The sequence below is a fragment of the Bos indicus genome, chromosome 6 (assembly GCF_029378745.1).
Source record: "Bos indicus isolate NIAB-ARS_2022 breed Sahiwal x Tharparkar chromosome 6, NIAB-ARS_B.indTharparkar_mat_pri_1.0, whole genome shotgun sequence".
In the NCBI taxonomy this organism is placed as follows: Eukaryota; Metazoa; Chordata; class Mammalia; order Artiodactyla; family Bovidae; genus Bos; species Bos indicus.
Window position 1 is genome coordinate 68,996,200 of NC_091765.1, and position 1,153,433 is coordinate 70,149,632.

The window sequence follows — 1,153,433 nt, forward strand, 5'->3', positions numbered from 1 at the left end:
AAGAGCTTAGCTTAGTATCTGGCACATAGCAGTTGCTCAATAGATATGTAGTCAAAATAACTAATACTTGCAAAAGCATGCCAGGGATTATATCAGCTAGGCTAGTTTACCAGTACAGCCAGCAAACGGACAACTTCGTAGAAAGCACGGTGTGAGCCATGGGATACTGAATGTGGAAGTCTTGATGGAAGGACTATTAAGTCCATGTTCTTGATGATTCTCTTTTGAACTGGAACATACCCTCTTTATACCAATGTGGGAGCAGAGGGGAGGGAAGGGAGACAGGAATGCAGGGACCTAGGCAGAACAAGCTGGCTGCTGTACCCTCCTCTCCATCCTCCCACCAACAGTCTTAGAGAAGACTCCCGCCAATCTTAGTGAAATTGAGTTACAGTGAGTTCAACACTATTTGAAAGTTGTAAGACAGCTCTCACCACAAAACAAAACATTGTAACTATGCGAGGTGATGGATGTGTTAACTAACCTTACTGTGGTATTTATTTGCAGTACATACATATGTCAATCATTACATTGTATATCTTAAACATACACAAAGTTATCTGTTAATTGTATCTCAATAAAGCATAAAAAAAAAAATAGTTCAATGCTTTCTCTAAAAGGGGGAAAAGCCACGATGGTGCCCTATTAAAGGCTTAAAGATGTTTGGGTAAGGAAATAAAAGGAAGCCTTACCTTTTTAACATCAGATTGTTGGTTTTCAAACTGTGTTTCATGGAACCTTGCTTTGGGGGTTCCACAAATGTGTTAAGATTTCACTTTTAAAATACAACTTGGTTAAATAATCAACAGATATACTCAAGGGTGTTATAAATCAAATTTAAACTCATTGGAAGACCCCAACTGAGATAAATTGGGAGGTTAGTTTATTTTTATGAAGACCTCAAAAGTTCTTCTACTACCTTCCTTTATTGTAAAGAATCTTGGATAATACAAGACAGTTGTTTACAAAACAACAGAAACAAAAGAGGAATTTGCAATTATATATTTGTGTGAACTCGGATTGTCTTAATCCTCTGTGAGCAAAAACAAAATTCAGATACAAACTGAATGCTGAGACCAGTAGCAGATTGCCACTTCCAAAATTTCATGTTCTTCAAGTAGCCATTTTGTTCTCATTAACTTTCAAAATTTATTTATAAAAGAACCATACACTAGGACTTCCCCGGTGGCTCATCTATAAAGAATCTGCATGCCAATGCAAGAGATGCGGGTTCAATCCCTGCGTTGGGAAGATCCCCTGGAGAAGGGAATGGCAACCCACTCCAGTATTCCTGCCTGGGAAATCCCATGGACAGAGGAGCCTAGTGGGCTACAGTTCACAGGATCACAAAGGAGTTGGACATGACTTAGTTATTAAAGAACTCTACCAATAAAATAACATATAAAATACTATGTACGTATTTACAATAGTAAGGTTTTACGTAACATTTTATTTTTCAAAAAGATTATGGTACTATTACTAAATGAAAAGTTTGAGAATTTCAGCCTTTGATCATTTGAACAATGGAACAGAGAAGGTGAGTTCCTTGTATAAAACCCTCTGGATCCTGCGCTACCTTGACTGCTAAGACCAACTCTTTTCTCTTTCCTGCCCAATGCCCTGAAGCTCTGCAGGCATCAGGTAGACAGAGATTCAGGAAGATGAAATGGACCTGTAGTCCGCTTCTGCTGCGAGGGTCCACCGTACAGAACTGTGACCCTGCTTCAACGCCTGGCAACTTCTACCAGCCCCACCTCCTTATTTTAGGTAATTCTGACTTGGAAAACAATGAAGCAAGTCTTGCTAAGGTCTCAGGGCTTCCAGTTCTTAACATGACTATGGAAAACTTGCATTCTTATCCAGGAACGTCCTTCCTCTCTCTTGCATTCTTCAGTTTAATCCATTAACCGGTGAAACCAGCTAATGACACGTCATGAGGAAAAATACCAACAGGAAAAGCCAGAGACAAACAAATGTTGAGACTAACCCCATCTCTTTGGGGAAATTCCAGAAGTAGGGGGCAGATGGAAAAGTGAAAACCTGTAACAGAAAGCATGTGAAATAGCCATGGGCTTTTTCACTTTTGCATATATACATGTGAGATCATGCATATTCTATAGTAAAGTGCCATTATTTTTGTTATAATTTTCCAAATAAATGTGGTCACCTTCAAACACTACAGCTTAAGTTCCACTATATTTCACATTATTTAGCCACTATACAAAGTAAGCTTATTTCAACCACAATGCCTCTGTATCACCAAAAAACTAACAAAACCCTGCATTATGTGAGGACATTTCAACTGAGAGGAATGACACAGTATTTCAAGTCAGAGGAACAAACAACTAGGCAGATAATCCCTTAGAGACGGGGGTTAATGCAAGCCATACTACACCGCGCATGTCATCTTCTACCAGTTTAGATATTCTGAAGAGTGGAAAGTTTGTTAGTTTGGTAACTTTCCAGTATGATCTGAGAGTTCTGTCTGAAACAGGAATAGCCATAGTTAACTGGTGAAGCTGAGCTCCAGGTTCATGGAGGTTCAGAAATCCATTCTATTCTGTATCCTACTTTTGTACATGTTTAAAATTTCCCATAATAAAGTTTTAAAATGTATCTGCCTTCCTTGAAATCTATTTTAAAATAGATGCTTTCAGCCAGCTTCATCTAACTCTTCCTGTGACAGAAGTCACATGCTAACCAGCCTCGCCTACGAAGATTAACACACGTTCTTTCTCCCTGTTCCCTTCCGCTCCGCTTTGCAATTTTTCTTTATTGAATGTTCTCACACTTCTAACATTCACTATTCACACTCCTCTTCTTAGATTTCACTACAGACTTTCCATCCAATACTTCACTTCCTATATATCCAGAGAAGAGAAAAATACTGAGTCTGATGTAATTAAAGTTCTATTACATACGCTAAAGTTTGGGGTCAGCAGATAGGATTACAAATACAGGTCTCTACAAGAATAATGTAAGACTGCTCCAAAATGCAAAACAATTTCCCAGAAAATCTCAAACCATCAGCTCCCTGTGAGGCCTCACAGGCTTTATCACAAAAATCAATAGCTTGTGAAGAACTTTAGCCAAAATGTGCATAGCAAAATAAAATCTGGAGAAGATTCTTGAGAGTTCCTTGGACTGCAAGGAGATCAAACCAGTCAGTCCTAAAAGAAATCAATCCTGAATATTCATTAGAAGAACTGATGCTGAAACTGAAGCTCCAATACTTTGGCCCCATGACGCAAACAGCTGACTCACTAGAAAAGACCCTCATGCTGGGAAAGATTGAAGGCAGGAGGAGAAGGGGACGACAGAGGATGAGATGGATGGATGGCATCACCGACTCAATGGACATGAGTTTGAGTAAGCTCTGGGAAATGGTGAAGGACAGGGAAGCCTGGCATGCTGCAGCCCACGGGGTGGCAGAGTCAGACACAACTGAGCGACTGAACAACAAGAACAAAAATAAAATAGCATGTTTGCACTCTAGTTGGACTATAAGGAGTAAATTATGCCTTGTCACCTTAGCTGGCTTTCTGTGGGCAGCTCTCCTGTCACTTCCCAAAAGAAGACAGTAGCTCTTAGATCTTTGATTTAAACCCTTACATCACTTTCTCAAAGATGTCATTATTTTTCTTTCCTTCCATATTTTTTCTTCCCTTTCTGCTTTGTGACATTAACAATCTAAGTTGGACCAGGAACCAATAGTCCTCTTCTCTCTAACTCCTGCTTGACTTCATGCTCTTGTTTTCATCTTTCTCTAGCCATGACACTTCAGAGGTGAACAGGACAGTCTCTGTCTTCAAGGAGGTTTCTTTCCTCTCTCCTTTGACCCTGTGTTGCCCCATCTTGCTGAAAGATGACGGCCTGTTTAACTTAACCCTTGGCTTTGAGCCAAGGTAACTGTTGTCAGATTTTAGGTTGGCTTGTTTCTATTAAAAACCCATGGACAAATAATGTATATAAAATAAAAGCAAGACATGTCCAACAATTTTGAGAAAAAATCAGGAGCTATTTTAGACCATCACCACTAGAGGGCACTAGACCCAGCACAAGTCCTCAATCACCTCTTCTGCTACCTGTCTTCATCCTCCTCTGCTCTTATCCCAACCCAACTGTATGCTTCTAAATACAGAGCTCTTTGGCACATACAGAAGATCTGGAAAGAACTGAGACCTTGTCTGCTATAGAAAATTGGAATTCCTGAAGTAGATTTTGTACTCTTCCTACAGGTGGAGCTCAGGCCCCATCTTACTGGTTTCAGACCCTGCCCCAAACAGGGGTTCTGACAGTGAACTCAAGGGCTCTAGAGACAGACACAGCTGAGCCTGAGGGAGTCTAAGCGTAGGTATGGGGGTGCCAGGAATCCGTAAGCAATAAATAAATTGTCAGTGTTACCATATCCTGCTCATAATCATATTAAATACCTCTTCTGCTTTCTAGCAGTTTCTACACATCATGGCCCTGTTATCTCTTTCTTTTACAGGTTAGGGAAAAATGAGGCCCAGATTCATCCAAAGCTACTTGTAAGAAGCCTCCTTGGCAATCAGCCCTACACCTGCATTCCCTCTGGGTGGGAGTCACTGCAGATTGAGGTCTCAGGACGCTCAAGACAACCTTGAACTGGCTTTCTCCTTTGCAGCCATGAGGTCAGCAGCCACAGGCTGACCCCAGGAAGCAGCTGACCTCTCAGTCCAGCAAGTCCTGACTCCATGCTCTCCAGCCAGACCTCCAGGACTACAGCTGTGGTTCACAAGTGTGTTTAAAGCTCAGAGAGACCACACACTGTGGGGGAAGCATGGGGGATTTCAGTAAGAGGCTGTTAGAACTTAAACAGGATCAAGGCTTTGGTTTGGCGATTTGGGGTAGGGTTCAAGGAACAGGGTTTAGCTCTGGACCAGGTACTGTCAGGAAGCGGGGCTAGTCCTTTGCTTGTGTATCTTAATAGATCTCACCCAGGACAGATGGGAGTGGTGCTGACGCCATCACTGGTCCAGTAGCAGCAGTGACTGGGAACTGGTCCAGGAGGGAGGTTTGGTATTTTGTGGTTTTCAGGGATCTGGTTTTTGTCCACACTTGGGCAAACTTACAAAGTGGTCTTATTTCATTTCATCATGATCACACCATGACCTTGTCTGAGGTTGGTGTCCTGTGAGATTGTTTATGTCTAGGAAACAGCACAGCCCATTTTTAGACAACATCCCAGGCATAATTGTCATTGGCTATCTGGCTACTGGGGTTTTTTTTTTTTTTTTCACTCAGCTCTTTTTAGTTTTGTCTTTTATGCCTGGAAGATGTTGTGGGGATTAGATTGAATGAAATAGTATAGCTACACTACCCCACAACCTCCTATTTAAGTAACTGAGCTCTCATGTGCATTCTATTGTCTTGGCAATTGCATCTCTATCTCCCTTGAGGACCTACAGAGAAGGGTCCCTCTGCCAAACACCACTCATTAGCATCCCAACCGCAACATTATGACCAACATCTGACTCAGGTTGGTAAGTCAACATCAACAGGTGACAAAGTCTTAACATCATCCAAGCAGGACGCCACAGTCAGGACGTGAACTCAGACCTTCTGCTTCCTGACCCTCTGCCTTTCGCACACGCTACGGTGACAGCACCAGTGGACGACAGCCTGCACTGGAACCTGGATTTGTGATTCCAAGTCCAGCTGGGCTTTCTCAAACTGCTATTGAATCGAGTCTGAAGTTTTACTATTAGAGATCAAAGTCAGGACGACAGAAAGGCCATCAAGCCCGTAGGTTGTCTGTCAGCTAGGGGCACTTGTGGGGCTCACTGGGATTCCCCCTTGACCCTGCAGGGCAAACGCACAGACTGGGACAGACATTGCAGTGACACCTGAGGTCAGAAGCTATGCAGTCACGTTAGAAGGTAATCATCAGTATGTTCCTATTTTTTTGTTTGGGGTTTTATTTTTAGTGATCTTTTCTAAGATTTTTTTTTTTCTTGACATACACCATTTTTAAAGTCTTTATTGAATTTGTTACAATATTGCTTCTGTTCCATGTTTTGTTTTTTTGGCCTCAAGGCATGTGGGGTCTTAGCTCCCCCGCCAAGGATGGAATCTGTACCCCTTGGAAATCCCTGTAGGTCTCTATCCGTTCCTTTCTCTTTTGTTCTCTTCTCTTGTGGTTTGATGACCATCTGTAGTGTTATTTGGGTTGCTTTTTCTTTTGCGTGGATCAGTTGTAGTTTGGGGGTTTGCTGTTTCGTGAGGTTTCAATAGAGCAGCCTCTCTCTATATATACAAACATTAGGAGGGTCTCAACCTTTTCCCCTCCTCTTACCCCCTGAAATTCACCCCCTGCCAACTTATTCTACATTCTGTACCAATTCCATTTGAGGGTAGATTCTGCCATGAGCTGCTTCTTCTTAATCTTCCCAGACTCCTCGAATCTGACACAAAGATCGGGTCAGTCAATGAATGTCCAGGAGGAAGGTTTCTCTCCATTCTACAATCTTCACCCCTTCTTCTGCTGGAGCCTCGTAAATCCAAGTTGGCACTGGCAACATACTTAGGCTAATTTATACTTATTTTTTGTTGTCTGGGCTTTAGGGTAACAGAGGTGGGAAAATATGCACAAACAATTTCTTTTCAAAAAGAGTTTTCAAATTGTTCTATGGGGTTGGTGGGGAGCGAGGAAGAGTCTCTCCTTTACATAAGTCTTATAACCCATCAAAATATATTCTTGTACCCCTCAGCATGGGAAACAAGCAATTCTTAACTCAAGATGGGCTCTGCAGTGAAGAGACTTAGCTTTCTGTGGAAGATATGACAGCTCACTCTCAAATTTTTCTAGTGTTTATTTTCATTTATCTCAGCACAGAATGTTCTCTCAGGCAAGGTCAACTAAGAGACACTCTGAAATACAAATACAGTTGAGTTGGATCATAGAAGGAGGGCTTGGTTAAATATATAGAAATAGTGGTTTCAACTATCCTTCCTGCCAAGTCAAATCTACATCTCAGTTTTCTTCTCCAAGCTCCCTATTAGGAGGAGGTTAGAAAAGATTTCCACCCACAACACAAACGCTTAACCTTCCTGTGCAGTTTCTGTGGAATTTCACACCTCCTTGATCCAGCCCATATGCTCACTTGAGGGAAGGGGAAAAAAGTGAAAGACACATCGATGTAACTTATACGATAACCTCAAGGTTGTTAATAAATACTTTATTAGGAACCATCACATGGATAATAAGCACAAAATTAGGGGCCCTTTTTACAAAATCTAATGTCATTTCTGACTTTGGTGTCTCAGAACCAGAATGAAGCTATCTAACATTTGTTTGTAAGCTCCTAATGTGCTTTGTTCAAAAGCACTATTAAAATATAATGGAATCCAAAACGGGAGCATAGGTTGAAAGGTCAGTAAAATGGCTTGAAAACTGATGCGTGTTTGATTTTGGTGAAGTAAAGTTAGGCTCTCATTATTCGGTAGTCACAGAAGGAGATTTTTTTAGATAATTTATTCATAAAATCCTGTGAAGATCTTCAATATTCTGGCTCTTTTAACATGAGCATTAACAAGCAAAATGCCTGAGTCCATCACTGTAACATAATGGATTTATGCGTTGTTTTAAAAATGGGGTCATCCCTGCTACAAGGAGCTAAAAGGAAGGTGAAGGCGACACAGAGCTCAGGCGAGGAGGAAAGTGGGGACTCCAGGAAGGCGACCCAGGGGGAAAAAAGAGCTGGCTGCTTCACCCACAGCACCAGCTGCAGCAGTGCCCGTTTGCACCAGAAGACCCAGGCCGAAGACCACAATGTAGCAGGTTGTGATGGCTTCCGCTGCTCACATTATTTCCACAATTTAAATTTCTTTTCCACAAAACTTTTTTTTTCTGAGGCAGGATACTAGAAAGGGGATCCTATCTGCTTCACCTTTTTACCTCCCAACTCCTGTCCCCATGCCTAGCACTTCCAGGTGCTAAGTGATGTCTTCATTAAAAATCTCTCCAATCTCTCCGTGTTGTGTTTAGTTGCTCAGTTGAGTCCAACTCTGTGCGACCCTATGGACTGTAGCCCACCAGGCTCCTCTATTCATAGGATCCTCTAGGCAAGGACGCTGGAGTGGGCTGCCATTTCCTCCTCCAGGAGATCTTTCTGAGCCAAGGATTGAACTCACGTCTCTTGAGCCTCATGCATGGGTAGGTGGGTTCTTTACCATTAATGCCACCTGGGAAGCCTGGAGGATCTCTAAGACAAGTCTAAGAGTTCTGTCCCCAAGATCAAAATCTTCCCTCAGGAGGAAAAATTATTTAGCAAGCCTTTTAATCTTCATGGGGATACAAGACATGGAAAGGGAAGTCTTCGTCCTCTGTTCAAGGGGTTTGAAGTCTCAGCGAACAGGAGGAGGGAAATTTAGAGAAACGGGCAATTCTCACACCCCAGAAACTGTATTGTGCTGGTGGCAACAGGCTTATCCCGTAAACCTTTTCAGCAGATGGACAAAAGCAGGCCACGCAGCTCAGCCAGGTTCACCTGAGCTGCTCTAAGATGGGTGGAACCCGGGAGACTTCAAGGCACGTTGCTCTGCTCTTGGTCTATGCGGTTTTATTCCCGTCACTGGGCCCAGGAAAATGTATTCAGATGACAATCTCCTGTCCACACAGGGACCCCTTGAAGTAACTGTTGGGGGAAAAAAACCTTAGACATTTTAACAGCAAGCTTGAGTATCAGCCCTGGGGAGCCACATGCTGAGACCACAAGAAATGGGCCCACACTGCCCCCCTCCAGGTAGGCCAGTGGTGGGACTGGTGTGCACCCCGCTGGGGTCTGTGCAGCTCAGACCCTACCCAGAGGCCTGTGGCTGCTGCCAGTATTGGGGGCAGGGGAAAGCCACACCGATTCTTTCCTAGAAACCAGATGCCCATGAGATCAATGAGCTGGAAGCCACTGCCTTATTTTGAGAATGGATCTTTTATTTCATAACCGATAAAGGGCATTTTCTATGCAAAATCTCAGCTAAGCAATTCATTACACCTAATATACCTACCCTAATTCTGTTTTTCACTGATATTCTCAATTTGCTCTTCCCAGACCCAGGTTTCTGGATTGTGTTGCTTTTTCTGACTCAAAAAAATGGTGAGTACCCTCCAGAACCCTAACTTTCTGAACTTCAACAATAGTGGCAACTTTACTATGATAACCAGAATATCCTCTACAATGCCTCAAAATCAGGCTTGGACTGATTACCTGGACATAAGACTTGCCAAGGACTCACATTTTATAAAAAGGATTTTAAATCCATGTGTGTTAACACTACTCAGATATAATTCTCTAGGAAGAGAATTCCTCTTTATTTTTCTGTCAACAACTTCAGAGGCAGGGTATTAAACTGATTGAAGTTTAACAAGATTGACATTATTGCTTAAAGTGCTTGAATTGGTTACATTAAAAAAAAAAAGGTACAGATTTTTTAAATAAAAACTAAAAAAAAAAAATTTTTTTTGCAACAAAGTCAAATGTGCCACACAAATGCAGTAACTATTTTGGTTACATAGAAATGGAAGCCAGAAATATATTAATATAATACTGAAAAACAAATTTAATTAGGCAGAAATGTAGGAAATAACTTTCCCTGACCCGTGCCACTTACATGAGTGAATCACACTAGTGCTGATAAATGCCTTGACCATATAATAGCAGACAGGGGCAAAACATTTAGTGCACAATATTTTAATACACATGAACGTACAAAGTTGATCAAAATGCAATGTTTATAGATAAAATCCATCTTTGTAATAAAGCTACACTCCAATATCTAAAATAAGCCCTAAGCTCCAGTTATAACATAGTTCATTGTTAGGCATGCCCATGAAAATTAAGGGTATCCATGAAAATAAATGCATAGGGACCATTTCTGTCATTTTTTCCCCATTTCATCTGAAATCCAAAATATACCAAGCTATAAAACCAGTATGACTGGCTTCCTCGACAAAGCACCACTCTCTTGCGTTTTTGCTCCTTGGCTCTCTTCAAACCAGCTCACTTCGTGTTTCTTCGGAATGGAAAATGCATCAGAATAACAAGACTGGGCGTCGGCATTCTACCAATATTTACTTTTACATAAATGACACTTCAGCATACTGTATCATAAGCTAGATGTTAAACAAGGAAGTAACCAATAAAGCAAACATTCCTTCTCTTCTGAAAGTGGCAAACACTGTAACTTATTTTAAAACACCCAGCAGTGAGAAGAAATACAGCAAGCCTGCCCATTCCTGCCAGAAAAATGACACACAAAACCCTGGCCATTTGAGGGACTATTGCTGAGCTTTTGTGCTATCGTTCACCTCAGAATGGTCTCACACATCCCACACCATCCCTGCTTCACACAACGAACGAGGGATGAAAAATAAAGAAGTGTTATGTACTCTAGTCTTCACACAAAGTGAAATGACTTGGGAGGATGTAGCTGCCTAGTGTTTCTTTCATTTATTAAAGAAGAAGGGGGAAGATGATCCCAGATAGTGCTAAAGTTTAAAAAACTGATGGAGTGTGTTGGTGGATACGTGTATTTTTATCTCAATTTTCTTTTTCCTGCACCACACGACCATGTTAATGTCTTTGTATTATCTTCAATATTTATGCAAACATTTATCCATGAACACTGAATTTTAACTGACCTTTTCTACTAAAAGGAATTATTTCAGTTAAATCACTGAGAAAAACTTTTTGCTCATCCAAAAAAACCCCAAAGTACTGAATTTATGACTTAGCACTCAGATAATACTTCTCTAAGGGGCTTCCCTGGTGGCTGAGCAGTAAAGAACCTGCCTGCCATTGCAGGAGACTCGGGTTGGATCACTGGGTTGGGAGGATCCCCTGGAGAAGGAAACCCACTTCAGTATTCTTGCTGGAAAAGTCCCATGGACAGAGAAGCCTGCAAGGCTACACTCCATGGGGTCACAAAGTCAGACATGACTTCACGACTAAACAACACATTAGTTCTACAGGTTTCCAATTGAAACTTTTTTCCTCATAAATTAGCTTCAAGAGTCACTTCACAGATAATTTTAACAGTGTTTCTCATGTATCACTTCCAACTATATTAGGAATCAGCCATCGTTTTTTGAAACTTTGCAACCTGCAAATATATGGATTATGTATAGTATAAACAGCTCCCTGTATCAGTCACCTTCAATTGAAAAGCATCTCTTCTTAAAAACAGGATGAAAACTCACCTTCCAGGTAAGCGATAACTGCATAAGTCTTATGGAGGGAAAAAAGACAAAATATTTATAAATATGAATTCGCCTCTAAACAAGGCAAGGTATATTTTCATCACTTGTATAAAACAATAACATGAAGATCACCCTGTTTTTGTCTTCTCCAGTGAAACGTAAAACATTTCACTTCAAGCATGAACAGATGAAGGGTGGCATGCTTATGGAAGTTGTGAGCAATAAACAGTTCAAGATACTTCAAAGATAAAGAAATCCAGTTTTCATCTAGATAAAGTGCTATGCTCTTAATTGTTGCAAAATGGCCAGTAACATTTTCAATTTCAATTTTAGTTCACATTATGCCAAAAGTTTGCGTGTTCCTTCGCTGATGTATTAGGTAACAAAATAACAGGTTCACAGTATATTATAGTGTATGGAAGTCAGCGGTCTTCCCACAGGAAGCTGAGATCTACACCTCATAAGATTTGTAGGAAACCAAAAACCTGCTCAACAGCAAAACAGCATATCGAACCTTTTAATAAAAGGCATCGATACTCAAATGATTTAATAAATATACATACAACAAAAGTGAAAAAAAAAAGTAAAACTATGGTGAGATGAGGTTCTTCCAAAAAACTCCGTCTTGTCAAACATCCTGGGAGCCTGAGCCAAAGAAATGCTGCCACTTTGTTCATCGCACCACCTGCCCACTGACACTTCCTCTGACCCACCTGCATCCCCAGCTAACTCCAGTATCTCCTCTGGAGAAGGTTCCACGGTAGCCCTGGGCTTGCCAGGACCTGAAACGCTGAAATATGAACTGTTGTACAGTGTGGCTGATGGGAGGACAGGTGCAGCGTCTTTGTTCTTCCTGGGAAAGGACGGTGTTGGTGCTGCCTGGCCAAGCAGAGCTGGGTGGGTGGCAGTCCCCGTGGTGTCTCAGCCCTACCGCCTCTGACCATGGAACACCAGTGGGGTTGGAAAGATACCCTGGAAGGCTTAGCAGCACCGGATAAAGGAGAGATACAACTCACAGGACAGAAGAAGAGCATCACTAAAAACAAAGAGCACAGAGCTATTTTCCTGAAACTTGGTTTTGGTAGAAAGAGAAGAAAAGCAACTTTCCACTGTGTACAAAAGCTTCCTCCTCTTGGCTTCGCCTGCCCTGAGCTCCACGCCTCCTCAGCCCCTGGAATTGTAACGGCCGGGTGGGCACAGCCCTGGGCATCCTCGAACAGCTTCTCTTCGCCCTGTTCCACCCAGAAGATGAATTCAGTTTCGAGGTTACTCAATTTTAAAACATTTTCACTCGAACAAACTTAAAGCTATAGTTGCAGCTCTAAAAGGTAAGCATCTACCCCATTCTTCTTTCCTTCTGTCAGAAAAGAGGCAGAGAAGCTAAAAATGGGGAGCAATGTTTCCAGGGGCAAGTTAAAGGAATGCATTGAAAGGAGACCCCAGAAGCCATTTAGAAAGATTAGCAAAGACCCCAAATAGACTGTCGATGTTTGTAAGAAATGGCATTCTAATTTAGCCAGACAGCGGCATAGCATGTACCTGAAACTAAAATTAGCAAATGTTATTCATCTAAACCTTACTACAGTCTGATTGCAGTTAACTCTACCTCAGACTAACATAAAACCACGAGTAGTGCTGCTTGTAGAAAAATGAAGGGGGAAGAGAGTCACGCAGCCAGACCACCGAGACTTGGAGTGATGCCGTGCATCGGTGGCCCACTGGAGAGGAGGGACGTTTGCAGAGAAACCAGGTCCGAGTGCATTTTCCCTCACTCGAGTTAGTTCCACAGTCCTTTAAGTTATTCTCTTGACTGATAGAATAAAATATATCCAGATTCTGAATTTTTTGATATATCTGATGTCAGGCCATAGAATTCTTCAATAGCTTGGGCATCTATTTTCTGCAAGAAAAAGAGAAGTGAAACAACACAGTGGTTTAACATGATTACTGGGAGAAGGGAAGAAAGGCTAACGGGATGCACAAGAAAATGTAAGAAACACCGTCATAAAATTGGGACCTTTCAACAGCAAGTGGGTAACTCCACAGGCTTGACCGAGAGAACATGAAGACATACGCTGCAAATCACTGGGAAAGAATGCCACCCTTTCGACTATTAGCAACCATAGGTCTGCACTCTTTGAAGAAGACAGGACTTCTATCTTTCAAACGGTATACTGTGGGAGCTCTTGGGAATAAGCATAATTTATTCAGGTCATCAAAGTTTATTCCCTTTACTGCTACCTTAAGTGGGCTGAAACAGACCATGTCTTTGAGTATGGAAGTCTCTCCGGCTAGTGTTCCGTTACAACAAAATCAATATATGGAATATTCTGGTGTCATATAAAGAATTCTAGGTTGAACAGAGAGAAAACAAAATTTTCAATAATAATATCAGAAAATTTTGGTATAATAAAAGGATTTTAATACAACTTTGAAGTTTATTATTTGGTCCCAGAGTAGGCTTTAGTCACTGTAGGAAAGAGGACTTCCATGTAAACATGACTTAGGATGGCAAGGAGGTCCCACGTCTGTGGTCAATCAGTTAACAAAAATACAGTATTGATGAGCCCCTGATCTCACCCCTTCTCCCGTTCCAGAGAGGATGGGGAGCAGCGGAATGTATTTCTGAGAGAAATGTAAGCTGTTTTCAAGTCAGATGACGGGAATACAGGCCTATTTTAGAAAATGTCCACATGCACACATCCCAAAACACTGTCTCCGCCCCAGCTCCCTTGGATATAATCATCTGCATACCAACCTCTACAATGTCGTCGTCAAACAAAAGCCAGAAGCCATGACTTTTCACAATAGTAATATAATGCCCACGATTAGGACCACTGGAAAAGAACAAACAGAAGAATGTTACTAAGTTAACATTTACTTCTTTATAAAACTCTATGTAGCTCTTTATATGCAATGACTTTTTTGGGGGAAAAAAAAAAAAAAAACTATCACTGGGACAGAGAACTTTGGATAAGTCATGTCCACGTCCACATGTCTTTGGCCACAACTCACAGAGAGATACCTGGGTGCTGACACTGTGCTGGGCACAAGGGAAGATGAATAAAGTCTCTGTCTTTGAAGGATTCACAATCCACTGGGGAAAACAGACACTCAAATCCAACAAATATTAACACATAATTATTGTACACCCACTAGGCTCCATCTAGGTCCATTCAGGAAGTCAGGTAAAAAAAGCAGTGAATGGGGCTTCCCTGGTGGTCCCGTGACTCTGCTCCCAGTGCAGAGCGCCTGGGTTTGAATCCTGGTCAGGGAACTAGATCCCCTGTGCCAAAACTCAGTTCGCAGGACATCCAGCATGGTGCAACTAAGACCACGCAGTGCAGCCAAATAAATGAATAAATGTTAAGACTGGGAGAAAAGCCTCTTCTCTTCTACTTAAACAAACAAACAAAAAGCAGTGAATGAAACAAAGTCCTGCCTTTCCTGAGGTTGAGGGTTGGAGTGGTAATAAACTAAAATACAAATATATTTCAAGTGGTGATACATGCTGAAGAATATAGCAGTGCAACGGCTTGGTGAGCGACAGAGGGAAGATGCTACGGTGATGACATGAGATGTGAGCAGGAAGAATTTCCCTGAAGGGAAGGAGTGTGTGTGTGTGAGAGAGAGAGACAGAGGGAGAGACAAGCCATGAGACCACATGATGGAAGTTTCAGGAAGGGAGGAGAGCAAGTGTAAGGCCTAGGGGATGGGTGGGGGTGGGCATAGTGTGATCAGGGAACAGCAAGGCAGCCAGAGCCAAGTGAGCTGCAGTGGAGGAGGGTTAGGAATGGGCCACTGTGGTTAAGATTATGGACTTCAACTGTGAGTGAGCCAGGAAGACACTTGGGAACTTTGAGGAGTGATGTGATCTGATTCGAGTTTTAGAAAGATATTAAACCAAAATGTATAATAACCAGTAGGAAAACAAAAAGGTACATTATTACACACTACAGAAAAAAGTAGACCGAACAACCAAACAGCTTCTCCTATGAAGTCAGATTTGCACAACTGAGGGAATTTTTAACTCTAACTCTGAAGTTTTGTTTTCTCAATGCATCATCAAAGTTGGAAAGTTGAATCTGCCTTAGTTTGCTTTTTCTTTGCTACACTGCACAGCATGCGGGATGTTAGTTCCCCAGTCAAGGATCAAACCCACATCCTGTGCATTTGAAGTGCAGGGTCTTAACCCCTGGACCACCAGGGAAGTCCCTTTAGTTTGCTTTCTTTAAATAAAAGATACCCCAGAGGACTGTTCTCACCTTTCTCCAGCCACTCTCCCCTCTCCCTCTGAGCTCCAGCCCATGGGCTGCCTCTGTTTTCACACACATCAGCATTCTCAGCTTGGGCCCCTGTGACTGCTGCAGCTCTGCCTGAAAGGGTCCTCACTCATGTCTGCATTCTTGCCTCTTTTTATTCCTTGGGTGGGCTTCAGCTCAAATGTCATCTCAGGAGATAAACCTTTGCTGACCACCTTCCCTAAAGGGGCACCTCCCACTGCTCTCTGTCATTGCCCTGTTCCTTACTAGGAAGGCTTCCCTGGTGGCTCAGACGGTAAAGCGTCTGCCTGCAATACGGGAGACCCGGGTTCGATTCCTGGGTCAAAAAGATCCCCTGGAGAAGGAAATGGCAATCCACTCCAGCACTCTTGCCTGGAAAATCCCATGGACGGAGAAGCCTGATAGGCTACAGTCCATGGGGTGGCAAAGAGTCGGACATGACTGAGCGACTTCACTTTAACTTCCCTAAAGGGGCACCTCCCACTGCTCTCTGTCATCGCCCTGTTCCTTACATCATGTGTGTGCTTAGTCGCTCAGTCACGTCTGACTGTGTGTGACCCCAAAGACTGTAGCCCGCCAGGCTCCTCTGTCCATGGGAATTCTCCAGACAAGAATATTGTAGTGGGTTGCCATTTCCTAGTATATACATAGAGTCAGACATGACTTATTGACTAAACCACCAGGAACATAGCATTTACATAGCATATACATAATATATGGGATTCCCTGGTAGCTCAGCTGGTAAAGAATCCACCTGCAATGCAAGAGACCCTGGTTCAATTCCAGGGTCAGAAAGATACCCTGGAGAAGGGATAGGCTTCCCACTCCAGAATTCCTGGGCTTCCGTGGTGGCTCAGACGGTAAAGAATCTGTCTGCAATGAGGGACACCTGGGTTCGATCCCTGGGTTGGGAAGATCCCCTGGAGGAGGGCATGGTTAAATCAAAGAAAACTGTTAAAGAACCCTTAGAATGAATAAATAAATAGAAAATAGATGTATGTGTATGTATGCTCAGTCACTCAGTTGTGTCCACCTCTTTGGGACCCCATGGACTGTAGCCCACCAGGCGCCTTTGTCCATGGAATTCTCCAGGCAAGAATACTGGAGTGGGTTGCCATGCCCTCCTCCAGGGGATCTTCCCAACCCTTAGGTTCTTTAAAATAATTAGCAGTTAGAAGTATTCTTCAGGGGGAAATAGAAAGGTGGCTTGTAACTGACCAACAAATACAACTTTCTGAGAACGTAAGACAATAATCTGTGACTATGGCTCTGCATGGAACAAAACAAGGGTTGCTTCAGGTATGTTACAGTTTCTGATACCATCCACCCAGTAGAGGAAAGGAAATCACTCCATCCCTCCCTGTGGAACCACGCATCCTCTTGGTAATGGTCTGTTTACTACCACTCCATCCAGGTGGATGGAGAGGAAAAGACACCTGCTCTGTGACAGGCCCCAATCTGAAACCTACAAGGGCGACAGCGATATCGATCCCAGGGAGGGGACACAAACCCATCCCAGCTGAGCAAATAATAACAACAGGTGAATTTTCAGTAGAGTTTTCAAGACTTACACCAAATTATACAATAAAAAATATTTCCTCAAAAGACTTCCAGCAAAAACACTTTGCTTCTCCATATCTAGGGGATGTCTCTCCACTCTTTTTTTTTTTTTTGATTATGTACTTACTATAGAATACAGGGGAAAGGCTTAAAACTGCCTAAAGAACACATAAGGATACATTTTAATTATTCAAATGCCAAAGAAGTACTAAATTCCATCCACTGCTTCCAGTCTTTATTTAGGTATCTTAAAACACTTTTGTGATCATACTAAATGAGTAACCTGGTTTTTCAAAAATTAAAATCACAGCACAAACATTTACTTTTCCATGTGATTTCAAATTCTTTGTATCCAATGGAGATTTATTATTTCCCTTATGAGAGAACATTTAAATTATTATTATGCATTAATTTTATCTTTATTTTTAAATTTATTATTTTACTTTATATACCTAAGTTTAGAGATTCATTTTGAGGTGATAAACTGGAGCTTAGAGGAAATTCCCCGAAGCGCCATCACCACTGAGTCTGAGATCCCCGGCCCCGCCCCTGAAAGATGTGGCAGAGTCCACGTGGCCCAAGGACAGCCCCCCCTCAACGCGCTCCTTGCCCGCCCTCACCTGCCGCAGTGTACCACCACCGCGACCAGGTCGTACATGCGGTCCAGGTTTACTGCATCACTGGAGGTGTTGAAGAGCCGGAGTTCCAGTGGGAAGACCACTCGGTAAGAGAGCTTGGTGTACCTATGGAGCTGCTCCATGTACTTGAACCGCTTGAGGTGCAGGGCCAAAATCATGGGCAGCTTTTTGACTCTCATCCTAAAATAAACCACGGAATAGAAAATCAGTGGCACCCAATCCCTGTGAGTGGGACCAATTATACCACGGCCTGCACAAATGGAGAGCAGGAGGGGTTCAACAAACTTCAAACCAGCAAACTGCCAATCCACGTGCCAGAGTAAAAGGACGCTCGCTTGTACAGACTTGGCTAACTGGAGCCTAGTAAGCAGAGAAAAGTGCAGCGGGGCTAGGATGTGGGGGGTGGGATCATATGCTTGGTCAAAGGAGACACCCCAGAACTTACGTACCAATAAAAATATGATGCACAATTGCTCTACGTCACTGCCCTCTGCCTCCCAGGGAGAACGATATTTGGATAATCCCTCAACTCTGAGATAATGGAGAGGAGGGGGACAGTTTTTGAGAAAAGCAGGCTAGGGAAAGGACAAGCAGAGGGTGGATTCTGTACATATAGGTTCTGAGAACCGACAGGCAGGTATGCCTCAGATACCACTGCCAACTGGTTACCATCAGATAACCAGGCATGCTAGGCCCTTTCTCCCTCCTTACCCCTGGGCTCCTGGGCAAGTCATTTCCCTTTTCTGGCTCTCAGGTTCCTCGCTTATAAATTCAGAGATTGATTGGCTTAGGGCTATATTTCTCAAAATAGGCTCGTGAGAGCACCGGAGATGTTAATGGATGAGGGGTTTCTGAGGCCAAGTCAGGATGCTGCTCTCCCTTCTGTTCCTAAGTTCCTCCTGGCACATCCACATACCAAAGGCTTTGAGAAATCCTGCAGAAAAGGATTTTTTGTTCGATGCAGCAGTTCCGCAACTTACACAAACATGAAAAGCTCTTTTTTTCAACTAGATGACCATTAAGATTCTTCGGTAAGAAGTTGCAAAGACAACAGTTTATGGAGATAACTCTGACAGAACAGAGGATTTTCTGGTTACCTTCGAGGACACCCTCTTTGAAGGCCCTGAATTATTGTAAATGCTGTTTGACTTGTGCATATTTTCCATGAATTATTGTTTGTAAAGGACACATTTAATAGAATATTATTTAGAAATCTATTGGAAAAAAAAAATCCTGTGCATAAAAGTAAGCAAAACCACACCATCAGCAGAAACATAAGATTTATGGGGATCCCTATTATTTTTCAGGAACACAGCATTTTAGTGTATACAACTTCCAAGGTTGAATAGAATATGCTTTCATGCTCCACTGGAAGACCTAGGATGGCCTTAGGCAGACTTAGTTTAGATTACACGGATGAGGACAGAGGTAAGCTCCCCAGCCACTAATAAATGTTAACTCCCATCTGCCACCACAATGACTAACCTTTCTCCAGTTCTGAGGCACCAAAGAAAGCTGTGTATGCCTGGGGATGAAGAGCTGGGAGACTGGTCAGAGAAACTCGTTCAACTTCAGCTCTAGACCCCTCATGGTGTTAGATGGTAGGAATGGGCATCTGTGAGTTATCCTGAATATGCCACAAACCATGGGCAGGGTAAAGTTAACTCATGGTAAAGCTTTACAGGATAGTAAAAAATGTCAAGTTTCTTGGCTTCTGGGGACAGAACATAGGGAAGGACAATTATTTCACATTGTTCAAGACCTGTAACCGACCAGTGCTGGTAAAAAGATGGGCAACCTTGGGTCTTGTATCAACTCTGAATACGATAACTTTCTTATTACCCATCCATAGACTGATGTTATTGGTTTCATGCTTCCTTACTAAATGATTAGTATTACTTGCCTCTATCTTCTAAATAAGAAGTTCCAACATTAGGCAATACTAACAGTGTTACTGGGTGACCACTATGTGTTATGTACTATGCTAAGTCATTTTTATAATTCACCTTTAATCCCAAGAGGACAGTGATCACACTTGATCACCACTTGTTTACCCAGCATGAGTATCTGGCACACTGAATAAATGAATGAACAAACAAACAGATGAACACATGATCAGATGAATGGGCAACTTCCCCAGGTAGGCATCCTTATTCTATTCTACAAGTGAAGAAGGTAACTGACTTCTCCAAAGCTACTTGGTTACGAGCCCTAGGAACTGGGATTCAAAAATCAGATCTGTCAGGCTCCACGATCTGGTCCCTTCTGCGGAAAGGAAGCCACCCCCTAGGCTAAACCCTTACGTACCTTTTCTGGGCCTCCTGTTTGCTGCAGCATGTTTCACAATAATACTTCTGTTCACTACACAGTGTTTCTGTGTTGCTGAAATCTCTGCAGAGAAAAATATTTTCAACTCAACAGAAGTCCAAAATGTACTCAGCTTACCATGTCCTAAACTCTCTATTACCTGTAGGGTAATTTTTAAGTGAATGTGGGGAAAGAAGTAATGAGAAAAGATCCTTCTTGGGAGCAAGTGCTATGATGATTAGAGCATGTTCACTGGGCTGGGTTATGATTTCACCATGAAAGATTTTCAAGTAAGCTTTATTTAATGGGACACAGATAGATCTAAATTAGGGTTTCCAACTGATTCAGGGAAAAAAAAAAAAAAAAAAAGAAACTCAAGGTTTTTAAGAGACAGTACCCGAAAACTGGAGATAAAAATTATAATAGAAAAATACTAACTACAGTAAAAGCCAACCATTACAGTGAAAGTCAAATCCAAAAAACCATCACACAAAATGCCAGGAGACATTACTACACGGTTAATGAAAAACAATCTGTCTTAGGTGGTCTACATTTTCAAAGAGCACGAAAGATAATAAAATTTAAATCGTATTCAATGGCCCTTATATTGAACTCAGAAAGTCTCAAATTATCAGGAGATGACTACCAACCCCCTGCTCCCCTCCTCCCCACATGCTGGAAGATAAGAACTCCCAACTACCTCCTCTTGAGAACAAACGCCATTGGGATGCTATATCTGTATTCACCTCATCATAAGATTTTACTGTACTACTGATAGCTTTCATTTTTTAACATGTCATGGCTTTTCATTCTTCTCTGGTCATCAAGATTCTACTTAACATTCCTGGGGTACTGCCTCAAAGGCTGAATAGAATATCCAGAATATCATAACACCCTGGAGTCTTGAAAAAGGCCGTGACATTTCCTTATTCATAGGAAGTGTCCTAGCACTAGCTCGACCAGCTTTTACCAAACAGAAAAAGTTATTTACGTGGTGTTACTAACTCAACCACTTAAATAGAGCTTATCAAGAGAATACATAGATTATTCATTCATTAGATTCCCCAGTGGCTACCGACCATACCCTGGACTGGGTGCTGGGGATCCACAGAGAATGCCTGCCCTCACAGCACACAGGTTACCAGAGACACACGCAATGAGCCACTTACAAGACTTAGTGTTCGGTGCAGATTAAACATACATCATTTCATACTACTGACTCCCCTGCCTAAAGCTCTTCGATAGTTTCTTGGTGAATTCAGGAATAAAATCCAAATTTCTTTTTTAACTTCTTAAAAAATTTATTTGACTGTGCTGGGTCTTAAGTTGCAGCATGTGGGATCTCGTTCCCAGGCCAGGCATCAAACCTGGCTCCCCTGCATTGGGGGCGCCGAGTCTTGGCCACTGGACCACCAAGGAAGTCCCTAAAATCCACATTTCTTGCTATGCCAACAGACTGTCTGCTCTTCTGACCTATCTCCTGCCTTCCCACCTCCTTCACGCTGCTCCAGTCCCACTGGCTGGTCTTCTCTGCAGCTCCAGGGTGCCATGCTATCCCTACTCGGGGCATTTGCTAGTGCCATTTTTCTCTGCACTGACAGCTCTTTTTCCAGATGCTTCCATCACTGGCCTTGCTCATTGTTCAGAGCTCAGCTTCTACGTCACCTCTTTGGAAAGGACTTCCCCAGTCACTCTTTCCAAACCCATCCAGCCCCTACTCTGTTGCTGTCTTGTTTTCCTCTGAGCACTTATCACTATCTGAAACATCCTCCTACTTGCTGGATGACGTGTATGGGCAGTGACCGTGTCTGTCTCACTCACTGCCAGAGTCCCAGCACTGAGAATGGGCCTGACACACAACAGCACTCAACGACGTGTGCTGGATGAATAAAGAGAAACGCATGTGTATAAAGTCCCCAGCAAAGTACGGAGGATGGAGAAATGAATTTGAACTGCAGCAATTCAGTATGTTTCCCCAAGGGGTGATATCTAAGTCAGATTCTCAAAAAGGGAAAGTGAACCAAGGGATTAAGAGTCCAGGATTCCAGACAGAGTGAAGGCCATGGCTGAGAGGCATGAACACAAGGTACAGAGCACACTTCTTAGAAGCTGTGTGGACCCTGTGGCTCTCTAACTTGTCTCTGCGGGCTTGACAGCATCAGATGGTGCTTTCTGGACCATTTCTGGCAGCACTCTAGAGGAAGGACTGTAGGGGGTCAAAAAGCAAAAACACAGTTTAGAAGGCAAGTATACTCAACCCTCAGACTCCAAGTGCCTGATACCTGATACAGACTCAAACTCAGCTGAATGAATACTGCTCGGCTCTTCATGTTAAGTAACTGTTGTGAAATCTCTTCTTGGTCTGCACAAGATTTACTGGGGTAGAACAGAGCAACCAAGAAGGGGCAGTGAGTCTGGGTGAGGGTGGAGAGTCATAGTTTTGGAATGTCTACCACAGACAAACCTCTCCTCTATCCTACTAAAGAATCAGAGTAAGTCAGGCAACAACACTGTAAGTAAGGTACACTCCAATAAAAGTTAATTAAAAAAAGAAGACCTCAGGCAAGTACAGCAAATAAGAAATTAAACACTTTCTACTCAAATTTCTCAATAAAAAATGTTTTTGTAGATCCACAAAGGTAAAAACATAGCAGAAGTTGGTACTTAAATACCCGATTCACCATCCTGCCCAGCCCTAGATGACTGGAAGCTTGTTGCCACAGGAGAGGCAGGACAAAGCCTTCAGAGCATCTCTGAGTCAAGAACTGGAAAATGCGGCTAAGTTATAAAGACAGAGTGGCCCCAGCAGGAAACTGAGGCACAGCAGAACTGTCAGATAATGCTGTACAGTTGTTGGAACAAAAGAGGGCAACAAATGTTGAGGAAACTCCTCAATGAGGAAATCAAAGAGGAGAGGAGAAAGGTCTTTTAGACACTTGGGATAAATTACATCAAAGCACAGAGGAGAGGTTACCAGGAAAGCACAAAACTCTGTATTTCTTGAAAAAGAGTCAAAGAAACACTTTTTAAAAATATACTTTGGGAGCAAGTCTAATATGAAACACATACCTTCATAAGGACTATAAAGCCTAATGGAAATGTACACAAGAAAACTTGAAAAAAATGGAGAATGACTATGTTTCCAGCTGAGACAGCTACAGGTTGTAATAGCTATCATGACCAAGGTAATGTCTATGTTTGAGAGAAAACATTTTTTATTTAAATCTTAACCTTTCACTCAACACATTAGCTCAAAAATTGATTTAAAAAAATTCTCAGGGGCGGTCCTAAGATGGCGGAGGAATAGGACGGGGAGACCACTTTCTCGCTCACAAATTCATCGAAAGAATATTTGAAACTGAGCAAATTCCACAAAACAATTTCTAAATGCTGGCAGAGGATATCAGGCACCCAGAAAGACAGCCCATTGTCTTCGAAAGGAGGTAGGACAAAATATAAAAGATAAAAAGACAAAAGAGGTAAGGACGGAGATCCTTCCCAAGAAGAGAATTTTTAAAAAGAGAGGTTTCCAAACACCAGGAAACACTCTCTCTGGCGGGTCTATGGCAAGCCTTGGGATCTCAGAGGGCAAAATAACCGGGAGGAAAAATAAATAAATAATTAAAATCCATAAATTACATGCCTAACAGCAACTCCCAGCGGAGGAGCAGCCCGGACAGACGCTCGAATTGCCCATTAGCAAGCAGGGGCTGGACAGGGAGGTGCAAGCCGCATTGCTTAGGGTAAGGACCTCGCCTGAATGCCCCAAGGGCAATCTGAGGGAACTAGCTTGAGATAGCAACCCAGACTGTGGGATAGCTATGGGTGGCTCAGACGGTAAAGTGTCTGTCTACAATGCGGGAGACCCAGGTTTGATCCCTGTGTTGGGAAGATCCCCTGGAGAAGGAAATGGCAATCCACTCCAGGACTATTGCCTGGAAAATCCCATGGACAGAGGAGCCTGGTAGGCTACAGTCCATGGGGTCGCAAAGAGTCAGACATAACTGAGCAACTTCACTTTCACTTTCAAGGTACACCGCCAGGCCTGCTCACAGAACAAAGGACTGAGCAGAGCTAGCCGGCTGCGGACCAGCCCATCCCCCACCGGAGACAGGCAGGTGAGGGCAGCCAGAGCTGGAAGAGGGCAATCCCGGCCCCAGAGAGGCATCCTATACCAAACTGCAAGCTGACGTCATTGCTAACCAAGACTTCTTGGGATTCTGGATAGTCAACATCTGCCAGGAGAGTTGCAGACAGAGATCAGTTCCCCAGAAGAGACACACGGCACACCTGAGAAGGCATGCCCGTGTACACCCAGAAAACCCAGTGGCTGGGATGGGGGAGGTGATAAGTCATAGCCTTCAACTGGGGGCAACTGCGCTCATCAAGCACCTGGTCACCTGAGCTGCTTGGACCTGGAAGGGCACGAAACGCAGGCCCAACCAACTCTGCGCCTTTGTGGAGTACCCGAGAACCTGAACGGCTTAGACCTGGAGACTGCATGAAACCCAGGGCCTGCATCAGACAGTTCCCGGCAGAGCAACCTAGAGCCTGAGCGGTGTAGACTGGGAAAGCACACACGCCATGAGCAGGGGCAAACCCAGTGTGGCTGAATCACTGTGAGCACACGCCAGTGATATTTGTTTGCAGTACCTCCCCACAGCACAACTGAACAAGTGAGCCTAAAAAAAGTGACCTCCACCGCCCCACTTGTGTCAGGGCGGAAATTAGACACTGAAGAGACCAGCAAACAGAAGAAGCTAAAATAAACACAGGGAACCACTTTGGAAGTGACAGGTGCAATAGATTAAAACCCTGTAGTTAGCACCGACTACATATGAAGGGACCTATAGACCTCGAGAAGTACAAGCTGGACCAAGGAACTATCTGAAAATGAACTGACCCCACACTATCCGCAACAGCTCCAGAGAAAAGTCCTAGATATATTTTTATTATAATCATTTTTTAAATTAAAAAAATTAAAAATTTTAAGTCCCCTATTACATCTTTAATTTTCATTTTTATAACCTACTATTATCTTGCAAAAAGAAAAAAGAGAGACCCTATTTTTAAAGCAAACTTCATATATATATATATATATAATTTTTTTGACTTTTTAAAAAATATTCTATTTTTGAGAATCTAACCTCTACTCTAGATTTTTAATCTTTGCTTTCTGGTATTTGTTATAAATTTTGTACCTTTAAGAACCCAATCTTCAGTACCCATTTTTACTTGGGTACAAGATTACTGGCTTGACTGCTCTCTCCCTCTTTGGACTCTCTTTTCTCTCCACCAGGTCGCCTCTATTTCCTCCCTCCCCCTTTTCTTCTCTACCCAACTCTGAATCTCTTTGTGTGTTCTGGGCTGTGGAGAACACTTAGGGAACTGATTACTGGCTGGATCTGTCTCTCTCCTTTTGATTCCCCCTTTTATCCTCCTGGCCACCTCTGTCTCCTTCCTCCCTCTTCTCTTCTCTGTGTAACTTCGTAAACATCTCTGAGCGGTCCAGACTGTAGAGAGCACATAGGGAAGTGATTACTGGCTAGCTTACTCTCTTCCCTTTTGATTCCCCCTCTTCTCCTCCTGGTCACCTCTATCTCCCTCCTCCCTCTTCTCCATGTAACTCAGTGTACCTCTCCAGGTGTCCCTCACTGTGGAGAAACTTTTCATCATTAACCTAGATGTTTTATCGTTGGTGCTATATAGATGGAGAAGTCTTGAGATTCCTGTAAGAATAAGACTGAAAACCAGAGGCAGGAGGCTTAAGTCCTGAGAACACCAGAGAACTCCTAAATCCAGGGAACATTAATCAATAGGAGCTCATCAAACGCTTCCATACCTGCACTGAAACCAAGAACCACCCAAGGGCCAACAAGTTCCAGACCAAGACATACCATGCAAATTCTCCAGCAACACAGGAACATAGCCATGAGCTTCAATATACAGGCTGCCCAAAGTCACACCAAACCCACTGACATCTCAAAACTCATTACTGGATACTTCATTGCACTCCAGAGAGAAGAAATCCAGTTCCACCCACCGGAACACTGACACAAGCTTCCCTAACCAGGAAACCTTGACAAGCCACTCGTCCAACCCCACCCACAGCGAGGAACCTCCACAATAAAGAGGAACCACAAACTGCCAGAATACAGAAAGGCCACCACAAACACAGAAATATAAACAAGATGAAAAGGCAGAGAAGTACCCAGCAGGTAAAGGAACAGGATAAATGCCCACCAAACCAAAAAAAAGAGGAAGAGATAGGGAATCTACCTGATAAAGAATTCCAAATAATGATAGTGAAAATGATCCAAAACCTTGAAAACAAATTGGAGTTACAGATAAATAGCCTGGAGACAAGGATCAAAAAGATGCAAGAAAGAACTTCCCTGGTGGCTCAGACGGTAAAGCGTCTGCCTACAATGTGGGAGACCTGGGTTCAATCCCTGGGTCGGGAAGATCTCCTGGAGAAGGGAATGGCAACCCACTCCAGTATTCTTGCCTCACCCCCCAAAAAGCAGCTCAAAGAAATATTTTGGGCTTCCCTGATAGCTCAGTTGGTAAAGAATCCACCTGCGATGCAGGAGACCCCAGTTGGATTCCTGGGTCGGGAAGATCCCCTGGAGAAGGGAAAGGCTACCCACTTCAGTATTCTGGCCTAGAGAATTCCATGGACAGTCCATGAGGTCGCAAAGAGTGGGACATGACTGAGCCACTTTCACTTTCAAACCAACAATTTGCCCCATAATAATCATAGGGATAATAACCATAGAATAAATTAAAAAGAGTCAATATATAATGAATAATGTAATAAATGAGATCAAAAACACTCTGGAGGGAACCAACAGTAGAATAACGGAGGCAAAATACAGGATAAGTGAGGTAGAAGATAGAATGGTAGAAATAAATGAAACAGAGAGGAAAAAAGAAAAAAGAATTAAAAGAAATGAGGACAACCTCAGAGACCTCTGGGACAATGTTAAATGCCCCAACATTCGAATCATAGGAGTCCCAGAAGAAGAAGACAAAAAGAAAGACCATTAAAAATACTTGAGGAGGTAATAGTTGAAAACCTCCCTAAAATGAGGAAGGAAATAATCACCCAAGTCCAAGAAACCCAGAGAGTCCAAAACAGGATAAACTCAAGGTGAAACACCCCAAGACACATATTAATCAAATTAACAAAGATCAAACACAAAGAACAAATATTAAAAGCAGCAAGGGAAAAACAACAAATAACACACATGGGGATTCCCATAAGGATAACAGCTGATCTTTCAACAGAAACTCTTCAGGCCAGAAGGGAATGGCAGGACATACTTAAAGTGATGAAAGATAATAACCTACAGCCCAGATTACTATACCCAGCAAGGATCTCATTCAAATATGAAGGAGAAATCAAAAGCTTTACAGACAAGCAAAAGCAGAGAGAATTCAGCCCCACCAAACCAGCTCTCCAAAAAATGCTAAAGGATCTTCTCTAGACAGGAAACACAAAAAGGGTGTATAAATTCAAACCCAAAACAATAAAATAAATGGCAATGGGATCAAACTTATCAATAATTACCTTAAATGTAAATGGATTGAATGCCCCAATCAAAAGACAAAAACTGGCTGAATGGATACAAAAACAAGACCCCTATATATGTTGTTTACAAGAGACCCACCTTGAAACAAGGGACACATACAGACTGAAAGTGAAGGGCTGGGAAAAGATATTCCATGCAAATAGAGACCAAAAGAAAGCAGGAGTAGCAATACTCATATCAGATAAAATAGACTTTAAAACAAAGACTGTGAAAAGAGACAAAGATGGACACTACATAATGATCAAAGGATCAATCCAAGAAGAAGATATAACAATTATAAATATATATGCACCCAACATAGGAACACCACAATATGTAAGATAAATGGTAACAAGTATGAAAGGGGAAATTAACAATAACACAATAATAGTGGGAGACTTTAATACCCCACTCACACCTATGGATATATCAACTAAATAGAAAATTAACAAGGAAACACAAACTTTAAATGATACAATAGACCAATTAGACCTAATCGATACCTATAGGACATTTCACCCCCAAACAATGAATTTCATCTTTTTCTCAAGCGCACACGGAACCTTCCCCAGGAGAGACCACATCCTGGGCCATAAATCTAGCCTTGGTAAATTCAAAAAAATTGAAATCATTCCAAGCATCTTTTCTGACCACAATGCAGTAAGATTAGATCTCAGTAACAGGAGAAAAACTATTAAAAATTCCAACATATGGAGGCTGAACAACACGCTGCTGAATAACCAACAAATCACAGAAGAAATCAAAAAAGAAATCAAAATATGCATAGAAATGAATGAAAATGAAAACACAACAACCCCAAATCTATGGGACACTGTAAAAGCAGTCAGTGCTAAGGGTGAGGTTCATAGCAATACAGGATTACCTCAAGAAACAAGAAAAAAGTCAAATAACCTAACTCTACACCTAAAGCAACTAGAAAAGGAAGAAATGAAGAACCCCAGGGTTAGTAGAAGGAAAGAAATCTTAAAAATTAGGGCAGAAATAAACACAAAAGAAACAAAAGAGACCATAGCAAAAATCAACAAAGCCAAAAGCTGGTTCTTTGACAAGACAAATAAAATTGACAAACCATTAGCCAGACTCATCAAGAAACAAAGGGAGAAAAATCAAATCAACAAAATTAGAAGTGAAAATGGAGAGATCACAACAGACAACACAGAAATACAAAGGATCATAAGAAACTATTATTAGCAACTATATGCAAATAAAATGGACAACTTGGAAGAAATGGACAAATTCTTAGAAAAGTAAAACTTTCCAAAACTGAACCAGGAAGAAATAGAAAATCTTAACAGACCCATCACAAGCATGGAAATTGAAACTGTAATCAAAAATCTTCCAACAAACAAAAGCCCAGGACCAGACGGCTTCACAGTTGAATTCTACCAAAAATTTAGAGAAGAGATAACACCTATCCTATTCAAACTCTTCCAGAAAATTGCAGAGGAAGGTAAACTTCCAAACTTATTCTATGAGGCCACCATCACCCTAATACCAAAACCTGACAAAGATGTCACAAAAAAAGAAAACTACAGGTCAATATCACTGATGAACATAGATGCAAAAATCCTTAACAAAATTCTAGCAAACAGAATCCAACAACATATTAAAAAGATCATACATCATGACCAAGTGGGCTTTATCCCAGGGATGCAAGGATTCTTCAATATCCGCAAATCAATCAATGTAATACATCACATTAACAAATTGAAAAATAAAAACCATATGATTATCTCAATAGATGCAGAGAAAGCCTTTGACAAAATTCAACATCCATTTATGATAAAAAACCCTCCAGAAAGCAGGAATAGAAGGAACATACCTCAACATAATAAAGCTATATATGACAAACCCTCAGCAAACATTATCCTCAATGGTGAAAACCTGAAAGCATTTCCCCTAAAGTCAAGAACAAGACAAGGGTACCCAGTTTCACCACTATTATTCAACATAGTTTTGGAAGTTTTGACCACAGCAATCAGAGCAGAAAAAGAAATAAAAGGAATCCATATTGGAAAAGAAAAAGTAAAACTCTCACTGTTTGCAGATGACATGATCCTTTACATAGAAAACCCTAAAGACTCCACCAAAAAATTACTAGAGCTAATCAATGAATATAGTAAAGTTGCAGGATATAAAATTAACACACAGAAATCCCTTGCATTCCTATACACTAACAGTGAGAAAACAGAAAAAGAAATTAAGGAAACAATTCCATTCACCATTGCAACAAAAGGAAAAAAATACTTAGGAATATATCTACCTAAAGAAACAAAAGACCTATATATAGAAAACTATAAAACACTGGGGAAAGAAATCAAAGAGGACACAAATAGATGGAGAAATATACCGTGTTCATGGATCAGAAGAATCAATATAGTGAAAATGAGTATACCACCCAAAGCAATCTACAGATTCAATGCAATCCCTATCAAGCTACCAACGGTATTTTTCAGAGAACTAGAACAAATAACTTCACAATTTGTATGGAAATACAAAAAACCTTCAATAGCCAAAGCAATCTTGAGAAAGAAGAATGGACCTGGAGGAATCAACCTGCCTGACTTCAGGCTCTACTACAGAGCCACAGTCATCAAGACAATATGGTACTGGCACAAAGAGAAATATAGATCAGCGGAACAAAATAGAAAGCCCAGAGATAAATCCACGTACCTATGGACACCTTATCTTTGACAAAGGAGGCAAGAATATACAATGGGATTAAAGACAATCTCTTTAACAAGTGGTGCTGGGAAAACTGGTCAACCACTTGTAAACGAATGAAACTGGAACACTTTCTAACACCATACACAAAAATAAACTCAAAATGGATTAAAGATCTAAATGTAAGACCAGAAACTATTAAACTCCTAGAGGAAAACAGGCAAAACACTCTCCAACATAAACCACAGCAGGATCCTCTATGACCCACCTCCAAGAATATTGGAAATAAAAGCAAAAATAAACAAATGGCACCTAATTGAAATTAAAAGCTTCTGCACAACAAAGGAAACTATAAGCAAGGTGAAAAGACAGCCTTCAGAATGGGAGAAAATAATAGCAAACGAAGCAACGGACAAAGAATTAATCTCAAAAATATTCAAGCAACTCCTGCAGCTCAATTCCAGAAAAATAAGCGACCTAATCAAAAAATGGGCCAAAGAACTAAATAGACATTTCTCCAAAGAAGACATACAGATGACTAACAAACACATGAAAAGATGCTCAACATCACTCATTATCAGAGAAATGCAAATCAAAACCACAATGAGGTACCATTTCAAGCCAGTCAGAATGGCTGCTATCCAAAAGTCTACAAGCAATAAATGCTGGAGAGGGTGTGGAGAAAAGGGAACCCTCTTACACTGTTGGTGGGAATGTAAACTAGTACAGCCACTATGGAGAACAGTGTGGAGATTTCTTAAAAAACTGGAAATAGAACTGCCATACGACCCAGCAATCCCACTGCTGGGCATACACACCAAGGAAACCAGAAATGAAAGAGACACGTGTACCCCAGTGTTCACCACAACACTCTTTATAATAGCCAGGACATGGAAGCAACCTAGATGTCCATCAGCAGATGAATGGATAAGAAAGCTGTGGTACATATACACAATGGAATATTACTCAGCCATTAAAAAGAATACATTTGAATCAGTTCTAATGAGGTGGATGAAACTGGAGCCTATTATACAGAGTGAAGTAAGCCAGAAAGAAAAACACCAATACAGTATACTAATGCATATACATGGAATTTAGAAAGATGGTAATGATAACCCTGTATGCGAGACAGCAAAAGAGACACAGATGTATAGAACAGTCTTTTGGACTCTGTGGGAGAGGGCGAGGGTGCGATAATATGGGAGAATGGCATTGAAACATGTAAATTATCATATGTGAAACAAATCGCCAGTCCAGGTTTGATGCATGATACAGGCTGCTCGGGGCTGGTGCACTGGGATGACCCAGAGGGATGGTATGGGGAGGGAGGTGGGAGGGGGGTTCAGGATGGGGAACACATGTACACTCATGGCAGATCCATGTCAATGTATGGCAAAACCAACACAATGTGGTAAAGTAAAAAAAAAAAATCTCAAGCTAAGGAGGTCTCTCGATAATTTCATGTTATGATGCACATTTAAAAAATAGTGGCAAAAGAAAAAGAAAAACAAAACAATCAACAACAACGAAAAATGGTGCCACGTAGAAAGGAGCTGGGGTACACTGACACGGCTGCTCTGCCGGCAGCTCCAGGCTCTGCCTGCAAGTTGAGGGGATCTGCACACACCTGGAACCCATCTTCCATGGCATATAAGCTAGGAAGCTTTGTTCTAGAGTCTACAGCAGTGGTTCACTCGGCTGCTCATCAGAATCACCAGGGGAGCTTTCAAAACAATCTCAATCCCCCATCACTCTGCCCCAAGCCAAGTTACATGAGAATGTCTCCAAGAACCAGAGGCACCATTGTTCTTAAAACTCCCTAGGTGGTTCCAATATGCTCCGTGGGCTGAGAGCCACTGTCCCCAGCGCTTTGCAAATATGAACATGTTATGGGAATCACCTGGAAATCTTGTCCAAGTGCAGGCACTGACTCGTGCACTCATTGTTGAAGGAGACCAGAGATTCTGCCCTACTAATGACCCAGGTAATGTCAACGGTACTAGCTCGCAGACCCCTATTTGAGTAGCAAAGATCTAGGGCAGCAGTTCTCAAACTCTGGCGGTATCAAAACCATCTGGAAAATTAAGGAATAGTAGATGCCCAGGCTAACAGAAGTTAAATATCACCTAGGCCTCCATTTTTACCAACTTCTCCAGATGATTCTGATATGCACCAAAGTTTGAGAACTACTGACTCAAGTGTTAAAGAAAGTTGAAAAAAAGAAATCCACAAGAAAGGTGTGTCAGATATTAGCAAATACCATATATGAGAAATAGCCAAAACTAAGACACAAGCCAGATAAAACAGAGAAACTGACAGATAAGCATATGGCAATAGATTTGTGATAGAGTTCCATATAAACTTGGCACAGAGAAGTTTCCAAAATGAAAAGACATTTTTTTAAAAGGAAGAGTAATTTTAAAATAGAGCTTTGGGAGAACTAAAAAACGCTGACCTCCCTGGCCCTGAGAGAATGGGCATTTTTAATGAGAGGAGGACAGAGGAAGAGGAGAGTGGTGTCAGAGCATCGAGCCCTTTGAGGAGAGAGGTACATTTCTGTGCAGGAGCCACAGGGAGGGACTAAGGCCCTGAAGTGAAAGACAAAAAATGCCCAAAAGGACAAGGGGGTAAGATAAACACATATTTTAAGTTTTTGCCTGAGGCTATCCCTGAACTTTTCAAAAGAAAAAGAAATTTCTCAGTATCCTCCTATGATGCAGATGGCTCACTCTGCCTGCCTAAGACACGGTGCTGTGATGTGAAATATTAGAAGTATACCTCAGCTACAATATGGCTTTAATGGCTTCTCTAAACCTGTTTCCCAAATTAACCACTATTTATATCATCATTTCTCTGGGATAAAAGTTCATTGAAAACACGTTGTAATTGATCACCTAAAGCCCTTCTGGAAGAAGGTGGCTTTAAATCCTACAATTTTAGCTTGATTTTTAACTTTTCTCAATATCAAAATAAATGGTAAGGATATCACACCAGAAAAGATACGCAGGCATGATGTTAAAGAAGACAACTCATAATTCTAGTTTGAAAAACAAATCCTCAAGAATGCAAACCACATTAAGCCATAAAAGGGGCCAAAAAAGATCATAATCATTCCTTCTCTTTTGTCTCAAATAGAAAAAGTTAACAGATCAGCTGGCATCATTTATTCCCTGAACTCTCTCCTGCACTTTGTTCCTCTGGGAGAGGCTGGAAAGCTGCCACCCCCACCCCAGAACTCTCAGTGGTTGAACAGCAACACCTGGCAGGCTTCTCTCTGTTGGGGAGGTGAGCTCTTAGGCACCGATGAAGGCAGGTCCAGGTAAGTCAGCCAACGTCTATTTTCAGGATGATGTACTAAGGGGGAGGGGCAGGCCCTTCAGGAATATCAGCCTGAACAATCAGATGAGAATTTGATGTTGTTTAAAATGTATTGTGAGGCTATTCTGTACCCATCCCGGCTTAAAGGCCTCCAAATGTCTCCAGTCTGCCTTCATCAGGTATGCACTGCCAATGTATGTATTTCCTCCAGAAAAAAAAAGTGAGGGGACTTAGTTCTGGGTTACATTTGTCTGTAACGAGGCTCCCCAATGGTTGAAATTCTTAGCTGGTCTCAAAGCTATAGCCACTGCCATCTGCCCTCCTGAACAGCCCAGGAATTTCTTAGAAGGGAGGGGAAGCAGCCAGCCTCCTAGCTCCTCTTCTCCAAGAAGAATGGGCAGGTAATACCCTTTCTTGTGCTCCCTCACATATGACCAGCTCTGGCATAACTTTATAGCTTTTTCGCCTCCTTGTGATCACAAAACCCTAAGGAAATCAAAACTGGCTTCTTTTCACAGGAATATTAAGAGCCCATGCCAAAAACAGAACCAATCAGAAGAAACAAAAAAAGCTATCTTGGCCTGAAAAATGCTTTGCAAACAGAGACCATAAATGTGTCCTGGACACCTGGACCCAAGGCATCTGGAGACAAACGATGAAATGCCAGACCAGCAGGAGGTGCTGAGGTAACTTGGTGGGGACAGGGGAAGGCTCAGCCTCCTGGGAATGAGAGAGTAACCAGCCCCCAGCTCACACAATACATGACACCCAGACGAACTGGGACGTTCTGCCAGGTTGGAATTGGTGCCTCTACCATGAAAAATGACTTTCTAACAGTCGACGGCCACAGCAAGTCCCTTTAATCTAAAGAGTTCTGAGTAACCTGAACTCCTGATAGAACAATTCTGTCACACAATGCCCACTGATAAAGATCAACAGGGCTTGGAAGAGAAAGACAAATACCATATGGTATCACTTATGTGTGGGACCTTGAACTTATCTATGAAACAGACTCACAGACATAGAGAATAACAGCCTTGTGGTCGCTGGCGGGGTGTGGGCAGGGGGTGGAGGATTGGGAGTGTGGGGTTAGCAGATGCAAACCATTAAATATAGGATGGATGAACAAGTTCCTACTATACAGCACAGGGAACTATATTCAATATCCTGTGACAAACCAAAAAAGAATGCATATATAACTGAATCACCCCGAGGTACAGCAGAGAGTAACACCACACTGTAAATCACCTATCCTTAAATAGAATAAACTTTTTTAAAATAAATAAATAAAAACCCAACAGTGCCCTGAGCTGATGAGGCATTCTAAGCAATGGGAAGGGCCACCCAGACCACCTGGCCTGCCCGGGCACCCCCACTACCAGCCACTCTCTAGACATGTTTAATGTCCTTCAAAGCACCAATTCCTGTCCGTGGATTCCCACCAGACTATAAGCGCCACGAGATACATACCTGACACTAGCCCTTGACCTCCGGTGTATAGAAGAGTGGGGCTAATTATAAGTTAAAAGGAGGAGAAAGAAGTGAGGACAGGACAGTGAATTGTGTCTCCAGAGTATTAAAATAGCAGAGACATCACTTTGCCAACTAAGGTCCGTATAGTCAAAGCTATGGTTTTTCCAGTAGCCATATATGGTAAGAGTTGGACCATAAAGAAGGCTGAGTGCCGAAGAATTGATGCTTTCAGCATCAATTGTGGTGTTGGGAAGATGCTTGAGAGTCCTTTGGACAACAAGGAGATCAAACCAGTCAATCCTAAAGGAAATCAACCATGGATATTCATTGGAAGGTCTGATGCTGAAGCTCTAATACTCTGGCCACCTGATGGAAAGAGTCGACTCATTGGAAAAGACCCTGATGCTGGCAAAGATTGAGGGCAGGAGAAGGGGGCAACAGAGGATGAGATGATTATGCAGCATCACTGACTTCAGGACATAATTTGAACAAACTATGAGAGAGAGCTGAAGGACAGGGAAGTGAGGCATGCTGCAGTCTATGGGGTCACAAACAATCAGATACAACTTAGCAACTGAACAACAACAAATCAATTCTGAGCACGTTTTCAACTACAAGTCAAAACACAATATCTGCAGGAACCCTGGGCGTATGTTACTCTTACACTCAGGGAACCTTACCTCCCCTCAACTCTAATTAGGAGAAAGCCTTCTTCCATGAATGAGCTCTACACAATGCTGCGAGATAGAGGAAAAGGCAATGCCGTCATCGGTTCTCAGTTCAAAAGTGCATAATTTTTAAAATCAAAGACTAGATTAGCTTAGAAAAAGAAAGGAATGGTAGGCATCCGTAGCATTTTTCAACTTAATTGTGTGACTGTGATTGGGTATGTCTGTGTGTGTGGAGAGGCAGATGAGGGCCCAAAGCACACATCTGTATTAAAGATTAAAACCTTATTTTTAAACTTAATGACTAATGACTTCCACTTGATCCCCTCACTCCTCAGCAGGACTCTTCTCTAGACAACATATACTTATTTCTAATCTCTCTAGGGAAAGAAGAAATAGAAAATAATAGGATTACATTGGTTTAACAGAAAGGAAGATTATCTCCTGAAGAAATACAGGAAATTTTCCCCCATGACTTATTAGCCTCATCAAAAACTCAGACCATAGTCAGAATTCATGAGGTTACCTTAGACAGTGGGTAATAGATGTGTTCTGCTCCACATCAACAGAAAGGTCAAGAAAATCTTCATCTTTGCTGCTAACCTGAAGCAAAAAAAGGAAAAAGTATTAGGTATAAAATACATAACAGACAAGCAGGTGTAATTTTGAATACTTACAGGGAACCAAAACCCGTAACTACAGTTAAAGGCAGGTGTGACTTTGTATATTCACTGGCAACTGGTTAACCTTGAAAACAATCCCAAGCAAGAGAAAACTCTAAATTCTTAGAAAACTCTAAAGCATACCTATATCCCAGCTTTGACTCAGGCTTTTCACAATTATAACTCAACCAGATTTCTCTTCCTGTCCTTTCATCTCTCCCACTGTTTCAAAGCAAGAAGTATCAGACAGGTATCCTTACAGCTCAGCCTGGCAGAATGGTTAACAATGGAAACAGAAAAATGACAAGAGCCTTATAAACCTATTGCTCAGATGACTGCCCTCCATTAAGCTGTCTGCACTTCCTGCCAGTGCCCTGAAATCACTCCCTTCCTCTGGTGCCTCGTCATTCAAACTGTATGTGGGGCCAGGGAGCTGAAAGTGCTATGGGCCAGAGGGTCACCCTACCTGCACACACAGCTGTCCTCTGGCCCAGCAAGTGCCATCCTGCAGAATGCCCATTGCTGTCTGGGGTACCACCCAGACCTGGAGCTTGGGCTTGGGCTGCTTTGCTTGCTAAGTCACTTCAGTCATGTCCGACTCTTTGTGATCCCATGGACTATAACCTGCCAGGCTCCTCTGTCCATGGGATTTTCCAGGCAAGAATACTGGAGTGGGTTGCCATGCCTTCCTCCAGAGGATCTTCCCGACCCAGGGACTGAACCCACATCTCTTATGTCTCCTGTGCTGGCCGAGTTGATCATCAGTCCCGACTATTTCTCAGCCTGCACAGCTAACACCACACCACTTCTGGGTCTGTACTTAACGAAGCTCACCAGCTAGCCTAGCATTTCACCATCTTGGAGTAGGAGGGACAAACTAGCCCAGCAGCAACTTTAAGATGCCCAGTCACCTAGCAGCAAACAAAAATAATACGCCTATAAATGTGACAACTATCCTAGGAGCCAGTACTCCAACATTCAGAGATGTGGACACAATCCTTCATGCTTTTATTAGCACACCGAAGAATGGGTACTGGCAGTTGCCCAGCTCCATGTCCTGTCTCTGCTACTTACAGTGGATGACTTTAGCCACTCTGTACCTCAGTTCCCTCATCTGTAAAGTGGGAGAAGAGTAGCTATTTCATAAAGTTGTTATGAGAATGAAATAAACTAATACATGTAAAGTGCTTTAAGAAGTCAGTACTCAACAAATCCAGGAGGGGCAAAATATTTTAAATGGTCTAAAATGGTCAAATAGTAGGGAATGGGTTACTATGTTGTGGGCATAATATTACATGAAATACGGGACTCCTCTCCTGCACTTCCGCCACCACCATGAGAAAGGTAACCCAGGCTGGCCCCGTGACTGCTCCCCTGAAGAAGATGAGAGCCCACAGAGGAGAGTGTTCTCACTAAGGTGTCCTGGCGAAGCCCAGACTAGAGCTCAACCCCCACCAGCCTGTGGATACATGTGTGAGACAGCTGAGATGCAGACCCACAGGTCTGGGTAAGGCCAGCTGGATCAGGCAACTCCCCACCAACCCAAGGCTGCAGAATTATAGTGAAAATAAATCAGAGTTGATTTAAGCCTCAGAGTTTTGGGGAAGTCTGTAGCAAAGCAACAAATAACCAACAGAACTACTTAACATGACAGGCATTTCTCCTTTCATTGCACCTGGCAGACAGTGTGTTTTTTCTAATTTGAAGATTTGTGGCAACTATGTGTCAGGCAAGTCTATTCGGTAACATTTGCTCACTTCATGTCTCTGTGTCACATTTTGGTAATTTTTGCAACATTAAAAAATTTTTCATTATTATGTCTTATGGTGATCTGTAATCAGTGATCTTTGATGTTACTTCTATGGCTTACTGAAGGTTCAAATGATGATTATCATTTTTTAGATTTAAGTATTTTTTAATTAAAGTATTATACATTTTTTAAATGCAATGCTATTGTACACTTAAAAGACCACAATACAGTGTAAAAATAACGTTCACATGCACTGGAAAACCAAAAAATTTGTGTGACTTGCCTCTTTGTAATATTCACTTTATTGCAGTGGTCTGATACTAAACTCGCAATACCTCCAAGGTATGTCTGTATATACTTTTTATTTTTATTCATTTATTGTCAGTTTCCCCCTTACTAAAATGAAAGTTTGAAAGACTGGCTTCAGTAATGACTAAGATCCTGTCTTCCAGCACTCCTCCAGAAAACTATAAACTCAGATAAACCAACAGAGAAGAAACAAAGACAGGCAGATGGGCGGTTCACATTTGGGAGGAGGAAGAGTTGCAAAGGATGAATTCATAGTTTCACAGCCTTTAGCTGGGGATTCATGGGGGGAAAATGCAATCTTTCTGGTTTAGGAGGCAGAAAAACCATCCTGGGAAACCATGTCCACTGAGAACGGAAAAAATCTGAGAAGGTATTCCCAACTCTGGCTGCCCACATCTCTGGCTGACCCCTGAGCCACGCTCACACCGAGTACACTCACAGCAACACGGCTGGAGACAAGAGGGCTGACCCAAGAGTCAAGCTGCTGCCTGAGAAACAGAGTCTGCAGTTTGAGTCCAACCAACACAACTACCTGCTAAAACTTAAGAAACTCATCGAAGAAAAACAGCAGAACCCAGAGACTCTCAAACTTAACATTCTTAGCGTCCTAGATATGATCCAAACTTACCATATGTGAAGAATCAGGAAAATGGAAGATATTCTTAAGTAAAAGGAAATAACTGAGACCAATCCTGGGATGCCCCAGATGTTGGAAGTAACAAACAATGATTCTAAAGAAGCTACTGTAACTATCTTCAATAAAGTGAAATATAATATATTCACCGTGAACCAAAACATAAGACTGCAGAGAAATAGAAACAAACAAAAAAAGAATCAAATGGAAATTCCAGAACTAAAAAATTAATAAAGAGTCTGATGCTGGGAGGGATTGGGGGCAGGAGGAGAAGGGGACGACAGAGGATGAGATGGCTGGATGGCATCACTGACTCGATGGAAGTGAGTCTGAGTGAACTCCGGGACTTGGTGATGGACAGGGAGGCCTGGCGTGCTGCGATTCATGGGGTCGCGAAGAGTCAGACACGACTGAGCAACTGAACTGAACTGGACTTAACAGAGATCTGGAGAGAGATCAGTGGATTTGAAGACAGAACAACAGAAATTATCCAATGAGAAGAATAAAGGAAGAAAAAAGATTGAAATAAAAATTAATACTCATAAACCTGTTAGAAAATATCATAAACTAACGGGAGTCCCGGAAGGGGAGGAAAGAGAATAGGGCAGAAAAACTATTTGACAAATAATGGCTGAATATTCCCTAAATTCAGTGAAAGATATACATTTATAGATTGAAGATATTCAACAAGAATCAAGCAGGATAAATACAAAGAAGGCCAGCCAAGGTCAAACTGCTGAAAGCCAAAGGTGAAAAAGCAAATCTTAAAAACACGTAGAGAGAAATGACACATTACAGGGAGTTCCCTGGTGATCTAATGATTGGAATTCTGGGCTTTCATGACTGTGGCCCCAGTTCAAATCCTGGTTGGGGAACAGAGATCCCACAATAAACAATTTTTTTTTTTTTTTTTCAAAAAATGACACATTACCGGAGAATGATTTCACTGGAAGCTGGTCTCTCATCAAAAATTCAAGGGCCAGAAGACACTGAACTTGTTTAGTGTGCTAAAGGAAAAACTATCAGAACAGAATTCCTGTATCTGATAAATATATCCTTCAAGAATGAAGACAAGAAAATGAACAGAATTCATTATTAACAGAATTGCACCACAAGAAAGGTTAAAGGAAATTCTTTAAACCAAAAGTTACCAGATGGAAATCCAGATCTCAAGAAAAAATGAAAAGCATCGAAAATGGGAATTGTGATTTTGTCTTGTGGGGGTTATAATATGTGTAAATGTAATACATATAATTACAGCATAAAAGACAAGGAAGGTTGGGGTGGAAGGAATAGGCACCTACACAGTTATGAGTTAACTATGTTTTATGTGAAATGTAACATTAGTATTGGGAGAAGGCAATGGCACCCCACTCCAGTACTGTTGCCTGGAAAATCCCATGGATGGAGGAGCCTGGTAGGCTGCAGTCCATGGGGTCGCTAAGAGTCAGACACGACTGAGTGACTTCATTTTCACTTTCCATTTTCATGCACTGGAGAAGGAAATGGCAACCCACTCCAGTGTTCTTGCCTGGAGAATCCCATGGACGGAGAAGCCTGGTGGGCTGCAGTCCATGGGGTCGCACAGAGTCGGACACGACTGAAGCGACTGGGCAGCAGGCAGCAACATTAGTATTAGGTTGGTGCAAAAGTAATTGTGGTTTTGCAATGTTGAAATTTGCCATCTGATACTGGAATACGTTTTAAATAAATGTGGTTTTGTTATACATCATTTTAAAACACATTTCTCACTTTGTTTTTTGCTAATGATTTATTACTTGCTGTTCATTTTATATTTATTTTAGACTATGGAAATGACATTAGACAAAAAGCAAATTCAAGCGATTTTCTTATTTGAGTTCAAAATGGGTCATAAAGCAGCAGAGATTAACTTTCAGCATCAACATGTTTGGTCCAGGAGCAGCTAACGGACGTACAGTGCAGTGGGGGTTCAAGAAGTTTTGCAAAGGAGACGAGAGCCTTGAAGATAAGCAGTGCAGTGATCAGCCATTGGAAGTTGACAATGACAAACTGAGAGACATCATTGAAGCTGATCCTCTTATAATTACAGAAGTTGCCAAAGAACTCAACGTTGATCAATTCTGTGGTTGTTCGGCATTTGAAGCAAATTGGAAAGGTGAATAAGCTTGATAAGTGAATGTTTCATGTGTTAGTCACTCAGTCATACCTGACTCTTTGCGACCCCATGGACTGTAGCCTGCCAGGCTCCTCTGTCCATGGGATTCTCCAGGCAAGAATAGTGGAGTGGGTTGCCATGCCCTCCTCCAGGGGATCTTCCTGACCCACGAATCGAACCTGGGTCTCCTGCACTGCAGCTGATTCTTTATCATCTCAGCCACCAGGGAAGCCCTGAATGCCTCATGAGATGACTGCAAATCAAAAAAAATTGTCGTTTTCAAGTGTCATCTTTCCTTATTCTACACAAGTACAACGAACTATTTCTTGATTGGATTGTGACACTGGACGAAAAGTGGATTTTATATAATAACTGGCGATGACCAGCTCAGAGGCTGGACTGTGAAGAAGCTCCAAAGCACTTCCCAAAGCCAAACTTGCACCAAAAAAAGGTCATGGTCACTGTTTGGTAGTCTGCTGACTGATCCACTATAGCTTTCTGAATCCCAGTGGAACCATTGTAGTGAGAAGTACGCTCAGCAAATTGGTGAGATGCACCGACAACTGCAGCACCTTGCAGCCAGCACTGGTCAACAGGAAGGGCCCGATTCTTCTCCACGACAACACCTGACTGCACATCACACAACCAACATGCTAAAAGTTGAACAAACTGGGCTACGAAGGTTTGCCTCACTCGCCACATTCACCTGACTTCTTGCCAATCAACTACTGCGTCTTCAAGCATCTCCACAACGTTTGCAGGGAAAACACGTCCACAACCAGCAGGAGGCAGAAAGTGCTTTCCAAGAGTTCCTCAAAGCCCAAAGCACGGATTTTATGCTAAAGGAATAAACAAACTTATTTCTCAGTAGCAAAACTGTGTTGATTGTAATGGCTCCTATTTTGATTAATAAAGATATGTTTGAGCCTAATTATAATGATTTAAAATTCACGGTCCAAAACTGCAATTACATTTGCACCAACCTAGTAACTTTAAGTGGACTGTGAAAAGTATACTATATTCTCCAAAGATACACTAAGAGAAAAATGTTAATGGAATTATTAAATATAATACATATACATATACATGCACAAATCATCCAAAAAGGGGAAAGAAAAAAAAATCGGAGAAAGAGGAATAGAGCTCAGGAGGAAAAACAGAAAATAACGGAGCATCAAACCCAACCATGTTAATAATTAAACACTTTTTTTCAAGTGAAAGTTTTAAGTTGGACTTTTTTTGAAAAGCAAGACCAGTTATATACTGTCCACAAGAGCTATACCTTAAATATAAAGAAATAGATAAGCTAAAAATAAATGGGTGGAAAAGATATACTATGTAAAGAGTCAAGATGCATATATAGTGGACTATTTAATATAAGAAAATAGATTTTAGACAAAATTATAAGTAAAAAAACTATTTCCTAGCAATTGGGTCAATTTACTAGAAAAACATAATAAAAAATACAGAAGTCCTTCATAGAAGTGTGAAAGTGAAAGTCGCTCAGTCGTGTCCGAGTCTTTGCAATCCCAAGAACTATATACACTCCTTGGTATTCTCCAAGCCAGAATACTGGAGTGGGTAGCCGTTCCCTTCTCCAGGGAATCTCCCCAACTCAGGGACTGAACCCAGGTCTCCCACACTGCAGATTCTTTACCAGCTGAGCCACCAGGGAAGCCTAAGAATTCTGGAGTGAGTATAGCTTATCTTCTCTCCAGGGGATCTTCCTGACCCAGGAATCAAACTGGGGTCTCCTGCATTGCAGGCGGGTTCTTCACCAACTGAGCTACTAGTGAAGCCCTAGTTTTTTGTAGCAAAGTCTCAAAAATATATGAAGCTGGAACACTTCACCAAGAAAAAAAGAATGAACCACATACTATAACGCAGATGAACTACAAAAATGATATGCAAGTAAAAGAAATCAGATACAAAAGACTACATTTGTATGATTCTAATTATATGAAATGCTCAAAAAAGGTAAATATCTGAAGACAGAAGTTGATATAATCCCACAAGATGATGTCACATTCCCATTCTTGATGCTGCTCAATACAAAGGATCTTATTGGTGTGGTGGAAAAGTTTTAAAACTGGATTATGGTTATAGTTGCATAATCCAGCAAATCACCAAAAAAATATATATATATTTTTTGCACTGAATGGATAAATTTTATGGTACATAAACTGCACCTCAACAAAGTTGTTTTTAAAAAGTAGAAAAAAATTCATGAAGCAAAAACTGACAGGATTAGAGGGAGAAATAAGACAATCCCACATTATGGTTAGATATTTTAACATTTCTTTCTCAACAAATGACATAAAACCCGGGGGGTGGGGGCGGGCAGGGGAGTTAAGAAAAACACAGACAATCTGAATAACTCTACCAATCATCATGACCTACTGATACTTAGAGAATACTATACCCAACCACTACAAAATACAAATCATTTTTGACTCAATGGTTCTTAATAAGGGAAACTTTGCCTTTCAGGGGATATTTGGCCATGTCTACAGACATCTTTGTTGTCATATCTTTGGGGATGCTACTGGCATCCAGTAGGTAGAAGCTAGGGATGCAGCTAACCATGCTCAGAGCAGTACCCCACAACAAAGAAACATTGGATCCCAACGGTTAATAGTTCTAAGGTTGACACACCTTGTTTTCAAGTACATTTACCAAGACAGACACTGTGTTAGGATCCAAAACATGTTACAGTAAATTTTAAAAGACTGAAATCATAAAGAATATATTCCTTAACCAAAACAAAGTGAAATTGGAAAACATTAAGAAACCTGGGAAAACACCAAGTGTTCGAAAATTAAACAACATACTTCTAAGCAATACATGAGTAAAAGGAAAAGAGACACAAGAGAAATTAGAAAATATTCTGAGCTAGTGACAAAGAAAACATCAGGATTTGAGAGACGCAACCAGCACTGATTGCGTGATAAAAGGAAAAAGTATAACTTTAAACATGTACGTTAGTAAATAAAAGAGCAGGGACTGTCTTTTCTGTTTGCTTTAACTGCTATATCTCTAGTACATAACATAATTTCCATTATTTAATAGATTCATATTACTATTCACTAAATAAATGAATACATAACTGAACAAAAGACTGAACAAATGAAAAGATATCGAAATGCCAACAGTGGCATCTGGGTGGCAGAATTATGGATGATTTACTGTTTATACATTCTTGTTCCTGATTTTTAAAAACATAATTCACGGGTAGTATATTTTTTTCATCAGTAAATCTTTTTAAAAACTCAAATGGCCCTTCTTTGAGAGATAATAAAAGGATTCTAGCCAACTGAAGTTCACACATAATTTAGATAGTTCTACTCAAGTTCTTGTACTTAAAGGGGGATAAAAACAAAGAAACACTGTCTCCCTTTAGATGCAAATCTTTTCCTCTACTTAATTATTCTAGGGAGAGGGAAGAAAGGTACACATCTAATTAAAGGACTGGAGAAAGTTATTGTAACTTTCTCAATTCCCAGTGCAAACTGTTTCCAGAATTAAGAGTGAGCAAGCACTGCTCAGGTGGGTGAGCCACGCCAGGGACATCAAAACACAGCACTAACTCTTTCATGGGGATTTTTCTCTCTCCCTCTCCCTGTCTCAGACTGACATAGTCAAAAGCAGTGAGTGATCAAGCAATTTCCCCCCCCTCCCTTTTCTCTCTTCCCAGGAAACTGCCAGAAAATAAAACCATTTTCTTCCCACACAGAAGAATCTCATTCTGGTCTAAGTGAAAACACAGCTTGTCTCCAAGGAAACATATATATCGCTAAGACTCCAATACTCTCAGCAGGTACAGGCTACATCTTATTCTCCTTTCTTCCCTCCTGATTCTGGGCATGGACTTCCTCAGAAACTAATTTTAAAAGAGTGGAAGAGATCCTACTTGCTCTTCTTTTTAATTACAAATTAATAGAACAAATTAATATACAGGGCATACATAAAAAATCAGGAGCTTTGCTAAAAGTCCTGAGTAATTAAAATCCTATTCAAATGTGCTTCTAAATTCCCAGCAGCCTTTGCTAGGCTTAACAGTAAAGGTGACCAGGTGGCAGCTCCATGCTGTTCAGCCAGGAACTGAAAACTGGCTTAGAGGTGATGCCAAGAAGGTGGGCTCAGGAAAAGTGGCAATGACAGCCCATCTGAATCCCAGGAACCCAGCACCATTACTCAGCGACCACGTGCCCATCCCCCACTGCTCCTCTGTACAGGGCTCAGAAGCTCTACTGAATCAATTTTAACCTTGGCAAACAAAGCAAGAAGGAGCCTACAACTGGTACTTAATAAAGCAGCTCTTTAGACAAACTTTTGGCTCTAACAACAGATATAAATGCGTTAAAGCCACTGAGAAGCTATGAAAACCACAAATTTGCAAAGCAAAAACTTGGATTAAACAGAAGGGAGTGAAAATTAACAACAACAACAACAAAATTAAGCTCCAACTGGTGCAGCAAATCTTGTGACCCAAGCAGAGGACAACCAAGGGAGAGCTGAGGCTAGACTGGAAAATCCCATGCCTCAATTCTAAAGTACCTTGGTCAAGCTCATCTGGAAAATTCAGCAAAGGATGAGCCCCTTAAAATTGTCTCCCCAGTTCTATTGCAGAATGAAAACCGGCTGTTCTCCATAAACCTTTCCCTTGACATTTGCACTGCAATCCCAGGCAACATTTACAAAGGGTGAGACCCAGAAAAAGACAAAAATCATTGTTGTCTGAAAGCATGAAGACTGGCACAAAAGGTTTTTGCACAATTGGAGGAACTACCAGCTGAGGCTGCCCAGACAGCAAGGCTCCCCCAGGGGTCAATTTGCTGCTCCAGATCCAGTGTAGTTTAATCCCACTGTGAGCACTCACTAATGGCCTTGGCAATTCTGCTGGAAGCACTCTGAAAAGGCTGCTTGCCCTGGGCAGAGGACAGTACTCAAATGGGGCCCTATATTTCTCATCCTGTGAAGGAAAACTTTAACTTAAGGTCTTCTTTTACACTGAATTCTCAACGTTCTACAATAACAACGAAAAAGCCTGCAGACTATGTATTTTCTTAGAAAGTAGACGGCTTTCTAACAATCAGAGCTTTCTAAAAATGGAAGGTGTCGCCTGGGGAGATTGGGTTCCCTATCGCTGGACAGAATCCAGCAGATGCTGGTGACCAACTGGCTAGGACGTCACTGGAGGGACCTGGGCACAGGGCGAGAAAGGATTAGGTGACTCCTAGGCTCCCAACCAGTTACAGTCGCTAAGAAAATGGAGGTGATTATCCAAGTAACTCCAGAGCGGCGGTGGGGGTGGGGGGGACAACTCTTGCCACAAATCTAATCATTGCTATATAACACAGGAAGCCCAGTCTCTCGCTCTATGATGTAGAAGGGTGGGATAGGAGAGGGAAGGGAGGCTCAAAAAGCAGGGGAGATATATATAATTATGACTGATTCACATTGTTGTAGGGCAGAAACCAATACTGTAAAGCATTATCCTCCATTTAAAAAATAAATTAAAAAAATAAAATTGTGGTGGGGGGAAAAAGATCCAGGTTTTTCAAAATGCACCATCCTCCACAAAGACACAGTCTCATTGTTTTCTGCAAATGAAGTATAAATGGTTGGAATCCCACTGAAACAAACACTATGGTATGATCCAAAAGTTTTGGAGGAATCTTTGGGCACAGGCTTCTGATCCACAGTAACCTTCCACAAACTAACAGGCTCAGTAACAGGTTCTGCAAATCAGTCGTCTGGGGGTGCAACCTTTGTATTTTTTGGGATCAACTGACCTGTTCTTAGACAAAAAAAGAAATTACCAATGTGACTGAGCCTATCTGAAAATCCATGCAGAGAATCACAAGATAGATTTAGTAACTGTGTTCATTTCAAAGATAACCAAACGGATTAGACAATCTGGGGAAGGTTATCTGGCTAAATGAAGAGATGTGATGACCCACTGTTCTGGTTCTTGTATCATAAGCTCACAGAATACTCTGTTCTCCTTCATAAAATTTTGCAATCATAATTACAAAACTCATTATTTGTTATGTCTATCATTCATGCTCAAACTTCCAGAAAGGCAAAGGTCTCACTGCATCCTCAGTGTCTGTATCTTTACTTAGTACATGTGAAAAAGAAAAAAAGGTGTTTATTGAATAAAAGAATAATTGTCTATACAGCCACTATATTACCAAAGTGAAGATATCTAAGAATGGGTATAGATAAGAATGTAGAGAAATGAGAATGCTTATATACCAGGTGGGAATTTGATATTTTCAAATGAGTTTAATGATAAGCACACCTAATGACCTAACAAATTTACTTCTGTGCATATATCCTAAAGAAACTAAATTTATGTATACTAGATTATATGTTAGAATGTTCATTGTTCATAGTTGCCCCAAATTGAAAACAACTAAATATCCATCAGCAATAAAATGGATTCATGAATTGTGATATCTTCAGGCAATAATTAATTTAATAGAGAGCAAATATTAAGAAGTAAATCTCAAATAAATAGCTTGTATCATAAAAATAATAGAGTTGTATAAATACTGACATAGGACAATGAGAATGAATGAACTAAAGCATCATGTAACAACACAAATAAATCTCACAAGGGTTAGTGAGGAAAAAAAAACAGGATGCAAAAGAACACATATTGTATGATTTCATTCATATAGAGATCAAAAACAAGGCTGCTGCTGCTGCTGCTGCTAAGTCACTTCAGTTGTGTCCAACTCTGTGCGACCCCATAGACAGCAGCCCACCAGGCTTCCCCATCCCTGGGATTCTCCAGGCAAGAACACTGGAGTGGATTGACATTTCCTTCTCCAATGCATGAAAGTGAAACGTGAAAGTGAAGTCGCTCAGTCGTGTCTGACTCTGGTGACTCCATGGACTGCAGCCCACCAGGCTCCTCTGTCTATGGGATTTTCCAGGCAAAAGTACTGGAGTGGTGTGCCACTGCCTTCTCCAAAAACAAGGCAAACTGAACTATATGTTTTAAGGATGCAAAGATAAGTTCTGAGTTCTACCAAAACATTCAAAATGTATACAAACTCTCCCAAAGAAAATATGGACTATGTATGGACCATGTTTGGATCCTGATTTGAATTAACTAGCTGTTTAAAAAAAAAAAGACATACTTGGAGAAACTTGAACACTGAGTGAATTATGATCTAAAGGAATCATTTTTAGGTGTGATAATAGTATTGTACTGATGTTTAAAAAAATTTTTTTTTTCTTACCTTTTATTATCTTTCAGAGATTTATAGCAAAGTAATGAAGAAATGAGAAATGATGTTACCTGGGACTTCCTTAAAAACAGACCGGTTCAGTGAAGAGGGATATGACAGGAAAGACGATCAAGATGCGTCAGTGTGCTAACAATCACTGACCCCAAGTTATATACATATGGATTTATTACACATTCTACTTCTATATTCCATTGAATTTTAATGGAATATAAAATATAAAGGAACAGAAGGAGAAAGGGAGGGAGGAGAGATCTCTAGATAGATAAATATGTGTAGAAAATGTTTTGGCAGGATATATTTCAAAATGTTAAAATGTTTAAGTGGTTATCTCTGGGCTAACAAGATCACAATTTTTAGAAAATGTTACAAATTTATCATCTCTAGTGGAGATTACTGGTAACTTTTAGTCTCTTTTTGCTTAGCTATGTTTTCTAATTATTTCTACAATGAACATATCAGAACGCTTCAAAACTTGTTTAAAAGGATAGAAGACTGCCAAAAAACAAAAAACCTCTCACTTAAGTTCACATTTCTTAACCATTTCTGGGTCCTAGACCCCTTGCAGAATCTGATGAAAATCATTCTCTCCCCTAGAAATGCACAATTCTTGAGAATTTTTCATAGTGTTAAACTTTGAGACCCCAAATGAGCCCATACTCTCCATATTGTTAGTAGTTATAATAATAAATAATAAACGCTGACTTTTACTGCATACTTGGTTGGTATGTGCCAAGCATAGTTTTTAAGTGCTTTCAAGAGTTAACTCGTTTAATCCTCCCAGCAACACTGGGGCTTCCCTGATAGTTCAGTTGGTAAACAATCTGCCTGCAGTGCAGGAGACCCTGGTTCAATTCCAGGGTTGGGACAAGCCCCTGGAAAAGGAAATGGCAACCTACTCTAGTATTCATACCTGGAGAATCCTATGGACAGAGGAGCCTGATGGGCTACAGTTCATGGGGTCACAAGAGTTGGACACGACTTAGCGACTAAACCACCAACCAGCAACCCTAGGAGATAAGCACTCTCAACACCTCCAATTTACAGATGAGGAGAGTGAGTTCAGAGAGGTTGGATAATTTGCATAAGGTCCCATAGCTCCAAACTTGGCAGCCTACATACAAACTTGGCAGCCTGGCCCTAGAGTTGGGCTTTTATCTATCACATCATGAGGCCACTCATAGAGTTAACTCAAATATACGAAGCCAACGTGACCTCCTGAATCACCCTCTAGAAAACGTCTTCAAATTCAACACTAAGTGCCTACCACGTGCCAGACTCACCCAGGCCCTGCAACAGCGCTGTCAGAGATTCATCCCATTCACCCAGCTAACTGCTGGAGAATCAGAAGTTAGGTCTGTCTTTTGAGTTCAAGTTCACCATAGCACAGCTGATTCCCTTTATGCCGGGGAAATGGTCTGTTCTAAGTCACACATGACTTCCTTGTGGCCCAAATATTTTCAAGATAACTGGCAGAGGTCCAATTCAATAGTTCAATTTTTAGACCCTCAAATTAGCCCATGCTGCATAGTGATCTAAGTTTTTGAGATTTTTCCCTGATCACTCTACTTCCACCGGCTGAGACATCTAAGATAGAGACAAGCTTCCAAAGTTTGCACCTGAGGCTCAAACATATAAACAGAACAGTCTGTATACAAGGAAGACAACTGCTAGGTGCTACAATGCCACACTGCACTCATGCACAACATAGCTCATGCACAAATATGCACAAGCAAATTACATGAAAGCCCTCGTGATGCTTACAGTTTCACAGTTCAAGCATCGAGTTTCATTGGTGAGCGTTCCCTGAAAAATCTCATGGACCCAGGTGAGTTCTGGTTTATTATTCTCTGCAGGTTCATTCATGTTGCCATTTTTTAATTTTCCATTTTGTTTCTCCTGTTTCTTCTCTTCCTGCAGGATGTCCGCAATAGTGTTTAGCAAATAATTTAAAAATTCGTGGGCGTCCTGCTGCATGTAGTTATCAAAGAGATCTGGAAAGGAGAGGGTTGTTATTTCAGTCTCTGGCTCTTGAAAAGCAAAGGAAATGCTTAATTTTACAAACCATGTTTCAATTTTTATATCGAAAGAATGGACATGTATGGGATATATTCACCTCTATCTTGCAACTTCAATGGATAAGTTTTTTAAAAAATTTTTGTTCACTTCTACTTTTTACCACTGAGAACTAAATTTTCCCAATCTCCCTCTGTAAAGTCATCATATATATATAAAGCTACAAACACTTGTATTTGCTCTACAAAAAAAGAAAAGAAAAAGAACAGGAAATACTTGACAAGCTCCCTGATAAAATATCAATATTTAATATAATATGACCACCAATGATCAATTATTCAGTTTGTAATCTATCCAGAATGACAGGGTCTCTTCCCAAAGATCATATTAAACTCTGGACCAGCCTAGAAGCAGCTTAAATGAAACACATAAGGGAGACGAGAGATATATACGAGAATGTATCTATCTGATAGCATTCTGAAACCAAATACAGAAGATTCTAGCAGCCCGTTGCTGCTCCCTGCCATAAGGACAAACAATCAAGAGATGAATGCAGCTGTGAAACTTCATTATTAATCATGTTCACAAGGGAGACTTGGGAGGGTTCTGCTTCCTTCTCAGATTATTTTTATTCTGGTCTGTATAAACTACAACAACTTCAAAAGACAGCAATCAAATTAAATGAGACTTTAAAAAACAAACATCTGATTAACTGTGCAAGTCTGTTGCAATACGGCTGAAATCTAGGCTAAACACAAGTTGCCATATCAAATATTTCTATAGTCATAAAATTTACCCATGCAAAACTTCTGGAATAACCTTGTTTCTACCACCACATCTCCCCAAAAAAAAACAGATAAAGAGGGAAAAAAAAAAAAGAAGAAAATCAAGTGACAGCAGGACATTTTTATTATAGAAAAATATCAATTTGATATCCTTCAGCTCTTTTAGACATATAAAAATCAGAGGTATTATTTTTAAAACAGGAGAGGCTCTAATTAGATAATGTGCATTTAGTTTAATCACTTATGACAAGTTTATAAGACAGTACTGTTTTATTCAATTATTACATCAACCTATTTATTCCAGTCAGTGTCCTGCCTTGGGCAATTTTTCCTCTTATAATGATTACTTTTTTTTTTTTTTGGCCATGTGGCATGTGGGATCTTAATTCCCTGACCAGAGATGGAACCCACACCCCCTGCACAGGAAATGTGGAGTCTTAACCACTGAACCACTAGGGAAGTTCCAATCAGAATTTTTAAGTATATTTCTTTTTATCCAATTTTGCTTTATATACTGGGTGGAAAAGAAGAAATATCTTTTATTTAAAAACTGATATTTGAGTAGTTGGCCATACTATTTTCCCATTTAAAAAAAAGGGGAGGGATTCATTTTGAGGTTACACAGACCTGTTGATTCTCCTTATCTCAGATCCGAAACACATTCGTCTCCATGCCACTCACCATTTTCTTTTCTCAGCCTCGAAATGAACTTCTTTGGTGGGATCACGCCGACCTTCTTCTTCTGCGTGGCGATGCTGTGGAAAAGGTCTGCCAGGCATGTCAACAAGTTCTCTTTCTTTTTTTGCTGGGCCTTGTACGCCAGCACGTTCTCCCGGAACGGCCGGCAGAAGTACAGGGCCTGAAGAACGGAGTTACAGTAGCATGTGTTTCCGAACTGCCAAAGGACCAGAGGGCCGATTTAAATCAGGGTTCTCGGGATCAGTGAGGAGAGGGAGGGGCCGCCCTTGTGTGAACTGGCCCAGGTCCCCCATGTCATGCCGTGGTAGACCAGTAAGCCATGCAGAACACCAGTGACTATCTGATCACCAGGGAAATGAATGCTGGTACACACAAGCTGGAGAGATCTCTAGGCTATAAAAGTCTCTATAAAATGATAAGGAACACTCAGCCTTGGTTTTTAAAAATCTAATGAGACTTTCTGGTGCTTAAAAGAGAGGGTGAAGAAAGAAAAAAAAATCAACATGATATGGAGACACAGAAAAGCAGCTGGCGACACAAAAGACGTCACATTGCAACACATCAAAACTCCTATGACAGGGAAAATAAAAACCCCAATCAGAAAGAAATCCAGCTACTAGGAACCACTTGCTCAGCTGAACCAGCCTTAACCGAGCAGGAACTTGTTTTTAAGTTTCTCTCTTTCAAGGGTCTGGCACTCCTGCCACAGGCTTCAGACCAATCACCTCACTTTCTCCAAAGCAATCTCGTTTCTGCCGAAGTAGCCACTGCCTCAATACAATAGCACATAGGTCCTGGTCTCCTGCCATCATAGTAGGACTCAGAGAGTAACATTCTGCACTTCTCAAAAGCCACGGTTATGATTGAACGAGGCAAAAAGTCATAGTCTCACTGGTTTTCAACTGGCTGGATAACCAATTCTATGGGAGAACACATAGCTGAGACGTTCATTTTAGAATTTTTCATACATGCTAAAATAAAGAGGAAAACCATCTAAGGTAATTAGAAGATTAAGAGCAGGTTAGAAAATGCTGTGTAAGATTAAAATAGAACATGAACATCTTCTCAAGCCTGGTTTGTTGGCTTGTGTGTCATCTGCCCAAGAGCGAGGCAGATGCACGGCCATCCTTACCGTGACATTTCTTCGTATGCTAAGATAGAACACTTTCTATTTTTATACATTTTAATCTACTTTGACACAATTACATGATGAGACAAACCCCTTTTTAAAGAGAAGCTGTAACTTTCATGAACTACCATTCGAAGTGAACATGTACAAAACTATTAATAGGTTTAGATCTCACAACGCTTCCACAGGCTAGGAGATGGCTTTAGTTCTTTATTCCTCCACAGTCTGCATCTGTCTTTTCCCTGGCCAAGGCAGAATACCCTCAACTTGAATAACTATTCTCATAGAGCTTAAGCAAGAGGCCTTTGCACAATGCCTAAAAAGTTGTATTACAATTATAAGTCAGTATTCCATCAACACAGTGCCCTATATTTCAGTACTGTAGCCTCCTCCTTCCATCCTTTTCTTTACTCAGTACCTCACCTTTAGCCAGACACCCTTTAGTAACACTTGGTCCCTGGACCAGTGAACAACTCCTGGGAAAGAAAAGGAACTAACGTTTACTGAATGTCACTGTGTGCCTCAGCCTCACGTCAGGACCGTCAATAGGAGCTCTCATGGATCCTTCACCATAAGCCGGGGACACAGCTGCGGGACTTCACTTTCACTTTTCACTTTCATGCACTGGAGAAGGAAATGGCAACCCACTGCAGCGTTCTTGCCTGGAGAATCCCAGGGACGGCGGAGCCTGGTGAGCTGCCGTCTATGGGGTCGCACAGAGTCAGACACGACTGAAGCGACTTAGCAGCAGCAGCAGCAGCAGCAGCAGCAGCAGCAGCAACCACCGTGATCCATTTCACAGAGGGGGAAACGGAAGCTCAGAGAGGGCAAGTGACTTGCCCAAGGTCACACAGCTAGGGAACAGCACAGGCAGACTTTGGATTAGTCTGCACCACTTCAGAGACAATGTCCACTCCATTATTCCACAAGCGGCATTCGCTCAGGACACTCTCAGTAGAGACTATGACCTATGACACCTGAGTTCTGACAGACCATGCTCAGAGCAGTTGTTCCAGAAAACCTGGTGCTTGTGAGGTAACAGCTGATGTTATTTAAATCCTCCACCCCAGAGAGAAAGGAGAAGAAAGCTGCAGAAGAAAGCTCATGAGGGTGGTGCGTAATATTGCCTTACTACCTGGCCATCATGAACTTATCCAGGACACAGTGCCTGACAAGTCTGGCTATATACAAGGGGACCATTGCTGAGCACAAGTGAAATGAGGCCAAGGGATTTAGAGATAAACTGACCCCAGTCTCCCCCCACTTCCCATCCATGCTTCCGATACCAAATTATGCTATGAAGCAACCACTGGTGATGAGCCGGTAACCCTTTCAACACTCTGGCTGAGCTGATGTATACCATCTGACAAGCCCATTCAGATGGTAAAGGGAGGACACACAAAAGCAGATTTTGCTACAAAGGCTAATAATATTGCTCTGAAAGTTAGTGTGCAAAGGAAATCCTTTAAAGCACAGGGGAAAAAATGAGAATCTGACCTAATAATGCACTAATTAAATTTCCTCTTCTAGGGGAACTCATACTTCCAAAAATTGGACTAAACATCCCCTACTCTGCTATTTGCCACCTATGGTAACCAAGGAGTATGAACAATTATTTAAAACTTGGTAATGATGAAAATGGCAGTGACATTGCTTCAAGAATGCTAAAACACCTGAGTAACAGTACGTTTCAAAATACTTACGTTGACCAATCCGAAGTAGTGTTCATTGATCGGAAACTGCTCTGGACCAATGTCTTTTTCCAGAGCAGAGGCATTGGTGCCCTGAAAGAGAAAAACAGCAAAAGTTCTGTTGCATGTAAAAAAGACAAAAAGTAAAAGAATACTTGAGAGAGCCCGCTATTGAGACCAGCATTTCCCCGAGTGGCCACAGAGTCTGGAGATGGTCATGCTGAAAACAGGTGTTGGAAGCAAACCGTAGATGAGGTAATGAGGTCAGCCTATTCCTCTCCTCACCCAACTTCATCGTCCCTCAAATCTGTTCTACCCGGCTTCAATGACCTTCCATTAGGAAAGGAGGTTTAGGACAAGTAACGAGCAAACTACCACTCAGAACTTTCAAATAAAATGTTCTAAGCTCAGATACCTGGAGTAGCTTTTATACTTTTATACAGTGGTGTATAGAATCATACCACCAATGTCAAAGTCAATGGTGTTTTTCTGATAAAGATTTATCTACTGTGCACCCACCACATGCCAGGCACTATTCTAGGCTCTGACAACAGAACAGTAGACAAAGACAGTCTGAAAGAAAAAGCAAGTATACTGGACAGTACATCAGAACGCGTAAGTGCAGTGGAGAAAAACAAAGCTGGAAATGAGGGTAGGGACTCCAGGGAGTAGGGGGAGGAGGGAAAGCATGGAGTGGGGAGGCGTGAAGGATAGATAAGTTGCAGCTTTAAATAGGGTGGTCAGGGAAGGCCTTATTGAGAAAGCAAAATGTCCAAGGACATATAAATAACGGAAACATAGAATTTAAAACCTAACTGTTCCCAAGTGTATGAAATCGTAAGCCATGCATACTCATTTCAACACTCCAACACGAGGATAATAAGTTACTGGATACTCCCACTGTGTGCCAGGAACTGCACTATTTATTCTCACAACATTCCTATCAGGTAAATTGTTGTTGTTCAGTCTCTCAGTCGTGTCCAACTCTTTGCAACCCCACAGACTGCAGCATACAAGGCTCCTTCACTCTCTCCTGCAGTTGGCTCACACTCATGTCCATTGAGTCAGTGATGCTATCCAACCATCTCATCGTCAGCCGCCCCTTCTCCTCCTGCCTTCAGTCTTTCCCAGCATCAGGTCTTCCCAGGATCCAATGAGTCAACTCTTCGCATCAGGTGGCCAACGTATTGGAGCTTCAGCATCAGGTAAGTACTTACTATTATAATCCCCATTTAACAGTTAGGAACTTAAGGCTTCGAATGGTTGAGAATCTGTCCAAGAACCACAGTCAATAAGTGGCAGAGCTTAGACTTGAACCCTGGAGTCAGACTTGGGATTTCATACTCTTAACCAAATACTATGCAGAGCAATCCTACTGAATAAAATCATCTCCTGAGCCCTGCTAAGGGCCAAGAGGTCATTGGCAATACCTCACTGATGATCATTTCCCCCCAAGGCCTGGATACTGGGATTAGGAAAAATGACCAAAGTTCAGTCCAACCAGGTGAGTAATGTGGGGGTAGGGAGGACCAGGCCCCACGGTTACTCACAGCTCTACATTATTCTATGCTCCTCAAATCCTCGGGCTATCACAGAAGACCTACAGCTCACAGACTCTCAAAGATCTGGGAGACAGGCATTTTAAAAAGAGACTGTTTAGGCTTTATAAAAAATAAATCTGCTGCTGCTACTTATTCTGGATTCGTATAATTAGAATCTCCTATCACAGAAAGAAATGGCCAAAAGGCAGGCTAAGAACCTGTCAAGATGGTCACGTGTCAACAAGCAAACAATAAAGGGGCAGAACAACTCAATTCTGAGCAAACAGAACCTCAGCAGAAATAGTACATTCCATCCCCTTATCATAATATCCTTTGTTTCCACTTGTCTTCTAGGTCCATTATACTGTTCCGCCAATCTAAAGTCCACCAGAGACTTTACATTCAGTGGCCATTTGTGTGCACAACAGTTTCACTATCTTTTAATGGTGGGGGGTCCGGTTGGGGGGCAGGGAGCGATTCATTGCCTTCACAATGATGTGACTCCATATACAGGCTGAATTCATAAAATACTTCATTAAAGCAGGATTTCATGGTATTGAAAAAAATCACTAATATTTTCCAATAAAGCTACATCTCAATCATAAATCGATGTAAATAACGTGTATTAAATATACCCACGGCCATTTCTGAAGCAACGTTAGGATATATGGCTTAGTGCCCAGGAGGAATGTCAGATATAAAAGTAGAGCACATGGAGACAGATCTCATTAAATCTTTCTTTATGAGGCAGCCATTTATTCAATCCATGACTTCTGCTATTTGGGAATTCTTGAGTGGAGTCTGCTTTTTTCTATCTATCTTAATACTTTCCCACCAAAGAGGGAGCTGGTGGCGGTAGGGGGGGCAGTGCTGGTTGTGACTCAGGCTGACTACAGTGACTGGGGGTGGGGGTGGTGGTGCTTGAGAGGATACCCTGGACAAGAGGCAGCAGGGGAGGAGGCACCGCAGCACAGCTCAGGAAGAGGGAAGGGAGCTAACAGGGTCTTCATGAAACCTGAGAGCCACACTTCCTGGCCACGCCTCAGGTCAGGCCCACTCATCCTCTCGCAGGAGGTCTGGAAGGGTCAAGAGGGAGATCTGATACCCTGGGGGGCTTCCAGATCACTGCAATGTCACCCTTTTGTCAGAACAGCTACCCTCAGACTTCCCTGGTGGCCCACTGGTTAAAAATCTGCCTGCCAATAGAGGGGACATGAGTTCAATCTCTGATCTAGGAAGATCCCATGTGCCATGGAGCAACTAAGCCTGTGCCTGCAACTACGGAGTCCGTACACCCTAGAGCCCATGTGCCACAACTACTGAGCCCACGTGCTGCAGCTACTGAAGCCCGCGTGCCCCAGAACCCATGCTCTGTAACAAGAGAAGCCACCGCAGTGAGAAGCCCACGCGCCGCAACTCGAGAGTAGCCCCGGCTCACTGCAACTAGAGAAAGCCTGTGGAAATAAATACAAAATTTTAAAAAATCTGCCCTCTGCAGCCCATGCCTCCCAGCACTGTACAAACCCCTTCCTTTCTCCTCATCTTGCCTAACCCTCCATCTCCCAGCGACCTACCTTGACACCCCGTCTCCTGCCATCATGCTGGGTGGTTTCAGGATCCACGTGGCAGCACCTTCCCACACCTGCTCTCTCAGTGTTGGTGTCCTCTTTTGCAGCTGCCTTTTATTCCACTCCACTCCAGCTACCCACTCCCAAAGACACAGCCTGGATCTGGTCACCACCTAAACCCAGGCAGGCTGGGCTCTGCCTGCCGGCTCATCCCATTACAGCCACACAGAGACTGGCTGGAACCCCTCACTCCTCTCCTTTCTCATCTAGCTTAGAGTCCATGGATCATGATTTCAATGGCTCTCATAAACACACACCCCCACCCATCCTTTGCTTACACTACTTGGCAAAAAGTCAACCCAGAGGGGACCAAACTATCCACCCTCTCTGAACCCGGACAGATGAGCAATATTAGAGGGGAGAAGTCACACCCCAAGCTGACTGCACTCAACTGAACTCACCAAATTCAGGCAGCTCTCAACACGCCCACATTCCAATAGCGTTTTCCTAACACGCTCATTCTCCACTCCACAGTGACTATTTCCAGCCTTCTCCAAGCTCCTCAAAACTCTTACACTCCTTTGCCCCTCTCACTGGCCTCCCACTCAACAGCAAAAATAACAAAATAAAATGAGCAGAGAGGAGCTTTTTTAATTAGACTCCCAGAAAAACATCTATTTCTGCTTTCTTGACTATGCCAAAGCCTTTGACTGTGTGGATCACAACAAACTGTGGAAAATTCTGAAAGAGATGGGAATACCAGACCACCTGACCTGCCTCTTGAGAAACCTATATGCAGGTCAGGAAGCAACAGTTAGAACTGGACATTCAACAACAGACTGGTTCCAAATAGGAAAAGGAGTACGTCAAGGCTGTATATTGTCACCCTGATTATTTAACTTATATGCACAGTACACCATGAGAAACGCTGGGCTGGAGGAAGCACAAGCTGGAATCAAGATTGCCAGGAGAAATATCAATAACCTCAGATATACAGATGACACCACCCTTATGGCAGAAAGTGAAGAAGAGAGTGAAAAAGTTGGCTTAAAGCTCAACATTCAGAAAACTAAGACCATGGCATCCGGTCCCATCACTTCATGGCAAATAGATGGGGGAACAGTGGAAATAGTGGCTGATTTTATTTTGGGGGGCTCCAAAATCACTGCAGGTGGTGATTGCAGCCATGAAATTAAAAGACGCTTACTCCTTGGAAGCAAAGTTATGACCAACCTAGACAGCATATTAAAAAGCAGAGACATTACTTTGTCAACAGAGGTCTGTCTAGTCAAGGCTATGGTTTTTCCAGTGGTCATGTATGGATGTGAGAGTTGGACTATAAAGAAAGCTGAGCTCTGAAGAATTGATGCTTTTGAACTGTGGTGATGGAGAAGACTCTTGAGAGTCCCTTGGACTGCAAGGAGATCCAATCAGTCCATCCTAAAGATCAGTCCTGGGTGTTCATTGGAAGGACTGATGTTGAAGCTGAAACTGCAATACTTTGGCCACCTGATGCAAAGAGCTGACTCATTTGAAAAGACCCTGATTCTGGGAAATATTGAGGGCAGGAGGAGAAGGGGATGACAGAGGATGAGATGGTTGGATGGCATCACCAACTCAATGGCCATGGGTTTGGGTGGACTCCGAGAGTTGGTGATGGACAGAGAGGCCTGGCGTGCTGCGGTTCACGAGGTCACAAAGAGTCGGACACGACTGAGCAACTGAACTGAACTGAACTGAACCCTTCAAACCTACATGCCTCCCCGTCAATGATGGAGATCTCGCTCTCGTCCAAGGTTGATTGCTCCTGCACTATTAGATCCTGCCCTGCTGAACGGAACATGCCTACATGTCTCTCATGTGAAAATATATACACACATCTTCTTCCCACATCTCCCCAGTCCCCATCCTCTCTCACCTTCTCTTCACAGCTAAACTACTTTAAACAACTATCTATTCTGAAACATTTTACAAATGAATCAGATGATTTCTAAGAGTTGTTTCAAATAATCCAGTGGGGAGAAGTGGGAGGTGGGGGGTGGGGATAAAACTCTGCTGTTGAAGCTGAGCGTGGGTACATGGGGCTTATTATACCATCCCGTTTATCCTTTACAGATATTATGGGCAGGGTAATGGTCTCCCAAAGATGCCCATGTCCTCTTGTAATGACATGGGCAAAACTTGTGATTACTCTCCAAACTTGTGATGACATCACCTTACGTGGAAGAGGGAAATTTACATTGCAGAACTGATTTGCAAATCAGTTGACCAAAAATAGGGGGATTGTCCTGGACCATCCAGTTGAGCACAACGTAATCACAAGCATCCTTAAAAGGGGGAGACAGAGCAGGACAACCAATGAGAGTGATATGATGTGTAAGTCATGCCTTTGCTGACTTTGTAGGTGGAGGAAGGGGCCAGGAACCAAAGAACCAAGCAGCCTCTAGAAGCTTAAAAGACAAGGAAGCAGGTTCCACTAGAACCTCCAGGAAGAATACAGCACTGTACTGCCTTCATTTTGGCTCAGGGAAACTCAGCTCAGACTTCTGACCTTGAGGCTATAAGATAATAAATTTGTACTGTTTAAGCCACTTAAGATTATGGTAACTTGTTACAGCAGCAAGAAGAAACCAATACACTGTGTTTGAAGTTTTCCATAATACGTATTGAGACCTGCCTCTGTTTTCTCCCCTTGCCATCTCTCCTCAAAATAGCCCCTTCTGGAGGCTACCCTGGATGCACTCCACACACGGTCAACTCTGGATGGTACACACAGCTGCTAGCTTTCCCCAGCCACTGTCTGAGGTCTTCCTCACTCCCTCCATGCCTCTCTGTGGAGGGTCCAGATAATAACCAGGCTTTAATCAGCAGCTATGTGCCAAACACCTCCAACTCTTTACCTTCATCCCTGGAAGCTCACTTCTGAGCTCATTCAGGTATGATGAATACACATTTCCACTTGCTTGTCTCACAGACCCTCAAAGTCATTCTACCCCAAGCCCTAGCTTTCATTTCTCCTTCCCCCCAAATCCAATCTTTTCCTGGTGTTTCCCCACTTAGTCCATGACAATGCTACCTTCCTTCCAGCTCCTTCTACAAACCTCAGGGCCAGGCCCAACATCCCACTCCCGGCTCAACACTCATTCATCACTGAGTATTGACTGATTGCCTCTCCTTAAATCTCTCAAGTCCTTTCGCTTCTCTTTAACCTCCAGCCACCAGTGAGACCAAGCCACCACCATTTCTCACCTGAATTTAAACAGCCTCCTAAATGGCATTCAACATCCACCTTGCTGGCCTTAACCCCACTGTCAACGTGGCAGCAAAACTGTTCTTTTTAAATACAGATCTGGGGCTTCCCTGGTGGCTCACTGGTAAAGAATCCGTGGTCTGGTAAGATCCCAAAACCCAATAAGCTCATGTGCCACAACTACTGAGCCTGTGCTCTAAAGCCTGGCAGCTGCAGCTACTGAACGCATGTACCACAACTGCTGAAGCCCACGCACCTAGAGCCCGTGCTCCGCAACAAGAGAAGCCGTCACAAAGAGAAGCCCATGCGCCGCAACTAGAGAAAAGCCCTCGCAGTAACGATGACCCAGTGTGGCTAAAGGGACTTTGCAGACATGACTGATTTAAGAAGCTTGAGATGGGGGGATTATCCCGGATGGTCTGAGTGGGCCCAGTGTCATCAAGGGTTCTCATGAGGAGGAGGCAAGAGTATCACAGTCAGCGAGGAGACATGATGACACATGCAGAGTTGAGAGAGAAGTGAAGATGCTATGCTGCTGGCCTTGAAGATGGAATGCACCCTGAGCCAAGGAATGCAGCAGGCCCTAGACAATGGAAAGTGCTCTTGTAGAACCTCTGGAAGCGGTGCAGCCCTGCCAACACCTTGATTTTAGGACTTCTGACCTCCAGAGCTCCAAGAGAATAAACCCTTGTCATTTTTAGCTGCTAAGGGACTTCCCTGGTGGTCCAGTTGTTAAGACTCTGTGCTTCCACTTCAGGGGGCACTGGATGGATCCCTGGTTGGGGAATTCAGATCCCACATGCCACACAGTACGGCCAAAAAAAAAGCTGCTAAATTTGTGGTACTATTTTACTGTAGCAACACGAAATTGACATACCCCCCTCCCCAACAACCTCCACCCTCCACTCATAGCATACCGTCTCCCTTACAGTATTTATGCCAATTGTTATTTGCATGATTATTAATATCTGCTGCTGCTAAGTTGTTTCAGTCACGTCCGACTCTGTGCGACCCCACAGACAGCAGCCCATCAGGCTCCCCCGTCCCTGGGATTCTCCAGGCAAGAACACTGGAGTGGGTTGCCATTTCCTTCTCCAATGCATGAAAGTGAAAAGTGAAGTTGCTCAGTCATCTCCGACTCTTCGCGACCCCATGGACTGCAGCCTACCAGGCTCCTCCGTCCATGGGATTTTCCAGGCAAGAGTACTGGAGTGGGGTGCCATCGCCCTAAACTATATGTCCCATGGTAGCAAAGACTATGTTTAACCTATTTAATCCTGCAAGTACAGTACTAAGTGACTAGCACAGGGCAGGCCCAGTCCTGCTGGGTGGGTAAATGGATGGATGGATGAATGAGTGGCTGGATGGATGAATGGTTGGATGGATGCCTGGATGGGAATGGTCAAGGGTGTGTGAACTGCTTCCATATCCATTATCATTTGGACATGGGTGCACACATGGATGCGTGCACTCTCCAGATCTATTGTTCAGTGAGGCTCAGTGAGGGTACAAGTGGTACCCTCAACCACTTCCCCATTCTCCCTGCCCATCCTAGGAATTCCTTCCTATGGATACAGAATGTTACTAATATTGACCCTTGGAACCAAACTCTTGGTTCACATGCTAGCATTTTCCATTGGTAACATGAATTTTTGTGCAACCTTAACAGATTTTGGAGTTCTCTATGTTAAATGTAGATCTCTGTACAATAAAAGGACATAGACATCATGGGGAATGTTTCATGAGATGATGATGACAGATACTTAAAGATCAATTAGACAATGTAAATCAAAACTTTAAATGAGCATGTCCTTCAGCCCTGCAATTTGTTCCACATCTATACTCACACAGGTGGAAAAGATACAGAGCCTGTATCCAGGCCCCAAATGAACCAGGCCTGGCTTAAAACAAGATGGAAGTTTCTTTCTCTCTTTCACGTAAGTGTTCACAGGAAGGAAGCAGTGCAGGTCTGAAATGGCAGCTCTGCAGGGCCAGGGACACAGGCTCCTTTTAACTTGTTGCTTTGTCATCCTCAAGAGTCTATCTTAGGAACCAACATGGCCACTCCAGTCCCCTATCATCAAACCCCTGCCGGGGCAAACAGACAAGAAGGAGAGAGATATGTCCTTCCCTTACAAAAAAGTTCCTGAGAGTCACACATCACATTTTCTCAAGATCTTGAAGGCCAGAACATCTCCCAGCCACGCGGCCACACCTAGCTGCCAGGGGAACTTGGCAAACGTGCTCCTGAGCAGCGATGAGCCACCAAAATTAGAAATGGAAAAAGGATACTGAAATAACAGTCAGCATGCAATGGTCCTCCCTGGCACGGTTTTAACAGAAAAAAGAAATAATTTAGTGTTAGTCATTCAGTCGTGTCTGACTATTTGTGACTCCATCGACTGTAGCCTGCCAGGCTCCTCTGTCTAGGGAATTCTTCAAGAAAGAATACTGGAGTAGGTAGCCATTTTCTTCTCCAAGAAATAATTTAACTGGTTAAATAATTACAGTAATAAATAAGACAGAATACCATATAGCTACTTAAAAAAAGCAAAGCTACTCCATAGGTATGGCTGTGAAAATTTGTCCAAGATACAACGATAAGTAAAAACATGTGAGTGAGCCAACGTGTGTACAGAACAATTACTGGAAACGTCCTCCATCCAAGCAACAGACACTGAGCCCACTTGGTCCACAGCACAACTACATACCTGAGGGACACAAAGGGACAGAGCGGCCAGAGCCTGCCTTCAACATCTGTGCTCTAATGGAAATTCCAGAAAGAATACTTGAGAAAACATTAACACTTGTCACCAGTGTCTGGATCATGGAAAGAGCAAGAGAGTTCCAGAAAAACATCTATTTCTGCTTTATTGACTATGCCAAAGCCTTTGACTGTGTGGATCACAATCAACTGTGGAAAATTCTTCAAAAGATGGGAATACCAGACCACCTGACCTGCCTCTTGAGAAACCTATATGCAGGTTAGGAAGCAACAGTTAGAACTGGACATTCAACAACAGACTGGTTCCAAATAGGAAAAGGAGTACATCAAGACTGTATATTGTCACCCTGTTTATTTAACTTATATGCAGAGTACATCATGAGAAACGCTGAGCTAGAAGAAGCACAAGCTGGAATCAAGATTGCCAGGACAAATATCAATAACCTCAGATGTGCAGATGATACCACCCTTATGGCAGAAAACAAAGAAGAACTAAAGACCCTCTTGATGAAAGTGAAAGAGGAGAGTGAAAAAGTTGGCTTAAAGCTCAACATTCAGAAAAGGAAGATCATGGCATCTGATCTCATCACTTCATGGCAAATAGATGGGGAAACAGTGGAAACAGTGTCAGACTTGATTTTGGGGGGCTCCAAAATCACTGCAGATGGTGACTGCAGCCATGAAATTAAAAGACGCTTACTCCTTGGAAGGAAAGTTATGACCAACCTAGATAGCATATTCAAAAGCAGAGACATTACTTTGCCAACAAAGGTCCGTCTAGTCAAAGCTATGGTTTTTCCAGTGGTCATGTATGGATGTGAGAGTTGTACTGTAAAGAAAGCTGAGCTCTGAAGAATTGATGCTTTTGAACTGTGGTGTTGGAGAAGACTCTTGAGAGTCCCTTGGACTGCAAGGAGATCCAACCAGTCCATCCTAAAGGAGATCAATCCTGGGTGTTCATTGGAAGGACTGATGCTGAAGCTGAAACTCCAATACTTTGGCCACCTCATGCAAAGAGTTGACTCACTGGAAAAGACCCTGATGCTGGGAGGGACTGGGGGCTACAGACTCAATGGACATAAACCTGGGTAAACTCCGGGAGTTGGTGATGGACAGGGAGGCCTGGCATGCTGTGATTCATGGGGTCACAAAGAGTCAGACACGACTGAGCGACTGAACTGAACTGAACTGCACTGAACCAGTGTCTAGGAGAATGGCTTGCAGATGAGAAGCCCACCAAGGGGCTTTTTGTTTTTTCAACTGTTCCAATTTTTAACTATGAGCACATATTATCTTTGTCATAAAAAATGTAATGAAAGTTAGCAAACTAATATCCTGCAGACCAGTGATCGAACACCCACAGCACACACCTCACAGTTATATTTGGCCATTGTTCCCCCCAGTATGAATTTCCTTTTGATTTCAGGCACGTCCTCTCTCTTGGTCTTTGTTTCCTGGGTTAGAAGTGGGGTTGCTCATATTCAGCCTGCCTGTGGCTCAGGGTGTCAGAGGAAATCAAGCAAAACAAGGAACATTATCAGCACTAAGTAAATGGCAAGATGCATTGTAAACCCAAGTCTGCACTTTGATCAGTGGCACCCAGCATAATGACACAAAAGGCAAACGGGGCACTGAGAATAACTGACCAGATACTGAACGAAAAACTGATTCACAGCAGTAAGTCACAGGGTGTGCGGGTATAAGAAACAGAGTTTTCATTTACATCGGTAAGAAACGTGGTAACCTTTGAAAACAATGCACCGCAGTTTATTAAAAATAGAATCTGGGCTGGGACAAGTTCCAACAAGAAGACTGTAATGCTAGCTCTTCACAGCATGTCTGAAAGCACTTGTGTGGCTGCCAAGGGATGCGACAAAAACACAGAAGCAACAACAACGACTCGGGAAGAATGAATCATAAACGTATGAGAGGTATAAAGAAAGGCAATTCTTCTAAAGCAATTTTAAAAGCAGCTTATAGGAAAACAAGTTAGAATGGCTTCCCTCAGGGGAGAGGGGATGAAGACAGATTCTTGCCCAGGAGGCTGTAATCAGAACAATGGCACTGCAAGATCTAGCAAAGTCCATGAAGGATTTCCCTTGTTGGTTCAGTGGCTAAGATTCTGCACTCCCAATGCAGGGGGCCCAGGTTCCATCCCTGGTCGGGAACTAGATCCCTCAAGCTGCAGCTAAGATCCCACATGCCACAACTAAGACAAGAAGCAGCCAAATAAAACTTAAAAAATAAATAAATAAAAAGAACATTGTATATTATGCAGGAGCCTAAACTGAAAATAGAAACCAGGAAGGGGCCTTGAAGATCAGCTAGACCATTATACAGATCCAAAAAACCAACACCTAAGATCATAAACATAAACCTACTTCTCAAGATCACCCCAAGGCAGCCTACTCTTCTGCATCCTAAGGCATGCAGGATCTCTTTCAAGTTTGTACAAAGTACAGAAAGGCCCCAAAGAACACATAAGAATTCTAAGTACACAGAGAGTAAGTCGCTGATTATAAACCATGAATTAAAATACATGACAGGGGGTACTCTTTCTGCCCCCGAAGATGCCTATGTCAGAAGCTTTCTCTATCTCCTTTATACTTTAATAAAACTTTATTACACAAAAGCTCTGAGCGATCAAGCCTCGTCTCTGGCCCCGGATTGAATTCTTCTCCTCCGGGGGCCAAGAATCCCGGTGTATTCGCGTGATTCAACAACAACCTTTCATCTTGGGGGCTCGTCCGGGATCCTTCAGGACAAGGTAAGGATGCTTGGAGCTTTAGTTCTTTGTTCTCTTAGAGAACACATTTTCTGCTGTGCTTTACTAACTCTACCATGTGCTTGTGTGAATGAATGGCATGCCCTGCGTGAAGCAAGGAAGAAGCCCCGCTCTGCGGTTCCACGGTGATCTCATACGGCTTATGTCAGAAACCTGTCGGGGCGTTATACCGACCTGCCAATGCCAAGAGGCACCCAATGTCTCCTTCGGGAACCGACCAGAAATGGGCAAAGCCTGTGGACCGAACTCTCCTTTCTCGGTCAAACTTTTCGGTCTCTTTGACCATTTCATAACTCCTTGGGAATTAGAAGTACTAACCTAATCTATCGGATCATAGACTTTCAAGGGACTTGTGATCTATACTGTTATTGTATACTGTGGCTTAAGTCCCAAACTTGAATTGGTAGCCAATAAAGTATTTAAAAAATAAATAAATAAATAAAATAAAATACATGACAGGAGAGGGGAATGTTGTTGCTAAAACGACCTTTTAAAGTAGACATTCAAAAAAGGGCTGTTTTACCTAACAAGCGTGTTTCAAAGTACAAAAGTATTTTGAGGACAAATTCTCAAAAGGACTAGAATTCCCAGACTTCTGATGACAAAAGGTCTTTCGTAGAGCCTTAAGGAGAAAGTGAAGCAAAAATGAAGTGATGTTTTCTTCTGGAAGAAAGTTTTTGATAGAGTTTCTCCCCCCTCCCCCGCCACCAAAATTGACATAGATATTAAAATTTGGTGCTTATAAGGAAGGACTTAAAAATGAATAGCAATACTTCAATTAAAATTACAAATGAGAAATAAAAATAAGTAAATAAAGTGATGCTACTCAAGATCTCAGGATGAGTCAGGTGCCAACTGCCAGAATTCAAAGATGGTTAAGGACAGATTACAGTCACTGGCTTCCAATCATAATTAGTAATACTAATAGATAACACAAAAAATAACACTGTGTCCAGTCACTGCTCTGAGGACTTAAGGTATATTTTACTCATTTTAATCTTCACAATAACTCTATGAGGTGGATATCATTACTGTTTCCATTTTAAAGATAAGAAAATTGAGGTACAGAGGGAGTAAATAACTTCATCCAGGTTCACACAGATAATAAATACTGGAATTAGGTTTTAATTCACACCATCTGGCTCCAGAGTGTAGGCTCCCAAGCACTATACCACACTGACTCTCAAGGTCATAGGGTCCCCTCAGAGCCCCAGAACCGTAAGAATAGAAACCTGAGGAAAAAGAAGAGGTCACAGTTAAGAGATCTAATCCCCTACCTCTGAGGCACCACTCCAAATATTCTAGAATGAGGAACACAGGTATCCTTCTCTGTAAAATCACCACAGAACGCTGCAACCAATTTAAAGAATATATAAAACTGAGGTTGAAAATCAGGAGAAACCTGAGATGTAATCAAGAGGTAGTAATTTTTTTTTGCCAAAATAGTTTCAGGCTGTGAATTTTTACCCAGCCAAATATAATAGTAAAAGAAAATATTACTGTTTAAAATAGGAGAAAGCAAAAACAAGATCAAAAAGTAGAAATGAGTTCTAAGGAGTAAACCATTTTACATCTAATAATGGAATAACGTGCATTCTTACTTCCCTAACATGGACAGATATTGACAATTTAAAAAAGAAAAGGAAGCCAGAGAGAAAGGACCCACCAGAAGTATTCAGAATAAAATATGTTAATATATTAATACAGCTTATCTCTCAGTACTGGGACTATTTGGGAGGGGTAAGTGGGGAGAAATGGTGTGAATTATGTATCAGGGGAAAAACTTGTCATTTTTTTTCTTAGCCAAAGAAAGTGGCAAAGCCTCTGTCATGCCTCTATATAGACATAAATGCAGACTGCAATTCTGTGCCTCTTGGCTCAGAACTGGTGCAGCCAGTTCTCTGGCCCCTCAGCGCTGTCCCCTCTCCCCCAACCCCCACCACCCCTCCTTAGCATTTGGCTTTAACATCACTTCTTCAAAGCTATCTTCTCTGACCCTTCCCTCTCACAGAATCCTGTGTCACTCTTCATGCAACTAATCATAATCTGTAATAATATATTTATTTGGGGCTGATGTCTTTAACATCTGTCTTCCCACTGGACCACAGATTGGCAAATGACAGTCCCTGGGCCAGATGTGGCCCACTGTTTTTGTAAATAAAGTTTTATCGGAACACAGCCATGACCACTCATTTACTTATTGTAGCTATTTTCACAATACAACAGCAGAGTTGAGTAGCTGCGACAGAGACACGTGGCCCACAAAGCCTAAAGTATTTACCATCGAGCCCTTTACCAACAACCCTGCCAAGTCCTACACTGGACCATAAACTCTGAGGACAGGACTGTGTCTGATGGGTCTACCTGGACCCTACAGAACACTTGACATGAAAAGGCACTTACTAAAGTTGCTGACTGAATCAACTTGGTAAAAGGGTAATAAGCAGTATGTGCCGCTTGTGGTTCAGAAAATTTCACACCTCTGTACTCATCAACTCCACTGTCAACCAGCCAAAGCCATTCCACTTATTGTCCCATTCCACTCCGCCAGTAAGGGCAGAGCCAGGACTCAACCCCAGGCCACTTGGCTCCAGAGCCTGAGCTTCTGACCACAAGGCAGGGAAAATGATCTACCCATTCAGACTTTGAGTAATTCCTTAGCTGCAGATGGAGGGTCTGGGCAGAGGGCCATGACTGGTTCTGACTGCATCCTCGTTGGCTGCTGGCCCTCACACATCACCTAACCACCAGTGCGCTGTACCCAGAGGAGTTCAGATGCCATCCGTCCTCCTCAGAGAACAGACACGTCACCTGGTCCCACTGAGCAATACCGACACTCTCCCTCCAGACAAGGCACTCACTCGGACTCACCACCTCCATTTCATAGGTAAGGGAAATGAAGTTAACGGAGGTTCAGTAAATTGCCAAGGTCAAGTGTTAGTATGAGGCAGAGGTCAGCTGCAAACCCACAATCTTATTTACCATCACAATGCCAACTCCCGGTTCAACAGTGCTCCTGCACCTCCCTCCAGACTCCCCCAAGGAAAAAGGCATTCAGGAGAAGGCAGTGATGGGCATTTTCATTCTACACCAGGAGAGCATATCACTTCCATGCCTTTCTGGGGAGGGAGAAACAATGCTGGAAAAAAACCTCAGTGTGACTTCACTTAATGACCATAACACAGAAGCAAAAATGCCTGTAACTGAAGACGACGACCCTGGGATACATAATGACCCCAAGTCGTCATAGGAAGGACAGTAAAGAGCAGCGGGAGACTCCGGCCTGTGAAACAATTCTTCTCGTGGCTAGAGACAGCACAACAAAGTCCTCAGGCAAAGGCAAAATTTCAACTCAAAAGTAGAACAAAGAAAACTGGGACTGGGTCTGTCTTCCAGCAGAATGGGAAAGAGAAACTATTTATCCAGTCCCTGAATTCAGTGAGTTAGAAACAAGAACCTCCTTCTTTTTTTCGCTTTATTATTATTTTAAATTTATTTATTTTTAATTGGAGGATAACTGCTTTACAATGTTGTATTGGTTTCTGCCATACATCAACACGAATCAGCCATAGGTATACATATGTCCCCTCCTTCTTGGACATCCTTCCCATCCTCCACCCTATCCCACCCCTCTAGGTTGTCATAGAGCAAATTCCCACTGGCTGTCTATTTTACATACGGTAATGGGTATGTTTCCATGCTACTCCCTCAGTTCATCCACCCTCTCCTTCCCCAGCTGTGTCCACTAGCCTGTTCTCTGTCTGCATCTCTATCGCTGCCCTGCAATTAGGGTCATCAGTAGTTTTCCTAGATTCCGTATATATGCATTAATATAAGATATATGTTTTTCTCTTTCTGACTTACTTCACTCTGTATAACAGGCTCTAAATTCACCCACCTGACTAAAACCAACTCAAATTCATCCCTTTTTATGGAGTAACATTCCATTGTATATATGTACAACTTATTCATCTGTCGATGGACATCTAGGTCGCTTCCATGTTCTGGCTGTTGTAAATACTGCTGCAATGAACACATGCGTGTTTTAGAATTGTGGAAGAACCTCATTCTAAATCCAAAGTTCTGCAAAGGCACCAAGTTACCTCCTTGACCATCAGATGGCACAGGAATCCTGGTCAAAGAGGACAACTCTGCAAATTTAATTAATAGGGTGACCTCAAGTACTTTCCTCACTCTCTCTAGCGCAAGCTCAAGGTCTTTAAAACCCAGTACCCCCACTTGACAGCACAGACTCCTGCCCTTGAATCAGTATTGCCCTCTCAGAGATACTTTAGTCAAGTGCACTGGAAACACCCTGTAATGTACTCATTATGAAACATAAAATACAAAATTCTGTGGACTCCTCCCCCATTCCCAGACAGTGTTGCAATGGGAGAAAGCAGAGGGAACAAGGAGGTCTTCCCAGCAGCATTACTCAAAGTGTTATTAACCCTCTGCCAGGAGCAAAGTTCAGAAACTGAAAACATGTATAATGAACGCACAGAGTAATTTCCTTTCTGTTGAGTTTAGTAACAACAACAAAAACGACAAAAAAGAAAAAAAAAAAAAAACAAACCCTAAAGTTGGTGTTTTATGTATCTTTGGGGTTTTTATTCCATTTTGCAATTAATTTTTTATTGTAGTTTACAAAAATATCAGTCTGTGACAGATTGAAAATAAAAATAAAACTGGTCCTTCCCTACAGACTTGGAAAATAATTGCCAACAGCAAAACAGCTGAGTGAAATTGAGCTTGTTTTCTGAAATGTGTGAATAGCTGCTCAAGCTCACTCTTTATATGAGAGATGCAAACTAAAAATATACTAAGACACCATTTCCCTCCTATTGGCAAAGATCAAAAGGCTTTTGGATAGCACCCTACTTTGGCAAGGCTGGGGCAGCAACAGTCGCACCCATTGATAGTAGAGGGCAATTTGGCAAAACTCATCAAAGTTACAAATACAGATGCACAGCAAGGAAGTCAGCTGACAGATACACCCCCATATACACAAAATGATGTAGGCACAAAGTTGTTCCCTGCAGCCTTGTTTGTAAAAAAGGCATGGAAAACTACCTCCATGCCCATCCGTAGGGGCTGGTTAAGTGAATTCAATACGTTCAGGCAACTGAATACTCTGCAGCCATAAAAAGAGAATGAGGGTGCTCTTCACACAGTGGCACAGACCCCACTCCAAGATACAAAAAGCAAAGGGCAGGTCCAGACTGTTCCGTATATGCTACAAGCACTATTTGTGTTTTTAAAAACTAGGAGAGAAACAAAACATACTTGCTTGTATATGCATAAGAAGACATCACTGAATACAAGAGGAAGAAATGGCAAATACTGATGAATGCCACAGACAAGAATCGGAGGGTGGAAATAACTGCAACACAGTATATCCTTTTGTACAATCTGAAATTTTTTTCTACCAGTAATTCATACTCCCTTTTCAAAAACTTTATTTCAAAACTTTTAAAAAGAAAGAAACTGAGCTTAGCCACTTCATGTTTTTGTTAAGAATGCCTCTGTACACCAGATAACACAAAAGGGTATGTTTGTTGGCTTATCAGATGACTGAAAATCGTTTACTGCATCACGCGTGCTCGTTACTAGGAAAGGGAAAACACAGCATCCTGACTGATGATTATAAAAGCTTTGCCACACACCAGCAGCCCTGTGTCTTCCAACATCTCAGTAGGAAATCACAGCTTCTTCCTCCTTTTGTCCGCTCCATGCACGTCCCCTCCCCAGGCCTGCCTCTGACTGGAAGCCCTAGTGAGTTTACAAGTCTGCTCATCTCTTTCTTTAGCGCTACTCACCAGAAGGAATGGCTCTTAGCATCTTACAGACCCAGAGACCTAACTCACCTGCCCAGCATCACAAAGCTACAAAGTAGCAGGATCAGGACTGGAACTCAGGACCTTGGATCCCAAGTTCAGGGCTCTTTACACTACATCCTGTGGATTCCTTTGCTAGTCGGAAGGAGGGGGCAGTAGAAGAAAACAGCAATAAAATAAAATGGCCAGGTTCTGGGCCAAGCACTACACACAAATGATGCCACTTACGCCCCGCAATGCCCCAGGGAGGGAGGTGCTCTCGTGACCCACATCCTGTGGATGAGAAGCAGAGTCTCTTGAGAGGGTGGAGCATGGAGAGCTCTCACACCTAACCAACCAGATCCCATCCACACACTGACCTGTCTCTGGAGGAAGCTCACCAGCCCACAACCTGCAAACCAGTTTAACAGTGTCACTCCAAGAGCCAGTTACATGAACCACCATAAAGAACTTCTTCTCTGAGCCAATGTCTCCCAAACCACAGACCATGAATGCCCAAAGAAGGAGAAATAATCTTAGGTGGCACGAATATGAACATTTTTTTAACTTTAGCAATTATACTTGATATGTATTTAAAAAGCATATAACTAGCTCATCAAACCCATTACTTCACAGATGTCTTAGCACAAAATGAGACTGAATTAAAAGAAGCTGAACAGATTTAAGGACAACTGCTAAATAAATAAGTTCAGGTGGTTCACAGATATAATGAAAACCATGAAGGAAAACAAACTGACATTCACGAATCATGGGTCTAAGGAAGTGGATCCAACCCACCGTTTTTATCTAGAGGAAGAGAAACTCAGGAATACTCCAGCACACAACACACATGGCTTCTGAATGTCGCCTTATTTGTATTTATTTCATTTCCATCTGCCCTTCACACCACCCAGCCTCGCTCAGATGCCCGAGGCAGGACCCCTGTTACCAAAGCAACTTGAAACCTTCTATCAAGGTTTGACCCTGAATAGTTCTGATTACACGTATAGTAGACCAGTTAATACCAGGTAATTATTTTGAGCGTGCCCTCTCTAAGTATCTGACCTGGCCAGCAAACTGGAGAGCCAACTGGGAGAGACCTGTGACCTCTCTCTAGCCCTTGTCGCCCCAGAAACAGTGAGAAGGAACCCCACTTCCCCAGCACCCGCAGTCAGAACTGCACCATCTGGTGAATGTTGCCTCTGCTCTTGCCCAACCTCTTTGTCCAATCCTATTGTTCCCCACATGCCCACTAAATGTAGACGGCAGGTCAGAGTTAAAGGATCCCACTGGCTCCTGCAATGTCAACAGCTCTGTGCTTTGATCAAACTAAAGAAAATGTTCAATTCACTAAAAGAGAATTATGAAAAGTAATATGTGTGAGGGCATCATGGTTCAAAATGCTTCCATAAGCGAGATATCCTTTGAGTCTCAAAAAAAAAAAAAAAAAAAAGCTGTGAGGAGGGTTTTTCATCATGTCTTTTTGTGTTGTAAAGAGATGGGGAAACAGGCTCTGAGATTTATCAAGCAGGATTTCAAACCCAAACTGCTCCACTTTAGAGTTGTATGGGGAAAAAAAAAATTTGTTTTCCTTTTCTTCCTAGGGTCTTAAGTGTGCTCCCCAAACCAAGAGCATCTGGTCACGAGAGAGGGCCCCAGAAAGGCAAAATGTCAGCCCACTCCTGACATACTGGATCAGAATCTGCATTTTAAACAAGCTCCCCAGGTAATTTCTGGGGACAAGACAATCTGAAGAGCACTGGTTTACTGCAAGGCAGTCCTTCCATTCTCCCACGCTGCATCTCTTCATTCATTTATCCAATAGTTATTTTTTGTGCATCTACTACACTGTGCTGAATGCTGGGAAATCCACGGTGAATAACATAAGCACAGGTCCTGCCCTCATGGGTTGCCAGTCTAACATAGTGGTTTTTCAACCTTGGGTGCTCACCATAATCAAAGGTGGCACTTAACAAAAAAAAGGCAAAAAAAAAAACAACAGATGCCTAAACCCCATCCCAGACCCACCTACATCTCTATACAGTCAGAAACTGAGACTGAAACCCTAGATGCTGCTTATCAGAAAAGCTCCAATTCATGCACCTACCTTGGAGAATAAGTTGACAGTATCTAGGAAAGCTGCAGGCAAGCGTATCCTAAGAGCAGCATTTCCATTTCCAGGACTATATCCTGGAGAAATGGAAGCATGTGTGCAAAGAAGACGGGAACAAGAACACTCACTGCAGCAATGCTTCCAGACAGAAATCTGGGAAACCATTCAACTGTCTTTAGATAAGGGAATGAACAAGTAAACCATGGTTAAATAAAGAATACTGTTAAAGAGCCCTCGGGATGCATAAACAAATAGAAAATAGATGTATGTGTGCTCAGTCGTGTCCAACTCTTTGAGACCCCATGGACTCAAAGCCAGGTTCCTCTGTCTGTGGAATTTTCCAGGCAAGAATACTGGAGTAGGTTGCCATTTCCTACCACAGTGGATTTTTCCAACCCAGGGATCAAACCTGCATCTCCTGTGTCTCCTGTACGTGTTGATATATTCTAGAATATAATTGTTGAGGGGAAAAAGATAGTTCCAAAAGGCTACATAATTTTATACATGCCATATATGGATTCATAAATATGAAGCATAAAGACATGCATGGCAAACACACACCATCTTCAGGAAAATGGCTAGTTCTAGGAGGAGGGGAGAGGAAAGAGAAAGTGGTGGTTAGTGGTTTTTTCTAAGGTACTTAGTAGATCTGAAAAAAGATCTTAACCAAATACAATTAAAGTCTGCTAAATCTGAAGGTTAGAATTTGGGTATCTAATATATACTAAATTACATTTTTTCCCCATACATTTTTGGGTGCTAATGTTTTGTGATTTAATTTCTTTAAAATTCTTTCAAATGCTTCACAGGGGATGTAATATATAGTCAGGGTAAGGAATCCCTGTTCTAAGAACATGAAGCAATACAACTCTAGCTGTTTAATATCAGGAAATACATCTATAGAATGGCAATGATCTATAGCTCCTGAAGTTAAATTACTTCCTTAAATAATTTTATATATATTACAAAAAAAACTTTCACGTGGCAGATAGTTTCTACAAGCTATATATTTTTTTTCAGGAGCCAAAGGTAAGTATTACCCAAGGAAAGAAACATTTCTCAAACTGTGATCCTCAGTTCACCAGCGATACAAGGAAGAGGGAGTGAGAAGGAGAGGGAGTATTTATTAAAATGCAGATTCCAGGTTTCCTGCCTTGGACCTACTTAATCAAAAGCTCTGAGGGCAGAAACCCAGAGGCTGAATTTTTAATAAAAGAATGCACCCATGGGTGCAACTGTACACTGAAGAACCACTCAAGTATATTTTTTTAAGTTACTATTACTCAAATTTTTAAAAACATATGTGTCTGGTACGTCACCATAAGGTGACATTGCTTCATACTCTGAAAATTAAGGTGCAGGGGACATTTCCTAAATGCTCGAGATCATAATTCCACAAGTATATGCAAGAGCAGATCCTGATGAAAACTGGTTTCCCGCACAGTGTATCTAACCCTGAAGGACAAAGAAACGTATTTCAGGAAGAACATAACTTCACACTGCTTTTCTAAATAAAACAACTTCAAAAAGCAACTGGGTAAACAGGAAAGCTCCACAGATCCAGCCTTGCTGCTGGCCCCGACACCAGAGCCAGGTTCAATTAAACAGAAATGGTTAGCAGAGTTAAGAGATGCCAAATTTCTCCTCTTAGGACCATCTTCATTCTACTCTATAGTCCTTTTGCTACAAGTTTTCCACATCTTGTTAACATCTCCTTGATCTGAGTATCTTCCATTCCATCCTTATCTTTCTTGACTTTTCCTTCAGCCTCCCCCATGTTCCCCTTCATTTTCTATTTCCCTATGTGCAAACAAAACCAATACCACAGTCTGACTTTCATGCCCTGGAAAACCTCTCTGGAGCCCCTGGGGTTAAAAACAATCCAGTATAGGGAATTCCCTGGAGATCCAGGGGTTAGGACTCGGCACTTCCACAATCAGAAGTCTGGGTTCATACCCTGGTAAAGAAACTAAGATCCCACATATGCAGCCAAAAAAACAAACAAACAAACAAACCCACAGCACAGTGTGTGTGCATGTAGGGGGGAGGGTAAATTAAGAGTTTGGGATTAACATATACCCACTATTGTATATAAAATAGATCACCAATAAGAACCTACTACACACAGCACAGGGAACTATACTCAATATCTTATAATAACCTATAATGGAAAATAGAAAACAATGTATGTATGTATGTGTGTGTGTGTGTGCACGCGTGCCGAGTGCGTGCTCAGTTACTCAGTCCTGTCTGACTCTTTGTAACCCCATGGACTGTAGCCTGCCGGGCTCCTCTGTCTATGGAATTTTCCTGGCAAAAATACTGGAGTGGATTGCCATTTCCTCCTCCAGGAGATCTTTCCCACCCAGAGACTGAACCTGCATCTCCTGCGTCTCATGCACCGGCAGTGGATACTTTACCACTGAGCCATCTGGGAATTCCTAATAATGTGTGTGTGTGTACACACATATGTATAACTGAAACTAACACAACACTGTAAATCAACTATATTTCAATCAGCAATTTTTGAAAATAAAATTAAAAAGAAAGCACAACAAACACATGAAAAGATGTTTGGCCTCATTAGAAAATTAGAAATTGCACATTTTAAATCACAATGATATCATTTCACACCCATCAGACTGGCAAAACTTTAACAATTTTGAGTGTCTGCAAGCACATGAAGCAACTGAAACTCTCAAACCTGCCAGATGAAATGTAAATTGGTACAACTGCTTTGAAGAGAAATCAGGTCATATATTAGAGTCAAGATGCCCACTTCCTCTGACCCACAATTTCCCTTCTAGGTATGTACACCACAGAGAAAAACTGAACAGACGCAGAGGGAGACAAGTTCCAAACGGTCATGGCACACAGACAAAATTCTAAAACTAACGGAAAAATGAATAAATATAACCCATCTGTGTGATGGAATATTATACAGTAGTTAAAAACAACCTAGATTACATGCTTGCATCAATAAACCTCAAAATCATAACTTAAAAGCAACTTTGAAGTTGTTCAGTATTACAAGAGCATGTTTAAAACGTGAGGAAGCAATACAATATGTAGTGTATGAATACCTACATATCTAGGAAAGGTGTAGAAACACATGATAAACACATGATAAATTCAGAACAGCGGTCACTGTCTGGTAGCAAGGGGATGGGGAAATGCTCACTCATATTTGTAATATTTTATTTCTTCACAGGGTGTAGACACTGAGTGGCCACTCTATTAGTTTGCATATTTTTCTGCATGCCTGAAATTTCAGAGAAGGCAATGGCACCCCACTCCAGTACTCTTGCCTGGAAAATCCCAGGGATGGAGGAGCCTGGTAGGCTGCAGTCCGTGGGGTCGCTAAGAGTCGGGCATGACTGAGCGACTTCCCTTTCACTTTTCACTTTCATGCACTGGAGAAGGAAATGGCAACCCACTCCAGTGTTCTTGCCTGGAGAATCCCAGGGACAGGGGAGCCTGGTGGGCTGCCGTCTCTGGGGTCGCACAGAGTCGGACACGACTGAAGCGACTTAGCAGCAGCAGCAGAAAGACAGTCCCACGTCTGAGCTACCTGAAAGCATTTGAAGGTTCTGAAAGCAGAATCAGAACTTGATGGGGAGAAGGAAAGTTGGACCTGTGAATGGAAAGCTAAAACAACCAATAGCGTTCCTCTCTCCCTCTTCAAACTATCCATGGCAAAAAATCATTCTCAGAATTGTGGCAAAATTCCATATAGAGGACTTGTGACACCCCCAAAATTCTAAGCCACAATCCCAGAACAGAAACATTCCAAACAGCCTTTAGTGCTGACACAGAATTTATCTGCCTGAAGACATTTTTTTCCTGGTTCATTTTTTGGGTGGCCTCTTCTTTGAAAAGATCAGCAAGGCCTTTCAAACCCTTAAATGAGCATTGGGTTTCACCACAAACGAAGGTTTATTATAAGAAACTGCATTAAAATATTTAGGCCAGAAAAGTTAACTAGACTCAAAGTTAACTTCTACAACTCTCCCAGTTGGTTTGCTTTGGGCTGGCTCCGTGGGTAGGCCAGAGATAAAACCACCGAGAGATACCTTTCTGATGATACCAAAGAATTCAATACCATCATAAAACTTCAACTCATTAAAACTAACTAGACAGACTAGGCCCAGTGTAGGGTGAAAAAAGACATGTGAACTTTCTTGTTTAGAGAAATTTAGGGAGTTTTCTCTTAATTGCTTAAGAGAATAAAAACTTTCAGTTGCTACCCAAACACACCAAAATTCCACATTACTGAAAAATAACTAGGTTTTATTGTTTGGGTGAACTGGAACACACAAAGCTGATATCCAGAAGCGGGTATCACAGTCTTCAGTGAAAGTGAAGTCACTCAGTCCTGTCCGACTCTTTTCGACCCCATGGACTATAGCATACCAGGCTCCTCCATCCATGGGATTTTCCAGGCAAGAATACTGGAGTGGGTTGCCATTGCCTTCTCCAGGAGAGCTTCCCGACCCAGGGATTGAACCTGGGTCTCCCGCATTATAGGCAGACGCTTTACCGTCTGAGCCACCAGGGAAGATTTAATTCTAACAAAATACTGGCTTTCAGCTTTGTTTTCCCATATGATTCCAAGAGAAACAGAGAAGAATCTGTAGACCTAATTGTCAGGTCCTGACCCAACACAAACTCCTTCATGTTAGACCTAAGAGGCCAGAAGAACAGAATGTTTTTTTAAACATTAACCCAGCCCACTTCAGGCTGCAATTTCTAAATCTGACGATTATCAGTGTAGATGCTCACAACATGACCTTAACCTCTCCTAGCTGATTCATTAACTCAGAGTCTCCAATTATCTTTGCAATGGGAAGGAGTAACAGAGGAAGAGACACAGTCATCTCTTCTCTCAAATTTTGAGTTTTACATATTTTTAAATAATGTTTAAAAACTGTTTTCAACTTCTAAAAATGCCTGCCTCAAATAAGTAACTGACTTTCCAATATAAAATGATTTCTATAAATGTCCTCCAGCTTTATTACAAATTTCTAGTAATTTTATTTTTCCTTCATATCGAGGTGACTTCTATTTAAAAGAATTGAAATCTGGCACTCACAGTGGTGCCCAATAGCATCCTGGGGTTGTTCAATGGATGCTGAAATGGTAATATCTGGTAAATTCAACACAGTTTCAAACAAAGTAGTTAAATACTCAAGGAAAGAGTCTAAGAACTACTACTCACTAAGGAAGTTTCTGACAACCAAATATACATACACATTAGTTCTACAAGTTGAGAAAGAAACTACAGTCCCAAGAAACACAACAATTTGTTCAATGGCACCATTAGACTCAAGCTTAGCTGGAGAGACACCCAATAGCATAGACCTCAGTTCTAAGCTCTTCTGACTACAATCATAGAAAATAAAAGAATCAAACTTGAATCAAATGCAAATTAAAGAAACATCCTGCTGTGATCATCAGTTTACTGTACTGCTTCTGAGATTTTGCTCAATCTTTATCCGTGTGGATACCACACTGTATTGAGATAGTTTCATCTTTACCAATGTTATGCCCACAAGAAACCACTGAGTTCCTTGGGGACAGCGACTCCCCTCACTCAGTTACACACCTGCACATAATATGTGCCAACACTAACACAGAGATCCTCAACAGATGGCCATTTCCAGGAACAAAATGTGATCTATTTGACACACGGCATTTCTTTCATGGAATATTTTACAGCACTATTCACAAATGAAATTAAGATTTGATGATTTAGGCCAATCTGCATCCATACAAGTCACATTTCTAGAGGGCACATTTGGTTTCTACTAACAAATGCTTCCTCTTTAGAAAGTTCCTCAGGCTTTTCAAACAGAAAATCTACCCCCCAAAAACCTTTCACTTACAGAACTTAAATCCATTAGCCTGGCCAAAATCAGAAGACTATCAACAAGGGACATTTCCTCATGCTTGGTAGCAGCTAATACATTTAAAAAATTACAACATACCAGCCAAACAAGCTTTACTATCTCTGAACCAGACACGCTGTGTAGCTAAGGTGACAAGCCCTCAGCAAGCTGATCAAGAATCACTATGGCAGGAATTCACACGAAGTGAAATTAAAACAAACGGGAACTCACATTAAACTGCCAATGGACAATAAAACCTCGGGGGTAAAAGACAAGTAGAGGGATGGGAGTATTTTCCACGACCCCTATATCTAAAACTGGCACAAGAAGTGTGGGGGAAAGAGAAGGTGTTTATTTCTCAATCACACAAGGATTTGCAACAAGGTTTTTCCTGCTCTGCTGGGTCCTTTCTTGTCTGCTGGATGAAACAAATCCAGACTCAGTACTAGGTCCTGGTTTGCACAAGCCTTACCTAGAAGGATGTATCTTCTATCACTGTTTCTGTGACACACATCAGCCTGTTTAAAATATGCCAGATGACCTGCTTAAAAAAAAAAAAAAAAAAGACGCAACTGTCACTTCTTCTTACTACAACTCCATTTGGGATCAAATGGAGTTGGGACTGGGAAGGATCAGTTAGAGCCCCCCAGAGAGAAAAGAAGTGGTGAGGAGAGACCCACAGAAGACCTACCTGGAAACAATTCATCATTGAGTGAAGAATCTAAAGGGAGGTCCAATGAAACTGTATGTCTGAACAAGTGAAAACACAGCAGTCTCCTCATCACCGAGCCTCCTCTGTGGGAAGCAAGACTGGGAGGGACCAGGGCACCACAGCAGCCTTTTATAAGGGGGCGGGGTTAAGGACTCCCACCCCAGTCTCCCTGTAGGGCTTGGTCTGCATAAACATTTATCTTAGCAGCTGCTTACATCAGGTCCAAAAGACATTGTACTTTAAACAACTGAAGGTGACATAATGAGAAAGATGAATCTGATCATCAACACCTGATACTCAGTAAGTACTTGCTACATGGTAGGCTCAGTAACTCCTTTAATACAACAGTCCCATGAGGTAGGAACCATTATCATCCCCTTCTTGTACATAAGGAAAGTAGGAGAGAGAGCAACTGGTTCCGGGACAAAAAGCTAGTATATGTTCGAACCCTGAACCCAGGAAGCCTGACTTTACAGCCCAAACTCTTCATATCCCCTACTCTAGGCACAGGGTCCATATCAGAATGTACAACTCCCGAGTTGTGAATTGATTCCTCATCTCACTTGGGTGATGATCCTAAGTTCGGTGCCTTTTTAAGGACTTCACATGAGGTGTCAACTCTCCACAGCCCACTCTTCTCATGTCTGCCCTGAAGCTTGCCTCTCTAGCTGAGTTTTGTTGGAAACAGGTTGTGACATTCTGCTCAGGTGCGCCAAGAAGCCCCAGCTGCACTGAGGGCAGAAAAGAAAAAAAAGCTGGGGGCTGGCTTCATCTTGGCACACGCTAGTTCTCAAGTTTCCAGCCTGCTCCAATACAGAGGTGTCACCACACACAAGCAGGGCAGGAACACCACCACGGACGGCTTCACTGCCCTGTAAGCCCAAAGCCACCCCAGGAGGCACGAAAGAGAGTGTTGCTCTGGTTTCACAGTTCCCCTCAGGAGCTGGTCTTAGAAGACAGAGAAACCGAGAAGAAAGGCATCACCTTTTCAGTGCACCAAGCAACATTAATGCCACTCGACAGGAGGGAGCAGGGGGCCTGTCTCTGCGTGGAGAAGGAAGAGAGGAAATGGAAACCCACCAGGAGCCACCCACCACGTTTAACTGGTCCTGCGCCAGTATCTTTGCAGCTGTCACTCCGGGAAGGCCCAGCTTTTGCTCTGCCCACCACAGCAGTAGCCACGTCCAAGAGCACTGAACACTGAAGCCAGCCCCAGTAGGTCTTGATTCCATCCCTGAGTAACACATGGCTCCTTAATGCTCCTTTCCCATGTGTTAATCTTGCAGGGGAATGTGGGACAGAAGATTTTAAAAGCTCGGTGATGGGGGAAGGGCAGCCAGATCACCTTACTCTCAGGCTTCTCAATCAAGCCTCCTCAGATTCCCTTTAGCGGCCTGTGTTATTAGCTTCAGAGAGGTTTCCCCAAACTGGCATTAAAAGACCATGTGTTCCATCCAGCTGGAGGGAGGGGAGACAAAATGGGGGCGGGGTGGGGGGTGGTCTTTGGACAGGCGAGGCAAAGCACACACCCTCTCATCTTGCACAGGAAGGCAGTGCCTCACTCCAGGGGGCAAGCCTTGCTCCCCAAGGCTCTGACAAGTGGAGGTACCAGCAGGAGGCACCCTGGGGACCCAAGGGCTGGAGGTTGTTCCTGCAGAAGGCAAAGCAATGGGAGAAATACAAATTAAAGTGGACACGATGTCATGGGCCCCGTCCTCACCAGAGCCCAGCAGTGTCCTCTTGCTGCGTCCACACCCACCGGTCCACACTTGGGTCTACAGTTAATCAGGCAGGATAACCCTGGAGACCTCCTCCATGCCCTCAGGCGGCCCTTTAAATGTCACTGCCTTATGACCTTGTCCCCCTTTCACAGATGGGGAAACTGAGGCATCCACAACAAATGACCGTTCTTTCCCAAACCAGGTAGAAGTTCACTTCCCTAACCACAATTTTGCACTTTTTTACAGCTCTATCACATTTCAGATTTCTCCAGACACACCGACTGCCTCTGCAAAGTGAATCTTAAATACAGTTTAAAAGAGTGAACTCAAAAATGAGACAAGGGCGGTCAGGGAGTCCGGCAGGGCTTTATCTTCGGCAAGAACATGGTGGGCGTCCCCCGCCACCCCAGCTTCTCCTCCAACCTGGTCCCCCGGGACGTCCGGGTTCGGCCTACCCCCTCCCCCCAAGACGCTTCACCGCAACCCGAGGGCGGAGGCGCAGCGGCGCAGGGACGCGCGGGCGGGCGGGCTCCCGGGTCCCGGGGCCGAGAAGGGGGCGGGGGGCTCCCGGCCCCTCCCCCGGCAGCTCTCCGGGCCGCGACCGGCCCGCCCAGCCCGGGGGCCGGGAACTTCTGGCGGCGCCGCGCTGCCCCCGCCGCCCCCACCCCCACCGGCCGCTCGGCGGGCGTGCAGCTCGGGTTTCCCATTCTTCGTCTCCCCGCGCCTGGGGCTCGACCCTCGAGGCGGCGGCGGCGACCACTCACCATATTACAGATGGAGGCGATGTTTCGGACAGTCATTAGTCTAAAGGTTACAGCGATCCCGCACCGCCATCTTTACAAGGGGAAAACAGGACCGGCCATGGTGGAGCGCTCGCGGGGAGGCCGGGCGCGGCGGCGGCGGCGGCGGGGAGGCGGCCTGGGGTCCGGCTTTCAGTTTGGCTGGGAGAAGGGAGGCCGGGAGGGAGGAGAGGAGGCGGGGAGGGCGGGGAAGGCGGGAGGCGGGCGGGAGAGCGGAGGGGCGGGGAGTGGCGGAGCGAGGGAGCCTGGGCCGCGGCCGGCTGCGCCGGGAGGAGGGGCGGCCCGAGCGCCGCGTGCAGCCCGCACGCCCCGAGCGCTCCGGCCCCGACCCGGCCCGGGTCCCCGCGGCTCCTCCTCCCGCCTCCGCCTGCCGCCCTGGCTCGGCTTTTCTCTTTTTTCTTTCTCGGCGTCCTGCTTCACTCCGAACCGGCTGGAAAGCGCGGCCAGGCCCGGGCTCGCGCAGCTGCAGCCTGTCCCCCGGGCGGACCCGTCCGCGCCGGCGGCCTCCTCCGCCCAGCTCCGGCCCGCGGCGCCGCCCGGGAAGCGAGGACCGAGCCCGCGCTGGGTGTCGGCCGGCGGAAGGTGCAGCGCGCGGGCTGGAGACTCGGGGCCGCTTTCTCTCTTCACTTGTTCTTTCCGGCCGCGCGGCCCGCAGCAGCCCCGCGTTTTCACTTTCGGGCGAGTGGAGGAGGCAAGGGGCAGGGGTGACTACGTCCAACTTTTCGTTTGTCCCCGGGTTTCCAGCTAGATGGCACCGGCGGGGACCCACGAAGTAAATGGGGTCAGGACACGGGAGTGCCGAGAGCCCTTGGCCTGCCGGGTCGAGGGGGACGGGAGCCTGGGCCGAGGCGCGCTCGGGCACTGGGTGACAGTAGCAGGTACAAAGGGGAAGTCTCGGTTCTGGACAAGGACTAGGGATGGTCCGAGGAGCGTTGGACTCTGGAAAGAATGAAAAACAAACTTTTCCGCGTCTTCTAGAAAAACCTACTTCTCTCGGGGCCTCCCAGCTTGTTTAGGTTTGGAGGGTCATTGTATTGGCTTATACACATTTCCTGCAAACACAGTCGTGGTTTTTGACTCAAACCGTGAATCTACACCACTTAGCAGTTATGTTCTGTGAAGTGGAGGAGCCCGTTTCCGAAGGTGTAAAACAGTTCTCATACAAAGTTGCAGTTTTATGCTTTAAACAGAGAAGTCTTACGAGGGAAACGCCTGACAGTTCTTAAACCCATATATTTAATGACAAATCGAATTGGAGGAGAAATTAATAAAATTGAAGATAGCATTTATCTAACCACCAAGAGGAACATACTGGGAAAATAGCTCACTTCCTGTCCTCCATTATCTATTCAGTGTTATGCTCTTTAATAGTTGAAGACCATTGATTGTTAATGTCCCTAGGACCTGGGATGGAAATAAGACAACGGAGACTAAAAGTTTCGTTGGGGGTCATCTTGGCTCAGGATATTTAATGGGTTTCCAGACATCAATTCCTGCTTAAGTTATTCTGCCTACATCTTTTTTCCAAACAGATCCTGATAATGATGGTAGCTCACTGTGACTTTTTACCATTGTCAGTCATGATGCTCTTTACATTCAGGATCTTGGTCACCACCAAAACCATCAGATAATAGATCCTATTATAATCGCCTTTTGTAGGTCAGTTAAAAAAAAAAAAAAAGCTTAGGATACCAAGCATCCTACTGAAGCTGGTGTGCTAATCTGCCTGAGCACCTTGAAGACAAGACAACAAAACACCCAACCTATGGCCAGTTAGGGTAACTGACACCTGAGTGTATGTGCCTGCTCAGTGGCTCAGTCACATCCCACTACCCCATGAACTGTAGCCCTCCAAGCTCCTCTGTCCATGGGATTCTCCAGGTAAGAATACTGGAGTGGGTTGCCATTTCCTCCTCCAAAGGATCTTCCCCACCCAGGGATTGAACGCCCGTCTTTTGCATTCCTGCATTGGCAGGCAGATTCTTTACCACTGTGCCACCTGGGAAGCCCACAACTGACACCTGTAAAGGTTTAAAATATTATACTTGAGGAAAGTCATAGAACAAGTTCAGGAGCAACCTCAAGGCTAGAACTCAAGCCTTAGGACTCAAATTTCACAGACATTCCACTATAAAAGCATTAATACAAAATCTTAAATAATATAGAAATTTTATGCCATAATAGAGTTCAGAATTTCTGCCATTATTATAGCATAATGGATGGCAAAGTCCACAGGATTGAAAATGCCATTGACACAATGAAAATTGAACATCGTTGGATTGCTGAGTGCTATGTCAGCAAGGCATCCTTTGCATGAACAGCCTATAGGCTAAAACCTAAGTGTTCAATATAGACAAACATTCAGATTGAAACTCAGTGAATTACAAACAACAAATCAACTGAACACAGCAGATCTTGTCAGACTCATGAATAATTAAATATATTTTTACACTAGTACGAGGTTGGTATTCACAGGCCTTAAATCGGAAAGGGCATTAGTTGAAGAATTGTAACCTCAGTCTTTTTCAGCGGGAAACATTGGCGGTGATAAGATGCAAAGTAATGAAAATGTTGACAAGCTAATGAGAATTTTTAGGAGAAGTGTTTCACACATAGGGGCCAGCTGATTCGAAGATATAGAGTAAAATCTGGGCAAAGTACACAAGTGGAAAGTTGGGACATAGGCTAGCACTAAACAGATGAAGGAACCTGATTCAGGCCAGGCCAATGAAAGCACCACATGGCCCAGCCACAGTGATTGGTTCAGCTAGGAGGATGTGATATACGCTGAGCCAATTAGAGTTGGCCCTGGGTCTTTGGGGAAAGAAGTGCTCCCCTTCTTTAGTTTGCTGAGCTGGTACGATAATATCTAGAGCTTCTGTCTTTCCACTGCTTGAGTGAAGAAAAATAAAGCTGAGAAATGTAAAACAACATCTTTTGTCCTGCTGCCAAGGCCTTTTCAGCAACTCAAGTTGGTAATGTCCTTGTTTTCTTTGGTCGTTCAAATTGAGTGACTGCTGCTCATGACTGAAACAATTCTAAAACATCATTGTTTCCCTGTTCGCAAAATTCATTAGGTTCATTCTGAATTCATGATGTTCCCTTTTCCTCTGTTCTCTTCCTACTACGTGGATTTTTCCAGTCTTTCTTCTCCATGATGCCGTCCAAGATTGCTTCCCACCACCACCAATGAAGTACATCCAGATGGTTCATGCCCTTCTGTTGTTACCAGTTTTGTGTCATTGCCCTCCTGCTTCCCCTCTTGGCTTAGTTACCGTTATGCAGCCTCCAGATGACCTGAGACAAGATGGGATGCCTTTGTCATATGTTCTCACAGTGCCATCCCTCTTCCCTTCATGGACCTTATATTTGTGAATTGCTTATGCCATCCAGCACACAGCGTGGAGACAGTAGAGTGGGTGGTTAAAAAGGGGAGTCCTGGATCCAGACTCTCTGGACTTGGGCAAATGTCTTAACTTTTCTATGCCAAAATTCCTGGATCCATAAAAAGAAGAGGCCCTTCATAGAGTGTGATTGTGTTTATATAGAGTACAAAACTATGGCTGATGTGCATTATAAGTGATTGCTGCTATTATTTTTGTGCATGTGAGTGTTTAGTATCTGTTTCTCATCTCACATTAGATGTGAAGTGAGAGGTCTGTTTTTGCTTACCATTTTACACCTAAGACACAGTGCTTTGTCCAAAAGAGCAGCCAAGAAATCAGATATTAAATATTTGGGCAATTGCCTCTTTCCAAGTGGCCTGGAAGCTCCTAGAGGGAAGGTACCTTGTCTTTTGTATTAAAAAAGATCTCATCTGGTCTCAGGCACTGTGCCTGGCACATTCATCTCTCTCCCTTTCCCCTCATTGCTGAATAGGTTATTGCACCTCATTTGAAATGCAAAGACTAGTAAACATTTGGCTGTCAGGGGGAAAACATTTTCCTAGTTGTAGACTTCAGTTTAAAACCAGACTGGCTTCTGAGGGTTATATTTCAATTCTGTGAGGAACTTTATGACAGTCTTTTCCCTTTTACATCATGTATACAGCAAATACTAAAAACATGCTTTGCACCAGATGCTGTGTGAGGTACCAATGGTCCTAAAATAAGAGGAGGCAGTCACAGCATTCTGCTGTGCTCTGTGTTTCTAGTGTGGTGGTCATTGGCATCACTGTGGATGTCTTCACTACTTTTTGCATGCAGTTAATATAAATTAGGATAAGCAAACTTTGGAGTGAATTTCTACAATGAGAAAACTACCTCTAAAGCCATGAATGTGTTTATGGGTGGTTAAGATTCCCTAAGTCTTTGGAACAATTGACTTATTTTGAAGTGCCAATTGAAATGCCATTGAAGGACTTTTAAACTGGGCTAGAACATAATTTGATTTCAATTTGCTAATACATTTTGATTAACTGAAAGAAGAGATGACTATAGCTGGCTACTGTGTGGGGAAAGCGGGTTGACAGAAAGCAAAAGTGCTCTATGGGAGGCCAGTTAGAAATCTGTGGAGAGAGAGTCCCAGAGCTCCTGGGAGCCTGGGTTTAGGTAAGGAACAGCAATGGAAAGGGGAGAAGCAGACAGACTGCAGACGTTTTTGGAGGTTGTCTGGGATGAGGGACAAGGATGAGTCAAAGATAAAACCCAGGTTTCTGACTAGAATGAAAAGGAATGTCATTTTTCTTACGATAGAGAATGCTGAAGGAGAAAGTGCAGGTATAGGTGGTTGAGAAGAAATGAACTTGATTTCAGAAGCTGAGTTAGAAATAACCATGGAACAACCTGTAAAGATTATGTCAGATACCAATCTGGGGCTCAGAAGAGATGTCTGGGCTGGAGGTAAGTCTAATTAACATAGAGAAAATAACAGAAGGCATGTGGTTATGGATGAAATTGCATAGAAAGAGTTTTGCCAAGGAGTGTTGACTTAGAGTAGACAAAGGAATAGCTGGGAAGAGCCCCACCATGCAACCGATCAGGTGGAGGAAGGAGAAGCCAAAGGAAATGAATACAGTGCTTCTAAAGTGGTAGACGAGAAACAAACATGCAGCGTGGCAAATGCCAGAGTACTTCAAGATGGGAGGGGGTAGTCAAAAGTATCAAATACAGCTTAGATATCAAAGGTGATTAATAACAATGTTCAATTCTTGAGCAAAACTTTAAGATGCATTTAACCCTCTGACAATCCTGTGGAGGAAAGCACTGTTAAAGTTCCCATTTTAGAGAAGAGAAAACCAAGACTGAAAGGGTTTAAGTAACTTGTTCAGATTCAATTAAGCACCAGAACCTACTGCTGAAAAGTTCTTTGAATTATATCAAAGGCAGTTTGCATGGAACAGTTAGGATATTGGATTATTCGTATTAGATTAATAAGAGTGATATGAGAAAACAGACTAAACGTGTTTGGCTTTCAAGGGAAGAAGAGATAAATAGATAATTAAAGAGCTCAAAGTTACCTTCCTGAAGTGGGCCTCTGCTTGGTTTGCAAGGACCTCCTTTAAATCACATCACTCTGCCTCTGTGCCTGCAGCCTCACAGCTCCCCCCACCCTCAGCTGATTATTCTGCCTTCCATTTCAAGTCCACTCACTCCTCAAAACTCAATTCAAAGCTTGCTTCCAGAGGAAGTCTTCTCAGTCTCACCTTTCTTGGTAGGCTTTTATCAGAGGTCACTTTTGACATTTCTTTAGAAACCTGAAATGCCTGGCACAATGCTGTGTGCACACAGGAAGCTCTCAGATAATTAACAGGTAATTAATTTTTTACCTACAACACTTGGCTTCCTTGATCAGAACCATTTTGCTCACCATCCTGCTTTCCTGGTGGTTTTCTCTTTCCTTCAAGTTCTGATCTGAATTATACAGAATTTAGCCATCATGCGTATGGGGAAGGCAGGATTTAGAAGGTAAGTGCATGATGAGGAAGTTGAAGCAAATGAGCTTCCTTCATTTAGAAATGAGACTTCTAAAGAGATTTGATCATAAAATGAGAGATCTCAGCAGCCTAAGGAAGGCAAGGGAATCAATGGAAGGGTTTAGTCATCTTATTTTTTTCTTTTACCACAAGTATTAGTACATTTGTCATCAAGATGTGAGGAGCCAGTGAACCTGCAAGTGACGGTTATTAGAAGAATAGGAGTCAGGTTGAGCGGCTTCCCAGGTGGCTCAGTGGGGAAGAATCCACCTGCCAATGCAGGAGACGCGGGTTTGATCCCTGAGTCAGAAACATCCCTTGGAGCAGGGCATGGCAACCCCTTCCAGTATTCTTGCCTGGAGAACCCAATGGACAGGGGAGCCTGGCAGGCTGCAGTCCATAGGGTCGCAAAGAGTCAGGTGTGCCGGAGCACAGCACTCGTTCAGGTTGAGGGCCCAAGAGCTTTGGAAAGGAGGAAGTCATCCATCCATTAGATTGAAGAAATTAACAGGAGATGGCCTCCACTGTCTTAGTAGACAGGAATAGAAGCTCCATTGCCCCCAAGGGGTTTTGACTGCTTTCTTTATTGCCATGGCCCTCAGAACAGTAAGGCTCTTAGAAGGCTCAATATTTGTTGAAAGGTTGACTGAAAGGATAAGATTAGAAGAACTCCAAGTATAAACTCTCGTGTAAGCGAATCGTTGTTCCAATAGCCTAATCAGATTTAGAACAGGCTTTCTTTGGGGGCACTTGCATTCCTTCCATGTCCATAAACACTGTTTACAGTAGAGGAAAGATGTATGCCTCCTCACCAGATCATACCCAAAGGGGTGCTCCCAGCCCATGTCTGATCGCTTGCATAGCTTTAACAACCTCCCGACAACCGCTGCCACCTGGTGGAAGGGCAGGGATTCACAAGTGATGCCTGGAATGAGACTTCCCTCAGGCAGAGGCGCTTTTAAGTCTCCTTTGTGGTGCTGCTCTTCCAGAAAACTGGCAACCATGTGGTTCGTTGAAAGCAAGATTGACGTGAACTCTCTCACTGTATAGTTTTGTCTCCAGTGAATGTTTAGGGTTCTACTCTTGCATTTCTTCTCAGAAAAAAGGGTCAGCAATTTAAAAATAAATTTTAAAAAATAAAATAGGGTCAGACAGCCAAATTAAGGGTGATAGTAATAAGGCCACGTGAGCAGATCCTCCTACTGGTGGCTGTGGTGCTGTGTGCCCTGAAAAGTACTGTACACACGCCAGTCATCACCTACCATCGCCAGTGGTCCGAGAGAGGCTGTGAGGAGCTGACAGCTTGGGATGCTCTACGTACCCATTCGATAAGCCTTTCAAGATCTCCATGAGCTAGATGGTGGTGGTGGTTTAGTCGCTAAGTCATGTCTGACTTGTGACTGCATGGACTGTAGCCTGCCAGGCTCCTCTGTCCATGGGATTTCCCAGGCAAGAATACTGGAATGTGTTGCCATATCCTTCTCCAGGGCACCTTCCTGACACAGGGATTGAACCTGGGTCTCCTGCATTGTAGACAGATTTTTTTTAACCAACTGAGCTATGAGGGAAGCTCAGTAAGTGAATTCAAATGTTTCAAGAGTACAAATTGATTCAAATGATTACAAGTGATTTCTGCTGTTTTTGATGGAATTCTGATTCAACTGAAACAATGATACTGTGGATGTTTCCATTTTAAGCACACTATATTTGTTGCTGTTTGAACTTTATTTTTAAATAAAAAGGACAATTTAAGATAGCTTACTTCTTCAGCCATTTAGTTGAAGTCACTTATAATAAGTTTCAGCTATTATGATTCCTATAGGTTATAACAACTTTTTAAAAGAGCTGTTGATATTATGTCTAAGAACAGAGCATGAGACTTTTCTATGTTTTTAATATTTTAAATTAAAGCACACATTCAGAACTTCTAATTTTTAATTAAAACATACATACAGGCATAAACCTTAAGTGAATTGTCACAAAACAGGCACACCTGTACAACCACCACCCAAGTGAAGAAATAGGACATAATCAGCATTCCTGAAGTCCTCGCCCATGCTCCTCCCAACCCCTCTCCCCCCTCAAACCCCTACACTGACTTCTAAATCAATAGCTTATTTTTGCCTGGGTTTTCTGTTTGTGTTTATCTAAATAAAACCATGCAGTGTGTAACTCTTTTTTGTGTGGCTTCTTTTGCTCAGTATTATAAGATTCAGCCATGTTGCTCAGAAAATCTGTAGTTTGTTAGCTTTTGTTGCTATACAGTATTATGAAGATATCACGGTTTATATAAAAATTCAACACTGATGGATATTTGGTTGGCTTTCATCTTAAATGTATTACCAAAAAATGCTTCTATGAATGTTCTTGTATGTGTCCTTTGGTGAACATGCACACACATTTCTGTTGGATATACATCTAGGTATAAGTTGCTGGATCATAGGGTAGGCATGTTTTCAACTTGGGGTGATAATGCTAAACTGGTTTGTAAAGGGGTCATACTAACTTACACTCACCTGTTGCTTCACATGGCTCAGTGGTAAAGAATCCACCTGCAGTGAAGGAGACATAGGAGACGCAGTTTCAATCCCTGGGTTGGGAAGATCCCATGGAGAAGGAAATGGCAACCCACTCCAGTATTCTTGCCTGGAGAATCCCATAGTCAGAGGAGCCTGGCTGGTTACAGCCCATGGGGGTCACAAAGAGCCGAACACGACTGAAGTGGCTTAGTACATCAAGCTTTTTAACGTTCGCCTTTTGGTAAGTATGCCATATATAACTTAATAAAGTGAAAGAAAGTGAAGTTGCTCAGTCATGTCTGACTCTTTGTGACCCCATGGACTGTAGCCTATCAGGCTCCTCCGTCCTTGGGTTTTTTCCAGGCAAGAGTACTGGAGTGAGTTGCCATTTCCTTCTCCATATAACTTAATAATGCTTATTAAATATTTTTGGTACTGAATCCACATCACCCTGTTTCATTGTAAGCCCATCTCAGTAAGGTCCATGTCCCAACTAGTATAAAAGCAATAACATAGACATGTGACAAGTACATGTGAATCATCTAGCAAGAAAAGGATCCATCCACTCTCTCCTCAAAATAAAACAAGACAGAGGAATGAATAGTCAGTGCCTATAAGCAGTAACAGAAAATAACCAGCTTTTTAAAAAGTAAAGTGTGAGTTGTAGAATAATTGAATATTACAGTTACGTTAATCTAATTCAACTGCCTTGGAGCCGGGAGAGATTAAATGATTAAGACCCATATCAGTTGCGGACAGAGCCAGAACTAGAATTCTAGTCCCTACATCCCTGGTCTTTTATAGGGTACCTAAATTTTTATTCAATGTACTTTCTTAAGTCTAAAATTTCGCTTTGAACTCAATTTCTTAGAGTTCAGATTAATTTTGTAAGTGCACTTAGTTAACCATGAAAGAACACTCTGTCCACATGTTGTAATTATATAGCCATGCTTTCTCTGACTAATTAGAAGACAACAACACTGAAATCCAATCCCAACAGAACATGCCATCTGGCTATCACTCTTCAGAAAGACAAAAGCAGTCTGTCTAAATTCTCACTACTGTCTTCACCAGCAAGTCAAGACTAAGAGTTTTATAGAGCAATTCATGCAAATACTGTGCTGTCTTCCTTTGAGGACTCAAGGGGGGTTGAGGGCTAGCTCCATAATGTGGTGACTTTCTTGTAGGAAGATTTCACTACTGACCCACAATCAGTAGATTGTGAACCTCAAGTTATAGCTCCACACTGATCCTTGTACATTCATCCAGAACTTCTAGATTAAAAATGGCACACAATTGCAAATGTCTAGCCTTTCTCTACTGACCAAAATATAGCTAATTTATCCCTACGATGTTCATGGTTTGAGTTTCTGCTTCCCTTGTGGCTCAGCTGGTAAAGAATCTGCCTGCAAGGCGGGAGACCTGTGTTTGATCTCTGGGTTGGGAAGATCCCCTGGAGAAGGGAAAGGCTACCCACTTCAGTATTCTGGCCTGGAGAATTCCATGGACTCTATAGTCCATGAGGTTGCAAAGAGTCGGACACAACTGAGTGACTTTAACTTCACTAGTAGCATCAGCAAACCATCTATAGGCTAACTTTCACCATCTTGGTCTGGGAAATATAAGTTCTCCTCTATATCACTGTGGTATTAACTTAAGGTACTGTATCTCTTAAATCAATCCCAAATGAAATCAACCCTGAGTCTTTGTTGGAAGGACTGACGTTGAAGCTGAAGCTCCAATAGTTTGGTTACCTGATGCAAAGCACCAGCTCACTGAAGAAGACTCTGATGCTGGGAAAGATTGAAGGCAAAAGGAGAAGTGGGTAGCAGAGGATGAGATGGTTGGATGGCATCATCGACTCAATGGAGATTAATTTGAGCAGACTCTGGGAGACAGTGGAGAACAAGGGAGCCTGGCATGCTGCAGTCCATGTGATCACAAAGAGTTGGACATGACTTAGTGACTGAACAACAACAGTCCCTTAAATCAAAAGCCCCCAAACAATAGCCCACAGATGTGTTTAGTTTAACCAGTGCAGTGTTTAGAAGCTATTTGAATTAATGACAACCTTTGAAATCTAAAGAGTTCACATAAAAATTTAGATGATAAGCCTCTCTTGAAATACCAAAAGCTCGAGCCATTCAGAGATCTTGTTGACTGGGGTGGCTTTGTTCAATGGGGACATATCTCCCTAATTTACCAGCCTCCTATCCAGGCCTCTTCACTCCTTTATGCTGCCTTCCTTTCATAGGCACTTGAACTGACTCCTGCCCTAATCAAATAACATCAAGGCCAGGTTTCTGCCTGGAATTCAATGCCAGGGCATTCATTGGCAGCAACTTGAAGAATCTCAATAAAAGTTGCATATAATTCCAGTCCCCTGTAGGGACTTCTGGATCGCCCAGTGCTGTCCTTTGCCATGCCCTTCTCTGGGCTGGGTACTGGCATAACACAGAGCTTCACTGGCACACAATGAGGCTGCATTCATTCAGGGAGAGCTAGGACTTCCGCTATGCCCCAGCTACCTAATTCTCATTTGTTTTTTTTTCCCCCTTCAAGTACTTGGGCAGAAAAAATGCTGAGTGATGTAGTTTAGCATTCTCCAATCTGCAGAAAATTCAGTTGCCAAGATTTGCAAGTTTGGCTTTTCTTCTATGCATCTGTATTTTATCCCCTATGAGTCAGTGCATTCAACAATGATATTTAAAATTCAATAAATAAAGGCAAGTGAAATTACAGAAATGGATCATCACTTCTATGGAAAACCAACTAAATAAATGTTTCGCTCAAAATGCCAAGCACCTGGGGACTTTAATAAAATGTTGAAAGTATATCCCCTGGAGGAGATGAGCAATTTGAAAGTAGGACGTGTGAGAACGATGCTACATGATCCTCCAAATACCAGTGACACTCCATGTCTTAACGGATGCAGAGCCATGTTACCTGATGCGACGACACATCATGCAGTGATAGTCTCTGGGGCCTACTGGACAGCAGCTACGCAGGATCTGAGGCTTTGGATGTGAACAACACACTGGTCCAAGAAAATCCACAGGAGAGGTTAGTTCAATGTCATGTCGAGCCATGCTGTACAGAATTTATTGTTGTGGAAGTTTTCCAGAGTTCTAAGAACAATGTATAGTCAGAACCTAGATTGTCTCAATCCAGGTAGAGCACTGTAAGGGGTCCAGGACCATTTGCATCAAAGACCAGGCAAGGATTCTAGTGCTTTTCAGTCCAAAATGTTCGATGCTTCCTCTAATATGAAATGATCCACATGCATAAACATTATGTTTACAAAATATCTACCAAGTATTGAAATATAAGGTAGAACTATTATTTTCTTTCATTACACAGGCATCCCACTTTTATTTATTCAACTCTCTGCAAACATTTATTGAACACCCCAGGGATGGGGAAGCCTGATAGGCTGCCATCTATGGGGTCGCACAGAGTCAGACACAACTGGAGTGACTTAGCAGCAGCAGTATATGCCAACCACTTTTCTAGGCCCTTGAAATAGTTGGAAAAATGAAGTTCACTGCTCTAATATGGCCTGCATTCTAGCAGGTGGAGTCAGACAAGGGGCATAATAAATAAGTTGATAATTGCTATGTAAAAAAAAGGTAGTAGAACAGAGTAATTTGGCAGGTTGCCATGTTACGAGGTTAGAAGATTGGCCTCATTGAGACGGTGACATCTGATAGAAAACTTGAAAGAGCTAAGGTCACTGTACAGTACTACTCTTGTCTGTTGGGCCCTTTTTAATAAAAAAAATATATATATATATTTCATTTATTTGGCTGTGCGGGCTTTCGTTGCAGTATGTGGGATCTTTTAGCCTTGGCATGTGAATCCTTAGCTGTGGTATGTGGGATCTAGTTCCCTGGGGTCGAACCTGGGCCCCCTGCATTGGGAGCACAGAGTCTTAGGCATTGGACCACCAGGGAAGTTCCTGTTGGGCCCTTTTTGAAGGGGTTAGTGTATCCACCTTCTCTTTTCTTGAATGATCAGTGGTCATTGATCTTGTGACCTTATTTTGAATTGCTCAGCTGTGTACCCACCTGGGGCTTTGTCCCCGCGCTCTGATGAGGTTGTTCCGTAAAGCTACCCATTCCATAGCTGCTTTAGAAATCTTTAGAGAAGCTTGTTAGAAATGCAGATTCCGGGGTTTTCCTCCTTGGAGAGGAGGTCTTGGGGGGGGACCAGGAATTTACAAATTAGCCAGTGCCCCAGGGGATTCTGATGTATATGGTCTGTGGCCATACTTTGAGAAACTCTGGCTCAAAAGACTGATGCCAGTATTTCATTATTCCATTTCCAGCATCAGTTTTAGAAACTTACTTTTGATGAATGTAAAACATATAAAAATCCTGAATTCATGAAAATATGAAACCTTCCTGTAATTCTTGAGGTTGTATAATATTATTCTGAAATTTGAGGTGGGGGGGGAGAAAAAAGGTTTATCCTGCCTTACCCATGTGACCTGTTTTGGGGAGTAATCAAGCAGTATTTGAAGAAAACTTGTTCTTTCTAGAAGTCCAGCTAATAAAAGCAGAAGGAATGATTTTTTTAAAATTTCTAATAATTCTGATATTTTACAGCTATGAATAAAGAGCTTAAGGAATGAGCACTAGTGGAAGCCAAAGCCATTTAGTGAAAGGGTGCCTGTGTGCTCAGTCGCATCCGACTCTTTGCAACCCTATGGGTATGGGATTTCCCACCAAGAATACTGGAGTGGGTTGCCATTTCCTCCTCCAGGGGATCTTTCCAACCCAGGGATTGAAGCCACGTCTCCTGCATCTCCAGAGAAGGCAATGGCACTCCACTCCAGTACTCTTGCCTGGAAAATCCCAGGGACAGAGGAGCAGACACAGAGGCAGACACAACTGAGTGACTTCAGTTTCACTTTTCACTTTCATGCATTGGAGACGGAAATGGCAACCCACTCCAGTGTTCTTGCCTGGAGAATCCCAGGGACGGGGGAGCCTGGTGGGCTGCCGTCTACGGGATCGCACAGAGTCGGACATGACTGAAGCGACTTAGCAGCAGCAGCATCTCCTGCATTGGCAGGTAGATTCTTTACCACTAAGCCACCTGGGATTAACAAGAGACTAGTCAGTGATAGGGTGATGACTAAGGATGGTGTCCTGACACCACTGGAATGGGTTGGCATTCGCTTCTCCAACCTCAACCCACTAATAAAGTGTAAAAAGGGGCAAGTGTGCCATTATGGGCCTTTTGGTATGATGCACCAGAAGTGCTGAAAGTTTTCTCACCCCAAAATTCAACTTGATACTTATCCAGCTAGTTTGTAGAAAATAAGTTAAATAAAGAAAACAAGCTAAACAAAGATAAACACACTAAATGACAGAAGGGAAAACAAAAAGACAAATCCAGAATGTGGGTCATTTTAATAGAAAAAGTTACCCAATTCTACAACAAATCAGTGACCAGGTAAAGAAGGAGGATCATTAAATAAGAGAGACTTAAAGATGCAGCCAAATGTTATGTGTGGATCTTATTTGGATTCTGATGGGAAAAAACCAACTGTAAATAGAGAGTTTTGAGACAATAGGGGAAGTCTGAACATGGACCTGGTATTAGATGATTTAAAAAAAAAATTATTAAGTATGATAATGGCAAATAGTTATGTTTTAAAATGTTTTCTTATCAATCTAGAAATGCTTACTACAATTTCAATGAGTGAAATGACAAAGTCTGGAATTTCCTTGAAAATGAATAAAAATAAAGGTGGGTGGGCAGATGAAATGAGATTGGCAAAATGTTACCAATTCCTGAAGATTGGTGCTGAGTATGTGAAGCTTTTCCTTATATGGGGGTATGCTTGAAATTGTCCATAATAAAAAGTTTTTAAAATATACTTTTGCTGTAGGTATATATTCCTTACAAGCCATGGTAATGAGTCAAGACATTGAGATTATCATTAGTCACAAATTCAACTTTCCCTTTTACTGGTAACTCCCCTATAAATGCCCAAAACTAAGTTTTCATATCCTGATATCCTTTTTTTTTTTTTTTTAATCTCTCTCTCTCACAGCCCAGAAAAGCACGGTGGTTTTTCTCCCACATTGATCTCTTCTGTAATAATGGAATGTGCAGAGTAAATGGAACTCCATTTGCTCCTTTGGCTGCTTGAGAACCATTAAGACCCTGTTAACATCACTCATCTAATAAGTGAAAGAAAATCCTTGTCATTGAATTAAGGGAAAACCACTCTTCATACTCAGGAGTTTGGGGTGTTTAAAATGCAATATTTACATAGTGAAAAAGATCATGAAAAAGTGTTGAAGCACATGCAGTTGTATATGGTTATAGCCTATTTCTAGAGGAAAAGGGGAGCTCTCTTAGAATACTTACGACCTACTTTGGCTTTGGTCACCTAAGAGAAAATGGCTTCAGATTAAGAATTAAAATTTCCTGCATCAGAAGTACTCTAATTAATCAGGCTGAGTGCATTTGTAAATGTTGAGGTCAATAATGTAAAGATCCATACAGTAATTTAATTCTTAGAGGCTATTTGACTTCCACTGTGTTTAAAACTAAATTTGGCTACTTCACTTACTCCAGGGTGGCTAATTAACATCCACAACTCATTTCTACTGGCCATCACTCCTGCAAATATCTAAATCCAACCCAGAAGACATCATCCAGGGTATTCACTTAGCCTCTTCTAGTAACTCTGTAGTAATATTTCCAACTTTATTTTTTAAAAGTCTTAGTCAATAATCTCCCAGTTGCTGTTATGACTTTTTTTTTTACGTCAAGTGCTATTAAAATCAAAATTTAGGGACACCTAATAGTGCTTCTGGACAAGGCTATGGCAACCCACTCCAGTACTCTTGCCTGGAAAATCCCATGGACGGAGGGGCCTGGTGGGCTGCCGTCTATGGGGTTGCACAGAATCGGACACAACTGAAGTGACTTAGCAGCAGCAGCAGCAGTAGTAGAGCTTCTCAAAGCATATTCTGGGAATACTTGCATAACAATCAACTGGTGGGTTAAAAAATACAGTTTCCTGGGCCTTCTCACCAGACTGCATCAGACTCTCTGCTGATGGGCCTGGAATTCTGCACCTTTAGCAAGGATGTCGGGTAGTTCTTTCATACATTAAAGTTTGACAAACAAGTTTCCAAGAATGTGAGTTTCTCTCAGGGTTTTAAGAAAAACAGGATAAAGACACCCAAGTTAAATAGCAGCAGAAGGAAGCAATCAGCCAACATGTGGAACATACCACAACACAACTGACCTGTCCACCAGCTAATAAACAGGTGAACAAAATTTAGTAAGTCCAATCAGTGGAATATGACTCAGCCATAAAGGAATAAAGTCCACCAATGCATAGCACTGCTCTTGTTTGTTCCACCTTGAATAACATTATGCTAAAAGAAGCCAGACTAAAAGAGGATTAAACTTTGAAGACGTACTAAATATAAGTAAACCTGCTTGAATCTCGATTCAAATAAACTGTAAAACAGACATTTTTAGACAAGCGGAGATGTTGAATATGAATTTGGAATTATTGTTTATTTTCTTAGCAACCACGTTGGTATTGTTTTCAGGTACAATTATGTCTTTTGAGATTCATACTGAAATACTGAGGCCTGAAATAACATAGTATCTGGAGTTTTCTTTGAAATACTTCAAGCAAAAAGGGAGATAAATGGAAGAAGTATGCAAAATAAATGATAGTTTTGGTTGACAGTTGTTGCCTGGAAGATAAATATACAGGGACTTGTTGAATTCTCTCCCTTTTATATTTGGAAATTTTTATGATAAGATTTAAGAATGAAGGAACTCAGGGCTTCTTGATGATTTTGTTTTGATTCCAAAAATTTCAATTGTACCTGCAGTGTTAGAGTGAGACTGAAGGGCAAATATTAGAGGCAGGTTTTTTTTTTTTTTTTTTCTTTTTCTTTTTTTTTCCTTCAGCTTTTGTTTTTTTTTTTAATTTTATTTTATTTTTAAACTTTACATAATTGTATTAGTTTTGCCAAATATCAAAATGAATCCATCACAGGTATACATGTGCTCCCCATCCTGAACCCTCCTCCCTCCTCCCTCCCCATACCATCCCTCTGGGTTGTCCCAGTGCACTAGCCCCAAGCTAGAGGCAGGTTCTTAACTTTTTAGCTTTTCAACAGGAAAAGATCAGAGGGAGAATTGAGAATAATTCCATATACTCAGAAAAATTAATGGACACACTGAAAAGGAACTGAGCTCAAAGTTCTTTGGCTATTTTTTTTAAAAGAGAAAAGCCAGTCTAATTCTTTCCTCAAAAGTCACTTTAAGTTCTCAGGGGATGTACAATGAATTGACTTCACATCAAAATAAATTTGTACTTTGATGTGCTGTTCTGGACTTAAGATTTCATTGTTGATAAATGCTGGAGAGGGTGTGGAGAAAAGGGAACCCTCTTATACTGTTGGTGGGAATGCAAACTAGTACAGCCACTATGGAGAAGAGTGTAGAGATTCCTTAAAAAACTGGAAATAGAACTGCCATATGACCCAGCAATCCCACTGCTGGGCATACACACAGAGGAAACCAGAACTGCAAGAGACACGTGTACCCCAGGTTCATTGCAGCACTGTTTACAATAGCTAGGATATAGAAGCAACCTAGATGTCCATCGGCAGACAAATGGATAAGGAATTTGTGGTACATATACAGAACAGAATGTTACTCAGCTATAAAGAATGCATTTGAGTCAGTTCTAATGAGGTGGATGAAACTGGAACCTATTATACAGAGTGAAGTAAGTCAGAAAGAGAAACACCAATTCAATATATTAATGCATATATATGGAATATAGAAAGATGGTAACAATGACCCTATATGCAAGACAGCAAAAGAGACACAGATGTAAAGAGCAGACTTTTAAACTCTGTGGGAGAAGGCAAGAGTGGGACGATTTGAGAGAATAGCATTCAAACAGGTATATTATCAATATAAAATAGATGACCAGTGTAAGTTTGATGCATGAAGCAGGGCACTCAAAGCTGGTGCTCTGGGACAACCTAGAGGGATGGGGTGGGGAGGGAGCAGGGAGGGGAGTTCAGGATGAGGGGGACACATGTACACCCATGGTTGATTCATGTCAATGTATGGCAAAAACCACCACAATATTGTAACGTATTTAGCCTCCAATTAAAATAAATAAATAATTTTTAATTAAAAAAAGATTTTATTGTTGAGAACTTCCTAATTCTATAATGTTGTTAGAGATTTAGTTGTCTTAAAAATCTACTACTGTACACACACATATACAATTTGATGATGAATCTTTGATCAGGGAATTAACCCAAATTACCACATCTTTCTTTGGGATCATACTACCTGTTTTTGATCACTGATTTCAGTGTTATAGAATGTGGCCTATCTGCTTCAAAATCAGGTGCAATTTTGTTCTCAGATGCATGTGGCCTGATAACCCTCCTATCACATGATAATTAGGACTTGGAAGAAAATAATTATTTTAAGTAAGTTTAAGCATGTGAAATCACCTTGACTAGGAAACTGTCTGCCCGGGGGTCAAAAATCTTGAACATGTGAATTATATTTTTCTAGGTTTTTGATATTGAGGAAGTTGGTTGCAGTGCCCTCTTTATGAAGACCCATGGAGGAAATTTTCTTCAGGAATCTTTGTGCTTCTCTTGAGTGTCTGATTTGTTTCCATTTTCTGGTTTTTGAATTGACTGTTAGGCAGCTCAGAGTAAAATTTTTGGCCCTTTTCCAGCAAGTCAACAGAGCTTCATGGGTTATATTTTCTGTACCAGCCCCAGCTTTATCTTATTTCCCCTGCAATCCAATTTTCTCACTGTGTTTTAAAAATAGAATTGTAATATATTCTTGTAAACTACATTCTTCTTGGGCTAAAATGAGATGTAAAACAGTGAATAAATGAATGAACAACAATAAATTATTTTAAAAATTACAAATAAATATCAATATAAGCACAAAAAATTACAAAGAAATACATTGCAGGTCATTTTCAAGTTGCTGGTTAAATCCATCTTATTTTTAACATGTTCCACATCTTTCTTTATACATGGATGTCTCTTTTCTGACATCAACTGTGAGCTTTACCACACAAATATAATGAAGGGACTAAGAAGGTTTCAGGTTTATTATGACTTTTCAACATTGAAGGGGGAAAAGTAGATTTAAAAAGGTCTGAGGAAGATACTGTGATTTATCTTTTTATGTGCAAGACAGTATAAAAGAAGAGCATGTGCTATCTATTCCATCCCAAGGAGAGTGGAGAAAGCAGAGTTAAACTGTTCCCAGATCACTTTCCCAGCAGTTTTTTTTGTCCAGAGGACTTGAGGGCTGCTTAGAAAGTGCAGGCAATTGGCCATTTTTAGAAAGTGCAATTGGCCAATGCAGGAGACATAAGAGACATAGGTTCAATTCCTGGGTCAGGAAGATCCCCTGGAGGAGAGCACAGCAATCTACTTAAGTCAGTATTCTTGCTTGGAGGATTCCAAGGACAGAGGAGGCTGGTGGGCTACAGTCCACAGGGTCAAAGGGATGGACATGACTGAAGCGACTTAGCACACATGCAGTCACACAATAGCCTACTGTATAGCACAGGGAACTCCACTCAATATTCTCTATGGACCTATATGGGAAAAGAATCTAAAAATAGAGTCAATATATGTACAACTGATTCACTTTGGTATACAACAGAAACTAACACTGTAAATCGACTATACTCCAATAAAAAAATTGATAAAAAACAAAAGGCTTGAACAGTTTTTCATTTGTTCTCAGCATAAAACACAAAGTCTGCCAGGGGCTCCTGCATGGTGTGGCCCCACGCTTTTCTCAGGCCACTCTACTCCTACATCCCTAAGTTCTGTTTGCACTTTGGAGCCCTTAACAGGTCAGTTCAGTCGCTCAGTCGTGTCCAACTCTTTGCAACCCCATGAACTGCAGCACGCCAGGCCTCCCTGTCCATCACCAACTCCCGAAGCTTACCCAAACTCATGTCCATTGAGTCAGTGATGCCATCCAACCGTCTCATCCTCTGTTGTCCCCTTCTCCTCCTGCCTTCAATCTTTCCCAACATCAGGGTCTTTTCAAAGAGTCAGTTCTTAGCATCAGGTGGCCAAAATATTGGAGTTTCAGCTTCAACATCAGTCCTTCCAATTAACAGGTCAAGCCCTTTCCATTCTATCTCAGGGCTCTATCACAAGCTGTTCTCTGTGCCTGCAGACCCCCAACTCCACTGGAGATGCCTACCTTGGTCAGCCATTCAAACCTAGGCCACTTGTTTTCCTTCCCACCCACCTGGGGAAAGCAATGTAGTGTGGTGTTTTGAGGGGCTCTGCCTTCAAAATCGGAGAAGGCAATGGCATCCCACTCCAGTACTCTTGCCTGGAAAATCCCATGGACGGAGGAGCCTGGTAGGTTGCAGTTCATGGGGTCACTAAGAGTCGGACACGACTGAGCGACTTCACTTTCCCTTTTCACTTTCATGCATTGGAGAAGGAAATGGCAACCCACTCCAGTGTTCTTGCCTGGAGAAGCCCAGGGACAGGGGAGCCTGATGGGCTGCTGTCTATGGGGTCGCACAGAGTTGGACACGAGTGAAGCGACTTAGCAGCAGCAGCAGCAGCCTTCAAAATGCATTCAAATCCCAGATCCACCACTTGTTTGCTGCTCTGGACTTGTCTGGGTTTCCCCACCTATAATGTGACGATGATTAAAAATATTTTGAGAATTAAATTTAACAAATGATAAACTCTTAGAACAGTAATGTAAGTTATCATTTTATATACTCCAATTTTAATCCAGTTGATTGTTTGCCAAGTTTGATACCTGTCACCTAGGAAAGGTTTATAGCGCCTCTTTGCCCCCCCACCCCGCCCCCACTCACCACCAACACCCTCCCCCATCACACCCACCCCCCACCCCAATTTACTTATTAAACACTGTGAATGAGTGAACAGAGAGCATGAAGAAAGGCTGGTCCTCCAGGTTTAGGAGGGACCATGGAGTGAGCTTGTTCAAGAAGACGTGGCTCTGGCCTCTAAGTTTAGTTTTGCAGGACACAAACAGAACAAGCGTAGCTACGGGAAGGGGAATCTCTGGGTTGGCCAGAGCCTTCTAAGGGCAGTCCAGAGGAAGACACTTGGCCGAGAGAACCAGATTCACGAGTACCAAGGCCTAGGAAGGCGGCAAGGCTCCTAGAGCATCTGAGTAGAACGCTCTGCGTAGGTTTGCCTAGTCCTCCTGCCACAGAAAGACCTGCAGCATCCGGTCTAGCCAGAGACCGCATGGCCAGGCCCGCACCGCCCAGGTCCGGATAATTCCCGGGATTGGCTGCCCGGACCGCCCCTACCCCCGACCGTCCCGCCCCGGATGCCCTGCTCGCGCCCCGCCCCGCCCCACTTGCATTTTCTCGGCGCAGCACACGCGCACCGGCCTCAGTCTTGCTGAATTGAGAGGTGAGTGTAGGTCGGTGTGGTGGGGAGGGCACCCGGCCGGACTGCGGGCCGGGTGGGGCTGGGCTCGCCCCTCATCCCCTCGAGCTTTGCCCGCCCGGAGCTCCACTGCTCTCGGCGGCCAGAACGCAGGGGTAGAGCAGCCCTCGGCGGCCTGGGAGGGACGGGCGGCGGTGCCCGTCCCGGGGCCGCTCGAGGCACACTGCGCCGCGCCGAGTCGCCCGGAGGCTTCCAGGCTGGCCTACCCGGGCGCGGTAACAAGCTTGCGCTTTGCTTCCCCAGGGTTCAGCCGCGGCTACTTTGTAGCGGGGTCGGGCCCCACCCAGACTGAGGCGGTTACAGCGGATCTTGAACCAACCGTGGGCCTGGGGAATTTATCTCCAGCTACTGCCGGCTGCAGCGGCCTGAGTACTAAGCGCAGGTATGACCTCGGGCCTAGAAAAAGAAGATAATGGGATGAGCCCGGGACTTCCCCCCGCTGTCCGGACCTTCCCGCCCCCTGCTCAATCGCAAATGGCATCACAGCTAAAGATCACCCAAAACGCCCCGCCTGACTAAAGCTTCTCGTATCACTTCCGCAACCCACCCCCTCACCCAAATACGCAGCCTCCCTGATCCTTCGCGCGCTCAGCCTGGTCGTCAGGCCGCTTGTCCCCTACTCCTTGCCTGACTAAAGGTAACCTGTCTTCTTTGAGGTCGTTTTCCTTTCTTTGCCTCATCCCGAACTATTGCTTGGAGAAGGCAATGGAACCCCACTCCAGTACTCTTGCCTGGAAAATCCCATGGATGGAGGAGCCTGGTAGGCTGCAGTCCATGGGGTCACTACGAGTCAGACACGACTGAGCGACTTCACTTTCACTTTTCATTTTCGTGCATTGAAGAAGGAAATGGCAACCCACTCCAGTGTTGTTGCCTGGAGAATCCCAGGGACGGGGGAGCCTGGTGGGCTGCCGTCTCTGGGGTCGCACAGAGTGGACACGACTGAAGCGACTTAGCAGCAGCAGCAGAACTATTGCTTTCATTTTTTTGGTGCTGAAACCCCGGAATGGGCGAGGCACTCGTGTCTCGCTCTCCTCTCTCCTCTCTCTCCTCTTTCCGCTCTCTCTCTGACGACCTCTGGAACAGGGAACTCTTGCCATTCGACGGCTCTGCATCCAATATTCCACTCACTCCGGCCCCCATATTAAGGTAAGATCCGGATAGTGTTCTAGAGGTACCCTAGTATACTGTCCTCTCTGGTCCCGGGGTCCCCTGGCCTAAGGCCACTCTGTAAGCGACAGTGAGGGCTGCTCCGCCTTGATAATGAGCTCTCTTCTCATAACTCCTATTGTGACTACGGGTGACGACCGAGACTCACAGAAGGAGCCTCTGCTTGCCTCCCAATCATGGGGTCTGGCCAGTCTATCCCAAAAGATTCCCCTCGTCCTGCGTCCTCAAAAATCCCAAACTACTCTTACTGAATTCAAGGCGAGCTGCTTAGAGCAGCTCTGTATGCAGATCTGGCCTCAGTACTAATTAGACAATCAAAACCACTGGCCTGAATTTGGCACATTTGACTTATACATTCTTCAAGATCTTACCAACTTCTTAAAATGGAATGGCAAGTGGTCCGAGGTCCCATATGCCCAAGCCTTTTGGGCCTTTCGGAGCAGGCCCTCCCTATGCAAGTCCTGTTGCATGAGGTCCTTCTGTGCACCTTGCCTCCCAAACAAAAGGACCCTTCTGCTTTAACCAGCCACGCACGACCTTCTGCACCCCCAAAGTTCAACCCTGTGGACGAGCCCCCTCCCTACCAGCCACACCATCAACCCCCTCCTTCCCCCTCACCGAACTCACCTAGTGACTCTGAAACCTCTCCTGAGCCTTTCTCAACCCCGTGACCCCAGTCCCTCCTCCCTGCTTCCCAACCCCCCTGCCATGCAATCACGTACCCAACACGTTTCTCCTGAGAGTGGCAGGACCAGAAGGCCCCACCCGAGTCCACGTGCCATTTTCATTGTCAGACATGAGCCAGATAGAAGAAAAGTTAGGATCATTTTCTGAAAACTCTACCAGGTACAGAAAAGAGTTCCTGAGGCTTACCGAGACCTATAACCTTCACATGGAGTGACATATATTATATCCTAAATGCCACTCTCAATCCAGATGAAAAAGACCGTATCTGGCAAGCGGCGGAAGCCCATGCCAGTCACAACCAAGACTGGGCCAGCCCAGCTGCTGATGAGGTGGTGCCTCAACTAGAACCTCACTGGACATACCAGCCCAGTGACCCAGGCATCAGGATACTCAACCATATGGTCACCTGCCTCCTAGAGGGCATGCAGAAAAATACTCATATCCATGTCAGTTATGATTAATCACCCAAGGGGCGGACGAAAATCCAGCCTTGTTCTTGGTGTGCCTCACAGAGGCAGTCCAAAAGTATAACAACCTCAATATCAGTCCGCCCCTGACATTAGACGCAAACTTCGATAACTAGAGAAGGGCCCCAAGAGCTCCCCAAAGGGACCTTCTAGGAGTAGCTGGAGGTGTTCAATAATAGAAGGAGGCTAAAAGAGAAAAAGACTGAGAGAAAGGCTAAATATACCTTTTGGCAGCAGCAATTAAGGGAAGAGATCAGCCCAGCCCAAGTCATCCCAGACTGGGGCTCAAACCGCCCCCCTCCCTAACCCCCCTGGCCCGGACCCTGCAACCAGTTGGGACACTGGTCAAAGGCATGCCCAAACCCACTGACCCACACCAAGGCGTACCTGAACTGAGGCCAGTGGGAACACTGGAAGGTGGACTGCCCCCAGGAACGCCCTGGCACCCCTGGGGAGGTCCCCACCTCTCCCCAAAACTCCAGCCCGACCCTGTGAGAGTTGGTCCAATGATGGAAACCAGGTTCCAGCACCCCCCCGGCCTGTGTCCTGGACACGAGCTCAGAACTCAGGGTAGACGGGATAGTGGCTGAGAGAAAGGTCTCCTTCATAGTAGACACTGGAGCTGCCTTCTTTCGACCTCCTACTCTGGCCCAACCCAAAACTGAGAGCTCACAATCAAGGGGGTCTCTGGAGTCCCCCTGAGCCCAAGAATCAGCCTCCCGTTACTCGGTCAATTTGGAAACTTGACCCTTGAACACTCATTTCTCATAATGCCTCAGTGCGCCGTGGTGCTCCTGGGGAGAGATTTGTTATCCAAATTAGGGGTCTCTGTTACCATACCCCCTCTCAATGTGGTCTCTGTCCTACATGCAGATGGCACCTGGACCATCCGTATCCCCTACTCCTGACCTTCCCTGGACCTACCTGCCATAGACCCCCGAGTCTGGGGTACTGGTCACCCATCCATAGCCAAACATACCCCAGTCCACATCACCCTTAACCTTAGCCCTTGCTATAGACCTAACAACTGTCTCCTCTAGACTGGTCACCCATCTTCCATCTCTTCGTCAGTGCCACCTATGCTGTCAGCTGTGTTTTACTCCTAGGATTCTATTTCCTTCACGTTGTCTAACTACCAGACCCATGACTCGCCTTTTCCTTATCCTTGCTACGCTCCCCGGCCTTCTGGCTAGTTCCTGCCCCTGTGATGAAATTCATTTCTATGTCCATTCCTCATGTTTTAACACGGCCCCTAAACCATGCACTATGAACATCGGGGCAGGAAAGTCCAAATCCCTACTCACTGTTAAAGTACAGAAGACAGGGAGTGCCGTGAGCAGCTGCTATAAGCCAAATGGAAAACACATGTTTCTATCCCACTACCCGCTGGGGGTACTCAGACGGGGGAGGGGCACAAGATCAACAGTGTAAAAAGAATCAAGAACAGGTTATAAGAAACCTAATCTCCCAGTTACAGGCAACCCCTGAGTCCTATAGATGCTCAGACCACCTTTCCCAATTACGGCCCCTCCTAAATCCTCCCTCTGACAACTGACACCTTATCCTCCTTAACTCATTCCAGTTCTTCTAGAACACACACTACACATCCCAGTGCTGGATATGCATGTCGCTGTCTCCATCACTACACATAGCAATCCCTTTACTCTCCACTTGGTTGTCACAGGGCAACTGTACCTCCCCTCCCCAACAAAACACTACACAACTCATTGGGCCAGTCTCTGACAATATCCTCCTTTCAGCCCCTTCAAACCTAACCTGTGTCAACTACTCTAGTCCCAACTACACCAGGCTCACAAACTCCACTCTCTTCTGTTCCACTTTGGTTCTCTGGGACAGCACAAGTAATTGCACCAGCCCAGGAATCTTCATTCTCTGAGGCACCTATGCCTACTCATGTCTTCCCCCCAACCCCCTGGACCTTGCATCTTGGTCTTTCTGACCCCAGGTCTTACCATCCTAGAAGATAAAGAGATAGAACAAGTAGCAGATCCCCAGGTGAAACATTCCCACAGGAAAAAAACAGGCTGTCATGGCCCCCCTCCTGATTGGGACTGGCATAGCGGCAGCTCTGGGCACTGGGATTGGGGGCATCTCGACCTCAGCCCATTTCTACTACAAACTGTCCCAGGAACTTAAGGATAATATGGAACAGGTGGTGGAGTCCTTTGTTGCAGTCCAAAGGCAAATTAACTCATTGGCTTCTGTAGCCCTACAAAATAGACGAGCCCTGGACCTTCTCACCACAGAAAGGGACGAACCTGCCTTTTCCTGGGAGAAGACTACTGCTCTTTTGTTAACGAAACAGGCATAGTCCAGGGTAGGGTCAGAGAACTTAGAGACAGAATCAAAGGCCACAAAAAAGAGTTACAAAAGCTTTCCACTCCCCGAAGCCTGTTCCAACTGGCCTGCCCTTGGTTGCTCCCTTTCTTGGAACCATTAGTACTTATTATCTGACTCCTCTTATTTGGCCCCTGTTTCTTCAGTCTCTTTCAAAGGTTTCTCCAAGACCGGATTTGGGCCATCTCTCAAGACCAAGTCAAAGACCATTCTTCTTGAGAGCCTCACCTTAACTTCAGAAAAAGGAAACCCTGGGCCCTAGAAAGATCCTCTGTTCCAGACCCCAAAACCGTCGCCCCTATCCAGGAGGAAGTAGCCAGAGAGATACGGCACCCTTTTCCCATCCTTTTATGACTTCAGGGTCTGTAATGAAGGAGTCCTCAGGCCTAGAAAAAGAAGATAACTACCTCAAGGGCCCTTGCTGGACCACCTGACTTCAGGGAAAATAAAAGTGAACTTTGCCCCACTCCAGTACTCCAGGCAGATTGCATCAGCCTGGAACTTTCCACCCCCTGCTCAACTACAAATGCCATCTCAGGTAAAGATTACCCAAAACGCCCGGCCTATTCCTTACAACCCTGTCCTTGAGTGAAAGTAAGATGACCCAGGCCCGAGCGTGTGGCTAATGGTGACTGGAGAGTTCCCAAGCTCCATGCAAAGGCTTGGATCAGGCTCTTCCTTAATGTTAAAAGAAGTGGATGTTTACTGGCTTCACCCAGCAGACCAGCTGCTTCTAAGTGGGTTTTCGGACTCGGCTAAAGAAACTGCTGATGTCCATGATATTATGAAGAGGAGTGCAGGAAATGGTAGAGAACCCTGTGAGAAACCCAGATCACCCTTTCCAGTGCCCTTTTAAGGTTGACACAGTGCCTTAAGAGGCTAACACAGGAGGGTAAAGAAAGTCTCCATAAAACCCAGAGAAGAGATTTTAGAACTCCTCTCTGGATCCTGTCTGGAGTCACAACTGAACCAGAAGATTTTAAGTCTTAGCACTTACTAGTATGTGTATAGTTAATACCAAGGTCATTAAATTTAAACTTGACCTTCGGTTTGACAATACTTTCAGGCCTGATTTTTAGATTCCTCTGCGGGTCCCATCTAGTGTATTCAAAAATACAAGACAGTTTGGGTACTTTGGTCGCTTCTGATGGTGGAAAAATATCTAGATGATGGAACACATGTACAAATTTTCTATTCAAAAAGGTAATTTTAAAACATTTATTTTTTTAGGTTGAAAACTACAGGTACAAGCCATTGAAGCCAGGATGCTCTCTGATGCTGGTATTTTAACTGACCTACACCAACTATATTGCTCTGCAGTGTACAACACACAAGTGAGTCTAATGAGGCCAGCTATTCTCACATAACTTGTAGCAGCTATGGATCTGCACTGGCATAGGAGTTGGGTCAGTGGGATAATGCTGGTGGTTTAATTCTCCCAGCTTTATGAAGTGGGTAGTGTAAAATTATAGATGAAGCAATATTTCAGGTAGTGAATTAATATTCTATCACATGCATAGCCCTAAACAAGTAACCTCATATGTACCTTTCTGGCTATGTAAACTATGGAAAGTCATGTATCTCTCGGGATTTAGTGTCCTCGTGTAACAGTAGAAGTATTCAAGTAGAGATTAGGCCATTTGGGGAGGGAGTTAGGATTAGAGACTTAGTATATATGTTGAAATTTGGCACAAAGGGACCATTCTTCAGCATGTTAAATGCTGCTGAATGTAGCACAGTGAGCTGTAAGAAGGAATTTAAAGGACACAATGATGCTAGATTGTTAGAATTCTGGAAGTATTGGAGGTGATGGGAAAGTTTTCATATAGGAAGAAATGTCAGTGTAGCAAAATTAATAGTCCAGTAGGAGCTAGGAATTCTTTCTGTTATCAGCACTGAATGCTTGCAAATACCTCATTTTCCAGAAATCTTAAATCTTAAGCCTAGGATTCACTCTTAATGCTTATTTCAAAACATTGTTTTAGCCTCTGTGTAAACTTCATTTTTTTAATATTCCAAATTCTGTAAAATCTAGCCTAATATAGGAAATTCAACAAATATGTTGTAAAAGAATAATTGCTAGAGGGAAAAGACAAGGAAAATAGGAAAGGCGTGTGTATGCACTCTGAGTGGAGGACATAATTTCAGATAGAGCTGGCTGAGACTGACTACAGAAGACCTGAAAGGGCTGCAGAGGGTAACATGGTTGTTACAGTCAACCTTTGAGTAACATGGATTTGAACTTAATAGGTCCCCTTATTCATAGGTATTTTCAGTAGTAGATACTACATGGTTGAATTTGTGGATGTGGAGGGCCATCTATAAATTATTCAGATTAACTCCTTTATTATACAAAGGTCAACTGTAAATATTTGGATGAAGAGGATTTCAGGTAGAGGGAAAGCAAGTGCAAAGGCCCTGGGGAGGGATATGTTTAAAGGTTTGTGGGGAAAGCAAGGTGAAGCTGCAGAGAAGTAGCCTTAAGTGTGTGTGCAGGGCTAGGGTGGGTATTTGAGACCATTCTAAGATGGCAGCTTGCTTTCTGGCCTGTCAGACCTCGGAATGCTACCACTTAACCTACAATGCCCCCTGCCATCCATATACTTTCCCACGTTTCTATTAAGTGCTATCTTCCCTCCCCGGTGCTCTTATTCTGGATTTCTATAGCACCTTGTAATGCCCTTATACTTGGAAGCACATTTTGTGGTTTCTTGTGAGCTTGCCAATAAAATCCATCTTGGTTTCTACCATATTCCTTGGGTCTGACCAAATACCTGGCATATTATAAGTTCTCAAATAGTCCTAAAACCATGGTGACTATAGTACAAGGAGCAGTATCATTTATAATACTATTGTTAGTTGTGTTGAATTGTCTTATAAATCACACTGAAGTAAGTGGCTTACTTAGGAGTGGAGCCTAGTTAGTAAGAGCCTAGATTCAAATCCCCATCCTAAATGATCTCTGACCAGTTCTTAACTTCAATTTCTTTATCTTCGGTGGTGGCTTAGTCGCTATGTTGAGTCTAACTCTTAAGTTGATGATAGTTACTGGGGTTTATACACAGTACATCTAACTCCCTGGTGAGTAGTAGGCACTTAGTAGTGCTATAGGATCATTTTGATAATACTGTATGGTCACTGTAATTTAGATCAGAATGAAAATACTGATACTTGATATTTATATGCTACTAAGATCCTGGCTTTAATGTTCGTTAAAAAAAATAATAGAGTACCTGCTATGGGCCAAGACCTATTCTGGGTATTGTGAACAAAGCAGATCAGAGTATGTAATTGCAACTGGTCTTTGACAAAGGCCTCCGGTGTAAAGGCCTGTGACTAGTTAGCATTTTGGTGGAGAAGTATTTGGTAGACTAAAGGCCTAGATGAAAGTCTGAGGGCGCTAGCAAAGTTTCCAAGGGTAACCACTGGTTGCACAAGAAGCGTCACTCCACTGAGCCCTGCTGGTGGTTCTCTGTCCCTTGAGGAGTCACTTGGGCTGGGCACACAGGTGGAAACCTTGGGTCTGCCACAGATTTCCCCCTCTCCCAGGAAGCAACTGCAACCGGTACAGTCCTGTTCATATGTTGATTTTCCAAAAATTTTTTAAATAACCAGGAATTTGTTATTTAAAATTCTACATCCATGGGATTACAGTCCGTGCAGGCTACAGTCCATGGGGTTGCAAAGAGTCAAACACAACTGAGTGACTAAGCACAGCACACAGGCTGCAACAAATACTGATACCGAATAATGGCAGCTTCATGCTAGAGATTGGTAAGTAGATGGACAGACCCAAGTTTCTGAATAAAAAACTTACTGAATTTCAGTATTCTTGTGGGGCTATCACAGTCAATAAATAAAACATTGAAAAGATTGTGTGTTGTTTACATGTTGCCATTCACAGTAATGCCTTTTGAATCGCATTCCTTTCAAAGAAGTTAGGATCAAAACTCACCATAGCAAATTGTAGACCTGAATAGAGTGAAAGTATAAAAAACTCCCCACCATTCCTTTCTTGCTGACAAATTTGAATACCTATTGTTAATACCTTCCACAGCAAAAAAGTTTCATTATTACAAGTCTGAATATTTCTGCCTAAAAGTGGCCACTCTTCTTTTGAGATATTCCCATTATCTCTGGCTTAACTCCCTGGTTCCCTGGAGGCTCAGAAGGTAATGGATCCATCTGCAATGCAGGAGATGTCAGTTAGATCCCTGGGTTGGGAAGATCTGGAGGAGGGCTTGGCAACCCACTCCAGTATTGCCTGGAGAGTCCCCAAGGACAGGAGCCAGGCAGGCTACAGTCCATGGGGTAGCACAGAGTTGAACGCGACAAGCAACTTGGCATTCCCTAAACATGCACCCAAGTGGCAGGTTCTGGTGCAGCCCTATTTTGGTTAGACTTCTACAGGATCATTGCCCACAACAGAGTTTGCTAGGAACTTCCCTCAGGTGCACGCTTCCTTTCAGAATGAATCTATTAATTCAGCTTCTTACTCATTTTTTTTTCTTAGTTAATTGGCTTTCAGCAAAATGCCTGACCCTCAACTGTTCATGTGTAATATGGATAACTGCAATATGCTTGCATCGTCCTGGGTGTCATCTCCGCCTTCAAGCCTTTTATGCTAGTCAGAGGCTTGCTCTTGACAGTACTTCTTCACCATAAATTATATTTTAACATTTCAAGGGTGTCGCAGATTTACACTTGGCTTTATACAAAGCTTAATACGAAATTTTTGCTCTAAATAATGATCATTCGTTTTTATGGTTGAAAAACAAATTGTCATCTACTCACAAAATTAGCTGGCAACCTAGAAAGCAGTGTGGTCAGCTGAAACGTGTTGTATTAATAGGCCAAATACATAACAAGAGAATGGATGCTGTTGTCTACAATCTACTACTCAAAATAGTACTTTTGAGTATATACCAGGATGCTGAACCTCAACATTTGCTATTTTCTACCACTTTCCACAACAGTACGTGAATATTCAGTTATGTACAGGGCTCAGTAGTCGAGGTCCCCATTTACCTTTTACCCCCTTCTTGGCCGTGCTTTTTCTGCAGTGAAAACAGACTCAGCCACAAGACTTTTAGTATTAAGTGTAAAATACTTGAAGATAACTGTGTTTGCCAAGTGCAAGAATTCAATACATATTGACACTCCCCATTACTGGAGGAATCTGCATTACTGCAGGTGTTTCCATTAGAAACGACCCTCAAAATGTAGATGTGACTTTATCCTCACTTAACTATCTGTACAGCAGCCGAATAATCACGAGCTAGAAACAGGCTAGAACATGAACCGACCATTTAAGCGAGGCGGTTCATTCCTCTAAGCATTCTATCTCACCGTCCTGCGAACACTCAAGCGCGGTAACCAGAAAGCCACAAACTCTTCCACTATTTTGAAGGCAAATATCCCTTCTGAGGCCGCAAACCGTTCAGTAGACGGAGTGAGCGTCAGTGCCCGGCAGGGCCCAATCAGGTCGCGCTTTACTAGCTTGGGTTCCTCCCGCCAAGCGGCAGCAGAGCCGCGCCAACAGCGAATCTCCGCCCCGCGGAGGGGAGGCAGGGAACCGAGAGGGAAAACCCGAGACCCGGCGGCTAAGCGACCCCACGGCCCAGGCCCAGCCTCACCTCCGCCTCGGGCACCACGGGTCCGGGGTTCGAGACAGGCAGCTCTTTGCCTGCGGCTCGTCAAACTCCCTGACCACGCCCACTGCCCCTCAAAGCCCCGCGGCTCGGGATAGCGAGCGAATGGACGCTACCAAGGGCCGAAGCATCCGAGTAGGCAAAGACACCGCACCCTCCACCCACTGGCAATGAGACCAAGTGTTCCAAACCCGGTGGAAGACCTGCCCCCTCGCGAGAGTTCTGACGCGCTGCTACCGGCCGCGAGAACCCCGGGGGACGCAGCCTGCCAATCACCACATGGAGGCGGTTCCGCGCGCACCCAATTGGCTAAGCACGGGAAGGTTCGCGTCCCATTGGCATGTTTTCCGGAGCCAACTTACCCTTCTCCGTCTGAACCCTCGTCCCACTCTCCGGCACTGCTTCTCAGCTAAGGAGATGGAGAGCAGGAGAGGAAACGCCTACGCTTGCCCCGAGTTCCTAGTGCGAGAGCTTGGGCTGCCCGAGTAGAATCCCACCTCTTCATCCGTGGCATTTTAGAATCATTTCTTGCCCAGATTCTAGCATGTCTTGTCTCGTTCCTAACCTCAGTTTTCTAACCTGTGTCCCCAAACTGACCTTGTCCTGGGCAGGGAGCTGTTTTTACCCGTGCTTGGGAGAAAACAGGCTTCCATAGACCTTGCCAAATTAAGGTATTTCTTTAAAAGCTTTCTGATCTCCAAACCTACGTCTTGCTCTGCATAGCATGCACTGAGAATTAAATTTTTTTTTAACAATCATTAACCACCACTCCCTGCCCCGCGTGCCTTAATTAATTAAATCATCAAAATAATCATCAGTGAAGTAGGTACTGTCAATGGTTTTTCAAGTGAAGAAACCAGAAGCACAGAGAACTTAAGTCACCTGCCCAAGTTCTGTGTTTGCTCTGCAAGTATGCACTATACTCTGTCCTTTTCATCCCTGTCTCTTATTTTAATCCGGGACTTCGTAATTGCTGGATTACCTCTAGAAACAACTTAACTCCTCTCCTTGCCATCCTCTACAAATCCAAGGATTAATCTTCCTAAGGCAAATCTGATCGTCTCTCTCAAATCCTTCTCAGGTCTCAGAAATCTCAAATCCTTCTGTGGTTCCTTATTGCCACTCTCTGGCACACAGTGCTATTTATTGAAATATTCGCATCTGCAGTTAAGTACACAAGCCATGTTGGGTGTATAACCAGAAACGGAACTGTTGGATCAGAGTTGTGCCATGTTCAAATTTAGTAGACATTTTAAAGCAGTTTTCCAGAGTGTTTGCACAAATTTACACCCTGATCAGCAACATATGAGAGTTCCAGTCATTCCACATATTTGTCAGTGCCAAGTATGTCCCATCTTTTTTCATTTTGGCCATTTTGGTGGGTGATAATTATGTTTTCTGTGATTTTAATTTTCATCTCCCTGATTAATGAAGTACATCATGAGAAACGCTGGGCTGGAGGAAGCACAAGCTGGAATCAAGATTGCTGGGAGAAATATCAATAACCTCAAATATGCAAATGACACCAGCCTTATGGCAGAAAGTGAAGAACTAAAGAGCCTCTTGATGAAAGTAAAAGAGGAAAGTGAAAAAGTTGGCTTAAAGCTCAACATTCAGAAAATTAAGATCATGGCATCCAGTCCCATCACTTCATGGCAAATAGATAGGGAAACAGTGGAAACAGTAGCTGACTTTATATTTTGGGGCTTCCAAATCACTGCAGATGGTGATTACAGCCATGAAATTAAAAGACATTCCTTGGAAGGAAAGTTATGACCAACCTAGACAGCATATTAAAAAGCAGAGACATTACTTTGTCAACAAAGGTCTGTCTAGTCAAGGCTATGGTTTTTCCAGTGGTCATGTATGGATGTGAGAGTTGGACTATAAAGAAAGCTGAGCACCAAAGAATTGATGCTTTTGAACTGTGGTGTTGGTGAAGACTCTTGAGAGTCGCTTGGACTGCAAGAAGATCCAGCCAGTCCATCCTAAAAGAAAGCAATCCTGGGTGTTCATTGGAAGGACAGATGTTGAAGCTGAAATTCTTTGGCCACCTGATGCGAAGAGCTGACTCATTTGAAAAGACCCTGATTCTGGGGAAGATTGAGAGCAGGAGGAGAAGGGGATGACAGAGGATGAGATAGTTGGATGGCATCACCGACTTAATGGACATGGGTTTGGGTAGACTCTGGGAGCTGGTGATGGACAGGGAGGCCTGGCGTGCTGTGATTCATGGGGTCGCAAAGAGTCGGACACGAACTGGACTGGACTGGACTGAACTTGAACTGGATTAATGAAGTTGAGCACTTTGTCATATGGTTATTGGTTATTTAGAAATAACTTTATGAAGTTTCTGTTAAATTTTTTGCCCATTTTCCTGAGTTTTTAATTTTTTTTCCTAATACTTGATTATAAAAATGTTCAAATAGCAAAGTTTAAGGAATTTTACAGTAAACACAGGTAAACCTGCCACACAGATTCTGTTGTTGTTCAATTGCTAAGTCATGTCCGACTCGTTGGGACCCCATGGACTGCAGCATCCCAGGCTTCCCTGTCCTTCACTATCTTCTGGCGTTTGCTCAAACTCATGTCTGTTGAGTCGGTGATACCATCCAACCATCTCATCCTCTGTCACCCACTTCTCCTCCTGCCTTCAATCTTTCCCCACATCAGGGTCTTTTCCAATGAGTTGGCTCTTTGCATCAAGTGACTAAGGGCTTCCCTGGTGGCTCAGATGGTAAAGAATCTGGCTGCAATGCAGGAGACCTGGTTTTGATCCCTGGGTTGGGAAGATCCCCTGGAGGAGGGCATGGCAACTCACTCCAGTATTCTTTCCTGGAGAATCCCCATGGACAGAGGGGCCTGGCGAGCACCAGTCCATGGGGTTGCAAAGAGTTGGACACAACTAAGTGACTAAGTACAGCATAGCACACATAAAGTGACCAAAGTATTGGAGCTTCAGCTTCAGCATCAGTCCTTCCAGTGAATATTCAGGGTTGATTTCCTTTAGGATTGACTGCTTTGATCTCCCATTTTTTATACAACTTGTTTTATTATATTTCTATCCTTCCCTTTATCCATCTTCATGTTGTTGCATTTCAAAATTGATTGCAGATAGCAATATGTGTCTTCTAACTTCAGCATATATATAATTCAGTATTTAAGGTTTCTTCTTTTGATATAAAACTTAAATGCACAAATCTTCAGTGTAGATTGGCTGAGTTTTGAGCAAAGGAGTTTCAAGTTCAATGCCACCTTCCAGTCAATCTCCATTTCCACTTTCCTGATGGAAACCATAGTTCTGATTTATTTTTTCCCTACAATGGATTAGCTTTACCTGCTTCAGAATTTCATATAACTAGAATCATAAATATCTGCTATTTTGTGACTTCTTTCACTCAGCCTACTGTACTTTAGATTCCTTCATGTCGTTGCATGTGTCAATAATTCATTTCTTTTTATTGCTGAGTAGAATTCCATTGGGTAAATATACTAGTTTATCCGTAGTAAGAGGACTTGTAAAATATGCCTCCTTTGTGAAGTGTATGTGTTTCAAATATCTCTTTCAATTCTGAGTTCCTTCTCATTCTTCTAGCGATGCCCGTTGAGAGGGAGAGTTCTTATTATTTATTTATTGGCTGGGCTGGGGTCTTCATTGCTATATGGGCTTTTTCTCTAGTTGCAGTGAGGGGGTCTTGTCTGTAGTTATGGTCCATGGGTTTCTCATTGGTGCATCTTTTCTTGTTGCAGAGCACAGGCTCCAGGCATGAGGGTTTCCGTAGTTGTGACTTCTCGGCTCTAGAGCACAGGCTCAGTAGTAGTGGCACATGGGTTTAGTTGCTCCCCAGTTTCTGGGGTCTTCCTGGACCAGGGACTGAACCCGTGTCCCCTGTGTTGGCAGGCAGATTCTTTACAACGGAGACACCAGCAAAGCCCACGTTCTTAGTTTTAATACTCCAATGTATCAATTTTTGATGGTGACTGGTTTTAAGAAATCTCTGCCTACTCCAGGTTATGAAGATTCCTTCTCTATTTTCCTCCAAAAGTTTTACTGTTTTAATTTGCCCATTTAGAATAGTAATCCATTTTAAACTGATTGTTGTGAGTGATCAGATATAAAGGTAGATCCAGACATCTGTTTTTCTATATGGCTATCCAATGAATCCAGCATGGTTATTTAATCGATCACTTGCCCACATTTGCAGTTGTCACAAATCAGGTGACCACATACGTGTAGACCTATTTCCCACTCTGTCCTATTTAACAGGTTGATTTTGTCTATCTTTGTACCAATACCACATAGTCTTCATTACTATAGCTTTATAATTAGCCTTGATAGTGCACCAGTGAACTGATTTTTAAAATTTAATTTAAATAGCTATGGGGCTAGTGGCTACCATATTGGTAGAGCAGATATAGAAAATCCTCATAGGAAGTTCTGTTGACAGCACTGCTTTAGAAGACACCTAGAGGCCAATACCAGATACTTCATTTCACAGCCACAGGCCATCTTGAGTTTATGGCTGGGCTGCTCTTCAAAAATATCTGTGTAGTATCTTTTTAAAAAGAAATTAAAAATGCATCTTCCCAAAGATAGGTAAGACATCCAGCTGTTTTGACCTTGTACTTTTAGCAACGAAAATATTATTTCAGGTTTGGGAAAGTTTAATGTTTTAGGAGACATTTCCTGTGATCAGACACCATAAAATATGTAGCCCCAAATCACAGGGAAAGTTTGCTGCTATACTGCCGTCACCTGTCGTTTACTGTCTGCTGTCATCCAAGGTCACACAATTCTCTGTCAGAGGGCTTTCCTGGGCTGTTACTAGCTGTGTCTGAGAGTTTGCCCTCAGACTTGTAATCAAAGGTCTGAGTCAAATCTGGCTCCTATGTGTAAGGGATTCCTTAAACCATACTGTCCTATTTATTCCATGGTATCATTGGAGTCTTTTGACTTTTAAATGATACATATGTACTTATTATGTCCTTCCAGTGTTACTTTTTATGTTACATGTATTTATTTCTCCCCACAATGCTTGATTGCATTTAATGACTGTTTCTTTTCCAATGTCTTGTGTCTTATAGTTACTGTGATGGCTGTTTTAATTATCATCAGTTTCCACACATGAGGATAGCAGAGGGCTTACTCTGTGAGATGCCCTGTGCTGGCCCCTAGGATAAACTCTGACAAATAACCAATAATAGTTACCATTGAGCATCTACTAAATACTATACCCCAAGCACTTGCATTTGTTATTTTTAATCCTAACAACATTGTAAGATATATACTGTTACTACTTTTTTTTTTTTCAGATGGCTTATCAGTGCTGGAGCTGAGATTAAAGCTGTAAATCCCACCACCGCCACCTCTATGAGAGTTATCAGATTTAAAAGGTACTTTGTTTCCTCTTGAGGAACCTATGGTCTCATAGTGGAGGCAAACTCACAATAACCACAACCCCCCAGCAGAAAAGATATTACAAAAAGAAAAGGGGGTGAAAGCACAGAAGAAATGGCAACTGGCCATGAGTCCTGGCAGCAGGTCTGCAGCACACCATAGTTGAAACTAGTCTGTGGGAAATGAGTCAGATGTCCTTAGCAGCTTGGTCTTGTAGATGACTCCTAATCCTTTCTCCTTTTGGGATGATCCGAGGAGAAGGAACAAGTTTCCCTGTTCTCTTCTCAATCCTCAGCCAGGCTTATCTCTGATCTCACTTCTGAAGAGGAGCATTGCTAACAAGTGGTCAGTACCCTCTTTAAAGAATGACTCTCCAATGACTCTCACCTCAAAACCAGAATCTGTTCATGCTAGGCTGCTTTGAGAAACCCTCTAGAATAAGGATGGGCCCTTTAAGAAGACCTTCAATGTGGCTGTGATGGTTGCATCTCTAGCTGCCGTCTTTGACCATCTCCTAGATACGATGGGTTGGATTGTGTCTCCCCTAAATGTGTCCAAGTCCTACCCCTCCCCCTTAGACAGACTTTATTTGAAATGTGATATTGTAGGATCATTGCAGATGTAATTAGATAAGAAGGTCGTATTAAAGTAGACAGCACCTAATCCAGTATGACGGGTGTCCTTATGAAAAGGAGAGACATGGGCACAGAAACACATTCTCAGGAAGAATGCTATATGAATAGAAAGATGAAGGAAGAGATGACTCTACAAGCCAAGGAGTGCCCAAGGTTCCCAGGAAACCACCAGAAACCAGGAGATAGACCTGGACCAGATTCATCCCTCCAGCCTCTAGAAAGCTCCTTCTCAGATGTCCAACCTCCAGAACTGGGAGACGCTGCTTTTCTGTTTTTTAAGCCACCCAGTTTGTGGTCCTTTGTTATGGCAGCCCTTGGAAACTAATATACTGAAGATGGCAGAGAAATGAGTTAGGAGGAATCTGAGCCCCTGAGAACTGTATGGAGCACAACTTCTACATCAGCTTTGGTCCTGATGAACATCTGCCTTGTTCAAGGTCCTGTTACTGTGGCCCTGTTTCTGGCACAGAACGCCTAAAACTCTTGATGAGTACAATAAAAAGTGTCTTTTGTTATGCTAATGACATGACTTTTGGAAAGTACAGGATAGGGGCCGGTTGCCAGAGGACCCAACCCTGTGGTTCGAGGATTGGAAGTTTTAGTCCCTCCTGTCTTCCCCCTACCCAACACCAGGGAAGGAAGAGGGCTGGAGGCTGACTCAGTCACTAATAGCCACTGATTTAATCAGTCACACCTTAGTGAGGAGCCTCTACAAAACACCAAAAAGAACTCTGGGTTGGTGAACCCATGGAGATTCTGGGAGAATGGTACCCTCAAAATGGGCATGTAAACTCTGCTCCCCTTTTTAATATGTTGCCCTCTGCATCTCTTCCATCTGGCTGTTCCTGAGTTATGCCTTTTTATAATAAACTGATAATTTAGTAAATAAAATGTTTCTCTGAGGTTTGTGAGTCATTCTAATTACTATAGTTGAACCCAAGTCTAGAGTTGTGGGGACATCTGATCTAAGTCAGTTGTCAAAACCACAGGTAACAACCTAGACTCACAATTGGCATTGGATGTTTGAGCCGGGAGGGGATGTTGGGACTGAGCCCTTGATCTATGGGATCTGATGCTATCTCCAGGTAGATAGTGTCAGAATAGAGCTGATGTGTGTGGCAAATTCCCACACATCTTAATTAGTGATCAGAACCTTGGACACTATCACCGGGCCTCTGTTATTTGCATGAAAACCAATCCTGATAGAAAGGGAAAAGCTCAAACTCCTTATGATAACATACTAGACCCAGTTAAGATGTCCCCTGCCTTATTTTCTGCCTTCTCCCTTTGGAGCCCGCATATTCAGTCACATGGCACCACTTTACTCCCAACCTCTCTCTTAATCTCTTTCCGCTGTGCCAGTAACATCTTTCTTACCCTCTGCCTGTGTTCTTTCTCACCCTTCTTAGCCTGGCAACCCCTTAGGCTTTTTCATTCTCCAGAATTCCTTTCCTGACCTCATCAGGACTGGTTTCTGATCTCATGCTCCCAGTGTCTCCTGCTATCACGATGTTTATTAATTATGTTGTAGATTGTGAACTTCTTTTAGAGTTCAGTGCCTGGCCCATCATAAATACTCATTACCTCATTACTCAGTGATGAAGGATCACTAGGGGTTTTCCTTGGCCATCTATGGGAAGAGGTGTTCTGAATTTCTTTAAAAAAATTACATAGTTTTTTTTCTTTTGAAGAGCAGCCCAATAATAACTTAAGATGGCCTGTAACTATGAAATGAACTATCTAGAATTGGCTACTGAAAGTGAAAATCACTCAGTCGTGTCCGACTCTTTGTGACCCCATGGACTATACAGTCCTTGGAATTCTCCAGGTCAGAAAACTGGAGTGAGTAACCTTTCCCTTCTCCAGGGGATCTTCCCAACCCAGGGATTGAACCCAGGTCTCCTACATTGTAGGTGGGTTCTTTACCAGCTGAGCTACCAGGGAAGCCCAAGAATACTGGAGTGGGTAGCCTGTCCCTTCTCCAGCGGATTTTCTGAACCCAGAAATTGAACTGGGGTCTCCTGCATTGCAGGTGGATTTGTTACCAACTGAGCTATCAGGGAAGCCTACATTGGCAGCTAGATGTCTCCTAAAGCAGCGCTGTTTCTATAGAACTTCCTGTGAAGACGAAACGTCCTATGTTTGTACTGTCCACTAGGGTGGCCACTAGCCACATGGATATTTACATTTAATTAAATAAGAAATTCAGTCCTCAGTATGGTGGGTTGAATAATGGCCTCCAAACAGATCCACCTCCTAATATCCAGCACCTATTAGTTGTACCTTATGTAACAAAAGAGACTTTATGGATATGATTAGACTAAAGATCTTTTTTTAAATCTATTTTTTTATTGAAGGATAATTGCTTTACAGAATTTTGTTGTTTTCTGTCAAACCTCAACATGAATCAGCCATAAGAAAGAAAAGTGAAGTTGCTCAGTCGTGTCCGATTCTTTGTGACCCCATGGACTGTAGCCTGCCAGGCTCCTCCATCCGTAGGATTTTCCAGGTAAGAATACTGGAGTGGGTTGCCATTTCCTTGTCCAGGGGATCTTCCTGACCCAGGGATCGAACCCGGGTCTCCCACACTGCAGGCAGACTCTTTACCATCTGAGCCACCAGATAAGCCCCATAGGTGTCATATAATCCCTCCCTTCTTAACCTCCTTCCCATCTCCCTCCCCATCCCACCCCTCTAGGTTGACACAGAGCCTCTGTTTGAGTTTCCCGAGCCATACAGTAAATTCCTGTTGGATATCTATTTTACATATGGTAATGTAAGTTTCCATGTTACTCTATCCATACATCTCACCCTCTCCTCCTCTCTAGATTATAGATCTTGAGGTGGAGAAATTATCCTGGATTATTCGAATGGGCCCTAAATGTAATTACAGGTGTCTTATAAGAAGGGGACAGAGAGATCTGACTGCAGAACAGAAGAAAAAGACAATGTGACAGTGGAGGCAAGATGCTACACTGCAGGCTTTGAAGGTGGAGGGGGGGCCTTGAGCCAATCAATGCTCAGAGTGGAGCTCTACAGCTAAAAGAGGCAAAGAAACAGACTATTCCCTGGAAACTTCAAGAGGAGCATGGCCCTACAGACACCCTGATGTTGGCCCAGGGAAACTAACTTCCAACTCTGACCCCCAGAACTGTAAGATCATAAATGTGTGCTTTAAGCCAACAAGTTTGTGACATTTGTTACAGCAGCCATAGTGAATTAATATACTCAGTAGCACTAGCCTCATTTCAAGAGTACACTTCTAGACAGTACAGTTCCAGAATCTTCTGCTTAAGGAGGAAGAGTATCTCCTGGAAATCTTTTAGAATTTAGAAACTCTGAATGTTAATATGTTCCTTGCAGCCAGTATGAATTTATGATACAATTATTTTGCATAGGAAAACCAAGCTCCGAGAGCTCACCTGTCTTCTGCTCAAGCAGATCATCCGGACTGGTAAATCAAGCCCTTTGACATTGTGATCCATTTACTTTGGTTAAGACAGCTTATAAATAGCCTCATTTCTGTCATGAAAATTTGATACCAAAGAGACTTATTTCACTTTATCTTTCTCTTTGGAACACCAGAAACAGCATCACATCGGATACAAATTATACTTCTCTTGCTAAATGTCTCACAGAAATAGTGATCTAGATGTCTCGGTTTTGTTTGCTGTGCACACGTACAGTCCAGGAGGGAGTGCATCAAAGATGTGAGGGTCAAAGAGACTCACTTTTGAACTTTGCTTCAAAAAGATCCTCACACAGTAGTTTTTACAGCATTGCATTGCAGATTTCAGCTTTACGGTCTCTACCTGTCTGCACACATGCAAAGGTTTTATAACAGTTAACTGTTGTCTGGTCTAGTGGTTAAGAATCCGCCTTCCAATGTGGGGACGTGGGTTTTATCCCTGGTTGGGGAACTAAGATCCCAAATGCCTTGGGGCAACTGAGCCCACACACCGCAACTAGAGAAGCCAGTGAGCTCTAGAGCCCATGCTCTACAAGATGGGAAGACCATGCTCCTCAATGAGAAGTGGTGCCACAACTACAGAAAGCCCATGCACTCAAAGGAAGACCCAGCACAGCCAAAAGAAAGACCCAGCACAACCAAACATTTAAAAATAAAGTAAAAATAAAAAGAACTGCCTTCTTTGAAAACGATGTGGAGAGAAAATCACCACCAAACTCTGTTAAGACCATTACTAAATTACTCTGTATCATAGTCCTTACCATCAACACTCTAAAACTAGCTGGGAAAGGTGGCTTGTAGCCCACCACTGGCAACCTTTATGCTTAACACTTTTTTATTGTTCTAAAATATATATAACATAAAATTTACCATTTTAACCATTTTTTAATGTACAATTAAGTGGCATTAAGAATATTCACAATGTTGTGCAATCAACACCACTATCCATTTCCAGAAAATTTTTGTCATCCCTAAACTGAAACTATACCTCTTAAACAGTAAATCTCCAAGACCCTGGTAACCTCTATTCCACTCTGTCTCTACAAATTTGACCCTTCTAGAAACTTCAGATTCAGGGGAATCATGCAAGATCTGGCTTATTTCACTCAGCATGATGTTTTCAGCATCCATGCATGTTGCAGCATCTAACAGAATTTCATTCCGTCTTAAGGCTAAATAATACTCCATTGTATGGATATGCACTTTGTTTATTCACATCCATCAATGGGTATTGGATTGTTTCCATTTTTTTTGGCTACTATGAATGTTGGTGTACACAGTGGCATATTTTACTACTAGGTTATACAGACCTTTTTAACCAGAATTTGTACAGGGTGAGAAACAGGTTTAGAGTCTTCCCTAAACTAGTGATTGTAAAACTTGGCCATATATTAGAACTTTCTGGGGTGTTTTTAAAAGCTTCCAGTGCTCATGTTGCACTCCAGACCAATTAGATCAGATTACCTGGGAGTGGAGCACAGGCATCAGTGTATTTTGTAAATCTTACCAGTTGATCCCAATGTGCAGCCTGGTTTGAGAACTAGTGCTCTAAACAAACAGTGGACTAGGAACACCGTTTCATTTAAAGTATTTTTTCTTTCCCCACAATATCTAAATCACACTTAAATTTCCCATACTTTCAAATCCAGTTTAACTGAATTCATCTTTATAATTTTAAGATCTTCTAGTCAGAGTATTTGGGGCTTCCCTGGTGGCTCAGTGGTAAAGAATCTGCCTACAATGCAGGAGACATGGTTTGATCCCTGGATCGGGAAGATCCCCTGTGGGAGGGCATGGCAACCCACTCCAGTATCCTTGCCTGGAGAATCCCCATGGACAGTGAAGCCTGGTGAGCTACAGTCCATGGAGTCGCAAAGAGTCAGACACGACTGAAATGACTTAGCATGCACACAGTCAGAGCACTTAAACCTATAATCTAAGTTTGGAAGGGGGGTGGTTGAGAGGAGGTCTCAACTCTACCTTCCATTATTATAGAAATCTTTGTTCCTATCAGAGACAAAGTGAACACATTTAAGAATAAAAAAAAAAATAAACTTTCATGCAATTAGATCTAATAAACTAGAATATTTTCTTTAATTTCAGGTCTAAAAATTAGCTCCCGCTTACACAACTATTTAAGATTTCTTTGGAAATTGTATGCTAATGTAATTATACATGAAAAGAGAAAAGCACCATTATTTGCTGGTAATGCAACTGATAGTCTTAGAAAATCCAGAGTAATTAGGTTTTAAAGAAAAATTCTAGAGATATAAAAATAGGTTAATGGTGAGAAAAAGATGAAAATTAATAGGATCCTCATGTAACCAGCTGAAAATAAGAGATCAAACTTAAAAATATACAATACTTAGATATATACTTTATTTTCTTTTGTTTTATTGGTTTAGTTATCAACCATATAGGATAGTGCTTCAGAGGGCACCTTATAGAGTGGGCTGTTTGCTGCCCATCTTGGCTTTAACTGTTAGCAGCTGTGGAAAATTGGGAAATTATTTAACCTCTCTGAGTCTTAGTTTATCCATCTGTAAAATGGGAGATTTTTGGAAAAGGAATAAAGACAAGTGGAGAATTATAGCATATTCTCAAATAGTGTGAATTTATAGGCATAAAGGACGGAGGGAGATAGAAAATAAAGAATGAAACATTGGGTATGTAAGAAATTCTGAAACTTGAAACTAAGTTTTTATATGTATGTGTTCCTTATTTATAATTGCATAAATATTTAAATTATAACATTTGATTTTAATATAATTCCAATTAAACATAGAGAATACTAAATTTAAATTAAAAATAATTTTTAAAATGGAAAAGTACATGGATTCAACTATAAACGAATATCTGAAAGGGAAAGGCTGTTATCAGTTTTTACATCCTCTTTTGCAGCAATTACAGACTAGTAGTGATATAATGGAATTCTACTTCAATGTAAAAGAATCCAGAAACAGACACAAGTTTAAAGAAGAAACCCCAAGTTTAAAGAAAGAAGAAACAGAAAACAGAAAATCTGACTGTGTTAAGAGCATTCAAAATCAAAGAGATAAAGGAAACTAATGAACATATTTTGATAACTGAATAGAAATCTAAAAGATAAATTCATAGATAAAAATTTAAACATAAAAGCTTAACTTCTTGGAGACTTATCAGGGAATGATTTTTGAGACACATCTGTGAAAGAAAAGTCAATTTCTCTCTGTTTTGAAGAAGTCAATAGAAAAAGACATTGGAATATATAACTTTAAATATTTGTAAAATGAAAAACAAAAGCACAATATCAGAATTGGAAGTTTAAAAACCAAGTACAACACAGTTAAATCATCACTTCTCCCAGTCTCCACAGCTACCATCCTGCCTACAGCCTTCCGTACCTTAACCTCCGAAACAGATTCTCCAACTTGTCCGTCTACTTCCACCCTTGCTTTCCTAAAAATCCATTCTCTGCATGATGAACTGAGTGATCCTTTTTAAAGATTTTAGTTAAGATTGGGTCAACTCTCACACTCAACACTCTCCCTTGCCTTTGCATGGCTCCTAAAATTTAAACCCTTGGTCAAGCTCATGTAGCCCCATGTAGACTCACCTCCCCCTCAGTCCCTGGCCTTGAAGGGCCCCGCCTGAGTCATGTGTCACCCGTTTCCTCTGACTGGGATGTTCTCCCTAGCCCATCTGGGTCTCTTATGTCTTTTAGGTCTCAGCTTAAATGTTTCTTCCTCCCCGAAACTTTACATGAGTCCCCAGTTTAAAGTAATAAAAACTAACATTTATGAAGTGTCAAGGCACTGACACTTTATTTTCAATAATCCAAAACTCTCACAAGAACCCAATGAGACACATTCTATTATTATCCTTTCCGTTTTATAGTAAGGGAACTGACTCCCAGCAAAGATATGTAAAAATCTCAATATACTGCAAGAAAGTAGCTTATCAGAGACTTTGGTTAAGTGCTCTGCTGCTTATAAGATAGCCTGCCAGCTACTACATGTCACAGTCATACCTTTCAAAGTGTGATTTTGCTTGTGCATTGTTTTCTCCTCTTGGTAGAATGTAAACCTGTCTGTCTTGCTCACCGATTTATGTCCAGCACCTAAAACAAGGGCAGGCACATGGGAAATAATCAAGTAATGTTTATTTTTTTCTCAACTAATGTTTCTTGAATGTTGAATGAATGGATGAGTAAATAAGTGAATAATTACGAAATAAACTAGATTAAAAAAAAAAGACCAGGAGAACCAAGTGAAGTCGTTCAGTTGTGTGCGACTCTTTGTGACCCCATGGATTGTAGACTGCACCAAGCTCCTCCATCTATGGGATTTTCAAGGCAAGAGTACTGGAGTGGGTTGCCATTTCCTTCTCTAGGAGAACCAAAGGTTCATTTTAAAAAAATTATTTCCTTTTTTTTTGGTTGTTTTATTTTTATTTAAAGACCTAATTTGAATTTTTAATTTTTTTGGCCACGTTTGTGAGATCTTAGTTCCTCAACCAGAGATCTAACTTGCCCCCCCCACCACGCCCCTTCCACGCCCCATGCTTTGGAAGCTCAGAGTTTTAATCACTGGACTACCAGGGAAGTCCCCAAAAGTTCACTTTTATTCTCATTCAAAACCACCTACATTCTGATGGGTGTAGCCCGCACTATCCCTTATTTATTCTAGAAGGGAAAAAAATTACTGGGGAGTAAATGTGTCACAAAGTGAGGGATGCAGGTGCTTCTTGAGATGTGGTGCTCAGGTAAACAAAGCCTCTGAAAGGTAGTATTTAAACTGAGACCTGAGTGGCAAGAGCTCCAGTTATTGAAGATGGGGCCAGGGTGAGCACTGTGGGCAGAGCTAGAACAATGGTCTCAAGAGCAAACGTGGGGGAGAGAAGGCTCTGATCACTAAGGCCTTACAGGCCACGTAAGGGCTTTGGATCTTATTCTAGTTATCATGGGAAGCCCTTGACATGTCAGAAATTCTGTGATATTGTTCACTTTTAAAAGTCTCCTTTTAAAAGAATAAAGAATAAATTTTTATTTCTTGTAAATAAATAAAGAATAAATTTCAGGAGGACAAGATTGGATTCTGTTAGAAGAGTTAGTAGTGGGTGAAGATCCCCTGGAGGAGAGCATGGCAACCCATTCCAGTATTCTTGCTTGGAGAATCCCCATGGATAGAGGAACCTGGTGGGCTACAGCCCCTGGGGTCGCAAAGAGTCGGACATGACTGAGCAACTCAGCACAGCACAGCACAGCACAGCACAGTAGCAGTCTAGCTAGAAGTTATTTGAATAGGGTGATGTGGATAGAAATGAGTTGAAAGAATTTGCTGATGGCCTGGCAAATTGCATTTGTGGGCAGCTGGGGAAAAGGACAAAGGAATAGTGGAAACCATCTGATTCAGGGATGAGCAACTTGAGTGCACAGTGTCATCATTCACTGAGCCCAGGAAAACTGAAGAGGGAGCAGGTTTGGGGAGGGAATCGAGAGTGAAGTTTTGACCATGATTAAGTAGAGGTGGACATGAAACATTCAAGTGGTCACAACAAATACGTAAGAATGTATTAATTTAGAGGTGAGACAAGGAATCAGCTTTGGAGATAGATTTGCGAATCATTGACACAAAGATACTGTTTATAGAGACTGGTACGGAATACTATGCAGATAGAGAGTAGTAGGGGTTTCCCAGGTGGCTCAGTGGTAAAGAATCTACCCACCAATGCTGGAGCTGCAGGAAACATGGGTTCAATCCCTGAGTCAGGAAGATCCCCTGGAGTAGGAAGAGGCCACCCACTCCAGTATTCTTGCCTGGAAAATTCCATGGATAGAGGAGCCTAGTTGGCTACAGTCCGTGGGATCATAGAGAGTCAGACACAGCTGAGCGACTGAGCGTGCACATTGCCATTGCACAAGTAGTAGGGAGTCCAGCCCCAGTCCCAGAACACTCCAACATTTAGAGATGGAACAGAGAGGGGTTGGCCAAGGGGAGCACCTTGTACAGTAGGAGAAAAGCCAGGGGAGTGCACACAGAGATTTATTTTTAAAAATTGGCTCATATGATTACAAGCCCGGCAAGCCTCAACATCTGCAGGGTAAGTAAGCAAACTGGAGGTGCAGGAGAGCTGACACTTTAGTTCCAGTCTGAGCCCACAGGCCTGAGAACCAGGAGGACTGAGTGCAGCTCCTACTGAGGGCCAGCAGGCTCACGACTCAAGAAGAGCTGGTGTTTTAGTTCAAGTTCAAAGGCAAGAAAAATGCTGATGTCCTAGTTTGAAGGCAGTCGGGAAGAAGGAATTCTCTTATTCATGGGAGAGGCATTCTTTTTGGTCTGTTTAGCCCTTCAACTGATGAGATAAAGCCCATCTACATTAGAGAGAGAAATCTGCTCTGAGACTACCTATTTAAATGTTAATCTTATCCAAAACACCCTCAGAGAAACACCTAGAACATTTGACCAAATATCTGGGCACCCCATGGCCAAGTCAAGCTGACATGTAAAATTAACTATCAAAGTGAAGGTTGAAGGAAGAAGGTATTTGGAAAGAGGAAGTGGTCAGTTATTAAGAAGGGTACTACAGGCCAGGGGCGGGGCAAACACGGGCGGCGCGGGTCGGAGTTCCGGTCGGGGCGGGGTGGGGTGGGGGTCCCAGTTGTGTCTCGGCGGTCGCCTTTGCGGCTGGGAACGCCGATTTCGTGCGCTCCTGGGTCCCCATGGATTGGCATCTAGTGAGCGGAGCGGAGGGGTGCGGACCACAGACCCAAGGCATGGTGGTTACTAATAGACTTCCCACAGTACTTCTTCATTCCACGTGGACTCCTTTAAGGGCAGTGGAGCATCACAGCTTCCCTTGAACTTCGTCTGGAATATATAGGTGAACTATAAAGAAAGCTGAGTGCAGAAGAATGGATGCTTTTGAACTGTGGTGTTGGAGAAGACTCTTGAGAGTCCCTTGGACTGCAAGGAAATCCAACCAGTCCATCCTAAAGGAAATCCGTTCTGGGTGTTCATCGGAAGGACTGATGTTGAAGCTGAAACGCCAGTTTTTGGAGAGCTGACTCATTTGAAAAGACCCTGATGTTGGGAAAGATTGAAGACAGGAGGAGAAGGGGACGACAGCGGATGAGATGGTTAGATGGCATCAGCGACTCAATGGAAACGAGTTTGGATAAACTCTGGGAGTTGGTGATGGACAGGGAAGAATGGTGTGCTGCAGTCCATGGGGTCGCAAAGAGTCAGACAGGACCTAGCAACTGAAATGAACTGAACTGAACTGAACAGAAAAACAAATGCTGTTCAAGGACACTGAAAGAACCCTGATGTTGAAAATCAGATCTGTATTGTGAGCAATGCTTAGAAATCCATGAGTTGACACATAGTATTACGCCTATCATCCTTGTAGTTCCCTCAGTGAAATATGTTGCGAAAAGCTCTTCCTTCGTGGTATAGATTCATGAAGAAGCTAAATAGCATGAATCCTTTACGTCGACAACTGTGAATTTAAATCTGTGAATCCTATGTGACAACCACACATACCAACATGATTTATTAGTATTATATCAATATTTTTAGTCCTACTGTATTTCAACTAAAAATGTCACTATACAATGGTACATGAAGTCAAGACATAAAATCAGGGCAAATACAAAATATTCCATCCTTTGAGAAAGGGAGCGAAAAAATAATGTGCTTTGCCTATTGCATTTTTATGTATTAGATCCTTAAGTATTTTATTCACCACACCCAACTGAATGGTTCACAAATGTTTCAGAGAGGAAAGGATTATTTCTCTTTAACAATGAGGAGTTCAACTGCTCTCAAAGCAAATACCGGATGGTAATCACCATGAAGGACAAAGTTGATTATTCATATTTATATTACTCATTCGTTAGCTTGCCAAAGGTTCTAGATCTGTTACCACATTTTTTAAAAAATAAGATCCGCATGTGAAAGTGAAAAAAAAAAAAAAAAGAATGGTACCACAAGTGTATATAATAGAATACTTAGCCAAAGCCTTTGACTGTGTGGATCACAATAAACTGTGGAAAATTCTGAAAGAGATGGGAATACCAGACCACCTGATCTGCCTCTTGAGAAATTTGTATGCAGGTCGGGAAGCAACAGTTAGAACTGGACATGGAACAACAGACTGGTTCCAAATAGGAAAAGAAGTACATCAAGGCTGTATATTGTCACCCTGCTTATTTAACTTATATGCAGAGTACATCATGAGAAACGCTGGACTGAAAGAAACACAAGCTGGAATCAAGATTGCTGGGAGAAATATCAATAACCTCAGATATGCAGATGACACCACCCTTATGGCAGAAAGTAAAGACGAACTAAAAAGCCTCTTGATGAAAGTGAAAGTGGAGAGTGAAAAAGTTGGCTTAAAGCTCAACATTCAGAAAACAAAGATCATGGCATCCAGTCCCATCACTTCATGGGAAATAGATGGGAAAACAGTGTCAGACTTTATTTTTCTGGGCTCCAAAATCACTACAGATGGTGATTGCAGCCATGGAATTAAAAGACACTTACTCCTTGGAAGGAAAGTTATGACCAACCTAGATAGCATATTCAAAAGCAGAGACATTACTTTGCCAACAAAGGTTTGTCTAGTCAAGGCTATGGTTTTTCCTGTGGTCATGTATGGATGTGAGAGTTGGACTGTGAAGAAGGCTGAGCGCCAAAGAATTGATGCTTTTGAACTGTGGTGTTGGAGAAGACTCTTGAGAGTCCCTTGGACTGCAAGGAGATCCAACCAGTCCATTCTGAAGGAGATCAGCCCTGGGATTTCTTTGGAAGGGAATGATGCTAAAGCTGAAACTCCAGTACTTTGGCCACCTCATGGGAAGAGTTGACTCATTGGAAAAGAGTCTGATGCTGGGAGGGATTGGGGGCAGGAGGAGAAGGGGATGACAGAGGATGAGATGGCTGGATGGCATCACTGACTCGATGGACATGAGTCTGAGTGAACTCCGGGAGTTGGTGATGGACAGGGAGGCCTGGCATGCTGCGATTCATGGGGTCACAAAGAGTCAGACATGACTGAGTGACTGATCTGATCTGATAACCACAGAAGGAATGAAATAATGCCATTTGCAGCAACATGGATGCACCTAGAGATTATCATAAGGGAAGTACGTCAGACAGAGAAAGACAAATATTAATACCATATGATCTCACTCATATGTGGGTTTCAAGACATGACACAAATGAACATATCGGTGGCTCAGACCACAAAGCGTCTGCCTGCAGTGCAGGAGACCCGGGTTCAATCCCTGGATCGGGAAGATCCCCTGGAGAAGAAAATGGCAGCCCACTCCGGTACTCTTGCCTGGAAAATTCCGTGGATGGAGGAGCCTGGTAGGCTATAGTCCATGGGGTCGCAAAGAGTCGGACACGACTGAGCGACTTCACTGGTTCACTGGTGAAAGAAGCAGACTCACAGACGTACAGAACAGACTGGTGGTTGTCAAGGGGGAGGGACAAATTGCGAGTTTGGGATTACTGGGATTAACAACTACAAACTATTATAGATAGGATGGATAAAAAATAAGATTCTATGGTATAGCACAGAAACTTATTCAATATCCTGTGATAAACCATAATGGAAAAGAACATGAAAAAGAATCTCTAACTGAATCACTTTGCTGTATAGCAGAAATTAACACAACATTGTAAATCAACTATATTTCAATACAAAGTTTGTTTTTGCCAAGGGTTTAGATATGTTTTTTAATGTTAGATAAGTAATTCTACAGGCAAAATAATATAGTGAAACTTTTTTCTGGTAAGTTACTGGAAGGTTTCACTGTTTTAGGGACCTGTCATATATGAAACTTCTTAAAGGATGAAAAGAATATTAGATAGTCTCATAATTATGGGTAAATATTAAGGCATTATATTTTACAGTTTTAAATAAAATTCCATCTACCAAAAACATAAAAAATAAAAAACAAAGAAATCAGTATTTTGTAATAACGGTAAATGTACAAAAGTAACCATACAAAATTGTATAAAAATTTAAAAAAGTTTTTAAATATGAAAAAGAATGGTATTGAGAGATTGTTAAGAACTTGTTAGGACCACTGATTTGGCAAGATGGACATAATTGAAGTCCTCAATGAGAACAACCAGGTTGGTGGATACAAGCTTCATGCAAGAATGTGAGATGCAGACATTGGTAGGTTCAAGGGCACTTCATCAGAACAAAGGGAAGGCAGAGTGCAGGTACCAATAGAGGCTGGTTGGTGAGAAGGTGAATGATAGACTGCTTGTCTAATTGCTTCTACTTCTCAGTGAATTACGAGGCAAGGTCATCAGATGAAAATGTGCTTGGGGGGTGAGAGTATAAGACTATTCTGAGGGAAAAGATGACAAAATATGGCAGTAATTAAAGAGAACAGAGATTATAGAATTGTCAGGCAGTGCCAAGTGCCAATTCTGGTTCTGTGATTGTGAACTTAAAGTGAGACCTGGCAGCACATTTAGGTATCATGACAAATTGAAACAATAACAGAATAATCATTGTACAGGCATACAAAAATGGAGCCCAGTGTTCACTGAGGACCTCCTCTCAGACACATCCCTCACCCCCTGAGAACTTGAACTTTCTATAAACTATACCTAACCAAGGACACCAACCATTTTTAAAACATCTGCTAGCTGCAAGCTTATTGCAAGGCTGTTCCCCCTTGTAACTATGTAACCATTTCAGACCCCAATCAATCCTTGTTTAACAAGTACCCTTACTTCCTGCCAGCTCCAATTATAATTCTTGATAAACAAGTTATGTAACAACTGTAACCTTGCAGTTTTTACCTTGATAAACCTCTCCCATTTTGTAGTCTGGAGGAATGCAAGTCAAGTGCTTCTTGAGGCTTTCTGGGCTTCGGTCCTAACAAACCCTCAACAAACATCTTTTTTATTTCAATCAGGTCTCCATTTCTCAAATTTTCACTCAGTTCAGTTCAGTCCAGTCGCTCAGTTGTGTCCGACTCTTTGCGACCCCATGAATTGCAGCACGCCAGGCCTCCCTGTCCATCACCAACTCCCGGAGGTCACTCAAACTCACGTCCATCGAGTCGGTGATGCCATCCAACCATCTCATCCTCTGTCGTCCCCTTCTTCTCTTGCCCTCAATCCCTCCCAGCATCAGAGTCTTTTCCAATGAGTCAACTCTTCCCATGAGGTGGCCAAAATATTGGAGTTTCAGCTTTAGCATCATTCCTTCCAAAGAACACCAAGGACTGATCTCCTTTAGAATGGACTGGTTGGATCTCCTTGCAGTCCAAGGGACTCTCAAGAGTCTTCTCCAACACCACAGTTCAAAAGCATCAATTCTTTGGCGCTCAGCTTTCTTTATAGTCCAACTCTCCCATCCATACATGACCACAGGAAAAACCATAGCCTTGACTAGACAGACCTTTGTTGGCAAAGTAATGTCTCTGCTTTTGAATATGCTATCTAGGTTGGTCATAACTTTCCTTCTAAGGAGTAAGCGTCTTTTAATTTCATGGCTGCAGTCACCATCTGCAGTGATTTTGGAGCCCAGAAAAATAAAGTCTGACACTGTTTCCACTCTTTCCCCATCTATTTCCCATGAAGTGATGGGACCAGATGCCATGATCTTCGTTTTCTGAATGTTGAACTTTAAGCCAACCTTTTCACTCTCCACTTTCACTTTCATCAAGAGGCTTTTGAGTTCCTCTTCACTTTCTGCCATAAGGGTGGTGTCATCTGCATATCTGAGGTTATCGATATTTCTCCCAGCAATCTTGATTCCAGCTTGTACTTCTTCCAGCCCAGCATTTCTCATGATGTACTCTGCATATAAGTTAAATAAGCAGGGTGACAATATACAGCCTTGACGTACTCCTTTTCCTATTTGGAACCGGTCTGTTGTTCCATGTCCAGTTCTAACTGTTGCTTTCTGACCTGCATATAGGTTTCTCAACAGGTACATTAAATCACAGCAATGCTCAGGTACAGAGGTTCCCCCTGAAATATTCCTTTGCAGTCATACTATTTATTGACAGCTACCTTTAAATACTTTATCTTCTGTAAAGTCCCAATATAACCATTAGAATACAAAGTGTTTTTTCCAGTAGATCATCTATGCAACATTAGAATTGAGTGAGGAATACATGCCATTTCCTTTAAGTGGTTTTCTTGCTCAATTTCATTTTTACCTAGATAATCTAGATTCCAATGATGGATCAATTTTTAAATAGTTTTATATCATATACACACATGATAGTATTTTGTTGTTTCAGAAAAACACATATATATTTTTTCCTGAAAAGATCACTGAAACATGAATTAAAAATTTTAAAATGCCAATCCTTACAGATATCTTTCTGACAAAAAAAATATCTGGGAGCAGACTTAACTTTTGAAAACAGTACTTTGATTGGATTACAACAGTACTTGTAAAGTACTTGTAAAGCTCAAGACAGACCAAAGCTGTATTCTAACTGGGAAACCTGAGACTGGTAGCGGTACAGGTCAGCAATTCTGTAATTTTATGCAACAAATTTACACACAGGATAGAGTTTAACAAATAAGTTTAACAAATGACAACAGACTTCCCATTATTAGAGACAGAAGTCACGAATAAGTAAGGGAGGCGGTTGGGTTAGAATGCACCCTGTGGTGCTGAGGGTGGCAGACATCAGTATGAACTCTTTTATTTATTATGTCTGGATACAGAACTGTAGGAGCCTGTGTCTCCATAGGTTAATATACAGATGTATTTCCTAGCTTTGTCCACCAAGGGGACCTAGGCACTGACACCCTCGTAACAGTAACAATGAGCACAGTGTGTGCCTAGATCTTGGTTTCTAAATAACATTATCAGTAAAAGGAGTCATGGTTACTTAGAAAAATGACAGGTCCTAGGATTGCACAGGAAAACTACAAGATGAAGCTGAAGCAATACAAAAAGAGTAAGGAAGTGTTCAAAACCAAAGACGGATGGGAGTGTGTCAAAAGGACGTAGAAGCCACCTTCAGAGTTCTGAGGCCAAAGCTGGGACAGTCTGAACAATAGTAGAAACAGTAGACTTGGATTACAACCAAAGAATAATGTATATATCCATAAGTCCATACTGATAAAAATGACTGAGATGACAAATCTTTCTTACAGTAGAATTTCCATTAATAAATAGAGAAGTAGTAAATCACCACAGTAATAACTGAAATAGGCAAGATCCACTGTAGAATAGCAAAATTCTGTGAGTTACACTTTAATAAGAAACAGGATATTTGCATAACAACACTTCAATTTTGGTGGTTTCATTCATTAAACTAAAATTTCTAAAATGGTATCAATTTGTGAACAAAGCACTTAAAAACAATGCCTTTTAGAGAGCTGTCTTAATTCTGAGTTCAGGTGTTCAAATCCTTTATCATTGTAACAAATATCACTCTTAACTCTAACAGAATTGATTACAGCGGCCCTTATTTTCTGGCATCTTTCACTGAGTCTTGGTAAATGTTGATAAATAATTCAATTAATTGCTAAAACATCTGAGAAGCCTTTTGAGTTGGCTAATAGATAAATTCTTTTGCCAATCAATGTATCTTGTGCTCCATCTGTTACAAAATGATGGAAAGAGGGATTCTGTCCCACAAATAATTTAAGATGGAAATATCAAAAAACATGTGTTCATTATTAATAATTTTGAAACTATTTTTACATAAAGAAGCATAAAAGATTCATATTCTTTAACCTAGTATTATGTTGCTAAACACACCTTGAAATCACTCATACCAGTTGACAGAATAAGACTTTATCCTTCAAAAAAAAAAAGACCTTATCCTTCCAACAGACATTTTCTAACATTCCAATCACTGCACTCTTATTTCACAACTGTTCCTAACTTTGTTAGAACTCAACAGTGTGAAATAAAGGCTGAATAGTTGTGGTGCAGTTTTAAAGAATCTGCATGCCAATACAGGAGACATAAGAGATGTGGGTTCAACCCCTAGGTCGGGAAGATCTCCTAGCAACCCACTCTAGTATTCTTGTCTGGAAAATTCCTTGGACAGAGGAGCCTGGTGAGCTACAGCCCATGGGGTCACAAAGAGTCAAATATGACTGAACAGACAGCGCACACAGTGAAATAAGGGCTGAATAAACACATCTGCATATTCATGTGAGGTTTCTAACATACCTGAATATTTGAAAAGGGAACCAAAGTGAGCCATGATCAGAACTCTAAAATGGTATAATCAACTTTATTCATAAGTTTTTAGAAATTTGCATCTGACAATAGCCAACGCTGAATTTCAAACCTGCTGATCATATTGGCTGTTGCTGTTGAGTTGCTAACTTGTGTCAGACTCTTTCGTGATCCCATGGACTGTAGCCTGCCAGGCTCCTCTGTGCATGGGATTTCCCAGACAAGAATACCGGAGTAGGTTGCCATTTCCTTCTCCAGGATATCTTCCCAACCCAGGGATTGAAATCATGTCTCCTGAGTCTCCTATATTGGCAGGCAAGTTCTTTATCACTAAGACACCAGGGAAGTCCAACTGAGTTCACGTACATTTAGTTAAGCAATGCCTAAGGTCAGGTTTACATGCATTACTTAATGTTCATCATCATCAAAAACCCTCTTCATCATGTTTTAAAAGACATGCCTGTCCTTGTGAAGCTTACATTCTACCAGGGAATAGACAATTGGTATACAAATTAGTAAATCTAGTCTGTCTCATCACTGATGGCATCACTGATTCTATGGAAATGAGTTTGAGCAAGCTCTGGGAGTTGGTGATGGACAGGAAAGCCTGGTGTGCTGCAGTCCATGTGGTTGCAAAGAGTTGGACACGACTGAGTGACTGAACTGACTGAATCTATCTCAAACCTCTTTAAAAGTGACCCTTGACCACAATGAGGTACCATCTCATACTGGTCAGAATGCTTGCCATTAAAAGTCTACAAACAATAGATGCTGGAGAGGGTGTGGAGAAAAGGGAACCCTCTTATACTGTTGGTGGGAATGCAAACTAGTATAGCCACTATGGAGAACAGTGTGGAGATTCCTTAAAAAACTGGAAATAGAATTGCCATACAACTGAGCAATCCTATTGCTGGGCATACACAACAAGGAAACCAGAACTGAAAGAAACACATGTACCCCAGTGTTCATCGCAGCACTGTTTACAATGGCTAGGACATGGAAGCAACCTAGATGTCCTGCTGTGGAGTCAGGCTCCTCCCTTAGAGAAAGCTCTCTGGGAGAGGGGTTAAGTGTATGTGCGCTCAGTCGTGGCCGACTCTGCACCCTCATAGACTGTAGCCCACCAGGCTCAGTGGGATTTTCCAGGCTAGAATACTGGAATGGGTTGCCATTTCCTTCTCCAGGTGATTTTCCTGACCCAGGGATCAAACCCACATCTCTTGTATCTCTTGCATGGGCAGGCAGATTCTATACCATTAGTGCCACCTGGGTTATAGCAGCTGAATTCTTAGAAAGACTTGCTATACATATCAAAGGGAAGTTGTTTGTTGTTTTTTTTTTTTTACCCCCTTCAGCTGCTGTTTGTTCAGATGTTCTCAGTTTAAAATAGTCATCATGCCATTTTGGTGGGGTTAGCCCCTTCATTTCCCTGTTATAAGTTGTCATGAAGTTTCACTGGCAAGGAGCTGTGGAGATTGCTGTGGAGAGCCGGGAGGTAAGAGACCTGCAAACAAAAGCACAGATACAAGGATGAATATGCCTAAAACAGCAAATCCCAACATGTAGCCCCATCTTTCACTGAACCAGTCTCTTATCCTCGAGAACAGGTCAGTCCAATTAATCCGTGCTTCCCTCATCTTCTGTAGGATGTCAGCCTGGTTTAGTAGCTGGCTCACATCCTTCTGTATTTCTTCTGACCTGCTTCCATACAAGCAGCACTGCCTGCCAATGATGGTATACTGTGACCCTTGTCGGGCAGCCCATGGGGCCAAGAGATGGTGATTTTGGAGCACAGAGGCAAAGCTGCCAACCCCCGGTAGACATACTTTCAAGGTGTGTGGGGAGGCAGTGAATCCTGGTTCCATGACTCTGGAAGTGTTCAGAATTGCTTCTTCTGGATCAGAAGTTCTCAAACTTGAAAAAGCATCCTTACTGAATCAGTATTGTGATACATGAGTACTTGCCTACGATGTCTGGTTGGATGCGTCTATGTGGTGCTACTTTATGCCTGAAGGACCCGGGCTTGTATCTGGTTAGCATTTAAAGTGGGATGCCTAGTGAGGGGGACTTCCCAGGTGATGCCAATGGTAAAGGACCCGTCCTGCCAGTGCTGGAGACCTAAGAGATGCCGGTTCAATCCCAAGTTGGGAAGATCCCCTGGAGGAGGTCATGGCAACCCACTCCAGTATTCTTGCCTGGAAATACCCATGGACAGAGGAGCCTGGTGGGTTCATAGGGTCATGGAGTTGGACACAACTGAAGTGACTTGGCACACACGCATGCACCTAGTGAGGAAGGTCCCAAGTAGCCAAGACCACGTCGCCCTGACCATTTATATGGGAACCCTTTATATACTTTATGGCCACCTAAAATAAGCAGACCAGAGGTGTTCACAGACAAGGTCAGAGTGGAACCTGTGACCCACCAGGTTGGAGCCTGGTGTCCACAGTGGCTTCCGTCATTAGTTATCGTGGCATCTGTACATCTCCATTTCCCCACATGCCTCTGTGAGGTTGTCAGAGCAGAATGGATTGTGAAACATGGTGGTGAAGACCTTTAGTCCAGTTTCGGCAGCTGTAGAGATAGGTGTCATTACCTGCCCAGATCATTCCAGAATTCTGGTTGGCCCCTTTGTAGCCTGGGGCATGGGGCAGATCAACCAGGGAAACAGCTGAGCTGTTCCAGGTCCCATTTGTGTGGGCTGCAGACCAGGAATACTTCCCAGTTGACTAGGCAAACATTTGTATCATTATAATCAGTCTTGAACTCATTTGTAACACCTATGGAGGGTTTGAGGTGCCATCCATCCATGGAATGCAACCTTAGTACTTGATTACACTACTGCTTTGGTATGTCACCTAAGAAGAGTCCAGGGACATTTTTATTTTCAATGCAAAGAGAAATTTTTCCCTCCAATAGCCTCACCTGAGTGAAGGACAGACCCTGAGTTTCCATGGGGGATCCCCAAGTGCCCTGCCATAGGAGGAAGTAGGGTGTCTTCCATACATCCACTGTCCAGAATGGGTCCACCAGATGTTTGCACTGGCAGGAACGAAACCTAATTCAGGTTCTTGGGCAGTATTTAGATGTTGACATAACCAGCAATTACACTGATTAGTTAAGGTGGCTGTTGCTGCTGCTGCTAAGTTGCTTCAGTCGTGTCCGACTCTGTGCGACCCCATAGATGGCAGCCCACCAGGCTCCCTCGTCCCTGGGATTCTCCAGGCAAGAACACTGGAGTGGGTTGCCATTTCCTTCTCCAATGCATGAAAGTGAAAAGTGAAAGTGAAGTCACTCGGTTGTGTCCGACTCTTAGCGACCCCATGGACTGCAGCCTACCAGGCTCTTCCATCCATGGGATTTTCCAGGCAAGAGTACTGGAGTGGGGTGCCATTGTCTTCTCCATAAGGTAGCTAGGGTCTGGAAGATTAGTGTGAGTGGGTGTTGGGGCCATGTTAAAATTGTTGAAAAAGCAGTAAGAGTTAGTTGAAGCAAGACATAGCCTCAAAGGGAGCGCACAGTAAAGGAATAGAGCGGGGATAGGTTAAGACAAGCAACCTCCAGTTAATCTTTCACTAACTGAAAGAGGAAGGGTTTTGTTTTAAATTTGTAGGTCAGAGAATTTTTCAGGTCAGGCAGAGGAGAGGTTTCAAGGGAAGATAAATGGAGAAATTCTTGATCTGAGATCTTGGAAAGAGCCATCTATTTGTGGTGTTGTCTGCTTCTGGAACTCTAGAGAGCTCTGGAAATCCTCAGTTTGAGGTCGCTCATAGGAATGGCCTTCTAATCGTTCGGGAGGGTGATGTCTGGATGCAGCTTGCTATTTCATGTAAATCCAGGAGGACTTTTATTCTGATGACAGTGCACATAGCCGTACTTCCTAAGGCCTACCCTGGCAGGTTGATGGTGTATGTTTTCTTCTAAAAATGTTGATGTATACTCACCTCCTGGAAGAAAGGGAAAGCATGGCCTGTCAGTGAAGACCTTGCTTTTTTTCACTTGATGATATACACCAAGTATAGAACTAGTCAGAATACTGAAACTGTTCACTCAAATCCCCAAGATGCTAGCCCAATCCAGGAATGGAAGGTTTCCAAAGAGGTTCAAAAGAGGTTCATTTTGAGTCATCTGGATCTGCATAAGGGTCAGGGCTAATACTTCTATCCATGTAAGTCTCAGTTCAGTTCAGTTCAGTCCCTCAGTCGTGTCCGACTCTTTGCCACCCCTTGGACTGCAGTATGCCAGGCTTCCTTGTCCATCACCGACTCCCAGAACTTGCTCAAACTCATGTCCATTGTGTCAGTGATGCCATCCAACCATCTCATCCTCTGTAATCCCCTTCTGGTCCTGCCTTCAATCTTTCCCAGCATGAGGGTCTTTTCCAATGAGTTGGTTCTTCGCATCAGGTAACCAAAGTATTGGAGTTTCAGCTTCAGCATCAGTCCTTCCAATGAATAGTCAGGACTGATTTCCTTTAGGATTGACTGGTTGGATCTCCTTGCAGTCCAAGGGACTCTCAAGAGTATCCTTCAATACCACTGTTCAAAAGCATCAATTCTTCAGTGCTCAGCTTTCTTTATAATCCAACTCTCACATCCATACATGACTACTGGAAAAACCATAGCTTTGATTAGACAGACCTTTGTTGGCAAAGTAATGTCTCTGCTTTTTAATATGCTGTCTAGGTTGGTCATAACTTTTTCTCCAAAGAGCAAGTGTCTTTTAATTTCATGGCTGCAGTCACCATCTGCAGTGATTTTAGAGCCCGCCAAAATAAAGTCTCTCACTGTTTCTACTGTTTCTCCATCAGTTTGCAATGAAGTAATGGGACCGGGTGCCACGATCTTAGTTTCCTGAATGTTGATCTTTAAGCCAACTTTTTCACTCTCCTCTTTCACTTTCATCAAGAGGCTCTTTAGTTCCTCTTAGCTTTCTGCCATAATGGTGGTGTCATCTGCATGTCTGAGGTTATTGATATTTCTCCCTGCAATCTTGATTCCAACTTGTGCTCATCCAGCCTGGCATTTCGCATGATGTACTCTGCATAGAAGTTAAATAAGCAAGGTGAGAATATACAGCCTTGACGTACTCCTTTCCCAGTCTGGAAACAGTCTGTTGTTCCATGTCTGGTTCTAACTATTGCTTCTTGACCTGCATACAGATTTCTCAAGAGGCAGGTCAGATAGTCTGGTATTCCCATCTCTTGAAGAATTTTCCACAGTTTGTTGTGATCCACACAGTCAAAGACTTTGGTGTAGTCAATAAAGCAAAAGTAGATGTTTTTCTGGAACTCTCTTCCTTTTTCAATGATCCAGTGGATGTTGGCAAGTTGATCTCTGGTTCCTCTGCCTTTTCTAAATCCAGCTTGAACATCTAGAAGTTCACAATTCATGTACTGTTGTAGCCTGGCTTGGAGAATTTTGAGCATTACTTTGGTAGCATGTGAGATGAGTGCAATAGTGTGGTAGTTTGAAAATTCTTCAGCATTGCCTTTCTTTGGAATTGGAATGAAAACTGACCTTTTCCATGTAAGACTAATTTCTAGATAAATCTTTTTCCCCTTAACATTCTTTTTTATGTTTACACTTTGATGTCTTCCTTCCCTTGAGGATCAGGGATGGTAGAGAATATGAAATTTTAATGAATATCCTCTCACAGGTCTTTGTGAGCAAGTGATTTGCTTTTGCTGTAAAGTGAGTTCCTTGGACAAGCTACTGGTTACCAATGCAAGGGTGGGGAGAGGCAATATAGAGGTGGAGGAGTGGAAGGGACAAACTATTGGGTGTACAATAGGCTACAATGATGTACTGTACCACACGGGGAATGCAGCTAATATTTTGTAGTAACTGTATAGGGAGTGTAAGCTTTATTAATTGTATGAAAAATTTAAATATTATAAAAAAAGAGAGAGTTCCTTGGTCAGATTCAGTTCAAAAAGGAGTGCCAAAACAAGAAATAGTTGGAGTTGTTGGTCACAATCACTGTGACATCAGTATGTCTAACTGGAGAGCACAGACCATCCACTAAATGTACAGACAATAGCCAAACAGTGAAAAAGAGTCAAAGGCTGAAGGTAAATTGATAAAGTCCACCTGGAGTGCCATAAAGGACAGTCTGGGGTCTTGGAGGTCTCCCTGGGGTACACTAGTTACCTCTGGAAACTTGGTAAGATTATTATAGGTGGCGCACTGGGATACAATGTGCAGAAAGTACCTGCAGAGGTCAAGAAACTACGGCGCTGCCAAAGTATGCTCACAGCATGACAGACTCCAGAGGCTCATCTAGTTCTGTAAAGGGTTGTAGCTTCCCCTTCTGCCAATGTATCAGCCCTCGAAAGAGTTAGGAGTTTTGCTGCTTGGGCAGAGTTTCTAGTGGGCATGCACGCTTAGTCGCTCAGTTGGGTCTGACTCTTTGCAACCCCATGGACTATAGCCCTGCAGGCTCCTCTGTCCATGGGATTTCCCAGGCAAGAACACTGAAGTGGGTTGCCATTTCCTTCCCCAGGGGATATTCCTGACTCAGGGATTGAACCTGCATCTCCTGAGTCTCCTGCATTGGCAGTGGACTCTTTACACTGAGCCACTTGGGAAGCCCTTTCTAGTAGGCAGCATGCAGCAAGTGTTTTCTGTGGGATAGTCAGCTTCCTTGAAAATTTTATTACAAGAGCCATCATAGAAAAGAACACATACGGTTTGCGAAAGGATGCACTAAAGTTTTTCTTGTGGTTTAGAAACCATCTAGATGGTCATAAAGTGGGTGGAATGGCTCTTCCTTATGGCTTAAGGAGCCCGCGAATAGGAGCTGGGTTTATCTGGTGCCTTCCTAGGCCTTGGTCCTCATGGATCTGATTTTTCCCACCAATGGTCCCTCTACAAGAACTCTCCTAACAAGGCCTTCGCCTTTATCCTCTCTTCAGGTCTGCACCTGGTCCAGGGCTTCCGGTTACACAACCCCCTAGAATCCTGAGTTGCTTGCTCCTTTGCTCTGTTTCCATTTATTTTGCATGTCTCCTATGTGTCATGCACCCTTCTAATCCTTCAAAGGACAAAACAGAAGCCTTTGACATTCTAGTGGAGAACAACAACAAAAAAATCAAGATGTAAATATATAATGTCTTAATAAGAAAAAACTAAGTATTTATTACTACTTGGAAGACTAAAGATAGAAAATAGTATTTTCTGTGAACAAATGCCTCTTCTGACAGTGAGAAACAAAGAAGCAAAACTCATCATGATTGGTGTTACTGCGCTGCTTTAAGGAAAGCAGAAAAACATATTTCACTGCAGAAATGATTAAATGTGATAGAAGGTTTTTACCAGGAGTGATAGCTGGGTGGCGCCCTGCACACCCAAGTAAGGTCCTACTTGGATCTGTATTTGGTCACACAGAGGAGACTGAGATGGACAATAACAATGGCCCTGAGTTTTGGGACACGTGGTCCACAGTCCTGGGGGCAGTCACTAGTTAAAGGATGCTCAGGAAGAAGGCTAACTGTCATGGGGCTGGGATAGTGGTCTTCAAACCTTTCATATTCCTAGTCCTCCTCTCCCAGCCCTGAATAGGCCTGCAGTGTTATCCTTTCCAGTGTTCCAATAGCTCAGGGGAACCCTTCCAAAGAGCAGCAGCAATCCCACTGTTCCAGGCTGGGCTCCAGTCCCATTAGTCTCTTCAGCCCTCCCCAGGCTATTTATTTTTTGTCTCTTGCCTCTTCAGTGCCTGCTCTTTTTGCTCTTCAGTCTGGCTCCAGAAATGAGTGTAACCACTATCCAAACTGCCCTTTGCTTATGCTGATGGACCACCTCATTTGTAACTATCTTTATTTCATTGATGTCTCCTTTCCTCCCTCTCCCTTTTAAATTAAATTACATTTTGTTTTCCCCAAGCTATTTCTACCTTCTAAAATATGTCTGTTTTTACAGTGTAATTGAGTAAAGTTGGGGATGAGAAGAACAGTGGTGGTGAAATAAAGTGGAAAGAGACAAACAAATGTTCAGTCTTTGGAAGCAATTGCCTCATGTTGGGATGTGTTTATTCATTTATAGAACCCATTTGTATTGAGAACTACCATATGCCAAGTCCTGTGCTAGACCTGGAGATAAACAGACCGAAGAAAAAAATGGAACAAAACACGGACCTTGCCGTGTGGAACTTTTAGTCTAGTGAGTAAAACACATTAATACAAGAATCACATTGGAGGTCAGAGACTCAGCTGTGAGGCTGAGGAAGGGATTTTTAAGCAGAAAATTGACGATGAGTTTATGAGGCCAAGTACAGGGGCTTCTATGAAGAGGGAAGAGCATGTACACGTGGAGTGTGAACTCCAGAAAGGAGCTCAGTGCATTCATGGAGATGGAGGAAGGCTGTTGTGACTTCTGCACTGAAAACCAAAGGATGAGGATGGAGCTGCAGGATAAGGCATGATGTAAACTGGGCTGTGGGGGTGGGGGCTGGGGTGAGGTTAGGGGTGGGGATTATAATGTGTTGTATATATGCATGTTAGTACAAATTTGTTTGCAAGCCTGGCATGTGTTCAGGCCAGCATGTCAAAGATAATAAGTGCTAGCCTTTACTGCACACTTACCACATGCTTCTGTAATCGAGCACGCCCCTATGGGGCCTTCCTGGGACATGCCTTACCCCAAACCCTCTGCTTCAGCTCCTCTCTAAAGTACCTATTAATAGATAATAGTATTTGATGCACATTTCCTGAGTCGTTTTGTAGAAATGAAATGCCACTGCCCCCCACCCTCACCAAGTGAAGGAACCTCTTGATGAGCATAAGCATGTTGTCTGGAGCCTAAGCACTGATAAAGTTAACCCCTGTGATACCACCCTTCTTCCTCACCATCAGCCAGTCAGAGAATTGTGCAAAAAACTGGTCAGGTACACTGCTGACCTCTGATGCCCCTCCCCTCCACCTGCCCTTTAAAAATGGATAAGAAAGCTGTGGTACATATACACAATGGAGTATTACTCAGCCATTAAAAAGAATACAATTGAATCAGTTCTAATGCGATGGATGAAACTGGAGCCTATTATACAGAGTGAAGTAAACCAGAAAGAAAAACACCAATATAGTATGCTGCTGCTGCTGCTAAGTCACTTCAGTCATGTCCAACTCTGTGCGACCCCAGAGACGGCAGCCCATCAGGCTCCCCCGTCCCTGAGATTCTCCAGGCAAGAACGCTGGAGTGGGTTGCCATTTCCTTCTCCAATGCATGAAAGTGAAAAGTGAAAGTGAAGTCGCTCAGGCTTGTCTGACTCTCAGCGACCCCATGGACTGAAGCTTACCAGGCTCCTCCATCCATGGGATTTTCCAGGCAAGAGTACTGGAGTGGGGTGCCATTGCCTTATTTGCCAATACAGTATACTAATGCATATATATGGAATTTATAAAGATGGTAATGATAACCCTGTATGCGAGACAGCAAAAGAGACACAGTGTATAGAACAGTCTTTTGGAATCTGTGGGAGAGGGAGAGGGTGGGATGATTTGGGAAAATGGCATTGAAACATGTATAATATCATATAAGAAACAAATTGCCAGTCCAGGTTCGATGCAGGATACAGGATGCTTGGGGCTGGTGCACTGGGATGACCCAGAGGGATGGTACAGGGAGGGAGGTGGGAGGGGGGTTCGGGATGGGGAACACGTGTACACCTGTGGCAGATTCATGTTGATGTATGGCAAAACCAATACAATATTGTAAAGTAATTAGCCTCCAATTAAGATAAATACATTTAAATAAAGAAAAAAATACTTTGCAAAACCCTTTGGCGAGCTGGAGGCTTTTCAGGGTATGAGCTGGCTTGTTTCCTTACTTGGCTTTGCAACAAACCTTTTCTCTTTTCCAAATTCTGACATTTCAGTTTGTTTGGCCTCACTTGTATGTTGAGCACATGGACTCGCCATTAACATTCCTTTAAGTGTTCTACACATATTATCTTATGTACTCCTTTCAGCTATTTACTGGGTATAAAATTTCTCATTTTGTACCAGAGGATCCACATATTTCTAATATTTTCTGAGAGCTGTTCCCTTGTCACTTTAACAGATTGCTGCTGCTGCTGCTAAGTCGCTTCAGTTGTGTCTGACTCTGTGCAACCCCATAGACGGCAGCCCACCAGACTCCCCCATCCCTGGGATTCTCCAGGCAAGAACACCAGAATGGGTTGCCATTTCCTTCTGGCAACATATAAAGGGACTTCTTGGCAGTCCAGTGGTTAAGACTGTGCTTCCAATGCAGGGGATGCAAGTTCAATCCCTGGTCAGGACACTAAGATCTCACATGCCCTTTGACCATAAAAAAAATTGGAGGGCTTCCCTTGTGGCTCAGCTGGTAAAGAATCCGCCTGCAACGCAGGAGACCTGGGTTTGATCCCTGGGTTAGGAAGATCCCCTGGAGAAGGGAATGGGTACTCGCTCCAGTATTTTTGCTTGGAGAATTCCATGGACAGAGGAGCCTGGCAGGCTACAGTCCATGAGGTCGCAAAGTCGGACATAATTGAGCAACTTTCACTTCTCTTTACTTCAAACATATAAGGAATTATAAGCACGTCCAGTGTAGCATCTAGTGGGTCAAGTTCCTTTGTGAAATGTGTACACAAACACAAACTTAGGGAAGAAAACTGAAATCATAGCTGCAATGGCCAGCTGGTAGGCACAGGATGGCAGCATGGAATTCTCAATTTCTGTAGCTTTGAAGGTGCATTTCTCTAAAAATTATTGTGGAATTTAAATTAGAACACTGAAAAGACCCAGAAGTATGTTGATGGCCATATTAGAAGTGGCACGCTGATCAGCTGAACCTAAACAGCACTGGTGGTAGTGGTGGTTTATTTGCTAAGTCATGTCCAACTCTTGAGACCCCATCGATTGTAGCCTGCAAGATTCCTCCGTCCATGGGATTTCCCAGGCAAGAATACTGGAGTGGGTTGCCCTTTCCTTCTCCAGGGGATCTTCCCGACCCAGGAATCAAACTGGAGTCTCCTGCATTGCAGGCAGATTTTTTACCAACTGAGCTACATCATATAGCATTTGATTATATTGGATTTTAAATATTGCCTTTTCTTTCTATTTTTGGCCATACAACACAGCTTGTGGGATCTTAGTTCCCCAAACAGGGATTGAAACCAGGCCCTTGGCACTGACAGCACAGAGTCCTGACTGCTGGACCACCAGGGTATTCCCAAAGACTGCTTTTTCTTTAAAAAAAAAAAAAAAAAAAGAGCACTCTTTAATTTGATTACATGTTATTCATGAGAAATGGAATATTTCCTGCCATGTCAATAAACAAAGGATGTCACGGTCACCAGCCATTGCAGCTACTGATGACAGAGAGCTAGTGAGCCCTGAGGGAACTTAGGAAGGAAAAGAGGAACTACCATCTAGCAGGTCTCAGACTGTAGCCACTCCCTACAGTGAGCCCTGAGGAAATTCAAGGTGTGAAGACACAGGATACTGGCCCTGCTAGCTGCGGTGCATATCAAAGGAATGACTTCAATGAGCCCAGACTCCTGCATTTTCCTATACATGCATGCATGCATGCTAAGTCACTACAGTTGTGTCCAACTCTTTGTGATCATATGGACTGTAGCCCACCAGGCTCCTCTGTCTATGGGCCTCTCTAGGCAAGAATACTGAAGTGGGTTGCCATGCTCTGCTCCGGGGGATCTTCCCAACCCAATCAAACCCCCTTCTCTTATGTCTCCTGCATTGTCAGGTGGGTTCTTTACCACTAGTGACACCTGGGAAGCCCTTTCTCATTCATAGAAAAGTGTTAAATTCCTTGACAAATCTGATTTTCCTTAAATAACAATAATCTCTTGACATTCAGACTACCTGCCCTTCTGTTGGAAAACTTTATATAATATCCTGGCTCCCCACTCAGTTCTCTCAGGGTTACTTGAGATGCTGCCTTCTAGGCTTGAAGTCCTAAAAATTTCCACCAAATAAAATGCAACTCCTGGACTTCCCTGGTAGTTCAGTGGTTTCGAGTCCACCTGCCAATGCAGGGGACGTGGGTTTGATCCCTGGTCTGGGAAGATTTAACAGGCATTGGAGTAACTAAGCCCATGCACCACAACTACTGGGCCCAAGTGCTGTAACTACTAAAGCCCAAGCACCCTACCGCCTGTGTTCCACAACAAGAGAAGCTACTGCAACGAGAAGCCCACAGTAAAAAGTAGCCCCTGCTCACCGCAACTAGCGAAAGCCTGTGTGCAGCAATGAAGAGCCAGTGCAGCCAAAGACAAATAAATAAATCTTTGCTGCTAAGTCACTTCAGTTGTGTCCGACTCTGTACGACCCCATAGACAGAAGCCCACCAGGCTCCCAAGCCCACCAGGCTCCCCCGTCCCTGGGATTCTCCAGGCAAGAACACTGGAGTGGGTTGCCATTTCCTTCTCCAATGCATGAAAGTGAAAAGTGAAAGTGAAGTCTCTCAGTTGTGTCCGACTCTTAGCGACTCCAAGGACTGAAGCCTACCAGACTCCTCTGCCCATGGGATTTTCCAGGCAAGAGTACCAGAGTGGGGTGCCATTGCCTTAAAAAACCCTAAAAACATAACTCTCAACTTTCAGGTTGTGAATTATGTATTTTTAGTTTCTATCCATTATGCTTAACATCCAGTGTACTCTATAAAAGTACTATATAAATTATATTTGGTTGGTCAGCTAAACTAATTAGCATAAGGTATCCAATTGAAAGTACAGTCTAAATGGACTATTTAATTCCATTAAATATAATGGGGTGAAGAGCTAGACCCTGCTTCTTCTGTGGCACAATTTTAATGAGAGTGCTTCAGATGAGTCTTGCTCTACATCAGAAAAGAAACACAAATCCCTCCAGCTTCTATTTCTGGTTCTACCACAGGCTTTGCTGTTATACCCAGAGCAAGATGGAACCTGTTACTTTTTTCCACCTGCAAAATGTAGGCAATGCTTTTAGCCTTTTTTACAGAGGCACAGGATTAATGAGAGCCACAAATGACCTTGACCTGTTTTGTAACTGCAAATGTCTTTTTATTGCCAAATATTCATGAAAAATGAAAATCTGCTAGTTTTTTTTTTTTTTAATGAGTCAATATTAGGCTAAAACTTTAAAGTCTGGAACATGTACTTTATCGGTTGTTTTTAAAAATTCCAGTTTCCAAATTTAAACAAAAGGAGAATAAGATAAATCTTTCAAGTGATAATCAAAACAGTAGGAAGGAAGTATATGGGTTGCCTTATAAATTGAAGTCTGTTTTTCAAAAACTATGATTTTCAGTAAGATTAGTAAGAGTGTCTGAAATATTTATGTTAGTAAAGCCATGGTGAATGAGGCTGACTTGCTGGAAGAAATCATGCCAAAAGTTGGCATGTCAGGATGTGGTATTAGTGTGTTTACATGTTAAGCCAGTTGAGAAGTTTGTGATAATGTGCTAATTTAGAATGATTGTTGACTACTGAAATCTTTCTATCAATCCCGATACTGATGCTGTGGGCCTGGGACTGATGGTTCACAAAGGAAGAAAACATTCTCAAACGTGGTGCTTTTGCAGAGCTCCAGCTAGTCAGGAGATTCTTTTTTCATCCTAGGCAACTGTTACTGGTCTATAGCACCATGGGAGAATGCAGTCCTTATTTCGGTGATTGAGTTAGATACACATTATGATTTACTTGTTTTTGAAAGACACAATTTAGGTCAGAATCACAAGGAATGAAATCAACTACTCCCAAAATATGGAGCTGGTTAGTGGAAAGTGCTTAATTCACTAATCTATAGGTTCCAGGTGGAAGTATTTCAAGTAAAATAACACGCTTGGTTGTCTGATTCCTTCCTCTTCCCCTGGGGAAGGAGGGGCTTCTCTCCTGGATGAGTTGGAGAAGGAGCTGGGCAGCTTCTCCCCACCTCCGGGGCCCTGAGAGCAGCTGAGCCGCAGGAGTTGATGTGATTTCTGTTTACTGCCACTGAGTCCATGTAACATATTTACTTCATGCTTCTGTCCATGTTATTATTAATGTTCATTATCTGGACTCTGGGATGAATTTTGCATAATGAAGACAGTTCATGCATATTCATAAAATTCCCCTCAATCAAGACTCATTTCAGTAACTCAGAGGAGAAATCACCCTTTTATATATCCTGGGATCCAGATAAAATGGAAAATAATGGATATTCTGTCTTTTACTCCTGTTCACCTTCTTCATATTCTCCACAGTAGTGGCTGTAGAAATGCAGAGGGAATGGAGAAAATGCAACATTTTTACATTTACTTTTCCTACTTTAATTTTAACAAAGACTGGGTTATACAAGGCCATCTCCTTAGGTCTAACATAGCAGCTAACACATATTTGAAGCTCAATCTTATTTACTGACTAAATGAATTATTAAATTCAGAACATTTTCATTGAAAATGTTTACAAAACATTCTAAGATATTTCATAATGCCCTTAATCAAATTCCATAATTACTTACAGGTTATTGGATCGAGCCTGGGGGTCTTACCAAGCTTCTTTTGGGGCATCCCATCACAAAGGTCATGGGTATGCAGAAATGAGGAGGTTTTAAAAGCATTTATCACACAAAGGGGCAACTACCAATTAGCATACAGACTCCCCATCTCACTCCCCACCCCAGAACAGTGGTTCAAGCCATAAAAAAAATCCATGTGCAATGCAGGAGATACAAATTCGATTCCTGGGTCAGGAAGATCCTCTGGCAGAGGGCATGGCAACCTACTTCAGTATTCTTGCCTGGAGAATCCCATGGACAGAGGAGCCTGGCGTGCTATAGTCCATGGGGTCACAGAGTCAGACATGATTAAGCATACACACACACACACACAGAGAGAGAGAGAGAGAGATCTACATAAATATATAATACAGAAATATAGAATCCCAGACAAACACTTTTAGATGGGAAGCATCTATCATGGACACTAATTACAAGGAAAATATCAGCCTTTTGGGGCCTGAAGCTTTAGCCTGTGCCCAGCAATAGCTGTCATTCAATGTCCACCTCACCCTCGGCCTGTGCCTAATGAGCCCCTGTCTACTTACCAAGTGTACTTCCTCTGACTCCCTGGACCTTTCCACATCACAAACTCCAATTGCCTGTCCTTGCTCCAGATGACACACCTTTAGGGATTCTTGCTCTCCTTTCCCAGACTCCATTTTCAGCCTCATGGGTGGAGTGGTCTCAATTTCATTAATGCACTTAATTGAGTAACACTAATGGAGCACCAAGTGTGTTGAGCACTGGGCTATGTGCCTGGGATACAAAGATGATCTACACCTAATTCTAGCTCTCCCAGTGCTCACGGGTAATGACTGGACAGTAAGTGATGTGGTCGAGTTAGCACCAGGCACTATGGAGACAGAAATGAAACACTGAGCCAGACCTAGAAGAGTTCCAGGTGCAAGACCGCCTTCCTCAGGTTGCCATGTCCCAGAAGAGACTTAGGTGGAGGTAGAATTGAGATTTTGTTTTAAATTTTAAATTTTTTTATAATAGGTGTTTGTTGGTTGTCTATTTTATTAATAAATATAGCAGTTTGTGCATGTCAGTCCCAAACTCCCAATCTATCCCTCCTCCCAACCCTTCCCCACTGGTGACCATAAGTTCATTCTCTATGAGTCTGTTTCTGTTTGGTAATAACTCCATTTGCATTATTATAAGAGATATCATATAATATTTGTCTTTCTCTAACTTATTTCACTTAGTATGATAATCTCCAGGCCCGTGCATATTGCTGCAAATGGTATTATTCCATTCTTTTTAGTGGATAATATTCCACTAAATATATGTGTGTATATATATATATATACATCTTCTTTATCCATTCATCTGTCAATGGACATTGAGTTTGCTTCCATGTCTTGACTATCGTAGACAATGCTACAGTGAACACTGGAGTGCATGTATCCTTTCAAACCATGTCTTTATCCAGATGTATGCCCAGGAGTAGGACTGTTAGATCATATGGTAGCTCTATTTTTAGTTTCCTTAAGGAATCTCCATACTATTCTCCATAGTTGCTGTACCAATTTATATTCCCACCAATAGTGTTGGAGGCTTTGAAGGAGAAAACAGACAGAACAGGCTCCATCTTGAAAGCAGGACATCTTGGGCCGGACTGTGGACTTTGAGCTATATGCCCAGTATCTATGGAAAAGATATACCAACTGGAAAACCAGGCCCCCTGGACAGAAGAGCCCCAGGGCTCGTACCTAGACTCTCTGTTGCCTAAAAGAATATCTTAATTATCTGTGTAACTGAATAGAATCATAAATTCTATTATGCTTATTGGAGTATGACCACAGCCCTATTGATAATTGTCCCCTGTTAATTATGTAGGCTTAAGGCATATGAATCACGGGTTAACTTTGATTGTATCTTTCTTTTCCTCTGTTCAGACTAGTTTCAGGGAATTTAGCATGTACACTTAGGGTATATAAGGTTTTCAGAAAACTGGTTGGGGTCCTTGGCTAAGAGGAGACTCTGCCTTGGGCCTGCCGGTGTAATAAGCTGCACTCCACTATCTGCACTGTCCTTCTGAGTGAGTTTGTTTCCCAGAATGCGTGGCTACAACAGCTTCACTTTTCTTCATACCCTCTCCAGCATTTTTTGTTTGTAGACTTTTTGGTGATGGCCATTCTGACTTGAGAATTGAGAATTTTGAACAAGTCCCAGATCCACAACAGAAGGCTTTATGAAGCTGAGTCTGTGGTCAGATAAAGAGGAACAGTTAGACGTGGGCTCTGGAGAAGGAAAGGAAAGTTCCATAGACATTATAGAAAACGTTAGTTTAGATATGGGTGCTTAGAATCAGTACTCTTCCCTCTTTTTGATGGGGCCTTATTGGCACCTTTGAAAAACTGGGGTTAGAGAATCAGGGACAAGGGTAACAAGGATCCATTTACTAAAATTCTCTTATAATACATCAGGGAAAATTGTGTGTGTGTGCTGTAGTATTTTACTGCCATTTTAGGGGACGTTTATGACTCTGATGCTGGGAGGGATTGGGGGCAGGAGGAGAAGGGGGCAACAGAGGATGAGATGGCTGGATGGCATCACTGACTCGATGGACGTGAGTCTGAGTGAACTCAGGGAGTTGGTGATGGACAGGGAGGCCTGGCGTGCTGAGATTCATGGGTTCGCAAACAGTCGGACACGACTGAGTGACTGAACTGAACTGAACTGATGGTTTCCTAACAAGCTTCACTCATTATAACTTGCATACTGGTATAGACAAGTTGAGGGAAAAAAGTTTAATTGACGATAATCCCAAAGGTGTTGATGGGAAGGGTTTTTTGTTTGGCTGTCATTGAAGTGAAGATCAGAGGTGATTCTTTGTCTCCCACAAAACTTTGATGTTTTCCTGCACTAATGCTCACAGGCAGGATGTAAACACCAATATTCAGTGGCAACATCCATATCACTTTATGATTAGGTGAGACGTTTGTTAAGGAAAATATAATTTGTTACTGCTCAGTGTGACTGTGAAATGTTCTTGGGCACCCTGAAGGGAAAGCTAGTTCTAGAATAGAAGCATTAACATCCACTAACAGTCTATATAAAAAACTGGTTTAACTGACTGCAAATGAATAGTTTGCATAGTTAAGATGACTAATACGTAAGTACATGCTCAAAATGGTAGATATATTGATCTCGAGCAAACTAGTCATTTCACAAAATTTTAACTGAAGCCTCAAAGGATATGGTATCCTTTGATATGAATTTTAAGTGTACTAAATGCATTTACAGTTATGGTATGAATTTTATTTTTTTTCATTTTTCTTAAATTTATTTATTTTAATTGGAGTCTAATTACTATACAATATTGTAGTGGTTTTGGCCATACATTGACATGAATCAGCCATGGGTATGAATTTTAAATGCACTAAATGCCCCATATACCCTACCTTGCCAGCACTTCGTGGTATGATACTGGCTAATGTGTTTCATCATTGCCATGGAAGGCTGAAAATGTCAGACAGGACTCATGGAATAATATGGATGAAACCTGGTAGGGAACCTGGTAGAGGACCAATTTGTTCACACACATAATGATTGTAATTATCCTATATACTGTATTAACATAAGCCTCAATGATTTCTGATTATTTCTGGCTTTCTCTTACAAATATTATCCTCTCCTTAGTTTATAACCTGATATATAAAGGTAGGCACTTCCCTGTGGCTCAGTGGTAAAGAATCCACCTGTTGATGCAGGAGATGCAGGTTTGATTTCTGAGTCAGGAAGATACCCTGGAGTAGGACATGGTAACCCACTCCAGCATTCTTGCCTGGGAAATGCCATGGACAGAGAAGCCTGGTGGGCTACAGTCCATGGGGTTGCAAAAGAGCTGAATACAACTTGCTGACTAAACAATAACAACAACACATAGGAAGCAGTGCTTTAATCAGCAGAATGGTCCTCTAATCTCTGATTATCCTGCTGCTGCTGCTGCTAAGTCGCTTCAGTCATGTCCGACTCTGTGCGACCCGAGAGATGGCAGCCCACCAGGCTCTGCCATCCCTGGGATTCTTCAGGCAAGAACACTACTGTGCCTTAAAGAAGGAAACTGCTGCCTGGCCCCACAGAACAACCAAATTCATCCAAACATCCATCCAGCTTTCATCCATGCGCGTGGCATCCATCCGTCTATCCATCTACCACTGTTCTAAGCAGTGGGGACATAATGTTAAGCAGACAACTACCCTCATAGACTTTGTAATCTATGAATCACTGGGGCGGCTGATTTGCCAGCCAGTTTGTCCTCACATCAGAGCGAAATAAGAGCATTCCATCCTAAATAATTACTTAATCTAGAAAATTTAGAAAATATACAAATAAAGAAAATGATGATCATTTTTAATATTTCCTAGAACTAATCACTATTAGGGACCTCCTTGGTGGTTCAGACAGTAAAGAATCTGCCTGCAATGCGAGAGACTCAGGTTTGATCCCTGGGTTGGGAAGATTCCCGGGAGAAGGGAATGGCTACCTACTCCAGTATTCTTGCCTGGAGAGTTCCAAGGACAGAGGAGCCTGGCAGGCTACAGTCCATAGGGTCTCAAAGCGTCGGACACAACTGAGCGACTAACACTAATCACCATTAACGTTTTGGTGTATTTACTTAAAGTCTTCTGTGTTTGTATGTGTATAACAACAGTGAAATATACAATACAAAATTTTAAGTCTCTTGTTTTATTATTTGCTTAACATTATATCATGAGCAATTTCTATGCTATTAAATTATTAAAGATATGACTTATAGTAGTTGCTTGATGTCCCAGTCTATAGATCTATTAATTTTTGCAAAACATTTAGATTGTTCTTATTTCCCTTATTTTTTTGCTTTCAATTAATACTAAAATAACATCTTTAAACCAAAAATTGCACCCAAATCTCCTTAGGATTTCCCCTTAGATTTCTAGAAGTGTAGTTTCTGGATAAATGCATATGAAAGTTTTATGGTTTTTGCTAAATTGCCTTCCAGAATAGAAAAGATTCCACTCTAGAATATCTAGAAAATTTAAAAATAGTTTAGCTCAGTGTTTGCTGTCATGCATATCAATCATGATGCCATATTTGGCTGAATGGTAGTGTCTTTTACAGGTGAATGTTTGGACACAGACTTTTTAAATTATAGGTTTTGAGAGGGTGACTTTGAATGAACCATGCTGAAAACAGTGGACATTTTTCGGGTGTTTTTCTTTTTTGTTCATTTCTTACAGCTAACCTCCTCATTCCCTTTCTTACTCTTTTTTATGCATACAATTTCAAATCCTTTACCCCATTTCCATGCCTTCACTTATGCTGGTAAGCCATCTTTCCATATTTTTTCTGAAGCTCACATAATCAGGTATACATTTATACACACACATGTACACACACATAATCTTGTTATTTTATAGAAATGCTATCTCATTATATTCACTTCCACATAAAAAAAAAAAAAAGAAAGCAGTGCCTCTGGTGGTATGTTCAGCAGAGTCTTCTGGGAATCATTACTGGAGGTCTAGCATAGAGCCAACTGTCCTAGCTTTTTCAATAAATTCTGGTATTAAGTTTCTCTCTAATTCAAACACCTAAAGTGATGCCTCTTTTATTCACTTGAATCCTGACCTTATTCAAGTCCCTTCCTCCAAATCCCATGATTATTATACATCACTGCTCTTTAAAATTCTTGTCAGCATGATGGGTATTGGGCTTCCCTGGTGGCTCAGTTGGTAAAAAACCCAACTGCAATGCAGGAGACCCAGGTTTGATCCCTGGGTCAGGAGTATCCCTTGGAGAGGGAAATGGCAACCGACTCCAGTATTCTTGCCTGGAGAATCCTGTGGACAAAGGAGCTTGGCAGGCTACAGTCCATAAGGTCGCAGAGTCAGACATGACCAAAGCGTCTGAGCATACACACATGCATAATGGGTATTAAGTGATGTCTTGGTATTGCTTAATCTTGAATATGAGTCTCCGCCAACTCTCTTGCTCTGATGTGTTTGAATATCGTCTTTGCTCCTCACTGCAACTCTCTCTGCGTTTTCCCCAGATTTTACTGCCCTTCTGCCCTTTGTGGTTGGAGTAATCTACTGATTCATAGGTTATTCCCCTTTATTCAAAAATTATTTTCACTCCTGCTTCCTTGATATTCTCTTCAACACTACTTCTACCCTACTGCTGCTGCTGCTGCTGCTAAGTTGCTTCAGTTGTGTCCAACTCTGTGCGACCCCATAGACGGCAGCCCACCAGGCCCTCCCGTCCCTGGGATTCTCCAGGCAAGAACACTAGAGTGGGTTGCCATTTCCTTCTCCAATGCATGAAAGTGAAAAAATAAAGTGAAGTCGCTCAGTCGTATTCGACTCCTAGCTACCCCATGGACTGCAGCCCACCAGGCCCCTCCGTCCATGGGATTTTCAGGCAAGAGTACTGGAGTGAGGTGCCATTGCCTTCTCCACTTCTACCCTAATTTATGGCATATCAATATCCATGCAGGCCAATTCTTCCTGTATCCCTCCCTTACCTCTCCGTGATCATTCCTTTTTTTTTTGGCCATGCTAAATGGCTTGCAGGATCTGAGTTCCCTGACCAGGGATCTTGCAGGGGAAGCAAAGAGACCTAAGCACTGGACCACCAGGGAATCCCCTCAGTGTTCATTCCTTTAGATTGCTGAGCTGCATTTCATTGTATGCATATAGCATCATTTGTTTATCCACTCACCCACCAATGGATCTTTGGGTTGTTTTCGGTTTTTTGCCCATCGTAAATAAAGCTGCTATGGACATTCATGTTAGTCTTTACAGTCAGATACAGTGACAAATAGAGTTTGTGACAAATAGAGTTTGCCCACAGATTCCAGCTGGCCCTTGACCTCCATTGCTCTGTTTATAGTTTGTTTCAGTTTTTTTTTAATGGAAACATAGTTGATTTATAATACTGTGTTAGTTTCAAGTGTACAGCAAAGTGATTCGCATATATACCGATATCTATCTATCCTTTCTTTTTCAGATTCTTTTCCATTATAGATTATTACAAGATATGGGGTATAGTTCTCTGAGCTATACAGTAGGTTCTTGTTGTTTGCCTATTTTACATATAACATGTGTATCTGTTAATCCCAGACTCCTAACTTATCCCCCACTCTCCTCTTTGGTAACCATAAGTTTGTTTTCTATGTCTGTGAATCTATTTCTTTTCATAAATAAGTTCATCTGTATGTCTGTAGCTCTTAAGTGCTAACCCTGCTAGCCAGCAGTAGCCCCCAGACTCACTGCAAATGCTGGGTGGTGGACTCTCAAAGGGACTATCAAAAGATATGCTCTACTTCAAGGTAGCAGCCTGCCACAGAACAGTCCATAGCCTCCTTCTTTATGATCCCATTTCAATAGCTGGCCATGCTTAGCTTCTCAAGAATCACAGACTTATCTGCCTACACCAGTGCACAGAGAAACTGTCAGTGACTTTTTCTCTGATCCATTAACTTCACCTTATAGACAGACTCTGCCCAGTCATTCAGATCTAAACCCTACCATATTCCATAACACCCACAGCGGCTTTGCTACCCTGACAAATATATCCTCTCAAAGCTGAAATAAACTTATTTCTTTGGTGTTCATTTCCTTTTTCTTCTTCTCTTTATAAAATGAGAATTTTTTAGCAGCTTTATTTGTGATAGCCTCAAACCAAAAATAGTTCAAGTAGCCATCAACAGCAGGAAGGGCAAATTCTGTATATTTTATTCATAGAATGAGATGCTACTTAGCAACAAAAAGAATTACCAACACCCTCAACAACACGGATGAATGTAACAGACAAATGCTAAGTGAAATAAACCAAAAAACAAAGAGAACATATTGTGTGATTCTACCTGTATGAGGTTCAAATCAGAGAAAAGTGGTCTATGGTGATAGAAATTGGGACATTATGTCCTTGGAAGAAGGCCGTGGACTCGGAGGGACATGAAGATTTCTTTCTACTTATGGAAATGCTCTATATTGTGGTCTGAGTGATGTTTACAAGGATATATACATATGTTAAAACTTTAGCAAGCTGTTCAGTGATGATTAGTGTATTTTACCTTTAATATATGGAAAGAGAGAGAGACAGAAATTATAGTCTCTTAGTCTCTTGTCTGGACTCAAGCTTTTTAAAAAAAAATTTTTTTTTTTTTAATTTGAAATGATTATAGGTTGTCGGAAGTTGCACAGATACTACAGAGAAGTCTTGTGTACCTTTTCCTCAGTTTCTCTCACTGGTTACGTAGTACGGTGTTTACTTCTTCAGAATCATTTCCATCATCATCATTTGGTTGCCCACTACCAGTGGGTTTGAAACAGTGGTATCATTTCTTGACAAGAAAGCCCAGAAAAACTTGTTTATCATTTATCAATAAGGTTTAATGTTTTTTAAAAATACAGATTTCAATTCTCTGATTCAGTTAATAACATATATCAAAAAACAGGTTTGATGAAAAATAAAAGAATAAATAAAGGCTTATATTGTCTCTGACTTTTTATACACATTTGTGTTACCCTTGATGAACTGACCTTAAAATGTCACATATTGTCCTATGGTCCCACTGCACATGCCTGGTACTCATCCCACCCCCCTACCCCCACTCCCCGCCCTGGTGACAGAAATCTGATAGCTCTTGATGAGCCAGACCCTGTTCACCGAGATGTGTCCACTAATCGCACACCTAGATGTAGAAGCAGGGTTAAAGTCAAAGGCTCCTGATGGGTTGTACCAAGTCAGTTAAATGCATGGCTGAAGTAACAGGCAAAGCTGTAGTCACTGTTCAGGCTCCAAGTCTCTCTGTTTCTGGAACTTTCTTTGAAGGATGGCCATTTAAAGTGCTCTTTTTATGTTTATCCACTATGTATTTGGAGTGGGGTCTGCATTAGCTCATGGGCTTCCCTAGTGACTCAAAGAAAAAGAATCCTCCTACAACTCAGGAGACCTGGGTTTCATCCCTGGGTCAGGAATATCCCATGGAGAAGGAAATGGCAACCCACTCCAGTATTCTTGCCTGGGAAATCCCATGGACAGAGGAGCCTGGTGGGCTACCGTCCTTGGGATCACGAGATGTGGACACGACTGAATGAGTAAACCACCCACTGCATTAGCTCAGGAGTCAGATTGTCTGGGCTCTAACTCTAGCTCCACTAGATACTAGCTGCATGACCCAGGACAAGTTACTGCACCTCTCTGGGTCTCTGTTTCCTCATTTTTAAAATGGGAGGAAAAAAATGAGAAATTTCTGGTAAAGATTAAATGTCTGAAGCACTTGGAACAGGGTATGGAACTGGGTATCAGCGAGTACATTTTTTATTAGTAATATGTTATCAGAAGTACCTCTCTTAGATATATTATATCAAACCCTTGCAAAATTATTATCCAATTGTTAAATTAAAAAAAAAATCTCATTTGAAGAAAAAAGCTAAGAATGTCTCTTCTGTTCTAGCTTGGGTTTTGCCTTTTCCAGAAGCCAGTGAATACTGTTGGTTTAATAGGGGGATGCGGAGGCTAAGAACTAAGCACTGTTGGGAATAAGATTTCCATAGGTTTATTATCCCCAACTAACTTCAGAATATCAATGTTTGTTTGATAATTTTAGATACACATCTTTATTGACTTTGTTGAACTTTTATTTATTTTTTTAAGCAAGGGATGGCTTAGTAAAATATAATTTTAGACAATCAAAATGACAAGGTATAAGAAGGGATGACTGACCTCTGTAATCAGATTGGGCAAAGCTATGGTTTTTCCAGTAGTCATGTATGGATGTTAGAGTTGGACTATAAAGAAAGCTGAGCGCTGAAGAATTGATGCTTTTGAACTGTGGTGCTGGAGAAGATTCTTGAGAGTCCCTTGGACTGCAAGGAGATCCAACCTGTTAATCCTAAAGGAAATCAGTCCTGAATATTCATTGGAAGGACTGATGCTGAGGCTGAAACTCCAATACTCTGGCCACCTGATGTGAAGGGCTGACTCACTGGAAAAGACCCTGATGCTGGGAAAGATTGAGGGCAGGAGGAGAAGGGGACAACAGAGGATGAAGTGGTTGGATGGCATCACCAACTCAATGGACATGAGTTTGAGTAATCTCTGGGAGTTGGTGATGGACAGGGAGGCCTGGTGTGCTGCAGTCCATGGGGTGGCAAAGACTCAGACACAACTGAGCAACTGAACTGAACTGATCATGAAAATGGAAAGATTTTTGTGGTTGTATTTATCAAAATATGGTAAAATATGTGCATATATCAAAGCTGGATGACGCACAAGCTGGAATCAAGATTGCTGGGAGAAATATCAATAATCTCAGATATGCAGATGACACCACCCTTATGGAAGAAAGTGAAGAAGAACTAAAAAGCCTCTTGATGAAAGTGAAAGAGGAGAGTGAAAAAGTTGGCTTAAAGCTCAACATTCAGAAAACTAAGAACATGGCATCTGGTCCCACCACTTCATGGCAAATAGATGGGGAAACAGTGGAAACAGTGTCAGACTTTATTTTTCTGGGCTCCAAAATCACTGAAGATGGTGACTGCAGCCATGAAATTAAAAGACACTTACTCCTCGGAAGGAAAGTTATGACCAACCCAGACAGGATATTAAAAAGCAGAGACATTACTTTGTCAACAAAGGTCTGTCTAGTCAAGGCTATGGTTTTTCCAGTAGTCATGTATGGATGTGAGAGTTGGACTATAAAGAAAGCTGAGTGCAGAAGAATTGATGCTTTTGAACTGTGGTGTTGGAGAAGACTCTTGAGAGTCTCTTGGACTGCAAGGAGATCCAACCAGTCCATCCTAAAGGAGAGCAATACTGGGTGTTCACTGGAAGGACTGGTGTTGAAGCTGAAACTCCAATACTTTGGCCACCTGATGCGAAGGGCTGACTCATTTGGAAAGACCCTGGTGCTGGGAAAGATTGAGGGCAGGAGGAGAAGGGGACGACAGAGGATGAGATGGTTGGATGGCATCACTGACTCAATGGATATGAGTTTGGGTAGACTCCAAGAGTTGGTGATGGACAGGGAGGCCTGGCATGCTGTGGTTCATGGAGTGGCAAAGAATCAGACATGACTGACTGACTGAGTGACTTAGCTTTGACTGATCAAAGCTAAGAAATGCCTTTTGTGTGGTGTGATAAGCTTGGTTCCACTCTCTCCATGAAACAATGACTATCATTTACTCAACAGCTTTGGAAGTCAATCTTTCCTTCAATAGGGTTTTCCTATACAGTCACTGGGCTGCAGTCTATGGGGTCACACAGAGTCAGACATGACTGAAGCAACTTAGCAGCAGCAGCAGCATACAGTCGCTAGATGTGTTCCTGCTAATATCATGGCTCTGATCTACATACTGTGCTTCTTCTCTAGATTTTAAGAACTTGACTCTCATATTTCCTTTGGTATCCTTGTTGCATCTGTAGTAGTTAATTCCCTTTACTCTAAAATGATACAAATAAAAAGCCCCCAAGTACTTAGTGTGTTCTTCTGGTGAAATAATAAATCAATGTATCTGTGAGTTCTACCAAGGATTTTATTTGATCACTATTCATTTTGCTTAGGTACTTAGCATTTTGCAATGTGGTAGAGTCTATTTAAATATATTCATTATTTTCTAGTCTCTAGCACAGCATAAAACTATAGCTATTTAAAGGGAACTCCAAAATAATTATTTTTTAAAATATCTACATTTCTATAATCCATCTATCTATATTCTAAAGAAAGAACTTGAAATAAAGATTTAGGGAAATCCTCATGGTGATTTTTGAACTGGAAATTGTAGAAAACATGTCCAGTTTCCTCATTACTTTTAATTCCCCATAATTACCAAATGCCTCCTCTATCACCTTCAGGAAGGCTTCTCAGAGTGATTAGAAGAAGACACCCTCTCTATCATACTTCAGGTTCCTACAAAAGCATGGGTCTCTTCAGGAGCTTTCTTCTCTTTCCATGGATATTTTGTCTAATACTTACTATTATTATAGGTTCATAATGCATCTTCACATTCTGAAGAGTAATTCTCTCATCTATCTCAGAGTTTCTTGACTCTTCTCAAACATTTATTTTTTCAATTAAACATTAGAATCAGTTTTTCAATTTCCCCAGAAATATCTAAATGGAAATTGGATTGGGATTGCAGTGAATGTATAGCTTAATGTGGAAAAATAGAAATATTTGGAATAATTTTATAATTGATGATTTGACAGAAGTTGCCCATAAAAATCATTTGAACATGCTGTCTTTTGGGAAGAGGAAAAAGTTTTTAAAATTTCTTTAGTATTTGTGGATTTAAATTTTTTATTTAATGAATTTATTTATTGCCATCCAGTATCTGAAATACCTTCCTGTTGGGGAATTCCCAACCTGTATTCATTGTAAGAGTTGAAACGATTAACACATACTTTTCTCTGTGCTCTAGCATCTAGGACCTGGAAATATGTTTTTGGCTCAGCTCATGGTACCTAGGGTTTTAAGTCTGGAGCCAATTAGCAAAGAATCAGGGACATTCAAGAGAGTTGGGCTTTTTTTTTTTTTTTTTTGCATGTGGCAATGGTATGAAAAACAGCATCAAATGTTTAAGAACAATGCTTAGTGGTATCATGATATCCTTTTCAATTATGGCATGATTTACCTTTGGATCCTCTTTTTTAAAATTCATTGCTGCAGTCAGTGAATTAATATTTTATTTTGGGTATTTGCTGGCATAGTCATAAGAGACATTGGCTGGTAACTTTTCTTACACTATCCTTTTTCACTGTTTTTAAAACAAGGCAAAATTATTTTGTTGCTTGACCATAGGAACCATAACTAAATCTTCTCTTCAGATCTTTTTCATATTGAATAATTTTTAGTATTTCATATTTTTCAGAAAATTATCCCATTTAAGTTTTCAATTTTATTGGCCCAGAATATTCTTCATTCATAGAATACTCTATTTCCCTCTCTAGTGTACCTATGGTTATTATTTTATTTTCTGCCCTAATATTGGCTTGTTTATGCTTCAAAAAAGATCAGTATAGCCGTAGGTCCATTTGGGTTTTTTTTTGGCCATGACACATGCCTTACCGGGATCTCAGTTTCCTGACCAGGGAGAGAACCTAGACCAAGGCCATGAAATCCTGGAATCCTAACACTAGGCCACCAGGGAACACCCCCAGAGGTCCACTGCTTTCGCTTGTCTTTTCAGGAAACAAATTTTGGGTTTTATAATCTCTCCTGTTTGTCTTCTGTGAATTTCTTGCCTTGCTTCCTGTTATAACTATACAATAGCTCCCAGACCTTTCCTAGTATCTGTTGATGGATAAAGGAGTTAGCAGATTTCTGGCTTCTCAATTCTCGCAGGGAGCCCAGTTCCAGCTCTCTGCCCTGTGCAGGGCCCACTGCTTTAATTCTCGGCCCTGGGCATTAGAAGCTCAGCTCTGAAACCACTAATCCAGTCTCTCTCTCTGCAGGCTATATTGATTTAATCTCTGCATAATTCTGGGGCTGTGAGTTACTGCTTCATGTTTAGCTCCTGGAGATACCCTTTTCTTACTTTTGAGTGTGAACATGTGTGTTTTGTTTTGTTTTTTAATTTTTTGGCCACACCACGCAGCATGTGGGATCTTAGTTCCCTGACCAAGGATCAAACCCATGCCCCCTGCATTGGCAGCTCAAGAGTCTTAACCACTGGGGCTATCAGGGAAGTCTTGATGAATACATATTTTAAAATATATTTCAAAAGACATTTAGTCCATCATTTCTATGTATTTAAAGTACATCAGGATTCTGTTTTTGTCCGTCATGTCAACTAGAAGTCATCCTTTTGTGTATGTGTGTTGCTAACACTTCAAATTCTCACCTATGCTCTCATTTTTAAGAATTAACTTCATAAAAAATTATTTCTGACTTAGTCCTGAAGAGCAGAGAGAGTAAGTGGTGGTTAGTACTCTTGCCTGGAAAATCCCATGGACGGAGGAGCCTGGTAGGCTGCAGTCCATGGGGTCACTAAGAGTCGGACACGACTGAGTGACTTCACTTTCACTCTTCACTTTCATGCACTGGAGAAGGAAATGGCAACCCACTCTTGTGTTCTTGCCTGGAGAATCCCAAGGACTGCGGAGCCTGGTGGGCTGCCGTCTATGGGGTCACACAGAGTCGGACACGACTGAAGCAACTCAGCAGCAGCAGCAGCAGCAGCAGCAGCATCTTTGGCCTTCTGAGGTGGCGCTAGTGGTAAAGAATCTGCTTCCCAATGCAGGAGATACAAGAGAAACAGGTTCGATCCCGGGGTCAGGAAGATCCCCTGGAGAAGGGAATGGCTACCCACTCCAGTATTCTTGCCTGGGAAATCCCATGGACAGAGGAGCCTGGCGGGCTATAGCCCATGGGATTGCAAAGAGTCAGACACGATTGAGCGGCTGAGCACAGCACAACATCATCTTTACCAACCCCCAGCTGCCATACAATTACCCTCCAGACAGAGGTGGTCATTTCAGAGGGAGGCAGTGCCTCTGAGCAGCATCTCCATCTACCCTGAGAGAGGCCTGCCGAGATCCACTCTGGGAGGAGACGAGGGTGTCCAGGTAGAGGACTGACCTTATGATCATACGGTTCAGGAGTGGTTTTCACACAGAGGATTAGCACGGTGGGATTGTCCCCTCCCTCTGTGTCCCCTTCTGCCCTGGTCTTGCTTTGCCGGCTCACTTTCTCCCTCCTCCACATTGAGGGCAGTCCTGTCTTGATTTGCTGTTTCCTGGGTATTGGGGATTCTACACAGAGAGAATGGGTATGGGTGATAGGGCACGAGAGGAGGGAGAAAAGAGGAAAGAGAATACAGCTTCCAAGAAACAGCGAAGCATCAAGATGCTGAAGCAGTGTCAGAGTGTGAGCAAGTAAGATCTCAGAAATGACAAGGAGGTGTGGCTGTGGCATATGACTCAGGTTCCTTTACTGATCTTGGTAAATACGATGAATAATTAGAGTTACTTTTTACTATTTCTGGTTTTCAGATATTTTCCTTCAAAGGTGCTTAATGTTTAATTTGGCAATATGAGCCCCACCTTACCTCCGGGTTACAGTTGGATAACCACCCCCTTTGTTTGCTTGGGTTGTTGACTCTTATCTGTGGCTGGTTAAGCTGATTCTCCCTGTCACCCAGGGAGAAATGCCTGGTATTAGGAGTAGGGAAGCATCTTTAAGGAGCTGAGAGTAAACTGGCTCTTCCTTACTTGGCTGGCTTCTTAATTACTTACTTCTTAATTTTTACTTGGCTGGACTTTCCAGTGAGGCTGAAGATTTCTAAATACTAGGAATTTTCTGGTGGTTCAGTGGCTGACTGCACACTCCCAATGCAGGGGCCCTGGGTTTGATCCCTAGTCAGGGAACTAGATCCCTCATGCTGCAACTAAAGGTCCCACATACTGCAACGAAAACCCAGCGCAGCCAAATAAATAAATTAATTAAATAAAAAAGAATTCTAAATACTATAGTTGAGTATTATTGAGTAATTCTCAAAATGAATTTTATTGGTGTCATGGGAATATTCAGAATTTATTTTTAAAAATAATTTTATTTATCTGTTTTATTTTCGGCCGTGCTTGGTCTTCATTGCTGTGTGCACTTTTCTCTAGTTGTGGAGAGTGGGGGCTGCTCTCTATTTTCTGTTCATGGACTTATATTTGTGATGGCTTCCCTTGTTGTGCGGGCTTCAGGAGTTGTGGCTCCTGGGTTCTGGAACACAGGTGAGTAGTTGTGATGCTTGGGCTTATACGTTCCATGGCATGTGGGATCCTTTCAGACCAGGGATCGAACTCATGTCTTCTGCATTGGCAGGCAGATTCTTTACCACTGAGCTACCAGAAAAGCCCTCATTCTTTTTTAATTATGTATATGTAGCATCGATTCCTAATTATCCTTGGTAGCCTTTTCCTTTTTTTCCTTAATAATAAAATTCCAAATGTTTTAGCTTCCAGGATAAGGACCACATTGCCCAAACTTCCTTGCAGCTAGGGGTGGCCAAGGACTCTGAGTGGAAGTTTATATTATCCTTCTAGGAAATGTCTTTAAAAGGAGAGCAAACCCTTCTTCAGGCCTTCCTGTCTTTCTGCTGGTTGAAGTGTGGACACAGTGATTGGAGTCAAGCAGCCAACCCGGACCACGAAGCTCAGAGCCTCAGATTTAGGATGAAGGATAAACAAGATAGACATCTGGATCCTTGATGACTGTGGAGCCACCCTATTAGCCTGGCCTGCTACCCTGTGGAGTATTTACATGTGTAAGAAGAGAACTACCATGTCTTTTAAGTCACTGTTATTTCAGTCTTTTGTCACACACAGCCAAAGCTAGTCTGAAATGATACGTGTGCCAGACATCTAACTGTATATTATTTGATGTGTGAAAATATTACTATTTATTTTTTTAATGCACATTCTGAGAACCCCAAAGAACATGACATCATAGTTGTAGACTGAATAATGGGGTAACTACTTAAAAGTATAAGATGCAAAGGAGCCAACGTTATTATCATTAATGCTGATGGTGGTCTAACCAGCAGGAGAGTCCATTCTAATAGAAACTTAATTTTTTTCAGATACCTACTTACTTCTGTTCAACACAGCCTGGGATAAGACAACCTCATCTCTACTCTGTGGACAGCCTGGTGAACTAAGCATTATCCCAGATTTCTGCTCAGAATTTGGTTCAGGAATGGCTCTATGACCCAAGTTGGGCTGCTGGGATACAGAAAGCAGATCCAGGAGCTCCTGGGGAAGTTCCTTCTCATTTTCTTGGGGAGTTTCTGAAAGTTACCTTCTCTCACTTTCCCTGGATATTGCTGTCCAGATGCAAGGCCTGGTGTTACTGTAATCATCTTATCAGCTTGACGATGAAGCCGACACAGACGGCAAAGCCAGTTATGTCACAGACCTATGGAATCACAGCCATTGGATCTGTATCATCTTGAAGTGGGTTCTACCTCTGACCTTCCAGTGAAACGAGTCAATCAACTTCCCTGTTATTGAGGGCAGATAAAATTGGGTTTTCTATGATCACAGTAACATGTAAAGTAAAATGGCCACATGGTGGAAATAAACCCCTGGCTGGAGCAGAACATTTGGTTCTATTCCCAGCTTTGCCACCTATATATATAGGCTGTGTGACCATAAGTAAGTCACTTCACCTCTCTAAAACTCACCTTCCTCATCTGAAGAGGCGAGGCTGTTGGACTAGATCAGTGGTCCTCAGCCATGGGTGGTTCCGCTCCCATAAGAGATATCTGGGGAAATATGGGGCATTTTTCATTATTACAGTAAGTGTGGAGACACGGCTGGCACTCACTGAGCGGGCATGCCAAACGTCCACAATGCTTGGCATGATCCCAATAAAGAAAATCCATTTCACCCAAAGTGCCTCTTGAGATACTGTGCTAGATGTTCCTCTTACTTTTTACCTCTCTTGTGACTCTGGGTCATTTATTCCTTTCTCTTGATTTCTGCTTTCCTACTTTTTGCCATCTGCTGGTCCCCTTTTGACTGCCTAGATGGAGCTTTTATATCAGTGTTTCTCTATTTAGGTCCCAAGGACAACATCCATCAGAGTCAGCTCGGGAATCTGCTAGAAATTCAGTTTCATGGGCCCAAACTGTGACCTACCAAGTCAGTATCAACATCCCCAGGTGACTTGTATGGAGTCTTGCTTTACATGTTCATCTATCTCACTAGGCCACAAAATGCCAAAATATAAAGCTTTTCTTATAAAACTTATAAATTTTAAAGTCACTTATAAAGTTTAAAAAATAAGGTTATCACTCATCCTGGTATTTGAGTTCTTTGCATAAATTATTTCACTACCCCTCACAAAAACTTAATAAAAGAAATCTCCTATTCCCATTTCATGGGTTAAACAAAAGGCTTCCTTATCATTACAAGTTGGTGAATGCAAGGACTGGGACTTGAGCCCAGATATGCTTGACCCCAAAGCCCCCTTCATTACGCTGCATAGTCTCATGCTGTTCTCTGTCTTTGTGATACTGGCTACCAAACAGACACACCAGAAAAATGCCTGGCTGCTACTTACAACCATGTTCTGTTCACAGCAATGACGTACAATACATGTGACAGATGTGTGATTTGATTTATTGCTAATGAAGAAAGATCATCTTTACTGTAATAAAGCAGTAAGTATTAATATATATCTTTTTGCCTTTTCATACTGTTCATGGGGCTATCACAGCAAGAATACTGGAGTGGTTTGCTATTGCCTCCTCCAGTGGACCACATTTTGTCAGAAGGGAAAAAGGAGAAGAGGGTGGCAGAGGATGAGATAGATAGCATCACAGACTCACGGGGCATGAATCTGAGCAAACTCCAGGGAGATAGTAAAGTTCTGGGAAGTTTGACTTGCTATAGTCCACGGGGTCCCAAAGAGTCAGACACCGATTAGCGACTGAACAACAACATTAATATATGTAGTATGATCCCATTTGTTAGCTATATTCCAAATGTTAACAGTAGGAGGCATTGCAGAATATAATTTTTAAATGTAATTACATTACACAGTGTGTCAGGGATGGCTGGCTAACCTTTAACTCAGAGTTATTCCTCAGACACAGCTGCCTAACTAGGGACTACATATCTGAGCCTCCTTTGCATCCAGAACAGGACGTATGGCTAGTTCTTAACCATGGGATGTGAACAGAGGTGCTGTGTCACTTCTGGTTTGTGTTTTAAGTAGTGGGCTATGCCTTTTTTCCTGCTCCCATCCCTGCTTCCTGTCAGCCAGATGCAGAGGACTCCAAGGAAGCGGGCTATTGGGCTCACCATGTGGAAGGACCCTAGGTCCCTGAATGACCAAGTGTGGGTACAGCCACTCCAGGAGCTCTGCATTCAGATGGATATATCTTTCCTTTTCTCCTCTGTCTTGCACTCAATATACCAGCAAAATTGGAAAACTGAGCAGTTGCTACAGTCAGTTTACATTCCAATCCCAAAAGAAAGGCAATGCCAAAAAATGTTCTAAACCCCGCACAATTGCACTCATCTCACACGCTAGTAAAGCAATGCTCAAAATCCTCCAAGCTAGGCTTCAAGAGTATGTGAACCAAGAACTTCCAGATGTGCAAGCTGGAATTAGAAAAGGTAGAGGAACCAGTGATCAAATTGCCAACATCCTCTGGATCACAGAAAAAGCAAAAGAATTCCAGAAAAGCATCTTCTGCTTCATTGACTATGTTAAAGCCTTTGACTGGGTGGATTACAACAAACTGTAGAAAACTCTTCAAGAGATGGGAATACCAGACCACCTGACCTGTCTCCTGAGAAATCTGTGTGCAGGTCAAGAAGCAACAGTTAGAACCAGACGTGGAACAACAGACTGGTTCCAAATTGGGAAAGGAGTACATCAAGGCTGTATATATATTATCACCTTGCTTATTTAACTTCTGTGCAGAGTATATCATGCAAAATGCCAGACTGGATGAAGCACAAGCTGGAATCAAGATTGCAGGAAGAAATATCAATAACCTCAGATATGCAGATGACACCACCCTTATGGCAGAAAGCGAAGAGGAACTATAGACCCTCTTGATGAATGTGAAAGAGGAGAGTGAAAAAACTTGGCTTAAAACTCAACATTCAAAAATGAAGATGATGGCATCTGGTCCCATCACTTCATGGCAAGTAGATGGGGAAACAATAGAAACAGTAAGAGACTTTATTTTTTTGGGCTCCATAATCACTGCAGATGGTGACTGCAACCACAAAATTAAAAGATGCTTGCTCCTTAGAAGAAAAGCTATGACCTACCTAGACAGCATATTAAAAAGCAGAGACATTACCCTGCCAACAAATGTCCATCTAGCCAAAGCTATGGTTTTCCAGTAGTCATGTATGCATGTGAGAGTTGGACCATAAAGAAAGCTGAGTGCCAAAAAATTGATGCTTTTGAATTGTAGTGTTGGAGAAGACTCTTGAGAGTCCCTTGGAGTGCAAGGAGATCCAACCTGTCAATCCTAAAGGAAATCAGTCCTGACTATTCATTGAAAAGACCGATGCTGAAGCTGAAGCTCCAATAGTTTGGCCACCTGTTGCGAAGGGCTGACTCATTAGAAAAGACCCTGATGCTGGGAAAGATTGAAGGCAGGAGGAGAAGGGGGTAACAAAGGATGAGATGGTTGGATGGCATCACCGACTAGAAGGACATGAGTTTGAGCAAGCTCCGAGAGTTGGTGATGGATGGGGAAGCCTGGCATGCTGCAGTCCATGGGGTCACAAACAGTCAGACATGACTGAGCAAATGAACTGAACTGAAGTGAGGAACAGCCACAGGCTAGGCAAGAACACTTACAGTTATGTGAGCAATAAACAAGCTTCTGTTGTGCTGTGTTATGGGAATTTGGAGTTTGTTATGGCACCCTACCTAATACAAGTAATGGTGCTACCCTGTCTAATACAAGTTATACTGACTGATCAGTAATTACAATCTTTATTTTCTTCTTTTCATACATGTGTAATTAAAAACATATAAATAATATTTGTGGGTTTCAGAGCTCTACTTATAGCAATGAGCATCCTCACTGGTTTTTAATTCTCAAAATTCACATCATCTAAAAGATACTGGAGAGAGCTATAGAAGAAGGAGTAAAAAACTGGCAGTATGATCCTTTCTGTCCCTTTCTTTTAATATAGAATCTGATCTTGAAAAGAAAGTCATCTAAAAATCCTCAAGTTATTACTACTCCAAAGGGACAAAAAGGTGTCAAAGACACTGGAAACAGATACTGCAAATTTTGCTTTTCCTTGCATTGAGTGGAAAATAAGTTTGTATAAGCAAAGAACATCAGTTTGCAAAGTGCTCTTCAGTTACAAAGAAGAACGGGTAAAACATTTGCGGAAAGTTCTCTGGTGGTTCAGTTGTTAAGACTCCATGCTTCCACTGCAGGCGATGCGGGTTGGATCCCTGGTCAGAGAACATAAGATCCCACATACTGTGTGACAAAAAAAAAAAAAAAAGATTTGCCTACCCTTTATCATGAAACCTTGTATTAAATAAAGGAAGCTGAATTTAGTACCTCATTGACTGCAAGAAATCACAAGCTTTTGAAAAGCTGGGGGGTACCTTGGATTTTATTTCCAATTGTGCTACAGCATCTTATCCAATAACTCATAGTGGATTGCAGTAACATAACCCAAAGGTAATAAAGAACAAAGCTGACTTACCCATGAGACTTGATACGAACCACGAGGAGTACACATCGGAAGGGTTTTAATAGGTTTAAGATTTCATCAAACATTAAAAAAGAAAAGATGAAGGAAATGCTTGTAATTGCTTGAGGTAAGAAAAAACATCAAAATTAGTTTGACTGTTTAGAATGAGAATTGTGAGAGGGTTTAGCTCTAAATGTAAGAGAATATTTATTTTCATGGACAAGATCAGATAAAATGGCAATGACATTGGTTTCTTAGAGTTCTATGATGACTATGTTCTCTCCTTTGGTATCTGAATGAGGAAGGAAACAGACCTTTGTAGGCAGGGACTCAAATTTAAATAGATCCTTCACACCACCTGGCTATGTCTACACGAAACCAAAATATCAGGATAAGGAGTATAAAACTTTAAAAATGCCAGGCGATGCCAAGGTTCCTGATGTTTCCAAACATCCAAGTGTTTGCACAGATGTTTCCAAATATGTAGATGTTGGCAGTTTCATTGACGAAATTCAGATAAGTGCGGGGACTTTTTATTTTTAGCACAACTATTTTTAGCCTGAGTTTCTATCAATGTTTAGTAATGGGTGATAGAGTAACTGCTTCAAATTCTTGACCTCAGGAAGAGCCCAGGTATTCAGGGAGGCATTTGGAAAGGTGCTCATCCCTCCAGGCTTCTTTGGGTACCACTTCTGCTGTCACTTGAAACCTAATAAGTCCTTGAAACATTCCTGAGTTATTTCAGAGAGGAGAAGGCATGTCAAAGATGTGGGGAACCTGGCAAAAAGACTGGATGAAGAGCCAAGGGGTGGACATGCAGGAGACACTCAGTAAGTACATGAGAAAATGTGGCAATCGGAAGTGAAGTTTCCAGCCTCCTTTGACCACATCTACCCTCTGGTGACTTCTGGGGCCATATCTTAATACAGACGAATTTCCTATGGTCCCGTCTAAAGTCAGTTCTTTCACTTTGCACCAGAGCCCATTTGCTCTTGCCTACTCACAACATTATTCCAACAGTTATCTCTCCTACAGTCAGAAAGTCTTCTCTCTTCAGGATTCTTCCTAAACATATACGCCTGCTATTATTTAAACACACGTGTACACACAAATGGGGCTTCCCAGGTGGTGCTAGTGGTAAAAGAACCCGTCTGTCAATGCTGGAGATACAAGAGATGCGGTTTCTATACCTGGATTGGGAAGATTCCCTGGAGGAGGCATGGCAACCCACTCCAACATTCTTGCCTGGAGAGTCTCATGGACAGAGGAGCCTGGCTGGCTATAGTCCATAGGGTTGCAAAAAATTGGACATGACTGAAGCAACTTAGCATGCACGCATATACACACAAATGCACACACTGTAACTTCTTTTGATTATACTTCCTCAGCTAGCCCCTGTCACCTTTATTTTAGAGTAAAATTCCTCAAAGATGTGTCTGTACTCACTGTCTCCAAGCCTTCTCTCGTTTTTCCTCAGCCTACTCTCATCAGGCTTTTTGTTCTGCCCACTCCATCACATCTGCTCTCATCTGGTGAGGCTGCAGAATCCACAAGAACCCATCAGTCCTCCACCCTCAGATTAACTTGATCTCTCTGTAGCATTTGAACCACTTGATCATTCCTTCTTCCTTGATCCTTTCTCTTCACTGGTTCTGGGACATCGGACTCTCTAGTTTTCTTCCTGCCTTGATACTGGCTCTTATCACTCTCCTGCAATGCTTTTTCCTCTTTCTCCAATCTTATAAAGTTGGGGCACCATCATAGTTCAGTCATTACCCCTTTTCTCTTTTCTATGCAAATATATTTTCTAGGAGATTTTATTTAATCTAATAGTCTTAAAATTATCTCTCATATACCTATGACTCTTGTGTTAGTCGCTCAGTTGTGTATGACTCTTTGTGATCTCATGGACTGTAGCTGGCCAGACTCCTCTGTCCATGGAATTCTCCAGGCAAAAATACTAGTGTGGGTAGCCATTCCCTTCTCCAGAGGAATCCTCCCGATTCAGGGGTTGAAGCTGGGTCTCCCACATTGCAGGTAGATTCTTTACCTTCTGACCCACTAGGGAAGTCCCAAGTTTTAATTATTTGGTCACGCAGCAAGGCATGTGGTATCTTAGTTCCCCAACCAGGGATCAAACCTGCATCCCCTGCATCGGCAGCTCAGAGTCTTAACCACTGAACCACCAGGGAGCCCTGTCCAGATGGTCATCTTTCTAACTGCCTTCTCCGTATCTCCACTTGGATATCTGATTGACTCCTCAAACTTAGCATTTTCCAAACGCCATGGCTGATCTTCTAGCTCAGTGAAAGGCAACTCCATTATTCTAAGTGCTCAGGTCAGAAGCCATGGAATAAATCCTTGACTTCTGTTCCTCTCACACCCCACATCCAGTTCACACCTATGGGAAACCCTACTGGTGCTCCCTTCACAACACGTCCAGACTCTGCCTATGCTGGGCCACTTGCACTCTTTCCACTTGATCAGAGTCATCATAACCTGTCACCTGTCATTGTCACCCTTAACAGACTCCCTGTTTCTACCCTCGACCCTTACAGTCTATTCCAACACAGCAGGCAGTGATTTTACAGCATGGAAGCCCCACCCTGTTACTCCCCTGCTCAGAAGTCTGCAGTAGTTCCTCCATCCACACAGAGGAAGAGGTCTTATAAGGCTCCATGTGGTCTGCCCCGCCACCTCTCTCTCATCACCTTCCCCTGCCACCCGCCTCACGGCTTTTGTTCCCACCACACTGCCTCTTGCCTGCCTCTGAGGCTCCAGCACACTCCTGCTCCCAGCCTTTCTCCTGTTATCTGCTTGTCTGCTCTCCCACCCTCTCCAAGTCTTTGCTCAACTGTCACTTTTTCACTGGCGCCTCTTCTGATTACCCTTCTTAAAATTCCAAACTGAAACCCCAAATTCCTGAAAATCCTTACACTGCTCTGCCTTGTCTTTCTCCATAGCACGCTCATTACCTTCTAAGATACTGTACACTAGCTTCTTCAGCTCTATTATTTATCGTCTGTCTCCTCCTCCCCCACCACTAGAATGGCAGCTCCCATTCAGGCCAGGATCTTCAACTGTTCTGCTCACGGATGCCCCCCAAGTGCCAAGAGCAGAGCCTGGCACACGGTGGATGGGCACTCACTGAAGATTTGTTAAGTGAATTGAATCGATAGGTGGAAGAATCTGGTTGTAAGATTCTCCTGATGGACCAGCATCTCAGGTCCAAGCACTTTCTCTCATTTAATCCTCAAAATAGCCACGTGACATAAATGCACTGATTTCCCCCATTTTTCAGATAAAAAGTCTGCAGCGCAGAGCATTTCTATCATCTGCCTGAGATTGCATGATTGGAGGGTGGCAGAGGTTCAAGCCCAGTCTGCATGTTCCACTTCCTCACTATCCTTCTTCATTCCTGGAGTGAGTATTAATTGGTGTTGCTCTTATGGAGGGTAATTCAGCCTTTGTATGAATGGCTTTATGAATGTTCTCACCCTTTGTTTCAGAGAACTAATCATGGATACACACGGAGACATATCTACACCATTGTTTGTAATGGCAAACAAAACCCCAGGAGAGAACCCAAGTGATGCACAGGAGGGAACTGATTTTTTTAAAAAATCATGGTACATTCACATAATGGAAAACTACATAGCCAGTACTAATGATGGTATAAAAGAATGTATAATGACATGGAGAAACCTCCCCAGCATATGTTAAGTATAAATAACAAAGATGATAAACTATAACACTGTATCCACATCACAATTCCCCAATTTTGAAAAATTACATTATTTATAACACATACACAAAATGTTTAGAAGAAATACATCAAAACATTAATAATGGTTTTCCCTAATGATATGATTATGGGTGATTTTTATTTTCTTTGTAAATTTCTGTGTAACTTTTTATAATAATAAAACATTTTTAAGAGGAACTGCTACCTCAATATTAAAATATGCTTTCCTATTTATATTCTACCCTAATAAATGTTATGGAAAAAATTCAGCATACGGGAATAGCTGAAAGGTAAGACTAGATCCTTGTGAAATACCCAAGGATTCTAAGAAGTTAGGTTGTTACAACTGTGTTTTATTTGGCCGATTAAAATAATTTAATTGTATGACAACATCCCTATCTAGGTGAACTGTAATCAGCCATTTCATTTACGCCCACTGGATTTTCAAAGTTTTAATAAAGTTTAGTTTTTCTTTTTCTTTCTTTTGGAGAAATCCCCACCCCCACCCTGCTCCCTAACAGGCATTACATTCTGTTTCTCTTTGGAGCACTTGCATCTCTTAACTGGAGAAAAGTATCTCATTCCACAGCACAAAGGACCTCGAATTGTTTCAAGAACATCTCAGATAGCACGTTTAAACTGTGTCATCATATTAAGAAATTACAGTATTAAGGCACATTCTTAAGCAATTACTTATATAATTTTTCTCTTTTAACTCCACTCCTGGAGAATAATCTTGTTTAAAGCCTGTCTTGGAAAACGTCACTTGCGGGTTTTTTGGTTTTTGCTTTTTTCCTGATCACAAGCCATTTTAAGAGCAGTCAGAAACCTATATAGTGTGAGGGGTACTGTGGGATTCCTTAACATCAAAAATGAGGGCAATGCCAGAATGATTAGTTGACTTACTAAACGAAGAAGGAAAAGGACGCATTTAGATCTGCTAATGGAACAACTTGAAAGATTCAAAAAGGTTAATGTTTCTACATGAATGGTCATGCAATTGGAAGTGACTTTGAAACTAGCTAATTCCTGAAGCCCAGATAGAATCTGAACATTCTTGTGGGTTTAAAGATGAAATGTTTCAAAGGATTGGAATGAATTTGTTTAAAGACAGGCTGCGAAGAGAGTGGAAGAGCTGAAAGTTGACAGGAGGGGTTACACTGGAGAAGAACACGCATCACAGATAGGCACACACACGTGCATGCAAGTACACACCCCACTGTTCACATGGCCCCTGCTGCAAACTGTCCTCACTTCTAAGAACTGAACATGAGCCAAATGCCTGTTCCCAAGAGGGTGTTCAGCACAGTCAAAGGAGCCCAAGAGAAGGGGACAGAGACCATGAAAGAACAGACATGCCATCAACCTTGAAACAGAAGACGGTGGCTTCAGGCCTGAATTCCACATCTGGAATAGAGGCTGCGAGTGAATGAAGAGGTGACTAGCTGCCAGAGTGTCCCAGGGCAGGGCTATAAGCAGAAACAAGAGAAGAAAAGTAGTTCACATATGAGAACCTAGTGGTCCAGTGGTTTTCAGCAAAGGCCTGGCCAGGGCTGGACCAGCCTGGTGGCCGCCCACTGCCCCCAACTCTTCTTACTCACACACCCTCAGCACAATCTCACCTTTTCAGGTGCTGTCAGGGCGATGGTCCTTCTCACCTCAGGCCCCCGTCCGATCCTCCTCTCCCCTGGGAGCAGTAGGGAGCATCAGGCCAGGCTGTCAGATTTCCTAGTCTCACAAGCGGAAGAAGTTCCCACTGTGTCCTCTCCAAGCCTCCGCCTGCAGCCGACGTTGCTGGGGACTCTTCACTAGGTATTATCACAGACTTTTTTACTCATGAGGAAAGGAGGGCTTTCCTTGCTCACTCAGCTGAGAAGCAGCAGCAACAGGATTTAAAATCAGTCCTGCTTCCCTCTAAAACTCAGATGTTTTTAATCACCCCATAATGCCAATGAGTTCTAGCCCTAATGGTAAATCTTTAACAAATGGTGGCAAGAATTTCTGTTGGAATCTGGTTTTAGAAATTCTGATTAAATATTTTCTCCTTTCCCAGCTTCTGTCTGGGGCTTCCCTGGTAGCTCAGCTGGTAAAGAATCCGCCGACAATGCAGGAGACCCCGGTTTGATCCCTGGGTTGGGTAGATCCCCTGGAGAAGGGAAAGGCTACCCACTCCAGTATTCTGGCCTGGAGAATCCCATGGACTGTATATACCATTTAGTTGCAAAGAGTCAGACATGGCTGAGTAACATTCACTTTACTTCTGTCCATTCATTATCCCCCCTCTCCTCCATCCAGTCTTCTCTCTCCCTTTATCTTTTCTTTTTTCTAATCTGAAGGAGCAGTTTTAAGCCCCACCTCTTAATATCCAGCATTCCATCTCTGATATGGAAACAACGGATGTTTTTTGCATCATATTTGTAGTACGGCCTCAGAACAAGCCCCCTCCCCAAACCCCCGCTATCAGCCTGGCCCCACAATCCTGTCTTTGTAGAAGTTCCGCGCAGGCCCATGTTCCTGTGCACCTGTGATAGATGATCAACGTATCTGGGATACTGTGCCTCTCAGGGGGCACAAAAGGTAAAAAATCTGCCTGCCAATGCAGGAGACACGGGAGACACAAGTTCCATCCCTGGGTCGGGAAGATCCCCGGAGGAGGAAATGGCAAACCCTCTCCAGTATTCTTGGTGGGATAATCCCATGGACAGAGGCCAGCAGGCTACAGTTTGTGATGATACAAAGAGTCAGACATGACTGAGCACACACACACACGTGATTCTCAGGAAGCAAGGCCAGTCATCCAGGCTACCCCACTATTCCTGCTGTGCACTTTCTGGATCTTTCTTGCAATGGGCTGAAAACCCAGGTTTCTCATTTTTCTTATCCCTGTTGAACAAAAAGAGAAAGAATGCTCAGATAGGTGGGTGTAGGACATGAGCCCTTCCATGTGAGGACCACCCCTCCTAGAAAAGCAACTGAAAATTGTCCACACATTTTCATTTTTTTCAGTTTCAAGCCTTGTGTTTTCCAAGAGAAGAAAATGTTCTCCACTGAAACAATTATTGGAATAAAAGATAAGGATAAAGGTCATAACAAGCTTGTGGTGAAGAAGTATGAGTGGAAGAAAGAATGACCTGGTTCACACCCAGGGCCCAGGCTCTCTAGAGGTGAGGCCACTGCTGCCCACCTCTGTCCTCCTCTGGATGCTCATGTGAAGCTACCTTTCGCTCCAGACCTGCTGGAACCTAAGATGAGACATGATAAAATAAATGGGCTGACCAATAAAACAGGGGGAGCTGAGTTTCAGGAGAGCCTATCCTGCTGTCTTTACCAATGGTCCCTGGAGCTCTGTTTATAAGTAAATTAGGAGGATCGGCCTGCTGGGTCAAAAAAGCATAGTATAAAGCAGTAATAGTTGTGTGGTTGTGTGCGTGAAGCCTTTCAGACGCATTCAAGTGTGTTTGAATCAGAGACATCAGATTTGACTCTTGCATTGCTTCCTCCAGGAAGCCTTCCCAGACTGTTCCCAGCACAATCTATAAGGGTGGGTTAGGCCTTCCTCCCGTATACAAAGCAACCGCTCAGAATACCTAGCAGCACATTTAACTAGTGTACTTTTCCACCAGCTGTGAACTTCTTGTGGCCCAGGCCTGGCTTTTGTTTTTATGATACTAACACCTACTCCAGGACCTGGCACATAGTAGGCCTTCAAGACCTGTGTGCTCAGAAGTGAGGCATCTTCGGATTTTAAGGGGCTGGACACAGTGGTTTACACTGAATGGCTCTGGAGCCAGACTTCTAGGAATAAGCCATGCTATTAGCCTGTAGTAACTGTGGATTCTTGGAGCCCAATTTCCTCACATTTTCACTTGGGGGTATGATTGGGATCTGCCTCTTTGGACTATTGAACATTGAATGAGGTAATTATTTCAGGAGCTTAGCCCAGACTCTGCCACTTGGCTTAGTAGGCAGTCCATAAACAACAGCTAATCTTGCTGTATTGTTAGGTGAGTGAAATTTTCAGCACGAGAACAAGTGAACCCTAGTTCTGTCCCTACTTGGCCTTTAATCCAGGTTTTAGAGACCAGCTCATCCAAAATCTATCTCTGTGTGGGGTGTGAACAGCTTCAGCTTTCCTGGAAGCAACGTTCTAGTCCCTATCTCAACAGTCTGTGCTCTGTGACGAAGGCTCATGACTGCTCAGGCAGCAAGTCAGTTTACCTTTGGCATTTCCAAGGAAGCTGATGATATCAGCCTCATTCTGTCCACTTAAGGACAGTGGACATTATCCCACTTCTGTGCTCGTAAGGACTTCTTGCTGGTTGCTGGGTTACAGGAAGAACATCAGAAAGACAGAGTGTTGTTTGCTTCCTGCCGCTGCTGCTGCTAAGTCACTTCAGTCGTGTCCGACTCCATGCGACCCCATAGACGGCAGCCCACCAGGCTCCCCCGTCCCTGGGATTCTCCAGGCAAGAACACTGGAGTGGGTCGCCATTTCCTTCTCCAATGCATGAAAGTGAAAAGTGAAAGTGAAGTCGCTCAGTCGTGTGTGACTCTTTGCGACCCCATGGACTGCAGCCTACCAGGCTCCTCCGCCCAGGGGATTTTCCAGGCAAGAGTACTGGAGTGGGGTGCCATTGCCTTCTCTGTGTTTGCTTCCTGAGTGCCTCCAAATCTCCAAATACTTCACAGATTGGGAATTTCTCAAAATTAACATCCTCCCTAAATGTGATTACTCACTCCCACCCCCTGCTAAGCCTTTTAGTTATTATGATCTTACCAGCTCACATAACATGTTTATGCGGTGGGCAGGCTAGCCTCCCTTTTGTGGATGAGAAATCAAAGTCCCAGAGAAGTTAAAGGAATTCACAAAGTCACCTTGAGAACAGTAGTGGGGTGAGGGAAGGGCACTGTAGAATTCAGGACTCTTGACAAAGAAACCAATTTCCTGTTTTATAAGATGTTTTGGCAATGTTAGAAATATTCCCTTCCTTAAAGTCTTCCAGTACTATAGGAGAGACTGCTGTTTATCCATTTTCTCTCCTGCTTCCTTAGTAGTACAACATTCAATTCTTAACTAGGCACATGGGTAATGGGAGAAAGACTATTCCCCCGGCTCCCTCACAGGCAGATGTGAAAATGATGTGTATCACAAGAGGGAGAAAGCATATCCTCCCTCCTGCTGACTGCCATGTGGATGTGATAGCTGGCACTCAGGCAGCCATTCTGAACCATGAGGTAGGGGTGAACTGTGTTCTGAGGACGGCAGATGGAAGACTAATGGTGCTAGTCCCTGATAACTGTGTAGCTTCTGATGGATTATGCAAACCTTAGTTCATGTGGGGAAAAGTTTAATTGTTTAATAGATTGTTATTTGGAGTTTCTGTCACTTGCAGCTGGACCTGACCTAACAAAATGAGTGGTTTTCTATTGTACTGAGAAAAAAAAATCTTAAGTACTCAATGAGGGCTGCCATGTCCTGCATGACCCAGTTCACGTGCAGCTGGACCTAACCTAACAAAATGAGTGCTTTTCTATTGTACTGAGGAAAAAAATCCTAGGTACTCAACGAGGGCTGCCATGTCCTGCATGACACTATCCTACTTACTTTTTCAGTATTGTCTTATATCCATCTCTTGGTCCCTACAGTTTAACTCCACTCTCCTTTCTCACATGCTGTTCCTTCTCTGTGGAGTGCTATTCACCTGGATAACTCTTGCTCACCATCGGGGTCTCAGTCTATGCACCCCATATTCAGAGAGGCATTCCTTGACCAAGTTTCTTTTATGCTTTTCCTTTCCCATTGTTCTTTTCCTTTTTCAGATCAGATCAGATCAGATCAGTCGCTCAGTCGTGTCCGACTCTTTGCGACCCCATGAATCGCACCACGCCAGGCCTCCCTGTCCATCACCAACTCCCGGAGTTCACTCAGACTCATGTCCATCGAGTCAGTGATGCCATCCAGCCATCTCATCCTCTGTCGTCCCCTTCTCCTCTCGCCCCCAATCCCTCCCAGCATCAGAGTCTTTTCCAATGAGTCAACTTTTCCTTTTTAGCACCTAGCTTTACAATGTGGAAATATACATTTTATTGCATGGTTGGTTAATGTCTATCTTGATTACTAGATGTTAGCTCTAAGGACTGGGGAGCTCTCAACAACTGTACCACCTGGCTGTACACAGATCCGGCTTGTGGCAGATCAGTTTCCAAAGAATCTGGCAACAATATTTCCTACCCAACGTATGCTACTGCAGGGTGACTTTCCACTCTCCCGTCAAGGAGTAGCATCTATTTCCCCACCTCCTTCAATCTGGATAGACCCTGTGACAGCTTTGACTCATCGACTATGGCAAAAGTGACACTACCTGTGCTGGGGGGCCCTTAATTGGGCCGGCAGATTCTGCTTTCCACCCTTGGAAGCCAGTTGCCATGTAAGACGTGCAGGTACCTTGAAGCTACCATGCTATGTGAAGCTCACACCAGGTGGAGAAGGCCTGGAGACTGAAACACTATGTGAGGGGAGAGAGTCCATGGGGCACCCGCTGGTGAGGGAGCCACCCTGGTCATCCTGCCCAGAGGGCCCTTTGGGTAACTCCAGGCCCAGCTGCAACCTGATGACAACCACATGAGACCTAAAGCTAGGACCCCCGAGCTGAGCCTAGTCAGAGGACAAATTCATAAGAAGTAATAGTAAATAGTTGTGTAAAGCCATTTTATTTCTGGGTGGTTTGTTAGTCAGCAATAGATAACGTGAACCCCGGGCACAGAGTAGGTCCCTGATCAAATGAATGATGGATGGATTTCCCTCTTTTTGTTCTTTGATAGCTGGAATCTATAGGGCCACAGTAATGTGAGACAGACCTAGAACTGGTGTGTCCTCCAGGGGGGGACCTCTGGCCCCGGGCCACAGAATCCTTACTGCAGGCCTGTGGTTTAATCCTTAAGATTAATGCAAAAAGAAGATGGACTTCCCCTGCAGGAGTGGGTCCAGGAATTGAGGACACACGTGAGAGAAAAGACTGGGGGTGTCTGCTGGCTAGCACTGGCTCCCTGGCTTATTGCAGCAAATGCCATCTTTAAACCACCAGAAACACACCTAAAACATCTAAACAGGAGTGAGATGGGCGGGAAGTGAGGAAGTTCATGAGATGCAAAAAAGTGAAAGTGAGAGTCAACGTGGACAACGGCCACGGCTGTCTCTGGGTGGGGGGCGTATAGGCCGTTTCAAATGCTTTCTTCCTTCTGCTCGTCTGCATCTCCTAAATACCCTTCAAAACATGCCTTGCTGTTTTACTAAAAATAAGAAATACATTTGTATTTAAAGATTTTGTTTGTGCCCTGAACTTTGCAGAAGGAGAAAACAACCAACCAAAACTCAGGCTCCAAAACTTCTTTCTCAGCAGCCAATTGATTTTTGTTTTCAGTTTTAAAGGCCATTATTTGAGGAAATAAAGAAATAGACATATCCTATGACCCAGATAACCATGATGGTGTGATCACTCACCTAGAACCAGACATCCTGGAGTGTAAAGTCAAGTGGGCCTTAAGAAGCATCACTACGAACAAAACGAGTGGAGGTGAGAGAATTCCAGTTGAGCTATTTCAAATCCTGAAAGATGATGCTGTGAAAGTGCTGCACTCAATATGCCAGCACATTTGGAAAACTCAGCAGTGGCCACAGGACTGGAAATGGGCAGTTTTCATCCCAATCCCAAAGAAAGGCAATGCCAAAGAATGTTAAAACTACTGCACAATTGCACTCATCTCACATGCTAGCAAAGTAATGCTCAAAATCCTCCAAGCCAGGCTTCAGCAATACATGAACTGTGAACTTCCTGATGTTCAAGCTGGTTTTAGAGAAGGCAGAGCAACCAGAGATTAAATTGCCAACATCTACTGGATCATAGAAAAAGCAAGAGAGTTCCAGAAAAACATCTATTTCTGCATTATTGACTACATCAAATCCTTTGACTGTGTAGACCACAACAAGCTGGAAAATTCTTAAAGAGATGGGAATACTGGACCACCTTACCTGCCTCCTGAGGAATCTGTATGCAGGTCAGGAAGTAACAGTTAGAACCAGACACATGGAACAACAGACTGGTTCCAAATCAGGAAAGGAGTAGGTCAAGGCTGTATATTGTCACCCTGCTTGTTTGACTTCTATTAAAAAGTTGGAAGAGTACAACATGTGAAATACCAGGCCGGATGAAGCATAAGCTGGAGTCGAGATTGCTGGGAAAGGTATCAATAGCCTCAGATATGCAGATGACACCACCCTTATGGCAGAAAATGAAGAGAAACTAAAGAGCCTGTTGATGAAAGTGAAAGAGGAGAGTGAAAAAGTTGGCTTAAAACTCAACATTCAGAAAATGAAGATGATGGCATCTGGTCCCATCACTTCATGGCAAATAGATGCGGAAATAATGTAAACAGTGGCAGACCTTATTTTGGGGGGCTTCAAAATCACTGCAGATGGTGACTGCAGCCATGAAATTAAAAGACACTTTCTCCTTGGAAGAAAAGCTATGACAACCCAGACAGCATATTAAAAAGCAGAGACATTACTTTGCTAGCAAAGGTGTCTAGTCAAAGCTATGGTTTTTCCACTGTCGTATGGATGTGAGAGTTGGGCTATAAAGAAAGTTGAGCATTGAAGAAATGATGCTTTTGAATTGTGGTGTCGGAAAAGACTCTTGAGAGTCCCTTGGACTGCAAGGAGATCAAACCTGTCAGTTCTAAAGGAAATCAGTCCTGACTATTCATTGAAAGGACTGATGCTGAAGCTGAAACTCCAACAATTTGGCCACCGGATGCAAAGAACTGGTTCATTGGAAAAGACCCTGATGCTGGGAAAGACTGAAAGTGGGAGGAGGAGACAACAGAGGATGAGATGGTTGGATGGGATCACTGACTCGATCGACAAGAGTTTAAGTAAGCTATGGGAGTTGGTGATGGACAGGGAAGCCTTGCTACAGTCCATGGGATCACAAAGAGTAGGACACGACTGAGTGACTGAACTGAACTGAGTGTAGCTTATAAAGGACAAACAAGAGTGAGCATCAGAGTGGGGTGTAAAGGGGGAGAGCGGTCTGAGAAACAGGTAGAGAGCATGCCCTGGTCTGTATTTTTCCATGGCATTTTCGGTTTGCTTAGCTTGAGCCATCAGGGCCCCGTGTAGCAGCATCCTGGACTCATCACACTCTCTGATTTGTAATTATCCAGCTCTAAGTTGCTCTTTGGAAACTATTTTGGTCATTATGCTTGCTGGTGTGATTAATTATACCTTATTTAGAGACCAAGATATATTCTCTGGAAATGTAACCTTTTCTAATTTACAGGAAGTAATTTTCAGCTCAGGCAGCTTCAGGACCATATAACACTGAATCACCAATGGAGAATCACTGCTCCTGAAGTGGGCAGCTTAGTATTTGCAAATCTGATGAGGAAAAAAAAACAACAACTTGAAAAACTAGCTTGGAAAGGGAGTATTTTTGCCTTTGTAATAAGGTCTCCCAGGATTCTCCTAAGGGCAGGCTCCAGACTGTTTCATCTCATCTTATTCAACAGGCATTTACTGACTCCTGCTTGTATGCCTGGAGTTGTTTGGGTGACTGGTTCCCTGTAACATGTGACATTCATTCATTCATTCATTCTGTAAGAAGTTAGCATCTGTTATGTGTCAAACATTGCTGTATGTCTAGATTCTTGTGTTACATCAATGAACAAAACAGACATAAATCTGGTGAGTTGACATTCCAGTGGGAGGGGAGAATAACTATAAACCTTATATAAAGGATTTAATAACCATAAACCTTATACAATTGGCATAGTACACTAGAAGGTGGCAAGTACTATGGAAAAATAAGAAAATAGTAGCAGGGTAAGGGTGTCAGGAAGACCTGGTGTGTGTATCCGTGTGTAAGTATGTGTGCATGCATGCACACGTTTATAATTTTGCAGTTACTATATAGAGTGGTGTAGTGGGTTGAATAATGGCCCCCCAAAAAAGATGTCTCAATCCTAACGCCTGGAACCTATGAAAGTGACCATACTTGCGAAAAGGGTTTTTGCCAATGTAATTCAACTAAGGGTCTTCTATTAGGTTCTCTAGAGAGATATAGAACCAACAGGATAGATATAGATATATAGATCGAGATAGATAGATGTAGATTAGAAGAGATTTATTATAGGAATTACACAGTTTATTAAAGGCTTACACAGCTATGGAGGCCAAGAAGTTCCATGATCTGCTGTCTGCAAGCTGCAGAACCAGGAAAGACGATGATATAATTCAGTCTGAGCCTGAAGGCCCAAGAATCAGGGAGCTGATGTTGTTAAGACCTCATCCAAACCAGGAGCGCCAGAGTCCTAGGGCAGGAGATGGTGGATGTCTTAGCTCCAGGAGAGAGAAAGCAAAGGTGCCCTTCCTTCACTTTTTTGTTCCATTTGGGCTCTTGACAGCTCAGTGGGTGATGCGGGCTCCTGTTGGGAAGGGTCATCTGCTTTACTCATTCTGCTGATTCAAATGCTAATTCATTCTGAAGAAGATGTGCTGCTGGATTTGAATCTGGGCATTCTGGCCCTGAGGTTAGTGGTATTAGGTACTACACTCTCACCAATAGTTGACAGAGGTTCCTCAACAAACCTGAAAGCTCTCATTTGAAAAGAATTATAGAGGATCACAGTTGATGTATACACACTTGTATCCATACATACATACACACATGGCATATAGCTGCCAGAGGCAAAAGGGTTTTTGGTTTGAATTTTACTGCATTTGCATGTGTTTGTGTTTTAACTTCTCTAACCCTGAGCAGATCTGTTGCCATATGGAGCAGAATGCTTCCAAGATGATTACAACAATATCTCCTATCCAACACACCCTTTGCCTCTCCTTCAAGGAAGAGAATATGAAAATGAATATATATATGTACATATATATGCACATATGTAATACATATATATATATATATATATACACACACATCTGTATGTCTAATTGAATCACTTTGCTGTACAACAGAAACTAATACTGTAAATCAATTATATTTCATTAAAAAAGAGTGAAAAAGTTGGCTTAAAGCTCAACATTCAGAAAACTAAGATCATGGCATCCGGTCCCATCACTTCATGGCAAATAGATGGGGAAACAATGGAAACAGTGGCTAATTTATTTTTCTGGGCTCCAAAATCACTGCAGATGGTGACTGCAGCCATGAAATTAAAAGACGCTTACTCCTTGGAAGGAAAGTTATGATCAACCTGGACAGCATATTTAAAAGCAGAGACATTACTTTGCCACAAAGTCCATCTAGTCAAGGCTGTGGTTTTTCCAGTGGTCATGTATGGATGTGAGAGTTGGACTATAAAGAAAGCTGAGCTCTGAAGAATTGATGCTTTTGAACTGTGGTGTTGGAGAAGACTCTTGAGAGTCCCTTGGACTGCAAGGAGATCCAACTAGTCCATCCTAAAGGAGAGCAATTCTGGGTGTTCATTGGAAGGACTGATGTTGAAGCTGAAACTCCAATACTTTGGTCACCTGATGAGAAGAGCTGACTCATTGGAAAAGACCCTGATGCTGGGAAAGACTGAGGGCAGGAGCAGGAAGGGATGACAGGGGATGAGATGGTTGGATGGCATCACTAACTCAATGGACATGAGTTTGGGTGGACTCCAGGAGTTGGTGATGGACAGGGAGGCCTGGCGTGCTGCAGTTCATGGGGTCACAGGGAGTCGGACATGACTGAGTGACTGAACTGAACTGAACTGAAAAAAGAATAAAAGAAGGGATTATCACTAAAAATTACATAGAAATCAAGGGAATAATAAGGAAATGTTTTAATAATCTTACATCCATTATTTAAAAATCTTCAATGAAAGGAACAAATTCCTTGAAAGATACAAACTACCAAAGTCCGTTTAAGGAGGCATATAGAACTGAACAGATCTGTATCTATTAAATAATTTGAATTTGTAATTAAAAACGTTTCTGCTGCTGCTGCTAAGTCACTTCAGTCATGCCCGACTCTGTGTGACCCCATAGATGGCAGCCCACCAGGCTCCCCCGTCCCTGGGATTCTCCAGGCAAGAACACTGGAGTGGGTTTCCATTTCCTTCTCCAATGCATGAAAGTGAAAAGTGAAAGTGAAGTCGCTCAGTCGTGTCCGACTCTTATCGACCCCATGGACTGCAGCCTACCAGGCTCCTCTGTCCATGGGATTTTCCAGGCAAGAGTACTGGAGTGGGGTGCCATTGCCTTCTCCGAAAAACCTTTCTACAAAGGAAAAAAAAAAACAGAATCTATTTTCCTTCCCTTGGATCTGGACTGCCCTTTGTGCCTTTTGCTCCAACCAGTTAGAGGATGGTGGAAATGCTATTATGGAACTTCAGGCATGCCTTAAAATTTAGCTTCTGCTTTTGGCTCAGATGGTTAAAAAAAAACTGCCTGCAATGCAGGAGACCCGGGTCTGATCCCTGGGTCAGGAAGACCCCCTGGAGAAGGAAAAGGCACCTCGCTCCAGTACCCTTGCCTGGGGAATTCCATGGACAGAGAAGTCTGTGGTGGGCTACAGTCTATGGGATTGCAAAGAGTCAGAAACAACTGACTGACAAACACACTTCACTTGGGGAAAGCAGCTGCCATGGGGAGAACTTGGGGCTATCCTGCTAAAGGGAGAAGACACCTGGAGAGAAAGGCACTGGAGGACCAGGCAGAATGAATCCAGAGAGGCTGCAGACAGATGGGGGAAGCATCTCGGATCTTCCAGCTCCGCTGATGGGTCAGCTGAATGCTGTTGCTGGAGTGAAGGAGCCAATGCCACATAAAAGTGCCTTCATACTGAGCCCAGCCCAAATTCCTGACCCAGAGAGACATGAATGGTAATAAATGGTTGAGGACTTCCCTGTGGTCCAATGGCTAAGACTCTGTACTCCCAATGCAGGGGACCCGAGTTTGACTCCTGTTCAGGGAACTAGATTCTACATGCCGTTAACCAAGATCAGAGTTCCCACGTGCCACAACTAAGACCCAAGTGGCCAAGTAAGTAAAAGTAAATAAAAAATATATAATAAATAATTATTAAAAAATAATGAATGCTTATTGTTGTAAACCATTAAGTTTTGGTGGTTTGTTATACAGTGATGCACAACTGATAAACTCTACCCAAATACTCTTTTTCTATTCCTAAAGAGTGTTAGAAATCAAGGTAGAGCCTTTTACTTTGACTCACAAATCTGTAGAAAACCTGGAAGGCCTGGGTTGACCTGCTCTGTCTTCCCTTGTCTTCATGTACCCAATAAAGAAGATCTAACTTTGTTAAAAGCTACTCCTCTGACACCAAAATGTTATTAACGGATTTCTTTGGATGCAGAAATAGCTAACTACCTGCATTTTCCAATCTTCCTAGAATTAGCAAAAATTCCTTAAAAAATGAGGACGGATATGCCATAGCTCTCTTCTATAATTACAGCAGCCACTCCTAATGCTTTTCCTCCTTCTTGTAGGGCCTTAAACAGCTAGATATTCATTTTCCTAGTCTCCCTTGCAGTTGGACCAGGCAACCAAGTATCATCCAGTAAGACACAAAGGCAAGATTGCCAAAGGGGTCTGGGGCAAGAGTTTTCCTTCCTGGGAAAAGAGGAGAAAAAGAGCTACCTACGAGAATTTTCTCTCACTCTCCTCCCTCTGCTTCCTGCCTTTGGATATTTTTACTTAAGACTGGGTAGTCTGGAGCTCATGCACGCATCTTCTAACTATGTGGCAGTAAGTCTACAGTTAAAACAACAACAACAGAAGGATGGAAAACACCTGACTTCTCAGTATCTTGATGTCACCTTTAGTTGCTGAATAACCCTGGGATTTTCTACCTGTTTTCTCCACATTAACTGACAGATATGCTGCTGCTGCTGCTAAGTCGCTTCAGTCGTGTCCGACTCTGTGCAACCCCATAGACGGCAGCCCACCAGGCTCCCCCATCCCTGGGATTCTCCAGGCAAGAACACTGGAGTGGGTTGCCATTTCCTTCTCCAATGCATGAAAGTGAAATGTGAAAATGAAGTCGCTCAGTCATGTCCGACTCTTAGCGACCCCATGGACTGCAGCCTACCAGGCTCCTCTGTCCATGGGATTTTCCAGGCAAGAGTACTGGAGTGGGGTGCCATTGCCTACTTAGGGCTTAAATCACTGTAAGATTTTCTTTTTCTTGCTTTTTTTTTTGCACTAGGTCTTCATTGGTGCATGCAGGCTTTCTCTAGCTGCAGCAGGCAGGGGCTATTCTCTAGCTGTGGTGCGTGGGGTTCTTATTGCAGTGGCTTCTCTTGTTGAGGAACACAGGCTCCAGGGCGCATGGCTTCCGTAGTTGAGGCTCGCAGGCTCTAGAGCTCAGGCTCAGTAGTTGTGGCACACAGATTTAGTTGCTCCATGGCATGTGGAATCTTCCCAGACCAGGGATCAAACCTGTGTCCCCTGCACTGGCAAACAGATTTCTAACCACTGGACCATGAGGAAGTCCAAGATTTTTTTTTAGTTCCTTGCTTCAGTTACTTGTATCAGTTACTTTAGTTACTTGTATCAGTCCTAGCTGATACAATAATACTGTGGTATTTAACATTCCAATACTTGTAATAATTTATTTTTTCCATAAGCTAAATCAAATTTCTCAATCTTGTAAATTGATCCTTTCCTTTTTATGTTGCCTCAGTAGAGTGAAGGAATTGATGGTTATCCATCTTTGCATTTTTTTCCTTTTTTTGCAGGCAACACTTTATATTTCCATTCAATTTTTTTTTTTTTTTGCTGCACTGCTTGGCTTGTGGGATCTTAGTTCCCTGATCAGAGATTGAACCTGGGGCCCCTGACAGTAAGAGGGCCAAATTCTAACCACTGGACAGCCAGAGAATTCCCTTCCCATATTCTTTTGAAGCAAATTCTAGAAGACATATCATTTCATCTGCAAACATGTCAGTATGCATCTCTAAAAGCTAATAAGTCATTAAAAAATATAACCACAATATCATTAGTATACTTAAAGACACTTCCTTAATATCATCGAATATTCTATCAGTGTTCAAATTTCCACCTGTTTTCATTTTTAAGATTGATTATATTATACATCTTTAGTTGACACAAAAGTAGCACATAATCACAGAACAACTCTGGGGAAGTATGGAAAAACTTACAGAAGACAATTTTGACTCACCCACAATCCTAGAGGGCTTCCCTGATGGTTCTGGGGTAAAGAATATGCCTGCAATGGAGGAGATGCAGAAGACATGGGTTGGATTCCTGGGTCACGAAGATCCCCTGGAGGAGGAAATGGTAACCCATTCCAGTATTCTTGCCTGGAGAATCCCATGGACAGAGGAGCCTGGGAGGCTACAGTCCATGGGGTATCAAGAGTCAGACATGACTGAGCACAGCATAGCAGTAGCAAGTACAGTCCCAGAGCTAATGCCAGTCTCCATGGTGCCAAGTATGTTCAGAAAAAGATGGCCCTTCCCAACAGGGTCTGTTCTGTGCCAAGGTGTCAGCCACTTCTGTTCTCTCAAATAGATGCCCTTGAGGGGTGCACAGACTCTCCATTGTGTGTTTGTGACCTAGAGTATTTCATCGATGTTTATATTTTGGATTATAGCCTTCCAGATTTTCAATGGCTATCTACCTAATTTTTGCATAATTATTTTCATACTGTAAATTCTGTTTTGTAAGCAGCTTTTTTCACTTAATAGCAGACCACAAACATTTCCCCATGTCATTAAATTTGCTTCCAAAGCCTGACATTCTGTGGCTATATAGGGGTGCATTGTATGGCTGTACCACAATTGGTGTTAGCAATGACCGGTTGTTCAGACCTGTCACCTTTGGAATGCAATGCCTGTATTTGGTAGATAAAACACAGGCAAGAACACACATCCTTCTCGGGAGGAACATAAAAACACACAGGGGAGTCTCTGCACACGCAGTGAATGATCCTGAGGTTTTACATTGGTTCCACCCATTGGTTTGGGAGGAAAGCAAAGGTATGGTTCCATTTAGTTCAACTCATGGCTGTGGGACTGGGAGCATTGTCCCTGGATGTGTTTAGATTCTTAGAAATTCCACAGTAAACAAGAAGCTTCAGGGAAGAGCAGTGAGGCAAGAAAATAGAACACGTCTTTTAGAACGGTTACTCCCAAAGTTATGCAACCAGATCTAGGATTTGGTCAATCAACCTTGGCCAATGTGTGAGGCTGACAGAAGGCAGTGGGCTTAGAGCTCCTGCGGGCCAGAATTGCTGGGTTTTAGGGTATGAACACAGCCACCCCTGGATGTAAACCACCAAGTGACTGCCTTGCAAGAAATCCCACAGACTCAGGAGCAAGCCAATGGATTCTGGAAAATTGCCAGCTCTTGAGATTGAAGATAAACATTAAGATTAATTGCAAAGCATCTATTTGACCAAACCCCTGGCCCACTGTCAGGCCAAGCCTGAGCCATGGTATTTTCTACGCCAGCTCTTAACCTCTTTCCTAAAGCCTGCTCAACAAAAGGACTCAGTTTAATGAAGTCATAGGGACAGGGAGAGGTCAGAGGCTAGATGTAAACCAGGAATTCCTAACCCCCGCAGCCACTCCCATGGGTCACAGAATTGGGTTTAAGCGCCTTGAAATTCCTTAGAGGGGAAGGCCATTCAAGAGCAAATGATCAGAATTATGTTGGGCAGCCTGAGACAGATTCAGGGGATAAGTCTCCTGGTTTGACATCAACTCATAAATTAAAGCTGAGAAATTGAGAAGGAGCCCATATCAATGGGCCTCATGGGAGGGCACATCTCAGGATAGGAGGCGGCACAGAGGTGACTTGCACAGTAAACGTGATCTGGTCAGTAGCCAGGGGTCCAGACCCATAACCTCTCATCGCTTCTAAGGAGCTGCATTTTCATCCAGAATTCACTTACATCTTGTATCAGAAATGCTTTTGGATGATGTATAGTTTCTCAGGGCTGCTGTACAAAGTGCACAGACTGGACTACTTAGAACAACCGAAGTGTACTCTCTCACTGTTCTGGAAGTTCAAAGTTTGGAATCCAGGTGTGGGGCAGGGCCATGCTCCCTCCAAGCCCTAGAGGAGGACACTTCTGTGCTCTTTCGGCTTTGGTGGTGTCATCCCACTGCTCCCTGGACTGTGGCTGTATAACCCTCATCCCTGCCTCCTCTTCAGGAGACTGACTTTCCTCTATGAGGGGGCCTCTGTCTACACTCCCCTCTTCCGATAGGAAACCACCATATTGTAGAAAGATGGTAGCGATAACCCTACATGCAAGACCGCAAAAGAGACACAGATGTATAGAAGTCTTTTGGACTCTGTGGGAGAGGGCAAGGGTGGGATGATTTGGGAGAATGGCATTGAAACATGTAAATTATCACATGTGAAACGGATCACCAGTCCAGGTTTGATGCATGAGACAGGGTACTCGGGGCTGGTGCACTGGGATGACCCAGAGAGATGGGATGGGGAGGGAGGTGGTAGGGGGCTTCAGGATGGGGAACACATGTACACCTGTGGTGGATTCATCTCAATGTATGGCAAAACCACTACAATATTGGAGAGTAATTAGCTTCCAGTTAAAATAAATAAATTTATATAAAAAATAAAAAGTCTGGGTGCAGAGAGAAAAAAAGGGAAATCACCATATTGGATCAGGGTCCCCCCAGGGACCTCACCTCGACTTGATTCCATCTGCCAAGATTCTGTTTCCAAACAAGGTCACATTCATAGGCAGCAGAAGTTAGGACCACAGCAAATCTTGCGGGGGATACAATTCAACCCATGACAGATAGAAAGTCAAAGTTCTAGGATAGAAGATCCAGCTTCATTACCAGCTGCTCTGTGATCCTGAGCAAGTCATTTACCATCTCTGGGTCCCAGGTGCCCTCATCTGTCCCCACAGTTACCCTTGTGGCCCACAGATACAATGCAGCTTGAGTGAGAGCCTGTGTGTGTACTGAGTCACTTCAGTCGTGTCCAACTCTGCCAACCTGTGGACTGTAGTCCACCAGGCTCCTCTGTCCATGGGATTCTCCAGGCAAGAATACTGGAGTGGGTTTGCCATGCCCTCCTCCTGGGGATCTTCCCAGGAGGGAAACTGCATCTCTCATGTCTCCTATATTTGCAAGGTGGTTTCTTTACCACTAGCGCCACCCAGGAAATCCAAACGAGAGCCTAATTTATTGCAAATTAGTTAAAGAAAATGGACTCACTGTGGAAAGGGTCTGCCAGGGTGGGAGCCACATCATGACTCTGAGAGGCAGACCCTCAGAGGAAGGGACGGAGTGGGCTGTGGAATGCGCTTCCTAGCATGGCAGGTTGGGTACCTCGAGTGCCTGGTATCTCTCTGGATAAAGAATCTGCCTACAATGCAGGAGGCCCAGGTTCAATCCCTGGGTGGGGAAGATTCCCTGGAGAAGGAACTGACTACCCACTCCAGTACTCTTGCCTGGGAATTCCCATGGAGAGAGGAGCCTGGTGGGCTATACTCCATGAGGGTCTCAAAGAGTCAGACACGACTGAGGGACTAAACCACTACCATTCCCTCAGGTACCCAGGACTGCTAACTGGGGACAGCATCCAGGATCATCAGCCCCAGAGCCCAGTGAGCACAGCCCATGACTCTTGGCTTCCAAAGCTCATCATAAAACCAGCACTAACAGGTGAGACCCCCCCATCAGCTTGGACAACTCAGTGTAATCAATCCAACTGCATGGCCCTCCCCTTGGCCCAGCTTAAATATTTAGACAGCCACAGCAAATATGTGTTCCAAATGCAGAGGCTGGGAGTGGGTGAGAGGGTTTTAGCCCCGGGTGAGATTGAAGGAACTTGACATGTTATTGAATCGAGGGCCACAGAAGGTGAAGCCGGGCAGTTACACATCCCAGGAATGCGGATGTAGCGCCCACTGTGTATCTGAGGCTGACAGGGTTTGACAGTCTCCATCTGGGAACAATAACCCATCCGCGGCAGGCTGAGCCTCAGGGAGGGCTGCTCTTCCCCCAGCTCTGTCCTCTTCTTTCCCTCCCTGTGTCGCTGTGGGATGTGGACTCCGATTGGGGTGGGGGAGCTGGTGGGGACATAAATGTCCCTGTTACTCCTGGCTACACGTGGGAGTCCTGGAGAAGGCAGGGCTGGGGACTGGCTCACCGAATGCCTGCAATTCCAGGAGCAGCGGGCTGAGGACAGAATCCATTTCCCCGCTCTGGGAGACCTGGGTGGAATGCCATGGTGGGGGAAGGCCATTTGGGATGCCAAGGGCTCACCAGCCCGCTGCAGCGGGAGGTGGTGAGGCTCGAGGGGGTGGGGGCCATGCGTTCATTCCCTGGACTTTCTTTGTGAGAACGGGGGAGGGGGCTTTCATCTGTGAAGTTCAAAGCACCGTTCACAAACTTCCTCTGCTAATCCTCACTCTGATCCGAACTCTGTCGTGTAACTAAACTGATTACAAGAATTTGGTGAATCAGGCGAGGTTGGGCCCCTTGGACAGGCTTCCTCAGTCTCTGCCTCCACGGAGGCCAAGCAGCCCTGGGGTGGGGCAGTGGGGTGAGGAGGCTGGTTTACAGTCCAGAGAATGCTAGAGGAGAAAGGAGCCTCGAGGACCCAGTCACACAGCCCTGCAGAGCCCTGTCTTATAAATGATGCTGAGGGGAGCCAGTGTGAGAAGTGCGACTTCAAAATCTTCTTTCTGTGTCCCAGAATGACAGCTCTGGCTACCTCCTGATTATCTCCACATGCACGCGCGCTAAATCGCTTCAGTTGTATCCAACTGTTTGCTACCCTATGGTCTATAGCCCGCCGGGATCCTCTCTGCATGGGCTTCTCCAGGCAAGAGTCCTGGAGTGGGTTGCCATGCCCTTCTTCAGGGGATCTTCCTGGCCCCAGGGATTGAACCTGGGTCCCTTATTACATCTCCTGCATTGGTAAGCAGGTTCTTTACCACTAGCGCCACCCGGGAAGCCCCTTCAAACACAAGCTGCCCAGAACTAAAGTCAGCATCTCCTTGCACCCTGCTTTCTCCTGGCAGCACTGCCCTTACACCTGGGTCCTGGGACCTCTGCCCCAGGGCACTTGGAGGCCCCCTTGCCTCCTGCTGACTTTTGCCTCTGCCCCTTGCGACAGGGACATGGCCACCCAGAGCACATGCCAACCCCTCAACAATCTTATGTTCCCAGGCCTCAGCATTCCCCAACCAAATAGTTCTGAGCTTCTCCCAGAGTTTGCGCTGGCCTCTGGCCCCAGATCAGCCCCCAGACGACGCTTTCTGCTTCAGGAGGAGCCATTTCTGTGGGAAAGGGTGTCAGGGGAGCCAGGCTATATGGGCCAGTGTGTCTACTTGCCTGACTTCTCAGGAGGCAGGTACAGGGCAGGCCTCAGCCACAAGTCCTGGCCTGTTCCCCTGCATTATCCAGTCCTAGGACACATCACCAGCTAGTGTCCAAAGCTAGAAACCCTGAGCTGGAAACCCGCCATCACATTTGAATCCCTTCTCCCGTCCCAAATCAGATACTCCTCACCACATTCTCTGATGTCACCACTGGCATGACTCTGTATGCTTCCCCTTCTCACCATCCAAGCTGCCTCTGCCCCCCGGCTCCTCTGGATGGAGCAACAGCCTCATCGCCGGGTTCCTCACCTCCACATGGGCCCCTCTCCAATTCATCCTCTGTACTGTGGCCACCAGGATCTTTCATCCTTTGATCTTGTGACTTCTTTGTTATTTACAATCTGAATAACCTCTGCTTGACCTTCAGCTCTCAACTTGGAGGTCACCCCTGTGACCTCCCACCTGTCCGGTTGTTGTTTAGTCAGTAAGTCGTATCTGACTCTTTGCCACCCCATGGGCTGTAGCCCACCAGGCTCCTCTGTCCATGGGATTTCCTGGACAGGATCAAAGGAAACCTGCCAAGGAACCACCAGGGAGCCTCACCTCTGGCCCCCAGCACCTCCCCACCATGCATTACCAGTGCCTATGGATTTCCTATAGGTGAGTACATGAGAACCAATTGACACTGCGCGTGTGGGTTCCTGCGTCCACAATACTTAGCACAATATCTTGGGCAGGTCAGATGTCAAATATTTGTTGAATGAATAAAGAATCCAGACTGATGGTGCTGGATTGCTAAGACTAGGACCTAGGTCTCTTGTCAGAGCCAGGTAACTTTTCAGACCAAGAGTTGAGGGGAGTTTAAAATATTGTTGTTAAGTTAAACCATCCTTAGTCATGTTCTGATGTGGAACAAACTCTATTTACTAGAATTCTTCTGTAAGAGAGTATAGTATAACATAGACAGATGGGAGAAATCTTAACATTCTCCAGGGGGATACTTGAGTAACAAGTAAACATGGTGCTTTAGGAATCACTTTATTGCTAGGTGGGTGTGCAAATTTGGATCCAGAGCAGAATTGCTCAGGACAGAAAGCTGGAGGCTGTGCTACTGCTAACAGGCTTCATTCTCCGCTTTCCCTCAAGCCACTCTCAGTGTCTTATATGTAACACAGCCTCTTCTGCGGTCAGGAACAGGTGTGTGGCTGAGCTCTGGCCGCTGAGATTTAGGCAGAGTTGCTCTATGGGATTTCTGGGAAGGCTCTGTAAAAGGCAGAGGGTGTGAATACTCCTTTTACCCTTCCTTGGTTCCTTCTTCCTGTTGTCTGGAATATAGATGTAATGGCTAGAGCCGGCAGCCACGCTGGATCATGAAGCAAACTTGAAGGATGAAAGCAATGAACCAGGATGGTGGAGCAGAAAGCTAAGGAGTTTGAGGAGCTACTACAGAAGTCCTCCAGACTTCTTTAAGAGAGGAATAAACCTCTTCTTGAAGGTACCACAATTAGATCGCTAATACAAACAATTAACACTATTTCTACGTGAGTCAGGAGTCAAGTTGCCAGGGGTGCTATATGCCTCCATTGGGTCTGCCCTGGTTCTTAGCCCAGAGCCTTCTTCCTTTTTCCTTCTTTACTTCCCTCACAGGCCCAGGAACCCAACGATTCTTGCAGGCTGCCTATAAACAGTTCCCCTCCAACTTGGCAAGGTGCACCCTGCTGAGGTAGTGCACGAGTGTGCAGCAGGAGATGGAGTGCCAAAACAGTGATCAGCCGGGGAAACACAAACTTGAGCAAGATTCTACAAATACTGTAAACAGAGAGGCTTTCTCGGAAGTTTGGCGCTTCTCATTCACTTTGCAACCTGTTGCCTGGAATAAACAGCTGACATGTGATTTTTTTCTCCTGAAATTGTAGACAAAGAACACCACTACGGTAGGCTGTTCAGAACACTCTGTAGCGCTCCTCCCAGGACCAGGGTGCCAGGGAGAACTCAGGGGACTGGGGAAGACACCCTTGTTCTAGTGGAACAGGGAGACAGGGAGACAGCGAGGGGAGCGAAGGCAGCCTGGCCAGTTCGTGGCCCCCTCGCCTCCCGTGCGGTCATCACCTCCTCCTGACGGTGCCGCTTTGCTTCCTGTAAAGGCCTCAGCAGTTGCCAGGCCTTTAGAATGTGGTTGTGGAGTTTTGCTCAGTCTCAGCCTGGGAGGGAGGGCTGTCCATGGATTCCTGTGAGAGCACCTCTGCGGGCCTTGAGACGTGAACCTACTTGCCCAAGATCACCAAGACCATTCGAAGAGTCAATTCAACAACAACAATAATAATAAAAGCAACCAAGAGCTATATTATTACTAACAAAACATAAAATATGACAATACCTTAATTGGTGACAGACATTCTTCTGTGCACCTGACCCATTTCAACTTCTTTAATCCTCAGAATGACCTCATGGGATGCTAAGATTCCCATTTCACAGATGAGGACACTGAGGCACAGATAGGTAAAACATGCTCCCAAAGCCAACCCGCTGGTTCCTGGCAGAACCCAGACAGAGGGCCCCTCCCTCCAGAGTTCCTTCTACCCCAGCACGTGTGAGTGTGTGTGCTCACTTAGTCGTGTCCCACATTTTGCGACCCTATGGACTGTAGCCTGCCAGGATCCTCTGTCTGTGCAATTTTCCAGGCAAGAATACTGGAGTGGATTGTCATTTCCTACTACAGGGGATCTTCACCCTAGCACAAGCACTTAAAAAAAGGCCTCTACGCTGGGGTCATTTTTGAAAAGGCAAAATCTTTTAGGGTCTTTCTGTGATGGCTGCCTCCATCTGCATGTGACCTGGAGCAACAGACTTCACCTACAGGCTGGACTCACAGCAGGTGCTGGGGAACAGCAAGCTTTGTCTCCTCCATGCCTGCTCTGCCCTTGTCCTCTCTGGGCACAGAGGGCCTGGATGGGCAGCTTGGCAGATAATGTTCCCACAGGGTGGTATATGCTGATGACCTTTGAGTATCTCCACCTGGGGACCAGAGACCCTTTGAACAACAGATGAGCCGATAAAAAAGCTGATGCCTTATTTTTACAGACAATCCTGTTTGAAATGCCCAAAAAGGCTGTGTGTGTGAAACTTGGCTGAGAGCAGCTCTGTGGGGACCCATTCACATGGCCTGTTATCAGTTACTACCCACCCTCCGTTTTATTTCTCTTAAAAATGTAGGGTTTTGATATAAGGATTGTTGAAATCTGAATATCTCTGTATTTATGATTCTGAAACACAATCTCCAAGCGGGGGTGGGGAACACTAATCCCGACTAGTCCTGGGGATTAGTGACATTCCTGTAATATAAATGTGGATCTGGCCTAGGCTGTTTGGGAGACACCCATATGTCCAGTGGGGTGGCTTATGGTCAGCATGCTTTGTTTGACAAACTTTCCTGGACCCCTTTTCTTATGCATCTTGACTCATTCCCTGTATGATCTCATAGCTTAAGGAACATCTTTTCACCCACAGTTCCCAACAACCTACTCATCAACATCTCCACATGGATGTCCAGTAGACATCACACACCAATATGTCCAAACAGAGCTCCCTCTGAACACAAAAAGGAGTATGCCTCACCCACAGCTCCCCCATGTCAGTTAATGGAAACCATCTTTCAAGATTTCAGGCCAAAAGCCTTGGAGCCAAGCTTGACCTTCTTTCTCTTTCATACCTGACATTCAGATTCTCAGAAAATCCCATTGATATGGTTTTCAAAATATTTCCAGAATCTGACCACTCTCACCACCCTCCCTCTTACCCCCTGGTCCAAGCCACTCTCTTCTCTCACTTGGATTATTGCAGTGGCCTCCTGATCTGTCTTCCATCTTCCACTCTTGGCCTCTTCCATCTACTCTCACCACGGCAGCCAGGACAAACTGATTAAAATGAAAGTAAGACCATGTCAACCCTCCGCTCGGAAACTTCCAGTGGCTTCTTAACTCCCAGGAGGAAGTCACAGTTCTTGCTAGACCCCCCGCCTGCCCTGTGATTTGGCCTCCTCCCTCTCCATCCCGTCGCAGACCTCCTCTTCTGCTCCTACCCCTGACACTGCTCTGCTCCAGCCTCATTCCTCTGTCTTCAGTTCTGGGACCACGACCACATCCGATCACTGGGGCTGACCCTGCCTCTTTCTGGAACTCCCCATCCCAGCCTATTGAGGATTTTACCTTCCATTGGCACTTTATTCCCCCTTCCCTCCAAGGTAGACATTTCTGTCACCCTACCCAGATTCTTTTCTGGGCCAGTGCACCCACCCCCAGCCGTATGAGTGTGGCTGCCAGTGGCGCTGAGATGCCCTGTTTTTCTGGAGAACTGCCCTCAATTAAGAGGCTCTGCCTTGGCTGGGATGTTGCAGCCCTTCCTCACCCACCTAAGGGCAGCTCACAGCCAGTGACTGAAGGGTAAAGGGGCACAAGACGCTGGCTGCCATGCTTCAAGATGGAGACAGTTCCATAAGAGTTATATGAAAACTCTAGAGTCTCCCATGGATCAGACCTAAGCCCACATTCTTACTTGACTTTCTCCCATTCATTATCTGCTTATTTCACTCCCTTTCATCTAAGAACTTTTCCTCAAAAACAAAACCAAACAAACTAATAAAAACAAACCCACCTGCATGAAATCCCTGGCTCAGACTCTGCTTCTAGGGAATCCAACCTAAGACATTTCCTTTGTTTTTTCTTTCTTAGCTCTCACTTGACATAACATATTGACACATTTAACTTTGTCCATCTTTCACTAAACTGTCCGCCTAAGAGGGCAGTCATTATCTCCTTTGTTCCCTGCTGCATCCTCAGTAGCTAAAACAGCACGTGGCATATAGTAGGTGCTCAGCAAATGTGTGCTGAAGGAACGACTAAGTCCCTGCATCTCCATGCACCCCAGGACTTGCACAAATCGTGACCTTGGTCAACAAGCCAGGAGTCTTAAACTGTTAACACTGTTGCCCACAACCTCAGGCCACATTCTCATCTATTTTCTTCAGCCTATGGAAGCTGGCTTCTGACCCCAGGGGACTTTTCCTCTCTGTCTTGGATGCTCTGCCAGTAACCCGGCTCGCTTGCTTATTTGTCCAAGAGCATCTGTCAGCTTCTCTTGGGACTCCCTGCCTCCCACAGTCTTGCTCACTCAGGTCTCAGTCAAATGATAAGTAAACAAGAGAAATCTGTTCACCATCCCCGATGTGATCTGAAAACTACGTGGATGAGGAAAGATGCGCAGTAGAAGGCATCCAGGTAAGGCTGTGATTCCTCCTTGGGATGAGCGATCAGAATACGGTACCCAGGCAGGAATGGCCAGGGGCAGGGGAAAGACTTCTATTTTCCTGGGCTGGAGCTCTGCCCAAGCCAGCTGAGGACCACTGCCTAACTCATTCTAGAGGTTAATTCTGGCACATTTCATGGATGTGTCTGGGCTTCCCAGGTGGCCCTAGTAGTAAAGAACCTAACTGCCAATGCAAGAGACCTAAGAGATGCAGGTTTGATCCCTGGTTGGAAAGATCCCCTGGAGGAGGGCATGGCAACCCACCCCAGGATTCTCGCCTGGAGAATCCCACGGACAGAGGAGCCTGGCGGGCTACAGTCCACGGGGTTGCACAGAGTCACACATGACTGAGGCAACCTGGCACACACATAAAAAGGCTGCGTTCCAGCAAGGCTGCACGGCTGCCAGCCAGGAGTGACTAAGGGACTGGACACATGGAGTCAGACAGTCAGGTGGGGCTCAGATCTTGAGGGTTCTGCACTGTTGACTTGTTAGTGACCTTGTTTCCTCCCTGGGCTTGGCTTCTGGGCAGTGTGTGTTCTTTGGTTTCAATAACAGCAAATGCTCAACACTACTTTCCACGGGGGCACTTCTTTGCTGTGAGCTGCACAAGCCCTGAGGTAGGGGAGAAAGGGGCTATGATGTCCCAGCCAAGGCAGAGCCTGTTGGTCATGGGCAGTTCTCTGGAAAGCAGGGCATCTCAGAGCTACTGGCGACCCCACTCACAGCAGCTGGGGTTGGGTGCACTGGCCCAGAAAAGAATCTGGGTGTGATGACAACAGTGTCTACCTTGAGGGAGGGGAATAAAGTGCCAGTGGAAGGTAAACCCTAGATAGGCTGGTCAGGGAGCGCTCGCTGAGAAAGTACCTGAAGGAGGTGAGGGAGCTGGTTGTGGGCAAGGTGGGGAGGGTGCAGGAGGGAGGGGAGTTCCAGGAGGAGGCAACGTCAGTCCCAGTGACATCTTCCCCTTTATCCTTTCTTCCTGTGACTCACTTTGAATTGTCCCCTGGAATTTCTGTCTGTGCCAGATATTTACAGGTCATAGAAAGGAGGAACCCTAAACCCCTCCCCTGCCACTCTCAGGAGAGGCAGAAGCAGGGCTTACTTGTGCAAAATGCAATACACGTTACTATGCTCTCTGAGAGAACTGCATCATTTGGTGGTTCACAAAATAAATTCGTATTTATCATGCAGCGAAATCCTGTCCTAGTAACACACTAAAATCTGTTTAAATTCTAAAATCCACAACCATGTGAAGTTGAGTTCTCAGAAGACCAACCCTAGGGGCTGGGTGATCTCCTAGACTTTATGGAGCGTGTGGGCTTCCTAGGAGGCGCTAGTGGTAAAAAAAAAAAAAAAAAAAAAAAAAACCTGCCTACCAATGAAGGAGACGTGAGAGACCTGGGTTTGATCCCTAGGTCGAGAAGATCCCCTGGAGTAGGAAATGGCAACCCATTCCAGTATTCTTGCCTGGAGAATCCCATGGACAGAGGAGACAGGCGGGCGATGGTCCATAGGGTTGTAAAGAGTCGGACACGGCTGAAGCAACTTAGCACGCACAAGCACGTGGTGAGTGTAACTGCTACTGTTTTCAGATTTAAAATCCTAGTTTCTCACACGATGGGCAGCACATATCAACTCATTCAATTATTCTTAACAAATACACTAAAGAATCAGCTAGGAATTACTGACCGTGGTGGGTGCTCAGTTACAACAGCTAATAGAGCTGACTCCAACCCTGCCTTCATGGAACTCAGGGTTTGCAGTGCTGGGGATGTGGTGGAGGCAAAAAGAAAATATTAAACCAATAATTGTGCAAATATTTAATTCTGTGATTTGACTCCAGTTGTTGCAGAGGAAAGAGTACAGGAGGTGAGGAGACTGCTGCACAGTCTGCTTCAGATTGCACTGCCTTGTTCTGCTTTTCCCACAAGGGCCAGACCCCTGAAGGCCGTGTGCCAAGAGGAGGCTGGAAGGCAGGGCGAAGGGAGAAAATCGAAGATATTTTGTCTCCTTTCCCTCCCTGCCTGGGAGATCCTAATTCCGACCAGACAGGCCTGCTTTGGTTATGGCTTCTGTCAGGGATCTCCTGCCTCAGCTCTGGTTCTCCCATCTCCTCTCTCAGCCTCCCCAGCCTTTGGGAGGTAGCTACTTCCTGATATTGTCAATGTCAGGACTGTCTCACCATCCCTCATTGGGCTTCTCAGCTCTCCCATCACTCCTGTAACAAAGTCCTTGGAATGCATTCCTTGTTTGAAATCCACAGTGGTTTTTCTTGGCCTCGTTGGACTCAGACTGATGGGATGACTCTTTGCAGCTTCAGCCCCGACTGTGACATGTGCTCTAGTGCCTGCTGCCAACGTGGAGCTGGGCTGTGACTTTTTCAGCCCCAGGGATGGCCGACAGCACTGAGCAGCAAGCACTCGGGGGGACAGAGACAGGGATTGTGATACAATCTCCACACTTGGGGGACTTCCCTGGTGGTTAAGAATCTACTTCCAATGCAGGGGATGCAGGTTCGATCCCTGGTTGGGGAATTAAGATACCACATGCTGCAGGGGAAACTAAGCCCACACAGAGCAACTATGGAGCCCACGCACCGCAGCTAGAGAGAAGCCCAAGCACTGCAATGGACAGCCTGTGCACTACAGCTAAGACCCATGCAGCCAAATCAATCAATCAAGAAATATTAAAAAATAATTTCCTCACTTGGGGGGTGAGGAACCTGTTCTAGAATCTCACATTTCCTGATTCCCAGTCCATTTCCTTGAGGAACCCACCTGTCACCTCTAGGGTCCCACCCATTACCCTGCGGTCCTTCCTACATGCACCTCAGGTTCACCTGACTTCATTACTACCCAAGCGAGAATTTGTCTGAGCCCAGAACCCACAATCCCCACCTGAAAGTGCTGTTGTTTCCATAGCGTGCTGAGGTGAAGGGGCAAAAGTTGGACTGTCATTTTAAGCAGGACAGAGGTCTCAAGTCCAGGGGATCAGCCCGCAGTGTGATCAGGGAGCAAGCCAGGATTGCTGATGGAAGGGCAGGAAGAGGTGAAAAGCAAGGCGGTGATTCCCTTGTCTTCAAGCCCCAGACTTTCCCAGGTGAGTGCCCATCAGTTGGAGCTGCTGCTGCTGCTAAGTCGCTTCAGTCGTGTCCGACTCTGTGCAACCCCAGAGACGGCAGCCCACCAGGCTCCCCCGTCCCTGGGATTCTCCAGGCAAGAACACTGGAGTGGGTTGCCATTTCCTTCTCCAATGCGTGAAAGTGAAAAGTGAAAGTGAAGTCGCTCAGTCGTGTCTGACTCCTAGCGACCCCATGGACTGCAGCCTACCAGGCTCCTCCATCCATGGGATTTTCCAGGCAAGAGTACTGGAGTGGGGTGCCATTGCCTTCTCCGTCAGTTGGAGCAGTAGCAGGTTAAAACCCACTAAGACAATCTCTTGGGCTTCCCAGGTGGTGCTGGTGGTAAAGAACCCGCCAGCTAAAACAGGAGACGTAAGGAACACGGGTTTGATCCCTGGGTCAGGAAGATCCCCTTGAGGAGGAAGTGGCAACCCACTCCAGTATTCTTGCATGGGAAATCCCACGGACAGAGGAGCCTGGTGGGCTACAGTCCATAGGGTCGCAAAGAGTGGGACATGACTAAGCATGCATGAACACACACACACAGTATAGTTTCTTGGTCCTGAACTGGCTGCTGGAGCCCGAAGGAGGATGAGAAACAGCCAGTGATTTCCACAGGGGACAAATGTTTCTCTCATCCAGCCCTGTGTGCGAAAGCCTGCCCTCCTCAGAAGAGGCAGCCAGAAAAACCCACACTCCTCATAATCCTATGGTTTCCCCTAATCAGATGTCTAGACAAGAACGGCCCCTGCCCCCTTTCCGGTTTGCAAATCTGCCTTGACAAGTCATATCCCCCCTGACAATACCATTAAAATGCTCTTTTATTTGCTCTGCAGGCCTTCTGCGACTGGGCTGCTGGAAAGACTGTTAGTTTCTGGATCCGCTCACTTCCCTGGACGTCATGCTCTGATACGCCTCTGCTTAAGTTTCATTCTCTTGAGACAGGTCTGTTAGCCAGGCAATTAGTACTCTCAGCGTAAGTTAGAGGACTGCAGGGTTCAAGGCCAGATGGCCCACAGGTTGAACTTGTTTCAGGGTTACTGCGACTCTGGACAGGGTGCCGTTCTCACCGTGGCCTTGACCGGTTCAGACAACACAATGAGTTTCTTTAAGGCGGTGAGGAAAACGGTGGGGAGAGGGGTTTCAATTTCCATCCATCCACTGGAGACCAGCAGAGGCTCTCAGTTAATTCCTCTCCCTTGGTATGCTAACATAATGAAGGCTAAAAGCAGGATCTATTTATATATTCTAAAATTAGCAATAGAATAGTAGCAGTGGGCCGGCTAGAAAACAAACCTCAGCTTCTTACTAGAGAAGCTGGGGAACCTGGGCCCTGGGCTCATGGTCCTTATCACCCCCACCTCCCTCTAGACACCACCCAGCCCGCCCCTTACTCTCAGAGCTGGGCACAGGGATGGCATAACTCTCAAGATCAGAGACAGCTGCAACAAACCCCCTTGACAAGAAAAAAACAGTGTTTTTGTTTTTCTTCGAAAACAGTTCATGCATGCGGCATTTGGAGCCTCTCTATTTGCAATCAAATGGCTGCTCTGCCACTTACTAGAGGTGTACACACTCTGTACTACACTTTTCTCATCTGTAAAATGGTCATAATAAGAGTTCCTACATCTTAGGGCATGGTGACAATTTTAAGTGAATTTAAACATGTTAAGTGCTTATAACAGTACTTGGTATATGATAGTGTGAAATAGTGGAAAAGACCCTGATGCTGGGAAAGACTGAGGGCAAGAGGAGAAGGGGGCGACAGAGGATGAAATAGTCGAATGGCATCATTGACTCAATGGACATAAGTTTGAGCAAACTCCAGGACACAGTGAAAGACAGGGAAGCCTGGTGTGCAGCAATTCATGGGTCACAGAGAGTCGGGCATGACTGAGGAACAATGAACAACAGCAAAGTGCCAAATCAGTGTTCATGATGGTAACAACACTTTAAAAAAGGTTCTAAAATTCAAATATTATAGATGGGGATGGAATGAAAAGTAAATGTTCCTTTGAGCTTGATTTGAAAGCTCTTAGTTTTCCTCTCCAGAAACAACCACTGTTACAAGTTAACCAGCTGTCAGCCAAGAGCTATTTAAAGCATATTTGTGTACAAATATAGTTATTTATACAGATATACACATAACAGAGAGGCTTCTCAGATCGCAAAGTGGTAAAGAATTTGCCTAGATGAAAGAGACTCGGGTTCTATCCTTGGGTCAGGAAGATTCCCTGGAGTAGGAAGTGGCAACCTACTTCAATATTCTTCCCTGGAAAAGTCCATGGACAGAGGACTGTGGCGGGTTACAGTCCATGGCGTTGCAAAGACTGAGCACTCACGCAACTGCACTACACATGATGGAGAGAGAGAAAGCTATAGATACAGATAGCTCCCAACTTAAATAAAATAAAACAGATTATACAATGATCTGTACTTTTAAATTTTAAGTACAAAAAAATATTTGTTGTAAATCAGAAAACAAATTGTTCCTTATGAATCCCTACAGATCCAGCTCATTCTCAGCAGCTGCATGAGCCCCTGTCTGGATATGCAGGGACCCTTTAACCAGCCTTTGGACATTTGGGTTGTTTCTCCCCCTTTGCCTGCATTGCTTTCGCTCCTACACGCTGCTCTTTGCCTTCCCTCACATCAGTTAAGTGGGAGGACCCTACCTGAGTCTTTTCATGAGGAATCTGAAGCAGGCCCTCGCTTCTTTATGTATATATATATATATATATATATATATATATATTTAAATTTTATTTTATTTTTAAACTTTACAATATTCTATTGGTTTTGCCAAATATCGAAATGAATCCGCCACAGGTATACATGTGTTCCCTATACTGAACCCTCCTCCCTCCTCCCTCCCCATACCATCCCTCTGGGTCATCCCAGTGCACCAGCCCCAAGCATCCAGTATCGTGCATCAAACCTGGACTGGCAACTCGTTTCATACATGATATTATACGTATTTCAATGTCATTCTCCCAAATCATCCCACCCTCTCCCTCTCCCACAGAGTCCAAAAGACTGTTCTATACATCAGTGTCTCTTCTGCTGTCTCGTATACAGGGTTATTGTTACCATCTTTCTAAATTCCATATATATGCATTAGTATACTGTATTGGTGTTTTTCTTTCTGGCTTGCTTCACTCTGTATAATAGGCTCCAGTTTCATCCACCTCATTAGAACTGATTCAAATGTATTCTTTTTAATGGCTGAGTAATACTCCATTGTGTATATGTACCACAGCTTTCTTATCCATTCATCTGCTGATGGACATCTAGGTTGCTTCCATGTCCTGGCTATTATAAACAGTGCTGCAATGAACATTGGGGTACATGTGTCTCTTTCAATTCTGGTTTCTTCAGTGTGTATGCCCAGCAGTGGGATTGCTGGATCATAAGGCAGTTCTATTTCCAGTTTTTTTAAGGAATCTCCACACTGTTCTCCATAGTGGCTGTACTAGTTTGCATTCCCACCAACAGTGTAAGAGGGTTCCCTTTTCTCCACACACTCTCCAGCATTTATTGCTTGTAGACTTTTGGATTGCAGCCATTCTGACTGGCGTGAAATGGTACCTCATAGTGGTTTTGATTTGCATTTCTCTGATAATGAGTGATGTTGAGCATCTTTTCATGTGTTTGTTAGCCATCTGTATATCTTCTTTGGAGAAATGTCTATTTAGTTCTTTGGCCCATTTTTTGATTGGGTCATTTATTTTTCTGGAATTGAGCTGTAGGAGTTGCTTGTATATTTTTGAGATTAGTTGTTTTTCAGTTGCTTCATTTGCTATTAATTTCTTCCATTCTGAAGGCTGTCTTTTCACCTTGCTTATAGTTTCCTTTGTTGTGCAGAAGCTTTTAAGTTTAATTAGGTTCCATTTGTTTATTTTTGCTTTAATTTCCAATATTCTGGGAGGTGGATCATAGAGGATCCTGCTGTGATGTATGTCGGATAGTGTTTTGCCTATGTTCTCCTCTAGGAGTTTTATAGTTTCTGGTCTTACATTTAGATCTTTAATCCATTTTGAGTTTATTTTTGTGTATGGTGTTAGAAAGTGCTCTAGTTTCATTCTTTTACAAGTGGTTGACCAGTTTTCCCAGCACCACTTGTTAAAGAGGTTGTCTTTAATCCATTGTATATTCTTGCCTCCTTTGTCAAAGATAAGGTGTCCATATGTGCGTGGATTTATCTCTGGGCTTTCTATTTTGTTCCATTGATCTATATTTCTGTCTTTGTGCCAGTACCATACTGTCTTGATGACTGTGGCTTTGTAGTAGAGCCTGAAGTCAGGTAGGTTGATTCCTCCAGTTCCATTCTTCTTTCTCAAGATCGCTTTGGCTATTCGAGGTTTTTTGTATTTCCATACAAATTGTGAAATTATTTGTTCTAGCTCTGTGAAGAATACCGCTGGTAGCTTGATAGGGATTGCATTGAATCTATAAATTGCTTTGGGTAGTATACTCATTTTCACTATATTGATTCTTCCAATCCATGAACATGGTATATTTCTCCATCTATTAGTGTCCTCTTTGATTTCTTTCACCAGTGTTTTATAGTTTTCATATAGGTCTTTAGTTTCTTTAGGTAGATATATTCCTAAGTATTTTATTCTTTCTGTTGCAATGGTGAATGGAATTGTTTCCTCAATTTCTCTTTCTGTTTTCTCATTATTAGTGTATAGGAATGCAAGGGATTTCTGTGTGTTGATTTTATATCCTGCAACTTTACTATAATCATTGATTAGTTCTAGTAATTTTCTGGTGGAGTCTTTAGGGTCTTCTATGTAGAGGATCATGTCATCTGCAAACAGTGAGAGTTTTACTTCTTCTTTTCCAATTTGGATTCCTTTTATTTCTTTTTCTGCTCTGATTGCTGTGGCCAAAACTTCCAAAACTATGTTGAATAGTAATGGTGAAAGTGGGCACCCTTGTCTTTTTCCTGACTTTAGAGGAAATGCTTTCAATTTTTCACCATTGAGGATAATGTTTGCTGTGGGTTTGTCATATATAGCTTTTATTATGTTGAGGTATGTTCCTTCTATTCCTGCTTTCTGGAGAGTTTTTATCATAAATGGATGTTGAATTTTGTCAAAGGCTTTCTCTGCATCTGTTGAGATAATCATATGGTTTTTATTTTTCAATTTGTTAATGTGCTGTATTACATTGATTGATTTGCAGATATTGAAGAATCCTTGCATCCCTGGGATAAAGCCCACTTGGTCATGGTGTATGATCTTTTTAATGTGTTGTTGGATTCTGATTGCTAGAATTTTGTGAAGGATTTTTGCATCTATGTTCATCAGTGATATTGTAAGCAGGCCCTTGCTTCTCCTGAAATAATCAGGCCTCATACTGACTCCAGATGTGAGCCAGGCAGCTTCTGGAAGCAGCTCCATCTCCAGGTGGTTGACCACAGTCCGTGAGAAAGAAATTCACAGATATTGAAAACAAACATGGTTACCAAAGGGAAAAGGAGGTGGGAGGGACAAGTTAGGCATTTGGGGTTAACATATACATGCTACTATATACAAAGTAGATAAACAACAAGGACCTACTATTAATATATAGCACAGAGAACTATATTCAATAGCTAGTAATAGCCTATGGAAAAGAATGTGAAAAAGAATCAATTCAGTTCAGATCAGTCGCACAGTCATGTCCGACTCTTTGTGACCCCATGAATCACAGCACGCCAGGCCTCCCTGTCCATCACCAACTCCTGGAGTTCACTCAGACTCATGTCCATTGGGTCAGGGATGCCATCCAGCCATCTCATCCTCTGTCGTCCCCTTCTCCTCCTGCCCCCAATCCCTCCCAGCATCAGAGTCTTTTCCAATGAGTCAACTCTTCGCATGAGGTGGCCAAAGTATTGGAGTTTCAGCTTTAGCATCATTTCCTCCCAAGAAATCCCAGGGCTGATCTCCTTCAGAATGGACTGGTTGGATCTTCTTGCAGTCCAAAGGACTCTCTTGAGAATCTTCTCCAACATATACATATATATACATACATACATACATATACATATAACTGACTCACTATGCAGTATACCTAAAACTAACATGACACTGTAAATCAAGTATACTTCAATTAAAAAAATTCAGAACACCTGAGTCTGGTCAGACTTCCAAAAGTTTGTTGAGTTTTAAAATGGGTTTGAATGATTTTCAAGAAACCATTCTAAGAAGATAGATGTTGGATGTATACATAATTGCAGATCACAGACAGGTGAAAGTCTGCATATGTATTTATATATTTGTACATCAAACTTGTTTTTCTGGTCCTTGGGAACCCTAGGAACAAGCCATTATATGTGCACAGCCATTTATCTCACTTTCTGAATAGTTTTTTTTTTTTCTTCAGTTGCTCTAAGAGAATATTTAATTTTAGCATCACAATAATGATAGCTCTGGAAAATAGTCTCCCTTCCATCCTGACAGGCTTTCCAACACAATAACTTCAGGCATAAATAACAATTGCCATGTTAGAGTATTGTCCAAAGATTAGCTAATATGACTGGAAGAAAAAATATGTCTCTACTTCTCTCTAGGACAGGGAACATCTTCTGAAAGCTACACCATGGTACAATTTTGAAAGTTGGTAAATTTGTTTGAAATATCCAAAGGTCATCAGGGAGGCAGCTCTGTGATTATCAAGTATCAAGGTTTTCAGCCAGATGGGCCTGCATTTGAACCTCCTCCCCAGCCCCGGGCTGTTCACCACATATTAGCCAGTCACCTTGGTGACTTGCCCTCCATAAACCTTGGAGACCTGAGCTTTGACACAGGAATCAGGTAACCCCTGAGATCAGTGAGAGGGATGAGAGGAGAAATGAGGTCCTGCGGATGAGCCCAGCAGGTAGCGCGTGCTCAGGAACTGTGCCTCACTTTACGGGCCTGATGTCACTGTACTGCTCAGCCCTTGGAAGCACAGAGAGGATGAGACTAGCAGCCTTCCTCATCTTTCTTTCCTTTTAAATTTTGTTTCTGTTGAATCTGAGTGAGGCAGCCAGGGCCCCCACCTCACACAGGGCCAGTGTCTGAGGGCTCGGGGATGCTGGGAGACCCATTAGGCTGACCTGGGGGCCCACCAGGTCCCCATATGGTTTTCACATCACCAGGCTTGTTTTGACTTGCTTGAGCTTTCTCGCCACAATCCCTTCACGACTCTGGGAGAGAGGAAGTGAGGCCATCCTGAGTGAGGGCTGTGCACACAGACTCACTGAGGGTACAGGGAAGGAAAACACCTCCCAGGCCTGTGCAGAAGCCCCTAGAAGGGCCCCCTGCAGTGACGATCCCCACCCGCCCCTCTCCTTCCCAGGCTCCCAGCCTCTAGCCTGTGTCGGCCTTGCAACGACTCAGCCATGTCTGCTCTTTCTTCCCAGAGGAGGACAGCCTAGGGAATTTGGCAGTGAACAAAAGCCATGAGCAGCGTCTGGTCTGGCGGAGGCGGGCCTTGGGCTCTGCTGGGCTATCCGTGGGCTGCACCCTCCCTCAGATGCTCTTCAACAGTTGGTCCTCTGGTCGGTTCCAGTACCAGCAACTGGTCATCCAGAAATAAAAATGGATCAAGGAAATCAGGCCCTTTCTGTGCAGGGTAGTGGAGCGGGTCTGGATATAGCTTGCGAGTGCTGTGTGAAGACACATCTGTACTAATTATCATCAATTCAAGCCATATATGCTGAGCTCCATATTTATTTACTTTTATTTATCTATTTGCTTGTGGCTCCACTGGTTCTCCATTGCTGTGTGCAAGGCTTTCTGTCGCTGCAGTGAGCTGGGCTTGCTCTCTAGTTGCTGTGCACAGGCTTCTCATTGCAGTGGCTTCCCTTGTCGGGGAGCACAGGCTCTAGGGAGCACAGGCTCTAGGCACAGGGGTTTCAGTAGTTGCAGCATGCAGGCTCCCTAATTCTGGCAGCATGTGCTTAGTTGCTCTGCGTGGGTCATGTGAAATCTCCCCAGATCACGGATAGAACCTGTGTCCTTTGAATTGGCAGGTGAATTCTTAACCACTGGACCATGAGGGAAGTCCGAGCTCCATATTTATTGAGCCCCAGCTATATACCCGGTGCTGGACTAGTACTGAACAAGGTCTATTGTGTGGGCATGAGTGCAAGTCGCTTTTCATATGCCATCTTAACTAGCCTGCTCCTTAACCTCATGAAGCAGAAAGTAAAGTTAGCCCCATTCTTCAGCTGAAGAAACTGAGGCTTAGAAAAATAGGGCAACTTTCCCCAAATATTATCACCAGAATGGAAGCTACTGGTTGGGTGGTGGGCCAAAAAATGAAGCCAAGACCCTGACAGTTGTGGAGTGATCATGTCCATCCACCATGGATGACCCCAAGGTCCACCCTAAGACTTCTGTTACATGCAGCTCATCTACCTTTAATGCTCTCCAAGATCTCTTCCCATTCTGGAGTCCTGACTATGAACACAATGTCTAGCTTGCCTTGCAGCCTTCACTTTCTAACCTTTAGAACCCATGTAGAGTTTTACCCACTCCTCTGCTTTCTCCTCCACCTCAGGCTTCTCCTGGATAAGGAAAGAGAGGTCTTCCCAGCCCTGGAGAACAGCCCCTCAGTTCAGGGGCGCCTGGCTCCACCCACTCTTACAATCTTTTCTAATTCCCGAGTCCCTGCCTTCTTCTGAGACGAAGTTGCCATTTCCACCACGACCACCCTGGACCCCTAGGATCCTTCTGACCCATCTCGCTGCCTGTCTGGTGCTGGGGGTCCCCTGAATTGGGCGCTAGCTGGAAGTTTGCTAATGGGGATATGGAGGGAAGGCGCGAGCTTAGGAAGCTCTGCTACTAGAGCAAAGCTTCCAATTACTGGCTCTAGCAGGTCAGTTTGGTGGAAACGGAAGGCTGTACTTCTGAGGTTTCAGGGCTTGGGTCTGCATATCTAACTTCAAGGAAAGATGGAGCATAATCTCTTCTGCCCTTGTCTTCCACTCTGGACACTGCATCTTTATCATCGGTTGTGACCAACAACCGTCTTCTTCAGCTCAGTTTCAAGCATCTCTCTGACACCACTTCCCACATTTTCAGCTTCTTTTCTCTGTAGCTCGTCTTGCACCATTCTCAGCCTCATTGGGCAGAAGGCTCCCTAAAGCCTACAGGCAGTATACCTCCCCCACTTCCCTTCCTCAGTTGCCTCCAGCCCCAGTTTAGAGCCCATGGTCCACATCTATAGTCACTTGCTTGCAAGAACCCTCAACCCCTTGCCCTGTCTCTTTTCATTGAACTTTTTTTTGATAAAACATGAACTCTACTTAAATCCTGGTCCCCAGCTGCACACAGGCCGATGAACAAGATTGGAGGGAAACACTCACCCATGCTGTCTGGTCTTACTCTACAACCTCGACCACTAACCTCAGGTCAGTCCTGGGCCTGGCCACTGATCTTAGTATGTGTCTCCACGTCTCCTTACTCGTCCTCACTTGAAGTTGACAGTCTTGCTGTCTGCTTCACTGTGAGAAGGGAATGATGGGAAGAGACTCCCATGTGCCTTCCGTCCCGCTCCCCACACCCCCCTCAACCCCCAACTAGCCTGCTTGCTCCCATACACTGACCTGCCTCTGCCTGTTAGGGCAGAGGCCAGGGCCAGCTGCATCAAAGCCAAAAGTTTTCTTGCAACTCAATAAACCTCCACTTCTTCTTTCATTGGCTGGAACCATGCTTCATCCTCCTTGCTGTAAAGGAGACTGAGAAAGGAAAGGTTGTCTCTTCTGCTTCTGTAGCAAAAGCAGCAAGGGCCAGGGGGTTGTGACTGGCATTGGTGTGTCTGCCACAAATACAGTCTCATTCCCTGAGACTCATTCACGGCAGCAAATTGGTTTCCTGGATTATGTGATGTTCTCCTGGAGGGTCCTTCCCTCCTCAAAGTGGGTGGGGGAGGGGAGCTCATGGACACTGTTCCAGGAGGAGGAGAGTTCTCAGCTAGGCTAAAAGGAAGGGAACAGCTCTTCTGAGCTTTTTGACTTTCTGTCTCCCTCTAGGCCTTAATCAACACGCTGCTACTGCTAAGTCACTTCAGTCATGTCCGACTTTGTGGGACCCCATAGATGGCAGCCCACCAGGCTCCACCATCCCTGGGATTCTCCAGGCAAGAACCTTATTCAATCTGTTTGACACAGTCCCTACAACCTAAACCGAGCTGGAGGTTCTGTTTTGCTTATGTTTCTTTCTTGGTGATTGGCAGGTATTTCTTCATATTCTCTCAACCATGTATTTATGTTGGGGATTGAGACTGTTTTATAAAAAAAGGCAAAGTTACAACGAAGCTCTAAACCAATTAAAACAATGAAGGCTTATCGATGAAGGTGCAGAATAGTTATACCAGGGTGTTCAGGATAAGGAACATGCATCCAGTTAAGGGTAAACCTCAGGCCTGAGCTTCCTGGGCAGTGTAATAGTGTACAGTAGCCACTAAAGAGCAAAAGGGTGTCAGGGTGGGGAGAAGAAAGTGGATGAAGAGAGTCAAAATGTACAAACTCCCAGCTATAAGGCAAATTCAGATCAGATCAGTCGCTCAGTCGTGTCTGACTCTTCTTGACCCCATGAATCGCAGCACGCCAGGCCTCCCTGTCCATCACCAACTCCCGGAGTTCACTCAGACTCACGTCCATCGAGTCAGTGATGCCATCCAGCCATCTCATCCTCTGCCGACCCCTTCTCCTCCTGCCCCCTATCCCTCCCAGCATCAGAGTCTTTTCCAATGAGTCAACTCTTCCCATGAGGTGGCCAAAGTACTGGAGTTTCAGCTTTAGCATCATTCCCTCCAAAGAAATCCCAGGGCTGATCTTCTTCAGAATGGATTGGTTGGATCTCCTTGCAGTCCAAGGGACTCTCAAGAGTCTTCTCCAACACCACAGTTCAAAAGCATCCATTCTTCGGCGCTCAGCCTTCTTCACAGTCCAACTCTCACATCCATACATGACCACAGGAAAAACCATAGCCTTGACTAGATGAACCTTTGTTGGCAAAGTAATGTCTCTGCTTTTGAATATGCTGTCTAGGTTGGTCATAACTTTCCTTCCAAGGAGTAAGCGTCTTTTAATTTCATGGCTGCAGTCACCATCTGTGGTGATTTTAGAGCCCAGAAAAATAAAGTCTGACACTGTTTCCACTCTTTCCCCATCTATTTCCCATGAAGTGGCGGGACCAGATGCCATGATCTTCGTTTTCTGAATGTTGAGCTTTAAGCCAACTTTTTCACTCTCCACTTTCACTTTCATCAAGAGGCTTTTGAGTTCCTCTTCACTTTCTGCCATAAGGGTGGTGTCATCTGCGTATCTGAGGTTATTGATATTTCTCCCGGCAATCTTGATTCCAGTCTCTATGTACTAAGAATATAGTGTACAACATGATACATATTTAATTGCTGTATGTTCTGTATGAAAAGTTGTTAAGAGGGTAAATCCTAAGAGTTCCCATCACAAGGAAAAACTTTTACAAACTTCCTTAGTATTGTATCTATATGAAATGATGGATGGTCACTAAACTTATTGTGGTCATTTCATGATGTATGTAAGTCAAGTCATTATGCTGTATACCTTAAAATTATACAGTGCTGTATGTTAATTCAGTTCAGTCGCTCAGTCATGTCCTACTCTTTGCAACCGCATGGACTGTGGCACACCAGGCTTCCCTTTCCATCACCATTTCCTGGAGCTTGCTCAAACTCATACCCATCGAGTCAGTGATGCCATCCAACCATCAACCATCTCATCCTCTGTCGTCCCCTTCTCCTCCTGCCTTCAGTCTGTCCCAGCATCAGGGTCTTTCCCAATGAGTCAGTTCTTCGAATCAGGTGGCCAAAGTATTGGACCTTCAGCTTCAGCATCAGTCCTTCCAATGAACACCCAGGACTGACCTCCTTTAGGATGGACTGGTTGGATCTCCTTGCAGTCCAAGGGACTCTCAAGAGTCTTCTCCAACACCACAGTGCAAAAGCATCAGTTCTTCAGTGCTCAGCTTTCTTTATGGTCCAACTCTCACATGCATACATGACTACTGTAAAAACCATAGCTTTGACTAGACGGATCTTTGTTGGCAAAGTAATGTCTGCTTTTGAAGAGAAAGAATGAAAGTGTGTCTCACCAGCCTGACTCAGTTCAGAAAACAAGAAATTCTGGGGTCTGGTCTGGACCAGCTTCTTTCTGTTGTGGATATCTCTGAGGAAGGTGGTGGCAGTGTCTGCTGTAACAACTGCCATGTTGAAGTCCCATGGCTACAGAGGCTCCTCACTGGGGCCTTGAACTTGGAGATGAACTATGGGAGCCTGAGGAGCTTTGTGAACAATGGGGAATTTTGACCAACTGCGAGGTGTTGGAAGAGGCAGGCACCAATCACTCCAAAGACATTGCATTTGTCAGCAGGCCCCCGTGGAAGAAGTAGAAGCAGCCATGCATGCAAGGCCACTGAAGGTGGATGGACAAGAAAATTTCAAGGCGAGCCAAACAAGCTTTTCTCAAGAGAAGGCTCTTGAAAGCCTGCCAACCTGGCTAAGTTAGACACTGAAGAACTCCTCTCAAGAGGTTAGTTGAACAGTATGGAAGTAAATAATAAAGTTGAGTGATATTGTGATAGAATCCACTTTATTGATGGGCAAAAACTTTAGTGGTTATGGTGGTCTTGGTGACAGTCCTGGTGGAGAAGGTAAATGATGTGGGGATGAGGGAGGTGGCAGAACCCACAATGCCCTTCCTTGGTCAATTACAATTAATCTTCAAATTTTGTTTCAGGAAAGGACCAAGATGTCAGAGGCAGAAACCTTGGCTCTAATGGTGGCAGAAGTCACTCTTCTGGCAAACCACAAGACCAAGGTGTCTCTGGTGGCTCCAGACGTGGTAGGAGCTCCAGTGGGCACAGACAGTAATCACTGCTGGGATAAGCCCTGGCAGGGGTGGAAAGCAGGAAAGCGAAAGGGCAGCTGCACTTCAGTCTTGGCTGACGACCATCCCACGTGCACTGTGCAGCCTGGGTCCCTTTGAGGTCAGATTTTGTGCTATAAGATTGATAAGTATTTCCAGTGTCACGCCTCAATAAAGCAGGTCTGTGAACTCAGCCAAAGCAGTACTAGGCCCTCTAAGCCAAGTTGTACAATATGTCCCTTCAGGCCAAGGCCTCCAAAATACCCCCACATGCTACTCCTTTGGGGCCTTTTTCTTTAATTGGACTGAATGGCTTATAGGGTCCCCTAACAGCCCTGGTTCAGAGGTAGTCACAAAATGAGGGAATCTTAGAGTCATGAGTACGCGTGCTCAGTTGTGTCGGACTCTTTGCAAACCCATGGACTGTAGCCTACCAGGCTCCTCTGTCCATGGGATAATATCCAGGCAAGATTACTGGAGTGGGTTGCCATTTCCATCTCCACTAGAGTAGAGAAGCGGAGAAGGCAATGGCACCCCACTCCAGTACTCTTGTCTGGAAAATCCCATGGACGGAGGAGTCTGGTGGGCTGCGGTCCATGGGGTTGCTAAGAGTCGGACACGACTGAGCTACTTCACTTTCACTTTTCACTTTCATGCATTGGAGAAGGAAATGGAAACCCACTCCAGTGTTCTTGCCTGGAGAATCCCAGGGACGGGGGAGCCTGGTGGGCTGCCGTCTATGGGGTCACACAGAGTCGGACACGACTGAAGTGACTTAGCAGCTGCAGCAGCAGAGTGAAGAAGAGACCTTAGATGTGTTCTAGTCCAACAACCTTATTTTATAGAAGGGAAAAATGAAGTGCAGAGAGAATTACCTTACTCTTCTGTTCAAATTAAAACTAGAGGCTGTACCAGTTTAAATCTCATTTGGCAGTGATCACTTACAATGAAAGAACGTTTATTACTATTTACTTACAGAAAGTCTGGAGGGAGGTGATTTCACTCATTTTGTTCACTAACTCAAAGGTATCATAAAGAGCTAGGCTTCTGCGTTGCCATCAAGTTGGCTTTTTACCCTTGTGCTTGCTACCTTATGATCACAAGATGGTTGCAACAGCTCCAGGCATATGTCTTCAGACAAGTGGTCCAAGCAGAAGAGAATGGGGAAGGAAGAAACTATGTTTCTTTTTAACTAGGTGGAAGGTGATTCCCAAAACCTCCCTCAGAAGACTCCCCTTTATATCTCACTGGTCACTTCTTGTGGCAAAGGAGCCTGGGGAAGTAAATATCCCATAGAGGGAAATGGGAGAGTTAGGGTTAGCTTAGACTAATCATGAGGCATGATGAAGAGCTAGGCCCATTTCTACCCACAGCAAAATAGGGTCTTGTTGGTGAGGAAGAAAGAATGATGAGGGAAAGAGATGGTTTCTGGAGGCAACCTGGGGTGTCTGCCACTATCTGCATGGTGGAGGAAATGTAGGCTTTGGGGTGAAAAAGACCGGGATTCAAATCTTAGCTCTACTGTTTACCAACTGGGTAGCTGTGACTAAGTTCCTTAGCCTCTCTAGGACTCATTTCTCTTTACTTTAAAATGCAAGAAATAGGCATTCGCTGGTGGCTCAGTGGTAAAGAATCTGCCTGTCATTCAGGAGACATGGGTTCAATCCCTGGCCTGGGAAGATCCGCAGGCCCTGAAGCAGCTAAGTCCAGTACCACAACTACTGAGGCTGTGCTCTGCAACCAGAGAAGCCATCACAATGAGAAGCCCATGCACCGCAATCAGAGAGTAGCCCCTGCTTGCCTTAACTAGAGAAGAGCCCATGTACAACAAAGACCCCAATAAATAAATATTTATATATTAATTATATAAATAAATAACTTATCATTTGTATATTTATAATTTATATACTAAAAGCATGGCCAAATAAATAAATGACAATTTTAAAAGCAAGAAATATAATGTATTACTGACACACAGCTATTACTGTAACTACTAATAGTCTATCAAGTACTTTCTCATAATTTCAAGCGTTCACATCCTCACCAGTCGTTGAGGTAGGGAGTAATTCCTTTGATTAACGTGTCCAAGAGCACATGGGAAGCAGGTGGTACAGCTGGAACTTAGACCTGGGAATACAAACATCTCTGCCCTCCCCTCAACCTTCCCCATGATGTTCTGATTGTCCAGTGCACGTGGGCCAGTCACTGGAGATAAAGGCCCTTTCATAAATGCCATCTAAATCCCATTTTTCTGTCTTCCAGAGAGACACACTAAAAGGAAACAAGGGAAGTACAAAGCTCTCAAGGAGTCTAAGACAGTGTACCCGGGCCCAGGAAGGCCCTGTTCTATTTCAATGTCACAGTCCAGGACCCATATGAGTCAAATAAGACCCCAGAAGAGACTGTTCATTTACGCATGGGGGGGGGGGGGCATGAGCTGGAGATCTGCTCTTTGACCTGCCTGGCATTCATTTCCTAATTATAAGCAGCCTGTTTTCACTCCTGGTCCCAGCAATCCAGTGGGGAATCCAGACCTCACCTGCACTGCTCCAGGGCTGGGCATATGATCCACACCTCATCAATCATCATTTTCTATCCTCTTGGTCGAGATGATTGCCTTTGGGTTGAAAATATAACCCAAGCCAGGCTAATGAGACTCAGTCCTGGAACTTTCTCTGGAGATACTGGGAGAGAGGTTGTCTCTTTGAGCTGAGAGTTGCACGCTGTGTGGCTGAGCTCAGCCTGGAGCTTCCAAGGAAAGTCACCTGGCTAGAGCCTGCCTGGAAAAGAAAACAGGCAAGAGAGGAGAAGCCGGCCTGGGACCTGTGGACTTATGAACACTGTTAGAGCCTATGAACCCATATGTTCAGCCATACTTAAACCCCCGCCAAGTCTACCTTTGGATATTCTGAGCAGTTACACAAGCTTAGAAATTTCATATTGATCCTTGCTGCTGCTAAGTCGCTCAGTTGTGTCTGACTCTGTGCGACCCCAGAGACGGCAGCCCACCAGGCTCCGCCGTCCCTGGGATTCTCCAGGCAAGAACACTGGAGTGGGTTTCCATTTCCTTCTCCAATGCATGAAAGTGAAAAGTGAAAGGGAAGTCGCTCACTCATGTCCGACTCTTAGCGACCCCATGGACTGCAGCCCACCAGGCTCCTCCATCCATGGGATTTTCCAGGCAAGAGTACTGGAGTGGGGTGCCATTGCCTTCTCCGATATTGATCCTTAAGCCAGTTTAAATGGAGTTTCTGTCATTTTTTTTCCCTGTAGAAAGTATCCTGACTACTTTGAAAAGAAAGCTTCTTCTCCTATCGTCCCTAGATAAGATGAAAACCATTCCACTAGCCTTGTTCCTTTGCTCTGTAGCTGAGACCAGCCCTGCTCTCTCAGCTAAACATCATGGATTATTCTTCAGCATCACAGATTGACACCGTGATGACCCCATCTCCAACAATGACCTCAGGACTGAGGGATTTCGGTTTGAGTGGGAGACAGCTGTGAGCAGAGGCTTTCCATGGAAAAGATTCAGCTTTTCCATTGCTTTGCTGACTCAAGCTTTCTATGGAAATCACTCTTCATCATTGTAAGCAATCAGACATCCGCTGTGACATTAAGCCAGTTTCCTACTATATAAACCATCAGTGGGGCACTACTATCCACTTCCTCAAAGCATCCTGTGCCCCCCCTAGTACCTATATGTGACTGCTAGCTCATGTTCAAGAACTCATGCAGCTGATGAGAAGGAAAAGTTGAAGTTTTGCAGAACTGAGGGCAGAGAAGTCCACAAATTTTTACTGACTTCAATTTTCTCACTCAAGTAAGTGTTTAATGAGGTAGAGAGAAAGGTATCATAACAGGTTTGTTGTTATTCTTTGTCAGAGGCCTTCCAGAGGGAGTAAAGCCATTTGTTCCGCAGCACAGACTAGAGAATCAAGTCATTTCAGGTGTCTGATCTGTCTCCAGAGGGGCTGGATCTGTTTGCGCTCATACTGACCTTTCATCACCGAAGGAAGGCAACCCCCTGGGGGCTTAGCAGAGGCAACTTTTTAATCTAGCATTTGTCTATAAATGTGCTTTAATTCTCACCTCTCCCTCTTCAGCACCTCTCTGCCTGCAGTTTTCCTCGCATCTATTCTAATGGGCAGACAGGAATGAGTGGGCACAAACAAGAGCTGATCCCTGGGATCTGGCAGGATTTGCTTTGGGGATGTGTACATGCTTATATATAGGGCTTCCCTGGCAGATGAGACAGTAAAGAACCTGCCTGCAATGCAGGAGACCTGGGTTTGATCCCTGGGTTGGGAATATCCCCTGGAGAAGGGAATGGCAACCCACTCCAGTATTCCTGCCTGGAGAATTCCATGGACAGAGGAGCTTGGCGGGTTACAGTCGCAAAAAGTCAGACATGACTAACGACTAAGCACAACACACACATGCATGTCTTACTCTCTTTTCGATGCCCTTTCAACTGTCAGCTTTGGCTGTTTCTATTCTTGTGTTTGACCCCAGGAGACTTCCCTAACAGTCCAGTGGTAAAGACTCTGAGCTTCCAATGCAAGAGACACGGGTTTGATCCCTGGTTGGGGAACTAAGATCCCACATGCTGTGTGATGCAGCCAAAAAGAAAAAACAAACAAAACAAAATATCCTTAGATGTGACCCAGAACCTAACTCTTCTGCACCAGGACAGTGCCTGACACATAGTAGCCATGCAATCCAGGCTACCTTGATGCACGACTCCAAAGGCCCAATTTATATTTATTCCACATGGTGCTGCAGTGGTGCCATTTATATGGAAAACAATGTGAATGGGCTCCCTGGAATCAGGCAACTCAGCGACAGCATTCAATATATTTTGCTGATGAATAGACGAATGAATGAAAGAAATCTTGGTTGGTCGTGCTTTGGCTTCTCTCCTTTAATACCCAAGGTTCTCCTTTTCACTAAAATTCTATTCATAAATATTGACTGGATGGCATCAGCCTCTAGATTAATCCTGTTCCCATGCCTAGCTGCTTTCCATTTAAGAAATGTGATTGTTTGTTTTAACTTCTGGACAAGTTCCACTCTAGCAGCGAACTCTTCAGGGTTCCTGGCCTGTACCCCTCTCCCCATCTCTCTTTTATTCCTGCTTGATCCTGCATGTGGACTTTTGCTCCTGGACTGTCAAGGCACCAGTATCAGTGGTTTAACTTCTTTATTTCTTATGGAAAAATAAATGTCATAAATGGACCATAATTCAAGTTAGCCATTAAACCATGGTCACTTTTTTTCTGCTAATGTTGTTCTTTATTTTTTTGTTAAGGTGATACTCTTTTTTGTTTTACTAATATTTATTGGAGTACAGTTTTGTGCAGTGCGTGTTGGTTTCAGGTGTACAGCAAAGTGAATCCGTTGTATGTGTGCATATAGCTCCTCTTTTTTGGATTTCCTTCCCATTTAGGTCACCACAGAGCACTGAGTGGAGACCCTGCGCTATACAGTAGGTTATCATTACTGTGGTCCATTTTTTACACTAACTAGGGTCTCATGTTTCTTCTCTCATTTCCTTTGCTTCCTTAAACCCTACTGTGCTAGCACCTTCTGCCTTGCGGGACCTTGGGGTTCCCTGTTGGGTTTGGGCACAGTGTAAATGTCCTGCCTGCCAGCTTCCAAATGCTTTCATCTTCTGGCTACATCTTACTCACCCAAGCCAAGTTCCCACTCCATCCTGGCACAATTCCTTCATCAGGGCAGCCTCTTCTACCCCTCTCTACGATGCCACATTCATTCCTCCCCTTTAAATGCACTCTCTTATCCAAATTTCACTCACCCCTCAACGTCCAGCTCCACTTCTAGTGCTTCTAAGAAGCCTCCCCTGGCCACTCCAGCCCTATTGATCTTCCTCTTTCTCCTTATGTACAACTTGACACTCTTTGTATGCATCACAATATATCATTCTTCCCTCCGTAAATCTTGCCTTCCTAACCAGACTACACATTCCCTGGGAGCAGGAATCATGCCAAATTATTTCAGTGACCTTCACATGGCCCCCCGTACATGACAGTTTAAACAAGTAAACAGATCCTACTTCATATTTAAATACCTAGTATGTCTGATGTATCTTCTTCTGTTAACATTTGAAAAAGCACCAGTTTTTTCAAACTTTCAGCATCACGTTGATGAGGACAATTGAACATATGTTTGCCAGGGATGCAGAACAAACTAGAATACTCTCCTCTGAACCCCTGCTGAAGCCTGTTACCTGTACATAATGGTCACATGGGAAGAACATACGAAGCAATCAGAGGGTCTATGAATGACTCAATGCTCAAGTGGGACTGCGGCATTTGTCAACAGCCACCAGTGTTCAGCAAATGTGCTTCTGGTCACTGAGCACCAGGCCTATTGTGAGGCATTATCTCTGCTCTGAATAGGGCTGATGTTATATAATAGGAGGACAGGAGGTGGAAAGAGAAATAGACGAATGCCACTTTTCCTTTTTTAAAGTACCTTGCAGAGTACCAGGCATACAGTTGGAGTTAAATGGAATTTCACTCCATAGACCCATTCATTTCTAAGTACCCAGTCCCCCAGTACAGGTGGGGCATTGGTTCCAGCAGGCCCCTCAGTGGCCCAAATCTACAGATGCTCAGTCTTTCCTCCGTTTCTGTGGGTTTTGCACCCATAGCTGTGGAGGGCTGGCTATAGTCTCTTTTTCAGACCTCGAGACTTCTGGGCAAAATGAAGAGGTAGTTGAACTGAATGCTTAAGTTAAATTCAAGAAGTGATACTCTTTCCTCTTCCCACCTTGGGAATAAGCTAAAAGTCTTTGTTTTGTCGCTTCTTTTCTGATGAAACAATCCTCCACTTTTGGGCTCTGATCCTAAATTGACCAGTAACACCCTGGTCACATCCCAGCCCTGTAGTTGTGGCTGGGAAATGCTCTTACCCTGGTGGATTATATGAGAAGCCACTTTTAAATACATATGAGAAGTCATTTTTAACAGCCGCAACTCCTGCTACACCACACACCAAACACACACACACAGAACTTGGGACTCCAGTCTTTCCCCAGTCAGCTGCCCTCTTCATCATTGCATTTCACATATTCTTTTCCAAATACAAAGCCTCTCCACCTGCAAGTTGCACAAAAGATCAACAAGCAAGATGAAGGCTGAGGATAGAGGGGACTTGGCTCCAGGGAGGTGGGACAGTACTGAGAAGGGGGCAATAGGTTGTGGGTGGCAGGGCTCTGGAGCCAGACTGTCTGGGTTCAGACATTGCCTTTCCCACTTTTCACCTATATCATCTTGAGCAAAGTGCTGAGCTTTTCTGGGCTTGTCGTTAAACAAGGAGACAACAGTATTAGCCTTGTCTTATGGGTTTGTGGCGACAATTAACTGACTCAATACGTATGGAGCACTTGGAACAGTGCCTGTCATGTGGCCTATGCCTAATCAGTATTAATTATCATTGTCAGGGAAGGCACATGAGTCCCCTCAGGACCAAGCGAAGACCCACACGAGACAATAAATGATAGAAAGCCACATCGGACCTGTTCCTGCACAAAATCTCCTCTAGCCATTAATTTTAATCAACCACTATTTACCGAGACCTGCTTCCCCAGTGGCTCAGTTGATAAAGACTCTGCCTGCAATGCAAGAGACCCAGGTTTGATTGCTGGGTTGGGAAGATCCCCTGGAGAAAGAAATGGCAACCCACTCCAGTATTTTTGCCTGGGAAATCCTATGGATAGAGGAGACTGGTGGTTTACAGTCCATGGGGTCACAAAAGAGTCAGACACGACTTAGTGACTAAACCACCACCAGTATGTGCCTGACACTTGCCAGGCACAGAGAATACAGTCCTAGCCCACTGTAAGCTTATGGTCCAGCCTGCCTGTCTCTGCACAGACTGGAGGCTGGCTGTGTAGCACAGGGACTGGCCGCCGGGAAGGTCCGAGAGTCACTCACCATTACTCTCTTCCTCCTCACGGACAACCTGCCCATGTAGATTCAAAAATCACCTGCCTATCCAAATCCCAGATACACTCACTCCCTTAGTCCCTTAGCTCCCTGAGATGCCATACCCCTTTCTCTGCTTCTGCTTACCTGCATGGAATGTTGTTGCTTGAGCTACACTCCCCATATTCCTATTCTGTTTTTAGCCAGTCCTTTAGTTTCTGAAGCATTTCAGTGGATTTGACTTGCCTGTTATGTTCTTCTTGAGCTATCCTCACCACCACCTGTCATTTCCTTGTCCTCTCCCTGAGTCTGGGCCATTGGTCTTAATTCTGCTTCCCCAGCCCCCAGTCAGCCGGCAGTAGCACCCTCTCCACCTTCTCCACCTGACCATAACCTCTGACCGCAAAGCCACCCTCTTAGTCCGTCTCCTGGCATCAGTGGAAACAGTGAGCCAAGGCTGAGTCAGAGCCTGGAGCAGCCTGGGAGCCTGCTTCACTTCTGAAGCCCTTCTCCATCTGCGTTCTCCTCCCCACTCTCCTCCCTGTGCCCACTCTCGTCCTGACTCCCCCACCATTCCCATCTACAGTTCTAGCTTCCTAGGCTCTCTTCACCACCTCCTTTCTCAGTCCCTAGAAAATGCACAGATTCTTTCATCTGTTCACTTTTCACAATACCTATAAGTGTTAGTGGGCTTCCCTGGTGCTTCAGATGGTAAAGAATCCACCTGCAATGCAGGAAACCCAGGTTCAATCCCTGGGCTGGGAAGATCCCCCAGAGGAGGGCATTGCAGCTCATTCCAGTGTTCTTGCCTGGAGAACCCCCTGGACAGAGGAGCCTGGTGGGCCACAGTCCATGGGACTGGAAAGAGGCGGACATGACTGAGCAGCTGAGCACGAACATGAGTAAGTGAGAGTATGTGCTATGCGCATGCTTCTGGGTTCTGGAGATGAAGCAACAAAGAGCAGCACATCTCTACTGCATGGAGCTTATACTCCAGTGTGGAGAGTTGGACAATAAACAAGCAAATAGTGTAGCATGAAGGGTGAAGGATACAGCACACTGCAGCATATTCCAGTGGCCCTGGGCCTGGTGGGTGAACTGGGAAGGAAGGCTGGAGGAACAGGACAGGTCATGCCACAGAAGGGCCTCCTGTAGGTCAGGGCTGTTTCATTATAATGAGGGAGAAGCTGCTTAGGGCTCCTTTAAGATGCTGCTTGGGCAATTTGAGGAATTCCCTGTGTCGGCTGCTGTACAGCACAACTGCCTGGAAATTGTTCTCCACGTGTTCTTGGGCTGGGTGTGCGCCATGACCTCAGGGAGCCGGCCGCGTTCTGCCCTCGAATCAGAGTGGGTCTGCTTGATAAGCAGTACACTGGCCGGTCCAAAAGACATGATTCCACCTCTTGCCTGCAGATAGGGAGAGAGGAATGCCTTGGCTGGATGTTTTGACAAATAAACACAAGAAAGGCTTTATTCAGCCTTGCTCTTTGCAGACTGTTTCCACATTTAGGCCCAGGTAAAGAGGGATTTGAGGGAGGATTTGACTGAAATGTAAATAGACTTGTGTGTGCTAAGTCACTTCAGTCCTGTCTGACTTTTTGCAACACCATGGACTGTAGCCCGCCAGGTTCCTCTATCCATGGGATTCTCCAGACAAGAATACTGGAGCGTGTTGCCATGCCCTCCTCCCAGATGTCTTCTTGACTCAGGGATAGAGACTGCATCTCTTATGTCTCCTTTATTGGAAGGTGGATTCTTTACCACTAGCACTACCTGGCATGCCTGTTGTCAATGGAATACTTCCCAACAACTGATTATGGGATGATCCAGGCTGGAACATTACTCTGCTTCAGTCTCATAATGAAGATCTAAAAGTATTAAACCTTGATAATTTACAGAGCACTTTCATATGCTTAATCTTAATGGATATTCAACATATATATAGCACAAAAACTGTTATAATTTATTTACTATTGAGCTAAACATATTTTTTTAGTTAATATGGTAGTATACATTCTTTAGGTGCTTCCCTGGTGGCTCAGTAGGTAAAGAATCTGCCTGCATTGCAAGAGATCCAGGTTCAATTCCTGGGCCTGGAAGAGCCCCTGGAGGAGGGCATGGCAACCCACTCCAGTATCCTTGTCTGGAGAGTCCTATGGACAGAGGAGCCTGGTGGGCTACAGTTCATAGGGTTGCAAAGCGTCAAACACAACTTAGTGACTAAACCACTACCACATATTCTCTGCAAAAGAAAAAAAAAAAAAAGTCATTGTTGTTTGCTTTTAGAGCAAGGTAAGAACTGTCTCAAGCTACACTGCAGTTTTCCTAGCTTGACAAATGCTAAGGTCATGGAGCGGCTAGCTTTACATTCCACATGAATTAATAATGGACTTCACACAACATTCCCGGCAGAGATGGCCCAGCATACCAAGCTTCATGTTCCTCAGGCTTGGAATGTGTAACTCCTCTCTGAGCTACATTCTGCTGTGTGAAGCTCTATTTTGGGACTAGGTTGTTTCTTTATATAGAAACCAGTACCCTTGTCAAATCAAGTGAGTACATGAGTCATTTGTGCATTTCCTAAAAGCGATCGCATCACGTTTTTCTCATCTGCTATTCATTTTTTTTAATCAGAAGGGAGATGCATTAACAATGCAAATATCTTGGTGCAAATTCTAAACTCTCATAGAGTTCTGTTGTAATGAAAATGTTTTCTTATTTTTTGGCAGTGACTGAATTTCATGCTTGTTTAAGAAATGATCACATCACGATTTATATTTCATGAACCAAATAACTTGGTTATTGACTAACCTGGGGGCCATTTCTATAATTCACAGTATGACCTGTGATATTTCAGACACTCCTGAATGGCCTGAGCCAGAGATGCTAATTAGGGCTTAGAAAGCATTTGATGGTTCCTGTGATTTTGAGAGCTAATTAAAGCAGTGAGAATCAGTAGCTTTGGCCCCAAACAAGACTTCGGTCCTGTTAATTCCGCCATCCAGGTAATTTTGGAATGAAGGGAAGCAGAAGTTTGTTCTCTCATAACATGGCTGGATATTTATGAAGTTTTAATTTCCTTTTAGCTTCTCACCTAATGCTTAGAAGCTGAGGCTGTGGGGAGAGGCTTTGCCTTCTCTGCAAAGACAAATAAGGATGACTGAAGTGTTCTGAGGTGACCTTTTAAGCACCCTAAGAAAAGTTAGAGGGTAAATATTAGGTGTGTCCAATCTGCTTAGGAACTTGGAACCAATGATTCTACTAAACAATTGGCTCAATTGTCTGATTCTTTCTGAACCGTTTCTTCTTATGTTTATCACCTGATCCCAGAATCCTGTCAATATCCCAAGAGCATCACTCCTGCAGGACCAATTCTTATTCCTCTTGGCTCCTTAGTCTTCTGGGCAAATGATGGGTTGGAGAGAGAAGGGGCAGGATCCTTGTATGCTTGCAGGATTATTTGCACTGGAGAAAAGAAGATGAAAACGATCTCAGAGAAAATTAACACTGTTTAGTGCTGATATTGTAAGACTTTTCATTTAACTAAGGGAACCTGAATCATGGCTTTATTAATAATGCAGTCCTGGAACTAATAATATGCAGTCCTAATAATTAGGAACTAATGCAGTCAGTTCCTAATGCTCAATGTTTTAAAAGGCTTCGGGAAAATGCACCTGTGAGTTTTCTTACTTTCCATGAAAACACAGTGGAAATTCACTAGCTGCTGCAAGTAATGTTTAAACCTTGAATATATTCTGAGTATTGTCATCAGTGTGTGTGTGCTAAGTTGCTTCAGTCATGTTTGACTCTTTGCAACCCTATGGACTGTAGCCCGACAGGCTCCTCTGTTCATGGGATTCTCCAGGCAAGAATATTGAAGTGGGTTGCCATTCCCTTCTCCAGGGGATCTTCCCAACCCAGAGATTGAATCTGCATCTCTTATGTCTCCTGCCTTGGCAGGCAGGTTCCTTACCACTAATGCCACCTGGGAAGCCCCACTGTCATCGATTACTTATCAAATAGGTCTTCTATGTTGCCAGAAAAAAACAACTTAGGCTTTAAGATATAAATCATTGAGAGGAGAAGAAAATCTCCAATTTTGCCCTAAAGGACTAGGAGGATTATCTCCACTTTTTCTTTTACCTTCACTTTATGTATTACATTCAAGTAGAGAAAGAGAGTGGAGGAAACCTTCCAGAATAAGAAAGATAAAATCTGGTAGAGCAGCAAGGGATTATAATTGTAGAACACTAGTTCTTCTTTCTCTCTGAGTGTGGAAAGGGGGGTGGGGAGTGTGGGTCATTCGCTACCATAGAAACCAACCAAGGTATGTAGAGGGGAGGGAAGGCCCATTTGAGGAACTTAAAGATCTTAACTTTTTTCAAAGTTAAATTGTTCTTGTCAATAGGTAATCTTTCTAATGGCAAGAGGTATGTGTATGTGTGCGCATGTATCCTTTTTATTTGATTTCCAATCTGCCTTCCCTCCTTTGTCTCTTGAGCTTAGTTATTCTTTCAGTCCAGCCTCTGCTAAAGAGAAGGTTGACAATTTAAAAAAATCACTGTGCCCCCACTGTGTACCAGGCATGACTCTCTGCAGTGGAATGCACAGAGCTGCAAGACATTCAACACGCAGCGCACAGAGCCACTGGGTGAAAACCCTCTATCACACTTACTTCCATCTGGTGCTATTGCCACACTCAGAAAGCTCTTAGAAAATGAGCAGCTCGAAATGAATTCTTTCCCCTCTTTCATCCAGATGCTGCTTCTGAGCCATGGTTCTTCTTAACTTTTAAAACAGAATGATTGAAACACTATTACAAGTCATCCTCAGTGAAGATGCAGGAGACTCGCCTCTGGTGGGTTTTTCTTGTTCCTTTAGGAAAGCACCTTTCCTTTTCTCTTATTCAGTCATTTAGTCCTTTCCAGATACCATGGAAGGCTTAGGAGCAATGGATCAGGGTTTGGAAAGCTGGTGAGGGTGCCAATGTCTGCTTTTCAGGAAGGAGGATCTATTCCCCTTGTCCCTTAATCTGGGTCAGTTCTGGGACTGACCAATATAGCTGAAGTGATGCTGTGCCAGCTGCTGTGCACAGGCCTTAAGAGATTGACAGCTTCTGTTTCCTTTCTTAGAATACTCCTAAAGGAAGCCACTTGCCATGCTGTGAGGGAGCCTGAGCTAACCACACTTAGAGGCGAGAGAGAGAGAGGAGAGAGAGAGAGAGAGAGAGAGAGAGAGAGAGAGAGAGAGAGAGATACTGGCCAGTCCCCAGCTGTTTCAGCCATTCCAGCTGACATGCAGGGATGTCAGTGAAGAAGCCATCTCAGATGTCCAGCCCAGATTGAGGCTTCAGATGACTCCAGCCCAGCTGCTGTCTGACTGCAACAACACGAGAGACCCCAAGGGAGAACCACCCAGCTGAGCACAGTCAACCCACAGAACTGTGAGACGTGAAGGCTGGGGTGGTTTACTGAGCAGCAGCAGAAAACTGCAATGGGAAGTAATGACGGCATCTACCTTTTAGGACTGTCACGAAGGAAAAAGGAGATTTTTGCTTGTTAAATCCCTAACCTGCAGCCTGGAATAAAACAAGCCTTCAATGTACATCAATTCTCCTGCTCCTTCCTCTTCCTTTATACTAATTCTATGTATTTCTGAGAAGGGGTAACTCTCAGTGTCATGGTCTGAGGCAGGGTGGGGTGGAGGTAGGTAGGTTCTTTGCTTGATATTTGGAATCTGAAGAGCTTTTGCCCATCTTTTTCTTCTTTCTTTCTTTCCTGTGTTCTTTAAAGCACAGTCAGATGGTTTAGACCTAAAATAAGAATACCAAATTCAGCCTTTGTGTTTCAGACAGAAAAATCATAGGCTTGGTACAGGCTCATGGTACTGAAAAATCAAGCTCCAGAAGCTAAAATGATTCAAAGCAAATTTCCCCTTGACAACTTTTGTATGTCTGTGTGTGTGTGTGTGTGTATAAAAAAACAGTTAAACAAAAACTTTATAGAGTACACAATTATTTTACCATGTAAGCATGATAGAATTACCACCTTTTTTTGGGAGGGGAGGTGGATTGAAAAGTACATGGTTACCTGTAATTACAGTCTTCTTAAGTTTGATTTTGTGGCTGGCAAAAAGAAAAACACAGCACATTTCTTTGGAGTGTCTATGAACAGCAAAATTCAAGTTTGAGTTAAACTATACAGAAAAACATAGTGCATTTTGGATATATCTTTTCCCTTTGGACTCAAATGGCTGAATTTCAGTCATTCTTGAGACCTCCCTAGAAGCCAATCTTTCCTTGTGTTTATGGCTAAGGTTGTGTGTCTTGCTAATTATGTTGCCTTTTCTAGCAGACTTGCTGCCAAGAAACTTGAGATTACTCTCCTATTTTGTCCTTGAGTTCCTGCAAACACCTAAACCGTGACAGGCTAGAGAGTTCATCTCAGCGTCTGAAATGGGTCAGCATCATAAATTCTGTCACATACCTGGTCAGTGAAGTCAAGGTTGGAAGGGGGAGTTGAACTAGATGCCTGATGTGTAGATAAGGGAATTGGTTTACTTTACTTTTACATTTTATCCTTTAATGTGGGTGTGGACACAGTGCCATGGTGTTTGCTCTCATATACCTCTAGGATAAAAGCCTCTGGAAGATCTGGGGGCCGGCAAGGTTAGGGGGGTGGTGAGGATAAGGGGTGAGATGGGGGGTTGGGTAAGCGGTCAGCCTGAGTGTCTGGTGACATTGTGCAGCAGTTCCAGCTACAGAACGTTGCTTGCATGGGGAATTCAGATGCCTTTCCTTGGTGAGGATGTGAGGGATTGGAGCTTGGGATTTTATGAGTGCAAACTGGCATCAAATCACTTAATTGACTTTGCCATTCCTCATAACCAGAGACTAAGTTCAAATGCTTTTTGCCTCCCAATCTGGTCCCCGAGACAGCTGGGGCAACCGTTTCTTTCCTTTTCACAGCTCCTGGACGAGGTGTGATATGTGTGAGGCGCTAGAAAGCTTGTTCTATAATTACTTCTAGATTTGCCTCTGGGTGTGCTGCACACGCACCCGACCATATGTGTGTTCACGTGAGCTTGTCACTCGGCCAACAAGAGGCAGAACAAGAAGGGTGGCTTTATTTCCCGCCCCCTCCCCCCACCCGCCAAAGTCAACGTCAAAGTGGGAGTGGGTACCGGGTCTTTTAATAGATTGCCATTGTAGTCAAATCTGTGATTCGGGATATGCCACCCCGGATGCACCCGAGTCAATGTCTCCCAAATTTAGGAGACAAGCACGCAGCTGGACAGCCAGACGACAGACCCCGAGTGCTCACACCGTAAAGGCCCCGGCCTCCTGGGCGCAGGTTCCCGGAGGGTGGGCGGGGCTGGGCCCAGAGGTCCGCAGGCTGAAGGGAGTAGGCGGGCGGGCTGGTTATCCAGGCGGGTGAAGATGCCTGTGAGAGCTCACGAGGGACCGGGGCGGCGCTCTTGTGGGTAGGCAGGCAGACAGGGTGCAGACATCTCCCACCGCCGACCCCAGACCCAGCCCCGCTTCCCGGAATCAAGGCGCTCCCAACCCCACAGCCACAGCATCTGCCCCGTGCCGGCGCAGCAGGACCTAGGCCCGCGCCCGGCGCTGTTGTCCCCGGCGCCCGCCATTGGCTGCGCGGTCGCCTCCAACCCCCTCCCCGTTGCCCCCTCCCAGGCTGCCTGTCCCATTTCCCCCACGCCTCACCGGGCCCCGCACTGGCTCCAAGAGACCCCAGGGGCGCGGCGCGCGCGGAGCGGCGCCGTGGGCGGGGCCTCGCGCAGGGCGCCCCGGGATTGGCCGCGGGAAGCAAGGGGTGGGGCCGGTCGCGGAGAAAACAGCGCGCGCGCAACCCGGCTGCAGTCCCAGCCCGGAGCCTGAGCCTGCACTAGTTGGCCTCCGCGTCCTCTCCGGTGCATTTTTTCCCCCCATTTCTTTTTCTTTTCTTCTTTTCAACCGCGGAGTCCTCTGCTTGGTCCTCCCGCCGCTGTCGCACAGCGCGATCCTCTTCCTGCCCTGCAGGTCCCGTCCCCCGCGGTGAAGCCCCGGCCGAAGCGGCGATGCGCCTTATTCAGAACATGTGCACCATCGCCGAGTACCCCGCCCCGGGCAGCGCAGCCGCAGCCGATTGCTGCCTGGGGGCCGCGGGCCGCCGCCTGGTCAAGATCGCCGTAGTGGGCGCCAGTGGCGTGGGCAAGACTGGTGAGTCCTCGCGCTCCGGCGAGAACCCGCTTAACTCTCGGTCCAGAGTTCGGCGGCCCCCGCTGGCAGTTTCGACTAAACCCGGCTTGGGGTAGAGGTTGATCCACGGTCCCTGGGGAAGGACCTTAGCCAGCTTCGTTTCCACTCCCCCTTCCTTCATCAGATGAGGGAAACAAACTGATCCTAAATGGCTTGACGGCCCTCTGCACAACCGACACAACTGGGATTCGAAGTTTTGGGTTCTTGAGCCCCTGGCAGTATCTGGCACAGAAAGGGGAGTCAGTGAACGTAACCCTTCCTGGAGCTCTTTAAGGTTAGGAAAGACGTTTGTGTGCGGGCAGGCTTAGGTGTGGCTCGGCCGGGCTCGGAGAATGGGGGTGGGCCAAATGACCCTTCCAGCTGGACAGAGCCATAATTCACAATGCCTCCTAGCCCCCTCGCCGTTGTGTCTGGAAGTAGGGTCAGGGAGCTGCAGGGTAGGAATTTCATTTGGTGGCTGGCTTTGCCTGAGAGTTGTTTTTTAGGGTGGGGGTTGAAGGGGGGAGACCAATCTAACTTCTTGTGCCAAGACTAACCCCCTTTCCTTTCTCTTTTCTGACCTGCAGCTCTCGTGGTCAGGTTCCTCACCAAACGATTCATCGGCGACTATGAAAGAAATGCAGGTGAGGAAATGTATTTGAAGAAAGTGCTGTCAGCCTGCACCAGTACTGCTGTTCCCATTTTTTAAGTGTCTACCAGGCAGGTTCCTTCAGAGTGACGGCCAGAGCACCGGGATCCTGCCACTTCCAACTTTCCTAGCCCCCTCCTGAGTGCCCCCCCTTCCCATAACTGCCATCTGGCCTCATTCCATTCCAAGCCCATTCATCATTTTATCAAGTGCCTGAAAGTATTCTCCTTGGTATGTTTTAACTATAGGGACCCCAGTTGGAAGCACCCTTTGTACTCAAGAGCCTCTCCCTTCAAAACACTCCTGCAAAAGTCATAAAAAAAAAAAAAAAAAAAGATGGCCAGCGCCTACCCCCACCCCTGGCCTTCTCTGTTGGCTGCCTTTCAGAGGTGACCTTTTAAAGCAGAGGCCAAAGGAGCACAGTTGTAAACCTAAAGTTCTCTTTTCTTAACAAAGAAAAATAACTACATGGTAAAATTTTAGGAGGAGAGTTCCTGAATAAATGATTGGACACCCTTTCAATCCCTGTGATTAAGGATATCCACTGGGGAGGCTTAAGGGCTTTCTACCTATGCTGTGTTAGCAAATTGCTTAATTCCTTAGACCATATGAAGTACCTACAGGGGATTACTTCAAATGTACTATATAAACCATCCCCTGATAAGGCAAGGCAGCCTTCTGCTTTGATGTAGAGTCAGCTATGTTATGTTACAATTTTATTCCAATTGATGATGTTGGCTGTAAATTTACTAACAATATCTGCCCACTAAGCCTTTATATCTAATGGCTAAAAAACAAATTGGTGCCAAAGAGCAATAAGTACGAAAATAGACCAAGAACATTTTTTTTCAAGGAAATTCTCTAAAAATGTAAGTTTTGTTTAAAATTAGACAATTAAGTTTCCAAAAATGTAAAAAGCTTTGTCCTAGTTTTAATAAACGTGCCTATGCAGGGTTGAAACTGCAGTTGTTTTAAAAAAACATCTGAAATAAATCCATTAAATAGAATAGACTATAGCTTATTTTGTGCGTTGGTTCAGGTTATAATTTCTAAGTAAAAATTATCCTATGATGTTTTTTTTTTCCTCCCTACAGTGTTTTAAAAGTTGTACAAGAAGGAAGGACATAATCTTTTTTTTCCCCTCTTTATAGGTAATCTCTATACCAGACAAGTCCAAATAGAAGGTGAAACCCTGGCTATTCAGGTTCAAGACACTCCAGGTATTCAGGTGAGTGTCTGATATATGTGATTAAGTCTAAAGGGAGTCTGCTTGGCCACAGAGTTGTTCTCCTGTTTTCAAAGTACCGAAGAAGGAAAGAAACCTGGGGAGTCAAGTCTAGGCTTTTATATATTGCTTGACACTTCAGTTGTATCTGGCTGTTGATCAGTCTTAGCCTAGATGGGAGACTTGGCTAAAGGGGCAGAAATCTTTTAGGACGATTTTACTCAGCAGGAAAGACCAAACCAAACACACTTGGATTTGGCAGAATGCCCGTACTAGGGTTTAAAAGGTCAGTTTTTACATTTGTGTTTTTGGCATTAAAAATCAAACATCTAGGTATCGTCTCCAAATCCTCAGAATCACTCTTACACTGTGGAAAGTTACTCTATAGACAAAGAGCCATGCTAGCATGTGTGTGTGTGTGTTTTCCCTCTTGAACTGGGCAGTTATCCAGGTTTAAATGCTTCCAGCTCCTATCTTTACTTCCCCAGACTTACTGTCTAGCCAGTTAATTTCCCATTTTGTGCAACTACAAAGTCTCTCTGCATGGAGTTCTCTGCAGGTCAATTTTCCACTTGAGTGTGGTGAGCAGCTCTGTTATTTATTCCAGCTCCATGCAGCTGGATCAACATATTGTCGAGAAAGCTAAAGTGTGGGGGAATAGAACTTGTTGATGGCCTGCAACCTGGTGTTCTTGCTCAGGGCTCTTTTGAATTCTCTCTGTAGCTGAGCCAGGGCTCTCTCTGGCCCTTGCCCTTCACCTTGCTGTCACCCCTTCTCTTTCAGGTCCACGAGAATGGCCTGAGCTGCACTGAGCAGCTAAACAGGTGCATCCGCTGGGCAGACGCCGTGGTGATTGTCTTCTCCATCACTGACTACAAGAGCTATGAGCTCACCAGCCAGCTTCACCAGCACGTGCAGCAGCTGCACCTGGGCACCCGGCTGCCCGTGGTGGTCGTGGCCAACAAGGCCGACCTGCTACACATCAAGCAGGTGGACCCTCAGCTTGGACTGCAGCTGGCCAGCATGCTGGGCTGCTCCTTCTATGAGGTGTCCGTCAGCGAGAATGACAATGACGTCTACAACGCTTTCCACGTGCTGTGCAAAGAAGTGAGTCACAAACAGCAGCCCAGTGGCACGCCAGAGAAGCGACGGACCTCCCTCATCCCTCGGCCCAAGTCCCCCAACATGCAGGACCTGAAGAGGAGGTTCAAGCAAGCCCTCTCGGCCAAAGTCAGGACTGTCACCTCCGTCTGAAGCAGGGGTACTCGAGGGGGTTCGGTCTTCCCGGGAAGGGGTCCGGGGTGATGCAGGAACGTTGGATGCTGGCGGTTACTTGTGGTTCCAGGAAGGGCTGGAGCAGAGAGGCCAGGAGGGCCTGTTGAACCGCTTCAGGAGAGGAAGTGTTGTCCTGAGCAGGGGAACAGAACTGATGTGGTGTGAACGAGTCACCTCTGATGATGCCAAACAGCCTCCACGACTTTCCCTCTGTAGTGGGGAGGGATTGGGTGATGGCTTGGGATTTTGTTAACTACCTTGTAAATGACAGTCAGTTGTAGATTCACCCAGTATATTGATGTGATTTACAGTGGGAATGAAAGAACAGATTAAGCATTCACAGACTTCTTTTTTTTTTTTTTTCCTTCTTTTTCTCCCCCCAAGAGAAAGAATTGATTTTTCTTATACAAGTATGTGTCTCTCGAATACTCTTCCTTATAGAATGACTTTCAAACCTGAAGGATACTCAGATTTCTTTTTTTTTTTTTTTAAGAAAAAGAAGAAAATGCTACCTCCACCTGACTAGAAAGAGTGGAGTTTATGGGCCGAATGTTATATATGCAGATGTGTGTAAACTTCTGGGCTCAGACACAGCATGAGGATGCTGAGTTGGGAACGTGTTGGCTGGTTGAGAGCACAAACTCTTTAGCCCCAAACTTTTGAATAATTGTGAGGCTGTATAAGTTTTTTTTTTTTTTTTTTTCCAGATCATTGCATCAGGTACAGAAAAACAAAATGTGTCCAACTGATTTTGGTGTGATTTGTGTAAACACAGCAATGACGCTGGGTTGTTTCCAGACCTGGCCGAGTTGTGGCTTAACTGTGGAAACACTATTTTACAGCAAGTGAACAGATGCAGGGGCGACTGCCGAATCCCCTACACAGATGCACTTTAAAAAGCCACTCATGCTTTGGCTTAAACTGTAATTTATTTTATGTACAATAAAGCTCATTTTAAAAGGGCAGACATCTGACTTGGTCTTGATCAAAATGTTCGTCTTTTGTCATTCAAACTGTATGTCTCAGCACCTGGTGTTTCTCTGGCACTTCGAGTGGGCATTCTGCCTTCCTGGGGTGAGCCCTGGAGTCTCCCAACAAACCACCAAGGTGCATTCTATTCTCATCCCTGTTTTACAGATGAGGAAACAAACTTGAAAACAAGTTAGATAACTTGTCAAAGGCCCCGGCCTTTGAGCTTGTAAATTCTGGTTTGCTGCTCTCTAGTTGAGAGTAACATATCTATTCATTTCCTTCCTGATCCTCCAGGGAAACCTAAGACAGATGTCTGGGTCTATATTTTAAGCTGATAAGAGATGTCCTGGCTAAGCCAAGGAAGATCATGCTCCTACACAAGATCACTGCTTATTATTTGCCCTATTTGGTGAGCCTTCATTGGGTATGCCACTTTTGAAAAGTGCACGTTTTTCTCATGTTGTAGAAGCTCATAGCCATTGATGCGGGTGGTTCAGGAACCCCTCCCTTGTGGCACCTGCCCCAGGTGATGTGCTAAAACTCTCATCTGCTTCCATCCAGGCCAGGGAGAGCTTTCATACAAGCCAGGTGAGTCACCACCTTTACGGGCAAATAATTACACCTTGTATTTGTCTGAGAGTGCTTTCACATATCTGATCTCATGTAACCCTCAGGATAACTCTGTGGGGAGGGCAGAGGAGGAAATACCACTGTTTCTACAGGTGAGAGAAACAGGCTCTGAGTTTAGAGTGATGTCCTTGAGTTCACAGATAGGGCATGAATCAATGTCTTCTGACTATATTCAATGTTCTTACTCCTTCACAGCATTTCATATACGGGCCACTGCTGCATGTATGGGGCCTTGGGACTGAGGGAAGCAGCCATAATGAAGAGTTGAAGCTCTACTATGGCACAATGCCAGATGTTCAAATCTGTTTTCTCACAGGGTAAATGTCCTGCCTGCTCCTGACAGGGCTTCTGGTTATGCCCTACACCTTCCTTAGGTAGAGGGCAATTTTCTACACTTCAAGCCTAACCTAACCTCTGAGAAGGTATTGGGTGCAGGGAGGGAATGGTGCTCACAGGAGATTCTAAAAACATCTCCTTTCAAAGGCAGTGACAAGGATCTCCAATTAGATTCTGCTCATGTTTGGTTTTATTCATCCTACATGGCTATATTAGTAATGTCCACTGATTGAGCGGTTCATCTTTATATACTTCACAATGGTCTTCTACCCATGTTCTGGAAGTGAAGATGAGTGTTCCCCGGGGCTTTACCTTGCAGTGGTGCTGAGCAGTGCTGGACATCCTCTGTTTATAAGGGGTCCCTGGCTGCCTCTCCATTCCACCTGCTCCAGGAATCTGCAGAGCTCAAGCAGACCTCTCCTCCTCCCTCGTGAGCTGTCCTTCCTGACCTCCTGGCACTTCTCCATTGCCTCTCACTTCCCCACCATACTGGACTCGGTCTCTTAAACTTCCTTTCAGAAATTCGAGCTGAAAGAGTCTCAGGGTTCTCATCCATCCTGGGGATAATGCTTCGCTGGAGGCCACTCTGGAAGAGAGAAATTGACCCCTGGCTAGAAACCACCTGAGTTCCACTCCTGTCCACTGTCTCAGGCTGACTTGACTATTTATAGTTCTAGAGTACACCATGTTTTCTTCTCACGAATTTATCTTCCTATTTCATTACCTTTGTTCCTCTCTTTCATTATATCTCTGAATCCCTTGTTTGTTTTTAGTATCTGCAATCACATGGCACTGAGGACGGTCCCCTCCTACCTAGGTAGGGGATGGTCTCCCTACCACCTGGGTAGAAGAAGGGAAAGGTGTGTGTGTGTTCAGGGGAGTGAAGAAAGGCATCAGAATTACTGAGCATTTACAGTATGCCAGACTATAATCCATCTCCTTTAATCTTTTGAAGAATCCTGCAAGGAAGGTAATGATAGCACTTCCAGTTTAAAGATGAGAAAACTGAGATTCGGACAGATGAAAGCTGGGATCACACTGACAGTCATTGTTTCTATTGACTGAAAACTCCAGCACTGGAGGGGGATTTGAAATAACTTTCATTCTCCACACCAACCCCACAATCCATCTTTAGTCCCTTCTACAGATGCAGAGAAGGGAGGCTCAGAAAAACAAGCTCCTAAGTGGCAGATTCAGATTCAAGACTCCACCCAGGTCTGCCTGATGCCCAGACGCCAGGCAGCCAGCTCACGACTTTGCCAGCTCACGACTTTGCAAGCCACCATCGCTTCTCTGTTCCTCTGGCTTGCAGATGCGGGCCCTCCCTGTCTTGGCCCCGTGTTCTTCATCAGGCTTCCCTTAGGCTTCCCTTGCTGCTACCCTGGGCTTGTGGCTCCTCCCTGGCCCAGGCCTGCCTGGCTGCCAAGGCCACATCTGCTCTTGCCATCAGCCAGCTGCTCACTAGCCTCCAGTCCCAGTTCAGTAATAAAGACGTCCAGGCTGGAACAGGGGCCAGCACGGCCCACAGCCCGTCTGCCTCAGCACCAGATTCTCGTCTGTAGAGATGTCTGGCTTTCAAGTTTCCTCCCTGCTGCAAATCAAAACCATCCGAACACTCTACAGCCAGCCTGGCACTGAGTCGTGGGCTGAGGTGGCTGAATGCTCCCGGCCTGGGGCTCCCTGTCAGCACCTGGCCATCACCCTGCCCGAATCCCAGGTTCCAGAGCTGTGGGCCTGCTTGCAGTGAGCTGCTCGTGCTGGTGAAAAATGAGATTTCAACATTCACTTTATACCCTGTGGAGGATAAAGCTGTTGCTCAAGCTTGTGGTGAAATCCCTTAGGAATGAGACCTTGGGTAACTCCGATGTGGGGTGGTGGTGTGGGGTTGCCCCGCTGAGTCTCTGCTGGTAAGTCAAGATGGTGCTTGGAAAAGGCCACTAGGAATTACAGAGCTTTATCTGTTACAATAAATAAACCAGGAGTGAAAACCCACCTTGCTCAGTGCCACAGGCTAGCTGTGTTAGGGATGGGATCCTTCTACAGCAGCCCTCTCACAAGGTGGGGACCAATCATTATTATTCCCTGGAGTTTATAGATGGAGGCGCTGAGGTCTGGAGATCACACTGCTGGCAGTGGCGAGCTGAGACTCAATCCCAGACAAGACTGTGGAGCTCTGTTCTAACCACTGCTGCTTCACAAGATGCCAAGAGCACAACTGTTCCCTGCACCCCCCACCCCATCCTCCACCCAGGGCCAGATGTGCTCCTTCTGGAGTCCCTGCTTTTTCCTTGTCTGCTGAAGGCCCTTTGCAGGATGTACACCAAGTCTTCATTTTACTCCTGCTTTTCATTCAAGAGCAGCACCCTGTCCTGTGCCTCCGACCTTTTTATTCAAAGCAAACTCTGGTCACCACGATCTTCTTTCAGCTCACCTTTCCTGCAAAGCCTTCTGCTATCTGATTGTCTGCCTAGCTCAGTTTCTACAACCAGTGACCACAGAGATGGAAAAAGATGATTATAAACTAAACTTTTGATGTTTCCCCCACCACTCAGAGACTGCCTTTGGCTATATTTAATTTAGTATTGTGAGCCTTTGGGGAACACAGTAACTGATGATGGGTAACATTTACAATTAGAAACGTCCTTTGTTTACCACTTCAGATTAGAAGCTTTGGAATATTCTTTTTATACAAGAGGAAATCAACTTGTAAAAATACATTAAAGGCCTAAGAGTAATATATCAATACATCTACTGTGAAAATATTCAAATGACACAAATATATTGAGAGTGAGTGAAGTTCTATAATAGACTCCTTCCCAGAGGGAACCGCTTGTTAGCAGTTTGAGGTTTGTATTTTCTGAAAGTTTCCTTTGCATATAGACATATGGTTTAAAACTTAACCTTGAGCAGATCCTCTCACAGGGCCCAAGCTTCAGGAAAAGCACCAGATGGGCATTCTGTGAGAGACATGGGGTCCAGGATGAGCCTCCTTCCCCACTGGCCTGGAACGCTGGGGACTGTCTGGCACGTGCCACTGGGGAGTTGGGAATGAATGAGTGATCAAATGAATACAGATTGGAGACCCACAACAGGTTACTTATTTACTTTATTAATGAATGAATTAATTTATTGGCCATGCTTAGTTCCCTGGTCAGGGAACTCAAGGAACTGCAGAAAAATGTTAAGTTCTAACCACTGGACCGCCAGGGAATTCAAGAGGTTATTTATTCATTTTAAAAAAGAGTGATCTTTGCTTTAATGATCATTTCTTTGGGGCTATCTGCCATTTTCTCCCTTACTCAAATTCAAACTTCTGAGTAGAATGAATGAAGCATCTGGGGCCTCCACTATTTCAGCACCATGAAAGAACCAGTGTTAGGTGGAAAACATACTTGGACAAAATAAAGAATCTTGGGGTCAAGAAAGCCTGCCTTGATGACATCTCAAAATGATTTCCAACTTCACAGTTTTCTCATAAAATGGTAGTGTTTTGCAGAGAACTAAAAGTAGAGACACATTTTGGTTTACATTTTATTTCTTCTACCTGTTTAATTCACACTAGTCATTGTTTTCAGCTTTCCCTCTTTATTGTAAACATCTTTTAGAGACACTAGAAATTTCCATCAACTATACACCTACAAATGTATGGGTTCCAAGAAGTTCCTGTCTGCTGGAGTTCTTATATAATTCCACTCTGTGGGTCTAGGTTTTTCTGTTATGGCTAGAAGGAAGGCTAAGATTTACAGAAAAGAAAGTAGAAATGTGTAATCAGTAGAAATGTGAAATCATAAGTCATAGGGGTAGGGTTCCAACCTAGACCTCCTGGACCAGATATCTTTACTGGGGCCTTCCTTTGGAAGGACAGGAAACCTTTCTTGGGCTGTCACAGTGCTCCAATCAACCTCTCTCCCACTCCTGTTCCAGGCAGGCTGGCAGCCCTGCCCAGTAAGCAGACAGGAACAATGCAGCTCTTTGTAAAGGCAGGAGATTTACAACAGAGGCAGACGATCGGCACTGCCCTAGCCGACCCCCTCCTTTCCTCCCCTGTTCAGAAATGTCTCAGCTCAAAAGAGAAACAAAGCCTCAGATCCCATTCGCAGTGTTCCCTCCTCAGCTACATTATCTTGAAAACCCAACTTTCCTGACACTCATGATTCTAAAGCATGTCTAACTTCTCCTGGAGCATCTGCAGATCAAACGGTTTGTAATCTACCAACACTCACCGACAGGCACTTGTTTAGAATGAATGAACTTGCAGGTGGAATCAGAAAGATCACAGAGAGAGGGGTAAGGATAAATGGGCATTATCATGAATTAGGCCAGCTGAAAGGCAGTTTGATGCCTTTAGAAAAATGATTTAAAAAAAAATCTCAGCAATACTTCACTGTGTGGTTATGAAGATCCTTTGGGCAACATTCAGTCATAACCATGATTAGTAACAGGGACATTGGTTTGGGAGGCATTGGATTTTAACAGATAACAGTATTGGGATTTCCAGCTCAGGTAGGGCTCATCTTCTTAGGAGATGCTTAGAAGCCAAGGTCTGGATGCAGCCGGTCAGTCGCAAACAACAGCTCAGGGATGTTAAGTGGCTTCAGGAGTCGTGTGGACAGCACAATTACCTAACAATGGGAGGGGCAAACACATTGCAGACAATTAGGAGAGCCAACCCAGCTTATTCGATAACAAGAAATAAAATGCAACACCCTTCTTTGAGGGGAAGGCATAGAGTGGATACTGTGGAGGAAAAGGCAGAAGGCAGCTGCTGGAATCAGTGGGTTCTCGAGTCCCAGGTGGAAGGAGGGGAACGCAGGCTGGGAAGGGTGGCTTGAGGACAGCAGGGCTGCGTCTGCTGAGCCTTTAACCAGTGGGCACTGGGCAGGGCCAAGCCTAGCCACCACCTCGCTGCTTAGTTGTACTAAATCAGACCTTTGCTTTGTAATCTGGTAATCTGAACTCCACAAAGAGGTCCCTCTCTCCTCCAGGGAGGCTTTGTTCCTTCCGGGAAAGAGAGAAGGCATACTCAAGAGCAGCATGTTGCTGTGGGTGATGATGATGATGATGACTGTATCTATCTCCTAGTACCCAGTTTCCATGACAGAAAGTCATCATCTCACAGCTCGGGAGGTCAGAAGTCCCAGATGCAGGTGTTGGCAGGTTGGTTCCATCTACAGGTTGCGAGGGTGAACCTTCCCCCTCAAGTTCCCTCATGTCTTCACCCTGTCTTCCCTCTGTGTGTCTGTCTCTGGGTCTCTCTTTCCCCCTTGATAAGGACACAGTTGTATAGGATTAGAGCTTACCCTAATGACCTCATCTTTTTTTAATTAATTATTTTAATTGGAGGCTAATTACTTTACAGTATTGTGGTGGTTTTTGCCACATGAATCAGCCATGGGTGTACATGTGTCCCCCCTGTCCCGAAACCCCCTCTCACCTCTCCCCCATCCCATCTCTCTGGGTCCCAGTGACAGGCTTTGAGTGCCCCATTTCATGCATCGAACTTGGACTGGTTAATGATTACTTTTTATTTTGAAAGAGAATTATCCTTGAAAATATATGGTTAATATCAGTCAAGTCATATTTTTGGCAGAAGAAGTACACTGCAGTCTGTGCTCACGTTTTTCCTTGAAAGCCATGTGATGAGAGAGTTTGAGGGCAGAGAGTGAACACTAGCACCCTCTTATCACATGGTATAGATACCACTGGAATACGCGGCTCTGGAGAGGGCCTGTACTCACCCCTCAGGGTCTTCGAGACCAAGTCCAACAGATAGTAGAGAATGGTGGTACCCAGACCAGCAGGCTCATCAGATGCTAGCAGAGCCCGGCACCATGGCTGATTGGCTATGTACACTGGGGAAGGTTATTCCGCTTGTGGCCTCACTTTATCCGTCCCAGGAGAAAAATAAAAGCTTGTAGAATTATGGCAAGGATTACCCAAGGTGAAGACTGTAATGCATACAAGGTGCTCAGCAATTCTGAGCTGCTGTTTTATTGTGATTGGGTCATGTTGGTTTAGTCACTAAGTCGTGTCCAACTCTTGAGATGCCATGGACTGTAGCCCATCAGGCTCCTCTGTCCATGTGATTCTTCAGGCAAGAATACTGGAGTGGGTAGCCATTGCCTTCTCCAGGGAATCGTCTTGACCAAAGGATTGAACCTGGGTCTCCTGCATTGCAGGCAGATTGTTTACCTATTGAGCCACCAGGGAAGCCCAGGCCTCCTTTTGAATATTATGAAAGCTAAGAACTTTCTAGAAAAATACATGTACGTTCATCTATACAAGATTTTGAATATAGTTTCAGGTGAGGTTTGTGGCTAACTAGGATTCGTAGACCACAGGTTGTGCTGTGCTTAGTCGCTCAGCCATGTCTGAATCTTTGTGACCCCTTGAACTAGAGCCCGCCAGGCTCCTCTGTCCATGGGGATTCTTCAGGCAAGGATACTGGAATGCGGAGCCATGCCATCCTCCAGGGGATCTTCCCAACCCAGGGACTGAACCCAGGTCTCCCACATTGCAGGAGGATTCTTTACCATCTGAGCCACCAGGGAACCCCAGATAACAAGTTAAAAGACCCTTATTCAGATATTTTTAAAAGACCACACATAAAGACAAGAATCCTTTGCATGAGAGTAGACTCTCGTGAAGTACAGGAGGACAGGTAGCTAGGCCACAGGCCCCTCCCTTGCCCTGTGCTTGCCAGACCCCACCACCTGGGTCAGATGGGGCTAACCACCATGGTTAGACCATGCTAACCCCTGGGGTCTTAGTTCCAAAGCCAAGACGGCAGATTCCTCTCTGGCTCAGGTGAGGGCAAGTATAACGGCTAGGGTGAGTCTCTGAGGATGCGTACGTCTCGTGAACACGGTAGAGGAGCTGGGAGGGAAAGGCTGTAGACTCGGCTGATGTGCAGACTTCCAGGGCAGTGACAACTAAGCCCAAAGAATCCATCACTCTCAGGGTGTGGGCTGGGCTTTCAATCGTGGCTGATGGACGTTGGCCCAGTCACCTGCACTGAGCTGGCACTAAGGAGCGGGACCCTGTCACAACTAGACGAGTGGGTATTTGGCATAAGGGCTGAACCAGAGGATGTCTTGGGTGTGTGTTCTGGAGGGCAGGAAAGAAACAATGGAAAACAAAGGCAGTCTGTGAAGTAAATGAGAGGTGTCAGTGTCATTAGGAGGGAAGGACGTTGAGACCAAGGACTCCCGCCAGATGGTACAGAGGCCTTAGGAGTGTCCAATGTGAGTGGGGCCTCAGTTGGCCACCTGTCAGACAACAGACCCTGGAGAATTTGCTGGATCACTCTGAGGCTCAAGTTCTTCATCTGTGAAGTGGAAATAATGACACCCACCTCACATGATTATCATAAGGATCAAATGCGAACATAGATATAAAATACTCAGCACAATGACAGGCTCTGGAGGGGCTTAAAATGGTGCCTGCTGGTTTCATCTTCATTAGCACCACCACCTCCACTAGTCCCATCCTCTGCTGCGCTCCCTCTACTCAGCGCAGAGCAGTCACTGGGCTGATATAGGGGAGGAGGATGTGCCAGAGATGTCTTCCTCACGTGTAAGCCTGATAGCATTTACTCACAGGCTGCAAATCCTGACTGCCTTCCTCCACCCTTTCTAAGCTTGACCCACTGCTGCAGAATAAACAAAGAATGAGAGAACTGAGGACAGTCTACTGGACCTCTGGGACAACATTAAAGGCATCAACATTCACATTATAGGGGTCCCAGAAGGAGAGAGAGAGAGAGAAAGGGCCTGAGAAAATATCTTAAAAGATCATAGCCAAAAGCTGCCCTAATATGGGAAAGGAAATAGTAACTGAAGTCCAAGAACCACAGAGAGTCCCATACAGGATGAACTGAAGGAAGAACATACCAAGACACATATTAATCAAACTGGCAAAACTTAAAGACAAAGAGAAAAATATTAAAAGCAACAAGGGAACAGCAACAAATAACATACAAGAGAATCCCTGTAAGGTTATCAGCTCATTTTTCAGCAGAAACTCTGCAGGCTGGAGGGAGTGGCACAGTATATTTAAAGTGATGAAAGGGAAAAACCTACAATCAAGAATACTTTACCCAAAGGCTTGTTCAGACCCGATAGGGAAATCAAAAGCTTTCTAGATAAGCACAAGCTAAGAGCATTCAGCACCACCAAACTAGCTGTACAACAAATATTAAAGGAACTTTTCTAGATGGAAAAGAAGAGGCCACAACTAGAAATAAGAAAATTATGAGTGGGGAAGCTCACTGGTAAAGGCAAATGTACAGTAAAGGTAGGAAATCACCCCACACAAATACAAATTCAAAACCAGCAACTGTGAGAAGAGGAGAGTACAAATGCAGGCTATTGGACATGCATTTGAAATTAAGAGACCAGTCTTGTATGTAGATAAATTGCTATATCAAAAACTTATGGTAACCACAAACCAAAAATCTATAAGCCTGATCCTCTTAGAGAGCATCGCAAGACTTTGGAGTCTGATGGCTGCTCAGCACTCCACACCCCAGCCCCTGGCCACAGCATCCCCCTCATTACCAGTTCCACATTCTAGACACTCTAAACTATTTGCAGTTTCACAAATGGAACTTTGGGGGTGTTTCTTCACCTAGAATGAGAGTTACCAACTCTTTGCCTGAAGATCTTTTAGTCATCCTTCAACAATCTGCTCAGGCATCACCACCTCCAGGAAGCCTTCCCAGACCACCTCTCCCTGAAGACTGAGGATGTTCCCATGGCTGTTGCTATTACACTGTATTCCTTGTTTCCTTGAGTTTCTTTGTTGTTTGCTAGCACAGTGCCTGATACCTCGCAGATCCCTGATACAATAAGTTAGCCAATGATTGATTAATTGAATAAACAAAAACAAGACTAGGAAGGAGGAAGTGGGTTTAGCCATGTTCAGCAGTGACTTTTTCACACCAAGAGGCTCTGGTAGCTCAAATATAATGGCTCTGTGTAAATTTGTTTCAAATTGGTTTAACTGAAAACCCATTTGTCTAAAATTCCTATTTTGAAGAGCAAGCAGGATCACATGGCTAACATTTCCTTTACAGTATAATAGCTGATGGTCCTTAAGTATTTTCACATCTCAGGCATCTTTTGTTCATTTTCAGTTTTCTAGCCTATTCAAGTGAAGGTATTTTTGCATTATTTGACTAAAACAGTCCTTAAAATTATAAAAATCTTAGCTAAATGGGGGGGGGGGGGGGGGCGGGGAGCGGAAGGACACTCTAAAATGAAAAAGAAAATGCTTAAAGCAATCCTATATCAGCCTGCTGGATATGAAATTTAAATTTTATAAACATAATCATCAAACGTGCGATATGAGGCAAATCAAGCACTAGAGACTTCCTTTCAGAGGACTGGCTTTTTCTCAAGCAGCCGAGGGCAAGGATGAAAATCTCCATCTGTGAGGCAGGGCCAGAGGGCCCAAGGGCACCTGGGAACCAAGCCCCTAAAAAGCAGCCTTTGGGGCTGCATGCAGGTTCTCCTCCAGCCGAAAGAACCGCTTGTCTCTGTGCTCAGTCTGCCCTAGTTCCTGCAGGGGTGGCCCAGTGCACCTGCTTTCTCTCCACTTTTCGCTTTTTTGGGCCATTGCTATAATTTGGAGGTGCCAGCATCTTCCTGTTCTATTTCTGCTGAAAGAGAGGAAGCAGGGCAGCCCAGGATTTAGACTCATATCCCTTGATTTCCAACACTGTGAATTGAAAGGAGCAGGGGACAAAAATGTTTTTTTTCTCTATTTTTCTTTTAAACTTGGGAGATGCTTTCCAGTACAAGCAACTCACATGCACAGGCACCAACATGCATATTCATCCAGCTGATGAACTGGCTCTTGAGCACATATCATATTCAAGGCACTATTTGCCCTCATTTGTATAGGTGCCACATGTGTTAAACATAAAAGGTGTGTCTTGTTAAACCACTGGGATAGTGGATTGAAACAGACATGATCAAGCTTTCTGGAAAACTCATTGCCTTTGTGTTGCTGGTGGGGTGAGTGTGTTGTGTTTAGGCTCTTCTAAAGAATGCCCTGAGATTTCAGATGTCTCCATTTTTGTCCCTTCCGATGGTTGTTTAAAAGGAAGTTACTTGAGGGAAAACAACAAGAAACTTCTATTGCAAATGACTTCAGCATTGCTAAGAGGATTGCATCAAATATCAAAGATACATGAAGTACATAGGAATAAAGGGCAATATTAATAAGAATAATATGAACATGTGTGATGCTGTCTAATATTTCAAATTATAAGGTAAAGAAGAAAAATTGTAAATCTCACTGACATTTTCCTTAGAGTAGGAAACTTCAAAACAAATTAAATGCAGACCAGAAGGAAAAAAAAAGAAGTTGCCTGACTTCTCTCCTTGAGGGCTTGCATTAAATTTTAGAATAACCTGGAGCCAGGGTTTAGAGTTAGGATTTAGTTATCCTCGAATGTCTACAGTGGCACAAAATTGTAAGCGTACGAGCATATTTCTGGGTCTACTTTTTTTTTTTCTATTACAGTCTCACTGAACATTTGGTTCCAGAAATGCAGACGCACATGAAAGCGTGGTTGGGCAACGTGTACCGTGAAGAGCCGTGGCGGAAGGTCAGGCCCACTTTGTCTCTCTCTGTTTCCTGAGCTGGCCTTTCCCTATACTTTCTGGGAGGGTCCCTCCCTGTTATTTTCCTCCCACAATCCCAGACTTCGGCTGGCATCTTGGCCACCTCCCAGCTCCAGGGTTCAGCCTGCAGAGCTGTCTGCAGTGAGAAGAGGCCAGTGCTGGGCACACGCGTTCCAGAGCCAGGGCAAGCCTGCAAAGTCAGCTGCTTGTGGCTGCGGCTGTTTGGGGTGGGGCTGAGAGGCTGCCTGTTTGATCCCTTTTTTTGTAGTCAGGGAAGAGGGCTTTCTCTAGCTGCCCACTTTCTCTCATCAGCACGTTTAGCAACAACCAGGGGAGGAGAGCAGAGAAAACACACCCACTGTAGTGCAGGACAGCCATCCTCTGGGACTAGCAGGTGCTAACGTGGTTTCTGAATGCCACTGTTTCCTGAGATCCTTATCACCCTCTGTAGAAGGGAATTTATTTCTGGATGTGCCTTGAGTGAGTGACAGTTGCTCAGTCATGCCTGACTCTTTGCAACCCCATGGACTATAGCCTGCCAGGCTCCTCTGTCCATGGAATTCTCCAGGCAAGATTACTGGAGTGGGTTGCCATTTCCTTCTCCAGGGGATCTTCCAACCCAGGGATCTTACATTGCAGGAGAGTCTTTACCATTTGAGCCACCAGGGAAGCCTACTATTAAGAGACATTTCTAGCTCAGTCGATAAAGAACCTGCCTGCAGTGCAGGAGACATGGGTTTGATCCCTGGGCTGGGAAGATCCCCTGGAGAAGGAAATGGCAACCCACTCCAGTATCCTTGCCTGGAAAATCTCATGGACAGAGGAGCCTGGTGGGCTGCAGTCAATGGAGTCACAAAGAGTCGGGCACGACTGAGCAACTAACACACAACACACTCTAAGTATAAAGACAGGTCAACTTAAAAAGTATCAGCAGGTACATGCTTGACTTTATCTTATAATCTATAGACAACACATTAGAATATGTAATGAACCCATACACCTTTTCCAAAGGAATACCCAAGACAGAAGTAGCAATAAAGTTATAAATGACAGTCATCAATCAGATGAAATAATTTAGACGAAGCTTTTTTCTCTCCAAGAAGTGCGGGCCTTACGTGGCTTCTATTGGCAGTTTCCTTTGATGAGTGGATCCCTGAATGCCTTGCACATCTCAGCTCATCAACCCTCTCCTTCAGGAGAAGCCGATGCCATCTGAAGGACCCTCCCGCCTCCACCCCTTTCCTGCAGGTATTCCCATCAGAGCACCTGCCTCTGTTCTAGAACACTCACGTCTGGCTGGAGCTTCTGTGTTTGATGTCAGTCACTCACTATTAGAGTGTAAGTTCCAGGAAAGAAGGTACACGTCTGGCTTGGTCACTGCTCTATCCTCAGCACAAAGAACAGTGCTTGGCACAGAGGAGATGCTCAATAAATGTTTACTGAATAATCAACTACTCCAATTAAGAGGCTGTTAAGTTCCTATTCCTGGGTCCAAAAAGCATCTATGTGGTATGGAATAGATATGAATTACAGCAACTGATGCAAAAGACAGGGTGGTCTTAGTTGTTCATAATCTCAGAATCAATAACAGGCTGGTGTAGTCTCCAGAAAAACTGCTTTTATCTTACAGTACTTCAATAATGCAAGTAGAATTTCTAGTGTTCTGTGGTGATGGTTTAGCCACTAAGTCACGTCCAATTCTAGCAACCCCATGAACTGTAGTCCCCCAGGCCCCTCTGTCCATGGGATTTGCCAAGCAAGACTACTGGATACCATTTCATTCTCCAGGGGCTTCTTCACCGACTGAGCCACCTGGGAAGTCCTCTAGTGTTCAATGTTCAATGAGTAATCATGACACCCAGTGCCAGATCCTTTCTGAGGTGCTGGAATTAAAATAAGTGCAAAGTCCTGAGGCTAGGGAAGAGAGGCCAGCAGAAGCGGGTAGGAAAAGAAGGCCCAGAGGCAGGTAGGGGCCGTGGTGGGAGGAGGAGGTGGCCTCAGCGCCTCTGCACTGCTCAGCCCCTGGCAAGGGAGGAGCTCAGGTGTAAGTGAGCCTGAAAAGAGAGACCAGGGTCCCAGGAGAGCCGTCTGGGAACTGGGATACCCAGGTTCACAGCACGGGCTGCAGTGAGGTGGCTGGAGGGACAGAAGACACTCAGTTTGGAGAAGAGCAGCCTGGAAGAGGACCTGTGGAGGAGGGGTGAGCCTGATCTGTTTGGAGATTCTGTGGGGCCCAGGAGCTACAGGCAGAAACTGCTGAGTGAGACCTCAGAGGGAGTGGAGGTAGACTCGGCAGAGCAAACAGTCCTAAGGGCCAAGGCCTCCAGGACTCGGGTAGGCTATGGGCAAGGGGGTAAATCCTCATCCCTAGGGACCTTTACATGTAGGCTGGATTAGACATGTATTAGCCAGCAGTATTAGATACGTATGTTTAAATCATCGGTCAGGTTAGAGTCACTCTCTTGGTTGCCAGACCTGCCCCCCTTCAGTTGTTCCCATGTGCGCCCCAGCAGAGACCTAAGAGGGCGACAGATTAGCAGGCCTTTCCGTGTACAGCCAGAGCATCCAGCCCTCATCCCTCTGAATGCACCTCTGAAGCCGGAGCTGGTTACATCTCAGATCTGGGCTGACTTAGCTGCCGGTCTGTGGAGGTCTAATACTGGGAGACCCGCCTCCGCAGGTGTCGCTCCAGCAAACAGGCAGGTAATCCACCTCCTTTCAGGACTTGGAATGAAGGCCATGCTGGTAAATAACTCCTCTCTGGAATCTTCTTAGGCCCTGTTAACTCTTCAGGGGGAGCTTTCTGCACAAAGGACAAGCAGCAGGCACGCCTGCCCCTTAAGCCCCCAATTCTTTGAGCCGCTCTCTCTGCAGATGACTGAGCACAAGGTCGGTCAGTTGCAGCCCAGCCACTGAGCCACTGCAGATTCCGGGTCTCTGTTGTCAAACTCAGGTCACATGGCTTTGAAAAAGTGTGCATTTCATCCTTTTAGAGGGGAGATTAACATGTCTGTCAGCCAGTTAACAATGCAGCAGCTAAGAATTCGGTTCACCATGTTAGGGGCAGTGAGAAGCATGCTTGCTGATAAAAAAAGAATGTCTTGCTCAAAAAGGCAACTGCTCACTAAACAGACCCTGAACACTGCTGATGGAGTAGGTGTGAGGTGAGGCTGAATTTACCACTTTATCAGAAATCCCACCAGCTACGACCAAGACAGGTGTTAGTAACAGCAGAAGTGGCCATAGCCAATGACGGGTCACTCCTTTGCTCAAAAACATGCCATGGCTCCCTGCACACCTGGGTCCCTTTCCTAAGTTGGGTGTTTGGAGACCCACAGAGATCTGGCCTTTTCTATACCACCAGGTGGGCTGGCCATCTCAACAACATCACACCACCAGACCTCAAGGTGACAGAGCTCCTGTCCTGTGCACAGGCCTGGGAAGGCCCAGTCTTTGTCCTCAAGGAAAGCACGTTTGCTTCAGGAGGCTAGGTCAGCAATGGGGATCCATCAGTGAGCTGTCTGGGATGCCAGCGGGGATAGGAGCTCCTTGGCTGGCTGAGTGGGTGGAAGTAGGAGACATCTGTACCTCTCCCCCAGGGCGGGGGGCGGGCAGCCAGGCATGGTTGGAATACCACCAGGATTCTGTGCGGTTATGGTGGACAGTTCTCTTCTGAGCCGGCATCCTACCCGAAGCACTGCACTGGCATCTCTGTTCTGCTGTCTCCAAGTCACAGAAGGCTGCTGGCAGCATACAGACCCAGCACAAAGCTGAAGACAGGCCCCAGGAGACAAGCCTCAACCTCAGGGTGAAGTCCCAGGCACTCCATCCCCTAGCAGGACAGTTTGGAGGACAGTCCTTGGCCCCGGGAGGACAGAGCCTGGGGTACCCACAGCAGCAAGCAGCCCAGCCACGCACTCTATACTGGCTTTTCTCCCTCCACTGTCTCTCTCCCAGTTCTCTCCCTTCTGCTTCTTGGGATCCCCTCCCATGTAAAGTCTGCTTGCAGCCTCCTGTTTCAGGCTGCTTTGGGAACCTACTAAGGCAAGGATTTTTTAGTCTTACTGAGTTACAGGCTCTGCTGCCCCAGCCAGCTGAGAGCTTCCAGAGACAGGGAAGTCCTTGCCTGTTCCTCAAGTCCCTCTCCCTGAGCTCCTGCTGCAGGGTAGGGTGGCAACTGCTCAGAAGTGGTTTTTGATAATAACCTTGGCCACCTGTATCGAGGGCTGTGTGCTGGGCACTGCACTAAGAAGCACATTCTCTCCCATCTCTCAGTTAAGATTCACAGTCACCTCACCCTGTCGCTTCAATGAGAAAACTGAAGGCTTTTCTCACTTGGATCACCTGGCTAGTAAAAGGCAGATGGAGGAGGGCTGTGCCTTAACCACCATGGGCATTTTGTGGGGAGGGAGACGGAGCCTGGCAGGAGGCAGGAGAAGAAAGACACTGCACTTGTCACTGTCCAGACGAGGTGCCTTTCTGTCCTCTCCACAGGGTGGAGAGGGTCCCTGGGAGCCACCCTCAATTATCTAGAGCCTGGTAAGAGGTGAAACCGCTAGAGTAATTAAGCACTGCTTGGACATCAGAGAAGACATGCCTTTTAGGAATCGGGGGAACAGCACTGCAGCCCAGGGTAGGAGAGGTCTCAGGCCTGGGACAGGTAGAAGGAGCAGGGGAGAGGAGGCTGCAGGATGGTGACGCAGACGGCTGGGAAGCCTAACGGAGGCCCACCCTTCCCCCTGTCCAGGCTTCCCATTCAGATCATGTCACCAAGCGTCACCGAGGACTCAGTACCTGTGTTCCCGGCTTCAGGGACAGCACTAGGTCTTTGATCATTTTGGCTTCAGAGACTGTGACTCCGCCCACCACGAAGAGGATGAGGAGAGGGTGGTCGCTGGGATGAGGCCGGCTTACCTGCAACACAAAATGCGCCTAGCGTTAGAGGCGTCTTCAGGTGCGGTGAACAGCCACTCGAGAGATTATAATTCGTTAGGGGTACAGTGTGTTAGGGGGTGCGAGCCCATTGACCAGGAGCATGCCCAGCACGTCGCCTTCCTACAGCCCTTTACATAAATATTTTATTGAAAGAGAAGTTAAAGGAGCAGGAGCTATTAAATAACAGAGAAGACTGAGGGCAACTTTCCCTTCCTTTTCAGTCTACAGGTCTCAACACAAATGTGCTCCTGCCTTACAGAGCCTGTGCAGTTCCTTCCAAGCGATAGCCACAGCCTGGAGTCATCGTCTCTGCTTACACATGTTTCTTTGATGGCTGTCTCCATTAATGGAACACAAACTGAGGAGGCAGCGATCTTGTCTGCCTGGTTCACTGTTGAAGTCCCAGAGTACTTGGTGCCGTTTCAGAGTAGGTGCTCAATAAATGCCTGTGGCATTGAAAGATGGTCACATCCCTAGGGAGGAGGAGGTGAAGGGTGGACAAAGATGCAAGAGCCCCGTGCCCACCTTTGGGGGCAGACTTCATGCCCTTACCTTCTGCAAACCAACCTCAGCTGAGGATTGCACCTGCCTGCGATGCTGCACTGAATGTCGTGGAGAATCCCTGCCGGGGCCTCAAGGTCTCACCAGCGAGGCACAGTATAAACAACTAAGATGAGAGCATCCCTCAGTACCATCTCAGGAAATGCACAATGCCAACATGTAGACCTGGTGACTAACCGAAGGGGACAAGAGGGGGTTCCTGAAGACAGTGTGTTCGAGTCCTACCTGCAAGTTCAGGATGGTTCGGGGAGGAGTGGGTACAAGTGGTATGAGCCAAGTTCTGCAGGCAAGAGGTCACCAGCTGGGGAAAGTGAGCAGGACAGCTGCATGGAGTCATTATAGGAAGGATGCTGCCAGCTGCCTGCATGACCAGTGAAGCCAGAGGTGGGAGAAGCAGGCTGGTCTCCAGCCAGAAGAGGGTAGACAAAGTAGGGAAGTGTCTGCACTCACCACACTCACTAACACACAAGCCATCTTTGGGCCAAAGGATGGTCCCCATGGGTGGCAGGGTGGGCAGCAGGTTGAGAGGAAGAGAGCCAGCCCTTCTCTTACCCTGGCTTCAACTCTTTTTTCATCTTGGTTCTTCTGACTCCCTTGCCTAAATATAACTTTTCAGTATCTTATTTTAAAACACTTAGGAAGGTAATACATTAAGTGCTTCCAGTTACATAAGTCATTCCTTGGCTTCTGGAGAGGAAACTCAGAGTGAAGAGGGAGGGAGGGAAGGATGGGGAGAAATCGGGGGAGGGAAGGGAAAAACAAAAGGCAGGAAGAAAGAAGGAAAAGTGGGTCTAAACTTCTTCCAAATGGGCAGTGGTGAATACCGGACAAAGTTACAGAACTCTTGGATCTTCAGAAACAGGCTCTAGACTCCCCGCCCCACCCCCCAGCTTTCTGCCCTGAGGTTCCTTCCCTTGACTGCATTTGTTGACGGCTGTCCTCCAGCCCAGGTACCACACATGCACAGCTGTGCTGCTTCTGTCCTGCTGTCCCCTGTAATAGCTCTCACTATAGTCACCAACGGCTGTCACAGATAGGGGTCGACAGACATTTGTCTTCATTATCTGGACATTTCTGTGGCATGTGTCCCAGCTGATGACATCCTTCTTGGCTACCACAATAGCACTCTCTCTGGGGTCTTCCTTCTACCTTTCCCATGGCTTCTTCTCACATTTCTTCATAGGTTCCTTTTCTTGGTCTGCTCAATTGTCGATACTCGTTGGGCTTTATCTTTGACCCTGTGCTAGGAATCAGTGACCTAAAATGGGACTGGAATGGGTGAATTTAACTCAGATGACTATTATACCTACTACTGTGGGCAAGAATCCCTTAGAAGAAATAGAGTAGCCATCATAGTCAACGCAAGAGTCTGAAATGTAGTACTTGGATGCAATCTCAAAAACAACAGAATGTTCTCTGTTCATTTCCAAGGCAAACCATTCACCATCACAGTAATCCAAGGCTATGCCCTGACCAGTAATGCTGAAGAAGCTGAAGTTGAACAGTTCTATGAAAACCTATAAGACCTTCTAGGACTAACACCCTAAAAAGATACTCTTTTCATCATAGGGGACTGGAATGCAAAAGTAGGAAGTCAAGAAACACCTGGAGTAACAGGCAAATTTGGCCTTGGAGTACAGAATGAAGCAGGGCAAAGGCTAATAGAGTTTTGCCAAGAGAATGCACTGGTCATAGCAAATACCCTTTTCCAACAACACAAGAGAAGACTCTATACATGAACATCACCAGGTAGACAACACTGAAATCAGATTGATTATATTCTTTGCAGCCAAAGATGGAGAAGCTCTATACAGTCAGCAAAAACACACCAGGAGCTGACTGTGGCTCAGATCATGAACTCCTTATTGCCAAATTCAGACTTAAATTGAAGAAAGTAGGGAAAACCACTAGACCATTCAGGTATGACCTAAATCAAATCCCATATGATTATACAGTGGAAGTGAGAGATAGATTTAAGGGACTAGATCTGATAGACAGAGTGCCTGAAGAACTATGGATGGAGGTTTGTGACATTGTAGAGGAGACAGGGATCAAGACCATCCCTAAGAAAAAGAAATGCAAAGAACCAAAATGACCGTCTGAGGAGGCCTTACAAATAGCTGTGAAAAGAAGAGACATGAAAAGCAGAGGAGAAAAGGAAAGATATAAGCATCTGAATGCAGAGTTCCAAAGAATAGCAAGGAAAGCCTTCCTCAGTGATCAGTGCAAAGAAATAGAGGGAAATAATAGAATGGGAAAGACTAGAGATCTCTTCAAGAAAATTAGAGATACCAAGGGACAATTTCATGCAAAGACGGGCACAATAAAGGACAGAAATAGTATGGTCCTAACAGAAGCAGAAGAAATTAAGAAGAGATGGCAAGAATACACAGGAGAACTATACAGAAAAGATCTTCATGACCCAGATAATCACGATGGTGTGATCACTCACCTAGAGCCAGACATCCTGGAATGTGAAGTCAAATGGGCCTTAGGAAGCATCACTACGAACAAAGCTAGTGGAGGTGATGGAATTCCAGTTGAGCTATTTCAAATCCTGAAAGATGATGTTATGAAAGTGCTGCATTCAATAGACCAGCAAATTTGGAAAACTCAGCAGTGGCCACAGGACTGGAAAAGGTCAGTTTTTATTCCAATCCCAAAAAAGGCAATGCCAAAGAATGCTCAAACTACTGCACAATTGCACTCATCTCACACGCTAGTAAAGTAATGCTCAAAATTCTCCAAGCCAGGCTTCAGCAATACGTGAACTGTGAACTTCCAGATATTCAAGCTGGATTTAGAAAAGGCAAAAGAACCAGAGATCAAATTGCCAACATCCGTTGGATCATCAAAAAGGCAACAGAGTTCCACAAAAACATCTATTTCTGCTTTATTAATATGCTAAAGCCTTTGACTGGGTGGATCACAACAAACTGTAGAAAATTCTTCAAGAGATGGGAATACCAGATCACTTGACTTGCCTCTTGAGAAATCTGTATGCAGGTCAGGACAGCAACAGTTAGAACTGGACATGGAACAACAGATTGGTTCCAAATTGGGAAAGGAATATGTCAAGGCTGTATATTGTCACCCTGCTTATTTAACTTATATGCAGAGTACATCAGGAGAAACCCTGGGCTGGATGAAGCACAAGCTGGAATCAAGATTGCCAGGAGAAATATCAATAATCTCAGATATGCAGATGACACCACCCTTATGGCAGAAAGTGAAGAGGAACTAAAAAGCCTCTTGATGAAAGTGAAAGAGGAGAGTGAAAAAGTTGGCTTAAAACACAACATTCAGAAAACGAAGATCATGGCATCTGGTCCCATCACTTCATGGGAAATAGATGGGGAAACAGTGGAAACAGTGTCAGACTTTATTTTTCTGGGTTCCAAAATCACTGCAGATGGTGACTGCAGCCATGAAAGTAAAAGACGCTTACTCCTTGGAAGAAAAGTTATGACCAACCTAGACAGCATATTAAAAAGCAGAGACATTACTTTGTCAACAAAGGTCAATGTAGTCAAAGCTATGGTTTTTCCAGTAGTCATGTATGGATGTGAGAAAGCTGAGCACTAAAGAATGGATGCTTTTGAACTGTGGTGTTGGAGAAGACTCTTGAGAGTCCCCTGGACTGCAAGGAGATCCAACCAGTCCATCCTAAAGGAAATCAGTCCTAACTATTCATTGGAAGGATGCTGAAGCTGAAGCTCCAATACTTTCACCACCTGATGTGAAAAACTGACTCATTGGAAAAAACCCTGATGCTGGGAAAGACTGAAGGCAGGAAGAGAAGGGGATGACAGAGGATGAGATGGTTGGATGGCATCACCGACTCAATGGAGATGAGTTTGAGTAAACTCTGGGAGTTGGTGATGGACAGGGAGGCCTGGCGTGCTGTAGTCCACGGGGTCACAAAAAGTCGGACATGACTGAGTGACTGAACTGAACTGAACTGTGATACTCTCACTTGAGGACCTCATCTACTTATATGCCTCCAATAATCTTTCAATTCTTCCCAAATCTATGTCTTCAGCATCTCTATTTAGTTCCAGTGGCCATCTCCACCTGGATGCCTCCTGGCATTCCTAAACTCAACAGATTTCAAATTTGGTGCATGATTTTAACCACTCCCCACCTCCTGCCAAGTCTATTCCTTCTCTGAACTTTTGATAAGCATCATCACCTTCACAGTCACCTGGGCCAGATACCTAGAAGTCATCTTGGACTTGCTATCTTTTTGATCTCCTAGGTAAGTCTATTAATTCTGCCCCCTCCAATTTACTGATCTCTCTTTGATTCCCACTCTCCCTGTTCTGGTTGGCTTTCATTTCTTCTTCTTTTTAATCTTTATATTTATTATTTCTTTTGGCTGTGATAGGTCTTAGCTGCAGCATGCAAACTCTTTGTTGTGGCATGTGGGATCTAGCTCCCTGACCAGGGATTGAACCCTGGCCCCCTGCAATGGGAGTTCAGAGTCTTAGTCACTGGGCCACCAGGGAAGTCCCTCATTTCTTCTTTACTAGATTATTGCTAGATTCTTCTAACTTGTCTTCCTGTCCCTCATCTGGCCACCCCCATCCATTCTTCTCATTCCTGCTTAAGTGAACTTTCTAAAGTGTAAATATTTATTATTGAATCTTTGTGCATTATCTTATCTCATTCTCAAAAATCCTTAGGAGGCAAATACAATCATTGGTATATGATGCAGATGAAGAGACTGAAGTTTACACATAGTGACTAAATTGTGGAGGCAGGGGCCAAACCGCAGAGGTTACACTCTTAAACACCGGTCACCTCCTCACATGCTCAGAGCCAGGAAGGATAAAGTTCAGACTCCTCAATTCAGTATATAAGGTTTTTCTCACATGGCTTTGCTTTTTGTCTCCATTTTCATCTCCTCCATTTACACTGTTTGCTGGAGTCAGTCAAAGACCTGAACCATCCATGAATGCATGGTATTTAAAAAAAAACATTTTGCTAAACATGCAACATCTTACTGAACACTTGCTCTGAAAAGAGCATTTATCACAAGTGTTCAATTTATTTTCATAAACCAAACCCCTGTGACCAGTACTTAGATCAGAAACAGAAAGCTGGCACTCTGGATCCCTTCATGCCCCCTTCACGTCACTACCTCGCCAAGGGGCAACTGCTATCTTGACTTCTAGCTGCTCAATACTGGGCTTTGCTTTTCTTGCTCAATGATATACCCTGAGGGTTTTTCTGTATTAGTGGGAAAGATCTGGGGCCCACAGGAATTGGTTGGGACCACACTGGTGGGTTGGCCTAGCCACACCAGTGGCCTCTGTCTGTGCCCATCACATTCCAGTTATTAAACACTTTGAGCACCATCTGCATTGTCTTATGTTATGTGGCATGGACAGTTTCCTCTGTGTAAAGTGCCCTTGGCTCTCCTTTTTATCTTAATATATGTTTTATTGAAGTACAGTTGACTTACATTTCAGGTACATAGCAAGGTGATTCAGTTATATAAATACACATACATTATTTTTGAAAGTATTTTCCATTATAGGTTATTATAAGATATTGACTATAGTTCCCTGTGCTATACAGTAAACCTTTGCTGCTTGTTGCATATTTGTCTGCTCTTCTTTATCTCCTTCCTTCTGTCTTTAAAAGCCATCCTCGCCTCTAAAAATCTCTCTCTAACCACCTCTCAACTCCTGCCCCATGACCCGAATCTGATAGACACCTCTGCCCTGGCCTTGTCACACGGGCTGCAACCTCGATAGGCCTGCCTATCTCCTCTTCTAGACTGTAAGCTACTAGAGGGTAGGGACTGATTGTATTTATCTTGGTAATTTGGGCTCTGAGCATAGAGCTAGCTCATGGTAAACTTTCAACAAGTGTTGCGTGAATAAAAAGAATGAATGAATGGATGAGGTCCACAGGTTAACTGGAGAGGTCTTTCTTTCCTTAGCTCTCTCTCTAAGAGAGAGATCTTTTAGACACTCCATTCTATGCATGGTTTTCCTGGCTGAGTAACAACCTGAAGTTCCTTCCAACCCACAAACAATTGTTTCTCACTTATTCCTGGGACAGAAATACAACTGGCTTCAGAACTTCACATTGGTACAGCATGTTCTCAAAGACATATGCTTTCCATAAGAGAGTCCGGACTCTGAAGTACATTGCAAGAATCTTGGAAGGATGCATTGAAAGATGAAAAGGAAAAAAGAAACAGCAACAGGGATCAATACCCCTGGGCCAAGGAGTTGAGAGAATGTTGATTTTGGTACAAATTAATGGGTGCCATTAATGCATGTTGCTGTTTGCTATTTTGGTTTCTGTTTAGATTTATGTTTTGATACAGCTTCCTTTATAGAACACATCAAGTTGGCAGACTATTGGGAAGTGGAGTCTTTCCAGTCTTTTCCATCAGAATAACACATTCCTTATAATCAGCCACACTCGGCTGAGTCTCATTTGTATGTGAGTTCACGGTGTAGGGCACTTTGAAGTTCCAAGATGTAAACGTCATTACTGCCATCATAAACACACAGATTAATAAAGCAAGTCGGGCTCACTGCCCTTTCTTTCATTTTCTAAACCTTCACTGGCTGTGACTTTAAGACATTTCCAAACCTTCATTGGCTGTGATTTTAAGACATCAGTTCTGATCAGAGAAGACAATTTCTCCCCACCATTTACCCAGCCTTTGAAGCCAAGGATGCCGACACCTTCTCTGCAGCTGTGGCCCCAAGAGCACTCTTTGATGTCCTGACTGGTTTCTATGGGAAGTGTTTCCTCTGCTCCTGGTTCCCTGGAGTTCTCTGGGCATTCCGGGAACCCAGCTGCTGATTCCTCTCCACTCTGTTTCTCTTCATGACTGACTCATTTGTCCCCAGCACACGCAACGGTCAGGTCCTCCATTCTCCAACAGTGGGCGGGCCTCGTAGGAGGGAGACAGCATAATGGGAGCATTGGCCCAAAGGGTTAGAGAGCAGCTGTGCTGACTTTGAAGGTGGCCTCGTAATGGCTCTTGTCCCCAAAAGTCAGTAACGGCACTGCTGCCGCCACCGAACACTTCACGTTCAGCTCCGCTTTTTATTCATTTATTCATCCATTCCACAAATACCTATTGAGCAAGTTCTATGGGCCAGGCACTGCTGTAGGCACTGGTAACTCAGCGGTGAATGAACCAAGAAGAATCTCTGCCATCAAAGAATTTATATTTTTGTTGGGGAAAATGACAAAATACAGAAGTAAATTGATAAGTGAGGAAAGCAGTAAGTGCTATGGAGGAAATAAAGCAGGGTTGGGGTTCCCACGTGGTACTAGTGGTAAAGAACCCGCCTGCCAACATAGGAGAAGTAAGAGACATGGGTTTGATCCCTGAGTAGGGAAGATTCCCCTGGAGAAGGAAATAGGCAACCCATTCCAGCATTCTTGCCTGGAGAAACCCATGGCCAGAGGAGCCTAGTGGGCTATAATCCATAGGGCTGCATGGAGTCGGACACAACTGAAGTGACTTGGCACGCACGCACAGGGCAAGGATTACTTTGCACAATCTTAGAATCTGTGAAGTAGGTAGAAGCTCCATTTTACAGACAGAGACAGTGAGGCTTACAGAGGTGAAGTGACTTGTCCCATGTTTTCCAATTCGTAAGCTATAGGGCTGAGACAGAAATCCAGGTCTGCCTCAGAGAAGAGTGGGATACATTCCACACGCCCTAATTTATAAACAGATTCTTCCAACTGAAAGCATTTTTACTAGCTCTCATCTCTTAAAACTCTGTACTTTTAGTTCTTCGGCAATGTCAGCCAATGACCAGTTTCCTCGTGGGACTTATTTCATCTCAGTGCAAAGGCTGCCATGCTGCCAGGGGCACTCTGTCATTAGCTCGACCTCCCTGCTGCATTTGCTGCCGTGGACGGCGTCCCCATTCTGGAGACTCCCACCCCCACCCCAACCCTTCTCTGTTTTCCAAGCCCTCTCGGTGTCTTTCCTGCCTCCTGGGCTCTCCTCTTGCTTGACCTGTCCCATCACACACTGTGTTCCTGACTGCTGGGGCCTCTTCTCCCAAACACCCTCCTTGGGTGGCCCTGTCCTGCCCACGGTCCAGGCCTCAGAGGGCCTGTGTCCCCAGGTCGCTACTGCAGGCCCAGGCTCTGCTGAGCTGCAAAGCTGTATCACAGGCACCTAAACTCTAAAACACAAGTTATTTTCTTCTCCATTTCTGCTTCTGAGTCAGAGAGAATGTAAACACCTGCCATCGAATCATCCCCGACTGGACGAGGGGCCCTGGATAATGCCCTCATTTACTTCCACATCCCATCAACGCCCAGTCCAGTGGGACCCACCAGGGCTGCATCCTTGCCTTCATTCCCTCAGCCCCTACCTGACCCCGACTCTTCTTACCTTCTCTCCCTAATCTGGTGCCAGTCTGGCCTCCTTCCCTGCTCGCTCACTGCTGCCAGGTGATCTTTATAAAATACACACTGGTTGTTTTGGTGATTTAGTTGCTAAGTCATGTCCAATTCTCGTGACCCCATAGACTATAGCCTGCCAGGCTCCTCTGTCCGTGGGATTTCCCAGGCAAGAATACTGGAGCAGGTTGCCATTTCCTTCTCCAATACACTGGTTCTATATTCCTAAAAAACATGGTATAAAACCTCATCATTTCTGGTCAAATGTCAAGCCTCCAGCCCTTCGTGACCTGCCTTCTGCTTCTCTCTCTGTCTTATCTTCTTCCACTCCTCACAGGCTGCTCTGAGCTCCCGCCATTTGGAGCTACCTGGAATCCCTTCGACTTAGCCCAGAACTTCCTTCACTTTGTATCTCACTCCTACTGGTCAGACACATTCAACTCCTTTGACTCCCTGATTAAGCTCCCCCTTCCCCGTACTCTCACAGCCCGCCCAGACACCACTTCTCTCTTGTACCCCCCACTCTCAAGGTTCCTGTCCTTCTCCCTAACCAACTGTAAGCTCTCCGATGTGAGATGTGCTGTGACAGGAAGGACAGCTAGCCTGTCTGCATCTTCCTTACCCACAGCAGTGACTAGCATGCAAGAGGCTCTCAGTAATTGTTCACAGGCAGGCAAAGTTTGTAGCCGGCCAAAACCAAGTTTGTGTTTAATGATTCCTTCCAAGATCTAACTCACTAGAACTTATGGATCTTATTTAGCAAATGTTACACAAAAATCAAACCATAGTACGGAGCATAATTGAGAAGGAGAAAATATAAACAATAGTTATAAATAGTATTGCAAACAAATTCCAAGACTTGTGCTGATTTAATCAACAGACACCAAATGCTGAGATGTTTTCCTCTCATCAGAAATACTATTAAGTATAATGGGCCTAAGCCAACAGTTCATCTCTGAGTTGTGTTTTTCTTATGTAAATGATGAGGAGCTGGACTTGATGACCATCCTCAGTCCAGGGATCTGACATCAAATTGCACCTGAAGCTCATCATTTTTGCCCTTTATCCTTACAGCCTCCTTCACCCCACTGTAGTTGCTTCTGTAGATGTCTGTCCAGCTCACACATGAACAGTCCCCGCCATCTGCATGGCCACGGGGTGGGCTCCTGGCAGCTGTGTAGTTACAGTGTGGTCCTGCCCTCCTCCGACCTCGACTGAATGGTACAGGAATGGGCCCCTGGCCCAGGCCCCATGTGAGACCCTCCCCTGGGAATGGAGACTTGACCAAGACAGACGGGGCCCAGTCACAGCTCCTACGGAGCAGCAGCACCTGTGGCACAGCTCCCAGCCGCTCACTTGACTCTTGTTCACTGAGCGTGGACCCTGAGCTGGGACGGCTCTTGGCATCTTCTGCAGCCCACAGCCTGTCTTCAAGAACTGTCTGGTTTCCTGATGGCTTTCCAGTTCATGGGCCCAATCTTTCCTGAGGCTCACTGCATGGCTGCCCTTGAGTTCTTGGAGACACTCGGTCCTCCTGATGAGGGCTTTCCTTGATGAAGTTAGTGCCACTTGGTTAATTGCCAACAACGTATCTCAGCTCCAGCATTTCCGGGTGGGCCTGAGCAGCTGCCCCCTCTACCCTGCGGGCCCAGGCCATGGAACACGCACAGGAACTTCTACTGAGGGCCCAGAGGCAAGCACTGAGTCTTCTGTGAGTGTTTTTCATAAATCTTTTTTTTCCAGTTAGGCACGGCCATAAGAAAGGGAACGACAACAACACGCAGTTTAACAACGCTCGTAAAAGGAGGTGAAAGGGCCTCGTGCAATTTCATCAGATACAACCCGCCCTCCTCATGCCAATTCCAGCAGGGAAAACATCTTGACAAATCATGTCCTTTAGTCAAAACAAGTTGGAGTCCAAACACATGGAGCAGATATAAAATTTATTATTTTCAGGAGACTGAAATCCAAACCACAAATTCCAGAAACGCATTTTCAAAGTGCTGCCTATTAGACATGCTCATTTTAAATTAAATTAACGCTGTTGTGAGAGTGGGAAGGTATGGTTCAACTTATTTATTAGATCACTATCAAGTTTTTTTCTATAGAGATCAAGGTGCTTCACGCACAGGCATTGGGAGAGAAGACTTACTTGACTGTTTAAAAAAAGTTAGGTTCTGCCAAAGCGGTTTCTTTGGACTTTGATACTCCCCTCCATCCAGGACACTGCCCTTTGAAGCCGACAGTTCTGTGCGGCTAACCACAAGTCTAGCCTCCAGTGGAGGAGTATGCTGAGTTGACTCCAAACACTTTCTTAGAACCACAGGCAGAATGACCTCGAGGGTGCCCAGCTCTGCTCCCTGGCCTGTCTCTTTCCTTGACAGGCCTGATGGTGAGAATTTGAGAGAGCAAAGTTCTACAGCTCAGCGTCTTATCCTTCAGGAAGGCTTTTTTAATTTTTTGTTAATTTTTTAAAAAGATTATATTATTTAAAATGATTTAGGCAAACAGCAAGCATGCCTTTTGCTATCAGAGTCTTTCCAGGCTCACTTATTTTGAAACCAGATCAGAAGCATGAGTGAGTGAATTTTCTGTCTTCTAGATTGAAGGGAAACTTATAGAATTCAAACACCATTCTTGCTGGGCTGGACAGCCAATCCTACACTTAGGTGGAGGGCAGATGGTATTTTTCCAAAGTGGCCTCGATGATATTTTCTGCTCCTCATGCTCTGGTTCCCTTTTTAACAGGAAGAGAGCAGGTCCCTCCCCTTGAACCCAGGAAGGCATTTGTGACTGCCTCAACCAACAGAGCACTGTGGGAGTGATGCTCTGCAGCTTCTGAGGTTCCCACCTGGTGCTCTCTCAGGATGCTTGTCCTTGGGATGCGGCTGCCTTGCTGTGAGGAAGCTCAGGCCACGTGGAGAAGCCTGTGTGGAGAGGAACTGAGGCCTTCAGCTCACAGGCCGGGCTGAGCTACCAGTTGATGGTCAGCATAACCTTGGAGGCGAATTCTTCTCTGCTGAGCTCTGCTCAGACAGCACATTCATGAACAAAATAAATGATCAATGATATTTAAAGCCAGTGTTTCAACATGGCTTCTGATGCACCGATTGATATCTGGGACAAGTGGAGATGAGAGACTTGTCTGGAGAGTCTGATTTATGCAGGAAAGCGTGCTAAAGCAATGGAAGGAAAGTGACTTTAACAAGTTGCAGTCTGATATCAGTACATGAGGTTCTGACTGTACTAAGGGCAGAACCCAGCCGCCTTGACTTCCCTCTCACAGAGGATTAGTTTGATGCAGAGAATCCTGGACACATGGGGGTATCCCCTAACTTTCACCATCTGCAGACGTACATCAGTGAGACTGAATGCTGTGAGCCACTTTGGAGCATCTGGGATGGAAGTCTCATTTCCCTACAGCACAGAGGCTGTCTGAGGGGCACTTGTGGGGTGGAGCATATGCCCTCTCCCAGGATGTGGAGACAGAGCTTCTGTAGGGCTCCTGGTGGAGTTAGGGGCCCGAGTTGTTGTGGGCTTCTGCCTCCATTTAGGTGGTCAGGGTCTAGCCCAGCTGGCCTCCTTTGAACCATCTCATCACAGCACATGTATGGAATCTCACAGGCTCAACAGCTTGCCCCAGGCGGGACGGTCTGTGTCCCCTGAGACTGAGGACACCAAGGTTGGACTCACGGGGGAGAACAAAAGGGTCTGGAAAACCACAGCGCAGTTGTACAAACACAGCTTCCCACAGGCACTGAGACTCCATGTCTCTTAGAAAGAACAAGTCAGGAGTGAGAGAGGACATGCTCGTGGCTTTGTGGGGAGGTGTCTATTCTCTCCTATGTGATTCACGTGTTCACTCAGCAGTCGATCTGTATGCATCAAATGCCCGCATGTTGGCTCCGCTGCTGCTGCTGCTAAATCGCTTCAGTCGTGTCCGACTCTGTGCGACCCCATAGACGGAAGCCCACCAGGCTCCTCTGTCCCTGGGATTCTCCAGGCAAGAACACTGGAGTGGGTTGCCACTTCCTTCTCCAATGCAGGAAAGTGAAAAGTGAAAGGGAAGTCGCTCAGTCGTGTCCGACTCCTAGCGACCCCATGGACTGCAGCCTACCAGGCTCCTCCGTCCATGGGATTTTCCAGGCAAGAGTACTGGAGTGGGGTGCCACTGCCTTCTCTGGTTGGCTCCGCACAGGGATACAAAGATTCTCAAGGTGGCTCTTGGGAACCACACTCTGACCAGGACCATGAACTTGTAAAAATAAAAATAGCAAATACGTACTTAGCACTTACTGTAGGACGGGCACCGTTGTAAATACCCTGTATGTACGAACTCACTTTATTCTCACAACAGCCCTATAAAGTGGCTACTATTATCATCCTCAATTTATAGTCCACAAAGAGTTGGACATGACTGAGCGATCTTCACTTCACTTCAATGTGTAATGATAAAGATGTAGAATGATAAAGCAAGGACTATGTGCAGCCGCAGAGGTGTGTGCAGAAGGTATGGAGCCCTGACGATACCCTGGGGCCTGGAAACCCCTCTCCTATGGTCTTCCTATCACTGCTGTGGGGCCCACAGCACACCGTGTGGGAACATCTACTGGTCTACTTACTAGCACATCTCTCCCCGGCTTCTCACCTCCTGCCTAGGCTACAGGTCCTCCCTCTGATGACTCTAAGCTAATGTCATCTGTGAAACCATGTGAGTCCAGAGACAGGCGAGCAGCTCAGCTCCCTTTCCAGCACCACGGCTCTCCCGTTTGGATGAGCAGCACACCAAGCCGAGAAGGAGGCCACATGGACACCTTTATTTCATCAGGTTCTGTCTGTTTGCTCCTTTCAGGCTCAGCTTCAGTTGGTTCTGAGTGAGAAGAGGGGGAAACAGGTCCCAGAAGCAAAGAGTAGGGCAGAGAGTGGCAGGAAAGCAATGGCTGTTGGCCGCTGATACAGAATGAAGCTGCAGCGTGTGGAGGCAACCCAACACCACTGCGCACATTTCTCCTCCTGGGGCTGTACGGCCCATGAGTCCCTGGACTGAGTCCCAGAGAAGCAGTACCAGCAGATGACCCTGGGAGAGTGCCCTCATCTGGCACTCCGGATCACTCCGGCCCGGGAGCTGATTGAGGCACTGCATAGATACTGGAGAGGGAAAGCATCTGTGCTAATGAATCATCAGGAAGAAAAGAATTTATGATACATGAATACTGAACTTGCAAGAGAATACTTGGTAACATCCTGGTGCCAAGAAATGTTGTGCGTAAGAGCGTGGACTTTGGAATAAGATGGATCTGGGGATGAATCCTGGCATCCCACTTCCTGTGTGCTGTTCAGCCTTCTGAAAGTTCATATCTGCTGCCTACCCCTTCTGGGCTTCAGTTTCCCCATGGGTAAAGCAGGGATAATTGAAGGGTCATCGTGAGGTTTGAATGTGAGAGTGGCTGATCCCCGGGTACAGGTGACCACAGCTTAGCTGCCTGACTTTGGTAGTGAGAAGCCTCAGAGAACAGGACCAGGGAGACTGGTGAATGGCCATGGCCATGAGAGCCTCTGCCTCCTCCCTCCACATCCTCTTCTTTCCATCGGCCTTAAACCAAAGTAGAAGACACCCTCTCCCGATGGCGCACCCCCATGTCAAAGACAGAGCTCTACAGGAAAGCAAAGGTGGTTCCTCAAAGCCCTAGTGTTCCTCTTTTCATTTACTGCAGGTTTGTTCAAACCCTGACACATGGGCTGCCAGGAATTTTCCTTGCCAAGTTCTCTGGAATGATGAGAAGAGCCAGCCATAGAGGCCCAGGTACAAACAAAATAAAATGATTCTCCCTTGGGGTGCTGGGGTGGGGAGGGTTTTGCCTAGCTCACCAAGACTCTCCCACCACCTGCAGACAAATGAGACACCCCTGGTAAGTGAGTGCAGAGGCCCAGCAGCTGGGGGCTGAAGAGTGGGTCTTGGCAGCTGCTGGGAGAATGCATGATTCTTTTTCCTAAATCCATTAAATGGAAACCTCCCTTTGGGATCCATCTCTGGGGGCAGGAGCATCTCTGCATGAGCCCTAACTCCAGGGATTTGAATGGAGAGAAACATGGCAGCCCAATGATGGCCCAGGACAGTTCTAAACATCCCCCCAGGCAAAGCCCGTCTTAGGACAGTGAAGCTTCCCACTGCAAGGAGAGCTACAAAAAACACACTGTAGAGTTTAAAAGGGTAATTTAAAGATGTGATGTCTCACGGTTCATGAAACAGCGATGGAAAATGCAAGTGGACAGTCCTCCTACAACAGACGGTCTCTGTCGGCCGTCGGAGAGTTGCTAAGTCCGTTGGTGTATTAAAGGCACTGTGACATATGACAGCAAAGACTTTTGGTTTAATTTTCTGTTTAACCGAGGGTTTTCCGAACATATTTTGTCACAGAACCCTTTTCCAGGAAACTGTTCTTTTGTGGAACAACACTGGCAAGTTATGTTCGGGCAAGTTAGGGCCTCCTCTCACTGACACCGTGCCTCTTTGCAAATCACAAACTCCCGCAGTGAGCAGAGCGCGGGCGGGTTCGAGCCTCCACTTGGGCCCTTGGCCAGACTATGGGTGCAGCAGGCCGACTGCAGAAGGTCATGGTGGGCTGTCCTCAGATCTGACCGACCAGGGCAGGGAAGTCCACACTTCTTATTTCAGTTTCTCTTCAAGGTTAAGTCCAAGCTTATGAATGAAGCAATAGAGTGCTCAGGCAGAGAAATTCAGAGAGCACGTCTAGCTGGGAAGCATCTGTAAAAACCAGCCAGTATGAAGAGCTGCTAGACAACCCTGGCTCACATCTACACAGGAGCCCTTGAACACTTTTGAGAAGCTGATCTGTGCTGTATTATTTAAAAAAAAAAAACAAAAAACAAAAAACAGATAGAGGGAAAATGCCCCAGCCACATGTTGCATCAGAAGCTGATGATGACTGGGAGTACTGGGGAGGAGACCTAGCATCCATTCCAGCTGCTCACTGCTTGGTTTAGAGTCTGACTGGCTTCCGCCCTCTGGCTTTTGGAGCGGACCAGTTTTCCTGGCATATGCATTTATTGAACTCTGAAAGGGCAGATCGTCTATGAAGATTAATTCATGATTTCAAAGACGCTTTGAAACTGGCAAAACATTCTGTTATTTCCAAGAGTTATTACAACCGAAATCCTGGCATAGATGAGGAGGTCAGCCTGTAATCTCATTTAGATCTTTTTAAATTTAGAAACTTTACAGTGGGTTAAAAATAGATCACATTTGTGTACTTTTCCTCCTTTCATCTCTACTGCAAAGGCAGTTTGGTAGTTTTGACTTAGCCTTGATATTAGCTACAGAAATTCTGGTACTTGTCACCCGGGAGTCTGCTAAGCCAAAATAAAAGTGATTTTCAAATGGATTTTGGGATGATGCTGGTTATATGACTGAGGAGAGTTACTTGTTATCCTGCACAGTACGCTCTAGAATTAAGGGCGCAAGATTACCACTAAGATCTGTATGTGGATTTGTGTTAAGTGAAAATGTGAACCAGGAGGGATGTTTTCAGTAGTGCTACCCTGGAGGGCTGTGTCCTTACCCACTGATCAGAAAAGATCATAATACTTAGGTCAAGGGAAGCTAGAGGGTCAGGCTGCTTATAAGCAAAAGTTATGTGAAGATTGTACCTGATTTCAGAAAGCCCAGACATTCTCTTCTGTGATACTCACCAGGGTTAAGGAGGTATGAGCATTTTCAAGCCCAGCAAAGATAGCATTACACTTAGGATTACCTTGTCATGGTGACTTTACCTTCATGAACATGCTGAATCCAGTTTTAAGGAGATCAGTGAGGCCTGAAGACATATGTTCAATGTCAACTGGATCTGGTCTCTCGGGATTAAATATTTCCTCCACAACCTGCTTCAACAGTGGTTTATAGGATGCCTGGAAAGACAAAATATTGTGCTGTAAGTAAAAGGGTTTGTTTGGTTTGTCTGGAGAGAGGATAGCTTTATCTGTACCAAACAAAGCAAAACAAGTTTATTTTCGATCCTGAGCAATGGCTATGGTTTTGTGTGTGTGTGAAAAGACAATATAGCAACATTGATTTTTTGGGAATTATTCCACTACACTAGCACTATTTTTTGTTTCTTATACTCCCTTCCACAAGCAAACAACTCTTACCAGAGCTATAGTTATAGGATGGCTAATTTTTCAATCTAGATTTAAAGTGACAATGTAATGTATCAAGTATAAGTTCAGTTCAGTCACTGAGTCATGTCCGACTCTTTGCAACCCAAAAGACTGCAGCATGCTAGGCTTCCCTAGCATGTCCATCAGCAACCTTCCCCTGTCCATCACCAACCCCTGGAGCTTGCTCAAACTCATGTCCATCAACTCAGTGATGCCATCCAACCATCTCATCTCTGTCGTCCCCTTCTCCTCCTGCCTTCAATCTTTTCCAACATCCAGGTCTTTTCTAATGAGCCAGCTTTTTGCATCAGGTGGCCAGTGTATTGGAACTACAGCTTCAGCATCAGTCCTTCCAATGAATATTCAGGTTTGATTTCCTTTAGGATTGACTGGTTTGATCTCCTTGCAGTCCAAGGGACTCTCAAGTCTTCTCCAATACCACAGTTCAAAAGCATCAATTCTTTGGTGCTCAGCTTTCTTTATGGTCCAATTCCTACATCCATTCATGACTACTGGAAAAACCATAGCTTTGACTAGATGGACATTTGCTGGCAAAGTAATGTTTCTGCTTTTTAACATGCTGTCTAGGTTGGTCATAGCTTTTCTTCCAAGGAAAAAGTGTCTTTTAATTTCATAGCTGCAGTCACCATCTGCCATGATTTTGGAGCCCCCAAAATAAAGTCTCTCACTGTTTCCATTGTTTCCCCATCTTTTTGCCATGAAGAGATGGGACTGGTTGCCATGATCTTTGTTTTTTGAATGTTGAGTTTTAAGCCAGGTTTTTCACTCTCCTCTTTCACTTTCATCAAGAGGCTCTTTAGTTTTTCTTCATTTTCTGCCACAAGGGTGGTGTCACCTGCATATCTGAGGTTATTGATATTTCTCCCAGCAATCTTGATTCCCGCTTGTGCTTCCTCCAGCCTGGCATTTCACATAATGTACTCTGCATAGAAGTTAAATAAGCAGGGTGACAATATACAGCCTTGACGTATTCCTTTCCCAATTTGGAACCAGTCTGATGTTCCATGTCCAGTGCTAACTGTTGCTTCTTGATCTGCATACAGGTTTCTCAGGAGACAGGTAAGGTGGTCTGGTATTCCCATCTCTTGAAGAATTTCCCACAGTTTGTTGTGATCCACCCAAAGGCTTTAGCATAGTCAATGAAGCAGCAGTAGACTTTTTCTGGAATTCTCTTGCGTTCTCTATGATCCAACAGATGTTGGCAATTTGATTTCTGGTTCCTCTGCCTTTTCTAAAACAAGCTTTAATATCTGGAGGTTCTTGGTTCACGTACTGTTGAAACCTAGCTTGGAGAATTTTGAGCATTACTTTGGCAGCGTATGAGATGAGTACAATTATTCAGTATTCTGAACATTCTTTGGCATTGTCTTTCTTTGTGATTAGAATGAAAACTGACCTTTTCCAATCCTGTGGCCACTGATGAGTTTTCCAAATTTGCTGGCATGTTGAGTGCCGCACTTTCACAGCATCATCTTTTAGAATTTGAAACAGCTCAGCTGGAATTCCATCACCTCCACCTGCTTTGTTCGTAGAGATGCTTCCTAAGGCCCACTTGACTTCACATTCCAGGATGTCTGGCTCTAGGTGAGTGGTCCCACCGTCATGGTTATCTGGGTCATTAAGATCTTTTCTGTATAGTTCTCCTATGAATTCTTGCCACCTATCTTCTGCTTCTTTTAGGTACATACCATTCCTGTACTTTATTGTACCCATCTTTGCATGAAATGTTCCCTTGGTATCTCTGATTTTCTTGAAGAGATCTCTAGTCTTTCCCATTCTATTATTTTCCTCTATTTCTTTGCATTGATCATTTAGGAAGGCTTTCTTATCTCTGCATTCAGATGGATATATCTTTCCTTTTCTCCTTTTCCTTTAGCTTTTCTTCTTTTCTCAGCTATCTGTAAGGCCTTCTCAGACAACCATTTTGCCTTTTTGCACTTCTTTTTCTTGGGGGTGGTCTTGATCCCTGTCTCCTGTACAGTGTTAGGAAACTCTGTCCATAGTTTTTCAGGCACTCTGTCTATCAGATATAATCCTTTGAATCTATCTGTCACTTCCACTATATAATCACATGGGATTAGATTTAGGTCGTACCTGAATGGCCTAGAGGTTTTCCTTACTTTCTTCAATTTAAGTCTGAATTTGGCAATAAGGAGTTCATGATCTGGGCCACAGTCAGCTCCTGGTCTTGTTTTTGCTGACTGTATAGAACTTCTCCATCTTCGACTGCAAAGAATATAATCAATCTGATTTTGGTGTTGATCATCTGGTGAAGTACATGTGTAGAGTCATCTCTTGTGTTGTTGGGAGAGGATGTTTGTTATAACTGTTGCATTCTCTTGGCAAAACTCTGTTAGCCTTTGCCCTGTTTCATTTTGTACTCCAAGGTCAAACTTGCCTGTTACTCTAGGTATCCCTTGACTTCCTATTTTTGCATTCCAGTTCTCTATGATGAAAAGGACACTTTTTTTTTTTGATGTTAGTTCTAGAAGGTCTTGTAGGTCTTCATAGAACTGTTCAGCTTCTTTGGCATTAGTGGTTGGGGCATAGACTTGGATTACTGTGATACTGAATGGTTTGCCTTGGAAATAAACAGAGATCATTTTGTCGTTTTTTGAGACTGCACTCAAGTACTGCATTTTGGACTCTTTTGTTGATACTGAGGGCTACTCCATTTTTTCTAAGGGATTCTTGCCCACAATAGTAGTTATAATGGTCATCTGAATTAAATTTGCCCACTCCGGTCCATTTTAGCTTACTGATTCCTAAAATGTTGATATTCATTCTTGCCATCTCCTGTTTGACCACTTCCAATTTACCTTGATTCATGGACCTCACATTCCAGGTTTCTATGCTTTGGACTTCACTTCCATCACCAGTCACATCCACAATTGGGTGCTGTTTTTACTTTGATTTAGCCTCTTAATTCTTTCTGGAGCTATTTCTCCACTATTCTCCAGTAGCATATTGGGCACCTACTGATCTGGGGAGTTCATCTTTCAGTGTCATATCTTTTTGCCTTTTCATACTCTTCATGGGGATCTCAAAGCAAGAATACTGAAGTGGTTTGCCATTCCCTTCAGCATGAAGTATGCTGAAAAGTAAAATACTGTCAACTTAGATAGACATGAAGATGCTCTCAGGTCTTTCCTAAACATTCTTAGAATTATGCTCCCTTCCTTTAGGATCCCAAATGTTTTCTTACAATGTATTGTCACTAACCAAGCCCAAAGCAATCTCTTTTTTCTAGAGAAGTCAACTCCAAGTACAACTTGGCCAGAAAAAGAAGCCAAGATACCGCAAAGAAATCTGACCAAGGTCAGGACTCAGAGAAAGGATGCCCTGTGAACAATAAGAGTTTCAGTAGGGGACTTCCCTGGTGCTCCAGTGGCTAAGACTCCACACTCCCAACACAGGGGGCCGGGTTCAATCCCTGATCAGGGCACTAGATCCCACATGCTGCAACTAAAGATTCCACATGTCACAGCTAAGACCTGGCACAGTTAAATAAATGAATAAATTAAAAAAAAGAATTTCAGTAGAATTAAGTTGATGTGGATTTACAATACCTACAGTTTGGCAAATGGTGCTACATCTATCCAGGTTTAGGTAATATTTGGAGGCAGCTGCCTCTGACCAATGTGTATTCTAAGCAAATTCCCTTCCTCCTTTCCTTGGGTCTCTTTACTACCAAGCTTTTCCTCTCTCCTTCCCTTCCCATCAGCTGGACAGCTTTACTCCCAGTCATGTTGCTGCCTTTGCACTCCAGTTCTGTATGGCACCCCAGTGGGACATGAAGGGGGAAGGAAGAGGAGTGTCTACCCTCAAAGCACTCTACTGCATCTATCACAGACTCAGGAAAGCCAGCACTGTAGAGATGCGGTGAACTGTGTGTCTCTTTGTACTGGCCAGATCTGTGACCAACCTCTAGCCAGTGTTGAGGACTTCTGGGGTGCTGACTTCATCCCTGGCCTCGTCCTGCTTTCCCTACAGTCATGTTTTACTCTGAGTTTTCCCTTATTCCAACTTTCTTACTTGAAATATCTTAGAAAGAAATCAGGGTATAAATCCTCACAATCATAAATAATCACTTAGCTAGAAGGCAACTAGTGCATTTAACAGGGATAAGATGCAGGGAGAAATGGCAACTGTCGAATTGAAGCTGCAGCTCTCCTCTGTTTATTAATCAAACAGACCATGGCATGCCCAGAGATCTCATATGCAGATGCTCACAAAAGGGATAGCACTGCGCAGAGACACAGAACTTTAAAAACAAACAAAACTATGAGTCAACCTCCTCATCATAGTGCTGTAACACCAAGTTCGTTTTTTAAAATTTATCATACAGGCAAAAATACAGAGGTTTGAAAATACACTCTTTTGACAAGGTCATAGGGAAACAGACATGCTCATATACTGCTAGTGGGAGTGTAAATTGTTACAATCAGCACAGAGAGTAATCTGGGGATACCTATCAAAGTTATGAATGCATCTGACCTAGCAATCCCACATCTAAAACTTAATCCTACAAATATGCTACTGTATGCAAATGAGATCCATAAAAGTCTGTTACAGCAAAAGATTGGAAACTCATGTGTCCATCAATAGGGAGCTGTTTAATAAATGGAATCCATCCACATGAAGGAATGCCATGGAAGTGAAGAGGGGAACTCTGTGCTGATAGGAAAAAGCAAGGTGAGAATAAACTGTGAGTGGAGAAAGCAAGATGAGGAACAGTATGAATAATGGGCTTTTGTGTAAAATGTGCCAAAGGGAATATGAAAGTTTGCACTTGCTGGAACATGCAAAAAATAAACTCAGGTGTGATATACAGAACCACCATGAGCAGTGATCACGACGTGGGGGACTGGACAAGAGGCAAAGGTGGGAGGAAGTCTTTTCACTGTATTCCTTTTTTAAAAGCACAGTTAAAACACCACCACACACACACCTACACCCGCACACACTCCCACAGATCAAGAACGGTCTTTTTTTCTTCACTTGTTAAAAATTAATGTTATTTATGTCCGGAAGAGGTTGGAATAAAGCACACGAAAATGTAAACGAGGGCTAATGCTAGGTTCTGCGAGTAGGGGACTCTATTTTCTTCTTTTTCCAAAACTTCAGAAATTAACAGGTATATTTCTGGAATTAAAACAATCCAATATGTATTTTCAATGTTAAAAAAAAAAGTTCACAGAATGGCCTCTGAATTTTCCAAACCCTCCTCCCCGAGTAAACTGTCTTGAGAAATTTTCTACCATCTCAGCCTTTCTGGATATTTAATCTCTTAAACTTTAATCTCTCTAAACTGCTCTCCATGGAGAAGTCCTTTGGCCAATATTCCGCTAACTTACCAAATATTCATCAACTGCTTCCTTAGAAATAGAACCAGTTTTTGGCCAGGAACATGATCAATTGGCTGAAAACTCCATTCTGCAGCCTTTCTTGCTGCTGAGTCTGGAAGTTTTGGAGAATGATATGCAAGGAGAAGGGGAGTAGGACTTCTAGAAGCTTTCCTCCCCTTTCTCTATTCTGCTGCCTGGAATATGAAAGTGATGGCGGCAGCCCCAGCAGCCACTGTGGAAAACTGAACCATTTCTTGGAGATGCTAGAGCAGAGGGCTGGAAGAAATCTGGGTCAGTGGAGACTCGTGGCAGTACCACAACACAGATGGACTGAATCAGAACCTACATATGTGACAAGACAAACCTTGCATGTTTAAGCCGTTATGTTTCAGATCTCTGCTGCTGCTAAGTCGCTTCAGTCGTGTCCGACTCTGTGCGACCCCATAGACGGCAGCCCACCAGGCTCCCCCGCCCCTGGGATTCTCCAGGCAAGAACACTGCAGTGGGTTGCCATTTCCTTCTCCAATGCATGAAAGTGAAAAGTGAAAGTGAAGTCGCTCAGTCGTGTCCGATACTACTTGCAACTTAATAAAATTCTGTTACAAAGCACAAAGGGAAGGTAAATAAAAAGCCCACTGCTTCTTTCCTGGAGCTTACAGTTATTTCTTTTATTAGTCTACATATAGTTATACAGACTAACATGGGGCAGAACCAGAGATACACATAGGCTGTCACATTTAAGACAGGAGGGAGTATACCCCTCAACCTACAAAAACCAAAAGAAGGCTGTTGCTCGCCATAGGACGCACCTTCAGTAAGTAGGATGAGTAGTGACCCCAAGAAAAGCTCAGGCATAGGAAAAAGGCGGACCTGTTGTCCAGCAAAAACATTATGTTGGGGCCCCCTCTGTGCAAGGCACGGGGTACCAGGGTGACAGGACTGTGCTCAGGGCCCCAGAAGCCCCTGTGTAGACTGGAGACAGGGAAAGAAGGAAGCATGGAGGCTTAGACATCCCCTTTCTCCCTTGCTCTACTTTCAGCTCAGCCCTGGGGAATGCAGCTCTAGGGAGAAAGGCCCTTTGAGTCAGCCTCCCCTTAAGGATGAGCAAAGATTTGGAAGTCCTATTCCCTTAACACCTTCATTCTTGGGACTTTGTGATCATGGAATGTTACTTGGCAGGGCTGTAAACACGTTTTATTATTTTTTAAGATATGTAGGTAACATTTTTTAGATTGAGAAAAGCAGCCACAAATTAAGTATGGAAAAGTCACAGATAACAGACACATCACATAATCCAGAGAAATAATCAAAGTGCTTTTCTTAATGAACTGCCTCTCATACCTCTGTAATACTTATTTTTTCTCGACTGAACTCTCTCCTATGACATTCACATGACATTCTCACGACTGTCTTCTCATGATAGCAATTTTTAAAAATAATTTTATTTTTAATGTTGGCTGTGTTGGGCCTTCACTGTTGCATGGGCTTTTCTAGTTGCAGTGAGGTGGGGTTACTCCCTAGGTGTGATGCTTGGGCTTCTCACTGCAGTGGTTTCCCTTGCTGCACAGCATGGGCTCCAGGGCACGTGGACTTCAGTAGTTGTGGCTCCCAATCTCTAGAGAGCAGGCTCAATAGTTACGGCACATGGGCTTTAGCTGCTCTGCAGCATGTGGGATCTTCCCAGCCCAGGGATCTCTACCCATGTTTCTCTACCACAGGTTGATTCTCTACCGCTGAGCCACCAGGGAAGCCCCAGTTCAGTTCAGTTCAGTTGCTCAGTCGTGTCCAACTCTGCAACCCCATGGACTGCAGCATGCCAGGCTTCCCTGTCCATCACCAACTCCAAGAGTTTACTCAAACTCATGTCCACTGAGTCAGTGATGCCATCCAACCATCTCATCCTCTGTCATCCCCTTCTCCTGCCCTCAATCTTTCCCAGCATCAGGGTCTTTTCTAATGAGTCAGCTCTTCGCATCAGGTGGCCAAAGTATTGGAGTTTCAGCTTCAACATCAGTCCTTCCAATGAACACTCAGGACTGGTCTCCTTTAGGGTAGACTGGTTGGATCTCCTTGCAGTCCAAGGGACTCTCAAGAGTCTTCTCCAACACCACAGTTCAAAAGCATCAATTCTTCAGTGCTCAGATTTTTTTATGGTCCAACTCTGGGGGTGGGGAGCGAAGCCCCATGATGGCAATTTTGAAATATCATTTTTCATAATTAGATGTGATGGTTATTAAGCTGTTTTCTCTCGAGCCCAAATCTTCTCTTCCATGCTCAGTTCTGGGAGGCTGTCCTGCAAACCGTATTTGTGCTTTGCCATCTAGATCCGTTTGACTCTGCCCACAGGAGCCCAGGAAGGACACTGGAAGGCAGGGAAAGCAAGCGGGAACCTGCCCCTCTTTGTTATTTCTGTTAGCATCACCCCAGCAATGGCTCCTTACCACTTGAAGCTGCCCCTTCTCTGGTCTTTTAAATCATACATTACCTTTCTTGTTTAAACTGCTTTCAGCTTTTTTCTTTTTTCTATTTTCACTGGTAACCAAAAACTCATTAAATGATATAAGTATGGTTAATTTAAAGATACATGCACCCCAATGTTCACTGCAGCACTATTTACAATAGCCAGGACATGGAAACAACCTAAATGTCCATTGACAGAGGAATGGATAAAGAAGGTGTGGTGTACACACACACAGAGTATTACTCAGCCGTAAGAAAGAATAAGGCTATGTGGCATACATACACACACACACACACACACACACACACACAGAGTATTACTCAGCCATAAGAAAGAATAAGGCTATGTGCTGTACACACACACACACACACACACACACATACACACAATTACTCAGCCATAAGAAAGAATAAGGCTATGTGCTGTACACACACACACACACACACACACACACACACACACACACATACACACAATTACTCAGCCATAAGAAAGAATAAGGCTATGTGGCATACACACACACACACACACAGTATTACTCAGCCATAAGAAAGAATAAGGCTATGTGGTGTACACACACACGCACACACACACACACACACACAGAGTATTACTCAGCCATAAGAAAGAATAAGGCTATGTGGCGTACACACACACACACACACACACATACACACAGAGAGTATTGCTCAGCCACAAGAAAGAATAAGGCTATTTGCAGCAACATGGATGGACCTAAAGATTATCATACTAAGTGAAGGAAGCCAGAGAAAGACAAATATGTATCACTTATATGTGGAATCTAAAAAAATGATACAAATGAACTTATTTACAAAACAGAAATAGACCCACAGACATGGAAAACAAACTTAAGGTTATCAAAAGGGAAAGGGGCAGGGAGGGATAAATTGGAAGGTTGGGATTAACATATACACACTATTATATATAAAACAGATAATCAACAAGGACCTATTGTATAACACGGGGAACTATACTTGATATTTTGTAATAACCCATAAGGGAAAATAATCTGAAAAAGAATATATATACATATAACTGAATCACTGTACTATATACCTGAACTAACAATATTGCAAACAACTCTACTTCAATTTAAAAAAGAGAGAGAGAGAATTTACAGTGATTTACGGTCCAGTAATTAGGACTTGGTGCTTTTACTGCTGGGGCCCGAGTTCAATCCCTAGTCAGGGAACTGAGATCCCACAAGCTGCACAGCACAGTCAAGAAAAAAAAAAAAAGACGTTTTGCCACTTAAATATTATATAGAAGGAGATTTCTAAATTCTTATTTAAAACAACTAAGCACAGAACAACTAAATAACATTGTTCATTTAAAGAGCTCGATTTAGGAAAAGACTTTCTCAGGTTCAAAGCAATACTTGTCTCATGATTCATTAGCAAACACATTTCTTAGTTTCCCCAATCAGGGTTTTAATCATGAGAACTTTTGGCTTCTTCCTTACTTACTTTGGATTTTTTTCTGCCTCAAATCACGTCGCTGAAATCTGACTAGAATGAATGGCTTTGGCAGTAGCTTCTTTTTTTTTATATTTTAAGACTTTGAGTCTTTTTTTTTAATTTATTTTTTCCTGTGCTGGGTATTCTTGGCTGTGCAGGCTTTTCTCTAGCTGTGGTGAGCGGGGTCTACTCTCCAGCTGCTGTGTGGGGGCTTCGCATTGCAGTGGCTTCTCTGTTGCGGAGCATAGGCTCAATACCTGGACCAGGAATCAAACCTATGTCTACTGCATCGCTGGGTGGACTCTTTACCACTGAGCCACCAGGGAAGCCCTGGCAGTAGCTTCTTAAATGAGACTCCTCTAACTGTTATGGAATTTTCTATTCAGCCAGAAGCTACTTACTTCTCAGCAAAGGCCCACAGAAGGGGGTGATGGGAAGACAGATGTCTTTCCCTAGGGCCCTGTTCAGTTTTCCTCATGTGTTAGAGAGGAATAGAGGGGAGATCAGTCGTGTAGTTTGACTTCATGAGATGTTAACGAGAATAATTTAATTTTCCTAATCAAACATTCACTGGCAGTTCATCTTTCAGGGGAGAAGGAGAGGGATTAAAAACGCAGACAGATTCATCCCTATTTCTTGCTTCTGCCACATTCAGTGTGTCCCTGCAGTAGGGGGTCTATGCTCTACACAATCATTCAGACAGACATCCGTGTTCCTGCTGTTGAGCAGCCCCCGCCACCCCCTAGGGCTCTGGAATCCCACATGGAAGCCTTTGCATCTCATCAACTGAGGATGAAAGAGATAGTGTGGAGGGGATGAAAGAGATAGTGTGGAGGGGATGAAAGAGAGATAGTGTGGAGGATTTCCAGGGAGGTTTTTATGGGCTGAAGGTGATCTGTATCACGCCTACCCATTGTTCATTGGTCAGAATTAATCACAAACCTACATCTACCGGCAAGGGAACTTGGAAAATGTGGTCTAAGCATGCCAGGAGGAAACAGAAATAGAGTTTGGGGAACCCACATAGCCTGTCTCTACCACAGACATACTGCAAATCTGAATTGAAATATTAGTTATTTCCTTAATAACTGGCAGGTTGCTTGTGGTAGGCAAAGGATTATTAAACCTCTTTTCCCTTCTGCATAAGAATTTGACCTTTGGTTAACTTTTGAGCTCTGTTTCCCTGGAAACCTGATAAGGGAAGAATGTCAAACGCTAGCCAAGCAAGATTGCTTATGATAAAAATGACCCCCGCTTAGTAAATTGCATTAGATGGGGAGAACTATAAATATTGGACAGAAAGTCAGGGCTTTGGGCTTCTCTGAGTACAATGACTTTTGTATAATTGGCATGTCCCTTGGAGGAATGCTAGAATCATGTCTGTGGAGCTGGTTCAGAGAAAGTGGCTCCTATAGGATATGAGAGCTTTAAGCCAGGAGACTCCTGCCCCCACCCTTCCTTCCTTGTGAGTCTAATTCCTTCACTCCTCAGCTGTCACTTTGGGACCAAACCAAACAGCTCCTGGGTAGCTGCATGGACTGAATCATGGATGGTCACAATGGTTACTCCAGAGGAGAAAAATGCCTGCCGCTGCCTATGAGTGAGCTATGTTCCTATCCTGGGCCGACTGATGCCAGTGGGGGCTATGACCACAGAGATGACTCAAGCAGGAGGTGCAGAATGCATGATGCCTAGGGCGCATGAGACCATTAGCAGTCCATGAAAATGTAATTTCTTTTAAAATCAGAAGAAAAATATGAACTTTTACATGAAAGATAATGTTTTGATATATAGTATAAATAGATTTGTCTCTATACCAATGTAACTGTATAATTACATGTACACAATTGAACATATGCAAATATAAGAATATTCATATAAACACATGAATTATATACTCAACATATATATTCAAATGAATATATTTATAAATTTTATTACATACAACTTTAGTCTCAGTATTAGTCACTCAGTTGTGTCCGACCCTCTGTGACCCATGGACTGCAGCCCGCCAGACTCCTCTGTCCAAGGGATCTCTACACACGAGAATATTGGAGTGTCATGTCCTTCTCCAGGGGATCTTCCCAATCCAGGGATTGAAGCTGCATTGCAGGCAGATTCTTTACCATCTGAGCCACCAAGGAAGCCCCACATAATACTTAATAAATATTTATTCACATAAATATATATATATATATATATTAATATAGGAAGAGAGCCATGAGCCATGAAGGCAAACATGCTTAGGGCCGTGGAGATTGCAATGTGGGCCTGTATGACAGTCTCATGAGGCTAGCTTGAAGGTTTGGCAGAACCTAACGAGACCTCCATGGGTGTTACACGTAAAATAGATGAGGTTTCAAAAAAAACAGAAACTCTCTTTTTGTCATTAAATGGTATCTGTTCCAGAACAAACTGGACTTTTAATATCCCATAGTTAATCAGAATATGAAAAATAAAATACTTGTTTCTATGTCTTTGGTTCCTTTTCATGGTGGAGATAATGTATGATTCAGTCCAGAAGGTCCATACTGACCTGATTCCAACCCTTGAAGAAAGGTTCTGAGCACAGCAACAGTTTCTGACATTACACATAAGTCAGAGACAATTCTGAAAAACCAACTCCAACATCTTCTTAAATTTGGCCACCTGAAGATGGCCAAGGAGATCAGTTTTGAAGAAAACTGTTGTTGCCACAACCATATCCCCTCGGTCGTGCTACTGACCCTGGCCTTGCTGGTTGGTACTGGTGCAGCCAGGGCCTCTCTTAGTCCTCCTGCTGCAAATGCTTCTTTTCTGAAAAACGGACTCTAAACAACCAACTTCCCAGGAGAACTAGACTTGTACAGAGGATATTTACTTTGTTTCAATCCAAGATCACACGGAAAAAACTTTTGTTCAAAACTGGTCTTGGCTTTGGGCTTTGACTACTCCATGGCTTATTTATTTTTATCTTTTGCTATATACTATGACTGATTGTTTTCCTCCTTTCATCTTCTTAAGGATAATGGTTTGCTCTGGAGATTAAAAAGTAGTTTATTCGTCTATCTGTTCATCCATCCATTCATCCATCTATCCATCCCTCAAACCACAAGCAGATGACTTTTACAAAGTTTGTTTTAAGCCTAGTCCCTTTAATTTCAATATAAGGAAATCAAAGCCCAAAGCTATTAATCAACTTGCTTGAATTCACACACAGGCAGTTAGAAGTTAGGCTGCAGGAGAGAGTCAAGCTCCCTGGCCCCCGGTTTATGCTATCTCATGTAGATGCTTTCAAAAAGGATGTCAGCAGGTCTAGAGTTAGGTAGATAGAATTAGGAGGAAGAACAGAGCTTAGCACTTGGAAAAGGACAGCTGGTGGCCAGGGCTGGGGATTGCTGATGAAGAGACTGGGCCTACAGACTGTTCAGAGGCCCTGTTTCACCAGGCACAAGATGAATTGAGCCTCCTTGGGCCCTGCAGGTTCTAAAGGCTCTTGTTCAACACGCCAGAGGCACAGAAGATGGTACCCATCTGTGGGACATTTCCTCCAACACAGCACAGCACTTTGAGAATTTTGCCAAAGCCACTCAAGCAAGAGTCATACAGTATTTTGTCTGAAAGGGCTCATAAGCTCCTTGCCCTGAGTCATCTGAGGAACAGCAGCACATCAAACGCTGACATTCAGGAAGAGGGTTAAGCCTCCCATTAAACTGGAACATTTGTAGTAAGAAACGAAAGCAGAAGAAGGCTTGTTATAAAGGCAAAACTGGGGCTTAGGTTTCTGGTTAACAGAGTCTACAGACAAACATGACTTTTCCAAACAAAGGGGTATGAGTAGTAAATTCTGACCATATGCCACAGCTAACGGGAAAGTCAACTTGAGAATGACCTCCTTTCTGTGTAGCCCATCTCCTAACAAAGGAAACAATGAAACTCTACAAAAGAGAACAAAGAGAAGGTCTATTTCGTCCTTTACACAACTGTTACAGCCAGTACTTACATAGCACTGTCTGTGTTGGCTTGTGTCCTAAAAAGCCTTATATGTATCAACTCACCTAATCATCACAGCACTTTTATGAAGGAGCTAATAATAGTGGCTAAGAGGAACTAAGCTCAGAGAAGTAAAGTAATTTCCCTAAGGTCACACAGTTAGTAAGGAGCAGAGCTGGGTTATGAACCCAAAGGCTGATGTTCACCTACATGCTAACCTCCCTCTCACTTAGAATTAAGAACGTAAGAAATACCATTCTGAATAAGACCCAGAGTCCAGGATCCATCCATCCATCCACCTACCCCTTTACCCTCAGGTGGCAAGCACTGAGCTGGGCTCTGTATTTACCAGGATGAGAAAACACAGAAGCTGTCTCCAGCTTTGCTGGCGTGTTCTTCAAGCCAAGAGCTTCAATGGCAGCCTCGTGGTGGACACCATGCCCACTCCCCTGGCTGTGGCAGAGGTACTGGTTCTCTTGGAACCAGGTGTGTAGTGATGTTTGGGGCTCATTTCTACATACCTGGTCTAGATCCCACTCCTCCAGCTCTTTCAGATACTACAGGTACTTAATTCCTTATATGAAATCACATTTTCTTTAAAATGATGAGAGTGGTGTCTGCTTTCTACATCTGAGCTGTGACCAAAACATTTACCTAAAGGGTTAAAGGATGAAGGTTAAATAAGAAGTGCCTCTAGCTAATAGAGTAAAGAGGAGTGGCTCTAAGAGTCAACTCATTTGCATCAGAGCAGGAGAAAAGTACTCTGGGAGGAAGCCTGGGGCTGAGTAGGGCCCCAAGATCCAGGGGAGAGAGCCCAGATACACAGCACTGGGCCGAGCCGAGGCAGGAATCCCTCGCCAGACCAGGTCTATGTCTTCTCTGAGTGCCCCAGGAAGCCCAGGACATCCCAACTAGATGATGTGTAGAAACAGCATGGAGCTAGATAGAAAGCACTAATTTTTCCTAGAGCTGAGGACCGAACTGGGAGAAGAGATGGACGGAAAACTGCCTAGCCAAGGTCCATCTTCAAAGCTAGATGGAGCTGGACTCTGCTTCTAGTCTGGACACCTGTGATTTTCTATCTGTATATATTTTTGTCCCAATGACTCTTCCAATATATGATAAAAATATATGTAGTGCATTCAAGATGTACCCCAAAACACTTATCAGGCACCCATTATGTGCATGATACCACTACAGCACCAGATCAAATCCCTGTCCTCACAGGGCTTACACCTGTGACTTAGTACTTCCTTACCTCTAAAAGATGCTGAAAAACCCAAACAGGTAAAAATGATCTGTAATCCCATCAAAAATTCTTTCTCTACATATATAAAGCAAGAAGCCAGAGTTCCTCCTTGTCCATTCGACCCTTCCTATTCCCCATAAGTAACCATTATACACTTTTCCTAAAATTTTAAATACTTATTAAGTATACATACCCACATACTTTTTATTTTATTGTTTTTTAAAAGAAAATTAGGATAACACTTTACAGAATAATCTACAACACTTTTCACCCAACAGACCACGAACCACTGTTTGAGTTCTCCAAGTAGAACCTAAGGATCCAAATACAGTCCTTGCTGAGTATGTAGAGATCTCACTTTTTGGTTGTATAGCATTTCACTTGGTGTCTGGATTAATATTATTAAATCCCCTCAAGATACACATATACTCTCTGCCTTGCCCCACTTCCACTCACGGACCTTTAGGGGTTTTGTTGAATGAGTTGATAATATTACTGACTCACTATACAGGAAGTGTATGCAACAAGGGAGAGTTCATTTTCCAAAGGCAAAGGCTGCTCAGACAGGGTTCTGAGGTCTGGAGAAATGACCGAGTTGGTGGCAGGGAGGTAAAGTCTAGGAAACTGATCATTGTCTTTGTCATGCTCAAGATTTATAGATAACATATTTATGTGAAGTTGGCCAAATCAGCCAACCATGATGATCAAAAAAAAGAAACTGAAAAGACCTTAGTAATTTAGTGGTTACCTTCCCTTTGTTAATGACAACAGCCACTTGCCTCTCAACAGTCTTTGGTCTAAATTTCATCATGCATCTTCAGTTCAATCACATCTTGTAGAACCAGTCTACACTGCCATATTTAAGACTGGTAATTTTTTAAATGACAAAACTACAGCTGATCAATTATCTGAGTGATTTTATCAGTATTTTTTTAGATCATTGAACAAAGGATGGGAAGTTATATTACTAAGTTGAGTGCCAGTTTCTAAGGTCTTCGGTGTCTTGGTGGGTGACTTCATGTACCCACAGCACCATCAGTTAGTATTTCTAGAACCTCCATGAGAACCATGGTGCAGTGACTGGAAGTTTTGTGTTGGCAGCAAACACATGGTCAGGTCTTGGCCACCTGTGTGCCTGTGGCAAGTCACTGCGGCCTTCCTAGGTCTCTGATAATAATACCTCTCTGGCTTACTTGCATGAGGATCAAAGGGAAACCAAATGCAGGGGACTCTTCAAGTATCAGCTACTATCTGAATAAATGGGAGGAAGAACCTGCATGTCGCTAGGTGATCGTGGGTAACCTTAGCTCCTGTCTACATGCCCACCTTGGAGAGTCAGCACCCTGAAGCTGAACCCCTCACTGGATCATAGTCCCCACTAACAGCACATTCAACTCTCCAAGAAAGCCTTAGCAAATAGAGTGAATTCTGTGGAATATTTCCTAGGAAGATGGGAGAGAAGATTCCTTCATCCACTCCACACCAAAACCTAATGAGCTTTTCTGTCAGAAACATCTATTCTTCCTTGAAAGCTCATCTTTGGCCACCAGCAACCTGATCGCTTTCCTCCTTGTCTAACAGAGACTACCCAGCCTCGATGGCTCTAGCCTTTCTTTACCCTTTATCTTCCCATTGGGTCTTTCTGTGCTTCACTCTACGACCCCACTCTTCCCTTTTGCATCAAGTTGTGGTACAGTAATTACCCCATTCATCTTGGATTTTCTTACCATTTTCCAACTCCCTGTTCAAAACATCCTTGTAAGGTTCTCCCACTCTCCTTATAAAGTGGTGAAAGCGAAAGTCGCTCAGTCGTGTCTGACTCTTTGTGACCCCATGGACTATACAGTCCATGGAATTCTCCAGGCCAGAATACTGGAGTGGGTATCCTTTCCCTTCTTCAGGGGATCTTCCCAACCCAGAGATCGAACCCAGGTCTCCCGCATTGCACGCAGATTCCTTAACAGCTGAACCACAAGGGAAGCCCATAAAGTGATGGGGGCATTTTAAATAACAACTGTTTTTGCTGTCATCAACTTTTATTTTCTTTGCATAATATTATTCAGTAATTCTCTTATTCTTAGATCCAGAAACCTGGGCACTGTCTAAAGCCAGCCCCTCATCTAGCACTTACGGACTTGCCTAAGGTGACAGGACAGGTCTGGGCCACTGACAAAGCAGAGCTGACCCCCAGTCCATTGCTCATCTCACTGCATTAAGCCTTGGTACAAATAAATCGGGAAGCTTTCAGATTCAGGGGAATCCAGAACTCTGGACTAGAAGAACCTTAGGTTTGATCTTGAACAAATCCTTCATTTTAAACAGCTTAACATGGAAACTTTTCTTTTAGTCTCTGAATCCTAAAAACACAGCACAGATTAGCTGGTTACTTTAAAACATATGTACTTGCCTGGTGGGTATGATTTCCAGGAACATATACAGACTTGAACTGTTTCATGAGGTTCCGAGCTCCAGCAATATCCCGAAGCAAAGTGAAGAGTTCATCCACAGCACTTTTGGATTTGTGAAATGTCAGATTAATTGAAGAGTCACAGCCTGAAACAGTCCAGAGATATTTTCTCGAGTGAACAAATCTTTAAACTGAGTTTTAATCATGACAGGCTGAGCTCCATGTAACATTGCTGAGTTCCTCTTTTTTTTTTTTAACCCTATTTCCCCCTGGCTGTTCACCAATTGGGCTGTTTCAATCATCCCTGAGCAACGAAACACACTGAGTATAAATGCCTTTGACAGAATTAGAACTCAGAATTGCCTGGGATTGCAGCCACTGGCTTCAACCCCTAGACTGTAGAAGTTTCACAAAAAGAAAGCTCCCTAGGGTCTGCTATCCTTAGAAAATAGCTCTGAGAAAAGAGGAGGAGACACAGAGGAAAATACAACAGAGGACTGTGATGAGCCGCTCACACTTGAATCCCACCAACGGTTTCCATAAAATAGAACAGCCAGAACGAGAAAGCTCATAGAGCTGCTCCAATAACAGAACTTGCTGGGCTGGGCATCTAATGTGCTAACAAAGCATACAGCGTATTTGAAAAGGCAACCATTCAAAGCTGATCAAACACAAAGGGGGCCTTATATGGAGACTGTTCTCGGAAATGGTTCTATTTCCTTTTGAAACTTATAATAGATGGATTTATCTTCTATCTTGTTAGAAGCCTATTCAGAAGAGGAATGATTACGGTAAGTTAGAAGTTCAAAAAATAGAGAAAGACTTGAGATGAGAATTTTTGAGTGTTGAAATACTGCAGATATAGGAATTCATCAATCCCCATATCACCCTTATGAGGCAGGAGCTATTCTTTCTCCTATTTTGAGGATAAGAGAGCTGAGATCCAGAGAGGTTAAGGAGCACTCCCGCTAGCACGCTGACAATGCTCGGCCCACGCTGGCTCAGTCACTGCGGGTCGTGTGTAGGTCTGGAGAGCAGATCTTGTGGCCTCTGTGTCCTTCCTCAAGTACCTGCACGTCTTTCTCTTTATCTGTCTGTTTCTGTGTCTCTCTTCCTGTCTGAGGGCTTCTTCTGGTTAGAAGCATGGAAGTCAGCACTCAGAAACAACACCACAATTGTTGTTGGGGGAATAGTAACAGCTGGGGACAGGTGGAACGATTCTGAATTGTGGTCTCCATAGCCTGACGGGGAGGGGGTGGTAGGGCTGAGTCCCAGTTGCCCACAGCAGTAACTCACTCGTGAATGCCTTCACTACTGAGCTTTCTTTCCTCCCCTGTCTCACTTCCCTACTTCCTGACCACACTGCCTGGGACATCTTCTCAAATATAGTGCTTGCACTCAAACCCTTATCTCAGGAAACCAGAGCTTCCAGGGTGATCTGAACACAGGCAGCCTAGACCTTCCCAGATAGTGCGGTGGTAAAGAATCTGCCCACCAATGCAGGAGGGGCTAGAGACACAGGTTCGATTCCTGGATCGGGAAGATTCCCTGGAGTAGGAAATGGCAACCCACTCCAGTATTCTTGCCTGGGAAATCCCAAGGACTGAAGAGCCTGGTGGGCTACAGTCCCTGGGGTCACAAAAGAGTTGGACATGACTTAGTGACTAAACATCAAGAACAACAACAGTTTATATAATTTTTCATTTGGTCTCTTTCAATTTTTTTGAAAAATGAGGACGATAATGTTCTTCCATTAGGCTGAGAGGGATAAAACCATATCCTGGATTGTAGAGTACTGAAAATAATAAAGTACATGTGGAAGTTGTGGATTATACATTAGAATTAGATTAAGCAAAGGCTGTGTAATTCCAAAGAGGCAGGTTGACTGTGGAGCAGGTTGTTGATAGAAATGTTTACAAGTAAACTGAACTCAAAGAAACCCAACAGAAAAATAAAACTGTCAAAGAAATTGTTGGGAAAAAAGTCCTAAATTTACAAATAAACTAAAATTTCCCTGAAAAACAGTTAATATTCTCCACTGTTCAAATCAACTACACAACGGCAACTTCTTCCAAACCATCATCTCGTTCTGATGTGTCTATTATCCTCAAAGCAAGTGCTCTACAATGGATATGCTTCTGGGACACCAGGCCAAAGGGGTCTCATTTTTATCATCTCTGAGCATTTTCATAACTTTATCAATTTTCACCAAAAGCAGGGTTTACATTCAGTTACCCAAACCCTATAATGAAAAGTCATTCACACAAACACACACACGAGAAATGTGGATCAAAGGAGACAAATGATGTGCAAAAGCACATCACCATCTCCAGCAAAATGTTCCTCTGATCACAGGCCTGACCTCCTCCATGTACACTGCCTCCTGCCTTTCAGAATATCTCCTCTGTGAATGCAGCTCATTCAACACTCATGCTGCAACTAATAATAGTTAAAGGAGATGTGGGTGCAAAAGTTATGAAATGGGATGAATTTTTTTTCTGTGTAAAAGCTATAATCACTTAAAGCTCACCTAAATAACCACTTACATCAGGCGCTATTCTAAGGAGTTTATAGATATCAGCTCATTTAATCTCCCCAGAAACCCAATGAAGTACTACTATTATTACTCCCATTTTGCAGATGGGGAAACTGAGCCATGAGAAGTAACACGTGGTCACTCAATGAAAGCAGTAAAGCTATGATGCAAAGCCTGTGGTCTAACTCCCAAGACAGTCGTATTAACCACTCCACTCTACTGTCTTCATATGTGCTGGAGGCCACATACATAAAAGGTTAGTAAAGCACTTTTTGTTATTCAGCCACCCAGTTGTGTCTTTTGTAACCCCAAGGACTGCAGCACGCCAGGCTTCCCTGTCCTTCACCATCTCTGGGAGCTTGCTCAAACTCATGTCCATTGAGTCGGTGATGCCATCCAACCATCTCATCCTCTGTGGTCCCCTTCTCCTCCTGCCCTCAATCTTTCCCAGCATTAGAAGTGCTTTTAAAATGGAGTGAGTGGCAGATGCCTTTCTTGGGAAGACTTGGGCCCATCCCTGGGGGTAGATGCTAACAGTGTGGTTTGCAGGTACACCCTGGCCTGTCTTCTGCATCCACACAAGGTGTGGGATCTTGGGATCTCCCAGGGCTGCTGCACACCCTCCATCGGATCTCTGTCCTGTAAGGTGCTATATTCAGTTACTTCTTAGAAGCCCCTGACAGCCTGTTCCATTAAGCCAGCTTATGAGATAACGGTGTTTTGTAAGGGAATGCTAAGTGTACAATTCCAGTCAATTCTCATTTAATCCACTTAGTTTAATAGATAATAAAGCAGAAGCTGATCCTAGGCTTTGGCCAAGCACAATCTGTGTACTTCAGTTGCCTGCTTCTTGATAAGGGAGGCCCCCAACCCCCAGGGCACCCTTGAGTTTGTCTAAAATGGGGTATGACTCATGCTCCTGCAATTCCTTTCTCTGGAGGGCTTGGCGATCTCAGGCAGGGGTCCAGTTACTTCTCCAAGCAACCAAATAGGGCTCCCGTGTCCATGTCTGCCCTCGCCAGGCCCCTCTCACCCGTCTCCACTTACTGAAGTGGCTTTCCTCGGGCAGAGAGAGGAGAGCAGTTTCCATGGCTGTGAGTGCTACAGGGACCCACAGTTCAGGCAACAACAAGGTTAAAGTGGACAGCAAGCTGAGTAGCTGAGCGATCCTTTTGGGAGGGCTGAAATGAAGCTGAACCCCTCTCTCCAGTCTGCCTACTCCTTCTGTTTGGTTCTTGCATGGAGCAGATTTTAAACTTTCTGGGGCATGGGGAACTTTTTTCAAAAGAGCCTGGCTTCCAGACTTTGGGTTTTATTTCTTAGGTATTCAGGAAAATAAAGCATTTTGCAACAGGAGGCTGCCTTATCCAAAGCTTCAGTTTGGATTAGAGATGTAGCACCTCACCTAAGGAGCTTCCCTAGTGGCTCAGAGGTTAAAGAGTCTACCTGCAATGCGGGAGACCTGGGTTCGATCCCTGGGTCGGGAAGATTCCCCTGGAGAAGGAAATGACAATCCACTCCAGTATTCTTGCCTGGAGAATCCCATGGATGGAGGAGCCTGGTGGGCTACAGTCCACAGGGTTGCAAAGAGTCGGACATGACTGAGAGCCTTCACTTTCACCTCACCTAAGGTCTTCCAACACACACACACACACACACACACACACACACACACACACACGGAACCTGTGTGGTTGAATAAGCTGGGGAGCACGGTTGGAATAGGACTTGAAATGCCTCCCTATTTAGAGATATTACTCTCTTCACAGCTGTAAAGTTCCCTCACATCCGACTAGGAAAAGCTAGGGTCAAAGAGTATCACTGGAGCCTGGTCAAGAGGCTGTTTTCTTATTTGTACCCAAATTATCCAAAGATGGCCTCCTCATCCTTCTTCCAGCCCAAGATTGAGAACGTCAGGCCCATTTTTCCAATTTGCATCCCGCCCTCCTGCCTCTCAGCAAACCCTTGGCAGCAGGGGACCCACCTCTGTGGGATCCCCAGGAAGTTAGAGAAAGGGTTGGCTTGGGAGGGCAAGATGGCCAGAAAGGACAGAGCGCTGGGAGGTCATGACCTTCCTCATCCATCCGGCTGTCTGACGTTGCCTTTTCTCTCTTTTCAAACCATTGTTTTAAAGATGGAGTCATTTTTTCATGGCTCTCAATAAAAGGTTGGTAAATGAAAATAAAACAAAACATAATAAAAAACCCAAATAAACCTTAGCGAGTGGTGTCACATCTGAAATCTCTTAGGGAGACTGACTGTGTAAAACCACTCCTGTGTAGGGCAGTCCTGGTAATATTTACAGTAGAAGCCCTCCTTTTCAAATGTGCTTGGGACCAGTAGGTGTTAGGAGTCATTTAACACAGGGGAGGGATCATGAAAAATTGATCTCTCTTCCATGCATACACACATGTATGTATACACATAGACATATATGTGTATTTGTGTGTATGTATAGTTTTGTTTAAAATTAAAACATAAACTATGAACCTATTTGCAGGGCAGCAGTGGCAACACAGACAAAAGAGAACAGACTTGTGAGCGCAGTGGGAGAAGAGGAGGGTGGGTCGGATTGAGACAGGAGCGCTGAAATACACACGTTACCATACGTCAAACAGATATTCAGTGGAAATTTGCTGTGCATGCAAGGAGCTCAACCTGGGCTCTGTGACAACCTAGAGGGGAGGGACGGAGGTTCAGAGGGAGGGGACATATGTATACTTATGGCTGATTCACGTTGTATAGCACAAACCAACACAACATTTTAAAACAATTATCCTTCAATTACAGATAAATTTAAAAAAATGTTAAGTGTCTATTTATTCACTAATCTTTCAAGAAAAGGCCAAGGTCTTTTCTTTGAGTACTGTCTGCTGATTAGAGTTCTTTTTTCTTCTTTTAAACCATTACATACCAGGTATAATTTCTAATTTTAGTCCATTAAAAATGGAACAAGAAGTTGAAGACACCTGAAGCACAATCTGAAAGCAGAATTCTTCTAGATTTTAATCTTGCTTTTTCCTTCAATCTTTCACAATCACCTAGTTCAGACCTAATTCAAAAGCATGTTTAAAATGACTCATCTTTAAATGCTTTTCGAAAGCATTCAATTTGGTTTTCATTGAAACAAGTTTTTTTGAATTCATATTTCCTCAGAGGACATTTAATTAGAGTTTGCAACTTAATAAAAAGTACAATTAGCAAAGGCAGGTTTGGGAACAAACGCAACTGGCTCCTGGGAACCACACGCCTAAACCAGGAAGAGCGGAGATGCCAGGCACAGGCAGGCTGCTTCGAGCTCTGCAGGGGTCACAGTTCTGCGTGAGTCGTTCTGTTTGTTTCACAGATGGATTGCAGGATGTAAGTTATTTGGGTGAATGGGTCATGTGGAGGCTGGTTGAGAACACATGAATTAGATGTACATATTATTTATATTCATTGAATTTATATTATATTGCATATACAGTAAATGAAACATATATATACATACATATTTCTAAGGTCTCATATTTATATTACACAGGCAATGTATTTATGTCATCAATCTAATATTTATATAATGATCTAGGGTGGCTTTTAAGTTCTTCTAACATAAAACAGCCAAAATCTGGGTTTTAAGCCTTTAGATCTTACTGGGCTGATTTCTTTCCTTGTAGGATTCTTGATCTACACCACACGGCAGGGGCTCCTCAGCAGGTGCCGACATAAACATGCTTGGATGAAAGTATTAGTGTGCCTGACCTAACTAAGAAAATCAGGGTCAGAAATACTCAGATGAGGCCACAACGGGCTGGAGACGGCTCACGGAGACTGGACCACCTTCAGAAGTCCCTTCAGATCTCCCCTCAGGCTCTTAGCCCACACTGATCCCATGGCCCCGTGGTGTACTGGATCCTGCTCAGGGTCCTGGAGTCTCCTAGCCTGAGGCCTCTAGTTATTGTTCAAATGACAGAGGAGGGCAGGAGGGGAGGGGTGAGGACAAGCTCCAGGGAAGCCAGGGCTTTACCTGGTTCTCCACTGGTCTCCAACACAGAGCCTTTGTTCATAGAAGAACTCATGAAATATTTCTCATTCAAATAAATGAATGAGCAAAATAGGTGATGGGAAAAAGCTTAATCAGACCAAACATGCCATAAAGCGACAGCAATGATTCTTGAGGAGCTGATAAAAATGTCTCTGCAGAAAATTTCAAACAAAGGGCTCCCAGATGGGTTTGAGCAAGTGCAGCCTCCACGCATAAGTGGATCATGTCCCAGGAAGGCTACTTTAGAAGAATAACCTCAATTGGCCGCATAAATTCATTTTGTCTCTTTAGCAAGCAAAACTAAACTTACATGGTTTGGGTATTCGTGCATATGAGATAAAACTGTTTTAAAAGGAAAGAAAATGATAAATACAAGCTTCAGAAAGTGGTTACCCCTAGGGGAGGAGGTGGGTGGGTAAGCAACCCTTTGGGAGGGGGTGATGGGTTCATGAGTGTTTCTTATGTAAGTATGCTTTATCGCATATATATCATATAATCTTTTAAATGTATCCCCTACCATCTTGGGCTTCCCAGGTGGTGCAATGGTAGAGAATCTGCTTAGCAATGCAGGAGACACAAGAGATGGGGGTTCAATCCCTGGGTTGGGAAGATCCCCTGGAGTAGGAAATGGCAACCCACTCCAGTAATCCTTGCCTGGAAAATTCCATGGACAGAAGAGCCTTGCAGGCTACAGTCCACGGGGTTGCAAAGAGTTGGACACAATCTTAAAAATTATAATGAAACAAAAAACCAGTCACACTACTTTCTTAAGTGAAAGTGAAAGTGAAGTCGCTCAGTCATGTCCGACTCTTAGCGACCCCATGGACTACAGCCCACCAGGCCCTCCGTCCATGGGATTTTCCAGGCAAGAGTACTGACACCGGCATCTCGTCCAAGGCCATGGGAATCATGAACTCCTTCGTCAACGACATTTTCGAGTGCATCGCTGGCGAGGCATTGCGCCTGGCACATTACAACAAGCACTCAACTATCACATCCAGGGAGATCCAGACCGCCGTGCGCTTGAAGCCTCCAGCAAATTTGGCTTTTTTATAACAGTTGGAGAAAGGAAGAAATGACAGCTGAAATGCTTTATTATTAGGCAGGTTTGGGGTGTGTGGTGGATGTGGAAAGGCTTGTACAATCAAGAGAGAATGTCACTGCCCAGAATTCTAGCCCAAGGTCTGAGGCTTCTTGTGAGAAAATCTGTGCTGGGGGAATCTGAAAGAAGGGACATTGTTAGGAATATGCTTTGGAACTTGCACCTTTAATGAAGGCAAGGAACAAGGTCAAGCTGTCAGTGAGGCCCAGGGAGCAGAATGGAGACACAGAGACAAGCAGCCTCGGGATCCTGACATCTGTGCCGCTTCAGGAAGAACCCAGGAGGCAGCAAGACAGACAATCCTAGATCACTGCACAAATAAGGAGACAGCCTCAGCTATTTCAAAACATTCCCTCCGAGATGCTGCTGAAAAAACCTCTCCAAAGCAGCTTTTTTGACTACCGAAACTATACGCAGAGTTTCTTTATCCTAAGATTTCATGTGATTAATCAAGGATGAAGTGTAAAAACTCTTGTGAAACTACATCATATTAAATAGTACAACTTCATATATCAGTTATTGTGTTATCCTATTAAATCAATCCAAATCACTGTAGACAAAGGGATGTTCAGCATTCAGAGAAAGTGAAATACCATGTTTGAGGCTATTTCTTTCAAAAGATAGACACTGGTTTTTGATCAGTTACCCAATCTCCTATTATTGGGGCTATCACCATTGGAAAAATCAGATTTCTCTCATATCATTTCAACTTTGGGCCCCCTTTCCAGGAACAAAACCTGCCACCAGTGGAGATGCCCACATAACCACTGAAACCTGCACTCATAAACCTGCCCAGTCCCAAGCAGGCTGGCACAGAGGCTGCTAACAGTAATCACGGATACGGTCTCAAACCCCCATCGCATGCTGAGTGCTTCCTAATAGGCTGATTGTTTTTATTCTGTTCAGTTAATTCTACTGATTTACTAACTTGCCACTGACACCCTAAGTCCCCTTTCAAAGCATGCTGACATTTCTGATGGTTCTGACTAGCTCAACATGGAGCGCTGGCCTCTTGGAGCCAACTTGAGAGATAATCTGCCTCTGGTTGTTTTCACAAGCTGTCAGGTGGCAGAGCACCTGTGAGCCTCAGAGACCCCTGTGACAATGACTGCTGTTGATCTTGTTTTCTAAACTAGGAGAAAGCAAGGCTGTGCTGAGCTGTGCTTTAGTCGCTCAGTCCCATCTGACTCTTTGCGACCCATGGCCTGCAGCCCGCCAGGCTCCTCTGTCCATGGGATTCTCCAGGCAAGAATACTGGAGGGGGTTGCCATGCCCTCCTCCAGGGGATCTTCCCAACCCAGGGATCGAACCCAGGTCTCCCGCACTGCAGGCAGATTCTTTACCAACTGAGCCACCAGGGAAGCACCGAAGGCTGTGCTACATGCACATAAAGGCAACCCCCGAGCACAGCCGTGCGCTGAGCACAGCTGGCAGTTCTTCTGTTAACATTTGCTCGCTTTTCGTCTGTTCATTTTTGGGTGCTACCAAAGCTGACGTAACAACAAAGGGAAGGAAACACAGGATAGATACAAATTTATGTTGGGGGAAATCTGATGTGCTTACTGTATTTTTCTCTGAATTGAGTAAAGTGTGCCATCGTTTGATTTTATCCATGAATAGTATTCCCCCAGGGCACAGTTTCAGAACCAATGAGGCAGTTGGGCATTTCAGAGAGAGGGAAAAGGAAGCCTAGAGGCTCCTTCTGAGACCTGCGGAGGCTGATCCCACCTGTCCTGCAGGAGGTGAGCCTGAGGCGTCACCACCTGCTACCAGCCCTGTTCCTCTTCACCTCCTGCGCTCCGTCCCTCCCTGTTTTCCCATGCAGAGAGTGTGTGTAGGGCGTGGGGTGGTTCCACCTGACACAGCTGCAGCAGAGGCCTAGAGCTCCCCCAAGAAAACCAGCTGGGGACTTCCCTGGCTGTCCAGTGGGTAAGACTTTGTACCTCCACTGCAGGGGGTACAGGTTCCATCCCTGGTTGGGGAACTAAGATCCTCATGCCACATGGCCAAAAAAAAAAAAAAAAAAGGAGACCTCTTGGAAGGCTTCCTAGAGGAGCAGAAGAAGGCAGATGTGAAGGACCCCATCAAGGTGCACACTTTCTGCTCCATCCTGAATCTTATTCCAGGCCCAGTCTTGCTCCTGGTTTTACAAACAGTACCAAAGGTCCATTGCCCACAAAGGATTCTTAAGAGATAAGGTTGTACTTTATTCTAAAATTTCAATAAAATTTAGAAGGTGGGAGTAATATAGTGTCGCTTCTGGCTATGACATGTCACTGGGCAAGGCTTTCTTACCTGAGTCCCAGTGAGTAAATTCCTCAGGCTTTGGTTTGTCTGCTGATTACACAAACCTGTGCTATAGCTAATCGCGTGTAGAAAAGGATGAAATCAAAAGTCCAAATCATGGCACATTTCAAAGCCTGTCAAATGACTGTCTGGCCCTCCCCAGCCTCTTGTTCTCACTGTCATTTAGAGGAGCTTTAAAACAAAATCTAAGTCTTTTCTTTTCTACTATGTTTCTGGAGATCACTGCGCTTGTTATCGTGAGACTTATAAGTATGGAGGGAAAGTAGTGTCTCTCTATTTATATTTTTGGGAAAGGCTAGGTGGTTAATGATACGGGATCATTTTCTGATCTGAGAAAAAGGAAAGAATGAAAGGGAAGCTTATTGGCCTAAGGTTTCTTTCATCCCTTTTGTTTCTTAAAAGAATGGAAGAGCAAATGGAGTTTATTTTTCTTCTAAGTAGCAGCCAGATCAAATGAGACCCCACCTCACCCTTCCCCCAACACACACAAAAATCACTCTCAGCCTCAATCTAAGGTTCCCCTGCACCTGTTGTTGTAAATCTCCATTGAACCGAGCCAGCATCGCTATGCCTGAAATTTAAGCTCCCACTAAATGAGGCCTCTTATCTATCACTTTTCTGTATTTTCTTTCGGAGGCAGCGTGGCTTAATTGTGGGTCAGCAGTTCCAGATGCAGAGATGGGACACAGTCCAGGGAGGCTTGCCAGTGGCCCCTGGCCTGGAGGGGAAGGGGAGAAACACCACCATTGCTCTTGTCTCTTCTGGGGGCAGAAGGAGCCTTGAGGGTGGGCCCCAGAAGCAAATGCAGAGAACTCTGGAAAGCGTACAGCCCGAGGCCTGCCTCCTGCCACTCAGAGTTCAGGTCCGGGGGGTTGGGGGGTGGTGGGCAGCTGTTCTCCCTGCCTCCCTAACCCTGAGTACAGAGCCAGGCTTCCTGTTTGGGTGGAGCAGGCTGCAGGCTGCTGTCTGTGGGTTTCTGGACACTTTTACCCGTTCCAACCCCAGTCCGGTCTCAGGTGGGCTATCACCCACCAACTCCAGCCTCTGATGGAGGTGGCTCAGACGAACTGCATGTCTACCAAGTGATTTCAACTCTGTCGACAAAAATGAACTATCACAAAGGCTTAGCGTTCTAGGCTTTCACTTGCTTCTGGGCAGGGACTTTCTTAAGCCCACAGCTGTTTTCACAGTCACTCTATGTCCATCACATGTCAGGGAGGGTGAGCAAGGGGGCCCTGGGTTCAGAGCTCTTTCCCCAAAAGGCTGGGTAAGGGGAGGGGTGAAATCACCGAGCTCTAGCCAACTCTGGGACCTGAAGGCAGGAATATCACTGCCCAAAAGAACTGTCTGCAATGATGGAAATGTTGTACATCTGTTTTGTCCAATATGGCAGCCACTCCTACTCCTGAGCACCTGAAATGTGACTAGGGGAATCTCAGTTTTAAGTCACATTAAATTTTAATTTAATTGCCACACATGGCTAGTGGCTACTATATTGGACAGCACAGCTCAAGAATTTAAGCCTAGTGAGGACTAAGACTTCTGTTTTAATTACAGATGTATCTGAATCTCCTAAATAGTGTTTGTGCCTTATAGATGGTAGGCACTCAATAAACAGCTGTCGAATGAAATAAACCACTGCCTGTTAAAGGTTGTTACCTATGGAATTACGGGAGACTTTCTAATTGATGTACTTCTGTGTCATTCTGACTTTTAAATAAGTATATACATTTTAAATTAGCAAAACAATAAAGATATTCCAATTCCAAAGTACAGTGCACACCAATCGCATCCTTTTCTTTTTCTTAACTGCTCTAAGTACCGCTCCCTTTGACTGGAGGGGAAGGCTGGCCCCTGAGTGGTGGTGTGTTTATTCTTGGCCACCTGGACCAATTTCTCCCAGATGAACACTGCTGGGTGCCAGTTCCACCTGCTTCACCTTGCCTCCTTGCTCCTGATTCATAGTAGATATCATACTCTCAATTTCATTTTCTTCCTTCAACAAGGCCTTCATGGCTTCCATTTCCCTAAATGAGGTCAGCAGAGAGTCTGTATTTCTAGTGGGAAAGAAAATCTGACAGAAAGACTGTCCCTGCCATTAAATGTGGGGTCAGGCACAGTGTTCTCTCTTATGTACAGGGTCAATTAGAGTCCTGACAACCTTCCTAAGTCAGCGCATGTCTTAGAATAAGACCCCCAGATACCTCTTCTCCACCCCTGGCACAGTCTAGGCCGTCTGCTTCTCCGTGTCCCGCCAGCACCCACTCCACCCTCTCCACGAGCCTTGATGAATGCCACCATCTGGCTTCTTGCTGGCTGGCCCCTCTGACTCACGTCCTACCTGTTCCTCTTCACAGTGTGACTCTAGAAACTGATTCAAGACCAGTCTACTCTGCCTCCTTCAGGTCACAGATGCCAGATCCCTGCTTCCTAAACTTCAGCCGTTCACTGATCCCCTTCACTCCTGCCACTTCTAGGCACTGCCTGCTTCCAAGATTGACTCTGCCTGTTTCTATAAGTTAGCTTGAAATCAACTCATTTATTAGTTCTACATGATACTGATTCAACTTATTTATTGTTCAATGTGAGTTGACCTGATGTGCTAATATTTACTATTTTAACATGCATCAGAAAAAATATAACTGAAAACAGAAAATATTCATTGGCACCCTCCCCTCAACTCCTCTCGAAGACCACCCTAAGGACTGGTGTGCACTCATGGGTGTGTGATGGATGCTCTTCTTGTGCAATGCCAGGACCACATGTCTTTTCCTAAGAAGCTCATCTGCTTCTCAGAGGCAGGGTCCCCTCTCCCTCCATCCCTGCCATGGCCCCAGTACCACGCTGCGTGTGGGAAACTGAGAGTCAGCCAACTGTCAGGAGGTGGCTCCCGGGCGCTGGGAACTACGCTGATGGTGACCGCTCAGAGCAGGTGCTGTTCTGCTCATTTTTCACATGAAGGCATGGATCCTGCAACGGCTCCAGGAAGGCTGACTTAATGACTAAGCAACTACTTTAAAAAGAAAACAGCCTTGCAGAGTCAGGAGTTCAGGGAGGAAGACATCTCTTCTGCAGTACAGCTCTGCTCTCCCAGGCCTTCTTTATGACCATGTGACCCCAGAATCTGCCTTTGTTCCGACCTGCTTGGTGCCAGTCTAGCCTCATCAGGGGAGTCCCCTTGCTATATATCTGTGATCCAGTCCCACCATCCCTTTCTCCTTGCCCTCAGAGCTCAAGCTGCTCTGGCCTCCTCTTGTTCCCCAGTAGATGTCAAGCTTAGGATCTTTGCACTTTTTCCCCTCTACCTGTTTTGACCATTACCATATATATTAAGTATCAGCTTAGGACATCTCCTCAAAGATGCCTTTGGTGGCTCAGATGGTAAAGAATCTGCCTGCAATGCAGGAGACCTGGGTTCAATTCCTGGGTTTGGAAGATCCCCTGGGAAAGGGAATGGTAACCGACTCCAGTATTCTGGCCTGGAGAACTCCATGGGCAGAGAAGCCTGGTGGGCTACAGTCCATGGGGTTGCAAAGAGTCAGACAAGACTGAGCAACTAACACTTCACTTCTTCACCATCTCAGTTGTCTTTCTTAAAGTATAATACTTGGTGTGTGCATGCTAAGTTGCCTCAGTCGTGTCTGACTCTTTGCTACCCTATGGACTGTAGCCCACCAGGCTCCTCTGTCCATGGGATTCTCCAGGCAAGGATACTGGAGTGGGTTGCCATTTCCTTCTCCAGGGGATCTTCCTGATACAGGGATCAAAATCTCTTGTGTCCTGCACTGGCAGGTAAGTTCTTTACCACTAGTGCCATCTGGGAAGCCCTAAAGTACTTTATCAACATTTATAAATACATAGAAATGTGTTTCCTTTTCTTGTTTTTTCTCCCTCCCTCCCTTCTCTCTTTCCTTCCTTCTGTCCCATCATTACACATTTACTGAGCCACTTGCTGGGCACTGAAGACAGTGTCTGCTATCAGAAGCCTACACTTCAGTGGGGGGAAGAAGACAATATGGAAATAAATAGGCAAGTAAACAAGTCATAATGTGTCCTTAGAGATAAGTGCTCAGGAAAAATAGAGTCAGGGGCTGTTTTAGACACGGTAAAGAAGGGCTTCTTGGAGGACGGGGCATTTTAGCAGAGATCTTATGGAGTGATGAGGCAAGCACTGCAGACACCCAGGAAAGACCTTTCTAGGCACAAGGGCAGGAGGTGCAAAGGCCCTGAGGCAGAAAGGGCTTCGGGAGAGCAAGGAGATAGAGCAGCTGAAGTGAGCAGCAAGGGGAGAACGGAGGCAAAGCAAGTGGGGGAAAGGGAAGGTCAGGGAGACAGGCAGAGCCAGGTCATGGAAGTGGGGGGACCTTGTATGGAATCTATGGTGGATGGAGGCAGAAAGAGCACACATGTGGAGGAAGAAGAGGGGAAAGGAACGCACATCCACTGCTGGGCCGATGAGTGGGTTTTAGTGGAATGTGTGAGCCTGGGAGAGAAGCAGGCCATCTGGAAGGGGCTGCTGGCTGGCAGCAGAGAGCATATAGGCTTTGAATCCACATGCACAAATATTTTCAGTGTCTCCCCACCTCTGACTGATGGTAAGAACACAATGGAACTTAGTGGGACAGAAAGCCACATCAAATAACATGACAACCACCCAAATTGCCACAGGAGGAAACTGGCATGTTAGTGTTGCTTCATGGCTACCAGCCCCTGCTGTGAGAGCTCAAAGCTATCATGCCAGGGTCACCCACAGAGGGTGCAAAGAGAAGGGCAGCCTGTGAAGCCCAAGACTGGCATGGCTGCTAGAATGTGTTAAGAGACTGAGTTGGCAAGCTAAGAGAAAATGAAAATCCCTGGTCTTTCAAATCCCAAGTCTTCCCTACAGTAGATTTGAGAGAAGGAAGTTCTCTTATTATTTTAAGGAAGGAATTGAGGGTTAGGCTGGATTTCAATTTCACCAGGGTGGAACCTATTCGTTGATTCACTCAACAAATATTTACTGAGTGCCCAACGTGAGGCACTGTTCTAAGCAACAGCAAATAAAACGTAAAAATTTCTTCCTGCATCAGGTTTCCTTTGTACTTTTCCCCTTTGCCTAAAAACAATGATAATCAGTTCAGTTCAGTCACTCAGTTATATCCGACTCTTTGTGACCCCATGGACTGCAGCACTCCAGGCCTCCCTGTCCATCACCAACTCCTGGAGTTCATTCAAACTCATGTCCATTGAGTTGGTGGTGCCATCCAACCATCTCATCCTCTGTCATCCCCTTCTCCTCCTGCCTTCAGTCTTTCCCAGTGTCAGGGTCTTTTCCAATAAGTCAGTTCTGCGCATTGGGTGGCCAAAGTATTGGAGCTTCAGCTTCAGCATCAGTGCTTCCAGTGAATATTCAGGACTACTTTCCTTTATGATTGACTGGTTTGATCTCTTTGCAGTCTAAGGGATTCTCAAGAGTCTTCTCCAACACCACAGTTCAAAAGCAACAATTCTTTGGTGCTCAGCTTTCTTTATGGTCCAACTTTAACATGATGATAATAGTTAACATTTATTGAGGACTTCTGAGCCAAAGGATATATATTGAGGACTTACCATGTGCCAAGTACTATTCTAAGTATTTTATACGTATTAGTAATAATTTATTTAATCCTCAGTACTATCCTATAGGTAGATGCTATCATCACCTCCAATTCACAGCTGAGAAAAATGGGGCACAGAGAGGCTGAGTAACTTGCCCAAGGTCTCACAGCCAATTAATGACAGAACTATAATTTGAACCCAGGCAGTTAGGACCCAGAATCCAGACTCTTGCACCACAGAAATCAATAAACAACTTATTAACTAAATTATTATGATTAAAAAAAGTATAGCAAAAACACGGTAAAACAGCCCAAATTTAAGCAAAGAGATAGGAGAAGGGTCAGTTTCAGTTTAGTTCAGTTCAGTCGCTCAGTTGTGTCCAACTCTTTGTGACCCCATGAATCGCAGCACGCCAGGCCTCCCTGTCCATTGCCAACTCCCAGAGTTCACTCAGACTCACGTCCATCGAGTCAGTGATGCCACCCAGCCATCTCATCCTCTGTCGTCCCCTTCTCCTCCTGCCCCCAATCCCTCCCAGCATCAGAGTCTTTTCCAATGAGTCAACTCTTTGCCTGAGGTGGCCAAAGTACTGGAATTTCAGCTTTAGCATCATTCCTTCCAAAGAAATCCCAGGGCTGATCTCCTTCAGAATGGACTGGTTGGATTACATTATGACAAATTTAAATTCTAGGTTATTTGGAACAAACTATATTGTTACTACCTGCAAGTGCCTACTGAGACTAGGGTTAATTTAGTGACGGTGATCTACTAACTGGAGAAGGAAATGGCAACCCACTCCAGTGTTCTTGCCTGGAGAATTCCAGGGATGGGGAATCCTGATGGGCTGCTGTCTATGGGGTCGCACAGAGTCGGACACGACTGAAGCGACTTAGCAGCAGCAGCAGCAGCAGCAGCAATCTACTAAATGACAAACCACTGCAGTATTCTTGCCTGGAAAATCCCATGGACAGAGGAACCTGGCAGGTGATAGTCCACAGGGCTGCACAGAGCTGCACATGATTAAAGCAACTGAGCACACACATGCGTGTACACACACAATCTATTAACATAGGAAAATGCTGATGCTAGGAAAGATCGAAGGCAAAAGGAGAAGAGGGTGGCAGAGGACGAGATGGTTAGATGGCATCACCGACTCAACAGACAAGAATCTGAGCAAATTCCAGGAGATGGTGAAGGACAGGGGAGACTGGTGGGCTACAGTCCAGTTCAGTTCAGTTCAGTCACTCAGTCTTGTCCAACTCTTTGTGACCCCATGGACTGCAGCACACCAGGCCTCCTTGTCCATCACCAACTCCCAGAGCTTGCTCAAACTCATGCTCATCGAGTTGGTGATGCCATCCAACCATCTCATCTTTTGTTGTCCCGTTCTCCTCTGGCCTTCAATCTTTCCCAGTATAAGGGTCTTTTCCAATGAGTCAATGCGAACAGTCCATAGGGTGGTCAAGAGTCACATACAACTTAGCGACTGAACAAAAAAAACAACAATATACTAACAAGCAGAGGACTCTGCTGCCTGTTCGGACGAATATTTAAGACTGCAACTCAAGTGTCCATAGCTAATAACTCTTGCCTGGAAAATCCCATGGACGGAGGAGCCTGGTGGGCTGCCGTCCCTGGGGTCGCGAAGAGTCGGACACGACTGAGCGACTTCCCTTTCACTTTTCACTTTCATGCATTGGAGAAGGAAATGGCAACCCACTCCAGTGTTCTTGCCTGGAGAATCCCAGGGACGGGGGAGCCTGGTGGGCTGCCATCTATGGGGTCGCACAGAGTCGGACACGACTGAAGCGACTTAGCAATATCCTTAAAAACTATCTGTTCTCTTGGGAAGAATATCCACTCATCATTACAATCTCATTAATTTTACTCATTTGCTCAACAGTCCTCATGTCCAATCTAAGCCAAAGTAAATTATGGTTTCACTGTACTTTAAAATCAACTCATTTTAAATATTCCTGGGTGGTCACTGATGTTCAGCTTTTAGCACCTTTGTCTCCTCTTTCTGGTGTGCGGTAGGATTACATGTGTCCCTGAGTGAGGTAGGACCATGGCGTTTACTTTGGCCTGTAAAATAGAAGTGGCAGTGATATGTGCCAGTTCTAGGGGGAAGCCTTTAAAAGCCATGGTTCAGTTCCCCTCATCCCTTCCCCCTGCATCAGCGATCATAGAGGCCATAGCAAGAGCAGGTCCTTGGCATCTGGCAGAGTCCCTGTAGGCCTGAGGTGCACACGGACTACAGAGAAGAAACTACCATGGCTGTTTTAAATCACTAAGATTCTGGGGTTGTTTGTGTTTAGCCCATCTTAACTACTACAAACACCAACCCTCTAAATTCTTGGTGCAAAGAGAGATGAATAAATAATCTACAGAGCCAATTAGAAGGCAAAGGAAAATAAACCTTGACCATTACTATATTTTAGGTATTAACATATTATCATACCTAATCCTCTTAGCAACACTGAGAAGTAGGTATGACCTCCACTCTACAGACACAGGAACTGAAGTTCAGAAAGGGAATGGGACTTAGCCAAGATTATATAGCTAGTAAATGACAGAAGCAAGTTTGAAATTCAAGTTTGTCTGAATTGTGTGATTATGCAATGCTGTCAATAGAAACATATGCAGCTAGATTCCTCTAAAGGCCAGACTTAGGACCCCTTGGTGGGAAAGACAGTCAGTCAACCAGTCATTGACCAAACATGTACAGCACGCTTACTCTGCATCGGGCACTGTAGTGGGCTCCTCCAGTGACTAACATGGCTATGGCTCCTGCCCTGAGGAACTGACAGACCAGAGTCGGCTACAGATGAGAGAAGTTGCAATTTCAATACGGTCTATGAGCTATATGTTTGGCTAGGGCAAGGATTGGGTACAGCTTAGGAGTATACTCAAAGTCACGGAAGGGAAAAATAGGAGAAAAGCACCTTCCCAAACCCACACACAGCAGAGAAGGGAAACCTAGGAATGCAAATAAGAGATGATGGTCAAAAAAAGACGGGCCATTAATGGAATTCTCTTCCTTCTCAGATCTGCACACTTTTGGTAAGAATATGCCATATGCTTCACCCTGGCACATACAACTATGGTGGCATGCTGCCACTGACTGATGACATCAAGACACCCACAGAAGCCAAGAGAGGCAGCTCCACCTGCTGGGAACAGCAGCCCCCTGCCCAGCCGGCTCAGGAACTCAAACCCAAGCAGGAGTGTGCCTTCCCAGGTGGCTGGCACCCCAAGTCAAGAGGGCTGATGACAATCTGCTTGCTGGTCTTCCCTGCTCATCTGTTATTTTCTGTAATATTCACCAGACCTCATACGGGGCCTGATATGAGACAGCTGCCCAGTCAGTGCTGACTGGTGAAGTGCAGGGCATGAACAGGAGCTGTGGAGGTGGAAACGTGTCTAAGGAAGCTCAGGGGCTGTTGAGCACCCACAGGTCTGAGGCTTGTGGGGACTGGAATATATCCTAGAACAGCTCAGGCTTCTTCCGATAATACTCAGCTATGCAGGACCAAGAGCTTCCCAGATGGCGCTAGAAGTAAACTACCCGCCTGCCAATGCAGAAGATGTAAGAGACACGAGTCTGATCCGTGAGTCGGGAAGATTCCCTGGAAGAGGGCATGGCAAACCCATTCCAGTATTCATGACTGGAGAATCCCATGGACAGAGGAGCCTGGCAGGCTACAGTCCATTGGTTGCAAAGAGTCAGACTCGACTGAAGCAACTTAGCATGCACAAACTAACGCATGCAGGTCTGAGCTTCAGAAGGAGACCTCTCCCACTTGGGAATGAAGAAATACATGTCTTAGGGTAGGGGCTGCTAGGCCACATCTGGGGTCAGAGAGTCTAGGGAGAGAAACACAACCTGCTTTGGAAGTTAATGTTAGAGTCTCTGTTTTCGTCGATTTAAGGCTAGAAGGGTTAACACATCACACAGGAGATTAGAAGATGATCTGAGAGAAGTCTTGAAACCTGGAGATTCCAATTGCAGCTGGAAAGAGGCACGTGGGTGGAACAATAGGAAACATGAAACACTGCTTCTGTGAGTTCAAATTTCAAAAGGGGACCTCGGCATCCCCAAGCCACATGATCTCTGAGAGCTCGGACGGGGGCAGTCTGTTCTGTCTGAGGCAAAGGGTAAGGGGCTTCTTGTTGTGGGACAAAGAATTAAGAAGCAAAAGACATAAACTGATAGAAAGTTGGGGAGCGAATGGCGTTGCAAGGGTGTAAGGAGCACACGCCCCTCCGTGAGGGTGGGGTAGGAATGGGTAGGTTCTACGGACAGCAGCGGTCAGGCCCCTCAGGCATGCTCTTCCCTCAGAAACATCTGTCTGGACTCTGTGCTTGGTAAACTCGCCTTTTCTTTGCTTTACCCGCGTGGATGTCACCTTTCCCTGTGCAGTCCCCTTTGTGCCCCCTCAGGCTCTGGATGGTAGTTTTGTAGCCTAGGGGGTGAGACCCTCTCCCAGGCCCAAGAAGGGCACTGCTAAGTCCTGGCACTTTTCCCTGTAGAAGTGGGAGGCAGCCTCACACCCCTTCTTAGTACAGTTCCAGAAAGCTACTTCCAGGTGACTGAATTAATCACACACATATTTATTGAGTACCTACTTTGCCAAGAGAACACACTGATCGGAGCAAACACTCTCTTCCAACAACACAGGAGAAGACTGTACACATGGACATCACCAGATGGCCAACACCGAAATCAGACTGATTATATTCTTTGCAGCCAAAGATGGATAAGCTCTATACAGTCAGCAAAAACAAGATTGGGAGCTGACTGTGGCTCAGATCATGAACTCTTTATTGCCAAATTCAGACTGAAATTGAAGAAAATGGAGAAAACCTCTAGACCATTCAGGTATGACCTAAATCAAATCCCTAATGATTATACAGTGGAAGTGAGAAACAGATTTAAGGGACTAGATCTCATAGACAGAGTGCCTGATGAACTATGGATAGAGGTTTGTGACATTGTACAGGAGGCAGGGATCAAGACCATCTCCAAGAAAAAAAGCAAAAAAGCAAAATGGCTGATTGAGGAGACCTTACAAATAGCTGTGAAAAGAAGAGAAATGAGAAGCAAAGGAGAAAAGGAAAGATATATCCATTTGAATGCAGAGTTCCAAAGAATAGCAAGGAGAGATAAGAAAGCCTTCTTCAGTGATCAATGCAAAGAAATAGAGGAAAACAACAGAATGGGAAAGACTAGAGATCTCTTCAAGAAAATTAGAGATACCAAGGGAACATTTCATGCAAAGTTGGGTACAATAAAGGACAGAAATGGTATGGACCTAACAGAAGCAGAAGATATTAAGAAGAGGTGCCAAGAATACACAGAACTGTACAAAAAAGATCTTCACGACCCAGATAATCACAATGGTGTGATCACTCACCTAAAGCCAGACATCCTGGAATGTGAAATCAAGTGGGCCTTAGAAAGCATCACTACAAACAAAGCAAGTGGAGGTGATGGAATTCCAGTTGAGCTATTTCAAATCCTAAAAGATGATGCTGTAAAAGTGCTGCACTCAATATACCAGCAAATTTGAAAAACTCAGCAGTGGCCACAGGACTGGAAAAGGTCAGTTTTCATTCCAATCCCAAAGAAAGGCAATGCCAAAGAATGCTCAAACTACCGCACAGTTGCACTCATCTCACATGCTAGTAAAGTAATGCTCAAAATTCTCCAAGCCAGGCTTCAGTAATACGTGAACCGTGAACTTCCATAGGTTCAAGCTGCTTTCAGAAAAAGCAGAGGAGCCAGAGATCAAATTGCCAACATCCGTTGGATCATCAAAAAAGCAAGAGAATTCCAGAAAAACATCTACTTCTGCTTAATTGACTATGCCAAAGCTTTTGACTATGTGGACCACACAAACTCTTGAAAATTCTGAAAGAGATGGGAATACCAGACCACCTGACCTGCCTCTTGAGAAATCTGTATGCAGGTCAGGAAGCAACAGTTAGAACTGGACATGGAACAACAGACTGGTTCCAAATAGGAAAAGGAGTACATCAAGGCTGTACATTGTCACCCTGCTTATTTAATTTCTATGCAGAGTACATCATGAGAAATGCTGGGCTGGAGGAAGCACAGCTGGAATCAAGATTGCCGGGAGAAATATCAATAACCTCAGATATGCAGATGCTGCTGCTAAGTCACTTCAGTCATGTCTGACTCTGTGTGACCCCATAGATGTCAGCCCACAAGGCTCCCTTGTCTCTGGGATTCTCCAGGCAAGAATACTGGAGTGGGTTGCCATTTCCTTCTCCAATGCATGAAAGTGAAAAGTGAAATTGCAGTTGCTCAGTCGTGTCCAACTCTTAGCAACCCCATGGACTACAGCCCACCAGGCCCTCCGTCCATGGGATTTTCCAGGCAAGAGTACTAGAGTGGGGTGCCATTGCCTTCTCCGGATATACAGATGACACCACCCTTATGGCAGAAAGTGAAGAAGAACTAAAGAGCCTCTTGATGAAAGTGAAAGAGGAGAGTGAAAAAGTTGGCTTAAACCTCAACATTTAGAAAACTAAGATCATGGCATCCAGTCCCTTCACTTCATGGCAAATAGATGGGGAAACAGTGGAAACAGTGACAGACTTTATTTTTGGGGGCTCCAAAATCACTGCAGATGGTGACTGCAGCCATGAAATTAAAAGATGCTTGCTCCTTGGAAGGAAAGTCATGACCAACCTAGACAACATATTAAAAAACAGAGACATTACTTTGCCAGCAAAGGTCCATATAGTCAAGGCTATGGTTTTTCCAGTAGTCATGTATGGATGTGAGAGCTGGACTGTGAAGAAAGCTGAGCACAGAAGAATTGATCATTTTGAACTGTGGTGTTGGAGAAGACTCTTGAGAGTCCCTTGGACTGCAAGGAAATCCAAACAGTCCATCCTAAAGGAGATCAATCCTGAGTGTTCATTGGAAGGACTGATGTTGAAGCTGAAACTCCAATACTTTGGCCACCTGATGGGAAGAGCTGACTCATTTAAAAAGACTCTGATGCTGGTAGGGATTGGGGGCAGGAGGAGAAGGGGATGACAGAGGATGAGATGGCTGGATGGCATCACTGACTCGATGGACGTGAGTCTGTGCGCTAGGTATAGTTTCTAGAAGATGCATCTGTGAACAAGCACAACATTCCTGCTTCGTGGCTCTTATATTTTGGCGGAGGAGACAGACAGTACCCAAATAGATACAAAAGGAAATGTTTGAATATAAATGACATGAAGAGAACAAAGCAGCACAGGGCAGACAGGGTAAATGGCTTTCCTGACATCTCTTTCTGCTGCCTTTGGTGGGTCTTTCTGTACAGTAGATGCCAGAAAACTAAATGCTCCACTTCTTAGAGTCTTGCCCAGGAGCTCAGAAGTTCCCTTGCAGTAGAATCAAAGACCCCAGAGATACTGTACTGGGGCATCCTCCCATTGTGTTGAGCCTGGTTCCATCATTGGACAAGCAGCCTCTGGAAGTCAGGCACTTACACTGGTTCACTAGCCTGGCACATTGAAGGCACATACCAAATACTGTTGAGTGAGTGGCTCCATCTAAAACAGACTACCTTGCCTAAACACAAGATCTGTCTGGTAGAGATGAGAGAAATTCAGAGAGCGAGGACATGGGGACAAGTTACCCATTGGATGGTGAATGCTAGGAGGCCCCAGGAATACTGTATTTTCAGTGAAAGAGAACCTATTGCTTGTTCTTTAGCAGCGGCAGGAGTTTGATGAAAATGGTGAGTGCTAAGAAATATTTCTCTAGTATCTATGCATGGAGGAACTAGAATTGACAGAAAAAGAGTTGGGGGCGGGGTGAAAATACTGAATCTAGATGGTAGAAAGTTAATAGCTAAAGGAAGAGGAAAGTTAGAGCAGAGGCTGCAGAGTGAGTGAAGTAGCTCAGTCATGTCTGACGCTTTGTGACTCCATGGACTGTAGCCTACCAGGCTCCTCCATCCATGGGATTTTCCAGGCAAGAGTACTGGAGTGGGTTGCCATTTCCTTCTCCAGAGGATCTTCCCGACCCAGGGATGGAACCCGGGTCTCCTGCATTATAGGCAAATGCTTTACCATCTGAGCCGCCGCAGAAGATCTGGCAAAAAGACTGACTTTTGAGCTAACTCGCTGAGGGACAAGAAGGAGGTGGGCCATGTTGGAGAAAGCAGGAAACTGAGTGTTAGTTTGAAAGAAGCTGAATGTTCTGATTCCAGTGTCGATATTCCCCGAGAGGAGCTGGGAGCAGATGTGTGGAGGTACCGCCATCTTGGTTAGAGGCACTGACTCAAGAAATGCAGAGTCAGGTGGCTGTTAGGAGAACTGGCTCCCAGGCCAGGCAGACAGGTGTGATATTGCCAAGCACAGGCTGTGTGAGCCTGGATGAATCACCTAACTTCTCTCGGCTTCATTAATACAGGTTTTAGTGGGGAGGGGAAATACACGAGTGAATACATAGTTCTTGAAAGTTAACTATTATTAATGTTATCTTTAGGTATAAAGCGTCTGCCTGCAAGGCAGGTAGACCTGGGTTCGATCCCTGTGTCAGGAAGATCCTCTGGAGAAGGAAATGGCAACCCACTCCAGTACCTTTGCCGGGAAAACCCCATGGACGGAGGAGCCCGGTAGGCTACAGTCCATGGGGTCACGAAGAGTCCGACACGACTGAGCGACTTCACTTTCACTTTTAGGTAGCACTGAGTGAGCAGCATTTCAGGGTGAGGGGTTTGGAGGGAGAGCGGCTGAGGTCCAAGGAGAAAGCACTTTAATGAGTACCTCTTAAAACAAGTGGGCCATTGGGTTGGCCTTGGAAATACTTTAGATGTCTTGAGCATTTTGATATGATAATATTCCTCATCAAAATGAGATATGCCTATATAACATAGCTTAAGATAGCTGGGTATCTGATCTATATAAATCTATTATGGAAGGGAAAGGCCCAAAAAAGGGTTAAAGAAAAAAAAAAAAAAAAAAGCATTAGGCAGAAGGGAATTTGGCATTATTTAAATATGATACTGGGCTTCCCTGGTGGCTCAGACAGTAAAGAATCTGCCTGCAATGTGGGAGACCTGGGTTCAGTCACTGGGTTGGGAAGATCCCCTGGATAAGGGGATGGCAACCCACTCCTATATTCTTGCCTAGAGAATTCCATGGACAGAGGAGCTTGGCAGGCTATAGTCCATGGTGTTGCAAAGAGTTGGACACAACTGAGTGATGAACACTTTTTTCACTTTCGAATATGATATGACCCTGCTGCTACTAAAGAAAATCTTTTAACATTGTAAAAAATAATTAAAACAAAGGTGTGAGAATAAGCCAATGATTCAAGGTGGTGTGCCTAACTCAAGAAGACAGGGGCAGATTCCAGCTTTGCTGGCTCTTGTGACCAGAGTAGGAATATGGTATTTTTAAATCTCATTTTAAAATGTTAGTTGAAAAAAAAATCCCTGTAAAAGATAGGCACTTATCCATTATGTACACGAAAACCTAGCATAACAGGACTGACACAAAGAGAGACCCTGACTTACACCGCAATGGCTTTGTATGGTCCATTTCAACTCGCCCGTTCTTTCCCAACCCTTCAGGATGTCTAAATAGAACCACAAGGAAGGGGTGAATTCAGACACAAGGTACACCTTTATTTTTAGCACACTGAGAACATTTTATTTACCAAACTATATAATGAAATGAGAGCCTAAACATAAAATCTCCAGGATGTCAAAATGTCAGTGGCATAGACAATTACTCAGCAGATAAGTCTTTTGAAATTGACAAGGATAATATGCGCTAAAAATATTGTCAATGAACTTTATTGTGCGATAGATAAAACTTGTAATTTTAGACATATTCTGTCCCTTTTAGTTGTGTCTAGAATAATATAATTAAGCATAAGACCTCTCAATACTTATGTCAATTGAGACTAAGACTGAGGATTCTTTTGTTCCTTTATTCATTCAAATAATGTATTATCTCATTTTTAAAAAGATTTCCATGCTGCAGCAATATTATAGAACTCATCACCCAGAAGGTCCATGGCGGGGAGGACACTGGAGATGATACTGCTTTGTAACAACTATGTCCTGGAAATGTTAAGCTCCCTCTCATACCCAAATGTCTGGGACATAAGAGTAGAACCTCAGCAAATAGGGTTAAGCACTAAAGGAAGAAACTATCAGGCAAAAAAGAATATCAACCTATATTATTCTTCTATTCATGCAAAATGCTGGACTGGATGAATCACAAGTTGGAATCAAGATTGCCAGGAGCAATATCAACAACCTCAGATGTGCAGATGATACCGCTCTAATGGCAGAAAGTGAAGAGGAACTAAAGAGCCTCTTGATGAGGGTAAAAAAAGAGAGCAAAAAAGTTGGCTTAAAACTCAACATTCAAAAAACTAAGATCATGGTATCCAGTCCCATCAATTCAATAGATGGGGAAAAAGAAAAGGTGGAAACAGTGGCAGATTTTAGTTTCTTGGACTCTAAAACCACTGCCAACAGTGAATGCAGCCATGAAATTAAAAGATGCTTGCTTCTTGGAAGAAAAGCTATGACCAACCTAAACAGCATATTAAAAAGCAGAGACATCACTTTGCCGATAAGGGTCTGTATAATCAAAGCCATGATTTTTCCAGTATTCATGTACAGATGTGAAAGTTGGACCATAAAGAAGGCTGAGCGCTAAAGAATTGATTGTGCAGGAGAAGACTCTTGAGAGTCCTTTGGACAGTAAGGAGATCAAACCAGTCAATCCTAAAGAAAATCAATCCTGAATATTCATTCGAAGGACTGATGCTGAAGCTGAAGCTCCAATACTTCGGTCACCTGATGGGAAGAGCTAACTCATTGGAAAAGACACTGATGCTGGGAAAGATTGAGGGTAGGAGTAGAAGGGGTCAACAGAGGATAAAATGGTTAGATTGCATCACCAACTCAAAGGACATGAGTTTGAGCAAATTCTAGGAGATAGTGAAGGACAGGAAAGCCTGGCATGTTCCAGTCCATGGGATCACAAAGAGTCAGACACGACTTAGCGTCTGAACAACAAATTATTCTAATCCTTCGGAATCCATGCCAGAGAACGAAGCAACCCTATAAAGAAACAGATGTTATGACTCTTCTATAAAAGAAAATTGAATTGCCTGTATCTGTTGTTCTAATGATACATTTATCATCCAAACTTTGCTCTCAATGACATAATTGGCTGACCTCTCTTCTCATGTGTCTTACTTAAAGAACGTCATAGAGGAACTATTTCAACTTTCTAATCTGGTTTTAAAAACATTTTCAGTTGATTAGCTGGGAGCTACTGCCTAATGTCTGAATAGACATATCCCTCTGAGCAGAGCTACAGGCAGGTGAGGTGACGGCCAGGTCAGCGGGTGGGTGAGGAAGGTGACCTCCCATCCATGTTCCTCCTGCAGTCAATGTCTTCGAGCTCCCCAGAGGTAATCAAATCTTGTACCTGCCCTTTTGTTGCTGTTTTTGTTTTAGTCCCTCTGCTGCTCTTGCTGCTAAGTCGCTTTAGTCGTGTCCGACTCTGTGCGACCCCATAGACAGCAGCCTACCAGGCCCCGCCGTCCCTGGGATTTTCCAGGCAAGAGTACTGGAGTGGGGTGCCATTGCTTAGTCCCTCAGTCGTGTCCAACTCTGCAATCCTGTGGACTGTAGCCTGCCAGGCTCCTCTGTCCATGGAATTTCCCAGGCAAGAATACTGGAGTGGGTTGCCATTTCCTTCTCCAGGGATTGAACCCCCATCTCTTAAGTCTCCTACATTGACAGGAGGATTCTTTACCATTGAGCCACCAGGGAAACCCTGACTTCTGGACTACCTCCTCCCTCCTGAATTCCACTCTCTCAAGCCCTTGTTTATTCCTGTCAACTATAATAGCTAGTTTCATAGAGGAGTTATAGAACATCAAGCTGAAAAGGCTATTGAGGCCATGCAGTACTCTCATATTACAGACGAACTCCTTTCCATGCCAATGGTCAGTGCTTCATCTAAAGGGATTTGTTTTCTGAAAGAAATTTCCAGGCTTTGATTTACACCAGCAGGAAGGATATTTTCCAGAAACTACTGTCTATCTCACCTCTCCTCGTGTAATAGTCACTCCTTTTCCCCCAGGATCTAGCATAAAGCTGGTTGCCATAGTAGCCACCTAGTCTGTCTTCAATTTGGGCTCTAGAGGAAGTACTGACTAGAGGCTATAACAAGGCATGTTTACAGTGAAGCTAAACATGAGGATATGGGCAGACAAAAGGTTCCTCTCTGTGTATATGAATTTATTAATATGACAGTTCTCAAAAGGCATTAAATATTAAATCTAATTAAATCAAAATATAATTAATTGCAAGCATTTTAAAGCATTTGACTACATCAAGCATGGTGGTGATATACAGTTGGTGGAGATGTGTATTGGTGAAATCATTTGGAGGATGGCAACCCACTCCAGTATTCTCGCCTAGAGAATTCCAAGGACAGAGGAGCCTGCCGGGCTACAGTCCATGGGGTTGCACAGTCAGACATGACTGAAGTGACGAAGCACACACACGCACAGGGTGGCTTCTATGAAAATTACAAATATGCAGGCCCTTTGACCTAACAGCTCTGCTTTTAGCAACCTACCCTAGAAATAATCTTATTTGGGTACAAAGAAGCATGTCGAAAGGTGGTCACTATGCCCGACTTACAACAAAGAATGATTAGAAATAACTGTTTAATATGTGCACCAATGAATAAGGATTAAATTAACATAGAATATTATGCAGCCGTTAAAAACAGGAAGGTGTAGATCTATACGTGGTCCCCTGGAAAGAACTCTAAGACATATTTAGTGGAAAAAACAAGTTGCAGAATAATATGTAGACTATGATATCGTATCTACTTTAAAAAGCCCTGTATACATCTTGGTATATCATTGCACATACATCTGGATGTGAAAACTTAGAAAATAATGTGGATGATTATATTCAAACTGATGACCAAGGTTACTTATGGAAAGAGGAGTGGAATTAGAGAAGGGGAGACATCAAGAGGAACTCATGTTTTTACCTGTACTGGTTAAATTTTGTTCAGTAGGCTATATTCATATATCACCAGTGTTATAAACTGAATTTTACATTTAACTTACCTTTCTTTAGGGAACTAGAGGCCTAGCCCCAAATCTACTTGCTTCTTTATTTCTATAGCTCGAGACTCCACTAAAGATTTTCTTCCCTCAAATCCTCTTCCCCCAACCCACACAATTTGGAACTGACAATCCTATCACATCCTTGTCGTGGAGACAAACATGAGGGTGTAACACTAACCTTTTCATAAATGTTTCCTTTTTGCATCAGTTCTTGGTGTTAATCCATGGAGAAATGAGTTGTGTTTCTGCTAAAGTCCAGGGGGAAAAAACGCAAATCCAAAAAAATACCACTACTAATAAATAAAACCAAGGGGACAGAATTCCTTATCGACAGAAAGCTGTGCTTCCACTAGGTCACGGCTTTCTCACAGGCTTCAGTTATCAGATATTTCTGGACATTCTTTCCAAGAAATGTAAAAGGGCACAAGTTTCAAACGGAACGATTCTTTTACTGACTTTAAATTTAACTCTCTTTTTCTTTCTCCAAACTTCCACTTATAGAGAGACCCATGAGAACTGTAATACTCTTTCCTTTTTTTCCAAGAAGGAATCATGAGCTTGGGATTTCTACATCAAACATCTTGTCTTATTCTTCTCTTAAATTATTAAGTTAACCAGGTTTTAAAAGCAAATGCTGCATCCTTCCTTTTTTTTTTTTTTTTTTTTAAATTTGGCAGAGTGGTGGTGGAGGATGCCTGAGGACAGTCCCCGTGAGCCAAATGTGGCATCCTTTTAAAATCATCTTCTAGATCTTATAGTTTAAGGAGAAAATAAAGCCCATAAATTTAGAATGATTAATTATAGTGGAAAAGTAGAATATGTTACTTGTAAAAAGTTGAAAATAGGATGCATGCTTGTTTCAAAAGCATAGAAAATTGTCTCAGGCAGCTAACACAGAATCTCTCTTGTTTTTGGCCACACTGTGTGGCATGTGGGATCTTAGTTCCCCAACCAGAGATCAAACATGCACCCCCTGCATTGGAAGGGCAGACTGTCAATCACCAGGGAAGTTCTGGAATCTCCTGGAGTGGGACTTAGGGATTTGAACTTTTACTGCCATAGTTGGTTATGATGGTCATAGCCAGGTCCCATCTTGGTGTAAAATTCAACCTCAAATGAGTGATTATCACCCATGGATATCATAGGTTTATCTTAGAAGAATTTTAAAGATATTCTCAAGTCTCATAGGAAAATATTAAAATTTTTTTCACTTCCAAATAAATATATTCAATTGAGTACTTTTACAAGATTAGGGAGGCTGTGTTTCAAAATTACTAAAAGCTAGGGTATTTCAATTCTAAAAAGGTCGGGAATATCTGTCCCTTAGAAAAACATTTGATGTATAAACCTCAAATTCATTATTCCTTCTTGAACAAAGAGAAAGGAGTATTATCATCCTCATGATAATTGGAACTACAAATGACTTACCACGACAGTGCCTATGATTAAAGTCATGAGCAGTCACTACAGTTTTCATCCCTCAACTCAAAAATATTGCATATGTGTCTGTAGTTTAATATAATACAGATGCTTATTTTATTTTCTTGAAAATCTTAAGAATTAAAAGAAACAGGCTCCCATCCTTTAAAAATCTTCATTTAATATGTATCAGAGCCTTCCAGAGTAAAGGATCAGCATTATTACTCTTCAGAATGCAGGGACTGTTTTTCTTTGACTCTCAGGTATTTACGGTAGGAGAGCTGGGAGGAACAGGAAAATACTCATCAGAGGAGAAGGGTAATAATCTTCAGGATGAAATTGGCTAGACATGTCATGCTCAGCAGGTTTGAAGACACCCTTCTTGTTTTCTCATTATTCTATTTTGAATCTTGTCTCACTGGCAGAGTGTCCAGCCTGTGAAAACTGCTCACTGGGTCCTGATGTTTATGAGTGTTCTCGTACTGGGCAGCATGGGAATCCAGCTGCCAGACCTGTGGTGGCCTTTGCACTGTTCTTACAGGCTCTTCTCTTCTTAACTACATATATTTGATCACTCAGCTAGAAAAAAATCTTGGCAAATTGCACTATAATAATCATTTCCCACCTTGGCTCACCATGCAGAGAAAGAGCTGTTGTAATATGCACCCAAAGTTCAGTCAAGGATGGCCATTTGGAAAAAGCTCTCCATTTACAGGGAAACCACCAGACAGAAGCCAGGTGTCCCTTCATTATTCAGAGCGAGCGCTGGCCTTCATGCACCTGTGACAAACTCAAGTCCCCTTAGGGATTAAGACTGTAACTATATCAGTTCTCTCCAGATAAATCTATTAACTCAGTATACCTTCAGTGCAAATCAAGAAAGTGAGGGGTGTGTGTGTATGCATGTGTAAAATTTAACAATTTGATTCTAAAACTTCTGTGGGAGAGCAGAGTTAAGAGAAACCAGCAAAAAGCTGAAGCTGGACAAGGTTCATTATACAGATTTAGTAATGAAGACAGTGTGGTATTGGCACAGGGAGAAACCAAAGAATGAAATGAAAGCAGAGAGCATGTGAACTGTCAGGCATATCATGAAAACTTGATATACAACCAAGATGATGCTGAAATTCAGTGTGGAGAGGATGAACTAATCAACAAGTCGTATTTGGACATAATCAGTATAAAGCTTGATTTCTATAACATTTATTATATGCAAAAATTCAGAGATATTAAAGACCCAAATGTGAAAAAACAAAATTTGAAAATCTTTTAGAAAAAAAGGAGAGATACCATGCATGCGTGTGTGTGTGCTAAGCTGCTTCAGTCGTGTCTGACTCTTTGCAACCCTGTGGACTGCTGCCCGCCAGGCTCCTCTGTCCATGGGATTCTCCAGCCAAGAATTTGAATTCTGGATCTTCCTGACCCAAGGACTGAACCTGCATCTCCTGTAACTCCTGCACTGGCAGGCAGATTCTTTACTGCTGAGCCATCACAGAAGCCCGAGAAATACCACAGGCAAAGTGAAAAAAGAAGCCTTCAATGAGTATAAGGCACTTGTAATATACAAAATCAACAAACTATTAGTCAAAGGAATAAATCAGTAAGAAAATCTGTAGAAAAAAGACAACCAACTAGAAAAACAGGCAAAGAATATAAAGAGGCAAATCACAGAGAAAAAAAATCACGTGACTGGTTAAAAATATGTTCATACATGCATCTTTCCACAGCAGTCAGGGAATGAGAATGACACAGACATGAGAGTCTGGTACTACCCAGGGGCTTTGGGGATGTGGCAGAGGCAGGGAGCCTTGGGTGAGAGAGGGCTGGGCTGTAACACAGAGATGCAGGCTCTGAGTGTCGGCAGATGTGCCGTGCTCCTCAGATGTGCCCTCTTCCCTTTTCTATTTCACTGGAGCCTGGTTCTGAATTGGCAAAGCCACAGCTTGGCCAACTCTCTCCCAAGGCCTGGTGCCCCTAAAAAACGAAGTCACGACCGAGGCAACTGAAGGGTCACAGAAGAAATGAGGGGTTCTGAGTCAGAGAATCTGGACTTACTGTGGACTTTGGACACACGCTTTAACTTGTTATCCCATTTCCTCTTCTACAAAGTGACAGAACTACAGTGACCTCAATGTGACCTTGAAGATGCCAGTGAGCTGGTAAAGGTACAACTTAAACTGTACCCACTACACAGATGTATTGGCGCTGATAAGCTGCTGCTAGCGGTCACATGCCGACTCTCTTTGCTGCCAATGGTTCACATGTTGAAATGGCATTCTTTCCAACTCTTGCTTATACGTATGCAGTGATGACCCTGAAGGATGCAGCCACCAGCATCAGCACCCAACAGGAGCACATGCTAGATCATGCTGGACCCATTTTTTTTCTGATCAGTGTGTAACCACTAGACCATTCAGGTATGACCCAAATCAAATCCCTTACCATTATACAGTGGAAGTGACAAATAGATTCAAGGGATTCGATCTGATAGATAGAGCACCTGAAGAATCATGGATGGAGGTTCATGACATTGTACAGGAGGTGGTGATCAAAACCGTCCCCAAGAAGAAGAAATGCAAAAAGGCAAAATGGTTGTCTGAGGAGGTCTTACAAATAGCTGAGAAAAGAAGAGAAGCTAAAGGCAAAGGAGAAAAGTAAGGCAACCCATCTGAATGCAGAGTTCCAAAGACTAGCAAGGAGAGATAAGAATGCCTTCCTCAGTGATCAGTGCAAAGAAATAGAGGAAAACAACAGAATGGGAAAGACTAGAGATCTCTTCAAGAAAATTAGAGATACCAAGGGAACATTTCATGCAAGTTCAGTTCAGTTCAGTCGCTCAGTTGTGTCTGACTCTTTGCGACCCCATGAATTGCATCATGCCAGGCCTCCCTGTCCAACACCAACTCCCGGAGTTCACTCAGACTCACGTCCATCGAGTCAGTGATGCCATCCAGCCAGCTCATCCTCTGTCGTCCCCTTCTCCTCCTACCCCCAATCCCTCCCAGCATCAGAGTCTTTTCCAATGAGTCAACTCTTCGCATGAGGTGGCCAAAGTACTGGACTTTCAGCTTTAGCATCATTCCTTTCAAATAACACCCAGCGCTCATCTCCTTTAGAATGGACTGGTTGGATCTCCTTGCAGTCCAAGGGACTCTCAAGAGTCTTCTCCAACACCACAGTTCAAAAGCATCAATTCTTTGGCGCTCAGCCCTCTTCACAGTCCAACTCTCACATCCATACATGACCACTGGAAAAACCATAGCCTTGACTAGATGGACGTTTGTTGGTAAAGTGATGTCTCTGCTTTTCAATATACTATCTAGGTTGGTCATAACTTTTCTTCCAAGGAGTAAGCGTATTTTAATTTCATGGCTGCAGTCACCATCTGCAGTGATTTTGGAACCCCCGAAAATAAAGTCTGACACTGTTTCCACTGTTTCCCCATCTATTTCCCATGAAGTGATGGGACCAGATGCCATGATCTTCGTTTTCTGAATGTTGAGCTTTAAGCCAACTTTTTCACTCTCCTCTTTCACTTTCATCAAGAGGCTTTTTAGTTCCTCTTCACTTTCTGCCATAAGTGTGGTATCATCTGCATATCTGAGGTTATTGAGATTTCTCCTGGCAATCTTGATTCCAGCTTGTGCTTTCTCCAGCTCAGCATTTCTCATGATGTACTCTGCACAGAAGTTAAATAAGCAGGGTGACAATATACAGCCTTGACATACTCCTTTTCCTATTTGGAACCCATCTGTTGTTCCATGTCCAGTTCTAACTGTTGCTTCCTGACTGCATATAGGTTTCTCAAGAGGCAGGTCAGGTGCTCTGGTATTCCCATCTCTTTCAGAATTTCCCACAGTTTATTGTGATTCACACAGTCAAAGGCTTTGGCATAGTCAATAAAGCAGAAATAGATGTTTTTCTGGAACTCTCTTGCTTTTTCCATGATCCAGAGGATGTTGGCAATTTGATCTCTGGTTCCTCTGCCTTTTCCAAAACCAGCTTGAACATCTGGAAGTTCACGGTTCATGTATTGCTGAAGCCTGGCTGGAGTTTGAGCATTACTTTACTAGCGTGTGAGATGAGTGCAATTGTGCCGTAGTTTGAGCATTCTTTGGCATTGCCTTTCTTTGGGGTTGGAATGAAAACTGACCTTTTCCAGTCCTGTGGTCTGTGGCCCATTTCATGCAAAGATGGGCACAATAAAGGACAGAAATAGTATGGACCTAACAGAAGCAGAAGATATTAAGAAGAGGTGGCAAGAATACACAGAAGAACTATACAAAAAAGATATTCATGACCCAGATAATCACAATGGTGTCATCACTCACCTAGAGCCAGACATCCTGGAATGTGAAGTCAGTGGGCCTTAGGAAGCATCACTACAAACAAAGCTAGTGGAGGTGATGGAATTCCAGTTGAGCTATTTCAAATCCTGAAAGATGATGCTGTGAAAGTGCTGCACTCAATATGCCAGCAAATTTGGAAAACTCAGCAGTGCCCACAGAACTGAAAAAAGTCAATTTTCATTCTAATCCCAAAGAAAGGCAATGCCAGAGAATGTTCAAACTACCACACAATGGCACTCATCTCACACACTAGCAAAGTGATGCTCAAAATTCTCAAAGCCAGGCTTCAATAATATGTGGACCGAGAACTTCCAGATGTTCAAGCTGGATTTAGAAAAGGCAGAGGAACCAGAGATCAAATTGCTAACATCCACTGGATCATAGAAAAAGCAAGAGAATTCCAGAAAAACATCTACTTTTGCTTCACTGACTATGCTAAAGCCTTTGACTGGGTGGATCATAACTGTGGAAAATTCTTCAAGAGATGGGAATACCAGACCACCTGACCTGCCTCCTGACAAATCTGTATGCAGGTCAAGAAGCAACAGTTAGAACTGGACATGGAACAACAGACTGGTTCCAAATTGGGAAAGGAGTTCATTAAGGCTATATATTGTCATGCTTATTTAACTTATATTCAGAGTACATCATGTGAAATGCTCAACTGGATGAAGCACAGGTTGGAATCAAGATTGCCAGGAGAAATGTCAATAACCTCAGATATGTAGATGACACTACCTTTATGGCAGAAAGCGAAGAGGAATAAAAATCCTCTTGATGAAAGTAAAAGAGGAGTGTGAAAAAGCTAGCTTAAAACTCAACATTCAAAAACTGAAGATCATGGCATCCAGTCCCATCACTTCATGGCAAAATGATGGGGAAACAAAGGAAACAGTGAGAGACTTTATTTTCGGGGGCTCCAAAATCACTGCAGATGGTGAATGCAGCCATGAAATTCAAAGACGCTTGCTCCTTGGAAGAAAAGCTTTGCCAACATTACTTTCCCAACAAAGGTCCATCTAGTCAAAGCTATGTTTTTTCCAGCAATCATGTATGAATGTGAGAGCTGGACTATAAAGAAAGCTGAGCACCAAAGAATTGATGGTTTTGAATTGTGGTGTCGGAAAGATTCTTGAGAGTCCCTTGGACTGCAAAGAGATCAAATCAGTCAATCCTAAAGGAAATCAAAACTGAATACTCAGCGGAAGGACTGACCCTGAAGCTGAAACCCCAATACTTTGGCCACCTGATGCAAAGAACTGACTCACTGGAAAAGACCCTGATGCTGGGAAAGATTGAAGGCAGGAGGAGAAGGGGATGACAGAGGATGAGATGGTTGGATGGCATCACCGGCTTGATGGGCATGAGTTTGAGCAAGCTCTTGGAGTTGGTGATGGACAGGAAAGCCTGGTGTGATGCAGTCTATGAGGTTGCAAAGAGTTAGCCACTACTGAGCGACTGAACTGAACGGAATTGAACCTTCATGGGGGTGGACAGGCTAGATTTAAAACAATGGGTGGGTTGGTTCTTTCTGTGTTATTTCCAGGATTGTAATGTATATTCTCTCTCTCCCACATCCTGCCTTCTATTTTTCTTCTCTTTACACAGGCACTTTCAATACCAATTAATGAAAAGCAGGCATCTTAAGATATGGCTTAAAAAGACTCTCTTGCATCATCACGCTGAGATAAAATTCTGAGCATAAAGGCTTCTGGAGGAGAGAAATAGGACAAGCAGCCAGAAGAGACTGGCTTTGATAGATGCTGTGGAGCCATCCACTCTCTGTGGGACCCAGGCAAAGCCACATGACCTCTTTGGGGCTCCATGTTCTCATCGTAAGTTTTTACAGGGCATTAAAATACCATCAGAGCACCAGTTTACTATATACACACATGGGTTTATTTTTTTATATTTAATACTTATATTTATTTGGTTATATTTTAAGAGTAGGATCTTTTCCAAGATGTACATTATGAAAATCTGGTTCAAGGTTCAGACGCAAGGGGCCTGGAGACTGAACAGGGCTGCTCTTCAGAGGTGGGTAGTATTTGTCCCCAGTAACTGTCTGTGGCTTCAGCTGCTTCCGAAAGCGGCCACCTTCCCTTTGGATGTCTGAAGGCCAATTACTTTAATTTTTTTTTTTAAATTATTTTTTAAATTTTATTTTATTTTTAAACTTTACATAATTGTATTAGTTTTGCCAAATATCAAAATGAATCCATCACAGGTATACATGTGCTCCCCATCCTGAACCCTCCTCCCTCCTCCCTCCCCATACCATCCCTCTGGGTCGTCCCAGTGCGCTAAATTTTTAACTGAACAAACAGGTGTTCTTGTTCTCTCTGCCTCTTGGGCTGTCTTCCCTCGGCGTCCTGGGCAGACAGAGTTCTTCCCACAAGATTACTGAGAGGCCTGGCCCACTGTCTTCCCTCGGCGTCCTGGGCAGACAGAGTTCTTCCCACAAGATTACTGAGAGGCCTGGCCCACTGGCTCCACTGTTGGAGCAGCTGCCTGTTGTGACCACCCTGAAGCCTCGATCTTTTCCGTTTCTTGGAAGATGCAGCGATACATGGGTGAACCACAAAGGCCAGGCCTAAATGCTCCCTGGAAACAAGGAAAGTACAGATTTCTTATCCTTTGATTTAGGGCCTAAATACACCAGGCCGGCACCACCAAAATGTCAGAATGGGCAGGGTGTCTTTGAAGCTTGGTGCCGAGTCCAGAGCAGGGGGACGTCCAGCTCCGGGGGCAGGGGAGGAGGCGGGGTGGGGAGGTGGGGTTCCTCCTGGGCACTGTAGCCAGCAGTGCACACGTGCTGTGGAAAGCTGACCGAGCCTCTGCTCTGGACAGAGGTGGTGGACTGAGGCACCGGTGCGCCCAGCAGGACAGCAGACCCTGAAGGACAGGGTATGAGACAGATGAAGCTGTCCCTAGACCAAATCTGGGACCTAAGAAGAAGCTGGTGACTCTGAGAGCAGTACTAGGGAGGCAAGATAAGAATTTAAAGCATTAATGAGTTTCACATACATGCACAGAATCACATTTCTTTTGACCCTAAAACCCATCTTCTTCCAGGTGTAGAGTGTCAAAAGGTAAACTCTGAGGATTCTCAAGAGATTGAAAGAGGCAGCAGCAGAGGCAGGTGTCCAGTCCTCTTGACTAGAGAAAGGCCCCTGGGGTGGGGACGTCCGGGGAGAAGGAGAGAACCCTTGGATACGTCTGTAGGTTATAGAACAAAGGGCGTCTATGCTTCACCTCTTAAGTGGAGCCCAGGGGAGCAGAAGCCCCAGGGCTGTTTCAGACATCAGAGGAGGTCACAGAGCTTCCCATGGCCCCAAACTGCATGTGGCCCAGAGGGACCTGGCGGTCGATGAAGCCCTGAACAGACTCACAAGAGCCTCCTTGGTCAAGGGCAGCGGAAAGCTTCTCTTGGCCTAAGGAAGTTCAAAGAGACTCGGAGAGATAGAGAGCTTGGTCAGAGAAGCCTTGCAAACAGCTACCCATCGGGGCCTTGTGGACTGACAGCAGTGATCCTGTGGAACAAGGATGCTACAGGGGTGCCTTCAGGGACAGACAGCATGTGGAGCACAGGCACCAGCCTGAGATATGTCCTGGGAGAAAGGTGGAAAGATGTGGAATTGCCAGACAGAAATTTCCACCACGCAGAGCAATAGGAGCACATGAAGAGAGCGGAGAAAAAAAAACAACAACAACTAAGCCTGAATTTGTTAGATACCCAAATGTGTACACTGGTAAAAATCAACCCATTATGGATGAGTCTAATTTATGACTAACCCACCCCAAGAGGTAGTTTTATTTGTTTGACTGATTAATCGACTGACTGACTGACTCATTCCTTCCCTTCTTTGCTTCCTCTCTGACCTACCAAACAGACAGGTACTCTGCTGAGGACTAACAAGTCTTGCTTGCTTGCTTATTTATTTCTCTACTCATTGACTGATTCATTCTTTAGCTAGCTGTGCCTGGTTTTAGTTGCAGCAAGCAGAATCTTTGATCTTTGTTAGGGCACGTGGGATTTTAGTTGCATCGTGCTCTTCGTTGCAGAATGTGGGATCTAGTTCCTTGACCAGGAATCAAACCTGTGTCCCCTGCATTGGGTGCACAGAGTCTTAGCCACTGGACTACCAGGGAAGTCCTGAGCAATGCTTTTAAAAAAACAAACAAACAAACAGACTTCAAATATGTGTTTTCCGCCCTCAGATTTATTTAGTTAAGAGGGGGAGAGGCAGGGGGATGCACAAATAGAGACACTGACAACTAAATCTAACACAATTTGGTAAGGACTGTGATGAAAGTGCACACAATGTGGTCTAGGAGCACAGAGAAGAGCTTGCTAGTCTGAGATTCGGAAGTCTCGGAAAACTGATAACGCCCTTCTATCCAACCATTACCCTTAGGAAAGCTACCTTAAGCTGTCATCCACTCAGTCACATGGACAATCTGAGGCTGAGCTGTAGCAGAGACATCGTCTGCATACTAGCTATCCATGGGGACCCACCACATTTTTCAGCCTCCCTTGCGGTTAGCAGAGGCCATGTGACTAATTCTTGCCAACAGGCTACAACAAGGGGGACTCCTGAGACCACCCAGCTCAGCTTTCCTCTGTCCCTACCATGGTGCCTGTGGAGCCTTCTTATTCCAGGTGGTGTGGCTTTAAGATGTCTGAGCCTTCATCATCCTGAATCTTTAAGAAAATGTGTGGAAAAGAGTCTCCATTGAGCCACAATCAACATGTAATATGAGCAAGAAATAAGTCTTAAGTCCCTTAACTTTTGGAGTTATTTTGTTACTGCAGCAAAACTTAGAATATCCCGACCAATAGTAAGAATGATGATGCATTAAAAGGGGAGTTGGGTTATTGAAATGCACTCCAATATTGTTCAGAGGAAAAGGGGCTTTGTTCCTAAGTGACCAGTCTTTTAAGAATAATCTGAAAGAGATGAAAGTGACAGACAGTAAGCAGTGTGATCTCTTCATTTAGAGCTGGTACCTGGATATAGGTTCAGACGTTAAGCTGGTAAAGAGAAGCCTGAACAGAAGACAAGAGGGGGCAGAAGATAAGAGGGAGGCAGGAAAGCCACACTTCTGAGTTCTCTGTCTGTCTATGTAACAGTCAAAACCATTCCCTACCCCAGCCTCTCCTACCCGTCTACCCAAGACGGTCCCACGCGGGGCCCAGACAGTAAGGCACCCCCATCAGGGACCTCTCAGGGGACAGTCTCAGGATAGTTGCGCCTTTCTCTGCAGCCCCCTAATGTCTACTGAGAGGGAATGAATAGCTTAAGAGCTGACACCTTTGAAAGGGTAGTAACTCCTGAGAGAGAAGCAAAGCAAACAAACTGAACAAGGCCAGTGTAATTTCACCCTGGAATAAGGTTTCTTTTCCCCACTCCCATACTAAACATAGACTTTAAGATATTTCCATTATTACTGCAGCAGTTAATTTAAAAATATCTTTTGAAATAAGTAGGAACCACATATGGGTAACATGTAGGTGAAGCGAGTGTCAGGGAGCTGCTTCACAGACTGCTGAAGGCATTTTTTTTCTTTCCTGATACATGACTCATGATTTAGTGTGGAACAGGAGGGTTTACAGCTTTACAATCTGCTAGTGATAAGGGGACCCATGTTGGAAACAGGTCCATTAGAAAAATGATAATCCTTTCGTGCCCCTAAATGTTACTCAGATTCTCCCTGGCTTTTTCCCAGATAAAAATAGAAATCTTCATGCGTTCCCTGGGAAAGTCACCAAGTAGCAGGGAATGGATGATAAAGTGACAGCTGGCATCCTGAAATCTAGCATAAGTATTTTTTTTAGTAACTGTAGAACAGTAGCAAAGTGCTCACAGTTTTATAATGTCCCACAGGGCTGGCAAGCTCCTCCGCTGGTTTGGTTGAACATAAGGGCCTGTTGGACAAGTAACAACACCACAAACAACAACTACAGCAACAGCTACATCAGTCTGAGATCTTGTAAAGCGCCAGGGCCTGAGCTCCACCCATCACCTCCAAATCTCACAGACAGCTCTCGAGGGGGTTATTATTATTATTACTACTACCCCCACCCGGCAAATGAAAACTCTAAAAGCAGTCATTTCACGACATTACTTTACAGCCAGAGAGTGGTGAAGAATGTGTGTCCAGCTGAGTCTGTTTTATACCCTCGAGACCTGGTGTCAGTCTATGCCAATAGCTGTGACGTGGAATCTCTCAGCACAGTCAGCCTTGGGTAGAATAGATAGGAAGGAAGGAGACTCCTAGTGTGTCTACTACCTAAAGAAGTTCATGACAGTGATGAATACCAATCCAGCAGGTATGAATACCTCCCTTCAAAAAATAAAGACACAGGGCTTCCTTGGTGGCTCAGTGATAAAGAATCTGCCTGCCAAAGCAGGAGACAGGGGTTCGATCCTTGGCCCAGGAAGATCCCACATGCTGCAGAGCAACTAAACCCATGTGCCTCAACTTCTGAGCCTGTGCTCTAGAGCCCGGGAGCCGCAAGTACTGAAGCCCACGCACTCTGGAGCCCGTGCTCCACAAAAACAACAGCTCCAGCAGTGAGAAGCCCGTGCAACCCAACTAGGGATCAGCTCCCACTTGTTACAACTAGAGAAAAACCCACACAGCGACGAAGCAAAGCCAAAAATAAATAAACTTATTAAAAGACACGGAAGCTGGAGGAGGGCAGATGGCCTCACCAAAGCCACACACCGGAAGTGTGGAGTGGGTCATGCATATCTTCAGTGTACCAAGTGAGTCCTGGGGTGAACCTCCCGTGGAGTCACGGTCAGTGCCTGCCTGACGGGAGTCACACGTGTGAGCTGGGAAAGTCCTTTCTACTCTCAGCGCGCTGGTTCCCTCAAGCAAGAGACAGGGTTTGTGAGGGATGAATGAGAAGATGATGGTGAAAGGCTTTGTAAGTCTCAGACGCTGCATATGTGTGAGATGAAAGAAGTGGAAGGTGGTGGCAAAATGCCAAATACAAATAAAATCCTCAAGCAGGTAATTACTAATGAATTTATATTAGAACTTATCCAGAAATGCAGTTTCATCCAAGCCAACAAGAGCTGGGCAGGCGGGGCAGGAGTGTTTGATGAGTGATAACAGTACAGTCTGCAGCAATGGACCTATGGGCACTGCTGACCTCTCCACTGTTAGGTCAGCCTTTTTTTCTTTGTCTTATTTGCATTTTTAAAAATTTATATTCTTTTTTAAAAAAATTGAAGTATAGTTGATTTATAATGTGTGAGTTTCAAATGTATAGCAAAGTGATTCAAATATATATATACACACACACACACACATACATATATATATACATTCTTTTTCAGATTCTTTTCCATTATAGGTTATAAGATATTGAGTAGAGCTCCCTGTGCTATTAGGTCCCTGTTGTTTAGTTTATACATAGTAGTGTGTATCTGCTAACTTCAAACTCCTAATTTATCCCTCCCGCATGCCCATTCCCCTTTGGTAACCATAAATCTGTTTTCTATGCCTATGGATCTATTTTTGTCTTGTTAATAAATTCATTTGTATGGTTTTCTTTTTTAGACTCCACATATAAGTGGTATCATATGGTATTTGTCTCTCTCCGTCTGACTTACTTCACTCTGTATGATAGTCTCTAGGGTTCATTCATGTTGCTGCAAATGGCATTATTTCATTCTTTTTTTTTTAATGGCTGAGACTTATTTCATTATGGGCTTCCTTGGTGGCTCAGTGATAAAGCATCCTCCTACCAATGCAGGAGATGTGGGTTTGATCCCTGAGTCAGGAAGATCCCCTGGAGAAGGAAATGGTAAACCACTCCAGTATTTTTGCCTGGGAAATCCCATGGACAGAGGATCCTGGTGGGCTACAGTCCATGGGGTTGCAAAAAGAGTCGGATACAGCTTAGCAACTGAAACAACAAAAAATTATTACATTACATGTATTTGGTCAAACATTCTGTAGTGTAGTGGTTAAGACCACTGACTCCTGAGCTAAGCTGTCTGTGTTCGAATCCCAGTTCTGCCACTTGCTGGCTGTGTAACGGTGGGCGAGCTCCCTGATCTCTTTGTGTGTCTGTCCCCTCATCACAGAGGGGAACCCCGCAAGTATCCGTGTCATAGGGCTGGTGTGAGGATCGTGAGCAAGAACCAGGAGCAGTGCCTGGCACAGAGCACCGCGGGCAAAGCGAGAGCTGTTCACATGTCCTTTGTCTGCTCCTGATGGTTAACCAGCTTTCTGTCACCATCAAGCCTCAGTGGCATGTCCTCAGGGCAGGGGGCTCTGGAAAGTTATGGTTATAACCTAAATGTGAAAAAATTCACTTGTACCCTAAGAAATGGCTCTTTTGGTAGGTCAAATACGGGGGAAATCCCCAATTTCATATTCTTCAACCTAACACACATAAACAAACAGAGGCAAAGCTTGGAAAAGCAGGGCAGAAAAAGGAACAAGCAGTCTAGCAAAAATCAGAAAGGGAGAGTCAGGTGAAATGTAAACAAAATAACCACGGCTGACACAGCTGCATCAGTATCAAAGAAATGTATAAACTAAGTGCAGGATCTAATCATGTCCCTTAAGCACAAACATTAGCTCAAGGGGCTGGTGGGTGTGCAGATGTACATGTGTGACTAAGAAGTGGGAAGAGGAGGCCTTTCTTTAAGGCCATAAAAGAGACACGGAAGGGAGCCAGGGAGCCAGGGAGCTCGTTCCTATGTGCACGGCCGCACACGCCTCTTTCATGTGCCGCTTTTCTTTTCTGCTCCTTTTGATCCACAAAGGAGAATCTCAACCCACCCTCTTCACCCACCCCTCCTGCTCCTGACGTCAAGCCTCCTCCCACGCTGTACCCTCTCCTTACTCCATCTGTCGGCGGCGACTCTCCTCCCACCCTTCAAGGCTCACCTTCCATCCCCTCTCTCTGACTAAGGCAGCCTGTTGGGGAGGAAGCAGAGAGCAGATACGTGGCCAGGCTTCAAGGATTCTCCCTTTGCACTTGTACTAGGCAGGAGGGCATAGGGCAGTGGGTTTTAGCACCGGCAAGAGGTCATGCCAGCATCTTTTTCTTCCTTTATCCCACTGCTCTTCATTCTGTCAAATTTTCCAAGTCCCATTTCCTAGCAGCAAAATATCTGACCAAACATAAGAAACCAGATCCCAGAGGCTCCAGGTGAAAGAACTAATATTATTATTGGTAATATTTTCTAAATTATTTACTAAATATTTACTGCTGCTGCTGCTGAGTTGCTTCAGTCCTGTCCGACTCTGTGCGACACCATAGACGATGGCAGCCCACCAGGCTCCCCCGTCCCTGGGATTCTTCAGGCAAGAATACTGGAGTGGGTTGGCATTTCATTCTCCAATGCATGAAAGTGAAAAGTGAAAGTGAAGTTGCTCAGTTGTGTCCAACTCTTAGCAACCCCATAGACTGCAGCCTACGAGGCTCCTCTGTCCATGGGATTTTCCAGGCAAAAGTCCTGGAGTGGGGTGCCATTGCCTTCTCCTAAATATTTACTAAATGACACTAATGTGATAGAACCTATGGTAAGCCCTGTATATCTTTTAGAATATCCACTCTTCACAAAGGTCCTTATAACAGGTGGTATGGTTATCCCCATTTGTCATACATGGGAACCCCTTACAGAAGGGGTAAGTGACTGGCTTCAGGAGCCACCATTGGTAGGTGACAAAGCTGAGAGCTCAACCAGGCAGCTGAACTCTGCAGCCGCTGCTCTTAGCCTTACTCTAAATATCACCAAAAATTGGTCTCATTTTGCTATAACCTTGTAGGACATTCATCAGAAAATTCTGGCAGCAAACTCTGCCTCGGGATTGGGAACAGAAAACATACTTAACATACACGAAAGTAGAAAAACATCATTTTCTGTGACGGTATTCCAGGACAAAGGCAGTGGGCGACCACGATGATTCAGGACCGAGAAAAGCAGTCCTTGTATTGCCTGAAATTGAATGCTGAATTCACGTAAAGGCAGCTACTTGATGGAGGAAACACCTCCCAAGGACAGGTGACCGATTGTGTTAAGCCAGTGTCCCACAGCAGGTTGAGATACCTATTGCTGTGGTCAGTGACACCACGGGGACTTCAGATGTGCTGGTCAAGTGAAGGTGATACGGGGTCCCAATTTTCCTTCTGGCTTTCGGGTCTCTGAAGTATCACATGACAGGCCTTGATATAAATTTCTCCACAGCCTGAGTTTAATATCTGGAAGAAGCCCAAGACTACCTTTAGGCGCTCAAAGAACCCCCATTCCTGGAAGCAGTGGCTGTCTCCCCAACAGCACGTCACAATCACCCATCATGTGTGGAAGGAAAACCTCCTTTCTCTTGGAGACCATCTGGGGAGAGGCCGCCAAGGGGCCAGAGGAGAGTGGAGTGACTTCATGACAGAGGTCAACGTGACTGCATGAGCTAGGACTCTTGATCACAAGTGACAGAAACCCAACTCAAAGTATCTAAAGGCAAACAAGGGAATTTATTGGCTCAAGTAACTAAGCCGAAGGAAGGGCCAGGTGGCTAGCTGGGTCCTGGGGTAGTGAAATCAGAGCCCACTCTTCCCTCAATGGCTCATTTCTCTTCTCTCTGATGATCAGCTGGACTCTCCTGAAGACTGGAATCTTCCATGAAGCATGAAATGTGGCTGCCAGCAGCTGTCATGAGCCCATCTTCTCAGCTAGGAGGGGACGCTCTTCATTTCAATTAGTAACGTCCGAGACGAGAAATCCAACTGGCCCACTTCTGTGGCCAACAAGGCAGGTATTGTGATAGACAGCCCCAGTAAAATCAAACAGAGGACGAGGATGAGCAATTGCTCACTTAAGTTTCCCGATAGGAGGACTAGTGTGGGCCAGGCAAAACCACAGATGGCCGCAAAAGGATCTTGCAGTCTTAGACCATCAGGTGTCTGCAGTCCCGTGGGGTGTTGCCCCAGGGTGACCAGGGGGAAACAATAAAGGGGACGGAGTTGCTGAAATCCTAGCAAACATGGGCTGGAGGACAGCATGAAACCCTCCTTCATACTCCAGTCTTCGATGCTTTGGGGAATTCACACAGCCTGGGAGACTGAAGTCACATAGCGGAAAGAGGGCAAGTGGACTACAGACAGCCCACAATTCCAGAAACAACTCTAAGCTTCAAATGCAAACGCTGCACTTCCAGAGGAACGAGACTCAGCCATCCTAGGCCAGGAGGGTTGGCGGGTGGGAGGGGCCCAAGGTGGGCTCAGCACCTCCACCTGGGCAATGCAGAGGCCACCATGACAGCCAGTGTAAGAAGCACGCACCTGGATCCGTGTGCAAGTCTATTGACACGAATAACCCTGGTGCGCCGTGTACACATCAGATGAACATGAAAGCTGCAACATCTGGAAAAATGTCACCATCTGCCACTCGGAGAGGAACACTGAAAGGATCAGCAGGACAGGAGCAGTATGGGGTCCGAGTTTAAAAAAAAAAGTGTTGGCAGCAGCTGCCAGCTCTCCACTGCTGAGAACAGCAGCGATCCTCCTGACATGGCAGTTTATGGACTCTCACAAATCCCGGCTGACCCCTCACAAAGGCAGGGGTCCACAAACCGAGTGGCTCCAATGGCCATCGCTCATCAAGCACATTTAGGAGCTTTTGTTCCCATCTCTTCTGCAGCCTCACAATGGCCAGCGCACACCAGGTCCCACTGCAAGAAAGAAAGGGAGGTGGCGGCTCGTGGAGATCTCAGCAGAAGGATTTTCCTCGTGCCTGACTCCTCTGACCTGCTCATCGTTTGATTTTATCCACAGAGATGAGCTTGCACGTGCGGCTCTTAGTGCTGGTTTAGATGAAACCCCAAACCCAGTGGGGTCATGTGCTCACGTCAGACCAAGGTGATGCTTATATCTTCACATGTTAATACAAATCTAAGTTAACCAGACCGAGCAGGACTCAGCCGGGGCTGTTTCTTATTAACTGGCTGGTCACTGCTGTTTTTAAGAGAGAGGGCCGTTAAACCCGACAGACGGCCCCCTTGTGCAGTCAAACAGTAAACGGGATTGTTAGGACTCCGGTTGCCATCTCCAGGCTCTCCTCGGAACACAAGCTCTTTGTACATGAGAAATAAAGTCAGACACAAAGGAGAAAAGGTTCATTTTCTCCTACTGCATCTAAAGTGTTCCTTTAAACTGAAAGGGGCTATTCTGCTCCCCAAGGTGGGAAGGAAAAACAACGACACTCTGAGTGCAGTGAAAAAATACACCCCTGCATAAACATTTGATCCCGGTCTGCATGACAAGGTTACGAACTTGTGTTCACATATTAAAATCTGCCTGGGCTCTGAGGCCCTTGTTGATACTGTAAGGAAAGTACCACGAATCTGTTTATTTCTGTTCAGGAAGGAAATTAACTGGGTTCTTACCCCAGCTGTCTTGGACCAAGTACTTCTCTCACTATTGACTGAGGGAGGGGCCACTGGACAAGGACTCTGCTGCTGTGCCTTTCGGGACTAACCTTCTATGACGTGGCGACTTTGTTCATGTGCTGGAGAGGTTCTCGTTACTGACCTTTCTTGGTGTTTCACCCCCAATGCCAACAATTGACTTTTGTCTGCTTACCGTCTGAGCCAACATCTTCATGTCTGTGACAGACTGCCTCATTCACAGCCACCACAGGCCAAAGGAAAAGCTCCCATATGGGCAGCCTTAACTTGGGGGACAGTGGAGTCTCATGTCAGTCACCCATGTCGGAATTGCAGAATGGAAGCTTGTGGCCGGAGCTGAGGAAGAGGGGCTCTGCCCAGCTCTGGAGTACTTCTTTTCCTCCCCAGGGACACGTTGTCAGTCCATCCCGAATGACCCTGGTACCTTTAGGCAAGCTCTACAGATAACTAGAGTTCAAACAGGGAAATAATACACCTAAAACGGTAACAATAAGCTGATAATAATACATTAACCAGAACCTATTACATATTACTATTAGGCATGATGCAAAGTGCTCTACGTGTACTATCAAACGTAATCCTCCCCAAAACCCTTGGGAATAGACAACGCTGTCACTCCTGCTTTACTGAATAAGAACTGAGGCCTACAGAAGTAAAGCCTATATGGCTGTGTGATGCCCACACTATTGGCTGATGTTTACAACTACTGACTGAAGTTTCTTCCTGCCTAAAAGCGGGAGGTTGGCTGGGGGTCAGTATTTCCCAAAATGTGGTATGTGGACCACTCTCCCAGTGGTGCTTATTATCCCAGTGGAGTCACCAGGGGTGCTTATTGACCTGCAGACTCCTGGCTCCACCCCAGATAGAAATCCCTGGGGGTGAGGCCCAGGAATCCAACAAGAACCCCAGGTGATTCTTAAGCATATTAAGGTCTGAGAACCCCCAGGTATATAATCCCCAAATTTCACCCAGCTCTACTATGATGGCCTGTGCTTTCCTTTTGTTAGAGACTCTTCAAGAATGCAAGCGTTCCTCTTCCATCCCACCCAGAATTAACCCTTAAATATCCCACACATTTTCTTTAGATCAGCTTTATACAACATGTGATCTTGTTTCATATAAGACACAAGCAAATTCTTTATTCTCTAAGATGTTTAAACCATACGAAACAAATCCCTCCCATTTAGAAGGAATGCAAAAACAAGATGACATGACCTTAGCCAAAAGAATTTTCTTAAAGGTATTTTACAAGTAGAAGTCAACACACATATGGAAGTAGTTACTGAGAAGAGTCACTGGACAAGAGAACATCGACAATGATCTCTCTCATTTCTCAGAGAAAGGGGGTGGGAGGAGAGAAGGTATTTCTAAATCAAAACACACACACACACAAACACACACACTCCAATCATACACATAGAAGACACAGGTAACACTGGGCTGTGAGGGAAGAGTGTGAGAGCAAATAGGCCTTTTTTCACTGAAAACATGTTACCATCAGCCATGGTCTTGACTTTTCCTCCTAATTTATTTCCTTATTTCCCCTAAAAATGCCCTCTTACCTTTTGTTTTCATTCTTCCCTCTAGCTTGCCTTTTGGTTTCTTTATTTTTGTCCTTTCCTGCTGGCATCGAGGTCAGAGTGACAAGAAAGCCCACACTCAGCACACCTTGTAATGTCATCATCTTACTGCCCAGCATGGAAGGATGCAAGACCCCCTCAACCGAGGTCTCACCCCTGGCTGACCAAGATGGCCAAATGCCCACATCAATCATGCAGCCACCAGGCTCAGGGGCTGCCCGCTGCTATGTTTCCACGGAGACGCACATCTGCTTTTTCCATGCACCTCATCCCTCTTTCTGACAGACACACACGAATGCTAATATTAGCCAATGTCACTACCACAACAAAAATTTATTATGTATCAGTTGTGCAAAGCACAGTCCTAGGCACAATGAGAAAAAAACGAGAAGCTGCATTAGACGTGATCTCTCCCTTCAAGGACCTCAGCACCTAGTTATAGATATGCTCCAGAAAGCAAGCATGGTGGGAGTTCAGAGGTCACAGTCAGTAGGCTGGTTACCAAACAGCTTCCGGGGAAAGAGGGACCTGGGCCTTGGAGAAGCTGAGAGCTGGCAGAGTACTTGGAGTAGAGGGGATGACTGCAGTCTTCATTCCCACTTCTTCTGGTAACAGTGCCCTGGTCTTCCTTAAACTCACCCTTAGCCCTGTGATTCAGGTGTGCCTGAACTTGACCTTGCTCATCAAAACCCTATCCCTTTGGCCACTATAAGGGTTCAGGATTGAGTACATGCTCCAGACCAGTCCAATGAGACTGGATCCCAAGACCTTTGCAGGAACCATGGATCAAGAGAATCTCTCCTTTCTTCATGGCTGTCTGCTAAGAGAATGTAATCCTGGGGCCACTGTGGCCATTTTACTACTACATGGAGGGGGGTGGCCTGAGAGCGAAGCCATCACAGATGGAAGCAGGGCCAACAGAGGTCTTTGTCCCGAGGATGAAGACTGAGGAAACCAGCTCTATACCTGGACGATTTACATCATGTGAGCAGGCTGTGTTTTTGTTTTTTAAAGCTAGTTTGGCTGATTAACTTTTTGTTGCTATAGGCGTAAATGTGTAAGACTGTTAACGGAAGAGTGGGAAGATGAGTCTCATTGGTTGATGTTGAAAGGACAGCTGGAAGAATAAACTGGGGCCAAACTTGGCAGGAGGTGGGAGGGAGGCATGATTACAAAGCGAGGGAATATGGGGTCGCACAGAGTCGGACACGACTGAAGCGACTTAGCAGCAGCAGCAGCCTATAAGCAAGAGAAGCCATGGTGAGTTCTGAGAAATGGAATACTGATGAAAGAGGAAATGTTTTAGTCAGGGGTCAGGCATGGGATAGAAGGTGGAACAAGATGAATTCTCTGGTTTCTTCCAATCTTGAGACTGTGCGGTAGATGGCAGTCACTGGTGATAGTCTGCATCATGGCTTAGAGGGGGTAGGACCGGAATCCGGGATATTCTCAGGCCATTATTGACAGGCTAGAGGCAATACTGTAGTGGTGATAGGAATGAGGAGGGGAGACTCAGAACGGCATTGTAAAAGCACTTTGATGACCAGCTGGGGGAGGCAAGGGAAAGAGGAGGCAGGTGATGTGGAGGGTCTGCTCCTGAGTTGGGAGGATGCCAGTTCCACTGATGGAAAGTAGATGTGGGGCTGGTTTGAAAGTGGGGAGGACTTCTCCTGCCTCAGACTTAAAGGGTAGCACTGGGAGGAGAGGGACTGGAGCTCAAAGGGGACCATAGCTAGTCCCTTAGCCCATCTCTACAGGGTTGAATAAGATGGTCTCTGAGGTCATGGCCAATTCTACAGCTCCCTGATTCCAGGAGTGAGGCTGGGGTTGCAAATGCAGATTTGGTAGTGAGGGGGAACTCACAGTTCTTAGTGACCTCAGAGGTTCCAACCGAAGCATAAGCTCCAACCGAAGACAGAACTCCCCTTTCCAGAAATGCTGACAGATGGCCCTTCAACCCTTCTTTACTCCTGGCACCTCACAAATTCCTAAGGCCATCAAGAGTTTGTCACCAGGTAGCTTTAACACAAAGTGATTCCTTTCGCTGAGCTGAAATGGATTTCCCTGTAAACTCAACCCACAGATTGTAGTAGCAGTTCCTCTTGAAAGTGACTCAGTTAGGAAGAGCATAGCTGGGCTGCAGAGTGGGATGCCAGAGGCAACTCTCCTTGGCCACACTCTCAAGAAGTGGCAGTTCTATTTCCAGTTTTTTAAGGAATCTCCACACTGTTCTCCATAGTGGCTGTACTAGTTTGCTTTCCCACCAACAGTGTAAGAGGGTTCCCTTTTCTCCACACCCTCTCCAGCATTTATTACTTGTAGACTTTTGGATCGCAGCCATTCTGACTGGTGTGAAATGGTACCTCATAGTGGTTTTGATTTGCATTTCTCTGATAATGAGTGATGTTGAGCATCTTTTCATGTGTTTGTTAGCCATCTGTACTGCCTTATGATCCAGCAATCCCACTGCTGGGCATGCACACTGAGGAAACCAGAAGGGAAAGAGACACGTGTACGCCAATGTTCATCGCAACACTGTTTATAATAGCCAGGACATGGAAGCAACCTAGATGGCCATCAGCAGATGAATGGATAAGAAAGCTGTGGTACATATACACAATGGAGTATTACTCAGCCATTAAAAAGAAAACATTTGAATCAGTTCTAATGAGGTGGATGAAACTGGAGCCTATTATACAGAGTGAAGTAAGCCAGAAAGAAAAACACCAATACAGTATACTAACGCATACATATGGAATTTAGAAAGATGGTAACAATAACCCTGTGTACGAGACAGCAAAAGAGACACTGATGTATAGAACAGTCTTATGGACTCTGTGGGAGAGGGAGAGGGTGGGAAGATTTGGGAGAATGGCATTGAAACATGTAAAATATGTATGAAACGAGTTGCCAGTCCAGGTTCGATGCACGATACTGGATGCTTGGGGCTGGTGCACTGGGACGACCCAGAGGGATGGTATGGGGAAGGAGGAGGGAGGAGGGTTCAGGATGGGGAACACAGGTATACCTGTAGGGGATTCATTTTGATATTTGGCAAAACTAATACAATTTTGTAAAGTTTAAAAATAAAATAAAATTGTAGTTGGAAAAAAAAAAAAAAGAAGTGGCAGTATTCTCACCTATTTTTTTAAGCAACACATTCAAATGACAGCCGTGTTAAGACTATGATATAAACAGTTTAGGGAAAATAAAATGACCACAAGCTACGGTAAGCAAGTAAATGGAAGCTGTATATTCTTGGCCCCTCCTCCCCTTCCTCTAATCAGTGGGTAGAAACTTGCCTCATCCCCAGGCTGGCTTCCAGATGATGGAATTTGGCTGTCTCTGAAATGAAGTCTAATCCCTTTTACCCAGAACAGCCTATCCAATATTTTACTCTCATGGTCATTGTGAACCTTTCTTTTCCAAATTAATTATCTCCACAGATGATGTAGCTAAAATTCTGAGCTTGGATGAGATCCCCAAAGGAGAGAGACTAAGAGAAGAGCCAAGGCCTCAAATTCACATAAAAGGGACTTGTTTATATACTAGCTCGTTGATTTCTGTCTTCACACACACACATACTGGTTTTGCTGAAATCAAGAAGTCACTAAACAAACAAGTGTTGGACCAAGTTTAAATCCTCACTGGCTACTAAAGCATTTTAACTACCTTCTATTATTATAAAAAGAACAAATGTATTGTCCTAAGCTTGCAAATTATTATCAGAAATGCCCTAGTTACTAATAAAAAAAAAATTACAAGTGGGATTACTATTGGGGTCATATGGGTTCATCTGTTTTCTGATGAACAGGAAACAGCCAAAGAACCTTTTTTTTTTTAGCCAAAGAACCTATTTTTCTTTATCTTTATTTTTGCTGTTATTTTCTTCTGATGCAATACAAGGTCAGAGGAACAGCAGGAATATTTGGGGTTACTCACCACACTGCTATAAAAAATGTTTACATATACTTAATTCTTCTGCACTAAGAATTTGCTGGAAGGTCCTTGAACTGCCTTCTTATTTTTTGAAGCCAGGTTCTACAAGGCACGCTATATTTCTGAGGGTACCCATGACCTTGACTTGACATTTTGTCTTTGTGATTTCCTCCCCCAAAATTATTGACCTTAGGGTCAAACTACTTCAGATATAAGTTTCAAGGATAAAGGTATAAACTCAACTGTGTTCAAAAGAGTCTCTATCAAATGAACTCAAATTCTTTCTTTTCTAGCCATGATTATCTATTTGGTTCTCTCAGGAAGAGGGGAAAAGAACTTCTCTGAGACAGGAGTCTTTTCATCAGCCTGAGGGGCAGTGTCCATGTTTCTCAGTCGGTCTTAGTTCCTCTCTCCACAAGTCATGTGACCGACAAAAACAGAGGTGATGGGAGGAGAAAAAGTTGCTCTCTGGTTTCCTAAGTTGGACAAGACAAGAATCTATAACGACAGAACTTTAAGCTTCTGTTATGTAGTTACCTGAATGGTTAAACAAATACATGGAACACAAAAAGATGCATAAGAAAAATTAGACACAGGAGTGAAGGCTTAATCATACATTTGTCCTTCCCAAAGTACATTATATGCTTGTTATTAATTGGGAGAAAAAGTAATACAAAGATTTTACTGAATTCTTTCCACTGAAAAGCTCAACACTAGATTAATGAAATCCAACACATCGTTCCCTAAAGCAAACCACTCAGCAATATTCTGGGCACCAGTTTTAGAAATGGAAAGATTCCAAGCTGTAGTGTTCCAAGACTTCTCAGTTAATTAGTGCAGAGAACTTATTTTTATCTCTGCATCATGTAAAGATTCAAAAACTAGGTCAGGAATGTTTTCTGCCTATTGTTAGTTGTTTAAGGTCTGGACCAGTTGAAGGCATAAGAGTTTAGCAAAGGGTAAAGCTGTATTGTGTCACCAGGTCAGACCTGATCCAACAATGTCATTAGAACCTCATGAAATGTATAAAAGGCCAAAAAGTCATTAGTACTGACTACGAACTGCTTTAGCCAACAGGCCTAAAGTTTTCAAAATATTAAAGAGAGAGATTTTACTATAATCAGAGGAGCCTCGCCCTTTTCTAAAACCAATGTCATTTCCAGTGTCCCCTGAAGCTTCTTGGTTCCTCCATCCAGGTTTCCAGGCATGTTCTATGAGAGTTGCAACTCAGCAGTTTGAGTTTTCCTTTCATTGAATGGATGGCTAAATAACACTGGTTAGCAATGTGAAGACAATACACTCAACTAAATCCACCTATGAGTGGATTTGCAATAAGATTATAAAGAGAATACTGACCTTGGGGGACTTGTTGGGGGGGGGGCGGTCCACAGAAAAATGGACTCAAAGTCAGAAAGGATCCTTGAATCTTTTAATCCCAATTCCCATTCAATGTAGTTGTTTGTCCAGCCGTTACCTGAGTGCTTCTAAGTATGGGCCAGCACGAAATAGGATGGGCTGAGATAAGCATTTCAAATAAAATATCACCATGTTAACTCAGTCTGGAATTTAGAAAACTGTATCACTATAGATTCCATTCTACAGGGGATAAAAAAAAAAAACACCTCACAGAAGCTGTGAATAGTTACAAAGATGCTAAACTACATGATTCCTGACCTCAAAGGCAAGAATATATAGTCAAAAATAGATACATTAAAAAAACAAAAAGCCTCATATAGTAACCCAAACTGCACAGACACACACACCTGCGCACCTGCTGATGTCACTTACTCCATGTTGTAACCATTCATTCAAAAAGCATTTCTTGAGCACCTACTATGCACAGCACCACCATGGCCGCTGGAGGCTGAGCTGGAGGATATTAGGTTTCACGCTAATCTTTCCATACCATTTGTGCACCCCAGTATATGCCTTTCCTTTTCTGGGAGCTGCACTGTATCCCAGTAAGTGAAGTAGATTATGAAAGCTCAAAAATATGAGGAGCCGGGGTGCTTGGGGCTGGTGCACTGGGACGACCCAGAGGGATGGTATGGGGAGGGAGGAGGGAGGAGGGTTCAGGATGGGGAACACATGTATACCTGTGGCGGATTCATTTTGATATTTGGCAAAACTAATACAATTATGTAAAGTTTAAAAATAAAATAAAATTAATAATCTGAAAAAAAAATATGAGGAGCCTAGTGTTGATGTTTCTCATAGCATATTACTAATGTTTAAAGATTTCTTCACTTATGGCACAGATTTGCTGATTTCCTGCCTCAGCCCAGGGCTCTGTTCCCTCTTGCAGCCCCAACCTAATGCCCACTTTCTTCCAGTTGCTAAGTGCACATCCCTTTATTCCACCTCATCATTTCCCCTCCTTCTGCCCACACCGTCACATGTGTTCCTGCATCCCCCACAGCTGCCTCACTCTCTTCCTGTGGTGATTGGTCAGAATCTGTGCATGCCCAATTTTCATAGCACTGCACAGATGTTCAAAACGATGCCCACCCTGCTGACATTATGGTACCCAGCGGGAGTGGGGCAGGGCACACGTCCTCTAAAAAGGGCTGTGCTATGGCCACATCTGCTCTCCAGTGCCTCGCCTAGGATCTCCTCTGTAGCCAGCACGTCTGGCTTGATCAGGCCTTTAGGCAAACTCCTCACCACCGTAAATGATTTGATTTTATTTGCTTTAACAGTTGTTATAGAAGGAGCTTAGAAACTCATGATTCATTTATATGGTTAGAAGATCATAGCTTGATTCCTTCCTTTATCACTGGTTACTCAAATAATGCTATTCTAGTTTTTTCACCTAATATTCTATGGCAATACGACGACTAGCTATTATGAGAATTAAAACAGTATGAGCAAACATGCCAAATACAGAACCCCATAGGTGCTAAAAATGTGCTGAACTTACATCTGACTCATAAAGACTTCCTAGGGACATTCAGGGATGAGGATTTAAAACGGTAAATCTTATTGTAAAATGACATCTGAATTTACAGCATTGACGCTGTACTGTTCAGTCTTGACAAGCTTAGGTGCTTAGATGTACTTAGACCCACCAGACTACTGGGGCTCTGGGGCCAACATCACCTGCCCTGCTCAATCCTCTTTCTGCCTACTCCTAATTGTCTGCTTTTTGTTTGGCTTTAAGGAAGTGCCCAAGGATTCAGGTCTACTAACCTTACTTATGTGGAATTTGAAACAGCCTCAGTGGATGGTATGTGTGTTTTTATGATTTTTCTCCTACACACATGCAGTGTCGGACTGGGTTGACTGTGGGTCCACTTTGATGACCTGATCCTTTCCCAGTCAGTGTCACTGGTCATCTGTCCCCTCCTGCTGCTGAGACCAACTTTCTGATTCCTTAAGTCTCTTTCTTCTTTACACATGACCTCTGAAACCACAGGGGGAACCTCTGTTTTCAGATTCATGATCCCTCCAGCTAGCTCAACTGTCCCTCACTCGAGCCAGAGCAGCTCTTCATCTGGTTCTCCCCATCTTCTGGGGTTGTTTCTAAAAACTCAACTTTATTTTGTAGAACAGTTCTAGATTTACAAAAAAAATTATGAAGATAGTACAGATATTTCTCATATACCCTTGAACCTAGCTTCCCCATTGCCATTTCCTTCGCCAGGAGATCTTCCCAACCCAGGAATTGAACCCAGGTATCCTGCATTGAAGGTAGATTCTTTACCAGCTGAGCTACAAGGGGAGCCCAGACCAGCATATTCATTTGTTACTATCAATGAACCAAAATTGACCCATTATTGTGACTAAAGTTCATATTTTATACAGACTTCCTTAGTTTTTTTAAAATGTGATCAAAGAAATATAACATTATTTTAACCATTTTTCAGTGTATAGTTTAGTGACAATAAGTCTATTCACATTATTGTATGAACATCACAATCATCCATCTCCAGAACTCCTTCATCTTGCAAAGCTGAAACTCTGTGCCCGTGAAACAATAAATCACCATTCTCCCCTCCCCACAGCCCCTAGCAACCGCCATTTTACTTTCTGCGTCAATGAGGCTGACTGGTCTGGGCACGCCAAGTAAGTGGAGTCATCCAGTACTTGCCCTTTAGCGACTGCGTTACTTCACTCAGCATAATATCTTTCAGGTTTGTCTGTGTTGTCCATCTTCTGAATCTTCAACCGACTTCAAAACGGTATGATTTTGCACATTCTGAATCTTCACTCTACTTTCTTATTCTCTACTATAGATTTGAAAAGCAGAGACATTACTTTGCCAACAAAGGTCCATCTAGTCAAGGCTATGGTTTTTCCTGAGGTCATGTATGGATGTGAGAGTTGGACTGTGAAGAAGGCTGAGCGCCAAAGAATTGATGCTTTTGAACTGTGGTGTTGGAGAAGACTCCTGAGAGTCCCTTGGACTGCAAGGAGATCCAATCAGTCCATTCTAAAGGAGATCAGCCCTGGGATTTCTTTGGAAGGAATGATGCTAAAGCTGAAACTCCAGTACTTTGGCCACCTCATGCGAAGAGTTGACTCATTGGAAAAGACTCTGATGCTGGGAGGGATTGGGGGCAGGAGGAGAGGGGGATGACAGAGGATGAGATGGCTGGATGGCATCACTGACTCGATGGACGTGAGTCTGAGTGAACTCCAGGAGTTGGTGATGGACAGGGAGGCCTGGTGTGCTGCGATTCATGGGGTCACAGAGTCAGACACGACTGAGCGACTGAACTGAACTGAATTGAACTATAGAGTTGGTCCTACACTACGGTGAGCTCTAGATTGCCTCTATTTCTGGGACTCTGTCCTAAATGCCCTTTAGTATCTGGGATCCAAGAATCCCTCATAGGAACTTACATATTAAAAGTACTTACTATGTGGCTCCTGTTCTAAACAATATATATATAATATGTGTAATATTAAATACATGTAACACACATATATAATACATATAATAACAAGATACACATACTATAGGTACTATTATTAATCTCGTTTTACAGATTAGGAAACTCAAGCATAGGGAGATTAAGCAACATGCCAAAGGAATACTGTTGACAAGTGGCAGCTCCTGAACTGGAAGCTAGGCAGCCCCATATGTCCTGTAATGTCTCTTAGTTTCTGCAAGGCTTGGCTTTCCTTCCATAGGGGAGGAAGTTTAGTTCTCTGAACTTTTCATATGCCCACAAATGGACACATTTTCTCATTAAACTACAAATGTTGCTGATTCCTCTTGGACTCTCTCTCCACTGTCCCGTCAGCTAGTTTGGGCCTGGTGGTACCGTGTTTGCCCTGAGCCTGGTCTGAGTTTCCGAGGCCCTCTGCTGGCTGCTCTGTCGACCACCTGGGTTCTGGAGCCTACGTCTCACGCCCTGTTCTGTGATTCTGTCCCTTCACCTTCCTCATGTCACCCTCCTGGATGCTGAGTTGCTTGCCAGTTTCAACAGAACTTCAGGCAGGTTCTGTCAGTCATGAATGTTTCAGTTCGGTGTAATTATTCCACTACAGGCCAGGTGGCCCTGGTGTCCCACTAACATTTTACTTTATAATCTGGAAGACTGGCTGTAAACATAATTCAATTCAAAGGCCATGGTAGGTCTTTGACCTGGATTAATAGAATCAATTTTATAACTGGGAAAGGTCACTGCCTTCACAGAGACAGTACGACTTCAATGCACCTTCACTTCATCGCTAGAGTCGTTTCTGTCTCATTTGGACGTGACCAATGAGCTTGGGCTGAGGGCCTGCCTGCTGTTGTTTGACTGTGCGGAGGGGGCTGATGCTGGATGTTTTAGAGGTTGGGCACAAAAGGCATTCTTAGCAAAAGGCCCAAAGTCAGGGCTGCAGGAGTGAGATGCTTAAAACAGCAACCAGAGTTGAAACGGGAGCAAACTAGAGCACGCTAGCGCGCTGGACTGTACTGCTGAGCCGGGCTTCGTCAGCGTCTGATCTTCAAGTCTGTGGCCAGAGGGCAAACAGATGACCAGAAGTGTGTGTGTGTGAGTGTGAGTATGTGTGTGAGAGTGTGTGTGCATGTGTGTGACTGTGTGGGTATATGTGTGTGTGTGCGTAGGTGTGGGAGTGTGAGTGTGTGTGTGTATGAGAGAGAGATATATATAGAGAGATTTCATACAGCAGGAGCAGGCAAATGTTGCTTGGTGACGGTACCATAAAACGCATTCAAATATAAACTCTAAAATCCTATATAAACTCCTTGCTTTTGGTATTAATACTCACCAGTATGAAAATAATTCAATAAATTATGACTTGCGGTAGAATATAACACAGTTATGGAACAGTAGAGGGATGTTTTCAAATATTCCATCTCTTGTTGTTCCAGGTACATAGTAAACGTCCAACCCCATCTCCCCTGAAGTTGGCTTGGCTGTGTGACTCACTCTGGCCGGTGGAAAGGAGCTGAGGTAATGGGTGTTACTTCCAGGCAGAGGTTTAAGGACCTGCCTATAATCTCCTGTTTCTCCTTGTCCTGCCTCAGTGAGGTGTGCGTCACAATGGGGCCCCATCCCTCGGGTCTGTGCCTCTGTGACTGTGACCAGCAGAGCTCTTGCTGGCCTGAGTGAGAGATGCAGAGTGAGTGAGATGCGAATTTGACTTGTGTTAAACTCCTGAGGTCTGGGAGTCGTGTTACTAGAGTTACTCTACTGACTAATATGAGCTGCAAGTACATTATGGAAAACATTATTAGATGGAGCCTGGACTGGAATACATCATGCAAAAATGAAAATCACTGTTAGCTTTTCTAAAAAGCACAGTTTTCTTTAATATCGTCATTTTTTTCACTTACAAAAATAGTTTAAAAGGCTAGAAAGCTCAAAGAACATGAAAAACTATCAACTGATCCTAAGATTCTCTTCTTGTATAAATGTGGAGCAGAAGGCTTTATTAAAGAAAGCACTGGGAATATTCTGCCAAAGGGCATTATTGTATTTAAATGAAGCAATGCATACCTAGCAGCTTTAATAAACAAAATCTGCCAGGGAGGCATTTCTGGGGTCTTCTAGAGTCAAATAGAAAATTAATTCAAAGTCATAGGAAATTGGTGCTCCCCTCCCTGCAGCTTGCTCTTTGATCAGCAGTGTCATTTCCAAATAGAGATCTCTCTCCTAGGGTTTTACCTTCTCCTGAGATACTGAAAAGTCTGGTGGGGGGGAAGGGACGCTGAACAAACCTTGATGAACTACAGAGAATGTGGGTTCAGTGTAGGCAGAATGCTCCCAGACCCTGGCATCGGAAGAGCTCACATTCTAAGGACCCAAACACCTGTGACAAGCTGCCACTCTGATCCTGAGGCATGGATAAGCCCGACCTGGGCCAAAGGCAGGTGTGGTGGCTCCACTCACAGAGAGTGAGCCCAGACGGCCACCAGCGCCTGCAGCTCGTCACAGCTGCATCGTCTGAGCATCCTTTGCTTCGGTGTTGAGAGAGGTCAGAACAGAAATGCTGGCCATGACTCTGGGGACAGGCAGCCTTGATCTGAATCCTCATTCCACTTCTTACTAGCTGGGTCATCTTGGGAGAGTAACTTAACCTCTCTACTTTAGCTTTCTCTTCTCAAAAAATAGGAACAATAATAGTGCCTACTTTGAAGGTTGCTAGAGGGCTGAGTCATACATGTAAAGCTCTCAGCTTAGAGCCTCACCCAGGGCCTGGGTTCAAGGGGCACTTGCACACTGATTACAAAGTGAATGATGCCCACCTGGAGCTGTCCACATGCACGGCAGTCCTGCCCCTAGCCTTCCTTCACCCTACTCTCTTAATAGACATCTTTCAACCTGCAAGTAAGGTTATGCTGCTCCATTTCTTCAAATCTTAAAAATGAATGATAGGATCCTCTATGACCCACCTCCCAGAATATTGGAAATTAAAGCAAAAATAAATGGGACCTAATTAAAATTAAAAGCTTCTGCACATCAAAGGAAACTATTAGCCAGGTGAAAAAGCAGCCTTCAGAATGGGAGAAAATAATAGCAAATGAAGCAACAGACAAACAACTAATCTCAAAAATATACAAGCAACTCCTACAGCTCAATTCCAGAAAAATAAATGACCCAATCAAAAAATGGGCCAAAGAACTAAATAGACATTTCTCCAAAGAAGACATACAGATGGCTAACAAACACATGAAAAGATGCTCATTATCACTCATTATCAGAGAAATGCAAATCCAAACCACTATGAGGTACCATTTCACGCCAGTCAGAATGGCTGCGATCCAAAAGTCTACAAGCAATAAATGCTGGAGAGGGTGTGGAGAAAAGGGAACCCTTTTACACTGTTGGTGGGAATGCAAACTAGTACAGCCACTATGGAGAACAGTGTGGAGATTCCTTAAAAAACTGGAAATAGAACTGCCTTATGATCCAGCAATCCCACTGCTGGGCATAAAAAGAGACACGTGTACCCCAATGTTCATCGCAGCACTGTTTATAATAGCCAGGACATGGAAGCAACCTAGATGTCCATCAGCAGATGAATGGATAAGAAAGCTATGGTACATATACACAATGGAGTATTACTCAGCCATTAAAAAAGAATATATTTGAATCAGTTCTAATGAGGTGGATGAAACTGGAGCCTATTATACAGAGTGAAGTAAGCCAGAAAGAAAAACACCAATACAGTATACTAACGCATATATATGGAATTTAGAAAGATGGTAACAATAACCCTGTGTATGAGACAGCAAAAGAGACACTGATGTATAGAACAGTCTTTTGGACTCTGTGGGAGAGGGAGAGGGTGGGAAGATTTGGGAGAATGGCATTGAAACATGTATACTATCATGTATGAAACGAGTCGCCAGTCCAGGTTCGATGCACGATACTGGATGCTTGGGGCTGGTGCACTGGGACGACCCAGAGGGATGGTATGGGGAGGGAGGAGGGAGGAGGGTTCAGGATGGGGAACACATGTATACCAGTGACGGATTCATTTTTATATTTGGCAAAACTAATACAATATTGTAAAGTTTAAAAATAAAATTAAAAAAATAATAAAAAAAGAAAAAAAAAGAATTATAATGATGATGTTTAAGATGCTAAAAATGGCAGGTACATACCATGTACAAGGCATAGTACTAAATATTTCATGTTTTAACCTTAGTTCTTACAAAAACTCAATTATTCTCCTTGCACAAGTTATTCCCATTTTACAGAGGATGTGGTGAGGTTCAGAGGTGTTGGATAACTTGCCTAGGATCACAGAGTTTTAATGTCTCCTTTTATCGGGGAAGCACAGTAACAGTGCTTCATAGCAGGGCTAATGTACGGATATGTAGAGCTGGACCACAAAGAAAGCTGAGCGCTGAAGAATTGATGCTTTTGCACTGTGGTGTTGGAGAAGACTCTTGAGAGTCCCTTGGAGACTTGAGAGTCCTTGGACTCCTAGGAGATCAATTCAGTCAATCCTAAAGGAAATCAATCCTGACTATTCATTATACTGATGCTGAAGCTCTAATACTTTGGCTACCTGATGCGAAGAACTGACTCCTTAGAAAAGACCCTGACGCTGGGAAAGATTGAGGGTGGGAGAAGGGGGCAACAGAGGGTGATATGGCATCACCAACTCAAGGGACATGAGTTTGAGCACACTCCAGGAGATGGTGAAGGACAGGGAAGCCTGGTGTGCTGCAGTCCACGGGGTCACCAAGAGTCGAATATGACTGAGCGACTGAACAACAACAACAACAACATAGCAGGGCTGAAGAGACGGCAGATGCGGCCTGGAGTCTCAGCTTCTCAGGATTACAGGAGTCATTTCATGGAAAGTAGTAGTTAGTGAGTCGGAGAAGGCAATGGCACCCCACTCCAGTACTCTTGCCTGGAAAACCCCATGGACGGAGGAGCCTGGTAGGCTGCAGTCCATGGGGTCGCTAAGTCAGACACGACTGAGCAACTTCACTTTCACTTTTCACTTTCACGCACTGGAGAAGGAAATGGCAGCCCACTCCAGTGTTCTTGCCTGGGGAACCCCAGGGACGGGGGAGCCTGGTGGGCTGCCGTCTATGGGGTCGCACAGAGTCGGACACGACTGAAGCGACTTAGCAGCAGAAGCAGCAGTAGTTAGTGAGTAGTATTTCAGGACCCAATCAAACTTGATGGACAGCATGTGGGTCATACCAGACCCTTCATAACAAGGTTTCTTCCTCTCTTTCCAGCTTTATCTGGCCACAGACCCTCTGGAACCCCCAAAGGACACAGCTATTGCACTCCTGTTTGTCTGTATACCTGATTTTCTTTCTTGAAATGCTGTTTTCTTCTCTGACAGGTAAATACTATTCATGCATCACACTTTGCCTGATCCCTCCATGCTGAGACAGTTGTCCCAGAGCCCACAGCATCTTCCTTTATTTTTTCACCAACTCTTTTACATGATGGGCTTTCCCGATGGCTCAGCAGGTAAAGAATCTGCCTGCAATGCAGAAGGTGCGGAAGATGCAGGTTCGATTCCTGGGTCAGGAAGATCCCCTACAGGAGGAAATGGCAACCTACTCCAGTAGTTTTGCCTGGGAAATCCTATGGACAGAGGAGCCTGGCGGGCTATAGTCCAAAGGGTCGCAAAGAGTCGGACACGACTGAGCACACACTGGACTTTTACATGATTTGTTTGCATCTGGGTCTGCCTGCTGGACTGTGCGCCCTTTGAGAGCTGAGCCCAGGACCTACTCATTGTAGCCTGGTACTTGGTCGGTGTCTGGCATCCAGCAGATACTCAACAAAGTTTGCGTAACTGGACTGAATTGGTGTAAGGTTGGCTCAGTTAATAAACATGTTTTAAGAATTCACCTTCATTGTGTGTGGTAGACTGGTTTAGGAATATAGGCGGTGGAAGAAAGAAAACGGCTCAAAATTCTGGCTTGGGTGTCTGACAATCTGAAACTGAAAACCTGACAACACTGTCCTGTTGATGAGAAGAGGATAAACCTTGAAAATGCACTTTTAATACAGGATGGTTGGAATGCCAATTTAGATAGGTACCCACACGTAACTGGTGTGTTCAAATAGAGCCTAGGGAGAGAGCAGTAAATTTACTTTGTAAGGATTAAGTCTCCTGCCCTGCTGTAATTTGAGGCTTTTAGGCTTCTCATATGGTATAAACATCCCTCTATTAATTGAAAACAGTGCTGGTTAACATATACATCTCAGTTTCAAAGCACTTTTTATTCCTGTACTATCCTTGGAAAATATGTTCTGATGCACGTGTGGCTAGCCTCTTCTGCTATCTCAGGATCAGTGCTTTGTAGAAGGTTATTAAATGATACATTCAAGACAACTCCTGTCTTATCAAAGGAAATAGGAGGAACATTGCTGGAAAAGAACCAAGCTCCCGCCTCTCAGAGGAGAAAACCAAGGCCCAGGAGACTGAGTGACGTCCCCAAATCACACAGCCTCCAGGCACAGGCAGCATCATGTGGAAGGTCCCGAGTCCGAAAGAATTTGGAGAGGGTGCAGGGGAGGCAGGAAAGCTGGCGAGGGCTTGGTGGGCCGGCGCCAGGGATTGACATTGCATTCCCAGCTTAGTGGGCAGCAGCTGAAGGGTTTCACTCAGGAGCATGCCAGGATCTGACCCATGTTTTCAAACATAAAGACCATGTTGCTGCCCGGAGGAGAAAGGCCACTTAGAGGCTCTGGCAGTCCACAGGTGTGAGATGATGGCGGCCCAGGTGCCGGTGTGACGATGGACTGAAAAAGAAGCGAACGGATTTGAGGTTTTTAGAATTGGAGGCATTTTTAGAATTAGAATCTAGAGGACTTGCTATTGTGGGTGGTCAGGAAGAAGGCAGTCAAGGATGATTCTTATGTTTCTGGGCTTATGTGGATGCAGGGACTATTTGTGAGATGGGGAAAAAAAATAAGGGCGAGGAACCAAGAATCCACTGCTGGCCAGGTGGTCAAGTGAGGCTTGAGACGGAACAGTACAATAGATGTGGACTGCCCCACATCTGGCAGGAGTAAGCATGGTGGCAGTGATGTTGTTGGCTTTTTGGTTGGTGTTTTGTTTGTTTCTTTTTTAAACCACTGGTGTATTCACTACCACCCCAGTGGGGTTACCAAGGCCAAAGGGAAACATCAGAATTATGGTGTAGTTTCTACAAAGGCTGGTTTGACTACAGAGAGAGTGGCAAAAACATTTGTTGGGAATTGATGCACATGTCTTGAATGTTCCATTTAAGTCGGCATTCACAGAAATGATGATCAGTTCTGATGACTCTCCTATACGATTAGTCTGTGGCCTGCTTTAGATTACAATGCCGCTGCTGCTATTAATGATGATGGAGCTTGTACAGAAGTTTTTACTGAATGTTTCCACGCCTCCAAAGGGAATAGTCTTAATTTTAATAAATAAACAGCTATTCAGTAATAAATACTGGCATCCTTATTTGATAACTTATTGTTTGGATGTTACTTAGCCATTCTTTAAAAGTGGATACATTTACAATATAGTTCAAAAGTGTCTTTCATTGTCAGTAGAAACTCAAGATCATTTTAAGAGAATATGCCTTGATTTTGTTTTACAGCCTCTTGATTTTTGGCCAGCTATGTGCTCTGACACTCTTCTACTGCTCTCTACTGTTCAAAATTATTCAGCAGCCAGCTAAGCTTGCACACATAGCAATCCACTGCTACTGCTGCTGCTAAGTCACTTCAGTCGTGTCCGACTCTGTGCAACCCCATGTACTGCTGCCTACCAGGCTCATCTGTCCACGGGATTTTCCAGGAAAGAGTACTGGAGTGGGGTGCCATTGCCTTCTCCGAGCAATCCACTAGGGAAGTAGCAACTCTACCTGCTATTTCATCCTAATTTATTTTAGGGAGATTCACATGACAGAAATATTCAAAATAATGATTCATGAGGTGTAACAAATATTTTAAAGCAAATCTATTTTCAAAGATTTCCACTGGGTGCTATTTATGATCACCATTCCCTACTCACTCTTAAAGAAGGTGTTTTTATTGAGTTCTAGTGTGAACTATTTGATCCCTTGCTTTAGACAATGTAATGGTTTGATGCCTTTAACATAAAACCTGGATGCTTGCTAGACAAGAGTCTATGGAAGTTCATAAGTAAAAGGACAAAAGGGCATGATGACTGCCTAGCCGCCTAAGGGCACCAGAGCCCATAAAACCAAATTCCAGTGCTCAATATGTACATCTGTCATTTTTCATACCTATAGAATTGGTTTTAAAAGGTATATATAACTAAAGTCACAGTGCAGCAGAAATTTGCAATAAGTAATATTTATGACTCTTCTTTTGGGCTAAATATTCTACAGAGGGGTGGAGGGATCAAAAACTATATTATAAGGCAGCTCAAATAATTTAAAAACAATAGTTGTGTGTGTACAACACACATGTGCATGTGTGTGCAAATGTTCAAAGGAGATGTCTTCAGCTTAGTCGAGACATTTTAAATACCAAGATCTAACTTAAACTGCTTGAACAATCTACAGTTTCTAGATCATTGCTATTTTTCTTTATGCACAGAATAAAGTGGCCTGTAGATGGTCTGCCCTCAGTTCCAGGAACTGAGGGCTCAGTAACCACGATCCTTTCAATGTGTGGATTTTAAGCATAAAATCCATTCAGATCATGAAAATGGTGACCTCTGCTGGGAAAATCAAGAGGAACCTCTCCTTTCCTTTGGCTTGATCCCACTACCTAGAGCATGGAAAAGGAAACATTCACATCCTAGCCTGCCAGTAAACAGGCGCTCTCTATGATGGATGCTCTATCTGCTCTCATCTACCATGAAGAATTTAAATTTAGGCTGTTTGGTGAGTATCTATTTTCCTAAGAGAAAGCTCTCTCCAAATCATGACTCCACACAGCTTTTTGACTAAGTTCCTAGGGTTATCAGTTTGCCTCTTCTCTGTAGAGTGGTAGTAGTGACTTGTGTCATGAAGGACTGCATCAACAGAGTCATGGACTTTTCACACAGCATGTTCAAAGTCTGCTCATGGTTGCTTTTCCCGGGTTCCCAAACAGGAAGACAGTGGAGCAGGTTGTAATTATGACACCAGTTGGAAACTTATGCCAAAGGCACTTTTTCTAAAACTCTAACTTTGGAAGAGGAAGGGGCTGGGTTAGATGCATTCATATTGAAAGGAAAGGGAGGAACATGTATAATGTCAAAATCACTGACATAACAAGTTGGAGAGTTTTGAGTGCTGGTTTGTCTCTGGAGCACCTTTTTGTGCTGCTCTGTACGATGATGACCTGAACACTATCACAAAGCCACCATTGTCCAGGGTGTCCTGCAAACTCACTGTGAGGATCCAACTCACTTTTAATTCTTTTTTTTTTTTAATTTATTTTATTTTTAAACTTTACATAATTGTATTAGTTTTGCCAAATATCAAAATGAATCCGCCACAGGTATACATGTGTTCCCCATCCTGAACCCTCCTCCCTCCTCCCTCCCCATACCATCCCTCTGGGTCGTCCCAGTGCACCAGCCCCAAGCATCCAGTATCATGCATCGAACCTGGACTGGCATCTTGTTTCATACATGACATTTTACATGTTTCAATGCCATTCTCCCAAATCTTCCCACCCTCTCCCTCTCCCACAGAGTCCATAAGACTGTTCTATACTTTTAATTCTTATTAGGGAAACAAAAGAGCCAAAAAGTGATAGACACTGAAATCAGACGCTCTCCAATGGGACTAGACTCATACCAGAGTCTGCAACTTACAAAGAATTAAGTTGCTCTGAAACTAAGGTCCTTTGGGGTCATCTATGACCTAAGAGTAACCATTATATGATAGGAAGAATGGGAAATTGCTTGTAAGCTGTGAATTCTAAATGGGTCTAAGTATTAATAGTTCTTCTGTTTGAATCAACAGTGACAAACCCTTAGGTCAGCAGAGGTCTGAGACTGTCTATCTCCTGAAAAGAACAGGAGAAGGGCGAACCGAGCCACATGCAATGTGTCACCTCAGGTGCCAAGGACTCACCCGGAGTGTCCCCTTCTCATGAGCCGTCTCAGGCTTCCCCAAATTGCTCTAATGGAATGCACTGGGTTTTGTACCTTTCCTAATCATGTAGAAGATGGCAAAAAGGATTCCACTTACTTGCCTACACTTTTTATGAGTTAAAGTGTGAAAGGAACTATCAAGACCTTTGGAAACTTATTAAGCTGAATTCTGTCACCAGTAACACATTTACTGCTTTTTAAAACAGTTATGGAGAGGGACTTCCCTGGCAATCCAGTGGCTAAGATGACGTGCTTGCACTGCAGGGAGGCGTGGGTTCAATTCTTGGGGAACTAAGATCCCACATGCCGCACAGTGTGGCCTAAATAAATAAATAATTTAAAAAGCTATGGCGAATTTTCAGCAGGGCATAGGCATTTAAAGACACAACTCATTCATTTAATTGGGAGCCATATTGCTAAATCGCAAACAATTTCATTTTTAAAGTTTCTATTGGGGTTTTAAGAGTATTGACCTTAAAATCCTTCTCTAATATTGTTCAACTGTATGACTGCTCCCTGGTAGTAGGGGTAAACTCTCACCCAATTTCTACCCAGTTCTGAAGAGCTGGACATAATATTCAGGATGTGTTTGTGAAAACATATGAACACATTCAGCCTTATTCCACAGAGCACAGATTTAGGATCTTTCCACGGCAGCAAAGTCATTTTGGTTATTTCCAATAAATATCTATTTCATTTGGCATGGAGCTTAGCTTCATATTTTCTTAATTAGCCTTATGTTTTATCCTAATAGAAGCCTTTCAAGTTACTGATGATTCCAAATGCATTTATGATAAAATGCTAATATCATCTTTGTGACTGGGGATTTTGGTATTGATAATTTTTAGGATGTTTTAGAGTGGTGTCTAGTGAAAAGTCTAGCAAACTTTTTAAAAAAACGAAGGTAGTTTTATCTGATTAAGAGATCACCCCCTCAAAGGTGTCTGGAAAACTTCCTTTGGAAGGTTTCAAAATGCCAGATGCAAATATTTTTGTGTTAAAAAAACAAATAGATCAGGAACACAAACATCAAATGTTTATGAGTTTAGAAAACCCACGTATCTGTCTGGAATTCTGGGTTAGAGTTAGCAGGTTAGTGTCGAGTTAGGTTTTAAAAAGTTTCTCCAAATATGTAACAGATGATACTCTGCAATTTCAACTATATTCACCCATTCTAGAGCAAAGCCCTAAACACACTTGGGAAATTTCCAATCAGATCAGACAAACACCAGAGAGAGCGGGTTGGGGTTGGGAATTTTTCAAATGCTGAAGCGATTGCCAGAAAACAATTTATCCTTAGACAATGAGTTGGCAGAAGGGGTGCACAATTCCTCTCAAGATCTGGCTTTTGCTCTGGTCCCTGCCTGACATCTGGGAGGAGCACAGGGAAGCCGGCTTGGTCTAGCCACCTCCCCCAGATTCCGGGGGTGTCTGAGGGTGTCTGAGGGTGGAGGCTGGACCCCAAATCCTCCCTCTACAGCTGCTCCTCTTTGCATCTTGGAGAGGTACCATCTTTGCCTCCTCTTCTTCTATCTCTGGGCCATTTAAAAGGGAAAAAAGTAGAGTTTTCAGTTGCAGGTCATAAGTAAGGTTTTTCAACTTCTTGCACTTTTTACTTTCTATATCAAGGTAAAGTTTGCTGATTAGAATTGAACTCTGCCATTTTGTGGCTAATAATGAGTTCCAGCCTGACTCTGAGTTTGTGATACAAGTTAATAAGTATTCTGTCAGTAACCACTGTGTGCTGGGTACTGCAGGGATTGCAAAGATACATAATCACCATTTCTCATCTCAGGAAGTTTAGAGATATGTGTGGGATGATAAAAGTACCTCATTTACGTTTTAAAATTTCCAAACTACAAGGTGGAATTTAGTATTAGTGACAAGAGGGAGTGAAAAAAGTCTTAAGCAAATGAAATTGCTAACATTTGAACATTCTTCTAGTCTAAAAAAATCAGAATTTCCATGGCTTAACAATACTTTGTGAGAATTTAGAGCTTGATACATAATGCTTTGTAACTTAGTTGCAAACTCACAATTGTTTGAAAGGATTTTAAAATGAAGGCTTATGTATCACCCCCCTCTCCCTTCATTGGTTCATTATTTGTTTTTCTAAAACAGGGATGAGCAAATTCATTGTAAAATGGCCACCCCTTCCTCCTCAAGACAGCACTGCAAGAATCTGCTCTACTCTGCCTACCCTACCCCATTCCCCGTACCCCCTTTTGAAATCTCCAGGGCACAGGTTTCTGTAGAGTTTCTCTTTCAACAGAGCCTATGGAAAGATGAGCCATTTCATCTGAGGAGGGGAACCTTTCAAAAACTGGGGATTGGCAATCTGCCAATATCTGACTCTTTGCAACCCTATGGACTATAGCCCACCAGGCCCCTTTGTTCATGGGTTTTTTCAGGCAAGAATACTGGAGGGGGTTGCCATTTCCTCCTCCACGGGATCTTCTTGAGCTAGGGATCGAACCTGTGTCTCCTGCATGGGCAGATGGATTCTTTACCACTGATGACCTAAGAAGCCCCAATATCATTAAGCCTCTTGTAAATTAGAATAATTGATAATTCTTGGCTGTACTAACTCTAAGCTATTGCATTTCTGCTCAAATTCACCGATCTCCATCTTTTCATGTATTTGAATTATTCTCCATGCTTTTCGCACTATTAACTGCCTAGGTGGTGGCACACACAACTCCTATCCCTAAAAGAGAGGCGGAAAAAAGAAACAAAACACCGCGATGCAGTTGCCTCTTAACCGCTGACCAACATAGCACAGCACTTCACACCGAAGGAACCACAGGTGATCTCCAGAGATACAGGGGCCTCAAAAGCCCCTACCAAAGTGCACATGAGAAAAAGGGCAGGTTGATGCAGCTGCCAAGAACCAGATAGTGTCAGATCTACTCATCACTGTGTCGGCGAGGTAAGAGTTTCCCTACACCTTGCCCCTCCCCTGTCTCTCAGAACCTTGCAGGTGCTGCACAGTGTGGTTTTTCAGCTATGGGAGGAGGAGGAGGAAGCTTAGAGGAGGGAAGAGAGAGGCAACCAGCCACACCTCCCTTCTTCAACTGCAGGAGGCAGAAACTGGGACAGAAAGAATGCCTGAACTTTAAATCAAGTTTGAAGTTTTGACTATTCCATGGGATTAGACACATAAATTACTAAATTGAGACCATTTATATTTCCTAAGGGTGACCATAAAATTTATGGACTTGCTCAATATTCATCCAAAGATAGGGAAAGAACTAGACCTCACTGAAAAACTGAAAGTAACACGGAGAAACAAAATAAGATTGCTTTATGATCTGACCTCCCTTGTGAGCCATGATTATTCAACATATTAGTTACACGATTTAGGGGGCCTATACAACCTGGGGGCCTAGCGAGGATACAAGTGCGAATCATCAAAACCAGGAGGAAATGGTTACTGTTATTGTTTAGGATTTCCAGTAACAAAAAATCAAGCTTCAACCTCTGTAACACTTGTTTTTATAGTGTCATTTCCACTTATCTCTTTACCTTAATCTTAAGGTATAGATTAAGACATCTTCTGAGGGATGGCAAACCTCCACTTTAATAGCATTTCCTTATGTCTGTGGCTGAACTGACTTCCTTTCTGTATTGATTTTTCATTTAGGTACATTAATCCAGGGCACTATACGAATACATTTCCCTTTCATTTGTGACACACTAATCCCAGTATGCTTTCTCAGGAGTGACAGATTTCATTTCCTTGGGCTCCAAAATCACTGCAGACGGTGACTACAACCATGAAATTAAATGATGCTTGCTCCTTGGAAGGAAAGCTATGACAAAGCTAGGCAGCATATTAAAAAGCAGAGACATCACTTTGCTGGAAAAGGTCCATATAGTCAAAGCTATAGTTTCTCCAGTAGTCATGCACAGATCTGAGAATTGGACCATAAAGAAGGCTGAATGCCAAAGAATTGATGCTTTTGAATTGTGGTGCTGGAGAAGACTCTTGAAATTCTCCTGGACAGTCAATCCTAAAGGAAATCAACCCTGAATATTCATTGGAAGGAATGATGCTAAAGCTGAAGCTCTACCAATACTTTGGCCACTTGACTTGAAGAGCCAACTCATTGGAAAAGACCCTGATGATGGGAAAGACTGAAGGCAAAAGAAGAAGGGGGCAGCAGAGGATGAGATGGTTAGATAGCATCACCGACTCAATGGACATGAATCGGAGCAAACTCTGGGAGATAGTGAAGGACAGAGGAGACTGGTGTGTTAGTCCACAGGGTCACAAAGAGTCAGGCATGACTTAGTCACTGAACAACGACAACAAGCATGGTTTCTCATGTGATTATTTCCCTTTTCCTCCTTGATTTAATCTTGCCACTCTCTTCTCTCCTTTCCTTGTTGATGCAATGATGCTTTTACTTGACTATAAAGATGTATATCACTAGTTTCTGTTGCATGAAAATAATAATAGCTAAAATTCATTGACCATCTACTTGTTCCAAATGCTTTACTGTATTTTTATCTCTAATAGGTATAATGATCTCCGGGGGCGGGGGGCAGGAGTGGCAGTATCCCCGTTTTACAGAGGGAGGAAATGAAATTTCAGACAGGCCAAGTTAGCCATTCCAGTTTATAAAGTTACACATCAGGGAGCCTGGACTCTCACCCGAGTATGTCCACTGCCCAGGCTCATTTGTTTATGGAAGATGAACAGAGTTGGGTGTTGTAAGAATGGAACAGAAAACTTGATGATGCTTCTATTCCATGAATGACTATGGATTATTTGACTAGTCTTTTAATCTCTTCTGGTGGCTCAGATGGTAAAGAATCCACTGGCAATGCAGACCTGGGTTTGATTCCTGGAAGATCCCTGAGAGAAGGGAATGGCTAACCACTCTAGTATTCTTGCCTGGAGAATCCTACAGACAGAGAAGCCTGGCAGGACGTGTCCATGGGGTTGCAGAGTCAAACATGACTGAGTGGCTAAGCACAGCACATGGTGAAACAAAAACCATGCTATATCTTATCTGTAAATATATCTTAAAGGGATATCATGAGTCAGATATACCACTGCTAACAAAGCAGGCTAAAGAGAGATGATGCAAACAGTTTTATTAACAGTGTAACTCCAGTTTTTCTCTACTCATACGATAATTTCCTTTATACTATTATATTACATTATATCATATCAAATTATTTCAGCATTTGAAATGCCACAACTTAGGAGTTCAATTTATTGTAAAGGTACTCCATAAATTTCTCTAGTTTGTCTATTTCAAATATATTGTAGAAAAAAAAAAAAAGAATAAAACAGTCGTGGAATGCTTATGGTAGTGACTTTAGAGGAGCTCAGTAATCTGTATCAGGCAAAACAGTTACTCCTTGGTTTATAAAAAATAGCCATAATCTAATATGTGTTCTCCGTTTATGCACTGAAATATTCTTCTCAACTTTCTGTTTCCATTTTGTTTATTCCACTTTTTTCCTAATGTGCCTGATGTATTCTGTTTACTCAAAATTCAGCCTCCTCGTTGGCGGACAATGCCATCTCTCTCTCTGTATCCTCTTTCCCCTCGCCTTCTGATGCCCACTTCCTGCCCTCTCTGCTTACGTGTTTTCAGCCCAGTTGCTCACCTCCCTTTATGTTTTCCTTCCCTGACTTGCCTCCTCTGTCTTCACAGTTAACATTCTGGCATTGATTTCCTCCCTCTCATCCTTCATGCCTCCTTCAACTTTTCTTCATTAATGCTGCACTTATAAATTGCCTCCAAGTGATCTATCATTTATCCAAACATGCTCAGATAATCTCCTGCCACATCTCACAGACAGTAGTGAACTGCGACGGGCAAACTTATCCTGCTCATTTATTATCCTCTTTGGAGAAGCGCTGAAGCAGGGGGTCAGAAGTGAAAGAGACATCCTGCCTGATTCAGCAGCTCCTGAAGGGAGAGCGAGTGATAGTTAGTTAGAAAGCTGTCTTCCTGCTTCCAAGGGTGACTGCAAATGTTTCCAAAAAGACAAAGTTGCTGCAAAACCGAATGACAGCAATCTCTGTATGCCCAAGGTGTTTCCTTAATTTTATCACTGCAATTAATATAACTTATTATTGTGTACTTACAAGGCATCAGCTCTGTTCTATTAAAAGTGAATGAGCAAGTTCAGGGCTCTTAACACAGCCGAGCAGTCTGTTACTGTGCTCAGGAGTGCAGCAGAGAGGAGAATTGAGGCTGCTTGTCGAACTGTAGGTAAAAGCTACTGTTATTCCATTTTTTAGATGAAGAAGATGACGCACAGACGAGTTAAGTAATTTGCTCCAAAATGGAAGAACCATGTAAATTACAAAGTTAAAATGGGGCCTTTAATACATTTTAACAATTATATAACCTATCATGCTGTATACTAGTCCCTTACTAAACAGTAAGCAAATTGAAGACAGGCACTCGGTCCATCTTGTTCATCCCTGTAGCTATTATTTTTGGAATGAATGAAAAAATAAAGGGTAAAAGTCATGAAACACCAAAAGGGTTGATTTTTCCAACAAAAGAGACATACAATGATCTTAACTGTAAGATTTCACTGTTTGAACTCTTAAGCATTAGTTCTCTCTTTACGTCAGAACAGGGCTGAGGTGACCAGGGAGAGTGTGGGAGGGTGTGGACACCTACACTTGAACTTGGAATAGATGTGGCTGCGGGGGAGCAATGCAAGGCAGGCCTCTGATATGCAGAATCAGGACATCATGGTGATGAGGGTGGAAAGTGGGCTGGAGGAAGGAGGGAGGTCCAGTAAGGAGTATTCGGGAGTACCCTGGAGGCTGAGTAGAGCTGGCGACAGGAAAGCCTGTTTACAGGTGATACAGGGAGACTCGGGAGATACACTGCCGCTGTCCCATGTGCTTAGGGAGAGGCAAGTTCAGTAATAGTGGCGACCACGCCTTAGATACTCTTGCGTCAGGCCCTGCCTACTAGAGGTGTTATTTCATCTGCAGCAGAACCTCTGTGATCAATACTACTATTCGTCCCATTTCAAGCTGAGGAAACTGAAGCTAAGCAAGCGGTCAGGGTTTTATGGTCGGTGAAAGGCAGATTGACTCTGGATTCATTCCCAGATCTGCTGATTTCCAAGTTGATATGCTTCCTCTTCACTTTAGGAGGAGAGGCTGGGGTTCAAGCGGAGACCCTTTGGGATCAGGGTTCAAGGGGAGAGTTTCTGCCATAAAAAAGACTAGAAGGGAAGGTTTCTGAGTTGGAGGACCAGGAAAAATCACACAGACTTTTGAGGATGACCTCAGCCTTGGGGAACAAGACTGGCACCCTTAACTTGGGTTAAGGTCAGGGAGAGGAGTTGATCACCAAAGGCAGATGGGGAGTCTGGTTATTACTTCTGCACTTCTGAGCAGAACCAGCCTCAAGGTTACTTGGCTTGGCCCCACCCAACTGCCAAGTGAGGGAAGTGCCTTTGATTCTCTCTGGTTCTGGAAACTGGAGTGGAGTTGTTGCCGTGTAGTCCTGTGCCGGCAGGAAGTCATTCGGGCCTGAAAATGTTGAGTTCAGATGGTTCTCTGCCAGTATTTGTCCCGAAGCTCTCTCAAGTCCTTCTGGAATGAGGCAGGCTATGAACTTAACAAATGTACGTGTCTGTACAGTAGATACATTTCCCCAAGCAGCCTTAAAAAGTATGTGCATTTTTCTTAAGTACTTTTTTCTTTAATTGGATCATTTATTTATGTGCTGCAACTAAATCATCAAAATATTCACTACGGTGCATGTCTGAAAGTAGCTCTGTGTTTTGGCTTCAACTATGTTCATAGGCTTATAAGTTTTTACATATGTTGTCTCTCTCCTCAAAATGACTGCTTCAAGAAAACTGAAGACACAGAGACAGTGGCAAGGGGCTGGCACACACAGGGTGTTTAGTCAAAACAAAATGCCATGCTGCACAGGCTGGGGAAGTGTAGACAATATCGCTAGATTTGCACCCCCAAGTCTCCAAACTACAATCATAATAAATGGCTATAAGGGGCTTCCATGGTGGCTCAGTGGTAAAGAATCCACCTGCCAAGGCAGGGGACACAGGTTTGATCCCTGATCCAGGAAGATCCCACATGCCACAGAGCAACTAAGCCTGTGCATCCCAACTATTGAGCCTGTGCTCTAGAGCTTGGGAGCTGCAACTTTAAAGCCTGAGTACCTAGAGCCTGTGCTCCCAGAGAAGCCACTGCAATGAGAAGCTCAAGCACCACAATGAAGAGTAGCCTCAGCTCGCTCCAACTGGAGAAAGTCCATGTGCAGCAATGGAGACCCAGTGCAGTCATAAATAAATAAATTAATAAAATTATAAAAAAGCCATAAAATCAATGGAAATCATTTAAACTCTCTAGGACAGGTACTTCTGTTTGGACACTGAAATTATTTAGAGTGCTTTGTCCTTGACAGCAAACACTGTCAGGAGAAGAGCTGGAGATAGGAGGAGTGTGGGAAATTCTTGGGGCTGTCAGATAGATAGCCAGTGGCCCAAACTGTGGGTCTGCTGGCAGTGCTGTGGTGAGGGGCCGAGGATGCAGACGAGCCTTCTGCCGCCCCCGCGCCCCCGGCCCCTGTCTGGCCTCCTTGTCCGGAGGCTGGCCCTGCTCTCAACAACTGGGTTTGGATCAGGCAGCACTCTCAAGCCAGTGGCTCCCCTGAATGGCTGGGGTTAAGGATGACAAATACCCCAGGGCTGTGGATCCCAGTGGGGGTACCTGAGGAAGCCCAGGTATTCTGGACACGTCTTGGATGGACCATGACCAAACAGAGAGGATCCCTATTTTTCTGTCTTGCTGCTGTGTTACTAGACATTTCTGCAGAGCCCCAACACTTCACTAATATCTTACACTGCCTCTGACCACCCTGAAATTATGACAGGGGAAGAGGAAAGGACCAGAGACTTGGATCCAGAGAACTGGATTCTACTTCCGGCTCTGCTACCACTGACCTCAGGTAGGTTCATTAAACCCTTTGGCATCAGTGTCCTTATCTCTCAAAGACAGAGGATGGATGCAAGCCCCGGTGCAGCGAAGAGCCTGGAGCTCATCTAGCCCATTTGACATGTGGAACTGAGCAGGGAGGAAGCCAAAGCATCACACAGCCTGTGCTCCCCTGGAATCCCGGGTGCTGGGGCCTGCGCTCTGTCTCCTGAGCCCTCCCGCCTCCTCCTCCCCACTCTACACCCAGCCACACTGTCATCAGGTGAAGTCCTGTCTGCCTGTGAGACTCCATAGAACCACAGACACTCACGTCATTTCTGCCCTAAGTGTTGACAATGCAAAGGCATCCACTAATATGATAAAGCATATTTACCATAATCATGACCAACATAAACATAAAAAAAAACTTTTCTAACACCTACTATGTTTATGATACCACCACCATCTGTTACTAGGGAAGAACAGGATATTGACTAGAGCTTAATATTCTTTTTATTGACCTCTAATAATGTCAATTGTAAAAAAAGGAAGCAAACTGGTACCATAAGTAACTATTGTGTTTACTTGTGTTTCCTCTTCTAGATTCAGCTTCTTAAAGGCAAGGACTGCATGGACTGCTGTTTGGGCAGCACTTATTTAATTAGCACCATGACTGGTCTCCGTAAAACAGAAAAAAAAAAAACTTTGATCTCCTTCACACCTTTTCCAACAAAGCCCTGTCTGCTTTGAGGAACTAACAGCTCTCTGGATTCACCTCCAAGGAAAGGGGCAAAGAGAGCGAGCGTGGCAGCGAGAGAAGGATAGAGGGGAGGGGTCTGAAGTACGCCAGGTCTGCAGTGAGGAGGGTGGGTGTAAGCAGATCACTGTGGTCTTCCCCGCGCAGTGCCAGTGCAAAGCAGTGCCGCCCCCTACACAGCCTTCGGAGGCTGCCCCGTGCCCCTGGCTCTAGAACCCAGCGAGGCAGGGCACTCAGAGCTGAAAGCAGGACAGGTCCTGCTGATGGCAGTCCAGACACTGAGCTGAGGTCTCTCTCTACCCCGGATCTAGCCAGAGCAGCATGGGCTGCCGTCTATAGGGTCACAGAGTCGGACACGACTGAAGTGACTTAGCAGCAGTAGCAGTAGAGGCTAAAAAGACTTTTTCCTGGTGTCTCAGTTGGTAAAGAATCTGCCTGCAATTCAGGAGACCCGGGTTCGATTCCTGGGTTGGGAAGATCTCCTGGAGGAGGGCATGGCAAGCTACTTCAGTATTCTTGCCTGGAGAATCCCCATGGACAGAGAGGAGCCTAGCAGGCTACAGTCCATGGAGTCACAAAGAGTCGGACATGACTGAGCAACTAAACCACCTATGGCTAAACAACATTACACAGAAGCCCTGGGCCTGCCTTTGAGTTGCTTTCTTCCCCCACCTTTGGTTAAAAGTGAGTAAGTCCCAAACAAAAGGTCACTGTGGATTGCCCAGACGCTTGCTCACACGTTCATCACTCTGAGTCAGATAGGGAGCAGGCTTATTATTTGAATTTTTAAATGTTGAAGGAGACAGAAGGGCCTGCGAGGTCATGCTGACATGCCAAGCTCTCTAGCCTTGAGTATCCACTGTCTCCTGGAGCGGGAGTAAAAAGATCTTGGGGCTCTGATGCATAGATGGTAACAGGGCAGCGATAAAAGCCCTCCAGCTGGAGACGACTCCCCTCGGCCTCACTCCAGCCTCTGTCACGTTTCCTGCACGCAGCATATTGGAGACACATTGGGGTTATTTTCCCTTTTAAAAATGCTGTTTTATGTTTCAGCTTTCAAGATGTCCTAGTTTCTGCATCACAGAGTCTTCACATACCGACTCCATGTGTTTCATCTTCACGCAGAGAGCCTGCCGTCCCCTCCTTCTAAGGCATCAAAGGGAAGGTGCTGGCTTAGGGGCTAAGCGGCTATGGGGTGTATGGGGTTTGGGGTGAGAAGAGGGAGAACGCAATGAAATTATGACTAATTTGGCCCATTTCATCCCAGAAAACCAGAACCCCGTGAATTATTTATGATTCTCCTGACCTCCACAGCAATGCAGATTGCGGTGCCTGCCAAGCACAAATGAAGCTGTCTGCATCTGTTACTCTTCCCAATCAAACAAACCTCCTTGTGTGAGGAAGGAGAAAGGTCAGCAGCCAGGACAAAGGATCAGCCCAAGAGAAGGAGGAGATAAGGCTGCATTCCAGGGCTTCTACCAGAAAAGCCATTCACTGGAGGCACAATCGGGTTACTCTTCAAAACCCAGGCTGAGCACTCGGCTGCATTTGTGCTTCTAAGACACTCAGGACGGCAGCGTCACCAGGCACATTTCAGATGTCTAACCTGTACCTGGCTTCAGGGGCACGAGTGACTTCAGGTCAGCTATGGACTAGGTTCGGCTCAGGGGACTGTGACCTTCTTTCCCCAAACCAAGGACCCCCCCTGCTATAGCACTGGCTATGTTATGTTTAAGACTGTGTCCCTCTGAGCCCACTTGAAGTTGCTACTGTTGGCACCATACATAGCTTTTGAAGGTGGCTCATGATAAGAGACTTTCATTCTCAAATGCATATTGATGAAAATGAAAGGGAATATTCATCTCAAAAGAGCTATCTTAGCTTTCCTAGTGCCTACTCCTTCATCAGCATCAATCCCACTTACATTTCTTGAGCATCTCCTACGGCTTTGATTATGGGTCTAAGGGTACAGACAATGCAAAGACAGTCCCTGCCTCTGGACTTGAACACCTGTAAACAAATAACATAAATACCAGTTCTACAAGGACAGAGACCTTCTTCCCTCCCTCTGCCACCCCTTCTTTCTCTTCTTCACATCACCTGGCAGGCATTGTTCTTGGTGCTAGAAGTACAGCAGTAAACAAAAGAATCTCTGGCCTTCTGAGGCATATGTTCCTGAGCTGTTTAATACAGTAGTCATCAGCCACATGTAACTATTTGAATGTAAATTTAAATGAATGGAATTGTACATTTATTTCCTCAGTTGCACTAGCCACACGTCAAGTGTTCCTTGGGCACAGGGGACTGGGGACTTCCCGAGTGGGCAGTGTCGATGCAGAACATGTCCACGGTCACCCACAGTTCCATCAGGCCGCGGTGCCTGGAGTCTTAGTTGTGATTAGGTCTTTGGAGTCTCGCACTGTGCTGGGCACACAGTAGGTACTATTAACAGCTGCTACATGTTAGGCAGTGTGAGAAGTACAACAATAAAGATATGTCCCAGTACACAAATATCAGAGAATGAAATATTTTACATAATAGGATGGGGGTCAGGGAATATCCTCCAGAGGAGAGAGGAACTGGTGATAGGATTTGAAATATGTTAAAAAGTTTTTATATACCTTTGGTTGACAAAGGCAGCTTCCTACAATTCTAAGGGGAAAGTGGAAGGGGATTCCTTTCAAGGTTGAATGACCATTTTAATGGTGCACTGTTCAGCTGCTCCTTGGATGGGGTAGGCTGCAAAATGCAGGGGAAGAGGAAAAGGCCACAATAACAGCTTTCAAACTCCTGAGGAATTCTCATTAGGAGGAAGTAAACAAAAGCATGGCCTCCCTATTTTAGGAAATAGACAGTTTGCAGTAAATGCCTGGAATAGTGCTGGTTTTTAAGTATCACTATATGCCTCGAAATGAACGCTCTACGAGGCCTCCCTTTTAATCAGCAAATATGCTAGTCAGAGCCTTCCATAAAAAGAAGCAGTACTTAGGTGTCCACTCCTTAGCCACGAAGGAAACTGAATGACAACATACACACGACATGCGGTCAGTGATGGAGACCTCTGGGGTCTCGTTCAGATCACACTCATCTAGAGCCGTCTGATTCCATGAGTGTCTCAGCTACAGGAGAGCCAGACGGCTGGGAGGTATAGAAGAAAGACATAAACAAGCAGCGCATACAGGCCGGGTCAGGCTGACTTCAGTTACCAATGTCTGCTGACCAGAAAAGCATGAAGACAACCTGGCTGGACCTTGTGTAAAGGTGACCAGGCGGCCGACCAGACACCCACCGCCTATCACTAACACTTCTTTAGCCTGTACCACATGCCAGGCGTCATTGAACTCGTTTAGTTCCTACAACAACCCTATGAAATGGGTACCCTTATGACTCCTCTTGACAGACGAAGGAACTGAGGTACAGAGAGGCGAAGTGACTTGCCCAAGGTCACACAACTAATTGGCAAGTGGTAGAGCAAGCCCCAGGAGTTGGTGATGGACAGGGAAGCCTGGAAGGCTTCCGTCCACGGGGTTGCAGAGAGTCAGACGTGACTGAGCGACTGAACTGAACTGAACTGAGAGCTGGAATCTGAAAGCATTGATCATATGCCAAGTGTGGTTGGGGAGAGACAGGTCAAAGAGGGAAGAATGGTGGGAAGGTTCGACCCTTGCTTACACTGGTGGGGGCATCCTAAGAACTTTCTATGGTGGTTCTCCTGCCCAAATCCCTGAGGACAGGTGACACACCACCAGGAATGAGGAAGGTGGAGTTAGGAAAATCACTCATCACCCGATTTTTAATTCTGATATATCCTTTTTTGCCTCCTAAAATCTCAGTGCTCTCGGGAGAGATGGGGATTTCTACTCCGCTTTGGTCAAGACTGCACTCCCTGAATCCATGGAGGCCAAGGCAACAGATGCTGATGAGATCTGCAAATTCTGTACTTTTCCATGAAGTCCCAAGGGGTATGAGCAAGAGTGACCCATCACAGCTGATCTCTGCTGGCGGGAAAGCCCCTGGCTTGCCTGATGGAGGTCTAGCATCTGATTCTGCTCAGCCAGGACCAAGAGCTCCAACTCTTGGCCAGTGCTGCAGCCCCAGCCACTGATGGTGCTTCCAACTCATGAGGGGGAGTTCATGTGCCTGCCTTGCACATTAAACTGAGAGGGCTGCAGGTGCCACCGACACTTCGTCTTCCTTTAGCCTGTAATCAGTAGGCATGCCGATTACAGCCTTACAAATACACCAGACCCTGGCTAAGGAAAGATGATTCATTTTCCTAAACTGGCATCTATCTCTTGAAATCGTTTTTGTCCCATAAAGAAGAGTCAAACTGTAATAAGATGAATTAATAAAACCTGCAATCAAAGAGATGCAAAGAATATCAAGCCAAAAAAAAAAAAAAGATTTATGTGCCCTTAACATGATGAAGCAAGCTTCTTAGCTGTACTTTATGGTAACATGCAGATTCTACTGAGATGGCCCACATTCTAAGCGCATTTGCAAAACCAAAAGGCATCATCCCCAACAGGGCATTCTGATGTGCACCTGCCTTAGAGGAAGCACTCCTGCCTGCCATGCTCTACACTCCAGGAGAAAAGAGGAAGAAGAAGGGGCCCCCAGCTCTGTGTGTTCCTGCCAGAACCTTTCCCTTCCTCCATCCCTGCCCCACCTTCAAGACTCAGGTTTCCACTACCGCAACTGCTTTGAAGACCAGTAGGACTAACTCCAACATATCCAGCACCCCTTTTTATATCTGTCACCCAAGGCTCCCAGTTATCCCTTATCTCGCCTGTTTTCAATATGGCCCTGCACACCCCCACTCTGCCTCCATTTCCTTTTCCTGCCCAACTTCCAAATCCCTGTGCCTTCTAGAACCTATGTCATTCAGCAGCAAGAGCCTCTGTATTCTCAATTTCTGTTTTGAAACACTGCTTCACCTTGCTGCTCTTCCAAAGAGTAGGCTCTCCCCCTTCCCACCACCCTCTCAAGCAGTGGCTGCTTTCTCTCCTACGAACTTCACAGCACTGGGCCTACAGGGGATGTGGATTCTCCTTTAGTTGGAAGCAGTAGCGATGCTGCTCAAACCTTATCTAGCTGGAGAAACAGGTGTTCACATGGGAAATGACCAAAGGCATGTGAATGCTTTCTAAAAGGCCGCACATCAGAATCACTCTTATTCAAGGGTCCCAGACCCAACGCTCCTGAGGATGGGAAAGAGCATTTATGTAGGACCAAACTGAGCAGAGATCCCCCAGCCCACCTTGTGAGCTGGAGAACACATCCCCACCTCAACGGGGTAGCTCCTACTGACCTTGGGCCAACTGTGGCCATGGCCTATGGGCCCCAATAACCAGATGATTTATTTTTTCAAGAGACATAGAAACACAGATTCTAAAGTGACATATGAATTTTAAGTGATAACTGGTGATTCAAAAACTTAAAAAAACACTGTGAGAGGTAACTTAGTATAGTTTTAAGGGCATAGATTCTAGAGCTAGGCAGCCTAGGTTTACATCCTAGTTCCAGAATTTACTATTGGTGTGTCCCAGGACAAGCTACCTAACTTCTCTGGGTCAGCATCTGTATTTATAAAAGGAAGATAATAATTGTGCTACCTGTTAACTCTATACTCTGCTTAACAGTGCCTGGAAGCATTCTATAAAAGTATGGTAACTGGCCAATAGTGGCCAGTCAGGTTGCCAACTGGCAACCTCCACTCATTAGCCTTCTTTCCTGCACATCCACGAGACAGCAGCCACACACGTGTACAGCACCAGTCTTAGTGCAGTTAAGTTGGTATACAAGATGGCATTTTTAGGCACTGATGAGTGGGACAGAGTATAACGGCTAGCAGATCTCAAGAAGAGATTCATGTGGAATGGAGATAGTTCCTGAAGAAGGTGAGTCTGTGCCAGGCTCTACTGAATGGTGCTATTCATTAGACGGTAAAATAGACAGAAGAAGTTACAGGCAGGTGGGTATGTGAGTCAGAGTCTCTGCAGCAAAGAGGCAACACAGTCAAACTGGGTAAGATGCAGAGAGTTTAAAGTGAAAGTGAAGTCGCTCAGTCGTGTCCAACTCTTGGCGACCCCATGGACTGTAGCCCACCAGGCTCCTCCGTCCATGGGATTCTCCAGGCAAGAATACTGGTGTGGGTTGTCATTTCCTTCTCCAGGTGTGGAGAATTTAAGAAAAGGGCTATTCACAAGGATGTGGGCAGGGCTTATGGAAACTAACAAGTAGAAGTACAGCACTAGAGGGCTAGTAATGCCAGAGGCTCGTGCAGGTCTGAGACACAAGGGAAGGAAGCTGTGTCCAGAACGTGAGAAACAAGCTCTATGGAGGCGGTGGTGGACAGACACCCAAACCTCAGTCTCCTCCTACAAATCTCCAGCTGGTGCCTCTCCATCAACGAATCCCGACCAGAAGCCACAGGGCAAGGGAGCCCACTGGTGCAGTCCATACAGGTTAACCTTTTCCTCCCCGCCCCCACACAATGCACAGTGGCGAGGAGTGGGCAGTGGAGAAGGTCCAGCCCAAAGGGATGGAGGAAGCAAAAGGAAGAGAGGCCACAAACATGCTGGAAAGCAAGAAAGTTACTCTCAGCCTTAGTCTTTCAATCTACCGTGTATCTTTGTTCTCCCGAAAGTTCCATAAATAACAGGAAAACATTTTACAATGTTGGAAGGACACCGTGGCTACATACACATGCTCAGTGAGGTAGGGAAGTGAGAGAAAGGAGGGAGAGTCAACCAGTGGCTCCACAGGTGGAGAGCTGCATGCATAAAACTGTTTTCCAAAATAGCAAAAGGTTTCCAGGGAAAAACAACACAAGCACACCAGGAACAATACTGTTGAACCTGAATCTTTAGCCAGGTTTTTGGAGACAAGCTATAGAAAACAACTGATAGGGTCTTAAAGGACACGAACGCGAATCTTAAATAATGGAATGTGACAGGTCAGAAGGTCCAGGAGAAGTGTTTTCCAACTGTCTGTAATTTCATTATGTTGCAGGCCTCTGCTTGCTTCAGCCAAAATTTAAATGAGCTGTCTCTATGTACTTTCTCTTTTGATGGTGCCTGTCATGTCCTGATACAACAATCTAAATCCAGGGGCCTGGGTTGAAATTTGTTGTTGTTGTTTAGCCGCTAAGTCATGTCCAACTCTTTGGCGACCCCATACACTATAGCCCGCCAGGCTCCTCTGTCCATGGGATTTCCCAGGCAAGAATACTGGAGCAGGTTGCCATTTCCTTCTCCAAGGGATCTTCCTGACCCAGGGATCGAACCTACATCTCCTGCTTGGCAGGTGGATTCTTTCCCATTGAGCCACTAGGGAAGCCTGTGGGTCTCAACAGTAGCTCCCCAAAGCACTGTGTGGACTCTAACAACTTTCCTTCATATTGTGAACCTACACTTCTCAGTTACCTTTGACAAACCTGCCACCGTCCATATGTGTGTGTGTTAGCTGCTCAGTTGTGTCTGACTCTTCAAGTGGCTATAATTTCTACTCCTTGCAAAGTATGGTTTTCTTCCTATATCAGCTCTAGAAGTAGTAAGTTTCACATGGTCAGGAAGCACTTTCTTTGTCTCGGATGAACGTTCAGGGGAGAAATATCAATAACCTCAGATATGCAGATGACACCACCCTTATGGCAGAAAGTGAAGGGGAACTAAAAAGCCTCTTGATGAAAGTGAAGGTGGAGGGTGAAAAAGTTGGCTTAAAGCTCAACATTCAGAAAATGAAGATCATGGCATCCAGTCCCATCACTTCATGGGAAATAGATGGGGAAACAGTGGAAACAGTGTCAGACTTTATTTTTCTGGGCTCCAAAATCACTGCAGATGGTGACTGCAGCCATGAAATTAAAAGACGTTTACTCCTTGGAAGGAAAGTTATGACCAACCTAGAGAACATATTCAAAAGCAGAGACATTACTTTGCCAACAAAGGTCCGTCTAGTCAAGGCTATGGTTTTTCCTGTGGTCATGTATGGATGTGAGAGTTGGACTGTGAAGAAGGCTGAGCACCAAAGAATTGATGCTTTTGAACTGTGGTGTTGGAGAAGACTCTTGAGAGTCCCTTGGACTGCAAGGAGATTCAACCAGTCCATCTGAAGGAGATCAGCCCTCGGATTTCTTTGGAAGGAATGATGCTAAAGCTGAAACTCCAATACTTTGGCCACCTCATGCGAAGACTTGACTCATTGGAAAAGACTCTGATGCTGGGAGGGATTGGGAGCAGGAGGAGAGGGGGATGACAGAGGATGAGATGCCTGGATAGCATCACTGACTCGATGGACGTGAGTCTCAGTGAACTCCGGGAGTTGGTGTTGGACAGGGAGGCCTGGCGTGCTGCGATTCATGGGGTCGCAAAGAGTCGGACATGACTGAGCGATTGATCTGATCTGAAAGATCTTGGACTCCAGTCTTCCCAAAAGCATTTTCAAAAGTCCTCATAGACACTATGTGAACAAAAGATTCCACATGGTCAAATGAGTTTGGGGAAATACTAATTGAGATTCACAAAAGTGAAATAGATTTCCCTTAAGAATGAACTTCTGAGAGCTTTTAATATCAAATGCAAATGGTGAATCTCCTGTTCGAACCTGTGCTGCAGAGAGATTTTCAAATGTATTTGGCTAAAGAGTATCTTTTTTCCCTGCAAGCATTTTGCAGGACAGGTGTGCTGCTAATGACACTTTGGAATGTGGGTTACAAAGGAAGAAACTTGGACTCCAAGAAAAGAAACATCTTGCTCAAGGCTTTGCAAGTGACACGGCTCCCTCCTCCTGCTTCTAGTAATGCTGAGATTTAGCACTGACCTTGTGTGCAACCTTCTTTCATAGACACAACTAGTCTCAACCTCCATTTTGGCAGACTGAAGAATCTCAACCTTTTTGATTTTTCCTAATATGGCCTGTGTCCTCTCTCACCATCACCCTTTGCTCCTCTTTATCATTTTAATTGCATTTCTCTGAACCTTGTCCAATTCCAAACTCTTTTTCTCAAGGAACAAGGCCAGGAACAGCATATACATTCCAGGTAGGAACACCGGATAGCTCTGGACATGTTTTCAGTCTGGCTTCTTGTAACCTTCCCAAGGTCCCAGCGTTTCATTGGCCCTCCGGCCACAGGAGCCAGCGCTCCCTGTACTTTCTGTGGCTGCACTGATAGCTTGGAGCACATGGTCTTCTAGGTCAAGGGCTTAAGCTTCATTTCCTGCCCTCAGTTAGGCTGGGGACAATCTATCCTCTGTCATGTCTCCCACAGTGTCCAGTCCCCAACTTGAGGGCTGAGTCTCCAAAAGTTCTGCATTTGCTTTGCTGAGTTAATATTTTCGAAATTTCATCCCTGATTATCCAGCTTTTGCCCCAAAGAAAATACATTCATTGCTTTTCTACAGACGTGCCAGATGTTCTTGATGTTTACCCTTGACAGCGAACTTTGGAATTATGCCAAATTTACAGTTACTTTCTTTAAATGACTCAAAAACTATTTTCTATAAACTGTTTCTTAGGGCCTTGTACTGCTTCTTCTAGACAGGAGAAGGCAATGGCACCCCACTCCATTACCCTTGCCTGGAAAATCCCATGGACGGAGGAGCCTGGTAGGCTGCCGTCCATGGGGTCGCTAAAAGTCGGACACGACTGAGCGACTTCACTTTCACTTTTCACTTTCATGCATTAAAGGAAATGGCAATCCACTCCAGTGTTCTTGCCTGGAGAATGCCAGGGATGGGGGAGCCTGGTGGGCTGCCGTCTATGGGGTCGCACAGAGTCGGACGTGACTGAAGCGACTTAGCAGCAGCAGCAGCAGCAGCTTCTTCTAGATACAACAGAGATTTACGTCCAATTAGAAGGTTGCCTTTAAAATGAATAATGGCTTTCACACAATAGCAAAGATGCCAGCAATTAAAAGAACAGCAGCCAAGCAAACAGGTTTGTGCTTTCAGAAGCAGACACGCTGAGTTCTGCTGAATGTCAAGGCTGAACTGGGGCATCCAGTTGCTCCTTGCACTACAGCACTGAAAACAGAACATTCTTGCCAGAAAAGCCTGTCCTTGGGGGCAAGCTGCCTTTAAATTAGACCTCCCAGGACCTGGCATAGTTCTGGGCTCAGAGTAGATGCTCAATAAACACTGCTTAAAAGAATACATGATTGAATAAAGGAATGAACAGATGAGCAAAGAAACATTCGGGAAAAGATACATCTCAGGTAAGGTGTTGGTCTCTGCTCCCTAGCCAGAGTTTTCATTTCCCTGCATTCTCTTTTCCACCCCTTGGGCTCCTGATCCTCCAACATATCCTGTGTGCTCTGAGGACATTCCTGGGGCCCCAAATAGCAGGAGGCAGGCTAGTTAGTCATGTCTTTAGATAATAAAAAGTTTCTCCACTTCTTTTGTTCTAAAGAGAGTTAAGGCCATAAAAACATTAATGGCAGATCCTTCCAAAAGGCCTTTAGGAAATAAAGGTGACATTTGTTTCCACAGTGCTTTGAAAACCATTCAGTTCAAACACTGTTCTAAAGCACTAAATATGTCTATTTTAGTGTCCACATTTGGACTCTATTGTTTTCCTCTAAAGTAAAAAGACAGCAGAATATTCAAGAAACAACTGTTATTATACTGTATCCATTTCTATGAGGATATGGTTGTGGGACTGTGCTCATAACAGAACCTTCATTTTAAATCCCTGTAGGCCTCATGAATTTCACTCCATCTTAGCTTCTCCTCCCCTAAAGAAGTCACGCAGGTTCATTTAATAACCCCAGTAAATAGCTGCAGCCTTCCACAGCTGCAGAGGTTTACTGTCCTGGGAGATTTTCAACGTTACAATTCATGCTTCCAATCAAAACAGTGACAGAGTTGACATGATTTACTGAGGAGAAGGCCTTGATTGGGGACTAGCGCTACCCAGTAAATATTAAACAACTACGGGGAACTTTTAATATGCAACACTCTCTTTGTTCACAACAACAACAAGCCAGAAACAATTTCCTGAGCTACAGCGAACTGAAATGGAAGCTCGTTTCTAAGGCTCCTTGCTGTATGCTGTATGCATTTCAGCAAAGCAGCCTTCACCTAGGAGAAGCACTGGCTCCTTAAACAGCTCCCTCCTCATTTCAAATGGAAACCAGCTGTATGTTTAAACTGTAATGAGAACACCTATCCACAAGGTCAGAGCTGGACTGAAGGCACCTCACTGGAAAATGCATCAGGCTTCTTTATCTGGGTTAAAGTTTGTCTGCGGTGACTTGTCAGTGACAACCTGCGACCCGGAATTCAGTTCAGTGATGCTTTCAGAGCATTATCATTTCTTCCTCTCAGGAGGCAGACATAAACACACAATATATTATGAACTGGAGGCTGTAATAGACCTTGATTTGGGGGGAGAGAGAAAAAGACTCTGGAAAGACAAATCTGGGGATTTTCCATTGAGAATAAGTAATTTTGAAAACAAGTTTCAGGCTTTAAAAAAAAAAAAATGGCTTGACTCCTTCGCACTGGGACACCATTTACAAACGCCCCATGCCTCCACTCTCTGGGCCCAAATTTCCAAAAACAACAGCAAAAAAGATCCTGGCAGAAGTCAAAGGGTCAATGGCTCCTAAATAGCTTTCAGGCTCAATTATACAATGTCAACGAGTAAAGTCCAGCCGTGTTATAATGAGTCACCCCTTGACAAGAGATTCCAGCCCATAAAACTGAACAACCGCATAGTTAGCACAAATCTCAACAGGGTAAGTTTGAAATTGAGAAAGGCTGAGATATCTTATTGGCATAAAATCACACATACTCACACAGTGAAGGCAAAGGGGGAAGTGGATGCAGAGAATGCGCTGTGATCCTGGTCACGTTAGGTGGCCCTCTGAGATGGGCTCCCTAATTCCCGAGGAACCCAGGGCTAGTTGTCTGGCCTGGGCACCACTCTGATGGACTTTTTTTGGACACAGTTCTTACAACAAAGTTAAAAACAGAATACTCTCTCTCCCTTCCCCTCTCTTTTTCTTTGTTTCTCTGTTCATGTAGGTTAAAATCGGCACCCCTTTCTGCCCCGCTGAATTTTTGCAGCTTTTCAGAAGAGACGAACTATCTAATGCTTTTCTGGAACTGCTCACAAGCCTGTTTCAGCCAGCAGGCAAAAAAAAAAAAAAAAGAAAGAAAAAAAATTCATCTGCATTTATGGAGTTAATTGACATCTATTAATTTTACTCAGATTCTCTCTCCTCCTTCCCACCTCCCTGTCTCTCTCTCTCTCTCTCTCTCTTTTTTTAAACAGAGAAAGCTAATGAAAACCATGTTTATGTGCTCAAAGGCACAGAGGAAATTCATTACTCTGAGGAATAGCACACTCCACAAGTGAAATGAAAGTAATCTTATTTATGACAGGAAGGGGCCCCAGCTAGACTGAACGCCACCACACTTAGACTGTTCCAGAGACAAGAAGCTGCAGGGCTCCGGCACCAAGTCCAATGGCCGCCTCACTGACAGCAAACCGTTTGCAGTCTGTGCTTGAAAACTGTTAGAAGCCCCCCCTGCCCAAGACAGCCACCTGAGAGAGGCAAGGAAAGAAATCTGTCTAGAACAGGCTAATTGTTTTAGCTTTTTATTTTGTATTGGGGTATAGACAATTAACGCTGTTGTGACAGTTTCAGGTCAACAGCCAATGGACTCAGCCATACATATACATGTATTGATTCTACCCCAAACTCCCTTCCCATCCAGGCTGCCACCTAACACTGAGCAGAGTGCCCGGGCTATACAGCAGGTCCTTGTTGGTTATCCATTTTAAATATAGCAGTGTGTACATGTCCATCCCAACCCCCTAATTATCCCCTTTGCCCCAGCAACCATAAGTTTGTTCTCCGAGTCTCTTTCCGTTTTGTAAGTTAAGTTCACCTGTATCATGTCTTTTTGGATTCCACGTATACGGGATGTCATATGGTATTTCTCCTTCTCTGTCTGACTTACTTTACTCAGTATGACAATCTCTAGATCCATCCATGTTGCTGCAGATGGCATTATTTCTAGGACAGGCTATTCTTTTCACCTTCCTTACTTTCCTGGGGCTCCTTGTTTCTAAATTTCAAAAAGACACTTGGTCACTTCATTAGTTCATGGCATTTTCAAGCACTGATCCCTAAGTACGGCTACACTAGTTTCGAGGTCTATTTCTCTTATAAAGTTTTGTGCCATAGATCCACAGGCCATTTCCCAAGTAAATAAAAAATGTAACTGTTTAAGGAACATGTTTTCACAATAAATGTCCACTTTGGCCCTTGCAGACAATTCTCCCTTTCTTGAAAATCCCATCAATGGTACACGTATTTCTCACTTAACTACTAGGTTCCCCTCTATCTCATCTGTTTTTTCTCATTCATCTTGTAAACAAAAATCATTTAGGTTTTGTGTGCTAGAAGCTACTGGAGCGACAGTCTCTTTTATCATCTCCTCTAAATTCACAGGAGTATTTTACAAAATCTTAACAAACATTACGTGGAATCTTGGCAGTATAAGAAGGTTTTATAGTATTTATGGTGTGGCTTCCTAGAACCACTTTTGCTGGAAGGTACTCAGATCAACCAGGCCCAAGCCCTTGTTTACAGATAAGAGAAGGCAATGGCACCCCACTCCAGTATCCTTGCCTGGAAAATCCCATGGACTGAGGAGCCTGGTAGACTACAGCCCATGGGGTCGCAAAGAGTTGGACACAACTGAGCGACTTCACTTTGACTTTCAAACAGGCAAAGATAATAGACTATGTATCTTTTTTATTAAGAAAAACAAACTTTCCTGTACTCCAAGAAACTTCCTATGTTTACCACAGAAGGAAAGGACACTGCTTGGATTCTATGCAGTGAAGGGTTTATATTCCCCATATCTATATAAGAGCTTGTCTCTTCTCCCAGCATAAAATAAAATAGGGCAACTAAAATATTTTTGGTTTCCAAGGTCACATAGAGAGACACAACACCAGAGAGCTATTGGAAATTAATTAGCTAATTTGATCAACACATCTTTCTTACTACTGGAGGTGCCAAGCCAGCGCTGGGCCCTGGAGGAAAGAGAACACACCCTTTTCCACGTGGCTTCAGGTCGTGCAGGGAGCCGGGCAGGTAAGCAGGTGAACCTGTTTCTGTGATGGCATGGCAGGTGCTATGGGGGGGCAGCACAGAGCCCTGTGAGCGAGGAGACCCCTCCAGGCTGAAAGGAGAAGATGGTCTGCAGACAGAGTTGCTGTGACTGTTCTAGGCAGAATGAACAACTTTTGTAAAAGTCTGGAAAAGAAAGTTTCGGGCTTTTTGATAAATCAGTATCACTGGTCCACAGTGGGGGGAACATAAGAAAGGGACTATAGTCAGAGTCCCCGACTTCAACTAGTCACACCTAAAATCCATACATTTCTTATTCGCTTTGTCTAAATCAAAACATTTTTAAGTGTGGTATGGAACGTTATTTGCCTGACTATTCTCCCCTGTAATCCAAGACACTGTTCTCAGTCTGGCTTTGCAATACACAAAGGTGCTTCCACCGACCTTAAATTCAATTCCTGGAGCACTTATTAAGCATCTCAGAGGCACTACTCTCTTCACTATTTCAGCCCTGTGTGTACAGATCACCTATATTAGGGCCCCCTCAGCCTCGCCATGAAGTCCAGGGAGGACTGTCTCACCCACTTCTGTAACCTTAGCACAACGCCAGCCACATAAAGGGGTCAGTAAATGACTGTTGAATGACCCACGTGATTGGTGGGACATAGTTCAATTCCCAAAATATACTTAAATTCACCTTTAAAAAAAGTGTTTTCTACATTGTATGTTTCAATGTAAATGGTAAGTGAACAGTAAAAAAAAAAAAAGTTTTTTTTGGAGGGGTGTCTCTGTTCTCTGAAAAGCAGCATAACTCAGCATTCCCTGCTATTAGGGCAATGGTACTATTTTCTTCTCCAAGCTTATTGTATCCACTAGAAGATTGTACTGGTGTAGTACTGGGCGGCAGATGTTTTGAATAAAAAGTAGACATTACAAACTAATGATTTAGCAAAACAAACCAAAAGCCAGCAAGTCAGGAGGGAGAAGGAGAATGAAGTCAAAATGTCCAACTTTATTATAGGGTCCACTATTTACTACCTCGGTTTCTCATTAAGCAAAGTTCACTGTATTTAAGGCGATTTTCAAAGAGTAAGTACAGAAAAACACAGTAATAAAGACTAACCATACACAATTGGCGGTCAAGACACAGGTCAAGATTATGGATTTCATGTCTCTGACCCACCACTGTTGTTCCTTAAATACCTATCATTTATCCAGCGTTTTTGGAGGACCTACTATGTGCCAAGCAGTATGCTATGCCTTGGGAATACAGAGGTGAGGAACACAACAGCTCTCCTGTAAGGAATTGATAACCTAGTAAGGGATACAGAAAAGTAAGTTTAAACAGATTACAACTCATCTAACCTTTGGGGGAAGCAGTATGAGAGAGAGGGCAGGATTCCCAAGAGAAACAGAATCTCTCAAAGGCATGCTGTCAATCATTGGGTGGTTCAGATGAGGCTTTCAAAATCGCTCATCACGTCTCCCATCACTAGCAGAAAAATATCTCAAGTAGAACGCTGGTTAACACTGGCTTATCTTCCGAGACGGTCAATAGCTCCATGTTCTCTCTTTGTATTCATACCACACCATCAAATATGTTTATAAAAATATATTTTGCCTTTAAAAATGTATGCAGTTTGGGGGTGGGGAAGAGAGAGCAGTTTGGCTGTCTTCATCCTCCTCTTGTAGTAACTTGCTCAGGCCACACAGAGGCGCTCTGGATTAAAGAATGAGTGGGCTTCTCTTTCCCATCCTTCATTTTTTTCTTTGCTCTATCAAGGGGCTTTCAGAGAACAAAATGGGTTTATCTAATATCAGGAAGGCCAGCAGCTCATGTAGGAAAGCAGATGTTTGTCCAGCACAAAGTACAGATGTTTTTGACTGAAGTTCCAAAATAAATCTTATTTATGAAGGAAGCATTACATGAAGGTGGAGACTGTTTCTTATGAGAGGGGGCTTCTATTACTAAAAATAACCGTTTTGCCCATCACCTCTAGGGGAGGAGGGAATAAATAAGTAAAGCAAGAAAACAAAATTAAAACATTAAACAACAACAAACAATGAAAACTCTCACAAAATAAAACAATGCTCTCAAAATAATGAGAACATTTTTGAAAGGGACTAACTCCTTGGACACGTCTATGACAGTATTCCCCTGGGCGTTGGTTTGTATGATCCTGTGCAAATAGGAATCTTCCTTAACCTTCATCCTGGACCAGTCAATAATCCAATGTTTGTAACATTACAGTCAGTTGCCATGGGAAGAAATCTGATGTCACAAAATAATCTTTTGGTTATTATCCTGGATCATATAGAAGCAGAAAGCAAGAAAATCATACCTGCTGTGTGCTAACGTTTTCACTTGTTAGGGCTCAAACTAGTTAGAACTATCATACAAACTTCAAAACTGTTATGACATTAATCTTTAAAAAGTCTTCAAGATCTTTACATAGATTTTCAAAAAAAGTACAAATTTTTTTTAATTTAAGTATCTGTTTTTTATAAGCTACTGCTGAGGTTTCTATTTTTTATTGCTCTTTTTATTAATGTACAAATTTATTTTCTAGCTAAAACTCCTGAGCTCTTTAGCCATCAGTGAGTATTCTAAATCTTCTTCGTATGAGACAAAATAAATGAATCAACTTAGAAATGGGTACGCGGTTCTACTTAGAAGATGGGTGGAAAGAAAACATATACTTGTTACTTTGGGGAACATTTAATTTTAAAATTAAGTTTAATGGATTTTTTTTAAAAAGTCTCTTAGGGAACCTGAGAAAACATGAACCTTTCCCAAGATGGTATTCAGGATATACAAAACGATCAAAATCTTATTCTCCCTCCTGTTTCCATCCCCATTCCTTTCCCTAAAAGAGAGAAGAAGCAAAAATTCTTGTCTAATACTTATGTTTGGGTGGGCATCATTGCCTAATTATAACACAATAGGCTGTTTTCTGCTTTCTAAAAATAAGGAGGGTAATTATCCAGGGGTAGGGGTTATTATGCAATAGACCACATGGACCACACTTCACCCACTGAAAATAAACGTGGAAAACATTTCAATCACATATTTAAAACAAACAAACAAACGAAAGAAACCAAGGAGAGAAAAGATGAACAAAAACTAGTTACATAAAAAACACACTGAAATAAAAACATGTGAAATAGGGAACTCACTCGCCCAAATTTTTGCTGCTGATAATGCTGATCTGTCTCTATATTTAACATGAAAGATGAAAAAGGAAGTGTTTTATGGATTTTACAAATCTCAATAAAGTTGTCAAAAATTATTTTCCTCAATTTTCTTTTATATTCTAAAGTTAAACCAGCTAGATGACATTAGGTTAGGGATTTAAAAATATCCAAGATTAGTTTTTTTTTTAATTAATTTCTGGGGGGCAAAAAAAGAGAATAATTTGTTGTAGTATGAGGAGTCCTGGGTAGGGAACCAGGAGACAGGATTTGAGGTCAGCTCTATGACCACAAGTTCTCTGCCCCAGGCAGGTCAGTCAAACTCCCTGGTGGGCTTTGTCTGTAAAATGAAGGGGGGTGGACCACATGAGTTCTGAGCTCTTTCCGGCTCTATCAGTCCTTGTATATGAGGATTTTGGTCCTTAGACCCAAACCCCTAGAGTCAAAATGTACCAAGACTGGCAAAGAAAATCAGCCAAGGGCTACTGAAGGCTGAAGAAGCTGCCAGCCAAAGGAAAATCTGAAAATGATTTCAGAAACAATTTTATACAACTGGTCCTTCACTCAAGTTACTGATAATCATGGCACTCGTGGCCATAGTAATTCTCATTCCTCCTACACTTCTCCACTCAGTCTTCCACCCTCCCAGACCATTTACTTCAAACCTTCTCTTCTCCTCAACCTTCCAGTGCCTCCTGCCCCACCTCCCTGTTGGCTGGCGGCCTGGCTTCCTCCTTCACCAAGAAGCGAAAGGCATTGAATCAGGCCTTTCACAAGTTCCCACCGCCCACCTTTTAAGGGACTCCGACTTCCCTCCTGTTTCAGTGGATAAACCACCTCTGCTGCCAACAAAAACTGAAATCAAATCATGTCACTTCTCTGCTCAAAACCTCCACGACCCTCTCCTCACACAGAGCCAAAGCCAAAGCCTCCATGAAGGCCAACTAGGCCCTACCAGCTCTAAGCCCTGCCGCCTCGCCTTCCGCCCCACCCGTTCATTCCACCCTCCTGCTGCTGTTCTGGAAGAGGCCATGCAAGCTGCTGCTTTCTTTGGGGCCTCTGCATGTGTTCTTTCCTCTGCCTGGCATGCCATTCCCCAAAATGTCCAAAAGGCCCGGGGCCTTGTTCACTTCTGCTGCTGCTGCTGCTGCTGCTGCTGCTGCTGCTAAGTCGCTTCAGAGGTCTGCCAGAGGGGCCTCTCCTGATCATTCCATATAAAATCCCATTCCCGTATCCCCTCTGTACCCACCCTGCCCCCTTCTCCTGCTCTATTTTCCTCCAAAGCTGTTATCAGCACGTGACATACTTCATATCTGTTTATTGTCTTCCCACGCCAGAATGTAAGCTCTACGATGGCATGGATTCACTGGATTTACTCACAGTTCTACTCCCAGGGCATGGGATATGACCAGATACACTCATGGAATGATTTAATAGATTTCTGGGACACTGTTAAGCATTTAAGAAAAAGCCAGTGGAATCTTGATAATGTTACAGAATGAGCCAAGCATTGTAAACTGTAATAAAATATTATAATCCATTGTTCCTAGATTACTAAAACGGCAACAAAGGAAAAAACAAAAACCTAGAACGTTACACCCACAGAAAAATCCTACAGCACTCCAACACTGCTCCAAATAACACGAGATCCAAAATAAGGCAAAAACGCAATGCTCCTGACAAGCATTGCCCCTGACTGCAATAATCCAATGTGCTCACACTTCAGAGGCCAATTTCCTTCCGGTGATTTCTCCCCAATTCATCCTGAGTGGACACAATCACTCAAGTCAGAGTGATTTATATTCAGTCAATCAATTCTCTGTCAGCAGGAAAACTCCACCCGGCTCACGATGTGCAGTTTTCACGCTTGGAGTTTCCTTTATTGCTTGACAAGACATTTCTGGGGAAGAGACTCAGCATATCAACTCTGGAAACCAAATACAACCCTCCCAGAGGATGCTCGGGACATGTATCAGAAGCAAAACTCATACCAGTCTGACTCTGCTCACTAAGAACTATCTGATGCACATACGGTGGACACATCTCAGATTGTCTGTGTCCATCTTACTTTAGACTAAGGGCGGCTGTAATGAGGTTTTTTGTGGCAGCCTTCCACACAGTATATACTCGAGACAGCCAGTTATGAAGCAGAGCAGCCTGTAAAACTATTGAAGTGATAGCCCAGTTGAATGCGCCAACTCTCACTTGATAAGTAAAGAATCATACTCAATGCTGAAAGGACTTCTGATCAGTCAGGCTGTCTCATACACAGATGACAGGAGTAAACAGCAGGACATTTCCTAGGTTACCATGTGACTTACATTCATTAGGAGTCTTAAAAAAGACTGCAAACTTTGACCTAGTAATTCCATTTCTATGACTTTATCCTAAGGAAGTAGTCAAAGATAAGGACAAAGACTTATGCACAAGGATATTAAAAATCTAGAAAAAACGGAAATGTTCAAAAATAGGAAATACTTAGGTAAATAATAGTAGATCTTAGAACATTAGGCAACTATTAGAGGTAAATTTGTTCCCTGGTGGCTCAGTGGTAAAGAACCAGCTTGCCAATGGAGAAGACTTGGATTTGATCCCTGGGTCAGGAAGATCCCCTAGAGAAGGTAATGGTAACCCACTCCAATATTCTTGCCTGGAAAACTCCATGGACAGAGAAGCCTGGAGAGCTACAGTCTGTGGGGCCACAAAGAGTCGGACACAACTGAGCAACTAAACAACACAACAAAGGTAAATTAAAAAAACAAAAAAAAAACTTGGGAAGTAATCCTGATATCAAGGTTATATACTTAAGCCTTATTTATAAAGGTATATGTACACTTATACATACACATGCCTATGAGCTGAAAGAAACTTCCCAAAATATTTATACTGGTCATCTGTAGGTGATGGGATTAAATCTGATTTAAAATCTTTAGCTTCATAACTTTCTACCATAAACACATATTACTTAATTTTTTAAAATACCGTTGACCTGATTATAAAATGACAATTTACTACTTCATCATTAGGAGAAGAAGTAAGGAATAAAAGTTCCATTTAGATTTAAAGGGACCAGAGATCCTCAACACTAGGGGAGCATGTGATCACATCAGTGTGGCTGACATTCTCTCAGCCTCTCAGACCTATTACTCTTGTAAAAATCACCTCTAGACAGACTTCCCAATGGTCAGGCAACGGCGCTACTCTGCTGCCCGCTCCCAGCTCCCCAGCGGGTTCTCCGGTGGTCACTCATTGATTTAATTTAGATTAATATGGTCGGTCTTCGCTGGCTATCCTGCTTTGGATTCCAGGCAGTGCTAATTATTATTGTAAAAGACAAGCGTCTCAGGAGTTTAAAGTCGAGGCCCAGAGACCACCATCTACACTTCTGTTTGTCGGCTCCCCAAATTACAAGAGTCTGGTGAGTCAGTAAGAAAGATTCCAAACACAAGGGTCAGCACTGGGCTGCTGACCTTCCTGACCCCACCTCAGAGCCAAGAACTGCAGAGCAGTTTTTCCTCCCACGCCAAAACTATTAGCAGCCAGCTCGTCTTGGTTGATTCTTTTCTCTGACAACTATTTTTGAGTACAGAATGGCTCTTCCTGTGCCCACACACTAAATTAGCATGCCATTTCAGGCCTTTATTAATGTCCTGGTAACAAAACTGTACTTGCTTACGTTAGTTCACGTTAATTAAATGATATTCTCTTTCTAATCACACTGTGGTTCCTGTAAAAATTCATCTGGTCTTGAGGGGGTGTGAAAAGTGGGTTTATACATAGCTTACAAGAGAACGGGCCACTGTGTGAGAACAACTTTGTGACAGACAAATGTCTGAGAGCCTTTCCCAGCTGCTTTTCAGAAATCATTTTCAGAGAGCCTAATAAGGACAGAATAAGCCGAAAAATTGATGCTTTTGAACTGTGGTGTTGGAGAAGACTCTTGAGAGTCCCTTGGACTGCAAGGAGATCCAACCAGTCCATTCTGAATGATGCTAAAGCAAAACTCCAGTACTTCGGCCACTTCATGTGAAGAGTTGACTCATTGGAAAAGACTCGGATTCTGGGAGGGATTGGGGACAGGAGGAGAAGGGGACGACAGAGGATGAGATGGCTGGATGGCATCACTGACTTTATGGACATGAGTCTGAGTGAACTCCGGGAGTTGGTGATGGACAGGGAGGCCTGGCGTGCTGCGATTCATGGGGTCGCAAAGAGGCAGACACGACTGATCGACTGAACTGAACTAAATAAGGACAGACCCAGGGAGAGGTTAGGAAACTGTCAATGCTCTTCTTGTGTTTCTACTTCCCCATCCAGTCAGTCCCTAAATCCTGATGATTCCCATCTGAAGAGCTCTGGGATTTGTATCTTCCAGGCCACACACTACTCTGTGCCTGGAACTGGGTTTCCTAAGAGATGAGTTCAGATCTCAGGGACTAGATGGCTGTTCCCCACAGTGCTTTCCCCTTCCTCCCAGACAGACAGCCAGCCTGTGTTCCCTGGCCTTCCCTGCAGGCAGGAAGTGCCATGGGACTGACTGCAGGGTCCACATGACGCTCTGCGCCATCACCATGTCTGGCCCATAAAGCCTACCCCAATGTGGTCATAGGAACCATGCACTGAAGATGATGGAGCCTGGCATTGAGGTTACTGCTCAGATGAGAACTGATCATAAATACCAGTCTCTGCTCTTGATGAAAATTTGTGTGGAGGGCCTTAATGCCATGGTAGATGGTTTTTTGTTTTGGTTTTTTGAGTTATATTTTTGTCCCAGACATTCCTCCTTCCAGAATTGCTCCTGTAGCCACTTCATCGACTCTTGCTGACTTGACTAAGCCAGCATTAATGTGACACATTAAAAAAAAAAAAATCTTACATTCTTTTAGGAATAATTTCTACTATGCTTTGCATGTACTTCACTTGTGATGAAATACTAATAATGTGAAAATTTTCATTAGAACAGAAACCCACTACTTTAGAACCACAAGCATGAACTTACTGGGCCATTTAATTAATGATAGTGCCGTCAAATGTCTTAGATCTGTTTTAAATGATACGGAGTAGCTTCAAGTATTCTGTTGGTTTTCAACAATAAGTTCAACTGTTTTAAAAATTGTCTTTAAAAGGATATTGTACAACCCGAACACTGAACTTTCTATTGCTAACTTTTATAAAAGGGAAAACAGCATTAACTAATTTATTTTTCAGAATGGCAAATTTCAACATAGTTTATTCCCATTGATTTAGTTTAAAGCTAACAGGAATAACCATTTTTTTTTTCTAAACTTGCAAATCATTCCCTGAACAGAAACATACTGAATGGTATGAACTTTAAAAGATACAGTGCATGTTTTCCTTTGAAGAGTTTACAGTCTAGTGGACAAGACAGAAATACAAATAAACAACGGTGACATAATGCAAAATGAAAAGAGTTCTCCAGGGGGACAAGGAAGGTGAGGGTGTTGGGAAAAGCTCCTGGGAGAAGGTGACATTTGAGGTCCGTCAGAATTTGAAGATGTAGGGGAGAGGAAAGGAAGAGAGATGGTGCCGAGCCTTTTTTTTTCCCCCCAGTAAATTTCTTTTATATACTTCAGAAAAATCTTGTTTTGTTCACATAAAGTAAACAGTGCTGACAGATGAATAAGGTAATTGTTCTTCTGTAGTGCCTCCAGCCTTGGCCCTAGAGACCAGAAGACAGAACCCAGGTGACACTCTGTGATGACTGGTGCCAAGCCTGCAGATGGAAAACATTACAGGCCCAGCTCTACTCCAGTGCCTGGATGCCAGCACCCCTGTTTGAAAAACAGGAGGGGCCACAGGTCCACGCATCATAGAGCACGACGGTTAATGCCACTGGGGGTGCTGTCAAGTGACTGGGCTGTGGGCGGAAACCCTCCTCCCTCTATAGTTTTTTATTCTTTAAGCTTTGGGGGGTAGGAAAAACACTGTCTCTGGTGGGTTAGGAGAAGGAGGTTGGGTTACAGAAGGAAGTCAAATGCAAGTTAACTATTAAGAGGAACAAACGTGGAAGGATGTTATTTTCCTTAAAGGGGCCTGGATTTTTAAAAATGATAGTGACAAGGAATAAGAACACAGTATCCGTCTGTCTTCTCTACCCATAAGGTAGCCCTGGAAATGAGCTGGAACCAACACAGTCAGGGCCCCCGAGGCCACTGGAGGCCAACATTAAATCAGGCAGTAGGTCTAAGAAAAAACTTCGGATTCCTTGCTACCTGTTAGGTTTTCTGAGAAATTTGTTGTAATCTACAGTGTCGCAAAGAACTGCTTATCTCCATCTATCTAGCAAACTGGAGGTCAGAAAATAAAGTAAAGGCACTAAACTGGGAAAATGGAATAACAGAGAAAGGTTAGGCCTTCGAGTTAAGAGACCTGGTTTTGAATCCTAGCTCTGTGTGACCTTGGCAAGTCTATACTTTTTCCTGATCTCTAAAGAAGGGATTAATCCCTGCCAAACTACCTCACAGGGTAATTTAGAGATCAGAATAGACATGGGATAATACCTCAGAGACTGATTGGTCAGCTAGAAAAAAATGCAAGGAGGGCTGAATTTTTCTTAACATTAGGTAGCAACAGCGAAATAATAATTATAAGCTGTATGTGTAGAGAGATTTGGAAATTTTTATTCATTGCTTTATCCCCACAAAGTCTGGCATGAATGTGGAGTGTGAGAATTATCTATTATATAAATGAATGAATGAGGTGAGGTAAATAAGCAGTACTCCTACAGGCTTCCTGAAAAGTATCCAAAAGGCTAAAAGAAAGGCACAATAGACCTCTTCAGTGCATCACAGGCAACTGACTTGATTTATGGTACACACAGGTACTTGTGTCTTCTTGAGAACTTAGTGCATAGTGTGTCCAATAAATATTTAGACTCATGGGGACATGGGTCTGAACGCACAACTAGACTCCAGGGAGGAAAATCCTTTCGTATGACACTACATCTTATTTTAGACTCTTAATTCACTTCTCATGCCCTTCCTTCTGATTTGAATTTGCTCCCTCAAAGATGAGTATTGCTGAGATGAGTTGAAATCTGCATCCGTGTCTCCAATTCAATGAACTGTGTGTCTGCAACAGCACACTTGAGAAAACTGGGACACCAGCTTCCCAAGGCATGGTTTGGGAAAAGGAATCACAGACCTACATGACCCCGGCCCTAAAAATACTGGTGTGGCTGCTGGAGTTTCCAGGAACCTGGGAGACTCAGTCCAAACTTAGAAGGTGGAGTCTGCCTGGACAGAATGCTATGACATCAGTCCCCTCTCCCAAATTCTAACCTAATCTTAGTTCTCTCTTCTCCTTGGCTGTCAAGAATCTGGGTGCCAAATCTAGACCAATCCCAACAATACAGAACCCTATGGCTTTTATCTTATGTCTTAGAATTACATGAGAGATTATCTTACCTTTAGTTTCATTTTATTTTCTACTCTTCTCTTTTTGCTCCGGCATTATCACAGTTTTTACAGTGTGTTTCTCTGGAAATTACTTTGGATATCTTTTGGCTTAATATCAATAAATGCAACTCCAAGTGCCAGTCTGGGAGGTTTCCCAAGTGAAACCTGAATATGGAGTGAAACCTGTCGTGTGTGAGCTCTTAGCTCACTGGCTGGGGCAGGTCTCACCATGTGAAGTTAATCATCCAAGAGAAAACTTCATCCCTAACACTGAGAACACCTCTCTGTTTGGGTGGGAGATCATGGGTGGTGGTGGCGGCGGGGGGACCCTGCTGGTGACAAGTCAGAGCTCCAGAGACACTGTCATTCAAATGAATCTGCTCCGACTTGGAACCTAAACTCCAGAGTCAGCAGCAGCTCTGTTCTCGGGCATCTGGAAACAACTACCCAGTGGAAACCTGCTGTTTGCAAGATGTTTGCTTTCATTAACTATTTGTGGCTGTGTTTCTAAAAGCCTTATGGCAAGTCCTGGTCATCACAAGGAAACCTGAAGACTTGAAGATTCGCTTACCTCACCAGTGTGAAGGTTTCTGGGCTACATACATTCTGGCTCCAGAAAAGTCCTCTAAAGAGGTGATGGCTGGCTCAATTCTTCTCTTATTCAACTCAAACAGGCTAATAAACATTGGGAACTGAAGGCTTTTTTATCCAGCAAGTTCTAGGTGATGAATTTAACAGAATTTAAAGCCCTGTTTAAAAATGGCATGATTGACTTGGAGGAATATATTCATACAAAAGATGGGGGAGGGGTGGAAATTTGAAGAAAAGTGGTATCAAGTAACCAGATAATAAGTATTTGATGAATAAATGGTGGAATGAATAAACTGGTAGGCTAAGACACTATCAGTTCTTTATAAACCCTTCATTTGGCCTGTTTTGAAGACTGGCTATCTAAAGTCTTAATAAATAAAAATAACCAAAAAAATTCCATTTTTCCCCTTTAATAGTATTTTAATCGAAAGGTTATTTTTAATGTCTACATCCATTTCCTTTGCCTTCAGCTACTCCAAGTTGGTTCTTAGCTGATCCACAGAAGGATGTTACTGCTAAAGGGTTCAGGTGTCTCTGCTTCTGTTTTATTACCAATGCAGTAAGAAAATTGCAACCCACTCCAGTATTCTTGGCAACCCACTCCAGTACTCTTGCCTGGAAAATCCCATGGACGGAGGAGCCTGGTAGTCTGCAGTCCATGGGGTCACTAAGAGTAGGACACGACTGAGCAACTTCACTTTCACTTTTCACTTTCATGTATTGGAGAAGGAAATGGCAATCCACTCCAGTATTCTTGCCTGGAGAATCCCAGGGATGGGGGAGCCTGGTGGGCTGCCGTCTATGGGGTCGCACAGAGTTGGACACGACTGAAGTGACTTAGCAGCAGCAGCAGCAGCCAGTATTCTTTCCTGGAGAATCCCATGGACAGAGGAGCCTGGCTGGCTACAGTCCATGAGGTCACAAAGAGTTGGACTCGATGAAGCAACTAACACTTCAGTAATCACACGTTGGCCCAGATTATTCCAGGCATGAGCAGTTTGAAGAAGCCAGTCCTTGGTAACCTAGAGGCATTAATACAGCTTCTAAAATTGTGAATCTTCCCCACCCCCAGAGCATCAGCTTGGACTGTGAGCATCTGTTACATCTACCCACTGGTTATACTGCACCTTATCTATTCATGGTTGAGGAGTGTTATGATTGATTCAACCTCCAAGCATCTCCACAGCCCTGCTGTGTTGCTCTGCTGCAAGCCTCTATTCTTATAGTTAGGAATACAAGGAATGGAATGAAAAGAAGTGGGGGGAAGGGGTGGCTCAGCCCTTCTGGGTGGCCATCTCCTAAATAGAAATCTATACTCGCTCATATAAATACCACTCTAAGTTTTTCAAATTCTCCAATCACATTTACACATTCAAAACTATCTTTATTTCCATGTTGTCCTGGATGAAACACAGATGGAGATATCCGTTGTACAACAAAATTATAAAATCAACGCTAAAGCAAACATTGCTGTTAATCCACAAAACATTTTTTAGTTTACTTGATGCCAAATAGCATTGATACTTCCAAACCAAGCAATATATCAAAGAAAACCAAATATTCTCTGGGCTACTAATAGAGAATGCCCAGTAAGTACAATTTAGAGATCACCCCTGCAGGAGGAAGACAGCTCCTCTCCAAGCTCCAGCATTCACTTCTAAAGCCTTCTCAGTGGATTCTATTGTGGTATCACACCTCCAGCCCCCACTCCATCCCCCAGTTACTTAAGGGCATCATATTTCTACTATAAATGCTAAAGAATCAAGTTTTGTTTTTTATTTTTTAAAGAATTTCAAAAAGTTACTCAGTTCATGAAGGAGAAACTACCACACTGTGAGCTCCTTAAAGACAAGACTAAGTCATCTTATTCACTTTTGATGGCCACGTGGCCTGCTGCTGAGCCCAACAGAAGATACAAAAATTTACTAACTGGAGTCATATTACTGAGTTCATGGGTTTAATTTTGAAGTAAAAGTCTGTCAAGACCCAACCTTTGTTAAATACTAATTGTTAAATAAAACTAACTTGATTTGCACAAGGACAGTTTCATATATTAAACATTTCAAGAAATCTTTTAACTTGGACTGAATTATGTTCTTAAAATCTACTAGGGTTATCATGGATGATATAAATGACTCAAGTGTTTCATTTTCTTCTTTCCCATTCTTAGGAAAAGTCCATAACATTTTCCAAAAAAGCAAGCTATCACCCACCACCTAAACAACAACAACAACTCCCCCCCACCAAATTCTTGTGTTAAATTGTTGTTATACTAGGAACTTTTTTTCCATACTGGTTCTTAAATTAACTCTCTGTTCCCCTTGGAGACACTGGGAACTCTCTGCTTTCAGGAATAGAATATTCTAGTTGGAAAGGACTTTCCAAGATCTTTCATTTACAGGAAAGGAAAACCTGCCCAGATTCCGGTGCTAATTAGAGGCAAAAGCAAAGCTCCACAAGGGCAGGAACTAACATTAGATTTTCAATGTCTATCTAGCAGAATGCCTGGTACACAGTAGATATTCAATAGATATTTGTTGGATAAACAAATGACTTACTAGGAGCTGAAAATGCTGTCTCTGAGTTCCCTGTCCACTCTTTCTACAGCACTATGGCCAAGCCATAAGACCAGTCTTGCAGTGATACCCTAATTGGAAAATAGGGACGTCAGACCACATGCTTGGAGTGGGCATCTCCAGGGCTGAGTTACCTCTTGCCAGCTGTGGATACCAGGATGAAGTTACAGTGAGAAACCTACAGATGATCCTGGCATACTAGAATCATGTACTGCTATTTCCTAACCTCACATTTTCAGGCAGTCACTCCAGGAGCCTGATCCTTGTGGATATCTGAACCTCTCTATAGCTTCCACACAACCAGAGTAGTAGCAACTGCGTCTTCAAGGTCACTGGAACAAGCTGTGGTCCAGGGCACTAGAAGGAGCTTCATGAAATGCAAATTTTCAAACTTAAACCATTTAAAATAAAACAAACAAACAAACAAAAATTTTAAAGAAAAAAGGAAGGAATGGAGAATGACAAATTTCAAAGTTGAAAATGGTTACTAAACTCTTCCAGCTTTTCCCTACTAGTAAAAATGTGAAGTTAAAATTTCTCTGACTAAATGAGATGTGCATGCCTTATTCTTATAAAAGAGTGGTATAGTAATTGTCACCCTGGTAACCTATCAGAATTAATATACACCAACATAACAGGGTAGGGGGGCTTCCCTGGTGGCTCAGACAGTAAAGAATCTGTCGGCAATGCAGAAGACCTAGGTTCTATCCCTGGGTCAGAAAGATCCCCTAGAGAAGGGCATGGCAACCCACTCCAGTATTTTTGCCTGGAAAATCCCATGGACAGAGGACCCTAGTGGGCTACAGTCCATAGGGCTGCAAAGAGTTGGACATGACTGAATATGCTATGGGAGATCAGTGGAGAAGTAACTCCAGAAAGAATGAAGGAATGGAGCCAAAGCAAAAACAATACCCAGTTGTGGATATGACTGGTGATAGAAGCAAGGTCCAATGCTGTAAAGAGCAATATTGCATAGGAACCTGGAATTTTAGGTCCATGAATCAAGGCAAATTGGAAGTGGTCAAACAGGAGATGGCAAGAGTGAACGTCGACATTCTAGCAGTCAGCGAACTATGAACGTCGACATTCTAGCAATCAGCGAACTAAAACGGACTGGAATAGGTGAATTTAACTCAGATGACCATTATATCTACTACTGTGGGCAGGAATCCCTTAGAAGAAATGGAGTAGACACCATGGTCAACAAAAGAGTCCAAAATGCAGTACTTGGATGCAATCTCAAAAACGACAGAATGATCTCTGTTTGTTTCCAAGGCAAACCATTCAATATCACAGTAATCCAAGCCTATGCCCCAACCAGTAATGCTGAAGAAGCTGAAGTTGAACAGTTCTATGAAGACCTATAAGGACTTTTAGAACTAACACCCCAAAAAGATGTCCTTTTCATTATAGGGGACTGGAATGCAAAAGTAGGAAGTCAAGAAACACCTGGGGTAACAGGCAAATTTGGCCTTGGAATACGGAATGAAGCAAGGCAAAGGCTAATAGAGTTTTGCCAAGAGAATGCACTGGTCATAGCAAACACCCTCTTCCAACAACACAAGAGAAGACTCTACACATGGACATCACCAGATGGTCAACACCGAAATCAGATTGATTATACTCTTTGCAGCCAAAGATGGAGAAGCTCTATACAGTCAACAAAAACAAGACCAGGAGCTGACTGTGGCTCAGATCATGAACTCCTTATTGCCAAATTGAGACTTAAATTGCAGAAAGTAGGGAAAACCACTAGACCATTCAGGTATGACCTAAATAAAATCCCTTATGATTATACAGTGGAAGTGAGAGATAGATTTAAGGGACTAGATCTGATAGATAGAGTGCCTAATGAACTATGGACAGAGGTTTGTGACATTGTACAGGAGACAGGGATCAAGACCATCCCCATGGAAAAGAAATGCAAAAAAGCAAAATGGCTGTCTGGGGAGGCCTTACAAATAGCTGTGAAAAGAAGAGAAGCGAAAAGCAAAGGAGAAAAGGAAAGATATAAGCAACTGAATGCAGAGTTCCTAAAGAATAGCAAGGAGAGATAAGAAAACCTTCCTCAGCGATCAATGCAAAGAAATAGAGGAAAACAACAGAATGGGAAAAACTAGAGATCTCTTCAAGAAAATTAGAGATACCAAGGGAACATTTCATGCAAAGATGGGCTTGATAAAGGACAGAAATGGTATGGACCTAACAGAAGCAGAAGATATTAAGAAGAGGTACCAAGAATACACAGAAGAACTGTACAAAAGAGATCTTCACAACCAAGATAATCACGATGGTGTGATCACTCACCTAGAGCCAGACATCCTGGAATGTAAAGTCAAGTGGGCCTTAGAAAGCATCACTACGAACAAAGCTATTGGAGGTGATGGAATTCCAGTTGAGCTATTTCAAATCCTGAAAGATGATGCTGTGAAAGTGCTGCACTCAATATGCCAGCACATTTGGAAAACTCAGCAGTGGCCACAGGACTGGAAAAGGTCAGTTTTCTTTCCAGTCCCAAAGAAAGGCAATGCCAAAGAATGCTCAAACTACCGCACAATTGCACTCATCTCACACACTAGTAAAGTAATGCTCAAAATTCTCCAAGCCAGGCTTTAGCAATACGTGAACCATGAACTTTCAGATGTTCAAGCTGGTTTTAGAAAAGGCAGAGGAATCAGAGACCAAATTGCCAACATCTGCTATATTATAGAAAAAGGAAGATAGTTCCAGAAAAACATCTATTTCTGCTTTATTAACTATGCCAAAGCCTTTGACTGGGTGGATCACAATAAACTGTGGAAAATTCTGAAAGAGATGGGAATACCATACCACCTGACCTGCCTCTTGAGAAACCTATATGCAGGTCAGGAAGCAACAGTTAGAAGTGGACATGGAACAACAGACTGGTTCCAAATAGGAAAAGGAGTACGTCAAGGCTGTATATTGTCACCCTGCTTATTTAACTTCTATGCAGAGTACATCATGAGAAACGCTGGGCTGGAAGAAGCACAAGCTGGAATCAAGATTGCTGGGAGTAATATCAATAACCTTAGACAGGCAGATGACACCACCCTTATGGCAGAAAGTGAAGAGGAACTAAAAAGCCTCTTGATGAAGGTGAAAGAGGAGAGTGAAAAAGTTGGCTTAAAGCTCAACTTTGATTCAGAAAACGAAGATCATGACATCCGGTCCCACCACTTCATGGGAAATAGATGGGGAAACAGTGGAAACAGTGTCAGACTTTATTTTTCTGGGCTCCAAAATCACTGCAGATGGTGACTGCAGCCATGAAATTAAAAGACGCTTACTCCTTGGAAGGAAAGTTATGACCAACCTAGATAGCATATTCAAAAGCAGAGATATTACTTTGCCAACAAAGGTCCGTCTAGTCAAGGCTATGATTTTTCCTGTGGTCATGTATGGATGTGAGAGTTGGACTGTGAAGAAGGCTGAGTGCCGAAGAATTGATGCTTTTGAACTCTGGTGTTGGAGAAGACTCTTGAGAGTCCCTTGGACTGCAAGGAGATTCAACCAGTCCATTCTGAAGGAGATCAGCCCTGGGATTTCTTTGGAAGGAATGATGCTGAAGCTGAAACTCCAATACTTTGGCCACCTCATGCAAAGAGTTGACTCATTGGAAAAGACTCTGATGCTGGGATGGACTGGAGGCAGGAGGAGAAGGGGATGACAGAGGATGAGATGGCTGGATGGCATCACCAACTTGATGGACATGAGTGAATTCCGGGAGTTGGTGATGGACAGGGAGGCCTGGCGTGCTGCAATTCACGGGGTCGCAAAGAGTCAGATATGACTGAGCAACTGAACTTAACTGAACTCCATGGACAAAGGATATTCTTTTCAGTGAATGGCACTGAACTGATTGGACATTCATAAACAAAACATGAACCTTAACCAAGAAAATTAACTCTAACTGGATTATAGGTCTGAATGTAAGAGTTAAAACTATTATACTTCTAGAGGAAAACACAAGAGAAAATCACTGAAGTCTCAGGTTAGGGTAGAATTTAAATATGACATGTAAGAATGATAAATTGAAAATCATCAAAATGTAAAATTTCTGACATGTAAATGATGCAGTTTGAAAAGACACAGTCTGGAAGAACTACTTGCAGAATATCATCTCCTAAAGAATGTGTACCCAGAAAATACAAAGAACTCTCAAAACTCACTAATAAGAAAACAACCCAGTAAAAAAAATGGGAAGAGATCTGAACAGACACTTTACATAAGAAAGTATATTGTTGTTATTTAGTTGCTGAGTCATGTCTAACTCCTTGCGATCCCATGGAGTGTAGCCCACCAGGCTCCTCTGTCCATGGGATTTCCCAGGTATGAATACTGGAGTGGGTTGCCATTTGCTTCTCCAGGGGATCTTCCTGACCCTGGGATTAATCCCTGGTCTCCTGCATTGGCAGGTGGATTCTTTACCACTGAGCTACCAGTGAAGTTCTTAAGAAAGCATATAAATGGCAATTAAGGATGTGAAAAGATACTCAACATCATTAGTCACAACAAAAATGCAAATTAAAACCACAATGTGATACCACTATCAGAATGGTTCAAAAAACAAGAAACTGATAATGCTAAGCGCTAGTGAAAACACACAATTGGAATCCTCACACATTGCTGGTGGGAGTGCAGACTTGCATAGGCACTTTGGACACAATCTGGCAGTTTTTTATAAAGTTAAACATACACGTATGTGACTCAGTCATCTCACTCCTGAGTATTTACCCAAAGGAAATTAAAGCTTACATGAACACAAAACCCTACACATGAATATTTATAGTGGCTTAATTCATAATTTCAAAAACTAGAAGCAATCTAAATGTCCCTCAGTAGGAGAACAGACAAACAAGCTGGCACCTCCACACAGTGAAGAACACCCAACAATAAAAATAATGAACTGATACAGACAGTAACATTGGTAGATCTCAGGAACACTATGCTCAGTGAAATAAGCCACATCCTGCATAATTCCATTTTTATGATATTCTGGAAACAGCAAAGATTATAGGAAGAAAAAACAGATTGGCAGGGGCAGATGGTAGAGAAAAGGGTTGGCCACAAAGGGAAACTTTAAGAGCAATGAAACAGTTCTGTATCTTAATTGTGGTGGTGGTTACATGACTATATTTGTTCATTAAAACTCACAAAACATCACACCAAAAACAGTAAAATTTTCTGTACATGAACCAAAAACTGGATAAACAATTACTATCTCATGTAAATACTATCCATCAACAGAAAGAAAGAAAGTCAAGTCGCTCAGTCATGTCCGACTCTTTGCAACTCCATGGACTGTAGCCTACCATGCTCCTCCGTTTCTGGGATTTTCCAGGCAAGAGTACTGGAGTGGGTTGCCATTTCCTTCTCCAGAGGATCCTCCCAACCCAGGGATTGAACCCAGGTCTCCTGCATTGTAGGCAGACACTCTACCATCTGAGCCACCCGGGAAGTTGCTATCCATCAACAGAGAACTGTCCAAATAAATTATGGGCCACTTCACAAAAAGATAAAATACTCCTTTCAAAAAAGAATAAGCTGGTAGCTCAGATGGTAAAGAATCTGCCTCCAATGCAAGAGACCTGGGTTCGATCCCTGGGTTGGGAATATCTCCTGGAGAAGGGTAAGGCAACGCACTCCAGTATTCTTGCCTAGAGACTTCCATGGACAGAGGAGCCTCATGGGCTACATAGTCCATGGGGTAGCAAAGAGTCAGGCGTAACGGAGAAACTTTCAGGTTTACATTCAATAGCCATAAAATATGTCTAAGAGAGAAAAGCATACTCTCTCATTTGAATATCCATAAGGAAAATCTGAATTTTCCCATCAGCAAGTGCCTGACACATTTAAAAGAACGTTTTATGTAATCAATGAAAAAGGCAAATCAAACCTGGGACATAGCCTATAGATTATAAGCACAGGTGCATCAAAAGCAAAGTTTTTTTTTTTTTTTTTTAAGTAGCTTCCAAACCTTAAGAATGCTTTTTAAACACTTATGTTCTCTAAGATCTGAAGTTGTTTTTTCACAGTAGAATGTCTTATTTTTCTAAAACCACATATATCCTTTATAGGCCAGAGAATGCCACTTGGCCAAACAAGGCGAGAAAATCTGTGATAAACATGCAAACAATCCAACAATGAACATAATGTCACAGTTCAACCAAACCCTGGGAAATGTAGATCTTGAATATTTTCTTGGAATCTTCTTCTTCCCTGTAAGCCAGAATATAAAGTTTTTAAGATTGCATTCAGTGAAAATAAAATGGTGGTGCTATAGTTTTAATGAAAGTGTTGGCCAATGTTAGGGTTTGAGTGTAACATTAAAAAAAAAATTAACTGGAAACACAAATTCACTCTTCGAGAGTCACACAGTTCCCAAGATTTTCCTTAACAAGAACAACATGTTGAAGATACTTCTGGAAAGAAAAATGAATACAAGTCTAGAAAAATTTCTATTTTCTGATTTACTGAGCTATTTACTGGCATTTACTGGAGTCCAGTAAGAGAACTCTGTAGATGAGGTTGCAAATCCCTGGGGTTGGCAAATCTTTTCATGAGTCTGAAGAGGGTTCCACAGACCAGGGAGTCTGCCAAAATGAAGTCACCTTTCTTTGGTCCATCCTCAACTGTAAGGGATATTGCATTTTTTTTTTTAATACAACTTTTCAGATTGATAATTGGGCTCTTGTACATTTCCTTATGGATATTCAAATGTTCACAGACGAGCTTGTTTAAAATAGCTTTCATTTTAAAACTGTCTGGTTTTAATGAAAATGAGCTTGAGTGGAGAGTTTTATATAGCAATTATAGCTTATGTCTAAGGCCTCTGAGTTTTCCCTATTATGAGTTTTACTCTTACGTACAAAAGGATGAGGGAAAGAACACAGGAAAGAAGACACCTAACAGAAAAAGAATATATGTTTATATTAAGAATTTGCATTCTGAGATTTCCTTCTACCAGCACCAAAGATTCCCTCAATCTACCATCAACAGTAATCTCTGTGCTCTAGTTTATTCCCTTCAGAATTCTGAAAAGCTCTTCTGTACTTTCACTTTCCATTCCATTAAAGAAGATTGATTCTTCTTTAGGGGGAGCCCCATTTGGAATCAGAGACTGGCTTTCAGGACATGACCTAAAACATAAACCACTGATGTTCAATAAATGTTCATTCTCCCTTTCTCACTCTTCACTCTTGACTCTCTCATTTGCTATCCAGGTTGCATATCTGATTATCAGATCTATCAAAACAAGAGCCTTAAAACACCGATTTCATCAGGTAACTTCCCTGCTCAAAATTTTCCAGTGGCTCCTAACTGCCCACAGAATGTAATCTGAACATCTCTTCCCAGCAATCAAGGCCCTCTGTAATCTGACTTCAATTACTTCAAGCTTCTCTACCACATTTTAAAGACAAATTTCTAGTGGATCAGTTTTGTCACTGATTCGTGTTTTTAAATGGCAAGCCCCAAGCAAATCTTTCATTGTCCTCAACTTCAAGTACATCTTTGCATGAGATCTGACTGCCCCAGTCCTGCTCTACTGGATCACAACAGCCACAGGAACACCTGCCAAATAATTAGTGCCTCCTTCACGTCCCTTGGACTGCAAGGAGATCCAACCAGTCCATCCTAAAGGAGATCAGTCCTGGGTGTTCATTGGTAGGACTGATGTTGAAGCTGAAACTCCAATACTTTGGCCACCTGATGCAAAGAGCTGACTCATTTGAAAAGACCCTGATGCTGGGAAAGATTGAAGGCAGGAGAAGAAGGGGACGACAGAGGATGAGATGGTTGGATGGCATCACTGACTCAATGGACATGGGTTTGGGTGGACTCCAGGAGTTGGTGATGGACAGGGAGGCCTGGCGTGCTGCGGTTAATGGGGTCGCAAAGAGTTGGACACGACTGAGTGACTGAACTGAACTGAACTCACATCATGCATTTCCCATTACAGTATCTCATTTCATCATGGAAACAACTTGTAAAGAAGGTGTTCTGATCCCTGTTTTACAGATAAGGGAATTGGAGCATGGTGACATTGACTTTGGGCTTCCCAGGTGGTGCTAGTGATAAAGAACCCACCTGCCCATTCAGGAGACCTAAGTGACATGGGTTTGATCCCTGAGTTGGGAAGACGAAGGCATGGCAACCCATTCCAGTGTTCTTACCTGGAGAATCCCATGGAAAGAGGAGCCTGGCGGGCTATAGCTCATGGAGTCACAAAGAGTAGGACATGACTGAAGCAACTTAGCATGCACAGCATGACACTGATTTAAGATCATGCTGCTCTTAGAGAAGGGTGAAAATGAGAGTTTATCCTAAGGCTCCCTGATCCCACAGTCATTGCTCTTTCCTGGTTCTATGCTGCTTTCACACCATCTCTTCTGCTCTGAACCTTGCCCGGATTTCTCTTTGGCATCACTTGTGCTGTGCTGTGCTTACTCAGTCATGTGCAACTTTTTGCTACCATGGACTGTAGCCTGCCAGGCTCCTCTGTCCATGAGGATTCTCCAGGCAAGAATACTGGAGTGGGTTGCCATACTCTCCTCTGGGGGATCTTCCCAACCCAGGGATCAGACCCAGGTCTCCTGCATTGCAGGCAGATTCTTTACCATCTAAGCCACCAGAGAAGCCCTTGTTATCACTTAGTTGACACTTAATCTCACTCTGTTTTGAATGGCTGGTTACACGGTTCACTTGTGCTTTCTTTCCCAATGTGATTGTTAGAGGGCAGCGACTTCACACGTACTGAGAAATCACCTCCATCAGCCTCTAGCATGGTGCCGTGGACACAGCAAATACACAGCACGTGAGCGTGGCCTGAAAGCCTACATATGTGTTCCTTTCGAACTCGGTTCTCCCCTTGGCCTCTTATTTCTGTCAATAGCACTGCACTGTTTGTGGAGCTAAGGTTATCATACGAAGAGCATATCTTTGTATCTTTAGCCCATATAATTACACCCCATACATGAGGGTGTAACTCATACAGGATATGAAGAAGGAGGTGAGCCTGACTGCAGTATCAGTTGTCTGGCATGAATGAAATCTTCAATAGAGTTAAGTAAATCATCTGATGAAGGAGCTTTATAAACAATCTACGTCGGAATTTGATACTTTTTCTCTAAGCATACCTCAATTCCATACAGCAGGATTCATTTAAACCAAAAATTTAATTTTCTCCAATGCAATAAAAATACAACAGTTTGAGATTCTATAACGTTTTATTATGGAAGCTTATTAGCATGAAAATTGGAAAGCAGGTAGCTGTGTTTAATAGATATTTCTCTCTGACTACTTTGGCTGAAAATTTCTTTTCAGTTCAGTCTTTCAGTCATGTCCAACTCTTTGCGACCCCATGGACTGCAGCATGCCAGGCTTCCCTTTCCATCACTAACTCCCGGAGCTTCCTCAAACTCATGTCCATTGCATTGGTGATGCCATCCAACCATCTCATCCTCTGTTGTCCCCTTCTCCTTTTTTAATTTGTGCAAGGACTTCTCTGGTGGTTCAGATGGTAAAGAATCTGCCTGCAATGCAGGACACCTGGGTTCAATCCCTGGACTAGGAAGATCCCCTGGAGGAGGGCATGGCAACCTACTGCAGTATTCTTGCCTGGAGAATCCCCATGGACAGAGGAGCCTAGTGGGCTATAGTCTATGGGGTTGCAAAGAGCTGGACATGACTGAGCAACTAAGCATACGTACGCAGCACACACGAACTGCAATGATAAATATCTCTGTATCTCTATTCTTTGGGTTCTCTATCTTTTTTGCAAACCACAGTCACATTAAGTTCTTCCAGTGGACACTTCTTATTCATTACCTCTTAGAACAGGTTCACTGTGGAATTCCAGTACTGTCAAAAAGCACTGGTTTTCTAATGACTCATACCTTACTGATGAATTTGTAAAGGATCTTTACCAAGAGTGAAAATGATAACTAGTTTTGAAAGTGGGGGTTAAAAAGTTTTATATTTATTGATATAGTCTTTTATGAATAAGATAAAACAAAACTTTGCTGAACCTAAATAATTATTCAGGTTCTGGGTGTTTATTCATTTCTCTTATTTGGTGGAGAGAGAGAGAAAACCACAGGGATTATTTAGTCTATAAATCTGCTACCAGACATGTTCACTGAGTATTTTTATAGAATTTTATTATGTAGTCTTTAAGCAGCATATTCATGCCAGCTGGGTGGACTGGAATAGAAAACACATCTCTGAGAAGAAGCTATTATTTAGTCAATAATATGTTAATTAAAGGGGTTTATGCAACCATCTGTGGGATCCCCAATAGCAGAGGCTTGTTTCTAGATCCCTCAGTGGTGCTGCATCTGTGGTTTCCGTTTTATTGGTGCCTGAAACATTCTTACCGATGATGATGATGATAACAAACGTGTTATTGAACCTTGTGGATTCATAAGAACTTAATAGGGAAGTGAAATCAAGGCCTATAACTTGGTAGACTTAACAAGTTTCGACAGAGTCAGGTTGCCCTAATGACAGTTCTATGGAGAGTATATCAACATCACATTACACTGCCCTTTTATAACACTTGTGCGTAGTAAAACAGCATTTACGTCAGGAGATGAGATGTCCTATGTGAGTAAGTGAGTAACTTGTGCATCCAGTCTGGCACTTTGGGATGTGTAAGAATTTAGTTTTGCAAGAGTAAGTTTTGGGTGAAGATGAGAGGAACAAAGAGAATGAGCCTTACTGTCTCTGGCTTTGACCATGGAAGTGGTCCCTTTGTACGTGTGGTTTATGGTTGGTTTGACGTAGCTCTTAAGAAATGCACATATTATTGCTTTAAAAACTGTGCTTCGCTATGTTGATGGTAATACAATTACTTGAAATTGGTGGTGTGAGAATAAGTTTTATTCTTGTTGAGTACTCCTCAGCACAGCTCTGTTTCCCAGGCCTTTCCCAGCTCTTTACTTCCATCATCTGCTGCCCCCAGGAGTTTCCTTATTTCTATATCTGCCCTCTCTTCAATGCAAGAACCTGAAGCAAAACCCACTCCTCTTTGTTAAGATAAGCTAAGGGATAAATAGGCTGTGTCCAAAAGATGGAACATCTCAAATATACTAGAGCCAAGACCGTGGCTAACAAGTCTCATTAAGGCAGAACTGGATAGTGCTTCCACCGACTTCTGGGCCCTTTGGTAACTGATAACCCTAATGTGGTTTACAGAGCTGGTCTTGGCTGGACTGATGTACAATTTTCTCTCCTCTATATGCGATGAAGATGGAATTGCTACCAGATACCAACCCAACTCTGGAAGAGTACAAAATCACTGCTCTGATTTCAATAACATGATATTACAAACATTTGTTTCTATGTAGGCAGTAGATGGTTTCTCCTAAAACAAACAAACAAACCCCCAAGATCTGAGAACACTAGGCTCTGATTCCCACATGGTCATAATAGAACTGAGCAAGTGTGCCCCTTTCCTGTGGTATAACCCAGGTCTCCTTATCATCCTTTCCTGGTTCTTGTAAGCATTTGAGTTTGCTGTTTCTGTAGGGGAAGAGCCATTGCACAAGGCCGTTAATAGTCTTAGGCTTCCTGTATTTGTATAAATCCATCTTGGCTTTTATCAAGGTATATGACTAATTTTAGAACACCATTGAAGGCATGAATGTGTTTAAAAGTTGGTGGGGACAGAACACATGAAGAAGCACTGAGACTGGAAAAAGAACCAAGATCTTGTCTTGGCTCCTTTCATCTCATTTCTAGGCCTCAGTTTCCAAGGAGCCCATAAGTGTCTGATTTGCATCATTAAAAAAAAAATAACAAAGCCCAGAAAAACCTCAGTGCATATTTATATATGTTATGTATCAACTGGAGTTTACCAAAAGCACCAATATGTGCCACATAGATATGGGAGTTAATCCTACTATTTAGTTAAAGAGTATTCCGGTATTCAAAATAACAACCACCACCACCATTTACTTACCTGCATGTATTAGTGTTTTGATAGTATTTTGCAATTGCTGACGCTCAACAATGTGGATGTGCTTCTTCCTATTTCCCAGAGTGCTTTGTGTTAGGCTGGCCACATGATTGACTCTGAGCAATGTGAGTGAACACCCTTATGTAATCTCCAGGCTCTACAGTTAGGTGCACATGCTCCTTCCTCTCTCCCTTCCTCCCCACTCCCTCCACCTCATCTGCCTCTTCAAGTATAAGTCAGCAGAGCCTCAGGATGGAAGCACTCAGGAGACATATGGCAGCAGAATTAAAGCATCTGATTAGGTTGGAGCTCTTAGGTGCTGTCAACTAACAAATATAAATGAATTAGGGAGACCTGACGTGTAAGAAGCATGTTGAGAAAAGAACTCAGTCATACTTAACTCACAATAACCATTGACCACGTTGCTGTGACAGTCCATGCATTTGTAAACGAAGATTAATTAAATTGAAGAAGTATAAAATGAAAAATAATTATAACAAAACAGGGGGTGTTAGAACAGGGAAAAATGTTAATGTATGCTAGAGGTTATCTATCTTATGGGATAAAAAAGGCAACTTACAAGGCAGTATTGCTCTTAATATTGTTCTACTTTTCTATATACAAAGTATGTAAACATATATGACACAGAAAAAGTTTTGCTAGGAAACACACCAGATTTTTGAAGTGGTAACTGAGGGAACATTTCAGCTTTTATGTATTTGTTTAAAAAAAAAAACTCTTAAAAAATCATTTTTAAATAAAAACATTAATAGAAAATTTCCCCCCAAAATAAACTCTCTTATTGATATTTTTTGGCATTGATATGCTTCCTGCATTTTGTCAGCAGAACATTCACAGTTCATGTTAGGTGTTGTGGCAGCCATCTCCCTTCCTTTGAGCTGGGAGGAGTGTAATTAGTGGACAGCTGTCAGCCATCACCCACTGGCATCCTCCTCTGCTTCTAAGCCAAGGCCAAGGGCACACTTCTGGATGGACCAGCCAGTGACTGAGGATGGTGAAGGCACAGTCATCAAGGGCCTGCCACTACCTCCGAGGAATCTCCCCTGACAGACAGTCTCTGCTCTCAAATCCCCCTTGGTTTGGTCACCTCTCTGTCAGATCTGCATCCAGACTTGAGCCTCTCCTTCCCTGGTCCTGCCTCCCCCTTCTCCCCTTTCATGGTTGTCAGACCTACCTGTTAGCCAAAGGCTTTCCCTGCTGAGTCCCACTCCCTCCCCCTCTTACCTTTCAAAGTCATTACCAGCTACCCTATAACCCTGTCTCAGCACCTGCTTGTTGGAGGGCTCAGCCAACACAGGCATCTTTTGGGGGGTGTTACACACTTTACAGGAGAAGGCAATGGCACCCCACTCCAGTACTCTTGCCTGGAGAATCCCATGGACAGAGGAGCCTGGAAGGCTACAGTCCATGGGGTCGCTAAGAGTCGGACACGACTGAGCGACTTCACTTTCACTTTTCACTTTCCTACATTGGAGAAGGAAATGGCAACCCACTCCAGTATTCTTGCCTGGAGAACCCCAGGGACAGAGGAGCCTGTTGGGCTGCCGTCTATGGCATCGCACAGAGTTGGACATGAGTGACACGACTTAGCAGCAGCAGCAACACACTTTACAAGGACTCTTCTTTTTTTTTTTTTTTCTGAGAATGCCTCTTTCCATCCTCACTCCATAATCTCTTGCCCAGCTTTGGTTTTATCGTTTGGCTTTGTCGTGACAATATTGGCCATGGAGGAAGAAGGCACATAACTCAGGCTACACCAATTACTCTTGGAGCTGATAAATACTTCCCCAGTTTCCCCACCTTTTTAAATAAAAATTTTATTGAAGTATATTGATATACAATGATGCATTAATTTCTGCTGTATAGCAAAATGACTCAGTTATACATATACACGTGTGTTAGTAGCTCAGTCATGCCTGACTCTTTGCGACCCTCTGGATTGTAGTCCGCCAGCTTCCTCTGTCCATGGAATTCTCCAGGCAGGAATACTGGAGTGGGTCGCCATTCCCTTCTTTAGGGGATCTGCCCAACCCAGGAATTGAACCGGGTCTCTCACACTGCAGGCAGATTCTTTACTGTCTGAGCCCCCAGTGAGGCTGCACACATATATGTACTCTTCATATTCTTTTCCATGATGGTTTATCACAGGATACTGCATATCGTTCTCTGTGATGTACAGTAGGAGCTCACTGTTTACGCCAGTTTCTCCTTTATGATGTGCATGCTAGCTCAATTAAACTTCTCTCACTTGTAAACACAATTCTTAGCTAATATATTCAATGACTCTATCTCTCGCTTCTAGTATACTCATGCACTGGACTTTGTTTTATGGAGATTCCTGAAAGGCAAGCTGAAAAGAAAGCATCCATAAAGAAAATATCATTTCCCCCAGTGATTTCCATCATAAAATGTCAAGTTTAGACCTTTAATGGTTTGATCCGAAGAAATGCAGCTTGGATTAGGCACTGATTTTGAGTCTGGAGACCCAGTTACAAATTCCAGCTTTGCCATTAACTGGTTATGCGTCATTGGGCAAGCCACATCACTTTCCTGGGGCTTGGTTTTATGATTTATAAAATGTGGAGATTTTAGCCTAATTTATTTCTAAGGATTCTCCCAACTCAATAATTCAATAATATGCCTAACATTATTTTTCCAGAGACTATAGACAGTGTCTGGCCTATAATATGGACTCAATAAATATTTTCTGAATTGAATCAATTAATAAGCAATTATGAATTTTAAGGATAGTAAGTAAATGAAAATATTTAAATGTGTGGGCAAAAGAAATATGATCTATTTTTCTTTCCTCTTTAAACTTTTCTGTAGTTTCTGGAACTTGCTTTCTTCTCTCTCCAGCCCACATCTTGTCATTCAAGAACTGTTGATCCTGTCACTACTTTCTCCTGCTAAACCCGAACGCGAGTCAAACTCCTATTCTCCTGTTCTACATCAGGTTTTCTGAGCAAGTAGTGTGAAAAGCCACCTGCAATGTGGGAGACCTGGGTTCAATCCCTGAGTCAGGAAGACACCCTTGAGGAGGGCATGGCAACCCACTCCACTATTCTTTCCTGGAGAATCCCCATGGACAGAGGAGCCTGGGGGGCTACAGTCCATAGGATCACAGAGAGTCAGGTATGACTGAAAGACTACGCACAGCACAGCATGAAAAGTACCATGCAATAATAGTATATTGTGCTTATTTGTCAACTCTGTCCCCCAGCAGGAATGTAGCTCCATGAAGGGACGGATATTTGTCTGTTTTGTTCATTGTTGTGTCTACAGTGCTTAAAACTGTGGCCTACACCTGATAGGTACTTAATAAATATTTGTTGATTGAACAGTAATTCTAAATATGGAACTATCCTTCAGAAAGGGGTTTTAAATATGAGGACTTTGAAAAGGGCATAGGAGAGGGGAGGTGGCATTTATCATTTTAATAGAGGAGGAAACATTCCAGCAAGGACCTGCAACTTGTGACAAAGGGAACTCCTCTTTTGCTTACTAAGGTCCTGGACCCTGTTCTTGGCTTGAACACCATCCAATACCAGCAGAACCAACAGAAGCAACAAAACCCCTACCCGAGGCAGGGGCTACCGCGAGGACAAAGGTCCTGAGGCGGGAGCGGCCTCGGCCTGTCTGAGGGACAGTGTGGAGGCCTGTGTAGCTGACGTGAAGTGACTAAGGGAAGGACAGTAGGAGGCGAGGTCCGAGGCAACATGGCAGGTGAGGCTTGTGGGCCACTGAAGAGACTACAGCTTTCACTGAGTGAGCTGAGAGGCTACTCAGCAGAGAAATGACATGGTTTGAATTATGTTTGTAAAAGCCGATTTTGGCTGCCATGATAAGATCATGGGGGAGCAAAGACAGGAGCAGAGAGACCAGTTTGGAGAGAATACAATTATGCCTGTTCCACAGTCATTCCAAACTACCGGAATCCACGGTGTCCTCCCCAGACATGTTTCTGTTTCCTACTCTTCCCCTCTTCAACAACAGCACTGCTTAAGTCCTAGCTGCCCAGTCTAGAAACCTTCTCTTACAACTCACACCAGACCCTGCTGACTCTCCTCCTCAAGGACCCTCAGAAACCATCAGCTCTTCTCCGCCCCACCGCCATGGCTCAACTGTCACTGGCCTGGACTAGGGCAGTAACCTCCTAACAGCGGGATTTTTTTCCAGTGCTGGTCTACAGAACAATAATTTTTTTCAAGACCCAAACATGAACACAATGGTCCTCGGCTTTCACGACTCCTCACTCCTTAAGGAATAAGGTGACTCTGTGCAGCCGGTCACACAAGGTCATTTGGGAAGTAGCCTTGCTTGGCTGTTTGGATTGGGCACCGCCGTTTGCTCTCTTGTATCCTATTATCCAGCTACAGTAGAAAAGTTGTTCAAAAGACTCTAACCACAGAGACTATGCTCTACTAGGTCTTAGACTTATTTATTTCTCCCTCCCCCCTCCTTTTCAATGTTACAAAGCTCCCTCATGATGCAATGCGGCCAGGATTAGAATGACTAGTGATCACACTGCACGTTTACAGCTCTGTCACCATCCCAGACCCTGAGTCCAACAAGAGGCAAGAGTATTTCTCTTTACTGTCATTTTTTTTTTTTCACCTTTCTGCCAGCACCTAAGTGAATCCATCTATCTCTCCACCCCAACTCCCACCTCTACTCACCCATAAAAGAAAGCCTGTCTTGGTTTTGGAATGAGCTGTGTGAGCTTATTATAGTCCATTTAGTACAGATTATAAATAAACAAAACTACTGCAACGGGAAATTCAGCTGAAGAGTTTGTTGTTTGTATTCCGTGGACAGTAACAGGACGATAGCCACACAGTTCCTGGGGCCAAAGCGTGAGTTTCACAAATACCTAGGTTATCTGGAGAAGAATTCAAGCACATTTATAGCATTTTACTTTTCCCTTGTACTAGATTTTATTAATGTTATTGCTTTGACTGCACGTATCCTACTGGAACTCATTTGTTTTTTGAAGAGGGCTTTTTATCTATGAGTATTCAATGACATTTAGTACTTCTATTCGCTTTCCTAACCCCATGAGAGTATAGTCACTTCATTTACCAAATCAATTAATGCTCTGTTGCCTGCTATGCACTAGTATTCCATGGCCAATGTGTTTCTTATTAGATATGTAATCTATCTCTAAAAATGTACTTTTGAGGATAACTGTTACCATACATCCGGAGTTTGGGTTTTCATACACTCTACAAATACACACACACTCATATATATATATATAAATATATATATATATATAAAAAATATCTTTTTTCACTCTCCATATAATAAAACATATTTAAAATTTTATTTTCCCCCAAATTTCCTTATGAAATTAGATTGACTTGTTGTTCAGTCGCTAAGTCATGTCCGACCCTTTGCAACCCCATGAACTACAGCATGCCAGGCTTTCTTGTCCTTCACTATCTCCTGGAGTTTGCTCAAACTCATGTCCATTGAGTCAATAATGCCATCCCATCTCATCCTCTGTTGTCCTCTTCTCCTCTTGCCGTCAATCTTTTTTGACTTTTTATATCTACATATTTTATATTCTTATATCAGCAACCTCAGATATGAAGATGATTCCATTCTAATGGCTTCTCTTATATCCACAACACTCATATCTTATATTTTTATATTAACAACCTCAGATATGCAGATAATACCACTATAATGGAGAAAGTGAAGAGGAACTAAAGGGCCTCATGATGAGGATGAAAGAGGAGAGTGGATAAGCTGGCTTAAAACTCAATATTCAAAAAACTAAGATCATGGTATCTGATCCCATCATTTCATGGTAAATAGAGAAAAAGGGGAAACAGTGACAGATCTTCTTTTCTTGGGCTTCAAAATCACTGTGGATGATGACTGAAGCCTTGAAATTAAAAGCTATGACAAACACAGACAATGCATTAAAAAGCAGAGACACCACTTTGCCAACAAACATCCACCTAGTCAAAGCTATGGTTTTTCCAGTAGTTGTGTAAGAATGTGAGAGTTGAACCGTAAAGGCTGAGCACTGAAGAACTGATGACTTTGAACTGTGGTGCTGGAGACGACTCTTGACAGTCCCTTGGAAAGAAAGGAGATCAGACCAGTGTCAGTTCTGAAGGAAATCAACCCTGAATATTCATTGGAAGGACTGATGCTGAACCTGAAGCTCCAACACTTTGGCCATCTGATGCAAAGAGCCGACTCATTGGAAAAGATCCCAGTGCTGAGAAAGATTGAGGATGACAGAGGATGAAATGGTTGGATGGCATCACCGATTCAATGGACATGAGTTTGAGCAAACTCCAGGAGATAGTGAAGGACAGAAGAGCCTGGTTTGCTACAGTCCGTGGGGTTGCAAACAGTTGGACACAACGAAGTGATTGCACAACAAACCTTATATTCTGCCAAATAAGGTATTTTTCTTTGTGGGATTAACACACAATACCTGATGCATGTATAGCAGGTACACTTACGGAGTGTAAAACACTTATTTAATGAGTGAATGAATTTATCTACTAATTATTTACATATTTTAGAAAATAAGAAAGTCTATGACTACCTTGGTACTCATTCCTATTAACTAAGAAGAGCTTTAATATCCCTTGAAATGTTCTTCATAAATAAATTCTCTTATAATCTAGCTTCTTAAAATATAAAAGTTTACTAAATGTCCATGGAATTAAAAAAAAATCATAGCTTTGAAGAGCTGCAAAGTCTCCCACAGGTCATTTAGCTGAAAACTCCATTTTAAAGATGAGGACACTAAAGATCAGGGAGGTCGTTTAGTTATCCAAGGTCACACAGCTACTAAGGGGCAGAAGTAGGACCAGAATCCATCTCTCTAGATTTCCAATGCAATTTTTATTTCTACTTCACTCTGAATAGAAATCCTTTTCATATCCATACTGAAAAATGTTTTCAGAACAAATCTTCAGTGCTTGTAATCATAGAGTTAGCAATAGCATGAATGACTCTATAATATTTTTCAAAGAGCATAGTTTAAAAAAAAAGGCATATACATTTTCTGTGATAACTAGAAGCTCTTAAAATAAAAAACAAGTTTCAGAAAATAATGTTTCAAAAGGAACTAGAAAGTTCTAATTTTAATGGTACCTCATACATAGCCCCACTTTAACAACGCTATATTTCTTGCAATGATAATGCATGGTAATTATTTCCCCAAGTTTTGATTTCGTTTTTTATATTCAACAAATGTTTTCTGAATGCTTAGTATATTTCAAGAATTGTTCTAGGACTTAAGGAGAGCAAATGAAAAAAAAAAACCAAAAAACACATTTCTTCCTCTGATGGAAGTGCTTTTTGCAACATAAGATCCACCCAGTATGAATGTATCATTACACCTCTCCTGAGCTCTTCTCCAAGAGAAAAACATAGTTCTCTTCCAGGCATTTTCTTTATAGGTTATGTTTCCTCTTGACCCCTTAACTATCTGTTCCTTATCACCTTACCTATACAGTCACACATATATATCAATGATACACATGTGTGGTAGGTCTATAGAGGTTTAGTTACTTTAACAAACTCACACGGAGGGACTGGGACTCAGATCCAGGCAGCCTGGCTTCCTTGTACTCTAAAGCACATATGTCACCACTGTTAACTCCCCCCTCCTCCTCATTTTGTTCCCAAATGACAGAATGACAAATAAGAGTGAGCAGAGGTGCAGTGCAGTGTGATGAATGAAAGAAATTCGTCAGTTGGAAGGAAGCATGGGACCTTTTCTGGCCCAGCTCCCTGCACCCAGCCATCTAATCTGAGTCTGAGTTTATTTCTGTATAAAAATGTCTGATAATGTTATCTTCTCCGTGACTACCTCGTGTCAGAAAATTACATTTGATATTTTAGAAAAAAGGCCATAATTTTTTTTTTTCGTCCAGAAAAGCAGGATACAAAATGCTGATTAAAACTATGTTAAAATGTACAGGTAAAATTTGTCTTCCAGTGGAGCAATCACAGGTCTTTTTTTGTTATTGTTAAAAATTATTTTAGGTCATTTAAATTTTCTTCTTTTGGCTTTTCAACATTTAAAAATTTCTTTTATTAACACACATTCCTTCATATGTTCACTAACACATCCGACATATTTATTTATTTCTGCTATAGACAAGATACTATATTGAAAAAAAAAGGAAAAAACAATGGAAGATATTTTGATATATGGACACAAGTCTAAAAATATTCTAATGTGATATGCAAAAGTAAACGTTGTTGTCTAATGGAGTTAAGGATTTTTTCCCTTTAAAACTCCATCTTTAATATTGTTCTATGTCCATTTTAGAAATCAGAAAAATTTAAAAAGTCTTTAAAATACCTCTGAGTACTTAAGAGAAACAAGATCTTATAGGAGACAGCTTATCACCCAATAATGCTGGATGAATGAGGTGTTGATTAGACTTTTTCAAAATGGCAGACAGGGCAGTCATGGGCACTGCTTTCTATTAATACAATACCAGCTCCAGATTAAGTGGCGGCAAACCTCACCAACAAGGGTCTGGCCACACAGCTGATGTGATTAACTGAGTCAAGACAGACAGCAGAGGCCACGAGGAATATTTCAAGATGACAAAGAGCTCAGAATTGGATGAGATTATTCTACCTCAATAATACAGATAACATCTCCATGTCTGGAACTGAAAATTCCAGCACTTCCACTGGAGCCTATCAGTTTTATGTACAGTGGTGGGAGGCTATGAAGGAAGAACAGAGACCAGAAAGAAGCCATACAGATAAAACACCTGGGTTGCCGCCACCGTCCCTGGCCTTATTCCAATCTATCTTCCATGTTGAGGGCAGTGTTTTACAAAACATGTTTATGATCATGTACTCCCGGGTTGAACATCCTTCACTGGCTTCCCACTGCTTTATGTCCCCCAGTGTTTGCTTCTCGTGGTCCACCAAGGCCCTGGATCATCTGGCTCCTGTCTCCCCATCCCCCCGAGGCTTCACCACACTTTCTTCAGCCCCTTAAACTTCCAGTGCCCCTTCTTGCTCCCTCTGAAAACTGCCCACTTCTTCTGTCTCTCTGCTCCCTGTCATCTGTCAGGAGACAGCTTAAACCGCCTCTTCCTCAGGGGTGCTCTCCCTGAACTCACGCTAATTTCCCTCATAACCCTTACTACAATGCTACCCCATTAAACAGCTGTTCCTGTGACTGTGTTATTTCTGTCCCTCTCTTGGCTGAACTGCAGAAACCATGTCTGTCTTGCTTTCCATTGTACTCCTAGGGTCTGGCACAGGGCTGGTACTTAGAACCCTTAGCGAATGGAAAGATGAATAAATGTAATCTGCAAAAAAGCAACAAAAGTTTGAGCACATTTTCTATCACTGTGTCAGACTGGCTGGAGGGCAGGATGCTGACTCCTTAAATCTTCCTGGCACTCAGGAGGTCATTTATCATCCTGTCTCCCTTACAGCTGAATTCTGGGGACATGAGACTGTGCTCTGGTCAACAGAATGTGTGCAGAAGTGAGACTCATCTCTTCCAGGACTTGTGGCAGAATGCCCAACACAGTCTTCTATGCCATTCTTTCCCCAGCAGTGCCATTGAAAGCTAAAGACTCTGAGATGATGGAAGCACCTGCGGACAGGAGCCCAGGTTCCTGAGTTGCCTCTTGGAAGACTGCCACCTCCATCATACTGGGCAGGAGTGAAAACATGAAACGTTAGGTTGTCACTTTGATTTTTTTTTTAAGTACAGTGGTTAGGGCTAATTAATACAAGTGCTTATGTTACTCTTAATAAATTGTTCTCAGTCTGGATACACAGTAAAACTAATGACACTGAAGTAGACTAGTGATGTATCAACGTGGTAACCCCTTTGAAGTTTAAATCCTGAGATTTACCACCATTAAATGAAGAGTTCAATTTAAAGAAGAAAGTTAGGATTTTAACTTAGTTCTGAAGAGTACTTCCCCTTACATTCAGTCAAAGGGAAGGAAGTTCTGAAAATCTAGGATGCAAGGAAGAGCAAATATACAGAAAAGACCTGAAAATGTTAAAAATGAGATGAAGCCATCAAAGAATAATGACTGGTCCCTTAACTAGGGCTAATTGTCCTACGGGTCCCAAACCAATAGGTCAGATATTCAGCAATAGGCCCCTTTCTTATAATAAACATGCATCACCGGGGAATCTAAGTATTTAAAAAATGCAAAACAGATCATATTACTCCCTTTCTGCTCAAAGGCTTTACGCTGCCTTTACAATAAAGTCCAAGATCCTTAAGGGAACACGAGCTCTCACTTGACTGGGTCACTGTCTCCAGTTCCAGCTCTGCCACTCTCCCCCTCTTCCTTTTCATTCCAGATATACCTTCTTGTAGTTTCTGAAGCTTTGGGGATTTCCTCCCACCTAAGGGCCTCTGTGACTGCTATTCTTCCTCCCTAGCTAACTGCTGCTCATCCTTCAGTTCACAGATCAACTGTTATCCTTTAAGAAAGTTCCCCAACCCTCCAGATTAGGAGAGACTCTTGATTGACTGTGTATTACAGACTTCTTGTTGCATGTCCCAGTGTCTGGCACCTTGTCAGTTCTCAATAATCATTTGTTAATTGATGAGGTGGAAGGTCATGGGAGGCAGTAAAGAATAACAGGAAAATAAAGACCTTACATTATAAACTAGAACACCCTTGAGCCATCTTCCCTTGGGATCTTAAATGTTCCAGGTATTGACAGATCCTTGGTCCTTCAGATGGCCCTTGTACGGTGAGCACTTTGTAAGGGGCACAAAAATGAAAGTGGAGAAGGAGTCCATTCTTGGTCCACTTTTAGGTAATTTTAGGTGAATAAATGAAAAGAAAACAGTAGTCACAAATACCTGCAGAGGCATTTTTAATACAAGGCAAGGCGACACAGCATTCAAACAGGAACAGGCTACGGCTATACTCAACAGCATGGGTGATTCTCACACACAAAACGTGGAATGAAGGAAGCCAGACACAAAGGAGCACATGCTGTACGAATCCAGTTATACGAAGCTGAAAACTGGCAAACTAACGTAGGGTGAAGTAGTGAGAACGGTGGTCACCTCTGGGGGAGCTGGTGGGAAGAGATACTAGTGAGTTGCTGGAAATGCTGTTCACACATGAGTCGGACACGACTGAGCGACTGTAGGTGCATACGTATGAAAAATTCATTAGGCTGTGGACTTCGGATTTGCACGCCTCACTGTAGGTAAGTGGTACTTTAATGAAAAAGAAAACGGGGACTCTACTTCTGAAACCCCTTGCAATGGCCCTATCACAGTCTACAGGATAACGTCTAAATTCCTCAGGAAGGCCAAAAAGCTCTTTGTAATCTAGCCCCTTCCAGAGACGCTCTCATCTCAACATCCAGTGCTCCACATGTGCACAGGATGCTCCAGGCATGTGGTTCCCCCTGAATTCTTAGACGGACCATTGCATTGCTCACCTCCATGCTTCTGCATCTGCTGTGCCCATGGTGCTTATCAGACAGAAGGTGCCTGACAAACACTGGTTGAACTTGAACTGAAAAATGCACAAGTGCAAGTCGCTCAGTCGTGTCCAACTCTTTGTGACTCCATGGACTGTATAGTCCATGGACTTCTCCAGGCCAGAATACTGGAGTGGGAAAAATGCACAGTAAAGCATATAACTGTTAGCACAGAACAAGGACACGTTGACCAATGGTAGTTTAAAGAAACAAAAACCTTTCAGCGCATAAGGAGACAGAGATAGGTGACATAAAGAAACAAAATGAATAGCTTAGTCTTCAAAAATGAGGTCTTTTTTTAAGTCCAAGTTTAAAATGTTAAACAGTTTAAGGGAAGAGAAGCAACCATGATGATAATTTAGGGGACTGTGTTTATGGGTATAGGGCCTGAATTAGGTCAGGATATTCACAGTAATAGCAGTAATACTACTTAATTGCAATACCTGACATTTATTGAATGCTTACTATCTACCAGGCAATTTGGATTCATTATCTGATTTAATCTTCGAAGAAACTCCTTGAAGGTCTGCTCTTAACCTCCATTTTTACGTATTAGGTAACCGATGCTCTAGGAAGGTAAGGAGCCTGCTGGAGACAGGCTGTGGCAGCGTTCAGATTCTAACCCAGGCCTAAGGGGCTCTAGAGTCTGTGGCAGTGAGACTTTTACCAAAGACACTCTCAAACGAGCATCTCAGAAGCCCACATCATGGCGGGGAACAGGCAGAAAAGTGGCACAGTCTCTCTCCCATGTTTATGGGCAGTATTTAAACATCCATAGCTGGAGATTTATCCTTGGGAAAGAACACCCAGGAGTCCCAAAGGTATGGAAAAGAGTCTAAAAATGGGCCCAATACAAAACCGCATTATGAAGCTGTGTGGCAATTTCCTGTAAGGTCAACCCAGCACCTACTACAATAAAGCAGAACCACCCTCGAGGGACCCACAAGAAGATACATCTGAAGAAATGGTTACCAACAACCGCATGCCAGAGAGCAAAAAAAAATGGAGAGAGAAAAGAAAACACCCGGATTCAACAGAATCTTATGATAGACACATGGGTCCTGCAACAACCCACAATACACATTATACTAAAGGCACTGGCAAGTTGAATGCCACCTGGTTTATTTTGGGCAAATTTTGGACACAGTATATTTAGTGTGGTTTCCTAGGGCTCTGGGTATTGGAGCATGTGCCCATCTGCTTGGCCTCTCTCCTGACTGGTTGCAGTGAAAATGACCTCTCTGGCCACAGCAGACCAACACTGGAAGAACCACCAACTTCTTGGAGACTCTTAATGTGGTTCATTCCTAGGCCTGGTACTTAATTGAAAAGGGAGGGTAATAAAGTACCCTCAGATGAACATGTATATATCCCTGGCACCTTTAACAAATTACATTGCCAGATATTTCTATGTTATTCCTCAAGGTATCTTCCAAAACCAACATTTCCAGTGTGTCCTGCTACTCTGTAATATAGCTAAAAAAAAAAAAAAAAAAAATTTTTTTTTCAGGTCATAGGGGAAGGCAAACAGACACATTTTTTACATTGACAGGCCTAGAAAAATCACAATACACTGCCTGTATTACACAATGGGGCCTTGTATTTTTACAGCTAAGATGCATTAAAATACAGCCAGTGGATCCAGACTAAATCAATTTAATGACCTCAGGTGAGGACTCAGGGGATGTCCATTCTTACAGCAAATCTCGACCACGCAGCTTCGGCCACAGTAATTGAGCTCCACCAGCGTCTCTAAAATGTTACTGTGAAATGTATGTTTTGGCCCCCAAAAAATGACAGCTCCTGGACTTAAGGAAAGGAAAAATAGTTGACTTATAGGAAAGTGCTGATTCTGTTTTATTCACAACAAAGACTTACACCTAATATTTTTTCCCAAGTATTATTCAATTAAATGGCAGAACTGTACATGAACTACAACTTGAATAATAATAACAAATAGTGTGAACTATCCCAACTCCCTCCCAGAGACAGGATTTTCCAAGATATATTGTGTGTTTCTTTCTGTTAGCTTCTCTAGTAATAAACCACTTTTAATCACTAGTAATTTGTTGCTATACTTTCTTCCATGTCCTCTGGGTTGATTCTTGTATGTATCAGAACACCATGATGAGAGGGAAGAAGAATCAGGGTGCTGAGTGGGCAGACTAAAGGATGGAGGAAAAAGAGAAGTAACGAGGATGTGGGAGGAGATGCCGAGAAAAGGAGGACGCTTGAGTACAGCTGATAAAGTCAAAAATATCAGGGATGGGGCACTTGTTCATCAACTCGGGGAGAAAGTACACGCCAGGCTAGAGGGAGGGTGACTAGGAAGCTCTTATTGGTTTTCCAAGGTGGTTGAGCATAAAAATGAAGTCATATATACCTTGTGCTGCGTTAGGAGCCAAAAAGTAAAGTTATCAACACCACTGCTGAGCAGTTAGAGGGCAAAGCAGAGACCAGCAGAAACTACCTCCCTTTCCAGAAGGGCGACAGCTTCGAGGGTAGAACACCAGCCTGAGCCATCTCCAGAATGCAAGCACCACGAGTCCCCCTCATTGTCAGCACTTCGTTTCCCAGCCTAACTAAGGCTAGCAGACAAAATCTAAACATTCAGCACGCAGCTGAATTTATCACTGACTCAGCTCATTACAAATCTAATTCCAAATATGACGAATTTTCACAGTCTACTATAAGTAACAATGCTAAGACACAGAGGGCAATTTAAATATTCCATGCTATTAGATAGATTATTTAAATGAGACTCCTATTTCATTTATAAGTAATACTTCACTGGAATGTTTCCATGTAATTGTGTGGCAGAGAGAAGGAGATTTGTCAGCTTTAAGAAAAGATCTATACTGATGTTATATTTAGTGAAACAAAAATAATATATGTTTTTGATATACAAGCCAGTCAGACAACCACATAGAGAACTGACTGTGTCTTCAGTTCAATTACAATGTTCTGGGGAAAATGGCTGTTTTATATATATGCAGGATTTCAGTGGACTGGCTACATACTGGAATCACCTGGAGAACTTTAAAAATTGTTATTCCCAGGCCTCACTCGGGAATGTCTGTAGGTGAAATTAGGAGTCAGGAATTTTAAAACCTCAGTTCAGTTCAGTTAGTCACTCAGTTGTGTCCGACTCTGCGACCCCATGGACTGCGGTATGCCAGGCTTTCCTGTCCATCACCAACTCCCGGAACTTACTCAAAGTCATGTCCATCGAGTCGGTGATGCCATCCAACCATCTCATCCTCTGTTGTCCCCTTCTCCTCCCGCCTTCAATCATTCCCAGCATCAGGGTCTTTTCAAATGAGTCAGTTCTTCAGTTTCAGCTTCAGCATCAGTCCTTCCAATGAATATTCAGGGTTGATTTCCTTTAGGATTGACTGGTTTGATCTCCTTGCTGTCCAAGGGACTCTCAAGAGTCTTCTCCAACACCACAATTCAAAGTACGGCAAAACCAATACAATATTACAAAGTAATTAGCTTCCAATTAAAATAAATACATTTATATTAAAAAATAATAATAAAAGCCTCAATTGATTCCTATTTGCAAAGTTCAGAATTACATGCTAGGACTTGTACATTAAATCCTCCCCCAACTGTGAAAAGGAGGTGTCATTAGTTCCATTTTACAGGTGAAGAAACCTAGTAGTAAAGGACAGAGCCAACATTTGGAACTACCATTGATCTGGCATGATAACATCTTGTTTCATCCAATCTTCAAAGCGACCCTATAAAGCAGACATTTTAGAGAGGAGGAAACGGAGGTTCAGAGAGATGAACTATCCTGAGGATCTGTAAGGACCAAGTTGCAGAGGTGTGTTATACCTGACTTCAGAGCCTGCCCGATCACTTAAACATTAACTTAAAACATAAGCAGAGCCCAATTTACTAATCTCCAATTTGCAAATGCCTTCTGATAAAATCTCCTTTTCTTTTTCCTGACTGTGTCTGGGAAGGGGTAATCTGTAGGGCTCTCCTTCCATTTAGTCAAGTTTCAAAAACTAATTGAAACCAGTGTAACCCAACTGGAGATTCTAACGTGGCAGGAGGTTGACTGAGATGACTTCAGTTCTTCTCAGAACAAACTTAGTGCTCCTCACAATTGTGCAATCTGTAATTGCATGTATTAAGCAATCCCTAGGTCTATAGTAACTAGATACGTAAAGCAAATTCTGCTTTCTTCTTTTTTAATGACAATCTTTCCACTTTAAGTGAGAAGAATAGAATCTCATACCAAAGGATTCTTGGACTCATCTGATTCAATTTTCTCATTTACACAAGGGGACACCAAGGTCCGGAAAAATGATTCTTTCAAAGGAGCCAAAAACTTTTTCCATAATACTTAGACCAGGACAATATGCCCTGCTCACTGGATGTGAAATGAATGAGGAACACACAGGGGTTTTAAAAAAGAAATAAACATTATGGAATTAGGTTAGAGTGCTAAGGAACTAGAGGAGCAGTTAATTCCACTTCCCTTCCATGGATTTCCTATTTTCAAAAAGATATTACGCTCTGTATTATTCCAAAGTTATCACAGGGCTACTAGGGAAGGCCAGGTTCTGATCTATGACAGGCCTTCCAGTGTGGATATGTGGCATGAAATGTCATTTGTATTTTCCATTCTCTTTCTCTCCTGAGTACACAGTGGCTATGTGTCATGTGATATCACAACAGATTAAATACAAAAGATAGATAGGAGAACCCATCTGTCTTTTGTTGACAAAGATATTAGGGAAACTTGCAAAAATTTAAAACAATACCACTCACTACCTATGCTTTTTTTTGTTTTTGAAACTACAGTTATTTTTTATGAAGATATATTTACTTTCTCTGTTTACACAGTTTTTTATAAGTTACTATGTTGACATATAATGGGTTTATTATTGCCTGGTTTCATTTCTAACAGATAAAGAGTAACAGATAAAACATATAAACAAAAGTTCTCTGGGGTTTCTGAATTATTTATAAGAATATAAAGACGTCCCCAAGAGCACAAAGTTCAAGGTCCACTACCTTGTTGGGTCATAACACCTAGAGTGAGCTACAGATTAGAAGTTATTCTGCAATTATTTGTGAGCAGCAAAAATAAACTGCATCGTATTTTTGGTTAAATGCATAAAATGAAGTGCTTTTCCATAAATAGCATATACTAGAAATATCAATAATGAAAATGTAAATATTTAAAACATAGCATAATGTTTGTAAGCCTGTCTTGACATTTCTCTCCTTTAAATGTGCTAAGAGCTTAAAAACATTAGAGTTTTCTTGAATTCTGAACATCCAATAGTGAAGAAAATATGAAATTGAACTCAGGTTTGACACTGCCAACACCAATGGCAAGTATTTAGTGAGCTCCTACTCTGTGCCTGGCCTGTTCCTAAGTGTTTTCCACTTGTGCTCTCACTGAGTCCTCAAAATACAAGAGGATGGGCTTGTCCAAGCTCCTCTTCCAGTAAGTGGGAGAGCCAGGATTCAGACCTGTCTGTCTCCAGAGTCTCTACTCCAAACTACTGTGTGGACCACTGTGACTTACCTAGTCCACCCCTGTTTTAGAAACCTTCCTCTCCTTCTTGCCAGAGCAGAAGGCATTTTAATTGCAAATGAGGAAATGGGAAATACAAATCAGAAAACCTCTTAAGTGTATGACTTAAGGGATGTAGATGAGAATCCATGGTTCCGCCTTCTGTTGCCTTTACATCGTGGGTTCCTTTAGGGCAGAGTTGTCCTTACTGCAGCTGCATTATTTATTCATTTGGAAAATAACACCCTATGTGTGAAGTGCTTCAGGGCTGGGCCATCAGATGGTAGTTTTTACGAAATTTTTTTTTCCTTGGGGAGGTGTTTCACAAGAAATTCTCATAAAGGCAGTATGTCCCCTATTTCCATGGTGCAAATACAATTGCCTCACTCAGCCCTTCTTTAGGACTTTAAAAGGTAATGTGATACTAGTAAATGATGATACAAGAGAAACAATAGGTCACCCTTCCTGAGCCCACATTTGGACAGAGTGGTGACAGAGCCTGCTTGCCTGATGTTATTACATTCAGATGCCGCAGAGCCTTTAGTCTGGGTGACTGTCTTATCGGTGACTTTAAAATATACACCATTATTGTTGTAATTATAAAACACAATATATAACATCACCATCATCACCGTCACGAGTAGCAGCAGTCTTTCATGGAAGAGTAGCTATCTATCTGGCTCCTTACTTCTGTAAAGACAATAGGTGATTTGGAAAATTTCCTCTGCATTTCTGCTCATTCTAATCCTAATTATCCTAGAATGGATTCTAATCCTAATGCTCCTAGAATGGAGCAAAGAATTATAGGTCTTCTTTCCTTAGGCATCTTAACATGCATACCTAACAGCAAAAATATTATTTCTAGACAATTGGGGAACTCAAGAGCGGAGAGTGGTATTCTGACTAATAACCAAAATCAGGAGCTCTTCCTGTGCTTTCTAAAATTTACTCAAATTTTACAACTTTTATGCCACCATAATATAAATGTAATAGCAGGAAAAAAATTATTCAACTGTGACACAGGAAAAGGAAGTACTTTCATTTCAAGTGAGAGGTGATGCAATATCACATATGTGACGAGTCACAAGAAAATTTGCTTTTTGAGTACCCTCCAGGGATTCAGTCTCTTGAGCAACAAGACTGACATCACTACACGGAACCCATATAATTTAATAGATGTACACTATGCTTAATATGAAACTGTTTAATATGAAAATACTATTAAAATGTGTAATAAGCTTGGCCTACCAAAAGCAAATTCATCTAGTAACTTCTTGAGTTCCTTTCACAATGAGATGAAAAAAATGGAATCTTCACATAAAATTATATGTTCCTACTTAAGATTCCTACTTATTATGTGCAAGTCCTGTACATAATAACAACAAGAGCTTAACAGGGTGAGGATTAATTTAACAGTTTTATCTTCTTCTTCAAAGAATGTTTGGAATAATGTTTTGCTTGACTTCTTTCATAATTTATTTGTGAATACTGATTTTATGACTTTCAACTTAAATGGACAAAACAATATACAATAAATCTTTATATTAGAAAAGGCATGATCGTGTGCTCAGTCATGTCCCAATCTTTGTGACCTCATGGACTGTAGCCTGCCACGCTCTGCTGTCCATGGGATTTTCCAGGCATGAATACTGGAATGGGTTGTCAATTCCTCCTCCAGGGGATCTTTGTAATCCAGGGATCGAACCCGTGTCTCTTGTGTCTCCAGCATTGGCAGGCATATTCTTTACCACTGCGCCACCTGGGAAGCCCTTATATTAGAACCCAGAGCAATTATTCTGTATGCAACTTATCCCCTTATGTAACAATTCTCAAAGCAACTAAGAGGAGTATAGTTCCTTAAAGAAAAGGTATCATACAATACATTTAAATGATATTTCCCATTTCATAAAAAGATAAAAAGGGAAGGAAAGAGAGGGAGGGGTCTGATTTCACTTTCACAAATTTATCTAATGATCCTTAGGAGTAAATATTGATACTATTAGCCCCTTTAACAGATAAGGAGAGTGAAGATCAGAGAGGTGAAATTTACCCAAAGTCTCCAACCTGATAAACAGGGAAGTTAGGATTCAAACTCAAATTTGTCTAGCTCTAGGGCAATACTCCCGGAAGAGGAAATAGCAACCTACTCCAGTATTCCTACCTGGGAATCCCACGGGCAGAGGAGCCTGGCAGGCTGCAGTCCATAGGGTCACAAAGAGTTGGACACGACTGAGTGACTTAGCACTTAGCACAAGGACAATACTGCTTCTCTCTCATTAACTGAGAAAAGTGGAAAACAACTGCATAACCTGAATAAGATTCACTGTTACTTGATGAAGGTACTCAATTCATTCAAGGGATCTTCAGCCCAAGTGACTTTCTTAACACTAAAATTAGATCCATGTGATTAAATTAACCCTCCAGACCTATCCCAGGTGAATATAACAGGTCTTAAAAACAGACTCCTGTGGTAAATTCAATGTTTATCATAATTTTATTTTAGCTAAACTCTAGGCAGGGTTTCCTAGTGGCTCAGTGGTAAAGAATCCACCTGACAATGTAGGAAACCCTGGGCTTGATTCCTGGGTCGGGAAGATCCTCTGGAGAAGGAAACGGTAACCCACTCCAGTATTCTTGCCTGGGAAATCCCATGGACAGAGGAGTCTGGTGGGCTACAGTCCATAGGATCACAAAGAGTTGGACACGACTTAGCGATTAAACAACAGACTCTTTTCTATCATTTGTGGCTAATTTCAAGGCAAATGACAGTTTCATACTCCCTTTTCTGTTCATCCTTAACAAGTTTCTTCTTTACATAAAAATATCAGTATTATCTCAAGTTTATGTTCACTCTTTCAGCAACGGCTCCCAACATATCTCTTTTGGATCAAATTCTTCAAACAGTGGGAAAGGTGCTATTAGAGAACCTTCCAACAACATCCTGATTATGCAAATGAACGTATGGAAACTATAAACAGAGGAAGGGATTTATTACTTGGGCAGCTGTTCTAAAGACATAATTGAGTTCACTTATGCCTCATTTTCAAAACTAGAAGCAACATCATTTACTTTCTATATCACGGAAGGTTCTTGAAAGCAGACTTGAGACAGTAAGGTGCAGTGGTTAGAGGTGAAGACTTCATTATTGAACAAATTCAACTTTCAGGAGATGCCCTAATGCAACAAAGTGTGACATTATTTATGTGGAAAAAGAAACAACCACAGTTCTTTTCTAGCAGTTTCAATTCTAGCCCCACCAGTTAATATTGAAAAGATCTTGAACAAACTTTTCTTGACTTTCCTGAACTTCAATTTCTTTGCTTGAAAAATAAGCATTAAAAAATAGGTACAGATTTCACAGGGTTCAATGAGATAATTCATATAAAGTAGTTAGTCTACTGCCTGGCACATAAAAAAAATGCTCAATAAATCACTGTTTATAATTAAAATATTATTGATATTTTATTTGGGTCATCTATCATTTTCTAGTAAGATGAGTGCTTCTAGAAGTTTGCTTATATAAGCTTCTATAGTTACAGGAGGCAAGAAAAAGGGGGTGGGGTGAGGAGCAATCAAAAAATAGGAAGGGAGGGGAGAGAACTCTAGTCATGGCACTAGATGTCTTGAGAGTGGCAGGGAAACTTTCAGTGGAAGAAAATTTCAGTAGAATAATTGTTACACAAAAGACAAGCATGTAATTAGCAATGGCCATAGATTGCTTTGAACTGTGGTGCTGGAGAAGACTCTTGAGAGTCCGTAGGACTGCAAGGAGATCAAAGCAGTCAATCCTAAAGGAAATCAACCCTGAATATTCACTGGAAGGACTGTTGCTGAAGCTGAATTTCCAAAACTTCAGCCACCTTATGCAAAGAGCCAACTTGTTGGAAAAGACCCTGATGCTGGGAAAGATTGAAGGCAAAAGGAGAAGAGGGTGGCAGAGGATGAGATGGTTAGATAGCATCATCGATTCAATGGACATGAATCTGAGCAAACTCCAGGAGATAGTGAAGGACAGCAAAGCCTGGCATGCTGCAGTCCATGGGGTTGCAAAGAGCTGGACATGACTGAGCAACTGAACAATAACAGCATAGACTGCTTACACCACTTAGCACAGTAAATTCAATATGGCTCTTATGAGTTAAGACTACTTATACCATATATAACTTAATTCAAAGATACAGACCAGGGAAGTAACCTGGGGAAAAGGATAGCTAACACAGATAAACTTTAGTCTAAATATAAAAGGGAAATATGGAAAGAAAATGAATACTTCCACTGAAGAACACATGATACAAATAAGAAGTCGATGTTATATTAGGAGAAAGCATGGAAGATCTCTGCAATCCTGCTGAGAAACTATCCCAGCAAACCTTCAATAATTCTCTGGTTCATCTAATAGATTTTATTATTTTTCTTAAACTATAGTTAGTCATATTTAAAGATATTAACGATTATCCTGCTTTTACAGTAATAATATCACACTTCAAAGTATGTCATAGTATCTTTTAGGTCAAAAACATTGACACTCTATTTCAAAATTTTTATCTTAGAAAAATAATTTAGTCTTTCCAGTTGGTTTCTGTTAGTGTGTCTTATCAAAAGAGTTTGGTTTAAAAAAAAAAATTTAAATACACATAATGCTTCCTGTTGCATTCCACTATCACAGTTCACATTTTGTCATTTTCAACAATTTGAACATATGCACCTCCCTCCGACTCTGTGTGACCCCATGGACTGTAGCCCACCAGACTCCTCTGTCCATGGAATTCTCCAGGCAAGAATAGTGGAGTGGGTTGCCATTTCCTTCTCCAGGGGATCTTCCTGACCCAGGGATCAAACCTGTGTCTCTTCTGTCTCCTGCACTGGCAGGCGAGTTCTTTACCACTAGTGCCACCTGGCAAGGGCCAACGTCTGCACAGTATAGCCCAATACACTGGAGAAATGAATAAGGTGGATAACTGAAAGTTTGAAAATGATCAACTGAACCTTTAAATAAGAACACCGTATGTTTTTCATCCATTTTCTTGCTACTGTACTCATTGAACAGCTCTTCTAAGAATAAAACCTTAAGGAACAGGAACTTGTGGCAAGACCGGACAGAATATTCTGGAACTATGCTTTGAAGTCAAATTATTCCTTAACATCAGGAGATTTAATACTACCATTTCACCATGAAAATAATCACAGATGAATGGTCTAACCAGGACTAATTGTCTTTGAAGTTCTTTAAATTCAAGCATTAAAAACAGTGCTTGACAAAACTCTTTTCCTTATCAAAAAATTACAAAGAAAACAACTTGCGGGCAAAGCGCAATCTAATTTGGCTTGCATCCAAAATCAAAGCCGCAATGTTAAACAAAATTTAAAAAGTGTATGAGAATCATGTTATGAAGACAACCTAAATTTGAGAGCCTGACCTTTGATGCTCATGTTACTTTATCAGGGTGACAAAGTAACTGCTGGACGACATCGGCCATTTAGCAATCAAAATCAGAACAATCAATATATGCAGTCTTTCCCTGTGATCGTTTTATGATTTGTATTCAAATTCTGTACCAGAAAGTGCAGCTGTAAAAACAAATTTTATAGCTGAAGCAAAACACAAAAGATGAATATCACAGGTTCAAGGGAACCTTTGCTTGCATCTGGATGAATCCTTTGGGGTGTCTGAGAGTCAGAACGTTAAAAACCAAAGTTTTTCTCAGTGCTCTAGTAGCCCCCTTCCAAGCTTCAGCACATGCTCTTCCTTCTGTCTGGAAAACCCTTCGTGTTCCCTGCCTCATTCACTTGACTTCTTCTTCAGAGTTCAGCTGAAGCGTCACTTCCTTGTGGTGTCTAGACTGACTTCCCAGATTCAGCCCTCCTATACAGTTTCCTGGTGGCTCAGGAGGTAAAGAATCTGCGTGCAATGTGGGAGACCTGGATTCGATCCCTGGGTCAGGAAGATCCCCTGGAGAAGGGAATGGCAACCCACTCCAGTATTCTTGCCTGGGAAATCCCATGGGCAGAGGAGCCTGGCAGGCTAGAGTCCGTGGGATCATAGTCAGACACGACTGAGCGACTAACACTTTGATTTTTGACTCTGATATTATACCAGTGTGCCTCTCTTCCATGGCACTTGGCATAGCTACAATTTTACATTTTTATGTGTTGTTTTTTGATCAGCTCCTTCCCATTAGACTATATACCTCATGAAGGAAAGGGGACATGGCTGCTTGTTCTCACCTTACAACCTCAGAACCCAGCACAGAGTTGAGCACAGAATAGATGTCTAATGCGTGTTAATGGGATGATGAAAAAGAAGGAAAGAAGTAATTACTGTTATTAGGTTTAAAACAGTTAGCACTGGGTAAAAATGATGACTAGATCTACCCCAAGCCAAGCATAGGATAGTGGACCCCCTTGCCTCTATCTTACTGGGTTCCCTTCTACCTTCTTCCTGAAGCCCCATGCTACTGAGAACATGGGGCAAGATATACAGGATTAGGAGGAGATCTCAGTACCCTGTATCATGGCCTTCTAGTGCCCTCACTCATCCTTACATGCTTTATTCATCCCGGACCTCACACCTTCTTTATGGTCATACGGTCAGTATTCATTCATACTCAAATTTCAGTGAGAGCTTTCTGGTGTGTGCTGAGTCACTTCAGTTGTGTCTGACTTTTTGCAAGCTTATGGGCCATAGCCTGCCAGGCTTCTCTGTCCTGGCGATTCTCCAGGCAGGAATCCTGGAGTGGGTCGCCCTGCCCTTCTTCAGGGGATCTTCCTGACCCAGGGATTGAACCAACGTCTCTTAAGTCTCCTGTGTTGGCAGGCAAGCTCTTTACCACTAGTGCCACCTGGAGGTCAGTCTTACCCAAAAGAGTGGCTGTAATGGTACGGCGTCAAACTTTCAGAGCAGTTACACGCATTGAATTGATTCCACAGCAGTGCCGCTGATGACAGGCCCCTGAGAATAGGGGTTATCGCTAACGCCTACAGGATTCCAGGGGGTACACAGTCTGTTTTGTTCTGTTGCTAGGAGGGGAAGGGGGCTGATAGTGTTTGAAGTTCAGGAAGCCAGGGGGAGTCAGTCAGAGGGAGAAACTCAGAATATGGGATCCTAACAGAACAGAGTATTCAGCAAGCCCTTACTGTTTTCCAAACTATAGCCACAGCCATCTTGCTCTTAAACACTCCCGGCATGCATGCTAAGTCAATTCAGTCATGTCTGACCCTTTGTAATCCTATGGAGCATAGCCCACCAGGCTCCTCTGTCCATGGAATTCTCCAGGCAAGAACAGTGGAGTGGGTTGCCATTTCCTTCTCCAGGGGATCTTTCTGACCCAGGGATTTGAACTGGTGTCTCTTACATCTCCTGCATTGGCGGGTGGGTTCTTTACCACTAGAGCCACCTGGGAAGCTGGTAAACACTGTCCTGTGGCTTGTTAAAACTTAAGTATTCATGTAACATGTGATTAGTGACATAATTTGTGATGGAGAAAAAAATAAAAGATGGCCAAGTAGAACAAGTGTAGAAGGGCTTCTAAAATTTTAATTAATAGATTTTATTTTTAGAGAAGTTTTAGGTTTAGAGGAAAATTGAGGTACAGAGAGTTCCTGTATTACCCTCTGCTCCCTCTCCACAGTTTCTAAAGTGTCTTTAAAAAATATAAAGACACTCCATAGTGTCTTTAAAAAATATAAACTTAACTGCCTGAAATAAAATGCTCTAAAATCTTCCCCTTATGTTTCATATTAATTAGCAAATTTTCTATTTTACGTAAGGATGAACACAAATCAACCTATTTTAAATGACTTTCTAAGTTATTTCAGAAGTAGAAAAGTTAATAAATACTGATGAAAGAAAGAAAGGGAAGAAAGAAAGGAAAATTCAAACATAATTCTTTCATTCAAAGGTAACTACAAAAAGTTTATTGGTACATATCTTTCTATGTATATATTTTTAACTTTTAAAAACAAAACTGGGATCATATTCTACATACTATTTTGGTTAAACAGGTGATAGTTATCCATTGATAATATCCTGGCCATTTGACACTTTATTAAATACTCTTCAATATTATTTTTAATGGTAGCATAATATTCCATTTTAATGGCAAGCATCATCTATTTAACCAATTTCTCCTAGTTCTGGATATTCAATATTTATTTGTGCAACTGCAAGCATCTATTTTACCAAATTCACTCTTTTATACAACTTTAAAGAATGGCACTTTGAAGGGTGGGAAAACCAATGCAGTGAAACACTAGACAATTTATTTTAATCTTTATACAAGATTCTAGTGTTGGCAAGACGGGAAAGAAGAAAAGCTCTTCCTATGACCCTTGTTTAACTTTAGACAGATGTGCACGGTTCAAGGCCAGCAAAGTGATAAATAGGTTTTGGCAGCTCATTCTCCCTACCTTGAGTAGGATTACAGTGTGTCATTGGGGTGGATCATTTAGAGCAGGAAGCCAAGGACACTGTGTGGTGTTCTCCCAGGAGAAACTCACAGATACCTCAGAGAAGGCTTTGGCAGGATTCTCAGCATGCACAGAGGAGCACAGAAAGTGGCTTTATTTGAAGGCTTAAATTCAGCTGAAGGAACCGCTGGGGAATCCAGAGAAGGGAATGCCTGGGCTTGGGTGAAAATAGCTGGTTTATTCTTGCTTCCACAGAGCACAAAAGCTTTACTGATGTGCCCCGCAGTCATTTGCTGACCTCACACCTTGAGATAAGTAACACACACACATCCTCATTAACACTGCGTCAGTGACTCTGAAGGGAAGGAGATGCAGGAGACTGAATTTCTAATTCACACTGACTTACTCTACTTTCACATCTCATTGCAATTCAGTGTAGCTATCAGCCCTGCACAGACAAGGCAAAGAAAAGGAGTTTCTTCAACAAAAGCAGCAATGTATCAAGTCTCCTGTGAAATTTCCTAAATGCTACGCTTTAAAATTGCAGTAGTCAGTTATGGGTATATAATTCTACCTACCTTCTAAATGACTTTTTAATTTCTTTCTTTCTTTTTTTAAGCATATGTGCTGCCAAAGTAAGCACTGTTGACTTTATTTTTAAAGATAGAGCTCTGCAGTGGGGAAAAAAAATCCCAAAATGCTACCTTTTTTTGTATATTTTATTATAATTAACTTTTCTTCAAAATGGGAAAAACTTGCTAGTTTTTTTTGGGGGGGGGAGCCTGGTAATAAAAGTAATGCAACATGACACTATAAAAATCCATACAATATGGAAGGAATACTCTAGAAAGTAAAAATCACCTTTAATCCCATCATTCACAGACAGATGATATTAAATGGTTGGAGAGCTGGTGTATATTGTTAGACTGTTTTCCTTCTGACACTTAAATATTGAAAAAAATACATTAGACATACTTACTTTGTAACCTTCCTTTCCACTTTAACAATATGAATATACATCTTTCTTTGTCAATCAAGTTTTTTAAATGGCTGCATAATTAACTATTTTTAATACTTAAAAAAATCCTGACGCATTTTTACTTTGACAACTACATTAGTAAAAACTTTTTCTTTCTTTTTTTGGGGGTCATGTGTTTAATGTTGACATCTGGCTTGTTTCTAAAGAGGGAAACTTCTTAGTGGACATTAATTAAAATAAATAATCTAACCATTTATAGCTACAAATTTTTGCATAAGAAAAGACTATGCGCAATAAAAACAAAAATTAAGCCATTAAAATGTCTAAACACTATTTACTTTTTTTGAGTTGGTTTTATCAGTTGTTTACTTTCGAAATGAATTAAGTTAGAATTTTTGACATTTTATGTGTTGCTTAACATGTGTTACTTAAAATGGGGTATAAACAATAAGATCAGATGATTTGTACAAAGCAAAGCTTTAAAAGAAAAATTCAATTAAGCTACAAAAGATGTTTACTAGGCTTTATTAATTTGAAATTAATTATGAAAAGCAAAACTCAACTAATTCTCAAAAAGAATTGAGATTAGAATCCAAAATGATGAAAGAAGAAGAGTGAATAGATACAATTTTAAATTGCTTAAAAATCTTTTAAGTAATACATCATCAGTAGAGTGCATGAAAAAGGTCACTAACTTATGTAAAGTGATTGATTTAAGAGAGTAAATTAGAATAATAAGCCATTATTATCAAATGGTATTGATACTATATATCTATGACAGCACTGAACCTCTGCTTACTTCCTACTCTCCTGCTCACAGCACAGACAGGTGATAATCTAGAAAGATACCCCTAATCTATATATTTACATAGTAAAATAGCTGATTCTGTTTTGAAACAGTGGGGTTTTTTTTTCTATTTATAAATTTTAATAGACCTCTTTAAGATTCTGATGAAAGCACTATTTGAAATATATCTCCCCTCTATTCTGTTTAAAATATATACCCATTTTATTGCAGACACAGAAGATTCTCCCTTTAGGTATTCTCCCTTCCTGCTTAGTAATATGCTCAGTGGCTCAGCTGTGTCCAACTCTTGTGACCCCCATTGACTTTAGCCCGTTAGGCTCCTCTTGTCCATGGGACTGTCCAGGCAAGGATATTGGAGTGGGTTGCCATTTCCTTCTCCAGGGCCTTGCTTAGCAATGGATGCCCTAGAAAAAAGACTAATTTCTTAGTTGCTCTTAAGTGAGGTGTGGCCATGTGACTAAATTCAGTGAGATAAAATAGTTTAAGTGTCATGTTCAACTTCCAGGAAGTGTTCTTAAAGGCAGCATGTCTTTCCCACTCCTTTATTGTTGACTGAGTGTTTAAGCTGTCTGTCATTCTGGACCATGAGGTTAAAAACTAGAGGCTCAGTAAAGCAAAACAAGATGGAAGGAGCTTGGACCACTGGTGATCGTAGAACTGCCGTACTTGTCCTGGATGGCTTATCTCTGGAGTTTGTATAGTTTGGGAGGGAAGTGGACTTAACATTTTGTTAGACCACAGCTACCTCGTGTTCTGTCACTCATAGCTGAACCTATTATTAACTGATATAGGTATAAAAACATTCAAGTTTGCATATAATTTGGGGGCAGGAGGAGGGATGTTCATAGATCCCAAATTCAGAATATTACTTTAGAAACAGGATACAATGATAACTACTTAAATTTTGTACTCTGTAGTTAACAAAATTTTTTACATCCATTATCTCTCTTGATCTTCACAATCTGTGACATAAAAATTGCTTTTAATCCCATCAGTTTTTAGATTAAAAAGCAAACAAAACGCCACAAAATTGATTTAAAAACAAAAACAGACACAAAACTGAATCTCAGGATATATCTCTTGCTCAAAGTTAATAACAGAAAACTGTAACCAAGGGGGATGCCCATGCCCTTATCACTGTGCCAATGACTGTAGTACATATGTGTGTGTGTGTGTGCGCGCGCGCGCACACACTGTTGCTTAGTCGTGTCTGACTCTCTGAGACCCCATGGACTATATCCTGCCAGGCTCATCTGTCGTGGGATTTTTCAGGCAAGAATACTGGAGAGGGTTGCCATTTCCTTCTCCAGCAAATCTTTCCAACCCATCAATTCAACCTGTGTCTCGTGTGTCTCCTGCATTGCAGGCTGATTCTTTCCTGGCTGAGCCATCAGGGAAGGCCTGTATAGGCTTTCCTAACTTCTGTAAAAAATCATTCTTAAAACATCTAAGAAAGTTAGATGTGTATAAAACTTAAAAGTAAGAGTTATGTTCTAACAGGGGGATTCTATTTTCATTTAACTGAACAAAATTTTTGACATTACAAAGTTCTTCATTAATTAAAACTGCTTCTAGTTTTACTTTTAGCAACAGATAGTATTACAATTTGCCTATGATTATTTAAAATATAAAAAGCAAAAGAGAAATATTTGTTTAATGTGCAATGTTGTTTAATGTGCAATGCTGTACATCTTTTCCTCAGTGGTGTATAACCCAAGATAGGACAATTCAGTGCTCCTCTAACAATTTTATAAAGGGAGCTGGTGGGACAAAATTTCTTCTCTGCTGGATGATTATTAGAATATGGGCCTCGCGATGCAGATACTTAAAGAAAATCTCACGTGCAATAAACGATCATCACACACACATAAAAAGAGGGGGAGACAAGAGACAGAGGTGGAAAGAGAGTCCTGCTAGTTTTAGCCCCTGAGATGTCCAGGCTTCCCTGGATTCTGTAGACTTTGATTGGACTAGTCTCCTCATGGATGAAACAGGCACAAAATAAGTAATAACAGCTTTTGAACTGTGGTGTTGGAGAAGACTCTTGAGAGTCCATTGGACTGAAAGGAGATCAAACCTGTCAATCCTAAAGGAAATCAGTCCTAAATACTCATTGGAAGAACTGATGTTGAAGCTGAAGCTCCAATACTTTGGCCACCTGATGCAAGGAACAGACTCATTGGAAAAGATCCCGATGCTGGGAAAGGTTGAAGGCAGGAGGAGAAGGGGACGACAGAGGATGAGATGGTTGGATGGCATCACCAAATCAATGGATATGAGTTTGAGTAAGCTCCAGGAGTTGGTGATGGACAGGGAAGCCTGGGGTGCTGCAGTCCATGGGGTTGAAAAGAATTTGACACAACTGAGTTACTGAACTGTACTGAAGTAACTAACAAAAGAATGACTTTAACATGGAGACTTGGGATTTGCTGATGGAAATTGTGCAGTTCAAATCTAGTTAACCATCTCAAAAATTTTGTCACAAAATGCTGATCATCTTCTTTTCTTGGCAAAGATTCTAGAACAAGCCAGATCCCCAATCAACATTCTCTGAACTTCTTTAGCATTTAAAACAGCAAAGGGATAATTCTGTCTATACTTTTAGAGCCCTCCCAATCACTGTATCACTGCATCTTCGGTGGCATCTTTCTAGCATTTTGTATATTTTACTTAGCTTTTTTTTTTTTTTCACAAAGAAAAATACAAGTGATCAATTTAAACATAGTGTCTAATTGAGCCTAAAGATTCACTGCTTTTAATGCTCCTTATAATTTCTGATTTTCAGTACTAAAAATTCATTCACTGATTTCTGATATCTATTCAACAAGTATGTCAATTGAAAGCCTTTTATGTATCATATTCTTTTAGGTGCCAGGAATAAAGCAGGGAAGAAAAGAGCCCAAATCTTCTGTTCTCAAGGATTTTATTAAATTATAGTGGAAGTCTCACTAATAGCAAAACTTTCATTTTTCCATTGCTCATTAATTTTTATAGATAAGTATGAAATACAATAAAGTAGTTATATAATTGTCAAAACATCATTATATAAATATGATGACATTTTCAAGACTGGTTGCTCACTATGAGACAATGGCATCAAGAGTTAGAGATCTTGGCATATATCTGGAGAAAACCATAATTTGAAGATACATGTACCCCAATGTTCATTGAAGCACTATTCACAATAGCCAGGACATGAATGCAACCTAAATGCCCACCGACAGAGGAGTGAATAAAGAAGATGTGGTGCATGCATATAATGGAGCATTATTCAGCCATAAAAAAGAACAAAACAAGAAGCCCCATTTTAGTGACATGGATAGACCTAGAGAGTGTCACAGTGAGTGATGGAAGTCAGAGACAGATATCATATGATATCGCCTACATGTGGAATCTAAAGAAATGTTATAAAAGGTACAAATGAATACAAAACAGAAAGCATCGCAGAGGTAGAAAACAAATTTATGGTTATCAAGGGGGGATAAAAGCTTCCCTGGTAGCTCAGATGGTAAAGAATCTGCTACAGTGCAGGAGATCTGGGTTTGAGCCCTGGTTGGGAAGATCCTCTGGAGAAGGGAATGGCAACCCACTCCAGTATTCTTGCCTGGAGAATCCCATGGACAAAGGAGTCTGGTGGGCTACAGTCCAGGAGGTCGCAAAGAGTCAGACATGACTGAGTGACTAACACAAGGGGGAAATGGGGAGACGAATAAATTGGGAAATTGGGATTGACATATACACACTATTGTATACAAAACAGATAACTATGAATGTGAGAGTTGGACCATAAAGAAGGTTGAGTGTCGAAGAATCAATGCTTTTGAACTGTGGTAGTGGAGAAGACTCCTGTGAGTCTCTTGGACACCAAGGAGATCAAACCAATCAATCCTAAAGGAAATCAACCCTGAATATTCACTGGAAGGACTGATGCTGAAGTTGAAGCTCTAATACTTTGGTCACCTGATGTGAAGGGCCAACTCACTGGAAAAGACCATGATTTGGGGAAAGACTGAGGGCAGGAGGAGAAGGGGGCGACAGAGGATGGATGAGATGGTTGCATGGCATCACTGACTCAAAGGACATGAGTTTGAGCAAGCTCTGGAGTCGCAAAGTGCTAGACACAACTTAGCAACTGAACAACAACAGTAACATTCTACCATATAGCACAGAGAACTCTACTCAATACTCTGTAATGACCTATTTGAGAACAGAATTTAAAAAAGAGTAGACATGTATAACTGAATCACTTTGCAGTACAGCAGAAACCAATAGAACATTGTAAATCAACTATACTTCTATAAAAACTAATTTTAAAAAAGGTAGAGATCTTAACCAACTAACATATGAATCCAACTACAAAAATTTAAGTGTTTCAGTTCATAACATATAAAAATGCAGATTTACAGCAATTCCACTTTTGGGGAACTATCCTATAGAAATAACAGTGAAAATACATAGGACCTATGTATAGGAATGCTAATATAGCATTGTTTGTAATGGCAAAAAACAAATGGGAATAACTTGAGCTTCTGTCAGCAAGAAGACTGTGGTCATGTGACTAAATCTGGGACATGGGAGAATAAAGCAATGTTTAGAACTTCTGGTTGTGCCATTGAAGGGATGGTTCATATGTTCTCCTGCCCCTGTCCCCCTTCTAACTGGCTAGAATGTGAAATACTAGTGAGCATCCTGGACCATGAGGATAAGTTAGATCCATGTCTATTTATTGGGGGGTGTCCTTGATATACATGATAATCAAGTGATGAATAAATGCACAAATTTTGTAAAAAAAAAAAAAAATTCACCAAAGCCTATATATGCATATATAAAAATATTCTTATGATTGCAGAAAGAAAAGTGTGGACACTCTGATTACTACAGAAGCAATAGGAATTGGGAAAAGGGGATGGCAGAGGCCAAACTCATCATAATTAACTCACATTACTTTGTGATTAAAAAAATACCAACTGTATAAAACTCAAAGACTAGTCATAGAACTTAAATATTCAGAGTAAACACTGGCTAAGACTTATGCTGTTCCAAATGGCAGAATAAAAAAAAAAATACAAAACACAAAACAGAGTTGAAAAGACTTCTGTGATCTTATTCCAATCTTTTTTTTAACTTTTTTTTTTCCTATGGGAAATCTGAAACCTACACAAAAGTAGAAAGAATAGTACTACAATAAAATCCTTGACACAACTTCAACAATTATAACTCATGGCCAATCTTTTTAATCTCCATCACACCCCCTCTTCAAATTATTTTGAAGTCAATCCCAGATATCATGTAATTTTATCCACAAATATTTCAGTACATATCCTTAAAGATAAGGACTTTTAAAAACACAACCATAATAATACTATCATACCTAAAAAATTAATAATAATTTCATTTAATCTGATGAAGTGGAAACTAATGGTGGTTAGAGACTTGTTGCTGACAAAAACCGTAATAAGATCTTTAGGTCCTCGGAGCTTTAACCTATAAGTCTTCATTCATTGAAACCATTTTGATTATGAGTTAATATTAATGAAGCCCTTATTAATGGCTTATTAATGAAGGCTAGGTTCTGTGAAACATGCTGTTTGGTCATACGTTATCTCATTTTATCCCCTCAAGGACCACATGAAGTTCATAATATTTTTGAAGAACTAAATGAGATGTTGCAGATCAAATGCTTGATAATTACATGAGATGGCAGCCATGAAATTAAAAGATGCTTGCCCCTTGGAAGAAAAGCTATGACAAACCCAGACAATGTATTAAAAAGCAGAAACATCACTTTGCCAACAAAAGTCCATATAGTCAAAGCTATGGTTTCTCTAGTTGTCATGTACAGATGTGAGAGCTGGATCATAAAGAAGGCTGAGCACTGAAGAATGGATGTTTTTGAACTGTGGTGCTGGAGAAGACTCTTGAGAGTCCCTTGGACAGCAAGGAGATCCAACCAGTCAATCCTAAAGGAACTCAACACTGAATATTCATTGGAAGGACTGATACTAAACCTGCAATACTTTGGCCACCTGATGTGAAGAGCCAACTAACTGGAAAAGACCCTGATGCTGGGAAAGACTGAAGGCAGGAGAATGAGACAACAAAGGACGAGACGGTTGGATGGCATCACCAACTCAATGGACATGAGTTTGAGCAAGCTCCAGGAGATGGTGAAGGACAGGGAAGCCCGGCATGCTGCATCCATGGGGTCGTAAAGAGTTGGACATGACTGAGCAACCGAACCACATAAAGCACATACAGTGTTTAATGCAGGACCTGGCTCAGAGAAAAAAACATGGTGATTCTTTTTGTGTTAGGGGGATCTAAGGACAACTTAATCAATAGGCTTGGCTTAATAAGATCTCTTTCTTGGGAATTTAAAACTGGGCACAAAGATTGAGTTAGTTAGCTGTGAGGAAATGAAGCATAAAATTATATAGAATATAGCCAGGGAGTCCTTCATGGCACATCAAAGTTCTTTGTTGACTAAGCTTATGGAGAAGCAGAAATCAAGGGAGGAGCACAAGATGCTGGCCAACTAGGAGGGCACCCAGATGTGCACAGAGAAGCAACATAGGAGACAGTCTTGAGATCGAGACCTTCTGAATCATACTGAACACTCAAAGATGTTTTAGTTCCTGTTAAACTTGGCTGTTTAACTTCCTGCAACTGGATCCCATAACACTTTCCATTTTTCCCTATAATCAGGCACCTTTTCACTTGTCTAGTTCATATGGGTTTTGGCTTCTTGCCACCAACTCTTTCTTACTACTAGTAGTATTTGTACCACAGTTACCACCACTGTTTTGTACCCTAGTACATACACCTAGCACAGTGTGTGCAATACAAGACATGTCCTAATACAAATGAATGCCTAATCAGGACTTAACACTTCTCATCCCTTTGGCTAAACATTCATCTACAAAAGCAATCAGAATTTACCTATGAGGTGACTACTGTGGCCTTCCATAATGGTTTCGCAGGCAGATTGGTACCATGGGGTCCGTTCTGGCCAATCAGTCAGGCATGGTAGATCATGTTGAATTTTCCGGGGATTATCCAAAGACTACAGTAAAGGGGATACTTCTTTGTTTCAAAAATTACATGTCAATCATATTTTAACTAATGGGGTTATGTTTTCCCTCAGATTTATTTGGTCTTCAAATCTCTGAGATTTTTGTTGGCAAAAACCACAACATCAGACATTTCTTTCTGGCTGTGTTATGCATTCTTACTGTACCATGCAATCATTTCTTAAACATTTGTAAATGGAATTGCCTCTATAGACTCTAACAGTTTGCCACTTACTCTCATCATCAAGTAATCATAATCTGAATATAAATGTAGGAGCGTATCTAGTCACCACCTAGTTTATGGGCTTTTAATGTTTCCGTTTTTACATATTAGAGCTTCTTGAACTAGGACATACTTGTGTTTCTACTACACAGACACGACAGTAACATATGTGTTATTTTTTCCTCTGGAAATGTTCAGAGCTTTGAAAAATTACTTTCTACTACTTGGGTCAAGCTAAATTTATGGGTCCAAGAGGGTTGATAGAGTCCTTACAATTTACCTGAGCCATGGTTAGCCTCCAGCAGTAAATACCATCGGAATGAGGCCAGCATATCCAGCATTCCAAACTCTGTTCACCCTATAAGCACTACATTTGGACTGTCCTTCTGAAAATGAGATCAAGATGCTGAAAGGAAAAGGTAGGAGACATTAGCTTTCCTGCCAAAAGATCTGTAGACATAAGCAGGCAAAATGACATCTATGTGCAGGGATTGTTTACAAAAAATATAATAATAATAATAAGGGAAAGCAGTTTTATAGCAAAAGGTATAATTTCTTGATGACATTTAATGAAATCTGAGCCTAGAAAGAGTTGTTCTCCTCGGTCTTAGTTTTCATGCATTACTAGGAAAAGCTTCTATCACAGTTACAATTTTTCACTTGGACATCTGGGCTGGCTACTCCACCCCCTTTTAATCTTTGCCAAAGAAACATTTAATATATAAAAACATTCAGTTATTTTCTTTTGGCTAAAAAAAAAAATCCAGTCTTATAAAGGAGGTGTTCTCTACAGCATCAAGGTTGATGAAAACCATACTCTCGCACAGGAAGTTCAAAAGACAGAACGGCAAGCAAGAGCTGACCCATCTGCTATGGAAACATGTTACCATCTTGCGAGGGCCAAAACCACTGACAAGAACACACCGTTATTTATGAAAAGCCTCTGCTTCCCACCTCTGGTCAGACTCCTCGCTAAGCTGCCACTGGGCTGGGCAGGCCTGCTGATATCTGGCTGGCGTTGAGTCCTCATAACTGTCAGTAACAGAGGTGCTAGTGAAATATTAAGAGCAAAATGAGGTGGCCAGACCAATCAGTGGCAAAAGAAGTCATTTAAAAAGCTGTGAGGAAAGACGGACCTGCCAGTTCTAAGCATTTAAGTATAATTCTCCTTCAAAGTTGATGGACCCTTAAAAGGTGACAAACAGGGGCCCCTCAGCAGAATTTCTTTTCACTGGCCAGAGTCGACGCCCAGCACACTTGGGTTTATCCAGCGGGGCTTCGTTTTCTTTAAAGATAAGTTATTTCTTCATTCAGCAGCAGAGGAGAATCTGGAAACAATAGGCTTGGTAATTACTCTGATTTAAATGCACTGGAAGAGATTTCATATATTATTCAAACTTGGCCAAGGAAAGGTCTTAGGAACACCATTCAGCTATCAGATGAATATTGTTCTAGTATCCAACAGTATCATTCTTTGCTCTGAGAAAAGTCTAGCACTGGGGGATACATATGTAGGTAATCAGCCTAAGTGTGGTCACTTTTAACTTTAAGATCCCACAGTATGACAGTAAAAATAAGGACACAAAAATATAAGTTTTCCACATGTAGTTAATTCAATATTAGATGAGTGCTTTTCAAAGCTTTATGAAGATGATCTCTTTAAATGCTTGACTGTTTAACAGGTTATATTTCAGCCTTAAAATCTAATTTTCACTCCTTCCTTTCTCAAATCCACAAGTTTTCTGAACAAATCATGGCAGACTCCAGGAATATTTACATCCTTGTTTGACAAAGGCTCAGTTGTCTCTATGGTATTCAAAGCTTATTCGAGCTTTTCTGGGTTCATGAATATTTATTTCTGAAAAGTCATGTAGTCCAATGTCACACGTCAAGAACTTGGCATAAAACTTGCACAAGATCCCATAATTAGCTGTCATTATTAGCTTCTTGGATTTTACATCTAAAATATATACCGCTATTTCTTTAAGTCTCCATTTTCAGGCCAAAATTCTGCATGTGAGCTTTGCATCACGTTCAGCCAGGTGTATTGTTATCATTGTGAAGTTCCAGCGTGGTTAGGAGCATTGTAAGATCAAGGTCGGCACCACTGGAACTATCACATTAGACTTTTTACATGATTCATGTAACCCTTTCCATGGTTAATAGGAATTAGTTATTGGAACCATTTTTTGAGCACAGCCATTTCCTTGAACTATGATAGGTTGAATGCCTTTTTAGTTTCATTTTCTATAGAAGAATCTGAGGCTCAGAGAAGTTAAGTTCTTGCCTAGGATCACAATGCAGTAAGTGGCAGAATGGAATCTCACAATCAGGTCATTATATCACTAATCTTCATATTTTTTCTACGACACTAAATTGCTTTTAGTCGCAACTTACCCTTTTTTTTATAGCAAATAATTTAAATTATCAAAGTATTCTTAGGCCAGAAATTTATTTTAGTTCTACAAATGGAAAAAATTGTCATAATCAAGTAATTAATGAATAATTGGTGGCAAAGCCCAACATTAAAGGTTTTGACAAAAAGACAATTCATAATTTTAAGTTATTTAAATGTTTTTGAGTGAGAAAATATTCCCAAGGTTTCAATTTTCATTCTGTGCCTTGTATGCTTCTCTAAATAATAGGGTCCAAATTTGAAGTCCTTCCTCCTTTCTTCTCCCTTCCCTCTTCTACTTCCCTCTCCCCCTCCTTTCTTTCTTTCTTTCTTTTGGGACTGCTCCTCTGCTCCTCTGACAAATGACATTAGGATTCTACATCAAAGTTCACATGATGGCTTTCACTGTTCAAGGCTACTTTGCCAGCTCAGGCCCTTCCCCAGCTCCAAAGGTAGTTTTTTCCTATTGCTTGCTTTCTACAGCAAATCAAGAGGCATCCTTGGGCAGTTACTCTATATGCTGGTAATGTTCTAAGAGGTTCACTTCATGATAATGATACGGCTATGTGGCACATGTTGTTGCTAGCCCTACATTACAAATAAGAATCTTAAGGTACAGACAGGTCAAATAACCTGCCCAAAGTCAAACAATGGGATCAGAATATGAACCCACATAATCTGATTCCACTATCCATGACCTTATCCACAATACCGTATTAGCCAATATAATAAAACAACCTGCCAAATGGCTATAATCAGTTCTTTTACTCATGCTCATTGCCTTAAGATGGAATATAGAATGAGGTGTAAGTCAAGTAAGAACACATTGTGTTATCTTGGGTCTGAAATGAGTTTTTCATGGGTTATCCTGAGTCTAGACACTGTGTGCCATAACTGGCTATAATGCCCAGCTAGGCAGACACATCATTTTGCTGACAAAGGCCTGTATAGTCAAAGCTATGCTTTTTCCAGTAGTCATATAGAGATGTGAAGGTTGGACCATTAAGAAGGCTGAGCACTGAAGAATAGATGCTTCAGCATTATGGTGCTGGAGAAGACTCTTGAGAGTCCCTTGGGCTGAAAGGAGATCAAACCAGTCTATTCTAAAGGAAATCAACCCTGAATATTCATTGGAAGGACTGATTCTGAAGATGAAGCTCCAATACTTTGGCCACCTGATGCGAAGAGCTGACTCATTAGAAAGGACTCTGATGCTGGGAAAGATTGAAGGCAGGAGGAAAAGGGGGCAACAGAGGATGAGATGGTTGGATGGCATCGCCGACTCAATGGACATGAGTTTGAGCAAGCTCTGGGAGATAGTGAAGGACAGGGAAGCCTTGCATGCTGTAGTCTACTGGATCGCAGAGTCATACACAACTTAGTGACTGAACAACAACAAGGCAGACAGAGCTGAGAGTTCAGCGATTCAGGGTTTTCCCTGTCCTCTAAGAGCTAGTCCCCTTTCACCAGGAGCGGCCTGAACAGTGCTGGAAAGAAAGTGGGAGAGGAGACATTGTCCATATCATGTGCACATCCAAGAACCTGAAGTATTTTTTAACAACAGTAAGAATCCAAATTGGAAAGAGTATTCAAAGCACCTAATAATTATCATTATTTGTTTCCTGGCACAGCTATTATTAGGCTCTTACTAATGCATCCCCTCCCCTCACAGTCTGTTTTATAACTTGGACTTACTATCCAATTTTAAGTTCTCAACCAAGAGCATGAGAAAGTCACTTGCTCCATTATGAATTACCATTGAGCAAAGACCTTAGGGAATGCTTGATGGCCATATGGCATATACAGAAACATATCTGTGCTACGTAGAAAACATATATAAGAAGATATATATGTATAAATACACATTTTAATATATACATGAAAACATTCTTTTCCTCACTATGGGAATAGTTAGGTATTCTTGTTGTATAACACATATGGACATATGGCTGGGGTTATACATTTGTTAAAGGCAATGCCAGCAAAATTTTACCTTTGTAAAAGGTCACTATCATACAGAAACAAGTGTTGTAATAGTGAAAATACTCCCTCCCTCTCTACTCTCCTTGACAACTGCTTCTTAGCCTATGGATGCCCTGAGGTTTCATTTTATGTTTATATTTTTAAGAAGTATTGCCATTTGTAATAACCAGGTTCTCTCTGTGTTTAGGGGTAAAACAAACATCTTGTAAACCATGGATTAACAATATCCTCCTCAATCTCCACTCAGAAATCCAAAACCTTCTGCTTCCAAAGGCCTTAGAGAAGATACTTGGGCAAAACTTAATCATATGGCAGGAGTTTATGGTATACTTAAAATATATTAGAGCAATTTTTTCAAAAATTATAAAATTATGGTCTGTCATAGATACTTTAAAGACTTAATTCTCAAAGCTTCAAATCAAAATATCATATATAGAGACAGGAAATTTTTTTAATGCCTGATTATTTCAAGTTTCCATTTAGTCCTTCAAATGACCCAACATGACAGAAAAGAATAAGAAGGTGGACAACTTGAGAGGCCTTTTTCTTTTCAGTCCAGAGAGAAATGGATGGGAAACGTGGGAACCTTCCTTTAACCTCTGAGAACTATTTTTATGTAACTAGGATATATTTCAATAACCGGGTTTCCAAGCCTCAAAATAAACACACCACGTGGGTGCACTGGCAATGATATTTTAATATAAATAGCCCTTTAGGAGACAGCAAAGTTAATTTTGTATAACTACTCTAGAAAGGCATTAAAAGCAAACACACAGAGTACAAAATTGCCATATTTCATCTAATCCAAGACACTATCAATTGTAAGATACATCCCAAAGATGCTAAAATTTAGAAAAAAATGTGCAACTTAGAGTAGATAACTACAGTGAGTATGTGATAATTCCAGCTTTGGGGGTGATCCACTACAGTATTTCAGTTAGAATTGCAAATTACAATCTACCTCCTAAAGCCCCTTAAATGCAACATATGGTTAAATCTATACTTGACCACCCAGCATTTCAGGCAATTATCTTAGTGTGTGGGTTAACAAAGTCTAGGTGATTTCTGTATAATTTATCTGTTATATCCTGGGAGGGATAATTGCTCAAACCACTTTCTAATAAGACCTCAAGGAGAAAAATCACAACTGAATGATATCAAGGTGATTCTTAATTTGTTAATTGATTTTTAAATAGATTTTCTATGTTGATTTTTTAAAGTAAAGTTGTAGTTCACATACCATAAAATACACCATTTTAAAGTATGCAATTCATTGAATTTTAGTGCGCAACCATCCCTACTATCTAATTCCAGAACATTTTCATCACCCCATAAAGAAGCCCAGGCCCCTTAGCAGTTATTTCTACTCCCTCTTCCCCACTCCACTAGCCCCTGGAAACCATTAATTTACTTGTGGTCTCTATAGTAAATTATTCCAAATATTTCACAAAAATGGAATCATATAACCCAAGCTTCTTGTGTCTGCCTTCTTTCATTTAGCATAAGGTCTTTGAGGTTTACGCAGGTTGTAGCATATGAGAATACGTCATCTACTTTTATGACTGAATAATATTCCATTGTATAGATATACCACATTTTGTAAAAACCATTCATCAGCTAAAGAACATTTGGGTTGCTTCTAAACTTTGGGGATTTTATGAATATTACTGTGACCACTCATGTACAAGATTTTGTGTAAACACATGTCCTCAGTTCTCCTGGGTACAAGAGTAGAATTTCTGGGTCATATGATAGCTTTACGTTTAACTTTCTGAGGAACTGCTATTTTCTAAAGTGGCTGCATCATTTTACATTCCAACCATTAATGTATGAAGGTTTTTCCACATCCTCACCAACATTTATTATTTTACTTTTTAAAACATATAGTCGTTCTCATGAGTGAGTGAGTGTAAAGTGTTATCTCATTGTAGCTTTGATTTATATTTCCCTTATGGCTCATGAAGCTGAGTATCTTTTCATATGCTCATTGGTCATCATCTTTGCATAAAAGTCTATTAAAATCCTTTGCCAGTTTTTCAGTTGGGTTATTTGTCTTTTAATTGTTGAATTGTAAGAGTTCTTTATATATTCTGAATATGAGACTGTTGTCAAATATGGATTTGCAAGTGCTTTCTCCAATTCTATGAATTGTTTTTTGACTTTCTAGATAGTATTCTTCAAAGCAAAAAAATGTTTTAAATTTTGATCAAGTCCAATTATGCTGAGGTATACAATTAGAGATATGCCAACAACCACGTTTCTGTTTTAAATTATTTCTGTTTAATTCTAAAGTTATGAAAGACACAACATCTATGAAGTAGAAAAATTAAAGAATGCATATTAATTTTGTCATGAGACATTTATAATAAAAGAATGTTTTTCTGTACAAGTTAGGGCAAAATTGCTTAATAGGACATTAAAGTAAATCTGTGCAATTTCTTTGACAATGGATAAAAGTTAGGACCATATCTAGACAGCCTATCTGCTTATAGAATTTCCTTATTTTTAAATATTTTGGAATCTGTATCTTGACTAAATGCTAATATTATTAGTTCACAGAACATCTTTGCTTGGCATCATTTCTAAAGATGTGAAGTTATACAAGCATATTTCCCCTGTGACATTTCAAAACATGCTCAATCATTAGAAAAAAATTAATTTAAAAGACATCTGTGCCAATATGTGTATTTGCTTCTTGTGTAGAGAGCTACAACAGCCAGAACTTCACTTTGGTATGAATAAAATACGCTATAGTGACTTCCAAGCACTGTACAGTTTTCAAATGGAAAACAAGCTGGAGAAGCTTTGAAGGTTTGTCAGAAACTGCAACGTCTGGGTGGCAAGTGGGATCTCACTGGGCTCAAGGGACATTGCAAAGCCCTACTCCCAGCCATCTGTTGCTTTGTATCTGCAATTCTACTGGAAGCCAGTCAAAAAGAGGATAACAAGTGAAAACTATTTTGGCAACAAAATAAAAAATAAGAAACCCAAAACAAACATCTCCCCACAAACAGATTTTCTGTTGGATTCAAATCATACATGGTAAGAATTTTTTGAAAATGTACAAGCTAAACTCCCTGAAAATGCCAAGAGAGACAGAGTGAAGACTGCAAGAAAACCAGGAGGGGACCTCCTCTTCAGGAGGCATTTGTCTGTTTAGTTGTGTTTCCTCCTAAGACAGAAGCTCCTGGAGGCAGAGACCTCTGCCTTCTTAGAACCTAAGGTCTGGCTAAATATGTTAGGAGAAGCTATAGAAAAGGATCATGTGATTTGTAGAGAAAATAAATGAGCCTGAATGAAAATACCTACAGCACGTGATTTCAGATGAGGAAAGAATAGTGACTGTGGAAGTAGTATATTCTACAGTGGAAGTGGCATTCTAGATGAAGTCTTTAACAGCCGTTCATCACTTATTCAGCAAACATTTGTAGAGCACTTACCATGGGTACTATCTTAGGTGCTGGTGACAAACAACTCGAAACAAAAAGAATGAAAACCTTGCCTTCATAGCACATACAATTAAAAACTAATGTTCATGGAGCATTGATTTGTGCCAACCATTGTATTCAGTTGGACAAGACTGAGCAACTGAACAACAGCTGTATTCAGATCTTCATATGTGACAGCTTCTTTGATCTTCACTCCAATCCTATGGATAAACTGCTATTATTTCTACCTTACAGGTGGGACAACTGAAGTTTAGGTTAAGGGATTTGCCTAGGTACAGGTATCAGTGACTCACACACAGGTCTGCCCAACCACTGAAACTCTAGTCTTCACAGCTGCATACTCCATCAGAGATTCACTATGTGATTCTAAGACCATGATCTTACAGCTGCTATCATGTTGTTTAATTTTGGATGACAATTATACAAATGACTGTTATACCATTTTTTCCTATATTATAGCAGTACAGTCATTTATGGGCTTCCCTAGTGGATCAGAGTGTAAAGAGTCTGACTGCAATGTAGGAGACCTGGGTTCAATCCCTGGGTCAGGAAGATCTCCTGCAGCAGGGAATGCTTACCCACTCCAGGATTCTTGCCTGGAGAATTCCATGGACAGATGTGCCTGGAGGGTTACAGTCCAAGGGGTTGCACAGAGTCAGACACAACTGAAATGACTTGGCACACAGCATGTAGTCATTTATAGATGAGAGAAAAAGCCTCAAGATTTGTAAAGTTTAAATACGTGACTATGTGATGGCATGTCTGTCTGATTATTGTTGAAAGGAGAGAGGAGATACAAAGTTAAAAGAGATATTCATGTGGGAAGAAATAATGCTATGAGTTATTCTAAGATGGAAAAGCACTATCTCCCAATAGAAATAAAGAAATGACTCTTGGCACCTAAAAAAAGAAGAAAATAGGTAAAAGAGGAAATCTGGCAAACTCTGTGCTAGAGGGGTGTGTAAATCCCAAAGTGATTATTAACAGGAGATAGATAACGCAAAAAAAAAACAAAAACTAAAGACACTAGAGTATATATTATCTCTGATGGTTTTTCGGTAATTCAGACTCTTGAAAATACCTTATATTATCATAATCCTCCAGGAATATCTACAAAAATATGATTGCTATATAAAAGTTAATTATGGGTATTGCTTCATAAAATGTCAACTTATTTCAACCTTCAGTTCAAATTTAGAATACCAAAGTCCCTCCTGAGTCCTGTGGCTACAACTTTCATAAAAACGGCTTAGGTGGCCTGTGACATAACACAGGCAGACTGAGGATTTCTGGGAGAAAAGATACTCTCTGAAGTATATGGTACTTTATAATCTGTTTTAGCAATATCACATCTTCACTATTAAGATAAAGTAGGTCATGCTTTTTTCTAATTACAATAATTTATAGATTTTTCCTCTTAAATAGTAATTCTTCTAGATTTTATTCTGCTGGGATATCAAAACTCTCAAAAGATGCAGTGATTCAGTAATTAAAGAAATACAAATCTTCCAGGGTCAAAATCAACACCATTGCAGATTTTTAGTCAAGTGTGGCAAAAAAGGAGATATTAAAATGACAGCAGAATGTTATACATGCAAAATAGTCCCAGTGATTCATAGCTAAATTAGAAACTGCCACATGATGTATTGTGCAAATTGCAGCCCAGATTTGTGCTTCATTTCGTTTAACCAATATTTACATAGTACAGTATGCCAGGCTTTGTATTACAAGCACATAGAGACAGAATGGCACATTCTCAGCCTCTGATAAATTTACGTTACAATTTATCTAAAAAATACAGAATAATACACTTTGTAATATTGACTAATATAAATCAGTGAAAAAAGCAAAGAAGAGTCCAATGCTATCATTTGTATAAAAAGGGGAGAATAAAGAAGAAAATATGTATTAATTTATATATGTGTTAGCTACTTAGGCATGTCCAACTCTTGGAGATGCCATGGACTGTAGCCCAACAGGCTGCTCTATCCATGGAATTCTCTAGGCAAAAATAGTAGAGTGGGTAGGCATTCCCTTCTCCAGGGGATCTTCCTGACCCAGGGATCTAACTTGGATCACATGCATTACAGGCAGAATTTTTACCATCTGAGCCACCAGAGAAGTCCTATGAATTTATATATATACCCATATATGTTAGGAGAAGGCAATGGCACCCCACTCCAGTACTCTTGCCTGGAAAATCCCACGGACGGAGGAGTCTGGTAGGCTGCAGTCCATGGGGTCGCTAAGAGTCGGACACGACTGAGCAACTTCACTTTCTCTTTTCACTTTCATGCATTGGAGAAGGAAATGGCAACCCACTCTGGTGTTCTTGCCTGGAGAATCCCAGGGACGGGGGAGCCTGGTGGGCTGCCGTCTATGGGGTCACACAGAGTCGGACACAACTGAAGTGACTTAGCATAGCATAACATATATATTATATACTTTATATATATATATAATACATATACACATACATATATATATATATATACACACACACACACACATACATATATATATATAAATATGCTTCCCAGGTGGCACAGTGGTAAAGAATCCAAGTGTCAACACAGGAGATGCAAGAGAGGTGGGTTTGATCTCCAGGAAGATCCTGTGGAGTGGGAAATGGAAACCCACTCCAGTATTCTTGCCTGGAAAATTGCATGGACAAAGGAACCTGGTAGGCTACAGTCCACAGGGTTGCAGAGTCAGACACTACTGAGCATGCATGTGCGCACGTGTATGCACACACACACACACACACACGCTGTTGTGCTTCTTTTAGCTGTCTCCAGGAAAGATAAAAGGGTGGCTGGCAGGAGGACCTGGATATCGCTTCTACCATTTCTACAATGACCATGAATGTTAGAAATACAAAAGTAGTTAACAAGTACAAGTCTTTCCCAGTTTTCCAAGTCACTGGTATTACTCATAGAACTGTTTCATCAATCTCTCTTGTCCACATGGGATTGCAAAATTTCACAAAGTTGAGAATCGAAATAGAAAAGAGTAAAATTATCATTACATTCCTCCTCCTTTGTGCCTACTGAACACATAATTACTAACAATCCCCTTGTTAAATGTCCCCAAGTAGGTGTTAATGCACTGGAAGCTTTTGTTTCTTTAAAAAAAAATTATTTATGGATAAGAGATACGTGAATGTTTACAAAACACTCCATGAACCTCATCCCAGTTCTGTGAAAATGGAAGTATAAAGGAAAAACTAGTGTAGAAGCACACGAAATACCAACAAATGATAGTATGTGTCAATTAAAAGGAAGCCAGAGTGGGTATCAGGGAACTGGTGGAGAAAATGGAAATAACAGGACTCTTACCTGTCATGTTAGTTAGTAACCACAGTTCTTAGCCTCATTTCTGCTAAGTGGTTAAGAGCCTAGGGACTATATTACCAATAGTTATTACCTGAGTGAGCTTGGGTAAGTTATCTAACTTGCCTCAGTTTCTTCATTTGTTCAATACAGGATAATAATAGCAACCACTTAACAGGGCTCCTATGAAGGATAAGTACATCATTTGGAATAGTGCCTGGTATAGCTGTGTATAATAAATATTATCTATTATTATTATTTACTACATTCTAAAAGTATTAGCATTCCCAGTGATGGCCCATTATTAAGAATTAGAAACATCACAGTTCTAAGAGACTAAATAAGTTATACAAACAAAGAAATTTGTGCACATGCAGGCAAGTATATGTGCAAAGAGAAACAGGAATGGTTTCTTAATCTGGTTATTTAATTAGTCATAAAACCAATTTTCTATCCAGTCTCGTTAGCAAAATTTAATTACCTTCATTAAACTAGGTGTCAAAGGTCATTAGGACTACATTACAAATTCCTATTATCAGAAATTTGCTTTAATAGGTATTCTAACAAAATACTCATTGAGAATAAGACTTGAATGAATGACAAATGGCTGGAGATGAACAAACACACAAGGTTCCCTATGGAATCACATATGACCTCAGCAAGTATCAAGAGGTAATAGAAATTGAACTTCTGATTTAATTTCTGCTTTATTTCCTTTTCTTTTTTAGCATTTTCTAGTATTTATCCTTTCTAGTGAGTGTAAAGTACACCAATGTTGGAAGTAATTTGTAAAAAGCAGTTTGTAAGTTTCCATTAAAATCTCACAATTATGCAAACGCTCAGAGTTTTAGCATAAATACTCATCACTCCCCCGAACTGTGTTGCCGAATGAAACACGCAAACCCACAGCTGTGAGATGAAGTACAGAAAACACAGATCTCCACTCTGGCACAACTTCAAATGCCTCATCAGAGACAGAGAAATGTCAAACCCAAAGTTTACACTGAAGCACTGCAGCTCCCAGGGACCGGAAAGAAACTACCAGAGCATTCTGTATGGTAAACTACTTAACACACTTCACCCCTCATGCACTGTAAAAAGGATCAGCTTGCAGAAACTCGGGATGAGTGACTTTATGGGGCTGCACAAGTCACTCCCATGTTCTGCAGAAAAACCCAGCTTGAAGAGCTGCACGTTCAAATGGCTGCTGTTCCAATAAGACCCACTGTGATCTCTGGTCCTGTTCTTTTCCTTGATCATAGTTACAATATTCATGTTGCACTAGTCCAAACAGCAACTCAAGGAGCTTCTACAATGATATTCTCCTTTTAACAACAGCTGATCTTCTGAAATCTGGGTGGTGAAGGTTCCAGTGGATTCTAATCCACAGTACATGTGTGAAGCTTAAAGCATCTGCTGACTTAAGGAAGTTACTCATGGAAAAATTATCTTTGATGCACTGCACACAGTCTGGCTGTGCTGAGATAGTTGTTTGAAAAGAAAAAAAATGTGCTAAGCATTGCTTTTAGATAGAAATGTTAAAAACACCAGTAGAAGTTAAAAGATATTATGGTAGAAAAAACTCCATTTACAGTAACAATGAAAGAGGTAAACTTAAAAAGAACTTAAACTTGAAAAGCTTAAAACTTATATGAAAAACACTGTTTTAAAACCCTCCTCTAAAACACAATGGTATATTTGAACAAATAGAAAGACATCACTAGTTCTTGGTTAGAACATCTAAGCATGGTTTTTTAAAAAAATCAAAAGCCTGGGTTCTCTAAGTCAATTTATAAATCCCATGAAAGATATGACACTAAAATATGACAAGGTGTTAAAATTCACTTAAAAAAGGAATCATGTTAAAACAATATTGATACACCTCAGCCATCAGACTGGCAAAAAAATCAAAAGCCAGACAGTGGTGAGGCTAAAGGGAAATAGGCCCTCTTCTACACAGTTGACGGGAAGGGAAAAGAGTACAACCCCTATTTGGGGCCAGGGGATTTGACAGTATCTAATGGTGCTGTGAAAGTGCTGCACTCAATATGCCAGCAAATTTGGAAAACTCAGGAGTGGTCACAGGACTGGAAAAGGTCAGTTTTCATTCCAATCCCAAAGAAAGGCAATGCCAAAGAATGATCAAACTACCGCACAATTGCACTCATCTCACACGCTAGTAAAATAATGCTCAAAATTCTCCAAGCCAGGCTTCAGCAATATGTGAGCCGTGAACTTCCTGATGTTCAAGCTGGTTTTAGAAAAGGCAGAGGAACCAGAGATCAAATTGCCAACATCCGCTGGATCATGGAAAAAGCAAGAGAGTTCCAGAAAAGCATCTATTTCTGCTTTATTGACTATGCCAAAGCCTTTGACTGTGTGGATCACAATAAACTGTGGAAAATTCTGAAAGAGATGGTAATACCAGACCACCTGATCTGCCTCTTCAGAAACCTGTATGCAGGTCAGGAAGGAACAGTTAGAACTGGACATGAAACAACAGACTGGTTTCAAATAGGAAAAAGAGTATGTCAAGGCTGTATATTGTCACCCTGCTTATTTAACTTATATGCAGAGTACATCATGAGAAATGCTGGCCTGGAAGAAACACAAGCTGGAATCAAGATTGCTGGGAGAAATATCAATAACCTCAGATATGCAGATGACACCACCCTTATGGCAGAAAGTGAAGAGGAACTAAAAAGCCTCTTGATGAAAGTGAAAGTGGAGAGTGAAAAAGTTGGCTTAAAGCTCAACATTCAGAAAACGAAGATCATGGCATCTGGTCCCATCACTTCATGGGAAATAGATGGGGAAACAGTGGAAACAGTGTCAGACTTTATTTTTCTGGGCTCCAAAATCACTGCAGATGGTGACTGCAGCCATGAAATTAAAATATGCTTACTCCTTGGAAGGAAAGTTATGACCAACCTAGATAGCATATTGAAAAGCAGAGACATTACTTTGCCAACAAAGGTTCGTCTAGTCAAGGCTATGGTTTTTCCTGTGGTCATGTATGGATGTGAGAGTTGGACTGTGAAGAAGGCTGAGCGCCGAAGAATTGATGCCTTTGAACTGTGGTGTTGGAGAAGACTCTTGAGAGTCCCTTGGACTGCAAGGAGATCCAACCAGTCCATTCTGAAGGAGATCAGCCCCGGTATTTCTTTGGAAGGAATGATGCTAAAGCTGAAACTCCAGTACTTTGGCCACCTCATGCGAAGAGTTGACTCATTGGAAAAGACTCTGATGCTGGGAGGGATTGGGGGCAGGAGGAGAAGGGGACGGCAGAGGATGAGATGGCTGGATGGCATCACTGACTCGATGGACGTGAGTCTGGGTGAACTCCGGGAGCTGCTGATGGACAAGGAGGCCTGGCGTGCTTGCTATTCATGGGGCTGCAAAGAGTTGGACACGACTGAGCGACTGAACTGAACTGAACTGAATAAAACTAAATCACTTACTCTTGACCCAGCAATACCATGACTACAATTTATCCTGATCATACTATCTCCAACACATACACATAGGGTTATCCATTGTACTATCATTTGTAATCATGAACTATAGAAATGACCTAAACAGTACATCGTTGAATAAAGTATGGTGCACTCACACAATGAAATACTAGATGAATGTACTAAAGAACAAGAAAGTGCTCTATGAACTGATAGGGAATAATTTGCAGGATATATTTTTAGGTAAAAAAAAGCACAGTACATCACAGTATATATAGTATATGCTGCCTTTGTGTAAGAAAAGGGGGGGAAGTAAGAAAGCATAAAGTTCCCTGCTTATTTTTGCAAAAGGAAATTCAGGAAGAATAAATTAGAAAACAATGAAACTGGCGACCTACAAAAGGAATGAATGAGGAGGGTAGAACACAAATTAAAAGCAATGGAGGAGTGAGTGACATTTCTGAATATATCTCGTTTAATATTAAATGTGGAAAAATGTTAATGCTGCACATGTTCAAAAGTATCAATACAATTAAATCAATAAGCTTCAGAAAAATTCTAAAATTGAAAGAAAACAGAAATAGCATATGATCCCAACTGTGAAATAGAACTATGCTGTGGCAAGGGGCCAAACTAGGACAGAACTGATCCAAGTAACTTCAGAACACAATGCTTTGATACATACCCTCAGTCTGTGCAAAAAAGAAATGTACATACATCTTGAACTATTTTTAGTAGGCCTCTTTTTCATAGCACTATGAGTATAGCAATTCTGGGACTACTTTGTTTGTTTGTGCATTGTAGGATTGAACAAATGGAGCAAATGTATTGACACTGCTGAAAGCCAGGGCTCTCATTGTGAGAAAGTGGAATGCAAACATGGGATGAGGCAAAAGCAAGGAAGAATCTTGGGAGCTGGGGTAGAATGGCAGGTATATGTATCAACTAGACAGATATATACAATTATGCGACTACATAACTAATGATATAACTATATACAAACATTTTCTAATATATACATATGCTTCTGATATGAATTTGTATGTATATATGCTTTAATTCATACATATGTTTTAAAAAACTTTTTTTTCCCATAGCTTCATCTGCTGATGGGACTGGAGGCTATGATACATCAGTAACAATGAGTATACCTAGGTCTTGTTTTCTATATACTACTCCCTAGTAAAAGGAACCAGGGAATTTTTTTTTTTTAATGGATGATTTCAGGGATATAGGAAGAAAAGCATGAGCCCAGAATATTTTTGCTGTGCCAGAAATTAAGGAAATGCCCCCAAATAATGAGGCATATCAAATGCACATAGGGACCAGCTTTAAGAGCCTTGTCAGATCTGAGAAAACTGGCACCAAAATTATGATTACATAGCAATTTTGTATAATCAATTATATAGTGGAAGTAACCAATCGATTACAGTACTTGGATGCAATCTCAAAAATGACAGAATGATCTCTGTTCATTTCCAAGGCAAACTATTCAATATCACAGTAATCCAAGTCTATGCCCCAACCAGTAATGCTGAAGAAGCTGAAGTTGAACGGTTCTATGAAGACCTACAAGACCTTTTAGAACTAACACCCAAAAAGATGTCCTTTTCATTATAGGGGACTGGAATGCAAAAGTAGGAAGTCAAGAAACACCTGGAGTGACAGGCAAATTTGGCCTTGGAATACGGAATGAAGCAGGGCAAAGGCTAACAGAGTTTTGCCAAGAAAATGCACTGGTCATAGCAAACACCCTCTTCCAACAACACAAGAGAAGACTGTACACATGGACATCACCAGATGGTCAACACCAAAATCAGACTGATTATATTCTTTGCAGCCAAAGATGGAGAAGCTCTATACGGTCAGCAAAACAAGACCGGGAGCTGACTGTGGCTCAGATCATGAGCTCCTTATTGCCAAATTCAGACTTAAATTGAAGAAAGTAGGGAAAACCACTAGACCATTCAGGTATGACCTAAATCAAATCCCTTATGATTATACAGTGGAAGTGAGAAATAGATTTAAGGGACTAGATCTGATAGAGAGAGTGCCTGATGAACTATGGACGGAGGTTCATGACACTGTACAGGAGACAGGGATCAAGACCATCCCCGTGGAAAAGAAATGCAAAAAAGCAAAATGGCTGTCTGGGGAGGCCTTACAAATAGCTGTGAAAAGAAGAGAAGCGAAAAGCAAAGGAGAAAAGGAAAGATATAAGCATCTGAATGCAGAGTTCCAAAGAATAGCAAGAAGAGATAAGAAAGCCTTCCTCAGAGATCAATGCAAAGAAATATAGGAAAACAACAGAATGGGAAAGACTAGAGATCTTTTCAAGAAAATTAGAGATACCAAGGGAACATTTCATGCAAAGATGGGCTCGATAAAGGACAGAAATGGTATGGACCTAATAGAAGCAGAAGATATTAAGAAGAGGTGGCAAGAATACACAGAAGAACTGCACAAAAAAGATCTTCAAGACCAAGATAATCACAATGCTATGATCACTCACCTAGAGCCAGACATCCTGGAATGTGAAGTCAAGTGGGCCTTAGAAAGCATCACTACGAACAAAGCTATTGGAGGTGATGGAATTCCAGTTGAGCTATTTCAAATCCTGATGATGCTGTGAAAGTGCTGCACTCAATATGCCAGCAAATTTGGAAAACTCACCAGTGGCCACAGGACTGGAAAAGGTCAGTTTTCATTCCAATCCCAAAGAAAGGCAATGCCAAAGAATGCTCAACTACCGCACAATTGCACTCATCTCACATGCTAGTAAAGCATGCTCAAAATTCTCCAAGCCAGGCTTCAGCAATATGTGAACCGTGAACTTCCAAATGTTCAAGCTGGTTTTAGAAAAGGCAGAGGAACCAGAGATCAAATTGCCAACATCCGCTGGATCATCAAAAAAGCAAGAGAATTCCATAAATACATCTACTTCTACTTTCTTGACTATGTCAAAGCCTTTGACTGTGTGGACCACAACAAACTCTCAAAAATTCTGAAACAGATAGGAAAATTCTGAATAGGAGATTCTGAAAGGGAATACCAGACCACCTGACCTGCCTCTTGAGAAATCTGTATGCAGGTCAGGAAGCAACAATTAGAAGTGGACATGGAACAACAGACTGGTTCCAAATTGGGAAAGGAGTACATCAGGCTGTATATTGTCACCTTGCTTATTTAACTTACACACAGAGTTCAATTCGTACATCATGAGAAATGCTAGGCTGGATGAAGCACAAGCTGGAAGCAAGGTTACCAGGAGAAGTACCAATAACCTCAGATATGCAGATGACACCACCCTTATGGCAGAAAGGGAAGAAGAACTAAATAGCCTCTTGTTTAAAGTGAAAGATGAGACTGAAAAAGTTGGCTTAAAGCTCAACATTAAGAAAACTAAGATCATGGCATCTGGTTCCATCACTTCATGCCAAATAGATGGGGAAACAGTGACAGACTTTATTTTTGGGGCTCCAAAATCACTGCAGATGGTGCCTGCAGCCATGAAATTAAAAGACACTTGCTCCTTGGAAGAAAAGCTATGACCAGCCTAGACAGCATATTAAAAAGCAGAGATATTACTTTGCCAACAAAGGTCCATCTAATCAAAGCTATGGTTTTTCCAGTAGTCATGTATGGATGTGAGAGTTGGGCTACAAAGAAAGCTGAATGCTGAAGAATGGATGCTTTTGAACTGTGGTGTTGGAGAAGACTCTTTAGAGTCCCTTGCACTGCAAGGAGATCAAACAAGTCAACCCTAAAGGAAATCAGTCCTGAATATTCATTGGAAGCACTGATGATGAAGCTGAAACTCCAATACTTTGGCCACCTGATGCGAAGAACTGACTCATTAGAAAAGACCCTGATGCTGGGAAAGATTGAAGGCAGGAGGAGAAGGGGATGACAGAGGATGAGATAGTTGGATGGCATCACTGACTCAATGGACATGAGTTTGAACAAGCTCCAGGAGTTGGTGATGGACAGGGAAGCCTGGCTTGCTGCAGTCTATGGGATTGCAAAGAGCTGGACACAACTGAGCGACTGAACTGACTGACTGGCCCCAAAATTAGTAAATTGTAATACGTGAAATAGGAATCCATACTGATAACAAATAGATAAAAATATACACTGACATCTAGCGGGGAAGAGAGCTTTTTCTTCTAGCAGAATGTCAACTAATGAGCAGAGATATGGTGGAGTTAAAATCATTTTTTTGTAACCATAATTGTAAGATCTGTAAGAGTGAGAATCAGCGGGTGACAGCTTTATGTGGAGCAAGATATTTGTATTATATCAAAATAAATGATCATAAATTGGTTATTAGTTGCAAAAGAGAACACATTAAATACATTATAAGAAGAACCCCAACAATGCCTTGATCAGGTGACCAAAATTAACATCACAACTGAAGAGGAATAGGCGACCCTAAGACATCTACAATTTCACATGCGTAGTATTCTGATGGAGGAAAGGGGCGCATAAACTGAATCTAACACATTAAATAAGTGGATGGAGGATAGAGGAAGCCAGGTTTCTATGAAATATTATTGGTATGGAAGTATACCGAAAACAAGGGGATGAGGCTACAATGAGCCACATGGTAATGGATTAGAGTTGGAGACTCTAATAATATAAACTCATGTTTACTTTAACCTGAATACAGATGGCTTTGTAATGGAAATATTTATAAATGTGTATATTTACATGGGTTTATATACATACTGTAATTTGTTGTTTGTTAGTTGTGAAGGTCTAGAAGAATAATATCCCAACTGCAGTGAGCATACTTAACACCAGATCTTGATTTCTAATACCATTCTCCAGTGAAAGGAACCGGGGTTCCTTGTAGAAATAGCTGATTCTAGGACTGAGGCAAGAAATAAAAAGAAAACCCATAACTTGATTCTAATGATAAGAAAAACCTCAGAAAAATCTCAGCTGAGGAACATCCTACAAAATAGCTGAGCAGTACTCCTTAAGAATATCTATATCATCAAAAATACTGAAAGTCTCAGAAACCATCATAGGCAGGAAAAAGTTAAAGAGATACAATGACTAAATGTAAGATGATATCCTAGAGGTTCTTGGAACAGAAAAAGAACATTGGGAAACACTGCTAATTTTACTGTTTAAAAATTTCCATATTTGAATATATTAATTTGAGCTTTATGAAATTTTATGAGTGATTATATATCAAGATCACTTGTATTTCACAGCCTATCACGGCTTCCCTGGTGGCTCAGACAGTAAAGAATCTGCCTGCAATGTGGGAGACCCAGGTTCGATCCCTGGGTTGGGAAGATGCCCTAGAGAAGGAAATGGCAATCCACTCCAGTATTCTTGCCTGGAGAATTCCACAGACAGAGGAGCCTGGTGGGCTACAGTCCATGTGGTTGTAAAGAGTCAAACACGACAGAGCGACTAACACTTGCACTTTCATGTTCAAAAATCTATGCCATATAAAGATTAAGATAAGACATCACTGCTCTATTCTTGAGTATATTAAGAAGTAACTGCTACTTTACATCATGATGAATACATTCTGGAAAGTGAAAGAAGTCTAAAGAATGAGTTCCCCATTCTCTAGGAGAACAGGCTACAGCGAGAGATAGGAGGTTAGCCTAAGATAAACTGTATTTAAATAACTCTGCTCCAACATAGTAGAATGGGTTATGTGTCATTTTGTATAAACCTTGAACACTGTACTGAGGTCAATGGAGTACTTTAAGCCTGAATTTACTGTCTTCTAAAATACTTGAATGTTCTCTTTTGTTGATGGTTTATATGATTTGGTTATAAATATAATCACAAAACAAAACAAAACAAGAAATAACCACAGTGAAAATCATTCAGAACTGATTGGCAGAAGTAGAAAAGGCTTGGTACACCGGTGGATATTGTGCTAGACCCAAAATTCTGATGTCAGTAGAAGGTATGGGGAAGCATTTACAGAAGGATTTTGTATTGGCTGTGCTAGGTTTTCACTGTGGCGCACCAGATTTCTCTAGCTGTATCGCATGGGCTTAGTTGCTGTTCAGCATGTGGGATCTCACTTTCCTCTCCAGGGACTGAACTTGCGTCCCTTGCAGTGGAAGGTGAATTTTTAACTACAGGACCATTAGGGAAGTCCCTATGGAAGGACCTGGGAGTCTACATTATGAATCACTTTGTTATACTGCCCTGCAACAAAACATCACTCAAAAAATGACAAAAGTGATGTCCAAAGTGAATGGATGAAAGAAAAAGGGAACACAGAGAGGGAGGGAGAGGGGAAGAGAGGAATCAGGATGCATTAAAATCTCTAAGGTACCTTAACCAACCCTAAAACATCAAGCTTCATAAATTAATTTAAATGGAAGCATTTGCATATGATTTTCAACTTTGACTTTTACATCGCCTTGCTACAAGACCAACTGGAGGTGGAGTGCAGTGGTGAACAGCATCTACTTCAGAGATAAAAGGTGATTCTAAAAAGGTGAAGCATTCTATACAAGGCCAAGCACTAACAGGTCTTGGCCTGCTGCGTCCTTCCCACCCCCTTCACCTGCTCTCTTTCTTCTTGATTTGCAGGTGTACAAGGGGAGGCTGCTGGTGTGCAGGCAGACTGGGGGTTCTGTGTCCATTAAAGGAAGAGCTCTTGACAAACTTGCAAACTCTGGTCAGGTTCAAGAACAAGTATGCCAACCTTGGTTTGTATTTCTGCTAATTCTCCTTTTACACATTTCTTTACATATACAAGCAGCACACGTAAAGACCTATACGTATCACAGTGAAGAGTTTCTTCAAACAGCCAGACAGAAGATAGTAATCAGCAAGACCTATTTTTCCACCCAACCAGATGGATGAAGATTGTTAAACCGGATTTACATTTCAGTAAGTTGCACTCAATTCACCACCCACCCACTCCCTGCCACCAACATTTATTGAGTACTTCCTGTATGCCAGGTACTATGTAGAATGAATGTGGCATAAATACAAGTAATGTTACCACAACAATACAAGCTCTTTCAGGGCAGAAGCTTTCTCTTATATCCCCAGAACCCACTTCTACCTGGCACAGAGTAGGCACTCAGTAAACATGTGACTGATGGTCTACCAGGAGTTAAAAACATATAGTATCAGTCATGTTGATGACTGCGTTTCTCCACATGTAAGCAGATGGTGATTAGATCAAGAGGTTTGGTGATCAATAAACAAAGAGAGGGCTCATCCAAATATTTCTACCAGGGAAAAAAAAAAGTATTTACAAAATGTTTTGGTGACATGAGATCTCATAATTGAATAAGTGGAGTTCAGTCTAGAGCAAGGCATGGTAATAGTAATGGTAATCGTGGTAACATATTACTTACTGAGTGCTTAAAAAACTATGGGCAGGCCCAGCACTGGTCCTCCTGCACTGTGTGAGGGTGTACTTGTGATTCTCAGCTTCACAGAGGAAGACACCAACAGCTAAGAACGAGTCAAGGTCATGGACCTAATTGGCAGGGACACCTTCAATTCTGATTCTCAAAGACTTCCTTCCATACCTCCCTCCCATCTCTTTTATCCTCCACAGGACATTCCTCTTATAATCTGCAAGGCATCTACTGTTTTTTTTTTTTTTTTTTTTTTAATGGAAGTCTTTTGTTTCAGTAGGACACATATGACTTGGGGTTCAAAAGCCACTTTGGGAATCAAATATAACCGACAGAATTTGCTTTCTCTTGCAGACCTGAAAGGAATCTGTGAGGAATTGGAAAGAAAAGGCCCCAACACAAACATTTACTTTACAACTCTGTCCCTGAAATCGAGTTTCTGTCCAAAGTAAGTAAGGGGGTGGACTAGAGGGAGAGTTGGTCATAAAACCAGTTTAAAAATCCTGTGGCTTGATAGCTAAGGAAAAAAAAATCATTCCTTAAGGTCAACAGACACTGTTAGCCTTGTGAGAACTGCCAGTGTTTGGGACAGTCATGTCTTAGCCCTGAAGTGTGCTTTCATTTCAGAACTTTCCAAAGCCCTGAAAAGTGCTATGATCCCCTGTGGAACACAGATAAATTGAGGTATTCTAATAACACAAATGAAACCCAGACCTCCGGGCCAATCAGCAGTGACATCACAGCACATTCCAAAGCTAGCCTTTACCACAAGGAGCTTTACACAGAAACCAGTCTTGTTTTCCCTCAGTAAAAGGTGTGAGAGTGTGTTGAGCTTTATAGCATAGTAATTACTATGGGAAGATAATGACCTTCCCTCACATAGGCCTCGTCTGCCTTTTATAACCCAGGAAGTAATAGACCCCTTGTATGTTTATCTTGTTTTATCAAATCAAACTTGACCGCACATTAAGGGGGAAAAAAAAGCATACAAAACTCTTATAATCTGGTGACAAAAGCACTCCGCAATGCTCCAAGGAGTCAATGCGGGTAAGATGAAACTAAATCACAAAAAAGTTCTTAGTGGCTACGTTCTCAAAATTTCAGACAGACACGATTGCTGCTGTCACTGCCACCACCAAGACAGCAGCTGTCACTCACCGAGCACTCCCAATGTGCCCAGCACAGTTCTGACAATGCTACCATACCCCTTTTGCAGATGAGAAAATTAAGATAGAGAAATGATAGATAACTTGCAGGGCCACAGGATGAATCAGGATTTCAATCCAGGCAATTTGTGAAACCTTAGTCCCAAACCACTGTGATAGGACCATTGAGAACTTGTTTTGGGTCTGGTAGGGCAGAGCCCAGGTGCGAGGAACAAAATGAGGGTTCATGGTTGACATCAAAGGGCTCTGGGGCACAGAGGCAGCAGAGACATGGGAGGCAGTCCTGTTTCACAGCCCCACTGGGAGAAACAGACAGTGTCAGGTGAGAGAGACAGTCACACCCAACTAAACCCAAAAGGGCTTTTTGCTTAGTTGAGAAGAAAATTTACTGAAATTTTACAAAGTCACTAAAGTTTAATGTCTTCAAATAGGCTTCAGTATAAAGTGGTCAAAGTGTCCCAACACAAGATCAAGTCCTGTATTTCATGGAAAGTGAAAAATCGCTAGCTGGCTTCCCTGCTCTGCATATGTCTACAGAGTACCAGTAATATTCCCAAACTGCCCCTGATGTCTCTTTTTCCAGCCAAACACAGGACCCTGGGTCCCCAAACCCCTGGGCCTCTAGTCAAAGATTCAGTCAGTCAGCAGATGTTTGCCAAGTGGCCACTACATGCCATAGCTTGTGCTTGATACATTTCTCTAAAAACACTCAGGAATGCATGGATCTCAAGTTCCTGTTTACAAAATAGTGATGCAATGATAAGTGAACCCTTTCCAATTGGTCAGAATGGCCGCTTGTCCAGCTCGTCCATCTGCTAACAGGCAGGTGGAGGGATAACATGGTGGTGATAGGAAAGTACAGCCACACACTCCCTGCAGCAGGCGGGCCACAGATACTATAGGAGAAGGAGGTCAGGGACGGATGCCCCAGCCAGCTGGAGAACAGCTGCATGGGCGTGCGTGCTCATTCGTGTCTGACTCTGCAGCCCCATGGACTGCACAGCCCGCCAGGCATCTCTGCCCATGGTATTTTCCAGGCAAAAATACTGGAGTGGAGCCATTTCCTCTTCCAGAGGATCTTCCCGACACAGGGATGGAAACTGCATCTCTTGCATCTCCTACATTGACAGGTGGATTCTTTATCCACTGAGCCACCTGGGATGTCCAGAGAGAAGCCACGACTTAGCCTCAATCAATTCCTGCCGTTCTTTACATTTTTCAGAGAAACCAAATAACAACAGCTACAAAAACCCAGTTCTTTATTTAAAGCTGCTCTTTTCCAATCTGGCTTCCAAGTGAAGGTTTTCACAAACACTGCAGAGGCCAAACACAACAGGCCTACAGAACAGCTGAGGCTTGCTGGGTATGAGCCTGCAATCCGCTTTGCTTCTGAGGTGTGGAAGGAAAGAGGCAGCCTGGCTTCAGAGAAGGCTGTCATGGGCAGTTTCTTGGGGGCCCTTTCGAGTCCACAGCTGAATCGACTCTGAGTCGCCCGGAGAGCTGCCTCAGTGTGGGGCTGTGAGCTGCTCATGCTGGGAAGCGTGTTTTGCAGAGACCAGGCCTGGAGAAGCAGCGAGGCATGCAATCTTGACTCCCTCCATGGAAGAAAGTGACATTTCGGCCAGCCCTGCCCATGCACTCTTAAATATTACATAAACACAACTAATTGGTTATGATTGCTGCAGTGATCAGAGATGCATCAGCAATTTGATGTTTTAAAAAAAAGACATTAATCAAGAATACTAATATAAGCAGTTACCGGGAACGCTCTCATTTTTCTGGTCTTCTATCCCAAAATGTGTTGTTACTTTAAACGTTTCAGCTGTCATCATTGCCTCCTGTTATCCATTTAAACCAGGTTCTGGCCTAATGGGATCACCTGAGGAACAACTTCCCAAGACTCAATCACTTTGATAGCAAGTTATAAAAAATTCTAAAGGGAAATAACTCCTGGACCCTGATTTCTGAACACTGGCCGGCTAACAAACTCCAGCTCACTCACCATGAAAGGGAAGGAAGAGTCCCAGCATAAACACTGCCCTGGCAAGAGCTTCAGTCACCAAATGCAACAGCTGTGTCACAATAAACAAGGAGAAACCAACACAGTAAACAGGTGGGAAGGAGTGGCTGGAGGCGCTTAGTTGGGAATTAGCAGGCAACACAGTGCAGAGACAGAGACCTCCGACACCGGCCCCAGACAGGACTAGGTTTGACTTCTAGCGCCTTCACTTAAGAGCTGTGTGACAGGCACTTACAGACATGGCCAGCCAGTCGCCAGGTCAGTACCTGTAAGATGCCCATTGATACCTCAGACTGCCTGCTGACCTACTCCGAGTAGACAACATCTACCCTGTTCAATAACCTGGCACCTTAAGTGCCCCAGAAGAGAGGGTGCAGTCCACATACCTCCAGCGGGGGTGTTTCTCAAGGGAAAGCCCTGTCTTGTGCCTGGTCCAGGAAGCTCCAGATAGAACACACTGCTCCTTTTCTACCCGGATCCCCAGACCTGACCCCTCAACTCTCTGATAGAGTAGGGCTCGGGTAGGGTCTATAACTCTGTTTGGTGAACAACTCTCTCTAGGGATTCTGACACAGCCGGTTTGTAGAACAGTGCTTGGGAACCACTCTGGGGAAGAATTCAAATGGATCTTCACAGGCACGTCTGTGGTAACAAGGGTCTAAGAATTCCCACCCGGCGCAGCCAGAGAACAAAGGCTCTGTGTGCTCTGGTGATAAGCCTATTGGAACAGAGTGCTGCTGGGGCGGGGCTTTGTCCTGCGAGAGCTCTGACATCTCACTGTATCATTCAGACGATGAGCTCAGTGAGCTAGATCATCCCACGAGACGGTTCTGGTGCCACGTCTGGACATTTTTGGTGTGCCATAAATATTAATTCTTATTAGTGCTGACAGACATGCTAGGAGCATGAAACCAATATTTGAGGAAGAGAAAGACCAGCTCTCTTACTGCCCTTCTTCTCATATAGGCAAATTCATTGGCGTCTGGTAACTCCACAGAGTTGGACCAGTGAAAGCTGAGGGTCAGGAGATTATACCCAACCTGCAAGATTTTCTTCAGAGAAAGGAAGTAGAAGAAGAAAGTAAGTTCTTTCAACTACACATGGGTTAAATTTCCTTTTCTTATAAAGTTAAAAGAAATCTTATTGGTTCCAAATATGTATGTGTGAAAGAAAAATGTGAGAGTCAATGCCTAGATGAGTAAAGTAACTTTGGAGGAGAAGAATATCTAGATCTACTCTCAAGAAGATGATATACTGTTTACAGTGTTTGGCTTATCGGGAATAGGCGGAAAAGTTTTCTGTAATACAGCAGGTTTATAAAGCAATATTTTGCAAAAAACAATGTGTGTGTGCTTAGTCATGTCCAACTCTTTGTGACTCAATGGAGTGTAGCCCACCAGGCTCCTCTATACTCATTATCGAATATTTCTCTCACCATATAACATCTCAGAACCAGTTCTAGACCCCAAAGGCTGAGCTGTCAGTCTAGCCTCCATTCCATCTGAAACAAGTCTAGGAATAGAGAAAAGTGAAGGGCAGCATGAAAATACACACCCCAGTCTTTATCTCTTCCTTCACTCAGCACCACAATTTAAAAATGGGGACTGAGAATACAAGGGTGAATAATAAATGGCTGCTGCCCTCAAGGAACTTAAGGTAACAGAAACCAAACAACCACAGTAGCTGTATACTGTTAAGTGTATACAGTAGTCCAACAAGACATGTGGTATTATTTGTTGTTCAGTCGCTGAGTCGTGTCTGACTCTTTGCAACCCAATGGACTGCAGCACGCCAGGTTTCCCTGTCTTTCACCATCTCTCGGAGTTTGCTCAAACTCATGTACATTCATTTTAAAGATAGACTAGTGAAGAGAGAATAAGTAACTTGTCCAAGATCACCAGGTAGGAAGCACACACGTGTACAAGTATCAACCATGTGAGGTGACACAAATATAAATACTCTAGAGATGCCACAAATCAATACTGAGGCGCAGGGTCACTTTGGGCTGGAATGATTAGAGAAGGAATAAGAAAGGCAATGCTATTGTAGTTGCATTTTGAATAAGTGGGAGTTTTACAGGTAAGAATGGAGAGGCAGGGGATGTATTTTAGGCATAAGAAATGTTATTGAAATATAGCACAATTGGAAAATACTTTATTGAAGAGTTGAAAATAAAACTGTTTAAATCCTAAGAAGAGAGCACTTGAGGTTCTTAAACACACTATTACATGTATCTGGATCTAAAGCTTTTCTCATTCTCATTCTCCTTCACTAGCATCTTGCAACTTTCCTATTTGCCACAGCAATAAGAAATGATCACAGATTCTTCTATATGTATGAAAAGCAAAAGGTGCTCAGGCTAGTCAGCTCCTGCCTTGAGAAGCAAAACTTCAGAGCCAGTATGCAGGCTCATGTTCCTATCAATGGGCACACATGCCCGATGATGGGACCTCAGGTTACACATGAGCAGACAAGAGATACATGGGACAGGGGGCAAACTCCCTCCTCCACTTTGTATGATATTATGAAAGCCAAGTCGTTTCCTTATCACTGAGTACCTAATAGAATACTGTAAGTTAGGAATGCTAGTTTCATGACTGAACTCCCATGGTTCAGGTCTAATAATTAGGTGTGGAGGTGCGGGGTGAAGAGGGTGGGAGCAGCAGATGTGGTGCAAAAAAAAAAAGAGTTATTTTAGAAAACATTTCTGGAGAAATGGTTCTGTTTAGGGTGGGAGGGGGAGAGTTTGGGAGAGCAGCCAGAAAGGGCTACAGAAGCTGGCTGAGGACAGATCAGCTCAGAGATGTTAGTCAGGAGGCTATAGCTGGATACTGCTGACAGGCATTCAGGAGGAAAGCTCTCCTGCCCAGGTGATTCTGTCCACGGATGTTCTGTTACATTGATACATTCAGGTGGGAGAAGAACTGTCAGTAGGCCTGAGGTTTAAAAGTTAAGTCAAAAAATGTTTTGCCTTCCAGGTGTGGCTGAATAGCAGCCTCACTACCTGGCCAGGAAACAAGATGAGGGGACAAAAGAGAAGACGGACAAAGAAATAAAGATGGAAAAAAAAAAAAAAAGGAGTAATGGAAAAACAGTGAATTTAACCAAAAACCTCCAGAATTCAAAATCTGGCAGCACAAAGAGACTGCCAGATTTAGTATTTAGCACAAAATAACCGTTTCATCACTGGCTGATAGTCTTTGTTTTCACTGCATGAAACATTTTCTTCACTATATTGCAAACAATGGGATTTTAAACTCTCATTGGTGGAGCAATGGCTTCCTTTAATGTTCTATTCTCTTCTCTCCTCTGGTAAAGCTGTAACCTATTTGCAGCGCTGCAGTGTCAGATGAAACACTGGAGCTGAGCCAGGTCCGCTTTCTCATTCCCTCCTTCATTCAATAAATACTGTACTTACGAAAAGCCTTCCATGTTGCTCCTGAGTATAGCTGGTGTTTGAGATACAATGGTGAACCAAACTGATGGAGTTTATGGTCTGGGGCAGAGGGAAGGCAGACACTAATCAATTTACCACAAAAATATATAATAAACTGTTCACTAGACACATGGTGAGGGTGGAGGCTCTGAGCTAGCAGGCAGGGGCACAAGGCTGAGCCCAGGACATGTGGTCTTTCTGAGCCGTGCCCCAAAGAGGTTAACTGGATTGAGGTGGGGAGTTAGTGGAGGGTGTGTAGTGGATTTAAGGAACTGAAAAGCCTGTGGCTAGAACAAAGGGTATGAAAGAACACAAAACCTCCAGAGTGAGAAGGTGATTGTGGAAAAATGTCATTCTACTGCTCTCAAGAGTCCAGTGCAGAGGGTGTGTCCCTTTGGTCCAGACAGGGAGGACATCGTGGGTGGAGCACACTATTTAGTAACCATTTCTAGCTCCTCCCTACCCTGGAGAGTAATGACCCAGATTTTTTTTGAGCCTGATCATGTTCATTTTTGCTCTTCTATTATTTTAAGCAAAACACTGATATTTTTTTCACTGCCAAATTGCAAAACAAGAGCCATGTCCTTAAAAGGGCCAATCAAAAAGCCAACATATCTATGTTCCCAGAGCTTTTTCCTGGATTTTTCACATGTTGAATCTGCATTTTAAATAAATGATAAGGCATAACTTGGCTCAAGAGAGAACTGCAAAGATAAAAACAATAAGGATGTAATTAGAGATCTGATATTTTGATTGTTATTTGCACATACCCTACCAAGAAATTCCAACAAATAGACTCTGGTGGTTTTGCTCTATTTTAAACTCTGTGCATAGTGGCCCTGACACAGAATGGTGTCAGCACTTCCAGTCGAATATCTGGAAGGGCTATTGCTCTGAAATGCTACAGTTGCTCTACATTCAAAAGCCATTAAATACCGATTTCTATAATAAAAGGCTGTACTCATCTCAGATGATGTCATGTTGTCTGGGCTTCTGCATTCTCCAGGAGAACAACTTGAAATAATCAAGAGTACAGTGTGCAAACTCCCCAGGTGACCAGTTTTCCGATTTCTCTGGTAGAAGTGTGAGATTAGGTGAGATTAGGAGGGAGAAAGGGAGAAGAGGGATGGTAAGCAAGAGGTTCAAGTTTAAAAAAATAACAAAGGAAAAGTCATAGAAAAATCCGGGAACAAAATTTAAAGCATTCTGCTTTTTTTTTAAACAGATGAAGACATGTGCTTCACTTCTTGTACATCAAAGAGACGCTCTGAATACTGGAAACTGTAACTCAAAAGTGCTTGTTTACACAGTGAATTGTTTCTACACTTTGACAGAAAGGGTGTGCATTTCCAGTGAGGAAGTATCCAACCACATTTTAACTATGAAGGAAACTTTTTTGGCCAAAGATTGAATTCTTTGCAAGGTGGTGATTTGTACACAAAAGAAACTCAATTCTATATCACTGTATGCAAAAAAAAAAAAATCAGATTTAACTGTTTTTCTTAACCACAACAACAAAAATAAGCAAACAAAGAATACAATTATTTCAGAGTATAGTTTGGACAAAACCACAGCATTTAAAATTAAAACCCTAATGCATTTTACACGTTGGAAAATGTTAATTGTTAATGAACACTGCACCCTATCAGTTTCCTGTTCCAGATGGCCCTCTGTCAGGCTGGCAACAACTCAAGAGCCTGCCGAAGAGGTGCAGGCATATGTCTTGTGTTTAAAATGAAAGGAAAAAAAGCAGAAGGGAGCTTCATTTTATAAACACTTCAGTGAAAATTACCATTCCATTTGGGACCAATTCACTCCAGGTGCTAAGAACAGAATAAACAGGCAACATATGAAGGCAGAAAAAGTCAGGTTTCCATGGGAATTACATTCTTGGTTACATTTACAACTAAATTTCAAAATACAAATGAATATCACCATGGTCGTACACATATGTTCTCCTTCTGTTTTTTAAAATATTAATCTTTTCTCCTCACATAATAAAATAATATCAGTGTCTAGAGCCTGTTGTGTCTCTTTTTAATTTTCTTTTGCTGAAATTCTAGGCTGAACTATTTGTACCTAAGTGTTTTCTCTCCTACCCAAGGTCATAATGGTCCTCCTTTTTGGCTGAGAGAATTCTCCTTTGTATGCATTTCCTGGTGGCTCAGATGGTAAAGAATCCACCTACAATGCAGGAGACCTGGGTTCAGTCCCTGGGTTGGGATGATCCCTGCAGAAGGAAATGGCAACCCACAGCAGTTTGCTTGCCTGGGAAATCCTGTGGACAGAGAAGCCCCTATTCTCCTTTATGTTCTGATTAAGGGTAATTTGACTTTAGAGGGATAATGTCTCCTAGAACTCGGGACATTAATTCAGTACCAACATTCTCAACAATTACCTTGCCAATGTTAGTTTCAAAAGCCATATATGACATTATTCCTGATCCCCTTTATTTTAGGCACTCTGACCTTGACAGATAAACTACAAAACAAATTTAAAACAAAAATCTCACCTGCCACTTTTACTTGGGAAGCTTATATGGGATCTGAATTTCTACTTACCAATAGGTCACCAAGTACATATCAAAATACTAACAGTAGTTTTCTCTCAGTAGTGGGTTCATAGGTAACTTTAAATTTTATTCTGTGTTTATTAAAGAGTAAAAGATAGTCCAAATACTCTACAATGAACAAGTATATTTCTGTAATCAGGGAAAAAATCCAATTATAAATATTTTAAGAAATGTATAAACATGAATGGAGTTTTAAAATTCATCCAAATGATAATCACTGCCCTGCTAATACTTATATTCAAAGAATCACATTTAATTACACAGCCATACACGACAGGCACAATTATGGCTACTTGAGTGTTGACAGCAATTATATGGTGAAAGCAGTTTGAGGTCTAAGAATTTCCCCAGTTGTTCTGATGCTGTTTTCTAAAACATTAGTGAAAATTCCAGACAATGATTTTTAGGCATATAAACACCTACTCCGAAGCAATTATTCTGGTGCCAGTGACATCTTCATCCATTTACAGGCAAAGTACCAAACTCAAGAGGGAGAAGATAAGATACGTTTTTTAGATATAAAGAAAGAAAACTGGTTTATTTGTGAATGTTTTCACAATGGCCATGCCTAGCATTTGTACATCAGTGTCCCCTCCTTTGCGGAACCACTCCAGTCCCTCTTCTATCAGTAAGTGGTCATGCTGGGCTGTTGATCACAGACCACTGCCAGTTCTCCAAATCCTGCCCCCGTCTCTCCTGCCTACTCCCCAACGCAGTGATGAACTCAAGACTCATCCTGGCCACAGACAACCCTATTCCCCTGGCAATGGAGACTGGAAGTCAGTCAGTTTCATGTCTTAGGGTTGAAAACAAAAACTCTTTTTCCTGAGTTGCTGTTCTGAAATGACAGAGGCCAGGAATGCCTTAGAGGGATGAGGGGGTCACATGGAGGCAGGTGTGACAGGAAAGAATGAGGCCAATACTCAGGAGGAAGAGAAGTTTGGAAGATGCAGAGCGTCCCGATCATGCCTCTAGAGTCCCTGCACCCTCATTCCTAAATACAGCTCCATCCCCAGACCTGCCGTTTGAGCAAACATGAAAGGCAAATACCAACCAGGAAGACATGTTAACAAAACATATGACTGAGCACTAATAACCTTAATACTACAGGTGCTCTGATTTAAAATCATCAAGAATAGAATTAATAACTCAGTCCGAAAAAAAGGAGAAGACCATGAGCAGACAATTCACAGATGAAATACAAATGGCAAATACCTGTTTTTCATCAATATTCAATGAAATGAAATTTATATGTGCCTTCTACATTGTTCTTTACATTTCCAAGTTTTCTACAAAGAGAAAGTATGACTACTTTCTAGTGGTGACTACTTTCTTCTAGTGGAGGGAAAACCTTAAAGATATTAAAATATAAAATTAAACTTAAGAATGTTAACCTGGTTATCAGCAAGCTGAATGAGTGGGTGGGCAGGGGTGGAGTGGCCTTGGGCCACTGTGTGCCTGGAACGCAGTGAGCATTGCTGGAGAACTGTGAACAGAGAAGGCCATCTCAAAGGAAGCAGACACGGCCGCAGGGAGAGCCCACAGCTCTCGGAGCGGAGGTTGAGTCAATGACTCCACTGCTTCCCTCCTGAGATGACAGTGATAGCCTGACAAAGACAACGGTACTGAGGAGGGGTTGGTTTAGAGTACACTGACTCTGATAAAAATAAAAAACAAATGAAGCTAGATCCCCAGAGTGGCAGCGAAAGAAGAGACCTAAGACGCACCTAATAAGACTCTCACTTTACAACGAGGAAGCTAAGTGACTTATTTTCAGGTTACACACCTATGACGATTTTCAGGAATGACCATTAGTCCCCTTCTCCTCTGTGCTCTTTTCGACCACAACACTCAAATCACTCCCATCTGATCCACAGCTATGTGTTTAAGAAAACTACACTGTATTCCATGCATTCCATTTGTTCTCTTTCATGACTAAGAAATTTATAATCTAATGTGCAATTAATAAGAATCAGCAATTATTAACCTCTCTGTCACACACACAATTATTACTATTGGCATCATGAGCAGACATAAAAATTAATGATTTAGACAGTCTGTCTCATGCCTTTGTGCGTATATAAATACCACTGCAAGAAGATCTGTTCCATTGTCTTAATTAAGAATGATCATTTTTTATGATCTGGCATGAAAAAATTAAGTACTTGAGAAAGTAATTTGTAGTGATCCCTTAATATCTTTGCAAAATTACTTAACTAGTTAGCTACCTTAATAGGCAGCTCTAAATATTTTTCTACACAGCTTGTGATGTATTTTAAATATGAACTAAACATTGTAAACTTCAGTTGATATAGCCATTTTGTAATACGTGCTGCAGTTAACTATTTTAATATGTTGGACAGTAAAACTAAATGTAACAGTTCCAACCTTTCTCATGGGAGTGATTTAGGGCAGACATATGTTCTTCATCAGAGTTTCCAGCAGAAATCTTAGAAATCAAGAGGAAAAATAGACCCTATTATACCAAACAGTGTTACAAATCATAATGGAAAACAACAGTCTTAAAAAGCTGTTTTGTTTTGTTTTGGTGCCCTGAAACAAGAAATCTGAAACACTAGAAATGAAGGTACATGCCTTGATGAAAAGTCTAATGCCGGAATGCCACAATAACTGAGACTCCATAAATTAGAAGCAAGAGATGAAGCAGAATCTTTTCTGAAATGAATTTTCCCTATCCTGAAGTCTTTCAGCTGAGTGAGTAGTGGATTCTGCAGTCATGGTTTTGTAAACTGTCACCTACTGTAATGAGCTCAAGTTTTCATTCAACTGTGGGTAACATTTAAGCTGGCAATGAACTTTCAGGATCACTCTGCTAGTTACCATGGCAACATCCTTATCATTGCAATGCTCAAGGTCCAAGGAACAACTTTTCAAGGGAAAGATATCTGAAATCTTGAAAACTGTTTTTCAGTTGAAATAGTGCCCTTAAGAGTAGAAATCTGCAGAAAGGTATATTTTGAAATTTGATGAATTACTGAGGGGAAGCTGTGAAACGAGGAAAGAATGCAGCCGTGATAGGGAAAGGAAGCACAAAAGCAGAGAAGTTCTCATTACCTCGTCTTTTACAGTCCTCTGCTGGGAAGTACTTCGTATTTTACAAAGACTGACTTTCTACAAGGCTGGGAAAAGTACTTGACCAATGATGAAAAATGCCTTGTTTGAAAGATATACCTCTATTAACATAATAAAATGTCTATGTCTTATGCTGATGGAGATGAAAGTTTTCATAATAAAGTATCAGCCATGAATGGCAATAATAATTTTATATGGTCTATGTTTACCTGAACTTTTTCAAAAGAGAAAAGCTGTCATATACAAATCATTGCAAATAGATTTTCACTTTTGGTTGTAGAATGCGGCTTTGTTTTGCTAAGGACAGGAGCATATATATGCTTTCCATTGGCAAGCAGACCTGAAAGAAAGCTGCCTTCTACAACCCACTGAAAACAAATCCTCAGCTCCTTCCTCATTCGAAGTCCTCTCTTAGATTCCCATTAGAGAACACAAGTGGATGCCGGATGAGAGCTCTCTAGACTGTTCTTACCTTCAGCCTTTCCTCATCTGTCATCCATGGTTAATCTTAAATGGGACAATAGGCAAGTGAGGACGAACAGAGAAGAAAAAAACTCAGGAAACAAGATCTCTTAAAAAAGTTGAAGATGATTTAAAAAATCATGGTCCATCACGAAGGTAATTTACACATTTTATTCCAATCAGTGTGAAGTTCTGATTATTCCAGTGAGAGTAACAGGAATCCTGCCATTATTTTATATCGAGGTTTGGGGAACTACATAGGAAAGGTAGCATGACTAAAGACCTTGCTAGGAAAAGTATCATCTTCCCAGAAATTGAGGACAACTTAGGCACCATCCCTTCCACAAAAATGACTTTTCATAACATTTTCAAGTCCTAAAATGTCTTGGTAAAATTCCTACTGATGCTCAAGTTCTGGTGTCAGCCTTTTGTGCTGGGAAGCTCTTCTCATGGGAGTGAGTCAGACTTTCTGGCTGGCTTTATTTTCTTGATGTCTTCCTAATATTAAGCCCCAAATTGCTTCCTTGCATTTTCCATCCAATAGTCAGAGTTCTGTGGGAGGTCGACTTCCACTTAGATGGTATCTTTACAGTATGGATTTGGAAGGAAAACCTATGCTACTTCACTGGTGAACTCACGGCAGATTAAAATGTAAACGAATGTGATTTTTCTTTTAGTTAAAAAAAAAAAGTCAAAAAAGGAGTTCATGAGATCTGTAGTGTATAATTTCACTGCCTAGAGATCTTTCAGATTTCTAGTATTAGAGATTCAAAAGCTTTTCTCTATAATAGTCAATACCTTAAGTAATACTTAGTCTAAAGATCGCAACCTGCATACTGGATACTAAAATCCAAAAATATATATATATATAAAGACTGCAACCTGTAAGCCTACAGGCTGAATCCTGCCTCTCAGTAAGATCCCTTGACTCATGCAGCGTTTTAGAAAATGAGCCAACTTCATAGGCAAATGATTACAAGTCTTCTGGTAGGACTTCCAGAAAGTTGTGGTTTTCCTGTACGAAGAAAAAAGGGCAGATTTCACTAGCATATTCCTTTTCCTTTCATCCTTCCTCCCTCCTTGCCCGAAGCATGGATATAACATATGGAAGAGGAGTATCCACCTCATGACCATGATGACAGAAAAAAAGGAGAAGGAAGCCAAAAAGAGTGTGAGTTCTGCTGCCTGTTTCTGACTTCCTGCTGTGGAAAAAAAAAACCTGTTTATTTTTATTTACTATTTAAGCTAATCTGGTAAATTTTCCATCACATATAACCAGGTACAATCCTAATACAAGAATACAGAAATTGATAATCCCAAATTATCAACAGGAACTAAAATAAGAATCTAAGAAATAAATGTAAGTCACAGTTTCCATGGTATTATCATGCTTCTCTCTGGAAGCACAGTTTTTAGATATTTTGAATCTTTCATTCCCTAGCATTACACTGAACCTTAATAAATAGATCTAGCCCCTTTAAAGACATGGAAAAATTAAAGACAGGAAATATAAAAATTCAGGAAAATAAATTGATTAATATAAAAATTGCTTACCAAAAAAAATTTTTTTCCAAGAGTTCTGGTGTCAAAAACTATATATGCAAGTTTTGTTTTTCTTTGTTTCCTGACTCCAGAGCCTTCTGACCAACACACCTTAGTGCATTGATTTGCCCTTAATAGTTTACAGGTGTGACAAGCTGCTCCTTCACTTCAGGTCACAGGTCAATAGGGTAGGGCCGGAAGTGATCAGAGCCCCTGCTGCTGGTTTCCTCCCACCACAATAGCCTGTCCACTCACCATGGGAGGCTACGCAAGTATTCTCATTGTTTGAATGCATCTCAATGTGAAAAGGCTGAGAAGCACTGTCCTATATGATAGCTAGATGCTCGCAAAATAATAACAGCAATGGGAAAAAATTACCTATTACAATAGTAAATGGATCAAAAATTAGCTCATACACATAACATCGTTTTATTCTCAGCAAAACCATGAGTGGTCAATAGAGTGCTTGTATTTATTATCAAAGTTCAGAGACATTGATTTGCCCACTAACACACACTGAGAGGAAATGACACAGCCAGGACTTCTGAGTTAAGGATTTCTGTTCTAAGTCTACACTTTTCTGATATACCTCCCTGTATGAGGATAGTCCAAGTTTGCACAGATCTTTAAAATCAGTCTTTTGATTTCATACTCTGAAGAAAGTTCAAATGGTTTTCCTTTGTTTTCTCTTGTGACTGCCATGCAAACACTAACATATATAGAAACCGATATTTTCTTTGAACTTAGCAAGACTGAGAAAGCACAACACTAAATGACACATTTAGGCCATATCAATTTTCTTTTTACAGCTCCCATCCCTGACACCCAAGAGTCAACCCTTGTTATTTTGTGTGAATAGAAAAGAGTTTTTGCCCACCATTTTCCCCAAGAGTACCTATTAAAAAGAAAATAATAGCTGCCGTTGACCATCTTAAATTTTGTTTTGTTTTTCCAATCACAATTTCTCATTGCCCTTTCCATAAAAGGGAAGAATAGAGATAAAAGACACTGTCAAAAGTAAATTACATTTTTAACATATAAAAGGAAATATGCATTTTAAACACAGCACAATTATTGTCAAGAGATACTACTGAAACAAAAAGAATTTAACTTTGCTACTCCTGTTTTAGAAAGCTAGACAACCAACAGATTTCAATGACTAGAAAAAATATTTTAATTTCTTTATAGCAATGCAGAAACAAAGAGGATACATGCACCAAAACAGGACAGTACAAGGAAACATCTGTAAGTCGCTATTGGGCTTCCCTGATAGCTCAGTTGGTAAAGAAACCGCCTGCAATGCAGGAGGCCCTGGTTCGATTCCTGGGTCGGGAAGATAAGCTGGAGGAGGGATAGGCTACCCACTACAGTATTCGTGGGCTTCCCTTGTGGCTCAGCTGGTAAAGACTCCACTTATAATGTGGGAGACCTGGGTTTGATCCCTGGGTTGGGAAGATCCCCTGGAGAAAGGATCTTTACAGATAGATTCAAAAACACAAGTAATATCTACAATATCAACCAAATATTATTCACTGTTCAGAAAATGAGCATGCATGGCATAAAGCAATAAATGTAAGCAAGCATAAGTTATAGAATACAATATTCAACGGTTATGGAAATGAATTTGTGTCAGCTTTAGGTCTCATGATTAAAGACATGGGCTCCAGACTCAGAACACCTGGGCTCAAGTCCTGGTTTTATCACTTAGCAGTTGTGTGATGATAACATGATTCGTCTTTAGTCCAGTATTGAACTTTACTTTAGAAAGTATTGCTTTCTTGATTCTATCAATAGTTAAGATTAGTAAAATTACAACATTATATGAAAAGCACAATTCTTATATTGATTACATGCTTATTTTCAATAATACTTCTAAATCTCATCAACCACAAATGTGCAGAAGACATAAAATAATTTCTGCCACCCAGTAACAAGTAAGTCAAGACTAAAAGTTGGAATAATGTTAAGTGCAACACTGTGGGCCAGACTAACCTAGTTCCATGATAGGCTAAGCACATTTGGAAGACAATTCAGTTCTTCCGGTACATACTGGGCATGCCTTGTACTGATTCAAGACTGAGTCACCCCTGCCTCAACACCATCCCATTACTCCTTATCTTGAGATGTAGGTTAAACATTCTCTTCAGCAGCTAAGTGTAAACATAAACCCGACTCCTCAGGCCATGTGCCATTTCAACATACTTAATAAGAGGCATATCTATACTGGCCAAGTAAAAGTCTATCTTCAGAAAGCAAGTCCTTTTTGTGTCCACAGAAGTTGACCAAGGCACGCATGTTCCACTGGCAAGTTAACTTACATCAAGTTTAAACAGCACATCTTATTCATCTATTTAAATTGCACATCCAAAGTTAATCTGGGTAGGAATGTATACTTTGTATTATAAAACAAGATGTCACATGTACACCCATGGCTGATTCATGTCAATGTATAGCAAGAACCACCACAATATTGTAAAGTAATTAGCCTCCAATTAAAATAAATTAATTAAAAAAAAAAGATGTCTCAAAAGTTTAAAACTGCACTAAAACTTTCATAGATTCTTTTTTTCACCTTCAACTGCTAAGCTTACAAATTTTCCTGATATATAAATACAAATGTACAGAAGTGTTTTTAATCATGAAATCACATTTATAAGCAAGAAAATGCAATATCCTGAGCAATCAAAAACAGAGAAACTAATAAAGAATGAAATTCTGGGTCAATAAACACCTTGAGCAAATATCAAATGAACACTCTGACTGCTTGACCTTAATTCCCAAAATAATACAGTAACTCACTAGTGCTGCAGAAAAGCTAGCCAAACACCCTCACTAAAACATACCATGCTTGTTGTCTGTTTCTGGAACTGTGTGTGTTAAGAATAACATCAAATTACACTCTCCTAGCATTCAAATCGACTTTGAATCAAATCACTGTTCTAAGCTTTATACAAACCGTATGAAGCCTTTCTAAGTCAATATTCATTTATAACCACACACACACATGGAATCCCACACAGCGCTGTACCTTAATGAAATGGGAACAGCTCCCACACATTTTCCTTATGTAGATTTTATGTTGGCAAGCAGGTTCTGTACTGAGCAAGGAAATGCTTCACTTCTATGGGAACCTCATTCAGTTTCCATCTCATCAGGGTTTCATTTTCCAGGACCAGACATAGGAAAGGCCAGCAGTGGGGCACAAAGGAAAGCACATATGCACAGGACATCCAGGTGGACAGCAACACAGCTTACTTCTGAGCAAGCTCCCCAGCCAGGGAGGCAAGACAGGGGACAGGGGAAAGGTCGGGAGATACCTTAGTGACCTACCTAGTTGAGCCTTCCCCAGTGGAAAGGTCTAAACACACCCCCACGCACATATACTCAAGAATGAATGGCAACTTGGTCTGTTTTTATAAAGTATTTAAGTTTCACATGTAAGCTTTAATAACTTCTCACTCTCAAACAGACTTAGGCTCAATCCATACTACTGGCAATAAGTTTTACACAAAATATAAATAACATTGAATTTGATATGAAACAATACAACTGATTACCTCCTTAAGTTGGGCTTTCATAAGTTATATCACAGTTCTTATTAGAAATGAAAATGGTTAGATTTTATGACTTTTAATTAAATATTTTCCCCAAATCAGCACAGCCTACTTCACTGGGATATTTGGGTATTATTTTGGATACTATCAATTAACTCAGATTTAAAATGAAAAATGGAAGTCAAAATATAAAACTATTCTTGAAAATGTCAATTTTCATCCTATAACATTGTATAGTATCTTAGGGAAACGGGTTTGCTTTTTCTAAAGTTTGCAAAGACAATCTCAAAGAGAATACGTCATCAGAAACCTTTTGAATAGGATGTACCATATTTTATTTTTTCTTAAAGATATTACATCTTGTGAGAATTTTGCTGTTTTAACAAGACTTAGGTTCTAAGACTATGAATTCTAAAAAAGCAACTAGAAGGCCATTTTACTACCACAGTTGGAAAAAAAATTTACTGCAATAAAAACTTCTAATCCTAAAAGCCGACTAGAATTCATCAGGCCTCATGAAATCCTAAACAACTCCAATGAAGATAGTTCACCCTCTTTCCAAAATGCCTTTATTTTAAAACCTGCTTTCTGTATCAGTGATGCATACGTCCTCTATTTTTGTTAAACACTTACCTGTGATTTTCCTCAGCAAAGGTGACAATTCAGACTCCTCACAAAAGACCTGAGCCAATGCTTTCTTCACTTTTTCTTCACCTTCACCCAGGTCTTTGTCCACTGAGAACTCTCCACCGACAGAATAAATATATAGCAGGAGGACCAGCAGCTCTTCGGGGCTGTAGTCATCACTGGTCCTCTGGTTCAAAGGCTTAATCATGGGCAGCAGCTGATTTAACACAACAGACATTGTCGATTCCCCAATGTTCTGAAATAAAAGGGGGGAATAGGACATACGTCAATCTGTACAAAGGTGTAATTTATGCACTACATGAGTCCGAGGATAGCATGCAAACAAGTCTGTGATGGTCACTGACTAGATGGGTTTTTTATTTGTTTCTTGTCCTGGAGAGAATACTGCAGGAAATTTGGCGTTAGAGCTATGTTTTTGAAAGATCTAGTTCATCAAAAGGCTGGTCAAGTTGCATACCCTTTTGTATTATCTTACATATTTCTTAAACAAATAAGAGCCCATGTATTCTAAAAATAAAAGTGTAAGTACTTCAGACACTGGAAAATGTAAATATCTGTAAAGTAATATGATTAAAAATAAAAACATGCCAGCACCTATGTATACAAATGAATGCTGACACTCCTTCAGAGGAATTACTTTGGATTTTATAGCATATTCTTTTTAATATTCTTTAAGTTGGCAAATATGAGTCAGAATAGATTTTTTTTTAATAACAATGAAAAGTCATTTTCTGCTAAATCTGGTCAAAGTGGGTAATGACACCTCAAGATATTTTGGGGTTAGTCTGAAGGTATGATGATGGACAGGGAGGCCTGGCATGCTGCAGTCCATGGGGTCACAAAGAATTGGACATGGCTGAGTGACTGAACTGAATTGATTCACCTTTAAACTTAAAAAAAAAAACTGTGCTTTTAGATATTTCAAGTTCCTGAGTGATATTTAGCAGAGAATTTCAAAATTCCTTTCAAGTGATGATAGCATCGTAGTACTGAGCGAGTTGCATAATTTCCAAGGCACTATGCACACTGCTTGTACAAATTCTGAGGTTTTTGGTGAATAGACAAATCCCCAACTTACATGGTGATTTAATTTTACTTACAATGTAAAATAACCCTATAAAATAAAGTTCAACTATTTGCATTTATATTAAAATCAGGAGCTAAATAATCAGAACTTGCAACTTTCACATGATTCATTTTGAAGCATTCCCTGAGCATCTACTATGTTCCAAGTACTACTCTGGGTCTGGGGAATATAGCAGCGAACAAAACAAATCCTCTGTTCTCACAGAGTTTACATTTTAGTGGGGGAAAACGGACAAAAAGCTAAAGAAGTAAAATATATAGCATATTGAATGTTGGTAAGAGCTATGGAGAAAAATAAAGCCGGAATGAAAGATGGGACTTCAGGGTGTGTTTGTTTATGTAGGTAAATATGCACTATTTTAAAGAGGAAAAGCCATGTTAAGAAGGGAGTATTGAAATAAAGAAAGACCTATAGAAACTCTCTATCTCTTAATGAAGTTGACAGTAAGCAGCTGAATTTGGTTGTTATTGGAATGACTACCCAAAATGAGCTTTTCTAGTCAAGTCATTCCTACACCTGGGAAAATTTGGATATATTATCTCAAGGTTAAAGTTCACAATTAAATTCTTTGGTACATGAGAAACAGCTGTTTTTATTTCCACTAAAAATCCTGGATGTTCACAATGTACCAAAACCAAAATGAAATGGATAAAAGCACAACTGGAAAAGAACAGAATGGAGCTTTTACTGTTACATGGTAACAAGACGTGGTTTACCAAGTATAAACATAGCCACATCTCAAAGGACATGGCTGAAAGGTTTGAAGGCATCCTAGGGCTGTCCTATAGCCTTGGGAATCTCTTGAGAGGAACTTTCAAGAGTTTGTCCTTTGCTTTACATGTTGTCAAAAGCAATTTAGAAGAAAGGAGCTGAGTGTTAAAAGAGGGGCTGTGGGGGCTACAGTTCTCGTTTCTTACTTTTTACCTTATCACCAACTCCTGGATGTCATTAAGCAGATTCCTTTATCGCTTTATGACTCACTTCTAAAAAGCAGGTGTGCACATCAAGTATCTGTCCTGTAGGAGCCCTGTGATTCTCTTCCCAGAGCAAAAAAAGACTTTTTTGGAGATAGTTATAAAAAGTAAAATAGGGCAGGGTAATCATCATAATGATTTGAAAAGATTCACTCACTAACATCCAGCCATCATAGCATCATTTTCGAGTCATTGATCTAAGATATGCCCCTGTGGCTCAGTGGTAAAGAATCCGCCTGCAATGCAGGAGACACAGCAGAGGTGGGTCTGATCCCTGGGTTGGGAAGATACCCTGCAGGAGGAAATGGCAACCCACTCCAGTATTCTTGCCTGGGAAATCCCATGGACAGAGGAGCCTGGTGGGCTACAGTCCACGGGGTCACAAAGAGTTGGACATGACTAAGCAACTGAATACACACACACACACACCTGCCACTGGAGAGCACAATCCCTCCTCAGTGATACTGTGGTGGACTTCGGATTGCCTGGTCATGCTTGTGCACACCAACTCTAAAATGTTTATTAATGCATTCCAAGTAGTTAATAACTGAGTTGAAAACAAAGCTAAGAATACTAATCAGTCTTACAGAGGCATTAGATATGGTGGAAATAAAGAGATTTCATTTCAAATATCCAGAATCTACTTCTGACTATTCCACTAACTAGTCTCTTAACTTTTTTGGACCTAAAGGAGATCCAACCAGTCCATTCTGAAGGAGATCAGCCCTGGGATTTCTTTGAAGGGAATGATGCTAAAGCTGAAACTCCAGTACTTTGGCCACCTCATGCGAAGAGTTGACTCATTGGAAAAGACTCTGATGCTGGGAGGGATTGGGGGAAGGAGGGGAAGGGGACGACAGAGGATGAGATGGCTGGATGGCATCACTGACTCGATGGACATGAGTCTCAGTGAACTCCGGGAGTTGGTGATGGACTGGGAGGCCTGGCGTGCTGCGATTCATGGGGTCGCAAAGAGTCGGACATGACTGAGCGACTGATCTGATCTGATCTGAAACTTCTTAGGAAGTCTTTATCTCTGAAATGATAAAGGAGGATGACTGAGTTCTTAAGTCATAGTTATGCTAAGATCTACATTTCTACTTTCTTCTTACTCCTTTAAAAAAATTACCAGTGATGGTAAAATAGAGTGAATCATATTCTCATTGTTTGCTACACAACAAAATATAAATACTCAAAATAGAAAATCTTTACTATAGGAAGAAATGTAGATGCAGAAATAGTACACATACATGTGTAACATGGGCCGATATACACGCATGTATTTCACTTTGTCTACCGAGAAGATCTGGAAGTAGTGACACCCCAGCAGCAATGGGCACCCCAGTGGTCAGATCTTAGTTTCTAATTTCACTCTCCAATAATAGGAACCAGAGATCCTTGGAATGGCTGGGGCTGGGAGAACCTGGAATATCTTATAGTGCCACAAAGTAAGGAAATCCTCAGAAAACACACAAATGGGGACACATGAAGAGGACACAAGAGAAAACTGGAAGCCCTCCCAGTGGCCAAAGCTGGAACAAGTTGAGCAAGAGAATAATTAAAGTAGCAATGGATTATAACCCAAAGTATAAAGTAAATATGCATCACTCCAAACTGATATGAATAAATGACTGCATTAATAAATGCAGGACAAGACACAAACCTTCCTTAACAAAATAATTCCAGATTACTTACCTATATAGGATACTTCCCCTCCAAGAGGTAGAACTTAATTGCCCTACCTCTTAAGTCACTATGTTTAGTGACTTGCTTCTAAAAAATTATGTATGGAAAAGGGAGGGAAGAGCGACTTTATCTTAGAGGATCAAGGTTAATGTCACCAGTGATGTCATAGTGATATCATGTGTCCCTAACATGATGTGATAAGAACAGCACTTCATTTTTTGCAGTATTCTTCTCCCAAACCCATAAACCCATGACAAAAACATCAGATAGATGCTGAGGGACATTCTACAAAATGCCTGACCAGTACTCCCTCAAAACTGTCAAGGCATGAAAAATTAGAACAAAAAAAAAAACTATCACACACTACATGAAACAAAGGAAACATAATGACTAAATGTAATGTGATGTCCTGGATAGGATGCTGGAACAGAAAAGGGACATTAGAGAAAAACTAGTGAAATCAGACCAAGTCTGGAATTTATAATTAAGAGTAATGTACCAATGTTGGTTTCTGAATTTTGATGAATGGTTGTGGATACACAATACTGTAAAGTGAGGGGTATACAGAAATTCTCTATATTATCTTGGCAATTTTTCTATAAATCTAAAACCATTCTGAAAACATTTATTGGAAAGGGAAGAGGAAGGGGAGAGGGAGGAGACAGGGGAAGGGAAGGACAGTAAGAGACAAAGACAGGTACATTCTGATCTTCTTTCTATCAGACTGAAAATTCCAGGAAGACTGATTTCAGCGTTGTATAAGGAAGAGGGCTTCCCAGGTGGTGCTGGTGGTAAAGAACCTGCCTGCCAATGCAGGAGGCATAAGAGACACGGGTTCAATCTCTGTGTGAGGAAGATCCCCTGGAGGAGAGCATGGCAACCCACTCCAGTATTCCTGCCTGGAGAATCCCATGGACAGAGGAGCCTGGCAGAATACAGTGCATAGTGTTGCAAAAAGTCAGACACAACTGAAGCGACTTAGCCTGCCTACCAGACTACAGAGGTCCCAATACTACTACTATTGCCTACTACCCCATGGACACCCTTTTTACCCAGCAGAAGTGATTAAGATGCTTGGGAAGGGAATGAAATACCTTCCAGGAATAAGAAGCCAGTAGTCTCAAAGGAAGGAGCAGCAGCCTACACACACTGGATGTGAAACCAGATTTTGGAACCTAACTGCAAAATTAGTCAAAGGTTAAAGGCAATATAAACATTATTAAACGCTGCCATTAAAAAAGCACATACAGAGTAAACCACAAAGAAAGGGGGGGAAATGGATTATTTATAAAGTACCAGGGATTAAATTTCTCACTCATTTTTATATAAATGGTCTTACTGGTGGGAGGTGGAAGACTGGAGCTGTGTCTGGAATGACCAAAAAAAAATTTTTTCTTTTTTTTAAGTTCTGCAGACTGGGACTTCTGTTATTCTTGAATGAGTCCCCAGTAACTCTATACAAAAGGTCCTCTGTAAAATGTATGTTGTCTTTAGAAAAGCCAAGCTGGGGGCTGAATTAAAGTCCCTCTGCAAAGTCAGTCAGTCTCTGCTGGCTAGCTCTGCAGGCGTGAGGTACAAACGGGCCACGTGTGGTATGGCTACAGAGCAGACCACTGATTCCACACCTGCCCCTCCGGCCGTGAGTCTGAGGACTCGCAGGGGGACTAAGCCATCTAAACTGCTGCTCTGCTGAGAACTCGTCTGCAATTCCTGCAACTTCCGCTCAGTTAGTGGGTGCAGGCTCAAGAGATGGTGCCAGTGTGGGGCCTGAGGGAGTATGTGAGGCCCTTCTGACCCCAAATACCATATGTATTAATGGCCTTTGCCGTTCTTGCATTAATACTTGCCACAAGGCCTTAAATCCCCATAACTAAAGCCACTCTGCTTTTGGGGGGAGGGGATAAGCTTTATATGCTCCAGGGAAAACGCAAAAGTGTAACTTGGTGTGTACAAGGAGAACTAATTGCTGCCCTTGTGCATTCATCAACAAATATTTATTGTATACATGTTATGTGCCCTACACTGTGCTCTACTCTAGGCATGCAAGGAACAAAGCAAGACACAAGGAGCTTACAGGAGAGTGAGGACAGGAGTAAACAGTCATGCTGCTGCTGCTTTAGCAGAGGGATTCATTCACTCCGGAAATAGAGCCGAGGAACACCTACATCTTTGAAGAGGTGGTACCTCAACTGAGTCTTAAACAATCAACACCTAATATCATGGCAGAGCAAAGCTCTGAGAAATGAGTGATGGGTTAGGATCCTTTGTTCATCCCTTCAACAAATATTTAATACACACTAGTGCGTGGTAGGCAAAATAATGCACCTCCCCAAAGAGACCCACACTCTTGTCCCCAGAACCATACATGTTACGTTATATGACAAAAGGGACTTCGTAGATGTGATTAAGGTTATAGACCTTGAGATGAGGAGATTAACCTACATTATTTTGTTGTTGTTCAGTCGCTCAGTCCTGTCTGACTCTTTGCGACCCCACGGACCACAGCACACCAGACTTCCCTGTCCTTCACTATCTCTTGGAGTTTGCTCAAACTCATGTCCACTGCGTTGATGATGCCATCCAACCATCATTAACCCCTTCTCCTGCCTTCAACCTTTCCCAACACCAGGGTCTTTTCCAATGAGTTGGCTCTTTGCATCAAGTGGCTGAAGTATTGGCACTTCACCTTTAGCATCAGTCCTTCCAATGAATATTCAGGGTTGATTTCCTTTAAGATTGACTGGTTTGATCTCCTGGCTGTCCAAGGGACTCTCAAGAGTCCTATCTAGCACCATACTTCAAAAGTATCAACTCTATGGCATTCAGCCTTCTTTATGGTCCAACTCTCACATCCATACATGACTGCTGGAAAAACTATAGCTTTGACTATACAGGGCTTTGCTGGCACAGAGATGTTTCTGCTTTTTAATACACTAAGTTTGTCATACCTTTTCTTCCAAGGAACAAGCATCTTTTCATGTCATGGCTATTCTGAGGAAAACCATTTGTGCAAGTGTTTGAATCGTAAGCCAAATTAACTGTTTCTCTCATGAATACCATCATTACTTGAAAAAAATTTCAGACAGAGAAATTATAATTAAAATTTGGGTACTTGACAAACTTTTTCTCAAAAATGAACAAACTGAGCCTGTTTCTTCCAGGAAAACAACTGACATATTTATTGCCAATGATAAAATTCTGGCTTTTAAGTTAAAAAAAAAAAAATAAATATATATATATATATTTTTTTTTTTTTGGAAAACTTGTATCTCTCACTGTCAGATTCTAAGTACTTAAAGACCTTTTTTATGAGATCTAGTATGACATTAAAAATGTGACTTTTTTCTTTGAATTGAATGATGAAATGTGTCAACATTTGGAAAGATCTGCATACCTCAGTGAGTCAGTATTTTCCAAATGACCCATGCATGATATAAGAAAATCAGGCATAGGCAAAAGATTGATCCACAATGCAGGATAGATGAGTGGGTTCTAACGTAAAAGAGTACAGAAAGCTCATTGATATGATTTCCAATCCCGTATTACAGCATACCTTTAAGAAATTACTACTTGCAGTGTCAAGGTATGGTATCAAAACATAGTATCTGCAAACATCTGAAAAGGAAATCAAAATGTTCCTGCCTTTTTCAACTATGTATCTGCATGAAGCTGGATTTTCTTCAAATGCTTCAACCAAAACAACATATGGCAGCATATTGAATGAGGAGGCAAATATAAGAATCCAGCTGTTTTTCTCTTCAGGGAGACATTTAAGAGATTTGCAAAAATATAAACCAATGCCATTTTCACTTTTTTTTGGTTTGTAAATACTGCTATTTTTCATAAAATACGTCATTTATGTTAACTTGTAACAGGTTTGTTATTATTTTTAAAGGAATTGATAAATAAACATTTTAAACTTTTCTCAGTTTTAATTTCTACTATAGTGAAAATTAATATCTACTGGTTTAAAGACGTCACATCTAAAAAAAAAAATTTGTAATTTTGTGTGCTCTTTTCCCCTTCTCATATACCATCGATCCCTTAAACCAGAGCTTCTCAAAATTATGTGGATGTGGCTTACCTGGGGCTTTTGTTAAATGCAGATGCGAATTCACTAGGTTTGGGGACAGGGCTTGAAGATTCTGCGCATCTAATGAATTGTCAGGTGATAATAATGCTGCTGGCCAGTGGACCACATTTTGAGTGGCATCTGGACTGGACTATTCAACAATTTCTAGACTGCAGGGTATATGTGAAATAAACAATTTTGTCTGAGTCACTGTATTTGTGAATTTCCTTGATATGTCACCTTAATCAGAATACTTATATAACTCATAAATCTACATCTTCAGCCAAATTTCTTTCCTTTGCTCCCTATCTATACAGCCAACAAATGAACTTCTCATATATCTATTAGTAAATTTAATTCAACTTGTCTAAAACGGAAATGAAGATTTTTACCCTGGATTCTGTTCTGCAGTCTATACAGTCTATACCCATACTGACTGTGTGGTACCATCACTATTCCAGTTGAACAAGACTGAAACTTGCGGTCTACTTGGGTTTTCCTTGTCCCTGCCACATCAAATCAGCCACCAAGGCCTGATGATTTTATATATCCATCTCCTCTATTCCTTCCTCTACCACCTAGGCTGCAAGGACTAATAAACAGATCTAATCATGACATCTCATTCTGAACCAAAAATCTGATATCCTTCAAGATATTTCATGGTTTCCATTGTCTTCAAGATAAAGCTTTTACATGACACACACATTTCTTTTGCCTCTTTGGCTCTAATTGACCATTCAGCCTTATCCATCATGAACCCTTTCCTTCCAGGCTACATTGTAGTTTAGATAAACTACTTGCATTTGCCTCTGTGCTTCTATACAGGCTTCTATTGCTGTCCAGGATGGATTCCCCGCCCCCTCCTCATATTTTCCACCTGGTTGCACAATTATCTCCCCTGATTTTCCCTGTGTTAAGTGTACCTATGGAGAAGGCAATGGCACCCCACTCCAGTACTCTTGCCTGGAAAATCCCATGGACGGAGGAGCCTGGTAGGCTGCAGTCCATGGGGTCGTGAAGAGTCGGACAGGACTCAGCGACTTCACTTTCACTTTTCAGTTTCATGCATTGGAGAAGGAAATGGCAACCCACTCCAGTGTTCTTGCCTGGAGAATCCCAGGGATGGGGGAGCCTGGTGGGCTGTCGTCTCTGGGGTTGCACAGAATCGGATACGACTGAAGTAACTTAGCAGCAGCAGCAAGTTTACCTATTCTATAATCCCTGACAAGCCTCTATTTTCCTCTACTATGGTTCTTACCACCTTGAACTTCATAATTGTTTATTCATGTCTGCTGCTGCTAAGTCACTTCAGTCGTGTCCGACTCTGCGCGACCCCACAGATGGTAGCCCACCAGGCTCCCCCGCCCCTGGGATTCTCCAGGCAAGAACACTGGAGTGGGTTGCCATTTCCTTCTCCAGTGCTTGAAAGTGAAAAGTGAAAGTGAAGTCACTCAGTCGTGCCCGACCCTCCGTGACCCCATGGACTGCAGCCTTCCAGGCTCCTCCGTCCATGGGATTTTCCAGGCAAGAGTACTGGAGTGGGGTGCCATTGCCTTCTCCATTATTCATGTCTAGTTCCCTTCTAAGACTGAAAAATTCTTCATGGCAAGAAACACATCTTATTCCTAATGGCATCTCCAGCATCTAGCTCAGTCCTTTGAATAAAGGATCAAAAGTATACTCATCTCTATAGCAAAGTAGCTGACATCTGAAAAAGAGAAACAAACATCTACAAAAATATTATTATTATAGATTATTTAATTTAATCCTCCTGATTACCCTATAAATGGGCATTGTTATTTCAGAGGAAGAAATTAAGGTTGAGAAAGATGACTTGTCAAGGACATCAGCTGGTGAATAGTTCAGCTGGGATCCACTTAAGGCTGTCTTTCTCTAAAACCGAGAACTGATCCACTACACATTTCCTCTCTAGAGCTTCCCGGTCAGAGGAAAATCTGAGTTTGTCAGGGAAGGGGATTTCAGACCCTTGAAACAGACTCTGAAGCCAGGATTCTGACTGGGACAAATCACCAAGGGAACCCAGTAAGTGAGATAAATCACACAAAGCAAGAGCAGCAGTAGACCAACTCAGCATGTCAGAGGAGATCTACAGACTTGCAGCTCTTTAGAGCCCCCCAGTAAGGTAGATGATTGGCCCCAGAACCTCACTCAAGGTTAAAAACCTGTGGTGGAAGGATATGTAGTCACAATGACAAAGTTAAGAAAGAATTTTTCATTCAGAGTGTTTCCATGCCATATTTACCTTCCATCCCTAAGCCCAAGGGACAGCTGGCTGAGGCTCAGGTCAGCCAATGCCACACGGCAGTGGCCTCCAGTTCTGTGTAGCTGTCAACCCAGTGTGTCCTTTACAAACAGCATACTTTTCTATGTATATCTACAACTATGTTTAAAAAAAAAAAAAAAAAAAGATGGGACACACTGAAGAGATATGCACAAAAAGGAATCAGATCCTGAAGTCATCAAAGAGGGTGGAAATGGTCTCCAGGAGCAGTTGATTTAAAGATGGTAGACTGGAACCATGGTCTGGGCTTCAGAGGAGAAGCAGCAGGAGGAAGTGGTAGATCAATGGTGTAGAAGTTGTTTAAGCAGGCTCAGTTCCCTTAGCAAGAGAATGGGAAGAGGATAAGACACAAGACGGACAAGGGCAAAGATCATTCAGGACCATATAGCCCATTGTTAGAACCTTTGCTTTTCTTCTGAGATAAACGAACTTTCAAACAGAGGAATGGTATGATCTGTTTTATGAGGCTTGGTAGGACGAGGGATAAATTGAGAGATTGGGATTGACGTAAACACTACTGTGCATAAAATAGATACCTACTAAGGACCTACTGTATAGCACAGGGAACTCTAGTCAGTACTCTGTAATGCCCTATATGGGAAAAGAATCTAAAAAGAGTGCGTGTATGTATATTGATTCATGTATTTATACTTTGCTGTACACTCAAAACTAATACAATATTGTAAATCAACTATTAAAAAGAAAAGGCTATTACTATCGTTTACAATTGCCAAGACGTGGAAGCCACCTAAATGTCCATCAACAGAGAAATGGATGAGGAAGATGTGGTACATATGTACAAAGGAGTATGACTCAGCCATTAAAAAGACTGAAATAATGCCATTTGTAGCAACACGGATGGACCTAGAGACTGTCATTCTGAGCGAAGTAAGTCAGACAGAGAAGGAGAAATATCATATGACATCCTTTATGTGTGAAATCTAAAAAGAAATGATGCAAATGAACTTACTTACAAAACAGAAACAGGCTCACAGACTTAGAGAATGAACTTACAGCTGCCACGGGGAAGGATGGGGGGAAGGAACAGTTAGGGAGTTTGGGGTAGACACATATACACTGTTATATTTAAAATGGATAACCAACAAGAACCTACTGTATAGCACATGGAACTCTGCTCCATGTTAAGTGGCAGCGTGGATGGGAGGGGAGTTTAGGGGAGAATGGATACATGTATATGCATGGTTGAGTCCCCTCACTGTTCACCTGAAACTATCACAATGTTGTTTGTTAATCGGTTATACCTCCATATAGAATAAAAACGTAAAAAAATGTTTTAAAAAGGTTATTACTCAGGCTCTGATGAAGAGAACAGACTTCAGAAGAGCAAGGGAAGCAGAGAGACAGGTAGGAAACAATCTCAATAATCCCAGTAAGAAGAAATGTGTCTTGGACTGAGGTAGACACATTGGAGGTGATGTGAATTAGTTACATTTGGAAATATTCTGAAGCTAAAGCTGGCATAGTTTACTAATGGATTGAATATCAAGTATGAGAGAAACAGAAGAATCTAGAATTATTGCAAGGTTTTTGAATGGAAGTTCAGAGTAGGAGGATGTGGTTCAAAGTAGAGAACAGAGAAGGCAGAATTGGAGTGATATGTAAGCACAGGACAGAAAAAAATATTTCAGAAAGGGGGGATGTCTGAGCTTAGGACTGGGAGAAAGAGACAAAAATGAATGGAAGGATTCTGGAGTGAGCAAAATACTATCATAGACAAGAAAGTTGGAAGAAGGTATCAAGAAGACCTAATAAAATAAGCAGATGTGCTACAGTCCATGGGGTCGCTAAGAGTCGGACACGACTGAGCGAATTCACTTTCACTTTTCACTTTCATGCATTGGAGAAGGCAATGGCAACCCACTCCAGTGTTCTTGCCTGGAGAATCCCAGGGACGGGGGAGCCTGGTGGGCTGCCGTCTATGGGGTCGCAGAGTCGGACACAACTGAAGCGACTTAGCAGCAGCAGCAGCAGCAAAGGAGCAATGAGAGGCTGATCTCAAAGTATGAAAGCATTTCCTAGAATTTATCCCTCTAAGGGGCCCTTGGAACTTACTGGCACTCTACGTCTGCAGAGCACAGGATTCTTGGGTATGGAAAATGGTGAACGCCTCAGGGAAGGTGCAGACAGACTCTACAAACTTTCTCTCCTACTGAAAATGCTCAGGAGAGAAAACCTGTGCGAGAGCCACACAATGAAATAGTACACAGCAATGAGAATGACCTCCAGTTTCATAAAACAACAATACAGATGAATCTCACAAATAAAACTTGAATGAAAGAATCTGTAACAAAGAACATATTATACGATCCTATTTATGTAAAATATAAAAGCCAGGGAAAACTATCTGTTTTTAGAATTCAGGGAGGAAGAAAAAGCAGGACTTCCAGAGTTGCTGCTCATATTTTATTTCTTGACCTAGGTGCTGATTACACAGATGTTTTCAGTTAGTAAAAATTCATTGAGTTGTACTTTCCTACAATATTATATTTTACTTCAATAAAAACTCTTTAAAATGCCATTATACCAGGCCACATTTCCTGCATCCTGGGAAGAACAGAGCTATCTACTTAGAGTTCTTATTACAAATTAGCATTTACCCAAAGCCAGAGCAGGACCATATAAGAAGCTTATAGGAGTTATCAAATTATCTCATTTGACTACACTTAACTTCGGCTACCAGTAAAGGTTAGGGCCTTCATTTCAGAGAGGCTGGAAAGAACAACTTTTAAAGGCTATTCATTTTAAAACACACATATGTTTTAGGGGGGATAGAAACTTTTTTTGTAATTTTTTCCCCCCATCTCTTGAGAAATGATGTTACTTCAAACAGAACTGCCAAGTTTAAGAGGCCCTTTTCTGTACACAGGCCAGCTGGGCCGTAAGTTGCATGAAAGGAGGGACAAGCAGCTCCTTCAGAGAGCAGAACAGAACACCACAGGGAGCTGGGGACCAGGCATCCAGTGAAATCTCCAGCCATTTGTCTTTATCTGGCCACCTTTTGTGATTTAAGAGCCCTCTCTGCCATGTTATCATCAATCAATTATGATTGAGCAGCATCTAAAAAACCAGAGTTTTTAAAATGCAACTATCCGTGACCTAAATTTCCTGCTGGTTCTGTTGGCCCCAGGTTAGACCAGTTTGTCTGTCATCAAGGGAGCCAATAAAAATAATAAAAACAGGTCAGCCTTGGGCTTTCTGAAGCCTATATAAAAAATATTCACACTCCTCCAATCAGTGCCAACTCAACATGTCCACTCTTTGCTTGAGTTCTCAGTAAATTTCGTCTTTAATAACAAAATATCCCATAGGCTGTATACATTAACTAAAAACCAATATTTCCCCTCTGTGCTTGCTTGTTTTTTAATCTAGCTAAGCAACAATTTCACAACTAGCAGGCCACTGAAATGAAGTCATTTTGCTGACTCCAGAAAAGGAGTTACATTTTGGTAAATTAAAGGATATATGAGAAGATGGAAATATAAATTGTAGCTATCTTAATGGAGAATGTGATACTGCACTTCCCAGCCTGTGAGAGAATTTGAATTCCAGGATCTACAGAGCAAAGCAAAGACTACTGAATGGGGAGGAGGAAGAAAAATGCAGTGGAGGCTCCAGTAAAAAAGACCAGCAGAAAGGCTGTCTGTGTAAACCAGAACAGTTATTCTAAGTATTAGTTCAAAATGTTCTGTATCACTTGACGGGAAGTAAGAAGGAAAATGTACTGTAAGGCCTCGAGCCCCCTTAGGAAAATGACCAGCAACAAGGAAATTCTACTCAGTAACAGAATACTTCCTCATATCCATGACGGGCCTGCAGAAACCTATGAGCTGGGTGGAGCCGGGACAAGCTTCTTCTCCCAAAAGCACCCCGGCTGGAATCTCAGCAGGCTGCGTCATCTTATTCAGAAAAAACTCTGGAATACTCTCTGCTCCAGAAGAGAAGTTTGGATAGACTCCAGAAGACGCCGTAGTGCCAGACTGGGCACCCAGAGGCACAGTGGTGAAGGCGGTCAACTTGACTTGAGTGGTCTCCACTGTTCTTGCTGTGACTTTGCTCCTCCCTTTCCCTACCAAGTATGCAGAACTCACTGACTTCCTCCTAGCACCAGTGAATGAGCCATTCTTCCTCTAAGAAATGAATGACTGATGGCTGGACTTCTGTGTTTTAAAACAAGAGAAGAGAGACAGAATCTAAAAGTGAGACGACTATTCCATGATAAAATTTCTGGTTCATTGGTAGCTGGGCAGCAACCACATGTCACAGAAAGTCTTTCTAGAGCTCCTCAAAGTCACATTTTACAGAAATTAACTAAAGCATACTTACTATCTTTTTCCTACTCTATACAATCTTTTGTATAGATTCAGAATGTAAACATCTCATTTCCTTAAAGAGACAGTATGAAGGGGTGCAATTTAAGTCCCACTCTACTACTGAAAAGGCATTTAACATCTCAAGGCTTCAAGGTCTCGGTAAAAAGGACGATAATACCACATCCCTCACCTCAGACTTTTAGCTTAGAGTCAGACTTTCAAGGAATATCAGTGAAATGAGCACTTTATAAACTATAAAGCATTACTACATTTATTACTACTTTACCACCTTCTTTACCAAAGCCATGCTTCTGTTCAGAGATCTGGTGTCTCAGAAGTATTTATGCACCCCCAAAGACTCAGCTGCACATTGCCGTTCAGTGTCTGGACTTGGCCCCTGTTGAAGGGAGTGGCTGGGCCACTGCTCCACGGCCTCATCTCCCCACCACCAATGCCCTCAGACTTCCTGGGCACAGCTTGACTTGGCTCTCTCATCCCCACCAAGTGAAAGCCATATCGGCAACACGTCCATGCCCAATCCAACAAGTCCTGTGGAGGCTCTGACCTCCCTCATGGCCAGAGCCTAAAAGAGAAGACTACCTAAAAGAAAGAGGAGTTAACACTTCTTATAATAAATTTTGGGCTTCCTTGGCGGCTCAGTGGTAAAGAATCCACCTGCCAATGCAGGAGACACTAGTTCAATCCCTGGGTCGGGAAGATCCCCTGCAGGAGGAAATGGAAACTCGTTCCAGTATCCTTGCCAGGATAATCCCATGGACAGAAGAGTCTGGCAGGCTACAGTCCATGGGGTCACAAAGAGTCGGACACGACCAAGTGATTGAGCATGCACACATAATAAACTTTAAGACCAATGAAAGGCAGGGGGACTGGAAAGAAGTGGCATAGAGTCTTAACCTAGCTCCTCCCCTACAAACAATTTTAAGTACCAGGAGAGCCACACACAGCTACAACGAGCTGTGTTTCTAGGGAGGCAATGGCCAGCTCAGCCGTCTTGTATCTGCTTTACTTCCTTCCTTGACTCATTTCTCTTTTTCCCTCACTCTTTTGCTGGTCTAGGATTCTACCTCCTTCCCCTTTTAAAGCATCTTCATATAAATGTTGCCTCTGAGTCTATATCCTAGAAAAACAAGACAAAAGATAATTAAAGAGGCCACAAAGGTGAAATAGGCAACCCTAGGGGCTTGATATTGCTCAACTATATGAGAGAGAGAAAGAAAGAGAGAAAGAAAGTGTGTGTATGTTGTGGTCACAAGTGTATACTTATAAAATTTTTGGAAAAGTCCTTGAGGAAAGGGGAACTCTCTGCTTGTGTTTATGTAATCAGTGAAAAATAAACACTAACCAGTGTGATGAAGAAAAGGATCTATTGTTACTTTAAGGCTGATGGAGCTTTAGTCTGGGGAAGCTTTGGAATGCAATGAAATCTGCACTTCTTGCACTGACCCGTACAACCCTCCAGAATCAGGCCTGCCCCACTTCTTACTTGTACCTAGCACCATTGCTCCCCCCAGCCTTCTCTTCCCTCCTTCCTTCAGTCTGCTCTGCTCATGCTGGTTACCACCATTCAGTTCCTCCATTCCTCCAGGCTGTCTCCATAATGGTGCCTTTGCACTTGCTCCCTCTGCTTGGAATGCTCTTTTCCAGGTTTTATCAGTGGAAATTCACTGATTGGTGAAAAGGCTGTCTCATCATCCAGTTTTCAGCTCAGCTGTCCACTTGTCAGAGCTCTTCTCTGCCATCTAAGGTAGCCTGCCTTCTATCCCACTGCTAGTCCTAATCACTCTTTAAGCTATTCTCTTATCTTCATAGCCTTTATTACTATCTGAAATATTTTTAATTAATTGCAAACGTAGTATGTATTTGTGGGGTATATAAATAAATCCCTTACTTTGACCTTTCAGGAGTCAGATCTGTAAACATTTTGAATAGAAAACTTGGTTGGGTAAGCGCTGTGAATTACATGTTACACAAGGAAATTACAGTGATTATTTTGAACCTGCCCTGCCCAATACAGTAGAAATTAATCACATTAGCTGGTAAATTTTTGACATGCAGTTAAGTCCAAATTGAGCTGTATTGTATACATATACACTATTTTATTATATATATTTTTGAAGACTTAGAGTAGAAAGGTAATAAATCTCATTAATAATTTTTTATTTTATCTTATTGAGATAATATTTTTGAACATATTTGGTTAAATAAAATATATTTTTTAACATCATTGTACCTGTTTCCTTTTATCTTTTAATGTAGCTATTAAAGATTTGAAATTATATACGTGGCTTATGTTGTATCTCACATTATATTTCTACGAGACAGTGCTGCTCTAGAGTCTAATACTTTCACCAACCTCCAAGTTCAAAACTAGCACTAGGTATTCAAAATTTATTGAGTTAGATATAGTATATATCTTCACATTTAATTTTAATGCCTAAAAGTGAGATCTTTATTCTACTGGTGAGAAAGCTAAGATTTAGAAATGGAGTAAATTGCCCTGAATAAAAAATCAAGCACACAGACTACCTAGACCACAGAATGATGGATTCTCAAAGATGCCAAGATCCTAATCCCTAGAACCTATGACTATGTTACCTTAAATGGCAAAATAAGTTTTAGATGGGGAAGATTACCCTGGATTATTCATATAGACCCAATGTAATCACAAGGGCTCTATAGTAAGGAAGCAAAAGGGTCAAAGTTAGAGAAAAAAATATGTGCAGAAGCAGAAGTTGGAGTAATGTACTTTGAAGGAGTAAGGAAAGCAGGAAAGGAAAGCAGGCAGCCTCTAGAAGCTGGAAAGGTAGGGCAATGTTTTCTTTCCTGGAGCCTTCAGGAAGCATACAGCTCTGTCAAAACCTTAACTTTAGCTCTGGAAGACCAATTTCAAATTCTCACCTCCAGAACTGTAAGATAATACATTTGTGCTGTTTTAAGCCACTATCTGTGTGCTAATTTGCTACAGCAGGAATAGGAAACTAACACAGAAGACAATTACTAATGTAGAGTCAGGCATTTGGAACCTGGTGAGCATTCTGGATTGCAGCCATGGTCCAGGGCTAGTAGTTAAGAAACAACAATAATGAATGAATAATGAATAATGAAACAACAAATGTGAATATGATTTATTCACAATTGAAATCTGTATTCTGCTGTTCCTGGATGAAGTAGTCTACAGATGTCAGTTCAGTTCAGTCGCTCAGTCGTGTCTGACTCTTCGCAACCCCATGAATCACAGCACGCCAGGCCTCCCTGTCCATCACCAACTCCCGGAGTTCACTCAGTTTTAAAGAGGGTGTTCCTATCCCCTACCGCTAGGGGGTCCCTATCCTACCCCTAGCCCTAGCGCCTACCTCCTAACCCTAACCCTATGCTCCTGATCCTGCCTGGGATTCAAACTCCTGGCCTACGGACCTGCCTGCCTGCCTGCCTGACTCTACCTGGTATGCTACCGCAGCTTGCTACAGATGTCAAGTATATGCAATTGACTGATGGTATTGTAGAGTTCAACTATGTCCTTCCTGATTTCTTGCCTGCTGGATCTGCCACCTCTGAGAGAGGGGTTTGAACTCTTCAACTAGGATAGAAATTCATTTATTTCTCCTTGCAGTTCTTGCCTCATAAAGTTTAACACTCTGATTTTAGGTACATATGTGTGAAGAATTGGAGAAGGTGATGGCACCCCACTCCAGTACTCTTGCCTGGAAAACCCCATGGACAGAGGAGCCTGGTAGGCTGCAGTCCATGGGGTCGCAGAGTTGGACATGACTGAGCGACTTCACTTTCACTTTTCACTTTCATGCATTGGAGAAGGAAATGGCAACCCACTCCAGTGTTCTTGCCTGGAGAATCCCAGGGACGGGGGAGCCTGGTGGGCTGCTGTCTATGGGGTCGCACAGAGTCGGACAGGACTGAAGCAACTTAGCAGTGTGAAGAATTATGTTTTCATAGAGAATAGACCTCTTATCATTATATAATGACTTAATACCTGATAAATTTCCTACCTCTGAATTATGCTCTGTCTGAAATTAATATAGCTACCTGTGATAGTGATAGTCACTAAGTCGTGTCTAACTTTTTGTGACCCCATGGACTATAGCTCTCCTGGCTTCTCTGTCCAGACAAGAATACTGGAGTGAGTTGCCATGCCCTTCTCCAGGGGAATCTTCTGGACCCAGGGATCAAACTTGGGTCTCCTCCACTGAAGGTGAATTCTTTACTATCAAAGCCACCAAGGAAGCCCATAGCTATCTGTAGTTTATTTTAATTAGTGTTAGCATAATGTATTTTTCTCCAAACATTTACTTTTAATCTACATGGGTCTTTACATTTAAAGTGGGTTTCTTATAAGCATATAGTTGGGTCATGTGTTTTTAAATCTCCTTTTACAATCTCTTTTAACTGGTGCATTTAGACCATTGACATTGCAAGTGATTACTGATAAGGCTGGATTAATATATACCATATTTATTACTGTTTTCTATTTGGTGCCTTTTATCTTTGTTCTTAGTTTTGTCTTCCGATCTGTTTTTGCTTTTGTGCTTTTAACTGAGCATTTTCTATGACTCAGTTTTCTCTCCTTTTCTAGTATATCAGTTAAGGGCCTATTTTAAAGAAAGTGGTTGCCCTAGAGTTTGTGATATATTGATACAATTGCAACTAATCCAGGTCTACTTTCAAATATCATTACACCACATCACAGGTAGTGTGAGTACCTTATAATGATAAAATAATCCTAATACCTTTTGCTTCCATTCCTTGTATCACTGTTGTCATTCATTTCACATATACCTAGGGGTGTGTGTGTGTGTGTGTGTGTGTGTGTGTGTGTCATATGCATATATATGATATATGGATAAATGCACTAGTTTAACATATTGTTGCTACTACTATCTTGAACCGTTATCTATTAGATCAATTAAGAAAAATAAATTTATTTGGAGATACAAAAGACTCTGAATAGCCAAAGCAATCTTGAGAAAGAAAAACAGGAATCGAGCTCCCTGACTTCAGACTATACTACAAAACTCCAGTCATTAGAACAGTATGGTACTCTATCCATTCATCCCACCCTCTTCTCCCGCACCCAATGTCTACAAATCTGTTCTCTATGTCTATGTAGCGTGAAAACATATACACTATCTATGTAAAATAGATAGCCAGTGGGAATTTGGTGCATAACACAGGGAGCTCAAACCGGGGCTCTGTGACAACCTAGAGGTGTGGGATGGGGTGGGAGGTAGGAGGGAGGATCAAGATGGAGGGGACATATATATACCTATGGCTGATTCATGTTCGTGTATGGTAGAAACCAACACAACACTGTAAAGCAATTATCCTTCAATTATAAATCAATTTTTAAAAAATGGTATGGTACTGGCACAAAAACAGAAATATAGATTGGTAGAACAGGATAGAGAGCCCAAAAATAAACCCACACACCTATGGTCAATTAACTATGACAAAGGAGTTATGACTATACAATGGAGAAAAGACAGTCTCTTCAATAAGTGGTACCAGGAAAACTGGACAGCCTCAAGTAAAAAAAACTGAAATTAGAACATTCTTTAACACCATACACAAAAATAAACTCAAAATGGATTAAAGATCTACATGTAAGACAATATAGAGGAAATATAAGACCAAACTCTTAAAGGAAAATATAGGTAAAACACTCTTTGATATGAATTATAGCAATATCTTTTTCAATTCATTCTCCTAGAGTAATGGACATAAAAACAAAAATAAACAAATGGGACCTAATTAAGCTCCAGAACTATTGCACAGCAAAGGAGACCATAAAAAAAAAAAATCTGAAAAGAAAATCCACAGAATGGGAGAAAATATTTGCAAACAATGAGACTGACAAGAGATTAATCTCCAAAATATACAAACATCTCATGAAGCTCAATATCAAAAAAACAACCAACTCAACCAAAAATTAGGTTAACAATGTCAACCTAAATAAATGGACATTTCTCCAAAGAAGACATACAGATGGCCAAAAGGCACATGAAACAAGGTCAACATCACTAATTATTCAGTTCAGTTCAGTCGCTCAGTCGTGTCCGACTCTTTGGGACCCCATGAATCGCAGCACGCCAGGCCTCCCTGTCCATCCCATCTCCCGGAGTTCACTGAGACTCACGTCCATCAAGTCAGTGATGCCATCCAGCCATCTCATCCTCTGTCGTCCCCTTCTCCTCCAAATTACAATGAGATATCACCTCATACCAGTCAGAATGGCCATCATCAAAAAGTCTATAAACAGCAAATGCTAGAGAGGATGTGTAGAAAAAGGAACTCGCCTACACTATTGGTGGAAATGTACACTGATACAGTGACTATGGAGGAACAGTATGGAGGGTCCTTAAAAGGTTAAAATAAGAGTTACCATATGATCCAGCAATCCCACTCCTGGGCATGTATCTGGAGAAAAACATGGTTCAAAAGGATTCATGCACCCCAATGTTCTCTGCAGCATTGTTTACAACAGTCAAGACATGGAAGCAACCATTGACAGATGAACGGGTAAAGAAGATGTGGTATGTGTGTATGTGTGTACATATACATAAATGTATATGAATACTACTCAGCCATTAAAAAGAATGATATAATGCCATTTGCAGCAACATGGATGGACCTGGAAAGTATCATACGAAGTGAAGTAAGTCAGACAGAGAAAGACAAATAATATATTGCTTATATGTGGAATCTGAAAAAAATGATACAAATGAACAGACTCATAGACTTAAGAGGCTGGGACTAATGTGTAAACATTCCTATATTTATAACGTAGGATCTACTGTATAGCTCAGGGACCTCTACACAGTACTCTGTAACAACCTAAATGGAAAAAGAATTTGAAAAAGCCAGATATATGTATGTGTGTAACTGAATCATTTTGTTGTACACCTGAAACAAATACATTATTAATCAACTAAACTCCAAGATAAAACTTAAAAATAATAAGAAAAATAAAAGTTCTTTACTTTGACATTTCTTCTTTGATGTTCTTCTTTTCTTTATGAAGATGTGACTTTTTGACCTATATTACTTTCCCCTTCTCTAAAACACTTTTATCATTTCTTGCAAGGCAGATCTATTAGCAATAAATTCCCTTTTGTTTGTCTGAAATGTCTATTTCTCCTTCACTTTTGAAGGATTATTTTGCAGAATATAGGATTCTAGGTTGGTGAGTGTTTTTCTATCAACACTTCAAATATTTCACTCCATTCTTCCTGATAGCATAGTTTCTGAGGAGAAGCTGGATACAATTCTTACCTTTGTTTTTCTAGAGATAAAATACTTTCTCCTCTGACTTCTTTCAGAATTTTATCTATGATTTTTTATAATTTGAAAATAATATTCCTAAGCATTAATTTTTGGCATTTATCTGATATGCCTGGTGTTCTCTGAGCTTCCTAGATCTGTGACTGTCTAAACATTAACTTGGGGAAATTCCAGTCAATACTGTTTCTGATATGGCTTCTATTCCTTTCCCGTTTTCTTCTTTTGATATTCCCACTGTACTTAGGTTATACCTTTTATAGTTACCCCACAGTCCATGATATTCTGTCCTGCTTTTTTTTTTCTCTTTGCTTTTCAGTTTTTGAGAATTCCATTGATATATTCCTAGCTCAGGATTCTTTCCTTAGACTTAAATATAAGACCACCAAAGGTATTCTTCATTTCTGCTGCAGCACTTTTTTTTTTAATCTTTAGTGTTTCTTTTTTATTCTCTACTAGAATTTCCATCCCTCTGCTTATACTGCCCATCTGTTCTTGCATTCCACTTTATACATTTCAGCCCTTAGCATATGAATCATAGTTGTTTTAAGTTCCCAAACTGATAATTCCAACATCCCTGCCATGTCTAGTTCTGACACTTGCTCAGTCTCTTCAAATTGCGTTTTTTGCCTTTTGGTATGCCTTGTATTCATAATTTTTTGTGGCAGCTGGATACGATGTTCCAGGTAAGAGGAATTGCTTTACACAGAACTTTAGTAATGTGGTAGTGTGGTGTAGGGTTCGGAGAAGAATTCTATTGCTTTATGCTTAGAACTCAGAGTTCTACCAAGCCTATGCCTCTGGACTGTGAACTTGAGAAGTATTTTTCAGTTTTTTCTCACTCCCCCGCCCCCCGCCCCCCCACCACCCCAGGGTGGAACAGGATGGCTAGAGTGGACTGGACCTGGGTATCTCCCTTTCCCAGGCCAGTTAGGCTCTGGTTAACTGGCTTCCCGAGGGCAGGCCTTGTTGAGAACAGAGTGCTCTGGCATATTTTCCTTGTTCCTTTCGAAAGCCCAAGGGGATTTTTCTCTTATATTTATTGTATAAGTACGGTCAAGTTCTAGGAGGTAAATATCATAACATGTGAGGGCTGTCCTATGACTGGATTTCCCTGGAGCTTTTAACTCTCAGTTAGTTCGCTGCAACTGAGCCTCCAGCAATTCATCAATCACAGTCTGGGTTTCCTTACCCAGCATGGGTCCTTGTGGTAGTTTCTGTTTGTGAATCTCTGCTCTGGGAAGTGGCAACTCCATGTGTTTGTCAGTCTCTCCAATCTCAGGGGCAGCAGCTTGCCCTTCCCTCTTGTGATCCAATGAGAATTACTGAATTTTTAGTTTGTTTAGCCTCTTGCTTGTTCGGCTGGAGTGGCAAGTTCTAAGTTGTAGAGCTAGAAACAGAGTAGTCTGTTTATGAGATTTTTATTATCCTGAATATAAACAAGATCATTTAAAAGGGACCACATGACATTTGAAGGAAACACTTTTAAATGCTGAGCAACTCATTCTTTGGGGCTACCCCATTAATGTTACTTTTGTGCCATAGACAGCCACATGGAAAAGCAGAAAAACAAAGACATTTAGCCAGACAGACATGGTTATAAATTCCTGCTTTGCTATGGTGACTTCCAAGAGTTTCAACAGCTACATCTAGAAAATAAGAGTTACTTGAATTATTTTAGAGATAAATAACAAAGCATGTATATGTGTGTGTGAGAGAGATGGTGGATATTAACTAAACTGAGTATGGTAATCATTTCACAATATACGTTAAGTCAAGCCATTAGGGTGCATACCTTAAATTTACACAGTGCTTATGTCAATTATATCTTAATAAAACTGAGGAAAAAAGATAAAAATAATATAGAATCTGAAGCCAGTGCTTAGTAAGTGAAATCTATCATTATTACCATCAGTCTGTCTCAAGGCCTTGACCCTTGCTACTTTGTCTTCCTGGAACCCTTCCCACAGACATCTGTGTGGCTGCCCCCTCATTTCCTCAGGTCTTACTTAAGTGCCACTTCTCAGGGAGTAACCTGACAAGTTACAACAGTCCTCACCTAATTCCAATTTACTCCATCCTCCTTTTCTGCTTTATTAAAGAATCTGCCTGCAATGCAGGAGACCCGTAGTTTGATCCCTAGATGAAGAAGACCCCTAGAGAAGGGAATGGCTACCCACTCCACTGTGCATGAGAATTCCATGGACAGAGGAGCCTGGCAGGCTACAGTCCATGGGCAGCAAAGAGTCGGACAAGACTGAATGACTAACACACAGAGAATTTTCACCATCTACTTACTACATGTTTTATTCATTTACTTTATTATCTGTCTCACCTTACTAAACTGTTCAGTGAGCCTAGTATTATCGTCTGTTTTGTTCATTACCATGTCTCTAGTGTCTAAAACATATATGATACATAGTAGAAACTCAATATTTGTTGAATGAATGGATGACTGAATAAATTAAGTGTCTTAAATAATGATGGGCTTCTCTGATAGCTCAGTTGGTAAAGAATCCACCTGCAAGGCAGGAGATCCTGGTTCGATTCCTGGGTCAGGAAGATACGCTAGAGAAGGGATATGCTACCTACTCCAGTATTCTTGGGCTTCCCTTGTGGCTCAGAATGACCCTAGGCACCACGTAATTTTCTCCAAGTCATCTTTTCTCAGGTGTACCTTTTAAATTATGGTAAAAAAAAAAATATGTAGCATAAAATTTGCCATTATTAAATGTACAGCCAGTGGCATTCGGTACATTCACATTATTGTTCAGCCATCACCACCACACATCTTCAGAAGTTGATCATCTCCCCGAACTGAAATTCTATGCCCAATTAAACACTAACTCCCCAAAGCTCCCCTCCCTCAGTCCCCAGAAACCATAACCCTACTTTCTGTCTATTCTATATATCTCACTTAAGTAAAATAATAAAATATGTATCCTTTTGTGTCAGGCTTATTTCAATTATAAGGTTTTCAATGTTCATCCATATTGTAGCAAGTATCAGAATTTCCTTTCTGAGGGTGAATAATATTCCATTGTGTGTATATAGCCTTTTTAATCTATTTATCTGTTGGTAGACATTTGGGTTGTTTCTATCTTTTGGCTGTTGGGAATAATGATGTTATGAATACTGGTGTATCAAATGCACTTTTCATAGAAAAAAAAAAAAAAAAACAGAACAAAGCCTTAGAAGTCAAGATATCCAAGCTATGCCAACATACCAATGTCTTTTCTTTGCCTTTGTGGCAAAAAGAAAAAAAAAAATCTGTGAAGCAACCTAGCTATTTGAAGAAATCATTACCTCTGAATTGGTAATATCTAAAACATTTTTCCTTCATGCTTGTGAAATAGGCTTACTCTAGGGAAAGGTTCAACAGAGAGATAGGAAGGTTGGAAGACATAATAGAAAGTGAAATTTTGAAATTACATGAGAAAAAAAGTGTCCAAGACAAACAAAAAGCAACTCTCTAGCTTGAAAAAAGTTTCAGAAAATAAGAAAAAAGGGTTATAGCAACCTAAAGTAATATCAAGTACTTTCCCTACTCCTGCCATAAATGTTGATATATAGACACAGGAAGCAAGGCGGAGCCCATTCACAATCGAGGCCACCAGTAATCAAGACTTGGCTTGAAGATCCTAGAAGAACCAGAAATCATATCCTGAGGATCAGAAGTTGCCATCATATCAAAGATGCTAACAAAGATGAAACATTTAGTGGTACTTGAGAAAGGGGGGGGGATGTGAGGGTGAATGGAAGAAATAGAAAACTTGTGATTTTGTATAACACTAACTTTATAGCTTTGACCCCTTATAAGAAAATGAATGTGTTATGTTACTATTCATCTCTTCCTCTGAAAATCCTTTCTAAACTGCTCCATCTAATAATAACCCCTTTGCTTGGAATCCTTCAGCCTCCTTCTCTACCTGGTAATTCCTACTTATTCTATAACATCAAATTCACATGGCCCCCCTCCTCTGAGAAGTCTTCTCAGACTGATGGCTGTGCTTAATTGCTCAGTCATGTCTGACTCTTTGTGACCCCATGGACTGTAGCCTCCCAGGCTCCTCTACCCATGGGGATCCTCCAGGAGGGAATACTGGAGTGGATTGTCATGCCCTCCTCCAGGGGATCTTCCCAACCCAGGGATTGATGCCCAGGTCTCCTGCATTGCAGGTGGATTATTCACCATCTGAGTCACCAGGGAAGCCACCCATCTCAGACTGATGAGATTATTGTACGTATGGATGTTCTCTCCTCAGTTCAGTTCAGTTCAGTCGCTCAGTTGTGTCCGACTCTTTGCAACCCCATGAATCATAGCACACCAGGCCTCCCTGTCCATCACCAACTCCCAGAGTCCACTCAGACTCACGTCCATCGAGTCAGTGATGCCATTGAGCCATCTCATCCTCTGTCGTCCCCTTCTCCTCCTGCCCCCGATCCCTCCCAGCATCAGAGTCTTTTCCAATGAGTCAACTCTTCACATGAGGTGGCCAAAGTACTGGAGTTTCAGCTGTAGCATCATTCCTACCAAAGGAATCCCAGGGCTGATTCCTTCAGCATGCACTGGTTGGATCTCCTTGCATTCCAAGGGACTCTCAAGAATCTTCTCCAACACCACAGTTCAAAAGCATCAATTCTTCGGTGCTCAGCTTTCTTCATAGTCCAACTCTCACATCCATACATGACCACTGGAAAAACCATAGCCTTGACTAGATGGACCTTTGTTGGCAAAGTAATGTCTCTGCTTTTCAATATGCTATCTAGGTTGGTCATAACTTTTCTTCCAAGGAGTAAGTATCTTTTAATTTCATGGCTGCAATCACCATCTGTAGTGATTTTGGAGCCCAGAAAAATAAAGTCTGACACTGTTTCCACTCTTTCCCCATCTATTTCCCATGAAGTGATGGGACTAGATGCCATGATCTTCGTTTTCTGAATGTTGAGCTTTAAGCCAACTTTTTCACTCTCCACTTTTACTTTCATTAAGAGGCTTTTGAGTTCCTCTTCACTTTCTGCCATAAGAGAGTGGTGTCATCTGCATATCTGAGGTTATTGAGATTTCTCCCGGCAATCTTGATTCCAGCTTGTGCTTCTTCCAGCCCAGCATTTCTCATGATGTACTCTGCATATAAGTTAAATAAGCAGGGTGACAATATACAGCCTTGATGTACTCCTTTTCCTATTTGGAACCAGTCTGTTGTTCCATGTCCAGTTCTAACTGCTGCTTCCTGACCTGCATGTAGGTTTCTCAAGAAGCAGGTCAGGTGGTCTGATATTCCCATCTCTTTCAGAATTTTCCACAGTTTATTGTGATCCACACAGTCAAAGGCTTTGGCATAGTCAAGAAAGCAGAAATAGATGTTTTTCTAGAACTCTCTTGCTTTTTCCATGATCCAGCGGATATTGGCAATTTGATCTCTGGTTCCTCTGCCTTTTCTAAAACCAGCTTGAACATCTGGAATTTCACGGTTCACATATTGCTAAAGCCTGGCTTGGAGAATTTTGAGCATTACTTTACTAGCATGTGAGATGAGTGCAGTTGTGCGGTAGTTTGAGCATTCTTTGGCATTGCCTTCCTCTGGGATTGGAAGGAAAACTGACCTTTTCCAGTCCTGTGGCCACTGCTGAGTTTTCCAAATGTGCTGGCATATTGAGTGCAGCACTTTCACAGCATCATCTTTCAGGATTTGAAATAGCTCAACTGGAATTCCATCACCTCCACTAGCTTTGTTCATAGTGATGCTTTCTAAGGCCCATTTGACTTCACATTCCAGGATGTCTGGCTCTAGGTGAGTGATCACACCATCATGATTATCTTGGTCTTGAAGATCTTTTTTGTGCAGTTCTTCTGTGTATTCTTGCCACCTCTTCTTAATATCTTCTGCTTCTATTAGGTCCATACCATTTCTGTCCTTTATCGAGCCCATCTTTGCATGAAATGTTCCCTTGGTATCTCTAATTTTCTTGAAAAGATCTCTAGTCTTTCCCATTCTGTTGTTTTCCTATATTTCTTTGCATTGATCTCTGAGGAAGGCTTTCTTATCTCTTCTTGCTATTCTTTGGAACTCTGCATTCAGATGCTTATATCTTTCCTTTTCTCCTTTGCTTTTCGCTTCTCTTCTTTTCACAGCTATTTGTAAGGCCTCCCCAGACAGCCATTTTGCTTTTTTTGCATTTCTTTTCCATGGGGATGGTCTTGATCCCAGTGAACGACAATGGTTCATTGTCTAACTCAATGAAACTAAACCATGACCGTGGGGCCATCCAAGATGGGCGGGTCCTGGTGGAGAGGTCTGACAGAATGTGGTCCACTGGAGAAGGGAAAGGCAAACCACTTCAGTATTCTTGCCTTGAGAACCCCATGAACAGTATGAAAAGGCAAAATGATAGGATACTGAAAGAGGAACTCCTCAGGTCAGTAGGTGTCCAATATGCTACTGGAGATCAGTGGAGAAATAACTCCAGAAAGAATGAAGGGATGGAGCCAAAGCAAAAATACCCAGTTGTGGATGTGACTGGTGATAGAAGCAAGGTCCGATGCTGTAAACAGCAATATTGCATAGGAATCTGGAATGTCAGGTCCATGAATCAAGGCAAATTGGAAGTGGTCAAACAAGTGAACGTGGACATTCTAGGAATCAGCGAACTAAAATGGACTGGAATCGGTGAATTTAACTCAGATGACCATTATATCTACTGTGGACAGGAATCCCTTAGAAGAAATGGAGTAGCCATCATGGTCAACAGAAGAGTCTGAAATGCAGTACTTGGATGCAGTCTCAAAAACGACAGAATGATCTCTGTTTCCAAGGCACACCATTCAATATCACAGTAATCCAAGTCTATGCCCCAACCAGTAACGCTGAAGAAGCTGAAGCTGAATGGTTCTATGAAGACCTACAAGACCTTATAGAACTAGCACCCAAAAAAGATGTCCTTTTCATTATAGAGGACTCGAATGCAAAAGTAGGAAGCCAAGAAACACCTGGAGTAACAGGCAAATTTGGCCTTGGAATACAGAATGAAGCAGGGCAAAGACTAATACAGTTTTGCCAAGAAAATGCACTGGTCACAGCAAACACCCTCTTCCAACAACACAAGAGAAGACTCTACACATGGACTTTGATTACATTCTTTGCAGCCAAAGATGGAGAAGCTCTATACAGTCAACAAAAACAAGACCAGGAGCTGACTGTGGCTCAGATCATGAACTTCTTATTGCCAAATTCAGGCTTAAATTGAAGAAAGTAGGGAAAACCATTAGACCATTCAGGTATGACCTAAATAAAATCCCTTATGATTATACAGTGGAAGTGAGAAATAGATTTAAGGGACTAGATCTGATAGAGTTCTCTCCTAGATACCCTCATGATATACTGTGTATTCTCTTCTAGATCTTGGCCTATTGAACTATGATTATTTGCTTACATGACTTTCCCATTTTACCACCATGTCCAAGGCACACATTTCGATTATTTTTAGGTTACCATCCCCTAGAAACTGATCCTGCTAGACTTAAACAATGACAGGGAAGCAAAACTAACTTATGAAGAATCAACTGAATATTTTGCAGCAACACTGATGTGACCAAAGTATATATAATAGGTCAAAAAGTTCCAACCCTGAAACAGTCGCATTTTGAGATGTCCACCTGGCCAGTTGTTCTCTGCATTTCCAAATGCTACTTGTAACCCGGCAAGTGAATCGAGACCCTTGATTTAGGTTTTAATTTTGTTTACAAATCATGTAAAAATACCTGGTAACTTAAGATTAAAAATAGTGCCAAGTGCTAAGATTTTGCATTAATTAAACTGTCTACCAAAATCAGGAGGATAAAGGAAGTTTTCGTTTTTCATATAGGACTAATCTCTGTAACTTGAAATGTTTACCCCATTTAAAGACTTCATTATGCAAACTTCTCAAGATTAATAATGTCATATGTTTTATTTTCTTAACAACCCAGATTACTGGTGGTCTATTATTAAAGGGGGACCAAAGTGTTCTGGAGTATTACTGTGCTAGATGCTATGATGAGTTCCCTTGCTAAAATAAAGTTATCTTGCACACATACAATACAATCATAAATAATAATAAACTTTTCACTTCACTGCTGACTTGTAAGAAAGTAAAGAAAACCTATGCAGGTAAACAGTCAACCAGTGAGCTGAAACCCAACTTAGGATAATGAGTACCAGAAAGCTGGTGCTGTCTTGGGGAAACTACTGGATTCTACACAGAAATCTAGAAATTTGACTTTGGATCCCCTCAAGGTGAGAGAGCTGAATCTGCATATGTTACATTAATTAGGGCACTTATGTGGGCTACAGCAGGCTTCCTCAGTGGCTCAGTGATAAAGAATCCATCTGCTGTGCAGAAGACATGGGTTCCATCCCTGGGTCAGGAAGATCCCCTGGAGAAGGAAATGCAACCTGTTCTAGTGTTCTTTCCTTGGAAAATCCTACGGACAGAGGAGCCTGGCAGACGTCAGTCCATGGGATCTCAAAAGAGTTGGACAGAACTTAGAGAGTAAACAACAACAATGTGGGCTACAGCACTTGCAGATTGGTAGGTGTCCCTAGAGACCCTTAGCTTCAAGGGCAGTGCCTAAACAAATCATCTCTGAAGCAACACACTTCTGATTTAGTCTTGCAGAATTACCAAAGGTTATTCAACCAGAAATGATCGCAGAACCAAGAACTATAAAACATACAAAAAGCAAACCATGGATGAGTCAGCAGACACACTGTTCAGCAGATTCAGATCCCAGTGACTTCAGGATGAAATTATCAAATAAAGAATATAAACTGATAATATATAAAATGTTCAAAGAAAAGATGAAAAATTTTTAAAGTTGGGACTATTAGAATAAAAGTTTTTTTAAAGAGAAAAACATATTATTTAAAATATAAAACTTAAATGTCAACTCCAAATACTGAAGAGAGAAATAATCAAATAGAGGATAAATATGAAGATATTACCATAAATATGGCAAAGAAACAAAAGACAAAAATATGAAAAGACAGTTGAATAAGAAGGTCTAAAATAGGTTTAATTAGAATCCCAGAGTGATAAAAAAAAAAAGACAAGACACATAATATTGGAAGAGATAATACATTAAAATCGTTTAGAAAAGCACAAACCCACAGACCTAAGGAATACAACATATACCAAGCAGGGCAAATGAAAGAGAGCCATAATCAGACATTGTAACAGTATGATAAAATTGTAAAAAAAAATAAAAAAAGAACAACTCACAAATCTGAAAAGTCAAAGGAAAATGGATTACAGTCAAAGGAATTGACATTACAGAGACTACAGATGTCTCAACAGCAATAACAAAGTCTGGATATACAAGGGATAAATAACATTCTCAAAGTCCTGAGTACCAGTCATCTCTGTGCACAAGCTCCTATTAAATTGCCGAAGTGAAGTCAAGTGAAGTGAAAGTCACTCAGTCATGTCTGACTCTTTGTGACCCCCTGGACTATACAGTCCATGGAATTCTCCAGGCCAGAATACTGGAGTGGGTACCCCTTCCCTCCTCCAGGGGATCTTCCAATTCAGGGACTGAACCCAGGTCTCCCGTATTGCAGGCAGATTCTTTACCAGCTCAGCGACAAGGGAAGCCCATTATATTGCCAAGCATACCCTAAACTGTTCAGAGAACAATGGTTGAATAAATCAACTCTATTCTTCTATACGCCAATTAAGTGATTAAATTACCCACTAGGAAGACTAAACTGAGATTTGTAAAATCTGAAATTGGCTTATTTCCTCATTTTGTTAGAGTCTTAGGGCAGGAGAAGGGAACAATAAATTCACCACAAAGTGAAAAATATCTGTTAATAAGAAACAGTCCCTATACCCTATCACTCTTGATCTCCGTCAAGAGAAATGCCTTTTATTCAGTATAGTTGGCATGGAATGTTTCTGCTTATAATAAAGATCCATATCGTCCATGTAAATGTTGCTGCCTGTGCTGTGAGCGCTGACGGCCGTTACACACGTTTGTGACAGACCACTGTACCACACTGACTAGAGAAAGTCTGACTCAGCTCCAACTTCAGTTTACTGTGGGGTTTCAGATTCTGCTGACTGCACACCAAGCTTTCTTCCCCAACAAGGGCTGCATATATTTAGTCATCCCCATAGAATTCCACAGGAATTTGAATTGAAATTCAGGAATGCATAAGGTACCTAACAAATAGAAAACACTTCAAACCATTTTAGAGTTAGTAATTTTCCAGTTAAGTAAAAAGAAAATATTATGAGTACAGAAATAAATTTTATTTCTTAAAACAAAAGCAGTGTAAGCTAATATATTATAGCTTCATTTGAATTTTTTAATTTCCTCTTTAAGAGACTAGGAAATTGGATGTACAAATTCACTGGAGACAAAACTGTAATATTTTCCAAATTATCCAAATATAAATGCTTCAAAATCCATCTAAATTTAAATTTTCATTTGCACATGGAGTGAAACTAAATAATTGGTTTAATCTGCAAGTAATTTAATGAGTTCATATGATAATTATGTTCTTCTGAAATCTTTCCATTTTTCAGCATTTATTGTACACCAAAATTAACTCCTAAGTTAACTGAAATATTGCCATGAATCAGATTTATATTTACAGTTAGTTTATTTATGCCCTGTCTCTCCCTGCTCCCCTGTCCCCAAAAAAAGACTTAAAGTGAAAAAAGTCTTTTATTTAGAAACTTTGGTATCTTTGAAAATTTGCCTCCATGGAATATTTTAGCAGACTACAGGCTACGACAGTTTTAGAAACTAAAGAGCACTTACGAAATCAGTCCTGAGTGTTCATTGGAAGGACTGACGCTGAAGCTGAAACTCTAATACTTTGGCCACCTGATGCGAAGAGCTGACTCTTTTGAAAAGACCCTGATGCTGGGAAAGATTGAAGGCAGGAGAAGAAGGGGACGACAGAGGATGAGATGGTTGGATGGCATCACTGACTCGATGGACATGAGTTTTTGAGTAAACTCCGGGAGTTGGTGATGGTCAGGGAGGCCTGGCGTGCTGCAGTCAATGGGGTCGCAAAGAGCTGGACATGACTGAGCAACTGAACTGAACTGAAGACAACTGCCCCACCCTGTGACTTTGGACATATACTTGGGCACTGTTCTTATCTACAAAATGGGATCACTACATAAGTGGATTTCAAAGGTTTCTGGTTCCATCTTAGCAATCTCATGATGCTTACAGAATCTTTATACCTCCCAAGTTCCTGGCTTCCTTAATTATTCACTAAAAATCTATCACCATGGCTGTGAATTATAACCATAGTGACGTTGTTTTGCCAGCTCCATTCTTTATATCTCTCTACCCTCCACACAATAGCCCATTTTCAACTATTTCTATTTATTCAATAGAATATTTTACAGAACAGGCACTTTCAATTGGGAAAGACCTTTCAATGTTAAAGACAATAATTGAACGCACCACAATAAAAATGTTTCATTGAATACTCAGGTTTAAATTAAATAAGAGTAAACTAAAAACATGTCCTAGCTCCAAAAAAGTCTTTCAGAAGTCTGCACCTTAAAGCATAAGTAGAATACATTTTGTCAAGTCGAAAAATATATGCTTTTAAATTAGTAATCTGAAAATACAGATAATGCTGAAAGGAAATTTATTTCCATGAACTGATGAAATATAAAAATACAGTTGAAATACATTGCTCAAAAACTCCTTAGAGCTCTCCTTGGAGCTCTTTGGGAATGAACCACTGAGATACCTTAGACAGAAAATGTGACTATTACCTTGACCAGCAGACCTTTCAGCCAACACAGAAATGCCCCCACTCCTACCACATTGATATTGCCTCTTTACTTGTCTTAACAGTAAAGAATCTGCCTTCAATGCAGGAGCCACAGGAGACATGGGTTCAATCGCTGGGTCAGAAAGATCCCCTGGAGAAGGAAATGGCAACCCACTACAGTATTCTTGCCTAGAGAATCCCTTGGACAGAGGAGCCTGGTGGGCTACAGTCAATGGGGTTGCAGAGTCAGACACGACTGAAGAGACTTAGCACTTTAGCTGGTAATAAAACCACCCCTTTAGCTCAGTGCATAGCCACCTAGAAAGAAAAAACATTTTCCAGCTTCCCTTGCAACTAGGTATTGCCCTGTAACTAAGGGGTGGAGGGGTGTGGGATGGTGAACTGTGGTGACAGGTACAAATTCTGGGTCATGACCTTAAAGGGAACTTGCTGTACCCACCACTACCTTTCGGTGCCTATTTTTTATCTATAGGATAAGGAAATGCTTGTGAAAGTGAGAGCAGCAGCCATTTGGAATCACAGAATGGAAGTGTGCACAGCAAAACATCCAAATGGAAAATAGCTGGGCCCCCAGCACCAAGGAGCTGTCTTACTAGCCCTAGACCACTGATGGAGAATTTTACGTGAGAGACAATGATATTTCTATCTTGCTTCTGTCTACCATATTTTAGAGTCTGTTTATGATAGTTGCTTAATATGTATCCTAATGAAGTGAACCATCATCTGCCTTGTGAGTCCAAAGGCCTTTCCAGATGGCTGGTGCACTGCCCTGAAGCAAATATTTGGCAACAGGGAACTCAACTCACCAACACCTCATTTTTGTACTCACTATTTGCTTCATGTCAAATGGCAACGGTGCTAAGCAGAAAGAACAACCTTCATTTGTTATCATGAGTTCACGCAGAAGCTTTTTCTTGCTCTAATATACGCAGGCCGCCCATGAAACAGTCTTTCTAGTAGCTACAGGAGATTAGCTTTCCTGATGAGCAAGCATTCTCTTTTAGGTTGTTTTATTGAGATGGTTTTGACTCATCTCTTATCAGGGGGAGAAAACACTTTTAAAACAAACTAAATGAAATATAAAAATGCCCTCCCCAAATAGAAGCCAGAGAACATTACTAACTGCTAACTGACTCACAGAGTGTGTTATCTCAGGTCACAGCGGTTGACTTAGGGCTGAATCAGTGAGACACATAATCCAAAGGGAAGTATGAACAATAATGAAATATCTCTGAAAATAATCCTTTGCAATATTAAGTTTAAGAATAAGAACCATATTACAAAACATCTTATCTTACTCCCCTGTTGTTGTTAGTCACTAAGTCATGTCCAGTTCTTTGTGACTCCATGGACTGTAGTAGGCTCTGAGTCCATGGGATTTCCCAGGCAAGAACACTAGAGTGTGTTGCCATTTCCTTTTCCCATCGTACTCCCTTACCGGTCTGTTGGTTTGCTAATATAATATTGCTTCAGGTCAAAATTGCCATGATTCTTCTCCCTTATGTAGGAGAATCATGGCAATTTAACCTAGAACAATATTTGGCACTAGCAAACCAGCAGACTGGTATCCTTAAAAATACTGGTCTGAATAGGAAACTAACATTTTAGATAAATTATAGAAGCAATTTCCAATTTTTAATCTGCTTTGAATTATAATACACAATATTCTTATTTGATTTCAAGTAGCTCTTTGTTATGCAAAATGCTTTCACAAATTAAAGTTTAAAAATTTAAGTTGACTTGGTAGAGAAGGGAGAGAAAAACCTCCCAGGGAGACACAGGGGCTGTGCTAGACTTTATGGATTCCAGGAAGTCAACATTATCCCTTATCTCAAATAGATCAAAGTCTAATGGGGAGGGGGAGATAGAAAGACGAATCCTCAAATCTAACCACATGCAGACTAGCATTTGCCCTAACAAGTGGCAACATAAGGTGCAGTGTGGGGGCACATAGGAGGGGTCAATTATACCCAGAGAGAAGACCCGAAATATTCACAGAGGAGGTCACATGAAGGATGAGCCTTTATGCATGGCAACTTTGAAATCTTTGGGAATGGAGGATTAGTACCATGAAACCAGAATAGAGGTTCCCAACCTGAATGACATTGTCCATCTCAGGGGCATCTAGAAATGGGAGCAGGGGAGTGGGCTGGCAGTATACCTGGGGAGCACTACAGTTTTAGTGTGAAGGTGGAAAGAGGGGACAGGGGCACTGAACATTGTTCAGTGCCCATGGCAGAATTGCACAACCAAATCCAAAATGCCAACTACATCTTTCGTGGAGGACAGAATGGGTGAAGTTATGTGGTAGGATAAAAGACTACAAGGGTGAAAGTGTCTTCAGAATGGCCTATAATTTTTCTCTCTTCTCTCCCAATCTACAGTCTTCACTTCCCAGGGCAGTACCACATGGCTGTATATTGTACATTTAGATTACATGCACATTTACTGTATACTTACACAATTAACATTATAGACATCATAAACTTGTGTACTGATTATAAAAATTTTCCATCAGAAGCAGTGGAATGTCTTAAGGAAACATATGTATACCTATGACTGATTCATGTTGATGTCTGACAGAAGACAACAAAATTCTGTAAAGCAATTAACTATCAATGAAAAAATAAATCTTTTTGAAAAAGCAGAAAAAAAAAAAAAAAAAGGCCTTTTCTTACTCTTATTAAGGTACCATCTGAACTAGTGGTAGTTCCATTTTTCTCTCCAACTCCATACATGTACAAAGACAACTGGTCCTAATGGGGAAGGAAGAGATAGTTCTGATGATCTGTACGAATGGAGAGAAGAGTAAGGCAGATGGTCTGGTTTCTCACCGTGTCCCATGCAAGTGTTCCATAAACATTAAAGATCATCAACAGCTGAGCCCAGCCTTCAGTCCATCTACACTGATCCTGCCTGTAGCCTGTTCTCAAGGCTTGGAACTGGCTTCTATTCTCAAGGTAAGATGAGAAAGGTCTCACAGTCATCATCATTTGACGTAGTCCTGGCCCCAGGCTTCAGACTGCTATACAGTACTGCTCTCAAGTTCCCATTCTGGGTTTCAAATTTCCTGCTTTCTGGTTTCTGTTGCTGATTATTGTTCCCTGGCAGGGGCCTACCTCCAACTGGGAGAGTCCTCCAGACACCTAAGTCGCCCAAAGGAAAAGGTATCAAACATGGTTTTTAACTCTATTCATTGTCTACATTAAACTTGAATTATTCCAATACATTAAACTACTGCTTTAGTTACTAAGAGTAAGTTAAACTGTGCGTGCTTGCATACAGGCACATAACTGAAAATACTTCAGTTTAACTGTGATTACAATCTTTGAGTGAGACCATCAGAATCTCTTAATTAAACAGAAGTCTAAGGTTAATTTGTAATGAATAAATATTTTTCAAAATAAAAGCATGGTACATAAAAGTTAATAAAACTGGCTCCATGTTAATTATATTTATTTTCCTTCAAATTTATTTGCTCCCCTCCAAATGCAACATGAATAGCCTTGTGAAAGCAAGGTAGAAAATCATGACACATACAAATCGTCAACTACTAACAGAGAAAAATAAAGAGGGATATTCTAATGTACAAATACAAATCTACAAGGTTGGACTTATTCTAGAATCAGCACTTTTTTTTTTTCCAAGATTTTGCTCAAGTTGTGATCAAGAAGACAATGCTTAACAATGACCCAGCTCTTAACAACATACCAGGCACTGTCCCACACTCTTTGCATGTTATTTGTTTGATCTTTAAAACTGATCTATGAAATGGTTCTATTATCATCCTCATTTTATAGTCTGAGACTTTCTTATCCTTTGAGGTCTGATTTAAATTTCAGTTGCTCACAAGTTCTTCTTTAATTATGCCTACCTCGCTCACCAAGTCAAATTTTGTCTACCTCCCCCTCTCCACTATTTTATTTGCCTCTCTTTTGTAAGATTTACCATAGATCACCTCAAGAGTTCTTTATGTATGGCTCTTTTTCTCGCCATTACGTTACAAATTGTCGGAGAGACAGACTTTTTCTCATTCATTGCTGTATACCTATGGTGACTAATGGAGACTTCTTGCACAAAGTACATGCCCAGCAAATGCTGATGGAACTAGCATTAGTATTAATAGGAGAAGAAAGAAGGAAAGAATTTAGCAGCAAATTTAGAAACAAAGAGTCATGAATACAGAGCAACTAGCAATTATTCTCTGTGTCTGCCGAGGAGAGAACAGAAGAGATCCAGATATTATGGGATAAAGCATTTAATTAAATAAAAGGTAAACATATAACCATAATTACACTGAAAGAAATCACGGAACGTTTACATAATCTTAAGAGGTGGAAGGCATGTTTCTAAACATGACACCAAAAAAACAAAAGCAAGCAAAAGAGGAATGAAGTAAATGGTCAAGATGGCCAGCTCTGTGTCAGGCTGCAGACTCAGTTCCCAATATGCCATTTGTAGAGTCAATTTCTTCACTATAAAATAGGATGATAATAATAGCAATCTCATACAGTTCACAAGGTGGAATTAATAAGATAATGACTGTAAAGTTCATACCACATGTCTGACACAGTGTCTTCCGTACATGTTTAAAAGCAAATCAACAGAGGAAAAGACACAGATGTGGCTGCATGAAAATAGCCTTTGTAGTCTAAAGAAAGAGTACTCACAAATAAATGAATATTAAATAATACACAAGATGAAAAAGGATGGATATCCTAAATATATGAAGAGCTTTAACAAATTAACAAGTAGAGTAAAACCCTAATAGAAAAAAAGTAGGAAAGCCTGTGCGCTTGTAGCTCGGTTAAGTCGGACTCTTCTTGATCCTTAGACTGTAGCCTGCCAGGCTCCTCTGTCCGTGGGATTTTTTCAGGCAAGAATACTGAAGTGGGTTGCCATTTCTTTCTCCAAATATATGAAGAACTTTAACAAATTAACAAGGAGAGTAAAACCCTAATAGAAAAAAAAATTAGGAAAGCTGAATTGAGCATTTCACAAAATATGAATAAATACAATGAAATATATAGTCAAAGCTATGGTTTTCTCAGCAGTAACATACGGATGTGAGAGTTGGACCATAAAGAAGGCTGAGTGCCAAAGAATTGATGCTTTTGAACTGTGGTGTTGGAGAAGACTCTTGAGAGTCCCTTGGACTGCAAGGAGATCCAACCAGTCAATCCTAAAGGAAATCAACCCTGACTATTCATTATACGGATGCTGAAGCTCCAATACTTTGGCCAGCTGATGCAAAGAACTGACTCCTTAGAAAAGACCTGGATACTGGGAAAGATTGAAGGCAGGAGGAGAAGGGGGCAACAGAGGATGAGACGGTTGGATGGTATCATGGACCCAATGGACATGAGTTTGAGCAAACTCCAGGAGATGTGAAGGACAGGGAAACCTGGCGTGCTGTAGTCCATGGTGTCACAGAGTCAGACACAACTGTGCGACTGAACAACAACAGTAAAATGACCAAACATGAAAAAATATCCACCTTAATTAAGTAATTGAAGGTCATCAGTTAAAACGAGATATAAGTTTTGCTTATTAAGTCAGCAATACTGATGATGGTATGAAGCAATGGGCATGCTCACAGAGCTCTGTGAAGAGTTTAAATTTGCACATTTCTATAGACTGTTTTGCCAAAGAGCATCAAAAGTCTTAAAATGTATGCATGTTTTGACCATGGAAACCAGGTATTTTTAATAAAGAAATCATCAAATACATAAACTAAATGCTTGCTTGTAAGAGTGAAAACTGGATGAGAATAGTAAATTACAATGCCTGTACAACACTGAATAATGTGATCTCATGGAAGATATTTAATACCATTCATGAAAAAAAATGCTATGACAGCACTACTACATGATTCTATTTTAATTAAACAGAAACCATGAAAGAACATGTGTGTGTATGTATGTGTGCATGTGTATACAGACACAAAAAAAGGTTTGAAAGGAAATATACCAAGAGGTTAATGTCAAATATCTCTAGATAATGAAATTTGAGGTGCCTTTGGAAAGCTATAACATATTTTAAATTTTTTATAATGACTGTATTTTTACAATCAAGAAAATGAAAACTGTCTCTTTCAAAAGAAAAAAATTTACCATTAGGGGACAGTCCAGTCCTATCAGAGACCCTTCATGTTAGATGGTATTCATCACCACCAATCAATAGTGGCTGCCCTGTGTTCCTTGAAATGGGCATACAAGAATGAAAATCAGCCTATAGGTTCTATGGGTATATAAGCAATTCAAGTAATTCAATGCAAAAGTTCAATTAAATACCAAAATAACTCAAGGGACCATCACGTGCTTAATGGTTAAATGGCATTAGGATAAAACAAAACAAAACAGCACTAAGCAGTACTGGATAAAGTTAAAACCTTAATCTCATGCTTACTCAGCAGCAAAGGGAAAAAAATAAAAACAAACATTAATTATGAAAGATTTAGTGATCTGTATGGTTATAATTCTAGAAACACTTCAGTGAGTGTTTATCTATGCTATAACTCATTGCTTTCTGCAAATTTAAAGGGACCTCTCGGCTGACAGGTCAAATGCTTGGTCACAACTAAGGGGAAAAAAATCAGTTCAATCATTTTAGAAATAGGCAAAAGAAGGTCCTCATGCTTCAAAAATGGGGCATATCTTTGTGTGTGTGTGTGTGTGTGTGTGTGTTTAGTGTGGCTTTCCAACTTCATAATAAATCTAAGAAAGGCCTTACTCAGAATGAAGCGAGTGTGAATACAAATACATTTAACCCCCACCACCCCGCATGGAAGGGAGGGAGCAGGCACAGATTGTGTAACTAGGTTGGACATTGATTCATTCTTACATCTAATACTGAACAAAAGTCTCAAGAATTCAGAGTAGTCCTACGGTATTCACTTGTGCCTTTTTAAAAGTAATGAAAGAACAGATCAATTGAAGATTCTTAATTTCATCTAGCAAAATAAATCTTGAACACAAAATGTTAAAAAAAAAAAAGAGAGAAAGACTAAGTAAATAACTATTTAAATTGCTATCCACTGTCTATCCCAGGTAGGCTGGTCACTTGTTTTTTCTGCCCAGTATTCACTGCCCCTTCTCTGGTTAAGAGCACCCAGGTTTCCTCTGGAGGACTACTTCTCATATTTTGGCTCATATGGTGGGGTTGACCTCATCTCCTAACTTCAGGAACTAATGAGTAACCCAGGAATGGTCATGTGATATAATTGATTCCCCTAGACAGGATGAATATTCAGCAGCCACAGGCCTAAGTGAGGACCATTTGGGGCAAGAATTAAGAATAAGAAAAGGAATCAAGAATTCTTAAAGAATAAGAATTCTTTAAGCTCCTGGGAAAGAAGCATATTCTTTCCTCCCTAGCTTCCATGCAAAGAATATAAACTTATTGCTGAGGACATCTTTGTCATTCCTTTGCAGTCCACCTAAGAAATAAAGAAGGGAATAGATCCATGAAATAGAGAGAAACAGACTTGTAACAAACTATTTTTAAAAGTTGGGTCAAACCATGCCTGAAGCCATTCATATCACTTGATTTGGATTTCTGTCAAATGAAATCAAAAGGAGACAACAAATACAGGGAAAGGGAGGTTAGACAGTCATGTCTCCCTCCCCAATAGATCTACCTATCTCAGCAGGGAGGGGCAGCTTTTTTAATTGGAGTACAGTTGTTAAACAATGTTGTGTTAGTTTCAGGAGTAGAGCAAATGGGACTTCTTTCACACAATACCATGGACTGGATGGCTTAAAGAACAGACATTTCACACAGTTCTGAAGCCTTGACCTCTGAAGGGTGCTGCACGCTCAGGTTCTAGGGAGGGTCCTCTCCCTGGCTTTCAGACTTTGCTGCCTTCTGGCTGTGTCCTCAGATGGTGGAGAGAGCATAAGCTTTCTGACCTCTCCTAGTACAGGCATTAATCCCACAAAGAGGATCTCAGCCTCGTGACCTCATCTAAACCAAATCACCTCCAAAAGGCCCCACCTGTCAATGTTATCATACCAAGGGTGTGTGTGTGTGTGTGTGTGTGTGTGTGTTAGTCAGTCATGTTCAACTCTTTGCAATCCCACGAACTATAGCCTGCCAGCCTCCTCTGTCCATGGGATTTCCCAGGCAAGAATACTGGAGTGGGTTGCCATTCCCTTCTCCAGGGGATCTTCCCATCTCAGGGATCGAATCCTGGTCTCCTGCACTGGAGGCAGATTCTTTACTGTCTACAAGTGAACTGTGAGTGGACACAAGCATTCAGTCCATAATGCTACCTAAACCACCTTTACACATACACATAAATAGATCGGATAAGGTTAGACTATGCTACTGCCCAGCACGTGTGTGTAACCTTCATTGTACTAGAAACCATCACTAGGATGCTGGTTCTACCCTTAAATACATAACACTGCTTACTCCAAAGTTTTGTCCAGTGCCTGGCACATAACATGACTTAATAAGTATCTGCTGAAAAATGAATGACATATATAAAGATACACAGGAGGTGCCTAACACCATAAGGGAAACTAGAGATTCTGGCTTTGCAATCCAACACTTAATCAATCAACCTATTCTTCATCTTCTCTTTAGCCTGACATTCAACTGGCACAAAACACTTTAATCATGGAAAATCATCCCCAGTCAATGGCCTTTTCTATTTAATTAAATGGGGAACCAGTTCTGAAATTTTAGTGGAGACAGATCCTTGAGAGTGTGTGTGTGTGTGTGTGTGTGTGGTGTGTTAGACCACAGTCTACAAGGTCCTACGGGGTCTGTGGGACCTTACATCCTTCCCGTGCCTGCTCTTTTCTAGCCACACAGGGCTGCTAGGTCTTCTCTGAAAACATCTGGCACCTCTCACCTCAGGACTTTGCTTCTCTGTAACTGCTGTCTGCACAGGATCTACATGGCTTACTGGCTTATCTCTCTTTAGGTCTTTGCCCAAATATCACCTCAGTGAGGGCTTCCTGACCACTCTATTTCCAATTAAAACTTCCTATTCCATAGCATTTATCACCTTTTAATACACTACATAATGTACCTATTTATATTCTTTATTCTTTTTCATTTTCTCCATACTAGAAGATAAACTCTATGAGAGCAAAGATTTCACATGGTTTTTGTTCTCTCTTGAATCCCCACTGTCAGGGAAATAATCGATGCTAGATAAATGAATGAAAATATGAAACAATAAAACCACAACTGGGTTATTAAATGCTCTGATTCAAATTAAATTAAATATGAGTAGTTTCCAATCCAATAAACTATAGCACGTATATATGTGACCTCTTCCAGAAGTTGAAACCAGAGAGTTGCTTAAATATTTTTAAAACCAGAGTTGCAAATATAAAGGTCCCTGACATTATAGAAATTAAAATATATAAAATTATTTGAGAACCAAAATATGTCATCACAAATATACATTTACTTTGCTTTAGATCTAGAACAGTATTAAATATAAAAGTTGAGCAATATTTATTTGCTAGCAGAAAAATCAAGTTTGAAAATATTCATGAATCATTTTTTCCTACATACATCAAACACAGGCATGATTATTTGGCTTCTTAACAGAAATAGGTAAGGCATGGTCATAGAAAGCAACAGAGATGTACTTTGAAATTCCGGAAAGGGGTTACTATAGGAAAATAGAAAAATGTCCATTGGGAAGGGGTTTCCTAGATGCCCTAAGGTCCCACGCCCTCTGCCCATAACTTTCCTTGTCCCAAAGTGTTAGTCGTTCAGTCATGTCTGACTCTGTGCAACCCCATGGACTGTGGCCCATCAGGTTCCTCTGTCCATGGAATTCTCCAGGCAAGAATACGGGAGTGGGCTGCCATTCCTTTCTTCATCCCTATTCTAAGAACACCTCTCTCATGGTCTCCTTTCCAGTCCATCACCCATGATGTGTGGAAAGATGAGTTCAGTCCCAGGGGTGGCCTCAGTTCTGGCTGCTCCTAAATGCGTAGACAGAAGAGCAATATTTATGTCAGGGGTCCCAAGCTACAGGCCCCGGAAATCAAATGTTTTATTTAGCAAGAAGGGTATTTGAAAATCAGGAAATTTCCCCCCAAATATTCAAACTTCCAACTTCTCTTAAAAATCCACAAGTTCAAGCAACACTGAGGTGCAACCACTGAATAAAAGGAGAATCTATAAAGAGTCACTGTCCCCTCGAGGCTGGGCATCTCCTCGTTGGGTCACTACTGTCCCCACAGCCCCTATTGTCTTCCACCTTGTTTACATCACCTGCCTGGCCCCCAAGTCCAACACATCCCCTTGATGACTTAAGCACAAACCCTAGATTTAAATCCTGCTGCAGAGTACCATGAAGTCAAGGCCAGAGCACTGAGTTGTTCTTTGACATTGACTATGTGACTGTATACAAATCGTTCATCTTCCCTCATTCTCATCTATGACATGGGGATGACGACTCCTCCCCTGCCTTCCTCACAGGGTTGTTGTGATGAGCAAATGGAACAAGAGTATAAAAGTGCTCGACGGAGAAGTGATGTCACCACATAGCGAACATGAATCCTTGATTAGGATAGGCACATTTTGAAAATATTATAAAACAACAACATCTTACATGAATGTTTGAGGTTGGTACACAGAGAAAGCTTGATCTTCTAGTCATGATTAATGACACAAAAGAAATTAGTAGGCGTAAAGACTACAAATTCAGGAAATGCAAATATATATTTATATATACTGAAAATATCTCCTTTTAAGGAACTTTATAAGCATAAATAACATTAAACTTGTCAGATTGCTAAACTGGGAAAGAAATAAATTTCCTGAGAACTAAAGATAAGTTTAAGGTCAAATCAGGTCAGCCAAAAACCATTTTCAGGAACTATACACATGACCAAAAAAGTTTATCTAGGAATGATGATATAAAACATGAGCAAAATTAGTCTGTGAAGAAAAGACAAATGCTGGTATTAAAAGGCATGTAATGAGCTAAGATTATCAACCTCCAATGAGAGCATAACAGGGTTTTATAAGTGGTTAACCAGCTTTAAGATTCCAGACAGTCAAGGTTGCTGTGATTATCTGTGACAGAGAAACAGATCTCCAGAATACTAATATATTCCAGTAGCAGTAATGAAAAGGCAAACATAATCTAAGAAAGTCCTTGAGGCAGCATGTCACTATATCCATCACTTAAATCTATGGGTCTCAGTAATTTGGGATTGAAAATTAATCAAAATGGTCTACAGGTCATTGGTCAGGTTTATTTAGTCATCAACAATATTGGCCTAATTAACCAGATTATGAAAAATGTCTTTTCTGGAAACCTTCACCTTACCAACAAAGAGAACTTCTGAGACTAAACAAAACTAAGTAAGGGTAGTTAATTTTTCATACCCCTGCTTAAGGGGACAAAGAAAAGTGTAATGGAGTACATGAAGGAATATTTTGTTCTTTCTTTTTTAAAAAAGTAGAGTCTTGAGTGTTCTTTTGTTTTTAATCAAGTGGGGGTTTTTGGTTTGTTTTTGGTTTGTTTTTGTTTTTTTGGCTGTGTGGCATGTGGGACAGCAGTTCCCTGACCAGGGATGGAACCCAGGCCCCCTGCAGAGGAAGCAAAATCTTAACAACCAGAAATCCTAACCAGGGAAGTCCCTTAATCAGAGTTCTCTTAAGAGAATTATTCTTATCAAAGTAAAACATGAATATGGTTCATAAGATTTGATTCAAATAGTTCAAGGGGTTGTAATGGAAAAGAACAGCCTCCTGCTCACTGCTTCCCAAGTCCACTCCTACTTGTTAAAGGAAACCACTTTTGGCTGATTTTTGGTTTTGGTTTCTCTGGAGATCACCATCAAAACATTAAATAACATGTTATATTCATACTACTTCTTTTATAGATCACCTTTTTCCTATATTACATTGACTTTCTACCATGAAAGACTAGAATTTAGCTTATTTGCGTCCCTACCCCATTCTCCCAAAATATAACCACACATATCCAGATATCAGTCATTTGTATTACAACTCTGGTTTCTCTACTGATCACCTCCTTCACTTTAATTACTCTAAGTGCGATAGGTCCATCTTTGTTTCTTCTTCCACCCACTTTAGACCACACATCTTATTTCACAGATCAACACTAGTAGTTAGTAGGGTTTTCTCCATTTTCTTCTCTTCTTCCTCTTATCATTACTATCACTGTAAGCTTCCACCTTTTGGGTTTCCTTTTTTATGGGGGATGGGGGTTGTCCAGTTATGTGAAGTAAAGAAGAAATTCACTATCATCGATCACAACCTCTTTAAAGCCTAAAATTATATGTTATTTCTGGTGATGTATTTATGCCTTACTTTTGTTTTTCTTTTTTTGTGCCTTATTTTTGAGGACAGACTGCTATTCATTATAAAAAATCCATTTTAATAACATACACATTCTGTTTGTTACGTCACAGGTGAATATAAATCAAATTTCTCAAAGAACAAAGTTTTACTCAACCAATGAAGTCATAGTTATAAGTGATTAATAGTTCTGCTGCCTTTGAGTAGAGGTCAGCTTATCTTTGAAACTGGAGGTCTTCCTGAGTAAAACTCTAACCCTCATTGGAAGACAGTATGGATTTAGGATAACTTAATTGTTTGGAAAGACAGATCACAGGCTAACTGCAGATTAACAAGAATCATCCTTTATCTTAGTCCTTCTGTACAAAGAGTTCCTTCCATCACTACCTGACAACCTCTGAACAGTCTCCCTATATCCCTTCTGCCTCCATCCCAGTTCACAACACAAAGCCATTCATTATCATGCTCAGGGCCACTCATCTGAGTATCATGGCTGTAGGGGCAGATAGAGCTGCTGATAAAAAAAAAAAGTCCATGGATTTAAACTGGACAGCATTTGGCAATAACAGGATTCAAAGTCAAAACAGAAAAAATCAATATGTGTCATGCCATGGTTAAGGAAACTAAGAGCACAGCTCTGCAGTCAGAATTCCCAGTTTCAATGACCAGCTCTTTCACTACCAGTGGTATGACCTGAGCACCACTGTACCCTGGGTTCCTCACTTAAGAAAATGAGTCGTTGCAAAGATGAAAAATAATGATACGTGTGAAGTACGTGGTACATGGCATATAATCAGAGCTTAACAAATGAGACTCACTAAAATGATCATTAGGCTTCCCAGGTGGTGCCAGTGGGAAAGAACACACCTGCCAATGCCAGAAACACAAGAAACGTGAGTTTGATCCCTGGGTTGGGAAGATCCCCTGGAGAAGGAAACACCAACCCACTCCAGTATTCTTGCCTGGAGAATCCCATGGACAGAGGAGCCTGGTGGGCTACAGTCCATGGGGTCACAAAGAGTTGGACATGACTGAGCTGCACACACACAAAATGATCATTATTATCTCTATTATTATGTTATTGGCTAGAGAGCTTTGTGCCTTTAAAAAAATTTTTTTACACTGAATCTAAGTACAGTTTCTACATCTGCACTGTCCTTCCCTTTCAAAAATCTGCCTTTACCTCTAATGGCAGTCACAGCTAATAGGCCTGGTGGGCAAATAGCCAAGCTGGCCCTTCTGGGCTGAGCTCCTGAGATGCTAACCCCCCAATTCCTGTAAGTCCGGGTTTCATGTCATGTCCTTCAAATACTTTCACCATGTTGCTTCTTATAGTCAGCCCTGATTTTTAAAGTTTTTAGGTTTATGGTTTTAGGTTTAGATTATTGGTTTAAGGTTTTAAGATTTTTAAGGTATAAGAATAACATTATGTTTGGAACCAGCTAACAATGCTAAAAACAGATGTGCTATCTTTCAGAAAGAACGAAGAAATCCTAAGAAAAACTGATTCAGCACTACCTGGATTGTGGCTAAAGCCCATCAAATGGTAGCTACTGCTAACAGTTCAGTTCAGTCTCTCAGTTGTGTCTGACTCTTTGTGACCTCATGGACTGCAGCACGTCAGGCTTCCCTGTCCATCACCAACTCCTGGAGCTTGCTCAAACTCATGTCCATCAAGTCGGTGATACCATCTAACCATCTCATCCTCTGTTGTCCCCTTCTCCTCCTACCTTCAATCTTTCCCACCATCAGGGTCTTTTCTAAGGAGTCAGTTATTCGCATCAGGTGGCCAAAGTATTGGAGCTTCGGCTTGAGCATCAGTCTTTCCAATGAATAGTCAGGACTCATTTCCTTTAGGATTGACTGGCTTGATCTCCATGCAGTCCAAGGGACTCTCAAGAGTCTTCTTCAGCACCACAGTTCAAAAGCATCAATTCTTCAGTGCTCAGTCTTCTTTATGGTCCAACTCTCACATCCGTACATTACTGGAAAAACCATAGCTTTGACTAGACAGACCTTTGTCAGCAAAGTAGTGTCTCTGCTTTTTAATGTGCTGTCTTGGTTTGTCATAGCTTTTCTTCCAAAGAGCAAGTGTCTTTTAATTTCATGGCTGCAGTCACCATCTGCAGTGATTTTGGAGCCCAAGAAAATAAAGTCCCTCACTGTTTCCATTGTTTCCCCTTCTATTTGCCATGAAGTGATGCTATTTGCCATGAAGCTACTGCTAGGAAGCCTAAGGAAAAAAGATAACTTGGTCTTAGGGCCCTGTTCAACAAGTTTGGGGCAAAGGAAAGTACACTTTTATGGAAATTTTAAAGATCTTAAAGCTATTTTTAAGATAAACACAAATGAGAGAAAAACAGAAATTTAGCTCATGGACGCAAAGTCACCATATGCAAAATATCAAATAAATAGCAACTCTAATCTCAACTGGTAATCTTTCCTTGCAGCCTTTCTCATTTTATTGGGCCAAATATTTCAAGCCTCATCTGTGTTCTATTACAATCCTAAAGACAACATGAAATCTAGGATAGTGTTTATATATAAAAATCATATTCAATTAGGAGGTGATATAAACGGACATCCAGATTCCCTTTTCCCCAAGTCTTCATATAAATATACTGTCTTTTAAAAAAAAAAAATCCTGGAATGACTATTTTTTCCTTTGGCACAGAGGTTTTTTCCTCCATTTTTGATGCCAACATAGTATCATCAGGAAAATAAATTAAAAGTAGGTGGTCTGGTTAGTCTTCACAATGCTACATTTTAATCAGGCGAAGCAGTGAAAAAGATGATTGTCGAACTCCTGGCGTATCTTCAAACAACAGTGCGAGCTGTCCATTTTACTCACAGTGAAAAAGCTCTTGAAGAGATTTCGATAAAGGTTTCCCTCCTACTTGCAGTCCACATCTGTAATGTTTATATAAGTGGGGGATATAAATCTTCCTCCAATGAACCCCCCTGGTTTTTCAAGCCGACCTTGCGTTATAAACTGCCTGTTTCCGTTCTGCCTGCCTAAGCAAGCCAGGCGAAGCCCATTCGTGAGGGACTGGAACTAATTTAATGTGCTCCAGGTTGAAGCCCCCAGCCCCTGCGTCTTCACAGGGAGATTTTACGCAGTGGATTACTGCTGACTTTAACAATGATTCATATGATAAGTGGCTTTTGATTTGTTTTTTAATGTCAGAAAATAAGCATTGGCAAAAGAAATGTCATCAGAATCATTTTGTTAAAGCGGTATCCATAAAAAAGGAAAATTTTTTTCAACTTTTCAAAAAATAAAACAAAAAGGCAGCCTAAATTGTATTCATACCAAAGGCTTGTTCACATGTATCTGTAGCTTTACTCAACGTAAAAGAATACAAAGTTGTTTACAGACAGTTTAAGATTGGATAAATTCCAAGATATGATTGGTTGAGTTGATATATTTTACTCCAAGACTCATTCCCATTATTCAAAATACCAAAGCCACACCGAAGTTAGACAAAAGCATCATTCTTTATCCAGCCTCAAAGATACCCTGTGTGCTTTTTTTCAAAGATGCAAAATTCCTCGAAACCAACACAAATTAAAACAAAAACACATTCACAAAACCCCTAGTAAGATCAATCCTGTCAAAGTATATCAGGGGAGGAAAGTTTCCTCTTTTTAACAAAAGGAACAGAGCAGCAAAGACATTAATTCAAAAGAAGACAAAATGAGAAACAAAAGTATATATTTTATTATTTCAGATTTCTGCATTTAAAGGGCCTAGGCCATTCATCAGAGTATGCTTTTAAAATGCCAAACGTAATAAGATATATTTGCCCCCATCATCAGTTAGTTTCTCCTGTTTTTTTCTTGATGTTCCTTTGAAAGGGCCCAGTAAAGTTATACAGTAGGGGGCAGTATTGTAACATCATGCTCACGCTAGAAACAAGGCCTGACCAAGGGAGGAAAAAGAACCATTATTCTTCATTAAGATTTAATCATGTTGGCATAATTATCCTAATTTATTACAAATTTTAGACTTTTTCCTCTTGATGTCCAACTTGCTTTTTTACCACCTACCTACAATATTAAGATGTCTTAAATAATACAAAAAAGAAATGCTTTTATGAAAAAGAACACCTAAATATTGGAGACATGCTGACAGTTACTTAGCAGTGGAAGGAGAACTATTTATTAAATGTCATATTTCAAAAGCATGAATACTTCTCCAGTTGCAAATATCCAGATGTTCTTTATTGTAAATATTACATTGGGAGCTGGTAAAAAAAAAAAATAGAATGAATATTTCATTTTGGTCTAAAATGAAATGCAGAGCTGGTTTGTAAACACAAGTCAATGTGACCCAGTTAATTGATGTTAATTTCAAAAATATGGGGTAGGAAAATATTTAAAAGAATGTATTCATATTTTCTAGAAATCAATTTCTTTGCACTTGCCTAGGATGGCTCTTGGCTGGCCTGCAAGGAAATATGGAAACGGAAACTGTTTGCACTGAATGCTTGGCTTCCAATGACTTACTATGCTTTGGGAGTTAGTAGAGGAAAATAGCAAATTCTTGGCCAGGTACTAAGAATAAAACCTATAGATACATAATGGAAAATTTTTTATCATACATAATGGTAATCCATATGGCTTTCTCTAAATTCTGTATATTTGAGTGACTGGACATAAATTTACACAAAGCCTTAAGGTCACTAAGCAAAACAATAACTAATTATTTGACCTTAAGAGAATCAAGCTTTATACAGTCTTAAGTGTTTATGTGTATCTTTATCTCTAATTTTGACTCAAAGATTTGTTTGCTTACTTGCTTTAAGAGAGCAAAATATTATAGATTCAAACAAGCATTTTTCCCACCAACCTAATAATTCTACTGAAAAATTCAATATTAAAACTATTCCTTTACAGAGATATAAAGTAATATTTTTAAGGTTCATAAAGGGATCCTAAAAAAAATTATTGAGACATCAGGAGAAGCCAGCAAGAATTCATGCGATTATTGATATGTTTAAATTTAAATTTCAGTGCTTTAAGTTATGGTAGAGGTTATTCCTTACTCTTTCTCTACTTCTCCACTTCTGTTTAAGTTGTTTTGGAGTTAGAGCATTTTTGACTGCAAGTATACATGTGTGTGTTTATGATCCTTCAAGACTCTACTGTGTACGCCTCTTGAAGAATGTGATCTGCCCCTATGCCTTTCATCAAGGTCTTCTCAACTATGAGAGTTTCCTTTTTCAAGGCTTAACAGAAAAACTGGGTCTCTAATTACCACCAAACTTCCTCCAAATTGAGCTAAACAATGTACATTTCTGTTGCCAGCTGGGACATAATTCTTCATAATTATTGTACAAAAGAGCCTGTGACAGTTGCAACAAAGTAATTGGCTAAACAGGTATGCATTTCCTTGAAACATCTGTTTGAAACTCTGGGTCATTTGAAGTGTATGTAAAATTGTCTCATCTTCTAATTAGTTTCTCACCAGCCAAAATATCATTGCCAAAGTCGTTTTAAGTAGGATACAGGAGCTAAGGTTCTGTTCTGTAGCAAAACCTGATATAACCACTCAGTTCTCCAAAGGCAAGCATCATTTCATCTATAAATGCTGTCATTTGTGACAAGAGAATGGAGCAGCATTTTCCTTCTAATAATAATATATTTTCCTTATTATTTAAGACATTTCTCATTTACCTAGTCAAAAAGCATCCTGACAAGACACATACTTCCTTTTAGTTTGTATTTGACTCTAGTGAGATCATGGAATATAACTGAAGATTCGTAAGTCAGATTTTCAATTTTAGAAAGATCACAGGAATTCAGGGTTCAGATGGTGGATTAAACATTTATCTCTAAGTATGCTACCCACTAAAGCTCTACTGAAACTACCCAAGAAAGGTAACAGAAAAAGAAAGGTTTTGTATTTTTAATAAATAAACCCACATATACAATGAAAAAGCCACCGAGGAAACAACAGCAACAAAATGTTGGAAGCTTGAAAGTCAATGCATAAGTGTTAAACAATTTGGGAGAACCAAGGAAGCCAAGCCCTGGGATTTCCCCGACGGTCCAGTGGTTAAGACTTCATTCTTCTAATGTAGGAGATGAGAGTTCCATCCTTGTTTGAGGAACTACAATTCCACATGCCAGAAAGAGTGGCAAAAAAACAAAAGAAAAGCCAGGCCCTACCTAGTGGCAAAACTATTATAAGAAGCAAACCTACTTAACATTGCAGAATCCACAAAAGGCTCAGCAAATGGCAGCAAGAGGTTCTCCAGCAACCAGGAGGGAACTAGAGTACATTAGTAATAGGTGTGATAAAACTAGGTGTGATAAAACTGAGTCCCCTCTAACACTCTACATCACTTGGCAGCTGCCCCTCCCTCAGGCTGGCAGCAGACGAGAGGTTTATTCTCTAGAGAGAGTGAAGCAGAGGGCTTTGGTCTACAGATTGGCTGACAAAGACATAGGAATTAATTGATTGCACACAGCCACTATGGAGAACAGTGTGGAGATTCCTTAAAAAACTGGAAATAGAACTGCCTTATGATCCAGCAATCCCATTGCTGGGCATACACACTGAGGAAACCAGAAGGGAAAGAGACACGTGTACCCCAATGTTCATCGCAGCACTGTTTATAATAGCCAGGACATGGAAGCAACCTAGATGTCCATCAGCAGATGAATGGATAAGAAAGCTGTGGTACATATACACAATGGAGTATTACTCAGCCATTAAAAAGAATTCATTTGAATCAGTTCTAATGAGGTGGATGAAACTGGAACCTATTATACAGAGTGAAGTAAGCCAGAAGGAAAAACACCAATACAGTATACTAACACATATATATGGAATTTAGAAAGATGATAACAATAACCCTGTGTACGAGACAGCAAAAGAGACACTGATGTATGGAACAGTCTTATGGACTCTGTGGGAGAGGGAGAGGGTGGGAAGATTTGGGAGAATGGCATTGAAACATGTAAAATATCATGTATGAAACGAGATGCCAGTCCAGGTTCCATGCACGATACTGGATGCTTGGGGCTAGTGCACTGGGACGACCCAGAGGGATGGTATGGGGAGGGAGGAGGGAGCAGGGTTCAGGATGGGGAGCACATGTATACCTGTGATGGATTCATTTTGATATTTGGCAAAACTAATACAATTATGTAAAGTTTAAAAATAAAATAAAATTTAAAAAAAAATTGATTGCACACCAAAAGCTGGATGCTGACGCTACCTACCTGGTATGGTCTGATGTTTGGGTCAACATAATTCATATGTTGGAAGTCTAACTTCCAAAGATGATGGTATCAGGAGGTGGGACCTATGGGAGGTACTTAAGTCATGAGGGTGTAGCCCTCCTGAATGGGATTAGTGCTCCCGAGAGATCCCTCACCCCTTCCACCATGTGAGGACATAGCAAGAAGATGCTGGTTATAAACCAAAAAGACAGACTTCACCAAAAGGTAACCATGCAGGCACTATGATCTTACACCCCTCAGCCTCCAAAACTGTGGAAAAGCTACCCAGTCAGTGGCATTTAGCTATAGCAGTCTGAATGGACTAAGATACCTCCCTTTCTTCTAAGTGACTCTCAGAAGAAATAGACAGACCTTTCCCATTCCATGAAGGAAACTGGAAGAGCACCCGTGGGGGAATACTTCTAGCAAAGATCTACTGCTAATCCAGATGGTTTATCAACAAACAACTCACCTGACCACTTAGAGTAAACTGCAAATTTGCAAACCAACCATAGGTTCAGCATGTCCAATCAGCTGGCTGGACATCTATTCTTAACCTTTTCTATCAGGAATTATCCAACATCTGAGGAAAACTTTTGATATGGAAGGTGGAGGAAAAAACAAATTATAGGGAAAAAAGGCAATGTGGAAAAACTATGCAGAAAGAAGATAATGTAGCTATAAAACAAAGAGAAAATGATATTCAAAAAATAATTATACAGAATACATATACACCCATATACAGACACATTCACAAAGAACTCTTGAGAATGGAGGTTTAAAACAAAAACAACAACAAAAAAAAGATTGAAACCCTGACTCTGATGTGATTAATCTTATGGATAATTATAACTACAGGACTAAAAAAAAAAAACTTTTTTTGAAACATGTACAAAGTTAATTGGTACAAATCAAACAACAAATTATTTCTTAACTCTAGAAAAGCAGAAAGTAAAAAGGTAAACATAATCACAGTATATTACAAGGCTCAGCTGTGTACATTATTTGTCTAGGTGTTATTAACACTAATTAATAGCCTCAGTTCCCCAAAACACAACTCAAATTTCAGTGTATTACCATGAATAACTGTAGACACTTCATTGTGAGTTCATTAGTCCACAAACACTACACAAATAACACATGTGCATCACGGTCAGTGACCAGTCACATCAGTTCTTTCAAAGTTTGCTGCACACCTGTTACTCGGCTCACACGCAGACAGCCAAGTATGCAGTGGTGTTACCTCCTTGTCTGCGAGTGACGAATTCACCCGACATTTTACAAAAATGGATGTCTGAAAGTAGAAATGAGTCCAAGAAGATGAAAGTGCAGCAAATAAAACAGGATAACACTAGAAACGAAGTTCAAATAGAGTGCTGATGTAATTACAGAAAGAAGAGCTGACTTGGAGAATGTTGATACTGCTGCCATTCAAGAAATTCCACATATGCAGCCAGCAGAAGGTAAACTTCACCACATAAGTGAGGGACGTGGTCACAAGGGGGACAAAGATGGTCCAGAGGGAGTGACACATGCAAAAAACTTCACATTAAAGGAACTCTCAGAGGCAGTCATGACACTGAAAGTACAGAGGATAAAATGTCGGAAGCTGCTCCAAACTCAGAAAGGAGTATGATATTCACCAAGGCACAGAAAAGATGCTTGCTCTACACGGCAAGTTATACAAGACAACAAGCAATGTTCCAACTACTCTTGAAAGATTTTTTAGCCAAAAAAATCCCACAATTCTCAATGTTTCTAATATTTCAAACTACAATGCAGGAAATAAATATTAATTTACCCTTATATAAGCAAAAGTAGATGAGTTGTCGGTTTTGACAAAAAAAAAAAAATGTTAAAGGTCATGGGACAACTGTAACTTTTCTCATTGACTGTTAAAGTTGCTTTGCACAGCTTCAGCCACTTTGTACAATGATTTTTGCTACTGTTCAAAGTGATGACTGTATCTGATTTATAAAAATTATACTCACGTATTACTCTGCTAAAAATTAAATTTAACAAAGACATGAAAACTAAAACTGCTGTATGAGTAAGAGAGGGAGATCAATGAGGAAAGTTTCAAGAATCAAAGAACAGTCCTTAGTGCATGCTAAACATGACTGTGTTATTTATAAGCCAAGTGCTGTTGTACACACTATCTTATTTTTGCTTCAAAAAACTGTGATATGGGTGCAATTCCTTTCTCCAAAACTGGAAAAGAAAAAAAAAAAGTCTCATGGAAGTAACTTGTCTAGAATCATACAGCTATAAAGTGCAAAGTACACGAAGCCATGCTCTTTCCACATCATTTGCCTTTAAACACCTTTATTTCTTTGGTTCTTAATCCACTCTCTTTGCAATCCTTCAAGTTTTTGAACCTAGCTGGAAATATGGAGAAAACTTCTAATAGATAAAATGAAGGACATAAAGTTTGGAAGTTCCAAAAAAGCAGGAACCAACGTTAACCCATGTGTGTCTAGTGCCTAGGCCTAAAGATGGCAAACCTGGGAACTTGATACATTTTTGCAAAAAGTGAAAATAAAAAAGTAGGAAAGGAGGTGGGGAGGATATAAACGACCCAATCAAAAAATGGGCCAAAGAACTAAATAGACATTTCTCCAAAAAAGACATACAGATGGCTAACAAACACATGAAAAGATGCTCAACATCACTCATTATCAGAGAAATGCAAATCAAAACCACTATGAGGTACCATTTCACACCAGTCAGAATGGCTGCGATCCAAAAGTCTACAAGCAATAAATGCTGGAGAGGGTGTGGAGAAAAGGGAACCCTCTTACACTGTTGGTGGGAATGCAAACTAGTACAGCCACTATGGAGAACAGTGTGGAGATTCCTTAAAAAACTGGAAATAGAACTGCCTTATGATCCAGCAACCCCACTGCTGGGCATACACACTGAGGAAACCAGAAGGGAAAGAGACACGTGTACCCCAATGTTCATCGCAGCACTGTTTATAATAGCCAAGACATGGAAGCAACCTAGATGTCCATCAGCAGATGAATGGATAAGAAAGCTGTGGTACATATACACAATGGAGTATTACTCAGCCATTAAAAAGAATACATTTGAATCAGTTCTAATGAGGTGGATGAAACTGGAGCCTATTATACAGAGTGAAGTAAGCCAGAAGGAAAAACATAAATACAGTATACTAACGCATATATATGGAATTTAGAAAGATGGTAACAATAACCCGGTGTACGAGACAGCAAAAGAGACACTGATGTATAGAACAGTCTTATGGACTCTGTGGGAGAGGGAGAGGGTGGGAAGATTTGGGAGAATGGCAATGAAACATGTAAAATATCATGTAGGAAACGAGTTGCCAGTCCAGGTTCGATGCACGATGCTGGATGCTTGGGGCTGGTGCACTGGGACGGCCCAGAGGGATGGTATGGGGAGGGAGGAGGGAGGAGGGTTCGGGATGGGGAACACATGTATACCTGTGGTGGATTCATTTTGATATTTGGCAAAACTAATACAATTATGTAAAGTTTAAAAATAAAATAAAATTGGAAGAATAAAAAAAAAAATAAATAAATAAATAAATAAATAAAAAAAAAAAAAAAAAAATAAAAAAAATAAAAAAAAGAATGTTCATACTTCACATTTTTAAAATTACTGGGTTGACAAAATCAATAATCTCTAATGTTCAAAAAGGCCAAACTTAAATAACAGAAGTAGATCATGAACAAACAAAAATGTGGCTGAGTAATTTGAAAAGTCAGTAATAGAAAGTGTTAAGTAGTCATATCAACAAATAATCACATTTTACACCGATTATGTTCTCCAAGTAAAACTTGACATTGGAAACAATAGTTTTATCTGTGAAGCAACAAGTGGGTACTTAAGCTATATCAGCAATCGCTCTACAAACATTTATTGAAGAATTCAGTGTGTATCATATACTTTCCGACAAGTTGTCCCTCTTAATAATAATCAAAATAATCTGTGACATTGCTATTATCATTGATCCCATTTTACAGAAAAAGAAAGCAAGGCTCAGCAAAGCTAGGTCACCTATCCAAGGTCCCCAAACCTGGGTTTGTGGCAGAGCCAGTGTGCAAACCCAGTCTTCTGACTCCCAGCCACATGTTCCACACTGCACCATGGCTGGTAGGGTGATGGCACACATGCCTTGTATGCCATCATGAGACAAATGGGCACTGTTTTCTGTGGACTTGAAGGGATTCTGTGGTTCAGACTTGCTCAGTCCCTGGGACGGCAACTGCCACGTTCTTCCTCTAACTTTCCATCCCTGACCTCTCACCCCACAGCTGCATTTCCAGTTGCCTTGAAGCTGGGGTTGTTTGTGACAGCTGGCGAGGATCTGAGGGAAATCTCCAGACTTAGTACACTCAGTGGTAAACCAGGGGAAGTCTCAGGTACAGTACACTGGGTGAGATTATCATCCAAAGGACGTTGCATAACATCAGGGGGTACACATGCCCCAATCAAACAAAGTCTATGGAGATACTAACACAATATCAACAATTCAAAAGCTTAGACCTTAATGCGTCCTCCCATATCGTTGATCAAGGTAGACAAGAAGATACTCTAGATGAGGGCATAGCAGCCAGCAAGCCTGCCCCTTTGAATAAAGTCTGACTTTGGTTAATCCCTGTACCCCTCAAAAACTGGAAGCTGACATGGGAAAATGTGGTAATTCTCTTTAAAGATGAAGTTGATGTTGTTCAGTCACTCAGTCATGCCTGACTCTTTGCAACCCCATGAACTGCAGCACACCAGGCTTCCCTGTCCTTCTCCTGGAGTTTGCTCAAACTCATGTCCATTGAGTCAGTGATGCCATCCAACCATCTCATCCTCTGTTGCCCCCTTCTCCTCCTGCCCTCAACCTTTTTCAGCATCAGGGTCTTGTCTAGTGAATCGGGTCTTCACACCAGGTGGCCAAAATACTGGAGCTTCAGCTTTAGCATCAGTCCTTTCACTAAAAATTCAGGATGAAGATGTAGCGGAAGCACAAAATTAATAGTCTGTTCCTCTTTGAATACAAGAATGTCCACTTATCTGTTCCTCTCTGTATTGCTAACAGTGGAGTCAGAAAGAATTTATAATGAATTTCATTATACAACCTCTGCTTCATTCATTCATGGATGTATGCCCACACTATAGACTCGATCAATATTGTGAGGAGTATCTGTGGTTGTCAGACACTGTGTTAAGACTAGGAAAAAGATGACAAAGAATGGTCTCTGTCGTCAAGAAACTGCATCATAGAGAAATGACAGACCAGTGTTTGTAGAGCCCTTGGCTTGTTTTGTGAATGACTTTAAGATCTTACTCCACATTCTAAAATCGCAAAACTAGAAACAGTAGATGATGCATTTTGAATGTGGTTTATGCAAAAAATAGGGTGGAGAACTCCAATTAGCAAATCCTTACTTAAAGAGAAGACCGGACATTACATGAAAAGATTGGTAAATGAACAGATATGCTTTATATGAGTTTTTAAATGCTGATATGTGGATGAATCTTTATGTTTCTCTCTTTTGAACTGCTTTTTAAATTAAACAGTCATCTTCTGGCCCTGATCACCATGGATAAGACTTCAACTATAAGCTTTAACTTCAGAAAGTGGATTCATTCATTCTCAATTCATTCTATTGTTACTTTCATAATATCTGGAGGTGAACCCTTCCATGATAGACACAAGTCCTGGGTAGATTTCATTTGACTCTAATGCTTAAAATTCCGGTCTCCAAACTGTGGGCAGCTGGGGCAAAGGTGGGTGGAAGTGGGGAGAAGAACAGGCTGACATGTTAATACTAAGAGGCTGCATGGGGAGCTGACACAAGAGTGTGACTAGAAAAATTTGTCAAGGCCAACTGTTCTCAAACTGTGGTTAGGGGATGCCAGGGAACCTTTTCAGGTGGTCCACAAGGTCAAAATTATTTTCATAATAATACTAAGACATTATTTGCCTTTTTTTCACTCATACTCTCAGGAGCATAGGGTGAAGTTTTCCAGAAGCTATGTAACATGTGATATGACAACAGATTGAATGCAGAAGCAGATACGAGAATCCAGCTGTCTTCTATTAAGCCAGACATTTTAAAGAGATTCGTAAAATGTAAAACACTGCCACTCTTCTCACTAAATGTTTTTTTGAAAAAGTTATTTTCCATGAAAAACGTACTATTTATATTAACATGCAATGCATGTATTATTGTTGCTTTTAATGAATTTTAAAAAAATTTCTAAGATGCCTAATAATCAACAGAACCCATATAAACAAAAGCTCTTTGGGGTCCATAATAATGTTTAAGAATTAAAAGAAGTTCATGATCAAAAAGTTTGAGATCCACAAGTTTAAACTATCAACTGAAAGGTCAAAACTGTCAACTAAGGAGACTGAACTTTAGGCTGAATGAAGCTATTTTCTACTTTCTATTTTACTACTTCACCTTCACTTTTCCTTCCATTGTTTGGTTGTCTTATAATATCAGATGGGTGGTATATGCCCAAGCTGAACTTCCTCCAGCTGAATTTTAAATTATTCAGGCATGACACTTGTATTCCTTCTGCTGGGGAAAAAGAAAGAAAATTCTAGCACTTAGCGGAATTCACTGTTGGGAAAACATTCTCCTCCCCTCAAAACCAAATGCTCTTCTCCTTCCCTGAAATTGGTAAAGTTAACCATGTATCATATAGCTTTAAAAGGATTTGAAAGGGTCAAAACAATACAAAATGTGGGAAGTGTGATTGGCTTGGGGCTTCCTAGGTGGCTCAGGAGTAAAGAATCCACCTGCCAAAGCAGCAGACGCAGGTTTGATCCCTTGGTCGGGAAGATCCCCTGGAGAAGGAAATGACAACCCACTCCAGCATTCTTGTCTGGGAAATTCCATGGACAGAGAAGCCTGGCGGGTTACAGTTCATGGGGTCGCAAAAGAGTCAGACATAACTTAGCGACTGAATGGTAAATGTTTAGCGTGGTGTGCTCAGTGCACCTATTGACACAACCATGATGAAAGCAATTAGCTTGTCAGGAAGAATCTGCCCATCTCACTTTCCAAACCAACATCACAGTCCAGAACAGGCTGAAGAGAGCATCCAAACCAAAGGAAAGCAAAGGCTATTTGCACGTGAACAGAGAACAGCACAATAAAGTATTAAGGAGATAGGAAATTGGGATGGAGAGGAAAGAGATAAGGAATTAAAGACAAATGACTAATATTCATTAAAATACAAAGAAAACTGCTCACTTTAGACATGGAGTTTAGTTATTTTTATACAATGGCCACATGGAGTCATTTGTTCTTTTGAAATGATGGCAGTTTTTTAAAGGAAACCGATTGAATCATTCAAATTCTGCTTTACAAGTGAACCTTAACTCATTTGCAATGATTACATCAATATATATATATTTTAACCAGCACATTCTCCTTTTTCTATCTTGTTAGCAAATATAGTTGATTAAAAAAAAATCCACACATAATTAGGTGCTGGTAGACAGCAGGCCAAGAAAAATATTCAGCTTGAATGTATTCATTATGGCTGTTTTGACTGTTAAAATATTAAAACACTTCTGTAATAATGATAAATGAAGTATGTTTAAGCACATGTGGTACACATAAATAGTTTCTAACAGTGGTGATGATACTAGAATTATTTAGCAGGTTTAGAATTAAAAGTACTACCTTTTTACAAAGCTTACCGTCCAAAAACAACCCAACTGCACAAAAGCATTTAGATGCAATTGTCTCTAGCATAAGCATGAAGAGATGATGAGTTAAGATAGAACTCAAGTTTACAACCCTTTTACTCTTTATTGCTGCAGGTGTATGGGGAAAAAATTCCTCTTGGAGATGCACAGTGCCAAAACAAAAACTCCAAAAAAAAAAAACAAACCTTCTTTGGAATAGAATTAGAAAAAACAACACCTCTGACTTAATTCACTTCTCTTCAGGGACCTGACTTTTGTTACAAAGAGAGGGCTGAAATTCAAACCAGAGTGAGTGGGGCCTGCGAAGTCCACCTGCCTTTAGTTAGGTTCTGTAAAAAAGTTTTCTGTCACAACTCTTAAGAGCTCATACATAAAAACTTCATGCTACTTCAAACTAAAAGAAAATTTAACAATTAAGATGCACAAGCAAATGGCATAGGATATAAGAGTACCAGTGGAATTCTTCTTCAAAGAGTTCTTAAATTTTTTTCATTCATTCAATTAATAATGCCATGTGTGTTTCCCCCCAGTGTTTAACATTATTTAAAATCTACTAAGATCAAAATAGAGCTTCCCTGTTGGCTCAGATGGTAAAGCGTCTGCCTGCAATGCGGGAGACCCGGGTTCCATCCCTGGGTTGGGAAGATCTCCTGGAGAAGGAAATGGCAGCCCACTCCAGTATTCTTGCCTGGAGAATCCCACGGACGGAGGAGCCTGGTGGGCTACAGTCCATGTGGTCACAAAGAGTTGGACATGACTGAGCGACTTCACTTTCACTTTCAAGATCAAAATACCAATAATAATTATTAATAATAACAATTGATAATAATAGTTACTACCACCACCACTAGCACTAGAGCCTACAGGGTTGCAAAATCTGCCCCCCGACCACACCTGAGCTCACCCCCACTACCTAACACTCACTCCCCAGTTATGGCCTCCAATCTGCACCAGGGTTTTGGCCCTTCCTGCCGCCTCTACCTGGAACACTCTTTCCTTAGATGGCCTCATGGCTCACTCCCTCTCTTCATTCAGCTTTCCACTCAGAGGTCACTTCAGAAATGTCCAGCCTTCACCACATGATATACGACAGCTTCCCCAGCCCCCGGTATTTATTATCCCCATGACCCAGATTCATTTTTCATCAGAGCACTTAGCACAAATAGCGTTACTCAAAGTATTCATGGAGAAGGAAATGGCAACCCACTCCAGTGTTCTTGCCTGGAGAATCCCAGGGGCGGGGGAGCCTGCTGGGCTGCTATCTTTGGGGTTGCACAGAGTCGGACACGACTGAAGCTACTTAGCAGCAAAGTATTCAAAGCCAGTAGAGCAGAGGCAGCAAACAATGGCATAGAGCTATAGATAACCCGATCAGTTTATAAGCTCAGTATCATATATGCTTTATATGTTTGTTCATTGTCTGTTTCCTTAACTAGAATGTGCATTCTATCAGAGAAGGGATTTTGTAATATTCACTGTTCTAGTCCTACCAGATGGAACGTGAGTACTAGAAACAAAGTAGGCACTCAATAAGTATTTGCTGAAATGAATAACTGAGTAGTTTCTGTGTGTCTATATATTAATATATTCTAACAAGTTATCAGAAATATAAAGAATATTGTTATATGAAATATAGTTGGGTATTGAGTTATTTAAACATCATATGCAAGTACACACATGCAGAATTTTATAGCATTAGATACAATAAAGCAGTTAATAATAACACCTTACTAACCATAAATCAGTATCTTTGCTGATTCAGAGGTCAACTTCAAGGCTTCACATATAGAACAAGAGTCCCAAAGACTTAGCCAATACTGACTGATTCTACTGCTGAGAGTCTAGAGGAGGGGGACTGTCTCTAAGAAAATAAACATGCCTTACCTAAATAAAAAAATTTGAAATGCTAAGCGCAGAGGTTAAAGCGTTTGCCTGCATTGTGGGAGACCTGGGTTCGAGCCCTGGGTCGGGAAGATCCCCTGGAGAAGGAAATTGCAACCCGCTCCAGTATTCGTGCCTGGAGAATCCCATGGACGGAGGAGCTTGGTGGGCTATAGTTTGTGGGTTGCAAAGAGTCGGACACGACTGAGCAACTTCACTTTCACTTTCAAATTATACGTAGGGGTATTTGAAATGTTATCTTCTCTTTCCTTTTCAATAAAATGAACAAAACTTCCTTTGCAGGAAGTGGTGCAAATGAATCTCAGCCATATCACGATGCTTATTTTAATCACGAAAAGAACTAGTATTGACAAAGTCCTAGGAAATAAGGAGGTAATGATAGCACTTGTAACAGCAACAGAGTAATAGCAGGCGCAACAGCAGTAACTGCAATGGTCAAATCTCTCTTTTGAGGAACCATGACCTAGCAGCACCATGCCTAATGCAGTGCATACATTATTCCTAATGCCCAGGACCACCCCAAAGTCAGCCCAATAAACAACTGAGAAATGGGGGGGTAGGATTAGAAAGATAAAGTAACTCTTCTTGGAGACTTGAAAGTCACATAATATTGATCATTAGAGTATTTCCACGAGGAAAGAAGGAAAGAAAATGTTTGTGTTTGATGAAGAAACGAAAAAGCAAAGGGTTTAAAGACTGAAAATCAGGTCTCCTGACTCCCATCCACAAGAGTCTTTGTCTGTTGAGACTAAAAAAAAAAACCAAAAAACTCCCATGCATTCTTAATTTTGTCAAGACTCTGCCTTGGAACAAAACAAAAAGGTAACATTAAAACCCTTGTTAAGAGTAGCTATTTACTCTTAAGGATATTACAACAGTTTGGGGTGTTTATGCCTCCCCATCTCTAACTCCTTCAGTGGTGATTTATATGAATCCCCATCCAACAGGTATTTCCAGATTTTACATGTAACTTTTAGAATGTGATTGCACTGATTGCTTGCTTACTTTTTTACTTATTACTTAAATGAATGTCAAATCAAGACAATTGTAATAGGAAAAAAAAAAAAAAAACAAAACAAAACAAGCTAACACCAAAATGGCATCACCAGGGGGGCAAGTTAGAGGAAGGTGAAACAAGATTAACATTGCTGGAAGATGGTGATGAGGAGCTTAAGAATGGGGAGAAACCAGAAGTTCTACCAGAGCCAGGCCTTGACCCCCCCCATCAACACCATGGGAGGCTACAAGAAGAGGCAGCAAAGGAAAAAAAAAAAAAGCAAAACAAAAAAACCTATTTTCCCAACACATGGGACTGATTCTGCTCATCATGCCCCTTTGTTCCTGGTACCTGACATGACTCTGAAAGAGTCAAATTTCAGTATCACCAAGTTTCCTGACCACATTGTTTTCCCATTTGGCTTATTACTAAAACAGCTTTTTACAACATCAGTTAACACTTTGGAAAAATCTGTTTCAATACAACCATCTTATCTGGATTATGTCTTTCTAGCTTTTCCCCACTTTGTTTCTTTAACACAGGAAAAATGGTACAAATTTTAATCATGTTCTAAAACAGTGAGAGAAGCAACAGTGACTCAGTGAATTAAGAAGAGAATAAAAACCCTGGTGTTGAAACACAGAACTCTGATTGTGTTACCAGCACAGTCTTGAACATATGTGTATTTCAGCATTCTTCTCAAAGCTTTGGTCAAAGAAATTATTTTTAAATGACTGCAGAGCATACCAGTACAAGCGGTTGCCGAAAAGCTTAACTGTCATTTTTATCCATGGGACAGTGGATATCTATGATAAATTTTAAAAATATTAAGTGATAAATATTTGTTAATGATATCTTGAACTAACTTATCTGAAGTTTTTATTTGGTTTAATAACTTTTGATAACTACATTAATGACAGTTAAGGAGGAAAAAAAGATAAAAATTAAATTCATTAAATTTAGAAGAACTTTTCCACAAAGCATTTTTTTCCCTATAATATTGATTCTGAATTACCTGCCAGTACAATAAGCCAGTACTAGCTTTGGTTACTATATTTAATCACGATTTCAGAAAGATGTCAAAACATCAAAGGGCTATCATCACGAGTAATAAGTTGGAAGAAAAGAACTAGTGCCAAAAAGTTTAAAGCCCTAATTTGTATCGTGTCTTATTTAATCACTGTTATCTTTGAAAAGTAATACAATTTCAGCTTTATGCATTTAATTTGGGACCCAGATATTTGCAGACATGGGCAGTAGCAGATTCTACAGAAATGTATTTATGTAGTACCTCAAAGGAAATTTTGTTTTTCGCCCCTAAAAGACCATGGACTGGTCACCAGATGTGGAAGCCATATGGCACATGAATATGAGACCTGGGACAAAAGAACGGCGCTAATAAGCTCAAAAGGCTGGAAAAGCCACTCTGAGATGATGGACAAGTCTTCGGTTGCTGACTTTCTGAAAAATACATGTATATATTAATCATTTTACTTTTAAACCAAGAAATACAGCTTAGCCAGTCGTTTTTCCCAACTCTTTATTTTTTGGTTTGAAAGGAAATTTATCCATGTGTAGTTTATAACTAGCTCTGAATTCTGTCCTTTTCACATACAATTCATGCTGAAGTTGAAAGAAAACTGAATCAGGAACAGATACCAAAGCTTTAACTAGCGAACAGATACATTGTATTTGCTATAACTCTCAAGGAATTGTTAGAGCTAATCAGTCACTAAAACCTATATATTCTGATTCTGGATTGCCTTTTGAATTTAATCCTATTCTCTGCCCTTTTCTCCCCAAATGTGCATCTCATATTCGAATGCTGCACACTAAAAGATTCTCCAGCGCCCACACACTACCTGGAGTCCATGTCTGAATACATAGCTCCTACTACCCTGAGTGCCTTTCCCAAACTGGTGAATTCCCTTTGGTCCTTCAAAACATTATTTAAGAATCAGCTGCTCATGAAATCTTATTTGGCTTGCCCAAGCAAAATCATGCCTTTTCTTTGTAAAGCCTTTTTCAATTAGTGAATAAACCCACAAATACATTTCTATTCTAATGAGAAAGGAATAAAGATAATACTGATGGCAGATGGCATCTTATTTGTGCCAGATACACTGTTAAGTATTTTATGGGAACTATTTCACTCAAACTTATAAACTTAATATATAAGGAGCTCTTATAAATGTATACAAAAATACATTCATTATAGACTTTACAGAAACAAGGAAATAAAAATCACTCAATTCAATTGAGGTACACTAAAGATGGTCACAAATCCTTTGCTTCTCCTCCCCTTCTGAAGTTCAGTTTCATCTCCTTGATCCTGGGCTGGTTAATAGAAACAATGTTCTAGGACTTCCAAGGCTAGATTAGAATTAGAAGCCCAGCAGCTTCCACCAGTTTCCCTGGAACACTTTCCCAGGAAGACCTGAGCCTACCCCATAAGAAGTCTGAGCCCTCTGAGACTGCCATGTGAAGAGGTCATGTGTAGGAATTGCAGCTGAGCTCATCCTCTCAGCTGTTCCCTTCAGGCCCAGACATGTGACTGACAGTGCCTAGCACCCGCTATTTCAGCCTCCCTCCCAGCTGAATACCACCACCACCAAGCCACCTCATTAGCTGCTACATGGGGCTGAAGAACTGCCCAGCTGAAAGCTGGGCTTCCCTGATGGCTCAGATGGGAAAGAATCTATCTGCAATGCAGGAGACCCAGGTTCGATCCCTGGTTGAGAAGATCCCTGGAGAAGGGAATGGGTACCCACTCCAGTATTCTTGCTTGGAAAATTCCACAGAGGCGCCTGCAAGGCTGCGGTCCATGGGGTCGCAAACAGTCAGAGAACTGTCCAGCTGATTACTGCTTAAAATCCTGCCATAAAAAATAACTGTGAGCTATAATAAAATGCTTGTTTTAAGACACTAAATTTTGGGGTAGTTTTGCTGCTGCAATGATAGGTAACTGGAAAGCCCACTACAAACTGAAAACTATGATAATCATTCCCATGTATTTTTTCCATTGTTTCTTCTAATTTTGTCTATGTGCCTAATGTTCTTTACTTTCTTCATCCTTGTTGTTAGTTAAGAAAAATTAGAGCAGAAATAAATGCAAAAGAAACAAAAGAGACTGTAGCAAAAATCAACAAAACCAAAAGCTGGTTCTTTGAAAGGATAAATAAAATTGACAAACCATTAGCCAGACTCATCAAGAAACAAAGGGAGAAAAATCAAATCAATAAAATTAGAAACGAAAACGGAGAGATCACAAGAGACAACACATAAATACAAAGGATCATAAGAGACTACTATCAACAATTATATGCCAATAAAATGGATAACGAGGAAGAAATGGACAAATTCTTAGAAAAGTACAACTTTCCAAAACTGGACCAGGAAGAAATAGAAAATCTTAACAGACCCATCACAAGCACGGAAATTGAAACTGTAATCAAAAATCTTCCAGCAAACAAAAGCCCAGGTCCAGACGGCTTCACAGCTGAATTCTACCAAAAATTTAGAGAAGAGCTAACACCTATCCTGCTCAAACTCTTCCAGAACATTGCAGAGGAAGGTAAACTTCCAAACTCATTCTATGAGGCCACCATCACCCTAATACCAAAACCTGACAAAGATCCCACAAAAAAAGAAAACTACAGGCCAGTATCACTGATGAACATAGATGCAAAAATCCTTAACAAAATTCTAGCAATCAGAATCCAACAACACATTAAAAAGATCATACACCATGACCAAGTGGGCTTTATCCCAGGGATGCAAGGATTCTTCAATATCCGCAAATCAATCAATGTAATACACCACATTAACAAATTGAAAAATAAAAACCCTATGATTATCTCAATAGATGCAGAGAAAGCCTTTGACAAAATTCAACACCCATTTATGATAAAAACTCTCCAGAAAGCAGGAATAGAAGGAACATACCTCAACATAATAAAAGCTATTTATGACAAACCCACAGCAAACATTATCCTCAATGGTGAAAAATTGAAAGCATTCCCTCTAAAGTCAGGAACAAGACAAGGGTGCCCACTTTCACCATTACTATCCAACATAGTTTTGGAAGTTTTGGCCACAGCAATCAGAGCAGAAAAAGAAATAAAAGGAATCCAAATTGGAAAAGAAGAAGTAAAACTCTCACTATTTGCAGATGACATGATCCTTTACATAGAAAACGCTAAAGACTCCACCAGAAAATTACTAGAACTAATCAATGATTATAGTAAAGTTGCAGGATATAAAATCAACACACAGAAATCCCTTGCATTCCTATACACTAGTAATGAGAAAACAGAAAGAGAAATTAAGGAAACAATTCCATTCACCATTGCAACAGAAAGAATAAAATACTTAGGAATATATCTACCTAAAGAAACTAAAGACCTATATACAGGAAACTATAAAACACTGGTGAAAGAAATCAAAGAGGACACTAATAGATGGAGAAATATACCATGTTCATGGATTGGAAGAATCAATATAGTGAAAATGAGTATACTACCCAAAGCAATTTATAGATTCAATGCAATCCCTATCAAGCTACCAACAGTATTCTTCACAGAGCTAGAACAAATAATTTCACAATTTGTATGGAAATACAAAAAACCTCGAATAGCCAAAGCGATCTTGAGAAAGAAGAATGGAACTGGAGGAATCAACCTACCTGACTTCAGGCTCTACTACAAAGCCACAGTCATCAAGACAGTATGGTACTGGCACAAAGACAGAAATATAGATCAATGGAACAAAATAGAAAGCCCAGAGATAAATCCACACACATATGGACACCTTATCTTTGACAAAGGAGGCAAGAATATACAATGGGTTAAAGACAATCTCTTTAACAAGTGGTGCTGGGAAAACTGGTCAACCACTTGTAAAAGAATGAAACTAGAACACTTTCTAACACCATACACAAAAATAAACTCAAAATGGATTAAAGATCTAAACATAAGACCAGAAACTATAAAACTCCTAGAGGAGAACATAGGCAAAACACTCTCGGACATACATCACAGCAGGATCCTCTATGACCCACCTCCCAGAATATCGGAAATAAAAGCAAAAATAAACAAATGGGACCTAATTAACCTTAAAAGCTTCTGCACATCAAAGGAAACTATTAGCAAGGTGAAAAGACAGCCTTCAGAATGGGAGAAAATAATAGCAAATGAAGCAACTGACAAACAACTAATCTCAAAAATATACAAGCAACTCCTACAGCTCAACTCCAGAAAAATAAATGACCCAATCAAAAAATGGGCCAAAGAACTAAATAGACATTTCTCCAAAGAAGACATACAGATGGCTGACAAACACATGAAAAGATGCTCAACATCACTCATTATCAGAGAAATGCAAATCAAAACCACTATGAGGTACCATTTCACACCAGTCAGAATGGCTGTGATCCAAAAGTCTACAAATAATAAATGCTGGAGAGGGTGTGGAGAAAAGGGAACCCTCTTACACTGTTGGTGGGAATGCAAACTAGTACAGCCACTATGGAGAACAGTGTGGAGATTCCTTAAAAAACTGGAAATAGAACTGCCTTATGATCCAGCAATCCCATTGCTGGGCATACACACTGAGGAAACCAGAAGGGAAAGAGACACGTGTACCCCAATGTTCATCGCAGCACTGTTTATAATAGCCAGGACATAGAAGCAACCTAGATGTCCATCAGCAGATGAATGGATAAGAAAGCTATGGTACATATACACAGTGGAGTATTACTCAGCCATTAAAAAGAATTCATTTGAATCAGTTCTAATGACGTGGATGAAACTGGAGCCTATTATACAGAGTGAAGTAAGCCAGAAGGAAAAACACCAATACAGTATACTAACGCATATATATGGAATTTAGAAAGATGGTAACAATAACCCTGTGTACGAGACAGCCAAAGAGACACTGATGTATAGAACAGTCTTATGGACTCTGTGGGAGAGGGAGAGGGTGGGAAGATTTGGGAGAATGGCATTGAAATATGTAAAATATCATGTATGAAACAAGATGCCAGTCCAGGTTCGATGCACGATACTGGATGCTTGGGGCTAGAACACTGGGACGACCCAGAGGGATGGTATGGGGAGGGAGGAGGGAGGAGGGTTCAGGATGGGGAACACATGTATACCGGTGACGGATTCATTTTTATATTTGGCAAAACTAATACAATTATGTAAAGTTTAAAAATAGAATAAAATGAAAAAAAAAAGAAAAAAAAAAAAGAGTTGGATTCATACTATACACAGTTTTGTTTTTCATATCCTTGATTAAACTGTTATTCCATTTGCATTACATGATTAACATTTTCTCACCTCATCAAAAATATTTTTCAATAACTTGATTTTTAATGACTACATACTGCATTCTACCATTGTACTGTAGAATATTTATGTGTGTGTGTGCTGAGTCACTCAGCATTGACTCTTTGTGACCCCATGAACTGTAGCCCACCAGCTTCCTCTGTCCTTGGAATCTTTCAGGCAAGAATACTGGAGTGGGTTACCATTTCCTACTCCAAGGGATCTTCCTGACCCAGGAGTCAAATCCACATCTCTTGCATCTCCTGCATCTGCAGGCAGATTCTTTACCACTGTGCCACCTGGGATAGTTAGGCTGTTCCTAATTCTTCATCATTATAAATAAAACTGCAACGAATACATATCAAAGTGAATCATAACAGCATCTCTGATTATGTCCTTAAGATTAATTACCAGAAGTGAAATTACCAGGAAAGGTATAAATCTTAAGAGTCTCACCATACATTGTCAAAGTGCTTTGACAAAATTCATCTTCCCAAGAGTAATGTTTCTTGATCATGACATTGATCACTAAATTATCAATTGTTAATCTTTGTTAATTTGAAGTGGTAAATTGCTTTTCAGTGTAGCTTGAGTTTAGCTTTTTTTTTTAACTAGGAATGGTGAATATTTTTTCTTGCTCACTAGCCACAGTTATTTCTTCATCTGGATAATGGTTGGTCACATTGTTAAACCATTGTTTCCTCCACTGAACTGTTATGTTTCTCTTATCTATGAGTGGATTAGTTTCATGTCATGTGTTGCTGTTGTTTAGTCCCTAAGTTGTGTCCGCTAAGTCATGTCCAACTCTTTGTGACCCCATGGACTGTAGTCTGACAGGCTTCTCTATCCATGGGATTTCCCAGGCAAGAATACTGGAGTGGGTTTTCATTTCCTTTTCCAGGGAATCTTCCTGACCCAGGGACTGAAACTGCGTCTCCTGTGTCTCCTGCATAAGCAGGGATACTCTTCACCACTGAGCCACCTGGGAAGCCCCATGTCATGTATATCAATCTTCATCTTTATGGCAGTATTTTTCCCATTTTGCTTGCCTTTTATGGGATTTTTAATTTACCAACATCCTATATAAAAATTTTAAGGGTAGTGATAATGGTGAAATTTTTTTGCACTTTTCATGTGATTGGCAAAGGGTATTTTAGGTAAATTTTTGTATTCTAAAGATTTAATGAGTTTGCTATTATTATCAGCCCTTACAATTTATAGATGAAGAAACTGAGGCTTAATGAGGTAATAATTTGCTGTAAGTTCACTTGCTAGGTGACAAAGGCAATATTCAGATCAAAATTCAGATGGATCAACTGATTTTAAAGTCCTTTCTCTTACACACTAAGCTATAGTGAAAGAAAAAGAAAGTGAAACTCACTCAGTCGTGTCCAACTGTGACCCCATGGAGTATACAGTCCAAGGAATTCTCCAGGCCAGAATACTAGAGTGGGTAGCCTTTCCCTTCTCCAGGGAATCTTCCCAACCCAGGGATCAAACCTGGGTCTCCTACATTGCAGGCAGATTCTTTACCAGCTGAGCCACCAGGGAAGCCCTAACACTTTCCCTAGATAAAACATATTATTCCTAGATAAAACATATGCTTACCAATATTTTATAGTAGACTTATTTTGGTTTTGGTTTTTAATATACCATTTTTACACAGTAATAAAAAGGTACCAATTGCTTTTGCCCATTTATTATTCTTTGTTTTTCCAGGGCTTATGGTACTGCTTTCATTAAATAAACAAAATTTATAAATACACTAAAATACTACAGCATTTATTTCTGAACTATTTTATAGCAGGGAAAAGTAGTGATTATTACTGAATTAAAATGGGCAATACAAGAACAAAAACAAAAAATACTAGAAAACCTTAAAAAGTATTATTGATACATATATCGGTAGTATCATAACACAGGCTAAAATGGACAAGTGTTTCAATCAGCATTACTGTTTTTCATATCTTTATTGGTTATTTTTAAGAATAGTTGAATCAAATTACAAAAAAATCATTCACTGGAATTCAGAATGGCATTGCATTAAATTCACAAGTTAAGAGGAAATCTTTATTGAACAGCTACTATATGGAAAAACAGCAATAAACAAAACATACAGGATCCCCACCCACAGACAGCTTAGTAGATAGAAATAAACTAGGCAATAAGAAGACAGGGTGATCAGCAAAATTGACGGGAAGCATCCAAGGAAAGGCAGGTAATTTGAACTTGAAGGAGGGGGGAGGGTATTCTAGATAAGCAGAGAAAATGATCTAGTAAAAGCAAACAGCATGTGTGAAGACACAGAGGACAATGAAATGACTGGATGTGTACATTAAGATCACTGTGGCTGAGAATCTCCTTAGAACACTCACCGCTACACCACAAACCAACTGCCCTATAAAAACCCCTCTATCACCAACACAATTATTTTTAACACACTTTTTGCACAGTGGTCAGATGATTACATTTGCTATGGATTATTTAACCCCAAGGGAAAAACGGAAGCCCCCAGAGAGATATACTTGGGAGATCTAGCTGTTAAGGATGTCTTGGATTATCTCATGTCTTCTTACCATTCTGTCTTCCGGAGGGAAAAGATGGAGCATGCGGCTGCCAGAACAGAAAGGTAGCTGGCAGGGGTGGCCCCTTCGAGCATCTCTTCTGGCCTCTTGGGTGAGTTTGAGTATCCATTGTCCTTCAATAATAAAGATCCTCCCTATTGCCATTCAATAATCTTGTAAAAAAAGAGCACCAAGTGTAATTTCAGCCATGGAAAGATGACAAAATGAAGTAGTTTGAGAAAAGAGCATTGTATATAAGACTGCATCTCTGTGCTCAGTCGCTAAGTTGTGTCCGACTCTTTGTAGCCCACCAGGGTCCTCTGTCCGTGGGATTTCCAGGCAAGAATACTGGAGTGGGTTGCCATTTCCTACTTGAGGGGATCTTCCTGACCCAGGGATGGAACTCACATCTACATCTCCTGCGTTGCAGGTAGATTCTTTACTGCTGAGCCATTGGGGGAAGCCAGTATATAAGAGATACCAACATAAATTTTTAAATAAAGAAGTTTTTTTTTTTTTTTTTTAAAAGCAAATAATCTATTGCCTCAATTATGCTACCCCCTCAAAGTTAAGAGTAAAATCTGTGCGTGCAATATTTAGAAAGAAATCTAGACTTTAAATAGACTCACACAAGCTGTCCATAGAGAAGATGCCATAGAGGGATTCTTACATAGATGACCACTAAAGTACTTCCCAGCAAAGAGCGTCTATGGATGGTACAATCCAATACAGCTGAGAGTGCTGAAATAAATGAAGACAACAGTTCAAAGTCTTTTCAAAAACTCAAAAGCTGTGTCTGTTTGGATTAACTTCACTATACTTGAACATCCAAGTTTTGGACCTCGAACTATGGAGCCTAAACCCTCTCTACTCCTTATGCACTGCTCATCGTTCATGATGTATAGCTGAAAAGCAGCAAATAACATGAATTTGACATAGTGAAGGGGCTGGTTCCTTGAAAAAACTACAAGAACCTTTTATTTATACAAAAAATAAAAAAATAAGTGAGACTGACTTTATATTTTCTGGTAAATTTATATACAGGTGATTATTTCATAAATAGGCAGATTTTCATGTTCTGTACTAGACATGTAGCTTGACAACATTATTGAGCTCACATTTTCAAGAAAGCCTTCTGAAGTAGTGTAGTATAATTGCCGAAAGCACAAACTTTGGGATTGGGTGGAGTCAGGATAGAATCTAGCCTCTACCACCAACATGTAACCTTAGGCTGGCACTTCTCTAACCTTCTAGTTCCTCATCCGTCAAACAGCTGCTGGAACGGTATGTTGATGTTTAGTCACTGATTCATTTCTGACTCTTTTCGACCCCATTAACTGTAGCCCAGCAGGCTCCTCTGTCCATGAAATTTCCCAGGCACAAACACCAGAGTGGACTGACATTTCCTTCTGCAGGGGGCCTTCCCAACCCAGAGAATGGTAAGGTTTGAATAAAACAGTGCATATAAAGTACTTAAGTCTGGTTCCTGCACTTAGTAAAAGCTCAAGGATGGTGGTATTGAGGATTGATCATCTTGTAACTTCAGTACAAACATCTTCTACAAGCTTCAGAATGATTTCACAAAGTGTAAGGTAAAAATGAGAGTGGTTTGACAAAAGAAAGATGAATTTTTGGTAAGATTTGTAAATCTGACAAAATTTGACCAAGTTACATTAGACATGATCAGCTACACCATTCTCAAAGACCTTTCACAACAAAAATGGGAAAGTAGTATTCTTAAAGTTGGCTTGTCTATGACCCATGATTCCTTCATATGGGCATAAAAATATACATATTTTCCATGTGACCATAGGTGAAGTCGCTCAGTCGTGTCCGACTCTTTGTGACCCCAAGGACTGTAGCCTACCAGGCGCCTCTGTTCATGGGATTTTCCAGGCAATAGTACTGGAGTGGATTGCCATTTCCTTCTCCAAGGGATCTTCCCAATCCAGGGATTGAACCCAGGTCTCCTGCATTGTAGACAGACGCCTTACCGTCTGAGCCATCCCATGTGACCATAGGTAGTCACTGAAATTCTTTCATCTTCTGTTGCTTCAGCCATTAAATCACCTCACTTACATGGGTTTGGTGAAAATCAATTTGAGAGAAAAATCAGATGAAAATGTCTAACTGTGAAGAACTATATTCAGTGAACTAATATACACCACGAGCCTCATATATCACGTAAGCAAGCTCCAAGTGAAGGGGAAGGATGGATAAATAAGTCCTAAGATGCCAGTCTGTCAGTGTTGGTGTGGCTATGACAGATGGAGCTGGATGCAAGCAACCATCACTCATGTTATAACTAACATGCATATTACGGATGCATGTGAAGTGGGCTATGGCATACCCAAAAGGAATCACTCATGAGTTCAAACATGCATCTTTTATCAATTGAAAACTAATTTTTTAAAAACCCTTAACTTCTAACAGGATGCTTCACAACGAACTTTAAAAAAATATTTATTTATTTGACTGTCTCAGGTCTTAGTTGTGGCACGCGGTATCTTCCTCGCATCATGTGGGATCTTCCTCTGTGGCATGCAGACTCGCTAGCTGTGGTGTATGGGCTTGGGAACAAGTGGGCTCAGTAGCTGTGGTGCATGGGCCTAGTTGCTCCTCTACATGTGGGATCTTAGTTCCCCAACCAAGGATCACACCCAGGTCCCCTGCATTGCAAGGTGGAGTTTTAACCACTGGACCACCAGGGAAGTCCCAAGATGCTCAAAATCTGTGCTGATTGCAGGCTCATTATTTAACTGTCTGTTGCTTGACTTTACTCATTATATGATGTAAGCTCCACAACAGCAGAGACCTTGTTTTACTTGTTTACTGATGCAGCCTCAGTGCCAAGATGGTGTCTGGTGTCTAGTTGCTGCTGCTGCTGCTGCTGCTAAGTCACTTCAGTCGTGTCCGACTCTGTGCGACCCGAGACGGCAGCCCACCAGGCTCCCCCGTCCCTGGGATTCTCCAGGCAAGAACACTGGAGTGGGTTGCCATTTCCTTCTCCAATGCATGAAAGTGAAAAGTGAAAGTGAAGTCGCTCAGTCGTGTCTGACTCTTAGCGACCCCATGGACTGTGGCCCACCAGGGTCCTCCATCCATGGGATTTTCCAGGCAAGAGTACTGGAGTCGGGTGCCATTGCCTTCTCCGTCTGGTGTCTAGTAGGTGCCCAATAAATATCTGTTGGTTAAGCAGACAGATTTTATATTCTGGGTACATAAGAAGTAATCTTCATTTGGAGGTAATTTCACCAGTACAAACGTGAAATGCCTTTGCTTCTAAAATTTGATCTATATTTTCCTTTTTTTCCTCTATTCTTTTATCATGTTAAGCAAGAACACCGTGAATTAGTCCTTTTCACAATCAGTATAGTAATTATTCATAAAGAGAATTTCAATCAGGTAGGTGTCATTAGAAACTATTCTTGTCAGTTGAGTGCTGGTAACTCATGCCTTGGCTATTGTATTTTATCCTATTTAAACAGGCAGCTTTCCTCTAAAGAGATATATTTATGGGATTATTGGCAATGTATCTTTTTCTTTTCTCTTCTAATTTAGACTATAATCTTTAAAACAAAATTCTATGGGAGCAAAAGAAAAAAGAAACCCATCAAACAAAATTACCTTAAAAATAATGTTTTTCCAATTTCATCTCCTTATTTTTTTCCATTTAACATTACAAATCCAAAACGTTGCAAAGAAAACAACGCTTACTAATACATCAAACAAAACAGAAATACTGAACAAAACAACTCACTTAAAAAGAAAAAGGACTATATCAACTCTACGTGGACTAAGTAAAAAGGAATCTTTTGTACTCTTTTTGTCAAACTGCAATAGATTTAAAAATATATAATAATAATAACAGAAATAGCTCCATGTGGCAGCATGGTAATCTATCAATTTTTAACACATTTTGTCCCTAGGAATAGGCATATTGGCAACTGTTTTGCTTATCTGTTACTTTTTTTAAGAGCTCAAAATCAGGAGATTAAAAGAAAAGTAAGAACAGTGTTCCTGCATACTGTAGTAGGGAAAATTCCTGTTACAGACATACAGTACAACCAACATGGAATCGCCCAGTTGTGGATTTTTTTTTTTTTTCTGTGCAGATATGAAATCCCATCAATTACTAGAAGAACTATTTCCATAATGTTTGTAAAGTGACACTGCAACAGTATCCTGCAAGTTATAAGCTAACACTGCTCCTTGAAAGAGGGCGCAGAAGTGCCACGTACAATACCCCTCATAAGGGATGTCTGCTTTAGGAGATTCGGATCATTCGATGTTCTGTTCTTCAAGGCCAACACTTTCTGGAGAAAAGGGGACAGACTGGTCAGCTTCCACTCAGTCTTCTTGCTCTTCTGCTTTGAGACCCTCACCTTAGAAGCAAAGATGGAAGTAGCAAGGGGGCCACCAAGGCACACACATTTGGTCAAGGTGCTAAGGTAAACCAGGCATGGCCAAACCGAGTATGCCCCTCACCAGAAAGAAACTTGAGATCCTGAACAAACATTTCTCCTACTTTTGAAGATCAGTAGCACTGTTGTCGTCCATTAAAAAAAAAAAAAATCCTCAATAAATAATTCATTTATGTAACACTTTGCAGAGAAGGCAATGGTACCCCACTCCAGTACTCTTGCCTGGAAAATCCCATGGACGGAGGGGTCTGGTGGGCTGCAGTCCATGGGGTCGCTGAGGGTCGGACACGACTGAGTGACTTCACTTTCACTTTTCACTTTCATGCATTGGAGAAGGAAATGGAAACCCACTCCAGTGTTCTTGCCTGGAGAATCCCAGGGATGGGGGAGCCTGGTGGGCTGCCGTCTATGGGGTCACACAGAGTTGGACACAACTGAAGTGACTTAGCAGCAGCAGCAGCAGCAACTCTTTGAGAGTGGTGAAAAACAGAAAGCTTTTTAGATTTCTCCACACCCAGGCCCAAGCCTACATCTAGTCTCAGGTGCTCGTTAGTGATGTTAAGCAAGTCTCTGGCACCTTAGGTATTCTACGTCAGAAGTGAAGCACTGGGGTCCTTGAGACATTCAGCCAGCCTAGGCATAGGCTGAATCCCCCAATGGCTCAGGAGATAAAGAATCCACCTGCAATGCAGGGGACGCTGGAGATGCAGGTTCAATCCCTGGGTCAGGAAGATCCCTTGGAGGAGGAAATGGCAACACACCTCTGGCACTCCTGTCTGAAAAATCCCATGGATAGAGGAGCCTGGCAGGCTACCATCCATGGGGTCGAAAAGAATCTGACTGGACTGAGTGACTCGTATGCAGGTAGACACAGGCTTCCTTCAGAAAGACCTGCCATAAGGTTGCACCCAAGACATCCTGTGAAGGGGCATAAGCAAGACTTGGTTTCTCCAAGACTGACGAACACTATAAAAAGAAAACATCAATTAGACAGTATTATTGCCTTCCGTTCTTAAAAACACGGATGTTTAAATAGGAAAAGAGAACCCCAGCATTGGAGTGGCCAGCATAGTACAAACAGCTGGAGGGAGAGCCTTAGAAGATTCAGTCCATGCAGGGAAGCACGAACCATTATTATTTCCCTTTTGGTCAAGCAAACCAGAATGGCTGTACCCTTCTTGTTTTTCACAAAACGAAGCCCCACCCAGATGTACCTTTGGCCACTGGCATAAAGTCTGTATTTGAAACTTTTTTGGTAGACCCACAAAACGCTAGAACCAAAATTGCTAGTCTTGAACTTACTTTGCCTGATTACTAGCTCTAGCTTCCAGCTGGAATAACATATGATATCATTGCTTCTAAGGCAAACCCAGTTTAAAACAGTTTACTTAGCCTATATATTCAACTCTCACTTTCTAATCAGATGCTTGGCACGAATTCACCCAACTCCAAAACCTGGCAATGTGCCCTCCCTGGGCAAAGGAACAAAAAGTTCATGGGTATTTTTCTATTTTCCATGTGTCTTTCTCTTTTATTATTCAAAAACATAATACCTTAATGTGATAGAAGAGAAGAACCAGATTAAAATAAAATATTCTGTGGGATAAAAGTGAAATAGAGACATTGTATGCTTACAGAGAGATGTGTAAGTCTCATGCGGTTTCAAAAAAAAGGCTTGCTGAGGAGCAAAGCTCAAGATGAAATTCTAACCTGGATGCCAAATTTATATATGTATCAATAACAAACAAATTAGTGAAAAAACACATTTAAATGATCTCAGTGTTCACAGAGAAAGTTATCAATTTAAATGATATAAACTGAAATCTTAATTAATGAATTATGTAGACCTTATTGTGTTTTGAAAACTTTTTTATACTAATGCCTGAGAACAAGCGTGAGTGGAGTATGAGAAGAAAGTGGCCAATAGTCACTTGATGCCTTGCCGCAGGATAAATATTCCAGCACTACAGAGCAGCGAAGGGCATGGCTTCAGTATCAGACATATCTGGGTTTTAACCTGGTTCTGACTCTATTGGTAGGACCGTGGTCAAATTCATAACTTGTCCCAACCTCTGCTATACAATCCTCAAAGTTAAATCAGCAGTCCAAGAAATTTGTTTTTAAAATACTATAAATGCAGTACTCGGGTACTCAGACCAGGCCAGGAAATCCTACTTGGTCCTGTATCCCTGAAAATAGCACAGATGGTACTAAGCACTGACAGCTAATCCACATTACAGAATAAACTGAACACTCATCCAAGAAACCGTTTATGCTTTGGTTTTATAACTTCACTATCTGGCAAACAGTGTGTGTTCAATAGATTGTTATTATATGAAATGGAAAAGAATATTTTCTTTTGGAAAATGCGTTTGAGTTTTTCTCTCCACCATCTGGAAGTGACACCTCTCTTGGCAAGGAACTAGATGGCAGAGCTTCCCTGGAGGAGGCAGAAAGTGATGAAGAGATGATTTATATTTCTGAGGACCAGTAAAGTGTATTCTACCTACGGATGAGGCAGTGTCTCCCCAGGTGTTCTGAACTGTGAGGAGAAAGAAGAATAGAGGTCTTTTGAGTTAATACAAGAGTCTAATTACATGAGCCCCTAAAGAACCAACATCTTAGGCTACTCAGATCTCTTTAATTACAAATGTCTTTCATCTGGAAATTTACCCATAAATTTCTGTGGAAAAAATTTTAAACTCTATTTAGTGTTTCATAAAAATAAGTTAAATCTCCTATATTATTTCCAAATAACTCAGAATCTAGGGATGTTTAAGAGTAAAAATATTAAGACACTCCATTATGGTGATCACTTTCCCATGAGATCATAAACGATCAGAATTACAAGACTCACAGCACAGACTTCTGTGATGAAAATTATAGTGAAAGATGGCCATGTTAATTAGAATGCTTGGCCACTATCACTGAAACTCAAAACTGCAGTGGCTTAAACAAAATAGGAATATATTTCTCACTCACATGAAGACCAGGTCAGGAGTCCAGGGCTGGTATGGTGTTTACACCATCTTCAGCGAACCAGTTATGGTTCTTCCATCTTTCTATTAAATATCTTCAACACAGCAGCGTCCTCTCGTAATTCAAGTCAGCCACATCCTATTCTTACATTTCAACACAAAGAAAGTGTAGGAAAAGCACACACCCGTCCTTTCCCTGCACAGTCTGAAAGTGGCCCACATAATCCTACTCATTTCTCACTCAGGAGAACTTGATTGCATTAAGCTGGTAGGCTAACTGCAAATCACTGTCATTATTTTGGGTGATCACATAATATATATGTAAAAAGGTGACACTAGGTGGTGGGAACATTAAGAAGCCTCTGTCCTAAAGGCCATAGGGCAAGATATCATTTAAGACTCAGGTAAACCACTCAAATCTTTATCCATTTACTGCAAGCCAATCAAGAAATGGGAATACCAGATCACCTTACCTGTCTCCAGAGAAATCTATATGCAGGTCAAGAAGCAACAATTAGAACCAGACATGGAGAAGTGGACTGGTTCAAAACTGGGAAAGGAGTACATCAAGGCTGTATACTGTCTCCTTGCTTATTTAATTTATATGCAGAGTACATCATGTGAAATGCCAAGCTGGATGAATCACAAGCTGGAAACAAAATTGCCAGGAGAAATATCAACAACCTCAGAGATGCAGATGATACCACTCTAATGGCAGAAAGTGAAGAGGAACTAAAGAGCTTCTTGATGAGGGTGACAGAGGAGAGTGAAAAAGCTGGCTTAAAACTCAACATTCAAAAAACTAAGATCATGGCATCTGATCTCATCACTTCATGGCAAATAGATGGGGGAAAATGGAAACAGTGACAGAATTTCTTTTCTTGGGCTCCAAAATCATTGCAGATGGTGACTGCAGCCATGAAATTAAGATGCTTGCTCCTTGGAAGGAAAGATACGACAAACCAAGAAGCATATTAAAAAGAAGAAACATCACTTTGGTGACAAAGGTCCATATAGTCAAAGCAATGGTTTTTCCAGTAGTTATGTACAGATGTGAGAGTTGGACCATGAAGAAGGTTGAGCATCAAAGAAACGATGCTTTTGAATCATAGTGCTGGAGAAGACTCTTGAGAGTCCTTGGACAGCAAGGAGATCACACCAGTCAATCTTAAAGGAAGTCAACCCTGAATACTCATTGGAAGGACTGATGCTGAAGCTCCAAAGTTTTGGAGCTTCTCAGGGAAGGCTTCTCAGGGAAAAGCTATCCAGGGAAGGCTTCCCTGAGGAAATGGCATTTCAGTTTTAATCTGACCAGCCATGAGAAGAGCTGGAAAAGAACATTCTAATAAGACAGATTAACAATTGTTAAGGCCCAAAGGCTCCCTATTTGTCAGAATCAAGTTGCTTTAGCTCTAGTTTTCTTTATTTAGGCCTACTATACACGGGACAGGATGAAAGAACATGTGTGTGTTTGTGTGTGTGTGTGTGTGTGTGTAGGCATGCATGTGTTCACGCTTAGGAAGAAGAGATCTATGATTCTACTCCTAGGATTAATATTTAACATCTAGTAATAATGTGGAAAACTCCAAAACCAGGAAGAAAGAGAGCCTGGGGCCATACAGAGAAGAGATGAAAAACAAAACAAATGGTTACAGAAGTTGAGAGATAGCATAGCCTTTTTATTTAAAAGAATTTTTTTGTTTTCACTTGTTCTAAATAGTGTTTCTGGGTGCATATATTTCTTAAATAAAGTTAACTAATTTCAGGTATATTGTTCTAACTAACTTTTAGCTCCCAATGAGAAATTGGCAGCTGTAAATAAAATGTCTTACACATTTTATTTTAATTAAAATGAGAAGGCTGAGCACCAAAGAACTGATGATTTCAAATTGTGGTGCTGGAGAAGAGTCTTGAGAATCCCTAGGCCCACAGGGAGATCAAACCAGTCAATCCTAAAGGAAACCAACCCTGAATATTCATTGGAAGGACTGAGGCTGAAGTTGAAGCTCCAATACTTTGGCCACCTGATGCAAAGAGTTAACTCATTGGAAAAGATCCTGATGCTGGGAAAGACTGGGGGCAGGAGGCGAAGGGGGCAACAGAGGATGAGATGGTTGGATGGCATCACTGACTCAATGGACATGAGTTTGAACAAACTCCAGGAGATATTGAAGAACAGGTAAGCCTGGCGTGCTGCAGTCCATGGGGTCGCAAAGAGTCAGATACGACTTAACAACTGCACAACAACATACACAAAACAGGTTAAAAATAAGAAAATTTAATAATCAAATATTTGTACGTTAGTACCATAAATTAATATATATCTCAAATATCACACAACTTATATTTAGGGATCCAACCTAAGTCACATTCTTAAGCTATCGGGAATCCACTCATAAAAATCTTAACCTAAGGATTTGGTAGCACTAGCCAAGAGATCTTTCTCAAAGCATCTATTCCTTGGTCTGAGAGAAGTTTAGGAGAAAGTTCAGTACTGCTTCAACTATCATAATGTATTCACAGCATTGTCTAATAGTCAAAAATTTGAATAAAAGAAAGACCAACTTAACTTATGAAAGGTACTACAGTGAGATAACTACTCCAAGGGACAAATCTTTCTATCATACTCATGATCGGGCTTCCCTGATAGCTCAGCTGGTAAAGAATCCACCTGCAATGCAGGAGACCCCAGTTCAATTCATGGGTCAGGAAGATCCACTGGAGAAGGGACAGGCTACCCCTCCAGTATTCCTGAGCTTCCCTTGTGGCTCAGCTGGTAACGAATCTGCCTGCAAGGCGGAAGACCTGGGTTTGATCCCTGGGCTGGGAAGAACCCCTGGGGATGGGAAGGCTACCCACTCCAGTATTCTGGCCTGGAGAATTCCATGGACTGTATAGTCCATGGGGTCACAAAGAGTTGGACACGACTGAGCAACTTTTACTTTCTTTCACTTTTCATGACCAGTGAAGGCAAGCTGCCACTCAAATGTCACAATTTTAACACCAAGACTTTGCCAAAAGAGCAGTAAGAAAGGTACCAAGTCAGACCCAAGGTCTGGGGAAATTTTCATTGACTTCTACCTTCAAAACCCAAGTTCGTTGACTCTAAGACACAACTGACTGTAACACACAGCACTATTTGATGTACCCTAGCAAGGGGGGACGGAGAAGGCAATGGCACCCCACTCCAGTACTCTTGCCTGGAAAATCCTATGGACGGAGGAGCCTGGTGGGCTGCAGTCCATGGGGTCACTAAGAGTTGGACACAACTGAGCGACTTCACTTTCACTTTTCACTTTCCTGCATTGGAGAAGGAAATGGCAACCCACTCCAGTGTTCTTGCCTGGAGAATCCCAGGGACAGGGGAGCCTGGTGGGCTGCCGTCTATGGGGTTGCACAGAGTCGGACACGACTGAAGCGACTTAGCAGCAGCAGCAAGGGGGGAAAAAATACTGCACTTAAACTGAGAAATGCCACTGATTCCAAGATGCATCCCAATTTCAGAAATGTGAAACAAAGGATGTCTTAGAATCAATAGAAATGGTAGTATTCTTCAAGCCAAATGTGCCCCTTTTCTTTTCAGCATGGAAAATGACTTTCGCTATTTTCAGCTCAGTCATAAAAAAGTTTTCTTCTGTACTATGTTCATCCCTTCCTCTCTTTGTGTACAACTCCAAAGATACAACTGATAAATCCCCATTTAACCTTTTCTCCCAAATATTTGACATTTCATTCAAAATGTCAAACCAAGCTACCAGAATAAAGAATAAGAAGGGTAGAAAAAGAAGAGGCTGCCAGTCAATGAGGGCAGATTCTGACTCTGAAAGAGCTGAGCCTCACACTGCCCTCTGCAGGCAGGACACCTCCGAAGAGGAGAAAAGAGCTGAGCCCATTCACTTGTCCTGAACTTGCTAACTGGATAAAACTCCCTCTCCCTAAGAAAGGAGGGAATAAAGGGTCAGAAACAGACCAAGAGCACGCCTAGGAAGAACCTCTCCTTGTGGAAATCTGTGGGGGCGTGCGGTGTTTCCTCCTAATAACTTGCCTTCGCAGTTAAAAACACATATTTGGTTTCTGCCCAAAGTTCCGGGCACATAAGCCCTTGTAATTTCCTGATCAACAGGGGTGCCAGGAACATCTTTGTTTCCAATATTTGGTCTTGGACCCTGATTCCTGGCACACAGAACTCCTAAATCTCCAGGAATTTCCTGGGTGATAGGAGCATCTTTTGTTCTAATGAGGGGATTACTGGTGGGCTCCTGGGTAGCTCCTGGATGGGGGCCATCACCAGAAAGGCCAAGCCAAGAGTAGAATCTCGGACTTTCAGTTACATACCCATCCCCCATCCTCCAGGGAGGGGAGAAGAGCTAGAGACTGACTTATTAATCATGCCTACAAGATGAAGCCTCCATAAAAATCCCTAGAGTATAGAATTCACAGAGCTTTTGGGTTGGTAAACACACCATGGGCTGGGAGGATGGGATACCCCAACTCCATGGGAACAGAAGCTCCTGCTCTCAGGATCCTTTTGGACCTTACCTGAGCTCTAATGACCCAGTTAACTTAAATAAATGTTTCCTTGAGTTTTGTGAGCCATTATAACAAATTATGGAACCCAAGGAGGAAGGGGTGGGGATGGGGCATGGGAACCCTGATTGATAGTGGGTTGGTCAGAAGTATCCGAGGCCCAGACTTGAAATTGATGTCTACAGTGGGGAGCAGTCTTGTGGGACTGAGCCCATAACCTGTGGGGTCTGTGCTACTCCATTTAATCAGTCATAATTGAATTACAGGACACCCTCCAGTGGGTGTGACACCCAGGAGTGAGTTGGAGGATTGCCTGGCATGGGAAAAACTCCTACACATTTGGTATCAGAAGTGTTAAGAGTAGAAAGTAAAGAAACAAGAGGTTTTCTTTTAAGCATGCTCCACAATTTTTCTTCTCAGGAAAAATCCAATGAAAAATCTCCATAAATGTCAACAACACTCTGGCCTGACTTTAGGGATCACCATTTTCTGCTTCCTCCCTCACTCTTTATGGAAATAATATTGCCAGCACTTTGCAAGTCAGGACCTCCCAGGGTGTTGACGAAGTCAGGAACAGACCTAAAATGAGCCATTACATTTCCAAGCCTAGCCATCTGGCTGGGGGACCTAACAGAAGCACTAGAAGACTGAGAAGGTAAAACTCATCAATTTGCTACAGGACAAGCATGAGTTTGGGTGAACTCCGGGAGTTGGTGATGGACAGGGAGGCCTGGCGTACTGCGATTCACGGGGTCGCAAAGAGTCGGACACGACTGGGCGACTGAACTGAACTGAACTGAAGCAGACATACTGTCATTTAGTTTAGTTAAACTTGATCTGTTACAGAACAGATACTCTAAAATTTAGTATCTCATAAAGAAAACTAATTCTACCTATTAAAAACTACTTTGGCAACTGACAAGACGCCAGGTCTACTTCTCACTACAAAGATGAAAACGTTTAAAACTAAAGCAACGTTTACCTGGGAAATCTTGAGTGGCTCTATAAATCATTTACATTTTATTTAAAAGCCATTTTCCAAATTGGATTTTTTTTTTATTTAGAAATGTTAATTGTTACCTAAAAAATAACTGGAGATAGATATTACATACATATTTATAAAGTATGCTTTTCAGAAAGCATAAACACAGATGCTTCCTCTGCTATACAGTTTGTGATTGTTTCATAACCATTAAGTTATGATCAATAAAACTTTTTCTTTGAAACGATTAGCATAACATCAGATATACAGTGTAGAAACAATGGCATTTAAATCTGGATTTAAAGAAAAATACTGTTAAACATTATCAAATATTAAGTAAAAAAGATGGTAATATATTTCAATGTAACAGTCTCATTATTCCTTAATAAATTTTAATTTAGAAAATAAAATCTAGGTGAGAATATATTAAAACCATTATTTACATAAAGTAAACTGGCAAGCATTGGCAATATTTCTGGCTCAGCTAAAAGAATAATGACTAAGACTTACTAAGCATTTACTATATGTTAAGCAGTATAACTTAGTGATACACATATGCAATCTCATTCAATCCTGATGATAACACTGTGATGTAGGTACTTTATTCCCATTTAATTGAGGAAGCTAAATCAAACTTTCTTGCTAGAATATAAAAAAATAATTCTTCATAGGCTACCAAAAGAATTCTTTATAGGTTATGAATTCTTCATAGGGTTTACCATAGTAAACCCAGCTGCACGTGTGTCTGCGTGCAGTCATGTTTGACTCTGCAGCCTACCAGGCACCTCGGTCCATGGGGATTCTCCAGGCAAGAATACTGGAGTTGGATGCCATGCCCTCAGCCAGGGGATCTTCCCAACCCAGGGATCAAACCTGTATCTCTTCTGTCTCCTGAATTGGCAAGCGGGTTCTTTACCACTAGTGCCACCTGGGAAGCCCATATATATATACATCTAAAAATTTAGACTCTCCATTAAGTGAAATTCAATACTTATGCATGACAAAAATAGCAATAACAATTACTCAGCAAAATATAATTAAGAAGAAACTTAAAAACAAAAAAATAATATTTAACAGTAAAACTTTAGAACATTTTCTTTATAGTCAGGAATAAGATGAAAACACCTACTTTCACTGCAAGTTTTAGTATGCCTGGTCAGTGCACTAAGAAAGTGCTATCACACTGGGAATGACCCAGAGGGATAGGATGGGTAGGGAAGTGGGAGGGGGTTTCAGGATGGGGAACATGTGTACACTCATGGCTGATTCATGTCAATGTATGGCAAAAACCACTACAATACTGTAAAGTAATTAGCCTCCAATTAAATTTTTTTTAAAAAATAAAGTGCTATCACATGTGGAAAGGAAGAAATAAAACTGTTATTATTTACAGATATTACTGCCTGCAGAGGAAATACAGGAGAACCAATGAAACAGAAAGAAAAAGGAAAACAAGCTCAATCCAGTGCTCTGTAACAACCTAGAGGGGTAGGATGGGGTGGGAGGTGGGAAGCTGGAGGAAGATTCAAGAGGAGGGGAACATATGTATATCATTACTGATTCGCATCGTTGTATGGCAGAAACTGACATAACATTGTAAAGCAATTATCCTCCAATGAACATTTTTTTTTAAAAAGTGGATAACAAATATAAATGCAAAATGCAAGGCTATTGGACGTGTGATCACCAATCAAAAGTCAGGAGTACTCCAATATACCAGTTAGCACTTAGAAAATTCAACTTACATATGGTATTAGAATCATTAAAATACTCATGAAAAATCTAGTGGTCAGTTTGGTCACAGATATTTTTTAAACTCATCAATATGCATGGTCAACAAATTTAACAATCCTCTCCAATGTATGTGCCCTAGAGACACTCTCTCACATGTAAACCAGAAGACAAGCTCCAGGATATTCATCTCATTCTTTCTAACCACACACACACACACACACAAATATGGGACAGTCTAGCTATACATCAATATGGATTGGATAAACTGTTGAATATTCATACAATTAAATCTGTATATGTCAATTTGGGTTATCTTAAAAACAGAATGCTGAGAGGGAAAAGCAGGTTGTTCAGGGATATTTACAATATGACATCACTTACATAAAAAGTAAAACCCATAGCACAATACTCTGTATTATTTATAGAAAAATGAGTTTTTAATAAATATATAGAAACAAGGAATCAAGCTTCTGATTACCACGGGAAAGGAAAAAGGAGAATCAGAGCACGGAAAGGGTTAAGTATCAGAGATGCTTCAACTTTACCTCTAGTTTTATTTCTTTAATGGAAAAGCATATAAATATAAAAAATTACTAAATTATATTGAATCTATGCGTAAAATACATAAATATCTAGTCATAATATTTTGTGTTTCAAAATACCTTATAATTTAAAAAACACATGTTTTTTAAAGTATCCCATGCAAATATTTAAACAATAATGAAAAGGCCATACCCCATGTACATATCTCTTTATAAAACTACAAAGGGAGTTTGCCTCCCTTTCATCTGTTACTAAACATCATTTTAAGCCACATGTTATCATATGTTGTAAGGATTAAAAACTATTGTCAGAAAAAGTATCAAAAGTAGCATATTCTACAGGAAAAGTAGCAAGGATTGAATAAAGATGCCATGAAGATTAAGAAAGGTCCAAATGGCATAAAATCGAGAAGAGGTTTTCAAAGTTTAGTTAAATACTCAAAAAGACATTTATCTAAGTATTGAGTGAGAAGCCAAAGACATTATTGTCAAGAGAAAAAAAAAGTAGAAAAACTAAAAAAATAGAAAAAGCTGCTACTTGCATTTTAAATTGGGGGCACTTACAGAATATGATATAGGGCACATGTCAACAATATGATTTATTACTCAGATTATAATAAATATTAAATTTTTCCCTGGAAGTAAAAACTTTAATTATTAATACCCCAAGAAGCCCCCAGAGCAACATACCTGGAGAAGGAGTCTTTCAAAAGCCAGAAAGTTGTCCCACTTGGCAGTCTGTGGGTGTTTCAGAGTTTGGACAGTGGCCAGCCCAAGCTGTAGGAGCCCACAGTGATTCCCTAGAGATTTGAGGTTGTTCTTGAAGAGCTGAATATAGGACATGAGCTGCCCCGGAGTGACTCTCCCTGGAAAAACATACAATTCATCAGCGTACCCTCTTCTGGGAGCGGTAAAAATAAAGAGGAGCGTGCCATTAATAATACTACTGCCTTGTTCAGTTGCTCAGTCGTGTCCGACTCTTTGTGACCCACAGACTACAGCACGCCAGGCTTCCCTGTTCCTCACTATCTCCCATCAGCACAAAACTTCAGAGTCAACTGCAAGCTTTCCTAAGCTTTTGTGACTCTTAAAACAACATGGTGACAACAGCAAAGTTGAAACTACCAACTGCATTTTGCAAGCAAAAAAACAGATGTTAAGTGCTCTTGCCAAAGCCATATTGTTATTAGGATTCATTTCATAACTCTGCAATACCCCATAAATGAGTTTTCAAATAAGGTCTTATGAATAAATATTTCTTGAGCTCAACGTGGAGTACCTCTGCAAGACATATGATATAGCAATCTAAGAGCCAAAAAGTCAAGGTTTCCAATTGTGTGTGTTATGTATATAAAGCAAAAGAGAAATCTGTTAGGACTATAGCTAAAACTTTATCACTGATATCAATGGGTTTATGACAACATCCTTGAGCATAAAAGCAGACTGGTGTTGGAACAAAAACGTATAGAGAACCAAAGTGGAAAAAACCCTGGAAGATGAGATATCAAAAGAAAGGGTTTCGTATGGATGACAGCACATTTACTACCATTGTCACCTAGATCTAGAAGAAGACTCTCACCTCATTAAAGACTGGAGTACCAAAAACGCAAACAAACCCTGTTGAAGATTCAGTCTTTCAGACCTCTAAGTCCAACCTTTTCCTAAATAGCACTCCTTCCATTTAGTCACTTCCCATTCTATTATGTCAGATCTCATTCCTGCCATTCATCAATGCAATGGGCAGAACCCCAGAACACCACAGTTTCTCCTCACTGGGCAAGAAGAGTGCAATGGAGCCAAACACAAATGCAAGGCCAGTAAATCCTTCCTGTACATTTCAGCCACACTGTCTTCCTGGTTTACCCTCTGATGCCTAAAATCCAGGTTTGTTTGCTATGCCTACGTTGGTTAATATCTGGTAATAAAACTACCCGTATTTATTTAGCACATGCCCTCTTCTGATTTTCACAGCAACTCTATGGGGTAGCAAACAAGTGAGAGTTCAGTGTCTTACACGGTGCTAAATGGCACTTGTCAATTAGTGGTTTTGCTACAGATTATAATACACAAAAAATAAAGACCTTGTCACAAGAAACTTCCAAGCCTGTAATATATTCTACCTGTTTAGTGCATATTTTGAAGAGATTAAGGATTCTAAAGTGCCTTTTTGCCCACTTATATGGGGCTTCCCTGATGCTCAGTTGGTAAAGAATCCACCTGCGATGCAGGAGACCCTGGTTCAATTCCTGGATTGGGAAGGTCCACTGGAGAAGGGACAGGCCACCCACTCCTTGTGGCTCAGCTGGTGAAGAATTAACCTTTAATGAGGGAGACCTGGGTTTGATCCCTGGGTTGGGAAGATCCCCTGGAGAAGGGAAAGGCTACCCACTCCAGTATTCTGGCCTGGAGAATTCCATGGACTTGTATAGTCCATGAGGTCACAAAGAGTCAGACATAACTGAGCAACTTTCATTTTCAAACAACAACAGTTGGTGGGTTGCAGCGAGGGGCAAGAACAGTGGAAATGCATAGCACAGAGCTGAGTCTCACTAGTTTCTTTGGTCCCTTGGTAAAGCATAGTTCATTCCTGATTCTCAGCAGCAAGCTAACAATTTGCTAGCTTAAGTACTAACAGAGAAGAGCCTCATTAATCCCTTCTTTGCTTGATTTTAAGTTGGCTTGATTAAGGTATAATTTACATACAGTAAAATTCACTTTTTTCTGGTTCAGGGTGTTCTCAAAATAATTCTATGAATTTTGACAAAAACACAGTCACAATCAAGATAGATTATTTCCTTTACTCCCCAAAGCTCCCCTTTTGTAGTCAATTCTCTTTTCCCATCCCAAGTCCTTGGTGAACACTTGTCTGTGTTTCTGTCCCATAGTTATTCCTTTCCAGAATGTTCTATAATTGGAATTATATAGCACATAGCCTTTTGAGTCTAGCTTCTTTTTACTTGAGCATAAGGTATTTGGTGTTCATTCATGTTGTTGCTTGTATCAGTAGTTTGCTCTATTTTCTTGTTGAGTAGTAATCCATTGTATGAACCATAGTTTGTTTAGACTTATCCATTCACCAGTTCATGATCATTTGGGTTGTTTCCAATTTTTAGAAATGATGAATAAAAACTTCACAAACATCTTCATATAGTATTTTATGTGCATACGTGTCTGTGGACATAATGATTTCAGTTTTTTCATAAGTAAATTTCTAGGGTTGCTGGGTCATATGCTAAATGTATGCTTAACTTTATAAGAAACTGACAAACTACTTTCCAAAGTCAGCTGTCCTACTAGTGACAAATGAGAGTTCTATTCCCTCACATCCTCAATAGCCTCGGTATTGCCAAGTATTTTGGTTTTAGCCAGTCTAATAGGTTATCTAGCAACATCTTACTGGGGTTTTAATTTGGATTTTTTAATGACTAATAATGTTGTTCATCTTTTCATGTGCCTATTTGCCACCCTATATCTTTTTTTGGTGAAGTGTCTGTTCAAATCCTTTGCTCATTTTTATTAAGGTGTTTGCTTTCTTATTATTGAGTTAAGAGTGTCATTAACTTTTATTAATCCATTGGTTCAACACATGTTTTTGTGCTAGGGACTGTTCTTACTGCTAAGCACAAGCCCATGAACAAATCAGAAAAAAGTCTGTCCTCACGGCCAACAAATAAAGAAGACAAATGACTCCCAGAATGCTCTCCTAATTAATCCAGCTCATTACATGTCACTCTCTTAGGGGATGGGATCTTTTGTGCAGAGGATGAACATTTTTACACAAGAACATTTCTGACACATTAAATATATGAAAACAAATTTTCACATGAAATGGATTCAGATCTAACACTGCAGTGAGCTCCATTTATTTCTTTAAACACTGTGCTGCAGTTGATGGCAGTATAGTCTCTGGACACACAGAGCTTTGTTGACCAAGAGAGATAGTCATAGAACAATTACATGAACAATTACTTAATCATTATTGTGACAAGTACTGCTAAGGCAACAACTAAAAAGTCTTGAAACCCTGAAAGGGTCTATGTGGTACGTAACTGCCTACCTCTCCAACCCTATCTCCAGGACCTGAAGGAGAAGAAATTTAAAAGGCTCAGAATACACACAATCTATTCATAACATAACTGCCCTTTCAGTTCAGTTCAGTTCAGTCGCTCAGTCGTGTCCGACTCTTTGCGACCCCATGAATCACAGCACGCCAGGCTTCCCTGTCCATCACCCAATTGTTAATTACTAATTGTTAATCTCCTGGAGTTCACTCAAACTCACGTCCATCGAGTCAGTGATGCCATCCAGCCATCTCATCTTCTGTCATCCCCTTTTCCTCCTGCCCCCAATCCCTCCCAGCAGCAGAGTCTTTTCCAATGAGTCAACTCTTCGCATGATGTAGCCAAAGTATTGGAGTTTCAGCTTTAGCATCATTCCTTCCAGAGAACACCCAGGGCTGATCTCCTTTAGAATGGACTGGTTGGATCTCCTTGCAGTCCAAGGGACTCAAGAGTCTTCTCCAACACCACAGTTTAAAAGCATCAATTCTTTGGCACTCAGCTTTCTTCACAGTCCAACTCTCACATCCATACATGACCACTGGAAAAACCATAGCCTTGACTAGACGCACCTTTGTTGGCAAAGTAATGTCTCTGCTTTTGAATATGCTATCTTGGTCATAACTTTCCTTCCAAGGAGTAAGCGTCTTTTAATTTCATGGCTGCAATCACCACCTGCAGTGATTTTGGAGCCCAAAATAATAAAGTCTGACACTGCTTCCACTGTTTCCCCATCTATTTCCCATTTTTAGAGAGACCTAAAAAAATGGAAATCATCAGAGAAAGTCATCAGGTCTGTTTAGATTTCAGTTGCAATAACCATATGTTCAACTTAAAGATAAGAATGTCTTCAATTCAAAAATATAGTTAAACTTTATTCAGTTAGCATCTTCCAATCTCAGACTTGGACTCAACAACCATATTTACATAACACTACCTTCCAACATAAAGCATGAGATCCAAAGAACAAATGGCTATATTTCATAACAGGAAATGCCAACAGAATACTACATTGTGAATTAGCGATTATCCACCCTTGCTGCTCTAGTCTCTTCCCCTCTGTGTATCTTTTTCTTACATACACAAGCCACTAACACTTCTTATACATGTCATGAAAGCAGGGGGTTTTTGGTAAAAATCCAAAACATGGTAATTTAAATTTATTAAAAGAGTACTTTACACAAATGCTTTAAAATACAGACTAGTGACATTTTTAAATATAAGTTTAATCAGAATCTTACATAAAACAAGTCAAAATTAACTGAGTATTAAAAATGTTATACAATAAGACTAATAACTTGAGAAAACTTCCCAGTTCATCTCAACTAAAACTGCAAGCAACCAGGACCAGGTGTTGAAAAAGTAATAGAACATTTATTCATACCTCATATTACCAAAAAAAAAAAAAATAAAACTTCTCAGGTAGATTTAGACAGTGATTTTAAAATGTCAACCCAAGAAGGCCTGCCAACACATTTTTTTTCCAGTCATAAAACAAGGGTTTTATATATTATATATTATCAAGACATAATATATAGCAACTCTGTGAAAAGGGACAATTTTGAAATTTGAAAACGAGTTTTCAAGTAAGAAAATCTATTAGGCTTTTTTTATATATACAGTTTTTAAGAAAGTGAAACAGACTTTTGATTTTTAGTTAAGAAAAAAACAGAAAACTTTAACAACCATTAATTCTATGTATATTTTGAAACAGCAAAATAGAATTATTGCTTGGGAGAAAGGGGACAGATTTAGAAAATAAAATGATTTAATATTTTAATATTGTCTATGATCCTTATAATATTTAATTCCATTGTATTCAAATGAATTATGGAAATTATCTTTCTATTTACTACATACATTTGATAAACTAGACTGCAGCCATGAAATTAAAAGACGCTTACTCCTTGGAAGGAAAGTTATGACCAACCTAGACAGCATATTAAAAAGCAGAGACATTACTTTGCCAACAAAGGTCCATCTAGTCAAGGCTATGGTTTTTCCAGTGGTCATGTATGGATGTGAGAGTTGGACTGTAAAGAAAGCTGAGTGCTGAAGAATTGATGCTTTTGAACTGTGGTGTTGGAGAAGACTCTTGAGAGTCCCTTGGAATGCAAGGAGATCCAACCAGTCCATCCTAAAGGAGATCAGTCCTGGGTGTTCATTGGAAGGACTGATGTTGAAGCTGAAACTCCAATACTCTGGCCACCTGATGCGAAGAGCTGACTCATTTGAAAAGACCCTGATGCTGGGAAAGAGTGAGGGCAGGAGGAGAAGGGAACGACAGAGGATGAGATGGTTGGATGGCATCTCCGACTCAATGGACGTGAGTTTGGGTGGACTCCGGGAGTTGGTAATGGACAGGGAGGCCTGGCGTGCTGCAGTCCATGGGGTCATGACTGAGTGACTGAACTGAACTGAACCTTCTGAATCTGTTTTGTGGCTTGGTAAGATATATTTAAAATATTTACACATATATGATTTTTTGTTGATTTTCTTAACAACAACAAAAAAGAGCATTCTGTCAGTGCTAGGTTTGACTTAATCCTCAAAGTGTGTCTTAATGGTAGAAAGCAACCATCAGAAATTTTGTCTAAAATAGTATATTTAGCTACTAAATGTTTTCTTAAAAAAAAAAAAAGTTCTATAAGAAATAATAACACCGTCATGCATGTTTTTTATTCATCATTGTCTTGAAACTGTGAATGAAAACCCAGTATGTGAAATCTGAATAAACAAAGTTATGTCTTAAGACATGTATTCCCAGAATTCAAATATCAGCATTTCATTTGTCTCCTTTTTAATTACTTTTCTAATATAATAAAGGCAAAGCATATTAAAATAATTAAATATAACATGTTCTGCTAAAACTCTGGTTTATTAACCTACACACAACTGGCAAACAGGAATACTTTTAATATTACACAAAAAGTCACACCTACTCATTTGTCACTTTTCTCATTATTTTAACATCCTGTGCCACCAAATGAGAGCAGCTGAACACAAAGTAAACAAACATAGCTGAACGCTACAGGCCATAAGAGAAACTGAGTCCTGACTGCACTCCTAGTTCTTCCTCTTAGCTCTGCTTGACCATATGCCCTGTCTCGGAAGTGCTTCCTGTTTGGTCCTCCCTGATCTTCAGTGCATTTTGCCTTTGCCTGCATAAACAAACAGCCTCAACTTCTCTTTACTTTCCCTTCCAGTGAGCTACTTTCAACTCTTTTGTTCACATGAAGTCCCAAATATACTGTAACATTTCTTTTATCTATAGGAAACTGGCATACCTTTTAACTGTGCTAGTATTTTAATCAAGATTTTTATTGTTTTTTTTTGTTGTCAGTGCTCTAACTATAAATTTGTATAGATTTTTAAATGGGCTTCTGCTAATGATATTTTTTATCATGAGCCCTGATAACCAGTATGTGATTTTGCAAAACAAATTTTCCAGGAATGCATGTAAATTATAGCAAGAGCGCTCATACTAACATGTAGACAAAGGTGGCGATGCTACTAAAACAAAACTATTGATTGGTAGGCAGCATGGTTACGGGAAATTTCCAATGTTAATTCTACAGTTGACATTAGAAAGCTCTTGTGTACAAAAGATGCTTTCGGAGTTCTGTAAATAATGTACAAAAGGTTCAGAGGGTAGACTGACACACGGGTTTACATCCTCATCTCATTTCATCAGAAAGACAAAAAGGAATTACAAAGGGAAAGGAATACACAACAAAGAGATCGTGAGATAGTCTCTAAGCTGGCAGAGGCTTCGAGCACTATTCCTCCCCATTTGTTGGTTATCTTCGTAATTTACATTACATTCTTAAACTTTCTTCTTTGTTCTGTCAATTACAGATGGTATCCTATGGCTTTTCGTCTCTAAGCAGAGGATATTAATCCCTCTTTGCCCCTCCCTCTACTTTGTATCTTCCCCTTTCATCTTTCAAATCATCTGTACTTTTATTTTCATCAAGATGGATAGCACTTATATTTTATGACCATAATGTAGCCTTACGTGCTTTTTTAAAAAATAATTTTATTTATTTATTTTTGGCTGTGCTGGGTCTTTGTTGCTGTGAGGGCTTTCTGTAGTTGCGGTGAGTGGGGGCTACTCTCCAGTTGCAATGTGCAGACTTCTCTTCCCGTGGCTTCTCTTGTTGCAGAGCATGGGCTCTAGAGTGCATGGGCTCAGTAGTTGCAGTTCCCAGGCTCTAGAACCAGGCCCACGGGCTTGGTTGTTCTGCAGCGTGTGGAATCTTCCCAGACCAGGGATTGAACTCATGTCTCCTGCACTGGCAGGCAGATTCTTTACCACTGAGCCACCAGGGAAGACCTTACGTGCTTTTTGTATAGCTTGATTCAAACAGTTCAAAATCAGTCAATTGTGTCTTCATGATAATGAACTATATAACTATTAATGACAGACCCAAGGTACAAACTATGATTGCATTTCCTTATGCATATACTTTGGCCCTAGAACGTTTATGGGCTTTTTCTAAGGGGATGGGGGAGTTGCATTCCCTGCCTTAATCGAAGCTGTGAAGTCTCCTAATTTCAAATACACTGTCTCATCTTTGAAGTCTGGGTTATGTTGTAGTTGTTGTTTTTAACTGAGGTATAGCTGAGCTGTGGGGTTTTTTGTTTTGCTTTTTCCCCTCCCTGAATACTTTACAACCAAACCCCTTCATTCTCCAGTCCCATCATGGGCGGACTGTTCTCCAGGCCCTTCTGTGTAGTCAGCAGCCTGGAACTGAGTCTGTTGCTTTCCTCTATTGGAACACTCTTTGGTTAAATTTCTGATATTTCTTTCCTGCTATGCTGCCTTGTTTCGCTGGACAATCTCAAGTAACTTCCTCAGAAAAGGTGTGTGGAAAGCAAACTTCTTTTTATCTTTAAAAACGTTTTTTCTTGCCCTCCAAGTTTAATAATAGTTTATCCAGATCTATAATTCAAGGTTGAAAATAATGCATTGCTTCATTATCTTCTGGCTGAGCATTGCTTATAAGAAACCTGTGCTAGTCCTATTTTTGTTCCTTTGTAGAGGAGCTTCCTTTTTTCCATCTAGAGGTTCATAGGATCTTCTCATTCTCTTGTACTCTGAGGAGTCATGGTGATGATGTCTAGTTTAGAGAGTTTTTATTCTTTACACTTGCTTTTCAGTTAAGCCTGTTCTACTATTTGATATGTCTTTCTTCACATCTAGGAAGTCTCACATTCTTTCCTTACTAATTTCCTGTCCTCCGCTTTTTCTCTCTTTCTAAAACTTTCAATAGTTCTTGGGTTTCCTGAATTGGTTCTCTATATATTTTGCTTTTTGTATCATATTTTCAATGCCCTGTTCTTTCTACATTTTAGGAGATTTTCTTGATTTATCTTTAAACTTTGGTTGAATTGCTGACTCTTTGCGACCCCATGGTCTGTAGCCCGCCAGGCTTCTCTGTGCATGGGATTCTCCAGGCAAGAATACTGGAGTGGATTGCAATTCCCTTCTCCAGAGGATCTTCCCAAACCAGGGACTGAACCTGAGTCTCCTGCATTGCAGGCAGATTCTTTACCATTCAAGCTACAGGGAAGTCCTGAATTTTTTTTTTTTTTTTTTTAACCATAATACCTTTATTACTAAGAGCTTATTTTTTTTAATCATTTTGTTTATTTATTTGGCTGCACCAGGTCACAGCTGCAGCACTCAGCATACTGAATCGTCACAGCAGCATGAGAACTCTTAGTTGCAGCCTGTGGGATCTAGTTCCCTGACCAGGGATCAAACCAGGACCCCCTGCCTTGGGAACATGGAGTCTTGGCCACTGGACCACAGGGAAGTCCCTAAGAGCTTCTTTTTTAACATGAGCTTTATAGAGATATAACTCACATATCATAAAATTCACCCTTAAAATGTACAATCCAGTGGTTTTTAGTACACTCAGAGTTATGTAATCATCACCACTATATAATTTCAGAACATTCTCATTATCCCAAGAAGAAAGCCTGTACTCAAATTTCCCCAGTTATGAAAAAGATATAAAGCTATATAAATCCATACATATTAGAATATAGCCCAAATAAAATTTCCATTTGGGAGATATAACTGTACTTAGTTAAACCAGGAAACAGAAATAACAGAAGGGAGAATATTCAGGTAATTATAGCTATAATAGAATTCTGGCTTTTTTATATGTAATAATACTATGGTGATGCACTAAAAAAATTTTTTTAATTGAAGTATAAATTCCTGGAAGGTAATATAGGACTAGAAAAATACTTACTATATCACAAAGCAAAACAAGCAATAAAAATAAATTTCCTCCCCTCCTACAAAGACTTTGCCTTGAATATGTGACAAGGCATTGCAACAAAGAAGGGTCACTTACCCAGAAGATATAACCAGTTCCAGATTCAGAGGCCTCAGATATAATGGAGGAGGAAAGTGAGGAGTATAACATAAAATAAAGCATACACATCTTAGGTATGTAGTTCAGTTACTTTTTACACATACATCTATCCACATAACCACCATGCAGATCAAGGTATGGAATATACCCAACGCTCTAGAATATTCCCTTGATACGTACCTAATCAATAATCCTACAACAGCAAACCATCATTTTTAACTCTCTCACTACAGCTAATTTTTCGTTTGCTTTTGAATGTCATATACACAGATACACTATTTTGTGTCTAGCTTCTTTAGTTCAACATCGTCCAAAATCTCAATCTTTATTTTCCCTTCCTCTATTTTATTGTTCTATACCACTCTAACTGCTTCTCTGTCCATTCTACTTTGAAGGATATTTAGGGCCATTATAAATAATGAGACTGTGAACGGTCTACTACATGCCTTTTGGTAGACTCGCTTCCATTGGCTACATGTCCAGTTGTGAAACCAGTGGATCAGATGGGTATACTTAAGTTAATACGGCCGGTTTTCCATGGTTGTATCAATATATCCACACACTTTAAACGTGATCAAATTTAACCTAATTTAACATAAATTTTAAAGTATACATATAATGTTTAAAACCTGGCACAACTGTATAACTAAGTTTCCTTCATGGTATTTTATGCCGGGTAGCCAAAACTCTAATAAGAGAGACAGAAAGGAAGTCACAATCGAAACCACATTGTCATGCTCTTAGGACACACCTTTGTTTTGCTCATTGTTGGTTTACTAGCTTATTTACTTACTTTCTTACCTAATTACACAGAAAAAGGCCTGGAAGTCAAGATTCTAATTTAGGAACAAAGGTTACACTGAAGAGTAAGTTGATGGCGGGGGCGGCGGGGGGTGGATAGACAATTACTTTTTATTCTACTAATGGTACAATATGAATTTTCTAGAAACGTGCTATATTACTTTTTAAATGGTCTCTTGGTTCTGAAATAAAATAATATCTATTTCATGTGGAATTAATAGACAAGCATTTTTCTCTGGGAAATTTGAATCTATTACTATCACTGGTTTGTACAAGGGATGAAGCATTGTCTTTCAAGAGAAAAAGAAATATAAGAGTAATAATTACTGCTAGTTCCCCACCTCTATTGAGGTCAAAGGACAAAGAAATATGGTTAACATGCAGGTGGGGAGATTTAAGTCAGACCTGAGAAAAAAATTCCACATTCGTGATGACTATTAGACATTGAAACCAGATATTAAAGGAGGAAGAGGGAAGACATTATAAATCTTCTCCCGTAGGGATTTGAAGGGCAGTATATACAGCCATCTGTATAGTGAAACTTGGATAAAAACCAGCTGGGAATCGATGTCTACTTTTATAACACTATAAATACTGAAGAAGGTTTTCCTGAGATTTCCTTTAAATAGTATGTTTCTTGTTAAACAAATTTTTGAGCTCTACAGTATTACAAAGATAGAATAAGAAAGCAATGTGAAAAGAGCATTTTAATTATATGAATCAATTCAATCAAATGGATCCAAAATTGAGAAATCTATTGCAAGATACGATTTCAGGAGAGTATGGAATAAAGCATAACTGCTGCAGGACCAGAGGTCACAAATAGAAAATAAACAGCTCTCCCTGAGATTTATACAAAAAACATGAAATATAAAACCACCAGAAACATTTATGGTTTGGCTTTCTTTGGAAATGCAGCCTTCCTGAGGCTAACTTAAATCACTGCATCAATGTTTACAAACTCAGCTGAGCACACGGAAAGACACTGATAGACTACTCTTGTTTTCCACAAGGCAGATTTCCAGCCTGCCAGGGAAGGAGCCATTCCTCGGTAAGTCCACCCTGACTTGGAAGGCTATTCTTCCAAATAAAGCAACTCCCACCCCACAGCCATGGATCTTTCCTTGGGGGGTTTTAAACTCCTAGCCCATATTCTCATATGCTGAGGATTTCTTCTGTTGAGAAAACATAAAAATTAACATGAGGAGGAGGAGGATGAAAAAAAAAAGATGCACCAATTAAAGTTAAAAATATAGAGTCAGAGGACAGATGCTTGAAGAAAGGGTATTAGAAATTCAGATGACCATTTGTGGACAAGGAAATACAGTAGCAGAGGCAATTCAGGTTTTGTTTTAGGTGATGAAGTATAAGAAGGAAATATCTGTTTGCTGACCTTAAGGCTTTGGGGCATTATTAATTATTAATTCAATAAAAACTCTTCCAGCCCTTTCTCTAGATTCTCTACTTCTTCATATCCCTAAATGGATGTGTTCTTTACAGCTCTGCCTTCAAGCCTCTTCTCACTCATTCTATATTCTTTTCCTGGATGATCACTCTTATATTTCCTTAGAAATTCACTACTTAGGCTCTAACATAATGACTAGGTAACTAAATCTCCAGTCTCCACTTTTACTTCTGGAAATCACTACTCTAGCCACATGTCACCCAACTAAGGTGATCAGGGAAAAATGCTACAGACAATGTAATCCCACCCCTAGATTGGGTAGAATACTCTTCATATGCAATGGTATGACTTTTACTGGAAAGATAACTGAAAGCATATTGTTCTTCATACATTCTTTCCAAAAGAAAAAGAATAAAGTGAGTCTATCACTTCAAGGAAAACAGCTATTTGTTTTGTCAAAATAAAAACTCAAGTTTTCATGTGAAATCATAATTTTGGAAAGCTTGTATCTGCCTCTATAGCTTTATATCCTAATACGTAAAGATTTTCTAGTGATTAACAGTGGGGATATCAACAACTGTGGTCTGTTATATTGTATAATACGTGTCAACATTTGGAAAATCTGCATAATTCAGAGAACCTTTATTGTCCAAGTGACTAAGGTAAAATGCTATAAAATAATGTGTGTGTAAAAGAGCCAAAGTGCAAGAGAAATCAATGGTCTTTAATGTACCAGAGTGTGGAAAATTCAATGATATGGTTTCATATTCCACACTGCAATTACCTGTAAGGAATTACCTCTTGTAAATTTGGTATAGTATATCTGCAATTCTAGAATATCCACAATTTTCTGAAAATTATTTAAAAAAATCTTCCCCTTTTCAACTACATATCTTTGTAAGGCCAGCTTTTCTTTCTATCACAACAGATTCTATAAAGAAGCAGATATGAGAATAGAGCTGCCTTCTATTAAACCAGACGTTCAGTTCAGTTCAGTTGAGTCGCTCAGTCGTGTCCGACTCTTTGCGACCCCATGAATCACAGCACGCCAGGCCTCCCTGTCCATCACCAACTCCCGGAGTTCACTCAGACTCACGTCCATCGAGTCAGTGATGCCATCCAGCCATCTCATCCTCTGTCGTCCCCTTCTCCTCCCGCCCCCAATCCCTCCCAGCATCAGAGTCTTTTCCAATGAGTCAACTCTTCGCATGAGGTGGCCAAAGTATTGGAGTTTCAGCTTCAACATCAGTCCTTCCAATGAACACCCAGGACTGATCTCCTTCAGAATGGACTGGTTGGATCTCCTTGCAGTCCAAGGGACTCTCAAGAGTCTTATCCAACACCACAGTTCAAAAGCATCAATTCTTTGGCGCTCAGCTTTCTTCACAGTCCAACTCTCACATCCATACGTGACCACTGGAAAAACCATAGCCTTGACTAGACGCACCTTTGTTGGCAAAGTAATGTCTCTGCTTTTAGAGATGTACAAAAAGGTAAAATGGTGCCACTCTCTTCCCCACATGATTTTATTTGAGAAAATAGTTATTTTCACAAAAACATGTTATATTAACATGCAATAGGTTTATTATAATATTTTTACATTAACTAATATTTTAAAAGTTTTCCCTACTTGAATCACTAATGTGATGTTTTCTTCCTAAATATTTAAAAAAATTTTCCCTGCTTAAATTCCTAATGTGATGTTTTCTTCCTATCTATCAGTCTCACATATATTAATAGATAAACCCCACATAACAAAAGCTCATGGTGTCCTCAGTAGTTCTGTTTTTTTCCATTCATAGGTTGTTGTGAACATCAACAGCTTTTAACAATGTAAAGGGGTTCTAAGAAAAGTTTGAGGACTGTCTAAACCAGTGTCCCTCTTGGATTCCATAGGAGAGAGAGAGAAAAAGTAATCCATTAGCTACATAATGAATACCAACTGACAGTATTAAGAATTTATTTATTCATTCCATAAAAACTTAATGACTATATAGGAATTTCAAGGTCTTGGGTTAGGTGCGGAGAATACTAGGAAGTACAGATAAGAATTCTCAGCCCCAACTACTCAGGGTCTGGTGGTAACTGCTGTAACAGAAGTATGAACAAAAACAGTACTGATAGGAATACAAGATGTCACCTTTCAGAAAGGATGATAAGGGATAAGAGATAGCATGGAAAAAATGTTGGAGGAGAATTTTAAAATACAGGAGGCTAAAATGAGCATTTTTTCTGGAGAGTGAATAGAGTAGGATAAGGCTTTAAGATCAGTAGCAATTATTAACCGAGTGAAAGAAAATGAAAGTGAAGTCGCTCAGTCATGTCCGATTCTTTGTGACCTCGTGGACTGTAGCCTGCTAGGCTCCTCCGTCCATGGGATTCTCCAGGCAAGAATACTGGAGTGGGTTGCAATTCCCTTCTCCAGCGGATCTTCCCAACACAGGGATTGAACCCAGGTCTCCCTCACTGCAGGCAGATTGTTTACCATTAACTGAGTACATACAAAGCACAACAAGGGATACAAATAGAGCTACATTCTAGAGGAAGCTAGAAGTAAGGAAGCTTCTAGAGGAAGCTAGAAGGAAGAGAAAGCATGAAGCAGTTATCAGAGAGAAGAAGATCATCAGAAAAGCAGAGTGACGTGAAGACCAAGGGAAAAGAATCAAGAAAGAAGACACAATCGGATGCTACAGGATATCAAGAGGAACAAGAAAGAGTAGAAAGCAGAGTTGTAAACAGAAAATAGTACTGTACCAACCTAGAGGGGTGGGATAGGAAGGGAGGTGGGAGGGAGGTTCAGAAGGGAGGGGATATATGTATATCTATGGCTAATTCATAGGTTTGACAGAAAACAACAAAGGTCTGTAAAGCAATTATCCTTTAATAAAAAATAAATTAAAAAAAAATAGTAATGCACGTAACTGAAAGCAGAAATACCCATCATGAATCTACTATTCATCCATACTCATTAGGCAATCATCCATCCAAGCAGCAAATACCAAGCCACCCACTATGTACCAAGCCAAACAGCCAACAGAGAATATATGACATGGACACTGTCTAGTATAAAGTTTTGGATCCACACACACTCAACTATTTTTCACCGTGGTAAGTGCTAAGACAGCAAAAAGAGAAAGAGCTGTGGGTCCTTAGAAGGCAGAACAGTCAACGAAGACTGCTGAGGAGGGGAAGGAAGAAGGGTAAAGGGGAATTAAATATGGTTCCACAGAGAAAGTGACATTTGTATGAGATCATGAAAACTAAGATGGGTTTCATAGGAACATGTGTGTGTGTGTGTGTGTGTGTGTGTGTGTGTGTGTGTGCATTGCAAAGTATGTGGTTATATAAATCAAGGTCCCAGCAGGAAAAAGATGGCACACACAAACAGAAAATAAGGTGACCTTAACAACATGACTTTCTAAGAAGTGAGGCTAAGGACAATCAGGAGTGTGAAAGGAATCCAACAAGGGAAGGGTAGAGAGAAGCAACCAACCGCATCCTGGCAGGGACGGAGTGAGGCAATCAATACCTGTAACCATAACTGCCTCTCACCCTCTAAATCTCCCGCTCAGGCCTCCCAATAGCCAAACTCAACTGAGAGGCCAAGGGCAGAAAAGCCTGCTGAGGCAGTCCATAACAGTGAGCCCCTAGAAGCACAGCAAGAGAAGAGTGAAGGGGATCTAAAGGGACACCAAATGAGAATATTTCAGGCAAAAATAACAAAGACCTGGATCTACAGACGTTCCTGCTGGGGAGTAGGGAGCAGGGAGGAAAAGTAACATGAGTGGTGGATGAAGCATGGGGCTAGAAGTCAGAGAGATTTACAGAAACAGCAGGCTAAGGAGTTGGTATACTGTCCTAAGGCAATGAGGAACCATTAGAGGGTTTAGACAGAGGACTGGCACAACCATATCTGTGTTTGAGCCTCTATAGCTGCTCCTGCCAGAAGTTTGATTCCTGATACAAAAGTCACACAGACCAGGCCACATTCTGGCTTACTTGCTGTAAGACTGTATCAGTCAGGGCCCAGGCAGAAGGTAGAAAACACACTAGTTATCTGAGTAGAGAAAATTTAGCATACAGAATTGTTAACTGGGTAGCTGAAAGGTAAAAAGAGAACTCCAAGGTATCATGCAGGCAACAGCTGTTGGAAGCAGCTACCCGCCAGGAGGGTGGAAGAAAACACAAACAGAAGGCCTGGAATTACCCCTCTGAGAACCGAGCATTACTCAGCTGGGTTGGTACCTCTGAGGAAAGGGTGCCATGGAGCTGGTTCTGCAAGAATTGGAAGAACTGCAAACTGGATTCAGCTGCTCCCACAGGAAGGACTTGCCACTGCCAGGGTGAAGAAAGTTTTGATGCCATGACACTCACAAGTAGAAGCGGACTCCACGGGGGGGCAGATGGGAAGGAGCAAGCTGCTTTTTCCCCTTTCAACCTTGCTGTTTCCCCCTGGCACCCCCCACCAGCATAGCCCACCAGGGAGCCAGAGGGTGGAACAGAATGTGGACTGCAGAGCCCCAGCCCCAGCAGCACAGAGGAAAAGGGTTGGGTGAGATCTGCAAGACAGGAACTTAAACAACTAGCACAGTAATTCTGGAAAAAATTCAACCTTTCTGAGTCTCAGTTTTCCTTGTCTGTGAAATGGGGATGGCGGGGGGAGTACCAGCTATATAAAACTTGCTATCAGTTCAGTTCAGTAGCTCAGTCATGTCCGACTCTTTGCAACTCCATGAATCGCAGCATGCCAGGCCTCCCTGTCTATCATCATCTGTCGAAGTTCACTCAAACTCATGTCCATCGAGTCAGTGACGCCATCCAGCCATCTCATCCTCTGTCGTCCCCTTCTCCTCCTGCCCCCAATCCCTCCTAGCATCAGAGTCTTTTCCAATAAGTCAACTCTTCGCATTAGGTGGCCAAAGTATTGGAGTTTCAGCTTCAGCATCAGTCCTTCCAAAGAAATCCCAGGACTGATCTCCTTCACAATGGACTGGTTGGATCTCCTTGCAGTCCAAGGGACTCTCAAGAGTCTTCTCCAACACCGCAGTTCAAAAGCATCCATTCTTCAGCGCTCAGCCTTCTTCACAGTCCAACTCTCACATCCATACATGACCACTGGAAAAACCATAGCCTTGACTAGACGGACCTTTGTTGGCAAAGTAACGTCTCTGTTTTTATTTTATTTTTATTTTTTTTTAAGGTACAATTGGTATGTTTATTTTTCTGCCCAACAGACAAGAACTTTATGCTATCTAGGTTGGTCATAACTTTCCTTCCAAGGAGTAAGTGTCTTTTAATTTCATGGCTGCAATCACCATCTGCAATGATTTTGGAGCCCCAAAAAATAAAGTCTGACACTGTTTCCACTCTTTCCCCATCTATTTCCCATGAAGTGATGGGACCAGATGCCATGATCTTCGTTTTCTGAATGTTGAGCTTTAAGCCAACTTTTTCACTCTCCGCTTTCACTTTCATCAAGAGGCTTTTTAGTTTCTCTTCACTTTCTGCCATAAGGGTGGTGTCATCTGCATATCTGAGGTTATTGAGATTTCTCCTGGAAATCTTGATTCCAGCTTGTGCTTCTTCCAGCCCAGCGTTTCTCATGATGTACTCTGCATATAAGTTAAATAAGCAGGGTGACAATATACAGCCTTGACATACTCCTTTTCCTATTTGGAACCAGTCTGTTGTTCCATGTCCAGTTCAACTGCTGCTTCCTGACCTGCATGTAGGTTTCTCAAGAGGCAGGTCAGGTGGTCTGGTATTCCCATCTCTTGAAGAATTTTCCACAGTTTATTGTGATCCACACAGTTAAAGGCTTTGGCATAGTCAAGAAAGCAGAAATAGATGTTTTTCTGGAACTCTCTTGCTTTTGCCATGATCCAGAGGATGTTGGCAATTTGGTTCCTCTGGTTCCTCTGCCTTTTCTAAAACCAGCTTGAACATTTGGAAGTTCAAGGTTCATGTATTGCTGAAGCCTGGCTTGGAGAATTTTGGGCATTACTTTACTAGCTTGTGAGATGAGTGCAATTGTGTGGTAGTTTGAGCATTCTTTGGCATTGCCTTTCTTTGGGATTGGAATGAAAACTGACCTTTTCCAGTCCTGTGGCCACTGCTGAGTTTTCCAAAACTTGCTATAGTACCTGAAAAAAGTAGCTATCCCATAAAATTCCCTTCCCCATTCTCCAAACTGTGGCAACAACTAACATGAAGACAAGCATGTATGAGAGTTAACACTCAGTGTATGTGCCTATGAGACATCCAGATTTTCTCATCTCTTATCAGTTACCATATGTGAAATTGGCCTTATTAGGTTTTAACCTATACATTTGGCAAAGTGTGACAATCTCCACACCCACTTCACAATCACACACACAGATGTATATGCATACATGTTTCTTTTAATCCCAAAACAAACAAACAAAAAAAAACTCTCCATAATGAAGGCAAAAGATATAAATGTGATCAAAACACAAAATAGGATGAACTCAAGTACCAATACTAGGAATCAGAGTACTCTCAGTGATGCTGAAAAAGTACATATTGAATAAAATTTTAGAGTGTGTTGATTTATTGCTATTTTTCAAAGCCAGTATTGCTAAATTATGAAAGCAGGAAATGATAGGTATGTGTGTCATTGGTGAAAAGCAAAAATCACTAATTTCATCTGGGGCTTCATTAAGAGAAGTACGGCGTCCAAAAAGAGGCAAAGAACAAGATGTCTTTATTCAGCTCTGAACATCACATTTTAGGCCAAACATTAACAAACTAGAGCTTTGTCAGTGGCTCAGAACTAGAAAAAACTGTAATGGTTAAAGGCTAGTCTTTTCACAAATGGTTGGATGAACTCATCACATTTAATTTGCAAAAGAGAAACTGATGGTGATTACATGGAGCTGACACTCCTGTGCCCCAAAATGAACAGAGTAATCATGAAGCTTCACAACACAATGGATCTGATTATTATCTGGAAACACAGCTCAAGAGAGCTTCCGGTAAAAGTGTGACCACAGAGGTCTGGGAATCCCAAATATAGCCAAGGTGATTTGAGGGTGAACAAAGTCAGGGAAGAGGTAACAGAACATAATCATAACTAAGCTGAAAATGGAAAAACTATTTAGAATTCTGCTCAAAGAAAGAATGTGGTATCAAAAGGGGAATACTCAGCATAAAGACTAGAAAAAAGACAAATTAAGTGGAAAGAATAAATTGGTACATTTCCAAGAAAGAAAGGAGAAAATCATTGAACTTGATCTGTTTTTATTTTACTCTCATTAAACAACCCTTTTATAATATGGTTTTCCATGTAGATTTCCACATTTTGTTGTTTGTTGTTTAGTGGTTAAGTCGTGTCTGACTCTTTTGCAACTCTCTGAGCTGCAGCCTGCCAGGCTCCTCTGTCCATGGGACATCCCAGCCAAGAACACTGGAGTAGGTTGTTATTTCCCTCTCCAGGGGATCCCCCCTGGATATCTATCCCATAGACAGAACACAACTGCAGCACACCAATTCCAGTTTGCTTGATAATCATAATCTTCACTTTCTCTGCAAAAAAGTACCAGAAGCCAGACTACACTGAACTAATAAGCAAGAAAATTATAAAGAAACAGAGGCATCAAGCATAGGACACTCTTTCAAGAAATCTGGCTGGGAAACAAAGGACAGTGTCATAAAGAGATCTGTTTCACTTCAGCCGTAATAGGATCTTTCTACCAGCCATTAAATGTAGCCACTCTGCAGAGAGTTATGGGATAAACCAGAGAAGATGCACCAACCACAGTGTCAGTCCAGAGAAACAGATTCTCTGTAAACAGAGACACTAACACGGGCAGCTTCTTCTCATTTCCTCTGTGAGTGAACATTTTGGGTCCAAACAAATGGGTTTCTTAGAGTCTGTTTGTTTTTTACTCTCAGAATACATTTTCCATAATGAAAGCCCAGTGGGAAAAACACAATTCAGTTTGCAATGTTTAAAAAAAAAATTAAAAGCACTTTTCTGGAACATATATGCTTAGTTAACTGACAATTTAATAACAAGCTCTTGGAAAGAAGGCATATGTTTATATGTGAAATGACAAAATGAATTTTTTCTTTCTTTTAGCAATTAAACTTTTTTTCCTAAGAGAATGATGTTTATTTCTCTTTATGCTCATGATGTTTTAATACGAACTTACCTTTTACTGGGAAATTTTATATTTAGAGCTGAGGTTTCAATCATGGGATCCCTCCCTGTGAATTTCAATATAAGAAAAATCTTCAACCTAGAATTAAAATATGTTTAATGTCCCCAAAATACTAGAAGCCTCTATCACAGTCAGAAGAATGTATACCTCAGTAGAATTTACAGCAGGGGTTGAACAGTGCATAGTTTGAATTTCACATTTTTTAATGCTGCTAGAAAAAGGATTTCAACTATCTAGGATATCAGAACATGATTTCTTTTTTCTTTTATGATAAGCAGTTTTTAAATATCAACATTTCATTTTGTTTAAATTCCAGCCTTTTCCCTTGCTGTTCATGGTTATGTATCTATTTGTAAATGGAAATGAGACACACCAGAAATTCTGACCAGTGATATGAAGCAGACATGCATAGCTGTAATGTGTTATCTTTTCCTAAATTACAGTTGACACATAGATAGAACATGATTTGGATCAATCTTTTTGGTCCTTCTTACAACAAAGGTTGTTAACAATTGTCTGATTCTTTCCTTCTCCCCAACCCCCAGCCCCTCCCCCATGTCTGGAGGTTGGGGATAAATCAAACCATCTTATCTAAATTTTTTTTTTTGTCGACAGAAAACTCAAATATTTAAACTGAATTCCTTACGGGCTTACCCGCTTTTTTTTTTTTTTTTTTCCCTGACTCTGATTATTTTTAAAAGATACAGAGCTTTAGAAACGTAAAGTGTTTTGAACTTTTAAGAGTTCTGCACTGATTGAGCAATAAAAGCTGATTTATGCTCTGGGATAGCATCATAAGATTTTATCACTGAAACACAATATAAATTAACCTTTCACGCAGACCTTCTGCGCATTCCTACTTTTCTCTCTTCACAATGTGAATTAGTTCTTATTTCAGCATATGCATAGATAAAGAACTATACTAGGTAAACATACCTTATTAATGGATACCTCTAACTGTGGGTAGAAGGAAGGAAGGAAGAAGGGAGAGAAGCAGAGAGGGAGAAAGAAAGAAAGAGGGGAGGCAGGGAGGAAAGAGTGAAAAAAAAAACAGAATTACAGTCAAATACCAGGATGACCTCAAAGAAACAACTTTATTTCTACTCCAAAACAACATATAGGACTCTGGCGTTGGTTGTATGGAGCTAGGATAATCTTACGAACAAAAAACACACTCTTTCACATTACAATGTCTAGATTTAAATTCCAGTCCTACTCTTTATCAGATGTATGGGCCCTGGGTACATATTTTTCTCTATTTTAGGTCCTTTATCTGAAAAATGGGATACTCACGGTATCAGTCTCATAGAATTACTGTGAATTTTAAATAACACATGTAAAGAGTTAGAATAAGACCCGGTACATTGTAAGTGCTCAATAAATGTCAGTTACTTTCACTTTTCTTATCATCCTTCATGTTACTTAAAACCTTCATATGTAATCACTTAACACACTGAGAGTTACAGTTTTTTTTCATATTATGACCTTTAAATTTTTTTTTTCTTCTGGATTCATCTGTATTTTTTTATTTCCAAAAGTCTGCTCTTCTATTTCAACTTGACAGTTTGATTTTTTTTTTTTTTTTAACTCATCAGTAATCAAGAATTTGGGTGAGAAATCTCAATAAGAAAAATTTACCCATCTAGTAAAATGCATTAATATTTATCAGATACTTAAGATCAGATTATAAAAGAAACCTTGTTTTTAAAATAGAGAAATAAACCTTTGCAAGTTTCCAGAAATAAATTCTACCTATTAACCAGATTCAATATCCATATTTAAATATTTCCATATTAATAAGTATTTATTTCAAAAAATGTAAAGCAAAGTTTGTTTTTCTCAAAACATTAGCTCTCTGATTTTTTTAAATCAAAAGAAAACAGCAATTTAAAACTTAAATTTCACTGTAGCCCCATTCTTCTAATACTAAAGACAAAACTGCATGTTAAAAAGAGAGAGAGAGAGAAATGAGAAGAGTAAGTTATAAAACACCATGGTGAAGAAGGGGTAAGAGGGTTGTGACCAGACAATCAGCAGACCAGTCTAAGAGTGAGGAGCCGGAACAGAATATGTCCATTTGCTCAACTGATTTCTCAGCATCATCATTCATTCATCAATTCAAATCCAATAAAAGATCATTTAACCACAGCAAGTGGGGAGTAGGGGGCAGTGGGCAGAATGAAGGAGGAGTTCAGACTGATTTTAATCATTCTAGATGAAACAACTAACAGCATGACCCTTTGTGGGCAAGGACTTGCCTGGGCTTCCCAAAGCTGAGTCTAAGGAAAGGGCTCATGGTTGAGCCCCGGGGGGCATCCTTTCCTACTCTTTCAACAGTTTAAAGATGTCTTCAATACTTTTACCTAGATGCCATGATGACTAGGTTGGCCCACAGATCAGAGCAGGCTTAAAGCAACTTCCTCAGAGCAGGCGGTCATGGTCTGTTGGGGAAGCTGGTGACTTACCCACACTCATCTTGATTGGCAGGTTTTCTCTGCTTGCTGCCTCCACTAGGTGTCTCCGGACTTCCATCACTGCTTCTTTGTGCTTGGTGTTCAGTAAGGCTTCCCACAGGGCTTTGGCTGCCGGGTCACTGCAATAAAACCACAAAAAGAGCTTTAAAGTAAATTTCTACTGAGTAATGGAAAGGGTAGCAAGCAAAATAATTTCTTAAGCGTCTTTTCTGAGTATCAATGTAGTCCTTCTAACTGATGGACTCTAAGTATTAAAAATATTAGGATTAAATAAAGAATATCTGATCCATTCTAAGCAGCACAAAATACTGAAAAATTAAGAAGACAGTAAAATCAAGCACCCTCAAAGTGGGAGGGAATCATACTATACTATGAGAAGTGTAGGGAAATTGTGTGATATCCTGAGAATTTACATTTAAAAGTATTTCAGAGTAAAACTGAACACTGCTAGATAAGATATAAATGTTATGTAAACCAAAATTAAATGCATGTCCAAAACTGATGTGATTATAAGCATATTGATTTCAGAGAATACACTTGTCTGAGAAACAGAAAGCAATCAGTAATGATTCAATGATTCAATTTCTCCTATTCAAAAATTACAAAAATTACTCAACAGAATCCCTAATGAGTAGATTTCCAAGTGAATGGCAATCAGGAATTAGGTTAAGAAACCATGCAAGTAGCCCACGTAGGGGCCTTGGGCTGCAAGGACGGCGCTGACGAAGCCCTTACAATTAACCGTTGATAAGCGCACGAAGCGCTGCACTGTGCAGGCTCTCATCTGGCCTCACTTCTCCAACAGCCCTCTGTCTCTCCCAACATGCCATGTCCCAATTATAAATGAGTACAGTGTTCTTTCCAGAAGATCGCTGCATGGAGCCAAGTATACACATTTGTAGTAACGTTTGAAAAACTGAGTATAAAGAAACAAAGGTTACTTCTGTCCCTTCCTAAGGACATTTCCCTCTACTTCAAGCCCCAGAAATACCTCCTACTATTCAGTTAGCCATAGTTCAAACACTGATACATTTTTAAAAGTTTCATCTTAAAAGTTATATCTAATAAGATATTAACTTAGCTTTAAAATTATACCTAATAAGGTATAACTTTCACGTTTGAATGTGATTTGGAATAATGGAATGATGTATTTCAGGCTGAGTTTAGAGTCTGGCACATAATAACCTTTCATTAAAAGCAGTTGCTTTTATTATCATTTATTTTTTCCTCAGTGAACTAACATTGCTGCTCAATATATTCCATTTGTTTTGATCTGACCAAAACTGTCATCATTAATATTAAAATTAATATTCTGTTTAATTTAAAGGAGCAGGTAAACTGCATGCCAAGCCCTATTCTCCATGGTTGGAACATAGACAAAAAAAAAAAAAAAGCCAGGGCACAAGCTTTTAGTGATTTATTGACTGGAAGAATAGGCAGACATATGAGCAAAGAAATTAACCCCCCAAAAGAGCATGGTAAGAGGCATAGCCAACGCTGACATAGATTTCTGTGGCAGCACAGAGGGGCTCCAATCCTCAATAGGAGGGCAAGGATTAAGACAATGATCTCTACCAGAAATGATGAGCAAGTACACAGATACAAAAGCAGCCAACAGAAGAAATTATAACTCAAAACTGGAAATTATATCTCAATCTTCAAGAAAGATAAAAATCTTAGCCACAAAACAAGAGGAAGGACATTTCAGAGCGTTCAAAGTCTAGGTCTTAAATGACTCTAAGAAGCACTGGCTTGTTTCATGCTAAGGTGGAAGGGGAGGGGCAGCAGATGTAAGTGTGAAAGAGATGGTGGGAGCTACTCTGGGGGGTGCCCTGCATCCCTTCCCAGGGTTCACTGACTTCAGCTGCAAGTTACAAGAAGGCAAGGATCAGGTGACTGATTTCACTTCCTGAAAGAGTAACATAGTTCAGCAGTCATGAACAAAGTTTTCATCATCATTCAAAACTAGGACTACATCTAGACATGGAACCTAAAAAATAATACAAGTGAATTTATTTACAAAGCAGAAACAGACAGATATAGAAAACAAATTTATGGTCACCAAAGGGCAAAGGGAAGAGGGGGAAGGATAAATCAGGAGTATAGCATTAACAGATACACACTACTATACATAAAATAGATAAACAACAAGGATTTACTGTGTAGCACAGGGAACAATATTCAATACCTTCTAATAACCTATAATGGAAAATAATCTGAATATATAATTGAATTACTTTGTTTTACACTTGAAACTAACACAATATTGTAAATCAACTACACTACAATTTAAAAATAATAGTTTTAACTAGATCTATTTGCTGTGGGGCTTTGGGAAAGTTACTTAATTTCTTTAAAGCTCTGAAGGCAATGGAGAACCACTGAGGAATTTTGAAAAAGGAAGATACACACCTCCCAGTTACCAAAATTTATGGTCTATAGACAGCATATTAAAAAGCTAAGACATTACTTTGCCAACAAAGGTCCATCTAGTCAAGGCTATGGTTATTCCAGTGGTCATGTATGGATGTGAGAGTTGGACTATAAAGAAAGCTGAGTACCGAAGAATTGATGCTTTTGAACTGTGGTGTTGGAGAAGACTCTTGAGAGTCCCTTGGACTGCAAGAGATCAAACCAATTCATCCTAAAGCAGATCAGTCCTGGGTGTTCATTGGAAGGACTGATGTTGAAGCTGAAACTCCAATACTCTGGCCACCTGATGCAAAGAGCTGACTCATTTGAAAAGACCCTGATGCTGGGAAAGATTGAGGGCAGGAGGAAAAGGGGACGACAGAGGATGAGATGGTTGAATGGTGTCACCAACTCAATGGATGTGGGTTTGAGTGGACTCTGGGAGTTAGTGATGGATAGGGAGGCCTGGCGTGCTGTGGTTCATGGGGTCGCAAAGAATCTGACACGACTGAACGACTGAACTGAACTGAACTGAATCAATCACTTCCTACTTTTATTTTTCAAAGCTCCTAAACCATAGAGATTTCTCCTATACTCTCAACTCTATGCACAGAACCTCTAGAGTAGAAATTGACTGCCCTCTTCTTTTCCATGGGGCTTTCCTGGTGGCTCAGCAGTAAAGAATTTACTTGCAATTCAGGAGATGTGGGGTACATGGGTTCAATCTCTGGGTTGGGAAGATCTCCTGGAGAAAGAAATGGCAACCAACTCCAGTGCCTGGGAAATCCCATGGACAAGATAGCCTGACAGGCTATAGTTCATGGGGTCACAAAGAGTTCATGGGGTTGCAAAGACAGGATTGAGCAACTAATGCTCTTGCTTTCTTTTCCATGAGAATAATAGTGTCTCTAAGATCACAACAGGTTGAGCAATGCTGTGGCTGTCCCATCAGACTACCATAATGGTTAAAATATGAGTTCTGGGGTCAGATAAATCTGGGTTCCAACCCCAACCATCCTCCCTTGACCCACAGCAATTACATGGCCTCCGTGAGCCTCCTCAGGCACTCCAAGCACAGGGACCTCTTTCGCTCCTTTGCCAGGCATTTTCTTCTTACAAACGTTCCTCTCTCTCTTCAAGTGTCAGCTGAGATGTCACCATTTCAGAGAAGTCCCTCCTTACCACCAGTGCAGAAGAGTGACGAGAATCCATCGCAGCACCTTTTCCCAGCACCCCTTCCACCTATGGGGTTTTTTAGCCTGCATAATCCATATTACCATTGACTCATTCTAGGTTTCCATGTTTCTCTTTGTTGTCTAGCTCCCTCATTGAAGGTAAGGTCCTTCTATGAAGGCAGAGGTTCTTTTATACTCATTGCTAATTCCCCATTACCTAGAACAGTGCCAGGCTGTGGTAGTTAACACTGAACAAACAGTGAATGAACAAACAGTGCTTGCTAGTTGCGTAACCTCATGCATGTAACTAATGCTCTCTTATTCTCCATTTCCTCGTCTGTGAGATGGAAGCAACATAGTGACTACCTCAGAAGGTAGTTGAAGGGTTAACTAAGATAATGCATGTAGAGCACTCTCTTGATTTACAGTAAATGCATTTCTGTGGTTGTTGTGGTTGTTATTACTATTGCTATAAAAGGTATTGTCTTAAAATTCAATATGCTTAAGGGTTTGTGATATATTAAATGAATCTACTTAATTACACTGAGTATGTTTTACATACAATCACGATTTGTTCATCTGTACTGAAGCCACTGGGGTCTTGTACTCTCAGGCTCTTTTCTATTAAAACACTAAGAGAAATATACAGTTTATACAGTCTCTAACACTGATGTGGAGCTGGGTCATGAAAACTGTTTTGTTGATATGAATGATTCAAACTCTCTAGATACTACAGTTGCTAATGTCTACTTTCTGTCCAAAACAGTTTTCTAAACATATCATACCCCCCACATTGAACATGGTCATCATCAAGCTTACCAAGTTAACATTCATGAACTAGCTCTGGTTCTCTGAAAAATCAGAGCTGAAGAAGATCAGACTTGCCGGCAGCTCTACTGTGTCCTGCAACCACTTCTTCACCAGGTCACACTTGCTGCCACTTGGTGGCTTACACACATACTGAATGTGTAAGCATATATCAGCATCGGAGCTGAATGTGTTCACAAAATGTGTCCTCTGATGTGTTCACAAAAGTTGATTGAATAGACATTCAATAGACATTTCACACATGAAATCAATTCCTGATGTCCAATTTCATGTCAAGGAAAGTTCACTGAAATTCACATTATAATCATGATAGTATGTTTTAAATAATTCTCTGTCCTCTCTGAGTGTACAAGCTCTCTGTTTTCCCAATGAGGGAAAAAGCACTACACAGAGGGCAATCACAGCAGGGCCAGTGTGGCGGGCGCACGGGTGCTAGCAGCGCTGTAGATGGGCAGGAGCACAGGATCTGGATCCCAAACACGAAGGCTTCTACATCCCTGGCAGCGTTACTTAAATGCATGTTTCTTCCTCTGTTGTCTGGGGACGGTAATAGTACATATTCAGTGGGTTGTTATGAGAAATGAATGTGCTAGTATATCTAAAGACTTAGGACAATGCTTGGCACACAGTACGTGCCCCCCAAAACACAGCAGTAGCAGCAGCAGCAGTAGTACTAATAAAAAAAAAAAAAAAATCAGTCAACAGACATGAAGAACAGAGTTGTGGTTGCCAAGATGAGAGTGCAGACTGGGGGTTTGGGATTAGCAGATGCAAACTATTATATACTAAATGGATAAACAACAAGGCCTTACTGTATTCATAGCACAGAGAACTATACTCAATATTGTATGATAAATCATAAAGGAAAAGAATATACACGTATAATTGAGTCACTTTATTGTACAGCAGAAATTAATATAACATTGCAAATCAACTGTTGTTGTTGCTCAGTCGCTCAGTTGTGTCAACTCTCTGTGACCCCGCTGACTGTAGCCCACCAGGCTCCTCTGTTCATGGCATTTCCCAGGCAAGAATACTGGAGTGGGTTGCCATTTCCTTCTCTAGGGGATGTTCCTGACCCAGGGATCAAACCCATGTCGCCTGAGTCTCTTGCACTGGCAGGTGGACTCATTACCATCTGAGCCACCAGGAAGCTAAAATCAACTATATTTTAACAAATTAAAAAAAAAATCAGTGGTCAGGATCTTCTCATAAGATATATAGAAGGAAGCCTGTTTTAGAAGTACTTTCATTTCTTCTACAAAATTATATATACATATGGATAACCACTCTCAGTAGGTTCATTTTCTAATATGAAAAGATCAACAATATATAGTACAAAATTCATAATGAAACATATTAAGACCAACCTAACCAATCTCCCTACATAAGACACTTTGATGAATTTTGATTTTCAGGAATAAGATAAGAAACTTTACTAAAGATAGAGACCCAGTTTTAGGGAATTAGCGTTTTCTGTACAAACTTTTTAAGCAATGACTTTGGTACTCATCAATTTAACAATACTGAAATCCTGTAGATTGCACACAAAAAGACATTTTAAGACTACAATTTTTACTTTTACAAGGAGTTCAGGTTCTATAAATACTTCCAGACTGACTTATAAAGTGGATGTACAACTTCAGGGGTAGAAGTGAACATCAGAAATAATGCTAACCAACTCTACATCTTCTGCAGGATGCTACTTAACCCAACACAAGCAGATATAAATCTATCATTAGTTTTTGAAGGCATCTAAAGAAAACTTTATGAGAAAAACACTACAGCTTCAAACAAATCAAACCGTTATTAGATACTCTTTATACCAAATCTAAATCCTTTGTGCTCTACTGTAAACCAACTCCATCATGCTTTATCTTTTAAATTAAGGAACAGCTGGACAACATCTTTTTTAAAAAATCTTCATATTTTCTATTGGGTTATAGCCAATTAACAACATTGTGATAGTTTCAGGTGAAAAGAGAAGGGACTCAGCCATACATATACATGTATCCATTCTCCCTTAAACTCCCCTCCCATCCCAGCTGCCACATAACATTGAGCAGAATTCCACGTGTTTATACAGTAGGCCCCTCGTTGGTTATCCATTTTAAACACAGCACTGTGTACAAGTCCATCCCAAACCCCCTAACTATCCCCTCCCCACATCTTTCTCCCTAGAAACCGTAAGTTTGTTCTTTAAGACTGAGAGTCTCTGTTTTGTTAAGTCCATTTATATAATGTCTTTTTAGATTTCACATTTAAGGGATGTCATATAATATTTCTCCTTCTCTGACTTACTTCACTCAGTATGACAATCTCTAGGTTCATCCATGTTGCTGCAAATGGCATTATTTCATTCTTATTCAGTTCAGTTCAGTTGCTCAGTTGTGTCCGACTATTTGAACCCCATGAACCACAGCACACCAGGCCTCCCTATCCATCACCAACTGCTGGAGTCCACCCAAACCCATGTCCATTGAGTCAGTGATGCCATTCAATCATCTCATCCTCTGTCGTCCACTTCTCCTCCTGCACTCAATCTTTCCCAGCATCAGGATCTTTTCAAACGAGTCAGCTCTTTGCATCAGGTGGCCAAAGTATTGGAGTTTCAGCTTCAGCATCAGTCCTTCCAATGAATATTCAGGACTGATCTGCTTTAGGATGGACAGGTTGGATCTCCTTGCAGTCCAAGGGACTCCCAAGAGTCTTCTCCAACACCACAGTTCAAAAGCATCAATTCTTTGGCGCTCAGCTTTCTTCACAGTCCAACTCTCACATCCATACATGACTACTGGGAAAACCTTGTACTAGCCTTGACTAGACAGACCTTTGTTGGCAAAGTAATGTCTCTGCTTTTTCATATGCTGTCTAGGTTGGTCATAACTTTCCTTTCAAGGAGTAAGCATCTTTTAATTTCATGGCTGCAATCACCATCTGCAATGGTTTTAGTAATAGTCCAGTGTATATACGTACCACATCTTCCTTCTCCATCCCTCTGCTGATGGACACTTAGGTTGCTTCCCTGTCCCGGCTATCGTAAATAGTGCTGCAATGAACACATGCACTGCAAGGTGCGTGCATCCTTTTGGATCATGACAACATCTTTTTAATAATTGAGCCCAGCCAAAAACAATTTTTTTCATGGGTAACTTAAGGAAGAGTTTTTAAAGGTAAATAAAAGATGAGTAAAAAACGCCATCACTACATTCCATTTTAGAAACATTTCAGAATTTAAAAAACAAGTTATGTCCCACACAATCCTCACCTCATGAGCTAAGCCATTATCACTGCCCCAGTTTAAAGAGCCTCAGAGAAGCCAACTGACTTCTGTAATGACTCAATCAGCATCTGGCAAAACCAGGTCTCATACCCAAGTTACTGGCTCTGATCCAGTAATCTTTCTACTATGCCGTGTCGTGTTGCACTACACAAATCACCAGGGAGAATTCATTACTCATAATAGCAACTACTTTAAACTTTACATGTCAGCTTTCTTTTCCAATTCTTAATATACCCTCTATTCTCTGCCTTAGAGAAGAATGAAGTAGATCCACATTCACTCATGAAGCAGGTGAAGTTTGCTCTCAGGATTTTGCACTTTTTATTTTAAACAATATCATACTACTCCCCTTGTAGGTCACCATTAGTCACTGATAGTCCTTGCGACACAATGACCATCATGTCCCACTTTTAGACAACTCTCTTCTTTAAATGTTTCTAAGAAGACTTGCTGAATTTTAAGTCAACATATATATAACATCTATGTAACTGAACTGACAAAAAAATTAAAGTCTAAATTGCCCTAAGATATTATTAGCTCTTATTTGATGTTCATTATATCTTTGGGAAAGAAAGAAGAAATGGCCTCCAGCTATTTTATCACTGATAAAAATGGAGACAAAATGAAGCCACCTATCTAATATCCCATTGTTGACAATAAAGGAAGGAATATTTAGATAGAGGAACTAACACTCAAAGCACCAATGAGATGTTTCTGTGATCTTGAATAATTTACTTTACCTTTTTGGTAAAGTAAATATACCTTTGGTAAAGTAAATATAAAATATAAATACCTTTATATTTTATAAATATTATTAATCTATTATTGTGATCATTTTCATTTATTGAAAAATCACTAATATTACTATATTATCTTATTGATCAACAACTCTCAAGGGTAAGAATCACTGCCACGTTACAAGTGAGAAAGCTGAGTCTTAATAAAATTATGTACCCAAATCACACAGCCAATAAATGAGGATTTGTACCCAGGTCCCTGTGAACTCCAAAATCTTACTATTTTACCATAGTTCTACACTATTCTGTAAAACAAAATGCTCAAACAAGAATACTACTGAGATTCCCAGGATCTCTAACAAGCCATATCCACATGGTTTTCCTTAGGCCTTGGTACTCCGAGTTCACATGTATGAATTTGATTACATGTGTAACACAGTGAAAGGTGGGTGAATATCCCCTGCTGTTACTTTTATTAAAACCTTTTTTCTTCCTCACAAGCCCAGTGACAAAAAGAGCTAACAAAAGAATATTCCTGACGGCTTACAAAATATATTAAATTATTTTCTACCTTTTCCTCTGTTTTTAAAGTCATTTTCCAATGAGACAAACTTTATTTCCCTGTAGTTACTAGAATACAATTTTATTTGCTTCAACAGATTCCTTGAAATATGTAATATAAAAGTAGAATATTTGTCCTATAAAAAGATCCATTTTATTACTATGAATTATACAGAATTTGTTTCTATACTGTCATTGTAACCAAATGCATACTAAATTTATGCTCTTTTTTGATAAACTGATTATCTTGTATCCTTAAAAATCAAACTGTTGTGTTTGAAGACTACAGACCAGCAATATACATAATAATAACCTTCTAGAATTAGGTTTAAGTCTCAGGAGACTTCTATACAGGAAGATATGGTCTTTCCAGATAATTCTTGACATCTTATTCACCAGAATTCCTCAACTATGAATGAAATCTTAGAAGCTGTATTGGTTTGGCATGTATAAAATGTCAGGAACAGGAAATATTCATCATCAAATAAAATATAAAAAAGACAGCACTAATTTTTTAAAGGTGGCTAAAAACTGAATCATGGTTGTACTTAATCAGATGAAAGGCTTGCAATTAAGAGACCGAGGGTAAAACATGAATGCACACTATTATCTTATGACTAAACTCAGAGAAATGGTTTCTCCATAGCAGGCACGGGAAGCTAAGCTGACTCACACAGTTTGCAGTAACAGTTACAGTATTGCACCAGAAATACAATGATACAACAAAAAAAACAACCAAAGAAGCATTTTCAACTAATTTTAAACAGAGGGCCATCTGAGTCATAGTTTTTCACAGCAGGGAATGATGGCTTCCATCAGTGGTAAGCTTAATGAGCTATGAAGGTAGGTTTGTTAACTGAATTATTCACAGAGCTTTCAATAGTCATCTTCCCTCTTGACTACTTTTGAAAACAATTACCTCATCTTAAACAAAATAATCCGTTAACCTTCATCTCAACAGAACAGAAAACAGCTAAGCACAGAAGGATACTGAAATAGACCCCTGGCATTGGAAAGCAGTTCTGCACTGCTTCTCTCTCTCAGAATATGGGCACGTCCTGTGAGCCAGGTGCTCATCACAGCTGGTGAGCAGCCTCCAGTGCCCGGTCCTCAGGGAGCTAGCAAGCTGGCAGGGAGGCTGGAACTGAGCAGACGCCTAGGGACTAGGCGACAAAAGAGGATATAGGAGCCCAGGGAGAGTAGAACACTGGTCTGGGTGTGAGCGCAGAGGACAGGGAGTAGGTAAGGATGTGACAGTGAGACCGGAAAATTGAGCAGGAGCTCGCTAGTTAAAAAACGAAGTAAGATCAGTCTAAGTAAGAGCAGCATCACAGGATGGGGTTCTGAGAAGAGAACTTGAGACCTTCTCAAGGAAATGAAAACTAATATGAATGGAGCATGAAGATCTAGTCTGATACTGCCTTCAGCTTATGTCAAATTATCTAAGGCTTGGTAATCCACATTAGAGATTGTAGACATTTTTTCAAGGGCAACTGAAGGGTCTTCAGCAACAGACTAACCTAATCAGATCTGCATTATTAAAAGACCACTCTGGCCCCATTGTTCAGAATGGATCTAAGGACTGGGAAAGAGGTTGCTGCTCAGTACAGGCAAGAACTTAAAGCTTGGACTACAGTGATTTCCTAAAGCTACCAGATCATATCATTTTCCTGCTCAAAACCCTTCTAAGCTTCTTACTACTATCACACTGAAATTTAATTTCCTTATTTTGGCCAACAAGCTTATATACTTCAGTGCATTCCTATATTTTACATCTTCATGTCTCACTTTTACCCATTAGGACCCAGCCACACTGGTCTGATTTCAGCCCCTTGAATGGGTCAAAGTATGTTCTCAGGGCTTTCGTATTTGCTATTCCCTTTGCCTAGAACCCTTTTCCTCCAGATGTCCATTTAACTCGTTCATTCAACAAATACTCACTGAGCACCGACCAAGTGTCAGTTCTGTTGCAGGCACTGCTCAAGGCTGCCCTTCTTGATCATGCTAGCTAATGTGGTGCTTCCTATTTCAAATCCCACTTGTCCTATTTTATCTATAACATTTGTCATTAACTCAAATTACAAGCTGTTAAATAGAATTTATTTTAATAAATCGAGAGGGAACTGTTTTCAGGGCACTGAGCACAGAGATATTCTAGCTTGAGCAGAATGTCAGCATCCTGGGTCCATGATGGGCAGTGTACTGAGGCCATCAATGACCCATGACCATGGACTGTGCCAGGCACCGGAGGTGTAACAGGGCACAAGAGTGAACAAGTCAGGCACAAACCCCTCAGAAAGGCTCAGAAAGGCTCCAAAGTCTAGTTGGGGAGAATAGATACTAAACTAGTCGTCTAATAAGCTAATGCACTATGAACTATTGGAAGAAATAAAAGATGAGGAAAGGAAAAGAGTAACATGTGGGATGGCCAGAAGGTGGGAGAGCAGGTGCTAAAGTCCTGAAAGAAGTTTAGTGTAGCTGCAGCCAAGAGTGTGAGCACGCGGGAGGGAAGAGAAGGAAGTGGCAGGAAAACACGGAAGAGATGAAGGCGAAGAAATAAGCATGGTACAGATCCAAGAAGGCATTCTAAAACAAGTGGAAGTTTTAGTCTTTACGTAAAGGGCAATGGAGAGCCACCAAAGGATTTTACTGGGATGAGGTAAGAATAAGATTTATTATTATTTGTACAGTTAAATGTATGTATAAATAGCCAGTCTTATAAAAATAACTCAAGATGAATATTAAAATTATAATGTATTCAAAGTCTGCCGATAACATTTAATTTTAAAATATAATCATTTATTTCTTCCTATTGAAGATTCTTCTGTTGGGTTTTATTCATTTTTTCCAACAAATATGAGTGCTTACTTTGCACCAGGCCCTGTTCTTGGGACTGGGAATATTTTAGTGAACAAAAGAGACATAAAATCACTCCCCTCATGTACTGCTAATTCAAGTGTAGAGCTTATTTTTCAAGCACAGCACATGAAAATCACAACGTAAAAGGAATCTGAACCAAAGTTCCCTTAGAAATCACTCACTGAACTTTTCTTTTACAGAAAAGGAAACTGTGACTATGAGAAATTAAGTATCTTGCTCAAGGTCACAAAGTTTTGGTGGAAAAGCCACTACACTACAATAATGATTAGAAAACAAAAACTGCACAGAAACTGTTCAAAGACACCAAAAAAACAAACAAAAAAAAGCCACATCAACACATCCTCTCTGGTTCAACTGAAAGGAAGGGATTGCTTTAAGGACGTTTTATAGCCACTGTCCTATTTGTTAAAGAATGTTCCCATAACTATCAACTATATTGCTGAAAAAGATAAGGTCACTTCAAATATGTTAAACTCACTATGGCACTGAAGTACACTTCAGGGAAGAAGCAGAGGAGAATGGAAAAAGCAGGATCCATGATGCTGCTCCTACTATGATCAGGTCACTGGTACCAAACCCCCAACTCTCACTGATACTCTGTATCTCTTATACTATAGGGAAGTAATTTTCATTATTTGCTCAGGATATTCACTTAAGAATAAACCACCACACCAATTTACTCTGCATTAGTCTACCTAGGGAAAGAGCTGTCATTTTAAAAGCATAAATAAGTGTATTGTCTGTTATCAACTTTTAATTAGCACAATAATCTTGTGAACTATACTTTCAGTTTGGTATTCAAAAACTTTAAATGTCCTAAAAAATGCATGTGCCTTCTCTATCAATCTACAGCTAATAGAAATCTCTTGGTGTGACTGGTTCCACATTATAAATGCACTGGAATGACTTTAACAGTGCAGAAACCACAACCATGTGTTAAGCGAACTAAATAAAGTTCAGGATAAAACATTGTTTAAATCCAGGATAAACAGCTCCACACAAGCTTTATAATGTTCAGAATAATAAAAGAATAATCTCCACTTGATATATAATCAAAGTTTTCTCTCATCATTTCTTCCTTCAATATGATGCTTTCATTCAGCATAGCAATAGGCCTATGAAACTTCTTAAAAAATGGACCAGAATGCAACATATAAACTGTTTGACAATCATATAAAATAACTGTGGGAAGCTGAACTTCATCTCAGTACAGATAAATATTTCTTATTCCTACTCTCTACCAGCTCACTAATGATTGTAACCATAATCGATACAAACTTATTCATAAACAAAGAATAGGGGTTTTCTCATGGATTTCTAATGCATAAACAGATTAACTCAGTATGAAGACTTTAAAATTACTAACACAACTAAATTACTTAAAAAACCAAATACATGTCCCTTCTATGAACATTTTTCTGACTCTGAAGGCTATGCTTTGAGTTCCATGACCCATTCCAAAGGTCAGCATCTGCTCCACTGGGGAACTCTCCTCTGTGGTGGATTACATCTGTGTGTTTTGGCTTGAACTCGAGATTTGGAAAGTTGAGGACTGGTTCATGTGTAGAGAAACTATAAGATAAAGAGTTAGTGACAGTTTTATAGAGGCTCTTAGAGACAAATTCAACCTGTTCACTTCACACCTTCAATCACTCCACTCTATGAGGAAGATGGAAAGTCAAAATCAGCACACCTATTAATATTCTACTACCACACGGTGAGTCCAGAATCTAACACTCTACTCACCCTGGTTGACACCGCTGTACCTATACACACATTAAGAGTAAGTTTTCAAAGCTACTAAATCAAGAAAACTTGATTTGTTGAAATTATTACAGTCATTAATTCAGGTGGAATATGAATTTATGTTGCTCATATTATTTATATCATCTTAACACCCACATTTTAATATTTTGTTAAGGCATTTTGTACATGTCCCTTGGCACCTTAGAGATATGAAACTTTGTTGAAGTGTTACTATGGATGCAAATCTGAAGAGAGAAGAATATATAACAGATTTTTCTATAAGGGTGGTTGGGGGGTGGCCATACGTTTAGAGGCCAGAAAAGAGAACTTATTTTTGAAGTTATATTTGCACAGCAAGCATACTATGTTAATTACAGTGAGGATAAGGTAGAGTTTCTCACAAAGCTAAATTATTTGAATTAAAGTGTTTTCAATACTGTAAGATAAAGAATCTTTAGTGTCTGTGTTGTATGGAAAAACTGGAGGACTTTACTTGACTAATAAAAGTCAGGAGCTTTACATTGTTGTTGAATTTCTCTGCTCCTTGAAATCTGAACATCTGAGAACCCCTTCACAGAGCTCCAACCATAAGGAAGGGAGTAAAAAGAAATCTTCAGGCTTTCTTCTAGATTTTTGTAGTTAAAATTATTCTGTTAGTAAAAGTAATTCAAAGTAAAAACCCAAAATGAAGGGATTATAAGTACACATGTCTGAAACAACTCCGATTAAAAACAGCCACGATGGAAATAATTCAGCCAAGAAGTACTAATAGATGCTAAACCACTGGGTTAAAGTTAGATGAGGAAAAGCATATTTACATAATCTCAAAATGTCTCCTTTAATCAAGTGATCAAAGTTGTCACTACGAATGGACAAAGTTAAACTCTGTGCCACTGACAGAAAGTAATCAAAAGAACACAGCATTGCTTAGGTGATATTCTTGCCAAAAACGCATAATTGAAATCTATTCATGAGGAAACATGAGGCAAACCTAAACTAAGGGATATTCTACAAAATAACTGGCCTATGCTCTTCAGCAATGTGAAGGTCATGAATGTCAAGGAAAGACTCATGATAAAGGGCACTAAGGAGATGTGACAACCAAAGCCAATGTGTGATTTTGACCTATTATAGCCTTTTGTTTCGATAAAGAATATTATTGAGATAAGTGGCAAAATGTGTGGGTTGGATGGTACTAGTTTAACAGTGTTGATTCCATGACTGAGATTACAGTGGAGAATATCCCTTTGGGACAGATACACACTAAAGTCTTTGGGAGTGATGGGCACAGGCAAATTATTCTCAAATGCTTCAAAGGGAAAAAAAAAGTTTCTTGTACTATTCTTGCCACTTTTTTACATGTTAAAAAATATGTGAAAAAAACTTTTATGGCATCAATCAATTCAAAGAAAAATATCAAATAGCTTTGGAAGGTCAGTATATGAATAAGGTATTCTTCAATTAACAAAGTTTGGGAACACTGTTCTAAGTAAAGCCAAGGAAAAAACTCAGTAATACCAAACACCTAAATGCTCACAACCCTTCCTAAGTTAAAAATTATGCTGGGAGCTTAACCAAGGTGATAAAAGTGGTAAGACTCTGAGATCACCTTCTGTATGGGCACACCAAAATTATAACTGTTTACAGAGCATGCACTGATGAGAAAGACTAGAATCTAGTTTAAAATATATATATATATATATATTTTTTACAACTAAAGATGTAAAGAAGGAACCACAATGAGAAAGGTGAGGCGGAGACATATAGTATAGTCAATACCTACACCCCTGGGTAGGTGATAATTAAGATAATTACAATTGTAGAGTCTCACCCCAAGAAGCAAGAGGCTCCTTCCTCCACACAACGGGCTCCCCATATCAGGTGCCACAGCCTAGGGGTCCAGCATCAGACAAGCCATCAGACCATTTGGTTTTGAAGGTTAGCAGGGAGGGCTGTGGGAAATAGAGACTCCACTCTTAAAGGGAAACAGAAACTCCACTCTTAAAGGGAAATAGAGACTCCACTGTTAAAGGGTGTACACAAAATCTCACACTCTCTGGGACCCAGGGAAGAAGCAGTAACTTGAAAGGAACCAGGTGCTGATCCTGAGCAGTCTCCCAGAGAAGACAGGAGGCAAACAGAGCTCACCCTGGGGATACAGACACTGGAGGCAGCCATTTTGGAGTGATCATTCTACCATATGGACACTGGTCCTGGCAAGCGACATTTTTGAATTCTCCCTCGAGCTTTTTAGCACTGGGGTCTGGCCCCACCCACCAGAAAGCCTCGAGAGCACTAGCTTCAGGACCAGCCTCATTCAGACACACCACAGAATCCCCTGGGTCCAAGGTCCACCCACAAGTGGGTCAACACACCACCTCCGGGACCCCCAGGGCCTTGTAACCAGAGACTCTGTGACGCAGCTCCACCTATCAGTGAGATGGCACCAGCCCCACCAGAGGACAGGAACTAGCCTGGAGACAAACTTCACACACCGAAGGGCAGGCACCACCCTCAGGGCCCAGTGGGCCCAGGCCACAGCCACCAGTGGGCAGACACCAGCTCCAGGACCACCACAGTCATGCCGTCTGCCATGGCAGGCCCTGGCACATACACCAACAAGCCATCAGCACCCCAGGGATCCCCTGGCTTTCCATGGCCAGCCATCTCATGACCCAGCCCCAACAACCAGTGGCCAGTAGCCTCAGCACCAGGCAGGGCCTGGCAACCAACAGGACCAGGGCCCACTATGCCTACCAGACCACCAAGAGCAGTCAGCACGATACAAGAGAAGGATCCACAGAGCCCAAAATGAGGGCACCAATGAGAGCATACAGCTCTGGTGAGGAGAGGGAAGTCTGCTGTTGGGACACATGGGAAGTCTTCTGCAAAAGGCCATTGCTCCAAGGCCAGGAAATATAATCAACATACCAGAAACATAGAAATAAAAACAAGTTAGGCAGGACAACGGGACAGAGGAGCATGTTCCAAATGAAAGAACAAGATAAAACCCCAAAAGAACTACTAAGTGAAGTGGAGGTAGGCAATCTACCTGAAACAGAGTGCAAAGTAATGATGGTAAAAATGACCAAAGAACTCAGGAGAAAAATGGATGCACAGACTGAACAGTTAGAAGTGTTTTAAAAAAAGTTAGAAAACATATAAAAACAATCAAACAGAAATGAAGAATGCAATAACTGAAAGAAAAATACACTGGAAGGAGCCACCATAGACTAAATAAAAAAGAGGACTAGATTAGGGGGCTAGAAGACAGAGTCATGGAAATCACTAAGGCTGAACACAGAAAAGAGAAAAATACTAGCAATCCAAATTCAACTATACATTAAAAGGACCATACACCATGAAAAAGTGGGATTTATCTCAGAGATGCAAGGATTTTTCCACAAACCAATCAGCGTAATACACCACATTAATAGATTGAAGAATAAACATCACATGATGATCTCAATAGATGCAGAAAAAGCTTTGGACAGAATTCCATACCAATTTATGATACAAACTCTGCAGAAAGTGGTCACAGAGATGACATGGTGATGGTGGTTTAGTCACTGAACCATTTCCAACTCTTCGTGACCGCATGGACTGTGACCCACCAGGCTCCTCTGTCAGTGGGATTCTCCAGGCAAGAACACTGAAGTGGGTTGCCCTTTTCTTCTCCAGGGGATCTTCCTGACCCAGCAATGGAACCCAGGTCTCCTACACTGCAGGAAGATTCTTTACCAACTGAGCTACGAAGGAATCATATCTCAACATAATAAAAGCCAAACAGGGCAAACCTACAGCTAACATATTCACCAGTGAAAAGCTGAAAGCATTTCCTCTAAGATCAGGAACAAGACAAGGATATTTATTTTCACCACTTATATTCAACACAGTTTTGGAAGTCCTAGACACAGCATTCAGAGAAGGAAAAAAAAAAGGAATCCAAACTGGAAAAGAAGAAGTAAAACTGTCGCTGCTTGCAGGTGATATGATACTATACATAGAAAATCCTAAAGATGCCTCCAGAAAACTACTAGAGCTAATCAATGAATTTGGTAAGTCTCAGGATACAAAATTAACACAGAGACATCTGTCTCATTACCATAAACTAACAGTGAACTATCAGCAAGAGAAATTAAGAAAACAATCTCATTTACCGTCACATCAAACAGAAAAAACACCTAAGGAAAAAAATCTAACTAAGGAGGCAAAAGACCTGTACTCAAAAAACCATAAGATACTGTTGCGGGACTTCCCTGGTGATCCAGTAGCTAAGCCTCTGCACGTACGATGCGGGGGATTCAGGTTCAATCCCTGGTTGAGGAACTAAGATACTACACGCCGCAGGGCAATTAAGGCCACTCATTGCAACTGAGCCTATGCTCTGCAACAGGAGAAGCCCTTGCATCACAACTAGAGAAAGTCTGAGAGCCCCAAGGAGAAGCCTACGAGCCACAATAGACTCACCTCAGCCAAAAGAAAAAAGAAAGATGAGAAGAAAAAAAATATTCTCAGTATTCTCAGATTAATGAAAACTAGGAGATTCTGTCACCAGCAAACCTATCCTAAAAGAATGGCTGGAGAAAATCTCTAAAATGGAAAAGTAAAAATAGGAAATCTTAAAACATAATGAAGAAAGAAAACAGTCAGCAAAAATATAGGAAGGGCTTCCTGGGTGACTCAGTGGAAAAGAATCCACCTGCGAATGCCGGACTCATGGTTCCATCCCTGGTCTCAGAAGATCCCACATGCCACAGAGCAACTAAGCCCATGCAACACAACTATTGAGCCTGTGCTCTAGAGCCCGGAAGCCGCAGTTATCGAGCCCAAGTGCGGCCACTACCCAAGCCTCCACACCCTAGAGCTTGTGCTCTGCAACAAGAGAAGCCACCACCATGAGAAGCCTGCACATGGCCACTAGAGAGTAGCTCCCGCTCACCACAGCTAGAGGAAAGCCCATGCAGCAACAAAGATCCAGCACAACCAAAAATTAAAAGTAATTAATTAATTTTTTAAAAACCAGCTTAAATATATGTGTGTGTGTGTCTGTGTGTAAATACAATAAGCATTCCTTCTTCTCCTAAGTTTTCTAAACTATGTTTGGTAGTAGAAGCAAAAATGTTAACACTGTGTTGGAAGGAAAGTTATGACCACCCTAGATAGCATATTCAAAAGCAGAGACATTACTTTGCCAACAAAGGTCCGTTTAGTCAAGGCTATGGTTTTTCCTGTGGTCATGTATGGATGTGAGAGTTGGACTGTGAAGAAGGCTGAGCACCGAAGAATTGAGGCTTTTGAACTGTGGTGTTGGAGAAGACTCTTGAGAGTCCCTAGGACTGCAAGGAGATCCAACCAGTCCATCCTAAAGCAGATCAGTCCTGGGTGTTCATTGGAAGGACTGATGCTGAGGCTGAAACTCCAATACTTTGGCCACCTGATGCAAAGAGTTGACTCATTGGAAAAGAACCTGAGGCTAGGAGGGATTGAGGGCAGGAGGAGAAGGGGATGACAGAGGATGAGATGGCTGGATGGCACCATCGACTCGATGCACATGAGTTTGGGTGAACTCCAGGAATTGGTGATGGACAGGGAGGCCTGGTGTGCTGCGATTCATGGGGTTGCAAAGAGTCAGACACAACTGAGTGACTGAACTAAAATGAACTGCAGTCCTAAATGTATGTAGAGGAAATATTAAGATGATTATAAGTGTGGGAAGGTAAAGGGAAGTAATGCATGGTAAGCTTTCTATATTTCACTTAAACAGGTAAAATAACACCACCAATAAATTGTGATAAGGAACTTCAATATTAAAAAAAAAAGTCCAATTAGAAAGTGGGCAAAAGATGTGGAGACATTTTATCTAAGAGGATATGCAAATAGAAAATAAGTACAGGAAAAGATGTTCAACATCATGAGCCATTAGGGGAAAGCAAATCAACACAAGTAATCTCTAAATACCTAGTCTTTCCACTGGGTTGCAGTGTTCTAGTCTCAGATACCCATGAGGCTTACAATTTACTTCACTGAGGTCTTTGCTTGAAAGATACCTCCTTAAAAAGGCCTTTTCTCCCCTATCCATACATCTCCTCACCACCCCAAGTCCCTATTTACTCTTGACTTCCTTGCTTTATTTCCTTCATGGCACTTATTCCCAGCTGACATTATACAGTCACTTGTTCATCTGTTTGCTGTCTGTGCCCCCACTTATTAATAGAATAAGTGGCCAGAGATCTTGTCTTCATCAAGTGTCTGGCACAGAGTAGTCAACAAATATTTTGGATAAATAAACTACAACACATTCAGAGGATGTGTTTTCATATTTCCACTCATGAAGTTTTACTCAAATTTCCTGGATTTCCGACCTCATCTGCCTGCTGTGCCCTAAAAGCCTTCTCTAAATGTTAAAGCCATTGCCTTGTTCTTAGTTCTTACTTAATCCTCCTTCCAGCTTTGCTAGAAGGACACTTACCCCAACCCTGTTGATTCCCGCCACCCCATCACCAACCAGTGTGACACTGTAATAGAAGACAGAGTGAAAAAAGAAAGGAAAAAGACCCTCGAGCAAGAATACCAGCAGGTGTTAGACGAGAGAAGCTGTAGCCAGAGCTTTGGTATGTTCTTGGCATGCTGTTGAATACACCTTGGTCTATATAACACAAGACTGAGAAGTCAACCCAATAAAGACTGTGGTTGGCTTATTCAGCAAGATATTTTTGAACTTGTTGATTTTTGCTTGGCAGTGAACATCAAACTAATTAAGAACTTGTCATTCAAGTGTAGTAAGTCTTTCCATTCCTCCTTTCCCATTTTAGCTAACTTCAGAGCATTCCTGGCTTTATTTAAAGGACTCATAGTTTTCATTTAAATTATGGATCCCAAAGCCACAGTGACCCAGAATTCAGTCTTCTCACAACACATAGACCACAAATCATTGAAAATTTTTCAGATGAGCAAGATTCTGGGGATTGCCTGCACGTTTCTTAACAAACAAATACCATGACAGAGTTGTAATATGTAAGCGATTATAGAATAAGAATTTCTACCTTCAAATTTTATTTTCTTAGCGTGCATTTAAAAAAATTCAGAAATATATAACCATTAAACATAATGCTTTATCAAGAAATAAAAGTTAAATGTCTCTGGCATACCAAATTATTTAGCTATTTCTTAGTACACACACTCACTGCTTCATTTGTAGAAAAGAACCTGGCTTATAGAATTCCTCCAAACAAAACAAAAAAAAGAAAGTTAAATATAGCAGCTGTATGCTGAGAAAAGGTAAGTCTTTCTCCTGCTCAATTTGTAATGTTTATTTAGAAGTAAAAACATAAACAAAATGCCATTTTTGCAGGGAGGTCCAAGCGGGGAAAAGAAGATACCCACAGCCTATACCAACAGCCAGGTCACTCAAAGTCAATGCTGTATAGAGTTCAGTAACTCTATCCGCAAGGAAATGTAAAATCAAAGTACTATCTCTGATTTTGCTCTAATAAAAATTATTTTTCTTCCCTCTGAAAATGTTAGTCTTTCTTTCTTTTTTTTTTTTTTTTTCTGGCTGCATCATGCAGCAAGCAGGATCTTGGTTCCTCCACCAGGGATCAAACCCAAGTTCCCCAAAGTGGAAGCATGGAGTCTTAACTACTGGATCACCAGGGAAATCCTAATGTTAGTCTCTTGAACAGTAATATTTAATTGGTATTTGGAACCAAGGAAAGAAGATAAAAAATTACCACTATTAAAAGGTAATTTAACAGTTTTTGACATTGAGTTAGTGATTTAATATACACCACTAACACGTTACTTAATAATGTGAAAGTTAACAAAAAATTAATTATAATTATATAATATAATTATTATAATTATAGCAAAGGAGAAAAGGAAAGATATAAGCATCTGAAAGCAGAGTTCCAAAGAATAGCAAGAAGAGATAAGAAAGCCTTCCTCAGTGATCAATGCAAAGAAATAGAGGAAAACGACAGAACGGGAAAGACTAGAGATCTCTTCAAGAAAATTAGAGATACCAAGGGAACATTTCATGCAAAGATGGGCTCAATAAAGGACAGAAATGGTATGGACCTAACAGAAGCAGAAGATATTAAAAAGAGGTGCCAAGAATACACAGAAGAACTGTACAAAAAAGATCTTCACGACCCAGATAATCACGATGGTGTGATCACTCAGCTAGAGCCAGACATCCTGGAATGTGAAGTCAAGTGGGCCTTAGAAAGCATCACTATGAACAAAGCTAGTGCAGGTGATGGAATTCCAGTTCAGCTATTTCAAATCCTGAAAGATGATGCTGTGAAAGTGTTGCACTCAATATGCCAGCAAATTTGGAAAGCTCAGCAGTGGCCACAGGACTGGAAAAGGTCAGTTTTCATTCCAATCCGAGAGAAAGGCAATGCCAAAGAATGCTCAAACTACCGCACAATTGCACTCATCTCACACACTAGTAAAGTAATGCTCAAAATTCTCCAAGCCAGGCTTTAGCAATACGTGAACTGTGAACTTCCAGATGTTCAAGCTGGTTTTAGAAAAGACAGAGGAACCAGAGACCAAATTGCCAACATCCACTGGATCATCAAAAAAGCAAGAGAGTTCCAGAAAAACATCTATTTCTGCTTTATTGACTATGCCAAAGCCTTTGACTGTGTGGATCACAATAAACTGTGGAAGATTCTGAAAGAGATGGGAATACCAGACCGCCTGACCTGCCTCTTGAGAAACCTACATGCAGGTCAGGAAGCAACAGTTAGAACTGGACATGGAACAACAGACTGCTTCCAAATAGGAAAAGGAGTACGTCAAGGCTGTATATTGTCACCCTGTTTATTTAACTTACATGCAGAGTACATCATGAGAAGCGCTGGACTGGAAGAAGCACAAGCTGGAATCAAGATTGCTGGGAGAAATATCAATAACCTCAGATATGCAGATGACACCACCCTTATGGCAGAAAGTGAAGAGGAACTAAAAGGCCTCTTGATGAAAGTGAAAGAGGAGAGTGAAAAAATTGGCTTAAAACTCAACATTCAGAAAACAAAGATCATAACATCTGATCCCATCACTTCATGGGAAATAGATGGGGAAACAGTGGAAACAGTGTCAGATTTTATTTTGTTGGGCTCCAAAATCACTGCAGATGGTGACTGCAGCCATGAAATTAAAGACGCTTACTCCTTGGAAGGAAAGTTATGACCAACCTAGATAGCATATTGAAGAGAAAAGACATTACTTTGCCAACAAAGGTCCGTCTAGTCAAGGCTATGGTTTTTCCTGTGGTCATGTATGGATGTGAGAGTTGGATGTGAAGAAGGCTGAGCACTGAAGAATTGAGGCTTTTGAACTGTGGTGTTGGAGAAGACTCTTGAGAGTCCCTTGGACTGCAAGGAGATCCAACCAGTCCATTCTGAAGGAGATCAGCCCTGGGATTTCTTTGGAGGGAATGATGCTGAAGCTGAAACTCCATACTTTGGCCACCTCATGCAAAGAGTTGACTCATTGGAAAAGACTCTGATGCTGGGAGGGATTGGGGGCAGGAGGAGAAGGGGACAACAGAGGATGAGATGGCTGGATGGCATCACTGACTCGATGGATGTGAGTCTGAGTGAACTCCGGGAGTTGGTGATGGACAGGGAGGCCTGGCGTGCTGCAATTCATGGGGTCACAAATAGCTGGACATGACTGAGCAACTGAACTGAACTGAACAAAAAATTAGCTCATCAGTGGTTTGGGTGAAACCACTGTTGCATTTGTCTCTCACTGTAAGATCTACTCTATTATTCCATTGTTCTATAGTCTAAGAAAAAAAAATCCCACCTTCAACATAAAAACTAACAAGAAAATTGGACTTAAGATATCACTTTGTGGACGTCCCTGGTAGTTCAGTTGTTAAGAATCCTCCTGCCAATGCAGGGGACACGGGTTAAACCCCTGGTTTGGGAAGATTCCACATGTAATGAGGCAAGTAAGCCTGAGCTCCACAAGAAGAAGAAGCCACTGCAATGAGAAGCTCAAGTACAGCAAGCAGAAAGTAGCTACTGCTCGCCACATCTACAGAAAACCCACTTGCAGCAACAAAGACTCCACGCAGCCAAAAATAAATAATTAATAAACAAATTAACTAAGTATGTAATTTTAAAAAGACCTTGGAGCACAGTGCCCTGGTCTTAATTTATTTAAAACTATAATAAACCAGAGTACCCATAATTTCTGAATTCATTGGTCTATTTATACATTCATTAACTAAGCATGTATCAGAGGTTGGTATGGTATAGTAGAAAATAAATGTGCCTTGGAATTAAAAAATAATAATTTTTTTAAACAAAGCTCATTGATACAGAGAACAGATTGCTGCTAAGTCGCTTCAGTCGTGTCCGACTCTTGCGACCCCATAGACGGCAGCCCACCAGGCTCCCCTGTCCCTGGGATTCTCCAGGCAAGAACACTGGAGTGGGTTGCCATTTTCTTCTCCAATGCATGAAAGTGAAAAGTGAAAGTGAAGCCGCTCAGTTGTGTCCAACTCCTAGCGACCCCATGGACTGCAGCCTACCAGGCTCCTCCGTCCATGGAGTGGGTTGCCATTGCCGTCTCCAAGAGAACAGATTGGTGGTTGCCAAAGGCAGACGGCAAGGTACCAGAATGGGTAAATAGAGTCGAAAGGTGCAAACTTACAGTTATAAAGTCAATAAGTCCTGCAGATGTAATGTGCAGCCTGGTTACCACAGTTAATAATACTGTACTGCATATTTGAAAGTCACCTAAGAGAGTAAACTTTTAAAATTCTTATCACAAGAAAAAAATCTGGTGATGAATGTCTATTAGATTTGTTGTGGTGATGATTTGCTAATACAATCAAATGTCAAATCATTATGGTCTACACCTAAAACTAAAATAATGCTATATGCCAATTATTTCTCAATTTTTTTAAAGAAACATCAAAAAGATATTTTCAATGACCTGATTCAATCAATTAGGGGAAGTTTGGCTTAAGGCAAGTTACTCAGTCTCTTTCTCTTAACTTGAACTGTGGTGTTGGAGAGGACTCTTGAGAGTCCCTCGGACTGCAAAGAGATCAAATCAATCAAACCTAAAGGAAATCAAGCCTGAATATTCATTGGAAGAACTGACGCTGAAGCTGAAGCTCCAATACTTTGGCCACCTGATGCAAAGAGCCAACTCATTAGAAAAGACCCTGATGCTGGCAAAGACTGAAGGCAGAAGGAGAAGGGGGTGACAGAGGAGGAGATAGTTGGATGGCATCACCGACTTAATGGCTGTGAGTTTGAGCAAGCTCCAGGAGATGAAGACAGGGAAGCCTGGCATGCTGCAGTCCATGGGGTCACAAAGAGTCAGACATGACTGAGCGACTGAACAACAACAACAAACAGTTGTTTTCAGAGTTAAATGAAATAATACATTTTAAATATTGAGTACAACGTTTGAAAAAATTTAGGCACTCATTGTTACCATCCTTCCTTCTCACTGACCTAGACAATAGGTGCATTTGGTGAAAAGTACATAGAAAATGCCTACTCTATAGGAACTTACAGAAGAAATTAAAACATATCAATGTTAGATAATGACCTAAGTGCTAAAATGAAACAGTTAAGGCTCTTCAGGGATTTATGTCATCATTTTTTTACTTGGCCTCAAATCTAATAAAATTTATTCATTCTTTCTTTATGCGATTTATTAGCACTTTTGAAGTGCCTGGTGCACTACTACTTTTAAGGAATTTACAATATAGTAGGGGAAATGGACGGGGCTTCCCAGGTGCCTCAGTGGGTAAAGAACCTGCTTGCAATGCAGAAGACACCAGAGATATGGTTTCGATTCTTGGGTCAGGAAGATCCCCTGGAGGAGGGCACAGCAACCCACTCCAGCATTCTTGCCTGGAGAATCCCATGGACAGAGGAGCCTGGAGGGCTACAGTCAATAGTGCAAAGAGCTGGACAGGACTGAAGCAACTGAGCACAGCACAGGGGAAATGGACACACACAAATTACTGGGGTATAATGTTTTGGCATTTTGATAGAAATATTAAAAGAAAAGTATGGTTCATTGGGAATGGAAGACAAGAAGCACTGTAGAGGTTCCAAAGTGAGAGACAGCAGTTTTCCTTCCTAAGAACACAGAATCCTACCTTAAGCTAGCTTAATAAGGGAGTAGTGTTTTTATTTAAATCTAATTTGTTTTCTAAATTTATTTTCAATTGGAGGATAATGGCTTTACAACGTTGTGCTGGTTTCTGCCACACAAGGACATGAATCAGCCGTAAGTATACGTATGTCCCCTCCCTCTCTGACCTCCCTCCCATATCCCACCCCAGCCCAACTCTCTAGGTTGTCACAGAGTACCAGGTTGGCTCCCTGTGTTAAACAGCAACTTCCCTTTAGCTATCTATTTTACATATGGTAATGTGTATGTTTCAACGCTACTCTCTCAATTTGTCCCACCCTCTCCTTCTCCCACTGGTCCACAAGTCTATACTCTATGCCTCTATGTCTGCATCTCTATTCCTGCCCTGCAAAAACGTTCATCAGTACCATTTTCCTAGATTCCATGTGTTATGCTTAGTCACTCAGTCCTGTCTGACTCTTTGTGACCCCATGGACTACAGCCTGCCCGGCTCCTCTGTCCATGGGGATTCACCATGAATACTGGAGTGGGTTGCCATGCCCTTCTCCATGTTATCTTCCCAACCCAGGGATCAAACCCAAGTCTCCCACACTGCAGGCCAATTCTTTACCAGCTGAGCTACCAGGGAAGCCCCTAGATTCCATATATATATGCATTAATATACGATATTTGTTTTTCTCTTTTTGACTTACTTCACTCTGTATAACAGGTTCTAGGTTCACTCACCTCACTAGAACTACTCAAATTTGTTTCTCTTTATGGCTGAGTAATATTCCATTGTATATATGTACTACATCTTCTTTATCCATTCGTCTCTCAATGGACGTCTAGGTTGCTTCCATTTCCTGGCTATTGCAAATACTGCTACAATGAACACAGGGTACATGTGTCTTTTTCAATTATGGTTTTCTCAGTGTATATACTCAGTAGTAGGTCAGTCGGTAAAGAATCTTCCTCCAGTGCAGAAGACCCGGGTTCAATCCCTGGGTTGGGAACATCCCCTGGAGAAGGAAATGGCAATCTACTCCAGTATCCTTGCCTGGAAAATCTCATGGACAGAGGAGCCTGGTGGGCTGCAGTCCATGGGGTCAAAAACAGTTGGGCATGAGTGAGCGACTAACACTTACTTACTTATACCCAGTAGTAAGATTGCTGGGTCATATGGTAGTTTTATTCATAGTTTTTAAAGCAATATCCATAAGGGACTGTATCAACTTACATTCCCATCAATAGTGGAAGATGGGTCCCTTTTCTCCATATTCTCTCTAGCATTTACTGTTTGCAGATTTTTTTGATGATGGCCACTCTGGCTGGTGTGAGGTGATACTTCATTGTACTTTTGATTTGCATTTCTCTAATAACGAGTGATGTTGAATAATTTCTATGTTTTTAACAGGAAGATTCATTCACATGATTGAAAATACAAAACACACAAGTATATAATATATGTAATAAGACATCTTCTACCATCCTCCACCTTCATTCATTTCACCAACTTCTCAGCAAGCTCTGGCCATCTAGTACCCCTCTACAAAGGCAGCCAATATCATCAGTTCCTTGTGCACTTTCCAGGCATATTTAATGTATCACAAGCAAATGTGAATACATATCTCCCCCTTTCTAACAAATGGGTGTGCTATACCTTGCTAATTTCATTTGAAGTATGTCGTTGAGCTCATTGCTTATTAATATATAAATGGATTATTCAATCTTCATCCTATTTCAATAGCTATATATTATTTTATAGTATGAATATACCACAATCTACTGAACTGATAAGATATGAAAATTATTTCCAGTCTTATTATTAAAAATGCTGCTATGACAAATTAATGTAATATATCATTCTACATGTGTACAAAATACATCTAAGAAATAAGGTCTTAAAAGCAGAATTTCTGGGCCAATTTTGCTATATTTAGCTAACACGATGTGACTGTTTTAAATATTCAATAATTAGAGTCTAGGGACTTTCCTAGCAGTACAGTGGTTAGGAGTCCACCTTGCAATGCAGAAGATGTGGGTTGGATCCCTGGTTAGGGAACTGAGAACCCCACAAGCTAGGGGGCAACTATGCCCATGCACCACAACTAGGACTCAATGCAGCCAAATAAATGACTAGAATCTTGACATCCCCATACTAACCTCTCCTATGCTCTGGATTGACGTCACCTCTCTTAGTCTTCAGCTTCTCTGTCTCACAGATCTTGCCCTAGCAGCACCATCACCATCAAACAAACTCTCTTGATGAGAATTCCCTGGCAGTCCAGTAGTTAGGACTCCATGCTTTCACTCCTGAGGGCTCATGTTCACTCCCTGGTCAGGGAACTAAGATTCCCCAAGCTGCACAGCATGGCCAAAAACAAATAAACCAAAAAACCAATCAACAAACAAAACAAAACAAAAAAACAAAAGCAATCTCTTGAGTGCCAGGTATTGTTCTAGGTAGGGGGTCTGCTGCTGCTGCTACTGCTAAGTCGCTTCAGTCGTGTCCGACTCTGTGCGACCCCATAGACAGCAGCCCACCGGGCTCCACTGTCCCTGGGATTCTCCAGGCAAGAACACTGGAGTGGGTTGCCATTTCCTTCTCCAGTGCATGAAAGTGAAAAGTGAAAGTGAAGTCACTCAGTCGTGCCCGACCCTCAGCAACCCCATGGACTGCAGCCTTCCAGGCTCCTCCATCCATGGGATTTTCCAGGCAAGAGTACTGGAGTGGGGTGCCATTGCCTTTTACAGGTAGGGGGTATAGCTGCAAAGAAAACAGACAAATATCCCTCCTTTCATAGGACTCTCTAGTAGTTCACTCTGTAGGTCTCTAGGAAAGGGACAGAAAAATACACAACATCAGCAAGTTCATTAGAAAGTTATCTGGGCTGAGGAGGAAAACTAGCTAGAGAGAGAAAGGAAATATGAAGGTCTGAGAAGGAAGGAAGACAGGAAATCGGGGCAGGTTTATATCTACAGGCAGAATGATCTAGGAAATCAAGAGGAAAGTCCTGTGGCAGGAAAGTGAGTGCCCTACTGGAGGAAGAGAAAGGAAGCAAGCGTAGCTGTAAGAAGCGAGGAAGGAGGAGAGAATGAAAGATGAGGCAGGCACACGTGGTGCTATGGGAGGAAAAGTGGGCACTGGACAGAGTGCAACCAGCTGCACTGGGGGTGTGGGGCTGAACCAAGGCAGGGGCACCAAGAACAGACACAGTCAACGCAGGTAGGGCATGAGGGAAAGCGTTCTTCAGGAACTGAAAGAGTGTAGGTTAGGAGACTGGAGCTGGGGCAGAGGATAGAAACCCACTTCAACCAAAGGTAAACATGAGAACAGAAAAGATCCTGCCTCTTTCTTGAACAATATATTCCACATAACCCAGTGACCAGTGGACAGGAACTGGAAGGCCATGTTATAATGCATCTAAGTTATCAAATTTTCATCTGCATAGGTCATAATTTTAATTGCTGTAATTATAAAAAACCTTTTATAAAAATTATTTTAGCAATCAAGTTTGCCTGTTAAGGTTTATATCCTAGTGAGAGACTTGGTTTTAAAAGATTATTCCACTGCAGTCACATTATTTATCGCCAAACAGCCATCTGTTTTGCCTTTTAGTACTGACTTTTTAATCCTCACACTCATTTCACTAAGAACTTTCTTGGGGGTGGCACTGGAGATAGTAGTGACTGTCATTATTCTGATGGAAGTATAGTAGACACTAGGTTGGCTGTAATTGATTTCAATATCTCTTTACAAAGAAATTAATCAGCATGATTCCTTCAGTCTTCAAAGCAACTATAAAGAAAATACCATATTTTCTCCTAATTATTGTTTTATATTTTTATTTGGTTATAATTTTCTCACTATTTTTTTATGGGAATGCTCTGTTTTATCTGTTCAAATTTTCTGTAAGTCTACAATAGTTCTATTTTTCTCTTTATCATCTGCGACCTGCCTTCTGGTCTCACTATGTCACCAAACTTGCTCTCCTTAAAGTTTTCTTTAGATCTTTCTAGAATTCACCACTGCCTTGGATATTTATGACTGCACTCTGATACTTGAGTGGCACTGAAAACTGATATTCTATGCAATACTCACTCATAGTCTAAAGAGAGGAAAAGGCACCCATTAAAAACACAGACCAGGAGTGGAAAAGACATATGCTCAGGATCTCTCTCCCTCCTTTTGATAAACATTCCAGTTTTCCTTTGAAGAACTATCCCTCTGCCATGCCATATGATCCTGGCACAAATCTCAGTCAGCATAAACTGCTCCCAACCCCTACTGGCCCCGAGTTAGGCCAATCTTACTTTTTCCCCTGGAATCTGAATCTTAGGTAGAGTGACTCAAGACAGAAAACAGTTGAAATTCAGTCTCTCTTGTGTCAATGACTGGAAGAGCTTTTCCTGAGCTCTTGGTCCCAGCTCTTGGCTCAAGAGCTCTTGGCTCTTGAGTTCAGTTCAGTTCAGTCCCTGTCATGTCCAACTCCTTGTGACCCCCATGGACTGCAGCACACCAGGCCTTCCTGTCCATCACCAACTCCTGGAGCTTGTTCAAACTCATGTCCATCAAGTCGGTGATGCCATCCAACCATCTCATCCTCTGTCGTTTCCTTCTCCTCCTGCCTTCAATCTTTTCCAGGTCTGTTTCAATGAGTCAGTTCTTCGCATCAGGTGGCCAAAGTATTGGAGTTTCTGCTTCAGGAACTGTACTAATCCATTCCAAAATCTGATTAACCATTCTTCCTTTGATTCTGTTAGCTTTCCAATCCCCTTTAATAAATTCCCTTTTTGCTGAAATTAGTCAAAACTGATTCCTGTTGTTCATGTAACCATTATGTTGAACACATAGGCTTCCCCAAATTAAATCATGAAATAGCTTTGTGTTTTTCTCTCTCATTGTTTATTTATAGCTATTCATGAGGCTAGATTTTCTCTGGCCCCTGCATACATAGTACATAAATTAACACAGTGCCTCGAAGTCAAATATTCTGGGCTCAAATTCTAATCCTATGTCCTACTAGTTACTTAATGTCTCTTTGTCTTAGTTTCCTTATACAGAATAAAAACATCTACCTCATTGGGTCATTGTGAAACTTAAATGACTTCCCCAATGGCTGGCATGTATAATAGTAAGTCCTGAAAAATGCTAATTAAGCTGATGCAGTGAAGGTCCAGTGATGGTCCTGTGACTGTCTTTATTTCTCACAACCCATCACATTAGGCCCTGACTGTCCTTATTTCCATACCCATCTTCATGCTGGCCCTCTCTCCTTTTCTGAATTCTTCAAGACATAACTAAAGTAAGCATCACCACTTCCACAATGCCCACACTGATCTACAAAGGCCACATTAACTTGATACTTCACTTATAGGAGTCATAATCTATAGCAGACACATGAGTCTTAATTCTGTATCATTCTATTATTTTTTAATTGTATCTGTGTGTAAATCATGGCTACCCAACAAGAAAGTGTTCCTTGAAGGCAAGAATGACATTTCATATTACTTTATGTCCTCCATATTACTTAGTCCAGAGTAATGCTCAAAGTAAGCCCTTAATAATAAAGTTTTAAATTGCCCTCTGAGAAGCTAAAAATATTTCCAATAATAATTACTTCTGAGTTTGTATAGCTTCAAGCCATCAGGCCGACATTTTAGCATATATGCTGCCAAGCACAAGCCGTTGTTTTTATTGTGTGTAAGAGCACACAAAAAGACAGGGACCGAACGTTCTGTTTTCTTCATACACTTGCCCATACACACTAGGCATCCAATAAATGTTATTAACTGTCTACAAAAAAGCTGAAAATCTCAGGAGCTGAAGATTAATCCCAACTATGACAGGAAATTCCAAACACATCTATTACTATTAACACTGGAAACTATACAGCTGAAAGGTCCTGCTTTGTTTAAAACTTTAAAACTTGGGAGGTGAGGGAAATAGCTACTCAAACACTTTTTTCTCTTGAAATATATATTTTTTCTCATAAAAACTGCTGATGAAGGAAGAAGTAGGAAAGGTAATTCCTGTTTCTTTTCATTGTCATGTTTCTGGAGTGATTTTTTTTTTTTTTTTTTTTTTTTTGGGAACTCTGCATAATACAAAATACCCCACCTTCTTTCTCTGATTTCTCTAACCATGTGCAAAAGTATACACAGAAATAAAAACTTTTCCCACTGATGCCCAAGAGTATATTATTTACATAATAAGATGGCACTGTTTCAGAGCTTTGTGGGCAGTATTTTCGTCATGTGGAAGAGTCAGCTAGGAAAGAGAAGTTGAGTAAGCCTAGCCTCAACTCCATGTGAAACTGTCTGAGGAATGGAGATGTATAAATTGACTCACTTAGCTGACCCTGGGAACAAACTTTTATTACATGTAAATAACACCTTTTCAAAATTCTTTACTTCTTGGCTTACATTGTTTAACAAACATGATTATTTCAAAGTTTAGAAAAATTATTTTTTCTAAATGTTATCCACTATAAATTTTTCAACCAGACTAACCAATCCATTCTGAAGGAGATCAGCCCTGGGATTTCTTTGGAAGGAATGATGCTAAAGCTGAAACTCCAGTACTTTGGCCACCTCATGCGAAGAGCTGACTCATTGGAAAAGACTCTGATGCTGGGAGGGATTGGGGGCAGGAGGAGAAGGGGACAACAGAGGATGAGATGGCTGGATGGCATCACTGACTCGATGGACATGAGTCTGAGTGATCTCCGGGAGTTGGTGATGGACAGGGAGGCCTGGCATGCTGCAATTCACGGGGTCCCAAAGAGTCGGACACGACTGAGCGACTGAACTAAACTCAACTGAACTCTTCATTGTTTCCTTTCTACAGGAACACTCCAGAAGAGAAAGAAAAGGAAAAGAGGGAAAAAAACCACACATCTTACTTGGATTGTGCAAGACAGCCAGGTACAACCACATTCTGATTTTCCTCCTCATCTTGGAGTGCAGTGAGCTCCACCATGTTAACCATCACATCATTGGTGTGGCCTGGAAGCTGGGGAAGCACTGCAAGGATCTTCTCCACCAAGTTATCTCCATGATGTCCTACAGCCCCTATTTAAACAGACAAGAAAATATGAACTCGCAAAATAGGAGGAAAAAGAAGCTGTTACAGAAATCAGTAACACAATCCTAACATTTTGCCGTTGGTAACACTAACCAGGTTCACAATTACCTAGACAATGTATGTCTTGTGTGTTGGACTTAATTGTCCCTGAGGGCAGGCACTATGTCTGCTCTGGTTACTGCCATATTTCCAGGACTTGGCATAGTGCCTACACATGGAAGGCATCAACAGGTATTTAGTGAATAAACAAACAGTCAACATTTGGTAGGTCAGGTAGATGGTGTCATAAGATGACACTATCTTGAAACTTTCGAGCCAAAAAGATTTTCTTAATTTTACTGATGAAGACTTTAAGACTTAGAAGGGCTTAGTGACCTGACCAAGAATAGCAGATCTCCCCTTTGCTAGTAGCTTATCTTCATAATGGCAATTTACCTAGTCCATTCTCTACATAAAGGCAACTTGGCAGCTGGTAGGTTTACTAATTATTTGTTAGATGAAGAAAATAACAAATGAATGAATGGAAAAATTTGTACTGATAGAAGGATTTATAGAGCATTTTCTATTTACCAGGCATTGCTCTAGGTGCTTTACATATATTAACTCCTTTAATAACAAATGAATTAACAAGCTCAAATTAAAATCAAGACCAATTACAAAGCTTAATGCTTTTCCTTAAGGCCAAGTTATCTTTCCAAAAGTTATCAATGCTTGAAAGATACCATTTCAACAACCAGCTGTTGTTGTTGTTCAGTTGCTGTCATGCCCAACTCTTGTGACCCCATGGACTGCAGCAAAACAGACTTCCCTGTCCTTTACTATCTCCTGGAGTTTGCTCAAACTCATATCCATTGTGTCAGTGATGCCATCCAACCATCTCGTCCTCTGTTGCCTCCTTCTCCTTTTGCGTTCAACCCTTCCCAGCATTAGGGTCTTTTCCAATGAGATGGCTATTTGCATCAGGTGGCCAAAGTACTGGAGTTACAGCTTCAGCATCAGTTCTTCCAATGAATATTCAGGGATGCTTTCCTTTAGGATTGACTGCTTTGATCTCCTTACAGCCCAAGGAACTCTCAAGAGTCTTTTCCAGCACCACAGTTCAAAAGTATCAATTCTTCGGCAATCAGCTTTCTTTACGGGCCAACTCTCACTTCTGTACATGACTACTGGAAAAACCATAGCTTTTACTATATGGACCTGTATCGGCAAAGTGATGTCACTGCTTTTTGAAATGCTAACTTTGTCATAGCTTTTCTTTCAAGGAGCAAGCATCTTTTAATTTCATGGCTGCAGTCAACACCTGCAGTGATTTTGGAGCCTTAGAAAATAAAATTTGCCACTGCTTCCAATCTTTCCCAATCTTCCAATCTTTCTGTTTGCCATAAAATGATGAGACCGGATGCCATGATCTTATTTTTTTGAAAGTTGAGTTTTAAGGAAGCTTTTTCATTCTCTTCTTTCACCCTCATCAAGAAGCTCTTTGGTTTCTCTTCACTTTCTGCCATTAGAGTGGCAACAATGGATGTGACTGGCCAAATCAGCTTGTTTTGATCTCACTCACTTCAAATCAATTAACACTTGATTTCCTAATGTCTTTCTATCTATATCTCTTTATTGTATTTGCCATGTCATATTAATTGGGTAGAAGAACTAGGTAGAAAAGACTACACCAGAAATGCAAGGAATCACTATCACCACCTTCATCATCTTCATCAGAATAGCTAATATTTATTGAGACCTGGTCAAACAGGAGATGGAAGTGGTCAAACAGGATATGGAAAGAGTGAACATTGACATTCCAGGAATCAGCAAAATAAAATGGAGTGGAATGGGTGAATTTAACTCAGATGACCATTATGTCTACTACTGTGGGCAAGAGTCCCTGAGGAGAAATGGAGTAGCCACCATAGTCAACAAAAGAGTCCGAAATGCAGTACCTGGATGCAATCTCAAAAATGACAGAATGATCTCTGTTCATTTCGAAGGCAAATCATTCAATATCATGGTAATCCAAGTCTATGCCCCGACCAGTAATGCTGAAGGAGCTGAAGTTAAACGGTTCTATGAAGACCTACAAGACCTTCTAGAATAAACACCCCCAAAAGATGTCCTTTTCGTTATAGGGGACTGGAATGCAAAAGTAGGAAGTCAAGAAACATCTGGAGTAACAGGCAAATTTGGCCTCGGAGCACAGAATGAAGCAGGGGAAAGGCTAACAGAATTCTGCCAAGAGAACACACTGGTCATTGCAAACACCCTCTTCCAACAACACAAGAGAAGACTCTACACATGGACATCCCCAGATGGTCAACACCGAAATCAGATTGATTATATTCTTTGCAGCCAAAGACGGAGAAGCTCTATACAGTCAGCAAAAAGACCAGGAGCTGACTGTGGCTTGGATCATGAACCCCTTATTGCCAAATTCAGACTTAAACTGAAGAAAGTGGGGAAAACCACTAGACCATCCAGGTATGATCTAAATCAAATCCCTTATGACTATACAATGGAAGTGAGAAATAGATTTAAGGGACCAGATCTGATAGACAGAGTGCCTGGTGAACTATGGACGGAGGTTCATTACATTGTACAGGAGACAGGAATCAAGACTATCGCCAAGAAAAAGAAATGCAAAAAAGCAAAATGGCTGTCTGAGGAGGCCTTACAAATAGCTGTGAACAAAAGAGAAGTGAAAAGCAAAGGAGAAAAGGAAAGATATACCCATTTGAATGCAGAGTTCCAAAGAATAGCAAGGAGAGATAAGAAAGCCTTCCTCAGCAAGCAATGCAAAGAAATAAAGGAAAACAATAGAAGAGAAAGACTAGAGATCTCTTCAAGAAAATTAGAGATACCAAGGGAACATTTAATGCAAAGATGGGTTCAATAAAGGACAGAAATGGTATGGACTTAACAGAAGCAGAAGATATTAAGAAGAGGTAGCAAGAATACACAGAGGAACTGTACAAAAAAGATCTACATGACCCAGATAATCATGATGGTGTGATCACTCACACTCACCTAGCGCCAGACATCCTGGAATGTGAAGTCAAGTAGGCCTTAGGAAGCATCACTATGAACAAGTCTAGTGGAGGTTATGGAATTCCAGTTGAGCTATTTCAAATCCTGAAAGATGATGCTGTGAAAGTGCTGCACTCGATATGCCAGCAAATTTGGAAAACTCAGCAGTGGCCACAGGACTGGAAAAGGTCAGTTTTCATTCCAATCCCAAAGAAAGGCAATGCCAAAGAATGCTCAAGATCAGATCAGATCAGATCAGATCAGTCGCTCAGTCATGTCCGACTCTTTGCGACCCCATAAATCGCAGCAGGCCAGGCCTCCCTGTCCATCACCAACTCCCAGAGTTCACTCAGACTCACGTCCATCGAGTCAGTGATGCCATCCAGCCATCTCATCCTCTGTCCTTTCCTTCTCCTCCTGCCCCCAGTCCCTCCCAGCATCAGAGTCTTTTTCAATGAGTCAACTCTTCGCATGAGGTGGCCAAAGTACGGAGTTTCAGCTTTAGCATCATTCCTTCCAAAGAAATCCCAGGGCTGATCTTCTTCAGAATGGACTGGTTGGATCTCCTTGCAGTCCAAGGACTCTCAAGAGTCTTCTCCAACACCACAGTTCAAAAGCATCAATTCTTCGGCACTCAGCCTTCTTCACAGTCCAACTCTCACATCCATACATGACCACTGGAAAAACCATAGCCTTGACTAGACGGACCTTTGTTGGCAAAGTAATGTCTCTGCTTTTGAATATGCTATCTAGGTTGGTCATAACTTTCCTTCCAAGGAGTAAGTGTCTTTTAATTCCATGGCTGCAGTCACCATCTGTGGTGATTTTGGAGCCCAGAAAAATAAAGTCTGACACTGTTTCCACTGTTTCCCCATCTACTTCCCATGAAGTGGTGGGACCGGATGCCATGATCTTCATTTTCTGAATGTTAAGCTTTATGCCAACTTTTTCACTCTCCATTTCACTTTCATCAAGAGGCTTTTGAGTTCCTCAAACTACCACACAATTACACTCATCTCACACACTTAGTAAAGCTCAAAATTCTCCAAGCCAGGCTTCAGCAATACGTGAACCATGAACTTCCAGATGTTCAAGCTGGTTTTAGAAAAGGCAGAGGAACCAGAGATCAAATTGTCAACATCTGCTGGATCATCGAAAAAGCAAGAAAGTTCCAGAAAAACATTTATTTCTGCTTTATTGACTATGCCAAAGCCTTTGACTATGTGGATCACAATAAACTGTGAAAAATTCTGAAGGAGATGGGAATACCAGACCACCTAACCTGCCTCTTGAGAAACCTGTATGCAGGTCAAGAAGCAATAGTTAGAACTGGACGTGGAACAACAGACTGGTTCCAAATAGGAAAATGATTATGTCAAGGCTGTATATTGTCACCCTGCTTATCTAACTTATATGCAAAGTACATGAGAAATGCTGGGCTGGAGGAAGCACAAGTTGGAATCAAGATTGCCGGGAGAAATATCAATAACCTCAGATATGCTGATGACACCACCCTTATGGCAGAAAGTGAAAAACTAAAGACCCTCTTGATGAAAGTGAAAGAAGAAAGTGAAAAAGTTGGCTTAAAGCTCAACATTCAGAAAACGAAGATCATGACATCTGGTCCCATCACTTCATGGCAAATAGATGGGGAAACAGTGGAAACAGTGGCTGACTTTATTTTTGGGGGCTCCAAAATTACTGCGGGTGGTGATTGCAGCCATGAAATTAAAAGACACTTACTCCTTGGAAGGAAAGTTATGACCAACCTAGACAGCATATGAAAAAGCAGAGACATTACTTTGTCAACAAATGTCCGTCTAGTCAAGGCCATGGTTTTTCCAGTAGTCATGTATGGATGTGGGAGTTGTACTATAAAGAAAGCTGAGCACTGAAGAACTGATGCTTATCCAGAGACCAGCCAAGGACGGATCAAAGAGTTTTGAGGAGTCTACAGGGTAGAAATTCACTGAATCCAGAGCCAAAAATGAGTTAGGTGGTAGAAAAAGTAGGGAAGGGAAAAAAGATAATATCATGATATAAATCTAAGATGCACATTCTGGGGAAGACTGGGAATCCCAGTCTTGACATAATTTTCATGAAAAAAAAAAAAAGAACTGATGCTTTTGAACTGTTGTGTTGGAGAAGACTCTCGAGAGTCCCTTGGACTGCAAGGAGATCCAATCAGTCCATCCTAAAGGAGATCAGTCCTGGGTGTTCATTGGAAGGACTGATGTTGAAGCTGAAACTCCAGTACTTTGGCCACCGGATGAGAAGAGCTGACTCATTAGAAAAGACCCTGATTCTGGGAAAGATTGAAGGCAGGAGGAGAAGGGGACAACAGAGGATGAGATGGTTGGATGGCATCACCGACTCAATGGACATCGGTTTGGGTGGACTCCAGCAGTTGGTGATGGATAGGGAGGCCTGGCGTGCTATGGTTCATGGGGTTCAGAGAGTCGGACACGACTGAGTGACTGAATTGAGCTGATTGAGACCTGATGATGTACCAGATGTTAACTCCCGTACTATACATTTATTATCCACTTAATTATTAAAACAACTCTAATACACAGGTATTATTATGCTCAATGACACAGCAGAGAATTCAGTTTAAGTCACTTGCTCGAAATTATATATGCTGTAAATTACAGAGAAAGAACTCAAACACAGGAGGCAGATAACCACACTCTATTTAAAAAAAAAAAAACGAGCCATAAAAGTGACTCACAACAGAACCAGTATGAGTGCTTTTAAGGGGACTTCTGCTGTTAAAGAAAAGAGTTATTATTCCACCAGAAAAATATTCACTTATCAGGGCTGGAAGGAACCATATCTTATTTATGTTTTCTATGGTTTATGGTTGTCTCCCCAGCACTCAGACTATAACTTACTCATTAAATACTTGCTGAATGAATGCCTAGTGACTATTAGTGGCCCTGAGACCCACAGGAGAGTCGAAAGTCTCTAAGTGAATCCTATCTTTAACCCTGGAATGGAGATACTAGATTACCCTACAGCATCATGAATTTCACTTTCCACTAGTAACCTTCTCAATAATTTAAAAACTTCTCCTCATCAGCACAATAACTTTTCTTTGAACTCAGTGCCCAAATTCGGAGTCTTGCCCCTAAGTTATTCTCATCTGTCATTTGCCATTCTTAGACACATGGCACAAACAAGTTGTCTATGTGCCTTTCTTTCTTAACTTCTTTAGTGCCTACAGTCTAGCTGATACTCCTCCTCCCTATGCAAGCACAGGGGACTTTAGCAAGCCTCAATTCCTTACACTCTCAGCAAATTAAAACAAAAACTCTCATCAAATCTGGAAACTACTCTAGAAACTCTTCAACATGAGAAGTCAAGATACTTAATTTTCCTTAAGGTTCAGTAGCTAATAGCTGTTTTTACAGAACCAAAGTATTATTTACATCCTTAAAATATTATATACTAACACCCAAAATCGGAGAAGGCAATGGCACCCCACTCCAGCACTCTTGCCTGGAAAATCCCATGGATGGAGGAGCCTGGTGGGCCGCAGTCCATGGGGTTGCTAACAGTCAGACACGACTGAGCGACTTCACTTTGACTTTTCACTTTCATGCATTGGAGAAGGAAATGGCAACCCACTCCAGTGTTCTTGCCTGGAGAATCCCAGGGACGGGCAGCCTCGTGGTCTGCCGTCTATGGGGTCACACAGAGTCCGACACGACTGAAGCGACTTAGCAGCAACACCCAAAATAGCATAGAATATAGTTCCTGACAAATGGCTAATTCTAACCAACTCTCATTTACTTTGTTGTTGTTTTTCAGTCACTCAGTCGTGGCCGACTATTTACAATCCCATGGACGGCAGCATGCCAGGCTTCCCTGTCCTTCACCATCTCCCAGACCTTGCTCAAACTCATCCACTGAGTTAATAATGCCATTCAACCATCTCATCCTCTGTCACCTCCTTCTCCTCTTGCCCTCAATCTTTCCCAGCATCCTGGTCTTTTCCAATAAGTTGGCTCTTCACATCAGGTGGCCAAGGTACTAGAGCTTCAGCATCAGTCTTTCCAATGAATATTCAGGGTTCATTTCCTTTAGGATTGACTAGTTTGATCTCCTTGCTGTCCAAGGAACTCTTAAGAGTCTTCTCCAGCACCATAATTCAAAAGCATCAATTCTTTAACATTCATTTACTTTAGTGGCAGATAATAGGTTAGGTAGTAGAATTCTTCTGGGTTATATGTATGGCAAATTATTCTTATACTTACAGTCTTAGTCTTATATTAAAGGGGAAAACATACATTTCAAAGACATTAAATCATTTTAAAGGCATGTCATTAATTAATAATGGTAATAACTAACATTTTCCCCATCATGCACCAGACACTATTCTAGGAGCTGGACCTGTTAACTTATTTTACCCTGTTATTCTCAATTCACAGATCAAGAAACTGAGACTTTTAAGTTGAAACTCTCCCAAAGACTTATGACTAGGAAGGGCAGAGCTAAGGCCACTATGACTGCCACGTATGCCTATTACACACGCTAGAGAGTGTAATATTGAGGATCTGCCTCAATCCCCTCGCTCCTTACATATGTGATCCTGTGTAATGTAAATGTGAGCATGTCACATCACAGCTCAAAACCCTCCAACTTTCCTGTCATATTCAGGTTTTTACTTTAAGTCTCTAGTTTGCCCTACAATGCTTTCCTTCTGCCTATCTCTCCCATTTCATCTCACCTCACTGCCCTCCTTGCTTGCAGGGCAAGCTGAAGGAAGCCACACTGGACTCCTCAAACACGTCAGCATCTTCCCACCTCAGGTCCTTTGCACTTGCCATTCCCTGGGTGTTACGTATTTGATAGCCTGGTCTTTCGTGTTCTGTACCTGAGTCTTACACGTTCTATACCAAGGCTGTCATACATCTTATTTCCCCTCTCCTGTCATTCTCTGCTCAAAAGTCACATCCTGAGAGAGGTCTTCCCTAGCTATGCTACCTAAAATAGAAACACTAACCCTTTTTAATCTCTAATCTACTGTATTAGTTATATATTAAATAAGTAAATGGATGGATGATTTTATATTTTTCCAACAGCACTTTACGGTCATAATTTTCCCTGTTTACAAATGAAAAATCCCTCAAAAAGCTCAATTAGAACCAAACAGCAGGTAAGTCACTAAGCTAAGCCTTGAATTTATTATACCGGTCTAGATCTGACACTCACAACCTAGTCGGAGCCTTACATGGCTTCTCAATTGTTCTCATTACCTATGCTAATTTTAAACAATATCCTCTGAACCCTAAAAAAAAGATGGTGGTGGTGGTTTAGTCACTAAGTCGTGTCCAACTCTTGTGATTCCATGGACTGTAGCCTGCCAGGCTCCTCTGTTCATGGTATTCTCCAGGCAAGAATACTGGAGTGGGTTGCCATTTCCCTCTCCAACATAAAGATATTGGTTGGTTATTTGGCATTTTGTGGAAAACCAGATGTGGGGGGAAAGAATAAGTAACTTTTCTGAACACTAAGGCAGCACCAGAGTCCAACAACTGTGCTGAGTCTCTGAGGCTATTAGCTTCTAGAGACCACATCAACATCGTCTCTCCTATCCAGGACAAGAATAGCCTTTCATGTGAGAGAGATTATGAGCACAGGCAACAGCAAGTTGCCAAGGTTCAAACCCCAACTCTTCCACTTACTAGCTGTATGATTTGGATGAGTTCCTTAACTCTTCCATGTCTCTGTTTCCTCATCTGTAAAACGGGGATAATTATAGAAGAATTGTCATAAAAATTAAATGAATTTATCCCTTGTACAGCAAGGATGAGATGGTTGGATGGCATCACTGACTCAATGGACATGAGTTTGAGCAAAGTCTGAGGAATGGGAAGGACAGGGAAGCCTGGCATGCTGCAGTCCACGGGGTCCCAAAGAGTCGGACACAACTTAGCAACTGAATAAAAACATATATGTACAGTGCTCAGAAAAGTAGTATGATCCCAAAGGTTAGCAATTATGAATAGTCTCAAATTTTAAGACCTTAATAAAACAATATACAACCACATCTTGAATGAACTAATAAATCCTAATCCAAGGATTAAGAACCACCCACTGGCAGGCTACAGTCCATGGAATCACAAGAGTTGGACACGACTTAGTGACTAAACCACCACTGGATTGGGAGTTAATCTTTAACTGGATGGATTTAATTTAAAAGTTTACATGAAACTAAAATTCAAAAGAATTGAACCAAGAAAGGAAATTTAATTCCCAGAGTTACTACTCCCTCTTATCTTTTGATCTTGACCCTGTAAATAATCAACAAAGCACTCTAGCCCATCTGAAGAGCCAGAAAATAGTAGGAAAAAAAAAAACCAACAGACTCAAATCTCTCTGATATTCATAAATTATGTCTACCTTTTTAATTGTACCTTGAAACAAAATCAGAAGCCAGAATGGTCCATAGAAGTTTGTCTTGAAATCCCCTATGCAAAGATGTCTGAAGAATACTGCAGACAAGCTTCTGTGTGGTCTAGATGTGGTAAAGGTATACCAAAATCATAGCAACAGACACTGGGGGCCTTCTCAAACAATTACAATAACTTCTCAAACAATTGCAACAAATTTACTCTATTTTTCAGCCCTGAGAGCTTATGGACTGCTTCAGGGGATCAAGGAATGTGTCTATCTTGTTCACCAGTGCTCCCCTAGGCCTGAACAAAAGCTGGCACATAGCAGGCACTCAATAAACATTTACTGAAAAAAAAAAAAACGAACTACTAGACAAAGTGACATTACTTTCAGCAAAGATGATGACAAAAAGATGAGAAGCTTCTCTATATTTGTAAGCATGACATTAACACTGTGGATTATTTATGAACTATTGGAGGTTACTTGTGTTATTTTGGGTAGCATCAATTTTAAATCTAAGAAGAATATATACATATGCATATGTATCTTCTAATGGTAAAGTGTCAAGAATAGCACCCAAAATATTCAACAACAAATAACATTTTAATACACTATGTATATAAATTAACATTTAAACCAACAACTGAAAATGGATTTTCTTTTGGTCACTATATGAAAACAGCTGTCATATGTAATTTAAATTGAAATTCATATCAGATTCAAATCATTCTGATGATTTCCAGTTACCTTTTGATTTTTAGAAATTGTTGGTGCAATCTTCTACATGCTGCAGCTATCCTTAGCTAAACAATGCCCCAATCTAAGCTGCAATTAGATGTAAGAAACTACATCAAAATTCTTGTCACAACAAATTCTTTTTTTTGTAATATTTATTATTTACTTATTTGGCTGCCCCAGGTGGCATGTGGGATCCACTTCCCTGACCAGAGATCAAACCCTGCACTAGGAACTCAGAATCCCAGCAACTGGACAGATAGGGAAGTTCACAAGAAATTCTTAGTAACAAGTCATGAGCTCCCCAGTTCCCTATGCTTGCTGTAGCCAGGACAGATCAATTAAAAAAAAAAAAAAAAACTAAGCATGGTGATCGGGTGTGTTCCTGGATGTCAGAGCCTAGATCAAGGTTGGAAAGCACCTGGGCCAAAAGTAATGCTACCAACTCCACTTACCTTACCACCCCAGCCAGTTTTGGGCCACTGTAGAGCAAAGGACACGTGTTGCTTCTCTACAATCATCACTACCAGCATGAATTCCTTCTGCAGCCTTAGTATCCTCAGCACCTCCACTTTCTTAGGCCCTATCACTTGTCTCTACCAAGCAACAGTATTAGGTGAGTTGTGGTCTTAGCAAGTAGAGAATTTCTCTTTACTTACATTCTCTTTACTTATATTTTGTATGTTAGTACAAACATATTTGGGTTTCCCAGGTGGTTCAGTGGTAAAGAACCCACCTGCCACTGCAGGAGAGGCAAGAGATGTGGGTTCAATTCCTGGTCTGAGAAGATTCCCTGGAGGAGGGCACAGCAACCCACTCCAGTATTCTTGCCTGGAGAATCTTATGGACAGAAGGGCCTGGAGGGCTACAGTCTATGGATTTGCAAAGACTGAAGTGACTGAACACATGCACAGACATATTTCAGTCTTTAAAAAATAAGTTTGACAACACAACTGTATACCAGCTGAAAATCAGTCCTAAGAATTATCAGTATGAAATTGCAACACTATCTTGAAACATTTTTGACATAAATGAATGAATAAACTGATTATTTGGAAGACAGTTTGGATGATTACCACAAACACGTCCATTAAGAAGACTTTAATTTATAAGTTATTAGGACTACAGTAACAAATTTGTTCAAATTAGAATCTCTCCTCCAAAATCTACCCTCTATCCAAGCTTCATGGGAAATAGATGGGGAAACAGTGGAAACAGTGTCGGACTTTATTTTGGGGGGGTCCAAAATCACAGCAGATGGTGACTGCAGCTATGAAATTAAAAGACGCTTACTCCTTGGAAGGAAAGTTATGACCAACCTAGATAGCATATTCAAAAGCAGAGACATTACTTTGCCAACAAAGGTCCGTCTAATCAAGGCGATGGTTTTTCCAGTGGTCATGTATGGATGTGAGAGTTGGACTGTGAAGAAAGCTGAGCACCGAAGAACCGATGCTTTTGAACTGTGGTGTTGGAGAAGACTCTTGAGAGTCCCTTGGACTACAAGGAGATCCAACCAGTCCATTCTAAAGGAGATCAGTCCTGGGTGTTCTTTGGAAGGAATGATGCTACAGCTGAAACTCCAGTACTTTGGCCACCTCATGAGAAGAGTTGACTCATTGGAAAAGACCCTGATGCTGGGAGGGATCGAGGGCAGGAGGAGAAAGGGACAACAGAGGACGAGATGGCTGGATGGCATGACTGACATGATGGACTTGAGTCTGAGTGAACTCTGGGAGTTGGTGATGGACAGGGAGGCCTGGCATGCTGCGATTCATGGAGTCACAAAAAGTCGGACACAACAGAGCGACTGAACTGAACTGAGAATCTCTCCTCCAAAATTTACCCTCTATTAGCCAGCAATAATTTGATCCCTTCTGAAGGAGAGCACTGTCATAATTTAAAAATGGGATGTAGATCAGTGAAACTTTCTTGGCTACAGTATGCCAAAGTTGATAGGTTTCAAACTTGGTTCTATGCCCCATTAGAGAGGTAAATATGCTGGGCCCCAAGGACACTGTTATGCCACTCATTCTGGCTTCCCTTGACCCCCTCTCCCACCAGGGCATTGCTCCTGTCACCTGCTACCCCAGGCAGGTGACCTCTCCCACCCAGGAGATCTCACCTAACTTGAGCTCCCTTAACCAGGCCTGGGAGTGCTTTCCTCGATGTATGGACACTACCTGGCTGAGCCCCACCTGGTGCTTTTCAAATGAACTCTTCAGGAAGGAAACAGAGTCCTTATCATTTTAAATGTACTTGGGAAATATCTGAAGAAACTTTCTGGAGGTTCACTCTCATTGCTCTGTCATCACACTGTATATTTCTCTCAGCACGCTATTGAAACTAATACTTTCACGGATCCTCATAAGCCCTGGACAAAGTAGATTGATTTTTCTTTCTCTTTTTACCTGTTTGTTGCCTTGAATCTACCCAGAGAAACTTTTCTATTTGCTCCCTTTGAACAATGCCCCTTTCAAACTTGAAAGTCAACTGTCTGTAGTATTTCAGTTATTTTCGTGTTTTGTTGTACAGCTTCCCTCAATTTGGTCATCTGTTAACAGTTCTCCAACAACTTAAATCCTTCTTATGAAGGATTGCTGTGAATACTCATATCTGCACATTTCCAAAGGTTCCCAGGTGGACAGTTCTCCTCCATGTCAGCATAAGTCCAGTTTTTCAATATTTGAGCTAGATGCAGTTGTTTTTGTTTAACAGGATAGTACACCTTAAGGATGTATTTATCCATTACAGCATTTAATAAGTTGATTTTAATTGCTACTTGTTTGCCTGGAAAATGCTATGGATGGAGGAGCCTGGTAGGCTGCAGTCCATGGGGTCGCTAAGAGTTGGACACGACTGAGCAACTTTGCTTTCACTTTTCACTTCCATGCATTGGAGAAGGAAATGGCAACCCACTCCAGTGTTCTTGCCTGGAGAATCCCAGGGATGGGGGAGCCTGGTGGCTGCCGTCTCTGGGGTCACACAGAGTCGGACACGACTGAAGTGACTTAGCATAGCATAGCATAACCCCCTCTAGACCATAAACTGTGAGATCAGGGACTGTGTCTATTTAGTTCTTCTTTGTCTCCTTAACCTGACACATAGTCAAAATGTCAGTCCCTCAGTCATTTCTAACTCTTTGGGACCCCATGGACTGTAGCCTGCCAGGCTCCTCTCCAGGGATTCTCCAGACAAGAATATTGGAGTGGGTAGCCATTTCCTTTTCCAGGGGATCTTCCCAACTCAGGGGTCAAACTCTTGCTCTCCAGTACTGCAGGCGGATTCTTTACCGTCTGAGCCACCGGGGAAGTGGCTGACACATAGAAAGAGGTATATTAATTATAGGTTGAATCACTTTGGAGAGTAGTTATGAAGCCCCCCACAACAACTGCCAACTTACCTGTGAGATCCAGCGTTCTGTCCACAAAGACCACTGATGCCCGGCCTGTAGCAGTCTTCCTCCTGTTCTTGGCAGGAGCAAAATTGGCCAGATCTGCAGCGATGATCCGACTGAGGGCACCTACAGCAAAGCACTCCTCTCGTACCCCTAAATGCTCACACAGGGAACTGAGCCCTGACACCAGGCACCTAATCTGCAGCAGCAGCTCAGGGGTCAGGGCAGTGGCATCCACCTCAGCCAGGCTTCCCAGCCTCCTCCTGTCAGGTCGGGCACTGTTGAGGATATGCACATCCTGGGGTAACAGTGGGAAAAGGGAAGCAAAAGCTGGAGTCAGGGCAAGGTGGGGAGCTACAGGGGCGAGTAACAATGGTATATGCAGCACCTCAGCTGTGTAGTTCATGTTGCCCATCCACTCACACAGCTTCTCCTCCAGTTGCTCGAACACTGGCTGCTGCCCTTCCAACTCGGCTGCTGCCGCCGCCGGCACATGATTAGCCGTAAGATGCACTGCGTGGTTCACAGCCGTGACCACCACACAGTACTGGAAGTGACTTCGGCAGATGATGTCCCGCAGGGTCTCCACGATCCGGCCTTTCAGCAGGGAGCTCAACACAAACACTGCCTTGGGCTGCTCGACTCCGCCACCAACTGCGGCAGGCTCGAACTCGCGCAGGTAACACGCAGGGCTCCCCACCGCCTCCAGCAGCCTCGAGGACCCGCAGCCCCAGTGCAGGCTCTCGGCGCAGGCGGCGTCCAGGTAGACCACGGCCCGTTTCGCTTTGGCCAGCACCTGCTCCCAGGCTTGCTGGGTAAAAGACAGCACGCCTGGAGTGTTCATTGTTGGGAATTCGCAGACTCGGGGCACCGAGTGCAGGAATTTCTCGCAGAACTCACAGCTTCCGGGAACTGGGCTCCAAGAGATATTGACAGTCAACACAGACACGTGGGGCAGCCTCTGACTTGTCCAGTGTGGCGCAGGGTAATGACGCTCCGGAGCATGATTGGCTAGTGAGGAAATCCGTCGCGGAAGAATTGTTTAGGGCTCAGACGAAATGGGCGGGGCTCCGAGCCTCCAGGAAGCCACGGTGGGTTCGTGGAAGTGGGAAGGAGCTGAAGAAATACCTAAGGAATTTTGTCCTCCTCTCCCTCTCTGCTCAGATTATCCTTCGCTACTCCTTGAGAAATCTGAGGAGTGATAAAATCTAATTTGAAATATGATGTTTTTCACGGATCTGAACACATGTCTTTAAATGTACAGCCACTTTTCCCAAATTAAGAGCGGCCAGTTCAGTTCAGTTCAGTCGCTCAGTCGTGTCCGACTCTGCGACCCCATGAATTGCAGCACGCCAGGCCTCCCTGTCCATCACCAACTCCCGGAGTTCACTCAAACTACTGTGAGGTTTTGTTGTTTATAGATTACTATCCCATACAGTATTGGTCACAAACCTGTAATACACCTACCAGTTTTGCTTTCACTTTCTCTATCTTCCTTCCCTCCTCTCATTGGCACTAAATCTTGACCTGCTTCAAAATTCGAGAATCCAGTCCTTTCTCCTCATCCATCTTTGTTCTCACTGCCTTAATCCACCGTCGTCACTCAACTGGACAATAGCAGTGACCACCCCTTTCCTATCGTTTTCCAGTTTTCCACCTCTTCACCCTTTGATTCACTTTTCTTCCTAGTAAACTAAGTTTGTTCAGTCATTTTTCTGCTTAAAACCTCTCCTAGCCCAACTGCCTACAGATCCAGCCAACGCATTATAATGGCACCAAAAACCTTCACAAATTTTCAATTTCTCTCCAGCCACTCCTAGCTTAGAACATTAAATACCTGCACAATGAAGTCAACAAGATTAAGCCCAGATTGGTTATAGGTCATAGGTTCGGTTTGTTCAATCACTATTTATTAAGCACTTATTGTGATCACTGAGCTAAGCTCCAAAACAGTAGTTAATAAGATATATTACATAATCCATGAAAAATATATACCTCGGCTAAATACTTGCCATATCATGGAGTAAGTTTTAACATACTTGTTTTCCTTAACGTATCTGTTCTACTAGATGGGGCACTAGAAGCTTGGCTTCCCCAGCACTAGAAAATAACAGGTATTAAATAAATGTTAAATAAATGTTTGTTGAATTCATATCAGTATAATAGATAATATACTCAACCAACTTTTTAATGCATGTGTACAATATTCCATACATTGTGTTGGGCACTGAAGATTTAGATAGAAGTGATCCACAGCCTTGCCTTCAAAATAACCTGAAGTAAAAGGACTCACACTGTTTTGGCGAAAGTTTTACTTTCGTTTTAGGTGCAAAGGATTCATTAACAAAAGAAACCACTTATTAAACACAAAATAAACAATTTTTAATTTAAGAGTTAATATTTAACTTAATTTCAATATACAATCATTAAAAGAAAAGAAATAGAAACAATAGAGAGAGTAACGGCATAAACATCACCGAGTTGGGTCAAAACCTACATCCCGACTTGAACAGCACTGGGAAGTCCTGAGTAACAGCAATCTGGAGTCCCATTTTGGAAAAGGGTCCTGGGCGGTGCGTCCACTCTATGGGTGAGACTTCAGATTACAGTTTGAGGGGTGGAGGCGGGCTCCCATTTATAATCCCAGGCTGAAAACTAATATCATCGTCACTTGCGGGCACTAGTTAAGCCCCCAGGGGCTCAAGAAAGTCTAAGACCCACTCCCTTTCTTATCTAAGGAGCTGCTTGACTTGCTGGTAACAGTTGGTGTGCTTGCAGGCAGGCTCATAGTTCAGACAAGGTGCAGGCAGGTTAAAAGTTGGTCAGAGGCCTTTTGTCCTACTTTCTGAAGCCTGAACAAGACTTAATTTCCCTAACACACACAAGTAAAGCAAGCAAATGCAATAAAACATTACAGAAGCTTTTTCTTTTTTTTTTTTTAAGTTTGAGCTATAAAGTGGGAAAAATAAACTCTAAGCAAAGGAAAAAGGGAAGTGGTCAGAAGAAGTTTCATATAGGACATAAGTTTTTATTTGTCTTCAAAGAAAACCAGGTGTTAACCAGGTGTACAGGATGAGGAAAGGCATTCCTGGCAGCCCAAGCAAAGAGTGAAGCGTAAACAAAGGTACAGAATTATGAAACCTTACAATATGTTCTTTGGAGCTACAATGGTTTACTGTGGCTTGAGTGTCTTCTTTAAAGAGAGGCCCATGAAGAAATAGGAGCTAGGACATAGAAAATAATGGACTATATTAGAGTAAGTCTTATTTCCGTATTCTAAATAGTAGCGGCCAATGGGGAGCTATTAAAGTACAATCTTCTCTTGGTAACCCTATGCTGGAAGTTTGGTTCCAGTACAGCCCCTGCCCCGACATCTTACAAATAACAAAATACCATATGCTCATCTCTTATATAAAATGCTGTAATATTTGCATATAATCTATGCACTGTGCACTTTAAATCAGGTTTAGATTACTTGAAATGTCTAATACAATGTAAGTACTATGTAAATGTAAATATGATGTACAAGCTAAGTCAATAGCTGCTGGTACACAGCAAATACAGGTTTTGCTTTTTGAAACTTTCTGATTTTCTTTTCAAATATTTTCTATCCAAAGTTGGTTGAATCCATGGATGTGGAACCCACCAATATGGAGGACCTGAATGTTTTTTTAGGAGCAGAAACATTTATTCACACCTTCAGTTTAGGGGAAAAAATATTCTAAATGGAAAATAATTTGAATGGAGTAAGATTTAGGGCAGGAAGGGCAGCTAGAAAAAGGTAACAGCAATACCTATGGAAAACAGTACATGAGAATACTACTAATAAAGGGAGTAGATAGTCTGGGATTTATGAAGAAATTTTAAGATAGAGACACAATTCAGGTAACTAGATTGACAAAGGAAGAGGCAGAGAGAAAATCACAGATTAATGGCCAGCTTTCTATGTGGGTCACTAGTAAGTGGCAGTAACTGAGATGTGGAAAAGCAGATTGGAGAATAAATATACTGAATTTGATTGGGACATGTTTTTGTTTCTGTTTTTTTAACCGTGGCAAAATATATGAAATTTACCATCTTAACCATTTTTAAGTGCACAGTTCAGTATTTTCAGAGTTTTCCAACCAATATTGAGAACGTTTTTGTCTGCTGAAAGTGGAACTCTACTAACAATTCTCTAGTCCCCCCTACCCCAGCAACCACCATTCTACTTTCTGTTTCTATGAGTTGACTATTCTAGGTCCCTTATATAAACTGAATTATATAATATTTATCTTTTTGTGACTGACTTGTTTCACTTAGTAATATCCTTAAAGTTTCTCCATGTTATAACATGTGCCAGAATTTCCTTTTTTTTTTTTTTAGGCTAAATAATATCCCCCTGTCTTTTCATACTGCTCATACAAATAGATGGGGAAACAATGGAAACAATGAGAGACTTTATTTTCTTGGGTTCCAAAATCACTGCAGATGGTGACTGCAGCCATGAAATTGAGACGCTTGCTCCTTGGAAGAAAAGCTATGACCAACCTAGATTGCATATTAAAAAGCAGAGACATTACTTTGCCAACAAAGGCCCATCTAGTCAAAGCTATGGTTTTTTCAGTAGTCATGTATGGATGTGAGAGTTGGACTGTGAAGAAAGCTGAGCACCGAGGAATTGATGCTTTTGAACTGTGGTGTTGGAGAAGACTCTTGAGAGTCCCTTGGACTGCAAGGAGATCCAACCAGTCCATCCTAAAGCAGATCAGTCCTGGGTGTTCATTGGAAGGACTGATGCTAAAGCTGAAACTCCAATACTTTGGCCACCTCATGAGTAGAGTTGACTCATTGGAAAAGACTCTGATGCTGGGAGGGATTGAGGGGCAGGAGGAGAAGGGGATGACAGAAGATGAGATGGCTGGATGGCATCACTGACTCGATGGACGTGAGTTTAAGTGAACTCCGGGAGTTGGTGATGGACAGGGAGGCCTGGCATGCTGCAATTCATGGGGTTGCAAAGAGTCCGACACGACTGAGTGACTGAACTGAGGTTGGTCATAACTTTCCTTCCAAGGAGCAAGCATTTTTTAATTTCATGGTTGCAATCACCACCCGTAGTGATTTTGGAGACCCCAAAAAGAAAGTCAGCCACTGTTTCCACTGTTTACCTATCTATTTGCCATGAAGTGATGGGACCTGATGCCATGATCTTAGTTTTCTGAATGTTGAAATGTTTCTGAATGTTGTACACTTTAAGGCTCATTAATCTCAGGTTCTTCCACAACGATATATTTGAAGCAACTATTGGAATTTAAAATTTCATAATGCTGCACCTCAAACAGAAAAACAATACCTACTTCTGGAAACCAGGGTAGTGGATGAGTTCTTTTTGACAAGGAAAACGCATTCTTGATTTTTTTTGACTTTTGTTTGCTGTTAAAACTAATTTTTCAAGAAAGTGAGCATGATTAGATTTCTTCTCTAATGAGAAACAGGGACTGATAGGATAACGATTTTATATCACTTCTGATAACAAGTGAAAAATGAAACGCTTTTCAGAAGATTTAGAAAAACAAAACAGGTAGAGAACAGAATGCAGGCATCAAAGCCAGAAAGACAATGGTGTACTCTTCAGCAGTAGAAACACAAGCGATGAGAGTCGACTTTGGGGGAGGAGAATTCTAGCCAACGTAGAACGTCAGGAGAGAAAGCCATGCTAAAAGGCCGAGGGGAATCCCGTGGGGGGCGGGGCCTGACACGATGCGCATGCGCAGACTCAGGTGGCCGCCGCCGCGGAAGTGAAGCCACCTAGAGACGCCGCGCCGTTTTGGCGCTGCTGCGCGTGCGCGGGCGGAGGGCGCCGGAGTCGTCTGCTTTGCCGCCTCCGCGGCTGTCTGCCCTGGATTTCAGTCTCGTGCTTCCTTCGTCCGCTCGTCGGCGGGTTCGCGCCCCTCTCGAGCCCCTGGTCAGCGAGGCAGGGGAAGGGGTTGGAGGGGGCTGTTGATCACCGCGCTTAAGTTGTGCTCGGAGCGGCCATGTCGGCCGGCGAGGTCGAGCGCCTAGTGTCGGAGCTGAGCGGCGGGACCGGAGGGGATGAGGAGGAAGAGTGGCTTTATGGCGGTACGGAACTTCCTGTCCCTTCTCTTTCCCGGGTTCTCTCAGGCTTCCCCTCCCGACCCGCAAACTGCCGGCGTCCCGGGCCCCTCACGCCGCCGCCTGCGGCCTTTCGTGCGGAGCTTTCTCGGGCCTGCCTTAGGCCGAGCGCGGCGTGCGCGTTCCCCGCCCCCCTCCGCCTCCTCCCGCCCAGCCCACGCCCCCAACGCGCAACGACCCCCCCCCCCCCCCCCCCCCACGGCTGCTGGGCCGGGCTGGGCCGGGGGCGCGGGGTCGGAACCCAGCCTCGCCCTCCTCCCCGCCCGCCCTTCTCGGCCGCCTCGCCTCAGCACTCTTTCACTTGTTTTCTTGTATCGGTTCTGAGCTTTGTTGGCGTGTTTCTTGTTGCCCTTTGACTGTAGGATGCCCTTCTTGTCCCACAAACAGTCATTCTGTAATAATAGCTAAATAAAGTTGATGCTGTAAAACTAACGTCTTGTTTCTTGATGGTCAGTTTGTGTGGAATGCACCTGCAAGGGTACCTCCTTGTCTGAAAGTCGTGCTTTAAAAATAATTAATTAAAAGAGTGAGAGAAAGAGATGGAATACATTATGGCCCATAAAGAAAACCCCGAATGTCTCCTGTATTAAGGTGAAATTTTTCTTTTTTAAGAGACTTGGCTTTAACCCACATAGAAGTACCTCATGTCCCTTAGGCTTATGGTTTTCAGTATCATCTCGTGTATCTATCTTTTACACAAAATGAATTTACTGCATCTTTTACTTACCCGTTGAAAGAGAGTTGTTTGACATTTGTTTTTTAACTTCCATGAAGTCACAGTCCCTTTTTGTCTGTTACCAGTGCTAAATTTGAAAGTTAATGTTTGTTTCGTGCCTAAAAGGCATATTCTCGATCGTGTTTAGAGTAGTAAAAGCGCATGTTTGGGCACCTTGCTCCTTGACGTGACTTTGACAAATTTAATTTTGGTAAACTTGTGAAATACATTACCTTTGGTGCAAGATTTATCATTAGTTAGTACTCTTTGAAATGTAACTGTGTAGGGTTTCTTTTACAAAGATCTAGAAATCTTGAATACTTAAACGTTGGTTTTTATTAATTTTATTTTTCATTAAAAACATAATCTTGTTAAGTCATTATAAGGTGATCTAACTTTGGATGTGCTTATAGGCCCATGGGACGTGCATGTGCACACTGATTTGGCAAAGGACCTAGGTTAGTGCTTGTGATGATCACTTCAGATTTTCATAATAATAGTTTCTTTAAGAGTGATTTGTTTGTTAATTTTATTTATTTATGTATGTATTTTTTTTGGTAGATGAAAATGAAGTTGAAAGGCCAGAAGAAGAAAATGCCAGGTTAGTGAAATTTCTTATTGATACTTAACAAATATTGTGTGGTACAGTGATCCTGTCAACAGACTGTCAGCATTATTTGGTTATCATCATTGGCTTGAATGAGATTGGAAGACACTGAGTCCTTTATTACTATTTCAGGATGTACTCTTAAACCAATTGTTTGCTAATAGCCTAGGGGACAAAAAAGTTTTGAGGTAAGGGTTTGAATATTTTTCATATTAAGTAACTTCATAACCTTAAGTGAGCTCAGTAGTGGAGTATACAGTATAACCATTACACTACTAAGGAAAAAAGGTTTAAATTTTTAAAAAATAATTATTTGGGTAACTACTTTTATAACTAACTACTTTTAGAACTTAACAACTTAAGTATTTCAAATTTAAAATGAAAAGTGGAATGAATGAATTTGTTATAAGACTGAAAGTGTTAGATTATCAGAAAGGTGTGTCATTTATTGAACATATTAAGGAGCTAGAAACTTATCCTAAATTCATAATAGCTCATGGATACAAGTACATGGATGGATACATGCTGACATTACTCTGACCAGATTCCTTAGTGTCTTATAATGAGGGAGGCATGATTGCAAAAAGGAGTTTTAAAGATATTTGGGTTTAAAAAGAGGAGGAAATGCCACGTCACACCCACTAGGATGACTGTAATCAAGACAGGTAGTAACAGGTGCTCCTGAAAATACAGAGAAATTGTAACTCTGATGGTGGAATTGTAAAATGGTTCAACTACTATGGAAAACTGTCTAACAGTTTCTCTAAAGGTTAAAACATAGAGCTGCCATATGCACATGATCCAGGAATCCTACTCCTAGATACATTCTTTAGAGAAATTAAAACACACATCACAAAAAGTTTTATGTGAATGTTCATAGCAGCATTATTCATAATAGCCAAATATGAAAGTAACCCGTGTCCATTAAATGATGAATGAACAGATTTAGAAAAGTGATACATTCATAAGTTGAAATACTGTTTGGCAGTAAAGAGAAATGAAGTACTGACATGTGTTAGAACACAGTTGAACCTTGAAAACATTATACTTGCTGAATGAAGCCAGTCACAAAGGACTGTGTATTGCGTTTCTAATTATTAAGTGTACACAATAGGTAAATCCAAAGAGACAGAAAGTAGTAGTTACCAGGGTAGGGAAAAATGGAGACCAACTACATACCTGTAAGATTTCTTTTTGGGATGATGGAAGTGTACTATAATTAGATAGATACAGTATTCTGTCTTCATACTTAACCATCTTCTGGTTGTATACTTCAATGAGTAGATTGTATGGTATATGAATTGTATCTCTGCTGCTATTTTTTAAAAAGTGAAGGGAAGAAGTGAGAAATGGAAACAGCTGACAGGGTGTTGAACTTATTCTCTGTTTAAAATACCCCTGTTTTGGACTTTTTTTTTAAAAATTATTAACTCAGTACTGTACCATCTGAAATCTTGTTATTTAATTTTGAAATGGATATATCCAAACCAGTTCCTAACCCTGATCTCAGTTAATCACAAAGTTAGGATTTGTGTAATCTATAGTGATGAAAGTAATATTACTTCCTATCCTGTTTTTCAGTTGGTCTAGAAATTAATGATAATAACAGGATTTTGTGAACTAATTTTTATTTTATTTTCTTAATATGAGTTCTTGGCTACAATTCTTGAAGCTTATTTTCTGATTTCTTACTTCCTCAGTACACAACCTGATTAAATTGATTGGAGAGGAAGCCCTCTCCCTCCCTTGTCACTGTCAAAATGTCTTCATGTTCCTTATTAGCACTTTATTTGGAAAGCAGTTTATTTCATCCAAAGGAAAAGATCTATCTTTAAAATTTTATTTTTCTATAAAAAGCTTATAATTTTACCACATTTCTAGCATTTTAGTGGTGATAGAGAACAAGTCTGTAGGGCACGAGCACCCTGCCAAACCTGTGTTCTGGTACTCAGAATGGTACATATTACATTGCCCTAAATGATCTGAGCTCTTGCTATTAGTTTTCCCCAGATTCTTTGTGACTAAAAAAGTGACTAACCCATCCTTGAAACTGTTATTAACCATTGCATTGTGCTATCTCTAATTGTCATGTTTCATTGATCCAAGGTTTGGTTAAATATACTGTTTTGTGACATAAAAGAACAAGCCCAGCTGGTTTCTGAGAAATGTACTGAATAATCATAGTTGCATGTTTTTTTCCTTGGGCTAGTGTAGAACAATGAAAATTTAACAGATAAATTTTTAGGTTTTGCCCTTTATTTTGGTTTATTTGGAATTTGTATTACCAAAAAAAAAAAAAACACTGGAGATTAAATTGATTCCTATAGAAACTGTTTGACAAAAAGTGAAGTTTACAAGAGATTAGCAGAAATTCAGTGAAAAGAGCTTTGAACTGTATCAACATCTGGACATTTTTCCTGGAAATGCTTTACCTAAATAATTGTGAGCTGCCTTGTACTTGAGTTTATTTATCTATAAAATGAGGTTAATGGTTAATTTCCACTATAAAAATTGTAGTTGTTAAAAATATAAAAAACCAATTGCACTACAGTACTGGAAATTTGACTTCATGGATAATGGCCATATGCTAAGTCTCGTGAGAATAAGAGTTTATTATTATATAGCAATTTTGTTATAACAGGGCAAATTCAAATTAATAACTAGCCTTAAAAAAGTATGTCGTGTGAAAATTAGATCTGGAGCTCTTCACTGCCAAACTGGAAGGCAGTCTTAAATGAAAATTAACTTTTTAAAAAATCTTAAAATGTGTTTTTTATTTGACAAAGGACATATATCCAATAAGATGAAACTATAAAATGAGGAAGAAAAGAGGAAACTGTTACATAGCCCTTGGCAGTTCCTATAGTACCTCAATGTTCAAGGTAGTTTTAGGGTAAATAAGATTAAGTATGATGCATATTTTAAAAATGTAAAAAACTCAAATTGTATCCCACCATCAAACTGCAAATTTGGCATCATTAACAAACTGTGGGTGCAATTCCATTTTACTTCCAGTGTTGAATGTACATGTTTTGTGTAGGCATTAGGAATAGCAAAGTAAGACAGGCCGTTTTTACCATCTTTTTTCTTATGCAACAGACAGTAATTTCAAGAAACTATCAAACGTAGCTTAAAAATGCTACAATGTTCCATCCTTACTTCAGAAAAGTAATACAAAGCATGTGCTTGTTTTTGTCGCTTGTAGTGCCAATCCTCCATCTGGAATTGAAGACGAAACTCCTGAAAATGGCGTACCTAAACCGGTAACACAAGATCTGGTTACTTCTCTGTTCAAAATCTTTATCGGTAGTTTCCCGTTCACGTGGGGAAAAAACCAAAATTTAGCATTACTTGCAGTATTTCGCATGAGAATTAGTGGGAGGAAACTCTAGACGAAATGGAGCATTTACCAAGGCTTAATGTTTATTGCTTTAATAAAAGAGCAGTTTATTATTAATAATAATAGCCTAGTTTTTTCAAAGCAAGCATTGAGTCTCGCAACCCAAGTTTGTCAGTTGTTTTAGCAGATATATCTATATTTTATTTATATATATATATATATATATGTGACAGTCTGACATCATGCCTATTAAAAGTAATGTTTTGCAGGTAAACAAATCATTGTTCTTAGGAATATTTTAACATGTTTTAATCCTGTAAAAAAGAACTTGTATTCTGCAAGCTCGAACTTGTATACAAAAAACTATTTAGCCTACGAGTTCTACTTTTTTTAATTTTGCTCTTATGTGACTAAGCATAAAACAGCCTTTTAGAGTCAAAATAAAACCTTTGTGTATGGCCCAACTTTTACTCATAGAAACAAAGTATTCCCTCAGTCATTTGCAGGGCCTCTACTGTGTGTAAATGATTGTCAGGAGTAAGTGAACTGTTTTTTTAACTGTTTGATGATGTTTAACCATGACTCTGTGACCCTTAAAAATTGTTTTCCTTTTACCTTCATGTTCTTTGTGTTAAGAATTCCTCAAATTTTTTTAAGTTTATCTTCTAGATATTTTAGTATGTTGCCTTAGATCTTACTTTTAAGAGGAGCAGTTCTTAATAGGAAAAATACATACAGTGTTATTTACAAAAAGACAATGAAAAACAGTTTTACTTAACATCGTTATCCTTTTGTCATGTACAACTTCCGAGTTGTAAATGAGTTGAAATAGGCAGCAGCACTATAACTTTTTCCTTTACAAGGAGCTCAAAAAATGCAAAACAGTTACCTTTTCAGTTACTCATCTCAAATCAAAGGTTGAAATGGATTAATGAGTGCATTTTGTGGTTATTTTTTTGGTGTAGAAAGTGACTGAGACTGAAGACGATAGTGATAGCGACAGTGATGATGATGAGGACGATGTTCACGTCACTATAGGAGACATTAAAACGGGAGCACCACAGTATGGGTGAGTTATAAGTAACAGTTGTATGTGCTTAAATCAAAGGCAGTGTGCCTGTATCAGACAATTAGTGATTGATTCCGTTGTTTTTACAATTTTCCATCTGACCATGATATGAATTCTTATTAAAATTTCATCTGATAAATTGCTAAGACAGTAAGTACAAGTTCTTGTCACAAGGAAAAAAAATATTTGTAACTATCTGTGGTGATGGATGTTAACTAAACTTACCGTAATCATTTTGACAATTTATACATATATCAAATCATTCTGTTGTAAATCGAAAGTTAATACAGTATTCTATGTCAGTTATAGGGCTTCCCAGGTGGCAAGAGTGGTAAAGAACCCGCCTGCCAGTGCAGGAGACGTAAGGGACAGGACACAGGTTTGATCCTTGGGTCGGGAAGATCCCCTGGAGGAGGGCATGGCATTCAAGTATTCTTGCCTGGAGAATCCCATGGAAGCAGGAGCCTGGAGGGCTGTGGTCCATAGGGTGGAAAAGAGTCAAGATACAACTGAAGCGACTCGGCATACATGCGTGCATCTAGTTGCATATCATGATGTAAAGGATTTCAGAATGAAATTTTTTTTCCTAAATATAAAGTTAGGTAAACTTGTGTGGAAGTAGCAGTTTTTTATTCTTGAAATTGAAGTGTTTTTACAAATTCATTGAGTGCCACAGATTCTTTAATTAGAATTAGAAAACCTTAAATTGTTGTTTGCATCTATATTGTTTTAACATTTTATTACTTTTCCAGACCTGAGTTTAGGTTCTTTAATTTTTTTGTTCAATAAAAACAATAACCAAAGTACTTCTTTTTGCTTTTTATAGTGTATTTTTCAAGTGGTTAATAATCCTGAGGGCTGTTTATGCCAATATGTTGTCTCAGGGTTTATAGTCTGTAAAGCTGGATCAAGCAAATGGACTGCTGAGGAATAAAGTACGGATTGGGATTATGTTATGGTGGTAGAATAAGAGTTGACGTTGTTTCTGTGCTTTTCAATTTGGATGTATACTGTGGTACTAGTACATTGAAAACAAACGTTTCGTTAATTGCACTATCATTTATTAGGCAGTCTTATCTGAAATGGAACAACATATGCATAAATGCTTTTGAATATTTAATCTAGTAGAGAAATTTTTTGAAGTTATTTCAGGAAGCTTAAAGGTAATTCAGTTGTCATAATCAGTTTTGCATTATAGTAATGACTGCTTGTGGAATTTTAAGACCCTAGCAACTTTTGGAGGGGCAGGATTTAAATGATTCATGTTAGGGTAATGCTTGATGTTCTCCTCATCTCCACTTAAAGTAAATGATTAGTGTTGAGCTTGTGATATTAGTAAACCCTTATGGTAATAGGCCTTTGTCATCTGGGCTTCCCTGGTGGCTCAGATGGTAAAGAATCTACCTACAGTGCAGGAGATGACCCGGGTTCAATCCCTGGGTTGGAGAAGGGAATGTCTACCCCCTCCAGTATTCTTGACTGGAGAATCCCATAAACTGGAGGAGCTACAGTCCTGCTGGCAGACTGCAGTCCATGGGGTCACAAAGAGTTGGACACAATTGAGTGACTAACATCTTGACTTCCTTTTTCATTTGCACTACGCAGAAGGAACACTTTAAGATAATACCATAGTATTCATTGCATTTTTAGGAAGTATTGTCCTCTAAAATTATTTATATTTGCAAGTATAGAAGAATTAAAGGAAATGGTGATTATTTTTTTACTAATATGACCAATTTTGGGATAAGACTTTCATACAAATATTAAATACACATAGACTCCCATAGTACTTTATCTGAACTTTATTTCTTATAGCAGTTTCATGGATTGTAATTATGTTTGCACGTTTATCACAGTTAGACTCTGAAATCTTTGAGTAGAAACCATGGTTTATGAATTTTCCTATTTCTTACAGTGTCCTACGTATGGTATTTAGTAGGTGTTTATTTAGTAAATAGACTGCATATTAAAAAACACAGTTGTCTTTGAACTTTTTTCTTCCCTCAACATTTGACCATGAGAATTTTCAAACATTCAAAGAAGTTTAAGGAATTGATGTGGACACTTGTTTACTCATCAGCTGGATTATATAATTTATGTTTTGCTGTGTTTGCTGCATCACCTGTCTGTCTACTACCTACCTCCATGCCTCCACCCACTCATCAGTCCATCTTTTCTTTTGTAATTTTTAATGCATTTCAAACTAGGTTACAGATCTTTCTAGAGAGTATAAAGCTTTTTTAACCTTGTTATCTCAAGATATAGCCATTGAAAACTGAAAGAAAGCCAAGGAGGAAATAAAATTTAATGAATATTTACTTTGTGCAGTGTTTTCAGAAGCAAATTTAAAGAGCAAATTGTTTTTAAGGAACAATGCTAAATTGGTTTATTGTAAGCTGCTAGAAAGTAACAACTAGAATTGTTGTAGGTAACATACTTTTTGTTACCGAGTTTATTGTATCTGTAAGTAAGGTAGGAAGAAAAGCAGATCTTAGGGTAGGAATAATTTACCTTGTGTAGAAGAGTGGCTTCTCAGCTATGTCTTTGAAATTCATCTGCTCATTCATTAAATACTTTTTAAAGACAGCTTGTCTGGCATTCTGTTAATTGATGATGGGAATATAAACTATTCTTGTTTATCAAAAGTAGTGAGGAAGACAGACGTGAGCAAACACTTTCTAGCTAAGCAGTGTAAGTGCTTAGCTAGAAACATGTACAGTGATTTAAAAATTTTGAGAGGACGGTTGCTAAAAGTCTACGTGTGTTGAAGAGAAAATTCTAGAGGAGGTAGTATTTGAATTTGTTTCAGTAATTCTTGAGACAGAAGGAAATGGACTGATGGTTTTTGGCAGAGGAAGCTACTTAGATACAGTGGAAGCATGACTTAGAGGAACCAGAATGCTGGAGAATAAGGTAGATGAGGAAGGTTGCTTCTTTAAACCACAGAAGAGGGAAGTTAGTACATTTTTGCCATGTAATCATGGTAAAGGTTATTAGGTCGGTCACATTTGAAATAAAACTCCAGCAGATGTAGTTGAGATGTGCTAGACAGAAATTATTTAGTAGATTTGAAGTAATCATCTACATGGGGTGATAAAACTAAGCCAGCATCAGTAATATAGTGATAGATGAAATAATTTGATATATATGAGTAAAGAATAAATGGAAATAACGTGGGTAATGGTTGGTTATAGATGGAAAGGGAGATAAAGGACTCATTGACCTGGAGATTTCTAGATTAGTTCATTGTGTACATAGCAGTGTATTACCATATACGGGTAAGTTGGGAGGAGCGGGTTAAAATAAAATTTCTTGGTATATTTAATTTGAAGTTCCTTTAGACAGCCAGGTACATAGGATCTAGCCCCTAGAGAAGCCTGACATCTCATGGTGGCGGGGTAGCTATTGATTGGTGTCAGATTTACTTGAATACAGTTTTCCAGACAGCTAAGCCTTTTTACTCACAATGAATGCAAAGGCTCGGTGGCATTAAAAAAGAAAAGTAACATTTTAAAAGGCACAGTGGGGAAGGGAAAGTAGCTGGGTGGAAAGTAAAGAACTTCATGTAATGAACTATGGTAAGCCATAAATACTGTTTTGATTTATCCTTTAGCAGTTCTGTAAGAGGACCATTTGGAGACAGTCCTTGGTTTTTGTACTTTGACTTTCAAATAGCTGGGACTTTTGTATATCTTATATAGATACCTCAGAGTGCTTTTGCTGTGCTGAACTTGATTGTTGAAATGTAAGTATTAAGAGGTAGGAACCATATTTGTCCAGTTCCTCTTTCTCTCTGCTTAGCTTAGAACTATATGTGATACATTGTTGGTACTCAAGCATTTATTGTTGTGTCCGACACTTTCGACCCCATTGACTCCTCTGTCAGGTTTCCCTGTCCATGGGATTTCCCAAGCAAGAATACTGGAAGGGGTTGCCATTTCTTTATGCAGGGAATCTTCCCGACCCAGGAGTGGAACCCATGGCTCCTGCTGCTCTCCTGCGTTGCAGGCAGGTTCTTTACTGTTAAGCCATGGGCAGAAGTATTTATTAGATGAATTAATTAGTCAGTGAGATGATAAAACCTTCAAGTTGGTAATGATGGTCCTCCTTGATAGTAACAGTTTTGTTTGGGCTACCTTATATTTCTTACATTTATAGCAGTGGAGCTTTATACAAATATTTGAGTATTTTATTGAATATAGCCTTACTTTTTTTTAGGCAGAATAACCTAGGTGTCACAATTAACACATTGGAGACAAAAGATGAACATTATTAGGCAGGCAAGAAGCAGTGAGTTTTTGCAAGTCCAAATGAATGAGTAGGAGATGAGGAAGTAAAAACTAGGCATGTAAACTATTCTTTCCTTTCCAGCCAAATTTCTGATTAGTTTGTAATAGTGGAATATTGAATTATTTACAGGTAGGTTTTTAAGATGGAAAATTAATCATACTTTTAAATAAAATTGTTTTTATCTTTTATTAAGCAAGTGACAGACTTTTAAAATTTAAAACATTTTCTAAAATGTTTGAGTTTAGTGTCTGTCTATCCAGTTAATATGTGGTTATATAATTTATATGTACATACTGAATATTTTGCTGTTTTCATTTCAGCATTTCACGATAATTTTTATTATTTTGCTTTTAGGAGTTACGGTACAGCACCTGTAAATCTTAACATCAAGACAGGAGGAAGAGTTTATGGAACTGCTGGTAAATTTATATTTGTACTTGCATCAGTAGGAAAATAGGGCATATATCTGAATAAGTCATGAATAGATGTTAGTTATTACAGCTCAGTTAAAAAGAACCGTTTTGACCATATATAGTGGGCACTTGGAGAAGGCAATGGCACCCCACTCCAGTACTCTTGCCTGGAAAATCCCATGGATGGAGGAGCCTGGTAGGCTGCAGTCCATGGGGTCGCACAGAGTTGGACATGACTGAAGTGACTTAGCCGCAGCAGCAGTGGGCACTTTCCTGTAAATGGCTGACTAATAAATACTTCAGGCTGTGTGAGTCACATAGGGGTCCTGTCATGTGTATGTTTTTGTTGTTGTTTGTTTGTTCTACAGCTTTTTTAAAGGGTAGAAATCTTTCTTAGCTCACAGAATGTATGAAGATAATGATTTAAAACAGGGAAGTTTCTTGGTACAGGAATCCCTTATTATAAACAAGAAGTCTCTAATCTCTGTTTTATAACTACACCATAAACTTTGACCTCACTTTTTATTTGTGGAAACGTTACTACTTAGTGTGAAATCTTGCCAGAATTAGTGCTAGCATTAGCAGTAGTAAAAAGGTGTCATTGTTTTCTGTTTGTCTGTGGTATCTCTCACTAATATGGTTCCTTTACCGTTTTGTAATTTTCTAAAGTAGGAACGAAAGTCAAAGGAGTAGATCTTGATGCACCTGGAAGCATTAATGGAGTTCCACTCTTGGAGGTAGATTTGGATTCTTTTGAAGATAAACCATGGCGTAAACCTGGTAAGATTATTGTGGATTATATCAGTTTAAAAAAATTTTTAGTATAAATAATCATTAGCAAAGTTTTTTTCAGCATCAGTATGAACAATCATTAGAAAAGTTTTTTCAGTATAGAATATTATTTTTTAAATGTAATTTTTATTGTCTTAAGCACACAAGTAATAATGACTTATATTATTAAATCTTACAGGTGACCTAGCATTATATAAAAGTAGACTCATTGTTTTTATTATAATGCCAATTCTAGAGGAAATCATTTTGGTCAAAACTTTGTATAGTTCTGTTGCTTTATGGTGTTAATTGGGAGAATTGGTAAAATTAGAAGAGGTGATAAGACTTAATAGAACTCTATATTTTTACAGTTTATTATATTTTATGTACTACATAAAAATAGAATTGAAATCATTTGTACACTGAAAGTGTGTTTTATCTTCAGGTGCTGATCTTTCTGATTATTTTAATTACGGGTTTAATGAAGACACCTGGAAGGCTTACTGTGAAAAACAGAAGAGGATACGAATGGGGCTTGAAGTTATACCAGTTACCTCTACTACAAATAAAATTACGGTAATTAGTAAATATTCCAAAATACCCCAGCCTTTTCTACTGTCCCAATTTTATTCCCTAAATACATCAGTTTTTCCCTATAAAGGTGGTTAAATGCTATATGATAGTTTAAAAATTCCATTTTACTGTGTTTGTTTTTTTCCCCTCCTTCCCTTCCAGAGTTTCATATTAATGATTATCTGATGTTTTTAGTTTCATGTTGCAGACTAGCCACAGCTGGTTTGTCTTTATGTGGCCTGTCAATTAAAAATTATGTGGTATCTTAATGGGGAATATGTTATTTAACTTAGGCCGAAGACTGTACTATGGAAGTTACACCAGGTGCAGAGATCCAAGATGGCAGATTCAATCTTTTTAAGGTGAATTTTAGTAAATTATCCTTGGTTGCTCTCATTTTTTGTTCTTGAGTCTGCTCCCATACCACTACTCGAGGGACAAGATTAAAATGGAAATAGCTACCTTTTTTCCAAATCTTCAGCTTCCTGGTGACTTACAAATTTGCTGATTGTTGTTTTATCTCCACTTTTGCAAGCATGTGAATTATAGCCTATTATACTAACAAATGCAAAGTAAAACTATTCTTGCTATATGTTGTGATTTTATTTTGAGTCAAGTGTATGTTTGTTTGTAGGATATAAAAGTTCATGCCAACAGGCTAAGCACTCATTGTAGATCCTGCTGTAATTTTTATCAGAATTGGAGACTTATTTTTCCTGATTTTCTGTTAAAAAATGGTAAGGTAGATGGCATACCCTGTATTATCTGTGTGACACTGAAATCATTGATGTGATGTCTCTTACAGTTTAAGGTGTCTCAAGAATCTTAGGTATTCTTTGAGAGTCGCCAAGAAAGACTCAACAAAATTAGGATAAAGTCATTGATTTTTTAAATGAATATTTAAAAGGAGCATGTTAGTGAGGAACTTGTAGGTTGATACCACTTGGGTATCAGGTCTGACTTTTTGCTTCTCTATTCCATATGATCATTCCAAAGAATAATAATATATTTTCATACTTGTGTGATACACAACATCCCACAAACTTTCTCAAAACCTGATTATAAACTCTTCTTCCTTTATCTTAAGTCTTAATTCTTGATTCTTGTGTGGAGTGACACTGGGATGTCAGTGACTGGGAGTGATTTTTAGTTGGAGCTATACACTCAGGGAATTTTTATAGTCAGGAACTTTTCTGTGTCCCTTTTGGGGCTTATAGCCCTGTCCTCCAAAATACTGCCTTATGCAATGCATGTGCTATATCCGCAGATGTAGCCGCTCTGCTGGACACAGTTCTGTATAGAGAATTTAATTTTAATTTACATCCTACTTTGGGTAAGTATTTGGTTCTTGTTCTGCTGTAAATATTTTGAAAGTGTTTGATGTCTCTCTTATTTTAAATGGTCATCAAGTTATTTTTGATGATACCTACTTATTTAGACATTGAATATACTGTCTTTTACAATTGGAATGAATAGTTAGAGAAGTTATCTTGATGAGGAAATAGTTTGTTGGCAATGGTGCTTTTCATTTTCTTCCGACAGAAATGAGAACTGCCTTTTTAAACTTCCAGTTTTTGTATATTTTGTGTTTTCTTGCAGTAAACTTCTAAAAGCAAAGAATAAGAAGAAACTGCTAGGGTCTGGTCTTTTATTGAAGATAGCCATAGTGAATAAGTTATACATACAATCTATCAAAAAATTATTTTGAAGTTTCTTTTGATCATGTGAGAGGAGATTGATTGTTCCATTCTGATTTACTTCTGAAGGAATAAGGACTTGAATTTGATAGCTGTAGTCAAATTATTTAAGAAATCAGCCTTATTGAATCAGAGAGTTAGTTCTTTTTGGAGAATAGAAGACATGGCTTTGTAGGGTGTAGTTTAATTTTAGAAAGCCTAGAAACCAGGAAGATGAGTTGGAGGAATTACTGCCTGTTCGTGATTAGGACAGTGAGTTACAAGTAATACTGTTTTGGTGGCAGTGTATGGTGTAGCTGAATAAAGTCCAAGCTCTTGTCCACTTCTCTACCATTTGGAACTGTAATTATTAGGATTGGTGAGAAGGAGATAGAAGGAAAAAAACTCGCCCAACTTTATTAATATATCTGAATGCCTTCATTGTGCCCAGCCCTGTGCTACAGTAAAACAGTCTTTGTGTTCAGGGAGCTCATGATCTGAGTGATGTGTACATACAAACTGATAACCATATTGTATTGTGAAAGTCTTATATTCGTATATTAACAAAATACAGTAAGGAGTTCAGAGGGGAGAGTGGGTTATCCTACATTGCAGAGTCTAGAAGGATTCAAATGGGATGTGATGAAAAATGAATTAAGTTTGCATTACTAGGAGAGAGGAGAGTGGAGAAGATTGTAGGCAGAGAAAACAATGTGAACAAAACCAGATAGTGTGAAAGAAGTGTTGAGAATCGATGAAAGATAGAGGAGAGAAGCCTGGAAATGGTAGAAATGATGTGAAAGACTAATGTGCAAGTACCCTACAGATGTATGGATAGGTAATAGGAAGCCATTTGAAAATTCTTGGGTATAAGAATAGCATAAGCAAATCTGGTTTTCAGAAAAAACAGTTGGTAACCAGGGTGGGCCACAGAGTATAAAGGGTGGGAATGTGAGTCAGAGTCCAGATAGGAAACTGTTGGAGTACTATGGGCACAAAATGATCAAGGACTCAGACTGATACTGGGGAATGGACAGAAGAACAGGTTTTTTAAGTTATTTTTATATCTAATACAAAGATTTTTTTTTATCCTTAGTTATCTGAGGGACAGCCAATCAGCATCTTTAAAATAACTTTTAAAGTTTTTATTAAGTTAAATTTTCAAACATACTAACAAGTAGATTTGTTGTTTTTGTTTGGTCACTAAGTCTGTAGACTCTCTGGGACTCTCTGGAGTGGGTTACCATTTCACTGCACAAATGAACCAGCATGTGTTTATTATAGTGTCTCAAGTGATTTATTAATGTTTTAACATTCTTAAAGTCTTTTTGTACACTTCAGTATAAAGTCAATTGAGTATGAAAACAATTGTACAATTATATAACTGAGAGTGAAGGCAAGAAAGAAGTGACTAGTAAGAATGGTTGATATGTATAAGAAAAATTGACCACAGCCTTCTCTCAAAATATTAAAGTTTGTGTGTGCACACCTGCATAGGTTTCCCACCCGCCCTGCCCCCAGCTCTGTGGAAGCATTTATGAGCTTTGTCACCATTGTGAATTTCTTAAGATGTGTCGGTCTGTTATCCATTGTACCAAGCATTTATTTGTACCTTCTTAATCTGGAAGTATAAATCTTCATTTCTGGGGTATTTTCTTGTTGTTTTTTTTTTTTTTTAACTTTGTCTTCATGTGCCTTTTGGACCTCTTATTCAAAAATTGGATCTCCTTATGCTGATTCCTTTTTCTTTTCCTATCTCTTTGTTTTCCATTATCTGGAGATTTCTTCGGCTTCAGAGTTCTTCTATTCACTTTTTTATTTCTACTGTTACGTTTTTGAATATATAAGAAGGCTTTTCTTCAGTATTTAACTGTAGTATCGAGTCTTTTCTTTAAAAAAAATTTTCAAAAAGATTTATTTTTATTTTTGACCTGTGGTTGAAACATCTTTGTTGTTGCGTGTGGGCTTTCTTTAGTTGCAGCGAGCGGGGGCTGCTCTTCCAGTAGTGCGGTGGCTTCTTTTGTTGCAGAGCACAGGCTCTAGGCTCATGGGCTTAATAACTCAGTGGCATGTGGGATCTTCTCAGACCAGGGATGAAACCGGTTTCCCTTGCATTGCAAGGCGGATTCTCAACCCCTGAACCACTAGGGATGCCCCTAGCATCCTATTCTTATTCATGTAGTGATGCAGTGTTTTTTTCTCCCTCTGTCTCTCAAAATATCTTAATATTAATGGTAGATTGATTGATAGGCTTTCTTTTTGTGCATAGTCTATTTTCTCCAAGTTGATCTTTTAAGTTTGTTGTTTTTGTCTTTTGCCTTTGACTTCTCAAATATTTGTTGATCCCTGGCCATTATTAATTCATGAGAGTGTGGGCCACTGAAAAGACAATTCAGAGGTCTGTGCATATGGGTAGAACCTGCTGATTGTATACTTGACTGTGGTTAAGCATTTTTCAGTCTCTGATGGTCAGTATCTTTATCTTTTTGCTTTTTTGGGTTTTTGTTTTTGAAATCTGAGTTTTCAGAGAAGACATTAGTCTCCTGTCTGAGGGCTTATGTTTATACTTGACTGGTTGAAATGTTTTGGGAGCTAGAGTTAGTTCCTGAATCTTTGCAGGTCTTGCTGTGAAAATCAATGTCTTTTTCTTTCTCATTGCTGACTTAGGATTCAGATTCTTTGGTTTGCTCAGTTACTTTTTTTTCATCTGCTTTCAAAGTCCTGACTTTTGTTGTCTTTGCAATATTTTTGTTCTTGTGAGTTGAAACAAAATTGTAATAATTTATTTGGTTTTCTACTTTTCTTTTTTCACCTTAACCTAAGCTGTTTTCCTAGGTTAATAAAGTTTTTTGATAAATAACACTTTATAAATAGTTGCATAGTCCTTTATTTGGGTGTTTCACAATTTATTTTTAGATATTATTTTGAAATATTAAGCTTGTAAATAATGCTATAAAGGACAGTTGAAGGAAATTTTACAAAATAAGTTTTGGCATAATTTGATAATTTGAGTAAATAGCTTCTTAAGGTTATAGACTATAGTCAACTTTTCTTTGAATACATAAAATCTGACCATTTTTTAAATAAAATCAGTCACAATGTCTTAGAGTTATTTCTTTTTTTATATAGTCTTTTCTTAAAATATTAGATCATGTGGAAAAAGTAATCTCATTATGTTCTGACTAAACAAGTTTAGAGTCTATTAATGCTGAATGCAACATTTGAAGATTAGGTGATAGTGCTATTGCAACTTGATTAGGAGGGTTGCTAAAATGGTGAAGATTTTCAGAATTGTTTGAGTATATTATGAAGAAATTAACAAGAAAAGAAAACTAAGTTAGGAAACAGCAATTTTTACATGTTTAAAAATGTACCATGCCTTCCTGTTACCTTCTCTCACTCTTTCCCGTATTATAAATACTCTAATTTTTACTCTCTTCCCACCACCCCTACTTCTTTCCAACCCTTCTCCCTTCCTCCTTCCCAGTTTTTTTTTTTCCCTCCTTCCCAATTTTTAATTGAGCATTGTCTGTGCGAGGAAGTTTCTTAGGTTCGAGTGAAAAGGGGAAATCTATTTATAGACATAGATTTTGTGGTCTTAGAGATTATCTGACTTAATGGGAAAGATAACTAGAAAATCATGGCAAAAATTATGTTGTTACAAACTCCAAGTGGGCTTCCCTTAGTGACATTTAAGCTGAGTCCTAAAGCCAGTCAAATAGCAAATATATTTGAGCACTAACTGCATGCCAGGCAATATGTTTAGGCTCTTAGGATATAGTCTTGAACTGGATGACATCCATGTTTTCCAAGATCCTGTGTTATAGTGGCAGCAGGCAGACAGTAAACATAAATAAGAGGACTTTAGATAATGATACTAGTGAGAAATTCTATGAAGAAAATACAAAATAGTAATGTGATAGAGATGACATGATGGAGACTGGGATTGGCCATTTCAAGGAAATATTTAAACAGTACTTGAATGATTACAAGGAGGTTGTCATGATGATCTTATAAAGCAAAAAGACCATCTAGTGCAGAAGCAACATTAAGGAGGAACTTACCTGTTAAAAAGAACAAGAAAAAAAGGCCATTGTGATTGGTGTTGTCAAAATAAGTTGGGGAGATAGGCAGGGTCCATACCAAAGATTGCTTTGACTGTGTACAGAGGATGGGTTTTAGAGAGGTAAGATCAAAGGAAAGAGTCCAGGTAATGTAGCAGAACAGTTGAGATATGGTGATGGGTTTGACCTGAATTTTAGTAGTGAACATAATGATAAGTGGTTGAATTTAGTATATATTGTCAAGGTAAAGTTGATATTGGATGTGCATATGTATTGGGTAATTGCTAAGGTTTTGTTTTTCTTTTTGTTTTTACTAAGCAACTCGGTAGATGATGGTGCCATTTACTCATAGGAGGAAGACTTGGAAAGAATCAGATTGGCGGATAGAGGGAAGTCAGTAGCTTTGTTTTGTCCATATGAGTTTGAGATGCTTGTTAGACATGGTAAGAAGCTAGGTGCTCAGGAGTGCTCTTGAGACCTTAGTGTCATTTTTGAGTATTCTTCACATCCCCAGGATGTGTTCTCATAGGATCTTTTTATCCCAGTTATTTTTTTCATAACAGTTACATTGCTCTGATGATTTGTGTGTCCATATTTTCCCACAGTATGGGATTTTGTTGTATTTCTCTCTGTGGTCCCAGCTTCTGGTACATGGTAGATACTTAATAAATGTTTGACGAGTAAATCATGTTTATTTTCCCTGTCACTACATTCTGAATTTTACCTGTCACATGTCTATCAAATCTATTTCTGTCTTTCTATCTTCATTGTCTAGGTGCTGATCTTCATCATCTCTTATATAATTAGGATTTAGCATTAATATTTTATTTGAAAATGAGTTCCACATAATGTTTATTTGAGAGATAGATGGTTTCTGGACTTGAATCAGTGGTTTGAATATAGCAGAGTCAAGGTGTCTTGAGTTCTCTTGGCCTTTGCCTCATGGGGAGGGAGAGTGATGCTGAATTTAGACTGAACAGGGGTAGTAGAATTTAAATAGGGCCTAAGAAAGTAGAGATGTTTTTAAGTATAGGTCAGCTTGAACTTTAAATTTAATAAATTAATGATGATTTTAAGATAGGAAGATGAGTATGAAAGCAAAAGAGCATAAAGATTTTCACCAATCTAAAGGAGTATGATTGCACCATACTCAAGGATCTGATAGGAGCACAAAGGATGGGCAACTATGGGAGAGATTATGGAGTTAAGTAGATTACTGGTTTATAACTGAATGTAAAGAGTAAGAAGAAAGATTAAGGAAGCAGATGACTGACTTCAAGCTTCTAAGTGTACTGAATTCTTCAAGGCCTTTCATGAACTCTGAAACATGGAGTATTAAACAAGTATCTGGATGTATTTATAGTGAGTGATCTGAGGGAGTTTATGAAAGTCCTTAAGAGTTACAGTTTATTAGACTTTAAGTGACATTAATTTGAACTTTTTAGTAGTTGGAAACATTTTGATCCCACGATCCATGTTTGGTGCCTTCCACTTAATGCTATTCTAAAATAGGTTTAATTTATTATATATTTGGCAACAAAACATTCTTCATAAATTTGAAATAAAATATCTTTATGGTATTTTCTTTCCGGTTTCATTAAACAAGCTAATAACCCTTTTTTTTAAGGTACAGCAGGGAAGAACTGGAAATGCAGAGAAGGAAACAGTGCTTCCGTCTACAAAAGCGGAGTTTACTTCTCCTCCTTCTTTGTTCAAGACTGGACTCCCACCAAGCAGGTTAGTAAGACACTGATGATTTAGTTTATTGAAGACATTGGTTTCTTCACCTTGAGTGCTATGTCAAGTATGAAATCTCTGAATGATACATCAAAAAACTGGAACCTTCTATTTGGTTTTTAGTATAAAACGAATTCTTTGTGAGAATAATGGAAGGGAGTATTGAATATTTGAGAGGAGAGGAGATGATATGAAATAGTTATTTAGAGTGTGTATGAGTAAACTAGGGAAAAGGAGTAGGGTTGCTAGGCAGTTACCTGGAGGGAAATGTGGGGTCAAGTGAGGGCTTCCCCCCCCGCCCGCCCCCCAGATGGGAGAAATCACAGCACTTTTATATGCTGATAGGAATGAGTTAGAAGATTGAAAAATTGGTGACACGGGAAGAGAGACTGTACATTCCAAACTGTTCTTCAGGTTGATGGCCATAAGTTGAAATGAGACCAGTCAACTTGTTTGGGTGTGTTCCCCTTGCCATTGTCAGGTGTTCATGTGTTCATGAAGAGTAGCTGGAGTTGGATTTAGCAGGAGTTGAAGTTTTACCAGACATGTATGACAAAGGGATATAGAGAGGGCAAGGAGGGTGAGAGTGTGCTTAAGAGCATGATTATAATGATGAACCATGGCTCCAAGGAGTGATAAAGGGACACTGGTGGATATGACACAGTGCAAAGGATGTAAAAAAATGACTGGAAGAGTTAGCTGACTCATCACTACTGCTGAAAAGAATGGACAACTACCACCACAGCTTGTAGAAACAAACCCAACATGTCAGTACTGGCACTTTGAAATACAGAGAACAGTATTCATTGCTCATTAGAAAAATTTGTTTTCAGGATTCATCTTCACTTGATCAAAAGGATACTTTTCAGCCACTGTGAAGTATTCCTCTAAATATTTGTTTCTTATTCTTATATATGTACAAAGTGTATCTGTTTTATTCTCTGTACTTAGGGAAATTAGATGTTTTTGAAAGTAAGCTTGTACTGACTTTAGGGAGAAGACAGTGAATGTCTTTTAAGTCATAATAGACACTGCATAGCAAGTATTTAGCAGTAATGAGGTGTACTACTGATGTAGTCACTATTTTTTTTTTTAATCTTAGATTATTTTATTAACGTATAGGTGACTGATAGAATGTTTACATAGAAATTATTTTTTAATGGTTCTTTGTACTTGATCAGTAGAAATGTTGGATTTCTGACTTTATGTACTGCCCAGCAAATTGACATAATTAAATAAAATGTTAATATTGAACATATCAGAATGTTTTGCTTAGTTTTAAAAGTTTTCATATGGAACAGGAAACAGAATATTACCATTACTACCAGAAGCCCCTGTTGTGCCCCCTCATTTATTGTTTTCATTTTTTAGTATTGACAAAAATTTAGACTTATGAAGAGGTGCAGGAAAAGTATTATACACAGTTCACTCAGATTCACTAATTATTAACTTTTTGCCATGTTTGCTTTATAATTTCTCAGAAATATTTTTTCCTGAACCATTTGAATGCTAATTATAGACATTGTGCCCTTTTTCCTTGACTACTTCAATGTATATTCCTAAGAACAAGGACATTGTGTTCCATAATTACAGAGAACAGTTATCAAAGCCAGAACATCTAATAATGAATCAGTACTTTAGTATATAACCAGTAAATTTTGCTGATTATTATATTTCAATAATATCTGATAATTCTTTTCTTTCCTCCTGGGTTTAGGGTTCGGTCTAATATTATTCATTACAATTAATTCTTTTGTCTCTATTCTTCTTTGATCTAGGACGGTATGAGCATTCTTTGGGTTTGTTGACATTAACTCTTGGAAGAGTTCTATCTGGTTATTTTGTAAATCATCCTTCAATCTGGTTTTGTCTGATATTTCTGTATTATTAGGTTTAGGTTTTGCTTTTTGGACAGGACTACTACCTAGGTAATGAATGCTGTATTCTCATTGAGTTAGTCTATAGGGCGTCATGTCAGTTTGTCTCATTATTAGTGATGATAACTTAATTACTTAGTTGTGGTGGTGTCCTTTGGGTTTCTGCAAAGTTATTGTATAAATAAGTAATTTGAGGAGACTGCATCAATATTCTGTCTTTGGACTTTCCCAAGAATTTCAATGTTCAGTTATGATTTTTATTTAATCAGTTAATACTTCAAAATGGTTATCGTCTGTTATTCCTCTTATATTTTAGTTGGCATTCTACTTTAAAAATGGGTTTTCCCACCTCCCTCACTTATTTATTATTGGATGCAGTTTTTATTTTATATGCTTAAGAGAGTATGTGTGACATTAATATGGCTTATTAGTTTGTGTGGATACCACACACACACTGTAATTCATACTGATTCTCAAATTATTCCAAATTTAGTCTGTGGGAACTTCTTTAAACCGGCTCCTATGACCTTTTGACATGTGCCTACCATCTCTTTTTTTGATGATTTCTATATTTTCTAAGCTGAGCGCCGAAGAATTGATGCTTTTGAACTGTGGTGTTGGAGAAGACTCTTGAGAGTCCCTTGGACTGCAAGGAGATCCAACCAGTCCATTCTAAAGGAGATCAGTCCTGGGTGTTCTTTGGAAGGACTGATGCTAAAGCTGAAACTCCAATACTTTGGCCACCTCGTGTGAAGAGTTGACTCATTGGAAAAGTCTCTGATGGGAGGGATTAGGGGCAGGAGGAGAAGGGGATGACAGAGGATGAGATGGCTGGATGGCATCACCAACTCGATGAACGTGAGTTTGAGTGAACTCTGAGAGTTGGTGATGGACAAGGAGGCCTGGTGTGCTGCAGTTCATGGGGTCGCAAAGAGTCAGACACAACTGAGCTACTGAACTGAACTGATATTTTCTGGTACTCCTAGATGTTTTAGTCTTGTCTTATACTTTCCCTGCCCCTTCCATAGAAGCAACCAAATCTTGAAGGGATCCCGATGCTTTTTAGTTGGAAATGGTAGTTAGAAACCACAATCTTGGCACTACTTATCTCATTGCTTTTGAGGTGTTTTAGTCTTTCTAGTCCTTTTCATCCAGAGAAGGCAATGGCACCCCACTCCAGTACTCTTGCCTGGAAAATCCCAGGGACGGAGGAGCCTGGTGGGCTGCCGTCTATGGGGTCGCACAGAGTCGGACAAGACTGAAGCGACTTAGGAGCAGCAGCAGCAGCAGCAGTCTTATTCAGCACTCAGAGCTAGGAAAAATTAAGCAGTTTTGATATGAAATTGCCATATGTACATTATTTTTATAAAATTTTAGTCACACAGTCATGTTTCATTTACTTCCAGTTTGAAACCACAGATTCTACTCCTCTTCCCTTATTTCATATTGCATCTTCTTATTAATCATTTAAAAGATAATTTGATCCATTGTTTGTTGCTGTTCAGTATTAGCGTTTTTTCTCCACACTTACTAATTTTTTTCTACATGTTCAGAACATTTAACATAGTTCCACAGGCAAGACCATCTAAAAGTATACTTAAATTAGTTACTCTTTGCAGTTTTTTTCATTTCTGTCAATAAAAAGTTTCATTTCATATAGTTCTTTTTGTACTTCCTGTTTTTTTAATATAAATAAGCAGATGTATAAATACAAATATATATTTTTCCTGTTGCTTTAAAAGAGTATCTTATTAATTTTTTAAAGGGTCAGCAAGAATGAAGTAGTTAAACACACAAGATAAAATTAGCTTTCTTTAGAATTTTACTTTGAACAACTATAATTATTTTTCAAAAAACTCTGGGTGCTTTTCACTACCTGAAATAAAATTTAGCCCTCTGAGTCAGTCTTTGTTGTTGTTCAGTCACTAAGTTGTGGCTGGCACTTTGCACCCCCATGGACTGCAGTGCACCAGACTTTCCTGTCCTTCACTATCTCCTGGAGTTTGCTCAAACTCATGTCCATTGAGTCAGTGATGCCATCCAACTATCTCATCCTCTGTCATCACCTTCTCCTCCTGCCCTCAATTTTTCCCAGCATCAGAGTCTTTGCCAATAAGTCAGCTCTTTGCATCAGGTGGCCAGAGTATTGGAGCTTCAGCATCAGTCCTTCCAATGAATATTCAGGACTGATTTCCTTTAGGATTGACTGGTTTGGTTTCCTTGCAATCCAAGGAACTCTCAAAAGAGTCTTCCCAGTACCACAATTTGAAAGTATCAATTATTCAGCATTCAGCTTTCTTTATAGTCTGACTCTCACATCGGTACATGACTACTGGAAAAACCACAGCTTTGGCTATACAGACCTATGTTGGCAAAGTGATGTCTCTGCTTTTTAATACACTTTCTAGGTTTGTCATAGCTTTCCTTCCAAGGAGCAAGTGTTTTTGAATTTCATGGCTGCAGTCACCATCTGCAATGATTCTGGAGCCCAGGAAAATAAAATCTATTACTGTTTGCACTTTTTCACCTTATATTTGCCATGAAGTGATGACACCAGATGCCATGCTCTTAGTTTTTTGAATGTTGAGTTTTAAGCCAGCTTTCACTGTTTTACCCTCATCAAGAGGCTCTTTAGTTCCTCTTCGCTTTCTGCCGTTAGGATGGTATCATCTGCATGGCTGAGGTTGTTGATATTTCTCTGGACAGTCTTGATTCCAGCTTGTGATTCATCCAGCCCAGCATTTTGTATGATGTGCTCTGTATGGAACAGGGTGACAACATACAGCTTTGATGTACTCCTTTCCCAATTTTGAACTAGTCCATTCTTCTCTGTCCAGTTCTAACTGTAGCTTCTTGTCCTGCATAGAGCTTCCTCAGGGGACAGGTAAGGTGGTCTGGAATTCCCATCTTTTAGAATTTTCCACAGTTTATTGTGATCCATACAGACAACGACTGTAGTGTAGTCAGTGAAGCAGAAGTAGATGTGTTTTTGGAATTCCCTTGCTTTCCCTATGATTCAACAGATTTTGGCAATTTGGCCTCTGGTACCTCTGTCTTTTTTAAACACAGCTTGTACTACTGGAAGTTCTCTGTTCTTATACTGCTGAAGCCTAACTTGAAGGATATTGCACATTACCTTGCTGGCATATGAAATGAGTGCAGTTGTTTGAACATTCTTTGGCATTGCCCCTCTTTGGATTGGAATGAAAATTGACCTTTTTAGTCTTTAGGACCTTTATAAAATTGGACACCACTGAATCTTTTCAATCTTTATTTCCAACTACAGTGCATAAACCCGCCTTTCTTTTAGGTAGGTCAACCAGGTGTCTTTGGAAATATTATCTCCCTATTGTTTCTATGCTTCTCATATCCATTCTCCCTAGAATTTTGGTTTGTGTTCAAAATCTTAAATTTACAAAGCATACAACCTTGGATGGATATTGTAAACTCTTGAGTCTGTAAAACGGGAATAATAATTTCTAGACTAAGGGATGTAATGAGAAGCAAGTATGTTAGGGTATGAAAGTACATTGCCAACACTCATCAATCTAAGCAATTATACTTTGTTTGATGAGTAATACAAACTAAGAACCTTCCTAATTTATCATTTGAAGTTTTAAACAAGGTGATAGTATATGGGGGTGTATCTTGTGTGTCTTTATTGTTAAAGAATTTAAAGCTTTTTTCCTGGGCAACTTGATGCTGTATTAGTGTGCTTTTAATTACTTTCAGTTACAGACTTAAATATATAAATTATGATCAGATGTTTTGGTCACAGCACCTAAAAGAAAAGTAAAAGGAGGAAACATGTCTAAATTTTATTTCTTCGATTTCTTTTCTTTGGGGATTTCCATTATATATTCCCTGTGGGAAGTAAGAATTTTCTCGTCAACTTGCTTTGATAAAATTTCTTAAGAGAAAATAAACTTACTCATTCTCAAAAGGGTATTCATCTGAAAGTCAAAAATATTCTGACTTTTCAGTAAATATCCAAATGATAATTGATGCAGACCAAAATATATTATTTATAGCCTTAGAATAGTCTCAAGTTGCATATATTATTTTAATAAGCTATAGAATGATAATTTGCATATATGACTGTTACTTTAAAGGTATCCTCATTGATATTTTTGCAGATGTGTTATATAATGTTGATCTTAGTTTTAAAATTAATTAATATATTTTTTTATTTTTGTCTGCTCTGGATCTTTGTTGCTGTGCAAAGCTTGTCTCTAGTCGTGGGTAGCAGGGGTAATCTCTAGTTGTGGTGCGTGAGCTTCTCATTGTGTTGGCTTCTCTTGTGGAGTATGGGCTCTAAAGCAAGCAGGCTTCAGTAGTTGTGGCTCATGTGGTTAGTTGCCCCAGGGCATGTGGAATCTTCCTGGACCAGGGATCAAACCCATGTCCCCTGCATTGGCAGGTGTAGGTTCTTAACCATGGGAACCAGGGATCTTAGTTTTTAAAGCTGCAATTCCCCTTGAAGAACCAATAGAAAATTTTGAGTTGTTTTGAATAAAGAAAAATTAGATGTGACAGGTGTGGAGTGGTGTTTGAGTCTTCAACTTTTAATATTTCTGTGGAACTCAAAATTTAATAGCAGTGTTACTAATATAATTTCTAAATAACAATTAACTTTGTTATTATAGTGTATGAAGAAACACTTGGATTTATATTTAACCTGGCCAGCGACATGGAGAGCCTATTTAATGATCCCCAAAGGGCCAGACAATAGAGTGTTGTGTTCGTCATTCTACTATTGATAATGAACCAGTAGCCATATTGGTAGAAAGAGAATGACTACTTTCTTAAACTTAGAGCAGTTTCATGACATGGACATTGGATTTGGATATTATATTTGGGTTTGCACTTATGTTAATTTAGGATAGTTTCCTTAAATGTCTAGGCCTCTGTTTCCATGATTGTAAAACGATGGGGCTGGACTATTTTATCTGAAAAAGCACTTCTAATCCTGAATTATTTATTTTCTGGCTAGTCCCTGGTTTACATGGAAGAGGAGATTTGAGAAATTAGGGAGTTTGCCTAGATTCATGGCTAAGTAAGAGGCAAAGCCTCTTCACCTTCAAATGCTGCAGGTCAGGAAAGTTGACTTTCATAAGCAAAGCCACAGGGATACTTAAAATCATTTATTTTAATGTAACTTTAAACTTCATATTTGTTGCTTTTACTGCTACTGTTTTAGCATCTTAAGTTTCTTTTATATAAGTCATTTGACTTACAATTTTTAACTTAGTTTTTCTTTTGATGTAAGTTTATTTCTTGAAATAAATTGGCCATTTTATAAGGAAGATATTAGTTCTTTAATCTGAAAGTGATACATCTCAGTACTTAGACTGTATAACTCTCCCCACACTTCGCCTTCTCCCTCCCCACCCCCCCCCCCCACCAAAAAAAATGGTTTCAGTAACTTAGAAAACTCCTATTCTGATTTTGTGATTAATGTCGGGGGTATTTATTAGGAATTTTGGCACTGTATTTTCAATGAGTATTTTGTGCTTTTGAAAACTAAAAGTAAAAACTGTAGCTGAAAGCTGCACACACTTTTTTGAGCAGAAGATAGAAAATGAGATTCCAGCTCTTATAATGAATATAACTGAGAAATGAGGAGTTATTTTTGAAGCATTCCTTAAGTGTATATAAGAAGAGTTGTACAATGGTTGAAATCCATTTCATAAATTACTGTATTTGGAGACACAGACTTTTCTCACCATGTTACTCTTAATTTATATAGTACTGTGTTTTTGCTTTTTTTTTTTTTAACTCTTGAAGCTAACTGTAAAGAATAATACAGTCTAGTATAGAGTCTAGTTTGTTTTGTTCATTCAGATTTGTTACTCTTCTAAAGCCAGTTAATGAGAAGAATGAAGTAGTTTTAATGAACACAGAAAATTGGAATTGGCGTTACAGATGATTGCTATAATCTTATCCAAGTGTTCAGTTTATTTCTGTATTTTGTTTCCATTTTAAATTTTAAACTGTGCTCCTTTTAGTTTATTAGTTGCAAATTCTACGTTGTTTCCCCATCTGTTTGCCTTGAAGTGATGGGACCAGATGCCATGATCTTAGTTTTCTAAACGTTAAGCTTTAAGCCAACTTTTTCACTCTGCTCTTTCGCTTTCATCAAGAGGCTCTTTAGTTCCTCTTCACTTTCTACCATAAGGGTGGTGTCATCTGCATACCTGAGGTTATTGATATTTCTCCCTGCAATCTTCATTTCCACTTGTCCTTCCTCCAGCCCAGCATTTCTCATGATGTACTCTGCATATAAGTTAAATAAGCAGGGTGACAATATACAGCCTTGATGTACTCCTTTTCCTATTTGGAACCAGTCTGTTGTTCCATGTCCAGTTCTAACTGTTGCTTCCTGACCTGCATACAGGTTTCTGAAGAGGCAGGTCAGGTGGTCTGGTATTCCCATCTCCTTCAGAATTTTCCACAGTTTATTGTGATCCACACAGTCAAAGGCTTTGGCATAGTCAATAAAGCAGAACTAGATGTTTTTCTGAAACTCTCTTGCTTTTTCGATGATCCAGCAGATGTTGGCAATTTGATCTCTGGTTCCTCTGCCTTTTCTAAAACCAGCTTGAACATCAGGAAGTTAACGGTTCTCGTATCGATGAAGCCTGGCTTGGAGAATTTTGAGCATTACTTTACTGGTGTGTGAGATGAGTGCAATTGTGTGGTAGTTTGAGCATTCTTTGGCATTGCCTTTCTTTGGGATTGGAATGAAAACTGACCTTTTCCAGTCCTGTGGCCACTGCTGAGTTTCCCAAATTTGCTGACATATTGAGTGCAGCACTTTCACAGCATCATCTTTCAGGATTTGAAATAGCTCAACTGGAATTCCATCACCTCCACTAGCTTTGTTCGTAGTGATGCTTCCTGAGGCCCACTTGACTTCACATTCCAGGATGTCTGGCTCTAGGTGAGCGTGAGTGATCACACCATCGTGATTATCTGGGTCATGAAGATCTTTTTTGTACAGTTCTTCTGTGTATTCTTGCCACCTCTTCTTAATATCTTCTGCTTCTGTTGAGTCCATACGATTTCTGTCCTTTATCGAACTCATCTTTGCTTGAAGTGTTCCCTTGGTATGTCTAATCTTCTTGAAGAGATCTCTAGTCTTTCCCATTCTATTGTTTTCCTCTATTTCTTTGCATTGATCACTGAGGAAGGCTTTCTTATCTCTCCTTGATATTCTTTGGAATTCTGCATTCAAATGGGTATATCTTTCCTTTTTTCCTTTGCTTTTTGCTTCCCTTCTTTTCACAGCTGTTTGTAAGGCCTCCTCAGACACCCATTTTGCTTTTTTGCATTTCTTTTCCTTGGGAATGGTCTTAATTCCTGTCTCTTGTACGGTGTTCATGAACCTCCGTCCATAGTTCATCAGGCACTCTGTCTATCAGATCTTGTCCCTTAAATCTATCTCTCACTTCCTCTGTGTAGTCGTAAGGGATTTGATTTAGGTCATACCTGAATGGTCTAGTGGTATTCCCTACTTTCTTCAGTTTAAGTCTGAATTTGGCAATAAGCAGTTCATGATCTGAGCCACAGTCAGCTCCCGGTCTTGTTTTTGCTGACTGTATAGAGCTTTTCCATCTTTGCCTGCAAAGAACATAATCAGTCTGATTTTGGTGTTGACCATCTGGGGATGTCCATGTGTAGAGTCTTCTCTTGGGTTGTTGGAAGAGGGTGTTTGCAATGACCAGTGCGTTCTCTTGGCAGAACTCTGTTAGCCTTTGCCCTGCTTCATTCTGTACTCCAAGGCCAAATTTGCCTGTTACTCCAGGTGTGTCTTGACTTCCTACTTTTGCATTCCAGTCCCCTATAATGAAAAGGACATCTTTTGGGGGTGTTTGTTCTAGAAGGCCTTGTAGGTCTTCACAGAACCGTTCAACTTCAGCTTCTTCAGCGTTACTGGTCGGGGCACAGACTTGGATTACCGTGATATTGAATGGTTTGCCTTGGAAACGAACAGAGATCATTCTGTCATTTTTGAGATTGCATCCAAGTACTGCATTTCGGAGTCTTGTTGACTATAATGGCTACTCCATTTCTTCTAAGGGATTGCAGCCATGAAATTAAAGGACACTTACTCCTTGGAAGGAAAGTTATGACCAACTTAGCATATTAAAAAGCAGAGACATTACTTTGTCTACAAAGGTCCATCTAGTCAAGGTTACGGTTTTTCCAGTGGTCATGTATGGATGTGAGAGTTGGACTATAAAGAAAGCTGAGCGCCGAAAAATTGATGCTTCTGAACCGTAGTGTTGGAGAAGACTCTTGAGAGAGTACCTTGGACTGCAAGGAGATCCAACCAGTCCATCCTAAATGAGATCAGTCCTGGGTGTTCATTGGAAGGACTGATGTTGAAGCTGAAACTCCCAATACTTTGGCCACCAGATGCAAAGAGCTGACTCATTTGAAAAGACCCTGATGCTAGGAAAGATTGAGGGCAGGAGGAGAAGGGGATGACAGAGGATGAGATGGTTGGATGGCATCACCGACTCAAGGGACACGGGTTTGGTGGACTCCAGGAGTTGGTGATGGACAGGGAGGCCTGGCATGCTGCGGTTCTTGGGGTCGCAAAGAGTTGGACATGACTGAGCGACTGAACTGAAGTTCTTTTTTTAAGCTTTTTTCCAATGTCATAATTCTTTTAAACCAATTCAAACTCTTTTGAGAGGAATAATAAAATTCTATTACAGTGTAGAATTACTAAAATATTTAAACCTGCTTGGGTTTCTTATAATAGACAAACCTAAGACTTTTGATGTGGATGTTAAATGAGCATTAAATCTAAAATTGACTTCCTCGTTTGTTCTTGCACTACTTACTGTTCTATCTTAATTTGTATACTGAAAAAAATGAGATTTGTATACTGAAAAAATGTACCTGTTCTTCAAAGCATTTGAGCACTCTGAATGCATATTGCTATATTGTGTGGCTTGTAAGATTTTATGTGATTGCACATATGAAGGTCTTTATGTTTTTAAATTACCTGTAGAAGCATGTCTTTTCCTATCAGTGATACACTTAAAAAATGCAACTGAGCTTAAAATATGGTAATCTCTACCAAAAGTGGATCCTGCTGTTCCTGTTGCAAACAGATTGGTAGATAGTATATTTGGAATCCAGTGTATAATATTTACTCCACTCTTGTTCTCCTCTCGATCTAAAATGTCCTTCCTTCCCATCTGATATGGCTAAATCCATTCTACATGTCTTCTAAGGCTTTTTCCTAAGTAACTTAAAAAAATGTAAGATCAATTTTCATGCAGAATTGTTACAGCCGTCTATTCAGTTTATGACCTGAGTTAGATAATCATACCACCAAGTACATCTGTCTTTAATTTGGAAATATAAAATAGTCACATTGTACGTGTTTTCCTAGAGATTTCAGTCTTAAAATATCTTCTGCTTTGTTCTTATTAGAATCTCTGTTGTGAGAAAACTACATTCATAGATTTCTGCAAGGATATGTGTTCCATTCCTTTTGTTTTTTTTTTTAGAATAGAGGTTCTCAACTTTCTTTGAAGCAGTAAGCCCTTTGAAAATTTGCTGCAAACAGTGGACTCTTGCCTAGAAAATACATGTATATTTATGCACATATTTAGGTTCAGAGACTTCTTGATTTCTCTGTATCCCATGCATGCTAGTTAAGAACTCTTGCTCAGAAGTACAATTAAATCCTTAGGGCAAGCCTGACCATCAAGAGGGCAGTGTTCTCAAACCACATTGTTTTGCTCCCCCGATTAAATTGCTTTTATTGACTAGTACATTGTTATGCTTCACCCAGTATGGAGGAAACTTGAGAAACAGGATGTGAAATTCACTTCTGTTTTGGCTATAGTAATATTGGAGACTTTGTCACTATTTCATTGTTTTTCAAAGCATTAGATTGCCATCCATTAGTGGGGTATTAGATCAGTTTGGTGGTCTGAGCCACCAAATATTAATTGATTTTAGTTTTTTTCCCCTGTATTATATGTAAATATTAATAAAGGCATATTTGATTTTAATGTTACCATTTTCCTTTATAGTGTTAGTACTGTTTTATGAAACTTCTGTTTTTGTTTTTTATATAATGTATATGCTGGATTCCTGTGTAAAATATATTTCCTAAATAACTGTTTTGTGGTTTAAAAGCTTAAAAAGTACTGCAGTCTATCATACTTTCTTTTAAGATATAATCAAAGGAGAAACTTCTTGTCTTTTTACTATCTATAAAATGGGAGAGGTAAAATGCTACCTCATAGGATTGTTATGAGGTATAAATATATGTAAAATGCTTAGAACAGTGCTTTCCTAGCACCATAGTAGGTGTTCAGTGAATGCTAGCTATCATAATTACCAAGAAAAGTAATCTTCAGTGCTGGTGTTTTTTTTTTTATCTTAAATGCACACTAGAGACTTTTGTTATTAAGAATGTCCTTTATTTTGGCTGTCAAAAAATAAACCAAGAGATAAATTTGTGGCCAAAGATTAATAACTAACCTTTTGTCCATCTTCCCTTGGTCCCGAGTTCATTACTTTAGGTTTTCTGTTGTATCTATGTAAGCAGCTCTCATACCCTTTCTGGAACATCAGAGTTCTCAAAATATGGCGTTTAATTTGATTCCATTAAAATTTCAGAGTTGTTTTCATATTCATCTGTGTTAGGAGGAGAGGTAGAGGTTCTTGTGAATATTTACTGCCTGTATTAAACTAGTTGATGAAACAGTAGCTGCCACCATGGTTAGTTGCTGTCTTTTCACTTTTTACTATGTGATTGAGTCTAATATAGAGAAGAGAATCTTGATACTCCATTAACTGTTGTCTGCCTTACTGAACAAGATTTTAAGTCCAATTAAATCTGTGCTTTGTAGAAATCCAAGTTATAGTAGATCTTCATGGTGAAGCTCTTCTAAATCTTTTTATACATTGAAATAGAAAGTGGTGCATGAGAAACTTTAAAAATAATATGGTTCAATATTGTTCTCCATAATGTGGCATCAAAATTGATACTTAATTATTCTGTGTTAATATTAAATATTGTCAAGGTAAATGTTACTGTGATACATATGTATCTTTTCTAAAATAACAAAATTTCTCATCAATTTCTAATTCCTAATAAAATTTTTGATTCAGTTAAATCAATTTGTATGGTAACAGTGCTTGGGCAAGGAGATGTTACTATTATGGAAATATAAGGAATTGCAATTTTTTAGACTCCCTCTAGCCATATGTGTTTGTTAAAACTAATTTCTCATTTGTATGTTTTTAGAAACATAGTATTTGACATTTTGAATCTTTAGTGATAGCCTGCTAAGTCACTGCAGTCATGTCTGACTCTTTGTAACCGTATGGACCATATCCCACCAGGCTCCTCTGTCCATGGGATTCTCCAGGCAAAAATGCTGGAGTGGCTGCCATGCCCTCCTCCCTGGGATCTTGCCCACCAAAGGATAAGACACATGTCTCCTGCAGCTCCTGTATTTCATGCGGGCAGATTCTTTACCACTGAGCCATGGGGAAGCCCTTTTAGTGATAGAGAAATCCATTTAAAGCTGAAAAAGATAATCAGACTTCTCTATACTGAAGATCAAATTTTGTTAAATGAGTACTCCCATATGGCCCAGAATTTCTGAAAGCACAAATGCTTACAAATCCATGGTCAAAGTTATAGAATCTTTCCCTTTTGTTACTTTTAACAATTTGGAGGATTTGTAATGCAGATTGCAAACCCAAACAACTTTGTGAGAATTTATTCTTGACAGGAATAAATTTAAAAAGAGTGGAGTGGGGAGAATCCGGTGATTGAGAACAGAAGAGAATGGAAAAGAAAACAGAGTAGAAATAAGGATTTTTACAGTGAAGTCTAGGTACAATAAATGGTGAGAGAAGTCCAGACCTCAGAAAATACATACCTTTATCTGCTGAGACGTTAAAATCTGAGATATGTTTTTATATGGGAGAATGGGTGGCATGTGCATTTCATGTGAAATTATAGTGGTCATAGCTTTATAAGTATTCTAAATTTTAGGAAAAAATTACAGCAGTATTTGTTTTGTCAGAAGTATATGAATTTTCCTAATCTGTGAATGTTAGGATAGTTTCCCAGCTACACTAAAGGATACAAGTGAAGGAAAATCACTTTTGATCTTTGAGATCATGAGGAAACTTGGGGAGGTCAGTGACCCAGGCATAAAATCAGTAAGGCTTGAACATTTAAAAAAATATATTGATAGAAATCTTACATGGGCAGGATCAGTAGTTAAAGACATTTTAAATGATATTATAGGCTTTTTATAGGGCTCTCTTTTTCTGAGCATAAGATTATTTATTGGTCATTTCAAGGTTTACTTGAGACATATTTCCACCAATTCTTGCTTTCCAAAAGTCCTAAGTTTTTCAAGGGCTGCTGTATCTTGCTGGAAGGCAGCATGGCTCAAGGGAAGGAATCTGAGGCTTTGAAATCAGAAAGACTCAGATGTGTAAATTAGTTTTGCCATTTAGTTATTACTGAGGTCAGTGATATCACTCTAGCTCTAGCTTTATCATCTGACTGGTATATGTTAATTTTCTTTAAGGGTTATGGTGAGGTTTAGGTATAGAATGTAATTGTTCAACAAATAGTAGCTGTTGTTACTAGTCATTTTAAGGAACCTAACTTGATGACTGTGGAAGGATTTATTGTATTTTGATTGTTCTAAAATTTTAAAAGCACAGTTGTTCAGAACTGAAGTACAGATAAAGAGAAATTCATCTAATTTGTGTCCATTTTTCATTGCCAATGCCTACAAGTGACTTTTGTATTTTATTAACCATATGCATTTTTATAAAGTCCTTAATTACATGTATAAATGGCTTTTAATGTTATTTTATTTTTTTAAATTTAACTTGTTAGATTTTCCTATTAAATTTGCAGCATTATTTTGTGATAGATTGTTTTTCCATCTACTTACAAACTTTAATAGTTGTAAATACAGTTGGAGGTGGGCCTGGTATTTAAATATTTGAAGCTTTCTAATGGCAATGCAGAACTGGTTCCCTTTTTATTGTTTTCTGATGCTCAGAATAAATTACTAAGAAAAATATTCTTTGTGTCTCAGAATGAGCATTATATATTTTCAGGCCCTTTTGAAGAATTTTTTAATCTGTAATATAACTGTGGTATGTATTACAATTATAGTGGCCAATAAATTTTATTTCCATTTGTTTAGCATGTCCTACCTGTTTCAATTACACAAAGGTAAATTCAGTTGGAGAGTACTAAAAAATAATAAACTTTAAAGAAAACCTTCAAGTATACTTAAAAATTAGCATTATGATTATTGTTAGGTGTGCTAGTCTTAGCTCATTAATAAAACTTTTTACCTAAATGAAGTTTTTTCCAAAGTGTGTTGTGATAGTTTTATTTTAAATTACATTGCAAAGGGTTTTGGGCTTTATTTCTTTTTTTTTTTGGGGGGGGGGGGGGCTTTATTTCTTACCTAATATGTATATACTGTCCAAACATCTAGTTAGGTGAAACTGAAATGATTCACTTTTTACGTTACAGGAGATTACCTGGGGCAATTGATGTTATTGGTCAGACTATAACTATCAGCCGAGTAGAAGGAAGGCGACGGGCAAATGAAAACAGCAATATACAGGTTTAGTATTTTATGAATTATTATCTTTAAATGAAAGATTATATCTATGTTCTGGTTTAATTTATTCAGTCATAGCACTCTCCTATGTGTTAGGTACTTTTGGTGCTTTTAATACAAAGGGGATTTAAAATGTGAATTAATCACTGCAACATAATCACTATGTTATTATAAAACTGTTCTATTTAAAATGTATAACCTTTGGATATTTTTCAGTAAAATTTCTTTTCCTTGCTATGAGTGTGATATATAGACTCATTGGACTAAAAAAGGAAGGTATGGGAAAAGTTTAAAGAAAATAAAATCATCCATAGTTCTGCCATTTAAAGACAACTACTCTTAACATTTTGATACACCTTTTCCTCGTCACTAAGTCAGATTGGGACAGATACAACTACAATTATATTTTTGTGTATCCATTTTTTCCCATTTAAAATTATCATTTGCATTTTTCTATATTCTTAACAATTTGATTTAAAATCTCCTCTTGATAGATTTATTCTGTGGCTGTACCATAATTTATTTAATGTGACATTTCTGAGAGAAATAGATCTCATGCTTTTCAGTTAAAAGGATGAAAGGAGATGAGTTATTAGTAGCTTGGATAACTCAAGTTTGAACTTGAGTAACTTAAGATTTTCAGCTGTTAATTGACCACACTTTTTCATTATTAATTTTCTTTCTCTAAGTACTTTAAAAAATATCCAAAGTGTTCTGATTCTTATTACTTTTAATAAATTAATCATATGAATGTTCTTTTTAGCACCTTTAAAGGTAAATTATTCCTAAACTGGAAGATAATCCTCTTTCTTTCCCCCACAATTAAAAGGCCATGCTTATTCTTAAAATAACTCTGCTTTCTACTTTAAAAAATAGCTTTTCAACATAAGCCTTACAAAAATTACTGTACTTAAATGTAGGAAAAGTTAATGAAAGGAAGGATTATCTGTTCAAATGATATGCTTTAGCCAGCAAGGATTTGAAAAGTATAAATATATAACATTATGTTGCCTGCTTTTTCTGTTTTTCCCAAACACATTTGCACATTAGAGTCTGTCAGGGATCTTGTAAAAAATTCATATTTCTAGGTGCCACTCTCCTGTAGGTTTGATGCTTGTCCCTTACCTATTCACAAAGATTGGTATTTTGTAAATACTTTTGCCTATTGAGTATAAACCCTTGTTCTTAAAGTTCCAAGGCTCGGATGAAGAAGCTTTTTATATATCCAGTGCCTGTTACTTGCACCCTATTTGATGCATGCCGTACAACCTCTTACTTTGCAACCTGAGATGACAGGCTTTGGTATAATGCATATCTGGTTCTGCTGCCGTCTTAGTTTCTTAATTCTGATATCTGTGACTAATGATTATAATGCCTTAATTTGAATACTTTAACTTTGGTTGAGTAACAAAGATAATACTCATTACATTTTATTTGTGAAATACTTAATTGTCTCTTGCTTACAACGTTATTAAATCTCTTAGTTATTCCATAAGAATTTTACTTGTAATGATTCACTTTTTCCTAGGCTTTGACTATGAACATTTTTAAAAGTGTGTTTGAGTGTATACTCACATATGTGTAATGTTCACTCATACCCCATGCATAGAACAGTTAGTCCTACTTCTCCAAAATACGTGTATGTGAATAAAACTTATTTCTTAGATTAGATGAGATTCATTTACTGCGTTTACTCTTAGATAAGAATATTTATTCACCTTTTTACTTAACTGTGCTCTATAATTTTAGGTCCTTTCTGAAAGATCTGCTACTGAAGTAGACAACAATTTTAGCAAACCACCTCCATTTTTCCCTCCAGGAGCTCCTCCAACTCACCTTCCACCTCCTCCATTTCTTCCACCTCCTCCAACTGTCAGCACTGCTCCACCTCTGATTCCACCACCAGGTAAATAGTAAATAAGACATTTGATTCTGAAAGAAAAATAGCCTGTGAGTGTTTTGAAATTTTGAACTTAACAATTAAAGTATATATTTGAAAACAGAATCTTCACTGCATTACATTAAAAGTAGTAGAATAAGAAATTTATGCTCAATCTTCAATAGATTCACACTGAATCAGATGTATATGTGTCTTAACAATTTCAGCAAAGCAAAGAGGCAGTGTACTGAAATAAAGACAAGTGGACTAAAACTGTGTTCTAAAAATATGATAGTGATTCCCCAAATTAAAGTTGCTGATTGTGTATGTATAAACTCACATTGAGTCATGTTACCTTGTTTTGAAAAAAAAAAAAAAATTAACGCTACTTTTAGAATTGCATAGGTTAAAAAAAATTATGAAGAGAATGAAATGAAAATCTCAAGTCCAGTTGTCGTCTTTCTTTGTATACTGGTTTCCTTTTTGGAGACTGTTTCTGGGTGCCAGGGGCCTATTAAGCATGACAGAAAATTAATGTCAGTTTTTATAATATTCTTAGCCACTTTTGGTTATTTATTAAAAGCTAGATCAGTGGTAGTAGGAAAAAATTTACAAATAATTCCCTAATTGTATACTTTCAACTTTTGTCTGATAGCCTTCGTTATTTTATTCACAATAGGCTTTTAATATTTATAACCCTTAGCCGGTTTTTAATGAAACTAACCAGATTGAGATAATTATTTTCTTCCTAGGGAGAGCTCCAGTAATAAGGGTTAAAAATTAGCTGCTGGTCCTAACCAGAACTACATGTGCCACATATGTAAAAAGTTGCTTTTTATTAATAAAATCAGTTTATACTAGAGAGCCACGTTCACTCACTCACGTTGCTTTTACCAGAGAGTTGTCTTTAAGAGTTGGCAGTTCTGATTAGAGTACAGAGGCATTTAAGGGATCTGAATAATCCTTTGTAATATTCATCCTTTTCCTCTAAAATTCAGCTATTGCACCAGCCCCACAACCACAGCACCTTTGATTTCCTTCTGAGATTCTGCTTTCCAAAAAGGATAAGAAAATTATGAAACATGACTTTGGCTTTAGGGAATCTGTTGTCTCAAAAAGTAGAAAGAGAAGATTAGATAGGTATGACTTGCTTACTCCAGACTGCATTATTTCTCAAGTTCAGTGAATTTCTTGTTCTGACAATAAATTGCTTGTTCTGAAACTGAAACCATTCAGAAGTTAAGATTCAATCTGTGGTTATTAGATTTTTGATGTGGTGAGAATTAACTAATGATAAGAGAAAGTAATGAGGACTTAGTGATTCATAAATGGATCTTTTGTCCTATGAGAAAGATAAAATGTAGAAATAATGAGACTAAAAGATGATCAGTGCATATGGTCATAGTCTTTAAATTGCTTTGTAATCTTATTTAATTACTAAAGTTGATTTAAAAGAATTTTCTTATTTACTACCTAATACAGTATATCCCCAGGTATTCTTCAACACTTGTTATTAAAATAAGTGAGAGAAAATAGTGGTACAAATTAATAACAAAGGAATAAATACCTCACTGGTGTAAGAATATTTAGAAGCTCTGTAGGATATTGATAGGCAGTGGCATTATCTGGATGTGTGTACTTTTTCAAAATGGTAAAAATCATTTCATTTCTTTGCCATATAATCTCTGTTTATAAGGATAACAAATCTATTATTAAAATGTTTAGATTAGCTATGGAATTATACCGTAGAGTACCACTGATTATTTTTTTGTTGTTTAAGCTGTTTAATGTTAATTTGCAATTGCATGCTTTCCATATTTTTAACACCTGTACAGATTTCTTTTGATGCTTATCCTTATATTACCTTTCCGTGTCATCCTGTCAGCATTTAAGGAATACAAATTCAGATGAATTCTAATGCTGATTTAAGCAGTATATATTGGTTGGGATCTTTGATATAGTGAGAATTAACTAAATAAAAAGAGAAAATAATGAAGACTTAATGATTCATAATGGGTCTTTTGTCCTATGAGAAAGATAAAATATGGAAATAATGAGACTAAAAGATGATCAGTGCATGTGGTCATAGTCTTAACTGGTATATTTGCTAGGGGTGATGGTGAGGGAAAGATACTAGTTCATGTTAAAACCAAATATTTGTTAAGTTGAGGCTATCTGGATTACTCCTTGTGAGCTGTTGGAGAGAGCATAAGCACTCCATTTCCATCTGTGTTTCCTCGCAGTGCCAATCACAGAGATCCTGTGTATACCTGACATTCCCTACATGTGTTAGCTAATTGAGTTAGCAACATATTTATGTATCCGTAACACCAAAGAAATTTTCAGATTGACAATTGGTACAGTCACACAGGCTCTTATCAGTCAGAGTGGGCACTGGCTTTAAACAACAGTATGGCTGCATTAATATATATACCAGATGAATATAGGCAGTGATTAAAGCCACATTTGCAGTTACCATTTACCACAGAGTCATATGATTACAGCATATTCTGTAGAGTTTGCTATAATTTAGATCATCTTAAGAATCATAAGCGGCTAATGAAAGAAAGCTGTGGCTCAAGCAGTCTTTTCGTAAGTATTGCTTTTAAAAGTACTCTGTCTTAGAGAAACCTTGGGTTTTCTTTTTGCCTCCTTCAGAAATACTGAAAGAAAAAATGGAATAAATCTTTGGAGAATTAATTTAAACATTCTAATGTTGGCTTTGTTAACATCAGCTTTCAAATGTTTAAGTTTTTAAGACTGTAGAGCTGTATATGATGTGGAACAAATATAGTAATGTTGTATTATGCCCTTAATTTGGGGTGTTAATCCAGATTTGTCTGGAATAGTCCTATTAAACCTATTGTCCCAGCTTAATTGTTGTTATTCACTCAGAAATGCCCTGGTGTGGAGGGTAACATTTATGATCAACTCTTGGAGGTTTACAGATGTGGCTTATTGCATGAGTAGACACTTGTGGTGGTGGCTTAGTTGCTAAATTGTATCCAATTCTTGCAACCCCAGGACTTCCCTGGTGGCTCAGACGGTAAAGCGTCTGCCTACAATGTGCGAGACCCGGGTGCAATCCCTGGGTTGGGAATATCTCCTGGAGAAGGAAATGGCAACCCACTCCAGTATTCTTGCCTGGAAAATCCCATGGACAGAGGAGCCTAGCGGGCTACAGTCCATGGGGTCGGAAAGAGTTGGACATGACTGAGCGCCGTCACTTTCACTTTCATGGACTGAAGCCTTCCAAGCTCCTCTGTCCACGGGATTTTCTAGGCAAGAATACTGGAGTGGGTTGCCATTTTCTTCTCCAAGGGATCTCCCTGATCCAGGGATCGAATCCTGGTATTTTGCATTACAGTCGAATTCTTTACCCACTGAGGTACCAGGGAAGCTGCTTCATTCAAGAAGCTTTCACTGTAAAATAGTTAACAGAAAAGAGATGTGTTGTTTCCTCTCCCCCTCAAACACACATCTACAGCGTATGTGAAGTCTTGTTATAACAGACAAAGTCATATTTCTGGCCACAGTAGATTTGTCTAAAGAGTAAAGGAGGTTTTGTATTGGCGAGTACAATAAACATGTAAGGGACATTGGGTCCTAAATTAATGACTTCTGGATTAGCTTTTCTAAATGGAAAAGTAATATGGTTCCTTGCTACCATACTGATAGTAGCTTGAAAACAAACACTGTAACTTATTCAAGATCTTCCTTAATTTTCAGAAAATCTATTATTTTTAGTAATCCAGAAAATACTTTCTATTGTATGAGTTTTTTCAGACACACATTATTAGTGTGCTTTCATACTTTCACTGAGTAATAATAGAAATAAAAGTTAATGTTTATTGAATGCTACTGTTGAAAGCACTGTTCTGAACACATATCATGTTTTAGTTCAATTTGATTCTCAACACCATCTGAAGTAGATACTATTCTGGTTTTACAGATGAGAAAACTGGAATCATAATAGCTAGAAAGTAGCAGAACCAGAATTCTAACATAGGCAATTTTGCTTGAATGCCTGTTTCATTCAACTACATTGAAATGGAGAAGTTAATCATTACCTATCTGTATTCACCCTGGTAACATGGCCTAAAAGCTCTTTAAAAAATTTTTCTTGTTTTGAAAGTGCATGCATATATATTTGTGATTAAGGAAGTTCGGGAGTGAAAAGTAGGAATCAGACTTTAATTCAATTAATTGAAGTTTTGGGCTTCCTAGGTGGCTCAGTAGTAGAGTCCACCCGCCAATTCAGGAGATTCAGCTTCAGTTCCTGGATCGAGAAGATTCCTGGAGAAGGAAATGTCAGTCCACTCCACTGTTCTTGCCTCAGAAACCCCATGGAGTGAGCCTAGCAGGCTATAGTCCATGGGGTTGAAAAGAGTCAGACACGACCTAGTGACCAAACAGCGACAGTAATTGAGGTTTTACTGTTTGCCTGATTTGTGTTAAGAAGTCTGTTTACTGATTAAACCAGTTTTTAAATACGTGTGTGTTGGAAGAAAAATTGTAGAATTGGAAGGATTGATAATATAGAGCAGTTGATTTTGTGTGGGTGTGTGTGTTTGTGATAACATGACATAATATTGATCATCTTACCCATTTGTAATTGTACAGTTCAGTGACATTAAGTACATTCACAGTGTTGTATAACCATCACCCCTATCTATACCAAAAACTTTTCCATCATTCATAACAAAGCCTATATATTCATTAAACATAATACCTTCCTCCCTACTGTAGCTTCTGGTGGCTTCTTTCTGTCTCTCTGAATTTGCCTACTCTTGGTGCCTTATATAAGTGGAGTCGTACAGTATTTGTCCGTGTCTGGTTTATATTATTATTTTTTAATAACGTTTTAATGCACAGTTGTAAATAGGCTGTTTTTTAAACTTTGATCAAACTGTATTATGTTTTATGATAGATTTTTAATTTAGATTTTAAATGTTAATTTACTTTTAGTGTCATATTTTATGTTCATTTTTATATAATTTAGTTTGTTGAACAAGAGAAGGGAGAGTCAGTTTAACTCCTGTCTTGTTACCTTAATCAGTGTTAAGGCTCATGTGAATATTGTTAAGTCTTGGAAACAATTGAAATCTAGCACATGAGTAGAATTCTACTAAGTTGAATAAGTCTCTTTGCTTTACGGAGATGGAGCCCAGACCATAGATAAGTCATCTCTGCTTTTAAAGTTGGATATAGAATTTAATGGGCTTCCCTAGAGGCTCAGACAGTAAAGAATCTGCAGTGCAGGAGACCCAGGTTCGTTCCCTGGGTTGGGAAGATCCCCTGAAGAAGGGACTGGCAACTGACTCCAGTATTCTTGCCTGGAGAATTCCATGGACAGAGGAGCCTGGCAGGCTATAGTCCATAGGGTCACACACAGTCAGACATGACTAAAGCAACTTAGCATATATGCATGCATGCATAGGGTTTAGGCTCTTTATCTAGATTTCAAAATGTATAAAATTCTGCATTTTAGAGCAAAGTATTTTTTTTCCTAGAGGACTTTTGTTAGGTAGGTAAGACAATTAGCATCTTAGTAGTCATCTGCTGCTAAGTCACTTCAGTTGTGTCTGAGACTCTGTGTGACCCCGTAGACGGCAGCCACGAGGCTCCCCCGTCCCTGGGATTCTCCAGGCAAGAACTGGAGTGGGTTGCCATTTCCTTCTCCATAGTAGTCATCTAGTACTACAAATTATATGAACCTAAAAATCTTATTTGTTCCTTAAATATTTTGAATTTGAGTTAGTGATGACACATGGGGCTGAAAGCAGTTTACTTCCGAAGTTTTCAGTATTTCCTCAGGATTTTCATTGTCTTTAGATTATTTTCCTGTTAGCAGTCTGGTTTCTAGTGCAGTGGCTGTTAAGCTTTTTGGTCACAGATCCCTTTATACTCTTAAAAATTACTGCAGACCCCAAAGAGCTTTTCTTTATGTGTGACATATTCATTTTTTTATTAGAAATTAAACCCAAGAAATTAAGATATTTTATTTAAATATTATTTTTAATGTATATCTAATCCAATTACACACTAAGATAACATTTTAATGAAAAATTATTCTTCCAGAATGACAAATTTTAGTGCAAAGAGTGGCCTTCTTTTATACCTTGTAAATCTCTTTGCTCATGTGGCATAATACAAAAAAACTGGATTCTCCTGTTTGCTTTTGCATTAAATCAATTGTGATTGCACATGTCATGTAGCCTCTGGAAAAATTCATTGTACATTTGTAAGAGAATGAACACGAAGATGGCAAATAACATCCTAGTGTTTTTATGAAAGGAGTTTTGACCTTTCAAATTCTTAGAAGAGCCTTAGGGACACCCCAAGGAAGCTCCAGATAATACTTTGAGAACTGCTACTTTGCAGAAGCTTGGCTTATATTCAGTGAATATTATCTGCACCCTTGAGGAAGTATAATTTTGTCCCTTTATTTGAGAAATTATTTTGTAAGTATAACATTAAGCTGATTTACAGTTTCATCAAGATTTTTGGTCTTACGCAGCAAATCTGCAGGTTAATCTATGCTATTTGCCAAAAATGTAAGCACTAAAAATGTAGTTTCCAGAAGTACCTTTTGAAAAATAACTTCTTGAATTTTTAAAGAAGTACTCATTTTCTGTTTTGTTATAATTTTCTATATTAAAAAAATACAATAGTCTATAGTGTTTTCAGTAAACTCAAAATAGGGTATAATGCTAATTGTAATGAGCACAATTTAAGTTTAATAGCTATTAAAATGGAGAAGGCAATGGCACCCCACTCCAGCACTCTTGCCTAGAAAATCCCATGGACGGAGGAGCCTGGTAGGCTGCAGTCCATGGGGTCGCTAAGAGTCGGGCACGACTGAGCGACTTCCCTTTCCCTTTCACTTTTCACTTTCATGCATTGGAGAAGGAAATGGCAACCCACTCCAGTGTTCTTGCCTGGAGAATCCCGGAGACGGAGGAGCCTGGTGGGCTGCCATCTATGGGGTTGCACAGAGTTGGACACGACTGAAGTGACTTAGTAGTAGTAGTAGTAGCTATTACAAGCTTCTTTAAGATGTTGGTTTTTGAATGTCTTTTTCTCCCTGTGGATGCTGCCTTTATAATAGTTATATTTTTAATACAGTGTTTGTTGTTCAGTTGCTCAGTCATGTTCACCTCTTTGCGACCCCATGGACTGCAGCACACCAGGCTTCCCTGTCCTTCACCATCTCCCAGAGTTTGCTCAGACTCATGACCACTGAGTCGGTGATGCCACCCAGCTATCTTGTCCTCTGCTTCCCTTTCTGCCTTCAGTCTTTGTCAGCATCAAAGTCTTTTCCAGTGAGTCAGCTCTTGGCACCAGGTTGCCAGAGTATTGGAACTGTAGCTTCAGCAGCAGTCCTTAATATTCATTGATTTCCTTTAGGATTGACTGGTTTGATCTCCTTGCAGTCCAAGGGACTCTCAGGAGTCTTCTTCACAAGCATAGATGCTGTATATTGTAGAATTTAATTATGACTTAATATTTGCTTTCATTCGTGCTACTCTTCTAGTTATTTTGCCTTTAGAGTTTAATTCCTTTACAAGTAAAAATATTGATAGTTCTAATCTGAGATGTTTTTGTCTAACAAAAATTTTGTTTTCCGTAGGCTTTTAGGTTATTTTATAATTGAAAGAGTGAGAGATTGTAATAAAGATAAAATAATTCACCAATTTTATAGTTAATATAAAATTATCTTTTTTACTTTTTAGGTGTAGAGTATGCTGATAACTATTTCTGATGCTTTAAGTGTTCATAGTGCCTTTTAACACAATTTTTTCTTTCAAATTACTCCTGTTCCTTGTTGCACCTTGTAATTAATTGTTTTACTGTATAGGTTTATAAGTATTCTACGTCATATATTTTTTAAGTGTAGATTGTAGATGATGTGTATGTGTATGTAATCTTTAAAACACTGGTACATAGAAAAGCATGTGGTGGAAGGTCATATTTAAAGATTTTTATAAACCTTGATGTTTTGTACTCAGTTTTTTGGTGTGTGCAGAATTTACCTATGAGCTTGATGACTTGAAAGTAGTAATTGGTGAGACTTAAGGCAAGTGATTAGGCTTTTTGGTGTTTGTAACATACTAGTATTGATGAAGATTATAATTTCCAAGTGAGAAATAGAAAGCATAGTTTACATTGTTCTGGTGTGCTTCTTTCTTTCATTTGAACTGAATACAGAAATAGTAGGTAGTTGATAGCTGGTTACTATATTAGTTAGCTCTTGATCCACGACGACAGATTACTTTTGTAGAGCACAATGGTTTAAGACAACATACGTTTATTGTTGAACAGTGATTGTGGATTAGCAGTGTGGGGATGGCTTAGCTGGTCTTCTGCTTCAAGGTCTTTCACAGACTTTGAGATGGTCATCTCAAAGACTTCCTAAGAAAAGATTCATGTTCAGATTCACTGACTTCTGTGTTAAAAAGATTCACTTCCTCTCCACCATGGTAGTTTGCTTCATCATAGCATGAATGCTGAGAACACAACAGAAGAAACCAGCAAAATAGAAGTCAGTCTCTTTTGTAACCTAGTCATCGAAATAACATTCCATCATTTTTGCTGTATTTCATTTGTTGGAAATAAATCATTATCTAGCCCACCTTCAAGGAGAGGATATGAATATCAGAGGTATAAAAAGACATGCATACCAGGAGGCAGGAATCATTGGAAGCCAAGTTGGAGGCCTCCTATCATGGAACTCTTTCTTTGCCTAAGTTGTGTAAAATAATGATAGGATACATTAAGAATGAGTTCAGAGATAATTTTTATTCCATTTTTTAACTTGAATACAGAGCTATTACTTTTGTGTGAGAATTTTAAAAATAATGAATTTATAGTTGAATTCCTTTTGACGTGATGTTTTGCTGGCATGTTGCCTTTCTGTTTCTTTGTACCAGTTCCTTCAACCCCCTGACAGTCCCCCCACCCACCCTTACACTTCTTTACATTTAAAAGTTCATATTACATACTGGAAAAGTTAAATCCTATTTTCTTTCTTTTGAGGGTGCCAGACAGTATAAGCTGTCATATAGCTGTACTGTTTTATATCACAGTGGCACATGCTTTGTTTAATAAAAATTTGAAATGGAATTTATACATTTTGAGTAGCTCCACAGTGCAATTTGCAGGGAAGTTTGAATGTAAATCCAGTGATTCTCAAAATATGGTCTCTGGTTAGCAACATCATTATCTCCTTGTTTGGAATGCAGATTCTCTCCCTCATGCCAGACCTACTGAATCAGAAGTTCCAGGGGAGGGGCCCAGCAATCTGTATTTTAACAAATTCTTGAAGTAATTCTGATGGTCGCTAAAGTGTCAAAACCCCATCTATTCATTCCCTTTAGAACTTGAATATAACTTTTCCAAAAGCTTTTGTCCAGTAATAGAAATCTTCCTTTTACTACTGTAATTTGCTACTCATTTTAAAGATAAAGGATACAGAAACACAATGCGTAATTTGTGTACTTCAAATCTGTTGGCTGGGCAGCACATGTGTTGACCAGGAAAGTTGGGAGTGCCAGGAGAAACAGGACAGGGAATTTTGAGGTGAATTTTGTCCTTCATTTTACTGTTCTCTCTTGTTAACAAAAGTCAAATACTAAATAGTGATTTTCTAGATGAGAATTGTGTTGGTCTAACATTATATTACAGATTAAACTTTTTACGTAGCATTTTTTAAATAAATTTACTAATTGTCAAAAGAATGGATCGTACAGTGTTTCATCAACTTTAAAGTTCTGTTTCAGTGAACTTTAATTCAAAATTAAGGTTTTAATTATCTTAGGTGAGATATACGTCTCACGCTATCTTAGATGAGATATGTGTTTCACGCAAAAGGTCTTCTCTAGTTCTTATGCCAACTTTCTAATGTGTAGATATTGTTTGGAAAGACATCCATATCTATCTATGTAGCATAAGTTTTGTGTACTTAATTCCTTTCAGTTGATTTTTAAAAAGAATCTGTCTTATGGTACTACTGTAGTAAGAAAAATTAAAAGCAGAATGTAATTTTAACTGTCTTCATAGCACACTTAATAGTTTGGTTATATTCTTTTATTTTTATGTTTTGTGGAAGTTTAGTAACTTAAATGTTTTTGAAGACTGAATGTTGAGAGAGCTGAATAGTATTCTCTTAGTTATTTTATATGAGTTCACATTGTAGTTAGCTTAAGTGATGTATGTTGTTCATGTATTTACTTGAGTAAAGTTATTAGGATTACAGTGTGGGTTGCTGAAATCGGCATGGTTACCTTACCATACCTAGGACAGTGGTCATGAATTAAATAGTCACGTATTTAAACGTGAAAACTGGGACATATAGTGAAGCTCAGTAGTACTCTCTAAAAAAATCTGTAATCTTCTAATGAAGATCAAGTAATAGCAGCTATTAAGAGCATTTAATATACTGTACCTTCCTTAATTTCCCAGTTAGTGTGGTGTCTGGAACTTTTGTTAGTTTGTATTCTTTGCTGGATTCTTTTAGTTTAGTAATGTAGGAAGCAGGGAGGTAGCTCGAGGTATGAGAATTACCATGGAGTGTAGCTCATTTTAGTAGACTTGTGGATGCCTAATGATTTTTGAAACATGACTGCTGCATTATTTATCTTTTTCGTCTTGTTGGTTTGAGTTTACCATATCCTTTTATTGCATGGGTGGTTAAGTAAGGTGCTTCATTCTCCATTTTAAGGCCTACTTATTTCCTTAAGTTCTGTTTGAATAAAACCTCTTAATCTGGTAAAACACGTAGAAAATTTTTAAATTATTAGCAGATGTTTCCATTGACAAGCAAACATTTGAAAGCAATTTTTTTCATTATTTTTTCCTATGTACTTAGTTAATGAATTTAGGTTACTTTTCCTCTTTGGGAATAGTTTTGATGTAGTTTTTAAAGATAGGATTTAGTAAAGCATTCTGACTTTGTTGAAGTTCTTTGTGATTTAATGTTTTTCTTGAAAAAATTTTTCATATTGGAAATTTTTCTACTTAGAAATGTCATTTTTCTTCAAACAAGAAAATTATAATTTGCATGACACGTAAATTTTAAATTAGGATTTAAGGGCGCATTTGAAGAGTCCCTGGTGGCTCAGATGATAAAGAATCTGCTTGCAATGCAGGAGACCCAGGTTCTAACCCTGGGTCAGGAAGAACCCTTGGAAAAGGGAATCACTACCCATTCCAGTATTCTTGCCTGGAGAATTCCATGGACAGAGGAGCTTGGTGGGCTGCAGTCCATGGGGTCGCAAAGAGTCGTACACGACTGAGCGAGTAACACTTTCACTTTCTTGACCAATGTAAATTGAGAATGTTTATATGTAGTTTATTCATTTAAAGATTATAATGTGTGCGAGTGAGAGTCACTCAAATTAGTATTTACTGACTTCTGTTGAAGTAAACCACTACATTCATCTTAGCGTGCCCTAGGGATGTAAATATATGAATTGGCTATATCCCTTGTCTCTACTCCCACAAGTCAAGGGAAATAATAACCTTTCCACACTCCTATCACCAATAAAAACAATTCATGTCCATATTTGAACATCCCTCATAGCTTTACTAAAGTGAATATCCATCATCTTCCGAGTTACCTTGTACTACCTGCAGTATTTAAGAGCCCCTTATCACTTTGCCTATTATACTGTTAAAATAACAAAATCAGATGTTGATTATCAAGCTTAGTGTTAATTTCATGGAGTTTGATATTTGTGTGTGCACAAAGGTGCTTTTTTTAACTAACGTCTCACTTTGTTCATGGTTACAATTAGTGGGGAAATCTTGTTATCAAGTTGTTAGACTGGGTTTTCATCAGGAAGTCTGATATTATACTCGAATTGTTGGTCCTGTGCAAGAAAACAGAATGCTGCTTTTGAGTGAATAAGCCAGGACGATGAGGCGAGGGGTTTTATTTCAAAGTTTTCTTTCGTGATGGCATAAGTACATAACAGGTTTTGAAATCCAGTTACTATATTAAATTTCATCACTTGTTTTTTAGGTATTCCAATAACTGTACCACCTCCAGGTAAAACTTTTTTCATGTTTTCTCCATCATTGTTAATAAACATGAAATTTCAAGCTTATAGTTACAGGAGGGACGGTGTTGATGTGGTTAGAATATAAAATAGGTTATTGGGATTTCAAGGTCCTATTTTCAGCTCTGCCTTTGCTTCATTCCAGTTTTGATTAAGATATTTAGTTTTCTTATACCTGTCTTACCCATTTCTGTAGAAATAGAGATTCTGAAAAAATTCTTACCATATCAATTTATTGAAAACAGTATAGGATTAAAAAGAAAATTTTTATCAAAAATTGTTTTTTCAAACCAAAGAATTTTTTATATGATGAAGTGACTGCAAGAGAAGAGAAAGTTCCCTTTATCTTGATTTTATCATGGTTTCTGATTGTTTTTACCCTCCTGACATAACTTAATATTGTGAGAAAATATGTTCTGAACCACACTGGTAGATTGACAGCTGGTCAGATGATTGTTCATAGAGCAGTGATTTAATTGTTCACTCTTGTAAGAATATGATCAACAGGAGTGTTACATGTGGCCCAGTGTGTTTTTTTTTTTAATAGTTTTTCAGGGTGATTTTTTTTTTTCTTTTGTAGTGTGATGCAGATATGATAGCAAGTGTGTTTATGAAGTTCAGTATTAAAAGACATGAAATGTAAAGAGATGAGAGGTGACAGTGCTTGGAAGGGTGGGTCTGAATTCAAAATGACCTTGATAAATAGTGGAGTTTAAATAGCTTAGGATAGTATACGTATTTAGTTGTCAGATAGAGAGTCACTGATTGTGTATGAGTGTGGCTGAAAAAGACCTATCAGGAGAAGTCTTAAAGGAGTCATTGGTCTGTCTTTATAGGTTAAGAAAAATGTGATTGTAAGATTGTCTAAAATAGGATTGTGGACTCTAGGACTAAGTAGTAATTGCTAAGTTTTACACTGCTAAGATATTTAATAGAGGAGAACCTAAAACTCGACAGTGAAAATGAGCATGGTGGATTTAAAACAGCTTGAAACAAGGCTAAAAATTGATTTAAATGGACATTTGAAAAGGGGTAGGAGAACTGAGATTCATTTTTACATAGAATACTAAAAAGGCTTAGTGGAAGTGTTTCCAAACATGTATTTTGTTGGATTGCTTCTTGTCCTCATTAAGATCAGTATGTGAATTGTAGTATGAGAGATTTAAATTACATAATTTAATGTACTTCCTAATAGTCAGGGTCCTTAAAACCTGGCAGAAATTGATGTCATAAAGAATTGGTATTGTAAGTTGTAGACTTTTCAAGCCTTGTTGAGATGCTTCATTGCCTGACTGAATTTGAAAGTGCAGAGTAGATTAACTGTTAAGGTCCCTGGTAGCCGTATTCTGTGGTATTTCATCTAGGTTTTGTGAATTATTCAGAATGCAGACCTCATGATATAAAGCTGCACATTATTTCCTTTCTAAACTAATTTAAAAACTACATTATGTGCTTTTCTTTGTGAATTAGTTCTTTAGGGTTGTGCTATTTAAAACACATTTTATGATGGATATTCTCAGCCTTAAGCATTATATATTTACTGGTAAGATTTTATTTAAAAATTATGCATTTTAAGGCCATTTCTATACATCTAAACTCTCAAAATATTTTTGAAAGAGGTAAATGTTATTTTATTTGCTTTTCTTCTAAAATACTTTAAATGTATCTGGTGGCAGTCCTACTACTGTTTAATATATGGAAAAGGTAAGGCATTGAGATTAACTTTCTTATACTCACAAAATGGGCTGTGTGTGGTGCTGAAAATAAGACCGAGTGTCCTGACTCCCAGTTTGTGCTCTGTGTATTAGACCAGACTGTTCATTCAAAGTTAATATTGATCCAAAAATCTGTTTATAAATTTAAGCTCCATTTTTTTCCTGTCCATTATAACATAGAGAAGCACGTTATAGTCCCAGAGAAATATAGTGACACACAACTTTTAAGTCGACATTGTGTTACATTCTAACTTCTTTTTATCTTATGATTGAATGTTTCAGGTTTTCCTCCTCCACCAGGTGCTCCACCTCCATCTCTTATACCAACAATAGAAAGGTAATCAGTATGGACACTGTAAATTTTTTATCATTCATAGGCTTTTGACAGAAGAATCATATGTATCTTGGTAATATTTTCAAAGATTTAATTTTGTAAACAGTAGTACCTGCCTTTTAATTCATAAGTCTAGATCTGTATTATTTACTCTCAGATAAGATATTGGACCTATACTTAATTACAGAAGAGGACAAAGAAAACGAAATGAATAGTATTTTGAAATATATTGCTTTGATTTATGGTACTCTTATTAAAGAAACCGCTAGATTGGTAAAAACTTGCCTATAGTCAAGTTTTGTGGGATATACAAACAGATGACTAGAAATTATGAATAATGCATGTCTGTTTTAGGATTAAGTAAGGACAGCTGTTATCAGGGACCACAGTAAAGAAAAGCTGCCTTATTCCTTGCTACCCAATGCAACTTGGCTTCCACAGAGGAAGAACGGATCCCTTTTGCCTGGCAGTTACCTTATTTTTTATACCCTGTATTTATAGTTCATGTTATTTGGAATGCTGTGGTAAAGAACATTTACCTCATGGATGGCAATACCATGTTTAACAGCATATGCTTTGGAATCACACAAACCTGGTTCAAATTTGGCTTCAAAATTTCCCAGCTTTGTGGCAAGGCAGGGTGCATAATAACTCATTGAGACTCGGGTTCCTCTTTTGCCAAATGGGGTTGATAGAATTATGAAGATTAAAACAACTCAGGTGAATATAAAGCATCAGCACCATTCTTGGCAGACAGAACTAACCAATAAATGGTAGCTATTATTATTTCCTCTTAAGTGGCAAAAAACTCTATTTAAAAAAATTACTGTATTTCTGAGAAAGTGATTCAGACTAAAGAAGAATCATGGGAACTTTAAATCAGTAGCTTCAAACTGCATATGATTTTCAGAAGAAATGATAAAACTCAGCAAAGTGTGACTTGTGAGACCATAAGCATTTAATTTTAAATCCCTGTTAAACATATATTTGTTTTCTCATTCAAAATGTTAAGAAGTAGTATTTGTTGAGTCTGTCAGTAGGGTGGAATTTCTGATTTTTATTCATTAAAATTAGTTTTGTTTTTTTTTTTAAACTTTACAATATTGTATTAGTTTTGCCAAATATCAAAATGAATCCGCCACAGGTATACCTGTGTTAGTTTTTTAAGGCTAAATTTTAACTATGTCTGAAGTACTCTGTCAGCCTCAAAGTTTCTGTTCTCTCTTGTGTCAGGCTGAATTGATTGGACTATTCATGTTAAATAATAACAAGCTGTATCTTCTTTACATTTAGTGTTAGGCTTAATGCTGTTAATAGTCTGTGTTTTCAGTATTAAAAAATAAAGTTATTATGGAATTGCAGCTACCATTATATGGTGGTTGTAATTCCATAATAACTTAATTTTTTAGTACTGGAAACACAGGCTATTTAACAGTGTTAAACCTAACACTACATGGACAGAGGAGCCTGGCGGGCTACAGTCCATGGGGTTGCAAAGAGTCGGACACAACTGAGCAACCAAGAACAAACAAAAACAAACAGAACAAATTATATGGTGGTTAAGTAAAAGTCATAATTCTACCTTATGTTTTGCATTTGCACCAAGCTAAAATTCAGAACTTGCAACACGTAAAAATACATTTTTCTTTGACAGTGGACATTCCTCTGGTTATGATAGTCGTTCTGCACGTGCTTTTCCATATGGCAATGGTAAGTGTTATTTTTTAATTGCTCGGATTCAATTTAAACCAGTAAAATACTTAAATACTTTAAAATAGTAGAACCATGCTCCCATGGTTTAAAGTACTATCTTAAAAGGAATTAAAAAATACTTACTCTAGAAATAATTAATCTTACATATATTCCAGGTTACTTAACAGAATATTTTTCATTTCTTTAGTAAGGATGTAATTGTCCCTCCTTCCTTAGGTAGCTATAGTGTCATCTCCATTTGTGTATCAAGTTCCCTGCACGCATGTATCTATTTCTTAGCTTTCAAGACTATTCATTTGGTTAGTTTTTAATTATCCCTATGCTAATAGTGCCACACTTACTATAAAACTCTTTAATTTTGAGTTTTATAGTAAATCTGATATCTGTTTTAGCAAAAGCTATCTTACTCTGCTTCAGAAGTGATTTTGGGCCATTGTTCTTATATATCTATTTTAGAATCAACTTTTCAAGTTTCATTGAAAACTATTGAGATTTTTATTAATGACTAACTCATATTATGTTTACAATATGACAAACTATTGATTCAAGTAATCCTGACAGCCTTATAAAGCAGGCATACTGTTATGATCATTGTTTTATGGACTAGGGAATTTAAGAACAGCCAGATTAGGTAATTTGCCCAATGTCACACAGTAAGTGGCATAGTCAGGTCAGAATTTGAAACCATGCAGCCTGTCGCCAGAGTCCTTTCTCTTACTATATTTTATCATCTTGATGCTCTAGATCAGTTTGTAGGAATTCATACCTTACAACATTGAGTTAACGTCTGAACAAGCATTCTCTCCATTTATGGAGATATTCTTTAATGTGTTCCAATTGAGTGCTGTACCTCTCCATACACTTCTTAGACATCTTTAGTTAGATTTAGTCATAGGTACCTGATGTTTTTATTGTCCTTATAAATAGTATCTTCATTTAAGCTACATGTTCTGTTTGTATTTGCTTGTATTTAGAAATAGAATTGGGTTTTGTTTTATTTATATGTATAACAGGTATATCAATATATACTTCGTAGCTGTTACCTGTAGAACTCAGGCAGTATCATCTGCCCTTCTTTCCTTTTCAGGTATTTATTCGTCACACCCCATCCCCCTCATTTTTTGGTCTTACTGTTCTGACTAGGACCTCTGTATCATGTTGAAGTACTGCAAGTGGAGTTCTTGTCTGGAACCACCCCACCTACCCTTTTAAAAAAATTTTTTTTTAAGGAAATGCTTTTATATTTATACTATGAAATTTTTACTCTCAGATTTTTGATAGAACCCTCTGTCATAATAAGGAAAATCTCTTCTAGTTTTCCAAGGGCTTTTAAACTGAATGGATATTGAGTTTCATCAGATGCTTTCTGAGTTGATCGTATTGTTTTCTTTCTCTGTTAATGTGGCAGATTTCTAAGTTTTTCTAATATTAAACCACTGTTTATTTGCTGACATAAACCTAATTTGGTCACAACTGATTACTTTTTTAAAATAAATACAGACTTACTTAGAATTTTGACATCTAAGTCCACATATAATAAGTTTATATGTAATACTGTTCCGTGATTTTCCTTTATTTCTATTGTCCTTAACTGGTTTTAGTATTAAGGTTATACAAGCCACATGGGATAAGTTAAGGGGATAATCTTTTTTCCCATTCTCTGAAAGTTTTTGTATTATTCAACTGGTCTGTACCTTATAAATGAGTAAAAGTCACCTGTAAAAGCCATCTGGTCTTGTGGGAAGGTTTTAAATTGCTGATTTAATGTCTTTAATAATTACAGGACTAGTCAAGATTTCTTTGAATTAATGTGTTGGTCTAAAATATGTAATACTCTCTGTATCCCTGTAACATCTGTAGTCGTAGTCCCTTACTGGTTCTGATATTTTTTTATAAGGTCTCTTTTCCTAATCTTGTCAGAAGATTATTATGTTTTATTCATCTAGTCTTTAAAAGCCAACTTCTGCCTTTGTTTACTACATGCTAGTTTTCTGCTGACATGATTTCTTGTCTCCCTTCTGTTGGATTATACTACTTTTTTCTAAGCTCATAAGTTGAAAGTTTAATTCATTCACGTTCCATCTTTTGTAATGCAGGTTTTTTTAAGAATAATTTCCTTCAGAACAGTTTTCATCTCTAGACTTTTGACATATTGTACTTTTCTTTGTGTTCAGTTTTTAAATGATTTTAAATTTATGACATATTTGACTCACCCCTGAGTTATCAGAAATGTGTTTTAAATTTGAAATAAATGGAGATTATTTTCCCATAACTTTTCATTTTTACTTCTAATTTAAATTGTGTGGTGGTCAGAAAACATGATGTCTATTATGCTTTGAAAGAACATAATATATTTTCATAAATGTTTCATATGGGTGAAGAGAATGAGTATTCTTTACCTGCCTGGCAGATTTCCATGTTATGTTCATTAAATCAACTCTATTAACAGTGTTTTGCTCAGTCCTTATATATCTGTAGTGATTTTTTTTTGTTTGCTTAAAGTGTCGATAATTGAAAAATTACATTAGTCCCCAATGATCGTGGTTGATTTTTCTGTTTCTACCTGTATTATTTTTATTAATTTTTATTTTAGAAAGTAAGGCTATGTTGTTAGATATTTGGAAGTTTAATTTGTTCTGTGTTCTTAGTGAGTTGCATCCTCTATCTTCACGTAGTCATTCTTCCTCGGGTGATCCTTTTAGTATGAGAATGCTTTGCCACTTATACAGTTACTCATATGGAAATTAGGGGATATAAGTGTTTTCCATTTTTTCTCCCATCCTTTCACTTTCAACCATCTTGTGTTTTTATGTTTAATGTTCAGAATATAGGTAGAATTTTTAAAAATACAAATCAACAGTTTCTGTCACTTAAGTGATTAATTCCATCCTCTTTGTATTACTGTGATTTTTGAGCCATTCAAACTTGTCTTGCATATCCCCATTCTTTCTGTTGTGAAGTGACTGAAATTTTCAGGTGATTTTTTAAAATATTCTTTTTCCCTACATTGTTCTGAAATAATATATTTATCTCTATTTTTTTTTAGTGGTTACTCTTGAAATGCATTATGCATATATCTAATAGAAGTTATTTTTGTGTGTGAACTCTGTTTATAACTTTTGCTTATTTTTTGTTTCTAAATGTCTTTTGTTTTATTCTTCAAATATAATTTTGAGTACACATTTCTGGGTTGACCGTTACTTTGTCTCAGCACTCTGAAGATATCCTAATGTATTCTGATTTATATTTTTGCTATATTGGGAAGTTGGTGATGTATCTAATTCTGGTTTGCTGTCCACCTTTCAAATGAAGGGTCAAATCTTTAAGATTTGTTTCTGGCCATGTCCCCAGACTGTGGGTATTCACCATGTATTCTCTTTTCTACATACTAAGTAATTTTCTTTTTAATCTAATGAAGCATTTTTGTGGGATTTTTACCTTTTTTTCCTCATCTTTCTCTTTTGTTTTTTAAGTACCATAACTTTTATTTTTGATTATTATTCTTTCTCTTTAGTTGCCTTTCCCCACCTTCCCGGTTCTACTCCTTCATGGCCTAGTCTTGTGGACACCAGCAAGCAATGGGACTATTACTCAAGAAGAGAGAAAGACCGAGATAGAGACAGAGACAGAGACCGAGAGCGAGATCGTGATCGAGACAGAGAAAGAGAACGCACCAGAGAGAGGGAAAGGGAGCGTGATCACAGTCCCACACCGAGTGTCTTCAACAGGTATGTTCAGTGCTCAGGAATTTATACACATGTATTTTATATGCACTTCAGAATTTTTATTCAGTGCCAGAATGGAAAATACAATTCAACTTGGAAAGGATTGTTTGAAGAGTAGTGAGGATAGCCATTTTAAAAGCATCAAGGCTGTCGTGTAATTCATAAGGACTTCCCACTATCTAAAGCAACAGTGTCCAAATTTGTTTGTTCGTTTCTTCCTTAAAACAGTTTTGAAAATGTCATACCCCTTCATGTATTTTTATCTTGCCACATAAAATTTTTCATTTTAAGTATAAACATTTGGCTAATTGGTAAAGAATCTGCCTGCAGTGCAAGAGACCCGGGTTTGCTTCAAGTCGGGAAGGTCCCCTGGAGAAGGAAATGACAACCCACTCCAGTAGTCTTGCCTGGAGAATTCCATGAACAGAGGAGCCAGGCAGGCTACAGTCCATGGGGTCAACTTAGCAACTAAACCAACCAACCAACCAGATAGATAAAATTTCCAGTCTGTTATAAGTATCATAATTTTGAAAGTTATCGTTACTCTTTTGAACATATCCAGTGGATTAAGGATACTACAGTGATTTGTTAAACATCATTATCCATCTTTTTAAAATGTATAAGCAAGCTCTCTTTAACAGTTGGAAACTCTGCATTTCTTTTTATGCCTAAATTCTTATTTCTGAACCATGTCCCGAAAGAATTTTATTCTAATGTAAAGTATTTTTATTATGAAAAAGTATTTTTAATTATCCATCCTATTTACCCTGCAACATACCTATGTAAGTTAATGTATTAAAAATGTAATGACCATACTATTAAGTATTTAAAATTTTTTTCTGATTTTGGTCATCATGATTTATTTCTATATATAAATATAATGCAAATTCTGAAAATAATTTACTGGAGCTACATTCCTTTATGTGATGAAAGAGCTTCTGCCCATCTCTTAATTAACGTTTGTATCCATAAATGAATGTTACTGTTGTTAGGGGGAAGAAAGGCTTTGCTGTTATTATATGTCTTTCTTTCTTTATTGTATATATGTAAGCCCTGACAAACCTTGTTCACATGAAATACGTAAATAAGAATTAATGGAATTTTGCTGTGGCTCTGTCACAATTATTTGAGCACTTTAAGATTTAGTGATATGTCAAAATTATACAATTAACATATCATCAGAAGTTCCTTTTAAGGATCCATAAGCTCATGGCTCAGTTTTCTTAAAAGCAAAGAAATCACCAATTGTTACTCAGTATAACAATAAAAGTACCACAGACTTGTAGCTTAGAACAATAGAAATTTACTCCCCCATTCCATTTATGGAAAATAGCTAGCAAATAATTCATGAAATATAGCTCCTCTTTATTGGCAAGCCAGCCAGCCACATGACAGACCCAATTTCTGTGGGGGGAAAGTCTAACTTCATTTTTCTTGTTCTGTTAAATGAGTTAATCCATATCCCTTGTCTAAGATAAAATAGTCACAGAACTCAAAATAAGGTGCTGCCTCCCCAACACTTTGTTTTGCTTTCCTTCAGAAGGAATTTTAGGTTTTGTTTTTTTTTTTTTACTAGTTCAGGGAAAATTCTTAGGACTCCCACCATACTCCTCTACAGTATATCTGAAGTTAGAATGTCTCAAGACACAGGCCAAAATATTCCATTTCTTACTTCATACTTTGTAACAGAAGAATATATAAGAGATAAAGGCCTAAAGCCCTGTAAAAACTTTATGGTTCCTGGAATAAAATTGATCTTACTGACACTAATATTTTAACTTAGATGCCATGATGGTTTTTATACCCTGAGCCAATAATGTACTGTAGTAAAATTGTTGAAAAGAATGCCTTTCTTTTGTAAAAGATCAGGAACATGATGGAGAAGAGATTAACTGGAGAAATGGTGTGATGTTTTACCTGCTGGTGTATCATTAGGCACTCCATATTTAGGAAGGAATTAGAGATGGCAGTGGCTACTCACTCCAGTATTCTTGCCTGGAGAATCCCATGGAGAGGAACCTGGCAGGCTACAGTTCATGGGGTTGCAAAGAGTTGGACACGACTAAATGACTAAGCACATTTAGGAAAGAATAAATATGGAAGTTCAGGATATGGAAATTGATTCCCTAAAACTTTGTGCCATTGGAAAGAACTCACTTATTGCTAGCCAAAAGAAGGAATTCAAAATTCTTTTTGTGACCCATAAGTCACAAGTCCAGTGCACCCTTCTGTATTTTAACCCCAATTCTCTCCCAAGCCAATATACTGCATGCTCTGTCTATAGTGAACTAGTTGTACATCTGGAAATCCTCACAGTTTTAATACCTCCTTCCTTCATGTTATTCCTATCCTTTACTGCCTCACAAATTTTTACTGATTCTTCAAGGTTCTGCTCACATTTGTCTTCCGCGAGCTTCTCTGAACCTGAAAGAAAGAATGTAATTATTCCTTCACATACTTCCTAAGCACTTTATGTATTTTCTTTAGAGCATGTCTGTCTTAGTAAGCCTCTTTCAGGGCATTGACTACCATTTTTCATCTCTCTGTTCTCAGCCCTTTGTCCATTTATGCCTGGCACATAATGACTATGTCGGTGAATAAAATGACGTACACATATCGGGAGGAGGGTGAATACAATAGAGAAAAAATGATCTTGAAAACTCTTGGTGAAACTGTGCTAGCTAGATAGGTTTTGAAATGGTTAAAAATCACCCTTTATCACTATCAAGACATTGATATGAACATCTTTCTAATTAACATATCCATTGAGGTACCTTTACAATGTAGAATGAAATATGTTTAAGATAACTTTTTCTTGCTTTATCAGCTATTTTTATGCATAAGATACACAGGTACACAGTTTTCCGATTTTGCTTGGTGAGATGAAGCAATGTATTAGTTCAGGATGTGAGCATATGCTTGATTCAGACATTTGTTTTGTTAGATGTGATCATGTAATCATATACTTCTTAATCCAAAAAGGTTCTTGAGGATTATCCAGTCTAAATTTTAACTTGTCAGGTGAGAGAATGGAAGCATAGAGAAATTAAACCAACAGTATGGTATCTACTGGAAATATGGTTGAGATATTACTTAAAATCATTTCTAGTCTTGGAATTAGGTAGTTTAAAAATTCTATTGCCTTTGTTTTCCTTATTTTTCTGTACTTGATATTTGTTTTTTCTTTCGTCTTTTGGAGGTCGTGGGGAATCGGATTAATTCTTTCATTCATTAACTGACATTCTTTGAATCCCCGTTATGTGCCAGGGACAAAGTTGTGTGCTGAGGATACAGAATTACTCATATACTATCATTACAGATTAACCATATAATAATTGTCACCTTAACTAGCACTGTGGTTGGAAGTTTAAAGTTTTGTGTAAAAAAAGTGCAGAAAGAAACTCAGTAAGATTTATTAATCTTTTTTCTCTAATAGCTCCTAATAATATGACTTATACATTGTAGGCACCTGGTAAAATTTTATTGACTAAATAAGTGAAGGTACAATGGCACCCCACTCCAGTACTCTTGCCTGGAAAATCCCATGGATGGAGGAGCCTGGTAGGCTGCAGTCTATGGGGTCGCTAAGAGTTGGACACGACTAAGTGACTTCCCTTTCACTTTTCACTTTCATGCATTGGAGAAGGAAATGGCAACCCACTCCAGTGTTCTTGCCTGGAGAATCTCAGGGACGGGGGAGCCTGGTGGGCTGCCGTCTATGGGGTCACACAGAGTCGGACACGACTGAATCGACTTAGCAGCAGCAGCAGCATGGCACCCCAGTCCAGTACTCTTGCCTGGAAAATCCCATGGTTGGAGGAGCCTGGTAGGCTGCAGTCCATGGGGTCGCTTAGAGTCGTACACGACTGAGCGACTTCACTTTCACTTTTCACTTTTATGCATTGGAGAAGGAAATGGCAACCCACTCCAGTGTTCTTGCCTGGAGAATCCCGGAGACGGAGGAGCCTGGTGGGCTGCGGTCTATGGGGTCACACAGAGTCGGACACGACTGAAGTGACTTAGCAGTAGCAGCATGGTCCATACATATGTTCGTATCTGTGTGTGTAGTATATGTTTCAAGTTTGTGTGGTGGGAAATGTGCTGTTAACTTTAGTCAAAAAAAGTGCACAAATTCTGTTAAATTCAAGGGCACTACTTTCCAGAAAGTTGAATTGTTTCTAATGTAGTTAAAAGTAATATATTTGAGATAGTACTGTTATCTCTTGAATGCACATGTTCACAAGGTAAGGAATGTAATGCAAAACTTAATAGGAAAGAAGCCTAAAATGAATTGCTTTGCTAGAGCTCATAAAGGTTTACTTTGCATGAATAATACAGTGTTTATAAAATACTTTGAGTTTAATTTCAGACACCCATGCACAGATTCCACTCAATTTTTATTGGTGCTAAAAAGTGTTAATCGTTAAACCACATTTGATTTTCAGGTTGCTAGCTGTAGGGCATCAGAAGTAATGTTTACCTAAATCTGACTAAAAGTTCAAGGCCAGAGAGGGGAAAAGAGGTGGAAGAATTTTGTGTTGTTCTGAATTATCCCAGAAATAGTGTTCTCTGGAAAATCCAAGTGAAGTATAAGTAAAGGCTGTTTTTCCTCAAGACTGACATTTTAGCAATATGGCATGTAGTATGTGTTGTGTTACAAATTACAGAGTCATTGTTTTGAAAATTACAGACAAATTTCAACGTGTTTTTTAGGCTGCTAAATTGTGGGCCAGAGGGAAGGCTGGTCATTCTAGGATGTTCGAAATGAGCTCTAATGATTTCCAGGCCCAGAAAAACCTTTGTGCTGCAGCTGCTTATCGGAGAAGGGGTCTTTATATTTTGAGTATGAGACCAAATCTTCCACCATCTGTGGGAATGGTCCCATCAGATGGCTTGCTTTCAGAATCTTAAAGGCCTCAAATCTAATAAAAATTGGTGGCAGGGTGAGAGGGAAAGAGGTTACAAATGACAAATTGTGAGATAATTGACTTTAGTTATTTTTATGTAAATCCAGTTGGAATCATTACAAAGAGCTTATTTTGAAAAAAATTATTTTTGGCTGCGCTGGGTCCTCCTTGTGGTACACGGGCTCTTTGTTGCTGTGCACCGGCAGTTGGCGCGTGGGCCTCTTGTTGCAGTGGCTTCTCTTGGTGTGGAGCACAGGCTTTAGAGCGCGGGGGCTTAGTTGCCCTGCGGCAGGTGAGATCTTCCTGGACCAGGAACTGAACGCATGTACCCTGCATTGCAAGGTGGATTCTTAATCACCGGACCATCAAGAAAGTCCCAAGAACCTCATTTTTAAAGAGGGTAACATTAATGTTAATATTTGTCATGGTAGGTAGGTGCGAGTTTATTCTCCTTTTAGAAGCTTTATTAGTTACCTTTACAAAAAGGGTTCCATTTCTGAAAACTTTAGCATTAAATTTAATGAAGAGGATGAACCTGCATGTTAGTGGCCGTTTGTTGAGGGCCTGCCTACTCTTGTTCCAGACACAGTTTATAAATACTATTGTCAGTTCTGCAACAACCCTGAAAAGACTGTTGCCAGTTTTACAGGTGAGGAAACTGTAGAGAGGTTAAGTTACTTACCCTGGACCATAGCAGAGTCAGGATGCCCCTGGGCCTGCTCTGCCCAGACTGCTCTTGCTACTTCCCACTGCCGGACATAGTGCATTACCTTTCTGGTGGCACATTTCCATTTTCCCAATACCAAGTACATATTTATGATTAGAAAAAAATTATTTCATGTGTATGTGCGTGTGTGCATATATATATATATATATATATATATATATATATGTCTGCATATATGAATACTTTTAAAAATAAAAATGTATCACAGGCAATAATAACTTGGTCAGCAATATGACTTGGCATTAGGTATAACACTCCTGAATTATCACTTTTGCTAAGAGACCACTGTTAGGTTGATTGGTTTTTATATGGCTTATACTTCCACCTGATTCTGTTTCCTGTTATTCTCTAAGATTCCTTAGCATCTTGATGCTGTGTACAAATTACTAATTTAATAATTTGTATTACACATAATATTTATAGAAACCATAGCTCTTTAGCAACAGTGTTCCAAAAGATATTTTTATTCATTCTAAAAGAGTTTACTGATATTAGGCTGTAGAGAATGTTGGCTTGTATGCTAAATAAAAAGACTTGAAGGATTAAGAAAAAACAGAAGTATATCTCAATTTTCACACAAGGACCTGAAGAGAAGTCTCAGAAGGTAAAGATGATTATGCTTGTAACACTAGCCATCAGTCCCAGTTTCACTAGTCCATTTTCTCCAAGATCAGAAAATGGAGGTGCAGCTTAATACGGATTTGAAGTTATTCCCATGGCCACGTCTCCATCCCACCCCCAGTGACACACACACAGTAGTATTAAGTTATTGGGATGTCAGAATTCAAGTGTGTACACAGCCAATTTTCAGCCCGCATTGTGTGTGGATATTGTGGAAGTTGTTTTGGTGTCACACTGTTCTTAATGTTTATACTGCTTCTTTAGATGAATATACTCTATGTGATTCAAAAACTTAAGAACCTTATCTGTATTTGAAAGCCAAATAGTTTTAATATGTTTTTAGAATTTTAAATGTCTACCTATGATTTTATAAATATAAGAATTTTGGTTGGAAATCTGAGATAAGCAAACATGCTTTTAATTATAAAAAGTAAAGTAAAGTGAAAGTCACTCAGTCGTGTCCGTCTCTTTGCAACCCCATAAACTACAGTCCATGGAGTTCTCCAGGCCAGAATACTGGAGTGGGTAGCCGTTCCCTTCTCCAGGGGATCTTCCCAACCCAGGGATCAAACCCAGGTCTCCAGCATTGCAGGCAGTTTCTTTACCAGCTGAGCCACAAGGGAAGCTGCGAATTAAAATTTAAATCAGTTTCAGCTCCCAATTTCTGAAGAAAAACAGCATTGTTTTTATAAGATTTCTTCCCTGTAACAACTGAAAGCATAGAAAAAACTTGATCCTGTGTAATTATTGTATATTTTGTATTGTATTAGATCTAGTACTAATTTGGGAGCAGCATTGTTTTCCTCTCAGTTCAGTAGACACATACTTTGCACTTGTTCTGTTTAAGGTGCTAACATGGGGACTTCTGGACTCAGGTCACCTCTTTTGTAGTTTGAAGTCGTTCAGAATCAACAGTCCAGCTGTCAAGAGTACTTGTTTCTATTCTGTTTCAGTGATGAAGAACGATACAGATACAGGGAGTATGCAGAAAGAGGCTATGAGCGCCACAGAGCAAGTCGGGAGAAAGAAGAACGACACAGAGAAAGACGACACAGAGAGAAAGAGGAAACCAGACACAAGTCCTCTCGAAGGTTTGCTCTTTAATAAATAGTGAATCAGTTTGAAGCCAGGGAAATTGATTTGACTTCAGGAAGTAGAAGCAAACATTGCCAGTAACCACTAGAGCATATATGTGTTCCTAATTAGAAGATCAAGAGTAATCTGTTAAAGTAGTTGGTTCTTTTATAGATTTCAACAAAGACCTTGAAATCTAACAAGATTATGTTTAATACCCATAAGCCAAAATTAGCATGAAATGAAAAATATATGAAAATTATACTTACTACATTATCTTGAGCAGGAGGGAATTTGTCATGAATCAATTTTTAGTAGTAAATATTATTAAACAAAGCAATGTTCAGTTTAATCAAAGAACATTCAGGGCCCTGTAGTCCCAAAAAAAAGTATTACATTTTAATGTGTATTGCCTAAAATCAACTCTAGAAAGTATTTCCTGTTGTGATTTAGTATTTTAGTTTCTAATTTGTAATTAGTCTTTTAGAATAAAGTATATGGTCCCTACTGGCCCTCTCGGCACAGTGGGCATTTTGTCAGTCTCATAATCTAAAGTATGTGGGCCTTACTGTTCTAGTATAACAACAGTGAAGGTGAGCATTAAATGTAAGTATAATCCCAGCATAGAAGTCACATAAAATGTGATTACTCTCCAAAATGTATTTGAGAAAAAAAGTATCAGGTTATTTAAAACCCATTGCTATACCAAGAATTTACCTAAAATGGGTTGATTTGTCACTACTTATGTAGTTAAACATTAAGAAAAATATGCCTTTCTTTTTTTCTTCAGCAATAGTAGACGTCGCCATGAAAGTGAAGAAGGAGACAGTCATAGGAGACACAAGCACAAAAAATCTAAAAGAAGCAAAGAAGGAAAAGAAGCTGGCAGTGAGCCTGCCCCTGAACAGGAGAGCACCGAAGCTACACCTGCAGAATAGGCGTGGTCATGGCCTTTTGTGTATAGTAATGCCAGAAGTAGATACTGTAAATCTTGTTATTTTTCTGGATAATGTTTAAGAAACTTGCCTTTCATCTTGTTCTGTTAGTATGAAAATTTAATTTTCTCTTCCAAAATAAAAGAGTGAATTTTTCATGTTAAGTTAAAATTTTTGTCTTGTAATATTTAAAAAATAAAAAGGCAGTAATGACTTTGTATGGAAGAAAGTAATATGAATGAGTTACTCAGCAGAGAATTTAAAGAGCTATGTTTAGCTGTGTACATACACAATATCTGATAAAAGTCAAGGTTCCCTCTTGGCCAGTTTTCTTTCTTTCTTTTTTTTTTTTTTTTTTACAGCTCAAGCAGGCAAGATTTATCGGGCAAGCAGTACACTTTCGGGGCAAGAGAGTGGGTCAGCCCCCACAGAAGAGGTCTTGGCCGGTTTTCTTGACTTAATCAAATACCAGTCTCTTATGAGGTTGCACTGCAAAAGGCATCAAAAGGTACCTCTGCGTATTGAGATTAAAACTAGTCTTTTCTCATCACTGTTGTGGCACTGTGGTTTTGCATATTAAAAAACTCGTATACAATTTTGATATCACAGCTTTTTTATAGCAGGTTTTCAGTGTTCTAAATTTGGGTTTATGGTGAAACTAAGTAGGGAATTTTTATATCCACAGTAATAAAATCTAATGGCATTTGGGTTGCCTCTAAAATAACTTGTAGTTTCTAGAGAGCAGGCATATGGACAGATACTCATCACTGACAAAAATTTGAACTGCCTCACTGCCATCTTCCATGAGCCAAACCAGGGTCAAGGTGGTTTGGCCTTTTCTTGATGCTTTTTCAAGGCTTATTGGTTGAGCAGCATGTTGGGTTTTTACAGTTACTAGCTATATTGTGAATTAAAATAAATGACAAGAGCTTTAGTAATTTTCTGTAACATTTAAGAAAATACAAGTTTACAAAATTCTGTGAGCATTTTTAGGGATAACCCGTAGGAGGTGTTTGTCAGTGAAGGTAACAACATGGCTTTAAAAGAATGAATTACTAGGAACTTTTAAATAGTGATGGTAGAAATGCACTTAGTATCACATACTAAAGGACAGCTATATAATTTTTGAAAAATATTTATTTCTCATTTGATGAACACTTGTCAGCAGTGCACTTTTATAATCCTGTGTCTGGAAATTGTTTTTAAAATGCCCATAATGAATGCTTTACAGACCTCAGCACATACCAAATTTTAATTAAACTGTATGATTTAAATTCAGTGGGAGCATACAAACCATATCAGCTGTTGAAGAGCTTTATAGTGAATAGAAAATTTTAGCTGTGGAGTAATGAGAAATGTTCCACACTGCATAAAAATTAGTAATGTTTATGTTTTGAGAATTACATTTTCTGAGGTGTAATTGGCTTTCATTAGATCCTACTTTTCCTGATGTTACAGTTTAATATTTTTACAGTATAGCCTTCAAATAAAAAAAAAATTTGACAAGATAAATACATTGTTTCAACTTAGCTTACTTGTGATTTCCTATTTTTCTATAACCCATCATTCATTCTATAAAAAAGTGCCAGGCCAAGAAGCAATGGTGAGAGTTATTTTTCCTTTAAGTTCTTTTAGCATCCTTGCCAAGCAAGCATGGATCATTCCTGTTGTACTTCTACCATTGACAGCCAGAAGAATATCACCACATCTAAAAAGTAAATAAATGAACAAGGTATATGATTAACATTTTGAGCCATAGCTGAAGTTAATGCAATTTTTATGGTGGTCCTAGTTTTTGCTACGCTTCTCAGTTTTGATTATATTCTAATTAAGATTCTCCCCACACCCATCACTTAAATTCTGTCAAATTCTATTATTCAGCTTGTTTTAGAAAGAATTCTAAAAGTATCAGAAGTTGCTGTATGGGATCAAGAATAACTTAATTTTGGATTTCTTGGGAATGGAATGCAACATAAATGTTTCAAATTTATGACCAATAAAAAAAGGCATAGTAAATATATGCCTTATTTCAAATGGGGCCAAGCTTTTGCACATAAAAAACACAATCTTTGAATATAAGTTTTTTGTTAAGCAGTCATTATTATTACCTGATTCTCCCATCATTGTATGCTGGTGTTCCTTCAACAATGGATTTGATAAAAAAAGGTTTGTTCCCATTGTATTCTTCATAACCTCCTACGATGCAGAAGCCTAGACTTCCAGCTGTATTTCTTCGTAATATAACATCTTTACAGTTATACAGGTACCTTAAATAGAACAAAATCAATGTAAATGCACAGTTAATTTGAACTCATAGTAATTAATTACTGTGGTTCATCTTCCATTCCCTTTATTGGTATTATTAGGGTTAATAGCACAGGATGGGTCTCACTCAAAATTGTCATAGCCCAGTAACCTTTGTGCTAAAAAAGCTGGCTTTTTCTAATTGAACTTATCTTTTCTAAACACCCTTTAAAAAATGAGGCCATCTATTTATTACATTCTGTTTATATGTCTACTAGGAAAGATTCATTTTCTGCTTGAAGATTTAACCCCTCAATTTATATTAAAAAGTTAGTTATACCTAAATCTTTACTGATGAACCACGTTCGAGCATACTTACAGTACCATATTTTTATTATAGATATAAATAATTTTTAATGAAGGAAATTCTTTGAATAAATGGTTAATCTGAAAAAATTTAAACATAACCCTAATTAATGCATTGTCTGAAGTATTATTTTGACTTACCAGTTTATACATAGTTCTACATATTTGATAGGTTATAGAGAAGCATTCAGGCCACATAATATAGTGAGTGGAGATTGAGGTACATTTAAAGATAATAATGATTCATATCCAAGGGGGAAAAAATCAGCGATAAACTGAATTAGAAATAGGAGAATGACCACAGGTCTTCTGTAAATGGGTAGAACCTTCAGCTAAAATAGAAAATTAGATTGAGGAAGCTGGTCCTTTATTATTCAGTGGCAATTAGATCAGTGTTAACATAGATGCAAGCTAAGTACAAAACTGTGTTACAATTATGACAGGTATGTCAGGAGCTAGATTGGACTCCAGAATCCCCAGGCCAGCGTTTTGAAAGGAAATTAGCATTTTCATGTTGGTAAAAATCAAGATACAGTGATTTTGTTTATAAACTGTACATTAAAATATTAACTGATTTTTGAGAAACCAATAAAAATCTCTTGCGAAATTTTTTTAGTGATAAAATTGGTTATTGTTATCGACCTTGCTAATCAATGTAACTTTTTCTTGGCATTTTGACTCCCATTTGAAGTAAAATAAGATTTGGGTTTGATGGTGGGTAATTTTAAAATGTAGTACTAAAATTCAACTCAGTTTTTTTGTTTAGTATCTGTCATCATAGAGCATTTACAGTAATCAGTTTCACTGAAATGACAGCTGAAAAGTATTGATTTCATTACATGAAACAACCATATTTTTACTGTAAAATGTTTATCTGCTATATTTCACAGTAGGACTTGATGTTAGTAAGTTCACCTTACAGGAGTCGTGGAGTTTTACACAGTGGCACCCTAACAGCTCGTGTTCATAGCAGGTAATTGTTCCCCAAACCCCAGAGCACTAATGTCCTCACCTATGCCAATACTTGGGGGAAAGCATGTGGGTGCTTCTTATCCAAGGTTATGACCAAATATATCTCTCTATTCTTTAAAATATATGAACGGGTACAAAGAGCAGTACTCAAAAACTTAAGTATTTCTCATCCTTTTGACTGTCTTTTCATTAAGTATCACCTTGACTCTCTTACTGAATATTTTATCCCATGTGGACAAGCTATACAAATAACCATCTAAAATTTTTATGTGCCAATAGAAAATTTTCAGCATAACATTGTCATAAGTGTGTCTTTTTTCTTAGACTCTTGTTTTGATACAAGTATACCATGCTCTAAGCACTTGGTATATATCAGTGAACAAAACAGGTGAAACCCCTGCCCTGTGTAGCTTTATTCAAGAGAATTTCAGTGTTAACTAATTTAACTTCATTAAGTGCTTTCCTTCAGTTAAGCATTTATTTCATTATAGCAGTGAGAACTCACTATGTTAAATTCTCAGAGTCAGATCTTGTTCAGTTGGGACTAAGTTTTAGGGCATTTTTTTATTAAGTTGAATTACTTAACTCTCTACTGGGAAATGTGGCAGCTGTCTTGATCAATGTTGAGGATATACCCTTGAGAAATTAATTTAAAATCTAAATTTGAATGTGAGCTTTTTTCCTATTCTCGGTTCTCCAAATTTAGGCTTAGTTGTGAAGATTTGTGGAGAAGGTAATGGCAACCCACTTCAGTACTCTTGCCTGGAAAATTCCATGGATGGAGGAGCCTGGTAGGCTACAGTCCATGGTATCACAAAGAGTTGGACATGACTGAGCTACTTCACTGGTGAAGATTTAGCATAGTGCACAGAATAGTGATTAGATCTGGTAACAGAATGCCTGAAGAACTATGGTCAGAGATTCATAACGCCGTACAGAAGGTGGTGACCAAAACCATCCCCAAGAAAAAGAAACACAAGAAGGCAAAGTGGTTGTCAGATGAGGCCTTGAAAATAGCTGAAAAAGGAAGAGAAGTGAAAGGTGAAAGAGAAAGATACATACCCAACTGAATGCAGAGTTCCTGAGAATAGCAGGGAGAGATAAGAAACCCTTCTTAAGTGAAAAATGAAAAGAAATAGAGGAAAACAATAGGATGGGAAAGACTAGAGATCTCCCCAAGAAAATTGGAGATACCAAGGGAACATTTCATGCAAAGATGTGCACAGTAAAGGACCAGAAACTGCAAGGATCTAGCAGAAGAGATTAAGAACAGGTGGCAAGAATACACAGAAGAACTATACAAAAGGCCTTAATGACCTAGATAACCACAATGGTATGGTCACTCACCTAGAGCCAGACATCCTAGAGTGTGAAGTCAGGTAGGCCTTAGGAAGCATTACTTCGAACAAAGCTATGGAGGTGATGGAATCCCAGCTGAGCTATTTAAAATCTTAAAGATGATACTGATGAAGTTCTACACTCAATATGCCAGCAAGTTTGGAAAACTCAGCAGTGGCCACAGGACTGAAAAGGTCAGTTTTCATTCCAATCGCAAAGAAAAACAATGCCAAAGAATGTTCAGACTACCGTATAATTGCACTCATTTCACATGCTAGCAACGTAATGCTCAAAATCCTTCAAGCTAGACTTCAGCAGTTTGTGAACCACGAACTTGCAGAGGTACAAGCTGAATTTAGAAAAGACGGAGGAACCAGAGATCAGATTGCCAACATCTTTTGGATCATTGAAAAAGCAAGGGAATTCCAAAAAATCTGCTTCATTGACTGCGCTAAAGCCTTTGACTGTGTGGATCACAACAAAGTGGAAAATTCTTAAACAGTTGGGAATATCAGACCACCTTACCTGCCTCCTGAGAAACCTATACGCAGGACAAGAAGCAACACTTAGAACCAGACATGAAACAATGGACGGGTTCAAAGTTGGGAAAGGAAGTACATCAAGGCTGTATATTGTCACCCTACTTATTTAACTTATATGTAGAGTATGTCATGTGAAATGCCAAGCTGGATGAAGCACAAGTAGAAATCAAGATTGCCAAAAGAACAAAAACCACCACAATACTGTAAAGTAATTAGCCTCCAATTAAAATTTAAAAAAAAGATTGCTAAAAGAAATACCAGTAACCTCAGATATGCAAATGACACCACCCTAATGGCAGAAAGCAAAGAAGAACTAAAGAGTGAAAGAGTAGAGTGAAAAAGCTGGCTTAAAACTCAACATTTAAAAACGAAATTCATGGCATCCTGTCCCTTCACTTTATGGCAAATAGATGGGGAAACAATGGAAACAGTGACAAGATTTTATTTTCTTGGGCTCCAAAATCACTGCACTGACCGCAGCCATGAAATTAAAAGGTGTTTGCTCCTCAGAAGGAAAGCTATGACAAACCTAGACAGCATATTAGAAAGCAGAGACATCACTTTTCTGACAAAGGTCCATATAGTCAAAGCTGTAGCTTCTCCAGTAGTCATGTATGGATATGAAGGCATGAAGAAGGCTGAGCACTGAAGAACTGATGCTTTTTAATTGTACTGGAGAAGACTTGAAAGAGCATGACAATTTTAAGGACTTCCTAAAAAGAACCACACCTCTAAATGTCAGAGTGTAGACTGTTACCCCTTTTGCTTTCGAAAATTACTAGAACGCCAACTGGGGATCATGCAAACAAATGTGAACTCCATGTTAAAACTGAAGGAGAGCCACCAAAGGCAGTGAAAGTCAGATTGTAGATGGAAGTGAGGCTGCCTACACTAGGGACTTGCAAACTAAGCCCTCAGAGCCCTGAGCCCATGGTGAGTGCCCCCTGATGTGCCGAATGCCATTCTGCAGACAGCACCAGACCCAGTTTGGCCAAGAAGAAGGGCATGAGTGAGGCAGTGAAAACCCAAACAGATAACCTACACAGGACGCATGCCTGGAAATGCAAGAATTAGCAGCCTGTCCGAAGTTGCAGCCTGTCCTGGTGGTAGGGTGGGAGAAGGATGTGTACTGTGAGTGGCCCTGCAAGGCAGATCTTAATTGGCTTGAGAGAAGTAAAACACACAACTCTATCATAAAGAGATGTTTCTACCACCTGGAAGATGGTCCTGATTCCCTCCTTTGATTATACAGTTCCAGCAAATAGCCACTCCAGGAAAAATTTAGCTCGAAAGAATGAACCAGTAGAGACACATGATAAAAGATGGAAAGTTAGCAGTAAAAACAGTAACAGACAAAAAACAACTCACCAGAAGAATGCTGCCACAGAAAGGAACTGCTGCTATAGACAAGGAAATTTATAACACCAGCCCTTTTACTATGAATTTAAAATATTCCTGAAACAGCAGCTCTATAAGAGATAAAGGCAGAGACCCAAGATTCCAAGGGGCAATAAAAGACAAGAGGAAAAGGGTTGAGAAGAAAGAAGTGGAAGAGAAAAAACAGAAATATATAAGTGCCTACAAAGGCAAAGATGAATGACTGAAAACTTTGGAGTATGAAGAGGCAGTCAAACAAAAATGAAAGTGAACAGATGAAAATGATTCAAGAGAAAAGACACAAAACAAAAAGATAACAAATACATGTCTGAACTCCCTGGAAAGAAGAACCCAAATAACAGAGAACATTTATCTCGAATGTTAGATGCAAAGAGCAAGCCACATGGCGAAGGAAAGAAATGAGACGGATCTCATTTCTCCACATCACCACTCAGTGCTAGTCAACAGTGATACATCACCTACAAAGTCCAAAAAGAGATGATGAGATTGTTTCATAACCAAGTAACCTGTCACAGGGCTGTACAGATGCAGCATGATTTCTTTAACCAGTTCTTACCAGTAGTGGGCATGACAGTACTACAGTGAGTATCACTGTACCTTATGAATTCTTTTCTCAGCATTGCTTGTGAAAGCTAAGAGGGAAACAACCCAGTGTCCACTACCAATAGGACTGGCTGAATCAATATAGCACCTCATGCGAAGAGTTGACTCATTGGAAAAGACTCTGATGCTAGGAGGGATTGGGGGCAGGAGGAGAAGGGGACGACAGAGGATGAGATGGCTGGATGGCATCACTGACTCGATGGACATGAGTCTGAGTGAACTCCGGGAGTTCGTGATGGACAGGGAGGCCTGGCATGCTGTGATTCACGGGGTCGCAAAGAGTCGGACACGACTGAGCGACTGATCTGATCTGATACAGGAGAATACTCTCAGCCGTGGAGAGGAAGAGGCAAGCGGATGTGTCCTGATGTGAAATGATACCAGTGTATATTTGTAGATTTTAAAAAGTATGGTATAGCACATTGTGTGTTACCATTGTATGTGTGTGTGCATCTGTACCTAGACCAGGGGTCAGCAAACTACAGCCCAGCCCAACACCCAATTCTATAAATAAGCAGCCATACCTATTCATTTATGTGTTGAGCATTTACTGTTTATGGCTTCTTTTGCACAACAGCAGAAATGAATAGTGGCAACAGAGACAGAAAGACCCTCCAAACCTACACTCTGTGGCCCTTTTCAGAAAAAGTTTACCAACCTCTGACACTGACACTCCCTGAAATATTACACAAAGAACTGGTAACCGTGACCTCTGTTGAGCAGATGTGAAGGGCAAGGGCTGAGAGAGTCACTTTCAGAGGGTCACTCTGTTACCCTTTGGTGCCTCTGCATGTTCACTTTGCTTATTACATGACTGCAAGGAGATAAGTGGATGAAGGAAAATAAGAATTGCCAGGGTGACAGCAAACCAGTGTTGTCATTTCATGCTTTCTATTCTTAAAGGAAATGAGCAAAATTCACGTTAGACTTCTGGCAAGAGCAGGGAAGCGACCTTCCTGGTTGTCCGGTGATCAAAACTCTGCAGTTCCACGCAAGTGGGGTGCGTTCGATTCCTGGTGGAGGAACTAAGCTCCTGAAAGCAGTGCCAACAAAAAAACAAGTAGGGAAGTGCTGTGCCAAGGTCAAGGGCAAAAGGTAGAGGGAGAGAAAGCCATTCACTTGGTTGTATTTGGACTGAAAAAACATCTCACATTTGCTCTGCTTTACATGAATGAACAAGGAACTTCATTGTATGACACATAGCTTTCAAGTTCAAACATACTTCAAAATGATCTATTTTAACAGACTGCAGGCTTAGATTTTTTTAATATAACTTTAATACTCTCTTCCACTTAGGCTCAGTTTTAAAATTGTTAAAGACTTTTAAACTCAATGCTCAATTTTCAACCTAAAATGTACTCATTTTTAAAAACATTTTATCAAGTGAAGGCTCAAAAAGGAATCCCGGTTTGTATTTAAGGTAAGGTTGTTTTTTAAAACCTCATTTAAAAATTAGAGGCCAACCTATTCCCACCTGCCAAATGTACTCAAACCAAACATCGTACTTTGATTCATTTAATCCTTTGCCAGCATGTTGTCATCAGCAATGCCCATGTTTAACATTGAAATCACACATTTGGGATTTTTAAGGCGCTCCTTCATAGGCCAAGAGTTCACACTCTGATGCAGGTGAGCAAACCTCAAGTTTATCTGTCCTGTGAATATTTGATTTCTGTATCTAGCCCTGAGCAAGGTTGCTCCCAAATCTTTTCCTGAACTTCTAAAACACTTAACTGGCTTCCCTATAAGGCTCTAGTTACGTCTCACTAGAATGACAACCCAGCCACTTCCTGAAGGCTTACACAAGAACTTTACAAGAGTAGGAACTAAAGAGAGGTGATCTGAGCCAGACCCTCAATCACACATGCCCCAGCATCTGCGCGAAAGGAAAATGTGCTGCTGTGTCGCTTTGTGTCTAGCCAGGGCCACCCAAAAGCTGGGTGAAGAGGGGAAGAGAGGGGAAGCCACGGAAGTTTTGCCTCTGCAGGTTCCCAGTGCTGCTGCTAGCCAATTTGGAAAACGGGACCTTCCCGTGGCTCCAGGGTGTGTGAACACAAGCCCCTTCTCCCTGTCCGCTGGGCTTCCTGCTGCATGTATGACCCACACCACCATACATGGCAGCCCTGTAAGCTCCTCAACAGGAGTGCCCATATTCAGGCTTTCATTCCTGCCTGAGGATTACTGTGTTTTCAGTTACAAAAGGGAAGACGAATTATTTCAAATAGACCCACAATCACACATGGGTCTCATTAAGATTGTTAGTGCCCAGAATCAGCCCGAGAGAGTGAAACAGTGGTCTACGAACTATAATTGTTTCCTCCCACACCTCCCCAAGGATGTCACATTGGAACTCACCGCGGTAATTCCAGCCACATGACCCAAGAGGGGAACCAGTCGCTGGGTGGGGCTGTGTCTTGGTCAGAGTCCAGGGCTGCCAGGCTGCTGTCATCTTCCTGGGGCTCATACTCTTTGACTTCCAAAGCTTTCAGTACCACTGAGGAGGACGTGCTTTTCAATAAACCAACTGCCTCACTCCGGCTGACTTCAGTCAGTTCAATCCCATTCACATTCAACAAAATGTCACCTAGGGGCCAGAGAAGCAGAAGCCATTCTTAGTGAGGCTGCAAATGGGAACTTCTGCTGGAGAGGATAAGGGGCGGCGCTGACCAGGATGTGGAAAAGTGAGGGCAAAGGACACCCTTGTGACGTGAGGTTCGTTCTCACATAGCAAATTGTGAGCAGCGTGCATGTTGCAAAGTGTTGAAAAATTGTGTGTTGGTGGGGGGTGGGGGGGGGCGCGGGGTCAGGGGTTTCTAAACGTACATGTTGGTATTTGGCTCTTGCCTTTAAAATGGGGGGAAGGAAGGGAGCGGGAGGATGAGAGGAAGACAGAATAGCCATATTCACTATTTAATCAGAGAAAACCTACTTTTTTTTCCCCCTTCTCTCCCCCACCCCCTATTTTTAGCACAAAGGCAGAGCAAGGTGGCAAAAGCTTACACAGAGCCTGGCATGTAGTAGGCACCCAATAAATACAGATTGAGTAAATAAGCTTCCCATGAGATTAGGCATCTCTTTCCTTAGAGTACCCTGGATCACATTAAAGTAGTGAAACTTTTCACCAATGAGAAAGTATCTGGCGTGGTATTTTCACTTAATATTCATTGAATCAAATCATTTTGCCTATCCAACCCATAAATACAGTTCACAAACAGTTTCATCACTGGTCATTCCAGCAAAGAATCACTTAGAATGAACAGAACCAAATTACTCCACTTAATAGAGGCAGCTTGCTCATAATTGCAGTTCTTCCCTAAATTAATGCTTGGCATCCTTGGCAGGTACTCACTTTCCCAGCAAGCAACGTGGCCCACCGTCAAACCACATGAACCAAAAGGGGTGAAACCCAGTCCAGCAACTATATTCATACCAATCATGGTCAATAAGTAAGAGATGTCCTGGCCAGATCACCCTCACATTCTCTTGTTAATTCTGGAAACAGTTACCTAATCCAGGAAGCCACACTAATTCCTTTTAACACTCTGCTGCCCTAGTTCCTTAAGTCTCTTTACTTTTTACCTGTTTTTATTCTTCCATCTCTGCTTATGACTCCTCCGGGCTCAACACTGATGACATAGATGGGCAAATCCCACTCTGTGTGTGATGCGCCCCCTGCAACAGTCATGCCGAGTGATTCACCAGGGTCTTTTCGGACACTTACTACTTTCTCATGACAAGTGACCACAGGATGGAGGGGCTAAAGGCACAGACGGAAAAAAAAAAAAAATACATATATATATATATATATATATATATATATATATATATATATAGCACATTTGTTCACAAGTGGGTTTGAGTTGCTTATATACAAAAACTACCAAAATTGCATAAACATGTGATGGAGGTTCTTAGAGGAAGGGCGGGGAGGGGGGAAGAGTTGGGGGGAGACAGATGCAGAGAACTCACTTGGTCCTCACTACAGAGTTACATTATCCCAAATGCCATTGGCTGACACGGAACATTTACATTTCAAATGGAGATGAAAAAAATGGAAAGAGGAATAGGGTGAAGACCACTGGAGAAATATTAAGTATACAAAGTGAACTGCACCTGAGATTTTTCATGTGACTCATTTATTCCTGATATAGTGAGTCAACATTTCATGAAATTTGTCACTCATGAATATCAGCACTTTTTTCTAAGTTAAAAGAGTAACCATATTTAAAGTAAATGGTCCCAGTTTAATTTATTCAGGTAATCACAGAAATCCACAAAGAAAAATAATGAACTTCATAGATATTATCCTCTAAAACCTCACCAATATCTGGGTTTTCCCCAGCTGACAACTTTATTCTTACTTTACCGTTCTAAATAATGTGCAGTTATACCCTTTAATTTTATTACATAAAATATACACATTGTATTAATAGAATAACTTCTAAAATTAAGAGAATTGTGATTTTTTTAAATTTTATTTTATTTTTAAACTTTACATAATTGTATTAGAATTGTGATTTTGATTCAACAGCACAAGACTAAAAACATCAAAGCCATATGCAACATTATCTTGAAAGCATTAAGAGTGAGTCAAGGAATATATATCAGTGAATATACATCAATATATATTTTTCTAAAAAGTTATTCTCTTTCCTGCTTGGGCAGTGACCAAGCAGATTAAGTCAGCATGTGCACTGCAAATAAATAGTTATAACACCTGATCAAACCTCAAGGAGGTTTATGGTTCAAAACATAGCTGATAGTTCTATCTAAAGAAAGAAAAAAAATTTTAATTTGACAAAAATAATCATGTCACAGAACAAAATGTAAGCGTGCTTCTAAAATAAGAACTTGTATTAGTTTTTGCATATTCATAAAGGAGCTCTGAAAGAAAAAGGAGGTGAGTACTGGGCAGGGCAGATACGGGTGAGAAACTATGCTTTCCATCTTTTGAACTCTGTGAATATATTATGTATTCAGTAAACCAAATGGGCTGTAATCAAACTTCTGTAAATTTGATGGTTTTCATAATACAGAACTAATGCTTGCATGCACAGAATCAATTTTTAATGCTTCATTGTGAAGCAAGATAAACCTAGGATTTTTGAGCATTTATTACCTCATGATTTCCTATGGTTTTAAATAACCCATGTCTCTTGTAATGGTTTTATTATATACAGTAATGCCATGTGAGTGTATCCCTAGCACTGAGCATAGCATTTAACACATTGATGACAATAAGTACACATCTGTTGAATAAATGGATGGATAAACTGCAAGTTGCCACACCTTGTTTTTGATAGTAATAGAATAATAAATTGGAAATTAATAATTATAGCAAAGTATATGCTGCAGTTAGTACTTCTAACATCAGGGGTGTGTTTAAATAAACCTTAGAACTTTGAAGTGCCGTGTAGAGATGGGTTGTGCAGGTGATGTAGCCACACTCAATCGTTCTTCAGCTTTTCAATTGGCTAAAAACTTCTCTGTCTCACAAATCTTGGTTTGCCTTCTTTTGGTATTTCTTTGAATCATTAAGTGCCTACTTTAAAAAAGCCATATTACTTCCTAAACAAAACTTGAGTAGGGTCATGAAAAACTAAATCATCACGTCTATATGTTTTAATTTTAAATACAGCACTGTGTGTGTGTGTGTGAGAGAGAGAGAGCGAGAGAGAGAGGACACTCCAGAGGGCAGATAGAACTATAAATTAAAATAAAAATAATTACAATTTCCCACTAGGCCAGTCTGTTATGTAGGTTTTCCAGGAACTGGACACATGACAGAAGGTTGCAGCAAAAATTTGATCAGATTACCCTATTTCCATGATTCATGATGGTTAGGTGGAAGGGATCATAAAGCCACAGTGCTGGTGGAAGCCGCATTCTTAGTGCTTTAATGAACCAGAATATAATATGGTCTAGTTAACTCACACTGAAACTTTAAATAATTGAGCTAATAAGCCAGTTTTCCATTAACAGATACCATTGGTTTAATTTAAACACTAATGGTATTTATTATCAAAAAGACACCAGGTAGTCATTATCCATAAAAGGTTTTAGCAGGAGGTACTTGGTTTTTCTAGATTGCTTATTGTAAACAAACCTAAAATTTATGGATTTATGGGGTATGGCTGGCTGGCTGGAGGAAGGCGAGGTGGTGTAGCCTTGCAGGCTATGTAGTTAACAGTATACAAAGCAGAGATATTCCAAAATAAAAAATCTGCATCCATTGCTCAAAAACTCAAACTTGTGAGTTGTTCCAAACTGAAACACAGCCTGATATAGAAGGTAGGCATTCCTAATATCTGTTGCAAGAAGAATGGGCTACCTATAAGAGTTTAGTGACAAGTGATTTAATGAAACCAGGTCTCAGGAGAAATGACAGCTAGAAACTCATTGCCATCACAGTAGGATGCCAAGCCAAGGCATAGGACTAAGCAAGGTTTGTGTTACTTGGATACCCATCCAAATGGGGAGGGTACAATACTGCCTCTAATAAAAGCCACAGACAAAAGTACACATTGGCCTGAGTCACCTCACTTAAAAGACGCTACAAATTGCTGACCTGAAGGAGGCAGTCTGCCTAGTGATGCATTCTGCTTCATCCACAGTGTTTTAAAATTTTTCTGGAATTGAAAACCATAAGGACATACGCTCTGTAATTTGTCCCAATCCCCACCACTCCCTAATATTACATCAACTTGAATGTTTTTATTATCTTCCTGGGTATTCTTGCAAAAACAAACACACTAAAAATAGAAGGGGAAACAACCCTGGTGGTCCAGTAGTTAACACTCATGCTCCCACTGCAGAGGGCATGGGTTTGATCCCTGGTTGGGAAACTAAAATCCTGCATGACTTGTCGTGCAGCCAAAAAAAAAAAAAAGATAGCAGAGAATCATTCATTTTCAGGCAGATTGGGTACTTCAAAAGCCAGAAACCAAGCCACCTTCCTCATTTCAATGTGAATAGGAACCGTCCTTAAACAAATCGCCTGTTTTAAAAATAAGACATCTATTTGGCTTAGACTAGAAATTAGGTCCCATATGAGGTCTGGTTTTCACGATTGAGTTTCAAAACACTCCTGTACCTTTCCCTCTCCTCTGTGGAAAGGAGACACCTGTTATCTCACCATGTCGCGAAGATGGGATTTGGGGCTTTTGTTTTACAAGACAAGTCAAACAGTGTTTAAGTGATGAAGTCCAGAGATGACACTTAGAAATGTTCAAGTGTGCAGGCTTCCCAAGAAAGAGCTCCCTGCAGGACCAGTGGACATATCCCGGCTGGGCCTCACCTTGGGAGTGTTGCTCCTGTCCCCTGACCCCGGGGACTGGCTGCCGTTGCTGTTCCAGCTGGCTTCCTGAAAGATGTCAGGACTGTGCCGCCGAACCTGGCGGGATACGACGAGGTGAACACGCCTTTCACTGGCCTGCGTGATGAGACACAGGTGTTAGCCACTTGGAGCTTCCATCCTAAACATCCAGCACCAATGACTTAGCGCGATGTCAGTCTGGTTTTACTTTTCTTTTTAACTTTTTATTTTGTGTTGGGGTATAGCCGATAAACAGTGTTGTGATGGTTTCAGGTGAGCAGCAAAGGGACTCGGTCAACGTATGCCTGTATCCATTTTCCCCCGAGGTTTTACCTTTTTTATGGAAAAAAATGATTTCCCACATTCTCCATGATTATCCCCACTTTGTAATTTGGCAAGAACTTGAGTTATTTCCTTTATCCCTATACTTTAGGTAACGAACATCACTTCAAAGGGAGAAACTAAGGAACATTTGACTCATTCAACAGTCTTTGAAAAGACACTGTTGGGCATTGCTAACTTATTTTTAATGAACTGCACACAAGCCACGACTGAAGGACTTTCCAGCTTGAACAGAGTGTACTGTGTAAAGTTGCAGCCTAGTCCAAATTCCAGACCCAAGGTCTAAGACCAAAGGCAAAGAGTAAAGAAAAGAAATGGAGTTGGTGACGGCAACACTCCCACTGCAAGAATACGAATCCTGTGAGTGACAGTTTCAAGCATCTGAGTATTGGAAAAGATGAGCATTTCAGAAATCTGAGGATGACAGCAGGCTCTAACACAACCTGATTTGAAGGCCTTTCCTGATCTTTTTTTTAAATGTGACAGTCACTAATTGTGTTGACCAGTCCTCTCTGCTATGTACCCTGACAAAGAGAAGCTGCACTGCTTATTAGGAAGGTTGATTCCACACCATGAACCTACCAATTGGCTCTCTGCCACTGAGGAGTTTCACTTGTGTTTGAGAACACATGGGGTCATTATTCTAGAACAACTGACTACAGAGGTTCCAGACCTGCAGGCCAGATAGACGAAACCTTGGACCTGTGAAACATACCTAACAAGGCTCCCTGATGGCCCAGGCTGAAGGAGCCTGCTCACCTCCCTGTCACTTGAATAAAAGCTGACTGTGGCTGAGGCATGGCTGGATTTGACTGGAAACCAGGAAAGAGGCTTGGGGACCAGGGAGGTGGAGAAGAGAAGACTAAGTTCTAGGCATTTTCCCTCTACATCCCCTCGCCTAGCCACCAGCATCACAGCACAGGTGGATGGCGGCCTACCTGCCCTCTTCCTTCACTGGCACGGTTCTCAGACCATGGACAAGTCAGGTCATGAAAAGAGGCCACGGAAAGTCCATGTTCTTCTCCATGAGCTCAGACAATGGGAGTGGAGTTGTTCACTTCCTGCCTCTCTGCCTCTTCTTTCCCGTGGCCTGAAAGTCACTCTCAGGAACTAGGATCTTGTTTTAAAATCTTAAGCAATGAGAACGCCACCAATGAAATCAGATCCCTACAGTTGCCTAGCCCAAACTTTGTGGCTTTACATTCTTCTATTAATATCTCAGGACTCTTTAGAAACGTAGGTGTCATCAGCTGGGTGGTTATAATATAGATGAATGTTTAAAAACAGCTGCTAAAGTACAGTGCCTGTTGTAAACATCATGGTGGATGGTGGGCCAGCATGATTCATTTCACATACATGTAGAAAACCCTACAAAGAAAGTTTAAGTCCTTTACTTCCTCTCCTTCATATCAAGCTTGATCATCACTTCTGTTGCTCTGCCCAGTCATCACTTACAGAGTTGTCTCCCCTGCTCATTTGCCTATCTCGAATTCCCTGATGTTTCTCATCATATATAAAGCTTGTGTCAGACCAGGATAAAAATAACAAGCCCAGGAAACAACAGCGAAGTAAGCTGACATGAAGAACTATGGTACTAGCCAACTAAACTCAATTCTTGGAAGAGGATTTTGTAATAGCTTTTTCTTTATACTGTAAGCCCCACTTATCCAAATGAGGTTATCTCTGGGAACTTTTTGAAGCAAAAGTCACTAAAAGATAAGAAGTGGCAAACATTCAAGTCAAAACTTCAGCTGCTGAGTCCAAATATGCTCTTTATCTTCAGGGAAACTCCAACGTTTTGAAAGATCTCAGTGGTAGGTTTGTATCTAGGCCCACGTGCTGTGCCGTGTTCAATTTGGACTAGCAGCAGCTGCAGGCCTAAGCACCTAATAAGAACTGAGAGAATCAGAGACAGATTGAATCAACTCGCTAGGCAATATCCCAAATGCCAAGGAGTAGCCTGTAAGAGCTATTTAATTCACATTTTCCAGCATGAATTTCTCACTGGATTTTCAAATGCTGGCTCTGGCAGAAATAACACTCCAATAAATAACCCTGGTATCAATTTACTTGGAAATAAATTCCCTGCAAGGCTAGATCCCGGGCTCTTACCAGCCACCTTATAAATTGCTCTCAGAGAGATGCTATTTGATGCTCTTTCTTTCCAAGTATTTGAAGTTGAAGGTGGAAAATGGGCTAATGTGTTTATCCTGGCTTTAACTCTCAGGAGCAGCTGGATTTAGGGCTGAGAAATAGCCCTTAGCACCAGATAGCCTTTCTTTCCACTGGTTGAATGTAGTGTGAATGTGGGATGAGTATGAGAAGGAGGGGGGGAATCATAGAAAGACTGAATGAAGGAGGGAATGGCAAGAACTCGCTTATTTCATACCCACATAATCTGTGCCAGGAGGAAGGGGGGCAGCAGACCTGTTGTTTAACTCTCAAAAGAAGAGGGGGCCCCACTTCTTTCTGGCATATCTTGGGATGCTGTAATTTGGGCAAAAGAACTGTTTAACAATAGCAACTGAAGTAACAGACCAAGCTAGAGGTAATTTTCCTCTCCTCTCTTCTCTCCCTTAAACATTCTAAATTTCAATCCAGACAAATTCTGGACATATAGGTTACAAGCTGCACAGTCTGACTGCAGTACCATATTTTTTCTATTCTAAGCACCCAAGCCTTAAATTCCTCTTCTCCCTTCCTTGTTTAAGGGGAAGGGATTCTAATGGCCTCCACCTTCTCCCCTGTGGACCTCCACTTGCTGGCAGGCCTCTCTACAAACATTCTGTCCCTGCGGTTGACAGGTGTCTGCTAGACTAGCCTCTAAGAGCCTCGGGGACAAGGCTTCTGCCCTCAGGGGGTTGTCCTACTTCAGGAAAAGTCTGAAGCAGATGCCAAGGAGACATGAGTAACACACATAAAAGCCTCCTGAAGTGGGACCAATTACTCCTAGCTGAAAAAACAGGACAAATCTCATATTCAGAGAAAACCAGAAGGTTAAAACTGAATAGCATTTCTCATGGAAAAGCTTGTTTGCTTTTGTTTCATTTAATGATTTCTCTGCTCTTTTGAGATTTGACTCAAAGCTGCCAATCATTTTTATATGATGAGAGTAAGCAGAGGTCACAAATGACAAGCATAGTCCAGCAGCCTCACTTATATTTAGCCCATTTTAAAATAATACAATGCCATCCCTCATAGCTGGAAGGAAGAAGAGTCTGAGAGTGCTACACTGATGTTTTCCAGGGCGAGCATCTTCCTTTGTGTTCAGCTTGGAAATGGCTCTTTTCTCTACAAAACCCACTGCAGTTGATTGTCAGGATGCAACAAGGACCAGGCATTTCAGAGTAGAGAAGTGGAAATCAAAGATGCCACTGCACCAGAGGCCAGGACAGATGTTCTGCAGAGCTGTGCCCTGGAGCAGAGTAGGACTCTGTACTGACCCACTGTGTCATGGTCTATATGGAGGCTAGTTAGGGCAGAGCAAGAGTTGATAGACTACCTGTACTTCAAAGTGTGGTGACCAAGCCAAATTCTCTACCTATTCATGTCCAAAACACTGGAGTTAGACCAAATGCACACTAGCATTTGCTGCTTTATATGTGTGTGTGTGTGTGTATACACATATATACACACACATGTATATATATATATATATATATATATATTTATACATAAACACATATATTTAAGCATACATGTGTGCATGCATGCATGCTAAGTCGCTTCAGTCTTGTTTGACTCTTTGTGACCTATAGACTGTAGGTTGCCAGACTCCTCTGTCCATGGGATTCTCCAGGCAAGAATACTGGAGTGGGTTGCCATGCCCTCCTCCAGGAGATCTTCCCGACCCAGGGATCAAATCTGCATCTCCTATGACTCCTGCATTGCAGTAGATTCTTCACCGCTGCACCAGGGAAGCCCATATTTTAGCATATGTATATATATGCTTAAGTAAAACATTTTGTAAACTGTAATTTGTGTGGGTTTGGTCATTGCATTGACATATTAGCTTCAAAAAATCTCAAGTTAGGAGTTACCACACTCCTGCCCCCTCAGTGCTGCAGAGTATCATTCTATACAAAAGCCTGACACAGGGGACTCTGAACTGACTGATGGGCAGCCTGCTTCAGTTCCCCTCCAACTCCTTGCCGTGTTGTAACCCAGTGTGTGCTTCAGTGCATCCAATGACAGTGAAGTCACGGTGTCCCACGGTGGTGCAGGCCATTTTTAGACAGCACTAATTAGCAAGTTAGCCCTTAGGTTGAGTTTAAATTTGTCTTTCTCTTGCTTGCCCATTGGTTCTAGCCATGTCCTCTCAGGCAACCCCAATCAATTCCCATGTGACAAGCCTATTTGAAAATAACTCTCATGGCCCTCCCTTAGCTCCTCTCATTTCCAGGTCAAGGATTTCTAGTTTCTTTCATATTTAACAAGTCACCTCAAAAACATGAACTCTGAACTCACTCTGATAAAGTTGAGTTGGGTGTGTGTATGAGAATTAGACCTAGAAGATATATCCTGGTCTGACCAGCAGAATAAAGTGTTTTTGGATGGACCAGCTGCACCCAGTACTTTATTTATGGAGTTCCCATTTTGTCAATTCACATATGCATAAAGACTGTCTCTGTTCCATGGGGCCAAGACCTCCATAGGTGTCTGTCTTGGTTATTGCTGCTTAATTGAAAGATGACAGGGAGGTTCCCAAGATGCTGCTGTGAACACATCACAGCAGTGCAGCCTGCCTCTGAGATCACGTGTGGCACACAGACCACACACAGCCATGCAGGCAATAGGAGGCATCCGAACAGGGTTACCCCTGATATGCTAGCAAAGTAACAAAGTTGTCAGCTGTTCCTGCTGACAGAGCAACATACTGCACAGTGAGGTACAGAAACAAAGTCCTTGCCCAAAGGTTCTGCCAGTGAGCAAGAGAAGAGCTGAGAAACAGAAACATGTCTCCCTACAAGGAAACCCTCCTACACTGTTGCTGGGGATGTAAACTGGTGCAGCCACTATGGAAAACAGTACTGCAGTTCCTCAAAAAACTAAAAATAGAGCTACCTATTACTTTGCCAACAAAGGTTCGTCTAGTCAAGGCTATGGTTTTTCCAGTGGTCATGTATGGATGTGAGAGTTGGACTGTGAAGAAAGCTGAACACCAAAGAATTGATGCTTTTGAACTGTGGTGTTGGAGAAGACTCTTGAGAGTCCCTTGGACTGCAAGGAGATCCAACCAGTCCATCGTAAAGGAGATCAGCCCTGGGTGTTCATTGGAAGGACTGATGCTAAAGCTGAAACTCCAATACTTTGGCTGCCTCATGCGAAGAGTTGACTCATTGGAAAAGACTGATGCTGGGAGGGATTGGGGGCAGGAGGAGAAGGAGATGACAGAGGATGAGATGGCTGGATGGCATCACCGACTCAATGGACATAAGTTTGAGTAAACTCCAGAAGTTGGTGATGGACAGGGAGGCGTGGCATGCTGCAATTCATGGGGTCGCAAAGAGTCAGACATGACTGAGCAACTGAACTGAACTGATGATCCAGTAGTCCTACTCCTGGACTTATATCCAGACAAAACTATAATTCAAAAGATACATGCCTGCCTGTGTTCATAACCGCACTATTCACAACAGCCAAGACATGGAAGCAACCTAAGGGTCCACTGACAAGATGAATGGATAAAGAGGATGTTATGTATATACAGTGGAATATTACTTGGCCATAAAAATTGAAAAAGACCATTTGTAGCAACATGGATGCACTAGAGATGATCATACTAAGTGAAGTCAGACAGAGAAAGACAAATATCACATGATATCATTTACATGTGGAGTCTCAAATGACACAAATAAACTTATCTAAGAAACAGAGACAGACTCAGAAAACACACCTGCGGTTGCCAAGGGATGGGTTTGGAAGTTTGGAATCACTTTACTATATAGCAGGAATTAAAACTGCATTGCACATTAACCATGCTTGAATAAAAAAGTTAAAAGAAATCTCTCTCACTGGGCAGTAAGTTGGGGGCTCCAGAATTACAACTCCAGGTTGAGCTAATGGGGCAATGTTAATTGCTGGTCTCTATAAAATGAGCTTGGTGAAGGCAAATCCGGTATGTCAACTAATTCACCATTGAGACTTTAGCTCCTGGCACAGTCTAAAGAGAATTGTGAATGTCTTTTAGACAGGCAGCAGCCAACTTGAGCTAAGGGTGACCAGAGTTGGGCCAAGAAGAAAGGAAATTAAGGAGGCTTTGAGGAAAAGTGATGAATAGGACCTTAGGGTTTGATGAGGGTAGAAAAGGAGATTTGAGACAGCAATTTGATCTATTTTTCCCACTAGACTTTAGCTGCATGTACATCTTTATGTTCCCAGAAGTGTATTTTCAAGTGCTAAGAAATTAACAACGACAGTCTGACTTATACAGGGTCAAACAGATGTCAGTGACAAGGTCAAAATAAGAATTTAGGTCCTGAACCTCAGCAGAATGACCTAAGTCCTCAAACGCCATTTCTTTTATGGCAACCGGAAATTACTCTGATTGATTTCATTCCATAATAATAAAAAACAAAACAAAATCATGTGTGGAGACATGAGAGGTGGGGAAGGGTAATGAAAGTTGGGGAAGGATAGTGAAGTTTCGAGATCCCCTAATATTTGCAGTGTAGCTGAGCAGGAGATTCACTCATAAAATTCTGAGTTGAAAAACTGAACAGTTTTTCAAGTCATGCTTGAACCATGAATGCATGGAATCTGGAGCTTTGTGTTAAAAGCCATTTGGACTCTAAGAATTCAGCTCAAGAAGAATGTTTTCAAAATCTACGTACTGTTTAGTCTTATGTGCTTTAAAATGACTACCATACCACATTAAGAAAATTTGTTTAAATAAAGATTATATTAGCTGCACTAATCTGTAAAACACATATACACACACAGAACTCTTACTTCATTGGCAAATCTTACTGGCTCCAGAGGACAAAAGTTCTGCCCCTGAGCTTATGAACTGGAACCACCTATTTAGAACAAGTGTAGGTAATGTGAGTAGTCCATTATTATTAAATTTCTGAATCTGTTTAAAAGCCTATTATATCTTTCTAGAAAGTCTGAAGAACCTGGTTGTCAGTTGCTCTTTAGTGAAATAACTTCTCACTTAAACATTAATTCATGTGAAAGGGAAAGAAAATCACATAAACCTATATTAATGAGAGCTCATCTTATCACAACCTCTGCAAATGGTTTTGAATTATTTCAGCTTCTGCATCAAGTATGGTAAGTTGGCTAAGAAAAAAGGGCACAAAGGAGATACTCGAATTTAAAATCCATCATTGCTTTCTTCATTTATTAACTATATACACTTGAACTCCTAGATATATATTCATGGATTCAGAATTGCAGGTAGATGAGAGCATCTCAAAGCAGGTATAACTCTCAGCAGAAATCATTCTCACATTGAATATTGGATAGATATATGTGGAACCTTCCAGGTTTGGGATGCTGAGATGTCCCAGGGTCTGAAATCTCTGGCCATATTTCTTTGTTCTATTATTTTAGGTATGACACCAGACAGTTGTCCCTTTCATGCAGAGATTCTAGTCATGGTGCTCAAAAAGCTACAATTGACAACAGAGAAAAATAAAGTTGTACTAGTTTCTAAATAAGTCAAGTGCCCCATATTTGAAGCTTCCATCTCCACTGGGTTTCTCTCCAAGAGGCATTCGACTTTCAGCCTAACTCTAGGGTCTGGTACTTAGGGCTTCTGCTGAGTAAGCCAATGTTAGAGCTCTACATATGTAAAGTTGGTCAAATTCAAAACAGTTGTGGCTTCTCTGTAATAACTTTTCCCTGAAATAATGTAGAAAAAGGTAGAATGTGTGGGACTGTGGGCGAAAACATGACCAAAAGGGCATGTTGTCTGGGAATTTCTTTGCAAGACAAACATGATTCATGGAGTGGACACACCAGGCCAATGCAGCCAAGGATTGGTTGGAAATTTGACTCTCAACTTTTGAAGGGCATTTGGTTTAATCCCCCCAGCTGGGTGTGTGTTACAAGTATCTCATGAATAAAATCCACACTTGAGGTCGCTTAACTGAGTTTGCTCAGCATTCTACTTTTTCCATTTCTAACTCATATGGCCCAATTTTTTTTCCCCCTTCTTCTTCCCCTGCCTACAAAGCACATTGGCTTTGTTTGGTAAGCAGAAGAATCTTTTAGGAAATCCCACTGTTAAGCAAGATTTTATTTCATAAGTTAACATTCTCAGGGAAAAAATTTTTTCCTCTTCTGTTACTAATCTACAAAAGTAGAATGCCATGTGTAATCAAGATTTTTCCAAGTGACATGAGTAAGGGAGTTTTTCTTTTGTCTATTGTGAAGGATAGTTGGCAGGTAATCTCTAGACTGTGAGCTGCACAAACTGACCTGCAGAGGGAGTTGACAAGCATTAACAGGGAAAAAACTGATGATCACCCAAGAGTCTGCTTTTTAAAGAGAAAAGGCATGCTGAGAGTGCAGTTTCTTAATAAAGAAAAAAAGCAGGGCTCTTAATTTTCCATGGATTAATATTTTCATAAACAATGTCTATTTCCTGTTCTCACCCATTGGCACATACAGGCTAGACTGCCTGCTCAGTGCTGACTTGACTGTATTTGGGGAGAGATGGGAATGTAGTTTAAGCTCTACGAGGCCAGGACTGTGTCAGTCTTGTTCACCGTTGTCCTACACACCTCTTGACATTTAGAAGGTGCTCAACCAATAATAACTGAACAAATTCAAGGGGACAAAAAGACTTCTACTTTGGGGGAAAATAATGTAAAAGTGGATTTGGTGCTTTTTCTTCAGTAAACGGTTTGACAAAAAATATCCCTATGAGATGAAATTAATGTGTGAATTATATAGCAAACTCCAGGAGATAGTGAAGGAGAGGGAAGCCTGGTGTGCTGCAGTTCATGAGATTGCAAAGGTTTGGACACAACTTAGCCACTGAACAACAACATAACCTGCTAAATTTATTCATTCAAATATTTATTGAGTGTCTCTTACTGCCAGACATTTCTCTAATTGCTTGAGGTAGAATACTGTACTATATACTATGCTAGATTGGCAGGTATTAATCAAATAATTTGTTAGCAGAACATAAGATTAGAGGATATAGAATTGAGGGGAAGGATGCAACTTCACTTTCACTTTTCACTTTCATGCACTGGAGAAGGAAATGGCAACCCACTCCAGTGTTCTTGCCTGGAGAATCCCAGGGACGGGGGAGCCTGGTGGGCTGCCGTCTATGGGGTCGCACAAAGTCAGACATGACTGAAGCGACTTAGCAGCAGCAGCAGATGCTACTTTAAGCAGGATGATCAGTGAGGGTGTCTCTGAGGTAACATTTGAAGAGAGACCTGAGTGAAATGCAGGAGTATACAGATATCTGGAAGAGTCTTTCAGAGGGTCAGCAAGATCATCAGCCTTGGGTTGAGAAAGTTCCTAAAATGCTTGAGGAGTAGCAATAGCAAGAAGGCAATGTTAAGAAGAGCATGGTTAAACAAGGCGGAGAATACCAGAAATCCTCCCATTTGCTTAAGATATGAGGTTGGAGAGACTACTAAAGACCAGATTACATGGCTCTGCTGGCCACTGTAAGGATTTGGTATTTGAATCTAAGTGTCTTAGGAAGCACTGGATGGCTGAGGGCAGGAAAGTGATATAGTGGGATTAACTCTGTAAAGTGGTCATTCTAAATGCTGTATGAGAGTGGAGATGGAAGCAAGGAGACCAGTTAAGAAGTTCTTGCAGCAGCCCAGACTAAAGGTGATGGCAGCCTGGCTGATGGAAGCCATGGAGGTGGTGAGATATATTACAGGCAAGGGATATGGAAGAGAGTCAAGACACTTTTTGCTCTAAGTAACTGAGTAAATGACGTTGTCATTTCTAGAGTTAAGGAAAGACTGAGGGGAAGAGCAGGTTTGGCAAGGGGTGGAGAGTGGAGAGGCCAAGGTTTCACTTTTGAATATTAAATTGGAGATGCCTTTCAGACATTCACATAGAGATACCAAGTAGGCAATTGGCCACGTAAGTGTGGTGTTCAGAAAAGTCGGGACTGGGCATGTGAACTTGGGAATGGATGACATAAACTCCAGAAGGAAATGCCTTTTGTAACTCTGGTTTGTTCTTCATCCGCTCCACAGGGCCTGACCTCAGGCCCCTTAGGGCAGATGGGCATCCACCAGATTGAGAATGACCTTGGAACTGAGACACCATCAAAAGCCCCAGATCAGGGGCCAAAGCCCCATGCAGCCTTCCTGTCCTATGGATAGAAGAAGCAGGGGAAGTCCCCTTGCACCCTCTGCCTCAGGCTTTCCACATCTAAAATGACAATAATTTCATCCACTACATGGTTCTCCTCAAAAAAAAAAAAAAAAAACACAGAGATAAGATACTACACACATGATAGTGAAAAGAGTCGCCAACACCTGGAGGAACTCCGTTGGTTTGTTTTGTACTGAGATGATCAAGTCCTTGAGGGGAGGCTCTGTCTTCTGACTGTCATCCTCTGTGGAACTTTGATACAAGGTCCATTCAACTACTGCTGCTGACTCTCTATCTATACTTGAAGAATGAATACTTCTTCATTCTAAGCCACCAAGGGGAAGCTGACATGATGTATGGATAACCGCAAACACATCTTAAGGCCTCCATTCCTGTCCCTCTCCTATGAGCTTTCCACTGCCTCTAAGGAGATCTTTCTAGAAAATCACATCACTTTCTTTCTTAAACCCTTCCAACGATACCTCATGGCCTTAGAGGTAAAGTCTGAACTTCTTAGCATGACTTATTAAACTCTAAATGATCTGGCCCTTCCCTACCACTACTGCCTTATCTACTGTTGCTTTTAAAATTGAATACCACACTCCAGGTGTTAACCATTTCCCTACCTGGCTTTTGGGGAAACATTCTTTTGTGTTGTATCTCCTTAGAATGACCCTCCCTGCCTCAGCCACCTAGAGAACCCCTTCTGATCCCTCAAAACCCCAGTTCAAGATTTTCCTTCTCTGTGAAGAATTTCTAGACCCCACTAAGTAAAGTGAAAAATATTACTTTTTTCACACAACCAAGAATTTAAAAATGCCATTTGCAGCAATATGGATGGACCTAGAGATTATCATACTAAGTGAGGTCAGACAGAAAAATACAAATATCATATGATTTTGCTAATATGTAGAATCTAAAAAAAGATATTAATGAACTTATTTACAAAACAAATAAATCCACTGACTTATTGTTACCAAAGGAGAGGGGAGGGATAAATTAAGAGTTTGGGATTAACATATATAACCACTATATATATATAAATATATATATAATATAAATATTATAAAATATTATAAAATAAATATAAATATATATATAAATATATATATAAATCACAAGGACCTACTGTACAGCACAGGGAACTATACTCAATATTTTGTAATAACCTGTAAGGGAAAAGAATCTGAAAAAGAATAGATTTTATACATATATAAAATATATAGGTACGCATGCAGTCCATGGGGTCGTAAAGAGTTGGACATGATTGAGTGACTGAACTGAACATGTACATATATACATGTAAAACTGAATCATTTTGCTGTACACCTGAAACTAACACAACATTGTAAATCTACTATACTTCAATTTAAAAAGAAAACCAACAACAAAAACTCAAGGTCATCCAGCTGAAGTTAATAAGATGCATGCTGGGGCTTGGTGGCATCATGCCTGTCAGGAGCATGAACTAGTTTGAACCAATGTCAGGCTGTCATGAGCTCTATTTGCCTGAGTAATAATAATTTATACGCCTCTCTTACAGAGGGCTTCCTTAGGCTAATATTTGAGTTCCCATGGGCTTTTGAAGGGGGCTGGACTTAGCCATGGAGAGGGGCTCAACTTTAGCCAATCCTACCATGGTTTCTGGTCCACAAGATCACTGAAGGGCACATGGCCCAGCTTCTATGTGGATGTTCTCAGAGTGTATTTGCGTGACCCCAAGCCCTGGGTGTTCTTTGGAAGGAATGATGTTAAAGCTGAAACTCCAGCACTTTGGCCACCTCATGCAGGGAGTTGACTCATTGGAAAAGACTCTGATGCTGGGAGGGATTGGGGGCAGGAGGAGAAGGGGACGACACAGGATGAGATGGCTGGATGGCATCACTGACTCGATGGACGTGAGTCTGAGTGAACTCCGGGAGTTGGTGATGGACAGGGAGGCCTGGTGTGCTGCAATTCATGGGGTCGCAAAGAGTCAGACATGACTGAGCGACTGAACTGAACTGAACTGAACTGAAGGTCTGTGACTACCATACTGGGTACAAGGATGATGCAACCCTGCTGACCCTGAGTGATCTTAACCTGGTGAGGCTGCAACAGAGCCCAATGTGTCTACCTGCAGTTAGACTGGATGGCTGGCAACAGAATGCCCATGACCCTGAGACGTCATTTGCTGGAGCAATGTTCTTACCTGGCCCTTCACTCTTGACTCTGAAAAGGAGGCACTGTGCGTTACCCGGGGTAGAGACAGGGTAGGTGGATCAAGATGATGAGCATTCCTGCTCATGCTGGCAGTTTCTGACCAGGATCTTGTAAGCCTCTGTGACCTACCTGAATCAGATGAGCTGCGCTTTCTGGGCTGCCGTACCGAAGGTCATGCCCGTTGATGGCTAACACACGGTCATTCTCCTCCAGCTGGCCGTGTCTGTCTGCCACGCCACCGTCCAGCACGTTGAAAATAAACACCCCAGGTTCATCCATCTTGCGCACCAGTTTTATTCCAAGCTGTTCCTCCGGGCTGCTTTTGTTGAGGATCACGTGGAAACTGTCATCCCGGGGCCCGTAGGTATCCAGGGGCTGTCCGTCTGTCCTGCTCCGGAACTTCCGCTCCCGGAGCACGGTCAACCGCAGCACCTGGCATGGCTGCCGCAGGAGGCGCAGGGCGTAGTTGTGCCGGACATTGCTGATGTCCATCCCGTTGACCTAGAGGAAGGCGACCTCGAATCTGGAGCCACCGAACCATCAGCTCCACCTGCCACAATCCTGCCTAAAAGGCCCTGCCTACAGACCCCCCAAGGACCTTCCTAAAAGACCACCTGCTCTGTCCCCTTCTTCTCTGTCCAAATGCCCAAATACCCCATCTTTCAATAGGACTTGTAACCCAGCTTTCCTCCACTGTTACCTGCACACCTTTTCAACTCTCTGTCTCAGCAGACAGAATCTTTTCTCAGCCCTGTCCTTACATAGGCCCTCAAGTTTATTTAGACAGTCCTAACCCTCATTTCTGTTGCTTGCTAAACTTGTTTTTTGGCTGAGGGAGGAAGGAAAAGGAAGAAAAAGTGGGAGGAGGCCAAAGAAGAAAAGAAAATTTTTGATTAATGATTATGTTAAAGTGCTATTTAAATCAAACTGAGAAAAAAAAATAAAAAAAATAAATCAAACTGAGTTGACATTTTCTTTCCAAACATCTCCAAATGAATTTTTCTCCCTAGGTAACCTGTAGTGGAATTTCTAGGCTTCATTGGTGTGTGTGTGTGTGTGTGTGACACAGAGAATGTATGTGTACATACATGTATTTGTGTTTTGGCAAGTGTGTGAACGTGTGTGACACATGTTCTCAACAAAAGAGAAAAAAATCTCTGTACTATTTCAAATGAACTGATGTAAATGGAAGCTTCTAGGCTCTTTTACTGAAAGGCTGGGTCCCTTTATTAAACTGCTCAAATGTCCTCCAGCTCGGCCCACTCATTTGTGCCTTACTAATAATCTGTGGGACTGAGGCTGTGTGGGGCTTTCTGGTTTTAATTACTCTAGGCAGACCCAGCCTCAAGGCTTCGGCCCCCAGTGGTGATCACTGCTTGGGAAGAAAATAATTTCACAGCAGCACTGCACTGTTCTTAAGGAAGGAGGCCCCACAGAAGAGAAACAACCTTCTTGAATTTCTATGGTTTGGGAAGATTTCTTGCACTTGGCAGCCAACTGTTAGAAGAGTCGCGGAGTGAGATTTTCCCGGGCCTGCCTGCGCGTGCAATTGCACGTCCTCTGCTGCATCTCCAGGGATGCACGGAGGCTCCTTCGCGCGTGGACAAGGCTCAGAACCTTTGTTCAAGCGCAGGTGAGCTCAAAGGCCTTGCTCTGCTCTGTCACCTTATCCCATGTCCAGCTTTCCCCATCACACCCAGGCCAAGAGAAAGTCAGGGTCGCCTGCTAAACAGTCCTGGCAGTTATTTTGCTTGCAAGTGCCAGCTGAAGGCCACAAGAATCAAAATGTTTTCCTTATGCAACCCTTCCAGGCAGCATAGCTTCCATAGAACTGGAGGAAAGCCATATAGAGTGTTGCTAATTGCATGGCCAATCATCCCCTGAGGTTGACGGGCCCTGCCTCGTACTCCATCTTGGAGGCCAGTGGGAATATCAGTGTTTCTACAATAACTGCTTCAAATTCTTTCTCCTCTTATTCCAAAAAATAAGAATTTCTTTGCCAGAGAAATAGCACATAATGTGTTAGGAGCTGGCCTGTCAGCAACCCAGAAAGGATAGGATGAAACTGTCATCTGAGGGTCAGACAGGAAATATATGACCAAGGGAGGGATTCTTCCTTATCACTTTTGGCACATGTTAGACTTCTGTCTGATGAACAACTCTTCCTTTGTCCTTTCTCTTCATCTGAAAATTCTTCCCGAGCATCCTTACCCTCGCCCAAGCCACAGAGGACAGTAATGCCTAAGGCGTTCTGTTCCACCACCTGTCTCCCCTGGAATGTCTGTGGGTTGGCTGAATAGCTTAGGGATTTTTTTTTCTTTGCTGAAGGGTCATTAAGCTATAGGAAATTTACTTTAGGGGAGTATGTGAATGTGAGTGATTAGATAAAATACAAAATGTTCCAGTAATCTGTTCTAAAAACAACTTAATATGCTACAGTTTTATATTGTTTGATGTTATTGTTACTTAAAGTAGGAGAAAGGGATAGGAGAGGAAGAATGAGGAGGGAGAAGAAGGAAAAGAAGACTGAAGAGGTAGAGAAAGTTAGGGGAGGGGGAAGACAGGAGAAGAGGAAGGAGGAGAACAGAGACAAAATGATATAGAGATAGTATTTATAGAGAGAGAGAAAGAGGTCAGAAGCACAAGACAGACAGAAGGGTTAGGGACCTACTGCAAATTACTAATCTTGTATGAAGAGTCATATCAACCTAATAACTATGGAAAGTGACTGTTCCACATTTATGTTAGTGTTTTACTTATTTGTCCAACCACTCACCCATCATAACCCTAACCCATGCAGCCAATGATTTGCTCAGAAGTGACTCTTATTAAGCCCATTATCATGGCTCCACAGCCATAGTTTCTACCTTTAGGATGATGTCTCCTGGCAGGAGCCGGCCATCTCTGGCTATCACCCCATCACGATAAATGTGCTGGACAATGATATGGACCAGAGGGGTTTCACTGCCTCCCACAAGCCTAATGGAGAGGTTTTCATTGGGATCCGTTCGATTGATCTTGATGCTGGTAATTTCACCATCTGGAATCAGGTGATACAACCTTGGAAAGACTAAAATGGACAAAGACAGTGTTTATTTAAGACACCCACCAACGGCCATTTCCAACCACTTCTCTTCTTGCCAGGCTTTTGGTTCCAGCCAAACTAAACTATTCATCATTCTTTGTACATGTTTTCCATCTTCCTGCCTCTGAGCCAGCATAAGTTTCTCTGCCTGGAATGTTTTCCATCCTAGGCCTAAACCCAATTTTTCCTTCAAGGCCTGCATGAAATGATCCCTTCCAATTAAATTCTGCCCTCCTCCCTCCTCCCTCACTCTCTCTCAACTTCCTGTTTCCCACAAAGCTGTATTTCTCAGGGCACTGAGCCTTCTATTACTATTATTATTACTCATGGCCATTTCTTATACCCACCATTGGACTCTAAGATCCTTGTTTCTTAGGTATGTGCACAGACCTCTGTACACAGGAGACTTTGTCCCATGTTTATTGAGTAAAGAGGAATGAATGAACAGTCATTATGGAATGAACCACAGTTTGCTCACTTACTTACCGAGGCGAAAAAACAGAACAAACCTGTTCTGCTCTTTCTGATTATTTTGAAGGTTTCCTCCTGGGAGGCCCTGTCTTTCAGTCTCACTGAAAAGCAGGCTCTCTCCCCACCCCTGCTGTCAGGGAAGGGAAGTCAAACGGCCTAATTCACAATCAGGAACCCCCCGGGCCCAGCTGGTGGTGTCAAGGCGTTCGTCCCTGATCCGCTTGCATTGCTGAATTCAGAGCCAGAAGGAGATTCAGAGATCTAGGCTGGGGTTTCCAAACCTTACATTTTCAGTGAGGACCCTTACCCTGGGAAGTCTTTCACAGGTTACCCTGCCCCCATCCCCTGAGCCCACACACAGAAGATCATTTCAGGCTGTGCAGTTTGACAACCATCAGTTCAGTTCAGTCCAGTCGCTCAGTCGTGTCTGACTCTTTGCGACCCCATGAACTGCAGCACGCCAGGCCTCCCTGTCCATCACCAGCTCCCGGAGTCCACCCAAACCCATGTCCATTGAGTCAGTGATGCCATCCAACTATCTCATCCTCTGTCGTCTCCTTTTCCTTCTGCCCTCAATCTTTCCCAGCATCAGGGTCTTTTCCAATGAGTCAGCTCTCTGCATCAGGTGGCCAAAGTACTGGAATTTCAGCTTCAACATCAGTCCTTCCAATGAACACCCAAGACTGATCTCCTTTAGGATGGACTGGCTGGATCTCCTCTCAGTCCAAGGGACTCTCAAGAGTATTCTTCAACACCACAGTTCAAAAGCATCAATTCTTCAGTGCTCAGCTTTCTTTATAGTCCAACTCTCACATCCATACATGACCACTGGAAAAACCATAGCCTTGACTAGACAGAACTTTGTTGACAAAGTAATGTCTCTGCTTTTTAATATGCTGTCTAGGTTGGTCATAACTTTCCTTCCAAGAAGTGTCTTTTAATTTCATGGCTGCAATCACCATCTGCAGTGATTTTGGAGCCCCCCAAAATAAAGTCAGCCACAGTCAAGCCTTTATTTCACAAGTGAGGATGCGTGAGCTGGGAGAACGGAAGTGACATGAACGGCTAGAGGTGGTAGTTCAGTGGTGGCCCCCAGAACCGGGTCAGAACCTGGGGCTCTTGTTAGGCTCCCTCTTTCACAGCTGGCAACAGGCCCACAGGGGACTTGCTCTATAGACACACACTCTATTGAGCCAGCAGTACCAACTGGCGTGGTTCTCCACCTCGGTGGAATAGAAGGGTACAGGCAACACCAGCTGGCCACATAACACCTAGCATGGCAGGAGCCGCAGCTCTTCACCAGATGCTGGAGGCTCGAGTCTGGACATTGAAGATGGGGTTACTTTTGTCTCCTGTAGCTGCTGACAGCAGCCATTGCCCTAAAATTCTCCCTTAATTATATCACTGGGAAAGATCAAAACTGCAGGCCTGGTTCTACATAAAACACTCTTTGTGACTATTTTCAAAACCCATGACCTTAGTCCATTTTCCCTAATGAACTCCAAGTTCATTAACAAGTACTCAACTCTCTAGGAACGATACAGAAAGAATTAAAATTATTTCTAAGTATTATAGAACATGATAAACAAAGAAATTTAGTGGCCAGAGGAAGCCAGAGACGTTGTCAATATGGGCCCTTGACTGCCGTCGGGATTTGATTTAATGTAAGCAATTGGGCTTTGTTGTAAGGCTGTGGGCAGCAGTCTTCATCTGTCAGCTCCTGGTGCTAACAGTGCTTGAGTGATCAAGTTCAATTAATGTTTAAACTGCTTTGATTACCTTAAGTAGGCGCTATCCACAAGTATTTGTTGGAACAGGCCTGGTGACAAGGGAATGGAAGTTCTTTAAAAAAATCATTTTGAGCTAACAAAGATTTGGAAATAATCATCAAAGCTGCTGATTTTTGCTCTTCTCCCCCTCCCTTTCTATGCTTTCTCCCAACAGAGTTACAAAAACCATGCCCCCAAATCTAAACCAGTCAAGGCTGTTTGTTTTGATAGTCTGAAAGGACATACTCAGTCACAGCTGAAAATGTTAATTACAGCCACGATAATGAGACCTTCAAGAGTTAATGAAATTTTTAATTCCCACTTGGTGCTGGTCTGAAAAGAAATAGTTGTCCAATATTTTGTCCTTGCTTAAGGACCAAGAAATATAGTATCATTTACCAAGTGTTTATTATATGCTGACCATTCAGCTAAGCAATTTGCATGATATTTTTGTTTGTTTAGTCCTCACAATAGATCAAGATTGGAACTAGGTTATTTTTATCCCTGTTTTTTTAGCTAAAGCTTAGAGGAGTCAAGTAAACCATCCAAGTCATATGGCTGATAAATATTAAAGCCAATCTCTTTACTGATATGAAAAGGATGGACAAACCATGGAAGTTCACCACACTAACCATGGGTTACTGAAGAGAGACTCTAAGGTCATTTTTGAAATCTCTGTTACCTCACAAATCCTGTACCAGCCTCACTGAGTCTTAATCCCTCCCCCATTGTGAAGTAATAGGTCCTGGAGCAGAAAAGGAAATTTCATTCTCTCCCATGCAAAGCCCCTGTACACATAATGTAGCTGCAATCTTCACCTTCATGAAATAAAGTTTCGATTCTGCTATAACTTGATGCAAAAGCATTCAGGTGTGTTCACTGCCCCCAAGTCAAGACTCCTAAATGGCCTCCAGGACTCTTCTAATCCGGCTTTAACCTCATCTTCCCCCACTTCCCAACACACAGTCAAGATCCCAGTGCCCATCCAGGTCATAAGTGTCTCTTACACGGACTACACTGTCCCATTGGGAAGTGGTGTGTCTCTCCTCATGGCCCCCATTTTCATTTATTTATATCTCACTCTTCATGGTATTTTCTTTTCTTTTAGTCTTGAATGAACCCCTTGGAGCCAGGAACTAGATTTTATAATCTTTATATAAAAGTCCTCTGTGTGTCCTAAGTTGCTTCAATTGTGTCCCACTCTATGTGAACCTATGGACTGTAGCCTGCCAGGCACCTCTGTCCATGGGATTCCCTAGGCAACAATACCAGAGTGGGTTGCCATTTCCTTCTCCAGGGGATCTTCCTGACCTAGGGACTGAAGCTGTATTTCCTGTGTCGCTTGCATTGGCAGGCAGTTTCTTATATAAAATCACTAAGCCTAAATATATAAACAGCTGATGTAATTCTATCAAAAAACCAAATAACCTGCTTTAAAAAGGGGAAAAGATACAAATGGTATTTTTTTCAAGAAGACATACAGCTGGCCAACAGGCATATGAAAAGATGCTCAACATTGTTAATCACCTCACACCTGTCCAAATGGCTATCATCAAAAATTCTTCAAATAACAAATGTTGGTGAGGATGAAGAGAAAAGGGAACAGTTGGTGGGAATGTAAACTGATGCAGCCACTATAGAAAACAGTATGGAGGCTTTCAAACAACTACAAATAGAACTATCATATGATCCAGCAATTCCATGTCTGGGTATACATCCAAAGAAAACAGGAACATTAATCTGAAAAGATACATGGACTCCAATGTTCATAACCAAGAGGTGGAAGCAACCTAAGTGTCCATCAACATTGGACACTTGATGTCCGTTCATCAAGATGAATAAAGAAGATGTGGTATGTATACAGTGGAATACTACTCAGCCATAAACAAGAATGAACTTCTCTGAGCATTTTATGCTAAGTAAAATAAGTCAGATAGAAAAATACAAATACTTTATGTTATCACTTCTGTGTGGAATCTAGAAAATAAAAACAAATGAAAAAACAGATTCACATATATAGAGATCAAACTAGTAGGTACCCAGTGGGGAGAGGGAAAGGAAGAGGGACACAACAGGGGAAAAGGTATAAACTGCTTATGCAAAATAATAAAGCTATAAGGAAATATTGTACAGCACAGTGAATAGAGCCACTATTTTATAATAACTTTAAATGGAGTATAATCTATAAAAATAATGACTCTCTATGTTGTAATCTGAAACTAATACGATATTGTAAATCAATTATACTTCAATTTTAAAAAAGCACAAAGCTTAGGCCAATGTCCTACACATAGTAATCTCTTATTTTTAAAAGTTTCTGCATTAACATGCAAATCAGTCTTATTCAGGCAAGAGAAAACTTTATGTGGAATGGAATTAAGGAGCCTTTAATAAGGGGGAAGACTGGCAGAAAGGAAGTTATGATCCTTTTATTCATTGCAGAAACATTAGGTGAAAACTATTATGTACTAGATACTGTGCTTGGCCTTGAGAACACAAAGACTTACCCCTGCCCCCACTGGTAGAGTTACAATAAAAGGTGACATTGCTATAACAGAGATACAGGTGCTTTGAGAACACAAAGGAGAGAGGACTGGGGGAGTCAAGGAGGGCTCCCAGGAGGAGGCAAAGCCTAAAGAGAAATTAGGATGCCAGCTGATGGCAAGTGAGAGTGCAGTTGGACAACAACATGGAAGTGAGAGAAAGACACAGTATTTACACGATGGCGGTGAGAGTAGTGAGAGCGTGTAGTATATGTTCAGGGTGAGAGAGGTAAGAACGGGGCTTACACAACTGCTCAAAGTTCTCTGAGAGCATGATAAAGACAGAGGTTTGGGGTTTACCCCCCAACCTCAAGGGGGCTTCCCTGGTGGCTCAGATGGAAAAGAATCTGCCTGCAGTTCAGGAGACCTGGGTTCGATCCCTGGATTGGGAAGATCCCATAGAGAAGGGAATGGCAACCCACTCCAGTATTCCTGCCTGGAGAATTCCATGGACAGAGGAGCCTGGTGGGCTACAGTCCATGGGGTCTCAAAGAGTCCGACATGACTGAGCAACTAACACTTTCACTTTCTTTCACTCCCCAACCTTGAAGGAGCAGAGGGCACTTTAATCCAGTGAGTAAACGAATGGGCTCTGGAGCCAGTGGACACCCCAGGACTGCCATTTTCCAGCTGAGTGACTTCGGGCTAGTTACCCAGTCTCTCTAAACCTTGGTTTCTTCTGTAAACTGAGAATCACAATCCCCATCTCTTATCATTGCGAGCTGAGCACTACCTGGCACCCAGGAAAGCTCAAAAGAATTCTTTTAGTTATTATTATGACTGCTGTGAAGTTCTAATGTAAGATGAAAATAAAAGAACAGGACAGTGTTTTCTCAGCTCCATTTATATTGAAAAAAAGACACAGAATCTAAGATCCAGAAACTTTCTTTGTGTGAATTTTAGAGCCACATTACTCGGATTCCAAATTCAGAAGGGGCAAACTAAATAATTGCCTGGTACCTCAGTTTCCTCATCTATAAAACAGGGATGATAATTGTAGCTCCCTCATAGAGTTGTTGAGGAGTACATGAATTAATACATAGAAAACCCTCACAATCACACATCACACAAGGTGGTGATAAAAATAAATACTCATATAGCATTTCCTATGTGCCAGGCACTGTTCTAACTGCTCTTCACTTAACTACATTATTCTTTATATTCTGAAGGTAAGGGTTCCGAAATCTTTTCCTTCAATCTGTGTAAAAAGAGAACAATAGGGACTTTCCTAATGGTCCAGTCATTGGGAATCTGCCTTCCAATGCAGGGGATATGGGTTTGAGCCCTGGTTCGGGAACTAAGATCCCATGTGTGGTGGAGTAACTAAGCCCATGCCGAACTAGAGAAGCCAGTGAGCTGCAACAAGTACTCAAAGTAGCCAGAAAAAAAAAAAGGGAAAAGTAATTTTTGCCTTTGGTTACTTTTATAAGAAGTAGGGTGATCTAGATAAAAAATATTTATGCCCTTAGGAAGAGAGGTGTTGTAGAAAGTGAGGGCTAGTCCCGTTGTCATCACCCCTGGAGTCATTCTGGAAGCCCAGGCCACACCCAGCCTCACGGGGGAGCAACTTACCATCAAGGACAGTGGTATTTTCAGAATCCTCTCGTCCCTGGTCAGCTTGGCTGACAACGGTACTTCCACTCTTTGTCCTTCGAAGAACACTCAAGGCTTGGTTTATTTTTTTAAAGGATCTGCTTCTGATGGTGGATCGCTCAAAGGGCCGTGCTGAAGACAAGAGAGAAGAAGGTCTCTTTTATGGACACGGCCAGTAAGACACACAACGGAACGCAAACGGTGATTACTTCGAGGTGGTGGGATGATACAATTTGCTTATCTGTATGTTCTCAGTTTCTACAATGAAATATGGACGGTTTATTTAAAATCTGCTTGTCTTTTTTTCCTAGGCTGGATGGAATATAACAGCACTTTTCTCGGGTTTCCTGGGCGGGAAGGTATGGACGCTGCGGGAGTGATGAATCACTAGGTCTAACTTCAACTCCTTTCACCAAGTCAGATTACACACGTTTCTAATGATCTCAAGTCCTCGTGGTTTCATTTCACTTTGGAGAACTGGACGTTGGGTTGTGGCCAAAACTACCAGAACAATTTCCTCTTAAACAAAACATTTCTAGGACTTTCCACAGTGACTGTTTCACAGAGGGCAGTCCCAAGGCAGAGAAGCCCATTCCCGGACAACCACCTATTTGACTCACCCCTTGTTCGGTTGCTCGGGCCAGAGTCCAGGGGGCTATTTGGCTGACCATCCTCTGCTGTGGACACGTAGGCAGGGTTGTCTAGGCCAGGCTCATCTGTCATTAAGGAGACGGTGGGAACTGTGGAAATCTCTGGGGATAGTGATGTTGCTGTGAGGCTGGTGCTGCCATCTGGACAGCCATCCTGAGAGCGCCTCTTCCTGTCTTTAGTGAGGCCGTAGTGGGAGGCACCTTTGCAGCTGTAACAAAGCCAGAAGGAGGTCAGAGAAGGCTTTGCACATCGCTCAGCTGGAGCTCTTCCAGTGCACGTGCTTGCTGCCCTCGGAAATTGATTTGCTTGCCCCTGGTTCCCCTCTCTTTTCACATGGAGGTAAGTCAATATACACTTGCCAATCAAACAAATGAATGACTTGAGAGAACAGCTTTTAAAATTTGTTTATTGCATTTTATTAAAACACTCTCTATCCTGGTGCCTGAAATGCAAACTGTGAGAGTTGCCATGGGGTCACAAAGACTAGGGCTTGAGGCTGGCAATCTTCAACTATTTGAATGTGGTAATTCCTTCTTGCTGGTGTTTATCTTGACCATGAAAACCCTTAGTCACCCTCTCAGTCCTTTCTTTGGGGTTTAGTTTCCCAAACCACTGAACATAAATACAAAACTCCTCCCAGATTCCATATTTAACTGTCCATGGAAATAGAATCGCCTGCATTACAAAGCCACAGGAGTTTGTTCAGCACCATGGTTCTCTGGAGGCTGGCTTGCTGGCTTCCAGTCCCCTGCCTTGGGGCTGGTCTCAGAGTGGCCAGGACCTCTGAGGGACTAGGGACTAGGGGCTCCCATGCACTAAAAATGTGCTTGTCTCCTAACATTGGGAGAGTAAAACAACATTCACAGTCTTTAAAAAGAATAGGTCTATATCCATTCACCCTCCACGTTAAAGAACAAGCCTAAGAGCCGGGAGACCAAGGTTTGAGTTATCTAAGTCCATATTTATTAGGCAAGTCATCTCAGCTCTTAGGTAGGTTTCCATCAGAAAATGCTGATGATTTCACTCTTTCATTGCTGTGGTGAGGATGTAGCCATAGACAGCCACACCAGCTTCCCAGTGGTTGCTGCTAAGTCACTTCAGTCATGTTCGACTTTGTGCAACCCCATAGATGGCAGCCCACCAGGCTCCCCCGTCCCTGGGATTCTCCAGGCAAGAACACTGGAGTGGGTTTCCATTTCCTTCTCCAGTGCATAAAAGTGAAAAGTGAATGTGAAGTCACTCAGTCGTGTCCGACTCTTCGTGACCGCATGGACTGCAGCCCACCAGGCTCCTCCATCCATGGGATTTTCCAGGCAAGAGTACTGGAGTGGGGTGCCATTGCCTTCTCCAGTGGTATGAAGGCAGAAATTGAATGGGCGAGTCCCTTTAAGAAGCAGCTATTTGCATATAATGGATGTTAATTTCTAAATTATTTTCAACTCATTACAGAAAACTGGATATGGTTGAGCTATTTTAGATAACACTTTGAGAGCCTATTTGGAGTGATGTTTCTGAATAGAATCAAAAGCAGCCTGCAGTTGATGTGCCCATGATTGATACGGCCTGAGAGAACCATAGAGCTGGTGGATAGAAGGGCCTCTGTCTGGATGGAAATCTTTGCTCTGAAATTTGCCTAGCTGTGTCATCTGGCAAAATTTGTTAATGTGCACATACATCTTGGGTTGCTGTGAAGTCTGCTAGATATTAGGTCTTGGCAAGAGTTTAGTATCTTGCCAGATATATGGAAAATTCTCAACAGATTGTAGCCACTTCCATAATTGAACCATCTAAGTTGCCTGTTTTATCACATTAACTTCTTTGAGATTAGGGTGCATGGGGGATGGATGGGGTCCCAAAACTTCAGTTGCCAAGCTGCAGTCATGATGCAAATGCCATTGTCCGAGCATGGCAAACATGGTCAAAGGTGTCCAGCTTATCCACTCTTGGTACTAGGTCAAGTTTAAATGCTGTTCATTGTCTTAGAAAAGATTACATTACAATTAAGCATTGAAATGAAAAGTAACTGTATAAATAGAAACTCTCAAAAACAGAGCGGTGTCATGTAAATTTGACATTGGCGAAGTAAATATTTGTCATTAGAAGGACAGCAATTTCCGATTTTCTTGTGAAGAGACAAGCAGACACTTTATTTGCTTAGAAAGAAAGATACCACCAAGGAGATGAAAAGTGGTGTCACATTTTGCTACTAAAATCATCCAAAAGAATGGGCCTCTTTCATGCCAAACAATACAACTAGAGGGCAGGAGAGGTCTGAATGGAATTTGTCTGAATGGATTTTGAAGTCTGATCTAACCAACTCATGCATTGCAAGGATATCTTTAACAGTGTTTTGGAATGATTTAACCAGTGATAGTTTTTAAAATTTTCTTGTTGGTATATAAAACATGATGCTTCTTATAATCAATGATGATGATTTTGTGTGGTTTTAATATGAGTAGAAAGGGACTCTGATTATACAACCCTACCTACATCTTTACCTTACAAAAGATGAAATGGGCCTCTAGCTTCTCATACTAGTCTTTCCCTCCCTTAAACAGTATAAGCTTCTTGCTTGAACTGGTGAGATTTTACTGTTCTGATGAGCTACTTTGGCTTTGAATCGTTCTGCTTAAAAATAGCAAAGTGGTTGATATGAGAAGCTCAAAAATTGGAAGAAACATTGTGTGATGGAAAAAATAAAAGCCAGCATGCAGTTGAGCAGCTCCAAAGTCATAAACACACGAGCGGAACACTTCTCTGTAAGCCAGCAGTCTCAGACTAGCAACACATGGGAAGGAAGTTCCTAGGCTATTTTGTTGGACTAGAAACAGGCTTTCTTTTCTTGGGGCAGCAATGCTCTTCACCATGTGCCCTGCCAGAGCAGGAAATGAATCTTCCAATTGGACAAATGACCAGTGAAGGCATAAGCCATGGCCTTCTGAGGGGATGGAGCACATCCCAGTGGAAAAAAGTAGCATCTTGTGCTGCTGCCACATCTGTGAGGAAGGGTAAGGTATTTAAAGATCTCTGATGCCAAGACCATGCCATTAAGAAACCATTTCTGTTTCAGATCCTTGGGGTTCCAAAGACACATTTTAGTCCAGGAAAGGAAAACATCATAAAATGGCTAAGATCACTCCCCACCGGCCTCGTACCTCAGCTATCCTTACGATAGCCAGGGAGAGTAGATTTAAACATTCAGACTCATAAGCTTTGTGTGAAAAAGGTTCTGCTAAAGTTACTAATACTTGTGTAATTTTGCTTGTTTCAGCTTCTTGGATGAGCTTGGATCTGAGGCACAGGGTGATCTATGAAGGTAGCAGCTTGTACTTACTAATTATCTCTTTTGTGTTGACTGATCCTGGGGCCTCTTGATTTACAGGCACAAGTGAGGGGAGGAGGGGGGAAGAGCTGATTAGCCTTGGCCAATACAGGAACATATGCTGAACCCTGGGTTGTGTTCAAAGCAAACAGGATTTATTCTCCCTTTAGTTATCCTGAGCATTAAGTACTCTCAGGTGGTGATGGGTGACAGCCATGAACTTGAAGGATGAACACAAGGAACGTGGTAAACCATTTTTCAACCACTTTGGATATGCCATCTGTTTAAAGTAGCTCTGAAGATCCGTTTTGTTAATAACAGAGTTGAGATCCTGAGCTCCTATATCAAAGTGAGCGGAGGCAAATCTGTCTTAATATAAAAATGCTGACACTGGGGGCATGTGCCACGGAATTTTTGTCTTTTCTGCAAGGGAGAGGCGAAAGTAAGAAGAGAAAATGAACCTCTTCTTGCAAAAATTCCTGAGTCCAAGCAGTGAGTTCACTGCTAATGGGGGTTGACTGGAAGCAGGTTGGACCCCTGATGTACTTTACAGAGGTTCTGATGGGATCAGAGCTCAGCACAAGTTGGTTTGCAGGGGAGGGCTCCTTTCTGATGATAGAATAAAAGAGGTCCTTGAGAAATCAAGCCTCAATACACTCATTATAACAGTCTGGGTAACTATACCACCCCTCTTTGATGCTTCAACTTCCCTCACATTCTTTCTCAGTTCACTTCTGAATTAGGTAAACACTGAATCTGCCCTCAAATTGAGTTCATTAATTGCTCAGTCTGCTCATACTTTAAACCAGGGCTTGCAAACTCATACGCTAATCAGGCCGGGGGGGTGGGGGGAGAGGCAGGCGGTGGTCGTGGTGAACAGTGCTATTCCATTTCAAAAGTGCAGCAGGCAACCCTACAGACCTCCTGAGTGTTGCCTCAAGAACACCAGCCTAAGAGCACTTAGTCAAGAAATGCAAGTTGCCAGATTGGAAAGGAAAAGGGAAACTGTCACTGTTTGTAATGCCATATTATATATAGAAACCTTCAAAGACTCGAAAAACAAAACAAAACAAAACAAAACAAAAAACCAAAAAACCTCGCTACAATTTTCCTGAACGAAAAAGCAAGAGTTCCAGAAAAATATCTACTTCTGCTTTATTGACCATGCCAAAGCCTTTGACTGTGTGGATCACAACAAACTGTGGAAAATTCTTCAAGAGATGGGAATACCAGACCACCTGACCTGCCTCTTGAGAAATCTGTTTGCAGGTCAGGAAGCAACAGTTAGAACTGGACATGGAACAACAGACTGGTTCCAAATCGGGAAATGAGTACATGAAGGCTGTATATTGTCACCCTGCTTACTTAACTTATATGCAGAGTACATAATGCTAAATGCTGGGCTGGATGAAGCACAAGCTGGAATCAAGACTGCTGGGAGAAATATCAATAACCTCAGATATGCAGATGATACCACACTTATGGCAGAAAATGAAGAACTAAAGAGCCTCTTGATGAAAGTGAAAGAGGAGAGTGAAAAAGTTGGCTTAAAACTCAGCATTCAGAAAACTAAGATCATGGCATCCAGTCCCATCACTTCATGGCAAATAGATGGGGAAACAACGGAAACAGTGACAGACTTTAACTTTGGGGCTCCAAAATCACTGCAGATGATGACCACAGCCATGAAATTAAAAGACGTTTCCTTCTTGGAAGAAAAGTTATGACCAACTTAGACAGCATATTAAAAAGCAGAGACATTATTTTGCCAACAAAGGTCCATCTAGTCAAAGCTATGGTTTTTCCAGTAGTTAAGTATGGGTGTGAGAGTTGGACTATAAAGAAAGCTGAGCGTTGAAGAATTGATGCTTTTGAACTGTGGTGTTGGAGAAGACTCTTGAGAGTCCCTTGGACTGCAAGGGACCAACCAGTCTATCCTAAAGGAAATCAGTCCTGAATATTCATTGGAAGGACTAATGCTGAAGCTGAAACTCCAATACTTTGGCCACCTGAGGGGAAGAACTGACTCATTTGAAAAGACCCTGATGCTGGGAAAGATTGAGGCAGGAGGAGAAGGGGACGACAGAGGATGAGATGGTTGGATGGCATCACTGACTCAACGCACATGAGTTTGAGTAAGCTCTGGGAGTTGGTGATGGATAGGAAAGCCTGGTGTGCTGCAGTCCGTGGGGTTGCAGAGAGTCGGACATGCCTGAGTGACTGAACTGAACTGATCTCTGAGCCGTGTTGATCATGGCCTCATGATAGGGTCTGGCAACCCAGAAAGGAGCTGAGAAGAGCTAACATCTACTGGACTACTGTTCACTGTACGTTACATTTCACAAATGTGGTCTTAGGCTCGGCTAAAAACCTGTTAAACCCTCGCAGTGCCTCTGGCTGTCAAGTCAGTTAAACCACCTCCACTCTGCAGATGAGGATATGAAAACTTGGATAAAGCTTTCTTCCCTTCTAGCTGTCAGAGTGAAGCTGGGGCTTATATCCAAGTTGTGGGGTCCATGCTTTCTCCCCTCCTGTGGCCTGGCCTCCAGCCTGGAGCTTACCCTACACTCTAGACTCCTGATGTGTAGTCAGATTCCTGACTGCTCATGCCACATTTTCACTCTCAATAGGCATCTGAAACCTAACACATCCAAACGCCCCAAGCTTCCCTGCCAAACCAGCTCTTCCCGCCTCTTCTCTGTTTTACCTTACATCCTTCTCAGAACCCAAACTCCTGAGTCAGCCCTGATTCCTTTCTTTTTCTCAACCCCACAAATATAATCGAGCCAGATTTATCCAGAATCCAAATGCTTTTCATCACTTCTACCACCATGGCCCTAGTCTGTGCTGCCATCATCAAAGCCTGGATTATTACAACAGGCTCCTGAGAGGTCTTTCTACTTCTACACTCATTCCCCTCCCCTGTTTATTCTCAACAGAGCAGCAGTGTCATCCCTTTAAAACAGCTCTCCATGCCACTAAAACACAAGGCCCTCAGAATAGCCCAGTGGGCCCTGTATTCTCTCTGTGTTACTTTTGTCCTCATCTCCATCCCCTGCTCATCCGGCCTCCTATTGGTTCTCACCCTTGCCCAGCACGCTCCTGCCTCCCGGACCTTGCATTTCTGTTCCTGCTCTCTGTCTGGAACACGTGCCCCCAGATTCCCACCTGGTCTGCTCCCTCAGCCCCATTGGGTCTGTGATTGAAGCCCACCTTCCCTGAGTGTCCTTTTTCAAGCAGCAGCTTTTTTCCTGGAACATTCTAACTCTTCTTATTTTTCTTCCCTACTTCTCTCTTTTCTGCTTATTTTGGAGTAAAAGTTCCAAAGTTGGGGGGAGAGGGAGTTTAGTTCCATAGTTAACCAATTGAACCAAACTTTGAAAACTTTATCCCTCTAGGATCAAAAGGGCTTCATCGTATCAGTTCTTGGGAAAGAGTGAGCTCAGGGATTCCCATGTCCCTCCTGGCTGACAGTCCAGACACACCAGCTCTGTGTCAGCTGCCTGGTGAGCTTTGGGCATGTCTGCTCCATGGAGCCCAAAGGGAACGGAGGGAAGAACAAAGCCTTGCCCACCTGGTGACTTTCAGGGAGTCCACATGGTCAGTAGATTTCCTCAGGCAGGCACTTGGCAAATGTGTTGAATTAGACTGAAGTCTCCCTTTGGGTGTTCTATTGAAATTACCCGACTGGGGATTGATGATCCACCCACACGGTCCTGCTAACATGTAATTGTGGTTGGTTGTGATGCCTCTGCCAGGCTGCCTTTTCCCCTCAGAGCAAACTCATGATTTCCCTGTGCTCTAATGTGAGATGAGAAGTGAGAAGGAAGAGGAAAAAGTGAGATTTTTAACATTCTTTCTTTCACATACTTCCCTGGTAACTCTAATAGGACTCTATTGGATCTGGGTTTTAAAACCATTCTGTACATAGGAGGAATAAACAGTTGCCATATACCTTCTTTTGGTGGGTTATGCTGCTACAATGGGATGAGTGATTTTGAATACTAATACTTTGTTTTTTCATTCAGTGGGCACTTATGGAGGACCTTCTGAAAAAGAGGGCAGAGCGATGTGGAAAAAGCTCAGGCTTTCATGTTTAAAACATCGCCAGTCCAGGTCCGATGCACGATACTGGATGCTTGGGGCTGGTGCACTGGGACAACCCAGAGGGATGGTATGGGGAGGGAGGAGGGAGGAGGGTTCAGGATGGGGAATACATGTATACCTGTGGCAGATTCATTTTGATATATGGCAAAACCAGTACAATATTGTAAAGTTAAAAAAAATAAATAAACTCAAAACTGAAAAAAAAACATATTAAACAATACACTTGTAATTATGTCTTTGGAGACTACTACTACTAAAAAAAAAAAAAAAAAAAATCTGGGTATGAATCCTAGGTCTGCATCACCAGCTCTGTGACTGTGGACAAGTTCCGTGACTTCGTTCAGCCTTTCCCAGATGTTGGTAAAGAATTTGCCTACAATGCAGGAGACCCAGGTTTGAATGCTGGGTTGGGAAGATCCTCTGGAGAAGGGAATGGCAACCCACTCCAGTATTCTTGCCTGGAGAATTCCATGGAAAGATGAGCCTGGTGGGCTATAGTCCATGGGGTCGCAAAGAGTCAGACACAACTGACCGACTAACACTTTCATTTTTCACTTTCCCAGATGTGAAATGGGCTCAGTGTTTATTTATAGTAAGATTTACAGATCCATGCCAAGCCCCTAACAGTGCCTGGAATATACTAGCAATTCAATAAGCAGTAATCAGCATGATTATTGTATGTCAAGCATAATGTTAGGTCCTATGGTTGCAAAGAAACATATTATACAGTATATGCCTGCGAGGAGACTGGTATGAAAACAGAAAACTGCCAGGTTATCAGAGAGAGATGGAGGTACGAGCCAAGTGTTGGAAGAACTCAGAGAAGGGGGCCACTCGCTCTCTGCGGGTAGCTCATTATCAAGGGGTAATCAGGGAAGGTGTCCCAGAAGAGGTGATATCTGAGCTGAGTCTAGGAAAGTGAGTGACATTGTGATGGAAGACTAGGTGTGAACGCCACATTTAAAGACCCCAAGGATGCAAGTGCATGGCTTATTACTGTGTTTGGTGCAGATCTTATCCCTTGAGACATTGATGGAGAAAAACAGAACTGAAGTGAGGCCAAAGAGGAAGACAAATGCTGGCAGTGGTGTTGAGGAGAAAAGCCCAGGGTACTTGACTACTCGTTTGTCGCCACCTCTGGAGTTTAGCAGGGCTAAAGCCATGCCTGTGGGCACAGGAGACTAGGGCATTGAGAAGTCTGATGCCAACACAGGAGGGTGATGAAGGTGACAATGGAAGGCTCAAAGTCACCCCCTCACAGAGGCTCCCTTACCCTCTGTTTGAAGTGGATCTTCTCTCCCCCCAGCACCTGCTTTCAATTCCCAGGACTTAACATCTTTGGAAATGACTTTGTATGTTTACTTGCTTCCCTTTTAAATCACTGTCTCTCCCCAAAAGTAAGAGTCCAGCATGTCTTGCTCACCACTAAATCCTCAACACACCACACAGCGCTCGAGACATGGGGTCAGCCATGTGTCAGAGCAGTCTGAGACATTCTGGGAACAGCTATGTTTCTTTCTTACTCCCTTTAGTAGATGCTTTCTGTTTATACTTTCAATTATATTGACCTAGATATGTTTTTTATTGATTTTATGGAGGTACAATCGACATATTATAATAAGTTTCAGGTACACAACATAAGGATTTGATATTTTTATACTGTAAAATCAGCACCACAATAAGTCTACCTAACGGTCATAGTTAACTTTTTTTCTCTTTTGATGAGCACTTTAAAGATCTATTGTGTGCATGCTCAGTTGTGTCTGACTCTTTGAGACTCTATGGACTGTAGCCCACTAAGTTCCTCAGTCCATGGGATTCTCCAGGCAAGAATACTGGAGTGGGTTGCCATTTCCTCCTGCACGGGATTTTCCTGATCCAGGGATCAAACCAGGGTCTCCTGCATTGCAGGCCGATTCTTTACCACTAGCACCACCGGGGAAGCCCCTAAGGTCTATTGGGTTGGCCAAAAAGTTAATTTGAGTTTTTCCATACCTTCTTACAGAAAAACACAAACGAACTTTTTGGCCAATCCAATACTTTCTTAACAACTTTCAAATATGCAATGCAGATTTTACATACCATTCTGTATACTACATCCTCTTGACTTATTTTATAACTTTGAAGTCTGTAGCTTTTGACACCCTTCACCCGTTTTGCCTAGCCTTTACCCCCTGCCTCTGGCAACCGCTGATTGATTCTCCATATCTGAGTCTTGTTTTGCTTTTTAAGTTTCCACACATAGACCCATATGGTATGCCTTTCTCTGACTTATTTCTCTAAGTTTAATTCCCTATGCTATATATTTTTCTGCTCCTTTTATTAGACGCTTTCTGTTTATACTTTTAATCATGCTGACCCAGATATGTTTCCATTGTTGCAGGCTGCCTTCTTTTTTTTTTTGGAGGAAGACAGGCTATGTTTTAAAAATATGTGATAATATTTAATAACTTTTAAAATGCAAGACACTGGAAATCTTTATTATGTTTAGGATAAAAATAAACACATCAGTCATCTTTTTCTAAATCAGACCCACTTAGGTTCCCTGAGCCCACCCTCTAACAGAACCCACCCTTGCTAATTAAGTCCTGATCACTTGGAAAAGACTCAAGTAACAATAGTATAACTTCTATTAATATGACTCCTCTAGTTTTTCAGCAGATAGATCTTAAGCACTGCAACTTTTTGGAGCATTTTCTGAGTTCGATTGGATAATTCTGTATTTCACTCATTATACCTGCAGCTTTTTAACTAATCTCTGGTTTAAGTATATTAGGCAAAGTCATTTTGTTTGGATTACTTTTTCTCCTCTAGGTTAAAATGCATGTTCCCTGGGGTTGAATTACATGGTCACTCATGAAGCTACCAGAAACCATACATAGAAAAGTCATTAGCACTGTTGTGTACTCATGGGTGAAACCAACATCGGTTAATAAGTGAAGGAGGTCATCAGCTGGACAAGCCTACCATCTGGGAGTCAGCTTAGACCCTGGGTATGAACTTGAGCCTGAAAGGCCCTCACCCCACGGGGCCAAGGGATTTCTTAACATCACCACCGACCACACACTTCTTCTTCTCATTAGCTTCTTTCTTCTGCCTCCAAACCACAGGGGAGAATATCCTCAGTGATTCCAACCACCCTTGCCTCCCTTGTTAATGAATCCCAGGAAAGGAGATTTAAAACAAACTGGAGAGTGACTTGGAAACACAGGCCAAGCTTTGGGCAACAGGAACCCCAGTCACCTGGGCCTGGTGAGGTGGGGTGAGGGGCAGGATGTCTTAAAGTGAAATTGGCTCCACAAACAAATGGTCTAATGACAATGAAGCCAGCATACGTGACTCAGTTTACCAAAGATGCTGATGTGTTCCTGTGAGACTGATGACCTGGTGCTGTGCAGGTATGAGAAACAGCTGCCCTTCTCTGCACAGCGTCTATTTTTATTTAGGCAGGGAAAGGCAGATATTCTTTTACCTAATGGTAAAGGCTCCTTTTCTATGTTTTCTGTTAGTCTGCAGGATTAGGTCTTTCAGACAACCTGTGACTTCATCTTTTTATCCTTCAAATCTCAACTCATATATTAATAATAATTTAGAATTATGGCCAACACTTACAGTACACTTATATGGACTAAGCACTATTATGCATAATATGCTTTATGCATATTAATTCATTGGTTTTCACATCATCCCAGTTAGCCACTTTGCTAATAAGCAACTAAGGCACAGAGAGGTTAAATAACTTTCCCAGCGTCACACAGAAGGCAAGTGGAGGGGCTAGGATCTGAACCCAAAGCAGACAGGATTTTAGTTGAGGTGTGCGCCTCATGATTGTAACATGCCATGAACTTTGGTGGCTGACAGTTTGGAGGGGACTGCAATGTAGGAGGAAGGGAAAAGGCAAGAAGTATGAGAAGGTCCTTTATAACAGCATACTCTGTACTACAGCTACTGTTTGCTGCCAGCTACGGTGTGGCTGCTATAAGAAATACAAACGGCATGAGCTGGAAGGGTGGCCTATTCTAATCAAGTTGGCATCTTCAGGCTTGCAGTTGACAGACATGAGCGGCGAGCTTCGAGCTGCCTGCACCTCCGTTATTGCCCCGTCAGCAGGGCCATTTGTCAGTGGAGCTCACGTGGTGGGTTGCTGGTAGAGTGAGGCAACTCCAGCGGTCCCCATGTGCCCGCAGGCTCGCTGTCTTCCTGCTCTCTTCACTTCAAACCTCTTAAGAGGCAGCGGCTTAAAACAATCTGGGCTGGGTGAGTGGGTAACTTGTGATTTATTTATTCTTCCTCTAGAGGGAGCTCTTTAGTCCAGGCATTTAGATACTCAAATACACCACATTTGTGGTGGAAAACAACTTATTAGGGGAAAAGAGGCAGACATCTCCATCCCATACCAGCAAGGAGTGCATCATCTTCTGCCCTATTAATAACGAGTCATATCAGTAACCACCTGAGCTGTCACTTGTTCACTTGTTCCAAGCTTGGTCTTTATCACCAGACACAGAAGTGGGGCTTAGGCTAGCAAACACTGCCCCAGCAGTGTTAGCCCCAGCTTATATTATCCTCATTTTACAGACAGGGCAAGTGAGGCTTAGAGAGTTAAGTAGTTTATCCAAAATGACACAGCACTAAGGCAAAGGAGCTGAAAGTTGAACATAGCTCTGTCTGGGATTTTGTTGCTGATTTAAACAATGTGTAATGGGCTTCCCAAATGACACCGGTGGTAAGGAACCTGCCTGCCAATGCAGGAGACATAAGAGACACAGGTTTGATCCCGGAGTTGGGAAGATCCCCCGGAGGAGAGCATGGCAACCCACTTCAGTATTCTTGCCTGGTGAATCCCCATGGACAGAGGAGCCTGGTGGACGACAGCCCATAGGGTCGCAGAGTTGGACATGACTGAAGTGACTTAGCATGAGCACACAATTATCAAGTTATCTTAGTCCTTAATGTGGGTCAGGGACTTCAAAGCACTTTCCCCTCTGTTCACTTAGTCCTTACCACCGCCTAATGAGGTAGATATAATTACCATGCCCACGTTGCACATGTAGAAACATAATACAGAGGTTCACTTGCCTAGGGTCACACAGCACCCAGGGTGACAGGCCATCCCAGCTTGCCTTTGGACTGACTGGGTTCTTGGGATGTAGGATTTTCAGTTTTAAACCCAGGCCAGTCCCAGGCACACGAGGACAAGCTAGTCACCTGGTAAAAGGCAGAAACAGAGTTTAAGTCCGAGTCACGACTCCAAATAACATGCTCTTTACTATGGTATGTGTGTGTTAGTCACTCAGTCATGTCCGACTCTTTGCCACCACTTGGACTGTAGCCTGCCAGGCTCTTCTGTCCATGGGATTCTTCAGGCAAGAAGTTGCCATTCCCTTCTCCAGGGGATCTTCCCAACCCAGGGATCAAACTAGGGTCTCTCGCATTGTGGGCAGATTCTTTACTGCCTGAGACACCAGGGAAGCCCCTTTTCTATGATACACTATGGCATTTTTTCCTTTTTCATATATTTTGCTCCAAGATTTCACAGAAGCAGAAGCGACTGAGGTGGGGGCTTTCATGGTTTCGGTGCCTCCCAGCGTGTGCTCAGATGACACCCTCTTAGCAGGGCCTTCAGAAGACCAACTCCCTGCTTTAGTTCAGCCTCACAGCTGCCCCGGCAGGTACAAAACACATGCAATTCCAGGGCTTTCCCACAACTGGAAGAATCAGCTTCATTTGTTAGTGAGGAAGACCCTCGCTGATAGCAAGGAGGGCCTGATGAATACCAGGCTGCTCCCTGGGGTGACGTCTAAGAATTCCAAAGCCCAAACCAGATGTGAAGTTGACAGTTCTTAATGAGCGACGGTTGAGGGCTCAGGCACAGTCCACATGCCAGGTCAATTCCTCACAGAGATGTCACAGTGGTTTATCCATTCTGTGAGTCTCCGGCATCTTTGGGGTCATGAAGTTGTTTTCCTGGATGTTTTGGGGGAAGGGAGAGCAGATAGTTCCCGAGGCACAAATGATTGGAGTCTTCCGTCAGCGTTCCATGGATTACAGTGTGTGTGTGTCGGGGGGAGGGTCATCGTTTTTGGGAGGCTAACATTTAGGTCCCTGCAATTCTTGGCTCCGTTTAGACTTGTCATCTTTACTTTTAAAATGCTTAGAAATGACCAAGGTTCAGCATCTCATTTTTGGGAAATTGGGCTATGGGTCAATGGCGCTTTCTATTTCAGGGTTGACTAGGAACTGTGTTTAGGGGAATGGGAAAGGGTGGGTTTCACGGTGGTGAGGTTTTCTAAATATTGGAACTGACTGCCCAGTGAGGTTTTCTGATGGGCTCTGAAAGCAGCCTAGGCTTCAGGCCACCTCGGATGAGGTTTTGAGAGCCTCAATTTCTGTGAAATCTGCACAACCCCAAGGGCTGCTCAGAGGTGATGGTTTAGCATGGGGAAGGGGGAGGGGTGGGAGAAGGTATCAGGACCCTCCAGTGGAAATCATTCCCAGATGCTATTTTAAAGCATCTCCTTCTTTCCTCCCAGTGCCCTCAGGGCTAACTCAAAACGCCCCAGTTTTTCCAAGCTCTTTCTGGGCTGGGTGTCTAGAGCCCTCCTGGATGGACTTTACAGGACTCTCAGGTATAGAGAAAGTGGGTTCTGTCTTGCTCTGTGCTTGAGAATATGCCTTGTGAAGATACTTTGCTCTTTTGTGCCAAATCTTTTTGCCTGAAACAAAAACCCTATTTTCCCAGCCAGCTTCTGTTTGCTAAGTGAACTGCTTCTTCCTTCTCACTATATTCCCTGACTCCTGTAAGTCATATTTCATTTCCCCCAAATTGCATTATGCAAATGGGGGAGGGAGCACTTGCAGGAAATGCTGGCTCTTATTTCTTTTTCTCAGATAATCGAACACTTCTTTCTCCCCCTGTCTTGCCAGGCCTGCCCTTTGGCTGCGGCTTAGCCCCATGTGTTTGGTGTGGCACAGTCAGTGCCCTCAACAAGACTTCTGCAGTCCAGTACATCTGCAAGCTGAGCTCCTCACACACACGACTCCACCATGGGCCTCTTCCCTGGATCTGTTTGAACGGTGGCCATGCCAACTCATATTCTCCAGCGATAACACTAATCCTATTTTCTCCACTGATGCTTCAGGGGAATGGCTCTGCTCTCTGAACTCATTCCTCCCTTCCACAAAGGTCTGAGTGGCTACCAAACCCAGGGCTAGGTGTTCCTAAGGCTCTGCCCTTTACTAGCTAGTGATCTAGCACAGAAACAAGATTGGTCTGAACCACACGCTCTTAGCTCCAGGACAATGTTTCACTCCATATCGACGGACACTGCTTACATCTCTTGGACTAGCTAGCAAAGCCCCTAAGACCACATCTTTTGCATCCTCCACCATGCGAACAGGATTGCGAGCATGCTGGATATTCATAAAATACTTAGGTTTATTAGAATCAAATTAAAATAGTCCCCTTTTTAAATTTCAAAAGCAATAGAGGTTCAGAGAAGACAATTTTGAAAATATAGAAAAAGGAAAATAAAAATCCCATAATGATCCCACAAAGAAGTCTTGCTAATCTTTATTTTTGCTAATCTGTTATTTTTATTCCTCTAATCTCTTTAAATGTATAGATACACATATCCATCTGTTTATACTTATTTTTTTCCCATAACTGGACCAAATGAGATGCACGTTTTAAAGGCATTTGAGATACATTGATAATAGTTATTTACTAGCATATCAACATGCTTGTTCCCCTACCCAGTGGTTCTTAACCTTATGAACAATAGAATCACCTTGGAAGATTTTTAAAAATCCAGCCTCTCAGGTACTTAAATGAGCATCTCTGGGGTGGGTCTACCATGCATCCATGTTTTTGTAAAGCTCTCCAGGTGATCATAATGTGTAGCCTGGTTGAGAACGACCAGCCCAATCTTTTCCATCTCACTGATTATTTTAGTTGATTGAGTTATAGAATTTGCTTAGAACTGAATGCTCATCAGCCAATCACTGCTGTGTGACTCCTTGAAATCATGCATTTTTCACTGTTGATTCTGAGCGACCAGGCGTGCTGGCTTCCAGGGTACTGCTGAAGTATTTCCCTCGTTCCTCCTTGAAGGCTGTGCTGGGAACCATCCGTGGAGATAGTCTGGGGTGGTGAGAACTAGGTGTGCAGCTCCCGCAGGGAGGGAGGTGGGATAGTGTTTCTTTCCCTGCTATCGAGTCTGGACTTGGAAAAGGATTATGACTCACCGTCATCTCCTCCATGGGAAAGCGGTCACTTAACCCTGACCCTCCACAGTGCGTGGCGGGGGAGGGGTGTGGGTGTGGGTGTGTGAGGGGCTACAGTGTGCAGCACAAATCAGTGTTTTATCTAAAAAGCAATTAGCTGAATTCTTACAGTTTTATTTGCATGGTATAGTTAAGATATAATCGGGGCAACAACACATCAAAGGATGGCCATTATGATTACAAAGGGTAAATTGAAAGCCCACCTCAGTAAACACAATGATAGATTTTTATATGAAGGTCTTCCCCATTATCCTAGATGGTTAAACCTTTTAATAGAACCTATTGGGTTCTCTTTCAGCTCTAGCTTCTTTTTTTTTGTGTGTGTGTGTAATAAAGTTTTATTAAAGTATAAAGGAGAGAGAGAAAGCTTCTGACATAGGCATCAGAAGGGGGCAGAAAGAGTACCCCTCAGCTCTAGCTTCTATAAGCTTAAAATAATGAATCCCTATTGGGAGCTAGGCTGAGTGCTTAATATATGACAGGCTGTCAATGAACACGTGTTAAGTGTTGATACAAGCATATTTTAATAATTAGATTCTTGATTCCAACAACCTATGTAGAAGTGTCACCCGATTCCTGGTTTGACAGTCTCATTTAAAATCGAAATAACTTTAACAATACCCCTAACTTTCTCATCATCCCATTTATTTCCACACTCTTGTTTTTAAACCTTCTCAGGTGATCCTACTGTTCATCCAAGGTTAAGAAACTGGAAGGGGATGCACTGATACACTGATAGTAAAGCTATTTTCACGCCCTCTCTCCCCTACTCTCTCTTCTCACTTTCTCTCTGTCTCACACACACACACAGCTTATAAAATCCTTGAAGTGGGTAAATGTCGTAAGGTACCACTTACCCAGCACGTGTTCTTAATGACTTTCAACAAGCAGAGTTTAGGGTTTGCATCCTGTTAGAGGCTCTGTCTGTACCGTGACCCTTCAACACTCAGTGTTTGGTTTTGACCCCTATGACCCTGACTGAATCCTCAACATGGCTTTAGCCCCAACTTTCTACCGCTTGTGAGCTTGGAGGTTGCCTTTTTGGTTTCAATCCATTTGATTCAGTTTCCTTTTTCTTTTCTAGGAATTCAACAATCCCTAGGGAAGGGATAGCATGGAAAGGGAGTGGAAAAAGAATATAAGGGAAACCTAAATGTTGGCTGTTTGCCAACCATCTCATTTATCACTCAAGTTGCTCATGACTAAAATCTATCATCAGAGAACTGCACTGAAATCAGTGGAGGTCAAACAGTTTAATCTGTCCAATTATTCCAGAGGGAGTAAACACAGCCCTCAGATTTATCAGAGAAACGTGGACTTCCAAGTTGTTCAAGCAAGCTTTTACCCATCTGCCCACACTGGGAACCGGAGAGTGGGAAGTAAAGCTGCAGAGTATTATCACAAACAGTGGATGACTTACGTCTCTAAAGGATGGAATTTTGATGCAAACAGCCTTTAGATTTGAACTCTTACATATTTTAAAGTTTTATTTAGATGATAGGCCTTTCATCTGCTATAAGTTGTTTATCATAAGATAAAAATTGCACATACCTCCAGCTAGATTAAATAATAGGACCCTCTAGAAATCTTCGAAGGGAAGATCAACCTAGGCATGGGTTTCTGTTCTTGACTAAGTAAAGGATCATTAGAGAGAAAGAATGTTATACTCTGATTTTTGAAAATGATTACCTCAAGCTGTATAATGAGTTTAAGTATGAATATGCACATCTCATGCAAAATCAGACAGATTTTCTGATTTGTATGAGGACTTGAAAGTATAATTTTGGCCTCTTCATATGAAGACAGGCCCGGATATTGCAGAAATCACTCAGGTGGTCTCAGACACTCTGTCGATTGTCCTAAGATACCCTCTGGGGGCTCCATTTACACTGTCCCCCCCACCCCCACCCCCCGCTTGCCTGTCAGTGGCAGAGGATTTGGGTAATTACAGTAGGTAATTACATTTGGGTAATTCGTGTCTGACTCTTTGTGACCCCATGGACTGTAGCCTACCAGGCTCCTCTGTCCATGGGATTTTCCAGGCAAGAGTGCTGGAGTGGATTGCCATTTCCTTCTCCAGGGGATCTTCCTGACCCAGGAATCAAACCCGGGTCTCCCGCATTGCAGGCAGACACTTTACCGTCTGAGCCACCAGGGAAGCCCAATTACAGTAGAGGATTCTGTTAATTCAATACTGAGAACTGCTCTTCAGAAGACAACTTTTTCTATTAATTGTCATCTGGCTGGTCAGCCTATTTTTAAATTGATCATCAATTGGAGTACATAAAACTGACATTTTAGATAAGTTTTTGTTCTCCCAGAAAACCAGGAGATTTGGCTAACATCTGCTCTCTTAATGTTAATAGCATCAGTGTATTTGGGGAAGATATGGTTTGATAAGAAGCAGTGCAGGTGGACTTCCCTGGCAGTGGTTGAGACTCTGTGCTCCCACTGCAGAGGCCATGAGTTTGATCCTTGGTTGGAGAACTAAAGTCCTACATGTCAAGCAGCAGAGCCAAAAAAAAAAAAACAGTCCTATGTTTAAATTAAAGTGGGTTCTCCCCCACAGCCTGTTTTAAAATTATAGTTAGCAAGGCTTTTTCATTAGGCCTTGACAGCACTTTATTCATCATTTTGTTGATATTTTGTGGTGATTTGAAGAACTAGTGATGGAGAGTGAGGCCTCTTGTCCCAGTAATAACCCATGATCCAGGTTGTAGTGGCAGACATTTGTTGAGCCTTCTGCTACTCTTTCATACGTGATATCTTTCACATTTACTGGGTGGCCTACATACTACTGGGTCTCCATTTTACAGATGGGGAAACAGTCAGAGAAAACTAAGTCATTCACTCAAGATCACACAAGAAGACCAAGATGATTTTCCTGGAAGTCATTCAATGCTAACAACTGGTAGATGGCAGATCAAGGAAAGAAAAATGGGTCTATATGACTTCAAGTCCATATTTTTCTACCAGTAAATGTCATCTTCAGAATGAATCCAATTCCTGGGAAGTTTATTGCATTTCTGAGGAGACTACTAGTCAGGTTTAGGAGAAATAAGCACAATTGGGCAGTTTGGATCCTGCACAAAGGTGCCCAAGTGAGGGTTTGAGGGCCAGCATCCAGCTAGTGCTCTGCCTTCCAAGTCAAATGCCAGTAGAGATTTCACCTGCCAGGAGGAAGGGGCCCTTTCTTTAAAAAAAAAAAAAAAAGTCTCTGTCCATTTGCTAAGGGACTGCTTTATTCTAATTTACCTATGATCTAAAGGTGGTCTAGTGTGGAAGGAATCTTTGAGTGTACAGGTGAGAATTTGTGATTGATTTGGAAGCTTCCAGAAAGCTCTCATGTGTAGCACAGACAGTAGTCAGCTCCATTTTGTAGCCTCTGAAGCCACAGGACCTTCATATACTTCACATGGTCTTCTTTCACTCTCATTTAAAGCTCTCAGAGCCACTTGAGGTAGGCCATGAGCACCGCTTGTTACAGATTTGAAGAACTAATTAAAAGGTCTACCATTTGTGCAAAGTCAGAGAGTTGGTAAACCAAGAGGATAAAAACATGTCTTTTCCCACCTCCTTCCTTCCAGTTTTTTCAGTTCTATGCTCTGCCCAGCTTATCTAGTTAACCACACATAATGATGCTTGGTTTCTAATCTGCAATTCCAGCTCTATTTTGATCTCAGCGAATCTCAGAAATATGTCTATCCTTTAGTCTTCAAAGTTGGTTGGCCATCACTACCATAAGGAAAAAGCTATCAGTCAGCCTGGTGACTGGAAATAGCTCAAGTATTTAAGATTTCTAAAGGGTAGAGAGAGACTCAGCAGGAGTCAACCTTCAACAGAAGGTTCTTGAATCAAAGACACAGTAGTGTTGGTGCAGCCATTATGGAAAAGAGCATGGAGGTTCCCCAACAAACTAGAATTCCTCTATGATACAGCAACTCCATTTCTGGGCATATACCCAGCCAAAGCTATAATGTGAAATGATACATGCCCCCAGTGTTCATCACAGCACTATCTACAATAGCCAAGACATGGAAGCAACCTAGATGTCCCTTGACAGAGGAATGGATAAAGAAGATGTGGTACATATACACGATGGAATACCACTAGCCTTGAGAAAGAAGGAAACAGTGTCATTTGCAGCAACAATGGATACACCTAGAGATTATTGTACTAAGTGAAGTAAGTCAGATAAAGACAAAGACCATATAATTTATATGTAGAATCCAAAATACAACACAAATGATCATATCTATGAAACAGAAGCCAACTCACAGACATAGTAAACAGATATGTGGCTGCCAAGTGGGAAGGGAGGTGGCGGGGAGGGAAGGATTAGGAGTCTAGGATTAGCAGACACAGACTATTACACACATTAAATAGATTGGATAAACAATAAGACCCTTTGGTATAGCACAAAGAACTATATTCAATACCCTGTGATAAGCTATGATGAAAAGAATATACATGTATAACTTTGCTCTGCAGCAGAAATTAATACAACATTGTAACCAACTATACTTCAATTAAAAAAAAAAAAAAAAAAACCTGGTAGTGAATGCTATTATCCAGTGGCTAGAGCAGCCCCGCCCTTTCAGGGAGAGTACTGGAAGGCCAGGAAGAGGTGTGCCTGTGGGGAGGTGCTGGCAAGCTGAGTTGATAGTTAAGATAATGAGGTTCTTTGTTAGCTCAGTCACATTTTTAGGAAATACCACCTGATTGGTGTTGGCATGCACCCTGTCATGTTATAAAAAACGGGCAAAGGGGTAATTTGCAAAATGGACTTTGCAAATTGTCAGTATGTAATTATTCTTTAATCAAAATAATCACTTGGTTATGGGTATTCAATTTTTAAAAAATGCTGGCAATTTGTTTAGAAGCTGCTTAAAAGAAAGCATCATAGCATGTTTTGGAATGTTTTAGAAAGAAAGAAAAAAAAAACGGAGAAGGCAATGGCACCCCATTCCAGCACTCTTGCCTGGAAAATCCCATGGACGGAGGAACCTGGTGGGCCGAAGTTCATGGGGTCGCTAAGAGTCGGACAAGACTCAGCGACTTCACTTTCACTTTTCACTTTCATGCATTGGAGAAGGAAATGGCAACCCACTCCAGTGTTCTTGCCTGGAGAATCCCAGGGACGGGGGAGCCTGGTGGGCTGCTGTGTATGGGGTCGCACAGAGTTGGACACGACTGACGTGACTTAGCAGTAGCAGCAGAAAGAAAAAAAAGTAATAAAAATTCCAAGATAACTTAAGTCACATTCAACAAGAAAACTCTTCTAATCAATAATGATATGAACAACAACAAAAAATCACTGGCCACATTCCTAAGTGTTCATCCCTATGTTTTCATCAGAAATTCAGTTTGGGGAATTTATACATGTTGATGTAAAATGATGAGGACTGGTTACTATGTAAATGAAACACATCAGCTACTTCTGAACTTTTCCCATTATCTGGAATTCTCATGTCTGAATTACCAACCAGTCAACCAACGAGTAACTTGGCACCTGATGGGGAAATCAAGTGTAACTTCTTATTAGAATGACAATGTTTGGAAGAAGTCTTAAAGACCAAGGAAAACTGTTGGCCAAGCAGCTGATAAAGATGCAGAATGCACATTCTTTCAGTCATAATGTTGAGAGATTTCTCCCTCCAGCAGCCAAATCAGAGAAGGCAATGGCACCCCACTCCAGTACTCTTGCCTGGAAAATCCCATGGACGGAGAAGCCTGGTAGGCTGCAGTCCATGGGGTCGCTAGGAGTCAGACACGACTGAGCGACTTCACTTTCACTTTTCACTTTCATGCATTGGAGAAGGAAATGGCAACCCACTCCAGTGTTCTTGCCTGGAGAATCCCAGGGACGGGGGAGCCTGGTGGGCTGCCGTCTATGGGGTCGCACAGAGTCGGACACGACTGAAGTGACTTAGCAGCAGCAGCAGCAGCAGCAGCAGCAGCAGCAGCAGCAGCCAAATGGCCACCATCTCAGCGCCTTTCCATGTGCTCTAGTCTCTGCTTGCTTAACCTCTCCTAGGGTTCTCAGGGTAAAATTATTCTTTTGAAACTTCGTTACCTTTGGCAATTATTAGTTGTGAATTCCTCAGTCTCTTCAGCGAAACCTTATCTTAATTGTAGAGAGGCATATTAAAATCTTCATAATCTCAGTAGTTGGCTCCATGGAAGGCTCACAAGGTTACAGAATGAATCAAAATACAGAGTAAATTCCTTTTTGTAAGGTATACACTCATTTTAAAATAATAGAAGTGAAAGTCGCTCAGTCGTGTCAGACTCTTTGTGATCCCATGGACTATATAGTCCATGGAATTCTCCAGGCCAGAATACTGGAGTAGGTAGCCTTTCCCTTCTGCAGGGGATCTTCCCAACCCAGTGATCAAACCCAGGCCTCCCGCATTGCAGGCAGTTTCTTCACCTGCTGAGCCACAGGGGAAGCACAAGAATACTAGAGTGGGTAGCTTGTCCCTTCTCCAGCGGATCTTCCCAACCCAGGAATCGAACCAGGGTCTCCTGCATTGCAGGCGGATTCTTTACCAACTGAGCTATCAGGGAAGCCCCAAATAATAGAAAACGAAACCTAAACGAGGTGTAGGGAATGCTTGAATTAGAGCCCAAAGATATGCTGGGTCAAATAAAATTTCAGGTTCCTTTCAGAACCTTCCCACCCCAACTCCCCCCAAACCCCAGGAAAAACAAAAACAAAAAAAACAACCTGAGCTTGTGTTTATACACAGTAGTTGCAACTAAAATATATGGCTAGGAATTTAGAAAATTCAGTTCTTTAAAAAAAAGACTAAAGGTAGAGAAGACTATTCAGTGGGATAGAAAGGTACTCAGAGTGCAGTGCTATGTGAAAAGAAAAGCATGTTAAATACAGAATGTACAATGTCATCCCATTTTTATAAAATACTACGCATTACACACAACACTTAATGTTATGTACATAACTGAAATCATAAGCTTAAATCCAAAATTATGGATTGCCAGCTATTTTTATTTTTTAATGTCTTTAATAAATCCATTAATAATAATTTTAAAAAGAAATTCAGTTCTATATTCTCAGTACCAAGGTCAACTTCTTTACTACACCTGAAATAAAACTATATCCATTTACTGAAATTCTATTTCTATATAGTCAATGAATTAGCTGATTCCCAGGTTCACAGTACAAACATGCTATTTAAGTCAAGGGTTGTAACTAATTAGTTACCATTGTAACTAATTTTCCATTTTAAGAATTTATCCACCTAAATGTTTTCCTAATTTGATGTGGTACTCACTCTCTGATGGCTTCAAAATCCTTGGGAAGGGATCTGCATGACTCCCCATAACCAGAATCAGTTTCCACACGCCTGGTGCGGGCTCTGATGTTATAAAGGTCCTCAGTCCCAGGGCATCCCCTGGCTCCATCTTGTGGGCATGCCCCAGTCCCCTCTCAAACCGTTCACTGAGTCTAGGAAATGCTTTGAAGCCTCTGTACATTTCCTGTGTCTTTACCTTCTGTCTTCATCACTCAGCCAAGCCTGAATTCTGACTCCTCACTGGATCAGCGGTAATGCCCACATCCACAGATCCACCACAGAGGGTGTCGAGTGCAACAGGGGGCTGCACCAGGGAACTGGAGCACTGGGGCTGACAGCTAGTGTATCTGAAGACAAAGACCTCGTGAAACCACCCTCTGCGTGACAGATTCAGATCTTCCCCAATAATCAAAGAGCAATCGGATGGATTCTAATCCCATTACACGGCCAAAATGCCTCCAGCAACCAGATGATCACTGTGGTCTGATAGAGTCCCCTTTTTCTTCCATTCATTCATTTACCCTGTCAAAATATAAAGCTGAGCCTACTATATGCCAGGTCCTGGGAATAAAGTTTTATGTTTTTGAAGATTACCTAAACTTCCCACCCATGTTCCATTGTTTTTCTAATCTGTCTTCTAAGATGCCCTTAAAGTGTCAAAGCGTTAGTCGCTCAGTCGTGTCTTTGAGACTCAACGAACTATAGCTGTCCAGGCTCCTCTGTCCATGGGATTTCCCAGGCAAGAATACTGGAGTGGGTTGCCATTCCCTTCTCCAGGGGATCTTCCTGACCCAGGGATTGAAACCAGGTCTCCCACACTGCAGGCAGATTCTTTACCACTTGAGCCACCAGGAAAGCACCCCACCCCCGCCCTGATGCCCTATGACACCACAAATGTTGTTGCTTAACCCTTTGGGCCTATTTTCCCTTGTGTCCATGTTCCCCTTTGAGATTGGCTCCTCCATGTGACTTCAATCAACCAATCGTGTACGCTTGCCCAGAGAAGATATCCAAAATAAATAAAAAGCTAGTGTGAGGTTCTGGAAGATCCTAAGCCCACTTCCTCCCACAGACACACTGAGTCTATAGCTACGGTTTGCAACACTTTCTATGGAATAAAAAGACTAAGAACTAGCTGAGTGACTTCTGCATCTTGAACAAGTGAGAGGGAAACACACTAAAGCAGGAAGGAGAGGCTGAGACACAAGTTCACCACAAGCCCCTTCCCCGACACAGTGACCCACAACCAGGAGGGAACGCAAAACTTGAAGTGTCTTCCTGAAAACCCCATACCAAGCACCCTATCTTTTAAGACCTGCACTCCAAGATGAGTCCTCGCAAACGCCTGGCTTTGAAAACCAGCAGGGCCCATGTGCACGAGACCCACAAAACTGCACCAAACTGAGAAATCGCTCTGTAAGGGCTCCAAGCCTGTGACTCATGCACCCGCTGGGATACAGCACAGAAGCAGCCATTTGGAAAGTACCTAGACTTATGGGAAAGATGTTCATTTGCTAATAGAGCATCAGCCTGAGGGGCAGGGGCTTGCTGGGATATTCTCCGGGGATGGAGGCTGGTGAGCGCCATGCTCACACTGTCCCTCTGCCTTGCTAAAGCCTGCAGGTGCCACTGTTTTCTGGGGGGGTGGTATTTTTACCCGCTCCATTAGCCACACTCCAGTGCCTGTATCACCTGCAGGGGAGCTTCTACATATGCGCCTGATGCCCAGGTTTTGGTGGCCGCTGCCCAGGGGACGTCCCTTGATTGGCTGGCTCTGAAGGCCAGGGCAGCTTGCCTTCCTGTGTCCCATGGGATTGTAACATTCAGAGAGACAGTTCTTGGCAGATCACCCCCCAGGACACTGCACAGAGCAGACCAAAACATCCCCATTTTTTCTAAGAAAGGAGCCTATTTGCTTGCCCAGGAGCTCTGCCTCAATGCAGCCTCTGGTCTGGCCCGTTTCTAGGAGCTACACAGGTGCTCTCGGGGAATGGAGGCCGGGGGATGCAGCCTTTGCGCTCTCCATCTACATGGCTCCAGCTCATTGATATCCTGCTACTGCTAAGTCGCTTCAGTCGTGTCCGACTCTGTGCAACCCCATAGACAGCAGCCCACCAGGCTCCGCTGTCCCTGGGATTCTCCAGGCAAGAACACTGGAGTGGTTTGCCATTTCCTTCTCCAATGCGTGAAAGTGAAAAGTGAAAGTGAAGTCGCTCAGTCGTGTCCCATGCTTCACGACCCCATGGACTGCAGCCTACCAGGCTTCTCCATCCATGGGATTTTCCAGGCAAGAGTACTGGAGTGGGGTGCCATTGCCTTCTCCATATCGATATCCTAGGGAAGCATTTATATCCCAGTTGGGCTCCTTGAATTTTGTGGCTACTACCAGGGGACACCTCTATATCTCCTGGGTCTGGTGGCCCAAGAGGCTTATGCTTGCAGGTCCCACAGAACAGTAACCAATGGAGAAAAAGTCCTTAAACAGCTACCACCCTCAGGTGGTAAGATCATTCTTTCCGAACCTATCAGCTTATTATCCTGGCTGCAGCCCGAGGGGCAGACATCTAATTAAACACATCTAAAGGCTGACTATGGGCCTCCCCACTGGCTGAGTGGTAAAGAATCCTCCTGTCAATGCAGGAGATGCAAGAGATGTAGGCTAGATCCCTGGATCGGGAAGATCCCCAGGTCAGGAAGATCACCTGGAGAAGGAAATGGCAGCCCACTCCAGTATTCTTGCCTGGGAAATCCCATGGACAGAGGAGCCTGGTGGGCTATATAGCCCGTGGGGTTGCAAAAGAGTAGGAAATGACTTGGCAGCTAAACAACAATAAAGGCTGACTGTAATGCTTTCCTGAGACCAGGGAGGACAGGCACTGTCCTCATGCTCTCCAGAGTGCCAGTATCACTTGGAGGGGATTTCTAACAGGTCTAGTGCCTCAGTTTTTACATCTGCTGCCCTGATTTTTGTGACTGGCCCCCAGGGAATATCCATTGATCATCTGGTTCTTGTAGGTAGAAGGCCTTGCAGTCCTGGGACCCATGGGACAGTAACAACCAGAGATAGCTTTTGGCAGGCTACCACCCCCAGAGCACTATGCAGACAGCTTCGACCTTTCTGTTAAAGAGCAAAATTTGCTAGTCCTGGAGCTTCAGCCTGGGGGCAAGCTTCAGGTTCAGGGTGCACACTTATGAGCCTCCAGAGGTACTCAGGGAAAATAGGCTGGGGGACACTTTCTTTGCATTCTCCCTCTGCCTCACTGTTCAGTTCAGTTTCCCAGCTGTGTCCGACTCTTTGCAACCCCATGGACTGTAGCATGCAAGGCTTTCCTATCCATCACCAACTCTCAGAGCTTGCTCAAACCCATGTCCATTGTGTTATTGATGCCATCCAACTATCTCATCCTCTGTTGTTCCCTTCTCCTCCTGCCTTCAATCTTTCCCAGCATCAGGGTCTTTTCCAACGAGTAATTTCTTCACATCAGGTGGCCAAAGTATTGGAGTTTCAGCTTCACCATCAGTCCTTCCAATGAATATTCAGGACTGATATCCTTTAGGATTGACTGGTTGGATCTCCTTGCAGTCCAAGGGACACTAGAGTCTTCTCCAACACCACAGTTCAAAAGCATAAATTCTTCAGCACTCAACTTTCTTTATAGTCCAACTCTCACATCCATACATGACTACTGGAAAAGCTATGGCTTTGACTAGACAGATCTTTTTTGGCAAAGTGATGTCTCTGATTTTTAATACACTGTCTAGGTTGGTAATAGCTTTTCTTTCAAGGAGCAAGTGTCTTTGAATTTCATGGCTGCAGTCACCATCTGCAGTGATTTTGGAACCCAAGAAAATATTTCTGTATCTTACAGAACAGAGCTTAGACACACATCTGGAACCTCACTTTCTGCAACTGCACCCAGGGACACCTCGGGATCGCGTGGCTGTGGCGGTCAGCAGGACTGTGTCTGTTTGCATACCTTAACAGTTGCTGCCTTAGGGTCTGGCTTCCAATCAGCCTGAATCTAGCTGCTAAGATGCTTCCCTTTGAGACACTGACAGGCCTTGGCACACCCTCAACTATGGGGAGCTATTAAAAATAAAATCAGTTGCTTGGATAATCACAAAGGTTTGAGAGACAGCCAAGAGCTAAGGCAGGGTTGAATGATGAGATTCATCTCCTCCTCAAGACTGGGAGATGTGGCTATTTAATATAATCTTAGAAACCAACACAGAGAGTCAAGCATAAGAAACAGGAATATGTTACAAGGAAAGAATAAGATAAAATTTCTGGAAAAATCTTTAATGAAAGGAGTTCAAAGTAATGATCATAAAGATGCTCATTGGATTTGGGAGAAAAACAGATGAACACAGTGAGAATTTCAACAAAGAGAAAATATAAGAAAATACCAATTAGAGGTGAAGATAAAATAACAATACCAACTTATGGGAGAACATCAAGCAGCCTAACATTTTCTATACACAGGGGTACCAGAAGGAGAAGAGAGTGGGAAAGGAGCAGAAAGTTATTTGAAGACATAATGGCTGAAAGCTTCTCTAACTTGGGGAAGGAAACTGACATTCAGATCCAGGAAGCCCAGACAGTTCCAAATGAGAAGAACCAGAGATCCACACCAAGGCTTCTTATAATTCAAATGTCAAAATTTAAAGACAAGGAGGGAATCTTAAAAGCAACAAGAGAAAAAACAACTTGTCACATACAAGGAAACCCTCATAAGACTCTCTGGAGATTTTTCAGCAGAAACTCAGCTAGCCAGAATAGAGGGACACAATATAGCCGAAATACTAAAAGAAAAAAATTCCCAGAATACTCTACCCAGCAAAGTTCAGAACTGAAAAACTGATGCTTTCCAAACAAGCAAAAGCTAAAGGAGATCATCACTACACTGGCCTTACAGGAGATGTTAAAGAGATTTCTTTAAGTTGAAAAGAAAATGTGCTAATTAGTAACAGGAAACATATGAAAGTATAAATCTCATTGGTAAAGGTAAATATTTAGTATAGATAGTAGATTAATCACTTGTGGAGCTACATAAAGGTTAGCCACAAAAAGTAGTGAAAATAATAACTACAGTTATTAAAGAATTCACAAGACAAAAAGATATAAGATGTGACAGCAAAATCATAAAATGTGAAGGGACGGGACAACTAAAATGCAGAGCTCTAGAATGTGCTCAGAACTTGTTATCAACTTAACATAAAATATATTTATTATAAGAACTTATAATAAGTAAAAGTTGTTATATGTAAGTCTCATGGTAACCACAAAGTAAAATCCTATAGTAGATACGCAAAAGATAATGGGAAAGAAATCCAAGTGTAACGCTAAAGAAAGTGATTAAACCACAAAGGAAGAGAGTAAGAGTAACTACAAAACAGTAGAAAACAATCACAAAATGGCAGTTAGTATATACCTATCTTCCCTGGTGGCTCAGTGGTAAAGAATCCACCTGCCAATGTAGGAGACATGGGTTTGATCCCTGGGTTGGCAACTCACTCCAGTATTCTTGCCTGGGAAATCCCAAGGACAGAGGAGCCTGGTGGGCTGTAGTCCATGGGGTCACAAAGAATCAAACCTGATTTAGCAACTTAACAACAACAACAATGAATAATAACCCTAAATATGTGTGTGTGTTAGTTGCTTAGTCACTTCCGGCTCTCTGTAACCCCATAGACTGAGCCCACCAAGCCCCTCTGTCCACAGGATTCTCCAGGCAAGAATCCTGTAGTGGGTTGCCATTTCCTTCTCCAAAAGGAACTATAGAAAGAAAGAAAGTGAAGTCGCTCAGTCGTCTCCGACTCTTTGTGACCCCATGGACTGTAAGGCTCCTTCATCCATGGAATTTTCCAGGCAAGAGTACTGGAGTGGGTTGCCATTTCCTTCTCCAATTACTCTAAATGTAAAGTGACTAAATGTTCCAATCAAAAAACTGTGGTTGAATGGATAAAAAAAACAAGACCCTTCTACATGCTTCTACATGGTTTCCACACAAATGGAAATCAATGGAAAGCTGAGTGAAGCTATACTTGTAACAGAGAAAGTATACTTTAAAACAAAGACTGTAAAAAGCGACAAAGAAGGGTGCTACACAACGATAAAGGAGTCAACCCAGCAAGAGATATAACATTTGTAGTATCTATGACCCAAAATGAGAGCACCCAAATATAGAAAGTAAGCATTAACAAACCTAAAGGGAGCAAGAGATAGCAATATGCACAAGATCTGAATAGACATTCTTCCAAAGACACACAGATGTCCAGTATGTACACGAAAAAATGTTCAGTATCACTTTGTCAGGTAAATGCAAATCAAAACCACAATGAGATATCACCTCACACCTGTTAGAATAGCTATCATCAGAAAGACAAGAGATAACAAGTGTTGGCAAGGATGTGGAGAACAGGAAACCCTTGTGTATTGGTGGTGGGAATGTACATTTGTACAGTCACTATGATAAATGGTATGGAGGTTCCTCAAAGAACTAAAATTAAAACTACCACACAATCAACAATTCTAAGTGTTTGTCGGAAGAAAATGAATACTAAGTTGAAAAGATACATGCACTTCTGTGTTCATTGCAGCACTATTTACAATAGCCAAGGTATGAGTCAAGGTATGAATACAGCCTATGTGTCCATTAATAGATGAATGAATAAAATGTGTATATATACAATGGAATATTATTCAGCCATGAAAAAGAAGGAAATCTTGCCATTTGTGACAAATGAATAGCTCTTACAGGCATTATGCTAAGGGAAATAAGTTACAGTAAAAGACACATATCATATGATCTCATTGAGTAAGTAAAAAACTAAGCTCACAGATACAGAGAACAGATTGGTAGTTGCTAGAGGCAGAGGTGGGGTGGGTGGTATAGAACATGTGGGCAAAATGAGTGAAGGGGGATCAAAATGTACAAACTTCCAGTTATAAAATAAATAAATCATGGGGATGTAACGTACAGCATGGTGACTATAGATCATACTATTTGAAAGCCAATAGAATAAACCTTAAAATTTCTCATCACAAGAAAAAAATTTTATAATTGTGCAGGGAGTCAGATGTTAACTAGATTTATCGTGGTGATCATTTTGCAGTATATATGAACATCGAATCATAATGCTGTGTACCTAAAACCAATATAATGTTATATGTCAATTATATCTTTATTTAAAAAAATAAATAAAAAGCAAGAACAGCCTACATAGCAACCAGCAAGAATAAATAATTGAACAATATGAATCAAAGCCAGCCTTATGAATTAGTGGACTATACCTCCCCTGGCACCATCTTCCTTGGAGGCAAGAAGGGTGAGGCAGGTGATCTGTCTTAGCAATCAGAGCATCCACAGCTAAAGGGATTGGGTCCAGGATGGGCATGTGACTCCCATCTGATGAATCCAATTTGGAACTCTGCATTTCAGTTGGTGGGAAGAGGCTGTCTCTGAAAGAAGCCATTAGAGAGGAAAACAGAGTATGAAGTGGTGAGAGAGAATCATACTGATGGAGACATGGATACCCAACATCCAGCGATGCCTGGGGTTTTCTGTATGAGCCGTCCTGTTTTTGCTGGTTTGACAACTGCAGCTACAGAGTCCTGACTCACACACATGAGAACACAGGTCAACACAACGTGATCGAGGCAGGAGAAGTGGATGGGGAGAGAGAATGAAAAGACTTAAGACAATGAACTGACACAATCTAGGAGATGGGGTGCTGGAACTGGATTGAGAAAGCCAGTAGCTGCCTTGCCCCATACGCACTGAACGGAATCTGCTCAGGTTTGGTGAGGAAGAGATGCTTTCTTCCACACCTGTCTTCTTCCTGATGCAGAGACCAAGAGAGGTTAATCCAACTGAAAAAGAGGATAGTATGAGCACTGATTTTTTCAGGCAACCAAGCTACTACATTCACTTATTTCTACATTCATGTGGAGACCGAAATTCCCAGGAAACAAGAGAATAAAGGTCAAAGGGAGAAGGGGTGACATGTACATAGCCAGTGAAGCAGAAGAAAAAAAAACATTGATCTCATTGTAATTAAAGAAGTACAACATTAAAGAAGCAACACTGAGATAGTATTTCATCTATCAAATTGGCACTGATAATATCCACTGCTGGTCAAAGTGTTTAAGATGAAGCACTTTGATAAATGCTTATAGTAGGAACTTAAATTTTTAGAAAGCAACCTAGCATATGTATCATATTTTTAAAGTCTCCTACTTTGAATAAGTAATTCTACTAAGACTTCAGTCTAAAAAAATAGGGGTTTATATTAAAGGATGTTCATCACACCTATTTGCAGGGCAGGAACACAGACTCAGACACAGAGAACAGACTAATATTCTCCACAAAGGCAGGAGAGGGTGGGATGAATTGAGAGAGTAGCATTGAAATATATATATACTACCATATGTAAAGTAGATAGCTAATGGGAAATATTTGTATAAAACAGGGAGCTCAACCTGGTGCTCTATGACAACCTAGAGGGGAGGGATAGCATGGGAGGGAAGTTCAAGAGGGAGGGGACATATGTATACCATGGCTGATTCATGTTTATGTATGGCAGAAACCAGCACAACATTATAAAGCAATTATCCTTCAATTAGAAATAAATTTAAAAAAATCAAACACACACACAAAAGGTGTTCATCACAGATTACTTAGGGTTAGAATCTGAAAATTTAAATATGTCTATTCTCTAGACATAGGGACAATCAATTATGACATGCTAAAAGATAGAATACCAAGAAGCAAGTGAAAAACATTTTGTTGAGGTATTTCTGGGTAAAATTACATATATGTCTGGAATTTGTTTTAAAATATTCCAGTTAAAAAAAACAATAAAAAAAACTGGTGGGCAGGCTATGAAATAAAGTTGCAAAATGTTGATAATTGCTGAGCCTGGGAGATGTACATACAGGAGTTCCTTAAACTATTCTACTTTTACTTATGTTTGAAAAACTCTACCCTATAAACTTAAAAATCATAGTTGTAAAGAATAGTAAGTAAAATGGAAACATGACTCAATTATTATGAATATTAAATATTATTGATTACAATATAAAATAAGAAATGCAAGATAGAAAATTGCTTATATATACATCTATATATACTATATATTTTAAAAGATTAGAAACCATATGAATATATATTTAAAATATATAACATAAGCTTAATTTCATTCAAGTCATGTTTTTTTCATGCAGTTTAGAGCATTGAACTGTCCAACTGAAAATTAATGAAAGTCACATAGGTAATTTAAAATTTTCTAATTACCGTATTATATAAAGTAAGATTTTAAAAAATAAGCTAAGTTTTAATATACTTTAGCCTAGTGTATAATATTGCTATTTCAACATCAATTAAAAAATGATGAAACAATTTACATTTTTTCCATACCAAGTTCTAGAAATCAACTGTTTTATGTTTGCAGCTTATCTGGACTTGGAAGTGCCACATTTTCAGGACCAAGAGCCACACGTGAGGCTTGTGCCTACTGTAACAGCAGTACAGAGCCAGTCCTTGTAAGCCCCTCTGACTTCGTACTGACTCCTGGGTAACGTGTTTGCACACCAAATAAATCAGTCAGAGGTATGATGCTCTAACCTCTAGCCTGTTCTCTTGGAAGACTAACACAGCAAGTTCAAGTGTACCTGGCCCTGTTGGACAATGGTAAGGAATCTTGAGGGTCCACGGACTTGCCCAGGTAGAAGCCCCACTTCCCTTCCTTTCTTATTTCTTCCTTCTTCTTTCTCCCTCGATCTCCTGCCAAGGTCCTGGCGTGAAATGATTATGCCTCCTGGACAGGCCTCCAAGGGACCTCTTGTTCCTGTCCTTATTTTCTGTTACTCTCTTCCATTTTCTCTCTTTTGCACAAAACATGCATGTACCTAGGGCTCAGTGGTAAAGAATCTACCTGCCAATGAAAGAGACAAGGGTTCAATCCCTGGGTTGGGAAGATCTCCTGGGGGAGGGCATGGCACCCCACTGCAGTCTTCTGGCCTGGAGGATCCCATGTACAGAGGAGCCTGGTGGGCTATATATAGTCCATGGGGTTGCAAAAGAGCTGGACATGACTTAGTGACTAAAGAACAGCAATGAATGCATGTACATGTGCTGCATGGACTGAGTTGTGTCCCTACAAACTTATGGTAAAGCCCTAAGCCCCAGTACCTCAATATGACACTATTTGCAGGTATGGGTCTTTAAATAGGTAATTGAGGTTAAATGAGGTCTTTAGAGTAGGCTCTCATTTGACTGGTGTCCTTATGGAAAATTAGGACATAGAAGGGTAGAAAGGGAGGAACACAAGAAACCACCTGGAGCAGACAGCTATCTACAAGCCAAGGAAAAAGCCTGGAACATGACCCTTCCCTCTTGGCCCTCAGAAGAAGCTAACCCTGCTGATACTCTGATCACAGATGCCTACCCCCAGAACTGTGAGCAACTAGACTCTTGCTGTTTCAGCCCACCCCACCTCTCTGCCAGCCTGTGACACTTTGTTATGGCAGCCTGAGCCAACTCAGACATACTATTGATATATACAACTTCAGCCTTCTCTTTCTTCTAGTAAGTTAAGTTCAACTGGCATTGATGGAGGATTTTTCTCTACTTTTATCTAATGATAAAGTGCTGTGGATGTGAGGTAGAGAAAGGACACTTTACGGGCAACAGAATTCTGTGATTTGTAGAAGACTGGGTCAGAAATTAAGACATGCCACTGTCCGTTCTCTGCACCAGCTTGCTGTGTTCTCGGAAGCAAGCCACTTAATTTTCCAAAGCCTCAGTCTATTCATCTGTAAAGCACAGGATTGACTTGGATAACCTCTCTTGCCCAGAATAATCTTAACATCCTACGGCTAGTCCTGGCTCAGACAGGAGTCTGTCTCCTACTACACACCCACAGCTTCCTGGATGAGGCACATAGAAAAAGACAGTGGTTAGGACAATATTTAGTTTCAAAATGTTTTTAGTATAAATTATCTTAGCTTGAAGCTGCCTGCTTGCTTTTGCCTGCTCGGATGCTTCCCCACCATGTAAACATATAAGCTTGGGGAGAATAAAAAGGGAGGTGAATGAACTTGTGATCACCATGTAAACTGTGAACGAGGGTTAAACATGAGACTGAAATGGCCCGTGTTTGCAATACATTCAGACCAAGCTGCTGGTAAACTGTGATGTTCGCACTTCATTTTTTTTGACATGGGACCATAACGAAGGCTTGGAGTTCTAAGAAGGATCTTAGGATGAAGTGCTCGGGACTTGTCCCATCACATCATCATCCCGGTGATATAATTATCTCTGTCTCTTCAGGGATGCCTAGGAGACACAGGGTGGCCTCTTTGAGGATTGAACATCACCCTTTGCCTCAGTTACTCTTTTTTTTTTTTTTCCTGTAAAGGAACTAAAGACCTCTGGTGTAGTTTAAGAAATATCCAAGCCGTGAGCTGACCCCCAAACATCTACTCTGATTTTCCAGTGAGAAACCAATCAAGGCAACATATGTACTTATTTCAAAGTACGTTTGCGGCTTAAGTTCTTCAGAAAAGGTGGCTCAAGGACACAATGCCAACAATATACTCAGTGTCCTCTTCGAGGGTGCACCTGTTGACACCAGGCCACCAGCTACAAGAGCTGAGAACAAGGAAACCCACAGACCAGAAACCCTTGTGTTCCCAGAGCACGACCAGGTTTATTTTGAACAAAAGGTCTGCTTTCAGGAAAGATCCCCGCAGAAGGCCTTCTCGCCTTGAATGGACCAGCTCGGCCAGAGCACAGCACTTAGAGTTACCATAGGAAATTCTCCTCGTGCCAGTTGGAAAATAACATCCCCAGTATGACTGTTTGGAGAGGAAGTTCCAACCACAGGAGACAGACTAAACAGTGGAATTCCTGAACGCATCCAAGCCATTCACACTACAACAAAGGCATCAGATTCGGCTTTGCTGGTGCCCAGCTTGTGCTGGGCTGCAGGCTGATGGTCTCTGCTGAGGCTGCCTCACCTGCCCATGAATTCAGGTCCAGCCTCCCCAGGGAAGGCTCCATGCTGCCCCGGGAGTTGCTACCAAGCATCGTCTGCTCTAAATATTTCCCCCTCTGGGAGCCAGCCATACCAATTTTGCTTTCTCCCTTTTGGGTCCAAAGATCCCATCAGGGGAGCCTATTTATTGTTTTCTTGGCTTATATAACCACAGCAGGGACATTCCCTCCAAAAGTGCTCTGGTATTAAGCACATATGCTCCCTGGATGCAGAGTGGGCCATTCAATAGCACAGAGCAGGATTTTGTTTGTTTAGTTAATTGCCTTCTGGGCAGCACAGTTGGCCTCACCTGCAGTGAGGAAGAGGAGAACTGGGCTTTACCTTTTACTTCTACTAAGACAGCAGTCATCCGCTAGGTGGCCTTGGAAACAGGGGCTGAAGGACATGGCGCGTTGAAAGGGAAGAAGGGAAGCACGTTAAAAAGAGAATCCTGGCTACTCTTCCCTTAGGACTTAGAATCCCTAGGACAGTAGTTCTTAGCCAGGGACTGTTATACTCCCCAGGAGACAATGTCTAAAGACACTTTTGGTCATCATGACTAGGGAAGGGGCTACTGGCATCCAGTGGGTTGGGGCCAGGGTTACTGCTGAATATCCTGTGATGCACAGATGGCCCCCACAGCAAAGAGTCACCTGGTCTAAAATGCCAACATCCCAAGGCTGAGAAACCTTGCTCTTTGGGTTAGAGCAGTGCCAAGTACCTCTGTTTTTAAATAAACTCTGCATGTGATTCCAATGCACTCTGAGGCTTGAGAATTTCTACCCGTGTTGTCAACCAGCTGATGACATCAGGTTGCCAGGGCAGTGAGGGTGGGTCAAGGCAGACAGGGAACACACCAGATAAGTAACACTAAAGACAGTCACAACAAACATAATTTACTCCACGCAAGACCCATGGGAGACTTTAATAGGACTTATTATGGGACCATGGGGATGAGTAACCATAGGGTCCAGTTATCCCCAAGCAGAAAAGCAAGGGAATGCTGAGCAGCTGTGCCTCTGAAATGTCAGCTTCACTGCCACTTTCCCCATTGTTATAACTTTGCTGGCTTGATTGACTCAAGAGAGTTTGCAAGTCTTCTTTGCCAGTGCACTGTGCTTCTGAGTAGTAGGGCCCTATCTTCAACCTTAAGCGTCATAAGTGGATCACGGGGAGAACAGGAGTTATTTCTAGGGCTTATATTTTGGTTACTGGGTGTGCCACAGTACTTTGGCACATCTTTTCTTTGGGGAAAGATGCAAAAGTTAAGGAGAAACTTCTCCACCATCTTCTAGTGTTCAAGAGTTCCATATAGAGAGTCAAATGATTTCTGCTCTACTTTCTCTCTTTCCCCTTAGCAGCCATACACTTTGGCCAAGCTGCTGTCTCTGGGGGCCCTGGTGTCCTCGCCCATGATAATGCCTGACCTAACTCACTGAACTGCTGAAGGATCATTGAGAGGTCTTAGCAAGGTGCTTTTAAAAAATTTAAATGGAAAGAGGTGATTGTGTGTGTAGGTGAAAGGAAAGAAACCAGTAGTGGCAACCTGTTGTAAATAGAAATGTTTTTCTATTAAGTCATGGGGCGGAGGGAAGGTGTTTATATTTTTCTTTGAATAATTATGATTTTTTATGGCTATAAAGAATCAGAAGAGAAAGAAAAGCAGAATAGCAGACTTTTCTTTTTGCATCATTACTTAAAGGTTTAGACTTTTTTTTTTTTTTAAGGATCACAAAGAATATAACCAAGATCATATGGGACCCACCAACTTGACTATTTCCATTACAAGCTAAGCCTGTTTAATTAGGCTCAGTAGACCCCATAAACAACAGAGAACAGGCTTTGTTGTTTTGAATGCTTAAGGCATGATTCTTTTTCTCCTTTTGCAAATTCTACTTCAGTTATTGTCTTCCCCCTGAAATGTTTCTATGACACAAAATCTGCCTCTTGATGGGGCCACAAATGAAATATTTCCCTTCCATCCAGAAGAGCAAACTATTTTACTCTGTTTACCTGCAAGGGCACATGAGAAGTCAATCCAGTAAAACAGATTGGCTCATTAGTAACACATTGTAATGAAACTGACCATTAATGAAACCATATAAACTAATGTTAATTTTATTAACATTTTATTAAAGTTATTTTAATCAATAGATATTTCTATTCTATTAGTGAATATTTTTAAACAGCACATTAATCTTCTCAAAGGTAAACATTATCAGTTATAAAACAAAACAAAACAAAACACAGTAACCCCCTGATATAGACTGGAATGAAATGAGGAATGAGAAAAGCCAGGGAAACATGAGTTGACTCAATGATCAGCCTCACATCCCTGCTTCAGCTCCCTAGCCCCATATGGACGCCAAGTACTCCACAGTCAGTCCCCACTTCCTGTTACATCTCTCTTATTTCCTTTATTATTTTTCATTCATCTATTGGCTCAGTTCTTGAGCAACGGGGCTGGGACTATCTTTACTCCTACATTTGATATAGCATCTGATAACCATTGACAAAGGTACCATCACCCCCATTTTGCAGAAGGGTAACCTCAAATATTGGAGTTATTAAACTTAATCCAGGCCAGTACAGCTGAGAACTTTTCAGGGACAGCACCAGTGTAAGCCTTGTGGGTTAATCACTTGACCCTGACCTGAAGTCTTTTAGCCTGCTTTTAGTAAGTAACTGTCTTACCCTTGTTTAGTTAGTTATTCCACATAACATGGTAATGTGGTTTCCTCATTTAACCATGAGCAAATAGGTAGAGAATAAGGCCATCTCTGGGGCTTCTCAGGTGGCACTAGTGGTTAAAAAAAAAAAAAAAAAAAAACCCACCTGCCAACTCAGGAGACTTAAGAGATGTAGGTTCAATCTCTGGGTCAGGAAGATCCCTGGAGCAGAACAAGGCAACCCACTCCAGTATTCTTGCCTGGAGAACCCTGTGGACAGAGGAGTCTGGAGATCTATAGTCCATAGGGATGCAAAGAGTCAGACAGGACTGAGCATACACGCAAGGCCATCTCTATGTAAGTACAAAGCCCTCTATCTGTGAATACACCTCTGATAGTCTCTAGTCTCCTATAGAGGGTTAGATAGCATCACTGACTCAGTGGACATGAACTTAAGCAAACCCTGGGAGATAGTGAAGGACAGAGGAGCCTGCCTGGTGTGCTGCTGTCCATAGGTTTGCAAAGAGTAGAACACAACTAAGTGACTGAACAACAAGTCTCAAGTTCAAGTCAGACTTTCATGGGAAATGCCTAGCAGGATTTTCTCCATTAACTGAAGATACTCATCACCCAGAGAAGAGGAGATTCTCACTGTACTCCTTCTTTGAAAGATGATCTTAACACAAAAGGTACAGCTACTGAGGTTGTCCCCTGAGGAACTGTTACTTTGGAAGACAAGTATAAAATGGTCACAGCAAAGTACCTAGAAATGTTCTTGAATGGAATGGTGCCTAGACCACAAGCAACTCCTGACCTAAAAAGATTTCCCCTTTCTCCTCCACCTTTGTCCTAGAACTCAGTGTGTTCTGCAATTATGCTCTATCAAAACTGGTTCAGCAGTCCTGATGTACGAACTCCAGATTAGATCTCAGGCCACCACGTCCCTAAACTAGTGCTTCTGTTCCCACGTCACTTCTTCAGAGTTTTAGATACCAAAGCGACAGTTTCCTTGAATGCTCTCAGTGCCTCTCAAGAGCCCCTGATTGCACTGAGGAAGCACAAAATGTTCTTGAGAAATCACCCCTTTGTTTTTCTATAATTAGCTGGTTCTCTTCCTCTTCTTGATTCCCCACCTAAGGATGCATTGACCCAGCTGAACAACAACACTAAAGATGTAGGAGATAGTGTTTATCACACTATGATGCAAATATTAGCATCAGGATGGAATTTCTACTCCAGTCCCAGGACTGTTGTTTTCTCTGCTTGCAGTAAATTCTAAGTATCACTAACATGGTTTTAGCAGCAATCACTTCCTTATTACTTAGGAAAATTTACCTTTTTGTTTATTGCTTTATTTCTAGTCTAAGCTGGTCATTAGCATGCCACTAGTGAAAAGATTCACCACAAGGTCACTTCCCTTTGCATTTTAGGCTGGTACCAGGAAAGGTACACTGATTTTCCTGTGAAATGTAATTTGCCTTAAACAAAGTGAAAAAGATATATTTAAAGGCATCCAACTTGCATGAACACCTGGCACTTTCATGCAAACATCCAGCCAATCATAAAGGAATTAAGAGCAGGCCTATAAATGCTTTGAAATGGTAAACAACAGCCCTGAAAGCCTATGTACACAACAGCCTTAGGTCTACCTTTTCTCAACTGAATGAATCTTTAGACTGAGGGTCAATTTCTAATGCTATGTCCAGTTCTATTCCTGGTGGAGAAGGGAAGGAGGCTGTTATTTTTCTATCAGTAGGTAGCCAGATGCTGGCTCTTTGGAAAGCATTCAATAGTTTTATTCCTTTTACAGGACTGCATGCACTCGTGTGCATGTGCACACACCCTGAAAAGTTACAAAGGACTGGGATGTGGCCACTTTTCAGGCTCCATTAGTATCCTCTCACCTTCTCCATTCTCTCTAACTCAGCTTTGCACGCAGCACCAGGCTCTGCTGTCAGCCTTGTGAGACGCGGGGATGCCCAAGCTCCACAGAGGTGGGCGGCCCTGGGCACCTTCCTTTGCGCTGCCTCCCCATTGGATAGGAGTCCCAGCAAACCACACTCCACCACAGAGCCAAGGAAGAGAAGGTCTCGGTCACTGAAAATAGAAAGTGCTTTCGGAGAGTAGTACTCCTTCCTCATAAAAATGCACAATCTGGTCCAGCCAGATTCTTCCTTTCAGGTCATGATACAGGGAAGTCAGTGAGCTGGTTGACCTGAGACGGTATCTTCAAGCTGGGTGAGGCTCGGCTACTGTCAGCAACTGCTTCTCGCTTCTCATTCAGAAGGTGAAATATTAGGGGACCCAAAGTATGTAAAGAATTGTATTTGCACAGCACTTCAGTTCAGTTGCTCAGTCATGTCCAGCCCTTTGTGACCCCATGGACTGCAGCATGCCAGGCCTCCCTGTCCATCACCAACTCCCAGAGTTTACTCAAACTCATGTGCATCAAGTTGGTGATGCCATCCAGCCATCTCATCCTGTTGTCCACTTCTCCTCCTGCCTTCAGTCTTTCCCAGCATCAGGGTCTTTTCCAATGAGTCGGTTCTTCTCATCAGGTAGCCAAAGTATTGGAGTTTCAGCTTCACCATCAGTCCTTCCAATGAATATTCAGGACTGATTTCCTTTAGGATGGACTGGTTGGATCTCCTTGCAATCCAAGGGACTCTCAAGAGTCTTCTCCAACACTACAGTTCAAAAGCATCAATTCTTCAGCACTCAGCTTTCTTTATAGTCCAACTCTCACATCCATACATGACTACTGGAAAAACCATAGGTTTGACTAGACAGACCTTTGTTGGCAAAGTAATGTCTCTGCTTTTTAATATGCTGTCTAGGTTGGTCATAGCTTTTCTTTCAAGGAGCAAGTGTCTTTTTTTTTTAATTTAAATTTATTTATTTTAATTAGAGGCTAATTACTTTACAATATTGTATTGGTTTTGCAATACATCAACATGAATCCGCCATGGCTGCAGTCACCATCTTCAGTGATTTTGGAGCCCCCCAAAATAAAAATAAATTGCATGGCAATTGGTTTCAAACAGCCAATGGCTAAATATGAATGTCTCATTAAAAAAAAAACAAAACCCACAAACAATCACAAAATCCTCTCCGAAGCCAAGAACACAGAGGAAGGGACAGTGAGTCACACACAGAGCCCTAAGTGTGGGTGTCTGGATGGGACCTGGGGCTGGGACACTACGGTGTCTGGGCTTTATCTGCATCTCTTTCTACTAGCCTGGCCACATAACCTCTGTATTGAGTGGGACCTCATCTTTAAGCCTAAGAGCCAGGATCAGCAGTGACAGAAAAGCACCTTTGGCAGCACTATCGTTTGTTATTTAGAACAGCTTTTCCTTACAGTCTTGCTGCATTTGCGGCTCATAACTCCAGGTGAAATGCAGGGAAGAGACACATGCATAAACGGAGGTGCGGTAGGACAGAAGAACCCCTATACTTCTTTTCTGAATGGATTAGGGTTTACCTCTGGAAAACAACTAAATTACAGTTCTGGTCCAATTAATCTGAGTTAATTCTTACATTTTAAAAGAGTCAGTCAATCCGCTTGCTCTGCCAGATGTTGTAAGCCCAGTGTCATGGCATTTGTTTGGTTAAAAGCTTTCTGCGTGTAGAAAGCTCTTTTTCTGATTCTTGCTGAATTCATCTGTGATTCAAAAGCTGTGATTGAAAGAACCTTCAAATTTACAGATGTACAGGTCACTAGGGACATGACACAAGAGTCAAAATGCAGGTGTCATTAGCAACCAAGTCTCATGATTTTCATGTGGTCAGGAAAGGCCGAACATGAACACACTGGAACAAGGGCCCTTTTGGAGGAAGGGGGAAAGAGAGAGAGAGAGAGGGAGGGAGGGAGCGGGGGTAACAGAAGACCCTCAATAGGGACAACATGTTCTACCCCTTCTGGAAGCAATCAGAGGGAGTAAGCCAAACAGCTGACTGACACTTCTGCACGTTTACTTGACGGACTCCTGGAGAGCTGCCTGGCCGAAGGGGCTCCAGAAAGAGCATGAAATCAACTTGGTTCCACTGAAAATGGGGTCAGTTCCAAGGGCTTAATCTGTTTGCATTTTTTTTCTACTTTAAATAAGGTAGATTTCCTCACTAAAACTGGATCAGCCATATCCCACTTCTCAAAGGAGCCCACATGGGTTAAGAGCTCTCTCTGGCAGGAATGGGACCACAAGGGCCCTCCGCCAAGTGAAGCTGCCCTAGGCTAGATCTGAGCTAGAGAACGTCCGCTATCTCCTTCCCAGAAGGTCCCCAGCAATATTTCCTACCCTTCTGGTGCTCTAATCAGAGTCTCAAGAAGAGGGAACGTTATTTTACCTCCTGTCCATAAGACTTACATAGATATTCACCCACTGAGTTATGTCTGGGCTGATAAATGCTCACATGGTCCTTAGTTCCCCCTTTTAAAATGACTCACCTAAGCATAAGATTTTAGAACTTTGGTAGGTAATATTTTATTAAAAGAAAGAAAATTTTTAAGTGAAAGCAAGTTTATTTAGAGAGGTACACATTCCATAGGCAGAATGCAGACCGTCTCTGGTGAAAGTGGCCCTGGGGTGTGGGGGTGGTTAGTTCTGGGTTCGGTAATATTTTAGAACTGACATTTTTCTTCTAGTAGCAGGATCATGATTCACACAAAGTCTTTAATTTTTAGAGAGTAATTCAGCTCCAACCTGTTTGCTTTAACCCCTGCTCTGATCCCTTTTGCGTGTATATATACATAAGTCTCCAAACACCAGGACTTCTGTTATCTATATAAAATTGATACTACCAAAGACGTTGTTTACTGCTTGTTTTAAGATGAAAAGTTTGCTTCCTGAGGACAGTGACAAGAGCTGCTTGTAGGGGACTCATCATGACCAGGCTGCTTCCTCTTCCACCACTAGCAGCCGTTAGTAATAATTTCTGCAGTCCTTGCAATTGTCATCCATGACAAAGGTTTTGATTTGGCTGCACAGTTAAAACTGGAAATTTAGTATTTGGGTTTGATCCAATTCTTTTTTGCTCAGGCTACTAATCAATACCAAATCGAATCCATTTGAATACAATAAAACTGCACAGCCACTTTTATTGCCAACCGCTTCAAATGACAATGGGCCTCACTTAACTGCTCTCCAACACAGCCTCCAAGGCAAGTGCCACACCAGCTGGCAAAGCTCATTAAGAAGGGTTATTGCATCAGAAACAGAGTTTTCTGTTGGAGTCATCACTGGCAAAGAGTCCTTACAGATTTGTGTCCTCGCCTATTGGGGTCAAACATTTGTCTTTAGTAAAATAAGGGTGTTGGACTAGCCTCTAAAAATAACTGGCAGGAATGTGTTCTATGACTTGAGGATTCTCCAGTGGGTGGGTGGAGGTATCAACCAAGTCAGGACACAGAATAAACTTCAGCAAAATGCTCTGTAAGAGCATGATGACTTGGCAAGGTCATGTTAAAAAAAGAGGCTGGGTTGAATAAAATGATTTCTCGGAGGGAAAGAGTGAATAATTAGTGCCAAACTATTCACATAGTGGAAAATTCTGCTCTTTAGGAAGATGAGACTTGGTGGGTTCTAAGAAGCTGATCAGCATATTCCATTGCCTTATTTTCTGAAAGAAATCCACAGTTCATAATTCTTTAACTCCAGTCTCTAACTATTTATATCAAATGGAAAAAGAGGACATCTATTCAGTCCTATGTCAGAAACTCTTAGAATCACTAAACAGTTTTCAATACTTAAGAACAGTAAAATGCCCAGACAATGGACTTTGTTAAACTCAGAGAAGAATACACATGAGTTGAAACAGGAGGATTTAATACTTAGCAATAGCTTTGAAATCTGTAAGCTCACCCTGAGTCATAAAAAAATAGGCCAAGAAGCTTGAAAGAACACAGATCTAAGTTTTTAAAAGAGGCAAACGCTGAAATGAAAATGTTAACACATGAAATGCTAAACTCCTTAAAGATATCTTTATAAGTACAAATAAGTATAAATAAAAATTTGAATAATTAAACTTAGGCAGAGTAGTTTGGACAAGAAAAAATTAGGTAAAGGAATATTTGGCAAACACAGACACACACACACACACATAAATCAGCTGCTCCAGATGACACACAGCCCCAGGGAATAAAAGAATTTGACTAATATGCTTACTGAACAATGGTGCAGTAAAGATGAATAATTATTTCTGAAAAATTACCTTGCACACAGGGGGAATGTCAGAAGCTTGGAAAAAGACCAACAACATGTGGCAGTAATGTAGAAAGAAAACAGAAGGAAAGGGTAGTGAAAAATTAGCATATGATATATGCAATTGCTGGTTTTAAAAGCTGTGGAATAAACGTTGCTGTTGTTTAGTCACTAAGTCATGTCTGACTCTTTGTGACCCCATGGACTGTAGCCCTCCAGGCTACTCTTTCCCTGGGATTTCCCAGGCAAGAATATCGGAGTGGGATCCCCTTCTCCAGGGGATCTTCCCGACCCAGGGATTGAACCTGGGTCTCATGCGTTGCTGGCAGATTCTTTACCACTGAGTCGCCTGGGAAGGCCAGAATAAACATTAGGGAGGTAAAATTTAGGGAGGTTCAGAATAGTAGAGATGAATAAAACAATGTCTGCATTTAGATAACTGCAGATGAACTTGAGATTATCTTGACAACTTTGACACATTCTTGTAGTTAAGAATGTAAAGGGATGAGGAGGGGGACATTAAGGTGCATAAACATGCAGTGTCTCAGTTAAGATTTCACCATGAGACTAAAGATTCAGAAGGGAGGCTGAAAATGGACAGGAATCTCAAACAAACATGGTATTAAGCCCAGTCATAGGGACATGTTTCAGAAGATGTCTTAACAATCTGCCACCACATCAGTCTCAGTTAGTACCCTGACAGATGACCCAGGAAGGGGTGTCACAAAATTTATGGATGATACTCTGGTGGGGAGAGCCATGGAAAATATGAAAGAGGAGCAAGAAAAAAAAATAAACTAGGTTAGACATAGATACATCTGCAAAGAGAGAATCCACTGGAAACAGATACAAACAGGCTGGATAAATTTAGAGAACAACACAGTTTAGGGATGAGAATATTAAACACGAATTCACACTGATTAAGAATGGGGATGTGAGAACAAGGTCCTACCATATAGCAGAGAACTCTGCTCAGTGTTATGTGGCAGCCTGGATGGAGGAAGAGTTTTCAGGAGAATGGGTCCATGTATTTGTATGGTTGAGTCCCTTTCCTATCCACCTAAACTATCACAGCATTGTTAATTGGCTATATTCCAATACAAAATAAAAAGTTAAATGGTAAAAAAAAAAAAAAAAAAAAAAAGTTAAGGGGAAACAAGGTGGTGAGTAAAGGAGCGCTTGGTTTGCAGCCACTGTTTCTTCCGCCTTCAGTCGCATCTTTCGCAGAGCTTCTAACAGTGCTACGTTGGTACAGGGCATTCAGAGGTTCACAGCCTCTGAGAAGCCACTGTGAGGAGGGTCCAGGGACGAATATACTATTTTCAGTGGAAAACAAGTGGAGGCTACTAGCTATGATGACTGTTTTTTTGGGTCTGGATTTGCTCCACCTTCCTTTATAATAATACCTGTCTGCTGCTGCCCGCTACATCGCTTAATTGTGTCTGACTCTTTGTGACTGCATAGACTATAGCCCTCCAGGCTCCTCTATCCATGGAGATTCTCCAGGCAAGAATCCTGGAATGGGTTGCCATGGCCTCCTCCAGTTATAGTAAGACATCAACTGCTTAAAAAATAATCCATGAGACAGATATGAATAGGAGTATGTTAAGAGGTGCAATCTCTTTAAAAAAAAAAAAAAAAAGGATAAAACTCTTAATTTCAGCTTCCTAGATAGGTTTGGCATAAATCCTTAATGCCTCTTCTCTGAAATATGGAACATGATAATTGAACATATGCTTCCTTTTTATTTGAGTATTATTGCATTATTAGTTTCTTAATTAAACATGTATGTGATTTAAAAAAGTAATCTAAAAAAGAAAAATGTGTGTGGAGAGGGAGGTTGCTGGTATTTGAGATTCCACTGAAAATTATATTCAGAGGATGTGACTCAGAGCAAGCTTTAACCAGGTAACTGTCCTCCACCAACCCTCATTGAAGAATAATCCAGAAAAGGTAAAGTGGCAGCAACAGGAAGTCACATTCCCCCAGCCCACCCAGATGCCAGTTCCTTTTCCATGGGTCTCCATGGGTTTCCATGCCTGAGTAGTCAGTCAGTAGTCAGCACAAGAATCCTGTGCTGCAGGTCTCTCCACTCCCATTTCACAGATAAGACAACTGAGGACAAAGAGGTTAAGGCCATATACGGAGATGTAAAGCTAGACAGTGTCAGATCTAGGGGTTTGCAAACAGCACAGCTCGACTCCAAAACCCGTGCTCATCCCAACATCAGACACCCTCACACCTTGCCCCACCTCCACCTTCTGATTTCTGCTCAAGTGCTATGTTTTTTTATGTAAGAAAGACCTTCTTATATCAATCAAATAGGGTATGGAGATGCTGCTTTATTTCATACCACTTATTTCTATTTGATATGCTATATATTTGCTTGCTTTCTGCCCTCTCACTGGAATATATGTTTACTACAGAATCTCTAGTCTCAAACATGTCTGATACTTCACAGGTACTCAATAAATTTTGTTACTAAATTATACTCTTCTCAGGAACACTTTCTTTTTATTGCCTAAATGCACACTAATTCATCTATTAAAGGTGCCTAGTTTGGAAAAAATCACACTTAAAAAACAAAATGCTAAACAGAGGAATAGGAAATGTCTTGTTAGACTTATCCAGAATATTAATTTATGTCTACTGGACCAAGCAGACAGTTTCTGTAAGGTACTGTTTTTATTAATAGAAATTCCCTGCCTTTGTTAAATGTTAAATGTTAAAAGAATTTGAAGGAGAACCAAACCACTGGACTCCTTGGATGTCCACATGCCTTGATCCAACTCTGTCAACCACACCAAGAAAGTAGGAGGGGATAGATGGATGTGCAGAGAAACCAAGAAAATTGAGGTGAAAAAAGTCAATTCATTGCCCTGATGCTTTCTTTACTGATGCTAAGGAACTGAAGAGGGATTAAACAAACAAACAAACTGACTCTTTTTCTGCAGAATAATCTAAGTTGTTGGTTCTTTTGTAAGGAAATGATGCTGAGTTAAAGAGAACACTTTCTCTTCCTCTCCTTTACCCTCCCCAGTCATGTATTTGAACCCTAGACACCATTCCTGTCTAGTTGCCATTTGGACTGTTTAATTCTTGGAAGCTGACTATAAGTGTCTGGGGGCTTTTCTTGGAGAATCAGTACTTCTCAGGGGTTGAGTCATTCTTTCACGATGGTAAAGGAAATATAAGTCCCTGATGGGGTTGGGCTGCTGTCCTGACTAGCATCCAACGCGACCATAAGAGGGGTACCTCGTCAGCAAGGAGCCTTCAGTAATCAGACACCAACACCACTCCTCTTTTGAAAAGAGAAAAATGCACATAGGAAGCTGCATTGTAGAGTAGCAAAGCCCCAAGCGTAAGAGCTAACATTGGTTGTGAATGCTCACGTGGCAGGCATGTTGCCGGGACTGTAGTCCCCACTCACTCCAGAAGAGTGATCTTGGAGATTAGGGTAGCTGCCTGAAGCCTCCACATATAGTGAATGACAGGACCAGGGTCGGTTTGGCTTTCTGGAGCCCACGCTCATGACCATAATGCTATACGACCTGCACAGGGTTTGTCTCATAGAGGGAGAGAGGATGGGGGGGACTTCTACTTTTGATGGTGCCCAGATGTTTTTCTACAAAAACTGCAGCAGCATCTTGGAGGGAAGGGTTATTCCAGATGCATTTGCAACAGAATCCCTTTGATCTTCTTTAATCTATCATCAATTAACTTATGGGGCCAAAAACCATTTTTGGCTGACCATTTTAAAGAAAGTCTTTGGGACCACTTGTAGTCTGCCCTCTTATGCCTACTCCAGTGGCAAAAATAGTTGTGCATGCTGGAAAGCTCTGTCTTCAGCACGACTGGCCAGAGAAACTACCCAAATATCTCACTCGGAAAGGTGTCATCTACAAAACAATTGACTTTTGGGGTTCTGAATCCATCTCAGTTCCCCAACCTGGTGCTAACGAATTGTAAAGGCCTGGAGCAACCCAAGATGCATTTCAGCAATGCCATCTCCATGGCAACAAAGGGAGATGCAGTAGAAAAGCAGCCTTGGTCCTTGAATCAGGATGCCTGTATTCTAGGGGAACCTCCTTAAGCTCAATGAAGCTTAGTTTTCTCATCAATAAGATGGGGAGTCACTACATTTGCTATGAGGTTCAAATGAGCTAGGTTATCATAACCATGGCAAATGTTTATAGTGTCCTTGGAATGCTCCAAGCATCTACTAAGTGCTTCATGCATATATTTAATTTTTAACCCAGGGGTTAGGTACTTATCGTTAAAAACTCTGATTTAAGGATGAGAAACTTGGGGCCTAGCTGAGGTTAAGTAATCTATCCAAGGTTACACAGCTGGTAAGTGACAGGCCAGAACCTGAATTCGGATTTGAGTACCTTCTGAAGCCATGGTTTTAATCACTACAAGCTGAAGCTTGTGACTGCTTCGTGATTGGGCTCCACCCTGTCTCTCTGCTGCCATCCCCTGTATATGAGACCCTTGGGATTATATGAAAATCCTTGGAATGCCATATTCCAATGTGAAGCTTTATCTTTCTAAGGACCTCAGGTTGCATTTGTACAAAACTGATCAAGGAAGTCCCCCAACAATGCTGAGCACGCCTGGGTGGTGATATACCCTCAGAAGTCACTCACTCCTTAAAGGTGATGTCACGTGTATCATTTTTACCACATCTATGCCATTGTTTTGTCCAAAACTGTCAGTTAAATTTTGACAACTAACTCCAGTTTTACTGTTTCCTGAGGAAAAATTAAAATAATGAATGCATTAACATTGTTTCCCCAAAACATCACGTTTGAGGTCACATAGCTTGTTACTGGTAGGGCTGAGTTATCTGGGTGAATTCCTATACCTTATGTTCTACAAAGTGGGCAGATTGGGTTGGATCATTTCCACAGCCCTGTTTGGCTAGAAAAAAAAATATGACTCTGGGTCACAGACTCCTCAGCCAAGAACCATGCTGGATCCAGTCTTCCTCTGCAAATTAGGAAAGGGGGAAGAAGGGTAGGAAAGAGGAAAGGAGAAGTAGGAGCTGCAATGTCAAGGTTACAAGACAAGTAGCTAAGTGGGGAGGAATGAATCTGGGGAGGAGGAAGCACGGGAGTCAGTTCAGAGACAAGGACCTACAGAGCTGTGTGGGAGGCAGGCCCCTCGTCCACTGACAAACGGCTTCGGCGTTTCCCCAGGTTTTCCGAGACACTAGTCATCCCTGTCTGAGCTAAGTCTTCAGAGAGGGAGGGAGGGAAGAAAGGAGGGAAAGTACACTTTCAGTAATTCCACTTTCTTGATCTCAGCCCATCCCTGCTCATCCTGGATGAAGTTCAGCTATTATCAAATTTCATTAAATATTTCATCTGTTGTAGGTGCACCATTATTTTACAGAAATAGAAAAAAAGCATTACCCATTATCTTTGTACAGTGCCATTAGAAGATAAGGGTGGCTCTTACATTAAGAATTATCTTAGAATTGATAAGAAATTCTTATAACTACTGTTATTACTACTAATAAAATCCATAACTTAAGGGTTTGCTGCTGCTGCTAAGTTACTTCAGTCGTGTCTGACTCTGTGCGACCCCAGAGATGACAGCCCACCAGGCTCCACTGTCCCTGGGATTCTCCAGGCAAGAACACTGGAGTGGGTTGCCATTTCCTTCTCCAATGCATGAAAGTGAAAAGAGAAAGTGAAGTCGCTTAGTCGGGTCCAACTCTTCTCGACCCCATGGACTGCAGCCTACCAGGCTCCTCCATCCATAGGATTTTCCAGGCAAGAGTACTGGAGTGGGTTGCCATTTCCTTCTCCATAAGGGTTTGCTAGGTACCAGGAACTGTACTAAATGCTTTATATAATTGCATTCAATATTCGCGATCTGTGAGATAGGTGTCACTACCCTCATTTATAGAGGAGAAAAGCTCAGAGAGGCTACGTAACTTGTCTAAGTTTGCCCAGCTGGCAGAGACTGAATAGGAAGCTGAGTCAACCTGACTGCAGAGTGTGTGCCTTTAATCACCAAGTTATCTCACCTCCAACTTTTCAGTGGTGGGCCACTTCATTACGGTTCTCAGGGTGACAAAGGCCTTGGGGCCCAGGCCTCTCCCTGACTCTTCTGGGTAGAACTGATAATGAAGGAAGATGGTGGAAAAGGGCCACAAGTACTCCCTTGGCCCACAGAACAGTCAGGAAGACTGTGCTAGCTCTGGATATGTGGGAGTTAAAACACAGGAGGAGTGGGCTTAGAGGGGCACCAGAATTCCCAGAGCTTGTTCCATAACTAAAAGACAGTGAGAAGTGGGGAGGGAAAGGGGACACAGACACACAGCTGGTATTTCAGTGCTCACGCACGGGAGCGGGAGGCAGTGTTACTGTTAAGACTGATGATTCCAGCTCAAGGCATGCATGAGTCCTTCCAATACCTCACCAGGGACCTAGCCAGTATGAATTCATGATTCTGTTTCTTTTTTAAAGAGGACTCCTCTAAATGCTTCAGGCTTCACAACCCTGGACCACCCCGGCCCTCCAATGCCACCAGACCCAATGTTTATGAAAGCAGATGTTGTTCAGGATAGAGGAAGCTGGAAGAGAGTAGGGTCCACATGGGCCATGCAGAAGAAGTAATGATGATTGAAAATGGGGAAATAACTAGGAGAAAAGTTGTCTGGTTGTTTGGTCTGCAAGTTTTCGTTGGCTTGCAGAAACGGGCCATTTCCTGCCCTATTCCTTCCAAGGCCAATCCCACAGACTGGCAGTGGGAAATTTCCCCTGTTTACTTTAATGAAGGGGTTGTGTTCTGATGCCAACCAGTCCTGAGAGCCTGCCATTCCTCTGTGGTAGTCGCCAAAGTGATGATACCCATGAGGAATGTGGGGGACTATAATAGAGCTCTTATGCAGAATTTTCTGATCCTTTAACAGCATTTTTGTATGTCTTATAATGGATATAACACATTAATACATGTATATAATTTGTAAATACATATGCAGAAGATATAAGAGATGTGGGTTCGATTCCTGGGTCAGGAAGATCCCCTGAAGAAGGAAATGGCAACCTACTCCACTATTCTTGCCTGGAGAATCCCATGGACAGAGGAGCCTGTCAGGGTTTTTCAGGGTCACGAAGAGTTGGATACGACTGAAGCGACTTAGCACAACACAACACAGGATAGGTAAGGACTTCCCTGGTAGTTCAGATGGTAGAGAACCTGCCTGCAATACAGGAGACTTGGGTTCAACCTCTGAGTGGGAAAGATCCCACCAGTATTCTTGCCTGGAATGTATTGCTATGGGTCTGTGATGGAAAAAGGGCTTCCCTGGTGGCTTACACAGTAAAGAATCTGCCTGCAATGCAGGAGACCCGGGTTTGATTCCTGGGTTGGGAAGATCCCCTGGAGAAGGGAATGGCAACCCTCTCCAGTATTCTTGTCTGGGAAATCCCATGGACAGAGGAGCCTGGCGGGCTACAGTCCATGGGGTTGCAAAGAGTAGGACATGGCTGAGTAAATAACACTGTGATGAAAAAAGTTGGGAGATTATCACTTTAAGGAGAAGATACTGACTCTTTAAGTTTCCCCTCATAAAGCCTCTGGGTGACAAAGTCATCAAAAATACCTGTCTTGGTTGAATTCATAAGATTGTTCCATGTTTTGGATGCAACAATTGTCTTCTTTCCATTTCCCTCAACTTTACAGTAAATTAAATAATTGCTGTATTTTTTTTTAGCTACTAACCTGGTATTTGGAGTTTGCCAAGTCAACAGGGAAATGCTGAACTGATTGCATATTTAAACTGATTGCATTTTGATATTAAGGGATTATGGTTGTTTTGTGTGATATTAATGTTATAGTACATTTCTTAAGAACTTGTATCCTTTAGAGATAAACACTAAGACATCTGCAGATGAACTATGCTGTTTGGGATTTGCTTCAAAAGATGATATAGATGAAAAAAGCCATGAATTATTAATTATTGGAGACAGGTGTTAATGTACATGGGGATTCCTTATACTCTACTTTTACACTGAAGTTTTCATTATAAAAGCTAAGAATTTTAAAACAAAAATCAACCAAACATGAAGAAATCAGTGAGACCCACTATTAAAAAAAAAATCCCCACTGTCTTTCATCTACCTGACATAGTTAAGTGACATCAAGAAAAGCAGACAATTTACTGAGCTCTAGAGTGGTACCTTGAGGTCCCTGCATTTGGCATTTTAGATCAGGAAGTAAATAATTTGGGACTGATGTTGCTTTTCTACTGGCAAAAGAGAACTTGCTGATTCTCAAGGAGAAAAAAAATAAGACCATTAAACAGGATCACTATGCTCTTTGGACAAAGCATCATTACAAAGCACCATTTTGATGAGTTGAGTATAATGAATTGGGAACATGCAGCTTCAATTTCCTTCCAGATACACAAGCTGTAGATTTAAGGGGGAAATGCCCTATTAGACATGTGCTGAGCTGCAAAGCTTTGGAAGACATTGAGAGTCATTGAACACAAAAGGACTCTGGCTCTACTCCCCCAGAATGGACCTTGCTCCTCTCTAGTGGAGCAGGATTTCTCCACCTCACCCCATTTCCTCTGTAAATGCTACGTCCTTCCTTCTAAATCCTAATCTAAACTTGACCTTGGATTCTCAAAACATAGGATGAGAAAAATACAGAGATGGGCAGTTTTGTTTTGTTTTGTTTCCTTTTCAATTTTGATGAAAAAGATAATTTCTTTGAGACTTAACTTGGAAAGCATCTCCTGGCAAACCCATGGAGTTCACTCTGTTGGTTTAAACTTGGAAAGTGCTGGGAGTCGTTAACACAGTGCAAATGAAGTGAGGAGGAAAAGGATGCTGAGGTCATTCTACTGCACTCCTCTCCCTCAACCCTCTTCCTCCTCACTCACACGAAGAAGAGTCCAACAGCAACAGTCTCGACATGGCTTGTGTGGACCTCGGCTTAGTACAAAGCCTTTGGAAAAGATGCTTCCCCGGGCTGTGTAGCTCACGGCCAAATCTGGCTGAAGCCAGCAGGGAGGAGGCCAGTGCTGCCACATGACCTTTCCCTTAAGAAGGGGAAATGGAGAAGTTGGACCAGGGCAAACCATCTTGAAACCCTTGAAAGCCCAGAACGCCCAGTGGGGTGTGATTTAAGGCTCTTATTGGTCTGTTGAACCCCAATGAAGACTGCAATTTGTCAGAGGTGTGTTTTGCAAGTTGGTTCAAGGAAGTTCTGCTAAGGGAGCAGAGGGTGGCTGGGCTCCTTGGACCTGAGACATGTGGTGGGTGTTCTGCGTCTCTAACTCCCAGGCCCTACCCTACTTCCCAGAAGGACACACACAGGGCCGCCTCAGAACTGCTGTTCTTGGCAGTTTCTCCAGAGACATCCTTCCATAGCCTTAAATGATTCAGGTTGCAAAACTGGAGTCATGCATTTTAATTTCCCGAGCACAAAACTCCAGGGGGAATAAACCGTCCCTGTTTAGAGCTACTCTCTCTGCAGGGGTCAGGAAAGAGTGCAATTTCTCCCTCCAGATATGGGCATGGATTCTGTTTCTAGTGATGTCGGTTCCAAACCAAGAATATTTGACTGTAAGTGAGAAAGACAGCCAGAGTTTCCTGCAACCTGAGAAGCCACACGGCAATAGCACAGCACCAGTTTTAGGGACCAGTTATCCCCCATTGGCTGACGGTGCCTAGCTGCCTTATTGATACTTTCATCTTTCAAACAAAGGACAGTTACCTGCTTTGAAGAATAGGGCTCCAGCTGCTGGAAATTCACTCAGACTCTATACCACAAGCATAAACACAGCTTCCACCAAAATATGACACAAAGTGAGAATTGTTTTCAGACACTATAGGAGATAGAATTTGAACGGCTGGGGAAAGATGACAAAACTTTCAATTTTCTGTAAATAGTTTTTGAGAGTTGGGAGTGTATCATAAAATTCATTTCATCATTTCACCACCCCCAACTCTAGTTTCTCCGTGGGATTTTTGCTAAACAAAATATTTAAAGAAATATTACAAAAGCCACAGATTTATTAACCTCAGCAGCAGCAGCCATTTCAGTTACTCAGGCCCAGTGCTGCTTTCTGCAAAACCTGAGATACAGACAACTTGTCATGGAACTGGCCAAGACACGAGGTGAATTCTTCATTTAGTTCAATTTAAGCCTGTACTGTGCAGAAGTTGGGTGTACAGAAATAAACAACTCTCAACCAACCCTCCTTCTTAGGACTCAGCAGGCAGAGCAGAATGGATGGGAACGCTGTGGAGGACACACCACAGAGGAACGCAGAGGGACGGAGAGATGACTTTCCACAGGATGTCAGGGTGAGTCGACACCTGAGCTGGAACTGAGGGTTCTTAAATTGTAATGCCCAGAAGGATCACTTGGGGAGTTTTTTGTTAAGAATGAAAATAGGATGGGCCTCATAAGAATCAAGGGGAACTTGAGAATGAAAATGGATGCTCTCCACCCAAGACTTTTGTTTTAGGGAATTGATTTAGAGCCCGAACATCTGCATTTTAAAGTAAAAAAAAAAAAGTCAGCCCTCAGTTGTTATGTGGGTGGTCCTTATGAACCCTCGCTGCTCCAAGGACTTCACCTATAAGTCTGGACGTGCATGAGGCTGTAAATAGACCCAGAAAGGCTATAAGGCTGGAACCGTGCTCATGTGTGTGAAACTCAAAGTCTATTTCTTAAATTTGCTTGGGCATCTAGAAAGTTCAGAGAGAGTTCATGGAAGTCTGGAGGTGAGGGCTTATGAAAGAAAGCACTGCCCTTGATCCTTTCGGCAGGCTTTCTGTAGACCCCAAGAGCGATCCTCGGCTCCCTGCCCCCTAATCTCTGATTGGGACTCCTTTATACTAAACACTCTGGTTTTAGGCTTCTTCTATGGAATTCACTCTCCTCTGGGTCATGTCAACAGGTGCTGATGGAAATGTTTAAAGAAGGAGCTGCCTAGGGTCATAAACTCTTGGCCCTCAAGGCCAAACCATGCAGGCAGAAGCGTCTGCTGGATTGCACACAGGTGTTTTTATTTGGAGTTAAGTTGAATTGAATGCCTTTTAGCCAGTATCTATGGACTTCCCTTAGTGGTAAAGCATCTGCCTGCCAAGGCAGGAGACATGGGTTTGATCCCTGGGTGGGGAATAATCCCCTGGTGGAGGAAATGGCAACCCACTCCAGTATTCTTGCCTGTAGAATCCCATGGACAGAGGAGCCTGGTGGGGTACAGTCCATGGGGTCACAAAAGAATAGGACATGACTTAGCAACTAAAACAACATCAAGCCAGTATATATGTATACATGTTTACTTTATGTATCATGTATGTTATACATAATATGTATATTATTATGTATACATATACATGTTTATATATATATGAAAGTGAAAGTTGCTCTGTCCTGTCTGACTCTTTTGTGACCCTATCCATGAATTATCACCAGATGGTCTACACCGTAATCAGATTGATTATATTCTTTGCAGCCAAAGATGGAGAAGCTCTATACAATCAGTGAAAACAAGACTGGGAGCTGACTGTGGCTCAGATCATGAACTCCTTGTTGTCAAATTCATACTGAAATTGAAGAAAGTGGAGAAAACCACTAGACCATTCAGGTGTGACCTAAATCAAATCCCTTATGACTATAGTGGAAGTGAGAAATAGATTTAAGGGACTAGATCTGATAGAGTGCCTTATGAACTATGGATGGAGATTCGTGACATTGTACAGGAAACAGGAATCAAGACCATCCCCAAGAAAAAGAAATGCAAAAAAGCAAAATGGATGTCTGAGGAAACCTTACAAATAGCTGTGAAAAGAAGGGAAGCAAAAAGTAAAGGAGAAAAGGAAAGATATAAGCATCTGAATGCAGAGTTCCAAAGAATAGCAAGGAGAGATAAGAAAGCCTTCCTCAGTGATCAATGCAAAGAAATAGAGGAAAACAATAGAATGGGAAAGACTAGAGATCTCTTCAAGAAAATTAGAGATACCAAGGGAACATTTCATGCAAAGATGAGCTCGCTAAAGGACAGAAATGGTAGGGACCTAACAGAAGCAGAAGATATTAAGAAGAGGTGGCAAGAATACACAGAAGAACTGTACAGAAAAGATCTTCATGACCCAGATAATCATGATGGTGTGATCACTCACCTAGAGCTAGACATCCTGGAATGCAAAGTCAAGTGGGCCTTAGGAAGCATCACTATGAACAAAGCTAGTGGAGGTGATGGAATTCCAGTGGAGCTACTTCAAATCCTAAAAGATGATGCTATGGAAGTGCTGCACTCAATATGCCAGCAAATTTGGAAAACTCAGCAGTGGCCACAGGACTGGAAAAGGTCAGTTTTCATTCCAATCCCGAAGAAAGGCAATGCCAAAGAATGCTCAAACTACTGCACAACTGCACTCATCTCACATGCTAGTAAAGTAATACTTAAAATTCTCCAAGCCAGGTTTCAATAGTACATGAACTGTGAACTTCCAGATGTTCAAGCTGGTTTTAGAAAAGGCAGAGGAACCAGAGATCAAATTGCCAACATCTGATGGATTACGGAAAAAGCAAGAGAGTTCCAGAAAAATATCTATTTCTGCTTTATTGACTATGCCAAATCCTTTGACTGTGTGGACACAATAAATTGTGGAAAAATTCTGAAAGAAATGGGAAATACCAGACCACCTGACTGGCCTCTTGAGAAACCTATATGCAGGTCAGGAAGCAACAGTTAGAACTGGACATGTAACAAAAGACTGGTTCCAAACAGGAAAAGGAGTACGTCAAGGCTGTATATTGTCACCATGTTTATTTAAATTATATGTAAAGTACATCATGAGAAACGCTGGGCTGGAGGAAGCACAAGCTAGAATCAAGATTGCTGGGAGAAATATCAATAAGCTCAGATATGCAAATGACACCACCCTTATGACAGAAAGTGAGGAAGAACTAAAGAGCCTCTTGATGAAAGTGAAAGAGGAGGGTCAAAAGGTTGGCTTAACGCTCAACATTCGGAAAATGAAGATCATGGCATCTGGTCCCATCACTTCATGGCAAATAGATGGGGAAACAGTGGAAACAGTGGCTGACCTTATTTTTCTGGGCTCCAAAAGCACTGTAGATGGTGACTGCAGCCATGAAATTAAAGGACACTTACTCCTTGGAAGGAAAGTTATGACCAATCTAGATTCTGGGAGGGATTGGGGGCAGGAGGAGAAGGGGACGACAGAGGATGAGATGGCTGGATGGCATCACCAACTTGATGGACATGAGTTTGAGTGAACTCCAGGAGTTGGTGATGGACAGTGAGGCCTGGCGTGCTGTGATTCACGGGGTTGCAAAGAGTTGGACACGACTGAGTGACTGAACTGAACTGAACTGAGACAGCATATTAAAAAGCAGAGACATTACTTTGCCAACTGAGTGACTGAACTGAATCATGGATTATACAGTCCATGGAATTCTCCAGGCCAGAATACTGGAGTTGGTAGCCTTTCCCTTCTCCAGGGAATCTTCTAAACCCAGGGATCGAACCTGTATACATAATATGTATATTATATGTTCGGTAGTTAGAATAGGAAAAAGGAGTCCAGAATGGTGGTGGCTAAAAGACAAGGAAGGGAAAAGCCCGTGAAAATAGAACAAAGGAAGCTCAGAGGACCCGAGTGAGGACCTCACGTAGGACAAACAGCACTCCTGGCTAGCCCAGTTTACACAGGGCAGGCTCAGGGGGAGGAAAAAACATATAAAAAGAGGAGCCAAAGGGCTGGGGCTCTCTCTCTCAGGCTCATACTCTCTCCTCTTCTCTTCATGTCTTTTGGGTCAGCATGCCGTCACACCTCAAGGATGTATTTTCCTTTTATTTTCTAAATAAAATTGAGCTGTAACACGGAGCTGTACCACTGATCTGTCCAACAGCTGTAACACAGTCTGTCCGAGAGCTGAGAGCTGTGACACGGCCTGTCCAAGGGCTTTAACGTCTGTCACCTCAAATTTTGTTGTGATGAGATAGAACCGAGGAAATTACACACTCCCCTGACATTATATATACATATATATGTGTATGGACTTCCCTGGTGGCTCAGACGGTAAAGCGTCTGCCTACAATGCAGAAGACCCGGGTTTAATCCCTGGGTCAGGAAGATCCCCTGGAGAAGGAAATGACAACCCACTCCAGTACTCTTGCCTGGAAAATCCCATGGATGGAGGAGTGTGGTAGGCTATAGTCCATGGCTTTGCAAAGAGTCAGACATGACTGAGCGACTTCACTTTCTATTTCTTTTCGTATATGTTTATATATATATATATATATGTGTGTGTGTGCATACATATTTGTACACCTACTTTCTCAGCAGTTGATTGGAGGCCTCAGGCCTTCCTGTAATCTTAGATCTGAATGATTCACATGTTTAGATAACTCCTGCCTGGTTCCTCTAGACATTTGAGTTTGAGACCCCTGGGGACCACATCTTAAATTTGAATCCACTTACTGGATTAACTCCAGTTTTCCAGCTGGGATGCTAGGGAAGAGGACTCAGGCTGAGGGAGTCTTGGTGTCAGAGAGAAAGGAAAATCCAGAAGGAGTTCTGTGGTTGGAAGCTCAGGACACAGGGCAAGCTTCACCCAAGGCCTGGACGCCAAAGCCTAGACGAGGGTGTCAGAAAAAGCCTGGTTAATGCACTCCACCTTTGAGATCCCAGCGGCCGACAGTAGCATCTCACCACCCTGTGGCCCCAGAGCTGAGAATACTGAGCAGATCCACCCAGCAGTGCCACTCACAGCTCTCAGTTGTTTTCTAACCTTTGCTGACAACCACAGCCACCTCTTATCCTTTCTGAAACTCTGCCTGAAACATTTATCTGTGCATCTCTGATTCTGCCTAATTCCTTCCTAATTAAAGTTCCTGCTCTGGCCCCCATCTTCTTGCCAAGCTTTCCCTGATCAATTTCACTGAAATACACAATCTCCTCCTCCTCTCAACTGGTTACGTAACCTACTGTCTAAAGACTTACCCCTTTATGTCTTAGATCATTGTTTATATTTCTTATCTATATACATTTTATCTTCTCAATTAAATCCTCAACTTCTTGTGGGTAGGTGCTGTGACTAATTTTTTACTGCCCATATATTCCTTCCAGTACATGCCGCAGTACCTGAACCACATTGCAGGTGGATTCTTTACTAGCTTAGCCACAAGGGAAGCCCCAGTACCTGAAACATGTCATTAATTCACTAATTAGTTCACTATCACTAGCAGCATCAGGTAACAGCTGCACAGAACTGGGAGCTTCTAAGAAAGTTCTATCAAATCAGTACAGGAAGGTGGTATTTCTAATTTCCTCATATCATGCCTCCTGGATTGCTTCACATTGGGTGGCTAACTTGAACTCACTCAGAAAAGTTGCCTTTGATTCATGCATTTGTGGAAAAGAAAACTGTAAGAGCCTGCCTTTAATTAGGCTATAAATGGAAAGTAACTCAATGGAAGGGTTCCTCATTAGCACTTGACATGGGTTGAATGGTGGCCCCTAAAAACATGCCACCCAGAACCTGTGAATGTGACCCTATTTGGATAAAGAGTCTCACAGATGCAATTAGACTAAGGTTCTCAAGATCATCTGGATTATCCAGATGAGTCCTAAATCCAGTGACATGTATCCTTATAAGAGGGGAAGAAGATGTAGAACTGGAGAGCACAAACCGTAGAAGGCTGTGTGAAGATGGAGGAAGAGACTGAAGTGATGCAGCCACAAGCCAAGGAATGCCTGGAGCCCCCAGAAGCTGGGAGAGGTGAGGAAGGATTCTCCCCCACAGTCCTCACAGAGTGTGCCTATTGCCACCTTAATGTCAAGCTCCTAGCCCCCAGAACTGTGAGAGATTAAATATGTGCTGTCTTGTACATAATTAGTTGCAGCCGCTCTGGGAAATTAATACAGCAAATAACAAGGATAGTAGATGGGGGTGGGGGGTCGGGGTGGAGAGATGCAGGTGGAAAGGGCTGGGAGGAACACTTTCTGGCACTAGATTTGAGAGATAGCTTCAGCATCCATCATGAGAGAGGAAGGGGCTTTTCCATAATCCCAATTAAATCTGCCATCATATGTTTTTCTAGAAAAGCTTCCACAATGTCATTATTACCCCAGAGATGCTCACTATTCAGGCTTAAGCCAGATACTTTCTCTATGAACCTTCTTATCCAAGGTGGACTGGGTTTACATTCCAATAAGGTAGGAGGACCAGGAAATCCTGAAATGAAGAGTCCTCAAAATGAATGTCCTTCATAGACCCAGGTCATTCATTCTCTTCTCTGCTTCTGGAGCATTTATTGAGCATCTACTGCGCTGGGCAAATTGATCAGTCTGCCTAACTATAACAGAGGCACTGGTTATATCTAAACATGTGAGCATCTCTACTTAAATCTGACCAGTCAAGCTTTTCTATTCTGGGATGTCTGGACTCTATTTAGAGTCCCTCTTTTCAATTACCCCCCACCCTGACTCTAATTTATAAAGAAGCAACTCTTGCTATTTTTACCTGTCTGGTGAGTAAAGAGAACTACATTTCTGTAAATACTCCCAACACTGAGACATACACAGCAGCACTTTTCATCTGATTGCTAGAAGCTGTTCACATCAGTCTGCAATCCTTTTTCAAAGCTTATTAACAGTAACAGCCTGAAAAATATCACTGTAAAGATTGGGGATGTGAGTCATTTCCTCTTACAAAATGAACATAGGTCATGGAGGAAAATGTCTTTTTTTTTTTTTTTTTTTGAGATGCATAATGAAATATTTAGAGGTAAAATGTTATGATGACAGGAATCTACTCCAAACCACTTCCATAAAAAATAAAACAATGAGGAAAAATTGGCAAAATGTTAATCATTATATCTAGGTGATATATCTAGGTATATCTAGGTATTCACTGCAGGGTTCTTTCTGCTTTCTGATTATATCTAGGTATTCACTGCAGGGTTCTTTCTGCTTTCCGATGCATAAAAATTATCAAAAATAAAAACAAAAAGGGTGTAGATTTTTTACATATAGGGCTATCTTGCCCCCATACTGACACTCTTGGTGTTTTCAGGATTAGAGACCGACTGTCTCAAAAAAGGATGATATCTGTTTATAACTAGAAATGTCCAATAGAGACCTCAGGTCTGTACACGCAGCTTCTGTTCTTAATGGTCCTTTGGTTCTATTTATGGAGGGAAGTGAAGAAGCAGCTATTGAGAAAAAGCAGAGTATCAAAAAAAAAAAAAAAAGAAAGAAAGGAAGAAAGCAGTGTTGGCACAGATGCCAGGGAAAAAATGCCTTGCTGGGAAAGCACTGCATCAGTAAGATGATGTTTCTCTGTTAAGTCACAGACCGCTAAGCACGCGACTTCAGACTACTGGCAGGATGTTTTGTCCAAGTGCATCTAGTGGATGTGGAATTTATTCCTCTAAACCGACATGCTGGCCCAAGGATGGACTCAGTCCCACCCCCGACACCCCAACACACAGACACAGGCAGGCACGGTGAGAGGGGACTCACAGTTCTGAGTATAGGAAGTGCAGATTGCCCACATTGTCAACGTAGTTGGCAGGGCTGAGCCAAGGCAGGATCAGCAACAGAAGCGCCTTCATTTTCCGATCAGGGTGCAGCTTTTTCTCCCCCCACCAGCCACCTTCTTTCTGTCTGTCAGTGGCAGGGGCCCGGCCCAGCCCCCCCCTTAAACAACCTTTGCCATGTTCCCACAATCAGCAGATCATAGAGAATCAGACTCAGAGCCCTTAGCTGGAGCTGCGTTGATAAACCACAGGCTCATATGAGGACGGTGAGGTGCTCTGATTCTCAGATGGGGAGATGTGAGAACGAAGGGCCCCACCAAGGCTGGCGAGAGGGTTAGGCTGAGAGCAGGCAGGCTGATGCCTGGGAAAGGGACCTGCCCCCTCCTGCCGACTGGTTCTTAGGAAGCAGCTGGTACATTTACATCACTGGCTGGGAGCAGACGGGCTGGAAGCTGATCTGTGTTGGAAGAGGGCATGAACATGGCACATGCAGAGCCCACTGTGTGAATAAGCAGATACTCAGAAGCTGTCCTCCAGCTTGACTGGAGGATGACACAGGTTGAAATCAGCATCTTTGGAACAGAGCCTAGAGAGCTGAGCTCAAAGTGAGTCTTTGGATATTGTTGCACAGGAATGTTAATAGGAACCAGCTCCACCTCTCCATGTCTATTTAGAATATGTACTTAAGGTAATTTACCTGTCAATGTCCTGACCACACAGACAGAGGTAAGGGAAGTGATGTCTTTCCTGTTCATTTTGAAAACTGTCCCTATGACAGAATAGGTTGTGCCATTCTCTCTGAGACTAATCAAAAGCCTCAATAGACAGACATGAAGTTCTTTAAGAACAGTTTATACAGACTCCTGATCAAGAAGAAATGTTATTCCATTCCTCCTGCTCCCTGGAGTAATTGAATTAGGCTCTGACACTAGCTGCAGGATTCTGGGCATTTCACTGAAGCTCTGAGCCTCAGTCATCTCATTTTTGAAACAGAGCTAATAATGCCTATTTCCTTGGTTCTGTGGAGGCTGGACCACAGCATCTCTTCCACCTTTGAGGTCTATGATTCCAGACCATACTACCTGTCTTAACAAGAGGGCTTCTTTGCATGCCTAAGCTCTGAAAACCATAGAAGCCTCAGATTCCTCTCCTTCCAGTTCATATTTAAGAAGATGAAAATCCATTTTGGTAACTAAAGACCCAAATCTTAACAGAACTGGCTCAAAAAGATAGTTACATTAACCATAACCGGGCAATTACAACAAACTCCACTTCACAGGAAGAAGACTAGGGAAAATCTACAGGATGACACCAACTGCAGGTGCTAGTGGTAAAGAGGAGACATAAGAGACATGGCTTCAATCTCTGGGTCGGAAAGATCCCCGGGATGAGGAAACAGCGAGCCATTCCAGTATTCTTGCCTGGAGAATCCCATGGACAGAGGAGCCTGGCGGGCTACAGTCCATGGGGTCACAAGAGTTGGACATGACTGAAGCGACTTAAACACACACACACACACACATATACACAAAAGCAGGAAACTGGCATGAGAGATTTGCATTCATCTTTGACAGTGCTAAAAGACTTTAACTACAGTAGACCCTGAGGATGTACAGATTTCACTTCTACAGTTTAGATCTGAGATACACAACCTTGATAAAGCATGGCATCTATAATTCTTTGGAGGTCCTAATTTGAATTCCACTCCCTTTCTCTGGTATGCAAGAGAGTCAGAGTCTGTGAAGAGCATAAAAAAGGAAGTTAGGTTTGGAATTGAGATGCTGTCATCAAACAGGCTTTGAGTCTGAACCCTAGCTCTGCCATAAATGAGCTGTGCGATACTGGACATGTTGCTTAATCTCTCTGAACTTCCGTATCCTCCTTTGTAAAGACAACAATAGTATGCTTAACTCACAGTGTTGTTATGAAGGTGGAATGAAATAATGCCTGTAAGAACAAAGGACTGCATGAGTGTTTAGCTGTTGTTGTAAATGTTATTAATAGCCACTAATAATTGTGGATGAGCCTGGCTGGCAGATCAGTATCCATTTCCAAGAGGCTCTGCTGGTCTCATCCTGGCCCTTCTTTCCTCCTGCTCAGTCTTTTCCTGAATACAGAGTTTCACAGAGTCCTGGGACATGCTCATCTTGAATGTCCAGGATCTACTGTATAGAGCATAACTCATAAGTAGCATCGTATATAACATAGACTATGGGCTTCAGAGTGTGCTGGATTGTATTTCTGATGATCTTGGGTAGGTCAGATTGCTTCTCCAAGTCTCTATTAAAAAGAAAGATGTCTACCTTTCACTTCTTGCATTTCAAAAGGATAAGATGCCTTAATGGATATGAATGCAATATTAAAATGAAGGTACTGTTTTTTATTGTTTCTGTCACTCTTACAAAAACAGCTGGTTTCCTATTCAATATCTAATCTCATCTTCTTCTTTTTAAGAGCACCTGTGTTTTGTTTATGGTGGTGATGCACTTTGCCTCTCCCACAGGCAGGCAGCCACGTAATATGACAATGGCCAACAATGTATAAGAAGAAATTACTGGGTGACACAGCCTAGAAAGCTCTTTAAAGGAGGGAGTCTCAGTTTGTACACTGCATTTTGCCTTTGAGGCCTGGTTCTTTTTGCCTGGAAATTGGATGTGATGCTGGGGCTTGAGCAGCCATTTTGAGGCCACGAGGTAATGATTATGAGGATGAATGCTAACTGAAAAGCAGAAGGAGCTTGGATTCTTGATGGCAACATCATACTAGTTGTGAGCTTCCTAGCCCCAAACTTTGTGCTAGATGAGAAAAAGGAAACTTCTACATAGTTAGATCAATATAACTTGAATTTTTTATTACCCATCCTCAGATGTAGTCCTATCTAATATAATCTTTGGGGAATAAAATCCTACTTTCAAATGGTCATGGATTGCTGTAAACAGTACAGTCTTAACCCTAATCCTTGCCTCCAGGCTCTGAGTCCTCTTTATCCTTAAATGTCAGCTCAGACATCACCAATCATCAATCACCTCCAGTTTTCTTGTATTTTTTCCTTGTCACTAAGCAGGGAACTCCTTGAGGGCAGGAGCTCTACTGGTCCTGTTTTCTACTGTATTCTCACCACAGCGCCTAGAACATAGTAGATGCTCAATAAATATCTGTTGAATGAAAGAGAATTCAACTCGGTTAAAGAGACCATTTCTTGGAATAGTCTTTCTTGATCACAGGCAAATTAGCAAAAATAGACTTCAAACTTCATGAGAGTGATGGCAGGGGTTGAGCATGTATATGGATGGATAATAAATGCCCAGGAACCAAGGTAAGGAATATTTCTTGGAATGGGTGTCTAGGAGAATGTGATTTCTTTAAAGAATTGCTTGGAGCATAATCTGATGGATGCTCAATGGTTCTCTCAAAAACAAAGGCAGAAAATTGCCTCATCTCTTCTGTGCCCAGGAGAACTAAAAGAACAGCTCTCAGTTAGGCAGGGCCAGGAGAAAGGGGGTTCAGGGTTGGAAAGTCATGTGAAGAATGCATTAAGTACAGTCAGAGTGGAGATGTTAAGCCAGGCTACAATGACCAACGAGACTTGTTATTTGACCACCTTTCCATAGGGTAATAGTCCCTGGTCCTTTACTCTGGCAGTAAAACCTTCCCCACCCTGTAGGCAGCTAGCTGAGTCTGTGTTTATGGAAAATGGTACAGAGAAGGGTCTGAATATTCACTGGAATGACTGATGCTAAGGCTAAAGCTCCAATACTTTGGCCACCTGATGCAAAAAGCCAACTCATTGGAAAAGACCCTGATGGCTGGGAAAGATTGAGGGCAGGAAGAGCAGAGGGCCACAGAGGACGAGATGGTTGGGCGGCATCACCAACTTGATGGATATGAGTGTGAGCAAACTCTAGGAGATGGTGAAGGACAGGGAAACCTGGCGCACTGCAGTCCACGGGGTCACAAAGTGTCAGACGTGACTGAGCAACTGAACAACAACAACAGAGAAGGGCCCTGATAGAAGAAAAGGTCAGGAGAGGTTCCAGCGTAGGTCTTCGGGGAAGAAATGTCCAGGACATTGGGTTTAAACTTAATCAAGAAAATAACCCTAGAGAGTCTTCAGTCAGGTGTGCCAATACCATCACATTTTCACTCAGGACTGTTTTCAAAACACTGAACAATGAGCTCTTTATTTGTGCTAAGTAAATACTGAAGGGGGTCAGCTTTACTGTCTCACGTTTTTATTACCGTCCATGAGAGAGAAACTCAAGGGCAAAGTGGCTTATACCATGAACTCAACATGTGTGTGTTTTCAAATTCTCTTTTACCTTTCAGAGGTCATTTTCTCAGAGGCAGAAATTGTGGCTTATATAGATTTTTCTTTCATTCTGGGCCTGGCCTATTGTGGATTGTTGATAAATATTATATATGCACAGAATGATACTGCAAAATAAAGATGTAGTCTTGAGACTTAAAAAATGCCCACTCAGGATCAAAGAAGTAAAAGCTTCACTTCCACACACCCTCTCACTGCCAGTCTGGGTCAAGAGAGGTGCACTGAATTGACCCTCTGCTGTGCCCCAACTGCGCCCACTGCCAATATCCCTTGGTAGGGAAGTCTGCCATTGCACTCAACAGCCCATCACTCTCGTGGGAATTCTTTATAGTAGACCCATATGATGGGAGTCTGCAATCATCTAAGAGCAGAGGACAACAGAATTATCCAGAAGATTCCAAACATCAGCTCACATGCTTAGATTTACTCCCATAGAAGAACTCTTCAATCTGAAGTTAAAAATAGTCACCCAAGTCATTGCTGGTCCAGCCAGTCATGCACACCCACAGTTGCCCATACATGCTTTACTTTAGGATTTATATTCAACCCAAGGTCTGAAGTAGTAAGACAATGTTTACAAATGACATAAATTCTGCAGAAAAACAGGCAGCATCCCTGATAACCATAGCATGCATGATCCTCCAGATAGGCCGTGAACAGAGACCCTGCAGAAATAGTTCTTGAACACAGGTTATTTACTAAAGGGACAATGGAAACATTCTAAATGTGATTTATTTCTGCAAGAGCTTAGTATTCAAGGAGTCAACTGAAATAAATTCCCATTGCACGGGCGGACAAACCGCCTATAGGGAGCTTCCCGTGAAGCCCAGGGTTGCTAGCTCTCTAGGACCCCCTGGAAGGACATGTGGATCCACGTCAGTCTCCCCGTAGTTATCAACCAGAATTACAGTGAAGTTCTCCATTTTAGGTCAATTCTCAGCCTGACTACTTTATATTCATCAAAGTACCATCAGTCAAATAAAATATTTTTAACTCTTTACATTTTAAATACTGAAATGAAGAATGCAAAATTTATAAATATAAATTTGTCTTCTAGTACAAACATATGACAAGACTTCCATACAAGCAGCCACCGACCTGGAGGCCTCGTATCGGAATGCAAGGAAAACACCAGCTTCCTGGTAACGTGTGAGTTTTCCTACTTTAAGAGACTCAGCAGTAATAGTGCCTTAATCTTAACCTCTCTTCTAAGAGGAGGAAGAGGTAGTCTACTGAACTGGTTGGTCACAGGCCCCGGGCCCAAGAGGGCTCTGGAGTCAAGTTCTAGATTAGCTCCGGTTTCTGAATCCTGGCCAGTAAAATGCTCAGGGAGCAGGAGGCAAGGAAGTATATATTAAGCATTTGATGACTAACAAATTCAACGTATTTTTGGAAATGTTGGTTTTAACCTACTTAGGAAGCTGAAGTGTGGAGTCACAGCAAGTGTGGAGGCCCAACACCTTGCCCTGAGAGTTCCCTCGTCACCGAGGGCTGCTGAAGGGGAGGGTGAAAGACTCTGAGGGCCCAGCTCAGACATGTGAATTCAATTAGCTCTGCACATCTCGGTATGCGCTGAGCATTCCGCAGACCTTTCTCCCGGGCTTCCTGGAGGTGTGGGGTCATGCAGCCAGTGTGGGCAGCTGAGGTGCACCTGAGTCATCTCTCTCTCTAGACCCTAGAAGCCACCTCCCCCGCACCCGCCCCACCCCACCAGTCTCCTGGAAGACCTCCCCCGGAAGCACTTCTTTCCAGCCTTGCTCTCAGCTCCATGTGCTATCTTATCCCAATTCTTAGGGATATTCTCGGCCCCAAGTCAGTGCTTGATGAGGGGAGGAGGAAGGGCTGCCGTGTTTTCACTCTCTCTCTTCAGAGTGCTATTTCTCTCCTTGTCTCTGTCCTCTCTACCCATCTCCTGCAAAACTCCAGTAGTGGGCAGAATACTGACCATGCCCCTCCCCAAAGCAGTCTGCCTCCTCATCCTCAGAATCTGTGAATGTGTCACCTCACATGGCAAAGGGGACTTACAGATGCGACTAAATAATCCTGAGATGAGGAAAGGAACCTGAACTATCCAGGTGGATTCACTGAGTGGATCCCGTGTCATCACAGGCATCCTTGCATAAGGAAGTCAGGAGGATCAGAGTCATAGAAAGACATGTGGTGATGGAAGGAAAGGAGAGAGACAGAGAGAGAGAAGGGGAAGAGAGGAAGGAGAGAAGAGAGAGAGATTCTAGGCTGCTGGCTTTGAAGATGGAGAAAGAGGCCACAAGCCAAGGAATACAGGGGCCTCTGGAAGCTGGAGGCCACAAGGAAAGAGACTCTCCCCAGAGCCAAAGGGAACCAGTCTCCAAACACCTTGACGTCAGTGAGACCTGTGTTGGACTTCGAATACTCGGAACTGGAAGGTAACACACTTAGCATCGTTTTAAGCCACTAAGTTTGCGATCATTTGTTACAGCAGCAGCAGGAATTGAATACAGCTCCCAAACACAAATGTATTATACAAACGGCAAAAGTAGGCAACATGTGAATGGGGCAGGGAGGTCTCCCAGGGCCTTTTCTCCTCTTGCTCCTCACCTCTTCTGTCTGGTGTGGCTGCAGTCTTGGCCCTGGCCCTGTGTCAGCATGTGTCTGCATCCACCTCATCTCTGACCCCAGACCCACACCCCTGCAGGCAACACCTCCCCTACCCAGGCAAAACTTGCAGCAAAGGTCACACACAGACTCCCTTGCCCCTTCTCCTCTGGCCATGCTTCCTTCCGGGCAACCAGACAAGAGGCGCATCCTAGCTTACACACCTGAGATCACAGAGGGTCAGAGGCAACTCACGAATCTGACATAGATGCACCTGGCTCAACATCCAGGCAGGGAAAGTGTGTTCACTGACATAATTACTATGGAAAACACGTGTGAAGCATTATACCCAGGCGGGTGCTTTGGATGCAAACTTCCATGTTAGAGATTCTGCATGTCCCCAAAGACAAAGACTCAGATTCAGGGCTTAAGGAATGAGACCTTTAGAAAAAAAAAAAAAAAACACCCGCACCTGCCTCTAGCCCTTGTTACGACAGGAACCAAGATAAACACCAGTTTCCAAATTTCCTCTTACAAAACAACGCTGGTATTACTGTTCATGTCTTACTAAACACCTTAGATGCTCTAAGAGAGGAACTCCTGGGCCTGAGACCCAGGGCCGCCCCCTGAGGCTGTCCACAAGAAGTATGCTCAGGAACACACAATGTGAGTGGGTGAAGTAAGAGGTAGATGGTGGAGTGGCTGGTGTTGACCACCAGCAGAAGCAGTCACACCCCAGTGTGCACACCTGTGCTGAAAAACTTGCAGAACAAATCACTAGAAGGACAAAAGTTTTGTAAATCTCTCCTCTTAGAAACTTAGTTGAAAATACCTCGTGTCTTCTCAAAGGATAGTTGGGCTTTGGTATTTCCTGTACAGAGCAAATCATGGGCCAAATTGGGAGAGATTTTTTTTTTCTTACATAAAAAGGCAAGCAATGTCCTCCAGGATATCTTTTTGGGAACCTGAGGCCTCACAAAATGAGATGAGAAAGCTGCTCATTAGATTCTCCACTATCTTTCACATTTCAGATGCACCCAAATGAAATAAACCAGTCACAAAAGAACAAATACTGAACAGTGCTTCTTATATGAGGTTTCTAGAGCAGTCAAATTCATGGAGACAGAAAGCAGAATGGTGGGTCCCAGTGGCTGGAGAGGAAGAAATGAGGGGGGTTTATTTTAATTTTTTAAATGGATGTGAAGTTTTAGTTCTGGAAGATGAAAAAAATTCTGGAAATGGTTATTGGTGATGATTGTTACATCAGTGTAAACTTAATGTCACTGAGCCACACTTAAAAATGCTTAAAATGGCAAATTTTATATTATTTATATTTTACCAGAAAACCTTCCAACCGTATAAACACACACCCACACATACACACAATCACACCCCACAACTCTACCACGTGCTGTTTCCTCACACTGAACCACAGCCAGAATACCTCAACCGTTTCTTATTTTGAATGAATCCTTTCACTGGCTGCAAAGCAGAAAGTAAAGAAACAGGCATTTCCAGGAGCACCGGGACCTTGGAACACCTGGCCCTTGGAACACCCGGCCCTTGGAGCAGCGGCCGTGAGGGCGGGGCTTCTCAGGATTGGCCGAGGGGCAGCCCCTCCCTAGAAAGTGAAAGTGAAAGTCCCGTCCGACTCTTCGCAACCCCATGGACTATACAGTCCATGGAATTCTCCAGGCCAGAATACTAGAGTGGGTAGCCTTTCCCTTTTTCAGGGGCTCTTCCAAAACCAGGGATCGAACCCAGGTCTCCCGCACTGCAGGCGGATTCTTGACCAGCTGAGCCACAAGCGAAGCCCCTCCCTACCTCGTTTGAAAGTGATGCTCAAGGTCGCAGCGCTGCAGCACCTCGGTGCAGTGCTCCGTGAACGGGCAGGTCACCAGCAGCTTGTTTAGGAGCTTGTTGACCAGGATGTTGGATTTCTTGCAATGCTGCAGAACCAGAGGCTTTCGATCCACGGGGCAGAAGTCCTTCTCCACCAGGAAGTTGGTGAGGCAGACTGTACAGTAGGTGTGGCCACATGGAGTGTCCAGAGGGTCCAGAAGAGCTTGCAGGCAGATGTGGCAAATGAGGTCATCGTCCACATCTTCCGTGTAGGTGTAGAAGTGGTTTTCCTCGGGGGAGTGGGCTTGGCCACACACCACACACAGGGGTTCAGGGCTGGGATCCGGGTCCTCTGCGGGGTCTGGCTGGTTCATGGTCAACTGGGAGTGGGTGGAGCAGGATGACAGGAAACCAACCCCGGAAAAGAAAACAGTATTTCCTCCAGAGTAAATCAAGATCTTCTAGGAGCCATCCACAAACCTGAAAGAGAACAAGACTGCTCATCTATCTTGGTTATGGACGTTAGGCGGTGCTGCCAGTGGACAGAACTGAGCTGTGACTAGGAAGGCCTGGGCCGAGTGACCACTTGGTGACTGACTAATGAGACCTGAAGCCTGGCTTCTTTATGCCTCAGTTTAACTACCTATCTTAGCAGGAATAATACTTACCTTTAATTTCCTCATATTAGTGCAGAGAAAATTATTTGAGTGAAATCTGAGAATGCCCAGAAACAGGCCCTAACAAAACAGATCAGTGATTTATAAAATTCTGTGTCAGATCATGACAAGAAGAAAAAGTTAATGCTCTGATGGCTTTCTCTTATCTCTCTTCACTACCTTTCTCTAAAACCCAGAAAATAAAGGACACCTCATAGTCTTCAACTAAATCATCTGAGAAGAAACAAGCATGATGATGATGAAAGCATTGTTTTCTTCTGTGTGCATTTCATTTATTCAGTCATTTCGTGGTAAAGGTGTTTCCAGAGCCACGCTGCCTGTAACAGTCTTGCCATCACTGTGCACCAATGATTTAAGTCTCTGTTTCCATGTCTGTAGTGGCTCAGAGGTTAAAGCGTCTGCCTGGAATGCAGGAGACCCGGGTTCAATCCCTGGGTCAGGAAGATCCCCTGGAGAAGGAAATGGCAACCCACTCCAGTACTCTTGCCTGGAGAATCCCATGGACGGAGGAGCCTGGTAGGCTACAGTCCATGGGGTCGCAAGAGTCGGACATGACTGAGCGACTTCACTTTCACTTTCACTTCCATGTCTGTAAAGTGGAGATAGTACTGTAATGGCCTATCTCAGAGGGTTGTTGTGAGAAGTAAATGACATATGAGGCATAAAACACTTTAGAATTATGCCTGAAATACAGTAAGTGCCCAGTAAGTATTAACTATTCTTACATATATTTGTTACTAAAGTCATTCTGTCTCCAGCTGAGCTCATTTCACCTGGAAACTGAAAGCTATAGTGCCTCTCAGGGGTCTTTTTGCTTTGTTCTCATAGTTCACTTTCATTCAATTATATATATATTTTCAAACTAGTAGAATATTATCACACTATGTATTTTCCTTTGGTGAAAAGTGAGAGTCACTCAATTGTGTCTGAATCTTTGCAACCTATGGACTATAGCGTGCCAGGTTCCTCTGTCCATGGAATTCTTCAGGCAAGAATATTGGAATGGGTTGCCATTTCCTTCTCCAGGGGAATCTTTCCAACCCAGGGATTGTGAACCTGGGTCACCCACATTGCAAGCAGATTCTATACCATCTGAGCCACCAGGGAAACTATTTTTCCTTTGGTATAGGAGTTTAAAGTAGAGATTTCAACATGCCTGATCAACATCTAGGAAAGTCTCCTGATCAGTCAATAAACATTTTTTTCTTTGCCTTCAATATTTTTTATTAATGAGCTGCAGTAGTGTGAGATTAGTGACAATGATAATCAAAAACATCTGATTTCAGTAAGCATTTTGTGAGCACCAATCTTGAGCAAGGTAGCAAATTGGCTGTGTGGGAGACCTTCAAGAGAGCTTTAAAGGACATGCCTACCCTCTTGGAGTCCCCAGACCTTCCCAGGGGATGTGGACGTGACCAAGCAATGAGAAACCTAGGTAAGCAGTGCAGACAGAGGTCAGCATTAGGGGACTCAGGGTCAACACTCATGACAACGAAGAATCCTGTAGTATCCCAGCCCTCAACTCAACTTTCTTCTTTTCCGAAAGTAACTAAAATGACTTTAAGTTTTCCGCAGAAACGTAAAGACAGATGAACCACCTAACAGGAAACTGGCCATGTTTTGAAACAGCACAGAAGTCATAAACTGCTTTACAGTTTTTTTCTTTTCCAAGTAAAGTTTGAGGTTGTTTGTATAAACGTAGCCTTATCTCAAAAAGAAAATACATTGACTTCAAACTTGTACTGAGTCAGCTTACATTTCTGCACTGTGTTAACAAGCCTTGAAGAATACTCTGGTCAAGAGGTAGAAGTAAAGTGCCCCAAATGTGAAAGCGTGTAGAAATCACAGACTTTTATTTAGCATCAGAAGAGATCACAGGAGGCAAAAGTAGAGGATACAGGAGGGGGTGAAGCTGTTTATAGTCAAAGTTCATAGAAACCTACACAGCTGCTATTTGTCCTCAAGGCTCAGAGAAGATATTGGAACCACACAGGAAATGCTTTCAGTAGCATGAAAAACAGTTCAAAAATAAACATGAAAATGGAAATGGGCCACCCAAAAGATTATCATCTGCTACAGGAAAAAAAGTTCACATATTTTGAACTAAAACCCTATGTCTTTACCACTTAGAGTTGGGTCAAACCCTCCCACATATTCTTTCTCATTGTGCTGAACGGAAGGGTGATAGGAATGTAGGTGGTAGCTCTGCTCCGACTGCTGTAACAACAATGTCACATTTCTGGGCCGCTTCCTCGTTGGTGAAAAGGTGGAATTGGACCAGATGTTTGGTTTTCTCACTGTGCTCTGGAAGGTGTGTCAGATGCCTCAGGCTCTTCCAGGGAAGGGAAGGGGGATGGTAGGCTGTGTCCAATTTTCCACTCCATCCAGACCCAGCTCCACTTTCATCTCAAGCATGAGGTTCCTCATAAGATTCTTTTCAAAGGACCATGGCTTAAGGAAAACAAAAACCAAAAAAAATCCTCTGGACTAGATACTATGAAATTCCTTTCAGAAACAGAGTCCTATGGTTCCATGCTAATATAACAGAGGTGTTTTCTTGGGGTATTTTAGGGTGGTTGGCTTTGGGGAATTTTTTTTTTTCTGGGGCCTATATATATATAGTTATGTTATTTCATCCTTACAAATCCCCAGGGACTTTGTTTTTAATTTAACAGATGAGGAAACTGGGTGTAGAAGGTAAGTAACTTGCCAGTTACACCAAAAAAGAACAAACCAGCAGGGGCTCATAACTCCTTACTGCTCTTCACAACATTGCTACTTTTCTCCCAGCATCTATCTTGACTAGGACCAGTCAGAATCCAAAAAAAGTAAAAAGGAAAGTGAAAGTCACTCAGTCATGTCCGACTCTTTGAGATCCCATGGACCATGGACTATACAGTCCATGGAATTCTCTAGGCCGGAGTACTGGAGTGGGTAGCCTTTCCCTTCTCCAGGGGATCTTCCCAACGCAGGGATTGAACCCCGGTCTCCCTCACTGTAGGCAGATTCTTTACCATCTGAGCCATAAGGGAAGCCCAAGAATACTGGAGCGGGTAGACTATCCCTTGTCCAGCAGATCTTCCCGACCCAGGAATTGAACCAAATATAAGAGCCCCAGGAAATTATAAGGTTAAAAATCCCTGTAGGCCCCATTGCAGATGGAGTTTTCCAAGATCTCTGAATAAAAAGATTCTTCCACTTTACTGAGTGCTAAAATGCCTAAGACAGGATAAGTGGATTGGAGTAAGCAAAAATGGCAGATTTAGCTCCAACACCAATTTGTTTTTCTTTTCATTCTTTTTTTATCTGAGAGCAATTTGAATTCCCTGGCACTTAACTCTTGTGAGTAAACCAGATTCTTCATATAATATTAATGTAAACACTGCTGTATATATTTTTCAACTTTGCTTTAGACTAAATAAAGCCTATATGAATAGACACAGATTATGAGAGAATTGGCTAAAAAAGCAGTTTGGGTTCCAAGAAAAGAACTAGGTAGACTTTAAAAAGTATGATTAATATAATTTACTTGATGTTTATTTCCAGTTTACATCTTATAAATATGTATGATGTGTCATGTTTTTGGACATATATGTGCCTTGCTGATGAACTGAGAAGAAATTATAGAAACTCATTAAGGCTTAAAAGGTAAATTTTGTCCCCTAAGAGGGAGCAAGAGGGTCTGTCCATACACGTTAGTCTGTATGTCAGCTGTCAGCAATCTGGTCCTAGCTGGGGTAAAGAGAAAGGGATATGCAAGATGGCTTTTTTGCAGTTTGGAGGGAGAAAAAGCAGGAAGTAGATCCCTTCCCTGAGTATGTGTAGGGGTGGGGTGGGTATCTTACTCTGCCTTGATACAACACTCTTGTGACTTAGGAACCATCCTTCCTCCTTTTCTCTGGTTTGGGGACAACAGAAGCCTGACGGGACGTTTGCAGAGACGTGTAGTCCACCAATATCATGCCAGGAAGTGCCCGGAAAAATGACAATGTCCATCTCTGTTTGTCCTTAATCCCTGCTTCCTTTCCCACTACTTCATCATGCCTGCAATCTGTCCAGAAGTTCTTCTACCTAACTTTGAAATTCTAAACATCTGTGGTTGATAACAAAGATACGTTTCAGAGCAAATGTGAGTCAGCACCATCTGCAACCAAGAGGCTCATCAGAGGTCATATGCACACTGTCACCTGCTCTGGAAAATTCAATAGCCTGGAAACTTAGTAGCCTTAAGAGCAGCCTTCAGGAGGGCGATTAAGAGGTACAGACTTCCAGCTGCAAAATGAAGGAGCTTCATAGTTTATGAAATCATATACTCAGTAATGATATAATATATTCATGTGGTAACATATTGTAACCAGATTATTGTGGTGATCATTTTGTAATGCATAGAAATATTGAGTCACTACATGTACCAGGAACTAGCATGGTGTTATACTTCAACAAACAAACTTGTAAAAAAAAAGATCATATTTGTAGTTACCAGAGTGGGGGGAGAGTTAGAGTGGGTAGATGTAGTCAAAAGATTAAGAATTCCAGTTAAAGGATAGATCGGAGAAAGCAATGGTACCCCACTCCAGTACTCTTGCCTGGAAAATCCCATGGATGGAGGAGCCTGGTGGACTGCAGTCCATGGGGTCGCTGGGAGTCGGACACGACTGAGTGACTTCACTTTCACTGTTCACTTTCATGCATTAGAGAAGGAAATGGCAGCCCACTCCAGTGTTCTTGCCTGGAGACTCCCAGGGACGGGGGAGCCTGGTGGGCTTCCGTCTATGGGGTCGCACAGAGTCGGACACAACTGAATCGACTTAGCAGCAGCAGCAGCAGCAGGGATGTGGGCGTCCCTTGTGGCTCAGTGGTACAGAATCTGCCTGCCAATGCAGGAGACACAGATTCAATCCCTAGATCAGGAAGATCCCCTGGAAAAGGAAATGGCAACTTGTTCCAGTATTCTTGCCTGGGAAATCCTGAGGACAGAGGAGCCTGGTGAGCTACAGTCCATGGGATCACAAAAGAGTCAGACACAACCGAGCAACTAAATAATAACAACCTACTAAGGAGGGAAAGTTTACATATTGACCAAAATTTTTTTTCTCTGGAACTCACCTAACCCCTTCATGGGTGCCATTTAGAACATGTCTAATTCCTTAAATCCATTTCAATTATTTGAAGACAGCCCCCAAATTTTCCCATAGGTTCAGCAGCCTTAGGTGTGTCTGATATTCCTTCAGGTTTCCAGACTCCAAGAGCCTGACCACACTCTTCTGCAAGCTCTAAACTTATCAGTGTACTTTCTGCAATATATGGACAGCCTCCAAGACAGAGTGAAATGAGAGTAACCAACTGCTCCCATATCCAAAGACTGCATCTGCTTTCTTGGTGGCAATACATACCTTGGCTGTTACTGCAGTCCTGCCAGGGCTGAGCAGGGGACATTACACTGAGCCCTGAAGGAAGCTATTAGTAATTCTTGGCCACAGAAGTGAAAAAAAAAATTAAGGATAATGAAGTAGAGAAGTAGATGCTTTAAAAGGCAAAAGCAAGGGCTTGGAGCAGTTTAGAAAATGCAATGATATTTACTGGCATTAGCTAGATTTCTATAAACAAAATAAAGTCCTTAATGGCCAAACAGTTCCAGTATTGGAATTCTCAGCATATAATCTGATCTGAAGAATGAATGGTATTTGGGGAATTTGGGGCTCTCCCATTTGTTTGTAAGCATTCCTTTATTTTGACAACTCTTGGTATTTTACAATATCCTGACATATATAACACAAGGGAAATGGAAACCACTTTAAAAAATGGTAAACCTGAGATAATTTTTCCCATCAGGATAAACATTGATGAGCTTTCACTGAAATTCACTATTAATGAAAAAAGGGAAATAGGGCCAAGGGCAGCTGATGAAGGGGCAGGTGATGGAATAAACTAGAAATTCTGCAACTCCAAATGCTCTGTACCTCTTCCTGTCCAGCTGCTTTAAAAAAGAAGAAGATGCACAAGTGCTTGAGAAGGAAAGTGTACCTAAGGAGGCTTACTAGCCAGTCACCTTGGAACATTAGGCTTCTCCATTTATCTGCCAGAAAGCATTGCTTATAGAAAATTCCTACTTAGCCTATGACAAACACAGGAAAAAATCCACTGAAGACATTCCTAAATAACAGATACACTTATCCCACCAGTGCTGCGTGCTCCACATTGCAATATGTAGTGTGTGCTTAGTCACTCAGTCACGTTCGTCTCTTGCAACCCCATGGTCTGTAGCCCGCCAGGCTCCTTTATCCATGGGGTATTTTTCCAGGCAGGAATACTGGAGTGGATTGCTGTTTCCACCTCCAAGGGATCTTCCCCACCCAGAGATCAAACCCATGTCTCTTGTGTCTCCTGCATTGCAAGTGAATTCTTTACCACTGAGCCATCGAGGAAGTCCCTATGTTGCAGCCTAAGGCCAAAGGAGATATGAGTCCTGATATACATGTGTATTTTTTAATGGTTAATTTCCCCTAGATCATTAAAATAATTGAAAAAACATGGGAAACATGAAAAACACATATATTAAATGTACAACATTATTTTAAGTTTAAATATTTTATTTATAATAAAAACAAAAAATTTTCCCCCATAGTTTCACTTTCCTGGCTTTAAAGGAAGCAAGCCCAGCAATACTATTTTCAAAAATCTACCTATTCTTTTGTCTGATTTTCAGCTGAGGAAACTGCTGTTTGATGATCTTTTTTGACTAAGTGATACCCTTAAATAATCTTTAGATAATTTGAGCTACTGATCCTTGTATTTATTTAAATGTTAATCATTTGTCATCATGGATTTTTGCATTAGCTTTGCTTTTTTAAAATAATGCATTAAAACAGTACTTATCATGATTACCAGGGTTTTGGGGGCCCCCCTAAAATTTACACCCAAAGGTGAGTGCTGCATTTGCCTCACCAACTCATGGCCCTGTGACTGTTGTTATTTCAGAGACTCAGGTAGAGCTGTGTGTTGAGGCCATGGTTAGGACTCAGCTCTGCTTCCAACTACCTCTGTGGGTCTCAGTATTTTCCTTGCACCTGCCCTGATTCCCAGTCAGGTGCAAAGGAAAAGGCAAAGAATTACAACCTTGTCACAGGTGCACCACTAAATTTAACCAAGGTCTAAATTGATCTGACTGATCATTGTATTGATACATGCTTGATAGAGGCACCAGGTGAGCAATCTGCTGACGGGTTCATGAGGCAGGAGGAAGAACTTTCTTCAAATGAGAGGAAGAAAATGTAACCTAAGGCCAGGTCCCCAAAACAATCACAAGACAACTGAATCCTGAAAGAGCTTTGATTTGTGAGTATATAAGAGAGCCCATTCAAGTAATAGAAATAGTTCTCTCAAGGAAGGACACTGTATGAACTGTTGCTATACGAACAATGTGAGACTTGGCCCTACTTGGGGGAGAGATAAATTAGGAGGTTGGGATTAACACTATGCCCCACTATATATAAAATAGATAACCAACAAGGACCTACTATATAGCACAAGGAACTAAATTGAATATTTTTAATAACCTATAAGGTAAAAGAACCTGAGGAAGAATATACATGTATATATAAAACTGAATCACTATGTTATATACCTGAAACTAACATGATATTGTGAATCAACTACACTTCAACTTTTAAAAATTTTTTTAAAAAATGAATTAGCCTTTAAAAAAAAAAATGAAACTGAGCTTAAGGTTTTCCTGTTGTTGATGATGTTTTAAAATCTGAATGAAGCTCCACAGGGCAGAATGGCTGCAGGGCTGGTTTTGAACTGGTCACTGAGGCCATGTCTCAGTACAGAGACAGTACAGATCACACTCACAGTCAGAAACACTGAAACTGTGAAGACTAGATATACAGCCACTGAGGAAAAGGGTGGGTGGAACAATGCCAGTAAATTCTTGTAACATCAATGGCCTTGTCTCCGTTTCTACAATGATTTTCAGTCCAACCACTGCCCTGGCCCTGGCTGCAACACCTAAATTAGATTATTGGGGGAAAGGAATTGCCAAGGTCAGGGCAAACTCTATCTTTCTCTATTCAGTTCAGTTTGGTCGCTCAGTCGTGTCTGACTCTTTGCAACCACATGGACTGCAGCATGCCAGACCTCCCTGTCCATCACCAACTCCAGGAGTTTACTCAAACTCACGTTTATTGAGTCAGTTTTGCCATCCAACCATCTCATCTTCTGTTGTCCGCTTCTCCTCCTGCCTTCAATCTTTCCCAGCATCAGGGTCTTTTCAAATGAGTCAGTTCTTCCCATCAGGTGGCCAAACTATTGGAGTTTCAGCTTCAGCATCAGTCCTTCCAATGAATACTCAGAACTGATTTCCTTTAGGATAGACTGGTTGGATCTCTTTGCAGTCCAAGGGACTCTCAAGAGTCTTCTCCAACACCACAGTTCAAAAGCATCAATTCTTCGGTAATCAGCTTTCTTTATAGTCCAACTCTAACATCCATACATGACTACTGGAAAAACCATAGCTTTGGCTAGATGGACCTTTGTTGGCAAAGTAATGTCTCTGCTTTTTAATATGCTGTCTAGGTTGGTCATAGCTTTTCTTCCAAGGAGCAAGTGTCTTTTAATTTCATGGCTGCAGTCACCATCTGCAGTGATTCTTGGGAGCCCCCCAAAATAAAGTCTGTCGCTGTTTCCATTGTTTCCCCATCTATCTGCCATGAAGTGATGGGACCAGATGCTATGATCTTAGTTTTCTGAATGTTGAGTTTTAAGCCAGCTTTTTCACTCTCCTCTTTCACTTTCATCAAGAGGCTCTTTAGTTCTTCACTTTCTGCCATAGGGTGGTGTCATCTGCATATCTGAGGTTATTGATATTTCTCCTGGCAATCTTGATTCCAGCTTGTGTTTCATCCAGCCCAGCGTTTCTCATGATGTACTCTGCATATAAATGAAATAAGCAGGGTGACAATACAGAGCCTTGATGTTCTCCTTTCCCTATTTGGAACCAGTCTGTTGTTCCATGTCCAGTTCTAACTATTGCTTCCTGACCTCCATACAGATTTCTCAAGAGGCAGGTCAGGTGGTCTGGTATTCCCATCTCTTTCAAAATTTTCCACCATTTGCTGTGATCCACACAGTTAAAGCCTTTGGCATAGTCAGTCAAGAAGAAGTAGACGATTTTCCTGGAACTCTCTTGCTTTTTTGATGATGCAACAGATGTTGGCAATTTGATCTCTGGTTCCTCTGCCTTTTCTAAATCCAGCATGAAGATATGGAAGTTCACAGTTCATGTACTATTGAAGCCTGGCTTGGAGAATTTTGAGCATTACTTTACTAGTGTGTGAGATGAGTGCAATTATGCAGTAGTTTGAGCAGTCTTTGGCATTGCCTTTCTTCGGGATTGGAATGAAAACTGACCTTTTCCAGTCCTGTGGCCACTGCTGAGTTTTCCAAATTTGCCAGCATATTGAGTGTAGCCCTTTCACAGCATCATCTTTTAGGATTTGAAATAGCTCAACTGGAATTCTATTGGGCTTCCCTGGTGGCTCAGATGGTAAAGCGTCTGCCTGCCATGCAGGGGACCTGGGTTCGATTCCTGGGTTGGGAAGATCCCCTGGAGAAGGAAATGGCAATCCACTCCAGCACTCTTGCCTGTAGTGATGCTTTCTAAGGCCCACTTGACTTTGCATTCCAGGATGTCTGGCTCTAGGTGAGTGATTATACCATCTTGATTATTTGGGTCATGAAGATCTTCTTTGGCTAGTTCTTCTGTGTATTCTTGCCACCTCTTCTTGATATCTTCTAGGTATTAAGAGGGTTAGTTAGGTCCATACCATTTCTGTCCTTTATCGAGCCCATCTTTGCATGAAATATTCCCTTGGTATCTCTAATTTTCTTGAAGAGATCTCTAGTCTTTCCCATTCTATTGTTTTCCTCTATTTCTTTGCATTGATCACTGAGGAAGGCTTTCTTATCTCTTCTTGCTATTCTTTGAAACTCTGCATTCAAATGGATATATCTTTCCTTTCCTCCTTTGCCTTTCGCATCTCTTCTTTTCACAGCTATTTTGTAAGGCTTCCTAAGACAACCATTTTGCCTTTTTGCATTTCTTTTTCTTACAGATGGTCTTGACACCTGCCTCCTGTACAATGTCACAGACTTCCGTCCATAGTTCTTCAGGCACTCTGTCTATCAGATCTAATCCTTTGAATCTGTTTGTCACTTCCACTGTATAATCATAAGGGATTTGATTTAGGTCATACCTGAATGGTCTAGTGGTTTTCCCTACTTTCTTCAATTTAACTCTGTATTTGGCAATAAGGAGTTCATGATCTGAGCCACAGTCAGCTCCCGGTCTTGTTTTCGCTGACTGTATAGAGCTTCTCCATCTTTGGCTGCAAAGAATATAATCAATCTGATTTCAGTATTGACCATCTGGTGATGTCCATGTGTAGAGTCTTCTCTTGTGTTGTTGGAAGAGGGTGTTTGGTATGACCAGTGTGTTCTCTTGGCAAAACTCTATTAGCCTTTGCCCTGCTTCATTCTTTCTTATTAAACAGTGTAAATTTACAGTTACATGTTAAATTATGGATAAGTTGTATGAGACTTGCAGGTATCAAAGTGCCATCATTTTTTTTTTTTATAAATACCAACTTTGAATTAAGATATATAAGAGGCTAGACAAATGCTCTGGGGGCTATACCTTAACTTACATTTGTAGTGGGGTGAAATTAGGGGCTTTAATGGGCTTCCCTGTTGGCTCAGAAACATGACTGAAGCAACTTAGCACACTGGTGACCCAGATGGTAAAAAACCTGCCTGTAAAGCAGGAGACCTGGGTTCAATCCCTGAGTCAGAAAGATGCCATGGAGAAGGGCATGGCAACCCACCCCAGTATTCTTGCTTGGATAATTCCATGTACAGAGAAGCCTGGCAGGCTAGAGTACATGGGATTGCAAAGAACTGGACATGACTAAGTGACTCACACTTCCATTTCCAGGTACTTTAGTGATCTAAATAAAAATAGTCATGCACAGGATAAAAGCTATCTTCAAACTAAGAGCCTGGGTTGGAAGTGGAGGTGGGGAGACGAGGGTGCCATGTGCCTTGCAGGGGAAAGAGGACAGAGGAGGGCAGGTGTGTATGGGCTACAAAGGTCAGGGTTAGCTCTGCTCCTACTTAATATCTAAATCACCAGTCTCTAGAGAGAGTAATTCATTAATGCAGTCTGTGAATGACACCTGTCTGTATAGTGTTGCCAACACTATAAAAGACAGAAAAAAAAATGCAAATGGTCTTTAAAGAGGTTGAAATATAGTCAAGAAATTCAAGGAAAATTGAACTAAAAGGAGAACATGTGATATATCTGGAGTCAATAACTGAGAAGATAGATGTTCAGAAAATGAGAAAAACAAGGGGAGTGTTAAATGAGAAGAAACTGAAGTTTTAGAAGTCAGTGATGGACTTGCACAAGCTCCTTTTGGAAAGGAGCTTTGTCTCTCTTGTCAGAAGACTTTACTGCCTTTCCCCTGGGGTGTCAGGGCACACCTTTCAAACTTGGGTTTGTTTGTAAGAACTCTGGCCCATAAAAGATGTCCTTCTGCTTCCTGGTCTACCAACATATTGAGATGGAATTGACCCCCTGCCAACAACAAAATGAAAGCAGAATATTCTGCATTGACCAATGGCTCATGGCTCTTACAGTCAGTTGCCACAGGGTCCTGGGCAGGGCTGATGTCAGATGAGAAGTATGGTAAAGAAGCAGACTGGCCTTTTTACACTCAAGACTGAAAAACACACTTGTGCTGTGCCATGCTTAGTCGCTCAGTCATGTCTGACCCTTTGTGACCCCATGGACCACAGCCCACCAGGCTCCTCTGTCCCTGGGGATTCTCTAGGCAAGAACACTGGAGTGGGTTGCCATGCCGTCCTGCAGGGGATTTCCCCAACCTAGGGATTGAACCCAGGTCTCTTGCCTTGCAGGTGGATTCTTAACCATCTGAGCCACCATGGAAGCCCAAGAATACTGGAGTGGGTAGCCTAAACATACTTAGGAAATGCTTTTTTTTTTTTTTTTTTAACCTATAACCAAGGTTTAAGGAAGAAAGGACAAGGTGGAGGAAGACATTTAAGTGCTCAGCATATCTCTACTGTTTCAATTCTATAGGTATTTACCTTTTACGTGCCTGACTATTGCTGCTGCTGCTGCTAAGTCGCTTCAGTCGTGACCAACTCTGTGCGACCCCATAGACGGCAGCCCACCAGGCTCCCCCGTCCCTGGGATTCTCCAGGCAAGAACACTGGAGTGGGTTGCCATTTCCTTCTCCAATGCATGAAAGTGAAAAGTGAAAGTGAAGTCGCTCAGTCGTGTCCGACTTCTAGCGACCCCATGGACTTCAGCCTACCAGGCTCCTCCCTCCGTGGGATTTCCAGGCAAGAGTACTAGAGTGGGGTACCATTGCCTTCTCTTGTCTGCATTTCTGTGGGAGTTCCCATAGGCAATTCAATTTCATCCTCAATGAGTTTTTCTAATTAGGAAAATGGAGCTTTCATATAGGAAAAAACAAACAAAACAATGTAAGAAAACACACAATAAGTACGGTCCTCCAAAATAGGAGCCAGGGACAAGTGTGGAGGAAAAGGAGTGAGAAAGCAGTGTGGCATGGCTCAGAACAGTCAAGGAAATTTCTTGGAACAGATTGTCCTTAGGGAGGGTCATGAAAGATAAATGAAATTTGGGAAAGTTGGAAGAAATCCAGGCAGAAGGAAGAAACTGAGCAAATTCTTCAAGGAAAAGGAATCCACCCACTGGTGTCTGGTGTTCCCACATGTCTGAGATCCTAAAATTATTAAGAAGTCACAGGGATTCGAGTTGGGTGATAATCTTAGATTCTCACCAAGAGCAAGAATCCTCTTTATGACATGCCGGGGGATGACCTACCAGCTTCTGTTTGAAATATCTCCAATCATGGGCTCAGGGTTGAGTGGAGGAATCACTTCCTTAGCCAGAATACCACCTATCTGTTAAAGCAACCTAAGATGACCTTCACTGATTTGTTTTTGTAGATTCATCATACTAGTGACTGTGAAAAGATTCAGCAGGTCTTTAGCATATAAAGCACTTAACAATTGTATTTTGAACTTTGAACATAGGAATAAATAATGGTAGTGGTGAAGGTTGCCAATTCTGTTTCTCCCTGCCTGTACTTTGCCCAATATTTCAATCTCTAAGTAGATAAGGAATTTCATCATAAGAAGTGGGAGGGGCCTACGTGTAGGATTGTCCCTCCCAAAGATATGCCCACATCCTAACTCCTAGTACCTGAGAGTGTGAACTTAGAAAAACAGTCTTGTCTTTGATGATAAAATTAAGTTAAAGATCTTGAAATGAGATCATCCTGGATTATCTGATTTACCCCACATCCAATGACAAGTGTCTTTTTAAGAGACAGAGGAAGAGAAAACATAGAGGAGATGGTGATGTGGCGACAGAGACTGGAATGAAGCAGCCACAAGCCTGGGACACCGGGAGGCACAGAAGCTGAAAGAGGCAAAGAAGGATCCTTTTCTGGAGCTTCCAGTGGAAGCAGGACTCTGCCAATGCCTTGATTTCACAGTTCTAGCTTCCAGAATTGTGAGGAAATAAATTCATGTTGTTTTGAGATGCCAAGTGTGTGGTAATTTATTACCGCAGCAATAGGAAATGAATACAGGGCTCTGTATACCCAGAAGGGGGTACACATTCCCCATGATCTTTTCCAATGCTTCTCTACAGGATTTAGGGACAATATGGTGAGCGGCAGCCATTTAGACATCTATTAATACATACTTCTGGATAGCAGTTCTGAGCTACTATAAAAACCTAATTTTCTTTTAATCCATACCTAAGTGAGAACACAGATGTCTCCAGAGATGACTGTTAAACCAAATTTCTAGGGCCCCAAGGGAGAAAAAAGAACTACAGGTAGAATAGCTGAGTTTGTGTGTGTGTTGTGGAAGGCATAAGACAAGCATAATGATAATAGTTAATGAGGAATCTGAAAACACCAGATGACTCATGTGTTAACGTGAGTATGCTGGAGCCTAAACATGTAGCGTACTAGTCAAAAACGGCCACGTGACTGTGAGAGCAGTCATCAGCAAGTTATGTAAATCATCTCAACAGATAGCAATGACATATTTAGACCTCACCATCATATATGTATTATTGCCATGCTCCATGCCAAGAGGCTATTAGAGAAAATTCTTGTAGAGTTTCCACTCTTTGCTATTGATGAAGTCTTTTCCATCCCTGTGACAAATGCTTCAAACACAAGAAGCGACCAAGAGTCACTGGAAAATAATGGTGGAACTGCAGTCCACACATTCTAAGTCACATATTAATAATATATATATAAAAGATCTCTGGTTAATTGGGGCAGAACTTAGCCACTGACAGAAGTGTATTGTCAATCCACCATGTCAAAGAGTGTGGCTCCCTAAACTGGAAGGAGGGGGAGGGGATGAGGTATTCTTCTGGAAAGGCAGACACAGAAGGGCAGGATGAAGAGAACAGGAATAGAAAACCACAAACCTCAAATTTGGGGGTCATCTTTTCTATCCTCTACTTGAATCCCAGGAATCCCTTCTCTCCCCTCCTTTTTAGATTATATTTTATAATGTAAAATAAAAAACATAATTATTACTAGTTAATGAGCAGTTCACTAAGTGCAAGATACTATGTTGGATAATTTTCATGTATTTTCTCAGTTAATCTTTAGAATGACCCTATGAGATCTGTGATCTAATCTTTATTGTACAGATGAGTGGTATGTGCTACTAAAGAGATGCAAGTCTTCTTTGTCATTCGTTCATTCAGTAAACATGTGAAGTTGCTCAGTCGTGTCCGACTCTTTCGGACTCCATGGACTGTAGTCTACCAGGTTCCTCCATCTATGGGATTTTACAGGCAAGAATACTGGAGTAGGATGCCATTGTACTAGGTACTAAATATAGCAAAAAACAACCACCTTCAGACAGGGAACTCAGTGCACTGCAAGGCAGTCTACTGGACTTTTAGACAACTCTAATTCTTAGAAAGTTCTGCCTCATGTTGATCGGAAATACATCTGTGGGTAAGCAACAGGTCACTGTGTTGTCCTCATCTTAGAACCAAAGAAGAGGAAAAGATGAATGGAAGAAGTTTATAGAGGAGAATCAACATTTCTGTTTCTTGTTTCAGCTCAGTGAAGTTTTTGTGCTTTGCAATTTGTATGGCTTTCATGTAAACCTTTATTCTTTGGAGATAATAGATGGTTAAATCCTATTAACCCAGAAAGAGTGACGTAGTCTTCCTTCCAAATGGTTTTGAAAAGCCCATGTTATTTAGAGGCCCTGTCAGAGAACAATAAATTTGCCACCCACATAAAAGTGAGTCTATGCGGTGCCAGCACACAAATATCAGGATGAGTTACATACATCAGAGAGTCCACGAATGCCGAGGCAAGGGGGAGGACACATTTTAGAGTATCTCTCATACGTCCCCTCTCGGCAGCATCATACAGAATGGCCTTTTAAGTAGTTAGAATCCTAGAAGACCTTATCTTCCCCACTTTAAGGAGTCCCTGGAAGCCAGGAATCACCACTCCAGGATACCCCACTGTGTATTTACATCATAGAATCGTACTACCCACAGTTCTGCAAAGGACCAGGCATTTCAACTGACAGCACCCCTGGCCTGGAACTCCAAGATAAACAAGATATTAATAATCTTTGTTACCAGGTTCTCCCTCTAAGCCTTTGGGGGCCTTTTGGGAAACCTGTTTTGCTCAGAGAGTATTTGGTTCTCAATTTACTACTGTTTCCATCATTATTATAGCCAAACTGTAGCATGACCTAGGAAGTCTAGCTGTATCCAATATAACAATTGCTTCCTTTAATACGACACAATTTAACACTTACTGAGTGCTTTCTATATACCAGCCACTTCATATGAAACCATTTCAGTTATTCCTCACAATAGCACTGGGTTTGGTAAGTATTCTGTTTTCCAGATGATGAAACTGAGACAAAGAGATATTCAATTACTTATTTAGTTTAATAATTACCTGATGGAACGGGCCCAGATCTGATTGATTCTAGCCACTATGCCTTCCTTTCAAGAAAATAATAGTTGACATTGTGCCAAAGACTATTCTAAGCACTTTAAACATTTCAGTGCATTTCAGCTTCACAATTTTCTTTTTTTTTTTTTTCTCTCTAATTTTATTTTATTTTTAAACTTTACATAATTGTATTAGTTTTGCCAAATATCAAAATGAATCCACCACAGGTATACATGTGCTCCCCATCCCGAACCCTCCTCCCTCCTCCCTCCCCATACCATCCCTCTGGGCCGTCCCAGTTCTTATAGCTGAGGTAAAGTGAGGTTACATAACCCATCCCAGGTTACAAGGCTAGTAGGAGGTGGAGCTGGGTTTTTTAACTCAGGGAGACTGATGACAAAGAACAGGCCACTGTTCTAATGCAGTAGTACCATTCCACCTAGAATTCAATAAATAAGACTAATATTTCCTAATGAGGCATATGGCCACTCCCCGGCAGTCAACCTGACCTACTCACATAGGTGCACAGCCCATCCAGCTTCTGTTATGGGGCCTGGGGATGTGAACCACAACACACTGACATCCCTTTCGGGGGAAAAGGTAAATATGGAAACTGATGGATGGCGAGGTTGAGGCGTATCTCCAGGTTCCACTGAGCAAGCTAGTAATCAGTTCAAGGTTATGAACCCCTGATCTCAATCCACTAGGCTGTTACCTTGCTCTTGATGATGAAAATTATCTTTTTGATGATGACCTTATCTTGTCAGGATAAGGTGAGACCTGGAGAAGTTCTCAGGGCACTAGGAACACACCTGCTCTCATGCAATCGCTCAAGGTCATCAGAGGGCACATGACAGACCATTAAGGAGATGATCATGTCTGCAAGACCTCCCAGTTCCCCTTCCTCAGTCGAGGGCAGGCTCCTCCTCCCAGGGACTTAGCCCTGCAGCTCACCAGGCTGCAGCCAAGGGTGTTTACCTGCAAGACTGGAGGAGACCACGCAGCAGTCTGCCCTGGAGATAACACAACTGAAAGCAGAGAGGGCTGTCTGCCAAGTCAGATTGCACAAATGCCAACAGACCGTTTCCCCCGAAAGCCTGCAGAGGACCACACTTTGTGGGCTGTTGTGGGATGAGAGTCTTGAGGAGGGAAAAGGCAGGAGTAACAGCGTGGCTAGCAGCTCCTAAAGCTGGCCTGAGAGAATGGCAGGAACCAATCTGCCTGGCCTGTTTAATGACACAGTTTAAGGATTTTCTTCCCTCCTGCCTGTCTCCTTTCTCTACACTGTGAACATAGGTGTTAATTACTTACAACTAATAACCATAACAAGAACTATCAGGGTTCCTAACAAGTGCAACCACATTAGACCTTTTATCTCAGAAAGGTCAGACTATTTCCTCCAGCAATCCAGATAAACACCCTCAAAGAGGCTGGATGTAGCCTTTGCTTGGTACCCACTTAACACCAGGCACTGGCCACTAGATGCTCTATATATGTTACCCTACGTACTTCTCAGGACCATTTTATATTGTTGGGATTATTAGTTCTTGTTTTACTGATGAAGAAACAGAGACTCAGAGAAGTAATGTAAGGAAGATGTAAATGGAAGAGACTGTACAGTTTTCAATCAAGCCATTTTGCACTTAACCAAGGGATGGAGTTGCTACAGGAAGGGAACCACTGGGGGTCTTTTCATCCCTGTGAACAAAACTCATGTACACATTATCCAAGATACCAGTTGCATTCTAAATCACCTGACTCTGAATTCCAGTCTCTGTAATTTTTTTTTCTTTCTTATATCTGGGGGCATAGTATCCATAGCTTTGTTCATTTAATAGTCAGGAGCCCTGGCATATAGTGATAAAATGATTGGCTTAGTCAGACATTACCTACTATTCAGAGACCTAACGAACCACGGCCCACAGGGGTAAGGAAATATCGTGGAGAGGTTTGTGACTTTAAGGACACAGTTCTATCCAGAAGATTTAGGATCTAAGAGATCTTTTTCTCTCTTGTGCTGACAAAACTCTGAATCAAGTGAGGCTATTGGTGAAGGACAAGCAGCCACCACCATCCAAACACAAGGCTCAGGGGAAAAGGACAGACAAAGGTCACCTGAAGAGCAATACAAGCCTCTGAGGAGTAAGAGAAACTGGCAACAAGTGTGAGGCAGAGTCTCGGGGGAGAAGCAAACATCTGAGATTAAAGTGTTCTCAATTTGTGTCAGTTTATACTTTAGGAGAACTGATACGAACTTTGAATTTCTGGGTGGATGAATATGAATATCTATAGGAACAGGAATAGTCCTAACAGATTATTCCCTTGCTAACTGAAATCTCAGAAAAATAGCCCATGAAGGAATTCAGGATGAAATGCCTCCCTCACAGGTTGACTTTTCTCCCCCAGTTTTCCAGCTCATCCCAGTAGGGAGCCAGGTTTGGAGATGGTTTCTTTTCCTCTAACAGCAGTATTGGATGGAGAGTGTGTGTGGCTACTGGGCCATTCAGAACAGAAGTGGTAGCAGTCTGTGTGGTCAGGATTAAGAAAACAAAATGGATCCTAGAGGTAAAATTACTCAAGAAAGAAAGGGCCTGGCAGAACAGTCTCCTTGGTATATTTGCAAAGAAAAGAGAGGGGAAAAAAAATGGAAGAGTTCCAAAAAATTACACATCAGACCTGAATCTATATTCTTGTAAACACTGAGGAAATGATCTTTACTTTAGCCAAAGGTCAGCAGGCAACCAACTCAGGGTCTGAATGTAAACAATTCTAATCCAAGTCTGTGAAGTAGTTTTAAAAAGAATAAAGGACAAAGAAAACAGGAGACTTCTCTAGAGAAGAAAGAAGGAAGAAGCCTGGGGTGCAGGCTTCTGAGTAAGGGCAATAGAATTTACCTGCTGGAGGAACAGATTTTCAGAGGGTGTGTGTGTTGGGGGGGGGGGTCATAATTAAGGTCATCTCATAGGTCTAGATGGAAATTGCCTCTGGTGAACGCAGAAAGTAAGGGAAAATAAGTCAACTCCGATTTCAGCCCCCTCCTAACACAGGTCTGCATCTTGAAGTTTCAAAAAAAAGTATCCACTCCTCCTCAGAGTTTAAAAATAATAGTAATCAGTTCAACTTCCCAGACAAGCAGAGGCTGGATTAATGATTAAGAGAAACCGAAAGGATTAAATATCTGACCTGGGAGAATTTTCCTCTGCATCCAAAATGTCAAAGGCATCTCTTACCTTTCAAAAAGAACTTCTCCCTCTGGGACAAACACCCAGGGCTAAACCATTCAGCTTCTATTTTTCACTCACATTCTTCCTTCAGATCCGTCAGGGGTCCACAGTCTAAACGTCCAGAGAGGAACAAGCAGGGTTTCAGCTCACCTTTCCAAGTGCTGCCTGGGGCTCTCAAAGCAGCAGCACCCCAGCCGTTCTCACGCCTGTGGCTGAGTCCAGCAACTCCTTGGGCTGCCCCGGCAGTAACCGGCCTCCACCTCCGTCCTACAGGTGCCTAGAGGAAGGAGGAGGGCATTGGTTGGTGGAGACCAGGAAATGTGTGACATCACAGGAGCCTCGACAGATAAAACATTGCTGGGACCTTAGTTATTCAAACATTCAATAGGTCCCGCCCACCTGTCATTCACCTGAATACCTGCGAGCAGGTAGGTGGCGTCTCTGGGTGGACAAATGAATCAGTTAGAGCAATTTGCCAACTGGAATTTACTTTCTTTCCTGCATGGCACATGTCCAGCCCCAAGGACAGATCTGAATTTCTATGCCTGGTTGCTTCCTGGGCCCCTCCTCCCACCCTCTTCCAATAGTAGACTATAAAAGAGTTAAAAAGAAAGTTTATTTACTTTTATCATTTTGACAGCTTTCAAAAAATTGAAGTATAGTTGATTTGCAATGTTATTTTAGTCTCTATATTTTATTCCATTTAAAGTTCTTACAAAATCACAGCCATATTTCCCTGTGCTGTACAATATATCTTTTTTTCTTATTTATTTTATATATACTGGTTTTTACCTCTTAGTCCCCTACACTTAGGGCTTCCTTGGTGGCTCAGATGGTAAAGAATCCACTTGCAATGTAGGAGACCTGGGTTCCATCCCTAGGTTGGGAAGATCCCCTGGAGAAGGGAATGGCTACCCACTCCAGTATTCTGGCCTGGAGAATTCCATGGACAGAGGAGCCTGGGGGACTACAGTCCATGGGGTTGCAGAGAGTCGGACGTGACTGGTTGGACACAACTGAGTGACTTTCACTTTTCCCCTATCCCATCTTACCCCTCCCCTTTTCCCTCTCCCACTGGTCATCACTAGTCTGTTCATTTATCTTTTAGATTTCACATGTGATAACCTAGGATGTTTAAATACAAAAACAGTCACTTAATGAGCATGAAAAGGAACTGTGTGAAGATTGAATGCTTGGAAAATATCTGAGATTTATTCCTGAATGCTTTTCTGAATGTCATCCATTTGGATCCCAAGTGCTTCTTTGTTCAAATTTAATAAATGAGAGGTGACATTTCAAATTCATTAAAAAAAAATCCAAATATGATGCTTCTCAGAACTTTCAGAGTCAAGTTTTCAAACACTCCCCCACTCCCTGCCCCAGCAGTTCATCCCATGTTCAGGAGTTTGTGAAACTTCAGTCACTTCCTAGCTCGATGGTCTGGCAGCTAGAAGTCACACGGAGGTTACAGTTCACCGCAGACCTGCAATTAGGAGCAATTTACATGATTCAGATTGGAATGATAGTACAGTAATAAAGTGGCGTTGTCAGCTGATTAGAGCCAGGAAGGGGGAGTCAGGGTTATTTCTGTCCCAAGCGTGGTGTGTGACCCTGGGCAAGTCATTGTCTTGCCTCAGCTTTTCCAGCAGCAAAAGACAGGAACTCTACAACTCAGCCGGTGCAGCAGCAGCACCTGCGAGTATTGCGTCTGCCTCTTAAACCCTCTGGCATCTTTCGAAGGATTGTCAACAGCTTCTATCATTGCATTTTAACGTCATGTATTTCTATGGCCCCAGTCCAGCATCTCTTGACAGTTTATTCACTCTCTGGAATGTACTACCTGGGGAAAATGTGGGTTCTCCCTCCCAGATAGATGGCCTACTTGCCCAGAGAGCTAGACTCTATTTTTTCCCTGGAAGGAGAAAAAAATGTTGAAATTCTGATTTTTCCTCTTATTCTGTCTCCCTCTTCCCTCTCTCTCTGTTTTAAGTTAACTTTTACTGGAGTATAGTTGCTCTACAATGCTGTGTTCGTTTCTACTCTACTCCCTCTTCTCTTGATACTGTTAATCCTTTGATTTCATACATTCTAACACTTCACCTCTTCAGAGGTTTTTGGATTGGGCTGGTGGGTTGGTGTTTTGACTGAGGGGGAGGGGTAGAGGAAGAAAAATAAATAGGAGGGGGAAGGGAGGAAGGTGTTGACTCCAGTCTCTAGTTCTCCACATTGACTGGGTGCTGCCAGTCATCCGATACCTTGTAAAACAACCAGGGAGGGAAGGAGGAAAAATTCTAGTCACAGGCCTGCAGGGCAGGCTCTGCATATTTCTCTTGCAATAGAGCTGGGTCCTCTCCCAAGCTGTCCCTGGCTGCTCTCACGAGCTGTCCCTGGCAGCTCTAGACCACCGTCCCCACCTGGGAACTGCCTGCACTTTGTAGAGAGCTGGAAGCTTAAAAAAAAAATTCCCCATTCACGTTTTCATCCAATAGAAACTATGGTAGGTGTGGCTACTCCTTTATTATTAACAACGATTATATAAAAAGAATAAGGCAGCAAAGTCTTTTATATATTTGCCGGTGTTTCAGGAATAAGTACTGGTCCACTGGTTTGATACTCAACTAAGAAACACCTGCAAAACAGGGTTCTACGCTGGCTTGAGTGTCCCCCGAGACAGGAGGAGGGGCAGGGCCAGCCGCCAGCCTCATGAATCATCCAGGCCCGCCTACAGCTGCCTTCCATGTGTGACAATCACCTTTGAAGGCGGCAGGTCCCACCAGGTAGGGGGAAGCCACAAGGCTTCCCTGGTGGCTCAGAGGGTCAAGTATCTGCCTGCAATGCAGGAGAGCCGGGTTCAATCCCTGGGTTGGGAAGAAACGCTGGAAAAGGAAATGGCAATCCTATGGACAGAGGAGCCTGGCAGGCTACAGTCCATAGGGTCTCAAAGAATGGGTCATAACTGAGCAGCAAACACTTTCACAGAAAATATAGTAAAAGGAGGAGAAAGATTTCTGGGGAAAAGCATTTTCAGGAAGTGACAACAAGTCCTTGAGGTTAAGGGCTTCAGAGACACACAGCATTCTGCTCCTGTGGTTTGATGAATAAAAATTGAGAAAAGAAGTTCAACCAGGAGTACAGATCACGGTCAATAAAACAAAAAGAGTGGAGAAGTGTGCAAAAGACAAAGGAAAAATAGGCCATTTGACTTGGTGCTCTTGGATTTAGAATAATCTTTGAAGTTTCAAAAAAATCAGTGTGGGCTTCACTATTCCATTAGGGCTGTTGTGTTATTATGGAAATGTGTCTCAAATACTGGTGAAAAGATATATATAATAAACATAAAAAACTACCACTGACTAAGTGCTTAGCTGGTGCTACTCACTGTTGTGAGCACTTTTTACGACACTGAGTTACGTACTATTTGTGTAGACAACTGGAAAGGCACAGAGATATTGAGAACATGCTAAAGGCCAGCACGGCCAACAAGTGACACGGCCAGAGCAGTTTCATCCACTGGGGAAAAATGTGGAAAGGGTTTGATTTCATGTTCCCTGGCAACTTCCTGGGCACTAATCAAAGTTCTTACCCATCCTCTATTTAGAAGGAAGTGCCTTGTAGAAGTAGCCCTGGGAAGTATAGTTTCTGGGAAGGACTATCTCTAATTACAAAAGAATTGTTAATCTGGTTTATATATTGAGGATGAAGATGGATACGTTTATACACGTATTTGTGAGAAAACACACCAGGAAATCCATCATCCCTGAGTGCATCCTCAAAATCATATTTTGGGTTCTGTCAAACCAACCCCAAGAAGGGAAAGCCAGCTTGAGGGGCCCCTCCAGAGGGATCAGTTGTAACTCTCTCTGACATCTTTTATGGTTATCTCTTTCTAAAACTTTAACGGTTTATCCCTTAAAAGCTGCAAATGTTATCAGAAGGGCCATAAGAGCCTAGAACTTTATATAATGGGATAATACGAGACGATGTAAAATTAAGTTCCAACGCAACCTCTACCAAGTTAGACAGTTTAGACCAGGTTTGGCAAGTACTAGACACACACTGCTCCTATACCATTCTCATCATTATTGCTAGAAGGCCTTCAGCTCAGAGGTAACCTAGGAATCTACAAGACAGAGGTCCAAGCACAGCAACAATTTCTATCCTTGATTTGATAGTAAGTGGGAGGATAACCAGGAAAGGATAAGATTGGTGTTGGCTGGTGTCATTAGGCAAGATTTCATGGAGAATGGAACATGAATTAGACCTTGAAGGATATAGGGAGATAGTTGAGAGGGGCAGACAAATCCAGGCAGGGGCCTTCTTTGGTGGCTCAGTGGTAAGGAATCCGCCTGCCAATGTGGGAGAAATGAGTTTGATCCCTGATCCAGGAGGATCCCACATGCCTTGGAGCAACTAAGACCATGTCTGCAGTAAGAGAAGCCACCACAGTGAGAAGCCCACGTACCACAGCTAAAGTGCCCCCTCCCTCTCTCTCAAACTGGAGATAAGCCTGTGCAGCAATGAAAACAAAGAAAAAAAAAGCCAGTGCAGACAGCAGGTGGAGACAGGGGTGATCACAGCCTGTGAGTGCTGGGGAGGAAGGTGTGAGTGGAAACAAGGCAAAAGACAAGACAATAGAGTGTTCATCCTGCTGGGGTGAAGAGGAGCCATCCTCTGCTCGGTTTGCACGGGAAAGGTGGACCAGATGATAAAGAACCTCAAGGGCTGACTCTTCAGGTCTTCACATGACTTCTGGCTACTTGTTTCATGATGATTAAATAGCAAAAGGCAGAAAGAAAAAAAGGAATGGAGGAAGGGAGGAAGGGAGGGATGGAAGGGAAGAAGGAAGAGAGAAAGAAAGGAGGGAAAGAATGAAGGAAGGGAGGAGGGAAAGAGGGAAGAAGAAAGAGAAAAAAATTCAGCATCTTGGGCATGGGTCATTTATTCAGAGCAACAGTATTTTCAGAGTTGAGTTAAACTTCCACGATATGCCATTTCAGCTACTATGTGATCATCTTTCTCATTAGAAGCAAGCCTCCTTTGCAGCCAACATATCCTGTAACTTTTGTTCTTTGGAGAGACGGATGGAACGCATTAGAAAGCTCTCTGAACTCAAGGTTGGGCCTGTCCTAGTTAGGCAGCCAGCTCAATTGGGCTTTTTGATTAGTCTGAATTCTTTTATGTATCTTGACAGGGAAATCTATGGGGGAAAGGAGGTCTGTTTTTCAAAGCTCTTTCCTTCTAGATCACCACAATGAAGGTTGGCATTCTCAAGGATTCTTCCTGGCAGAAAACTATTGTAAGACATTCCTGGAAAAGAACTGTTGTTAAGACAGTACCTCAAGATTTGTTAGAATTACTTTGCCCCTGTTGGCTTCCTTTTTTTTTCATAGCATATTTGTAGGGTTGTCTAAGATGACTGACTGCCACAACAAAAGTGAACAAATTCCATCTGGTTTTAATAAAATGCTATATACTTTAGCTGAAAGTACATAGCATTATGAGATGGAATTGCTATACACATTCCATCATGTTGGCCTCAGTTTCTTTTTTGAACTAGCTTCAGTTCAGTTCAGTCGCTGAGTCGTGTCCAACTCTTTGCGACCCCATGAATCGCAGCACGCCAGGCCTCCCGGTCCATCACCAACTCCCGGAGTTCACTCAAACTCACGTCCATCGAGTCAGTGATGCCATCCAGCCATCTCATCCTCTGTTTTCCCCTTTTCCTCCTGCCCCCAATCCCTCCCAGCATCAGAGTCTTTTCCAATGAGTCAACTCTTTGCATGAGGTGGCCAAAGTACTGGAATTTCAGCTTTAGCATCATTCCTTCCAAAGGACACCCAGGGCTGATCTCCTTCAGAATGGACTGGTTGGATCTCCTTGCAGTCCAAGGGACTCTCAAGAGTCTTCTCCAACACCACAGTTCAAAAGCATCAATTCTTTGGCGCTCAGCCTTCTTCACAGTCCAACTCTCACATCCATACATGACCACTGGAAAAACCATAGCTTTGAACTAGCTTAGCTCCAAATATTTCATTGGTTAATTACAATTACTTAGCATGATATGAGTAAACAGGACCCAGAAGGGCAATTACAGAAAATAATAGTAATAATCACAAATATCAGCTGATGGGATAAATGCCATCTGGTTCTGTGTATGTGGAAGAGATTGCATTTCTCTCACAAACTCACAGCCCATGTGTAGTCTGGTTTGCAGATGAGCTTCTAGGATACTGGATGGATTTACAGTTTGGGGGCAGACACTGCTCCAGGTTGTGTGCTTTGGAGGTAAGAGGGAGTACATTAGCCATTGGAGGTGGCACATATTTGGTGAAGATTTCCTCCATGGGCCTGCAGCCAGTGCATTCTTCTTTAGTAGGAAAAAAAAAAAAGACTTCATTGTTGCTCCTTCTATAAATGTTACAAGGCCTATATTCCACAACTGTAAATGTCTGTGTTTATATGACTCCATTCTTGCATAAACCTGGTGGGTTATTTAATTTTTTTGCTGATGGTTGTTGATATTTTGAAGGTTGTTGTGTCTGTTTTTCTTGGTTCCATCACATTTGTGTGTTAGCTGCTCAGTCATGTTCAGCTCTTTGCAACTCCATGGACTGTAGACCACCAGGCTTCTCTGTCCATGGAATTTTCTAGGCAAGAATACTAGAGTGGGTTGCCATTCCCTTCTCCAGGGGATCTTCCCATATACCTATTAAAATCAACCCAATGTGTGTGTGTGTGTGTGTGTGTGTGTGCGTTACTCAATCATGTTGGACTCTTTGCAACTGCATGGACTGTAGCCTGCCAGGCTCCTCTGTTCATGGGATTCTCCAGGCAACAACACTGGAGTGGGTTGCCATGCCCTCCTCCAGCGGATCTTCCTGACCCAGGGATTGAACCCAGGTAGCCTACTTTGCAGATAGATTCTTTACCATCTGAGCCATGAGGGAAGCCCAATTGACCCAATACCATATGTCAAAAGTGTAAAATGTTGCCTCTCCTTTTGAACTTTGATGTCATTCTAAAGGAGTCCATGTCCTTGTGGATGACCCCTCTACATCCTTGACCCCACCCACTCTAAGGACACTCTATTCCTCTGAAACTGCCTATTTTCAGGGCTGCCGCTTGCATTTTCTTATCATCCCAAAATCTTACATTTCAAAAAAATCTGAGAATGTTACTCTCTTCTATATTCTTCTAACTGTTCAGATTTTCCACTCCCCTATCAAATTTTGCTTTCCTCTCTGAATGGATTGTATTCCTGGTTCTTGACTTCTGGAGCTCACCCAAGAGTATCTCTCTCTTCTGTTTTCACTTCAAGCTTGTCTGACCCAGGTCCCACTTCCTTGCCTGTATCTTCAACTTCCCAATGGCCTGGCGGAACCAGGGCTCCAGCCTTCTCTCTTCCTATAAGCATGAGGTTTGGAGCCACTGTATCCATACATCTGCAATGCCAGCCCCTCTAGTTGGTCTCTTCAGCAGTCCTGGTCCACCATGTCTCTTCTCTGCGGTCAGCCCACCTGCAGTCCATTTGCCTGGCCTGGCACACCAGGCTTGACATGACCCTGGGCCCTGCCTGCCTATCATACCTCAGCAACATCTCTATATCCTTTCCACCCTCAGAATACTGCCCGTGCCCCAGCCCCCATGCCCTAGTAACACCGTGTTAAAGGGGTCTGCCCTTGCCCCTCTCTCCACCCCAACATTTCCACAAGAAAGTGGTTTCCAAAGAAAACTCCAGCCGTACATCGCCCTTCACTCACTCTGCCCCCTGCAAGTCCTTCAGTGAAAAAATAGGAAAGAACAACAGGCCAGCTCAGCTGCACTCCTCCCTTGGCTGTCTTGGGAGTTTTCCTCTGCCGCTCCATATGCTGAGTCTTCCCAGGGCAGGCTTCTATTTGAGAAGACATCATGCCCAGATCTGCCCGGGCTGGGTGCCTTCAAGCTCTTTTTACCTTGTTCCAGGTCTTGTTCTCCAACTTAGCTATTACCATTTGAAAGGTGATATTTTGGCCTCAGTAATTACTCTTCAATTTTTCTCTAATTATTCCAAACTCAGGTGGGAAAGGGAAGCACTATTTGTTGGGGTCCCTCTTAGATACCCAAGAAAACCTGAATGTGATTCCCATAACAACCAGAGTCTCTCACTGCTAGGCTCTTACTCATGCAACACCACCCTAACAATTCTTATTCATCTAGCATCACCTGCATTGATGTGGTGCACTTTTAAATGTTCTCTTACAGGATCCTGGAAGAAACCCCAGGAGCTAACTCTACTTAACAGGTGAGGAGACTGAGTCTGTTAGAGGTAAAGTAACTTGTCCAAATTGCCCAGTGGGTCACAGGCAGACCTGACACTCAGGTATTTCTCCTCCCTCAGTTTGGGAAACTCCTACTCCATCTTCAGGGCTCAGCATAAGTGCCACCTCCTTTATAGAACCTCTCCTCACTTTCCCAAGCAGACATCCACACCTGTGCTGTGCTCACTGCATGCCCTACTCAGGCAGTTATTATCCTGATTACAATTTTTAAAATTATATAATATTATTTTATAATTTTATATATTTATATAATATTTAAAATTATCTTCTCTCTAGATAGTCAGCTAGGGAACATGACTTCTCATAGACCTGCAGGACTTGGCCCAGTGTCTGGAAGGAACACAGCCCGGTGCCTTCAACAGACATTAGTCAAAAGAACTAAAGGTGAGTGTAAAGCAAGTGGGTGAATGAGGGAATCCTCATTGTTAGGTCACCTCTGGGAGGATCCCTTCCTTTTCCTAGAAGTCTAAGTCTATGGACTTTAGAAAGGAGACTACCTTTATTACACATAATTTTCACAGTAATGCCACCACCTAGACCTCCATGATTCATTCATTCAGATATTCAAAAAACACATTAAACTGTTGATGTCTAGTCACTGTCAAGGATGAGAAGAATCTCAGTTTTCAGGAACTCCTCATCCATGAAGAAGCAGAGTTAAAGACAGAGGATTAAAGCCCAAGGTGGAGACTGCCAGGTATTCAGACAGTTATAGGAAAGAGGAAGGGTGGCTTGTTTCTTCTCATTTAAAAGATTTAAGTTGTTAAAAACTTCTGCCCAAGGTCGCCCCACTGATAATGACAGAGCTTACACTGGGGTGCAGGTCCATTTTAGCGCCCGTGACCTTCCCAGGCCCACATGGCGTTGCCCTGGCCCTTTGCCAAAAGGGGGCCCGTGAGAACAGGGACCCATCGGGCCTCTAGGTTTGCTTCAGAGAACCTGAGTCTTCCTGGTGGTGGTGGTTTAGTCACGTGGTCATGTCCTGCTCTTCTGACCCCATGGACAGTAGCCTGCCAGGCACCTCGGTCCATGGGATTTTCCAGGCAAGAATACTGGAGTGGGTTGCCATTTCCTTCTCCAGGGGATCCTCTTACACCTTAATGACTTTCACAAATGTAGATGTGGCTTATCTTGAGTGGGTAGAAAAACTGTGCCTCAAATGTGGTCTTGGAGTTTCATGCTCACAGTCAGGATTGGCTGGTACCTTGGGAAGAACTTAAAAAGACCTGTGCTCTCATGTGACAGTAACATCTGTAGCTATTTAGATGAAATTTCTTTCAAGTGGAATTGACAATGTTGGCAAACCTTTATTAAAGATCCCCACCTTAAACTTCATAAGCTTTCAGTGTTGCATAATTTAAGCCCCACTTAATTCTACTTTCTGTATATTCAGTCCTCAGTGAATAAGACCAAAGGACCATTTTATTCACAAAACCTCCTTATACTTGCTGTCTTTTATGTTGTCTAATAGAGTGCTCTGTCCAGGCCTGAGAGCCCAACTTCTTCAAACTTCTTCCTGATAAAGTTAAAATGTCACAATAACTAATAATGTACAGTGACTCATAGATACACACCCAAAATGGCCCAATAAGAGATGGCGTGGAAAAGACAAAAACAAGAGGCAAAACATGCTGCTGATCCCTTTGGGTGTTATAAGCATAGAAGAAGCCAACGTCTAGATGGAGAAGTGTTTTCTTTCCCAGTGAAATTTTGCCTCCATCCAAGAGAGGGCAGGTCCTCAAAAACAGGGTTCACTGCCAAGAATCCAGTCCTTCAGTTCTCCAAAGTCAAATATAAGAAAGAATATCTTGAAAACTACTCACCATTAATGGAGAGACAGCTGTTAACCTTCCAACAGAATCTCAGCAAGGGGCAATTCATTTGGCTTTTCTCAAATCACAAGCAGGTGAAGATTTTCCTTCTCAACTTCCTGGATGACTGCCTCTCTTTTCAGCTCTTCTTAGAGATGAATTTCCCTGGGCACCTGCCGCTAAGCCATGATGAGGGGTCTGGAGTAAGTAAGGGCACTTCCTTGTGGCCGTAAAGCCACAACAAGGTGGAGCCATGGACACAGGCTCGGGTGACGTGGACAAAGGCATTTCCATGGCCAGTCCTGGTACCTCTGGCCCTAGGAGCTGCTGCTCCTCCCAAGGCCAGCATAGAAACTGCACTTCCAGTTGAAGTTTAGATGATCACAGAGTACTGAATAGTTTCCCCTCCTACAAGTCATGAGAATGTGGAGTTGTTATCACTGTGGACTTATCCTCGAGTCCTCCACCCCTGGATGGCTCATCTAATCCTGCACTGGAAATGCTGAACTCAACTGCAACCAAGTGCCAAAGTACAGGTGAGACAGCAGGAACTCATTCTCTCTAGGGTATGAGAATGTCTGAAACATGCCTCTACTTAATTTTCAAATCCATTCAGCTTAATTCCATGAATATTTATAGAGAGTAAAGAGCTAGAAAGGGTTTGATTTAGGTCATACCTGAATGGTCTAGTGGTTTTCCCTATTTTCTTCAATTTCAGTCTGAATTTGGCAATAAAGAGTTCATGATCTGAGCCACAGTTAGCTTCCTGGTCTTGTTTTTGTTGACTGTATAGAGCTTCTCCATCTTTGGCTGCAAAGAATATAATCAATCTGATTTCAGTGTTGACCATCTGGTGATGTCCATATGTAGAGTCTTCTCTTGTGTTGTTGGAAGAGGGTATTTGCTATGACCAGCACATTTTCTTGGCAAAACTCTATTAGTCTTTGCCCTGCTTCATTTCATATTCAAAGGCCAAATTTGTCTGTTACTCCAGGTGTTTCTTGACTTCCTACTTTTGCATTCCAGTCCCCTATAATGAAAAGGACATCTTTTTTGGGTGTTAGCTCTAAAAGGTCTTATAGGTCTTCATAGAACCGTTCAACTGGGTTCAACCATTCAAATGGGCCTTAGAAAGCATCACTACGAACAAAGCTAGTGGAAGTGATGGAATTCCAGTTGAGCTATTTCAAATCCTGAAAGATGATGCTGTGAAAGTGCTGCACTCAATATGCCAGCAAATTTGGAAAACTCAGCAGTGGCCACAGGACTGGAAAAGGTCAGTTTTTATTCCAATCCCAAAGAAAGGCAATGCCAAAGAATGCTCAAACTACTGCACAATTGCACTCATCTCACACGCTAGAAAAGTAATGCTCAAAATTCTCCAAGCCAGGCTTCAGCAATATGTGAACCGTGAACTTCCAGTTGTTCAAGCTGGTTTTAGAAAAGGCAGAGGAACCAGAGATCAAATTGCCAACATCCACTGGAACATAGAAAAAGCAAGACAGTTCCAGAAAAACATCTATTTCTGCTTTATTGACTATGCCAAAGTCTTTGACTGTGTGGATCACAATAAACTGGAAAATTCTGAAAGAGATGGGAATACCAGACCACCTGACCTGCCTCCTGAGAAATCTGTATGCAGGTCAAGAAGCAACAATAAGACCTGGACATGGAACAACAGACTGGTTCCAAATAGGGAAAGGAGTTCGTCAAGGCTGTATATTGTCATCCTGCTTATTTAATTTCTATGCAGAGTACGTCATGAGAAATGCTGGGCTGGAAGAAACACAAGCTGGAATCAAGGTTGCCAGGAGAAATATCAATAACCTCAGATATGCAGATGACATCACCCTTATGGTAGAAAGTGAAGAGGAACTAAAAAGCCTCTTGATGAAGGTGAAAGAGGAGAGTGAAAAAGTTGGCTTAAAACTCAACATTCAGAAAATGAAGATCATGGCATCCGGTCCCATCACTTCGTGGGAAATAGATGGGGAAACAGTGGAAACAGTGTCAGACTTTATTTTGGGGGGCTCCAAAATTACTGCAGATGGTGACTGCAGCCATGAAATTAAAAGACGCTTAGTCCTTAGAAGGAAAGTTATGACCAACCTAGATAGCATATTCAAAAGCAGAGACATTACTTTGCCAACAAAGGTCCGTCTAGTCAAGGCTATGGTTTTTCCTGTGGTCATGTATGGATGTGAGAGTTGAACTGTGAAGAAAACAGCATCAAAGAATTGATGCTTTTGAACTGTGGTGTTGGAGAAGACTCTTGAGAGTCCCTTGGACTGCAAGGAGATCCAACCAGTCCATTCTGAAGGAGATCAACCCTGGGATTTCTTTGGAAGGAATGATGCTAAAGCTGAAACTCCAGTACTTTGGCCACCTCATGTGAAGAGTTGACTCATTGCAAAAGACCCTGATGCTGGGAGGGATTGGGGGCAGGAGGAGAAGGGGATGACAGAGCATGAGATGGCTGGATGGCATCACCAACTCGATGGACGTGAGTCTGAGTGAACTCCGGGAGTTGGTGATGGGCAAGGAGGCCTGGCGTACTGCGATTCATGGGGTCGCAAAGAGTCGGACACGACTGAGCGGCTGAACTGAACTGAACTGAAGAGCTAGAAGCAGTGATCCAGAGGCCCTGGGTCACTAAGTTCCCCATTTGCCCTGTTGTAATTTGAGGCTTTGTCAATATCAGTACTGGCTATCAGCCTAGGGTGGCTAGACTGGTCCTTCCAGCTCATCCTGTCCCCCTGAAGCAGCATGGTTTACTTGGCAAGGGAGAGGCTGCCCTTCCAATCCTTTCTCCCATTTTCTCTGAGTTGCCCCAGAGGCTGACTGAAAGCATGTCTTTGGCAAGTCCTTCCACAGGTGTATTCCCACCTCCGTGTTGGGTGACTCTCATTAAAGTGTCTCCCCAGGGTGGCCAGTCCTTCTCAGTGATTTGGTGCACCACCCATCCATAAACTCACAGCTGTGATTTTGGAGTGTGTGTGGCAGCAAGCCAGGTGGACCTCAGGATGCTTATTCTTCAATATCATGTTGCTGTAGGGTTTTGGCAGAGGGGGCAGCAGTTATGTTGGGCATGTCCTGTCCTCATCTCTGCCACAAGAGAACACTGCACACACTAACTCCTATGAACTTGACGTTGGAAAAAGATCTGTGACTCTTTGGTCTATCCTCTACTTAAGGTAGCATCTTCTCCAGAATAAATGAACCAGGAACCACATGCCAGAGTTCACCAAGAGGTCTGTTCCAAGTTTCAGTCTTTTCTAAACTGATTGCTATTATTTCTCCCTGCCCTGCTCCACCAGTCCCTCTCCTACAAATCTTCCTGTTCGAATACTACCTACTCTCTTCACTCCTGCTTAAACGGCTGACTTCTGTTAGCACTGTTATCCTCCCCTGGAAGCGATCATATGAGATTGCATAAAAAAACAAAAGTAGATCCTTATTGGGAAGCTGTAGAAATCTGCTGGTGGGATGGGAAGAGGAACAGAGTAAGAAACAGCAATCAAGGTCTGTTAATGCACATGCCCAAAGAAATGGAGAGGAAGTTACCCTCCATAGTGATACAGGGATGGTTTCAAATATAACAAACTACTCTATTGTCTGTGACTGTGATACCACCATTAGGAGTTAGTCTGGGTCTTGTGAGAAACAGATGCCAGGATGAGGCTAAGCACACAAGGATTTATTTAGGGAAGATACCTGTATCTAATGGGACAGGAGCTGAGAAAATTTGGGAAAGCACGTGGAGGAGCTTAATGATATCTTTATTGAATAGATGGATAGATGAATGAATGAACAAAGTATTGGGTTGGCCAAAATGTTTTTCCATAAAATTTTTTGGCCAGTTAAATATAGTTGGGAAAGGGAAGGAGAAAGAAGCATCTGGGTATAAAATGATATGAATTAGCAGAGTTGTTATTAAGTTGTAGGCAGGGTAGGTATTCAGCTGGTGTACACCATGGGGCTGTAGTGGGTCCTTACTCCTAACATCTCTAATGATTGGTCAGGTCTATCCAGATTGGTTGATGCCTCTGCTGTACTGATTACTAAATATTTTGAAAATCAACCCAATTATACAGACAATCATATTTGCCTAGAATATTTGGCAATGTTTTCACAAATGGAAAGTAAGTTATTTCTGATGGCCAGTCACTGCAACATGGGGCCTCCACACGTATTAACAATTCTCACAGATGGTGGTAGTGCTGAAGTCAGGGGAGCTGCTCAAATCCATTTGTTGTTCTATGAATTTGGTGGAGGGCTATTTATCACTTGAGGCTATGTCCATTCCAAGTTTCTGATGAGCTGCTGATTTTTGCTCTACTCTCCCTAGGAAAGAATTTATATTACTTTTCCCTCACCCTCCCACTAAAAATATACCAGCAACTACTGCTGGTGGACTTCTCTGTTCTCTTATCATAAGCCCAGGACATCCTCCTTAAACTGGAGAGTGTTTGAAGAAAAAATAAATGGAGACCAAATGATATGTGACCTGTTGTTAAAGTTTTTATACTCACAACATACTGAAGTAATGGGGGTATTTGGGGGCAAACTGATAAACTGTCTAGACTTAAGCAGGAATAGCAGAGCCCACGTGGATGTAGGAGCTGGAGAGAGGGAGACGTAAGACAAAGGAACCCAGGACCCTCAGAGATTGTACCAAGGACTCTGAACTCTCGTAGGAGGTGGTACTGGGGTTCAGGCCAAGTTTAACTAGAGCTCCAAACGGCATGTGAGCATACTTCATATCTGAGGTGTACTTAGGCTAGCTGGATTTGTTATTTCTTACACCAGAAATGAATTATAAATATCAGTCCACAGGCAGAGACCGACTAATTTTTCTTTCATTTAATTCCTCGAGACTGAAAATCTGTGTTCATGTTTGGAATGGGCCTGGACCGCTTGGGTGGGAAACAGCAGGTCATGGGTGACTTCTTCCAAGAAAAGAGAGATGCACAAGCAGGAAACTTGAAAAGATGATGCTTTGGAGGTATAGAAATCTGAAGGAAGTAACATGTTTTCTTCCATGCATTTAAACTCCCCTTCCAGGGTAATGGAGTGGTGCATTTTCTGACATAGGGCACAAGCTCTCTTTCTCTCAGAGTTCTAATCATTGCTTCTCTCCTGCATGGTAATGGCTGCACCCACACCCGCTGGGCTTCCAGGTGGAGTTAGTGGCAAAGAATCTGCCTGCCAATGCAGGAGATGCAAGATTCGTGTGTTTGATCCCTGGGTTGGGAAGATCTCCTGGAGAAGGGAACGACAACCCACTCCAGTGTTCTTGCCTGGAGAATCCCCATGGACAGAAGAGCCTGGGGGGCTACAGTCCATGGGGTTGCAAAGAGTCGGACATGACTGAGCACTACTACAATACGACTATACAGCCCCTGAAAAGCATACTGTCTCTAGCTCGGAGTCTGCCCTGGCCTTCTGCTTACCTTTGGAAATGGCCCCTGTTGGTAAGCTGTTTTCAATGATTGGATTTGACAATGGTGGAGTAGAAGGTAGGAGAAAGCCTTCCTCATGGTTCAGGTCTATGGAAGGCAGATAAGAAAGATCAGACTTCTCATGAGAAAGGAATAAAGCTTAAGGCTGCAGAGGAATATCTTTAAAATGCTAGAAGGGGAAAATTGTCAATCCCAAATTCTATAGCAAATATGAAGGGAAATTGAGACTTTTCAGAAAAACAAAGACCTAGATCATTCATTACTAACAGACATGAACTATAAGAAATTTTAAAGGGATTTCTTTAGGCAGAAGGAATATGATATGAGACAAAAACTTGGACTTACACAAAAAATGAAGGACACTGGAAATTGTAAGAATGAACTGACTACAGAACTCAGTACACTTTAATGTCATTTTGGGAACACACCTGTAATCCAATCTGATTACACAGGCTACTTAATTTGCCTGAACTGCTCTGAAGGAAATCCAGCATTCTAAAGCATAAGGAGAATGGTTATTTATGTATGATTTGGGAGAAAAGGCAACCTAATTAAGGAAGAATGAGACTGAGACTAAGTTTATTAAAGGGCAAAGAAATTTTAAATTGTGCATCAAATGTAAAAAATAAGTAATAGAGATAAGAAAAAATTCAAGGAAGTAAAATGAAAATCTAAAGAAGAAAAAAAGGATTACGTTTTAAAATCTATCACTTTAATAATTTGAAATTTAAAATAGAATCAGAATGATGTTTTGGTAAGGACTTCCCTCATAGCTCAGTTGGTAAAGAATCTGCCTGCAATGCAGGAGACCCTGGTTTGATTCCTGAGTCGGGAAGATCCCCTGGAGAAGGGATAGGTTACCCACTTCTGTATTCTGGCCTGGAGAATTCCATGGACAGTCCATGGGGTGACAAAGAGTTGGACATGACTGAGTGACTTTCACTTTCACTTACAATGTTTTGATACAGAGCCATCCTTAAAAACACCAAAAACTTAAATAAACCCAATATATATCTCTTTGGACTGTATTGGGCAATTCTGTAGAAAAGAAGAAATAAGGACATATATGAACTGACATATATGAATTCTTTTTGTTTACAAAATTAATTATATAGCATTTGGTATGTGCTAATTTCTATTCTAAGTACTTAAGAATATTAAATAATTTAATTCTCTCAAATACCCTATGAGGTAAATAGCATTATTATTTATGTCTTACAAACACAGTCAAGGTCATATGGTAAGTTCGAGATTGAAAGTAGACATTTTCCTCTATTCTTTGCTTTTAATCTATGTGCCATACTGCTTCCACACACAATAACTGGAGAATACCCTACATTTCAAATATAGATAATTTTCATTACTTTTTATGTGTCTATAGAACATTTATAAAGACTGATCATATAGCTGGCAAAAAAAAAAAAAAGCTTCAGAAATTCAAAAAACAAAGATTTTATAGGTCACATTATCTGATCCTAATTCAATTAGTAAAAAAAAAAATATCAAAAGATGGCCAAAAATTGTCTTCTTGAAAATGAAAAAATAGAAAACAATTGACTTGAAGAAATCAAAAGGGAAATTACTGACCTTCTTTCACTAGGAAGGCCTTTTGACTGTACAATTTTTCTACTTTAATTTCATAGAGTTGTAGAAATTTTACAGTCAAAAGGCCTTCCTTGTGAAAGAATAAAGATGAGAAGTAAAGCAACTAAGTCTACATTCTAAGAAATTAGAAAAATAACAATAAAGAATGATTAATAAACTTTGGCCACCTCATGCAAAGAGTTGACTCATTGGAAAAGACTCTGATGCTGGGAGGGATTGGGGGCAGGAGGAGAAGGGGACGACAGAAGATGAGATGGCTGGATGGCATCACTGACTCAATGGACATGAGTCTGAGTGAACTCCGGGAGTTGGTGATGGACAGGGAGGCCTGGTGTGCTGCAATTCATGGGGTCACAAAGAGTTGGACACAACTGAGCGATTGAACTGAACTGAACTGAACTGAATAAAGGTAAAATCTTAATAGAAAGGAGAAAAGTAATAAAGTATATAAATAAATTTAAAATCTTATTATATTAAAATTCTATCCACTTGATAAACAATCTAATTTTTTTAAAGGAAAAAAAGCAAAATTATAAAAGATCAGAAAGTAGAAAGATCAAATATTAAAATGACCAAGAGTATTAAAAGAGAATATAATTTAAAACTTTATGGCAACAAATTTGAAAACTGGAGAAAACATTGGGAAAGAAGAGGAAAGATTATCTATTTTTGCAGATGATATGATTGTAAAGTTAGAAAACCCAAAGGAATCTGGTAAAAATCTCCTAGATTTAAGGAGAGAATTTTGTAAAGTAGATGGATCCAAAAATATGCAAAAAACAAAAATCATTAACTTTTCTCTAGTAATAAAATAGGAATGGAAAAAAACATTCCAAGTCAACCCCTATGGAATACTTAGATACAACAAAAAAGAGGAAATAACAAAATCATACTAAAATATGTATGTAAAAGGAGAAATGGACAGACATGCCATATTTTTGGATGAGAAGACTCAATGCCATAAAAATATTCCCTCAAATTGTGTATGTATTTCACTAACACTCACAGCAAGGTGGGTATTTTGGTTTGTTAGGCTTTGGCAATTAAATAAGATGATTTTATTGTTTCTAGAAAAAAAAATGAAATACTGAAGAAAAGGTAGGTAATTTTAGAAAAGTAAGCATGGGGCGGAGACGTCCTCACCAGTTATCAGAACTCTGTAGCAGGCATTGTATTCAGATAGGTACCTTATTTGATCCCAATTTTATTGTATATCTAAAGGTACAAATAGACGAGTAAAATGCACCAGTAAAAATAGAAAGGTAAAGCAAAGCTCTTGCAAGAAGAATCTAGATTATATGTACTACATTGTGCAGGAAAAGTTTCCTGATCCAAACTGAGAAGTCAAATGCTATGAGAGAAGAGGCAGGCATATTTAACTCTGAAATTATAACTTCAAGGCAAAGCTATTGTAAAAATATCATCAACCATGGTAGGTTTGCAGAAATACATATTGTGTAGATAGTTTATTTCACTTGTATAATATACAAATATTTACTGTAATTTGACAAGAGGAATGAGAACAAACAAGTAGGAAAATGGGCATAGCATATGAATGGGTAACTCGTTGAAAAGCAAATCCAATGGCTAAGAAACACGGAAAGATGTTCAAGTTCACCCAAAGTGAGGGGAATGCAAATCAATGATGAGATGACTTCCCTGGTGGCTCAGATGATAAAGCGTCTGTCTACAATGCGGGAGACCTGGGTTCAATCCCTGGGTCAGGAAGACCCCCTGGAGAAGGAAATGGCAATCCACTTCAGTACTATTGCCTGGAAAATCCCATGGACAGAGGAGCCTGGTAGGCTACAGTCCATGGGGTCGCAAAGAGTCGGACATGACTGAGCAACTTCACTTTCACTTATCATTTTGTACCTACCAGATTTTCTAAAACTTAAAAGATCTGAAGCACTTCTTGCTGGCAGGGTTGTAGGAAAGAGATCACTTTCATAGTCAGAATGAGAAATGCTATAGCCTCTTGGGGAAGCGGTACCGCAATACCTACTAAAATTTAAAATACACATACTTTACAGGCCAGCAATATTCTTCCTGGGAAACACTCCCAATAGATGTAGTTGCTAGAACCTAAGGATTTATATAAAGTGTTTTTTTGGAAGGGGAGGATTGTTTTAGTTCTTTTTTGCAAATTGTCTCTGAAAGCTACAATGTTTCTGGCAATAGGAGAGTGATTGAATAAACTATAGGGGAGCCCTGTGGTTGAACAACAGGGCTATCAAAAAGAAGGACAGAGTTCTGCTAGTTGACAGGAAGTTTCAGAAAGTATTATTGACTGAATAAAGCACAATGCAGGAAAAATAAGGGTAATATTTTTCTGTTTTTGTCAAACAATTATCAAAAGTGCATGTGTGTGTAGGCATACATTTTATATGACTATACAGTCATCAGCGAAAGTAGGAAAGATACATATTAGATTATTAATATCAGTTATCTGTGTAGGTGGGTGGGTTGGGAACTGATATATATGCATGTAAGAGAAGAGGAAGCACCAAGTCTATAAAAAGGAAAACAAGCAAAAAGACCACCCACACAACCACACACCTATGTTTAAACTGATCTCATACATGCATTTGTGAAAATACATGAGTGTGTACTGTTCAGACATGAAGACCTCAGCCAGCCAGTTTGAAGGATTCTGTCTCCCTTAAAACTTCTTCCTTTCTAGGAACACTGGTTGTTCCATTTGTATCCCTGCACCAACACATTCCTCAGGAAAGAATTTCTGCTTCTGGGATTCCCATTCTTAATCCAAAGACTTATGAAATGCACCCCACTCTAGTATTCTTGCCTGGAAAATCCCATGAACAATGGAGCCTGATGGGCTACAGTCCATGGCATCACAAAGAGTCAGACATGACTGAGCAACTAACACACTCCTCTTGGCATAGTGTCTCATCTCAGAAACAGCACTCAGAAAGGCTCCAACATCCTTCTGGAAATGCATATCCTTTGGGGTTTCTACTTCTGTTGCTTTTTGTCTGTACTTCCTTCTGTGAAGTGACTCCTAGGTTAACCTTTGTAACTAAAGCAAATACACGATTTGGGGCTACTTCTCTAGGAGTGTCAGACCATGGTTCTCTCCCCACAACAGAGAAGCAGAAGGTGAGGGCTCTGGAAAATGACCAGTTGTTCTTTAGATCATAAGTCCAAGAACTTTAAAGATTGTCTAAATTGTGAACTTCTTCAGCATCAAATATGAGGTAAAATACCAGAAGCCAAGAAAAGGAACTGGAGCTACTATTAGTCAGCCTACGCTGTTGACTGCCCCCTGGGTGTGTACAGAACGTTTACTAGTTTTACATTCCGTGCTCCCATCTGTCCGCCTCCCTCCGCCTCCTCGTGGTGGAGCAATTTCCTTCACTTCAAAGGAAGCTCCAGGTGCAGGGAGGACCCCAGGCTGTGGCCCCACCTCCAAATCTGGCTCCTCTTCTTAATGAAACATGTCCTCTCTTCATCTTATCCCAAGTTGACTTCTGGAGCTATTCCTCAATGCATTCATCTGCTTTTGAACTCTCAGAGTGAGGAAGAAGTGTAGTTTTCTTTTTTCCTCAAGTCATTGACCCTAACTTTGTCATGACATTTCAAACTGATGAACTGCAGAAACAGGAGGGATAATTACACATGCCACTGAAGAGAACATGACACAAGTTAAAGAGAGGTGAATGGGCTGTGGGAGGTTAGTCTTAGGCCTTTAACTTTTGGGGTGGTTTGTTATGCAGCAGTTAACTGATGCTGTGTCCAACCCCTTTGCAATATGATATGCTTCTCCCAATGAGAATTAGGGACCATGTCCCCACCCCCGTGAATCAACCTGCCCAGGTCTCAGGATGTTGTGGGAGTTCCAGAGCCTAGGCACTGAGGGGCTTGGCAGCCTCCACTCTTACCCTCCTGGGACCCTGAGATGGCCATGCTGTTAAGAAGCTCAGGCAAGTCTACTGGTGAATGAGAGGCCTTTGGAAGAGAACAGAGGCTCTCACCAATGGGCAGCACCAACTCCCTGATGTGGGAGTCAGGCCATCTCAGGCCTGGAAGCTGAAGGCAGGATCACGAGTGATCTCAGGCAAAATCCAGAGTGGGAGAGCTCAGCCAACTCCCAGAATTATGAGAAATAACAGAGGATTGTTGGTTTAGTCACTGAGTTTGAAGCAGTTTATCGTAACAGCAATAGTGATGAAGATAGACGCTTGGATATTTTAACTGAGTGTCTATCTTTTCTTTCTCTTTTTCTAGTGTTCTGTGTATAATGGGGCTCCTTTTAAATATTTTTCCTTAGAAATGTTGGGAAATACATTCTCTTCATGGATACAAATAACTCCTAAGTACCGTGCATTTAAAAGTTCCTTAGAGACAGAAGGTTCTAAAGGCAGGCAGTACGTCTTACGTGTCTGCTCTTCAGTATCCCATACCCAGAACAGCACCATGTGACCCATGGATGGTCAGCATTTGTTGACCAAATTAAGTGTCTCGTGAGACACCTGCTGCCGCTTTCATCTCATTTTCTTAGTGTTTGTATGTGTCACTGAACAAATGGTGACTTGCGGGTGATTTGGCTTACCTGGACAGCCCGGCAGATGATCCCTTGTCGCTTCACTTTTCCACATAGAAAGTTCTCACAGTTGCCAGTCTGGAAGAAGTGAGCCCGTCTCCACTTGGTGGAGGAACTGATGTCATTGGACAAGACCGTTCTGACTATGGGCTTCCCTGGGAGCTTAGGTGGTAAAGAATCTGCCTGCAATGCAGGAGACCCAGGTTCAATCCCTGGTTGAGGAAGATCCCTTGGAGAAGGAAATGGCAATCCACTCCAGTATTCTTGCCTGGGAAATCCTATGGATAGAGGAGCCTGGTGGGCTTATGGTCCATGGGGTCACAAAGGGTTGGACATGACTCTGACTATAGTTACTGGTGGCAGGAGCAGCAGCTAAAGTTTATTGGCACTTATCAATATATCAGTCATCACACTATTCACTTTACATAAATTAGCTAATTGAGTCAATTAGTTCATTATTATTTCCATAAGGCAACTGAGGCACAGATGCACTTATTTATCTGCTCAAGCTAGCACAGTTACATGGTAAAGTCTTAGCTTTCCTGCTTTTAGCAAACATTCTGGCTTTTTGTAGCTAAAATGGTTACAGCAGAAAGGTTTAAACTAAAGAATATTAAACACAGTAATTTATAAAAGTTATCTAACAAGAAATCACCTATAAATGACAATCCCCAAAGTTTTAAGTATCACTGTACTTCTCATTAGTCAAGAACAAGTATTACTGACGGCATTACTGCAGTTGTACACACAAAGTTTTAAAACATATAAACTAATACAAAAAATAGCATTATATGAGAACTTGGCTTTAAGGGTATTTACACTATTTTGAAGTGACCAGCCTTATAAAATGAAATGACCAGAGAATAAGACAAGATACAATTTAAAAAAGAGCAAAGCATTTCTGAGACCTCACCTCTTGTAGGGAAGAATCTGAGTCATATTTCAAAGCTCCCTGTTTCCTTGAAGCAAAACCACAGCTTTCATGTTTGGATGTTACAGCACTAAAAGATGGCTCAATAGGCCAGACTAACCTGTGTTAGCAACTAGAATAATCTCCAGAAAAGAAAATTTACTTTGGGATTTAAGATGATCAAAACTGATTACTTTTCAAGAGGCTTAGAAACCCAAAGCTGTAAACACAGCTGGGGAAATACTTGAATGTGGGTCCATAAAAACTCCAGTGAATAATCCATCCTTCTGCCTCATGACGTGGACACTACACCACATACATGAGCCTATGGGGAAGCAGTAAATATTTTTATACAACCTTGTTTGTGAAGAGAGGAGAAAAATGTATAGACATGCCCACCCACATCTTTGATGTGTGTTAATATCTTTCTTGTTTTATTGAAGTAAAGGCTAAAGGATTACATTCAGCCCAGCAAGTAAACTGTAGCACGGGAATATTATAACCAAACTTATAAAAACTGGATTTATCTTCTCAAATTTAGAGTGCCAATAGGATTATTTTTATTGGATGAAAAATCACTGTTTTACTATTTTTTGACCAAAAGTTAATAGAACTGGGGCCAGTTTTCTCTATATAGGATAATTTGAACCTTTCTGTCCCCAGGAGGATAAACATCTATTAGTATATATTAACAATGAATATCTCTGGTAGTATGATTAGGAGTGTTGGCTATTTACTTCTCTTTGATTTTTGTTGTTTTTTAAATTTTTCAAAAGAGCATATATTGTTGTTTTCAAAAGAGCATTTATAATTAAAAAATTACAATTTTTAAAAGCAATTAACCTACTTAACTTACTGATAGACGTTCCTGCAATATTTAAATAATTTGCTCTTAACTACTTTGCCTACCAAATAAATCCTTGTCTTCAGTTTATTTAAAAGCAATTTTCCCTTTCCAAAGAATTCTTATGATCAATTTTCACCGGTATCTAGAAATTTATATCTAGGCTAAGAAAACTTTGACATAGGACTTGAGCCTTGAAAAAAAATTAACTGTGAAGAGGAAAGAAATTATGCCTTAAAAATTTCTTTTTCAGATGACTTGCTGTGTAGTTCATTAGCAAGAGACACAAAAAGTACTTTCTAAAATAATAATGGTCCAGGACCTTGCTCTTTGAGATAACAAGGCTCTGTTTTTGCAGGTGGCCTTCTACTCAAAGAACAAAAACTGGAAGCATCCATTGAATTGCCCTGTTTACATGTGTTGAGTCATGCTGATGGAACAGAGCTAATCAAGTCCTGGGTACAAAGCCCTTTATGTAAAGGAAAAGGACCAGCTTCAGATTCACTAACCCCAGATGCAAATACTTTCATGTGTCTCGACAAAGCCTCGAACCCAGTGAGGAGGACCTTGGAGGCAGATCAGGCCAATCGAAGGATCATGTGAGCCACAAACGAGAGCCACCTACAGAATTTTAGATTTTCTAGTGGCCACATTTTACAAGGTAAAAACAAACAGGTAAGTTAATTTTACCATTATATTTTATTTAACTAAATGTATCCAAAATAGAATCATTTCAATTTTAAAAATGTACTTTCAATTGCAGTGTGCATTTCACACTTATAGCACAGCTCACTTTGGACTAGCCACATTTCAAGTATTCAAGAGCCACATGTAACCAGTGGCTATCTTATGGGACAGTGCCCCTCTAGGATGAAAATGTTTTTCTCACCAAGTAGGATTATAGCATCTTAAATAATTTTTTATATTGAGATATAATTTACACACTGAAATTCATCATTTTAAGCATACAGTCCAATGCTCTTTATTATTATCACAAGACTGTTTGTTACCACTCTTAATCACCACTAATTCCAGAACATTTTCATCATTCCCCAGAGAATTTCCATGCCATTATCAGCCACTCCCCATTCCCCTCTTTTCCCAGCCCCAACAAAGCATTCTGTCTCCACGGACTTGCCTGTTTTGGACATTTTATATAAATGGACTCATTTATACAATATATGTGGCCTTTTGTATCAGACTTCTTTCACTTAGCATAATGTTATCAAAGCTTTATCCATGTTGTAGCATGTATCAGAACTTCACTCCTTTTTAAGGTTGACTGCTCTTCCCTTGTATGGATATATACTACATTTTCTTTAATTACATATTCATCAATAGATGGGACTTTGGGTTCTTTCGACATTTTAGCTACTATGAACAATACTATTATGAACATGTGAAAGTTTTTGTGAGATCATATGTTTTCAATTCTACCTGCTGCTGCTAAGTCACTTCAGTCATGTCCGACTCTGTGCGACCCCATAGACGGCAGCCCACCAGGCTCCCCCATCCATGGGATTCTCCAGGCAAGAACACTGGAATGGGTTGCCATTTCCTTCTCCAATGCATGAAAGAGAAAAGTGAAAGTGAAGTCGCTCAGTCGTGTCCGACTCTTAGTGACCCCCGTGGACTGCAGCCTACCAGGCTCTTCCATCCATGGGATTTTCCAGGCAAGAGTACTGGAGTGGGGTGCCATCACCTTCTCCGTCAATTCTACCTAGAAATGAAATTTCTGGGCCAAATCATTACACTGTGTTAAACAATTTAAGGAACAGCCAAACTGTTTTCCAAAGTGTTTGAACCATTTTACATTCCCACCAGCAGTGTATGAAGGTTCCAATTTCATCAATGTGTGTTATTATCCACTTTCTTATTATAGGGCTTCCCTGGTAGCTCAGATGGTAAAGAATCCACCTGTAGTGCAGGAGACCCAGTTTGATCCCAGTGTCAGAAGATCCCCTGGAGAAGGGAATGGCTACCTACTCCAGTATTCTTGCCTGGAGAATTCCATGGACAGAGGAGCCTGGTGGGCTACAGTCCATGTGTTGCAAAGAGTCGGACATGACTGAGAGACTAATATTTTCACTTTTTTTTTTTATTATAGCCATCATGATGAGTGTGAAGTATAAATCTTTTTAACAAATGTGGGGTTAGCTAATGTTTTACAGATTAAAAATTTGAAAACTGTGCTTACAAAAATGCAACAGGAGCTATTGCATTTCTACAGATTTCAAAGAAGAGGGGTAAAACTCACATTTGCCAAGTTTACTTGTAACGTGAAAGTATTAGTCACTAAGTCATATCCGACTCTTTGTGACCCATGGACTGTAACCCACCAGGCTCCTCTGTCCATGGGGATTCTCCAGGCAAGAATATTGGAGTGGGTTGCCATTCCCTCCTCCAGGGGATCTTCCCGACCCAGGGACTGAACCTGGGTCTCCTGCATTACAGTCAGATTCTTTACCTTCTGAGCCATCAGGGAAGCACATTTTAGCTTTGCTAAGAAGCTGTTTTATTCTCTCTGAGCCATCAGCAAGTGAGGTGAGTTCTTTTAGCAATGACAATTATTATCTGTGATTCCTGAGTGTTTTCTATATATTATATACATATATATTAGCTCAATGAATCCTCACATTGGTCCTAGGGGGTAGGTGCTAGAATTACCATCTTCATTTTATGGATGAGTACTCTGAAGCTTGAAGATGTTAACTAATTGCTCAAGATTCCACGGCTTAGGGGCCATGCTTTTAAGGCAGTAATTTGCTTTATCTCATTTGTTAGTACAACTTGTAGGAAGTAATTCATGATCTCCTCTGGACCAGTGGTTCTCAAAATGTGGTCCCCAGACCAACTGTGTCTGCATCACATATGAGTATGTGAGAAGTACAAACTCTTGGGCTCTAGTCCAGAATTACTGCAGCACAAACTCTGAGGGTGGGATCCAGCAATTTCTGACTTAACAAGCCTTCTGTCATTTTGATGCATGTGAATATTTGAAAATCACTGATCCAGAGCAAGAATGTCATAGGATCACAGTTTATAAATAAACCCCTATGAGTCAGATACAGTGGCAGGAGTTTGATGATTTCTATCTGAGCCTTCAATACTGAAAAAGACATCACTGTCCTTCCAGGGTTTAGAATCAAGTGAATTTGATAGAAGGGTAGCTCAGTGTTACCTTATAGTACAGCTGGTTCTAAATTAAGGTATGCACATGATGCTCCTCCCAGGGAAGAGTGAGAAAGCTTCCTGGGGGAAATACCTTATTGGGCTTCCAATAAACTTAGAAAGCCATCAGTTTGAGGTTATTCAAATATTTTGGTTACTCCTGTTACTTTCAGGAGAGAATCCAAATTCTATAGCATGACTTTTAAAACACTTTACTAACCAGCTCCTACTTCTGTTCCCACCTCATCTCTCCTATAGCCTCTGCTACTCAAAGGGGGCACAGAGCATACTGACATCGCCTGGGAACTCCTTAGCAATGCAGAGTTTCAGAGCTCACTCCTGACTACAGAATCAGAATCTGCATTTGAGCAAGAACCTCAGGTGATTTGCATGTATAATAAAGTTTCAAAAGTACAGCTCTAGCTAGTGGAAAGGACCAAGCCATTCTCCTGCTGCTGCTGAGTCGCTTCAGTCGTGTCTGACTGCACAATCCTATAGATGGCAGCCCACCAGGCTCCCCTGTCCCTGGGATTCTCCAGGGAAGAAAACCGGAGTGGGTTGCCGTTTCCTTCTCCAATGCGTGAAAGTGAAAAGTGAAAGGGAAGTCGTTCAGTCGTGTTTGACTCTTAGCGACCCCATGGACTGCAGCCTACTAGGCTCCTCCGTCCATGAGATTTTTCAGGCAAGAGTACTGGAGTGGGTCACCATTGCCTTCTCCGAAGCCATTCTCCTAAACTGTCCAATTATATCCCGTGTAACGCCCTCTGTCCGGAATATCCTTCCGTCCTTTGGCTCTTCTGACCCACAGAGAAATTGGACATCATTCTATGACAGCACCAGACTGCAGTTGTTTATTTATCTGTTTGTCTTTAGTACTAGTCTGAGAGTTTCTCAAGATCAGGGAGCTCATTTTATTTTTCTCTGTAATTTGCAGAGATTCAGGCCATACTGGCCTCATTGGACATAATGGGTGCAGACAGAAAGTTAGAACAACAGGGGACTGGGTAGTGGCCAGGGGTTAATCCAATTCCTACTTTTGAAAAGATCGCATTATGAGTTCTCTTTCTACTTTGATTTCCCAGATCCCACCTCAAAAGACAGAGGCCATGACATGACAGGATATGAGCACAGGGTTAAGAGCTGGGCTCTGAATACGATGTTGATCTGGGGTGAATCACTGTGGTCCTTTCCTTTCCTCTTCTCGGGCTGTGTCCCTTCATTAATAAGTGAGGGAGTTGGGCTCAGAAACCCCCTCAGTCTTCCCCGACCCCACCATAGATCACTTTAAACATTTAAGTTCTAATATTTCTGAGATATTAATGCCATCTAATGCAAGCAACTTTGGGAAATGCAGGTTTTATTTAAACAGGCCTCTGGAGGGTAATCAGTTTTCAAAATCTCTTTCATAGGCGAGTTATACTAAGTTATATGCTTTCGCTATTTCCTCAGACGTTTTCTTAAATCACGGCTTATTGTATTTTTAGTTTTTCATGAAAAGGAATCTATTGAATGGAACTTGCTTCAGAAAGACCTAGGCATATTGCAAGCCAGGAAGAGTGGATTTTGATCAAGAAAGTTGGCATTTGCAATAGACCCAACTTTGTTCTGAGTGACTAAGTTCCTTAGAAAACCGACTGACGCCTCAACGAGTGTGTCGATTGGAAAATACTGACAATTTTCAGAACACTGGCCTTGCATGTTAATGGCCCGGCGTTGCGGGAGGGAACAGTGAGGTACTGTTGCCGCACACTGGGCCGTTCTTACCCACGGAGACCGCCAACCTGGCTGGCCTGGGCAGACTGGGGCTCGCCTTGTCTCTCCACTGCTCCCCCACCCAAGGGCTGGCAAGGGACCATTATCTCTCATCCTGACATCTGAAGAGAGAATCTGAATGCCAGGAAGGAAGTTTTCCAAGTCGGTATAAAAACAAAATCCTCTTATTACAACAGGATACAGTAAAGAAAACACAGAAGGATGCTCATGAGAAGGAAAAGGTTTAAAAGTGTAAATGAAAAATTTTTGAGAAAACCAAATACCTCTAGCACAGCACAGTTTCTTGCATTTGCTGGGGAAAAAACAGCATTGCTGGAGAAATGAGTGACCGAGTGGAGCTGTCACATATGTTGCCAGAAAGATCCCTCACCCTTGTCTACGTTATAGGGCTTTAAAAATCTAATTTAACTTGAAATCAGCAGCATTTTCTTTTACAATTTCATTTCTCTTAGAAGTAAACCATTATTCTTTGGGAGGGGAGTTTTCATGAATTTTGCCTAGAAGTGAATATGGTTGTACAATGAAGATGGAAAGAGCTTGTCCTTTCATTAGCCAGAGATTAAGGGACATGGTGTATGGTGGTATTCAGTCTTAAAAAGCTTTAATAACTTATCCAAACTTGGAGCTGAAAGAGATTTCAAAATGGTGTGCTGACGTCACCACTCAGGATCCACCATTCTAGACAGAGCACCCAATGCTGCATACATCATATGGCAAGAAGATGTCCAGGTCAGCCACTGTGAATGCTTGACTTAAACAAGGGCTAGCTTCATCTCCATTACACCAGAGGGTGGAAGGGGCAGAGGTCTGACTCCATAGAACATGAATAAAATATCATTTCAACCCACTGAATTCTCAACTGAAGTAACACGGGTGTGTTTCATTTCTGCTAGAGCTATAGAGAATGTATAATTATCCAGACATGTATGTGTAGTCCTCCTTAGAGTCCTCACATACACAGTCTGATGAGGTAGGTCTACTTTGTTCCCATTTTATAGACAAGCAAACTGAAGCCCTGTGGCGTTATAACGTTCCCATGGTTGCTCAGCTAATGAGTAGCCAAGCCAGAATCTAAACCCAGTTCTATTTCCACCTGGAGTACAAGTTATACATTTTGAACCTCTTTCATAATAGTTTAAATGACAGTCTTGCATTGAAAGGTCTATCTGTAGATAGTTACTTATCAAAGGAATATAGGTTTTCCTGATTTCCCAGTTACTTCAGTAACCTATGCTCTTAACTCTGCCCTCTCCTCTTCCGTCTAAGAACTGGGCTCTCCTGTTCTCCTTCCTTCAGAACCTTCAGGCTCATCTTCCTACTCGCTGTCTCCTCTCAACACATTCATATTCCAGTTACCTTTATGCTGAATAATTCTTGACTCTTTTGTACCTTTTAATAATTATCCTAGTTCTGTCCTTTCCTCAATAAGTAGGCTCTTTTGCTTCGACTTCATGGCCCTCACAACACACCCCCGCCCCCGCCCCTGCACCGCCAACTCTGCTGAAGCTGCGTCCTCTCGGCCACTCATGATCTTCAACCACCAAACCTGGAGGCTTTCCCTGGCTCTCCTTCACCTTGACCTTTCTGCAGCCTCTGGCCCTGCAGACCATCCACTGCTTGGAATCCTGTCTGTGCACATTAGACACACAAAAATTTATTAAATGATTGGTTAAAAATATATTCAAAGATTTTAAAAATTCTTAAATACAATGTGCATATGGTTAAAGATCAGAAAAAAATTTTTATACATAAACATCCATCTATATTTTTCAATAATTCATAAGAAAATGATTCTAGTTAAGGCAACTGCCCAACATTTCAGTAACAGCCCTCTTTTATAGAGTAAGGAATAAATTCAATTTTTAAAAAACAGATTTATATGTTTTTGATTAGTACTTTTAAAATTATAGGTATGTAATATATAAAAATTTAACTAAAAATGGATTATTAGCATGGTGACTATAGTTAACAATACTGTACAGTATATTTGATAATTCTTAATGGAGTACATTATGAAAGTTCTTATTACAAGAAAAATATTTTTGTAACTATGTGTGGTGATAGATATTAACTAAACCTAATGGTAGTCATTTTGTAATATGTGTAAATCATTATGTGATACATATAAAATGAATACAATGTTATATGTCAATGACATTTCAAATTTTAAAAAGGATCATTGGTTTAAATGCAAGAGTGAAAATTAAAACTCTTAGAAGAAAATATAAAAGTCAATCTTTATGATTTGAAGATTGAATTAAGTAATGGTTTCTTAGAAATAAGAAAAAAACATAGAAAGCATAAGAAAAAACAACAAAAGAAGAAATAAATTGGCCTTCATCAAAATTAAACATATTTGTGCTCCAAAGGACACCATCAAGAAAACAAAAAAAGAACCCATGGAACATAAGAAGATATTTGCAAATCATATATAAGATAAAGAACTTGTCTTCAGAATATATTAATATAAAGAACTCTCCAGGCCTGCCTCAATTTCTGTGCTTGAGCAATAAAATAGAAACAATTTTAAAAGAACCTTTACAACTCAACAACAAAAAGACAAGCAGGCCAGTTGAAAACTGGGCAAATGACTTAAATAGATATTTCTCTTAAATGACTTAAATAGACATTTGTATTGACCATACAAATGGTCAATAAGTACATGGAAAGATGTTCAACATCACAAATTAGTGAAACACAAATCAAAATCATGAGATACCACTTCACACCCACTAGGGTTATCTGAAATAAAAAAGACAGGACAAATATTGGCCTACAAGGAGATATCACTTCCTTTCCATCAGATTGGTTATTATTTAAACAAAAGAAAGAAAAGAAAGAATGAAAATAACAAGTCAGGCCAGGATGTGAAGAAATCCATTCATTATTGTTCATTATTGATGAGAATGTGAAATTGTGCAGCTACTGTGGGAAACAGTATGGTAGTTCCTCAAAAAAAATTAAACATTGAACTACCACATGATTCAGAAATTCCACTTTTGGATACATATCCAAAAGAATTTAAATCAGGGACTCAAACAGATATTTCTACACCCATGTTTAGAGAAGCATTATTCAGAATAGCAGAAGAGTCGAAGCAATTCAAGTTCCACCAATGGATGAATGGATAAAGAAAATGTGGTATGTACATACAATGAAATATTAATCAACCTTAAAATGGAAAGAAATTCTGACTCATTCTATGACATAGATAAACCTTGAAGACACACCGCTACATGGAACAGGCCAGTCACAAAGGCCAAATACTGTATGATTTTACTCATATAAGGCACCCAGAGTACTCAAATTCATAGACACAGAATGTAAAGTGGTGGTTGCAAGGGGCTTGGAATGGAAAGTTATAGTTTAATGGGTACAAATTTTCAGGTTGAGTAGATGAGAAAGTTCTGGAGATGGATGGTGGTGATTGTTATACAAGAAGTGAATGTATTTAATGCCACAGTACACCTTAAACTTGGCAAAAACAAAGCAAAACCAATCAAGCAAATTAAAAAAAAAAACATTTATAAGGATATAGAGAAATTGGAAGCCTCATACACTGCCGAGATAGTAAAATAGTACAGCCACTTTTGAGTTCTGTAGTTCCTCAAAATGTTAAACAGAGATAACATATTATCCAGCAATTCCACTCCTATATAATATATATCCCTAAGAACATTTAAAATATATATCTATATAAAATATGTACACAAATGTTCATAGCAGCGTTCTTCATAATAGCCATAAAATGGAAACAGATCAAACTTCCATGAACTGATGAATGGGTACAGAAAATAGGATATATCCATATGTGCACTCAGATACTCAGTCGTGCTCGACTCTTTGCCACCCCATGGACTATAGCCCGCCAGGCTTCTCTGCCCGTGGGATTCTTCTGGCAGGAATACTGGCATGGGCTGCCATTTCCTCCTTCAGGGTATCTTCCCGACCCAGGGATCAAACCTGCGTCTCTTCTGTCTCCTGCATTGGCAGGTGGATTCTTTACCACTAGCACCGCCTGGGAAGCCCTGCTACGCATATAATAGAATATTATTCACTAATAAAAAGGAATGAAGTGCTGATACATGCTACAACACAGATGAATCTTGAAAACATTACACTAAGTGACAGAAGCTTGACTCAAAAGGACAGATATCATATGATTCACTTAAAAGAAACGTCCAGAATAAGCAGGTCCATAGAGATAGAAAATAGATCACAAGTTTTTAGGGACTGAGCAGAGCAGGGAATGGAGAGGCTCTGTGACTGGGTCTAGATTTCATTTTGGGGTGATGAAGATGTTCTGAAATTTGATAGTGTTGATGCTAGTCAAAAAGCATTTCTTTACACTCTTTTCACCATAGACACAGCAAGGAAGGGAAATAAGCTCTTCTCTAGCCTTTTTGTGATCCAAAAAAAAAAAAAAGCTCCAGGGTTTCTCAGGGGCTTCAGAAAAGAGCTTTATAATCATAAAACTGAAAGAGTATTAATTTTACCTTTGAAACCTAATAAAAAGCATGACATAGGCCCACCTTTGCCAAGAGTCTGAAATGGAAGTGGAGATGGGAATATGGCAAGAGATCTGGAGGACTGGGCCTTCATTCCTCACACATTATTGACAAACCACAGCATGGAATGAGTGCCGAGGACCCCAGGCCAGCTTGCACAGGAGCAGCACTCGGGGGCGCCAACTGCTCCAACATGTCTCCCTCTTGTCCCCTCGACCTCATGTGTCCCCGGGTACTTAATGGGGCTGCGTCACAGGACAGTTCAAGCTGTCGCCCAGCCTCTGTCTCCTAGGCCAGTTATGTCTTCAGGGAGAAGGAAAACTTAGCTAGTGTAATGAGACTCTCCTAGATGGCGTGAAGAGACTTGGTTTAGAGTTATGGATTACCTATGGGCTGCCCCATCCTCTCAACTCTCTAATCACAGTCCTTGAAGGTACAATGTGGTCCTCAGAATGTATTCATCACCCTTCTCAGTTCTCATTAACATTTACAAGGAAAGCTGAATCAAGGGGTGTTAAACTGATTCTAACAGAGTTGAGCAATCTTGTTGAAAGCTTAATTTGCTGCCAGATAACTTGGGTTGACACACATCTCTTCCATGAGAATTCCTACCTATGGCAAGTTTTTATGTTGAAAGGAATTCACTTGCAAACAACTTATTCCAAAAAATGCGATTTTTTTTTTTAACTTGGAATTGATGTTCCTTTGACTCCAATAGGGACTTCCCTGGTAAAAAGCATCTGCCTACAATATGGGAGACCTGGGTTTGATCCCTGGGTTGGGAAGATCCCCTGGAGAAGGAAATGGCAGCCCACTCCAGTATTATTGCCTGGAAAATCCCATGGAGAGAGGAGCCTGGCAGGCTGCAGTCCATGGGGTCGCAAAGGGTTGGACACGACTGAGCAACGTCGCTTTCACTTCACTGACTCCAATAAAATGAAATAATCCCAGACTAGATTCTCTCAACCTAAAGAAAATTTAAATATTAAAGAAATCAAATAATTGTTGAGTGTATGGAAGCAAAGTAATTGGTGGCTCTTTTTTAAATGTGGTAAAGGGTCAAGCAGGCTTGAGTTAGCACACCTCTGGAAGACAGATACCATAGTCTGCTCAGATGTAACCTGGATGCTGCTCTGAGCAATATGGATGGACTTGGAGGGCATTAGGCTAAGTGAAATAATTCAGAGAAACACAAACACCGTATGATATCACTTATTTGTGGAATCTAAAAGCTACAACCAAAACGAGTGACTATGACAAAAAAGAAGCAGACTCGCAGATACAGAGAACAAACTAGTGGTTGCCAGTGGGACTGGGGAGGGCAGTAGAGGGGTAAAGTAGTTGGAGATACAACTACTGCATGTCTAATAGGCTCAAGGATATATTGTACAACACAGGGAATATAGCCAATATCTTACAATTTACAAATGGAAAGTAACCTTTCAAATTGTATAATTTTTTTTTAATTTAAGAAATTTAAAAAACTTTTAAATTAAAATTTATTTTTTAAAAAATGTAATACTCTGAGCCGACCTAGAGCCTGTTAAAGCCTCCACTGCCATTGCTGGCCCTCTGAAGTATCCAGACATGGTTTTTAAGGAGCCTGCACCTTCCTTTGGAGAAGGCAGTGGCACCCCACTCCAGTACTCTTGCCTGGAAAATCCCATGGACGGAGGAGCCTGGTAGGCTGCAGTCCATGGGGTCGCAAAGAGTTGGTCATGACTGAGCAATTTCACTTTCACTTTTCACTTTCATGCATTGGAGAAGGAAATGGCAACCCACTCCAGTGTTCTTGCCTGGAGAATCCCAGGGACGGGGGAGCCTGTTGGGCTGCCGTCTATGGGGTCGCACAGAGTCGGACACGACTGAAGCGACTTAGCAGCACCTTCCTTATTAGCCTCCTTTGTACTCCCATGGGAGGATTCCAGGTGGGGGCCCAGTGGGAGTGTTCAGCTCTGGATCAAGTGGACCTGGGATTTACCTAATTCCAACTTCACAAGTCTCTGAAGGAAACTGCATTAGGAAGCAACTAAAAGAGAAGACGTGGGTGTTGGTTCACAGCACTCCAACCTGAAGGCATTTTTCTTTAACGCCTTTTCTCATTTTCAAGTGGGAGTGAAAATTAAATTCACTGGGAACAGAATCATCTCCAGGATTTTCATTAGGGAAACTGTGGAGGCAGCCATTTGGTTGTGAGGATGGGGCAAGTAAAGACTTCTTGAAGCTGAATGCACGTGACAAGTGCACAGGTCTTGAATGCTTGTGGGCTGATGAGGGGGCTACTTGAGATGGGCAGGGCAGGGAAGCCCCTACCCGCCGTGTCTCCAGCCATTCCTCAGTGCATCCACAAACACAAGACTGGAAGCTGCCCCTAGATGAGCCGGGGGCGGGGCAGACAGAATGATGGCTACAAAGTTTTTGCCACTAAGAAACAGACCAGTATCACACCATCCAGCAAAGGGGCAGGGTTTCAGTGCTAAGAACTCTCTCTAGCTCCTTCTGACCTGTGTTGACCCATCCTTTCAAATGTGGCCAAGGCAATGTCTGGTGGCTCAGGCGGTAAAGAATCTGCCAGCAATGCAAAAGAGTTGGGTTCGAATCCTGGGTCAGGAAGATCCCCTGGAGAAGGTAATGGCTACCTATTCCAGTATTCTTGCCTGGAAAATCCCATGGACAGAGGAGCCTGGCGGACTACAGTCCATGGGGATCACAAAGAGTTGGACGTGACTGAGCGATTAACAATTTTTTTCAAGGCAGTGCCAAAGTGCGGCTTCACTCTTGGACCTGGAAAGGCGTGTGCCTGCCAAATGGCCCATCTGTACACAGGCTGCAGCCCAGTTCAAGGGTGCTCTGAACCAAAGGCAAAGCCGTTTGTAATAGAACTGAACCAGAGGTCAGGGACAGGCTCAGACCTGGGAGGTGGAAAAAAGACACCCACTCCTGAAATCTGCTCAGTCTTTGGGGGTGATCAGGGTGGTGGTGGTAAGTCTGTGCCTCTTTCCAGCAGACCTCAGTGGGACAACATTGAGACCAACACCCCTGGCTTGGCGGGATCCTTTTGTTTTACATGACACAGACACTATGGTTTGATTTTTTTTAAATGAATGATACAATGTTGCACGGGGTGGGGGGGAAGAACCTCTCCATGTATCCACAATAGAGCCTAAATGACTGTTTTTCTCCTTAGGACAAAACATTATCCTAGAGAAAAGCCAAAATCTACACAATGTACTGATTCTAATTTTTTCTATTATGTTTCATTGGTTGGTGGCAGGGGGCGGCTACCTTCAATCATCTTTGGAAGTATGAGCATTTTTCCACAAAAATTATTTCTTGGTTAAAAAAAAATAAAGAAATGTAATATCACTGTGTGAGTTTTCTCTTGACCTGAGCTATGTAGTGTTTCAGGAATTCTTGCTTCGTGTTTAACAGAGGCTTTTAAATTAATAGTGACACAAGTCATTAAAACATCTTGTCACTCAGAACATGATGCTTACACCACCAATCTTTTTTATTTGTAGATTCCATACTTGTGGATTCTCCTAGTTACTAAAATGTATTTGTAATCCCAGATTCAGTGCCTGTGACACTTTCACAGTCATCTGTAGAAGTGCTCAGACACAGTTACCTTCTTTTATCAGCTTTCATACTATAAACATGTTTTTTTCGTGATCTGTTTAATGCTACGTTTTTTTTGTTTTTTACATTTCTGTGCAGTTTTGTGCATTTTTGCCAGTTCATGCAAAGCCAGTCCAGGAAAGGCAATGAGGGGAATTAGGTGAGAACTTTGCAATAAGTCTCCACTGGATAGAAGTATATAGTCTTATGGATTGGGTCAATATGGAGAAGTGTGTGTGTGTGTGTGTGTGTGTGTGTGTGTGTGTGAAAGAGAGGGGGAGAGAAAGAGAGATGGGTAGGGAAGGAGGGCCGAGGGCTGTGTGAGGGAGGGAGACCCTTGGAAAGATTTTCAGTATCCAGTGGCTGGTTTTCATGGGTGAAGGATCGAGAGTTTGGTGGGATAATACAGGAGCCTGAGCCGTCTTGATCAGGTAAATTGATTCTGGGCCTGATCTCAGGCACAAAGATCTATCACTTGGGGGGATTCTCCTGTGGACTTCCGGTAGAAAACTACTACCAGAAAGCTCTCCAGCAAGACCTGAAGACACATAAAGATTTCTGAAAAATCTGGTTTTACTGTGTGTGTGTGTGTGTGTGTGTGTGTGTGTGTGTGTGTGTGTGCGCCCTCGCGTGTGCCCACGCATTTGTGGCTCAGTTGTGTCTGACTCTTTGTGACCCCATGGACTGGAGCCTGCCAGACTCCTCTGTCCATGGAATTTTCCAGGCAAGAATACTGGAGTGGGTTGCCATTTCCTTCTCCAGGTTTTACTTTGCATTTGATAGGAAATGTAATCAAACAGGCTATTGGCTGTTGAATTAAGTGTCTCTCCTTTCACCTCTGTTGCAATTGTCCTCAGAGTCCTCTTTTCGTTAGCACTCTGATCCCAACACAGTTCCAAACCTCCTATCCTGACATGCTTCCCTGTGGCACAATTCAAAAATCCCCCAACTTTCCACCTTGGCTGCACATTTGAAGCATCTGGGGAGCTTTCAAAAACCCTGATGTCAGACCCCCACTTAAGATCAATCAAATCAGAATTTCTGGGGGATGGGCCCTAAGCATGGGTAATTTTTTCAATGCCCTGGTGATTCTAATATACTGGCCCCAGGTGACTGAAGTATGTCTGATATAGTGATTCTCAATCTTGGCTGCATTAGAATCACTCTGGTACTTAAATCTCAGGTGAATCAATTCAAAACCCCCTTGAAGGTAGAGAAAGCCTGGGCATTGGTGTATATTTTTTAAAGTCCTTGAGAATCCTTGGTTTAGTGAGATGCCATAGTAATCATATGTTTGAAATAAAATCTGCTAGAGAAAAGCAAGATAGAGAGTGGAGAAAGAGTTGGTGATAAATATGAATGTGGTAAAATATTTGAAAGTAATACACATATGAATGTAGTGAAAGTGAGACCAGCCATTGGTTACCTTCAAAGATCCTGGTCCTCTGATTCTTCTAATCCATTGAACTGTCACCTGGGAGGGGAGGCAGGTGGGTCATTGAGGGGAGCAGGGGATTTGAGGGGGGAACAGACCTAGGGCTGCATTATCACAGGAACTGCTGCTGCTGCTAAGTCGCTTCAGTCGTGTCCGACTCTGTACAACTCCATGGACTGCAGCCCACCAGGCTCCCCCGTCCCTGGGACTCTCCAGGCAAGAACACTGGAGGGGGTTGCCATTTCCTTCTCCAATACATGAAAGTGAAAAGTGAAAGTGAATTTGCTCAGTCATGTCTGACTTAGCGACCCCATGGACTGCAGCCTACCAGGCTCCTCCATCCCTGGGGTTTTCCAGGCAAGAGTACTGGAGTGGGCTTCCATTGCCTTCTCCGATCACAGGAACTACCCCAGTGTAAATCTTGTTACCCACAGTTTGGCTGTTCAGTGGTCAGGCCTTTGGAACTGACATCAACACTTTGCATGGGTCTTTAGTGACCACTAGTGTGGTGGTTTCTTCTTTTCAGGGCCCCCTTCTCCTAAATAGATGCTCCCCTGAGATGTTACACCCCCCAGTGTTCCCCACTCTGGCCAGGTGGGACGGTCCACAGACAATGACTGAGTAGCTGGGGTGCCTCTTGCCTCAAGGTGGGATGAATTCTGAAGGGTGATCCGTGTGCTCTGTCTGATCAGGCTAAAGCTAGACTCACTGTGGCTCTATCCTTGCTTACAGGTTCCCTGCCCCATCCTGCTTCCCTCATTCCCCTTCTCCTGAGAGCCCTTCCTCAAGACATCCTTTGTATAAAAATCCTTGACTCAGGCTCCACTTCTGTAGATAATTTGTAGGACAAGTAATGATTAGATAGTATGTGGGTGATGGGGAGGGTGGGGCAGAAAGAATATGAACCTCAGAGTCAGATATGTCTGGATTCACCCCCAATGTCAGCACTTCTTAGTTGCATGAATCCATCAAATTACCTAGAAGCTATGATACTCTATTTCCTTATCAATAAAATGTGGGATGGCCATGCATCCCTTGCCAGGATGTTGTGATGATATTAAAGGCAGCAAAAGGATGGATGTGAAATTCCATGGCACATAGTAGGGATCCAGTAATGTTAATTTCCCTTGCTTCCTAGAACCTTCCTGCCACCTCTCTCCAAACTTGGTTCTCCACTGATGTCTTTGGTGCCCCTGCGCTATGATTTTCTTAGTCCCTCCATTCTCTTTCTTCTCTTCTATATTATCCTTTTACTATCTCCTTTCCCCAGGGTTCCTCACCTCACTTTTTTATAGTGCTTTTCACTTCTTCCAGCCATGACAGACTAACAAAGATATACAGTAATATCCAGAAACACAGATCCTTGTTCTGTGGGCCATGGCCGGTGAAGCAGCAGTGAAGTTATCAGTTTTTGCCAGTTCAGCAGAATTAGGTTCAGTTCAGTTCTGTAAACAAGACTCAGGGGGTTGATTTGTGGCTCTTTCTGAGATAGTGTTTAGCCAGGAAAGGATATGTTATTTTCCTTGTGAGATGAAAATAAGGCCATTAAAAACCAATTACACTAGCACTGGACATAAAGAACCCTCATCAACATCAGACTTCAACTTCTGGGCCAAACAGTGGAGCAGAAGGGAGCTGATCACCACAGTCAGGACCTGAGACAAGACTTTACTGGCTCAGCCACAAACTAGCTTTGGGACTGGGGAGATTACATAACCTCCTTGGAGTCTAGTTTCTCCATCACCAGGAAGGCTCTATAGCAGAATATGTGCCAGCTACTTCACTAGGGACCTCCTAGAATTCATAAAATGTTTTGGGAGGGAAACACTGGAACCCTGTGCAGAAACCAACTGAGAACAATGTATATTGTTACAAATATTCTTGTTAATAATGTTACGAAACCATTGCAATTCAACTCTGTGGGACATGAAGTATATCATGTTTGTCACGATCACATGCTCCGCTGAAGAGGGAGGGAAATCTGCAAGTCACACATTAGCTTTGGTTCAATTGGTATTAACCCAATACCAGCTGCTCAAGTGGATTTTTATAATAATTATTACCATAAGTTTAATGGAACAGCTGGAGCTAATTAATATTTTGTATCTGCCCAGCTCCTTTCTTTCTCCTCCTTCTGGCAGTGGCATTCCTTTTCCTCTGGAGAGCTCTGTCTCCAATCCCCAGTCCTAGTGGGGCTGTGATCGTGGTGGCTTGTTGCCCGGCTGACTCACCCTATCCCCTACAGGAAGGATGGGCATGCGACTCAGCCTCCATTGACAGCAGTCCTCTTCTCCCTGGTCACAGGCACTGGTCTAAGGGGTGGCCGGCTCATCAAGTGAATCAGAATCCTTCTCCAGTATCTTGGAATAAGAGTTAGAAGGGTAGTATCCCCCATCTTTTTGAACACAAGCTGTTAGGATGAAGCCCACCATCCATTTTTCCTGTCACAGGGGTGGGGGTGGAGAGAATGCTACCAATACACTCAGAAACCAAAGTGTTACAAATACAGAGGCCAGATGTGGAGAGAGAAGAAAATGCTGACACTGCTTGAGCCAGAACTCCTCTCTGGACTGCCTGGTTACGTGAGCTAATGAAATCTCTCTTTTTCTTTAGTCAGAATTGAGGTTATAGGTAGGCTGTAGTCCATGGGGACGTGAAGAGTCGGACACTACTGAGTGACTTCACTTTCACTTTTCACTTTCATACATTGGAGAAGGAAATGGCAACCCACTCCAGTGTTCTTGCCTGGAGAATCCCAGGGACGGGGGAGCCTGGTGGGCTGCCGTCTATGGGGTCGCACAGAGTCAGACACGACTGAAGCAACTTAGCAGCAACAGCAGCACATAACTTACTACTACTACTACTGCTACTAAGTCGCTTCAGTCGTGTCTGACTCTGTGCAACCCCATAGGCGGCAGCCCACCAGGCTCCCCCGTCCCTGGGATTCTCCAGGCAAGAACACTGGAGTGGGTTGCCATTTCCTTCTCCAATGCATGAAAGTGAAAAGTGAAAGGGAAGTCACTCAGTTGTGTCTGACTCCTAGCGACCCCATGGACTGCAGCGCACCAGGCTCCTTCGTCCATGGGATTTTCCAGGCAAGAGTACTGGAGTGGGGTGCCATTGCCTTCTCCGACATAACTTACTACAATGTTTTATGTATACCTGTGATGGATTCATTTTGATATTTGGCAAAACTAATACAATTATGTAAAGTTTAAAAATAAAATAAAATTTAAAAAAAGAAAAAAAAATCTAATTTTAAATTATAATCTTCCATTCAGATCCTTCAAGTATCTTATATTAAAGAATATATGTAATTAGATTAGAATGAGTCCATTTAGTGTTCAGTTCAGTTCAGTCGCTCAGTCATGTCCAACTCTTTGCGACCCCATGAATTGCAGCACGCCAGGCCTCCCTGTCCATCACCAACTTCCAGAGTTCACTCAAACTCACGTCCATCAGTTACAGTTGACTCTTGAGTAATATGGGTTTGAACAGCGTAAGTCCACTAAAATGCAATTTTTTTCAATAGTAAATACAGTGCTACCCAATTGAACATTGATTGAATCTGTGGATGTGAATTGTGTATACAGAGGAAACATGAATGCTAAGGGCTGACTATCAGTGATAGGCAATTTTCAACTTTGGTTACCGTTGGGGCCCTAATCCCCACATTATTCACAGGTCAATTGTATTTCAAGGCTCAGAGAGTAAAGAATCCACCTGGAGAAGAATGTACCTGAAGAAGAGGGTTTGATCCCAGGTCAGGAAAACCCCCTGGAGAAGGAAATGGCTACGCATTTCAGTATTCTTACCTGGAGAATTGCATGGACAGAAGAGCCTGGTGGGCTACAGTCCATGGGGTTGCAAAGAGTCGGACATGACTGAGCAACTAACACACATATAAAGAGAAGTAGAATCACTATCTTGGTGTGAGTTATATGTGATTTAACATAACAAATGTCTCAGGAAGTGGGGCATGATTTGATCAATATTCTTTTCAACACAAAACTCAGCCATCTTATAATGGGCTGTTTTAGGGCATCATGAACTTGGCAAGGTCGAAACACAGAGAAGGCTTTCCTCATCCTTTCTCATCAGTGCTCTTCTAGGTGGGCACAGATTTTAGGTCTCTTAGTCAAAGGTGTACTCTCGGTTCAGAACTTTGAAGAACCACCAAGAGGTGGGAAAGGACAAAACTGTAGTCTTGAATCTTAGGTTTTCTGGGTTTTACTCTGTACTTAACTATCAGCGGCGTTGTGTCCATATAATTCAAGTTTACATTTTTCACATCTGTTTTGCATGCACATGCACGTATATGAAAGTACTTCTTGTCCTAACTGCAGTGGGGAAGATATTGAAGGCTGTAAATATTTACTGAGTGTACATAAAACAGCAGTGTGGGCTGATACGGCCAGAGAAGGGAAATTCGAGCACTGGGCCCCACTTCTGGCTCGACTGCTAATTCCTGTGTGACCTTGAGCAGGTCAATTAAAATCTGTGTTCTCGTACTGCATTTAAACAAAGGAGATACTAATCTCTATTGGCCAGCTCTCCGAAAGTAATAACCTCTGAGGACAATATCTGCTTTTCAGAATGGAAACCGAAGGGGACTCTCATTGAGACTGCTCTTCTATTAACTTTTCTTTTTTTTTTTTTAAGGGAGGAAAAGTGATGGGATGAAAGGGATATATCCTTTCAGTCTTAGAGAAAAATGAAACTTTGTGGTCTCAAAAAAAGTAGCAAGCACCTGCTTCTGCATATCACTGTGAAAATAACCATGTGAATAAAGTGGTCAGGTTTGCAATTCCCTTTAGAGAAGGTGGTAGGACAAGCAGATGGCAGGGCTATTGTCACATCTTTGGGACACTGGTTGGCCCTTCTTGCCCCTTAGAATAGAAGAGCTAAGCTCTGAGACAGGACCTGGATGTTAGGGTGATTCTGTTCTGAAACTCTTGTGACCTTAATACAAATCTTCTTACCTTCAAGTGCCAGGTTTTGATCATAGAGATGTGGAAACAGTAACGCTCATGTTTAAGTGTGTTGAAACAGCACAAGCACCTAACAAAATGGCACTCAGAAGGAGCCCGATGAATCCTGGTTTTCTAGCCCTCCCATTTATTTACTTACTTAGATAGGAAGTCGGCAATAGGACCGCAGACCGCTGTATTTTGCTCTCAGGGAGCAAACCCTCAGCAGACATTCAGTCCTACACATGCAATCAACAGATCCCACCCTTAATTTGTATTTAGACCTGAGAGAAATGTCTTGGATTTATACTGTTCCTTTACATCAAGGAAGAAACAAACATGTATAAGGAAACATGGCCAAGATCTGTAGTTTAAGACATCTGTTTGGAGTGAAGGTGTTACAAGCTTTCTCTTGTACACAGGATCCAGGTAACCTTCCTTCCTCCCCCTCCCCATCCCATCTCCCCCAACCTCTGCAAAAAAGGGCAATTGAGGTGATAATCTGGATGAACTACGTGAAAGAATCTTGGGGTATATTAATAATTTAGGACTGAATTATTACCTCAATTGTTTCACATCCCTTTTTCCACTGAAACAACAGAACATATGCAAAAGCAGTTTTATGAGAGGAAATCCAATTTCTACTGGCAAGGAATCTCACAATGCAAATAATAGAATCCCAATAATCAGGTCCCATACAACCCCACAGTTGCAACATCATAGACATGGAGGAAGGACTGCTCTGGCCCCCAGAAACTTGTGTTTTGCTTTTCCCAAAGCAGTAGTTCTCACATGCTTTTTGGAATCTATTTCCAATGACAAAAACATATCATGATCCACTAAACTAATTTGTTTGTAACAACCATTGCATGAAAAATATAGTCATAGGGGATCACGGGTGCAGCTTTTATGAAATTTCCTGAGTAACTTCAAAAGTAAAAAAGATTCGTCTATTCCAGGAGCAAGAAAATACCCCCAGTCATGATAACAATGCCCTCATTTGCAAGTGCTCTGCACTGTTCATATCCTTTCACACTCTGTTTACTTTTTCACACCAACCCTGTAAAGCTGCAGCATCTCCCAGTCCTCAACATATCATGAGGTGGGTATCATTATTCTTATATTTCATTGCTTTTAAGAGGCCAAAGGCTGGAATATTCACCTTTATTTTATGTACCACCCAAAAAGAAAACAGAATGCTGCCAGTTAAACCATGACACACTATCAGTTGTAAAACAAAACAAAAAGACCACGTAGTTTCAGATATGTTAAGATGTGAAAGAATGCTGCTGCTGCTGCTGCTGCTGCTGAGTCACTTCAGTCGTGTCTGACTCTGTACGACCCATAGATGGCAGCCCACCAGGCTTCCCTGTCCCTGGGATTCTCCAGGCAAGAACACTGGAGTGGGTGAGTGTCTTTGAATTGATGAACTCTGGACTTCCGCTTTTACAGAGCAGGAAATGTACGGCTTGCTCAAGGTCAGGCTGCCAATGGAGACTGAAGCACCACTCAAAGGCAGACCTCTGACCTCAAACAAATGTTTAAAGTTTTAAAGAGAAGACTAAAAAGGTCGAGAATGGTTTAAACATTCTTTTGTTTATATTTCTAATTGCTGATACTCCTTCAGAGATTTAGATAGTAGAAAACAAGCAAGATTGTCAGGAAGGGGAGGAAGCACTCGCTGAAAGGGGGTGGTGGCCTTGGTGGCTAAGCACCCAAAGAGCTCAGAAGGAAGTGACTCCCCTGCAGAGATGTCTTCCCACCTCTGGAGTGCTTCCTTAGCTGTGGTACAAGCTGGCTTGACTATAGAGGAAGCACCGAGCTCCATTTAAGTTTCTTGACCTTTCTAGCCTTCTCTTTAAAAGTCAATAAAAGAAAATAGGGAGGAAGAAGAAGAGGAGTGGAGAAAATGCGTCTGTGGTCTTAATATTTTTCTGCTGAGGCTAGAGGGTTGGTAAGCATATCAAGCACACACTTATTTGCTAACCATAAGGAAGGCTTATTTCTCTTAAACCTTGATGGGAAATTGATGATAAAGAGCCACCAGTTACAAAGGGACCACACTGCATCCGTAATCCTGAAAGAAATATCAGCTTAGGGTGAACCGTTGTTGCCAGTAGAAACAACCAAGGAGACTGTGCCGTTATAGAAATACTACGCCTCGCTGGTTTGCAAAAGAAATCTCCCCAACCTGGGGGAGGAAGTGGAGCGCCTTGGAAGGCGGTTTGTTTCCTTGTGGCCAGTGACTGATTTTCCACTAAGGGCGCATTGGTTAATTCTCCCAAGAGTATTAAAAATGAAGGGAGGGTTTCAGGTTCGACTCACATGAACTGCTTTTATTTGGACAGTCTTTGTTTTCTCCAGTCTGGTCGGCAGTCCTTCCGGGCCCTTCTTCAATCCCTGGCGGGGGCTGAGACCCAGTCCTTGTTTGGGATGAAAAGGTATTGGAAGGCCGGCTGCTCTAATTGGAGTTTGCACCTGCAGACCCCAGCCTTGAAGGCGGCTGGGCTCTGGTGCCGCTCTGTGTGTGCGTGCGTGTGTGTGTGTGTGTGTGTGTGCGTTTGATTTCCTCAATGAACACTGGGACACGGCACGGTTCTTTTGGCCTGAATCATCTGGAGGGGATCCAAGCTGCTCAGCCACTTTCTCTGCTGCAGTGGAGAGGGACCCTCTTTTCTCTCCTAAGAAGGAGGGATTTTTAGCCCTGCAAGTATTAATAAATCTAATATATTTTGATCTAATCTCTTCTGGCCCCAAGAGAACTTACCCAGATAAGAGGCGCCCTTCAGGTAGTATGAGAGGATGTCACAGCCTGGCTTTCACCTACCCAGAAGCTGCTGCATTTTTTATGGGTTTCTCACACTTGACTAGTGACATAATCCAGGCAGCATTCAAGAGTGATGGCTACAGCTCTGTGCTTAGCCCAGGGAGAGGGAGATGGAGAAACTGCCCAGGTGGATTTAATTAATGTCTGTGCCTCTGTTCCCCTCACAACACCCTAGTGCCTGATCTCCATCCTGATGCACATACTGAATGTGTACAGTATGATCAATTTTGGCATCCAGATAAGTCATGAAATCACCAGTGTGGACTGAAAACAACGCATAACCTAAAAGTTAAGGGTTATGTTTTATTTGGTGGACAAAACTGAAGATATAAGCATGGAAGACAGCCTCTCAGATAGCTCTGAGGGACTGCTCCACAAAGGTAAGGGAGGAGTCAGGAAGTACAGAAGTTCTGCAACAAAAACCAGGTAATCAAACATCAAAAGATTACAATTAAAGAAAACTTGACATCTCAAGTTAATGAATTTAGTGCCTTTTTATGTATGGGAAGATGCAAGAGTCTGGGCTCACTAAAATCATTCCTTTGATATGCATCTTAACTAGTAATATCTAGGGCCAGGATGCTGATTTCCTCCATCCTGAATTCTGGGGTGGGGGTGGGGGGTTGCTGCAGTGGCTGCTTCCCTGATGGTTGCAACATCCTTTGTTTATTGATATAACAGGTGACTCTCTTCATCCACACCACAATCCAGATAATGAACCTGTCCATCACCCCCTAAAGTTCCCTTATGCCCCTTTATAATCCCTCCTCTCACTCTTTCCTCCACTCTGCATCCCCAACCATCAATCTGCTTTCTATAACTATGGATTATTTGCATTTTTTAGAGCCCCACATAAATGGAATCAGTATGATCTTTTTTGTCTGACTTTTTCTACTCAGCATAATACTTTTTGAGATTCATTCAATTGTATGTATTAATGGTTTGTTTCTTTTTACTGTTGAGTAGTAGTCCATTGTATGGATGTATCATAGTCTGTCCATTCATTCACTGTTGATGGGCATTTGGGTTGTTCCTAGTTTGAAGTGATTACGAATAAAGCTGCTGTGAATATATGTATGCAAGTCTTTGTGTGGATATAAGCCTTCATTTCTTGGTAAATTCTGAGCAGTGCAATAGCTGGATCGTACGGCAGGTATATGTGCAACTTTCTAAGAAACTGCCAAACTCTTGTCCAAAGTAGTTGTACGATTTTTTTCCCCCACTAGTAGGCGCTGTTCCTGTATTTGGTCCTGTACTTTGCAGCGTTTGGTATGGTCATTCTTTTTTAGATTTAGCTATTCTAATATGTATGTAATGGTGTCTCAGTCTGGTTTTAATTTGCTTCTCCCTAATGACCAATCATGTTGTGCATCTTTTCCATGTGTTTATTTATTATCTGTAAATCATCTTTTGGCAAAGTGACTGTGTAAATCTTTTAACCATTTCTTAAATTGGCTTGTCTATTTTCTCATGATTGAGTTTCTAGAGGTCATTATACATTCTCCCAGAGATATTTTTATTTAAAGAGTTATCATGGAATGTAAGACACTGCATAGACGATTTTGATAGAACTAATCAGAGCTCTCGTTGGAAAAAATCCTGATACTGGGTGAGATTGAAGGCAAAAGGAGACGAGGACAGCAGAGGATGAGATAATTAGATACCATCACTGACTCAATGGACACGAAATTTCAGCAAACCTGGAGATAGTGATGGACAGAGGGGCCTGGCGTGCTACAGTCCATGGGGTTGCAAAGAGTTGGACATGACTTAGCGAATACATAACAGCAACAAACCAGAGCATGTGGGGAATGATTTGGGGGCCTAGGGCCTTTAAGCCCCTGGAGATCACTCTCACTATGTGCCTGGCTCAGTCTTATCATGATGCAAGCAGGCCATGCCTGACAGGCCTGGGTCATGCCCACTTTTTGAGGATCTTAAGATATTTAAAATAAAAGAAATTCCAAAATAGACATATGAAAAGGGTGATGCATTTTAAATGTATATGTTGAACAAATGAGTGCTTTTGACCACATGCAAAAATTCAGCATGTATGTAACATTGGAGAGGATGTCAACATTTTAAATTTGAGGTCCAATGTGGGGCCTGAGACAAAGGACTCTGGTGTCTCACTGGCTACCTTGTGATGGGCCATGAAACACCAGTGCCAGCTTGGATACTTCTCACATACCTGGTGTACCCTAAAGTCACATCTGGCATGGTCATTCCATAGCCATTTATACTTGGGGTCAAATGAATGCTACAGAGATGGCTATGGAAGAAAGGACCATTTCCCAGATCAATGCAAATTTCCTACCAGAATGGTGACACTGGGAAGGTCAATCATGGCCATCAGGGCCTTTTGGAGGGACCCTGTGCTCTACTCACCTGCAAGACTGTGGAGCCTGAGGTTGGCCTTCCTTTGGGTGATTGGCATGTGTATTAGTCGCTCAGTCATGTCCGACTCTTTGCAACCCATGAACTGTAGCCCACAAGGCTTCTCTGTCCATGGAATTCTCCAGGCAAGAATACTGGAGTGGATTGCCATTCCCTTCTCCAGAGGATCTTCCCGACTCAAGGATCGACCCTGGTCTCATGCATTACAGGCAGATTCTTTACCGTTTGAGCTACAGGGAAGTCCTTTGGGTGATTGGAGTCTTGACCTTTTCCACTTAGCTTGAGGTCAGGATTTCGGGGTAACTAGGAGAGGGGCAGCTTTGTGTGAAGAAATCCCAGAGGCCTCCCAGCAACACCCACAGAAGCGCCTGTCCTCTGGGGAATTTTGCCATCACCTCTGAGAAACTTTCAATTCCTCTCACTTCTCATAGTATCCAGTGCAGGGTTCTCCACGAGGGCACATTTGGCAAAGTCTGGAAACCTTGTTGATTGTCAAAACTTGGGAGGTGTTACTGACATCTAGTGAGCAGAAACCAGGATGCTGCAAAATATTCTACAAGACAGCGCCCCACATCCAAGAATTATCCAGCCCTAAATGCCAGTGTTGGTGAGGTTGGGAAATTGTTATTTGTATGACTCAATCAACTGTCAACAAGAATGGACAGAGAATATGACTGCAGATTCTAAAAAACTGGTTCTGTGTCCATTAAGCAGACGAGCTCCACAGTACAGACATGGAGAGTTGATCACAGAGCTTGAGGGGTCGTGAGCAGTGAGCTGCCCAAAACCTCTGACCCTCTCACCACCTTCCCCTGCCTTGCCTTCTCCCTCCTGTTAAGAACTGCCGTGTAACAGACTTGGCTTCAAACCCAGTCCTGCTGCTCAGTGACTTTGGGCAAGTGATGTAACCTTTTTAAGCCTCAGTTTTCCATCTGAAACATGGAAATTACCTTAGTACATTTCAGAATCATGAGAATTAAACCAGATAAGCCAAGCCACGTGAAGAGTCGGACAGGATCTGACACGTGAAAAGAACTCAGAAGTGACTATCATTATTTTGTGAATCAAGCACCTGCTGAACTTAAAGCACCTTTTCTAGGTGTTTCCTAGCCCCCCAGTGCCAGCTGGTGACAATTTTTTATTAGTCTCCAAAGCATTTACTCTAAAAAGTCTTAATAATATTAATCCTCTCTGTTTAGAAACAAAGCTCAGTGGGTACATTAGATGTACTGTTTAGAACTTGACTTTAGTGATAAAAAGAAATGAATGAAAAATGATTTAAATTGAAACAATGTAGTCTGTATTGAGGTATTTATGCATGTATATAGATTTAAGCCTATATATTTTTTCAATGTCCATGGAAAGAAATTTACACAGTCAAGTTTGTCAGAAACACAGCACTAGCCTGGACTCTTATAGCAAATCCTTGGGAACTCTTGGGCTGTCCCATTGCAGGATGAGGCAGGATTCCATGTCAGGTGACTTGGATCAGATCTCAGGTGGGGTCGGTTACTTTGGCACCAGCAGGGCCTCTTTGCCAGATGGCCAAGCAGAGACTATGAGGCTCGAGCCAGACTGAGCTCAGGGTGTTTCTGGAAGGTCATTGTTGCAAACCCAGAGAACCAGTTCTGTAAGGTTGGCTCAAAGGGGACATTTAGTCAGAGTAACAGAGAGGTATGGTAATGGAGTGGAGGAAGTCTGGGTAGGGATTACAACCAGCACAGTCCAAAGGCTCTTCTCAGCTTTCAGAAGAGTGAGGGAGAAGTAAAGCTTGGCCCTGGACTTCAGACAATACCTCGTTCTTGCCAAGTGTAGGAGAGTGAGTCCGCAAAATTGCCAGTGAGCCAAGAGATAATCCTGGTGATAAGGACTCAGCTAGGCAACCCCCAGGCGAAAAATTAAGGGTAGAAAATTTGCTTAACTCTATTTCTGCCGGTGTGTTTTCTTGTGGGGCAGGAGATATATTTGAAAACATGGGTATGCACTGTACTTGGGGGATATACAATGTAGGAATCCTTTGGGCTCTGTTAGCAAGGGAGCCCTTAAGAAGCTTTGGACACTGAAGCCATGAAAGAGCTCCTAGGAGCACTCTAGAAGACAGACTAGATTTCCCAGTATTAGGTCACCAGCCCAGGAGTGTGGCAGAGACTTCTCATGGAGGGGGTGAATAAATAGATGTAGGAATTTCCTTCCCTCATGAGGGTTATTCTCAGTATTAAGCAGTCAGAATGTGTATCCATAGGCGTTTCCCCCACTGGGCTAGTCCGGAGAAAGAAAGAGGTTTATCTACTTAAATCAGAAGTTTCAAGGGCCGCAAAAATTGTGTTTTAGCAGTAGGAGTGGCTGTCACTGAGGAAAGTCATGTAGAACTGCTAATTCTACTCTTAATCCCCCTGTCTAACCAGCTGAGAGAAGGTCGTTTCATGGAAGGATGAGAGTTTGAGTGACAGGCATTCTGTGCATTCTTCTGATACTCCGTGAATTGAAATCAGCAGGAGAAGAGGTCTGCATGGCATTATCTTGACCTTTCATACAACAGCATTCTCATAAGAGATACCCTCATCTCTTATCTATGGACACTAAGGGAATAGAAAACAATAGGCATTTTTGCATCCATAGCGCTTATGTTAGTGTCTCAATAAAGGGGTTTTGAATGAATGACCAATCAGTAGAATGTATCATACTTCTGTGCATGTGTTCATGAGGATACTGATCACTATATCACTCACAGTTCCCTTTATAAAAAGCCTGATATGGTCAATTTCTACTCCAAGTTTAAGTGAGGAAAGCTTTGTACCCATAAAGGAATGGCTCTCTTTCTTCCTTTCTGAAAATGAGGATGATGTCATTGGACATATCTCTCTTTTACTCTAGTTGTCTGGAAGCTTAGGGTTCAATCTGATGCCCAGCTGTATTGATGATGAAGGCTCTTTTGGCATTCATGCTGCTGCTGCGGCTGCTAAGTCACTTCAGTCATGTCCAACTCTGTGCGACCCTGTAGACGGCAGCCTACCAGGCTCCCCTGTCCCTGGGATTCTCCAGGCAAGAACACTGGAGTGGGCATTCATACTTGATTCTTATTCCTCTGGTCTTGTCATCCTAATCTTATTTTTATTTTCCTTGTTCCCAGTTTAAATTCTTGATTATATTTCCAATCATTGTTATTGCAGAGTTCATAATCTCAGATGCCTTTAATTGCCAGGCAAGTAGCAGTAAATGATTGAAGTAAGTGGGGGTAATAGAGCATGGTGTAGACTGTGGCAAATGGAGAGAGGTCTTTCCTGGCCATTCTACTCTAATAGCATCACCTCCTGCCACTGTCGATCCCTAGCCCCTAACCCTGCTTATTCATCATTTTCTGAAATTATCTTATTTATCTGTTTACTGTCTCTCACCTCTGCTATATCCCCAGAACCCATAGCAATGCCTGGCTCTGAACTGTCACCCAATCACATCTGTTGAGTGAATTAATGACTCAGTGGGACCAGGGTGGCTATGTTTTTACTACATTTTAACAGTTTGGAATTTGGATTTTTATATAAAATCTGGTTTTTAGATATTGGTGGCAAGTATAAAAAATTAAAAAACACTCTGCTGGCCAGAAATGGGCCATGTTAGCATGTGACCATTGTTCTACCTCATATTTTCAAGCTATAGCTGAGACAGGATAGGACCTGGGACCCTCTACTGGAGTGCTTGCAACTGGACAAATATCTCCTCGAGCAACAGAGCACAAAGAAACTATTAAGGGACTAAAAGTAATTGTGTGCATGCACAGTTGGGGCAAATTATGAACAATAGGTATAAAAAGGCCAAAACCTCAGAAAGCACATGAAAATATTCTCAGCATTGTTAATTATTAGAGAAATGCAAATCAAAACTACAATGAGGTGTCACCTTACACTGGTCAGAATGGCTATAATCAAAAAGTCTACAAACAATAAATGCTGGAGAGGATGTGGAGAGAAGGGAACCCTTGTACACTGTTGATGGGAATGTAAGTTGGTAAAATTATGGAGAACAGTATGAAGTTTCCTTTAAAAAACTAAAAATAGAGCCACCATATGATCCAGCAATCCTCCTTCTGATCACATATCAGGAGAAAACCATAATTCAAAAAGACACCCCAATGTTCACTGTAGCACTATTCACAATAGCCAAGACGTGGAAGCAACCTAAATGTCCATGGCAGATGAATGGATAATGAAGACGTGCTACATATATACAATGGAATATTACTCAGCCATAAAAAAGAATGAAATAATGCCATTTGCAGCAACATGGATGGATCTAGAGATTGTTGTATTAAGTGAAGTCAGACAGAGAAAGACATATATGATATCACTTACATATGGAATCTAAGAAAATGATAGAAATGAACATAACACAGAAGAGAAACAGATTCAGGCTTAGAAAATAAACCTATGGTTATCAAAGAGGAAAGTTTGGGAGGGGAGGGATACATTAGGAAGTAGGGATTAATATATACATACTACTATATATAAAAGAGATAACCAACAAGGACTTACTCTATAACAAAAGGAACTCTACTCAATACTCTGTAATAATCTATATGGGAAAAGAACCTGAAAAAGAATAGATAAAAGTATATATGTAACTAAGTCACTTTGCTGTACACTTAAAACTAACATTACACTGCAAATCAACTGTATTCCAATATAAAATAAAAATTAAAAAAAATAAAAAGGCTAAAACCTAATTTCCACTTTTGAAGTGCCAGGAGCAAAAGCAGGGTACTACACATGATCTTTGCACACAGCACCACCAAGGTGTTAGGCAGACCACCTAAGCCAACCCTGCAGCTCAATCCACTTATCAACTCCCACCCTCATTCCCTTGAAGGAACCAGCTTGCCGACAACCCCACTTCCAGGAATGAGCAAGAACACTTAAGGAAAATGGGGAATTGGTGTGGTGACTCCTCAAAGACTTATAAATAGAATTACAATCTGAACCAGCAATTCTGTTTCTGAGTATATGTCCAAAATAACTGAAAACAGGAAACCAAACAGATATTTGTACACCATGTTTATAGAAGCATTATTCACAATAGCCATGGGATGAAAGAAACTCAAATATCCATGAACAGATTAATGAATAAATAAAATAGGGTATAAACATATAATGGAATACTACTCAGACTTAAAAAGGAAGGAAATTCTGACACCTACCACAACCTGAATGAACCTTGAGAATGCTACATATTAAGTGAAATACGAGAGGAGGTCTCCACAGTGGGTCTCTCTGTAACACCTCTCTGGGACCATTCCTGCAACAATGGAAAGATTATGGTGGTCCCCCATCCCTCCAAGTATGGCAAAGGAAAAACAACAGTAAACCACAAAATATGCTTCTAGAAAGACAACAAAGTCCTGATTTTTCCAAAATAGCAGCATAGAGTTTCTTTTGAAATGCCAGTATCTATTTTTAAAAACTCTTCTTTCTTTTAACTAATGATATGTTTGCTGCCTTGGCTTTGCCAGTCTCTCGTAGCTCAGTCAGTAAAGAATCTGCCTGCAATGCAGGAGACCCAGGTTCAATTACTGGGTCAGGAAGAGCCCCTGAAGAAGGAAATGGCAACCAACTCCAGTATTCTTGCCTGGGAAATCCCATGAGCAGATGAGCCTGGTGGGCTACAGTCCACGGGGGTTGCAAGAGTCAGACACAACTGAGCGATTAAACTACCACAATCTCTTTTGAGCCATCTATTGGGAAATGATAATAACACCTAATATTTATTACTTGCTGTTTATATGCTAAGTTTTTTTCTGTGTGCTATATAAAATAACTAATCATTATATCAATTCCATGAGATAAGCATGACTATAATCTCTGGTTTTACAGTCAAGGAAACTGAGGCACAGGGCAGTCACTTGCTTAAGATCAAACAGCTAGTAAGTGGCAGAGCCAGGATTTGAACCCAGAATGCTGGGCTTCAGAGCCTCTTGTCCTAAAGTCTAAAATCCAGGCATATTAACCTGGAGTGTGTGCCCACCTCCACAGCCTGCATCTGCCTTTCCAGCTCTCCCCTCACCTCTGGCCCTCTACACAACTCTCCCTGTGTCTTCCTTCCTGCCTGTCCCACCTTGTTAATCCCCCATCAGGGTTCCCCTTGGGTATCCCCTCTCTGCCTTCCCTGTCTGGGGACACCTATGTCTTCCTGTGGCTGGCTGTTCCGACAGCTCACATTGCACTTTGCTACATGGAATTGTAACTGACTCTTATCTGTTTCTCACGGTGGACGGAGAGTTCCCTGAGGGTAGAGAACAAGGTTTTAAATCTCTGTGTCCCAACCTAGCTAAGTACTTGATTCGTAGTAAATGCTTGGTACCTGGTCTTAAGGAAATAAAGGAGGCAGAGCCCAGACTGGGACTTGGTGTAGAAGATGGAGCAATGATTGTCCAAATAGTAGCTTTCACCCTAGAAATGTTGTTGGTACCCTGAGCAGACAGTGGGGTGGGAAGTCCACATCTATGTAGACTGGAGAGTTCTGGAATGGAATTGAATCAGTGGTGTGAACCCCATGCCTTCAGTGCTAGTACTGAAAACATGTGCCTGATTCATATGGCAGAGACTGCTCCCCACTAATCAAAGAGACTGACAATGCTTACATACATACAAATGCATACCATGGGTCATAGAGCCACTTCCAAGTTTTTAAAAAAATGTTAAAATTGAATGAATGTCTTCTTCATCTTCTCTTCTCTTCCTAATTTAGTATAATACTTAAGGCCATTAACGGGGTAAGGTAATCACCCACGTGGGAGGTGGAGAGGGTATGCTGGCCCAGATAAAGTAAGGAGATTAACCACCTACAGGGGCTGCCCTGCACAAGGGCCAGACCCTGGATGGGCAGAGGAAGGGGTTCCTCTGGAGGGACAGCCTGGCTCGAGTGTCAGAATCCCAGCGGGATGAGGAGGGCACCTGTAGGGAAGGTCGTGACAGCAGTGGTCATGATAGCGGTTGGTTACATTCAGGGGATTGATCAAACAAGCAAGTATATTAAGATAATGGAAACCAAGCTCTGTAATGTGAGAGAAGGGACTTACAATATAGAAAGGGAGAAAGCTAGAAAGAAACATCAGGGGTTGGATTGGAATTGAAAGTATGAGTGAAATTCTGGTTTTCAATGCATACAAATCATAGATACACACACACACACACACACACACACACACACATGCACTTATACACCCTAGCTCTTCTACTGAAAGAGTCGGGGAACAGCAATACCTAATGCAGCAATGAGCCTACCTAACAGTGAGAATTTGGATTCTAAATAATTTCCCACTAAATGGAACCAGAGCTCCTTGACTATAAGGCTGGAACATCTCATTGTAACAGGAAGTAAGGAAGTGCAAATAATGATGGGAACATATCAAAAGGACACATTGACAGTTTTATGGGAATGAGATTTTACATAATTTCAAGGTCCTTTTCTACAGAACACTTATGAATTTAAAAAAGGAGGAAGAGGAACTTTCCAGTGGAGATCCCTAGAAGATATCACTTTAACCAACTACTCTCAGTGATCTCCTATTTGGAGACTGGGGCCTCAGTGAAATTCTCAAAAGAATTTAAAATCTTTTGCCATCTAATAGGATGCAATGAGAAGAGTATGGCATCACTTCTGTGATATTCTTGCCAAAGTTGTAGAACCTGAATCTAAGTGTGAGAAAACTCAGATAAATTCCAAGAGAGGAACATTCTACAGAATAACCAGCCAGTATTTAAAAAAAAAAAAAAAACTGTCAAGGTCATGAAAGTGAAGGAAATACTGAGGAAAGGGTCTATGTTGAAGTAGATTAAGGACCTGTGACAACTAAATGCAACACTTGATTTGAAAGTACTCTTTTTGCTATAAAGAATATTTTGGGGACAAGTAACAAGAACTTGAACTGGTCTGAGGATCCAATGACAATTAATGAAAACTTCCTAGAGTCTGAGGATTAGATAATAGTAATGTATCAACATTAAGCTCCTGGTTTTGTGGTTGTGTGGGAGATGTGCTGTGTATGGGAAATGCACACTCAAGTATTTGTGGAAGATGAGGCATCTCTTTGGCAGCTTATTCTCAAAGGGTTCAGGAAAAATACATTATAGAATTTTTTGTACCGTATTATACTGGCAACTCTTCTGTAAATTTGAGATTTTTCAAAATAATATATCTATACCTAGTGATGTAGGTTGGAATGATACTGTTTTCCAGACTTGCCAGGACACAGGTACCTGGGGCCTGCCTTGGGTGGACAGAGCTTGGAGTGGCTGCCCCAGGAGTAGAGTCAGGGTGTATCTGCCAAGTGTTGTTCCTCTGCTGAGGTGCAGAGATGGACGTTCTCATCCAAGTCATTTAGTAAAGAATGGGCATCTGGATTCTTGAATAACTAGACAGAGAGAACACAGTTTCTGTAGGACACATGCCAGCCACTTGACTTATCTCATGATGGGCTTTCTGCCAGAACCAAGGAAGTGGAAGCACTGAATACCCCCTTGCCCTGTCATAAAGTCTGCAGGATACCTAAGGGCCAGTTCTCCAATGTCCATCTGGAGCATGGATTGTGCAGGGGACCCTATGTTCTTTTGAGACTTGGCCTAAAGGGCTGATAGTAACCACCACTGCTTACTGTGCACCTTCTAAGGGCCAGAAACTAGGACAGATGCTTCACAGATTCTTCTTATAATCATTACAATGGTTCTCCTTGTTAAGTAAATCGTCCTCATCTTATAAATGAGGAAGTAAGGCCTGGGAAGTCTTAGTAACAGCCTCAGCATTATGGGGTGAATTGTATCCCCCCAAATTCATATGCTGAAGTCCCATATCTCAGAATGTGGCTGGATTTGGAGATAGGGCCCTGAGAGAGGTGACTGAGTTAAAGACAGGCCTTGAGGGTAGACTCTAATCCAACTAATGACCGTCTCTCTTAAGAAGATGAAATGTGGACATACAGAGACAGACACTCTCCTTAAAGAGGAATGACCACGTGAGGACACAGAAATAAGGTGGCCGTCTGCAAGCCAAGGTGAAAGGCCTCACCCTGATGTTGGACTTCGGGCTCCAGAACTATGACAAAATGCATTTCTGTTGTTTAAGCCATGCAGGCTGTGGTACTGTTATGGCAGTCCCAGCAGCCTTACAGGTGGAGGCATCTGGGGGAGGATGAAGTTGGTGTTCAAAATCAAATCAGCGCAGTCCTGTTCTCTGCCACCCTCCTACACACAGGGCCTCTGCTGTGTCACTTCTCCCCACCTCCCCCAACAGGCTGCCCAGAACCTCCATCCAGAATCTCCCAGACTGAGTGGATCCCTCCTCTGCGATCCCACAGCCCTTACCACACTGCATATATTGATAGTGGCATACAAGGAACTCATGATCTTGTGATCAAATTGAGGGTAGGGCTCCTCTTGTCTTTATCCCTGGCATCTCCCATGGAGCCAGTTACTATGTATTGAACACTTGTGTGCCAGCAAAGATTTCACACGTGTTATCTCATTTATACTTTTTTAATTAGCCTCTAATTAAAATAAATAAATTTAAATTAAAAAAACAACAACAACTCCTTAAGGTAGGTATCACCAGTTGTTCTCATTTTACATGTCCAAAAACTGAGGTCAGAGGTGTTACCTGAATTACCCCAGACATAAAGATGAAGCTCCAATACTTTGGTCACCTAATGCAAAGAGCCAACTCATTGGAAAAGACCCTGATGCTGGGAAAGATTAAAGACAGGAGGAGAAGGGGGCAGCAGAGGATGAGATGGTTGGATGGCATCAATGACTCAATGCACTTGAGTCTGAGCAAACTCCAGGAGATAGTGAAGGACAGGGAAGCCTGGTGTGCTGCAGTCCACCGGGTCACAAAGAGTCGGACATGACTTATGAACAACAGCAACAACAGAGCTAGTAGGTGGTGGAACCAGGATTCACCCCTGGATGGTCTAATTCTTCAGTCTGTGCTCTTCACCTCCTGCCCTGCTGCTGTAGTCTTGCTGTGAATGTACACTCCCTCCCTACTCGGGGGCTGTGCTGATCTGAAACCTCTCCTTCAGCATGCTAAGCCCGAGTGTGAAGCTCCCCTCTCACGGAGAGCTTTCTCACTCACACCCCCTCCCCCAGCCTCCACTCTGCCTCCTTCAGCACCCGCTGGGCATAGGGTCTGCACCTTGCACTGATGTGGGACCCAGAACTGGGCACTGGGGCCATCACTTATCAATATCTGTTGAACTGGCTTCAGTGTCCAGGGATGGAAGTGAATAAGGATACATGACACAGTGGCGTATTGTCCTGGATACTGTGACTCTCCATTTCTGGATTATCCAGGAGAGTTCCAGTTGCTAAAATTCTATCCTCTCATCAGACCATTTGCCAGAATATGCAACAGACAGTGCAGTCTTGGCATTTGGTTTAGAAAGTAGAGTCACCATTCTACTGAAGAGAGGCAGGAATGGAGACAAGATGAGCTGTCTGTCACTTTCCTACACACTGCTGGGCAGGTCACAATTTCTCTGCACCTAAGTGCCTCTGTGGGTAAAATAGTAACAGAAATGCCTATTTCTACCACAGAAATGGGAAAAAACACGTGAATGTGTTTTGAATACTGGATAAAGAATAATGTTATTGAAACCCAGTCACCATTACTGGGATTACTTACATTTTAACTGACCAATTTGGCCAGTGAAAAATGAAATAAAAAAGTAGTTTTTATTTTTGAAAGTCAAGGAAATGGTATCCTTGAACATAAAGACAGTAAATGTCCTGAGGCCTTTCTAGAGTGTTGAAAATATTTCTAGGCTCTCCTTAACAAGTTCTCCTTAACCTGTGTGTGTGTGTGTGTGTGTGTGTGTGTGTGTGTGTGTGTGTGTGTGTGTGGTGTACGGAAGGAGTGGGGTGGGGGCTGGGCTAGGAGAGTCAGGGACAAAGTTTTCTTCAATTGCCTGAGACGCAGCCCTCTGGAGGTGGCAGGCCTCTTACCTTTGCTGCATTGTGGATCAGTTTTCAGCCGTGTGAGGCCTCCGGGTAAAGTCCATTTGGGAACTGAGTTTTTCTGACTCAGCAGTAGCCCGGGAAAATTTCCCTTCTCTTTCCCGTGCCCCGTCTTCCAGACACGAATGAGATCCACTCCACCTTGGACTCAATCAGTGCATGCCCTGCCCCTGCTGCAGGCTCTGCACAGAACTGAGCCATAAACCCGAGAGCAGCCTCTGGGGAGCTTCCAGGGAGAATGGCTCCCACTGAGCAGCCGCTCAAGAGCATCAACGTGTCTGTTCTGGTTTGGATGGGCTGAGGCTCCCTCCAACTTCCTTCTGCTCTCTGCCAGAGCCAGGGTCCTTTTGTTCACCTTTAGGGCTGCCAAGTCAGGCCTACCGCACCCCTGGATGTTGTTTTCCTGCAGGCAATGGGAAAATGAGCTTGGAGCCAGGGAAGGGAAATCAACAAGGAAATAAACACAGGGTCATTACCCCTCCAGGTCATCACCAGGCTGGGACATCATCACGCTGGGATCACTTCCTAAAGAGGCAGGAGCTGGCCGCTGCCTGAAGGGGCCCCAGACATTTTTTAATTGCCCCAGGCATTTAAAAAATTTTAAATATGCAAAGAAGTGTGCATTTCTATCAGAAGTGTGAAATCTATGTTGGACCAATCAGGCAATCCTGACTCGCTCCAATGCCTTGCCAAATCTTTCAAAGATTTTTCCATAGGCAGCATCTCTTGTAACCAAACACTGGCAAACGTTTGTAGCCAAAGAAAAAGAATGAGCAAGTTTATGGCTGACACAAACCAAGACTTTTAAAGACACAGGTAAGACTTTCAAAGGCATCCTCTAAAGGTACAGGATTATTGCTTGAATAAAGTTTTCCTCTACTTGCTCTTCAACGTCAAGGTCATCATCAGCGGCAGCATCTTCGCCAGCATTTATTGAGAGCTTGTTGTCTGCCAGGTGCTGTGCTAATGACCTCAAACTGTGTTGTTTCATTTAATTCTCAACATAATTCTATCATCCTCATTCCCATTTTGTAGACAAAGAAAATGAGGATTAGAGAGATTAAGTCACTCCTGCACAGTGATCCCACTGGTTAAAAATGTAGAAATTGCCTTTCTGGAAGGATGCTCTTCTGAGTCTTGCTTTTCCCAACAGTCAGCTTAAGCACTTTGGTGGGCTGACAGCTCCTGTGATGGCCAAAGAGTTGCTTAAACAAACTCTTAGGCCCGGGAATAGAATTCTAAACAGAACCATGGCTCATCGTTTAGTTAAATGATCTCTTTCAGGAGTTACGAAGTGGTGCTACCTTTATGCGACTCGTACGTAAGACACACCTAGCGTGCACCCTCTCTTCTTCTCCAAGGGGGTGCTGCTGGCTGCTTTCACCCAGCTCTCCACTGTGATTCTGACTGACCCAGAAGGAAGGGCCCTGTAAATCTCTTGGCCTCTGCGTATGCTTCAGTTATGGCCTGATCACGCAAATTTGTCTTTTTGACTCTAGAAGCCTAACAGTTATAAGCTTCTTTTAATCAATAATCCAGGGGATGAATAATTTTAAGTTCCAGCTTGGAAACTTCTGCCTGATGAGAAGAAATCAGCACATGTATTTTCAGTCCTCAGGTCCTGCTGCAACATTTTTTTTTTTTTGCCTCATCTTTACTTCTGTTAGCATGTAGCTCTCCTGCGCAGTTACCTAGGGCAACTGGCCGCTGGTCAAAGGAAAGTAAAACCTTTAATTAGGAGAAAAGGAGATGCCTCCCAGCGATGTCTAAGTTGTCCGTTTTTGTAAATATAGAACTTGCGACATCAGGGCCTCTGCTTGTGCATGGGACACTTGGGTTTGGTTTTGTGGAGCTTGGGGGTACTTTGCTCTGGGGCCACATATGCCTTTAAGTCTGAGGTTGGTCAGCTTTCATTCTCAACAGAAACTAAAGACTTATTTACTGGGTTTATAGCAATAAAAAAAGAAGATTGGAAAGGGGCCGGGCTTTTAGTTTAGATGTCATTTCATTTTTCTTTCCCAGTGGTTTACAACTAAACACAGTGTCCAGATATGTTTACAGACTCTGGTCTTGGAGTTCTTTGATGAGGAAGGGCAATTTATAACAGTCAAATGGGCCTTTCAACCTTATCGTATGAAATGAAAACCAAAATGTTGGAAGGAGCTGATGTAATGAAAGCTTTCATGTTCCTCATCTGCTTCACAGCTTTTCACCACCAGGGAATAAAGATAGCAGACTTGGGGACTGTCAGATACTTTGGGGGTTTCAATTCAGAAAGGTAATGAGGTAGATGGATTTTATTTCTCCTTCCTCTCCTTTGAGCATCTGGATCAGTACTGATTGAGTTGGTTCCAAGAGTTGAGTCCATTCTGGGATTGACAATAAACATACAAACCTCCCCCCACCCCATTTTTTTTTTTTTGCATGGTCATGTAACCAAGGCAGCTGACTGTTTAAAACTGGAAACAGAGAGAAGTCACAGATGAAAAACAGGACGTATTAATTTAGCTTTACAAATGTGCCCTTTCCAAGGCCAGAATTACTCACTCCCTGGCAGCTCACAATGTGGGACCTGGGTCTGCTCAAATGCCATGGCTTCAGCGTGTCCTTTCCGTTTGGTGTGGGATGCTCTAGATGAGTGACAGGTTCCAACTCAGCAGAGACATCCAGATGCAATTAGAGTCCTCACGGATTTTAATTATTATGGGAAAGCAAGCACAACTTTGCCATGCAAGGAAACATGGCCATTGTTAGTGTCCCTAAAAGTAACGTGTCCACTTGTATGCAGAGAAAATGTCCTCATTTTTGGTGCATTTTGAAGGAGGAATATTAAAACTGAATTATGTAAAATGCTAGAGGAGCTATTTCAGGATTCTTTTTATTTTTTATCTAAGTATAGTTGATTTACATTGTTGTATTCGTTTCGGGTGATAGTTTCACAGCAAAGTGATTCAGTTATATATATATATTTTTTTTTTTTCAGATTCTTTTTCCACGTAGATTTTTTAACCAAATATTGAGAATAGTTCCTGTGGTATACAGTAGGTCCTTATTATTTATCTATGTTCTACATGATAGCATGTATGTGTTATTCCCCACTTCCTAATTTATCTCTCCCCTCCATATTTCAGTATTCTGTGATCAAGAAATCAGAACCTGAACTAGCTTTCTTTTAGGCTCTTTTGTATGCTTACAAGATGCTCAGGGTGAACGTGGATTTATCAAAATAGGAGGCAGAAAACGGTTTCCTTAGACCATTATGGCCTGATTGCTTTCCTTATCCTCCACGCACATCACTGATAGTTTGTCCACCTGTGCCTGCAAATGGGAGAGGCCATGAGGAGTGCAAAGTTCCACCCTGAGGCTTTAAACACCATCTCTGTGCCAGCAACTCCCATATTTGGATCTCTGGCTCAGAACTCTCTTCTGAGTTTCCAACCATGTTCTCAGAATGTCACTGCCATCTCCAACTCCACTCAGCCAAAGCCAAGTCTTCTACCTCTTTCTGCCCCTCCTGCTGCTTCCATGGAGAAGAAAAATGGCAACCCACTCCAGTATTCTTGCCTGGAGAATCCCAGGGACACAGGAGCCTGGTGGGCTGCCATCTATGGGGTCACACAGAGTCGGACATGACTGAAGTGACTTAGCAGCAACAGCTGCTGCTTCCAGCTTAGTCAATGATCTTTTCAGCCACCCAAGTGCTCCAGTCTCTCCCTCCAGTCCCACACCCAACCCATGAGTCTGTTCTGTCAATCTCATCTCCGAAATTGATATCAACTGCAACTTTCTATTCAAAATTCCTACCACCACAAATGCCGACCCCAACTTTAGCCCTCGTCTTGGCTCCTAGCTGGTCTTCTTGCTGCCCATGTTGCCCCCCTAACCAAATCTATGCTCCACATTCCAGCCAGAGTAGATTTTTCAAAGATAAGTCAGATGAGGCCATTAACTTACCTAAAAGCCTCAAGGCTTTCCAGTGCAATAAGGAGGAAATATAAAATCTCTGAACTGGCCAGCTAGTCTTGGCATAATTTGATCCCCACTCACCTCTCCAACATTGCCTTGGCAACACTAGCTTACTGTCAGTTTCTTGAACACTCCAAACTTTTCTCCAACTCAGAGCTTTGCTAATCTTGGGCTGGCGTGTACTGACCTTCACACCCCCATTCCCAGATCTTCTGCCAACAGCACACAAACTCACTCTCTTCCTTCCTCTTTCATCTTTCAGGTCTCAGGGCAAGTGTCATTTCCTAGAGTCATATCCTCCCAACACCTATTTTCTTTGTAGTACTTGATGTGATTTGTAAGTATATAATTTATTTGCCTATTTCCTTAATATAGAACTTATATAGTTTACCCTCCTATGTCCACCCCTCCACCTACAACTAGGACAGCAGGAACTATATCTGTTTGGTTCACAACTACACGTCCAGGTTCCAAATTTTTTTTAAGTTGAATGAAGGAATGAGTAGTTGAATGAGAAAAATCTTTTCCTCTCAATTCAGATCACTTAAGGAAGAGTTTGTTAAATAGCTATTGAGCGGTACTTACTAGTTCTTATTCAGACACAGATAGAATTTGTAGATGTAGAGAATTAGCAAAGAACTGTGGTCTCAGAGAATCTAACCACGTTCTCCCTTCCGAGGGACCACTGGCTATTACATCTGGGAGTGCCACCACATGGCCCAGGGAGATGTCGGGGGAGAAGTGGGTGGACTGGTGTGGACCCAGGACTAATGCATTTCTGACTGTGTTAACTTTGTAATTAATTTCCCATGAAAACAATAAGGCACAGACTGTACTACTATAAAAACTTTGGGGGGCCAGCTTCGGGAAGCTAAACACCATTTAGATTTAGAACATCAGTTTATATGGAAAAATCTGTTCCAAATTCTCTAACAACCAACATACCCCCAAAAAACCCAAATAAAAAAACCAAACTTCTAAGCAGGAGAGCGTTTTGTGTTTCTTGTAAATTTTCTAAAATATGGAGACTCATCACCAGCCACACCCTCCCTGACTGCTCGTTGAATTTGGGTCCTGGTGAGCATGTGTTGGATGGCATTGGGGAGGCCCATGAGATAATTTATTCTCACAGGCATTTTATTTACTGGTGTTGAGGCACAGCCAGGAAACATTTATTTTCCTGTTCATATTTCAGAAGGAACCTGTGACTCATTCCCCAGGAAGGAGCAATCTAGAACCGTACTTCTAGCTACCCTCCCACCAGCTTTCCTGGTGCTGCTCCCAAGAGGAGAAGTGATGGCCAATCTGATTGGAAAGACAGGGTGAGAAGGTCCTTCCTGGGCCCCCTATGCCAGGTACTTGGCTGCTGCATTGAAAAGCAAAGACCTCTTTTCCTTTGCCTCCTGGATCTTGTCTGGCAAGACTCGGATGAAGGGAGGTGGTGACTATGCAGCCCCTATCTCCCCGTTAGAGGCAGGGGGTGTGGGGATGCCAGGCCAGTGGACACAGGCCTCTGCTTTCTTGCTTCCATTTTCTTCCCTCTCGTTGGCTGGAAGAGTCAGACTCCTGTGGGTCTTATAGTTCAGGGAAGGTGGCAGGAATCCTTCGTTCTCAATCTACCTCCTTAGAAAGCAGACGCTGTATCAAGATCCCCCTTGCTCTAGATGTCTGTCCTCAACCAGAATCAGTAATTTGTGTTGTATTTTAACTTTTTTATTTCATAAACAACTTAAAAAAAAATCACGTCCATTAAAAAAATATATATTTATTTGGCTGCATTGAGTCTCAGTTTTAGTGAGTTTAGTTTAGTTCTCTAGTTGTGGCTCATGGGCTCCAGAGCGAGGGCTCAGTAATGGAGGCGCACAGGCTTAGTTGCTCCATGACATGTGGAATCTTCTCAGACCAGGGATCAAACCTACATCTCTTGCATTACAAGGTGGACTGTTAATGACTGGACTACCAGGGAAGCCCCTCATAAACAACTTTTCTATATCTATGTGTAAAATATATGTGAAAATAAATCTAACACTTGAGTTATAAAGTGTGTACATCAAGTGTTTGCCAGTTATTAAGCCTCCAAAATCAGGGTTAAAATGAAGTCTTTCTACATCCTAGATTTTTCAACAAAACCCAGGAAAACTCCCTGAGGAATTTTATATGAATCAGCTTTGCCCTTGAGTTAACCCAAACAAATTCACACAGCCATGCATCCTGACTCCACATGTTGTCATCCGTGTAATCATAGTTTTACAAAGCTCTGCTCACAAATAAGTATCACGTCATTGAAGGGAATAGGCTAGAAGGATATAGGGGGCTTGCTCAAAACCACGGCAGGTCCTGGTGCTAGGCACATGAATTAGATATGTAGCTCTCAAACCTGCACACCAGAAATCCCAAATTACTGGGCAGTGGCTGTGTGTACATGCATGCATGTGTAGTCACAGTCATGTCCAACTGTTTGAGACCCCATGGACTGTAACCTACCAGGCTCCCCTGTCCATGGGATTCTCTAGGCAAGAATACTGGAGAGAGTTGCCATTTTCTCCTCCAGGGGAATCTTCCTGACTCAGGGATTGAACCCACGTCTCCTGCAGCTTCTGCATTGGCAGGCAGATTCTTTACCACTGAATTTCTCCTAACAGTTCCTTGAAAAATTGTTTGCAATCTCTGAAGAAATGTTCTTTTTCATATTTAAACACATGAGGTGCCCCAGATTACTGTCTTAAATTGGATTTGGGGGCAGAGGTTGGGCAATAAAAATAAATAAAATGAGTTGTTACATTAAGAAAAATCCAATTTTCTTTGAAATGTTTCTAAACTTAACCTGAGTAGAAAGACCACGTGGCTTTGAACTCTTCCACTGTGTCACAAATATTAGAAATTCTCAGTGTTCTGTTTATGATTCCCAGGGGTTAGGAAGATGTCATCTTTACACATATATTTCTTTACCACATACTTTTTTAAAAAGTTAGAGATATATCCATTTGAGGGGAAACTACCTCTTTCAGGGCTATATAAAATGCCATGCGAGTAAATATTGTACATTCTGGGACAGTCAACGGAGAAGACAAGACTGTAATCTTTTAGGCAAAAACTATAGTCTCCTCTGGAATTTTGTTTCCAGCTCTGAGGATACCGTCAATACTTGGTAAATAACAAATAAATATAGCAATAATAAATATTGTGAATGGAAATAATGATGTGACAGGCATTCAGATTTCTTACAATCCAGAAATGCATGGAGTTACCACAGACTTTAGGGAAAAAACCCAGGATTCTATGACATTTATGTCTATTTTCAAGGGACAAAAGGCTTTAGATTCCTTATTTTTAAGAGGCCTGGTCAATTGCACTGATGAATTGATCGGGTTGGTTGATTTTTAAAACCACGTTGCAATGAAAAAACAATCAGAAAACATATAGGCGGGTTTTGTCTTTAAATGTGGGATTTCACAAAACTAAAAAGTTCAGACAGCTGGACCCCATTTCATGTGTTTTTTTCAAACAGATTCTCAGTGTTCTAAACTCAATCCAGCTGTATGTACTAATTGCATTTCAGTGACTCGGTTGGATGTCGTCTTTTTGGGAAAATCTCATTTAAAAAGAAAACGGACGCTTAAATCTCACTGGAGTTGCCTTATTACTGCAGTCTCGATGCTATGCTTGGTTGGACAGTGTTCATCTCCGTAGAGCAAGCCTGTGCTGATGTTCTGGGGGCATGTGGCACCATTACTAGAACTGAAGTGTCCAGAACAATCGTGCAAGGGGGCCTCTCTAAAGACTCCTCCATGGATCTGTACCTCCTCCTTCTGTACCTAGCCCAGGTGCTCATATTCATGTGTATATACAAATGCTTTGAAATAGCAGGGAAATTGTTTTTGTTTAAACAATTATAGAAGTAAACTTTCTTAGTAAAAAACTCAAACAAGTCTGAAGGAAAAAAGGGCCTTAATTCATAAGTATGTCTGCCTGCCCCTTAGTGCCAGACAACAACACACACACACAAACATACACACACCCTTATTCCTGGTCTCTAGGGATAAACATTAAATAGATAGACAACATTTATCTTTGTGTATATTTATGTATATACACACTCACACAGAAGCCACGAATTATTTGCATCTCATTCATTCTTGAACATTGTATAACAAGCTATTCTAATATTTAGTGGCTTAAAAAAAACACTAATCATTTATTCTCTCTCAGCTTCCATGGACAAGAGTGGCTTGAGCAGTAGTTCTAGGTTCTGGGGGGCTTAGGGGCTCTCCTGAGGCTGTAGTCACAGTTTGGCTGGGGCTACAGTCCTGCACACCTGACCGGGGCTGGAGGATTGGCTTCCATGGTGGCTCACTCCCACAGCTGACATACTCGTGCCGGTTGTTGGCAGGAGGCCTCATTTCCTATCTATGCGGGCCTCTCCACAGGCTGCCTGGATTTCCTCATGAAATGGCATCTGACTTCCCCCACAGGGAGAGGACCAAGAGACCAAGGTGGAAGCTGCAAGACCTGGTGTGAGCTAGCCTCTGACGTCACACTCCAACACACACTCAGACATTCTGCTGGTCCCACAGACAGTCCAGGTTCAATAAGGGAGGGGCGACCCAGAGGCATGGGTCTCAGGAAGTGAGGATGGTTGAAGGGCATTTGGATGATGCCTTTGAGACAGCAACTCCCATGAAGAGGTGAAGTCTCTCTCTCCACTCCTTGATTCTGGTCTGACCTTGAAACTTGCTCTGACCAATAGAAACTGGGGGAAATGATGCTGTCAGGGTCCTGAGCCAAGCGACCAGGTTTCCTTTCACTGCTCCCACCCTCTTGGAGTGCTGCTGCCATGCGAGCATCCTGGACTCACCTCCTTGAGGATGAGAGAAAAGGAAGAGGGAGGGACTTGTCCCCGACATACCGGCCGAGGCCTCAGATACACGAGTGAGTCCAGCCAGCGGCACATACGGTAAAGACAGGCTGTTCTTGCTGAGCCCAACTCAAACTTTGGAATGGTTTACTATGCAACCATAGACAACTGATACAATATGGTAAACAAGAGTCTGTATTTTGTTGTTTTTAAGCTCAATAATATACTATAGGCATCCCTTCATGTCAGTACATAAAGATCTTCCTCATGTTTTAAAAAATGTTCGATATAGCAATCTCATATTATGGTAATGGTCTAGTTATTTAACATATTTACTATTCATGGACATCTAGGTTGTTAAAAATTTTTTTTTTGCTAAAGCAAGCAATGCTTTTTGAATTTTATTTCTTGCATACATGCATAGAAGTGGAATTCCTGGGTCAAGGGAATTATGTATTTAAATATTTCATGTGTCAAATTGCACTTCAGAAAGGTTGTACCAATTTCCATTCCATTTAACAGTGTATCAAATTTTAAAGGAAACTCCTAATAGCTACTTTCTGTCCTCATCCTGAATTTGCCCTCATTTGAAGCCAGGGGATTGGGAAACAGAGCTGAGATGAGGTATAGGACTGTGTGAAACTGGTGCCTGCTTTAAGCTGCAATGAGAACAGACTAAAAAGTCAGACACAGAAGTAATGCAAGAGAGGAAGAGATGGAGTCTTGGAGGAGGTTGGCACCTCCCATAGGACCCAAAGACACTCTTTCTATCTCTGAGAGCTTTTTTTGGAAATAAGTTTAATAGACAAGGCTGTCAGCTAAAAGCTTTTAAAAATATATGACAATATTAAGCATTAAGTCTGAAGAATTGAAGACAGCCATTGTGGTTAGGGTCCTATAAGAATTTAACATCACAGCAACTTAAATCCAACTTGTCTGTCACATTTTCAGCGGGAGCATCTGGATGAACTCCAAACCCCAGGAGACCCTCTGTCATCCTAGATATGCAAATAACCATGATGCCTAAAAGGCAGCACATGGCAGACACTATAAAGGGCTTTACATATATGGTAGAATTTATTTCACACAGCAGAGGAAGAAACTAAGGTACTGAGTAATTGAGTAACTTGCTCAAGTTTGCAGTGGTATTAAGTGGAAGAGACAGCATTCTCATCAGTTTGGTACCAGAGGCTCTGATCCTGTCAATCTCTGTGTGGCTGACCTTTTGGCTGCCATTCTTCCTTCCTGGAAGGGACTGGAGTAGTGTTCTCTTCCTGCCTCCCTTGCAGCTAGAATATGTGACCCAGTGTTGGCCAATGAGACCTCAGGAGACATCAGCTGGGGGGTTTCTGGGGAAGACTTTCCCTCCTAATGGAAGAAGATGCTGGGCAAGTAATCTCTGACTCTATCTTTTCAATCTCTCTCTTCCAGATATTGTGGGGCATAACTGTGTTGCCTGGCAAGTTAACAGCATTTTTGCAGCTATGCTGCCAATCTTGAAGGTGGCAGAATGGAGAGAGGAAAAGAACTTCCATCCTTAATGATGCTGCTGATCTGCTGATTCAGCTCTGTCCTTGCCCACCTACCTCTCAAATTATTGTTTTGTGAGATTACTAAATTCCTTTCTGTTTAAAACCACTTTTAATGGAGGTATTCTGTTACTTGTAACTGAAAGCAACTGGACTGAAACATTACTACATTATGCTGCCTCCCAGAAAATTTAATTATTAAAACCTGGGGTTTTGAGATTTCATTTAAAAATTTTATTGGAGTATGCTGCTGCTGCTGCTGCTAAGTCGCTTCAATCGTGTCTGACTCTGTGTGACCCCAGAGATGGCAGCCCACCAGGCTACCCCATCCCTGGGATTCTCCAGGCAAGAACACTGGAGTGGGTTGCCATTTCCTTCTCCAATGCATGAAAGTAAAGAGTGTAAGTGAAGTCATTCAGTTGTGTCCGACTCCTAGCAACCCCATGGATTACAGCCTACCAGGCTCCTCTGTCCATGGGATTTGCCAGGCAAGAGTACTGGAGTGGGTTGCCATTGCCTTCTCCGTTATTGGAGTATAGTTGATTTATAATATTGTATTAGTTGCAGGTATACAGCAAAGTGAACCTGTTACACATATACATATATCCACTCTTTTTGACACTGTATTTTAAAAAGAACTAAGAAATCTTGAGAGAAGAATCAGAGCATAACTGTCATAAATAATCATGAGATTCCTGCTTGATGTTTTCTCAGTTATTTGTCAATTTCCATTTGTATTCAGCTTTTAGTGAATTACAATGTTCCATATATACTAGCTGGGAAGTTTTTAAACTTACTTAACAGGAAAAAGACTTGGATGGTTGAAGATAGGTAGGTAGGTAGATCAGTTCACTCAGTCATATCCGACTCTTTGTGACCCATGAACCACAGCACACCAGGCCTCCCTGACCATCACCAACTCCCAGAGTTTATCCAAACTCTTGTCCATTGAGTTGGTGATGCAATCCAACCATTTCATCCTCTGTTGTCCCCTTCTCCTCCTGCCTTCAATCTTTTCCAGCATCAGGATCTTTTCAAATGAGTCAGCTCTTCGCATCAGGTGGCCAAAATACCAGAGTTTCAGCTTCAACATCAGTCCTTGCAATGAACACCCAGGATTGATTTCCTTTAGATAGATAGATAGGACGTATCTCTATGACCATGTTGATAAAGAGCAACCTCAGCATCTCAGTGAATTTGACCCCTAAATAAGACAAAGAGTTATCTCTTAAAATGGAAGAAAGGATTTACCAAGCAAATCCAAGAAGTCAAATCTTTCCCCCCATAGCACTGAAGGCAGAGAAGTTCCCTAGCTAGCCTCCTATTAATTTTAGAATTGCAGAGCCCAGGACATGAAGCCAACCCAAGTCACACACACATCATGGGTAAACAATGCCATGACAGCTGCTTTGGACCAGGCAAAACATATGGAGGGTGGAAACAAACAAGATTTCCTCCCAAATGTTTGTTTATTATTCTTTACAATCTTTGTTCTTAGAGAATAAAAATGAGATTAGCTAGCATTTTGGATCCATGTGTTTGTTTGCTTGCTTATTTATTTTTAAGTCTCTGTAATAGTTTTCTCACACTAAAAATGAAAATAACCTCATCAAAGAAAAAAAGCTCAACAACCCAGAGGTAGATATGGGAACAAGTGAAAATCCCTCGGCATCTCCCCCCACCCCATTCTCCTTCTGACCCATGGCCCTCCTGTCCCGCTCTGAGTCCCATAGTTAGTTATTGGGTGTGCCTCCCTCTAGTCAGAGGAACTTCCCTGGTGGCTCAGATGGTAAAGAGTCTGCCTGCAATGCGAGAGACCTGAGCGACCCTCTAGTCAAGGCTATGGTTTTTCCAGTAGTCATGTGTGGATGTGAGAGTTGGACTATAAAGAAAGCTGAGCGTCAAAGAACCGATGCTTTTGAACTGTGGTGTTGTAGAAGACTCTTGAGAGTCCCTTGGACAGCAAGGAGATCCAACCAGTCCATCCTAAAGGAGATCACTCCTGGGTGCTCATTGCAAGGACTGATGTTGAAGCTGAAACTCCAATACTTTGGCCACCTGATGCGAAGAGCTGACTCATTCAAAAAGACCCTGATGCTGGGAAAGACTGAGGGCAGGAGGAGAAAGGGATGACAGAGGATGAGATGGTTGGATGGCATCACCAACTCAATGGACAAGAGTTTGGGTGAACTCCGGGAGTTGGTGATGGACAGGGAGGCCTGGCGTGCTGCGGTTCTTGGGGTCACAAAGAGTCGGACACGACTGAGCGACTGAACTAAACTGAACTGAACTGTGCCTCCCTCTAAGCTTCTTTCTGTCGCATGAAAAGAAAGTAGACTCTTTTAAAACAAAAATTCATTGCCCAGTTTTTTGGAGGTAATCAATACTTTTTGTTAGAATTCTCAAACAAGTAAGAAAGATGAAAGCAGGAGGAGGTCCTAGCTCAGGAACTTTCTTTCTGTGTCTGTGTCTCCAAGACTTTCTCACCTAATTTAATTAACATAAATTTACATACTCACACATGCTTACATGTGGGACAGCCAAGGCCTAAGAAAGCACTCTTTCTCCAACAAAGATCCAGTTCTTCAAAAATGGTGGGAATGTGACCCTTGTCCCCTTGCTCCCCTCTACCTGGTAGGAATACAGGGAGTAATACCTCCTTCTTCCTTTTCAGTGATCCAGCCCTGATGCATTATATAACTTGGACTCTGAAAACTACAGCCTTTAGGAATAGATGATGAATTTTAAGAATGCCACACTCATTGGAAGTCAGGATAGAGAGGGAGAAGCGGGTAGGTCTGCAATTGCTGTTTTCTTCTTGAGATACAGTAAAATACAAATTGTCTGTAACCACACATTGGGAAATTGATGGAGTCTATCTCTGTGCCTTTTATGCAGACAATCACATAAACAAATCTTATTGGATGTTCACATGTTTACAGAGAAGAGGTCTGCAAAGAAGGAAATCCCCAGCCTGCCATAGTTTCCAGGCCAACATTTAACTGGCCTCACTCTAAAGTACTAAGTGGGCATTTTGGTTCTTATTTATTTTGACTCTTGTCTACCTCCTGTTCCTCACTGCGGAGTGGTCATCATCTTTCTTCTTGGATCCCGATTTGGAAAATCCTCACTCATGTCCCCCATTTGTTTTGTGAGCTTCTTATACTAGATCCTAGCTAATCACAATTAGCTGTAAATTGCTCTCTTTGCCCTAAGGGACAGTGAGCAAGTAGCTGGAAAGTTTGAAGGTGATGATGTATGGGGACATCAGACAGCCTATTCTGGGAACCAGAAAAGGTGGGATGTATGATTGGTTTAATACAGACATGCTCTCAGATTAAAAGCCGGTTTAGTACAGACATGCTCTTAGACATGCTCTCAGATTACATTTCTTCTATGTCTTCTGAAATTGTTTGTGTGGCCAGAGAATATCACTTTACACACAAAGTCATTTTGAAACTTCCAAATATCCCCAAGGCAGCAATCACATTAGAAGCTAGTGGGTACATGTGGTGGTTTCTTTCTTTCCCAAACAACAATGAAAGAAATTTTCATTTTTTCTGATTAAAAAATAATTTTGGCTTATTATTTTTAAAAGTGCAGAAAGCATAGGCAGAAAGAAGAAATTAAAAAACACCAAACCCTTCCACTCTAATAATAACCAGTGATATTTTTATGGATATTATTTCAGACATTTTTTTCCTGCATGTATACACAAATATAAAACTCCATTCTTAGGCCTGCACCATCTAGAAGATTAGGGAGGCAGAACTCAGTTCCACAGAGAGCAATCATATGACTCTGGAAGATGGTTCAAAATGTTGCCTTTCCCCTGGACTCTCATTTCAGGCCAAACAGAGCCATCTCAGGTGGGAACCTGGCCTGAGCATCTTCTCTGGTCTATAGTCCTCTACTCCCCACCCCCACATGGCTCTGACAGTCTTTTCTAGCCTCTGCTTGTTTCCAGGGGCCTCAGTTCCATTCTGGAGGGTCAGGGGTTATTGCGCTTCACCCTGAAAGAGCTCTTCTTCCTGTGCAGGGAGGGGCATGAGACTTAGAGCTGCACACAGAGCTCAGCTGTGAGGGTCAGAACTCACCATCAAGTTCGTCCTGACAGCCAAGTCCCTGTCCACCTATGTGCTCCTGCCCCATGCTCTTGTACTATTCCATGCTGGGGAAACTGTACAAAGAAAAGACAGATGTGACTTAAGGATAAGAAGAGACATCAATAAAGCTTGAATCCCTTCATAATCTTTTGGCAATCAGCCCAGTCTCCTGCGTAGGAATTCCCCTTTAAGCCTGGATGTTTTCATCCATGAAATGGGGATAGTGATATTCACTTCACAGGGATGTTTGGAAGATATAGTTACCAACTTACATAAGGTCAAGAGAAAGGTAGACCCCAAGAGGTCTGGCTTATTGCTCTCCAAGAGTCCCTGCAAAGTATCAGCACCTGGAGGATCCAGAATCTGGCCCTTAGCTTTATATGTCCAGAATTTGGACTATGAGTTCATCTAGATAGGACCATGGGGTAGGAGAAGCTATTATGCATAATTTTATTAATTTTTAGGGGGGTGGGGTTAGTAAATAATCTTACTAAATTATTTAGAAGATGATGCAATTTACATAACATACTGAAAACATGAAGTTTGGCTTGGAAAAGGTGACATAATGTTCCATACACTTTCTTTCATCTTCCCAATCAAAGGATAAATCATACATGAGAGTAGGAAATGGGAAAACTCAGCAGGTTCTTTTTCTAAATGGCCTCATGACCCTGGAGCAAGTTGTTTATTCTTTGGCCTTCAGTGTCCTCATTTGGAAAATGAGCAGCTATCTCTAAGGTGCTTTCCAGACCTCAAGACTCTTTCACGTCTACATTTGACAGGATCTAGAATAGCACTGGAGCAAAGGCAGCTCTCAATAAATACTTGTTGATTGAAATGGGGCCAAGGTAACAAGATGCACTTTCAGCTGTTCTATGAGTACCAGAACAAAGTGTTCCCGCAAAGGCATAGAAGAGTCAGAGACTGACGGAGACCTTTTGGGAGACCTTAAAGCAACAGGGGAGAGTCCCCCCAAAGCAGAACTTGGCTAGATTACTGGAGAAAAAATAGCAGGAAATTGCACAATGTTGGAGGAACCAGATTAAAAACGCTAATGAAAGGAGACATTCCACTTTCAAGAGACATGAAGCAGGAGGCAAGAGCCCGTTGTTGCTCAGAGTGAAATAGCATAGAAAATCAACTGGCTCTAAATGTTTCCTCCAGCACAAAAAGTTGTTCTTGTTGCAGAGATTTAAAAATAGGACAAAGGGTTATCACTCCTACTAGCAGACTAAGTGCTCTAATGTTGCCAATCTCCTTTATCTTTTTTTGACCCTACATTCTCCCCTAATTACTCTTACATGGCTAGTTGCATCATCCCCTCCCATATTTTATCTCCTTCATCCCTGAAAGGAAAGAGAACTTTTGGTATAATAATACTTTCTTGTCTTCTATGGATGCCATAAAGAAGCCTTTAGTTCTAAGTATGCAACAGGCTCCTCCCAGGTTGCACTGAATGGAACCAAGACTCTGGAGGGGAAACAGAGGGGTACAAAAGGGAAATGAAAACAGAATGGACAAAATGGAGATGTTAAGATTATTCCAGGCAATAGAATCTTTCCAACTGTGGCTGAAACTGCTGGTCATCTCATAACATCTGTTCTCCCTTTCTGAATAGAAATTTAAGCCAGGCACATGGAAGTTCCACTAAAGAATCTATTTCCCAGCCTGCCTTGCAGTTAAGCGTGACCATGTGGTTAGGAGCTATCTCTCTGCTTATTTAATTTATATGCAGAGTACATCATGAGAAATGCTAGGCTGGATGAAACACAAGCTGGAATCAAGATTGCCCGGAGAAATATCAAGAACCTCATATAGACAGATGACACCACACTTATGGCAGAAAGCAAAGAAGAACTAAAGAGCCTCTTGATGAAAGTGAAAGAGGAGAGGGAAAAAGTTGGCTTAAAACTCAATATTCAGAAAACTAAGATCATGGCACCCGGTCCCATCACTTCATGGCAAAGAGATGGGGAAACAGTGACAGACTTTACTTTTTTGGGCTCCAAAATCACTGCAGATGGTGACTGCAGCCATGAAATTAAAAGACGTTTGCTCCTTGGAAGAAAAGTTATGACCAAACTAGACAGCATATTAAAAAGCAGAGACATTACTTTGCCAACAAAGGTCCATCTAGTCAAAGCTATGGTTTTTCCAGTAGTCATGTATGCATGTAAGAGTTGGACTATAAAGAAAGCTGAGCGCCAAAGAATTGATGCTTTTGAACTGTGGTGTTGGAGAAGACTCTTGAGAGTCCCTTGGACTGTAAGGAGATCCAACCAGTCCATCCTAAAGGAAATCAGTCCTGAATATTCATTGGAAGGACTAATGTTGAAGCTGAAACTCCAATACTTTGGCCACCTGATGTGAAGAACTGACTCATTTGAAAAGACCTTGATGCTGGGAGAGATTGAAGGCGGGAAGAGAAGGGGATGACAGAGGATGAGATGGTTAGATGGCATCACCAACTCAATGGACATGAGTTTGAGTAAGCTCCAGGAGTTGGTGATGGACAGGGAGGCCTGGCATACTGCAGTCCATGGGGTTGCAAAGAGTCAGACATAACTGAGTGACTGAACTGAACTGAATGAGATTGGAGTAGAAGTGATAGGTTTAAATTTCTTGCTATGCCCTTAAAGAGAGGACTTGTGCCCTTCCCTTTTTTCTTTCTCTGCTTTCTGGTTGGGATGTGGACATTGTGGTGAGAGCTAGGGCAGCTATGCTGGGCCATACTGTATCCTCCTAAAATTTATATGCTGAAGCCCTAATTCCCAATGTGATTGTATATGAAGATAGGGCCTTTAAGGAGGTAACTGAAGTTAAATGAGGTCATAAGGGTGAGGCTCTAATCCAATACAGCTGGTGCCCTTATAAGAAGAGGAATAGATCACTGAATCCAACCACTAGACCACCAGGGAACACCCAATGTGTAAAAGAGATAGCTAGTGGGAACCTATGGTATAGCACAGGGAGCTCAGCTTAGTGTTCTGTGATAATATAGAGGGGTGGGACTGGAGAGACGGTGGAACGGAGATCTAAGAGGGAGGAAATATCTATATCTATATCTCTATATATAGCTGGTTCACTTCACTGTACAACAGAAACTAAGCACACATTGTAAAATAATTATGCTCCAATTTAAAAAAAAAAAAAAAACCAACAGAAAAAAGAAGAAGAGACCCCAGGGATGTGCACACACACAGAAAAAAGTTCATGTGCAGACACAGCACAAAGGTGGTTATTGGCAAGTAAGGGAGAGAGGCCTCACCAGAAACCAACCTTGGTGGTACCTTGATCTGGGACTTCCAGCCTCCAGAGCTGCAAGAAAATACATTTCTCTTGTTTGTGCTCCCCAATCTGTGGTATTTTGTTGTAGCAGCCCCAGCAGGCTGATATAGACCATGAGATAAAAGTCACATGTTGAGGATAACAGGACAATAAGATTAGGAGGAGCCTGGGATAATGGTGGTGGTGAAGTTGTTATACACAAACTTCTATGAAATCACTGTTATTTGGGGGTCTTTATTAAAGCATCAAAGCTTGTGTTCAAGCTAATACAGCAATCATCCTACGTAAAGAAGGGTTGGTGGTCAAAGGGAAACATTCCTATGTGGTTGCTGCTGCTACTAAGTCGCTCAGTCGTGGCCGACTCTGTGCGACCCCATAGATGGCAGCCCACCAGGCTCCCCCATCCCTGGGATTCTCCAGGCAAGAACACTGCAGTGGGTTGCCATTTCCTTCTCCAATGCATGAAAGTAAAAAGTGAAAGTGAAGTCGCTCAGTCGTGTCCGACTCTTAGCAACCCCATGGACTGCAGCCTACCAGGCTCCTCTGCCCATGGGATTTTCCAGGCAAGAGTACTGGAGTGGGTTGCCATTGCCTTTTCTAATTAGTTACAATGTTTAACTTAACTGTATGGTAATGTTAGTTAATAATTCATCCATAGTGAAGAAATCCTTTCAAACCAATCTTTTTTGTCTTGCCACCTGATTAAGATCCCTAACAGGACACTGACTGAAGATAATTATTTGCAACAGGATGATCTCAACTAAAGATACATTCTCTTAACGGCTATCCTTTCAGGGACCTCTGGTGCATCTCTGTAGTTACCCTGCTCTGCCATTTTCTGTTTGATAGAAAAGGAGATGGCCTTGGGGATTCAGAATGCCCCCTGGAAAAAGGCCAGGTACCCATGGTGTCTGTGATACTTCTGACTTGTAGACTCATGCAGCCTCAAGAAATTAAGCAGGGATGAAAATTATGCTCTATAACTGTTATCATCAGAAATGTCACAAAAAGAATTTATTACTATGGAAGAGATTTTGTGGTCCGCTTAAATTCATTATGCTGTTCGGTTATCACTGTTAAAAAAAAAAAAAAGCTGAGTGTTTTAATTCAGTTCCTCTTTCTGCTTAGACTGTGTAGACACAGACTCTAAAAGTTATCCCTTAAACTTTCTTAAAAGCAACAAAGTTAATAGTCTGTAATAACTTTGCAAAGTTGATAGAAGGGATATGTTGAGATGATTTGTTTTGGTGTATAGAAACCTCTCCTATATCACGATCCTGAAGAATGGCTTGGCCTGTGAAATATTTATGGAGAGCACATGTGTGTATATACAATACACTTACAGACTCTGTGTGCCATTTGTCTTCCACCTCTCAAAAGTCCTCTTCAGAACTGAGGCTACCTCTGCATTTGCTTATTTCCTGTGACATTTGCTATTTCTCTGCATCTGGCCCTGTTTCTTTCTCTCGGTTTACAATAACCATCCCACCCGTTAAGGATATATAGACAACCACTGCCCTCCAACTGTTAATACTGCTCTTCAAGTGTATGGCTCTATTTTTGCTGAGTTTTTAAGGATTCACAAAATCAAGTGTAAACTTTTGAATCTGTCAGTCTTACAGTGTGGGAACCTGACCTCTGATGTACAGGCTGTCTCCTATCCTCCCATCTCCAATAAGTTCCATCTCTTCAGCTTTATAAAAACACAAGTTATTGAGTGCCTATACATGCCAGATGTTATGCTAGCTTCTTTTGCAGACACTGGCTCAATGAATACTCACAGAGCAGACTCTGTTGATATTGTCTATCCAATATCATATACTCCCTTCCTTCTTGTTTACAGAACCTAGATTTTGTTTGCAGAGGAAATGGACTTTCTTTCCCACTTTCCCTTGCTGCTAGAGGTGACCATGTGACCAGCTGGCCAATGAATGTAAATAGAAGTATATTGATGGTGAGGGCTGGTTCTGGTACAGTGGCTGCTTTCCTGATAAAGAGGACAGAGGCAGCTTTCCTTACCCCAACCTCTTCTGTCATCTTCCTTCCTGAAATTCAGATGTAATGGCTGGAGCTGTAGCAACCATATCGCAATGGTAAAGATGTCAGCCCTAACATCACAAAACTGCCGAAACTATGTTAGCAATTGTCAACATCCATAGTTCATATGGGGGAGCCTGGCGGCTGCTGTCTATAAAGTCACACAGAGTCGGACACGACTGAAGTGACTTAGCATAGCATAGCATGGCATAGTTCATATTATATGAAAAAAATCCAAATAACTCCTTGTTTAAGCCACTATAGTCAATTTTACAGTTAGTAATGTAATTCTGATTGGTAAAACTCACAATGATGTTGGAGTTGGTTTTAGTTTTGTGCTGTCTAGGTTTTTCTCCTTTTCCTCCCCTTTACTGCATTGTAAGTCCATTTGTTTCTCCTCTGAGCTCTGTTTATATGGATCACTTCCCTGTCCAGTGCTTCTGCTTAATTTCATTTCCTTTTTGAGTTTTTACCTCCACGTCTGTTTTCTCCTCTAGGTCCAGCCTAGTGTATTAAGGCTTCTTCATCTAGTGTATGATGAGTTCTGACTCAGTCCAGGGACAATAACAATGTGGCTTCGGTGTCCTTGTGGACATTCCTTCTTATATTACCTTAACTTTCACACACACACACACCTGGAAGGTAGTGGAAGATAAGAACATAGAATTTGCCTTAAGTCTTTGAAAATTATCCTGTAAAGAGTCGTGATTTTCATGTCCTATAAGTATTCTTGCAATGTTGCTGTTGGTTGCCTCCATTATAATCATTTCTTCATTCTTCTTTGCTAGCAGAGCCTTGATGTTTTTCAGTTTACAGGAAGAACTGTTTATGCTTATAGATTGAAACCCACACACACCAATCCACCAGTCACAAGAAGTCATCTGTAATTGTTCAAAGAATCATCCTTCTTGCTTGTGAGTGGTCAATTTCCTGTCTGTTCATGCACATGGTTCAACTTTTTACTTGTTCCTTTAACATAGCTATCATAGTTATCTTAAAGACACTTTGTGATAATGCCAGCATCTCTGAGTTGTTTCTATTAATGGCTTTCTCTCCTAACAATGGGTCTTATAGAAACAGAGAATAGATTAGTGGTTGCCAGAGGCAGAGGGAATAATGGGGGAAAGGAGAAGATGGTCCAAAGTTACAAAGTTGGGGAAGGTCTTCAAAAGGTTCAAACTTTCAATTTTAAGATGAATAAGTCCTGAGGATGTAACATAAAGACCTCCTGGTGATTATAGTTTTTAATGCTGTAGTATATATTTGAAATTACTAAGCAAGATCTTAGAAGCTCTCATGACAAGAAAAAAAAATAGAAGGTGATGGATGTTAATTAATTGTGGTAATTGTTTTGTAATATATACATCCATCAAATCACCTTAAACTTAAACAATGTTATATTTTAACTATATCTCAATAAAACTAGGGAAAACAAAAAATAATGTCTTTTTTTCCTCTTGCTCTTTTGTATCTCATCATTTCTCATTGACTGCCAGGCACTACGTTTAAAGAACAGTAAGGACAAGTAGTATTCAGTTCCAAAAGTGGGCATGCCTCTTCTGTCAGGCCATTCATACTGGGGAGCAGTCAGTCTGCTCGGTAGTTGAGCTGGATTGGGGCTCACTGTTGCTCCAGTACATTACCTCACGTTCCTCCAGGGTACACTGTCTTACCTTCTGTGGTGAGAGGCCTCGGGCACCAGAGTAACTTTTCCTGTATGCCTTCTCCACCCTCAGATTTCAGCAGTCTCTGTGCAGTCACCACAGAAGGGCGCTCCTTTCCCGTCCCTGACCCCTTCTCCTGCAGTGGACACTGCTATTGCTTGTGGCTTGGTGCTTGGTTTCTGATCAGCAGACAGGAGGGGATTGTCAATTGTCCTGGTCCAGCCTTGATCTTGGGCAAGGCTGTGCACTTGACCGTGCAAGTAAAGCCTCTCAGCATTCTTGCTCTTTCCCTCCCCACCCTCATGGCAGCAGAATTCTGTCTCACAGTGGTGTGCACTACTGGACAGGAGAGATTCTCCCGTCCCTTTGCCAGCAGCAGCAGACCTCTGCTTTGTACTGGTATGAGATCCAGGTACCAAGAGAGTTCCCTGTCCCTTCTCTAGGGAAGATGGTTTTGGCTTCTACCCTTCCCCTAGAAGCAGTGCATCTCTGCCTGGTTTCTGGGGGGCAGGAAGGAGACTTTCATACACTTCCCTCAAAGGGAGATGGGGTTTCCTTCCCTTCCCACTCCCAACAAGGAGCTCTGGAGGTGAGCTAGTTCCTCTGTGCTTCCCCCAGCAACATAAGGCTTTTGCTTGGAATGGCAGAAACGTTGGGAGAGCATGCAGTTGTTTTACCCTGTTTCCAGGGGCGTCTAGTCATTTCCTACACACGCGGGCTACTGATGGATACTCTCTCTGGTCCCTGCCCTGCCCTCAGTCCCCGTGAATACCCGTTGGAGGCTCATGGAGAAAAAACTTAAGAGTGAAAGTGCCCCTTGTATCTATAGCTTCCAGTTATACTGGCACACTAGTCACTCTAGAGCTTTGGGAATTTCCTAAAATTTTAGCTTGTTTCTTTTGACTCACTTCTATGGCAGCCACCTCTTCTCCCTGTGTCTTGCTGAAAGTGGAACTGTTTATGTATCTCATTTCTGCTGGGAGAATCTTTTCATTTTTTAAAATTCCATCTCTTTGGTTGCCTTGAGACCTCAGCTCTCTGATGGACTTCAGTTATGATTTTATAGATGTTCCAGATTTTTCTCATTATTAGTATTCTTGTGGTTTTCTACATCCTAAGTCACAATGGAACTTTGAGACATTTATCAGTTTTAAATTTAAAGTTTGTCTCAAATCTGACCACCTTTAACCACCTTTACCACTTCTATTCTGATCTCATCTATCATCATCGCATGCTCAATTTATTACAAAATAATCAGACCAGAATCACTGCTTTTACCTTGTTTTTCAGGCAGTCTTTTCTCAACATGTTGGCTAGACTAATCCTATTAAAACACAAATCAGATCATGACACTTTCGTGCTCAATATTCCCCAAAAAATCCCCATCCAAAATCAAAGTCCTTTGAGGTGCCCTCCAGGGCCTTCCATGGCCTGCCCTCCACTTTGTTCACGCTGCTCTAGACACTTGGCCTGCATGCTGTACTCAGAACAGGTCAGTCATGTTCTAACTCTGAAGGCTTTGCAACGGCTGGGCCTGCTCCTTGAATCTCCCTGCCCGCAGGTCTCTGCATGATTATCCCCACATCTCCTTCAAAGTCTAGGCTCCAGTGACCACCCTGATAAACTAAGTATTTAAATCACTGCCCACCCCCTCCCCACAACACCAGTCCTGCTTTCTCTGACCAACTTTTTTTCTTTTGTCACTTTTATCACTTTCTAACATACTATGTAAATGACTTATATATTATGTTTTTATTTATTTTCTCTCTCTCTCTGCTGGATTGTTAACTCTGCAAGTAGAGGAATTTTTATCTGTTTTGTTTTTTGGTACATCCTAAGTACCTAGAATTACACTTGAAACATAGTAGATGCTTATACAAGTATTTGCTGAATAAATGAATTAATTGCAGGCTTATTTGTGGGTTGACTTGTTGAAGGCCGTCTCCATATCTATCCCTGGGACACTGGATGACTAAGTATTGATGTAGCATATCATAAGATCTGTAACACAATACAATGTACAAAACGAAAGCGCATGTGCACAAAAGCATAGTTCTCAGTTGGCAAACTACACGTACATACAAAAACACACATAACATGCCAGAATGGATGGCGATGTGGAGGACAGTTAAAAGGTTAAGAAATAAGGAAGAAAAAACAAAATGGAAAGGAGGAAAAGAAAGGAAGGGACTTTCCAAGGACAAATTCTAACAATGCATCATGAAATGAGAAATGTGAGCTAATTCCACACTAGGCATGTGAGATTAAAAAAAACAATGCACTTCAGTAATTTTGCTAACTCAAATTGTTCTTCCCTTTCACAGATCAGATCAGAGATGGTTTACTGTGATTTCACTCCTCAAGTGGGGAACTGCAGGTTCAGGTTGGGTAAATGATACAGGAGTTAGGCCTGAGAGGACTTAGACTAGGATGCTCTGTGCCTTGCTCAGGGGTGTGATGCCTCTCATCTGCAAGTTGACTGAGTCAGCCAACTCTGCAAGTGGTTTACTCACATCCTGTAGCTTGTCCCAAGACCCACAGGTTTTTTGCCCTGAGCATTCACTGTTATTCTCTCTCTCACATCTCATACCAGTAAAATGTTTTCAATTCAAATACAGAATTCTCATTTAAATTTATTTTTGCTGCTTAAAAATGATGATGGAGTTTTTGAGGGTTTTGAAGTTACGAACAAAGCTAGTGGAGGTGATAGAATTACAGTTGAGCTGTTTCAAACCCTAAAAGATGATGCTCTGAAAGTGCTGCACTCAATATGCCAGCAAATTTGGAAAACTCAGCAGTGGCCACAGGACTGGAAAAGGTCAGTTTTCATTCCAATCCCAAAGCAATGCCAAAGAATGCTCAAACTATTGCACAATTGCACTTATCTCACATGCTAGTAACGTAATGCTCAAAATTCTCCAAGCCAGGCTTCAACAATACGTGAACCATGAACTGCCAGATGTTCAAGCTGGTTTTAGAAAAGGTAGAGGAACCAGAGATCAAACTGCCAACATCCATTGGATCATCGAAAAAGCAAGAGAGTTCCAGAAAAACATCTATTTCTGCTTTACTGACTATGCCAAAGCCCTTGACTATGTGGATCACTACAAACTGTGGAAAATTCTGAAAGAGTTGGGAATACCAGATGACCTGACCTGACTCTTAAGAAATCTGTATGCAGGTCAAGAAGCAACAGTCAGAACTGGACATGGAACAACAGACTGTTTCCAATCGGGAAAGGAGTACATCGAGGCTGTATATTGTCACCCTGCTTATTTAACTTACATGCAGAGCACATCATGAGAAATCCTGGGCTGGATAAAGCACAAGCTGGAATCAAGATTGCCGGGAGAAATATCAATAGCCTCAGATATGCAAATGACAGCACACTTATGGCAGAAAGCAAAGAAGAACTAAAGAGCCTCTTGATGAAAGTGAAAGAGGAGAGTGAAAAAGTTGGCTTAAAGCTCAACTTAAAGCTTAAATTCAGAAAACTAAGATCATGGCATCTGGTCCCATCACTTCATGGCAAACAGAGGGGGAAACAATGGAAACAGTGACAGGTTTTATTTGGGGAGCTCCATAATCACTGCAGATGGTGACTGCAGCCATGACATTAAAAGACACTTACTCCTTGGAAGAAAAGTTATGACCATCCTAGACTGCATATTAAAATGCAGAGACACTATTTTGCCAACAAAGGTCCATCTACTGAAAGCTATGGTTTTTCCAGTGGTCATGTATGGATGTGAGAGTTGGACTGTAAAGTAAGCTGAGCACCAAAGAATTGATGCTTTTGAATGTTGTGTTGGAGAAGACTCTTGAGAGTCCCTTGGACTGCAAGGAGATCCAACTAGTCCTTGGGAAATCAGTTCTGGATATTCATTGGAAGGACTGATGCTGAAGCTGAAACTCCAATACTTTGACCACCTGATGTGAAAAACTGACTCATTTGAAAATACCCTGATGCTGGGAAAGATTGAAGGCAGGAGGAGAAGGGGACAACAGGATAAGATGGTTAGATGGCATCACCAATTCAATGGACACGAGTTTGAGTAAATTCCAGGAGTTGGTGATGGACAGGGAGGCCTGGCGTGCTGCAGTCCATGGGGTCACAAAGAGTTGGGCACGACTGAGTGACTAAACTAACTGACTGAAGTTGCCTACCTACACAAAGAAATGAATAACTGAATATAACAAATTCCAAAGAGGCCTGTCGTAAGAGGTATTAAACTGAAAGGGCTCAGTCCCATGTGGTTTATATAATCTGGAGTTTTCCTGGAATAGAGCTTCACATTTCTCTGAACAGGAGACATAAAAATTTACTATGAAACGATTCTCCTCTGGTCTGCATGGAACAAATATTTTGCTTCCATTAACACTTGAGCAATTTCTTATCTTGTCCAATTTTGGGGGGTTGTTAGTACTTTGCCTTTTTTTTTTAATATCAAAAAAGGTCCACAAGAAATCATCTACCACCTTCCAGAAAGAGATACACAGAGGAGAGGTGGCTAGAGAATTGAAGCAAATCTCTGCTATTTAAGAAATAGAGCAAAGCCTGGGTCTCGGGCTGTATAACCTATGTGTGAGATTCATTCGAGGCAGACCCACTGGGAAATAGGAATAGGTCTGTTCTCTGAAGAAGAAACAACCAGAAAAGTCACAAGTGAGCTCTGAGAGTGGACTGGGAAACAGGACTGAATCAAAAGGCTTTGCCAGTGAAGCTGGCGACAGGAAATACAACTCATTCACAGGGAATGGATTGAAAGATCTCCAGAGTTTCTTTTGCATGGAGCTCACAGAGCAAGTCTTCCCAAGGTTTTCAGGATAAAGGGGCCAGAAACATATGGATTAAATTTTCTCAGAAACTCAGATGTCTTTCACAATAAAGTGGAAAACTGCTCTGAAAATACACACCAGAGGTTACCCTCGGTCTGCAAACCTTCCGAACGTATTTTAAGCTGTTTTGCTGATTTTAATAACTAAGGGAATTTATAGAGGTGACTGTGTTCTGAGCTCTAATAATAAATAATAATAAATGGCAACTTGTCAACCTCCTAGGTGAGTTCCCTAGACTGAGCGTGGCTGGCCAAGGCTGGTGCTTTGCAACCTGGAGAGAAAAAAAATTTTTTTTTAATGGAGGTTTTTGCTTCTTCTTCCTGCTCTCGTGTTCTCCAGAAAGGGTGCAGGGTGTGCCATTTACAACAGAGGGCAGATTCCTAAAGTGAGGGCAGGTCATGGGTTTGTTCAAAGCTGTTTCCTCATAAATTTAATTATCCAGCCAACAAGTATTTATTGAACACTTACTATGTGTCAGGCAGGCACTTTTCCATGAGCTGGTCATTTTCCCTTCTCTGTGATGAGGACTGTATTCATTTCTTAGGGCTGCTGAAACAGAGCACCACAGACTAGGTGGCTCGAATGATAGAAATGTATCAACACCGTTCACAGTTCAGGGAGCTGGAAGCCTGAGACTAGGGTGTTGTCAGGTTTGGCTCCTTCCTTCTTTGACTCTCTTCTGTGCCTCTCACCTGGCTTCTGGTGGTTTTCTGATGATCTTTGGTGTTTTTTGGCTTGTAAACATTACCCTTATCTCTGCCTTCATCTTCACATGACATTCTCCTTACATGAATGTCTTCTCCAAATTTCCCCTTTTTGTAAGGACACCACTTGAACTGGATTCAAGTCACCCGAATGGCTTTATTTTACCTTGATTACCTCGTAGAGACCCTATCTCCCTCTCAGGCACTGGGTCAGGATGCAACATACAACTTTATCGGGGACACAATCTAACCCTTACTATGGACTAAATGATATCAGACTGGCTGCCTGTTTCCCTTCTATCCATCCACCCTTTTAGCTACAGAGGTGTAGCTCCTTTGCACACTGTGCTCTTCCAGCCTTGGGGTCCAAGAGTCCCCAGTAACTCTACAGGAAGTAGAAAATCTATCTAGAAAGTGCATTTGGACCTAGGGATCTCTTTAGTAGTTTCTCAAAAGACTATGATAAAGAAACTACTTCCTGATTTGATTTAGGAAACTAATGGGCTATATGGAATCCTCCTTCCTCTTCTAAGACAGGAAGGAGACAGAAACACACAGCTGGGTGGCACTATTTCCTCAGTGTCCTGGACTAGCATCATTATTTTGTATTCAGTAAAATATGATTTGAAAATAATTCTCTTTTCCTCTAATCAACAAATCATTACAATTCAGTTGGGTGTTGGTGGTTTAGTCACTAAGTCGTGACCAGCTCTTGTGACAGCCCACCAGGCTCCTCTGTCCAGGGTATTTCCCAGGCAAGAACAGTGGAGTGGGTTGCCATTCCCTTCTCCAGGGGATCTTCCCACCCTGTGTCTCCTGCATTGCAGGCGATTCTTTACCGCTGAGCCACCGTTCAGTTGTGGGGGAAGACGCAGAGGTGAATTTAACAATACTAACACATTACCCAAGGGAAAGAACACTATTCTAAAGTATTATTCTCATATTTCTTCAACCAATGTTAAACATTTGTATTATACTCATGTAATCAGGGAACTTTATTTTCGATTTTAGAATCAGAGAGTATTAAAGCTAAAAGTGTCTTTAGAAATCAACTCGTTGAACCTTTAGATTTAACTAAGGAATCTGTGTTTCACTAAGGAGAGAGGTTTATTCAAGGTTACAGCCAAGCTAACATTTGCCATGTGCTGGCATGTGCTAAGAACTCTCCATCAGCATCTGGGTTCTCTGAGTGGTTAGTACGCAGTGGAGCTGAGATGGAACACATGGACACGCCCCAGAGCCAGACTCGTAACCACTGAACAAGAGTGGCTTAGAGGCAGAGGCTTTGCAGCCAGGCCTTCTGAACACCATCTAGTGTTTTTCCACAATCCCTCCCTGCTTCCTATCTTGCCATGCTCTATCTATACTCTGCATACAACTGTGAGAACAAATCTCTAACAAGTGTAACCCTAATCAGAACCTTTTCTGCTTACACTCCTGCAATCTCTTGCTGACCAAGAGGCGGGACAAATTCCTCCCCAATCTACTGAAGGCCCATGGTGGAAATTTTTAGCCTTGTTTCTGAATGTTCCCTGTGTGCACCACTAAACTCTTCAGCCAACTTGACCACAAGCTCTTCTCTACAAGAGGCCTGTCTCTTCTGCCCTTGCCCAGGCTGTTCCCAGTGCCGGGACTGCCCTCCCTCGTTTTAAGCGAGAATAGTCTCAATCTTTCCTCTGTGTACCTCTTCTTGTTCTTTTAACAGATGTAACTTCCTGGGTCTGAGGCTGCTGGTTGTCTGTCAATATCCATTCCCTTTCTTATTCTAGAGGAAGAGGTTCTGAGGCTTAACTAGGCAGACAGATCCCTGGAAGAAAGATGTTTCCTAGCTTCTCTCCTGACTTGGTGTGGCCATGTGATTAGTTATGGCCAATGATCTGGGAGCAGAAGCAAAGTGTGCAGTGATGATCACAACCGAGAGGATGCAGGACCCCCTTCTGTCCCTCATACGGCATGAAATACAGACCCAGTGGATGTGGTGGGATGCAATGCCATCTTCAACCAAGCAGCTGAAGGCAATGCCACAGTGATGGCAGAGCCAGGAACTAAAAGGAGCCTGGTCTCCAACCCAGTGGAGCTGGTATATCACTCTGGGGCTGCCTATGTTTGGACCATTATGTGTGAGAGAGAAGTATTGCATTTTGTTTGAACCACTGTTTGGTTTTCATGATTTGGGGGTCTCTTCTTTATAGCAGCCCACCTCATCCAAATGAATGCATTCTTGTACCTTCCTCCCGCAGCCCCTGTTTTTTTCCCTAGGACACATCCTCCATTTACATATAGCAGGGAAACCATGGGATTTTAAGTTGGATAGCCCCTGCTTTGAATTCTAGCTCCACCACTTATCAGCTGGGTGACTGTGGAATAGTGATTTACCCTCTCTGAGCTTCAGTGGCTGACTTTATTTTCCTGGGCTCCAAAAGCACTGCAGATGGTGACTGCAGCCATGACATTAAAAGACGCTTGCTCCTTGGAAGGAAAGTTATGACCAACCTAGACAGCATATTCAAAAGCAGAGACATTACTTTGCCAACAAAGGTCCGTCTAGTCAAGGCTATGGTTTTTCCATGGTCATGTGTGGATGTGAGAGTTGGACTGTGAAGAAAGCTGAGCACCGAAGAATGGATGCTTTTGAACTGTGGTGTTGAAGAAGACTCTTGAGAGTCCCTTGGACTGCAAGAAGATCCAACCAGTCCATCCTAAAGGAGATTAGTCCTGGGTGTTCATTGGAGGGACTGATGTTGAAGCTGAAACTCCAGTTCTTTGGCCACCTCATGTGAAGAGCTGACTCATTTGGAAAGACCCTGATGCTGGGAAATATTGAGGGCAGGAGAAGAAGGGGACGACAGAGGATGAGATGGTTGGATGGCATCACTGACACAATGGACATGGATTTGGGTGGACTCCGGGAGTTGGTGATGGACAGGGAGGCCTGGTGTGCTGCAGTTCATGGGGTCGCAAAGAGTCGGACATGACTGAGCAACTGAACTGAACTGAACTGAGCTTCAGTCTCCTTACTTGTAAACCTGGAGCATCTTTCCATGATTCCAAACTGCCTCGAGCTGATTATCATCAGGCTTCAGGGACCCCATGAGTCACTCTCCTCCACTACAGGAAGACACCAACCACAGAAACCAGAATGTTCACATCTGCTCCTCAGCACCCTCTCCCACGAAGTAAGCTGGAAATGCTGACATGCTCTCCTGCTCTCCCTGGGCTCCCATCTGGGCAGACTGTTGCCTCTCTATTTGTAGACGTAAGGCTATGATTCACCCGTTCTCTATCCAACTCTTTGGAATTATAATTCCCCAATGATGCTTAGCATTACAAGGCACTTGAAGGCTGTGTGATCAGATCTTCTCTATCACATCAACAGGGTCCTGCAAGAACCAGGCTTGTCCACAGCCAACCTCACCAATGATCTTCTTGCCGCTATGAAGAGTCTCCACTGTGTCACATGGCAGCTTGTCCTGTTTTTCAACAGCACACTCATAATAGTGTTCTTTTTGATGTTTTCATCCTGTGCCATTTCTGTAAGCCTCATCACTTAGAAATGTTATACACAGGATGGGATAATTCAGTGGTTGTGCCCCATAGAAAGTGAATCTTATTCCTTATATACATTCTCAACAGTATTATTTGGAAGGAACTTATATATTGATACAATTCTTCTTCCTTTACTACTCACATATGGCTAGTGTTTTCCAAGTTTGTTTTGATGAAGCACCTCCTTCAGTAAGTAATTTCTGAGCATGCAGCTCCCAACATACACATGTATGTGTGTGTGTGCTAGGTCACCTCAGTCATGTCTGACTCTTTGTGACCCTTTGGACCGTAGCCCACCAGGCTCCTCTGTCCACAGGATTCTCTAGGCAAGAATACTAGAGTGGGTTGCCATGCCATCCTCCAGGGATTTTCCTGGCCTAGGGATCAGATGTCTCTTACATCTCCTGCACTGGCAGGTAATTTCTTTACTAGTGCCACCTGGGAAGCCCCCGACATACACATATTTATTATGTAATGATATATGCACCACTGTGTTAATGTATTATAAAATGAAACACACATAAAGATAGATATTAAAGGAGATAAGAAATATAGAAGTGGAAGTTCAGCTATTTTCTAGCCACATACCAAAAGACCATCTCGGCCATCCCTGGGCTGCACATCTCTCTCTTTGGAAACCTCTGAACTACACACGATGATTTTCCTCTCCAGTATGCAAGCTCCACATGAGGGCAGAGAGCCTGTCTCTTGTTTGCTGCTACATCCCATGATTTAGAACAGTGTCTGGCACTCAAGACACATTCAGTAAAACGTTTGAGATACATTCAGTAAAATGTTTGCTGAATCAGCGAGTGATTCCCAAACCTCTATGTATAGCATAAACTCATTTCCAACTGTCTACCAGACAGCGTTACCTGCATCTCTGTAGCTATTTTAAACCCAGCATATTCCAAGCTGAGTTCTTTTCTTCCTGCCACATAATGTCTCTGTCCACCAAAGCATCATCTCTTTTGTTTCTCTTCCTACTTTACACGTACCCCCATGTGGCTAAACACATTGGAGTTAAACACAATCAGCCTGACTGAGCTTACTTGAGACCATATTATTTAGCCACAAGAAAGAAATTGTGTCATTTGGAAGAACATGGATGGATCCTGCAGGTATTATGCTAAGTGAAACAAGTCGAAGAATGACAAGTACTGTACAATCTCATCTGTGAAACCTAAAGATGCCAAACTCAGAGAAATAGGGCAGAGCTCTCAAGAGCAGGGGCAGCAAGAATATTGAAACTTGTATCTCCTGGATCTTAATTTTGCACTCTTGGCAGTGCATGGAAGGTGATCAGAAATGGAGGGGTGTAGGAAGGAAGATACACAGAGCTATGTAAATATGGAGTAATAATCTTTTCTTTCTTTTTTGAAAAGGAAACCAAGATGTATCCATTTTAAGCTCTCTGTCCTTATAGCTGTTGCATTATCCACTTAATTTATCATCAATGCTGGCAATAAAAGTTTTTAAAAGTAATTTGGAGCTGCCCAGTTTGAAGTCACATCATAAAATCTTTCATTTAGAAAAGTGAGAGAGAGTAGAATGGTGGTTGACAGTGGCTGGTGGGTGGCAAAAATGGGGAGAGGCTGGTCAAAGGATACAAACTTCCAATTCTAAGGTGAACAAGTTCTGGGGATCAGCTTGGTGACTGAGGTTAACAACTTTGTATTGTATACTTGAACGTTGCTAAGGAAGTACTCACCACCAAAAGAAATAGTAATTATGCACCATGATGAAGGTGTTAACTAAGGCTGCTGTGGTAATCTTTTCAGAATATATGTGTATCAAATCAACATTGCACACCTTGAACTTATACAATGCTATATGTCAGTTAAACTTCAATACAGCTAGAAAAACATTAAAAGATCATATATCGCTTAGGTGAGCATCACAACTGCCTGGCAATCCTAACATAACTGCCATCCAACTTGCTCTCTCAATACTGCAGCTACTCCTCATACTCCCCTCACCCACCCACCACTGGCCTCTCAAACTTCCAGCATCCCTTCTATAATACTTCCTCAATCTCAGCTGAATATTTTTCTAAGAAAGTAAAGCCAACCAGAGAGGACTCCTCCTGGCAAGACCAAGCACCTGTGCACTTACAGTCTGTCAATCTTCCTCTTAAAACAGGTGGGACAGAACCCATTCCCAAGACCAGTCCCTCCACTACACACTGCATCCCATCCTCCTGCTTAGTCCTACGATTTGCTCCTCTTTCTCCCATATCACTAGCTTTCTGTTCTCTACTGGACAATTCCCATCTGTACATAAATATGCTGTGACAACAAAGCAAGATCCAATCGCCTTGACCTCTCATCCCCATCCAGCTCTACTCCATCTCTCTCTACTCTTCTAAAGCCAATCGTTTTCAAAGTGTCATCAATAGGCCTTCTCTTCTTTCTCAGCTCCCAGTATCCTTGTGTTTTCACCACTTTGCCAAAACAGCTCTTGTCAAGGTTGCCAATCATGTCCGTCTCGCCATGTCCAGTGGTCAATCCTCGGGTCTCATTTCACTAGACCTCTCAGCATCATCCAGCATAGAAACGCCCTCCTTCCTTCTGAAAATAAATTTCTTCATTGGTATTTGGGACACCACCCTTGCACATTTCTTTCACTGGTATCTCCTTCTCAATCTCCTTCACTGGCTGCTCCTTCTCCACTCAACAGTTACCATCTTGAGTGAACAAGGGGCAGTCCTGGACAGCCTTCTCTTTCCAATCCATGTTCAGCTCCCTGGTGACCTCCTTCAGTCTCAAGACATCAAACACTTACAAATTTTTATCTCCACCCAAACCTTTCCTAAGATCTCCAGATCTGTGTGTTTTTCCATATTTCCCCTTGGATGTTTAACAGGCTTTCCAAGTAAAATATGTCTGAAACAAAATCTTTGGTTCCCTCCTCCATTGCCTTAAAACCTATTCCTTCCCAACACTTTCCAACCTCAGTAAAGAGCACTAATATTCACCTATTTTCTCAGGTGATGAACCTATGAGTGATTTTTAATTTTGTTTTCTCCCACATTCAATCCCTCAGCAAATCCTGATTTTTCTACCCTCAAAAAACCAAAAAGGATCCCTACTTCTCCACTCTCTCAGTGCTACAACCCAAGTCTCAGCCACCATTTTCTTTTGCCTGGACTACTGCTTCCATTCATGCATCTCTCAAATTCATTCTATACTCTACAACCAGAATAACTTAACACCAACATCAAAAACATAAGTCAGGTTATGTCTCTCCCTTACCCAACCCCATCCAGTTGCTTCCCTTCACATTTCAAATGAAATTCATACTCATTGTCATGGTGGCCAAAGCTGTAAGTATCCTCCCTTGCTACTCTCCTTTATCCTGAAACATAACTTACTGAGCTTCAGCCACACTCACCTTCTCATTGTTTGTCAGACAAGACCTCTAGTTCCAGTCACAGGTTCTTTACACCACTCTTCCCGCCACCTGGATTTATCTTTCCTTCCAGATCTTCACATGGCTCCTCTGTGCTTTCAGATTGTCTCCTTGGAGAATCATTCCTTGGCTCCTCCATAAAATAAACATCATGTTCCAACTTTTTAGCAAGCTATATCTTTTGCCAGAAGGCTTATCACAGTCTGAAATTCCACTATCTCTTTGTTTATTTATTTGCAGCCTCTTCTACTTGGGCTTTTCCTATTTTGTGTAAAGCCATAACCCCAGTGCCTAGATTAGTGCCTGCTACATAGTAGGTTTTCAATAAATATTTGTTGGACGAATTTAAATATTTACTCAATTACCCAAAAGACACTAGGGAGAGTCATTCTTGTCTCTTTCTGCTCAAGCCAGTCCCCTCTCCAACACCCACCATGGTTCATCGAATCCTTTAGAAGCTGCTACCCCAATGTCTCGTAAATCCCTCCTCTCTGTCACAGCTGCAGTCATTCTGCAGGGCTTTGTAATCTTTCAACAGCTCTACTGAAGCAACCTCTATGGCTGGTCTTCCTAGCTTCCCCACATTTCTTTCCCCAAGGACAGCAGAGGAAGCGCAGAGTCCTAACCACTGGACCACTGTGGAATTCCCCAGAGAGTCCTTCTAAAAACATCAATCCTATCATGTCTCTCTTCTGCTTGAGTCTTCAGTATCTCCCCTTCACCTGAAGAAGGAAATCAAAACTCCTTAGCTGGACATGAGCGGATATTGGTTCACATTTCCCATCTCATTTCATGCATCCTTTTCTCCTACTGTACCCAAACTACCTGTAGGTCCCAAACAGGCATGTTCTTTACACCATTCCCTCTGTTTGAGTACATTTCCCTTTTCTTCACCTAGCTAGTTGCTACTTATCATTTGAAATTCAGCATGAAGTTACCTCTTTGAGTCAGCCTTCCTGATTTCTGTAAGCAGATGGTTTTATTTTTACCTCTGTGCTCTCAAAAAACCATACCTGCATAGCATTTTCTGGTTTGGTTTTACATGACTGTCTCATTCAGTCACCTCTTTATTCAAAAGATCAGTTCGTACTGAGTGAATGCTATATTCTAAGCTCTATTCTGGGCACTAAGGATATGGTTAGGTATAAAAAGGCAAAAATATTTGTTCTCAAGAAGCAAAGGGGAGACAATGAAAGAAAATAAGCAAAATAAATCCAGGGTAGTTAGATGATGATAAGTGCAGTGGAATAAAATAATTCAGGAGTAGCCAAACAGAGGCTTGAGGTGGGAACTGCAGGACTGAACAGGCAGTCAAGGAAGGCATCTTTGAAATGACACCTGAAGAAGGTGAGGAGTGAGCCTCCTGGACCTCTGCTGGAGAAGCATCCTGGCCTATAGAATAGCAAGTGGAGAACTCTGAATGTGGGAGTGGGTCTGTCCTGCTCTAGAAAAGGCCAGAATTCTTGGAGCACAGTCAGCAAGAGTTGGAGACAGGAGCCAGACCAGAGAGCAGGAACAGAGCACTAGGTGGCTAGAGGGGATGAGCTGCCGCACATTTGAATCCCTCTGCCACAGGATCCCTCTGTCTAATGTTTGGAGGATGAAGAGCCAGGGTGGAGGCAGGGAGACTGGTTAGGAGGCCTCTGCCAGTATCCAGATGAAAGGCTGTCCCATTAGCCTGGGAGTGACATGAGAGCTGGGACAAAATCCCATTTATGTTTGAAACCCCAGCATGGAACCAAACACATAACAGCAGGCACTCAAGGACACTGACTAAATGAATGAATCAAGTTGTTCAGTCAAGAAACCAGAGCTCCTAGAGTCATCACTGTTTGTTTTTCTAGGACAAGATACTGCAGGATTTTGTTTCCAGTGGGTAGGCTTTATTTTCTGTTTTTCCTAATTGAATGGCCTGTAGGCCACATTTTGAGGATGGTGTGGGTGTTTGCATGGGGGCCAACACCACTGAAGTCTGACAGTGAAATTGATTTTAAATTACCTTCGGACATCTGAAATTTGTGTCTTAAAAAGATCAGTAAAAAAAATCACACATTTCTTCAAGGCAGGCTGCCTTAGGTAATCAAGCTCCCCCCAGCCAAGACCCCAGGAGCATCTTAGAATACAGACAAAACTTGTTTGGAATTTAAGTCAGGCAAGCCTGGTAGGCTACAGTCCACAGGGTCGCAAAGAGTCGGACACGACTGAGCGATCTCACTTCACTTCACTTCTGACTATCAAAACCCATCATTCTGGTTCTAATTTAAGGATCAAAAAGGAAAATGCATTTTAAAAATGATTCCAAAATAATATTTAGATAAGATCATTGAGAAGGATTCATGAACCTGTGAATTCATTTTTCTAAGAAAAGGGAAATACACAGGGAGGTGTCGGAGGAGCTTGGTAGTAAATAATTCATTAGTTCAGTTCAGTTCAGTCTCTCAGTCATGTCCAATTCTTTGCGACCCCATGGACTACAGCACACCAGGCCTCCCTGTCCATCACCAACTCCCAGAGTTCACTCAAACTCACGCCTATCGAGTCAGTGATGCCATCCAACCATCTTCATCCTCTGTTGTCCCCTTCTCCTCCTGCCTTCAATCATGCATGTAGAGTCTTCTCTTGTGTTGTTGCAAGAGGATTCTTGCTATGACCAGTGTGTTCTCTTGGGAAAACTCTATTAGTCTTTGCCCTGCTTCATTCCGTATTCCAAGGCCAAATTTGCCTGTTACTCCAGGTGTTTCTTGACTTTCTACATTTGCATTCCAGTCCTCTATAATGAAAAGGACATCTTTTGGGGGTGTTCGTTCTAGGTCTTATAGATCTTCATAGAACTAATCAACTTCAGCTACTTCAGCTTCTTCAGCCTTACTGGTTGGGGCATAGACTTGGATTCAGTTCAGTTCAGTTCAGTCACCCAGTCCTCTCTGACTCTTTGCGACCCCATGAACTGCAGCACACCAGGCCTCCCTGTCCATCACCAACTCTCGGAGTCCACCCAAACCCATGTCCATCGAGTCAGTGATGCCATCCAACCATTTCATCCTCTGTCATCCCCTTCTCCTCCTGCCCTCAATCTTTCCCAGCATTAGGGTCTTTTCAAATGAGTCAGCTCTTTGCATCAGGTGGCCAAAGTATTGGAGTTTCAGCTTCAACATCAGTCCTTCCAATGAATCTTCAGGACTGATTTCCTTTAGGATGTACTGGTTGGATCTCCTTGCAGTCCAAGGGACTTCAAGAGTCTTCTCCAACACCACAGTTCAAAAGCCTCAATTCTTCAGCACTCAGCTTTCTTTAGAGTCCAATTCTCACATCCATACCTGACCACTGGAAAAACCATAGCCCTGACTAGACGGACCTTTGTTGGCAAAGTAATGTCTCTGCTTTTCGTGATATTGAATAATTTGCCTTGGAAACAAACAGAGATCATTCTGTTTTTGAGATTGCATCCAACTACTGCATTTCGGACTCTTTTGTTAACTATGATGGCTACTCCATTTCTTCTAAGGGATTCTTGCCCACAGTAGTAGATATAATGGTCATCTGAGTTAAATTCACCCATTCCAGTCCATTTTAGTTCGCTGATTGCTAGAATGTCGACCTTCACTCTTGCCGTCTCCTGTTTGACCATTTCCAATTTGCCTTGATTCATGGACCTAACATTCCAGGTTCCTATGTAATATTGCTCTTTACAACATTGGACCTTGCTTCCATCACCAGTCACATCCACAACTGGGTGTTGCTTTTGCTTTGGTTCTGTCTCTTCATTCTTTCTGGAGTTATTTCTCCAGTCTTCTCCAGTAGCATATTGGGCACCTACTGACCTGTGGTGTTCATCTTTCAGTGTCTTATCTTTTTGCCTTTTCACACTGTTCATGGGGTTCTCAAGGCAAGAATACTGAAGTGGTTTGCCATTCCCTTCTCCAGTGGGCCACATTTTTTCAGAACTCTCCACCATGACCCATCCGTCTTGGGTGGTCCTACATGGCGTGGCTCATAGTTTGAGTTAGACAAGGGAGTGGTTCATTAAAATCATAATAAAAGTCAGTGGTTAAATGGCCTCCTGGAGTTGAAAGGCTTCAATGAGATAATGAACCTAAAATACCCCGCATCATGCTGACCACAGAGTGGGACTCAAGAAACGCTCATCCCCCTTGCCTTCTCCCTTAAATGCCCCCTGTATCTGCCACAGCCCCGAGTGTTCTTGATCCACCTGGCCACCCATGAATGATACGATCGCTTTTCTGATGTAATAACAAGCAGGGCCACCGTGTGACTTTTGTGGCCCCTTCCTCATTATAATATCAAAATTAAAAGTTTTTGATAGAGCTTTAAATACTGCAACATTTTATTTCTATTTCGGGCAAAATGCCATTGATTATTAGAAATCCTAGAATTTTCTTTTTTTTTTTTCCCTGTGAGATAAAAACATTTTTTACCTTTGAAAGTTCTTTTCTTTTTCTTCTGATTTTAAAAGAAATGAAAACATTTTTGTGGGCTCTAAAAGCATCACAGGCCCCAGGGACTGTGCCTGATGGGTGAGTGGCTGGGAGAGACAGAAATGAGGAAGCTGCTACATGAGGAAGGGGTCTCGTCTCCTAAAGTGGATTTTCCCCACCTTTCCCCGCTTCCCGTCCCCTCTAGAGGGCCAGCGGGGGAGGGACATTATGAGATTTGTCCCTTGAAACTAAAGGGAAATAAACAGGCAACTTGAGATGGGGCTAATGTGAACTAGAGCAATGGTTCCTCTGCGGAACTTTTGCACACCCTGGCCTGGTGTAAATCGTGCTTCCAGGATATCAGGAATGAATGCCCACAGCCCCTCCAGAAGCCCAGGAAGCCACCCACCCCCAGACCAAACTCAGGGTTCTCATGTCTCAGTTCCTGAGAGCCAACCGCCATAACTGGCTAACAAAACCAAAAGACTGGGCCTGCTCTGGGGGACAGGTGATTCCCAGACCACTGGGGAGTGCAGCAAAGAGACGAACTGACCTCCTAGGGCAACCCGAACACTTTACTACAGGACAGGGCTTCTCGCATCATCTCTAGGGAGCTTTGTGAATCAGTACTTCAGTGGGAGACAGTATGGACAGAAGCTTCTGGGACTGAGCTAACTAAGTATGGTAGCCTTCTTTTCAACCCTCTCAAATGTCTCTGGGGGTCTCTTGCCCTGGAGGATGAGTCTTGGTGAGTTGCTGACATTTTTCTTAACTAGGCTTTTTTCCTGGTATCCAGGGGATAGAACAGTGAGGAAATAATGGAAGTAGGTTGTTCTGCTCATAACTCATCTTGTCTTTTTATTTCAGTTCCTTTGCTTTATTGTCAGTTTATTAACAGCAAGCATGGCATCTAATCATTCATTCACTCATGCAACAAGTGTTTACTGAGGACCTACTGTGTACCAGACACTGTTCAAGGGACTTGGAATATAGCAGGGAACAAAGTAAAGACCCCTACCTTTGTGGAGCTGATACTCTAGAAGGCAGAAAGGGCCAAGAAACAATTAAATAACGCCATAGTTTACCATCTCTAAGATGGCAATGATATAAGCATACCATTATTCTGTGTGCCATGAAAAAAAGAAATTGATGCTAATGATTGCTGCCAATTATTTTTAAAAATCCTAATTTCACAGCTTCCCTGGTAGCTCAGATGGTAAAAAATCTGCCTCCAATGCAGGAGACCTGGGTTCGATCCCTAGGTTGGAAAGATCTCCTGGAGAAGGGAATGGCAACCCACCAGGAGAATCTTGCCAAGTATTCTTGCCTGGAGAACCTCATGGACAGAGGATCCTGGAGGGTAGGCTACAGTAGTCCATAGGGTCACAAGGAGTCGGATATAACTGAGTGACTAGCAGTTCATTTCACTTCAAAGTGTGTAAAATGTCATGCAACTCAGAATTGATTACCTATGTGAAAGTGTTAGTTACTCAATCGTGTCTGACTCTTTGCAATCCCATGGACTGTAGCCTGCCAGGCTCCCGTCCTTGGAATTCTCCAGGTAAGAATACTGGAGTGGGTAGCCATTCCCCTCTCCAGGGGATCTTCCCAACCCAGGGATCGAACTCGGGTCTCCTGCATTGCAGGAAGATTCTTTATGGTCTGAGCCACCAGGGGAGCCCTGATTACCTATAGAAGATAAATTATATAGTATAGTAGGTGACAATGAGAAACAACGGAGAAGGCAATGGCACCCCACTCCAGTACTCTTGCCTGGAAAATCCATGGACAGAGGAGCCTGGTGGTCTGCAGTCCATGGGGTCACTAGGAGTCGGACACAACTGAGCGACTTCACTTTCACTTTTCACTTTCATGCATTGGAGAAGGAAATGGCAACCCACTCCAGTGTTCTTGCCTGGAGAATCCCAGGGATGGGGAAGCCTGGTGGGCTATGGTCTATGGGGTCGCACAGAGTTGGACACTACTGAAGTGACTTAGCAGCATGAGAAACAAAAGCAGAGCAGGCAAAGAAGCTTTGGGAAGACGAGTGGTGATATGGAACAGACTTGAAGGAGATAGAGCTGTTAAATTTTTATAAGACTTGATTTTTTTATAGCACTTTTAGGTTTACAATAAAACTGAGAGAAAGGTACAGAGATTTCCCATATGCCCCCTACCCCCACACACACGTAGCCTCCTCAGTATGGACATCTGTCGTCAGAGTGGTACATTTGCCACAGGATGAACCAGCATCGATATATCATGATCACCAAAAGCCCACTGTTTACACATTAGGGTTCACTCTTTTTTAAAAAATTGGAGGATAATTGCTTTACAATGTTGTATTGCTTTCTGCCATACAACAATGCGAATCGATTATAACTATATATATATTCCCTCCCTCTTGAGCCTCTGTCCCATCCCACCCCTCTAAGTCATCACAGAGCACCAGGCTGGGCTCCCTGCATCATAAAGCAGCTGCCCTCTAGCTATTTGACACGTGGCAGTGTATATATGTCAATGTCCCTTTCTCAGTTCGACCCGCCATCTCCTCCCCACACTGTGGCCGCAAGTCTGTTCTCTACATCTGCATCTCCTTTCTCTCCCTGCAGAGGATTCACTCCTGGTGTTGTACATTCTATAGGTTTTAACAAACATATAATGACATGTATTTATCATTATATCATACAGAGTAGTTTCACTATCCTAAAAATCCTCTGTGGCCCATCTCTTCATCCCTCTCCTGCATCCCACCCCTGGCAACCTCTGATCTTCTTTACTGTCTCCCTTACGTTGCCTTTTCCAGTGTCTTATAGTCAGAATCATAAAGGATGTAGCCCTTTCAGATTGGGTTCTTTCACTTAGTAATATAAGTTTAAGGTTGCCTTATGTCTTTTCACAGCTTGATCACTCACATCTTTTTTGCACTGAATAATATTCCATTGATTTTTTTAAAAGCAGCCTTATTGAGATATAATTTACATACCATAAAATTCGATGAATTTAAGTAAATCTACACTTATGCAAACATTGCCATAATCCAGATTTAGAATGTTTCTTTATTGTGGTAGGAACACTTCACATGAGATCAACCATCTTAACAGTTTTCATATATGTTGCACAGTCCTGTGACCTCCAGGCACTCTGCTGCACAGAGATCTCTATTCGTCTTGTAGAACTGAAACCTCATTCTTGTTGAACAGCTATTTCCCATTTCTACCTCTCTTCAGCCCCTGTTCTATTCTCTGTTTCTCTTGAGTGGAATCATGCTCTGTGGCTGGCTTGTTTCATTTAGCGTAATATCCTGCAGATTCATCCATGTTGTTGCATGTTGTAGGATTTCCTTCTTTTTTGAGGCTGAATAGCATTCCGTTGCATGTACATGCCACAGTTTCCTTATCCATTCATCCATCAATGGACATTTAGATTGTTTCCACATTTTGGCTATTGTCAACAGTGCTGCCATGAACAGAGGAATGCAAATGTATCTTCAAGGTCATGATTTTAATTCTTCTGGATAACTACTTGGAAGTGAAACTGCTGGATCAGATGACAGTTCTATTTGTAATGTTTTGAGGAACTTCTACACTGTCTTGCATGGTGGCTCTTTCATTTTATATCCCCACCAACAGGAGTTCCAGTTTTTCCAAATTCTTAGCAACACAACCTTAAAGAAATGTAACAGCCCGAGATAATCTCATTACGATTTTGATGTGCATTTCCCTGATGATTAGTTATGCTGAGCATCTTTTCATGTACCAGTTGGAATAGCGGCTATTTACCGAACAACTGTGAGCTCCGTTGGGCAGAGATCATTTTGTTCATTGCTCTGTCCTCACTGTTAAAGAATCTGACAAGTGATAGGCACTTAATAAATATTTTTGAATGAATAAGCCACCATGTGCCAGGCATGCAACAGATATTTTTTCCAAATTCTTATCAAATCAGAGGGAGGCATCAGCATCCCTATTCTATGGATTATAGATACGGATAGATATGGATAATGGATACTAAGATCACATAGCCAGGCAGAGGGAATAAACAGGACCCAAAACATGGGTCTTTGATGTGAACACACAGATGCTGCCTCTACTTCACTAGCTTCTCTGCTTCTGGCCTTTTAAATATCTTCTTAGTGCAAAAAAAACCAAAGGTAAATTGGTATCTCAGGAAAGCAAGGCCTCTGGATAAAAAATCCAGACTCACAAAAATCAGAATGAAACATCTGGAAGTAGAATATCCAATCCACTGCCTGGGAAATGCTGTGATTTGCACAACTGCAATAGTCAAAGCTATGGTTTTCTCAGTAGTCATGTGTGATGTGAGAGCTGGACCTCAAAGAAAGCTGAGTGCCGAAGAATTGATACTTTTGAATTGTGGTGTTGGAGAAGACTCTTGAGAGTCCCTTGGACTTCAAGGAGATCAAACCAGATAATCCTAAAGGAAATCAGTTCTGAATATTCATTGGAAGGACTGATGCTGAAGCTCCAACACTTTGGCCACCTGATGGGAAGAACTGACTCATTGGAAAAGACCCTAATGCTGGGAAAGATTGAGGGCAGGAGGAGAAGGGGACAACAGAGGATGAGATGGTTGGATGGCATCACCAACTCTATGGACATGAGTTTGAGCAAGCTCCAGGAGTTAGTGATGGACAGGAAAGCCTGGCATGCTGCAGTCCATGGGGTCACAGAGTCGGACACTACTGAGCAAGTGAACTGGACTGGCTTGTTATCTCAGATCTCAAGTTCTAGCTGCCTTCACTTTAAAATCAATTATATCAGTGAATTAAAACTCTCCACCTCAAAAGAGATGATTATCAGAAGAACCCTTTCTCAAACAGTTTAGCCCAATCTGTTAAAGCACAATTGCTAAAAATAAACTTACTTTGATACTTTACAAAATGTAAAGCCAGATAACAATGGACATGGAAATCTACCACAATTTTTCTCAGGAAAAAAAAAATGTATATAGATGTATATATATAGAAAAATATCTTGGGTAAAAATCTGTTAAGCCAATATTGTCTTAATTCAAAGTTACACCTAATTTGAAACAACTGCTTTTTCCTAGGCCAATGGGGTACTCTATTGTTTTTTAATAAAAACAACAGAAAGTTCAAATTCAGTTTCTGCCCCAAGAAAGCTATGTTTTATGTTAACAAAGCTCTACTGAAAACCACTCACTCGTGCTGGGAGCAGGGGTCTCCATCATGGCCCCAGGGTGGGAGGAATGTCAGTGGTTAGCCAAGGTCCCGAAAGACTTGAAATTTTGCTTTCAGATGTGAGGGGATAATTTAACTTGGTCTGAATGAACCAGCCTTTGGAGCAGAGGAGGCAGAGATTAGAATGTAAGTTCCAAAGCCCTGTGTTACTTCGCCTTGTTCATAACTTGATCAGAGGAATACCCAGAATGGATCCTATGTATCAGTACACATTCTTTTTTTTTTTTTTTTTTATTGCAGTAGCATATATTCCTTTGTGTGACTTTACTTGAACAATGTTTTCTTATTCATTTTTGTGTTGATGGACAATTGGGTTGCTTTCAAATTTGAAGCATTGTAAGTGAAGCATTGGCTATAGTCAGGGGCTGGAGGAGGAGGGAGTGGTATTTATGCTGAGGTCTGAACTGTGTTCCTCCAAAATGCCTGTGTTAAGGGTCTAGCCTCCAAAGTGATGGTATTTGGAGACAGAGCCTTTATAGAACTCATTAAGGTTAAATGAGTTCATAAGGGTGGGGCCCTGGCCTGGCTGGGTGGCGCAGTAGTAAAGAATCCACCTGCCAATGCAAGAGACCTGAATTTGATCCCTAGGTCAAGAAGATCCCCTGGAGGAGGACATGGCAACCCACTCTAGTATTCTTGCCTGAAAAAAATTCCATGGACAAGGGGAGCCTGGCATGCTACCGATAATGGGGTCACAAAGAGTCAGACATGACTGAGCATGCACACAAGCACACTAATCTGATAGGAACAGTGTGCTTATAAGAAGAGACATCAAAGAGCTCGGTGCACAAATAAAAGGTCCGGGGAACACACAGTGAGAAGGGGGCTATCTGAAAGCCAGAAAAAGAGCCCTCACCAGAACCCAACCAAGCTGGAACCCTGATTTCAGACTTCCAGCCTCCAGATCTCAGAGAGATGAGTCTCTGTTGTTTACACAGTCCAGCCTGTGCTATTTTGTTATGGCAGCCTAAGCAGAATAAGAAGGGCAGATTGGGTGTGCACAAGTTACTGATTAGACAGAGACACAATGGAACTTTTCACATAAGGGTGAAGGAAATACTCTGTATCTTGATCTGACTAGTGGTTACATGGGTAGATATATAGATAACCAGATTGCATCAAACTGTCCATTTCAGATTTGTACATCTTTATGTCTTAACCTTAAAAAAGTCCTTCTTCTTCCTACTACCATCTTCCCAATGGTCTTAGGTCAGGCTGCTGTCATAAAACACTATAGACTGGGGGGCTTATAAATAATAAAAGTAGATTTCTCACAGTTCAGGAGGCTAAAATCTGAGATTAGAATGCCAGGATTAATGTGGAGGGCTCTCCACAGGATTGCAGACCTCCTGTGGTGTCCTCACTTGGCCAAGGGATCGAGGATCTCTCAGGAGGCTCTTTTGTAAGGACTCCACCCTTAAAATATTCCATGCATGTGGGCTCCACCCTCATGATCTAAGACTGCACTACCTAATACCAGCACTTTGGGAGTTAGGAATTCAACACACACATTTTGGAGGGACACAAACATACCTTAGTACCAAGAGAATCTGTGTTTAAAAAATATACCAAAATAGTCTGAATACCTTTGAATAAGGCTGATAGGAGGGAAACAGACATATATGCTTTGTCTGATGTATTTATATACATATTTGAATATAATAAATAAGTATTGAATATAATAAAAACTCAGGGGATCCTACAAGTTGCCCTAGACCAGCAAGGACCCAATGGCGGCGCTAGATTTAGACCCCGCCCCTTTCCCTAACTGCAGCGTCTGATAGCAAACCCGCAGCCAAGGAAACGTGCAGGAAGGACTCCCTGGAACATCCAAGGCATAGAATGAGCAGGGAGGCCTGGGGTCAAGAGGGCAGCTCTGTGGGGTCCAGAGCCTGAGTCACCCGCTCTGAGGGACACCCTGCCTGCACTGCGCCGGAGGAAGGAAGCTGAAGTGAGGGCGATTGGAAGGAGCAGGCGGAGCAGAACCAAGAGCTCCAGGAGGGGAGCTGCACCACCAGCTGGGCGGCCTGGCCAAGAACAACAGGAAGCTTCCATCCCACCCCTGCTCACTACAGCCCCGGCGGGGAGCCCGGGGTCATTCTCTCCAAAGGGCCTTCAGCAGATGTTACGTAAACAAAACTTCCATTGACTCCAGTCTGGGCCTGGCCTAAAATAGCCCGCGGGCTTTCCCCCTTAGACTCTGCAGAGTCTCTCCAGCATCCCTCAAGGTCCCCAGCGCTGATGAGCTGCTTGCCTCCATATGCAGACAGTACTCTAGAGCATCCTCAAGAGATTTCCCCGGCAGCAGAGGGCGGGGTCCCTTTGTTTTCTCTGGCAGATGTCCCTCTATGCTCTAAGACCTTTGATGGCTACTGAGCCAAGGGACACATCCCTCACCAGAGAGGCAGGAAGCCAGGTCTGAGGGATAGCTGGGTGGGCCGGCAACAGGTGTGAGAAGGGCTGGCTCCTCTCTCTGAGTCTCTGTCTCTCTCTCTCCACCCACTTCACAGGATGGAGTGTGAGTGGGAGCCCACGAGCCAGCTCTCCAGGTCAGACCACGAGGCTTCCTTGTCAGGGCTTTCTTTTGAGCCTTGTGCCTTCTCCTTTCGAGCCTTCCTATGTGCCTTCGTGATTGAACCCTCTTCGAACTCCTCTGAGCTCCTGTAAGCTCCTCTGACTCCATTTACATTTCTTCTTTTTGCAGAAAACCATTCCATCTGTGCACATCTGGAGCTTCACAGAGCTGTAACACAGCTGTGATGCCGCCCTCGGCTTTACCACCTCCACACAGCCCCTGAACACCGATAATGATCTTTTCCCCCTGTGTTGCCCCAGAATCCTGACTCAAAACAAAATAACAAACCAGCATCAGCAACTTAAAAAGATATTGGTTAAAAACTATGTGCCTGATACTATACTAAGCATTTTATGCTGTTTCATTTTATTTCTCATTGAGCAAGCCTATGAGATAGGTATGATGGTCATCTCCAGAAGACTTCAGAAGAGTAAACTGTAATTTCCTATATTTATAGAAGTATTATAGGGTGTGTTGATGATACAGCAGAGGTGGAACACACCCAAGCCTGTAGGGCTAGTTTTCACATCTTAACTGCTGCCTCAGATGTCCTAGAAAACAGTCCATAGGGGCTTATAGCACCTCTTTTCCATAGTCTTCCTTGGTCAAAATCCAAGCCCCCCTACTCATTCTCAGTGTAATTAAATATATTATATTGTTCAATTCCTTGCTTCACCAATATTTATTGGGCATGTTATGTTCTCTAGGCAAGATGCTACTTAAGCCTACAAAGGCCAAAAAGAAATAGCATGGTGTATGTGAATATTTAGCTCATATTTTATTGACAGTTGTACTCCGGTTGTGAGAGGGTCTTATGTTTCTCAGGTTGAAGATCCCCAAACCAAGTCTCTGGCTAAGAACTAGCAGGTGTGCCAGTCTGCAGGAGAGAGGGAGGGAAGCATGTGGGGAGCTAGGAGGAACCCTACATTGGAAAGGTCCACACTCAGACCAAGGGGCCAGAGCCAGGCCGTGGAGGTCCAGCAGGGGACTGATATAACCTGGGAAACCCTGGCATTCAGAGGAATTTAGTTCCTATCCAGATCTTACTTCCCTGTAGCTCAAATGGTAAAGAATCTGCCTGTGATGCAGGAGACGAGGGTTTGATCCTGGGTTGGGAACTTCCTCTGGAGAAGGGAATGGCAATCCACTCCAGTATTCTTGCCTAGAGAATTCCATGGACAGAGAAGCCTGACGAGCTACAGTCCATGGGGTTGCAGAGCTGGACACGACTGAGCGACTAACACACACACACACCAGATCTCTGGCAGCCTCTGTGCAGCTGGCTGCTTCCAGGGTTGCTCTAGGCTCACCCCAGGTCTGAGGCAGCCCTAAGACTGAGTCAAAGCCTTAGTTTATATCTAGAAAAAAGCCCTATCTCTCTGGGTTCCCAAAGCTTTATTCTTTATTCATATTATTCATCTGTCTATCCGTCCATCCATCCACCCAGCCCAGAAAAGTTTTCTCGAGCATCTGTTATGTGCTGCTGCTGCTGCTGCTAAGTCGCTTCAGTCGTGTCCGACTCTGTGCGACCCCATAGACAGCAGCCCACCAGGCTCCCCTGTCCCTGGGATTCTCCAGGCAAGAACACTGGAGTGGGTTGCCATTTCCTTCTCCAATGCATGAAGGTGAAAAGTGAAAGTGAAGTTGCTCAGTCGTGTCCGACTCTTAGTGACCCCATGGACTTCAGCCCACCAGGCTCCTCTGTCCATGGGATTTTCCAGGCAAGAGTACTGGAGTGGGGTGCCATTGCCTTCTCCCCGCTATGTGCTAATTCCAGATAAACAGAGATAAGTAATCCATACAACATGATCAATAGAATTCACACTGCTGTACGTTATACATGAAAGTTAAGAGAGTAAATACTAAGAGTTCTCATCACAAGGATATTTTTTTCTTTTTTTGTGTGTGTCTATGTGAGATGATGAATGTTCTCTAAGCTTATTGTGATAATCATTTCATGACATGTAAGTCAAATCATTATGCTGTATACCTTAACCTTATACAGTGCCGTATGTCAATTATTTCTCAATAAAACTAGAAGAAAAAGAAAGAAAAGGAACAAAATATCTTATCAACTCCTGAACCCAAGAATAAAGTCTGGTATGTCCATACAATGGAATACTACTCAGCAAGCAAAAGAAATGAAATATTAATATGTTAAACAATATAGAAGAATCTTAAAATCATGATTAGTGAAAAAGTCCAGATAAATCTTCTCTCAAGAAGAAAGTTTTTTAATTGTATATTAATGAGATGGTAAAATGCATCTATATCTATCATGGCAATCATTTCACAATATATGGAAATCAAATCATCACATTTTGCATCTTAAACTTATGCAATAATATATGCCAATTATTTCCCAATAAAATTGGAAGAAAAAAAAGTAATGGAATATAATCTTCCCTTCTGGGAGTTCAAGTTCTGATGGAGGAGGTAGAAAGGAAACAGTGGTGGAGCACAATGCTAAGGGGACTGATTCCCAGGTGGCGCTAGTGGTAAAGAACCCATCTGCCAACGCAGGAGATGTGAGACGCGGGTTCAATCCCTGGGTCAGGAAGATCCCATGGAGGAGGGCATGGAAACCTTCTCCAGTATTCTTGCCTGGAGAATCCCACGGACAGAGGAGCCTGGTGGGCTACAATCCATAGGGAGGCAAAGAGTCAGACACGACTGAAGTGGCTTAGCACACACACAGACATCATCACAGGCTACGAAGCACAGGGTGGAGCCTTGAGTCGATCTGTGCAGGAGGTGCTGGGGTGTGTGTGTGTGTGTACACCCACCTGTATCCATACACAGGGAGGTAGGGTGAGGTTGCATGGGGGCTTCCAAGAGGAGATTGCTGGGGACACTTACTTCTGTCTCTTGATGCTTCCTTCCATGTGGACACCTCCAGCACAGCACAGCTCCTGGACTCTTGCCACCACTTTATTCATCTCCCCAGGGGGAGAGGAATGACTTATCTGATCTGTGAGTCCAGGAGAGGGAACTGGGAGAATGAGTCAGTCATTCTTTGGCGGGGATCATTCCTTCTGCTCCCCTGTGCCGTAAACTTTACAGAGCCAGGCTTTTGCGGGGAACATACTCTTTGTAATCTTCCCGGCAAGAGCCTGGGAAGAACGTTCAGTACAGAGGGAGAGATTAAAATGCCACTTGGCTAATATAATTAAAGCCATACTCACCAAGCCAGCTTGTATCAGCACTGTCATTTTGATCTCCATTTGCTTCATTGGATTCTCTCAATCCCCAACACAGATGATGCTTACTTAAGGTCTGGGCAGACATGTAGACAGGTGCAGAGTGGGGGATGTGTCACTTAGCCTGGGCTGAAGGAAATCTTCACTCCACATGCTCAATGAGACCAGAATCACCCTGAGCCCTGTAGACAAAGGAGACAAATTTTCAGGGACTCTCTTTGCCTCATCCCTTACTACAGAGCTTCCTGATTCAGGATGAAAGAAGCAAATCTGAACTGTCCTTTTTAAGAGTCTTTAATGGTCAGAAAAAGGTCACAAATGGTCTTCGGTTCAAACCTGGAACTCACACTGATTGTCCCAGATTAGACTCTTGGGAGAGCAGCCTGCCTTACTTTCAGTCTGCCTTTATTTTGAAAGGGCCCCCGTTTGCAAATGTGTTTTGGCTCATTTTTTGGAAACACCTTTGCCCTGTTGTTTCTTGTGCTTGTTGACTTCCTGTGGAGCTAAACTTGGAATCACAGTTGTTCCTAGAAACAAACGCTGTATTAATCCATGCACCTCTTGGGAAGCCCATCAGGATTGCTGACCCCCTTTTCCCAGATGACAAGTTACCGAGATGCAAGGTGGCAGACCCAAAAAGCATTGGCAAAACCCCGAAGGGTCCCACTCATATACCTGTTAGGATTTTCACATCAGGCAATGCTATTTCCTCATTGATTTTGTCAGCTCAACTGGTGGTAGCTGAAAGGTTTTGGCTTCAAACCTTTCTCCCTAGGTTTGAAACCAAAAGCTTCAGCGTCACTAACAGCCCAGTAGAGGGAGCCGTGTTAAACAATTTACTGAAGTCCAATGTAAAATACTTGACATTAGCCAAACAGGTGGTCCCTGTGTGTATTTTGGAAGCTCCATTTATCAATAGGTGGTTACCTAGTCAAAAGCTCAGAGCAAGAGCAAAACTTCTGCAAGGTGGTATCTTGGGGTTTGTGGGCTGCCCTGGATTGTGCAGCTTGCTTCCATCAGCAAAACTTGGTTTTGGCTCAGTGTGACAGTTGCCACAATTTGACAGGCTCACAGATTCCAGAGCAGGGCCTGGCTCCAGCACAGTGAGGGAAATGGGCGATTGTGCTGACCTTGCACTCACACACACAGTCAGGGCTGCTCATGTTCATGGTCTCTGAAGATAGATTCTATGTCAGAGAAACCTACAACTTAGGGAGCTTGCTGGCGACTACCTTTGAGGGCAGTGGATGGGAAGGGAAGACAGTGACTGGAGGATCTCACAGAATGTTTGGAGCTGGTATTCACTTAACCCATTAGCTCATTGTACAGACTCAGACTTGGCTAAGTTCAAATCCAGGGCGGCCCTCAATAAAGACTTTTATTGAGCAAACCTCTAACAGCAAGACTATTGTGAAATTGGAAAATATCAAGCAGAAGCAATATATGTGTGCACGTGTTTGGGTTTATGTAAGAATAGGAATTACCAAAATTGATTGCAACACTTGAAAGATAACAATGGCAAAGACAGGAAAGCTGGCAAAACCAGCATCTTTGAGGACTGATAGTATTTTAAATAAACACATCTGTTGGGAAATAAGGAAACAAAATGATACACAGAGAGACTGGACCATGTGTACTAGTTTTCTGGAGCTGCTGTAACAAAAATCCCACAGATTAGGTGGTTTAAAAAAAATGGAAATTTATTGCCTGCAGCTCTGGCGGTGGGGAGTCAAAGAACTGGCAGGCTTGGTTTCCTCAGAGGTCTCCCTCCTTGGCTCACAGGTGGCCACCCTCTCGCTGCCTCTTCCCATGGTTGTCCACCTGTGTACTACCACCTCTGGTCTATGTCTTTCCCTATAAGGGCACCGTCATGTCATTAGAACCCACTCCAATGTCCTCATTCTAACTAAATGCCTCTTTAAAGAACTTATCATGACACTCAGAGATACTGGGGGTTGGGACTTCCATGCATTAATTTTAGGGTGGCATCGTTAATCCCCTAACACCATGAATGTCTATGATAGAGAAATTGTACTGATTACTGTAGATAATGCTAGTTATTATAGCAGATAAGTCCTGAAGTTTTAGGGCTTAACACAATAAAAATAATTATTTTCATTCAAGTCCAAGTTTGTTTCAGTTAGAGGCTGTGGGGCAGCTGGACAAACGGTAGGCATTCAGGCATCTAGTAACCATCTTCAACACCTGCAAAGGACACTTTGGACAAAGAAGATAGAAGGAAAGTGTGTAGACCATACAGCTCTACTGGTCTTAACCCAGGAGTGATACATCATTTACACTTACAGTCCATCAGCCAGAGTTAGTCCTCACACCCCTGCCTGGATGCAAGGGCCTTGGAGATGCAGTTTGTGTCTAAACCCAGGAGAGAAGGGGTTTGGGTGACCATCCGGTAAGTCTCTGCCACGGGAATGAAGCAAGTGAGTCTCAAGTCTAAAGATGGGCCAGTTGTTCTGGGAACTGGCAACCGGGTACTGGAGAGAGAGTCTAGCACACAGAACTGAGGTAGTGAGGGATGCTTCGAGATTCCCAAAGCCAAGCTGAATCTTAGTCTTCAGAGGTGCTTCCCAACCTATTCACCTCCCAGTACGTGTGGAAAATGATCATTTGTGTTCTATGTGTGAGATACGAATGAGGCTATTCAAGGCCAGGGGTGAGAGTTCCAGGGCTCTAACCTCTCCAGGGGGCCACGTGACCACCGTGAAGGCTGAGGAGGAACATATACTGACGACCTGGGGGCCACGTGACCACCGTGAAGGCCGAGGAGGAACATATACTGACGACCTGGGGGCCACGTGACCACTGTGAAGGCTGAGGAGGAACATATACTGACAACCTGTTTGCAACATAGTTGTGAGCTGCCGCTCAGGGCGCAAAGTTGTGGTCCAGAGAACGAAGCAGGTGACGTACACCAGGAGCGTATTCTGTGATGATCAAAACGTACTGCTGCCATCATGGGCTAAGACCCACAAGAAGGGAACCAGGACTATAAAAACCTGGGGAAGCAGAATTGTCGTGAAGGCTCTGAGGATGCTCAGGTGCTGGGACCACAGACTTTGCCCTTATCTGGAAGCCACATTCAGAATGGGAGAGTCCCTCCTGGCGAGCAGGATTAGCAAGTTGGACTATCAATTATGTTATATTTGTAGCCAAAATATGAAAGGAACTCATAAGGCCCAGTAGCATGAGAACAATCCAATTTAAAAGTGGTCAGAGGAACTACATAGAGACTTTCCTAAAGAAGACAAATGGCTAATGAGTACACGAAACGGGGCTCAACATCACTAATCAGGGAAATGCAAGTCAAACCCACAACTAGTTATCTCCTCACAACTGTTAGATTGCTGCTAAGTTACTTCATTCGTGTCCGACTCTGTGCAACCCCATAGATGGCAGCCCACCAGGCTCCCCCGTCCCTGGGATTCTCCAGGCAAGAACGCTGGAGTGGGTTGCCATTTCCTTCTCCAATGCAGGAAAGTGAAAAGTGAAAGTGAAGTCGCTCAGTTGCGTGCAACTCTTAGCAACTCCATGGACTGCAGCCTACCAGGCTCCTCCGTCCATGGGATTTTCCAGGCAGTACTGGAGTGGGGTGCCATTGCCTTCTCCAAACTGTTAGACTGGCTGTCACCAAATAGACAAGAGATAGTAGTATTGGCGAGGCTGTGGAGAAAAGGGAACCCTTGTGCAGTGTTAGTAAGAATGTAAAATGGTTCAGTCACTGTGGAAAACAATAGTGAGGTTCTTCAGAAAAATTAAAAATATAATTACCATATGATTCCGTAATTCCAACTGTGAGTATATATTTAAAGGGGATGAAAACAGGGTATCAAATGAGATAACTACAGCCCCATGTTCATAGCAGCACTATTTACAATAGCCAAGACATGGAAGCAACCTAAATGTCCAGACAGATGAATGGATAGAGATGTAACATATTATCCAGCTCTCAGAAAGAAAGAAATCATGCCATTTGTGAATGGATCTTGAGGGTATTATGCTAAGTGAAATAAGCCAGAAAGAGAAAGACAAATACTCCAAAGTATCACTTATACCTGGAATCTTAAAAACACACACACACAAAAACTAACTCCTAGACAGAGTAAAACAGTGGTTGCCAGAGGCTGGGGGGTTGGGGAATAGAGAGATGTTGATAAAAAGGGTACAAAGTTTCAGATGTGTGATGAACAAGGTCTGAGGATCTAACTTCAAACATGGTGACTATAGTTGACAACACTGTATTGTATAACTGAATTTTGCTGAGTGTAGTACTTAAATGTTCTCTTTAAAAAAAAAAAGGATAAATATGTGAGGTGATGGATGTGTTAATTAACTAGATGGGGAGAATTCTCTCATAACATGTATCAAATCATCACATGTACACTTAAATACCTTATAATTTGTCAATTATACCTTAATAAAGCTGACATTTTTTTTTTTACAAAAACAAGAAAAGCACAAAGAAGAAGAAAACAGAACAAAGGTCCCAACATAGGTTCACTGTTAAAAAATATATATACATGCTATCTTTGGTTTGGTTTAAATCACCTCCACTTTGAATTAACAAATATTAGCTTCAACTATTAAAAAACCTCAGCTGGTGCTCACAAATTATGGAAAAATGCAGGTAGATCACATGGCACAGAGGCTGGAGGCCAGTTAAAAAGTTCGTATGCTTTTAACGGACACCCCACTGAAGGAAATAAACCTGCATCCTCATGATTATCAGAGAATCTTTGCAATGTTACCGATGCTGGACATCTTAGATTACAAACCCCAGGTAGCACTTTAAAGTAATATACAGTATACTTGGAGATTAAATGACATTTTGGTCTAAAAACCAGTTCTTTCTCAGAAATTGTTCTTGCTTCCTACGAAGTTATGAAAAATAAATTGGAGAAATCTTTTTATTAAGACTTTTAAAGTAAACAAATAGCTTTTAGGATAATATCCAATCCTTTGTTATTTCCTTTCTCCATTTTCACCAAATATGGGAATGTTTAACCACACAGGAAGAAGTTGGTGGGTTTGGAAAGTCGCTGAATTCTCTTATTTGAATCAATCCACATTAAACACAAGCTGCTGTTTTATTAGCAAGTAAAGGATAAGCATAGCTTATGCTGAGTGGAATGTGGAAGAGAATTTCTTCTTAGTCCAGAGATCCTGGAACAAATGAATGATTCCTGTAGAAACCTGAGGAGAGAAGGATATCCTGAGAGTGGGTCAGACCAAATCATCCATGTATCAAATCCGTGACACTCACAAAAATGCAGCTTCAAAGAACCATGGACACTTGAGGTCTGTGCACCACTGGGGTGGTTTGTGAGATGATTCAGGTGTAAAGATGAACAATTTTAACAATAATTTATTCAAATTAATGTATGTTAGAAAAAACATATCCTGCACAATTAAACCATGATTTCATCAATAATATTACCTACAGTGAAAGTAACGTTTTAAATTATTAAGGAGGCAATTAATATTAAGCACGATTGATCCTCATTATTCATGGATTCTGAATCTGTGAATTTGCCTTCTTGTTGAAATGTACCTGTGACTCCAAAGCCAGTACTTACAATGCTTCCACAGTCATTTGCAGATGTGCAGAGGAGCAAAAAATTGTATTGCCGGACCCGCAAGTTCTCAGCTGAGACTGGACAGGGGACTTGATGACTTCTTTTTTCAGTTCACACCCTGCAAATGTGTCCTTTTCAAGCTCTATTTAGTGCTATATTTTGTGCTTCTCGTTGGTGGTTTTGCTGTTTTAAAATGGCCCCCAGGCTCAATTCCGAAGCTGGACTTGTGTTTCTGAGTACTAGAAGGCCGTAATGAGCCTTTCGTAGAAAACAGGAAACATGTGTGTTAGATTAAGCTTTGCTCAGGCCTGAGTTGTAGTCTTGTTGACCGTGAGTTCAACCGCTAGGAATCAATAATATATATTCTAAAAGTTGCCTTAAAAAAGAAACTCACATCAAACGAGGTCACGTATTGATCTATTGGTGACAATGTTGTGATCAGAGGCTCACAGGAACCTAGGCCCTGTATTTCCCCAGGAGCAACGTTTCACTACTTGCCAACTCAGTGCTGTTGACTGGTAACTGTGGTTCACTTGGAAAGCAGCCGCCACACCGCCCTTTTAGGAAGGCCTTGTTGCCCAGCTGGAGGCGGTGTGGTCAACAGCTTTCAGCTGGTGGCTCCTCTAGGCCCAATCCTGTGCTTCACATTTATCTTTAATAAACATCTCATATCCAAACTTTTGGCTTCCCTGGTGGCTCAGTAGTAAAGAATCCACCTGCCAACACAGGAGATGCACCCTCGATCCCTGAGTCAGGAAGATTCCCTGGAGAAGAAAATGGCAACCCACTCCAGTATTCTTGCCTGGGAAATCCCATGGACTGGGGAGCCTGGCAGGCTACAGTCCATGGGGTTGCAAAAGAGTCAGACACGACTTAGAGACAACACAATTCCAACCTTAATTTCAGCTTCATTTTCTGAAGAACCCAACCTATGAGGTGGTTCACACATTTGGCAAATTATACATTATTCCAACCAAACTTGAGCCCACTTGCCCAAGCACAGTAAAGCCAGTCTACCGACACTGGTTACGGTGAAGGAAAGTGCAGCGTTTATTGCAGGGCATCAAGCTAGGAGTTCAGGCAGTTAGTGTCTAAGAGACCTGGATTCCCTGATGGCTTTCAGGGAAAAGTTTTCCAAGACATGGTAAGGAGGGGGTTTTGGGGTGTGTGGTCAGCTCGTGGACATTCTTCTGGTTGGTGGGTGGTGAGTTAATCGAGAATCAACATCATCATTGACCTCCTGGTTCCAACTGGCCTGGGGTCAGTATGTAGTTATCAGTGATCGTGATCAGTATGTAGTTAACTTCTCCCACCTGGTGGGGATTTCAGTATCTGCAAAACAGCTCAAAGGACATGGCTCAGAATACTATCTATGGCCATTGAGGAGGAACTAAAGATCCTTGACTTTGTTTAATGGTTAAACTATTATTATTTTGCCTTCTTGACTGTTTTCCTTTGTCTCTGCGTTTTCTCATTTCTTGTATTAAATTTATTATTTGGAACTCAGAGAAAGCCTAGGAGGCTAAAGTTTTTCTATGAAAAAGATGCAGGCAGAGGACATGGAGTGGGGAAGGAGGGGTGGGAATCTGTCCTGGGAAAGGCCTGATAGGGTCCTGCTCCTTTACATATAGAGAAACACTTTGCTAAGACCCTCCCTTCTTCCCCTCCTGCCCTCCACAGATAGCAGCCTACTTGCTCTTATCCTCATGGTTCTGGACTCTCAGTTTAAATCCAAACTCAGATACCCATGCCCAGTCCTAAGCTACTGCTTGAGGCTGCGAAGTCTGGGTCCTGATAAAGGACTTATTTGAGGAGACAAGAGAAAGGGTAGGGGACTGGAATCCATCCTGTGTTCCCCTCACCAAATCATGGGCCCTGGGTGGAGGGGTGCCTGTCCCTAACTGGCTCCCGGGAGCCCATGGCTAGCAGTGGCCAAGAGGCCTCCCGGCCTCTACCCTTATGGCCTGCGCCCTCCTCTCCTCACTCTCACTGTCTGAAGCGAGGCCTTCACCTCTTGCCTCAGAATCTTCCATTCTTTGGGCTCCTTGCTCCTTAATTCCTTCCTCCTGGAGGAGATCAGTGACAGAAACACTCCCATTTCTGAGCATTGCCTTTGAGATTCAGTGCTCATACCAGAAAGCACATAGGAGGGTTAGCTCACATTTTTATTCCCTCCTAGCCTCTCTAAATTGGAGAAGGAAATGGCAACCTACTCCAGTGTTCTTGCCTGGAGAATCCCAGGGACGATGGAGCCTGGTGGGCTGCCATCTATGGGGTCGAACAGAGACGGACATGACTGAAGCAACTCAGCAGCAGTGGCAGCAGCAGCCTCTCTAAATCATGTGTGTGTTCTGCAGGCCAAAATAAGGACAGTGTAACATCTCACTGGGACGTGCTTCCAAATAGCTCTGAGAAATTTATTAAAAAAAAAAAAAAGCCAGTGTTTACTGGGACTCACTACATGTCAGACACTCTGCTGAGAACTTCACATACTTTGATCTCATTCAATCTTCCTAACACAGGGAGGAAACACAGGCTTAGAGAGGTTAAGTAATTTGCAGAGTAGGATTGCCGAGGTGCTCTTGACTGACTACAGAGCTAGAGTGAGCTCTCTCAGGTGTGATGTCAGAGGACTTGTTTTCAGGCAAAGGCTCCTGCTGCTGGAAACAGCGGAAGGAGAGCAGGGCCCCGGCAGCCGGGTGCCCTGCCTTTGGAGTGGAGGGAAAACACTGCTCTCACTTCCCTTCGAAGGAGGACGAGTGGGAAGTTAGGAGTGTGGGATTAATGAACTACAATATGTAAAATAGATATGCAACAAGGATTTAACAGGAAATTATAGCCATTGTTTTATGGCACCCCACTCCAGTTCTCTTGCCTGGAGAATCCCATGGACGGAGGAGCCTAGTGGGCTGCAGTCCATGGGGTCGCGAAGAGTTGGACACGACTGATCGACTTCACTTTCACTTTTCACTTTCATGCATTGGAGAAGGAAATGGCAACTCACTCCAGTGTTCTTGCCTGGAGAATCCCAGGGACGGGGGAGCCTGGTGGGCTGCCGTTTCTGGGGTCGCACAGAGTCGGACATGACTGAAGCGACTTAGTAGTAGTTAGGGAGCATGAGGGCTTCCCAGGTGGCGCTAATGGTAAAGAACCTTCTGCCAATGCAGGAGATATAAGAGATATGGTTTCGATCCCTGGGTCAGGAAGATCCCCTGGAGAAGGGTATGGCAACCCACTCCAGTATTCTTGCCTGGAGAATCCCATGGACAGAGGAGACTGCAGGCTACAGTCCATGGGGTCACAAAGAGTCAGACACAACTAAAATGATAACATGCACCCAAGGGATTATAATCTGCTAAAGTATGGAATCACTATGTCTATAGCTGAAACTAACAGGATACTGTAAATCCACTATACTACAATAAAAAAAAGAAAAATTTCCACATTGCTTTACTTAAAATGGATAACCAACAAGGACCTACTGTAAAGCACAGGGAACTCTGTTCAATGTTATATGGCAGCCTGGATGGGAGAGGAGTTTGAGGGGAGAACAGATACATGTACATATATGGCTGAGTCCCTTTGCTGTTCACTATCACTATCCCTTTGCTGAAATTATCACAACATTGTTAATTGGCTATACTCCAATACAAAATAAGTTTAAAAAATTTTTTTAATTTTTTTAAAAGATTCAACTCGAGCTTAAAGCTGCACCAAGAGGAAGAATTCAGCATTTGAGTTTGGTTGGCTTTGCTTTAACAATGGGCCTAATAATCTATCGTCACTGAAAGACCGTTTCCTCCGCACCTGCATTCAAAATGCATACAGGGGCCAGTGTTTAAGGGAGAATTGCTCACAGCCTCTCATTTGCTCAAATGCAGCCTATTCTGAGCCATGTCACAGTTTAAGGATGTCAAGGCCTCTCAAAGTCAGGAGGTGGAAACAAGGAGAAGTGAGGCTAATCATTCCTTGGTTCTTGAAATTTCAAAGGAGGAGTTGGAACCAAAAATTGAAAGAAGGTTAAAGATTGAGCTGTGGGTTTCAGTTAGAATTTTTGTCATTTCTTCTGGGAGAAACAAGAAAATTGACGGCCTTTGATAGATCTCTGCATGGAAGTTTTGTCACTGTTTGGAGAGTCTTCAGAAATAAACTCTGATTGTAAATCAACTACATCTCAATTAAAAAATAAAATAAATATGAAAAAAATAAGTTGAATCTCCTCCCAAGATTCTTAAGTTGAGCCTTGCTGCAGATCATAGCAATGTGATGGGCAAGATGACTCTTCTTTTATGTTTCTCTAAGATTCATCAAGAAGACCATTTCTGTTGGTGAATAATCTGATTTATGAGCCTACCAATTGGAGACCCAAACAGGGATGTTAATGGCATTCCAAGCTTCAACCAGACACCCCAAGCTGTTTGCTGCTCTGGCATGATGGAAGCTCTGCAGTCAATCTCCTTAAAGTTTCTGAGATTCCTGTGGCCTTAGACTTCCAGCCATCATTCACTGATACTCAGTTCACTGACTGGCTATCCTGCATTTCAGACTCATTGCACCCAGTCCAGGCCCCAGAGAACTGCCTTCACTTTTGAGAATCTTCTCAATCTACATTTTCCTGTGCAAAAGAAGTGACTGGAAAGGCCAGACAAATCAGAACACATCTCTAAAAATCCTGGAGCCTGGAGGTTATGGTCACCAGCTTTGGAGTCAAATGGATCTGGATTGAAATCCTGCTCTGTTGCTTATTAGCTGTCTGACCCTGGACAAGTTACTTGACTTCTCTCTAAACCCCAATTCTTTGTCTGTAAAATAGATATAGTTGTATATGCCTCATCCCATGCTGTGAGAATGATGTGAGACAATGTGTGTACAGCACTTCAAGATGGAGAATCATTCAATATTGGAAGACTGTTAGAGGAGAAATTCAACATATCATCAAAAAAATCTCATTTGGAACCTTAAAAATATTAAATGAAAAAAGCCAGACACAAAGGCCACATGTAGCCATTTATACAAAATGTGTGTTGCTGCTGCTGCTGCTAAGTCACTTCAGTCGTGTCCGACTCTGTGTGACCCCATAGACAGCAGCCCACCAGGCTCCCCCGTCCCTGGGATTCTCCAGGCAAGAACACTGGAGTGGGTTGTCATTTCCTTCTCCAATGTGTGAAAGTGAAGTCGCTCAGTCGTGTCCGACCCTCAGCGACCCCATGGACTGCAGCCTACCAGGCTCCTCCATCCATGGGATTTTCTACGCAAAGTGCTGGAGTGGGGTGCCATTGCCTTCTCCCAAATGTGTGTTAAAAATAGGCAAATCTATGGAGAAGGCTATGGCAACCCACTCCAGTATTCTTGCCTGGACAAGAGGAGCCTGGCAGGCTACAGTCCATGGCATCACAAAGAGATGGACACAACTGAGCAACCAACACACACACACAGGGATAGAAAGTAAATGAGTGATGGCCTAAGGCTGCAGGGTTGGAGGAATTGAGATTGAGTGCCAGTGGATATTGGAGAAGGCAACGGCACCCCACTCCAGTACTCTTGCCTGGAAAATCTCATGGATAGAGGAGCCTGGTGGGCTGTGGTCCATGGGATCTCGAAGAGTCAGACACAACTGAGCGACTTCACTTTCACTTTTCACTTTCATGCACTGGAGAAGGAAATGGCAACCCACTCCAGTGTTCTTGCCTGGAGAATCCCAGGGATGGGGAAGCCTGGTGGGCTGCTGTCTATGGGGTCGCACAGAGTTGGACACGACTGAATCGACTTAGCAGCAGCAGCAGCCAGTGGATATGGCATTTCTTTTGGGAATAATAAAAATGTTCTGGAAATAGCTAATAGTGATGGTTATATAAATTTGTGAATATACTAAAGCCTACTGAATTGTACACTTTAAAATATATGTAAATTATTTCTCAAAATTTGTTAATTTTTAAAAAAATAGCTATCTATTATGAACTAAAACCATGAATTTTGAAGCTAATTTGTTTCATGGACTCTCTACCTCTTCAGCACTGGAATCAGAATGATCCATCTCATTGGAAGACTGTGTCTCTTTCTAGGTGAATCATTTGTTCTCTGATGACTGCCCAGTAACTGTCAACCCATTGCCATCTCAGCATCTGTAGTTATCAGTAGCTCTCTGTCACTCCATAAAATTTATGGGCAGGAAGAGGCAGCCTATGCCCTTAGATGGGAGGGTACCTTGGATCTCAGCTCATCTGGGATATGTTGCAGGTGGTAAATGAGGTGTTTTCCATTTATCTTGGGTAGAAAAACAATGGCAGGAAACAGAAATGAAAGTCTTTGGGTTAACTGAATATTTTGCTGTTTCACAGTCATTGGTTCTAGCTTAAGTTGTGTGTGTGTGTGTGTGTGTGTTAAAGCGGGTAGTAGAAGAGAGAGACTTTGCCAAAAGGAAAGAGGGGAGGAGTTTGGATGAGTCAGTGTCTATTGCAAAACCAGAGTGGATTAATTCTGGAATTTCATTGAGCACACTCAATGCTTCCAAAATATAATTGAAAAAATGTGCAGTGTTTTTAGATTCATGTCTCAGACAGAGTTGTCAGCACTGCTTAGGGACAATTTCTTTCTGCGTGAGTAAGGCTACAGATTTTGATAAAAATTATTCCTTCACTGTTTGGAATGTCTGAATAGATTTGTGGTCTTTCATTTTGCTTTAAAACATGATTAAATATGCTTTAAAAATCAAAAACTTCTGTCTGGTTTTTGAATTTCTTCCAGACTCATAGCTGGTTAATATTATATATGCCAAGTTGATTTTTTGGGGGGGATCCAATAATATCAACTGAGATTCTTCCAAAGGAAAAAAAAAAAACATTTATAAAAGAGAAGGAATCATTTCTTTGCCACACTAAGATATCAAGAAATGTTCCAAAATCTTTATCAGGAATATTTAGTTTTAAAAACGCTTTGCCAGAACTTCTAGGTAGAGTATACAGTCTGGGAGAAGCTGAGAGAGATCTTGGGGCAGGAAGAGAATCAAGGTGAGAGTAAACCCGAGTAGGTTCTCCTTCGACCAGGGAGGATACACTGGGCTCTTTTATTCCTTGTGTTTTTATTGAGAATGTGCTGTATATTGAGAGTTAGCTGAGACTGAAGGTCCTACATGCTGTGTTGTGTACTAAAAACCTTCAAGAGACTATGTAGGGTATCTTAGCTCAAGATGCTATAATAAAACCTGTGTCTTAAACAACAGAAATTGATTTGTTACATTTCTGGAGACAGGAGAGGCCAAGTTCAAGGTGGCAGCCAATTATGTTCCTGATGAGAGCCCTCTTTTTAGTTTGCAGGTGATTTCTTGCTGTATCCTCATATGGCAGAGAGAGGGGAGGGAAGAAGAGAGAGAGGTGTCAAGTCTCTTCCTCTTCTTTTAAGGGCACTAATCCCATCATAAAAGAGGCTTCCCTAGTGGCTCAGAGGTTAAAGCACCTGCCTCCAATGTGGGAGACCCAAGTTCGATCCCTGGGTCAGGAAGATCCCCTGGAGAAAGAAATAGTAACCCACTCCAGTATTCTTGCCTGGAGAATCCCATGGACGGAGAAGCCTTGTAGGCTAGAGTCCATGGGGTCGCAGAGAGTCAGACACGACTGAGCAACTTCACTTCACAATCCCATCATGGCTTCTTTGGTGGCTCAGTGGTAAAGAATCTGCCTGCCAATGCAGGAGACTCAGTGGGCTCAGTCCCTGGATTGGGAAGATCCCCTGGAGAAGGGAAAGGCTACCCACTCCAGTATTCTTGCCTAGAGAATCCCATGGACAGAGAAGCCTGGCAGGCTGAAGTCCACGGGGTAGCAAAGAGTTGGACATGGCTGAATGAGCATATACACACACACAATCCCATCAGAGGGGCTCCACCCTTGTGACCACATTAAACCTAATCACCTCTCAACACATGACTTTTGTGGGGCTGGGGTGGGACATGAACATTCAATCCGCAGCACGGGGGAGAAAATATACTCCTACATGGATGATTTGAATATTTCAGTTCAGTCAGTTCAGTCACTCAGTCATGTCTGACTCTTTTCGACCCCATGAATTGCAGCACACCAGGCCTCCCTGTCCATCACCAACTCCCAGAGTTCACTCAGACTCACGTCCATCGAGTCAGTGATGCCATCCAGCCATCTCATCCTCTGTCGACCCCTTCTCCTCCTGCCCCCAATCCCTCCCAGCATCAGAGTCTTTTCCAATGAGTCAACTCTTCGCATGAGGTGGCCAAAGTACTGGAGTTTCAGCCTCAGCATCATTCCCTCCAAAGAAATCTCAGGGCTGATCTCCTTCAGAATGGACTGGTTGGATCTCCTTGCAGTCCAAGGGACTCTCAAGAGTCTTCTCCAACACCACAGTTCAAAAGCATCAATTCTTTGGCGCTCAGCTTTCTTCACAGTCCAACTCTCACATCCATACATGACCACAGGAAAAACTATAGCCTTGACTAGATGGACCTTTGTTGGCAAAGTAATGTCTCTGCTTTTGAATATGCTATCTAGGTTGTTCATAACTTTCCTTCCAAGGAGTAAGTGCCTTTTAATTTCATGGCTGCAATCACCATCTGCAGTGATTTTGGAGCCCCCAAAAATAAAGTCTGACACTGTTTCCACTGTTTCCCCATCTGTTTGCCATGAAGTGATGGGACCAGATGCCATGATCTTCATTTTCTGAATTTTGAGCTTTAAGCCAACTTTTTCACTCTCCTCTTTCACTTTCATCAAGAGGCTTTTTAGTTCCTCTTCACTTTCTGCCATAAGAGTGGTGTCATCTACATATCTGAGGTTATTGATATTTCTCCCGGCAATCTTGATTCCAGCTTGTGCCTCTTCCAGCCCAGCGTTTCTCATGATGTATTCTGCATATAAGTTAAATAAGCAGGGTGACAATATACAGCCTTGATGTACTCCTTTTCCTATTTGGAACCAGTCTGTTGTTCTATGTCCAGTTCTAACTGTTGCTTCCTGACCTGCATATAGGTTTCTCAAGAGGCAGGTCAGGTTGTTTGGTATTCCCATCTCTTTCGGAATTTTCCACAGTTTATTGTGTTTGAATATTGAGCAAGCAGCAAATAACAATAACTACCATGTACTGACCACTTAGTATGTCTGGACATCTACTGGGAATTTCATTTATTCTTCACAGAAACCAATGAGGTCTTTGTGGTCTTGTCCCTTTTATAGTTAAGGGAACTGAAGATCTGGGAGGTTAATAAATGGGCCTAACATCAAGCAACATGGCTTGGTTTGTCCAAAATTGGAACCAGTCTATTTGGTGCATGCTTTTGACTCTGCAGATTTGAAATTTTGAAACTGGATTAACAATACTCGGTTTCCAGACTCTTCCAACCCTTTGATTCTGTATCCTTAGAGATCCTTTTACAGCCTGGTGAGCTTCTCCTTGTAACATCTTCCACTCGTGAGTGACAGAGCTGCTCAAGTCAGAAACCTGCAAGTTAGTAAAGGTGCTCCCTTCTCCTTGGCTAGAGTAACAAGAGTTCTAGAGGTCCTGCCCCCTTGATTTCCTTGCAGTCCATCTTCTCCTACTCTGTGTCTGTGACTACAATTCAGCAGTTTATCATTTCATTGCATTACTTATAACAGCCTCCTTACTGCCCTCCCTGACTCTAGGCTTGCCCCTTCCCTTTCATGCTTCCCAAAAATGTTTTTACTCCCAAGAGTAACTTTTTGAAAAACCTGAACCCTATCTTACCTACTACTAAAAAAGTTCACTCTCTTTTCATTGTTTCAGGATAAAGTTGAAGTTTCTTGATATTCCTTGAAATGACACTGTTGTTTTGGCTTTATCTTTCCAGATTCATTTACTATGTAATACTCCCTTACTTAAGATTAGAGATTCCCTGGTGTCTCAGACGGTAAAGCATCTGCCTGCAATGCAGGAGACCAGGTTCGATCCCTGGGTCAGGAAGATCCCCTGGAGAAGGAAATAGCAGTCTACTCCAGGACTCTTGCCTGGAAAATTCCATGGACAGAGGAGACTGGAGGGCTACAGTCCATGGGATCGCAAGGTGACTTCACTATCTTTCTTTCAACAGAAAACTAAAAAGTGATATAAACTATTAAACATTGATTTTTCCCCCCTTCTCATATGACAAGAATGTTTTATCAAGTCTCCAAAACTCAAGTTCTTCTTCACTGCTCCATTTTCTTCATCATGTGGCTTCCACATCATTGGCCAAGATGGCTGCTTGAGATCAAGCTCTTGCACCTACATTTTAAACCACAGGAAGGAAGAGGGACCAAAGAGAGTCTTACTCCTCCCCTGATGGTCCCTTCTAAGAAGTGCCACTTAGTAATCTTCATTTAGGCTCCATGTAATTGTCACATGGCCGCATTTGCTGCAAAACAGATTTGGGAAATGCAGTCACTGTTTAGGGTGGTCATATACCCAGCAAACGGAGAAGGCAATGGCACCCCACTCCAGTACTCTTGCCTGGAAAATCCCATGGACGGAGGAGCCTGGTAGGCTGCAGTCCATGGGGTCGAGAAGAGTCGGACACAGCTGAATGACTTCACTTTCACTTTTCACTTTCATGCATTGGAGAAGGAAATGGCAACCCACTCCAGTGTTCTTGCCTGGAGAATCCCAGGGACGGGGGAGCCTGGTGGGCTGCCATCTATGGAGTCTCACAGAGTTGGACACGACTGAAGCGACTTAGCAGCAGCATACCCAGCAAAGTACTGAGGGACAAGTAGTAAACTCTGACACTTTCCCTCTCAATTATTTGCAGCAACCTCTGCAGAAGCTGTTCTTTCTGCCCTTGGTCTGCATCTCACCTGCATGTCCCTAAGAGCACTGATTATGCACCAGACACATAGATGTTCTTGTGTGCCTCACCATTAGAGAATTTCTTGAGGGCATGGACGACTGTCTGGCATTCAAGTCCCAGGTTTCTGTTTTTTTTTTTTTCCATTAAATAGATCGCTGTCTTTAGCTTAAAAGCAGAAATATAACCATAGATGTCTGTGTCTGTGGACACAGCTTATAATTCTACACAAGAAACGTGCATTGCAAGAGTACTGATTCCAACTACTGATACAAAGCCTCCTCTTTGAGGAGGTGTTCTTTGAACTGAGATCAAAATTAGGAAAAAGTGCCAATCAAGAGATCAGAGGGAAGGGCCTTGTGGGCAGAGAATTCAACTAGGACAAAGCTTTGATTTGAGGCAGGAAGGGATGAAGCAGTGTGGAAAGCAGCATGGAAGAGGGAGGGAGAAGGTGCTGCTATAGGAATGATGGTAGGAACAGACCACCTGCCCTGTGAGGTGGCACCGCATGGAGGTATTAGGTGTGGGTTCTGGAATATGCCACTTGGACACCCATGGTTCTACCATTTACTACCCGGGACATCTTGGGTAACTTACTTAGTTCCTCTGTGCCTTGGTTTTCCCATCTGTAAAATGGTTATAGAATCGTGCCTTCATAGAGCAGTTGTTAGACTTCAACAAGTTAGCCTGTGTAAAGCAATGCCTGAAACATTGCAAGGACTCAATGTGTCCTTTACTCTCTTCCTAATATATGTAAAGCTTCCTGCCACTTCTGTTTCTCCAATATCGCTTACCCACAACCAGCTCCTGTCACCCCGCCTCCCCCTCCCCGCTCTCTACATTTAGTTAGGTGCTTTCTCATTTACGATTATGTTGAACTGTATATAACAGAAAATAAAGAACAGGAGTCAAAGGGAGGAAATTTATTTTTCTTCCAAGTAGAAATCCTGAGGTAGCAGGCCCAGGCCGAGATGATGGCTCTGTGGACCCTGGTCCTTCCATCTTTCTTCTCTATCATCTTTCACTCTGGCTTCAGATAGTTGCTGGAGTTTCAGCCATTATCACACCCACATTCCAGAAAGATGAAAGGTAGGAAGGAGAAACGACAAAAAGGCACACTCCTTTAATACTGTTCCTGAAACCCCACCCAGCAACATGCTGTCATTCCATCGGCCAGAACGATTGACATGGCCACACACCCCAGCTAGAAGGGACACTGGCATCCTGCATGGGGTTTGGTTATTGAGGCTGAATCTTTCTGGGATAGGCCCATCTTCTTTATCACTGCCTAATTTTAATGCAGTCTCTCGTTCTTTGTCTCTTAGGCCACTTCTCGTGGGCTCTCTGCCTAAGGTTCCCACCTTCACCCCACCTTACACATGAATAGTCTTCCTGGATATTAACACACTATTGACTGGAGATGTAGTATGGCCACAGGCATTAGTTTCTGCAAAAATCCCCTGGTCAATAATGTGTTAAGTGTCTCCCATCTCCTTTGAGCAGAACCCACAAACTAGCATCTCACAAGCAGCATCCAGCTAACAGAGTTTGATTGACCTTCATGTATTTTGAAAAATAAGTGAATTGAACTACTTATCAAAATGTAACAAACCAAAAATCGCTCTAAAATCCTGTGTTTCCCTCTTTTGATAGCAGAGACTCAGGGCCTGCACCCCTGAATGGCAATAATAGTTGCGGTGAGTAATCACTCATGGCTCTGGATAGAATTTGGGATTTCCAGTCTGCCCCAATCCTTACCTACTCGTCCTCTTGCTTCACACCCAGACCACCTCCCTAATTTACATTTCCTGAGCATCTCCTGTAAGGACTTGAGGTTATGAGTCTTGACTGAAAGTCTAAAAATCCTTGCTTGTTCTTTAAGGCTCTCCTACTAACTTGCCTTTGTTCTCTCTTCCACATTAACTTTCCATGATCCGCCGTTATGTGCTCTGTGCCCCAAACACTCCCCATACCACACCTCTTATCAGTTTTATGAGGCCAGAGGCCATGTCTGTTTTGTTCATCAAACTATTCCCAGCCCTTCCCAGCCATGCTCATGATGAATGCTCAATAATTCATTGTTCAATAAATCAATGAACCAATACTTACATTTTCCACTTCCCTATTTTTGCACATGTTTCCACTCTCTAAATTGACCTTCTCTCATATCCACATGATTGGGACTTAACCATCCTTCACAGTCAAGCCCCTCCTCTGTGAAGACCCCCAACCCCTTGCCAGAAGTAACTTTATTCTTCCCTGAACTCCTGTAAAACCCTCAGGCTTTTAGAAATCATAGAGCTCCCAGGTCACATATCCCAAAGTGCCCAGGACTTGTACACTCAGGAAGGAAACCAGGTTGTGGAAGACTCAACAGGCCTGAGACTCAGTATGCCAAATGACTTTGGTTACTGTGTTTGTGGAGGAATGGGAAGATGACTGGAGGCTACTGAAGCCATCCAAGCAAGAGATGATGGGAACTGTGGCCCCAGGGTTGGCAGGGAGGATGGAAAGAAGTGAATGGATCTGAGAGACTATAGGTATACAGGAGTGTCGGGATTGGATGATATAATGGAAGAGATAGTAAAGGCAAAGGAAAGGGAGACTTTCAAAGTGATTGGTGGCTCATGCAAGAAATGAATAGTACTATTACTCCTTGAAAGAGGAAAGAGTTAGGGAGAACCAGGCCTTGGAGGTTCATTTTGGCCTTGTTAATTTTGAAGCTCTTTGAGACATTCAAGCTGAAATGTCAAGTAAGAGGTTAGGTATATGGGTTTGGAGCTCAGAAAAGTTTTCTGGGCTGAGGATGTAAATTTGAAAAATATTAGGATTATTAGTTGTTGAAACTCTGGAAATGTTATGATTGTTGGATAACAAGGGGTATTGTAGAGAACAGGGCTCATGTCCAAGTATCAGGAAGCTGACACTTAGTAGCCAAGAAAAAACTGAGCCTACAGAGCACATAGAGAGGTAGTGTCCAAAGATCTAGGAGCAAACGAGGCAAGGATTGTATTGGAAAGCCAAGGAACAAAGGGTCTCAAGGTGGAAGGAGTGATAGGCTGATGAGAGGTTAAGAAAGATGGAAACTGACAGGTGCCATTGATGTAGCATCCCATGTGTCATGAGCAACCTCTGAAGGCGCCGCTTAGAAGACTGCTGGGCGTCGTAGAAGAAAGCCCACTTGAGAGTGTTGGTTGGGAGATGAGGATAGGGAGAGACTGAGCACAGCTGTGGTATCCCAGGCCAGTAGTGGATAAGTGATGTGGACTTTATGGTTATGCCTGGATATGACAGAAAGTGTCTGTGGGTTTTAGTGATACAAAGGTCATGGGTGTCCTTAGGAAGAAGCAGCCACTGTTGGAGGGTATGAGGGTTGGAAGAGAGGTTAGAGGAATTGAGGATGGGAAAGGAAATGGAGACTGTGAAAACGAAGTGGCCGCATAATGAAAACTGACTTCCCTCTCCTTTGTCTCTCTGCCTCCACCCACATTAAGTGTTTAATGGAAGCCTCACTCACCCTCTGCCTCCCCCAGCAAAAAGATCAACAGAAGGTAGCAAGGAAGAGGAGATACAGTGTGTGGAGAAATGCTTCAGCTTTTCTCTGCATCCCAAAGACAGCTAGTGTACTGGATTTTAGATAGAAACCATACCTCCTGTATTGGGTTTCCTCATTTGTGTGTTTAAATGATTTTGATGTCAAGCCCAAGGCCTACTGCTGATTTAGAGTTCAAAAGAATCTCCCCCATAGTCCAGGGACATCCCTGTGTGGTTTCTAAGAAAGATGGGGAGTTCAAAAAGTGAAGGCACTGTCGCACATAAAAAGAAAACGAATTCACTGTGCAATCCAGAAGGGACAGAGAGTACTGCGTGCAGCTGGGCTTCGGGATTCCATCCATCAGAAGTGAGACAGAGAGACAGTTCTTGAACCTTCATCCTTGCATTAGAGAACATGGCATTCAGATGACACAGATGGTGGTAAAAATGCAAAAAAAGAAAAGGTTTAACCACTGAGTTTTTTTCTATTAAAGTCATTTAGCCTATTCTCTAATGGTTAAGTACTTTACTTTCAAAACCCCATTGAATTTAAGGCAATAGATATTTATAGAAAAATTGGAATATTTAATTGATCATCTAGGGGCTTTAGAGAAGCCTTGAAATTTAATTCCATCACTCTTCTGTCCACCAACAATATTAGGTGAGTTTCTCTTCTGTAACTGTCCACCAGCAATATTAGGTGAGCCATGAATCTAACTTGGAATTTTCTATTGTTAGAAAATTAAAAGGAAACAGGTGAGAGACTTCTCTGGTGGTCCAGTGATTAAGAATCTGCCTGTCAATGCAGGGGACACGGATTCAATCCCTGGTCTGGGAAGATCCCACATGCCACAGAACAACTAAGACCCTACGCCAGAACTACTGAAGCCCGCGAGCTCTAGAGCCCGTGTTCCGCAACAAGAGAAGCCACCACAATGAGAAGCCAAAGCATCACCATGGACAGCCCCCATTCGCCCCAACTAGAGAAAGCGCAAACAGCAACAAAGGCATGGTGCAGCCAAAAATAAATACATAAACAAACACAATTTTTAAAAATGAAAGAGGTGAGATATTTTTTAAAAGAATATATATTTTATCTGAATATATCCAAAATATCATTTAAACCTGTAATCAATATGCAAATGTATTAATAGGATATTTTCTGTTCTTAAGTTCATACTAAGTCTTTGAAACGTGGTATGCATTTTACATTTATGACACATCCAGTTCTCATGAGCCATGTTTCAAGTGCTCAATAGCCACAGATGGCTGGTGGCTACTCTACTGGAAAATATGAATGTTGTAAACAACTATCAAAGAGTCATATACAGAGATTTAATTGGAAATAGGGAACTCATATTTATGGAGCAGCAGCTATGTGATAGCCACTGGGCTGACAATTTTACTTATGTCACGTAATTTGCTCATCTCCATAATTCTGCCACACAGATATCATCATCCCCCCTCCACGGAGAGGGAAACCGAGAGGTTAACTAAATTGTACTTTACAATTAAGAAGTGCTCAAAGTCAGGTTTTAAACTCAAGCCTGAGCTTTTTTGGTTTTTTAACACATAACCCTTGACAACATAAATAATCAATTACAAATAGATATTTCTCCAAAAAGATGTTTATTGTTTAGTTGCTAAATTGTGTTTGACCTTTTGTGACCCTGTGAACTATAGCTCGCCAGGATCCTGTGTCCATGGGATTTCCCAGGCAACAATACTGGAGTGGGTTGCCATTTTCTTCTTCAGGGGGTCTTTCCTACCCAGGGATAGAACCTGCGTCTCCTGCATTGGCAGGTGGATTCTCTACCACTGAGCCACTGCTGCTACTGCTAAGTCACTTCAGTCATGTCTGACTCCGTGAGACCACAGAGACAGCAGCCCACAGGGCTCCCCATCCCTGGGATTCTCCAGGCAAGAACACTGGAGTGGGTTGCCATTTCCTTCTCCAGTGCATGAAAGTGAAAAGTGAAAGTGAAGTCACTCAGTTGTGTCCGACTCTTCGCAACCCCATGGACTGCAGCCCACCAGGTTTCTCTGCCCATGGGATTTTCCAGGCAAGAGTACTGGAGTGGGGTGCCATTGCCTTCTCCGACTGAGCCACTAAGAAAGCCCAAAGAAGACATACCTGTTGCCAAAAAGCACATGAAAAGATGCTCAGCATCACTAATTATTAGAGAAATACAGATCAAAACTACAATGAGGTGTCACCTCACACCAGTCAGAATGGTCATCATCAAAAAGTCTGTAAACAATAAATGCTAGAGGATGTGGAGAAAAAGAAGTCCTCCTACACTGTTGGTGGGAAGGTAAGTTAGTATAGCTACTACGGAGAACTATATGGAACTTTCTTAAAAAATTAAAAATAAACTACCTTATGATCTGCACTGCAGTCCATGGGGTTGCAAAGAATGGGACACGGCTTAGCAACTAAACCACAACAACCATACGATCCAGCAATCCCACTCCTAGACATGTCTGGAGAAAATCATAATTTAGAAAGACACATGCACCCCAGTGTTCATTGCAACACTGTTTACAGTAGCCGAGACATGGAAGCAACCTAAATGTCTATCAACAGAGGAATGGATAAAGATATGGTACATGTACACAATGGAATACTACTAAGCCATAAAAAGAATGAAATAATGCTATTTGTAGCAACACGGTTGGAGAGAAAGACAAATATCATAAGATATCACTTATATGTGATATGATATGATCATATCACATCTATGATATCTAAAAATATGATACAAATGAACTTATTTCAAAAACAGAGGGAGACTCATAGATATAGAAAACAAACTTATGGTTACCAAAAGGGAGAGGGGGTTGGTGGGAGGGATAAATTAGAAGGTTAGGATACACACTACTACACTGCTGTATAAAAAATAGATAACCAGCAAGGACCTACTGCATAGCATGGGGAACTAGTCTCAATATTTTATAATAACCTATAAGGGAAAAGAATCTGAAAAGCAACATATATAAATAAGGAATATAAATATAAAGAATATAAAAAGAATGTATATGGATGTATAACTGAACCACTGTGCTGTATACCTAAAACTAACACAATACTATAAATCAACTATACATTAATAAAAAACTTTAAAAGATCACTTAAAATCCCCCAGTCCTGGATATAGATCATGATGTTCACTCAAGACACGCGTTCACAGTAAGAACAGCTATAAGGCCACCAAATATTAAACAGTCTAAAGAGCAATGAGAAAGGGACACCTCGTGTGCACACAGGCTGTCAGTCAGTTGTATCCGACCGACTCTTTGTGAGCCTATGGATTGTACCCTGCCAGGCTCCTCCATCCACAGGATTCTCCAGGCAAGAATACTGGAGTGTGTTGCCATTTCCTCCTCCAGGGGGTCTTCCTGACCCAGGGATGGAACCCAGGTTTCTTATGTCTCCTGCATTGTCAGGCGGACTCTTTACCACCAGCGCCACCTGGAAAGCCCAAGAGACACCTCATCAATGCCCAGGTCCTATTAAATCATTTCAGGTCAGTCGTTCAGTCATGTCCGACTCTTTGTGATCCCGTGGACTGCAGCACACCAGGCTTCCCTGTCCATCACTAACTCCCAGAGCTTGCTCAAACTCACATCCATGAGTCAGTGACACCATCCAACCATCTCATCCTGTCATCCCTGTCTTCTCCTGCCTTAAATATTTCCCAGCATCAATTAAATAATAGATGAATTAAATAATAGATGCTAACCCATCTTTTCCTAACCCTGGCTTCCCTAGAGGCTCAGACGGTAAAGCGTCTGTCTGCAATGTAGGAGGCCCAGTTCAATCCCTGGATTGGGAAGATCCTCTGGAGAAGGAAATGGCAGCCCACTCCAGTATTCTTGCCTGGAAAATCCCATGGACCAGGAAGCCTGGTAGGCTACCGTCCATGAGGTCACAAAGAGTTGGACACGACTGAGCGATTTCACTAACCCATCTTTTATTGAGCATCTTCCTCGTATAATAAACATTATGGAGGAAAAAAAAGAAGTAAACAAAATTACCTGGCCCTGACCCATCTCTGCAGTCTTCCTCTTCAATTTGCCTCACAGAAACCTTCCTGACTCCCATTTGGGCACCGCTGGTTCCCTCTAGCTGGGAGATCCTCCCTTTCCCTCGCTGAGCAATTAACCCTTTCTCATCCTTCAAGATTCAGCTCAAAGGTCCCTTCCTACAGGAATTCCTCCATGACACCTGAGGCAAAGTGGGTCATTCTGCCATTCGTGCACTCACAGCATCCTTCTGTCAGAGACCTTATTGCACATGTGTTTCTAAATCTGCTTCCCACAGAGTGTGAGCTCCTGGAAGCAAGGAGAATGCTTTACTCATGCTTGTCGAGTAAGGGTCTAACTCAGCTATCAGCTAGGGTCACCCGGGTCCTTAAATTCTAGATAAGATTGCTCCAAACCCAATTCCATAGATTAAGGACACCTAAAGCACTTCCAAGTGTTCTTCAAATTCGAGGAGAAGTTCTTATAGACTTATAGTTAATTCTCATGTTAGTTGTATGATTAGTTCTCATGTCCTTACTTAACCAAACTTTGCTTTGCTCTATGTCTTGTAGCTAGTTCTTCACTCTGCTCTGGCATCAGCTGCTATATAGCATACAGCTTCTTCTCTGACCCACGCCACCCCCAAAGCAACCATGAGAACAAGGCATTTTCCTAAAGACCAAGTGATCACAGGAAGGGTGACATTGCATACAGCAGAGCAAACAACTTAAAATCACGCATTAGCTCTTTCTTCGGCCTGGCTACCACCTCACGTAATGTTCCTACCTCTCAAAAACTTCCCAGCTCCTCTCTCTCCAATCTTTTTCCCACCACCCACCCTGCTTTTCCCCTCCATTGTTTTAGGAGCCAAACCCAACATTCTTCTCATTTTCTTACATATAATGGTACATCTTTCTGCCTGGGCTCTTCCAAATACCTATGTGCTGGGTGTTCTCCAGACCAAACACTCACCAAGCTATTTTCCCAAGCAAAGACAACTTCCTACTTAAGAAACTACTCAGCCAGCAATTAAGGTAATTATAACTTCACCTTCTGTCTAGAGAATGAACCAGGAAACTTTTTATGCAAAGGTTCAGATGGCAAATAATCTTGGCTTTGATCTCTGCCACAACTACTCAATTCTGCCATTATAGCACTAAAATAGCAAATATGAAAGTGAATTAGTATGCTTCAATAAAACTTTATTTGTAAAAACAAGCAGTGGGGGAGGCAGGCTTGATCCCCAGGCCAGAGTTTGCTCAGGGGCAGGATTTAGCCCAAGGATGGTAGTTACTGACTACCCTGTGTGGGGCTTCCCCGGTGGCTCAGACAGTAAAGAATCTGTCTGCAATGAAGGAGACCCAGGTTTGATCCCTGGGCTGGGAAGATCTCATGGAGAAGGAAATGACTACCACTCCAGTATTCTTGTCTGGAGAATTTCATGGAGAGAGGAGCCTGGTGGACTACAGTCCATGGGGTCACAGAGTCAGACAGGACTGAGCAACTCACATGTTCACTTTCACCCTGTTTTAGACAATAAGTGAGCAAACAACCATATCCTTAAAAAGCTTCCAGTCAAGTCAGGGCAAACAAGCAGAAACATGAAGACCACTAATTTTTAAGAGGTCATGAGTGCTAAGTTCCAGATGAACAATTCAGGTTATCCAAGCTGACATTTTAATAGAAATTTCTTAATGCAATATTGGATGAAGCACAAGCAACCTTTATAGTGTTAGGGGGAAGTGCTCTTTTCAAATAGTTAAGTTCATTTGCTAGGAGGGCAATGATCGTCTTGTACAAATGTCAACAATCTACAGCCCACACACCAAATCCTGCCCACCACCTGCTTTTTAATATTTATGTATTTTTATTGATTGATGATTGCTTTCCACCACCTGTTTTTGCAAATAAAGTTTTATTGGAACACAGCCATACCTGTTCTATTTACATATTGTCTATGGCTACATTTGCTCTGCATGGCAGGGTCAAGTCGTTTCAGTAGATTGTATGTAGACCACAAAGCCAAAAGTATTTACTCTCTGGCCCTTTACAGGAAAAGTTTGATGACCCCTGATCTAGGATATTTGCAATATGGGGTTGAAAAAGTCATCATAACGCTTTAATGAGACAACTTGTAAAACACTCAGTATGGTGCTGGACACATACAAAAATACTATTTTCCTCTCTTCTCTTTTTCCCTCCACATAGCAGCTGATTGTAGAATAATGGTGCATTCATTATATCTTCTATAATTTCCAAATGAAATCGATTTCTGTTTAGACAGTGTTAAGGCAAGCAGACTATAACACACAAAGGATTTCAAGATTCTCTTAAAATGAGCTTCAAGGGCATTGCTAAATGTGCATGTTGGTCTTTTGTTTATAAGTGGCATAAAATCAAGGAAAAGTGGCTTTTAAAAAAAAAAAAGAATATTTATTAATTCACATAACTAAGAATTCCTGGTTGGACCTTTGTGTGTGGTGGGTCCAGACACTCAAACCCTGTCATCAGGAATCTGTGTTCTCTTTGTCCTCTTCCTGGCAAGGCCTTCCTTCGAGCAGTTCCAGTCACAGGCAGACTCTCCCCATGCACATGGTGGTGACAAATGCCCAGGAGAACGACAGACTATGGCTCAGCACAGGGTCTGCAAATGATAGCCCTCAGATCAAAACCCACCTGAGGCCTGTGAGCTAAGGAAAGAAAATGTTTGCATTTTCAAGGGTTGCAGAAAAACGCGAAGACAATTGTGTGACACGCGTGGCTGGCAAAGCTGAAAAGAATTATTATCTGGCCCTTTACAAAAAGAGTTTGCTGATGACAGGGCAGTCCAATACAAAAAGAGCTACTCTTGTCTGTTTTTTCCAGTAAAAGGCCCAAGACTGCCTTCCCGGGACCACTTGTTCCCCTGTGCAGGGTTCTGGAAATTTTTCCATCTGTCTCAGATGTCAGACAGAGCTAGATCAAGTGCTCCCCTGGTTCTTCCTTCAGCTGCTCTTAAGTATGTAGCCTTGCTCCTTTGTTCAAAGTTCTATTTGAACGAAGCAATCTGCTTAGTTTTGTTTTGTTTTGTTTTGATGGTTTCTTTTTTCTCATTAATCCTTTCTTACCTTTAATCACTTTCTTTGTTCTTATTTTATAGCTTCTATCTGATATCTGGTTTTGGAAAGATGGATATTTCTATTGCTATGCCTGCTGGCATTGGCTCATATGTTTCATGGTTTTTTTTTTTTAAAGACCTTGTATTGTGAACTCATTTCATCTACTGTTTGATCCATGGGAACCTTGAGGCTCCAGGTTTGGGGATGTCTCTCTAGTAATGCCTCACCTCTGCATTTGTCAGGAACTTGGGGAGCATCTAAGAAGTGCTTCTATGCTAATTTAACATCCAGGGGTGTCTGGTACCATATGGGGAGTTCACTGTTGAACCCCAAGGCTAGAGAGGGCAGGCCTGGAGTTTCAAACTTTTCCACCACTGAGAGCTCACTCCAAGGAATGTGAGCCTTCCTGTCATTTCTCTTGGTCTTTTGAGGGTCTTTTCTATTCTCTTTACCCTTTCACTATGGGTAACAGCTTTACAAGCGATACTGAGTTTTCCTTCTGTCCCAGAGTAACCACTATACCCCAAGCTCCTCGGTTTCTGAGATCATCAAATCCCCCCAGGTAGCTCCAGCTTTAGTTTGCAGATTGTGCTCTGGTTTCTAGTTTTTGTTTCTTTTTTGGTCGCTGGGATTTCCTTTTCTCTCTTTTGAGTCCAGTGTGACATTTAAAGGAATGCTAGCTCTATTTTAGATCGCATTTCCAGGTGTCTTCATAGCAGGAGGGCTCTATGTATTTCGATCCACCACATTGCCGGGAATAGAAAGCCCATTAGGCCCCTGAGATCCTGTGTAAGAATCTGCCAGCATCATGTGCCACCCGCAGACATCTTCCTTTGTCACTTTATTTATGTCCTATAATAGCACCTCATGAGCTGCTTGCAAGAGGGTCACTGGAGATGATCATTTGAGCTAGTTACCAGGCTGCTGATGTAGGTACTCGATACCCTCGTTGTAGGGGAGCAGCACAGTAGTGGGGGTGGGAATGTTCTGAGTACAAGCTCTAGAATCAGACTGAGTTTCACATTTGGGTTCTTCTGCTTCCAAGATGAGTAACCTTGGGCAAGCCATTGAACCTCTCTGCACCTTCGTTTCCCAACGTGTGAAGCAGGAATAAGATAGAACTAACCCCAGAGAGTTGCTGAGAGCATTAGATACAGCAGTGCACACTAAGGGCCTGGCACAGGGTGAGAGTGCCAGGAGAAGGCCCTGCACTGGGGCGGCTCTTCTCTAAGCCCTCTCATAACCCAGACCAGTGACGGAGGGACAGAATTGTCCTGCCTCTTCTCTGAAGTAAAAACAAGGAGAGTGAAAAAAAACAACAACAACAACCCTGAGATCATCGCCTTTGCAACTGAAGAGATTCTGACCCAGTCCTCAGGAAAATGAATAAATAAATAATAAGATTCTTAAAAAGTCCCTTTGAAAATATAGACTTGGGTAAGGATTACCTAAAGGTGTGTGTGCATGAAACTTTACTCAAATAAACCATAATGGAAAAGAATATGAAAAGGGATATATATACATATATATATATATGTATACTGAATCGATTTCTATACACCAGAAACTAACACAACATTGTAAATCAACTGTTTCACTAAAAAATAAAAAATAAAAATGAAACTCCACAGAAGGATTTCAAGTGGTTCTCAAGCTCAGAGGTGTCAACCTCATATAGAGAGGTTGCAGAAAGAATTCACAAACCACGTGAACCTTCCTGAAGGCAGGGCTGGCACTGTGGGGGTTCAGGGGACTCTTAACCTGTAAATGGCAGCCCACTCTAGTATTCTTGCCTGGAAAATCCCAGGGACAGAGGAGCCTGTTGGGCTGCCGTCTATGGGGTCACACAGAGTCGGACACGACTGACGCGACTTAGCAGCAGCAGCAACCTGTATCACTGTGGATCTCTACATCGCCCTCCATCAGTCTCTTATTTAACGCCTAAGTGTCAGTACTGAAGTGCCATACAAATTTTTTGGAAACTTTTACTCTAAAAAGGAGAACAAAAGACTGCCCAAAGCTCCTAAGCATTTTCAAGGGAAATTTGAACTGATGCAAAAAAAGAAAAAAATTCATCAAATACAAATGCATTTCTGTTACAGATTAGAATCAGCATTGTTGAAAAGATTCTTTTGGAAGTATTTTTCAAAAAGCTTTTGGCTACAGGAACAGTTATTTGTTCAAAAACTATTTCCAAATGGGTTATTTGGCACTGCCTGGCAGGGGTGTGTAGGTTAGGAAGTGATCCTCAGGCTGTGTCCTCTTGAGAAGTTCTTGACCCACTGGGAAATGTGTTTCTCACTCAGCAAGTGCTTATTCTGCAGCCTGAGAGGCAGAGAGAGGTGATAAGGGCCAGATATCAGGAGCAGTCTTTCTTCTTTGAAGGTTGCCTACGTTTATAGGAGCAACTATCTATGAGCCTTTAACAAAATTTTGTAGGATTCAGTTAAATTCAGATAAAAACTTGCTATAAAATTAATCATTTTTACAGCTAAAATCCTTTTTTTTTCTGCTGTGTTTTGGGGGCACAAGTAGAAAACAGTTCACACAAATTATTGTGATCTGTCTTGTTCATATACAAGCCCATTAAATCTTTCTTTCTTATTTATTTCTTTTTAGTTTGCTGATGTCTCCACATTGTGACAACTTCAAATGATGCCTGTTTTGCCACCTGCTGACAGAGCAGAGCTAGAGTCTCTAGGCTGAAGTTCAGGAAAGCACATTTTGCCTTAATACACAGAGGTAATTACTCACACTGAGAGCTGTCTATTCCCTGAATTTGTTTGGCTTTGCCCAACAGTGAATTCCCATCACAGAGAGCAGGAGAAGTCATCATGAGAAATGCTGCAGGACGGTTTCTGAGTTGGCTGTGGGATTAAAACACAAGATCCTAGGCCTTTTCTAAGCTTAAGATTCTATGATCTCATCTTCTAAAAATAATATTTGCATAGGACTTCAAAGTATTTAATAAACCTCACATGATCTCATTGATTTAGTTTTATTTTATTTTTATTTTTTGGTACAAAACTGTTTCTGTTTCATGTTCAGTCTTTCGGCTGAGAGGCATGTGGGCTCCTGGTTCCCAGACCAGGATGGAACCTGCACCCCCTGCCCTGGAAGGTGAAATCTCAGCCACTGGACTGCCAGGGAAGCCCCATCATTGATTTATTTTTAAGCAATGGAGATCACTTCTTTCTGAGTTTATAATAAGTGTCAGTAAATAGAAATAATACAAACTTCTGAAGAAAGAAGGCAGAATGAAGACAAAATATTCTCCTCCCTTAATATATAGTATATGAACAAAAATAATAAAAACCAGTAAGAAAAGGAAATCAGCAACGGCAAGCAAACAAGGAAATGGGAACAAACAAGGAAGTGGAGTAATGTCAAGTGAAATGAAGTGAAGTACTTAAAAAAGAGGAGGACAGGGAAGACATGGGAACTTTTAGAAGAGTGTACAACCCTGTGCTCTGCCTAGAGGCTTTGAATTATCAAAAATCTTGAGCATTTTCATCAAAAGCTCCACATCTGGGAAGAAGAGAACTAGCTGAGTATATGAGGTTATAAAACAGGTTAATAGTAATATGAATTCAACATACTGAGGCCCAAAGGGAAAAATAATAAGAGAATGATCTTTTTTTAAAATGGAGATTTAAGGTCTATTGAAAGAAATTAAAGACCAAAACATTATCATGAAACTAATAAATAAAATAGCAAAAAGCTGAATAGACACAGCTCAAAATAAAATTACAGACAGAAAAAAATGCTTGAGATAAACAGTAAATATGAAAAGCGCGAAGCAATTTAAACCTGTTTGTTATTCTTAAAATAGCGAATCCACAAATAGGACAGACTAAATATGCAAAGATATAAAATAAGAAAATTGCCCTGACACCTGATGAAATGAAGCAAAGACTGAAAGAGCACAGCAGGATCCAGGAAAGGAAAAACTGAATGCTCAGCACTGAGAACAGCCTCTTTAACTTATTGAACATCAAGGACTTGAAGGGAAAACAAAAAAAAATCCTTTGGCGTACTGACATTAAAAGTGAGGGAATTTAATTAGGTCTGCACTTAACTGTGATAATCAGTACTCAATGCCAGAATAGAATGGAGCACCGTCTAGAACTTCTACGGGAGAGTGACTCAAGAATTGTTTACTCACCCAAGATGATTTCTAGCATAAAAATCTCAGACAAATATTGGGACATAGGAAGGGACTCACAGAAGACACACCTATAATCTTTCTTGAAAAAATTATTCAGTGATTAAACTTAGTCAGTTTAGAGATGAAGCAAAACAAAGTATCTGGAAAGGGACAGGATGGGGAAAAAAGGATGGGTCATGAACATAACATTTTCTTGAATACCGAACTGATGATATGAAACCATTATGGGAGTAATGTTTCCACAACAGAATGTGAATGTTACAAATGATGATACTGTAAAAAACAGTAACAGAGTCAGCACAGGGAGGTGAGGGGTGGGGAGATGGGAGGAAGTGCAAGACAAAAGGTTTACTCATCTTTCATATCCTGAGTCATTCAATACTCTCTAAAATTGAAACCAATTCTTAAAAAGTAATGATTCCAACATCTTAAAATCTTTCATAATTTCTTTTCTTAACCTTATTTCCCCAATAGGGAATTTTAAGGAAATAATAGCCTTTGTGGTGAAGATACATTTAACAGAAGGGCAGCAACTCCTTCAGTTTTAATTTAGTTTTGCTTTTCCATTAAATTCAAGTCATATTAAATCTATTATTTTATTAAAAATAGCATGTGTAGTATTCTCACATTTCTGTAAAAAGATTTCTTCCTCTCTAGGTCTGTGTCATCTTGTCTCTTTTAAGCATACCTTCTTCTCTCCTGTCTTCTCCCCTCTAAACAGTGCCCTGATTTTCATTTAGCTATCTCCACCAGATAATATATGTCGTACATGCGTGTGTGCTAAGTCGCTTCAGTCACGTCTGACTCTCTGCGACCCTATGTACTGTAGCCTGCCAGGCTCATCTGTCCGTGAAATTCTCCAGGTAAGAATACTGGAGTGGGTTGCCATTTCCTCCTCCAGGGGATCTTCTTGACCCAGGGACTGAACCCGCACAGGGGACTCTGAACCCAGCTCTATCTCTGCAGTGCAGTGACTCATCCCAGGATAATCCCATTTCTCCTTAACCCAGGGAACTCAGGCAAAGCCAACCAGAGTGTGGTATAGTCCTCCCTCAGGATCTAGGCTTGTGACCCAGCTGAGTAAGGCCAGCATAGCTTGAGGGAAGGTTTGCTGGGGACTTCTGGGAAAAGAGGTATTCTAGCTTTTACAATACACACACCACACTCACCAGGGGAGGCTCCTTCTCTCCCTCTGGACTTGGTATGGAAAAGTGCAAAGCCCAGAGTGGCTACAGCCATTTTTACCACAAATGAAGCCAGCCTGAGGCCCCCACACACAGAGGGTAGAGCCACAGAAAAATGAAGTGGATCAGACTGCTGTCTTTGAACATCAATTATGGCAATCAACACATTTCCATATGAGTTAAACCCATTTGAATCAGATTTTATACACATCTTTTTGGAGCTAAAAACATTGTAATTGATTCATCTGCTTAGAAAGATGTGAAATATCATTCACTTAATGATAATCATTTGGGGTTATTATAAAGCATGGACATTTCTCCATTGCTTAAATACTTTACAATGAGAATGTTTCATTTTTACAAACACAGAATAGTCATCCTTCTTCAATATTAAATTGTTAAACATAAAAGTCATATATATTCATTACCAAAAAAAAATCTAAACATTTTCTCTACCAAGTGCCCCAAATAGAATTAGGGGAAAAAAAGAAAGAATATTCTTTGGTCAGAAAATATAATAAATATCATTTTTAAAACTATTAAATCTTTATTATGCTAAGCACTTTATATGTATTACCTCATTTAATTTTCACAACACATCTATGAAGCAGGTAACAATATTGTATCCATTTTATAGAGAAATATCTTTTTCACCTTTCTGTGACTTCCTGAAATTCCTTGGAAAAGAAAGTCTTTAACAACATGATTAAACATCAAAGGTTTATAATATCCATGGGATGGAGAAAAGTAATATATACACATGAATAATGCTACTCAAAATGCAAATAGAGGTAATAGATCTTTTCCTGGTTTGGTAGACACAGGGTAGATTGGCAGTCTCTAGGCTTTTGGAAGTTGAAGGTGGCAGGGTTTTCTCAATCTTGTAAAAAGGAAGTCCCAGAACTCAGAGAGCTGCTACCTCCTAAAACTGGACCTCTGGCATTTTTAATACTCTACCTTATTCAATGTTGTCTCTCTAGTACCCATCACAGTAGCTGGTACATAGTGGGTCCTCAGTGAATCCTTGGAGGAAAGGAGAGAATGGGAAGAAGGGAGAGGGCGAAGGAGGGAAAGTAGAAGGAGGGAAGAAGGAAAGGAAGGAAGGGAGAAAGAAAAGCAGGAGGAAGGGAAGTGGGGAGAGAGGAAGGAAGAAAAAAGCAGAGAAGGAAAAAAGGAGGGAGGAATTATCTTCAATTTCACTTCTGATCCACCCACCTATACCTTTCTCCAAGTCCACCGTGCCAAGGGATGAACAGGTTTTGCACTTTCTCCTTTTACTCTTTCCACTGGTGGCAAGACGCATGATGGTAGGAGCTCAAACAGCCATCTCAGACCATGAGAGCACGAAAGGAAAGCTACATTTTGAGGATGGCAAAGTAACAAAATAGAATACTAGCTAAGCCACTGTTCCAGCTTGGATTGCTTCCCAGATTTCAGTATGGGGGAATAAAAAAGTTATCTTGTTTAAGTTGTTGCATCTTGGTGTCTGTTAGAAATAGCAGCCTGATTCTTGGCTACTATGAGTCAAGTATGGACACATTCTAATAGAAACCATGGTTACCAGAATGGTGAAATCTCTGACATTTCCAATGGTTCTTTATTTTTAAAAATATTAGATTTCTAGAAACCAGTTTGAGGGAATTTATTGGGTCATATGATTAAAAACTCCAGGGCATTTTGGGGCCCAGATATAGTTAGATTCAAGGATTAAACAATGACTGTAGAACTTAATCCTTTTCTCCCTCTCTTGGCTCTGCATTTCTCTGTATTAAATTGATTCCTAGGGAGGGCTTTTCTATGAGGTGAAGGCTGAAACTCCTGGCTCACAGTATCCTTAGAGATCGCAGTTATGGTGGGGGGAAACAAAACAAAAACTCTTATCCCCAGAGTTCCCATAAAATCCTCAAGGCTCACTCTCATTGAACTCACGTAGATCATGTGCCCATCTCTGAACCAATCACTGTGGGTCATGGTTCAGGCCTGGGACATGTGCCCACCCCCGGAGCGGGGGATAATTCACCTTTATAGTTCACACTCAGGCACACTGGGAATGAGAAAGATGAGGTTTCCCAGAAAAGCTCCAGGTGCTCTTACCAGGAAGAAAGGAAAGAGTGCAGGCAGGCAATAACCGCAGATGTCTACTGTAATTTATTCCTTGATTTTAATAAATAGTTATTGAGCACCAAGAATGTACCTGACCTTGTCTTAGGCAATGGGCATGCAGACTGAATAAAGCAGACAAAAATCCCTTCTCTCCCAGAAAGGTCCACACATTCAAGAATGATGAAGCAATTTCTTGCGACCTCTTAAAAAGCTTATGTGTACCTTCTTCTGGGAATATTACCAAACACACCAGGGGCTAGAGAATAATCTTTAGGTCCACAAAGAAGCAAGTGGGGCTTTTAAATCATAGAGAAGGGATATGCAAAGGCTGCATGGAGTTTTCCTGGTGAAGATGAGAGAGGCTAAGAGAAGAGCCATGAAACAATCAAGGAACTATCCCAACAGTTTATAGGTGAAATCTGGGCATTTTTCAGGTGATGTCATCTCATTCCAAGGAGAACTCAATTATTCTTTTTCCCCCATTCTAATCTTGCGGCAGAGTTTAAAGGGCTGGAAAAAATATTAGTCTCATATATGGGCACCAATTAGGCTTTTACAGGACTGGGGAATAAAGTACTAACTTCTATAAGTTGTTTTGAGTGAAAATTACAAAGCAATTTGTCTCCTGGAGAAGTACGGCAGCACTTGCCGTGGTTTCCTGTTTTGCACACTGTCTCTCTCCATGCCAGCTTGTTGTCTCGACAAATTTATTTTCAATGGCGGTAGGACATATGCTTATAATTTCAGGAGTGGAGCCACTTGAGATAAGGTGGAACTTGTCACTGGAAAATGAGCTCCAGGGAAGTTGTTTCCTGGCCCCGTATTTCAAGATAGGCTTGTTATTCTGCTAAAAGCGCCCGAATCAACAAAATTGATTCAGAGCGTTGTGCAAATGTCTGACACAGGCACAGACCATATTTCAAATGACACATAAGCATTTGCTCTGTACCCTGTCTGCTCAGTGCTGGTCCTCTTCTCCCCCACCCAGCCGCCAAAACTTGGCAGATACTGCTAACCATAAGGTTTTTATTTCTTTGAACAAATATCTGGTGAAGAAAGAAAATGGAAATAATCAAATGTTGGTGGCGGTTGAGGAGTGGGGGTGGGGGAAGAGTCGAGAAAAGATCAGTAATGAATTTCGTTCTCCTCCAGTAGTTACTGGGGTGTTTTGGATGACTTGTTATGTACTTGCCAAAAGCAAAAGAAAGGGGCAGCCTTGACTAAGGTGAGTCAAGTTTTGTGGCTACTCTTTAACTCAACTTCTTAAAACTAAAGGATCTCTTATAGATGAACTTACTCGCTGTCTCTAAGTCTCAGGTTTCCTCATCTGTGAAATGTGCTTAATAACACATAGCCCCTAGGTTATGGTCCCATGTAAAGCACCAAGGAGGCTGGCGGGCACAGAGGGAGTGCTTAGTACCAGGTAGTCACACACACACACACACACTCACACAATGTCATGTTTATGGAGTCATTTATGTCACATTTAGAGAGCTGGCAGTAAAGCCTGGGGCTACAGTCTTCACACACAGGTGACTCAACCAACAATGTCTCTAGATGCAACTCAGGAGCCACCAGGGCATTTGAGTGACAGGCTTACTCAGAGAAACCAACTTCAAACCTGGACAAAAGCAGCTCTCCTTGAGGCCTGAAGCATCCGCTTCTCCTCCCCCAAGGGGCCATTTAGATAACAGAGGCAAGTCTGAGATGAGAAATGGCTGACGGCAGCCCCGAAATAGAACAGACCTGAGGTGGGATAAAGCGCTCTGTTACCCATCAGTGTCAGCAGCACCTCAGTGTGAAAGGTGCTGCAAGCTTCCCATATAAGGCGGGAGATGGTCTCCAGGAGACAAGGGCAGGGTCTGGAAAACTACTGACCTGCAGTAGGTCACTCCTGGGGCCATCAATATGACACAAACCCTGGGAAAACCTTCCCGGTGGCCACATTTCCCAACTGAGGCTCCCAGAGGTCGAGTAAACTACCCGAGATCATTTCTTTAGAGGGAGGCAAAGCTGCCTCTCAACCTGCCAGTGCCTTCTCCATGTCTCCTGGGGTCCTCTTACCCAGGTGGAGCTGGAGAGGGATCCCTCTGGGAAACATCCAGGCTGGAGGAGAGGAAAGTCTCTCTGAGGCAGGGAGCACTAAAGAAGAAAGAGAAAGGAAAGTTCTTTTTTTTTTTTTTTGGAAAGTTCTTTAAAAAAAAAAAAAAAAAAGAGTGAGAAAAAGAGAAAGGAATGCATTTTAAAATATAAAATTGATATATGCTCACAAAAATGACAACTGTATAACATAAAAAGTAAAAATCTCACACTGCTTATCAAGTACAACCTCCCCCATCCCGCCCCCCCCCCCCCCCACCCGAGGTAAAAACTGTAAAGTTCTAGTGTGTCCTTCAGACTTTTTCTATGTATTAGTCCAGTCACTCAATCATCTCTGACTCTTTGTGACGCCACGAACTGCAGCATGTCAGGCCTCCCTGTCCATCACCAACTCCCGGAGTTTACTCAAACTCATGTCCATTGAGTCAGTGATGCCATCCAACCATCTCATCCTCTGTCAACCCCTTCTCCTCCCGCCTTCAATCTTTCCCAGCATCAGGGTCTTTTCAAATAAGTCAGTACTTCGCATCAGGTGGCCAAAGTACTGGAGTTTCAGCTTCAACATCAGTCCTTCCAATGAATATTCAGGACTGATTTCCTTTAGGATGGACTGGTTGGATCTCCTTGCAGTCCAAGGGACTCTCAAGAGTCTCCTCCAACACCACAGTTATAAAGCATCAATTCTTCAATGCTCAGCTTTCTTTATAGTCCAACTCTCACATCCATACATGACTACTGGAAAAACCAAAGCTTTCACTAGATGGACCTTTGCTGGCAAAGTAATGTCTCTGCTTTTTAATATGCTGTCTGCTGCTCCTGCTGTTGCTGCTAAGTTGCTTCAGTCATGTCCGACTCTGTGTGACCCCATAGACGACAGCTCCCCAGGCTCCCCCGTCCCTGGGATTCTCTAGGCAAGAATACTGGAGTGGGTTGCCATTTCCTTCTCCAATGCATGAAATTGAAAAGTGAAAGTGAAGTCGCTTATTTGTGTCCGACTCCTAGCGACCCCATAGACTGTAGCCTACCAGGCTCCTCCATCCATGGGATTTTCCAGGTAAGAGTACTGGAGTGGGGTGCCATTGCCTTATCCTAATATGCTGTCTAGGGTGGTTACAACTTCTCTTGCAAGGAGCAAGTGTCTTTTAATTTCATGCAGTCACCATCTGCAGTGATTTTGGAGCCCCCCAGAATAGTCTGTCACTGTTTCCATTGTATCCCCATCTATTTGCCATGAAGTGATGGGACCAGATGCCATGATCTTAGTTTTCTGAATGTTGAATTTTAAGCCAACTTTTTCACTCTCCTCTTTTACTTTCATCAAGAGGCTCTTTAGTTCTTCTTCGCTTTCTGCCATAAGTGTAGTGTCATCTGCCTATCCGAGTTTATTGATGTTTCTCCCGGCAATCTTGATTCCCGCTTATGCTTCATCCAGCCCAGTGTTTCTCATGATGTACTCTGAATATAAGTTGAATGAGCAGGATGACAATATACAGCCTTGACGTACTCCTTTTCCTACTTGGAACCAGTCTGTTGTTCCATGTCCAGTTCTAACTGTTGCTTCTTGACCTGCATACAGATTTCTCAAGAGGCAGATCAGGTGGTCTGGTATTCCCATCTCTTTCAGAATTTTCCACAGTTTATTATGATCCACACAGTCAAAGGCTTTGGCATAGTCAAGAAAGCTGAAGTAGATGTATTTCTGGAACTCTCTTGCTTTTTGGATGATTCGACGGATGCTGGCAATTTGATCTCTGGTTCCTCTACCTTGCTTGACATCTGGAAGTTCATAGTTCACATACTGTTGAAGCTTGGCTTGGAGAATTTTGAGCATTACTTTACTGGTGTGTGAGGTGAGTGCAATTATGCAGTAGTTTGAGCATTCTTTGGCATTGCCTTTCTTTGGGATTGGAATGAAAACTGACCTTTTCCAGTCCTGTGGCCACTGCTGAGTTTTCCAAATTTGCTGGCATATTGAGGTGCAGCACTTTCACAGCATCATCTTTTAGGATTTGAAATAGCTCAACTGGAATTCTATCACCTCCACTAGCCTTGTTTGTAGTGATGCTTCTTAGGCCCACTTGACTTTGCATTCCAGGATGTCTGGCTCTAGGTGAGTGATCACACTATCATAATTATCTGGGTTGTGAAGAACTTTTTTGTATAGTTCTTCTGTGTATTCTTGCCACCTCTTCTTAATATCTTCTGCTTCTGTAGGTCCATACCATTTCTTTCCTTTATTGTGCCCATCTTTGCATGAAAATTTCCCTTTGTATCTCTAATTTTCTTGAAGAGATCTCTAGTCTTTTCCATTCTATTGTTTTCCTCTATTTCTTTGCACTGACCAATGAGGAAGTCTGTTATCTCTCCTTGCTATTCTTTGGAACTCTGTATTCAGATGGGTATATCTTTCCTTTCCTCCTTTGTCTTTCACTTCTCTTCTTTTCACAGCTATTTGTAAGGCCTCTTCAGACAACTATTTTGCCTTTTTGCATTTCTTTTTCTTGGGGATGGTCTTAATTACCGCCTCATGTACAATGTCATGAACCTCTGTCCATAGTTCATCAGGCACTCTGTCTATCAAATCTAATCCCTTGAATCTTTTTGTCACTTCCATTGTATAATCATAAGGGATTTGATTTAGGTCATAGCTGAATGGTCTAGTGGTTTTCCTTACTTTATTCAGTTTAAGTCTGAATTTGGCAATAAGGAGTTCATGATCTGAGCCACAGTCAGCTCTTGGTCTTGTTTTTGCTGACTGTATAGAGCTTCTCTGTCTTTGGCTGCAAAGAATATAATCAATCTGATTTCAGTATTGACCATCTGGTGGTGTCCATGTGTAGAGTCTTCTCTTGTGTTGTTGGAAGAAGGTGTTTGCTGTGATGAGTGTGTTCTCTTGGCAAAACTCTGATAGCCTGTGCCCTGCTTCATTCTGTACTCCAAGGCCAAATTTGCCTGTTACTCCAGGTATTTCTTAACTTCCTACTTGTGCATTCCAGTCCCCTATAATGAAAAGAACATCTTTTTTGGGTGTTAGTTCTAGAAGATCTTGTAGTTCTTCATAGAAGCATTCAACTTCAGCTTCTTCAGCCTTACTGGTTGGGGCTTAGACTTGGATTACTGTGATATTGAATGGTTTGCCTTGGAAACGAACAGAGATCATTCTGTCGTTTTTGAGATTGCATCCAAGATTGCATTTTGGATTCTATTGTTGACTATGATGGCTACTCCATTTCTTCTAAGGCATTCTTGCTCACAGAGGTAGATACAATGGTCATCTGAGTTAAATTCACCCATTCCAGTACATTTTAGTTTGCTGATTCCTAGAATGTTGACGTTCACTCTTGCCATCTCCTGTTTGACCACTTCCAGTTTGCCTTGATTCATGGACCTAACATTCCAGGTTCCTATGCAATAATATTCCTTACAACATCGGACTTTACTTTCACCACCAGTCACATCCACAACTGGGTGTTGTTTATGCTTTGGCTCTATCTCTTCCTTCTTTCTGGAGTTATTTCTCCACTCTTCTCCAGAAGCATATTGGGCACCTACTGGCCTGGGGAGTTCATCTTTCAGTGTCCTATCTTTTTGTTTTTTCATACTGTTCATGGGGTTCTCAAGGCAAGAATAATGATGTGGTTTACATTCCCTTCTCTAGTGTTTCTACATATTAATATGTATATTTTTGGTTGACCATAGATGAGATTATAAAATAAATACCATTCAGGAAATTTACTTTTTGACATAATAATATATTCAATTCCATGTTGTTACTTCTATTGAATGGATCTACCTCATTGCTTTATGGAGAAGGAAATGGCAACCCACTCCAGTATTCTTGCCTAGGAAATCCCATGGATAAAATCTGACCCTGGTGGGCTATAGTCTATGGGGTCACAAAGAGTTGGACACTAGCTGCTCAGCACATAGTTTTTTGGTTTTTTTTTTTTTTAGTTTTCTTTTTTTTTTTAACTTTTATTTTATTTTTAAACTTTACAATATTGTATTAGTTTTGCCAAATATCGAAATGAATCTGCCACAGGTATACCCGCGTTCCCCATCCTGAACCCTCCTCCCTCCTCCCTCCCCTACCCTCCCTCTGGGTCGTCCCAGTTCACCAGCCCCAAGCATCCAGTACCGTGCATCGAACCTGGACTGGCGACTCGTTTCATACATGATATTATACATGTTTCAATGCTATTCTCCCAAATCTCCCCACAGTGTCATATTATTGGTGTAAGGTGATTTACTTAATGAGCTCTCTAATAATGGGCATTCTAATTGCATCCAACATTTTTCTCACTAATACAAACAAGCCAGCAATGAGCATCTTGTTCAAATACCCCATCCACCTGTGTGAGCATATCTCTCAGAAATATTTTAGAACTGGATCAAACAACATACTCATTTTGAATTTTGATAGATTTGCCTAACTGTGCTTTCAAAGACTGAATCAATTTGTATATCCATCAAGTGTGCTGCATGCTAGGTCACTTTAGTCATGTCCATTTTTTTGCAATCCTATGGATTATAGGCTGCCAGGCTGCTCTGTCCATGGGATTTGCCAGGCAAACTCACTGGAGTGAGCTGTCATGCCTTCTTCCAGGGGATCTTCCCGACCCAGGGATCGAACCCATGCCTCTTTTGTCTCCAGCCTAGGCAGGCTGGTTCTTTATCACTAGCACCACCTGCGAAGCCCCAATTCCATCAAGAGTATAGGCCAATTCCCCTTTTTCTCACCTAGACTTCCCTGATGTCTCAGACAGTAAAGAATCTGCCTGCAATGTGGGAGATCTGGGTCAATTCCTGGGTTGGGAAGATCCCCTGGAAAAGGACGTGGCAACCCACTCCAGTATACTTGCCTGGAGAAGCCCCATGGACAGAGGAGCCTGGCCGGCTGCAGTCCACGGGGTCACAAAGAACTGGACACTACCAAGCACAGCACATCTTTCTGCTGTTTTCCTTGTGCTGTTTTAATGCATATTCTTGACTCAGCAAAATTGAACATCCATTTGTAAGGTGAATAGCTTTTTAAAATTATTTTTGTGTGATCTGCTTGTTTTTGTCTCCCCACCCCCATTTTTCCATTTGTTTTTCACCCTTTTCTTATTGGATTATAGCATTTTGTTGTAAATTAAATAAATGAATCTTTGGTATATGGGTGGTAGCTATATTTTCCCATTTGTTGTTTGCCTCTTGGCTATGTGTATTTGTTTTCCTATTTAAAACATTTGTATGGTCAACTTTACAAATCTGTTCTTTATACCTCCTGCATCTTATTTCATGCTTTGAGAGATTTTCACTGTTGCAGAGAATAAAATTCGATCTCTATTCTAAATCTTTTATGGATTTTCTCTCTGTTGCAAATAACAGACAAAAAATGGAATTTATTTTAGGCAAGCAATAATGTAGGCCTCAGTTTCCTCTTTCCCCCTTTTTCTCTCTTTCTGTCTCTTTTTTTCTCTTCCTTTTTCCCCCCAGATCACTAGCTAATTGTCTCAATGCTATTGATTGATTGATTGGCTTGCTCTTTGATCAGTTATATGAAATGTCATTGTTTCCATAAATCAAGTTACTTTTCATACTTAGGCATTTCACTGGGTTCTATTTTATTTCACTGATCATTCTGTTCATTTATATACTAGTATCATTCTTTTTCAAGTACTATAGCTTTATAATGTATTCTATAAACATTAATCTCCCCATAACTCTTCCATAAAATGAAGTTTGTTTTTCTTTAAAAAAAAAAAAAAAAAGACTCTTGATTATGTCCCAAAGAAAAGACATAGCATTTTATTTTAAAAATCCACTACCATACATATTCTTCAGGTTTAGGTATCAGTGAAATCTTATAGTGTGTATATGTTCTTTCCTCCTCCTAGGTTCTGGACCCCTGCGTATACCGAAATTTGATCCTAGTTACTGTTTTAATAACCTCAGATATGCAGATGACAGCACCCTTATGGAAGAAATCAAAGAAGAACTAAAGAGCCTCTTGATGAGAGTGAAAGAGGAGAGTGAAAAAGTTGGCTTAAAACTGAACATTCAGAAAACTAAGATCATGGCATCTGGTCCCATTACTTCATGGCAAATAGATGGGGAAACAATGGAAACAGTGACAGACTTTATTTTTTTGGCTCCAAAATCACTGCAGATGGTGACTGCATCTATGAATTAAAAGATACTTGCTCCTTGGACAGAGAGTTATGACCAACCTAGATAGCATATTAAAAAGCAGAGACATTACTTTGCCAACAAAGGTCCATCTAGTCAAGGCTATGGTTTTTCCAATGGTCATGTATGGATGTAAGAGTTGGACTATAAAGAAAGCTGAGCACTGAAGAATTGATGCTTTTGAAGCATGGTGTTGGAGAAGACTCTTGAGAGTCCCTTGGACTGCAAGGAGATCATATCAGTCAATCCTAAAGGATATCAGTCTTGAATATTCATTGGAGGGACTGATGTGGAAGCTGAAACTCCAATACTTTGGCCATTTGATGTGAAGAACTGACTCATTGGAAAAGACCCTGATGCTGGAAAAGATTGAAGGGGACAACAGAGGATGAGATGGTTGGATGGCATCACTGACCCCATGGACATGAGTTTGAGTATGCTCCAGGAGTTGGTGATGGACAGGGAAGCTGCAGTCCATGGGGTCACAAGGAGTCGGACATGACTGAGCAATTGAACTGAACTGAACTGTTTTAATGACATCAAGGGGTAACTGGTGGGTCTTTAGGAGAATGAAACACCCGTTGCAAGGTTTCTGTCCTGAGTGAGGTCAGGACAGAAACCTTGAGAGAAAGAGAAATTGATTATGAGGAATTGGCTCATGGGATTATAGAGGCAGAGAAGTCCCAAGATTGTCCATAAGCTGGAGACCCAGGAAAGCAATAAGATAGGGAAAAGGGAACAGAATCCGTCTTCCTCCACCTTTTGTTCTATGCAGGTCCTCAGTGGATTGGATGATGCCTACCCACATTAGGAAGGGCAATCTACTTCACTGAGTCCAACTGTTCAAATGCTAACTCAACCAGAAACAACTTCACAGACACACCCAGAAATAATGTAGAATCAGGGCACTCACTGTGGCCCAGTCAAGATGACATATAAAAGTAACCATCACCCCTTCAACCTGGTGCTTGATTTTCTTCACATTTTGGCATTTGAAATCTACAACATCAGCATCTCTGATGATCAGATTCATGGCTCCTTTGCAAGGAAAGCTTCTGAAATAAATGGCCTCTTTGTAGAAAAAGAAAGAATAAAAGAATATAAATCTAAACCAGAGCATGAGATGTAGGTGATAGCACTGCTAACACAAAACTACTAGCTTGTAAATAAGACTGAAGTCAGAAGGTCTCTGGAACATCATGAGTGGAATGATGAACATATGTTCCCCTTTGTTCCTATGATGAGAAATAGCTCTTAGTTAAGAGTCTATAGCAAAACTCAAGATATCAACCAAAGGGTTATGCCTATTCAAAGAATAAAGCAATGCCTACCACTAATAAAATAGATCTCAAAATACGGCTCCAGATCATCCATCAGTTTCAGCATCACCTGGGAACTTATTAGAAATGCAAAGTCTTAGGCCCCATCCTAGACTTATTAAACCAGAGACTCTGGGTATGGGGCCCAGCAATATATGTTTTAACAAGCCCCCAGGGGATCTAGAGGTTTTCTGGTAGCTCAGACAGTATAATGAATCTGCCTGAAATGCAGGAGACCTGAGTCAGGACAATCCCCTGGAGAACCCACTCTAGTGTTCTTGCCTGGAGAATTCCATGGACAGAGGATCCTGGCGGGTTATAGTCCATGAGGTTGCAAAGAGTTGGACATGACTGAGTGACTAACCAACTGATGATCAGATGCATATTAATGTTTGAGAATTCCAAGTTTACACAGACCTGAATTCAAACCCTGGCCTTTCCACTTATAATCAGTGTGACATCGGCAAGATTTTTAATTTAAGCCTCAGTTTTGCCATCTGTGTCAGCTGGACCTTGACAGTAGCTACTTGATAGGATTGTTATGAAAATTAAATGATAAAATAAGTGTACAGAGCTTAGCAAAGAGTCAGTCACAGAGGATTCAGAAACTGTGGGGTGTGGGGAACCATCTGTGAGGGCTGTTATGAAGATTAAAAGGGACCATGTTTTTGAAGTTTAATATAGTAAACACTGAGCACACAATACACAGTATATGTTCAATAATGCTGGCTAGTAGTAGTATTAATGATGGTAGTAGTAGCAATAATGCCGAACACCTATATTGCATTTATTAGGTGTGTTTGGCATTTTTGTTAGGTGTGTTTGTAAACCCTGTGCATACTGCATTTTAATACTTAAAATGACCCTAAGAAGCATAATTATCACCACTTTCTAAATGAGGACATCACAGTACAGAGGTTTAACTTTCTTCATCCAGATGACAGTAGAGCTATGAAGTTATGGAACAAGGATCCACAACCAGGTTTTCTCATTCCAGAGTCTATGCACTGAAGTACTAATCTAGGGAAGATATGGAAGAAATGCTGGGGATGGGAGGGAGTGAATGAGAGGGGACAGATGTAAGAAAGGAGCGGGATGGGGAGGAGAGAGAAGATGCCATTTTCTGTTTATTCCATTTTCTTTTTTTGAAAGTGGAATGCATCTTCTTGCACAATTTGCAGCCAAAGAAATGATGAATAGTGTTGCCTCCAGCCTGAGGTTCCAAGGAAGGAAGGGAAGAAAAATGTTGAGCAGGACCCCCAGGGGCCAGGGGTTGGCCAGCTCTGGGTTTACATCTTTTTCATTGGTAATGATCTGGGAAACAGAAAAAACATTACCTGTCAGTGTCATTGGAGTTGTGCTATTACGAAGAGTCCCACAGGACACACGGAAGGATCTAATAGAGGGAATTCAGAAATCCTGGCCAACTTGAGCCAAGACAGCTGTAAAAAAATAATCCTGGTCAGGACTTGAGGGAGGAGGCAGGGAGAGGCAGGTGAAGGCACAGGGCTTTCAGTCCACTGTTCTGCTGGGACGGAAAAGCCACACTCCCCCAAAGAGCCAAGACCACAGTTGGAGAAATTGAAGAGGTGGTGCCCCAAACATGGAGAACGGGGAACCCCCCTCTCCTCCTTCCCTTGCAGCCTGCAAGGGCACCCCTGGAAGATGATCTTTTGTAGTCCAGGGAGACCTCAAAAATAACTCCAGTTTCTAAAGATACTCAAGAGCAACCACAAAATACTGAGGAATAGAAGAAAGGAATTCTCAGATATGAAAAATTTAATTAAGTTGTAATGACTAGGGGCAGTGAGATTCTCATTTGTTAGTGCATGAAAAGGAGAGTTTCAATTCAGTTGTTCTGGCATTTATTACATCCCTACTATTTTTTACTTACTGTCTATGTTCTGGTGAAGTGGAGACCAATGAAACCCAGTCCTGCCCTGGGGAGCTCCCAGTTCAATCAATTCAGGAGAGAATTGTAAATAGATAATTACATGCAATGTTTTTTTTTTTAAAGGACCATTAAAAGGATATCCCGAGAACACAGAGTAGGGGTATATAACTCAGCCCAGGCGTAGAAGGGAGCAGGTATCAGAGAAGACTTCCTGGAAGAGGTAGTGCTTGAGTTGAGTCTTTAAAGATAAGGAATATGTTAGCTGGGTTGCCTTTGGCTGCATGTAACAACAAATCTAAACTCAATTGCCTCACATGATAGGGGAACTCATTATACCACATAATATAGAGTCTGGAGACTGTCAAGGACTCAGATTCTTTCCATGTCTCCCTTTTGCCCTCCTCAACATGTTAGCTGTGTTCTCAAACACCAAGGATCCCTCATGGTCACAAGATGGCTACAGAAATTCCAGATATTTCATGTGGATATACCCATGCCAGGAAGAAAGAGGGGTCCTCCTCTTTCGGTCTTTCTCTGAAGGAGGTAAATCCTTCACAGAACCTTGCCCTACACAGCGTTGTTCATTGTTCAGCTGCCCAGTTGTGTCCGACTCTTTTAACCCCATGGACTGCAGGACACCAGTCCTCCTGCCCTCACCATCTCCTGAAGTTTGCCCAAGTTCATGTCCATTGCATCAGTGATGCTATCCAGATAGCTCATCCTCTGACACCCTCTTCTCTTTCTGCCCTACACTTTCCCTTGTCCCTTGTATTTCATTGTGCAGAATGGCTATTTATTCCCACGCCTAATTCAATCCCTTTGAGGGACAAAGGGATTTAAAAAAACACCGTAATAAACCTAGACCACTAGGGATCCACCACACAAGAGAAGTTACCTAAACAAAGGCAATTAAGGCCCAGGTTGTGGAGGATGCTGTATGGGCTGCATCAAATAGGGCAGATGTTGACAACAACCCCAGTTTTTCTCTAAAAGCTGTATTTTGGTATAACTGACATATTTACATTTTCACATATTTGAAGTATAACAATTTGATATGGTTTGACATATGTATGCACTTTTGAAAGGGCAACATAGCGAACATAACTACTCCTCTTACAAATTTTCTCCCTCAGGGCCCTTCCTACCCACCCTTTGCCCCTAGGCACCATTAATTGATTTTCTATCCCTGTAGATTAGCTCCTATTTTCTAGAATTTTCTATAGTTTTCAATAATCATACAAAGTATACTCTTTTTTCCTGGTTGCTTCCAATCAGCAAAATTATTTTGAAATTTGCCCATGATTTTTGTGTGTATCGTGTTCATTCCTTTTATTGTTTAGTAGTATTCCATTGTGTGGATATACTGAAATTTGTTTATCCATTCATCTGTTGGTGGATATTTGGTTGGATTATTTCTAGTTTGGACTATGCAAGTAAAACTGCTATGAACATTTGTGTAGAAGTCCTCTTATGAACAAATGCTTTTACTTCTTTTGAGGAAATCTCTAGGAAGATAATGACTGATCATCTGGTAGGTGCATGTTTAACTTTTTAAGAAACTAACATACTGTTTCCCACAATGGCTGTATCATTTTATATTCTTACTAGTGCTGTTTGAGAATCCCAACTATCCACATCTTCACCAGCACTCAATATGGTCAGTCTTTCTGATGTCACAGAAGTCAACAACTCCTTTCTATAATCAATACTTTGTAACACCCTTTCTATTATTCAGAAATAAAATTTGTTATTATACCTACCCATATTCGGGGCTTCCCTGGTGGCTCAGATGGTAAAAGAATCTGCCTGCAGTGCAGGAGACTTAGGTTCAATCCCTGGGTCGGGAAGATTCCCTGAAGAAGGGAATGGCTACCCACTCCAGTATTCTTGCCCGGGAAATCCCATGGACATAGGAGACTTGTGGGCTACAGTCCATGTGATCCCAAAGAGTCAGACATGACTGAGACATTAACATTATTCATAATGAATAATTACAGAAAGTCAACACAATGCCCTAACTGTAAGTGAAAGAGAAATAGAACATTTCTAATAAAATAATGTGTATTTCAGTATGTAAATAAGTGGGCATAATAAACTGGAAGCCATAGTTAAGTGGTCAAATGCTCACACTTGCGTGTGGAGTCCCTATGAGGCCTCCTATGACAAATACAGATCAATAGAGGTGGGTCATTTTGGCAATCCAAACCCCACAAGTGGCATGCCATCAGTGATGTGATTTATCAAAATGGTGGACAACTTTACCTAAACTTTCAGGCAAAACAAAGTGTATTCTTTGTTTTGTTACCCAGGAAATGCATTTGTATAAAATTTAATATTTATTAAAACTATGGAAAATTTTCTTTATGCTTATTTATAAAGTTAGATTCTGGGCTCAGAAACAAAGAGATTTAATTTGTTATGTACCTAAATGTCCAGTGGGTATTAGGAAGCCCTGTAGAGAAAATTTTTGATTATATTATGGATTTTTTAAAACATCTAGAGAGACTATTTTTGGTACAACTTGGGAAATTTATAAATATGGGCTATTTATAAACTATTAATGTGACATGGAATTGTATAAGTGTTAGATTGCCTGAGTATATAATCTGTAGTTATGTAAGAGAATGTCCTTGTAATTAGAAAAAACAAGGTGAATTATTTAGGGGTAAAGTATCAGGATGTCTGAAAGTGAAGTCTGATGCTATAAAGAACAATATTGCATGGGAACCTGGAATGTTAGGTCCATGAATCAAGGTAAATTGGACGTGGTCAAACAGAAGACAGCAAGAGTGAACATCGACATTCCAGGAATCAGTGAACTAAAATGGATGGGAATGGGCGAATTTAATTCAGATAACCATTATATCTACTACTGTGGGCAAGAATCCCTTAGAAGGAATGGAGTAGGCCTCACAGTCAATAACAGAGTCTGAAATGCAATACTTGGGTGAAATCTCAAAATTGACAGAATGATCTCAGTTTGTTTCCAAGGCAAAACATTCAGTAAACAGAGTAATCCAAGTCTATGCCCTGACCAGTAAGGCTGAAGAAGCTGAATTTGAACGGTTCTATGAAAACCTACAAGATATTCTAGAACTAACACCAAAAAAAGATGTCCTTTTCATCATAGGGGACTGGAATGCAAAAGTAGGAAGTCAAGAGATACCTGGAGATAAGGCAAGTTTGGCCTGAGAGTGCAAAATAAAGCAAGACAAAGGCTAAGAGTTTTGACAAGAGAACGCACTGATCACAGCAAACACCCTCTTCCAACAACACAAGAAATGACTCTACACATGGACATCACAAGACGGTCAATACTGAAATCAGATTGATTATATTCTTTGCAGCCAAAGATAGAAAAGCTCTATACAGTCAGCAAAAACAAGACTGGGACCTCACTGTGGCTCAGAGCATGAACTCCTTATTGCCAAATTCAGACTTAAATTGCAGAAAGTAGTGAAAACCACTAGGCCACTCAGGTATGACCTAAATTAAAACCCTTACAATTATACAGTGGAAGTGACAAATAGATTCAAGGGATTAGATCTGATAGAGTGCCTGAAGATCTATGGACAGAGGTTCATAACACTGTACAGAAGACAGTAATGAAAACCATCCCCAAGTAAAAGAAATGCAAAAAGGTAAAATGGTTGTCTGAGGACGCCTTACAAATAGCTGAGAAAAGAAGAGAAGCAAAAGGCAAAGGAGAAAAGGAAAGGTAAACCCATTTGAATGCAGAGTTCCAAAGAATAGCAAGGAGAGATAAGAAAGCCTTCCTCAGTGATCAGTGCAAAGAAATAGAGGAGAACAATAGAATGGGAAAGATTAGAGATCTCTTCAAGAAAATTAGAGATGCCAAGGGACAATTTCATGCAAAGATAGGCACAATAAAGGACAGAAATTGTATGGACCTAACAGAGCAGAAGATATTAAGAAGAGGTGGCAAGAACACACGGAAGAACTATGCAAAAAAGATCCTAATGACTCAGATAACCATGATAGTGTGATCACTCACCTAAAGTCAGACATCCTGGAATGTGAAGTCAAGTGGGCCTTAGGAAGCATCACTCCAAACAAAGTTATTGGAGGTGATAGAATTCCAGCTGAGCTATTTCAAATCCTAAAATATGATGCCATGAAAGTGCTGCACTCAATATGTCAGCAAATTTGTAAAACTCAGCAGTGACCATAGGACTGGAAAAGGTCAGTTTTCATTCCAATCCCAAAGAGGACAATGCCAAAGACTGTTCAAACTTCCACACAAATTCACTCATTTGTCACGCTAGCAAAGAAAGAAAGAAAAAAAGAAAGTGAAGTCGCTCAGTCGTGTCCGACTCTTTGCGACCCCGTGGACTGTAGCCCACCAGGCTCCTCCATCCATGGGATTCTCCAGGCAAGAATACTGGAGTGGGTTGCCATTTCCTTCTCCAGGGGAACTTCCCAACCCGGGGATCGAACCCAGGTCTCCTGAATTGCAGACAGATGCTTTAACCTCTGAGCCACCAGGGAAGCCCTTAACACACTAGCAAGGTCATGCTCAAAATCCAAGCTAGGCTTCAACAGCATGTGAACCAAGAACTTGCAAATGTACAAGCTGGATTTAGAAAAGGCAGAGGAACCAGAGATCAAATTGCCAACATTCGTTTGATCATAGAAAAAGCTAGCAAATTCCAGAAAAACATCTGCTTCACTCACTATGCTTGCTAAAGCCTTTGACTGTGTGGATCACAACCAACAGGAACATTCTTAAAGAGATGAGAATACCAGACCACCTTATCTGCCTTCTGAGAAACCTGTATGCAGATCAAGAAGCAACAGTTAGAACCGGACATCGAACAACTGATTGGTTCCAAATTGGAAAAGGAATATATCAAGGCTATATATTGTCACCCTGCTTATTTAACTTATATGCAGAGCACGTCATGAAAAGTGTTGGGCTGGATGAAGCACAAGCTGAATCAAGATTGCAGGGAGAAATATCAATAACCTCAGATATACACATGACACCACACTTATGGCAGAAAGTGAAGAGAAACTAAAGAGCCTGTTAATGAACATGAAAAAGAAGAGTGAAAAAGCTGGCTTAAAACTCAACATTCAAAAAACTAAGATCATAGCATCTGGTCCCATCACGTCATGGCAAATAGATGAGGAAACAATGGAAACGGTGACATACTTTATTTTCTTGGGCTCCAAAATTACTGCAGATGGTGACTGCAGTCATGAAATCAAAAGATGCTTGCTCCTTGGAAGAAAAGCTATAACAAATCTAGACAACATATTGATAAGCAGAGATATTAGTTTACAAACAAAGGTTCATCTAGTCAAAGCTATGGTTTTTTCCAGTAGTCATGTACAGATGTGAGAGTTGGACCATAAAGAAGGCTGAGCACCAGAGAATTAAGCCCTTTGAACTGTGGTGTTGGAGAAGACTCTTGAGAGTCCCTTGGACTGCAAGAAGATCAAACCAGTCAATCCTAAAGGAAATCAACCCTGAATATTCATTGGAAGGGCTGATGCTGAAGTTGAAGCCCCTATACTTTGGCCATCTGATGGGAAGAGCCAACTCATTGGAAAAGACCCTGATGCTGGGAAAGATTGAAGGCAAAAGCAGAAGGAGGCGACAGAGAATGAAATGGTTGGATGGCATCACTATCAACGGACATGAGTTTGAACAAGCTCTGGGACATGGTGAATGTCAGGGAAGCCTGGTGTGCTGCTGTCCCTGGGATCACAAAGAATTGGACACAACTGAGCAATGAATGACAACATTAGGATATCTGCAATGAAATGTCACATGATTCAGACAAGGAGACAGGAAGAGATTTTCTTATATACATACGGTAACAATAATAAAGCAAATGTGCTAAAATATTACCAGTTGTAGAATATAAGTGGAAGGCACCCAAGTGTTTTTTGAGCTACTCCTGCACCTTTTCTGTAGGTGTGCATACAGTTGTGTGTGTGTGCCTGCTCAATCATGCCCAACTGTTTGCAACCCTGGACTGTAGCCCAGCAGGCTCCTCTGTCCATGGGATTTCCCAGGCAAGAGTACTGGAGTGGGTTGCCATTTCCTCCTACAAGGGAACTTCCCAACCCAGGGATCAAACTGCGTCTCTTGCATCTCCTGCACTGTCAGGCAGATTCTTTACCACTAGCGCCATCTGGGAAGCCTGTGAGTACAGTCAGCCCACGGGTTCCACACCCATGAACTCAACAAACCAGGGATCAAAATTATTGGGGAAAAAATTCTAAAAATTTCCAAAAAAGTAACACTTGAATTTTCATAGCCCTAGTGACTGTTTACCTAGGATTTATATTGTATCAGGTATTACATTATAGAAAATTTAAAGTACACTGGAGGATTGTGTAGATTATATGCAAATACTACACGATTTTATATAAGGGACTTGAGCAATCATGGATTTTGGTATCCATGGGGTTCCTACAATCAATGCCCCATGGATACTGAGGGACACCTGTATTTTCCAAAATAAAAAGTTAAATGTGGGAGAAAGATTTTTGCTGGCTATGCATTCACGCTAAGTCGCTTCAGTCATGTCCAACTCTGTGACCCCATGGACTGTAGCCCACCAGGCTTCTCTGTCCATCAGATTCTTCAGGCAAGAATACAGGAGTGGGTTGCCATGCCCTCCTCCAGGGGCTCTGTCTGACCCAGAGATTGAATCTGTGTCTTGGGTTCTTTACTGTTAGTGCCACCTGGGAAGTGGCTATTGAGTTTAAGAAAGGGAAATTATGCAGGATATGGGATAATTCTTTGCCACCTGAGGCAGTTCTGTGCTTTGCAGAGCATCTAGCTTTGCCTGAGCTTGAAACTACTAAACTCTGATATCTACCTTGAAGGTGTCCAAAAGTGCTCCCACGCATTTCCATTAAGAGTGAAAGAGACAGAGAACCAGTGCTTGGTACCTCCCATCACTGTTGGGGACCCTGGGTAGTGATGGGTCCTGGGGTGGGGGTCAGAATACTTCATAGGCTTTTAGAATTAAACAAAGATGATCTCATTTCTCAAAGTGGGGTCCATGGACCAGCAGTATCAGCTTACCCTGGCAGGGGTAGGGGTCGGGGGTTGATTGAAATGCAGAATCTCAACTCTGATCCCACGTCTCCCTCTCCAACCCCGAAGTGATGAGTCAGAATCTGTGTTTGAACAAGAGCTAGGTGATAACGCAGGTTGAAATTTGAGGAGCACTGCTTTAGACTTCGGATTTAAGCCATGGTCTCAGCACATCCCTGAGGTGGGGTGGGCATGAGGAAGGAGGGGTCACCTTCAGTCCTGTTGCAACCACAGGCTCAGTTCCTTTGGCTTCTACTTAAACTTTGGGTTGAAGAAAATGGTAGAGAGCTAAAAAAAATTTGAAAACCATCTTCTAACTTGTATTTTACCAATGAAGAAACACAGGCCACAAGAGGCAATGGAACTAGCTAACACTCACAGGATACATTTATGAGAGTCAGGACTAAGATCCAGCCTCCCTGACCCTGAACACAGCACTCTTCCCACAGTGCTCTGAACCTGTTTGCCTCAAATAAGTCCAGTAAGAGGCTGAACTGGGTGACTGTGGCTGTCAGAGAGCGCTGCAGACCACAGCCCAGCCCACTCCCTGCTGGAGGCCGGGGCACAGACCCCTGCCGCCAAACCCACCCCCTGGCTTAATGGACTGATCACCTTTATTTTTCCCAGTGCCCACTTATAGACGTCTGGGCCATCAGCAAATACTAGGCATGTTGACCCAGATCACTAAGGTGTCTGTTGGAGATCCTCTGATACCACCACCAAATAGCCCCCCATCCCTGCCCAAAGTTGAAGTGAAGTGAAAGTTGCTCAGTGATGTCTGACTCTTTGTGACCCCATGGACTATAGTCCATGGAATTCTCCAGGCCAGATCTTCCTGACCCAGGAATCGAACCAGGTCTCGTGCATTGCAGACAGATTCTTTACCAACTGAGCTGTCAGGGCACCCCCTGCCCAAGTTCAGTTCAGTTCAGTCGCTCAGTCGTATCCGACACTTTGAGACCCCATGGACTGCAGCACGCCAGGCTTCCCTGTCCATCATCAACTCCTGGAGCTTACTCAAACTTGTGTCCATCAAACTGGTGCCCAAAATTGGTACAGGTCAAAAGTTTCTTTCCAATCTAAACTGAATGAGTTCTGTGATCTGAGATTTGTTTGTTGCATTTCTTACAGTAAAAGTGAGTGCTGTCACGGTGGATGTTCTTTCCAATTGTCTTACATCCTAATGGCTGTGCAGGACATGCTGCCTGCCCAGGCCTCTCAGGCAAAGCTGTCTTTATTAACTCATTATCTGAGGCATTATTAACTTACTACTTCGCTTTGTGTGGTGACTTGACTTGAAAAGCCAGCAATGAATCACATCTTCCTGCTCCAAGAGTCTCAGTTTAACTTCCTTTTTATGTCTTTGCACTCATACATGAGTTTGAAACAGTGATACGATGCCGAAGCATATATGAAACCTCAAATTGGCATTTTGCATGTTCAAAAAGTGGAGCAAAATCCATTTAAAAGGACATATTTTCCTCAAATTGGAAAAGATTATGACCAAGTTTTATTTATGCAAATACAGTCTCTCCTAGGCAGAATTGAAAGTATGCCCCCGAGGAAGGCACATTAACCAGCCCCTCAGACTAAGTCAATCAATGGACTGGTCCAGTTTTCCAGTTCCAGCTGACTGATTAACACAAAGTAAACAAAAGCCTGAAAGCTAAAGAGCAAAGTGGGAACGGACTGTTCTTTGCTTCTTTTCATTCTCTGCTATTGTTTACTAATTTGCGGCAGAGAGACAAGTGAAAAGTCCACTCCTCTTTCTATCTTAAATGAGTTTTAAAAGTGTGTACTTTTCAGACTGGCTCTAGATGGATCAATGATCAATCTTGAGATTACCCAAATTAGCACAAGTAAAAATTGTGCTCTGACCAGCTGCTACTGCCTGGTAATAGGGACTAAGAATTTCACTGTTGGGTCACAACATGTACATTTACTTTTCATATGAGTCCTTTGTCTGAGATTCATACATGGAGGCTGAAAGCCCAAGAGACACCCATGTTTGGGCTTCATTTCTCAATGAAATCCTTGCTACCCAGTGTGATGGTTGAATTATGTTCTCCTCAAGTTCATACATCAAAGCAAGCCCCAGTACTTCAGAATGTGACTGGATTTGGAGATATGGTCTTCAAAGAGGTTATTAAACTGAGGTTGTTAAGGTGGTTCCTAATCCAAGATGACTGTTATCCTTATTGCTGTTGTTGTTTAGTCACTAAGTCATGTCCATCTCTTTGCATCCCCATGGACTACAACATTCCAGGCTTCCCTGTCCTTCACTGTCTCCCCAAGTTTGCCCAAAGTCATATTCATTGAGTCGGTGATGCTATCCAACCATCTCATTCTCTGTTGTCCCCTTCTCCTCCTGCCTTCAATCTTTCCCAGCCTTAGGGTCTTTTCCAATGAGTCGGCTCTTCCCATCAAGTGGTCAAAGTATTGGAGCTTCAGCTTCAGCATCAGCTCTTCTCATGAATATTCAGGGTTGATTTCCTTTAGGACTGACTGGTTTGATCTCGTTTGATCTCCTTGCAGTCCAAGGCACTCTCAAGAGTCTTCTCCAACACCACAGTTTGAAAGTGTCAATTCTTCAGCGCTCAGCCTTCTTTATGGTCCAACTCTCACACCCGTACATGACTACTGTCTTTATTAAAAGGAAAACTGGACATAGCCATGTACAGAAGGAAAACCATGTGAAGATACAAGGAGAAGACAGCCATCTACAAGCCAAAGAGAGAGGCCTCAGAAGAAGCTACTCCTGCGACACCCTGGTCTTAGGTTTCCAGCCTCCAGAACTGTCAGAACATAAATTTCTGTTGTTTAAACAGCCACTCAATTTGTGGTACTTTTTTATGGAAGCTAAAACACTCAACTTTCATTCAGGTCTTAAATTTACTACTTAGGCTAAAAACTAATACATGGAACTTTAAAAGTTACATATGCTAGTTGTTACATATGCTTAGAGATCATTTAAGAAGAGAATTTGGAAATCTTGGCAAACACATAGCCATCAGGTAGGCAGATTCTTCCCAGGAACTTGGTAACTGACTGGTTGGAACTCATACTCTTAAACTGAGCTTCTCCTCTTACAGGTCAGGAGGGGACCAATTATGCATGAGCTGGAGGCTTCTCTGAGTTTCCTACCCCAGGAAGCTGAGGTAACTCTATGCACATGGGGTTCTGGTAAATGCAATGTGGTTTGATAATATGAATGTAAGGACATATGTATCTCAATCACTAGGTTAATTAATATAATATAAATATATTGTACATAAATGTAAATAATGTAAACTATCCACAGACAGAGCTTCCTTGTTGGCTAAATGGTAAACAACCAAGTTCAATCCCTGGATTGGGAAGATGCCCTGAAGAAGGAGATGGCAAGCCACTCCAATATTCTTATCTGGGAAATCTCATGGACTGAAGTACCCGGAGGTTACAGTCCAAGGGGTCGTGAAAAAGTCAGACACAACTTAGCAACTAAATAGCAACCCACAGACAATCCTCAAAGCCTTAGGGCCTTTATATGAAAAGGTTTGATAAGTCTTTACAATAAAAATTGATGTGGCTCAGCAGGAGTTCTCCTCCAAGTGGTGACTCAGGGATCAAGGATCCCTCTATCCTGTGATGCTGCCATGGTAACATGAGGCTTTCAAGACAAATACTGTATGTTAGCACTTCTATGTGGCAGCAAACTAGTGAATATAACATAAAAGAAGCATAAACTAGTGGTGACCAGTTGGGTAGGGAACAAAGAGGGGCAATACAACATGGAGGGAATTAATACAAAGTATCAAGTATAAAATAAAGTGTAATTATATACTGTATAACATGGGGAATAGAGCCAATATTTTGTAATAACAATGATCACTCACACGCACCTAGAGCCAGACATCCTGGAATGTGACGTCAAGTGGGCCTTAGGAAGCATCACTACAAACAAAGCTAGTGGAAGTGATAGAATTCCAGTTGAGCTATTTCAAATCCTAAAAGATGATGCTGTGAAAGTGCTGCACTCAATAAGCCAGCAAATTTGGAAAATTCAGCAGTGGCTACAGGACTGGAAAAGGTCAGTTTTCATTCCAGTCCCAAAGAAAGGCAATGCCAAAGAATGCTCAAACTACCACACAATTGCACTCATCTCACACGTTAGTAAAATAATGCTCAAAATTCTCCAAGACAGGCTTCAGCAATATGTGGACCATGAACTTCCATATGTTCAAGCTGGTTTTAGAAAAGGCAGAGGAACCAGAGATCAAATTGCCAACATCCGCTGGATCATGGAAAAGCAAGAGAGTTCCAGAAAAACATCTATTTCTGCTTTATTGACTATGCCAAAGCCTTTGACTGTGTGGATCACAATAAACTGTGGAGAATTCTGAAAGAGATGGGAATACCAGACCATCTGACCTGCCTCTTGAGAAACCTGTATGCAGGTCAGGAAGCAACAGTCAGAACTGGACATGGAACAACAGACTGGTTCCAAATAGGAAAAGGAGTACGTCAAGGCTGTATATTGTCACCCTGTTTATTTAACTTATATGCAGAGTACATCAAGAGAAACACTGGGCTGGAGGAACTACAGTGGTCCCATCACTTCATGGGAAATAGATGGGGAAACAGTGGAAATAGTGGCTGACTTTATTTTCTGGGCTCCAAAATCACTGCAGATGGTGATTGGAGCCATGAAATTAAAAGACGCTTACTCCTTGGAAGGAAAGTTATGACCAACCTAGACAGCATATTAAAAAGCAGAGACATTATTTTGTCAATAAAGTTCCATCTAATCAAGGCTATGGTTTTTCCTGTGGTCATGTATGGATGTGAGAGTTGGACTGTGAAGAAAGCTGAGTGCCGAAGAATTGATGCTTTTGAACTGGAGAAGATTCTTGAGAGTCCCTTGGACTGCAAGGAGATCCAACCAGTCCATCATAAAGGAGATCAGTCCTGGGTGTTCATTGGAAGGACTGATGCTAAAGCTGAAACTCCAATACTTTGGCCACCTCATGCAAAGAGTTGACTCATTGGAAAAGACTCTGATGCTGGGAGGGATTGGGGGCAGGAGGAAAAGGGGACGATAGAGGATGAGATGGCTGGATGGCATCACCAACTCAATGGAGGTGAGTTTGAGTGAACTCCAGGAATTGGTGATGGACAGGGAGGACTGGCGTGCTGTGATTCATGGGGTCGCAAATAGTAGGACACAACTGAGATACTGAACTGAACTGAACTGAACTTATATAATATTGTACAGGGACTGTGCTTTACTTTTAAAAATCAATTTTTAAAATGGGACTTTCAAGATCACTGTGGCAGGGGGAGAAAAAGAGCATACATATCAGCTTTTAATTGCCTAGACCCAGTGTGAAAATACGCTCATGTTCCTTTTGTTCCTACTAACATCAAGGGAAGTTGGGAAATGTAAGGGAGTGCTTAGAATATTTGCTGAACTATGAGGATCTCTGTCATTTTTTTGAACTTTCATTATGTACTAGTTACAGTGCTAAGAGCTTTACATATAGAGTTTTGCTTCATCCCGTCTTTATAAATGTGGAAACTGAAACTTAAGTGCTTATATTGCCCAAGGTCAAATAAAAGTAAATGGTAGAACCCACATGGGGATTCAGATATGTCTATTTCCAAGAGTCCAAAGGCATAGGCTATACTGATGGAAAATTTTTCCTAAAAACCTCAGAGCCCTTACCTTTATTTTTACTTGTCTTCTGAATCACTCTGAAACCTGAGGGAAAAATGAAAGATTAAAATCCTGAAGTATGATGTTTGCACCATCCAAATTATCTGGGTGACTTGAAGATATGAAGACTTGTGTTTAAGATTGGTGATACTCTTATAGCAAGTGCAGCATTTTATTTCTAATATTAAAAAATTTCACCCAGGTAGTATTTCCTCATGTGCTTTGTTATTTTAAAGGAAGATGTTTAGGTGTTTTGCACACTTTTGACAGATCGTTTCCAAAGTGACACAAACAAATAAAGAAGTAAGTTGACAGCACACAGCTTACAGCATTGAAATTTCATGTACACCCCCAGAAAAAGAGGCATTGCCCTGGAGATACCCTGTGACTCATAAACTAAGAACTGTGTGATGCTGTGGTCAAAAAAAAGGTCTGAAAAAATTCCAGAGCAGGGAAAGGTCACTGGCCCCAAACAAATCAGGCTCACCCAAACATTGATCAGATCCATGCCTTCCTCATGGCTGGAGTGGATTCTCTTTGCCAATTTGTGCTGTGATGAATTACCATTATTAAATCACCGATCATCTTTAAAATATGGTCTTGAGTTTTGGCCCCAACCTAGTCACCTATGTGGTTTGAACACTGAAAAAACTTCAGTTACTCAGTGATTTTATTTTTTTAAAATTATTTAGAGAAACATTCATATGGTTCAAAACAATACTCTGACCTGTGAGACTTGCCCTTAGTTTGACCTTGTCTCCAAGAACCTTACTGGAGACAATAGGAAAACCTCAAATATTCAGACTAATTGTATGGTGGGGGAGGATAGAAACCAGATGAAGTTAGTGGAAAGTCTGAGTTATAAATGATTCTAAGAAATACCATCCTATTTTTTTCCAAGCTATATTCAAAATCAAAGTGTTGTTAATAAGTGGCCAAAGGATAGATACTCCCAGTATTAATTCTTACCCTGGTGCCAGTCAATAGGTTGGGACTCTGTTTTCAGTGATTTGAAGCAAAAAGAGAAAAGCAAGAACCGTGCAGTGGTTTGTTCATGGGGTTATATTTATCCAGCTTTTAAATTCTAAGTTTATTTAATTCTTAATGTTTTGATTTTTAAACTATTCAAGAAAAATGGTGAAATAGGCTTTTTTTTTTAACAAAAGAAGAATGTGTTCATTTAGCAAAGCAAAAACTTGACACCCCTTTGACTCCCAAATATTTTAAAAATTTTACGCATCTGTAAAATCTAACAATGTTGGCCTCAATGTCTTTAGAGACCTGCCTTTCTTAATGAACAAGTTACAGGTTGGTAAATATCTGGATATCAATAGCTTTCACCACAAGGCAGTGGAGAGTAGTATTTAAAATCCTGGACTTTGCAGTCAGACCTCCATTCTAACCTTGGGTATACCACTTACAGCAGTAAGGCCTTGGGCAAGTCACATGACATCTCTAGACCACTGTGTCCTCATCTGTAAAATGGGGGTAATATTACAATATAATACATAATATTGTATAATAATATGTAATCGCAGCAGAGTACATCATGAGAAATGCTGGGCTGGAGGAAGCACAAACTAGAGTCAAGATTGCCAGGAGAAATATCAATAAGCTCAGATATGCAGATGACACCACCCTTATGGCAGAAAGTGAAGAGGAACTAAAAAGCCTCTTGATGAAAGTGAAACAGGAGAGTGGAAAAGTTGGCTTAAAGCTCAACATTCAGAAAATTAAGATCATGGCATCTGGTTCTATCACTTCATGGCAAATAGATGGGGAAACAGTGGAAACAGTGTCAGACTTTATTTGGGGGGGCTCCAAAGTCACTGCAGATGGTGATTGCAGCCATGAAATTAAAAGATGCTTACTCCTTGGAAGGAAAGTTATGACCAACCTAGATAGCATATTCAAAAGCAGAGACATTACTTTGCCAACAAAGGTCCATCTAGTCAAGGCTACGGTTTTTCCTGTGGTCATGTATGGATGTGAGAGTTGGACTGTGAAGAAGGCTGAGCGCCGAAGAATTGATGCTTTTGAATTGTGGTGTTGGAGAAGACTCTTGAGAGTTCCTTGGACTGCAAGGAGATCCAACCCGTCCATCCTAAAGGAGACCAGTCCTGGGTGTTCATTGGAAGGACTGATGCTAAAGCTGAAACTCCAATACTTTGGCCACCTCATGTGAAGAGTTGACTCATTGGAAAAGACCCTGATGCTGGGAGGGATTGGGGGCAGGAGGAGAAGGGGATGACAGAGGATGAGATAGTTGGATGGCATCACTGACTCGATGGACATGAGTTTGAGTAAACTCCAGGAGTTGGTGATGGACAGGGAGGCCTGGCGTCCTGCAATTCATGGGGTCGCAAAGAGTTGGACACAACTGAGTGACTGAACTGAACTGAATAACAGCACAGTATCTATTTCTTAGGGCTTCCCAGGTGGCTCAGTGGTAAAGAACCTGCCAATGCAGGAAATGTGAATTTGATCCCTGAGTTTAGAAGATCCCTTGGAGAAGGAAATGGCAACCCACTGCAGTATTCTTGCCTGGAAAATCCCATGAACAGAGGAGCCTGGCAGGCTATAGTCCATGGGGTCATGAAAAGTTGTATACAACTTAGTGACTAAATAACAATAATCTGTTTCTTTGGCACCCCACTCCAGTACTCATGCCTGGAAAATCCCATGGATGGAGGAGCATCGTAGGCTACAGTCCATGGGGTCGCAAAGAGTCGGACACGACTGAGCCACTTTACTTCACGTCACAGTTAATGTGAGAAATGGATGAGAAAGTGAATGTGAGAGCATGAGTGTGTGCATGCTAAATCGCTTCAGTTGTGTCCAACTCTTTGCGACCCTATGGACTGTAGCCCACCAGGCTCCTCTATCCATGGGATTCTCCAGGCAAGAATACTGGAGTGGGTTGCCGTGCCCTTCTCCAGGGGATCTTCCCAACTCAGGGACTGAACCCGTGTCTCTTATATCTCCTGCATTGGCAGGCAAGTTCTTTATCACTAGCACCACCTGGGAAGCCCACATGAGTGTATAGTAAATGCGCAATGAACACTGTCTATTATTATTATTAACATTATTAATAACTAAATGACTGCTTGAAACATGTACTCTTAGCAAGAGGTTGGACTGCACTCTTTCTTACATTATGAATTTGCCACACGAACCCTGTCTTTTGTTTCCAAAATGAATTGGTTTGGCCCCGGTTAAATGAGCCCAGCTTTCAGATTATAGTATATACAGTGTTGAAACTTTTTTGTCTGACTACCTCCCCCCAAGAACAGAGGGAAGAAAATCGTCTCTGCTCTCCCTGCCACTCCGCATCTCGGACTCCCTGGCACCAAATGCCTCGGCTACCATGCTGCCTTGCAATGTCCCTTGTGTCTCTCAGGCTCCACAGAGACACCAGGACAACCAAAGACAGACAGTGGAGACTGTCCTCTGGGCTCCTGTCACAGCCTCATGCAGACTCTCAAGGGAGCTTAGAGAAAACGTCTGTCTGTCTGTCTGTCTTTACCATTTTATCCATGAGGCAACTACAGTGGAGGATGTTGAAGTGATGGAGAAGTAAAGTTAGGGAGGTAAAGAGTCAAGGCTGAGTGTGTGTTCAAAGTCATTATTTCTTCCTGTCTAAATAACACTCTGTATGCGCACAATAACTTCCTTCACAGGATTAAAGCAGTTTTCACACATACGTGCCTGTCCACCACCAAACATCTAGGCAGAGTTCCCTTGGGGGACCTAGATGCACGAGTTGAGCATTCAGCACCATCAGCCACGCTGAGCGCCTCCCTGCCTCTTCTCTGGCCTCTCTTTCTCCCTCCTCCCAACGCCCAGTGCCCTCAGAGCATTCCATCCCAGCCCTCTGTTATCTGTTCGCATAGCACCTTGTATTTCTCTTTCCCAGATGTTATCACAATTCAAATTTTACTTCTCCCTTTTCAGACTCTAAACTCTCAGAGGGGTTCAGTCTGTTTTTGCTCAGTATCGTGTCTCAGCTTTTAGCATGATTCCTAGAACATCACAGGCCTTCAATAAATATCTGTTAGATGGAGGGATAGATGGATGAATGTATGGATGGATGGATGGACGGGGTATCCAGACTATCATCCCAAGGAACTCCAGGATTAGGCTCTCTCACTACTTCTTGTCCCATCAAAATGCATGGCTCTGTTTTCCATATTTATGTCTCTTTGCTCTTTTTAATTGATTAGACACACCTGAATAAATGTTCTCCAAAGCAAATCATGTGCATTTTAATAGGAGCCTCTGTCAAAACCAAATGCCTGAGGAGTAACTCAATAGTGAAACTCCAGGCCTGGGGGACCTGGGGAAGAGTAAGAGATTGAGTCAGAAGTCCCTTTGGTAACCTCTCAAGTCAGCAATTCCAGTAAGGAATTCACTCAAGCAAATCATGGAGTATAGAGACTGGTTAAGAACCTGACCTGAACTCTGACTCTACCGCTCAGTGACTATGACCTTGGGCACATTACTTTCTTCTCTGTATCTCAGTTTCCTGCTCTGTAAGATTGAGATGACACAATTCAACCCATGGGGTTATTATGAGAATTAAATAGAATAGTCTATCCGGAACACTTAGAACAGCTTGTCACAATAAATATCACCTATTGTTTTACATGAACTCGTGCCTTGTTTTTCCACCCCAAATAACTTAACCGTGTGGATAACATGCTTCCTCTATCTTATTTCACCATCTGTCTCAAAATCCAAGCCAAAGTTTGACTTGACACCATTGAGAAAGCTCAGAGGACTTCATCTTTGCTTGTAGGTCTGTGCAAAGCAGCATTCCACATGGAATGCTGGAGGCCCTGGTAGACAAGGTAACATCCCCATGGTGTGGCGACTTTAGAGGGCAATCTCCATTTGGGAGTGTAAATTCTGAAGCAGGCTTTCTTAAAATATCATTTGTACAAGGAGGTGGGATCTGTTTAGCTGAGAATGTGCTTGGGAGCCCAGATGTAGCAGATGAGGACACACAGACCCTGTGTTCTTTCCAAGGTTCAGGTGCCGAGGCCCGTTCCCAGGGTAACAGCGGTATCACTTCTCTGTCTGATGGCCCTGCATCGGTGGTGACCTGTACCTTTGGCCTCTCCCCCTGCTGATAAGCCTCACTCAGGGCCTCTTGGTAACTTTCCCATTTCAGTGTGTTTACCTTTACGACAAAGGCACATCTCATTATTAATGGAGCCTGGGGGTGAACAAGCAGCTGTTGTTTCTCACTGTGCTTTATAGACTTCAGAAGCCTCCATTAAACTCCTTGGACAAAAGTGTCTGAGGGGCCACGGCTCACACACCACCCACCCCGTCCCCCAAGTCCTTGTTTATGTGGAAAGTGAAGGAAAATGGAGAGAAGCAAAAAAAAAAAAGGTGGAATCTGAGGAACCAGACACTGCTGCTTGGGTTAAAAGCTGTAAGAAACACAGAGTATCTCCTTCCCCAATCTTACTGAAGCCTGGCTGCTGTTGGAACCTCGCGAGAGAACTTGTCATAAACTGGTGGGCCTGCAGATACAGGAAGAGACAGTGGCCATGTCCCAAACCTCCAGGGACAGGGACCTCAGACCTTTTCCAAAAGATCTCTGTGTGAAATAAGCCAATCACAAAAAGGCAAATACTGCATGACACTTCTTATATGAGGCTCAGAAAACAGTCAAATTATTGACACAGAAAGCAGAATGCGGGTTGCCGGGGGGCTGGGGAAACAGGAGTTGGGGAATGTTGTTTAAACGGGTAGAGTTTCAGTTTTACAAAATAAAAGAGTTCTAGAAATGAAAGGTGGTGATGGTCGGACAATATTATGAATGCATTTAATACCACTGAACTGCCATTAAAATAATTAAGATGGTAAATTTTTGTGTATTTTATTACAATTAAGTATTTCTATATACACACATATATAAATATATGTAAAATATATTTATATACTTCTATATTATATATATAATATATACAATCTCTGTGTATGTGCATGTATTCTGTCCCCAGAGCACAGGTTGCATTAATTAGAGCTGTGGCCATGCTGTGCAGCAGTAGCTTCTCTTCCAGGCCCAACTTCACTTTGCCTGCACTGGCTTACAGGGCAGAAGAAGCTGACTCTGGGCTGGCCACACTGAGGAAGATTCATGAAAACCTTGCAGAGTTAACCTGCTGCAAACGTGTGGAGAAGGCAAGATTGGTCTTTCCCTCATCTCCCATTTCTTACATTTCCCTTAATTTTGTCTGACTTTTATGCTCTTGTCTGACTTTCTTTCATCACAGAGTAAGATTCACTTGAAAATAAAACTGTTTTTGGTCCTTGCACCTAGTAGACACTTGGTAAATATTAGCTGAATGAATAAACTATCCCACCCCCCCTCCCCCGCCAATTATTTCTAAAATCTATTTACTCTTTCCAAACCTCTTTCATTTCAGTCACTTCATTTTATCCTCAAAACACCTATTTCAGGTTTGCCACCACTGGAAACCTAGCATGAGAAGCATTAGTATTGCCCTTCATCGGGGCGGTGGGGAGGGGGGGCGGGGCACAATGGAACCCAAGATACACTTGGTTAAAGTCACCTGAACAGTATTTGGAGATGCAGGCTTAGCATCAGTGCTCCTGGCTGGTTTCTCAGTGCCCTTTGCACCCAGCTAGAATGCCTCACTCAGGAGAATAGCTAACATTTATCAAATACACCCTGTGTGCCAGGCACCATGCTGAGAGCTTTTCATATGGTACCTTCTTTAATCCCACCATAATGCTCCAAGAGTGTATATGTGTATATCAGTTCAGTTCATTCATTCAGTCGTGTCCGACTCTTTGCGACCCCATGAATCGCAGCATGCCAGGCCTCCCTGTCCATCACCTACTCCCGGAGTTCACTGAGACTCACATCCATCGAGTCAGTGATGCCATCCAGCCATCTCATCTTCTGTCGTCCCCTTCTCCTCCTGCCCACAATCCCTCCCAGCATCAGGGTCTTTTCCAATGAGTCAACTCTTCTCATCAGGTGGCCAAAGTATTGGAGTTTCTGCTTTAGCATCACTCCTTCCAAAGAACACCCAGGACCGATCTCCTTTAGAATGGATTGGTTGGATCTCCTTGCAGTCCAAGGGACTCTCAAAAGTCTTCTCCAACACCACAGTTCAAAAGCATCGATTCTTCGGTGCTCAGCTTTCTTCACAGTCCAACTCTCACATCCATACACGACCACTGGAAAAACCATAGCCTTGACTAGATGGATCTTTGTTGGCAAAGTAACGTCTCTGTTTTTGAATATGCTATCTACATATATATATATATGTATGTATGTATATGTATATATAATAATTATATATATGTATGTATATGTATATATATAATAATTATATATATATATAATTATTATTACCCCCACTTTACAGATGAGTAAAATAAGGTATGGTGTGGGAGTGGTAAAGAGAGAGGGAAAGTCACATAGCTAATAAACAGTGCAACCAAGATGGGACCCCAAGCTCTTTGGCTAAAATTAACCACTTAACTACTATAACATTACCATCTTAAAATGAAAGTGATGTAATATTACCCTGCAAAGAAGTTTTTTTTCAAGGAAAACTAGAGAAAGAGTGAATGCTAATCAAAAGGATGACCCTCTAAAGGAGGACTTTCAGAAACATATGGGGATTTTTAAAAAAGGTCTCTTTCTATAATAACTTCTCTGCCCTGAAGTCCCTAGTCTCTGAAACTGGAATAGATTTTGTTGGAAAATTTTCAAATGCGTTCTGGTTTAGAGGGAAGTTCTAGACTCTGGCCCCAATTTTTACTGATCCCAGTTCATCTTTCATGTTGCCTAAAGCAATCATTTCAACACAGAGTCTGTTTTTATTTTCATGTCCAATGCATTTCACTAGTTGTATCTAAGTCATGTCTCTGCTCTTCTGATTCTGTTTTGACTTGGATAGAGAGGGTAATACTGATCCTTTGATCCTATTTTCCTCTCTAATGATACTACATGGCTTGCCTGGTGACTAAAGAATCCATCTGCCAATGTAGGTTCGATCCTTGGGGTAGGAAGATCCCCTGGAGAAAGAAATGGCAACCCACTCCAGTATTCTTGCCTGGGAAATTCCATGGACAGAGGAGCTTGGCAGGCTACTGTCTATGGGTTGCAAATGAGTCGGACACGACTTAGGGACTAAACAACAGCAACAATGATACTACATTCCATAGTTGGACTTACCTAAAAATAAATAAAATAGTATTCTCACTATGAGTATTTAAAGAATTGCAATTACCTTCCTTCATAATGCTGTAGGTATAATGCTTCAGTTCAGTTCAGTGCAGTTCAGTCTCTCAGTCGTGTCCTACTCTTTGCAACCCCATGAATCGCAGCACACCAGGCCCCCCTGTCCATCACCAACTCCCGGAGTTCACTCAAACTCACGTCCATCGAGCCGGTGATGCCATTCAGCCATCTCATCCTCTGTCGTCCCCTTTTCCTCCTGCCCCCAATCCCTCCAAGCATCAGAGTCTTTTCCAATGAGTCAACTCTTCTCATCAGGTGGCCAAAGTATTGGAGTTTCAGCTTTAGCATCATTCCTTCCAAAGAACATCCAGGACTGATCTCCTTTAGGATGGACTGGTTGGATCTCCTTGCAGTCCATGGGACTCTCAAGAGTCTTCTCCAACACCACAGTTCAAAAGCATCAATTCTTCGGCGCTCAGCTTTCTTCACAGTCCAACTCTCACATCAATACATGACCACTGGAAAAACCATAGCCTTGACTAGACGGACCTTTGTTGGCAAAGTAATGTCTCTGCTTTTTAATAAGCTATCCAGGTTGGTCATAACTTTCCTTCCAAGGAGTAAGCATCTTTTAATTTCATGGCTGCAATCACCATCTGTCATGATTTTGGAGCCCCCCAAAATAAATTCTGACACTGTTTCCACTGTTTCCCCATCTATTTCCCATGAAGTGATGGGACCAGATGTCACGATCTTAGTTTTCTGAATGTTAAGCTTTAAGCTTATCATTATTAAAAGTAACTTTGGAGGAGGCATAATTTTAATATTTAAGAAAAAGAAAAAAGAATATTTCCTATATGTGTCAGTACTGTTAAGCACTTTCATTTCTTTAACAAATTAAAAAAGCTCAAATAAAGCTATCTTAAATAATAAAGGAAATGAATTCATATAATTAGGAAATTCAGAATCAAGAGGGCCTGAGGATCCTTTAAGTCTCAAATGATGGGATCTGCTCCCTCATTCCATCTCTGTGTCCTTCTGGTCTCTGATTTTCAGGGTATTTGGGCCTCAGTTCCTCCCATCGTGGTTGAACCTCTGCCATGAGGAGGAACGTGGCCTCATACAGCTTAAAGCATAGTTACTCTTAACGAAGAGGTTTTCTCTCTGAGCACATATATAAACAACTCAAGAAAAAACTCTAACTGGTTCTTACTTGGTCAAATGCTTTTTCCTGGACCAGTCGCTGTGGCCACGGACAGGTTTGAGGTTGGCCAGGTAGAGAGTACATGACCATTTCTGTGGTCAAGGGCTGAGTGCTGTCATTAACTACCCTTCTCTGGGAAGAAGAACCCACAGGAGAGGGAGTGGGCCTAGTGCCCAGAGGCAGTTGAAAGCTGTGAATAGAAAGTGGCTAGTGTCATATGGCCAATCTGTGGCCCTGCTGCTACTGCTGCTGCTGCTGCTAAGTCACTTCAGTCGTGTCTGACTCTGTGCGACCCCATAGACGGCAGCCCGCCAGGCTCCCCCGTCCCTGGGATTCTCCAGGCAAGAACACTGGAGTGGGGTGCCATTGCCTTCTCCTCTGTGGCCCTGGCAGAGCAGAAACTGCAGTAAAGATCAACTTGAATGTAACCTTAATCATTTTAGCTAATTAGGGGATTTGGGCTCTAAAAATAATTTATTATGTTCCATAACTTATTTGCCCAATAATACACACAAAAAAGTCACATACAAACACACACACAAACACCCACAGAGCACCTCCAATAGACTAGAAAGACACACAATTTCTTATTCAGTGCAGAACAGACTGTATTGATTATCAAATGTGTGAGTGAAAGAGCTACTATCCCTTCATATTTTTCTTGTCTTTAGTGAGAATAACTGTATTCCATACCTCATAGTAATATAAACATGTTAATATATGTAAAGCCATTGATATAGAGCCTGCCTGGCTCCTAATAAATGCTGTGTTATTTTTTTTTTTAGTATTAGTATTAATATTCATGTTATGTAACCTTGCACAAGTAGCTTCATATGTCTGTGCTTCAGATTCCTCTCTGGAAAATGGAAAAGGTACACCTATTTCAAAGTGTGAGGTGTAGGGGCTTCCTTGGTGGTTCAGCGGTAAAGCATCTGCCTGCCAGTGCAGGAGACACAGTTCCATCCCTGATCCGAGAAGATACCACATGCCGAGGAGCAACTGAGCCCATGTGCCACAACTACTGAACCTGTGCTCTCGAGCCCAGGAGCAGTAACTGCTGAAGCCCACACACCCTAGAGCCCACACTCAGCAACAACAGAAGCCACCACAGCGAGAAGCATTCGCACCGCAACTAGAGAGTAGCCCTTGCTCACCACAACTAGAGCAAAACCCGCTCAGCAACAAAGACCCAGCAGAGTCAAATGTAAATAAAGAAAAAGGAAAAAAATTTTTAAAGAATAACCTAATCAAAAAATCTTACCACCTTAAAAAAAAAAAAAAAACTGTGAGATTTAGGTAAAAACAACACATACAGAGGACATGTGTGAGTGCTAAGTCACTTCAGTCGTGTCTGACTCTTTGCAACCCCATGGGCTGTAACCCTCCAGGCTCCTCTATGAGATTTTCTAGGTAAGAATACGGGAGTGGCTTGCCATGCCCTCTTCCAGGAGATTGAACCCACATCTCTTATGTCTCCTGCATTGGTGGGTGGGCTCTTTACCACTAGTGCCAGCTGGGAAGCCCCCCATCTAAAGCATGTGTGTTAGTCACTCAGTTCAGATCAGTTCAGTTCAGTCTCTCAGTCGTGTCCAACTCTTTGCGACCCCATGAATCGCAGCACGCCAGGCCTCCCTGTCCATCACCAACTCCTGGACTTCACCAGACTCATGTCTATCGAGTCAGTGATGCCATCTAGCCATCTCATCCTCTGTCATCCCCTTCTCCTCCTGCCCCCAATCCCTCCCAGCATCAGAGTCTTTTCCAATGAGTCAACTCTTCATATGAGGTGGCCAAAGTCACTCAGTCATGTCCAACTCTTTGCGACCCATGGACTGCAGCCCACCAGGCTCCTCTGTCCATGAAATTTTCCAGGCAAGAATACTGGAGTGGATTGCTGTTCTCTTCTCCAAGGAATCTTCCCAACACAGGGATCAAACCCAGATCTCCTGCATTGCAGGCAGATTCTTTACTGTCTGAGCCACCAGGGAAGTTATATAGACCGCAGTATATTGCAGAAAGACAAAGTTGGCCATCATCAGATGGAAAATGTTCTTGCTTCATAATTTCCGGCCCCATCCCTGGATCCTGACCATGGAAAAAGAATCAGGACCTAGTGGGAAAGAAAGCCCTGCTGTTGATTCCCTTCCAATGAATGTTATCCCATATAACTCCTGAATATTCAGTCACTGCAAGAACCCCTTTGGTTGTTCCCCATCCACAAGCAGTTTTAACATTTGATCTAAGTACAGGAGCAAATTCAGTGTGCTTTTTGGTAGTTAATGAAAAAAGGCAATTTTTCACCATTTAAATGATCATCGACTTTTCCCTGCTTATATGCTTCCTGTTCCAATCCATAGAGGCCTGTTGGAAATTTTAGCCTTAAAAATGACCAATAATCACTGCCTAAATCATAGGCCATGAGAACTGGAGAGAAGTTAGCCATATGATAACAATTAAGGTGATGCCTGAGAAAGGCCAAAAATGGTATGGACCTAACAGAAGCAGGAGATATTAAGAAGAGATGGCAAGAATACACAGAAGAACTGTACAAAAAAGATCTTCACAACCCAGATAATCACGATAGTGTGACCACTCACCTAGAGCCAGACATCCTGGAATGTGAAGTCAAGTGGGCCTTAGAAAGCATCACTATGAACAAAGCTAGTGGAGGTGATGGAGTTCCAGTTGAGCTATTCCAAATCCTGAAAGATGATGTTGTGAAAGTGCTGCACTCAATATGCCAGCAAATTTGGAAAACTCAGCAGCGGCCACAGGACTGGAAAAGGTCAGTTTCCATTCCAATCCCAAAGAAAGGCAATGCCAAAGAATGCTCAAACTACCACACAATTGCACTCATCTCACATGCTAGTAAAGTAATGCTCAAATTCTCCAAGCCAGGCTTCAGCAATATGTGAACCGTGAACTTCCTGATATTCAAGCTGGTTTTAGAAAGGGCAGAGGAACCAGAAATCAAATTGCCAACATCTGCTGGATCATGGAAAAAGCAAGAGAGTTCCAGAAAGACATCTATTTCTGCTTTATTGACTATGCCAAAGCCTTTGACTGTGTGGATCACAATAAACTGTGGAAAATTCTGAAAGAGATGGGAATACCAGACCACCTGATCTGCCTCTTGAGAAATTTGTATGCAGGTCAGGAAGCAACAGTTAGAACTGGACATGGAACAACAGACTGGTTCCAAATAGGAAAAGGAGTTCGTCAAAGCTATATATTGTGACCCTGTTTATTTAACTTATATGCAGAGTACATCATGAGAAACGGTGGACTGGAAGAAACACAAGCTGGAATCAAGATTGCTGGGAGAAATATCAATAACCTCAGATATGCAGATGACACCACCCTTATGGCAGAAAGTGAAGAGGAACTAAAAAGCATCTTGATGAAAGTGAAAGTAGAGTGAAAAAGTTGGCTTAAATTAGCTCAACATTCAGAAAATGAAGATCATGGCATCCAGTCCCATCACTTCATGGGAAATAGATGGGGAAACAGTGGAAACAGTGTCAGACTTTATTTTTTTGGGCTCCAAAATCACTACAGATGGTGACTGCAGCCATGAAATTAAAAGATGCTTACTCCTTGGAAGGAAAGTTATGACCAACCTAGATAGCATATTCAAAAGCAGAGACATTACTTTGCCAACAAAGGTTCGTCTAGTCAAGGCTATGGTTTTTCCTGTGGTCATGTATGGATGTGAGAGTTGGACTGTGAAGAAGGCTGAGTGCCAAAGAATTGATGCTTTTGAACTGTGGTGTTGGAGAAGACTCTTGAGAGTCCCTTGGACTGCAAGGAGATCCAACCAGTCCATTCTGAAGGAGATCAGCCCTGGGATTTCTTTGGAAGGAATGATGCTAAAGCTGAAACTCCAGCACTTTGGCCACCTCATGCAAAGAGTTGACTCATTGGAAAAGACTCTGATGCTGGGAGGGATGGGGGGCAAGAGGAGAAGGGGACAACAGAGGATGAGATGGCTGGATGGCATCACTGACTCGATGGACGTGAGTCTGGGTGAACTCTGGGAGTTGGTGATGGACAGGGAGGCCTGGCGTGCTGCGATTCATGGGGTCGCAAAGAGTTGGACACGACTGAGCGACTGATCTGATCTGATCTGATCTGTTTGAGATCATAATTTCTGGTGGAACTTTATCACTTTGCCTTCTTTCTGATGGCAGTGACTAGTGAAGTCACTCAGTCATGTCCAACTCTTTGCGACCCCATGGACTGTAGCCTACCAGGCTCCTCTGTCCATGGGATTTTCCAAGCAAGAGTACTGGAGTGGGTTGCCATTTCAAGTTACTCTCAAATCTCTTTTCCCCAAAACAAAATCTTGCTTTAAATACTCTTAGATTCTCAAAGTAGGCAAAATAATAATTGAATAAAATTTTAATACTTTAGAAAGTTTTGCCTAGATCAACACTATTTCTTTATGGCATTTTGTTTATTTGTTTTTTCCACTTAAACATCTATTTATTGGTAACAATGGAGAGCAATACAGCAGACTCTTGGCAGTGGAAGCAGGGAATGTTACAGTGTTTTGTTTTGTCCTTGTTTTAACAGCTTTATTGAGGCATAATTGACGTAATAAACTATACACATTTAAAGTGTCAACTTCGATAAGATTTGGCATATGTACACACCTGTGAAATCATTACTACAATTAAGAATAAGATAAAAGTCACTCCCAGAATTCCTTTCCCCTTCCTCTAAAATTTGTTTCACTTTTCTAGGGTAAAGACAAACACGGTTTATAAGCAAAGATTTTTAATACATATAGGGAAACTCGGCAGAGAAACTGGGAGTGGAGTGACACCTCCATTGCAAAGCTGACTTTCAGAACTTTAAGAGGAACTAATTACCCCATTATGGAGACGCTCTGCTTTCAGCTAGCTGCATGTCTGCTAATGATGAAAAAGGCTTTTGGAGCACAAGTGTCCTTCAGGGATTTCTAAGCACTCCATAAACTAGGCTCATCCAACCCGATGGGGCTCTCTGAGGTCTTATTGTAAACAGATGGGAAAGAAAGTATATCGACTCTCGGTGACCTTTTTGGAGTCACTTAGAAAGACGGCAGTGAAGGGGACGCTCACAAGGATGCTGTCCCCTGATTTCTGCAGCCAAATTCAACCCACGAGACCCAACAGGTTCAGATAAAGCTCAAGATATATATTTAGAAATTAAACTAAAAGGGAAAAAAAAAGATGAAACCAATGGAAACGCTCATTCTCTTCTGAGTCACGGCAGCTTCTGGATCCCCTAGTGAAGGGCTAAAGAATTATGAAATGTTTTGGCTGGGCTGGAGGAAGGAGTGTTCACCAGATTGTCTTGCAACGTGCTGTGCAGGAAATTATCCATCAGGTGGGAGAGGGTAACCCTGCAATTCCATCCAGATGAGGCACGATCAGAGCCATGAAGAGTCTATGTTGAAAAGTGAAACAAAACCAAATGAAATCAAAGGACATGAGGTTAAAGTGAGGGATTGGGAAGGATGGGAGCATTGGAAAACATGTCAGTTCTGTATACTCCTGGACCTTAGAAATAAGCCTATTATTCCCTCTCAGAGCTCTGATTCACATCTCTCAAATTCCTTGGAAGTCCAGGCCTATGGGAGGGGCAAAGGGAGCATCTATTGTTCAGGGGGTGGGAGGCTTAAGGCGTAATTGTTGAGATGGATTCAATATGACTGAATCTAAATAAACACACAGCTTTATCAGCTAGAGATGAAAGGGTCTGGCTAGCTCTGAATCTCTTTCCCTGAAAAGCATAGAGATACCCAAAGGGAATCTTATCAAGCGGTTTTAGAATCCAGAAAGAGATATAAACTAGTAGACTTAAAATATACACAAGATAGGACCTGGGGACAAATTGGACTGACTTGAATTCCCTTTGTCTTTCTTTCCACTTGCCTTTTTCTCTTGCAACAGCTGATGTATATCTGCGTGCAGTGACAGCAGGAATCCAAGAAACATTGTATTTCTTAAAGTAAAAAGAAAAATGGCCCTGGCATATGTAAAAAGCCCCTTCTCCTTTGTGTTTGCATTGTGAGCAAGACTTTGCTAAGCCTTGGAATTGCTTGTCAAGGCATAAAGATCAGAAGCCCCTGGTATCAGCCAGGCTTGCTTATCCTTGCTTCAGGGGCTCCCCCAAAACCCAGGGGAGCTGGGCATAGACACCATGCCATGAAATCAGAAGCCTGTCTGAGCAGGGCAGTGGGTATTTCAGATTTGTGAGGACATCCCAAAAGGAAGCAGAAGTATCTGTCCCTCTCCCGTCAAGGAGGGGGCTGCCTAAGGGTAGGTGCCTGTTCAACTAGGCAGTTTACCATTCCTCAGTCTTTCCTTTGTTTTTTAATATTATAATTTTCATTTCTGTTCACTTAAGATATATGAGAAAGTACAAATGGGCCAAAAAGAAGAAAACCACTGTTAACATTTTCTTAAATATTCTTCCAAAGCTTTCTGCAGAAAACCAAATGGAAGATAACACTAAACTTTTTTTAAATAATTTTCTCATTTCTTCCACTTACAATGAACATGTCATAATGTTTAATTAATCCCCCTGTATTGGACAGCCTGGTTATATCCAGTATTTTATCCTTATAAACAACCTAAATCTTTGTGCAAATTTCTCATTTCCTTAGGATGCATTCCTAGAGGTGTCAAGCCAATATTGTGCATATTGTGAGGCTTCTTAGAATGGTTGATACTAAACTGCAACTTTCCCAACACCCACATTCCATGTCAAGTTTCATCAATCTTCACTCCCATATACTCTCCCTGTGCTAACTCCAGGTTGCATCACTCTTTTCTTCTGCTAATTTGATTGTGCAACAGTGGCATCTAATTGTTGTTTTAATTTGCATTTCTTTAATTACTAGTAAAACAAATTATTTTTCATATATGTATTGTCCATTTTTTTATTAACTAGCTATGCATTCCCTTACCTTATTTTTTGACTGTGATACATTTTTCATCTTTTTATTCGTAAGAACCCTTTACATGTAAAAGATATTCTTTATCAGCTTTTAATATGTTACATATTTCTTTAAAGTTTGTCTTTTGTCCTTTAACTTTTTAATAGTGTTTTGCTATATGGTTTTTCCAGTAGTCATGTATGGATGTGAGAGTTGGACTATAAAGAAAGCTGAGCGCTGAAAAATTGATGCTTTTGAACTATAGTGTTGGAGAAGACTCTTGAGAGTCCCTTGGACTGCAAGGAGATCAAACCAGTCAATCCTAAAAGGAAATCAGTCCTGAATATTCATTGGAAGGACTGATGCTAAAGCTGAAGCTCCAATACTTTGGCCACTTGATGAGAAGAGCTGACTCATTAGAAAAGACCCTGATGCTGGGAAAGATTGAAGACAGGAGGAGAAGGGGATGACAGAAGATGGGATGGTTGGATGCCATTACCGATTTGATGGATGTGAATTTGAGCAAGCTCCGGGAGTTGGTGATGGACAGGGAAATCTGGCATGCTGCAGTCCATGGGGTCACAAAGAGTTGGACACGACTGAGCGACTGAACTGAACTGATATACTTAAAATTTTTTAATTAGGAAAAAAGAAGGTTTCTGCCTTGGAATCATGCTTACAAAGTTCTCCATTTTGCTCTCTGAGGAGATGTGGAGGCTTTTAGACAATGCTTCAACAAACCTCCAGGGCTATGTTTTATGCATTTTTTAGACAAAAGGAATAGAGGCAATGAAGAGACTCAGTGAGACTTAAATTACAGTGGAATAAAGTTTTATATATTTTTTCCTACTAGAGTTGGTTTGCTTTTGCTAATTTGTCACAGAACATGAAAAATCCAGTAAAGCCCCCCAATAGACCATGATGCCCAAAGGCGTGCTGCTTCTTCACTTGAATGCTCAGATTCATTTGGAACCTTGTTTCTTTGGAGGGAGTTCTGAGCAGACACACTCACCTTACCTCAAGTTTCTTTCTCACCCCTGAGCACCTTACTGTGTTAAACACTCAGTTTGCTAAATTTGTTGGAGTGACTGCCTCTAACGGAGGCCCAAGGCAAGAGTCTCTTTGTTAACGGAGTGTTTCTCAAAAGTGATCAATCCATAGGGTAGGGTCAGCATAGGGGGTAGAGTCCTCTATTCAGAATCACCATCTTTCCAAAGACTCAGAGCCGCAGAAACAATCAACTTCCCTGAATTCCGTGGGGGGGACATGTGCTTTCATGTGAGAAATTCCTTCTACCTAAGGGGATTATTTTCCACAACGGGGTAATAGCCAACGGGCAAACCTCACCAATAATATCTAGAAATCCACTCTTATTCAACATAAGAGTCTAGAGTCCATCTCAGTTTTGTGCCTGTCTAGCACTTATTTTCTCTTCTTGGGTTGATGAAACTTGAATCTTCTCCAGGGAATTTAACTGCCCTCATTCTCCAAACACACAATTTCAGGACAGAGGTGCTGAGACTACCCCCTGACACGGTATAGACATAGGAGTCAGACCTAGCCAATCAGAGCATTTCATTCCCCTTGGCTACAGTGATTGGTTCAGGGATGGGCACAGGACCCAAGCTAGACCAATAAAATTTAGTTCCAAGACTTTCACTGATATTATTAGGAAAGAGACAAGTTCTTTTCACTAGGGATGCTGAGCAGACAGGCGGTAGGCCTGGACTTTGGTCTCCTTCTTGCCTCATCATGGGAAGAGCCTATCTGAATGAAACCTACTCAGATGAAAATGGCTGGGTCTATTAAAAAGAATGAAATAATGCCATTAGCAGCAACATGAATGGACCTAGAGTTTGTCATACTGAGTGAAGTCAGTCAGACAGAGAAGGAGAAATATCAGATGACATCCCTTATATGTGGAATCTAAAAATAAATGATACAAATGAATTTACTTACAAAACAGAAACAGATTCACAGATTTAGAAAACAAACTTATGGTTACTGGGGAGAAGAATGGGGGGAAGGGATAGTTAGGAAGTTTGGGACGGACATGTACACAGTGCTATATTTAAAATAACCAACAAGAACCTACTATATAGCACCTGGAACTCTGCTCAGTGTTACGTGGCAGCCTGGATGGGAGGGTCTTGTGGGGGAGAATGGATACACGAATACGTACAGCTGAGTCCCTTTGAAGCTCAACTGAAACTATCATAACCTTGTTAATTGGCCCTATCCCAATACAAAATAAAAATTTTTTTTAAAAAGGAAAAGAAAGTGGCTGAGTCCTAACTACAAGAGAAAGCCTGTAGACTGACCCATGCCTGAAATTGAAATATCCCCTAAACTGTTTCCTGAGCCAATAAACCCTTTTATTTATTTTTTCTTTTTTCACTCAAGTCCATGTGAGATGAAACTGGTCACCTGAGCAGTATTTCTGAAAATGGCAATTTCTTACTACCTCTGGATGCCTTAGCAATAAAACCAAGTGTGAAAAGAGTTGATCTGAGAGTCTGGGTTGTGGCCCTAGCTCCACTAACCACTTTAAAATGCTTGGGCTTTATTTGTGTGGGCTCACTTTTCTCATCTAAAAGAGGTTGTTGGAAGAAAAAAACTCTAAATGTCTCTTCTAGGGCCATAAGTCTTGGCTCTGTGATAACACTGTGTCAACACTTCAAGCTAATCTGAAGTTCTGTCTCCAACTGCCACCTCTACACCCAATGACAAATGACACTGATTTATTTTAAAAGTTGAAAACCAAATCATAAGTACCACATACACTTTAAGGGACTAGTAGATAGAGAAAGTCTATCTCTAGAACATTACTAGGATGTAGATTCCTCCGGAAGTGTGTTAATGAAGTGAGTAATACACTAATACATTAACTGTCATAGCTATTGTATAGATTAGTAATAAATATTTTGCTTTTAAAAGGTCTACTGCTCCAGTTTTGCTGAGCTAAAGTAAACGAAGTTCCCAGCATGTCAACAGATGACACAAGTGTTCAGAAGTGATGCTGTCTGCTCCAAGCAGATGAACAGAGAAAGCAGGAAGAGAAACTGGTCACACTCCCAAGTCTCTTTAGTCACATCTCCATTATTTACTTTGATGAATTATTGATGGTCAGAACTTAGACATGGTCATGAAGTGATCTTTCAAAAATACAAACCAAATCATATCATTCCTCTGCTTCGAAGCTTCATTGATTCCCCAGTGCCTTCAGGACTAAATTTAAAAATCTTGATATGGTATATAATCCCTTAGTGGTGTGACCCTTGCTGTTAATTCCATATTGCAGCATCAACTCCTGCCATTCCTCTTTACGTACCTAACCTATACCAAGTAAATAGGTTTATACATATAAAACACTTAGCACGCTTCCTACCATTTGGTAAATGCTTATAAATGTCAACTATCACTATTGCACATTAGTGAAACTCGTAGATTCCCAAAGATGCATCATCTCTGGTCCCTCACTTCACCTGGGAATCCAAGCTCACCCTCCCCTTGCTCTGTTTTTATCCACCATGGCTGACACTTGCAGGCCACATTGTTTCAGATGGCCAGCTGGTTGGGTTAGGCCAGAGGGAGGCACTGGTGAAATAGGGAGGATAGCAAGAAGGGAGAGGGTATCTCTTTCCTTGCTGCCTCGGTGGCTTCCACAGCAGTAACTATGTCTCTTCTGTAGTTCTGGCCCTTACCAAATAGGCCCAGTGTGATTTCAGCTTCTGGTCCCTTCCTTTTCCCTCTAGTTTATTGTTACTTGCTCAGTCGTATCCAACTCTTTGAGATGCCATGGACTGTAGCCTGCCAGGCTCCTCTGTCCATGGGATTCTCCAGGCAAGAATACTGGAGTGGGTTGCCATTCCCTTCTCCAGGGGATCTTCCCAACCAAGGGATTGGACCTGGGTCTCATGCATTGCAGGCAGACTCTTTACCATTCGAGGTGATAATGGCTTCTTGCTGATGCCATTTTCTGCATGGACTCATCATCCCATGTTTAGCTCTCAGCATCTCTCTCTACCATACAGCCAGTCCCTTGCCTTAAATTTCCTCTGTTGTAAGTACTTGAAGAGGTCTGCTCTCCTGCAGAGACCCTGACTTATTCACATAACCTGCCTTCCCACCACAGGCCTTTGCTTACTCTCTTCCTTTGCCTCCTCATCCCCAAAGCCAACTCTTAGTCATCCTTTAAGACTTTATTCTCCTGTCACCTCCTCTTTGAAACTGTCCCAGTTTCCCACCCACTTCTTTCTAAAGAATTAATTGGGTACCCTCCTCTATCACATCTCTCTCATAATAATGGTTTATTCTTGGAAACCACTATAGATTTAATTTTCTTAAGAGCAAGTACACTGTAGTATTCATTGTGGTATCACAGACTTATCCTATAGAAAACATAATATTTATTAGACAAATGGCAAAATGTGAAACTAAAAAATACTTCTTATACTAACTGAAGTCAAAGAGAAATATGATTTCACTTATATGTGAAATCTAAAAATTACAAATGAACCTATTTACAAGACAGAGATGGAGTCACAGATGTATGTTGGGATTGATATATACACACACTACTATATAGAAGATAGATAACTAGCAAGAACATTCTGTATAGCACAGGGAACTCTATTCCGTACTCTGTAATGACCTAAATGGAAATAGTCTCTTAAAGAAGAGTAGATATGTGTGTGTGAGAGAGTGTGTGTGTATGTGAGCGTGCTCAGTTGTGTCTGACTCTTTGTGACCCCACGGACTGTAGCCCATCATGCTTCTCTGTCCTCGGAATTTTTTAGACAAGAATACTGAAGTGAGTAGCCATCCCTTTCTCCAGGGGATCTTCTTGACCCAGGGATTGAAACTGCATCTCTTACATCTCCTACATTGGCAATCATATCCTTTACCACTGTGCCACCTGGGACAGCCCCAGGATATATGTATATGTATAACTGATTCACTTTGCTGTACAACAGAATCTAATACAAAGTGTAAATCAACTATACTCTCATAAAAATTAATTTTAAAAAAGAAATATCTTTTAAAATCCAGATAAAAGTAATTGTACACTATCCTTGTGGCAGATACTATAAGTTACCCACTTGATAGTCTTATCTCCTTTTTTCTTGCTAACAGAAACCTAGTTCTGTTTGGAGCAGCAGTGTTTCCAGCCTCCCTTGCAGCTCAAGGTGGTCACATGAGAGGCCTATCCAGTGAAGCAAATCAGCACTTCCAGGGAGGTTTCTGAGAAACCTTTTCTCTCCAAAGAAAAAAAGGGAAAATTGCAAAGCCAGGCTACTATTTCAGGGTATAAGGGTTAATTCTATGTTTTCAATTTGGCTAGGCCATGCCATCCAGCTATTTTGCTGTGAATGTATTTTTTAGATAACAAAAGAGTCCGAAATGCAGTACTTGGATGCAATCTCAAAAACAACAGAATGACCTCTGTTCGTTTCCAAGGCAAACCATTCAATATCACAGTAATCCAAGTCTATGCCTCGACCAGTAATGCTGAAGAAGCTGAAGTTGAATGGTTCTATGAAGACCTACAAGACCTTTTAGAACTAACACCCAAAAAAGATGTCCTTTTCATTATAGGGGACTGGAATGCACAAGTAGGAAGTCAAGAAATACCTGGAGTAACAGGCAAATTTGGCCTTGGAGTACAGAATGAAGCAGGGCACAGGCTATCAGAGTTTTGCCAAGAGAACACACTCATCATAGCAAACACCTTCTTCCAACAACACAAGAGAAGACTCTACACATGGACACCACCAGATGGTCAATACTGAAATCAGATTGATTATATTCTTTGCAGCCAAAGATGGAGAAGCTCTATACAGTCAGCAAAAACAAGACCAGGAGCTGACTGTGGCTCAGATCATGAACTCCTTAGTGCCAAATTCAGACTTAAATTGAAGAGAGTAGGGAAAACCACTAGACCATTCAGGTATGACCTAAATCAAATCCCTTATGATTATACAGTGGAAGTGAGAAATAGATTTAAGGGCCTAGCTCTGATAGATAGAGTGTCTGATGAACTATGGGTGGAGGTTCGTGACATTGTACAGGAGACAGGGATCAAGACCATCCCCATGGAAAAGAAATGCAAAAAAGCAAAGTGGCTGTGTGGGGAGCCTTACTAATAGCCGTGAAAAGAAGAGAAGTGAAAAGCAAAGGAGAAAAGGAAAGATATAAGCATCTGAATGCAGAGTTCCAAAGAATAGCAAGAAGAGATAAGAAAGCCTTCCTCAGTGATCAATGCAAAGAAATAGAGGAAAAAAACAGAATGGGAAAGACTAGAGATCTCTTCAAGAAAATTAGAGATACCAAGGGAACATTTCATGCAAAGATGGGCTCGATAAAGGACAGAAATGGTATGGACCTAACAGAAGCAGAAGATATTAAGAAGAGATGGCAAGAATACACAGAAGAACTGTACAAAAAAGTCTTCATGACCCAGATAATCATGATGGTGTGATCACTCACCTACAGCCAGACATCCTGGAATGTGAAGTCAAGTGGGCCTTAGAAAGCATCACTATGAACAAAGCTAGTGGAGGTGACGGAATTCCAGTTGAGCTATTTCAAGTCCTGAAAGATGATGCTATGAAAGTGCTGCACTCAATATGCCAGCAAATTTGGAAAACTCAGCAGTGGCCACAGGACTGGAAAAGGTCAGTTTTCATTCCAATCCCAAAGGAACGCAATGCCAAAGAATGCTCAAACTACCACACAATTGCACTCATCTCACACACTAGTAAAGTAATGCTCAAAATTCTCCAAGCCAGGCTTCAGCAATACATGAACTGTGAACTTCCTGATGTTCAAGCTGGTTTTAGAAAAGGCAGAGGAACCAGAGATTAAATTGCCAACATCCGCTGGATCATGGAAAAAGGAAGAGAGTTCCAGAAAAACATCTATTTCTGCTTTATTGACTATGCCAAAGCCTTTGACTGTGTGGATCACAATAAACTGTGGAAAATTCTGAAAGAGATGGGAATACCAGACCACCTGACCTGCCTCTTGAGAAATTTGTAAGCAGGTCAGGAAGCAACAGTTAGAACTGGACATGGAACAACAGACTGGTTCCAAATAGGAAAAGGAGTACGTCAAGGCTGTATATTGTCACCCTGCTTATTTAACTTATATGCAGAGTACATCATGAGAAACGGTGGACTGGAAGAAACACAAGCTGGAATCAAGATTGCCGGGAGAAATATCAATCACCTCAGATATGCAGATGACACCACCCTTATGGCAGAAAGTGAAGAAGAACTAAAGAGCGTCTTGACGAAAGTGAAAGAGAAGAATGAAAAAGTTGGTTTAAAGCTCAACATTCAGAAAACTAAGATCATGGCATCTGGTCCCATCACTTCATGGCAAATAGATGGGGAAACAGTGGAAACAGTGTCAGACTTAATTTTGGGGGGCTCCAAAATCACTGCAGATGGTGACTGCAGCCATGAAATTAAAAGACGCTTACTCCTTGGAAGGAAAGTTATGACCAACCTAGATAGCATATTCAAGAGCAGAGACATTACTTTGCCAACAAAGGTTTGTCTAGTCAAGGCTATGGTTTTTCCTGTGGTCATGTATAGATGTGAGAGTTGGACTGTGAAGAAGGCTGAGCGCCGAAGAATTGATGCTATTGAACTGTGGTGTTGGAGAAGACTCTTGAGAGTCCCTTGGACTGCAAGGAGAGCCAACCATCAGCCCTGGGATTTCTTTGGAAGGAATGATGCTAAAGCTGAAACTCCAGTACTTTGGCCACCTGATGTGAAGAGTTAACTCATTGGAAAAGACTCTGATGCTGGGAGGGATTGGGGGCAGGAGGAGAAGGGGACGACAGAGGATGAGATCGATGGATGGCATCACTGACTCGATGGACACGACGAGTCTGGGTGAACTCTGGGAGTTGGTGATGGACAGGGAGGCCTGGCATGCTGCGATTCATTGGGTTGCAAAGAGTCAGACACGACTGAGCAACTGACTGAACTGAACTGAACTGAACTGAACATTTAAATCAATAAAGTAGATTTCCTCCATAATGTGTATGAGCCTCACCCAATCAGCTGAAGGCCTTAAGAGAGAAATGCTGAAGTTTCCCAAGGATGAATTCTACCTGTATATTGCATTTGAACTTCAATGCAATATGAACTCTTTCTGGTGTTTCCAGCCTGTGGTCTACCTTATAGATTTTAGACTTGCCAGCCCCCACAATTGTGTAAGCTAATTCCTTACAATCAAGTCATCTCTCTCATATATATGTATGTATGTATGTATGTATGTATTTATATATATATAAAACAGAACCAAACAAAACCAATATATATCATTGGTTCTTTTCCCCCAGAGACTCATACTAATACATTGGGTATACATAGAAACTCAGGTAAGGAATAAACTTTTAGTAGGAAGCAAAGATCCCTTGAAATATCCACCTCAGCAGAAACCAATAAGAACTGTCATTCCAAACTTTGTTGAGCATGTTTATAAATTTTTTTGGTCATTTTTGGATAAAGAAAAACTTGATCTATCCTACTTTCTCTTTTGATCAAAGAGTAGTCTACATTCCTTCCAGGCTGAATTTACTTAATCTACAGCATTCTTCTTTTCTTTTCTGTGCAGTCATATCCATTAGATCCTGGCCCAGTGGTCAGCATCTTCACAAGCCAGTTTTCCACCAAGTGCAGATGGGAGTCTTCTGGCCCTGCAGATTGCATCTGTGATCTCATTCTATCATCCAGGGAGTTTCTTTGTTGCTGTCAGAGTTAAAATTGTAGCCCTGTCTTCTGCTACTTCGAATGAAAGGTCATAGGATGAGGAGAACCTATCAACAGGGGTGGATTACTTACAAAATCAGGTTTTGGCATTTTAACTTCTGAGCATTTTACTAGGTTAGATTGCTGGGAAATGACAGCACTTTTTAGTGTGGGATGTGAGCCATATTGAAGCACAGATGTTAGTCTGGTTCTCACCTGTTCCTCACTGATGGCTGCAAACTCTGAAACAGGCCTGCCTCAGGCAAAATCAGGCAGTGCCAGCATCTGCTCTGTCTTCAAGGTCTGCTTTATGTCCTTTAGTCAGTTAATCCCTTCAATGAGTCCTTCCCCTTGGGGGCCACCATTGCCATCTCCTCCTCTCTTGCTAAAGGGAGAGAAGACAGAAAACCTCTTTCTTTATCTAGATGACTAACCTCATCGGAAAACTTCGAGGCTCTTTAAATCTTCATCTAGCAGGATTTGGCAAATCACGGCCCTTGGGCCAAATCCAGACTCTGTAGTCCTCTCAAGTTAAAAATAAAAAAGGAAGAATATGTGACAGAGACCACATGTAACCCACAGAGCCTAGCATATTTACTCTCTAGCTTTTAATAGTTTGCTGACCTCTCTGGATTCAATAGGAATAAAGCCTTTAGCAATGGAATTGCAGGCATGAATGGGGGGTGGAGGAATTTTGTGGTATGAGGCTTGGGCCAGCACTGTTTAACAACAAAAAAAGAGGGACTTCCCTGGCGGTCCAGTAGTTAAGACTCTGCATTTCCACTGCACGGAGTGAGGATTCGATCCTTGGTCAGGGAGTAAAGATCCCATTTGCTGTACAAGTGTGGCCATAAAAACACATAAGTAAATAAAAACAAACAATAACAACAAAAAAAATACAAAGGGAAGTCCTTGAAAAATTGTGGTTGAACAGCTTACCCACAGGAAATGGATGCCTTGCTGATGAACTTCTGTGACTGGGAGAAGCCTAGCATTTTTAATTATCATGGATTCTGAAACACTTGGTGTTTCTGTTAACACATTCTTATCTAGCACCAAGTACTGCCCAAAGCACTTTCCATGCATTTTATCTCCCTTAATCCTCACAACCAACTCCAAGAAGAAAATGTAGTTACTAGCCCCAGTTTATGGACAGGTAAGACAAATCTTACAGATCAGATTGGTCCAGGATACACAGCAGGTTAGAGGAAGAACCTCGTCTCAGATTCAAGACAGTCACCGTGCACATCACCACCAGCCTATGTTGCTTTCCAGTTCTGACAAAAGTAGTGGGTAGTGCAACCGCTTTTCCTTCCACAGCTCGTTGGAAGGTTCTAGAATCTTGAGTGTGCTTGCCCATGCTTCCTGCCCTTCTGGTTCCCATCCTCTGGCCCGTCTTCTCCAGCCTACTTCCTATCCTAACCTTGGTCCCAACGTGGGGGTGGAGGGAGGCCAGGGCAGTGCAGTCACTTAACTCTATTATGCAACCATGTAATAGATCCCAGTCCTTCAGGAAGCTTGACAAACTGGAATATGTGTTTAGATTTCTGAACTCAGAGATGTTTCAGAGCAAAGAGGATCAGGCTGCGTCCTCCAGATGGTACAAACGGTTTTCCTCTTCTGTGTACCATTGGGTCACAGCTGCCACTGGAATACAGCTGTTTAGAGTCTGTGCAGGACAGTATGCGGGGAATGTCAGAGCTGTAGGCCTGCTCCTTCCTCCCTGAGGAGGGGAGAGCAGCCAGGCTTTCATGTTTCCAATGCCCATTTAGTTCAAGAATTTATTGAAGAACCGCAAAGGGTTCAAGGCTCCCACTCTACACAATATAAGCCTGGGTGCAGTGGGCCGTGGGTATGTGTGAGTTTCTTGTGGCTGCCATAACAAATTACCATGAACTGGATTGGTTAAAACAACAAAAATGTATTCTCTTGTGGTTCTGGAGAGAAACACAGAAGCCTCGAATCAAGGCATCAGCAGGGCCACACTCCCTCTGGAGGCTCCAGGAAGCAGTCTTTTTTGCCTCTTACAGCTTCTGGTCAGAGAAGGCAATGGCACCCCACTCCAGTACTCTTGCCTGGAAAATCCCATGGGCGGAGGAGCCTGGTAGGCTGCAGTCCATGGAGTCGCTAGGAGTCGGACACGACTGAGCAACTTCACTTTCTCTTTTCACTTTCATGCATTGGAGAAGGAAATGGCAACCCACTCCAGTATTCTTGCCTGGAGAATCCCAGGGACGAGGCAGCCTGGTGGGCTGCCGTCTATGGGGTTGCACAGAGTCGGACACGACTGAAGTGACTTAGCAGCAGCAGCAGTTTCTGGTAGCTGACAGCTTTCCTTGACTCCTGGCTGCATCACTCTAATCTCTGCCTTGGTGGTCACATTGTGTTCTCGTCTGTCTTCTCTTCTGTGTGCCTCTTATAAGGACACTTGTCACTGGACTGAGGTCTTATCCAGTTAATCCAGGATCATCACCTCATCTTAAGAACTTTAACTTAATTACATCTGCAGAGATCTCTTTTTCTGAATAAGGTACCATTCACAGTTGCTGGAGATTGGGACATGGACGTTCAGCCCACTGCAGGTGTGTACTAGTATAAGAGAGAGAAAGAGAGAGAGGCAAGGGCATGGAATAAACCAGTTGCCTACCCAGGGATCTCAGCTTCCAGCCAGCTCCAGCCCCTAATCCCATTTTTCAGTCATGGGGAAATGTCATTAGTGGTGAGTATCATACATACAGTACTCAAACAGTATAGGTGTTTATCAAGTTTATGATGTATGAGATATGTTTATCATGCAATGAGGGCTTACCTGGTGGCTCACAGGGTAAGGCGTCTGCCTACAATGCAGGAGAGCTGAGTTCGATCCCTGGGTCGGGAAGATCCCCTGGAGAAGGAAATGGCACCCCATTCCAGTACTCTTGCCTGAAAAATCCCATGGACGGAGAAGCCTGGTAGGCTACGGTCCATGGAGTCGCAAAGAGTTGGACACGACTGGGGAAACATCATTAGTGGTGAGTATCATACATACAGTACTCAAACAGCATAGGTGTTTATCAAGTTTATCGTGTATGAGGTATGTTTATCATGCAATGAGAGTTAAGAGATAGGCAGCTTAAAACTATCATGCTGCTCTATCATTGTCTGGGGGAGAAGGAAATGGCAACCTATTCCAGTATTTTTGCTTGGAGAATCCCATGGACAGAGGAGTCTGGTGGGCTACAGAACATGGGGTCACAAAGAGTCGGACATGACTGAGTGACTAACACACAGACACACACACACACACACACTTCATTGTCTGGGACCCTTCTGCTCCTTGTCTCTCTGTCCAGCCTTAGTTTAAGGTTTCCATCCTTGAGTCACCACATGGTTCAACCAGGCTGCTGAAGCTTCAGCCATCACATCTACATTCTAGGTAGGAAGGAGGAGGAAGATTAGGAAGGGCAAAGTGGTGTGTGTTTCCTCAGTCAACTCATTTAAAGAGCTTCATAGAGAGTACACCTAGTGCTTACATCTCTTTGGTCAGAATAGGATGGGCCATAGGTGCAAGGAAAGCAAGCAAAACAGATGTGTGTGTGTGTATGTGTGTGTGTGTATGTGTGTGTGTGTGTGTTTAATCCATGTTGAACAAAATAAAGGGTCAATTACTAAGGAAGAAGGGGAGACTAGATATTGGGTGGGCAACTACTCTACCACAGGGGCCTTGTAAGCCACACGTCTTGGCACTCATATGGCTGAGGCAGAGAACACTGTCACCTCCTCTAACTTGTAATGTTTGATAATAAAAGAAGCTAACATTTGCTGAGGGCTCTCCGACACTGGACTTGCTTCCTCCAGATTCAATAAAACTGACAACAACCCTCTGAGATTGATTACATTATGGTATTCCCACTTACAGATGAGAAAACTGAGGCTCAGGAAGAGCAAGTAATTTGCCAGCGGTCCCATGGCTGGAGAGTGGCAGAGCCAAGCTTGAACCAGGTATGCCTGCCGCACAGCCCAGCCTCCATGACAATGGGGCTGCTCTGAGACTTTGAGGAGGCTGAAGGAGGGGGCTGAGGTCCACAGCACTACTGTGGGAGCACCGCTGAGAGCTGCCTTTTCTTCCTTGTTGCTACATTAACTAGATGTGCAATACTGACTTTGCAGTCATCTCTGTTGTATGTGGTTGTTCAGTCGTTCAGTCGTGTCCAGCTCTTTGCAACCCCATGGACTTCAGTACACCAGGCTGTCCTTTGCTGTCCTTCACCTTCTCCCTGAGTTTGCTCAAACTCATGTCCATTGAGTTGATGCTGTGTTATATGTTTCTATTCCTTTAAAAATACTTTCTTAATCCTCCCACCTTCTACTTTGCCCACGGCCTCCTATATTCATATATACAATTACATGTGAATTATATATAGAGAGAGGTGTGTGAATATAAAACACTTGTCTTACCCTGCTGATTGTTGCCTGACTAACACGTGAAGCCGCAGGTGGACTCTGCCAGACACAGCTGACTCCCAGAGCACAAAGTTCTGCTCCTTCTCTGCCTGAACACTGTCCACTTGCCCACCCCTATGCCTTTGTACCTACCGACTCTTTTGGGGGGAGAATCCTTTCCTTTCTCTCTCATCCTAAGTTTAAGCTGCTTCCTCTAAGACCCCCGATCCAGAGTCCTTTTATCACGCTGTCCGCCTTCTCTGACTGCCCTTGCTGACAGCTCTCCTCTCCTGTCTCCTCCCTTCCTGTGTTCCTTTCTCTCTCCTCACCCCCATCAGTTCTCTGGACCTCTTTTCAGTACCACCCCCTTGGCCTGGAGCTGTCTTTGGGGCCCACATCAGGCGGTACGTATTTTAAGCCATGCATTTTCAGAAGGTCGATGGCGATCTCCTGCTTTTTGGGTTCCCTGAGTCCCCCGCATCCCTTTGTGCCCACCTCTTTCCACAGCCCGTGATGCAGTCACAATGACAGCACTGGTTCAGCGGGTTACACGCTCCCTGAAAGGCTCTCACACGCTCTCGCGTGTTGCGTGCACATGTTTGTGGGACAATCCTGTTTATTTAGGCAAGATACAGAGCAAAAGGACAGGGAAATGGTCACCCCAGGCAGGAGCAGGTGTGGCCCGTCTGGATGACGTTTCTTCTTTGCTCCTGAGTTCTCTTACAGGCAGCACTGCAGATGGGGCTCTGCCAGAGTTCAGGAAAGGGCCCAAGCCTTGCTCAGCCACTGTTAGCCTTAGGCTCACCCCTCCCCAGGAAGAACTTACACTAACAACCAACGGACTTGCATTTGTGGGGCTGATCACAAGCATCAGCCTGGAGAAGGAAATGGCAACCTGCTCCAGTATTCTTGCCTGGGAAATCCCATGGACAGAGGAGCCTGGTGGGCTACATTCCAAGGGGATGCGAAGTGTCGGACACAACAGAGCGACTGAGCACTCAGCACTCACAAGCATCAAGCTTTCCTGGATCTGACCTGGACTTAACACCAGTAAAACCACATCCTCATCTGGGAGGAGAAGGGAGGGTCAGGGTCCAGGAGATGCCAGCTGGGCAACATCTCTGCCCCGGTTCTCAGCATCCCTGATGGCCCAGTTTCCCAAACTTGCCCAGGTGGATGGGATTTCTGAATCTCATTGTCGCCTAAAGAAAGGACGCCATCCATGTGGAATTCCAGGTGCTTTAGGAAGGACGTGAGACCACTGGCAGAGCAGGGCCAAGCTCACTGTGCCTCCCTGGTTTTTCTGATGCTGCCCAGGGGAAGGGAAGCTTTGCACGCACGGTGGGTTCACTGCTTCTCCTTCCCTTTGCTTTCTGCCCAGGGCTTCTGAACTGGCTTCCCCAGTCGGTATCGGCAGGCACAGGCTCTCTGTTGTGTGTCCATTGTGAAGTCGTTCTCAGGCCCCCTTAATTTACACCAGCATCAGCTGCATTGCAAGCGACTGCATTTAACAGATTTGGGGGACAACTCCAAGCCCCACCCCTACTCAGTCTTACCCAGGATAAGATGAGAGCTGCTGCTAAAACTAAACTAACAGTATTCCCTGACATGTTTGTTTATCCTCTGAAGGCTCCTGATGACTCAGCTAGAGCCAGCTAAATCAAGGTTGATACTGGACAGGATGGAGCCCATGAATTAGATGTATGGTCATGTTCCATCACTGGGAGAAGTACCCAGTAGGTGGGTTAACACCTTTCTATCAGACACAGTGATGTAGGGCACACATCTAGGTTCTAGGCCTTGGGAGCACCTGAGACTCCCTCCTGTTCTTCAGATGCCCTCCAAGTCCTGTACTCAGCTGCCACTTCTTGTAGATCATGCCCTTGAAGAAGCTGTCCCTGTCTTTCCACCTCCATCATTCCCACCACTGCAGGTGAGGCATTACCTGCTCATACCTAGATGGATGAAGAAGTTAGATGCCACAGAGCAATTTGACTTCACTCTACCTTAAAATCCCTGTCCTTACACCCTCCCAGTCTCCTAGCTTTATCTCATTCACCTCTTTGGCCCCAGTTTCTTGTCTCTCTTTCCCTATTGAGGAATAAACTCCATCAAGTGCACAAGCCTTACTTGTAGCTCACCATAATTGTCCACAGGCACACACATGTATACCCCCACCGAGTCAAGATAAGGAACATTTTCAGTCCCACACCCACTGGCTCCTTTGTGGCCCCTTCCAGCTATTATCCACCTCAAGGGTAACCACCATCCTACCTCTGTCCACCATAGACTAGTTACGCCTAATTCTGAGCTTCGTGTAAATGCAGTCACACAATAGGAACTCTTTGGCATCTGTACTATTTCAATTTTGTGCTTCTCAAACTCAGCACCATATCTGTGAGATTAATCTATGTTGTTCATAAAATGCCAGTATTTTATTTTTCCTTTGCTGGGTAGCATTCCATTGTCTGAATATATGCTGCAATTTCTCTAACCACTCCCCCATAGATGGGCATTAGGGTTTCCAGTTTGGGGCTCTTTCACATACAGCTGCTGTGAGCATTCTTGTCCAAATGTTTGATCATTCCTCACACCCTTCCCCATCTCTCCTCGTGTTTCTAATCCCTTCCCTTCCCATTTCTTTGCCTCATCTTGCACATGTGGCCAGAAATCTGAACACTTCTAACTTGAAAGAAAATAAAGGGAAAAAAAGGAAAAAACAAAATTCTTCTTCTGACCAGAGATCACCTGTTCACCACTCTCCCCATCTCCTTCCTATGTTCCCCACAACTCCTCCTGGAAGTGCCCATTATCTCCATGTCTGTGGTGCCCACTCAGGGCAAAATACCTTTGGGTAGTCCTGATTTTCCTCCCCCACCTAGCCCCTCTTCCCCTCCTGCTCTTGAAAGCAGGCTTTCCTCTCCCGGAGCATTTGATAAAGTGGCATCTAGGGTGCTCCCTGTCTGCAGACCCAGTCCTGGCCTCCTAGACCAACGTCTAACATCACTAATACTACCTCCTCCATTCCCTCAGCTGGGAGTAAGGCCCACTGCCCCACGCTCCTGCTGTTTGTCATTTGAGATTCTTTCATGGCATTTACCACTGTCTGCCTCACATTATTGTTACTTGGGAATACACCCCATTACCCGCCTGGGCCTCAAGTCTCTGCGTGTTGATCTGCATCTGTGTCATCTCTGATTTGTCCCAACACCAAGCACCATGGCTGGCACTGATATGCTATGCTATGCTAAGTCACTTCAGTCATGTCCGACTCTGTGTGACCCCATAGACGGTAGCCTACCAGACTCCCCTGTCCCTGGGATTCTCCAGGCAAGAACACTGGAGTGGGTTGCCATTTCCTTCTCCAATGCATGAAAGTGAAAAGTGAAAGTGAAGTCACCTAGTCGTGTCCGACTCTTAGCGACCCCATGGACTGCAGCCTACCAGCCTCCTCCATCCAAGGGATTTTCCAGGCAAGAGTACTGGAGTGGGGTGCCATTAAGGCTTCCTCAAATGAACAATATTATTTATTTATTCCTCTCCATGGGATTCTCCAGGCAAGAATATTGGAGTGGGTTCAGTTCAGTTCAGTTGCTTAGTCGTGTCCAAGTCTGCTTGGACTGCAGCTTGCCAGGCTTCCCTGTCCATCACCAACTCCCAGAGCTTGTTCAAACTCTTGCCCATCAAGTTCGTGATGCCATCCAACCATCTTATCCTCTGTCATCCCCTTCTCCTGCCTTCAATCTTTCCCAACATCAAGGTCTTTTCAAATGAGTCAGTCCTTCGCATCAGGTGGCCAAAGTATTGGAGTTTCAGCTTCAGCATCAGTCCTTCCAATGAATATTCAGGACTGATTTCCTTTAGGATGGACTGGCTGGATCTCCTTGCAGTCCAAGGGACTCTCAAGAGTCTTCTCCAACACCACAGTTCAAAAGCATCAATTCTTCAGCGCTCAACTTTCTTTATAGTCCAACTCTCACATCCATACATGACACATGGAAAAACCATAGCCTTGACTAGATGGCCCTTCATTGGCAAAGTAACGTCTCTGCTTTTTCATATGCTGTCTAGGTTGGTTATAGCTTTTCTTCCAAGGAGCAAGCGTCTTTTAATTTCATGGCTGCAGTCACCATCTGCAGTGATTCTGGAGCCCAAGAAAATAAAGTCTGTCACTGTTTCCATTATTTCCCCATCTATTTGCCATGAAGTGATGGGACCAGATGCCATGATCTTAGTTTTTTTTGAATGTTGAGTTTTAAGCCAGCTTTTTCACTCTCCTCTTTCACTTTCATCAAGAGATTCTTTAGTTCTTCTTCACTTTCTTCCATAAGGGTGGTGTCATCTGCATATCTGAGGCTATTGATATTTCTCCTGGCAATCTTGATCCCAGCTTGTGCTTCATCCAGCCTGGCATTTCGCATGATGTACTCTGCATATGAGTTAAATAAGCAGGGTGACAATATACAGCCTTGAGATGTTCCTTTCCCAATTTGTAACCAGTCTATTGTTCCATGTCCAGTTATAACTGTTGCTTCTTGAGCTGCATACAGATTTCTCAGGAGGCAGGTAAGGTGATCTAGTATTCCTATCTCTTGAAGAATTTTCCCATTTTTTGTAATCCACACAGTCAAAGGCTTTGGTGCAATCAATAAAGCAGAAGTAGATGTTTTTCTGGAACTCTCTTGCTTTTTGGATGATCCAGTGGATGTTGGCAATTTGGTCTCTGGTTTCTCTGCCTTTTCTAAATCCAGCTTGAACATCTGGAAGTTCATGGTTCAGGTACTGTTGAAGCCTGGCTTAAAGAATTTTGAGAAGGATGCCTCTTCTCCAGGGCATCTTCCCAACCCAGGGATCAAACTTGGGGCTCCCGCATTGCAGGAAAATTCTTTACCATATGAGCCTCCAGGGAAACACATTCATTTACTATCTCTCATTAATAAATTATTAAGTGGTTTACTATTAAAGTACTTGCTACCTGTACCTATATTTTGAAGATTCTATCTCTGAAACACATCCAAAAAGTTTAAGACCTTCAAACTTTAAAGAATAAAACGAGGACATATATATATATATATAGTGTATGTGTGCATGGTTGTCAGAATTCTCAGTCTAGGGTGGCTCTGAGTTGGTACACCCGAGTGGCTGAGTGTGCGGGGGCTATGGGGGTCACTCAGGCCATGCAAGAGCAGGCTGTTCTTGAACATTCGGTGAATTCAAAGATTCTTTGATCCCGAGTTAACCTCAATGAGGGCAAGAATACTCAGAAGAGAGCAGAAGAGAGAAATGCTCAAGGCATTCATCAGACCCCCAGTGGCTGACTGCAGCTAATTCAGCCTTGTAGAATTTCTTTGCAATGCCTCACAGTCTATTTTTTATCCCAATATTTTCACTACTTGATGACAGCTGGTTTTTCTATTTGATTTCTGTCTGTGTGTACCAGGGTGTGATCAGAAGGAAACAACTTTATCCTCCAGTTTTCCCCTTAGTCTTGAAATGCAACCAATCTAACTAAACTCGCATTTACCAAAAGTTAGGTGCGTATGACATCACTTTTGGATGCCAAACACTTCAGTTTTTCAGCATAGAGTAAGTCCGTAGGACTCTGCCCAGCTGCCTGGGGAAATGCCATGTGGGGAACACGGCCTTCTTTGTAACGCTCATGCCAGACACTGTTGTTCCCTCCGTGGGCTGTCCTTAAAAGACGGGCTGTGAAATTAGCCTCTCCTTTCCAATGAGCACTATCAAAAGCGCAGCATTCTCAGTTGTCCAGGAGTAACATTTCAGAAGAAATGCTAGTTAAATAACTTCTTAGGGTCATACTTTAATCCAGAAATATTATTTATCTAGCGGCCTGAATATCAACCTTGATTTTTATCCTCAAGAGGGAAAAGAGGAGATGGCAAAACTTGCTTGAGAGGCAGTCTCCATGATGAGTCTTGTAATTATGAATCACTGATTCTTTTCTGGGAAGAAAAAAAATAATTGACTTTTTGAAAATCCACAGACCTTATTTTTCAGAGCAGGTTTAGGCTCATAAAAAAGTTTTGTGGAAAATACGGAGTTCCTGTATACCCTACCTCCCACAGGGCTTCCCATGTGGCGCGCTAGTGGTAAAGAATCCACTTGCCAATGCAGAAGACACAAGAAACATGGGTTCAATCCCTGAGTTGGGAAGATCCCCTGGAGAAGGAAATGGCAACCCACTCCAATATTCTTGCCAGGAAAATTCCATGGGCAGAGGAGACTGGTGGGCTATAGTCCATGGGTTGCAGAGTCAGACATGCCTGAACGACTTAGCACAGGACGGCACAGGACCACCAGGGAAATTCCCAGAGCAGTCGGTTTTGATGAGGTGGTGGTGGGTGGTGCTTGAGAAGGAAGAGTGACTTCAATAGGCTTCCCAGGTGGCTTTAATCTGCCTGCCAATGCAGGAGACACAAGAGACATAGATTCAATCCCTGGGTCTAGAAGATTCCCAGGAGGAAGAAATGGCAACCCATTCCAGTATTCTTGCCTGGAAAATTCCATGGACAGAGGAGCCTGGCAGGCTACAGTTCATGGGGTCACAAAGGGTTGGATCTGCCTGAGTGTGTACACACACACACACACACACACACACTGTCTCACACACACAGTGACTTTAATGTGCAGCAAGAATTGAAAACCACAGGAGAGGCTGAGATGTTTGAAGGAGACTCAAGTGAGAGGAACTGGAAGGTATTTCTTCTAGTGGGCAGGAAACAGAATTACTTGAATTTTCTGCTTCTCTTTCTTTGTTTCTATATGTAAATAGCATCCATTCATCCAGGCCCATTCCTTACAGAGAGTGACACTGATGTAGAAAGAGTCCAGAACTGATCTTTGATGGAAAGGATTGTTCACTTTAGAGGTTCAGTGTAACCCTGAAAGTGGCACTGAAATGGAAGCTCTATGAGAACAAGGACTTTGTTCTCTTTGCTTTGTGTCTCCATAACCTAGCACTGTATCCTGAGGATGCTTGTTATAACACCTAGCCCAGCCTGACTCATCCACTCCTTGAATCTTCTGTGACAACGTCCACAATCCTCCCAGGAATAAATGAAACACATCAAGACAGTACTGTTCGCATCCACCATTCCCAGAGAGAGGAGAGAGGCTGTGACCCCGACGGCAGCCACTGGCATTAGTGGGTGGCAGGGCAGGCAAGTTCCTGCAGCCTGGCAGCAGATGCAAGTGTGGCAGTCCTGCCACTCCTAGGAGGCTGGTCTCACACCAGCTATCGCCAGAGAGGAAATGAGAGCTTTCTGGTTGGCCCTGCTTAATGCAAAGTGGTTTGCAATGGGAACTATTTTAAATGGGCCATCTGGTATAAATTCACATACTAAGAAGGGATAAATATCAAATCATCTCCCGTCCTCCTCAGAAACATCAAAGCCTTGGTTGTAGCCTTTTCTTCCACCCCTAGATAATGTAAATACCAAAGCAAACTTCTTTTGTTCTCCTTCCTCAGAAATATTCAGACCAGGAGGCCTCATTATGAGTTTGAAGAAAAAAAGTAATTTTTACATGATACCTGGAAAAAAAAATTTTTTTTGTCTAAATCAGTCATTCTGTTTTCCTGTAAATGGTGACCACTTGCTGAGTTAACACTCACTGGAAGTCAAATCTGATAATGTAACTAACACGCAAATGACAAGCACTTTGGAATTCTCTGGTGTCTGGGCTTGGGGTGAGTTGTCCACAGCCTGTTTTTCTACCATGTAGTAAACAGGAAATACCTCTTAAAGTTTTTGAAAAAACTCAACTATGGGGGAAAAAAAAAAAACCAGCACAGGGACTCGTTGGGCAATCAAGAGTTTATTTTGCTGTTTGACCTCCATAAAGAGATGTTTGCCACTGTTGGTGTCTTTCCCCTGGGGAGCCATCTCTTAAAATCAGGAGGAAACTCAACTCCTGAAAAGACCAAGAGAGAATTCAGATGGTGTTTCATTCTATTTGAGAAAGACCAGAATCCTTTCCAATTTGTGCAAAAGCCTTGCCCAAAACACTGAGGTTACATCTCAGTTTTTCCAGAGTAAACAGTTGCCCAACCAGCCACCATCCTTTCTAATTGTGTTTCAAGTTTTCTACAATCCCTATAATGTGGAAGATCAAATAAATAGAGTGTCCTTCAGTTTCTGATGAGACATAATAAGATGTTTCCCCTAACTGTGCATATTTTGATTCACAAGCTTTAGAGGCAAAGGAAGTTTGCCCCTTCCCCTAGCCTGGAAGTATCATGCAGAACTTTAGGCCATTAGAGCACAGAAGGCCTAAATAGACATCTCTCCAAAGAAGACCTGCAGATGGCCAAGAGACACATGAAAAGATGCTCAACATTACTAATTATTAGACAAAAGCAAATCAAAACTCCAAAAGGTATCACCTTATACCAATTGAAATGGCTGTCTTTAAGAAATCTACGAACAAATGCTGGAGAGGATGTGGAAAAAAAGGAACTCACCTACACTGTTGGTGGGAATGTAAATTGGTACAGCCATTATGCAGAACACTATGGATATTTCTTTAAAAACTAAAACTAGAGCTACCATATGATCCAGATACCCCACTCCTGGGCATATATCTGGAGAAAACCATAACTTGAAAAGATACTTGTACCCAATGTTCATTGCAGCACTATTTACAATAGCCAGGACATGGAAGCAACCTAAATGTCCATCGATGGAGGGATGGATAAAGGAGTGGTACATATATACAATGCAATATTACTCAGCCATAAAAAAGAATAAAATAATGCCACTTGCTGCAACAAGGATGGATGGACCTAGAGACTGCCATACCAAGTCAAGTCAGACAGAGAAAAATAAATAGCATATAATATCACTTATGTGTGGAATCTAAAAAAACAGTACAAATGAACCTATTTATAAAACAGAAGTAGAGCCACAGATACAGAAAACAAACTTATTGTTACCAAAGAGGAAGGGGAGGAGGAATAAATTGGAAGATTGTGATTGACATAGACACACTACTATACATAAAATAGATAATAAGAACCCTTGTACAGCACAGAACGGAGAAGGCAATGGCACCCCACTCCAGTACTCTTGCCTGGAAAATCCCATGGACGGAGGAGCCTGGTAGGCTGTAGTCCATAGGGTCTCTAAGAGTCGGACACAACTGAGTGACTTCACTTTCACTTTTCACTTTCCTGCACTGGAGAAGGAAATGGCAACCAACTCCAGCGTTCTTGCCTGGAGAATCCCAGGGGAGCCTGGTGGGCTGCCGTCTATGGGATCGCACAGAGTCGGACATGACTGAGGTGATTTAGCAGCATAGCACAGAAACTCTATTCAGTACTCCCAATGACTTATATGGGAATAGAATCTAAAAAAAGGAGTGGATATATAGCTTATATGCAGAGTACATCATGAGGAACACTGGACTGGAAGAAACACAAGCTGGAATCAAGATTGCTGGGAGAAATATCAATAACCTCAGATATGCAGATGACACCACCCTTATGGCAGAAAGTGAAGAGGAACTCAAAAGCCTCTTGATGAAAGTGAAAGTGGAGAGTGAAAAAGTTGGCTTAAAGCTCAACATTCAGAAAACGAAGATCATGGCATCTGGTCCCATCACTTCATGGCAAATAGATGGGGAAACAGTGGAAACAGTGTCAGACTTTATTTTTCTGGGCTCCAAAATCACTACAGATGGTGACTGCAGCCATGAAATTAAAAGACGCTTACTCCTTGGAAGGAAAGTTATGACCAACCTAGATAGCATATTCAAAAGCAGAGACATTACTTTGCCAACAAGATTCGTCTAGTCAAGGCTATGGTTTTTCCTGTGGTCATGTATGGTGTGAGAGTTGGACTATGAAGAAGCTGAGTGCCGAAGAATTGATGCTTTTGAACTGTGGTGTTGGAGAAGAGTCTTGAGAGTCCCTTGGACTGCAAGGAGATCCAACCAGTCCATTCTGAAGGAGATCAGCCCTGAGATTTCTTTGGAAGGAATGATGCTAAAGCTGAAACTCCAGTACTTTGGCTACTTCATGCGAAGAGTTGACTCATTGGAAAAGACTCTGATGCTGGGAGGGATTGGGGGCAAGAGGAGAAGGGGACAACAGAGGATGAGATGGCTGGATGGCATCACCAACTCGATGGACGTGAGTCTCAGTGAACTCCAGGAGTTGGTGATGGACAGGGAGGCCTGGCGTGCTGCAATTCATGGGGTCGCAAAGAGTCGGACACGACTGAGCGACTGATCTGATCTGATCTGATATATATATAACCGATTCACTTTGCTGTATACCAGAAACTAACACAACCTTGTAAATCAATTATACTCCAATTAAACTAATTTTTTTTAAAGAAGAACTTCAGGCAATTAGAAATTCCTCCATTGCCCAAGAATCAGTTGATGTTTTCTAATATATTTCAAGTAAATGTCAAGCTTTGCAAAGTGAATCAAAAGGCATTTAAAAGTGGCGTTTGGCTGGACCATGATAGGAAGTATTAATAGTAAATAGCTTTAGAGAAGAGGCAAGGTTATCTTGGATTTATAGGTCTTGCAAATATTTACGCAAGGTGCTAAAAAGTAGCATCTCGTCTTAAAATTATTGGCCAAAGCGGGCTTATGCTTTTACTTTGTAAGTAAATATTGCTGCGACATCCTAAACAGATTTATTAGGCCTGTCACCAACAGCCAAATATTTATGCAAGATCCATGGGTTGAAACGGTAATTTAAGGAGACTGTTTTAACCACAGCATTGTAAATGTTTAAGGTAACATCCTGCCTCTTTGAAGCCGTCCCACCTAGCCATATCATCATATTTATAATAAAAAGACAACTTGTTCAAAGTGATGCATTATTTCCTGCTGTCCAGAGTGAGGCTTCTGTCCTTTTAGCACAGCCAAGCAGAAAAAAAAAAAAAGATTTCAGAGAGATCCTTCTATGCAATACCTGGGAAGAAGCCACTGACTGTGTTACTAATGGGAGTTGGGAGAGAGAAACTGTAACTCTTGTAGCAGCTGTAAACACAGGCACACCTCAGAGGTATTGAGGGTTCGGTTCCAGACCACCACAATAAAGAGACTATTGCAATAAAGTATGTCACACGATTCTTTTCATTTCCCAGTACATATAAAACTTGTGTTTATACTATACTATGGGCAATAGCATTATGTCTAAAAATATGATGTACATAAAATTATTAAAGATATTTTATTGCTAAAAAAAAGCTAACCATCATCTAACAACGCAGGGTTACCACAAATCTTCAATTTGTTTTAAACACACACAGTTTGTGAAAATGCAACAAAGCAAAGTACTCATAAAATAAGTTTATGCCTTTGCCATGGAGTAGTTTTTTAAAATGCAATTAGACCTTGCTAAGAATACACAGATATATTTAATAGTTGTATTCATTTTTCAATCTATTTTGGTTTAAAGTACCTCAGTAACTACTGATAAGCTTTGGTCCCAAGTCTGGTCTGATTTATCAGAATAAACTTGTATCTGTGTATGACTAGCTAAGTGAATTCTGGGCTTTGCTAAGTTCTGGCCGGTTCCTTTGCTTTGGTCCTATTGGCCTCACTACCACACTATGATATATCCCTTAGGACCCTTTCAGTAGCAAGTGAAACAAACCAAACTCAACTAGCTTAAACAACACAGACCAGGCATTGGCTTACATAATGGAAAGGTCCAGGAGGAACACCTTCAGGCACAGCTGGATTCAGGTGCTCAGAGTTGTTGCTGAAATCCTTTGCTCTCCTTTCCTTTGTACTGACTTCACTCTTCAGCGGGTTTTAGTTTTGTGGTGGTCAAGATGAACTCTAGCAGCTCCAGACATTTTTTTTTTTTCCTACCAGCAAAATTGCAGAATGAGATTTGGTTGAGACTGGGATACACGGCTGTTCACAATAATCATGGTGACTTTGGGTGCCTTCCCTTGTTGAAAGAGGGAGAGGTGTGACTACCAGAAAAAAGTCTGAGTGAAGTCACAAAAGCTGGAGTTGCTGATTAAGACACTTTTTATAGTTATGCACAAACACAAGAAGCTTGTTTTCAGATTCCAAAGATGACACTAAGATAGATGTGCTGAATGAGCATCTAGAAACCAGAAGCTGCCTGTCAAACTGGTAGGTAGTGACATACCAAGAAATTAAGAGGATGGGAGAGATTAAAAAAAGAGTTCATTTGTGTAGAAGTTTATTAAATACCCATCACAAAGAATTTCAGCAGATCTGCTCAAATTTGCTAACATCCTAGTGTCGATTAACCTAATAGCATTGTTAAGGATTAAGACAACTTACTTCAGGGCCCTGGACTTCCCTGGTGGTCCAGTGGTAAAGAATCCACCTGCCAATGCAGGAGAAACGTTTTGATCCTGGTCCAGGAAGATTCCACATGCCACGGGGCAACTAAGTCTGTGCACCACAATTACTGAGCCTGCTCACCCTAGAGCCTGTGCCGCACAAGAGAAGTCAGCACGGTGAGAAGCTCACACACTGCAACCAGAGAGCAGCCCCTGCTTACCACAACTGGATGAAGCCCACGCGCACCAACGACGACCCGGAGCAGCCAAAATAAAGGCATAGATCAAACTTTAGAAAAAGAAAAATATTGGCCTTGTTTCACCTGAGGTGCTTATAAAAATGCAGAATCTTGGAGCCCAGACCTCTTTGTCATGCTATCAGGGAATAGGATATCAACATTTTCACATACTCACTAGGAAAATTTTAATAAACTGGCTTACATGGTAAAAATCTGGGGATTTTAGACCATGGGGTTTATGTTTCGCTTAATTCCACTTGCTATCTGCTCACTACCTGGTTAGTTGACATCTTGTTGATGCCATATGCACAAGAAAAAATGACCCCAGGTTATGGCTAGAGTACAAATGAAATACTTTAGGTAATAGGATTATTGGGGTAAATTGAATTATCAGCCCCAATTCTTCACCTTATACTGGCAGGGAATACTTGCCCACCCCTTGACTTTGAGTTTGCCCATATATCTTGCCTTGCTCAATGGAATGTGGACAGATGTAACATACACAGTTCTCAATCTGGGCCTTTGGAGACCTTCAGTATCTCCACTTGCCCTCTCCCATTTTTGCCAAATCCCTGAAAGACATTTCCCCTGAGTAGAGGCAAGCCACCTTTCATTCCAAGCCCAAAGTAACACATTTGGAGCAGAGCTTCCAAGAGAAGTCTGACTGGACCCTACAGCTTGAAGCAAAGCCTCCCAGACACAACAAACTTAATCAACCAAGCTCAGTGATAGACCCATGAGAACAAGTGATCGCTGTTTTAAGTCACTGAGTTTCGGGCGTTTTCTTACACAGCATTGTATAGTAACAGAGGTAAGCAATACAGTCAAGGGCTGTAAATATCTTTGGGGGTTTGGTTTAATTTGTTTTGGGTTGACTCTGCCTGAACTGAGGAAAGCAATTTGGAGAGTAAGTGGCAATTTCAGTAGGAGGGATCTTTCTGGCTGACAAGGGGCTCTAGCTTCTGGGGAATCCAGGAGAGATGAGGGGAAACTGTGCTCATTGTCAGGACCATCATCGTAAACAGCAAACACTAAAGGCACCTGCCCTAGGCCCAGTGCTGGGGGAGACTATGGGAGGTATAAGGTCAGGTCAGTGCTCTAGAAAAGCTATGATCCCACTGCAGGACAAAATCTGGGATGGAGGCACTGAGACCACCCTCTGACACTATATAGACAGAGAAGTCCGACCTAGCCAATCAGAGCCTGTCATTCCCTTTGGCTACAGTGATTGGTTCAAAGATGGGCACGTGACCCATAAAGCTAGACCAATACAATTCAATTTCTAGACTCTCTTTGATATTATTAGAAAAGAAATGAGTTCCTTTCACTAGAGATGATTAGCAGACAGGTTGTGAGCCTGGACTGTGGTCTGTCTTCTCCTTGCTCCATCATGGGAGGAATCTGTCAAATGGAATTCCATCTGAATCGACTCAATCTGGCCAGATTTCCTTCAAGGCACACTGGTTAAAGAATAAGAGCTTGGTACTAATGGTAACGGAGAAGGCAATGGCACCCCACTCCAGTACTCTTGCCTGGAAAATCCCAAGGACAGAGGAGTCTGGTAGGCTGCGGTCCACAGGGTCGCTAAGAGTCAGACATGACTGAGCAACTTCACTTTCACTTTTCACTTTCATGCACTGAAGGAAGGAAATGGCAACCCACTCCAGTGTTCTTGCCTGGAGAATCCCAGGGACGGGGCAGCCTGGTGGGCTGCCGTCTATGGGGTCGCACAGAGTCGGACACGACTGACGCGACTTAGCAGCAGCAGCAGCAACTAATGGTAAAGAACCTGCCTCTCTATGCCAATGCAGGAGGCTTAAGACATGTGGGTTCAATCCCTGGGTCAGGAAGATTGCCTGGAGAAGGAAATGGCTACTCACTCCAGTATTCTTGCCTGGGAAATCACAGGGACAGAGGAGCCTGGTGGGCTATAGTTCATGGGGTTGCAAAGAGTCGGGCACCACTGAAGAGACTTAGCATGCGTACATGAAAAGTGAAAAATTCTTCCTGATTCTAATCACCACCCTAACATTTACTCCCAACAAGATTTCAACACAGAAGTTTCCAAGCCCCTGGAGCTGAGTGGAATGACGGAGTGAGTGACCTTCCTCATTGGTGGTTCCCGGGATTTCAGCAGGGCAAAGCTGAAAGTTCACTTGAACAGGAGCTCTAATCGAAATCCATTTCCTTCCTCATGTCTCTGTTCTCACTTTCTGGTTGACACTGCCACCCAGGACTTCTATATAATTTTCAGGGCTCAGTGCAAAATGAAAATTCAGGACCCTTTCAAAATTTACTCAGAATTTCAAGACAGTGACCACAGAACATTAAGCACCTGGTGTGGACTCTTCTGAGTGGGGGTGGGGGTGGGGTCACGGTGACGGTGTAGGTGTCACACAGGCAGGAAGCTGCCCCTATGTCACCTGGAGGGTAATCCCCATAGCTGATGTATACTTGTGTTAAAGGAAGCACCAGCCAGGGGTCCAATCCTGGGGGAAATCATAAGACGACTCCCAGACATTCATTCAACAGTCACTGTCTCAACCACCTCCAAGCCACCTATCAGGTAGAGTGGTTAAGTCAAGGGAGGGCCAGCTCCACAGAGAAAATCAGCTGCTTCCTCCTGTCCAGCCCAGCTCCGGGGCTGAAAGACAAGAGCAGACACAGCAGTGACTGGGAACTGTTCTGCGATCCCAGTACCCTCCCCAGCTGGGCTTCTCACCACAATCATTCCAAAAATATTTGTCTGTGAGCCCCCCAAAGTGCTTCAAATACAACTCTGCCTTGCCCGTGGGTTTGAGCGATCACAGCTGTGAACGTTGCACAAGAGGAACACAGCGTCTTCGCTACCACACGTGGGACTCAGCACAGCCTAGAAGTGCTCGAGCCAGCCTCTGCCAAGGTAAGACTGGCCCACCCCAGGGACCCCCAGCCCACAGCAACTGCTCAGCACGTGCAGACATTTGGTGACCAGACCCTCCTTTGAAGTCCAGGCAAAACTGGGCAAACGTTCCTGTCTGGGAACATGTGGCTGTCAGTGGGAGGAAGGGTATAGTGGGGGCTCCCTCTCTCCTGCCCCCAAAGTTTAGGAGCTGGCATTTCTTTTCCTACAGTGTGAGAGCTTCTGCTGTCCCCACACAGAGCTCAAAGGCTCGTCTACTCATCACTGTCTTTAAAATTTCAGCCCAGTGCTTAAGGTCAGGGTGAAAGTGCCCACTCTGTGTACTCCTGATTTCCCTTGAAAGAAATAAGAAAGTGGTTCTCAAAGTGTGGTCCCCAGACCAGCAGCAGCAGTAACTGGTTAGAAATGCAAATTCCAGGCACCACCCCTTAAGAAACTGTGAAGGCAGGAACAAGTAATAGTAAACCATCACACCACTCACTTTCAACAATAAGCATTTTAAGAATGACCACAATGCTTATAACCAAGTTTATTCAACATTTCTATTTGCCAGGTACTGTTCTAACTTCTTTTACATGGATGATCTTTCTAAGCCATACAGTTTGGGTGTTTCATTATAGCAGCCTGAGCTGGGACAATGGGGACCACTGAGATCACGCTGCTAGGTCTTCATGGCGCATAGCTGGGATGTAATGTGATCAAGGTCAGCATCCGTATCAGACTGACATGCACCACACAGCCATTTGCTGAGTTTTGGGCACCGTTGACCAAGCAAGCTGATACAGAACTACAACACAGCATGATGCAATGGAAGTAGGCCATTACTAAAGTATGCAAGCATTCTCTGCTTATGATGACAGCTGACATTTATTGAGAACTTCCTGTGTGCCAGGCCCTGTTCTGAACACATCATGGATTATCATCCTAACTAAACAGAAGAGAGCCCATGCAAAGATGGGCTCGATAAAGGACAAAAATGGTATGGACCTAAAAGAAGCAGAAGATATTAAGAAGAGGTGGCAAGAATACACAGAAGAACTGTACAAAAAAGATCTTCAAGACCAAGATGATCACGATGGTGTGATCACTCACCTAAAGCCAGACATCCTGGAATGTGAAGTCAAGTGGGCCTTAGAAAGCATCACTATGAACAAAGCTAGTGGAGGTGACAGAATTCCAGTGGAGCTATTTCAAATCCTGAAAGATGATGCTGTGAAAGTGCTGCACTCAATGTGCCAGCAAATTTGGAAAACTCAGCAATGGCCACACGACTGGAAATGCCAAAGAAAGGCAATGCCAAAGAATGCTCAAACTACCACACAATTGCACTCATCTCACACACTAGTAAAGTAATGCTCAAATTCTCCAAGCCAGGCTTCAGCAATATGTGAACCATGAACTTCCAGATGTTCAAGTTGGTTTTAGAAAAGGCAGAGGAATGAGAGATCAAATTGCCAACATCTGCTGGATCATGGAAAAAGCAAGAGAGTTCCAGAAAAACATCTATTTCTGCTTTATTGACTATGCCAAAGCCTTTGCCTGTGTGGATCACAATAAACTGTGGAAAATTCTTCAAGAGATGGGAATACCAGACCACCTTACCTGCCTCTTGAGAAACCTATATGCAGGTCAGGAAGCAACAGTTAGAACTAGACATGGAACAACAGACTGGTTCCAAATAGGAAAAGGAGTACGTCAAGGCTGTACGTCAAGGCTGTATATTGTCATCCTGTTTATTTAACTTATGTGCAGAGTACATCATGAGAAATGCTGGGCTGGAAGAAGCTCAAGCTGGAATCAAGATTGCCGGGAGAAATATCAATAACCTCAGATATGCAGATGACACCACCCTTATGGCAGAAAGTGAAGAACTAAAGAGCCTCTTGATGAAAGTGAAAGAGGAGAGTGAAAAAGCTGGCTTAAAGCTCAACATTCAGAAAACTAAGATCATGGCATCCGGTCCCATCACTTCATGGCAAATAGATGGGGAAACAGTGGAAACAGTGTCAGACTTTATTATTTGGGGCTCCAAAATCATGGCATATGGTGATTGCAGCCATAAAATTAAAAGACGCTTACTCCTTGGAAGGAAAATTATGACCAACCTAGATAGCATATTAAAAAGCAGAGACATTACTTTGCCAACAAAGTTCCATCTAGTCAAGGCTATGGTTTTTCCAGTAGTCATATATGGATGTGAGATTTGGACTGTGAAGAAAGCTGAGCGCTGAAGAATTGATGCTTTTGAACTGTGGTGTTGGAGAAGACTCTTGAGAGTCCCATGGACTGCAAGGAGATCCAACCAGTACATTCTAAAGGAGATCAGTCCTGGGTGTTCTTTGGAAGGAATGATGCTAAAGCTGAAACTCCAATACTTAGGCCAACTTATGCGAAGATTTGACTCATTGGAAAAGACCCTGATGCTGGGAGGGATTGGAGGCAGGAGGAAAAGGGGACGACAGAGGATGAGATGGCTTGGTGGCACATGGACTTGATGGACGGACGTGAGTCTGAGTGAACTCCAGGAGTTGGTGATGGACAGGGAGGCCTGGCGTGCTGCGATTCATGGGGTCGCAAAGAGTCGGACATGACTGAGTGACTGAACTGAACTGAAACAGAAGAGGAAATGGGAATGTATATTGGTTAATGCACTTCCCAGGCGGCACAATGATAAAGAACCCACCTGCCAATACAGGAGATGTAAGAGATTTGAGTTGAATCCATGGGTTAGAAGATCCCCTGGAGGAGGGCATGGCAACCCACCCCAGAATTCTTACCTGGAGAATCCCATGGAAAGGGGAGTCTGGTGGGCTACAGTCCATAGGATGGCGAGGAGTCAGACATGACTGACACAACTTGGCATGCACGCATGCCTTGGTCTTGTTTGTTCCAGCTTATACAACTGATAACTGATGGAGCCAGAAATCAAACTCAGGTACTCTCTGGCTCCAGAGCCTGGGCCCTTAACCCCACCCCTACCTCCTCTTCAATGTGACCTGAAATAGATGTTGGCTTCAGAGAGAAATGCGCCTTGAGTCCCCCCACCATCCCAGCCCTGACCTCAGCCACCAACAGAAACCAGATCTAAAAGGAGGTACAGAGATTCACTTTGCTGTACACCTGAAACTAACACAACATTCTGTCAACTATACTACAACAAAAATGAAAAATTATAAATAAATAAGAGCCACAGAACTTCACCTGGCTTGGACCTCAGCCACAACCCAGAGAAGATGTTAGTGTCTATGGATGAAATAATCAAGGTGCTGTAGGTTAAAACAAAACTAAACTTGACCAACAAATGGTGGCTAAATCAACAATGGCACATGTGTTCAATTTGGTGGGAATCCGGTGAACCATAAATCAGAAAAAAGCCTGGGAGGGCTTAGTGGGGCCTCCTTCCTGGGCTGTGTTTTTACCACCCCAGAGCTGGAGCCACAGCCCTGGGTGAGCCTTGCCCTGGCACGCAGGACTCCTGGGGCCTGGCATGCTGCTTGTCTGCTGGCGGTTGTGCTAACAGCTGGCCCGGCTCAGTGAGCAGTTGGGGCGCCACTCCTGCACACCTGCAGGCTGTGCCCCTGGCACCACACAGCTGGGCACAAGGCTGCTGCCAACATTCCACCTGATGCCCTCCTCGACCAAGAAGGGCTTTAGGAAGACAGCCCTTGGGGACTTGGCTGGGTTGTGGGGACCCCTGCAGTGAGGAGCCAAGTAAGAAATGAACCAGATGGACAGTTCTCAGCAGGCGACGTGGAGAGAGCATGTGAACCCAGCCCCCCTCTTGTTCAGCACAAAGTGAAAAGGCTGGTGGGGACTCTACAATTGGGTCCTTCAAGCACCCCACAACTATGTTCCCTGAAATTTGTAGAGACTGGTATTTTCATCTAAAACTCTAAAAGCAGGTGGGGGTAGAGTAGCAGCTTGCCTGAGAAAGGTCAATGCTTGTTGCTTTTGGGACAGGGAAGAAGAGGATCCATTCATGTTTCCCAAGCCAAATGTGGACCTGAGGAAGGGAGCTGCAGGCGGGATGAGGTGAACCCAACAGAGACCCATCCAGAAGCCAGAGAGGTGGGGGCAGGGGGCAACTGCAGCCAGTCAAAGCAGACATTGCTTCAAAGGAATCTTAGGTGGGAAATGTGAAATCTCCAATGCTGAGGATGCAAGAAACCAGGGAAGCATAAGCTCTGGGGCATGCAGCACACAGAGGGTCCTAATGAGAGACTGCAGTGACAACTTGGCCCTTGTCTCTAATTCACCCAGCCTCTCCCACCGCATGCTATCCTGACCCTCAGAGCTAAACAAAACCTGGAAAAGAAGGAGGTCTAGTGAGGAAGGGAGGAAAAAACAGGCATTACTGTATCCTTGTCCACTGCAGTCTCCTTGCCTGAGGCAGGTCAGTGCTGAAGGAGGAAACATTCTCGTTGGATGAGAGTCCAGAGTTTAATGGATAGGCCTGGACATTTAACATTTGAACTTGACCAAAAAAGCTATTGGATTGCCGGAGACTTTACCCAATGGGTAGTGAAGAATAATTCAAGTCTTCAGAGTATCTGATGAGAAATGGTAAGAAAGGAAAGATGCTGCTTTCTAGGTAGAATTTTTGATATTCAATTCATTCATCCATACATCTTCATATATTAAACACATACTCACATCTCTCTTTATATATATTTGTAAGTATAAGGATGTCCAAAAAAGACATATTGATACTATGTGATTGAAAGGTGATACAGTATTATAAAAGGAGTGATGGGATATTTGTAGGAAAAATTCAGGTCAGCAAAGGGTGAAGCAAATGCCAAGGATATGTCTTGGACCCTTGCAGAGAGAGCATGGCCATATGCCAAGAATTTGTCATTGAAAAGTCAACACATGACAAGTATACAGAAGATGATGGGAAGAGGCTGGTACCTAGGAATAGGTACCCAGGCTGAAACCTCAGTGTGGTCAATGCAGGGCCAAGTGTAATGGGGATCAGTTATCTCTGTAACAGGGGATCAATTATTTCATGGTTTTTAGTGGATGTTTTGTGAACACTCACAATGTGCTTGGAACCATCAGGACATATGGGTAGTCTTTTAAACAATAAGCATTTTCATCACCTACATGGAATTTCTTACACTCTTGACTCATAAAATGTAATGAGGTCGCTTTCTCTTAAAAGACCCTATCCTTCACAGAGTAGATATTTTGTGTAGTCATAGAACCCTAATCTCTATTTTGACAAGGCAGACAGATGTGTGTCATATGGTAATCAATGTTATTATCCATGGAGCAGTAGCAGACTAGCCGATCTGTCTTTCACCTTGGCACTCAGGGACCAACTTAGAGAAATGTTAGCATCCAGCTCTTAAAATAGTTTGTACATTAGGTGAAACATGCTTGAGTGCACACACTGTCTTAGAAGAAAGGAAAACATATTGATTAAAGAATGTCTCAAACTTAGCAATATTAGAATATATTACTAAGAGTAATGCTAACATTAGTATATGTTAGTTACTAACATTAGTTACTAATAGTACATTAGTACACAATAGTAACACTAGTAGTATACAATAGTAATATTAGTATACATTACTTAGTGAACTTAGTAATGTATTATAGTAGAAAGTAATGGCCCCAAGTATAGAAAATAGAAATGTACTCATCCCTGTATAAAAGCCCAGAGTGAAGCAGGTGATCTTGGGTGCAGGTATTTCCAGCCACGAGCTCATCCACACACCAGGCTTGATATCTCTCCCATTATCAACATGTGGCTTCCATTGCTGAGTCTAAGAACGCTACTCAACGGCACCGCCACCATTTCTCAGTGGTTAGGGACGTCCCCCCGACCCCATGCTGCTCACGTCATTTGCTTTCACATTCCCATGGCCCAAATGTGTCAAAAGGTCACAAAATGGTCACAGGGCCACAAGTAAGGCTGGATAATACAGTCTGTGGCTGGTCACCAACATGCCCAGTGAAATGCAGGAGTTCTGTTACTAAATAAAAAGTGGGAGAATGGATACAGGAAGTACTTGGGGGACAGTAGTCTCCTCTATGACTCAGTAATTATTAGAAAAGAATTCAGTCTGTAATTTCACTTAACAAACATTTATTGGGTATTTCTTGTGTGCCAGTACTCTATTTTGCCACAGAGATAAACTTCGAAGAAAAAAAGACTTTGTGAGTGTGATGCCTTTTTTAAAAGGAAAATCCCAACCTATTTTAACTAAATTCACAGATAGATCATCCCTTATATATTCATTTCTCTGTGGGAGAGAGAGCACAGTGAAGGTGAACCCATTCCCCTCTCACCTGGCATCAGTTGAATTAAAATGTTTTGAACACCCAGCGGTGATGCAGCACTGGGTGAGCTCACGGAAATATGAAGAGCAGGCATAGTGTTCACCAGGTGCTGGAAACCTAACCATTTTGGTCTGGCAGGAAAAGTCACGTCCAGGACTGCAAGTGAAGCCTTCTGCTGCGTGTCATCCTCTCTTCGTATTCACACTGCACGTGTAGTCCTAACTCAAAAACAGTTCTTTAAAATTGTCCTTTAGGAGCAGAGACAGTGAGAGCTGGGCTAGGAGACAGAAGCCCTGGCTTATGTAATGACTCTGCTGCTGACTGGTTGCATGACCTTGAAGAAATAACAGACGGAGCCCAGGTTTCTGGTGCAAGAATTCCTCCAATGAACGTGCATTTGTCACCTGCCCTGCGGGCTCTGTGCTAGGACTATGGAGGCGGCTTCTCTTCACCACCTTCTTGGAGTCTTCCTGATGCTCTGTGTATCCCAGCTTCTGTGGACCAGAAATCTCACCATGCACACAAAGCAAACAAACATGGGCGTGGGTGTTTGTGGCAGAGCCTGCTAATTGTCCTCCAGCGTCCCTTCTGTTCTTTCATTGTAAAATAATCCTTGATTTTCACTTGGGCACAAGGCCACCCCTCCCACCCTTCTTGGTAGCAACAAAATTCTGGCCAATGGGGTGTGAGCGGAAGTGATGTGTGCACCTTCTGAATTATGCTCTGAAAAATAAGAAGCGAGCCCTGCTCTTTTTCTTCCCCCTTTCTGCTGGTGAGTCATCTCGTACCATGTAGATGAGAAGGATGGCAGAGAAATGGGATGGAAGAAGCCTGGTATCCTGTATTAGATGATTATTTCTCTATAATAAGCCATTCTAAAATATAGTTGCTTAAGTAACAAACATTTATAGTCTCCCTCTGGGTCAGAAATCTGGATCTCCTGACTCAGAGTCTCTCTCAAGTCTGCAAACACAGTGCTGGCCAGGGCTGCTATATCTCAGAGATCCACTGAGGTGGGACCCATGTCCAAGCTCACTCCTGTGGTTGTTGGCAGCCATCAGGTCCCAGCTGGCAGTTAACCCAGGACATCAGTTCCTCGCCCTGTGGGCCTCTCCGTGGGGCAGCTCACAGCATGGCAGTGGCTTCCCCGAGAGTGAAAGAGAGACGGAAAGAGCCAGCAAAATGGAAGACATTCCTTCCATACCCTCCTCTCAGAAGCCACATCCCATTACCTCTGCCGTGCACTATTAATAGAAGGAAGTCTCCAGGTCCAGCCTATATTTGAGAGGAAGTGTTTCCACAAGGGCATGGAGGAGGAGAGGGTCCCTGGAAGAGTTTTCAGAGGCTGCCTCCCATGGGTCCTGACGCCATGAAGTTGCCCTCTCCTTGTTGGTCTGTTTCTGCTATAATCATTGCTGCTGCTGCTGCTAAGTCGCTTCAGTCATGTCTGACTCTGTACGACCCCATAGATGGCAGCCCACCAGGCTCCCCCGTCCCTGGGATTCTCCAGGCAAGAACACCGGAGTGGGTTGCCATTTCCTTCTCCGATGCATGAAAATGAAAAGTCAAAGTGAAGTTGCTCAGTCGTGTCCGACTCTTCGAGACCCCATGGACTGCAGCCCACCAGGCTCCTCCTTCCATGGGATTTTCCAGGCAAGAGTACTGGAGTGGGTTGCCACTGCCTTCTCTGCTATAATCATTAGGGGAGGTTAAATAAACACTCACCTTTAAAACACGGTGTGCATCACAGTAGCCACACCTGCATTCTAGTTGATAGTATTGAATTTGCTTCGTTCTAGTGAAGATCCTGCAATAGACACTTCCTGGAACAAGTGCCCAACTAAACTCTTTTCTCAGAAAATTTCCCCCTTCCTCCACCTCTGCCCTGCTTCTCCTTTCTGGGAATTTCTGTGACCATTTTTGTAATAAATAACTTCAGTCCTCCCTGGCTCCATCCAATTAAAGAAAGGTTAAACAGCTGAACTAAGATGGGACAACTCTGCCCCACAGGCATTTAGAAATGGAATCCAGAGACCCTGGTCAGTGCCCTGAACACCCGGGCATTGTGTGATGCCAGAACTGGGTCTGCACAGACATGGAAAGAAAGGAAGCCAGCTGCAGAGAGGTGAGGGGGAGGCAGATGAGCAGGGAGAGGCCTTCAGAGTGCGTTCAGCTCACGGCTTCCTGCATCAGGTGCTGTCTAAGCCTGGCTCTCCCCCATCTCAGGTGTGTGACATGCCTTCTTACCCTTCCAAAGATATGTCCTCACCTCACCCCTTCCTTTTTTTTTCATTTAAACCAGTTTGAGGGGTCTTCAGGTCATTGAAATTAAACAATATCTGATTACAAAAAGCCCTTTCTGGGTTTTCTGTGAATTTTCAACACTTGGTTTTCAACCTTAACATTGTCTCAACCAGCCCATGACATCCTTGCCCCTCTCCTACACCCCTTCCCTGAGAAAATAATGAAATCTTGCTGGAAAACACTAGGGTGGTCACCAGGGCCCACTGGCAAAGAATGGTGCCAACAAGGATGCTGTGTTGATACATGTCTGTGATTTGATCCACTACTTAGTTGGAGGTCAGGAAAGGAGATGTTTTAGTTTGGTGTGGTGGAGAGGGGAGGGTGATACACCATTGGGCGGGGGCGGGGGAGACTCACAAGGTGTCAAAGGACTAAAGACGTCATCTTCTCTTGCTTTCACCTTCTGTGCACTCACATGCTGCCTGTCTAGACCAAAACCAAGTTACTCCACACCCTTGTCACTGAGTCATTAGTTAAAAAGACCCCTACTCTGAGTTTCCTCCATGTCCTTCCCCGCAGAAGCTTTGCTCTGGTTCACTTTGAGTTCCCCAGTGACTCCCTAAGAGACAGTCTCTGCTTTGAGACAGTGTCTCTGTCCACACATCCCCTCAGCACGCTGCTATCTGTCTGTTTACTGCAGAATCCGGGCCAGGGTGCTGCGGACGGGTTGTATTTCTCCAGCGGAATTCTGCACGCCCCTCCCTGAGTCACACTCTGCATTCCGTTGATGCCTCCTCTGAGGAAGGGTCACTGGGCAGCAAAACTATTGGCTGCATGACCCATGGAGGGCTTGCACCCAACCTTGTGCTAGCAGCTGACCCTCCGGTATGGAAGGAGGCTGAGTGGGGTGTGGTAAACAGGAAGGCAGCAAGCGCTGCTTGGCCTGGAGAGCAGGAAACATCAGCGACCACGCTCAGCCCTGGGCCCGGATCACAGCCATCTGAGCTTGCAACACCTCCCAGGCTGGTTTGAAGATTCTTCCAGCAGCTTGGAGTTGTCAGTGCAGCAGGAAGAACTTGTCCTAAGATGCCACCTCAAGAATTTCAGGGTTTCTGAGTCTGGTGTGATAGATGGATAAACAGATGGATGAAAGGAGGAGAAGGGAGAGTCAGAGGGAGCAGTGAGGGGCGGGCCAACCTCTCACCACCTTGTTGTAAACAGTTACTGACTCCACCTCCCCCTGCATGCCCACCCCTCCCTCACCAGGCCGTATTTTTTCTATTTCTATGACTTCCAACATACTTTATTTTTATTATCTGTCTTTTCATTCTAGAATGTAAGCCTTATGAGGACATGGATCTTTGTTCGTACCCTTATAGCTTCTATCAGCCTCCACAGTGCCTGGTACACAGTGGATTCTCAAAAAGTATTTATTGGCTAGATGGGTGGATAGATGAATAGGTGGATAGACGGATGGATGGATTTCCCTAGGATGCTTTTAACAATATTCTTACTACATGTCTTTCACTATTCTCCTCCTGTTCTCCAAACCAGGAATGCCCCCTCCCAACCCTACTAAACATGATCTCATTCACCTTCCATGGGCCAGCTCCACTGCTACTTCCGCAGTATGACAGTGCAGTTAAGAACCAGGCTTTTGGAGTTCAAATCCCTATTCTACAGCTTGCTTACTGTGTGACCTTGATTAACTTACTTCATATCTCTAAGCCTTAGTTTCCTGATCTAATGGGATTCCTGTGAAGGTGAAATAATATGATGTCTGAAATATGCTTAATTAATACACCTCTGCTACTGCTCCCTAACTAGGTATCTAGCATTTCCTCCTTTGAACACCCATATTACATTGACTCTCTTAAGAACTTGTCACACTTTCTCATCTTCTAGTTATCTTTGTACATACAGTGCTTTCCTTAACATAAGGGGCCTTCTCAACAGGCACATGAAAAGATGCTCAACATAGCTAATCATCTGGGAAATACAAATCAAAATCACAATGAGATACCACCTCACACCTGTCAGAATCAGTTCAGTTCAGTCGCTCAGTTGTGTCCGACTCTGCAACCCCATGAATTGCAGCATGCCAGTCCTCCCTGTCCATCACCAACTCCCAGAGTTCACCCAAACTCACATCCATCAAGTCGGTGATGCCATCCAACCATCTCATCCTCTGTTGTCCCCTTCTCCTCCTGCCCTCAATCCCTTCCAGCATCAGGGTCTTTTCCAATGAGTCAACTCTTCGCATCAGGTGGCCAAAGTATTGGAGTTTCAGCCTCAGCATCAGTCCTTCCAATGAACACCCAGGACTGGTCTCCTTTAGGATGGACTGGTTGGATCTCCTTGCAGTCCAAGGGACTCTCAAGAGTCTTCTCCAACACCACAGTTCAAAAGCATCAATTCTTCGGCGCTCAGCTTTCTTCACAGTCCAACTCTCACATCCATACATGACCACTGGAAAAACCATAGCCCTGACTAGATGGACCATTGTTGGCAAAGTAATGTCTCTGCTTTTCAATATGCTCTCTAGGTTGGTCATAACTTTTCTTCCAAGGAGTAAGCGTCTTTTAATTTCATGGCTGCAATCACCATCTGCAGTGATTTTGGAGCCCAGAAAAATAAAGTCTGACACTGTTTCCACTGTTTCCCCATCTATTTGCCATGAAGTGATGGGACCAGATGCCATGATCTTCGTTTTCTGAATGTTGAGCTTTAAGCCAACTTTTTCACTGTCCTCTTTCACTTTCATCAAGAGGCTTTTTAGTTCCTCTTCACTTTCTGCCATAAGGGTGGTGTCAGAATGGCCATCATCAAAAAGAACTCAAATAACAAACACTGACAAAGAGTGAAGAAAAGGGAAGCTTCATACGCTGTTGGTGGGAATGTAAACTGATGCAGCCACTGTGAAAACAGCATGGAAGTTTCACAAAAGACTAAAAACAGAACTTCCATATACCAACAATTGTACTCCTGGGTATATTAAACACTAATTTGAAAAGATATATGCACCCCAATGTTCACTGCAACATTATTTACAATAGCCAAGATATGGAAGCAATCTAAGTGTCTATCAACAGATGAATGGATAAAGAATATGTGATACACACACACACACACACACACACACACACAATGGAATAGTACTCGGCCATAAAAAGAATGAAATTTTGCCATTTGCAGCAACGTGGATGGATTTGAAGGGCATTATGCTCAAGTGAAATAAACCAGACAAAGGAAGACAAATACTGTACGATATCACTTTTTTATGGAATCTAAAAAATATTTAAAAACTAGTGGAATATAACAAAGAAGAAGCAGACTCACAGATATAGAAAACAAACAAGTGATCACCAATGGGAAGAAGGAAGGGAGGAGGGGCAATATAGGGGGAAGGGGATTAAGGATATATAGTGGGGAATATAACCAATATTTCATAATTACTATAAATGGAGTATAGACTTTAAAAATTGTGAACCACTATGTATAAGGAATGATGCTGAAGCTGAAACTCCAGTACTTTGGCCACCTCATACGAAGAGTTGACTCATTGGAAAAGACTCTGATGCTGGGAGGGATTGGGGGCAGGAGGAGAAGGGGACCACAGAGGATGAGATGGCTGGATGGCATCACTGACTCGATGGACGTGAGTCTGAGTGAACTCCGGGAGTTGGTGAAGGACAGGGAGGCCTGGGGTGCTGTGATTCATGGGGTTGCAAAGAGTTGGACACGACTGAGCGACTAAACTGAACTGAACTGAACTGATGTATAATAGTACACTTTTTACCTATATAATGCCTGGAGGAGGGCATGGCAACCCACTCCAGTATTTTTGCCTGGAGAATCCCCATGGACAAAGGAGCCTTGCAGGCTGCAGTCCATGGGGTCACAAAGAGTCAGACATGACTGAGCAACTAAGCACAGCACAGCACAATCTATATAATATTGTATATCAATTGTCAATAAAAATAAATAAATAAATGAAAGGGAAGAAAGAAGGATCCTTCTGATATAGTATTTTGCAAATACATACTTTTAAACACCCTCCTTGAGTATCAATACCTGCAGCAAAGAACTGCCTAAGCCCAGGAGTGAGACATTGCTGGGAGGAAGGAACAGGGGCAAGATCAGTGTTCGGAGGCTGAATGACACATTGTCTAGAAGACCTAGGAGGGTGAAATATTGTAATGTAAAAGCGCACAATCAAAGATCCATTTACACAGCACAAGCATTTCACATTATGAGCTGCAACTTCACACAAGTTTCTGAGTGAGAGAAGGAATCAGCCATCTCCGGTGAACCAGAAGCCCCTTGTTCAGAGAGAGCTGGTGCAGGAGCCAAAGTCAGGCCCAGACTTGAGGCAGCAAAGCCTTGGCTTCTGTAGAAAAGGACCTGCCCCTTGCTGTTATGGTGATGCCTGGAAAGTCACTCATGATAAACACTGGTGTGTTTCTGCAATCTGGCTTTCGTCCCTTCAAAGATTCCTAAACGGGGGGCAATTAACAGAACTGGGGAAGCCAAGAAAATGCATTGAGAGTATAAACAGCCTGACAGGACATTTATACAGCAGCAAGCAGAGCTGGGTCCCCCTTCCCCGGTGTGCTAGAGGCCAGCAGGGGAGATCTAGAGAGCTAGACATCCATTTTTGTTCTTCTTTCTGAGATGGGCTTCTTCTGGCAGTTAGGAAAGATCCTGGCTGAGTTTCTGGGAAGGATGAGCGATGGGGTGGGTTTGCAGGGACAGCAGCAGATGGAGGAGACGTCATCCTATTCCCACTCAGGACCACCGAAGCTCTTTTATAGGAAACAGAAGAGGAGAAGTCATAATCTAACTTCTTTCTTCCAGCTTTATTGACGTACAATTGATAATTCCCAGTCTCTAGTAACCACCAGTCAACTCTGCTTCTGTGAGTTTGACTATTTTAGATTTCACTGATAAATAGAATCAGGCAGTATTTGCCTTCTGTATCTGGCTTATTTCATTTAGCATAATGTCCTCCAGGTTCCTCCAGGTGGTTGCAAATAGCAAGATTCCCTCCTTTTTGTTTTTAAAGCTGAGTAATATTCTGTTATACATGTATATATAAAGCAAATATATTTATCCATTCATCTATTGACATTTAGAGCTTCCCTGATAGCTCAGTTGGTAAAGAATGTGCCTGCAATGGAGGAAACCCTGGTTCGATTCCTGGGTCAGGAAGATCCACTGGAGAAGGGATAGGCTACCCACTCCAGTATTCTTGGGCTTCCCTTGTGGCTCAGCTAGTAAAGAATTACCTGCAATGTGGGAGAACTGGGTTCAATCCCTGGGTTGGGAAGATTCCCTGAAGAATGGAAAGGCTACCCACCCCAGTATTCCGGCCTGGAGAAGTCCATGGACTATATAGTCCATGGGGTCACAAAGAGCTGGACCCGACTGAGAGACTTTCACTTTCCCACTGATATCTAGGTTGTTTCCATGTTTCCACATCTTTGCTATTGTGAATAATGCTGATTTGAACGTGGGAGTGTAGATTAATTATCAGGGAAATGCCAGCAAAACCACAATGAGATATCATCTCACATCTGTTAAGATGACTGTAATCAGAAAGACAAAGACAACAAATGTTGGCAAGGATATGGAGAAAAGCAAACCCACGTGCACTCTTGAGGCAATGTAAACTGATACTTTTGAAAGCTGAACGAGCCAACCTGACTACTGTTGTATCCATGGTCAGGATTCAATGATTTAGAAACTCAGTCCTCGATATCCTCCTTCCCTATGTGCCAGGCTGGCAGGACCCTTTGTCCTGGAAAAGGTTTATAAAGGTCTAAGAGTACATATGTATGAGTATATGCCTGAAGGAGGCAACCTTGAGATCCAGCAGCGGCTTGGCCATTTACTGACTGTAAGTCTATCAGACTTTGCCATTTACTGACTGTAAGTCTATCAGACCTGGGCAAGTGACTGCCCTCCTAAGGTTTGCTTTCTCTGCCTCCAAAATGGGAATAAAGTTAATTCCTTTCTCATGGATTCTCCTTAGGAATAATAAAGAAATAAACACAATTCCAGGTTGCCAAATGCCCTCAATGAAGGGTAGTCCCTTCGATTATCATTAAAAGATGAAACCTGTGTTCTTTGGTGGGAGAGGAAGAAAGAAGCCCTCATGTCAGAGATGAGAGAACTGGCTTTTGGAATCTGAGTAGAATGAGTGTCCTGAAGCCATATATTGGGCTTTCCAATTTGAAAGAAGTTTACAACTTTTTAGTAGAGGTGATGAATAGGTTCACTGTGTTGATTGTGGAGTTGTATTACATATGTCAAAAACAAACATATCAAACTATATACTTTCAATGAATATAGTTTATTGCATTTCAGTAGTATCTCAATAAAGCAGTTAAAAAGGAAAATAATTCACTTGTAGAACAGCAACAAAAAGACCATAATAATAATGGTTTTCAGGCTGGTGATGATAAGTGGATGGACATGCGGGTGTATGAAAACTTCAGTATAAACACTTCACATATGACTATTCCTTGCAGTTTTCTTAAAGCCCCTCCTTTCTCTTCCCCTTCATCTATCCAGACCCTTCCTTTTTAAGCCCCACCTTAAGTCCCACCTTCTCTCAGAAGCCTTCACAGGCCACTCCACCTCATAATTGAACCCACCTATGAATGTCTTAGGGTTTCCCAGGTGGTACAGTGGTAAAGAATCTGCCAGCCAAAGCAGGAGATGCAAGAGAAGGGGGTTCGATCACTGGGTCAGGAAGATCCCCTGGAGCAGGAAATGGCAAACTGCTCTAGTACTCGTGCCTGAAGAATTTCATAGAGAGAGGATACTGGCAGGCTGCAGTCTGTAGGGTCGCAAAGAGACAAGACTGAGAGGACAAGCATATACATGTCTTAACACATACATACTAATTTCTCAGATAGCGCCTAAGACTCCTCATGTACTCTCATCCTATTATTTAAATCATTATCTAACTTCATGTGTCTGTGATGATTTTGAGCTCTGAAGAACAGGAGACACCTTTTGTGTCTTTGAGCACATCAGTCAGTTCAGTTCAGTCACTCAGTCGTGTCCGACTCTTTGCGACCCTATGAATTGCAGCACGCCAGGCCTCCCTGTCCATCACCAACTCCCGGAATTCACCCAGACTCACGTCCATCGAGTCAGTGATGCCATCCAGCCATCTCATCCTCTGTTGTCCCCTTCTCCTCCTGCCCCCAATTCCTCCCAGCATCAGAGTCTTTTCCAATGAGTCAACTCTTCACATGAGGTGGCCATAGTGCTTGTTAATATCAATATTTCCTATTGAATGATGAAATTTAGAGTTCTATCTCCTAGGCTTGACTCTAAGCACCATGAACTCTAAGGAATGATCCCCAGTCTCCTACTGGATAGGAATTCTATGGTATCAACCATTGCTTGACTAAATAGACCATCTGTTACATTTGATTGTTTATCATTCGTTTTCATACAAAGGATCTGTTTTAACTACTGTGTTCATCCATGATGGCTTTTCACACAAAACTAATGGCTTTCAGACTTGAGAAACATCCCCCCAAAAGTCTTGTTTGATTGCAGCAGAGTTTCAAAGACTTGTTCCACCCCATCTGTATGTGAGCAGCATAGTTCTCAATGCCAGTCAAGCTGGGGTCCCAGACCAAGCGTGGGTCAGTTTAGGGAACTGTGGAACATTAGGGAATGACACTCCAGTGGCGGCACTGACCCTATTCCATTATCCTAAGCCCTTGCCTTTTCTGTTTGTTTGTTTTGAACTCTCCTGGAAGTCTAATGGAGACAGATACTACACCTCCCAGAAAAGGAATGACATTTACAACCCCTCTCTGCTCCTGCAAATGGAGGGATTATCTAGCGGTTCCCCCATCAGCGGTCCTTGGGACCTCAGGTATCCTCAGCCTGGTGCCCTCGGAGTCAGCTCCAAGGTTGGTGGTTTCAGCAGCCAGGGAGCCTCAGACCTTAACGGCAGGCTCATGACTGAGAGTTAGCAGAACAGCTCTAAGTATCCTCTTCCTGTTTCAGAGGGTTGCTGGCAAGTTTCTAAAAACCTGCAGCTTATTTATGTCTTTAATGCTGGGCTCCTGGCCACTGCTCATTTCAGGACTAGCTGCAGCTCTGTTCAATATTAGGTCAAACTTCCCACCCCCGCCACCATCTGCATGAGGAAGGATGAACACCATCGTGTTCAGTGCCTGCCAGGGAAGCAAACGAGGGTGCCACGGGGCTGAATGCATGCTGGGTAAGTGGCGTGGTGGCATCTGTTTCTCTAATGGGACACAGAGAGCAGCTTTGGGGAGTAGGAACTAAAAATACGGGAATATTTTGGAGGAAATGCTCTTTCCCTAAGATAGCCTTTATGGTTCTGTCTTTCCTTTCGATAATCATTTACTGCTGAATTAATTGTTGACTTTGCAGTTCCTAAACTGGGATCCATGGAGTCAGTGGATGTTTCTTTTAAAAAAATATAGAAGGAAGATTTTTTTTAAAACCTAGGGAAATAAAGATCAGGGGAATAAGGGCTCTAGGACCAACCATGGGAAGTGGTGAGAAAGGCTACAGAGTCATGGAAGAGTGATGTCCGAGGCAGGTCAGATACAGACCAGGCAGAAGTAGGTCTGTTCAACAAATAATAAAATGACAATGCTCAGGAAGAAAACAGACCTCTGGCTGAGAGAGTTTAGTGCAGACTAACTTTCCTTGATGTAATTCCAGGAAAGGTTTCTCACTTTCAGGAGACACACTGCACACAAATTGCTGTGGCAGACCCTGTTGTTTGCCTCTTCTAGAGCTCATACTTGCACATGCATGCATCACATCCACACCCCCACACACACACATACTTCTTCCCTGTTGGTAGAGCCTTGATTTTGTCTAGGTGTCCCCCTCCCATGTTCTCGATGGAACACATCATCCTGGCCCCAGAAGATGCACATTATAATAGTTTTTAATATAGTAACTTTTTGCCATGTACTGGTTTGGGTGCAACCACATAACACAAATCTGACAAGTGGAAGTTGAGGTGGTCCTTTCAGGACTTCTGGAAAGATTTTTCTCCATAATAAGAAGAGACAGACACATGGAAGGGCTTCCCAGTTGGCGCTAGTGGTAAAGAACCTTGCTGCCGATGCAGGTAGACGTGAGAGACCTGGGTTCGATTCCTGGGTTGGAAAGATCCCTTGGAGAAGGGCATGGCAGCCCACTCCAGTATTTTTGCCTGGAGAATCCCACGGACAGAGGAGCCTGGCAGGCTGTAGTCCATAGCGTTGGACAGTTGGACACGACTGAAGCGAGTCAGCAGCAGCAGACACGTGTAAAGAAACACACCTACTTGCTGAGTGTGGATTTTCTGTGATGCATCAGAACTACTGCAAGCATCATACAACTTGTCAGAGAATGGAGAGAGGGCTGTAGACATTCTGGGAATGGCAGAACAGCAGGATGTTAAAGACCTGGATCCTTGATGATGCAGTCAAATGGCCAAAGTGACCCTGGAGCCACTCCACCCCTGGACTTGGTATTAACTGAGATTAAATTCCATTCTGCTTAGGCCACATGAAGCTGAGTCTTTGGTTGTTTGCAGCTAGATGTTTCATGGTAAGAGCTTTTTCCCTTGATAAAACACATCTAACAACTTGATACATTAGGCTCCCACTTAGTTCCTTGGCAAAACTCTTCACTTAGCCCCATCACAGTGTAAAGTTTGGCCATCTGGTTGCCCTGGCCAGTGGCTTCCTCTGCATCCCCACCCCAGCTCCCTCTCCTTTGAGGAAGCCATGGCTCCCACTCTCACCAAATCCAACCACCATGGTTGTATCTACTGATGTTTCAGAGCACAGGTTTTAAAGTCAGACAGACTTGAGTTTTAACCCTGGCACTACCACATGTCTGTTGTAGTTTTCATAAAACAAATTCAACTTCCCTGAACCACAGTTTCCACAGCTATAAAACAGGAAAAATAGCTCATCTCATAGGTCTATTTTAAGAATTCTGAGATGATCATGAAAAGAGCTTAACAGTCCCTAACATGCTGGAAGTGACATGTAAGTCGTAGTCTTAACAATGGTAATAATGATTTTTTTAATTAAAATTGATAATTGCTTTGGATCAACTAAGGCTACCTGATTCAGATTGGATCATTCAAATAACAATAGGGCATTGCTGTCACCAAATGCAGCACAGCAGCAAGGAAAGGTAATAAGTAATCTGGATACTTTGCCGTATAATTTGATAGTTTACTAAACATATTTCATTTGTTTACTCCCCAAAGAATCTTTTAAACATCAGTATCATTCCCACTGTACTGAAGCAAATGGAGGTTAAGAGAGCCTAACTGTGTGCCTCAGCTCACATACTGGTGATTGAAATCTACATCTTAACACTTTCCAGAATACAGCTCTTTCCATCATGTTGCCCTGTGCATTCACATCCACTCAGCTGCTGAAGTCGATTGTCCTAGGCTCCTAAACTTTGTGACTGGATTCTAGTACATCCTAGATTGGTTGGTTGCCTTCTGTTTCAGAAGTTTGCATGTTAATATCCCTTGAAAATATTCAGTGGCTCTGAGAGTGTTTCTGTGTTGGGGGAAAGGAGGAGAATTATGGCAAGCCAACCAGTGTTCTAGCAAACTGTATGAAAGGCTGGGTTTGCTGCTGTGCTTTGTCTAAGCTGCTCCTGGTTTTGGCAATAATTTATATATTCACACTACTTCTTAGCTTTTCTTTGTTTACCCAGGGGGTGAGACTTTGTGATAAGCAGTCTCTAATGAGGTTTATGTGACTAGGAGTGGACATGTGCTGCTAAAACTGTTTACTATCTACTGAGTGTCAACAGGGTCCACTGGGTGGCTGTCAAGAACATACTTGTTCAAACAGAAAAGGATAGAAAAAGAGAGAGGGGAAGGAAATTTTCTATCCAAGGAAAATAGGGATGGGTTAGAAGCTAGAGAAGGAGATCTTTTAGAAATTCATTGCCAAAGAAATAACTTAGTTTAATGGCTTGGTAATATGTATAAAGTCTGTTTTCACTGGTTTTCTTGTAGATGACAGTCTAAATTGTTCTCAAAGCCACCCATGTATTGTGGACATCTTTTGTTATCTTCTTCATTAGGGTCTACCAAGGTCAACTCAAAGTGGGAACCTATTTATGAAAGGCTGAGTTTCTTCAGGTTTTCTGTTGTTTTGCAGTATTTTGAATAAAGACTTGAAGTGATCACTGATCAGGGATCTTTAGAAGACAGCTCTCATCTTGAGTGGAAGTTGTACCGAATTACTATTTGAACCCTTTCCAGCTCCAAGATTTAGCCTTGTAAGCATTGGTTGGCTGTTGAGTTTCTCTAATGTTATGTGTATCTGGAGTGGCAGTCTCCTGATATATTTTTTAGGTTCATTCTACGTCTGTAAAGTTCAAAGTAAGAATATGACCTCTCTGAAATATATAGTCTTTAGGGTAGCTCTTGATCTGGGTCTGAGTGCCACTAAATCAAAAATTTGAGTGCCAGTCATTTATTTTGGGGGTGACCATGGGAAACACTGTTCAGGAAGTGAAGAAGGGATAAGAAAGGGAAAGAAGCCAGTGAAGGGTACATTTCAGAGTCAGCAGGGTGGGCAACTGGAATTCAGTTCTGCTGGATGGTAGTATAGAACATGCCTCAGAGTTATCTCAACTGAAGGATTTAGGAAGCTGGTGAATTTACCCATCAATAACATCTCGAATCTGCTACTGATTCAAGGATTACCAAGGATATTAACTCTGGTATTTCTAGCCCATCCTATGCACAAACAGCTTGATCCTGCAATCAGGTAGAAAGTTTTCAGGAAAAGAGTTGTCAATGTTCACAGCAAGCAGCCTTGGGTGTGTAGAGGTGAAAGTTAAGGTCACTGGGAAGAGTGCCAGTGGTGTGTGCTAGACTGTTGTCTTTGTGGTACTCAGCTTATGACATTTCTTTCTCCTGATTCTAGGCACTAGCGTTTTTCATGACCTTCAGGTGTGAGGAAAGGGAAGGTGGAAATAGCTTTGTATTTCACCACCATATCAGTTTCTGATGCTACAGTTCAGGTCAGCTCCTCCACGTTGGAACACAACTGAGAAGCACACGATGAAAACTCCATCTCTTGTAAAGTGTGTGAATCGAGGTAATTTAGATTATGCATGTGAATTAGTGAAATGTTAATGTGGACTTTTGAATCTGCTGTTTAAAAGTCTATTGCTACAGAATCTATGAACAGATTATTGTTTCTTTAATACATTAGAACAGCCCTTTGTTGTACTGTGTGTGTGTTTCTTCAACTAGATAAGCTCTCTGAGGATTGTGTACAATGTTACATAAGCATTTAACAAAAAATGTATTATTATTATGTACCTGAGATGAAGTACATTCTAGGAAAGAGGTTTGGACTATGAGGACAGTCCTTATCCACGAAGAAAGCAAGCTCAACACAATTAAAATAAATAATAAGGAGCTGAGAGAAATTTCAGGGAAAATTTCTTTCCCTTGACAGAAATATTACAAGATTTTATGGGGAATTTTCTTTTTTTTTTTTTTTTTTAATTTTATTTTATTTTTAAACTTTACATAATTGTATTAGTTTTGCCAAACATCAAAGTGAATCCACCACAGGTATACATGTGTTCCCCATCCTGAACCCTCCTCCCTCCTCCCTCCCCATACCATCCCTCTGGGTCGTCCCAGTGCACCAGCCCCAAGCATCCAGTATCGTGCATCGAAGCTGGACTGGCAACTCGTTTCTTACATGATATTTTACATGTTACAATGTCATTCTCCCAAATCTTCCCACCCTCTCCCTCTCCCACAGAGTCCATAAGACTGTTCTATACATCAGTGTCTCTTTTGCTGTCTCGTACACAGGGTTATTGTTACCATCTTTCTAAATTCCATATATATGCGTTAGAATACTGTATTTATGTTTTTCCTTCTGGCTTACTTCACTCTGTATAATAGGCTCCAGTTTCATCCACCTCATTAGAACTGATTCAAATGTATTCTTTTTAATGGCTGAGTAATACTCCATTGTGTATATGTACCACAGCTTTCTTATCCATTCATCTGCTGATGGACATCTAGGTTGCTTCCATGTCTTGGCTATTATAAACAGTGCTGCGATGAACATTGGGGTACACGTGTCTCTTTCCCTTCTGGTTTCCTCAGTGTGTATGCCCAGCAGTGGGGTTGCTGGATCGATTTTATGGGGAATTTTCAACTGAAGATGTTGGATTGAATCCATGCCTTAATATCTAGTCCCTCCTGAAATTTCTCTCAAATAACAATAAAAGGATAAAAAAAAAGGCATAAACACATAAAAATAAAGAATTCCAGAGAGGATACAATAGCAATGAAATTTTGGAAATTGGAAAGCAGATGTCTGCATAGTTACTGATCATCTCAAGAAAGATAAATCTTAAGTGAGGGAAATGGAGACACAATTTATAGTGAAGAACTCACAAAAGTCTGAGGAATTGGAGGCACTTGTAGAATTTGGGGAAGAGGTGAGGCTAACAGTATTGAATGAAAATCTGTTTAAGAAGAGCTTATACCCTTCATATCCCTTCTCTCTTATGGAGCCAGGTGACAGGCTCTACCAAAGTGAGAAGAAGAAAGAGGACTGGTCTTTGGAAAAGATAAATCATGGTTTATGGACTGGAGGACACCAGTCATAGCTGAGGGTGAAGATGATATAATAAAAGCAGAATGACCTCAATGGTGAAAAATTGAAAGCATTTCCCCTAAAGTCAGGAACAAGGCAAGGATGCCCACTCTCACCACTACTATTCAACATAGTTTTGGAAGTTTTAGCCACAGTAATCAGAGAGGAAAAAGAAATAAAAGGAGTCAAGACTGGAAAAGAAGAAGTAAAACTCTCACTGTTTGCAGATGACTTGATCCTCTACATAGAAAACCCTAAAGACACCACCAGAAAATTACTAGAACTAATCAGTGAATACAGTAAAGTTGCAGGATATAAAATTAACACACAGAAATCCCTCACATTCCTATACACTAATAATGAGAAAACAGAAAGAGAAATTAAGGAAACAATTCCATTCACCATTGAGATGAAAAGAATAAAATACTTAGGAATAAATCTACCTAAATAAAAAAAAAAGACCTATATATAGAAAACCATAAAACACTGATGAAAGAAAGATGACACAAATAGATGGAGAAGTATACCATGTTCATGGATTAGAAAATGAGTATACTACCCAAAGCAATCTATAGATTCCGTGCAATCTCTATCAAGCTACCAACGGTATTTTTCAGAGAACTAAAACAAATAATTTCACAATTTTTAGGGAAATACAAAACCCTCAAATAGCCAAATCAATCTTGAGAAAGAAGAATGTAACTGGAGGAATCACTGCCTGACTTCAGGCTATACTACAAAGCTACAGTCATCAAGACAGTATGGTACTGGCACAAAGACAGAAATATAGATCAACGAAACAAATAGAAAGCCCAGAGATAAATCCATGCACCTATGGACATCTTATCTTTGACAAAGGAGGCAAGAATATACAATGGAGAAAAGACAATCTCTTTAACAAGTGGTGCTGGGAAAACTGGCCAACCACTTGTAAAAGAATGAAACTAGAACACTTTCTAACACCGTACACAAAAATAAACTCAAAATGGATTAAAGATCTAAATGTAAGACCAGAAACTATAAAACACCTAGAGGAAAACATAGGCAAAACACTCTCTGACATAAATCACAGCAGGATCCTCTACGACCCACCTCCCAGAGTAATGGAAATAAAAGCAAAAATAAATAAATGAGACCTAATTAAAATTAAAAGCTTCTGCACAACAAAGGAAACTATAAGCAAGGTGAAAAGACAGCCTTCAGAATGGGAGAAAATAATAACAAATGAAGCAACTGACAAAGAATTAATCTCAAAAATATACAAGCAGCTCATGGAGCTCAATTCCAGAAAAATTAATGACCCAATCAAAAAATGGGCCAAAGAACTAAACAGACATTTCTCCAGAGAAGACATACAGATGGCTAACAAACACATGAAAAGATGCTCAACATCACTCATTATCAGAGAAATGCAAATCAAAACCACAATGAGGTACCATCTCATGCTGGTCAAAATGGCTGCTATCAAAAAGTCTACAAACAATAAACACTGGAGAGGGTGTGGATAAAAAGGAACCCTCTTACACTGTTGGTGGGAATGCAAACTAGTACAGCCACTATGGAGAACAGTGTGGAGATTCCTTAAAAAACTGGAAATAGAACTGCCATATGACCCAGCAATCCCACTGCTGGGCATACACACTGAGGAAACCAGAATTGAAAGAGACATGTGTACTCCAACGTTCATTGCAGCACTGTTTACAATAGCTAGGACATGGAAGCAACCTAGATGTCCATCAGCAGACGAACGGATAAGATATACACAATGGAATATTACTCAGTAAAAAGAATGCATTTTAATCAGTTCTAAAGAGGTGGATGAAACTGGAGCCTATTATACAGAGTGAAGTAAGTCAGAAAGAAAAATACCAATACAGTATATTAATGCACATATATGGAATTTAGAAAGATGGAAACAATGACCCTATATGTAAGATAGCAAAGGAGACACAGATGTAAAGAACAGACTTTTGGACTCTGTTGGAGAAGGCGAGGGTGGGATAATTTGAGAGAATAGCATTGAAACATGTATATTACCATATGTGAAATAGATTGCCAGTCCAGGTTCAATGCGTGAGACAGGGCACTCAGGGCCAGTGCACTGGGATGACCCTGAGGGATAGGACGGGGAGGGAGGTGGAATGGAGGTTCAGGTTGGGGAACACACGTACACCCATGGCTGATTCATGTCAATGTATGGCAAAAACCACTACAATATTGTAAAGTAATTAGCCTCCAATTAAATTAATTTTTAAAAAAGAAAAAAAAGCAGAATGATTAAATGAATATTTACTTAATGTTGAAACTCAAACATTCATCTCACCCTACTTGGCTCTCAAAGCACTGGAAATCAGGTTTATATCTTCCATTAACACAGCCTTCTCTCTGGAATCTGATCGACTCACAGGAAAAGACCTAAAGATAATGAGGGTTCACTAGAAAATGATGGTAGGCACTGAAAGAGGGAATCAGAGGGCAGACAGACTGAAACTACAATCACAGACAACTAGCCAATCTGATCACACGAACCACAGCCTTGTCTAACTCAATGAAACTAAGCCAGGCCATTGTGGGTCAACCCTGGACGGCCATGTCATGGTGGAGAGGTCTGACAGAATGTGGTCCACTGGAGAAGGGAATGGCAAACCACTTCAGTATTCTTGCCTTGAGAACCTCATGAACAGTATGAAAAGGCAAAATGATAGGACACTGAAAGATGAACTCCCCAGGTCGGTAGGTGCCCAACATGCTACTGGAGATTAGTAGAGAAATAACTCCAGAAAGAATGAGGGGATGGAGCCAAAGCAAAAATGACATCCAGTTGTGAATGGAACTGGTGATGGAAGCAGGTTCGATGATGTAAACAGCAATATTGCATAGGAACCTGGAATGTTAGGCCCATGAATCAAGGCAAATTGGAAGTGGTCAAACAGGAGACGACAAGAGTGAACATCAACATTCTAGGAATCAGCAAACTAAAATGGACTGGAATGGGTGAATTTAACTCAGATGACCACCATATCTACTACTGTGGGCAGGAATCCCTTAGAAGAAATGGAGTAGCCATCATGGTCAACAAAAGAGTCCAAAATGCAGTACTTGGATGCAATCTCAAAAATGACAGAATGATCTCTGTTCTTTTCTGAGGCAAACCATTCAATACTACAGTAATCCAAGTCTATGCCCCGACCAGTAATGCTGAAGAAGCTGAAGTTGAACAGTTCTATGAAGACCTACAAGACCTTCTAGAACTAACACCCAAAAAAGATGTCCTTTTCATTACAGGGGACTGGAATGCAAAAGTCGGAAGTCAAGAGCTACCTGGAGTAAAAAGCAAAGTTGGCCTTGGAGTACAGAATGAAGCAGGGCAAAGACTAATATCGTTCTGCCAAAAGAACGCACTATAGCAAACACCCTCTTCCAACAAGAGAAGACTCCATACATGGACATCACCAGATGGTCGACACCGAAATCAGATGGATTATATTCTTTACAGCCAAAGATGGAGAAGCCCTGTTCAGTCAGCAAAAACAAGACCAGGAGCTGACTGTGGCTTGGATCATGAACTCCTTATTGCCAAATACGGACTGAAAGTGGAGAAAACCGCTAGACCATTCAGGTATGACCTAAATCGAATCCCTAACAATTATACAGTGGAAGTGAGAAATAGATTTAAGGGACTAGACCTGATAGACAGAGTGCCTGAAGTATTATGGATGGAGGTTTGTGACATTGTACAGGAGACAGGAATCAAGACCATCCCCAAGAAAAAGAAATGCAAAAAAACCCAAAATGGCTGTCTGAAGAAGCCTTACAAATAGCTGTGAAAAGAAGGGAAGCGAAAAGCAAAGGAGAAAAGGAAAGATATACCCCTTTGAATGCAGAGTTCCAAAGAATAGCAAGGAGAGATAAGAAAGCCTTCCTCAGCCATCAATGCAAAGAAATAGAGGAAAACAATAGAATGGGAAAGACTAGAGATCACTTCAAGAAAATTAGAGATACCAAGGGAACATTTCATGCAAAGATGGGCTCAATAAAGGACAGAAATGGTATGGACCTAACAGAAGCAGAAGATATTAAGAAGAGGTGGCAAGAATACACAGAACTATACAAAAAAGATCTTCACAATCCAGATAATCACAATGGTGTGATCACTCACCTAGAGCCAGATATCCTGGAATGAGAAGTCAAGTGGGCCTTAGGAAGCATCACTATGAACAAAGCTAGTGCAGGTGATGGAATTCCAGTTCAGCTATTCTAAATCCTGGAAGATGACACTGTGAAAGTGCTGCACTCAATATGCCAGCAAATTTGGAAAACTCAGCAGTGGCCACAGGACTGGAAAAGGTCAGTTTTCATTCCAATCCCAAAGACAGGCAATGCCAAAGAATGCTCAAACTACCACACAATTGCACTCATCTCACATGCTAGTAAAGTAATGCTCAAAATTCTCCAAGCCAGGCTTCAGCAATATGTGAACTGTGAATTTCCAGATGTTCAAGCTGATTTTATAAAAGGCAGAGGAACCAGAGATCAAATTGCCAACATCTGCTGGATCATCAAAAAAGCAAGAGAGTTCCAGAAAGACATCTATTTCTGCTTTATTGACTATGCCAACGCCTTTGTGTGTGTGGATCACAATAAACTGTGAAAAATTCTGAAAGAGATGGGAATACCAGACCACCTAACCTGCCTCCTGAGAAACCTGTATGCAGGTCAAGAAGCAACAGTTAGAACTGGACATGGAACAACAGACTGGTTCCAAATAGGAAAAGGAGTACGTCAAGGCTGTATATTGTCACCCTGCTTATTTAACTTATATGCAGAGTACATCATGAGAAATGCTGGGTTAGAGGAAGCTCAAGCTGGAATCAAGATTGCCGGGAGAAATATCAATAACTTCAGATATGCAGATGACACCACCCTTATGCAGAAAGTGAAGAGGAACTAAAGAGCCTCTTGATGAAAGTGAAAGAGGAGAGTGAAAAAGTTGGATTAAAGCTCAACATTCAGAAAACTAAGATCATGGCATCCAGTCCCATCACTTCATGGGGAATAAATGCGGAAACAGTGGAAACAGTGGCTGACTTTATTTTCTGGGCTCCAAAAGCACTGCAGATGGTGATTGCAGCCATGAAACTAAAAGTTTTTTACTCTTTGGAAGGAAAGTTATGACTATCCTAGACATCATATTAAAAAGCAGAGACATTACTTTGCCAACAATGGTCCATCTAGTCAAGGCTATGGTTTTTCCTGTGGTCATGTATGGATGTGAGAGTTGGACTGTGAAGAAAGCTGAGCGCCGAAGAATTGATGCTGTTGAACTGTGGTGTTGGAGAAGACTCTTGAGAGTCCCTTGGACTGCAAGGAGATCCAACCAGTCCATCCTAAAGGAGATCAGTCCTGGGTGTTCATTGGAAGGACTGATGTTGAAACTGAAACTCCAATACTTTGGCCACCTGATGCGAAGAGCTGACTCATTTGAAAAGACCCTGATGCTGGGAAAGATTGACGCAGGAGGAGAAGGAGACGACAGAAGATGAGATAGTTAGATGGCGTCACCGACTCAATGGACATGGATTTGGGTGAACTCCGGGAGTTGGTGATGGACAGGGAGGCCTGGCGTGCTGCGGTTCATGGGGTCGCAAAGAGTTGGACATGACTAAGCAACTGAACTGAACTGAGAAAATGACTCATCTGGCTCACCCTACCATGAAGCTCAGAGTTGATAACCCCACTGACTCAGAATTTCCAGTCAGCTTTAGAGTGTCCTGCTTTTAAATATGAGTGTATGTCCAAGCCAGACATATTAGGGGAAATTCTCAATTATAAAATATTAGGGACAAAACCAATACACAAAGGAAAATAACTTGGAGGCAGAGAAAAGCTGAAAAGAACAAAAAAAAACTATAATTACTATCTTTAGGAAAAGAAGATATTGCAGCATGAAATAGAAGCGGGAGACTAAATGAAGAATACTCAGAACAAAGAAGAGGTCTCAGAAATTAAAAACAAGATAGAAGAGATTTTAAAACTCAAAAGAAAGGGAGAAAAAGAGGGAACAAAATTTTAAAAAGAAGGAAAACAGGAGAGAACAGAGAATAAGTCAGAGAACCTTTCCAGAATCTCCAATATCTGAATAAAAGGAGTTCCAGAGAAGATGATGTTATCAACAAAATGACGGGAGGAAAGTTCTCAGAACTGAAATATATGAGTTTCCAGAGTGAAAGAGAATCACTGCAAGCTTCAGAGCATGTGTTTAGAAGACACTGTAGGTTCTTTGTCCAGATCTCCTGTATCTGCCCAGCACATTCAACTGCTTCCCTCTCGGGGCTCATAGCCCCTTTCTCTGGGGCAGCTGTGTCTCCTGGAAGGATCTGTCCACCACTCCAGCTTCTGCATAGAAGAGTTCACACCAATGACTGATGAGAAAGGTCTAGAGCCTTGCCCCCAAAAAGGAACCAATGTTTGTACAAGTTGTGCACCAGAGCAGTGCTGGGTACTGGCCAAAGCTAGCTTCCAGCCAAAACCACATCCTTAGCTCTTTTCCCCAGACCCATCCTCCTTCCCTCATGTACCATCTCCTGAGATGAATCCCTCAATTAGTCACATGCACTCAAACTCCTGTCTCACTCTCAGTTTCCAGGAAACCCAACGGAAGGTGATAGGAAACAAAGAGGATTCTAAAAGCTTCCAGAGATAAAAAGTAGGATTATCCGAAGTCTCAAGAAGCAGAATGGCATTGGCTTTCTCAAACTTGGAGTCTGAAAGACAAGGGAGAGGTTCCTTAAAAATTCTGAAGGAAAATGATTTCCAACATGGAACGATGTTAAGTGCACGAGTGCATGTGTGCTCAGTCGAGTCCAGCTCTTCGTGACCTCATGGACTGTGACTCAACAGGCTCCTCTGACCATGGAATATTACAGGCAAGAATACTGGAGAGGATTGCCAGTTCCTCCTCCAGGGGATCTACCAGACCCAGGAATCAAACCCATGGCTCCTGAGTTTCCTGCATTGGCAGGTGGATTCTTCACCACTGAGCCACCTGGCAAGCCCTACCCAAGATAAATGAAGGGGAAAAGAAAATTAAAGGATTTTGGATTTTTAGACTCCAAGATCCCCAAAAGTCTACCTCTGTTTCATTTTTTCTCAGAGATGGTTCACCAGAACAAGAAAGTACACCCAGGAAGAGACAGACATAGAACGCAGAAAATAGGAGACCCAGTGAACAGAAGAAGTGAAGAAAAACTTCAGGAAAATGAGGAAGGGCAATCCCAAGATGACAACTGTGATGAGGCCCACAGGGCAGACTCCAGGAGGGACCGTTTCACAGCATATAAAATTAATAGACTCTCTAATATACGTAAAGACATTGAAAGAGTGATACAATTGGGGGACGGTTTAGGAATATGGTAATGACAACTGCACAGGAAACTAAGCTCATGTAAAACCAAAACTGTTATTAACTTTAGGACAACAAATGTTTGTGCTGGAAGATAATCATACGTGACTCAGGTATGAAGTTTACAAAGTCATCAAGTACTACACATCAGTCTAACCAAAATTACAGTACACGGAGCCAAAAAAGTCTCTGTGTGGCAGAGGTAGGTGGGGATGGGAAAGAAAAATAAATCCTCATCTTCCATAGTTGAAAGTCAATAGATGATGCTTAACACTGAAAAATCAAGAATTGTACTTGAACCACAAGAAAGGCCAAAGGAGTTGAAAGGGCTTTGGAGACATGGTATATGGATGGGGAGAGGCTGCTGTGTTTTGGGGAAACTTTGTAGATACATTTGATTCTTTAAATGCTGTGCAGTATAACCTTGATTTTTAAAACTACATTAAAAATGAAAATGCCTCCAGGTACAGATGCCAGTGGACATAAACTAGATTACTGGATAAAATGCTGTGAGGAGGGCAGTTTTGACCAGTTGCTGGCATGGAGCCCAGATTGACGGAATATTTTTCTCAGGGGACCTAAGATGCTGACAGAAAAAGCTGACTCTGGCCCACAGAGTGGAAGTAGAGTGATGATGATGTGTAAGAGGCATAAGAGCACCCTGACCCCAGGGGCAAAGTTGGAGCCTACTGCTGCTGCTGCTGCTGCTGCTGCGTTGCTTCAGTCGTGTCCAACTCTGTGCGACCCCAGAGATGGCAGCCCACCAGGCTCCTCTGTCCCTGGGATTCTCCAGGCAAGAATACTGGAGTGGGTTGAGCCTGCTAGTTGGGAGGAAATTGAAAAGAGGCCGCATTACGGCTTCAGCAACTTGTGAACTCCCGTGTGATCACACTAAGATTAAAGCCAAATTAGAATTCCCACTTGTTTGTTTTCAAGACAACAGTCCTCACCCCCTTCAGAGTCCCCTCAGTTCACTGGGGGCATCTTCAAAGGCGTTTTCACGCAGGCTCACAAATCTGCCAGCTACAGTCAACACACCTAAGCCACCGTGGTCTTCCTTTCTGGTCCCTCACTGTCTAGTCCAGGCTGTCCAGAGGCTCATCCTTTCACTGAGTCTCAGTACTAAATTTGAAGGCTGTGGTCCTATGCTCTGTCACACTGGATTAGATATCAGTATACTCTGGACAAGATACCCAGAGTGATGCTGGTTGTCATGGCAATAGCTTTGAAGGGGGCTAGAAGTAAAGCACAGATGCAAATCTCAAATCTGACTTTTGGAGGCACCTTTCCTGTTTTCCTAGAAGATGGCCAAAAAATTTATCCCAAAGGTAATAAATGTGGGAGACCCACTGGGGGAGGCTTATGTCTAGTGGTGCCTCTTTTGAGAATTACTCAGGGGAGGAAGAGGATTGCCTAGCTGACCAACATAGTTTCTCATTTTAAATAAGGCTACTGGCTAAATATTTCTTTCTTTCTATGTATCTATCTAGGCTCCCCTGAATAGGGGAGTGAGTGGCTCAGTGGTCAAGAATCCTCCTGCCAATGCAGAAGATGTGGGTTCAATCAGGAAGATCCCCTGGAGAAGGAAATGGCAACCCACTCCAGTATTCTTGCCTGGGAAATCCCATAGACAGAGAAGCCTGGTGGGCTACATTTCATGGGCCACAAAGAAATGGAAATGACTTAGTGACTAAACGACAACAACAACAACAACCTATCTATATTAATTAATTAATAATCAAGGGAAAATCCATTGGATTAACCAGAGGAACTACCAGCAGTTTCACTCAAATGGTGAATTGCTCTATTTCTTTAGAAAATGAATCAACTTACCTCAGTGCGATGGACACATCTATTGTGAGTTTGTAAAGCTAAGTAAACCAATAATAGGCTCACAGCTACTGATCTCAAGGGCCTGGACAGAAAACTTCACAGAACTTGTTTCTAGAGAACTGAATTCCTTTTTTACCTTAGCAAAAACCAAGACTCAGAGAGGATAGGCAACATGCCCAAGTCACACAGCAAGTAAATAGCAAGTCTCTATATTCCAAGTCTGGATATTTTTTGCCTCGAATTATCTGCCCATTAAAGTGAGGCAACCATCTTTACAAACGCGTAAGGGTGAGTATATTCCCGTATTTTCCTAAATCTATTATCACACTTCTTGTGGGAGTCTGACAGCCATGGATTATTCATTTCAGACATTAGATGCTGATATAATCCAGCCTCCCTAGGATTAGATTTTTCTACCACAAGTAGGAGGGAGTGGATGGGCAGGCAGGAGCAGCAACCATGGCTGCCCAGCATCCTACCCAGAGAGCAGATGAAGAGCTCTGGTGGGGGAGCTTAAGCTTGACCCCTTTGGCGAGGGCAGCTCATCAAGATTGATGGCCAGTGGATTCCACAGACAACATTCAATTACTGAATGACGCCTGAGAGCTTCAATCTCTCTCTTTTTTTTTCCCCTCAAGTAACCCACCTCCTCTCTGAAAGCTTCCTAGTCTCCTCCACCCACCCACACTTAGATCTCTCCTTTCTGATGGTGGGCCTATCTCACGTCCCATTGCCCTAATCTGACAAGAAATCAAAGCTGTCAAATACCTTCCATTCGTATACGTTCTAGGACTACAGCAACTGTAGCTACTGACAGGAACAGAAATATTTAACCTGAATTATCCTGCCACTTAACTAGACATCTGTGATGGTTGGTTTTACATGTCAACTTGACTGGGTCCTGGGAGCACCCAGATATTTGGTTAAATATTGTTTCTGGGTATGTTTGTGAGAGCTTTCCAGATGAGATTAATATTTGAATCAGTAGACCAGGTAAAGTGGATGGCCCTCCCCGGTGTGGGCAGGCACCAACCAATCCTTTAAGAGCCTAGAACTAGCAGAACAAAAAGGTGGAGGAAGGGAGGATGTGCTCTCTGCCTGACTCCTAGAGCTGAGGCACTGGTCGTCTGCTCTGGGACTGGGGCTTCCACCTGGTTCTCAAGGCTTTGGACCCAGGCTACAACTATGGCACCAGTTTTCCCGGGTCTCCAACTTTCAGACAGCAGACCTTAAGACTTCACAGCCTCCTAGTTATGTGAACAAATTTCTTATAAAAAACAGCACACATGCACACACACACACACACACACACATCTCCTATTGGTTCTCTTTCTCTGGAAAACCCTGACGAATACATCATTTGATTTTTAACTCCTCTAAAAGCTAGTCAAGAGTGGATATGTTTTTTACTAATTCCATCGTTTTGAAGCCTGTAAGAACACAAGGGGTTGAAAATGTCTTTTTCACAGGCTTTACCTACTGTCATTGTGGACTTCTGTGGTAGGATATTTATCAATACAAATAGTATCATAGAATAGTTAAACATTAAAGTTATTATCCCATGAATCAAAATCAATTCCAAGTGAGTAGAAATTCAATATAAAAATTCCAACCAACTACCAATGACGGAAACGTAATATTTTTCAAAATTCTAAACATAGGTGTAATTTACTAAGTATAGAAGACAAAGTAAGATTCTAAGCACAGACGTAACAGAATAATTAACAAGGGAAGAGACTGATTGATTTCACCACATTTTAGAACTAAAGGTGAAAAATAACTTTAAAGGCCAGGATAAACAAATATGGAATGGCTGAAAAAGAGAAAAAATTTCAACCCAGAGCTGAAATAAGTAGATAACAAAAACCAAAGATACTGGTAAAGAAAATTACTTGGACAAAAATTCCTCAAAGAAGATTTTAAAAAGTTGTTTGCAAATATTTATAGCCACTTGATTCATAATTGTCCAAAGAGGAAACAGCCCAACTGGCTAATGGATAAACAAATGGCAGTGCATTCGTACAGAAGAATACCATGCTGCTAGAAGAAGGAACAGTCGCTGCTATATGCAATAATATGGCAAAATCTCAAATATCATTATGCTGTGACAGAAACCACACCAAGGAGCCATACACACTTTATGATTCCATATACACGACACTCTGGAAGAAGAAAAACCGTAGGGACAGAAGACACATTAGAGAAAGCCAGGGACTGGCGATCTGGGGAGGAGATCATCTACAAAGAGAATTTTGGGGGTGAGGGTGAAGAAAATATTTTATATCTTGACTGAGGTAGTGGGTACATGATTACAGACATTTGCCAAAGCCATACATCTGAAAATAATGAATTTTACAAAATACAACTATTACAAATATCCAATCCTGGCTAGGTTTCAAAGAATCTAGTGTTCTCATACGGTAATGTTGGTGATGTAAATTGGAATGACTCTTTTGGAAATCATTCTTGAAATATGTATCGAGTCATTAAATGTTTACTCTTTGATCTAGAAGTACCATTTATGGGAATCTATGCCAACGAAATTCTGAAAATGGATTGAACAATCATATTCATGGAATAATTTATCATAGATCATTAATAACTGAACAATTAGAGAAACTCAATTTTCAGTAGTGGGTGCATTGAATTATTATGGAAAATTTTATGGTGGTGTTATGCAAGAATTAAAATGATTGTTATAAAATCTATATAACCACATATACATATGGAAGTATATACATGATGTAACATTACTGAAGAGAGCCAAATACAGACTTATATGTGCATTCTAGAAAGTCAGTAAGTATAGTGGTTAAAAGCAGAGATCACTGAGCTAAGCTGGCTAGGTTCATGTCCCAGCCCTGTCACTTACCAGCTGTGACCATGGGTAGCTTACTTAATCTCTCTGAAACTCATTTCCTCATTTGTAAATTAGGAAAAACAGTAATGGCTTCCTCATAGGTTTTTTTCCCCCAAGGGTTAAATAAGTTACTATCACATAAAACTCTTATACAAAAATTCCTGGCACAGAGAAAGCATTTTATTTAATGTTTTAATATATGTTTGCTATGCTGTTTTGTCTCTGCAAATGCAAAAGGGCTCGACAAAAATAACACAACAGTGTCATTCTGGTATATGTGGTTGTGTAATTATTAATTAGGATGGTTAAGATTGTGGGAACTTTTGTCTATTTTTTCCATTTTTGCATTTAAAAAATTATTTTGATTTTTAGAGGCTTACATAGATCTCACAACAGATTTATTTACCTTCAGATTTTATTAAACATTTTCCCAGATTTATTTTTTGACTTGCTTGTTAATGGATTTCCAAGCAACAGTGTGACTAAAGAGCTAAAAGGATATGTATACCAATGACCCATGTAAATTCCATTGAAAGAAGCACTCTGAAAATAGGAAACATCACAAAATGGTTTGAGGGTAATCATATCCATGGAAATACTAATTAAGAGTATTTACTTCGTTAAATGATCAGAAGGTGCCCAATTTTCAAGAGCAGAAAAATGATGAATTAAGTTACAAGATAGCTACCCAAAGGAATATTATCAATAATTTAAATTATGATTGTAAAGATTATATAGCCATATATACACATGGGAATGTGTAGGAACAGAAATGTCAAGGGAAGAGAGTTAAATATCTTTGTCTTGAAACAAAGCTTAAGATACGTAAGCAAAGGATGGACTCTCTCTTGGTTCCCCATGCTCCTTGCTTTCTTGGAATTTCTTTCTCTGGTATGGGAGATTTGGAAGATCTTACCTACAGCCAACATTGTGTCTCTGCTTTGTCTCTGTAGAGCTGGTTTACACATAAGATATATGCTGGGTGGACACAGGGCTTAAGAGTCCCTACCTCGGTGCCTTCTGCCTGTGTGTTCCGGGCAGCACTGGGAACCAAGCCTGGACCTGAAACGAATCTGGGGAAATTTATGCTGACACTTGGTTCCACATCTGGAAATGCTGAGGGTCAGTCATGATTCTCAGCATTGCGGTCATTCTCTTCTTCAGCAAAACGTCAACATACCTCGCAGGCAAGCACTCTTCTTTCCAGACGCCCAGGGCATTCCAGCAATTGACTTTCTGAAAACAGAATGGGTTTGCACGTTCAGCCCAGAAGGTGAAATTTTCCAGTGTCTTTGGCTGGAAAAATCCAGAGCTGCGTAGATCTGCTACCAGTTAGTTTCTGGTCAAAGGAGACATATTTTACATAGTACTCCCTAGATTAAATAGGCTATTTGAAAAACTTTTTCTACCAATACTTCATGTGTCTTTTAAAAACCGATTAAACTTGACAATTTAAATCTTGTGTCTCAGACCTTCCTGAAGTGAAAATGTGAAAAAGAAACAAACAGAAATTTTATTAAAGTTAGAAGACCAATGGAAAATAAAAGTCAAAGGAACTTTTTACCATTATTTTGCATAAAAGAAAATGGTGAGCTGAAGCGAGTGTCTATGTCACAATTTAAAGAGAATTGTATTTATATCTTGTGCTATCTTTTGCTTCATGGCTTGTGTAATTTGTCTTTCAGCAGGGAGGAAAAAAACATTGCTTGTTTATGCCTTGACCTAGATAGAGGAAAGTGACTTCAGTGGGAAGGTTTTAACATCATGAAGTACTTTGTCAATCAGTAAGCTGCTTTTCAAAAGTGCTTGTATGATTACATCCCTTTATTTTTCAATGTGGTAATTATTTATAGGGCCAGTTGTAGGTTTAACTCTGGTAAAACGATTGCTGGGAGGGCTCCCAGCCCTTAGCCCAAGCACAATACTGCTCTGTCAGGCCTCTGCACAGATGTTTGTTCATATGGATCCGGACTCAGCTGTGTGTGTGAGTGTGTGTGTGTTAGCAGTGGCAAGGGTTACTCTTAATCGGGTTTTCCTAGAACATGGAGAACACAAAGTGATCCTCTTTATTACTCTGTGCCAATAAGATGCTTCTGACCCTCTGGGCAATACAAACCTCCCACCCACTGCCCACCCAAATGGGAAACCGGTGGGGTTTTAATTCACCATGGCTGAGGAAAATAGACCACCCCTGAGAAAAGCACAGTCAGGTTGTGTGGAGTTACGAGATCCTCATCAGATATAGACATCCAGGCCTCCTGTTCCCTGACAAAGCAGGAGTCAGGAAAGCTTTGAAAATCTGCTTTGGCCTAAAGCGCAACTTATGTTAGGCAAGTAGACACGCTGTAAAGGCGAACATCTGACCCGGCACTCTAATGCAGCTGTTCCTGAGACCCGGCGTGGTCCATCAAAGATGCACCTAACCGAGAGGTTAAAAACACGGACTTGGGAGCCTGCCTTCCTGGGTCTGAACTCTGCTCTGCAACTTATGAGCTGGGGAACCTTGGGCAAATTACTTAACCTCTCTGTTTCTTTTTCTGTAAAAGGGAGATGCTAATCACACCTCGGAGAAGGCAATGGCACCCCACTCCAGTACTCTTGCCTAGAAAATCCCATGGACAGGGGAGCCTGGTGGGCTGCAGTCCATGGGGTTGCACAGAGTTGGACACGACTGAAGCGACTTAGTAGTAGTAGTAATCACACCTACTTCATAGGGCTAGTAAGAGGACCTTTATTTGCAGAGTGCTTAAACCTATGCCTGGTCAGAGTTAGATCAATGCGTGCTGAATAAAATGAACAGATTTGCAGAAATGATTTCATTTCCAGTGCCACTTCTTTCCATCCGTGGATTCTATTTGATTTAAAAACAGTAGTAGTTTCCTTACTTGTCCCAGATCTATTGTTTTTGACTTTCAACTTAAATGTATTTAGGGGGGACAACTTTGGCTTTGGAAGCAAAAACATTGAACAGAGATCATGCATTCATTGAAGAATATGGGTTAAAATATGAATTCAACACTCAACTGTGAGGACTTGAGAGAGTTTCCTAAGTTCTCTGAACTCAATTTATTCACTAGCAAATTGGGAATAATATGAGCCCCTTAGGATTATGAAATTAATAAAAGTTATTGTGGAAAGTACTTGGCAGATAGTCCAGTTGGCGTGACTGGGGCGATACACAGTTGGCTGTGGTAGAGGGAGGGAGAGTTCTCTTCCTGATAAGATTCAGCCTTTATCTTTTTACTTTAACCTGCCTGCATTTAACAGGTTTTCTTACAGTTTTTGAAAACCTGGTCAAGGATTCATACTAGACTGGGGGTGGCGGGGTGGTGATATTATGTAAACCGCTGAGCCTTTCTATTCTTTGAGTATTGTTACTATTAATATCTTTCTTAAATCATAAATTTATCCGTTCAGTTAATGTGAGTCACCCTTCTAATGATATTTGTAAGATCCAAAGACAAAGAGCTGGTGAAAATTATATGTATTGGTAAGAATATGTTGAGAAAGTACATTTCAGGAAACTCCTCTGGATATGGGGTTGTGGCCCTTTAAGATTTTCAACAAATGTTGAATTCTCTCCTACTTTGGCTGTTTTCAAAACATCACGTCCTTAGGCAGATGTCCCCTGGAGCTTCTTGCCTTTTATGACAGGTTTTATTTGTCTGAAAGGTGAGTTTTTTTAAGAGAGAGTTTTCTATATCTTATTTTCAATTAAAAATCTGGAGGTGTCAAAATTAACCAGGATTTTCAGCTGCCCAGCGCTTGTGTCACATATGCTCTTTCTTAACAAAGATTTTTTTTTTCTCCTCAATGTCAAGTTTAAGACCCCAAATCCTCCCCTAAACTCTATTTCAAATATTGAGCAAGTTACTCTCCGTGGGGTTTGCTGACGCAGGGGCGCCTGTGTTTGTTTTGACAAAGGAACGGCATTTCTGAGTCCTGTTCCTTCACTCTCGGAATGAATCCCCGGAGACTTTAGCAAACCGACAAATTGTCTCTCCTGGAGAGAGGAATCCAATAGTCGTAACTGTGTTAGCCACTGGGTGCCCTGGTCACAGAGACACATGCAAAGCCCAGGCCAGGGGAGGGGGCCGGAGTGGGGCTGGGATGCCCCCACCCCAGAGGCAGTGCTCAGCCTCAGAGACATGGTGTCTTTTTTCTAAATGGCTTACAATCAGCCTTATGCTTTACGATGCTCCACCCAAAACTAAAAAGGTTTCTGTAGTCAGGCACACTAGGAGAATCTTAAAGTTTAAAGAGTGTTGCAGATCGTGTTCCTTTCTCAGAGTCACAAGACACATTAACATATTCAGTTTCTTAGTAAAGAAATTTAACTTCTTCTCATGCTACCTGGAATTGTTTAACCTGGAAGCCCATTTTTTCAATATTATCTGATTGAAAACCTAAGAACTTGAGGTCCCCTGGATAATACTGTTTTACATGAAAAATGCACACATGAAATTAGGAGTTTGGGATTAACAGATAAACACTACTATATATAAAATAAACAACAAGGACCTACTGTGTAGCAAAGGGAACTATTTTCAATACCTTGTGTGTGATAACCTGCAATGGAAAAGAATCTGAAAAAGAATATATATCTCATCTCTCTTGAAATACAGGGCAGCCTTTTTAAAAATATTCCACAAGGCTCAGCAAGATCCGACTCCTGCCTTCAATCAGATTTCAACTTTTCTTGTCTCCCGTGTTAGAATCTAGTCATTCGTTACTTGCACTGTGTTCCCACAATACAGTCTCTGTGATCCCCTCTCTTAAAACTCATCAGCCCATTCCATTCAATCACCCAGTTTCCCTGACCCTGACCCCAGTCCTTTACCTAGCTGCTTTCCCCTCATCTCATGTGTCACAGTCTAGACATCATTTCTTCCAAGAAGCCCTCCCCGGCCCTTCCACAAAGCTGGATGGGCTGACCCTTCTCTGGCATCCCTTCACAGCTCTGCTACCCACTTCATAGCGTTCCCTATGCTTCACTATAATTGAGTCTCTGCACTGATCTGTCTCCCACTTTGGCCTGTAAATTTCAAAGGGGCTAAAGCTTTTTGTGTTGCTCCCCACTGTACCCCCAGGTCCTGGCTTAGGACCTCTACTGTGGCAACTGTTAATAAATACATGATGAAGGAAAGGATCAGTCAGTGGATCCAACTCAGCTTTGCTGCCATGCGTAACCGTAAAATTCTATCACCAGATCCCCGAATCTCAAATTCTCATTCCCCAGGGAGGAATCTCTCAGATGAATGGTATAATACAATCCAAGACACAGTCTCTGAAATTATCTTCCTCAGGCTTTCAGAAGGTGTGAGGCAAGCGGTGGAGGCTTCCTTTTATTGACAAAAATGAAGTACAACCTCCTGTCAGCTCTTTTTATGCTGGCCTCAGCCAGTTAGGGCCAGGCTTCCTCCCATCAGACTTCTTAAATAAATCATCAGATTCAAAACTCTTGAATTGGGCCTAAGCATGGCTTCCCAGAAACCTGCTTCCCGTTTTCATGACAAATCATGCATGTTCTAGGGCTCTGAGAATCCACTTTATTTATTTTTTTTGTCTCATTGCATAATAAAAGACAGGCACACAGAATCACACACAGACTCAAAAGCAACCTTATTCTCTTCTGTTCTTGTGCAAACTGAACCGAAGCCTCACTCAGCAGCCAAATTCATATTCTAATAAGATGACAAGAAACTATTTCCCTAATGCAATCATGAATCAGTCTGTGTCAGACAGAACTGTTCCCCACAACGCCCTTCCTGGTTGGAAAGCAAAACATGTAAGCTGGACGGTTTCAGAGAAACAAATTGCTTCTGGCTGCAATGAGATGACTGTATAGTTGACCAAGGAAAACATGCAAACACACAAAAACACCCCTATGAGATGAATTACTTGAAATTAGCAGGCCTACGTTCCTGGGGCCAGATAGCAAAACTATTTTACCCCCTTAAGACATGATGCTAGAGTTAGTCAGACATTTCCAGAATTTACGCTCTGTGGAAAAATATGTTGACCCCATTGCAGAAAACTGCTCTAAGAGAGACATGTTGTAAGCACATCCGCAGCAGAATAAAGGTTTTCAGTGATAGTAAGGGGTGGCTCTCTCACAGGCCCTGCTGCCGCTTCAGTGACCGGAATTGTGGAAAGAGTTTTAAGGTCATGGGGGTGGCTCAGAAACAGGATTGTAAAATAACTCCACTCAATGTCTGGAGCCATGACCATATGCTTTAACTTTTCCATTCTCTGGGATGTCCAAATGCAGCAAGGTAATCTACTTCTTTCTGTACTATTGGCTACCCAGCTGCCAAAGCTCATTCTTTGCTCTCTGTAACCATCGGGGTATTAATACAAGTTAAAGCGTATCAAAGAATGTAGGGGATGACTTGTAGGGAATACTGGTAGCTGCTAAAATAGATAACCTCCAGATGTCTTTGACTTAATACAGTGGAAGTTCACAAAGACCAGTGGCTCAGGGTGGGCGTATAGGGAGGTGCCATGCAGTTATTCAGGGACAAAGGTTGATTGAGTTTCCACCATCAGAATACATCTTCCAAAGTCCCCCGGGGCATTGCTGTCAAGTCAGCCTATGGATAAAGACAGAAAGTAGGCGATACTATGAAGTGTCTATGGGCCAGGACTGGAAGTGGCACAACGCACTTCTACCCACAGAATTTGGGCACTTGGCCCCATGTAACTACAAGGGAAGATGGACAACGGGTCTGTTTGTCTGTGGGCTCAAGAAGTAGAGGAAACAGGTTTTGGTGAACACACACCATTCTCAGTGTCTGTCCAACACTTTAGTCATTGAATATCCATTTCACTTTTTCTCCCCAAGGGAGGCAATCCAAAGTCCCATCCAATTATTTTCAAAGTCCAGGACCCCCAAAGGAATGCTGACTCCCCCTTATTATCTATCCATCATGACCAAATGTGGTCCTTATGATTCAGTCACCTATGAACTCATCTCTCTCACACACACACACACCATTATACAGTGGGGAGGGAGATAGAATAACCACAATGAAACTTCCATTCACAAATAGAAAGCATGGGGAATACTCAGCATAATTATGCCATAGCAATGATGGAATTTTGCTGGACAGGTATTAGAAAAATCTCTATCCTGAAGATAGAACAGGTTTCTTGATTAGACCCTGATTTTGCTATGAGCACATTAGACAGAAGTCTATTTTTCTCCATAACTCATGGCTCCACCCTATGGGACATTCTTCCATGTCCACCATGGCCTCCTTGGCTACATCTGAAGTGGACATTGGAAAGAATGCCCTTTTAGGGATTGCCCAGACGTGAAAACATTCCTGCAGGTTCAAATTGTGAGGTCCAAATGTTATCTTATGCATTAAACAGGAAAAGGCATTTTTAGTCTAGTTTCATGGTTCTTTATTCATATTTCTTTGGTAAAATGTCCTCAAAAAGAGTAATGTTTCCCATCTCTCTGCCTCCTACGAGTTGCAAACATCAGTTTTTAGATTTCATTCTACAGTCTGATACATTTCTTTGCTCTCCTGCTCTCATGACTCTCTCAACATAATGGCAACCAACTTCAGGCCATCCAGCTTGGATCTAAAAAGCCATATAATCTGATCTTTGCTATAAATCTGCATCTTAATAAACCAATGTAGTTCAAAGGGTTTCTCCATCTTATGTCCTAGTATTTGGAGTCTAAAAGCAGATGGATTTTTTAATCTTTCAGTATTCAAATATCTGGACTCCTTAGATCCATTGTTATTTATGATTTCAAATCAGCAAATCCTAGTCTGAACGTATTTCTTTCTTCTAATAATACATCCAGTCACAACAACCACACACTTTTAACATTCTGTCTTCCAAACATTTTCCTTGAAGTTAAAGAATTGGTAGCATGGTCTTCCTGCCACAAGAGCTCAGGCACAGTTTTAACAAATGTGTTTGTCACTGTAAGACTTGGGTCACTATATGCCAACCTCCAATATCACTGCCTGCCATTTGACGACTAAAACTTTGTCATTTGATTTAGTTGGACCATTTAGCCCACTTATATTAGTGTAGTTAATGATATATTGGCATTTTTATTTACCATAGTACCATTTATTTTATATGTAACCCATATTTTTTTCTCTTTTCCTGCTTTTTTTGATTAATAATTAATCATAATTTTTATCTTTATTGTTCCATTTTCTCCTATGTACATTTTACAACTGGTTTAATGATAATTTACATGTCAAAATGTTTCCTTAACTTACCATTATCTAAATTATTATTTTTATGAATTCCTATACAATGCCAAAACTTCAGAAAACTTTAACTACATTTATAATATTTTCAACTTTTGCATTAATGCTATCCTAAACTTTAATTCTCTATATATACAGAAATATATATGATTAATACTATACATATTAATATCATATATAATCATATATTGTTGTTGTTCAGTAATTAAATCATGTCCGACTCTCTCATGACCCCATGGGCTGTAGCCTGCCAGGCTCCTCTGTCCACGGGCTTTCCTAGGCAAGAATACTGAAGTAGTCTTTCCCTTCTCTAGGGGGATCTTCTCAACTTGAGGATCAAACCCATATCTCCTGCCCTGGCAGGTGGATTCTTTACCACTGAGCCACAAGGGAAACCCCATGATCATATGTAGCATAGAGTTAATATTTATTTAAAATTTATTTAAAATTACAAATTTCAGTTCAGTTCAGTCGCTCAGTCATGTCCAACCCTTTGCGACCCCATTAACCGCAGCATGCCAGGCCTCCCTGTCCATCACCAACTCCCTGAGTCTACCCAAACCCATGTCCATCAAGTTAGTGATGCCATCCAACCATCTCATCCTCTGTTGTCTGCTTCTCCTTTCATCTTCAATCTTTCCCAGCATCAGGGTCTTTTCCAATGAGTCAGCTCTTCGCATCAGGTGGCCAAAGTATTGGAGTTTCAGCTTCAACATCAGTCCTTCCAATGGACACCCAGGACTGATCTCCTTTAGGATGGACAGGTTGGATCTCCTTGCAGTCCAAGGGACTCTCAAGAGTCTTCTCCAACACCACAGTTCAAAAGCATCAATTCTTCTGCACTCAGCTTTCTTTATAGTCCAACTCTCACATCCTTACATGACCCCTGGAAAAACTATAGCCTTGACTAAATGGACCTTTGTTGACAAAGTAATATCTCTGCTTTTTAATATGCTGTCTAGGTTGGTCATAACTTTCCTTCTAAGGAGTAAGCGTCTTCTAATTTCATGGCCGCAGTCACCATCTTCATTTATACATTTGTATAACAGCAATTCTGTCACCTTTATTTTAATTTTATTACAATTTGGGGGTTTCCTGCAATTATTTTCATTTTGTCACAAGAACTCTCTTTAGAATTTCTCTTATTGAGGTTTGTTGGCAAATGAATTCTCTCATTTTTCTCTTTTCCCCTTGACTTTTGAAGAATATTTTGTCTGGATATAACATTCTGGGTTGATAGTTTTTCTTTCAGCCCTTTAAAAATATCTTCATTGTCTTGAAGTTAATTATTAGAGTAATTTTTGCTCCTCTGAAGGTAATACGCACTTTTTCCTAGCTCTTTCTGAGATTTTTCTCTTTGTCTATAATGTTCAACTATCTTACTACGATGCATCTGTGTGTGGGTTTTTTTTTTTTCATATTTATTTTGCTTGAGGTTCAAAAAACTTCCCAAATCTGTGGGTCAATATCTTTCATCAGCTTGGGAAATGTTTTTAAATATTATGTCTTCAAATATTCTTTTGTCTTATTCTTTCTCTGACCAATTATTTCTCTCTCCTCTTTTCTTAGTACTCCAATCACATGTGCCCTACATGTCTCAATCATCTTTCCTGCAGTCTCATTCTTTTTTTTCTCTCTGTGCTTCTGTTTGGTTATTTTCAATCACCCTGTTCCCATATTTCACTTTATCTAAACTGACATTAAGCCTATCTAACAGGTTCTTAATTCCAGGTATTGTTCTTTGCTCCTAGAATTTGATTTTATTCTTTCTTACAAATTCCAAATCTCTGGTGAAATTCTTTTATCGTATATTTTCTCTACCTTTTCCCCTATTTTTTAAAATATAGTAGTCATAGTTATTTTAAATTTCTAGTTAGCTACTCCAATGTAGGACTATTTCTATTATTTATTTTATTTCTTGATTTTTATTCTTGTCATGCCCTCTTGTGCCATGACTAATAGTTTTTCTGAATGAAGGAGGGACATTGCATTAAAGGGTGTAGAAGCTCCATGTGATGGCAAGTTCCTTCAAAGAGGGTGCACCCTACCTTTCACTAGGCCAATAAATGTGGTGTTCTATGAAAGCTCTATTGTAGTTCTTGTAATTTTAATATATTTATTTTTTATTGGAATATAATTGCTTTACAATGAAGTGTTGATTTCTACTGTGTAACAATGTGAATCAGTCATAAGTATACATATATCCCCTCCCTCTTGAGCCTTCCTCCCAAACCCCCCATTCTTCCTCTCCAGGTCATCAATGAGCATCAAGCTGAACTCCCTGTGCTACATGACAGCTTCCTTCTAGCTAGCTATTTTACACAAGGTAGTATATATGTCAGTGATACGCTCTCAATTCATCCCACTCTCTCCTTCCCCCTCCCCGTGTCCATAAGTCCATCCTCTACATCTGTGTCTCTATTCCTGCCTTGCAAATAGATTCATCAGTAGTATTTTTCTAGATTCCATATACATGCATTAACATATGATATATTTGTTTTTCTCTTTCCATCTTACTCCACTCTGCATGAGAGGCCCTAGTTTCATCCACATCACAACTTATTTTCCCCTGACAGGGGTTTTCAGCTGAGAGGCTGGTATATTCTACACACTCTGTCTTCCTGGCAGGTCCTGAACATGAATCTTGGCCTTGCCAGATGCTGAAATTCTGCTCTGATTTTCAAAGGCGCTTGACCTCCTGTGGCCTCCCATCCAGTACAGCCCCCCGTTTATGCAGAAGTCCTGAGTGAGGAGCTGGTCAGCTGCTTGAGGCTTCAATTCTCTTCAAAAAGATGCAACCCACCCCCAGGAGATATCCTCACCATGCACCAGCTATTATTGCTCCAGATGCCAGCACTCTGAACCACCCAACACAGAGCATTCCTTGCTTATCCAGTTGCCATCTCACTACCACTGCAGCCAGAAATTTCAGATGATGTCTGCCACATTACACAAGCTTGTGGATACTCTTCTCCTTTTCTTATAATTTTTAAATTTTGTTTATTTTTGGTTGTGTTGGGTCTTCATTGCTGCCCAGGTTTTTCTCTAGTTGCAGCAAGCTAGGGGCTACTCTGTGGTTGCAGTATGCAGGCTTTTCATTGCGGTGGCTTTTCTTGTTGCAGAGCGTGGGCTCTAGGGCGCTTGGGCTTCAGCAGTTGCAGCACATTGGCTCAGTAGTTGTGGTTCCTGGGCTCTGGAGTGCAGGCTCAATAGTTGTGGCACACAGGCATAGTTCCTTTACAGCATATGGGATCTTCCCAGATCAGGGACTGAACCCATGTCTCCTGCATTGACAGGCAGATTCTTTACCCCTGAACCACCAGGAAAGCCTGATACTCTACTCCTTTGATGGCTGTCAACAAAATCCAACATGGCTTTTCTTCTCTCACAAGCAACAGAAACAAATCTTTAAATAAGGCCCTAACAGACTTCATCTAAGAATTATCAACTGTTCCTCAATGTAGAATTTTACGTGTGACATAGAACAGAGCTTTAGTACTAGACCAATTTTTTTTTTCTATTCCTGGAATTTTATTCTAAGACTCTCCCATGAGTGCCACTGGGAAACATAGCTCAACTATCTGCAAAAGCTCGAGCCCTGCTGGTAGGAAAGAATTAAACCCACACTTGACTTCTTGATGAATGAAATAACAAAATACCTTTATCCGCCTGTCACTTGCAGCCAAAAGCATTCTGGTTCATGCCAATTTAAGCACGGCACAGCAGCCATGATGGAAATCAACATCTCAGAGGCACACATCCAAAAGCACAGACCTCTTTCTAGTTAGGAAATAATGTGGGCAAAAGAATCAAGAGTTGGTCATTTCCTTTGTGTGGACCTGATTCCAAATGAGCCAACCTCCCTCTTGCATTGAAGTGAGGTTTCATGGCTATAGACAGAAATATTTGAAACCATACATCAAATTGTACTAAACACCATTGCTTCCAGATTGCTACGCTGTAGGTAACAGGCCTGGGAAGAACCACAGGAGGAATTACAAAGTAAGGAAGGCAAACAGAATGCCTGCTAGGAGTCAAGTGCTTTAGGCCACATGTGTCTCGTTATGGGTCGTGACTCATTAGACCAACTGCTGCTCTCCTTTGCCTCATTTTTTCCACAGGAGGATAGAGAACTGCTAGAGACTATCCTGCTGCTGCTGCTGCTGCTGCTAAGTCGTTTTAGTCATGTCCGACTCCTAGCAACCCCATGGACTACAGCCTACCAGGCTCCTCCATCCGTGGGATTCTCCAAGCAAGAGTACTGGAGTAGGGTGCCATTGCCTTCTCCGAGAGACTATCCTAACATCCTTTTTTAAGGACTATTTCTTTTTGCATCTATTCATTCTCAGCCAGATACATTTCTGGTTAGCTCAACACCAATTTACCATGAAATGATAAGGCACATGGTGCTTCCTAAATTCTCACCTCAGAAGGTGGAGTATTTGCAATCAGCATCCTCAAAGAATTCTTTAAAACTCCAAAATCCAGGCTACTTTGAAATATTATTGATCTCAGTGCAGGGAAGAGGAAGGGGTGGGGGGGTGTCTTTATGAAGGCAGAACCTTTTCCTAAAGCATTGATTTGAATAGTTTAGCTTCAAAACCAAGATGGAATCACCAGAGAGAATCTACTGAGTGGAGGGCCTAAATTCATGTCTACAATAAGATAATCGCTACCATCTGCTAAACATGTTCTATAGGCCAGGCACTGCGCTAACCTCTTTATTGGCGCTATCTCTTGTGAACATCACCATTCAGGGTGGTTTTGGTATCCTCAGTTTACTGATCAAAACACTGAAATTTCAAAGAAAATAGATTAAATAACTCACCCAAAATATGCATAAAGTAGATTAGAAATAAATGAAACAACAGTTCAAACACAGTGGTAAATGGCAATGAACATACAGCACCATTTGAGGGAAATCAGTGAAGAGAGACCTTGCTCAGGTTAAAGGGGAGAAACCTCTCTTCAACTGCAGCCCCTTTTGGTGTGAGGGAACCCAAGCCCAGTTTTTCCAGATCTCCAGTCTTTCAAGAGAAAGCAGAAATCCAAATTGTTATGTGAAATTGAAATCTTATTGTTAAATGTTGGCAGCTATTAAAAAGTTTTTCAGCTCTCTGCAGCCAAACAAAATACAGCTGTGGGCTGGCTTCAGCTTGTAGACCGCCTGTTTGCAGACTCTGTCCTCTGTCCTGGGCAACTGGGGATCATTTGGGGTTCTTTTGTTCTCTTAAAGAAACATGGCTCCTTCCACAGGCCAGAGAGTTTTAAATGATCATTAATGGTTCAACATTAAGGCATAGCCATTACCGGCCCACCCACCTAAGGACCCTGAGAAGTACAAATATCCATGACATTACTCCTGGGAACACCCCTATGTAATTTGTGAAATCATTACCCTGTGTGACTTGAGGGATCTGAGTTGATGTGGGGGTACTCAACGAAGAAGACACAAGATTTTGAAAAAGGAAAAAATGAGCACCCAGAGAAGACATTAGAGCACCCTGCTGAGTGCTGCCCACCCCCGTGCCCGGGTGTCTGTTTTCACCATCTAAACCCCTGAGGTCCCCCATTCAGAGCCTCAGCCCACCATTCTTCATTTCTGATTTCTCTCCTCTGAGCAGATAAGGACGGCCCAAGGCCTCTCAGTGTGTTTTACATCAAAGGCCACTGAAGGGTCCTGACAGGCTGGATGTCAGGGCTGCAAGTAAACCATTAATCACTCTGCCATTTCATGGACATACTTTTCCCAGAGGGCACGAACTTTCTCCAGGTCACTAATATAAACCACATCTTCCCTGAGCCAGCGGGGGAGGCAAAGTGGGTGTCAAGGCGCAGAGAGCAGGTTCATCATTGACACACCATTATTTTCTCTTAACCCCACAGGTCATTACTATAGTCCCGGGGGATTGTAAATGGTCAATTAAAAAGGAGATGGTTGAAATGAATTAAACAAATGAAGTCACAGTTTCAGGGAACATGTATACCTCAGGGCAGCTGCTGCCAACCCTCCCAAACTTTTCACCTCTAGATCAAGTACTGAAAGAGGCCACAGGGACATAACAGGACATGCACAATTTTGCCACTGACCCAAAGCAACAAGCCTTTGGCAGACCCCCAGAGTCTGATTTCCAAGAAGTAGAGTCAGGGAGAAGGCATAAAATGCCTTTCCAGAACAAGTTTCTCCTTTGCACAATGAAGTCAGGAGCACCTGAACAATGAGGCTAACTTGGCCAACACACCCACTAAAGGCCAAGTCTTCAGTGCAGATTCATTCATTCACTGAGCTTCTCCTGGGGCAGCACAGTGAGGCCCTGCTCTTGTGGCATCGACATTTCCATTGGGGCAGGCAGCCGATGAACAGACCAGACAAACTTGGATAGTGCTATAAAGAACATAAAATAGAAAGGTGGTGTCAACAGTGATGCCTGTTGTAGCTTGAGTGGAAAGAGGAGAGCTTTCATTCACTCAGTAGCTAAACAAGGTAGTAGTCATGAAGGGTTACCAAAGAAAGAGAAGGAGTGATGGTTCTGTTTGAAGGACCTTGTGTGTAGCTGGAGAGATGAGAGAAGAGTGTAAGTGTTCAGAAGAAATTATGAATATGCAAAACCTACATGTAAACCTGGAAGCATGGGACAGTGTTTCCTTCACAAGGCAGTGACTGGAGCAAGCAACAGCAAGAAAGGACAGGTTTCTCAAAAGATGAGTCTTAGCAACTGGGAATAAATTGTGCATCTGGTTGTATGGGGTGGGGGGCGATGGGGAAGAGCCTTGAGTCCTTAACACTAAGACACTGGGAACAGGGTCAGAATTTGATACCAGGCTAAGATTCCCAAGCTGAATTGTAAGGCAGAGGAGATAACAAGGTACCAGCCTGAGACCAGATTTGGGAGGAAGGACAGAAAGAGACGTAGTAGTACCTGAGCCTCCAAAGTGCCACCCGCCTCCCCCAGGTCTTCTACTTTCCGCCCTCTCTAAATCCACACTAGCCTCTCACCCACACTCACCTGGGCTCTGCTGGCCCATGGGGACTTTGTACTCGCCAATTCTTCTGTTCAGAAAGTGCCTCTTTCACATTCTCCCATGTCTGGCTCCTTCTTGTCAACTAGATCTTGGCTCAACCATCTCCTTCTCTGGGAGGCTGTGGCTGGTCTTCCTACCCAATTCCTTCCCGTCCCCTTGCCTTGACATATTCTTTTCAGAGCATTTTACTATCCAGCATCTTTTATTCCCTTATTTGTTTCCCTGTCTGTGTCTGTTTCTCCCTCTAGACAGTAAGTTTGTTTGAGCAGGAAGCTGTATGCATTGCTCCCCACCACTCCTCACTGCTAAAATGCCCCCTGGACAGAGCCAAAGCTGAACAGATGCTTATTGCTCAGAAGCTAAGTGTCTACTTTACCTCCAGCATCAAGTTGTGCTCTTTCCATGATGATGACATCCTATGATGTCGCATTTAATCTTTATGACCATGCTAAGTGACAAGTGCTGTCAAGCTCATTTTATAGATGAGGAAACCGAGGCCCAGAAAATGGGCCTCCACTCAGTGGAAATGGCTTTTGAGATGAACTCTGAACAAGAGTGAGTCCCAGCTGCAAATGGCAATGTGATCACTCAGCTTGTCTGCTGAGGTGGTGGCACAGGGCCCCAGACATTCTGTATTTGCTATCTCCACTGTAGAATTACACTTGGCTTCCCTCTGAACTTGCTCCTAGGAAATGACACAGCTAGCACTGACCACTGCCTTCAGGCTTGAGGTCAACCACTACACTGCACAGAAGTGAATGTACCTCAACCCTATGTATCCATGGGTTCTGCATCTGTAATTCAGCCAACCCATCTGCTGTACCAACTCCCTTGACTACTTGAACAGAAAGTGGACAATAGCTACCATGTATTAAGTGTCGATTACGTGCCCAGTATTGCAAGGCAGTTCATATTATCCTAATCCATAAGTACGTATTATTATTATTTCCAGTTTACAGAAGAGGAAACTGGAGCTCAAAGACGTAATGAATAGTAAAGAGTAAAGCCGGGGTTAACACTCAGATCCATAATTCCATAGCCCTTGCTCCATCAGCCACACCAGTAGTTCAGACACCAGCCCACACAAAAAACACAGCTTTTGCTGATTCATGACAAAATGAGAATATCATAGTTTACTTAATTTTACATCATCTTTTATAAAAATAAACGATTGTTTAATAACCTATCAGAAGGGGAAAGTATATAGTAATGTACCTTTTGATTAAAAAAATTAAGCTATGTGATGATTTCAAAATTATATATGATAAAGAATTAAATCATAAGAATTAGAATTTAAAAAGTAGAAACATTGTGTAAGATTGTCATAAGAACTGTGCATTTATTTTGAGCTCATGTCATTCCTAGTTTTGTGTGTTTAGCTCTTTTATAAAATCAAAACTAATAGATGACAATTATTTTTTTAAAAAATCCTTAGTTGGTAAAAATAAGAACTGATTGTCCTCTCCTACAGTTTTGCTATTTGAAAACTCCCAATATTTAAGAAACAAAGCCCCTTACACTATGGTGTCCCACCCCCAATGACAGAGTCCACAGACTGGGGGTTCCTGAGTCAAATTCAGCCCAAATACAGAGGTATTTTGGCTTGGTCACAGCGTATTTTAACATTCTACATTAACTGACAATATTTACATTAGGAAAGGATTTATGTGCAAATCTGGATTTCTGGCTTTTCTTTACAATTCCAGGGATCTGAATTGTGAAAAGTGAAAAATGTTAGTTGCTAAGTCATGTCCGACTCTTTGCAACCCCATGGACTGAAGCCCACCAGGCTCCTCTATCCATGGGATTTTCCAGGCAAGAATACTGGAGTGGGTTGTCATGTCCTTCTCCAGGGGATTTTCCCAATCGAGGTATCAAACTCGGGTCTCCCACGTTGCAGCAGATCCTTCACCGGGCCTCTAATCCCTCTAGAATATGGAGCTGGGTGTTTGGAAAGGCGTGCTGTCTAACTGTTCACATGCTCCCCTTCGCCTGTGGCATGGTATCTAGGTAGACTGCTGCAATTATGGCCACAATGTAGGGCCTCATGGCACCCCACCCTTTCATTGTCATCTTAAACTCTCATGTCTCCAGGCTCACACATGTGACTCACTCCATGAGACCCTAGCAAATGCAAGCACAATCAGAAGCTTGAACAGTGCTCGAACATGGTGACTCGTCTTCGCTGAAAACCCTAAGGCCACCGTGCGAACAAACCAAGCTGGCCTGCCAGAAGGCGCATGAGCAGGTGAACCCAGCACACTGGCTGGTAACCCAGGGCTATACCCGAGACAGGAAAGCCATGCTGGACCATCCAGCCCCAAATGGGCCACCGCTGACCATAGCCACGGGGATGAACCAGAGGGAGACACACCAAGCTGAGACCAAACCAAGTTCTACTGTTAAATCCTCCTTGTCTTAAGCCACTTGATGTTGAGGTATTTTGTTATGCTGAGAGCACACCCCAGGCCTCTCTGGTCTACCTTAATACCTGGATTAAAATCACTCAAGTCTGTGACTCCTACTTTAAGGTGTCAAAGATCCATTCCATGTACGTTTGTGTAAACACATACACACACTCACATTTATGAGCACTCGATTTTTGAACGAGAGCAGGGAATTTAAATTGTTCCCTCCAACCCCCAGGACGACGTCTGGCACACAGTTGGCCCTTAATAAATATCTTTTGAATGAATGAATAAATTCACAGATGTTTCCCTAAATACCTTAATTTAAAAGGTAGCCTAGTGGTGGTCACAGCCCCAAGACCTTAGCACTAGAGGAATCCCCGAGGTAATCTCCAGGTAGCATTAAAGATCATTGAACACCCATTGCAGCCAGGCTGCTGGCTTCCCAGACAGCCTGCTGTATCTGCTAAACTAGTTTTGGAAAATCAGCACATGTGAACGGACTCAATGGGGACTGAGGTTTGACAACACTGATAATCACAACCTATTTGTCATTTGTGCTTGTCCTTCAATGGGTGTTGACAGAGGTCCAGATGGCAAGGGGGTCTCCTGTGACAGCCGAAGGAAATACGATGGAGCTGTGCGTGTCAGCTGAAGAACGGCCACAGTGAGAGCTGGGTCCTGCTTGCCTGCTGAGTGAATTGTAACTGTTCTTTGTCAAGGGATTTTAAAAAAGGAATGTCTTATGAACAAAACGCTGGATACTCCAAACACCCAGACATGAACACGTGTCATTCTTGCCTGACCATGAAAAATTGTTCAGCAGTGGAAACTATCTTCTACTTTCTACCGTTTTCTTGTTTATTTTCTCCTTTTTCAAAAATAAGAGAATGTTTATTAATCAAAGATGCTATTCTTGGGACATGCATAGCAATCTGGAACCCATAACACTAGGAGAAATGGGCAGCAACTCAGAATTGCAAAACTGGAAGTCCTACATTTTAGTGCAATCACTGGCTTCTTAATTACTTGACAACTGAGCTGGCCCGTCTCTCTAAACGCTAGATTGTGCATCTACAAGACGGTGGAAATATATCTATTTTGTCAACTTCATAGGGGTTTTGAGAAGACTAAATGAGATGACAGAAGTGAAAATGTCATTTAAACATTAATAATTACAGAATAAAAATTGGTAATGATCAACAGGCACAAACACAGGACTAGAAATAAAATCTGTGTGAGGCCCTCCTACAAAGACACTGGAAACCCATTGGCAGCCGTGCCAGAGTGCAAACACCAAATCTCCAAGAGGGGAGACAGACAGATCAGCACCAGGTCAACAGGCTGGAGCAGAAACAGACGGATGGGGGCTAGGGGTAGCTGAGGCCTTCAGCAGGCCTGGGATGCAGAGATGCTGGGGGCCAGCGAGGAGGGTGCTGGGTATTGAGTGGACAGCTGCTGTGGTGCCCACCCAGCCCCTGTCCTTCTTCCCTGCTTTCCTCCCTGGAGGCCTCTGCTCCCTCATCCTGTGTGCTAGGTCCACAGCCTGACCAAGCACTTTCCCTACAGATGGACCTATTCCAGCCACATTCTCTTTGCTGAGAATAGAAAGCCTTTACTGGAATGACATAAGCATGAGGAATATTTGGAGCGAATATATTCCTTAGGACCACCCTGAAAGACCATTCCTGAGTTCTCCTACTGAAATCTCCAAGGCTGCCTTGTTGCCAGTCCTTTCCGAGACCCAACTGGTCAGATAAATCAACGCACCCAGAATCCTTCCAATATTTTCTCTTTTACTTTTTTCTTTTCTTCATTTCCCCCCTAAGTTAACCAGAGTCCATTTCTGCTGCTAATAAGCAAATAAGCAAATACAAACAATCCAGGCATCTACCTAAGGTCTGGGTTCAAAGGTAGGGACAGGTGTCTTGCATGCCTTGTTGACCTCCCCACCTTGGCCTCCCCTGCTTGTTCTTGTGAGTTTTCTGACACAATCTGAGAAAACTGTTGGGCCACTGAACAGGTAGTGTTGGAAAGACAAAGGCATAAGGTGAATCTCAGGCTTAAAGACAAGCTGCTACGAGAATCTAAGAACAGAGATGACACAAACCAGTGCCACTTCCTCAAAACTAGTGCATGCCCAGTGGTCGTCAGCGCAGTGTGACTAACTTTACGTTCCACAACCTTAAGAGAATCTGAGACAGCGTGGAGTGAGAGAAGTGAGGGAGCGTGGAATATGGCTAGGGGACCACCAGGACCCAAAGCCATGTTCTGCCTCTCAGAAGCAGTGTGAGCTTGGAAAAGTTAGTTAACCTCTCTGCAACATTTGCACCACTTCTCTAAAATGGAAATGAAAACAGTACCTATGTCTATCTCATGGGGCTGTCATGAGGATAAAATAGTTTGGTATTTATAATGTACCTAGAATCATGCTTGGCACACAGCAAGGGCTGTATAAGGGTTTGCTAAAATAAATAATGTTTCCCCTAAGACAAACTTGGGAACCTGAGGTGGTTTAGCCTGGAAAGGAAGTCTTTTGGAAAAGACAAGAAAATCTCTCAATAACAAATATGAACTTTGCCTAGCTAACCACATGCCGTTTGACACCAAGAAGAGGATCAAAGGAAATCAGCCAACAGGGCCCTTGTGTCATGGTTGTTTGGGGTCAATTCCGTCAATTGACCCTTATTTATTTTGTTTCAGAAGAGGAGGATAAGGCTTCCCCAAGGGCAATGAGGCTTTGGTCCAGCGATCCATGCAATGACAGGCTATCTTAAACCACAGACAGAGGACTTCCCTGGTGGTACAGTGGATAAGAATCCACCTGCCAATGCAGAGGACATGGATTCGGATCCCTGGTCCAGGAAGAGTCCACATGCCATGGAGCAACTAAGCCCATGTGCCACAGCTACTGAGCATGCACTCTAGAGCCCTGAACCACAACTCCTGAGCCCACGTGCTGCAACTACAGACACCCCTGCACCTAAAGCCTGTGTTCCACAATAAGAAAAGCCACTGCAGTGAGAAGCCTGTGCACTGCTAGCCCCTGCTCACCGCAACTAGAGAGAAGCATTCACGCTGCAATGAAAACCCAGGGCAACCAAAATAATAAAATAAATAAATAACAAAATAAAAAAATTAAAAAAAGAAAACTCTACAGACAGAGGACGGCCCCACCCCCTCAGGTCTGGGGACCCTGTGTGCTGCCTGATAGAGTAAGGCATACCCAGGGACGCCATCCTTCCCTCTTTTTGCCATCTCAGCTGCTCGCTTCCTGCCTCCCCCAGTAGTGGGGTACCTTTTGCCCTTGGTGATGGGCACACAGGTGGCAGTATGAGCTCTGGCCAGGCAACCTGCTGAGGGGGAGTCTCCCTGGATCACAGTTAATGCCTCCTTTCCAAAGATCCCATGCTCCAGCCATCACTCGTGGGTGGAGAGTCCCTGCCACCTCAGTCCCTGTGGCTTTTTGTTGGCATATTTAGACCTCTGCTCAACGAAGATGGGTTGTGTGCCACATGAAAGCCAGAGAAAGGGAACAAATATGGGGAATATCCATGGTGATCTGATAAAGGTTAAATGAATTACTAGAGCTAGAATTGCTCTTGGCATCAGCCTCCACTTTATTGTTCCCTTTTAGCTAGAAGTATTTGTGGTTCAGCCTGTCAGCAGTTACTTATTGCTTTTTCATCAGATGGTTTGCCCTGACCCACTTGCTGAAAGTTGCTTGGGCAAAGAATCTTTCTCTCCACTGACTTAGATGTCAAACTACTGGTCGTAGAACCATCAGAGGGTTTCCATGACCCCCACCCCCACCCCCCTGCTTTGTTCCCACTGTGTATCCAGAACCATCCCCTCTCCTGGCACTCATGAGCCTCACTGGCTGTGGCCTGCACACCCAGTCAGTCTCCAATTCCCCCCATATTCCTCACTCCAAATGTCTTCCATTTGCTCTCCATTCCTGGCCAATGCACATTTCCCAGCCTTTGTTGGGGTTATTTTAAGACCTTTCTAGACCCTAAGCATTCTTACTTCTGGAGGCTCCACCCCACATCAAAGAAGACATCCTAAACTGCATCCACTTCCCATCATTGAATATAATTTCCATCTAATAACAGAGGAATTGAGTTGCATATGACTGACATATGACTACTTTTTATAGACATTTAAATAAACATTTTAATTGCAATTTTAAAGCTTTCTTTTTATATTTTAGAATCAGAATTTCTTTTTAAAAGGAAGACACTTTTTTCTGGCCCCTGAGAATCTGATCTTGGGATTTGTCAGCCTGCATAATTGCATGAGCCAATTCCTTGTAATAAATCTCTTTATTTTGGGTTCTGTTCCTCTGAAGAATCCTAACTAATATGCTACCTCAAGCCTTCAGTCTCTCATCACATATTCTACTCTGGGACTTCTGCAAACACTGTATGTCAGGAAGCAGAATGTGGAGGAGAAGGTTTCCAACTGCAATTCCTTCTTTCTCTCAAGGAAAAAAATGAGGCATTAATCACAGTATTATTCTTTTATTCTATGTTCAAAAAAAGAAAAAAGAAATGCCAGCCCAAATTTTAGCTGGCAGAATTAGAATAAGAGTTTCTACCTAATCCAGTAGAAATTTGGGGGAAAAAAAACAAGGTAGCAAGGGGTAGGAGAAGTGGCAATCGTGTCTGTTACTTGGAGTTTGGGGTTGACTTTGAGGCTCTTTATTGACTATGCCAAAGCCTTTGACTGTGTGGATCACAATAAACTGTGGAAAATTCTGAAAGAGATGGGAATACCAGACCACCTGATCTGCCTCTTGAGAAATTTGTATGCAGGTCAGGAAGCAACAGTTAGAACTGAACATGGAACAACAGACTGGTTCCAAATAGGAAAAGGAGTTTGTCAAGGCTGTATATTGTCACCCTGTTTATTTAACTTATATGCAGAGTACATCATGAGAAACGCTGGACCGGAAGAAACACAAGCTGGAATCAAGATTGCTGGGAGAAATATCAATAACCTCAGATATGCAGATGACACCACCCTTATGGCAGAAAGTGAAGAGGAACTAAAAAGCCTCTTGATGAAAGTGAAAATGGAGAGTGAAAAAGTTGGCTTAAAGCTCAACATTCAGAAAACGAAGATGATGGCATCTGGTCCCATCACTTCATGGGAAATAGATGGGGAAACAGTGGAAACAGTGTCAGACTTTATTTTTCTGGGCTCCAAAATCACTGCAGATGGTGACTGCAGCCATGAAATTAAAAGATGCTTACTCCTTGGAAGGAAAGTTATGACCAACCTAGATAGCATATTCAAAAGCAGAGACATTACTTTGCCAACAAAGGTCCGTCTAGTCAAGGCTATGGTTTTTCCTGTGGTCATGTATGGATGTGATAGTTGGACTGTGAAGAAAGCTGAGTGCCGAAGAATTGATGCTTTTGAATTGTGGTGTTGGAGAAGACTCTTGAGAGTCCCTTGGACTGCAAGGAGATCCAACCAGTCCATTCTGAAGGAGATCAGCCCTGGGATTTCTTTGGAAAGAATGATGCTAAAGCTGAAACTCCAGTACTTTGGCCATCTCATGCGAAGAGTTGACTCATTGGAAAAGATTCTGATGCTGGGAGGGATTGGGGGCAAGAGGAGAAGGGGACGACAGAGGATGAGATGGCTGGATGGCATCACTGACTCGATGGATGTGAGTCTCAGTGAACTCCAGGAGTTGGTGATGGACAGGGAGGCCTGGCGTGCTGCGATTCATGGGGTTGCAAAGAGTCGGACACGACTGAGCGACTGATCTGATCTGATGTTTATGTGTAATGTGACTAGGATAGGACACTACTGGAAATTACAGGCAGGGCAAATTATCCTTGTTGGGCAGGATTCCTTTGCAGACATCCTTCACTGCTTCCAAACTCCATCAACAAAATCAAATATAATGTATGTGTAATAATTATGTAATAGATGTGTTGCGATTGACTAGCTGAGATGTTATTGCTTTCAGACAGATATTTTGATAAGTACATTTAATTGTGGCTACTTTCAGTTCTTCTAGTCAAACAGAGGACAGAGACGTAACTTAGCGCCAGAGGTACTAGCTGTGTGTGTAGGAGGCAGAGGCATATTTGACCCCTAAACAGCAAGTGTCAGAGCCCATTTTACTACCTTGGTGGTGGGGAAGGCAGTGTTATATGACCCTTAGAGGAGAGAGGATCCTGATCTTCATTCTCAGCTCACAGTTTTGGTTTAGCACCTAGGATAATACAGCTTGGTCTGATGACCAGGATTATGCTCATCATCTTTCTACACTGAGACAAATACAAAAGGCAAAGAGAGGAGGCGGCTTGCCCAAAATCATCCAAGTGATGATGTGATGATGAAGAAGAGGAGGAAGACAGTTTTCCTCACTCCTGCTACATGTACGTGCATATACTACTCCTAACCTTCACAACAACCCTGTGAGGTACATGCAATCATCCTCCTCTTATGGATGAAGGAACTAAGACTAAGAACAGTTGATTAATTTGACCCTCGTCACATGTTTCTAACGCTTGAGATGAGATTTAAACCAATATCTGCTTAGCTCTGGGTTTCCCTGGTGGCTCAGGTGGCAAAGAATCTGCCTGCAATGCGGGAGACCTGGATTCGATCCCTGGGTTGGGACGATCCCCTGGAGGAAGGCACGGCAACCCACTCCTGTTCTTGCCTGGAGAATCCCCATTGACAGAGGGGCCTGGCAGGCTACAGTGCATAGGGTTGCAAAAAGTCAGACATGAATGAAAGACTAAGCACAGCACTACTTAGCTCCAAATACTTTGGCCACCTGCTATGAAGAGCTGACTCATTGGAAAAGACCCTGATGCTGGGAAAGACTGAAGGCAGGAGGAGAAGGGGACAACAGAGAATGAGATGGTTGGATGGCATCACCAACTTGATGGACATGAGTTTGAGCAAGCTCCGGGAGATGGTGAAGGATGGCATGCTGCTGTCTATAGTGCTGCAAAGAGTCAGACAAGACTGAGCAACTGAACAACAGCTTAACTCCAAAGTCTTCATGCCATTGTTGGATATGTTTCTCTTTTCCCATCTATTTATAAAAATAAAGCTTACCTGAACTGACTGTCCAGCAAGCTAACCTCTCTTCCATGAAATTGTGGATGACATTATCCCAGAGTAAGTAGTTGGAAGAGAAGCATTTTTTTAGAAGCTTCTGGTTTTGACTTCAGCTGTCATGGTAGTTACTGAAGGCTGAAACAATGCAGCTCTCATTGGTTTAACTATCAGGTAGCCTTGAAATTATCCTCCACTCCTCTCCAAGGTCATACTTCACAGTCTCCAAACTAAAGACTGAGCTGCTCTAACTCCTACTCATGTCTTTCCAGCACTGCCTGCACCATTTCTGACTGGAGAAGGCTGTGTTTTTAAACATACTTTTTCATTCTAACTGTCTCTGTCTTGCCCTGTCTGATCAGGCCAAGCTGTGGCCACAATTGTGTATAATTAGTCAACTTCACTCACTGTCTCTTCTGTTTATGGTTCTCTGCCCAATTCCAAGTGACAAACGGCTCTCCAAAGCCATGGGCTTGACCCCAGATGACCCTGTGTTTGATTGCCTTCATCTCAGTACACGGGTCAGCACTCAGAGATTCCCATAACTCTTGCTCAGTCGGTAATTAATTTCCATGTGAATTCATGGGCCAGTTGGCAGAACTGGGCCATTGGGCACACTGACAGCACAGACAGGAGGCAGCCTGTGGCACCCACCATATTAGAGCAGGTCACCAGAATGTTTCCTTCAAATAAAGACCCGTACTTAAGGGGACATGGCCTACCCAGTTCCAGGAAGGTAAAACAACTACTAAGAATTCACATCCCAGGGTTCTCATAAAGACTTCTCCCGAAAGCAGAAATTCAATGAGCAATTCTCAAGAAATAGGACAAGAGTTTCCACGGTTTTCTTTTCAACCTTTGGTTTGGTTTCTGTGCTAGCTGATGCCAATCAACTATCAACAAATGAGGAATAGTGCTTAGGTCACACCTCTGATTTCCATCTGCTAGTGTTTACTTCATTAATACCCTCATTTTAAGAGTTATTAGTGTATCAAGACAGAGTTTGTTCAAGACCAGTCAAGTACAGTGAGGAGGAAAGTGTCCTAGACAAGAATTTGGAGGGCCTGGGGCTTAGACCTAATTCAGCTTCTCACTTGGTGTGTGCTTCTGCAGCTGCTTCACCTGTGGCCTCAGTTCCTACTTTTGTGAAAGGAGGAGGAGGAGAAGGAGAAGAAAGAAAAGGGGGGTGAAATAAAAAGGAAGCAGGAAACGAGAGTAAACAGGAAGGAAGGTTAGGAGGAAACGAAGAAAAGAAGAAAGAAGTTGAACTAGGTAAACATTCCAGAATTTCCCTCCAGCTTCCCACTTTATGTATTTCAAGGCCATGTTACCAGGTGAATAAACATTTAAAACTGTTATAGTCTCTTGATGAATTGAGTTCTTTATCATTTTGAAAAGACTTTATCATTGGAAATACTTTTTTATTAAAAAGTTTTTGAATTTTTAATTTTTTAAATTAAAACACTTAATTTTTATCATTTTTGGCTCTGCTGGGTCTTTATTGCCACATGCAGGTTCTCTCTAGATGCAATGAGCAGGCTTCTCATTGTGGTGGCAGAGCACAGGCTGTGGGGCACAGGCTCAGTAGATGTGGTGCATGGGCTTAGTTGCTCCTCGGCACGTGGGATCTTCCCAGACCAGGGATCACACTCATGTCCCCTGCATTGGCAGGCAGGTTCTTAACCACTGGACCACCAGGGAAGTTCTAGAAATATTCTTTGCTCTGAAATTTACTATTAATATAATGATTCCAAATTTCTTTTGCTTAGTATTAAGATTGTATACATTTTCCCATCTTTTTTATTTTTGACCTATTTGTGCTTCATATTTAAAGTACTTTTCTTTTGGTATAACACAGGGAACTATAGTCAATATCTTATAATAATCTATAATGGAAAATAATTTCAAAAATAATATATGTGTATATGTATAACTGAATCACAATAAAAAAGAATTCTACTTTTTGAAATTTAATAATGTTTATCTTTTTTCCAGTTTTTCTAAATGTCCTATGGACATCTTATAACAATGTATGAGATATGAAATTTTAAATATATTTGTGTAGGATATAAGATTAATATAAATACAAATCTATTATGGGGCTTCCCTGGTAGCTCAGACAGTAAAGAAACTGCTTGCAATGCAGGAGGCCTGGGTTCAATCCCTGGGTCTGGAGGATCCCCTGAAGAGGAGAATGGCTACATACTCCAGTATTCTTGCCTGGAGAATTCCATGGACAGAGGAACCTGATGGGCTACAGTCCATAGGATCACAAAGAGTTGACACAACTGAGCGCATAACACAGACAGAAACCTAGTATATTTAAATTATTAATCACATCATTCAAGATGATCCTATTCTTATTTTTTCTGCACTTGATAAAATATTCTCAGAGAAATGTTTAAAAAAATAAAGTATCTAGTATTTGTATATAACTTAGGTACATCTTCCTACACACTTTAAATCATCTCTAGATTACTTTTGATACCTAATATTAATACAATGTAGGCTTCTCTAGTATCTCAGTTGGTAAAGAATCCACCTGCAATGCCAGAGACCCAGGTTCAATTCCTGGGTTAGGAAGATCCGCTGGAGAAGGGATAGGCTACCCAATCCAGTATTCTTGGGCTTCCCTGATGGCTCAGCTGGTAAAGAATGTGCCTGCAATGTGGGAGACCTGGGTTTGATCCCTGGGTTGGAAAGATCCCCTGGAGAAGGGAAAGGCTACCCACTCCAGTATTCTGGCCTGGGGAATTTCATGGACTGTATAGTCCATAGGGTAGCAAAGAGTCAGGCACGACTAAGTGACTGTCACTTTCACTTTCATTAATACAATGTTAATGTTATATAAATAGTTGCAATTACAATGTGCAATCTCAAAAATGACAGAATGATCTCTGTTCTTTTCCAAGCAAACCATTCAACATCAGAGTAATCCAAGTCTATGCCCCAACCAGTAATGCTGAAGAAGCTGAAGTTGAATGGTTCTATGAAGACCTACAAGATCTTCTAGAACTAACACCCCCAAAAAATATCCTTTTCATTATAGGGGACTGGAATGCAAAAGTAGGAAGTTAAGAGATACCTGGAGTAACAGGCAAATTTGTCCTTGGAGTACAGCATGAAGCAGGTCAAAGGCTAACAGAGTTTTGCCAAGAGAATGCACTGGTCATAGCAAACACCCTCTTCCAACAACACAAGAGAAGACTCTACACATGGACATCACCAGATGGTCAGTACCAAAATAAGATTGGTCTTATTCTTTGCAGCCAAAGATGGAGAAGCTCTATACAGTCAGCAAAAACAAAACTGGGAGCTGACTGTGGCTCAGATCATGAACTCCTTAGTGCCAAAATCAGACTTAAATTGAAGAAAGTAGGGAAAACCACTAGACAATTCAGATATGACATAAATCAAATCCCTTACGATTATACAGTGGAAGTGAGAAATAGATTTAAGGGACCAGATCTGATAGACAGAATGCCTGAAGAACTATGGACGGTGGTTTGTGACATTATACAGAAGACATTGATCAAGATCATCCCCAAGAAAAAGAAATGCAAAAAGGTAAAAATAGTTGTCTGAGGAGGCCTTACAAATAGCTATGAAAAGAAGAGAAGTGAAAGGCAAAGGAGAAAAGGAAAGATATATCCATTTGAATGCAGAGTTCCAAACAATAGGAAGAAGAGATAAGAAAGCCTTCCTCAGCCATCAGTGCAAAGAAATAAAGAAAAACAATAGAATGGGAAAGGCTAGAGGTCTCTTCAAGAAAATTAGAGACACCAAGAGAACATTTCATGCGAAGATGGGCACAATAAAGGACAGAAATGGTATGGACCTAACAGAAGCAGATGATATTAAGAAAAGGTGGCAAGAATACACAGAAGAACTATACAAAAAAGATCTTCACGACCCAGATAATCATGATGGTGTGATCACTCACTTAGAGCCAGACATCCTGGAATGTGAAATCAAACGGGCCTTAATAAGCATCACTACCAACAAAGCTAGTGGAGGTGATGGAATTCCAGTTGAGCTATTTCAAATCCTAAAAGATGATGCTGTGAAAGTGCTGCACTCAATATTCCAGCAAATTTGGAAAACTCAGCAGTGGCCACAGGACTAAAAAAGGTCAGTTTTTATTCCAATGCCAAAGAAAGGCAATGCCAAAGAATGGTCAAACTACTGGACAATTGCACTCATCTCACAGGCTAGCAAAGTAATGCTCAAAATTCTCCAAGCCAGGCTTCAACAGTACATGAACCATGAACTTCCAAATGTTCAAGCTGGAATTATTATTTTTTTAAATTTTATTTTATTTAACTTTACAATATTGTATTGGTTTTGCCATATATCAAAATGAATCTGCCACAGGTATACATGTGTTCCCCATCCTGAACCCTGCTCCCTCCTCCCTCCCCATACCATCCCTCTGTGTCAATTTAGAAAAAGGAAAGGAACCAGAGATCAAATTGCCAACATCCATTGGATCATTAGAAATGCCAGAGAATATCAGAAAAACATATACTTCTGCTTTAATGATTATGCCAACTTTGACTGTGTAGATCACAACAAACTGTAGAAAATTCTTCAAGAGATGGGAATACCAGACCACCTTACCTGCCTCCTGAGAAATCTATATGTAGGTCAAGAAGCAACAGTTAGAACCAGATATGGAACAATGGATTAGTTCCAGATAGGGAAAGGAGTAAGTCAAGGCTGTATATTGTCACCCTGCTTATTTAACTTATATGCAGAGCACATCATGCGAAATGCTAGGCTGGATGAAGCACAAGCTAGAATCAAGATTGCCAGGAGAAATATCAATAACCTCAGATATGCAGATGACACCACCCTTAAGGCAGAAAGTGAAGAAGAACTAAAGAGCCTCTTTCATCAAGAAAGTGGAAGAGGAGAGTGAAAAAGTTGGCTTAAAATTCAACATTTAGAAACTAAGATCATGAATCCAATCCCATCACTTCATGGGAAATAGATGGGGAAACAATGGAAACAGTGAGAGACTTTATTTTGGGGGGCTCCAAAATCACTGCAGATGGTGATTGCAGCCATGAAATTAAAAGACACTTGCCCCTTGGAAGAAAAGCTATGGCCAATGTAGATGACATATTAAAAAGCAGAGACATTATCTTGCCAACAAGAGCCTGTCTAGTCAAAGTTATGTAGTCATGTGTGGATGTGAGTTGGACTATAAAGAAAGCTGAGTGCCAAAGAATTGATGCCTTTTAACTGTGATGTTGTAGACAACTCTTGACAGTCCCTTGGACTGCAAGGAGATCAAACCAGTCAATCCTAAAGGAAATCAGTCTTGAATATTCGTTGGAAGGATTGATGCTGAAGCTGAAACTCCAGTACTTTGGCCATCTGATGCGAAGAACTGACTCACTGGAAAAGACCCTGATGGTGGGAAAGATTGAGGGCAGGAGGAGAAGGGGATGACAGAGGATAAGATGGTTGGATGACATCACTGACTCAATGGACATGAGTTTGAATAAGCTCCGGGAGTTGGTGATGGACAGGGAAGCCTGGCATGCTGCATTCCATGGGGTTGCAAAGAGTCGGACACAACAGTGACTGAACTGAAATGAAAAAGAATATCTGCTGTCATTCTTACCCTATGCTCCTTGGGGTCTTTCTTCTCCAGTTTTCAATGTTTTTTTCTTTAACATTGATTATGATGTTACTTGGTCTAGTTTTCTTCATGTTTCTTGTGCTTGGGGTTAATTGCACTTCTTGGATCTGTGGGTTAATAGTTTTCATCAAATTTGTGAAATTTTCAGCCATTATTTACTCAAGTATCTTTTCTTTTTCCCACTCTTTCTTGTGGGGACTCCAATTATAAATATTTTAGGCTGCTTAAAGTTTTCCCACTGATCACTAATGCTTATTTAATTTTTAAAAATTATTGTATCTTTCTTCATTTCATTGTGGATAGTTTCTTTCTATGTCTTCAGATTCCAAAATGTTGTCTTCTGTAACATCTAATCTGCTGTTATCCTGATATATTTTTTATCACATATTGTAGTTTTCATGTAAATGGTTTATTTGAGTCTCTTATACCATCCATGTCTTTAACCATTGATTATATGTTGTATGTTATAATTACTATCTCTATGTCCTTGACCCTTCATTCTAACTTCTTTGTCAGTCCTGGGTAAATTGCAGTTGACGGGTTTCTCTTTCCCCATTACGGGTCATAATTTTATGGTTTTTTGCACAGCTGATAATTTTTATTTAGACGTCAGTGATTATAAATTTTACCTTGTTGCATGCTGAATATTTTTATACTCCTATAAACTGAGCTTGTTTGAAGGCAAAGTTAGGTCAAATGGAAAGAATTTGATCTTTGGGGAATCTTGCCTTAAGATTTGTTAACAGGGACAGAGAATGCTCCCTATAGAACTAATTATTTTCCACTTTGAAGGCAAGACTCTTCAATGTACTAAAGAACTCACAAAACTCAAAGAAAATAATCCAATTTTAAAAAGCAAAAACACTGAACAATTGAACATACGATTCTCTTATCTATCAAACTATATATATGGCAAAAAGGCAGATAAACATGTCCCCAACATCACCGGTTATTAGGAAAATGCAAGTTAAAATCACAATGAAATGCCACTACATGTCCATTAGAATGGCTAAAAAAAATTAAATGACTGTATCAAGTGTTGGTGAGGATGCAGAAGATTAAGAACACTCCTGCACAGATGGAGGGCATGTAAATGGCACAACAACTGGCAGTTTCTTAAACTTTAACCATGTAGCTATTCCACTCCTAGGTAATCACTCTAGAGAAACAAATGAGTACGTGTCACTCACAAAGAATTATACCTGAATGTTCACAGAAGTTTCATTTGTAACAGCCCCCAAACTGGAACCAACCAGCGTCCATCAACAAATGAACAAACAACTCGTGGTTACCTACACAATGAAATACTCCTCACCAATAAAATGGAAAGAACTGCGGACACACGTCACAACTTGAATAGATTGCAAAGTAATTATGCTGAGAAACCAAACAAAATAAGAGTATATGCTGTATGATTTCTTTTCTATCACATTCAAACATATGCAAACTCCTGTAGAAGAAAACAGATCTATGTTTCCTTGAGGGCCTGAGGATGGGGGCTCTGGAGGAGAACGGAGAAATAGGAGAGAGGATTGCAAAGCAGCATAATGAAACCTCATGGGGGAGGTAATGGATATATTATCTTGATTGTAATGATGATTTTATGAGGCACACATATGCCAAAACGTACCAAATTGTATACTAGGTGTTTTGTTTTCTTTAATTTTTTTTGCCATGCATGTGGGATCTTAGTTCCCTGATCAGGGATCAAACCTGCACCTGCTGCTTTGGAAGTGTGGAGTCTTAACCACTGCACTGCGAGAGAAGTCCCTGTGTACTTTAAACATGTGATGTTTACTGTGTTTCAATTATATCTCAGTGAAACTGTCAAAAAAGTATAAGAGCTGATAATGTGGGCTTCCACTGTCCAATTTTAGGATAATCTGTGCTAAAAGATTAATAATACTGGCACTGGATAGAATACAAAAATTATCCATGAGACAGTGACACCAAAAAAAGAGAGAAAGAAGTAGGAGGAAGAAAATGTGATGGGCTCTCTTCCTTACAAAAGAATGCCAGCCAATAAGCACAAAAGGAATGACAAAATCTGAAAATCACTATTTATGAACTCTCAGTTTAATAATGGATCCAGGTAAAATATTGGACAAAAGCAGCTCTATAAATATTAGCCTACTCATCAAGATAAGATTAAACTCAATATATATACTGTATTTAAAAGCATAAAAAGTACATAATACTTCAGGAGGATTTCTAGCAAAAAGGTCAAAAAAAGGAGGGGAGCTGTGAACCTTTGACACATAGAGATCAGGTTCAGGTGGCTGGAAAAGTCATTACATGGGAGATAACTATCCTGACCCTACTAGTTAAATGATAACAAATTTGTGTGCCCCAAAGCCCTGAAAGTCTTTGGATGAAGGTTGCTGTGTCGTCAAGAGAGGAGGTGCAGATACTGACATTTGGAAGTCTCCTGGAGTCCGTGGAATCAGTCAAGTCCCAGGGATGTGTGTCAGGTGTGGGCAACTCTGTTTTAATTGCTCTTCAAACAGTTCATCTGTCTGTCATTACTGGATCACAAATACAATTACTTGATTCATGACTGAATTCCCACTAGACTGTATGTACCAAGAAATAAAGAATCTGGTCCTTACTTGCTCCTCAGAATTTAATAGGGTGCCAGGTGTACAGTAGGAGCTAGTTAAGAACTTCTGAAATGAATGGATGCATGAATAAATGGAGAGAGCAGATGTGTAGTCAATAGCATTTTTTACATTTTTATTTTATTTTTACCTGGAGGATGATTATTTTACAATAATATGATAGTTTCTGCCATACACCAACATGAATCAGCCAGGGGTATACATATGTCCTCTCTGTCTTAACATTCCCTCCCTATCTCACCCCTCTAGATTGTCACAGAACACTGGCTTTGGCTCCCTGTGTCATATAGGAAATTCCCACTGGCTCTCTATTTTACATCCGGTAATGTATGTGTCTCAAAGCTACTCTTTCAAATCATTCCACCTTCTCTCTCCCCTACTGTGTCCAAAAGTCTGTTCTGTATGTCTGCATCTCCACTGCTGTCCTGTAGATAGGTTCAACAGTACCATCTTTCGAGATTTCAATATCATTTTAACTGAACCTCCCTGTGCTACAGCTAGCTACTAGCTGCCCTTGTAACCGCCATGTGGCAGAACCCTGGCCTGTTCTGTCACTGATTTAACTAAAATCCCCAGAACAGCAGGGCTTCCCAGGTGGTGTTAGTGATAAAGAACCTGCCCGCCAATGCAGGAGACTTAAGAGACACAGGTTCATTCCCTGGGTGGGGAAGACTCCCCTGGACAAGGGCATGGCAACCCACTCCAGTTTTCTTGCCTAGAGAATCCAGTGGACAGAGGAGCCTGGCCAGCTATGGTTCATAGGGTCACAAAGAGTCGGACACAACTGAAGCGACTTAGCACAGGCCAGCACACACCTAGAACAGTGAGTGGGCTTCCCTGGTGGCTCAGACAGCAAAGAATCTGCGTGTAATGCAGGAGACTCAGGTTCAGTTTCTGGGATGGGAAGATCCCCTGGAGAAGGGACTGGCTAACCACTCCAGTATTCTTGCCTAGAGAATTCCATGGACAGAAGAGCCTGGTGGGTACAGTCCATGGGGTCACAAAGAGTCAGACACGACTGAGCAACTAACACTTTCACCTTTTCTTTCACTTTCCTAGAACAGTACCTGGCACATAGTATGCCTTCAATAAATATTTGCTGAACTTAGAGTGGTTATCTCCATCATACTGAAAACTTTGTGAGGGCAAAGACAGTCTCTGAAATCCCTCCAGTGACAAACACAGCGCCCTGCATATAGTAGGGGCTCATTAATTATGTAAGAAAGAGCAAATGAATGAATGATGAACAGTTGAATCTCATCCATACTCCCTTACCAAACTGAGAGAAGACCACAAACATTCCAAGGAGAAGCAGATCAGAGAAGGCAGAGATGGAAAGGGCTTTGAGAGACAGCCCTGGTGGCAGTGTGGAAAGAAGGCCAGGCTGGTGGGGATCTAGCCTGCAGGCAGAGGACTGGACCCTGCAAGCCTAACTCACTGTGGTCCCCTCTTCTCTGCAGCCCCTAGAGTTGGACACATTCTGACTTTGCCAGGAAAGTGCCACCCACAAACTCCTACTTCGCCTCCAGAGAGTGTCCATGGTCAGTGTTTCCTATTCGGCAGCCAGGCTGACTGAGCCCTTGGCCAAAGGGCTCCCCAAGGAGGGCTCTGCGGAGCCCAGCAAACAGTGGGGGTCATCTTTACTTAGTCTGTGAGAAGAAATGGTCCAGGAAAAGAAAGACCGTCATCTAGAGAGCCATCAACACCCCAGGATTCTTTTTGGAGCTTTGAATCTGAAAGTGACGGTTTCAAACCACCAACCAAATTTAAAGAAAAAAATAAAACAAAGCAGACGAATCCAAGCTAAACTTTCTGCTAATAAGCTTACAATTTAAGGGAATGTTACACTCTGAAATGGGGCATATCTGAGGGAATCACACAATTGTATTGCTCATGGCTGCTGCTGCTGCTGCTAAGTCACTTCAGTCGTGTCCGACTCTGTGCGACCCCATAGACGGCAGCCTACCAGGCTCCCCGTCCCTGGGATTCTCCAGGCAAGAACACTGGAGTGGGTTGCCATTTCCTTCTCCAGTGCAGGAAAGTGAAAAATGAAAGTGAAGTCACTCCATCGTGTCCGACTCTTAGCTACCCCATGGACTGCAGCCCACCAGGCTCCTCCATCCATGGGATTTTCCAGGCAAGAGTACTGGAGTGGGGTGCCATCGTCTTCTCCGTGTATTGCTCATACAAACCTGTAATTTATTCTGGACACAGTGCTGCCTGCAGATGCATCTCAAATCTCATTAGAGCAAATGCTGCCGAAACAGGAAACTTCTATGATCAGAACTGCAGACAAGGGCTCACTCATGTAAGTTATTCTTTCAACAGCTGAATTCCAATATGGCGAAAGCACTCTTTACCTAGAGTTTATAGTCCTGAGTTTGAATTCATCCAAGCTCTTAAATTCAGAGTTTCTAACAAGAAGAAAAGGCAGACCACCACTTTCCTCCATCCCCACCTGCAACCCTATGAGAGAGCCCTGACAGACTAAGAAAAACTCCAGTTTGATTCAGACTACACTGGAGTTGATTAGTAGGCCATCCAAAGAGATCAGCAGTTCCTACTCCATCAGATCATTGAAAAGAAAAACAAAAAACCCTTGCTACCCAAACTGTGCATCTTCAACCAGCAGCAGCATCACCTGAGGACTTTTAGAGATGAAAATCTTTGTGACCACGAATAAGGCAATGGTCTCTTAGATGTAACACTGACATCATAAGCTACAAAAGGAAAAGTGGAGGACATCCCTGATGGCCCAGTGGTTAAGAATCTGTCTGCTAATGCCAAGGACAAGAGATCAATCACTGATCCAGAAGATTCCACGTGCCGAGGTACAACTAAGCCCATGAACCACAACTACTGAAGCCCACATGCCTTAGAGCCTGTGCTCTGCTACAAAAGAAGCCACTGCAACCAGAAACCCCAGCACCGCACCAAAGAGTAGCCCCCACTCACCGCAGCTAGAGAAAGCCCGTGTGCAGCCATAAAGACCCAGGGAAGCCAAAAACAAATACATTAATATTTTTTAAAAAAGACTAATTCCAATATAATGTGAGATAGATAAAGTTTAGATGTAATTCAGGAAAGAAGTGCTTCTATTTTTTTAAAAAAGGAAATATCATCAAGTTTATGCCTTCAGAGAACATTATCAAGAAAGTGAAAACAGAACCTCCAAAACGAGAGAAGATATTTGCAGATCATGTATCTGATAAGAATCTAATATCTAGAATATATAAAAAACACAACTCAACAATAAAGACAGCCAATTTTCTAAATGTCCAAAGGATTTAAATAGACATTTTTCTAAAGAAGATACACAGATAGCCAAATAAGCACATGAAAAGATGCTCAACATTAGTTATTAGGGAAATGCAAATCAAAACCACACTGAAATGCCATTTCATACCCACTGGGAAGACTATCATAAAAAAAAAGAAACTCAGACAATAGCAAGGGTTAACAAGGATGTGGAGAAAGTGGACTCTCACACACTGCTGATGGGGATGTAAAATGTGCATCCACGATACAAATTAGTTTGGGAGTTCCGCAGAAAGGTAAACATAGAATTGCCATGTGGCCCAGAGACTCCACTCCTCGCTATATATCCACCAGAACTGAAAATATATGTACACACAAAAATGTGTACACAAAGTTCCATATTAGCATTATTCATAAGAGCCCCAAAGAGGAAACAATCCATTTGTTCATTAATTGATGGATAGATAAACAAAATTGTGGAATATCCATACAATGGAATCAGTCATCAAAAGCAATGAAGTACTGATACATGATACAACCTTGAAAACACTATGTTTAGCAAAAGAAGCCTAACACAAAAGGCAGCATGTTGAACCATTCCATTTGTATGAAATGTCCATAATAGGCAAATCCACAGAGACAGAAAGGGGTTTAGAGTTCATCAGAGACTGGAGGGAGAGGAATTAGGGAGTGGCTGTCAATGGGTACAAGGTCTCCTTTGGGGTGATGAAGAGGTTCTGGAGTTAGATGGTACTGATGTTTGCACACCTTATGAATATACTGAAAATCACTGAATGCTGCTGCTACTGCTAAGTCGCTTCAGTCATGTCCGACTCTGCGCAACCCCATAGATGGCAGCCCACCAGGCTCCCCCATCCCTGGGATTCTCCAGGCAAGAATACTGGACTGGGTTTCCTTCTCCAATGCATGAAAGTGAAAAGTGAAAGTGAATGCTGCACTTTAAATGGCAAATCATACAGTAGGTGAATCATATCACAATAAAAATTATGAAAGAAGAAAAAAAACTTAAGACTCCAACCCAGACTCCCTGTATTAATATCTGTATTTTAATAAGATTCTCATACATTATGAATGCATGTTAGTGTTTGAGAAGCACTTCTCTGACACACTGATTCTCATACTTGGCTGAGATTTTGAATCGCGCTGGGAGTTTTCGAAGCTGTTCCCTCATCTGGTGAGATATCTTTCTGTATCTTATCTGCTCAACTCACATACAAGCCCACGAGATGTGGGGGATGGACCTCATAGCCCTTGACGGTTAGTTGCTGAATGAAGGAGAAACGAGAAACTTAAACAGAACCCAAAAAGGCTGTGAACAAAGTTGCCCAAATTCGCCATTGCCCCACATCCCTGCAGAGCCCCCACCCTCAACTCCAGATGGCCTCAAACTGCTGGAAGTTCTCTCTGCCCCTTTTCAAAATCCTGAAAAACAGAGTCCCTCATGGGCTCTACTCTTGCCATTATTCAAACACAGGCGATGTTTAAACAAGCACTGCCTGCCTATATTCAGATTTCAAAGTGGGCTTTCCCCATCCAGATGTTACTGCTTATGTGACTGTCTTCATTCAGAGAAACACTGTGGAGGACCCAGCCTCTGAGCCCTCTTCTGTAACTCACCACTCGGCTGCTCTCTTAAAAGAAAAAAAAAAAAAGACTGTTTTTGATGTAAAACACTAGTTCGTCTCAGAACTGTGGCTTTCCTCCTTGCTAAACTTTCTCCATGCTTACCCTACCCAGCCAGAAGGCTAATGGAATTGCTGGAACCACTTACCCTCCATTAAGATGCTAACCTGTTTCACAGGGGAGGGAAGAGAGAGAGATATCAAGGAAGTAAATGGACTCAGAAAGAATGAAAGATTGTAAAGACATCATCCTTTGTGTGTGTGTGTGTGCGTGTGTGTGCGCGCGCGCGTGTGTCTTGGGGAGGGGAGGCATTGGTAGGCAGAGAGGAGGCTGGGAGATTAGAAACATATTTTGGCAGCATTTTCACAAAACAAGGAATCCCCAGTCCAGCTACTTGATTAAATCTGAATCACATTTGGTTAACTTTAATATTGACTTTGAGAGTCTTGCATGAGCACCAGGATTGGAAGTCAGTGTCACACGGGGCCATGTATGCATCTCTCTCTTTTTTTAAAGTTTGTTATGATTAGATCAACTGTTGTTTAGTCACTAAGTTGTGTCTGACTCTTTTGCGACCCCACGGACTGTAGCTCACCAGGTTCTTCCATCCAAGGGATTTTCCAGGCAGGAATACTGGAGTGGGTTGCCATTTCCTTCTCCAGGGAATCATCCCAACCCAGGAATTAAACCCACAGCTCCTGCCATGTCTTCCGTATTGCAGGCAGATTCTTTACCATCTGAGCCACCAGGAAAGCCCTGTATCAGCTATGAGCTTTTATAAAAATAAACATTTTCAAGTAAACACTAATCAATTCACCACCTTAAGGTAGTGATTCTTCTGATGTCCTTGTGTCCTTTTCAGGCTGTAAAACAGAACATCTGGATATGCTCTATCTGATCTTATTTCAGCACAAAGGCCTGGGGGCAAGAGTTGGTGGGGGAGGGGAAGCTTGTGGGGAGAGCAGTCAGGTAGAAGAGTCACTGATTCAAAATAGCTAGGTTCATAGTCTGGCTTCATCCCTCATCACCCTATATCACGGGGACAAATCACATTAACTGTCCCAAGTATAGGCTTTCTCCGCTAAAGGAAGTATAACATGCCTAATTTCCAGAGAGGATTAGTGGTAATATGTAAAAGTATAGTTATTTTTATAATCTATAATTTTCCCTGGTTAGTGCTTAATTGAGGCATACAGCCCTTTGGCTTTCTCCGTGTTTCACCTAGCCATGTTGTAAATGCACAAGCACAGTGTCTCCACCAATGTGTGTACTTTAGCATTCTTGCATCACAGATCAAAAGGTTAAAATAAATTTTCTTCTTAAAAGTACCAGAAGGCATGGCCATTGCTCTGACAGAGAGCAGCTGCATAAAAGAATAATGGCAACAACAGCAACAATGACATTTCTTATGTGTTGAACTAAGCACTCTTCACGCCTCATAGCAGAATTTCCCAACCTCGGCACTACTGACTTCAGGGCCAGACCCTTCTTTGCTGCGGGGCCGGCCGGTGCCTTGTAGGATGTAGAGCAGCTTCCTCTCTGGGCTAGATGCCAGTGCTGACCTCTCCACCCCACCCAACTCGTGATGTGACCCCAGAAACACTTCCAGACATTGCCAAATATCTGCTGGGGGCAAAACCACACCCCATTGAGAACCACTGACTTAGAGTATTTAATATTCACAACAAAAGGATAAGGCTAGAACAACTGGTGTTTCCAGCTTGGAAGTGAAGAGGCTGAGTATCTGAGCAGCTAAGTGAGGGACCAGACCCATCTGGACCCCTTCTGCCTACAAAGCTGGAGAAGCGTTGCTTGGACCATCTCTGGTCTCCTTTGTAGAGGCCTGGGGAGTGGGGAAGGGACAAGGGGAAGAGCAAGATGTGCTTTCAGGAAGGGAGATAACTGGTTCCCATGTCAGTACCTTCCCATGCTGGTGGTGGAGGTAGACACGTCCTGCCCAGCCCAGGGCAGCCATTGAAGCCTGGAGGGACCAAGGCAAAGAGGTGTCCTGGGAGCCATGATGAGAGAGCAAGCAGGTCAGGCAAGAGAGCTAGCTACTGTGTCGAGTGCTGCTCATCACCTGATTTGGGGAAACTTAGCTCAGAGATCTGGCCGTTGAGGAGGAGGCCCTGGGTGACCTTTCAAAGTTAGTCAAGAGTTTCTAACAGGGCTTCCCTGGTGGTCCAGTGGTTAAGAATCTGCCTTGCAATGCAGGGGACACTGGTTCCATCTCTGATGTGGGAAGATCCCACATGCCTCAGGGCAACTAAGCCTGTACACCCTAGAGCCTATGCTCCCTAGAACCTATGCTCCACAACAAGAGAATCCACTACAATGAGAAGTCCATGCACCACAACCAGAGAAGTAGCCCCACTCGCCACAACTGCACAGCCAAAAATAAACCAATATTTTTTTTACGTTTCTAACAATTTGTATTAATATATTATGAAGGCCATGTATATGCTATTATTATTTTAGATTAAAAAAAAAACTTGCATAGGAAGGTCAGGTTTAACTCCATTAAAAGCATTTCTAATTCCAGTTATGGTGTAAAATAGATCATCACTTTATGACAAAAGTTCTGCAAAAGAGGACCAAGGATTCTGGGCCCTCCTCCTTTGAAACAAGCTTGAGATCCTGGTAATGCTTAAAATTCTCCAAGCCAGGCTTCAGCAGTACGTGAACCATGAACTTCCAGATGTTCAAGCTGGTTTTAGAAAAGGCAGAGGAATCAGAGATCAAATTGCCAATATCCGCTGGATCATCGAGAAAGCAAGGGTGTTCCAGAAAAACATCTATTTCTGCTTTATTGACTATGCAAAAGCCTTTGACTGTGTGGATCACAATAAACTGTGGAAAATTCTGAAAGAGATGGGAATACCAGACCACCTGACCTGCCTCTTGAGAAACCTGTAGGCAGGTCAGGAAGCAACAGTTAGAACTGAACATGGAACAACAGACTGGTTCCAAATAGGAAAAGGAGTACGTCAAGGCTGTATATAGTCACCCTGTTTATTTAACTTATATGCAGAGTACATCATGAGAAACACTCGGCTGGAGGAAGCACAAGCTGGAATCAAGATTGCCGGGAGAAATATCAATAACCTCAGATATGCAGATGACACCACCCTTATGGCAGAAAGTGAAGAAGAACTAAAGAGCGTCTTGATGAAAGTGAAAGAGGAGAGTGAAAAAGTTGGCCTAAAGCTCAACATTCAGAAAACTAAGATGATGGCATCTGGTCCCATCACTTCATGGGAAATAGATGGGGAAACAGTGGCTGACTTTATTTTTCTGGGCTCCAAAATCACTGCAGATGGTGACTGCAGCCATGAAATTAAAAGACGCTTACTCCTTGGAAGGAAAGTTATGACCAACCTAGACAGCATATTCAAAAGCAGAGACATTACTTTGCCAACAAAGGTCCGTCTAGTCAAGGCTATGGTTTTTCCTGTGGTCATGTATGGGTGTGAGAGTTGAACTATAAAGAAAGCTGAGTGCAGAAGAATTGATGCTTTTGAACTGTGGTGTTGGAGAAGACTCTTGAGAGTCCCTTGGACTGCAAGGAGATCCAACCAGTCCATCCTAAAGGAGATCAGTCCTGAGTGTTCATTGGAAGGACTGATGTTGAAGCTGAAACTCCAATACTTTGGCCACCTGATGCGAAGAGCTGACTCATTGGAAAAGACCCTGATGCTGGGAAAGATTGAAGATGAAAGGAGAAGGGGACGACAGAGGATGAGATGGTTGGATGGCATCACCGACTCAATGGACATGGATTTGGGTGGACTCTGGGAGTTGGTGATGGGCAGGAAGGCCTGGCATGCTGCGGTTCATGGGGTTGCAAAGAGTCAGACACGACTGAGCAACTCAACTGAATTGAACTGAGATCCTGGGAACAGTGACTTAGTGAGAGATAGGCATTTGCCTGAGGGAAGAACTGGTCTCTGCTTCCCACACAAAAGGGGGTACGCCATCACCATCAAATCTCCAGAACCAGACCAGGATGTGAAGGCCTAACATAAACCAATGGCTGTGAGACAGCCATCAGCACAGAGGATTCAAAGGCTGACGCTTCCTTGGAAATTTCCAAATGTGAGACAACCGAGGCCCACTTTCAGTAATGAAAGGGGAGAACTGTTCTCTCAAGCCAATTATAGAACACATGATAATGGTAAAAATGTTCCTTTTCACCTTGTTAAACTGTGAGGTAACTTCCTTTCTGATTGCATGATTAAACTTGGAATGATAGAAACTTTATGAGATTTGTGATACAAACTGTCCCTTCTAATAAATGGTGGCATAAAATGAGCCTAGGGTAAAATGGCTTGAGGAAAACCGTTGACCTTGGGCCCACTGCAGATTGCTGCCTGGGACACAGAGTTCATCCACAATAACACTGTTATCATTACAGTTAGTGCCTTCAAGGGGTCCTAAATGACTCTGTGGGAGTAGTGGGTAACTGCCTTTGGGGGTTTTCTATTTTCTCCTATTTTTTTTTTTATTGCAACAAAATTTTTCCTCTGAAAATCATTGTTCCTGCTAACTGAAAAGTAATGGTCTTTCTGGGGGAAAAGGCAGTGTTCAAAATGAATTTCTCTGCTGCTATCACTTTACCAACTCTGCTTCCAGCTGGAATAGCCTCAGGTAGACGACCCTAGGGGAGCTGGTGCCCCAGAACTTCCTATTCATTCTCCAGCTTTCACTCCATCGTCCGCCCGTTCCTACCAAAGAACAGCCTACTCCTCCTTCCTGTGTTTTGTTTCCAGTGTTGTGGTGTGTCGTTTATGAGGTGCTTTGGCAAACAGGGTTTCCCACAAGTCAGGAGACCTCAGCCACTTCCTTTGACTGAGGCTGCCAGCATACCCAAAATAAAGGGAAAAAAGACCAAAAACAAAGTTATAAAAATTATGGAAGAGTTGAAACATTTATCCTGTGCAAATTATTACTTTCAGCATACATACACAAATGCCGTGCTACGTCGCACAATTGCATCTCGTTGATAGCATATGTACATACTTGTGTGTGTGTAATCCTTAAAAATATAAATTTGAGGTAATTTGTGAATATGAGGCCAAAGGGCCTCGTTGGCTTCTCTCCCCACCTCATTCCTCTACCCACTTGGCCCAGCTCACATCTATAGGACGGTCGCTCTTCTCAATAAGCCTTTACAAAGAGGAAGAGTATATATTTGTATTTTCCCACTTGCTAAAGAAGGACACGAAAGTCTGGAAGGTTGGGTGAGACTCCTAAGACTGCAAAGCTGAGTGGTGAGCGAGGAGTCAAACCAAAGTCTTTGTACTCCAAAATCAGAGTTATTTCCACTGTGGGGTCTTCTATCTTCTTCCAAAATGCTTCCCCCAAATAATTCACTATGATTCTCAGCTTTAGAAAGAGGCAGATAGCACCCAGTGGCCCATAATTAAAGAATAAGCATGTGTAACCTGCATGGTCCTGGAGGAAATTCAAATGAGGGTAGAAGGGCAGACAGACTTAGTCACAGAGCACCAGACAGAGCACCGGGCTGGGCCCCCAGGACAGCAGCTCCCCCAAGGCCAGCACACTGTTCTATTCTGTGCTATGGTGACTCCCAGGCCATCCAAGCTCAGTAAGATTCACTCATCTGACCAGTATTTATCATGTGGATCATGTGCTGGGTGCTGGGCAGCAGGCTGGGGACTGAGTTGACTTAGGAATTCTCTCTGACCTCCAGGTACCCAAGGCTCATGGAAGAGACAGCAGGTACCCACAGGATACTTTAGGCCATCAAGCAATAATGTCAAACTAAGTCCAACAATATAATAAGGTTAAATGTCCAACAATAGAAATTCTTTGAATAGAAGAATCATCCCCCCCGAAAAAGAAAGAATCATCCCATTCCATGGATTTCTATGCAAATAGAAGAATAGATGGTAGAATCATAGGTCTTTTTTTAAAAAAAAATTGAAATACAATTTACATAAACATTGTATTAGTTTCAGATGTCTAACCAATAACTCAATATTTGTATATACTTGCAAAATGGTCACCACAGTAAATCTAGTTAACATTCATCATCACACACAGTTACATTTCTTCTTCTTGTGAGAACCTTTTTTTAATGATAGTTGACTTACAATGTTGTGTTGGTTTCTGTCATAACAATGTGAATCAGCCAGGGTATACATATGTCCCCTCTCTCCTAAAACTTTCTCCCATGCCCCACCCCATCCCACCTCTCTAGGTTGTCACAGAGCACCAGGCTGGGCTCCCTGTGTTATACTTCCCACTAGCTATCCATTTTGCATATGGTAATGTATATGTTTCAATGCTTTTAAGATCTACACCCTTAGCAACTGCATATATGAGACAGTTTATTAACTAGAGTCACCATGCTGTATATTATATCCCCAGGACTCATTTATTTTATAAATTTAAGTTTGTACCTCTTCCCCCTTCACCTGTTTTGTCCACCCCCCTCCTTCACAACAGTTGTAAGGTTTTATTAAAAAGATGATTTCAAGTATTTTTAAGTGAATAACATCTTTTTATAATGAAATGTAGGGACTTCCCTGGTGGTCCAGTGGTTAAGCCTTCACCTTCCAATGCGATGGGTGTGGGTTTGATCCTTCATCAGGGAGCTAAGATTCCACACGACTCGTAGTCAAAAAATCAAAACATAAAACAGAAGCAATATTGTAACAAATTCAATGAAGACTTTAAAAATGGTCCTCATCCAAAAAAAAAAAATTTGTTTTTAAAAATGGAATGAAGAACATGTTCTCTATGTAGGCCTAAAATACAGGTAATCTAAATACAGAAGAATACAACAAAATATTAGCAGAAGTTGTCTTTGAGTGGTGGGATTATGCATGGTTTTAATGGATTTCTAATTTGAGTTTATCTGTGCTTTCATTTTTTTTTAGTTTAATTTTATTTTATTTTTAAACTTTACAATATTGTATCAGTTTTGCCAAACATTGAAATGAATCCGCCACAGGTATACACGTGCTCCCCATCCTGAACCCTTCTCCCTCCTCCCTCCCCATACCATCCCTCTGGGTTGTCCCAGTGCACCAGCCCCAAGCATCCAGTATCGTGCATCGAACCTGGACTGTCAACTCGTTTTATACATGATATTATACATGTTTCAATGCCATTCTCCCAAATTTTCCCACCCTCTCCCTCTCCAACAGAGTCCATAAGACTGCTTTATACATCAGTGTCTCTTTTGCTGTCTTGTACACAGGGTTATTGTTACCATCTTTCTAAATTCCATATGTATGTGTTAGTATACTGTATTGGTGTTTTTCTTTCTGGCTTACTTCACTCTGTATAATAGGCTCCAGTTTCATCCACCTCATTAGAACCGATTCAAATGTATTCTTTTTAATGGCTGAGTAATACTCCCTGGTGTATATGTACCATAGCTTTCTTATCCATTCATCTGCTGATGGACATCTAGGTTGCTTGCATGTCCTGGCTATGATAAACAGTGCTGCAATGAACATTGGGGTACACGTGTCTCTTTCACCAGAAACTATAAATCTCCTAGAGGAGAACATAGGCAAAACACTCTCTGACATACATCACAGCAGGATCCTCTATGACCCACCTCCCAGAATATTGGAAATAAAAGCAAAAATAAACAAATGGGACCTAATTAAACTTAAAAGCTTCTGCACAACAAAGGAAACTATTAGCAAGGTGAAAAGGCAGCCTTCAGAATGGGAGAAAATAATAGCAAATGAAGCAACTGACAAACAACTAATCTCAAAAATATACAAGCAACTCCTACAGCTCAACTCCAGAAAAATAAATGACCCAATCAAAAAATGGGCCAAAGAACTAAATAGACATTTCTCCAAAGAAGACATACAGATGGCTAACAAACACACGAAAAGATGCTCAACATCACTCATTATCAGAGAAATGCAAATCAAAACCACTATGAGGTACCATTTCACGCCAGTCAGAATGGCTGCGATCCAAAGTCTACAAGCAATAAATGCTGGAGAGGATGTGGAGAAAAGGGAACCCTCTTACACTGTTGGTGGGAATGCAAACTAGTACATCCACTATGGAGAACAGTATGGAGATTCCTTAAAAAACTTTGCCTTATAATCCAGCAATCCCACTGCTGGGCATACACACTGAGGAAACCAGAAGGGAAAGAGTGCTTTCTTTCACGTGTATCTGTGCTTTCAAATTTAATTTAAAAAAAAGTTCTACTCTTGTAATAAGTAAAAACTCAGTAAAGATCAGCTTGGCTATATTCACAAAGAACATCAGAAATCACAAAGGAATGCTTATTGTAACGTCCAGCAAAAAAGAATCATAAGGAAATTATGTAAACAATATGCTCTCTACTTCATATTTTAAAATAATAATAAAACGGGGAAAAAAATCAAACCTCAAAGGACTAGAGAGAAATATGCTAAAATGTGGCAGATGTCTTTGGAAAGTAATTCTTTTATCCCTTTTTCATGCATTTTTTCAAGTTTTCTACAATAAGCATGAATTGCTTACATAGTGTTAGAAATTAGACAGTAGGTGATTAAGCAGATACAAACTATAGGACTACATGTGTGAGGAAAAAGTTACAGCAAATATTTGCGTTTCCCGGCAGTATAAGGGGCCACTCAAGGGTGGCAATATTTTGGCCTCTGACTCCCACAAAAAGTGGATTTTTCCACCCAAAAGAGATTGAAATGCCCCCACCCACCCACACACCCCCACCTCGTTACCGGAGCACACCAAAAATGCTATTTTAGAATTATTTTGGCAGAGGTGAGAGGCCTAGGAATGCAAAGACACAGAGTGAGTCAGCCGGGGCAGAGAGACAGCTGTAGCAACACAGCCATTTCTACTCAACTGCGAGGCCAAACGACAGCCTTTAGCATATCATGGGGAGGCAAGCCCAGCCTTCCAAAGGAAACACTGCTGACAACTCAGTACCTGAAGACTGGACTCGCAAGAAAGCCAAGTCAGTTTCCACATTGAGTATTTAAAACCCTGACATTAGATGAAGTCCATCTGATGGTGTATATGACCTGACACAAAATGCTATCTACATGCGAGTCCCTGAAACTAAAACTAAATTAATCTAGGCTGGCCCAGGCCAATTTTTTGGAGGATCCATTTTTTTCCCTAGGGAGGGGCACATGGAGATGATGCCTCCTCTAAACTTCAATTATTTTCAACAAACCTGTTGTCGGCTTCATAACGTTCTTGAAAAAAAAAAAAATAAAGAACCTCCTTGGACTTCCCTGGTAGTCCGGTGGTTATGCATCTGCCTGCCAAAGCAGGGGACATGGGTTGGACCTCTGTTTCAAGAAGATCCCACATGCCACAGAGTAACTGAGCCCAGGCACCATGACTACTAAGCCCACGTGCCCTAGAGCTCATGTTCCACAAGAAAAGCCACCGTACTGAGAAGCCCACGTAATGCAAGCGGGGAGCAACCCCAGCTACAGAAAAGCTCTTACATAGCAACAAAGACCCAGGGAAGCCAAAAATAAATAAATAAATAAAAATTTTAAAAAGCTTTCCTTGTTTAAAATAAATAGTAGTAAAGAAAAAGAACCCCCTCAACAATAGTTATGGTTGCTGTGGACACTCTCTCTGATAATCAGTGTGTAAATTCTGATGCCAAAGTGAACAAAACCAAAGGAGTAAGGGCTATCAACTATTTTTAATTTGTGCCAGGCCCTTTACAGACATTTTCTTATTTTATTGCCAAAACAATTGAATGAGATAGGAAACATAAATTCTAGTTTACAAACTGAGACTTTAAAAGCTTAAGTAATTTGTCCAACGTTACTCAGCAAGTAAGTGAGAAAACTAGAACTGAAACCCAAATTACTGCGACCCCAATGCCCAGATTTTAACCACCCAACTTTGCTATAAGGAATTTTTTAAATCTGTAACTCTCTACAAAATTCAGTGTTATGATTATTTCTGTCAGAATATAGATGTTATACATGATTTATTTTTCTTATTGGGGAAAATTAAATTAATATCAAAAATAAGCATGTATCAATTTTTAGGTTCTTTATACAACTCATTTAATCCTCCATAACAATCATGGAGGAAACTTGAGTATTATCCCCATTCACAGATGAGAAAACTGAGGTGCATAGACATCAAAAGCATACAGGAAATGGCAGAGCAGGATTTGAACCCAGGTCTGTCCAATTCTTGTGTCCATGCTCGTAAGAGATACCCTACAGCTAGTATTATATAGTCATGCAAACAAAGATATGACCCACTGAGTGAGTGGTGAAAATATCTTCTCACCCCATCTTTAAATTAAGTGCTTTACAGGCAACAGGCTATTGGTTCCTAATATCCACCTATCTTTCCAAAACCTAATGTAGGTAGAAGGCCATGCATTGAGTGTGAGTGTTTCAGTAACTTTCTCAGGTTGAAGGCATAAGCAAAGTACTACCGTGCTGCCTCCAACTCCTGTTTCCTTCTTACTGGATCTTCCTTTTAAAAATTTCATTTGTCTATCCATTCCATCAGAAACAATTGTTTTGTCTTATACTATTGGCATCACCAGGAAGATTACAACTTAAAGAGAAATGAGAGTAAGCAATCCCATGGTTTGCCTTATTGAAGTAGAAAAGCAAAATTACATGGGATTTGGGCAGTTGTCTCAGACAACAAGTGATTCCTCAGTAAGAGAAAAGGTCTGAGCCAGCTTGGGAATGAATGGTCACTGAGAACCAGAACTCTATCCACTCAGAAAATTCTCCTTTGCCTGCCCCAAGCATCCAGGTCAAATCTCAGTGGCTCTCACTATCCCTTCAGTCTGCCAGACTGACCTGTCATGAAAACTCCTTTTAATTACTCTTTTTTGTATAATTTGCAAAAAATGCAAATATAATTTGCATTTTTGTTACCTTGGTGATTATATCACATGGTAACAATCTGATTTAAGTTGACCTCTGTAATAAAACAAAAAATTATGAAACTATAATATTGCAAAGTGAAAGAAAATGTTAGTCGCTCAGTTGTGTCCAACTCTTTGAGACCCCATGGACCTTAGCTCACCAGGCTCCTCTGTCCATGGGATCCTCAAGGCAAGAATACTGGAGTGGGTTGCCATTTCCTTCTCCAGGGGTTCTTCCCAACCCAGGGATAGAACCATGGTCTCCTGTACTGCAGGCAGATTCTTTGCCGTCTGAGCCACCAGGGAAGCCCATAATAAAGCTGGAGGAAAGTTTAAATTGTCATCTTGGTATCATTTCACCCATTTGAATATCAAAAAACTGAAAGTGACAGAGATACAAGGACATACATGCTCATAGTTTGTTGGCAGGAACTTGAATTTTGCACAATTTTGGAAATTAATCTGGTAGTATCTTTTAAAATTAAAAGCGTACATTTTCCTTCATCCAACATTTTCACTTCTGGAAATCTATCTGCTAGAGATAAAGTTTCCCAGTATATAAGGTTATATGTGTAACAGTCATACTATGGAGCATTAAGCAGCAATGTAAAAAGAGTGAGATCCATATCTATCGATTTAAAGAAATGTCTACAATGCATTTATTAGGTGAGAAAAACAAGATGGGGGAAAATAGATATAGTCTGAGGAGGAAGGGAGAGGAAGATGGAAGGGGAAAAAATAGGTAAAATAATTTGAGAAAAATATTATAATCTAAAGCCAAATGTAGACTAAATAATAGAAAATACTCCCTTAATTTCCCCATATGTAAAGTGATACAGTAATAGTACTTGTCTCAGAGGGTTAGCAGTTCCGTTCAGTTCAGTTGCTCAGTCGTGTCTGACTCTTTGCGACCCCATGAATCACAGCATGCCAGGCCTCCTTGTCCATCACCAACTCCCGGAGTTCATTAAAACTCATGTCCATCGAGTTGGTGGTGCCGTCCAGCCATCTCATCCTCTGTCGTCCCCTTCTCCTCCTGCCCCCAATCCCTCCGAGCATCAGGGTCTTTTCCAATGAGTCAACTTTTCGCATGAGGTGGCCAAAGTATTGGAGTTTCAGCTTCAACATCAGTCCTTCCAATGTACACCCAGGACTCATCTCCTTTAGGATGGACTGGTTGGATCTCCTTGCAGTCCAAGGGACTCTCAAGAGTCTTCTCCAACACCACAGTTCAAAAGCATCAATTCTTCGGTGCTCAGTCTTCTTCACAGTCCAACTCTCACATCAATACATGACCACTGGAAAAACCATAGCCTTGACTAGACGGAGCTTTGTTGGCAAAGTATATTATAGTAACAATCAAATGAATTATTGTATTTAAAGAGCTTAGGACAGAGCCTGGCACAACTAGTAGTAAATTAGTGTTTTTTGTTATTTCAAAATTCTGCTGCTGCTGCTGCTGCTAAGTCACTTCAGTCATATCTGACTCTGTGCAACCCCATAGACGGCAGCCCACCAGGCTCCCCTGTCCCTGGGATTCTCCAGGCAAGAGCACTGGAGTGGGTTGCCATTTCCTTCTCCAATGCATGAAAGTGAAAAGTGAAAGTGAAGTCGCTCAGTCGTGTCTGACTCTTAGCGACCCCATGGACTGCGGCCCACCAGGCTCCTCGGTCCATGGGATTTTCCAGGCAAGAGTGCTGGAGTGGGGTGCCATTGCCTTCTCCATCAAAATTCTACCTATAATATTATTACAAAGATGCATATATTATATGTGCATAAAGATAAGCAGCTGGTTCAGCTGGTAAAGAATCTGCCTGCAGTGAGGGAGACCTAAGAATCTGCCTGCAGTGAGGGAGACCTGGGTTCGATCCCTGGGATGAGAAGTTCCCCTGGAGAAGGAAAGGCTACCCACTCCAGTATTATGACCTGGAGAACTGTGGTGTTGGAAAAAACTCTTGAGAGTCCCTCGGATTGCAAGGAGATTCAACCAGTCCATCCTAAAGAAAATCAGTCTTGAATATTCATTGGAAGGACTGATGCTGAAGGTGAAACGCCAATAATTTGGCCACCTGATATGAAGAACTGACTCATTGGAAAAGACCCTGATGCTGGGAAAGATTGAAGGCAGGATGAGAAGGGTATGACACAGGATGAGATGGATGGATGGCATCACCGATTCAATGGACGTGAGTTTGAGTAATGGACAGGGAGGCCTGGTGTGCTGCCGTCCATGGGGTAACAAAGAGTTGGACACGACTGAGTGACTGAACTCAACTGAAAGATAAACGTGACAGAAGATAATATGGATGCATGAAACATTGTTTTGATTATGTGACAGGATTGTCAGTAATCCTTATCTGCAATTTTATTTTTTTAATGTTGCTTTTGCTATAGCCATTCCATTCCCCAAGGGATCTTCCCAACCCAGGGATCAAACCCAGGTCTCCTGCATTGCAGGCAGACTCTTTACCATCCGAGCCACCTCTAGCTTTTTTTTTTTTTTTTGCTGTAATGTTGGGGATAGGGAGAGTGAGTTCATCTCTAAGTCTCCTTACTTGAAGGCAGGACAACATCTCTTCAATGAAGGCAAAGGGGTATGCTCTCCTATCCTATTTTTTATAGTTGCCATCAAATAACTGCCATCAGTGTTATATTTCCGAAGTTTAATCCACAAGAAAACGCTTTCCTTTGACTACACCAATCGTCTTTTTAGAACCTAACATGGAAACACTTTTTATGACAAAGGATTTTTGAAAACTCTTGCAAAAAGGCATAAAAGTTATATCACACTTACTTATGCTTTTAATAAATAAATGGCTTTTATTGAAAAGAATTAACTTTCATGAAATCAGAACTGTGCTGGACAGCCAAGGTAAAGACTGACCATCTGTCTGGGCAAATCCTCCTTGGAGTGTTCATCCTCGTGTCTCGGTGGAAGCACTCAGTGTTACCCTCTTCATAAATCTCCATATATTTGAGGACGCCCTTCAACTTTATCTGTTTTAAATGGAGTGGCCACATTGTGCTGGCTATGGTCCAATCTCTCCAGAGACCAGCCAAGAACATAAAACTTTGGAAAAGAGCCTGGCAGATGCCAAGCCCAGAGACGGATCGTTTCCTGAGGCTTGTGTGTCATGTTCCTACAAGCACAAATCACTGTCTCCCTGCCAGTCAAGGGATCCTCTCTCAGAGGGATCTTCAAATTCTGATGAACAGAAGGCACTAAAGAGTTAAGAGCGTTTCTTTGCTGCTGGAAGAACTGGCTCTAGAGCTAGGAAGGTTAAATTATAAATCTTTGGCAACACAGTTTTCTCTACGTCATTTTCCTCTGGGAGTAGATGAGAAACAGCTGGATGTTTGGATAGAAAAACCACTGGAGAAACTCACATTGGTTAACAACACTTTTCCCAAACCTTCACGTGGCCGATTCCTTGTCATTCTGGTCTTGGCTTCATTGTCACCACCCCAGAGTCCTTTTTCTGATACTCAACCTCACCCTGTCCTCTTAAATATATCACCTTCTTTCTCTACAGCACTTACCACCACTGAGAATTATCTTATGTATTTTGTTATTATCTCTCTTCCCACAAAATACTGAGCACAAAGGTCTTGTCTGGCTTTTCACTGCTGTGTCCCAAGTGCCTGAAACAGTGCCAGCTCATGGTAGGTGTTCAACGCTTAAATATTTGTTGAGTGAATTGAACATGAATGAATAACCACTGTGTTTCTTCTACTTTCCTTCCAATTTTTCTTTGATGAGCATGGATTTCGTTTATCATAATCATAACATTTATTCTCTTAAAAGAAAACATCTACCTACCTGAATTCAAACTCTACTCTAATTACAAAATCTAATTAGTGTTGGCTCATACAGGTTCTGGAAGATGGGAGATTTGTTTTACTTATTTGTGTGTCCTCAGCATCCAACAGAGAGCCTGGCGCAAAGTGGACTCTCAAGGAATGGGTGACTGTGTATTGATTACGTGCCTGATGCTGTGCTCGTCATTTCCCTATTCATGATCTTTCCTGTCGCATCATCATAACAGTCCCATTGTAGTTGGATTATAACCCACATTTTACAGATGAAAAAACTGAGTCTTAGTAACTTCAAGTTTCAAAACTTGCTAGTTAGAGGCAGAACGAGTGTTTGAATCCAGGTCTGGATCCCCTTATTGCTGCACCTTCCAGTCTCCCAAATTCCCATAAGACAAATTAACTCAGCAAAAGTTTTGTCTCTTAGGAGAGGAAATGAAATCAATGGTGGGTTTTTTCCCCTATAATCTACATGCTCTAATTTTAGCCAGATTGCCAGTATATCCAGGACAGGGCCAGGCACAGAACAGGTGTTCAATGAATACTGGTTGGCTGCTTGGTTGGCTGCTTGGTTGGGAGGGAGGGCTTCTCTGAAGACCATCAAGAGTAGAAAGGCCAATGGTCCTTCCCCTTATGAGATGGATGACCATGGCACTGTGGAGTCAGAGAATCGGCTTCCTGCCTCTTTGAGAAATCCTGCTGGCATCACAAATGCCTTTCCTTGACAGAGGAGCATTCCACCATATCTGTAGGCATCTCAGCATTTCTTCCTGGCATTAGTAGAAATGGACCCTAAAGGAGTCAGGTCAAAGTCCTCGTTCTCACAGGGTTTGCATTCCCACTAGCCCCTGGATGGTTTCACACTGTGACCTGCTGGGGAGAGAAGAGGGAGGGAAGGGACAGAGAAACACTGGAATATGGGGTGAAAACTCCCTCTCTCCCATGACTGTATTTGCTTAGATCCCTGAGATAGGTTCAAGGTGTGGGAGGAGGTAGGTGGTCAATAAGCTTTTATGTGATGCCTGTAAAAACCACAAGTTTGCTCTCCTTAGTAAAAGGCATCTCATTTGAAGTGCTGTGGAAATTCATCTTTCAACCACCCATTTTCTCTGCAGGTCTGAGCTGGAAGGGATCATATCTGTTTTATTCAACTGCTGTGCAACCAGTTCCACCACAGTGCCTGGGCACACAGGAGGCATGCAATCATATTTGTTAATTCATACATTTGATACATATTAATTGAATGTAGGTCAACAGTACTTTATTTGTAGTTCCAAAGTCCAAGAAACTCTGAAAACCAAAAGATTTTCTGACGTTGACAGTAAGTTCCTTTGACAGGGACTCCTGACCTAAACAGGAATGAGGCTACTTAAAGTCTTCATCGATTTCCTTTAATGTGAACACTCATATATTCTGCACCTTTCCCTGCAGACCTGCAAATGTGTCTGATGATAGGAGGCTGCCCCAGAGTCTTGGGGGTGTTACATAACCTAAGTGGATCCTATGACCTTCCTAAAATGTGAAAATTCCAAATTCCAAAAATACTTGGACCCCACAGGTTTCAGATAAGAGGTCTGGGATGTGCCTCTGCGTGGGTATGTATCAGGCATTGTTGAAGGGACTGAGAATATCATGATGGGTGGAAGAAAATCAAAGTCTTCACTCTCACAGAGTTTACTTTCCCACTAGCTAGGCAATAACGGGGAAGCAAACAAATGAGGTCATTTTTGAGGGAGATAAATGTGCTGAAGAAACTCTGTCAGGAGGATGGGATGGAGACGTGATGGGCATCAGAGAACTCCTTACTATGGAGACTTACATGAAGAGAAGGAAGCAGCCATGAGATCAGATCAGGTACCAACACAGATGTATTCTTAGCATAGGGACCATCAGGCCACACCCATTCTTACCTCAGGACCTCTGCACTTGCCCTCTCTGCTGCCAGGAAGAAGCAAGCCACTTAACTTTTGTTTTCTTGCCTGTGTTTTGCTCACGGTTGCACATATCTACAAAGCGAGCTTCCCTATAGTTCAGATGGTAAAGAATCTGTCTTCAATGCAGGAAACATGGGATCAATCCCTGGGTCAGGAAGATCCCCTGGAAAAATGGCAACCCACTCTGGTATTCTTGCCTGGGAAAACCCATGGACAGAGGAGCCTGGCAGGCTACAGTTCATGGGTTACAAAGAGTGGGACACAACTGAGCGACTAAGAACTCTACTACATAAAGTGACAGGGTTGGCACAAGAACCAAGGCTTTATGATTTAAAGTCACATATGCAGTGAAAATGGACCCATCTTGAGAAGAGGTTTGGGGGTCTAGGTAGAAGTTCTCTATGAACAATAACATGCCACAATAGCTCATATGACAGCACAGAGATCTCTCACTCCTGGCACTGAACACTCAGACCCAGGCAGCATCTCCCTGAGCCAGGAATGTGGACATTCCACAGAAAGCCTGGGGCCTGGCTAGTGTGTCTGCTGAATTGCTCCTTCCAAGTCCTGCACTCTCTCCACATGGGGCTTAAGTCTCCACAGATAAACAAACATGGCCTGGGCACCCCAAGAACCCTCAGCATTGTTCTCCAGCAATGGTGATGTAGATACAAAATACTCCTTCCTGGGAACCAACACCCAACTCACCCCAGACCATGTCTCCCCAGTCAAAGGGATTGCTAGTGAGTGTCCAGTCTTGAATTCTTGCATTGTTATTGTTGCTGCTATTGTTGCTTTTCCCTTGGTCTTCTTGCTTAAGAGAAGGTAGGGACTGTTTTAGGGGAAATGCTTCCGCCTGGAACTAATGTGCCTTTGTTATGGACAGATTCTGAGTGGAGGCCTACCATACACCCAGTGATAAAAATGGGCAAAGGCCAGGCAGGATGCAGGAGAGCATGACCAATCACCAAGGAGGGGTTTATGGGCTTGTCCGTTTTATTGTACCATAACATCCCTCTTTTCAGCTTTAGATGTCAGCAGCTGGTGACAAGCTTAATGGCTGATGAGTGGGGGAGACAGTCATGGATCCCACAGCTTAGCTCTCCCCCAGACTGGGATGGCCCACCCTTCCCTGGCCCGCTTCTTGAACCCAAGTGAGCAAATCAGAGAACATCGGGTAAGCCTCAACAGCAACACCCAGCAAAGCTGCTAGGTCCTCCTGGCTGAGTAAGATTTTAATTTCCCCCATTTTGAAGAGCTGTTAATCTAAGGACAGAGAGGGTTTAATAGCGTAATGGGAACTGTTGCCAAGAATGGCTAAAACATTAAGTTCTCCTTCGTCTTTGATAATTTTGCATCAGCCTCTGCCAGGGTGGAGATTGTGTCCTAATAAGACCTGTCTTGTGCCTGGAGAGGACTTGTCAGTGTCTCTTTGTGCTTCTGGGCACCCTTGCCTGATAGTCCTTTCGCTCTGATGAGTTAGAAATGTCTCAGCATAGGAGCTGCCACTCATGAAAGATTCCCCAGTTTACAAAATATTTTCATATGCAATGTCTCACAAAAAGCTCTGAAAAATAAACCACTAATACCCTTGTAAAGAGCCTTACTCAGTTTGCAAAACAGTCTCTGGGCCCTCCTTTTAAATGACTGCAGTTCCCCACTTTTTCTGTCATTGTTGACTTAAATTCAAAGTCAAGCTAACAAATCTGTTTTGTCAGACGGGGAGCTGGCCGCTAATGGTTCAGAGCGGCTCCGTGCACAGCTCACTCCGTTCCCCTATGCCCAGAAGAAGCGCTGTCTTCCCGAGAAGTGAGCAGCTTTGTGCTTCCATTTATTTATTTTACGTGAAATGGCTTAAGCCGGTCTGTGGAAAATGTCCTTGAACACTGGGACCTCAGGGCCAGGAGAGATTCCTAGACTAGCTCTAAATCAGTCCATTCCAACTAAACAGTCGTTATACTTTATAGCTGCCGGCTTGCCCTTTATTATTTTGGACTATCAAGCAGGACCTGGAAGAGTGGTACATCTAGTTGCCAGCGCAGAGTAGCAGCTGGCAGCCAAGTCCTGCTGCTTCAGTGTCGCAGGCGGCAGTTGCAGGGGAAATACGGTAACGCACTGGTCTACGACAGCACTTCCGGGAAGAGCCACTGGGTTGCCGCCTTTGGGACGCTATTAGCAAGCACGTGGCAGCCCTGCCCTAGTCCCGACTGCTGGTGATTGAAATGTGTTCAAACTGTGGTCAGAGAAGAAGTGTAGGGAGGAAAAGCGGAGAGAGAAGGCTTTAATCACGATGCTTGCTCTTTTCTTTGAATATCTCCAGAGACAGTTTGCCAAACACCAGCTTGTTACTCAAATGAGGGAAAAGAATACTCTTTAGTTTCTGTTTGCGTTGTTTCATGAATTAACACGGTAAACCGTTCTTTTTCTTAATCTTACCCCTCACGGCTCATCTCTACTGCCAAATGATCCCATCCTTGAGAAACATCTTCAGTAAGTAGAGTGCTATGTAAAAGCAAACAAATTCGTGTTCAGTATTTCATTCACATTGCCAATAAAGAAACTCACAAGGATATTACAAGGAAACATCCAATAGTTTTTGAAGCAAATGTAGATTTCCTCCCTCCAGCCTGCCTGTTTTGGACACACAGACTAAGAATTTGGACACACAGACTAAGAATTTGTATTTTCTAAAGAAAGCACTTTAAATTCAGTATTATTTTTCTCTTAAGTAGCACTTATTTGAATGATGTGCTCTATAATCAATCCCCAGAGAATTCTCTTTAATTTGTCCCTTTTCTTTTTCCTCATTGGATAATAATTTTTCAGAATAAAACTTTTTGGTGTCAATATTTTCAAAATATTTCAACACATTAACCATTCCTAACCAGACTGCTGTGGAGCTCTATACAACTAGTTACTAAAGATCTGAATTCTAGATGCCAGCTCTGTGTATCTGAATGAAAGCACTCGTGTAAATGAAGCATTCTGACCACCACAGCGCTAAAAATTCCCTGCTTGTGTCTGACTGATTCTAGACACCTGGGCATAAGCCATTGCAAATGCTCCCTCAGAGACACTTAGCAGAAAGAAAACAACTAAACAGATCTGTTTCCTGACTTTGTTCTTTGATGGATATTTTCTTACCTTTAAATATACTTTACCCCTGATAATTTAGAGGTCTATGTCTGGTGAGAGGTATCATGGATGAGAAGAGGTCATCCTTTTGACATTCCTTTTGTTAAGGTGACATCCTTGGCTTGATGAGACAGGAACTGGCAACAGCATCTTTGCAGGGCGTTCAAAGAGTAATGGAAAAAGTTCCCTGGGACCCATTCCCCAACTGCTCCATTTGCACTGATAATGAATTTATCTTACTGTGTTTTCCAAATGACCCATCAAAACACAAGTTCCCTTAGGAGCACAATGGAGCTGAATATCTGTCCTGGGAAGCTTCTTGGGAAATGAAGGATCCAAAGTTGCTGGAACTGTTCTTAAAATTTAAGAACAAAGTGACAGGGTGGGGACTGCAAACTCCATTTCCTTGAACTAGAATCTGCAATTAAATCTTCCCTTCCCCACCAGAACACATCTTTCCTATGCACCTTGATGCCTTGTTGTGTACACAACATATGTACAGACACAGTAGATGATTAATTGATGCATTGAGGCTTCAGCAATACAACCTTTAAAGCTTTCAAACCGAATGAAGTAGTTTACATTTGGGCACAGAGCCCAGAGGACTAAGCAATGCACCTTTCTAAGCAGTGTCCCTGGCCCTTCTTTACCCCTGGTGCGCTCTGCAGCCCCTCCAAACTCATATGCACTCTCACAGGAAAGAAGTAACTGTCAAGGTTGATTCAACCAAGAAAGGAGGTCATATTAATTTTTAATTTCTGCATATGCCTCTGAAAAATGCATAAGCTGTTCCACAAACAGAAATGCCCTTCCTTGCCAGCACTGCTTCCGTCAGTTCAAGCACTCTGACAGTATATTTCGTTTATAAACTCTCTTCCTGCCCATCTCCTGCAACACAGTTACAAGAACATCATAATCAATTATTTGAGAAGAATTTCTCAAGCTGCTCAGACAAAAACATATCTTCCAAGCAAGGGGTTACCCAACAGGAGAGGGAATCTTGCTCCATTCCTGCTGACACGTTGCTTTCTGCCTGGGTTTTATCTTTAGCTCCCTGGTAATCCAAATGGAACAGGGAAACCTCAAAGAATAGAGCCTCTTTTCTGCTTTACACCCACTTTTTTGGGGTCAGCATGGAACAACCATCATTAAATGGGTTTTGGTGCAAAGCAGCGGCCTTGGGTAAGCTAAAATGTTTGTGACACCAAAATAAAGATGCTCCACGCTGCTAAAACCTCAGAGTCACGAAGGGAACAACTAAAACAGAATACAGCGCCAAGGTTTACTCAGTCCCACTTTAACTCTCTTCTGCCTGACACACACTCATCCAAAAAAGTCGGCAGAAACCCTTGGTGGACAAAAGAGGGCAGTGTTCGCTGTGTCTTTCATTCAGACTCTTTGCTCTTTATCGAAATGCAACTGAGCCAAGAGAAAACTATGCCCAGCATTTCATAACACAGGAAGTGGGGAAGTAGATTAGATACTGGGCTCTGCAGTCACCGCAGAATAAGCAGTGCATTTGTAAAAGTCGCTTTTTCCCTTCTGACCTGTGGAGAGCTTTTTGGTCTTGTTTTTTATTCAGATGGACTCAGCCTCTCAAAGAAAATAAAGGACCATGTCATCTTTAACTCTAACGTCTCATAAAGGCTCGTTGAGTCTCAGTCCTTCCTTGTGCGGACGAGGACTGGCTCTGTGCATTTATCATTTGCTTCTCTTTGTGCTCAGATTGTATTATCAGCATGTGGGGAAAGGGAGTCAGAGTTTCCTCTCGGAGGTACTTCAAGAATTTTCAGTCTTTTCAAAATAAGACAGCCCTGTGCATAAGGAAATTAGGTCCTAACAAGGGAAGCCTGTCTCCTGCCCGGGATGGCATTATATTGGGTTTGACTAGATTTACATTTTAGGAAAGAGTTTCCATGGACATGTCATTTTACCTAATAAAGGATTACAACCTGAGCATTCAAAAATGTATATTTTCTCAACATATCTGCCTCTTTTTAGCTTTATACATCTACTGTCTTCTCTTCTGATAAGAAAGTACTCTTTAATCTCAGATTAATTCCCTCCTTTCTATATGTATTTTTGAGCTCCTGATACGTGTAAGGCTCTGCGTTGGACACACAAAGGTGAAAAGGATACTCGGTGTCCCACATGGGAAAAGCACCCACCTGCCCATGCAGGAGACACCAGTTCAATCCCTGGGTGGGGAAGATGCCCTGGAGGAGGAAATGGCAACCCACTCCAGTGTTTTTGCCTGGGGAATCCCAAGGACAGAGGAAACTAGCAGGCTACAGTCTATGGGGTCACAAGAGTCGGACACGACTTAGCAACTAAACCACCACCATCAAGCAAGAAGAATCAGACAAGGCCAAAAAGAACCATGAAACAAAGCAGGATGGAGTTTACCTAGAAGAAATATACAAACAAATAGCAAAAGGAGAGGTTGTATTCATCTGGAGTTGGGGGCTGAAGGGAAACATTGTAAAAGAAAGAGACTTTGAAGAAGTCCTGAAAAATAGTGGGTTTCCAAAGGCAGATGGATGGATGTTTGGAGAAGAGAATCCCAGGCCTGAGCAAAGGCAGGGAGGCAGAAGAGGCTGGAACCAGTCCTGAGCAGCCAACAACCTGTTGTTTATACTTGTAGATGTTCATGTGCATCTGTGCTGTCGTGTCCAACTCTGCAATCCCGTGGACTGTAGCCCACCAGGCTCCTCTGTCCATGGGATTCTCTAGGCAAGAATACTGGAGTGGGTTGCCATTTCCTTCTCCAGCGGATCTTCCCGACCCGGAGATTGAACCCGCATTTCCTGCATTGCAGGCAGTTTCTTTACCACTTAAACCATCAAAAGAGATAAAAGAAGAGCCTGGAAATGGTCACAAAAGCCACACTGCAGAGAGCTTCAGCATCAGGCCAGTGGACTTAATTCCGAGAAGCAACAATAGGTAACCATTGGAGGTTTGAGGCAAGCAGGACCACGACTGGAGTTAATTCTAAGAAAATTAGTTTGACACGAAGAAGAGACCAGATTCAAGGAGGATAGCAGCAGACTTCTCTGGTGTTTCAGTGGTTAAGATTCTTCCTTGCAATGCAGGGGACACAAGTTTGATCCCTGGTTGGGGAACTAAGATTCCACATGCCATGTGGTGCAGCCAAAAAATGTTTAAAGAACTAAGGAAGGTAGTGGAAAATAAGGAGACCAGTTAAGGCCCTGTTATTGCAAGAACACATGGGAGGAAGTGCTGTGGTGGTCAGGGCAAAAGGAAAGAAGGGCACAGTAGTAGCAGCTCAAATGCTGAGAGGGGAAGGTGGGGCTGCAGGCAGTGGGACAGGGTGAGCTGGAGTGAGAGTGTCCTCAGTGGAGGCACAAGGGAAGGTGAAGAAGCTGGTTTGGGGGAAGATGATCAGGGTTTGGGCTTGGGTGTGTTGATTTGGAGATTTCTAGAAGATACCAATATCAAGATGTCCAGGGGATGGCTGACAACCAGGACGGGTGCTCAGAGACAGGTCCAAAGTAGGGCACTTTCCAAATTGACGTAAACCAAGGTGATGCCTGAAGATGGCCATTCTGGAAGGCTCCACTGCCTTGCCACCCTAAACCGTGGCCTAAGGCAGTTTGCAGGCCTGTCTCATGGTGCTGCTGATCTGGGAATGTTGTATTCTTGCATCCCTTTTGGTTTCTACTTGTCTTGATATTGGTGTGCAGTCTCTTAAGAAAGCCCAGTTTACAAAAGGATTAATGTGAAACATAAATTAGTCCTGGAAAGAGGGAAGGAAATTCTTATTTGCTTTACAAAGGGATTACTAAATGTTTCATCATTAAATCCCATTAAAGGGCTTTGAAGACATTTTTCAAATATAATCCCACTTGTATATAATCAATTTAAACACAGCATTCAAGGCAAACCTTCGTTTAAAAGCAAAATATATTCTAATGTGTCACACAGTCTTGCTGCTCCATTCGTGGGGCAAATTGAAACAATGCTGTTGGAAATGAAGATGGGACTTTAGGAGGTAGTATGGTACAATGGAAAGATCTGGAATCAGGTGCAGGCCTGGCTTAATGTCTTACTATTAATAGCTTTGTGAGCACAAACATAAGAAAATAGAGTGCTTTGCCCAAAGCGATTGTATTATACAATAAAATTCACATGAAATTGCTTTGCACAGTTCCTGGCACAGTGTAGCTGCTTGAGTGCTGCGGCCTCCTTGCATAGTCCAGTTGGAAACCATTCTTGTCCCCAAATGAGTGTCTCCTTTCTGTCTCCTTCCCATCTTTGTGGAGCCTATACAGGGCATACCACCTCCCCCAGGCCATGATTCTTCAGAGCTTTTCTCTCTTGTAGATATTTTTGGTTTTGATTTGTCTTTAATCAATATAATGGAATGCAGGCCCTGTCCTAACGAGAGGACAAGTACTTTAGACTTGAACCAGAGGCATGAGTAAGTGTGTAGTCGCTCAGTCATGTCCAACTCTTTGTGACCCATGAAGTGTAGCCTTCCAGGCTCCTCTGTCCATGGAATTCTCCAGGCAAGAAGACTGGAGTGGGTTGCCATGCCCTTCTCCAGGGGATTTTCCTGACCCAGGGATCAAACCCAGGTCTCCTGCATTCTTTACTGTCTGAGTCACTAGGGAAGCCATCCCTGGGTTGAACCAGAGATGTTACTTCTAGGAATTTAGAATTCAAATGACCCCCAGACCCTTCTTCCCACACTCCAGCACCGGATGAGGGGGCCCTTCCTTATTCTCTTGGCCTCCAAGAAAGAGTCAGACAGTCTTCAAAATCTTGACTGAACACTAAGTATTAACAACCTGCATAGCACCATTCTGGATCCTAGGTTACAATGTGCAGTATCTTCATGAGTTTCATGTGTGAAACTAACAAGGCACAGAGTGAGTGGATCACATCCCACTCCACTGCTCTCTAGCCATGTGGCCCTGGGAAGTCTCTTACTCTCTCTGTCACTCAGTACCACTTCTGCAAAGTAGAACTATTGGTAGTATGGACAGACATCAGTCCTCACGGAACTTAGGGAACATAACTGTGAAAGCCCCTAGGGCCTGCCACACAGCAAGTACACATTCTAAAAGTTCATGGTCACCCACTCTCCCAGGGAGAGAACTAAGGCTCAGAAAGGTTAGGCACTAGCTTGGTATTACAAGCCTTTGATGACAAAGCTGAGGCTTAAACCCAGAACTCTCGAAAAATACAACCACACATAATCTGATGAAGACAAAGCAAAATAAAGGGCTCTCTGTTTCCTCTTTTCATTGAGACTTCCCCTGTTGGAGCCACCTCTGTCCTGCTCATTCCTCTTCTTCCCTTTGTGGTCCCCCAAAAGGTTAGAGGTCAGGTTTTGCAGGAAAATTGTGTATTGGGATCAGTCTCAGACTTACCACTTTCTCACCCTAAGCCAGTCCATTCTGCGGGGCTTGCTCATCTTTAGTCAAGTTCTCTGATAACCTTATTATTTCCGTTTATCTGTTTGGCAAATACTAATTGAGTCAGCATCCTATTAGGCACTAGATGAAAAGATATGGCTCCACCCCATTAGGTCATTAGAAGAGTCATTGTTCACCAAAAGCAACTGAGTTATTATGGAATGTTCTTTTCTTTAAAAATAGGACGGTTTCTTAATCAGCTGCCTGTCTGGCTAACTTATCTGGAAGACAAGAAAGCAAAGGCCTGGGAGAGATTCCTATCAAGCTGGGGGAGGCTCGTTCTTTGCAATCTAACAGCTCAGAGCAGAGCTGAGCCATCCCCTCCTCCTTCCCTGCAGTGCCTTCTGGGAAGATACCGCATAACAAGACGGTGAAGGGCCCAGGCCTCGGTGAGAGCAACATGCTTTGCATCCCAGCTCTACCACTTACCACATTGCAATGCTGGGCAAGTATCTGAGTCCTCTCCATCACAGCTTCCTTCTGAGATTCCTCATGCCAGGTGTAAAGAGATGGGCGTGCAAAATGCTTGCCGTAGGGCTTGACACACAGTAGATGCTCAGTGAACGGTGACTTGCAGTGTTATAACAGGGCAGAGGCACACTCTCCTCCATGGATGGGGGAGGCATGTGCCCACACAGGCCAAGTCTTCTCAGACTGTACTTCTCAAGGGGGCCGCAATCTGCTACAACAGCGTTCCAGAAAAGTCTCAGCTAGGTCTGTGACTGCTAGGTGGTGGACCAGGCTCCCTGCCTCCAGACTGGCACCTGGAGGCTAATGCCATCAAGTGGCCAAATCACCCTCCTTTGCAAAATCCTCTACTTTGGCTCCCTGCTTCTGTCTTTGCCCCTTCCCATCTAGTCTTTTTTTTTTTTTTTTCCTTTTTTGATGCAACCACATTACTGTGAGAACTCATAGTATTTTCATTTCCACATATGTATAATACTTTTATATTCACTATTTATTTATTTATGATGTTGAAGCTTTTGATATTATGAACAAAGTTGCCTGCTAGGCACACTCATTTTTTCGAGGGTATAGATTTAGAGGAGCTAAATTATCAGGATATACAATACATACATATTAATGTAGCTCAGTCACTCAGTTTTGTCTGACTCTTCACGACCCTGTGAACTGTAGCCTGCCAGGCTCTTCTGTCCATGGAATTCTCCAAGCAAGAATACTGGAGTGTGTTGCCATTTCCTCTTCCAGGGACTCTTCCCAACCCAGGGATTGAACCCATGTCTTTTGTATCACCTGCATTTGCGAGCAGATTCTTTACCTCTGCAATGCGTGGGAGGTAATGATTTATAGTTTATCAAACTTTTGCCAGTCTGGTGGATATGAGCTAAAAACTCATCATGATTTTAGTTTGCATGTCTAGGATTAATGATGAGATTTTATTTTTTTTAATGTTTATTTTTTAATACATCTAACTCAACCATGCACATACGTATTTTCAGACTGCAGTGGTGATTCATTTTAATGATTAAGCTTTCTGCCTTATCCCTCACCTTTCTAACTCACTGGAAATCCCACATTTGCAGATATACTCAACGCCCAGCATGCATCAGACTTGATTATGTATACTTGAGTCTTCACTCACTGCTTCTGGGCAGCAGAGGGATGGAATTTGCTGCCTCACCAAGGCTCAGGCTTGGGGCTGGCATTTCCCCCAGAGAGGATCTAGGCCTGGAGAAGCTGTGCATCTGGCCAGGTGTCACCCCAGGAAGCCTGGCATGGAGTAGGTGCTCAGTGGACACTGGGATGATTCAGTGGCTACATCCTCCTGTTGCTGAACTGAGATGTTGGCCACACAACCAACAAAATGGTCCTCTCTCCAGCATGGCATCAAAGGGCCTGGTTACAAGTTCTCAGTCTGCTTCTCACGCATTGTTTTTTGCCAGCTCAGGCACTTAACCTAAGTGTCAATTCTCTCATCAGTATAATGGAGGTCATAATGCATGCACTACTGGTATAAGACTAGTGCAAGGGTCCAATGAAGTAATGGATATGTGCAACAGAGATACTGAGTCTTCCCTCAATAGCCAACCTCCCCTTCTTCCACTCTAATACAATTACTTCCTCCCAGTAAAAGACTACACTTCCCAGCCTCCCTTGCAGCTAGAAGAGGCCATGTGACTTAATTCTGGCCAATAGGATATGAGCTGAAGTGATGTGGCAATTTCAAGGTCCTACCCTTATAGAGAGGGATGTGCCCTCCTCCCCTTTCCCTTTCCTGAGCTTTGGAAGCAGAGAAGGAAATGAACCATTTCTGGCCATGCAGCTGCTAAGTCACTTCAGTCATGTCTGACTCTTTGCAACCCCATGGACTGCAGCCTACCAGGCTCCTCTGTCCATGGGATTTTCCAGGCAAGAGTACTGGAGTGGGTTGCCATTGCCTTCCTGGCCATGCAGAGGAAGGCGCAAATAAGGCCCTTAAGCACTTATGCTCCAGTTTAGACTTGTACATAAGAGGGAAATAACTTTTTTAAGCCACTTACTTGGGGGCATATCCTCATTCATCCATTGTTACAAAGAGCATTTATTGAATATCTATCATGTGCCAGGCTAACATTAGGTGCTAAGACAGATGCAAAAAAATATGTCCCTTCTCTTAGAGAACGAGAGGGAGAGACACAGGATATACAAGTTGTCACAATAAGGTAGTATGAGCTCTAATGAGGGCAAGGCAGGGGGCTGTGTGACCCCAGAGGAAAGTGCAGATGCTGTGTTATCGCTACAGCCCCCTATACTTCCATTTACTCATGTGTTTATTGAACATGTACTATGGGCAAAGCATAGCTCTGGATTTTAGGAGCACAATAGTGGACAGGCAGGCAAGGTCCCAGCTCTCAAGTAGTTTACATGCCTTATAATCAAACCCTTTTCATACCTAATAAATAAGAAAACTTCTAAGAAGTCATAGAGACCATAAAACAGAATACTGACTAGAGTGTAGCAGGTTTGTTGAGGAGGGGTGCCACCTTTAGATTGGGTGGCCTTGGAAACCCCAGTGACATGTGAGCTGGGACCAAAGTGACTCAGAAACTGGGAGAAGAGAATTTGGAGCAGAGGACAAAGGCCCTGGGGTGGGATGAAGGTCAGTATGGCTGCAGTGACTGAGAGGGGAGGCAGACGATGTCAGGGGGCAGCCTGGCCAGACGTGTGCCTCGTCAGCCACAGTAAGAGGCTTGAACGTTTCCCTGAGGCTGGAAGTCACTGGGCGTCTTTAAGAAGGGGAAGTGGCACAATCGATTCATCAATTCATCAGGTTTTAAACTGACCCTTCCAGGTGCTCTGTGGGAACAGTATGGAGAGGCCACAGCAGCATGTGTGGCCAGAGCGCTGGTGACTTGTGCGAGGCTGGCAGCAGTGAGGCAAAGAAGCAGGTAGATTCGGGATCTGTCTGGGAAGCAGGGTTGGCCAAACTTGCTGACAGAACGGACAAAGGTGTGTGAGAATGAGAATAATCAGAAGACATTTGAAATGTTTGGCTTGAAGACCTGGGTGGGCGGTGGCATCACCCACTGGGATAAAGATGGGAAAGGAGAGCTAGGGGTTGAAATTTGGGCTGGGGGTTGGATCATGAGTCCTGATTTCTATGTAATGGAAGTTGTTAGCAGCCATTGCAAAGATTTTGGCTTTCGTCCCAGTGAGCCGGAGAATGGGCTGCTTGCCACTCCTCACCCAAGCCCTGCCAGCTCTCTCCGTCCAACAGCCAAAGTCCTGACTGCGTGCCCTACACCCTCCGGCTCCCACCGCCTCTCTGACCTCCCCTAGGAGGGTGCCTCCTTGCTCATGATGATCATCCTGCCCTTTCACGCTTCCAGCCCTGTTCTTTCTTCAGAGACTGCGTCCCTGCCATCCTCTCAGTATGAACTGCTCATCTTCCAGATACCTGCCTCTCCCCTTCACCTCCTGCAAATCATTGTTTAAATGTTACTTTCTCAAGAAAATCAATCCTGGCTGTACCACTCTTGGAAAACTGCAGAACTCCACTCTTCCCCTCTGTCCAACATGCCCCCTCCCACTCTCACCAGCTTTATTTTTCTCCAAAGTTCTTAGCACCTTCTAATATACTAATATCTTTCTAATTTATTTCCATTTTATCCATCCCCTTCCACGTGAAAATAAACCTTATGAAGACAGGGATTTTGTCGGCTTTGTTCATTGCTGTATCTCCAGAGGCAAGAACCGTGCCTGGCACATCATAGGGGTTCAAATTTGGCTGAGCCAATTAAAGTGCATTATGTTGTCTTTCTCTCATATGGGAATTATTGTTTCAATATATATCTGTTTTTAGTAGGAACTGAGGAAGAGGAAATGGCAACCCACTCTAGTATTCTTGCCTAGAGAATCCTGCGGACAGAGGAGCCTGGTGGGCTGCTGTCCATAGTCTCACACAGAGTCAGACTTGAAGGAAGCGACTTAGCATGCATTGGACAAGGAAATGGCAACCCACTCCAGTATTCTTGCCTGGAGAATCCCAGGGACAGAGGAGCCTGGTGGGCTGCTGTCTATGGGGTTGCACAGAGTCGGACATGACTGAAGCTACTTAGCAGCAGCAGCAGCAAAGAAGAAGAAGGGCTTCCCAGGTGGAGCTAGTGGTAGAGAACCTGCCCATCAATGCAAGAGACCGAAGAGACCTGGGTTTGATTCCTGGATTGGGAAGATCCCTGGAGGAGGAAATGGCAACCCACTCCAGTATTCTTTACCTGGAAAATCCCAAGGACAGAGCAGCCTGATGGGCCACAGTCCATGGGATTGCAAAGAGTCAGACATGACTGAAGCGCCTCAGCACGAAACAAGAGCAGGGAAGTGGAAATCCACGAGCAGGTCCAATCCTCTACTGATAACTAGTTTCCCAGATAAACCAGGACAATTGGTCATTTCTACTATCACCTCATTTTACAGTTGAGGAAACTGAGGCTTAGTGAGATTCTAATTTTTC

General features: G+C 41.9%; 5 protein-coding genes, 1 long non-coding RNA gene and 4 other non-coding genes across 30 annotated transcripts; 5 read left to right on the forward strand and 5 right to left on the reverse strand.

Annotated features, from left to right (window-relative positions):
- Positions 1 to 8,932: 8,932 nt before the first annotated feature.
- On the reverse strand, positions 8,933 to 83,859 carry USP46 (ubiquitin specific peptidase 46). 2 transcript variants are annotated; one of them, XM_019962744.2, is made up of 9 exons: positions 83,682 to 83,859; positions 54,811 to 54,891; positions 51,961 to 52,174; positions 50,243 to 50,472; positions 36,251 to 36,327; positions 20,007 to 20,090; positions 17,682 to 17,879; positions 13,977 to 14,055; positions 8,933 to 13,118 (listed from the first exon to the last, which is right to left on the reverse strand). In XM_019962744.2, the coding sequence occupies exons 1-9, from the start codon at positions 83,715 to 83,717 to the stop codon at positions 13,017 to 13,019; spliced, it is 1,101 nt and encodes a 366-aa protein (XP_019818303.1). In that variant the 5' UTR covers positions 83,718 to 83,859; the 3' UTR covers positions 8,933 to 13,016. The 2 variants fall into 2 exon arrangements, with proteins under 2 accessions (XP_019818303.1, XP_070647528.1); XM_070791427.1 differs by lacking the exon at positions 83,682 to 83,859 and adding an exon at positions 81,176 to 83,308.
- On the reverse strand, positions 79,083 to 79,154 carry TRNAY-AUA (transfer RNA tyrosine (anticodon AUA)). The gene has a single exon. It is a non-coding gene; the product is annotated as a tRNA-Tyr (tRNA).
- A 20,696-nt stretch (positions 83,860 to 104,555) lies between the features above and the next one.
- LOC109560467 (uncharacterized) lies at positions 104,556 to 113,221 on the forward strand. Its single transcript, XR_011567193.1, has 4 exons — positions 104,556 to 104,629; positions 104,909 to 105,047; positions 109,494 to 109,885; positions 110,578 to 113,221. It is a non-coding gene; the product is annotated as an uncharacterized lncRNA (long non-coding RNA).
- Positions 110,192 to 110,313, forward strand: LOC139183731 (small nucleolar RNA SNORA26). Its single transcript, XR_011567352.1, has one exon. It is a non-coding gene; the product is annotated as a small nucleolar RNA SNORA26 (small nucleolar RNA).
- A 122,361-nt stretch (positions 113,222 to 235,582) lies between the features above and the next one.
- RASL11B (RAS like family 11 member B) lies at positions 235,583 to 240,067 on the forward strand. The gene is made up of 4 exons (XM_019962746.2): positions 235,583 to 235,935; positions 236,541 to 236,597; positions 237,754 to 237,830; positions 238,611 to 240,067. The coding sequence occupies exons 1-4, from the start codon at positions 235,794 to 235,796 to the stop codon at positions 239,079 to 239,081; spliced, it is 747 nt and encodes a 248-aa protein (XP_019818305.2). The 5' UTR covers positions 235,583 to 235,793; the 3' UTR covers positions 239,082 to 240,067.
- A 4,061-nt stretch (positions 240,068 to 244,128) lies between these two features.
- Positions 244,129 to 641,100, reverse strand: SCFD2 (sec1 family domain containing 2). Its single transcript, XM_019962747.2, has 9 exons — positions 640,129 to 641,100; positions 626,389 to 626,557; positions 593,727 to 593,854; positions 571,113 to 571,288; positions 482,612 to 482,861; positions 290,679 to 290,824; positions 273,359 to 273,493; positions 256,466 to 256,585; positions 244,129 to 245,662 (listed from the first exon to the last, which is right to left on the reverse strand). The coding sequence occupies exons 1-9, from the start codon at positions 640,964 to 640,966 to the stop codon at positions 245,570 to 245,572; spliced, it is 2,055 nt and encodes a 684-aa protein (XP_019818306.2). The 5' UTR covers positions 640,967 to 641,100; the 3' UTR covers positions 244,129 to 245,569.
- On the reverse strand, positions 401,055 to 401,126 carry TRNAC-ACA (transfer RNA cysteine (anticodon ACA)). The gene has a single exon. It is a non-coding gene; the product is annotated as a tRNA-Cys (tRNA).
- Positions 641,101 to 645,898: 4,798 nt separating the features above from the next.
- On the forward strand, positions 645,899 to 710,904 carry FIP1L1 (factor interacting with PAPOLA and CPSF1). Of its 14 annotated transcripts, none has more exons than XM_019962752.2 (18): positions 645,904 to 646,224; positions 647,386 to 647,430; positions 647,534 to 647,573; positions 650,785 to 650,842; positions 651,885 to 651,988; positions 656,633 to 656,697; positions 657,361 to 657,471; positions 657,908 to 658,038; positions 658,329 to 658,397; positions 665,403 to 665,512; positions 680,951 to 681,044; positions 682,791 to 682,947; positions 694,946 to 694,972; positions 696,980 to 697,034; positions 698,686 to 698,741; positions 702,259 to 702,472; positions 709,678 to 709,815; positions 710,589 to 710,904. In XM_019962752.2, exons 1-18 carry the CDS (start codon positions 646,140 to 646,142, stop codon positions 710,734 to 710,736), a joined length of 1,707 nt encoding a protein of 568 aa, XP_019818311.1. In that variant the 5' UTR covers positions 645,904 to 646,139; the 3' UTR covers positions 710,737 to 710,904. The 14 variants fall into 14 exon arrangements, with proteins under 14 accessions (XP_070647535.1, XP_019818320.1, XP_019818311.1 ...); XM_019962753.2 differs by having other exon boundaries at positions 657,364 to 657,471; XM_019962754.2 differs by lacking the exon at positions 694,946 to 694,972.
- LNX1 (ligand of numb-protein X 1) lies at positions 707,454 to 898,316 on the reverse strand. Of its 7 annotated transcripts, none has more exons than XM_070791430.1 (13): positions 897,893 to 898,316; positions 838,842 to 838,968; positions 818,697 to 819,194; positions 748,445 to 748,683; positions 747,804 to 747,956; positions 741,231 to 741,433; positions 738,493 to 738,864; positions 725,494 to 725,628; positions 721,776 to 721,953; positions 720,552 to 720,780; positions 712,842 to 713,000; positions 712,269 to 712,441; positions 707,454 to 707,706 (listed from the first exon to the last, which is right to left on the reverse strand). In XM_070791430.1, exons 3-12 carry the CDS (start codon positions 819,086 to 819,088, stop codon positions 712,306 to 712,308), a joined length of 2,196 nt encoding a protein of 731 aa, XP_070647531.1. In that variant the 5' UTR covers positions 819,089 to 819,194; positions 838,842 to 838,968; positions 897,893 to 898,316; the 3' UTR covers positions 707,454 to 707,706; positions 712,269 to 712,305. The 7 variants fall into 7 exon arrangements, with proteins under 7 accessions (XP_070647531.1, XP_070647529.1, XP_019818308.2 ...); XM_070791428.1 differs by lacking the exon at positions 707,454 to 707,706 and adding an exon at positions 848,833 to 849,850 and having other exon boundaries at positions 711,853 to 712,441; positions 897,893 to 898,315; XM_019962749.2 differs by lacking the exon at positions 707,454 to 707,706 and having other exon boundaries at positions 711,853 to 712,441; positions 838,770 to 838,968.
- On the forward strand, positions 828,921 to 828,992 carry TRNAG-GCC (transfer RNA glycine (anticodon GCC)). Its single transcript has one exon. It is a non-coding gene; the product is annotated as a tRNA-Gly (tRNA).
- Positions 898,317 to 1,153,433: the final 255,117 nt, after the last annotated feature.

Bases quoted from the DNA above. Each gene is read 5' to 3' on its own strand.
- USP46 (XM_019962744.2), bottom strand. From the start codon at position 83,717: ATGACTGTCCGAAACATCGCCTCCATCTGTAATATG. The intron at 54,892-83,681 runs GTGAGTGGTCGC...TTTCTCTTTCAG, and splicing joins TCGCCTCCATCTGTAATATG to GGCACCAATGCCTCTGCTCT. The intron at 14,056-17,681 runs GTGAGGGCGGGC...GTTCTTTTCCAG, and splicing joins GTGGTGGTACACTGCGGCAG to TGGTCCTAATCGTGGGCATT.
- RASL11B (XM_019962746.2), top strand. From the start codon at position 235,794: ATGCGCCTTATTCAGAACATGTGCACCATCGCCGAGTACCCCGCCCCG. The intron at 235,936-236,540 runs GTGAGTCCTCGC...TCTGACCTGCAG, and splicing joins CAGTGGCGTGGGCAAGACTG to CTCTCGTGGTCAGGTTCCTC. The intron at 237,831-238,610 runs GTGAGTGTCTGA...CTTCTCTTTCAG, and splicing joins AAGACACTCCAGGTATTCAG to GTCCACGAGAATGGCCTGAG.
- SCFD2 (XM_019962747.2), bottom strand. From the start codon at position 640,966: ATGAACACTCCAGGCGTGCTGTCTTTTACCCAGCAAGCCTGGGAGCAG. The intron at 626,558-640,128 runs GTAAGTTGGCAG...CTGTTTAAATAG, and splicing joins CAGAACGCTGGATCTCACAG to GGGCTGTAGGACATCATGGA. The intron at 571,289-593,726 runs GTAAGTCACCAG...ATGTTTTTCCAG, and splicing joins GCCAATCAAGATGAGTGTGG to GGAGAGTCACTCCGGGGCAG.
- FIP1L1 (XM_019962752.2), top strand. From the start codon at position 646,140: ATGTCGGCCGGCGAGGTCGAGCGCCTAGTGTCGGAGCTGAGCGGCGGG. The intron at 650,843-651,884 runs GTAACACAAGAT...TTTTTGGTGTAG, and splicing joins AAAATGGCGTACCTAAACCG to AAAGTGACTGAGACTGAAGA. The intron at 702,473-709,677 runs GTATGTTCAGTG...ATTCTGTTTCAG, and splicing joins ACACCGAGTGTCTTCAACAG to TGATGAAGAACGATACAGAT.
- LNX1 (XM_070791430.1), bottom strand. From the start codon at position 819,088: ATGAACCAGCCAGACCCCGCAGAGGACCCGGATCCCAGCCCTGAACCC. The intron at 748,684-818,696 runs GTAGGGAGGGGC...GCTTTGTTACAG, and splicing joins GAGCATCACTTTCAAACGAG to CTGCAAAGGTGCCTCCCACT. The intron at 721,954-725,493 runs GTGAGGCCCAGC...CTGTGCCTTTAG, and splicing joins ACAGGAGCAACACTCCCAAG to CCCCTCCATCCTGTGGTCAC.